The sequence below is a fragment of the Dama dama genome, chromosome 5 (assembly GCF_033118175.1).
Source record: "Dama dama isolate Ldn47 chromosome 5, ASM3311817v1, whole genome shotgun sequence".
Lineage (NCBI taxonomy): Eukaryota > Metazoa > Chordata > Mammalia > Artiodactyla > Cervidae > Dama > Dama dama.
This window is the reverse complement of record NC_083685.1, coordinates 102,661,429-103,804,279: the sequence shown is the minus strand read 5'-3', so window position 1 is coordinate 103,804,279 and position 1,142,851 is coordinate 102,661,429. Positions and strand designations below refer to the sequence as shown.

Here is a 1,142,851-nt window from a genome sequence, read left to right as displayed (position 1 = left end):
TCTGCTGGGGGAAGGGGAAGGGGGAGGAGCTTCAGGCTGGCAAGTGGGCCCCAGAGCAGCTTCCACAGCCTCTGCAGATCCGGGCTACTCACCGGGTGACTCAGGGCTGTTGGCCTCAGTCAGTGGGGCGAGGAGCCAGGCAGAGGGAGTCAGAGGCAGAGGTGGCTCCCTGCCCCGCCCACCCACACTGTGCGCTCCTAGGTTACCACAGCCTCCCCTGCTGAGCCCCCTTCTCAGCCGTGAACAGGGACACTGACGAAGAAGGCGAAGGCAGACATGTCGGAGGGCACAAACAAAACCTTATGCGTGCCAGGACCCAGGGAAAGGAGCAGTGACCCCCACAAGAGACTGAGCCAGACCTTCCTGTGAGTGTCTGAAGGTCTCCTGCAGAGGCATGGGTCAGCAGTGGCCTGCTGTGGGGACAGGAGCAGCAGCAGTCCTGGGAGGTGTGGCATGTGGTGTCAGCCCTTTTGGAGGTCGCCCTAAGGCCTGACACAGAGACTATAGCCCTTCCATAGAGAACAGACTCCAGGACTGGTCCCTTCTCCTTTTGCCCTCAATCTTTTCCAGTATCAGGGTCTTTTCCAATAAGCTGGCCCTTTGCATCAGGTGGCCAAAGCATTGGAGTTCAGCTTCAGCCTCAGCCCTTCCAATGAATAATCAGGGTTGATTTCCTTAAGGTTTCACTGGTTTAATCTCCTTGCTGTCCAAGGGACTCTGAAGAGTCTTTTCCAGCACCACAGTTCCAAAGCATCAGTTCTTCAGCGCTCAGCCTTCTTTATGGTCCAACTCTCACATCCATACATGACTACTGGAAAAACCATAGCTTTGACTATACATACCTTTGTTGGCAAAGTGATGACTCTCCTTTTTAATATGCTGTCTAGGTTTGTCACAGCTTTTTTTCCAAGGAGCAAGCATCTTTTAATTTTATGGCTGCAGTCACCGTCCACAGTGATTTTGGAGCCCAAGAAAATAAAATTTGTGACTGTTTCCAATTTTCCCCCATCTATTTGCCATGTAGTGATGGGACTGGATGCCATGATCTTAGTTTTTTGAATGTTGAGTTTTAAGCCAGCTTTTTCACTCTCCTGTTTCACCCTCATCAAGAGACTCTTTAGTTCCTCTTTGCTCCTCTGCCATTAGAGTGTTATCATCTGCATATCTGAGGCTGTTGATATTTCTCCTGGCAATCTTGATTCCAGCTTGTGATTCACTCAGCCCGGCATTTTACATGATGTACTCTGCATGTAAGTTAAATAAGCAGAGTGACACTATACAGCCTTGATGTACTCCTTTCCTAATTTTGAACTCCAGTATTCTTGCATGGGAAATCCCATGGACAGAGGAGCCTTGCAAGCTACAGTCCATGGAGTTGCAAAGAGTCTGACATGACTTAGCAACTAAACAACAACAACTAGGGACAGAAATTTGACATTACCTATTAAAATCACGAGTGCAATACTCTTTAACTTGGCACACATCCACTTCTGGGTATTTTAAATTTGCAGTGCACAAAATGATGTGTTCAAGATAATTTAGTGCAACATCATTTGCAACAGCAAAAATCTTAAAGTAGTAGTGTACACCTATAGGGTCTTGGTTAAATAGGTTATATTTGAAAAGAGGTACTATGCAGCTGTAAAAAAGAGTGAGGTGAGACTTCCTGCTGGTCCAGTGGTTAGAACTCTGAGCTTTCACTGCTGAGGGCATGGGTTCAATCCCTGGTCAGGGAACTAAGATCCTGCAGACTGCATGGTGGCACCACAAAAAATAATAAAAGTAAAAAATTTAAATAAATTTTAAACAAATATGTAAATAAAAATATAAAGGTTTTTTTTTTATAAAGTCTATATAAAGTTTTAAATAAAAATAAAAGTGGGTTCAGTGCCAATGAGGGCTTCTGTTGTGGCTCAGTGGTAAAGGATCTGCCTGCCAGTGGGAAGATTCCACATATTACTGAGCAACTAAGCCCCTATACCACAACTATTGAGGCTGTGCTCTGGAGCCTAGGAACTGCAACTACTGAGCCCACACGCCCTAGAGCCTATGCTCTGCAACAAGAGAAGCCAGCACACCACAACCAGAGAGTGGCCTCAGCTTGCTGCAACTAGAGAAAAAGCTCTCGAGGCAACAAAGATCCAACACAGCCAAAAGCAAACAAACAAAACAGAAAGGAACTGAATAGACACTGAACAGATGTTTCCCCAAAGAAGAATGGCTGATAAGCCCATGAAAAGATGTTCAACATCATTAGTCATGAAAGAAAGTGAAGTTGCTCAGTCGTGTCTGACTCTTTGCAACCCTGAGGACTGTAGCCCACCAGGCTCCTCCGTCCATGGGATTCTCCAGGCAAGAATACTGAACTGGGTTGCCATTTCCTTCTCCAGGGGATCTTCTCGACCCAGGGATCAAACCCAGGTCTCCTACATTGCAGGCAGATGCTTCAACCTCTGAGCCACCAGGGAAGCCCTCATTAGTCATAAGAGTAATGCAAATCAAAACCACAAAGACATACTACTTCATACCCACCAGGATGACTACAATTTAAAAAAGAAAAATAAGAAAATAATAAGTGTTGGCGAGGATGTGGAGAAATTGGAACTGTCAAATACACTGGGGAGATAGTGAATTGGTGCGACCACTAAAGGAAACAGTTCGGCAGTTCTTCAAAATGTTTAAAAAGTTTACCAATCACACCCTTAGATCTGTACCCAAGATTCTGGAAAGCCTAGGTCCACACAAACCTTGTCCGTGAATGTCCAGAGCACAATTATTCACACCAGCCAAAAAGTGGAAGGAACCTAAATGTCCATCAGTTGATGGTGGGATAAACAAATGTGGTCTATGTATACAGTGTAACATATTCAGCTTTAAAAATAAAAATGAAGTTCTGATACAAGGATGAACCTGGAAAACATTAGACTGAGTGAAAAAAGTCAGATACAAAAGGTCTCAAGGTCGTGGAGTGTATGATTGCATTGATCTGAAACATCCAGAATAGACAGTTGGGACACAGAAGTAGATTAGTGGTTGCCATGGGCTCACAGGAAGTAGATTAGTGGTTGCCAGGGGCTGGTGAGGGGAAATCAGGAGTGACTAATGGCTTTCTTCTGAGATGATGAAAATGTTCTAAAATTGGGTGGTGTGATGGTTGCACAACTCTGTGAACCTACTAAATTCATGTACTGAATTGTACACTATAAATGTTCTACAGTATGTGAAATGTATCTCAAAAAAAAAAGGCTGTTATAAGAATGAGATCCCTCTGGTTTTTGATACTTAATGATTTCAGGAAACGTGTAAATGATTTGCTATATTTTGTCAAGGGGACAAAGAATGTATAGTTGTATTTGCGTGTTTCCAATTTTTATTGTTTCTTTTTTACTTCCAATGAAAGTGAAAGTGGCTCATTCCTGTCCCTAGGCCAGAATACTGGAATGGGTAGCCTTTCCCTTCTCCAGGGGATCTTCCCAACCCAGGGATCAAACCCAGGTCTCCCACATTGCAGGAGGATTCTTTACCAGCTGAGCCACAAGGGAAGCCCAATCAGTTCAGTTCAGTCGCTCAGTCGTGTCTGACTCTTTGTGACCCCATGAATCGCAGCACGCCAGGCCTCCCTGTCCATCACCAACTCCCGGAGTTTACTCAAACTCATGTCCATCGAGTCGGTGATGCCATCCAGCCATCTCATCCTCTGTCGTCCCCTTCTCCTCCTGCCCCCAATCCGTCCCAGCATCAGGGTCTTTTCCAATGAGTCAACTCCTCGCATGAGGTGGCCAAAGTATTGGAGTTTCAGCTTCAGTCCTTCCAATGAACACCCAGGGCTGATTTCCTTTAGGATGGACTAGTTGGATCTCCTTGCAGTCCAAGGGACTCTCAAGAGTCTTCTCCAGCACATTTCAAAAGCATCAATTTTTCGGCTCTCAGCTTTCTTCACAGTCCAATTTTCACATCCATACATGACCACTGGAAAAACCATAGCCTTGACTAGATGGACCTTTGTTGACAAAGTAATGTCTCTGCTTTTTTTTTTTTTTGTCTCTGCTTTTTAATATGCTATCTAGGTTGGTCATAATTTTCCTTCCAAGGAGTAAGCGTCTTTTAATTTCATGGCTGCAATCACCATCTGCAGTGATTTTTGAGCCCCCCCCAAAAAAAGTCTGACACTGTTTATAGGAAACTATAAAATCAGCCACCTGGCATGAGACCAGGATTTTCACTTGAACCTTTTTATTATGATTTGAATTTTGAGCCACATGAAAAAACTTTTTCTTAAAGTAGTCAGTTGTATCATATAAAGTAAGCTCATAAGACAAGGCTGAAGAATGTTAGATAACTGACAACTTTCTCAGGACAGAGTCAGGGTCTTGTAGCGAGACAAGTAAAGCAGCTCATGGTGGATTCAAAAGTAAATGAAGGGACTTCTCTGGTGGTTCAGTGGTTAAGAATCTGCCCTGTAATACAGGGAACGGTGGGTTCAATGCCTGGTTGGGGAACTAGGTAGGATCCCACATGCCCCAGACCAACTAAGCTCTGCGTGCTTCAGCTACTGACTTTGCATGCTCTGGAGCCCATGTGCCACAACTAAGACCACTCAGTGCAGCCAAACAAATAAGTAAAATATTTTTTAAAAAGTAAATAAGAAACAGGGAGGTTTTGCCAGAGAAAGTTTAATCGTCTATAACTTGTATACCAATCCTAGCTGAAATATTTCTAAAGAAGTATTTAAAGCATTCAAAATGTATGGGTCTTTTCTGCTATCTTATGCTTTACTACTTTAGCAGACCAGATTATCACAGAACTGGCCATCGGGTTCCCTGAGAAGACATGTTTCTGGGTCCTGCAGTTTTATGCCCTCTCTTTTCACTGATGGACACTGGAGAACTTAATGCACACATACGTCAGAGTTAAGGAAGATTGTCTACCGTGTCACTTAAGGAAACACCATCATGGAAATGTTTTCAGAACTCAATGCAGAAAATGTCCACTTCCCATGAATATGGTTTACTAATGGTCAAGGCAAATCATGTAACAGATAATTTGGCTTTTTGCTATGCTTTCAGGAAAACCAGAACCAAAGGTATAGTTAACTCAGGAGGGCCAAGTGATCTTTCCATGTCTAAATACGAGGTATTTATTTGTCCTAGAGCTGACCTTATGCTCCCAGACATTTTCCCTGATGTTGTATTTTTAAAATGCAGTCTCCACTTTTCCATCTTAATGTATGGGCCCCAGTGAACCTCCGAGAATTCACGCCAACCCCCGACCCCCAAAGTATGGAAAAGAGTTAACAGAAAGAAGTTGTAACCACTAGAAAAGAGAAAGGGCTTCTGAAGGGCTGGTAATGTTCTGGATTTTTGTTTTGTTTTCCTCCACCTGACTTCGATACACGGATATGTTCAGTTTGTGAACTTATTCATACACTTACGCTATGTGGAACTTCCTGTAAGTATGTCTTAGTAAAAAATAAACCACCACAACAGTGGGGAATGTAAACAAAATTCCTTTCCGGTCTAAGGGATGGATCCTCCCTAGGGCCTTCAGGACTAACTCCTGGGCTCCCCGCCCCCTGGCTCTTTCTCATCTGTCACTGGAGAAGACACGACCTCCCCCAAGCCTCTTCGGGACGCAGAGGGTCAGCGCTGGGCGCGCACTCGCTGCGAGGTCGAACGCGGGCCCTGAAGATCCGCAGGGCACTGGCTCCGGCGGAGCTCTGCCTCCTCCAGGCGCAGCTGACCCTGTGGCCCTGCCCGCTGCCCTGCAATCACAGCGCGGGAGTCGCTGGACGGAGCCGCCCCGCGAAAGGTTCACGGCCGAGGCTGGCGAAGCGCTGGCCGAAGCCCGGGGCGCCGGAAGCTGAGCTGACAGGACCAAATACCGGAAGTCAGGGCGGCTTCAGGCCGACGCTCTAGAACCCGGAGGACCGGGATCTCTGTGGTTGAATGTGACGGATCACCGTCTACCTGGGACCACGCATTCCCAAGCGCCAGGCTCCCAGGGCCCATCGGGAAAATGGGGGACGCAATCCCCGGGCTGATAGGGGCTGATAAGGGAAGAAGGGCCTAAAGGAGCGGGACTGAGTGATGGTAGCAACCGGTAATCTCAGCCCTCCAAGATCCCGAGGCCACCAGCAACTGACCTGAGAGGACCTGGAAGATCGGAGCGGATGCGCGCGCACGCACGCAGGAGGCGGTGCCTCGCAGTCTCGCGGCGGCGGGGGCTGCTGGCGCGCCTGCGTCCGAGGACTGAGCCAGGCGGCCGCGCCCCGGCTAAACGCCGAGCGCGGGTTGGGTGGTTCCCTCCTGGAGACTGGACCACGGCGCGGGCGCGGGTGAAGGCGTGGCGTCCTCGGAAGGTAGACGCAGATTGGAGGAGCAAGTGGAAGGGGTGGGCACCTCAGCAAAAGCCGCTCAGGGATTGGTCAGAGACTGAGGGGCGTGGTCTTGAGGGGCGGGGCGGGAGACCCGGAGTTGAGCGTTCCGCTGAGGTGGTGGCGGCGGCCAGACCCACTGAGGGAGCGGGTATTCGGGTCCCACCCCCCCAACCCCGACCGGGGGACTGGACGCCCGGGCGGCGTCGAGGGCCCGGGCGGCGTCGGGGTGAGGCACCATCCGCCTAGTGAGGACCAAGAAGAGCGGGAGCCCCGCCCCTCGCTTTCTTCCTGGACCGCGCCTCGTGGCGCCTCCCCCACCGCCGACCCCGCGTCCCTCGCGGGGTTGAGCTGGGGGCTCCAGAGCGTGCGGGACGCGGGCTGCGTGTACCGCTCGGCCTGCGGGTCTGGAGCCTCTGAGGGGCCCCTGAGTCCGGGGCCGGGCCCCTCCTCGCCCGCGTGTCCACGCAGACGCCATGGCCGAGCCCCTGAAGGAGGACGACGGTGAGGACGGCTCCGGGGAGCCCCCCGGGCCGGTGAAGGCGGAACCCGTTGGCACCGCCGCCTCAGTGGCGGCCAAGAACCTGGCCCTGCTGAAGGCGCGGTCCTTCGACGTGACTTTCGACGTGGGGGACGAGTACGAGATCATCGAGACTATTGGCAACGGGGCCTACGGGGTGGTGTCCTCCGCGCGCCGCCGCCTCACCGGTGAGCGACCCTCCCGGCCGCTCGCATGTGTGGGAATCAGGTCCCGGGGGGTGGGACCCGCCGTGTCCCCAGCAGCCAGCAGGGAAGCTGGGATGTGAAATCTCAGTCAAGTCAGCAAGCAGGGGTTGGGTGCTGTCTGGGGGCCGACCTCTGTGTTGGGCTCTGGTCTCTAGAAACTCTGGTGGCTCTGCCAGCACAGCAGTCTGCTTCCTCCTTAGAAAGGTGACAGTCCGGGTGAGATCAGAATGGAGGTTCCCCGGAGTGTGTTCTGGAGCAAACAGCGGGCATCGGGTTGGTGGTGGGGTGAAGAGGCCTGAGACGCAGAGTGTAGGGAGGTACCACTAACTATCTGTGCAGTGTGCCCAACAAATTACTGTGCCCAGGTCTCTAAGTCTGTGACTTTGAGCTGTGAGTACCTGCCTCGGGACGGAGGTGAAAAGGGAGATGTGGTCATGTACCTACTGTGCTCAGCACAGGATCCGGCACATAGTAGGTCCTCTGTGGTAGCTGTTGTCACATGCATAGGATATCGAAAGAGGCCATGTGCTACTCTGCAGCTCACCAGCTATCCCAGGTGGCATCTGCTTTTCCCCTGTTCCTCAGGCCAGCAGGTGGCCATTAAGAAGATCCCTAACGCTTTTGACGTGGTGACCAATGCCAAACGGACCCTCAGAGAGCTGAAGATCCTCAAGCACTTCAAGCACGACAACATCATTGCCATAAAGGACATCCTGAGGCCCACTGTACCCTATGGCGAGTTCAAATCTGTGTAAGGAGCGGGGATAGGGAGGGAGGCAGAGTTGGCACCTTTTCTGAAGGCTGGAGCCATTCTGCTGAAGTTCTGGAAGGGCAGCTGAACCTAATGGAGGGTAGGCTGGGGAAATTCCCACGACTCCAGGACCAGTGCTCCCTAAGGGTTTGCCAGGGACACCTATGATTTCCTCAACGAAACTGTAGAAGTGACAGTTTTATAGAATCTCAGTATGTGTGCATGCTAAGTCGCTTCAGTCATGTCTTGACTCTTTGCGACCCTGTGGACTGTAGCTTGCCAGGTTCCTCTGTCCATGGGGATTCTCCAGGCAAGGATGCTCAATTGGGTTCCCATGCCCTCCTCCAGGAGATCTTTCCAGACTCAGAGATCGAACCCACGTCTCCTGCATTGGCAGGTGGGTTCTTTATTGCTAGTGCCACCTGGGAAGCCCAGAATCTCAGTATATAGCATGGCGAATGTAGGATATTCATCCTGTGTCTGTTCTTTCCTATTCCAGTAGCAGACGTCACTAGTCAGTCACAGAACACTGTCCTGCAGATTGCAGAAGGCTTTAAGTATTCATCATAGCCTTTCAAGCAGCCACTACCACACAGCGGAGCAGGCCCCCAAACTAAACCCCGGGGGCCAGACTGGTCTAGTCCAGCCTCATCTTTTCTCTGATGAGAAAAGCTAGGCCTGGAAAGAAAAGTGATTTCACTTGAGTCCATGGAAAAGTTGTAGAGAATCTTGATACCATGCGGGCAGACCCTACAGAGTCCAAGAGTAAGACCTTGACCTGTCTGGAGCTGGGAGGGCATGGTGACAGTGGGGTTGGAGTTTGGGCAAGACAGCCTGTGTCTCTCCCCTGCCCCTTAGCTATGTGGTCCTGGACCTGATGGAGAGCGACCTGCACCAGATCATCCACTCCTCACAGCCGCTGACACTGGAACATGTGCGCTACTTCCTGTACCAGCTGCTGCGGGGCCTCAAGTACATGCACTCGGCTCAGGTCATCCACCGCGACCTCAAGCCCTCCAACCTGCTGGTGAACGAGAACTGCGAGCTCAAGATCGGGGACTTTGGCATGGCCCGTGGCTTGTGCACCTCACCCGCTGAGCACCAGTACTTCATGACCGAGTATGTGGCCACGCGCTGGTACCGCGCCCCCGAGCTCATGCTCTCGCTGCACGAGTACACGCAGGCCATCGACCTGTGGTCTGTGGGCTGCATCTTTGGGGAGATGCTGGCCCGGCGCCAGCTCTTCCCAGGCAAAAACTACGTGCACCAGCTGCAGCTGATCATGACGGTGCTGGGTACCCCATCGCCAGCCGTGATTCAGGCTGTGGGAGCTGAGAGGGTGCGGGCCTATATCCAGAGCCTGCCACCGCGCCAGCCTGTGCCCTGGGAGACGGTGTACCCGGGTGCCGACCGCCAGGCGCTCTCCCTACTGGGGCGCATGCTACGTTTCGAGCCCAGCGCCCGTGTCTCTGCAGCTGCCGCCCTCCGCCACCCCTTTCTGGCCAAGTACCATGACCCTGACGATGAGCCTGACTGTGCCCCACCCTTTGACTTTGCCTTTGACCGCGAAGCCCTCACGCGGGAGCGCATTAAGGAGGCCATCGTGGCAGAGATCGAGGACTTCCACGCACGGCGCGAGGGCATCCGCCAGCAGATCCGCTTCCAGCCTTCCCTGCAGCCTGTGGCCAGTGAGCCCGGCTGCCCTGACGTGGAAATGCCCAGCCCCTGGGCTCCGAGTGCAGACTGCGCCATGGAGTCCCCTCCTCCAGCCCCACTGCCATGTCCCGGCCCTGCGCCTGACACCATCGATCTGACCCTGCAGCCGCCCCCACCAGCCAGTGAACCAGCCCCTCCAAAGAAGGAGGGGGCCATCTCAGACAACACCAAGGCTGCCCTCAAGGCTGCCTTGCTCAAGTCCTTGCGGAGCCGGCTCCGAGGTGCCTATCTGGGGAGTGGGGAGCAGAGGGGGACCCCCTGACTGGACAGGCTCTTACCTTCACCTGCCCATCCTCCCCACAGATGGCCCCAGTGCCCCCCTGGAAGCTCCTGAGCCTCGGAAACCGGTGACCGCCCAGGAGCGCCAGCGGGAGCGGGAGGAGAAACGCCGACGGCGTCAGGAGCGGGCCAAGGAGCGGGAAAAGAGGCGGCAGGAGCGCGAGCGCAAGGAGCGGGGCGCGGGGGTCTCGGGGGGCCCCTCTGCCGACCCCCTGGCTGGGCTGGTGCTCAGTGACAACGACCGAAGCCTGCTGGAGCGTTGGACTCGCATGGCCCAGCCCCCCGCCCCTGTGCCCACACCCCCCATAGCCCGGCCCCCCAGCCCTCCTGTTGGCCCTGCCACCCAGCCCACTGGGCCCCTGCCACAGCCGGCCTGCCCACCCCCTGCACCTGCAGCTGGCCCTGCTGCCCCCCAGACCACCACCGCCTCCGACCTTCTGGCCCCCCAGCCGCTGGTGCCGCCCCCTGGGCTGCCCGGCCCCAGTGCCCTGAGTGTTCTGCCTTACTTCCCCTCTGGCCCACCCCCTCCAGACCCTGGGGGGGCCCCACAGCCCTCCACATCAGAGTCACCTGACGTCACCCTGGTGACCCAGCAGCTGTCCAAGTCGCAGGTGAGGGAGAGGCCTGGTGGTAGGGATGCCTGGGTCTAATGCGGGGGAGGTGGGCTCTGAGGTTGTTGAGGCCAGGAGAGGTCGTGTGTGTCCTGGTGCCAGGAGAGCTGAGCTCCCCTCACCTGCCCCTCACTCGCAGAAAGAGCCTAATGCTGACGAGCAGATTGTTGGAGACCCCAGCCCATGCTCAGGGTTTGTCGAGGCTGGCGCTGTCACCGCTGCTGTCCAGGCCCGGTCATGGGTGGGGCGGTGTCATGGTGGGGCGCCCTGCCAACCTCAGTCAGCTCTTGGTGGTGCCTGCGTTGTGAGCTGCTGTCATTTCCTGCAGGTGGAGGACCCTTTGCCCCCCGTATTCTCGGGCACCCCCAAGGGCAGTGGAGCTGGCTATGGTGTTGGCTTTGACCTGGAGGAATTCCTAAACCAATCTTTTGACATGGGTGTGGCTGACGGGCCACAGGACGGGTAAGAGCTGGGTCTGACCTTTCGAGTTGGGCTGTGGGTCCAGTGGGGCTCTGGGTCCGGTGCGTCTCTGGGTCTGGTAGGGCTGTCGGTTGGGGATCCCCCTGCAGGAGGAGCCTCTCACCCCCTTTCCCCGCCATACCCACAGCCAGGCAGACTCAGCCTCACTCTCAGCCTCCCTGCTCGCTGACTGGCTCGAGGGCCACGGCATGAACCCTGCCGACATTGAGTCCCTGCAGCGTGAGATCCAGATGGACTCCCCCATGCTGCTGGCCGACCTGCCTGACCTCCAGGAGCCCTGAGGCCCGCAGTCTGTGCCTTGCTGCTAGGGGCAGACCCAGCTCCAAGATCTGCAGGACCATCCCCAAGGGCCGGAGGCCTGCACCCAGTCGGGGAATCAGCTCAGATCATTCTGCAGCTTCATCTCAGACCCACCTTGTGGCCTTAGGCAGCCACCTGAGCCAGCACAAGCCACGCCAAGAGGGGGAGCCCCTCCCCCAAGTGATTCTTTTCAGTATTGTAATTTTATTATTATTATTACATTATTATGATGACACAGTTTTTTTGCCCTCAGAAGGTTGCCTGTGAAATACAAGGTCTCCTCTAGTGCCTGTCTCCGGGGTGTGTTTTCGGAGTCGAGGACAGTGTGCCGTCATGGGGGCAGGCAAGGGTATCCGCGTGCACAGCAGTAAGGCCTGTTCGTTCAGGTCCTGAGGTTTATTGAGACCTCCACTCCCACCTGCTCCCAGCCCCACAGAGGCGGTCCTCTGACCCTCGCACGGTCACACTCACCCCCGGGGCGGGTGGGGGGACCTCACATGTGTGCCCGCTTTTGGCTGTGGCATTTTAGGGTGGCCTGTGGGAGCTGTGGTGAAATACAGTTTGGGTGTTGCGTTTCAGGTGCCTGGGTCAGGCAGGCAGGGGGCCGCTGAGCATGAGTGCAATGGGGCCGGGCCGTGGTGCTCACCCCTGGGGAACACGGGGGTGGGAGGAAGGTGATGGGCCGGCCAGTGGGACTGCTGGGGTGTGGCAGCAGTGGCCACACGTGGGTGGCCTGGCAGATGCCAGGAGAGGTCTACAGGCTCGGCCGCCAGAAGCCGCGGTCAGGAAGCCGGCTAAAGTGGGACACACCCTGTCCTTCGGGACAGGGTCCGAGTCCGGGCTGGACCGCGGAAACTTTTGGAGGTTTGGGATGCTGCGGCAGCATAGCCTCGGATGGCAGGGAGCAGGGGCCTGGCCAAGAGGTGGATGCCAGGGATGTGATGGGGATGTCCGGCTGGAGCCATGGGGGCCTAGCCGAGGCGGTGCTGAGAGCAGCAGAGCTGCCGGTGGGGCCGGGTGGGATGGGGGCAGGGGCGGCGGGCCGCGAGGGGGCCAGCCCCTCAGGCCCGGCGGATCTTCATCTCGGTGCGCTTGAGCGAGTAGTAGAAGCCCTTCCACTGGGCCCAGTTGATGCCATTGGCGTAGGAGAGGTGGGAGCCACCCAGGTAGAAGCCGTTGAGGTTGGCGAAGTGGCAGCTGCGGAACCAGAAGGCACCCGAGGAGAGCGCTGCACAGTTCTGCACGAAGAGGTCCTGGTCTCGGTCGAAGGTGGAGAACTTCTGGCCGCTGTGGTAGGACAGTGAGTCGCCTGGCAGAGGGGAGGGGCACGGAGCAGCTGAGGCAGGAGGGCGGCCTGGGAGGGCCCCCCGAGCCAGATGTGCGGTGAGCCCAGTGCCCTTCCCCATCCTCAGCCCCACACAGCTGGCGGAGTGTACCTGCCCCGCCATCCTCAAAGCCCGACACATAAAGGGTGTAGCCGTCCTCTTCCGCACTGACGGCGTTGGGTGAGATGGAGAAGTCGGCGTACTTGGCGAAGGCCGTGTTGTTCTCAAAGTCCTCCAGGTCTACCCGCAGCTCGTACTTCTGCTTCAGTGTCAGCAGATGCATGTTCTGCAGCCCTGGGAAGAGGGGGTGCAGTTGGCTGGTCAGCGGGGACCTGGCTCCAGGGGCCCCCAGCCCACTGGGCCCTGCCTTACCCAGCCAGTACTCCCCGTCAGCCCGGCCAAAGCCCAGCTTGTAGTCGTTCCAGCCCCGGAAGAAGCTCACTGAGCCGTTGAATCTCTTCTGGAAAACCTGGAGCAGAGGGGGTGGGCCTAGATGCCTGAGGGGCCAGGGGCAGTGCCCTCACCCGGGCATGGACCCTGTGAGGCTAAGGTGGTTTGTGAAAGGACCGAGTGGGGGCCAAGAGGAGGTGCATGCTGGCCCCAGGGGCAAGAGCAGGTAGAGGGATCTGGTGGGCTGGAGTTGAGGCACCTGGGGTGGAGTCTAGCACTGGCTGTGTGACTTGGGCAAGTTACTGCATCTCTCTGGGCTCCAGGCCATCATTTGTAAGGGGCACCTTGCTCCCAAGGTTATGATGTAATGCAATGCAATGCAGCCCCTAACCTACCTTAGGTGCCTAGGGTTTGGGGGTGGCGGCGCTCCACACACTGCTGTGAGCATCGTCCTAGGCTCACAGCCACGTGATGTGCCCCCCATCCCCCCTCCACTCACCGTCCACTTCCCGCCCTCCGTGGTCATGTCGCAGAAGACAGGCACAGGCACGCTGGGGCCTGAGGGGTAGATGAGGTACACGCCGTCCGCCTGGTAGCCCTGGGAGTAGATGTCGTCACAGTCCAGGGGCAGCTGGAGGCACGACTTCTCCAGAGCTGGGGCAGGTGAGGAGAAGGGGCCTGAGGTGACGGACACCTCCGCGCCCCATGCTTGCCTCCCTCCCTAGGTCGGGGTGCCGACTGGCCGGCCCACCCGCCCCATCTTAACAGGTTAAGCCAGCCCCACCCCCAGCTGTGAGTGCCCGGGACAGCCCCTCGCCCAGCCTGTCACCCAGCCTGTGGGCCAGGAGCGAGGGAGCTTACCATCTCCCCGGATCCCTAGGAGCTGAGGTGCGCAGGGGCCGGCGGAGAGCAGTAGCAGCAGCGGCAGGACCAGGAGGGCCTGGCGACCGGAGAGCAGGGTCAGCGCCCAGCCCCGGAGCCCCCATCTCCCTGCACTTGCCCCTCACAGGAGCCAGCCCCGCCAGGAACCCCTGGTCTGCCCTGCCACCCCCACCTCCTCTGGGACAGGCTCGTGACAGCCCCCGTCTGTCCGTGAGGGCCCTCTGCGCACGGTGGGCTCAGCCCACACGGCCCCCTTCCCAGCCCCCTACCTCCATGCTGTGAGCTGGGCTCCGAGCTGGGCTCCGAGCGGCTGGGTGTCTGCTGTCCCAGACTGTGTCCGCCCAGAGTTATGTGCTGGGCCCCCGGCCAGCCTCCCGGCCCCGCCCCGCGGCTGCAGTGCCCCTTCCCCTCCCCCGCTCTACTTACGCTGTTGGGGGCCGGGGCGGGCCTGGGCCAAGGGACCACCTGGATCTCATTAGGCCTGTCTGGGCAAAGCACAGACGACGTCCACGTCCCGCAGACACCCCCGGACCCCTCCGCCGGCACCCCCAGCCCCTGCCCTGCTTCCTGATGGCCCCCCTGCTCACGTCTGTTTATTTTATCCCTCTCCTTCCCTGGCCTGGGTTTCATTAGCCGTTGTCTTTGTTCAGGGGAAGGTTGGGGTGAGGGTGTGGGGGTATGTCTCGGTTCTGGGGAGGGGAGGCCCATTCTGGGGAGCAGAGGTGGGGTGGGGGGTAGCTCCAGAGCTCCCGATGTGGGGGCCGCGCCAGGGCCGGGGCTGGGGCCGGGCGTCTCCTGGCAGGGCTGGGACATTGCTGAGCTGTGAGCACAGGCCACAGGCGTCCAAGTGCTGTCTGCCAGCCCAAGCCAGGGCCCCTCTCCAGCCCCCTGCAGCAGTCCCCCTCCCTCCCCCTCTCACACAGGCCTCCTCTGTTTTTCTTTCTCTTGCCCCAACCCCATCTTCCAAATGCCTTCACTGGGCCCGTCCCACCTTAGGCTCTCCCGGCCCCTCTCAGTCGGTTTCCTCAGCCCTGAAGCCCACCTCCTGTCCTGCCTCCTGAGCCTCCATCTCTGCCTCTGGGGCGCCCTCCCTCAGGGCTCCGGCCTCTGCTCAGTCTTCCCTGGGGGCCACCCTGCCACCTCCCCCCGCAACCCACTCCAGGCTCCCCCATGGCCTCAGGGCTGAGGCTGGGCTTCTCATCTTGCACTTGAGAAGAGAGTTAAGTGTGACTGACCCACCTGGAGGACCTCAATGGCTGCTTGTGCCCCCAAAGTGCAGCGCAGCCACACCAGGGTTGTCCCGAGGAGGCCACAGCTGAGCCTGCTCTGCTCCCCGAGGGGCCACCTGCCAGCTCCTTACTTGGCCTTGAGCGTTGGTGGGCTGGTGTTGCGGCCCACTCATGGTCAGACATCTTCTGAGCACCTGCCGTGTGTTGGCTACCCACGGAGTGGCAAATGCAGGCACCAGACAGCGCTTCATCGCGCACGTCACGTGTGTTGAGGAAGAGTATTGGTTGAGCAGATGAGATGTGCAAAGGCTCAAAGTAAGAGCAGCGCTGGCCCCGGCCCCTTCTCCCTCCTGAGTCCTGGCCCCTCGAGTTTGTGATAGCTGATGACAGTTTCCTCTTCATAGCTGTGTGTATCCTGGGGGACCTGGAGCCAGTCTGCCTGCACTCCAGTCCAGTTGTGCCACCTGTTAGCTGGGCGACTTTGGACAGGTTCCCTAGCCTCTCTGTGCCTTGGTTAGCTCCTGTGTAGAACGAGGGTGGTAATAGTCTGTCCTTCAGAGGCCTATGGTTGGGTAACAGACACCAGGTGCCTGGCGCAGGGCCCACAGTTGTAACTGAGTAGTGAATACTCACCCTTATCATCATAAACGTAATAATTGTGTAATAATTGTTCTGCTGTGAACAGATTGCCTGAAATGGGGCTTTTATCCTCATCTGTGGAAGAGACGGTGGCCTTCCGCTCAAGAGCCATTCTTCCCTTAGTCTTGAGTAGTGAGGTCCTGGTTCTTAGCTGGCCCAGTGGTCCAGCCTCCCTTGCTGAGGCCACATGTCTGAAATCTGGCCCAGAAGATGCACATGGATGTGGTGCAAAGGCAGCCGCTCTTCGCTCTTCTCTGAGCCCTCTGACCTGTCCTCATGCATAGCGGCTGGACAGGGAGGAGGAGGCCCCTCCCATGGGTGGTAGGGGGTAATCAGGGGGGAGCTGGGTCCCTTGGACTTCGTGGTGTGATCTAGAGCCAGTCCTGACTGCCCTTCCCCAGGCCTCTTTCATGCCATAGAGAAAGGAACTTATATCTAGTTTAAGCCTCTTTGGGCGCTTTCCTGTTACACACAGCTGAATCTAATCCTCAGACATCTATCCTTTCAGCTAATTTTAGCACAGGCAAGGAAAATAAGGGACAATCAGTCATCAAAACTAATAAAATGTAAAATTTTAAAAAAATACTGATAAACATGTCCTAATTCTAGCATCAAAGACTTCTGCTGAGTACAGCTAATAAGCCTAGACCCCACCCCCTGCCCCTGAAGAAACCCAGAACACACACACCAAAAACAGAAGAGGAAAGACAGAGGTAATTAGGGAGTGAGGTGGTCCCTATTGTGTTTTGCCCGTTAGTTTTTTCTTAAAACCTTCACGTGGGTCAGCAAAGCAGGCACTCTGCTTGTTGGGTGTGCTGGGGTTTAGATGCACTCTTCAGGGGCAGAAATCTGGCCCCATGCGCTCCTTCTGAAGGTGGTGTCTGATGGAAACCCCTGGATGTCCTGAAGAGACACATTAGAGGGTGTGTTTATTGACCACCCAGCATGGACATGTCTTCCTGGGTTTGGGGGGCCCCCTGCCTGGAGTGGTTGGTTGGTTTTGCAGATCTAATCTGCTGCCCTGGGACCCACTGTGGGAGGTGTTGATTTAAACCAAGGCTGGGGAATCCATTCTTGGAGTGCCGGTCATCCCCAGCATGTCTGCTCCTGGGTCACTGGCTGAGCAGCAGTAACTTTGCAGGTGAGGTGCTGAGTCACATCGGCTCTGCCTGGGCTGCCAGCCCTGAGCTTGGGTCTCAGCCCACCGCTGACTGATTTATTCTGGTTATGAGTCTGAGGCAGTCCCCTTGCTGTAAGTGAGGGGCTTCTCTGACTAGCATTGCCAGGAGGTGGGAGAACTCGGGGTGACGGGATGGGGGCAATGGGCCCACTGGACAAGCCTGTCTGCTGCGGGCCCTGCCCCACAGGCCTTGCACAGGTCACCTGCCCACTGTACTCCACCTGTCTGTCCTGCTCTGGCCCCTTGGGCCCAGCTGCTGGCTGAATTTGGCCCTTAGGAGGCACCAGCAGGGCGTAGGGGAGAGGTACTCCCAGGCCCACCCTGCCAGGACCTCAGTTTGGCAATGGCTGTGTCCCCTCTCCACCCCGAGACGGCTCCCATGTAACCCCCCCCCCCCCAAACTGGCCCTGATGACCTGCCTCCTCCCTTTATCCCTGCAGCCCAGGGTGGTCCCAGGTGCCTTCCTTAAGGCCCACAGCCGGGTGACAGTCCCTTCATGAAATTCTCTACAAATCAGAGCAGCTAAGTCTGCCTTTGTTCCCTGCCAGATCCTGGATGATACAGGTCTGATGCTGATTTTGTCCTGAAAGCCTGGTGGCCTGCAGAGCATCCGGGACCACAGCTGAAGATGAGGCTCCTCGTCTCCCGCAGGGGGCCACCGCTCCTTCTGCTTGAGCTGGAGAAGGCTGGGTGGGTGTCGCCCAGCCCCGACTGAGTGAGGGGCTGCCTGCTGTAAGGAAGGAGGGTCTGGCTGAGCCGCTGATCCCAGGCCCCTCCCCAGAGGCTGCACCTGCACTGGGAGGGAGGCTGATGGGGAAGGGGTGGGACCCTGGGGCCCCACGGGCATTGTGGAGTGTCACATCAGGCCCACCGTGGGGTCAGGGCTTCAGCAGGCGACGTTTGAGGACATAGGCCAGCCCATCACCCCTGTGCCGGTGGCAGTGGACAGACACAACGTCAGCGTTCCTGGAGCCAGAGGGGATAGCGTGATGACCGGTGGGATGGTGGGGGATGGGTGAACCGTGGGGGAGAGTTTTTAAACACAGGGTGTGGGAGGGGTCACAGGGTGTGTGATGAGCTTGTGCACCGCTCTCTGATTGACTGGCAGTGAGGGGATAGCCAGGTGTTTGCAGAATGTCAGTCATCCACCTCTGGGTCCCACCAGTCTGGGATCTGCGTGCTGGTGGGCTGTGTGCAGTGCACTGCTCCCACCTGGTGGGGGTCCAGTCTCTGCAGCACTCAGAGGCCGTGGTTCAGACTGCGTGATCCAGTCCAATTCCCTGAGGAGGAACCGAAGATCCTGGGCTTTGTTCTATGGCTAAACTATTATTATTTTGTCTTGTCTTCTTCCCATTGTTTCTGCATTTACTCACTTCTCTGATGAAACTTATTCTTTGAAATTCAGGGAAGACCTAGGAGGCTAAAATTTTCCTATAAACAAGAGGCAGGCAGAGGCCATGGTGGGGGGCAGTCTTTTCTAGGAAGACCCCATCGGACCCTGCTCAATTGCAGGAGTATAATTTATACATCATAAAATCCATCAACTGTAGGTGCGCAGTTCAATAATTGCTCCTTTAAAAAAATAGACTTTATTTTTTAGAGCACTTTTAGGTTCACCGAGAGGAAGGTACAGAGATTTCCCATACACAGCCACCCTGACACATGCACAGCCCCCCAACAGCAGCCCCAACAGACCCACAGCCTCAGGTCAGCATCACTCGGAGCCCACGGCTGACGTGAGGGGTCATGCCTGGCGCTGTGCGGCCTGTATCACATCCTGACACACAGGCACCATCAAAGCACTGTATAGAAGAGTCTTCCTGCCCTGAAGGTCCTCTCTGCTCCCGTCAGTCTTCCCGTGGCACCCTGTCCGCCCTGCCCACCCCCACAGCCAGGGAACCTTGAGGTGCTGATGCTGGGGGTGAGCAGCTCTCTGCCCAGGTGCTGGCCCCTGCTGCAGAGAAGAAGCCTGGGTTTGGGGGCCCAGCGCCATGAGGAGGTTACAGGTACCAGGGTGGGTGCACGCAGCACAGGGAGCCCGGCAGGCTGGAACAAGGGTGGTGTGGCTTTGTGGGCTGCAAAGCACCCCGCACTTCATGTCCTTCCTGGAGATGACTTAGTAAGAGCCCCAGAGTGAGGAGTGTGACCAAAGATCATTCTACCTGACCAGGAAGACCAAGGGATGCAGAATTCTGCTTCCAGCAAGTGTTCTTCTCACCACCGTCAGCTCTGAACAAGCACAAACATGCACATGTGTCCACAGCACACACATCCCTTCATCCTTGCATCCCTCAGTGTTTATGCGGTGCCTGCGCCACGCCAGTCACCACAGAGCACTCACAATGTGAGCAGTTTAGGGGATGCAGATGGACACCCACGTTCTCAGCATCCATCTCTGGAACCTGGCACACTGCCATGCCGAGGTGACCAAGATACACCCAGGAGCAGACCCAGTGTGGATGGCCTGCCCACGTCAGTGATTGAAGGCAGGAGTCTCATCGAGTTTGAGTTTGGGGCAGGAAGGCTCAGTGAACAGTGAGAAGGTTCTGAGGGACTGAGGCTGGGTGAGCAGCTTTTTCTATAAATGGCCAGACTTGAAATAGCTCAGGCTTCAGGAGCCCTATGGTTTCAGACTTGAATCTTCAGCTCTGCCTCCTTGGCTGTCCCTGGACATGCACAAGATGGCTGGGCTCCAGTGAGCCTTATTGACAGATGATGGGGAAGGGGCTGATTGGTATCCCAACCCCTGGAATAAAGACTGCAGGGGCAGGGAAGGAGCAGTGCAGACATTCCAGTAGAGGTCTGAGTAGTGGAGTGACATGTGCAAAGGCCCTGGGGTAGGAGGCGCCTTTGCATTTGAGGGCTGGGGCGCCAGCTGACTGGCCAGGCAGAAAGGACAAGCGAGGACACAGGAGAGGCTCAGAGGAGGCGGGGCAGGGTCCTTTGGGGCCTCACAGACACAGGACGGACTTTGGCTTGTGCAATTGTAAACAGTGGGAAGGGAGGGCCGTGGAGAATGCCAAGGCCCGTGCCTAATTGTCTCCCCGTGGTTACTCCAAGTCTCCTTCCTGCCCGAGGCAGAACTAAGAGCCCGTTCTTTTTCCTGCAAAGAGAGCTGGTCCTGAGTCAAAAGACAGACTCACTGGGGGGAGAAAAGTCCCTGGCCAAACATGTCCAGACCTGGTGGAAGCAAGCAAGACTGGGGGTGGGGAAGAGCTGTGTCCCCCGGTCCCGCTGGTCCCCGAGGGACTGGGTCTCCCTGATACAGCAGTGGCCTTACCAGTGCGTGTCCTGTGAACTCTGGGGTCTGCCCTGGCTGCAGCAGGGTGATCTCGGCTCTTATGGAGAGCAGGCGAGCCCTTGGAGGCTGGGGCCCCCACAGGTGGCCTCCAATCATTGTGAACTGATGGGGGGCATGTCCTGGCAGTTCTAATGAAACTGAAGCCAAGTCCAAGGTGGAAGAGTGTGATGTTAATGGTTTTCCTTTTGTCGAGGTCAGCGATGGTGTGGGCAGGGGTGCAGCTCGTACTGGGTGAACCATTGTGTTACTACTTTCAGGTCAAGAGACAGAAGGTTTACAGCCCAGAAGGTCACATCTGTGTCTCCCACTCCCCGGCTCGAGGGAGATACCATTGTCACTGCTCTCGACTTGCAGTGGTTTTGCCTGTTCCTGCACCTCCTATAAATGGAATAATTCAATACATATTCTTAAGCATCTGGTGTTCTGCTCAATACAAAAGTTTTTTTTCTTTTAAATAGTTCCATGTAGTGCTTCTCAGAGTGTCATCTGGGGTCCCCTGTGGGTGTCTGGGGCCCTTCCAGGGATCTGAGTGATGGAAAGCGTTTTCACAGCAGTGTGTGATCTGCACTCTGTGCGCCCTGCTTTTCCAGGGAATGGGATGGAGTTTGCAGAGTCTGTGACTGCGGCTTCTCAAGACTGAACACAGAGGCTGGACAGTGGCGCAAGTGCAGTGGGGCCCAGGGGCCTCTCTGGGCCATGCTTGCTTCAGGTGAGATGCAGTCAAGGAGGCCCTGAGCTGGAGGAGGGGAGGGCTGGGGAGCTGGGGGGGACTTGAGATGGGCAGGCCTCGTGGGGAGGGAGTGTCAGGCTGTCCTACAGGCAACAGCAAGTCGGTGTCCCATTTTAAGCAGGAAGGGACAACCTTCTTCTAGATTGTTATTTTATTTGTAACTAGACTTTTTGTCTTGAGGTCATGGTAGGTTTCCATGCAGTTGTATAAACTGATACAGAGAGTGCCCAGGAATCTTTTCTCCCACTCCCCCCGCCCCTTTTTTTGGCTGTGTCTGGTCTTAGTTGCAGCATGCAGAGTCTTGCCTCATCCTTGCAGTGTCGGGATCTTTTCTCATGGTGACCTGTGAACTCTTGGTTGCGGAATGCGGGACCTTGTTTTTAGTTGAGGCACATGGAATCTTTAGTTGCGGCATGTGGGATCTGGTTCCCTGACAAGGGATGGAACCCGGCCCCTGCACTGGGAGCGCAGAGTCTCAGCCACTGGACCACAGAGGAGATTCCAAGCCCTGGTACCTCATCCCGTTTCCCCAGTGGGCACACGTCGTTCCGTTTCCCCAGTGGGCACACATTGTAGGTTTGTCCCTCAGCATCACAACCCAGATGATACCATGGATGTGGTAAGTGTGCAGGACGTTTCCAGGACTGCAGGGTCCGCCCTCTGGCCCACTGATGGCCACTTGCTGCTGAATCCTGAACGGTGGGACACCTCATCACACGATGCCCTGAGACACTGGATCCTGTCGGCCCGTCTCGTGCTTTCTCTGACGCCCCTCTGGCAAGGGATGGGGTGCAGCTTCAGGATGCTGATGCAGGTGGGCGTCCAGGCTCCTTACTCTGCCACCCCCACCAGTGCCCCAGGAGGGGTTGTGACCACCAGACAGGCTCAGGGTTCTGACTCCCCAGGTGGCCTCCACAGGGCTTTGGGGTCAGGAGAGTGCGTGTCCCCTGCTGGGAGAAAAGTCCAGGCTCCCTCCGTGGCCTCCTCTGACACGGCCAGGTGAGGGGGCATCTAGTCCCCCCTGGCGTCTGCTGGGGTGGCTAGGCTGGGGCTGTATCTCTTCGTGGTATTTGGCTGGAGTGTTTACTGTCTAAAAGTTTCCCATCTTGCAAGGCTGTCCCTCTCCTGATTCCTCAGCTAGAGCAGGGGTACGGGGAGTTTATTGGGACTTTTTTTTGTCTTCCTGTTGGCCTTTCTGGGCTGCCCTTTGTCCAGCATCAGGTCCAGGACAGTGAGGCAGAAGGAGAATCCGGGGCACCCGCCTCCGTGTGGCTCTTCAGGTCCCGAGGCCCCAGCCCCTCGGCCCTCCCCTTCTCTCTCCTTTAGAGTCTTGTCTTGTTCTCTGCCCGGTGTCCGAGCGTTTCATCGTACTTCACACAGGAATGGGACAAGGCACCCCCGCTCCATCTCCCTGTGAGTGGGAGTTGCTCAACACGACTGTGATGCGGTGTGACTTACGTGGAGCGCCGTGGGCCCGTCTCCAGGGATGTGAGCCCCTGGCCACCTGATGAAGCACCCTAGAGGTCCAGTGGGATCCCTTGTTCCTGAAGGACTTGTTTTGATTTACATTCGGGCTGGCAGGGCGTAGGGCTTCCCAGGTGGGGCTGGTGGTAAAGAACCCGCCTGCCAATGAAAAAGACATAAGAGATGCGGGTTTGATCCCTGAGTCGGGAAGATCCCTGGAGAGGGAAGTGGCAACCCTCTCTGGTGTTCTTGCCTGGAGAATCCCATGGACAGAGGAGCCTGGTGGACTACAGTCCATGGGGTTGCAAAAGTCAGACACACACTAAAGTGACTTAGCATATATGCATGATACTGGTGGAGCAGGTGGGGCAGGGGCTGTCAGCCCACCATCTGTTCCTGGTGGCCTCTGTGGATGGGCAGGGCTGGCCTGGGCCCTGGGGATGGCTCCCCAGCCTTCTCAGGCCTCTCAGCTGACCGCCTCCCTGCCTCTGGCCCCGGGATGTCCTCCGGGACCAGCTGCTCTGATCGGGGTGGGGCTCCTGCTCTTCCTGCTGCCAGATTCATCGTCAGAAAGCAGAAGCAGATTCCAGCATTTGGACACCATCCTCCCTGACCTCTGGGGTCAGCTGGTCACTTCCTGTTACCTAACCTCACTCCACACTTGATTTCATCAACAAACAGGCTATGTGGTGGATTGCTGAGCACCTGGCCGTTATGGCTGCTCTACTCTCCCCAGGTCTAGGCTAGAGGGTGGGGAGGGGCTGAGAGAGGAAGGAGAAGTGTGTGTGTGTGTGTGTGTGTGGTGTGTCTGTGTGTGTGTACATGTGTGTGTCTATGTATGTATGTATGTATGTATGTGTATGTGTGTGTGTGAGGGAGTGAGGTTAGCAGGAGGCAGGCATGGCTGTGAGCATCTGCAGAGCCTCAGTTTCCTCATCTATAAAGTGGAGCCATGATTCCACCTTTGGAGGAAATCGGGGAGAACTGAGTTTCTATCGTTGAAAGGACTCAGCCTACCTTCAGTTCAGTTCAGTCACTCAGTTGTGTCCGACTCTTTGCGACCCCATGAACTGCAGCACACCAGGCTTTCCTGTCTATCACCAGTTCCTGGAGCTTGCTCAAACTCATGTCCATTGAATCGGTGATGCCATCCATGGGATGGTAGCCTACCATAGGAGCAAGTAAATGCCCATGACCATCTCATTAGAGTAACAAACTAGCTGAAACAGGACTCTGTCTGCGGGGCATGGTCTTCATGCCCTCAGGTCCTGCCTCTGTAGGAACCTCTAGGATTCTTATTTGACCAGAGGAGGGGTCAGGCCCCCTGGACGGGGAGGGGGCTGAGAGACCAGGCGGGGGTAAACAGTGGGGAGAACAGGGGGTAAACACGGTGAGGTGAGGTGAGCCCAGCTGGCATTTATTGAGCACCAGCTGCACGCCAGGCTCTGGCAATAACCTGGCAGGGGGGAAGATCGTTATCTTTAGCTTTACTGTCAGGAAGCTGAGCTGCAGGGAGGGGAGTGACCAGGCTGGCAAGCTGGGCAGGGTTGGCATTTGAACCAAGGTCTGGGTGCTGCCAGGGCCTTCCAGCTGGTCCGGTCCATCTGGGGGCAGCCTTGGCCACCAGATGGCCAGTGGAGGTCTGGATGCAGAGGCTGAGCCTGCAGGGGGCCCGGCCCCAATCAGCCTGGCTGGCTGGCTGTCCAGCTGCGAGCTGCTGCCTTTCACCTCGGAGGGGTCTGGGGGGCTGGGCCCTGCTGGGCGGAGACTGTGGCGGGGAGTCTGTTCCTCGGGGCCAGCTGGCCGCATCCTCAGCATCCTGGCCGACTGCCTGGATGCTCCAGACCTGGTGGGCGGCTAGGAGTCCAAATAGGGGATTTCAGGGGAGGGGCCTGGAGCTGGGCATGGGCTCGGATTCAGGGAAGCTGGTACGTGATGGCGCAGGTTCCTCGGTTGCTGCTGGCCCCCTGCTAGCCAGTGTGAACCTCAGGGGGCCTTTGAGTGTCACCACTGTCTTCTCCTATCCCCACAGCAGTCAGTCAGTGCCCTGGCCTGGGCGTCTTGCCCCTGTAGCCCCCCTTCCTGTCCGCCATGCTGGGACTGTGGCTTCTCTACCCCTTCCTGACCCCCAGGCGGGCGGCCCCAAGCCTCTGTGAGGAGGTCATGTGACTCTGAATCTCCACTTCCTTGACCGCAGAGCAGGGCTGTGAGAGTTAAGAGGTGGCTCCAGTGTCCATGGTCCCCTGCCCTCTCACCCCACTAGATTGGCCGCTGAGCCCCCCTTCTGACTGACCACCACACTGCCCAGCAGTTTCCAGGTGTCCCACAAAATCTCCACTCTTGTCCTCATGCCCTTTGTTTCAGGGGACAGAGCCTAGTGTGCTCAGCCTGACCACCAGGGCCTTTCCGGTGGGCTGCCTGGCTGCTGGCACACAGCAGGGACCACCTGTGTCCATTGTCGGAAAGAAGCAAGAACAGATGAGATTCTAGTTGGAAATGGGCTCAGGCCAAAACAGACCCCTGGGTGCCTAGCATCAACAACAGCTCTGCCCACGCCACCCTGCAGCTGAAGCATCTAGTTTTAAATCATCAACTATTTATTTATCTGTGACTGGACACTTAGGATGCTTTAATCTCCCCCTTTAATTAGAAAAAAAAAAAGTTTGTTTTTGGTGACATGGCAGACTGTTAACCTCAAAACTCCAGAGCAAGTCAGACGTGCCTGGCACCACCCTTCACTGTTTGTAGCTAAAGTCAGCAAAGATCAGCGTGTGAGTTGAGCTCTGTGCAGGAGAAGATCCCTACCAGGTGGGTGGTGGTGTCAGGGCAGGAGCTCCCGGCACAGCACTGCCTGCTGTAGCAAAATTTGGTGGCACTCTGGACGCAGTCCCTAGGGCACAGGTCTCAGGCCTGGTTAAGCTGCCAGGTCTCCAGTAGTCTCTCTGCGTGGGTTCAGGGATGCAGATCTTGTCACATGCCTCCTGCTTCAACTCCTTTATGTTCCCATCGTCATGTCAGGAAAGTCTAAAAGCTGCCTCGTGTCCTCCCTAGGTCTGTGCTCTGCGGACCGCACTCCCCTGCACTGCCCCAGCCCGGCCTTGACACAGGCTGCTCCCCGTGCCTGCAACACCCAGCACCTTTCACAGAGAGGGGTTAATGTCCACCCATCCCACAAGACTGAGCATCAGCAGCTGCAAGTCTGGCTGTGGGGCTTCCCCAGTCCCATAGTCTCCTGGGTTTCAATGTCCGTGCTCAGGGTGGAGGGCTGTTCTGGGTTTGAACACAGCCTTTGAGCTCCCCCGGGTGAGGACCCCATCTGTCTCTTGTAGCCCTGGCATCCAACTCCATGATTGGTACAGAAGAGGCACTTTCTAAAGATCTGAGAACAAAGAGGGGAAAGGAGAGATGGGGAAGCTCTCTGAGGGTGTCTGGGCCTGGGCTGGGGGGTGGTTGCTGGGGGCTCTCTGTGTAAAGCCCCCAGCATGGGTTGGGGGGAGGTGGCGATGGCCGGCACAGGCCTGGGGTTGGGGGGCCGAGGCCGCCCTCTGGGACTGCACTGCATGATCATCCTGCTCGCTCAGCCTTGGGTTCCCTGTTTAGACACCAGGCCCTCTGTGCTGTGGGGGCTGGGGGAGGCAGCTCTTGGTGACGTGGCGTGACCCTAAATTGCTAAGCAGGTGTGGGATGATTGTTCTGCTATGACATTATTTCAGGAAGCTAGGAGTGAATTTCCTGCCTGAAGGCCTTTGACTGGAGGCTGGGGAGTTAGGACTTTCCTCCCTGGCAGCTGCCAGGAGGGGTAGAGCCAGGGTCAGGTTCAGGGTCATGGGCAGCCAGTGCTTTCTAGCATAGAGCTCGGCGCTGGCCTCGCCACCTCTGCCACTGACTGCCCCCCACCAGCCTCGCCACCTCTGCCACTGACTGCCCCCCACCAGCTCTGAACACAGAAGTGGAAACAATATGTAACCAATGGCCAGAGGTGGGGGGGATGTGGAGGGGGCCTTTCAGTCCCAGAGGTCATCTTAGGGCATGGCGGGGGCCACCTTGATGGGAAGGGACTGGTGGCCCTGGAAGCGGGGTACTCAGCACATCCTGCTGTCCCTCAGGGCTGGGGAGGGTCCCAGCCTCAAATGCAGCTGAGTCTGGCCTTACCCACTGGACAGTACCCAGAGGCTGCTGGCTAGATAATGGCCTCCTGGGCCAGAGAGGGCCCGGGGACAGGGACTGAGGGATGAGGCTGCAGAGGGTCCTGTGCACCCTGCTCCCAGCCTCTCCTCCACCTCTCACTCTCCCTGTGAGAAACTTTGTCCTCCCACCTCCAGCCTCCCCAGGAATGCAGATCCAAGTGCCCTGCCTTTGCTGGGTGCCCCAGAGGTCTGGATTCAATCCCTGGGTTGAGAAGATCCCTTAGAGGAGGGCACAACAACCCACTCCAGTATTCTTGCCTGGAGAATCCCATGGACAGAGGAGCCTGGTGGGCTATGGTCCATGGGGTCGCAAAGAGTCGGACACAACTGAAGTGACTTAGCACACATCCACACAAGTATCTCTGGAGGGATGGGCCCACTACAGGCCCAGGGAACACTGGGTGGAGGTCAGAGGTGGAAGAGGGAGGGCTGCTCAGGGAGGTTCAGGCCCTCGGGTGCAGGCCAGGAACTTTGGATTCCAATCTAATGATCGTACGGAGCCAGAGCTGTGGCAGGTGTTTGAGCAGCCCAGGGGTCAGCTGTGCTCAGGGGTCTGGGCTGGCTGTACACTGCAGGGTGAGTGGGAGGGGCCCAGTCAATAGGCAGCTAGAGGGTCCAGGGATAACTCAGTGGGAGAGGAAGACACCGCGGGACAAACAGCCAATGTCAGAGCAGCCCAGGGGGCTGAGGAAGGCATAGCTGGGATGACCCTGGGGGAGGGACCGCTGCGGGGGAGGGTCTTGTAGGCCACATGTGGTGGGTAGCATCATGGGCCCCAGCAGATGTCCAGCACCACAACCGTCCATAGGAGGAAAGAGACTATCTGGAACTCTGGGTCAGCGCCCACCACGTGCTTTCCTGGTTCCCACACTTCTGTCTCCTGTACCCCCTGCCTGCGGCCCTGGAAGAGCCCCGCTGGGCCAGCAGGGGCAGTGCCAGCCTAGTTCCGTGTCTGCCGCGCACCCATATGGTTTCGCTCTCCCTCCACCCTCCCCCGCCCTGTCCTTATCTTTCCCTCGTCTCCATGGCGACTCACCACCTCGCTCGCCTGCATCCCAGCCTCTGCCAGGGATTCTGGGCTCGGCTCGGCTTGCCTCGTCCCTCCCTCCTCCGGAGCCCTGGTTCCCGCAGTCCTGTCTCCTCCCCCTGGGGTGAGTCCAGAGGCAGCCTCCTCTTTCCCGACTGTCACATCCATTTCCCAGCCCTGCCCAGTCGTCTCCTCCGGGGAGACCACCCTCCCCCCCACCAGCCTCCACCTGCCACAGCCCCACCAGTGCTTCCAGAAGAGTCATCCTCAGCGCTGGCAAGGTCTCTAGGGCCTGTTCTCTGCTCCAGGACCCTTGCCCCCGCCAGCCTCCCATGCCGAGGTCCGCCTTGTCAGTCATTTCCTTTTGTCACCGGCTTGGCAAACAGGCAAGGTCTTGGTCCTGAGATCTGGGGAGGAAGTCGGGGGGCGGGGTGCTGGGAAGAGGTCCCCTTGGGGGGGAATGGGTCTCCAGAGGGGGGATGGGGGCACCTAAAACCCAAGATGAAGATAGAACTCTGGATTCTCTTCTAAATCACATTTTTGGGGTTTTCTCTCCCCAATTTTCTCCAAGGAGAGAAAACGGAGCTTCATGGGGAACAGCAGCAACAGTTGGTAAGTGGAGGGCCTGGCGGCGGGTGGGGGCCATGTGGGTGGGCTGGCTGGGAGCACGGAGGCCTGTCCCAGGGGAGGCAACACCAGGCTGGCTCCACTGGGCTGTGGAGGGAAGGATGGGAAATCAGGTGGGTGCCTCAGGAAGCCGGTGCCAGCTCAGCGCTGGAATCTGCCGAGAGCCATCTGCTCCGCCGCGGGAGCCCCCTTATGTCCGCAAGCCCAGAGTGTTTAAGCCATTGCAGGGAGGGGGTAGGGGTAGGTGACCCCTGGAGGGACCCCTCCCCTCGAAGCAGGAGGTCGTGGGGGTGGATTTCCGTGGCATCTATACCAGACACCGGCACCATCTTGTCTGCCCGCCCCTGCCTCCCTTCCTGGAGGGTTAGAAGCAGGCCAGACCTGGGCGGGAACTTACCCGCGACAGCTCCATCCAGGGTTCCTTGTTTCGGGGGCCCCTCTCACCACTGTCTGGGGTCCCCGCATCCCCCCGCCGCCCCCAGGTCCCATACGCCGTTCCCCAAGCTGGAGCTGGGGCTGGGGTCCCGGCCCACGGCGCCCCGCGAGCCACCCGCCTGCTCTATCTGCCTGGAGAGGCCACGTGAGCCCATCTCGCTGGACTGTGGCCACGACTTCTGCCCGCGGTGCTTCAGCACCCACCGCGTGCCTGGCTGCGGGCCGCCCTGCTGCCCCGAGTGCCGCAAGACCTGCAAGCGGAGGAAGGGCCTGCGGGGCCTGGGGGAGAGGATGAGGCTCCTGCCGCAGAGGCCGCTGCCCGCCGCCGCGCTGCAGGTGCCGGTCTGGACCTGGACGGAGGGGGCGGGGCGGAGGAGGGGGCGGGGCGATGGAGGTGAGCAAGCCGGCCTGAGCCGGGAGGACGGAGGGGGCGGGGCGACTGAGGGGCGTGGTTTGGGGCGGGGCGACTGAGGGAGTGGAGTTTGGGGCGGACAGGCTCCAGCCTGGTGCTCAAGGAGCCCCATCTCTGGGCCCAGGAGACCTGCGCCGTGCGGGCCGAGCCTCTGCTGCTGGTGCGGATCAACGCCTCGGGGGGCCTCATCCTGCGGATGGGCGCCATCAACCGCTGCCTGAAGCACCCGCTGGCCAGGGACACCCCCGTCTGCCTCCTCGCCGTCCTGGGAGGGCCACACTCAGGGAAGACCTTCCTCCTCAACCACCTGCTCCAGGGCCTGCCCGGCTTGGTGAGCGCGGGGCCGGGCGGGGGCTGGGGGACAGGACCAGAGTCCCAGCCGGGCTTGGCAAAGGGAGAAGGGCCGGATGGTCCAAAGCTGCTCTGCTTCTCTGCCCCTCAGGCGTCCGGCGAGGGCGGCTGGCCGAGGGGCGGGGGCTCCGGGCAGGGGTTCCGGTGGGGAGCCAACGGCCTCTCCAGGGGCATCTGGATGTGGAGCCACCCCTTCCTGCTGGGGAAGGAGGGGAGGAAGGTGAGGGGGGAAGGGACAGAGGGGTCCAGGCTGACTCGGGCAGTGTGGGGGGGGCGGGGAGCAGAGAGGGTGGTGGGCAGGAAAACTTTGGGGGCCAGGATGAGAAGGCAGGGTGGGAAGGGGCACGGTCGGGGAGGCACCTGGCAGGCTGACCCATGGCTGGCTCTCTACGCAGGTGGCCGTGTTCCTGGTGGACACGGGGGACGTCATGAGCCCAGAGCTGAGCAAGGAAACGAGGACCCGGCTGTGCGCCCTCACCTCCATGCTGAGCTCTTACCAGGTGAGGCCCTGCCAGCTCCTCAAGGCTCTCTCCACCTTCCCAGGGCCATCTCAGCCCAGCCCGGTCCCACCAAGGAAGGTCATCTTGGCCCCAGAGCAGGTTCTGGAGGCGCCCCTAGGAGGGGGTGACCTCAGGGAAGGCGGGAATGTGGTTTGTCCTAAAGTTTGGTTGAAGGCCCCTAGGGAGGCTGAAGGTCTTGGACCATTCCCCGACCTGCCCTCCACCCCATCCAGGTCAGGCCAGTCCTGCCCCACTGCAGGGTGCAAGGGGTTCCCCCCCGGCTGATCCCTCCTACATCCTGAGCCCCACAGTCCACCTGAGGGTCCTTCCTTGCCGGGGTCTTCCCAGCATCTCCTTGTCGTCACAGCCCCTCCCGCACCTTGTTCTCCTTGGTTGCAGATCCTCACAGCTTCCCAGGAGCTGAAGGACACAGACCTGGAGCACCTGGAGGTGAGGGGATGGCTGGCCTGGGGCTGCACTCTGTCCCTGTGTTGACCATGAGGCAGGGGACTGGGCAGCCAGAATTTAGTCCTGCCCGACTCTGCCCCAGGGTTTCGTGACCTGGAGCAGGGCTGTGGGCTGGGGGCTGAGGAGAGGCTGGAGGGTCCAGGGCTGGGAGTTGGGACGGTGTCCTCTGGGGGCTGGGAGGCACATCCTTGGAGTGGTCCAGTCGTGACCCCTGTGCCCTGTCCCCAGACGTTTGTCCACGTGGCCGAGGTGATGGGCAGACACTATGGCATGGTGCCAATCCAGGTGAGAGCCCGTCTCTGGACTTGGAGCCCAGGCCCTGATGCCCCCAGCTGCTGCTGTCAGCACCGCTTCTCTTCCAGCACCTGGACCTCTTAGTTCGTGACTCCTCCCACACCAGCAAGGCTTGGCAGGGTCACGTGGGCGACGTCATCCAGGTGAGGGAGGGGACGGAGGGCCGGGCAGATGGGGCAGGTATGGGGAGCTAGCTCAGAGTGCTCCCCCTCCTTTAGAAATCGTCCGGCAAGTACCCCAAGGTCCAGGGGCTGCTCCAAGGGAGGAGAGCCCGCTGCTACCTCCTGCCAGCTCCTGGGCGGCGGTGGGCGAGCCGAGGCCATGGAAGCTCAGGCGGTGAGTGTCCCTGGAGCAGGGACTCCCCAGCCTGCCCTCCTCCGGGTGCCTGGCCTGATACCCTCTCTCCTCCTAAAGCCGGTCCTGCTCCGGGCTCCTCTGCATGAGGGATCTCTTCCTCAGACACAGATGATGATGCTGGCCGCCTGCGCGCCTACGTGGCTGACGTGCTGAGTGCGGCCCCCCAGCACGCCAAGAGCCGCTGCCCGGGCTACTGGAGCGAGGGGCGCCCCGCGGCCCGGGGGGACCGACGCCTGCTCACAGGGCAGCAGCTGGCTCAGGAGGTCAAGGTGTGAAAGCCCCCTGGAGCCCCAGACACCCACTGCCCCTGCATCCCGTGACCCCCCACCGCTGTCTCTACAGAACCTCTCGGGCTGGATGGGCAGGACGGGCCCCAGCTGCACCTCCCCGGATGAGGTACGGGGCTGAGGGGAGGACATGGGGGTGGGGGAGGTGGGCCAGACCCCTCTGGATAGAGCCGGGCAACCAGCAGGGGACAGGGGTGAAGGAGGGAGGCAGCCGGGTTTTCCCCTGGACAGATGGCCGCCCAGCTGCATGACCTGCGGACGGTGGAAGCTGCCAAGAAGGAGTTTGAGGAGTATGTGCGGCAGCAGGTGAGCCTGGCCTGCTGGGAGCCTGGGCGTCCTGCAGGAGAGGAGCTGGGCATCGGGCAGGAGGAGCCCAGGCGGGGGTCTGGTGGGAGTTACTTGGCTTCAGGTCAGGCCCCTTCTTCCTCCATCACAGGACGCAGCCACCAAGCGCATTTTCTCTGCACTTCGGGTACTGCCGGACACCATGCGGAACCTCCTGTCGGCCCAGAAGGACACGCTGCTGGCCCGACACGGGGCAACCTTGCTGTGCGCCGGGAGGGAGCAGACCTTAGAGGCCCTGGAGGCTGAGCTGCAGGCCGAGGCCAAGGCCTTCATGGACTCCTACACCGTGCGCTTCTGTGGCCACCTGGCCGCTGTTGGCGGCGCAGTGGGCGCGGGGCTCATGGGTCTGGCGGGGGGCGTGGTGGGCGCGGGCATGGCTGCAGCGGCGCTGGCCGCAGAGGCTGGCATGGTGGCTGCGGGAGCTGCGGTGGGGGCCACGGGGGCAGCTGTGGTCGGGGGAGGTGTTGGTGCCGGGCTGGCGGCCACAGTGGGCTGCATGGAGAAGGAGGAAGACGAGAGGGTGCAGGAGGGGGACCGGGAGCCCCTGCTGCAGGAAGAGTGACCCCTGCCTGGATGCTCCAGGGCTAGATGCTGGGGGGAGGGGCGGACGTGGGAGAGGACTGGGGGTGCTGATCCAAGGGCCCCCATGTACCACACTGTCCTGGGTGAACCGCCCATCCGGGTGGTGACAGAATCACAGTCACCAAGAAACCGAGAGGGCTCAGGGCCGGGAGGGGCCTGAAGAAAGCCTTGGGCTGTTTCTGTCTCAGACAGTCCCAAACCTGCCTCTCGTCCTAGATGAACAGGCCCAGGGTCTCCCACCAAGAGCGTGGCCCACCCTCTGCACCCTAGCTTCTTTCCTGGGACTGCAGCAGGGCTGGGCAGGCGCCATTCTGAAGCCTCCCCTTCAGAGATGGAAGCAGCCCCAGGATGGGGGATCCTGTTGATCAGGATCAGGAGCCCCGCAGAGGGGCTGAGAATGGGACGAGTGCCCCGCCCCCAGGCAGCACACAGTGGCCTAACCCCAGAGCGGAGACTCCTCCCAAAGTTACCCCAGCAGGACGGGGGCCTCCCCTCCTCCAGCAGCCCTGGGGAGCCTGCACGTGCCCTGAGAGCGGGGCCCCTTATGTGTCCCTCGTGGTCGTGCCCTTTGTCCAGCCCGGTCAGTGTCCATGTTCTCTGTGGAATGCCGTCCCAACAACGGGTCAGAGCCAAAGAAAAACACCAGTAGTTGCTGAATTATACCGACAGCCCTCATCGCAGATTCTAGGAAAGTCCCGGGGGGACAGGTCCATGGACCACACCGCCCTCTGAAGCTGGGGGACACCCCTTGGGCCCGTTGGCAGGAGACCTGAATGCAGCCCCATGGCAAGCCCAAGGAGGATGGGAGAGCTCCACGAAGAGCCTTCTAGGCTATTAAACCGCGAAGGATTAACGGGTGCATCCTACGAAAAATAAAACATGTGTGCTTGAGTGTCAGCGTCCCAGTAAATCATTGAAGCAGCTCCAGAGCTCAGCCTCCATGGGACTTTGGGGACTGGGCAGTGAGCCCAGGCACTCCGTGACGGGGATCTGCAGATGGGAAGAGGGGCCAAAATCCAGAGACCTGGGCGCCAAGGGCTTGTCCGCCCACTAGGAGTGGGTCCTGCTCCCGTGGTCTCTCCCACCTCGCTGGCCCTGGAGAAGGTTGTCATTTGGTTTCCATCCGAGGGTGGAGGTGGACAGGGAGTGACTGCTGGAGCCAGAGGCAGGAGGAGCCAGGACCTCTCTGCAGGCCAGCACCTGGCGAGCATCTGCTGCCCTGGTCCTGCCCAGCCCCCACTCAGCAGGACAGCAACTGAGTCTGCGTTGGAACCCTGTCCTTTGCAGATGCAAACCCAGAGAGGGGACATCTTAATTGATGCTGCCCTGGTGGCTGATGGCAGGAGAGCCTCCAAACTCCTGACCCCCAGCTGGTGTACCCCTGCCGAACTGGGAGACTCCTTTAGGGTCAGCTGTGCTTAAATTGAGGTGTCAGGACCAGCTCTGGGAAGCAATGTCGGGAGACAGGCAGAAGGGCGTGGTCTGGGACCCAGCTCCACAGCACAAGTCAGAGAAATCCCGATGGCTGGCCGGGGATGGGTGGGGGAGATGGAGGGCTGGGGTGACTCTGGAACTTCTGGGGTTGGGGCCAGAGGTGAAGGCAGGGCCCAGACTGTGTGTGTTTGTTGAGGACGGTTTCTGGAAGCATCTCCCTGGGTTGTTCTCTTGTTGTCCATTGGACACACAGGCTACAGAGCCTTGCAGGCTTTGGGGCTGGCAGGCTCAGGATGTGGGGGAGTCTCCGAGGAGTCAGGAAGGGAGGGGGCGGTCTAGCTGGAAGCCCCCACCCCTGGGGCTGCAAGGAACTGCAGTGCGCCGTCCCGCTGCTCTCTGGACAGAAGGAGCCTGCCCAGTGGGCGGGCCGGGCGAGCACTCTGTGAGGCCAGATGGATCACATTGAGCCACATTTGCCTTGTGTCTTACAGCTCTTAAAGCATCTCCCCAGAGCCTGGGACCCACACGGGGCATTGAGGACATCAAGGACCCGCTTTTATCAGAAGTTTAGAGAAACGACATGTCTCCATTGAGAAAACTAGTCAGAGATGAGCCGGACCTCGAACACACGATCTCTGATGCCAGATTCCTTGCTCAGGTAAGCCCGCATCACCCCCTCCCCCCACCCAGATCCTGAGATCAGGCCTCTGGGCTCCAAGCCTGGTGCTTCCAACACTGGTTCTGTAGTTCACAAGAACCCAGGGACTGTGTCGAGACCTCGCAGCCTGGCTGGTTCTAACCTTTCTCTCTGGTGAAGGTAACTGATTCCACGTTCCTTGGGTGACAAGCGTCAGGTTAGAGATCTGGCTGGGGACTTAGCCTGAGATGCCTGCTTCTGGAGCCTCCTGGTGCTGAAGCTGGCCACAGAGCGAGGGAAGCTGCGTCCTTGAGCCCCCTCCTCCCACCCTCCAGGTCCTACTCTGAAACCCACGTGCCAGTGTGTGGTATCAGCGGGTGAGGCCTCTGGGAGGGATTAGGTCTTGAGGGTGCAGCCCTCGTGTATGGGGTTAGTGTCCTTGTCAGAGATGAACAGACCCGGCAGGGTCCCCAGCCCCTTCAACGTGTGAGGGCCCAGCCGGCTACGCTTCAGGAAGTGGGCCCTCCCCAGCTGCAACAGCGTGTCCGCTGTCCCCAGGATCTTGGACTTTCAACCCCCTCAAGTGTGAGGAATAAATGCTGCCCCTTCTGTGGATTTTATTACAGCAGTCCCTTTATGTTGACATTGAAAAGAGGTGGTCTTTCTGGGAAGAAAAGTCTCTGAGTTTTAATTCTGGTCAAAAGTTTATTTTGGGCTTCCCAGGTGGCTGAGTGGTAAAGAATCCACCTGCCAACGCAGGAGACACAAGAGGTGCGGGTTCGATCCCTGGGTGGGGAAGAGCCCTTGGAGGAGGAAATGGCTATTCTTGCCTGGAGAATCCCATGGACAGAGGAGCCCGGTGGGCTACAGTCCGTGGGGTCACAAAGAGTCGGACACAACTGAAGCAACTGAGCATGCAAGCAAAAGGCTTATTTAGCCTTTAAAAACATTTGCATACCTATCAAAAGGACAGAGGAAGAATTTGCAAATATGAATTTTCCCTAGGAAAAGTCTTAAGAAAGGGGGCAAAAAGAGCTCTTCCCTTTGATAACCAGGGAAAAATTCAGTCTTACATTTATTCACCCTCCAGATTTTCCCCTTTTGTTGCTATTTTATAGTAATGGGACAGGCTGGGGCCCTGGACTATTTACCAGAGCACTTGTACCTGGAAAAACACAAGGGCACGCACCTGGGGGCAATCATGAACAATGAGCTGCAGAAGGCCACAAACCAACCACCATGGCTGAGGTGCGGGAGCTAAAGCTGGGCGCTGCGCAAGATATCTCTGCGAACCGCCCCACCCAGGGGGCAGGCAGACCGCCCAAGCCACCCCCGGCCCCACCTGCCCTAGTTAAGGGCCCAGCCTGCACCCTAGGAGCCGCAAGGCCACCTGTTGCTTGCTCCCGCTGCGCATGCGGCAGGAGCTCCAATAAGCCTCACCTGAATTTCTTGCCTAGCCTCGTTGATGTCTGTTGATCAAAGAGTCCAAGGACTCGGGTCAGTGCTATAGTTGGTGACCACCCTGGTGGGCCGTCCGTGGGGCCTTTGCCCCTTCCCTGGGAGAGGATGCAGGCACCTCCAGGACCACCGAACAAGCTTCCCTGAGTGGCCGGGACCCCTTGCTTCAGCATCTCCCCGTTTGGTAAGTCTGCTTCCTCACCCTGGGACCTCGGCACCCATGCTCAGGCACAGCTTCTCTCCGCTTTGTCCCGGCCCTCTCCTGACCTCTCTTGTCTCCTCCTCCTGTCCTCTCCTTCCAAGGGGGTGGACGTCGGGCAGCTACAGCTTCTCTCCTCTCAGCTGTGACACCTGCTCCCTCTGGCCAGCGGCGGTCACCTGACGAGGGGCAGACAGGCAGGAGAAACATGTAACTGGCTGGTGTCCAGGCTCCATCACCCCGGGGGGCAGTAGACAGGGTGCTTGGCCCTTTCTGGAAGCGAAGGGACTGGCGCTTGAATCGACGCCCACGGCCCAGGTTGAAACGGCAGCCTCTCTCTCTCAGTCTTTTCTTTCCCTTCTCCCTCCTCCCCTCTCTCCGTCCTCACACCCACACTGCCGTCCCTCTCTGGACACTCCCTGTGGGGTCACATTTTCAAGACCCCCCAGCTCCCGCTGGCAGGAGGGGCATCTAAGAGAGGAGCAGGGCTGGACAGAGTCCTCCAGGGACAACGTGCGGTGATCTCATCTCTCTGTTTCTTGTCTGTAATAGACAGTGTCTGTTGCTGCTACATGTTAAGGCTTGATCAGTGAATTTAAAAGGATCTGTGTTTCATGCGGTTTTGTCTGTCCAGCCTCTCCTGTGCGTTTCTGCTGGGCTCAAATCCAGCATGTGAGGCTTGAAATGCAAGCACAGCCCATGAGGCCTGGGACTCCCGCCTTGGGTGACTTAGTAGGACTTCAGAGAATTAACCTATTGATTAAAATAGAGTCCAAGGGGCTTCCCTGGTCATCCAGTGATTAAGAATTCACCTGCCAATACAGGGGATGCCGGTTCAGTCCCTGGTCCGGGAAGACCCACATGCCATGGGGCAACTAAGCCTGTGCACCAATGACTGAGCCCGTGTGCGGCGACTGCAGAGGCCGAGCGCCTAGAGCCTGTGCCGCACGAGAGAAGAGAAGTGCACCACCACAGTGAAGGGCAGCCCCTGCTCACAAAACTGGAGACAGTTCACCAGCAACAAAGGCCCAGCACAGCCAAAAATAAATAAGTAAATATATATATTTTTAAAAGGAGCAGAATCTATTTTAAAAAAGAAATTAAAAATAAAGAGTTCAAACACTTGGGTCAGTAACAGTAACACTACAATTTCTAATGATCTCTGTTGCTATTTCTACCTTTCTCATATTTTGCAGCCATTGAAATTTTCAGCCATTCTGTAAATACAAAGCCAAGTAATTATCAGAATCCCAATGGGATGAATTAGAGAAGTCAGTACAATACATGATTTGAGGAGAAATCTTTAATGCATACCAGTGTTAAACACTCAAATTCTTGATTATGTGAGGGAGGAAAAAGCATCTTTTCTTTTGCTGTATATTTGTTAAAAACAAGATGACAATCTCAAAATGGAGTCACTGATGCTGAGCTCCACATCGCCAAACTTCACTTAATTACCGTTTCAGACTCTTCCTGAAATAGGATCTTAAACCAGGGAATCAGGAGTTGCCTGGTCGATACCAGTGAGGTCACACTGGCCTGGTAGGGGAAGTGACCTCTCAACTACCACCCCACTTTTCAGCCCAGCGTGACTTCCTGTTCCTGCCCCTTCTGCCTGTGAAAATCATGCCCTCTGTACAGCTCCTCGGAGCTCCTGCCAGAGGCGATGCCATCTAATTCATAAGTCATTGAACAAAGCCAGTAAGATCTTTAAAATGTATGCAGTTGAATTTTGTTACTTAACATACTTGTCTGCATTCTCAGCTGGGGGCCATGCAACAAAAGCCAGATGAACAAGAGAAAAGCACACAGATTTATTTAATGTAAGTTGTCTGGGATGCGGGAGCCTTGTAAGGAAACAGAAACCTGAAGAGGTGGCTACACCTGCGTGTTTTTAGGGAAACATGCTAAAACCAGAAAGAGTATAACAAGCTCCGTGGATTCGCGGCGGGGGGAGGGGGAGGGGGCTCCACAATGCCTGTCTGTACTCTTTCCTCCCCTCCTCACTCATCGAGGAAACAAGAGGCTCCTTTCCTCCGGCTGTGCGAGGGGTCCCCTCCCACACGACAGTGTTATGAGGGTCAGAAACTGCTTCCTGAACCTGCCATTTCTCAAAATCCCTTCATTTTAAAATATTCAGCGTGCCAAGGCGCTGAATTCTGGGGCAGCGTGTCCTGAATCCTGCTGATAAGCAACGTGCATAATCCCCCTTCTGCTGCACGTTAGTTTTACAAACTGTTAGGTAGGTAGAATAGGGAAAAAGAGTCCAAAATGGCGGTGGCTAAAAGGCCTGGAAGGGAAAGCCCGCGAAAATAGAACAAAGGAAGGTCTGAGGACCGGAGTGAGAATCTCAGGTAAAACAAACAACACTCCTGGCCGGCCCAATTTACATAAGACAGGCCCAAGGACAGAGAAACATATAAAAGAGGAGCCAAAGCCCTCTTCTCCCCCCCCCCCCCCCCCCCCCCCCACCACCGCACGATGGGGCGATCTTCTCTTTGCGTCTTTGGATCCACGTGCCCTCATGCTTTGAAGATGGATTTTCCTGCTATTATCTAAATAAATAGAGCTGTAACACTGATTTATTTAAGAGCTATAACACGGTCTGTTCGAGACCTGAGAGCTATAACACGGTCTGTCCTCCGAGAGCTGTGACCCGCCAAGGGGCTTTAATGTCCGTCACTCCAAATTTTTGTTGTGACGAGACAAAGAACTGAGGAGCATACACTCACGTGACACAAACAATATCAGTGATTCTAGGAAACTCGTGTCCAGTCCTCTGGGAACGTCCTTCACCTCGGAAGCATGGATCTAGCTGGGTTCTTCTCTCACGTGGAAGTCACATCAGTGCACATGAGGGGTCCTCCCAGGTGACAGTGCCCCTGTGGCTGGTCCCTCCAGCTCCTGCGACTCGAGGCCTCAGGGTGTCCAGGGAAAGCAGGCCTTTTGGGTATGAGTGGAGCTGGCCTGGGAGTCCTGTGCCCACGGGACGTGGCCTCAGATACAAGGTCACAGGCCCACCTGACACCAGTGTATTATGTTCAGAGGGTGCGGCGGTGCTGCTGGGACGGTGGGACAAAGCTTCTAGAGTCGGGCTCATCCACTCCACAGTCTGTTGGGCCAAGAGGTTGGGGCAAACGCAGCACGATTCACCAATGATAGTGGACGTAAGGCCAGCTGGACATCCCGCTGACCATGACAGGAGACCTCACCGCTTCCAAGGCCTCAGTCTATGGGCGCAACTGGTCCTGGAAGCGTCCTGGGCTTTCCTGGGAGCAGCCAGACAGACAACTCGTCTCCTGTATGTGGTGGACATGGTGTCCTCTGGGGAGAGCGTGGGGCCTGCGGACTCCCTCTTGGGTGGTGGACTCGCGTGGTTCTACAGTGAGACAGCAAAGCAAGCGGGTGTGCTGAGGCACAGCAGTTTTGTTGGCTGGTGGCCAGAGTTTGGTCGAGTTCATTTCATCCTTTCTCAACCCATTTATCTGTTTCCTTTTGTGAATCATTATTTTTTCAAACGAACAGCAGTCATCTGTCAAATTGCAAGGGAGAGTGTCCACTGTTCAGCAGGGGCTTGGGCAGCAAAACCGCCCCCACCTCCGTGGAACCTGTCCTCAGCCCCATGGACCCTGCCTGCCGGAGGGTGCTCGAGCTGTGAAGCCCCAAACAACAGAGAGCCTGATTTCCTGTGAGACATTGTAGTTCCCACCACAGGCATGAATGCCCTGTTTTCCCAAATTTGCCCTGTTGCATAACAAGCCCTAAACAGATGTTCACAGATACTTGCCGCCATTTTCTGTGAGTCCTGAGCTGGGAGCAATGGTCCAGGGGCTGCTGAGGGTTATCTCAGCTCTGGCCGCTTTCCTTCCAGGCAGAGCCTGGGCTCCTGAGGCTCCCTGGCACCCAGCACTACTGTGAAGCTGATCTTGGCCAGTTTTCATCCCACACCTGGTCCAGCAGAGGATGGGAGCAAACCTGAACTCGGGACAGTGACATCTGGTGAGTCAGACCGGGCCTGCTGGCTTCCTCAGTGGCCGTCATGTCGCCTGCCTGGCCCAGGGTCCGGTGAGAGAGCTCAGGGCTGGCTGGTGATGGTCCTCCACAGCTCGCAGACGGGTGCCGCAGCGCTGGGTGTCGTGCACATGAAAGGGGACTGTCAGGGCACATGCGATGTGCAAAATCCAGTGACCCAAAGCGGGCTCCGGCCCTTTTGGCCCACATGTCTGCTGCCACCACAGCATGAGGCTAGATCCGGTAGCGCCAGGAAGTGGGCTGTGGGGCCTGGAGTCTGTTAAACTCCACTTCCTGTTCTGTGAAGTTCTGTGGATTAGCTGCAGACTGGTCAGGAGTGTCGAGTCGTTCTTCTAGACGCAGCATTGGGATGTTTTTCTCTGCAGCTGGGGAATCGTCCCTGAGAATCCACTTTGACATTAAAGCTACTCCAGGTGTGTGTTATTCAGTGGTTGCTCAGAATAGCTTTTTTTATTCTTTTATTTTAAACTATCTGTGTCTTTATATTGAGAGTAGGTTTCTTATGGGCAACATGTTTTGAGTTTTGCCTTTTTTTTTTTTAAACCCATTTTGATAGTATCGTTTTTTTGTTTGTAGCATTTAGGTCATTTACATTTAAAGTAGTTGTTGATGGGATGTACCTTCGTGTGGTCTTCTTCATGGTTCCTGTGCTTAGGGTTCCTTGAGCTTCTTGGATCTGTTGGTTGCTATCAAATTTGAAATTTAGGACATTGCTCTTCATATAGTTTGTCCTGCTCCCTCTCATTCTAGGATTCCAATGACACATATGCTGCATTAGTTGATGTTGCCCTGATGTTCTTTTTTTCCTCTCTCTTCGTGCTTTCCCTGTCTTTTCTTCTCTGATCTTTTTTCTGTAATGCCTACTCTGCTAGTAGTCCCAGCTAGTCTTTCTTTCTTTCTTTTTTTTTTTTTTAAATTCTCCCATTTGTCTCCTGGCCCTCTGCATTCTCTAGCACACAGGGCATCTTTATGATGCTGTTTGTACGTCTTTGTCTAAGAAGTCCATCACCTCTGTCACACATCTGCAATTTTCTCCTGGCTATGGGTAATATTGCTGATAATCCCTGGTGGCTCAGTGGTAAAGAATCCACCTGCCCTTGCAGGAGACATGGGTTTGATCCCTGGGTCATGAAGATCCCCTGGAGAAGGAAATGGCAACCCACTCCAATATTCTTGCCTGGAGAATTCCATGGACAGAGGAGCTTGGCAGGCCACAGTCCACGGGGTCGCAAAGAGTTGAATGAGACTAAACAGCAACAACGATGGGTAATATCTTCCTGCTTTTTTTCATGCCTTTTGATTTAAAAATATTTTTTGAAATATTTTAAAATATTTAATTTTAATTTAAAATATTTAATATTTAAATTTTTATTATTCTTAATACTAATATTTAATAAATTAACTAATTTTATTATTTAGTTAATATTAAATAATTTAAATCATTAAATTAAATTTAATATTTAAATATTAAAAATATTTAATATTTAATTAAATAAAAATGTTTAAAAATATTTTAAAAACATATAGGAGCTTCCCTGGGGTCCAGTGGCTAAGACTTTGCCTTCCACTGAAGGGGGTGAGAGTTTGATCCCTGGTCGAGGAAGTTTCACATGCCATGCTGCTGCTGCTGCTAAGTCACATCCGTTGTGTCCGACTCTGTGCAACCCCATAGATGCCATGAGGTGTGGCCAAAACAAAAAGAAGAAAAAAAGAAAAATCGAACTTGCAAGTTTTAAAAATATATATATGTATAACATAAGTTTACCATTTTTATCATCTTTAAGTGCACCATTTGGTGGCCTTAAGTTATATTCAGCAGCCATCACCACCATCCATCTCCAGGCTATTTTCATCTTGCACAGCTGAAACTCTACACCCATCAAACACTGACTCCCCCTCCCCGCTCTTACAAGCCCCTGGAAACCACCTTTCTACTTTGTCTCTAGAAATTCGATAATTCTAGGAACCTCCCGTGGGTGAAATTGCACAGTTTTTGTCCTTCCGTGACTGGCTTACGTCATGGGGTGTACGTAATGTCTTCAAGTTTCATCCATGTTGTAGCACGTTTCAGAATTCCCTTCCTTTTTCAGTTATGCCTATTGACTTTTAGTCAGATGCTTGACACTGTGACTTTTATGTCTTTGGGTCCCAGATGTCGTTTAATTCCTTTAAAGAGTCTGAGGTTTCCTGGGAACAAATAACTTGAAAGGATCAAACTGATCCCTGGTAGCTTCACTGTGTTCTGGAACAAAACTCAATGGTCTTTCAAGGAAGACAGTACTTGACCTCATGTGTTACAAGGTTTTTCCATCCTGGAACTCTCCCCATCCTGAGCTAGTGCCAGTTGTTCAGTCTGCAAGTTCCATATCAGATTTCTGGGTGAAAAACCTCAGAGGCGCTGAGCAAACGATGAGTTTGAAATACCGTATTGGTATCAGTGAAATCTAAAAACAAAACAATTCCTATTGTAATAAATGCAAATTATACTCCCAGAGGCTTCACCGGGATGTTATGTGGATATTCTAACTTATCCTGTGTATTCTGAGTAATTGTTAGAGGTTTCCAGATATTTAACCACCCCGCCAGTCACTCATACGTCCTAAAAAGAACATCCAGCAGCTTCTAAGACAAAATTAACACCAGCTATTTAAAAAGAAACTTCTAGAGGAATCCGATTCCCTTTCCACGCATACTCCAGAGAATACAATTCCCACAAAGGGAATAAAACAACTAGAAAGAGTGGTGCAGGCGTGTCTCTAACCTTTACAGAAGTCATAAGTGATGTCACATGTTCTGAATGCCCAACAAACTGATCTAAAGGCTTACACTAAAACAGGCACAGACGATGGGACAGCCTTTGACTTGCCGTTAGCCTGCTGTACAAAAATCAGTACTTCTTGTGAGGCCTACGTAAGTACAGCAGGGCAGACAGAACAGTGAGTGACGAGGCTGGAAGGGAACAGGTCTGTCTGTCTAAAGTAGACCCCATGAAATTCTGGGCCCTGTGGGCTTCAGAACCTACAGGAAGCATTAAGAGTTATTTTCTTTGTGTTAATTGTCTATTTTGTTGGTTTATATGTCTTTCCAGAGGTTTTGTTTGCTTATTTTATTTTCAAGAGATGAATATTTTTTATTGCAGTATAATTGTTTTACAATATTGTGTTCGTTTCTGCTATACAGCAAGGGGAATCAGCCATATGTATACATATAATCCCCTGAAATATAGTTGATTTACAGTATTGTGTTAGTTTTAGGTTTACAGCAAAGTGATTCCATTATATATATATAGATATATTCAGATTAGTTTCAATTATAGGTTATTACATGTGATTGAATAGAGTTCCCTGTGCTATATAGTAAATCCTTGTTGCTTATCGATTGTATGTATAGTAGTTGGTATCTGTTAATCTGATACTCCTAATGTATCCACCCCACCCCCCCACCCCCGCCTTTGGTAATCAGAAGTTTGTTCTGCTTTGTCTGAGTCAGTTTCTGTTTTGTATATAGATTCATTTGTATTATTCTTTACATTCCACATATAAGTGATATCATATGATATTTGTCTGACTTCACTAAGTATAATATTCTCTAGGTCCATCCATGTTGCTGCAAATGGAAATATTTCATTCTTTTTTATGACTCATACCATTGGCTAACGGGCACTCAGGTTATTTCCATGTCTTAGCTATTGTAAACAATGCTGCTAGGAACATTGGGGTGCATGTATCTTTTCAAAATAGTTTTCATCTCCTCCACAGGTATATTCAGGGATGGGATTGCTGGGTCATATGGTAGCTCTAATTTTAAATTTTAAGGCACCTGCATACTGTTCTCCCTAGTGGCTGCACCAGTTTACATTCCTACCAGCAGTGTAGGAGGGCTCCTTCCTCTCCACACCCTCTCCAGCATTTATTATTTGTAGACTTTTTAATGATGGCTATTCTGTTGTGAAATGGTACCTCATTGTAGTTTTGATCTGCATTTCTCTAATATTTAGTGATGCTGAGTGCCTTTCATGTGCCTATTGATCATCTGTGTGTCTTCTCTGGAGAAATGTCTGTTTAGGTCTTCTGCCTGTTGGGTTGTTTTCTCTGATATTGAGGTGTATGAGTTGTCTGTATATTTTGGAGATTAAGCCCCTGTCGGTAGCATCATTCACACATATTTTCTCCCATTCAGCAGGTTGTCTTTTTGTTTTGTCGATGGTTTCCTTTGCTGTGCATACATGTCTTGTTCAAGGTTTAAATGCTACCGCATAGCCACTGTCACATCAGATGGTTCAACCATGCAGCCTACAGCAGAGATAAAAAAGAGATTAACCCTGAGTCCCCTAGAGAGTGTGTGTAACACACATGCTTCTGATCTTAATCAACAGAGTGTTGACAAGGGTAAAAATCTGGGCATCATGAATTAATGTCCTGCAGCCTGATGTCATCTGTCTTTGGCCAAAAGCGGAACTGAGAAAGAAGAAAGCAGCTCCTGACATCTGGAGCTGATCTGACACTTGCAGCTATATCTTAGCATGGTCACGAGCTGTCTGAGGCTCACAGCCAGGCTGTTTTGTTCTGTCGGACATAAAATCCTTGCAGACAATCAGCCTCAGGGGTTACTGAGGTTACTCAGAGACCAGGATAAAATGAAACAGGATATGCCCACCTAAAACCTTTGTCTAAGAACAGACACAAAGGTCACCCACAAAGTTCCCAGTCTTAGCATGGTCCCTGCTCCTGGGATCACTCCATTCCAAAGCAGACCCGGCTTCCTCAGATGCTGCTCCAAACCGCCTGCCAGCACCCAAGTCCTGCCCCAAGCTCTGCTCCTCAGAGCCTCAATGATGTCACCTACAGAGGAGTTCCTGACCAGAAAGGGTTAAACACCATGTGTCACAGATTCCTCCCTGTGCTGAACAGCATGGCACACACCCAACAGACACAGGATTCTCAGACATACCTCTGTACAGAGTCATTCATGTTCGTGCCACTGGTAAACACAAGCTTCAACTTCTTTTTTTGTTTAAATTAATTAATTTATCTATTTTTCGTCATGCTGGGTCTTCGTTGCTGTACTCATTCTCTAATTGCGGTCAGCAGGGGCTCCTGTTTGTTGCAGTGCATGGACTTCTCATTGCAGTGGCTTCTCTCGTTGTGACTGCCCGGCTCTAGAGTACAGGCTCAGTAGTTGTGGCCCACGAGCTTAGTTGCCCCGTGGCATGTGGGATCTTCCCAGACCAAGAATCTAACCTATGTCCCCTGCATTAGCAGGTGGATTCCTAACCACTGGGCCACCAGGGAAGTCCCTAGTTATATTTCTAGATGATAACAATGAGCAATCCAAAAAGGAAATTAAGAGAACAATTGCACTTAAAATAGCATCCAAATGAAAGAGATGGGGTCAATCTAGAAAGTGTAATACTCATATTGTAAAAAGTATAAACATTGTTGAAAAAATTTAAGTTCAGTTCAGTTGTTCAGTAGTGTCCGATTCTTTGCAACCCCACGGACTGCAGCATGCCAGGCTTCCTTGTCCATCACCAACTACCGGAGCTTGCTCAGACTCATGTCCATCGAATTGGTGATGCCATCTATCCATCTCATCCTCTGTCGTCCCCCTCTCCTCCTGCCTTCAATCTTTCCCAGCATCAGGGTCTTTTCAAATGAATCAGTTCTTTGCATCAGTTGGCCAAAGGATTGGAGTTTCAGCTTCATCATCAGTCCTTCCAATGAATATTCAGGACTGATTTCCTTTAGGATTGACTGGTTTGGTCTCCTTGCAGTCCAAGAGACTCTCAAGAGTATTCTCCAACACCACAGTTCAAAAGCATCAATTCTTTGGCACTCAGCTTTCTTTATAATCCAACTCTCATATCCGTACATGACCACTGGGAAAACCATAGCCTTGACTAGATGTACCTTTGTCAGCAAAGTAATGTCTTTGCTTTTTAATATGCTGTCTAGGTTGGTCATAACTTCTCTTCCAAGGAGCAAACATCTTTTAATTTCATGGCTGCACTCACCATCTGCAGTGATTTTGGAGCCCCCAAAAATAAAGTCTTTCACTGTTTCCATTGTTTCCCCATCTATTTGCCATGAAGTGATGGGACCAGATGCCATGATCTTAGTTTTCTGAATGCTGAGCTTTAAGCCTACTTTTTCACTCTCCTCTTTCACTTTCATCAAGAGGATCTTTAGTTTCTCTTCGCTTTCTGCCATAAGGGTGGTGTCATCTGCGTATCTAAGGTTATCGATATTTCTCCTGACAAGCTTGATTCTAGCTCGTGCTTCATCCAGCCCGGCATTTCACATGATGTACTATGCATATAAGTTAAATAAGCAGGGTGACAATATACAGCCTTGATGTACTCCTTTCCCAATTTGGAACCAGTCTGTCGTTCCATATCCAGTTCTAACTGTTGCTTTTTGACCTGCATACAGATTTCTCGGGAGGCCAGTAAGGTGGTCTGGTATTCTCGTCTCTAAGAATTTTCCATTTTGTTGTTATCCACACAGTCAGAGTCGTTGGTGTAGTCAATAACGCAGAACTAGATTTTTTTTTGGAACTCTTGCTTTTTCGATGATCCAACAGATGTTGGCAATTTGATCTCTGGTTCTTCCACCTTTTCTAAATCCAGCTTGAACATCTGGAAGTTCATGGTTCACGTACTGTTGAAGCCTGGCTTGGAGAATTTTAAGCATTACTTTGCTAGCATGTGAGATGAGTGCAATTGTGAGGTAGTTTGAACATTCTTTGGCATTGCCTTTCTTTGGGATTGGAATGAAAACTGACCTTTCCCAGTCCTGTGGCCACTGCTGAGTTTTCCAAATTTGCTGGCATATTGAGTACAGCACTTTCACAGCATCATCTTTTAGAATTTGCAAAAGCTCAACTGGAATTCCATCACCTCCACTAGCTTTGTTCAGGGTGATGCTTCCTAAGGCCCACTTGACTTGGCATTCCAGGATGTCTGGCTTTAGGTGAGTGATCATACCATCGTGGTTATCTGGGTCTTTAAGATCATTTTTGTATAGTTCTTCTGTGTATTCTTTCCACCTCTTCTTAATATCTGCTGCTTCTGTTAGGTCCATACCATTTCTGTCCTTTATTATGCCCATCTTTGTTGAAATGTTCCCTTGGTATCTCTAATTTTCTTGAAGAGATCTCTAGTCTTTCCCATTCTGTTGTTTTCCTCTATTTTTTTGCATTGATCACTGAGGAAGACTTTCTCATCTCTCCTTGCTATTCTTCGGAGCTCTGCATTCAAATGGGTATATCTTTCCTTTTCTACTTTTCCTTTTGCTTCTCTTCTTTTCTCAGCTATTTGTAAGGCCTCCTCTGACAGCCATTTTGCCTTTTTGCATTTCTTTTTCTTGGGGATGGTCTTGATCACTGCCTCCTGTACAATGTCACGAATCGCCATCCATAGTTCTTCAGGCACTCTATCAGATCTAATCCCTTGAATCTATTTGTCACTTCCACTGTATAATTGTAAGGAATTTGATTTAGATCATACTGAATGGTCTAGTGGTTTTCCCTGCTTTCTTCAATTTAAGTCTGAATTTTGCAATAAGGAGTTCATGATCTGAGCCATAGTCATTTCCTGGTCTTGATTTTGTTGACTGTTTAGAGCTTCTCTATCTTTGGCTGCAAAGAATATAATCAATCTGATTTCAGTATTGACCGTCTGGTAATATCCATGTGTAGAGTCTTCTCTTGTGTTGTTGGAAGATGATGTTTGGTATGATCAGTGTGTTCTCTTGGCAAAACTCTATTAGCCTTTGCCCTGCTCCATTTTGTACTCAGGCCAAATTTTCCTGTTACTCCAGGTATCTCTTGACTTCCTACTTTTGCATTCTAGGCCCCTAAATGAAAAGAACATCTTTTGGATGTGTTAGTTCTAGAAGGTCTCTACAAGACCTTCATACATACCTTCTACAAGGTCTTCATACAACCGTTCAACTTCAGCTTCTTCAGCATTACTGGTTGGGGCATAGACTTGGATTAATGTGATACTGAATGGTTTGCCTTGGAAATGAAAAGAGATCATTCTATTGTTTTTGAGACTGTATCCAAGTACTGCATTTCGGACTCTTGTTGACTACAAGGGCTACTCCACTTCTTCTTAGGGATTCTTGCCCACAGTGGTGGATATAATGGTCATCTGGGTTAAATTTGCACGATTGTTAAAGCCTCTAGATGGGATTGCAAAGAGTTGGAAAACAGCGACACAACTCAGCACGCATTGGCGATGTTCAAGCCCGAGGGTGCTCTTGGGGATGGAGGATGTGGTGAAAGGGAGTTGGAAGGAGATTGGTGGGATCACTGGACACACAAGCTAACTGCAGCCTGGTTGGTTTGCCCCAAAACCAGGAAGGGAGAGAGCTGGGAGGAGACCACTTGGGGTGAGAACACATCTCAAACCCTAACCCCTACAGATATTCCTTCAAAGGAATGGGAACTTGATGGGTTTGGGTTGTCCGGCAAGTTATACCCCCAGGGGACTGCTGCAGACAATGGAGGAAACAGCATGTAATTAGTGAGGTTTAACAGCTGGATGTACTCAGGGAAAGAGACAGAGAGAGCCCTGCCAAAACCAGCGTCATTCCAAGGTGAGCACCGAACGTCCAAGGCTGTGTCCTCGAGGACCTTCCATGCTCAAAACTGCAAGGATACAAACAGACTCCACTGAAATAATCCAATCAGTCACTAAAAAAAAAAGAAGTGATAACAGACCCCAGGGAGGGGACCAGTACCCAGAGTTGCTGTCATTATCCAGAACGTTCAGGGTCCAACAGAAGAATTATAAGACATGCAAAGAAGCTGGAAAGTATGACCCATTCACCAGGACAGAAGGGGGGAGGTGCGGGGGGAAGCAGGCACAGAAACTGACAGTGAGTGAGACTGGATGTTGGTTTTCACAGACAAAGCCTTCAGAGTAGCCATTATAAATACATTCAGTAAGTCGAGGAAGACATGAAGATGGTGCCGCATTCAATAGAGGATAAAGACAGAGACTGCAATTGTTTTAAAAAACGAATCAAATGGATATTCTGGAATTGAAAGGACGATAGCTGAAATTAAAGAAAAAATTAACTAGGGAGCTTGGCAATGTATTTGAACTGGCAGAAGAAAGAATTTGTGAACTTGAGGATAGGGCCATTGAGATTTTGCAGTCCGGTCCCTTCTGGTTTATAATGTTTCTGCTGAGAAATCTGCTAATCATCTAATGGGAGCTCCCTTGAATAGGACAGGCTGCTTTTCTTTTGTTGCTTGCAGGATTCTCTCTTTTACTTTTGACAGTTTGATTAAAATGTGTCTCAGTGTAGGCCCTTATCCTAGTTGGAGTTCTTTGAGCTTCTTAAATTTGGATGTTCCTTCTGTTCCTCAGAGTTTGACCATTATATCTTCCACTAAGTTTTCTGTTTCTTTCTCTCTGTGTCTCCTCATTCTGAAACTCTCATAACGTCTATACTGTCAACTTGAAAGTGTTCTATAAGTTCCTATGGCTTTCTTCACTTTTCCTCATTCTTTCTTCTTTTTGTACCTCAAACTCAGTGGTTTCAAATGACTTGTCTTTGAGTGTCCTGATTCTTTCTTTTGCTTGATCCAGTTGGCTAGTGAACCTCTCTAGTGAATTTTTAAGTTCAGTTATTGTATTGGCAGTTCAGAATTTGTTCAGTTCTTTTTTTAATAGGTTTTTTTTTATATTCTCATTTTGTTCATAATTTTCCTGATTTTGTTTAGTTGTCTGTGTTCTCCTGTAGATCATTAAGCTTCTTTAACACAATTATTTTGACTTATTTGATAAGTAATTCAGAGATCTCCCTTTTTTCTTTTTTTGATTTGGTTTCTGGATATTAATTTTGTTCCTTTGATTGGGGCATCTTTCCTTGTTTGTTCATGTGCCTTCTTATTGTTTGCTGAATTTTTTTAAAAAGTATCAAATTTATTTTAATATCTAGTTTCATTTTTAAATTGAAGCTATTGGACAGTTTTTTGCCATTTAAAACTCATTAATAGAGGTGAGGAACACATTAATAAGCTATTAATTATTGACAACAAATAAAATTATCAACCATGCATTTAAAAGAGCCGTGTTAAAGGGTAAAAAGTTCCAATTATACTATTTAACTGAAGGAAATATCCTTTACCTCTTTATTTCTAATTATAACATTCTCATTTTGACATAATTTACACCTTTTCCACCCAATTAATACAATGCAAACAAAATTTTTCCAAATGTTAAGACTTTCATTACCATTTACAACATATAACATAACTGTAACTCTTTAAAAGTTCCTTAAAAGAAAGTTGAAATTTTAATTTTCACCATGAACCTGTCTGATCAAAAAGTAAAGGACATCACTATCACATGAATTAAAACAAAGAATGGAATAAAAACAAAAGTTTTTAAAAGTATCTATATAATCAGCAAGTTATCTTATAAGACATTTTAACTACTTCACATTTCTACTTAGCACAAGTGAGAATAAACTGGTTCTAAGGTACTACAAGGTTTGGCATTTCTACTTTTAAGCTTTAAATCATAGTGTTACTCTACTCAAGTCATTTCTAAGAAAATGGCAGTGTTCATAAGTACAAAAATTATTATATCCAGTAGGTGGTATTCTACATAGTCAAGACAACAGGAAAATGCTTTATAAAATTAGATTTTTAAAAATGCAGAATATCTGGTAATTACCAGTATCTCAAAAGCTAAAACAGAGTACTCTTGCCTGTACTCCAGTACTCTTGCCTGGAAAACCCCATGGACGGAGGAGCCTGGTAGGCTGCAGTCCGTGGGGTCACTAAGAGTCGGACATGACTGAGCGACTTCACTTTCACTTTTCACTTTCATGCGTTGGAGAAGGAAATGGCAACCCATTCCAGTGTTCTTGCCTGGAGAATCCCAGGGACGGCAGGGCCTGATGGGCTGCCATCTATGGGGTCGCACAGAGTCGGACACGACTAAAGCGACTTAGCAGCAGCAGCAGCAAAAGCTAAAATGAGAAAAATACAGAAAATAGAGAAGTACTCACTGAGTAATATTATTTTGCTTTGAGGAAACCAGAAATGATTCTATTCCAAGAAATAAGTAATAATGATAAGAGATGTAATTAATACACCATATATCTTTTAAGCCAAAGCATGCTATTCTGCTCAGAACAACTTTTTCTTAATTTTTACATTCTTAATCTCCCTTGTCCAGAATAGGACCCCATTTTAAGCCATTATTTGAATAGAGTTCATAAACTAAAGCCACTTTTCTTCACAGGATGTTTTCATTTTAGTATTCATACATAAGCTGCAAAAAGGCAAATGAGTTGTAAGAATTTGTAGCATAATAAATGCCAATTTACAGCAACTGTCAACAGACTTCTATTCCGAACCCGAAAAGTTGCTACAGTACAGGTGAGAACTACATGATTCTTCCATAGACTCAGACTTCGTTTAGTAATACTGTCATAAGATCCAAAAGGAAACCTTAATGGGTCCTTTCAAGGGTGCATAATTTTCCGAACAGTTTTTCTCTGGATGCACAGCCTGTTCATTCTTTCAATCCTTTTTTAGTCGTTTAGCTTTTGCAATATTTTCTTGATGTTTTTGTTTCTTCTTTTCCTCCTTTTCCCTTGCCTCAATCATCTTGGCCAATTTCCAAGACAGCACAGCACTTGCTCAGAAAAGATGGAGTCAGAGCCAAAATAACTAAGGAAGCCATATGGGTCCTTTACAAAGCATTCCACAGCATACTCAGCCCAAGCCTTTAACTCAAACATCTTCTTGGAAGCCTTATGCTTGAGTAGTGATCTCTGATTTTGTCCAGGTATTATCAGCCAGTCACAATTTCAGATGACCTTTGGTTGGCTGTCTTCTTTAACTCTACCAATACACTTCTGAGAGAAGGCTTCAATTCTATATACTCCTATGCACCTCAATTTTGGGCCCCAAGTGCAAGCAACCTCCACACTTTAAGGAATAAATATTATTCTTCTTCCTTCAGAAAAGGATCCACCAGGCTTGCTCTTCCAACCAGACCCACATGGCACCTGAAGCTAAGGACAACTCAGCAGCCACCCACACTTTCCCTTCCTTGTGTTTTCCCCTAGCTCACCCTTCCTCACCCGCAGGGCCAGCGGGGTGCGAACAGCCTGCGGTCCCCAGGAATCAGGGGTCGCCCCAGCCACACCCTGGGCCACCGGTGCCGTGGCCACCTCCACTGAGCACCAGCCACCTGCCTCCCCTACATCTCACAGGGGACAGTGGGTTCAGACTCCCGCTCCCGACCTATTTGCTGAATTTTATGCTTTGAGAAAAGTCACCTCTCCCAGGCTTTCTACAAGGGAAGGCACTCACCAATTAGCCCAGCTAGAACTCTGGGGTCTCTGAAACCTTTTGTGGGCCTGGCTGCAACTTCTCGCGAATGACTTCCCAGTTAGGTTGGCCGGGTTCTTCTCCAGGAGCACGTAGGCCTTTGCTCCCTCCAGTGTGCGTCTGTGGGACTGCATGTTCCCTGGCTCTCTGTTCTCAGCAACCCCTAGGCATCTGAAGTATGCCAGCTGTCCATGAGCTCCCCAGAGCCTGGGAGATAGATACCAGTCCTCAGAATGCCGGCTGGATTCATGCTCTGCTCTTCTCTCTCCCTCCTGGGGGTGCTACCAAGTCAGGCATCTTCTCCTGATTGGACCAAGCTGCCCTGGCCTCCGTCTGCAGCACCACGGGCCCCCTGGTGCTGGTGCTGCTGAAAACTGCCCTCATTCCTTCTAGCTTACAGGCAACCTCCAGACCTTCAAACTGTGTTGGTTCCGTTAGCCCTGGAGTCAAGAGAGACAGACACCAGTCCCTCTAGTAGCCCTCTGAAAGCCTGGAGTGCTGGTGCACATCTTGTGTTCTCTTCCCCACCCCCCTAGGGGATGAGCTGTGCCAGCCAGGGGGTGGGCAGTCACAGAGGAAATGAAAGGCTCTTCTTACACTTCTCCGTGTTGACTCTGCATTTGCCTGGGGAACTACACCTTCTTGGAAATGGCACCCCCACTCCAGTGTTCTAGCCTGGAGAGTCCTGTGGATGAAGGAGCTTAGTGGGCTCCAGTCCAAAGAGTCATAAAGAGTCAGACACAGCAACTAAGCACAGCATTGCAACTTCTTAGCTGGTTTCTGAAGTTCTCCTAAAGGTATTTTGGTGTTTATAGGGTTAATTTGGTGTCTCTGTTGGGGATGAGGGCTGAACCTTCCTATTTTGCCATCTTGCTGACATCACCCTGAGTCTTCTGTTCATCACCAAGAGATCACATGAGGTGTCAAGACGTATAGAACATGTAAGTCACTCAGTTGTGGCTGGCTTTTTGTGACCCCATGAACAGTAGTCCACCAAGCTCCTCTGTCTGTGGAATTCTCCAGGCAAGAATACTGGAGTGGGTAACCATTCCCTTCTCCAGGGGATCTTTCTGACCCAAGGATTGAACCCGCATCTCCTGCATTGCAGGCGGACTTTTTACCATCTGAGCCACCAGGGAAGCCCAGGATGTATAGAGCCCAGTTGTCTAAAAGGTGCTTAACACAAAGACTTTGAATGAAAGGCTGAGTGAGTGACACAGACCAGACAAAACCCCATCTCCTTTAACTAGTGAGGAAACTAAAGACCAGGAATGCCCAAAGTCCACGGCCACCTGCAAGCAAGAGATGGGTCTGCAGTGGGTTGAATAGTGTCACCCAAAAAGGCATGTCCACCATAAACCTCAGTTGTGACCTTATTTGGATATAATAGGGTCTTGGCAGACATAATCCAGTTAAGGGTCTCGAGATTGTCCTGGATTTAGAGTAGGTCACAGTTCCATTGACCAAAGTCCTCCTAAGAGGAAGGAGGGGGAAACTGGAGACAGGGACACAGAATTGAGGATGTCTCATGAAGACAGAAATGGCACTCCACTCCAGTATTCTTGCCTGGAAAATCCCACGGACTGAGGAGCCTGGTAGGCTACAGTCAATGGGGTCGCAGAGTTGGACACGACTGAGCGACTTCACTTTCACTTTCATGAAGACGGAGGTGGCTACAAGCCAAGGACTGCCAGCAACCCCAGCAGCCAGGAAAGAGGCATGAAACATATGCTTCCCCAGAGCCTCCTAGAGAACTAACCCTGCTGCCACCTTGGCTTCAGACCACTGGCCTTCAGGACTGGGAGAGAATAAACTTCTGGCGTTTTAAGCCCCCGGTTTGCAGTTCTTCATTACAGCAGCCCTAGGGATCTAATGTAGGATCTAACTTCCCACTCAGAGTTGTAACTTCTATTCCCAATCCCACCACAGATCTTGAGAAGGGAGTCAGGTCTGTTAAAACAAAACAAAACAAAACAAAAACTACAGTTCCCAAAATGGAGTCACCTGCAAACGAATACTTACTATCTAACCTAACTGCACTCGCGTCCCAGGAATGTGACCTTTAACCAGTCAGCTGGAATTAGTGAGGTATCTGCATGATGGAACCCCCCCCCCTCTCCCCACAAAGGAAGGTGACCCTGCCGAAAGCAATCTACTCTAATAGAAACTGCCTTTTTTTCTAGTACCCTTTTGCCTGTAAAAGCCTTCATTCTGTACAGCTCCTCGAATCTCCTTCTGATGTGCTGGATGAAATAAATGCTGTCGGATTCAAGAATCTATGAATGGAGACTTTTCTGGTGGTTCCCTGACTAAGACAGTGCTTCCACTGCAGGGGTCACGGGTTCAATTCCTGGTCAGGGAACTAAGATCCCACCTGCCCCGCAATGTGGCCAACAAAAAAAAAAAAATAAGAAAAAAAGAGTTGGAGTAAATCACGAAAAAACTGACAGAGCACAGGTATGTTCAGAGTATTTTATTGGTTCCTATGCTAACCTCACAGTAGCCCTGAGTGAGGCTCCCGCTGTCGGTCCTCTTTATACCTAGATGGTGAGAGTGAGGGAGTTAAAGACACACCCTAGACCCACGCGAGGGCCAGTGACAGGTGGGACTCCACCCAGGCAGCCCAGTTCCAAAGCCATTCGATTACACTCTCAGGATGTGAGCAGTACGCCCGTCCTCCAGACTAGCATTTGTCCCAGCTCACTACTCGGACAGACCCCTTCATGGACTTCCCGTTGGGAACGCAGAGAAGGTTAGGGTCCTCAGGGACAACGTTTGCAATTCTCATCCAGTCTTAATTACTTGGCGGGTACGGTGTTCACTCTCCTCTGGGAGCCAACACGAGACACCTTCAGGAGCAGACACACAGAATCCACACTTGCAGCCGATTAGACCTGACTTGGACGCACAGCGCCTCATTTTTTTGCGCCCTCAGATTCCCCTCCCAGCTTTCCTCCTAAGCCAGCTCATCTGCGGCGTCAGGCAATTGGCCTCGATACGGTCTACGACGAAGTGAACAATAAACTGGAGACTTCGCCGTAGAGGACACGCGCAGACTCCTGGGGATGGAGCCGGGACGGGGCAGGGAAGGTTGGCGGACTTCCGGGATGGTCACATGGGTGCATGACGTCACCGCGCCCCATTCAGGCGCTCGCGGAGCCGCCGCGGGATTGGCTGCGGGCAGGTGCGGTGGGCGCTAGAGGCCAAGCTCATTGCCTGCCGGCGTCCTCCTAGCGGTCGGGGGTCTTGCGCCAGCGGGCTGAGGCCCGGCCTCGCCCACCTCCCACCGCCAGCCAGGCTTGGGCTTGGCACGCGAGTGCTGCGGCACCCACCTGCGCCTCGGCACCTTCTGCCGCCTCCTTCCCGGGGAGCGGGACGGGGGCGCGGTTGGGAGGAGAGTTGCCCTCGGCTCGGGTGGGCCTGGCGGCGTAGGCACAAAAAGGACACTGATGGCCCGCGGGAAGGCGCTACAGCCCGGGGACACATTGAGCCTGGAGCGCACTGAACCTCCGGAAACACCTATAAAGAAACTGAGTTAAGAGTGTAGGAACTGAGTGGTTCAGTGGTTAAAAATCCGCTTTCCAGTGCAGCGGGTGCGTGTTCCATCCCTAACCCTAACCCCTACCCCTACCCCGGGTAATTAGATACCCCGTACTGGGGGGCAGCTAACCCTGTGGGCTGCAGCTCCTGGGCATGTGCCCCACAGTGGGGAGAAACCGGAGTGCAACTACTGAGACCAGATGCCGCCAAAAATAATTTTTTTTTTTTCTTTTCCTCTTTTCTTTTTCATTTATATTTATTAGTTGGAGGCTAATTACTTTACAATATTGTAGTGGTTTTTGCCATACATTGACATGGATCAGCCATGGATTTACATGTCTTCCCCATCCTGAACCCCCCTCCCACCTCCCTCCCCATCCCGTCCCTCTGGGTCATCAGTGAAAAATAAATATTTTAAAAATATAGAGTTTAGAACTCTCAGCTCCCAAAGGTGTGGAGAGTGCAGTTCTTTCCCGAGGAACCCTGGGATTGGGTTACTGGTGTTTTTTCTGGAGTAGGTTGAGGCCCTCAGTCCTGGGCTGAAATTTTTCGAAGCGTTTTGGGAGCCTACAGTTATTCCTGTTTTATTCTTAGGAACATTTCCCTTCAGATAGAGAAGCTATAGATAGACTGAACAACAGATTAAACATTCAAAAATATCTCTGCAAAAATGGCAGAGTCCTTATACTGTGACAGTATGAATGGACGCCCAAAGCAGAAAAATCTTTCTGGGAAAGTTAAAAAATAGCACAAGGCTCTTCCAGGGGAGTTATTTCACATGAGAAAGAATGGAGGAAAATGCAGAAAGACTTGCTGACCTGTATCCTTCAGTCCTGTGGTGCTTGTAACTGCCCAGCAATGAGATGGAAGAAAGAGCCTGTAGACAGTGACAGAGGCATCAGTGTTTTTTGGACGGTCACCTTAACAGGTCAGAAGCAAAGGTCCTGGAGCAACTCCCCACCGAGTACAGGGGAGGTCAAGTAGGACATGGCAGCAGTCTTCACTGGAGGGGGGCTGCTCTCAGTTGTAGGGAGCATGACGTTACAAGCACCCCTTGGTCAACAGGGGGACTCCCACACAGCTCTCAGCAGCAGTCATGAAGGCTGATGTCTCCTGATGATGACCAAACATACTGGAGCCAATCTGGTCCTTGGGCTGGAACAAATTTTAGCTGGGGGTCAGGCTGATCACTGGAAAAGGCAATGGCAACCCACTCCAGTATTCTTGCCTGGAGAATCCCATGGACAGCAGAGCCTGGCAAGCTACAGTCCATGGGGTTGCAAAGAGTCGAACACGACTGAACAACTAACACACACACACAGGCTGATCATTCCGGCGATTCCTGATTAAACTTGAAGATTAAGATGGGGATGCAGGGACTTCCCTGGTGGTCCAGTTGTTAAGAATGCAGGGGACTCAGGTGCGATCTGTGGTCAGGGACCTAAGAGCCCACATGCCATGAAGCAACTAAGCCCATGAGCCACAGCTAGGGTCCCTGTGTGAAATGATGAGCCCTTGTGCTGCAACTAAGACCTGAAGCAGCTAAATAAATAAATATTTTTTAAAAAATAGACGAGAAGCAATCTTTTGCATAGCATAAAGGTGAGGCAGGGCCAGTGGGGCATGGGATGTACAGAGAGCGAGAAAGCAGCCGTTTATGGGGACTGACAGACCATTCAACCATAGAAAAAGGCAGAGTTCCATGAAGAATTCAGGAGTGTATTGGTTGTGAAGACTAAATTAGGTAACATATAAAATACCTACTGGGACATCCCTGGTAGTCCAGGGGTTAAGACTTCACCCTTGAAACGCAGGGGATGAGGGTTGAATCTCTGGTCCCAGAACTAAGATCCCACATACCACAGGGCAGCTAAGCCCATGCTCCACAACGAGAGAAACCTACCAGCCTCAATAAAGACCCAATGCAGCCAAAGGGTAAAATGTGTACTGTGGTGCCAGGGATGTGGTAGGTCCTCATAAAAGTGATAAAATTGCAAAGATCTGAGTTTCCAGATGACTCGGAGTAGGTTTATGAATCATTTTTGTGTTGATGATTCCCTGATTTACATATCCGTCAGATAGTACAAGGTCACACTGGCTGTCCTGGGGACCCAAATAGGGTGATTTGGTTGGACTCCATTAATGCCTAATCAGAGAAGAACAATACATTTTTGAGAGGGAGAGAAATAACACAAGAATGTAAGGTGGAGTAGGGGCTGTGCAGTAGCCATCTTCCAGCTTACATGACTCTGAGTAAGCACTGACAGCAGGCTTGCTTACTGCTTGTGCCTGGAGAGAGCCCAGCATTAGGTTAAACCACATCTCACCCCACAGCCCTGGGCAGTCCTGACAGCCCCACAGTCATGAACTCTGACATGTCTGTGGAAGCATAGTAGACACTCTAAGAATCAGGAAACAGGGAAGTCCCGGTGGTCCTGTACGCTGACTCCAAGCTCCCAATACAGAGGGGGTGGGATGGACAGATTCGATCTCAGGTCAGGAAACTAGATATCCCCCTGCTGCAACTAAAAAAAATCTTTTTAGAAACATATTGTGCTCTTTGGAGCTCGGTTTCAAAGCATTACTTGGCTTACAATCCTTTTATTATTATTATTTTATTTATTATATCACAGTTTAGATAGAGGCATGTTGCAACCCATGGAATGTAGCCTGCCAGGCTCCTCTGTCCATGGGATTTCCCGGGGAAGAATACTGGGAGTGGGTTGCCATTTCCTCCTCCAGGGAACCTTCCAGACCCAGGGATGGAACCTGCATCTCCTGTGTTTCCTGCACTGTTAGGCAGGTTCTTCACCACTAAGCCATCTTGGGAAGCCCTTAGAATTGAGAACTCCATGGCAAAGAAAAGTTGGGTGACTTGTCTGGTGTCACACAGATAGTAGGTGGCAAAGACAGGACTGGTACGCTTGCCACCTCCTTGGTAGAGGGAACCTTCCACAGTAATGTTCCTTGTCTAAGTTTAAACCCATATTTAAATCTTGATGAATAGGGACAGGCTCTTCCTTTTATCATTCTTCCATGTTGGAAGACAGGTGTTTTTAGTTCCCAGAGGATGGCACTGTCTCCATTTGGCTGTTGATGGAATTTCAGGGCCCTGTCTGTCATCAAGGCCTCTCTGTGTGTGCAGCACCCAGTTCCCATCAGCTGCATCTGGTGAGTGACAGCCAGGAGGGTCTTTGATTTAGTAAAATGCCAAGGCTCTCTCTAGGCTGGGGACTTCCCTGGTAATCCAGTGGCTAAGACTCTGCCCTCCCATTGCAGGGGGCCCTGTGTTTGATCCCTGGTTGGGGAACTAGAGCCCACATTCCACAACCAAGACCAATGCAGCCAAATAAACAAATAAATATATTTTTTAAAAAGGAAAAGAAGGGCTTCCCTGTGGCTCAGTGGCAAAGAATCCACCTGCCAATGCAGGAGACACAGGTTCAATCCCTGGTCTGGTATCCATAACTACTGAGACCACCTACCCTAGAGCCTGTACTCCACGACAAGAGAAACCCTCACAATGAGAAGCCCATGCACCACAACTAGAGAGCAGCCCCCACTTGCTTCAACTAGAGAAAAGTCCAGGCATCAATGAAGACCCAGCACAGACAAAAATAAATAATTAATTAAAAAAATTCTTTTAGTAGTAGAAGATTGACGATCCCAAGTGCCACAACTAAGACCAAATAAATTAAAAAAAAAAAAAAAAATCTCCAGGCTGAAGAACATCTCCAGAAACAAGTATAGTCAACACTGTCACATGGGGCAAAGTTGAGAAAGTCACACTTATTGTCACATGGAATAACTGGACAGGACCCTCGTCCTCGCTAGCTGCACCCACAGCTGATGACCCATAGACAGAACTTTCTGCTTTCACCTCTCCATCTCCAAGGTAAAGGACAACCACACTGCCCCAGTCTCCCCTGACCACAAACAAGCATGGCAACCTTCTCATTAGGTCAGTGAAGACATTTGAGCCCTGACAGACCAGCCAGACTTACTTGGGTTTATACCGAACCACATCCTCAGCAAAACCAAAACCTAAGAGGGTCACAGAAGCTTTAAAAGGGAAGGACAGGCAGGGAGGTACAGACTGGTTTCAACTGTAATCCTCTTGAATTTTCCTGTTTTGAGGGAGGGCTTTTTTTCCTAATCAAGGTTTTCGAGGCAAAGAGCAACGAAGGAAAAACTGGCATAATACAAAATCGTCATGAAAATAGAAATGCCTGAAATTCAAGACTCCCTGTCAACACAAATAATAACCAGAGTATAACAGGAATGACAAGAGTTTTATTTGAGTCAAACAGAACTGTAGCCTGGGAGACAGCCTTGGAGGAGCTGCTTCGGAGAAGCATGGTTTTCAGCGCAGTTTTATATCTTGTCAGAACAAAGGACATCAAACAAGTCCAGGGTACATTCCTTCAAGGTTTCAAAAAAACAGATGAGCAAATACACAGCGAGTAGAATGGCCTTGGTGCCTGGGAAGGGAGTCTTACCATGGAAGGAGAAACCAACACTGGCGTCCCAGGAAGGGAGTCTTTTAATATATATATATATATTTTTAACATGGACATTCTTTGCTTCTGGTCTGTGACCCCGTTAATGATCAAAGCAGATGTACAATGTACATTTGATAGGCCATAAACAGGCTGTTCTGGTTAGCATCAAATTCAAGTTAACTCCTGTATAAACCTGAATGACTTTCCCATACCTCAGTATGTGAAAACTTCTTCCATTATCCCCAAATCTGCATTTTTAAAACTTTCATGACATCCTTCTCCCATCATGGGATGTAGTGGCTTTTCTTCTCAATTAATCGGGAGGCCACAGCTTGGAGGAGTCCTGTCCTTGGCCTGGGCCTCCAGATTACCCAACATTGGTTTCTAATATTTCTAATGAAAACAATTTTTAAGTTTTGTTTTTTTTTTTTGGACCATTGTAAAAGCCTTTATTGAATTTGTTACAACATTGCTTCTGTTGTTTTATGTTTCGGTTTTTTTGGCTGCAAGGCATGTGGGATCAGGGATTGAACCTGCACCACTGTTAGGGGAATTAAGATTGAAGTCTTGTTCAGGCTTCAGAGACAAAGAAAGCAGAGCAGGCCTCTGAATTATCCCTAATCTGCTTGGACGCCACCCTGGCTACGTGCCTGCCTGCACTTGCACCGACTTTTACCAGTCAGCTGGGCAGCATCATGGATAAGATAGGGAGTGAGTCTTGGAATTCTCCTGAGCCATGGAGATCCAACCAGTCCCCCGGGCCTGGAGAATATCAATGCTCACAAGATAAAACAGACAGCATTAACATGAAACCAGAGCTGAAGTTTGCTCACAGATTGATGGCTATATCAGTTTGTGGCCTGGAATTTTAAGCAGGAACCTCAGAACTGAAGTTTTGAAGTCTCACCCACGAAACGGGCTCACTGCCTGGGACCTTTTCCCAGTTCAGACTCCGGACTTGCTGTGACACGGGATTTCCCAATGCTGTTTAAGTCTGGATGTTGGTTAAAACCCAGTCTGATGATGTATCCTCTGCTGTTTCTATTTCTCTTTTAATGTTAATATATTGAAAGTAAGGTAGATAATTCTCTAATAAATATTGACATTTTTCATTTGTTTGCAACAAGTGATTACTTTTGTTAACAAATCCTTTGAACCTGAGATGAAAGTTAAAACTTTTGGCAGAACAACATGCTGCATTAGAAGCAAAGTTTAACCACTGGGTTGCCAGGGAAGTCGTTGCAGTGAACAATTAAATGTCCCATCACTGCATTCTTCCTCCATAACAGTTACCCCTGGAGTCTCAATACAACGTCTCTTTATTTAGGGAGCTTATAAACATAAGCACTTGCCAAGTCCAGCCCCTGTGCTCACTCCCTTGGAAATTAGACTGAGCTGTGGATCTTGGGTTTCACTGTCACCAACACAGCTCTGATGAGAATGATCTGCACGTACATCTTCCCATCCATCCTTAACTGGTTCTTTACTACCTGTTCTCTAGAAGGGCAGATGTTTGGACAAAAGCATTTTTAAAACATGTGCCACGTTACAATCCAAAGAGCTAGTTCCAGTTTATGTTCTTTTCCAGTCCTGAGTGAGAATATCTATTTCCCCATACACCTTTGTCACTGATGGCAGTTATCCCTTTTTTGTATTTAATCGGACATTGATTGTTTTGTCATTTTGAAAATTTCTATATTTTGCAGGAGTTTTTTTGTTGTTGTTGTTGTTTTGGCATAATAGAGTTTATTTTTTTTTAAATTTATTTTTATTAGTTGGAGGCTAATTACTTCACAACATTTCAGTGGGTTTTGTCATACATTGACATGAATCAGCCATGGAGTTAATGTATTCCCCATCCCGCATAATAGAGTTTAGTTCTAAAATAAGGAAGCAGTTCTTTTTTATTTCTGGGCATCAGCAGAATTTTGGTGAACAGCAGGGCTGGAACTAAGGTGAAGCAAGTGAGGCATTCTCCGAGGGGTGGGGGCTTATCTCCACAGTTAAAGTTTTTAAGTTTAAAAAAATTTTTTAATAAGATAAAATTTTTAAATGCAGTCTTTTGAAAAATAAAAATTGTTGGACTTCCCTGGGGACCCAGGGACTAAGCCTCCCGGCCTCCATGGCATGGGCTGCGAGTTCAGTCCCTAGTGAAGGAATTATGATCCCATGCCTCAGGTGTGGTCAAAATATACAAATAGATGCAAAAAATCCATGATGAACAAACAAGCCAAGTTTTAAGAGGAGTTGACCCTGGAGGATTTCCCTAGCTGGTCAGTGGTTAAGACTCCATGCTCCCACTGCATCGGGCATGGGTCCAATAAACCCGAGGCAGGACCAAGGGAAAAAAGAGGACCTGACTGATGCTGCACAACTGCATGCCTGCCTCACTCCTTCGCTCCGGTCTGTCCTGGCGGGGACGGCACTCACTTTTAAAAGGGCCCCCGGATGCCACCCGTACAAACCTCTGCCTTCCCTCCATCCGAGTGCATCACCGCACTGGCCTGTAAGGGGCGCATGCACAGCGCAATCACACTTCAGGTTTGTGTCCATATCCCAGGATGAGGGGCCCGGGCCTGAGTATCCAGAACTCTGAGTCAGGTTTCAAGGGTGTCTCTGACCTTTCCTTGGGTTGAGGCATTCTTTCCAGGAGATTCTGAGCCCTCGACATCCGACATCTGTGGGAAAGGCACTGGCTCCTCCTCACAGTGACCTTGCTGTGTGGCCAGGGCTGGAGGCTTGCGGGGAGGAGGGACGCGAGGGAGTGACCAGCCCAAAGGTGCATCCAGAGCTCCTTCACTCCCTCTCCTCTCTCGGCCCCCCATTCCTCCTCCACCTCCAGCAGGGTACACCTCACCCCTGGGCCAACAAAAGCGATAAGGAGGTGACTCAGGGCTCTGGCTACCTGGCATCTGGACACGGAACCAGCAATGGTGCTGTGGGCTGGCAGGCCCTTTTCCTGGAAGATTAGGGATGGAGCCTCCAGTCTCTGATGCCCTGATGACCTTGGGTCCACCCCAAATGCTTCCAGTGTCATACGCGGCCACAAACACAGAGACTGCCGCAATCCCTTTCCATTGACAAGTAGAAGCTCTGGTGGTCTCAGCTGCTCCCTCCAACCCACACTGCCCACCCCATCCCCCGACCCTGAGCACCAGACACAGTTTTCCTTCCTCCCATAAAGGCTTCCCTTTCTCCTTCTCTAAAGAACGCCAGGACCTTCAGATGTCCTGGCAGTTATTTAATTAACTGATGCCTCTTGTTCTTAAATCAGGCCAGGAGAGCGCTCTTTCTTACTTCTACCTTTTTAATTTAGGAGCATATTTACTCACTTATTAAATAGTTTTGCCTTTCTTATCCAATAAAAAGGAAAAGTACTGTTCAAAAGCAGGGACTCAGGATTCCCATGAAGTGATCAATGAGCCCTTTAAAATTATGATACATCGTGTGCTAAGATGCTTCAGTCATGTTCTACTTTGTGCAACCCTATGGACTGTAGCCCGCCAGGCTCCTCTGTCGATCGGATTCTCCAGGCAAGAATACTGGAGTGGGTAGCCATTTCCTCCTGCAGCGGATATTCCTGACCAAGGGATTGAACCCGCATTTCTGGCATTGCCTGCATTGGCAGAGGATTCTTTACTACTAGTGCCACCTGGGAAGCCCTGCCCTAAAATTATGCTAGGAAATGTATTAACTAACATATGGGGACATATAGTGACAAGTGAGAATATTTTAAAAAAAGCTATGTACAGTATAATCTCATCTCAAAAATGCACTGGAAGAGGGATGCTAACGTCTTTCTCGGTCTGGGAGCCAGATACACGAGTATTATCACTTTGTGAAAATTCACGGTTGATTTCCCGGGTGTGTGTTAGTTGCTCAGTCCTGTCGAACTCTTCAACCCTTTGGACTGTAGCCTATCAGGCTCCTCTGTCCAAGGGACTTTTCAGGCGAGAATACTGGAGTGTGTTGCCATTTCCGTCTCCAGGGGATCTTCCCTGACCCAGGGATTGAACCTGTGTCTCTTGCATTGCAGGCAGATTCTTTACCCACTCAGCCAGCAGGGAAGCCCTTTTGGGTGTATACTACCCATTACTTGAAAGTTCAATAACCGATTTGGGAAGTAGAGGTAGCTGATAAAAATCTGCAAAAAAGAAAAAAACAAAACAAAAAACAATACCTCTGGGTGGTGGATGGTCAGAGATTCCAATTTTCTTCCAGGCACTGTTCTGATTTTCTTCAAAGAAATGTTTAATTCTATGGTTCAGAAACAATAATTATAAATCAACTATGTTGTTGTTTAACTGTTAAGTCGTGTCCAACTCTTTTGTGACCCCCATGGACTTGTATCCCGCCAGGCTCTTCTGGCCATGAGATTTCCCAGGCAAGAACACTGGAGCAGGTTGCCCGGTCCTCCTCCAGGGGATTTTCCCCACCCAGGGATCGAACCTCGGTCTCCTGCATTTGGAAGCCGGTTCTTTGCCGATAAGCCACCAGGAAAACTCTAAAACCACTTGTACTTCAAATAAAAACAAAAATTGACAAATGCAATGAACTAATTTGCAAAGTAAAAAAAATAATAAAGTTGTTGCGTTTTTCAATCTCGTTTATCAAGTTCTGACTCCCCTCTGAAAGGAGCCCCACCCTCCAGAAATCCGCTGCGCCCCGCAGTCGCTCGCGGCACGCCTCCCCAGGCTGCGCATGAGCATGGGCCCGGCTCCGCCCCCGAGTGGGTGGGGGCGGGGTGAAGGAAACGCCAGTGGTCTGCCGCGCGATGGCGCAGCCTCAGCAAGGCCTTTAGCTCCCGGGTAGGTTGTGTTTTCCGTGACCTCGTGGCGCAATGGTAGCGCGTCTGACTCCAGATCAGAAGGTTGCGTGTTCAAGTCACGTCGGGGTCAGACTGACTTTTTTTCCTCACAAAGTACGGGGGCAGAAGGAGTGGAGTCCAGTCCCATCGCAAGAGATTTTCACCTCGCGCAAGTGTATTATCCTGCCGGCCTGACGGCTCGTCGGTTCTTTTTCCTCTCGTCGCGAAGACAGAGCTGATGCTCACGGTCCTTCCTGGGACCCGCAGGGAGCTGCTCGCCGGGCCTCTGAGCCACCCCTTCCAGAAGTCAGCCCCTCCCGCCCGACTCACGTCTCCCCTCCGCAGCCCCGCTACCCCGAGGGGCTCCCGGCGGGAGGTGTCCCCGCGGACTCCGCAGATGGCCCTCCTCTGACCTCTCGGCGGGCTCGGCTGGAAGGTCCAGTCCGCAGGTCTGGTGGCCTTGGAACCCCCACTCGGGGCTGAACAGCGGCGGGGGCTCTCGTGCTCCCCCCCAACCCCCCCCAGTCTCCCCGCCCCGGACCTGGGGACGGACGGCCGAGCTCTGCGCTGCTCCGATGCCCGGAGATGCCCGGGCAGGTGGAGCCCGGCTTCCCTGCAGGTGCTGGGACCCGCTAGCGGGTGGCGAGCGCGATCCTGAGGGAGACCAGGACTGGCCCTGCCCCGGTGTGGGCGGAAGAGCCAGCCCTAAAGAGCCAGCGTTTCAAATCTCAAATGACGAAAAAATCCCCAGGATTAGATCTGCCGGCAGACGGGTGCAGAGCTGCAGAGTCTGAGGAGCTGCAGGCTCAGGCAGCTCAGGGTGGCTGTTCTCTTGCTCTCTGTCCATCCTCTGCTGGACCAGGGCCCGCTTCCCCTACACCTTGCGCTCAGGACTGACCTGCCTGCCTAGTGGCCCCAGGACCCAGCTTATTACAGGGGCAGTGAGGGGCTGCCCTCTGCTGGTCTCCCTGGTAACTAATGAGCCCACCTGAGGTAGTTTCCCATATAACCGCAGTCTCCCCTTCCCAGGGAGAAGGCAGGCCGTCCTGTCCACCTCTCCGTCCACTGCACACGGTGCGCTGTAGCTCCAGGACTTTCTTCAGAGGCGTTAAGTTCCTCCATATTCAATCATCCATGTCTTTGTTGCTGACTCTGGCTCTCTCTTCCACCTTGAAACTGGGCAAGCACAAGGCTGGTAGTCTCGCAGGCCACCAGGAGCACATCTGTACAAGCCCAGACCTCACACGTGGAAAGGAAAAACATGTCAAGGGGTTCTTCGAAAGAGACGATGAGGGACCAAGGGAGTACTGGGGAGATTTCCCTGTGCCTTTGGGTTCTGGGCAGCTTGTGAACCTGGTTGGAAGAATTGGGAGATTAGATCCAAAGGGAGTAGCCCTTAGTTTCGTGAATGACAATGTAAAAAGACTCCTCTGGGTTCCTGAAAAAAAAATAAAATCCACAGGATCCACCCTTCACCTACAGCTGTTCAGTTTCCCTTACCCTCGTGACCAGAAGAGAAAGGAACGTCGAAAGGCAGACACAGAATGACCTGGTCGCAGGAGCTAATAATCTATGGACATTACCAGAAAACATGGTGAAGGTGATTCTCAAAAATGGCTTTTCATACCACTTTGAATAACTCTTCTTGCATACTGTCAGTGAAATTTATGTATGTTTTTACTGTATAGTTTGAGTAACGGAGATGTACATGAAACAAAAAGAAATAATAGATTTTAATTAATTTAAATAGAATTAACATGACCTTCTAAATTTTAATAGAATATCAAATGTATGCAGCAATATTGTATTTATTTTGTTTAAAAATTTTCATAAATGAAAAACAACATCAGAAAATGAATTACTAAGTAAAATAAAAAATTTTTTCTCTCTGGAAAAATAAAACAAGTTGCGCAAAAACTTTAAACACACAAGATATGTAAACAAATACTTGGCATTTTAATGTGTAGGACTGTGGTTGGGAGACACACCAGCTCTGGGAGAGTGGTAAACACTGACTTGTCCTGAGTTGGCAACAGGGACGAAAGTTGGAAAAGCTGCCAGTTACTGATCAAAAGTGGGGTGTTTGAGACCCACTGTTACAGGGGTTGTTGTTTAGCTTCCAGGTTTTTATAGGAGATGACAGGCTGCCTTCCTGGGCTGGTCACCGTCGATAAGGGGTTGGTTTCCTGGGCGTGCTGCTGCCCACTGTGAGTTGGGCTCTATTTTTATACTAGTTTGGCTATCATCCATGTGTATATTCAGTCTCTCAGAGGGTGTTTATTCCCCAGCTGTCTCCCTGCAAGGTCACTGGAAACCTCGGCCTAGACAAATGTCCATGGTTCCTGTGGAGTGACCCTGCCACAGGCCCTCTCTGTCCCCAAGTGCTGGGACCCACGCCTCCCCTCAGGTCTGCAGGCCCAGGGCTGACAAGGCACCCCACTCCTCCCAGCCTCAGGCCACTGTGCTGTCCAGGATTCCAGGGCTGGGGCTCCCGGGGAAGATGAGTCTCTGGAGACCGCTGCTGCTGGACTCAGGAGACTGGCACTTTCCAGAGGACTCTGGACGCGTCCTGGCATCCCTGGCTGCAGGAGATGCATGGTTTTGGGCGTCAGAACCTACCCCCCAGTAAGTAGGCTGAGCATAACTTGTGCGAGTCTGTGTGTCTGAGGCCAAACAAACTAAAATGTAGGCATTTGGAGCAGAGAAAGGTTTATTGCAGGATTGAGCAAGGGGAATGGGTGGCTTGTGTCGTCTTCAAATGCCGAACTCCCTGAAGGATTTCATCAAACATCTTAAAAAAATATTCATTTGGTGATACCATATCTTAGTGGCGGCATGCAGGACCTGCAGAATCTTCACTGCAGTATGCATGATCTTCAGTTGCAGTTGCAGCATGGAGGATCTAGTTCCCTGACCAGGAGACAAACCAAGGTCCCCTGCATTGGGAGCATGGAGTCTTAGCCACTGGACCACCAGGGAAGTCCCAGCAAAGCATTTTGAAAGGCCAGGGGAGGGAGGGTGTCCCCAGGGTCTGTAGTCAGCTCGTTTGCAATTCTCTGATTGGTTGATGGTGAGGTCACAAGGTGGGGTCACAGGGGTTCACAGTATCAGTCCTTAGGCCCCTAGGTCTTGGGCTCTTAATCAAGTGTGAGTTTCTCCCATTTGGTGGTGGTTTTTAACATATACTTAACATATTTTAACATAATACTTTTTAACATAATACTTCCTGCAAACCCAGGAAGTATTCCTGAGATGCTGTGATCTGTGAACTTCACAGAGGAGCTACAGCAGGGGGGTGGTGGGGGGAGGCGGTCTGTCCTGGGAAGGCCCCGCAAGGTCTCAGCAGCACAAACCAAGATCTTCAACCTGCTTCCTCTTTCCCCCCCATGCCCACTTGAACTTGAAACTCATTACCCCAATCTTCAGGTGTCAGTGCCACTCCCCACCTTGTGGGGGGGCAGCCTGGCTCGAGGGGTGACCTCAGCCTTGGGGGACATGACCAGGGCAGAGGGGTCCCTGCGACCCGGCTCACTAGAGCTGCCCTTTGCGGAGACGATGCTAGAAAGCTGAAAGAAAGAGCGTGAGGTCTGCCGACTTTGTGCTCCAGGGAACACACGTTCTCCAGGGGACACACTGAACTGACAGTAGTGGAGAAGAGAGATGAAAGCAGCCGAGGGAAACCTGGACGTACCTCCAAGTGTCCTGAGCAGACGGCAGAAGGCGATCTCATTTGTACAAAACACACCCTGCTCCACAGGCTGGAGAAGAACACACCAGATCATCAGCACTGCTTCTCTGGGTTGGTGAGATATTTGCCTGTGTTTTCTCACTTTTCATCAACAGTAAAGAATCTGGAATCCAGTATGCCCATCTGGAGCCCAGCCCTACCTCTGTATGACCTGGACAATTACTGTCACCTCTCAGTGTCTGGTTCAGGCAGTAAAGAATCTGCCTGCAATGCAGAAGACATAAGAGACTCAGGTTCAGTCCCTGAGTTGGGAAGATCCCTTGGAGGAGGAAATGGCTACCCACTCCAGTTTTCTTGTCTGGAGAATTCCATGGACAGAAGAGCCTGGCAGGCCACAGGCCATGGGGTCACAAAGAGTCGGACACGACTAAGCGACTAACACACACATTCAGTGCCTGATGTCCTTGTCTGTAAAGTGGGAGCCACCAGGGTTCCTGGCTCGGAGGACAAATGAGAGAACTGAGGGGGTGAATTTACACAGGGGGCTTCAGACACTACAGACCCTCCTGCTGTGCTCAGAATTTTTCTAAGGTTATTGCTGTTTCCAAGGCCAAACCCCCTTCTCAGTAAAAGAGGATTGCATCAGCGGAACCACAGCGTGCCCTGCCTCCCCTCTAACCCAGACACTCTGTGAGCTGTGTGCTGTGACAGGGCCCTGCAAAACCCTGCTAAGGTCCCCCACCTGGGCCTCCAAACTGGCCCCCAGGTGGGGATTCCGACCACAGGTGGGAACCCAGCATGGAGGAAGCAGGACTGCAGCGGCCAGCAGAGGGCGCCAGAGGAGAACCCAGCCGAAGCGGGCCGTTAACCGCGAGCATCTTTTTCCCTCCAGCGAAGCGAAGGCCGAGCCTTCCTGTTTGAGCGCCTGTGCGAGAATTTCCGGAAAGCGATGTGACCCTCACCTGTTTTCAAGTGGTCATCTAACACTTTCACCGTTATGTAATCGTTGCAGGGGTTGGCATATTGTAAATAGTAACGTGTTAAAATAAAAGGGCTACATCATTAGTTTAACTATAACCTAGGAAATATTAATACCGCCAGGAATTGATACTAGGATGAATTTAAAAATATAAGAACAAGCTCTTTATTAGACAGTCTGCATGTTTCCTCTTTTTCTTTGTATTTTCAGTCCCATCCTGCCATAAATGTATAATAACATGATATGCTTTTAAAAGTATACTTCTCTCTACAAAGATGCAAATGTACATTATAAAACATAATTTCATAAAATTAAAATGTGTTGGACTTCCCTGGTGGTCCATTGGTTAAGACTCCGCACTTCCAATTCAGGGACTGTGGGTTCAATCCGTGGTTAAAGAATTAAGATCCCATAGGCCACACAGCAAGGCTGAAAAACTTAAAAAAATAAAATATCTTATTTCCTGAGACCCTAGAGATCTGAAGATTCATTTTTCTTTGGAATTGAATTAACACTATAATAATGTTAACATAGTACTGATACAAACTGTACAAGTATGAGTTTTGATAGTAAAATTTGAAATGATCAAATTGCCTCTTTAAACAAATCTTAAATTTTATACCAGAATATAGCTGATTAACAAAGTTGTGTCAACGAATAGTCTCTGTTTGGCACTTCAGAAGTGTTTACACGCTGGGATGGCACCTCTAGGGAGGAGCTGGCTGGGTGAGAAGTGGCTTTTTCTTGACAAAAGAGTATGTCAGGGAGAAAAATGTTTTCCTCTGCCCTTCTAGGTTCTTCTGGCTGGTCTAAGAGAGACAGAGTAACAGGAGAAAATAAGTACAGTTTAGTGTTTAAACCATTTACCTCAGACAGGGACTTGAACTCGGCCAAAACCCATGGTCTTCCAACTAAAATCACAGACCTGGTTTTAGCACCTAATGGAGCTCAGGTTCTTAATGTCTCATCGCAGAAAGCATTCAGTGAGAGACAAAATGATAGATAAGAAGTGGATTTATTCAGAGAGAAACACATTCCACAGACAGAGTGTGGGCTGTGTCAGAGGGTGAGTATGGCCTTGAGATGTCGTGTGGTGAGTTTTCAAGGGCTGGGTGGTTTCACAGGCTAAACCACAGGCTAATGAGGGGAAGATTATTCCAATTGTTCTGGGGAAGGGGCAGATCTTTCCAGGGATTGGGCTACTGCTCACTTTTTTTTTCCCCCAAGTTCTTCACTATTCTGTTTTTTTAAATATATATATATATATATATATATATATATATATATAAATATAAAACTAAATTTATTTATTTATTTTAATTGGAGGATACTTGGCAATATTGTGATTGTTTTTGCCATGCATCAACATGAACCGGCCATGGGTATATATGTGCCCCCCCCAATCCTGAACCCCGCTCCCACCTTCCTTTCTACTCTATCCCTCTAGGTTGTCCCAGAGCACTGGCTCTGGGTCCCCTGCTTCATACATAGACTTTTTGATCTTTGATGGTTGACTTTAGAACTCTCATGGTGCCTCTGGGTGTGTCATTTAGCTTGCTGATGTGTTACAGTGATGTGTTACTGAGGATCAAGGTCTAGGCCTCTGAGTCATCTAGGTTGTGCCCTGCTCCTTCCCTCCTGTTTCAATATCAGAGACTTCCTGGGGGTCCAGTAGCTAGCACTTTGGGTTCCCAATGCAGGGAGACTGGGTTCCATTCCTTGTCAGGGAACTAGATCCCACATGCCACAACTAAGACCTGGGACAACCAAATAAATAAATAGGACACAATGGATACTCTTTAAGGCCCATCCAGCATTAATACTCTAGTCTTCTCTTCAGCCTTTTTACTCTGAGTGTGGTCCTCAAACCTGCAGCAGAGACTGCCTGGGAGGAGAAATGCAGACCCAGACCCCACCCCAGCGCCACTGACCCCTTGTTCATCATTCAGTTTTGTTTGACTCTCTGTGACCCCAGGGACTGCAACACGTCAGGCTTCCCTGTCCTTCACTATCTCTTGGAGTCTGTTGCTCAGACTCATGTCCATTGATTCGATGATGCCATCCAATCATCTCATAGTGTCACCCGCTTCTCCCCTGCCCTCAATCTTTCCCAGCATCAGGGTCTTTTCCAATGCGTCAGCTCTTCGCATCAGGTGGCCAGAGTAGTAGAGCTTCAGCTTCGGCATCAGTCCTTCCAATGGATATTCAGGACTGATTTCCTTTAGGATGGACTGGTTTGATCTCCTTGCTGTCCAAGGGACTCTCAGGAGCCTTCTTCAGCACCACAGTTCGAAAGCATTGATTCTTCAGCGCTCAGCCTTCTTTATGGTCCAACTCTCATATCTGTACACATGAGATGCTTTTTAAAAACATCTTCGGGTAATCTGCAGATGCTCTCCTACATAAATTTGAGGCTCCTCAGAGGGAAGAATGAAACAACCCACATGAATATAAATACATACGTTTTATAGACTCTAGGGGCTAGGATGCCCCCTGGCAGTGGAGAAACGATGTCTTCATTTCTGAGCCATTTCTTACATCTGACTCCATGGAATTTCTGCAAGTTCAGTGTTTCGTTCCTAGAAACAACAGATACTCACAACCCATTTTCTGGTTGACAGGTGAGCAGATGAGCAGAGTTGGATAGTCCTATGTCCTCATCACCTGATGTAAAATTATGAGCTTTTATTCCACTTTCTCTGGAACCAGGCAGAAGTAATTTGCAGACTCCTCTCTGCCACTCATTAGCCACTTAGCCCTGGGCAATTTACTCAGCCAACAGACTCAGTAAACTACATGGAAGAAACAGATTAGGAATCTGTCCAGGGTTGTTTCAAGGATTATGAACTCCCCGAGGAAAGCCCTTGGCAGAGTCCTGGAATAAGGTGGAGGTTGGTGATGTGATGGAAAGAGAATGTTGTTACATTAAATCAAAGGCAGTGATGTGACATTTTTATGGCTGTTGTATTAGCTTGGGCTGCCATTACAAAATACGTCAAAGACGGAATGTCTTAAACAACAGAAATTAACTTTGTCACGGTTCTGGAGGCTGGAATTCTCAGGGAAGGTGCCAGTTGACCCAGTTCGCGGCGAGGACTCTCTTCCTGGTGTGTGGACAGCCGTCATTTTGCTGTGTGCTTGCAGGGCCTTTCTCGGTCACACGTGGGCCCGAAGATCTCTCTTCCCCGTTAGAGCCACCACTCTCGTCAGGTTCCACCCTTGGGACCTCATGACATGCTGCTACTGCTGCTGCTGCTAAGTCACTTCAGTCGTGTTCAACTCTGTGTGACCCCATAGACGGCAGCCCACCAGGCTCCCCTGTCCCTGGGATTCTCCAGGCAAGAATACTGGCGTGGGTTGCCATTTCCTTCTCCAATGCATGAAAGTGAAAAGTGAAAGTGAAGTCACTCAGTTGTGTCTGACTCTTAGCGACCCCATGGACTGCAGCCTACCAGGCTCCTCCATCCATGGGATTTTCCAGGCAAGAGTACTGGAGTGGGTTGCCATTGCCTTCTCCGCAAGACACGTTAATTACCTCCAAATTACCTCCTCTCCTGGAGCTTCTCTTGTGGTAAAGAATCTGCCTGCAATGTGGGAGACTCGGGTTCAATTCCTGCATTGGGAAGATCCCCTGGAGAAGGAAATGGCAACCCACTCCAATATTCTTGCCTTGAGAATCCCATGGACAGAGGAGCATGGCAGGCTACAGGCCACGGGGTCACAAAGAGTAAGATACGACTGAACTGACTTGGCGTGGCATATTTCATGTTAAGATTCTTGTTATGAATTTTTTTAAAATGTGTATTTATTTATTTTTAGCTGCACTGGATCTATGTTGCTGCATGCGGGCTTTCTCTAGTTTCAGTGAATGGTGGCTACTCTCTAGTTGCAGTGCATGGGCTTCTCATCACAGTGGCTTCTCTTGTTGTGGAGCACGGGTTTCAGTGGGTGTGGCTCGAGGGCTCTGTGGCACAGGGGTTTCGTTGCTTCTCGGGCACATGGAACCTTCCCGGACCAGGGACTGAACCCGTGTCCCATGCATTGGCTGGCAGATTCTTAATCTCTGGACCAGCAGGGAAGCCTTCAGGCATTGTTTCTGAAGCTCTGCCACAGCACAACTGAAGCAACTTAGCATGCATGCACACACAGAATGGAAATGCCTGTGCTCTGGCCAGAGAGCCTTTCACTTTGATTCTTTTAATCCCAGTGGATGAAAAATGGAAGACACCAAGACAAAGACAGGTAAACAGTTTTGTAGGCATGTTATTCCCTATGAAATGTAACCCACAGAAGACAGGTGAAAGCTACAAGGGTGGCTTTGCAAGTGGACAACTTCAAAGTGTTCCCCAAAACCCCGACAACTACACAGTGGTTTTACCTGCTGTCGGAGGTGAATCTTTGGAGGGTGTTTTCTAGCTATTGGCTCTAGCAGTGGGGAGTTGCTATGGGTCTGTGTAAACAATAACTTCCGGGAGCTGAATTGCTATGGATATATTATTACTAACCGAAGTCCATACTTTACTCAGATTCTTTAGTTCTTGCTTAAGGTCCCTTTTCTGTCCCAGGGTCCCACTCAAGCACCATGGCATGTTCTGTCCTCATTTATCTTAGGCTCCTCTTGGCTGTGACAATTTCTCAGAATGTTCTTGTTTGGGTTGAAGTTGACAGATTTGAAGAGTGCTTATCAGGTATTTTCATAGAATATTTCTCCATTGGGATTTGCCTGATGTTTTGCAGATGATTAGACTGCAGGGTTATGGGTTTTGGGGAGGAAGACCACAGAGCTAAAGTGCCATTTTCATTACATCCTATCAAGATGCCCTCATTCCCCAAAACCCCTGTCCCCCTGGAACCTCAGGATGTGACCTGATTTGGAAATATGGTCTTTGCAGATGTGATGAGGTTAAGATGAGGTCACACGGGTTAGAGTGGGCTCTGATCCAGTGATCGGTGTCCTTTAAGGAGAGAAAACAGAGACACAGAGGCAGAGATTGGAATTATGCTGCCAGAGGCCAAGAGATGCCAACAACTCCCAGAAGCCAGGAGAGCTCCCTGGAGCAGATGCTCCCTAAGCCCCAGAGAAGCAACCAGCCCTGTCAGCTCCTGCATTTTAGACTTCTGGCCTTCAGCACTATGAGAGGATACACTGCTGTTGGTTTACGCCACCAGTTACAGCACCCCTAGGTACATACTTAAGTACATACTATGGGCCTGATTTACCACTGTTGATGTTAACCTTGGTCACTGGGCTGAGGTAGTTTTTGCCAGGTTTCTCTGCTATAAAGTCACTGTCTCCTCCTCCACACACACACCCTTCCATGGTGTGCTCTTTGGAAGGAAGTCCCTGTTCACAGTCCCATTGTACTTTAAAAACTAATTAATTAATTAATTTTTGGCTGCCCTGGGTCTTTGTTGCTGTGTGCGGACTACTCTCTAGTTACGGCTCCCGGACTCTAGAGTGCGGGCTCCGTAGTTGTGGTGAGTGGGCTCGGTTGCTCTGCTGCGTGTGGAAACGTCCCAGACCAGGGACTGAACCTGTGTCTCCTGCGTTGGCAGGAGGATTCTTAACCACTGGACCACCAGGGAAGTCCCCACAGTCCTTTAAAGAGTTGTGAATGCTCCATGTCACAGGAGGGTTTATTTGAAGGCTCTTGAGAGTCCCTTGGACAGCAAGGAGATCAAACCAGTCAATCCTAAAGGAAACCAACTCTGAATATTCATTGGAAGGACTGATGCTGAAGCTGAAGCTCCAATACTTTGGCTACCTGATGTGAAGAACTGACTCATTGGAAAAGACTCCGATGCTGGGAAAGATTGAAGGCGGGAGGAGAAGGGGATGACAGAGGATGAAATGGTTGGATGGCATCACTGACTCAATGGACACAAGTTTGAGCAAACTCCAGGAGATGGTGAAGGACAGGGAAGCCTGGCATGCTGTAGTCCATGGGGTCGCAAAGAGTCAGACACATCTAAGCAAATAAACAACAGTCGTGGAAGAGGCTTTTCTCCTTCCAGTATTCTCGTATATGTTATTACCAACATAAAAGACTGATCATATCTGTTGAAGGACTTAAGTGTAACAACTTTTTAAATTCCTTTAATTAATCCTATTAGCTTTATCCCCATATAATTTCTTTGGACCATTTGGAATTATGACCATGAACAATGCTTTGGTCTCTTCTCAAAATTTGTACATCACATTTCTGTTTCATGACTTCTAACATTGGCCAGGATACCAGAAGACTATTAAAGAGCTGGGCTTGGAGATCTAGCATACATCCTAGCATTTTTGTCTGGCGGGACCCTCCGTGTAACTCTGGTGGGACTCTTGCCAGTGACAGACAGCACCCAACTTTTCTGGTACAGAGTTGAGCCAAAGCTTTTGGGTCCAGCCAAACAAGACCCTATTTCCCTGGCCAGGGTGATTGTTCCAAAGGCAAGCAGGAAACCTAAACAGGGCCAACCAATTTTCTCCGTTTTTGGTTTGTTTGGTCCCAAAGAGAAGTGGGGAGGGTCTTATTATCTGGATCACAAGGTAGGAAAGATGGGAATGAGGATTGGGGGAGGCCACCCTCCTAAACAGGCAAAGAGAGGCTGCCTACAGAGAAAGATGAGGCTAAGGAGTGAACAGCAAATAGTGGGGAGGGGACTACTGTAGTGGTCCAGGTTAAGACTCTGCCTTCCAGTGCAAGGGACTCGGGTTTGATCCCTGGTGGGGGAACTAAGATACAGCATGCCACTGCCGGGCAATTAAGCTGAGTGCTGCAACTAGAGAGAAGCTTGCATGCCATGATGAAAGACTCGTGGAACTAAGATCCCACGTGCCTCAATGAAGGCAAGACTCCATGAACCCAATAAAATAAAATAAAAATTAATTACTTTTTAAAGTGGTGGAGAGAAGAGGGCGGGGAAGACAGATGGGGAGGCAGAACACTCATGACCTTGTTGTAAATTCCTGAAGTCAGACTTCCAGCTGTGTGACCCTCCCAAGATTTATGTTTTCCTTTTTCTAAAGTTGGGCCTCTTACAACAGAGGGAACTTTGACTGTTACTGAAATCACTCTTGTCTTGGTGGCTAACTTTTCTTAGGCAATTACCGTGTACCAACCAGGCTGAGAGCACATAGTCCATCTATACCATCTCATTTTTTAAAAAAGATACATTCTTTCTTTTGGCCACCTGACTTGTGGGATCTTAGTTCCCCAACCAAGGACTGAACCCTGGTTGCTGGCAGTGAAAAGTGCAGAGTTCCAACCACTGGACCATACCATCTCATTCAATCCTCACCACAGAGGGCAGTTGTAGATACCGTTTCAAGTTCACAGATGGGAAAACTGAGGTTCTGAGGGACCAGCAAGTTGCTGGTGCTCTCCCTGTAGACCCTGGTGATGTCTCCTGAGCCCAGGTTTGCTGACACATAGCCTCTTAGTCCCCTTGCCAACAAACACTTGGCACTGGCTGTTTGCCTCTATCAGGATGCAGTCACTGGCCACTGCAGCCCCAACCTTCATCACACCCTGAAAGGATTTCAGAGCGGAGATCAGGAATGAGGCTCTCTGCTCTGGGAAAATCCTGGCAGAACAAGCCTTCAGAAGATATTCTCAGGAGAAGATTTTATGAGCCTCGTGTCTAGAAAAGCACTAAAATCATGAAGGGGGACATCTGCTCCTGACCAGCAGCAAACCTTCACCAAAGAGTGTGCTTGACTGCACACTGCCCCCTTCACTAAAATCGTGCGTAATACTGACCACCGCCCCCCCCCACCCCCCCCCCCCACCCCCCATTTTCGGAGCAGTTCCTCAGAGCTCTCTGAAATGTCACCTTGCAGGCTATAGTCCTCATTTTGCCCACAATAAAACTTAACTCACAACTCTCTCACGGAGCATTTTAAAAATCAATACCCTTATCCAGCTGATGGATAAACATCCAAGACCAGGGAACCTGAGTCCTGGCGCTTGAAAATGCGGCCTTGTGCGCTATCCTGGCAGAGTCTAAGTTAAAGAACGGGCGCACGTGGGCGGGGTGGGGCGGGAAGAAGAGCCTCCTTACAGTCCAGTCCAGTCTCCCAGCTTGTGTGCAGGCGCTCGCGGAGCCGGAGGTGTCTGGCTGCGGGCGCGGGCCCTCAGTGGCCAGCTCGCCAGCGCTTTCACGCGGCTCTCAGAACCCAAGCCCTGCGAGGCGCGGAGCCGGCGAGCCTGGCTCCCGAGGGTCGGAGGACCCAGTCCCCGCCGCGCTTTCCACTTTCTGTTTCTTTCCGGAGCTTCCTTCAACTTTGTATTCGGAGTCCCGGAGTTGGCAGGCCTTTGCCAGCGAAGCGGGCGACCTGGGCCGGGCGGCGGGGGCGCGCCCAAGGTGGGCGGTGGGCGGCAGGCGGCCCGGGGCGGGGACTGGAGGGCGGCTGGCCGGGTCGGTCCTCCCCTCGGCCTCCTGCGCGCGCCCCGCGGCTGGTGCCCGGCACATGGAGGCGGCCGAGGAGCTTACACCCGGGCCGGGAGGCCGGGCGCTCAGCCCGGAGCGCCGCGCCCCGCGTTGTCTGCCGCTGGCCGACCTCCGGCGGGAGCTGCGGGCGCTCCTGTTCCTGGCGGGCCCCGCGGTGAGTAGGGGGCCTCACCGGGGTCTGGTACCGGGGGCGGGGGCCCCGGGGCGCAGAGCTAGCGGGAGGCGGCGGGCGGCCGCGCGCGGTGCCACGGTCCTGGGAGCCTGGAGGCGGGCAGGTCCCGGCGCCTCCGCGTGCGCCCGGGCCGCACTGGCCGCCCTGCGCGGCTGGCCCGCTAGGGCGCGGGACCGGCCGCGTCCAGTCTCCCGCTCTGGAGCCTTCTCTGGATGAGGCCTCCCGAGGAGCAGGCAGAAGCCACCAGAACCGCAAAACACTGCGGAGAACGCCGAAAACTAGCCGTCGATTCTGGCCGTGAACGCGCGTCTCTGGAGTAACTCCAGGCGGGGAGCGGTGTCTCTTAAACCCACATCTTCAGGACGATTTCTTCGGAATTGCTTAAACCACCTCTGCCCAAGGAAACTAGCGGCATCCTGCCCCACACACCCTCCCCCAATTCTTGTGTTCAAAACGTTTTTGATGTGGTTCTCTTTGGGGCTGAGGGTTTTTTTTTTTCCTCTCTCCTTATCATTGTCAGTTTAGGACTCTGTGTTGTCTATTTAAAGGTAATTAGAATTTTGAAACCACAACACCCACAAAACAGAATCTCATCGTTGTTCTGCTGTCAGTTTGGGCGATTTTCAAATCAACAGGGTAGGGGAGCCCTTTCTTCAGACAAGAAGAACCTGGGATGGTTCTAAGGGGAGAATAAGCTTTTGGACTGGAGAAGGGACTGGCTCCCCACTCCAGTATTCTTGCCTGGAGAATCCCCATGGACAGAGGAGTCTGGTGGGCTCCATCGGGTCACAAAGAGTCAGACACAACTGAGCGACTAACACAGAAGCTTTTGGGTGCGGGGGTGATGAGACATTCTGCACCTACAGAGGCTGAGGCAGACAGGAGTGACCCGATGGTGACCCCACTGTTTGTGGGATCCTGGGATGCCTGTTGTGTTGTACCTGGTGGCATGGATGAGGTTGGGAGAAAGCCATGGCTTGAAAATCCATGTAGTGGGGAGCTGTTCGCAGCCAGAGGGAAAAGAACACCTGGTTAGGAATCTTACTTGTGGGTCCAGTTCTCTGCTTTGATCTCAGAAGGGGGGTTAGGAAACGGCTACATGAACCTGAGTCGGCTGGTAACCTCTTCCGGCTTCTGCTTATCCATCCATAAAATGCGGATAATAATACCATGCTTGGCCCAACATTATCTCACAGATCACTGTGAGAAAGATCTCTGTAAGGCTTCCCAGGTGGCTCAGCAGTAAAGAATCTGCCTGCCAATGGAGGAGACGCGGGTTCGATCCCTGGGTTAGGAAGATTCCCTGGAGGGGGAAATAGCAACCCACTCGTTTTCTTGCCTGGGAAATCCCATGGACAGAGGAGCCTGGGTCCATGAGGTCACAGAGTCAGACAAGACTTGAGCAACTAAACACGCAAAGCTGCTATTGCTCTGCTAAGTCGCTTCAGTTGTGTCCGACTTGCGACCCCATGGACCCCGCCAGGCTCCTCTGTCCACGGGATTTCCCAGGCAAGAACACTGGAGTGGGTTGCCATTTCCTTCCCCAGGGGATCTTCCTGACCAGGGATAAAAACCTTATCCCTTATGTCTCCTACATTGGCAGGTGAGTTCTTTACCTGAGTTCTAACACCACCTGGGAAGCCCCCTGAAAATGAATAACTAAACAAGGTAGCCTCTGAGATGCAGCACTCCCAGGGCAGGCCCCTGTCTCTGCTGGCCCCCAGAGTCACCCGGTCCCCTTGATGGACCTGTTGGCCTGCAGGGATGGTGAGCACAGGGCTGACATGCCAGCCCCCCACCCTTTCTCTCCGTACACCTGTGTGTGTGCCTGTGACGATGTTAATTATACATGTAATCTATGTTCCTTGTAGAAAAAACAGAAAACTGAGACGAATGAAAGGAAAAATCTCTGAAATGATCTGAGATCATCAGAGAGTTGGGAAATGTTCCTTGCAGCCATTTATGGGGCTGTTTCTGTCTGACTGCTTTATGCAGTCGGGTCGTAGAGTTCTGGCACCTGTTTAATTGTAATGGGTTGTATATGGGCCCCTCTTGGTCCCTCTCTGTCTATTCCCCTCTGCTCTGGGTTTTCTGTTTCCTGGGGGCACGAGGGAGGGGAGAGGTGCCCCTCATTGCCTGCTCAGGGTCCCCCTCTTTGCCTTCTGAGGCTCCACCATCCATTAGGTAGGACCCTGGTCTGGGGCTCCTCTCTCTGATTTTCTGTCTCCTGTTCACCTTGTCCCTCCCAGGCCTCTCATATCAACACTGACCCACGAGGATCCAATGTAGGAATCAGGTTGAGGGACTAGGACTTACCACGCCCGCAGTGAGCTTTAAATGAGGGCTATAAAGAGAGAATAATGCAGAATAGAAAGGCAAGTGTGTGAGATGAGCCATGCACATCTGAAGAGAGGCTGGGCCACATTTTCCTTAAAAGATTTAGGTAAACTGTGCATTTGTTGGGGCGGGAAGGCAATTGTTGAAGTTACCTGGCCTCAGGTGTTTCAGCTGAGCTTTCTCCTCGTGGTTAAGTTTCTCTTCACCAGACTGAACTGTCAGTCCTGAAGAATAATCTCAAAGAGGGATTTCGTGCTCCTCAGGGACACAGGCTGTGCAGTGCATTGGTGAGGATAGAAAAGAGTTGGGGTAGCCAGGCCCAGACAGAGGGCAGTGGTTTCCATCTCCATGGAAACAAGCTCACCCAGGAGAGAGTTGAGAGGGTCTAGGGCTGCAGGGCGAAGACTAATGACAATGCCCTCCAAGCAGAAGGGCATCTGAGAGACTGGCTTCCTGCCCACAAACCTGCAGGCTAATCTCTGACTGTTACCCTGTAGGTAGGGAACAAGAAGCCGGGAGTGTTCAGTGACCTTATGTAAGATGTTGCAGGAGCAGATTTGCTGGAGGCAGAAGATAACCTTGGCTGAAGGTGGGAGCTCCTTGGCAGTCCAGTGGTTAGGACTCTGAGCTTTCACTGCCAAGGGCCCAGTTTCAGTCCCTGGCCAGGGAACTAAGATCCCACAAATCCAACTGCCCCCTGCCCTCACCTTTTCCCAGCCCCAGCCATCCCTCACACCCCACCCCCTCCTGCCTGGAACATTCTCCCAGATAGACAGGCCCGCTTCACTTGCCTACTCACCAACCAGGTTTCGGCAGAAACTTCTGTGACTCCTGGGCTCCTGTGTTATCTGCAGTGCCTGTCTTGTGTGATCCGCTGTGTTGCTCCGTGTTGAACATCTTTCCCTGTAATGCCCTGGATTCCCTGGGGTGGGGCTGGAGCCATGGTGTTCACCTTACTCAGATCCATGCTCCCGTGCTTGGCCTGTACTCTGTGCTCCAAAGGAGTGGACGAGAATCGACCTTCTGAGAGTCAGGTGATTGGGTCCTGACTGCACTTCTGACCTGGCTGCATGACTGGGGGCTGGGTATCCAGCCCGCCCCCCTGCCTGCACTTACCTCGGGTATGTGCACCCAGTGACCTGGCATCCTGCCAGGCTGACCTTTGCTGCTGATGCTGACCTTCCTGGCATCCCTGGACGAGGTGAGGATGGACCCTCGGGGACTGGGCAGGCTCACACCTGCTGTCCTGCTGGCATCCGGCCCCAGGGGGCACTCTCCCAAAGCCTCCTGGCCAGAAAACCAGGGTCTCCATGACAGGAGGCAGAGACATGCACAGACAGCCCAGCCATCTCTCTTGTCCACTTAGCCCTGTCTGGACCCCAGGCAGGAGTCCTTGAGGTGCTGGGGGAACAACCTGTGGGCCCAGCAGCAAGCCCCTGTAGGTTCTCTAGACCTGGTCCTTGACGGCCCCCTCTTGATTGAATGAGTGTAGCGGGCGGCGGGGGGGCGGGGGATGTATGCTGAAAGACAGATCCCTCAGCCCCATGGACATCGGGACTCTATTGCTTTAAGTGGGACTAGGCATGGGTCTTCTGACCAATACCCTCAGGTGATCTCAGGTGTGTGGTTAGCAAACATGAACTCTGGAGCCAGGACCCCCGCCGTCCCGGAGGCTGGGGCATGGGAAGTCTCGCCATTCAAGGACTGCACCACTGGGCTGACCCACCTTCAACCCAACAGTTGAGTGGATTAGCCCTGCAGTAAACGTGGGTTTGATTCCTGGGTCAGGAAGATCCCCTAGAGGAGGAAATGGCAATGCATACCAGTATTCTTGCCTGGGAAATCCCATGGACAGAGGAGCCTGGCAGGCTACAGCCTATAGGGTCGCAAAGAGTCAGACACGACTGAGCACACACACACACACATGCACTCATGGATTAGCTCAGCTAGATTTCCCAGCCTCTGCTCTGAGAGGGTCAACTGATCCCACCCGTGCACTGGGCATTCACCCTAAGAAAATGTCTGGCCCCACCCAAGTAAGAAAGACATTCTGTGCAGTGCGATTTGTATCAGCAAAACCTGGGAAGCAGCCCAGAGACCTGACCATGGAGGAGACGAGTGCATTTTCCTGTGAAGCCACAGAAACAGCTTACATGTGGCCTGTAGAGGTACTGGACACTGTGTTCTGGAAATATTGAAGTCCCATGGAAAAGGGGAAAACAGATCTATGACTATAGTTTGCAACAGTTTATGACAGTTCAGTTCAGTTCAGTTGCTCAGTCGTGTCCAACTCTTTGCAACCCCATGGACTGCATGGACTGCACCAGGCTTCCCTGTCCATCACCAACTCCCAGAACTTACTCAAACTCATGTCCATTGTTGAGTCGGTGATGCCATCCAACCATCTCATCCTCTATCGCCTTCTTCTCCTCCTGCCTTCAGTCTTGCCCAGCATCAGGGTCTTTTCAAATGAGTCAGTTCTTTCCATCAGGTGGCCAAAAGATTGGAGTGTCAGCTTCAGCATTAGTCCTTCCAATGAATATTCAGGACTGATTTCCTTTAGGATGGACTGGTTTGATCTCCTTGCTGTCCAAGGGACTCTGAAGAGTCTTCTCCAACACCACAGTTCAAAAGCATCAGTTCTTCGGCACTCAGCTTTCTTTATGGTCCAACTCTCACATCCATACATGACTACTGGAAAAACCATAGCTTTGACTAGATAGACCTTTGTTGGCAAAGTAATGTCTCAGCTTTTTAATATGCTGTCTAGGTTGGTCATAGCTTTTCTTCCAAGGAGCAAGTGTCTTTTAATTTCATGGCTGCAGTCACCATCTGTAGGGATTTTGGAGCCCCCCAAAATAAAGTTTCTCACTGTTTCCATTGTTTCCCCATCTATTTGCCATGAAGTGGTGGGACCAGATGCCATGATCTTAGTTTTCTGAATGTTGAGTTTTAACCCTACTTTTTCACTCTCCTCCTTCACTTTCATCAAGAGGCTCTTCAATTCCTCTTTGCTTTCTGCCATAAGGGTGGTGTCATCTGCGTATCTGAGGTCATTGATATTTCTCCGGGCAATATTGATTCCAGCTTGTGCTTCATCCAGTCCAGCATTTCTCATGATGTACTCTGCATATAAGTTAAATAAGCAAGGTGACTGTATGCAGCCTTGACGTACTCCTTTTCTGATTTGGAACCAGTCCATGGTTCCATGTCCGGTTCTAACTGTTGGTTCTTGACCTACATACAGATTTCTCAGGAGGCAGGTAAGGTGGTCTAGTATTCCCATCTCTTGAAGAATTTTCCACAGTTTGTGGTGATCCACACAGTCAAAGGCTTTGGCGTAGTCAATAAAGCAGATGTAGTTTATGCACAAAAAGACTTAAAAAAACACTGAAAAGATTGATAGTGATGCTGAATTTACCCAAATAAGGGCCCTGTGACCTTTAAAGTTAATATAAATCCACAATCAAAGAGACACCAACTCTATGAATGAAACCACAGAATATCTGTAGGGTGGGGACAGCACTTAGTCGTGGCCAGTTCCTGGGAACAGGCCTATGGGGGCCCCTCGTTCTGACTTTAGGGTCTATAGAATTGCGCTTTTCATACCAACATTTTTCAAAATTTCTATTTATTTATTTTTGGCTGTGCCGGGTCTTCATTGCTATGTGGGCTTTTCTCTAGTTGCAGTGCTGAGTGGGGGCTTCTTTCTAGTTGCGGTGCACAACTTTGGTCTCTGCGGTGGGGGAAGCAGGAACTGGGTCGAGGTTTGGAGTTCGATGTGGAGGTGTATGCACCGTCGCCCCTGCACATGCCTGCACACACACGCACACTCGTGCACACATGGCTAAGAGCAGGCCTCTCATGGTCTGTCGATCTGGGTCCACCTGCGGAGATGCACCTGTCTGTCCCCCGGTGCAGGGAGGGAAAGCAGGTGGTCACCTATACCGTCACCAGCAGGGCCAGGTCCGATGCCCACGTGGCGATCTTGGGTGGTTGTGGCGCTGGCCGATGGCAGTGTGGGTTGACAGAGGTGAGGACTAGGGTCACTGGGAGCCTCACCTGAGCTCACCGGAGGAGACTTCACCCTCGAAGGACTGAACGGCAGCAGTGCTGGCTGGTCCTGCACAAGCTCCCTGAGCCCCAGTCGTGCACTTTGAGAGGGGCGTGTGGGGCTGACACGCGTCTTCAGGCACTGATTCCATCTCCCCTCTCGGACCACAGGGGATCCCGTGAGAGACGGGCTTTCCGGGAAGTCCTGCACCTCCTGGGTCTGGCAGGTCACAGAAGGTGGTTTTTAATTAACCTGAGGAGTTAAGTCAGTGTCCAGAGGTGAGGCAGGAAGTTCTGGAATGGTGAGGGAGAACGAGTCCGTGTTCCCCAAGCTGCATTTGCCCTCATATTGGAGGCTTTGTGGAATCTGAGATGCTTGGCAGACTAGTAATGATTCGCCCCAACATTCCAGACCCCACTGGCCTTCCACTGAGGTAGTCTCAGGTCAGCCTCAGGAGTTCCTCTCTGTGGACTGTTCTGCTGGCTGTTGAAAGCTCTTCTCTTCAGCCCTCAGGAGGAATCTGAAATAACAACGGGATCATCCCAGGAGGCAGCCTCTAAAAATTTCAGGGAAAATAGGCATGCAGTCTACGGTATGAGAATCTACAATGAAAAATAAATTTTAAAAGTTGGAAGTTCTCAGAAACAGGATACTAGTGGTAGGAGATGAACTTGCGTATTTTTCAAGAAGTCCACCCGAGGCTGCTCGTAGCCTGTGAGAGCTGGCGGAGGCTCCGTGCAAGCCAGACCTCCTTACCTCTGGTCCGAGCCCACCCTGGGAGGGTGGGGTCACCTGGGAGGCCCACCCCTTCCTTCCACTGCCATGTCGGGCCTGGCCTGCAGCTTCGTGTTTTCTGTCTCTTCCCAGTTCCTGGCCCAGTTGATGGTGTTCCTCATTGGTTTTGTGAGCTCTGTGTTCTGCGGGCACCTGGGGAAGCTGGAGCTGGACGCCGTCACACTGGCAATTGCTGTACGTACGGGGCTCGCCAGCTCAGAGCTGGGAAGCCATCTGTGTGTTCATTTCCTCCTCCGGCTCTTACAGATGATCAGAGTGTAGGGTTTTCAGGGAAGACACATACGTGTCTGAATCTCTCACTGTTGGAGTCCACTGATCTGAAAGGGGTTTCACTGGACTAATCCCCAGGTGTGGGCAGGGCTGTGACCATGTTTCCATCCTTAGTCTACCTCTCCTTCCCCAGGGAACCGCCCTGGTTATGTGTTTCCTCAGGCGCCAGGCTCCGGGTGGGATGTCTTTGGAGGGCCCAAATTCTGTCTGCCACGTCAGCTAGCTTCCCATCCCTGGAGCCCTGGCTCCCACCCTGACCCCACATCTGGGAGAAGGGAATTGTTCACCAGTAGAAACCCTCACGCCTCCCCCAGCCCTTGATTTGTCTCTTCTTCCGAGATGCCAGAATATGAAAACCTGGGTGCCTGGGTCCAAACCTGAAATCGGGAGGAGGGGCTTCCCTGGTAGTCCAGTGGTTAAGAATCTGCCTTTCAGTGCAGGGGACATGGGCTGGATCCCTGGTGGAGATCCCTTGTTGCTCCACAACAAAGACCCAGCTCAGCCTACCCCCCAAATAATAATAAAACTTTAAAAAAATTTAAATAATAAAAATTTTAAAAATCAGGAGGAACCAGTCCTCTCTGTACCCCAGATGTGAGCCCCACAACCACAGAGAGGTGTTGCCCTCAGCCATGGTTGCTGGCCTGGGGGCCTTGCTGGCCTGTTCATTTGGGCCAGCAGATGTTTCGCTGAAGTTCTTGCCGCAGGTGTGTCCTCTGAAAGGCACACATCAGCCTCCTGCACCTGGTCCCTCGGGCATTTGAACTTGCCACCTCTGAGCCTGCAAGGTGCTCTGAACCATCCCCAGGGCCTCGTGGATTGCTTTGTTTTCAGGGAGGAGCATGGACAACCCCAGTTTAATTATCCTTTTTGGTCTCTGATGTTTGGATATTTGGGGAACTCCGCAAGCTTCCCGCAGATCCTTCTTGGCCACGGAAGTACAGGAAAACTGGTGCTTCCAGGCTGGGCCTGGTGGGGACTACTGTCCTCGGTGTCTCCTGCAGATTCGGGGGGTAGCAGGTGGAGGCAGGCAGGGCCTCAGATTTCCCTGGTTTGGGTGTGCTGTGGACGCTGGAAGGCCTCTGGCATGAGTCTTGGCTCTGAGACTTGCTTGTGCTCTCGCAGAGTCCTTCAGGGGGTTGTGTGGGTCATCACTAGCAAGTGGGCTCACCCAGGACTGCTCTGTGCCATGCTGCAGGCCCCTTAAGAAGGGCTCATGGTCCTCAGAACCTGGGAAAAAGGTGCCCAAGACCTGGGGAGCAAATGCCTAAGAAAGAATAATGCAGTGTGGTCACCACAGCCTTGAATGTCCTTTCCTCCCAGCACTGTGTCTGTCCTTTAATTCAGGGCATGGGGAGGTCTGTACACAGGCTCCGGGTGGGGTGCTGAGGGCTCCAGGGCTCTCACAGGCAGACGGGGAACCTGCCCCCAGCTCCTCCCTGGTTTGTTCCCAGGTAGTCAACGTTACTGGTGTCTCGGTGGGGTTCGGCTTGTCTTCTGCTTGTGACACGCTTATCTCCCAGGTGAGTAGCAGCCCCGGGTCAGGTCACTCCCCCCCACCAGTTGGAGGGTGGAGGCCCCCAGGGCAAACCCTTGCCACATTTTTCAGCTCTCCTGCTGCCTCTAAAGTGTGGCCGCAGGTCTCTCTGGTCTGGGAAGTGGTGTTTTTCTCCATGGCTGCTGCTACATCTTGACAGATAGGGGATGTTTTGAAAAAGTCCCTTTTATCACTTCCAACATTGTGGAGCTTGGTATGTCCAAGGGTCCTCAAACATGCATGTGTGTCAGAGTCACTTGGGGGCCCCCCACCAGCCATAAGCCTGAAGAACCAGGTCTCGGGGGTCGGGTGGGGAGTGTCCTGACTGGTTGTGTATGCTGGTTCCAATTTCAAGCTGCCCAAGATGTCATTGAGCTGGCTGGGGAGGGATGTGCATGGTGGGTTTTGTAAGCAATGGGAGCTGGCTCCAGTGCCTCCCCCATCCCCAAGTTTCTGCATCAGTAGGTCTGGGGAGGGGGAGGCCCAGGACATCATATTTCTAATAGGTTTCCAGGTGAGGCCACCCTGACTGCACATTAGGATTACATGGACATGGGGAGATTTTACAAATTATTGGTGTCTGGGACCTACTCTGGACCAGTTAAGTCCAGACTTATCTTTATCAAGCCCCTGTCATCAATGATTTAATAATGTTCCCCAAATTCAACATCCATTTATGATAAAAACTCTTCAGAAAATAGGCACAGAAGGAACGTACCTCAACATAATAAAGACCATACAGAAAAAGACCCTGGTTCTGGGAAAGACTGAAGTCAAGAGAAGGGGGCAGCAGAGGATGAGATGGTTAGATAACAGCACTGACTCAATGCTATGAGCTTGCACAAACTCCGGGAGATGGTGAAGGACAGGAAGGCCTGGTGTGCTGCAGTCCATGGGGTTGCAAAGAGTCAGACATGACCGAGTGACCAAACAACAATGATAAGGTCACAGCTAACAAACTCAATGGTGAAAAGCTGAAAGCTTTTCCTCTAAGATCAGGAATCAGACAAGGATGCCCTCTTGCTCCACTTTTATTCAACATAGTATTGGAAGTCCCAGCCATAGCAATCAGAAAAGAAAAAGAAATACAAGAAGTCCCAATTGGAAAGGAAGAAGTAAAACTGTCACTGTTTACAGATGACATGATGCTATACATAGAAAATCCTAAAGACACCACCAGAAAATACCTGGAGCTCACCAATGAATTTGGTAAAGTCCTAGGACACAAAATTAATATGCAGAAACCTGTTGTGTTTCTATACCCTAACAATGAAATATCAGAGAAATATTCCTTAGGTGATTCTGATGAGCAGCCGAGTTTGAGAACCACTGATACCTAAAATGTAGCAGTCTCTGGGGCCATCTGTCTCTTTATGAGGTGTGATTGGAGGCCTCTGGGGGACAGTGAGGGTGCCATTTCTGTGTTAATGCATTGGTTTTGACTGTGCACGCAGACGTTTGGGAGCCAGAACAAGAAGCACGTGGGCGTCATCCTGCAGCGGAGCGTGCTGGTGCTGCTGCTCTGCTGTCTGCCCTGCTGGGCACTCTTCCTCAACACCCAGCTCATCCTGCTGCTCTGCAGGCAGGACCCGGCCGTGTCCAGGTGAGATGGGCCACCCCCTGGCAGGATGGTGCCAGGCAGGTTCAGCCTCTGGGGGTTCCCAAGGCCAGGGACCAGGCCATGCGCCAGGAGCGGGTTAAGCTGTCCTCAGCTGATTCCCCATACTTGGCCCATGGGATAACATACCAAGTCCTCATTTGGGTAACTTTCAGATAAATAGTTTTGGGTGAAATATGATCTGCAAACACCCTCTACGTGAAATGGTGGTTCATGGTATTAGTTCTCGGTTTTGTGATTCTTGGCCCTGGTTGATATTAAAATCACCTGAATGCTTTTAAAGCCCACCGCTGGGGAATTCCCTGGTGGTGCAGCAGTTAGGACTCTGTGCTTTCACTGCCAAGGGCCCAGGTTCGATTCCTGGTTGGGGAACTAAGATCCTGAAAGCTGCATGGTGTGGCAGAAAAAAAGAACCACCTCCCCCCACCTGGTCCCCTCCTCCAGCATTTTGTTCTTTTCATTTGTTTGTTAAAATATTTATTTATTTGGCTGCATACGAGATCTTTGATCTTGGTTGCCACCTGTGGGATCTTTAGTTGCAGGATCTTGTTCCCTGACCAGGGATTGAACCCAGGCCCCCTGCATTGGGAACACAGGGTCTTAGCCACTGGATCACCAGGGAAGTCCCTAGCATTCTGGTTTAATTGGCCTGGGGTGCAGCCTGAGTGTCCACGTCTTTCAAAGCTCCCTTAGATGATTCTAAAATGTGACGCCAGGTTTGAGAGCCGCTGGTTTAGTTGATAAAGACCTTTTATGACTTTCTGCTCAACCAGTGGCTCTGAACCCAGGGGATGTTTGGAATGTTAGAAGACGTTTCTGGACATCAGAACTGGTATGGGGATGTCACTGCTGGTAGAAACCAGAGATGCTCCAGAACATCTTGGGATGCACAGGACTGCCTCCACGGCAAGAATTACCCAGCCAGGGTGCCCAGTTTGAACCCCCTGTCCTGGACCTGGAGAGACTTGGGAGAACCAAAAACGGTCACTCGGGTCATAGGATGACACACTCTGTGTAGATTCTGACAGTGCTCCAGCAGCTTCAGCCTGTATGTTTAGGAAGAGCCAGGCATGTGAAAGGCAGTGTTGCTGTGTCCTGCCTACCTTCCCCTGGAAACAGAGCACTCTGTCACTTTTTTCCTCTTCCTTGCACAGGCTTACCCAGACCTACGTCATGATCTTCATTCCAGCTCTTCCTGTAAGTGTCCACGGGGTAAGGGGGTCCCTCCTTGAGGTTCATGGGTAAAAAGGCAGTGGAGATGCCTTGAGCTAAGGGATCTGGTTCAGCCCTGCGATGATGCCCACATGAGGAGTTGGCTCCTTCAAGGAAGCGTGGTTTTCATCACACTCGGGAAAGACACAAACCTTTGTCTCTCGAGAAACACCAGGGTCAAGAGGGCTGCAGAGGCCGGGATCCCCGCTCCTACAGCAGAAGGGGCCTCTGCTCACCCACGGGGAGGAGCTCAGACTTCTTCTGTAGACGGTGAATCCTTGCCACCACGGACCCCCAGGGACCTCGCCCGGAACTTTGAGGCTCTTGCTTGCTGAGCCTGAGGCACAGAAACCACGTGTGTGTCAGTGTTCAGGGGGCCCTTCCTGGTTGATGAACAAGCACAGCTATTTCATTCAGTTAAACACGCGGCCAGACTAGTCTGCTGAGCTGCTGTAACAAAATATCACAGGCTTAGACAACAGAAACCCATTTCTCACAGTCTCGGGGGCTGGCAGGTCCAAGGTCAAGGTGTCGGGGCTGGTTTCCTCTGAGGCCTCTCTCCTTGGCATGGAGACTCACCCCCAGTGTCGCTTGTCTGCCCAGAAGGACACAAGTCCTGCTGGATCAGGCCCCCTGCTGCAGTGGCCTCATTTAAACTTAATTGACTTTGGGCTTCCCTGGTGGCTCAGATAGTAAACAATCTGCCTCCAATGCAGATTGGAGTATCAAACCCAGGTTCGATCCCTGGGTTGGGATGATCCCCTGGAGAAGGAGATGGCAACCCACTCCAGTATTCTTGCCTGGAGAATTCCATGGACAGAGGAGCCTGGCAGGCTGCAGTCCATGGGGTCTCAAAGAGTCAGAAACGACAAACATTTTCACTTTTAAAGACTTTATCGAATATGGTCACATTGGGCATGCGGGTTTCAGCATATGAACTCGGAGGGGATGTAATTCAGACCTCAGAAGCAGTCATTTGCTCTCATAATTGGCATTGTGGTCTTTATTTTTCCTTTTAAACTGAATATTCTTTTCTAAGATTTTTTTTTTTTTTTTTTGATGTGGACCATTTATTTAACATCTTTATTGAATTTGTTACAGTATTGCTTGTGTTTTATGTTTTGGGTGTTTTTTTTTTTTTTTTGGCCCTGAGACATGTGGGATTGTAGCACTCCAACTAGGGACCAAGCTGGCACGTGTGTGCTGGAAGGTGAAGTCTTAACCACTGGACTACCAGGGAAGCCCCTGAACTGAATATTCTTGAATTTTTTCCACCAAATAGGACTGCAGCCTAATCTATAGAGGGGGGCGCCCACCCAGAGTTTGCAGGGGCCTCCTGCACAGCCCAGTGCCCCCAGGAGAGTCCCAACCAAGCACCCAAGGAAAACGCTCCTCCAGCCCCACCCGGGGGTGCTTGGATCATGTTCGCCCATAAGAGAGATGTCCGGACTTAGGGTTCCCGCCTTGCCCCCAAGCCTCCTGAGAGGGCCCCTGCCTGGACCTCCTCTGGGAGTGGAGGGCAGGCAGGCCGAGGTCCCAGCTCTCCAGTGTGAGGCCGGCCAGGGTGCTGACCTCTGTCCCCTGTTGTCTTGCAGGCGACCTTCCTTTACACGTTACAAGTGAAGTACCTGCTCAACCAGGTAACTTGACTCTCCTGTCCTGTGGGGGTGAGGGCATCTCTCCTTTCAGGGGTCAGGGAGACCGGGTGGAGAGGCTCGCCTATCCGGAGCCCCTGTGGGGCGTTTCCCCGAGGGGTGCACGCAGGGCTGAGGAGTCAAGGAGAGGACAGGTTGTTATTGGCACTGGAAGAGTCGGATCTGGTTCCCATTTGGAAATATTGTTATTGGCAGGGAGGATTCTTGGCCCTGTACTGTCGCCTGGGGGGGCAACCTTTCAGCTCCGGCCATCTGGGGGTGTGAAAGCACCCCCTTCCCCACCATGGAAAGTGCCTCATGTCATCAGGACTCTTGGTGGGTGACTAACAGCAATGGCCAGAGCCCGGCTCTATAGGTGTGGATTCATGTGTGGGACCGTCGACTTCCTTCCAGAAGGACCAGATAAATAGGGTGCCAGGTGGTGGTAGGGTACCAGCCCATGGGGGCAGGCTCTCCCGGGCTTGTGTGAAGGGGACAGGATGGTGGAGAAGGAAGCTTTCTAACTACTTAACATCCTTAAAGTTAAGCTGTTATCCTGGTAATGGAACAACAACGTTTCACATTTTTATAGTATCAGAATTGTATACTTGAAATGCCTGTAAAGAGGCAGAAACCAGCATGTGCCCTGGACTCTGGGCTGTCCCCTCATAGTTTGTTATCCCATTTCAGGGCCTTTGCCCTGACTCTCAGCCCCCCAACAAACATGGGGCTCCCGAGTGATTGAGTGAGGAGTGGGTATGAGGACCCCTCCCTGAAGGCCCTGAGGCAGGAGAGACGACCTGGAAGGAGTCCTGAGCCGAGGGGTCAGGAAGGTGACTCGAGTGGTGGAGGACCCGTGGGTTTCGCGAGGTGGGAAGGAGTCGGGGGGCGCAACCCAGACTGGGGGGAGGCGTGCAGTGGGAGCCTGGACATGGAAGGGGGTTGCCTAGGCTGACTAGATGCAGGAGAGAAGGAAAAGATGGCGCTGCCACCTATGGGACACATGAAGGACAGGTTACTGGGGTCACTAAAGGACGGAGGATGCAGAAAGGTGAGGGGCAGGCTCGTGGGGACACAGTGGGGGCTGTGCAACGGGCCAGGGCCTGGAGGCCTTAGCCTCAGGCCCTCCTCGGTGCCTCTGCTGTTTCTCCTCTCTTTTCCCTCAGTGGGATCCCACCCAGGCCCCCTCTGCCAGGTGGTCCCACAACCTCTACCTGAAATGCATATCAGGTCACCTGCCTCTCCTGCTGAAACAGACCAGGGCTCCCGGTGAACAGAGTGCTTGGCAAGGTCCTGGTCTGGCCTCTGAGCCCACGGCCATGAGCCCGCAGGACGCAGAGCAGCCAGGGGAGCGCAGGTCTCAGTGCACAGAGCTGGGGGAAAAGATCTGAAGGATGGTGTGGAGGGAGGGCGGAGCAGAGGAGCCGCAAGCAAGTGGCCAGCACCCGCCTGCCCTGCAGAGTGACCGAGCCCTCCCTCCCCAATTGCTGTGTCCAGAGATATTGTGCCTTCCATGGGAAATCCAGGCTGCTTTTTAAAATTAATTAATGAATGATGGCTGCACTGGGTCTTCATTGCTGCTCGAGGGCTTCCTCTAGTTTTGGGAAGGGGGCCCTAGCGCCCAGGCTCAGCAGCTGGGGTGCCTGGGCTCAGTTAGCCTGTGGCATGTGGGATCTTCCGAGACCAGGGATTGAACCTGTGTACCCTGCACTGGCAGGTGGATACTTAACCACTGGACCACCAGGGGAGTCCCGAGATGTTTGATTTATACTGTGTTTTCGAAGAACAGAATTTCTAACAGCCTGTGATTTTGGGCATGATGCTTTACAAGGAGGTAGCGCTTTTTAAAAATTGGGATATAGCTGATATACAATATTCTATAAGTTACAGACATACAATATAGTGATTCACAATTTTTAATTCCCAAGTATCGTTATTATAAAATATTGGCTACATTCCCTGTGTTGTGCAGTATGTCCTTGTAGATTATTTAACTCACACATATTAATAGTGGTTTCTACCTCCTAATTCCCTCCTCCTATATTGCCCCTCCCCCTTCTCTCTTCCCGCTGGTAACCACTGGTTTGGTTGTGAGTCTGTTTCTGTTTTGTTACATTCACTAGTCTGTTTTATTTTTTAAATTTCATACATAAGTGATAGTATACAGTATTTGTCTTTCTCTGCCTTAATTCACTGAGCATAATGCCTTCCACGTCCACCCATGTTGCTGCAAATGGCAAAATGTCATTCTTTTCCATGGCCGAGTCATCATCCATTGTATATACACACCACATCTTCTCTCTCTGCTCATCTGAAAGGTGACGTTGTACGGTGAGGTGACCCCTTGCGGTGGGCGGCCCCTTCCACTTGGGGGAAGCAGTGCTTCCTGACTTCGTCACAGCCGACTTTCTCTATGTCCGTTTTCTGTCCTAATGCTGCGAGGAGAGATGTCAACCCTGGTCCCACGTCACTTCACTCTCACGCCTTCAGTGGGTCAGAGATGTTGGGAGGCCTGGACCCGCTCGGGTCCGTCCCCCACCCCAGGGTCATAGCATCCCCTTAGGTCAGTCCCTGACCTTCAGCGTTGGTCCAGGTGTCTGCTGAAGGTGACGTGTTCACACTGCTCCTGTGCACAAGCCGTCTCTCGTCCTCCCTCTCTGCCGCTTCCTTCTCTCCTGCCGTGTGTCCGTGGCCAGAAAGATGCCCTTCCTGCCGATCCAGAGGAGGGGGTGCCCGGTGGACAGGAGCAGCAGTGCAGGGACACCTGTGACAGCCGCCCTGCTGGCCACGAGGGCGCCTGTTTGGGTGGCAGTCGGCGGTCCCCATGGGTCTCCAACACGGCCTCTCATTTCAGGGAATCATCCTGCCCCAGATGGTGACCGGCGTGGCTGCCAACCTGGTCAACGCCCTCGCCAACTACCTGTTTCTCTATCAGATGCATCTTGGGGTTATGTGAGTCCCGGGGAGTCCTGGGTCAGGGAGCGGGGCGGCCTCCTGTGGCTTTCCAGGGCAGGGTGGGGTGTCCACGCTGACCCTCCTCCTTGGGCCGCTCTGGACCCTGCGGGGGGATGCTGCTCTGGGAGGAGTGACCCGGGGCTGCTGTGTCACCAGCAGGACGGGGAGGGGGGCACCCCTCAGCGTGTTCTCTTCTGCCCAGGGGCTCGGCGCTGGCAAACACGGTCTCCCAGTTCACCCTGGCTCTCCTTCTCTTCCTGTACATCCTCGCCAAGAGGCTGCACCAGGACACCTGGGGAGGTAAAGGCCGCCTTTCTCCTGCCTGGACACGACTCCCGTCTCGGCTCGAGCCCCTGCCCGGTGGCTGTTTGTGTCACAACCGACCGCATCTATGTCCCGCCCACAGGCTGGTCCTGGGAGTGCCTGCAGGACTGGGGCCCCTTCTTCCGCCTGGCCGTCCCCAGCATGCTGATGCTGTGCATCGAGTGGTGGGCCTACGAGATCGGGAGCTTCCTGAGCGGTCAGCGTGGGGCCGGCCGGTGGCGGCTGGGGGACGGCCAGGGCCCGTGGGAAGCACGCAGTCACCCATCCCTCTCCACAGGTGTCCTCGGCATGGTGGAGCTGGGAGCCCAGTCCATCGCGTATGAGCTGGCCGTCATCGTGTACATGGTGAGTGTACAAGCCCGTCCTGGGGTGGGGCTATGTGCTTCCCTCCAAAGAGTGCTGAGCACAGGCGCTCAGCACGTACAGGTTGTGAAATAATTCCTGAAGGGCACATTTCACCCTGGAGCCTGGGAGGGTCCTTTTGTATGGCAGGGGGTGTTCCCTGTGAGCTGGAGGGCCTTGGGGAGACGGTCCGGAGGACTGGGTCGCTGCCGGTCCTCCGACTCCTAACGCAGTCCCAATCTGAAGGACTCAGTTTAATGGCGCGCTTGTCAAACATGCCGACTCTTTTCCTGTTTCATGACACAGATGCAGTGGGGACAGGTGGGGGATAAAGGTGATGGTGCTGCAGGCAGGAAGGGCTGAGCTCCACTCCCACCTTCCTCTGTTGCCTCTGGAAACTCGGTGACACTTGTAGGTTAGACCCCCAAGGAATGAAAACAGATGTTTGTACTGAAGTTCCTAGCAGCGCTGTTCATGATTGCCAAGAGATGGCAGTGTCCCACGTGCCCAGGCATGTGCCTGGGGATGGCTGAGTGGACCCCATGTGTGGACAGGATGTTGTTCAGCCAGAAGAAGGAAGAGGGTGCTGATGCTCTGGAGGAGAACCCTGGTCATCAAAGGCTTTGACTCTCTTTTACTGAAAGCATCAGCTGGATGTTCTGAAGGGCTTTGTCCTCCCCAAGTGTCACCTTAGAAATGCACCTGGGAGGTGGGAACAGAAGGGCCCGTGGTGCGGGAAGGACCAAGGTACACACAGGTGTGCGTGTACATGTAGGACTAACTGGAGGACTGATTCTCAGCATCGCTGTCGGCTCCCCTCCTCGTTTCAGGTCCCCACAGGCTTCAGCGTGGCTGCCAGTGTCCGGGTGGGGAATGCACTGGGGGCCGGGGACATCGAGCAGGCCAAGACATCCTCCGCCGTCGCCCTGCTGATCACAGGTGCCTAGACTCAGGGACGTGCCCACAGCCCCCATGCCCTTCCCTGCAGACCCCCTTTCTCACCGTGTGCTTCTCCTGCCATCTGACCTCCAGGGCTCTTTGCTGTCATCTTTTGTGTCCTGCTGTTAGGCTGCAAGGATGTTGTGGGTTACGTTTTCACCAAGGACCGGTGAGTGTGGAGGTTTTCCTGAATCTGCAGCAGAGATGGTTGGTGGGAGCTGGGCCTCCTGGGTGGTTGCATCTTGGTGGGGAGCCTGAGTCACCTCCAAGATCAGACACGCAGTTGTTACCTGGAAAGAATGGATAGGACGTAGGAACTAATTTATAATCTAGAAGCCAACTCAGTGGGCATGGGTGGCGGTGTACGTTTCTGCTAGTGGAGTACTCACATCTATTAAAGATGGTAACTCCCTTTGGGTACCATCGCCTCCATCTTCACTGAAGTACTTCCTTCCCAACAACACAAGTCATCTTGGTGGCCCAGAAGCTGCCCGAGTGCCTGGATGGCAGTAGTCGTGTAATGTGTTTGTCCATCTGAACTGAAGTGGAACTCTCACCCCTGAGCTGTTTCCACACACCATATTATCAATCAATCACTGAAGAATTCTTGCACCAGCAAAGTCCCCCGTGCTCTGCAGATCCCATTAGGTTGGTTTGATAGCTTTCGTCCACAAGGCCACAGTGCATGCTGACTTGGTAGCTATATTGTGCTGTTACCCCGTCCTTCTTTTTATTTATTTATTTATTTTTGCTGAACCATGTGACATGTGGGATCTTAGTTCCCCAACCTGGGATCGAACCCACACCCCCTGCATTGGGAGTGCAGAGTCTTAACCACTGGACCACCAGGGAAGTCCATAACCTGGGATTCTTTTGTCAGCAGTTATAAAATGTAGAGTTGACTTGTCCCTCCTAGATTCACAAAGCAGGTGGTGTGGACGAAACTGACCCTCAGACTCTATGCCTCAGAAATCTGTCTTTTGACTTCTGGTGGTGGGTTGTCACCTTTCAGCCTCTGCCGTTTTGCTGTGAAATGTCTGAATATCCCTCACATCAGAGTGAGTCAGATGTAACCAGAGATCATGCTCAGCTTCTTCGCTTGATCAGAAGTCTGTCCTGCAGGATGGCTTCAGCAGGATCTGGTAGGAAGTTTGATTCTGAATCTGTGCACTTTTGGAAAATCAAACAGAGCAGGGAATAGAGTGAAAAACAAGAGGTCCACCAATGGGATTTTTGATGGAATTAGGAGACATAGAAAACTCACAAAATCAAACTAGTTGTGATATGGCCAAGCTCAGCTGAAACTGGCAGAAACTAATGACACTTTCTGATGATGACACAGATGCCTGACCCAAACAAAGGTCAAAAAGGCAGTGTGCCCCGCTATGCAGTCAGAAATGGGGAAATTACTGAAAAAACAAAGTTTTTTTAAAGCAGAAGAGACTAGTTTGCACAACTTTTGCAAGTACATTTAAAATCTGGGGAAACAATTTCTCAAAACTTGTGCTACCAACAAGGACCTACTGTATAGCACAGAATTATACTCAATGTTTTGTAATAACCTATAAGGGAAAATAATCTGAAAAAGTATATACATATGTATCTGTATAACTGAATCCCTGTGCTAACACCTGAAACTAACACAACATTGTAAATCAACTGTGCTTCAATACAAATTACAAAAAAAAATTTAATTAAAAAATCATTCTAAAAAAAAAATCATTCTAGAAAACATAGGAGGTCTAAATAGATCAACTTGTTTAGATGAAATAAGAAATAGTTATTTTTAAAATACCAGGGAACTTCCCTGGTGGTCCAGTGGCTAAGACTCCAAGCTCCCAATGCAGGGGGCCTGGGTTCTATCCCTGGTGAGGGAACTAGATCCCACATGCTGTGACTAAGAGACCCTGGATGCCACAGCTAAGACCCAGTACAGCCAAATAAATAAATAAATTAAATATATATATATATATATATTAAAAAAGCACCAACTCCAGGGACTTCCCTGGTGGTCCAGTGGTTAAGACTGCGCTTCCAGTGAAGGGGTCCTGGGTTCAGTCCCTGGTTGGGGAACTAGATCCCACATGCCTCGCAGTATGGCCAAAAATTTTAAAAATGAAAATAAAAGCATCAGCTCCAGAGGGTTTCAAAGGAGAGTTCTATGAAACCTTTAAGACGTAGATAATCCCAATGCTGCCTTAACTGTTCCAGAAGAAGGAAAACTTCCTCATTCTGTGTAGGAAGTGAGTATGTTGGTACTGAAAGCTGACGAAGTTTTCACATTAAAAAAGAAAGCAATCCACGGGCCAATCTTCGTAATTAATATCAATTTTAAAATCCAAAATAAAATATGAGTAGATAGGATTCAGCAGCACATTAAAAATAATATATCCTGATGGAATATGAATATAGAGGCTTCCCTGTTGGCTCAGTGGTGGAAAGTCCGTCTGCCACTTCAGGAGACACAAGTTTGATCCCTGGTCCAGGAAGAACCCACTTGCACAGCAAGTAAGCCTGTGCGCCACAACTACTGAGCCTGTGCCCTGGAGCCTGGGAGCCTCGACTACTGAGCCCATGAGACCTAGAGCCCGTGCTCTGCAATAGGAGAAGCCACTGCAATGAAAAGCACCCCACCACCATAAGGAAGGGTAGCCCCTGCTCACCACAACTAGAGAAAAGCCCACACAGCAACAAAGACCCAGCACAACCAAAAATAAATATATAAGATTTTTAAAAAGTGAATGTAATATATGAGGCAGGAAAATCAAGGTGCAGAACACCATGGAGAGAATGTCAGAACATGAAATGATACATCAAGTCCAGAAGGGGAAAGAAGAATATGTATTTGTGCTTGCTTTTATTTTCATGAGCACTGGACAAATACAGTGCCCAGAACTGTTCCTTGGTTTGGGGGCAGGTCACGGGAGGACTGGGCAAGGAATGGAAATAAAATTTTCCTCCAAATGCTTTTCACATTGTTTAATTTATTTTAACCATTGGCATATGTTACCTATTCAAAAAGCAAAATAACATTTGAATAAAAGAACTGTACTTCTGTTCTTGTTTGGCAGGGAGGGGTGACCATCCTGTTTTGTGTTAGATTTCTTAATTATTTATTCATTCAACCAACATTTACTGCCAGACAACATTGTATGTTTCTTTGTTAACCACTTGAGGGAGTTGGGAATACTTGGCCGTTCTGGCTCCTGGCAGTGTTTTTCTGTCTCTAGCTGTAGAGGTGAGGGTCAAGGCCGGCTCTGTAAACTCTATCTGTGGCCTTTAGAACTTTCCAGCCTGGTTCCCTGGAGGGAGCCTGACCCTTGTCCTGTTGTGCTTCACTCAGACACTTGGAGGGGACATGGGTGGAATTGTGTGAAAAGAAGGATGGCTCTATAACCCCCATTTTATTTTGTGGGGTGCAGCAGAGGAGTACAGAATCACTTGATTGATTGACTTTCATTTTAATTTTATTGGTGTCTAGTTGATTTATAGTATTGTGTTAAGTTTCAGGTGTACAGCTAAATGAATCAGCTATACATATACATATATGCATTCTTTTTCAGTGAAATCATTTGGCTGAACTGTTTATGTTGACCACAGGGACTGTATGTTTTCTAAAAGTCTTGAGATACTGCATACAGTGGTTTCCACTGCAGACCAAGACAAGGTAGGACTGTCCCTGAAAAGGATGTTGGCTAACCTGAGTCTGTTAGCTACACACAGAAACGGAGCCCTGCCAGGCAGTCACAATTATGGTCACCAGGAACCACACTGCCCTCCTCTCTGCCCACGTCTGCCTCCCAGTCATGCTCTGCTTTGTTCTCCTAACAGAGAGATCATCTCGCTGGTGGCCCGGGTGATTCCGATTTATGCAGTTTCGCATCTCTTCGAAGGGCTGGCTGTGAGTACTGTGCAGTACCTCCTCAGCCACCTTTACGATCCTCGAGTTTCTGCTAATGATGGTAGATTTTAATGGAGAAGAGCGGCCAGGGAGGTGGGATATTCCTCTCACATCCACTTCACGAGGTCCTGGACTTGAGGCAGAGTCCCCCGAGGTGGGGGGTGCCGGGGTGGGCATCATGGGGAAGCCTGAGCCGTGTTCACACAATGACCGGCGTCTGCCTGCAGTGCACCTGTGGAGGCATCCTGCGAGGCACTGGGAACCAGAAGGCGGGCGCCGTCATCAACGCCATTGGGTACTACATGCTTGGTCTTCCCATCGGGATCTGTCTCATGTTTGCTGCTGGACTTGGACTGCTGGGTAAGCCTCCCCCCAGGGCAAGAAGAGCCGGGATCACGGGCCCGGGAGGTGGCTGTCAGAGCTCGGAGACAGTTTTTGAGATGGGGCTTTAAAAGAACAGAGAAACGGGTGACTGCCCAGTTTTGATTTGTAAAATAATACTTGGGCGTATATCAGCATTAATACATGATTACACTAAAACCTGAGCACACTAGCGCTGGGTGCAGTCGAGACAATGCTCGCCTGTATCCCTCAGCTCCTGGCCAGCTCAGAGGCGGAGACGTCATCTGATACGGAGACTCAGCTTTCAGATCAATGTGTCTCGTATGTTGCACATTTTTCCAGTTCAATAATATTTTAATGAAAAATATGGGAGATGTCCAAAGAATGGAGTTGCCAAGGCAAACTTCATTGGTGTAGAAAATTATTTATTCTGAGTTTCTGGCCTTATTCATATTTTTGAAAATTATTTTAAATCTTATTTTCTGGCAGCTTGTGAGATCTTAGTTTCCCGACCAGGGGTTGAACCTGGACTCTTGGCAGTGAAAGTGCCAAGTGCTAATCACTGGACCTCCAGAGAATTCCTGGCATTATTCATATTTTGGGGTTTGCCAGTGACATAGCTAAGGAAAATATTAATATTATAGGAATTCACTTTAAAGTATAGACCTATGTCCCAAGAGCTGTACTAGGCCCACTCTGCTGTTTAACAAAAGCTCACCTACAGAGTGTACAGCATAGAGAGAGGTAAGAATCACCTTAAAAAAATGTTAGGGTACAAACTTGCAGTTGGAAAATAAGTCCTGGGGGTGTGATGTACAGCATGGTGACAGTCGCTCTGTCGCTCTATCTTGTCCAATTCTCTGCAACCCCATAGACTGCAGCCCACCAGGCTCCTCTGTCCATAGGATTTTCCAGGCAAGAATACTGGAGTGGGTTGCTATTTCCCCTCCAGGGGATCTTCCCAACCCAGGGATTGAACTTGCATCTCCTGCTTTGCTGGTGGATTCTTTACCACTGTGCCACCTGGGAAGCCTGCAGTTAATAATACCTTGCTGTATATTTGAAAATTGCTGAGAGTAGATCTTAAAAGTTCTCTTCATAAGCAAAAAAAATTGTGTAGCTGTGTGAAGTGATGGGTGTTAACTGAATTTATGGAGGTGGTCATTTCACAATACATACAAATATTGAATCATGATGTTATACACTGGAAATAATATAATGTTATATATTGATTCATATATAAAAAATGTTGGGGGGAACTTCCCTGGGGGTCCAGTGGATAAGACTCCTTGCTCCCAATGCAGGGGGTCTGGGTTTGATCTCTGGTTGGGGAACTAGATCCTACATGCTACAATTAAGACCCAGTGTAGCCAAATAAATAAAAATTAGTATTTTTTTTAAAAAGCTGGGGACTCTGAGGAAGTGAGGGCTTTGTGAGAAGACAGTGGACACTCCCTATACCAACTGGTGTTGAAACTTGTGTCCCCTCTGGCAGGACATACTGTCCACCTACACTAGGAGCCCTGAGAAGCGTCAGGAGCTACAGGTTTTCACGGGCAAGGACAGAAAATCACAATGGTCATCCTAAGTCCCTGAGGCTTTTCCAACACCAATTTCCCGGGTCCTGCCCAGGGAATCCTGATAGCCATCCCATTTCAGCATTCCTCCTTGAGTCAAACAGGAATCTTTTCAATAGTATAGTGAAATCCTTGGAAATTTAAGTCCTAGCTTTCAAAATACAGCTGGAGGTAGCTGGTATGGGCTTCCCAGGTAGTGTTAGTTGTAAAGAACCCGCCTGTCAGTGCAGGAGATGCAAGAGACACGTGTTCAATCCCTGGGTCAGGAAGATCCCCTCAAGGAGGGCATGGCAACCCACTCCAGTATTCTTGCCTGGAGAATCCCATGGACAGAGGAGCCTGGTGGGCTAGAGTCCACGGGGTCGCACAGAGTCAGAAGCGACTTAGCACGAACACTCGCATGTAGCTGGTTATCTAATGTTTAAGACGGTGGGAGGAGCTTGTGGTTTCTGTGGAATGGGAACTTTCAGAAGAGGAAGGCTTTGCTTCCACTGGGACCACTGTAGGAGTGACAGGTTGACTGTTCTAAATATCAGGCTGATCACACCTGTAAAATGCAGTATGGGGTGATGGATACCAAGGAGCAGAGTTGAAAAACATGCACCAGATCTGGCCACCCAAGCCTTAAAGCATGAGCCCTATCTAGCTCTCTTCACCTTACCCAGATCTAGCCGGCTACATAAATGTAGACCACCCACCAGGGACCAGCAAAGATTCTTCATGCCCGGTGGTAGCACAATTTGATGGAGACTCCATGGCAGGTGGCAGGGGAGGGGGAGGGAGCCACAGTGGGACAAAGGGGAGGCCCAGAAGTGGAGCGTCCTGTGTGCCTGGTCAGTGGGCACATTTGCTTTTCTCTGGGTGGTCCTAAGTGGGAAAACGGGGCAGAAACTAGGGAGGCTGTCAGTTACAGGCCAAGGCTTGGACATTCTGCATCAGTTATTGCAGAAAGTATTTAGCACATCCCTAAAGAATGATCTGGCCTCTCAGGAGTCTGACGAGAAGCAGGCTGGCTTCTCCGCTGTCAGTTACAGGTAAGGGCTTGGCTTCCTAGACAGGTTGCTTTAGATTGTGAGTCAGAGGTCTACTTTTGTATAAGATCTGATGACGGTGACCACTGTCAGCTTGGATATTCAGTCTCTCACAGCTTGGAGATTCTGACTCTTGGCCAGAAGAACCCTTGTCACTCGGGTCCCCCTCTGGGTCCTGTGTAAGTGTCTGGGGCAGAGTTTTTGGGTGAAAGCAGTGTCTTAGCACCTGAACTGCCAGGGAATTCCTGACGTCTACGTTTGTAGAGTGGCAGAGTTTGTAGAGTCCGCTTGGTTGAGGAAGATGGGACAAGGTACTGGGAGTCTGGAGGTACTGTTAGAATGTGTTTGTCCTGGAATATTCACTTTTCCTAATAGCCAAGCATTATGGTCACACAGGCCAAAAACAGCCTCCAGATATTTGTTCTGAGATCCACAAACCCAGGAGTGGCCTCAGGGTTCTGGGCTTCCTAGAAACTCCTGGAAACCAAGAGTGAGCAGGGTGGAGGTTTCTGGCTCACTGTGGGCCCCTCCTCTGCCGTAAGAACAGATTCTCAGAAGTGATTTTGGAGAAACACGCTCCCCAGGGCAGCTGGCTTTCCACTGAGTTAACTTCTGTTAATTATCCCCACCTCCAGGTCTGTGGTCAGGAATCACCATCTGTACCATCTCTCAGGCTGTGTGTTTCCTTGGCTTCATTGCCCGGCTAAACTGGAAAAAAGCCTGCCAGCAGGTAACTATGGGCGCTGCTGTCCTGCCCTGGAAAACACACAGAACCAGCTTTGCCTTTCTTTCCCTTATTTTAGAAGGTTTTTTTTTTTTTTTAAATTATAAATGCTACCTTTTCAATCATTGTTTTATTGAAGTGTAGTTGATTTACAATGTCATGTGAGTCTGAGGTGTACAGCACAGTGACTCATTTATACACACACACACAGATACATATACATATACATATATATATATACTCTTTCAATTTTAAAAATGTTTTTTATTTTTTGGCCACACCACGTGGCATGTGGGATCTTAGTTCCCTGATCAGGGATTGAACCCATACCCTGTGCAGTGGAAGTGCAACATCCTAACCATGACTGCCAAGGAAGCCCCTTTTCTTTTTCAGATTCTTTTCCCTAATACAAAATATTGAGTATATATCATTGCTGTTTTAACTGGGCTTATTAACTCAGGTGTGAAGGACATCTGTTCCCCTTTGTTTATTCATTCAGTAGAAGAACAGAGGGTCGTTTCTTCCCTGGGTCCTATGCTAGACTTCTGCCTTGCTCCTGAACAGCCCATTTCAGGACAAGACTTAGAAGTGGAGAGAAAGGTGGGGTGCCAGCAACTATATCCTATTTGCCTGGCTGCAGTTCACAGGGTTGCAAAGTCAGACACGACTCACCCACTGAACAACAAGATAAGATCCCCGTGGGCATCTTTCTCTATGAACTTTCTAGGGTCAGGGCAGCATGTTAAGTAGGTGATAGAGAAAATGAATGAAGGAAGAGGAAGGGAGAATCCTACAGTTGGTCCCCGACTTTCCTCGTCTTTTTTCCAGCCAACCTTCCCCATGCACTGGCCCCGCGTCAATCATTAGAAAAGAGGATTCCACGCTTGTTAACTGGAGAGGCTCCTGTGTTACCTGTCAGTGAGAGAAAATGGCTGGGTTTTTCCTCAACGAGGGTCAGGCCAGGTGTGTGACCGCACTGTGATGGAGCCTGTGGACTGACGTGTCTCCTCTCCTAGGCTCAGGTACACGCCAATCTGAAACGAAGTATGGCCAGGAACAGGACGGCTACTTTCCCTCAGGACCCACTTTGCCCAGGTATGATACACCTGCTCCTGCTCTTGGAAAGGCCCCTCTAGGTGTCCACAACTAGATTTGCTGTGCTGAGCTCCCATTTAAATAGGGAAATAATGTCTCAGCAACAAACGATAGGGAACATCCAGTTTCAGGTCAACAGCTGAAGTTTGTTTGCTTTAATTGCCGACTCAGACATGCTGCCATAGATGATTAAGAGTTGCAGGTGATCAGTTCAGTACTGGTGCAAGCGTTTAGGGTATTTTCCTTACTGTTCCTCTTCTGAAGTATCATGAGACTAAATCTAGGTCTGGGTCACTATCCTGTCTGGTTCTTAGAGGGTCCTTTACTGGGAAGGCTTGCATCTCCCGCCCCCCGACCCCAGCCCCACAATGTGCTGCGAACATTCTTGAATCACCTGTTAGGTCATCCTTTCCTCCACTGACCTTATTTTCTTTATGCGATGCTAATTTGATGGTTGCTGGCCCCTTGAACATTTCCCCTAAGCCTATTAAACTAGGTTTTCCCTGGTGGCTCAGTTGTAAAGAGTCCACCTACCAGTGGAGAGGTGCAGGTTTGATCCCTGGGTCGGGAAGATCCCCTGGAGGAGGAAATGGCAACCCACTCCAGTATTCTTGCCTGGAAAATCCCATGGACAAAGGAGCCTGGCAGGCTATAGTCCATGGGGTCGCAAAGAGTCAGACATGACTTAGCAGCTAAACAACAACAAAAACTCTTAACCTAAAGAGCTACCTTACTTGGCTTTTTACGCGATGGGGCAGAGCCCCTGCTGACCCCAGCTGGATCTAGTCACTGTCTGTGGGTTTGAGGACAACACTTGAGCCAGGATTTTCTTTATTCTCCATGGTAGCAACTGCTTCCTGAATTATCATTCTCCCAGCTGGTACTGCATACGTGCTTTTCCTTTTATACAGATGAAAAATATCCTTTTAAGGTGCTGAGTTCCTTTTCCCCTCCAGTGGGCCCTGAAAACCATGGAGGAACGTTGATAAGAGATGTTGGACAGAAAGAGGAGACTCAGTCGGATCAGCAGATGCACCAAGAAGAGTGTCTTGAAATCCATCCCAGGGCTGCGTGGAGGTTGTCTGGGAGGCAGCTGGTGCTGCGGCGGGGGCTCCTGCTCCTAGCAGTCCTTGTCATCTTACTGGTGGGGATTTTAGTGAGAGTCTATGTCAGAGTTCCATGATGTGGCAAGAGAGAGAGAAAGCCAGGCCAAGGGATGCTTCTGAGCTTAAACGAACAGAAATTCATTGACCCAAATGTTACTAAGCTGTGCTCATGGATGTCAAGAACTGAGAGTTCCAAGAGTTCCAAGATATATTTCTGATGAAGAAAACGAACAAAGGTAAAAAGTATGTGCGAGTCCAAGACAACGTTTGGGAGATTACATCCACCATCATTTCCACCAAGGATCACTGTTTACCGGCTGCATCATGTAGGGCTTTGATGTTTCTTCTGCTTACTATTTTTTTAGCCACAAACTCATATACTGAGCACTTAAAGATTCTTACTATTTGAATTATTTAAAATATATTTTACAATATATCTTCCTCATGCCTTAGATTATTATTCAGTGGGAAACAATATTGTTAATATTCCTTTGGACTCCAGATCTCAGGTACCGAGGGCGGTGGATGTGCTTAAGAAACTAAAAGGGGAGAAGACAGATTACCAAGAAGAAAGGAGTCAGGTGGCATCAGTTAGTTTGCCCGTATTCAGGGCCTGTTTGATCATTGGTATGGACCGATATGTTGCGGTGGGGGTGGGGGGAGGCGGCGGGGAGGGAAATGAAGGACCTGCACTTTGTTTTTTTTTTTATTTATTTATTAGCTGTGCTGGGTCTTCGTTGCTGCTCGGGCTTAGCTGTGGTGGGTGGGAGCTACTCTAGTTGCGGGGCTACTCTCATCGCGGCAGTTTCTCTTATTGTGGAGCATGGGCTCTAGGGCACACGGACTTCAGTAGTTGAGGTCCTTGGGGTTAGTTGCCCAAGGCATGTGGGATCCTCTCAGACCAGGGATAGAACCCGTGTCCCCTGCATTGGCAGGTAGGTTCTTTACCATTGGACCACCAGGGTAGTCCCAGAACTTGGTTTTCCTAAAGTGGTGGGCAACCGACAGAAATACAGTGTTCAAATTGCTAATTCAGGCAAACTGGAGGGAGAAATCAGCCCCTTTCCTATGTTGACAGAAAGAAGGGCCAAAAAAACTGAAAAGTAGCAAAAATGAAGAGTGTTCTAGGAGAGGGGAAGGTTACATCCCTGGAGGGCTTCCTTTATGGCTCAGATAGTAAAGACTCTGCCCGAAATGCAGGAGACCTGGGTTCGATCTCTGGGTGGGATCCCTTGGAGAAGGAAATGGCAATCCACTCCAGTATTCTTGCCTAAAGAATTCCATGGACAGAGGAGTGTGGCAGGCTACAACCCATGGGGTCTCAAAGAGTTGGACAGGACTAAATGACTACACTACATCCTGGGCAGGCCCTATTCATGTTGTTTGGGTGGTTCTCATTTTAGAAAAGGCACAGGCTTTTATTGGCTGGCTTCCCTTGTGGCTCAGTCAGTAAAGAATCTGCCTGTAGTGCAGGAAACCTGGGTTTGATCCCTGGGTTGGGAAGATCTTCTGGAGAAGGAAATGGCAACCCACTCCAGTACTCTTGCCGGGAAAATCTCATGGACAGAAGAGCCTGGTGGGCTGCAGTCCATGGAGTGGCAAAGAGTCGGGCATGACTGGGCGACTAACACTTACTTACTTGTGTATATCCAGAAGGTTCCTGGTGGATCCATCTCAAAAAAGATGAGATTCTAATGAACGTGCCCTTCTCCTTGATTTTGGGGATCATTGGGAAAGTCTTGGAGTCATGAAAACCCCATCACTGCTAACTCTTAGCAGGCAGGAGGACAGTCCACAGAGGCCTTGGATTAAGGGGTGAAGCTTGGATGCGGGCGTGGGGTGGGGTGGGGGGTGGGGAGGTGTGCTGTTAGCCAAGCGAGGGTCAGGACCTACTAAGTTCGCTGCCTGCAGGGTGGGGACCAACAGCCAGGCCTGGCCTTTGCTGGGAAAGACCAGGTAACCGGGAAAGGAGAAAAGTGAGTGCTTCTTGAGTGAAGACACCCCGGGGCAGGTTTTCGATGTGTGTTGGGGGTGGGGGGCAGTTCTCTTAAGGCCCTCATTCCTCTTGGGTCAGTAAGTGGAAGGCCATCTTCCAGACGAAGGCTGCACCCAAAGGGGCCCTCGCGATGGGGCCCCTGCGATGTTCCCGTCCCGGTTTGTCGTGCCCTCCCCACCCCTCGCCCTAGCCACCGGAGGTTTCTCACGGGCCCGCCAAGTCCAACGAGCTGCAAACTGCTGGCACCTGGGGAGGGCAAGCCCAGGAGAAAATGCTTTGACTCGGCGTGGGGCAAGGAAATGCCGACTCCAGGCCTCCTCTCTTCCAGTACTTTTCCCACGCGCCCCCTCGAAGGCCGCCCCTCCACCGAGCCCCGGGGCTCATGGAACTGCGGGGGTTACCCCCCCACCCCCCGCCCCGGTCGGCCGCGGCGGGGGCTGGGGGGGGCAGAGGTGGAGCCCCCTCCTCACCCGACCCCCTGCCCCGCCCCGCCTCCCACGCGCTCCCTGGGCCAACGAAGGCGCCTGAGCTCAGGCCCCTCTGGCGCCAGCATGCTCACCCCTGCCCCCTCTGCCACCCAGACCCCTGCGGCCCCCCGCTGGCGCGAACGCCTGCAGGCCCAGCGAGGACCTTCTCCGCCTGACGTGGGGCGGCGCTGGCGGCGCTGGCTGGCCCCGTGGTGAGTGCGCGGCCCGCCCCCACCCCCGCGGTTCCCCTCTCCGCGGTCACCCCGTGTCCCCCGCTGTCCCTCATTCCGCGGTCACACGTGGTCCTTCATCCCATGGTCCCTCCCCCGCGCCCCCCCACCCCATGTCCTCCCGGACCGCGTTGTCCGGCCCGGACAGGGTCCGGCTCCGTCTGGGCGCGGGGGCCGTTGTAACGCGCTGCCTCCGCCCCTCGCCCACCAGTTCCCCACGCGGCTGCTCCTGTTTCTCATCAGCACAGTGAGCGCAGTGTTCTGCGGACACCTGGGCAAGGCCGAGCTGTCTCGGTAGGTTTTCGCATTCCTTTCGTTAGGACTGAGGAGAAAGAAAAACCTGTCATTTAAATTGTCTTGTCTGGCACTTGCACCTTTATGGGGTCAGAGCTTTCCCTGAGGGTTATCATCAGATTTGGAAAGAGATCCTATGGACTACTTAGGCGTTTTCCTTACTCTCAAACCAGCCCCAGGAGACCCACCTCTAATTATGCAAGAAATTTGTAGCCTTGAGACAACTCTGCAGATAAAACAGGAAGAACCGCATTTCCCCCTTTATTATGAAGTTAAACTAGGTAACTTATCTACATCTAGGCTGGCTGCCATTAGTTAGAATTAGTTCATTCAGCTCAGTTCAGTCGCTCAGTTGTGTGACTCCTGGCAACCCCATGAACAGCAGCATGCCAGGCCCCCCTGTCCATCACCAACTCCCAGAGTTTACCCAAACTCATGTCCATTGAGTTGGTGATGCCATCCAACCATCTCATCCTCTTGTCGTCCCGTGTATGTCTTTGGAGAAATGTTTGTTTAGGTCTTCTGCCCATTTTTTGATTGGGTTGTTTTTCTGGTATTGAGCTGCATGAGCTCCTTGTATATTTTGGAGATTAATCCTTTGTCAGTTGTTTCATTAGCAATTATTTTCTCCCACTCTGAGGGTTGTTTTTAATTTTTTATTGAAGGATAATTGCTTTACCGAATTTTGCTGTTTTCTGTCAAACCTCAACATGAATCAGCCATAGGTTATACACATCTCCCCTCCCTTTTGAACCTCCCTCCTCTGAGGGTTGTTTTTTTTTAAATTTTGTTTATAATAGTCTCCTTTGCTGTGCAGAAGCTTTTAATTAGGTCCCACTTGTTTTTATTTCCATTTCTCTAGGAGGTGGGTCAAAGAGGATCTTGCTGCAATTTATGTCAGAGTGTTCTGCCTATGTTTTCCTCTAAGAGTTTTACAGTTCCTGGCTTTACTTTAGGTCTTTAATCCATTCTAAGTTTATCTGCGTGTATGGTGTTAGGAAGTGTTCTAATTCCATTCTTTTACAGCCTTTCTTGATGCTGATCTTAGGAAGTTTCTCTTGTAGACTCACACCGTGCACAGCCTGTGATGGAAGCCCATGCCCCAGACAAGCACAACAGGCTCCAAGAGATACAGCAGCAGTCCTGTGCGTCTTCTCTCACACAGGCTGCTGGGAGGGAAACTCGGATGTCAGGACTGGGTTGACTTGAAGCAAAGCCATCTGTCTCTGACCAGTAACTTGACTTGGATCTAGTAACCAGGCTTGAAGCTGTAGAGGAAGAGTAACACAAAGGTGCAATCTGTTTGCCCCCAAAAGGCTCACATGTGACTTTTTATTCAATCTAAGACTCTTTGAGAGATTGACATGCTTCATCTTTCTCTCTTCCTGGAAGGCAGAGGTGTCTCAGAGATTTTGCCCCAACACTGTGAACCTGGGCTCCCCACCCCCCCACCCTACCCCCCTGCATTGGGAGTGTGGAGTCTTAGCCACTGGACCACCAGGGAAGTCTTGAAGTGTGAACTTTAAAATGGTTATGATGTTAAAACAATACACCATATAGTCATGACTGGAGTAAGAAGTGGAGAAATGGCTAACATGGTGAATTTCACATGACATGTACTTTGCCCCTAATAAATACAAATGAGAAGTAGTAGAGCTGGAATATGTGAAAGATGGAAACCTGTTTTACATATACTAGGAATTCCACAGGGAGAGGCTCTACTGGTGGGGATGCAGAATTCAGACATTGATGAGAGAGACCAGAAGAGGACTGAAATGATAATAATGATATTATATTCAGCAATAACATTGTATTGGAGATTCTAACCTGTGCAATTAGGCAAGAAAAGGAAAATGCATTGATTTATAAACTGAATGGCTGGCATGGCTTTCCTGTCCTGTTGTTTGTGGATTTTTCTCCAGCAGACCTCTCCACTACATAGGAAGGTTCAGCGGGCAGCTCAGTACAGATGTGGGCTTGGTCCCATGACGTCTTTATTTTAGGGTTTATGTGTGGAGGGCAGAGAGCAGCAGCCCTGCCCTCCCCCACCAGCTCACCCCACCTCCCATCCCCCAGGATGAGAAGGACTTAGCTCTGCTCACACCACCAGGGAGCTCTGGCACTTTGCTTTTCTGCTCGCCCAGTCTCTGTGCAGTGACCTCAAGGGAGGGGTGGTCAGTAGTGGGGTCTGGCTGAGCTGCCTGTGACCCAGAAGTGAGTCTCCAGCACTGCTTACCACTGCCTCCTGGGGCTCCCCTGGGAAGAACTGGTGGGACCTGGCCTTCTTTTCTGTGGTCCTTCCCTCTTGCTGAAGCTCAGCTGCTCATTTATGTTCAGTGTTGTTAATGGATTTTGTTTCTGTTAAGCACCTTTACTGACATTTCTGCAGCATTTTGGGAAGGAAGGGGGATAAGCATGTGAGCTGGCCATTCATCATGAGCTGAAGCCAACACATATACTTTGGACCCACAAGTCTTGTAAATTTTTATATAGTCAGGTCCATTGTTTCTCAGATTCTTAACGATTTTTAATACGTAGGTTTTTATCAACTTCACTTAAGTTGGCTCTCCAACAGCAACAAATTAGACAGTTCTTTGGAGGATGCTGCTTCTAGTAGGAACAATAAGTTAAAGCTGACGTGTAAATATTACAAGCAGACATGAGATTCAGTTTGGTTCAGTCTCTCAGTCGTGTCCGACTCTTTGCAACCCCATGGACTGCAACACGCCAGGCCTCCCTGTCCATCACCAACTCCCTGAGTTTATTCAGACTCATGTCCATTGAGTCGGTGATGCCATCCAACCATCTCATCCTCTGTCGTCCCCTTCTCCTCCACCTTCAATCTTTCCCAGCACCAGGGTCTTTTCCAATGAGTCAGTTCTTTGCATCAGATGGCCAAAGTATTGGAGCTTCAGCACCAGTCCTTCCAATGAATAATCAGGACTGATTTCCTTTAGGATTGACTGGTTGGATCTCCTTGCTGTCCAAGGGACTCTCAAGAGTATTCTCCAACATCACAGTTCAAAATCAACAATTCTTTGGCGCTCAACTTTCTTTTATAGTCCAACTCTCAAATCCATACATGGCTATTGGAAAAATCATAGCTTTGACTAAATGGACCTTTGTTGAAAAAGTAGTGTCTCTGTTTTTTAGTAAGTTGTCTAGGTTGGTCATAGCTTTTCTTCCAAGGAATGTCTTTTAATTTCATGGCTGCAGTCACCATCTGTAGGGATTTTGGAGCCTCCTAAAATAAAGTCTGCCACTGTTTCCCCATCTACTTGCCATGAAGTGATGGGACCAGATGCCATGATCTTCGTTTTTTGAATGTTGAGTTTTAAGCCTACTTTTCACTCTCCTCTTTCACTTTCATCAAGAGGCTCTCTAGTTCTTTTTCACTTTCTGCCATAATGGTGGTGTCATCTGCATATCTGAGGTTATTGATATTTCTCCGGGCAATCTTGATTCCAGCTTGTGCTTCATCCAGTCCAGTGTTTCTCATGATGTACTCTGCATATAAGTTAAATAAGCAGGGTGACAATATACACCCTGACGTACTCCTTTCCTGATCTGGAACCAGTCTGTTCTTCTATGTCCAGTTCTAACTGTTACTTCTTGACCTGCATACAGGTTTCTCAGGAGGCAGGTCAAGTGGTCTGGTATTCCCATCTCTTGAAGAATTTACCAGTTTGTTGTGATCCAAAGGCTTTGGCATAGTCAATAAAGCAGATGTTTTTTGGAACTCTCTTGCTTTTTCCAACAATCCAACAGATGTTGGCAATTTGATCTCTGGCTCCTCTGCCTTTTCTAAATCCACCTTGAACATCTGGAAGTTCATGGTTCATGTACTGTTGAAGCCTGTCTTGGAGAATTTTGAGCATTATTTGATAGCATGTGAGATGAGTGCAATTGTGAGGTAGTTTGAACATTCTTTGGCATTGCCCTTTTTTGGGATTGGAATGAAAACTGACCTTTTCCAGTCCTGTGGCCACTGCTGAGTTTTCCAATATTGCTGGCATATTGAGTGTAGCACATTCACAGCATCATCTTTTAGGATTTGAAATAGCTCAACTGGAATTCCATCACCTCCACTAGCTTTGTTCATAGTGATGCTTCCTAAGGCCCACTTGACTTTGCATTCCATGATGTCTGGCTCTAAGTGAGTGATCACACCCTGGTGATTATCTGGGTCATGAAGACCTTAGTTCTTCTGTGTATTCTTGCCATCTCAACATTTTCTGCTTCTGTTAGGTCCATACCATTTTTGTCCTTTATTGTGCCCATCTTTGCATGAAAAGTTCCCTTGGTATCTCTAATTTTCTTGAAGAGATCTCTAGTCTTTCCCATTCTGTTGTTTCCCTTTTATTTCTTTGCATTGATCACTGAGGAAGGCTTTATTCTTTCTCCTTGTTATTCTTTGGAACTCTGCATTCAAATGGGTATATCTTTCCTTTTCTCTTTTGCCTTTTGCTTCTCTTCTTTTCATAGTTGTTTGTAAGCCCTCCTCAGATGACCATCTTGCCTTTTTGCATTTGTTTTTCTTGGGGAATGTCTTGATCACTGCCTCCTGTACAGTGTCACAAACCTCCATCCATAGTTCTTCTGGCACTCTATTAGATCTAATCCCTTGAATGTATTTGTGACTTCCACTGTATAGTCATAAGGGATTTGATTTAGGTCATACCTGAATGGTCCATTGGTTTCCCCTACTTTCTTCAAATTCAGCCTGAATTTGGCAATAAGGAGTTCATGATCTGAGCCACAGTCAGCTCCTGGTCTTGTTTGTGCTGACTATATAGAGCTTCTCCATCTTTGGCTGCAAAGAATATAATCAATCTGATTTCAGTATTGACCATCTGGTGACATCCATGGGTAGAGTCTTCTCTTGTGTTGTTGGAAGAGGGTGTTTGTTATGACCAGAGCATTCTCTTGGAAATACTCTGACGTGAGATTAAAGCCAGTTTATGCTATCATCCATGTTTCACTAACAGCCCCCGAGTGCAGCAACCATATCACAGAATGACAACAGATAATCCTGCAGGTTGAGTAATGGTCTGTTAAAAAAGCAGGCAAGCTTAGAGCTTCAGATTTCCATAACCAGTTATTAAAGTTTTTGCATCTGAAGGGCCATATTCAGTTTAGTGGGTAATTAGACACAAGGAATGCTGGACATATAATGTGTTATGAGGTCAGATTTCATCAGCTTTTGCGACATTCCTAGAGTGCCAGGTTTGTTCTGAGTGCTTGTTTCACATGGGTCATATAATTTTTTTAAAGGCTTTACTTCTTTTTTTGAAGCTCCAATACTGAGGCCACCTGATATGAAGGACTGACTCACTGGCAAAGACCCTGATGCTGGGAAAGACTGAAGGCAGGAGAAGGGGACAACAAAGGATGAGACGGTTGGACGGCATCACTGACTTGATGGACTTGAGTTTGAGTAAGCTCTGGGAGTTGCTGATGGAATGGGAAGCCTGGCATGCTACAGTCCATGGGGTTGCAAAGAGTTGGACATGACTGAGCAACTGAACTGAACCTCTTTTTTAAAAAAAATATTTTTGGCTGTGCCGGGTCTTTGTTGCTGCACACAGACTTTCTCTACTTGCAGTGAGCAGGGCCTGTTCTCTAGCTGTGGTCCTTGGGCTTCTCCCTGTGGCGGCTTTTCTTCCTGTGGAGCACAGGCTCTAGAGCATGTGGGCTTAGCATTTGTGGCACTTAGTTGCCCCACAGCATGTGGAATCTTGCCAGACCAGGGATTGAAACTGTGTTCCCTGCACTGGCAGGCAGATTTTTAACCACTGGACCCCAGGGAACTCCTGGTTCATTTAATTTTTACATATTACTTCTATATTTACAGTTCACTAAATCTTGTAGAATGTAGCAAGGTTGAATGGACTTTTCAGAGTGTGTGTTTAGCTAATAAGGGAGGTGCTTTGCCCTCATACCCAGCATCTCTAAGAATCTTGCAAGTTTGCTGAATTCATTAATTAGTACTAGTATTTTTATGTGTATGAATTCTTCAGGATTTTCTATACATAGGGTCATGCCATATACAGACCTGTAAAAATAGTTTGACTCCTTTACCAATTTCAATGCCCTTTATTGTTTCTAGACTTACTGTTCTAAAACAGGATTTTAACATTTTTAATTTTCAGTTTCACTTATTTTTTAAAAGTTTTTATTGGAGTACAGTTGATTTACAACGTTGTGTTGACTTCGGCTGTACAGCAAAGTGAATCAGTTACACATTTACATATAAATATTCTTTTTTTACAATAGGTCATTACAGGGCAGTAATTTTATTTTTAATTAAAAAATAACATAGGACTCCTCTGGTGGTCCAGTGTAAGACCCTGCTTTTCCAATGCAGGGGGTGCCAGTTTGATCCCTGGTCAGGGAACTAAGATTCCCACATGCCATGTGGTGCAGTCAAAAGAAAAAAAGAGTACAGTTATAATTTACAGGATGCGAGATAATTTTTCCTGAAGGGCCTTTGCAGAAATACACTGTTTATGTACATTATGTTGTTTATGAAATTTATGAAGACATTACATACCATCTCCCGTTTGCTCCATCAGACACCTGGAAAAGTTGGCACCTGAATAGGTGAAGCAGTTTCTCACAGACAGCAGGTGAGGAGAAACGACCTGAGCCCAGACAGTTGCCCCTAGAGCCACTCTACTTACCATGGTGCACGTGGTCTCCCCCTGAGGTCTGAGTCCCTCATTCAGCCCGCAGACTCACTGACACCTGTGCATGGCGGCCTGGGCAGTGCTGGAACCCAGGGAACACAAAGGTAAGCAGGCAGGATCCCCGTCTGCTCTGAGCTCACCCCAGGCTCTTGGTGTTTACTCCTCTGTTCTTTGGCACTTTCCCCACCTTTTGCTCAGGGATGCAAGCATTCCCTGAGCACTGAGAGATGATCCTCTTCTTGTCCTGTCCCTACTCTCCTCCTTGGAAGGTCTGAGCTTCAGGCTGGTGCTCAGGGCTCTCAGCTCTGGACCCGACTTCGTACCTAAGTTCCTGGCTGCCCAGATGTTCGCAGGCTGTCTCACTGACATCTTGGTTCAGGCCCCCAGGCAAGAACTCTGCCCAAGTCAGGCTGCCAAGTCTTAACCAGCTCTGACTGTGAGATCTCAGGCTTATCACACTTTCAGAGGCGAGGTGAGAGTTTGTAAGGGCCGTGGCATTTATCTTAGCGTTTGTCATCTGCAGTAACCACTGCACCCACTCAGGTGCTATTCATTATGCTCATTAAGGGGGTCTCGCTCAGTACCCAGTTTCCTGTTGGGGGGACTGCAGAGGGGAGGTGCTTGAGGCAGATTCTGTTTTCCAGACACTTCATTTCTTCCTTAGGGAAATTCTCCTCTCCTGGGTTTCATCTCAGGATAGCACCAGAAGATCTCTAAGTCCAGCTGCCCAGTGATCCTCGGCCTGGAGGATACCTATGTTCTTACAAAGTGGGCAGCCCTCTGACACCCTCAGCTCTTACAAATATTTGACGAACATTTTGGAAATGTTAGGCTCTGCTCAGTGTACTTTTCATAATTTTCCTTTTTCTTGTTAAGTTTATGCTCAGACACGTCATTGTTTTGTTGCCATTGCAGACAGAGGCCTTCCCTTCCATTATATAATCTAAGTGGTGGTTGTTTGTATGTATGAGGCCTGTTAACTACTGTATGTGAATGTAGCTTGTTAAAATTCTGAACTTCTCAAGTAGTTTTCAGCTGACTCCTGGGTATTACAGGCATTGTTGTTTAGTTGCTAAATTGTGTTTGACTCTGTGACTCCATGGATTACAGCCTACCAGGCTCCTCTGTCCATGGGATTTCCCACTGGAGTGGGTTGCCATTTCCTTTTCCAGGGGTCAAAGACCCAGGGATTGAACCTGCGTCTCCTGCATTGACAGGCGGATTCTTACCACTGAGCTACCAGGGAAGCCCCACTGAGGCAAACAGTCATATAATACTTTTATATTCCCCTTATCGAAGGTTATACCACGCATTTCTTTTCTTGCCTAATGCCTGTAGTAGAATAAATTGTTGTCCTGTTAGTGGAAATGCTTGTCTTGTTCTGGACTTTAGTAGAGAAATATTAGAGGCCCTAGTTCTAAGTAGCATGCTGGATTTTGGCCTGACACATATATACACGGGAAGATCCCCTGGAGGAGAAATGGCAACTCATTCCAGTATTCTTGCCTGGGAAGTCCCATGGACAGAGGAGCCGGGCGGGCTACAGTTCATGGGTTGCGAAGAGTCGGACACGACTTAGCAACTAAACAACACACATACAGTGTAAACACATATTAATAAATCCATGTATGCATGCCTTCTTAATGATGCTCAAGAAATATCCATGGAGTCTGCTTTATTCAAAGTTTCCAACAAAAATGGTTGAGCATTTTGTCAAATATATTACATGTCATGTAAATAGAAATAGTTTTACTCCTTCCTAATTTTTATGCCTTATTTCTCTAGCAAAAATGTCTATAATAGGATTTTAACTTTTTTTTCTATATTCTCTAGTAGTACTTATTTCTCAAAACTTTTTACTTAAGTTAGATGATGCATAATATTATGTTACAGGTGTATAATATAGTAGTTCACAACTTTTAAAGATTATAATAGCTATAAATGGAACACTAAGTATTTACTATATTCTCTGTGTTGTACAATGTATCCTTGTAGCTTTTTTTTTTCCTTTTTTTTTTTTTTTTATTAGTTGGAGGCTAATTACTTCACAACATTTCAGTGACTTGTAGCTTATTTCATATATAATAGTTTGTACCTCTTAATCCCCTACTCCTATCTTGCCCCTCCCTGCTTCTCTCCCCCTACAGGTTAACTACTAGTTTGTTCTATCTGTAAGTCAGTTTCTTTTTTGTTATATTCACTGCTTATATTTTTTAGATTCAAGATATAAGTAATATCACATAGTATGTCTTTCTCTGAATGCTTTACTTCACTTAGCATAATGCCCTCTAAGTCCATCCATTTTGCTGCAAATGGCAGAATTTCATTTCTTCATTTTTTGTCACTGAGGAATATTCTATTATGTATATATACACACACACCTTTATTCATCTTTTGATAAATACTTAGGTGCTTCCTTATCTTGGCAGTTGTAAATGCTGCTATGAACACTGGCGTGCATGGATCCTACTGAATTAATGTTTTTGTTTTGTTCAAATACATATCCAGCAGTGAAATTGCTGGATCACTTGGCAATCTTATTTTTAGTTTTTCTGAGGAACCTCTGTACTGCTTTCCAGAGTAGCTGCACTCACTCACATTCCCAACAGTGCATGAGAGCTCCCTTTCTCCATATCCTTGCCAACACTTAAGTTCTTTTTGATGATGGCCATTCTGATAGGTATGGGTGATATCTCATTGTGGCTTTGATTTGCATTTCCCTGATGGTTAATGATGCTGAGCCTATTTTCTGTGCCTGTTGGCCATGTGCAGGTCATCTCTGGAAAAATTTCTATTCAGTTCTGCCCATTTTTTGAAGTTGAATTATATGAGCTATTTATATATGTTGGATGTTAACCCTGTATCAGTCACATCATTTGTAAATATTGTCTCCCATTCAGTAGATTTTCTTTACATTTTGTTGATAATTTCTTTGGCTGTGTGAAAGCTCTTTAAGTTTCATTTGGCCCCATTTGTTTCTTTTTGCTTTTATTTTCTTTGTTTTAGGAGATGGACCAAAAAAATTGCTACGCTTTATGTTAAACAGTGTTCAGTTCTTTGTTTCTAGCACTTCATACACTAATTGACACAAAGCCAGGAAATGCTGGCTAAATCCCCACGTAAAGCAGCCAACAGTTTTGGGGGTGTTTCTTGATGGACTGAATGCCATAGACAGGTCAGTGGGAAGCCTGAGTCTGATCCTGGTCCGTAATTATCTAAAACTTTAGGGAAGTTATAAGGGCTTCCCTGGTAGCTCAGTTGGTAAAGAATTCCACCAGCAATGCAGGAGACCCCCGTTTGATTCCTGGGTCGGGAAAATCTGCTGGAGAAGGGATAGGCTACCCACTCCAGTCTTCTGGCTTGGAGAATTCCATGGACTGTATAGTCCATGGGGTCACAGAGTCGGACACAACTGAGTGACTTTCACTTTTGAGAAGTTATATTAACTGCAGTTTCCACCGTGGATACAGAATGATGTCAATGGTGGTAGGAGCAGAAGTGCAGAACACCTAAATGGGCTGCTCATTTCCCACCTGCAGGTCTCTGGTCCGGGCTGATGGTCTTCTTCCAAACCCTCTCTTACCTGGTGTACATCTAGAGGATCGACTGGAACTGCGCAGCAGAGCAGGTACCAGTGCGGGGGCCCCTGGAGGAGGGGAGTGTGTGTGTGTGCATGCTGTGATTCCAGGGCAGGCGAGGACTCTTCCAGGGTGAGGATGGTAAGAAGCCCATGGGCAGCAGGACGCACTGTGACTCGTGAAGAGGCGTCAGACGTGAGTGAGGGCCAAAGGAAACCTGTGTCCTCTTAATACGGAGCTAACTTCTCCTCTGCCAAGCAGGCGCAGCCAGAGAGAGAGTTAGCTTAGAAACTAATGTGTGAGGTTGTCTTGGGAGAACAGTAGTGCTTCCCGTTTTTCCTGATCTGTTGTCTTGTTCTAGCGTCTTAAGGATCTTTGGTCCATGGTTTCCTGAGAAGCAGGTGCTAAGTGTCTGTGGTCAGGGAGGTCGGTGGGGGCAAAGCCTGTCCTGCGGGTGGAGGACCGGGATCCTGACACTCCGGGCGTCTCTGGGTTGAAGGGTGAGCCCTGCCGACTGGGTCAGGTTCAGGGTGAGACCTCCCACTAGGGAGGTCGGCCGAGGGGAGGTGTCATGGATACAGGGACGTGAGGAGGAGCCGAGGGGTGCAGACTGTCCACGTCCTGACCACCTCAAGGCTCCAGGGCCCTCATGACTGCTCATGGGGACAGGTCATGTCCTCCCTCCCTTTAGTGGTCCACGGAGGTAGTGAGTGTACAGGGCATTGTTATTTTCATGAGCTGATGTTGGGGAGGACGACAGTGGTCTCTGGTGTTGTGTCCACTGTCACTGTCAGAGCTAAGCAAGACTGTGCTTGGAGCCGAAACTTCTAGCAGAGCTCCCGCAGAAGCGGGACCGGCCAGCATGGCTGTACTTCGTTTACCTCTGACACTTGTGCTCAGGCACAGGTTTGAGCTGGGATGTGAGGGGACAAAGAGGCCATATCCAGCGCCGTGGGTGAGGGGGTGTCCTCTAGTATTCTCACTTCTGTCTTTCCCGCCTGGAGCTCAGTCGCTGGTGCGAGCCCCTGCTGCCTACCCATGTGGCTAGTCCTACCCTCTGACCAGGAGATGGGCTCCAGGCCCCCGTTGGGGTGCGGCTACTGTGGCCCGTGTGTTAATAGCCAGTGACTGATGACCACGTGGGCTCATGTCACACCCAGGAACGCCTTCACTCAAGACTCCCACATAAGTAAACATTATTTCCCTTTTCTCCACAGACAGACCTGTCCATCCTGGAGAAAGAAGCACCGGCTGGGGCCATCCTGCCAGACCTCATCTGACCCGAGAGCCAGACCGCGCAGCTGATCAGGGCGGCCCCTGCCATGACGTCCTGACAGGGACCCAGCTGATTGTGTAGTGCGGGGCGGCCGCAGTTTTGGCTGCTGCTGTCCTCGCAGCGCAAATTTTAATAAGACTCTTCACTGCCTGGGGCTGAAATGGAATCATCGCAGCCCCAAACTACCAGTGAGAATGATAGGCCACACGTGCAGCATGGGAGATGAGCTCTTCACCTGGACAGTGGCTTCAGTCCCAGCCAAGCAGGGGAAGGATGCCAGGGTCATGTTCTCATTCTGAGGATTCACACTATCGTCCCAGACATCAAGAAAAGCGTTATAATTCTAAGTGAACTTTTCTCCCAAACGTTAACCCTTATCGTGGTTTTTAAGTCTGCATGTTTGGTGTCCCTGGCTGGCTGTGTTCTCTATCCCACCTTACATTTAATACCTCTTGTCTTCCGGGAGAGCTGGTCCTCCAGCAGTGACTGCTGGCCATGGCACACTTGTGGCACTTGTGTGTCAGTGGGCATGGAGTCCTGTCTCGGGCAGTGCCATGCAAACTTTTATAAAATAAACATTTTAGAATACGTGCTCAGGCTATTTCTAAGTGATAACTTATAGCTTACTGCCTTTTAAGAAATTTGTTAAACTTCTGTATTAATTAAAAGATGACTCCTGTGTTCTGTCCTGCTCCTTAGCTCCCAGGTGCTGGTGGGTAAGGCTCCAGCACCTGCTGGACGTTTTTAGAGCCTTTTATTAGGGAATCTGACCAACCAAACAGAAAAATCCTAAAAATGACCGACACTGGCGATTCCCCAGCATGAAGCCCACCAATGACCTGGAGAGCAGTCCTCCCCGGAGCCGCGCACCTGCCCCCCTCACCCCACCGGAGGAGAGCAGGCAGGAGAACCCCGATACTGTCACCAGGCTGCAGACTACAATGCAGCAGGATAGACAAAGTTCTGAGGTAAAATTCACATAATCGAAAAGTAACCTTCAAGTGTGTAACTCAGTGACATTAGTGAGTACATCAGTGATCTTTATTATTATACCATCCTGTATAGTGTGTAGTGTTCCACTGTCACTTTATTACAGTTTTAGTGCACATTACTAACGACATCCCTCATCTTCTCGTAGGTTCACTGCCCGGCTCTGTAATGGTTTGGAGACATGTGCCCGTTCATCTATGGGCTTGTCTTTCTGCTGTGGGACATACCCTCTGAGTGCTGGGTCCCTATCAGATGTATGCCTTGCAGTATTCTCCCCACCTCCCAATTCTGCCAGCTGTCTATGCACTTTCTTGATAGTGTCTACTCTATGCACAAAAGTTTTTAATTTTGATGAAGCCCATTTTTTTCTTGCTTCCACTTTTGCTGTCAAATCTAAAAATCCATTGCCATGTTGTCAGTAAAAGATTTAAGTGCTGTTGGAATACAGATTATTATAGAAGAAATTTAAAAAGAGACTCTGTGTTTCTAGTCTGACATTTAAGGAGCTTGGCAGTCATCACCCTGTCCTCAAACAAGAGCAGCAGGATTCATGTCTCTTCTGGTGCCAAACGTGAGGGGCTCACACACACTGCAACTGATGCTCCAGACCTTCCTGCACCAGTGGGGCGTCCAATCACTCCACTTGACTCCAACACTATGTGGGGTTTGTGTCAGGGCCCACAGGTTAAGGGCTCAGACCCACAAGACTGCCCTCACTTAGAAGCCACTGCAGGTCCAGGCCACCTGTACTTTTGACAGACCATCTATAAACAGGGAGTTTCTATGACCACCCCACCCCCCCCGGCCCCCACCTTCAGTTGGCTGGAACAGTTTATAGGGCTTAGGAGTAATATGCCCCATGGAAGCAGTACATAGGGAAGGTACAGAGGTGATGGTGCTCTGGTGGTCTTTCTGATAACCAACCGCCCTCCTAAAGCTACCGAGGGGCCCTTAAGGGTCACTTTATTAGCATAAACCCTAAACCCAAACTGCTCTGCAAAGTACAGTCTACTTCTCCACTTGTTTTCAGCCATTAGACAAATGGAGAAGAAAACCCCGAGGATGGCGGCTATAATAAACACAGATACAAGCGCTGCTGCAGACGGGGAGAAACTGGACTCTCTGACATTAGCAGGAGGAACCTAAACAGGGCAGCCACCTCTGAAGGTGAGACAGTTACCACATGACTCAGCAACTGCTCGCCTGGGTGTGTGCCCAGACAACTGAACACACATGTCCACACAGAAGCTTCTACGTGAATGTTCAGAATAGCCAAAAACTGTAGGAGGAAACTCTAATTTTCAAAATGCCCCAGTTTTCAATACAAAATTTCTATCCATGTAAAAACTTGAGAATGTATGCCCATATACCAGCAAGAAAAGGTAACAGAAATCACCCCCGAATGTGCCCGGACAAGGGCCAGAGAAGGTAAGGGACTGAGGGGCATGATGCCTCAACAAAGAGAGAAAATGTCAGCAAACAAACGAAGTACAGGAAGCAAGCAGAAAGCCTGGTGCTGAACAGTGCGATGCCTGAAATGCAGGTGTCACTGCGGCAGACTGGAGCAGCAGGAGGAAGCCGAGGAACCTGAAGCAAGGACTGATCTGACACCACCTGGGCATTCACAGCTCAGTTCAGCTGTTTGATCCTGACAGGAGTCAACATCTTACCCCACAGGTGAGAACCACGTCTCCAAGAAGACCCTTCAGATGCCCAACATGAGCAGCCATTTAGGAAATGCACATGAACACTGCAATGAGATACCACCTCACACCTGTCACCATGGCTATAATCAGAAATAAATGTTTTCAAAGTAAGTGTTGGTGAGGACACAGAGATATCTGGAACTCCTGCGCACTGCTGCTAAGAAGGTAAAGTGGTGCAGCTACAGTGGAAAAGTTTGGCAGTTCCTCAAAAACTGAAATGTAGAAATACCACGTTATCTAGCAATCCCACTAGATTATACCCTGAAGAATTAAAAGCAGAAACTTAGAAAACAAATGCTTGTACATCCGTGTTCATCACAGCATTACTCACCACTAGTGACTGAAATAACCCATGTCCATCAGAGAAAAAGTGATTTATATTCATACAAAGGATTATTTAGCTATAAAAGGAATGAAATTCTGACACCCGCTACAATATGGATGGATCGTCATAACATTATGCTAAGTGAAACAACCCAGATACAAGAGGACAAAATTTGTAGGATTATACTTTCAAAAGGTTCCTGGAATAGGAAAATTCATAGACAGGATGAGAATAAAAGCTACCAGGGCAGCGGGAGGGGGGTAATGCGAGTCATTATTTAATGGGTGAGGGTTTCTGTTTGGGATGAAAAAGATGTAGAGATGGGTAGTGGTGATAACTGGACAACATTTTGAACATACTTAATGCCAATGAAATCAACTAAAAATTATTAAAATGACATTTTACGCTATATATATTGTAGTACATAGAAAATATGAAAGGCAGAAAAATTAATGCTAATATGTATGTACTGTTGTTGTTCGGAAAAGAAACAAATGGAAGAAAAAAGTATTTAAGCGAGTAATAATAGCATGAATGGAGAAGGAGCCGAAGTTGCCAGCCTCCCCAGTGCAGTCAGACAAGCAAGAAATGTGAGGTGTGCATGTTGAAGGAAAGAGACAAGAGCCCCATGGTTTACAGGTGGGAAGATAACCTACCCAGAAAATACAGAAAAGCTGAGAAATTACTAGAGCAGATCAGAGGTTTCAGAAAACTCCTAAGAGACAAGGTCAGCTTTCAAAAACCATCAGCTTTCCTGTATGTCATCAAATACCAAGTAGAAACTGGTTAATGATCACATTCAAAACAGCAAAGACAAATACACCCACAGAAAATCTAAACTCCCATGAGTAAGGCCTGGCGAGAAGCAGGTACAGTCCCCGAGAAGACACATTTGTGGATGCTGTGCCCTCCTCTCCCAGGAGGAGGCAGCTGCTCACCTTTCCTCGGTTCCTCCTCCGGGGCCCTGACTCCACAGCTCTCTGTCCCAGGGTCAAACGTGTTCCCGTTCCTCCCCAGCCCACCTTCTGTCTCCCTCTCTGACAGCTGCCCCGCACACTTGGGGCTCCCCGGCAGGTGCAGTCACACCTCGTGGGCTGTGTGGCCAAGCTGTGCCAGCCAGCCCCCCAGGGTAAATGATCTGCTGCTGCTTTTGCTCTGCCTGAACCCCGACTGATGCAGGGTGTCCCTGAGGTCAGGCGTCACAGAAGATAACGAAGCCCATCCCCGGGGCTGAAGCAAGCTCTTAGGAAAACAGCTGATGCTGATAGAGCCAGAAATAGATTTTTTAAAAAGTACTGAAAATTTTTGTCCTGATTAGTCTTAGCGGCTGTTCCAGAATTAGAAGTATTGCTATTCTAATTTCATAGCCTGCGCAGAATTACCTGAAGTGTTAGCTTCCTCCCACCCACCTTTCTATTTTATCTCAGATAGTACAGTCTCTTAGTAAACAGTAAGATTTATCCAGAACTAGGAACTTGCACTCACAGTAAGATTCAGAATACTGACTCCATCTAACTCTGCACAAGATCATCACTGCGCTGTTTGCCCAACTGTGACATATGGACAACATATTCCCTGCCTCTATTATATGAGGCAGTCATAGAAAGCTCTTTAGCAAAAGGCTTACCACAAAGCAGAAATCCATGTTAACAATGATTATTTTGGTCATTCTTTATTAAAAAAATTTTTTTTAATGGACAGATGTTTGAAGTCTGGTGTCCCTGGGGCAGAAAGAGCAAAATGCACGCCCACACCCCCAGAGCTTGGGCACCTGTCTGTGATCACTAGTTCTGCAGGAGAGCAATAAGCCAGACACCCGGGAGTAGGAAACCAAGTGGGCCTTGGGAAGCATTACTACAAACAAAGCTAGTGGAGGTGATGGAATTCCCGCTGAGCTATTTAAAATCCTAAACGATGATGCTGTTAAAGTGCTGCCTTCAATATGTCAGCAAATTTGGTTAACTCAAGACATGTGCTATAAGATTTCAAAGACTGAATACACAAAATGTATTCCTTGGTGGCTCAGCAGTAAAGAACCCACCTGCCAATGCAGGAGACGCGGGTTCAATCCCTGGGTCGGGAAGCTCCCATGGAGAAGGAAATGGCAACCCACTCCAGGATTCTTGCTTGGGAAGACAGAGGAGCCTGGCGGGCTGCAGTCCCATGGGGTCGCAAAGCCTGAACAACAACAAAACAGGGAGAATTCCCAAGGGTGGGAAACATAGCAAGACGTTTCCTTCTGCTCCTTGTTTGTTATTGTTTTTAAGATTTACTTACTTAGTTATGGTTGTGCACGGGTCTTCTCCAATAGTGGCAAGTGGGGACTACTCTCTAGTTGCCGTGTGCGGGCTTCTCATTGGGGTGGCTTCTCTCTTTGAGGATCACAGGCTCTAGGACATGTGGGCTTCAGGTGTTGCAGCCCATGGGCTCTAGAGCACAGGCTTAGTAGTTGTGGCGCACGGACTTAGTTGTCCCACACTATGTGGGATCTTCCATACCAGTGATCAAACCCAGTGGATTCTTTACCACTGAGCCATCTAGGAAGCCCTTGCTGAATGTTTTTATCATTAAAAGATATTGAATTTTGTCAAATTCCTTTTCTGCATCAGCGGGGATGCTCGTGTGGGTTTTTTCCCCTTCATTCTATTACTGTGGGGGGTGTATGTGTATATTTGTTATATAATTTATACAGATATATATATATATATACACACACACACACACACATGTATTTTCAGAGACCCTCTCCCTTTACTTAGTGGTTCTTAATCTCAAAACGACAACCTTGGAAAGGTCATTTCAAGGATGGGTTTCCAGGCATTTCCTAAGCTTTCCAAGTTCTTTTTAATTGATTTTTTAAATTTTATTTTTAATCGATGGATAATTGCTTTAGAGTATTGTGTTGGTTTCTACCAAATACCAACATGAATTGGCGATAGGTTTACCTATGTCCCCTCCCACTTGAACATCCCTTCCACCTCCCTCCCCATCCCACCCTCTAGGTTGTAACCAAGCCCCCGATTTGAGTTCCCTGAATCATAGAGCAAATTCCCACTGGCTATCTATTTTACATATGGTAGTATGTTTCCATGTTACTCTCTCCATATCTCCCACTACGAATATGTTGCTCTGCTTGATGCTCTCTTTCAGGTCTTCTAGTCTCTGCTTATTTATCCTCAATCCTCTTTTCCTTTCTGCTCCTCATGCTGGATAATCTCAACTGACCTGCTCTGATAGAATAAAGAGAGTAAACCTGGACTTTGGCCCCCAGTTTCTGGCACAGAACTTTAAAAGCCCTTGGACTTTCCTGAGTGATAGGCGTGTTTGTACCATGAGGTGACACGGAGGGGCCCATAGACAGCTACAGCACAAGAGCCCGTCACTATAAAAACCAACCACATACGGACAGGGCTGGAAATTTCAGCCTCACCTCTCTGATCACCCTGAGAGAGGTTAGAGACCACGGTCGATTGTGTGGCTCATGGTGTAATCAATCATAATATCTATGTAATAAAACTCCATGTAAAACTCTGGACTATCAAACCCAAGGGAGCTTCCTGGTTGGTAAGCACTTGATATGCTGGGAGGGTGAAGGGCCCAGATTCCGAGAGGAGATGGCCGGGACGCTCTGCATCCTCTGGCCCCCAAACCCTGTCTTAAGTATGTTCTCTATCTGGCAGTTCCTGGGTTGTGTCTTTTATAAATTCACAGTCATAAATGTACCATTTTCAGTGCATTCTGTGATGCATTCCAGCGGAGTACAGAAGGGAGGAGGCTGCAGGAAATGAATTTATAGACTCCTGGGCAGGGAAGTGTGGGTGTCCTGGGGACCCCCATGTGGGCTAGCATCTGAAGGAAGTATAGTCTGTGGAGAACACTACCCTCTAGCTGGTGGCATCTGATGCTGACTCCAGTTAGCTGGTATTAGAACTGCAGAACTGAGTTGTGGACACCCAGCTGGTGTCAGATGCCCTAGGAGTTCTACTTGGTTCTTATACTTCCCATTTCTTTGCTAGAATTCTCTACTTTTGAGACATCAGGCTCTTGGTTTCCTTTAGCCCTCTGTGCATATTTGAGTCTATTAATGTAAAGCACTTCTCAGAGGGGACTTCCTTGGTGGTCCAGTGGCTAAGACTCTGCACTCCCAACACTGGGGCCCCTGGGTTCAAGGCTTGATCAGGGAACTAGAACCCACATATTCACTGAAGTTGGAAGATCCTGCCACACTAAGACCTGGTGCAATCAAATAAATACATACACAGACATTCTAAAATGTAATAGTGTTTCTCAGGGAAGCTCACTGTCTTTTCTTCCTGTGAGGGGTCCATACATTTTTGATTCTTGCATGTCTAGTAACTTTGTATTGAAAATTGGGAATTTTGACTAATACAATCCAGCAACTCTGAAGTCAGATATGTTCTACTCCCACTTCTTGATAAAGATAACTGGGTTTTTGCTGTTGTTTACTTTTTAAAACTTTTATTGTTGTTAAACAGTATTCTTTATTGTGTATGGATACCGAGTGGTCACCTAGTGATCTGACAGAAATAAGCAGTTTTCGGCTACTCTGAATACTGCTTCTAGGAGTATTCATGTAGACGTTTCTGTGTGGACATGTGTTTTCAATTCTCTCGGGTACATTCTCAAAGTACAACTGCTGGGTCATGTGGTAACTGGGTCTCACTCTGAGAAACTGTGACACTGTTTTCCATGGTGGCTGCACATCTCTCCAAACCTGTGCCAACACTTGTCATCTGCTTTTTGTTACTGCCACCAAGTGCATGTGGTATCGCCTGTGTTTTCATTTGTATCAGTCTACCGGGTAATATATGAGCATCTTTAGGTGCTTATTGTCCATTTTTATGTTATTTTTAGAGGCATGCCACTGTATAATAGGCCCTTTGTCCATTTAAAACAATTGACTTAATTTTTAGAGCAGTTTTGGGTTTAGAGAAAAATTTCACAGAAAGTAGAGAGTTCTCATAAAGGCTGCTCCTTACACACCCACAATTTCTCCTGTTATTAACATTGTGCACTAATAAATTTATTGCAACTGATGAATGAACACTGCTACATTATTATTAACCAAAGTGCATAGTTCACACTGGCGTTGACTCTTGCTATCACCCAGTCAGTCCACGGGTTCCTCTGACAAATGTATTTCATTAACCTATCATGGCAGTATCACACAGAGTTGGCTTCACTGCCGAAAAACGCCTTCTGCTTCAGGAACTAACCTCTCCCCATACCCAAGATCCTGGCAGCCACTGATCTGTATAAACCTTCCACAGTTTTGCCAACTCCAGCATGTTATAAAGGTGTAATCATATGCTATGCAGTCTTTTCAGACGGGCTGCTCTCTCTTAGCCATATGCACTAAGGCTCCTCCAGGTCTTTTTACCACCTAGTAAAATTCCACCGTATGGATATAGAAGGGATTGTTTATCTAGTCACTGACTGAAGGACATCTTTCTTGGCTACGTCCAAGTTTGGGCAGCTGAAGCTGCTGGGCTTCCCTGCTGGTCCAGTGGTTAAGAATATGTCTTCCAATGCAGGGGTCACCTGTTCGATCCCTGGTCTGGGAAGATCCCACATGCTGTGCAAAGCCCGTGTGCCACGAGCACTAAACCCACACTGTATAGCCTGTACTCCGCAACTACAGAAAAGCCTGCACAGCAACGAAGACCCAACGCAGCCAAAATTAATAACTAAAATAAAAATAAAGCTGCCACTAACATGTGTGTTCCAGTTTTTTGTGTAGGTGTTAAGTTTTCAACTCATTTGGGCAAATAACTGCACCATGAACACTGGACAATATGGTAAGCCTGTGCTTGGCTGTCTGTGCTTGGTCACTCAGTCCTGTCCAACTCTTTGCGACCCCATGGACTGTGGCCCGCCAGGCTCCTCTGTCCATGGAATTCTCCAGGCAAGAATACTGGAGTGGGTTGCCATGCCCTCCTCCAGGGGATCTTCCCGACCCAGGGATCGAACCCAGGTCTCCTTCACTGCAGGCGGAATCTTTACCGTCTGAGCCACCAGGGAAGCAAGCCTATGCTTAGCTTTGTAAGAAACTGTCAAACTCCCCCAAGTGGCTCTGCTACTTTGGGTTCCTAACAACAATGTATGAACATTCCTCTTGTTTCACATCTTTGCTAACACTGGGTGTTAGCATTCCAGATTTTGGCCATTCTAATAGGTGTAATGGGAGCTCATTGTGGTTTTAATCTGCAATTTCCTGATGACTCATAGTGTTCAGCATCTCTTCACATGCTTCTTTACCATCTGTATATACTTCGATAAGGTCTACTCAGATCTTTTGCCCAGTTTTTAAACTGAGTTATTTTCCTACTATTGAATTTAAACTGTTCTTTCTATTGTACACTTTGGAGACCAGTCCTCTTTCAGATACGTTTTTACAAAGATTTTTTTCCTAGTCCCTATTTTTTTTTTTTTTGGCCACACTGTGAAGCATGTGGGATCTTAGTTCCCTGACTAGGGATCAAATCCACACTTCCTGCATTGCAAGTTCCGAGTCTTAACCACTGGACGGCCAGGGCAGTCCCCCTAGTCCCTATTTTATCTTGTCATTCTATTAACAGTGTTTTTATTGCAGAGCAGAAGTTTTTAATTTTTAATGAAGTTCAACTATTAATTTGGCAATGTCCTTGGGATTCCCTTGTGGCTCAGTTGATAAAGAATCCGCCTGCAATGCGGGAGACCTGGGTTCAATCCCTGAATTGGGAAGATCCCCTGGAGAAGGGAAAGGCTACCCACTTCAGTATTCTGGCCTGGAGAATTCTGTGGACTGTATAGTTCATGGGGTTGCAAAGAGTCAGACGCGACTGAGCGACTTTCACTCTATATAAATCAGTCATAATTCCAACGAGAAAATCACTATTCTTGCTCCATTTATATAAACAATCAGGTCAGGATAAGACTAAACTTATGTTATAAACAAATTAGTCTTACTATAATGACATTTGAGAAAAACAGGGTAAATACGGAGAGAAAATTAGGTTTCAGTGGAAAACGACCACACACCCCCTTGGTTATTTTAAGAAAACAAAACTTCAAAGAAAATGAACAAGGCTACCTACCTGTAAACTGGACTGGATCCTGATTATTTTAGTCTCCTCCAATATCTAGCTACAACTGCTCAAACTAACAACAGCAATTTCTTTCCCACCATTCTAACCTGGAATCACTGAGAATGAGAACTATCCTCTCCCTGAAGCTAAAGCTGCATGGCATGGTGTCAACTTCAGAGGAATTGCCACAACAGATCATGTGTGGATAACCCTCTCACCTGCTCTTCTCCAGGCCTCTAAGGAAATTCACGGGATACTCAACTTCACAAACAGAGCCATTCAAACTGCAAATCAGGAAATTAGCCAAATGACAACTGCCATCCTCACTCTACCATCTGAAGATGCTTCAAGCTCAAATCCAGAAATCTTGACTGGATCCCCTCTGGACTCAGAAAATAGGTTTCCAACTCTGAATCTTTTTGTTTCCACAGACATTCCTTTCATAAATGCCTGACTGCTCACACCACACACAGACCTAACTTAGGACAGGGACTCCCACCTGCACCACTGCCTCCTCAAACAGACAGGAGAGTTTAACTGCACTGATTTAGTTCTCAAGACTAGGAGACTAGTTCAGTGAGCTGTGAAACAATCCACCAACTCAGTTCAGGACTGTGAAACCTGCTGGGGGAGTTTCCAAGTGGGTTGAAGGGGAATGAAGGTAGGTGGAACATGCCACCCCCAGATATGCGACTTTGGCATAAGAATCATTCGGAATTAAAGGTACTTGAAAAAACAGCAGATGTTTTTGTCAGAAAGGCACTGAAGAACAACTTAATCTCTGGTCCTCTTTTTGAAAAGAGGACAAAAAAATTCACATGTGAACGATGCCATCCCTGTTCCAGGAAAGGAGTCAAAGCTAAGTGAATCTGCACAGACCTGGTTAAAATAACTCTCATCTTCCTTCAGCCTCTCCACAGAGCTTAGTTACTTTTCTACAACTGCCTCTTTGTTCAAACTAGTAGAAAAGCATGTAGATTTTGCCACATTTTTGCATCTTCATTTCCTTATGAGGGCTCTGATGTCACACAGACCTTACATTAAGTTTCTATGTCTTCTCCTGTGAACCTATATTAATATCAGTTTTATTCTCAGGTCTAGCTGAAAAACCCTAAGAGGGGAAAGGTAAAATTCTGCCTCCCCCTACAGGTATGATAACTCCTGGGCTACTTACAGTTTTCGGATTGAAAACTCAAGTCTTCTATTTAGTTTTTTATTATTAGTCCTTTCATAGCATTTTTATATTCGAACACCACTTATTTTTTTTCACAGTTTGGGAATGGGTTCTCAGATAACATTAAAAGCACAACAGTAACAAAAATAGATAAGGTGGATTTCATCAAAATCAAAAACTTTTTGTGCAGCAACTCAATATAGCGCATACTTAAAAAGGAACAAATCTTTACAAACTTCTCCCCAAAACTGAGGAAGATGGACTTCCTAATTCATTCTATGGAACCAGCATGAACCTGACACCAAAGCTAGACAAAGACACTGGAAGAAAACAAAACTACAGACTGATATCCCCTGTAAACACTGATGATAAAACCTCTACCAAAATGCTAGCAAATCAAACTCACCAACACAGGACATCCCTGGTGGTCCAGTGCTCAGACACCCATGCAGGCACCACAGGTTCGATCCCCCATCTGGGGAGATTCCACATGCCGCGGGACAACTGAGCTCATCCACCACCACTACTGAGCCCGGGTGCGGCAACGACTGAAGACAACGCACCCCAGAGCCTGCGCCCTGCAATCAGGAGCAGGCCCTGCTCGCTGCAAGTGGAAAAAGTCCACGCACAGCAACAAAGACCTGGTGCAGCCAAAAATAAAATAAATCAATCCTAAAAAAAGTACTCAGCAGCATACAAAAGTTTATACACTATGACCAAGTGGGATTTATTGAAGTGCAAGGATGGTTCAACATAGGAAAACGGGCCAATGTAGTTGACACTGACAACATTACAAATGAAGGGGGGAAAAACCTCATGGTCATCTCAACTGATGCAAAAAAAGCATCTGACAAAACGCAACACCCTTTCATGACAAGAACACTTAACAAAATAAAAACAGAAGGAAAGAAAGTACATCATGTGATAAGAGCCCATATATGAGAAACCTACAGCTAACATAATACTCAATGGTGAAGGACTGAAAGCTTTTCTTCTAAGTTCAGGAGCAAGACAAGGATGCTCAGTTTAACCACTTCTATTTAACACAGTACTGAGAGTTCTAGCCAGAGCAGTTAGGGAAGAAAAAGAAAAATAAAAGGTATAAAATTGAACATGAAGAATTATCTCTGTTCAAAGACAATATATCTTATGTAGAGTAGACCCTAACAACTCCACATAGAAACTGTTAGAGCTAATAAAGGAATCCAGTACTGTGGCAGGATAGAATGTCTACACACCAAAAAGATGTATTTCTATTCTATACAGTAACAACAAACAATCTGAAAAGGAAATTATGAAACAATCCCATTTACAATAGCATCAAAAGGAATAAATATTTAGAAATTAACTTCTTTAGCCAAGGAGGTAAAAATGGAAACTTCAAAATACTGCAGAGAAAAAGACATAAATAAATGGAATTACATCTCACGTTCAAGGACTGGATGCCTTTTTACTGTTAAGACAGCAACACTACCTAAAACAACCCATAGACTCAATGCCAATCCTTATAAAAATCTCAATGACATTATTTGCAGAAATAGAAAAATCCATCTTACAATCCACATGGAATCTCAACAGGCCTGGTACAGCCAAAACAACCATGGAAAAGAAAAACAAAGCTAGAGAATCATAGTTTATGATTTTAAAACTTACTGCAAAGCTAATCATAACAGTTTGGTACTGGTGTAAAGACAGATATATAGACAAATGGAATATAACAGAAGGCCCCTGAATAAATAAACCCTTGCATATGTGGTCAAATGATTTTTTATAAGGATCCAAGATTATTCAGTGGGGAAAGGACCATCTTTTTAACAAATGTTTCGGGAAAAAACTGGATATTTGCATGCCAAAGAATGAAGCTGAATCCTTACCTAACACCACATACAAAAATTAACTCAAAGTGGATCAAGCCTAAATGTAAGACATAAAACTATAAACCTCTTAGAAGAAAACATGAGGCAAAATCTCCATGGCACTGGATTTGGGAATGACTTTTTGGATGTGACACCAAAGGCACAAGCAATAAAAGAAAAAAACAGATAAATTAGATTTCAAGAAAATTAAAAACTTTTATAATAAAAGACAATATCCAAGAGTAAAAAGGCAACCCACAGAATGGGAGAAAATATTTCTAAATCATTTTTCTAATAAGGGACTAATGCCCAGACTATATAAAGAACTCCAAAAACTTAACCACCACCACCACCTGATTAAAAAATGTACAAGGGAAACTTCCCTGGTGGTCCAGTGGCTAAGATTAAAGCTGCCAGTGCACGGGGCCAGGGTTCAATCCCTGGTCAGGGAACTAGAGCCCACATGCTGCAACCAAGACCCAGTGCAGACAAATAAATAAATACTAAAAACCAAAGACGATGAAAGATGAAAAAAGGACTTGAACAGATACATTTCCAAGGAATACACACAAATGGTCAATAAGTACATGAAAAGATACTAAACACAACTCACCATTAAGAAAATGCAAATCAAAACTATACTGAGAAATTACCTCACACCCATTAATTAGGTAGGCTATAATTAAACAAAACCCAGATGATAACAAGTGCTGACAAGGATGTGGAAAAATTGGTCTCCTGTGCAATGCTGGTTAGAATGTAAAATGGTACACCCACTATGGAAAACAGTACAGTGGTTCCTCAAAATATTAAAAACAGATTACCAGATGACCTACCAGTTCCAATTCTGGGCATGTACTGAAAAGAATTAAAAGCATGGATTCTACCTGTAGAACTCATGTTCACAGCATCATTATTCAAAACAGCTAAAATGTGAAAGCCACCCAAGTTTCCACCAACAGATGAACAGATGAGCAAGATGCGGCACATATTTATAGTGGAATATTATTCAGCCTTAAAAAAAAAAAGGACATCCTGACACATGTTACCTGGATGAACCTTGAGGATATTACAGTAAGTAAAATAATCTGGTCACAAAAACACAAATACTGCATGATTGTACTTGTATGAGGTACTCAGAGAAGTAAAAACCATAAGCAGGGAAAGCAGACTTCCAGGGGCTGTGAGGAGGGGGAATAAGAGCTACTGTTTGATGGGGACAAAGCTTCAGATGTACATGTTGACAGTGTGGTGGGGGTAGATGGTGCGGTGTGGCATATTATGAACATATTTAATCCATTGAACTGTACGTGAAAAACAGTGATTAGGGTTATTTTCATGTTGTGTTTTACCACCATAGAAATTGAGAAACAGAAAAGCTGGTATGGCATTATCAGTTATAGAGCTTGAAAAGGCCCTTCAAATACACTCAATGGCAAGATTAAATCCACTGACAGGGAAATAGTCAATATAAACAAAACTAGATCAGCAATTAATATTTCATAGGAAAATGACCTACTGCTATGGAAAAAGAAATATTCAATATAAGAAGGTAAGAGCACCCATGAAAGGGATGATCAGATTTATACATTTAAAACCCATGATGGAGTATCATCCTGGAGAAGTTTTTACTTAAAACTGTAGCTCCTCTCTTGATCACCAATAGGATACTATAGACCTTCCAAATAACTTAGAAAACATTACTAATATTTATCCACCTGCAGTTGACAGAAAACCATGACAAGGTTAGTTAATATGCTTCATAAAATGGTATAAGATTATCATTTCCAGTTTGTAGCCTGGTCATGAGTCTTCTATTTTAGTTACAGTCTTTGAAAACTCTTATTAAAATTTATGTTAAACGTACATCAACAGCTTAAACCGATTCCACAGTGGAAAATTACTTGTCGTATTTGCAAACTTAACATATTTTTTGCACTGTGCCCTTTACTGCTCCTAAGTCCAGATAAAAGGATTAAAGTCTGAAGATAAATGGTACAGTCACCTAAGGGGTGGTTATGGTCCGACTTAACATCCTGTCTCTATGGACCACAATGAAGGGAGGGAGCATGTGACCTCTCCCCATGAGCAGTCGTGAGGGCCCTGGAGCCTTGAGGCAGTCAGGACGTGGACAGTGGTGGTCTGCGCCCCTCGGCTCCTCCTCACGTCCCTGTATCCATGACACCTCCCCTCGGCCGACCTCCCACCATCTCACCCTGAACCTGACACAGTCGGCAGGGCTCACCCTTCAACCCAGAGATCCCGGTCCTCCACCCGCAGGACAGACTCTGCCCCCAAGAACCTCCCTGGCCACAGACACTTAGCACCTGCTTCTCAGGAAACCATGGACCAAAGATCCTTAAGACGCTAGAACAAGACAACAGATCAGGAAAAACGGGAAGCACTACTGTTCTCCCAAGACAACCTCACACATTAGTTTCTAAGCTAACTCTCTCTCTGGCTGCGCCTGCTTAGCAGAGGAGAAATTAGCTCCGTATTAAGAGGACACAGGTTTTCTTTGGCCCTCACTCTCACGTCCGATGCCTCTTCACGAGTCACAGTGCGTCCTGCTGCCCGTGGGCTTCTTACCAACCTCACCCTGGAAGAGTCCTCGCCTGCCCAGGGATCACAGTGCCACCCCACCCCACCCCCACCTCCAGGGGCCCCCGCGCTGGTACCTGTTCTGCCGCACAGTTCCAGTCAATCCTCCAGATGTACACCAGATAGAAGAGGGTTTGGAAGAAGACCATCAGCCCGGATCAGAGACCTGCGAGTGGGAAATGAGCCCATTTAGTTGTTCTGCACTTTTTCGACATCTTTCTGTAACCACTGTATCCACGATGGAAACTGAAGTTAATATAACTTCCCTAAAGTTTTAGATAATTATGGACCAGGATCTGACTCAAGCTTACCACTATCACTGGCAACCAATCCATCAATAAACACCCCCAAAACTGTTGGCTGCCTTACGTGTGGATTTAACAAGTATTTCCCGGCTTTGTTTATGTCAAGTGGCGTTTGAAGGCCGGCACCCACGTGGAGGGCAGACAAGCAGTAAACAAGGAAACAGGACAATATTATGAGTGAGAAGAGCCTGCAAGGACCTGGGCAGAGCACAGAGCAGTGACCTGCAGCCCAGAGTCAAGAAGATGGTTGCGGGGCTCTGAGGGGAGACCAGGGGGGTGGGGCCGGCTGTACTAGCTCCAGGCAGAGGGGAGAGCAGGTCCAGGCCCAGAGGGACCCAGCCTGCACATCCCAGGGGCAGAGAGGCCAGGGTGGCAAGGGCGGGGAGGAGACAAGAATGTCAGGGAAGCCAAGCATTCTAGGCCCCAAAGGTCCAGGTTTGATTCCAAGTTCAGCGGAACCCAATGGAAGGTTTTAGACAGGTGTGTGCATGTACATGTAAGAGACCTGATGCTTCTAAAGCCCACGGTGAAAACTGTCTAACTTCTGTGTGTGCAAGAAGTTGCTGAGAAGCAATACAAACAATGCCTATCTCCTTGTGAGGAGAAACTAAGCCACTTAAATATTGCTATATATCAAAGAGGATATATTAATAAAATTTGTATCAGTAACCGTGCTACAAAGCCAGCTGCCGAGATTTGAGTTGGAACGTGGTATAAACTGGGAATTAGCCTGCTAGCTCATTCACTACATGTCCAGGCCCCACACTGGCCAGGGGTCCCCCAAGGCTGGGCATTCCTGAACCCCTGGCCGTTTCACTGGAATAACCTCTCGAGTTCAGAAGCAGATGGACAAACAGTTTATATCCTTTGATGGACTAAGTCTATTCCTAGGAGTACATCCTAAGGAGAGATTCAGGAATGTCATTAGTAATTCATATACCTTGGATGCTCATCACAACGCTATTTAAGAGAGGGACAACTTACAACATCACTAATTATTAGAGAAAAGCAAATCGAAATGACAGTGAGGTACCACCTCACACTGATCAGGATGACCATCAATAAAAAGTCTACAAATAACAAATGCTGGAGAGGGTGTAGAGAGAAGGGAACCCTCCTACACTGTTGGTGGGCATGTAAATCAGTGCAGTCATTGCAGAAGAATCTAAGGAGATTCTTCAAAAAACTAGAGTTGCCATATGATCCGGCAATCCCATTCCTGGGCAAAATTCTAATTCAAAAAGACACATGCGCCCCTATGTCCACAGCAGCACTATTCACAACAGTCAAGCTACTGAAACAACCTAAATGTCCATCAACAGAGGAATGGACAAAGAAGGTGTGGTATATATACACAATGGAATATTACTCAGCCTTTAAAAAGAACGAAAGAATGCCATTTGCAGCAACATGGATGCAGCTAAAGATTAACACACTAAGTGAAGCCAGAAAGAGAAAGGCAAATAGCAAATGTTATCACTTATATGTGGAATCTGAAGTATGACATGAACTTATCTGTGAATAAGAAACACAGATGGAGAGAACACATCAGTGGTTGATAAGGTGGGTGAGGGAGGGACAGACTGGGAGTTTGGGATTAGCAGAGGTAAACTATTATATATAGTATGAACAAACAACAAGGTCCTACTGTATAGCATGGGGATCTGTATTCAATATCCTGGGAGAAACCATCATGGAAAAGAACACTGCTGCTGCTGCTAAGTCACTTCAGTCGTGTCCGACCCTCTGCGACCCCAAAGACGGCAGCCCACCAGGCTCCCCTATCCCTGGGATTCTCCAGGCAAGAACACTGGAGTGGGCTGCCATTTCCTCCTCCAATGTGTGAAAGTGAAAAGTGAAAGTGAAGTCGCTCATTCGTGTCCAATTCGTAGCGGACTTTGTCATTCTCTGTTTGGGATGCAGAACTGCCAGATACTTATTTTGGTCTCATCTCCACCAAGCACCGTCCTTGACACCCCAGGAAATACCGTCTCACCAACCCCCAGAGCCTCTGTCTGTACTCAGCTTTACTTTAAAAAAGCAAAAAGCATAAAACTTCTCCTCTGTTAGACTCTGAGCCCAAGTCTGGCCTGGTGGAAAGCGAACAACTTACACCCCACTGCAAGGAGTGTACTGACCACAGACGTGTTTTTAAAACTGTTAACATCTTTTAACTCCTTTCACCCCACAGTGGATTTGACCTAAGGACCTGGATAACAGAATTAACTGAAATGTGGCAAGTCTCTCCATCACATTCAGGTCTCTTAGTTGTCAGTGGCAAAAAAATTCAACTCTAATGCTGGGTCCCTGACATTTAAAAATTGATTAGCTTATAGAACTGTGACGATGGGAGTTGAAGATGGGAGGGATGGACTGGGAGGAAGGAATTAACAGCTACAAAGTATTACTCAAAGAATGGATAGACAATGTCCTACTGTATAGCACAAGGAATTATACTCAATATCCGTAACAAACCATAATGGAAAAGAATATTAAAAAAAAGAATATATATAGGGAATTCCCTGATGGTCCAGTGGTTAAGAGTCTGTGCTTTCACTGCCAAGGGCCTGGGTTTAATCCCTGGTCAGAGAACTAAAATCCCACAAGACACACAGCAAAAAAATATATATATATATATAATATATATATAATGTATATATACACAAAACTGAATCACTTTGCTGTACAACAGAAATTAACAACATATTGTAAATCAACTATACTTCAATTTTAGAAAACCACACAAAGAAGAATTTGAACAGTTTTAAAATATGCCCAACAAAATGCCATCAACTGATTTCTCTGATTTAAAAAAAATGTTCAAGAGTGGGTGAGGAGTCAAACCTCAGTGATGTTGCCTAATATTAGAATCACAACAGATTCTTCTTAAGATCCTAAGGTCCAATCCTCTGCAGGAGAAGCAGCCCTTGGCTACTCAGGGCATAACCTACCTTAGCTGACACTGGTTCCTGTTCTATTTTCACAGTGGTATTCTGTTCATTGTTTATGTTTAAAAAAACTGTGGTGAGACTCATAGACCAGTTTACCCAGTCCCTTATGAAACATTTATATTGCTCAAAGTTTAATATCAGATCAAAAAGGGTGATTTGCGGTGAACTCTGAGCCAATGTAAATATTATAACAGTTCCAGAATTAGGTTTTGCCCACACTTTGAAAGTTTGTCTGACATCGCTGTGCTGTCACTAAAGGCCTATGTTAGCACTTGTCTTTGCTGGCAACACCAAAAAACGATCAAACTACTGCACAATTCCACTCATCTCAAATGCTAACAAAGTAATGCTCAAAATTTTCCAAGTGAGGCTTCAACAGAACGTGAACCAAGCACTTGCAGATGTTCAAGTTGGATTTAGAAAAGGCAGAAAGACCAGAGATCAAATTCCAACATTCGTTGGATAATAGAAAAGGCAAAAGAGTTCCAGGAAAACATCTACTTCTGCCTTATTGACTACGCCAAAGCCTTTGACTGCGTGGATCACAACAAACTGTGGGAAATTCTTCAAGAGGTGGGAATACTAGACCACCTTACCTGCCTCCTAAGAAATCTGTATGCAGGTCAAGAAGCAACAGTTAGAACTGGACATGGAAAAACAGACTGGTTCCCAACTGCAAAAAAAGTATGTCAAGGCTGTATATTGTCAAGTTAATTTAACTTGTATGCAGAGTACATCATGTGAAATGCCAGGCTGGATGAAGCACAGGCCGGAATCAAGACTACCAGGAGAAATATCAATAACCTTAGAGATGCAGATGACACCACCACCCTTATAGCAAAAAGTGAAGAGGAACTAAAGAGTCTCTTGATGAAACTGAAAGAGAAGAGTGAAAAACCTGGCTTAAAACTCAACATTCAAAAAATAACAAAGATCATGGCACCTGGTCCCATCACTTCATGGCAAATAGATGGGACAAAAATGGAAACAGGGACAGACTTTATTTTCTTGGGCTCCAAAATCACTGCAGATGGTGACTGCAGCCATGAAATTAAAAAAATGCTTGCTGCTTGGAAGAAAAGCTTTGACCAACCTAGCCAGCATATTAAAAAGCAGAGACATTACTTTGCCAACCAAGGTCTGTCTAGTCAAAGCTATGGTTTTTTTTTTACAGTAGTCATATATGGATGTAAGAGCTGGACTATAAAGAAAGCTGAGCACCAAAGGATTGATGCTTGTGAACTGTGGTGTTGCAGAGGACTCTTAAGAGTCCCTTAGACTGCAAGGAGATCCAACCAGTCAACCCTAAAGGAAATCAGTCCTGAATATTCATTGGAAGGACTGATGCTGAAGCTGAAGCTCCTTTGGCCACCTGATGCAAAGAACTGACTCACTGGAAAAGACCCTGATGCTGGGAAAGATTGAAGGCAGGAGGAGAAGAGGAAGACAGAGGATGAGATGGTTGGATGGCATTACTGACTCGAAGGACATGAATCTGAGTAAGCTCCACGAAATGCTGAAGGACAGGGAAGCCTGGCGTGCTGCAGTCAATGGGGTCGCAAAGAGTTGGACACGACTGAGCAACTGAACTGAACTGTCTGCTGACGGAAAAAAATCCAAAGAGGATTTTCACTGTGTATACACATGGCTGACTCACTTTGTTGTACAGCAGAAACTAACACAACATTCTAAAGCAATTATACTCCAAAAATAAAATTAAGAAAACAGATTCAGCATTTTAAATGCTTCTTGGCTTTCCTCTATCTCCTTTGGGACAGTCTCCCGGGAATGCCCTGCCCTGGGACAGCAGGAGGATCCTTCACTGACCTGAGACTGTAAGCCTGCTGGGTACAGGCAACCCTCAGGGATGGAGTTGGCTTAGACACTGGTATGTGCTGGAGACTACAACTTTTCTTTCCTAAGAAAAGTTTTCTTTAAGGTTACATTTGACCAGAGATGGAGTTAGGTGAGCTGAGCACTCCAGGCCGAGGAAAGAGCTGGGAGCAAAGCCCCTGAGTGGGGATGCTTCCTGTTCTGTGAGCAATGAGGCAAGCACTCCACTCAGTGGGAGAATCATTCGGAACCAGACTGGAGAGGAGGCTGCACCAGGACACACGGGGCTGTTGAATACGGTGTCAGTTTTGGATTTTACTCTAAATGTCAAGGAAGCCGATGGAAAGCTTTGAGCAGGGAACTAACAGGGTCAAGGGTCTTGATGACTGACAGCTGGGTGGAGAAAGGCTGCAACAAAGTCAGAATCCAGATGTGAAAAGAGAAACCACTCAACCTACTGCAGGCAGAGGGAATCTAAACAGGAAGAGACTACAGGACAGATGGGAGGCTGCTAAGAATACCCCTGGCTGGAAGGAACCCGGGGGGCTGCACCAGCACCTGTGCCACCCGGAGAGTCTGTCACTGTCACTCTGTGTCTACTAGACACAGCCCCCTTGGCCAAGGGAGTAACCATCCTTGCTCCACTTCCAGAATAGGACGGCCAGCAACCACCACACTGCAGAACCCAGAAGCAAAAAGTTGCCTTCCTCCTCACGCTGCTCACTCTTGCTCGTGCCTCCAGAGGCAGAACCCACTGGAAGCCAGCAGGTGTGGGGATCTGGGAAAGTACAGTTCACACATGCTGGGAGTCTGTGGTGCAGGTTACAAAAGGGCAAGTGGAGGACAAGAAATGACAATTTCCCAGAGCCAGCAGCAGAAGCAGGGAACCCAGTGGGAGGTTCCATAGGTGCAGGTAAGATTTATCATGGCTTAAACTAGGGCAGATGTGCTCAGATCAACAAGCTTGGCCAAAGAATCAGGATAACCTAAGGAGTTTGGCCTAAATAAAAACGATAAACGATGGTACCCTTTACTGAGACTGGGGACACTGGAGGAGTTCTGCAGTGTATTTCATGAATTAAAATAAACCAGCAATTGTATCCATGGTCACCTTTAACCCGCCTATTATTAATGCCAGTATGAAAGGGATGGAGTTGAACATGCCTGCTGCTGCTAAGTCGCTTCAGTCATGTCCAACTCTGTGCAACCCCACAGACGGCAGCCCACCAAGCTCCCTCGTCCCTGGGATTCTCCAGGCAAGAACAGTGGAGTGGGTTGCCATTTCCTTCTCCAATGCATGAAAGTGAAAAGTGGAAGTGAAGTCACTCAGTTGTGTCTGACTCTTCTCGACCCCATGGACTGCAGCGTACAAGGCTCCTCCGTCCATGGGATTTTCCAGGCAAGAGTACTGGAGTGGGGTGCCATTGCCCTCTCCGAGAACATGCCTATTGGAGTTTAAAGAAAAGGGTGGGACCAGATGGAATTGAAAACCTTCTCCAACACCGTCCACGAGATTAGATGAGGTTGTGACTGAGGAAAGAGAAGAGGCCCAAGGACTGAGTCCTCAGGTACCAGAACTTCAGGAGGCCTGGAAAAAGAGATCTGGCAAAGAAAGACCCAAAGGACTCTGAGGGAAACAAAGGAAAACCAGAAGAACACAAACAAGCAAAGTCAAACAAAACACAGAACACCACGAACAGGCAAACAAGTAAAGCCGACCTCCAGGAGATGGCAACTATCAGCTGCAGCTGAGTGTGGAGGCAAGCGATCAGTAAACAACCTCTCTCACAAGTCTGTGTTGTTGTCGCTCAGTCACTAAGTCATGTCTGACTCTTTGTGACCCCATGGACTGCAGCACACCAGGCTTCCCTGTCCTTCACTATCTCAAGGAGTTTGCTCAGACTCATGTCCATTGAGTTGGCGATGCCATCCAACCATCTCATTGTCTGTTGTCCCCTTCTCCTCCTGCCTTCAATCTTTCCCAGCATCGGGGTCTTTTCCAACGAGTTTGCTCATAAAACTAGAAGAGAGTTGTTTTTTTCCCTGGTCAAACCGAGGGCTGTAACCCAGATGGGAAATCCCCACCTGGAAGAAAGCGCTGTGCAGAAGCACAGTTTTGTATATTGTCAGGAAAAGAGCACACATCAAACAGGCGACGCGACAAGGCCCTTGAAGGTTTCACCGGAGACCCCGCGACTGGGAGGGAAGTTCACCTCTGGAGAAGCATCAGCAACGCATCCGCATCCCCGGAGGGGGGCAGACTTCCCCATCTTGAGGCAGAGTCCTTCACCTCCCGATAAAGGGTTCTCTCCCAGAGGAGTCAAAACACAGGAAAAACGATAAGCAACCACGTGACAGGCCGATAAAGTCCCAGTGAAGTCAGGAGCGAGCCAGAAAGTTCCTCCAACCTGCACAGGTGAGGAGAGTGAGGTGAGCACCCATCGGCAGCAGGCTCTGTCACCGTGGGCGCAGGGGGAGCCGGAGCCCGGGCACTCTGGGAGGAGGGATCAGGGACTTGGGGAGGGGAAGGGGGACAGAGACTCAGGATGGGGGTGCGGAAGGGGACAAGGACTCGGGGTGGGGGAGGGAAGGGGGAGGGAGACAGGAACTCGGGGAGGGGGAGGGAAGGGGGACGGGGACTCGGAGTGGGGGAGGGGAAGGGGGACGGGGACTCGAGGTGGGGGAGGGGAAGGGGGGGGGGGGACAGGGACCTGGGGTAGCGGAAGAGAGGAGAGCGACCGGAGGGTGGAAGCGGCGGAGAGCGGCAGGTAAAGGAAGAAGACATGCCGCAGGGCACTGATGCGTGACGAGTCCGAGAGACTCGGTGCCCGGAAAGAGCGGTGCGGGCGGCCAAGAGCCGCCTCCTGGGCCCCTTGGCGAGGGGCCAGGTCTGCGAGGTCTGAACCGCCCGCCGCAAGCGCGGGCGCAGGCGCAGGCGCAGTCGCAGCCCCGCCGGCCAGAGGGCCCCTCCAACACCAGCTCCCACTCTTTCCTCCCCCGCGCTCCCGCCGACGGCTGGGGGCGGGGCCCGCACAGTGTCCGGCCCGCGGGGGTCACGTGGGCCGTGCCGGCCAATCGGCGCGACTCGGGGCTGAGGCCTGCTGGCTGGGCGTCGGCCGGGCAGTTGGCGTCGGCTGAGTCGCGCGTAGCCGACTGAGGTGCGGCGTGGGCCGTGAGCTGTGGGCCTGGGACCGGGTGGAGGGCGGGGAAGGGGCGGCCCCGCGTCGTGCCCGCCCGCCGCCTACGGCGCCCGATTTCCCCTGTCCCCGCAGGACCGGCCATGGAGCGCGAGGTCCAGCGGGTTCGCGCGGCTTTCGGCTCCGGCCGCTCTCGCCCCCTGACGTTCCGGCGGCGGCAGCTAGAGGCCCTGCGCGCGATGATCCAGGAGCGCGAGAAGGACATCCTGGCTGCCATCGGTGCGGACCTGAGCAAGGTGCGCCCGGACCTGACCCCACCCCTACCCCCTCTCCCGGGATTGGGTCATTCGAGCAACTTCTGGGCCGGATAACTGTCTTTCAATTTTGTGGCTGCTGGTCGCGCTCGGATTTTCCACCACGACTTTAGGTTTCAGATCTGTGCACCCACCAGTTACCCGGGACCTGTTAAAGGCGGACGATGCTTCCGTGGGTCGGGTGGGGTTTGGGGGCACTCTGAGAGCCCGAGTTTGTAACAAGTCCCCGGATGATACCACACTGCCTTGTTCTGGAACCCTGCTTTCAGTAGCAAGGTTTTGGGCGAGTGTTTAGGGTTTAAATACAATCACCTGTGTTCTATAATACTATTGTTACTATTCTGTTTTTCATTTTTTTCCTCTTAATCTGGGGGTAGCAAGGCCTTGCTCTGGCTTTGCGAGGCTCCATCCCTCACTTCCCCCTAAAGATTATTTTGAGGAGTAGAAACATAAGAAGTGTGGGCTTCCCTGGTGGCTCAGTAGTAAGGAGTCCACCTGCAGTGCAGAAGATGAAGATCCGATCCCTGAGTTGGGAAGGTCCCCTGGAGAAGGAAATGGCAACCCACTTCAGGATTCTTACCTGGGAAATCCCATGGACCGTGGGGTCACAAGAATCAGAAACAACTTAGTGACTGAACACCACCACCAGTAGTAACAACAGAGCTATAAAATTTACTTATGGTGGAGAAGCACTGTGTCACAGAAGGTGGATTTAAGTAGTCTGAAGCAAGAAGTCTGAATCGTTCCCTCTACCAGCATTTCTGAGTGTGTGTCTTAAGGATTGTGAAAGACGTACGGGGCTTTCTTTGTGGTTCAGCTGGTAGAGAATCCGCCTGCAGTGTGGGAGACTCCAGTATTCTGGCCTAGAGAATTCCATGGACTATACAGTCCATGGGGTCACAAAGAGTCGGACATGACTTTAAAAAAAAAAAGTACAGTAAGTTCCTTGCCCTTAAGAGTGTTAAATTTGGTCCAGAAACAAAACATGCCCAAAGTGAAACTACAGTTGTAAGCCACTGTATTAAGGGTGAAATATTAAGATATGGGTGAAAGCATGATTACTGTGGCTTGTAAAGTGAGATTAGGGCACACCATTATTAATTAGGGACCATTTAAGCCTGAGTTTAAATGTCTTGGATCAGTAAAGAAGGATTTAGAGAGATTGAATATATTAGGGAGTTAATGAGTGCATATTATGGGCTTTAGGTGGTGCTAGTGATAAAGGGCTTCCCTTGTGACTCAGCTGGTAAAGAATCTGCCTGCAATGTGAGAGACCTGGGTTCGATCCCTGGGTTGGGAAGATCCTCTGGAAAAGGGAAAGGCTACCCACTCCAGTATTCTGGCCTGGAGAATTCCATGGACTGTATAGTCCATGGGGTCGCAAAGAGTTGGACACGACTGAGCGACTTTCACTCAGTGGTAAAGAACCTGCCTGCCAGTGCAGGAGACCTAAGAGAGGCAAGTTCTATCCCTGGGTCAGGAAGATTCCCCTGGAGCAGGGCATGGCAACCCACTCCAGTATTCTTGCCTGGAGAATCCCATGGACAGAGGAACCTGGACGACTGCAGAGTCGGAGACAACTGAAGTGACTTAGCAGACATGCACTGTGGACTTGAAGGGCACAGAGAAATCTACACAGCAAAGGAGCCCGTCTGACAGGTGTGCCTGGCCCAACACTTTTGTTTCTTTATACACCTCTGTATGGCTTGTGGGATCTTAGTTCCTGGGCCAGGGATTGAACCCATGCCCCCTGCAGTGGAAGAGCAGAGTCCTAACCACTGGACCACCAGGGGATTCCCTTGCTTGAGTATGTCATACCCATGAAGGTTAACTATATCCTCTTGTGACAGAGCGAATTCAACGCATACAGTCAAGAAGTCATTTCTGTGCTTGGAGAAATTGATCTCATGCTGGAGAAGCTTCCAGAATGGGCTGCTGCTAAACCAGCTCAGAGGAACCTGCTCACCATGCTGGACGAGGCCTACATCCAGCCAGAGCCCCTGGGGGTCGTACTGATTATCGGAGCTTGGAACTACCCCTTTGTCCTCACCATCCAGCCCCTGATAGGAGCCATTGCTGCAGGTCTGGGGTCAGCTTGTGTCCCCATGCCATTGTTGCACCTTAAGGAGCGTGTCTAGTTAAATGCATTTGCTGTGCTGGCTTGCCTTAGTGTAAGCCAGCAGTGTATTAAGAAGTCATAAGCGTTATTCTTACGTGTTTAGTGGGCTCCAGAGGTTTGTGTGGCCACTGCTTTCTGGAGCCCTGGAGAGGGAACCCCTGAGGGTGGAGAGGCACGCGTGAGTCCGCAGACCAGGTCAAGAGTCAGACATCCATGTTCCCAGGTGGTTTCAGTCATCACCTCTGGCTTTGGATGAATCAGTTGGATTCTGTCTGACCAGTTTCTGCATTCAATTAAGGGCTGTGGGAGTCATGCTCTGTGGCCCACAGCAAGTGCCACGGGATTAATTTCTCAGTTCTTCAGGATCCATATCAACAGCTTCATGTTGAAAAGGCTCATATTTGTGCAGTAATCCCAGGGCAAACAGGAAAACCCAAGAGTGGGAGTGAGAGTAATGTGGGAACGTTGGAGGCCATGTAAGGAGGCTGCTAGGACCTGGAGGGTGAGAATGGAGGCGTCAGCCTCTGGGAAGGAGGCAGTGGGGTGACGCTCAGGCCCGCAGTAAGCAAGGCCGAGCACTTGATAATGCTGTCCTGCTTTCTGCTCTGTTTAGGAAATGCTGTGATTATCAAGCCTTCTGAAGTAAGTGAGAATACAGCCAAGCTCTTGGCTAAGCTCCTCCCTCAGTACTTGGACCAGGTGAGAGTACCCCTCCCTGGCATGCATGTCTGTCTGTTGGTCGTGGGGAACAGGCACCCGCTCTTCCCGTCGCCGTTGTTTGGTGGTTGGGCCTCCATGCCTCATTTCCCTAAGCCTCCTGCAATTGGCCTGACGAGAAGTGAAGTCCAAGACAAACTGGAATCTTTCAGCTGCTGTGGTTACAGTCTGTTCAGGCCCTTGGGCATATCAGCACCTCTGCTGCTCAGAGAGCGTCCCCTGCTGTGTGGTGTTCTGAGTTAACCGTTGTTGGATCTGCCGTGATCTTAGGTGTATCCATGTAGTGAGTTGTTTGATGAGGGACTAGGGCTGAGCCAGGTGCTCCTAGCGAGGTTCAGTTGCATGAGAGCATGTCCAGGTTTAAATGGACAAGTTTGTGGCCTGAAAACCACAGAAAGAATTGGCATGCTGACCCGGAGCTGGCCCCTCACTCTGGGTTAAAGTCCTTGCAGTGAAGAGTGTCAGAAGCTGTGTAGAGAAAACCATCAGGGGTCTGGTGCAAGGCGGACAAGGTTGTGATGCCGCTTAGCTCTGAGGGGAGGGGGTCCTTGGGGACTGTCAGGGAGGCAGCTGTGAGGCCCCCAGCCAGCGGGCATAGGAGCAGGTGGCCCGAGCTTGGGAGCCCTCACCGGGTTTCACACGTGTTCAGGCTCAGACGTCCCTTGGTCTTCCAGTGGTCTAAGCCCCTGCACTGAGCTGAGTTCAGGAAGGATGTCCAGGTGGACGTGCCCAGGGCCTGTCCTATGCTCACCCAGAGCAGCTGCGTCCCTGTCATCCTCCCCTTGCCCTGCCCGCAGCTCTGCATGTCCCAGGTGGGATCCCTGTTCTCCTTTGTGTCCTTGCGAGGCTGAGATGGAAATGCTGGTCTCTCTGGCCAATTCCGCCGCAGGTCGAGATTTCTCGGGTGCCATCAGACTCTTCCGCCCATCCTCACCAGGGCCAGTCTCTACCTTTTCCTGGTTTTATGGAATGTTAGGTGTTTACATCGGACGACAGGATGAAGTCGGTGACGCTTGGATCTGTCTCCTTCCTTCAGGACCTGTATGCCGTCGTCAATGGTGGTGTCGAGGAGACCACGGAGCTTCTGAAGCAGCGATTTGACCACATTTTCTACACGGGAAACACCACTGTTGGAAAAATCGTTATGCAGGCTGCTGCCAAGCATCTGACCCCCGTGACCCTTGAACTGGGAGGGAAGAGCCCATGCTATGTGGACCAAGACTGTGACTTGGACGTCGCCTGCCGGTGAGACTTACTCTCTGGTTTCCTGGATTTTCCGAGCTCAGCCAAGAACCTGCTGGCATGTCCCCTGTGCCTCCTGGCTCTGAGAGACCTTGCTGAGCCTTGGAGGTTGATGTCCTCCTAGGTTGGGGCCGGGGGATGGCATAGAACTTTCACACACTCCCTCTTAGTGCCACGGCCGGAAGTGGTGAACACTAGGCCTTGACATCACACGGCCGTCCTTAGGAATGAAAAACAAGTTCTTTCTGTTCTCAAGATAATAGACCAGGCAGGAAATCTTTCTGTCCCACTGGTAGCTGATCCAGAAAGTACAGTAGATAATGCAAAGTCTTTAGACTCCCTCTGCTGATCTCCTAAGTTCCTTTATTGATAACCGATACTGCTCATTTTTAACTGAGAAGAGCATCTTGTGTCTGAGAACTAGAAAGTGAAAGGTTTGGAGGTGTCTGTGCTGAATCAGTTTGGCTCACAGCAAGTGCTCAGACCCACAGTTGACAGTGCTAGAGCGGCATGGCTCCTTTCCCCTCAGAGAGGCAGTGGAGAGGGGGTGGGGGCGTTGGACGGGATCTGGTGGGCTCTGTAGGTAGGTGTCTGTCTGCCCGACAGGAGACCCCAGTGCGTGGATTTCTGTCAGAGCTCAGGCACAGCTTCTCAGAGCCAGGGGACCCCATCCTCCCAGACATCCCCCTAGCTGGAGTTGGGGGAGGGAGGGGGTGTCAGTAAACAGCACTCTGTCCTTTCCTGCTGCGGGCAGGGGCATCCCTGCATTTAAAGCACTGTTGATGAGCAGACACAAAGCTTTCCCTGCTCCCTAGAATATTCTGCATCAGCTGAAAGTGCTACAGAGACGAGTCATTAAAACATTGTTCAGTCAAGACTCACAAGTACGTGTGGGAGCATTGTTGGTAAACAGCACAGCGTGGGTGGCAGGTGCAGGGATTGAATGCGGCTGCTGGTGCTTTTCCCAGACGCATCGCCTGGGGCAAGTTCATGAACTGTGGTCAGACCTGCATCGCCCCTGACTACGTGCTCTGTGAGCCATCCCTCCAGGACCTGATCGTGCGGAAGGTGCAGGAGGCCGTGAAGGTGCGTGTTTACCGCCTCTGGTTGCACTGGCTGCCTCAGGGTGCAGGGTGAGGTTGGCTGTTTGCGGGTAGCAGCTCCCCATCCCCTCCCCCCTTGAACATTCCAGTAGCAGCTGTGACTGAACTTCCTGGCTGATGAGAAAACGTTTTTGGAGAACGTTTGCTGAGAGCGAGGTGAGGCTGGTGGTATGCACGCCAAAAATCATCCAGCTCATTTGTTGATGATAACTCCTTAGGTGCAGCACAGGCTTTAGAAAAAACAGTTCAGCAGCGATTCTATGGTCTGGGGAGAAGGCTGTCAGGCTTCTGCAGCGCAGTCAAGGACCCCTAATGTGTGGCCACTGCCCATCAAGCTCATCTGACCTTTGGTGTGTAGGCAGTTTAGCAAAGCCAGCTGTTTCAAGGAGCAAGTGAATTAACTACTCTTAACGTAGCCCTCAATCTTTGAGGGTGTTTCAAGCGGCAGTCTAGGGCGGGGATCAAGGAAGGCCCCAGGTGAGCCAGGAGAAACGAGGGGCTTGGACTGGAGGAAGGATGGGATGGAGTTTTGATAGCTCAGTGATGGCGCCGGGTCATAGGCCTCCTGGGTGAAGAAGTTCCTGGAACAACCATGGTTCACTGCCCAGGCGCTGACCGAGCCCTGAGAGGTGGCTCACGGACAACCAGGAGAGACAACATGAGCAGCGAGGGGCCGAGGGTCTTGACACGAATGTAGTGGTGGGACTGTGGTGGGCCGGACAAGGACAGCATGAGAGGGGTCTTGGCTAGACTCCAGGGAGACACTGTGGCTGGAGAAGTTGTGCTGGGGGTGCATGGTGACAAGCCAGGTTTCCTGGGAGTGACAGTCCCTGTCTTCCTGGAGGCATTTCTCCTCTCACCACCCTGCTTGTCGCCTGAGAGTCCCTAGGCGCGATTTAGGAGAAGTTTCCTGTCCTCCCCTCCACAGGAGGTCTGGGGTCTCCAGGTGACACTCAGGTGCAGCTGGCACTAACAGCCACTCCTGTGTCCCCGGTGTAGGGACCCAAGACCCTGTGTTTCCACAGGCTGCCTGGGATGTTCTTACCAGCCAGCTCAAGGCTGATGGGGGGAATGAACAGTGGTCAGGGGAGATGGAGCACGCCCTCGGGGCTGACTGTGAGCCATCGAGATTGGTTTACCCAGACTGTGCTTTGGTCTTCTGAGTGGTTTCCCAACTGTCTGTGGCTGGTGGAGGTTCCAGGCCAGGAGGAAGCAGCATGAAGCTCGGCAGACTCTTTCTGCAAAGGGCTGCACAGGCCGTGCTCCAGGCTCTGCAGGCCACCACTCAGCTCATCGCAGGAGCAGAGCAGCCAGAGTTGACAGGGATGCACATGGGGCCCTAATATGGGCCACGACCTGCAGTACCCACTCTGCGTCCACCCTAGGGAGGACCCACACTAACCCCAGAAACTGTGGGAAATGGGAGACTTGTGTGTCTGTGAACTCCTGCCATTTGCCTGACAGAGAACTTAACCTCACTACTGTTAAAGTCCTCGGGGGCTGGGGGGTGGGGGGGGGGGGTGGCGTGGGATTCTGTGAGGGTGTAAAGCCAGATCTGGGGACACAAGTGAATTTTAGAACTACTAAATTAAAACGTGGGTCTTCGGTGATGACTAGATACTGTTGTTTGACACAGGAATTTTATGGAGAAAATATAAAAGAATCTCCTGACTATGAGAGGATCGTCAATCTTCGTCATTTTAAGAGGATACAGTGTCTGCTGGAAGGACAGAAGATAGCTTTCGGTGGGGAGATAGATGAGTCCACACGCTACATAGGTAAGGGGACCCACCTGGTCTGTGTCCTCGGAGTCCACGTTGTCTCTTCCTGTGTCCTCCCATGTGTCCAGGGAGGGCAGAGCCTGAGCCAAGGCCCAGGGGATGCTACCACCTTATGACATTCTCTAACCTCACTCAGTTGTAGTCAAGGCCAGAGAGATCAGGGCAGGAACGCACTTGATTTAAGAAGTGGTGCTGGTCTGGCTGTGCTCCCAGGAAGGCCTGTCCAGGGAAGGACACAGGTGTGCGGTGCTGAACACAGTTAGGTAAACACAGGATTTACTCCAGCCTGTCTGCCCCCTTGCTGGCACAAGGATCCCTGATGCACACACCTGGAGACATTGAATATTTGCACGGTTCACGCATGCAATCGGGACTCATTTCATGAGGTGACACTTGGCAGGGTGGGGGAGCTCTGAGTGCATCATGCGGTGAGAGTTGGGGTTTCTGGCTCAGCTGCAGCCTTTTCATCTTTGATTTTCTTTTCCAGCCCCAACAATACTCACTGACGTGGATCCTGACACCAAGGTGATGCAGGAAGAAATTTTTGGACCAATTCTTCCAATAGTGCCTGTGAAGAATGCAGATGAAGCCATACAGTTCATAAATGAACGTGAAAAGCCCCTGGCTTTCTACGTGTTTTCTCACAGCAGTAAGGTAATCTTCACAGCACATGGCGTGCTGTCATGAGCCGCGCTCCTGAACCTTCTCTGCTCTAAAGCAGACGAAGATTATTATGCCTGAGTCCCCAGTGAGGCTGTTCTCACAGCTAGCTGTCTCCTTCTCGGCTAATGAGGCCCTGGGTTATCACTGTGACCTTCCCCTCACTCCCTGAGGTCAGAGCTCCATCTTCAGAGTGACTGTAACAAGTCTGTTGACTCACAAACACCTCCCGTCTAATTAGACTTCCAGGCGCCGGAGTTAGCACCTCTCGGGCTGTTAATCCCTGGATGCCCGAGGGCCCCGGCCCCGAGGCTATGCAGGCGGGGAAGTGGCCGTGGAGCAGACTGGGGCAGGTCTCTGGCACTGCTGAGGGAGCCGTTGGGAAACCATGGACTTGGGTTTCTCCAGTGACACAGCCTTGTGGTTGGAGCAGTTTCACAGTCCTAGTCCTTGTCACCCCAGGCCTGGCAGCCCCGCCACCACTCTCGAGCCTGTCCATCCACACCTCAAAGGTGACTGGCTGCTGAGGGACAGTAGCCTCTGAGGAAAAGGGAAAACTCGGAGGAGAATGTGCAGCCAGGCCAGACCAAGGAGTCCCCAGAGCAGGTGTCCCCTGTGGAGCCTCTGCCCAGCCGTGCAGGTGGTCATGGGGCCACTTCCAGAGCTGGCCGAGCTGTCGAGGGGCCGATCTCTGTCCATGATCCAGGGAGACTGAGCATGCAGGGCTCAGCGAGGGTCGGGTTAGCAGCACATAACAGTCTACAGCTGAAATGATCACAGGCAGTGGAGGACAGAGCGGAAGCTGAGGTCTGTGGCCTGGGCAGAGGGTGGCAGGTCAGGCTTTGTCCCATGGTCAGTGATGACCTTCATTACGGAGGACTCGGCTGGTTGGCACCAGGGAGGTAACATTTACCAGTCAAGTGTCACTGCCCATATGGGTCCTGGGTGAGCCAACCAGCAATCTCCTTCAAAAGTAGGACATTTGAATGTCTTTTGCATCTCATAGAAATGAAATATCTGTAAATCACAGGTTGTAAAGTAGACCAGAGAGGAGGAGAAACATTAACAATTCTTAAGACCCAGAATAGAGCCTGAATGGTCCCTGATGAGAGGCCCTGGCTGTGGGCTCAGGGGTCCAGCACTAGTTTGACGGGTGTTCAACCCCCTCTGTATTGCTTCTCCGGAGAACTCGATGTGCAGCTGAGAGCTGACCTGTACCGTGCTTGCTCGTGAGGTCTGACCTCGAGGAGGACATGTGTCCTGGGCCGGCCACCGCTGACCCAGGGCCTCTGCTCTTTCCCTCAGCTCATCAAGCGGATGATCGAGGGGACATCCAGCGGCGGTGTCACGGGCAATGATGTCATCATGCACTTCATGCTCAGCTCTCTGCCCTTCGGAGGCGTCGGTGAGGCCCCTCCCAGTCGCTGCCCAGAGTCCCCTTCTGGCCCGTCCCCACCCTCCACCCTTGGGGGCACTTCCCAGTCTGCAATGGTTTACAGTTTGCTGCTTCTCTAGTTTGCAGTTCTTCACCAGATGCAGGGCATGTCTTGGGCTGAGAATCAGGTCTCAGATGAACTGAGGCTTGCCCTCTGTCCTTTATGAATGAGGTGGTGAGGGACAGGCCCTGGGCAGGCGAGGGATGGGGCCATGGGCAGGGCAGACAGCAGCCAAGGACCTGGATGTCCATTTGCATTTTTAGGGAAAAGGCACAACAGAATACTATGGAAAGTTGTGAGGGGAAATGCAGTGACCTCCCAGACATACACACTTAATATTTTGTAATTTAGACTTTTTCTTTAAAAGGCGCACGTTTTGATACATTTCATAGAATCCCCTTACAGCTTCAGCTTCACACAAATCATGCCCTGTGTTCTGGTACCCTAGCTACACGCGTGTCTGCCTGGCTTATGTGACCAAGCAGACGAATGAGCACAGGCCCGGAGCACAGCTCTGAGAGGGCAGAGGTGTCCACCAGCTTGTTAGCACCACCACATGACCTCCCGATAGCCTGGAGGAAGTGCAGTTCAGCCCCGGACTCCCAGAGTCAGACCCTCAGGGCCACACTAAGGCCCTACCTGCCCCATTCCCTCTCAGAAGTGGGGCCATGGTAGAGTGAGCCTGTCCCAGGAGCACCCGGAGCATGTCCTGGGCCAGGTCCACCGTGCGGGGGCCAGTGGGAGGGCCTGGAACAAGGCACTCCCCCCATGCCGATGGGCAGGGAGCCCAGGACCTCTTGGAACAAGGCCCCCTGCCCACCAGCCTGGTGGGCAGGGGGCCTGCCTGTGCACAGGAGGAGCAGCGTTACCTACAGTGGCCTGTCTCATCTGCCCTTGACTTTCAGGGTCCAGCGGGATGGGAGCGTATCACGGAAAACACAGTTTCGATACTTTTTCCCATCAACGTCCCTGTTTATTAAAAACTCTCAAGCGGGAAGGCGCGAACCAACTCCGGTACCCTCCCAACAGCCAGTCGAAGGTGGCCTGGGCGAAATTTTTCTTGCTGAAGCGGTTCAACAAAGGGAGACTCGGCCTCCTGCTGCTCACTTTCCTGGGTGTCCTGGCCGCCGTGCTCATCAAGGTGGGTCCCCAGTGGCTGCCTGGGGTGGCTCTGTCTTGGGAGCACCTCCGACCTTATTAAATCAGTGCTGTCTCATCCTGTTAACATTCAGTCTAAAACGAAGGGTCAGGGAGCTATGGCCTGTGGGCAGCCCCTGATTCTCTAGCATCTGAGCATCTCTAGCTGCTTCTGGGCTCCAGCAGCAGAGACTGTCCAGTCCACAGGCCTCTCCTCACAGGAGCCATGTGCTGCCTCTGTTCTGAGGTTAAAGCCCCGGAGAGCTCACTTGCAGAAGTTGAGCTGCCTAACCCTTGATCCTCTCGCTGTTGGTGCCTTGGGGCCAGCTGGTTCCTGGACGTGCATGGACCCAGCGCATGGAGGTGGAGGACAGTCCTCTGGTGCCGGGCTGCTGGAGGCAGCTTGACCGTGAGGCTGACCGCAGTGTGTGTCTCTGGTGATTGGTCATCACAGACGTGGATGTGCTAGGAGAGCCAGTGCCAGGCAGCTTCTCGGGGCAAAACCAGATTTAACAGGAACAGCTGCATTTGTGTCTGTGTTTGGTTTAAGTGTTCAGAGGGTGTTGGTGGAGCTGGAGACACCAGCCGCATCTGAATTCATTTCCTCAGAGGTACCAGGCTGTGCTGAGGACAAAGGCCCTGTTGCTTTTTCTGGCAGTTCACAGACGTGCCATCCTGTGAGCCGGTCTCAGAACCCACTCTGTGGTGAGAGGAGGTAGGGCTGTTTCTTCCTTTCTGTAACTTGGGCCAGCGTGGGGTGTGCGCTCTTGCGGTCATGTGTGTTTCTACACAAAGGCTCATGTGTTACCAGAAAAAGAATGTGTAATTTATTTGTCTCAGGGAGCTTTGGACTTTAGCCTGGAGCAGCAGAGTGTTAAACCTGATTGAGCCATGGTTTAGTCCAGGGCTGGACTCTAGATTAGAGGGTCAAGATGAAGCAACCATTGCTCCCAGAAAACCACAGCCACATGCACTCAGCTGCCCCAAGGATGTGCCCGTGGAGCCGCTTGGACCTAACTTCAGAGTTTGAGCAGCATCTCATAAAAAGCTCAAAGTCACTTTTTGTTTCGTTTTTGAATTGTTTTTCTTTCCTTAAAGTTTAACTTCAGCACTCACAGCAGACCTGGTGAATCAGAGCTTGCTGTGGGCTGCAGTGCTGTCCTGCATCTTGCTGAGGCCAGCGGCGCTGTTTGGTCTCTGGTCCCTGTCTGCCTGTCCTCTCCCAAGTCGTGGGTCCCCAGCCTGACCAGTACCTCCTTGGTTGCAGTGGAGTCGCTCAGCCTGGTGGAGAATCCGGAGGTGCAGGCAGACTGATCCCCAAAGGCCTGCCCCCTCCTAGATGGGCTGGCAGCCCCGCAAAGTTTCCAAAAGGGTTTGGCAGGCAAGCCTTTGTCTGGTAGGCTCTAGAGATGCATCAGTGTTGTAAAAATGTATATTTAGCTGGGCCTTGAGCTTGATGTAATTACAGCTTCGGGCGAGGCCTCTTCTGAGCCCGCAGGGCGCAGGCAGCCCCATCTCTAGCTGTCCTCGCTGGGAACTGAGGTGTTCCAATTGTTTTGGATCCAGTGTGAGACTGGGTAAAGATCTGGGGGCTCTTCTCTCTTGGCTGCTTCTCTACGCTTATACCCTCTTTATAAAATCACCTTTTACTTTCAACAAAGGATTCTGTGCCTAAATTGGCCATTTTCTTGAGGAATCTTTGTTGGTGGTCACTGCAAACATTTTTCTGAAATTGCTTTTTTGTACTTCGTAGCTCTGATTTTAATAATTCAGTTTACTAGCATTAGAATGCATTTGGAGCATTTTAAAATGGGAAACTGAAAGCCACAGTTATCGGTCTAAGGGGAGTATGTTAGTATCTCAGGGTGGGGGCATTTTCCACATCCTTTTTACACAGGGTTCCAGTAAAGGTTAGCCTAAGCTACAGACAGCATTGCAGGGGTTTTTAAAAGCTGAGGAAAATGAAAGGTTAAAATCGATCGATGTCATCAGGACCTTGAGGATTAAATCCATCTTTGAACTTTGTGGCTGTGCTTCTTTAAGCCTCAGTGGGGGTTGATGGGATTAATTACTCTCTGGAATTCAAGAAGCAGATTGCTCACCAGTTTTCAGAGTTCACGTGGACAGTGCGCTTCCTTCTTAAAACTTAGGTCTTTGCTTGTTGTCGTGTCTCCTCCATGTTGGACAGAGTACCACCTCCAACACCACCATCCTGTCGTTGTTTTGGGGAGGAGAGCATGACCTCTCATCCTTAGACACCTGTGGGCCCTGCTGTCACTGCAGGAGAGGCTTCCAGGATGGGAGGTGCTGGTTGGGGTTCCGACCCTGGTTCCGTGTTGCAGGACTAAGGGGTTGTAAACTGGCAGTAACCTGGATCCTTTCTCCCCACCGCAGGCTGGATACTACTGATGGACCCCGGCTACCTCCTCATCGTCTCTGCTGAATTATTCTTCTGCTCAGTGGCTAACCAACCAATCATTTTTAAATCATACTGGAACTTTTAAGAAGATAGGCAAACACACCATCCTCACCACTCACCATTAATAAAACTCACCGCTTCAGCCAAAGTCCCCCACTTACCTCTCCCCCGGCCCCCCAGGACTGAGCACGCTCACTAGGAGAACCTGCGTCCCTAGAGCTCTGGGCGGGGAAGGGAGCGCACTGGGTGAGCCCACATTCCCAGACCTGCTCAGTGACTGCTGTTTTATCAGGCACATGGGGCTTGCCACCCCCACCTTCAGGCAGCACCCCCTGAAGCCTCCCGGAGACTGCCCTGTGCGTGTTTCCAGGTCTCAGTCCAGAGAGGTGAGGCATGATCTCCCAGACTCCTCGGCGTTCGGGGCACTAGAACTGGGGTTGTGGGGGGGGGGGGGTCCCTGTCCCTGATCTTGGGATTTGAAGACTGAGCTCCAGGAAGCAGCCCTCCTTTCTCACCGCTCTCTGTCCTGTCTTGTGTTCGGCTTGTGACGGTCCGTTGTGACGTCCACACATGGTAAATCCCTGGGCTACTGGAAGGCAGCTGCCAGTTTGGTGCAAGAATCATCTGTCATTCGTAGACTGTGTGCGTCTTACAAAGCCACTGGCCTGTTTCACTGCTATCGTCATGGTACTCAGACAATACCCACCCTTGAGCAGAGGCTGCACATGGCAGTCAGTGGCTCTTTAGGGACGAATCTTCAAGTTTCCTGTTTCTGTACCACGAGGCGCGTAAGCATCCCCTTGGCGTCCCTGTGGCTCAGCTGGTAAAGAATCTGCCTGCAATGTGGGAAACCTGGGTTGGGAAGATCCCCTGGAGAAGGGAATGGCTACACACTCCAGTATTCTGGCCTGGAGAATTCCATGGACTATATAGTCCATGGGGTCGCAAAGAGTCGGACACAACTGGGTGACTTTCACTTTCGGAAACCTGAGAAGGGCATTGCTGAACAGATTCTGTCCAGAACTTAACGTGAGGACCAGTTTCTGTCCTGGACAAGAGGCCTTCAGTGTTCACGACTTACAGCCTGTGAGCCCCAGGGGCTGGTGAGGGGCATCTGGAAGAGGGCTCTCCATGACCAGGACAGCAGCTGGCCCACTGAGGGGGCCCTTCCATGCACAGTCGGGACCAGACCCAGCACTTCAGCCAAACAGGTCTCAAGAAGAGCCCTGGAGGGTCCTCCCCGCCCCCACACTCAACGAGAGAAGGTACCTCACTTCACAGCACATGTGATCCACCATTGAATGAACCTGCTCCTTGTGGCTGAGTGCAGTGTTACCGGCTTCATCACAGAACACGGGGGTCAACAACCAATCACTAGGCTGGCTTAGGGGACACCTGCTTAACGCTGGGGCTTTATCAGAATAATCAGCCGTAAAATATCTCAGAGAAATTTTCAATATGGAATTTTCATTTGGTATATTGTGCATTTTATTTTCTAATTAAAATTATTTGCTTGTCTACTGGTATATTCTGCCTCAAAATAGATATTTGATGAAATTGGCATGAATTTTAATAATGTCATTAGTTTTCAGATACGCCCTGATGACAATCCTTTAAACATAAGTTTTCTCCAACTAGAAATCCATTTTTTGCCTTTATCAAAGGTAGTGTTGATCCACTTTAACTCTTTCTCATTTTAATTTCTCAGCCTAGATTTTCTCAAGTTTTACTTTGCCGCTTGTGGGTTGTTTTTAAAAACCATCTATATATAGTAAATAGGTTTCTTTCTAACTATATCTTTACCCCATTGCTGACCTAAAACAAGTATATTTCTGTAAGCACATTCACCAGACACCAATCCCATAAGCCTTTACACAGAAACTGGCTCTGCCGTCAGTTCTGTCTAGCAGGGGTTTGTGCAGATGCACTGTTTCCCAGACTTGCGCTTGCAGTCCTTTTTCCTCAGTGCCTTGCAATCTGATGGCTCAGGTGGTAAAGAAATCTGCGTGCAATGCAGGAGACCCCAGTTTGGTCCCTGGGTCAGGAAGATCCCCTGGAGGAGGGTATGGCAACCCACTCCAGTATTCTTGCCTGGAAAATCCCATGGACAGAGGAGCCTGGCAGGCTTTGGTCCATGGGGTCACAAAGAGTCAGACACTTAGCAACTTAACACCTTACTCTCACTTATGCAACCCTAGGACACAACATGGCCTTTCTGTTCCATACCTGTTCGTTCTGTCTGGGTGCGGAAGCTCACGGAGTCTTCAGGTCACAGATGCCACTGGCTCCTACCTTTCTATGGAGTCAAGCGTTTGCATCCTTTTTCCCTAGTGACCTTGATTAGTGAATCCATTGTCTGGATGTAACTACCCACGTTAAAGGGACTGATATTGAAGGCCAGGCTGAGCCCCCAGGGCCCCAAGTGCAGCCTGGAACCCGAACATGTCCCCAGTCCCAGGCCTCAAAGCACCCTAGGACTGGGTTAGCCCCAGATTCTGTCCTGAGCCTCCCTGGCCCAGTGATCTGGGTTTCACTGCCTGTCGAAGTGTTAGTCATATCTGACTCTTTGCTACCCCAGGGACTGTAACCCACCAGTCTCCTCTGTCCATGGAATGCTCTAGACGAATACTGGAGTGGGTTGCCATTTCCTTCTCCAGGGTATCTTTCCAACTCAGGGATCGAACTCAGGCCTCCTGCATTGTAGGCAGACTCTACCGACTGCTCTTAGTTATATCCTGTCGCTACTGTGAGAGGCATTTCTCAAGTGAAAATGTTCATGCCCTGAGAGGACTGGGGGAAAGGTGACCAGCCCGGCTGGGGCCTCACAGCTCCTGGACCTGCAGGAGGTGCCAGAGCAGGAGCAGACGGGGGTCTCAGCGAGGTGGACTGCGTGGGCAGGGCCCGCTGACCCCCCCCTTCCAGAACTTCACAAAGGCTTTGTGAACAGACCTAGGCGGCAGACTCTGCCTACTTTTTCATGTGACAGTGGCGTTTTCTATTTCGTTTTGATTTGAAATCTCTAACCTGAAGCCGTTTATTGAATAAGGGAACCAACCCCAGGAGTCTCATCTTCCGGTCAGCTGAGCTGTTATCAAGAGCAGTCCAAGTGAGAGGAGGCAATTTAACTGCCGCTCAGACCCGCCGTGTGACACACAGCACCAGCTCAAAATCTGTTTATTTTCTGGCCACACTGCATAGCACGTGGGATCCCAGCTCCCCAACTGGTGGGGGTTGGTGGGGGGTGGGGTTGGGGGGAGGAGAGGGAAACCCGCTCGGTGGATGGGCAGATTCTCAACCACTGGATTACCAGGGAAGTCCCTTGAATGTTCTTGAGGAGTGGTTCGGGGCATCCCCCTGCACTGAATTTGGGGTCAGCAGCCGCTCTCAGCTTCCTTTTTGTCTCAAGCTGTCTCGCTAGGGCCTGGCAGTGAGGACCCTCAGGACGAGCCCCACTATCAACGAGCCCACTGCCACCCCCAGAGCAGCCCCCCGGCGGAGAGCCAGCTGCTTGGCTGACAGCCGGTTGGCGGGGGTGGGTAGGGTGTGGACTGCTTCTGGAGTCCTGAGGAGGTCCAGGTGGCCCCCGAGTCTCGAGTAGGTCGTCAGGATCACGCCAGGGGAGCTGCCTGTGGCCACTGCAAGACAAGCAGAAGCCAGCTCAGCCCTAGGTGGGGGGCTGTGGAGCCAAAGGATTGACACCCCTGCCTCACAGCAGGAAATACGTGGGACAGCATCCTGTGGACCTGATGTGCGGACAAGGCTGAGATCAGACGGGGTCAGACGGCCTGGAGGTGTGTAACCTCCACCAGCGACCTCAGCATGTGACATGCTCAGTCATGCTGCCTCCCCCGCTCCCTGGCAACACTGAAGCCCCCAAAGCCTGTGCCGGCTCCCCATGCCCACCGCAATCAAGGCACAGCCCAGGATGAGTGAGGTGAGGCTGCGGAGATAACCAGGCTGTGGGTTGTGGACACACAGCCCTGGGCTCAGGCCAGCTCCGGGGCAGCAGAGCTCCAGTCTGATGGGGTGTGGAGGGGTGGGCAGGAAGGGCCGCCCACACTGGTTATCAAGCCAGGCTGACCTGCCTAACCCTCGGCTGCAGTCCTCCTGCCCACACTGGAGCTGGGTGGTGACAATGCGCCCTGAGGTCAGATGGTTGGTGCTCAGACCTCGTCCTCTAGTTTAGCAGCTAGCTGCAGGACAACAGGGAGGAGATCTAAGCGCCCAACTCACACCCTCTGATGACAGGACCAAGGGTCACAGCCTCCCAGGCCAGGACAGACAGGGCCTGCTTCCCAGGACGTCAGTGCCCCTCCTGGTGTCAGAACAGATATCACTGTCACATTGAGGAAGAGAGGCAGCCTGCGCGCTTGCGGTTCCTGGCCACCCAAGCACACAGGGCAGTGTTACCTGAAGACACAACCGCTTTCTCGGGCCCGGGCCTGGGTCCGAGGGCCATGCTCCCAGTACTCCCCAGTGGCGGCAGTCCCGCGCGTTTCTGCGCCTGAAGGACAGAGAGTCGCCAGGTCAGCCTGCCAGCTGCCCATCCACCCGGCCTCAGCTGAGCCCTGCAGGCTGAGCAGGATACACATGGTCACACACAGGCACACCTTGGGGGCTCCAGACCACTGCAATAAGGCGAGTAACGCAGGCAGAGGACTTTTCTGGGTTCCTGGTGTACATAAAAGTAATGTTTGCACAACACGAGTCTGCTAAGTGTGCAAGACACCTTGTCCATACCGCAGTTAAACAGTACTTCCTGGCTGGAAAATACCATCACCTGAGCCTTAAGCAGGTCATATTTTTGCGATGGTGATGTCAGAGTTCAGTGATCACCCCTCACCATAAATGAGATGATAATAATGAGAAGATTTGAAATATGATGAGAATTATGAGCAAAGTGTGACCTAGAGACACAAAGCGAACAAATGCTGTTGGGAAGATGGTGCCTGCCGATCGCCTTGCTCAATGTGGGGTGGCACCAGACCCTCAGCCTGCAAAAACCACAACACCTGTGAAGTGCGGTAAGGCCAGGCCTGCCATGTCCACGGTCTAGGGAACTTTTAAGAGGCGCTCTTTTAGATCCGGGTTGATCCATTGTCTCTGATGCCAGGAGGACTGGATCCCCACAGAGGGTGTGAAGCTCTGTGGGTTCACAGAGGGTGAACCCACACCCTCTGGGTTTCAGAGTCTGAGCCATAGTAGCAAACGCCAGGCCGCCTGTTTCAGAAGTGCTCCCAAGAGGATGGCGGACAGGGTACTGTCAGTACCTTTTCCAAGGTCACAGCTCACCCTCGGGGTCATCGGGAGCCCTCTGCTTGAGTTTGAGCGGGGGTGGGTGGGGGGAACGCTGAGGATGGTGTCTGGCGTGGTTTCTTTGGTAACAGGAAGGGCACTCACCTCCTCTGCAGCCCGCTTCCAGTCCATCCGGGCCGTGTACGTGACGAAGGCAGCGGTGGCCAGCATGACACAGACCAGCATGCCCAGCCAGAGGCCTACAGGACACGGGGGTGAGTGATGGCATTGACGAGCACTAGGCCTGCCCCCCGCCCCCCACACCACGTACCCATGACCCCCATCCCGACCAGGAAGGTCAGCACGACACCCAGCGGGAGGCCGATGGCGTAGTACATAACAGCGTTCACCACAGCCCCGAAGGCCTGCCTGCCGGTCCCACGCAGGACCCCAGCGTAGAGACACTGCAGGAGGCAGAAGGGCTGGGGGTTGGTGATGCTGAGGCGATGGTGAGTCTTAGCAGCAGGGCTTCCTCAGGAATCTACAGGCCATAGCCTCATTTAAGTCCACAACACGGGCTAGGAGGGGCCCTCGTCCCCCTCCCTTCCTTCAGGGACCTGCCCTGGGTCATGCAAGGCTGCTGTGTTTCAGATACAGGGGGAGAGGTGGACTGGGAGTTTGGGGTGAGCAGATGCAAACTATTACATGTAGGATGGACAAACAAGGTCCAAGTATAGAGCACACAGAACTGCACTCAATATGCTATGATAAACCATTATGGAAAAGAATATTTTTAAAAATGTACACCAACTCAATGGACATGAACTTGGGCAAACTCCAGGAGATAGTGAGGGGCAGCGAGGCCTGGCTGCCGTCCATGTGGTAGAAAAGAGTCAGACATGAATTAGCAACTGAACAACAACAATACATACATGTATAACTGAATCACTTTGCTATACAGTAGAAATTAACACATTATAAATCAACTATTCTACAATGACAAAAAGAACTTTTACAACTCAGGAATAAAAAGGTAATCACAATGGGTTGACTTGTGCCCCCCCTCGAAGATGCTGAAGTCCTGACCCCAGGACCTCTGAATATGACCTTAATTGGAAATGGCATCTCTGCAGAAGACCAAGCTGAGATGACGTCTTCAGGGTGGACCTTACCCCGAGAAGACGGGTGTCCTTGTAAAAAGGAGAAACTAGAACACAGACATGCAGAGAGGGAAGACAACGTGAACAGACGTGGGGAAACGATGCCTTCTACATGCTCAGGGGCTCCTGAGGGTTCCAGAAGCTCAGCAGAGCCTGGAGTAGATCCTCCCCTGGCGCCTTGGATCTAGGACCTCTGGTCTCCAGAACCGCGAGACGATCCATTTCTGGTATGTTAGGTCACTCGGCTTTGCATGCTTTGTCAGGGCAGCCCTGGCAGGCTCAGACAACAAGAACCTGATGTCTGCAGTGAAGAAAGACACAAGCAGACACTTCACCCGAGGAGACATGCAGATGGAAGGGGCTCGGTGTTAGTCATTCAGGAAACACACATCAGGGACTCCCAGGAGGTCCAGTGGTTAGGGCTCTATGCCCGCACTGCAGGGGGCCTCGGTTTGATTCCTGGTTGGGGAACTAAGATCCCACATGCCATGTGGCATGGCCAAGAAAAAAAAAAAAAGAAGAAATGTACATTAAAACTACACCGAGATACCTGTACAGACCCATGAGGATGACTCTAATAAAAATGAGAAATAATATAAAAAAGTTAGTTTCTGCTGTAATCAGTTATACATACACATATATTCTTTTTCATATTCTTTTCTATTATGGTTTATTACAGGATACTGAATATAGTTCCCTGTGCTATACAGTAGGACCTTGTTGTTCACCTGTTTCATATATAGTAGTGTGTATCCTGTATGATTCTAGAATGTTGTGTACATGTCCTTAAACGTTTGTCAAAACCAACAGAATGCATACCAACCATGAACTGTGGACTTAATGTATCAATATTCTTCATCAAGTAAACAAATGTCCTGTACTAATACATGATGTAAATAAAAGGGGGAACCAGCCGGGGCGGGGCGGGGGGGCGGTTATGGGAACTCTGTATTTGCTCAATTTTTCTGTAAACCTAAAACTGCTCTTAAAAGTAAAATCTACTTTTTCCAATTTCAAGACAAACAATACCAAGAATTAGCAACACAGGGGAGGAACTGGAATCCTGGTACATTGATGGTGGGAATGTAAAATGATACAGTTGTTTTGGAAAACAGCTTAATGGTTTCTTACAAAGTTAAACATAAACTTACGCTTTAACCTAACAGTTCAACTCCTTAAGACTCTACTAAGAGGCAGGAAAACATACGTCCACACAATGACTCATACTTGAATGTTCCCAGCAGCCTTAGTCACAGCAGGCCACACTCAAAACAACCCAAATGTCCATCACCTGATGAATGCGTAGACAAACATGTTACAGCCACAGAGTGGACTATCATTCAGCCACAAAAAGGAATGAAGTCCTGAAAAATGCTATGCCATGGACGAACCTCAGAAACATTTCAAGAAGTGAACAAAACCAGGCACAAAAGACCACATACTCTAATTCCACGTCTATAAAATAATCAGAAAAGGCAAGTACGCACAGACAGAAAGTGGGTCAGTGCATTGGCTGGGGCTGCCCGTGGGAGCAGGCAGTGACTTCAAAGCAGGCCCCAGGAATTCTGTGGGGGTGATGAAAACAGTCTAACACTGGATTGCAGCACTGGTTCCACAAGTAGACACTTACTCAAAGGTTTGACTTACGCATGTAAAATGCATGAATTTATGGTATGTAAACTATAATTCAAGAAAGGCATAAAAAATATAAAATAAAAACTAGGTCCATGGAAAACTTAAATTAAGAATAATGTAGGGCTTCCCTGGTGGCTCAGTGGTAAAGAATCCACCTGTCAATGGAATCAGGTTTGATCTGCTGTCTGGGATGGTCCCACATGCTTCAGAGCAACTAAGCCCATGCGCCACACTATTGAGCCCTCGCACCCTAGAGTCTGGGAGCCACAACGACTGAGCCCCTGCACCCAAGAGTCCGTGCTCCACAACAAGAGAAGCCTGAGCACGGCCACTAGAGAGTAGCCCCCATTCCCACAACTAGAGAAAAACCTGAGCAAGTAACGAAGACCCAGCACAGCCAAAAATAAATAAATAAAATTATTTACAAAAAAAAAAAAGAATAACACAGATCTAGGGAGTTCTCTGGCAATCCAGTGGTTTGGCGATGCAGTTCTCTGGCAATGCAATAGAGCATCTACTGCAGGTAGCACCAATTCAATCTCTGGTCAGAGAACAAAGATCCCACATACCGCATGGTGCACCCAACAAATAAAATTTTTAATGAAAAAAAACAGATATATAACCAGGAGTAAACATAGCAGATGCAGCGATGCGCGCTGCAAGACCCCTGGCAGTTGTGAGCTGTGAATCTGCTGCAGGTTCCCTGGTGGGCAGTGAACAGAGAGGTGCTGCCTTAGGAGCATTTAGGAATGCAGAGCCCTCTGAGGCCTGACTCTGCAGGAGGAGTTTCTCAACTGTGGCCTCACCTTGGAGCTAGAGAAAAAGTAATTATAGTGTCCTTGCAGAAGCCATAACAGAGCCCAGAAGAGGATTTCTTTTAATGTTTTGCAATAAAAGCTGTGAATCTGATGACAAAACCCGGCCCAAAGCAAGCAGTCCTGATGAGGTCAGTAATGTGCTCCAAGCCTGTGCCCAACTAGATTCGAAGACCAGCCCTGGAAATGTGTGGGGAACCGGCCACAGTGCCAGGGCTTTGAGGAAAACTCTCCACGAATATACTTTCTCCCAACGGTTCTTTCTTTCCTTCCTATAGGGACCACTCTTCCTATAAGAGCTGATGACGCCTATAAGGCTGTTTGCCTCCTGCCCCTTGCTGCTCTCAAAGCACATGCTCCAGGCAGAGACTTGGAGCTTCCTGCAAGATCGCCCAAGGTGTGAAGACAACGACCCAGGGCTTCAAATCCTGCTCAACAAATGAGACTTTGGTGCTCGCTGTCTCTATGCCAGGCTGTTAAACATTGACAGAATTCAGACTTGCACTCAATGGGATTTGCTCTTTAGTGATCCAAGCGGAAAGTTGGGCCCCTCCGTACTCTGGGCACCTCTATTCTGGAAACCAGTGTGGCCGCTCCTGGCCAGGTGGGGCCTGGGTCAGAGCTGTGCCCCGCTGCCCCCCAACCCAATCCTGGGGAACAAGGAAGAAGAGGGTTTATGATTCTGCACTGGAAGAGTGGTCTGTATTTTGCTAATGTGCACGCTTCTCAGTGAGTTGGAACTGCAGGAAAGAAAGGGGGGAGGCGTTATTTTGAATAATAATAGATCCAAGAGCTGCCGTTAATCTGCAGTCAGCCCTAATCAGGCAGCTCAAGCTCATAGCCCTGAGCTGCTTGGGGGGCAGGGGTTGGGAACACGGGGGTCTGATCGGGACTCACACAGAGGGCATCAAACAGCTGGAAGAAGATGTACAGCGGCAGGACCTTGTTGACCAGGCCAACGACTTCCCTGCAGGGACAGGGGGCCATGAGACACAGCCTTGGCCTTGGAGTCCCACTCCTGTCCCGTCTATTCCGCCCTGCCCCCACCCTCTCCAAGCCTAGGTGGTCGCCCCACGCCAGGCCGCTCCTGTCCCTGAGTCTCCCTGTGTGTGCGGACATGTCCGAACCCCCCGAGGAGCCCTGTTAGCTCTGCCCTGCCCTTCGGTCGGCACCTGGTCTGTGCATGGGCAGCAGCCGAGGCCCCTGACACGAGGCGGGAAAGCTGACTACCTACTCATCATTGGTGAAGATGTGGCCCAGCTTGTTTCTCAGGAGGCTCAATAGGACGCCCACAACCAGCGAGGTTCCCACTGCAAGAGATGAAGGCAGTGAGGCCGACCCAGCCCAGGGAGGAGCCTGGCCCCCCTCAGCCCAAGCCAGCCCAGCCGCATATCCGCCTGGACGAAGACCCTCATCTGCGGTCTCGTGATGACAACATGCAAAATGCCCTTCCTCCCATGGTTCTCAAAATGGGGTCCCTGGACCGGCAGCTGCCTAGTGAAGCAGATTCTCAGACCCCCATCTCCGACTGACTGAGTCAGAAACTGCCGGGGGCAGGGGGAGGTTCGGGTTTTGACACCCAGCTCCCCCACCCCACCCCCAACCTAGGTCTAAAGCCTGAGAACCACTGCTCTCCATGAGGAGCTGATCTGAGCCTGGCAGCTGCAGAAAGCAGAGACAGGATGGATGCAGAGGGGTCCTTTCTGAGGGTCGCCACGAGCAGGCCCCATGCTTCTGGGGACTCCAGGAGGCCGAGCTCACAGGAAGACCTAGAGGCCTGGGAGCCTGGGGAGGAAGGGCCTTCCCAGCGTCACACTACGTGATGCAAACTGCCGGCTCAGACCCCCAGCATTGGGGAAGCGGCCAGAAGGGGCACAGCAGGCTTGCTGCTCTGGGCCACATAACAGGTACCACAGGCTTGGAAGGTAGCCGTGGCTCCCAGGGCCTCCCCTGGCCTAAGCCTGACCCCACCCACCTGTGCAGAGGGTGCCTGAGATGGCTGATCGCTTGGCTTGCACGGTGTCTGCGGCTCCCAGGGCTGTCCCCACTCGGACACAGACCGCGATGCTGAGCCCCATGGGGATCTGGACTCAGAGACAAGAAGGTATGGTCAGCCCCCTTCCTACCCCGGGCCAAGTGGGAGAGAAGCAGAGTGTTCCTGGCTGCTGGTAACCAGCCGTGAGATCAGCGGCTGGCAGGTGGGGTCGGGGTACCCCAAGCAAGCCAGCCAAAGCCCCACCCTGGCTGAGCCATCAGACACCACAGGCAGCCAAAATCAACACACAGCCGAAACCTCATGAGTAAACATCACATAAAGGGGCAAGTAGTAGTCCTAAGTCTGTCATAAAAGGTCCCTGCGAGAAAAAGATTGACACCACTTTCAACATAAGAATCACCTTATAAATCAGTTTTGTACATGTAGGTTTTTGCAACTCCCTCAATTAAAGCTGGGGTCACAGAGCGTGCACCCCAGGAGGCTGGCAGAGGCTGCACAAGTGACACGGGACACCCCATGTGTCCTCGAAGAGGAAGGAACTGTGGGGAGTTCTTTCCCCGGTGGAGGCAAGGAAGTGCCCCCAAAAGGGCTCTGTCCCCCAGGGCTCACCACTAGAGGTGTACAAGAACGTGGGCCCACTGCTAAAGGGAACGTCCCATTTTTCAATAAAAATGCAGAAATCCAGATTGTGACGTGAAATCTCCCAATTTTAAATGATGCCAATCAACTCAAAACAATTCCAACATGGAGAGTTCTGTATCACCCACAGCAGAGCGGCTGTGGGCCACGTGTGGCTCTAGGGCCTGGGCCTGGTGGACACAGGGGGTCTGGAGGGTCCCTCAGGAGACAGAAATGGCCTCTGGGGGGCAGCCCCCCTCCCCCTCTGACACTCCCAGGCTGTCAGGGGATTGGGCTGGGGGCAGGACAAAAAGGTGCCCCCCACAAGCCTCACCATGTAGATGACGGTGGCCACCTCGTAGATGACCGCTTGGGCAGATAGGTCGCGCACGCTGAGCAGGCCTGCGGAGGTGGGGCAGGAGCACCGTGAGTGTCCAGCCAGCTGGCCAACAGCCCTGGGCTGACAGAGTGCCCCCTGCTCTTGGGACCAAGGGGCCAGTGGCTTCCAAGGGCAGACACAGCAAAAACCACCTTTCCACTTGGCCTTCAGCCTTCCAGGAGACCCCTGCCTGGGTGTGCCAGGGTCAGGGTCTCTCTCCTGTGTACACCGTGTGATGAGGGAGGGAAGAAAACTGGACCAAGGTCAAGAAGCCTGAGTTCAGCTCTCGGCCCGGTTGGGGTGACTCTGGACAGCCTCTTTTACTCTTGGGACTCAATTTTCTCATCTATAAATGGGGTCTGGGGTGGACTGGAAGGTCTCTTGGGGCCATTCCAGCCCTGGCTGTTTGGACTCTGTTCTGAGTCCCTTGATGAGCTCAAGATGTTCCGGCTACACCAGTTCCATCTCACTCTATCTCTGGCTGAAAATCATGCCCAGGTGTCCACTCTGTGCCAGGCCTAGACTGGGCTGCGCTGGGCCCAGGCCCGCCTGCTGGAAGCTCACAGTCTGGCAGAGAGCCCGGCCGGGTGGGTGAACCACCTGTCTGGGGGAGGGGTCTCCCCACACCACGCCATCCCACATACCCACAAGGAAGCTCCCGATCTCGTAGGCCCACCACTCGATGCACAGCATCAGCATGCTGGGGACGGCCAAGCGGAAGAAGGGGCCCCAGTCCTGCAGGCACTCCCAGGACCAGCCTAGGAGCAGAAGCCAGCTGACTGAGCCCCCATCTGCCTTGCGGCCCAGCCAGCCGGCCCACCGCCAGGGCCCACAGCTTTTGACTCCACATAGCAAGCCCAGGCACTTGGCACCAGGCAGGGTGGGGACGGGAGGAGGGGACAGGCTAATACCTCGGGCAGCACCCCTGGGTGGGAGCCCGGGCACCACAGGCTGGCAGACAGCCTGGTCCTTCCTGGGCTCTGTCTCCTTGGATGAAATTTTAGTCCTTATCTCTGCCCCATCTCCCCAAAGGGCTGCTGGGAGGGTGGCCCGACACCAAGGCTCCAGGAGATTTCACAAGGCAGACAGGGTGGTACAGCCATGGGGGAGGAGGCCCCAGGCCAGAGAGGGACCCACGGTCCACACAGCCAGCTTTCAGGGGCTAAAAGCTCAGCACCTAGGCCTGGGAGCAGGTTCGAGCCCACTTCTGTGATTTGGGGTGAATGACAAACTCTCTCAGCACTGGCTTCCTCCATGTAGATAAAAATGGAGTTAACGAGGAGTTCTGAAGCTTATCCAAGCAATGTGGGTGCAGCCTGCTGCTGGCACCCAGCATTCTATCCGCGGAAGCTCCTGGCCCATCCCCAGCAGGGCTGTGCCCCGGGACACACTGGACTGGGAAACCAAGCCTCTAGGGATGGGGTGCAGAGGCGGAGAGAGGGTGCAGATACAGGGGGTGGGGAAGAAGAGGTGGGCCCTGAGGGATGCGGGGGCAGGCTCGGGGCAGGGCTCCTCCAAAGGCTCCAGCTGGGACCCTGCCCACGAAGTGAAGGCCCTGGGCTGGTGCTGGCGGCCTACCCGCCCTTCAGCAACCCCCTCCCTGGGCAGGAGCCCCCTCCACACCTGCCCATGTCTCCAGATGCAGCTTCTTCAGCACAATGTAGAACAGGAGGAAGATAGCCTGCGTGAACTGGGAGACGGTGTTGGCGAATGCGGAGCCCCTGACAGAAAGTGGAAGGCCGGGCTGGAGCAAAGGCCGACTCCAGCCCTGGAGGCAAGCGGGGGACAGGCCTGGCTCATCCCCAGTTCCCCATGACCCACCTGTGGCTAACAGTGTGGACAGCCTCCACAGTCCTTGTTGTGACCGGACTGGCTGCCCCCTCAGGGGTAGGCAGGGCTCCGGACCAGGCTGCCACAGCCCATGCAACACCTTATTCAACTGATTCCCTCAAGCAGGCCCTGTAGCCCCGCGCTCACCTGACCCCCTGGCCCAGCACAGAAACCAGGACATAGTTGGCCAGGCCGTTGACGCAGTTGCCCACGACGCCACTGAAGACTTGGGGCCAAACGATGCCCTGAAATAGATGAAAACTGGCCTCACTGAGTGGGGGGGCCCCAGGGGGGACACAGGCTGGGGACATGCAGCTCCCCACAGACCCCTGTGTGGAGGTCAGAACAGGGACCCCAGGCATTCCTCCCCCGCTGACAGTGCAGTGCAGGATATGGGGCAGCTCCAGCTAGGGCCCTGTACCTGATTCTGCAAGTACTTGGCCTGCAGGCTGTAGAGAAAATTTGCCTGTGTAAATAAACACACACAGAGAGACACAAGTAAACACCACCTCCACACGGACAAGAACAGACACTGCTGAGATGAATCTGGGGCAGCTGCTTTAGCAGAGTGCATCCCAACCCACAGACACGCACCGCGCTGGCCTGGGCACCTGCCCTGCCTGAGGGCTGGTGCTGGGATGGGACCAGCAAGCATGGAGGGGGGACCCAAGAGGGGCTCCAGTGCTCTGGCAAGAACGAAAGGGACTGGGCCCCTGGCCGCCAACCGGCCTGTTCACAGAAGGGCCACCAGAGCCCACAGGTCCGGGCCACCCTAGGGCCTGTCTCTGGCTGCCAGAGACAAGACTCTGGATGGAGGGGCCTTGGGCAGAGGGAGTCGGGGTAGGAAGGGTGGAGGCCACCAGCAGCCTCTGCAGAGCAGGGTGGAGACATCAGAGGAGTCCATGGAGGACAGAGGGGGCCTGTGTGTGTATGTGTGTGTGTATCTTGGGGACACTTCCCTGCAATTCCTGCCCTGTCAAACCCTGGCCCAGGCCTGTGCCCCCTGACCACCCTCCCTCTCTCTTCAGGACTGCACAGTCAGCAAAAGTGTGCCGCTGGATTCAGGTACTGGTTCTGTGCCTCCTGTGAGTGGTGTGGCCTTGGGCCACTTACTTAACCTGTGTGTGCCTCAGTTTCCTCACCTATAAACAGGATAATACTGTGCGTGTGAATCCTTGCTATTCATACATACATTTATACGCAACGCTGATATTGCAAAAGTGCTCACAAAACAGCATTTGGCACATTTAAGAGTGCCAAGAGTTGGGTTAGCATCATGACTAAGAGACGTGATGCTTCTCATCCCACGGGGAGTTACATTTGGCAGCATCTTTGAATGGGAGGGAGCGGCTTTGTTGATTTGATAAAGTGGCTGCCACAGTGATAACCTGGAAGTTTCCCCTGACCCGGCCCCAGGGGCCCTGTTGGACAAGACACCTTCACTTGGTCTGAAGAGCCAAAGGTTTGGAGGAGAAAGACCAGACTTTTCAGGTGGTTTCCGTGATACAGAAGAAATCTGGAGCTGGCCAGGCCTCAAAGAAGTCATGGCTCTAGCCTTCCAGATGGGAGGGTGTGGCTGGGGCTCCTTGACAGGGCTGGTGTCCCCTAAGGGCACCGTGAACTCACCCCAACCCTCTCCCTTCCCAGGTCCATCCTCAAGAGCTCTGTCACTGGTGCTTGGAAGACAGGGGGGCAGAGAGGCAAGACAGAGGGGGCAGTGTGAGGGGGGACAGAGGGGGGCAGAGACAGAAAGGTGGACTCCCCTGAGACAGCCTGCCCCGTGGTGACACGTCCACTGAACCACAGCAAATCACACTGTGCAGCCATGAGTCCCGAGTGGACAAATGGACCACTAGGCGGGGCTCAAATCTCAGAAACTTATCTGTGTGGGTGGACTGCTTACTTAATATTCAGTAAATTAAAGGAGAAAGAACATTCAATAACTACTCTTAGAAAACATTTGTTAGAAAGATTACAGCTCTAAACACAAAAGTAGAAACCATTAAAAAGTTCAAATAAAATAAAGGCAAATGCTTCTACAATCCTGCGATGGGGTGACTGTTCTTAAGCTCATCAAAGACAGACATCATAAAGGATGGGATTTATGGATCTGTTATGTACACATTAAAAATTCTTTAAGAAAAAAGTATCAAAAAATTAGAAGGCAACTGAAAAACGTTTGTGACACATATGTGAAAGGAGTGATGTATTATTTAACAAGAGTTAAAATAATTAGGAAGAGATCAATCCACTAAAATAAGCAAAGGACGTGGGCAATTCATAGAAGGAAAACAAATGATCAAAGATATGAAAAAACACTCAAATTCATTTGCAATAAAGTGCATGTTAAAATAACCTATTTCTAATTGGAGAAAACATTTTAATAATACTCTGTGCTGATGAGACTATTGTTCTTGAGGGTAGACTTGATACAAACCAGTATCAAAACCCATTGACAGAGCAACTCCAATTCCAATTAGGCATCATTACAGACATTCACAAAGATTTTTCTATAAAAATGTTAATCACAACCTAATTTATAAGAGTGACCACTGCAAACAACCTAAATACCCAACACATGGGGACTGGTTAATAAGTTATGGCAAAGGGGGGATACTGTGAGGCCTTTGAAATGGGTATTGTGGACAGTGATTTGAGCATATCTAGAGACTGACCAATGATATATTTGAAAGGGAAAAAGTGGATTACAAAACAACATACACACACTGGCCCCATTTCACACTACAGGTGTGTCTCTATGTTTGATAACACACACACCCATGAAGAGAAATAGCCCTGGAGAGAGAGATTAACCTGTCTTTTCTCTGGGTAGTAGGATAATGGAAGATTTGAAATTTTTCTTCCTCAGGCTTTCCAGAATCTCTCCTGTAAATGGTTTTCTAACCAGAAAAAGGTGTTGCACTACTTTTTAAAAGTTCAATATGCACCAACCACCAACCGCAATGAGAAGTTTTCTCCAGCCCCTCTGGCTACCAGCACGAGGGCTGAGGGGCTCCAGACTAGTGGGGGGTCAGGATCCAAGCTCCATAGACAACTCACCGGCAGGCCTGGGATGTAGACCTGCACATACTCCTGAGCCAGCCTGCAGGAGAAAGAACCAGGCTCTGAGCCAAGCATTCTATACCCTGGGGGTGGGGAAAGGTTTGGCAGACTTTACCTTGAAAACAAGACCCCCAGAGACACCTGGAACCTCGGTGGGGGTAGGGTGCCAGGAGGCAGGGCCCAAGAACCAAAGGACCCAAACACGGGGTCTCAGGGCTGGGGAACTTCAATTCGGAATGATGTGTGGTTTGTAAGAGGGGAAAACAAGGTTCCATCACGTTAAGAATTAACTACATGAAGTGCACATAACAGGAAACGAGCGAGGTATTCCTATGAGGAAATATATCCTACATTAACAACACAGTGTGTAATTCTTCAGAAATGGGGTTTGGTCCTGTTCCCACTGTTTGCGATGTGGGGTGTGCATGTCACTGCTTCCGAAGCCTCTGCCGGGCTCGGGCCCACGCTGGGACCAGATGCAAACAAACCCCATACAAACGCCTTTTCTCAATTAAAATGGGCTGTGGTCTGCCCCCTGCTGGCCACAGCTGGAGCAGCACGCTGTGGGGGAGAGTCCCCAGACCAGGTCGCTGCGGGATGGCTGGAGACCCAGAGAGAGCGGCACGGGTGGGGTGGGCCTCCCGGGATGCCCCGCCCCTGCCCGCCCCAGCGCACCTGGACACGGCCGGGTCCTGCCTGCATAACAGCAGGATGAGCTGGGTGTTGAGGAAGAGCGCCCAGCAGGGCAGACAGCAAAGCAGCAGCACCAGCATGCCCCGCTGCAGGATGACGCCCACGTGCTTCTTGTTGGGGCTGCCGAAGCTCTGGAACACAGGAGTTACGCCCGCCCCGCGCCTGACCTCTGCTCGCCGGCTGGAGGCGGGGGGTGGGTGCGCTGGGCAGCCCTCCACCACTCCCCCAATCCCCGCCCGGGGCTTCCTCTGAGGGGCTCAGCGGCTCAGAGCGACCACAGCAACCGTTTGCAGAGCTCCAGCCGCTGTCCACCCATGGTGCCCAGTATTCCGATGACTCCTGATGGGCGAGGAACTGCCCACCCCCCACCATCCCTGAAGCACCAGTGCATGCGAGTCTCCCTGGGGAGTGAGCAGCAGCCAGGCCCACCGTGAGCCCCAGGCCCCCGGAGCTGAGCCCCTCCTGGTGGTGGGCCTCCCAAGGGCAGCAGGCCCGCTCTGTGTGCCCTCAGCACACAGGGCCAGAGGATTCAAGGTCAAAGTCAGAGGACTCAAGGTCAGAGGACTGTCTTTCATTCCAGAGCTCTCTCGCCGGGCCACCCTGGCAAGGGGAGGGTCTGGTCCCTAGAGCACGTGGTCCCTGAGGGTGGGTGTACGGGGACAGCTGCCCCCCAAAGGCCTGACAGGTTCCCAGATGCAGGGGCCACTGCGGGGCCTCGAGTGGGTGCCCAGCCCTGCCCTTTCTGCAGCAGCTGTGGGACTGGCTCCAGCCCTGCTGGTTCCCGGGGGCCCACCTACCTGGGACATCAAGGTATCACAGGCCGAAGACAAGCCAAACCCAATGGAAACTCCACAGACATTGACAAACTGGAGCCACACACAGGAGAGAACACAGGCTTTCAGGAGACCTAGGGGGACCCTGCACCTGGGGGGCTGCCTGGCAGTGGGAGACCCCTCCTGGCCGGGCCTGTGCGTGGGGTGTGCTCGGGCGAGGCTGGAGGTCCAGCTGTGCCCTCAGGCTGTGTCTTCTCCCAGGAGCCCAGGGAAGAAGGTCCTGGCTGTACTCACGGCCACTGAGAGGGTCACTGCCGCCAGCTCCACCGTGCCCAGGTGTCCGCAGAACACCGTGCTCACGACATAGACCATGAAGTTCAGCATCTGGAAGAGGAACTGAAGGCCGGGGCTGGGGTCAAGGGCCCTGCTCACAGCCCAGCTCCCGGCAAGAGGCTCTCCAGACCCTGACCCCCGAGAAGCCCCTCTGGGCCACAGGGCGAGCCGCCCACAGCGGAGGAGCAAGAGTATGGCCGAGTCTGGGTGGCAGAAGGCCTGGGTCCTGCCCCCTCCCCACGGGGCAACAGCATCAACCCCTGAGCTCTCGTTCCCCTGCGGGGGCGCTGGAGTGGGTACAGCTGGTGATGTCACTGTAACCACCTCATCCAGCCGCGTGCAAACACAGAGGAGTAGAGTTAAAGACACCAAAACCCTAGGAAGCCTCTGTCCATGTGGTGGGATTGGAACGTAGTGTCTTCTTTTACTGTTGTCCTTACTCTTACAAGGAGCACATATTTAGTAGTCTTTATAGTCAGAAAAAAAATGTACCTGAAGCCATTTTCCTTTTGAAAATAAATGGGCAAAGGCCCCTCTTCCAATGCAAATGCCCTTGCAGGCACCCCTGGGCTCCCCTTGGCCTCTAGGGCCTTTCGGCCAGCCTCCCCGTGGGCTCCTGAAGGAGGACACACCTGGTCCCTCTCATGGCGAGGGGGAGGGGGCTGCCCGCCGCTGAGAGAGGTCAGACCCCGCCAGGCTTTGGGTGGTGGCCCCTGGTGCCACCTGGACACCGTCACTGTGGGTGATTTCTGGGGAAGGCCTCGAGCAGCCCCTGCCCCCCACCTCGTCAGCCCCTCACCCCCACCTCCTTACCAGGGGTCCAGAAAGGATGAAGATCGTCCGTGCCTCAGCTCCAAAGCCAACAGGGACCAGCCTGCGGAGGGCAGGGCAGCGGCTCCTTCGGCCTGGGGGGACCGTGTCCTGGGGGCTGTCCATTCCAAGCCCAGGCCACCCAGCCACCCTGCACGCCTGAGCACCTTCTCAGCCAGGCTCACCCAGCCGGCCAGGGTAACCGTACAGCCTGGCTAATGAGTAAGGGGCGGAGGAGGGGCCACTGCCACCCATGGGACCGGCCCTGCACCCTGTGCACACCAGCCCTGTGGCCCGACCCACTAGCCCTGGACAGGACAGAGGTCTGGGCACCCGGAGTCACCAGGCTGACCCCCTTCCAGGAGGTCGGCAGCAAAGGCCCAGGAAGTGCAGTTGTGGGGCAGGGCTGAGGGGGCCAAGGACTCTCTGTCCAGGTGAAAAAGAGACTCATACTCAGGTGGTAAAGCCAGGGTCCATAGGGGGTTTGGGGGGCAGGGGTCTGGGGTCAGTTCTGACAAGGGGCTCTCTGCCCCACAGGTGGAGGGCATTCAGTGGTCTAGCCCACAGGGTTCCGGGTTTCCCTGGTGTTCCCCAGGGTGCTAAGCAGGTCAGGGTCAGCCCACTGTCCAGAGGGCAGGTCCTTGGCTGAGGATCTGCAAATATCCCCCAGAATTTGTATGATGAAAACTCACAACTTCCTCCACGTCCCCCTCCATGCTCTCTGCCCCCTGCTGCTCACAGGTGCAAGGAAGAGAGGTGAGGTGGGCGGGGTGGGGTGTGGGAATCCCTGCCCTTCCACCCATGTGAGGGCTGCTCCCCCCAGGGTGGGGGCCGCCCAGATGCTGACTTTCAAACCTCCACTTCTGGCCTTTTTCTACAAAGACCCCACTGCTGTTGGAGTGACTGCAAATGCAGCCAGCACCACGTTCAGTGCCTGCAGGCTCGGGCCTGGGTTTGGTTTTCCAGGATTTCAGCCCATGTGAACTGGCACAGAGTCTCGGAGCAGAGTGGCCACCCAGTCCCACGCAGGGTCCCCGGGCCAGGTGAGGACGCCCCTCTCTGCGGCCCCCGCTATCAGGGGCGGCCGTGCAGCCTCTGCCCCGCGTCCTTGGTCTCAGACCCCCCACAGCAGAGAGGAGTAGCGATTCAATTCTCAGGGACAGGGCCACAGACCCCAGGACTTTGGGACTCTCCCTTCTCAGGTGAGAACCTGCCCTGCATCCCCTGGCTCTGGGAGCACGCCCCGCCACTTCCTTCCTCCTGGCAACGTTTGTCAATCATGGTTCCTTGGTAGAAACAGGAGAAACTAATTAACAGGAGGGGGAGAGAGAGTGTGGAGGGGATCAGTGTTTGGCAGGTGATCTGTAAAGAAGCTGAGTGACTAGAATGAGAAAATCTGGGTTTTTAAGGGCAAGTCCATGAGATGATCAAGCTCTGAACACCTTCACCGTCAGAGGCAGATTTCTGGAAGACTGGGGCAGAGTCAACCTGGGATGGCAACAGGAGGGGGAGGGTGGGATGGGGGTGCTGGGGACCACCTGGAGGGGCAGGTTGGTTCCTCCAAAGGATGAGATGCTGAACAGATAACAATGGTGTCATGTGTGTATCCCAAACTCAAGGGTCTTTAATCAGCCGCCATTTATATCACATGGGCTGCTGGGAGCATCGGGCTGGTGTTTTTATTGCACCTGTGTTTCTGTGTCCCCTGGAGAAGGAAGGGGCAACCCACTCCAATATTCTTGCCTGGAGAACCCCAAGGACAGAGGAGCTGGGGGGTGCTACAGTTCATGGGGCCTCAAAGAGTCAGACACAACCGAGCGACTGAATAACTATCTGTATTCGCCCCGAGGCTCACCTGGGTGGGATTGTCTGCCTTGGGTGCCTGCGGTCAGCAGGTGCTTCCCTGGGGCTCCGTCTTCTGTCACGGGGCCTCTCTGGGCAGCCTGGCATCTCATGTCTCGGAGCTGGCCTGGCAAGGGAACATTCCAGGATGGCAGCGGGAAGTTCCAAGGTCACCTGGCTCAACCTCGAGAGAGGAAGCAGCATCCACCTCCTAGTGAGAGGAGCTGGAGACCCTGCACCCTGGGGACCTGCCTCCTCCATGGTCCCATCTCCATCCTCTCCCCTCCGGCACAACACCCACGCCCCACCCTGAGCAAGGGCAGAGCAGGGAGGGGCTCAGACCTGCCCAGGACCCTCACAGAGAAGAAGGACCCAAAGTTCTCAGGTCCCAGGACTGGTGGGGGTGGTGAAGGGAAAGGGTGGAGAGTCACTGCAAGCCCCCAACACACCCTGGGGTTGGGAAGGCATCCAACCAAGGAGAGGATGCCTCCCCTGGAGCCAGTTCTGGTGCCCTGCAGCCTTATTGTGCCACGAGGCGCCGGAGTGTGCCCAGAAGGGCTCAGTGAGGAAGTACATATGGAAGCAGGCCAGAAACCAGTGACTTGGACGAATTGGCCTAGCCATCTCGGTGCTGGGGAGGGGCTGGCTCAAGAGTCCCTCTAACCACAGACCAGCTGTAGCCAGCATCAGCACAAAGCCATCACAAGGGGACCCCGACTCTGGCTGCAACTCCTGCAGCGGCAGGAAGACAGTCCCCCTGGGGGTGGGCCTGGCCTATGAGCCCCGCCCTCCAGGAACTGATGACCCAGTGACCTGCCAGGCACAGCTAGGGCCAGCTCCTGCAAGCCTCTCTTCGCTTGGTTACACCTCACCAGGCCTGAAGCCATTTTATTTGCCCTGGGGCTGCCCTGTGCCCTGCACCCCCAAGTCAGGGGCCAGAGTCCCTCTCTCTGATCCCCTCCTCCCTGCCATGTGACCACCCAACCCCCCAGCTCTCCTCTCGGGAGTGAGAGACTCTGGCCTGGTCCCTCAGCTTCACACACATCTTCAGGGCAAAGGACGGACGGCTGAGCAAGACTGACATCTCCTGAATGCCTGAGGCCATTCTGACTGCCCCCAAACTCTACCTCCTAGATTCAGGTGGCCTCTTCCCTCTCTGCCCCTCCTGACACCTCTTCCCTCCACACCCCTACCCTTCCCTGCTCCAGCCAGACTTCACTGGAATGTCTGGGTTCGGGTCCTGATGGACATCAAGGTTGGCAAGGGTGGGGGGGACACAGCCGGCTGGCCAAATCTTAACAGTGACTGGAGGCCCTCCTAGGGGAGCTTCCGAGTTAAATTTCTGCCTGGGGAGAAGCTTACCAGAATGTACTGAATGGAGACACCAAATTCAGGGTTAAACCAGCAGTTCTAACCCGTGACTGCATTTTAGAATCACCCAGGGAGCTTTTTCCAAAAAAACCACTACCCAGGTCCCACCACAGATGTTCGGACCTAATTAAGGCCCAGGCAGCAACTTCTTTTCCCTTTTTCTTTAACTTCTTACTGAGGTATAACATTTATACAGAAGAGCACACATAAGCCTAAGGCTCTATGAATCTTCTTAAATTAAATGTACCTGAGTAACCAGCAGTCTGCTGAGGAAACAGTTTCACTCGCCTCCTCTGAGCCCGGGGATGGTGTTCAGTCACTGCACCACTGAGGAGAACCACGCTCTTGGATTTAGCACCAGGGGATTCCTTGGCCAGGCGTTCTTTGAGACCCACCCAGGTGATTTCTCCAGAGCAGCTGGGGTCCAGAACACTGGCCTGGACACCTCCACCACCTCGCCCAGCACACTGTGGCCCTAGCCTACCCCCAACTATTTCCCTTGACAAAGATGAAGAGTTTCAGAGGCACCAAGCTCAACGGTTCCTTCTTAAATTAACAGATACAAATCCCCACGGCGCCCCCTCTCCCAGGCCTGTCCCCTGTGGCAGGGGCCCCCTGAGCCGGGCCTACTGCTGGTTCTCACCACTAACCCCGGCTGTCTTTGAGATGGTCCTTGAAGAAACTGCCACGGCTGTCAGGGCTAAGGGACCTGCTACTGCCTCCCCTGGATGCCATTTCCCCTCCTGAACTGGATGCACCTGCTGGGCTGGGACAGCCCAGCTCAGGGGGCCTTATCCTGGGGCCACCATGCATGGTCAGGAGGTAACTGCTTACCCGTAGCGGGCCGCGGTAACTCCTCCGCCCCGACAGTCGGGGTCTGTACCATCCAGGGGGCTGGGCTGAGGGACTGGGGCCGCAGGCAGCCCTCCGAGTGTGAACCTCGAGCTTGGGCCACTGTAGTCGGCAGGTTTGGAGCGGCTGGCCCCAAACACGAGGCTTTAGCGAGGTCAAGGCAGCCAAGACCGTCACCGTCTCCAGGGTCCGCCAGGGACCCACGTGGGAGGGCAAGCAGGAAGCTGAGCCCAGGCTGCAGGTGGCCCAGTGGGTAATAACAGCCTCAACTGAGGAGACTCAAGTCAGACCAGTGTGGTGCGCAGCGGGCGGGGATTACTAAGGCCTGGGTGCCCCCGGCCCCTCGGGAAGCGAGCACGGGCAGCACACCGTACACCATGCATCCGGCCCTGGGACCCCGCCCACCGTGCCTGACCTTGTGACACGTGACTGCCTCTCCGCCGAGGTTTATTGGCCGCCTTGGCCGGGCAGGGCCAATCAGATTCTCTCCCGGGACTTCGGGGGTGTGGGCGTGGAGCCGGTCCGAGAGAAGGCGGGGCTGGAGGCTCAGCTCTGTGCAGACTCGGCCAGGCCCGGGCAAGACTGGACAGAGTCCAGCTAAACCCAGGGCTGGGGGCCTGGCAGTGGAGACAGCCATGTGGGAGGGGAGGAGACGGGCAGCAGTGGGCAGAGGGGCAGAGGTAGGAGACCCTGTGCGCCCCGAGGGAGAGGGCCAGAGTATCATTCATTTCTTTTCATTCGTTTGGCTTTTTCAGTGTCTTTTCCACATCTGGTCATTTTATGGCCTGGCCGTTCCTTCCCGCTACCAGACGATGCCCCCGCCTTCCATCCTCACTTTCTACTTGAGATGATGAATGGAGGTCAGTCCCTTGCAACTCCATGACCCCTGAACCTGCAGCTCTCTCCCCAACCCCAGCATCATGTCTTTGTAGTGACCACACTGAGCAAACCCTGGCCTTCATGCCCTTCACATGGGTCTTGCTAGGGAGGCAGATGTGCTAGTGTGAAGGGCCAAGGATGCTCCCAGACCCATCAGATCATAGCCAGCCAGGGAGCAAAGAGGACACCCCCTCCTGACACTTTCTGTCATACCTGCACATAAGGCGGTTTGCTGAACCCAACTGTTTGCTCAAGGGGAGCGTCAAATTAATTAAACAAGGAGGTCTACAAGCAAACCAACACCTAAGCCTGTAAATGCTTCTAGGTGAGGAGGTCAAAACCTAAGCACAGGGAATGCCCTGGTGGTCCAGTGGCATAATAATCTGTCTGCCAGTGCAAGGGGCAGTGGTTCTATCCCTGGTCTGAGAAGATCCCCCATGCTGTGGAGCAACTAAACTTGTGAGCCACAACTATTGAATCCTGTGCGCCCTAGAGCCTGTGCTCTGCAACAAGAGATGCCACTGCAATGAGAAGCCTGAGCCCCCAACTAGAGAAAGCCCCCGCATAGGAATGAAAAGCCAGTGTGGTCAAAAGCTAAATAAGAAATAACTTACAAAAACAAAAACCTAAGGACAACCAGTCAAAAACAAGTAACCAAAAGGTAGAGGCAACCCAAGTGTCCATTGAGGAAATAGAAAAACAGACTGTTATCTATTCAGTTGATGGGCTATTATCATTCATCCTTAAAAAGTAAGGAAGTCCTGACAGATGCCACACATCAACAATACCAACAATGAGGGCATCATTTTAGATGAAATAAGCCAGTCACCAAAAGACAAACACTGACGTGGTACCCTAGGAGGTGCTTATACGAGGTCCCTGGAGTCATCAAATTCATAGACAGCAGAATGTTGGTTGCCAAGGGCTCAGGGAAAGGAGAGGGGAAGCTGTTTGGTGAGTGTAGAGCTTTAGTCTTGCAAGAAGAAAAGACTTCTGGGGACTGGTTGCAGGACAATGTGACTGTGCTTAACAGCACTGAGCTGATACACTTCACAATTTTTTTCATAGGGGGGGTTTCTTGGCCATGCTGTACATCTTGCAGGACCTTAGTTCTGTAATCAGGGATTGAACCTGTGCCCCCTGCAGTGGAAGCATGGAGTCCTAACCAGTGGACCACCTGGGAATTCCTATATATGCACTTTAAAATGTTTAAGATGTTTAATTTTAGGTTATGTGTATTTTACCACAATTAAAAGTGAAAAAAAATTTTTTTAAACCTCACAGAAAGTATTGATGCAAGTAAATGAGCTAACATATATGGAAGTGCCTGGAACAACATAGGCATTTGATAGGTGTTAGAGTCTGTTTTCTTTTTCTTCCTTCACTCTGGTCCTTGATTCCTGATGGTCTAAAGGAATGGACCAGATGAGACTAACTTATAAGAGGCTAATGAAGACTGCAAAAGTCCTTGGGTTTCTTTCCTTAAGTAGGTTAGATAGTCTGCATAATAGTTTCGTTGCATAACACAAGGACTTGTGAGCTCATGTCTGGCCCTGGTTCAAAGGAAAGATGTTCTGTGAGTCTGGTGCATCTGTTTGAAGATGGAGGAGAAAAGGATTCAAGAGAAAATTGAGCTTGCCTCACGGCATTTTCCTTTGTGCAGATTTCCTGCGGGATGTGTGTTGAGCATAGGCGCATGTGTAGAGGTGTTGACTGGACCGTCAGCTTTAGCCACGACGTCATATTTCATCTGGTCCCAACCTATTCAGGTGTATGCTTCTCTCCCTTTACAAATTAGAGAACCGAAGCTCAGGGAAATAGAGAGACTGCCCAAATGAAGCAGTGGGGCCAGAATGTGGGGCTGGTCTGTATCCATCTGGGCGGCAATGCGCTCTTCTCCAGCCCTCCAGCTCTACGTGGATGTCATCTTGCAGAGTGCCCAGCAGACCGGTGCCAACATCAACCCTGGATGTCTGCCGTGGCGTGGGTAGAGGAGACACCGCATCTGTGCTCTGCAGCTGCCTCTCCCGCCTATGTCACGGTGCGCACAGTTATGGGGGGAAAAGAGGAAGAAAGTGTTTATCTGTTTGCCTAGCAACTGCTAGCCTGTTCTCTGAAAAAGACCTCGGGGTGGAGACGCTCCTCCTGCCAGGGTGTCTAGCTGGGCTTGGGCCCCTCTACTCCTGCCCTCTGTCTTCCCGGGAGAGAGGATGGGTCACTCAAATTTCTACCAGCCCCTGACCTTGTAAATTCCTACCAGGCACACGGGCTTCGGGGAACAGAGCGCTGTCATCTTTCTTCAGCAAAACAGCTGCCAGTCTGAACACTGATTTCCCAGAAGGTCACACAAGGACTCGTGAGCTCATGTCTGGCCCTGGTTCAAAGGAAAGATGTTCTGTGAGTCTGGTGCTCTGGAACTAGGCCTAGGCAGCGTTCCCGGGGTGTCACTGCAGTCATTAGGGAAGCACGACGCCCCCAGGGCCTCAAGGGAACAAAGGGTGTGTGGTTTCTCCCCATCTGTCTGTCTGTCTGTGTCTCCCTCCCCCACTCTCGACTCAAAAACTTGGGTCAAACCAGAGAGCTGAGAACATCTTCCCACCAACTCCCATCCTCTTTGCTAAAAGCCTGCAGCGGAGTTGAAAACAGCCTGGAGTGAAGATCTGGCCGGTGGAGGCTGTCTTGGTAGAGAACTTGAGTGCCAGGCAGGGACCCTGAGGCCGCGGGCTTGGCCCTGCTGTGAGAGTGGTCAGACCTGCACCTGAGAGCATGTGGCTTCCCCTGGTGCCCCCTCCTGGATCTTCCTGGAAGGAGCAGCTCTGCCAGCGCCCTGTCCGACGGGCCTGGCTCTGAGCCCGGGCGCTGGCTTTGCATGTGGCTGCCTCACCTGCAGGAACCATCTCTGTTGCCTTTAGGAATTAAGCAGCTTAGCCCACACCCAGTTGGTATTTTCAGAATTTCTGATAAACAAAATAAATATGCAGCTTATATAACACTCCTGGCTGGAAAGTCAAAAATGGCTGGCATAGCTGAGCAGCCGACCAGAGCCCCAAGGGCAGCGTGTCTGGGGTGGCTGGTGATGAAGGAGCCCATTGTTGGGCCACCCTATCAAAAACCTTTGTTCTAAACTTTCTAAAGCAAACTCTCCACAGAGGAGTGAACTCCAAGCCCATTTCAGAGTGAGATTTGCTATGGGCAGAGGTCTCAGTGGTGGTAACAAGCACCAACCAGGCCCTGGTGCAGCTTCAAGCCAAGAGCTTCCCCCGAGTTCTCCCATTTCATCCTCACACTAACGCCAGATGTTAACACTGAAATTAGTACCCACTGGAGATCAAGAAGGGCTTCCTAGGTGGTGCTACTGGTAAAGAATCTGCCTGCCAATTCAGGAGATATAAGAGACGCAGTTTCAATCCCTCAGTCGGGAAGATCCCCTGGAGGAGGGCATGGCAACCCATTCCAGTATTCTTGTCTGGAGAATCCCATGGACAGAGGAGCCTAGCAGGGTACAGTCCATGGGGTTGCAGAGTCGGACACCATGGAAGTGACTTAGCATGTATTCATGGAGATCAAGAAGCAGGTCTGGGGATTTGCAATAGCTCAACTGGCCCTCAGCATCAACTACCCTTTCTGCTGGCAGCTTTTAGTGTTGCTAAAACCCACCTTTCCCAGACTTCCTTGCAGCCTGGGCTCTGGGTGAGCACTGAGTTCTGTCCTTACACACATATTGGTTCCTGGGTTTGATGAGCAAGGCCATGGCGCGCACAGCAGTGAATTCAGAGGTGGCTCTGATTCCCCAGGCAGAGGGTAACTCTCCCGGTGAGCCCTTCCCATGTGTCCTGGGAGCCGTTCCTGGAGGCCTTGCCCAGTGTCTGCTCCTCCAGACTTTCCTGTGTTTTTGTAGTGACCTAATTCCCTTTAGATAAGTATGTATTTATATATTTTTATTTACTTTTTGGCTGTGTCTCAAGGCTTGTGAGATCAAACCAGTCAAAATTAAAGGAAATCCTCCCTGAATATTCATTGGAAAGACTGAAGCTGAAGGTCTAATACTTTGGCCACCTGATTCAAAGAGCTGATTCATTGGAAAATACTCTTATGCTGGTTAAGATTTAAGACAAAAGGAGAAGGGGATGACAGAGGATGAGATGGTTCGATGGCATCATTGACTAAATGAATATGAGTTTGAGCAAACTCTGGGAGATAGTGAAGGACAGAGGAGCCTGGCGTGCTGCAGTCCATGGGGTTGCAAAGAGTCAGGCATGACTTACCATCTGAACAACAACTATTGAAAATACCTACAGAGGATTCCATTTTCTGTTCTGACATGCCTGATATGGCCCTGGAGTAGACACCAAGCAGTCCTCCTCCAGATGCCCCCTTGGCCTCTCCTGTTGGTTTGGAGCTCAGGGCATGTGGGCAGCAGTGGCCAGAAGGAGGAGCTGGTGTGCATGGGACTTTAGAACCTGGAGGCCAGCAGGCAGCTGCTTCAGGATTAGAGAGGGAGCCAGGGAGGAAGGACTTGCCAGAGAGAACAAGCAGTCCTGCTGGGCAGATGCTGGGATACCGAGAGACTAAGGCGAAGAGGAGGAGAGAAGGACACCAGTCTGAGGATGGGGTGGGGATGGGATGGAGGGGTGCTGGGAGCCGGCACACGACATCCCACCCATGACAAGGTCATGAGGAGAAAACCTGACAGGCAAGGCGGATCAGGTTTTCAGCGATTTCGTGATTCGGAAAAGCTGCCCCCGGCGCTCACCTTAAAGATGATATCTGTCTTTCTGATGCTTGCTTCAATAGACTACTCCCTAATTTCTATGACACAGGCAGAAGGCCTTCCCCGATCTCTTCCCAAATAAGAATCAATTTAGAACTTTAATCAATAAGTTTCCCAGGTGGTGGTATTTTATGAGATTATCCAGGGTGAAAGGAGTGTTTTAATTTAAACTCCTTTGCTGGTAGTTTGTTAGCCAAATGCATTTATGCCCTTGGTACTAATATGCATGATTGCTTATAATATCTTAATCATAAAATAGCATAAAGAACCTGATTATATAAAAGCCCTAATAGACATAGAGCATTTTTGAGGGGTGAAGGAGTCCTATTAGAAAATATAAGAAAAATTATTCTAAAGATGGTTATTGGGTTGACGTTTGCTTGCCGTGTTTTGCTTGCTGTGTTTTTGCTTTTAATGTGCTAACGTTGTGTTATAGAAACCATTGTTAATATAGTTAAAGATCTAGAGAAATAAGAACTTAGCCCTAGTGTGGTAACAATGAAATGGTTGTTAATTGTCAGCCAGGAGTGCTAGGCAGAAGCTGCCTCACCAAAGTCGCAGAGTCAGTGTGGGGTAAACTTCTTAGATAAACGCAACTGACAACTTCTGCAGAAGGATTAATTTTTGTATTAACAAGGATATACTTCTACTCTGTACTGTTGCCCTATGAGACTGCTACCTTTCAGTTAAGGTCACCATAGAAACAGAAAATAGGTTTACATTCACCTGACTTGCATAAAATGTTAATAGGCCCCAAGGCCAGAAGATAATGTACAAGACCCTCATAAACAAAGAAGTATGCAGAAAACACCCTGGTTTCGTGAAGAACAAGCTGATGTAATATTAAACTATCTTCCCCTTAGAAATGTACTAATTTAGGGTATAAAAGCCACGGTAAAAAATAAAGCATTGCCAGACTCTGCCAGACCCTGCAAACACCCCCGTCTAGTCATTCTCTCTCTCTCTTTCTCCCTCTCTCCCTCACAGACTTGGCCCTATCAAGGCTGGTCTCACGTGTCTTCTCTCTCTCTCTCATTGACGCTGTTCATCCTGAGGGTATCCCCTGGATCCTGCCGAGGGTGGACTCCGACAGGGGGGCAGGGCGAGTCTGTCCATCTGATAAGATGCTTTCAAATATAAATAGCTGAAAACACACTTCAAAAAAAAATTTTTAAGACATTTTATCATTATGGATAACAAAGACTCCAAAGATAGAACAGGGCCAGCAGCTCAGTAACATCTTCTACAAGCCAAGTTGCTTCCATCTTCCAACTGCCCCATTCTTAGCAAGTCTACTCAGCTCAGGGGGCTGTCCTCATGGTCACAAGATGGCTGCACTGTCCCAGGTGCCCCATCTAGAGACATCACCTTCTCAGACCCTCATCCCTTCTAGTGCTTCTGTTTTCATCAGGGAGGAACCTGTCCTAGAATCTAACTCCAGTCGGCTTCCCTTCACATCCCACTGCCCACACTGGGTGGCAATGCCCATCCTCACCCAGTCACTGGCTGGAAAAATACACTTTAGTACTGGCTTCTGCCAGAGGTGCTCAACCCTGGAAGAATATTGGAATCTTCTAGAGAGCTTTAAAATATATATATACTTTAAAATTTTGTGTGTATATATATAAATATAACTTTGTAAGTTATTTCTATATACATCTATATATTAATACATACATACATGTAATGTATTCACGCTCAGTTTCCACTCCAGAACATAGAATCAAAGGCTCTGGATCCTTGATAACGATGTGTGCAGGGAGAGGGGTGGCTAGGGGGTGGGCAAGGAGGCAGTGGGGGCAGGGGAGCTCTCGGGGCCCTGACGAGGGATGGTGAACAACCTTCCCTCAGCTCCCTGCCTGCGGGAAGATTCTCCATCATCTGTGAGGCACCACCCACCTTCCAGGTGCCTTTCCAGATGTCTGTTTATTCCTGTGCTTATTGTCTGGTCCGTACAAGTGGCAGATACTTGCTGCCCAATATCGATGCTCCTGGGCTTCCTTCGTGGCTCAGTGGTAAAGAATCCACCTGCCAATGCAGGAGACTTTGGTTCAATCCCTGGGTGGAGAAGATCCCCTGGAGATGGTAATGGCAACTGATTTCAGTATTCTGGCCTGGGAAACCCCATGGACAGAGGAGCCTGGCGAGTTACAGTCCTTGGGGTCACAAAGGGTCAGACATGACTGAACAACAACAGTGATGCTCCTCCTTCTGCTGGAAGAGGGGTGCTATGAGATGGGATGTGAGTGGAGATGACCCGTGTGTGAGCCTCTGCATCTGCCCCCCGCCGCCTCCATGAACCCCCAAGGCCTGCTCTGTACAGGAGACCGCCGATAGTGGGGGCGGGGGGAAGTTCCGGGAGCAGAGCCCCGCCAGCCTCCCGTGGCATTCACCAAGGCCACTCTGAGGTCAGCCTGTTCCTGCAGCATCACCTAAGTCACCCCTATCAACCCCTTCCTAAGACACCCCAATCAAACAAGCCTCCTGAGAAGCACAGACCCTGTGTTTTTTTCACAATGTCCCCAGCACCCAGGACTGTCCACTCAAAAAAAAAATTGCTGTTTTGTTTTTTTTCTCTCTTGTGGTTAAGCTCTGCACTTCCAATGCAGGGGGCATGGGTTTGATCCCCGGTCCAAGAATTAAGATCCTACAGGCAGTGAGGCATGGCCAAAAAAGTAAAAAATAATTTTAAAAAATTTTGCTGAAGCAACAAATGAGTGGAGGAAATCTTCCCCTCTGTTTTATAACAACAGCAAAAGAAGAGACTGTGACCACAGCAGACTGCTTGCTTGTTTTCTGTCTGAGAGTCTAAATACTAGAAGCACCAAACAGTGGAACCAAAGGGTGCTTTGCCAAGGTTTCAGCTGCCCAGCCGAGAACCGGGATGTCAAGGTGCCCTCCATGCCCTCTGTCCAGTGTGATGGGGGTTGTGAGGAGCCACCCAGAATGTCACCCCCTCTCACTGGTGACCTGTGAGTTGGGATGGTTCTTGGTCATTTACATTTTGGACAATGGCAATTGTTTGGAAAGGCTGAATCAATCATGCAAATTTTTTTTCAGAGCATTCCTTAATCCAGGAAAAAAACAGTAGATGGGATCACAATACGGGTGAGATCAAGGTTTTTTTCATTGTTTTCTTTTGAGTTTAAATCTAGTTAGGAAATAGGGTTAGTCCAGAACAGGTCAGGTTTAGGACTTCACAATACAACAGCTTAGACTGTTAGTCTTGTAACATAGGTGGTAAGTGGGAAGAGGAGGAGGACGGAAAAGGGGGGTGACGGTGACTTTTCTCAGAGCACAGAGAAAGATGCAGATCAGGTGTTTGGAGACCCTGAACCATCTCCTCTCCAAGTTGCGTGTTTCCAGCTCTCTCGACACCATCTCAGGCAAGGTTTTGAGGACACATCCCTGCGCATGACACTTCCATGGTGTCAAGGAGGAGACGCCGAGACACAGCCCCTGTGAATGGTGCCGCGAGACCAGGCTACGCCGCTTCCGAGCCTGGGCTTCCTCCACAGAGGAAGTGCACAGAGCTGCTGGTGGTGGGGGTTGGGGGAGAAGGGGTGGGTCCAGCCGAGCCTTCCTCCTTCCTCCTCCTCTGGCTTTAGGATGGTTCTGCTCAGGGAGGTCAAGAGACACGTCGCTTTTGAGCAGGATGCTGTCTGTCTGTTAATTTGGCTTAAATCTTACTAGATGCAGGAGTCTGGAGCTCAGGGCCGGGGGGCCGGAGACTTTAATTTGGGAGGAGGAACTGGGGAGGTGGGGGCACTGAAGTGTGGGGTCCTGGGAACCCAGAGTGAGGGGGAGAGTACTGGAAGGAGGGGTGTCCGGGCAGGGGGCTGCCATGGGGACGAAGTGTTTTGGGCAGAGAGCAGGTGATGGCTCAGCCGGGTGGGGGGTGGAGGGGAAGATGGTGGGGACGGGGCAGTGACTCAGGGCAGCCGTCTGGGGAAGACTTTGCTTTCGTTTTCAATTATTTGGATATTTGCAAAATAAGTAACAGGCCCACAAAGAACATCCAGTGACCCGGTCCCCTCCCCTGCCCTCCTGGAGCGGAGGAGGTAACAGCCAGTGGCCAGCGTCGGCTGGTCTCCCCCGCCGTCCCCTCACCCGCAGGCCTGACCGATGCCCTGCTTCCCACAGTCTTCACTGGACCCTGACCCGGGTCCTCAGGCCCCTCAGGCCAGACCCTGGCCCAGAAGCTGCTGTGCACTGGAGTTCCGGTGTTGCCCCAGCTCCCTGTCCTCCCACTCCAGAGGCAGCATGCTGGAGTCACCCAGGGGGTCGTGTGGACCATTCACCTTGTGTCTCACCCAGGGACCCCTGCCCCCACCTCCTTGGTCCCCCGGCTGCTAGACTCCATTAAATGGAGCTGACATTGCCAAGTTCCAGGGCCCTGGGGCTAAAGGGAAGCTCCTCAGCTGACAGTGGGGTGGGACTGGAGAAGGTGGGGCTTGGGGAGGTGGGGGATGGGGGGTGGAGGTGGGCTGGGCCTGGAGAGGGTGGGGGCGGGGTGCAGAGACACACAGTCCGGCGCTGGTCCAAAGCTTTATTGCTCTAAGTTTAGTGTAGTGCGGGGGCAGGGCCGGGCGGGAACTATGCGCTGGAGCAGGGGGGCGCCAGGGGAGCACTCCGAGCACTGGGAGCCGGGCTGGGGGCGAGCAGTGGGCGGGCGCCAGGGGAGCCCTCCGAGGGCGCAGCACAGTGAGGCCAGGGCAGTGCTTCAGTGACGGGGCATCTGTGGGGGACACGGAGGGCAGTGAGGCCCTTGTCCAGCCCGGCGGCTCCCCCACCCCCGCCTCCCACCTCTCACCTTGGCCGGGCTCGGCGGGTATCTGGCTCTGAGGGTCTCCTCGTTCAGCAGAGGCCTCACCAGGCAGGAGCGGCGGTGCGAGAAGGTCTCGAAGCTCTTCCTGCCATGGTAGGACCCCATGCCGCTGTCCCCTGTGGGGGCACCTGCTCAGTGTGGCCCGAGACCCCGACGCCCCTCCTGTGCCCCTTCTGCCATCCGCCTACCCGGGCCGATCCCCGATCCCATCCAGCCAATCCCCAGCCCGGGGTGTCCGCTGCAGCACCCGCAGCCCTGGGCCTGAAGAGTCTCACCCCAACCGGCCACTAATTGGCTCTGTGGCCTCTCTCAGGGCTCAGGTGAGAGTCTCGAGATTCAAGATCCAAAAGCCACTTCGAGAGTGGCTTTTGGGTGTGCAGGCAGAGGGAGGGGTTGGGGGAGTCTGAGGCTCAACCCAGGGATGGGGGACACCCCGGGGTGGGGCAGCAGGTGGCAAGCTCAGCCCCCAGACTCACCCACACCCCCGTAGGGCAGCGAGTGCACCGTGATGTGGACGATGACGTCGTTGGCCGTCACCCCGCCGCTGGAGGTCTCCGAGATCATCTTCTTAATCACCTGCAACAGCCCCCCCACCCCCGGCCTCAGTGTCCACCCAGGACCCCCCCAGCCCTTCCCCCCGTGCAAGTCCAGGAGCCGCAAGGATGCGAGCTGGTGGAGGCCGAGCCCCAGCCTGGGGCCGCTCCCCCCACCCCCAGAGTCCCAGCCTGGGTCCCCCACTCTCCCCAAGGGGATTTGTGCCTAGATGGGAAGGGCAGAAGTTCCCACACCGAGCATAGCGCCAAGCAGGTCAACATCTCAGTCAGTGCTCTGTCCAGACTTCAGAGATGAGGGGAAAGTGGCTCAGGAAGGTTAGGGGACTTGCCCGATGCCACACAGCAGGGAGTATGGGGCTGGGATCTGTTTCCCGGGTCTGCATTTGCAGGGGTGCTGAGCTGGGGTCCCAGGACCCTGGGGAGGGCGCCTGGCCCACCTTGTCGTTTGGCGAGAAGACGTAGAGCGCCAGGGGCTTCTCGCGCTGGGTGATGAATTGGATGGCCTCCTCCAGGCTGCGCACGCACACTATGGGCAGGACGGGCCCAAAGACCTCCTCCTGCATCACCAGGGACTGGGGGTCCACGTCCATAAGGATGGTGGGGGCTGGGCAGGGAGAGGCCAGCGTCAGCCAGTGCCCGGACACACCCAGGCACGTGGCCTTCTCTCCCAGCCCATTACAGACGAGGTCCCTGGGCTCTGCGAGGGGCAGGAGGAGGCCCTCCAGCTGGGCTCCACCCTGGAGGGTCATGGGGAGGACAGTGGCATAACCAGTATGGGGGTCCATGGGGGCCCCACTTCAGGCCACATGAGCCCAGCTGGAGCTCCTCAGCCTCCCGGCAAACTGGGGACCCAGTGGGCCCCTATCTGCTGACCCCCGAGCCCAGGCAGGAGGCTCCTCCCGCTTGGCACACCCGGGGCTCCCATGGCCTCTGCTGCCAGCACCCTCTGCTTTAGGCACTGGGGGTGGGGGGCTATGGTTTGCAGAGGGGCCTCCCAGGTGGTGCCCAGCTCCTGCCCATGGAGAGGCCTGGAGTCAACCAGGGCCGTGTGCGAAAGCAGCTTATATGCACCGCAGGGGTTCACCTGCCCCTCAAGGGTCTGTGCCCATTTCTGCCAGCCCTTCCGGAGCGCTGGCACACACACCGATGTAGCGGTTGGCTGCATCCCCAGTGCCTCCATAGGCGACCTTCTGACCCTCCAGCAGGCCCATCACCCTCTGGAAGTGCTGGGAGTTGATGATTCTCCCGTAGTCCCTGGACTTCTTGGCGTCCTCCCCGTAGAACTCCTGTGAGGAGACGGCAGGCTCCAGGTGAGGACTGGACCCTCGTCATGGCCACAGGCTGCAAGGCCACGGTGACCCCAATGGGCACCGCCTGGTGGAGCAGTGCCAGTAAAACCTACGGGGCTGCCACACCCCTGCTGCCCACCACCTTCCCCAGGCCATGAAGTGCTGCTGTTTGAAAGAAATACATGCACGGCATCTGGACATCACATTGGGCCCAAACATGCGTCCACAGCACGGAGGACGGAGGGGACATGCCACGTGAGCAGCGACTGCCTCTAGGGGGTGGGATTCCAGGTAGAGCTCTTTTCCTTCTCTGTGCTTTTTAATCTTTTCCAAATTACAGTGAGTGTGGATTATTTTCATGATCAGAAAAAAAATTCAGTCTTTTCTTTAGTCCACGCCCATCTCACTGCCTGGCAGCCCATCACCCACCCCCTGCGCCAGCACTCACTTTCAGGGACTTTTTGAGCTTCTCCACGATTTGGCTCTGGATAGAGGGGTCACACAGGATGTAGTCGGGGGCCACGCAGGTCTGGCCACTGTTCATGAACTTTCCCCAGGCGATGCGTCTGTGAGAACCCCAGGTTACAGGGCATTCTGCCAGCCCTGGGGAGGTGGGAGGGGGCTCCCTGGGAACAAGCCTCTGGCCTGGTTAGCCCAGGGTCAGGCTGTAAGGGGCTGAGCTATGAGCTGTCCATGGGGATGGGGGAGGGGATACGCCTCGGTGCCCCACTGGCTTCCAGATTCCTGCCAAAGCACACTCAGGACCCTGGACGTGATCCCTGGGCCTGCAGTGACCTCACTACCGACTGGGAGGAGGATGTCTGGGGCAGGGGGGCTGGGGTAGGTAGCCTTTGTACCCCTCTTTCAATAGCCTTGAGCCCTGCATGGCCAGGTGTCACCTGCTCAGGGTCCCCACGCCCCAGAAGGCCAAACATGCAGGGTGTGAAGGTGGGTAGGGCTCTAGCCCTATGCACCCACCCCTGCAGGAAATCTTTCCCAAACTCCCTCTGTGAACATGGTACCCCACCCCAGCTCCTGTCAGGACTGCAGGTGCCCAAGCACAGGGCCATGTCGGTGTCGCTTGGGGTACCCTGCTGTCTGCCTAGGTTGAGGGCAGCCTCTCACCTGCAGGCAATGTCCAGATCGCAGTCCTTGTCCACATAGCAGGGATTCTTGCCCCCTAGCTCCAGCGTGACGGGGGTCAGGTGCTTGGCCGCAGCCATCATGACGACCCTGCCCACCCCGGTGCTCCCGGTGTACAGGATGTGATCGAATCTCTCTTTGAGCACCTCCGTGGTCTCAGCAACACCCCCATTGATCACAGGATACAGATCCTTCCGAGCAAGGATGGAGGCAAGGCTCAGACACAGCCACAGCCCCCTTCCCACCCTCCCGGGCAGCCACCACCAAGCGAACTCCCTCTCCTGGCTTGGGGGTCCATTCTCCTCAACAAGCTGTCCTCGCCCCACCCGTGGCTCGGCCCGTGGCTGCAAAAATTCTCTATTTCCCCACCCCAAAGACCCGGCCCGGCCTCAGCTCTCAGTGTGTCGGGGGAGCCCGTTACCTGGTCCAGGTACTGGGGGAGGATGGCGGCCAGCAGGCTCGCCGTGTTCTCACTCAGCTCCGACGGCTTCAGGACCACCGCATTCCCTGCAGAGCACAGAGAGCCGGGACTGCACCAGGGTCACCCCGCACTCTGTCCTCCAAGGGACCCAGGACACATGGCGGGAGGCAGGGCTGAATGGACATCCGAACCTGGCTGGGCCTTGGGCACTCAGAGGCCTGGCTGAATACTCTGGTCCTTGCAGCCTCCTGTGAGAACTAGCTCCATCAAACCTCTCCCTGACTGCGGGCCCCATCTTCGCCCAGGCCTCAGCACCCCAGACCCCTTCCTCTGCAGTGGAGGATGGGGACTCCTCCTAGCTCCCCAACCTGGAGCGGGGCCCACGGTACCTGCAGCAATGGCTCCCACCATGGGCTGGATGGTCAGGTTGAAGGGGTAGTTCCAGGTGCCGATGATGAGGACCACGCCCAGGGGCTCTGAGTGGATGTAGGCCTCATCCTGCTGGGTATGGGGGGTCTTCTCCACAGGCTCGTCAGCAGCCCACTCAGGGAGTTTCCTGATAATGTAGTCGATCTCCTCCAGGACATACACAATCTCCTCATAGTAGGCGGTCCATTCATTCTAGAGAGAGGGCTCAGTGAGGCTCACCCCAGGGTGAGGGCCATGAAGTGGGGGCTCTGAGGAGAGGTCCCAGGGCCCGTGGTGGTCCTGCTTCCCAGCTCTGTGACCCTGAGTGAGCTTCCTACCCTCAGTCTCCAGATCTGCAAAATGGGAGCAAGACAGGACCTTATGCTCCAGGTGGGCCCATTTAGAACTTGACATGTTCAGCTGCAAGGAGATATTCACTGCAAAATCCCCAGCCCAGAGCACCTGCCAAGAAGGCACAGGGGGTGGGACTGAGGATTAACCTTTGGGTGGTGAGCTGTGAGGACCCCTTTCTGCAAGTGCTGGGAGCTCAGGCAGGTTGGACATGTTGAGTTCGAGGTGCCCAAGGGGACTTCAGACCTGATTTGAGGGTCCCTAGTGAGTCAGGGAGTGCTTCCCTAGTGGCTCAATGGTCAAGATTCCGCCTGCCAATGCAGGAGACACGGGCTCGATCCCTGGGTTGGGAAGATGCCCTGGAGAAGGAAATGGCAACCCACTCCACTATGCTTGCCTGGGAAATCCCATGGAAGGGGAGCCTGGTGGACTACAGTCCATGGGGGTCCCAAAGAGTCTAACAACAAGCGAGTCCAGGGGAACAGAGCTGAACGGTGTCCAGGAAGGCTTATAGATGAAAACAAGGCTTGAACCCAGAACAGAGCCCTAAGAAGACCACCTTGAGAAAGTGGCTACAAGAAAGAGGCGACCAAAGAGAGTCAGGAGAAAATCCAGGAGATCCTCAAGCCAGGGGAGGAGGGACTGGGGTGGGAAGGAAGCCAGTGTGCAGGGTGGGGAGAGAGGGAGTGCAGGTGTAATAAACAGCTCTGTCTCAAACTGTGACTGTGCAGACCAAGATGGAAGTTGTGAGGTCAACCACTTGGATTTTCTTGCCTTTGGTTTTTGTCTTAAGGTTAGAAATCTTGAGAGATTTAAAAAAAAAAAAAAAAAAAAAAAATTCAGTAGCAAAGGGCCGGGAAGCAGAAGGCTTGTAGACTCCAGCCTCTCTGCTCCCCTCCGAGGCAAGACCGGGGGGTGGAAGCAGGTCCAGGTGACTTGGGGGCAGTAAGGGGAAGGGGCTGAGAATTTGGAGGGGTCTGATTTTGCTCAGAGAGAGGAAAGGATGGGGAGGGAGGGCAGACCCCAGCAGAGCGGCCAGACTGAGCTCTGTTCCTGGTGTGGAGAACCCGGGCCCCACGTGGGGCTGAGAGATGGAGGAAAGAGAGGCCGGAAGGGGTGTCCTGTCAGCAGGAGATGGTTAAAGTGGTGGCCTCGTGCCCTGGGCTGGGTGGAGAAGGGAGTGAAGTGAAGCCAGGAGCGGGGATGACAGATGGTGGAAAAGAGCCTCTGGCCCTGTGCAGGGCGCGTGGACCTGGGGCTCGCCTCGTGAGCAGGGAGAGGAGGGCGCACCCCATCCCAGAGGCGCGCAGAGAACTAAGTGGCTTCTCTGTTAAGGGGTGGAGCACGCCACCCCCACCCCGGCGCGCAGCGGACGTCCTCAGCGCACGCAGTCCGCGCCTCCGGTGGTCGGGCCCGTGCACCTTGTGGAGGTCCGCAGCCAGCGCGCCCACGAGGTCCTTCTCTCGCTCGCGAATCAGGCGCCGCAGCCCCTCCAGCTGCTGGACGCGGAACTGGAGCGGGCGCGTCCGACCCGAGTTGAAGGCGGCTCTGGCCCGCTGCACCACCTCGCTGATTGCGCTCATGGTCCCTGGGAACAGAGAGCTTCTTGCAGCGGGGAGGAGAGCGCCTTCCCGCCGGGCACGGGCATGGAGACCTGGGGTCCCCAGGGCAACACCCACCCTTGCTGCTGATTTTATAGGATGAAGATCTCCCTGGGATCACCGGGAAGTGGCATCCTTTTTGCCTTCTCAGCTCCCTAACCCCGCGGTCTGGACTGTCCTGGTTGGCAGGCTACCCCTGCCCACCAGTAGATGACGGACCCTCACACTGGGGACCCGGCAGCGGTGACCTGGAGTCCTAAGGTTGTCTACACTTGCTCACCGTGGGGTCTTGGCAGTGTGCTGGGGGCAGGCCCTTCTTGGCATCTCTCAAGTCCCATGCCCACCTCTACTTGTGTGCGGAGCTGTTGACACTCCCAGGGCAAATCCTCCAAGTGCTCTCCAGGCACACCTGACCAGGCCAGTCTCCAGATCAGATTAAAGGACCCAGGTGGTGACTCCACACCCACACTGAGTAAAGGAAACCCAGCACCAGGACACACGGCCCACCTTTCTGACTGAGCCTTATTCTCAAAAGCACTGGTGACTTCTTCCCAGACAGACCCAGGCTGGCTGGGTCTTTAAAATGTCAGACACGTCCCAGGCACGAGGAGTAAGAAACGAAACAGGCTACAGACAACAGATACACCAGACATGTGTGCACTTGCAAGAGCCCGTAGGGGCAGGCCCTGGCATGGTGATCTTTTGGTGGTGGGGTAGGGGGTAGGGGGATGGTGGATAAGAGGTGATCTTTGCTTTCATTATTCTGAAGGGCTTCACTTTTCTGCAGCGAATTTGCATTTTTAAAAAACGTTTGTTAATTTGGGGGGAATTCCCTGGCTATCCAATGGTTACGGCGCAGAGCTTCCACTGCAGGACTGCAGGGGGTGCAGTTTTGATCTAGTTGGGGACCTAAGATCCTGCACGTTTGTTCACTTTATGAATAGGAAATACATGCTCATGGTAGAAAATGTAAAAGATACAGAAAGGACACAGAGAAAATTTAAGTGTCCCTTCTTCCTCTCCCCCAGCAATTCTTGTTGTCCTCCCAGAGGTGTCCACCCACTTTCAGACACAGTGGGATCTCTGACAGCAGAAAAAAACACAGTAAAGCTATTTCCACTTTTTTTTAAAAAAAAATGACATTTTATAGGGCTTCCCAGGTGGCCCTCGTGGTAAAGAACCCACCTACCAATGTAGGAGACATAAGAGATGCAGGTTCAATCCCTAAGTAGGAAAGATTCCCCTGGAGAAGGGCATGGCAACCCACTCCAGTATTCTTGCCTGGAGAATCCCATGGACAGAGGAGCCTGGTGGGCTACAGTCCATAGAGTCACAAAGAGTCAGACACGACTAAAGCGACTTAGCACTGCACGACATATACACAATACGTATGGTATATGTGCATGTATTATTATACATGGTATATATATACCATGCCTTCACCTGAGCCACCGTGTCTGCAGGGGTCAGCATCCCCTTTGAGCCTCATAGACATTCTTACTCTGAAGGCATGCCTGTGAAGAAGGAGCCGCTATAGTCCACATTACCAATGAGGAAAGTGAAGCTGAGAGACATTAAATGCTCTCTCTCTGGTCTCACAGTTCACAAGCTGCCAAGTCAAGACTTGAACCTGCTTCTATCTCTATCTGCGTAGTCCCTTTAACTATGGGACTCTTCTGCCTCTGGGTGACTTAATCAAGCCTCCTCACCCAGTGTCCCCAGGTCCCCCTGCTCCGAGGGCCCCCAGGGGCCCCACCTCCCTGGAGCTGCTGGACGTGAGCTTCAGACCTTTGGCACACAGCTTACATGCTCAGAAGATGCTCCTGGGTGTGGGAGGACCAGCTGCAGGGGTGAACCACTCCCCACCAGGCTGCAGCTAGAGGTCTCTATGAGGAGAAGAGAAGGGAAAGAGGGTTACCTTCGACACAGGCTCTCCCAGGGATGGAGCTCCAGGAATGGGTGTCAGCTTAGAGGTGATGAATTTAAGGACCCTTCTGCCAGTCCTGGGAGTCCCTCCCCAGGAAGTTTGCGTAACAAGAGCAAAACAGCTTTCAAACTTGGGGCATTGTAATCTGCTCCCAGTTTGGGGGATTAGGACTGGGCTGTCTGCTTTTGTCTGGTTCAGAAATGCAAGAATGTGTCCGCAAGGCTTGGGTGGGGCCTGGTCCAACCTTCCAAAGGAGCCCCTGTGTTTGCCCAGGGGCTGCGGATTGATTTAGACTGACCTGACAGCTTCCAGATTTCCCAAGTGCAGATGCCAGCTGCCGTTCTCCCGACTGCCCTGGTTACATAAGAGCGAGGGGCGGGGGGCAGGGTACAGTTGTGGTGAGTGTGCACGCGGCTCCCTGAAGATGCCCCATGGAGGCAAGGTTGCCAAGCCTGGGGAGCCACAGGCCGGGACTGTCTATAGGAGGCCCCATTGTATGTGGGTCTGCCCTCCTGTTGAACAGCAGAGGAAGAGGACCATGAACCGGTACCAAGGGCCAGGAATCTCCCGGGTGTGGTCACCTGGGGGCCAGAGGGCTTAGGCAGGGAGGGCTTGGGAAGCCCCTTTCCCTAAATTACAGGTGTTTGCTGGGTGTCTGCTCAGGGGCGGGGTGGGGAGGTGGAGGCAGGTGTGGAAAACGCATCTGAACACTGCCCACACCCCCCCTGCTCACACTTCGGGCTCTGGGCCTTCCACTGGCACTGCCTGCCACCCTCACCTGCCAGCCATGCCACATCCAGGGGTCCCTGCCTCCCTCCTGGATTGATTGTCTGGCCCCCTCCCTCCACCTGGAAGGCCCCTCCCTGTATCGCTGCCCACCAACCCTCGACACCGTTGCTTCCTCCTCTTCCTCCATGCTGTTCTTCTCCAGAAGGTATATCAGCCTCTGACAGGCCATCTGTCAGCCACCACCTAGAATTTGCTTTGTTCACTGCTGAGTCCGAAGCACCTCGAACACTGTCTGCCACACAATAGATGCTCAATAAGTGAGTGATGTGATGAAGTGAAGAAAGAGAGTGTTTCAAAGTAATATGAAACCCGTAGTGGCTGCAAGATGCACAAGAAGCTGCAGGGCCTCTGATGAAGGTCCCATGGTGGGTGAGTGGGGAAATGGTATCTGAGCTGAATGGGGGGTATTTAGGGAAGGAACAGCAGGGAGGCTTGGATCAGCAAAAGCAGACGCACAGAGGCAGGAATAAAGTCACGTGTCATTGCAGTTATTAATAAGGTTCTATTAACAAAGGAATTGAAACTGTCAAGGGTGCAGATTTTCAGGCCCCGTGCTCAACGAGATCAGAAGCTCTGGCTGAGGCCCAGCCATTGGTGATCCTACAAGGCACCCCAAATTTCCAACATCCATTGGATCATAGAAAAAGCAAGAGAATTCCAGAAAAACATCTACTTCTGCTCTATTGAAGGGAACAACAGAGGGTGAGATGGTTGGATGGCATCACTGACTCTATGGACATGAGTTTGAGCAAGCTCCAGGAACTGGTGATAGACAAGGAAGCCTGGTGTGCTGCAGTTCATGGGGTCACAAAGAGTTGGACACGACTGAGCAACTGAACTGACTGACTCTGCTTTATTGACTATACCAAAGCCTTTGACTGTGTGGATCACAAGAAACTGCAGAAAATTCTTCAAGAGATAGGAATACCAGACCACCTTACCTGCCTCCTGAGAAATCTGTATGTAGGTCAAGAAGCAACAGTTAGAACCGGACATGGAACAACAGACTGGTTCCAAATCGGGAAAGGAGTACGTCAAGGCTGTATATTTTCACCCTGCTTATTTTACTTATATGCAGAGTACATCATGAGAAATGCTGGACTGGATGAAGCACAAGCTGGAATCAAGATTGCTCGGAGAAATATCAATAACCTCAGATATGCAGATGACACCACCGTTATGGCAGAAAGCAAAGAGGAACTGAAGAGCCTCTTGATGAAAGTGAAAGAGGAGAGTGAAAAAGCTGGCTTAAAACTCAACATTCAAAAAACGAAGATCATGGCATCTGGTCCCATCACTTCATGGAAATAAATGGGGAAACAATGGAAACAGTGACAGACTTTATTCTCCTGGGCTCCAAAATCACTGCAGATGATGACTGCAGCCATGAAATTAAAAGACCCTTGCTGCTTGGAAGAAAAATTATGACCAACCTAGACAGCATATTAAAAAGCAGAGACATTATTTTGCCAACAAAGGTCCATACATATAGTCAAAGCTATGGTTTTTTCAGTAGTTATGTATGGATGTGAGAGCTGGACTATAAAGAAAGCTGAGTGCTGAAGAACTGATGCTTTTCAACTGCGGTGTTGGAGAAGACGTTGGAGAGTCCCTTGGACTGAAAGGAGATCAAATCAATTAATCCTAAAGGGAATCAGTCCTGAATATTTATTGGAATGACTGATGCTGAGGCTGAAATTCCAATCCTTTGGCCACCTGATGTGAAGAACTCACTCATTGGAAAAGACCCTGATGCTGGGAAAGATTGAAGGCAGGAGGAGAAGGGGACGACAGAGGATGAGATGGTTGGATGGCATCACTGACTCGATGGACTTGAGTTTGAGCAAGCTCCGGGACTTGGTGATGGACAGGAGAGCCTGATGTGTTGCAGTCCATGGGGTCGCAAAGAGTTGGACATGACTGAACGACTGAACTAAAAAAGGCCTCCAGGTGATTCTGAGGCCTCCAGAGGATTCTGAGGCCTCCAGGCGATTCTGAGGCCTCCAGGTGAAGGTGGAGAACCACTGACTAATCAGTGACTGGGCAGAGTTCCCTTTAATCTCTGTGTTTATTCCTTTAAGAAGTTGCTATAAGGAAATCTTATTATTTATTGTTTAATACCTGCTACATGTTACATACATACATACATACATATATGCATTTACAAAACTATATTTTGTAAACTATGTATGTATGTATGTAACTATATTTTGGAACTCCTGGGAAGATTGATGGTAATGATGTGAATATGAGAGATTTTACATTGGTCTGTGGCACAGAATTCAGTTTACATGTTTCAAGTGGTCAAGAAGCTAGGCTGAGGGCATAAAACCTGAGAAACTGTCCTAAGGGATGAGTACAAGGTCTTTAGAGGGGAACATGAAGTTGTTACATGACAGCAGGTGTGACTTGAGGCATTATTCCAGGGATGCATTGCAAAGTTGAGCTGCCTGTGGTCATCACGGCCACCACTCAGGCAGTGGTCATTTTGTGCTGTGACTGGACACATGGGGCCTCTGATGACAATTCTACAGGAAGGTGTCACCCTCCCCCCCCATTTTATAAAGGAGGAACGGAGGCTCAAAGAACATTGGTCCAAGTTCTCATCACTCACAGGTGGTGGAACCAGTCTTTGGACCCACCAAAGCCCAGGCTGACTCACCCAGTCCAAGCCGTCTCCTTAGAAGCGAGGTGCAGCCAAAGCAACCCCAATGGGAAGTGTCATATCCATTCCCATTCCTCGTGGCGGGGCCCTCCTGCCCTCCTTCTGAACGTTCTGATTCTCAGTACATAGCTGGTTCCAACCAACCTGGGGATCTGGTTCTAAGTGACTAGATAGAAAGAGGAAGGATGCCAGGGAGGAACAGCTGGGAAGAATAGTGAGAAAGATGCCAACCAGCAGGATCAATTCCCTGTACAAGAGCATTGAAGAGGAGAAGTAAATTTAAATTCAACAAAAGAAGTGTAAGACTTATACACTGAAAACTGCAACACTTTGTTAAAAAAAAAATTAAAGATCTAAATAAATGAAATCACAGGTCATGGATCAGAAGATGTAACATTAAGGTGACAATACTCTCCAAATTGATTTACAGAGTCAATACAATTCCTGTCAAAATCCCTAATTTTTTTTTTTTTTGCAGGAATAAAAAAACTGACCTTAAAGTTTGTATGTAAATGCAAAGGACCCAGAATAGACAGAACAGTCTTGAAAAAGAAGAATAAAGGTAGAGACTCAATTTCAAAACTATGACAAAGCTGCAGTGATCAAGATGGTGATGCTGCTGGGACTTCCCTGGGGGGTCCAGTGGTTAAGACTCTGAGCTTCCATTGCAGGGGGCACAGGTTTGATCCAACATGCTGCATGGTGCAGCCAAAAAAAGAAGATTGTGGTGCTGACATAAAACAAACATTCAGATCAGTGGAGGGGCTTCACAGGTGGCACTAGTAGTTAAGAATCTACCTGCTAATGCAGGAGACATAAGAGACATGGGTTCCATCCCTGGGTCAGGAAGATCCCCTGGAGAAGGAAATGGCAACACACTCCAGTATTCTTGTCTGGAGAATCCCATGGACAGAGGAGCCTGGTGGGCTACAGTTCACGGGACCACAAAGATTCAAAAACAACTGAAGCAACTTAGCACGCACGCATAGATCAATGGAACAGAGCTGAGTCCAGAAATAAACTGTTACACATATAGCCAACTGACTTTTGACAAGGCTGCCAAGACAATTCAGCAAGGAGAGAATGGTCTTCCCAACAAATAGCACTGCACAACAGAATATCTACATGCAAAAGGATGAACTTGGACCCTTGCCCCACACCATATACAAAAACTAACTCAAAATGTATCATCCACCTAAATGTAAGAGCTAAAGCTACAAGAAAGTGTTAGTTGTTCAGTCATATCCAACTCTTTGGGACCCCATGGGCTGTAGCATACCAGACTCCTCTGTCCATGGAATTCTCCAGGCAAGAATACTGGAGTGGATTGCCATTCCCTTCTCCAGGGGATCTTCCCGACCCAGGGATCCAACCTAGGTCTCCCATATAGCAGGCAGATTCTTCACCGTCTAAGCCATATTTGCCTTTCATACTACAGGAAAACATAGGAGTAAATCTTATGTCCTTATGTCAGGCAACGGTTTCTGAGATACACGACCAAAAGCACAAGAGACAAAAGAAAAAAAAAAAAAAAAGGTAAGTGGACCATATCAAAAGCTGAAGCGTGGGACTTCCCTGGTGGTCCAGTGGTTAAGACCCTGGGTTTCCAGTGCAGCAGAGTCCACTGAGATCCAGCAGTGCACCTGTCATAAACTTCCAGATGCAGTGCAGTGTGGGGCTCACTGACCTAGAGGGCTGACTGCCAGGGCCTGAAGGGAGTGAGGGTGCCAGGGTGCATGGGGCAGGCTGGACTCAGCTTTGCCCAACAGCACTCCATTTCTGACCTGAGGGTTCCTTGTCCTGGGTTCCTCCAGTCAGCAGCTGGCCGCTGAGCCACTAGAGGACACTGGGATTTCGACTGTTTACAGAGCCTCTCCCGGGAGCAGCAAGGTGAGCGAGGCTGGCTGCATGTCCAGGAAAATGCAGGAAGGACCTTCTATCCACCCCGAGGGCTGAGACTTGGGTCAGAGAAGGTACAGGTTGGCAACCCTGGGAGGCAGTGGGAGCAGGAGGGCAGCTCCCTAAAGGGTGCTGCAAAAGTCCCCCACTGTCACCTGGCCCTGACTTCACACCCTGCAGACTCCAAGGAAGCACCCAGGAAGCCCGGGCTGAGCCTGAACCAAGGGCAGCCCAGGGCTGGGGCCAGCCTGCAGCAGCAAAGTGCAAGTCACAGTGAATTGGGCACCTGGCCTGAACCCCACCCGGAGCCCCCACACATCCGCTGGAGGGCAGGCTGTGGCCTGCCTGGCACTCCTGCTCCTCTGAGTGTGGGAAGCCGCACCCTGACTACTGATGAACACATAGAGTGCACCCCATTGCACACCAAGTCTAATAATTACTCTAAAAGGGGCAAGTATCTGTTTATTTCTGCATGATGATCACACAGATAAAATCTTGTGAACCTGCACAAATGTGATGACTGGTTTTTAGAGACACCGGTTCCTTTCTCACTGAACCCGGCTCGCCTCTCCCTCCATCAGCGCCCTGCAAATTCCAGCATGTCATGCCTGTATTTGTCCCAATCCTTAGATAACATCTGATAAAGTTAAACGTGCAAGACACACTGGTGGCTCTCCCGTTTTTAAGACAGGGTCTCACGGAACCCGGGTTCTGATCCCCCATGTTGTGTTGCCTCTGGGTGGTGGGCACAATTCCCCACCACCCAGGCAGCGGACAACGGGGTCCACTCTGTCCCCTAAACAAAGTCTGATGTGACGGGACCAGAATGTTCCCTGCTGGGGGAAGCCACCAGCTTTGACCAATGCTCCAGAAGCCTCCTTGAACTTACTGGTGTTTTTGTTTCTTTGTAACAGACTCCCAGGAATGTTGGCATTTTTGACCTCCTGCCTGTTAACTAATGGCGGTCCCTGGAGGCCAGCAGGTTGTCTGGGCCATGGTCCAATGGGGCTGCTGGTGCCCTGTGTTCTCACCATTTCTCGGTTGTTCCCCGACCCCGTGCTGGGGGTCCTCACACATGTGCCTCAAGCTGCCTCCCAGGCCACTTCTGTCCTGTTTTCCTTGTTCATGTTTAGGAGCTCCTTCTGTGACAGTCAGTGAGTCACTAGTATTTTCCTCGATCAGACAGATCAGACAAAAGACATTTGTCTGGTGACTGGATTTACAGCATCTCTGGTTATGATGAGTGTCTGCACAGCCAAGAAATCTGATTTAGTTTGAATAAGGAGGGCTTTCTCCAACCCTGCATGGTTCATCTAGATTTGCAGTATTTTATCATTTACTCTGAGCCCTTTGAGAGGCTATCTTAGTGTACACCTTCCCTTTATGAATTCATTTAATCCTCATAACTGCACAAGGGGTAGGAACAATTATTATATCCATTTTATAGATGAGGAAACAGAAGCACCGAGAGGCTAAGTAATTGGCCTAAGGTCACACAGCGTGTGAGTGATGGAGCCAGGCCTCACCCGGCATTGATTCCTTGACCTCCTTTGGAGGTTCACACCCTTCAGCCTCATCCATTTCTTCAAAATGCTTTCCTCTCCTGACTCTGTCAACATGTCTCCTTTCTGAATCTTAGCCTTGTGTGTTTCTGTAACTCATTTTTCATTCACAAGGAAAGGAAGTCAGGGTGAGCCACAGTTCTGCTCATCAGTGTTCACAAAGGCCAGGCCCCACCTATCTTCTAAGAGAAGTGTGCAGGTAGGTTTCTGATTCATTTCTGTTCTTCATCAACTCCATCTTCCCACTTTCCTTTTGTGGGCTTCCCAGGTGACTCAGACGGTAAAGAACTCGCCTGCCAATGAAGGAGACCCAGGTATAATCCCTGGGTCAGGAAGATCCCCCGGGAGAAGGGAATGGTAACACACTCCACAGAGGAGCCTGGCTACAGTCCAAGGGGTTGCAAAGAGTCAGATGCGACTAAGCACGCAGTTTTCTTTTGCACTTAAACTGAAAAAGCAGGTCCTTGGTCTTTTGTTTTTCTATTTTGATACAGATGGCTTTTAAGTCATTTTATTTTCCATTGAATGTGGTTTTGCTATGTCCTGGAGAATGTAACATTCCTATTTTCACTGCTCTCTAATAGTTTTTAATTTCCTCCTTGATGGCCTGTTTCCTATTAATCAGGGACCCACTCCAGCTTTCTTGCCTGGAGAATCCCATGCACAGAGGAGTCTGGCAGGCTACAGGTTGCAAAGAGTTGGACACGACTGAGCGACTAACACACTTTCCTATTATCAAAGCAGTTAACATTATATTTGTCACACCTTTATTATTTATTATTTACAACTTTCTCAGATTATGATAAACTTTATCAGATTATGATAAAAATATGGCCTTCTTCTCTGCTTTCCTGTATTGGTTCAGGCTTTGTTTGTGGTCATATAATCTTTGTAGCCATTCCAGGGACATATGAATGAGAGGTATGTTTTCTGTTCATAGCCGTTAAGAATCTTTACCTATCAAATGTACTAATTATTTCTTAACACCATTCCTTTTTATTTACTTGATCTAACTCTAGGCAATGTGTATAAACCTCTCATGGTTAACTGTATTTTTATCCAACTGTCCTTACAATCCCAATACTTCTGCTGTGTGTATTTAACCACATTTTGCTTTGCTCATACAACTTTATGACTGACCCTCTTTATGATTTTTGCCTTTCCTCTTCACATTTCAGTCATAAAGGCCACCTTATCTGATGTGAATACAGCTGTTCCTGCCTTATTTTTGCTTGCACAAGTCTGCATACCTCATTATCTCCAGTGATTTATCCTGCTGTTTTATGCATTTCTTGTAAATGATGAATGGTAGGTTAGTCTTAGATGCCTGCCTGACAGTCTTCCTGGAACTTTCCATCATATTCTTCCCATTTCCTTAGCACCCACTCTTCATGTTGTTCTCTCTTCACTGATGGTCCCTGCTCCCTACTTTCCCTGTTGGTCTGTTAGCGCTTCTCCCCTGCATGGTCTCGATGGTCCCCTTCCTCCCAGCTCTGTAATCAGATACACACTTCCCTATAAGTGAGAAGAGCAAAATCCCAAGTATCTGTCCCTAAGCTACACTGCCCCTCTGCTGCCCCAAGAGGCACTCGAGGAATCCCCCCCTTCCATCCTGACATTCAGGTGAATCACTTTCCCCCTTCCCCCAGCATGTTTCCTTTGCTCTTTCCTCACCCCTTAGAGAGTCTCGTGCTTTTAGTTCTACAGAAAGATTTGGACCAAGTGAAGTATGAATATAAAATGGCTTTTCAGTTTGTTTTCAGTTCAGCTTCAGCTGGGCCTCCTCAGATCTTTATTTTTCACCCCTTCAAACATTCCAAGAGGCTCCCATCACTTTCTGGTCAATTTCCGGTGCCTGAAGCTCCGTCCAGGCTAACTAAGCCCTTTGATCTCAGTGCACGGCCTGTGCCAGCTCAGCTCTGGCCCATGTCCCCAGGAACGGGACAGATCTAGCTCACTCCCCTCTGCTCCCCTCTGACATTCCCTGAGGCCCTGTCCCCCATGGGGGCGGGGCGGGCGGAGCGTTGCTGGCAGGAGAATGAACCAGGGCAGAGTCTTTGCTATTTATCTTTACCTAGTGCTCCTGGCAGCCTGTGTGGGTGTCCAGGGGCCCTGCAGCTCCTGCCTCCACCCAGTTCCCAGGAAAGGGGTTTCCAGCCCCCTCTGCCCCTGCCCCCACCCTCCACAGCATCATCTGTGGGTCGCCTCACCTGGCTGAGGCTCCCCAGGTATCAGCAAGATGGTCTGAGGCCGTGCTTCCTCAGAGCGCAGTCAGCTGAAGGAAACTCACATCCTCATGACCCAGCCATCTCTCCAGTTCTATCAGCTCAGGTGAGGGTAGCTCAACAAGTACCCTGCGTGAGGAGATGTCCCTTTTGCAGGCAGCCGCATCTCTCTTGGGGCTCCCCCTCAGTGGGCTTGGAGGGGTGGGGACGCCATCCTTCGGGGGTGTTCGGGAGGAGGGAAAGGCCACAGTGCCCCCCTTAGGCTCATGACTTCCTCAACTCTTACAAGGGCTATACTTTTTTTCTGTTTCTATGGCAGTAAGATGCTGGAGGAAACGAGGGAGTCAGTTCTCTCCCTCACTCTGGGTGAGGTCTCCACGGGCAAAAAGCCAGAGCGCACAAAGGACAGATGGAGCCCAAAGGGAGGGGGCATTTCAGACTCTGGGACCCCCTGCGGGGGCTGGAGAGTTGGTAATTCCCAGACTGGCATGCATGCAGACTTCCCTGAGTCCATGCTGGGGGTGCTGGGGAGGGGCTGACAGCTGCCCTCGGGACCACAGAGCCGCTACAGAAAGCATGGCCTGGTGAAAACCACTGCACCACTCACTACACTAACTCAGCCTTAAACAGGGAGGCAATCCTGACACCTGCTCCAATGTGGATGACCCTGGAAAGCACTGTGCTGAATGACGCCAGTCACAGGACAACAGACTACGTGATTCCAGAGATGGAAAGGAGGACGGGGCGGGTGTGCAGTGAGGGTGTAATGGGGACAGAGATTCAGTTTGGGAAGAAGAGAAAGTTCTGGAGATGGTGGTGGCAGCGGCTGTACAACAGTGTGCATGTGCTTACTGCCTCTGAACTGTGCACTTGAAAACGGTGAAGATGATAAACTTCATGTCATGCGTGTTTTAACACAATAAAATTTTTTTTTTAAAAAAGCCCATCTGCATGGACCCAGGAATGCAGCAAACACATGAACACCATCTACTGATCCCCCTTCCCAGTTGCCGGTGCTGGGGTGGACAAAGGGCAGAGCCAGCCCCTGCCATGCCCACGGGCAGGGTGGAGGCTCCAGGTGCAGCGGGTCACAGGAAGCGGGTCCAGGTGTGAACCAGCTCTGACTTTAAGTGAGCGAGGCTGGACTTGCTGAGACACGGGTGAATGATGACAAGCCGAATCTGGACAGCAGTGACCTTTGGGGGCACAGGGAGGAATAGACCGGGAGAGGGGTGGTAATGCACCAAGGGCTTTCTGTGTACCTAATTTCTAAAGCTGGGTGGAGGGAATAGTGTTAAGTGTTTTTATATATTTCTGAATGCCCCAAATACTTGTTTACAATTAAGGCTACTTTTAGAGCAGTTTTGGGCACAGCAAATGTGGGGGGAAGGTAAGGGGCTTCCTGTGCATCCTCTGCCCCCACACAGGCACCAGCAACATCCCCACCAGTGGGTACATTTGTTACAATTGATGAAGCTACCTGGACACGTCATCACCATCCAGAGCCCAGAGCTGAACTCCTGTGGGTTTGGACACATGGATCATGACCTGTGTCTATTGCTATCACATCACACAGAAGATTTCCTCTTACCTAAAGAAGAAACATGGGGCGTCCACGCTAAGTGTCTGCTGGTCATGGGAGTGTTTCCTGTGGGGTGCAGCTGACGAGGGGCAGCCTGAGAGCCACAGAAGGGATAACAGGGTGGAATACCCCGGAAACCATGGGCTAGAACAGTGGGAGCGAGAGGCAATGGGTTCGGGTGCGGCTTCAGCAGAGAAATTTATCGAGGAAACTTGAAGGAGTAAACCGCCAGGGGCCAGCAGCCTCACTACAGCGTTGCTGAGGAACAGCACAGATCAGAACAGCCCTCAGGCTCTTCAGGTCGGGACCAGTGAGATAAATGAAGGTGCAGCCACTCAGAAAAGGCTTCAGATCCTTAAAAGGGGCAGCTGTTCATACTACCTTCATATACAAGTTTTTAAACAGTATAATTTCTATTAACTGCATTTTGATAAAAGATGTCATTTACACAGGGAGGTCATCTGAGTGGGTGAACCAAAATGTTAATATAACCTCTGAGATGATGGAAAGTTTGTTCTTTGTAAGGATTTCTGCAACAGACACAAAGTATTTATAAAAAGAATCATCATCATCCACGGGAAAACAGGACCAGTCAGTTCTCAGACACTGAGAGAGGAGGGTCCCTCTCGGTGAGGAGCCGAGCTCCCGTGCAGGACTTGGCTAGGAAGTGTGTCCGGGGGCATGAGACAGAAAAGGGGAGCCCACAGGAGGTGGGGTAATGACCTGGTGACCACTCCACCCTGGAAGCTTGCTGCTGTAGGCCCCTTGAGAGCCAGCCTGGAGGTCAGCGGCGGGGCTGCTGCACGCCGGGCACTTGGGCCGCTGGTTGTGGCTTCTGGCGCCAAGGCCAGCACCAGAGTCTGGAAATGAGGCTGGTCCACCTCTGGATGAGTCATCTGCGACCTGGTTTGCCTGGCGCTCCCCCTGGTGGCCACTGACATGAAACGCAACACTGTGTGCCTGCTCCCTAGGTCATGGGCATGGGCCACCCCCAGACCTCCTCACATTGGATTTCCAGGTCTCCCTTCTTCTAGGCCCTGGCCCCTCAGGACACCACTCACATTCCTGTGTAGATCCTTACCCTAGACCTCTCCAATCCATGCAAAGGCGATGACTGGGCCCGAGCTCTGCCTGCCTTGCAAACAGGGTCCTTCAGTGACCCAGGAGGCGCAAAGTGGCCCCGGGTCTTCTCTGCACACCAGGTGGAGTTGCCACAGGATCAAGCCCCCAGAGCAGCAGTGGACGAGGGTCACAGCAGTGCAATGACATCCATCCTGCATGTCCTAAGCCCTGATCCTGTTCCCAGGCCTCCCCAAGATTCTTCTTAGAAATATTCGTGTTTTACCAAATCCATCCTGCTTAAACCAGCTGGATTCCTCTCCATGCACGGCGGCTGCAAGGACTCTGCCCCCCATCCCCGGGGTGCACAGGGCTGTGCTCCCCCTGAGGTGGACTCTACTTCCCACACTGACCCATCCTAGTCTGCAGGACTGAGGAGTGAGTGTCCAGGGCTCGTCCTCTGACACCGGGCACTCCTGGATGGGGTTAGGCCAGCAGTCGACAGCAGAACGTCAAGCAAACCCATGAGCACAGGTGAGGGCTCCCAGGCCACTGAGCACCAGCCATGCTGAGCCAACCAGAGCCATTCAGCTGGACCACAGAATGGTGAGAATCAGGTGTGTTCACTGTGTGAAGCTACTGTTCTTGGAGTGGTTTTGTTACCCAGCAAAAACAAACTCATACACAATTCCTAGCAACAGAGAACCCTCCTGGATATACCCCCATCCTGTTCATCTCCAAGTCACATGGGTTTTAGATCCTCCCTGTCTCTAGAAACCAGGCACTTTCTCCTCTGAAGACATTTCAGGGGGTGTCCCTGCGTCCACATATGCTGCTTCCCATCTTTTCTCCAAGCTGCCAGTGCAATCAGGCCACCCACCTGTGTCAAACCTTTCCATGGCTCTGAGGGAGCCTCCCTAGCCTTCCAAGCTGCACACTTTGACCCAAAGCGCTGACCTCTGGTCAGGCAGGGCCGGTGACAAGGATGGACGTGCCCACGTGTGCACAGACATTCGTAAAAGAGTCCCTGTGCACAAGCAGAGTCGTTGCTGTATCTGCATCTTGTGGGGGCGTGTCAGGGCGTGGGCTCCAGGGAGCCTGCCTGAGGCAGATCCTGACGTGGGCACTGACCACCATGAGAGTCAGCAAGCGCCTTCAGTCCCCTCCCAGACCCTGTGAGATCTACACATGCTCATGTAGAAGTTCCTGGACATGTGACAACACAGGATCACACACAGTGTCTATCTGCCTGGAACATGGATGTCGCCACTGTCACTACCGTAACCACCGCCAACAGCAACATCCCCACCACCATCCCCATCAGCATCATCCTCACCACCACCGCCATCAACACCACCACCAAAATCATAAATGCCACCATCATTTTCCACAAATATGTTTTGAGCACCTGCTCTTTGCCAAGAAATGTCCTAGGAACTAGGTGCATTATTAACAAGACAGATTCCTGGCTTGAGAGAGATGACACTTCAGCGAGGTGAGCAGAACAGCAAGTAAAAGCATAAAGAGGGTAATTTCAGAAACTGGTTACTGTGCTACAAAAAGCACGTGGTGCCAGGACAGAGGACTGCTGTCCATTGAGCTGTCCACTGCCTCCATTGAGGCAGGTTTCCCTGCCACAGGGCCTTTGCACAGGCCAGTCCTGCTCTCAGAACACCACCCCTCCCCCGCTTCCTTAACCTGGGCAACGGCCACTCATCTTTTCCTGACTTTGGCCCCATCACCCCCACCATGAGCCCACCCACAGCAATGACACTGTCCATCTCTCTTTCATGGCATTCATTGCACTCGCCAAGTGGTTATCAGTCTTGTCCGAAAGGTACACCCCGTGAGAGCAGTCAAGCCTCTCATTGCTGCAGTCCCAGCATGGCAGGTGCGTTAGGTAGGAAGAGACCAACTTTGAAGTCGAACATTGCAGTTTCTTGAAATTTATCCATCAGCCTCTGGCCTAGGACACACCTCACAGAAGAGGTGATGCCTCCCCTAGACCCTGCCTCACAAAGACCCCTCCTCCCTCAACTCCAGGGCGTCACCCCTAACTCCAAGCGTACAGCAACTCAGGGTTGTTCCTTCTGCACCCTGTTGGCTGGAGGACTGGCCATTCTCACCCATGGAAGCCCCTTCAGGGCCATCCTCAACACAGGAACATGAAGGCCCCTGGAGGCAGAAGTCAGGGGGAGACCTGGAGCAGCCTTTCCCCTGGACACTCTTTTGTCTCTCCTTTGGGACCCCATGCCCCACTACTCTTAAGAGAAAGGCTGGTCTCACCAGCCCCTGGAGGGGCCCAGGGGTCTTCGGGGTGGTTTCTCTGGAGGAAGGGGGCCCAGGACTTGCCTCCCTACTCCTCTCAGAAGGGAGCAGGGCTGAAGAGGTTCCTGCATAGCCCTGTAAGCCCCTGCTCCTAGGTTTGCCTCAGGCCCTCTGCCCTTCCTTGTTCGCAGGTGTTTTCCCCACCAGGACCGTATGAGTAGGTGCCCCTGTGATCTTCACTGGATGGAAAAGCAGAGCTGCAAGAAGGCAAGGGATCTGCCCAAGGCCACAGAGCACAAGTGAAAGGGGCCTCACTTGTCAAAGGACCAGAAAGACAAGTGTCTCCAGATGCTCCAAAACTAATAATCATGTAAACTTTGCATCCTGTGTATTCACTGACCGTCCAATGAAATGTTTAAGGTCAGAATCGTTACCAGGGCTGTGCTGCTGACCCAGAGGTGGACCGTCCACATCCGTGTTAACTGACACATGGATGGTGGGGAGCACACGTCCCCAGGGGCCTGTCTCTGCCACCATGTGCACCTCAACGCCTGGCTCTTCTGCGGTTCACCTGGGCACCGGGAACACACACAACAGCCTGCAGATTAAGACTGGTTCTTACTTTTTTTTTTTTTTCTTATTAGTTGGAGGCTAATTACTTCACAACATTTCAGTGGGTTTTGTCATACATTGATATGAATCAGCCATAGATTTACACATTGGTTCTTACATTTAAAGTGGATATTTTTTAAAAAAGAGAGATTTTGTGACATGTGGAAGTTATGCAATACTCAAATTTCAGGTGTGTCGTCTGGTTGCTTTCCGCAGCTCAGCAGCAGGGCTGAGTAGTTGCCGAGGTGGCCATTCAGTCCTGAACGGAGCAAGTGGGCAAAATGGGGTGTCCTGTCCAGCCTCTTGGACAGGACGTTGCAGAGCAGATGATGTGTTCGTGACCATGTGGAAGGAAGCTGGGACCCATGTGGAAGTAAACAAGCCCCTTACGTAACAAGCATCTGTTCCCAAGAATCCCCCAGTTTTCATATCCTCTCTGGATTGACATGCTCTGGTCACAAGCTGGTTCCTCTGTGAGCGACCTCTTAAATGTTGACATGTGCTCAAGGTTAGCTGGTCTGAGAAATGAGATTTTATTCCATATCTTCAGTGTCCGGAGTCCACGGATGACTCACGTCTCTGAACACCAGAGGTGATGAGGAGACAGCCTGTGACTGGAGAAGCATCCCCAGCCTCAGCCTCCCTCAGAGCCCCCCTCCCCAGCTCAGATCCACCCCCCTATCTGAGCCCAGAGACTAGGACCCTCAGCCAGTCTGTACCAGGGACTTTTTACCCCGCCACTCACAGAAGCCTCCAGACTGGAGACTGTTGGAAGGGAGAGGCAAGGAAGAAATGTGTTAAGAGGCCACCGCTGCACAAGGGAGTCCGAGACCAAGAGAGTTGCACCCAAGGAACGCAGAGAACAGCCAAGACAACAGCCTGGGAGTGGAAGGATGAAAGGAAGCCCAGGGCTCGGGGACCTCCACCCAGATCCACTCCAGAGGCTCTTCAAAAAGGACACCCTGAACGGCCACAACAAAGATTTACATGGCACATCACTAACCGGCCGAGCAAGGCCCTGGGGAAGGGTACCTCCCGCCTTGGCCCCTTCCTCCAGAACGGTCTGGGTACTGGCCTACCATGACCCTTCACCTGTTTGGCCCGGCCTTGTCCACAAAGGCTGAGACTTTAGGGGCTATCGGTCATTTCCCGTGGTGGGCGCTCTTCCAGGTGGGCCACTGTGATGTGTCTCCTCTGTTTGGGTGAGGACCCAGCCATCCTGACCCCTTGCCCACAGATGGTGTTCCAGCCAGGGCTGGGACAAACAAGGAGACTCAGGCAGCACTCAGGAGCCTCCATGGCTGCAGACTTGGGGCTCAGGGCACAGCCAGAGTCATCTCCTGGTGTGCAGAGCAGACACGATACTTCCAGGTGGTGCCTGTCAGGGACAGAAGATGCCAAGCTCCCCAGCAGCAGGCACCCTTCTGGAACAACACAAGTTCGCTCAGCCCCAGTGAGAACCGGTGACTGCTTGCGGAGGCTATGGCGGGAGCAGCAAGACTTCCTCCAAGGCCCATGCACAAGTCCTTCCATCACCTCACGGGCTTTCTAAAGCCAAGTAACAACTTCATGTCCATGGTGTCCAGCTTGACTCCCCTCCTGTTACCTGTGGGGACTGAGCCCACCCAGCCCAAAGAGTGACCTTGTCTCCAGCCTCCTCTCCTCGATCCCAGGAGGGCAGAACGACAGAAGGGCACTCTGGCTCTTCCTCTTCAGGAGAAGGGGGTGTGGGCATCATCCCTCAGGCCCAGCGCAGGCCCAGTTAAGGCAAATCCTTACAACAGGAACAGCCAGCTAGCACATTTGCAGATTACTCCTCTACCTGCATTTGTATGGTCCATAACTTTCCAGATGTCAATCCATGAATGTATGGACTGGTCCATTTCCATTTCATGAAACAGATGATAGAAAAATCAAAAGATACACATGGAAACATAAAGCATTTGTTTATTATTGCTATAATCAAGGCAAAATCTCTTAAAACAATTGGCCTTGATAATGGAAATATAATCAGAATCATTATTCCTGCATTTACAGTTTGTTTTCTGCTGTTCAGACCGAAGGGTTTCACACATACACCACATACCACCTGACCTTTCTTGCACAAGAAGAAGAATGCACTTGGAGACCACTCCCTAGGTACTGATGGCAGACCAAGCCATTTCCTCACTGTGAACTCATTCCATCCTGTGTTTAAAACAAACGGGAAAGGGGAGGAGGGGCCAGAATGCACCCACCCCCTTTGGAGGATCAACTGAGATGACCCAGGTGGTAACTGAGAGAACATATAAGAAACTCCCTTTACACTCAAAACAGTGGTACAAACTAGACCATCACCGGTAATGGTGCTTGTCACCCTGCTGGGGGAGAGGGGAACCCCAGCACAGCCCTGCTCCATAGCCTGCAGGACTGTCACCACAACCTGAAGTCCTGGGGCAATGTGCGTTAACCACCCAGCCTCCAAACTCACTGAGGAAGGAGTTGGTCTGACAAGCCATGTCACAGGGACCCAGCCTTGTCCTAGAAACACCTGGTCAGTTTTATTTATCTTAGTATACATCTGTATAGGCAATAATAAAAAGGCTACTACACAATTCAGTGAGTTTTATCTAGTTTCATGGGTAATGCATGCAGTTACAAATGAGAGGTAGAAACACTGTATTAAAGACCTAAAAATACAAACATCATATAAATAAATGTTCAAATTAACTGCTGGGATTTTATACAGATAAATAAGGTAAAAATTACATTACTTCGTCAAAGTAAAGGAAAACCTTTTTGTTTTTATCAGTACACTAAATTAGATTAATGCCAAAGAGCTTCTGTGCAATTTGTCCAAGTTCAGATGACATCATCTAAAGGATTAAAACTGGAGAATGGTTGAATGGTTTGTTCAAGTATCCAAGCACGTAAGTCAAAGAAACCAAATCATCGAACACGTGGGCACCGTTTCTGGAAGGACGTTAAGGGCCCACATTCTCCATGACTAGCTCCCTGGTGGACTGCCAGGATTAGCAGGAAAATGCACACGGGCTGGAGAGAGCCGCCCCTTATCCTAAGAGAAAACAAACCTCATTTTTCACCGACTTCATGTAAAACTCCACATCACTAAAAAGCCTAGAGGTCACCAACTCTGTTTTGGCCCTACTGCAATTCTTGAGTGTATCTCTGGCCTGCCACTTGTTCTAATGCTGCCCGAATAAACCTAGCGGTCACAGGCATGAATGCACATTATGCATGCACAGTAAAAAATGCAAAGTAAAGCAGACAACCAGCAACTTAAAAACATCAGTGAGAGAAAACCTGTAGGCGTAGATGAATAGGTTAAGAAAATGCAGAGGCTCGTAAAACACAAGTCTTTACCACTGAAAAGTCCACAAGAGATTACATGTGAATTCTGGAAAGGGTACGCATATATAATCAAGTAAAATACTTTAAACAAGTCCATTGTGCCTCAGTTAGTTTTAAATTGCAAAATCCAATACAGTTGTTTTAATAAATTAGTGCAATATGAAAGATTTTGGAAGATTATTAATATATGTCCACGTTAGCTCAAATTGAAGATTTCACAATATCTTCCAAGAGTCATCTTTCACTCCTCCTTATTTCTTCCTGAGCTGTTTATGGGTGCGTGCTCAGACTCAAACTCACCCCGAGAACTGAACTGCCCGGAAGAGATGGGGCTTTTTATTTCCACTCCTCAGCGAATACAAGGAGTCACACACTGTGCTCTGGTGGCTAGTACAAAGAGCCACTCATCACTTAATGCTAACTCTCCTTAACAGTAACCATATTGGTGACTCTAGTTCTAAGGTACGTTTATTTACCAAAATCAAACCGAAAGCCCAGTGGAACACTTTTGCATCTGCTTCTATAAAGAGAAAGGGAAGGGGTGACTTCTCTGGTAAGGCAGACCTCCTACAATATGTAGTTCTGGGATTGGTTTTCCTTTGTGAAACCACTGCGTGCTCTTTGGTAGTCACCATGTTAAGAGTGGACCGACAGGACCCAAGCTGTGCTCCCAATGGCATCACCTGACACCCACCGCTGGTCCCGGGGGCAGGCCTGCTGCTGCTCACAAGGCTGAGGTGCTATAGCAGAGTGCTGACAATCTTCTTTCAATACTAGATTTATCTAGAAATAAAATAAATCCATGAAAATACCATTAATATTTCAAAACCCAGCAAAGAATCACCACCGAGAAAAATCTCTCTCTCCACCTCCACCCTCACTTCTGTCCTATCTTTGCCCCAAAGTTAACAGTTCTAGTGCTTTTTCTTCTTTCTGCCTGTTAATTGTCTAGCTTAGTGCTGTGCAGTGTAAAAGCTAGATTAGCAAGTCAAACGAAGAACATGTAGATTTTAACAGCTAGTTTGCTCACAACTGCAAATAAGTATAGAACTGCCAGCCCCTGGCTGCTCTTCAGAATGTGGATGACCACACCTCCTCCAAGAGGCCCACCACCTCATCTGCTCTTCACAAGCCTCGTATCTACTTCTCACAACAGCTCTGCAAGGCAGGCCTTGTCCCTCATCTCACAGAAGAAGAAACTGAGGCCACGGAAGGGGGATGTGACTAGCCCAAGGTTGGGAAACCAAGATGCAACACCCTTGGGCAGGTCACTGCACACCCCAGGGTCTTCCTGCTGCTCCAGGAGAAGACAAGGAGATGCAATCAGCAAACACACTGCTTTCCAAGTCAACTCACATCTGTGGATGTTTTCAATGTCTGCCGGGTCCTGAAGAATCTTAGTTAAGCCCTCCAGAAGAAGGGCTGCCTTATGATAGCGATAAACAATATCTTCAGTCTGCTGAAACATTTCATCCAAGGCTGCGGCTTGAACCTGGAACCAGTGAACAAAGACAAGAAGGTTCTCAGCTTTTCCAAGAAAATATGAATCCATGTGCACAATGCAGCTTTAAATGGAGTCTCTCTAAAATTAATACATTTTGACAAAATGATGTAACTTACTGGGTGAATGATATAAAGGAAAAGCTTCTTGACAAAAGAGTTACTAACTCTGCATTCAAACATAACCTTCTTGAACTCAGAGACTCAAAACTCCTAAGGTTTAACACTTCTAAACTGACTCATCTCTGACTTCAATAAAAAGTTTACTTTAAATATATACTTCCATACTAGTAACCTGGCATTTCATTAAAGCAGATTTTGTTACAATGAAATAATTAAATGATGTTAAAAGCCATTTATCAGCTGCTTCTTTCAGTTAAAGGACTTCCTGGTGTGTGGGATTTATTCACTCAGAGACATTTATTGGGCACCTCTTGAATTTATGGAGCAGTGGGCATACGATGAAGGCGAGCTCACAGTCCAGCTAAGGTGTGGGCTGTGCTCCAAGGGCCACACGGTACCACAGGAGGAAGCCCTGGATGGTACCCAGTGGACTACGCTCAAGGGGCACCTAACCAGACTATCAGGGAGGGGAAGGTGAGGAGAGCCTCCAGGAAGTGACACTGAGGCCGAGTCAAGAGAAGCAGGCGTGAGCTGGGCAGTGGGAGAGGGGGGCAGGGCCTCCCCAGTGTCATTCACAGGGTTATGAGCATTTTGTTTTCCTAACAGCATCCTAATTTTCTTTTTAATCATTCATCTCTGAGTCTGTGAGGGATCCAGTGTGCTAATTTACCTGTCAGTATGCCGTCTCTTTCAAAAAGTAAAGCCACTTACAATAAGATAAATAAAATGGATATGGAAAATCAAAAGTCCTGAAACGGAGGGAGAAAGGAAGAACTACGTGTAAGGTGAGTGCCCCCACGCTGCTCAGCAGCCAGGGCCCAGGAGAGATTTGTTGTAGGCATGTGGCCCTGTCATCAGCAGAAACAGCAGCACTGTCACTCCTCACAACAGGACATCAGTCCTGGCACAAATTTTAAGAGAAAATCTGTCCTACAAAGTCTTAATCTGGTACAAAACAATACAGTGCATAATATTATTCATGTCCAATTTGTAGTAATATAATGTATATTATTATCATCAATAGCTTATATTCCAAAATTATTTTCATATGACTTTTTATTATGATGGCTTTCAAAAAAATGCCAAGGGGGTAATATAACAGTACAATTTCAGAGTTCAAGCAAATCTGGGGCCAAGAAAGAAGGTCAATTGTGTTAGTATGGTAAAAATCATAAGGTTGGTCAATAATTAAATTCTTCCCCACTGAATTACTTCTTTAACAGCCCCTAATCTCCTGCTTACCTCAGGCAATTTTCCTCTTAAGATACAGAAAACAAAGTATTTCTACGAATATAACCAGATATTTGGCAAAGTAGGTTAAACTTCTTGTCTATACTGAGGTCAGTCATGGAATCTGAGCACATGAATTTTTGCAGATAGGGTAAAAGAGCAGAATTCTTTTCTAACATTTTAAGCCAAATTTCTTAAACAATGGGAAATGAAGAAACAGATCCAGCAAAAGCTTTTAGATACAAACTAGCAAAAGATTAGATCATGCCTAATGTTAGCAATTTTTAAGTGTTATGGTAAACTTTTATTAACACCAAATGTGGTAACCAACACAGCTTGTGTTTGCTGCATGTTGCTGCTACTGCTAAGTCACATCAGTCGTATTCAATTCTGTGTGACCCCATAGACGGCAGTCCACCAGGCTCCCGTCCCTGGGATTCTCTAGGCAAGAGTACTGGAGTGGGCTGCCATTTCCTTCTCCAGTGCATGAAAGTGAAAAGTGAAAGTGAAGTCGCTCAGTCGTGTCTGACTCTTCGCGACCCCATGGACTGTAGCCTACCAGGCTCCTCCATCCATGGGATTTTCCAGGCAAGAGTACTGGAGTGGGGTGCCATTGCCTTCTCCTTGCTGCATGTTAATTCAGTCCAAATACTCCTTCAGGAAAAGGTACCATGACACCTGGGACATGGGAGTGGTGGGGCTTTAACTCTGTTTAAAAGGATAATGTCAAGCAGGTATGCAATTCAAAAGACGCTCTTAGAATGGATAAGGAAGCTGTGGTACATATACACTATGGAATATTACTCAGCCACTAAAAAGAATTCATTTGAATCGGTTCTAATGAGATGGATGAAACTGGAGCCCATTATACAGAGTGAAGTAAGCCAGAAAGATAAAGACCAATACAGTATACTAACGCATATATATGGAATTTAAAAAGATGGTAATGATAACCCTATATGCAAAACAGAAAAAGAGAGACAGATGTACAGAACAGACTTTTAGACTCTGTCAGAGAAGGCAAGGGTGGGATGTTCAGAGAGAACAGCATTGAAACAAGTATACTATCAAGGGTGAAACAGATCACCAGCCCAGGTTGGATGCATGAGACAAGTGCTCGGGGCTGGTGCACTGGGAAGACCCAGAGGGATGGGATGGAGAGGGAGGTGGGAGGGGAGATCGGGATGGGGAACACATGTAAATCCATGGCTGATTCATGTCAATATATGGCAAAAACCACTACAATATTGTAAAGTAATTAACCTCCAACTAATAAAAATAAATGGAAAAAAAAAGATGCTCTTATTAAACACCACAACTATTACTGTACAATATTACACTTTAAAAAGGGTTACCATTTCTACAGCACAGTTATAGATGAGTTTCTCTGCAGTTACACTGTTGATTTCATCAATAAATCTCTGTTTGTCAGAAAAGAAGCGATTCAGCTTTTCTGTCAATTTCTTGCACATGCTAATGCAGAATTTATATCGTTCATTCAGATTTTTGACAACTGGAAAAAAGTTGAAATAAGAATTCAGTTTTCTTTCATAAACAGAGTCATGGTAACATGCAGCTTTCCTGCTAACTTAAGGAAAGCGACAAAAAATGATCACTGAGAAAAGTGCCTGGAAATCATTCTTTCCTATGTCCTCTCAGTCAAGAGAGGATTGACAACAAAGCACCTGATTGCTCTATATTAAAAACAGAGAAGCCAGCATCTTTTCCCATTGAAGAATACTTAATAACACAATGACCCCTCATCAAAAACCCCTTTCTCAGTGCAAGGGGAGAGGACTGCTGGGCCCCCAGGAGCTCATCATGCCCCAGCCTACCTTGCTTCACGCCCGAGGATGGGCTCAGCTTCCCGGATTTGATCTGCTCTTTGGCAAGATGCAGAGAGGCTGCTAGGAGTTGTGCAGCTTTCATGTGCAACACGAGCTGCTCTACTCGCCTGGCCCAGAGACAGCAAGCACAGTGTTAGCCTATGAACCAACAGGCCAGGGCCCCATCTCAACCCGCCTTGACACTCTTAGTGCACAAAGGGCTCCTGAAAGGAGAAGGGTCGGCGCGGAAAAAAGTGTACTTTTAACATTAGGGGCACACTCAGATAAGAGTACCATCTCTTTATAATCAAGTATCTTTAAAATCAAGGCTGCAGAACCTCCAGTCTTGGCTCACAGAGCGAAATTGAGCACTGAAATAACTCAGAGACTCCTTGACATTTTTGCTAACCGGACGTGACCTGCAGTGGGTGGCGAGGCCTCCAGCGTGGACACCAGTATATGGAGAGCAGGAAGGGAGGAGATGGACAGCAGGGGGCACCTACCCCCAGTCCTTGCTCAGCTGGCTGATCTGGTCCACCACCGCACTCTCCTGGATCTGGTACACGGAGACGGCCGATGCGCAGAGCTCCGGGCTCCCCCCGCGCACAGCTGTCAGGTCCAGCACACACTCCGTGAACAGCAGCATTGAGTTCAGGTGGCGTAAGGTGTCTGCATGTTCTTGCTAAGGCAAAGCCAACTTGTCTTAGAAACTTGAAGGTTAAGGAGGTGCATACTCATTTCTGTATACCAACCATGGCCACTGCTAATATTTTTTTATATGTATCAATATCAGAATGATCAAAGGAGGCTGAAATTTCTAAATTCCAGAAAACTAGTGAGAAGATAAACACAAATGAAATCAAAGGTGTGTCATGTGTTTTTGTGGCATGTATGAGAGCAACCACAACATTCAGCCTCAAAGATATGAGGCCACTGTGCTTTCACAGGAAAAAATGAAACACAGAACTAAATCAATGTACATGAGACAGAAACATGACCAAATAGATTCTGAGATATAAGAACTTCAGCATATTCTGGACTTGAAACTACACTTCTCAATAGTTTCATGAATTCTACTGGCTTAAAATTTCAGAGATACTTTATTTAAATTTCTGGTGGTTCCTCAGTTAACAGTGGTTCCTAATAATAAAGCTTTTAAATTTCATGATCTTTTCAGTTAGTTAGAGTGAAGTACAGACAGACGTAATAGCAATGCATTAAATATTGGTATTCTAAAATTAATGCTGTTTTGAGATTTGTTTTTAGCTAGCAATGTATTTTGAAATCTCAAATAAGACTAAGTTTCTCACTCTACTTCCATGGTTAAAAGGGATGAAAACCAGCGTCCTTGAGACAGCAGAATAAACGAACCAACTTTTGAGAGTCTCCCTGCTCTGCAACAGCAGATTGGACTGTATGTTCCAACACTTACTAGAACATAATTTACATTATACATATTTTCAAAATTACAGCTTATTACACAGAATCACTACTAAAATTTTGCATGCAATATTTTATAACTTTTATGTGAGATACTTAATTCTCCTCCACACACAACAGAAATCCTAGGGGTCCAGCACAGACACTTAGTGCCTTCGATGGTCTGGAGAATGGGTCATTTTAATTTGAAGTGCAGAGTGATCTGCACTGACTGAGGTCAGATGCAGTCCATGGGAAGATGGCCTAGAGTCGACGCTGAGGAGTTAGCTGGCACACGCTTTGGAATCGTAACATTAACCTCTATTCTGGATGTGTGCTCAGTACGCTGCACATTATGATGTGTTTTTCCCTGGAGAACCCACTCCATGGAGGGACGTGACTATCCAATCTGCTGGGAAGCTGTATTTCTCAGCGTTACTGACTCAGTTGGCATTATAATTTACTTTTTCAAAACTTGAGTTTAAGCGTATCATTTTTATCTTGTAAGGTAAGGTAAACTTTGAGAATAAAAAGTTATGGCTTTAGGGAAAAGATTATGTTTTAAAGTCCTACAGGTAAAAGGGATTCCCTCGTAGCTCACTCAGTAAAGAATCTGCCTGCGAGGCAGGAGACCCAGGTTCGATCCCTGGGTTGGGAAGATCTCCTGGAGAAGGGAATGGCAACCCACTCCAGTATTCTGGCCTGGAGAATCCCATGGACAGAGGCGCCCAGCGGGCTACAGTCCATGGGTTTGCAAGAGTCAGACACAACTTAGCAACTAAATCATCACCACCATAAGTAGTAAATTAACTTCAGATAAAAGAATTAAGAATACAAAATTTGTATCTGTCACTTCCTGTGAACCAAAGCTCGCTGTGAATGAGTGCCACTGTCAACATAATTCTAAAAACACACCATCAAGGTTTCAGATAGAAAAGGTCACGGGGAGAACCACTGGGACTTGCTCTCGGATTCTGCCCTCTCATCATCAATTCTCTCCTCATGTAGCCTTAAAGGACACATCGGAGGGTCTCTTCCCACCTCCATCAGCGTTTCCTCCGGCAGTTCAGGGGCTTCAAAGGTGACGAGACCCTCCAGGCTGGGGGGTGAAGCACCACAAGGCACATGTCTCAGGCTGGGGGCTGCTTCTGCTCCCAGAGGGGGAGACCCCGAGCACAGCCCAGGCGGGGAACCCCCACACACACGGCTGCCGATGGAGCACAGAGAGCCCCCGGAGCCGCTAGAGCCCCCTGTGGAGAGAGGACATGGACAGCACTCGGTGATTAGCACCCAGTGATCACCAGGCAGGATGGCAAACAGTAAAAGAAACCCTCCTCCCACCCCAGCCCAAGAACAGGCTCTATCTTCCCACGCTCACCTTCATTCCTCAGCTGTAGGCATCCTTCACAGACTCACCACAGCTGCTTTTAAATTGTTTTAGACAAACTCTAGCGTACGCCTTTCTCCCCTGCTATGCCACAGTCCTCAGGTGAGAAAACTCAGCCATAGGTGGTACATCACTAAAACTCTACCCAAGTGCTGGTCTGGAGGCACTTACACCAGTTCTGATTTCTAATACCACGAACAACACTGTGATGAGATCTTGCCTTCTTGTGAGTTATTTATGTGTGATAAACACTTTATAAGGCCGTTTTGCTGTGAGTGGTCTTATAAACAGAATGCAGTTACCACAGGTCAAATATTACTATACACACTTCTACAGCTCTAAGAATCATCATGCTGTTTTCTAAAGCAGCCAAAAGTGAGCACACAGTTCCCATTAAGCCTCCATAGCACTGGGTTATACTATTTAAATGTTGGCTTAGTTAATAGGTATAAACTGTTATTTTCTTTCTCTCTTTTCTTCAGCCGCCCTGCGTGGTATGAGGGACCTTAGGTCCCTGACCAGGGATGGAACCGGTGCTCTCTGGAGTGGAAGGTGGAATTTGAACCACTGGGCCACCAGGGAAGTCCCCTCATTTACTTTTTATAACCCTTTCAGGTAAAGAAGATTGTTATCTCCACGTCACTGGAAATTATATCACACCATGAAGGCATTTTCAGAACTTGCACCCCAAACAAGAGCCCAAGGCAGAACTAAGTCAATCCTCACCTGAGGTGGTTCTTATCCGAAGGCCTGTGTGGGCACACGTGGTGGCTGCGGCCCTGTGTGGGGGAGACCCCACTGTGAACATCACAGCCCTGGGACTTGCTGCTGCTCCTATAGGAGGGGCCAGGGCAACACCACAGGCTCCTGCAGGGGCTGAAAGAAGTTCACCATGCGTGCTATATTCCAGAGGGCAGGGTTACAGAGAGACTTCACTGTTACATTAGATTTTTGGTTTTTTACAATAAGCACTTATTACTCTTAAAAACAGAGAATTCAATTTAGAGCTCCATGAAAAATATTTTACAGTAATCTCTTCACAGCTGTAAAATCTTCCTTTCACCAAAGCCTAGAAGTCAGGTTTCTGTGCACTTCTAAAATATGTAAACTGCAGTCACAGCTGAGAATAATTTGAAAATGTGGAAACTAAGAACTGGAAATAAAAATTTAAGAAAAAAATATGATTAAATAATGGGCAGAGGATCTGAGAAGTTACTTTACAAAAAAATATGATCAATAGGTACATGAAAAGATGTTCAACATCACTAATCATCAGCGAAATGCAAGTAAAAACCACAGTGAGACACCACCTCATACCTGTCAGGACGGTCATCCTCAAAAAACCACAAATAACAAATGTTGAGGATGTGGAGAAACTTAAGAGCTAAAGCTGTCTTATAGCTTATAGTTTCTTAGAAGAAAACGCAGAGTTAGGCATGAGATAGGAGTATCTAGGGAGACTTCAAGAAAAGGAAGACAAAAGCAAAGACACAAGAGAAAAGTTTACCCTGCTACCTACAGCTACAGCAAACCCTACACACAGCCTCACTCGTGGCAAAAAAAATTAAAAAAAGACCTCACACTATTTGACTTGATTCTTTATATCTAGTATATTATGTCTGGCTTTCAACAAAAAATTAAAAGGCAAGCTCATCAACAGATAGGATGTGGCAGAGAAGAGAAATGAGTAATGTGTCTGATGAGCTCATCAACGGACAGGACATGGTGGAGAAGAGAATCAGCTAGCCTGAAGGTACGTCAGTAGGAACTTCCAAAACTGGAAAGCAAAGAGAAAGAAGAACCAAAACAAAACCCCCAGAATGTCCAAGAACTGTGGGACAACCACAAAGGTATAATATACATGCAATGGGAATATCAGAAGGAGAAAGAAAGAAACGAAAGAAATACCTGACGTATCAATAGTAAAGACCCAAGTAATTTCCCAAACAAATGCAGAATCAAACCACAGGTCCAGGAAACCTCAAGAACACCAAGTGGTCAGAAGTAAAAAAAAAAAAATCTATACCTAGGCACTTCATATTCAAACAGCAGAGAATCAAAGAAAAATTCCTGAAAGAAGCAAACTGTGTGTGTGTTGGGCGGGGGCTGGTGGCGGCAGGGAGAGAACATCTCATCTATTACATCAGAGGAACAAGGTTGAGACTTACATCAGACTTCTCTTTAGAAACCATGCCAGATGAAAGTGGAGTGAAAAGTGAAGTCCTGTTGTACAGAAACCACAAACCATACTCAAGATATTTACTAGTCTAGACATTCCCTGCTTTGGAGTTTCATGGGAGAGCCAATAAAAGAATTATAGAGAAAACAAGAACAAAGGTTACAAAAGTGATTCTCAAATTTAAGTGTGCATAATAATCACACGGGGAGTTTGCTAGAGACACAGATTCCTAAAATCCATTTCCAGAAAGCTCAATTGAACAAGTCTGGTTTAGGGCATGCAACCAGCCCTTTGATTTCATTTTTTTGACAAGCAGTCCAAAGTAATCTTGGTGTGGGTCCATGGACATAAAGGTCTCTGGGACAACTGAAAGAGCCAGGGATCTCAGTGACCCATGGCTCTCTATAGGACAGGCCTGCTACATAAGAAATGCTGAAGAACACATATGTGTTTAAGGTAACTTTGGCCAGTGTTATCCTACTGATAAAAAACAATCTTGGTCAGAACTCCTTCTAACTCATCGGCTGCTTATCATCCAGACACTGCACAAGTCGCTGTCTTGGCAGGCTCCTAAGAAATCAGATGAGATGACAGAGGCTGGATGAAGAGATGTGGGTCAGCAGGTTCATCAACAGCCAAGAGGAGTAGACAGGCAGAATGTTACCTCCACATCCAAGCCAGAGACGCTCACGTCCTGACCCTCAGAACCTGTAAATACCTACATTACATGGCAAAGAGGAATTAAAGTTGCAGATGGAACTAGGGTTGCTAATCAGCTGGCCTTAAAGAGATTATCCAGTGGGTCCAATGCAATCACAAGGGGCCTTCAAATGGATAACAAGCAGGCAGAAGGTCTGAGTCTAGACTGGCCATGGCTGGCTTTCCAGATGGAAGGGGCCATGAGCCAAGGGGAGCAGGTGATCCCTAGAAGCTGGAAAGGCAAGGAATGCAGTCTCCCCAGAGATTCCAGAGTGAACACAGCCCTGCCCACACCCTAACTTCAGCCCAGTGAGACCTTGAGAACGGTAAACTAATATACTTGTGGTAATCTGTCACAGCAGCAAGAGGAAACTAACAAATTACATGCCTAAAGGAAACCAGATTTTTCTTACCTGTATCCATTGGTCGTTCTGTATTTAAACTGTCCGTGCTGCCCTGATGTCCACAAGGTGTTTTTACTTGTTGATCTGATAATTTCCCAGTACTGATGGACCTAAAAAGAAAAATAATAGTGTAAATGTATACTTTTAAAAAATCCGGACATATCAATAACAAGGGTGACTTAAACCAAGCCATAAAAGGATTAATGGGAAGTCAAAGAGCAAGGAGACAAAAATAGATACCAAACAATTCAAGGCAGAGATTAACGTCATAACCAGAAAAACAGAAAGTAGAAACAGACCCCCAGGAAACTTAGGATGAGTTCTGATTCACACAGGTGCAGGAAGCATCTTGGTTTTCTGAGATGCTACGTTTACAGAGTCACTAACTGTACACAATATCACTAACCACTGGCATAGAGCAGCTGCTGGTTTGGTCTGGTTGTTTTATGGTAGAAACAGAGGCTCTGCTACAGTCTTGAAGTTTGAGGCTGGAAGGAAATGGCCTTGTTTACCTGCCAAACGCTGCCTTGACCTGATGCTCGGACTTCTGCCTCTCCCCTCCTTGAACCAGGACACAGTGAGTGCATTTCCTTGGGTTGTTCCCATCTTTCGGCTGCCCCTCGGAAGGCCCATGGCGAGTGGCCAAGGCGAGAAGGTTGGAAGATGCTTGCGTTTTGGGAATTTTGAAAGGAGCCGTGGTCTAAAGAAAAACACATGAGCGAATTACTCCAACATATGGAGTAATTCCATTCAGAGTCACCAGGCTCGCGGTGCAGAGGCTGGAGCAGAGACTCCAGACTGTGGCGAGCCTGGATTCAAATCTGGCTCCTCTACATCCAGTCTCTGTGACCCTGACAGTTCATTTATGCTAAGCCTGCTTCCTTTCTCCATGGTAAACAGGATAACGAATGTAAAGCACGCAGCAAGTACAGGACTCACACTCGGCCTGGCACACAGCAGGTGCTGATTAACTGGAGTTGTTCTCCCCCGAATGCTTTCCACAAGTATCTGTTAGACTAGCTCATGACCTGGCTTTCTACTCCTAAGAACTCAGTTAAGCTACTGCTAAGCCGACTGAAGGGACCTTATATTGACACTAGCTCCCTGTACAAGCGCACGCCCTAGACAGCAGCCCAGAGAGTCAAGAGTGAGTAAGTTCCAGATCAGACTTCCCTGACAGGCCTGGTGACCTTCCTGTCTCCTGGGGCCCTCCCACTATGCACCCCTCAAGACAAGATTCTCATAGAACTTACCAGAACCCTGCTCTTTGGCTTGGAATGACCCATCCAGCCTTAGGCCAGAACCCCACAGCACTCTACCCGCAGACCTAATAGAGGCATGTGCCCAGGTCCTGTCTTTGTCTGCGCTCTGACTCAACTTCCCTATGTGGCTCCTGGGTGCTTCTCCCAGGATCTGGGAGTAATCAACTTCTCTATTTCAATTTCTCTTGTGGTCTGCTACTGGATCCAACTGACCATCCAGAACACAGTGCCCAGTTAAGAAATGTTCATTTAGCCAAGTCATAACACCCACATGAGGGCTGAGTACACACACCTTAGTAGGAGAGCCAATGATGGTTGGTAACGGAGTTCTGAAAAGCCAGTCCGAGCTCCGCGGGGAGGACCCGCTGTGCTTGGTGGGGGAGGTCCCGAGGCTGCCAGGCCGGCTGGGCTGGGGGGAGCAGCTGTAGCCTGCCCCGGCCTGGGATGGGCACACGGGGTCAGAGTGCTGTTTTCTGAGCTTCTGCTTGTTCTGGTAGATGTCGGTGAGGGTGGGAGCGCTCTGCAGTCGAGCGCCCAACAGGACAGGCTGTGGTGACTGGGCCTGCGGCACGGGAGAACCTGCCAAGGAGACAGAAGCAACGTTAACCTGAAGAGAACAAGCACAGAGCAGAAATGGGGAGTCAAGAAGACACCTCTCAAATGAGAATTCTAATGAATGTCTTGTTTTCCATGAGATATTCTAAAAATTGTTTACCTGGCAAGACACAATTTTTTGGCTCCTTTACAAAACAGTGACAAGGGCATTGCTGTTGGTGTCCCAGGAGACAGAAGTTAATGACTGCGGGTCTATCAGCTGTTTTTATCAACAGCAAGCACATAACTCAATTAATGCAATGTCTAATTACCAACGAAGAAAATTAAAGAGTAAATGGCTAAAGCTAATGAAGACAACACAAATCTACACTGAACAAGATGGTTTCTACTCTTCATGTGAAGACACACATGTGTATTATCAATGAAATTATTCTCTCTTCTCATGTAACAACTAAAAGAAACTCAAGCTAACCTAGAAAAAAACTCCTTATTCAAGAAAAGAATGTTGGCAAGAAAATTAGAAAGATAATATACTTTTCCTGGATTGTTTTTTTGTCTAAAAATAACAAGCATATGGATATTTGTCAGTTTCATGAAATTCATTTGAAACCTAAAATATCCATCTTCTCTACAAAGAGAATACCAATCATTGACAGACTTCCTGACTCTCAGGGGGACACTGGGAGACAAGGTCTCGAAGAATGGTTGGCTATGATCTGGGAACTCTCCTCCAAACCCTGCTGCTACTGACCTAACTTCCATAAGCCTAGAGCTCCAGTTACAAATTCCTTGGAGCTTCTTGCAAGCCAAACCACCACCAACAACATTAAAGACATAAACCTTCTTGGTGGCTGATAACCATTATCTTCCCCAAAACAGACACCAGTAAATATAAGATCCTGCTGCTGACCACTCTTAGCTTAATCTCATCCTAAATCTAGTATTTTAGTTTTTAGACCCACATTCTGCCATACATGTGTGTATACATATACACATGTACCAATAAATAGTGACAAAATGTTATGATCTGGAGAAAGTTATTTGAGCTTTATTATTAAGGGAACACAAAATCTGCAACACTAAACCAAGAAAAGAGTTCTAAGTAATGGAGCATTCCTTTAACTGCCTAGTTCCTCAAATGCACATGTAAGATTTGACTTATCAGAGTGTGATTTACACATATCTTTTCAGACATATATATTTTACATAATAAAGCAAATAAAGATCCACATTTCTTTTTTATATGATGCTGGTAGCTCTTATTAAAACCAATATTAATCAAAGTAATGAGATTTCATTTTCTAGATTGATTTTCATTGTCTGTATGACAACCAGAATTTAGCCAAGTCATTAATTCCTAAGACTTGGTTTCATGAAAGAATCATATACCCAGGAGACAATCAATCAGCAATGATGCACTAGAAGACATTAGACCAAGACAGGAGAGCAAAGAAAATATCTCATATAAATTCTATTGGTTTGCTAAGACTGGAAAAATCTAACTTGAATTCACTCACAACGAGACTTAAACTATGAACACTGTGCAGACATCGCCTACCTGATGAGTTCCTACTCCTGGATTCGTGGCCCTGAAGATGCCCACAGCAGCACTGACGGAACTGCTCAGGAATGGTGCCCACTGAGAGAATGGGAAAGGATGGAGAAATGGCTCAGAACTAGTAAAGGATGGAACTGGCAACAGGTGCACAGCCTGTATATTACGGCTGACAGAATTTAATTAGCAAAGATGTAGTTCAGCTTGTGCATGCTAAGTGGCCCGCATGCTGGGTGCTGGGCTCACTGAGAGTAGAGCCCTACTGGCCCTGCCTGGAGAACAGAGTCCCGGGACAGAGCCGGGCACACCCTCGATGCCACAGGGCATGCCTTCATGACAAAGAATGTGAAGAGCTGGTCCCGAGGGTCCAGCCCATGGAGCTGCCGGGTCCCAGCAGCTGGCCCTCTACCCACCATGTTCCTGCCAAGGTCGCTCCCATGCTGCGCCAGCTGTGACTGCACGGGTCAGAGATCTGGATGGCATGGTGCCTGGGGATGCTCCTTCAGCCTGGGTGACATCTTCTCAGGACTCACTACCATCAGAACTCATGCCCACTCCTCCTCCCTCCCCCACCCTTGGGGGTCAGGCTGATAGGTGGTCTGAAGGGCACCCACCGCTCCTGCTTCCTCCCTGATCTCCAGCAGGGTCTTCCCATGCACTCTCTGGAATGTTCTCTGCATCTACCTCTGGGAAGCCAAACTAACGAGAGGGACAGCCGGGGAAGACTTCAGGGAGCTTCGGCAGATGAGAGACACGTGTCCACCAAAAAGAAGAGGCACTGACTGAGTGTGGCTGGGCCTTGCCCCTGGAACTGGGAGAGCCTAAGGGTTACAGAGGGGATGAGGAAGGGCCATGGTTTTATTTGAAGAATATTTTTCAGCTAAAAATACTTTCAAAACCATTGCAACAGGGCAAGTGGTGATGTAACATTTTGACAAAATGTCACTAGGGTTCTGTTCTGTGACTGGGGCCCCTGGGCACTGCCACAGTCTCTTGCTCTCCCTCCTGCTGAGGCGTCTCCTCATGCCCTCTCGGTTTCCTCCAGCAGCTGTGACAGGGGATGCCAGCCCTCGTCTTGGAAGTATCTGTGTCTGTATATGCTGGCCCTCCCTGTCCTGCTCCCCCCACATTTCTGCTGGGTGGCTGTCTCTCTCAGACTCTGCAATCTCAGTTGCTCTGGCCTCTCCGATGTGTGTTCTCAAGTTGGAGCCTTTTCTCTGTCTCTGTTTTCCTGAAAATGTGGTTTGGGGTCTTTCTGTTGGGTTGGGATTTGCTGTTCTATGGCCTCCCAGGGTGCCCTGGGAGTGGTTTCTGAGCTCGCCCTGGTGCTGTACGTGGTGACCAGGAGAGGCAGGAGGAGCTACTGCCCCTGCCCCCTGCAGCAGGAGGGCCTCTGGTGGACACAGCCTGGCACAGTTACGTACACCACTGCCTTGTAACTCTCTTAAATCCTAGTGCCAAAGCAGGGCAGGCATTATATATGCTTTAACCTAGGGTATCTGATTTTGTGTTTAGAGATGCTTTTTATCCATAAGACCCATGGATACTATCATATTTCCAACAGTGCTCCAAATGGATTTACAGACCCTCAAGAAGGAGTTGGAGCAGTGGAGGGTTGGAGGGAGGGACATGGCTCCCTATCAGCTGGGACTCAAGGCCACCAAGAGCTGGGCTCCTAAGGGATTGTCGTGTCACAGGTGTCATCATGAAAAAGGAGGGAAACGTCTGCCACGTATTCTTCTTACCCAGAGGGGAAGGTGAGTAAGGCCTGGAAGAGCCAGTGGAGAGTCTTCGTCCTATGGCCGGAACCGCATCTGCCGGTGCTGGGGAGCAAGATCCCGGACGGAGGAAGCCCAGAGGGCTGGTGTTAGACCTTCGTACCGCTGCAGATCTGGGGAGAAATACAATTACTCCCTTGCTGGCAGCTTCCAGGATTTTATTTCCGTCTTTTTTCCTAAAGCTTCCAAACAGTATGCCGTGCAGTAGATTTTTTAAAGTATGGAGCAAGTTGCATGGAACAGACATCAAGTGTGTGAAATTACAGAGTGAGGTCTCCCTCCCACCTTGGGTCCCTCCACTTAATTTCCAACACTTCCTCAGTCCTACTCAAAAGGTTACTGCTACGTTCATTTCTAATGTATCCTTCCAGAGTTCCTTAATTCAAATATGAATGTATCATGCATGTGGGCATGCATGCTAAGTCATTTCAGTCACTTTTGCAACCCCATGGACTGTAGCCCGTCAGACTCCTCTGTCCATGTGATTTTCCAGGCAAGAATACTGGAGTGGGTTGCCATGCCCTTCTCCAGGGGATCTTTCCGACCCAGGGATCAAACCCGCATCTCTTGAGTCTCCTGCATTGGCTGCTGCTGCTGCTAAGTCACTTCAGTCGTGTCCGACTCTGTGCAACCCCATAGACATCAGCCCATCAGGCTCTTCCGTCCCTGGGATTCTCCAGGCAAGAATACTGGAGTGGGTTGCCATTTCCTTCTCCCCCTGCATTGGCAGGTGGGTTCTTTACCACCAGCACCGTATCACACTATATGAATTACCCAGCCAAGCTTAAACATCATTTAAATGGATCCACTACAAAAACATTCATCATTATTCAATTTCGTACACCTGCAGCACACACCCATGTGAGAGAGTAGTCAGCTATGGAAAGTGACGAACCTTCAATAACAAAGGACTTTAAAAGACAGGTGGAGGAACTGGGAAAGGGGCGAGTGCCCACCTACCGTGGAGAGCCATGTAGATTTGTGCTGGAGCCAGCAGTGGAGGTGAGGTTCTGTTCTATGCGCTGGTAGTTCCTCACCTGCGTGGGGACGGGAATGGGGGCAGCTGCGCTGTGTGGGGACACGGAGGGCTGGCATTGCCTGCAGACACGAGTCATGAAAAAGGAAAGAAATCCAGTGAAACCACTCTCCTTCCACTCGACCCACTGGTGACATTGAGAAAACTCTAGAAGAAGCCAAGTGATCACATCTGAATGCGAATAAGAAATGATCTTAAATATATATATATATATAGCCGAAAACATCACACCTGTCATTTCAAGAAGTCTCCTGGCTTGCACACACACACTGAGGAGGAAGATGTGCAGCCAGAAGGGGACACACACCCCTTTACAGCAACAGGAAGGGCCCACAGCTGGCACAGCGCCACTTCAGCTGCTTACCTTCTGCGGCTCATTCTCATGTGATCAAGAGGAAAAATGCTTCTAGGAAACTATGCTGGGTAAAAGAACAGGAAATTCAAGAGCAGAGATGCCTGGAATGTTTACAAAAGTTATGAGTGCAGTAAGCATTCTCAGGAATTGGGACTTTGATGAAGACTAAAAACACACTGTGTGACTCCCAGCACACAATTCATGTGAGATCCACACTGTGCAGCACAGCTGGTTTCTTTCCTTGATTTTCACAAATTCAGAAACGGCATGTCCTTAGATGACCTTCAATGCAATCTACAACATCAGGGGTGGCCCTAGGCCTTAAGAAAGAATGAGTGATTTCATTCTTTTGCCTTTCCTTAATTCTGAAAAAGCCACAAAATCTCCCACTTTTGCCTAGTTACAATATTAGAGAGATAAAGAGATGATATATTTAGTTATTTAAATAAAAAAATCAATGAAACTGATAAACCCTTGGTGATATTAACTAAGGATAAAAGAGAAAAGACTCAAAATCGTAAATTAAAGAAAGGTCATAACTAATGCCACCTAGAATATACAGATAAATCCTACAAATACACAACCTACCAAGACAGGATCACGAAGAAAGAAAACCTGAATAGGTCTATTACTAGTAACGAGACTGAACCATTAACTGAAAACCTCCCAAAAGAGAAAAATCTAGGACCATATGGCTTCATTGGTGGATTCTAGCAGTTAAAGACTTAACCAAACAACACTCAAACTCCTCCAAAAATTGAAGAGGGGGGAACACTTCCAAACTCATCCCATGAGTTCAGCATTACCCTAGTACAAAAGCCAGACACAGATACTATAGGAAAAGAAAACTACAGAATATCCCTGATGAAATTTGAAGTGAAAATCCTCAACAAAATACTAGCAAACTAAATTCAAGATTATGTCAAAAGGATCAAACACTATGATCAAACAGGATTTACAGTATACCATAATTAACAGAACAAAGGACAAAAACCACACAATCATCATAAATGATGCAGCATTTGTCAACATCCAACACCCTTTCATGATAAAAACCACTAAATAAAACAGGAATAAAAGGAAATTATCTCAACAATAATAAAGGTATATATGAAAAGCCCACAACTGACAACATATTTAATGGTGAAAGACAGAAAGCCTTTCCTCTATGATCAGGGATGAGTTAAGAATGGCCTCTCTCAACAATTCTATTCACTATAGAATTCCTAGCCAGAGCAATTGGGCAAGAAAAAGAAATAAAAGACATTCAAACTGGAAAGGAAGAAATAAAATTATCTCTTCACAGACAGCATGATCGTAAATGTAGAAAACTAAAGATTTCACATACAAGGAAAAAAAAAAGACATCAGAACTAGTAAACTCAGCAAAGTTGCAGGATATAAAATCAACAAACAGAAAAATCAGTTGTATTTTCCATATATTAACAACGAATAATCCAAAAAGGAAATTAAGACAACAATCTCACTGATACTAGTATCAAAAAGAATAGAATTTGAGAAATAAGTCTAACCAAGGAGATGAAAGACTTGCATGATAAAAACTACAAAACATTGTTAAATGTAATTAAAGAAGACACCTCATATTCATAGATTGGAAAACTTAATATTGAGATGTCAACAGTAATACCCAAAGTGTTTTATACAGATTAGTGCTGTCCCTATCAAAATCCCAATGGCTATTTTTATATAAATAGAAAAAAAAATCTATCCTAAAATTCATATGGACTCTGCATGGACCCTGAATAGTCAGAATAATCATGGAAAATAATAAAATTGGAGGTCTCAGTCTTTTTATTTATATTTTAGGCTGTGCCACATGGGCTTGACGGAGAAGGCAATGGCAACCCACTCTGGTACTCCTGCGTGGAAAATCCCATGGACAGAGGAGCCTGGTAGGCTGCAGTCCACGGGGTCACTAAGAGTCAGACATGACTGAGCGACTTCACTTTCACTTTTCACTTTCATGCACTGGAGAAGGAAATGGCAGCCCACTCCAGTGTTCTTGCCTGGAGAATCCCAGGGACAGGGGAGCCTGGTGAGCTGCTATCTATGGGGTTGCACAGAGTTGGACATGACTGAAGCAACTTAGCAGCAGCAGCATGGGCTTGAGGGATCTTAGTTCCCAAATCAGGGATTGAACCCAAGTCCATGGCACTGAAAGTGCCAAGTCCTAAGCACTAAACCACCAGGGAATTCCGAGAGATCACATACGTCTTGATTTCAAAACATACTACAAAGCTACAGTAGTCAAAACAGTGTGGCACTGGCATAAAGACAGACCTATAGACCAACAGAGAACTCAGAAACAAACTCTTGCATTTATGAATAAGTGATCTTTGACAAGGGTGCCAACATCACTCAATGGAGAAAGGAGAGCCTCTTCAGCAAATAGTGCTGGGAAAACTAGATATCCACCAGCCAAAATTGAAACTGGACCCATCTCTTATGTCACATACAAAAACCACCTAAAAACAGATTAAAGATCTAAATACAACAACATAATGTACAACCATACATCCATGTGGAGACCATATATGGAGACCTATTGTACAACACTGTGAATATACTTAATGCTGTTTATGAACTCAAACTGAAAAATAGTTAAGACAGCAATTTTTCATTTTTTTTTTTACAATTTTAAAAAATGTTTAAAGAAAGAAACCGTTGTGAAACAAAATAAATTTTAGAATCAAGAATAGAGTTCTGTAACTTCACTCAAACACACAAAAAATATGAAAAAATGTTTCGTGAAATACATGCAGACATACCCTCCACACACCAAGAACTCATTAGAAGCACGTCTGCCAGCAGTTCCGATTGGCATATCATCTGAAGAAAAAAAGAGAAAAATACAACCAGTTTTGCTAAACCACCTGCTTAAAAGTGTTTATTGTTCCAACTTGACTATTAGGAAACAATTTGATCACAATACCAATTTACCATTTGCTTATGTTGTGATTTTGCAACAATAAGCTAGTAGGGAACACTGCACCCAGTTGAACTCACAGGCTGCCAACATCAGGTTTTTTCAAGGTAAACTGTCATGCTTATTGCAACGAGTATGTATTTCTCCACCATTTAATATGTGCAAAATCTGTGCTACTGTTTTTACCATGTTCCGTTTCACATGTCACTGACAAAGGTTTTGGGTGTTGTTCTCCTAACCTCAATTTGCCATAAACACTGTGGGCTTTACTGAACTACTCTGCAGAGTGTGGTGACTTAAGAACATGTGTGTCACCTTCTAGTACAGCTGCCTGCACCCCGAGTCTAGTTCACTCTAACGCTGGAGCATCCCCACTCCTGCATGACACTCTCCTGGGTCTTGCATGGGTGGCTGAACAAGATGTCATGAAGCTGGGCCTCTCGGACACAGATGCCACAGGGAGTCTTCATGCTCAGACATCACCCATCTACGGGAACAGAGTGCAGCTCAGAACACAGGGTCTCTCATCCCTTACCACTTCTACACCCATCAGATCACACTGCCCTGTGTGACCTTTACATGGCTGCAAAGGTATAATTCATATGTGCTGATATGAAATAGTACTGTTGACTAATAATATAAATTTTTAAAAATAAACTATGGTAACTTCAAATACTCAAAAAGGAAAAAAATACTCACAAACCTCCCTTTGAATGGCCCTACATGCAACTGAGGAATATCAATACATTTATTTTTGTCCCTGCTGTCATGAAGCTTACACTCTAGTAGTGAAAAAAGGTTAACAGTAGCAGGAAGTGATAAGATGTATAAAAGGAAAATAAGTCAGGGTAAGGGGATAGAGAGGGCCACAAAGAAGTCAGTTTTAAAGACAACAGTTGCCCAAGGGTAATGGGAGAAAACAGGGCAGAGGGGACAGGGTTGGAAGCTGGAGTTTACCTCTCCATTTTGCAGCTTTGAGTTTGGAATCATATATCACTGTGAAACAAAACTAAGAAGAAAAGAACAACCCCTAGAAATCAAAAATAAAATGAAGTGATGGAACCTAATCATGTATCAGCTTGGTAACATAACTACCAGAGGGGAATGCTTTCAAGTGACTTTAAACTCGGAAATTTAATTGAACATTCCTAATGGCTAACCAAAGAGCTTCTTGATGAAAGTGAAAGAGGAGAGTGAAAAAGTCGGCTTAAAGCTCAACATTCAGAAAACTAAGATCATGGCATCCAGTCCCATCACTTCATGGCAGATAGATGGGGAAACAGTGGAAACAGTGGCTGAGTTTATTTTTCTGGGCTCCAAAATCACTGCAGATGGTGATTGCAGCAACGAAATTAAAAGACGCTTACTCCTTGGAAGCAAAGTTATGACCAACCTAGACAGCATATTAAAAAGCAGACATTACTCTGCCAACAAAGGTCCATCTAGTCAAGGCTATGGTTTTTCCAGTGGTCATGTATGGATGTGAGAGTTGGACTATAAAGAAAGCTGAGTGCTGAAGAACTGATGCTTTTGAACTGTGGTGTTGGGGAAGACTCTTGAAAGTCCCTTGGACTGCAAGGAGATCCAACCAGCCCATCCTAAAGGAGATCAGTACTGGGTGTTCATTGGAAGGACTGATGTTGAAGCCAATACTTTGGCCACCTGATGCAAAGAGCTGACTCATTAGAAAAGCCCCTGATGCTGGGAAAGACTGAGGGCAGGAGGAGAAGGGGACAACAGAGGATGAGATGGTTGGATGACTTCATCGACTTGATGGACATCGGTTTGGGTGGACTTCGGGAGTTGGTGATGGACAGGGAGGCCTGGCGTGCTGCGGTTCATGGGGTCGCAAAGAGTCGGCCACGATTGAGCGACTGAACTAACTAATGGCTGAGTCTTTGTTGGGGGATTTGAGCAGCCCCTCAAAAAGGAAGCTGTCTGAGACAATGACTCAGACTGATGACCCAGTGTAGACTCACTGTCCATAAGATCCGCCACACACGAAGCTTTCAAATAACATCTTAACTGCTAATTCTAAATTATGAGCACATGACCATCACCAAACATTCAAAGAAAGAATCTAAATGAAAAACTAGACTCTAAAACAAACTGGAGGAAAAAAAGAACTAAACATTTTACAGGGAAAAGTTTTAAAATGTATATAATTAAGTGTGTTCAGAGAGAAAACAGTGCATCTTGAAACAAAAATAACAATACTGAGAGGGAGATAAAAAGAACTTCTAAAAATTGAAAAGATGAGAGCATAATAAGTGAAAAACCCAATAGAAGATTAATGAAATAAAATTAACATTTTATGGCAAGGCAAGAGAAATTTAAACAAAAGTTCTCTCTGCTCATTTGGGTCTCCTCCCTTCCTTTTAGTGGATATTTTGCACCTGCATTAACCAGACCTCCTTAGGAAATAACCTTCCCTCTTAATCTTGTAAGGGGTCATCACAACAACCCACCACTGGCTTTTTACATGCAGACCTGGATTGGGTAGCTAACAACATGTCATTTGATGTACAGCCCCTATATAATTGTGCTTTGACCGGTAACAACTAGAACAGTCCTTATTAACTTTTCATCAAGAGAACATTTAGGAAACTTTCCTAAAAGTAGAGCAATACAACAAAAAGATGAAAAATCCGACAAAGAAGGTTAAGAAAATCAGGGGTATGCTCAGGTATGTGTTACATTAGTAGTGTTAAGTTGTACAGATGTTTTAAATGTTTCCTTCAGAGACCTCCAGTTCCTGATTTCACATGTAAGGAGCTTGGAAGTCACCCTTCCATATTGATAAGTGAAAACTCTTTTTGGCTCCAGAGGAGACAGGAGGACCCTGGGCGAAGAGATGTCCCCAAGACTGCAGAAACAGGCACACACACAGAGGACTGGCTTCCCTGGGAAGGGACTCATCAACCGAAACAACTATGGAAACCAGAGCCAGGGCAGGAACACCTGAGTGAGAACTGACAACTTGCTGGAGCCTTGGGGCAGACAGCTCTGAAAGCTGAAAACTCCAGCGAGACACAGTCATAGGAGCAGCACAGGGCTGTCAGACTGACCTCTGGGAGCCCAGGCAGACTGCCACAGTAAATGCGGAGAAAGATACTTTCCTGCCTGGAGCGGGGGAGGGGGCTTCTGTGGAACAAGGCCAGTCCTCAAGGGACATGTACTAACCCGAGTTCACCGGCTGGGGCTGAACTCAGAGCCTCAGTGACCTGGAGATGGGGAACCCCCAACTCCAGGCCCCTCCAGCCACCCTGTCCCACTTCAGACAAGAGAAGAAATGTGAAATAGCTCTGAAGTTCACAAACCAAAGGCTCAGTCTCCATGAAAGTGTGTGAAAGTCGCTCAGCCATGTCCGACTCTATGCTCCATGAAAGGCAGAGCCTTAACCACAGGGCTGCCTCCTCCTCACCACATCATTAACGACCACAGCTCTAACGGCCTGTGGGCAGCACTTACCTACCCCACCCCAGCCCTCGATATGTCAGATGCAGCTATCTAGACACAAGTACAAGCCACATCAAAGGCAAAAAAACACCCTGAAGAGGCAGAGCATCAGAACCAGGCACAGTGGGGATGCTGGGATCCCCAGATCCAGAATTTAAAATGATGATGATTATCATGTGTGTGTGCTCTCAGTCGTGTCCGACTCTTTGTGACCATAGGAACTGTGGCCCACCAGATTCCTCTGTCCATGGCATTTCCCTCGCAAGAAGACTGGAGTGGGCTGCCATTTCCTTCTCCGAATGGATTAATATACTAAGGGCTCTAATGGAAAAAGCAGACAGCACACAAGAACACATGGGGAATAAAAGCAGAGATGGAAATCCTAAGAAAGAACCAAGAAGAAATGCTAGAGATAAAAAACACTGTAACAGGAATGAAGAACGTCTCTGGGAGGCTTATTAGTAGACTAGGCATGTTTGAGGAAAGGATCTCTGAGCCAGAGGATTATTTCAACAAAATCCTTGAAAACCAAAAAATAAAGACAAAAAAAAAAAAAAAAAAGAACAGAATATCCAAGGTCTGTGGGACAACTGCAAAAGGTGTAACATGTGCAAAATGGTGATTCCAGTAGGAGAAGAGAGAGAGGAACAGAAGGAACTATCTGAAACAATGAGAATTTCCCCAGATTAATGTCACTCATCAAGCCCCAGATCTAGGAAGCTCAGAGAACACTCAGCAGGGTAAATGCCCCAAACAACTACACACTGGCATGTTATTTTAAAATTCTAGAAAATCAAAAATAAAAAATTCTGAAAGAAGCCAGAGGAGAGAAACACCTACAGAGGAATAAAAACAGAATTACAGACTTCTCTGAAACCTCAAAAACCAAAAGAGAATGGAACCAAATACTTAAGGTGTTGAGAGAAATAAACCACCAACTTAGGATTTCATACCCTGCAAAATTATTCTCCAAAATGAAGGAGAAATATAGACTCTCAGACAAGCAAAAATTGAGGGGACTTGTTGCCAGTAGATCTGCCTTGCAAGAAGTTCTTTAGAAGAAAAATAATATAGATCAGAAAACTGAACCTACACAAAGTAAGGAAGAGCACTGAAGAAGGAATAGGTGAAAGTAAAACGAAAACTTTTATTTTGATTATTCTTAACTGATCTAATAGGTAACAGTTTGTTCAACAGCAACGATGTACTCAGTTATGTGTGCTTCCCTCCATGCCCTATGTGTATACATATATATATATATGCTTGTGTATGCTTATATATAAGTGAAATTAATGACAACAAAGATACAGGGAGGAAGGAATTAGGGTTATTTTGTTATTATAAGATACCCACAATATTCATAAATGGTATGGTGTATTTCAAAATGGACATGGATTAGTTACACATGCATACTGCAAATCTAAGACAAATCAACCACTCAAAAAAATAAAAAAGAAGTATAACTGATATGCTAAGAAAGGAAAGAAAATAGAACCTTAATAAATGGTCAATTAAAACCACAAAAGGTAGAAAAAGAGTAGAAGACAAACAGGAAGGCAGATCAAGGACAACAATAGAAAACATGAATGTGGTAGGCACTAATCCATGTGTATCATCAATAATCACTTTTAACATCAATGGTTGCACAGGTAAAAGAGATTTCAAAGAAGACATGCGGGTGGCCAACAGGTACATGAAAAGGTGCTCAACGTGGCTAATTATCAGAGAAATGCAAATCAAAACCACAGTGAGGTAATCACCTCACGCCAGTCTGAAGGCTCCTATCACCAAGACTACACATCATAAATGCTGGAGAGGGTGTGGGAGAAAGGAACCCTACTACACTCTACACTGTAAAGATTCTGTCACTGAACAAGTCTTAGAGAATCAACACAATTCCAATCAAAATCCCCAAATGGCTTTTCTGTAGCATTTTCAAGTCAAAATTAAACTACATGGGGGGAAAGGGGCCAAGAATAGCCTGGATGATTCCACAGAATTCTTGGGTGCCCCCTCACCTTCACCTCTGACCCCATATTACACACACACAATGAAACAAATCCTTTATATAAGCCTGATGGGGCATGTCTGGGATTGCATATAAATGAGGAAAAGACAGAACATTCAATAAATAATCCTGGGGTAACTGATAGAACTCTTATCTATACAAATGAGTTTCAGGTAAAGTTAAATATGGAAAAAATAATGAAAATCTCTAGAAGGCACCATGGTACTACTGGGGCGGCATGACAGGACACTGCTGCTAGTGGCTACAGGCTACAACTTGCTTGTACCAACATTTTGCAGAGCTGAAGCTGTACATATCTACAGCCACCTGGAGGAAATCTGGCACAAGGACATCTGTTACCACACATTCTGAACAGTAAAAAGATGGAAATGATCCAAGTCACAATCAGTAGGGAGATGGATAAACTATGGTTCAGTTGTACTATTTTTAATATAAAATTCATAAGTTAAAATGAACTAGATACACACCTAGCTATATATCTAGATACACAGCAAAAATAGGAATAAAAAAGCAAACTACAGAAACAAATATTCTATGTAACATTTACTTAAAACTGTAACATCACAAAAATACTGTTTTTTTTTAGATACAGGCATATTAGAATTGTAATATAAATCAAGAAGAAGAATATATCTCTGGCAAGATTAGAATGAGGCCAGGTGCTCTGTCTGTACCTACAGCATTGTATACCTTTAAAAAGACATCTAAAACATCCATGGCAAAATGGTGACATAAATAAAATTAGCAGGTGGACCATTTGAGTATCTGCTGTATTATTTAGCTTGAAATATTTCACAATTTAAAACTTTTAATTACTTTTTCAGTAAGGTAAAACCACCACACAGGATGATTTCTAAAGGCAACTCCCAGCTCTCGGTGCTCTGGTCAGAACCTGCCACCTGCTATTACATGCTATGCATGATTCCCCTGCCCCAGCCAAGCAGCCCTAAAGTGTGTCTGGTCTGAGGTCGCAGCCTTCATGACAGCTAGCAAGGGGCTAATGTAAGCAGCTATTAAATATGAATTTGACAAACATCCTGAGACCTCTTGACACAGACTTCTCCAGCTTCCTACATCTGCAGTCAACCTGATACCATTAAATCATTAAAGTCTTTAAGTTTCCAGCTCTTCTGATCCTACTCCTCTGCAGCCAAACCGTAGTTCCTTCTTTTTTATAGTTCTAACTTCTCTTCTCGTAGGTCTCCCAGTGCCCTGCACTACTCCACAGAATCCTGCCTTGGATTCAGGCAGCCTGGATTCTGCTTCCTTTATTAAACATCCTTCCTGTGTGTTTATGAAGCTCATTCCTGAACTCTGGCCAGCATCTCCTGAAGCACAGCCAGACTGTTTGTAAGACCTTTGACTCCCAGATTTTTTCCAAAAGAGGTCTTCCTTTAGATCCTTTCCTTAAATTTAATCTCTCTCATTCTGCTGGCTTCTCCACTCCTTTCTGTTTGGATAACAAACAGAATTTGAGGTCATTTCCTGCAAGTTTCCATCTATCTTCAGAATCCAAGGTTACTGTCACAGGAATGTAGGCATATAGTTCTGGGAATTTCATCAACTAAATAAAATGTCCATTTGGAAAGGTGTCCTACACACAAGAGCGTGACATAAAGGTTAAAAAATACTAGTCTAGTAAATTCAGAAATACAATGTGTACAAGCAGAAAAGATTCTCACATGAGTGGTCTGACGAGATGTTGTGTGGAACCAAAACAAAGTCATCCGTGTCACAAGAAGAGTTCTTGCTACTAGTACTGGCAGAATCTTTGGACACCTGGAGATAGTTGGGAGGACCCAATGGTGGGGAGGATAAGTTTTCTTCCTGAATATGCTGCATATCTGGAAGGGACTAAAATTAATAACATAAAATTAAAAGTGGCCTCAATAAAATGCAAGTCAGAACAGCCATTAGACTAAGGAATATTTTTTTCATGAAAGTGGCACAGAGTTCAATTTCATTGAAGATTTTAAAAATCTCTTTGGAAAACCTTTCCCTTAGAGATGCACAGTTTAAGGTGTGTTTGCATAACACCGTCTAAAATGTTTCCCAAAAGTGATACTTAAAACACATCACACCTCTTATCACGTGCACAGGTCTGCCTCCCCTGAAAGGTCCGCTGTGAATCTGTATCATGTCCCATCCCCGCTTCAGCTCATAGCCTAGCAAAGCAGATACTCAATATCTGCTTACCTAATGACTAAAACAAAATGTCCAGGGACTTGAATGACATTCTGCACACAGTTTTCAACCTCGAATGAAGAAAAATTCTAAAAGGGAAAAGCAAAAAAAAAAAAAAAAAAAAGGAAAAAGCCAGAGACTATGTTACACAGAAAAGTAGCTAAATCAGTAAGGATAACTGTGTATAAGCACAGGGAATTACTAACACTTCCAGAAAAAAAGATTTAGAAAGCCTTACAGGTGTGGGTGTGTTCCTTTTGTTTTCTTTTTTGTCAGGGGAAGGAGTTGATTTGTGGAAGATAGACCTGTAAGGGATTTGTGGAAGATGGGACCATAAGGGAAGAAAAGCATATGAATATATTGAATAGATCCTTGGGCACAAGTAGCTATATTCCTCTTGGCACTTGCCTAGTTCAAGGACACAGTAGTCACAACTTTAACTGAATATCTTCATCATACAACAGTCTCCTAAAACAATGAACTTCGTAACTTACTGTGTTAGGTCCCCATTACCCTGTTTAACCTTTGTTTCTATTTAAGAAAAATACTACAAAATGCTCTGTAAAGCCCAGTTTTAACCCACTACTATTTCTTCGAATGTCACTGCACAGTGAAACCAGTCTCAAATCTCCTTATCACTTCTCTGTGTGTGTGTGTGTGTGACATATACATGATATAAATTCTCCTTATCACTTTTTGAAGAGCACTTATGCTTCAAGGTTATAAACAGAGTGGAAGTTGGAGGAAGTAACATTACAGAGCACTCACCACGGGCTTTGCACTGAGCTTGCCACTGGGCCCTGTTAAGAGCTTTCCATGTATTATCTAACTCCAGCCCTATTCTGATATCCATTTCATACATAAACAAACAAAACTCAGAAGAGAAAACAGGTGAGCGGGCCAGGTTCCAAGCACCTAACTCCACCAATTCTTCCCTGTGCCCTTGCTCCCCAGGCAGGGACTCTCTCAATGTCTCCCTTTGCTATTTATAAAATTACCTTCATCCACAGCCACCTGTGTGGAAGAGATGCTTCTCAGGTTCAAAGGTCATCTTCCACTAATTATCTTCCCTCTTCAAGGACCCTGATCAACTCCCCTCTGCTTTCCCCTCTGCACACAAACATGTTTAATTTCTTCACATCTCAAATCAATATAACTCTCTCAATTACCATCTTATCTCCCTTTTTCACTTAACAATGTTTCTTGAAATTTCAGTTTTCACTGACTCAAATCCCTCACCTCCAAAGTATCACTTGCTGCTGCTGCTGCTAAGTCACTTCAGTTGTGTCCAACTCTGTACGACCCCACAGACGGCAGCCCACCAGGCTCCTCCGTCCCCGGGACTCTCCAGGCAAGATCACTGGAGTGGGTTGCCATTTCCTTCTCCAATGCATGAAAGTGAAAAGTGAAGTCACTCAGTCATGTCCGACTCCTCGCAACCCCATGGACTGTAGCCTACAAGGCTCCTCTGTCCATGGGATTTTCCAGGCAAGAATACTGGAGTGGGTTGCCACTTCCTTCTCCAAAAGTATCACTTTACTCACCACAAGCCTCTTTCTGCCTTCAACCCTCCAATGAAACTGCCTTTACTAAGCTTCCCAATGATTCCACTGCCAGGTCTGTGGACCCTCCGCTACTCCTTCAGGTACTGGACTCTGCTTCCCAGACACTGGGCCCCCAGCCCTCCATTCAGGGACCCTGCTCTCTGTTTCCCTTTCTACTTCTCAGTCTCTTTTGCCCCTCTAAGGAGACCGGTGGAGTATGAGTTTCCCCAGTGCCACCCTGGCCTCCAACCCTCACAGTTTATACCCACCTGGGGCCCACTGTCGCCTTCCTACATCAACTACCCCTGCAGAGTGCTGACTCCCGAGCTCAGATCTGCCCCTGGGCCTGCACATCACAGTGCATCATTCTTGTGTTCCCCTTCTAAGTGGCTCCATCAACTCACACCACTCAGGCCCAGTCAAGACCTTCCTCTTCCTTAGGTCCCAAATTCAAGCAATCTCTAAGCACTGCAGACTCCTCATCCTGCTCTTCCTGGCCCCTTGTCCTTCCCTTTCCTACTGCTGACTTAGTTCAGGCCCTCATTCTCAAAAACAAACAAAGCAAACCCAAAAACAGTGCAATGGTCACAGGCTGTTCTCTTTGCTCTGGGAGAGAGGCCTCTCTTCTGATCTTCCATCCAATCCCCCACCTGCTTACAGAGGAATTTATTTGCTAAAACACACAGTGGATCAGGTCAAACCTCCACTTAAAGCCACTCAAATGTCTCAGCACACACAGTCTGCTCTGCTTATAGCCCAGATTCTGCCAGGACGCAGACTGGCCCCACCCCGGCTCCACTCACCCCCAGCACATCACCTTGTTCTCTGCACCCTCAGGCTGGGCCATGAGAGGAGCCTGTCCCACAGTGCTTCCTGCAACGCCAGAGGGTTCAGCTCTGTACAGCGTGGCGGCCATCAGTTATAGCTGGCTATGAACATGTGACATGTAGCCAGGAAGACTACCTAGTTGAATCTGCAAATCACTTAATTCTAACAAACATACGTGGCCATGGTGGGCTACAGACTGCTGCAACAGGTCATGGTTCCATGGGGATTCCTCTGCTTATATTACCACTCTTACAAATTCAAAACTTAGCTCAATGTCTCTGCTGAGGGTCTCTGCAAGCTCTCAATCTGATGTCATGGCCTCATCTCTAGTCCCACAAGCAAGAAGAGGCATGAGGCATCTGCCTCCCACAGGCTGCTCCACCGGCCTCTCCTCCACACAACCAAACCCAGAGCTGCTCAACAAAGGGACCTACCCTGTCACTGGTATCAACCAAAACTTCACACAAAGTGGGCATTAAAGACATTTAATTAAAAGAGTAGATATTTAAGAAGTATTATCTACATAGCATTTAGCTTATAGCCAGTATCAGATCTAACAGAATTATTTGAAATTTTTTGTTCCAGTTTTTGTTTTTCACCTTTCAAAGACTTCTCTGGAGTAAAGTAGCAGCTGGGTATTTTGGGAGAATGTAAAGAACAGACTGTCACACAGGCGTGCCTGCCTGCATCCCCCTCAGAACAGGAATCCAGCCCAGCCCCAGGAGGGAAGGAGTGTATGCAGGATGTCACCTCACTGTTGCGGATTTATGTTGACACAAGGCCTATCAGATCACTCCACTTTCTAATCTCTAATTGGAAATTATACAGAAACATTCCTGCTCTCCTTTTTATTTCCAGATTTGTTATTTTCACTTCAAGCATGAGCTCTTCATAAAGGCCTTCTAAAAAAAGGTTTTTCCACCAAAGTTCTGGGGCTTCCCAGGTGGTGCTAGTGGTAAAGAACCCACCTGCTAATGCAGGAGATATAAGAAACTCAATCCGTGGGTTCAGTGTAGGAGACATAAGAGACTCAACCCCTGGGGCGGGAAGATCCCTGGAGGAAGGCATGGTAACCCACTCCAGCATCCTTGCCTGGAGAATCCCATGGACAGAAGAGCCTGGCAGGCTACAGTCCATAGGGCTGCAAAGAGTCAGACATGACTGAAGCAACTTGGCATGCACACGCAAAGTTCTGAGCATTTATAATAACTACGCCTCCCTTCCCCGCCACGTCTTCTCCCTGGTCCGCTCTTCCAGCAGCCCAAGCACTCCTCATTTGCTCTCCCTTTCAACACGTCTCATCCAACAAAAACCCAATAAGCTGTGTCCTGTCAAAGCACTCTCCCACTGTGTTCCCCTGGTGACCCCTCTCTGTCTCCTCCCACGGTTGTCCAACCACCCTGCAGGCCTCCCTACACCCAGGTCCTCCCCTGCCCCGCCCCCTCCAGCACACGCTGTGCTCTCTACACCCCGTGTCACCTTGCATCATGTACATACTCCATCACAGCAGCTACAGTCATCATGTACCCACCACGTACCACCACCCACCCTGCAACCAGAGGGTAACCAGGCCTATGTTACGAATGAGGAGCTGACCTGCCCAGCAGGTTACAGGAGCAAGCAGCAGGGCCAGACACAGTCTGCAGTCTCTCCCTGACAGTGTACTTCCTCAGACTCTTCCCACTCACTCTAGATTCAGTGTTTTTCTTTATTCCAGACTGAAACAGGAAATATACGACACTTTTTTTCCCTCTTAAGTCTTTAAATCCATGGGAATATAACGTAAGTCTTCTTAGCCCTCTGCCTTTCTATTTGGTCTGAGTCAGCAGGCTGTGCAGAAGGGCTTTGCCAGTGTTAGGACTCAGTCAAGTGCCACAGGCTGCTCCAGCCTCTGCCTTTACCAGGGGCCATCGGGTCTCCCTGGAAAGCAGGAATAACAGCACCTGCCACTGCCTGAGTATTACTGTGTGCCAAGCAGTGCGGTCAGTGCTTTTCCTCTTTATCTTTAAAAATGCCATGAAGCATGTAACTTATGCTCACTTTACTTAGGCTCAGAGAGACTGAGTCACCTGTCACAGGCAACATGGCGAGTCACGAACGTGGACATGTCCAAACCCAGACTCTTGAGTAGCAGGCTGCTAGCCCCCAGCCAGCTTCCTGTGCAGCTCCCCAGCCCCACTGCCAGCAGAAGTCAAGAAATGCGTGTCTGCAGGCCAATCTGAAAAATGCCCGAAGAGGCTGACACAATGGTCTCTGGACTTTGACTTGTGAAAAGTTTCAAGGTCACAACTCTCAGGCAGCAAGAGAGATGTGGGGGGAAGTCCAGGAAAGCACAGAAGAGGGAAAGGCAAGACCCAGAGGAGCAAAGCAGGAGGAAGGAGTTCTCAGGACCAGGAAGAAGCACTGAGACTGGAGGGAGGGGGCTGCAGGGGAGCAGCTCACAGGGCCTGTCGCCATGATGACAGGGTCTCAGGCCCAAAGGGCACTCCTCCACCACTGGAGTTCTCTGTGTACTAACTCTCCAGATTGATGTTTATGATGTTCATAAAATAAATACAAAGCTACCTATCTATCTGTCACGGTGAAACCCTTCCCAACCTTACTGAGCATGAGAAAGTGAGAGCACTGTGTTCCTGGTTCAGAGGAAGGCAGCCCTGAGAGGTACCGTGTTCACATCTAGGTAGGGGCAGATTCCAAACCGAGATCCTCAGCAACAGGGCTCCCTGCTCAGGCCTCAGCCGCACTAGAAAACTCCACACATAAAGAGAACACCCATAATATATCTGCAGCTCTGTCTGTGAGCAGACGCACTAGCACACTCTACCGTCACTTCTAAGAACCCCAGGACTTACCGGTGGAGAGGCGAAACGACAGGACGGAGAGCTGCCATAGGAGCCTCCAGCAGCAGAGCTGGCGTACACGGGCACCGGGACTGGGCAAGCTGTGGAGAAACACCAGGGAAGAGAGGCCGCTGAGTGCAGCTACCTGAGTCGTCCACTAGAAAACCCACCACAACCGCCACAGCTTCGTGCTGACCAAAATTCACATCCACATACTCCCAGGGATGAAACTAACAACACAGCAATTACTGAACTATTTCAAATTGGATGTAGAAGGAAAAATGGAACTGGAACTAAATAAACACAACTATAAGTATTTAAGAAAAGCCCAATGAATCTTGAGAAGCACATAAAAGATTAATTTTGTGAAACCAAATCCTAATTTTACCTTACGGTTGCATTTACTTGTTTAGTAAAAATGTAAAAAGTGGGTACTCACATTTTTTTACTGGAACTTGCTCAAGGAAAGGATGGCTGAAAAATGCTTCTGTAATGAAAATGAGAATGCAACCTTTAAACTGACGTTGATTTTGGCAGACGGGTTGATCTTGTCGATGTAGTCAACATAGTACCCTTGAAATCATATATAATTATTAATGTTGTTGTTTAGTTGCTAAGTCATGTCCAACTCTCTTTTGCAACCCCATAGACCCCGCCAGGCTCCTGTGTCCATGAGATTTCTCAGGCAAGAACACTAGGGTGGGTTGCCATTTCCTTCTCCAGGGGATCTTCCCAACCCAGGGATCGAACCCAGGTCTCCTGTATTAGCAGGCAGATTCTTTACCACTGAGCCACCAAGGAAGCTCATAATTATTATTACCTTCTTTATACAGACACAATTTCCTTTCAATGTAACAGCATGCTATTTTTATAAATCATCTATAAAAATCATCAAATTGTAAGTAATTCTGAATCAATGAAAATTTTAAAATAATGGCTGTGAATTCTCCAAATGCCCATTACTAACACAGTACCACGAAGACGACTAAAGTGGATCTGTCCTCTTGTGTGGCTGTCTTCAAGCAGACAACAACACAGAGACCGCGGCCAGGCCCTCGCTAAGCACACATGTGAACTACAGCTGTCAACTGTCCTGACAGGAAGTCTTAGGCAGCTGATTTGTTCAGTAAATTCCATCCTTCTATCCCAGAAGAAGTATTTCTACAGCTGGTTTCACATTTTTAAATTCACATTTTAAAAAAAGTTATTAATTTGATTTAGTTCCTTCAGCTATTCACCAAGGATAAAACCTACACAGTGAGCCTGCTAATTAGATAAATAGGTAGGTGAGTACATGAAAGTATATTATTTTACTCTTTTTTCCTGTATGTATAATTTATTTCATTATTTCTTTAAAAGCCCACAAAGACCATCTCAATTATCATTAGGTCTCCAAATTATGTGCTACTAAATAGCACAGAGTGGACAAGGAGAATAGCATAGCATGGAAGTTTGCCAGATAATACAAGATCAGGAATGAGATTAACTCAGATTTAGTCTAAATGACCTCACTCTCTGAAGCACTCAGTTCATGGCCTCAGTAAATGTTCTCAGTAGAAAGTAGTTCTAACAATTTCTGTATAGGGGGTGGGATGAAATAATCTGGATATATCTTTTCTGAAACTTCTGTAGAAACTGATATTGAACTTTAGTTCATGCAATTGGTAAATATTTCTATCTTTCAGAGAAAGAAATGGACATTGCCCAGTAACCATGAGAAAAATGGGCCAATAATGAAATAACATACAGGATAATAGTTTCTAAATTATTGATTAAATATTTATATTCTTTCCATACATTTACAAAATATGTAAAAAGGGAAAGCACAGAGATAGAAAAGTAAAAATGAATTTCATTTTCCTCTGAAACCTCTATAGTATCTTAAAAAAAATTGTTTTTCATGTGGTTGCCAAGAGGGGAAAGGAGGGTAGGGAGGGACTGGGAGTTGAGTATTAGCAGATGTAAACTATTATACATAGAATGGATAAACTATAAGGTCCTACTGTATAACAGTGAACTATATTCAACAACCTGTGATAAACCATAATGAAAAAGAATATATATGTGTGTGTGTATAACTCAATCACTTGAGTTATACACAGTTAGTGTATAACTAACTGTGTTAGTTAGTATCACCAGATACTAACACAACACTGTATATCAACAATACTTCAATAAAACATAAATTAAGAAAAAAAAAAACTCTTCAAAATTCACAAAATTATAAACCAGATACAAAATTTGAAAATATTACTTACCAAAGTCCATTCTATCTTTTTGGTTTCTCTGAAGCAAACCCAAAAGAAGATTAGCCAAATAAGGTGATGTTTCTCTGGGAATGCTGCGGGGGCAGGGGAAAAAAAAAACACTAAAGTGGTGAGTTTATATATATTAACTACACAACTTTTGCTTTCATTATGGTAAATGAAAATGTATATGTAGTTTCACAAATACCACATTTTATACCAAGACAACCATGATAAAGCCTCATTCCTTAAAAGAAAAACAACCCACTAAGCAGTTGCTTCTGAGAAGCAGCATCTTGCAAGAGAAGACTCTTGCCTTGAGATTCTCACTGCCTTTGTTAGAACATCTGTAGGACAAAGCCACTCACAAGCACAGCCTACCTTGAGTTTTAACACAACTTCAACCTAGCACTGAGAGTTGCTACAGAGTTCTCTGTTAAACAAAGAGCAACCTCCAATTCTGCCTGGAAAAGGGCAGAGCTTAAATAAATACAAATGTCTCCAAACAAATGCTATACATAAGTTAAAAAAAGGCACAGAACAATTTGCAAAGTAATTTGTATTGAACTATATGTGTGCAGAAACGCCAGTAAGAACCAGACATGGAACAACAGACTGGTTCAAAATTGGGAAAGGAATACGACAAGGTTGTATATTGTCACCTTGCTTATTTAACTAATATGCAGAGAACATCACACGAAATGCTGGGCTGGATGAATCACAAGTTGGAATTAAGATTGCCAGAAAAGCTATCAATATGCTGATGACATCACTCTAATGGCAGAAAGCGAACAGGAACTAAACAGCCTCTTGATGAAGGTAAAAGAGGAGAGTGAAAAAGCTGACTTGAAACTCAATATTCAAAAAATTAAGTTCATGGCATCACTTCATGGCAAATAGAAGGGGAAAAAGTGGAAACAGTAACAGACTTTATTTTCTTGGGCTCCAAAATCACTGTGGACAGTGCATTAAATTAAATTTCACTGCAGCCATGAAATTAAAAGACACTTGCTCCTTGGGAAAAAAGCTATGACAAACCTGGACAACCTATTAAAAGGTAAAGGCATCATTTTGCCAACAAAATTCTGTATGATCAAAGCTATGGTTTTTCCAGTAGTCATGGTACAAATGTGAGAGTTGTACCATAAAGTAAGTCTGAGCACTGAAGAATTGATGCTTTCGAATTGTGGTGCTGGAGAAGACTCTTGAGACTCCCTTGGACAACAGCAAGATCAAACCAGTCAATCTTAAAGGAAATCAACTCTGAATATTCATTGGAAGGACTGATGTTAAGCTAAAGCTCCAATACTTTGGCCACCTGCTGTGAAGACCCAACTCATTGGAAAAGACCCTGATGCTGGGAAAGACTGAAGGCAAAAGCAGAAGAAGGTGGCAGAGGATGAGATGGTTAGATAGCATCACCAAGTCAACGGACATGAATTTGAGCAAACTCCGAGTGATAGGGGAGGACAGGGAAGCCTGGTGTACTGCAGTCCATGGAGTCACAGTCAGACACAACTTAGCAACTGAACAACAGAATAAATATATATACATGAATAAACAGTCAAACATGCAAAGAGAACTCACACTAAAAATATTTCTAAAGAAAAAGAATTTCAAAAGGTACACAGCAAACTCTTGTTCTCCCTAAGGGCAGGGAAAGCCCAGCCACTTTCTGCTTTACACCCATCTGTTCTGTTTGCATTTCCCTCCCTTCCCTCAAAGAACACACATAACTTCTGTAGGTTTTTCTGGTGAATAAACTTAACATTATTAAAAAGAAAGAAAATGGCACAGCACATGGGCACATATGATGCTCTAGTAGCTTTCTAATTTCCTGTTAAAATGAATGCTCTCCTTACAGCTAACTGAAAAAAAGATGCAATAATGGAAAAACATCCATAAAACATAGAGAATTCAGATAAGTAACACAGTATTGACATAGTAAAACCCAGTGTAATCAAGACACATACCTAGGCATTAAGTTCCTGTTTTTTTCATAAAACATCCTTAGGTCTTGAGGACTATTAGCCTGTTTAAAAAAAAAAAAGAAGAAGAAGAAGAAGAAAATGGTTTAATTTCCTAAAACACCAAAGGCAAAAACTCCAAATCACATGATGGATGCTCATATTCTTGCTATAGAATAGAGACTGAACTTGAAAGCCATGGACTGCTGAGGGAGCCATCGATGGGCACAAGACTTCTAACACCTCTGACACTGTATGCAGATTCTGCATATCTGGGCATAATGTATCTTTCTGAGGTCAGATTCTCAGAGAGGCCTGAGGCTCAGAAGACTCACTACTCTGGAGGTTACACGGCCCACCCAACAGGTGTGCTGTGTGAAGTCAGGTGCAATGTACCTTCAAGGGAGTAAAGCCAGAGAACTAAGAAAGTGCTCCTTTCCAGCCTCTCGAGAACACAACACAGCAGCCTTGCAGTAAGAGCTGCTGAATTACTGAAGCTGCCTCTACCTTCAAACCAGGCTAGGAAATCAAGTGTTCAACCTGCTGTGTCACTGACTTTTAATACCATCTTGGGCAAATTATTTCTCTCTGTTTTAGTTTTCAGATTTAAAAAATGTAACTGGCCAACATGAACTCAAGAGGAATCACTGTGATCATATGCTAGAAGAGCTCCTTCTGACAGAATGTTAAGGGAGAGGCAGACCTACCTAAAACAAATTGTGTAAAACCTAAACAATGACCTCTCCTCCAGGAGAGGCAGGAGGAGAGTTGTTACCCATCTTCCCAGACCTGCCCCCACCCTCACATGGATTCCCAGACCCCAAATCCAGGCTAAGCAGGAAGCGCTAATGTCACCATTCACACCTATTTCCCATGGGGTTGTTAGCCTGAGCTGGAGAACCTAGTATTACCTAGGATTAACCCCTACACTGTTCAAGGGTCAACCGCATTCCCCATTTCATAAGTCAAAAGGCAACTTCAAAATGAAAAGAGCCCCAAACTAAGTATACCTGAAAAGAGTCATGGTACCTGAAAAGGTGGCTTTCCAACGAGGCACTGATATATCACTGTCCCGATGCTCCACAAGTCAGCCTTGGCATCATAATGTTGAGACATGATAACCTCAGGAGCCTGGGGAGAAAGCAATTCAAGAGATGCGCATAATGTCAGTTACATAATTGATCTCCATGTGTTAACTGGAGAAGGTCACACTCCTAACAAAACTACAACAATAAAAACAACACACTGTGATACTGCCCTAATCAAATGATACTGCAATCAATACAGACCCACATTCTTACACTGAGGTTTACTGCTGCTGCTAAGTCACTTCAGTCATCCGACTCTGTGTGACCCCATAAACGGCAGCCCACCAGGCTCCCCTGTCCCTGGGATTCTCCAGGCAAGAACACTGGAGTGGGTTGCCATTTCCTTCTCCAATGCATGAAAGTGAAAAGTGAAAGTGAAGTCGCTCGTGTCCGACTCAGCGACCCCATGGATTGCAGCCTACCAGGCTCCTCCGTCCATGGAGGTTTACTGGCAAGTCTCAAAAACAACAGTGGAGGAAAAGCAGCAGGTTGCATAAAGAAAACATGTCTATATAATAGTATGGACACATAAAATACAGAAAGAGCATTAAAATAATAACAAAGAGTACACCCCAATCCCAAGACCAGGGTTACTTCTGGGGCAGGAGAGTAGAAGAGTGAGAAGGGAGGGTTACAGAAGGCACACAAACCGCTTCCGAAATATTTCATTTCTTCTAAAAGAAGACCAAGGTGAACACGGTAAAATGTTAACTGTCAAATGCGGATTGTAGGCACACAAGTGTTTGCTACATTAGTCCTATTTCTGCCATTTAAAAACTCTAAAATAGCAGAAAATCTATTATGCAAAACATAATAAAAACAGTCTTAAAAGCAAACAAAAAGTCTCTGATACTTTGTTACAGCTGTTTTCTCCCCTCTCATTAGATGTTGCTTTCAAAAACTACCATCAATCAAGGTAAGCATTGACTGGAAATGCTAAATACATTGAATGACAGTGACATTTTATTTTCTAGGTGTAACATTTTTATTTATTGTTCCTAGTAAATTTCTTACTGGGTCAACTTCCTTTAATAATCAGCCCAAGTACTCTCTCTATCCTCAAGGCTGTAAGTTCAAAACTGAACTGATTTCACACTCAAGAATTACAAAGTAGTATTTAATTAGATTATAAGATTTATTATATAAGCAGTAAGGTTATGATCAAGAAAAAGTAAATCTAACACAAAATTTTTTTGAACTTTGAGCACTAGTTCCCTTGATCTCAAAGCTGATTTTATATTAGAAGTAACCCTAACTGAACATAAACCCATTTTAAATTCAAACTGAAGTAGGTTCATTTACTTCACAGGATTCTGAAGCTCCAGAATCAAAGGGTTTCCAGGCTCACCACCTCACATTAGTTCAGAAGTGTCACAACCTCACCCTATTAGACCTGACAGTAACCACAGGAGAGGATAAAGAAGAAAAGTTAAGATTTTACAGCTGTTATGTGTGATACAAATGGGAAACATTTCTATAGTATAGGGATCCTGTCAAAAGACAACATGCAAAGGATGACTACATCCTATAGCTGAAGATATGCCCCAAAAGATTTTTTTTCATTTATTTTTATTAGTTGGATGCTAATTACTTTACAATATTGTAGTACCAAAAGATTTTTTTAAGTATTCCTAAAATTATACATCATGTATAGCATGACCATACTTCATCAATTTTTTTTTCAATTTTTATTTCTAATTTAATCTAATAGAAGATATCTACCATAATAACTAATCATCTTAAAAAAATAAATGCCAATGGGCAAAGATGACTTTTATAGTCCACTAGACTAAAGTGCGGGGAAGGCAATGGCACCCTACTCCAGTACTCTTGCCTGGAGAATCCCATGGACGGAGGAGCCTCGTAAGCTGCAGACCATGGGGTCGCTAAGAGTTGGACATGACTAAGCGACTTCACTTTCACTTTTTACTTTCATGAATTGGAGAAGGAAATGGCAGCCCACTCCAGTGTTCTTGCCTGGAGAATCCCAGGGACGGGGGAGCCTGGTGGGCTGCCATCTATGGGGTCACACAGAGTCGGATGACTGAAGCGACTTAGCAGCAGCAGCAGCAGGCTAAAGCGAAAGACATCTGTATTACAGCATTTCAGTAATATAATTAACATTTATAAATAACTCAGACTATGATAAAAATCACATTTTAGTTGGAAACAAGCTTTATACTTAAATTCCAATGCTTCCCGCTGTAAACACAAAGGATGCAAACACTCACCATGTACATTGGGGACCCGCACAGCGTGGCAGCCATCATGTTACTATGCAAGTAACGGGCAAAACCAAAATCAGCTGTTTCACAAAATAAAAGGGAAAAAGTCAAATGATACCTTTGCTCACATTTAACACAGATCATATGATTCTTTAAGATACAAGTGGGCACAAAAGAACTATGAGAAACTAAAGCTTATTGACTTAGACTGTCCACCAAACAAAGAAGTGGCCACCTCACTTTCAACAAGTTAAATAATGGTAGTAGCCACCAATGGCACAAGTCACTGCTCTGCCAGTTTTGTAACCAAGAAGGGAGTTCCATGCTTTGCAAGAGAAAGTGCCAATAATAGTAAATGATTCATTAATAAAGCTCTCATTAAATAACACCACCAGGTATAGAGTTTGAGCTGTTTTCATCCTCCTCCAGATACCAGATGTAACCTATATAATAACAAGAGATTTCTTAAAATACTGGGAAAAAATTGTTTTTCCAAAAACCATGAGAACAGCTTTAAAAAAAAAATCTAGCATTATGAAGTGCTTCAAATAATACTGAGAGTGCTGAAGTGTTAGTCGCTCAGTCGTGTCCGACTCTTGGCAACCCCATAGACTGTATAGCCCGCCAGGCTCCTCTATCCATGGGATTCTCCAGGCAAGAATACAGGAGTGGGTAGCCATTTCCTTCACCAGGGGATCTTCCTCACCCAGGGATCGAACCCAGGTCTCCCACATTGCAGGTAGATTCTTTACCATCTGAGCCATGTCTTCCTTGAGTGGGCTAAAAAAAAACCCAAAAAACCTTCCAAACAAGAAGCCTGAACTAAATGGTCTCTCAGATCCCTTAGGTTAAAATCCCATGAGCTATGAAGAATCAGGGTATTAATTTGCTGCCAGCAATGCAGTGTGTTAGCTTCCCTCTGACGAAGAGAAGCATCTCCTGCTGAGATTCCTACTCGGAGCCCTGGTGCAGGCCTGTCAGCCTTGTCTGAAATTTAGCACCTGCTGTCAACAACGTAAAGGATCCCCACATCCAAATGGACTTCAGTGAACAGAACAAAAATCTCAAGTGTCTCAACAAAATTCATCATTCTCACTGAACTAAAATTACCTAAGAATACGGAGTCTCAAAAGTGTTCTTTGAGTGAAACAACATAGCCATATACCTATTTTGATGCGAATACCACTGACACTGGACTTCCTGCGATTGGCGTACGACAGCAGGATGTTCTGGGGCTTGAGGTCCCTGTGGATGATGCCCTTGCTGTGCAGAATGCGCATGGCAGCTGCGATCTGATGCAGAAACACTCTGATGGTGTCCTCGCTGAGTGTGCCCTTAGCTGGGAGAAAAGGTGTTCCATAAACACTTAAGCCTACAAAATCAAGTCTCATCTGTGGGAGTAAGTAATGGGAATTCACTTTTTTTCATTGTTTTTACCCTAACAATTTAAGTCTATGAAGAGATATCAAATATCTCAAAAATTTTAATCAACCTGTTGTAAAGAGAACTGATTTATGTTCACATCTTCCATTCTCATCAGTGTCCCTTTACGGTTTTCTTTTCCCACTTCTACTAGGAAGAATGAGCATGACAACAGATGCTTAGCAAATTCGAGTCTCCTTCACAAGCCAAAAATAAATCCCCTTCACATCAAGTTCTTGGGATAAATGTCCATATTTAACCCCAAACACTACCTGAGTACAAATTAAAAACAGGTGATATGCTTGGCTGGTGAGACTAAGACATTGCCCCCAACTGGACCTGTCAGGGGACTGTGGCCCACACCTGTCTCCTTTTCATCTCCCAGAGGCATCTCTCCTAACTAAAGACACCTGTAAGAAGCCACATCTTCACTGCTACCAAGAGGTGGTGGGAACATGACTGGAGAGTAGTCACTATCCAGCAAACAGCCATGTTTCCACGTGCACACCAGAGCATGCAACAGTTCACAGAGCCTGGTGTGGGGTCAGGCTGCCTTTGTCCAAATCCCAGTTCCTGCACTTATTAATCCTCACTGCACAGCCCTGGAAGTTGACCCCTCTGTGCCAACTCCTCCTCTACTGAAAACTGAAAACAGACTAACCACATGGGGCTCTTGCAACACTCAAACAAGACAGCACATTTAATCATAAAGACTTAAGGAAAACGCCTGGCACGTAATAAGTACTCAAAGGTAAAGTGAAAGTGAAAAGTGTTAGTCACTCAGTCGGTCCAACTCTTTTGTGACCCCCTGGATCGCAGCCCACCAGGCTCCTCTGTCCATGGAATTCTCTAGGCAAGAATACTGGAGTGGGTTCCCATTTTCTTCTCCAGAGGATCTTCCCGACCCAGGGATCAAACCTGGGTCTCCTGCACTGCAGGCAGATTATTTACCATCTGAGCCACCAGGGAAACAAGGTAGTCAGTACACAAATATGTATTTTATTACAATGGATCTAAAAGTGAAAAGTCCAATTCCTTGAATCTACATTAGGTATTTAATATCCGTGACCCCATTTTGACTTCTCTAGCTCAGATGGTAAAGAATCTGCCTGCAATGCAGGAGACCCGGGTTCAATCCCTAGGTTGACCCCATTTTAGAGTCTCTGTGAACATACTTCTGACCATAGAACTCTAGAACATGTTCTTTACAACCTTCTCTTATGCGCTTAAGACTAATAAGACAGAAATAACACTAATACACTGAACAAATGAAATATTACTTTTAAAATCATTTTAATGAGTGACATTTTACGTCCTTAATATCTTCAACAGTGGAAACAGTGACAGACTTTATTTTTGGGGGCTCCAAAATCACTGCAGATGGTGACTGCAACCATGGAATTAAAAGATGCTTGCTCCTTGGAAGAAAAGTTATAACCAACCTAGACAGCATATTAAAAAGCAGAGACATTACTTTGCCAACAAAGATCCACCTAGCCAAAGCTATGGTTTTTCCAGTAGTCATGTATGGATGTGAGAGTTGGACTATAAAGAAAGCTGAGCGCCAAAGAATTGATGCTTTTGAACTATGGTGTTGGAGAAGACTCTTGAGAGTCCCTTGGACTGCAAGGAGATCCAACTAGTTCATTCTAAAGGAAATCAGTCCTGAATATTCATTGGAAGGACTGATGCTGAAGCTGAAACTCCAATACTTTGGCCACCTGATGCGAAGAACTGACTCATTTGAAAAGACCCTGATGCTGGGAAAGACTGAAGGCGGGAGAAGGGGACGACAGAGGATGAGATGGTTGGATGGCATCACCAACTCAATGGACATGAGTTTGAGTAAACTCCAGGAGTTGGTGATGGACAGGGAGGCCTGGTGTGCTGTAGTCCATGGGGTCGCAAAGAGTTGGACATGACTGAGCGACTGAACTGGAGTATCTTCAAATAAACTAAATCCCCATGGTTTAAAAATTATCAAATACTTTTTTCTGAGAGCTATTTTTATCTGCTTTTAAAAATTCTTTGGAGTTCTTTTCCTCGTGCTATTAAAAAGAAAAATCCAAATGCACTATAACACAAAAAGTCAAAGGTTCCCTGCTCCCCTCCCTGGAGATGAATGAACACTGTTAAACTCTGGAGTACGTTCTCCCGGTTCTCCCAGCTCTACTGATACTTTCCTGCAGATGGATGCGATGATGACTGCACATTAGTGGGAGGGTCAAATCAACAATTGGAGCTTTACTGCTGTAACATTTTAAATGACACTGAAGCAATGAAAATGGATGGTACCATTTTTTCCATCTCATTCATTTACATTTTAATTTTAGGGCTTAGAAAATTTTTGCCACTGTAAATGACTGCAGCTGCTTAGAACTTATATCTTTGCCCCATGACACACAAGTTTATCTGATTCAGAGACCAAATTCTAACACTGTTTCTGTGCAGAAAAATTAATGATCTCATTTAGGCTGTTTCTGGGCACAAACTACAGTAGAAATTCACGTATTTCTATGAACACGGAATGCCTACTCTCAACACAATCCCATAAACTGAAATTCTCTTGGTAAAAGCTTAACATTTTAAAGGCACAGCCAACATGAAAACTCTCAGATGGATGAACTCCTGAGCAGTTGGCCCTGACAGTGGAGACTCAGCCATGGCTGCCAAACTGAACGTATCTGCTAGAAATAATGTTAAAGTACAACTTACCAATTACTTCACAATTTCCCTTATTTTAACTTGCAGTCAATAGAATTCGTTTTTTATCTTTTGAAGATGTGAAAGGCACTTTATTTATCAAAGCAAATACAAGGACTAAATGGGTGTCTTGTGATTTAATGGCATTATGCCCTCCAGACCTCTGACTGACAGATCTTCTTGATCAGTGCATCGCAACAGAAATATAATGTGAGCCTTATACATACCTTAACATCTCCTAGTAGCCACATTTTCAAACGTGAAAAGAAACTGGTGAAATGATATTTAACCTAGTACTTCCAAAATATCATTTCAACCTATAATCAACATTAAAAATCTTGATATAATCACTCTTTCTTTCAAAACGTAATGTGTGTTGCACATCACACACACCTTTCAATAACCCAACAGCCCTCTGTGGTCAGTGGCTACTGGAGTGGACAGTACATCTCTAGACAATGCCTTGAGGACCTAAGTTATTCGACACATCTCTTCAAGTGGTAGAGAGGGGAGAGATTAAGTATGACCAGAATCACACAGCAATTAAGTGACATAACAAAGGAACTACCGCAAACCAGCCTGCCTGTCCGAATCCAACATTCAGGTAAGCTCTTCATTGATCTGAAACGACTGCTCTGGAATATCCAAAGCAGAGTTCAACATCATGTACAGCCTGCTGAGGAAGCTAACAAATCTGCTACGGCAGCATCAGCACGTATGTCAGCCCAGAGGCTTTCTGTCAGAAAAGGACACTGATATTCCGACAAGGAAGTGAAATAGCTAAGTGCCCCTCAGCCTGACCCTGGAGAAAGGGACTTTTACCTGGATGGATAGGAAGTCAAGGATCTCAAGATTTAGAGGTTAACAGAAGGTAAAAGCAAGGTGTCTTCTAGCTTCAACTCCTCTCCTCCAATAGAGGAAAAAATGCCCATCTCTGAATTTTATCAACTAGCAAATGACTTTTTGAAAAATCTTTACCAAACTGACATAATTTGAGAGAATCTCAGGAAAAATACAAAAATCACACATGGACTAACCTCCCAAGTTCAGAATAATGGCGGTCTCTCAGTGGGAGGGGCTGGAGTAGGACTACAGAAGGGCCCACAGGAGCTTCAATTGAATTTAGAATTTCTTTAACTATGGGGAGCAGGAGAAATACTTGTGTTCTATATATTATTTCTACATGGCTTTCGAAATCTCAGCAATGTTTTATATTTTAAAGATTTTTAAATCTCATTTTTAATTGTTCCTTGTTTATCTTAACATTTAAAATACATTGCTTCTCTTCTGTAAACTGCCCACACTGTTTGTGAGTGTATCTACTGATGTCTTAGTGCTTTTACCATCAATTGCCATGACCTAGTTCTAGGCTGAGAGATGAACCTTTTACTACTTTTTTGTTTGTTTTGCCTATTTCCCTATATCTTCAAGGGTGAACAAGTAGGTGCTGACTTCATCTAATGTCCTTTAAAAAGTACTTTGGAGGGACACAATTTTATCTGAACACGAACACACTTTATATATGGAATTTCAAGCAACATCTAGTACTAAAACCTTACCTCTATGCCACAAAATAATGTCAAGGTTACCCTGAATCCCTTATGACATCTTTTAAAATTTACAAGTAACATTCATGTTAATAAACACATCCTAGGATACATTCTCCCACTATTTTTTTTTTTTTTTTTAAGGAAATGAAAGAGACTAAAGGTTCACTGCCAGCCCCCAACTAGAATCCTTTGAAGAGAAATTTTGTTGGTTTTTCTCTGATGGTTTTTCTCTGAGAGGCCTGACCTCTCAAACTGTCAGAGAAAGGCACACATAAACAAGTACTTACATACAAGTAAAGGAGTAAAACCACAACACACAACAATCAGTCAGCAAAGCAACCATAATTAAACATACACAAATATTTATTGAATGTTTCTATACATGTACAGAAAACAAGGGTAGCATATTTCAGAAGTAAAGAAGATTAAACACACTATAGTACTATACTGACCACTGACAAAGTCAAAAAATTACCTTGCAAATAATCTGCCAGGTCTCCACCATTGCAATACTGATATATAAAACAAAAAGTAATTAAAATAAGACACTGATTCAAGATTAATTCAATTCATTATCAGCTAACTTTTTTTTTAACTTGGCTACACGGCATATAGTATCTTAGTCCCCTGACCAGGGATCGAACCCACATCCCCTGCATTGGAAGCCTGGAGTCTTAACCACTGGATCACCATGCAAGTCCTATCAGTTAATTTTAATTAAAAATACATTTGTAATAATATAAATCCAGTCCCCCAAAAATTATAATCATAGAATCAACATTTTAAAATTTTATATTCCTTATAAAATAGAACCTAAATCACTGAAACTTTATTAATTCAAATTTCAAATAACCTACTGTCAATTTTAAGGTATGTATTAATCAGTAGAAAAAAATTAAAAAGAAACCTGGATACTACCTACCTCCATCACCAGAAACACAGAGTTGGGTAATTCCTGAAAAGTAAACATATTATACATTGTCTAGATTAGAGAAAAAATTAAGCAAAAATTTTAAAATAATGATTGTTAATAAAATAGTATATGTATTCATTTTAAAGAAGTAAAATGAAATCACAAAATCCATTAGTAAGTGAAATTTAAAATCCCCTAAACACTGACATAAGCATCTCAGCTTCAATGACAATAATGGCTAATGTAGTCATCAAGAAGTTCAAGTCTATTCATAGAAAGAACTAAAGGAAGACCAACACTAAACGTGCAGTCTCAATTCTGGAACACATGGTCTGGGATGCTTCATCCTACCAGCCCACACACACCTAAAGGAAGCAAGTACTTGCTGGGATTCTTAACTGTAATATAATACATTTCCACCTTTTTGCTTAATTATCTTCACCTCTCCAGCTGGCCAATGTTTACATCTGGTATGTAACCCCACACCCTTCTCCTATTCATACAATGAGAAGCTAAACACATATACACAAACACACTTTACTTTGAAAAAATGGGATATCATATATAAATGTCTGAATCTTGCTTTTCTCACTCAATAATATACCAAAGAAATCCATCTAAAAAAAAAAAAAAAAAAAAGAACTCCATCTAAGTCAAATGCATATGCACAAGTCTTCGTATGACTGTATCACCATTTAAGCTGTTTCCTACCAAGGAACATCATTTGTTTCCAGTCTGGGCCATTATAAGCAAAGCTGTATTGTTTCTTGGACATACATCCTAGTTCTCAGGCTTTTATGGCCCTCAGATAGATGTCCAGGATTCTGGGTTGTTTAGTCAAGGATGTACAGCTCCAACAGTGGCAGATACTTCTCACTGACAGAATTTTTAACTCCCTACTATAAACAAGACACTGGTCCAGGCCCCGAGGGTACAACAGTAAGACAGCAGAGTTCTGAATATCCTGTTCTCCCCAATCTTTAATTCTAAGAAGGGAGGGTCAGGAGCAAGTCAACAAACAAAAGAAATAAGTACACAGAGCATGGAGAAGATAACAGGTGCTTTGGGGAAGGAGGAGAAACAGGGTTGGGGAGGGGACTGCAATTCCATTTAGGGTGGCTCAAGAAAGCTCCCTGAAAACAGAACTTTTGAGTGAAGACATAAGGAAGGTTGAGGTATACCTGTGCAGAACACAGACACAGTGATCCTTCTGCACATATAATCTCCCTGCAGGAAGGAGGTCCTCAGCACAAGGAAAAGGGGGAAGTGGCCAGGAACCACAGGAGGCCCAAGTAGACGTAACAGAAACAGCAACACGCAGAGAAGGGGAAACTGGGGATATTGGGGTTTGTCTTTCACTCACAAAAACAGGAGCCCCTGCAGGACCCATGCAGAGAAAGAACACACCCTGACCTGCATTACCGGGAGTACTTGGGCTGCAATGCCCAGACTCTTCCTCAGGGTATGGAGGCAAAGTATCATCACACAGCACTCCAAAAATCATATCCAAAGACTGACATTTGTACCAGTGACACATCTCCCCAATCACACCAGTAAGAATTACTGCACTTTCTACTTTTGCAAATAGGAAGGGTGAGAAGTGACATCTGTCACCTTAATTTACCTTTCTCTACTTGTTTATGAAAATTTCATCCATTTATGGCTGTCAGTATCATCTGACGTAAGTTTTTAAAAATTTTTATGTCCCTACTTTTGTGGCTTCTGAGTTTATCTTGATTTAAAACACCTCTCTAGGGACTTTCCTGGTAGCCCAGTGGTTGGCAGTCCTCCTGCCAATGAGATGGACACAGGTTTGATCTCTGGTCTGGGAGGAGCCCATGTGCTGCGGAGCGACTGAACCCTTGCACCACAACTACTGAGCCTGTGCTCAGCAACAAGAGAAGCCACCACAGGGAGGCCTGTGCGCTGCAACGAAGGCTCAGCACAGCCAAAAGCAAAAATAAATAAAATACCTTTCTAGCTCTTAGATTACATATAGTCATATAAATATTATTCTAAGATCATTACTGCTTATTTTATATATTTAAGCCTTTAAGTCATTGAAAATTATTTTGGAAAAATGAGGACAGATGTCTCAGTTTGCCAGCACCATGTACTGAATGAATCTCTTTTTCACCATACTAAAAATTAACAAGAGGTAGACATTTCCAGACCATTGACATTCATACAGGGAAGTATTCCCAGATGACAATACTTACCTCATGCCCAAAATACTCAAAGATATGTATCTTTCAAAAGCAGGCGTGATGGAGAAGGAAACGGCAACCCACTCCAGTACCCTTGCCTAGAAAATCCCATGGACGGAGGAGCCTGGTGTCCATGGGGTATCTCAAAGAGTCAGAACTGAGCGACTTCACTTTCATCAATAAATTACAATTTTCAAACTCAAAAAAAAAAATAAAAGCAGGCCTGATATCACCCTCCAAACGGCTTTGCACCATCCTTGGACTAGAGATCCATCCCATGTGGGCCCTCCACCCTCCCCTGCATCACCCAGCACTCCCTCCACCCCCAGCACTCCTGCCACATCCCTTCTTCCAGGTCCTCACTCTTGTCTTTCCTGTTGGCTCCTCATAGAGGCTGCATCTGCGTTGGAAGCTGACAGGCGATTGCCCAGCCCAGCCTCCTCCCACTATATTACATGACTATAGATTCATATATGCATTTAGAAAACTCTAAAACAAATATAACAAACAGTGGTTATCTCTGGGAAGTGCCATATCTTTTCTAATTTATTTATTTTGATAATGTTGGAATATTTAAACTGTGAGTGAGTGAGTGAAAGTCGCTCAGTAGTGTCCGACTCTTGGCGACCCCATAGACTACACAGTCCATGGAATTCTCCAGGCCAGAATACTGGATCTCCCCAACCCAGGGACAGAACTCAGGTATTTAGATTCTTTACCAGCTGAGCCACCAGGGAAGCCCCATTCAAACTGTGGGCATATATTACTTTTGTAATTAGGGAAAATGTGTTTAAGTGTCATCTAAAGTGAAACCTGAGCACTACAATGTCAAAAGTTTTCGGTTCATGAAAGTGCACATAAGTCTGAGGTAGACCTCCACAAGTGGCGGCCAGTGTGAACAGTGCTCGTCTCCAGTGGATAAAATGACTGCACCGGCCTCTACACCCCACACCCTGTACCCCCTGATCAGAATCCAGCGAGCAAATCTAAACTCTGTCTACTCAACAGCCAAGCACTCAAGACTATATTCATCTGACTGAGAGTTCTGAAGTCTATTTTTATAAATTAATTCCAGGAGTACACAATGCACAAAACAATAAACATTTCTCAGCAGTCACCTTGATATTTCCAATTGTTCCACAGTTCTGGTTTCTGGAACATGTTCTCCCTAATGATATCTCATCCTGCAGCCAAAGTCAGTACTTTAAAATATTCTTCATTCCGACAGACAATCTTAACTACACCCTCCACCCTGAAAGCAAAATCGACTCTGAAATTGACAGCGTTTTCTGTACCTCTCAAGAGATAGGGAATGAAGAGTTAATATTACTTAATTTTTACGCAAGGCACTGACTTGTACCTCGTGGTGCCCTCTATCTACAGAGACTCAGACAACTACACAAACAGCTCTGAGGAGAACCAGCATTTCAATAGGGATTGTGACATCAGATTAGTCTTGACTTTAACTGTTTTTCCCCTTTCTTTCTAGGCTGCTTTGAATTTCTCAAATGAAGGAATCAATTATATCTATTTAAATAGGTAATAAAATATACCCACAGAGTATACATGTTCTGTATATGGAATTTGTTGTATTTTTGGAGATCACACACTGACATCAAAAACTTTAAACCTGTTCATGCTACTTGTTCCAGTAATTCCAATTCTAGAAACTGAACTCACAAGACATAATCAGATATCTTCAGAAGGTATGTATTATCCTTGGAGCATTTTTTTGTAATGGGAAAAACCTAAACATCTTGTAACTTGGGTCGAGTTAAATAAATACTTTGTTGTATGATATGACTACATGAAAAATGACTCTATTTTTTAAAGGACATATAGAACAGCCCACTAAAATGAAGCACACTGACAGCAAGGACTGTTTTACTCACAGCTTTGTTCCTAGCACTCAGAAATGCCTGGCAAACAGCACCTCACCTCATCGAACCTCACAAAATGACTGAATTTGAGTAATGCAAGTGTACAGAGAAATGGTTTTAGCTAGAAATATATATAGCAGAATCACATTAACATGCTCATTTACTTCCTGGAATTCCACTGTCCAGACTAAGAAAACAAAAGAACAGGGTAATGTCCATCAAGTACCCCGGGTCGGCTGTGGAAGGAGTGGAGGGAAAAGCTGAATGCACTGCCCCTCAGGATCAGACCCCTGGAGTTCCTGCCAGGTGAATACCACTAGCAAGTGTGATTCTAGGATCCAAGGATTTTAAAACACAATATGGCCCCTAAATACAAGCCAACGACTTGCTCTGGTGCTCCACCCAATAAACAGGAATTTTCTCTAAACTCGGGCTTTTGAAAAGGATTTCCAAGGGTGATTTTGACTATCCAGAAATGTTGCTTAGAACGTAACTTCAGAATCCAGCCTTCCCACCTCCAAATATAATGCGACTCTACTGTATGCCATGGCAATCAACTATAAACAAATCCAGGTGATTAATCTGCAGAGTTTCCTTGTTATCATGCCATGAATCATCTACTATTATTATCATCACCACTATTAGCAAACATTGCTTTTGCAATAAGAAAAAAAGCTCTAGCTGATTTTTCAATAGCCCAAAACAGTCCTTTCTACATTCATCACAGAAATGCCAGATCTGGCATCAGTATTTCTCTACTTGACCTAAAACAACACTATTGTAGCATATTATCATTTGTCAGTAAGTTTACTTATGCAGCACATTATTTTATCCTTTTGCCCTATGCTGTTTTACACAAATTCTTAATTAATAAACACACAACTCAAGCTATACATCTTTTCAACAATAAGGCAAATTTTCTATTTCTATGATAACATTTAAATTTGTATGAAATAGAAAAAATTTCTATTAAGTTATTAACAAACATACATATATTTCTTTGAAAATTCAAAATAAGGTACCTGAACATCATAGAGTGCTACAATGTTTTCATGCTGAAGTTCCTGTTAAGAAAATTGAGAATTCAAAATATTTGTATTTATTCTAAGAATTGTAATATTTCAATATGCAAATAAAATTAAGTATATACACACATTTATATCCATTTATACTACTTCTAGTATACCACACTTTTGTTACTAGTTATAACAATTCAATCTAACGAAGAGTAACAAGAAAAGTGCCTGATCAAACTTTACTTGGGGCCTATATATTTTTTCACTGTCCTAATTCATTCTCATTTACAAAATAAAGGTCAGAGTCAGTATGACCACATACTTTACTGCTAGTCTTTTAGATTTAATACAAAATTTCTAACAAGAAAGGCCTAAAATTCCAAACTGCTTTTAGAAAGCTTGATTTGCCTAAAAGAAAACAAAGTATAATTCAAGAAGCTGTAATTCTTACCCAAGAGCGGTCCACAGAATAGCAGTTCTGATGAATGTTAGATGAAGGTTCCATGTTTATATTACTTTGGGATTAAACACACCTAAACCTATTTCTTCACTGCATAATTTTTTCAAATTTCTTTATAATGAATCAAGTGCTTTGTGACTCTCCAAGAAGTATTTAGTAAACATGACTTGCCACATATGTTTGACCATGGACTCCTTTCTCCCCCTCAAAGCATCCCACTTGGATAATTCTGCTTATGAGTGACCTAAAAAGACAACTTCCAAGGAAAATAACTTTGCTCAATTTATAAGGAAAATAGATTACAAATGCCCCTAGTTCTCCAAAAAATATTTAACTGTAACAAGAAAGGAATCAACAGAAGAGAGAAATAATGAGTAAGAGAGGCTTGTGTGTGGTGGTAGTCACTCAGTCGTATCCAACTCCATGCAACCCCATGGACTGTAGCCAGCCAGGCTTCTCTGTCCATGGGATTCTCCAGGCAAGAATACAGGAGTGGATTGCCATGATCTCCTCCAGGGGATCTTCCCCACCCAGGAACTGAACCTGGGTCTCCTGCACAGGAGGCAGATTCTTTACCATCTGAGCCACAAAAGAAGCCTCCAAGAGATGCCTGCCTCTTGTCAAAGGACAACTCAATAACTAAGTGAAAAGAATGATGAGAAGCTAAACCCAGTTTTCATCTAATCCCTCCAAGCACTGGCCAAGAGCCACAAACATCTATTCTTAAAAACAGTTTGCAAGTACTCAATGTTTCAAAAAACTGAGCATGAAAAAAAGAGCAACAGGTGAACATTCTCAAACTTGGGGTCAACTACCCAAACTGGAAAGGATGTCATCTTGTGTTAAGTTTTAATCTAGTATATCTAATATGAAATACCCCATAAAGAAACATACCTTTAAGATTTTAATTTCCTTCCCAAGCAGTATTTGTGATTTTGACAGGTTCTTTTTATTAATACTTTTAATAGCTACCTCCCAATCAGTTTTCTGGAAAGGAAAAACAATTACTTCTGAAAATTACTCCACAGAAACAACTGAAGAGAAACAAAGAAAAAAGAATATATAAGCATAAAGATGTTTTTAGCAAATTCATATAACAGCACTAGGAAAAATAGAACCCAAATTTCTAACAGGAAAATGATTTTACAAAGGTGTAGTAAGCTAATGTCCCACAAGACAGCCAGTAAAAATAAATATGAAGCCTCCGTAGTAACTAAGTGGGGGGAAAAAAAAAAGAAACTTTATTTACAACTACTTAAAAATTATGGAGGATAAACTGGGAGATGGTTGAGTTAACCGAAAATAGGATTTGACAGCTAGGCAGGATTACACGTTTTCGCTTTTTTTTTTTTTTTCCCTTGAGTTTTAAGTTATTCTCACAATAAAGGAAAACTCGGTAGTATTGTATTTACTACTTTACAGGCTGAGCAACCAGGCCAGCCCCCTTCAGACCTGCCCCTTGGCCCAAACTCTCTTAGGATTATTTCCACTCCAGAGGTGCCTTTCCGAATTCTTTAGATTCTAAAACCTGCTGGGAGCCTGTTTTCGAAACAGCATAAACTTTAAAAGAAAAAAAAAAGCTGAGCCCGCTCTCGGGTCGATGTGGGTCTCCCCGCCTCACTCCCGGCCGTCCGCCCAGCACAGGAACGGAGGTGGGTGGGCGGTCGGGGCTCCGCGCGGGGAAACGCGACACCGAGTTGGGGGAGCCCGGGGCTCGCGGGCCACCTGCCCATTTTCCGCTAGGTCTGCTATTCTCCGCCACCGGGGAGGGTCCGAGCTCGACCGGCCGGGCCTCCGTGCCGCCCCAGCCACAGCCTCACAGCCGCCGCGGCCCCGCCTCAGGCGGGGCTCACCTGGCGGTGCCGCCCCCGGAAGACCACGGCGAAGGCCCCGTGTCCCACGAGGTCCCGCTTGCTGTACTCGAAGTCGCCCACCACCTCCATGGCCGCGCCCCGGGGTCGGCGCGGGCGGGCGGTGATCAGCACCGCGGGCCCGCCGGCCCCGAGCGCGCCCGCCGGCCGCCGAGCTGGGGCAGCCGCGGCCCCGGGCCTGGGCGGGCGTTCATGCCGAGAGGCCGGGCAGAAACGGGGAAGCGCCGCACGGGGCCGGGGTCAGCGAGGCCTGGCCCGGCCCCGGCCGCTCCTCATGCCGGCCGCCGCCGGCCGCTGACTCCCTGACGAAGCGGGCTCCCTGAGGAAGCGGACTCGGCGCTGCCAAGCAGGGGCGGCGCCGTCGTCGTCACTGGGCGCTCCCGGGGCCGCGCGAACGCCGGGGAGAGGTGCGGGCCCCGGCGCCCCCCATCCCCGCCCGTCTGCGCCTCGTCCTCTCCGATGGTGCGGCTCCGCCCGGCCGCCGCCCTTCGCGGGCCTGGCCTTGTGCCCTCGCCACCCTTCCCTCCTAGGAACCCGCACGCTCGCGCCGGCCGCTCCGCGCCGACTGCCGGCCCTCCGCGACGTCTGCGCTTCTTGTAGGCCGCAGCGCGCGGCGCGGCGGGCGCGCTACCTCCGCCGGGAAAATGAGTGCCCAGCTGCCGTTGGAGGCGGGAAGGAGCGCGCGAGCCGGCGGAGCCCAGGGCTGGACCCGCAGGGAGGCGAGCTTCCAGGAAGGGGCAGCAGGAGAGATAGGGGCATCCCTGTGCAGTGTGGACCCCGCGGATGCGATGAGGGCAAAGGAGCATCTCTTGTATCTAGGCATTTCCGCGCCGTTGGAAACCAGAGGCCTCGCCGCCAAGCCCCCACCCTTTTGCATTTACTGCTCATGGCCCCTCATGAGTGTAGGTCAGGGATCCTGCATCTTCTGCGGCCGCTTGGCTTCTGTGAGGAACTGATGACAGCTCAGGGCCTTCTTCCTCGAAAAATAAATGCTGATGCTCGCAGACTCGGTTTTGCTTGTTTTCAAGGCTCTAGTGAGAAACTTGGCTTCCCAGCCTCAGGTGTCCTGCAGCTTGGCCTCCGGCTTCCTTTGAATAGCCTAAAAGAGTTTTCTTTCCTACCAGCTCATTAACAGTTCAAGTGACAAGGAACTTACTGTCACCTTTCCCTCAGAGAGGTGTCTACTGAAATCATGTTTTAAACCACGTGCTTGAAAACGTCAGAAATCCCAGGTCCCATAATCGGCTGCATGTTCACTTGTTTAGCATATCTGCTCTCAAGTCATCTCTCACTTCCAGAGTTACATTTCCCACCCAAGGCCCTTTGCTGAACACTGATCTCTGAAGGCTGATCAAGGACCCTCAGGACATCCAACCTTGTGGCAGTCAGCCTGGGAAATCTCCAGAGAGGAACTGGTCCGTTCCTCTAACCCTTAAAATGTGAGGTCTTGGGTTTATGCTCCCAACTGTGCACACCTGCCTAATTCCCTCCCTTCGTCAGAGTCTGGCCCAGGTGAGTGTTGGAGCCTGTATAAGTCTGCAACCTTCAAAAATTAAGAGCAGGGACTTCCCTAGTGGTCCAGTGGTTGGGAATCCACCTACCCGTGTGTGGGGGGCGTCAGATTTGATCCCTGGTCCGGGAAGATTCCACATGCCACACGGAAAGCTGGGCCCATGTGCTGCAACCACTGAAACCCGTGCACCTAAAGCCCGCGCTCCGCAACAAGAAAAGCCCCTACACCGCAACTAGAGAAATCCCTCACAGAGCAGCCAAGACCCAGTGAACCCACACATAAGCAAATAAATAAAAAATTTTTTAAATGAGGATCAAATGAAGCAAATTTGCACATAAACACAAAAATTCATTTGGAGATGATTCCTTACCTCTTTGAAAGAGTTCCTGTCTTCTTTTCTCTTTAAACATGAGTATTTAAATGAGTCAATGACCCGAAACCCATTGAGAAGTAGTTCTCCAGGATGTGTATATTATGGGTTGTAGGCCCCTGAACCAGCTACTTCACCTCGCCTGCCTAGGTTTCCTCGTTTGTAAAAGGAAGCTATAACATCAAACATGTATAGCTTCACTGGGTGGTTAAGAGGATTAAAGGACTGATGCTGAAAGAGCCTGGAACAGTACGTGGCTCTGCAAAGCACCACTTAATGTGGGTGGACAGGGAATGTGAAGGACAGGGAAGCCTGGTGTGCTACAGTCCATAGGATCACAAAAAGTAGGACACAACTGAGCAACTGAACAACAACAAGTATGTGTGGGGTAAGTAAAGTGAGATCAAACCTGGTCATAGGTGACACTTCCTCCCCCCAAGCCCTGTGCTGGAGTCACCCCCTTCCCTCCTCTGGTCATGCCCCAGGTGGTGCTCAGGTGAACAGAATCCAAGCTTGGCAGTTCTAGCTTTTATCCTTTTATCAATGGACCATTACACCTGTGTAAGAGCTGGTTCTCTAACAGCCCCCTGGAGAATTCACTTCCTATAAACTTTCTGTGCAGAAGCAATGGGTGTAAAATTTTTGGACATCAGGGAAGTCACGGGGAGAACTAACACCCCAGGACTAAGGCTGGCAGCCTTTCCCATGAAGTACCTGGCCATGGCCAACATCCCAGGGAGCAAAGCAGGAGCTGTCCAGGCTGTCCTGAGGCACCGAAGCTGCTAGTTTCCAGGTCTGTCCGCCGAGATGTCTTTTTTTTTTTTTTTTTCGCTGAGGTGTCTTGTGGGGCCTCAGTACCCTCCAGGAGCAGTGTTTCAACCTTCCTGCTAGTCACCTCACCATCCAGATGAGGACACGTGTATCCTCTGCCAGCTGAGTCAGTGTAAGAGACATAATTCATAACACGGCCCTGTTCACAAGGTTGCATCCCCTAGGAATTGAAGGTAATTGAAGCTAATAACTAATACACAACTTCAAGCTGTTTATTTTTTAATGTCATTAAAATTACATCCCCGCAGTAGGACATTATAGAGCTGTCCTAAGTCACCAGGGGCCCTAAATTTAGACCTGCATCCCCTCCTGTACCCATAGGCTAAGCACAGGCCCTGGGAACACATCGTTGCTTTAAAAAATATGCGGCTTTCACAGAAGGATTTCTGACCTGAGGCTCACTCCTGAGGGGAAGTGGCGATGGGGAGCACTGGGGTGGGCGACCTTTGCTAAGGGGATGTCTAGTTAGGACTATGTCAGTAAGCACATACGGCAAATGAGATAAAGCAAACACACACACACACAAAAGAGGAATGTAGATAAAGACACAGATGTGGCTCTCGGGTTCCCAGTAGAGCAGGGACTGGAAGAGGTGTCTGCTTCTTTGTTCTTTCCCCATCAAGGCAGGAGGACAGAGAACTGGAAGCCACCGGTCTCAAACCCAAGTTCTTAAGGAAGGGATTCTGATGGCCCCACTCAGGAGAGGTGCACTGAGCAATCATCTCAAGACAGGGACTAGGGTTGAAGAAGGCAGGTCGAGTTGTACAAGCCTGCCGGAGCCAGCAGAAGAGTGGAGATCCCAAGACTTACCCCAAAAGCAGGGGTGAGTGGACAACCCAGGAAGGGTGATCAGGGGTCAGATTTAGGCTTTATTCAGGAATGCCCGCAGGGAAGATTTTTACTTTACTTCTGAAATCACTCAAAGTTGCCAATCTGATTCACTGTCATTGTTTTTTGTCCTATTAACCGTGTGTGTGTGTGTGTGTGTGTGTGTGTGTGTGTGTGTGTGTAAACATGCCTGTTGACACTATTGAAATGTTTCACTCTGTATACTGTGTAATAATAACTGCAGCAAGAGGTAAGATCACTTGCTAATATAAATTCTCACATAAACTGAGCTTCTCAGCCAAACACTGTATGATGTTGTGATGGTGAAAGTGTTCCTGGGACAAGTAAGTGTGACAAGCGTTCACGACCCCATCTCTTGGCAGGGAGGCATCCTGAGATTAGGAGAATCACCCGTTTATTATTATCTTCAAATCACATCATGGCTGTTTGCTTTTATTTTGGTTCCATTGTCTCTACTTCGATCCTATAGCTGATGCTTAGAAATTCTTGGGACTGGTAATGTGCTGAGCTATGATATTTATACATGTACAGTTTTATAGAAAAATATGGAGATAAGCACATAAAGTGAAGAGACCATAAACTTTGGATGTATTTCTTAAAGCTTTCAGGAAATATCATAACTACAAATCTTCTGAAATGACGTCAAAAATAGACTCCAGTCAGGAATTTTCTGATACTGTGATAGCAGGGCAACAGCAAGGAGCATCTTTCTATGTTATGCATGAATCAGTATTTCTACGACTTCCCTGGTGGTACAGTGGATAAGAGTCTGCCTGCTACCTAGATGCCCATCAGCAGACGAATGGATAAGGAAGCTGTGGTACATATACACCATGGAATATTACTCAGCTATTAAAAAGAACTCACTTGAATCAGTTCTAATGAGATGGATGAAACTGGAGCCCATTATACAGAGTGAAGTAAGCCAGAAAGACAAAGAACATTACAGCATACTAACACATATATATGGAATTTAGAAAGATGGTAATGATAACCCTATATGCAAAACAGAAAAAGAGACACAGATGTACAGAACAGACTTTTGGACTCTGTGGGAGAAGGTGAGGGTGGGATGTTTCGAGAGAACAGCATGTATATTATCTATAGTGAAACAGATCACCAGCCCAAGTGGGATGCATGAGACAAGTGCTCAGGCCTGGTACACTGGGAAGACCCAAAGGAATCGGGTGGAGAGGGAGGTAGGAGGGGGGATCAGGATGGGGAATACATGTAACTCCATGGCCGATTCATGTCAATGTATGACAAAACCCACTGCAATGTTGTGAAGTAATTAGCCTCCAACTAATAAAAATAAATGGAAAAAAAAAAAAAGAATCTGCCTGCCAATGCAGGGGACACATGTTCAATCCCTGGTCCGGGAAGATTCCACATGCCAAGGGGCAACTAAGCCAATGTGCCACAATTACTGAAGCCTACACGTGCCCATGCACTGCAACAAGAGAAGCCACTGCAATGAGAAGCCAGCATACTGCTATGAAGAGTAGTCCCTATTGCCACAACTAGAGAAAGACCACGCTCAGGAGACTGAGCACAACAATAAAGCAAAGTAAATAATTTTAAAATTTCATTTCTAAAATGAAAAACAATTTGATTATTTCAGCCCAAAATAGAGTAGCTTATTTTCACTATTGCCATAACTGTTAGACCCAAAGAGCGCTTAAAATTTGAATCATTAAAAGTTAAAATGCTAAGCATATATGTCACAGGAATGGCCATAATGTCCTGTTAATGGTAATGGCTGAAATAAAAATGAAGAATATTTTCAGGGAATGCCTTGGCAGTCCAATGGTTAGGACTCAGTGCTTTCACTGCTGAGGGTGCAGGTTCAATCCTTGGTTAGGGAATTAAGATTCTACAAGTCGTGTGGCATGGCCATAAGAAAATAAAAAGGTTTTTTTAAATTAAAAAAATTTAAGAATATATTTATATGTCACAAGGATAAATTTCAGGGAATATCACGAGTCCATTGCCAAATAAAGCATCTGAAGTATTAAAACTCCTAAGGGAAATATCTGATTGATGTGATGATATAGAAAATGAAAATATTTTAATTTTAAAACAATTTTATTCAAAAACTTAAACAGAATCTATTGGGTGGTTTTAAAAGAATAGTACATCTTCGACCATGATGGATTTACTAAAACTTTAGACAAGAAGAAGATCAATATCAGTGTGTCATTACAGCCTATTTTTTTCTCCCTGTTGTAAATTACATGCCTACTGAAATGAGAAAACAGCTGACCCAGCTGGGTTCTCCAGAAACAGACTCTGATCTGGGGTTGGGATGGAGACGCTCATTAGGGATGGACATCAGTGACAGGAGGGGCAGGAACAGACATGACACCAATAACCAGCAACCAGCATCCCAGTGATGCTGGCTTGACCATGCCTGGACCACCCCAGCTGAACGCTCTGGAGTTGAGCCCAAATGCCCAGCTCACTCATCACCTTCTGGAGCTGCCCTGGAGGGCATGGCCCTGGGTGGCTGGGCTGTTCCAGCTGAGGCCTTGGACCAGCAGGGGAGAGATGGGGGCCGACTGTCCTTCCCCAGCAGGGCAGGTCCTTCCTCCCAGAGGAGTCTGGGCATCATGTCTCAGGTAACCACAGGTTACAACTTCGGAACACTTGTGAGTCAGGCTGTAAGACCTCCACCATTAACGACAACAAAGTCTATTGTTGCACAGACAAGCATTTTTGTTTTGCTTGTTCTGTTTTTAAAGAAAAGCACAGTTTTTCTTGGAAATGTTCAGAGCCCACTGCTGTGCTCCCATTCTTTCATCAGTCTGTCCACATGCGCCTAGCTGCTGGGGTGGGCCTAGGGCAGGCTTCTCTACTGAGCTTCCAGAGGTTGATTGCAGAGCTATTCCCAGGTCCAGCCACAGATTAAGCAATAAGATACTATTTACTAAGTCCTTCAGCCTCATCCCTGAACTTGGGCGGGATGAAGAGTTCAGAGAGGGTTGGAGGAGACAGAAAACAAACCCAGATCCCCCGAGCCCACCACGTGGCCGTGATCTCCTGAGGGCTGGAGGCCAAACCGCGAGAGGGGTGTGTTCCTGGAAGGTTCCCTGTTCTGGGCAGGGTGAGAGCTGTGCTGTGTGTGTATCTATGGGAGCAGGGCTGGGATCTGGGGGGGCCCACTGCTACTTTGGTTCATTCACATCTTCAAGGAGTCTTTCTTCCCTCTGCAGGCACATCTCACTGGAGTTTGGTTCCCCAGCGCTGAGTACTGGTCCTCTGCTGGACCACTCCCCTCAGGAACGCACCTGCCCGCTGTCAATCATGGTTAGCTCCTCCTTCGACAATGCTCACGCCATCCGTCCCCTACCGCACAGACGGCACACGAGGGGCCTCTTGGCTCAGTAACTTAAGGCCCTACCTCAAGGCCAGGCCCTTCCTCCCCTGGATGGAGCCGGACAGGGATGGGGAAAGGATGGGGGCGGGGTGACCAGGCCAGAGGCCTGCAATCCTCAAAAAAACTCCTTCAAAGGAGTCTCAAAACAACCAGCCAACGAAGGCCCAAAACATTTCCAGCCACCTCATTTGTCTCTCTGGACAATGGGCCGGCCATCCTCCACCATCTCCTCTTCCTTAACAGTCCAGGAGTGTGTTTCCGAGTTTGGATTCAGGCTGGGTACAGCCCACATCTGAAGCGGTGACTCTGTCTCCAGCTTCAACCTCATCAAGCCAAAAAAAAATAATAATAAAAAAAGAAAAAAAGGATGAAAATTGTTCCAAAAGCCAGTGTAGTGATTCCAAACAAGAACCTTTTTTGTTTTTCTTTTAATTGTTGCAGGTTTTGTGGGTCAGGGATTGGTGCGGGCCCATCAGAAAAGCTCACCCTGCCTCTTGTGGTATCGGTATAACCCGGGTTGGAGGACCTGGAACATCCTGACTGGAAACGAGGTCTGGTAAGTCTCTTGGGTCCCGGCTGGACCGGCAGGGGAGGGCTGGATTCACTCAGAGCCCGCCTCGTGCCCCATCCCATCACTGCCCCCAAAAGAGTGACCCTTTCTCAGTGGGTATTGAGTTCTGTCTGGTTTACATATCTGGTTTACATCCAGCTTCTCTCCTTGGCGTTATGTCTGTATGTGGGCACCGTTCTGTTTGTCATCTGCAGTCATCGCTCCTTCTGGTCTCTTCTCAGGGTCTGCCATGTGAAGAAACCTCGAGTTACTGACCCATTCCGCTCTCGACAGACACCCAGGGGTGTCCGGTGTCCGTGAACTTTGGTGACCGTGTGTGTTTGTTTCTGTTTGGTTCACACCCAGCAGTGGGGTCACTGGGCCAAAGGACACATCTCAACACCGACCAATACTGACAAACGAACTCCAGGCTGGTCACATCTTCCCCCGGCAGAGTATAAGTTTGCTGCTCAGCATTCTCACTCATACTCAGTGGTGTCAGCCTTTCTATCCATTTGGCAAGTGTGACAGGCTGGTCTTACCCACCTCCTCCCAGCAGTTCATTCTCTGGCCCAGGGACACCCCTGGGGCTAGTGTCACTGGCGGTGGACCTGCTGCCTCACCTCTGCAGCTTTAAGGAACAGGCCTCGGCGACCACAGCTTCCTGGCAGTGGGTTGGATAGCTGGTGATGTGAAAATCGGTGAAAGTCAGCTGGGGGATGTGAGTGGTGGCTGTGTCTTCTTTGTTCCCTCATTGGCTGTGGTAGCTCCAGCCCGTGAGTCAGAGGACCTGGCTCACCATTGTCACCCACCACGAACCAGACGTGCTGAGGACCAGTCATTTACCCAACCCACTGCCCCTTCACACTGCTGTCATAACTCTTCTTCGGCATGACTGTTCTCCACCAAAAGGCCCAGCTCAAATGCCCCCTCCAGCAAGGCACCCTGGATTCTCCAGGCCCTTCTAGGTCTCCTCCACGTCTCCCATCCAGGCCTTTACATCTGTTGTTCACTCCCCCTGGAGCCCTCTTCCTTCATCATGGTCCCGCACCACCTTCTCGCCATTCGACCCATTTGTCTCCTCCATCTGTAATGTAAAGATGTAGTGTTCAAGCCCCCAGACCTGGAAGATGGCCTAACACACAGCAAAGACTGTTTGACTGACTACATCCCGTCTCCTGCTGTACCCATCCTGGGCTGGCTGGGCTCCACATAGCCAGGCGACCTGTCCAGAGCAGAACCAGGGAGGAGAGCAGCTCCTCATGTCTGGATGGAGTCGGGTGAGGCCGCAGTGGGGTCTCAAGTGAATTAAAAAGGTGAGTCAGTACACGTGAGGAAGGAGGGGTTCCCAGGTCCAGCAACCGTGACTAACCTGGAGAGGCCGGTACAGGGAGTGGGCAGAGGACGAAGGAGATGGAGCCAGGAGGTGAAAGAGACACCAAGAAGGGCTTCATTCAACAAACCTTCGTTTAACACCTGAGTGGGGGGATGGGGATGGGGGCTGTCAGGGGACAGGGCAGGAGGTGAAGCAGGGGAAGGGGCTGAGACGGACAGAGGAGGGTGGACTTGGGGCAGCAAAACAGACCAGGAGACGAAGCCAGCGGGTGTTAGGAAACCCCCCTGATTTTCTTGTTTCTAATATTATCTTTACTTACAATAAACACGAGAGCGAATTATTGCAGAAGAGACGTTCAGTCTTGGCAGAAATACTTGTAGTCTCTTGCTTGATCTGTTTACGAGTTTTAGAAAGTGAGAGGGATATTGGTAATGTGTATTTTAAGCCATTTTAAAGTTTGTGTGTTTACTTATGTAGTTTTTCTTTTTTTTATTTAAAAAAAAAATGTATAAATGGTATTGTACTATACATGCCCAGGGCCAGCTTTCATATTCTTTTTAAAATTTAAAAAACATTTATTTAGTTGGCAGTGCTGGGTCTTAATTACAGCATGCAGTACCTAGTTCCCCAACCAACGACTGGATCCAGACCCCCTGCATAGGGAGCATGGAATCTCACCCACCGGACCACCAGGGAAGTCCCTGTTTGCTTTCTTTTATTTGTGACCACCACCCCCTCCTCACCCATGAGACTCATATCAACAATCTATTACAGATTTTCCCCACACAAAGACAGTCATATACAAATATATGTAAACTGCTGCTTATAAACAAGTATGTGGAAAACATCCTTCCCGTATGTCAGTTTGACAAACAGGGCATCATATGATACCCTTTTTTGAATTTTGCTCTTCTCAGGTATTACCTGATGGGATTCCTTTAAGTTACTTGGTGCAAAACTAATTAACCCTTTTTCAAGGCCGCATAACATTGCATGGTGTGGATGCATCAGAATGTATTCAGGCATTCTCTGTGATTGGACATTCACTGTATCCTGATGTGTGTGTGTGTTGGTCACTATGAACACTGCTGTATTACATTAATTCTTTATGTATTAGTGCTTTTATTTCTTGGACTAGATTCTCAGGAGTGGGATTGCTTGGTCTAAGTGTATGGATTTTTAAATGTAGTGCCTCCCCTTGAAGAGCTTATTTTCAGTGAGGGAAGCAGACCATGCATAGGAAAAATAACATAGCTGGGAGTTTCACTAGCAACAGGTACCAAAGTGAAGTGAAAGTTGCTTAGTCATGTCCAACTTTTTGTGACTCCATGGATTATACAGTCCCTGGAATTCTCCAGGACAGAATACTGGAGTGTGTAGCCTTTCCCTTCTCCAGGGGATCTTCCCAACTCAGGGATCAAACCCAGGTCTCCCAAATTGCAGGCAGATTCTTTATCAGCTGAGCCACAAGGGAAGCCCCAAAATACTGGAGTGGGTAGCCGTTCCCTTCTCCAGGGGATCTTTCCAACCCAGGAATCAAACCAGGGTCTCCTGAATTGCAGGCGGACTCTTTACCAACTGAGCTATCAGAGAAGCCCAACAGGTACCAATAAGAAAACTAAACCTGGGAGGGAGATAGGAAGCATGGGGGAAGGGGCCCAGTTGAAGAAAAAGTGACCCAGAATGACTTCACTGAGGTGACATCGGAGTCAAGACTTGAAGGAAGTGAGGCTGTGATCCATGCAGAGGGGAGGAATTCCAGGTGCAGAAGCCCTGAGGCAGAAGAGTGCCTGTAGCCCTGCCTGACTGGGACTGAGTGGATCAGGGGGTGGTGATTGGAGATGACGTCACAGAGAAAACAGGCCAGAGGTTGTAGAGTCTCAGAGGTCACTGGAAGGATTTTGACTTTCCCCTGGGTCAGATAAGAAGCCTTTGTAAGGTTCTTAAAGAAAGAACAACATCATGGCAGTAAAACTGAACAGGAAGTAGTTCTCACCACTGGAGGAAATGATGATGGGGACTTCCCTGGTGGTCCAGTGGCTAAGACTCTGTGCTCTCAATGCAGGGGTCCTGAGTTCCATCCCTGGTCAGGGAACTAGATCTAGTATGCCACAACTAAGAGTCCACATGCCACAACTAAATATATCAAGTGCTGTAACTAAGACCCAGTGAAGCCACATAAATAAATAAAAATAAATACATTTTTTAAAAGGAAGAAATGATAATGATTATGTGGTGCAACGGAGATGTTAGTCAATGCTATGGTGGCCATCATGTTGCAATATAAATGGATCACATCAACATGGCTGGCCCCTTGAGCTCACACAAGGACAGTGTCAACTCTATCTCAATGAAAGAAGTGGGCAGAAAGCAGAGTGCTTTCCCACACGCCCCCGCCCCGACACAATCTCAGCATCCTCTCCCCCAGCAACATCCCCACCAGATGGTACGCGTGTTACAACTGATGAACCTGCATGGAGACATCCTCACCATGCAGAGTCACTGTTTACATGAGAGTCACTCCTGCTGTTGTGCATTCTGTGGATCTGGAAAAACATCATCAAAGTGGAGAGAAGTTTCCCTCTCTTCTTATCTTCTGAGAGTTTTTTCTTTTTTTTAATTGAAGTATAGTTGATGTACAATATTATATAAGTTATAACTGTACCATGTGATGATTCACAATTTTTAAAGGGTATCCTCCATTTATAGTTACTATAAAATATTGGCTCTACTCGCTGTGCTGTACAGTGGGCCCTTGTAGCTTATTTTGCTAACAGTTTATCATGAAGTAGAGTTGGGTTGTGTCAAATGCTCTTTCTGCTTTGCTTTTTGACAGTAGAACTTTTCCTCAGAAATCAATAAGTAGGTCTCTCTGGTGTGGATTTGTGTGTCACGGCTATGGGAACTTGATTAACATGAACTGTCCCTGAATCTGATGCCTTGACCCTGGAGGGGGGCGGATCATGAGACCAAGTTCGGTGTCCTCCCTGGGGGAGGATAGCAAGGTCAACAGCTCCCCCAGCCCCTGCCTGCTAACACCCCCCCACCCACTGTGCTGGGCTGACTTCGCCTGTGTCTTGGGCTTTCCGTCAGGTTTTGCTGACCTCTGCTCTTCTGCTCTGAGAGCCCATGTAGTCTTGGTTCTTGCAGCCCTTGGTTCTGCTTCTTGCTTCCTTTGAGGAAGGCCCCCAGCCTCCCCGGGCTTCCTTCTCTGAGAGGCTGATCCACCAGCCGTGCTGCTGACCTCAGACAGACCGCAGGCTGGGCCCCCAGAGGCAGAAGAGGTGGCTTGGGGCCCTGTGGTCAGGACAGGACGTTCACTTCCTCTCGTGCTGGTTGAAGACCTTGGCTCAGCAGTTCTCCCCACGGTGGGGAGAGGAGGAGGAAGGCTTGTTTCCCAGGGCTGGCTCCACTGTAAACAAACCCTTGTGATTAGAGTCGCCTCGAAGGAGGAATCGGGCCTGCTCACAAAGTGCTGGGTCTGCACTGTGAGGGCGGCCTTGGGAAGGAGAGGATTAGAGCAGGTCTGTTCTCATAATAAAGCAAAGAAATCCAACGCTCCACCCTTCTCTTCATCACCCAAACCTTCCGCTTGCACTGCCAGACATTTCCCAAGCCAGTGAATGCTCTCTGCCACCACCTGTTGCTGAAGAACCATTATCTCCATTTCTACAGAAGATACAGAGGTCCAGGGAGGTGAGGCAAAGGCTGACGACCCACAGCAAGGGTGCAACACCAAGTGGAATGGAACTTCTGTGTGTCAGTCGCTCAGTTATGTCTGACTCTTTGCAACCCCATGGACTGTAGCCCGCCAGGCTTCTCTGACCATGGGATTCGCCAGGCAAGAATACCAGAGTGGGCTGCCATTCCCTTCTCCAGGGGATCTTCTTGACCCAGTTCTCCCTTTCATGCAAACAGCACAGTGCAAGTAAGCTCTGACCTCCTGTGCGTGGCTTCCCACACTGGCCTGCGGGTGGACCAATGGGGCAGTTCTCAGACTTTCTCATCTCACAACCCTTGACAGCCTATCAGTGGGTCTCACTTTGAACCAGTCTTTCACCTACTCGTGGTTTGGTGAATCACATGTCGGTCATTTGGACAATATTGGTTCATTGGATTATGCAGATCTTCCAAATATGACAAAGTTCATCATGCAATATTTTTTGAATCACATTTATAAATTAGAGCTCATCAGAAATGTCTTTCAGGATGGCAAGCTATCAAGGCCACCATGGTGAATATTAGTTTTCCAAAATTCCAGTTTTTGCTTTAAGTCAAATTTCATCCTGGGCAATAAATACTGACAGTGTTTTCTTCTCAAAGGGACAGACAGGCTCACTTCCTTCATTTTCATGAAAGAAAATATCTTTGTAAGACCCAAGCCTGAGTAGCCAGTTTGTCAGGTGTGCCTTCGTGGGCGTCCACATGATGGCCAGGGCCAGAGCCTCTCCTGAGCCAAGTTGCCCCTCGATGTACAGAGGGCTTCCTGGGTCCTCACATGATGCCCCACATGACATTGAAAACATGCACTTAAGGGTCAAGATTTAATAAAATTAATAATTGTTACTTCTTCAGAACTTTCCTGGGGGTCCAATGGTTAAGACTTTGAGCTTCCAATGCAGGGGGCACAGGTTTGATCCCTAGCCTGGGAACTAAGACCCTGTATGCTGAGTGTTGTGGCCAAAAAATTAAAAAATAATCATTACCGCTTCACTCTTACAGGAAACTGGCTCTTTTTTTTTTCTTTTTTTAGATGGCAAGTGCATGGCGGGAAAGAATACAAGGATCTTTGGCACAGTGTGTCCAGATTCCTGCTAAGGGGCCACCATCACTTTTGCATCATCAATACAAATATTCACACAGTGAAAAAGACAGTTCACATCTCAGTGTTATTATGAAAATGGTTCTGACCGTGCAGACCTTCTGAAAGGGTCTCAGGACACTGGGCCCCTTGGGAGCTGCTGGACCTGTGTGAGTGAAAGCTCACTTGTGGGAGCAGGTAGGGAGCTTTCTGCCTCAAAGGCATGGGAAGCCTTGGTTCTGATCCTGGGCAGACGGGGCCCAGGAAGGCCATGAGCTGGACCTGGTTCATTTAAAGCAAACTTTTTCTTTTTTCTTCTCCAGTATCTCCTGGGCCACGATCCCCAACCTCAGAACCAGGCCTTCCCTAGGAAGAGCTCACTGACATTGGGTCGGGCAGAAAGGCCCTGATCCACCCAAGTTGGATGCTGTATGAGGATGTGCTCGGTGGCGATAAGGGAGAGGACTCAGGTGGACTGGATATCAGGGTCGGTCTTGGAGGTGGCTGGAGGAGTGAGACTTCAAAGTGGAAGGACTTCCTCAGGGACAGTGGTGAGGAGGTCATCTGCAGAGCCTATAGAGGAAGAACATGAAGTTGAAGGCTGAGGGTTGCAAGGTCTCAGAGGCTAGGTCACCCAGGGCGTTCAATGCTAAATACGAAATCTGGACTTTCTTCAGCAGACCACAGGGAGTTCATGAATCATATCAGTGATCCTACATTGAAGGCAAATCTCAATTTTTATAAAGGAAAAAAAAATTTTTTTAATTAAGGTATCAGAGATTAAATCTTTCGGAATGTTGACAAAACAGTCAGATGTCTAGTTATAACATCTAATTTATTTAGTTACATGTGCATATTTAAAATAACAGTATATACAAGAATACATTAGTACAAAATATTGCTTTTTCCCATCTCCCATTTCAAGTAACAACTTTATTCCCACTCTCCATGTGCACCTTGGACACTAAAGTCTTCATCATGACAGAGCTGCGGTTTCTGGAGGCACTCCTCCTAGGTTGTCTGAGATGCAGCCTAAGACATGTGTCTGACATTGGTCTTGGGAAGCCTGACCCAATCCAGCATCAGGACAGTCCTCCCCAGCCCTCTCTTGTCATGTTGTGCAGGCTTATCAACCTTAGAACAAAACCACTTGCTTATTGCTTCTGAACTTGCTCTTAGAAGCTGGTTTACAAAACCCACCACTATTGACAGCGAGGGAAACCCGCCACAATCATTCACAGCCTTCCCACACCCTTCCTTTAACCCATTCCCATGGGAGGGCCTGATTTGAGGTTGTTTGGGACTGAAATGTGAGGGAAAACCAGAGGTAGAGCAGTCGTATGAGACGACAGTCTGATTGTGGGGGTGACTGGAAAGTAGTTCTTGGGGACAGAAAGGGTCAAAGAGTCCCAGGTGGGATCAGCATCCCAGGTGCCCTCGGCTTGGACAGCCGTCTAATGCTGATAAGGGATTTATGTGCTTGAGTGAGTAACGGGTCTCAAGTTACACTTCTGAGTAATGTGGGCACTTCCGATCAGAGGGCATGAAAACATTCATTTCCCAATTTACAGGAAAGCCTCTGAGATTCTCAGCAGCAGCAATTGGGAATTCGCTAAAATGCAAAATCTCAGCACCCCCCCCCCCCACCCCACATTCATTAACCCAGCAATTCTGAGGTGGGTCGGGGGAGGGGGAAGCAATCTGATTGAATGTGTTCTCCAGGGGGCCCTGATGCATGTGAAGTATAAGATCACAGCTTTCAGGTAATGGGCGGCATGTCTTGAATGGCTGCCTGGACTTGAGTTGCAGCTCTGAAGGGGCCGCTTTGCTCCAAAGCCTCAGTCTCCCTGTTTATAACAAGAAAAAGGCGCGTGCTTAGAGGAGTATTGCACGGATTCCATGCACAGCACCCGGCACGGGGAGCTCCCAGTGCTGGTTAGTATGAAACCATCTCTAGAGGGGACCTCACAGGGGGCTGCCCACCTCGGCGTCAGCCCAACAGCGAGTGAGGCTTGCCAAGATTGGGGTTTTCATATTACATGCTTGTAGTAACTTTACACTAGGGTCCTCATTTCTAGTTTATAAGGTTCACGTCTCCCAGAGTTCTGCAGAGAGCCCCATGAGGCTGAGGCTGCTCCTAGGTCCACCCTAACAGGGCCTAGCCTGGGGGGCCCCAGGGGCCAAGGTGCCTGACCCCTTGCTGTTAGCCAGGTGCTCAACACTTGAGAAACAGTGGTGATGAGGGAACAGAGTTGCACACAGCCAGCCCTCTGGGGGCTGGGAATGGGGTTCAAAGAGTGGGGGGGTGAGGTCATGAACCCTGATGACCTCTGCCAGGGCTCTGGCTCTAAAACCCGTCCTGGCTCTAAAACCCCAGCACCCGCTTCAGATGCACCTCTCACTTGTCTCCTTGTTGGAGTGGAAGCTCCAGTGGCCCAGAGGGTTTCACCCTACTGTGTCCCTACACTGTCAACACTTTGTAGGCATTAAAGTACTTCTGCATGGGTGACCGGCAGCTCTGTTGTTAAAAAAACAAAGGGCTCTTTGCTAAGATGAAGGGTCCATGGGCCCAGGGCGGAGCTACACCTGATCTAGAGGCCCAGCTCCCGCTGGCCCACAAGGTGCCGGCATGTGGGTTCTCATTGGGATGGAGGGAGAGGTCAGCTCAGGTCATTTTGGAGTGACCCACTTTGGAGTGAGCTGGAAAGCCACTTATCATGGACCCAGGTGTCAGGAAATGCTACCACCACAACCTTCACTAGCTCCTTGGCAAATGCCAGTTCCCTCTGGCTGAACACAAGCCACTCTTTCCTGGCACCTGCCTGCCCACCGCTGAGGCCCAGTTGCTCTGCCTGGGCTCACGAGCAACCCCCAGGGGGCAGCTGAGGAGAGCCCCGATGCTGCTCTGTCGTGCCCAGGGTGGTTCGCCAGCCAGAGCAGGCTGGGTGGAGGGAGCGGATGAGGAGACACCTGGTGGTGTGAACCTGAAGGCAGAAGAGGTCCAACCCTGAATGACAGGCATCAGGCGGGCTTCCCTCCAAGCACAGGGACATCCTCTAGGCCTTTGCTCTCAAGGGTCCCTCAACGCCCTGCCAGCCATTTCCTTGCCACCCCCACCCCCCCAATTCTGTGCAGGACACAGCTCCCTACTCTGAGCCTAAGCAGAGGCCTCCTCAGCAGATGGCCCCATAGGGCAGCTATTCAGTCAGGCTCCTAAGCTGTGACCCTGAACATGCTGCTGGAATTTACCCCCATGTCCAGCTCCAGCCAAAGGCCAGACTCTGTGCCCAGTACCAAGTGGTCAGCACTCACAAATTCTGTGATAATCACTGCCCTCCCTCATTTGAAGCTTTTATTAGCTACTCACTAAATGGGCATTATTTTATGCCCTCTATTTCTGGGTTTTATTGTCCGTTGGTGCTAAAGAGGAAACGGAGTTTATCTTTCAGAAGGATGTTTGGGAAGTGTTCAAAGACCCTGGTCTAGGTGACCGTCCCACAACAGGCAAAGCAAGCCATGCCCTTTTCCAGGCCAGAGTAGCTTCTCCCTGGAAAAATGAGGGAGTGTCTTTCAGTTCTGTGAGTTTAGGATTACACTTTAAGAGAATACACAAAATGACCAAGAAAGGTTTGCTTAAGAAAAATTCCCCAGAATTTAGTGGTATTTTGCAAACATGCTGAGCACACACAATTGTTAGTAATTAGAGCTATCTGGTAGTATTTTAGTCAAGGTCCTTTTGGTTGTGCATAAGAAAAACTCACTTCCGATTGATTTTTTTAAAAGTCAAAATGCATTCTAAGGATACCTGAGGGATTGATGCAGTCCATGGCAAGGATGCAGGAAACCTTCACTGGCCTGCTGGCTTCAAGGCAGCTGCTCTCTCTCCCATGTACTCTCATGTCTCTATTTTCTGCTTGTCCACATGGCGCCAGCTCAGGGTTCCTGACTTGTAAGTGCCCTGTGTTCACTATCACCCCAGACAGAGACTGGGACTTCTTCCCATTGTAAAATTTTTAGGATAAAGCATTTTCCTGGACCTCTTTGGATCAGAAGATCAACCCTGGTCCAATCAACTGGTGTGTGAGGGAGGGGAGGGGAGCAGTCATTGTATATAAACATGGCCCCACAACAGGGTCCTGAAAGAGGTGCCCAGTGTATCAGCAGGTTGCTTTAGCTGTCGGTACTTAAATACAACAACAAAAACAAAGATGTCTATACTTTTCTGTTTCAAGTGACTCCCCCCGCCCCCACCAGCCAAATTCTTACTGAACTAGCCACAGCTTCAGAAATGTAATTACTTAGACTCTGTAGAGGTTAAAACAGCTGCTCCCTGTTTTACTGCTCTCACTGGGCTTGGCTGATGCTTTTTATTTTCATCACATCTTACAGGAGTGATGAAGACGCATCCGATCACAAAAGGTACCCTCTTTCATAACGTCTTTTTTCTTTTTAACAATGTGCATGGGTGTCAGCATGACATTAAAGCTGGATGTTCAGGGAAGCCTGTTTCGTGGGCACACTGCACACAGCCTGGCTCTCAAGGCCAGACGATCCCTCCCATTCTGAGGAGTGCAGGAGCCGTGAGAGACAGGAGTTTCAGGCTGCACTTTCTGTGTCCTACAGCAGGCAGGGCAGGAAGAGCCAGTCAAGTCTCCAGCCTGCTATCCTTCTCTTTATAAGGACCTCACAGCTACTGACATCCCTACCAAGAAAGCACACAGCACACACAGGTATAGCACTGGACAGCATCTTAATGCAAAGCACGCATGTCAACAGCCTAGACGCCTGACAGACACTGTTATTCCAAAACATGCAGAGGCGGCAAGTCACCCAAAACCACAGTTTATTCTATGAACTTCATATTGCTTTTCTGTTATTTAAAGACTGAAGCAAAGTGACATGGATGGAAGTATTCTGTTAAAAGAACAACGTGAGTCAATCACAGCACAGGCAACTAATAACACTTGGGTCTATGCCACACGCTCCAAACACAGGGCTGAGTCCAGGAGTGGCTCTGTTCTGGGTTCTTGTAAAGCAAATGGAAATACTGGGAAGAATCAACACATTTCAATAGAGGAGCCATAAATGCCCTGAAAGCAGAAAGTTGACACAGTTTTAAATATAATTCATATATATATATTTTAAAATCAAACACAATTAAATAGAATATGGTTTAAGTACATGAACACTTGGCTTTAGAAGAATAACAGAGGTGGTACACAGTACCAAAACCCACACACAGCCTTTCTGCTTCGTCTGTTGATGAAATGGCGTGCCTCTTGCACAGTCAGGTATTGCAGTAGAAGGAACTCTATTCATTCAAGACTTTCTCAAGGACAGAGATGATTAATAATTATATATTTATATGTGTGTGTATATATATATATATATATATATTTTTTTTTTTGCAAAGTCTGAGCAAAAGCAGTAACACCTAAGAGAACGTTCTTTCCCCAACAGTCCAGGCAGCGAGACAGCTGGCAGCACCCACCATGGAGTGTGCTTACCGCCAGGGTGGCTCCGCCGAGGGCAGTGTGGCCCAGACCCTGAGGCCGACGGAGTGGAAGTGCAGCGAGGGGCCTCTCATGACCATGGACGAAGGAGAAACGCCACGAGCTGCACACTGCCGGCACAGCAAAGATGGGCAGCGCGGGTCAGAGACGAGGGCCTTTCTCCCCCACCCTTGCCCGCCCACACCCCTGCCCACCACCTGCTTTAAAGAAGTGTACAACTGGGAACAAACATTTGTTCAAGGAACCACAGGGGAAAACTGGAGTGACGGTTGTTGCAAATTCCTTTCCTTGTGTGCTATGAGGGGAAGGACATCTCTGGAGCACAGAAGTTGGAGGAGCAGGGCCTGATGCTCACAGTGCAGAGGGTGGCCCCTCTGGCAGGGGACCTGGTTTACGGGTACTGCATCCCGGGAGCAATTAAAATGTGAAAATGGCAAGTTGCCACCAAAGGGAAGGACAATGTCACCATGACTTGACCCGTGACCTCTCAGCTTCCTTCCAGATGAACGCCTCTGTGCAGGCCCTATTCCCAGGAAGCAAAGCCATCTGCCGGCACTGCGCTGCCTGGCTGGGGCCAGGCCGACTCACCTGTTTGTGTAGGAGATGGAGCAAAGCACCCCGGGCACCCACCTCATGATGCGGCAGGAGTGGGAGACCGCCACGGCAGCACATCAAACACCAGCTCCACGCCCACCCGCCTCCCATGGCGCCTGGCCCTGCAGATCCCTGTGGGCTAAATTCTTCTGTGGATGGGTTATTGCCATTGGAAAACGATTAATCTCTAGTAGTGTAAACAGTGCCCCTTGGTCTCTCTGACTGTCACTCTGCGATCATCTGGGTGGCAGGGCATCTACGAGCCGCTCTCCATGGTGCAAGTCTGGGATTGTCCGCCCTTCTTTCCTGGGAACGACAGTGAGAAGAAATACAGTGCTGTTTTCATTGGCTGTGGTGAGGAATTCAACCAAAGGAAAAAAGTTTTCTTATTTTCCAAAAGCAGATTTCCTTGATCTCAGGTCTGAGTCATATCTGAAAAAAGGAAGGAAAAGACAAAGGTAAGGTACATTTCTACAACCAGGGACACACTACCATCACAAGGGGACGCAGTGCTGAGTGAGTGCCTCCTGCATACCAGGTACTGTGTACCACCTCAGGACCCTACTACAATCACCTCCATTTACAGCAGAACCAATGAAAGGCTGAAGATGCCAAGTGGCCCACCCAAAGGTAACATGACGAGGACTGACAACTAAACTTGCTTTTTTATCTTTCCATCTAGGTGATAGATATTAGAATGAAATATCTACTTTTTGACAAATAATTCTGTTTCTAGGAACTAACTCCACAGCACACTCATAAGAAGGGACAAAGACTTTCATACACTATTCATTAAAGCATTGTTTTGTGACAGGGAACAACCCCAGACAACCAAATAACCATCTGTTGGGGATTAACGAGATGGAGACAGAACCATAACATGGAATTCTCCAGAGCTTCTAGCAAGAAAACAGAGACTTGTGATCTTCCGGCTGGCTACCTGAGACCAAGCTTCTGAAGCTGAGTCCACCTTCTCACTGCACTGACAAGGAACCAAACATCACAGAAGACAGGGTCCTTACTATCTGTGAGATGGGACATACACACACAAAATAAGTCATTAATGCCCTGAGTTTAAATGCCCAAGTGCTTTCTACAGACAAATGCTCAGCAGTCAATTCAAAGCAGAGAGATATCCATGTGGGTTAAGAAGAAGCTGTGACCTCATCTGTGGGGGCAGGACTTTCACATTCACACAGTCATGGACTGAGAATTACAGGGGATCTTAGGAGATTTTCTTGTCCAACTTCTCTGATCTGCTGATAAGGAAATGAAGGGACCAGAAAGAAGCAACTCGCATAAGGTCACACATACTGACTGGGAATGGACAGTGCTAGGTCTGCTGGCTCAGGGCTTTGACCACACCAAGGGCTCTGACCACACCTGCAGGACCATCATCTCAGCTAACCAAAGAGAAGGCCAAGTAAGGTTAGAAGCAAAGTATTCCTGCATATCTTAGACATGAAAAGCACACATGAGTGCTCGCTTCGGCAGCACATATACTAAAACTGGAACGATACAGAGAAGATTAGCATGGCCCCTGCGCAAGGATGACACACAAATTTGTGAAGCGTTCCATATTTTTACAACCCTATATGCAAAACAGAAAAAGAGACACAGAAGTACAGAACAGACTTTTGAACTCTGTGGGAGAAGGTGAGGGTGGGATGTTTCGAAAGAACAGCATGTATATTATCTATGGTGAAACAGATCACCAGCCCAGGTGGGATGCATGAGACAAGTGCTCGGGCCTGGTGCACTGGGAAGACCCAGAGGAATCGGGTGGAGAGGGAGGTGGGAGGGGGGATCGGGATGGGGAATACGTGTAAATCTATGGCTGATTCATATCAATGTATGACAAAACCCACTGAAAAAATAAATAAATAAATAAAGGAAAAGAAAAAAAAAAAAAAAAAAAGAAAAGCACACATGATAATAAAATCTGAACACACAACAATGAAAAGCCTTAAGCTGAAAATCTGCTTTCCAAAATGGTTTCTAAAGAACAATTTCATACTGTGGAACATTTGATCATCAACATGGTAACGGGGATCACAGAAACAACCATCCTGCACTTCTTTCTACACCTTTATCTTGCTCTTTGTTATTTTGGGTTTGGCTAAGCCGGTAAGGATAAATATAGGTACAAATTATCACCCTTACACAGAAAAGAGGACAGAGTCTGCAAAAGTGAGCAGAGCTTTGGTCTGAATTAGCTCAGTGAAAAGTTCAAAATTACACCAAGCTCTGATAACGACAGTTCTTAGAGTAAAAAGCTGGCAAGGAACGGGTGATGCTGGACCCACATCTCAATTCCTGCCTCCAAACTATGGAGGGTCACAGGGGACGTCACGTGAACACAGGTAGCTTGGGTTCCTAACTCCTGCTAACGTGAACAACATAGAGCAGTTTAACGCCATCATCAGGAGTCTGAGCAGAAGTTCTCCTGTCACAGGAAGTCCTCCTGAATCAACCCAGGTTACAGAACACAAAGCTAGAAGAACACTGGGAGTCTTTTCTTGAAGAAAACACCAGGGGGCTAAGCGGCTCTCTCCAACTTGCTGGGTTATCATCTAATATCAACATTTAATGCTACAAATCTGCCTGTAAGAACGCCTTCAGCAGTACCCCACAGGCATGGCCATCCCCCAAGAATGGTGAGGCACTATTTCCAGGTCCCCTGCGGATACCAACAAGTTGAGAATGCTCGAGCCCCTGACACAGTGTGGGGCGTGGTATTTTCATATAACTCACACACCTCATCCTGAGTACCTGAAATCACCTCTCGCTTACTTATAATTACCTAATACAATGTAAATGCCATGTAAATAGTTGCCGGGCATGGCAAATCAAGTTCTGCTTTTCAGAAATTTTTTTTAAAGAAATGTATTTTTGATTCATGGTTGGCTGGAGCAGAAGTTCCCTTACGTCCTGCACATTTGTATCGAGATCTAATTCTCTTTTGTTTCATGCAGGCTGGGTCCTTACCTTTGTGGACTTCTCTAATGGCTGATCACACTGGGCCTGCTGCATCACATCACTGACTATCATTTTAGCAATCTTCCAAGCTAGCTCCTCCTGGGCCTAAAAAAGTAATTAAGTTGTTGATAACAGTTATTTGCTAGAAAAACCAACAAACATTATTAGTGCTCTCAACACAACTGTGTATACATATCATTTCTACGTATTTGGAAAGAAGCACATTCCTATGCATCAAAGGACCCAGGCCGCCCTCTGGTTTTGGTATGTTTACATATGATTCACTGGTCCCCAGAGTCAGCTACAGGCCAGCCAACAGCATGACTAGTTTCATGTTAGATGGTCAAAATCAAACATTTTTCTTCTTCCACTCTCGTCTTTCAATGTACCTAACTATTCAAAAAAACAAACCTCTATTTCTGAAAGTATACCTGACAGTGAGGAAGGAAATGTTTGAGTTTTGTTGTGGCACTGATCACTGATGCCTGCTGACTGATGGGAACCTGATTGCTTGACTGTTTTCTGTGGTCAGAGACTCTGGACTGAGGACCACTGCCTCCAGGCAATTGTGAGATCTTGGAAGGGCCACGCCTTCCTGTCACCTCTGAGACAAGGAAGCAATAAGGTGCCATGCTGCTTAAGCATCAGGAACTAAGGAGAGAGAAAGCCTGAAACCTTACTTAGAATAAGTGCCGCTGATAAGACAGAAATCTTTTTACACTACAAGTAGAATTTACCTCATCAGTATTTCCTTGCACCCATTTCTTCATAGCTTGAGAGAACATGGATCCTAGTAAACAAAGCCAAAGTTGAATGTAGACCTCATGCATAATTTTACATTAAAAAAGATTATTAAAAGCCATTTCCCAGTTTTTAAAATACAAACTTTAAAAATTAAAAAAAAAAAAAAAATCATGTATCTATTTTTGGCTGTGCTGGGCCTTCATTGCTGCATGGGCTTTCCTCTAGTTGGAGTGAGTGGGGGGGCTACTCGCTAGTTGCAGTGCTTGGGCTTCTCACTGTGGCAGTTTCTCTTGTTGCAGAGCATGGGCTCTAGGGTATGCATGCTTCAGTAGTTATGGCACATGGGCTCAACAGTTGTGGCTCCTGGGCTCCAGAGCACAGGCTCAGCAGTTGTGGCTCCCAGGGTCTAGAGCAGCACAGGCTTAGCAGTTGTGGCACATGAGCTCAGTTGCTCTGCGGCATATGGGGTCTTCCTGAACTAGGGATCAAACCCACGTCTCCTACATTGGCAGGCAGATTCTTCACCACTGAGCTACCAGAGAAGTCCCAGAAGATACTTAAAAAAAAAAAAAAAAAAAATATATATATATATATATATTTTTTTTTTGTACAACCTCACTCCCAAATTAAGGCCATTAACACAAACTGATTATATTGTTTCCATAAGAGAATATTTAATTTGCAAATATGGCTTGAAAAAACTTTGAAAAGCTGTTTTAGAGCTTGAGGTTTTTCTTCTGTTCTCCTCACTTGATGAAAGAAACTATCAACCAGTGTTAAAATTTGCAGTAAACATTCAAAGATCAAATAAAACCAGGACCAGGATCTGGCCTTGAGGGCAGAATCTAGCAATACATCAAGAAGTACAATCCACTGACAGGTGGATGGACATAAATCTTTCAGACCAGCTCCTCTACAAAAGGGTTCCCAGTGCAGATATTGTTGCTACACGTTGGATCTCTGGTCTGCGAATTTGCTGGGTAAGATCACTGTTTTAAACAGCCATGCTCTGTCCAGGCTATAACAACTTCCCAGGAGACACACAGCCTCTCCACACATCTGTACTTAAAACACTGAGGCACTACCGAGGAAGGAGGCTAGCCTCTATTTCCGTGAGTTAAACACACAGCTTATCCTTTCATGAATACAAACAGGCTCACATCTAACTCAGCCTTAAACCAAGTGTCTGGTAGCCTGTTTCTCAGGCAAGATCCTGATTAGTTCAATGACTGGGGTAGTCTACAGTAAACTGTAGTATTCATGAAAAATATAAAACCTGGATCCTTTCCCCTTAATAATTTGTATTACTAGCCAGAAGTCGAAATACTAATCTTGTTAAACTTTATGGTCAGGCAGAGTCAACATTACATGGCCACAACATTACATGTTCTGCCTGAAGTCTCAAACGGCTGTTGAACCCACTGAATTTCTTGGTGCTCAGCTCTTTCTCCAGGCTATTGACAGCCTCTACTTGCGAAGGCTTCCCTCTCTTCTTCCAGCAGCGCCTCCCCCGCTCCAGAGAAGCTTCTTCAGGATCCCGTTGTTCCCTCAGCACTTTCTCTGGGGCATCTCATCCCCTCCTTGGCTTCAACTTCCTTCAAAATGCAAATAACTCAAAAATTTGTTCTTAGGTGTCATACCAATACTTAATTTAAAAGTTGTCCTAAGACATTTCAAACTTAATCTGCTCCAAGTAGAGCTCTTCTCTCATATACCTTTTTGTAGCATTCATCTCAGACAATAATTTAATCCTCTATTGAAAATCAACATCATAACATTTTATTTAGAGAACCCATGTTAAAACCTCATCTGCCTTCCTCATTTATTTTCCCCGTGAATCTGTAACCAAATTTCACGTTGGATGTAGTCTCCTCAATTTCCTAAGTGTTATAAATCTGACCTAATTCCTGCTACTACTACCTACCCCAAAATCCTCCTTTTCTTCTACCTACATTACTAGTGAATCCTACTCCCCGAGTAGCCTCTCTGACACCAGACTCTCCCCAACTGCACTTCATTCCCAGACTACGGCAGAAAGAAGCATCTCACTGCACTCTGCTTAGAAATCCCTGCTGCCCAGAAGACATGACCACAGGTTTCCTGGAAACACACGAGGGTGTTCACAGGGCACACACAGCTCAATCTCCTGCCAGTGCACCACCACTGCAGGGACCACCCGCTCAAAACATCCCTTACAATTCCTTCTTGTTACACTTTCTCCTAGATGGTGTGAAGGTGACTATTAAAATTAACCTTGCTTGACCTGAAAGTAAAGTTTCCATATTCTCAGAAGTTTCTGAGCTATAGCCGCCTTAAAATGTGGCCCTTCCTTATTTGCTCTATCATTAGATAGAGCAAAATAAAACTACAGGTTGGCAAATGACAAACACTCTCTGCAGCTGCCTCGGCAAGGAGAGGAAGGGAGAGGAAGTAGAGCTGAACAGCAAACTGCTGTCAGCATGGTGTTCTGAAGCCACTGTTTCATGCAGACGTGCCTTCTGTAATGGGAAACCAAGTTCAGTAACTTCTGATTCAGAGAGAGAAACTGTGTGGAGCCCTGATTACACCAAGCCCTTGGACTCACTCCTGACTATAAACACAAGGATAAAGATATGACAGCTATTTTGTAAAATAAACAGTTTAAATCTTCAACAACCCTTCACTTACAGGCAATGACTAATGTGAGTAAAGGCGTGATTAAAGAAGTGACGTGAAGTCACTCAGTCGTGTCCGACTCTTTGTGACCACGTGGACTGTAGCCTACCAGGCTCCTCTCATGGGATTTTCCAAGCAAGAATACTGGACTGGGTTGCCATTTCCTTCTCCAGAGGATCTTTCCCACCCAGGGATCGAACCTGGGTCTCCCGCATTGTAGGCAGATGCTTTGCTGTCTGAGCCACCAAAGGCGTGATACAATGTATAAAAACACCACAAACCTTTTGATTTCTTTACATCAGGTTCAGGCTCAGATTCTCGGATGAACTGACCCAAGTCACTAACTCTTCCAAAGGTCATCTTCCTAAATAAGTATGAAAAGAACACAATGTCTAACAATCCACTTGAAATTAAGAAGAAAAATTAAATTTAAGCATCTTATCTAGATCTGGAAAACGAGAAATACAATTTATACCTATCCATTTTACTCAGAGTAGGGCTTATTTCTAAAAGAATTGTCCCTCACAGAAAGTAAACTTTCTCTAACCTATTAATACCAAAACCCAGTTAATACCAATAACCATCAATGCCAAATAGTAACAAAAGACATTGTGAAATATTTAGCAACAGTTATGAGCTATAATTAACATTATTTATGGAATAGTAACAACACAGTTGAGGTAAATATGTGTAGACTAACATAGAAAAATCTCCAAACTCACTATGAATGAAAGCACAAGACAGAATGGAGTGTAATTTCAATCATATAAACATAAGCCAACAAAAATATACACCATAACATAACAGTGATTATCCTGAGAAGGAAGGGGAGAAAACAGGCATTGATTTGTAATCAAAGGGCACAGTAGCCTTATTTGTAAATTTCATTTTTGGAAGATGAGATCAATATATTTGTATTAGTTAAACTTAGTTAAAAAAAGAAAATCTTCTGATGCCTACATATTATTTCATCTCAGGTAAAGCAGATCTTATTCTAGAAAGAGCCTTCCTAATAAGTCAGTTAATATGTGGGTGCCAATACACCAACTGCTACAGATTTGTTGGCCTTTAGAAAAATTTCAGGAAGATGCTAGAACCGTTAAACTAAAACAAACACTAAAATCTATCTCTAAAGATAGAGGGGAAAAAAATCATTATTTCACTCACACTATACATATATTTATTTTACAAATTTAAATTTTATAAATTAACATGTATTTACTTTACATACAAGAAAACTATAGAAATAAAACATCTTGCAATTGACAGTCTTTCTTAAGGTCTGAAATAAATGAACCAATCATTACTTAAGAATAAATAGCATCTTTGGGAATTAACTCATTTAGCCTTATTGTCTACCATTTCCTGAAGGAAGAAATAAAGATTACTACAACACTGACACAGCTGAAGACTGAGTCGCCAAAATAACTTTCTATTTACTTCAAAGTATTTTCTGGACTCCTTGGTCTCCCAACTATCACTTTACTTTCTGATAAAAGCAAATAAGCATGTTGAAATCTCCTTTCATGCTACTGCCAGGACTGGGGTGGGGTAATCATGCATGCCTTTACACAGGTTTCTGTGTTTTCAAGCCATCTTCAGGGAAGAGGAAGTGATAATATGATTTGATCTGTGGTAAAGATCGAGAAGTGCTATATCACTGCCTTTCTGTTTCAGAATAAAATAAACAACCAAGTTAACTCCAAAATACAAAGGAATCTTTCTGTTTCCCCAAATACAGCTGGTTCCCCATATCTGAAGGCTCCAGATCTACAGACTCAATCAACGACCGATTTATAAAGTATTCAGAGGGAAAAAAAAATCTAGAAAGTTTCAAATAGCAAAACTTGAATTTGCTGTACACTGGCAACTATTTACATAGCATTTACATTGTATTTACAATTACTTACAAAGCACTGACATTCTGTTAGGTGTTATAAGTAATCAAGAGATGATTTATATGGGTTTAAAATACCAGGTCACTTCATACAAGGCACTCGAGCATCCTCAGATTCTGGTATCTGAAGGGGTCCTGCAATCCCCTGCAGTTACTGACAGCCAACGGTTCTAGTTATAGAGTCCATGATAAATGCTATCAGCTTCTTTGTAGTTTAAAACAGAGACTTCAAAATAGCTAACATATGAATCAAATGAAACGTGGACAAGACAGCTTAGCACACATTATGTAAACATGACATGCATCAGTGTCATACACAGCGGTGGAAATGAGGATGGCAATGGAATCCACTGAGTGCTCACTGCTATCAGGCAACGTTTTCAATGCTTTTCATGTACTATCTCATTTAATCCCCTTCACCAACCCAACGAAGCAGGACTCATTCTCGTTTCACGGATGAAAAACTGGAGAGCATTAGGCAGCTTGCCATCAGCAGCTGAGCCAAGATTAAACCCAGGAAGTCACTCCTTAGCCTTCACCCTTAACCACACTACATGTAAAAGGGAAGGGCATAGATGAGACAGTGGAGACAATTTTTACATTTTAAATTAAAATATTTTCTTTTAAAAAGATGCTTACCCCGCATATGTCCGTTGATACAAAGATTCTGGATCCAGACTTGCAGCGTCCACAATTATCGCTTCATCAAAATTTTTCAGAATCTTAACACTGGCTTTTTTCATACTGGACTACAACAGAAATTGTTAAATTAGTGTATGTTATTCAGGAGTCAAGTCAGTCCTGGGTTTGGAACGATAGATCTATACAAAATCTTCAGTGTTTAAAACACACACGTTCCCCTCAACCCCGTCATGAATGAGATGCTTAAAAGCAATGATCCTGAGACTCAAACATAAGTGCAGGAGGGATGCACAATACCGACACATATGACACGTGCATCCGTATGCCACACGTGCTTTCCCTAAGAAATCGAGTTCCAACAACTGAGCTTATGTTCCCAACTGTGTAAAACTCCCTTCTTCCATGCACATGTATCTTGGCTGATAAATGTTAAGCCCGACTTTCACAGTATCAACATGAACGCTTTTGATTCTTAGTGTGGCCATGTGACAAAACAGAAGATGGAGGAAACTTGCTAAAACGAATAGTATTTTACCTCCCACTCCTCATGCCCACAAAGAAAGCAAGTCAGAACTGGTACCTCTATGAAATAGAGGCATGGGTTGACCCAGTGACTCCACTTCTAAAATTCAATCATAAATAGATTTATACAAAATGACTTATACACAAGATTATTTGTTGCAGCATTGTTTAAAGTAACAACAGATAGGAATACCTTTAACATCAATGACTAAAGCACAGGTTAAATTAAAAAAATATATATAAAAAAGTAATGGACCAGACACTTAAGAGAACACTCTACAGCAAAGATGCACACTGTCACCACTTCTGTTCAACACTGTACTGCAATTTCTAGCCAGAGCAGTTTGGCAAGAAAAGGAATAAAAGACATCCAAAGTTGATAAGAAAGAAAACTATTTCTATTTGCAGATGACATGATCTTAGATATAGAAAACCCTAAAGAATCCACAGACAACTATTTAGAGCTAACAAATGAATTCAGTAAAGTTGAAGGTACAAGATAAACACACAAAAACCGTAACATTTCTACACATTTGGTGAAGAATCAGAAAAATAAATTAAGGAAACAATTTCTGTTTATAATAGCATCAAAGATAATAAACTACTTAGGAATAACCTGACTCAAGGAGGTGTAAAAAGTGTACACTTAAAACTACGAAACACTGCTGAAAGAAATAAAAGATGGCATAAATAAATGGAATGGTATTCCGTGTTCATGGACTGTAAGACTCAATACTGTGAAGATGGCAACACTTTCTAAAGGAACCTTCAGATTCAATGTAATTCTGACCCAAAATGTTAAAGCTGATCCTGAAATTCACATGAAACTACAAGGAACCAGAACATCCAAATCAATCTTGCAAATGAAAAAAATGCAAAGTCAGAGGACACACACACACAGTTCCTGATTTCAAAGCTTTCAAAACCTATAAACTAGAACTAAGTTGGAGGACTCTCATTTCCCGATTTCAAAACTTATTACAAAGGAACAGTAATCAAGACTGAGTTAGTCATCATTTGACCCAGCCATCCTACTCCTAGGTATGTACACCAGAGAAATGAAAATATACATCCACACAAAAACTGTACAGCAGTGTGACTCCTAACAGCCAAAAACAATAATCCCGACGTTCACGAGCTGAGGAGTAAAAAAAATGTGGTGTGTCTATATGATGGAGTGTCATTTGGCCATAGAAGAACAAAGTTCCAATACATGCTAAAAACACAGATGAACCTTGAAAAAAGAAGCCAGTCACAAGGACAACATATCACAAGGTTCCACTTATATGAGATGTCTGGAACAGGGAAATCTATAGAGACAGAAAGTCAACTAGCAGCCACCTAGGGCTGGAGGAACGAGGACTTGGAGGGTAAGAGTTAAAGGGTAAAGGCCTCCTTTCTTGGGTGAAAAAAATGTTCTATAACTGACTGTGGCGAGTTAAGCAACTCTGTAAATAAACTACAAAACCACTGAATTATACAGTGTAAATGGATAAACTGTACGGTATGTGAAGTATATCTCAATAAGGTTGTACAAAAAAAAAAGAAAAAAAGGAAAGAAAAGAGGAGGACAGTGACAGGAAGGGGACAACAGTGTCTGACAACCTGGTAAGGTGTTCTCTTTCTTGATCTAGATGCTGGTCACTTGGGTTAGGTTTGCTTATCTAAATTCTTCGAGCTGTACATGATTATGAAATGTAGACTTTCCTGTAACATATTATTATACTTCAACCAAAAATGTAAAAATACTTTTTATGGTTAGCACCTAGGCCTTTGTGTCTAAACAAAAACGGCATTCTACTGGGTTGGCCAAAAAGTTAATTCGCGTTTGTCAATCATCAGAAAGAATTTGGTTAGAATATCTAGTAAGTAGGCTAATTTTATCTCTGCTTGTTTCTTCTACAACCTAAAGCGTATAAACGGGGTCTGATGCTAAGATCTGAGGGAAAGGACCCTAACGGCTGGGCACACGGGTCACTACCTGAGAGGTGGAGCTGTCGGCTGCCCCAGGGTGGGATTCATCAGGGGGACCCATAGAGCCTGGAGCTGTCAGTGAGACACTCCCTCCCAGGAACTCGTCTCCGCGAACTGAGTGGATGAGATCGTTCAAGTATTTATAATACAGATTGCTGGACAAAAAGCCAGGCAAAAAGACCTGAAAAAGAAGACACCTTGTTAAAGCTACCAGTCACCATGCCTGATCTTACATCTTGTACTCCAAGCGTTATCCCTCTGTATACAGTTTACACTGTAACTAAAACTACAACATGTACAATTTATAGGCAACCCCCGGAAAACTAGCCATGAAACTATTGAATCTGGATGTCTTAGTGACCAGGGAGCGAATGTAGTTTGAAACTAGGTTTTTCTGGTTTGTTATAAATACTTAAGTCTTCGTGTATATGTTGATTTTGACTTCTGGACTGATTTATTTAAGATAAATTACCAGGAGTGTGACTACTGAGTTCAAAGCATGAAAACTTCAGCTTTGATAAATCCTAAGGATAATCACTAGAGTATTATCAAGGCATCTATTCTGACAGAGGCTTTCCAAAACTGGCTTCTGTTTTTTCAAATCACCGTTAAATAAACATCTAATGTACACAGATGCTTTCATTTGCATTTAAAATTATTAATGATCCTAAGCTCCCATCATTATTACTGGCATTTCCTATTTTCAACTTTTCCCTTACAGTATTCAGCACAACTGTAAATACTGATGTCTGTGTCTAACACATGCCTTCCTCCTAGACAGAGCTGCAGGAGGGCAGAACCATGCTTTTTCTTCTGTTTACCCCTGTAACAACAACACCCAGCACAGAAATACTCCAAGTATTAGTGAAGGAGGCACACATTCTTCTCACCATTTACCTACTTGATAGTACTGTACTCTGATATTCTGTTTTTCTCTTTTATTACCCAGAAAGTTTACACTCTCTATATGATACAGATTTTGAACTTTCCCCTCTAAGATTAGACAATGTTTATTTTAATCATGAAAAAATTACCAGCCCTGGACAAGAGCTAACAGTCTATCCAGTTTCCCAGCAGCTCCCTGATGATCTGATTTTTGCATGTAACCCGTCACACTCCTGACACTCAGGTTTGAGGGGTAGTCATGCAGCAGTGTAATTAATCCCCTTCCATCTGATGCACAAGCCATACATGAGAGAAACCTCACGGGCTTATCCTGGGCTCTGTGCCATTCCTAGGAAAAACTGCTCTAGTTCATCAGAGAATAACTGAGGCACAATTTCAACTCTTTATCAATAATAAGCAGCAATTAGCACTTACCCTGTAAGTGATAACGATACAAAAAACTAGCGTTCCAACCCCGTTGGAGGGTTTGGTGAAAAATTTGGATCATCCCTAAGCTAACTTTGCTTAGTACTATCAGTTATCTAAAAGCTGTAATAATAGCAGTTAACATTCTTTAATGCTTATGATGTGTCAGGGGTTATGTTACTAGTAAGCACTCTACACATCTTACCTCACTTTCATCCTCAAAACAATTCTGAGGTTAAGTACCTGTATGAGCCCCACCTCAGAGACAAGGAAAATGGCATTAAAGGACTTCGGGAGCTGCCTGGGTCCCTCGGCCTACAGGGTTGAGATTAATACACACCAAGCCAGACACAAAGCCTTTGCTCTTAATCACCATTGTTTCAGTTGTCCACTGTTGTGTTTGCTTTTCTCCACACTTCATTTTCTGACTTCCACCAGGAAAAACTTCCTATAGTTTAACACTTCTGGGGTTTTGGTTACCTTCTCCATGGTCGTCCAGGCCTGACGTAACGGAGTGGTGAAACAGTTAGGGAGTGGCCCACCTTCCCGGCAGATGTTGGATTCAATTTCCAGTCGCACAACATCGTCGAATCCAAGAGGGTGTGTGGCCTGGAGGGAGAAGTACCTACAGCAGAAAGACGGCCAAAGTCAACCTGTATCCCAGCAATTACACCGCCTTCTGGCACTGACACCAGAGACCCTCCTGAGGCTCATGCAGACCTAGGCTTACAGAGCTGGGTGGAGGGCAGCTCTGCAGCAGCGACCTTTCCTCCCACCACATCTGAGCATTCTGTAGCTTCCAGCTCCTGTTATTGATACAAATACAGAAAGGCTAATGAGACACGATATTAGGGGAAAAAAGATAGAAAAGCGGAAGAGTAAGAATGGGTAAAGTCAAATTTGGCAAAATGAGCTTCATAAAACAATAGTGCTGGTGGGTGTCTTCATTTAAAGACGGCTCCCAGTTTGAAAATGGGATCCAGTGAGAAGACGGCATCTCTGCTATGGGTGGCACTGAGCTTCTGCCAGGTCTTCACTGCTGCTACACTTCTGTTCCAGCACAGAAAACCCCTTTTTCTTTGTTTTTTTTTTTTTTTTTTTTTGGTGACCCCATGGACTGTAGCCACCAGGCTCCTCCATCCATGGGATTTCCCAGGCAAGAATACTGGAGCGGGTTGCCATTTCCTTCTCTGCCCTTTTTCTTGTTATCAGTATTTTCTTAACAAAAAGTGAGCTCCTCACACCTTGCAACAAATAAGTTGGCAAATATTCCTCCATGCTTTGAATTGTGGGGCAACACAGACCAAAAAAGAAATTTTTCTGGCCACACTATGTGGCTTGTGGGATCTTAGTTCTTAGACCTGGGCTTGAACCCAGGCCCCAGATTCAGTCCCTAAAATTGCAGAATTCTAACCACTGGATCACCAGGGAACTCCCCCGAATTTCTAAATGTACACGCCTGCCATGTTAATGTCCATATAACACTGTTTCTTGTACAGTATTTTCCCACAAATATATTATACTAAAATAAACACTGGACAAACATTAGAACCACATCCAAGTCCTGCCGCTAACCTGCCCCGTGACTTTGAGAAATTCACCACCCGTGTGGGCCCTGGTGTTCTCATTAACACATTGGGAAAATCAGACCAGACCCTCACCTGGCTATTCATCAGGATCACCAGATGTCTTTACAGAGAAAGATTCCTGGGCCATACCTCAAACCCGCCGAGGCAGAATCTCTTTCACAAGAGGGCAGGAAAGCTATTTTTGACAAGTTTCTAGGTGACACTTGCACTGACAGGAGCACGAGCACACCCGGCAAGCTCGGAAACCCCTGACCCGGATGCTCTCAGCTCTCTGCCAACTCTAAGGTCCCATGGATTTTTTTTTTTAACCCTCAAGCTTTCTTCTTAGCAAGTGCTTATAATACAACACCACACTGCTTTTCTTCACAGAAGGGAGAAAAGTTGGATGAAACGGAGCGGACACAGTTTCCAGTTCCATTCCCTGTCAGACTGCGCTGCCGTCTCATGTTCAGGGAAAGCTAATGAAAAACTGCCCTCCACTGAGCAGTCAGTCTGGCTCAGTAGCCACTGAGCCCTCTGCAATGTATTCCCATTGGTTTCACCTTCTTTCATGTCCCAACCCAAGTTTTCAATCACCCAAAGCTCCAGTGAGTCTGCTCATGCTGGTGCCTCCTCCAAGAACATTCTTTCCCACCTTCTCTGGCAACAGAATCCAATTCACTCTTCGGGATGCACTCAAATCTTCCTTCTGTGAAGCCCTCAGTGACCTCCACCATCATTGACCTGCATTTCCCCTACACACCCCCCTTTCCCACCAGCAACTTGTGTTCTAAGAACCCCTACTTTGCACACACCAGTAAGCAGCAGCTCCTCCGAAGCTCCCTGCAAGCTCCCTGATGGCAAAGACCCAGGTGACCCACCTTTACTTCCCAAGAGGACATCAAACGCTCATTATCTGCTAAGTGCCAAAGTCCTCCACCAACTAGACTCACTTGTCATATAAGATCATGGCGTCATTCTGTGCCTCCTGTCCGTCGTACTGCCCTTTTTTGGCAGCGAGCTGAGACTGGAAGTTGTCTGCTGCCAACCAGAACTGTAGGATATTCACTGCGTCCTCTTTCTCCATGTACTGGGAAATAAACATACAAAAGAGGAAAATCAGACTGAAAATCTGTAAACAGATTTCTCTCACCATCTCATATAAGCACCAACTATTAAAATACAGGACATTAAGAGAAGAAACCCCCACAAAACCACCCACTGCCCAAAGAGATACACTTACTCAGTTAATGCCAGTCAGCAACTTACAGTCATATGAGATGGAAAAAATATTAAAATACTGTTTGAGGGGGAAAAAAACCAAACCAAACCAACAAACAAAAAACCCCCCAAACAAAAAAAAAAAAAACAACTCTAAGCAACAACCAGAAACCCTACCACCACACAGCTGAAAGCAAACTTCAGTGAACTGGAGTTAAAATTAAAGGTGGATTAGTGGTTCCTTGCTGCCAAGCATACAAAGAATAAACCAACTGGACCCAACCTCGAACACCTGATTGTTTCCACCATTCCATGCGGCCACAGCAACCTGAACAAATGCTCAACTAAACTCAAGGCAAAGAGAGGGGCTGAGAACTCGAATCAGCTAAGTAATTGTACTCTGGTGAGGAGGTAGGATGCAGGTGTGGGTCTAAGTGACCACTCTGTGAGACTAGGAACCCTCTACCCCAACTTCAAAGTCACTTGCTTTGCAACAATTTCATTAGCTGAAGCCTAACACACCCCACCACACTAAACTGTATGCCTCAAGGAGATGAGTTTACTCACTGCTCCTTGCAAATACTTCACTGGGTAATCCTATCACATGGCTAAAGTAGAATGATGACAGCAGGAAAAAATTCACTACTTTCTCTTCTCCTTAAGTCTGGTCTGCAAACATTTATGCATTGAAATCAAGTATCAAATTCCGTGGTTTTAAAACAGCTCTAAATAGTTAAAAATCTGCATTCTCTTATAAGCAGTTTAATTAGGTTTTTCAAAATTATAGAGTTATTTTACACTGAATTTTCAAGTTCTCTTTAATGCCATTCAAGTACTCTTGCCATTAGATACAACACAGTAATCGAGATATTTAAAACCCAATTGATGTGTTTAGAAACGACTTGTCTCCTCTCTGTTCTTTTCCACAGGCAGGGCCCCAGCATTTACAGCTTAGAGGCTGGACTCTAACAGGGTGTGAAAGGAAATGCAGAATTTACCTCTGAGAAATAAAAGAGGGCTGACTCACAGAAGAGAATGTCAGCCAGGTAAACAGTTCCACTGGTCAGCACTTCAATCTGGTATTTACAGAAATGGTGACTTCGTAGAAACTCACTAAAGTGCCTGCATGTGGACAAAAAGGTAAAATTTGAGGGACCGACCGAGGAAAGAGCTCCGCTGGGAAGCACACACTCTTTCCACGCTGTGCCCGCCGTGCCTCACAGCCTGGGTCAGCATGCCCTCCCTTCCCACGGGGTCTCCCTGACTCTTCTCCCTGCAGCACCCTCTCCCCTCTCTTACTGGCTTGCAGCTCCCCTCTGGCATCTAACACATGCTACCTCCTACTGCAGTAACCAAGCAACATGCCCTATTACTCTCAGGCTGTAATCTCCTTCAGCAGGTACTATAGCTAACCATGCACAGCACCCTTTCCATAAATGTTAAATGAAAGAATGAAAACAGAGATTTTTTTTTTGAGGGCATGTGGATTTAGTGCTATGGCATCCATTAAGCTTAGAGCATGTACTAACAATCAGGATATCCACCTGAAGACATGTGTTGTTTAAGCAGATAAACTATATCACACTACAGTCACAATCACCCCCAGTGACTTCAGAATTAAAAACAAATTCTTTTAACTTAAGAAATATCAACATTAAAAATACAAAACTGTTTTACTTTTACTAGGATTCACGTAATTTGTATTTAAAAGAAACCATTGCCCAAGATAGTCTGAGCGGATGCCTATAAGATCCTGTAAACATTCAAAGTATTTAAGTATTTAAACCCTCAAAGATAACTTGGTTTTTTCCTGAGACTGAACCGAAATTCCCAAGAACACAGAATGTGTGAGTGTGAAACCGACGTACTCGTGCTCCATTGCACTGAAGACTATGGACTGTGCAGAAACGAAACAGTTGGGATCCACCTGCCCGTCTTCTCCACAAATCTTTGCTGTAAAAGAAATGGTAAATAACTTTTTCTCTAAATCCAAACTATACACATCTGCAAATCAAAGCAGGGAATAACTGTAAAGGCATAAAGATTAGCAGGTTTTAATGCAATTAAAAGAAAATACAGGTAAACAGCTGATCATTAGGTAGGGAAGGTCTTTCTAAGCATATATGCAAAAGCAGAAATCAAAAGATTCAATAATGAAATTAATTTCTATAAATTAAAACACTCTCAAAACAAAAGGGCAGACTGAGGAAAAAGATTTGCAGCATATATGACTGTTTAAGAATGATAGATTATTTTCATTCATGTATCAAGAGCTCTCACAAACTAACAAGAAAGTCTCAAAAGAAAAATGAACAAAGGACAGGAAAAGAAAATTCACTGAAGGACAAATATAAAATGGCCAATTTAAAAAATACGCATGCTCATTAGTAACCAAGGAAATATAATAATGAATTACAATAATGAAGCACATCACCTTTTGTCTAGTAAATTGGCACAAAATTGTTTTAACAATCCATATGCTTAATTGTTTAATGATACACACACTTGAGCATGGGCATGGGAAAACTGACCCTTGTGTTAGTGGGCATATAAACTGGTGTATTTGTTTCTGGAGGGCAATCTGACAGTTTCTAGCACAAGCTTTAAAAATAAACACAGCCCCATCCCTCAAAATATGAACATACCCTTTCTTTCAATCAGCAATTCTGTTTCTAGGATGGTAACCTAAGGAACTATAGATTTATGAAAAAGAGTTTATCTCTTTATCAAAAGCTTTCTCCTTTTCTGAAATACCCCAGACAGGTTAGTTATCAATTGGTACAAACACCTAAAGGAACTGCTAGTGAACGATTTCCCACAGAGGCACATTCTAATCTGTTCAGACGCCTAACAGTTGTTATCATTAGGCACAGGTGGTCTTGGGAAGTCTAGAAGATGGTAGCAACAAATTTTCACGTAGAAAGAGAGGAACGACATAGAAAACCCAAAATTGCACGACGACACTTGGAATGAAACTGGTTGAAAATTCCAAAATACAAGCAGATGGGGACAAGCCACCAACAGCCACAAGGCCCATGCGTTACAGGTGTCTGTGGGAGAGGAAAAGGGAAACACATGGGCAGCAGCTGTCGGCCTGACACAGACAGAAGGTGTGCACCGGGAGTGTGGAAACCCACTGAAGCTTAGCTGAGCCTGGGGAGGGGATCTGCTGTCCCCAAATAATGAGTAAAGACCCAAAGAGCCACATGCTGGGAAGAACCTGCTAGGAGAGGAATAACAGGCTATACTTCATAAATCAAAACAATTTTTGTAACCAAAAACTCAAAACTGAGTACTGGGACTTGATAGGAATATAATAAATATCTGTTCAATGTATAATGAACCACTTTCATCTGTGACTACAGGCATACTTGAGGTCTTTCTGATACAACATAGTAAAACCTTTCCAACATTTAAAAAATTACGACCAACAGAAAAATTTATATACCTACACATGATGGAAAAAAGAAACAATTTTCAGAAGTGCTGTTTGTTTGTCCTTACTACTGTGAAGCACTTTGATTTTTCTAGTCTTTTTTTGGAAGGTGGTGAGGACCTAAGAGGAGACTGGTCCTAATCTGTAGCCTGAAAAGCACTGCCAAATAGCCTACCAGGTAGGGTCTGGTTTCAAAGCCTAACTCTGCCATGTCTGAGCGTTATCGAGGGCAAATGTTATAGACAACAGGTGTGCACTGGGAGCTGTTACCTTCTCTGTGCTTCTTCACTTATAAAATAATAACTGTATTTATGCTAAAAGGTTCTTTAGAAGATTAAATGAGCATGTCCAAGGGAAGTGCTTAGAATATTGTCTGGGACACAGTAAGTACTCAGTAAACATGTGCTACTATTTTTCAAATCAAAAACTAATAATAATGAATAAGAGGGAAACTTTTTAAGTGAGCGACAGTCAGATATAATAAAGTACACTGAAAACAGACACGGGAGATGCTGAATTTCATATTCATGAAGAATTCTCTTAATAACCAAAAAGAGCCCTTTTTTTTGGCCATAGCTTCAAGCACTGCTTACCTATGATGTCATTTCTCATTGCTTCTGTAATTGGTATCGGTTTAGCAGCATCTGGAGATATGTATTTGGTAAAAGTATTCACTGCATCTTGCTCTATACCTGCAAGGGAAGACAGAGACAATTTCAAAACCAAAAAAGCAACTTGCACCAGTAACAGAGCATATTCATCAACAGCAGGGCTTTGCTGTGCACCCAAGCACACACAAATATACACAAATAGTTTATTACAATAAATATATCTGTAAATAAACATAGGACAAAACAAGTCTCTATCACAAAGTTGCTTTTACACCCTTTGGTTGGTGGAGCAGAGGAGTTACGAGGAAGCCCCCTGCCCTCCCCGCAGCTAACAAGCTCACAAGACACGGCAAGTACTTATTCTCACACACCCTCTTTCCATATCTCCTCTCCAAAGTCGGAACCTGAAGAATTTACACAGCGGGGGCTCAAGTTATTTACAAATCCATGTTGAAAGTATTTTACCAAATTTCACATTCAGGAATACATTCATCTGACCTTCAAGAACCCCGGAAGGTTAAAATAGAGAATCTCAAACTTTCTGTCTTGGGACTCTGCAATCTTAAAAATTACTGACCTTCCATTTATCTGAGTTTTACCTATAGATAGTAAGGTATTGAAAATTAAGGTGAGAAAAAATTATCCAGTTTAAATGAATAATATTAAATCTGCTAAAAGTTAACATAAACACCATTTTTTTAATAGAAAATAACTATTTCCCAAACTGAAAAAATTAATAAAAGGGTGCCATTTTACATTTTTGCAACTCTATTTTTCTTGATAGCAAACTTAAGACTCTCAAATCTGCTTTGGCATTCACTCTGTTGTGCTTTTTTGAGTCAAATCTATATAGTGCTATCAGGATATGAGAAGAAATGTATGTATATTATATGTGTGTGTGTATATAATATATATATACATATATAGCATGCGTGTGTATGTTGTGTTAGTTACACAGTCACGTCCGACTCTCTATGACCCTATGGACTGTAGCCTGCCAGGCTCCTCTGCCCACGGGATTCTCCAGGCAAGAATAGTGGAGTAGGTTGCTACTTCTTTCTTCAGGGGATCATCCCAAACCAGGGTCTCCTGCATTGTAGGCGGATGCTTTATCATCCGAGCCACAAGGGAAGCCTATGTGTATATGTGTGTGTATGTACAGTTTCTGTCCCGGTTCCTGGCACAGAACCTAAATCCCTGGTTCCTAAATCCCTTGCAGATTCCTGAGTTACAGGAGGGGCCAGAGGAGCATCATTTGTTAATCATAATAAAGCTCTTTCAACCACAGGAAAAGTTTATGGAAACAAAGTGACTTGTGCAGAGAGGGGGCTGGTTGCCAGAGAAGGAACCAGAACTGCAGCCCCACTCCCCAACCTCCAGGGAGGGTGGAGTGGGTTGTGGACCATCAAGCCAATCACCAACAGCTAATGATTTAATCAATCATGCCTACGTGATGAGACCATAAAAACCCTAAATGAAGCAACTCAGAGAGCTTCTGGGTTCATGAATGTTTCCATGTGCCAGAGGGGAGATTGCCCCAACCCCACAGAGACAGAAGCTCCTGCACTTGAGATCCTACTGGACCTCGCCCCATGGACCTCTTCATCTGGAAGCTTATTTCTCTCCTTTATACTACCCTTTTACATCACTAAACATATATAACGTGTTTCCCTAAGTTCTTTGAGCCTTGACAGCAAATTACCAAAAGAGGAAGAGGTAGCAGGAATCTGACGTACAGGTGACAACCTGGGGCCCGTGACTGGCATCTGAAGTGGGGGACACTGCTGTGGAACTGAGCCTTTAACCTGCAGGGTCGGCACTAACTCCAGGTAGTGTGAGAGTGAACACTAGGTTACAATCCAATGAGAATGGAGAACTGCTTGATTTTGGACAGACATTGCTTTGCTGTGAACAGAGAAATGGTTTTCTTTATATCAAGACTATCTGGCCTCAGAGCTGTGAACAGGAGTATTTTAATAGCTGTCTGAAGTAACTGTGGTTATATTCTTCTTTGATCCTCCTCCTTGTGCGTACTCAGTCATGACCCCATGGACTGTGGCCCACCAGGCTCTTCTGTCCATGGGATTTTCCAGGCAAGAATACTGGGTGGGTTGCCAGTTCCTCCTTCAGGGGATCTTCTGGATCAGGGATTGAATGCGCGTCTCCTGTATTGGCAGGCAGATTCTTTACCACTGCGCCACCTGGGAAGCATTCTTCTTCGGTACTATACCCAAAACTTGAAAAGTGGTAGTTTCTTAAAAGTTAATCAGAATGTAGAATCAGAAATCGTATTAATAAACTGATTATATTCTGTTACATTAAAATCTACTGGTCTATGTACCATGTTTAAAGAAATCACATCATTAATATCACAATGATCTTTTCAGAACACTCTTTAAAGCTGTCAAAGCATGTGGCAGTGAATGGAAGTTTTCCAAATTCTAAGTTTCACTTGAAAACTTACATTTTATCACTGGGCAACAACACTGCCAGCTGTTTTCCATGAAATGACAACTCATTTTACAAGGCCAGAATTACTGATACCAAAACTGGACAAAAGCAGTATAAGAAGACTACAGACCACTTTCTGTCATACACACAGGTGCAAAAATGCTCGACAAAATATTAGAAAATCAAGTCCAGTAGCATAAACAGACTGATACACACAAGCAAACGAGGCTTACTCTGGGAATGCAAGCTCATTCAGTATTTTTTTTTTTTTTGTAATCAATATAATCCCTCAGACAAAAGAAGGAAAACCACATGGTCATATTAAATAACACAGAAAAAACATTTGAGAAAATTCAACACCATTCTTGATTTAGACAATTATCAGTAAACTTTTAAACAACTCTTAGTAAACTTTTAAGAGAAAGGAGCTTCATCAACCTGATACAGGGCATTTACAAAAACCCATAGCTAACCTCACACTTTATGGTGAAAGCCTGAATGCTTTCTAAAACCAGGGAGAAGACAAGAATCTCAGGCAATCTACACAAAAGCTCCTAGAAATAACGAGTAAATTGAGGCCACAGAAGGTCAACATATAAAAGTCAATCATATTTCTATATACTAGCAATAAAAAAACTATAGAAACAAAAACTTTTTAAACATACTATTTGCAATAGTACCAGAAAAGGGGGAATAATAAAACATTAAGGATCTGTATGCTGAAAACCATACAATGTGAAAGAAAGCAATCAAAGAGGTAGGTAAATGGAGCAGATTAAATCTGCGAGTTTTAAGACTCAACACAGTTAAGAACATAAATTCTCTCCAAACTGACCCATAGGTTGAATGCAATTCCAATAAAAATCTCAGCAGGTGTAAAGTTAAGTAGTTTATTTGATGTTTTTCTTGAGGTAGGCTTGTATTGCTATAAACCTCCCTCTTAGCACTGCTTTTATTGAATCCCATGGGTTTTGGATTGTCGTGTTTTCATTTTCATTTGTTTCTATGCATATTTTGATTTCCTTTTTTTATTTCTTCTGTGATCTGCTGGTTATTCAGAAGCGTGCTGTTTAGCCTGCATATGTTTGTGTTTTTTATAGTTTTTTCCCTGTAGTTGACATCTAATCTTACCACACTGTGAGTGAAAGAGAAACACCAATACAGTATATTAATGCATATATATGGAATTTAGAAAGATGGTAATGATGATCCTATATGCAAGGCAGCAAAAGAGACACAGATGTAAGGAACAGACTTTTGGACTATGTGGGAGAAGGCAAGGGTGGGATGCTATGAAAGAATAGCACTGAAACATGTATATCACCATATGTAAAACAGATGACCAGTGCAAGTTCAACGCATGAAGCAGGGCATTCAAAGCCAGTGTTCTGGGACAACCCAGAGGGATGGGGTGGGGAGCGGGGTGGGAGTGGGGTTCAGGACAGGGGAACATATGTGCACCCTTGGCTGATTCATGTCGATGTATGGCCAAAACCACAGTATTGTAATTATCCTCCAGTTAATTACTTAAAAAAAATCTCAGCAGGGTTTCTTGTAGATATAGACAAGCTTATTCTAAAATTCATATTAAAAAAATAAGAACCTAGAACAGAAAAAACAACTTTGAAAAAGAACAAACTTGGAGGACTCAAACTATTCAATTTTAAGACTCACTACAAAGCTACACCACTTTAATTCCCCAGCAGCATATAAGACAACCATGTTCATGACGCTATTCATATCAGCTATGAGCTATAATAAGCTTATACCCTTTCAGGTCAACTTCTGTTCATTCAAAAAATAACCTGTGATAAGCAAAGCTTTCTGGATTTCTCGACTGCAGATAAGTAACTGTGGACTGTAGGAGCCAGTCCCAATCAAGATGGGCAAAAGCACAAGAGAGAGAGGTCATTTACCTGAGAAAGACCCCCACCCCCATAAGACAGGAGGCTTACACTTTCAAGGGCAGCTGCCCGGGAGAAGGCCCTAAGAGGGCAGGGCCTGAAATACACACACACACACACACACAGAGCCCTAAGAGGGTGGGACACACACACACACGCACGCACGCGCACACACACACACACACACGCACGCGCGCACACACACACACACAGAGCCCTAAGAGGGTGGGACACACACACACACGCACGCACGCGCGCACACACACACACACACGCACGCGCGCGCGCGCACACACACACACACACACACACACACACACAGAGCCCTAAGAGGGTGGGACACACACGCACACTCCCAAGACAGAAACTTAGTTTTCAGTGGTACCAGGGTAGCAATGAAGCGGGTCCTGGATGCCTGGCAAAAGCAAATGCAAAGATACTCACAAAGAACCCAATTTAATCAGAGTCCCTGAAGAATTACCAAAGATAAAATTCAAGGACATATGTATTCACAGCCAAAACCCACTAAAACCACAGCCTACCAGAAGTGTGAACCTGCAGAAACAAACCCTGAATCAGATACACAAAAGCTATAGGCACTGGGGTTATGAGATACTGAATACGTGTTTAATAAATTTAAATAAATAAAAAATGGGAGTCAAAAGTAAGACAGAGGGATAAAGGAACAAGAAACTAAAAAATGACCAGGCAAACCTGAAGAAAAATATTTCTAGAAATGAAAGAATTTACTAACTTTTAGATTAAAATAACATGTTAAAAGACTGATTTAATAGCAGTTTAGATCCATTTTAAGAATCAACGAACTAAAATATCTCAAGATGTCACCACCAAACTGAAAAAGCTATAGACTACACAATTCTAAGTATGTGACATTCCAGAAAATGCAAAACTATGGAGACAGGAAAAAGATTAGTGGTGGCCAGAGTGAAATGAGTGGGTATACAGAGATAAACTGGTAGAGCACAGAGGTTTTTAGGGCAGTGAAAATGCTCTGCTTGGTATCACAATGATGGTTACAAGTGGTTATACACTTCCCCAAACTCACAAAACATGTAACACCAGGCGTGAACCTGAAAGTAAACTTTGGGTAATTGTGACGCCCTCAGGTAAGTTCACTGGTTGTAACAAGTGTTTCCCTCTGGTGGGGATGTTGATAATGGGGAAGGCAATGCATGTGCAGGGGCGAAGGGTGTATAGAAAACACCTGTACCTTCCCCTCAATTTTGCTATGAACCTTAAAAAAAAAACTGCCTTCATAACATCTTAGTAGGAAAAAAAAATAAAAAAGCACACAAGGAAAAATCAAAAAAGGAATGTTGACTTGGACCTTTGAAAAACAAAGAGAAGATAGGAGAGATGATGAGCATGGGTTGGAAGCTGTCTAATCAGAATTCCAGGTGATAACTGAAAAATGAAGAGTGTGTAGCTTTCAAGCTAACAGAGAAGAAAAAAGAAAAGAGGAGCTGCAGTCCAGACGCCAGGACTTCAAGCGCAGGTCCTGCCTGGTGTATGACCTGACAGGCTCCCCGACCTTCCCAAGCCACGACTTCCTCAGATGTAAAATGGGGTGACTGCCTACCTCACAGGGCTGCTGTGACTACTCCATGAAATTCAAGTACAGCCCCGGACACAGAACCTGATTAATGCTGCCTGCTGTCAATTAACAAATAACTTTACCTGCAAAGTTCAGTAAAAGAGCAAGAAAACTAAGACTGAGGCTGCCATTAGCTTTTCTGGATAAGGATTTGATTTCAAAATCTGTGATGACCCTGGGCCCTTCTTCATTTGTTAATTATTTCTATTTCTTAGCGGGTTGGCTCTTCTGTTCTTTTTTCATACACAATCCTATTCTAAAACTCCCAAATTTGGGAGAAAATTACTCTAACCCTTTTAATCCCCATTCAACTTCCACTTTGTAAGTAGATTTTTAAAAATATTTATGTATTTATTTTTATTTATTTGGCTCCAACAGATCTTATTGTGGAATGTGGGATCTTTAGCTCTTCAACCAGGGATCAGACCCAGGCCTCCTGCATTTGGAGCCTGCAATCTTAGCCACTGGATCACCAAGGAAGCCCATAAATAGATAGTAAAAACAAACAAAAACAGGATAAAGAGACAACACCACACACTTACTTTTCATTAATTTTCCTGATAATTCCTTCAGTGGAGAAGATGGACTACTTCTACTGGCTACCATGAGCCTGGAGGACTCCTGGGTTTCCAGGGAGCCCCGATGAGTTCCTGTCCTGGCTGTCTCTAGGTGGAGAGAATGGGCACTGTCACTCTCCTGGGAAAGCAAGTGGTTCTGGGTGTTGCTAGTTCTATTATTCAAGTCAATTCCTTCCAGATGGGCTGAGCCAGAATCCTCCAACCTCCTGTTAAGAGACTCGGTTACAAAAGCTGCTGTGGTTTCGGGCTTTTTAGATGGAGAGACAGGTTCAGCCAATGAGCTCTGCTTCACTGTGTTCAGACTGTGTGCTCTTATTCGGGACCAAGTTGTGGAGTGAAAACTTTCAGCTTCCAACCAAAACTTAACCAAATGCTCCATTCTCCGAAGTTCCATGAATTGAATGAAGTAAGGGAGGACCATGGTGTCATGCAAGACTTGCTCAAGGGTTTTTGAAAGACTTGATTTGGCCTCCTGAGTCTGGTAGTCCAGACAAGATCTGCCTAAAAGAAGAAAAGAGTTAGCAGTTCAATAACAAATAACAACCACTGCTGCTGCTGCTGCTAAGTCGCTTCAGTTGTGTCTGACTCTGTGCGACCCCATAGATGGCAGCCCACCAGGCTCCGCCATTCCTGGTACTGGAGAGGGGTGCCACTGCCTTCTCCGAACAACCACTAAAGCTTATTTAAATTATTAGGAGGGTCTTTGTTAACTTAATTAATCCTCGCATCTCTTTTCATGGCAATTCAAATCATGTAAATTCTTAAGGGAAAAAAATCTTACGATACCAGTTCCAAAGGAAAAAAAGACCAATAAAAATATTTTAAAAGTTCAACCTCATTAAAAGTCTCAAAAAAGCAAATTAATACATACCATTTTTGCCCATCAAACTGAAAGATGGGTTTAAAAAAAATAACAAGAACTAACAAGGGCACAGCAAAACAGATGATGAAAAATGTAAAATAACAAAACCTTTTTGGAGAAACAGACAGTAAAGCCTTAGCCATCAGGGTAATTTTTTTTTTTTTTTTCCATCAGGGCAATTTTCAATCCAGTAACTCTATTTCTAGGACCTTATCCTGAGGAAAAATTGTGGATATAACTAGAAAGATGTTATGAACTCTTAGTCTCATTTTTTTTCTTAGTCTCATTTATAACAGAATAGTTAGATTTGGGATTTTATCTTGAAAAGTAAAACCAAACAATAAAACCAAAAGTTTATTTCACATTTAACTAAATTTAGGTTATGACTATGAACACAAGCTAATTATTAGAAGACAGAAAAAACTAAGAAAATACTTTCACAGCACGACACAGAGAGACTCATTTTTATGAAATTAACCGAGGGCCTCATCGGCTTTTCAAAAGGGCTTTTCTTCACCCTTGGTTGTTTCTTCTGAAGCACTTCATGTACCACCCCTGCTGACTGTCCTGACTTTAGTGTTAACTAGTCCATTGCGTCAACACCTCTTTAATGAACTTCAGGAAAGCTCGAGCCTCTGTAAGACTTAACTTTAAGTACCCTTTACCCAGTCTTGGAGAAGGAAATGGCATTCCTGGAGAATTCCATGGACAGAGAAGCCTGGAGGGCTGCAGTCCGTGGGGTCGCAAAGAGTTGGACATGACTGAGCGACTAACATGCACATACCCAGTCTCCCCTACGGTATCAAGATCCCACTAAGACACTGACACAATCCATCCATCTTATCCAGACTTCTCCAGTTTCACCAGTACTCACTGTATGTGCATTTAGTTCTCTGTGTTTCTATCATGTGAGTAGACTTGTATAAACATTAAGACAGAGAACAGCTCCAGTGACACAAGGATCTCTCGTGAGGCCTTTTATAACCAGCCGCCATCCCTAACCATTGGCCAACACTCATCGATCTATTCTTCATATCTATCATTTTGTCATTTCAAGAATGGAATAACACTTGTCTCTCAAAATAATTCCTTTGAGATTCATCCAAGCTGCTATGTGTAAACAGGAGTGGCTATTTCTCTGCATCTACATTAACATTCCAATTATCAAGCTTTAAATACTTGCTAATGTGTTGGGAGAACATAAACTCATTATTTTAATTCGCATTGCACTGAGTATTAGTGCAGTGAGGCCTCCTTTTCACACACTCAGTGGCCAAATGTACTTCTTCTTCTGGAAATGGCCCATTATTCTACTGGGCATACTTTTTCTATTTACAGAAGAACAACATGGAGCCATCCATTACACTAGCTGTTAGTCCAGTTTAAACATTTTTTTTTCAAAGGCCCAGCCAATAATACGGGTCAGTATCCTCTGGCAGGAACTTCACACTTTATACTCAAATCCTTCCTCCTAGAAGTTAACAAAAACTGAGAGTCACTCACCCAGGTCTCCAAAGTGAGCAGCCTCCATGTGGCTGGGCTGTTTCTTAAGTGTTGCAGTCCTGCTACTTGAAAAGGAGTCCATGTTGGCAGAAATGGCATTGATTGCAACATGACTTGGTCCCGCAGCCTCCAGCAAGGCATGATTTTTAGTGCTTTTTTGTGGGGAATGTACGGATATTGAAGCTATAATTTTTCAAAAAATTGTTAAAAATTAAATACAATTTGATAAGTCTAAAACTGTCTCCTAAAAGGGCTTTAAGGAACTTTAAAAATCAGATTTTGTAACACCTCTCTTGAGTAAGCACGCACACTCAACAAAAAATTCTTATGGAAAAGGTAAATTAACCAAGCAGCAGAAAATTGGAAAGAGACTCCCTATTACTTATATATAACTCTCAAAATACTGTGCCAAAAGTAGAACTTAGAAGAGAGATCTTTGAGAAAGTTCTCTCTGAGAACCTCTAGTAAAGAAAGTACCAAAGGCAGCAAACATCCCGAAATATGGACCTTCTGCAATTTCCTAATCCTAGCTAGCTGGCAAGTGAGAAATTAAATTCCAAAGTAAAATTTTAGGTTATCAAAAGAATTAGAACAATACTCTTCAGTATTGCTAATTTTATTTTTTAACTAACACAATTCTGTTTATTTTACTTTTTAACTGAGTAACAAAATTTCACCATCTAATAAAAACTGATCAAAGTTCAAGTTGCTTAAAGATAAAGCACACTTAAAAATTCACAAAATTTATTTTCTTTCATAGCCTAAAGAAATAATAATATCCTGTTGACTTCAGGATAAAGAGGAACTCATCAAATTCACATGGTCAAAGTAACCCTATGAATTCATTGCTACAGCTGAATTAAAATTCCACTCATCCCACTTGTTCCACACAAATATCAAAAGACTCTCATGAAAGGTCTTTAAGAGGTTTTGGTTTAGTGCACTGAACCAACGTGGAATCCACCTGACTTTAAATGATCAGAAACAAGCAGAGAATAAGGCTGTGAGGTACCCTACTTATTCCCTAATCTTACAAACCTCTTGTTATAATCAGTGTCCCTCTCACAAATTGAGCAAGTGGAGTTAATACTCAATGCTAGCCACACAACATGCAAACATTTAAAAGAAAAATCTAAAGAAGTAGCAATCTACAGTATTTGTGTAAATAAATTGTATCTATGAAAATTATATGCCATGGACATGGAAGTAATTTTCATTACAATTTTCCCATTCCAAAATTTTTGTACATTGACATAATGAAATCAGTCACAACTACAGCAGAAATTACAGTCTAAAAAAAACAGGCTCTTACCTACAAATAAGGACAATATATTGATTCTAATAAAGAACTCTGAATAAATTTTAAGTTAGGGCCATTCGTTCAAAGTAATAAAGAAATGAAAACAGTGAGCATCCAGATCTCAGATAAACCTCAGAAAACAAGGCTTTATAAGTCAGTGGTCAGACTGCTCAGTAAAGAGTTATTTTCTGCTTTTAGTTTTTTAAAATAAAGTCAATCAATTGCTTTTAGGGAATCACTGAAATGTGTGATTAGCAAGGAGGACACTGGTTCCCTGGAATCACCAGGACAGCCAATGAATGCTCAGTAAAAGCCTAGCATATGTTGGGTGTTAAAAGATACATCAATAAGTCACAACCATGAGTAATTATAAAAGGCAGAGATGATAAACAAGGGAGAACGCAACAGGATTAAAGAGTTCATAACTGCGAAGCGCTGACTCACCTTTGACTGACTTGACATCTGGGGTCTTCTCCTGCTCTTTGCTTTTCACTGCAAGAGAGGAGGGCAGCATGATCAACTTCTTCAGCCAAATGCCCCCTCCACACACTGTAAAACTCAGGCCAGCTCTATTCCAATAGATGAGCGTGTTCAAAGTTTTACACAAAAGGGCAAGCCGCCATGGAGCAGGGCAAGGCACCTGTCAGGGGAAGTTTCTCAGAGAAGCACTTGGTCAAGAAGGCCGAGTGCTTAAGGTGAGATGAGGTCAGGACACCTAGGTTCAAATTTGGGCTCTCCCATGTGATCCTGAACCAGTTACTTTAATTCTCAGGGTCTCAATTTCCTTGATTTACAAAACCTGGTCATTCTTATGAGCTAGTAAAGAGTCATTTCAACAGGCAGGATTTCAACCTTGGTCTGTGGAACCAGAGAAATCACTCTTCTACCCTTGGTTAAAAGCCAAGATAACGTGTGATTAAGATAACGTGTGTAAATGAATGTCTCAGAGGCACCTCCCACCCCATACACCAGAACTCAACATGTACTTTTCCAGCAACGTGTCTCAGTACCCAGCCCCGTGCTGGGATGACTGGTGTTTGCAGCTGCCTCAGCTCCATCTGCCAACTGACTTCATCTCCCTCTTGAAACATGAATTTGGCATGGCTTCCGTGAAACCCCACTCCTCGTTTTCCAGGGGCTCCTTCTCAGCTTATCCCTGGCCGACTTCTCCTCTGCCAGCTGGAAGTTTCTCAGGGACAAGATTGGTCACCCATCTCTCCAATCCATGTACATATGTACTTCCTTGCTGATCTCAGCTATTCTTCAGGCTTTCAATACCACAGACATGCCATAACTCCCAAAGTACTCGCTCTAGTCTGAGTACTTTTTGATCTCAAATTCATAGTTTACCAACTTTCTGCCATCTTTCATAATCCCACTGCCTAAATGGGATGTACCATCTTTCCCCAAACCTGCTCCTAAGTCAATCTTTTTCTCCTCTCATAAATGTTTCACTGCCCACTAGCTTCTCAGGCCAAAGCTCTGGGAGTCATCTTCCACACTGTCTCTCAATCACCTCCAAACCACTTCTAAGAACAACGGGTTCCACCACCAAGTACCTTAGAGGTATATTTTATTGTATGCAAACTTTAAATCTTAATGTAGTCAAACTACATTGATTAAATTTTCCTACGTCTTATTTCTTACCCCTATATTTTCTTCTATATGATTTCAAACTTTGCTTTTTCAAATTCTGGGCTCCAACTCATTTGGCATTTATTTCTGTATTATCAGGGATAGCAAACTACAGCCCAAGGGCCAAGTCCAGCCCACCACCAGTTCTTCATAGTGTTTCTGTATAGTCTATAGCTACAAGGATAGAGGAGAGTGAGGTGGACCAAATAGCCTTCAAAGCCTAAAATATTTACTATCTGTTTTTTTATAGAAAAAGTTTGCTGACCCCCTGATGTACATAATGAGGAAGAATTAATTTTTCCTTTCTCTTTTTTGGGCCAGCGGGATAATGAACACAACTTACTGATTAGTCCAATCTTTCCCAAATGAATAGGAACTCTTTATATACTACGTTCCCATACATACGTGGGTCTGTTTCTGGGCCTACTACTGTAATTACTAACTATGTAATAGGCTCTGGCAGAGCCAAGCCCTCTATCATATTCTTTTTTCAAAACTATCTTTCATATTAACCGTAGGACCAACTTGTCCTGATCCTAAAACCCTCATGGTAATTTCTTTTTAAACATTAAGCATTGACTTGATCAATTTGAGAGAGAGTTCACATTTTTCTGGTATTGAGTCTTTCTGTTCATGAACATAGTATACCTCTATTTATTTGGGTCTCCTTTTAGGTCCACTTATATTTTGTAAACTCCATAGAGATTTCAGTTTTTTATTTTTAATGGCTACAGGGATACAACTGAGTTTCAAACACTTATTCTAATGGTATATGTGTAAATTTTCTTAAACGTTCTCTGTACACAATCATAGTATCTGTGAATAATGACTCTTGTTCCCTTTCCCTCACAAAAATTTTCTATTCTTTTTCATGTGTGCTATAGTGAAGACTATGTTAGTTTTCTTTTGGTTTGTATAACCCTGATCTATATTCTCATCCTTTTAACTTTCCTACGCTCTTTTTAACGTTTAAACAGCATAGATTAGGAAACCAATCTGAAGATAACCATGTCTTTATTGTCTGGGTCACCCATTTCTGTTTATCGTGATTACTGTTCTTTATTTCCAAAGCAGAATGTTCTTAAAACTCAATTACAACTTACACACTTGTTGACTTCTCCTAGTAATTCTGTTGATTTTACTTTATATATTTTGAGACTAGATTTTAGGTGCAAACCAGTTCAGAATTTTATCTTCCTAGTACTCTACTCATTTTACCATACTTTACAGACTTTTTTTTTCAACCCTACTAGTATTTTACGCTTTAAAGTATTTCAGCTACTTCACAAGCTTTCTTCTCTTTGCATCCATTTATTTTTAATTTCTCTCTGTCTTTATGTTTTTGTTGTGTTTCTGGTAAATAGCTGGATTTTCGATTATTATCCAACCCAAGTCATTACTTTTTGTCCACCTTTCGATGGACTTTTACTAGATTTTTATTTACATTTACTGTCGTTTATTTCTACCACCTTATTTCGCACTACTGACTCTTCCTGTATTTTTAAAAATTATTATGAAACATTTAAAACAGAAGCAAGACACTTAGGTTTAGCAAAACTTAACATTACACCATATTTGCTTTGGAAAAATTTTTAAAGGAAATAAAACATTGCAGGTACAACTAAAAGTCCCTCTGTGACCTCATTCCCCTTCTCCATAGAGAAACAATTTCAGAAAGTGAATGTTTAAGGTTTCCATCCACACTTTTACTATTTAACATACTTATGTATTCATAAGCAATATATAGCATTGTTTGAAGGTTTTAAACAAGTGGTTGTACCAACTGCCATTTCCAGCAGCAGTATATCCTAATTAAATCTTGATACAGTCAGGCTTTAATCTCAACTCCTAAGTCTTTTCAAGAACTTCACTCCTGCAAGTAACATTTCTTTTCTGTATCATTTTCTCTCTCTCTACTGAGTTCTTTCTATCAGCAGACAAACAAGTTTAGCATCTTTTATTTTAAAAATAACAACAAAAAACACCCCTTACCCTAAAGGCTCCTTGCAGTTATTGGCCTTGTTTTTCCCTCTTAACTGTAAATTTTCCTGGTTATTCTTTTTACTTTCCCCACTTCACATTCTCCCTTCAACCTGTTCCACTGACACTACATTTATAAGTCATCAATTACTTCCCTGTTATCAAAGTGAATAGCTATGTCTATTTACCTCAACCTTGTAAGTGACATTAAATACAATACTTCCTACTTTTTGAAGTACTATCTTCTCTTAGCTTTCAAGACACTCCACTCCTGTATCACTTGGCATTTTCTTTTGCCAATGGCTCATGTTCCTCAACTTAACTTCTAAAAGCTCAATTAACTCAGCACTCTCTCCTTGTCTACAGTATGGCAGGTTATGCTACCTCACCACTGAACTCATTCTCCCCTTCTTAGCAAGAGGGTCGTAGCCTGGCATACAGCTGGCTAGCTTCTCTCCATTTCCCAAAGCCCTTAAGTTAGCTGGGACCACATGACTAGGTTCTCAGCAATTAAATGTGAACAGGAGCAGGATGTGCCATTTCTGGCCAAAGCTTCTCTCTTCCCTTACCGTGGGTCAGAAAGCTGACAGAAGGGGCTATGACTTGGCTTTATAACATGCAATATACCTTAAGAGAAAGAGGAATAAGACAATAGTAGGAAAATGATCCCTGAATGATCATGAAGGAAAGCCCCCTGATGACCAGGGACCTGAACTGTTACACAAGAGAGAAATAAAGGCCTATCTTGTTTGAGCCGTTGTACTCTGTGTCTCTCTGTCATGGAAGCTTAGCCTTTCAACGTAACTAATTCATATACTGTATGTCTTCCCTAGATGATGCCACCCAGTCCTATGTCTTTAATCATTATTTATGCAAAATACTTTTAAATTCAGATAGAGAACTCAAGTTCTGAGCTCTTTCCTGAACTACAGACTAGTACATCCAACTGCCTCCTTGGCAGATCCACATGGACTCACATCCACTGAAGGAGAACTGTGGATTCTTCCTACCCCAAACTCAGTTTTCCACAGCTTTCCCAGTTTTCCTTCACTCCAGTCACTTACTCAAGCATGCTTTCTCTAACTCCAAGACAACCCCATTGCCCTCTACTCCCAGTAAACTGCAGCCTTCTCTGCGTCCTTGAACAAAGCCAGCTCATTCCTACCTCAGGACATTTGTACTACCAATTCCCTCCAGCAAGAATACAGTTCCTTTCACCTTTTCAAGGCTGGCTCTTTCCTCATTGAGACCTCAGTTTAAATACCATCTTCCTAGACAAGCCTTCCCTCTCTATCCAAATACAAACTGCCATCTGCTAAGCTGCTCCTATATCATTGTTTAAATTCCCTGCACAGCACTTATTACCTTCTGGAATTTTTCTTATTTTCATTCACTTACTCAACAGATATTTACTAAATTTCTAACTATATCCCAAGCACTGATCAGGACTTGAAGATACGGCCATGAACAAACATAAGCTTCCTTCCTAACAAAACACATGAGTCAGCAGATGGTGATAAACACTGCAGAAAAAAAATAAAAAAGGAGGGCCACAGTAAGGAGTGCTGGGGCTGGGGGCTGCAATCTTCAGCAGGCTGGTCAGAGAACCCTTCACTAAGATGTCAATTAATCAAAACCCTGGAGGAGAAGGGGGAAGAAAATAGGCTTGCATCTGTAAGAAGAGGTTTCCAGTCAGAGGGAACAAGTGCAAAGGCCCTGAGGTGGGAATCTATTTGATAACAAGGTGGCCAACATACAAGGAAGAGTGCTGGAGAAAGGGAACAGATGAAAACAGAGGAGAAACAGGACGTAGATTATGTAGGGCCATATACAGGAAACCACTGAGGGCATCTGAACAGAGGTGTGGTATAATGCAGTTTGAAAACACACCAGGGGAATCAAAAATGGAGGAAGGGAAACCAAATTGAAGACTAACGCAAAATAACACTGTTTCCTTGATCTTCATAAAACCGGCTTCATCTTGACACTTAAGCTGAGATCTGAATGACATCCCCTCAGAGGACTTCATTAACCACCCAAACTAAATAGAGATGCCAGCGTGTTCACGGTCAGGGATGGTGAGAAGTGACTGGATTTGAGCTATATTCTGCGGTGAACCTAACAGATTTGCTGATGGATCAGACATAGAGTAGGAGAGAAAGAGGTTGAAGAAAGTACTAAAGTTTTAGCCTGAGCAATTAAAAGACCAGAAATGCAATTTATCAAGATACTGAAAAACAGATGAAGGAAGGCTAAATCTAAAGTGAAATTTTAGATACAGTAAGTTGTTTATTAGTTGACCTCTTAGACATCTATTGTTGTTGTTGTTGTTTGGTTGCTTGGTCATGTCTGACTCTTTGCAACCCCAAGGACTGTAGCCCACCAGGCTCCCCTGTCCATGAGATTCCCCAGGCAAGAATACTGGCGTAGGTTGCCATTTCCTCCTCCAGGGGATCTTCCTGACCCTGCACTGCAGGTGGATTCTTTACTGCTGAGCCACCTGGGAAGCCCAGACATCTATGCGTAGAGGTAAAAAGTGGACCAACAGTTGGATATGGAGTCTAGATTCAGGGAAGAGAATGCAAGCTGGAGACGTAAATCTGGGAGTCATCGGCAGATAGGTGGTATTTAAAAATGGTATTTAGAAACTGGATGGGAGCTCTAAATAGGACCATCTCCAGTTTCTATTCTTGCTACATTCAGTCTCCAAAAAACATCTAGAATGATCTTTTCAAAGCAAAATGAGATCAAATCACTCCTCTTTAAAATTTTAAAATATTGTCTCTGCACTTGGAATAACACCTTGCCGTGACCTACAAAGCTCTGAATCATCTGATCCTTGTGTACCTCTCAGAACCGCAGTCACAGTGGGCTTCTTTTCTCTCTTGAAGGACACCAAACTCTTACCACCCAGCCTTTGAACACCATTCCCTGTGCCTGGAATGCTCTTCCCTGGCCTCTATACATTACCTCTTGCTGTTCTTCAGCCCTAAGTTTCAAGGTCGTCAGCTGAGGCCTTTGACTAACATCAAATCGAAATATGTCTCTTCTCTCAAGCTCTCTCTTTCATAACTCTTTACTCAATTTGTAAACAGAGAGAGAGAGGTTTATTGTCTACCCCAGCAGACAACAAGCTCCTTGGAAATACGGATTTTGTCTTGTGCAGTGCTCAATACTGAGGGCCTAGCACAGTGCCTGGCAAAGAGCAGACATTCAAAAGTATTTGCTGAATAGACAACAGGCTATGAGCAAAGCAATTTGCCTCATTATACCATTATACACAGAACACTCCTTACCCTAAAAAAAAAAAAAAAAAAAATCACCAACCATTTCAACACTGTCAAACAAATTGGAGAGCTATCAACCATACCAAAGTACCTTACTAACACAGCTTCCTTGTACCATTTTACCATTTTCATTCATTCAGAGAGGTTTTCATTCATTCATCATGGTTTCATTCACTGATCACATGGCATCAGTTACTAAAACTCCCTGTGTACTTAAAAGGAATTCTTTATAGAGTTGAATGGGGTCTTTAGGAATCATCAAATTCTCAGCTGAGAGGAAAGTGGGTCAACATTTTTCTGTCCCAGATGACAGAGTTAGTAGCAGAGCTGTCACATAAACCCAAGTCTGATTTAGTTCAGTGCTTTCCCCAAACCTGCATTTGTCTGGGAAATTTTCCCTGAAGCAACAAGAATCGATACAAGAATCACTATCATCCCAAAAGATCCACACTCGTCCACCCTGGACACGTACCCGTAACGAAATGCCAAAAACCTTACCCAGACTCAAAAGAAAGTTGCCTCTACTCAAAAAACTGGGCAGCTACTCCTACTGAAAACTAGAAATATCAATATAAGCAGTTTGTCTATAAAGTTAGGATTCCCGTAGCAAGTAAACTAGCAAAGTCATCAAAAGAAGGACTCTTCTTCATTAGGGAACTTCTAACCGTAAGTTAAGTAATGTCATTTTAGGAACAGCAGAATCCCCCTCCCCCCATAAAGGGGAAACTGGAAAAGAGCACTCGTTGAAGAAAACAATTTTTTCACGTGTTGCTTTTAGACACAAACCCCTCGATATTCTGCAAAGTCGGAGACTTCCGTAATACTGAGGAAATTTCCATTTTCTGCTATAAACGCACCACCCCCACCCCACTCCCCGCGAAAGAGCTGTGTCTCTGCAGAAGGCATGCCCCAAGTGGGTCCCGGCACACACTTCAGGAGCGGCCGGCGGTGGCCCGCGAGGAGGCCCAGCTCCCTCCCACAAGCCCGCTGGCCGGGCACGCAGGCCGTCCGACCGCGCGGAAGCCGAGGCCTCGCTGTCCGAGGGCCCGCCGCCCGCCGCCCCAAGCCCAGCCCCGCGCCCCTCGCTACCTTTCCGCCGGAAGAAGGACATGGCGGGGCCCGGGTCGGGGCGGAGGGCGCGGGGGGACTGCCGCGGGGAGGGCCCGGCTCCCCTCATTCAGCAACCGGCCCGGACTTCCGGGTCCGCAGCAGCCGCCGCGCTAGCCCGAAAGGAGACTCGTCTTCCGGGTGTGGGCCCCGCCGCCTCCTCGAGACGCGCGGGTAGCTCCTGCCGCCATGTTACCAAGCCGCCCGCCTGGAGTTCCGGTCCTTCGCCGCGCGGGGCTTCACGGGAGGCCGCGCGCCGGCCCCGCCCCCCGCCACGCCTCCTCGCCTCCTAGCCTCCTCCCGCGGCGGGGCAGGCGCCCGCGCCGCCCAAGGGACTCGCGCGCTACCTGCACCCGGCCCTGGACCCCGCGGCTCTCCTGTTCCTGGGCGGTGTGAGGGTGGCCCCTGGAGAGCCGGCCGAGTGTGACCCGCACCCCGCGCTCTCAGGGATCGGACCCTGGCGTGGCGGACTGGGTCCCGGGATGCGGACTCGAGGCACCACTGTCCCCGCGACTTCGGCCGTGGAGGAGGTGCGTTGGGCTTATTACAAGACGCGATCGCCGAGAACGCTCAGCTCTGAAAGGACTGCAACATAAAAACCTCGCCAGTATTTCCCGGGCGGACTCCAAGGGTCATCCTTCCAGCCTTCTTCAAATGCCATTTTCCTAGGAACCTCTGACCTCCCTCGACCCTAGAAGCAGAGCGAACCTCCCACCCGTGGGTCCTCTCCCACAGGACTGGGAATCCCTGTAGCCTCGCTCGTGTGCGGTGGAGGAGCTTGAAAGAAAGTAGCAAATCAATAAATGGGTTTTTCAGTCAGTGAAGTCCATCAAGTGATGGACAGAGCAACGGAGGTCCAGAGAGAAGAGGCAACTGGTCCAAGGTTATTCAGGGTGTGGGTGTTGAGACTATAACCAGAACCCAGGGTCTAGTCACAATATAATCAGAGCAGGTTAATAGATTTGTCTGGGTTTGGTCCTTGACAGGGACCACCAGGGTGGGGGAAATCCCCTGGAGGAGGAAATGGCAACCCACTGCAGTATTCTTGCCTGGAGAATCCCATGGACAGAGGAGCCAGGCGGGCTACAGTCCGAAAGGTCGCAAAGTTGGACACGACTGAGCGACCAAACCACAGGGGCATGTGCGGTAGCGATAGCGGATATGTATGGAAAGATCACTGTGCGCAGGTGCCAAAACCCTGCGGACGCGTGACGACCGTTGGGGAGTCTCGGTGGGAGAACCAGGCGCAGATAGATAACCTGCCCAAGGTCACGGCCTAACCAGAGGCGAAGTGTGTGGGATCTCAGACCTAGAGAGTTGGCTCCAGAGCCAAGGTCAAACCTCTTCCTGGGTAAGGACAGTGTTCGGGCGGGAGCAAGAGGCTGCCGCGGCTCCGGGCGTCCGAGTGTGTCCTCCCTGACCTGAGCAGGTGCTAGGAATGGACCTCTGTCTGACTGCGGAGTCTTCAAGGGGTCCGAGCGGCTCCCCCACTGATCAGAAGGGCGCTGACCCCAGCCTGGCGCAGGGGAACCACTCTCTAAGGTCTGTGGTGGGTGAAACCCGGGGTCCTGCCCCCTTTGCCGGGAAGGGGAGTTGGGCTGACGTCCAGGGCCATTGGGGCGGGGGTGGGTCTCTAGGTTCCCTGCTTGGTCGGTGGAAGCTGCGAGGGACTTCCATCAGGAGTCTGAGTGCGAGGCGGCTGTGCTCCAAGCAGGAAAGTGCGGCGCCCTCTCTCGGGAGTCCAAATCGAGGATTGCAAGGCATGCCCCCAATATCTCTGCGAGGGGAGCACGAGGGATGTGGGGGTAGCGCTCCGGTCCCTCTAAATCTCCTTCCTCTTTTCTCCAACTACGCATAGAATCAACGAAAAGAGCTGAGTCCTACCGCGCCTTCCAGTGTGATATCTGCTCTGGAGGCCCCATCCCACCCCGCCCCAACAGAAATTCTGCCACTTTTATTCCCGGAACCAGAAAGCATTCCTGCTGCTGGTAAGTCACTTCAGTCGTGTCTGACTCTGTGCGGCCCCACGGACTGCAGCCTACCAGGCTCCTCCGTCCATGGGATTTTCCAGGCAAGAGTACTGGAGTGGGGTGCCATTGCCTTCTACGGAAAGCATCCCAGTCAGTTAATAATACCCGTTGTTATTTATAAAGTGCTTATCATGTGCTTTCAAGGATCTAAGTGATGTATAATCACAGTCTCACCAATCCTCCTTCTCCCCTACCAAAGACCCTGTGAGGTGGCTACCATCATTACCCCCAATTTACAGAGGATAAGTCAGAGGCTCAATGAAACCCACCCAGGATCACAAGGCTAGTAAGGGGTAGGGGTAGGATTTCAGTCACTGTCCCTCTGACTCCAAAACTATTTGCTTGTAGCACTTCCTCCTGTCTCCCCCACACCCCTAATCTGCTGCTAATTCCCATTTATCCCATGTTCTAGTTAAGATGTCTATTTATTGGGCAAGCATAAGGGGATGAATGCTATTTAGCAGAGCAGATGCCTTCTGAATCATCACCCCTTAAAGTGTTTATACGCTTAAGGAAGCTTTAAGGGTATTATCATTTAATCTTCTGGAATGTGATGATCCACAAAGGAACAGAGTTAAAACAAGAATATAGAAATAAACAAGAAAATTCCACTGGCCCAAATGCCCAGTTGTGACAAATTGATACTTTGCATTTCTAAGTTAATTTGTTAGAGCCACTTTAATTTACACGTAAAACAAATTTAATTTTTGTGAAACAAAATTGAGTTTTACCAGAAGCAATTTCTTTCATTATGTTCCTAATTTTAAGAGAACCCTCACAGGCTTTTTATGCCAGTTGTATTAATTATACAACAAGCCAGTGAGGTAAAATCAGCAAGTTAATTATCACAAAGCCAGTGCATAAAACCAATCTTCTATGACAAATACTATTTACAGAGGACTTCCCTGGTGGTCCAGTGGTTAAGAATTCGCCTTCCAATGCAGGGGATGTGGGTCCAATCCCTGGTCGGGGAACTAAGATCCTACTTGCTGCAGTGCAACTAAACCTGCTCAGAGCAGGGAAGACCCAGCGAAATCAAGAAACAAATACTCTTTACAAATTGAGTGAACTGTGTTCTACAACAAATATTCAAACGCATGTAACTGTCTATATCAAGCACCCTTTGGTTTGATAACTTGCTAGAAGGACTTGCAAAACTCACTGAGAGCTGTTACATACTCATGGCTGTAGCTTATTACTGCTAAAAGATGCATACTAGGATCAACAAGGGAAGAAATGCCAAGGGCAGAATCCAGGGAGGTACCAAACACAGAGCTCCGGTTTATCCTCTCCCCAGGGAGTCAGACAGCATGACTTCCCAGCTTTGAATTATAATGATATTCGTGGAGGACTGCCAATGAGGGGAGCTTACCCAAGCCTTGGTGTTGAAAGCTTTTCTGGGGGGGTTCCATCACATAAGCATGGTTATCGCCCTTGTGGTTGATCTCAGTCTCCAGATCCTCAAGAGATCACACTGATATCACATGACCCAAAGTCCCTACCTCAAATCATTTGTTATCATATGGCTGGCCAAAGGCCAAACAAAACAGAACACTCCTATCAGACGCGATATGCCAAGGGCAAGAGATGACTTCCCAGCAGCCCAGGGTTAAGGTCAGACTTTCCTTTGGGCAAGTTAAATTATTTTCAATACAAATGTCTAACAGGTTTAAAATTTTCACCAGTGTGGCAGGCTCCTGAATCTTTGTAGGGCTTAGATCTCACCTTCTGGCGTGTATGTGTCTTACCATGGCATCTAGAATACCTGCGATTTCTTGCTCACTGGGTGTAGATAGCATGATGTCATCAACAGTGCCCCAGTGGGATGTTCTGCAGAACATCCAGACAATGAAGGGTTCTTTGGACCTGTACTGTCTAACATGGTAGCCACTAGCTATGTGCAGCTTTACAGCACTTGAAATGTGAGTAGTTGAATTAAGATGTGATGTGCTGTAAGTATAAATTATACATCAGATCCCCAAACTTGGAATGAAAAAATAATGTAAAATAGCTCATTAACATTTTATATTGATTCCATGTTGAAAAGATAATATTTTAGATATATTGGGCTAAGTAAATGCAGGTATTATTAATTTTACTTGTTACTTTTTGATTTTTATTATTATTTTTAGTGTGATAACTGAAAATTAATAATAAAAGGAAACCTCAACTAAAATTGGAGTTAGGAAGGCCTGCAGAGCGAGCTCTCCCACCCTGCCCCTCACAATTAACCCCAACAGGAAGACATCAGTTCTTAACTGGGAGATGGAGAGAAGTACTCCCAAACAGGAAATGTAACTACCCAACTACCCCAGCAGGAAGGCAACGAGCTCAGCCAATGAGAAACTGTCTTCCTCTGAACTTTTTGTTTGCTCCAGTGAACTTTGATTTTTTTCCTTGCAGATTTGGTGTCTGCTGAGGGCCAGATTCCTGGTTCATAAATGGCTGTTTTCTCCTCTGTGTCCTCACAAGGCAGAAGGCACAAGAGAGCTCTCTAGGGTTTCCTTTACTTATTTTTTAAAAATATTTTATTATTTAAGTAATTTATTTGTTTGGCTGCATCAAGTCTTGTGGCACTTGGGATATTTGTTGCTATGTACAGTGTCTTTAGTTGCAGCATAAGAACTCTTAGTTCTTTAGTTGCGGCATGCAAATTCTTGGTTGCGGCATGTGGGATCTAGTTCCCTGACCAGTGATTGAACCCAGGCCCCCTGCTTTGTGGAGTCTTAGCCACTGGACCACCAGGGAAGTCCCTGGGATGTCCTTTGGGCACTGATCCCAGTCATGGGGGCTCTCAGATGACCTAATCACATTTTAAAAGTATCTTTTCCATGATGGCTTATCTCAGCATGTCGAATATAGTCCCCTGTGCTATACAGTAGGACCTCATTGTTTATAATAGTGTTTTTATTGCTGTTATTTTAGTGAATAATCTAACTCCCACATTTCAACCACAGAAAGTGAAGCTTGTGGCAGAGGACTCCTGGCAGGGCTGCGTAAAGGGCCCCTTCCTAGGGGAGGAGTGAGGGATGCGTGAGTCAGGTGGGAGAGGAGGCAGAGCCAGTGGGGGACAGTCTTCCTGAGTGGGCTGCCTATGATCAAGAGGGCCTGCTGGGTCTGTGGGGCTGCACCCTGAGAAGTGCATGAACTGCACCCGCTGCTCCCAGTCCTCATAGGTCAGGGGTTCACTCCACAGGGCATTGAGTCTCCTGCATTTCAGGGCTGTGGGGACAGACCCCAGGGCATGGTCAATACGGGAGCCCAGAGCAGGGGTGAGAGCACAGTTGGGCCAGGAGGTGAGGTGCTGTCAGTTACCCCTGCATAAAGCTGTCCAGAACCCATGTGGAACTGACATGGGAGCCAGTGGAGATGAGAAAGGTCCAGAATGGCCCAAGTCAGGGATCAGAGGAAACTGGGCAAACACCACATGCACCTCTCCACTTCCCATGCCAGACTAGCCAGTTCAGAGTGACCAGGAATGTAGCCAAGGGAATGGGTCTGTAGGGTCTCACAGATGCACAGATTCTGGGGATCTGTAGGGCCTGGAGATTTGACTGCCTGTTTCTTTAAGAAGCTAATTTAAGGTGATCATTTCAGTTCTCATCTTTGAGCACCTACCAGACATACTTTTAAAAAATTTTATTCCCACAGGAGCTCTTATTTTGCAGATGAAAAAAATCTCAGGGACTTCCCTGGTGGTTCAGTGGTTAAGAATCCATCTTGCAATGCTGGGGACAGGGGTTGATCCCTGATCTGCAAGGACTGCACATGCTGCTGGGCAGCTAAGCCCGAGTGCCGCAACTACTGAGGCCTGTGAGCCCTAGAGCCTTTGCTCTGCAGCAAGGGAAGCCGCCGCAGTGAGAAGCCTGCGGACCTCAAGTAGAGAAAGCCCGAGCACAGAATGAAGACCCAGTGAAGCCAAAAAAAAATTAAAAATAAAACAAACTTTTAAAAAAGAAAAAGTCTTAGGTAGGCTCTAATTCAACCAGTCTGAATGATTCTAAGGACTAGAATGTAGACTGGACATTTTAATTCCAAATTTTTTGTCTCCCTCCCACCAAAGGGCTTCCCTTGTAGCTCAGCTGGTAAAGAATCTGCCCGCAATGCAGGAGAACTCAGTTCAATTCCTGGGTCAGGAAGATTCCCCTGGCGAAGGGATAGGCTACCCACTCCATCATTCTTGGGCTTCCCTGGAGGCTCAGCTGGAAAGAAGCTGCTTGCAATGTGGGTAGACCTAGGTTTGATCCCTGGATTGGGAAGATCCCTTGCAGAAGGGAACGACTGCTCACTCCAGTATTCTGGCCTAGAGAATTCCATGGATATCCATGGGGTCCCAAAGAGTTGGACATGACTAAGCAACTTTCGCTTTCACTTTCTCCCACCAAAAGGAGACTAGTGAGCCCAAACCTTTAATTGTCCCCACCTTGTCCCCCTCCTTTAATTTCCTGTGTACCATCAAACTTATTAATTTAAAATGAATTTGAAAAAAAAAAAAGACAAAAAAAAATGAATTTGAGTGGCGTCTCTCTCATATTATGCTGCTATGAGGATCCATCCTCAAGAGAATCAGGATCTAGATGGAAGGATGGAGATGAGACTGCAACATGTGCTGAGTGTGTACTGAATGCCAGATATTGTCCAAGGGACTTTTTATTCCAATAGAGTAATGTTGCATTTAATTCTCACAGCAGCTTGAGATTATTATTGAGGTGTTATTATTTGCCTCATTTTGCAAATGAGTGAATGAGTCTTCAGAGAGGGTAAATGAATTGCCTAAAATCTTTCAGCTCTAAATGCAGAACGAAGGAGTGGAACACAGTTTCGCTGCCTCTAATGCCCCCTTTCTTCTTACCATGCTGTGTAAAGTTTTGGTTTGTCAAATCTGATGATTCACGTGACTCGAAAACAATAACCAAATTTTGCATGGGTGTCTTTTTGAGAATGGAAAGTGACTGAATGGTTTTTCAGTTCCCCATTCTCTTTGCCCTGACTTGAGAGAGTCAGAAAGTAAGCATAAACCCTGCGTCTGTAGCAGATATGCAAGCCACCCTCGGACAGCTTTCATTTCCAAGTCAGGCAGAGCCACGAGTGGAGGATGAAACCAGCCTGATCTGGGATTCCGCAGACCAAGGTGCTCAAGGATGGGCTTTGCATCCGAAGACTCCTCAAGCCTGCACCTGCTTTTGGGCACAGATGTTTGTAAGAATTTTTTCTTTCTTTTTGGCCACACTGCATGGCATGTGGGATCTTAGTTCCCTAACGAGGGATAGAACCTGAGCCCCTTGCAGTAGAAATGTGAAGTCCTAACTACTGGGCAGCCAGGGAAGTCCCTATAAGAATATTTTTTATAACGGATGAATGTGCAGAGAAGCTGAGACTTGCCCTCGCTGTGTCAGACAAGTCAACTGCACAGCCCAGAAGAGAAAACAGCTAGCAGCCCAGTCTTGTACAAACCTGCTGTGTGCAGGCTTTTGGAACCCAGCTGGCTAACTGTGCCACGTGGGAGCTGGGACGTTCGAGGACCAGAACTGTCCTGCTCCTGATGCAAGGGGAGAAGAGCGGTGGTGAGGCCAGGTTCTTGAAAAGGGAAGGCCCTGTTTGGGAAATGATGCTGGGAAAGATTGAAGGCAGGAGGAGAAGGGGATGACAGAGGACAAGATGGTTGGATGGTATCACCGACTCAACGAACACGAGTTTGGGCAAGCTCCGGGAGATGCGGAAGGACAGGGAAGCCTGGCGTGCTTCAGTCCATGGGGTCACAAAGAGCCGGACACGACAGAGCAACTAAGCAACAACAAGGGGCCACTGGCAGCTGCCAAGCAAGGTGAGTCCACCTCTTAACTATTGGTTTTATAGTGACAACCATCAGATTATGAAGGAAGACTGACTCCACCAGTTCCTAAATGTTTCCTGAGGGTCTCTTTTGTCTGTTACGTCATACCAGAAAGAATAAGTCTGGGAAATGATCTGGACATCTACCCCAGCCCTATATTTGTCCTTGGGTCAGTTATTTACCCTTGATGAGTGGCATCTGTAAAATGGAAATATCACCAACCTCATGGGTGGTTGTGCATTTAAAAGAATATATTAGAAGTATCCAGGCTTCCCAGGTGGCACAGAGTAAAGAATCCCCCTGCCAATCCAGGTGATGCAAGAGATGGAGGTTCGATCCCTGGGTTGGGAAGATCCCCTGGAGGAGGAAATGGCGACTCACACCAGTATTCTTGTCTGGGAAATCCCATGGACAGAGGAACCTGCTACAGTCCATGGGGTTGCACAGACTGAGTGACTGAGCAGACATTAGAAGTACCTAGAGCAGAGTTGGGCCCATAGTAGTCACTCAACTGATAGTAGTAGCTGCTGCTGCTGCTGTTACTATTGCAATGATTCGATTGTTTTGTTCTCTGTTTATGTTGACTGTCTAGGCCCGGGGGCATGACAGGGAGCTCATCCTGACATTTATGGAGATTCAAGGCAACTGGGGGCAGAGACTGTGGCCCCCAAGAAGGAACCAGCAATACAGGGGTCCCTGTTTTGGAGGAAGGTCAGGGAGGTCTGGGGGGCTTAATTCTTCTAAACATTGGCTGCCTGCTTGACCACCATCCCTGTCCCCCTATTGCTCCGGCTCCAGGAATGTCACCCTGTTCTCTGCAGGTGCCAGCAGCTCGTCCATCACACAAATCCAGAGGGAGTCAGCCACCTGCTCCATGTGCTGCCCAGGGCTGTGATCATCCAGAGAAGAGTCTGCAGGGGCGGGGAGAGAGGGGCATGGCTGCTCTTGGGAGCACAGAGGCTCTGAGAGGAGCCTGTGGCTATGGGGTGTGAGGCAGGAAGCTGGCACCCACAGAGCTGCAGGACTTGAGGAAGCTGAGGAGGAAATCCTGGGCAGGCTTCATAAGACTGTCCTGAGAAGGGAGCACAAATCCACACGCTCCCAGCACCGTGTGATATAAATACACAAAGTCTGCTGGGGACTGAGGCTTCCCCGGTGGCTCAGACGGTAATCTGCCTGCAGTGTGGGACACACAGGTTCAATCTCTGGGTCAGGAAGCTCCCCTGGAGAAGGGAATGGCTACCCACTCCAGTATCCTTGCCTGAAGAATCCCATGTAATCCACCTGGCAGATTACAGTCCAGGGGGTCACAAAGAGGCAGACACGACTTAGTGACCAAACAACAACAACATACAAACATACAATGTGACATGCAGGAATGTGCCTCCATGTGAAAAAATTCTGAGGTTGTAGTCAATTCCCACATAACACAGAGACTCTTAACTGGACACTGAACCTGGCAATGGTCTTGGTAGGGGGCAGGGGGCATCCCAGGATCCCTGGAATTATATAGGATTGGTTTGTGCATTTATCCAAGATTGTTTATTATTTCATCACATCTTAACATGAGCCCGTGACCCAAAGTGTTATGAATTCCTGCATAAAACATCTATAAGTGCATATTAAAGATTCCAAATAATTCTGCTTTGTTCCTTTAAAAGCAGCCACAACTTTGGGGCCCTGAGTTTCAGAGCACTTTTGTGTGTGTGTTTTAGAGGCTCAGTCCCACTTTGTGATCTCCTACTTCACTACCAGATCAATCCTCTAGGTGGCAGCAAAACCCTCAAATGGACTTAGTGCTCCTTAGCTCTGCCATGTCTGACCAGTTGTATCTCCATGGGCTGTAGTCTGCCAGGCCCCTGTCCATGGAATTTCCCAGGCAAGAATACTGGAGCAAGTTCCCATTTCCTTCTCCTGGTTTTTGAATTATATCATTTTTTTTCCACACCAAGGATTGAACCCAAATCCTGAGCTTGTTTCAGCTCTTTCCGTGGTTCATCTCACCAAAAGCTAAATATACTGAGGTGCCTACTATTGTGATTGTTGGACCCAAGTTCTGACTGCTGGATTAAAAAATTTTTTTTATCTGACTGTACCGGCTCTTAGTTGCAGCATGGGGAATCTAGTTCCCTGACCAGTAAAGTAAATCTAGTTCCCTGAGCCCCCTGCATTGGGAGTATGGAGTCTTAGCCACTGGACCACCAGAGAAGTCCCCTGACTACTGGATTGATTAGGTGACTTGATAGTACAGATGTGGAAATCCGAAGTACAGATTTTCCCCCAGTTAACAAGAAGCATCCTTACTACGCCTTTCATATTTGTATTCTCAGTCCTTGGAGCAGAGCTAGTTAAACAAATGAGTGAGGGTATGTTAGGCATTGCCTGTCTAGGAGACTCCCTTGTGCCAGCCAAGGTCCTTGCTGGTAAGCAACAGAGGTCACCTCTGGCTGTCTTAAGTAGAAAAAGAATTTACTGGGACAATATGAGACTAGATCACAGAGTCACCAGAGAGCAGTCAAAATCCAGACTGTTGCCTCACTGCATCACGTGTTCCAGACTTCTGGCAGATGGTCCTTTGATAGACCTGCTGCCAAAGGGGGAAGACAGGAAGGATGCTCTGACACAGCTTCTCAGGGAAGCAGGGCCTGTGTCCCCTCTTAACATGCCCGGCACCCCAGTCTCACCCAGCAGAGTGTCTCAGGGCCTTTGCCAGCTTCTGCCCCATCTCAAGTGTTTTTACTACCATTCATTTCTTCTTAACTTGGAGTAGCGTTGAAGACTGCAGACACTCTCAACTTGACTTTTCCTGGGAATACTCTGAATGTTTCACCATGGAGTGAACATTTAATGAGGGGCTCAGGTAGCTACATTCTCTATCTGGCTTAAGAATTTCTCTTGTGTTCCCAGTTTACTAGGAGGTTTTTTTTTTGTTTGTTTTTGTTTTTTTTTATTAGTTGGAGGCTAATTACTTCACAACGTTTCAGTGGGTTTTGTCATACATTGATATGAATCAGCCATAGATTTACACATATTCCCCATCCCGATCCCCCCTCCCTACTAGGAGTTTTTGAAAACTGAAACGGTCCTGTATTTTGTCAAAGAACTTCTGGGCACAAAATCCTTCTCTCAAGTGTCTCTACAGCGAAGGACACTCATAGACCTTTCAGTGTTGAATCAGCCTTCTCGCCTTGGGGAGATTAACTCATGCAACCATCCATCCATTCTGCAAGTCCTGCATACCTGACGTGAAAAGCGGTGTCCTCAGCCCTGGGTGTGGACAAAAACGACAACAAAGTGCCTGCCTGCAGGGAGCATGCACTGCACTGGAGGGATGCAAACAAGTTTTTGAAAAACACAAAATGTAAAGTATGTCTGAGAGTGATGAGTGTCCCATGACCTACAAATCCCTCTTTATCCTCATGTGCTCTGGGTGGCTCCACATCTCCACCTCTGCCTGGATGGAAACACTGCCCGGCCTGAGAACCTCTGAGGACACCTGACTATTCTTCTCCAGAGAGCCATCCTGTGCCTCCCCTGCACTCTTATCCAAGCTTTCAACTGTTTGTCTTCACCACTCACCCTTCTCCTCTTCCTGATGGCTCTCTACTTTGTTATTCACTGGAGATGTCATACACAGCAGTGCACAGTGCCGTGCAAGGTGTGCAGGTGGTTTGAACATCCAAGTGAACAACCTTGGTCTCTGGTTCACTCCACTCCTCCCCCTGGCTGTGCAATTGATATAAGGGTACTCATTGGTCCTGCCTCCACCCCATCCATCCTCACATCTTGACTTGGCATCTGCGACCATCATATTTCCTTACCAAAAATTCCTCTCTACCTTGGTTTTTCAATTACTCCAATAAGATAAATAAATCACTGACCCCTCCCCCCCCCCAAAACATCCAGTTTGTCTGACTCACTGCTTAATCTCAATCGTCTAGCTTTATTCCTCCTGCTTCTTTGAGTATGATTTGCTTTACTTCTCTTTGACTATGTTTAAAAAAACCTGAAAAAGCTACTGTGTTAACTGATTTCAAGTAAAAAAGTATCCAGAAGAAAAGACAGTACTTGAGCTCTTATATTTATCAAATAAAAGTGCTGAAAATAAGTTGAAAGTAAATGTGCCTAGTCACTGTATAAGTCACATTTAAATTTGATTTTTTGAAGAAAATTACACTAAATTTATGAATATTAACAAAGTTTTAAATCTGAACAATTTTATAAACATGGGCAGTAGTTGATATTTGCTATGTAAAGTGTTGACTTTTAACTATTTGAAAATAAAACAGCAGGGCAGAAGGCATAATGAAATGGCAAAAGAAAAGGACATCTTTTAAACATATTTTCCTTAATAATACTGTTGTTGTTATTCAGTCACTAAGTTGTGTGCTAGTCTTTGTGACCCCATGAACTGAAGCACGCGAGGCTTCCCTGTCCTTCCCTATCTCCCGGAGCTTGCTCAAACTCATGTCCACTGAGTCAGTGATGCCATCCAACCATCTCATCCTCTGTCACCCGTGTCTCCTCCTGCCCTCAATCTTTCCCAGTGTCAGGGTATTTTCCAATAAGTCAGCTCTTCGCATCAGGTGGCCAAAGGATTGGAGTTTCAGCTTCAGCATCAGTCCTTCCAGTGAATATTCATAATTGATTTCCTTTAGGATTGATTGGTTTGATCTCCTTGCAGCTCAAGGAACTCTCAAGCATCCTCTCCAGCACCACAGTTGGAAAGCACTGTACATGTGCAATATGAAGCACATTTTGGGAAAAAAAGAAAGGAGAGAAAGAACTCCCTCCTACTTATCATCTTGCTCAGTTTATATTTGGCATCACACACACACACACACACACACACACACACCCCCCCCTGTCTGTTCTCACAAACAACTTCCTCTCTTCCTTTCTCAGGGCTTGTCAGCTTCCACACTTTTGGCACTTGGGTCAGATCATTCTTGGTCATGGGCCTGTCCTGTGCCAACATTATATGTTACAGCATTCGGGGCCTCTACCCACTAGTTGGCGGTGGCATCCCCCAGTGTGAAAACCATGATGTGTCCAGACATCTCCCAAGTTTTCCTGGGTGGGGAGGTGGGAGTGGAGGACATACGGCCCCTGAGAACCTCTATTCCGGGCTCATTTTCCTACTGATGCTGAGACTCCACCTGCCCCATCGCGTACATACAACTTTTTAGGCATCATATGTGTGAGAACTCTTCTTTCTTGTGTAGCCCACAGCTCCATCTTAACTGGATTCTTTTCATAAATACTTAAACATCTTCAAACAGCCCTCCCTCAACAACACTTCCAGGGAACACTTAAGGCAGCACCAGTCTTTCCATTCCCTCCACATGTTAAGCGGTTGGTATTTTCCCGGCTTCATTTCTTCCTCCTCTTTCCATCCTCCCTCCCTCAAGTATGATTCAGGGACTTGCCATTCGGCTCCTGAAGCTTCCACTAAGGTCTTAGATGACTCCCCAGTGGACAAATGCAGTGTACATGAGGTTCACTAGAGCAGAACCAGATGGAGGCAGTGTGAGTGTGGTGTTGACCCTGTTGAGTTTTGGCTTTTCAGAGGCGTCCTCGAGGAGACGTCGGGTGAACACTGATAATTGAGGGCTGGAGTGAGAGGGGAGGCCTGGGCCACCAGTGTACCTGGGGATGGACCGGTGTGTGTGTACCTATATATGTAGCTGATGCCACAGGTGAGATGAGGTCTCTTGGAGAAGAGTGGATGCGTGGGACTTGAAGCAGATGTTCTCAAACTTAAGGGAACTTCAGAATCAACTAAAGGGCTTGCAAAAGGCAGATTGCTGGGCCCCACCCCCAGAGTTTTTAATGCAGCAAACCCTATGTAGCCACGGCGAGGGGGCGTTTGAGTTTCCAATCAGGTCCTCCCGAGATGCTGAAACTGCTGGTCGGCTACCACGCTTGGCGGTCCAGGTACCAGCTGGGCGGTTCCGGTACCGCGCTGAACGGTCCTAGTACCGAGCTCTGCGGTTCGGCTATCGAGCTTTGAGATCCAGGTACCGCGCTGGGCGGCCGGGTACCGAGCTCTGTGGTTCAGGCACCGCGCTTTGCGGGCCGAGTGCCGAGCTTTGCGGATAAGGTACCACGCTTAGCGGTCTAGGCACCAGGCTTTGCAGTCTGGCCACCGCGTGGGCGGGAGACGGCGCAGGGCTGCGGGACTACATCTCCCAGGTTGCCTCGCGCCGCTCGCGCGCGCCCCCTGCAGACAGCTCGGGGCGACGCTCGGCGGCGGGGGCCCCTCTGGAAGTCCGTGAGGGAGCGCGGGAGCCGCGGCGGCTGCTGGCTGTGGAGCTGAGCTGGCGGGTGAGTGGGGGCGGCTCCGACCACTCTCGCCTCGCGTCTGAGCCGCGTGGTCATCTCGGGCTGCGGGTCCCGGTCTAGGTCCGGAATGGGGGTCCGGGGTGCGGGGTCCGGCGCGGGTCGCGGGGCTGCCCCTCGCTGAGGCGGCGTCCGGCCCGTCCAGCCCGGGCGGCTGGACCCATGTCGCAGGTGGCGCGGCAGGAGACTGGCCTCCCCTCCGGGCCGTGGGTGTCCGGGAGCGCTGGACGGAGTCTGGCGCCGCGGACACGGGGCCCCAGAGGCGCCCCCGGCGCGGCCCCGCGGGAGCTGTCCCGGGTGCTGCGAGGCGGGGCGGGTGGCCCGTGGAGTGCGGGCCCCTGGGAACCGTGGGCCCCGCTGCGCTGGCCCGGCCCGCGCGGCGCACCTGGACCCGGGCGCCGTTGGGATGCCCGGTGGCCCGGGATGCGCAGCCTGTCAGGAGCCCAGGGGGACGCCTCCTCCCCGCGCATCCGGGGAACGCCGTTAGTTTTAGAATTTTTTTTTTTTTAAAAAGGGAATTTGGACCCTGAATATCTCATTTTTAAGGTGTGGGCGCTGCGTTTGCCAGCAGGTAAGTTTATATAATGAGCGCTGCTCCCTTGGAGAGACGCGTTCCCGGAGGCTGCTCGCCCTTGCCCTCTATCGGGAGCATTTCGCCCGCCGTGACGCGCTTATCCATCAGCAACTGCGGGCGCTGCAGGCAGCAGATAAAGCGCCGCTGAGTCGTCACAAGTCAAATTTTGGTTTCAGAAGATCTATGTCATCTAGTTTCAAACAAGATGCTGTTTCATTTAAGATGGGAGACGAGGTTGGGGGTAGGGGCAAGCCTGTCATCCCCGATGCCTTACTCTACAGAAAACAGCTTTGCAGGACGAAGTCTGGAAGCAAACTAAGTTTGATTTGGTGCCCCAAACTAGACCTGGAGCCTCCTCTCTGAGGTCTCTTCGTTTTAATCTTTGTTTTTCCAGTTGATTTGTCTGCTTGCTGTACATGGACAATCTTTTCTGTTAAACAACAGAGGTCTCTTTCTAATGTTTGTACTCATTTCTTGTTTTCTACGGACCACCTCTCCAGAGCCTTGACGATTAAATAGGACATTTTTGTCTTGGGCTTGGTTTTAGGGGAATGTTGCCAGTGTTTCCTCACTAAGGATCTTGTTTATCAGATTAAGTCAGTTTCTATTTTGTGGATTTCCACCCGCTCCCCAAATGCTTCTGTATAGCATGTATTGATATGACCATGTAGTTTTCTTCTTAACATTGCTAACATCACAGGAGATTATTTTGCTAGTTTTTCTGGCGCCGAAATCCTGGGATAATTTAAAACGCCCGTATGGGTTGTTTGATAGTGTCAGTTAGCTGACATTTTTTTATTTAGGATTTTGGGATCTGTATTGATAAGAGATTGGTGTTATGTTTTTTCACCCTCCTCCCATGTCTGAGTTCATAATCAAGGTTATGCTGTCCTCAGTGGTGGAGAGGGGAAAGTTTTCTTCCTGCTCTGAAGCAGAAGGATGATCTGGTTCCAAAGTCTGGCAGAATCTGACTGCAGACCGTCTGGACTGCTGGTGGTGTTTGTTTTTGTTTTCTTTTTTTTAAAGAAATTGGTATTAGTATTTAACTACCTTTCCATTTTTTTCCATCATTGGCTTTTCTAAGGTTTTCTGCCTCTTCAATCTAATACTTTATATGTCCTAGAAAATCATTAGCACTGTTGAAATTTAACATATGTTAACGTAATGTTACGTATAGTAGTCTGTTGTAAGAGAAAAAGTTTTCCATGTCTGTGGTGCACTGTTTCCTGTTTACACTTGTGTGCGTGTGTATGCATGCATGTGTGTCCACCTTTTCTCTTTTTTAATTGGCCAGACTTGCTTAATGCTTGCTTACTTTTCAAATAACCAGCTTTTGGATTTATTGATTAATCCTGTTGATTTTTTCTATGTCATTAATTTCTGTTCTTTTTCTTTCTCCTTAACTTGGGTTTATTTTACTCAAATTTTAGCCTTTTGAGTCAAAAGATTCGATCATATAATCAATCAGTCCTCCTGATGGAGGCAAGGACTTATAATTCCTGTCACCTCTTGTTTGACATTGGCTCTATTCTTACTTTAACTCTTCAAATTAGACATTATTGCTGTCATTATTTTCTAGGTTAGCATTTATTAAATTTATCTACCTGTTTACCATTGTCCTCACTCTTCATTCCTTCCTGACCACAGATGCTTTTTTTTGGATCACCCTCCTTCTCCCTGAAGTACCTTCTTTATAAGTTCTATCAGTGGTGATACATTTTTCTGTTTTTGTAATATCTGAAAATGCCTTTAATTTGCCCACATTCTTGAATTTTGGTTTCAACCGTTTTCTCTAATCCAATGAGTCCAGAGTTTCATATATATATGTGTGTGTGTGTGTTTAGCATTTTTAAAAGATAGTTTGTAGGTGGAAGGTTTGGGGACTTCATTTCTGCCATAGTGCTGAAAGATGAAAAATAAAAATTAATCTGTAGTCTAACAAGCTGTCAGTTTTAGTGACTTTTCCCTGTACAAAATTATATGTTCATCTCACATTTACTAAGTATAATTTATATTCTCCCGACCCTTATTTTTTGCTTGACGTATTGATTCTGAGAATTGTGTTAAGGACTTCCACTGTGATCGCTAGTGGTTTTCTTTTGTTCTATTCATTTTTGTAATATTATTAAATATATACATTTATGAGCCAGCCATAACAATGTTGTTGCTTAGTCACTAAGTCGTGTCTGACTCTTGTGACCCCATGGACTGTAGCCCACCAGACTTCTCTGTCCATAGGATTTCCCAGGCAAGAAGATTGGAGTGGGTTGCCTTTTCCTTTTCCAAGGGATTCTGCATTGACAGGTGGATTCTTTACCACTGAGCCATCTGGGAAGCCCTATAAGCAATGTGTATGCATGCCTCCGTGCCAAGTTACTTCAGTTGTGTCTGACTCTGCAACCCCATGGACTGTAGCCGTCCAGGCTCTTCTGTCCATGGGATTCTCCAGGCTAGAATGGGCTGCCATGCCCTCCCAGAAGGGATCTTCCCGACCTAGGGATCAAACCCACATCTTCTGCAGCTCCTGCTTTGCAGGCAGATTCTTTACTGCTAAGCCACCAGGGAAGCCCTTTATCTGGCATATCTTCTAGTAATATTAATTTATTTTTGATTTTCTGTATTTTGTTTTAGGTGTTACTCTTGTGATTAGCTAACAGCAAGATTTTGTTTTATTCCTTAATGTTTGTCTTTTTTGAAAAGTTAGGGTAAATACACATATCATAAAATTTATCATCTTAGTCATTTTTAAGTGTACAGTTCACTAGTAGTAAATATATTCATGTTGCTGTGCAGCCAACCTGCAGAACTTTATCATCTGCAATATCTAAACTGTTCCCATTAAACAATACATACCCAACCCTGCCCCCAGCTCCTGGTAACAACCACTGTACTTTCTGTCTCTGTGAAATTGCCTGTTCTAGGTACCTCATGCAGAATTTGTCTCTCTGTGACTGGTTTATTTCTCTTACCGTCGTGTTCTCAAGGTCATTCTGTGTTGTAGCAGGTGTCCTTTCTTTCTTTATGAGACTGAATACTGTTCCATTGTGCATACAGACCACATTTTGCGTATTATTTCATCTGGGTTGCTGCCACATTGCAGCTATTGTTGGTAATGTTGGTCTTAACATGGGTGTACAAATACCTCTTCAAGACCCTGCTCTCTGTGCTTTTGGATATTTACCTAGACATCAAATTTCAAGATTATATGATCATTTTGTTTTTAATTTTTGGAGGTATCACTGTATTATTTCCCCAGCAGCTGTACCTTTTTACATTCCTGAAACAGTGCGCAAGAGTTCCAGTTTTTCCTTATCTTTTGCAATGCTTGTTATTTTCTGTTTTTGTTTTTTGAAAGTAGCCATCTTAATAGGCATGAAATCTTTATCTTTCATTCAATGACTTTAACCTATTTATATTTGATTAATGTTATTTTGGGTCCTATTCCTGCCATCTTGTTTTATGTTTTCAATTTCTTGTGCTTACTTCCTGACAGCCTCCACCCTTTTCCTATTTTTTGTTGGGTTGACTTTTTTTTTTTTTTTTCATTTTGTTCTATTTTATCTCTCTCAAGACATGGAAGTTACAAATACTGTTCTTACTCTGCTTGTGGTTTGGCACCCTTGAATTTGGAGACACCTTTTTACTGAGGTATAACATGAACATGTAAAGGTATACACATCTTACAGCTTGATGAATTTTGACCAATTAAATACATGTATAACCAGCAGGCAAAACAAGAAACAAACAAACAAACAAAAATAAGAACAACCTTTCCTACATTCCAGATTCTGTCCTCCTGCTGCTCACTGCCAAGGATAACCCCTGCCATTTCTGACAATAGATTGGTTTTCCCATTTCTGTACTTGATAGCAACAGAACTGTACAGTACATGCTCCTTTGTATTTAGCTGCTTTCTGTCAACATTGCATTTGTGTAATTTGTAGGATTCTGGAGTGTGGTTGTGGTTTGTTCATTCCATTGCTGTATACATTCCACTGTTTGTATGTATCACGATGCGGCTATCCATTCTACCTCAACTGGATTTAGGTGGTTTATAGTTTGGGGTTATCATGAATAGTGCTGCTGTGAACATCCTAGTACATGTCTTTGCTGGATGGATGGATGCATTTCTGTTGAGTATATATCTAGAAGTGAAATTGCTTGGTCATAGAGTGTGCATATGCTCAGTTTTTACAGATGATGCCAAACAGTTTGCAATAGTGGTTGCATCAGCTTATGTACCTGAGAAGCATATGTGATTGCCTCACATCCTTGCAACTCTTGGTAATTTCTTTTTTATTTTAGTCATTCTGGTGGGTATGACATTGCAGTTTTAACTTGAATTTCCCTGATGATAGATGAATTTGAGTTCTTTTGGTATCCTTAAGTTTTCACACATACCTAAGCATTTTTTCTCTTGATGTTTAAAGATAATCTGTATATATGAGATTTGGGAGTTTTGTACATTATGTGTCAACAGTTATAAGTTTAACTGATCATTTGTTATCATTGACTGTTTTATCTTGTTTTTCTCATTTTGGATCCATTAGTTTTGATTGCGTGCGTCCTTCAGTAAATATTTTTTCGCTAGAGATACTATGGGTGGTGAACTTCCTGAGCCTTATAAGTTTTAAAAATATTACAAAATTTTGCTTTTGCCTGTGAATACTCTTGACTGGGTATAGGATTCTAGGTTAAGAATGTCTGAGTTTCGAAGATAATTCTTTATTATCTGCTGGCCTCTAGTGTGGTCTTTGTAATCTGATTCTCACTTTGTTTGTTTTTTTGTTAACCTGCTTATTTCTCTGAAGCTCTACAATTTTTTATTTTTTCCTAGTATTCTAAAATCTCACCACTATTTGCCTTAGGGTGGATTTCTCATGTTCTTCCTGCTTAGTTCTCGATGGTCCCTTTCATTCTGTAGATAAATATAATATTTCTTTGGCCCTGGGGAAGTTTGAATGTTTCCCTGCCTCCTCCATTCTCTTCATTTTCTGCTTCTGGAATTACTGTTAAATGGGTATTAGAATTTCTTGGGACTTCTCTGGCAGTCCAGTGGTTAAGACTCTGTGTTTCCATTGCAGGGGGCGCGGGTTTGATCCCTGGTTGGAGAACTAAGATCCCACATGCTGTGTGGCCAAAAAAGAAAATAAGATAGTATGAAAATGGATATTAAGATTTCTTAATTCATCCTTCATGTTTCTTGACTTTTCTGTCAAATGTTCTATCATTTTCGGGCTGCATTCTGGAAGATTCTACAAATCTAGTTTAGCTTTGTCCCCTCAACTCTTTAGCCCATCTGTTGAGTGTTTTTTTTAAATTATGTATTCAATTTTCAAGGTTTCTACTTTTTTAAAATTTAATTTTTGGAATAAATAAGATATTCAATGTTCAAAAATTATACTGTAATAAAAACTACAAGTAAAAGGTGCCCCTACGTCTCCCCACGAAGTTCTCTGTCACCTCAAAAGCAGGTAACCATTGTTATTAGTTTCTTATATATCCTTTCAGAGACTCTTTATGAAAATACAAGTAAATATGAATTACATTCTTAAGTCCTCCTTATTTTGCACAAATAGTACTGCCCTTGACCCTGCTCTTTTTTTTTTTTTTCTTTTTGGCTACACCGCCAGGGCTTGAGGGATCTTAGTTCCCTGGCCAGGGATCAAACCTGGACCTAAGCAGTGAAAGCGTCCAGCCCTAAGCACTGGACCACCAGGGAATTCCCTTGACTGGGCTTTATTTTTCTTTTTTTAATCTTTTTTTTGATGTGGACTATTTGTAAAGTCTTTATTGAATTTGTTACAATATTGCTTCTGTTGTTTATGTTCTGGACCGCCAGGGATGTCCCCTGAGTGTACTTTTTAATTTCACCATGTAGAGATCTTTACCCATCAGTTGGCTCCTGCTTTTCATAGTCATGCCTCCCTTCCATCTTTCCAAAGACTTTTAATAAATTCTTCTACATGCTTCATTGGACTTCCTAGGTGGCTCTGCAGTAAAGAACCTACCTGCAAGGCAGCAGGTACACGGGTTCTGTCCCTGGGTCAGAAAGATCCAGGAGAAGGAAGTGGCAACCCACTCCAGTATTCTTACCTGGAGAATTCCATGGACAGAGGAGTGGGCAGACTACAATCCACGGGGTCACAAAAGAGTCGGACATGGCAGCGACTGAACGACGACAACCATGTGCTTCATTAACTCCTCTCTCAGGCATACGTCTTCCTGTTGACTTGGTGTCCCCATCTCATGATGTTTAGTAAAAACCGGGGGCATCTGCCTTCAGGTGCTCATACTCGTGCATGAGGGTTCCTGTTTGCCTGCCTGTCTCTTTGCTGCCTCTGGTCATTGCTGGAGACTGTGACGTGCTGCTGCGTGGAGTGTGTGGTCCAGGGCAGGGGCTCGTGTCACAGCTGCTCAGTGTGCAGGGAAGAGTCCCAGGGCCCTGGCCATCCCGCCTGCCGTGCCCCAGCTCATCTCCTTGTCAGATCCCACCCCTGCCCCTCATTCTTTCTGCTGATCTGGAGCCTGAAACCCTGCATGACAGGCTCCTCCCAGGCTGGTGCTGGGCTGTGGTTCACTTGGGCAGTCTGACCCTGAGTATGCTGTGCCTCTCAGAAGTGTCTTAGGTGCTTTCGTTGGCCACTGGTCGTGTTTCTTGTTCCCCAGGTCTCTTATTGATTTAGTGGTTTAAAAATATTAGTGTCGTTCCAAAGAATTTTAGGGTAGGAAAGCAGAAGTATGTATTTAGTCCAGTTTCCCCCACTGTGTCCACAAGTCCATCTCCAATATTATCTTTTATCTTGAATTAATTTCTGTTGTTGAGGGGGTCCCAAAGACTACCCCCAGGTTCAGAGATTTCCTAGAAGGTCTCACAGGACTTCTCACATTCTCACATTGTCATTCCCATGGCTGTGACTTATCACTGTGAAGGATACAAAGCAAGACCAGCAAAGGGAAGAGCCCAGAGGGGCCAAGCCCTGGGGACCAGGTGCAGGATTCTGAGAGTCCTCTCCTGGGGAGCCACCTGGCGACGAGTTGTGCAAACACAGCTGAAGCATTGTCCTCCAGGAAGCTCTCCTGAGACTGGACCCCAGGGTCTTTTCTGGGTGCTGGTCACACCGGGCACCCTCTGCCTAGCATCCACCCAAACTCCAGACTCCCGGAAGGGAAGCAGGTGTTGAGCATAAACCACAGTGTTTGCACAAACAGTTTAGGGGCAATAAGAGCCTCTCTTATCAGTCCTGCAAACATCAGGAAGCAAAATCCAAGTTCCCAGACGCCAGCTAAGGGCCCACTGGCTCAGGCCTATCTTAGGCCTGCTCTGTTAACCCTTTGTTGTAAAATGGCCCTCCTGTTTTCCACAGGGAAAAATGGATACCATACCTGGAGATGACTTCTCCCAGCCAAATTTACCAAGTGCCTTTTGCCCTCTCTCGGGAGAGAGCAGCATTTCTGGAGTATTACGGGTAAAGCACTGTTTCCTGTCTTTGGAATAAGCTGAAGTTTGTTGCATGGCAAGCAGCCTTGAGGGGCAGAGCATGGGGTGACCACTGGGCTGTTAAATGATTGGTTCTTTTGCTGGTCTTTGGTCACCAGTTTCAGGGCAAGTGGTGCAGGGCACATGACCATCCCCAGTGTCATGCATATCTTTTCCTACATCATTCAGGTCACCTCATCCACCACAGGCTCTGCTCCCCAAACTCTGGCCATGGCTCCACCCATGGGGCATTTCATCCCTTACTTTTCTTCTGTGACTGGTTCAGTGGCTTTTCTTGCCTCACTTTGTGTCTAAGTTTAATCTCCCACAAGACTGAGAATTCCCTGAGGACCAAACAGCAAACCACATGTAGCTATAGACCCAGAGCCTCCCTGGCAGGGTGAAGCACTTACGCTGGTATCTGTTAGTGCTTCTGGAAGGAGCAGCTGCAAGGACATGGAAAGGCATCTCTTCTCCTTCCTTGATCCACACATCGCTGACTTGTGTTCTGTGATTAGGATGGTGTTGTAAACCTGTGTGTATGTGTGTGTGTGTGTGTGTGTGTGTGTGCGCATGCTCAGTCATGTCCGACTCTTCGTGACCCCATGGACTGTAGCCCACCAGGCTCCTCTGTCCTTGGGATTTCCCAGACATGAATACTGGAGTGGGTTGCCAGTTCCTTCTCCAAAGGAACAGCTTCTCCATCCAAGCCCCTCTCTTGTCTTGTGTGCTTTTTCGTGCTTTCATTGGTTTATAGTTTATAAATTTATAATTTATTCCTTTTTCTTCTATGTAGCCTGCTCTTTCATTCTCTCCCCCCATCCTACGCCGTGGCTGACTATTCTAATATGTTTAATACACATGCTCTTGTTGTATGTATTCTTTTTTTAAGCATCATTGTAGTTTTATTTGTATGTATTTGCCCAAATGTAACTGTTATGTATGCAGTCTCTCGATGTCATCATGACATAATGTGCTCACATCTTTCCAAAATACTTGCATTTGAGTGAAGATCTGTACCCTACCAAATATCTCCAAATCTTGTGTGTATGTATTCTTAAGAATATGTATTGTTTTGTGTGCATGTTTTTTCTTATTTTTTCTCTTTTAAAAAATTTAGTTTGTTATCTCCTTTGTTTCTTCTTTCTTTGTCTGTGTGGACTCTTAGTTGCAATACACAGGATCTTTTGCTGTGGCACTTGCGCTTAGTTGCCTCGAGGCATGTGGGATCTTCATTCCTCACCAGGGATCAAACCTGTGTCCCCTGCATTAGAAGGCCGGTTCTTAACCACTGGACTGCCAGGGACGTCCCCATGGGAGGGTATTTTTAATTTACATAAATGGTGTCATGTTAGACTCTTCCAGTGTTATTACTCACCGCCATGTTTCTATGACTCATTCCTGTTGCTATGGTGACTATCCAGTTTGTGTATCCACATCCTGCCTCTCTCCCTCCTGGTGATGGACACCCATGTCGATTCCTACACCCAGACACTACAAACAGTGCTGAGGGAACCTCTCGTACATGTCCCGTATGGACTTCTGGGAGAATCTCTCTGGACTTGGGCCAGCAGCAGGACTGCCTGCTCACAGTGTGTGCCTGTACTTAGTATTTAGGACCAAGTACCACTGATTGCTTCTGAGTGAGGCCACACTATTCTGCATGTCCTCAGAGTGCATTGGATTCCAAAGACCTTTCTCTTTGCAAACACTTGGCATTGTCCAGCTTTCTGATTTTTAGCAGTCTTACTCTATTTACATTTCTCTGGTTACACTACTGAGTATATACACTTGAGAATATGTATGCTTGCTACCGTGTTGTGTTTTCTTTAATGTAAATTGCCTGTTCATGCTGTTTCCCCATTTTTCTTTTTTTTTTTTGGCCTCACCAAATGACTTGCGGGATCTTATTTCCCTGACCAGGGATCAAACCCTGACCCATTGCAGTGAAAGCCCCAGTCTTAACCACTGCACCATCAGGGAATATCCCCTCCATTTTCCAGTTGAGATTTCTGACTAGAATATTTTTTAGACATTAACCATTTACTGATTTTTAGACGATGCAAGTGGTTTCTCCTGATACATGATACCCACTTTGTTGTTAGGTCTTCGTTGAATGGAAATCCTTAATTCTGTAATCAAAATAACCAATTTGGGGGGAGGTAGGGGAGGAAAGGATTATGAGTTCGGGATTAGCAGATGTAAACTATTACATATAGGATGAATAAACAACAAGGTCCTACTGTAGAGCATGAGGAACTGTATTCAGTATCCTGTGATAAACCGTAATGGAAAAGAAATATGAAAAGAATATACACATACATATATATATTGTATTTCTGCTGTACAGCAGAGTGACTCAGTTATATATAACTGAGTTTTTTTATTTGCCTCCAGATACCAAGATAAATGCCTGTGTTTGTTAATTGACAACATGTTAATAATCAAAACATTTCACATAAAAATCCAGATTTCCAGCCTCTGTTGAATCAGCTGTGTTTCAGTGTCAGCTATAGTAACCGAGTGGTGGACTGTTTCCCACCTGGTGGGCCTCACTTGTTCCTGTGACCTCCTGGTCATATGGTCTTCTGAGTTTATGATCAGCCCCTGCTGTGTGTGGAACAAAACCTTGAAAATAAACAAGCATGATGATAGTTAGTGTCCATGAAGGTGCTATCTGAATGCGATTCTGGGGTGAAATGGGCTTGGAGCTGAGAGCATGGTGCGGTGGCTGTTCTCATGATGGCAGTGTCAGCACAGGAAAGAAAACCAGCTGCACTAGTAAATATTCTAGGCTTCTTAGGAGTCATAGTGTCTCACAGCCACTCCCCTCCTGCTCTTATAGCTCGAGGGGCATGCATGCATGATCAGTTGCTTAATCGTGTTCAACTCTTTTGCCATGTACTGTAGCCCTCCAGGCTCCTCTGTCCATCGGATTCTGCGGGCATGCCTACTGGAATGGGTAACCATGACCTCTTCCGGGGAGGGTTCGATCTTCCTAACCCAGGGATCAAACTTGCAGGTCCTGCAATTGGCAGATTCTTCACCATCTGAACCACCTGGGAAGCTTGAAGGCAGCCATTGACAGTATGTCAGTGAATGTGGTCCATTCGTTTGGTCCAGACTTGCCCTGCAGACTGTCATTTTCTGACAACATTTTCTCCTGTTGTTTCTAAGGTGCAGGCTCACAGCTTTTGCCTGATCATGGGGAAGCAAGTACCTGCTTGTGCCATTGCTGAGGTGGTGCTGGTAATGAAGCACACTTTCAGTCTTTAGGCTCCAGCTCTGGGTGGGGAGACAGACAAGTGAGGAGAACAGGCCAGGATGGTCTATAGTGGAGCGTATCAGGGAAGACTTTCTGTAAGAAGGAGGCATCGAAAATGAGTGGGGAGAGGAATTAAGAAAGACAGAGGCAGGGCCTTTTTGTGCTTCGTTTGTAAAACCCAAGAGGTGACAGTTTCGCTCACTATGGCTGGAAAGCAGAGACCTGGTTTTGTGGTGGTAAGGAGTGGGGGCTTGGGGTGGAGGTAATGGGGGTGGTAACCAACCCCAAAGTGGGTAGCAGGAATGACAGGACAGAGACTAGGTAAAAATTCCACACAAAATCCCGAGTCCTTAAATTATCAGAGATTGATGATGACAACCCCCATGCTATCAAAATGTGTCAGAAAATAAGAAATCACAGAACTTTAAATTCACAAAATCAAAATAATCCTGATGGAGAAGAGTACAAGCCCACAAAAGTCAACTATAGACAAAGATGACATATGGATATATGCAAATATCCTAAATGAAACAGCAAAATGAATTCAGCAGAATGTCAAGTAGGTTTTCTTCTGGGAATTGAAGATTGCTTTGATATTAGGACATAGGTTAGTTTAATCCATTGTGTAAGTAATGAAAGGTGAAAGCTATGTAATCACTTTAAGAGAAACTGAAAAAGCACTTGATGGAATCTGACTCTGAACCTTTTATGTTTCCTTGAAAAGTATTCACAGTCCTGCCTTCACGTGTGCAGGCTCCCTGCCTGCCCAGCTTCCTCACCTTTTTGCTTCCTTGGCAAACCTCGGCTCATTATTTCTTTTTTCTTTCTTAACTTTTATCCACACTGTGTGAGGCATGTAGAGTATTAGTTCCCCAACCTGGGATCGAACCCATGCCTCCTGCCTTGGAAGGCAAAGTCTTAACCACTGGACCGCTGGGGAAGTCCCTGTTTCTTTTTTTCCTTTTAAAATATTTATATTTATTTGGCGGTGCCGGGTCTTAGTTGCAGCATGTGGGATCAAGCTCCCTGACCAGGGATTGAACGCAGGCCTGCTGCATGGGGAGCATGGAGTCTTAGCCACTGGACTGCCAGGAAAGCCCCTCTGCTCATTATTTCTTCACCTTTTCCTTCCCCATGTCCTTTGTGACCCTTTCCTGTGTCCTCGGTGTGGAGTAAGTTACCTCTTCTCTCTGGTCTAGGGAGTACTATTCAGACCTCCTGTCTTGCATTTTGGTAGTAATTCTGTTTCTCTCTATACTTAGTTGATTTCCTTCTATCAGAACCTTGTCCCGGGGTGGGCGCTGGAGATACAGAGATGAGTAAGATGGTACTGGTAACTTGGCTCTTCACCCCCAAACCCATCCCCTTGCTCCCCTGGCCACTGACTCCAGCTAAAGGTACAGGTGGAGGCTCCAGGGGAGACCAGGATGTGAGAGGAGGGGGAGCAAGGGGATTTCTCTCCCCTATTTTCTGCCTTGGAAGGTGTTTCAGGGGTGGTCCCAGCTCCAGCTGAGGGATACTTGCCTCTGGCCTTTGTCCCACTGAGACAGGCTGGGACGGGAGCCTTTGCTGCAGTGCTTGCACCTGGACACGCCTCTTCTCCACAACAAAGTACAAAGAAACTATATGGAGCTAAAAATAACTGTGTCTGGGCAGTTGGGGTAAATTCTGGACAAAAGATACAAAGAGACCAAAAAACTCAGCAGCCACTTTTGAAGAACCTTGAACAAAAGCAGGGTGTTGGGAACAAAAGCAGGGTGTTGGGAACAAAAGCAGGGTATTGAGCATGCCCCCTGCACTCAACACCACCCTCACCAAACATGAAAAACAAACTCACCCCCACTCAGGGAGCGAGCAAGGGAACCTGTTACTTGCTCTCTGTATCCCCTGCTGCAGCAGTTCATTTCAGTTCAGTCGCTCAGTCATGTGACCCTTTGTGCTTAGTCCTGTGACTCTTTGTGACCCCATGGATTGCAGCACACCAGGCCTCCCTGTCCGTCACCAACTCTTGGAGCTTGCTCAAACTCACATGCATTGAGTTGGTGATGCCATCCAACCATCTCATCCTCTGTCGTCCCCTTCTCCTCCCACCTTCAATCTTTCCCAGCATCAGGGTCTTTTAAATGAGTCAGTTCTTTGCATCCGGTGGCCAAAGTATTGGAGTTTCAGCTTCAGCATCAGTCCTTTCAATAAATATTCAGGACTGATTTCCTTTAGGATGGACTGGTTGGATCTCCTTGCAGTCCAAGGGACTCTCAAGAGTCTTCTCCAACACCACAGTTCAAAAGCATCAATTCTTTGGCACTTAGCTTTCTTTATAGTCCAACTCTGAGTCCATACATGACTACTGGAAAAACCATAGCCTTGACTAGATGGACCTTTGTTGGCAGTAATGTCTCTGCTTTTTAATATGCTGTCTAGTTTGGTCATAACTTTTCTTCCAAGCAGCAAGCATCTTTTAATTTCATGGCTGCAGTCACCATCTGCAGTGATTTTGGACCCCCCAAAAATAAAGTCTGTCATTGTTTCCACTATTTCCTCATCTATTTGCCATGAAATGATGGGACCAGATGCCATGATCTTAGTTTTCCGAATGTTGAGTTTTAAGCCAACTTTTTCACTCTCCTCTTTCACTTTCATCAAGAGGCTCTTTAGTTCTTCTTTGCTTTCTGCCATAAGGGTGGTGTCATCTGCATATCTGAGGTTACTGATATTTCTCCCGGCAACCTTGATTCCCGTTTGTGCTTCATCCAGCCCAGCTGCAGCAGAGACTCTAACAAAGCCTTGCCTGAATTTCTTGTCTGTCCTCTGGTCACTTTCTATGGACTGGAGAAGGTCAAGAACCCTGATTGGTATCACCACCTCCTTTCTTTGCTCCTCCAGTCTTACTAAACATGCTGGAGGGCTCCTACTGTTGTGAGTCTCTGGTTTGCTCTCCATCCCACTTAGTGTTTTAGTCATTTCCCAAACCTTTTGGGGCTTCCTTGGTGGCTCAGTGGTAAAGTATCTCCAATGCAGGAGATACAGGTTTGATCCCTGGGTTGGGAAGATACCCTGGAGTAGGAAATGGCAACCCACTCCTGTATTCTTGCCTGGAGAATCCCATGGACAGAGGAGCCTGGTGGGCTACAGTCCATGGGGTTGTAAAGAGTAGGACACAATTGAGCATGCATCACTTGCTTCACTTGCAAACCTTGTGACCAGTTCCCATATTAAATTCCCTCTGCTGAGCTTTGTTGTTGTTGTTGTTCACTTGCTAGGTCATGTCTCTTTGCGACACCATGGACTGCAGCATGCCAGGTTTCCCTGTCCCCCACTGTCTCCTGGGGTTTGCTTAGACTCATGTCCATTGACTTAGTGATGCCATCCAACCATCTCATCCTTTGCCGCCCCTTTCTGCTTTTGCCCTCAGTGTTTCTCAGCATCAGGGTCTTTTCCAATGAGTCAGCTCTTTGCACACAGGTGGCCAAAGTATTGGAACTTCAACTTCTGCTGAGCTGCTGCTCTTGAATTCTGTTTTCCAGATTGGACCCTGCCCAGTATAGACAAGAACCCCACTTCTAGATGCCCACCATCTTACAGGACAGACATGGAAACCATTGTGATTTTGTCTGTTTCATGCTGCTTCCTGCCTTCTTCCAGAAGTAGACCTCACCTCGGGCACAAGGATTGACCATCACCCAGACTGACACCATCACAGGACTTCACACTCCTTGTTCACAGAGGTTTTTTCAGGAGTCATATCATGTCCCAGATCAGGCTAATCACTTTCCTCTGAGTTTGAAATGGGTCTGGTGCAGCCAGAGCCCCCTACCCTCTTGGGAGTCATAGGAGGTGTGAGTTCTGTGAAAACTTGGTCTTTGGTGTTTTTTTTTTTTTATTTTATTTATTTTTTTAATTTATGAGCTTGATCTTTGTTTGGTTCAGTGTATGTCTCCAGTGCGTAGTGAGTACCCTGTCAACACAATTTCATAAAATTTAAGGTGCCATCCATTTTCAAACAATTATTTTGTGTTCCACTAAGAAAGAAAAAAAATACTGTTAATTAAACCATAACATAGTTTTTTATGTGCACTTTTTATTTTAGATGTATGAAAAGATCTTTTAGACATATTTAAGACAGTTTATATCATACAGTGTTTTTATTTGTATATAAATAGGAAAGTGTAAGTGCTGTTAGCTGCTTAAGGCATTTCTAAAACCTCTTCTTTTTTATTTATTTTTTTCCCATTTATTTTTATTAGTTGGAGGTTAATTACTTTACAATATTGTAGTGGTTTTTGCCATACATTGACATCAATCAGCCATGGATTTACTTGTATTCCCTATCCCCATCCCCCCTCCCACCTCCCTCTCCATCCCCCCTCCCACCTCCCTCTCCATCCCATCCCTCTGGGTCTTCCCAGTGCACCAGCCCCGAGCACTTGTCTCATGCATCCAACCTGGGCTGGTGATCTGTTTCACCCTAGATAATATACATGTTTCGATGCTGTTCTCGCGAAACATCCCACCCTCGCCTTCTCCCACAGAGTCCAAAAGTCTGTTCTGTACATCTGTGTCTCTTTTTCTGTTTTGCATATAGGGTTATCGTTACCATCTTTCTAAATTCCATATATATGCGTTAGTATACTGTATTGGTCTTTATCTTTTTGGCTTACTTCACTCTGTATAATGGGCTCCAGTTTCATCCATCTTATTAGAACTGATTCAAATGAATTCTTTTTAATGGCTGAGTAATATCCCATTGTGTATATGTACTACAGCTTCCTTATCCATTCGTCTGCTGATGGACATCTAGGTTGTTTCCATGTCCTGGCTATTATAAACAGTGCTGCAATGAACATTGGGGTGCACTTGTCTCTTTCAGATCTTAAAACCTCTTCTTTTTTAAAATAATTTTTCATACTAAAAATTTATTAACTTTTAATACCAACAAATATCCAGTTATCAAATTCCTATTAAAATCTCCTGTTTTTAAAAAATTTATTCATTCTTTTCTTTTTGGCTGCACTGGGTCTTCGTTGCTGTGTGCATGCTTTCTCTAGTTGTGGGAGCCGGGGCTACTCTTTGTTGCAGTGTTCAGGCTTCTCATTGTTCTGGCTTCTCTTGTGGAGCACGGGCTCTAGAACACACAGGCTCAATAGTTGTGGTGACTACCGCTTGCCCTGCAGCATGTGGGATCTTCCTAGACCAAGGATAGAACCCATGACCCCTGCTTTGGCAGGCAGATTCTTAACCTCTGGAACACCAAGGAAGCCCTAAAACCTTCTCTTCTGAGTCACTTTTGACTCCAGGTCGTTGGTGATTTTTCACAGATGAAGTCCCCTCTGCCACCAAGAACCCTGGTAACATGCTGTGTGTGATTGTGAAAGTGTTCCACGTTGTCTCCAGGGTTTTCTTTTGAGCTGTGACACCCATTCTGTGAATCTGATACTGGCCCTTCCTTATCTCACCTAAAGGGATCTGCAGACTGTGTTGAGAAAGCAGCTAGGACTCACACTGCTCCTTCGATGGCCCTTCTTGGTGTGTAGCCTGAAGTAGTGTAGGACTGTGGTCAGCTCTAAGGCCACCTGGAGTGAAAACCAGGTTTCTGTGCTTTTCAGGGAGCTTATCCTGTCATGGACTGAGCAGCACTGACCAGCCAGCAGTGACCGTAGGAGGCGTGCTGACCTCAGGGATGTTACCATGGGTGTCTTAGCATTGAGGGATTGTGATATTTGCACAATTAATCAATCAATGAATCTGGTGTGGCCTGAACCCACCCTCCCTGAGAATCACGCAGAAAGACGTAGGGAGAGGCTCTCCCCTGGTCCAGTGGTTCCTTGGGCCACATCTACCCCTGCACTTTCCAGGGTTTATTTACGAAATCTGGTCCTCCTTCCCTCTTCCTTTGTGAAACTAGTTCAGATTCGTTTCATGTCACTTGCAACCTAGTGAATCCTGACTAATCCAGAAGCTTGTAAAATGATTATAAACAGTGTGATGTGTGCAGGAATTAAAAGTATATTCAGGCTCTGAAGTAGCATCAAGGAGAGAGAGAGACCTGCTCCATCCGAGGAGGTCAGGCCACGACTCTAGACTCTCCCAGGTGAGGTGGGGCCCACCTCCTGGGTGCCTCCCAAGGACCCCGTGTACACTGCAGCTTCCAACTACTTGCTTTCACTCTTTCTCACCACATAATTTTAAAAAATCAGTTCAGAGGAGGATGAAACCTGTGTTTTTTATTCCCATTTATAATCACATAATTACCTTTACCTGTGCTCCTTGAATTTTTGTGTGTGTGAATTTGAATTTCCATTTGGGCTCACTTGCTCTCACCTTGAATAACTCCCTCCAGCATTTCTTGTGAGGCTAACAACAAGTTCTCTGCAGGATGGCAGACATTTTATTGGCTTCTGCGTGCCAGCATGGCTATAATAAGATCTGAGGCTGGTCTTACAGGCTGGTCTTAAAGCAGTAGGACATGACTCACCTGGAATGAATCATTCCATTGCTGCAGGTGACTTTTGAAACTTTACAGCTCACCCTAAAGGTGACAGTACACTGGTGTGTCTAGCCACCAAGCTATTGGTGAACTAGGGCTTTTCTTTTGCTGCCAGGCACTCTTTCTGTATTGCTTTGTGACTCCCCCCACCCCCCATCCCCACTTGCCCTGTTTCAAATGTTTATCTTTACCATCTTTATTTATGTATTTCTGGCTGCACTGGGTCTTCGTTGCTGGCTGCGAGCAGACTTTCTCTGGTTTTAGTGCTTGGTCTTCTCATTACAGTGGCTTCTCTTGTGAGCAGGGGCTCTCAGATGCAAGGGGCTTCAGGAGTTGTGGTGCATGGGCTTAGTTTCTTTGTGGCTCATGGGATCTTCCTGGACCAGGGATCAAACACATGTCCTCTGCATTGGCAAGTGGATTCTTAACAACTGGACCATAAGGGAAGTCCCTACTTTGTGATTTTTAAGTCATTTGTTCAATTTCTTTTTTCTTTAAATTTATAGTGCAGAAAATTTCAAACATTCACAAAAATACACAGCCTTATATGGTACATTTTCATGTACCCATGACCTGGCTTCAGTGATGATTTAACTCACAGCCAGATTTGTTTTATAAACTTCCACCTAATCATCCTCAATCTTATTTTGTAAGTCACTCAGTTTCTTTTCCTCATTTTCTTCCGGGAAAGAGTGTGACAGTATCCTGAACAAACTGAATTAAGGTGTAAAGAGAAAACCCTATAAAACCCTTTGATGTGTAGTAAGTAGATGAAAGCTGTATTAAAAGTGTGGGACTAAAAAAAAAAAAAGTGTGGGACTTAGTCACTATAAGCAACAACAAAGGATGCCTAACACCATGTGCTGGGTTTGTTTTTCTTTAAAGGAGCTGTAGTCTGGCATTTTAACAAGAGTTACAAATGACAGGGTGGTGTAGACTGAGTCTAGCTCTGAGACTGTAATGATACAGGACTGTAAGCTTACAGCTTTTTCTGTTGACTGTAAGTGTCAGACATTTTAAAATTTAGGGCTTCCCCTGTGGGTGAGTGGTTAAGAGTCTGCCTGCCAGTGCAGAGGATGTGGGTTCGATCCCTGGTCTGGGAAGAGCTCATATTCCTCAGAACAACTTCACAAGCCCCTGCGCTGCACCTACTGAGCCCAAACGCTGCACCTGACTGAGACTGTGGGCCATGACTACTGAAGGCTGCACAACCTAGAGCCTTCGGTCCTCAATAAGAGAAGCTGCCACGGTGAGAAGCCCTCAAACCACAACTAGAGAAAGTCCACACGCACCAATAAAGACCCAGCACAGCCAAAAATAAATATATTAAAATATTTTTAAAATGTAGTCTTATAATTAAAAAAACACTAATTCAATAAAATTATTTTGGAGAGAAATCATGTTGAAAGATTTTAGTAGTATCCTCAGAGTAAGATGTTTTGAATGGTTCTTCTGGACATAACCTGCTATTCATTGTGAGGACACACGTTTTACTTACTAGCTTCAAATTGATTTTGCTGAGAGAAATAAGGCCTTTTGTTGGTCATTCTACAGTCTCTCACCTGTCTCCCCAGTGATATAGGAAATGCATTTGCAGGGATGACAGAGGAAATTAGGATTTTTTGTTGTTGTTGTTCTGGAGTATATTAACACTTAGGCTTATACTTGATAGCTTCACTTCAATGAGCATCCTCCTTTAGTTAAACTGGCCTTGGGTATTCTCCAGGGAAAAATATATTGTTAGATTTTTTAACACAAGTGTGTGCATGAACTGGTGAAGAAGAACTTCCTTTAGTCACAATTTCAGAGTTACAGAAGCACATGTTTGTTATTATGATCTTGCAAGTTTGCTAACTGCTTTACTGAAAATAGTACATGGAAAAATACAGCACAGTATGTCCCAAATAAGCCCGTGGGTATTTCTTTTTAAAAGTTATAATTTAAATTCTGTCTTGAACTTGTCAAATGCTTTCTTTTAAAATACATGTTTATATAAGCACTTGCTTTAGTGCTTTTGTGATTGAACCAAAAGGGCTTCCCTGGTGGTAAAGAATCTGTCTGCCTATGCAGGAGACTCGGGTTTGATTCCTGGGTTGGGAAGAGTCTCCTGGTGGAGAAAATGGCAACCCATTCCAGTATTCTTGCCTGGAGAATCCTGTGGATAGAAGAGCCTGACAAGCTGCAGTCCATGGGGTTGCCAAAGAGTTGGACATGACTTAGAGACTAAACAACAATTGAGCCAAACAGCAAGGAGAATGGGCAGCTTCTACTCAAAAGACTGAAACTCCCCCAGGTCTCCCGGGGAGGGGTTTTTAAAGACAGTGTTAGTGGTGGGGATTGTAGGGGGTGTGATCAGCTTGTACAACAATTCTCTGACGGTTAGTGGCAAGGTGACCAGGAGTCAACATCCACAACCTTCTGGTTCCAGGGGGTCTGAGGTCTACGTGCTGGTGGGCTGCGTGCACTTAACTCCAGCTGGTGGGGGTGTCAGTCTCTGCACCACTCAGAGGATGTGGCTTAGACTACTATCTAGAGCTCTCGAGGAGGAACTGAAGGTCCGGTACCTGTGTTGTGGCTTAACTGTTATTATTTTGTCTTACTTAACTGTTTTCCTTTGTTTCTGCATTTTCTCACTTCTCTGATTAACTTTGGAACTCAGGGAAGGCCTGGGAAGCTAAAGCTTTTCTACAAACAAGAGGCAGGGGACACGGTGGGGTGGGGTGGGATTTCTGTCCCTGGGAAGCCTCTGCAGGGTCCTGCTCAGTTTAACTTTTCTTTTGAATTTGCTTTATTCGTCTGTTAATTCAACAAATATTACTGATTCCCTGATCCGTGCTAGATAATGTTCTAGCTACTGATGATGGGTGGGAAGTGAGGCAGACAAGGACCCTGCTCTCAGTGAGTTTATAATCCAGTGAAAACTTCAGGCTGTGGCCAGCCTGTGTGGAGGACATTGAGTCGCCGGTAGTGTGAGAGTGAGTGAGCTTGGGGGCAGTACCTGATCACGGTATTTATACTTTAATTTAGTTACTGTTTATCAGAGCAATAATATGGGAGAATGGAAAAACCATGGACTTATTGTGTGTAAACCTTAGGTTTTCTAACACACGTTGTGCTAACTTCAGAAAATTATATAATCTGTCTGATTCCCAGTATCTTCAACTACTCCAAGGGTAAAAGAATACTACCTAGTTCAGAGGGGCTTTTTGAGGAATAAATGTGACAATTTAAGCAAAAACCTTAGCAAGGTGTTTGGTCTCTAACAGTTGTTTATAAATAGTAGCTGACATATTTCTAGAGGCTTCCCTGGTAGCTCAGCTGTTAAAGAAGCTGCCTACAATGCAGGAGATCCTGGTTTGATTCCTGGTCAGGAAGATCCACTGGAGAAGGGATAGGCTACCTACTCCAGTATTCTTGGGTTCCCTGGTGGCTTGCTGGCAAAAAGAATCTGCCTGCAATGTGGGAGATCTGGGTTCGATCCCTGGGTTTGATAGATCCCCTGGAGCTTAATTGCTTTCTTCATTAAAATTAAAAAGTAAGTTCTCCCATGATTTCATAAATTTTTCTATCTGGTACCTAATGAGATGTTTTAAAGAGAGCACCTTAAATAGCCTTTCATGCCCATGGTCACCATGGTAACTGCTAGCATGGGAACTTGCTGCTATGGGCTTATTCATTTCCATGAATCGTCACAGTTTAATGTACATCTTCTCTTGGTCAGATTTTGTTGAGGTCATAATTCACAGGAAGGAAACTACATTTGTATTTAATGCAGCAAAGTTTTGTAGAACTGAAAAGTAATAAATACATCAAGAATCTGGACACCAAAGCAGGGTTCTAGTGCAGAAACAGCAGCACCACCGAAGTTTCTTCTGTGGGAATACAACACATTGTGGTTCAGAGGAGTTTTACTACCCCATCCAACTAGGGGCGCAAGCCACAGACTGGGAGCAGGCAGAGACCCCAAGATACCAAGTCTTTCAGGGCGGCTGATGGGAACTTTCCATAGAGGAGATTCCAAGGCCAAGGTGGTCATCTTCTTAGATAGGCAGCCAATCAAACACCTTAGAAGAGCATGGGGCACAGGGAAGCAGGCACATCAGAACAATGAAGCCTACAGCCGGCCCAGAAGACCTGGCAGGGTCTGTGAACAACAGCGAGAGAAGGTAGAACAGCTTGGGGAACTACTAAGTTGACTTGAGGGTTTCTCAACCTGCTGGCGCATCTGTGTTCCTAACAACTCACTTTGTCTTGGATCTACTTGTCCTGGAGACAGGATCAGGCTAAATAGCACCCTTTCTTCCTTTCCTTCTTTCTCAGGTAAGGAGGTCTCTCCTCTGTCCCAAATCAGAGGCCAGTGGGTCCTACCAAGAGCTTTGTCAACTACCCCCTCCTCATTGACACTCTGACTTCTCTCTCTACTGATTTTTTTTAAATATCTTTATTTATTCGGCTGTGTCGGGTCTTATTTGTGGCACTTGGGATCTGTAGTTGCAGTATAGCGGATCCAGTTCTCTGACCCAGGATCGAACCCACGCCCCCTGCGTTGGGAGTGTGGAGTCTTGGCCACTGGACCACCAGGAAGTCCTTCTACTGATTTCTCTCTCCACCTGTAAACATGCTCAAAAGTTTCCTATCTTAAAAAGGAGTCCACCCAAACTCTCTACTTTGACCTTTAACTGTTGACTTCCTTTCATGGCTGTTTTCAGGAATCGCTGGACTTTGTCTCTCAATTCCTCCTTAACTCTGTGACTTTGCTTCTTTTTGAAAAAAATTAATTAATTTTGGCCACAGTGAGTCTTCACTGCTGCATGTAGGCTTTTCTGTAGTTGTGGAGAGTGGGGACTAGCTGTATCGAGTGGGGGCTAGTGGCGGTGAGTGGGGGCTAGTCGTGGTGCACGGTTTCTCCTCCCGGGGGCTTCTCTTGATGCAGAGCCTGGCCCTGAGCGCAGGCTCAGTAGCTGTGGTGCACAAGCTTAGTTGTCCCACGGCATGTGGACTCTTCCTGGATCAGGGATCAAACCAGTGTCCCCTGTATTGGCAGGCTGGTTCTTAACCACTGGGCCCCCAGGAAAGTCCTGTGACCTTGCTTCTAGCTCCGTCTTCTGTAGACTTTGTTCTTGCTACGTTCAGCAGTGGGTATGTCCATCTGTCCTCTGTACTCTTCCAGTTGAGTGTCTCTGCATTTCAAATTCAGCAAGAAATGAACTCATCATCTGCTTCAGTGCTATGATGGTTTGAAAATATACCTGCAAACTCTTTGATACTTTTCCTTTCAAGAGGTGGGGCTTAATGCCCTGTCCATGAACACGGGCTGGGATTAATCACTCCCTCCTAATGAGTGGCATAGGGCAGAAAGGATGTGTGAGACTTGAGGGTCGTTAAAAACATTGTGGCCTCCTCCTTGCTCTCTCTCGGGTCACCTGGTGTAGGGGAAGATGTGTGCCATAACTGAAGGATATTCAAGCCACCTATAGAAAGAAGGCAAGAAACAGAGGTTTCACTGGGCAAGAAACAGAGATCTGTCAACAGCCAGCGGTTATTTGCCAGCCATGTGACTTGAACTCCTTGGAGCTCCTGTCCCAGTCAAGTCTTCAGATGGTGCAGCCCCAGCTTAAGTATAATACAGCAAAGCTTCTCCTTGATTCCTCACCCACAGAAACTGTGAGATGATAAATGATAAATATAATAAAATTTAGCAAGCTGCTAAATGTTATAGGTATTTGTTACATGGCAGTAGATGAACAATGCACATGGCAAACCTTGTCTTTCACAATCTCAACAAATTGTTTGCAAACCAGAAACACCTCCTTCCTCCTCAAAATTCAACTGACACTCAAGTTCCATTATTTATATTTAGGTATCTATAAGATCATGGCATCTGGTCCTATCACATCATGGCAAATAGAAGAGAAAAAAGTGAAAACAGATTTTAGTTTCTTGGTCTTCAAAATTACTGTGGACGGTGACTACAGCCATGAAATTAGACAGTGTATTAAGAAGCAGAGATGTCACTTTGCCAACAAAGGTCCGACTAGTCAAAGCTATGGTTTTCCCAGTAGTCATGTATGGATGTGCGAGTTGGACCATAAAGAAGGCTGAGGGCCAAAGGATTTATGCTTTCGAATTGTGGTGCTGGAGAAGACAATTGAGAGTCCCTTGGATTGCCAGGAGATCAAACCGGTCAATCCTAAAGGAAATCAACCCTGAATATTCATTGGAAAGACTGATACTGAAGCTGAAGCTTCACTACTTTGGCCAGCTGATGTGAAGAGCTAACTCATTGGAAGAGACCCTGGTGCTAGGAAAGATTGAGGGCAGAAGGAGAAGGGGATGGCAGAGGATGAGATAGTTAAATGGTATCAATGACTCAATGGCTATGAATCTGAGTATACTCCGGGTGAGAGGGGAGGACAGAGGAGCCTGGAATGCTGCAGTCCATGAGGTCCCAAAGAGTCGCACATGACTTCACGACTGAACAACAGCAACAATTTGTTGATTCAGTGTCTTATGAATTTCTCTTTCACTCTCCATGTATGGTATCTCATCTAGACTGTTTAAATTGCCTGGAAACCGGTTTCTTGCTTCCAGCTTTACTCCCTTATAATCTGTCCTCCATGCTGCCATAAGAGCAGTTGTTCTAAAGTATGAGTTTTATCTCCTTGCTTCTTTGCTTAAATCATCCTCATTGACTATACAGTCCATGTAATTCTCCAGGCCAGGATACTGGAGTGGGTAGCCTATCCCTTCTCCAGGGGATCTTCCCAACCCAGGGATCGAACCCAGGTCTCCACACGGCAGGCAGGTTTTTTACCAGCTGAGCCACAAGAGAAGCCCCTCATTGACTAGGGCTTATCAAGTCCAGACACCTTAGCAGTACAGGTAAAGCCATTTGAGGTTTGAGTGCTTCTTTCTCTTCACTGTGGCACACCATATGTATTCCTTGAAATTCAGAGCATGATTTGATAGAGGAATTCTGCTAACCGCTTGTTCTGTTTTCCCTCTGGCCAAAACATGTATCATTAACTTTGGGGCAGTTCTAAAAACACGTTCCATTAGTGTGTGTGCTGTACCAGTTTTATCTCTGAGGGGTGAAACAGTAAATGAAGCCTCTGTTGTTTTCCTTTGAAACTCATAGGATTTTTCAGAGAGAAATGTTATTCTACCTTTGAGGAAGAACTTGGTTGGTTTACCAAAGAGGCCATGTTGCTTTGTCTGAAAGTCATGTGGGAAGCATGTGGGATTTGTTGCCACTATTTCAGGAGCTTCATAAAAAACTATGAAGTGTTCTAATCCTTGGTAGCAAATGCATCAGGGGGCCAATTAATCCCAGTTGTTCAGTATTCACTACTGTGTTTCCTGCCTGCATATCCCTGTTCACCTGGCTGGCTGGCCACATAAAGGACACACCATAAAGGACGTGCACCTCTTCAGCTTACAGTTCAGTCCTGTTCAATACGACCCTTCCAATCAACTATACAACAACCAAAAAGCTGATTAAAAATAGGAAAAAAATAGTGACCCTTCTAACTGTCGAGTCATATTTATACTGTCAACATGACCTTTATATTTCCTTGAACCACTCTCTCTGGGCTTCCCTGGTAGCTCAAATGATAAAGAATCTTCCTGCAGTGAGGGAGACCTGGGTTCAATACCTGAGTCGGGAAGATCTCCTGGAGGAGGGCATGACAACCCACTATTCTTGCCTGGAGAATCCCATGGACAGAGGAGCCTTGGTGGGCTACAGTCCATGGGGTTGCAGAGTCGGATTTGATTGAATGATTAACACTTCGCTCTGCTCTATCAGTTTTTTAAACTGATGTAATGCTACGAAATAGGAAAAGATGAAAACTGTGAATTTTAACAAATATGAATACCAGCATAGAAATATTATTAAAATATTTGGTGAAAATATAGTAACAGACTAACCAAGATGAACCACATCCCTTTAAAAAAATATATTTATTTACTTATTGGGGCTTCCCAGGTGACACTAGTGGTAAAGAATCTACCTGCCGATGCAGGAGACCCTGGAGATACCGGTTAATAAAAAAAAATTATTATTTTGGACTGTGCTAGGTCTTTGTTGCTGTGTGGGCTTTCTCTAGTTTCAGTGCAATGGCTTCTGTTGTGGATCATGGGCTCTAGGGTGTGTGGGCTTCAGTAGTTTCAGCTCCTAGACTCTACAGCACAGGTTTAATAGTCGTGGTGCGCAGGCTTAGTTGCTCCAAGGCATGTGAGATCTTCCTGGACCAGGGATTGAACCTGTGTCTCCTGCATAGGGGGCCAGATTCTCTACCACTGAGCCACCAGGAAGCCTGAACCACATCCCTGTAACTGAAGGTTGGATGCAGAAAAATAACCAAAGTGTAAATTTCAAACTTAATGGTTATATGAAGAGTGTAACAGGATTTCAGTGAAAAGAATAATCTTGCATTTCAAGATAATATTAATAGAATACTTGGGCTTCCCTCATAGCCCAGTTGGTAAAGAATCTGCCTGCAATGCAGGAGACCCGACTCTGATTCCTGGGTTGGGAAGATCCCCTGGAGAAGGAAATGGCAACCCAGTTCAGTATTCTTGCCTGGAGAATCCCATGACAGAAGAGTCTAGCAGTCCATGGGATCGCAAGAGTTGGACATGACTTAGCGACTAACCCACCACCATCATTAATAAAATACATTTGAGTAAAATTGTTGCACTTTTTTCTTTTGAAGTTGAAATTTCCAAAGTAGCTTTGGATATATGCCTCCCATTTTTCTTTCATGTATTCAGCAAACACTTACTCAGTGCCCTGTGCTGGGCTCTCAGCAAGGGGCAGAAGGACGAGGACAGGGCTCCTGCCCTCACGGAGCTGGTGTTTGATTTTCTTCTGCATCATATCCAGTCTGTACTCTGATGCTTATTTTTCTATTTCTCCTTTTTCTTACCTCTTATGTTTCAGATCCATAAACTATTTTAAGTCTACATTCTCATTTCAAAGTACTTTGTTCTCCAATCTAAACAGATAGTAATGGTTGTGGTATTAGTCCTTGTGTATACAGGCTTAGAAATTCCATTTTTAAAGCACATTCTTATAAAAACTCATAGAAGTGCAGAGAGTAAAATGTGAAAGGTCTCCCTTTATTCTTTTAATTAAAAATAGATATACTTATTTGACTGTGCCACATCTTAGTTGTGGCATGCGGGATCTTTGGTTGCATCATGCAGACTCTTAGCTGTGGCAGGTGGGCTCTAATTCCCCGGCCAGGGATGGAACGAACCTGGGTCCCCTGCATTGGGAGCGTGCAGTCTTAGCCACTGGACCACCAGGGAAGTCCCGAAAGTCCCCTTTTACAATCTCCTCTCCAGCTTCTTCCCAAGATCCATGCATACAAGTGTGTGAAAGTCCTATTTCCCACATTTTTGCTGACACTGTTATCCCTTTAAAAAATATTAGCCCATATGATGGCTTTAAAAGTATCTTACTGCTCAGTCCATGCCTGCTGGGCACTGAGTAGATGAAGCATCTTGTGTGTTTGTTTCTTCTTGAGTTAATTTTGGTAATCTATGTTTTCCTAGAAAATTATCTGTTTCGCCCAGTTTACAAATCCATATATATAATTATATCCTCTTTCTTGTTTCTAATTTAGATGCCTTCTTTTTTTCTTCTTTGATTAAATTTGTGTGAAGTTCTATCTTGTTAGTCCTTTTAAAACACCAGCTTTTACTTTTATTAGTCTTTGGGACTAATAAATGTTAAAAATGTTTTTGGTTTCATTAATTGCTGCTTTTTCTTTATTCATTTCTTCTTTGTACCTTCTTTTTTTATAATTTATTTATTTTTGCTTGCAGTGGGTCTTCATTGCTGCATGGGGCCTCTCTCTGATTGCAGCAAGTGGTCTTCTCATTGCAGTGGCTTCTCTTGTTGAAAAGCACAGACTCTAGGCACATAGGCTTCAGTAGTTGTGGCACGTGGGCTTGTTAGTTGCCCTGTGGCATATGGGATCTTCCCGGACCAGGGATTGAACCCGTGTGCCCTGTGTTGGCAGGTGGATTCTTAACAGCTGGACCACCAGGGAAGTCCTCTTCCTTGTATCTTATGTACCTTTCCAGGAGCAAAGGTTCAAAAGTTGTTGCTGAGGGTTGGGAGAGGGGCATCAGCCCTGATCCCTGCCCCTATCTCCCATCACCAATACAGAAAGTTCAGAATCAGGAAGAAACAAGTCAGTCATCAGGTGGAGATCATGTAGGCTTTGATAGTAGTAAGGCTGGCTTGAATAATGCTCGACCTGCGATTAGTCAGGCTAACGACCTTTCTTTCCCCTTTGAGTTAACAAGAAATTCTTAGAATAAATGCTTTTTGGGAGGTTCAACATGAAAATAGTTAGAGCTGAATAAATTAATTACTCAGTAGCAATGAGGGTTTTCCTGGTAAGGTGGTTCAGGTGATAAAGAATCTGATGGTGAGGTGAGGTAGTTCAGATGGTAAAGAAATGCAGGAGACCTGGGTTTGATTCCTGGATCGGGAAGATCCCCTGGAGACAGAAGTGGCAACCCACTCCTGTATTCTTGCCTGGAGAATTCCATGGACAGAAGAGCCTAGTGGGCTACAGTCCAGGGGGTTGCAGAGTCAGACATGACTGAATGACTAACACTTTCACTTCTTTCAGGGGCAATGAGGGCCATGTTCCCTCGGGGGAGCTCAGTCTTCATAGTTCCATCCAGAGACCCAGATTGGAGACAGAAAGATGGTGATGTGCAGATCCCAGTTGGTGGCTGACTGAGCAGGGAGCTGATGGGGAGCCTGGTGGAACGAGGTGGTCTTGGGATTCAGACTGGGTGGGGAGGCCTTTGGGAACCCGAGGCTGGGAAGGGTGCAGGGGTTTCAGCTTAACCAGCAAACCAGGCTGGGAGGGAGGAGGTGAAGGGCCGCTGGACGTCAGAAAGGGCCTTTTGGTGTCAGAATCCCTATGGTAGGAAAGTCAGGTGAATGGACGCATCCCCAAGGATCCTGGGACCTGTGGGGGACTGGGGCTGAGTCATCCTGCAGGCTCTGGGGCTCTTGTTCTACCCACTTAGCTCAACATCTGCTTTGAAGCTGAAAGAATCGCTGCTTTCCTATTCCTGGCTAATTAAACAGTTCAAACATATGCATTGCCTCCCTCAGCATCCTCACACAGCCAGGAGGGAGGTGCTGTGTGGGTGGCAGGTGTGTGGCCCCAGCAGCAAGGGGTGGTTGGGGTGGGGTGGGAGGAGAGTGGGGAGGGGCCAGCCCTGGAGCCACACTCGCCTCATGGCGACCTGACCTGTCAAGGCTCCTTTGGGCCTGTGAGTTCATCTGGCCCCCCCAGGGGTGTTTTTATGACAGTATATCAAGGCATAAACTGTAAGCCAACAGCCTATGTTCCTAGCCACGTGTTTGCAGGAGTTTGGTCTTCCTGTTTCCTCAGGGAGGGTGCAGTAACCCCTGTCCAGAGCTCATACAAAGGGCAACCTCACTAACCATCTCTCTCCTTGTGCGGTGTGTCTCCCTCTGTAATTACTTCTCTCTATGTAATTTCCTACAGTGAAATTTGATGCTTTAGAACTAAATTAAAAAGTCATCTAAAGAGATGGCTAGGTTAACATAAAAGTCAAGTTTAAGGAGGAATGATTTTTTATAGTCCGGTCACACAGATATTTACAAAGAAGAGCAGTGTATTGGGCTGGACAAAATGTTCATTCGGGTTTTTCCAAAAGATCTTAGGAAAATCCCAAATGAATATTTTGGCCAACCTAGTACTATCTTACATGCCGATGTCAGGTTTCAGAGTCTCTGTGTGCAGGTAGGGCTTCCCGGGTGGCTCAGGGGTAAAGATTCTGCCTGCCAAAGCAGGAGACACGGGTTCGATCCTTGGGTCGGGAAGATCCCCCGGAGGAGGAACTGGCAATCTACTCTAGTATTCTTGCCTGGGAAATGCCATGGACAGAGGAGCCTGTCAGGCTGCAGTCCACGAGGTCACAGAAGAATCGGACAGGACTGAGCGACTAAACCACCACCATCAGCACATCACGTAAACAGTTTCTGTTTATAGTCATTTTCCAGTAATAAGCACAGGGTCTGTCTGGCTGCATGAAAGGTAGACACTGTGAAGAGTTTTCAGCTGTTTTTGCCCCTGGGAGGGTGTCCTTTCATGTATTTCATCACACGTCCTTGAGGGCATGTCTCCACTATAATGCAAGGGTCCTAAGGACTCTTACTCTGACAGTCTTTGCAAAGATTCATCAAATATCTCTTTGAAACCCACTCAGAGTCATTTTCATCTTTTGGCTTTGTCCTAGGTATTTTTAGGGTTGATAGATTTATTTTTTCCAAGAGCAAACAGAACATTTTAAGGCTTTGATTTTTGGCTAAGGCTTAGTAAATTCTGTTCCGTGGAGAGTGGGCAGGTTTCCCGCTGAGGCGCTTATAAACTTGGCTGGCACAGAGATTTCCTCTCAGCGCTAGCTTGGGGTCATGGACCCAGCCCAGGAAGTAGACCACCCTTGTCCTGTGCAGCTTCTGTGCCAGTGGACACCTGGACACACTGTCATGGTCCATCACCTCCCTTTCTTCTGAGATTCCCTGTCCCCACAGAGGACATCTTGTCCAGGGTTTACTTGTTTCTACACTTAAGAAAGCCTGCCTGGGATCACGTTGCACTTAGTCTCTGCAGAATAAGCCATCAAGTCCTAGAGTCTGCTGCTCTTAGAATGCCTAATGGTTATTGTGCTTAAATTGTATTATTAAAATGATAAAACAGTCCATGTTCATCTCAGCTAGTGTCAAAAAAAATCTTAAGAACATAAAGACAATTAGAACCTTCCATCATTTCAGCACCTAGACGTAACATCCTCTTTTTTGTCATTTCTTTTCTAAACTTTTATTTTACCATGGTAAGAACACTTAACTTGAGATCTACTCTGTCTTGTTTTTAAAAAAAAAAATTTATTTGGCTGTCCCAGGTCTTGGTTGCAGCATATGGGATCTAGTTCCCTGACCAGGGATTGAACCCAGGCCCCCTGCTTCGGGAGCATGGAGTCTTAGCCACTGGACCACCAGGGGAGTCCCAAGACCTACTCTCTTAAATGTTTAAGTGTACAATAAATGATTGGTGATTAGAGGTACAACACTGTATAGCAAATCTCTAGAGCTTACTCATCTTGCTTGACTGAAACTTTATGCCAGTTGATTAATTAATTAAACTTTATGCCCCATTTCCCCCTCCCCCAGCCCCTAGCAACCACCGTTCCACTCTTTGATTCTGTGAATTTGACTATTTTAGAGTTCCTCAGATATGTGGAGTCAGGAAGTGTTTGTTCTTACGTGACTGGTTTATTTCACTCAGCATAATGTCCTCAGGTTCATTCATGTTGTCACAGTCTGTGGACTCTTCTCACTTTTTTTAAGGCTGAATCACATTCCATTGTATATACGTACCATCTTTATCCATTTGTCTGCTGATGGATACTTCGGGTGATTCCACATCCTGGATATTGTCAATAGCACTGCCATGAACAAGGGAGTGTTATTGTCTCTTAGAAATCTTGATTTCAGTTCCTTTGGGTAAATACCCAGAAGTGGGATCATATGATATTTCTACAGTTGACCCTTGAACAGCTGGGCTTGTACTGCATGGGTCCACTTACACACAGATTTTTAAAAATAAATATATAGTTGACCCTTTGTAGCCCTAGTTTTGCATCTTCAGTTCAGTGCTGATGCAAACTTAATACATGACCATATATTCCACTGTATTGCCATCTTTGTTCCACATCATCAAATATTTTACAGTATCATTTGTGAAATTTGTATAAATCACATCATAAAATTCACTATTTTGAAGTGTACAATATAGTAATTTTCATGTGTATTGACAAAGTTGTGCAACAGTCACCACTGTCAAATTCCGGAACATTTTCATCACCCCAAAAGGGAGTCCTGGAGTGATTATCAGTAACTCCCCTTTCTAACTCCTCCCTTCATCCCATGGCAACCACTAATCTACTTTCTGTATTTATGGATTTGCTATTCTGGAAATTTCATATGAATGTATTCATACAATTGTGATCTTTTTGATGTGGCTTCTTTCACTCAACATAATGTTTTCAAGGTTCATCTATGTTGTATCATGTCCCACTACTTTGCCCTTTTTTTTAAACTTCATTCCTTTTTACTGATGAATAATATTCCATTGTATGGATCTCACATTATATTTATCCATGCATCATTGATGAGGATTTTTTTCCTACTTTTTGGCTATTGTGAATAGTACTGCTGTGAGCCTTCGTGTACAGATTTTTATTTAAGCTCCTGTTTTCAGTTCTTTGGGGGTACATACCTAGGAGTGGAATTACTGGATCACAGTAGTGACTGTCTTTATCTTTGGGGAAATGCCAAATTTTTTTCACAGATGCCATGGCATTTTATTGGAGAAGGAAATGGCAACACACTCCAGTATTCTTGCCTGGAGAATTCCATGGACAGAAGAGCCTGGCAGGCTACAGTCTATGGCGTCGCAAAGAGTCGACATAAACTAAACAACTAAACAAACAACAGTGCCATTTTACACCCTCACAGACAATGTCTAGAGGTTCAGTTTCTCCACATCTTTGCTGAAACTTACTATTTCTTTTCCAGCTGTAGTCATTCTAGTAGATGTGAGGTGCTATCTCATTGTAGCTTTGATTCTCGTACCGCTAGCTTTTGAACTGTGGTGTAGGAGAAGACTCTTGAGAGTCCCTTGGACTGCAAGGAGATCAAACCAGTCCCTCCTGAAGGAGATCAGTCCTGGGTGTTCATTGGAAGGACTGATGTTGAAGCTGAAACTCCAATACTTTGGCCACCTGATTCGAAGAATTGACTCATTGGAAAAGACCCTGATACTAGGAAAGATTGAGGGCAGGAGGAGAAGGGGACGACAGAGAATGAGATGGTTGGATGGCATCACCGACTTGATGGACATGGGTTTGGGTGGACTCCAAGAGTTGGTGATAGACAGGCTGGCATGCTGCGGTTCATGGGGTCGCAAAGAGTCAGACACGACTGAGCAACTGAACTGAGCTGAATGCGTAATAATTGCAAATATCTTTCCATGTTCTTATTGGCCGTTTGTATGTCTCATTATTTTCCTTGAAGAATTCTGTTTGGCTCCTTTGCCCATTTTTCAATTGGGTTACTTGTCCTTTATATTCTGGATAATAGACCCTTATTAGATATGTGATTTGTAAATATTTTCTCCCATCATGTGGATTATCTCTTCACTTTCTTTTTTTTAAAATTTTATTTATTTATTTTTAGCTATGCTAAGTCTTTGTTGCCACGCAGGCTTTTTCTCTAGCTGTGGTGTGTGGGGGCTACTCTCCAGTGGCAGCGTGTGGACTTCTCATTTTGATGGTTCCTCTTGTGGAGTACAGGCTCTAGAGCACATGGGCTTCAGTAGTTGGGACCCTAGGGCACAGTAGTTATAGTTCCCAGGCACTAGAGCACAGGCTCAGTAGTTGTGACACATGGACTTAATTGCTTTGTGGCATGTGGGATCTTCCTGGATCAAGGATCAAACCCGAGTCTTCTGCATTGACAGGTGGATTTTTTTTTTAAAAACCACTGAGCCACCAGGGAAGCCCCCACTTCTTGATAGTGTCCTTTGAAGCACAAACATTTCTGATTTTTACAAAGTCCAATGTATCTAGTTTTTCTTTGGTTGCTTGTGTCTCGGGTGTGATATCTAAGAAAACGTGGCCTAGTCCGAGGTCACAAAGTTTTATACTTATATTTTCTTCTAAGAGTTTTCTATTTTTTAGCTCTTACATTTTGAGGTATTTTTTGCATGTGGTGGGAGGAAGGAGTCTAACTTCATACTTCTGCATGTGGATGTCCAGTTGTCCCAACACCACTTGTTGAAAGACTATCTTTCCCTGTCAAATGGTTTTGGTGTCCTTGTCCAAAATCAACTGGCCATAAACGTAGGAGTTCAGTTTTGAACTCTGAGCTCTGTTCTATTTATCTGCATATGTCTAGCCCTATGCCAAATATCACATGGTCTAGATTGCTGTAGCTTTGTAGTTAAGTTTTGAAATTGGGAAGTGTGAGTCCTACCTTGTTCCTCTTTTTCAAAATTGTTTTGACTATTCTGGGTCCCTTGCATTTCCATATGAGTTGTAGAATTAAGAGTCACTGCCAAGAGCCACAGACTTTGGCAGGGGAGGGGCCCTGAGGCCTTGCTGACAGAGGTCCGTATAGTCAAAGTTACGGTTTTCCCAATAGTCACGTACATATGTGAGAGTTGGTCTGTAAAGAAGACCGGACGCTGAAGAATTGATGTTTTCGAACTATGGTGCTGGAGAAGATGCTTGAGGGTCCCTTGGACTGCAAGGAGATCAAACCAGTCAATCCTAAAATCAGCCCTGAATATTCATTGGAAGAACTGATGCTGAAGCTGCAATCCTTTGGCCACCTGATGTGAAGAGCTGACTTATTGGAAAAGACCCTGATGCTGGGAAAGATTGAGGACAGGAGGAGAAGGGGGCAGCAGAGAATGAGATGGTTGGATGGCATCACTAATTCAATGAGCATAAGTTTGAGCAAACTCTGGGAGATGGTAAAGGACAGGGAAGCCTGGTGTGCTGCAGTCCATGGGGTCGCAAAGAGTCGGACTCAATTTAGCTGCTGAACAACAACACCTCTGCAGAGCAGACTGGCTTTTTTCCCCCTTTTTCTTCTGTTTGATATCTCAGGGAGCAATCAGCGAGAAAGCAGTCAGCCTATGTCTTTAAATCCTATGTTTCAGAGACATTCAAAGGAAGCGTTCAGGCACCAGTAGGGTAGAAGTGATTTTGCAGTTTATGGGAGGGGGTAGAGGGGGGAGGGAAAGGCGGGGGAGAGGCCCTGGAGAGCAGAGCCCGCCTGCTTCCTGAGCAAAGTGTTGCTCCAATGTTCGGCGCCCGGCCCCTCGAGTGTGGTTTTCCTCCCACCAGCACCAAACCCTAAAATAGTACCACTGGCTTGCTGATCGAGGTCAGCCGCTCCCAAGAAGCAGGAGGTTTTGGAGTAAGTACCTAGCTGGTTATTATTTAAAGTGGGGGCAGAAACTCTCAGAACAACAGCGCTATCTGGGGAAAGAGGTTCTTCTGCTGTGGGCGTAACATCTCAAGTCTCCAGTGACTCCTGACGGTATTAACATATCCTCATGGGCTGGGCAAGTGTGTGCTACGTGCTTGTTTGGGGGGCTGATGATGGATTTCAAACATCTTCTGACAGCCTGAAAACATTGTCTTTTCTCACTGCCTGTAACTTTTCTTGTCTTGCCAAGTAAGGATAATTAATACTGCTGCTGCTGTTGTTTAGTTGCTCAGTCGTGTCCTACTCTTTGCGACCCCGTGGACTGTAGCCCACCAGGCTCCTCTGTCCACGGGATTTCCCAGGCATGAATACTGGAGTGGGTTGCCATTTCCTTCTCCAGGGGATCTAACTTTAGGTTCAAGTCTAAAGATCTTTGGAAACGCAGTTCTCCCCCTGGCTACTAGTTACTGGCAGTGTAAAGATGTGTTCACAGCCGTGGTGCAGAGCCTGCTTGTGTGGGTGTTGTTGCCAGGCATGGGAAATCTGAAGTCCTATGGGGGGGGACCGCCCACTGGACCAGTTCTAAGGCTTCTCCCCTGGAATCCAGCTCTGGGGAGCGCCCCCTCCCTTCCTTGCATAGGGCCGGATAACGTCCCTATGCACAGTATCTGGGCCAAACGCTGTGCTTGCGAGGCCTAGATGGCAGTCTCAAAGATATGACAGAGATAGAGGCTTTTCTAGGAAGTTACTTGTTACGTGGTTTCTGTTTAGACATCTTTTGCCCCCACCCTCTGGGCAAGGGGCTCAACTTACTCTGCAGCATCTCCACCACTCTGGTGGCTGGAAATTCAGTTCTGGGGGATTCCCCCTTTTCTTCCACTGAGTCTAATCTCTTATTAGAATCAGACCGTTAGCTCAGTTTCGCAGGACGTTCATCCTTTAAGTTGACTCAGAAATGGGCTTGCCCTTCTCGTTAGGACACAGAGATAGGCACACATGTGCTCCTCTGACCCGGTTCTGTCCCTCCAGCTCAGCCCCACAGACTACGTCTTCTGTGGCTGTGCTCAGAGCGGCCGTTTCACTTCCCTACATCTCTCCTCTCTCCTCTGCCACATGAGTTTCCGTGTGTCCACGTCGTCTCAACAGGAGACACCCACGAAAAGTCTTGCCAAACAGGCAGGACTGCACCTTCACTGGGGAAAACCGGTGCATGGGAAGTGTCTTTTCCCCTGGATTCAGTTTTCTTTTTCAAACACGTAGATGTTTTTTAAAATGATGAACATGAGACTTTGGCATGCCAACTGTGTGCCAAATGAAGCAGTCCAATTCTCCTAGAGGATTGTTTCCTTTGATTCCCATGAGGCGCCCGCATGTATGACTCTCTTTTTCAAGGTAGAGAAACCGAGGCACTGAAAGGTGACCAGGAGTTGCCAGCGGAGGCTCTGGGGAGAACGTTGTGGCCAGAGAGGTGGTGAGCGCTCAGGCCTGGAGCTGTGGTGGTGCTTGTGGGGAGCCGTGCACAGTCCAGCCAGGAGCAGGTCTGAGTGGAGTGTGAGAGAGAACCCAGAGAGGCATGTGGCACTTTGTCTTCACCCTGGAATGGGTGGAGGTGGGTGGTCTGTAATCAGAGGGATCTAAATGGGGGTTCGAGGTGGGGCATGATTGGTTCTGTGTCTGAAAAGCCTGTTGGCAGAGGCGGCTGTGGCCCTGAACTCTGGGCAGGAAGACCAGCAGCAGTTCTGCCCCTGGCAATGTTGCCAGACTTTGGGAGTAATGAGTGGGAGGAGGATCCAGGAGAGATTTCCAAATCAGAAGACAGAACATGGTGACAGGCTAACCACGCAGGTTGGAGGACAGTGGCAGGATTTCCATTAGGGTCCTGGGTTCCGAGTCTCGGCCTCGTGTTGAACGCATGTAACTCGATGACTTTTGATAACTGCACACACCCACAGAACCACCACTGCCATTGAGATACTAAGCATCTCCTTCACCCCAAAATTTTCCTCAGTGTCCCTCTAATCCCATTCCCAGCCCACCAGCCCCAACCCCACCACCATCCCCAGACAAACACTGATCAGCTTCCTGTCACTCTGTTTTGCTTCTTCTAGAACTTCATATCAATGGAACCATACACTCATAGTATTTTGTGTCTGATTCATTGATATTATTCTGTGTGTCAGTACTTTATTTCTTTGTATTGCCAGGCATGGATGTATCACAGTTTGATGATCCAGTCACATTTCTGTCATATGTATGTGTGGGTTCTGTACAGATTCTCAGAGCTGCCCTTTTTTAAAAAATCATTACCTGTCAATGAGTCTTCAGCTTTCTGGCTGTTTAGGCAGCTAGGTCTCAAGCTTGGTTGCTCAGAGACACCCTGGGAGTTTTATAAAAATATTGGAAGCAAGGGACTTCCCTGGCAGTCCAATGGTTAGGACTCCGAGCTTTTCACTGCCAAGGACCTGGGTTCAATCTCTGTCTGGGAACTAAGATCCCACAAGTTGCACAGTGTGGCTCCCTGCAAAAAAAATAAAAATTAAAAAAAAAATATATATATATATGAAGCAAGACTTACCCTTGATGGGACTGAGTCGGGGTCACAGGGAGTGAACCCCAGGCCTGCATGTTTTTAATCAGTCTGGCAGGTGGTTTTGATCAGCTAGGTTGGGGAACTACAAGTGGCTACTTCCTAGTAGGTGTGAAGTTTTAACCCCCATAGTCCTGTTTGCTTATCACCAAGAAACCATCTCTCTGAACTCCTAGGTGATGTTCTATTTCCCCACTGCTGACCACACCCACTTCACTGGCCATGGGTCACTGTGCCTGCTCGTTTCATCATTAATTCATCAAACAGAAGAATTCTGAGCTCTTACCACATGTAACGCATCCCTTGAGATGCTGTGTCTATATGTAAAACCAGATTTTCTGCTTTCAATCCCTTTGGGAGACTTGGTCTTCCCATACCCAGTCATACAAGAGAAGGCCGTACCTGTGGTGCGAAAGGGGTGAGGGTGGGAAAGGCAGCTGAGGAGGAAGAAACAAGAAAAAAAGTGGGAGCTGGACATCCTGGCTGCTGGGGCCGGGGCAGCCCAGTCTGAGGCGGGCAAGGAAGTGAGGTTGGGGGTGGGCCTGGGTCAGAGCAAGGAGCCCACGTGAATTCGCCCAGCGTGTGCTCAGTGTGATCCCACCACGACCGCCCCCAAGTCTCTGGTTCATCTTTATGCTCAGCCTCTCTGACGTGTCTTCCAACCACCACTGAGCTGTGAACTCAGTCCTGGTGCTGTCTACCTGCACAGAGTGTAAGGCATAGTCCCATAGGACTGGCTTTTTGCTGTTATGAACTGGTTTTTTTTTTCATTTATTTTTATTAGTTGGAGGCTAATTACTTTACAATATTGTAGTGGTTTTTGCCATACATTGACATGAATCAGCCATGGATTTTGTTATGAACTGTTGATGAAAAAATTAATCAGTAGTCAATCTAAGAAGGAAATGGAATGTTTATTCAAGCTTCCTGAGGATTACAACATGCGAGATGGCCTCTCAGGTAGCTCTGAGGACTGTTCCCAAGAGGTAAGCAGGGGAGGCCAGTACATATGTGGTTTTGGTGAAGGGGGTGCATGCAATGAGCACCCATCTTGGTAGGAGGTTGCTGCTGGTCACGAGGAGCAGACACCTCAGTTAATGCTTTTTTTTTTTTAAGTGCTTTTCTAAGTATGGGAAGATGCAAGAATCCAGGTTCATAAAAATTTCTCCTGAAAATATCAAACTGTCTGAAGGCTGGTTCTGCCAGTTTTCCCAGAGCACAGAGTGCTTCATCCTGGTCTTCGCTCAGAACATTCTTCAGGGTGTCCTGTGGGTCATCATCAGCAGTGGCTGATGACTTGGTTCTTATGGAACTGGATGGTGGGCAACGTTCTTTATTTGACAAGCCTCTCCCTTTTGGTCTCAGTTTTGACCAAGGTTTGGGAGGCATTTAGTGACCAATTTGTCTTATGGCGGTAGGAATGCTTGTTCCCAAGTCAGGCAAGGATTTCATTGATGGGCCACTCAGTGTGCTGTTAGTGGACTAGGCCCTGCTAACAGTAGCCCAAAGCCCCTGGATCCCCGTCTTATAGTCTGTTATGTCCAGGAAACAATTTCCTCTTGTTGCTCCCTCCCACATCTAGAGTTACACTTGATCTTATAGGACTGTATATTTGGTCAATTGTTTCAGACCACCTAACCATCATTTATTTTATCTGAGTCTCAGTCACACATCATTTGGTGATGTAAGAAACAGTACTTTTGTAAAATAGGTAGAATATAAGTTAATATAGCTAGTGATACTAATATAAGGTCATAAGTATTTAAGCTAAGAACTTCCTCCAGGTGGGGCCTGTTATCTCCCTAGGTCATCTGACCAATCTTTCCTGCACCAGTCACTGTCTGGTGCAGGAAAGTACTGTAGTGGCCTTGTCCATGAAGTCCACCAAAGATGTCTGCACAAATAAGGTGAGTGGTGGTCATTGTGGCCCCAACAGGACTGAGAACAGAACGTTACCTTCGAGAGTTACATAACTGGTACCAGAAGGAGAAGGGCTTCCCAGGTGGCTCAGTAGTAAAGAACCTGCCTGCCAATACAGGAGACATGGGTTCGATCCCTGGGTTGGGAAGATCTCCTGGAGAAGGAAATGGCAACTCTCTTCAGTATTCCTGCCTGGGAAATGCCATGGACAGAGGAGCCTGGCGTGCTACAGTCCATGAGGTCACAGATTCGGACATGGCTGAGCAACTAAACCCAAAACAATCACCAGAAGTAGATAAATTTTGTTTTGTTTTTTAATTTTTTTTAGTTGAAGCCCTAATGGCTCAGCAGGTAAAGAATCCACCTGCAATGCAGGAGACACAGGAGACACAAGTTCAATCCCTGGGTTGGGAAGATCCCCTGGAGAAGGAAATGGCCGCCCACTCCTGTATTCTTGCCTGAACAATCCCATGGATGGAGGGGCCTGACAGGCTCTGGGTTGACAGTCCATGGGTTGCAGAGTCAGACATGACTGAGCAACTAAGCACATAGTTGATTTGTAATATTATATTAGTTTCAGGTATACAGCAAAGTGATTCAATTATACATATACATTCTTTTTCAGATTCTTCTCCCTATATGTTATGACCAAATGTTGGGTATAGTTCCCTGTGCTACACAGTAGGTCCTTGTTGTAGGAGGAGAAAAGTTGATTTTATGGTTGAGCAGGTATTTCCACCTTGGGGGTGGGGAGTGCAGGGGTCTGGTTAGTGCAGATGCACATGCACACTAGTGGGGAGGGAGGAGGCCAAAAGCAGAGTAAATTATGTTTAAATTTTTCTTATCTTGTTTTAAAACATGAATTTTATTTCATCAGGACCAAGCCTATGAATTACTTCCCACTCAGACACCCTTTCATTTCTCTTGGGCAAATACTGAGGAGTGGGATTACTGGACTATATGATCAGTGCAGGCGTAATTTTATACTGTTAAAGACAAGGAGCCCCAACTGGAGTCACTGATGCTTGGCCCTCATCACCAAACCACGACTTCACTACAGTTTCATCTTCTCCCCAGAACAAGTTCTTAAAACCAGTGAATCAGGAATTCCCTGATCAGCACTGGCTGAGGTCACTGACCTGGTGGACCCCCACCTCCCCTAAAGGAAAGTGACTTCGCAATATCCACCCTGCTTTTCTGCTGAGCATGGCCTCCTGTTCCTGCCCATTCTCCCTGTGAAGGTCTTAGCCTCTGTTTACCTCCTTGGAGCTCCTTTCTCACTGCTGGATGGGCTTCTACCCCATTCATGAATCTTTGAGTAAAGCCAATGAGATCTTTAAAGTTTACACAATTACCTTTTGTGTTTATTTTTTTTTAACGATAAGAAATGACTAAATTGATTTGCAAAGCCGCTGCACATTTTGTATTTGCACCAGCAATGAATGGGAGTTCCAGTTGCTCCATATCTTTGTCAGCACTCGTTTTTATTTTTCTAAATTTCAAGCCATTCTAATTAGACGTATAGTAATGTCTCCCTGTGGTTTCAATTTGCATGTACTTAATGACTCAGGATGAGATGGTTAAATGGCATCACGAACTCAATGGCAATGGATTTGAGCCAACTCTGGGAGACAGTGAAGGACAGGGAAGCCTGGCATGCTGCAGTCCATGGGGTCGCAAAGAGTCAGACTTGACTTAGTGACCAAGCAACAACAATGACTCTTAAATTGAGCATCTTTCCAGGTGTTTATTTGCCATCCAATTATCTTCTTTGGTGAAGTGTTTGAATCTTTGATCATTTTTTATTGAGTTGTGTGTTCTGTCGTTGTTGAGTCTTATGAGTTTCTTCATAAGTTCAGGAATCAGGTCCTTGATCAGTTTTGTGTTTTGTGGATGCCTCCCTTCCAGCCAGTTGCTTGACTCTGCACTTTCTTGACAATGTCTTCTGAAGAGCGGAAGTCTTAAATTTTGATGAATTCCAATTTATCTATCATTTTAAAAAATTTTTATGTACCAATCATACTTTTGGTGTTGATGGTAAGAAATCGTTGCCTAACTAAAGGTCACAAAGATTTTCTCCTGCATTCTTCTAGCAGTTTGCTGGTTTTACTGAAGTTTCTGTCTGTCTTTAGCCAACACTGATGACAGACAGGATAGTGGGCCCAGAGCTGTGGAGCCAGAGGAACAAGGCAGTCCTTTGCTTTAGGATGCTCTGGGTTGAAGAGCTGGGATGGGGCATGAGTCAGCAGGGAGTCAGCCTGGTTAGGGAGCTGTGGATGCTTCTTGTGGTGGGAAGACAGGATAGGACTGTAGGGGTCAGGTTGAGAGTAGGAATAGGGGTGGGAAGCCATTGTCCTGGGTGTAGAGTGGCCGTGGGGAGGCCTGGAGGCTGGTGACAGAGCAACTGCCTGTCTGTCCTTCAAGTCTGAGTGCAGGGCACCTGGCAGGCATGGGCGGGGCTCTGGGCGGGCCTCAACCCAGAACAAAAACCAGGTGGGGGCAGCTTGGTGAGGGCGGGTGACTGTCGCTTTGCACTGAACCGCACCAGTCAGACACATCTGTGTCACAAAGAACCCGTCCTCAGGGGGAGCCACAGTGCTGTAGCATCATTGTGCCTGGGTCCCACCCTGGGGACCGGTCACAAGCCCGCTACTGTCCTGCTGTTCCTTGTAGACCTGCTCCTGAGGTCCCTGCAAGGCCCCGCAACGACAGGGCCATCCCAGGAGTAGCCTGGACATGATCCCTCACGTGTGTGGCTATTGTGTGTGTGTTTAAAACGTGATCCGAGAGCGTTGTGTGCTGGAGAGAGATAGGGCCTGTTCCAGGCACTGAATAAATTAACCCCGCCAAGTACAGCAGTTGCTTGCATGAGCCAGCTGGTGCTCCAGGAAAAGAGCTGAAGCCTGTGGGTTAGCAAAGAACATTTCAGGAATGTGAAAACAAAAAAGAAATCAGCACATTCAGTGATTTCACTTAATCCGGTAACAATAAGAAAATCCAGAGCGATGGCCGACTCGGCAGCTGGGTGGAAGGCTGGACTCTGCCTGCTGTCCATAAGGGGTGTCCGCCAGGCCCTGAGGCGGCCAGGGTGCTGGTGCAGCCCTGAGGCTGGCCCCGCACACTCTGTGCCTGTGGAAGTTCCAGGAAAGTTCTGTCTCCCCCTCATTTCCTCAAGTGGTCTAGGAGCCAACACAAATGCTGACAGGCTTGATGGCCGTGCGGTCCTCCCCTCTGTCCCTCCCCAACCCTGGGGTGGCTGCTGCTGTCACATCCATGCACTGGAGGCTTCATTGCCCACTGTCCTCAGACCCAGCTCCTGGGCCCACAGATGGGGGCCTGGCCTGCTGCTGGCCCTCCTCCATTACCACCAGGTCCCCCAAGGCTTCTATCTGCCCCAAGACAGCATGCAGTGAAAGGGCCCTTTCAGTGTTTCTTCTTGGCTCAGTCCCTGCCTCCCCCCAGCCCAAAGAATCAGAGTTCTCCCAGGAAGATCTTCAGTGCCTTAGACAGACTGACAGACAAACTGCCAGGGGCCACCCTGCCAGCCTCCAGACACCTGGGCCACAGTGCCCAGCATGGCTGGGATCCAGCTGAGACCCTTCTTCTCTGACCCTTCAACCAGACCCAGGGCTGCCTTTTCAGAATACTGTCATCATTACAGAAAACCCACAGCCACTGCTGGGGTCCTTGGTGATTCTATCAGGGACCACAGGCTTCTGAAGGTGCCCATCGGGGGAGAAGTCTGCCTGCTGAGCAAAAAGCAAGAAGGAACCAGAGTCCATCATGGTGTCTTCCCTCCACAAGGCCTTTATTTTGTTGAGCTCAAGATTTACTTTGGTTTTTAAATTGAGTGTTCCCAAACTCCTATGTTCATCGACTCAATGGACATGAATTTGAGTGAACTCCGAGAGATAGTAAAGGACCGGGAATCCTGGCGTGCTGCAGTCCATGGGGTCACAGAGTGGACATGACTTAGCAATTGAACAACAGCAACAACAAAGCTCCTAATTTAGGGGCTGGGGGCTAACATATACACACTACTATATATAAAATAGATAGGGCTTCCCTGATGGCTCAGCGGTAAAGAATCCACCTGCAATGCAGGAGATGCAGGAGACTCGTGGTTGATCCCTGGGTCAGGGAGATCCCCTGGAGGAGGAAATGGCAACCCTCTCCAGTATTCTTGCCTGAAAAATCCCATGGACAGAGGAGCCTGGCGGGCTACAGCCCATGAGGTCACAAAAAGTCAGACATGACTAAGGATGCATGCATATGTAAAACAGAGAAACAACAAAGTCCTACTATAACACTATATTCAGTATCTTGTAATAACCTATAAGGGAAAAGAATCTGATAAAGAATATATATGTGTACATAACTAAACCACTTTCCTGTACACCTGAAACTAACAACCATTGTAAATCAACTAGACTTCCGTTTATAAAATCCTGAAACAGATTAGTTGTTCCCACTGCCACACACAAGCACAGACACACAGACATGCACACAGAGGGATACACACAGACACACTCACAGTCAGAAACTGGCCAGATAGCTTGGGGTTTGCCCGGTGAGTGCCCTGTCTCCTGGCGTTATAAAGGCACCTGCCTCTGACATCCGCAGATAGGAGGACCCGGTGGGGAGGAGCACGTCCCTTTAGGGGAAGAGAAACTTAACTTGTTGTGATTAATATATCGGAGGGGACGGGGACACGGCCGAGGAGGCCTGGCTTGTGACATGGCGCAGCAGAGCCTGTGATGGGGCAATAGGGACCACGCCTGCGCTCCTGCCCGGAGTCAGAGTAGGGGGCGTGCTGGCATCTCCCACCACAGCTCGTGAATCATTGAGCCACCTTCTCAGCCAGAGGCCACGGGAAGTGAACCTTGTGGATTCTCGGGAGCCTGTGCAGTATGGAGCATGGGAGCCGCCTCTCCTGTGTCTACAGACAGCTGCCTCCTCCTGACTTGTTTCCTGTTGGCCTGAGGCCTTGTGGCTGAAGTTTAGTGAGCCTGGGGGTGGGGTGGGGGGTGGGCAGTGGGTGTGGGAGGGGCCCCACCTCTGCACTTGTGGACGGATGGTCCCTGTTTGCATCTGCGCCCAGCAGTGCTGGGGGAGGGGACTTGTGCACCCCCCATCTCTGTAGGGCAAGTGCATTGAAGTGAGTGGGTGGAGGGCATGGGGTTTTGCTGGGGGGCTGGGGGTGGAGTGGCATGCCCTGTAGTGCTTGCATTGTTTCTGGAGGAAACAACAGAATGAGTCAGAAGTGGCTGCTGGTTTTCTTGGAAGCTGTGCCACTGACATCACAGGGTTTGTCCCTTGTCCCACCTGGCAGAGAGGGGGCCCCCAGAGGAGCAAAGAAACAGAAAAGTTTGCACAAAAGGTACTTAGACTTGATACTTTAAATTTTTGGGCCCCTAACCCTGTGGTTGCCATTGGCTACCACTTAACAAAGCATCGAACGTAAGTTCCTGTATTGTGATGTTTCAGTTAAGATGCCTGAAATCTTAAAGCATAAAATTGTAAAATATTGTTGACCATTACTGTGAAACTGGGATTATAGCACACATTTTTTTTTAAAGCCATCCTTTGGGAATAAAGTCAGGAATGGAGATGAGTCAGTAGATGGTTTTAGAGATTTGGTGTTGAATGACTTCAAGAACTATTTCCCCGTACGTTACAAGTCAGATTAGTCTCATAAGGCTGATGCTGATACATCCGCATGAACTCGATTTCCAATATACCGGTGCTGGAAGGCCCTGCATCAATATCCATGGGGTTCTCATCCTGAGAGCCGTTTGGTTTCCTTGGTAATTGTTTAGAGGTGTCTATAGGTCTTACAGGAGGAGAACTATCATTGCTTTGTGGCTCCATTTTGTTGTTATTATTGGTTAGTCACTCAGTTGTGTCTGACTCTTTATGACTTTATGGACTATAGCCCGCCAGGCTCCTCTGTCCATGGGATTTCCCAGCTAAGAGTAGTGGAGTGGGGAGTATTTCCTTCTCCAGGGGATCGTCCCAACCCAGGGATCAAACCCAAGTCTCCTGCATTAGCAGGCAGATCCTTTACCACTGAACCACCTGGGAAGCCTGGCTCCATTTTATATTCTCCGGTTAATTCAGCACTGATTTTGTGAATCTAGGCACCTGGTTAATAGAGGAAGAGCAAGGAGACACTTGCACACGTTTCTTCAGTGAAAGAAGGGCTCTAGTGTTCATTCACCAGTGTTTGCCAAGCACCTGCTCTGTGCCCCGGGAATACCGAGATGAACCGGGAGGTGAGCTACATGGGGTGGGTGATGCAGATGATCAGCGAAGGATGGCCAGTGGCAGCCAGAGTCTCTGTCTGGTGATAAATCTCTGAAGAAATGAGTGGGAAGCTCATGCAGAGATTGGAGGGAAAAGGCCTTTTGAAGGAAGACCCCCCCCCCCATGTGAAGAGCTGGTGAACCTTCCAGGTGTGATGCTCCTCCAGGGGATCCAGCTGGGCACGTCCAAGGGGGGGCCTCTGACAGCACAGATGGGGTCTCTGGACAGAGGTCTCAGACCTGGGGGTTGTGACAAAGGTCTTGGATTTTTACTGTAAGTGTAGTGAGAAGAAGCCACAGGAAGGTTCTCCACAGGGAGGGACATGGCCTGACTTGTATGTTTTTAAAAATAATTTTTAAAATTTAAATTGTACACATACCATAAAGGTTACCATCTTAGCCATTTACTTGCTTTGTGTGGTTTTTTTTTTTTTTTGCTTGCTTTGTGTTTTTAAAAAGCCCTCTGGCAGCTGAGTGGCCTTAACTGTCCTGAGCAGGATGGGCAGGAGCAGAGCTGAGACCGTCTGTCCTCTGCGGGGATGCGGTAGCATGAGGAGGGGGTGGGCCGGGGCAGGGGAGTGTGGGGAGAGACACTTGGTGTGGGGCGGTGAGTATCGGAAGGCCTTGTTGGCAGAGCCTCACGGGAGGGACTGGAGCATTCACAGAGGGAGGTCTCTGAAGAAGGTCTTAGAGACTGCAGGTGGATTGGTAGGGCCTGACTGCCCCTCGGGGTGTGGCCGGCCTGGCTGGTGGAGCCCAGCTGGGCTGTCCCTTGATTGGGAACAAGGTTGAGTCTGGGTCCATCTGGGGAAGCACTCAGGCTTGGGCACATTAGCAGTCTGATGAGCGTCAGACCAAAGATGAGTGTGAACTATGGGTTTGTGCGGGAGCAGCGGCCCCGGCCAAACGCTGAGGCTGAGTCGGGGACAGGAGTGTGGGGAAGGGAAAGCCAGGGCTGCACAGTTCACCGAGAAGGAGAGGGGAGCGTGGGGATCCACACAGGAGCTGGACCCTGGGCAGATGAGGATCTGAGGGGCAGCCCCGGGCCCTGGGGGAGGGAGAGTGGGAGGAGGCCCAGCTGACAGTAGAGACGGGAAGTCAGGAGAAGCTGCTGACTCAGGCTGGTCTGTGCTGGGGCTGGCGGCTCCCCGGAAGGCCAGCAGCCGGGCAAGTTGGTGGACAGACGAGGGTGGGGCCCTGAGGAGGCCCTCCTGGGCTGGGGAGGCTTCTATAGGGAGTCCCCTGAGCTTACTCTGATTGTCTCTCCACATCATCAGTCTCTTGAAGATGCTGCATCTGTATTCACCCCCCATCCTCCCCCACACACCCTTCTCGGTGAGCCCTGAGCAGCAGTGGAGGTCAGGAGTCGGGAGAAAGCAGGGAGAAAACAGTTCTATCCCCAGCCCCTCCCCATCCCAATCCTCCTGAGTGGTTGGGTTGGCTGCACTTCTCTGCTGGGGGCTCAGCTTCTGCTCTTGGTCCAGCTCCCTCAGGGGCTCGGCTGCTCCATCCCGGACCCGGCAGGCTGGGGGTGATCCTGGCCTGGCCTGGCTTCTGTACCTCCCCTATGCTGCTTTCCAGACAAGTCAGCCCCTGGTAAAGGGTCCTTTCTGAGCTCTCCTGTTCCCCAGCTGATGTCCCAGACAGAGGCAGGGACATGTGACTGAACAAAGATTATGACTCAAGATGTGTGTGGGTGTGTGTACATGCACATGCGCTTGCGTGCTCAGTCGTGTCTGACTCTTTGGGACCCCATGGACTGTAGCCTGCCAGGCTCCTCTGTCCATGGGATTTCCCAGGCAAAAAGACCGGAGTGGGTTGTCATTCCCTCCTCTAGGGGATCTTCCCAACCCGGGGATCAAACCCTTGTCTCCTGCGTCTCCTGCTTTGCAGGCAAATTCTTTACCACTGAGCCATGATTCAAGATGCTTCTGCCTAAATTGAGATGAATCCAGTTCCCTTCTCCACTATAATTTTTGCTTTGTTTTGTCTTTCTTATCACATTTTAAAAACTTGTGGTGAAATACATGTAATATAAAGTTTACTGTCTTCACCATTATGAAGTGTTCAGCTCAGTAACATTAAGTACATCCATGCTGTTTTGCAACTATCACCACCATCCATCCACAGAACTGTTTCTTCTTCAGAACAGAAACTCTGTCCCCATCAAACAGTAACTCCTGTTCACCACCCCCACCCCCCACAGCCCCCTGCAACCACCGTTTTACTTTCTGTTCCTATGAATCTGACTACTCTAAGAACCTCACGTAAGTGTAATCATACAAGTGTTTCTGTCTTTTTCTGCCCGGTTTATTTCACTTAGCACAATTTCCTCAAGATTCATCTATGCTTTTTCTTCTTTTTGAAGACTGAATAATATTCCACTGCATGTATAAACCACTTTTTGTGTATCTGCTCATCCATCAGTGCACATTTGGTTTGCTTCCACCTTTTGGCTAGCTGTGAACATGGATGTGCAGTAATCTCTTTGAGACCCTGCTTTCAGTTTTGGGGGCAGTGTACCCAGAAGTGGAATTGCTGGATCATACGGTAAAATCTGTTTTTTATTTTTTTCAGGAACCACCATACTGTTTTTCATAGCAGCTGCACCATTTTATATTCCCAGCAACAGTTCACAAGAGTTCCAGAGTTGTCCACATTCTTGCCAACACTTGTTATTTTCTGGTTTGGCTTGGCTTGGTTTGGTTTGGGTTGGTAGTAGCTATCCTAATGAGTATGATATGGTATCTCAGTGTGGTTCTGATTTGCGTCTCCATGATGTTGAGCATCTTTTAATTTACTTTTGACCATGGGTATATCTTAGTTGGGCTTCCCAGGTGGCACAGTGGTAAAGAATCTGTCTCCCAATGCAGAAGACACAGGAGACTGGGGTTCAGTCCCTCAGTTGGGAAGATCCCCTGGAGAAGGAAACAGCAACCCACTCCAGTATTCTTGCCTGGGAAATCCCATGGACAGAGGAGACTGGCGGGTTGGAGTCCATGGGGTCGTAAAAAGTCGGACATGACTGAGCACACACGCATATCACCTTTGGAGAAGTATCTATTCATGTCCTTTGTCCATTTTAAAATCAGGTTAGTTCTTGTTGTTGAGTTGCAGGAGTTCTTTGTATATTCCAGATGATAACCCTGCCTTAGTCTGCCTGGGCGCTCATAACAGAATACCATAGACTGAATGCCTTAAACAACAGAAATTGGTGTCTCGCAGTTCTCGAGGTTAGGAAGTCCAAGGACAAGGTGTGGCTGTTGGCTTCTTGGTGAGGGGTCTCCTCCTGCCTTGCAGGCTGCCGTCTTCTCACCCTGTCCTCGCGTGGCTTTTCATCAGTGTGTGTGCAGCAGAAAGGTCTCTCTCCCCCGCCTCTCCTAATAAAGGCACCAATTCTATGGGATTAGGACCCACCCTTATCACTTCATTTAACCTTAATCCACCCCCTGAAAGTCCTATCTCCAAATGAAATCACTTTGAGAATTAGGGCTTCAACATATAAATGTGGTGGCAGAGGGGCACAATTCAGTCCACAGCAAACCCTTGCCAATGTTTTCTTCCATTCTGTGAGTTGCCATTTCACTCTGTTGATTGTGGGTTCTCTGATGCATGGAAGTGTTTAATTTAAAAAAAAATTTCTTTTCTATTTACTTGACTTTTTGTCTGCACTGGGTCTTCACTGCTGCGCATAGGCTTTCTCTAGTTGCAGTGAGGGGGTGCTGCTCTCTCTTGCAGTATATGGGCTTCTCACTGTAGTGGTTTCCATGCTGTGGAGCACAGGCTGTGAGCGTGGGCTCAGCAGTTGTGTCGCATATGAGCTTATTTGCTCCATGGCATGTGGGATCTTTCCAGACCAGGGACTGAACCTGTGACCCCTGCACTGGCAGGCGAATTCTTAACCAGTGGATCACCAGGGAGTCCCAAGTGTTTAATTTTGTTGTCATCCAGTACATCTTGTTGCCTGTGCTTTTGGTGTCATCTTTAAGAATCCATTGCCAAATCCAGCGTCATGAAGCTTTTCCCCTGTGTTTTCTTCTGAGAGTTTTACAATTTTGGCCCTTACATTTAGGTCTTTCATCCACTCTGAGTTAACTTTTGCCTATGGTGTAAGGTAAGGGTTCCACTTAATCCTTCTGATGTGGATGCCCAGTTTTCTCAGCACATTTGTTGAAAAGACTGTCCTTTCCTCTGAATGCTCTTGGCACTAGACAATAGTTTATATTCTTACTCTTTCAATAGACCTTTTGAAACTGTTCCTATAGAAAGAGCTCTTGAAGTACTTTATTTCCATCTCCTTTTGTATGGCCTTGACTCTTTCCTATAGTTCTTTGATGTGAAGCCACATTTTAGGTAAGGAAACAACTCCTGGTTAGTGGCTACCAGCTCTGTGGGACGCTGGCTTCTTGGTTCGGCTTTGGAGACAGAAGTATGGCCCAGGGCAGTATTTCTGAGGGTTTGATCTCAATATAGCTCCCAGATTACAGCCTCTCTCTAGGATCTGCATTTCATATTTAAAGACCAGCTCCTCCTGTTTTTTTTTTTTTTTTTTTTGGTTTTTTTAAATTCCAGATTAAACCCTATTCATTATGGTCTCTACCTTGTGGCAGCCTGTCATAGTTTCTGCAAGTCCGTATTCCATTTCCAGAGTGTGTTTTCAGCTTGAGATGGTGGGGCTAGTGCTGTGCGGTTGTCCTTTTCGGTTTAGTTTTGTTTCATCCCTTCTTGGTTCTCACTTTCTTCCGATGACTTCTGCTGATGGGATCAATGAAATTTTGTTAAAATTTTATGTATTTATTTATTTTTGGCTGAGCTGGGTCTTTATTGCTGTAGGCTTTGTCTAGTTACGGTAAGCGGGGGCTGCTGTTGATTGCAGTGCTTGGGCTTCTCTTTGCGGTGGCTTCCCCTGTTGGGGAGCACAGACGCTAAGCTCACAGACTTCAGCAATTGTGGCTCAAGGGCTCTAGAACTTGGGCTCAGAAGTTGTGGCTCCCTGTGGCCTGTGGAATCTTTCCAGATCAGGGATCAAACCTGTGTCCCCTGCATGGGCAGGTGGATTCCTATCCTGCCTCTGTACCACCAGGGAAGTCCTCCATATGAATTTGCCTTTTCCCTTCTGATGCTGTGTAGAAACTTGTTCTTTATATACTGGGAAGGATTGAATCTAAACAAAATGGGATGACTTTTCATCTCGAGACCAACAGGAAATAATAAGCTTTGAAGAGCTTCCTTTGGCCTCTAACCAGAGTCCGGGATTCCCTTGGCTGTTCCCGGGCCAGGTTTTCAGCGTAAACATTCCCAGGTTGGGTGGGAATCGAACCAGGTGCTGGTTGAGGAGCCTGGCTCTTCCTCTGGAACTGAGTTTCCCAACCTGGGGTACCAACAGCTTAGGCAGGATCACTCTTCATTGTGGGCCTGCCCTTTGGGTACTGGGGTGTCCAGCAGCATCTCTGGCTCCACCCCCAGCACCAGCCCGCCAAGCTGTGACAGCCCAGAGCAGCTGCACGCACTGTCAGATGTCCCCTGGGGGCAGAATCCTCCGCCCACCCCACTGCAGAGGTCAAGAGCAAGCCCAGAGCGGGTTCTAGAAAGCTCTTGCTGGATATTTTCAGCGTGCCATTCACTTGCCTTCTGTTTCCTGCCGAGTCCCCTGGTAGTTGAGCTATGTGAACATGCTTATTTTGTTCGTTCTCAGACTTGAATGCCTCCGCTCTCGGCTTCCTGGGGCTTATTGTACTTGGAGTGCAAAGCTGAATGCCCTCACCCACCCCTGGACACTCCTTATTATTTGTGATGGTCCAGAATGGTTTCCCGGCTGCCTTTCGATTTTCTTGCCTTAAAAGGGTAACCAGTCTGAGGCCCAAGACACCCGCCCCCTAGCACAGCTCTGAAGGTGGCGCTGAAGCATCTGAGCTGCATGCTGGCTGACCCTCCCTCTGCATGGACCGTATCATGTTCCTAACTGTTCTCTCCCTCTCCTTCTCTTCCATCTTTTTTACTTAACTCCACTCAATTTATGAGTTATGATTTAAATAGAAGTCTTAGGTGAACACATTCTAGAGAGGAAAGAAGCTTGATAAGAATATAAAATGAACAATTTAAGGAAAACAGCCCTGGGAAGACCCTCTCCCTGCCCTTGTGGAGTGAGTTCCTAAGTTTAAGTGTACCTCGGATCCTCGGATAACATGGGTTTGAACTGCATGGATCTACCTACAAGTAGGTTTTTTCCACAGCGGATCCTTCAGTACATCTTCATCCATGGTTGGTTGAATCTGTGGATACCAAGGAACCACAGACTTGGAGAGACCACAGACATGGAAGGGACCACAGACATGAGGGATCACAGGCATGGAGGTGCCCAGACATGAGGGACCACAGACGTGTGGGGACCACAGACGTGGAGGGGACCACAGATATGAGGGATGAGGGACCACAGACATGAGGGATCACAGGCATGGAGGGGCCCAGACATGAGGGACCACAGACATGTGGGGACTGCAGACGTGGAGGGGACCACAGACATGAGGGATGAGGGACCATAGACATGAGGGATCACAGGTGTGGAGGGGCCCAGACATGAGGGACCACAGACGTGTAAGGGCCACAGACGAGGAGGGACCCAGACATGGAGGGCCAACTATAAATGATGGATAAATTAAGCCCCACTTTGTTCAAAGGTCAACTGTAATTTCTTGATCAGTTTGATCCTCTTAAGTTGGTTAGAAGAATTTTTAGGAATCAGGAAATTAATATAGAAATCTTTTTTTTTCTTTTCATCATCTGTGCTTGGCTAGAACCCATCTGTCTATTTTCTGTTTTGAACTCATAACCCTAAGAGAAGTATCGTTCATCAGCATGCACACGATGTTGCCTTTCAGCCACTGGGGCCAGTCCTAGTGACTGTGGGGTGTCCGCTCGTTGTTCAGCTTTCTCTGCACTTTCCCTCTGTCAGATCTCCAGGTGAACACAGGCTGCTCTGTGAGCAAGGAGAGACCTTGCTTATGTCTGGAGTGTCTGTCTGGCTCCGGCCACTGGACATTGATTCCATGGATCCATCACTGGGTGTTGCTGAGTCCATAAAGCCAAGTAGCTCTTGGCTGAACACCATGAGCATTTGTGAGTAGGCAACTGATGCTCGTTGAGTGTCTTTTGTTGTGTGATGCGGGCACCAAAAACTCTGTTGATCAGGTGAAGATGTTGGGAATCGTAGTGTTTTGAGAAGCATGCCTGAGCCTGTGCAGTGAGCAGCGGAGGTGGAATCGGACCAGGAGCTCTGGATCTGGAAGCCTGTGTGCTTTCCTCAGAACACTACCCAGGGAGGCCGTGCCCACCCCTGGTGTGTAAGAGCCAATTAAAACTGGATTTGAATCCTGGCTGTATCGTAAACTCTGTGGTTTGGGCAAGTTCCTTAACCTGCTGAACAGAACCAAGTGTCTGCATCTTAGACTGAGGGTGATGATACCTGGTAGGGTTGTGATGAGGGCTTGATGACCTGTGAAGAGGCCTGAGCAGCGCCAGGCCACGGGTGAGGGCACGAGGAGGGTCGGAGAGGAGGCAGTGGGAAGCGGATCGGGTTAAAGTCTGCAGAAGCTGGGAGTGGGCCTGGCGCCCTGCCCAATTCTAGCAGGAGGATCCCAGGGAGTGGACAGGGAACAGGGCCAGAGCAGGCTGAGCACTGTGGGTGGATGACTGCAAGGATGCTCCTTTTGGGGTCCATTCCTGGAAAGCCCACGGCTGGGTGTGGTCAGAGCAAAGGAAAGAGGAGGCCTTGGAAGATTTGGGGAACACAAGGAAGACCCGGTCCTGCTGGAAGGGGCAGGCGATACTTAACAAAGTCCTAGATGTGGAGAGTGGGGAGCAGGGCACCTAGCTGGCCTTCAGCCTGGCTGGAGGCTGAAGCACCCCCACCCAGCACCCTTGTCCTATCCTCGTCCCAGGAAAGTGGCACTGCGCTGGTGGAGCCCACTACCCCTCAGGGCGTATTCCCTCCAACATAGCACCCACCCCAGCACCCCTCCCCCAGCACTCTCCCTACCAATAGGACTCCCTTCCTGGTTCAAGGGGAGATGTTACTTATTTCATTTCTGTATATTTTGAATTCTGGAAGAAGATGGAATCTGAAGAGTCTGCCTGGTGCATGAGTACAAGATAAATGCCTCCATCTGGGAAAATGAAGGAAAGATGTGTGAAGGGAACCAAGGATGAAGAGTCAGGCAGTGTGGAGGGGCGCAGGGGAGGAAGGTCCTCTGTGTACATGCATCTGGGAATAATCAGATTGGGTTCAAGGTTCTAGGAGAATAAAGATGTGATGATGCAAATGAAGTAACCCTGAGAATTTTGCCTCAGAGCAAGTAACCACAGCCTTCGAGAAGTGGCTGCAGGTCTTTCAGGTGACTGTCTGGAAGGTTATCAGGTTTGTTGCCAGAGATTAAGAGTTTAGATCTGGAATTTTGACTGAGGTGCATTTTTCCCCTTTCCTTTCTCTTCTTTTCTTTCTCCCTCATCTCTCCCTTTTTTTCTTCCTTCCTTTTTTTTTTTTTTTTTTTTAAGATTTATTTATTTATTTTTGGCTGCTCTGGGTCTTCATTGTGGTGCGCCGGCTTCTCATTGCTATGGCTTCTTTTGTTGTGGAACACGAGCTCGGTAGTTGTGGCTCATAAGCTTAGTTGCCCTGTGGCATGTGGGATCTTCCTGAGCCAGGGATTGAACCTGTTTCCCCAGCACTGGCAGGCTAGACCACCAGGGAAGCCGCCTTCCTTTCTTTTTCTTTCTTTTTTTATGCCAAGGGCTTAGGGAAACACTGGGAAGATTTTCTATCACCTTCCTTCTGCTTTTCCTCTTCAAGGTCTTATCTTTCTTCTGGGGAATGAGTATGATGCATTTCATTTCCATTTTGATGGGTAGATTTTGGAAAGCACAGATGCGGTATAGAATCACCTACGTTTTCACTGAGTAAGTCCTACAACAGTCATCTCTAAGTAGTTGCAATCATCACCTGAAAGGGTGCCTTGATTAAAGAGATACTTTATTTGTTGTCACTGTGAGTCAGACTGACATGCCACTGGTTGGTTCTGCAGTCATGGGTAAAATTCATCAGTAATTCTCTCCAAGAATCACTCAGGCTATGTTCATTCATTTTATACTGAGAGTCCTAATAAAATGAGTTGCTATATAGGTCTTAACCTAGGAATTCTTCCATTGTTGCTGTGGAAACAAGCATTAAAAATTGTGGGCAGAGAAAGAAAAATAGCTGGTGCTAAACATCCATGCAATGCACAAGAAGTGGTTGTTTAAATACAGAATCTTAAAAATCGTGATACCTGGAATCAAGCTGAGACTAATAAACTATTGAACTAGTCATATGACTGAAATCGTGAGTAATTTTTCTCAGAAATGATTTAGAAAACAAATCGCTGTCTTAAAATATTATTTTCACCTGTAGTCACATTGGCACAGCTGCCAGGATAGCAGTGCTCAGAACGAGTGCCAGGTACGTCTTGGACACTGGCCACCAGCTAATCTCTTTAAGTAGGAGCAGGGGCTGGGTGGTCCCCGCTGGGAGGCCGTTGGTTGAAATGGTGTCTCCAGGAAAGGAGACAAGAACAGGAGGACGTCCCTGCTGGGGAAGGCAGCCTGTTCCTTTTCTCGGGGGCAGAACGGGGTGTCCTGGGATGCAGTGAGGGGAGAGGTAGCCCAGGGCTGCTGAGCACCAGCTACGATCCGGGAGGCAAGCAGTTAATTAGACCCAGGTCCTGTGAGTGCTGGGGCTTCCCGGGTGGCGCAGTGGTAAGGAATCCACCTGCCAACACAGGAGTCGCAGGAGACGAGGGTTTGATCCTTGAGTTGGGAAGATCCCCTGGAAGAGAACATGGCAACCCACTCCAGTATTCTTGCCTGGGAAATCCCATGGACAGAGGAGTCTGGTGGACTACAGTCCATGTAACAGTCCACAGGGTCACGAAAGAGTTGGACACGATTAAATACCTGGGAGTGCAGCCACTGGCATCACTGTCACCTGGTGCTTGGCGGTGGTTCAGTCGCTCAGTCGTGTCCGACTCTTTGTGACCCCACAGGCTGTTGCCCACCAGGTCCCTCTGTCCGTGGGATTCTCCAGGCAACAATACTGGAGTGGGTTGCCATTTCTTCCTGCAGGAGATCTTCCTGACTCAGCGATCAAACCCAGGTCTCCTGCACTGCAGGTGGATACTTTACTGACTGCGCCACCAGGGAAGTCCAGTCACCTGGTGGTGTTTTTTAAAGTGCATTTTCCAGTTTGTTTCTTATCTGCAGTTTTGGTCCTTGACCTCACATCCCTGGTCGTGAGTGTCCACAAGGACAGGCAGAGTCGGAGTCCCATTGTGCTGCTGAGAGGGAAAAGGGCTCAGAGGTTCATGGCCAGCCAGCCTACATCCTCAGGAGTGGTGGCAGGACGCAGGCCACCTTCCTCGCCTTTGGATGTGGGTTTCCCTCAGGCTTTTAACCACATCCTGCTCCTTTGCACAAATTGTCTTTCCTAGAATATTTTAATTGAGTAACTCTACCCTATAATGGCAGGTCTGTCTGACCAAAATCTTCCCAATTAATTTTTAATTGATACCATTTTTGTCTAAAAAAAGAAAAAAAAGCTGTGCTTCTGTGAAATTGAATTTTCAAGTAATTCATTTATGTCTATTTGGAAATTATGTAAGTTGCTCAACTGTCAACCCTAAAATGGCAAGGCTTACAGACATAGTATGTCTCGACTCCAGCTGACCTGTTTTATGTGGGGAGATACATGTATCTCCACATTGCTGAAGAGTAATGTCATAACATTTCCCTTATAGCTCAGTCAGTAATGAATCTACCTGCAATGCAGGAGACCTGGGTTTGCTCCGTGGGTTGTGAAGATCCCCTGGAGAAGGAAACGGCAAGCCAATCCAGTATTCTTTCCTGGAGAGTCCCATGGACAGAAGAGCCTAGTGGTCAGCCCATGGGGTCGCAAGAGTCAGACACGACCTAGTGACTAAACCACCACAACCCATGTCAGAACATCAGTAATGGTACACGTGTGTTTTCAGTAGTTCAGTGAGAGCTGTTGAGAAGCTGTAGAAAGGAACCTGGTGGGAAGGTACCATCTGAGGAGGAACGTGCTCTCTGTGCATCCTCATCTGGAGGCTTGTTCTCCATGACAGCAGTGATGCCCATGGTGTGTGGGGGTGAAGCTCTGTCAAGTGTGGACACATGGGTTTTCTTTTCTACCCTTTGTACAGAAGGACTCCCTGGGACAAACATGAAGAGCGCAGCCAAGCCTTGGAGTCCAGTGACCAGGACAGGGAGCCAGGGGGTGGACCGCCCCCGGCCCCTCCCCGGCCCCTCTCCCGGCATGAAGAGCTCTAAGTCTTCCACCTCGCTGGCTTTCGAGTCCCGACTCAGCAAGGTATGGATGGGACACCGGGCAGGGCTGCTGGGTGCCCCGAGGCAGTGAGCAGGGCCCCAGGAGGGCCCCAACATAGCTGACCTGAAGGCACAGAGCAAAGGGGGTGCAGTCAGGGTGCCCTGGACTCGAGAGGAAATCTGTGGTTGGACAGAGACGGGACCGCCTGCATGGACCATGTGGTCTCTCCAGCCAGAGTCTGACCCCAGCGTCCACTGGACGGGCTCAGGGTCACCAGGGTCCTCATAATTCAGGTGTCACTGCCCCACTGGCTTGCATCTGGACTTCTCCTCTCAGGGTTCCCCTCACCCAACCAGGGCAGCCCTTGGGGGTCTCCCCTGCTGGCTCCTCCTCACCCCCTGGGGTTCCTAACATAAGTGGACTAGAGCACCTCCTTCCACCCTGAGATGAAACTCAGAGACCTTGTCACTGGCCTACACACACACACACTCTGGAGAAATCAGTGTAGCATCCTAACTATAGAAGGAACAAAAGGAACATCATTTATAATTAAAGCATCACATTTCCACCCACAACTGCCTGTGCGTGGCTCCACTGAGGGACCTGTGGTGCTTCTTGGTGCCCCATGGATGTGGCCGCTCTGGGCAGACAGATTCAGGGTTATCGTGTTGATGACTCAGGCACCGGGAAGGCTGGGGTGATGGTTTGAATGCTGAGCACTCTTGGTGAAGTTGTGAACCCAAGTGCAGTCTTCCCTTGTTCTTAGAAAGTTGAGTGTATCTTAAAGTCTTATAAGAAACACATTGTCTTTATACGTAAAACAAAGGGGTGTTCTCCACTGGGATAACAATCAAAGATGCTCCAGCTCTGCGAGTGTCTGAGGGATCTGTGAAGAGTGTGGATGCAGACAGTTCCTTGTGCCAGGCTGTCAGGTTCTCAGAAGGACGTCTGGGGTCTCCATCCTCCCACACTGTAGACGCCAGTACCGCCTACAATCACGGTGGCAGTTAAAGACGCCCCCACAAAATTCTGACATACTCCCTGAGGAATGGCACTGTTCCTGGTGAGGACAGTTCTTGTAGGTGACAGCATCCACTCATAAATTCTGACACCACGTGGGGGTGACACATGGATGTGTGTCTCCAGCCAGCGCTCCTCCGGCTGCCTTTGTGACCCACCTCCTGGGTGTCTGGAAGGGCCCTTGAAAGTGACATACTCAACATTGACTGCTCTCCTTCCCCTCCGTCTCTCCCGCCTGCAAACCTGCTCCTCTAGACTCTCCCTGTTCCAGTAAATAGCAGCTCCCTCCTGTCATCACCCAGGCAAGAGCCCTGACATCATCTCCAGACCCTCCTTTCCTCCCATCCCACGGTTCACCTGCAAAACATCCCAGGGACCACTTGCCTGCCCTTGACTTTGTAGCCTACGCTCCGTTCTCAACAGAAGCCGGGTGGTCCTTTCAACACAAGTCAACACAAGTCACTCCTCTGCTTAAAATCCTCCAGGCTCTCCCCACCCATTCAGAGGGGAGTAAAGTGTCCTCCCACCCTGCTGAGCCTGGCTCCCTGGACTGCATGCACACAGCTTCTGGGCTCCCCCTGTGCTGTCCTGTTGCTCCCTGGCAGCGCTCAATGTGGGCTGAATGCCCGGCAGGGGCGGTGGGTTAGGAACAGCTTGCTGAAGAGGGGGTCAGACAGGCCGCATCAGGACCTCAGCTCTGCCCGCTTCTGGCTGTGGAACCTCAGGCTGCACAGCTGCTCTGAGATGGGGTGAGGACTGTATCTGCCCTGAGATGTAAGTGTGGATAGTGTCCTGCACATAATTTTGTTTATCATTATTCTGTTATTCTGGCCCTGACCATTATTTCCATCGTTTTAATGTTTATTGTCTTTGACCTATTGGGAGACATCTTCAATATGGATTTTAAATGAATACATACATTTCCCCCATAACCGACCCTGAGAACTTCTGGAATATATTAAAATATTTTCAAGCAGTATTTAATCACTGCTCAGGTGTGTTTCCTACTGCTGATGAACAAGTAAAATGGTAGCCATTTCTGCTTTGATGGATGTGTGTTTTGGAAACTGGTTCCAGTGGGAGGACATTGGGGGAGACGCAGACACTCCTCTGGAGGCTCTCGGCTCTTGTCCTGGTCCTCCGGGTCACCAGGCCTGAACCTGTGAAAGAGGGTGACAGGGTTGGGGGAAGGAATAGCCAAGAGCTGCACCCCTGTACTCTCTGACCCTCTTCTCCTCTCTGCCTCTGTGGGCAGAGGAAGAAGACAAAACCCAGAGCCCAGAAGAGACGGAGGCCACAGACACTGACAGAAAAGCAAGTGACTTCCCCCAAGTGTTTTACTGCTGAAATCTGAGCACTCAGAGAAGCTGAATTACACACTGAACGTGACGTCCCACCACCTGGATGCCATGGTCAGCATCTCACTGCGGCTGCTTTACAGGACTTCCTGGGTGGCTCAGTGGTAAAGAATCCACCTGCCAGTGCAGGAGATGGGGCTCAACCCCTGGGTCAGGAAGAGCCCCTGGAGGAGGAAATGGCAACCCACTCCAGCATTCTTGCCTGGGAAATCACATGGACAGAGGATCCTGGTGGGCTACAGTCCATGGGGTCACAAAGAGTCAGACTTGACTAAGCATGCACACGTTACCTACGACTGCTTTGCAGGAGTTGGACACATATAAATGTAGAGAGATATGTTTTCACTGGCCCAAAATAGGAGAACTAAAACACATGCACCAGAAGTAGAATGAAAGACCCTGCTTCAGATGCTGGCCTGAGCTGTGGAGCCGTGGAGGAGCAGGTTTGTGTGGGGAGCAACAGGAACCTGGATGGGATGGCGGGGGTAGGGGGGCTACTGTGAGTCCTCATGTCACTGAGTCCAGCACAGAGAGACAAGCCCCCCGGGCTCCCTGATGCAGACAGGCCACGTCACATCAGCTACTAGAAGGCCCATGTCTATTAGTCAGGACTCCCTTGGTCACAAATGACAGAACATTGACTTGAACAGAAGAGAAATCTATGGAAGACATTTGAGGTTCCGGGTCACTGTGTGCAGGACAAAGGTGCAAGACTGGAGAACAGAGAGACCGGGACCATGGACTGGGACTCCCCAGGACTTCTCTGCTTCTTTGTCATCTTCTTTGTCACGTGGTATGAAGTCTGGCTGTCAGTCCTGCCTGTGCCTCCCCCATTCCTTGGAGGGTCCAGCTGCTACTTGCTTCTGGTTGGTTAAAAGTAAGCAACAAGCAAAGTATTGGGAAAGGTTCCTGCTTGGTGAGCACAAGTCATGTGTTAACCCCATCCAGTTTCCTGTGGCTGGGGCTTAGGGTCCCTGAAAAGCAGTCTCATGGTTTATGTTCTCCTTGAGTCTTGGGGACCAGGTCAGTCCTGTTGCTGTCCTTCGGGAGAGAATGCTCCACAGTTGCACTACCTGAAGCAGGAACCACCAGCCCGTGTGGCAGTGATGAGCCCTAATGTGTGTTGTGAGTGCAAGACACACATCAGGTTTTGAAGAGTGAGTGCAAAAAAAGGAAAAGACCTCATCGGTGTGTTCTACATTAATTGATAATATTTTGAATGTATTGCATCCAGAAAATATGTCACTAAATTTAAGGTTGCCTGTTTCATTTATGTTTTTTAATGTTCATCCCAGACCATATAAACTTAGGTCCATGGCTTGTATAATATTTCCACTGATAGTGCTACTCTAAAACCTTTTGGTTCTCAAAGTGTGGAACCCACAGCAGCAATACCAGCATCCCCTGGGAACTCGTCCGAAATGCAGATCCTCAGGTCCCACCCAGACCTAGGGGATCAGAAACTTGGCAGGTGTGCTGGGGCTGGGGTGCAGGCATCCGTCTGCGGTTTAACAGACCCTTAGGATTCTGACAGACCCTGAAGTTTGAGAACCACTGCTCCAACCATTAACATGTTTTCCTCTTTGAAAGACCAGATTGTGTTTTGTGTGATTATTTGAGAACTTTGACTTCCCCCGTCCCCATCTTTGTGGAATTGAAGGAATCTCTTAGCTACATGAATCTGTGAGCTGTTCAGACATTTTCCTTTTGTAAGCTTTCATATACAGGTGTTCAGCAGCTTAAATATCAGTGGAAGCGTTGGTGAAAATACTTATTACACACATCAAAGCAAGAACGAAGCTTTCGTAGGGATCTTGTATAAGAAACCAGAGATCTCAGGTGGTGCCGAAGCTGCATTTGATGACCAGGAAACAAAGCCAAGAATGCAGCCATGAACAGAGAAAGAAGAATTAGTAACCTCACTCCAGTGGTGTGGCCGGCATCTCCTGGCTCCTCTTAGGCTTTGACCCAGTGGAAATGTTGTGTGTCTGATATTGCCTCAGAGGACAGGATCAATCTGGGCTCTGTATGTCCTGCCTCTGGGGAAAGTACTAAGCAGTGAGTCTTTCTCCAAAGGAATTCCTCGTGGAAGGTGCAGGAGAAATGAAGGGCTCCCTGTAAAAGCTTTGCTGCCACCCAAATGGGCCATGCTGCACTAGGGAGACAGCACGCCACTGGCCTGGAGCACATCTGTCTTATCCTTTTGCCAGTGAAGGATGGGATCAGATCTTTTTATAATACAGGTTGGGACCCTAAAGTCCAAGAAGAGGCCGAGGAAGTTGGGTACAGCTGGTAAAATGGAACTCAGAAGTGGGCTTCGGAGTTCACTCACATCTGTATCATGGCTTGATCTGTTTATCATGTAGAGAAACAAAAGCACAGGAAAAACCCACAAAAGCACAGAGAGGTAAAGTGATTTGCCCTGGGTCACACAGCCAGTAAGAGGCAGAGCCAAGACTCCAGCCCAGGATCCCAAGTCTGGACTTAGAGCTGGTGCCCTGAGCTGCCACCCTGTGCCGCCCATGCGACATGGCTTTCCTCCAGCCCTGCCCACAAGCCCTCACCCCGGTGGTGTGCCCGGCATCTCCTGGCCCTTCTTTGGCTCCAGCCCAGTGAAAATCTTACAGGCCTTGGAAACACAGTCCTGGGCCTGCCTCCCAGTCCTACCTCACCCACGAAGCCTCGAGTGAGTTAGTTAATGTGCTTTGTCAAGTCCAGGGTAGTCAAGTTGTGGTTTGAATCAGAAGTAACATGTGAGTCAAGGACCTAGAAGGACCCAGGCTGCCGCATGTTATCAGCTCCTGTCTGTTCCCTTAATTCTGCCTCTGACCCTCCAAACAGGCTTATCACCCAGTCTTAACAGCAAGAACTTGACTTTGCCTTCCTTCCCCCTACCCCTGCCTGCCCTTCCAGCTGCCTCCTCTCTCCCCTCCCCCACCCCGCCCGATCCCTCCTTCTCTTCTGCTCACAGAGGGGTCTCTCTAGCGGACTCAACTGGATGGCTCTCCCGGCTGGAACACATACGTTTCCCTGTTGTCTGCTCATTACATCTGAATCCTTGTCACCGCTTCTCCTCATCCTATTTCTCCGGGAGCCAGGAGGGTCCTGCCCTGGTCCCATGCGCTCCCCCTTCCTTCCCTGCCCTGCTCCCTGCCCCCAGCTTTTAGCGTACACCTGTGGCCTCAGGGACACCCCTTCCACTTGGTCCTCCAGGCCTGGTCCAGGGCACCTGCTCCGTGAGGATGCCCACACCTCCCGTTTTTGTTTTCCTCACTCCTCATGACGAGTTCTGAGTCACCACACAGGAACTAGCCCCTTTGCTGGTTGTTGACCCTGAGAGCAGGCCGCCCACTCTGCTGTGACCCGTGTGCACCCTGGCCCGTGGATTCGGCACATTGCATGCATTGAGGGTGGACGCCCAGCTGGCAGTAGGCCTTCGGAGCACAGTGTCCAGGATGGTGGGAGCAGCTCTGGGGGCTGTGGTGAGAGGGGAGGGGCCCCAGGCTCTCTGTTCCACACCCTCCCTGTTCTCCCTCTCTGGGCTTCTTAACCTTCAGGAATGCCCTAGAGCAGGATGGAGCCCCTGACCAGTGTGGTGGCCTGGGCTTCCTGCTTCAGGTCTCCGTTGATTCAAGGGAATTTTCATGCTGTTTCTCCAAGTGTCATGTGTGTTTGTGGAGGCTCTGGACACCTGCCTGCCTCGTCTTCTAGAAGGATCCTCTCCACAGCCATCTTTAACCAAGACTGTCTGTGGTTGGGAGAACTTATTTGTGGTTTTTCTCCTTCAGCTCAGGTATGGTTTACCTGGGCCAGAGTGTGAGCTCATTTAGGCCTGCCCCCCCCGCCCCCAACATACACTCTTCAATACCTTTCAGCAAATGTTTGTTCTCTGCCTTCTGTGCCAGGGAAGAAGGCAGACAAGGAGCAGATCCTGCTGTCTTTCTGCCATCACTAACCATTCTTCTGGCTCCACAGCAGTCCCTCTCCTCCATCTGAACAGTGTGTGTGGGGTCGCCTGCCAGTGCTTGGGGTGGGCACCTGTGGATATTCACCTGTTTGTATCTCTTCCCTCTGAGAAGGGAAGAATCTCCAGAGGTTTTTGTGCTACTTTTTATTGTCTTTGAATTTCTTGTGTATCACTCTATCCTGACTTCTGTGTGCCATATAGTTCTTTTTCCCTTGGTTCCCAGTCTTTTAAGAAAAAAACAATAATACATCGGGACCATCCTAGTGGTCCAGTGGTTGACTCCCTGCTTCCAATGCACGGGGCGTGGGTTCCATCCCTGGTTGGCCTGCACGCTGGGGCAGGGGGTGGGGTGGGGTCTCAGACAAATAAATACATAAAAATACACACCATGTTTTAAAAACATCATTTGAATGTGATTGATGGGTGGTGACCGCCCACGACCTTACACGGATCTCTGAAGCAGTGCTGGAGGCCCGCGCCAGGACCAGAGGGCATCCGGGTTTGTCCACTCTGCGCTGTTCCCTCCGGCCAGGGTGGGCAGGTGGGGCCTGCTCCGTGCTGTGCCGGTTTATGGCGCCCCTTCCAGAAAACGCATCTCTTCACCCTATCTCCCCCACCTCTCTCAGCTCAAGCGGGCCAGCAGCGAGGACACGCTCAACAAGCCCGGGGTGGCCGCTGCTTCCGGGGCAGCAGCTCGGCTGAAAAAGACGTCCACGTCCGGGGCCATCTCCGAACTCACCGAGAGCCGCCTGAGGGGCCCCTCAGGTAGGTGGGAGTGGGGACAAGGAGAGACTCAGGTGTGGGGGGCGGGCAGGTGGGAGGGTCTCAGGGAGGTGGGGGCAGGTGGGAGGGTCTCAGGGAGGTGGGGGCAGGTGGGCGGGGTCCGGGGAGGGGCGGGGCACGTGGGGGGAGCCCAGGAGGCCCTTTCTTGTCCATTTGAAAATATCTCAGGGCTTCACTCCCCCTTCCCCCGTCAGGTCTGTCAGGACCACTTTGAGTCAGGAGCTTTTAGGCGACAATATTCCACAACGGGGGGTTTATATGTCTCGGGGAGACAGACACAAGGGGACACGGAGGCGGTGGGGAGCCCTGTGTGTCCCTCCACCCCTCTGCTTGTCCGTCACCCTGCACGTGTGGACTTCGTGGGGATCCAGGCAGGGTGGTACAGGCCGTGGGGCTGTCTTGGGGTCTTGGTACTGCAGTGTAGACGAGTGTGTGGGCCCACAGGTCCCTGGCCAAGCTGCCCAGCCTGCGTCCTGGGTCCTGTGGAGACCAAGAAGAACTCAAGGCAGCTTGCAGTCGCTCAGACGCCAGTGGCCGCTGAAAGCCGTAGGCATTCTCTGTGTTAGCAGTTTTTTGAGAAACAGAAAAGGTTTTTTTTTTTTTTTTCTTTTAATCCATTGTTCAGAGCATTGGAAACTTAAAACATCAAAGAAAATATTTCATTTTCTTTTGCAGCATGTAGATAAGAAAGCTGAGCTTTCCGTGGTCCAACTCACAATGCAGGCCCATAAATGATCGTAATGTATTGCTCAGTTATCCAAGATGGGAACAGCTGAAATGTTCATTTATGATAGGGGTTTAATGGTAGCCTGCTTATGACTTCCTCACTTTTACATAAAATATCACAGATTAGCTTTCCAAAGGTATATTTTAATTTACTCATTTCAAAAAGTTGAATCTGTAAAGAATATATGTGACTTTTTTTAATGATGTGGGGGGAATGGCCTCATGTTTCTCTACAATCGTTTTACTTTTCAAAAGACTGGTTTCATGCTAAATATACACACATTTGGCTTTTTCTAAATAATTTTATTTATTAATTTTTGGCTGCACTGAGTCTTCATTGCTGCGCAGGCTTTACTCCACTTGCGGTGAGCAAGGGCGACTCTAGTTGCTGTGCTCAGGCTTCTCCCTGCAGTGGCTTCTCTTGTTGCAGGGCACAGTCTCTAGCATGGGCTTCAGTAGTTGTGGCTCCCAGGCTCTAGAGCACAGGGTCAATAGTTGTGGCTCACAGGCTTAGTTTCTCTGCGGCATGTGGGATGCTCCCTTATCAGGGCTGGAACCTGTGTCTGCTGCATTGGGAGGTGGATTCTTTACCACTGAACCACCAGGGAAGCCCTCACACATTTTGCTTTTAAAATACAGCATATGAAAGTACAGTATATTTTTATCAAGCCAGCCTAAGACTGTTTTTACAAGTTAACAAAGTACCACGAAAAAACTAACCGACTGACCTCACTCTCAAATATTGATGTAAAAACGTTGAGGTAAAAATTTTAGCAAGTAGAATTCAACAAATTAACAGCAGTAGGGCATATCAAAACCAAGTGGATTTATGCCATCCAAGATTGGCTTACTAGGAGATTCAGGAATATAATCCTTCACACAATATTAATAGGCTAAAGAGGAAAAACCATGAGGTCATTCCGATAGAGATGGCCTATGCCTTGGACAAAAAGAGCACTCTTTGATTTCACTTTCACTTCTTTCTGATTAAAAAAAAAGAAAAACTCTTGGTAGATTACAAGTGTATGGGTACTTCTTAGTGATATGAAATGTATGTATCTCTAGCCAAAACCAACATTATGCTGTATTGTGAAATCTTAGAAGTATTTCCATTAAAATCAAGGATGACTTAAGTTTGCCCATCACCAATTTTTTCTGCAAGTATTAAGCTAGGCAGTGAGACAGGAGAGCTACAGGAGGGTGTTCATGATAGAACATAATGGTGATTTTATGCAGACAATAACATTGTATGCTTAGAATTTCCTGAAAGTTGTATCATTAGAAAAACCTTATCATGTTCTGAAAATCTGATAGATACGATAAGAGTTCAATGGTGGCTGATTATAGAATGTGAAATACCAATAGCTTTCTCATCAGTAACTAGTTAGGAAAGATAATAACATAAGAAATAATCCCATTTGTAAAGGAATGAAAAAGGTAAAATACCTAGTAGTAAGCTTAATATTGGGACTTCCCAGGTAGCACAATGGGTAAAGAATCCACCTCCAGTGCAGGAGATGCGGGTTTGAACCCTGGGTAGGGAAGATCCCCTGAAGAAGGGAATGGCAGCCCACTCCAGTATTATTGCCTTGAGAATTCTGTGGACAGAAGAGCCACAGTCCATGGGGTCACAAAGACCCAACTGAGCATGCATGCACACAAACAATATGACCAGGGCCTACATTTTACAAAATCTTAAAACTCTTTTAAAAGGACATAAATGAAGGTATGCATAAGTAGAAGGGTATATACCTGGTTCTTGGATAAGACTAAATATAACAAAGATTAAATTTAGTAGATATGTTAAATAAAACAGATGTCTTGGTTTCCATTGTGTGGCTCAGCCGGTAAAACAGATGTCTGACGTATCCTATGAATTTGTCTTCATCTCAGTTAAGAGTATCAGTGGGAATTTGAGAGCAGAAACCCTGATAAAATGAGACTGATTTACATGAAACAGCAATTCTCAACCTCAGGCGATTTTGCCCTTCACCCCAACCCAGGGAACCACCGGCAAAGTCTGCAGACAGATTTGGTTGGCATCATTGGGGGTGATACTGCCATCCAGTGGGCAGAGGTCAGCGGTGCTGCTGAGCTTCTTGCAAGGCACAGGATAACCCCTCACAGAAAGGAAGGGTCCTGCCAGAAATGTCAGTAGTACGCTGTTGATAAACCCTAATCTAGAAGAATAAATACTCTCCGATAACCAGGAAGTTTCTGAAACATCAGTGATCGGGGAGGACTATTCAGTGGAGCAGACAGTCCACAGGATTGGAAGATTTCATGTAGGATTACAGTAGCATTTTCTATCAAGATGGATAATTCACTCACAAGTAATGACTGATTGGGTCTTTAGGAAAAAATAAAGCTGGATCCCTATCTCATGCCACTCATTAGAATTAATTCCAAGAGGATTAAAATTTAAACCTTAAAAAGTGAAACCATGAACGTGCAGAGGGAAAACATCAGAGAATCAACTTGTGGTCTTGGCCTTGGAAAGAACAAGCACAGAAATAGCCAAGCACAAAAGTCAACTGGTGAAAAAAAAAATCACATAAATATTAAACACTGCTTTGTAAATAAGGGGAAATTATTTGCAAGACATTGTAACAAATGGGGCTTATTTACAACGAGTTTGTGTAAATCGATAAGAAAAATGGTACAAAAGAAAAATGGGTAGTTCATATAAAAAGGAAATACAGATAGCCACTAGAAAGATGCTGGGACTTCCCTGGTGGTCTAGTGGTTAAGAATCTGCCTGCCAATGTAGGGGCACAGATTCGATCCCTGGTCCTGGAGGATCCCACATGCTGCGGGGCAACTAAGCCTGTGTACCATGACTACTGAGGCCACGAGCCCTAGCGCCTGCGCTCCACAATGAGAGAAAGCCCAACAACAGCAACAAAGACCCAGCACAGCCAACAGAAAAAAGATACTAAGTCTCACTTAGAGGTAAAAAGATATAAGTCAGAGCAATAATTAGATATGTGATTTCTCCTAACAGATTAGTAAAAATTAAAATGATTGAGGAGCTTCCTTGGTGGTCCAATGGTTAGGACCTTGTGCTTCCACAGCAGGGGACACAGGTTCAACCCCTGGTCAGGGAAATAAGATCCCATATGCTATGCAGCACAGCCAAAATATAAATTTTAAAAAAGAACTACAAAATGATTGATAATTTTTTATGTCATTAAGGGTGAGGGGAGCCACACCACATATTGCTGATGACAAGGACAATCTGGTAAAATCTATCTACATTTGAAACATGTATGATCTTTCACCAAGGATTTCTACCACTTAGCATTTAGCATTACTGATATGCTTGAAAAAGAATGCCTATATACATAAACAAGATGTTTGGTTGTGGCATTATTATAACAGTAAAGCACTGGAAATATCCAGGTGTGTATCAGTCCAGGGCTGGTTGCATAATGAGATTTTGGTATAGCTGAATAGTATGCAGCCATGAAAATGGACATGGTAGATTTGTATGTACCGACAGGGAAAGATTATTACTAAGTGGGGAAAATAAGATGGTGTGTATAGTCTGACCTCATGTGTTTTGATTTTAAATACATGATTTAATTTTTGAAATAATAACTGTTTTCCTGGAAGGATGTAGGGATGTTACTTTGAGGAGTATTGAAAGTGGTGGGGGAAGGAGACCTTCCATATTAGATCTATTTATACTGTTTCAAAATGTTAAAAACACATGCAGACATTGCTTTAAAAATTAAAAACAGAATCAGTTCAGTTCAGTTGCTAAGTCACGTCTGACTCTTCAAGACCCTATGACTGCAGCATACCAGGCCTCCCTGTCCATCACAAACTCTCGGAGTTTACCCAAACTCATCTCCATTGAGTCGGTGATGCCATCCAACAATCTCATCCTCTGTCATCCCCTTCTCCCGCCTTCAGTCTTTCCCAGCATCAGGGTCTTCTCCAGTGAGTCAGTTCTTCGCATCAGGTGGCCAAAGTATTGGAGTTTCAACTTCAATATCAGTCCTTCCAATGAACACCCAGGACTGATCTCCTTTAGGATGGACTGCTTGGATCTCCTTGGAGTCCAAGGGACTCTCAAAAGTCTTCTCCAACACCACAGTTCAAAAGCATCAATTCTTTGGTGCTAAGCTTTCTTTATAGTCCAACTCTCACATCCATACATGACTACTGGAAAAGCCATAGCCTAGATAAGACGGACTATAACCTAGATTTTATTTTGCTTTAGCCCAATCCTTCCTCTTCTACTTACCTTTTAGTGTGTGTCTTAACCATTTCTTTGTCAGTAATTTAACTGTTTAATCACAGCACATGTTTCCTTTATTCGGGATTCTAGAGAAAGACTTCAGTTTTATTGGTTTCCACACTCCATGGACTTTAGTTTTCTTATTCTCACATTGAGGAAATAGGTACAGATCTTCAGCTCAGTGATGTCATAGCAAAAGTCTGTGAATGCTTCATAAACTGTGATGGGCTATTTGGAATGTATTCCGACAGTTATCATTCAAATTCCTGAATGTAATGAGATTACCTTGATTGTGATGAAATTACATCCTTTGACTTAATCGAGTTGGATTAAAAAATTGCGCTTGTCTCTGGAGCTTTTGGGTTTTAAGTGCGGGCAGTCCTCAATAGGGCTTCCCTTACAGCTCGTTGGTGAAGAGTCTGCCTGCAGTGCTCGGTATTTTTATATCAGCTTTTGTACAGCTGGCACTTCTGTGCATGGTCACATATCCCCAAACCACCTCATTCCTGTGAACTCAGACCCGTGCATCAGCTGACAAACCGGCCATTAGGAGCACTGGCCGACAGGTCACCCATCAGCAGGTCTGTCTCTGCGGCAGGTGCCAGCACCCCTGCCACTGTGCAGTCGTGTTAGGTGGTTCTGTGAATATCAGCTCACACTTTGTCTTTATTTTACGTGCATGAAAACCAGGGGAATGAAAGCACTGGCACTAGTAATAAGTGTGGGTTTTAATATCTCGGTACCATTGAGACAAACAAGGAGGTGACTCACTGTTAGAAAGGGCACCCCCATCAGGAGCTAACTGGAGTCACCACCACTCTCTATAGATTCAGCTGTAAAGACAAAAATGAAACTAAAGAAAAGAAGGAAAATACTAGCAGTATGTGATTGATTTCCTCTTAAAGGGAAGATGTAATTATAAACTGTATGTAAACACTTAGGGGACAGAATTCTTTTTATGGCCCTCAACATTTGGCTTTGGGACATGTTTTCAGTAACGGTGTGGGATGGTATAATCTGTTTTCTTTCAAGTATATTAATTTTGGAAGGGATCCTGTCATGAAACAATTATACAGTGTTGTGATTTTAAACTCAGCAGTTAAACCTGTGATCAGCCTGTATTGTACCCTTTGCTGGGAATTGATCTGTCCTTGGGGAGGAGCCCTCAAACCTAGCACAGAAGAAGATGCTCACTGTTTGGGTAGTACTGATCATATATGGCAACTGCTGCTAATGCACTGTCTAACCTGAGTGCTGGGGGAGCTTGGTGAAGGGGCTGGATTGTCTCCGGGTTCTGATGTCCAGGCCCAAGCATCCCCAGGGCCCTGTCACCATCTGTAGTGCCCAGAGCAACCACTGGAAGGCAGGGAAGGGTCTGGACAGGGCAGGTAGTCCAGCCCTACCTGGTACCCTCCCCCACCCCATCCCACGCCCACCCCACACCAGGGGTTGGCCTCGCTCAACCTCACCACAGCCTCCAGGAGAAGGCAGTGTTTCGTCCAGATCACGACACTTCAGGGAGGTCACATGAGCATTACTTTGTCTTCTCCATGCCCACCCATTTCCACACTGAACACTTGCTCCTCCTAACTGATTTCGAATCAGTATTATAACATCTCTGTGGCAGAGCCCAGCCCAGACACCTGCTTCTTTTTTCCCTCCAGTGTCTGTGATGCAGATCTGGTCTTAACTGATGGGCATGGGCTTAGAGAATGGGGTGGCCCCTGGTGGTAGATGGCTGTCCTCCCTGACAGCCCCTAACTGCACATCCCAGGGCCCCAAGAGATGGTGAGCCTTTTGGGTACCCCCCTGCCAAAGCTGCAAGGGGGTCCTGCCACTAGATGGCAGCCTCGTCCACACACTGACTCATGTTCTGGAAGCCCCCACTCTGACTAGAGGTCCTTTTGACATTCATGGAATTGGGTCAGCAAACATTTTTGAGTGCCTACTGTGTGTCTGACACTGTTTTAGGCAACAGGGCAACCTCAGGGGGCAGGACAGAGATCCCCCATCCGTGGAGCTCCATGAACAGACATGGCCGAGAACAGTGTGGGCCCATGGCTCAGCCGAGGTGGGAGGGGCACAGGACAGAGGGCTGGGGTTGGGGGCTGAGGGAAGGAGGAGTGACTTACCCGGCCTCTTTTTATTTACTTTTTTTTTATTCTTAATTTTTTATTTTTATATTGCAGTATAGCCAGTTAACGGTAGCTATACTGGTGGCTCAGACGGTAAAGAATCTGCCTGCAATGCGGGAGATCTGGGTTTGATCCCTGGGCCGGGAAGGTCCGCTGGAGGAGGGAATGGCTAGCCACTCCAGTATTCTTGCCTGGAGAATTCCATCGACAGAGCAGCCTGGCAGGCTACAGTCCATGGAATTGCAAAAGAGTCGGATACCACTACTATTAGTCAATTAACAATGTTGTATTAGTTTCAGATGGGCAGCAAAGGGACTCAGTCATACATATACATGTATCCACTCTCCTCCAAACTCCCCTCCCATCCAGGCTGCCACAGAACATTGAGCAGAGTTCCCTGTGCTCTACATTTTAAATATAGCAGTGTGTACATATTGATCCCAGACTCCCTAACTATCCCTTCCCCCTACCCTGGCAACCATAAGTGTGTTCTCTAAGTTTGTGAGTCTGTTTCTGTTTTGTATCATGTGTTAAGATTCTACATATAAGGGATGTCATGTGATATTTCTCCTCTGTCTGATTTACTTCACTCAGTATGACACTAAATCCATCTATGTCTCTGCAAATGGCATTATTTCATTCTTTTAAATGTCTGAGTAGTATTCTATTGTATATGTGTACCACATCTTCTTTATCCATTCTCCTGGACTTGACCTTATTTTACAAGGAGCATTTTGGCTGCCTGTGCAGTCTAGACTAATGGATGGGGGGAGACCCAATCAGAGGTTATGGCCAGGCCCTAGGAGAGAGCCTTTTCAAGGCTGAATAATATTCCCTTGTATGTAAACCACATTTTCTTTATCCCTCCATCACTGACTGACCGGGAAATAGCTTTAACTTGTGCAGTGTCCAGGGTGACACCACTCTGAGGAGGTTTTGAACTGCTATTATCAAGTCTTGGATTCTTTGAGGGTACCTGGTCATCAGGGTTTGGTGGCTTTCAGAGTTCCTCTCTGGGAACCTGTGGTTCAGAGGAGGGCAAACTCTCCCTACTTGTCCCTCCAGAAATACTGACTTTTTTGCAAAGTCTTCCCGTCCAGAAATGTGGCCACCTCTCTGAGCCTTCCTTTTTGTCTTTCTCTATAGTCCACATATTTCTTCTCCTTTTTCTTCTGTTTGTTGAGTTTACGCCCAGGTTTATACTTTTATTACTTTTGTGGATGGGATTGCTTTTTCTTCTTTTTTAACGTGGAAAACTTCATGAACGTGTATGTCATCCTCCACACTAATCTTCTCTGTGTCCTTCCAATTTTAGGATGTGTGCTGCTGAGTTGAACATTCACTGTATTTTTTTAATTAGATATTTTTAAACTATCTAATTTGTAACTGACTCACTGGTACTTATGGTTTTCAGTTTATTCTCCCATGATCTCCAAGTGGACGATTCTATCAGCTGCAGATAACAAAGCCCTTTGTCTCCTTCATCCCTATGGCTGTGTCTTTTCTTTCTCATTCCTGCTGTGTCGTGTGAGTGACACTTGGGTTGTGTTAAATGCTAGTGATGTCCTTGTTCTCATTTTACTGTGATTGCTTTTGATCTTTCCCCATTAAATTGGATGCAGAAAGTTGGCTTGAGATATTGATTTGCAGGTTCAGTTCTTCCTTTCCTCTTTTGCTTAAGAGTTTCTAGATTGGGTGGTAGATTTATTAAATGCCCTCAAGGCATTCTGTTATAACTTTAATTATTGAGTTTCTCTTTACCCTGGAGCCTCCTTCAGGGAATTCAAATATGTGTATATTCTGTCTCCTGAGAATGTCTTCTCCATCATGTATTAATATTTTCTTTAATCCTTTTGATTACTTTCATGCATCCTCTGATTTTTTTTTTAAAGTTTATCATCTAATGTGCTTCACTTTGTTTCTTTACTTCAGCTATTGTATGTTTCATTTTTTGTCTGATTTATCTGATCTCAAATTGTTTCTTCTTCATAACCTCTTGCTGTAGCTTCACAGCTGTAAAAGCTTCTTGAATTTCAATGAGGATACACATTAGAGATTTTCTAAAATTTCCTATTTCTTCCAGTAACTGTTTCATAGATGCTTATTTATCTGGACTTCTCAGTTGGTTCCCTTCTTATGAATGGCCAAGACTTTCCAGATAGATCTAGTGATTTTCTAGAATCATCCATTTTCACAGAGGGAAGTCTGTTGTATCACGTTCTGGGGGCTGTGTCCACATAGGTGGCTTTCTGTCACGCTGAGACTCAGGGTAAACTTCTGAACAGTGACCCAATTTTCTCCCATCAGTGTCTTTACTCAGTGGGGTATCAGACCCTCCTCCTTTGAGAAGCTTCTCCAGTTTCCTCACCTGTAAGATGAGGTCGACCACACCCATCTCAGGAAGTGGTGAGAAGGAAGCGCAGTGGCCTCTGTGAGGAAGCAAGAGTAGAGCCTAACATGGAACTGTCTTTATGAAATGTGCGTTTCCTCGAAAACCGCCCTGCGCGACAGGACCTTAGAGTCAGGAATTATGGCGATTAGATAAACCCACCTGCCGTGGGCTCTGTCTGGCACATCTTGCCCAGGAGCTCCCAGCTCTGCATTACGATGTGCTTTTTTTTCCTTCCAAAGCTACCATCCCTTGCACTTGGTCAACAATTCCTTTTTCAGTCAAGATTAAAGTTATCCTTTTTGGTTCGAAGCAGTAAAATTCGGGTCAGGTTTTGACTGAATATATGAAAGAATGGGCTTCCCAGGTGTCACTAGTGGTAAAGAACCTGCCTGCCAATGCAGGTAGATGTAAGAGACACAGATTCGATCCCTGGGTCAGGAAGATTCCCCTGGAGGAAGACACAGCAACCCACTCCAGTATTCTTGCCTGGAGAGTCCCATGGACAGAGGAGCCTGGTGGGCTGCAGGCCATGGGGTCACAGAGAGGACATGACTGAAGTGACTTAGCACACACACACACACACACACACACACACGCATGGAAGAATGTTCCAGCAGCCATAGCACATCGGAAGCGCTCAGCCCTAGGAAGTGAAGAACTCCTGGTTACTGGAGTGAAGGTTTCATTCCACGCTAACTCCTTGCTGGGGATGTTGGAGGGTGATTGAATCAGATCCTTACTGACGTCCTTCTTGACTTCAGGAGGTTGCTGTTAAGCTCAAAGACCTCCTCCTGCGTATCTTCTCTTGTCCCCTCCCACGTGGGGGACACTCTTCCAGGCCCTCAGGCCAAACCTGCGTTTCCACCCCAAAGTGAACCTGCCTTCTGGAAACACTCCCCCAATAGCCGACACTCTCTATCCGTTCGTTCCTTCACCGAGTGTTTGTGTCTACTGAGTCCCAGGCATCTTCCCAGGTGCCAGGGAGGCAGCCATGAGCAACACACAGAAAGCCCCAGCTCTCCTGGGTCTTGCGCTGTGTTCTCGTTCCTGTGGGATTTTTCTGAATTATGCTCACCTCTCACTGCACGGGCTTCCAGCTTCCTCTAGCGTCTGACTCCTCCGACTGCAGTCACCCAAATCAACTGTCCTGTTTTCTGTCAGCCTCCTTTCTTGAGTGTGTGACTGCCTTTGTCACCACATTTGCCCACTTTTCATTTCCTCTGGGATCCCTGACCCAACTTGGCCTGGCAACTCTCACCTGAAAAGCACAGAGGCTTCTTGATTTGGGTTGGGCTGCAAAGGGTTCCCTCATCATTTATAGCAACTTTGAACATTTTTTAAAATTGAGGTTTCTTGGGCTCCAGTATCGCTGTGGATGGTGACTACTGCCATGAAATTAAAGACACTTGCTCCTTTGAAAAGAAAGCTATGACAAACCTAGGCAGTGTATTAAAAAGCAGAAACATCATTTTGCCAACAAAGGTCAGTATAGTCAAAGCTATGGTTAGTCACGTACAGATGTGAGAGTTGGACCATAAAGAAGGCTGAGTGCCGAAGAATTGATGCTTTCAAATTGTGGTGCTGGAGAGTCCCTTGGACTGCAGGGAGATCAAACCAGTCAATCCTAAAGGAAATCAACTCTGAATATTCATTGGAAGGACAAATGCTGAAGCTGAAGCTCCAATACTTTGGCTACCTGATGCGAAGAGCTGACTTATTGGAAAAGACACTGATCCTGGGAAAGACTGAGGGCAGGAGGAGAAGAGGGCAACAGAGGATGAAATGGTTGGATGACATCATCAACTCAATGGATATGAATTTGAGCAAACTCTGGGAGGTGGCGAAAGACAGGGAAGCCTGACATGCTGCAGTCCATGGAGTCGCAAAGAGTTGGATGCGATTGAGTGACTGAACAATACCTCCTGTCTTAAAAGGTCGCTTTCATCCAGTCTTTTCAGGCCATTCAGAGTGCGTTTTGAGGAAGCAATGTCTCTCTCTCTTTCTGCACTCCTGTTTCATTGGTTTACAGAATAATTAAGTTATGTAAATAAGATCATTGGTACAACTAGCATGAACAGGGTTGAAGCAATCCACCTACTCCCAGTATGCGGATGTCCCAGGTGGAGGGGCTGAAGTGCATGCTTGTTCTGGGAGGAGCCTCCCAGCCGCCAGTGCCCAGGACACTGGTCAGTGTGCCCTGTTCAGATGGGCGCCTCAGTGATCTCGGCGGGTTGGCTGTGGGTCAGTGCTGGAGGAGGGTGGATGAAAGGGCAGGTTTTGCAGCAGCAGGGCCCTTGTCCTGAGCTGCAGCTTTGGCCGGCCCAGCCCCGTGCTCAGACACCTCAGACAAGATCTCTGCCTTGGCTGCATAAGGGACTGGGGCAGAGCAGTCCCTTATGTAGCCCTGTCCCAGTCCTGTTCTTGCCTTGACTCCAGTCCTGGGCTACAGCGGGGCTGGTTCTCCAAACACAGTCAGGACTTTACCACAATCAGGCCTCTGTCCTGATGAGCCAGACCTGGCCCTACCGCTGGGCCTGTTCCTCCAGGATGCTTGTCCATGCCTGGAGCCCTGCCCTCTCTGCTGCCCCACTCCTGCCACACTGGATGTTGACAGCAGTTCTGATCACCAGGAAGGGACCAGCTCATAAGCATCACCTTCTCCAGGAAGCCTTTCTGGATCCCTGGGCAGGCTGTGCTTTTTTCCCTTTTAAGGACACGCTGCTTGTGTCCTTCTGTCCAGCCCTCTTGAGTCCTGCCTGGTGCTGCTGCTCTGTCCTTCCTCCTCATTCTCTGCTGCTCCCGGGACCATGTGTTGGACCTGCTGGCAACACACTCAGGAAGAAGGCCCATCCTGCTAGCGGGTGAGGCCTCTCTCTTCCCTTTTATCTCATCTTCTTCAAAGCATGTATCTTTCTAGCCTTGATTCTTGGTAGTGAGGCACCCCTGGACTTCAGTCACGCTCATTGACTCACAGTGAGGGATGGGGCTCTTTTTAGTTCAGAAATAATTCATAGAGTCCTGAAGGCTCATCTGTTTATCTCCCTTGACTTAAAAACCCAGCTTTATGGAAGTGTAATTTACATATTCTCAAATCCATCCATTTAAGATGTGCAGGCTGATGATTTTTGCAACTGGGCTTTAGAACGTTCCCGTCACACCAGAAAGATCCCTCGCGTCGTTTCCAGTCAATTCCTATTTCACTTCAGCTGCAGGCAACTGCTTTCTGTCCCTATAGATGCACCCTCAACTTTGTGTGCTGCCTTCTAGAGCATTCTTCAGACCAGCATATGCGCTGTTTGCCTGAGGAATTTCTTCTGATTCAATTACTACACTTTATTTGTCACCCTCTCTTTGACTCTCCCCGTGTTTTTAAGTTTCTCTTGGTTTCTCTTTGTATGAACCTTGTTGGCCTTTGACTTAGAAACCTGAGTTTCCCCCTTTCCTTTGGAAAATGGAAAACTTGGAGTGTTATGTACAAAACAGATACTGGATAGTACTGACTGAGTAAAACAGCCTTAGCCCCTCACTCCTGGGACTTCCAGAAACCATTGAGTGGAAGTTTGAAGTGGAGTGAAGTCAAGTTATAATAATAAGTGAACTGTGATATCCTGTGATCTACCTAGTCTTCCTCACCTTTCTTCCTTCAGACATTGGCAACCACTGATCTTTTTACTGTCTTCATAGTTTTGCCTTCTCTAGAATGTCATATAGGGTTTCCCAGGTAACTCAGTGGCAAAGAATACATCTGCCAATGCAGGAGACACAGGAGACTTGGGTTTGATCCTGGAGATGGGCATGGCAACCCAGGTCAGTATCCTTGCCTGGAGAATCCCATGGACTGAGGAACCTGGTGGGCTACAATCTCTAGGGTCTAAAAGAGTCTGACAGGACACAGAGACTCAGCATGCACACAGAATGTCATATGATTGGAATCATATAGGATGTAACCTTTTGAGACTGTCTTCTTACACTTTGCAATCTACATTTAAGATTCCTCCATGTCCTTCTGTGGTTTGACAGCTTGTTTCTTTTTAACTCTGAATAATAATATGAATGCACCACAGTTTGTATATCCATTTATCTGTTCACCACCTTACATTTGGATAAATACCAAGGAGCGAGATGGATGTTATGTGGTGAGGATTTGTTTACCTTTGTAACAAACTGCCAGGTTGTCTTCCTAAGGGGCTGCATCATTTTGCACCCTCACAAGCAATGAATGAGAGTTCCTGTTGTTCTTTATCATTGCCAGCATTTGGTGGTGTCGGTGTTTGGGATTTTCACCATTCTAATATATGTGTTGTGGTATGGATCAAGATTTTTTTAAAATTTGGTACAAGCAGAAATTTGAAGTTTGATTAGGTATTTGCTAAGAGATTATTGTCAGTTTTTTTCAGTTGGGATAATGGAACTGTAGTTTTGTTTTGTTTTTCTAGAGTCTTTATCTTTGGAACACAAATTGAAACATTTGCCAATGAAATAGGATGTCTGGGATTGCTTCATATTACTTGGGAATGGGGGGGAAATGGATGATGGTATTTGAAACAGGGTTGACTATGAATTGATGTGTTTAAACTGGGTTGATAGAGGATCATTATAACATTGCTTTCTATTTTTTGTATATGTTAGAAATTTTTAGTAATAAATATTTAAAATTAAAGTAGCTCATGTTATTTAAAAACAGTGGGCTCTTTGGTGTTTAGTAAGAATTTCAGCCTGTCTTCTAGCACCACCTTAATAAGCTCAGTCCTTAATAGAATCATGGAGAAGGAAGGGATATATGTTCAACAATTGTACATGTACTGGGTTAATATTTAAAGGATCCTCCTAGAAACTAAAGAATCTTCTGGTAATATACACAATTTTACCTGACATTATCTAGAAAATATATGTGATTTTTTTCAAAGTGAATTTTTTAAATTAAAAAAGCAAAAGCAGTACAATGTGCACTAGAGCCAAATAAAAAACATATGGAGAAGCAAAAATAATAATAAAAAAAGAACATAAAGGACATAGAATCTCACCCACTGCATTCAAAGAGAGCCACTCATTCTTCATCAGAACCTTGAGGTACAACTTTCCATTTATGTGTTTGTGTCCAGATGTTTTTTGTTTGTTTGTTTATAAACAAAAAATAAGATTTATGTCCTTGATATATGTACTATTCTGCTTTCTAGGGTAGCACGTCTGACACATTGTTCAGGGGCTGCATAGGCACCACTGTATGGTTGTGTCATCATTTATTTAACCATCATTTATTAGCCCCAGTGTTAAGGACTTCCTTGGTGTCTCAGATGGTAAAGAATCTGCCTGCAATGCAGGAGACCCAGGTTCTGATCTCTGGGTCGGGAAGACCAGACTGAGCAACTTTTCTCTTTCCATGTTAAACACTGAAGGTTTTTCCCAACTTTTTGCTGTTAGAAACAGAAGGGGTCCTTATATTCAATGAAGATTCCTAAAAGCCTTTTTTTTCCCCCCGAGTCTTCCTTAAATAACCATTTCAAATAGAGATAAAATAGAAAATACATAATTCCAGGTTTTGTTTTGGAGACAATTCAGGAAATTTTAATATGGACTGTGTTGTTGTTCAGCCGGGATCAAACCAGAGTTGGTAGGTGGATTCTTTACCGCTGAGCCACCAGGGAAGCCCATGGACTGTGTACTATACACTATTTTGAAAGTACTGTTTTTCGTAGGTTTGATCGTGGTATGGTAGGAGAGTTCAGGAGGTTGTGCTGGAACTAGTTGGAGGTGAAATGTAACGAAGTCATGTTGTCTGCAACATACTTCAAATGAGTCAATGAAGAAGAAAATGGAGAGGGACCAAGATAGAGGCAAATGTGGTAAAATGTTTCTAGTTTGTAAAGGAGGTGATGGATATTGAAGGTGTTCACTCTAGTAATCCCTTTAGTGTTCACTGTAGTGTTCTGGCCAAACTTTTCTATGATCTGAAAATGTTCACAGTGAAAGTTCAGACAATAAAGAAGGCTTTCCCCCCTTTAATTTTATAAAATATACATCCATGTTTACTTTTATATTTTCATATTTTACACTTAAATTTATATTGAATTGGAATTTCTTTGGGGCATAAAGAGGGAGATATGGCTGTCACTTAATTTGAAGTGCTATTTTATGTTTAATTCTTTCGGGAATTTCCATTCTGTTGTAACCACACTGTTTTTCTGATGTAATTTTATGGCATGTTTTTCTTTCTTTTTTTTTTTAAATTATTTCTTTATTTTTGGCTGCACTGGGTCTCTGTTGCTGCAAAGACTTTCTCTAATTGCCATGAGCAGGGGTCACTGTTGCAATGCTTGGGCTTCTCATTGCGGTGGCCTCTCTTGTTGCAGAGCACAAACTCTAGGCGAGTGGGCTTTAGTAGTGGTGGCGCATGGGCTTCATTGCTCCATGGCATGTGGAATATTCCCTGACCAGGGATTGAACCTGTGTCTCCTGCATTGACAGGTGGACTGTCAATCACTGGACCATCAGAGAAGCCCGCATGTTTTTATCTCTAATAAGGCAAATCTCTCCTCTTTATTCCTCCTCTTGCAAACTTTCTTAGGCTTTCTGATGCTTTATTCCTCTAGGTGAGTCTTGGAATAAACACATCAAGTTCATGATTCATTTGAATTTTGATAAAATTATATATTTTAACTATTTGGGCAGACTTGATGTCTTTATAATGTTTACGTTTTTCATTTCAATGCCGTAGTATTTCCGTGGAGAGCAAAGAATCCTTCAGAAGCTAAGTGACCATCACAGAACTATTTTGTTTGTTTGAGAAGCTAGTGGCATATTATAGAGTAAGTAAATATGTTATTTACTTCAGTATTTATTAGATGTGGATGCAAAAAGGAGTAAGACAGCATCCTTGCCACTCGTGGAGTTCACCGTGTATAAAGAATAGTTTAAGTAATGTGGTTCTGTGGTAAAACACAAGCATTTCCAAGGACAGCAGCACCGAAAGGGAATATTTGATGCTGACTGGGGTGAGCAGGCCCCCAGGGGAACTGATACCTGACCACGAATTTAGAGCAGAGAACCCGCATTTTCCAGGTAGCCAGGTTACAGCAGAGTTAAACCAGAGGGACGAGAACAGATAGGAAAGCATAGGGGCTGAGACAGGAGGGTGTATGCAGGGCACCACAGCTGGCTTCATGTTGCTGGGAGATACAGGGAGGCTGTACTATTATTTCATTTTTAATATTTATTTATTTGGCTACCCCGGGTCTTGGTTGCAGCATGAGGGATCTTTAGTTGCGGCATGTGGGATCTAGTTCCCTGGGGACTGAGCCCAGGCCCCCTGCATTGGGAGCGAGGAATCTCAGCTACTGGAGCACCAGGTAAGTCTCAAGGGATGGTATACTTTAGAAAGTAGTTTTGAGGTCAGAGTAACAGGGTGGGAGGGTGCAAGATGATACCATGCAGGAGAACTGGGGACTTTATGCTACTGGTAGAGGAGAGCCCCAGATGGCTCAAGTGGTAAAGAAACCTCCTGCCAATGCAGGAGATGTAAGAGCGGTGGGTTTGATCCCTGGGTTGGGAAGATCCCCTGGAGAAGGAAATGGCACCCCACTCCAGTATTCTTATGTAGGAAACCTCATGAGCAGAGGAGCCTAGCAGGCTATAGCCCATGGGGTTGAAAAAGAGTCGGACACGACTGAAGTGACTTAGCAGAGCCTATAAACTCACTCATCCATTCATTCGCTGCTCTCGTGATGTTTGCACTCTACTGGAGAGACAGTAAACAAGTCCACTGAACAGTGGAAAGTGTCACAAGGTCCACAAGGCCAGGAAGTGTGTGTGTTGAGGGTCTGATTTACTCTTTCATGTGATAAGACAAGAGAAACCCCTCTTAAGCGAACAAATGGTATTTGACCAGAGATCTAGGAAGTGAGAGGTCTGTGTTATGTTGGAATGCGGGGGAAAGCATTTGGGTCAGAGGGAACAGTGAGTGCAAAAGCCTTGGGGTGGGAGCACCTTGGCTGATCTGGGGAACAGCGAGAAGGTGCTGCAGCAAGACCAATGTGGGGGGTAGGGGCAAGTCCCCCACAGTGGAGGGAGGGGGAGGAAATTCAGGGCCTTAGAGGCTATGGTAAGGGCTTGGCTTTTCCTCTGAGAGACAGAAAGAGCATGTAAGTCGGGGGACTTGACCTGGGTCTTAGAAGCGTCGCTCTGTCATGTGAAGGTCAGACTGTAAAGAGGCAGGGTCAGAAGAAGGGAGGCTGGATTGGAGGTGGTGGCAGAGATACTGGTGGGAGGGGACTATGGGCTGGACCGGGTGGCAGCGGTGGAAGCAGTGAGCAGTGCTGAGAGATGGTGGCATTGACCACATACATCCTGACACATCCTGTTTACGGAGATAAGGGAGACTGTGTGAGACACTGATGGTAAAAAACCTAGAATTGTGTTTTGTTCCCATTAAACTGAGGAACCCTAGTTGGAGGCATCAAGACGGTAGTTGGGTAGATGAATCTGGAGTTCAGAAGGCAGGACCAAGCTTAAGACACCCTGCTGCTGCTGCTGCTGCACAGGGCAGGACTTAAAAGCCACAGCTTGGCTGCAAAGGCCAAGTTAGAGGCCCTGAGCAAATTCGACGGAGGTGACCAGCCATTAGAGTGCTCAGTGTCCAGAGGTCACGTAGATGAGAAAGAAAGGAAGGGGATAGAGAGGAGGACGCCAGAGGAGGCAGAAAACTAAGTGTACTGTCCAGGAAGTGGAGTGAATAAACTGTTGTGAGGATCCAAGTGACCAGGGCGATCTGAAATGCTGAATGAGAGCTGAGGTGAACCAGTGTTCAGGGGACGCAGGAGCTGGAAACCGCCGTCCTGCTTATGATTTTTTTCCTATCATGTATTTGCACTGCAAGAATTAGCGAGTTCTAAGCGTTTTCACTGCAAGGCTGACTCTGAAAGTCGTTCAGGGTGGAAAGTCGTTTAGGGTGATTTCCGTAACTCAGTCATTTCTGAGAGCAGATCCTGCTCATGACTGGCATGCATTTTTATTTTTAGTGGCAGCATTCATCGTGGAGAATGTTGTTAGAGCGTCTTCCTCACCACCTCCGCCTCAAAACTTGCTTGTTGGTCTATTCATTTATCCCAAAACTTAGCTCAAAACTTACCCAGAAATACCTAGGAAGCGCCTGTCGTATGCAACCCCAAGTTTTTCCCGATGGTCTGATATCTCACGCGCAGAACTGTGCCTTCCTCGTGACACCTGGCCTCGGCCTCCCCGCAGTGGGGTTTTTCCAGCCCGCAGTGTCCAGCTGCAGTTCCCCGCGGCCGCCCCTAGAGGCCGGAAGTCGGGCGGCGGGCGCGTCCCTCCCCCACCGGGGAGGAAGACTCTGGGAGCCCCAGAGAGATATTCAGACAAGGGGGCGGGGCAGCCCCAGTCGAGGCGGACGGCCTGCCGGGGGAGGGGCGGTATGCAGATAAGGTGGGCGGGGCTTGCGGGTGCGCGGGCCGCGGGAGTCGAGGTGGGCGGGCCGCATGCAGATGAGCGAGCGCGGAGCGGCCAGCGGCCGCGGGGACTGAGGCGACGGCCTTTCTTTGACTGGAGCGGACCCGCCAGACGCAGCCGCTTCGTCAGCCCGAGCCGGCGCGAGCGGCCGCGCGGTGGACGCGCCGTCCGAGGCGGCCGGCCGGCCGCTGCCCTAGGCGGCCGAGCCATGGGCAACCACTCGGGGCGGCCCGAGGATCCTGAAGCAGGTCTGTGCGGCGTTCCGGGGGTCGCCGGCCCCCTCGCGCCCGGGCGCCCTTCCCCCACCGCCCCGGGCCGGGCCGCGCTGCCCGCGGGCGCCGGGGGGCGCGGAGGCGAAGTTCCCGGGCGTGAGTCCCACCTCTGGAATGCGCGGCGGGGGTGGCGGGCTCACCTGTGCCCGCGCCGCGACCGGGGAGCGCCGCCGGCTTACCTGGCGGCCGGACGGGCGGAGGGGGGCCGGGGGCGCCCCCCCGCCCCGGGTCGGGGGAGGTCCGTGCGGACGTGTGGGCCCCGGCCGCGCCCGTGTCACACACTTTCCAGAGTCCAGTGGACGGTGTGGGAGGTCAGCAGGTCTGTTACTCACCCTCAGATGGGGGGCCGGACGGTGACTGTTGCTCACTCAGAATAGCGGGGGCCGATTCCAGGACCCGTGCTTCCGGTCCTCACACGGACACTGCTCAGAGACCGCTGGCCTCGTCCTCAGCGCTGAGGGTCAGCCTGGCCTCCCGCAGACCTAGACGCTGCTGGCCACAGGGTCGGGTTTGCCGACGAATAGGATGTTTCTGCCCTGTCACACACGCAAACGGTTTACTTCAGCGTCCCCAAGTGCGTGCTGGCCGCAAAGGAGATGGTCCCTCTCGGGCTGGAGTCCGGGGGTGGGCAGGTGACCGGTCTGTGAATCTGGGACAGAGTCAGAACTCGAAACTCTTTTCCAGGGGGTGATTTTTAAATTTGAATTTGAATGAGGAAATCGCCCCAGCTTGTCCAGGTGACTTGTCCCCAAATCTGAGGCAGGGCTGTCATTAAGACCTGAGTCTCTTAGCCTCGGTTCACTGGTCTCCACTCACCTGGGCAGGGAGGCCAGGCAGGGGCAGGCAGTGTCCTTGAGGCTGGGAGGCGGCGGCTCTGGTACATTGGACTGGTACAATCAGGATAGGAAACTTGGCCACAAGTGGAGACCATGGAGGAAAAACTATAGAGATGGGATTGATTTTGAAGGGGTGACTTTCTAAACTGCACAGCCCTCATCCAGCCTTCTTTGGGCAAAATAGCCAATATTTGCAAATTAATGCACGTTTGCCTGTGTCATAAACAGCCCTACGATTAGCTATTAGGTAAGGGCTTCCCTGGTGGCTCAGCAGTGAAGAGTCCACCTTCCAGTGCAGGAAACTCAGGTTTAATTACTGGGTCTGGAAGATTCCCTGGAGAAAGAAATGGCAACCCACTCCAGTATTCTTGTCTGGGAAATCCCATGGACAGAGGAGCCTGGTGGGCTATAGTCCATGGGGTCGCAAAGAGTCGGACATGACTAAATAAGAAAAGAATATGTAACATTTTAAACACATCTCATTAATATCCACTTACCCTGTGTATTATTTCCTTGGTGTCAAAACTATGAAGAGACTGTGCCCCTTGTTAGTTTTTAAGTGTTATTTGGGTGCTTGTGTTCCAGTTTCTAACTGACCTTGCTTTTGAAAGCAATCTAATGAATAGAGGATGAAAAAGACATTTTTATGGCAGTGACTTATTTTATCGCACTTTTCCGAGTGCATACAATTTCAGTATGGGAACTCAAGTCTGATTTGCTGCGAGTAAAGATACCCAGTTAGAAAGTCTTAGGAAAGACTGTCTTGCTAGACTGTTGTCAGCTGAAAATGTGCATATAGCTTTAAGTGATCTCTGTGCAGTGATGAAATGCTATAGAATGCACCAATGAGATCCCGGAAATGAGAATTTTGTTAAAGATTAACACATCCTCAATCTGTTTTACCACCTTGTGTGAGGCTGGGAGGGCAGGGCCTCCCACTGGCAGGTATGGTGCATTGGACTAGACTCAGAGCAAGTGCTTCGAGGGTCCTCAGAGCATGGGGCCCAAAGGTGAGTGGTGGAGATGAGGAGGAGACAGGCACAGCAACACCCACGCCTGGTTTCTACACCAGTCCTATGTCAGCTTTGTCCTCTGAGGCGCAGACCCTTAAACAGAATCGGGAATGAAGGAGGGTTATTAGAGGGTAAAACGCCTGAGAAAGAAGGGGTGGGCACCTGAATCAGGCCAGGAGAGCCATTGGACCAGCACCCAGAAAAGGAAAAGGCAGCAACATTTTTGGGCAGAGAACCTGCAGGTCTGACAAGCTTCCCGGGAGCCCCTGAGAAGACTGCCCGGTAGAGGAGACCTGCTTGGGCAGTGAGAGCCAGGCCATAGTCCTCTCGCTGGGTCAGGCCTTGCTGAGGCTTCCTGGAGAAATGTGCCTTCAACTCAAAAGCCAGGCTGAGTTCCAGTGGCACTGGCCACTGGAGTGTCAGTTCACACCTGTCCTTGCAGCTGAAGCCACAGTTTTTCTTGGAGGGAGATCCAAGCGGCACACCTCCTGGCTGACCCCCTTGAGACCTCAGTTGCTCCAACAGGGAGGGGCCATTAGAGGGTAAATGAGACAGAATCCCCATCTCCACCCCCTGTTCCACCCCCTGACCCTCTGCAGGCAGGCCTGAGGCAGAAGGCAGGGTTTCAGCTGCTGCTGCCTTTCCAGCCTTGAAATTATCCACCATGGCAGCGAGAATTCTCTTGTGTGGGGATGCAGTCCTTGGAGTTGAGTCACTGTGACTGACTGTGGCATTATGGGGCGGACGAGAGAAATGAATCAAGCAAAAGACATGAGAGTCTGTGTGAATAAGGGCAGCTAGAATCTGAACCTGTCAAGGACCACATCCCTTACTTCCTCAAAGGTCTCAGTTTAACAGTCCTTCAGTTTTCAACCAGGTGTTCAGTGCCTGCAGATCAGAGAGGACTGCTGGTTATAGTCACACAGGTTGTGCACTGCTCAAAGGCAGCTGGGAATAAAGAGTGAGTGGGCCAGGGTGGGATTGTATTGCTTCAGAGGAATGGTGCCATTTTATATTCACACATAGGTGCCCAATATGCTAAAGAAACCATATTTTCTACTTAGAGTTAAAACCTTAGAAGGCTTTTCCCAGTGTCACCATGAGCTGACAGCTTCTTACTCTTTGCTTTAAATCTGTGTGTGTTTTTAAACAGTGGATACCAGTGATAGGAAACAAAAGTCAAAGCTTCAACCCCGACTCCCTCGGATTCCACTCCCTATTGGTTATAGTTAATGCTGCTAAGTCACTTCAGTCGTGTCCGACTCTGTGCGACCCCATAGACGGCCGCCCACCAGGCTTCCCCGTCCCTGGGATTCTCCAGGCAAGAATACTGGAGTGGGTTGCCATTTCCTTCTCCAATGCATGAAAGTGAAAATTGAAGGTGAAGCCGCTCAGTCGTGTCCGACTCTTAGCGACCCCATGGACTGCAGCCTACCAGGCTCCTCCATCCATGGGATTTTCCAGGCAAAAGTACTGGAGTGGGGTGCCATTGCCTTCTCCGATAGTTAATGCTAACTGTGGTTAAAGACGAATCCCAGAATAGCCCCTTAAGACATTAAAAGTTGATTTCCCCTCACGCCCCGGTCCAGGGTGAGGTGGGGCCCTCTGGGAGTCATACGGTGGTTAGAGGCTCAGGCTGGTGAACGTGTCTTCAGGTTCCAGCTCCTGGGTTCTGCTGACTCTGATGGCAGTCAGGAGAGGGGAGAGGACATGAGGGTCCTGTGGGGGCTGGAGGGGCTGGGCCTGGATGGGGTGCCTGTCATCCCTATGGCATTCCCCCTCCCCACCCCCACCAGGCTCTGGTACCCAGCTCCACCCGGTGTGGAGCGGCTGGAAGGAGGCTCAGCCACTGTCATGCAGAGGCCAGCACGGATGTGAGGTCCACTCTCAACCACATCTGTGTCAATATTTTCTTAGGAAATTTTAGTCAGAAAAATTGAAAGGTATGTATAGCTAGCACCCATAGACCCACCACAGAATCTACAGTTAACATTCTGTCCCCGTTGCTTTATCCTTCTGTTCATCCCACTGTCCATTCGTCACTCCCTCTTATTTTTGATGCATTTCAAGGAAATGGTGGTTATCTCTATAATTCTACATAATTTTGTATGTCTGTACTATTTCTTGATTTATTAGTTTTGAAGGTTGTGTAGAGTGAGGAATTCAGTGTGTTTTTAGTACTGTATTTCTCTCTTCCTCTGTTCTTCCAAGCCATACTAAAATTTTCTGAATTTATTGTTAGTTAAGTGTTAATGGTGGGGTACAGTTGTGGGTGTCTAGTTGTTCACTGTAAAACTTGGCTATATGAAATTTTCATTCAAAAAACAAAAATACTAAGGAAATCTTTTATTATTTAACACTTGTATTTCTTGACTCACCAGCTTTAAATGGTGTCCTTGGCTCAGTAAAGAAGGATATGCTATCTCTACATTTCTTCTGCCATTTCCCCTACAGGCTCCATACCCTCTCGAGTCTACTGTCAACCTTTTACATGGCAAGAACATTCTGTCTCCTAATTAGTATAATTAAATCTCTGCGTGTTTGTAGGTTGATTCTAAAAGTTGAAAACCAATCAGCATTTAAAATACTAGGCTCAAATATGTATCATGTACTGGAAAATCAGGTAGTGCATCTAGAAGCAGAAGAGAAGGAAATTCAGGCTTACATGATTTAATTTATAATCTGTGACAGGCAATATTACTTTAAAAGAAAAAAAATAGGGACTTCCCAGGTGGTCCAGTGGTTAATTAAGACTCTGCTCTTCCAATGCAGGGGACTCGGATTTGATCCCTAGTCAGGGAATTAAGATCCCACATGCCATGTGGTGTGACCCAAAAAAAAAAAAAAATTAAAGGAAATATAGAAGGAGTAAGGTGACGCAGTGGTAAAGAGTCCACCTGCCAATGCAGGAGACGCAAGAGATATGGGTTTGATCCCTGGGTCGGGAAAATCCCATGGAGAAGGAAATAGCAACTCACTTCAGTATTCTTGCCTGGAAAATTCCATGGACAGAGGAGACTGGCAGGCTATAGTCCATGGGGTCAAATAGAGTCAGACACAACTGACTGAGCACATAGTCACTATAGTTTTTTACTCCTAGAATGATCTTAACCTGCTTTTACCATCTAATCTGGCTTCTCAAGTCTACAGATGGTTGTAGAGAATTCATTTTCTTCTTAAAGACAGAAGGCATGGTGGTTAAGAGTTTGGGCTCTGGAGCCACACTGTTCACATCCCAATTTTGTCCCTTAGTAGCTCTGAGGCTTTGAGCACATGAGTTAAGCTCCAGGAAAGAGGACAGTATTACAGCCTGCCTCATTAGGTTGTCGTGGTTGTTAATAGCTTGAAGCACATGATGGATTAGAATAGGCTCACACATCACAGAAAGTGCCTGGTAAGCTTTAGTCATGATTATTCCTGTCCTTCTGACTTAACGTTTCCCATTCAGACTTGGTTGCCTTCTGGTCTGGCTTTACTCTCAGGTGAGCTGCCTGCTTCTTGAAGCCTTTTTCTCGTTTTGTATGTTCCCTTTTCTCTGACTGGAGTACTTCCTGTGATTCTGTCTGATGCTGAAGTTTTATATATTCTATCATCTCCATGCTCACCTTTTTCTTCCAGTTTTTCTTATTGACTTTGAAATTGACTTTCTTATTGACTTTCTTATTGACTTCATCAATTATATTTTCTATTTCCAAAATATCTTCTTGTGCTTTGTTTTATCTTACTCATAGCAATTCAGAGTTTTGAGTTAAGGGGAAGGGGAGTGGAGTTGGTTGGTGGGCTTAAGCAAATTAGTTAATGGGCTCTCTTGTCCTTAGTTTTAGATTTCAGGGATTCATCAGAGTTTTGACAGCATTCACGAAGAGGAGAATATAGCATGTATTTTTATCAGATGTATTTTGTTCCGTAGAAGAATTTTAGAGTGAAACTAGTGTCCTGAGAGACATACTTGGAAAATGCAGCCTTTTAGGATTAAAAAAAAAAAAAAAAGATGTATATGTTAAAGATCAGTGATAACACATAATAAAAAAAAGAGAGAATATTAGATATATCTGTTCCTATAATAAATGGGTTAAATTCACTTAGAAAAGAGCCTCCTCCTCTGGATTAACACAGAAAACAAAATATATAAGCTACATAAAAGCGTATTCAGATGATAGTTTGATTTTTAAAATTAACTTGGTTAAAGTTGTGAATAATAAAAATCTAGTTCTAAAGAAGGCTTTTAAGTTCAACATCAAGTCCAGTTCTTATAAGTTTTTGTGCTTGTTGTACTCATGTGTAATTATTCTTAAAAATATAGTGATTCTTAAGTCCTTATATACATCCCCAAACATTCACACATTCTCTCTCGTGTGTGTGTGTGTAAACACACACTGTCAATTACACACTTTAAATTAGAATCATGAGGCTGCTATATAACTCTTGGAAGATTCAGTTCTCTTAAACATTAAACTTTAAAGTAACTCCAAAATATAGGTATTTCTTAATTTATAATACTATTGCTACTTGTTTATTTAAACTACTTCTCTACTTGATTCAAAACCTTTCTCAAATTAAAAGATGTTTAGTTACATGCTTTATTCCAAATAATAACTGGTGTTGGAATTTTATCCCGTATAATTTTGGGGTTGCCTTCTCAGTTTGATGAGGTTTTTTAACCAACAGAGATTTCCGGCAGGAACAGGATTCCTACATCACACCATGCCAGCTGAGCACCTTTTGCTGTGATTGGGGCACAGTCTGGAGCAGCTGGGTTTGCACCCATACAAAGACCATCCATGTGTGATGCTGTGTCTCACGCTTGATCTGACGATCTCTCTCTCTTGCCTTCAGCCTTACTGATAGTTTCCCTGGGCAGAGAATTCTAAGTTAAAAATCTTGGTAATCTCTTTGTGACACCAATTCCAGAACTTGAAGAAGAAAGTGGTCATGATGCCCATGTCCCTTAAATTCAAACTACATTTGATCTTGGAGCTCCTGATAGGTGTCTGAGACCTCTGTTCTAACAGCCATATCACTTGATGAGGGTTTGCACTTCTTTGGCACTTAAAATATGTAACCATCTTCCCATCTGACTCAGAAGACCTTTGACTTGATAGAACACTGCCTGCTTTTCTTAAACTTTCTGTATCATAAAGCACTATCTGTCTTGATAGTGAAGAAAATGTGATTTAATTGTGGCTATCTCTCATGCCTTTGTCTGACTACTGAAACAATTGTATCAGTTAAAGATACACACCACAAAGCACCTTAAATCAGACAGGACCTTCAATATTGATAAGAATACAATTCAAGAAGAAAAAGTAGCAGTTACAAAATGAGTACACTAACTAGACAAACCATGGAAGTGATTAAATGTGAAAGCTATTAAAACTGCCTGAAAAAACTCACATGTGAAATGAGAGACTTCAGTGTGTGTCTTACTGTTTTTCTAGGTTGTTTGTGAAATGGTTAAAACATTGATCTTTTCTAGACCAGAAAGAAAACCTTATTACAGTCTCTTAAGGGAAATTTTACCGATCACTGTGTGTCACAATGCAGTAAAACTGTAGGAGTAGAAATTGAAATTTTAAACAGTTAATCCATCTTGATACAACATGGTGTGGCTGTAGCTAACTGTACTGTATTGTGTGTGTGAAAGTGGCTGGGGGTGAATCATTTTATAACTGCACTGTGACCGATGGTAACCATGCTTATTGTGGTGATCACTTTACAGTGTATACAAATATCCATACATCATTATGTTGTAAACCTGATACGAGTATAGTGTTATCCACCAATTATATATAAAGAAAGCTGTTTGGAAATTTTAACCCAAATAGGATCTGAAAACTATGATTATGGATCATTTAGAAAAATAATAGTGAAATACTATATATAGTTACAAATAGCAAGCCAGTTTAGTTCTCTAAAAGCTTTTATCATAAATGCAGTAAGTACTAGACATAGAAAATTAGAAAATAAAGGACAAAAGAAATCTGGGAAAATAGGAGGGAATTTTATATATATGTGTAATTTTTTTAGTTTTGGCTGCGCTGGGTCTCTGTTGCTACGCGCAGACTTTCTCTCGCTGTGGAGAGTGGGGCTGCTCTTTGTTGCGGTGCTCGGGCTTCTCATCGCGGTGGCTTCTCGTGGTGGAGGCTCTAGGCATGAGGGCTTCTGTAGTTGCAGTGCATGGGCTCGGCAGTCGTGGTGCACGGGCTTAGCTGCTCCTTGGCCTGTGAGATCTTCCCAGACCAGGGATCGAACCCCTGTGTCCTGCATTGGCAGGCGGATTCTGGTCCACTGTACCACCAGGGAAGTCTGGGAGGGAGTTTTTTAAAAAGGGGCGGAAATTAATAAGGTAAATTTTGACAGCATCTGTTTCCTGACTTCTACTCTCATCGCCTGGCCCGTGACCTGGCACATGGTTCACAGTCAGTATTTGTTAAATGAATATATGAAAGAACAAAAAAAGAAAAAAACTCACTGGAATTGAAACATAAGAATAGATCCTTTGTTAAAACAAGAAACTAGATAAAGCTGTAGTTAAACTAAGAAAAAAAAAAAAAACCCCACAAATATTCCAAATAAGCAATACAAGAATGTATGTAATCAGAGATGTGGCGATTTTAAGAAATAGAATAAAAATAAAAATTTTTAATGAAATTTCCTAGGAGAAAGAAACTGCTAAATTCACGAAGTAGTGAAACACTTGGGCAGAATATTGGAAGACATCACAAAGTGACTTAAGAAAAAAACTTCAGAATGGTGAACTCAGATGGTGTTATATGCAGAGTTTTTCAAAGATCAGAAAAATAGATTTCTGTGCTATTTAAAGTCGTCAAATGCATCATTTCCCAAAGATTATTATTGCATTACACAAGGTGCACATAATGGTTTAAGGTATAGACTGATGGCTAGTTCTTATTTTAGTAAATAAATTAAGCTGTGTTAGAAAAATCGTTAAGTAGTTCATTGAATTTATGTTGCTTAGGACAAGATTAAGGTTTTTAAAAAATGAGTCAACATTTAGTTTATGCATAAAAATATTAAAGGTGTAATAGGATGTGCATGCTCAGTTGCTCAGTCATGTCTGATTCTGCGACCCCATGGACCATAGCCTGCCACGCTCCTCTTTCTGTGGGATTTCCCAGGCAAGAATACTGGAGTGGGTTGCTAGTTCCCTCTCCAGAGGATCTTCCTGATTCAGGGATCAAACCCAGGTCTCCTGCATTGGCAGGCGGGTTCTTTACTGCTGAGCTACTAGGGAAGCCCCAGATAATAGGACAGGTAAATGCAAATATAGCCAAAATTGTGAAGTGTTAGTCACCGTCATGTCCGACTCTTTGCGATCCCATGGACTGTAGCCCGCCAAGTTCCTCTTGTCCATGCAAGAATACTGGAGTGTGTTGCCATTTCCTTCTCCAAAAATTGTAAAGGTGATACTCAAATAATAAAAATTTGAAAAACACTCCAGAAAACAAAAGATGGAGGACTTTGCAGCTTATTTTAACAGAGGCAGTGCTAATACTATTAACTACTCCTGATACCAAAGCCTTTCAGAGACAGAGGGGAACGAAAGCCAGAAGACAGTGTGGCAGTGCACGTCCTGACTGAAAGATAAGCCACATTTACTCCAGTGAGGCCTTTTCAAAATATTACACTCACTGGTTACAAAAAAAATGGTTCATTCCAAGAAAGCAATAATATTATTATATAAGTTTACAACATCAGTACATTTAAAGAGCAGAAATTCATCTTACTGTATATGTCAGTAGTGCATTTAATAACACTTAACATCTACCTCATAAACATTTAATAGGAATGAATGGATTCTTTCAAAGATAATAAATAAAATGGTCTGAAAGCCGCATACACCATGTTTAACAGGAAACTAAAAACATTCCTGCAGACGTCAGGAAAAAAAACAGGTGCCCACAGAGGACACTGTTTTCAGATAGGCTAGCCAAGGGAGTAAGATTTTTTTTAATGTTTATTTTTAAAATGAGTCAAAATTAGCATTATATATAGACTGTGGGCTTCCTAGGTGGCAATAGTGGTAGAACTCACTTGCCAATGCAGGAGACATAAGAGACCTGGGTTCAATCCCTGGGTTGGGAAGATCCCCTGGAGGAGGGAATGACAAACCACTCCAGTCTTTTTGCCTGGAGAATCCCAAGGACATGGGAGCCTGGCTGGCTATAGTCCATGGGGTCGCAAAGAGTTGGATCTGACTGAGGCGATTTGGCATGCATGCGTAGGGACTGTAACTCTCCTGTTAGAATAGTTAAGAAGATCAACTGAAAAACTGTTAGAACTAGTGAGAATGCAGTAACCAACTTGGCAATACATATGTGTATTCCTGTATGTCTGAGCATGTATATATATGCATGCGTGTGTGTTTGTAGATGTGTGTAGAGCAGTAGCTGTAGGTGATCACCAGAAACAAGGGTTAGTTTATTAAAAGCTCACATTCTCAGCGTGACCACAGTGGATGAAGCCTGGGGAAAATGGGGTGTGTGAGGCCATCTTTGATTAGCTGTGAGCTTCCCATGCAGAGCTGGACACCCGATATCACGAGATGGATGTACCCTGTTACATGGAGGAATTATCCTTCGTGTGTTTTGGGTTTTTTAAGTCAGAAATAGTTGCTGAATTTTGTAAAATGCCTCTTGGGCCTCCCTCTTGAGATTATGATTTCTCTTTTTAGGCATAGTGATGTGATGGATTTGAAATGTTTCACTGTATAATGGAATTTTCAATCAGGTTTTTCTAAATCCTCCTTTTGGAAAATAATTTTTTAACATGAAAGGTGAATTTCTGGTTACAGTTTTTCTTGGTCTCTTGTTGCTTTGTATGTAAAAACAAAAAAAAGTAGGTGTGTGTGCAAGGTTTCTACTACCTGTTAGCATTCTGTGACTTTGGTAGACTTTTAAATACCTTTCTCATTCAAACAAGAGTTTTGGGGGAGAGGAGACTGGGCTTTCACATGGGGACTGTGTTACCTGAATGTGCTTTAGGTGTGAGAGTTCTAGTTTGTTGAATCTTGTTTTACTTTCTCTAAGTGTTGATATGGCTCCAGTCAGCTGAGACCAGCCTGAATAGTGGTATCATAGAAGCAGCATTAAAACACGGAGAATTTTGAAGGTTTCAGTGTTTCCTTACGAAGACCTTGATGGCAGCTGCCGCTTGTATTACCAGGGAATTTTTGAATTCTTGAGAGACAGTAGGTTTGGTATTTCAAAATTAATGTGGTTGGCCAAATATTTAAAAGTGAGATTAAAACAATCATTTAATGTTATGCAATTCAAAAAAGCTTATTTCACAGAAAGAGTTTTCCGCATTCCAGGCCACTAGAGAGATAACCCCGATATCCTGGGCTGGGGACTCCCTGCAGGAGCTGGGGCCATCACCCCTCACCCACTGTCTCCTTCCCTGCCTGTGACCAGAACCCCCCCAGGTCATAACTCTGATCTGTTCATAAAAGCTTTCTTCCCAGTGCCCTTCTGCTTCTGCTCATTTAAAAACCCTCGCTCTGTTTCTCTAGAAAAACTGGTCTTTTCTTCTTCACTCTTTATCCTCCCTCATCTCCAGCTGCTTGTTCCAAATTAAACCTAATTACAGATGAGTGTTAAGATTAGGGGTTACAATCAACCTGGAAAGTAAAGTTGTAAGTTTTGACCTGAAACCCTATTCTGCAAGAAACCAGTGCCAGCCACCTCCAGAGCCCTTGAAAATCCCCTTTGTTTTATCTGCCAGAGAATTCATCTCCTTCCTCTAATTGGTCCTGCTTTTCTCTCTGGCCTCGGCAGCCACGTTAAAAACAAAACAAAAAAACTTGGAAGGTTAAATTATCAACAGTCTAACCTTCTCTTCTGATTTATAAACAGATAAACAGAGAGCCTATTCACGGGCTCATGTGGGCATTGAACTGTTAGGAAAATTATCTGTTTATAGTTATATTTTGGTCTCTTCTGCTCTCATTTCAATCTGAGGACATTACAGTGTGCCGCAGTTGTGTGGAATGACATATTTGCAGGCTGGACCAAAGATGTGATAGAATGGTGTCTTTGTGCAGGTTAACAACGTGGGGGGAGTGTGTGCCTTTGTGTGTGTTGTGTTTGTGTGTGTCCCTCACAACTTCCCTGACATCTAATCTGTGGCTTTCTGCTTTTGTGCTTTATGCCTTGGTGGGGACTTTCAATCAGTCATTGTAGGTGATTGGAAAAAAAAGAAAAAATGCAAATGAATGGATAACAGTGATTCCATTTTAATGTAATCTGTACATTAAAATGGAGAAGGAAATGGCAACCCACTCCAGTATTCTTGCCTGGAGAATCCCGTGGACAGAGAAGCCTGGTGGGCTGCTGTCCATGGGGTTGCACAGAGTCAGACATGATTGAAGCAACTTAGCAGCAGCAACAGTACATTAAAATGACCTCTTCCTTGTAATAAATTCTGGAATACAGAGCCTTACACTAACCATTTCAGATGCAAAATCATCCTGAAAGTCTGACCAACATGCTGTTTTTGTTTACTCAGGTCATCACTGTCCTTGTCAAATCTGTCACCAACCTTGACTCTGGGGGGGTGCCCTGGGGCTGCTCAAAGGTTGTGGTCAGTCTACGTGGGGTCATATGCTGCTCACATTACAGACCCCACCCCACCCCACTTATCTGTTGCCGCCTATCTGTGCCCATGCACCTGGAAACCAGTAACCAAAGCTGCCAGGTATGTCTAAACCAGAGGTGCTTCTTCTAACAGAGAAAGAGTGTGACGTTTGGAGCACAGCTATGTGTATTAGCATCTCTGGACATCTCTTCCTGTTAATGACAACATCGCATGAGGCTGAAGGGCCAGCAGGTGAGCTTAGCCAGCTATCAGGGTGCCCCTGTGTGTCACATGCCGTTCCCGAGTCAGGTGTGTCTTCTGTGTCCCATGACCCTCCTCCCTCTTGTCCTTGCCCTGTTCCTGGAGTGCTCCTCTAAAGGATTCACAGCCGCCTCACTGCAGTTGTGCTGTATATCTTTCTGCCATCACCCCCTTCACTCCTGTCACCAGGTGGTTTATTCCTGTTACCTGACTCTCAAAAGTGCCACCATGTAGAAGATAAATGATACCTTCAACCCACTCCTCATCCTCCCAGGCCTCAGCTTCTTCCCAGGGATGGGATGTCACCTGTCCAGGGGGACCTTTCCCCTCCAGCCCAGGCAGGTTCCCTTCTCCCTGGGGGTGAGATTCTTTGTCCGGCTGCCGAACGCCTCCCACGGCCAGGCTTTTGGAGAAGTAGAGAAATTTGGGCTTCTTTCCATGACAGGACTGAGAGGACGGAGCAGGGCCAACCTTGGAGGAGGTGAGAGAGGAGAGGTTTGGGTGGCTGGACGCGGTGGGGAGGGGTGAGATGGAGGAGGAGAAAGGGCAGACAAAGCATGGGGACATGGTCTGTGGGGGCCACTGATGTCGTGTGAGTTGTCCCTCTACAAGAGGATTCTAATCCCCTCTCCCCCTTGAGGCTGTTGTGTCGGATTTGAGGGTTTAGAAATGAGACAGGAGGGGGCACGATGCAGGGAGAGACTTCCCAGAGGTTGATTACACACAAATCGAGTGAAATAAACAAACTGCATCTTTTCTCGGTCATCAGTCAGGATGAGAGACAAAGCCCTGGATTCAGAGACAGACATTGCTCCTCGCTTGACCTCGGTGGGTTTTCACGTTGGTGAAATGAGGGCGGCCTAGGCTGTCTCCGTGATGTCCCTTCCACCTTTTAAGAGTGAAGAATTCCATGGGAAGCTTGCATTTTGCGTTTCTTGGGTACTTTTTTTGTCCCCAGTTGCAGGCCAGAAAGGAAAACTTCCAAATAAGGGTGTATGAGCTACTCTGGGAAACAAAGGGAAACAAGTAAAATACAAGTCTAGCCTTTGCCCTGGCATGAAAAGAATGCAGACTGCCGACTGACCTAAAGGTTTCTGTTTTATTTCATATTTAGGTGAAGTGGTCAGCTTTGACCATTACTCCCAAAGAAGTTTCTATTTAGACTCTAGGGATGTTTGTGTAGCATGGAGTGGGTTATGTTATCCTCGAGAGCCATGTGGTCACTTTTATCTGTGAAGCTGCCCTGCTGCATTGTGTATGTACCAGGAGCAGTGCCTGGAAACCAAATTTAGAAAAATTAGTCTAGGCCCACAAATGTTGACAGTAGACATTCATTCGATATCCCTATCTGATTCTGTCACAGGCATCACTGGGTCACGTCCTCACAGTGCCGCTGTCTAAACAGAAGGAGTGGTTCAGTAATCATGGTGATTGGACTCACTGGATAGTGCCTGACATGCCTCAGACAGAAGGGTCAGGATCACATCCAAGGTGGAGAAGCCTGCCCTGTAGAGGGGATGAAAAAAGCTGAGTGCAGGGCTGTGTGTGTGCTGATCTGGTCTGTGTGGAAGTACTGACTGGAGGACCAGCCTCCTTCTCTCATGGCATGTCTGGAAGTCACAGGCTGGGGCCTAAACCCTACACGTGCCGTTTCCCTCGCTCTCTCTGGCTCCTTTCTGATGTCTATTTATCCGTGTGGATCCCTTGGCAGTTGAGTTTTTGATCTCTGATTTAAAAAAAAAAATAGACTTATTGAAATGAAATAAGATAAATAAGAAAGATTATTTTAAGATACAATAATCTTAAATGGAGTGAGTTGCCATTTCCTCCTTCAGGGGATCTTCCCAATCCTGGGATTGAACCCACATCTCTTGTGTCTCCTGCATTGGCAGGCAGATTCTTTGCCATTAAGCCACCTGGGACGCCCTAAGAAAGATTATTTTAAGATAAAATAATTAAACGAATATACTGCACATGTATCATGAGGTTATGGATTGTTCTGGTTGCTTCCTGGGGAAACTGGCCTCGATCTGGTCAGAGATTTGTGGGCAGCAGGTTTCTGGTGAAAACAGCACCTGTGAGGGAGCGCATGGGGTGTGATGCAGTCACAGCTGCCATCCATCTGTCCATCAGTCCCGAGGGAGCTGGAGCTGGGACATCCTCACACAAGTCCTGCATTGAGGCGGGGGCAGACCTTTGTGTGTCAGCGAGGGATGACCTCAGGGAGACTGTTTGCTGGGTTTTCCAGCAGTCTTTCATTTCCTTTCTAAATTCTGCCCTGAAGGGAGTACTCTTATGTCCTGAAAGCAGACCCAAGAGTCATCCAGTGTTTCCTTCCATAAAGAGTTCCCTTCCAGGGAGTTGGCTCCACACTGACCACAGATTCTGCCCTCACAGGGCCTGGCTGACTCAGGTGGTCAGTGCAGGGCCTGACTCACTCCATTCCCCTGGGACATGTGTGCCTGCAGCCAGCTGGGGAGGCCAGGTCATTACTTGTCCTGCAGAGTGACAGGCCTGGTGACATTTCAGTAGAGTAGAAAATGGACAGCTGGCCCCTGTTTCCAGCGCAGAGGTCCTGAAATGCTTGGAATTTCTGAGTGATAGGTTGAGGGGGTCTTTTCTTATTTGTGATGAACTGTTTCTACTGCACTGGAGTTTACGGTGATATGGTGACTTTGGGGCTGGACTGGTGGCAGAGGAAACAACTAGGAGTCAGAGGGACCCTCAGTCCCACCGGGATCCCTGGGGTGGGAGGGGCTTGAGGGGGTTTCACCACCAGTAGCCAGTGATTCTTGGAACTTCCATACTCCTGAGCTGCTGGGTCTCCAGGGGCATCAAGGTGCTAGAGGGTGTGGCCTGGATGGGGTGTCTCTCCCATGCAACTGTTGTGAGTTGTGTCATCCACAATAAACTGGTGATCTCGGCAGGAAACTGCTGAGTGTGTGAGCCACCTTAGAAGTTAGTTATCAGAGCTGGGGTAGGGGCTGTGGGATGCCCCAGGGCTTATACCCAGTTGGTCAGAAGTACAGGTGACAACCTGGGACTTGTGACAGAGTCTCGGGAGTGGGGGCAATCTTGGGGACAGAGTCCTTAACCCGTGGATCCTGGGTTAAGTCCAGGTAGGTAACTAGGGCAGAATTGAGCTGTCTGCACCCAGATGGCTGAGAGAACCAGCCAGAGTGGAGGACCCACCCACGGGGGTGGCAGTGAGGAAGCAGGGCTGGTTTGTTCTGGCCCAGGGCCTCCCCCCTCCCCATCTCGTGGCCCTCACCCCGTCCTTTAGCTCAGCCTGGCACCTTTGCTGTGGGCGCTGCACCCTTGCCTGGAGCCCCTGAGAAGATGAGGGAGCTCCTGGATGGGCCTGGTCATTCCTGGGCACCTACCTCCACCTCTGCTCTTGCCGTGGGTCCACAGCATTTGGTGGTACACCTGTGGTCCTTGTAGCTGGTGATCCCTGAGGCCAGCTCACCGTGTTCATATTTCAGGGTAAACTTCCCCTTGGCTGTCTCCTGCCATCTGGCTTTATCACCACACCTACATTGGGTCTTTCTGATCTTCCTCTGTATCTCTTAATTTTAAAACAAACTTTTGTTCATCTCATCCCCCCTTTCTCAGAATTCTGAGTGAATTTCCTTAGTTGGTCTTCTAAGTCGTGGACTGATTGCCGGGCAATCAGGTCTAGAACGTGTCCGGGGAGGAGAAGGGAGTCAGTGCAGCTGTCGTGGTGGTTTCTTTACTACAAGTATTTTGTCTGATAGCATAAGTAATATGTGCTCATCTTATAGAAATGAAGAAACTAAAGAAACACACCCAGAAAATAAAAATGACTCATAATCCTGCCACTTGGCGATCATAGTGCTTGACATTTCTGTGAGGCGTGGTTACTGAGCCTTTTTTACGTGGACTTTCACATAGTTAAGCCATTTTGTGTATTCAGATTCATATCATGACTTCTTTAACGTATCATAGGGCTTCTTTAGATCATTGAATATTCCTGAATTTTCTTAACATCTCTGTAGTATTCTATTGTATGTATTACTATAATATCTTTAGTTTTCCTATTGTTGAATCCAGTATTTTTCTGTATTTTAAACAATTCAAATACATAAATCTGTGTTTAAGTTTCTGAATATGTCCTTAGGCCAAATTCTAGATAGATATTTTAGTACAGTTGCTCAGTCATGTCTGACTCTTTGCAACCCCATGGACTGTAGCACACCAGTCTTCCCTGTCCATCACCAACTCCCGGACCTTGCTCAAACTCATGTCCATCGAGTCGGTGATGCCATCCAACCATCTCATCCTCTGTTGTTCGCTTCTCCTCTTGCCTTCAATCTCAGGGTCTTTTCCATTGAATCAGTTCTTTGGTCTACGGCCATACCACCCTGAACGTGCCCGATCTCGTCTGAATCAGTTCTTTGCATCAGGTGGCCAAAGCATTGGAGCTTCAGCTTCAGCATCAGTCCTTCCAATGAATATTCAGGATTTACTTGGCCAAAATATAAGATCATTTGTAAACCTCTTTGTTTGTAAGCCTCTTCTGTGTTCTTTTTGGAAGAGTTTTAAAATACAGCTGTGTCAGAGAGTATTGTTCTCATGGTAGCCTTGCCAGTGTCAATATGATCCTAAATGATTTCCCCTAATTAGGCAAAAAAAGTATTTCATTGTTTCAATTTGTATATCTATTGAATTTCATATATTTATTGGTCATTTTTTTCCTGTGATTTGTCTGTTCCTCACTTTTCTCAATTTTCTATTGGAGTTTTAATAATTGTTTTTGTTTCTTTTCTGGTATGTTAACACTACCAATCCATTTCCGTTACAGATAGTTTGTCCTTTTTTTAGTAGAGTATTCAGTTATTCAGTTTTTTTTTTTTTTTGAAATATAGACGTCTAAGACTGTTATGAAGCAGATTTATTTTTTCCGTTGTGATTTCTTACATTGTTTCTAGGCTTAGAAATATTTTTCCTTCCCAAAGGTCAGATGTTTTGGGATTTCATGTTCCCATTTTTTAATATTTATGTCTTTAACCCATTTGGAATGTACTTTTAACATATGACGTAAGAAAATGTATTCAGAACACTTGCCAGTTATTCCAACAGCATTTACTGAGCAAGATTTCTTTTCCTCGCTGGTCTGGATTTGCCTTTTTTTTTTTTTTTTGTCTGATGTAAGGTGCAGTATATCTTGGATGTATTTGCTGCTCTTAGTATTCTGCTCATTGAGTGTATGACTTAAATTGTTGTAGCTCTGCAGTACTTAATATCTGGCAAATCAAGTTTTTTTTATTATAATTTTATTTTTCTTGTTTATTCTTTCACGTGAGTATTTGAGTCACTTTATTTGGTTTCCAAAAAGTCTAATTTGAATTTTGGTGAAGTTGCAGTCCTCTGGGAGGGAATTAGCACATTTTCCAGGGTAGAGATTTTCCTTCTAGAAATGTGATAAATGTCTTCATTAATTATTTTTTGGACTGTCTAGTAAAAAATCTAACTTCCTTCCTGTAAAGGGAGCAATAAATTCAAGGCACTGTATGAAGAGAGTGATTAGGAAAATGGTGCTGTCGAGAAAGAGAGAGAGATGCCAAAACCAGGGGAGTTAGGAGGAGGGTGTGAGAGACAACAAGAAGAATTCACTTTTAGGGATTTTGAGGTTTTGCCCGTAGGCACATCTGAATGGGTCTGCTGTCTTCTGTTGAGTTTCCATTGATTTGTGGTGGAGAAGTGGTTGCTGGTCAAAAGAGAAGGTCTAAATACTTCCCACCCAACCCCCTGGGACACTTCCTTTCCAACGGGTGGTGGTGGACACAGTAACAGCATCTTCCACAGTTCATTGTACAAGGAGTGTGTTTGCTGTCATCTCTGCGTCACTGCCCCCAGGCATCGTAGAGTCCTTTCTCCTCTTCACGGCTCTCTCAGGATGACACTTTTCAAGGTGACTGGTGAGTCGAGCTCTCCCTTGCTTCTGAAATGCTGGTGTCTTCTTTGTTGATTTCGTACATGCTGCTGATTTCACTGGGCTTGTAGTCCGTAAGTCCAGCTCTCTGTCGGGATGACCTGCCTCTGAGCTCTCACTGGTCTGCCCTCAGCACCCAGCTTAGTTGTGATTCCTTCCCTGACCACCTACCTGACCCCCTGGGCTGGACACAGTGTCCGTCTGTGCTCCCAGGGCTCTGTTTGCTGCATTGTATCAAAACCACCGTCTTGGCTATCTGTCACATAAGTTCCTACATCAGTACCTTGTACCACAGTGCTTGGCATGTACATGTTCTTCAGGAAAGCTTTGTTAAATGCAAGTACAGATCCGAGCTGCATTCATGCCAGGATATAGATGTGGAGAAATTACATAGGTGGTGGAGATCTTAGAGCTGGGGATTAATATTTGGGAATCATTCCCGTGGCATGTCTGCTGGAAGCTTCAGAGGCACTTACGGAAAAGGTGCTGAAAGGGAGGAGCAGAGTCAGAACTGCCACCGCCCACCTTCCCCCACTCCCGCCCCGCCCATCTCCAGGTGACCTTACTTACCTCTGGAGTCTGAGGGGTGGAGACGCTGTGGCCCAGGCCTGGTCCTCTCCCACTGCTCAGGACAGAAGCAGTTTTCAGCACAGGGAAGTGTGTCAGGTGGAACAGCTTCCCCCACCACTTCAGTCATGAAGGGTCCCAGTCTCACAGATCCCAGGAGCCTGGAACAGGAGGAGCTGGCAGTTGGGAAGGACTGTGTCTCCTCTGTTTATTTTCAGTGACCTGTGCTCAGATAGGAATGTTCCCCGAGGCTGGGTAGAGGGCATCTTGGTGTGCCAGGTCATTCACAGCTCTGCGTGATGATATCCACTGCCCAAGAAATGTGGCTGTGTTTGGATACGGGGGAGCCAAACCCATATTTTATAGAAAACAATTCTGATCCACTCTCAGAGAGATTTAATAAGTTAAGCAGGAGAACTCTAGCTGAATGTTTAGAATAAACAGAAGAAAACGTTCACCAAAAAAAGTGACAGCTCTCAAAGAGTTAGTATTCCTAATGAACCTTTTACAAGATGAAATACAAAGGATTGCAGCCCCTATTGAGAGCTGAGTTAGTTTTCTGGAAGGAGTGTCAACACAAAGATGTTGACATCATGATCTTAAGAAGGGAAGATGTTTGAGGTCCATCCGGGAAATCTAATCACTGGACACTAGGATTTCTAGCAGGAAAAAGGAGTAAGTGGAGGAGACGTCACTAAATAAAAGGAGGAGGACTTTGGAGCTGAAGATGATCTTAGATGTCAGAGGAAGGGGGCTCACAGAAATCTGGAAGAAGACATAGCTCAGTGGCTAGGCTGCAGCAATAAAGATAAAAATCCTTCAGGCTTCTCAACAGGAAGACCAGTCTATCTTTGAAGAGTGAGGGGGTGACACTGGGAAGCTAGCCAGAGTCATGTCTGTAGGGACTGTTGACTCTGAAGAGCTCTGAGTCTCTGTACCAGCCCTGTCCGCCTGGGCTCAGCCTTGTAAGCCCCAGAAGGTGCTTTTGGTAGCTTGAGGAAGAAGATGAGTTCTTAAAGCCTATTGAGTTGTTATGGAATAGTCCCAAGGGCTGATGAGCAAGGCTTGGGGATGCTGCAGCTAGGAACAGTGCCTGGAATCGCAGGCAGGGGTGGCTCACACTGGACACACCTCTGTGTGTGTGCAGGAGCGTGGTCAGTGCACCTGCCCACCAGACACCCTGGCACTGGGGTCACTGCGTGCACCCGAGCCACCGCCTGCCAGGACCTGGGCCTTGCTGCAGCCACCACAGCTGTGTAGTCCTCGCGGTGCAGCAGGAGTTCCCAAGTCAGGGTCCAGAACAGGCGCACACAATGGCAGTTCAGGGGGCCTCCCCGGCTACAAAAGGAAGGGTGGCAGCTGAGAAAGCAAGCATGTGATGTTCTCAGCTTACTTAAGGGTAGGTGGGCTCTGCCTTCACTTGAGCAAGAGTCATCAAGCGTGGATATCCCCAAGCGTACGAGAGAAACGTTGATGAGCCGGTGGTCGGAAAGGATGCCAGGTCAGTTCCTCCTGCCAAGATGACTCACCCCAATGACTCTGGGCCAAAGAAGGGTGTTTGCAGATGTGAAGGATTTATGTCCCCTATTTGAGCAAATGCTCACATGTCCAATGAAACATTGGCCATTGGATCAGTAGGAAAAGCAAGGAGGAAGGTGAAGAATTTAGGAAACAGTAGTGAGCTTGAATCTGGCAGCAGGAAACACAGTGTACACAAGTAGAGTATACTAGCTTGGCTGAAAATGCATGAAGTGTAAAGTAGGATTCTTGAAAAGAAGGATTATTCTCTCAGGGAGAATTCTAGGGAACAGCTCAGAACTAAAAAGTCTAGCCTACCTCAGCAAAACCCAGGATTGCGGCTGGGGGCATTCAAGACATTCAGATGTAAAACTACTCTGAAATGAATTTCGTCTTTGTTGGCATGTGATTGGAGGCATAGTTACTTAATTTTGATGAAGGTGTGGTTAGGACTGTTCACGATGGCTGGTAATCACGAACACAATAGAAAAGCTAGTATTCCCCCAATAACAGAGATTGAGTATGATAATGAGAGGTGAGCAGGCCATAGAGGACTAGAGAGAAGCAGTACCGGAAACAATAAAACCACAGAAACAGCCTCAGTAAGTATTCTTAAGCCAAATCCACCTATTAAAAAAAAAAAAGAGATAGCAATATTAGTGTCAGACAGAGGAATGCAAAAACAAAAGGGTTGAACAGGACAAAGAGTGATACTATATGATAAAAACCCCAAATATGTAACCATCTTTAATCTTTAAGCAACAAAATAGGTAGAACAAATACTGGGGATAAAAGAAGAATTTAGTTAAAAAACAAAACAAATATGTTATGCCAGGAGATGTTAATTATGTGTCTTTTCTAATGTGAAGGGCCAGGGGAATGAGGTTGTTGATTTGGATGCCCACGGGAACAGCTGGGCAGTGTGAATATGTGAGTTCCTGTGTGAGACAGCAGAGATTACAGTATTGCAGAGGAACTGGAGAATGCATGTCTTGCCTAAAGGCATTGAGAGTCATACATTTTAAAGCACTTTGCCAGCCAAGCAAAACGTATCTGTACCTTGCAGGCTGCCAGTTTTCAAGCTCTGAAACAAACAAAAAAAGCAAGCATATAGGTTATAAATAACACATTCAGCAAGTGTATACATTCTTCTAGACCTGGGATTGTTTACAGAAGTTGATCATGTGCTTTCTCACAGAAAACAAACAGTAGAATATAAACATTGTGATTGTATTTGCAATTAGTGGTTAAAAAAAAAGATGATTATTTTAAAAACTGCCTTGGAATTCAGAGACACTTAAAATATTCTCTGCACCAAAAGGAAGTCAAGCCAGAAATGACAAATCATCTAGAGATAGATGGAGGGAGGAGAGTATTATAGCAAAAAGCAGGGATTAGACCTAATGCCATACTCAGAGGAAAATGTATAATCATAGATGCTTTTATTAGTATATAAAGAAGACTGAAACTGTGTGAGTGAAATATTCAACTTATAAATGGGAAAAAATAAAAGAGAAACAAGTTAATAATGATAAAAGTTAATAATGAATGAAATAAAAAGCATAAAATGGTAAAGAAGATAAGGCCAAACACTAGTTCTTTGAAAAGGCAAATAATGGAAATATCTCTGATTAGACAAAAAAAGAGAAAAAATATTAAAAATGAGTAAAGGTCTACTGCTATAGGTATGAAAATGAAAAATTCAGTCTACATTTGAAAAGCTGAAGGAAAAGGATGAATTTCCCTCAAAATATAAATTCACAAAACTGTTCCAAAAGAAAAATTAGAAAACTTGAAGTGTTATCAATAGTGTTTAACATTGTTTTGGTATTAATGCAATTAAGCAAAAACATCTTTTGGTTTAAATATTAAAAAGAAACAAATTAGACCTAATAATAACGGAATTTGTAAGTGATTGTATGTAAGATAAATATAAAAAGAATAATAGGTTTTTTCTATACTAGCAGTAACTGATTAGCCCTGAAAATTGAAAAAAATAAATGACAGGTACCATAAAATATCTAGGAATAATTTTATCTAGAATATTTTAGGCCATAAGGTAAAAAGTATTCAATCTCATTGTAGTTCATAAAACAAGACTTGATATAGAAACTATACTATATTCCAGGGTAGACAGATTCAATATTATAAAATTATTCATCTTCTCAAGCCTGGATATGAGACTAATTTCTCCCCAGAATTATTTCTTAGGAAAAAAGGAAGCTCCTTACACTCAAACCTTACAAAACATCATTTTTAACTGGGCATATCCTTAATTACTTTGTTCTGAATAATTAGGTACTATTTGGGGAAGACAGACTAAAATAACCTCAATCTGATTTAATTCTAAATATATAATTATACAGGTGGCTTAGAAAAAAGGGAGTATTTATGCCATGAAATATGATCTCAGAGTTACAAGTGTTATAGATTGTTGAGGCCTTGAAAGATTGTATGACAGTATAGTAGGTGGTTAGGTCGTAGAGATAAACATATACTCACAGGAAGAATTGTTTTTTAAGAATTGACCTGAGGGTCTTCTCTGGTGGTCTTCTGGCTAAGACTCTGAGCTCCCTTTACAGGAGGTCTGGGTTGAATCCCTGGTCAGGGAACTAGATCCCACATGCCACAACTAAAGATCCTGCATGCCACAACTAAGACCTGGCACAGCCAGGTAAGTATTATTTTAAAAGAATCGACCTGATATCATGCAAATGTGTATTAGTATAAAATTTTTAGTGACAGCATGATACTGTCACTGGATTCAAAAAGTACTGAGTCTCAAACAGCTTTGATGGTTCTCTTGCAAATTGGAATAGATGGTTGAAAAGTAGCTCTAGTCGTGATGGAGACAGTGATACAGAACATGCTTGTGACGTATCTGGGACAGTCTTTTTCTTGAAATGTGAATATGGGGTCAGTATTTCTGGATGAATATATTTTGTTTGGGGTTTTCGTTTCTTTGGCTGTGTAGCACAGCATGTGGGATCTTAGTTCCCCGACCAAGAATCGAATTGCTTGTCCTGCATTGGAAGCACAAAGTCTTAACCACTGGACTGCAAGGAAAGTCCCTGAATGAATATATTTTATATAATATGGTTTTAAATATGAACATAAAATAAAAGTTTAATGTATTCATATGTATTATATAATTCAATTAGGCATTGTATATAATTATAATACATTATAATACTGTATTAGAGGGTTGGGCTTCCCTGATGGCTCAGTGCTAAAGTAAATGCCTGCCAATGCAGGAGACATGGGTTCAATCCCTGGGTCGAGAAGATCCCCTGGAGAAGGAAATGGCAACCCACTCCAGTATTGTTGCCTGGGAAATCCCATGGACAGAGGAGCCTGGCAAGCTACATTCATAGGGTCTCAAGGAGTTGGACACGACTGAGTGACGAAACAACAACATAATACAGTAACACATATAATAAACATGTAAAGGACATTTTATATAGACATATGGAATAAATACTACATATTAAATTTTTATAATATATGAATTAAAGATAGGGATTAGCTTCCTTTGTCTGCAGCAATAAAAGCTTACTCAAGTTGGTCAAGAAGCTTGTATTCTGCCTTTTTTTTTTCCTCTTTGGGACGTGGGTTTCTATCACCTTATATTCAGAGTCACTCTAATTAGAATTAAATTCAGCTGCAAGGACAAAAGACCAGCCCCCCAAATAATAGAGGTTGATATAGTCTTGAGTTTATTTCTCATGTAACAGTCTTGGTCAGGGGTTCCAGGCTGCCATGGAACTTAGGGTGCTGGGCCTTGGCCCACTGTGTGAAACCCTAACCTCATGGTCCCAGATGTGACACTGCATTTCAGGCATAAGGATGGAGGAAAGGGGTGTTAAGGAGAGCTTCCAGAAAATGCTTCATCCATTGTCCAGAACCCAGTCACCCAGCCACACCCAGCTGCAAAGAGGTTGGAAAGCCCTACTTCTGAAGCCACGTGCCCAGTAGAAAGTTGAGTTACCAAGGAAGAGAAAGGGAAGGAATTCTGGGGCACAGCCAGCCTCTGCTTACAGATATGTTATAATCTGGGGGGATAATGCAGGATGCCCTGTGTACCTGAGGTCAGCCTAGAAACGAACAAAGAAGAGCCAGATGCCAAAGGAGGTAGTGGTCCAGATCAACCGGAAACAGCATGATCAGCAATTAAAGGACAAAAAGGAAAGAAAGAAAAAACAAAGATACTGAGCATCAATTGCACCAGAGAATGGAAGTCAAACGCAACCATTTTTCACCCGTCCAGAAGAGTAATAGCTTCCTGTGCTGCTCAGGGACTAGAGAAAGAGTTAACTCCTGTGCATTGGCAGTGGCAGTGTGAATAATGGCAGGTTTTTTGGAAAGCAGTCTGGCAGTAGCTGTTGAGATTGAAAAATACACATTTCTTCTGACAAAGCAGCTCCATTTGGAGGGTTTTGTCCTCTAGAAGTAAAAGCAGCACTACTCAAGTATGGAGTGAATGTATTAAAAGTTTGTCAATTGCAGTACTCTTTTTTTGTAGTGGCCCAAATGTAGAAACAGTGAATAAATTGCAGGACATCATTCTTAGGATGTGTTGTATTATTAAATAGAGCAGCAAGATGTCTTCCCACTGTCCTAGAAGGCTGTAAATGCTTGTATTCTAATGAGATGAAATAGAATTCACAAGAGTGTTTGCAGCTTTATGTCATGTATGTGTATATCATAATCCCAAACAAGAGACTAAGCTCTTTTGTCTCCACATGAAAGAATGCATTCTTTCCATGTCTCGTATTTCATGTCAGTGGCTTAGGAAAGTAGGGGGTTTTGGTTATTTCAGTTTTAGAAAGAGCTTTGTTGTCTCTGTATGCCCTTGCATGTGTTAATAGTAAGGAAATGGGACCATCTTGTCCAGGATAGTGCAAGCCACCCAGAGTTGTGTGCCTAGCAGAATGGACTTTACCAGCGTCTTCGTTGTGCCTTAGGGACCAGCGGACCATCAGGAAGCTGGTTGTTGGCTTCATGTCTAGGTGGCACAATGAGCAGTTTGGGGAACAGGCGGACAGTTGGTGTGTTCCTCTTTATAAGATGCAGCTCTGTTTTGTCTACCTGCTGGGGTGCTCCGACCACTAGATACAACAGAGGTGACACCGTGTGACCTCTGTGGCTGGGCCACAAGAGGCCGTGAAGGTCCCGTTTTCAGAAACAAGGATGCTGGGACCCTGAGCCCACCAGGCTGAGAGGCCATACCCTGTTGGCACTCCCACCAGGCCCAGCCGAGCTCCCCACGGCTGGGCCATGGGATTGAGTCAGCCCAGCCTCAGCCACCACCCCTCCTGAGTTCCTGCCCCACAGAACCACAAAGAAAATATAATGGTTGTCTAAAGCATTGAGGTTATGGGAGACTTGTCCTGAAACAGTGGCACAAGCTAGAATCAAGATGCTGGGAGAAATACCAACAAGCTCAGATATGCAGATGATACCACTCTAATGGCAGAAAGTAAAGAGGACCTAAAGAGCCTCTTGATGAGGAGAGTGAGAGAGGAGAGTGAAAAAGCTGACTTAAAACTCAACGTTAAAAAAACTAAGATCATGGCATTTGGTCCCATCACTTCATGGCAAATAGATGGGGAAAAAGTGGAAACAGTGACATTGTATTTTCTTGGACTTCAAAATCACTATGAACAGTGACTACAGCCATGAAATTAAAAGATACTTGCTCCTTGGAAGGAAAGCTATGACAAACCTAGACAGTGTATTAAAAAGCAGAGACATCCCTTTGCTGACAAATGTCTGTATAGTCAAAGCTATGATTTTTCCAGTAGTCATGTACGGCTGTGAGAGTTGGACCATAAAGAAGGCTGAGCACTGAAGAATTGATGCTTTTGAATTGTGGTGCTGGAGAAGACTCTTGAGAGTCCCTTGGACTGCAAGGAGATCAAACCAGTCCATCCTAAAGGAAATCAACCCTGAATATTCATTGGAAGGACTGATGCTTAAGCTGAATCTCCAGTACTTTGGCCACCTGATGCAAAGAGTTGACTCATTGGAAAAGACTCTGATGCTGGGAAAGACTGAGGGCAGGAGGAGAAGGAGGGGACAGAGAATGAGATGCTTGAACGGCATCACTGACTCAGTGGACGTGAGTTAGAGCAATCTCCAGGAGTAGGTGATGGACAGGGAAGCCTGGCCTTCTGCAGTCCATGGGGTTGCAAAGAGTCAGACATAGCTTAGTGACTGAACAACAACAAAGTATTAAATTTATGGGAAGACTGGTCCTGAAACAGCAGTAACTGCAGCATGAAGGTTTGGTAAATAGTAGCATAACTGTGACAGTGGTCATATTCTTAGGGCACATGAACCTTCATGGATCTGATCCCAGCTATGTGTTGGATGCAGGTAAGTGAAATTGCTCAGTTGTGTCTGACTCTTTGCGACCCCATGGGTATAGCCCGCCAGGCTCCTCAGTCCATGGAATTCTCTAGGCAGGACTACTAGAGTAGATTGCCATTTCCTTCTCCAGGGAATCTTCCCGACTCTGGGATCGAACCTGGGTCTCCTGAATTGCAGGCAGATTCTTCACCATCTGAGCCACAGGGGAAGCCTGCATGTAGGTAAACCATCAGTAAACAAGAAAGGTTTGCCTAGTTATAATCAGTACTCTTAAAATTCACTATCCCACTTGGTCTTTTTTCATTTAACGTTTTATTTTTAAGTGTTACATATGTATGCATATGTGTTGAGTTGCTTCAGTTGTGTCCATCTCTTTGTGACTCCATAGACTGTAGCCTGCCAGGCCCTTCTGTCCATGGGATTTCCCAGGCAAGAATACTGGAGTGGGTTGCCATCTCCTTCTCCAGGGGATCTTCCCTACCCAGGGATTGAACCTGGGTCTTCTGCATTGGCAGGTGTATTCTTTAGCACTGCACCACCTGGGAAGCCCAATGTTATGTATATGTATTATATATTACACATTATATGCACTAAATGTATGGCAAACAGTATACATTTTAAAAAGTTTTACTGAAGTATAGTTGACTTACACTGTTTTGTTAATTTCTGCTATACTGCAAAGTGACTTAATTTTACATATATATATTCTTTTTCATATTATTTTCCACTATGACTTATCCCAGGATATTAACTATATTAGTAATAGTTTGCTGTGCTATACAGTAGGACTTTGTTGCTTATCCATCCTACATGTAATAGTTTGCCTCTGCCAATCCTGAACTTCCCCTCTCCGCACTCCTCCCTCCCCCTTGAGAACTGCAAGTCTGTCCTCTATGTCTGTGGGTCTGTTTCTGTTTTGTAGGTATGTTGACTTGTGTTGTATTTTGGATTCCACATGTACGTGATACCATATAATATTTTTCTTCCTCTGTCTGACTTACTTCACTCAGTATGACAATCTCTAGGTCCATCCATGTTGCTGCATATGGCATTATTTCCTTCTTTTTATGGCTGAGTAATATTTAATATTCCATTGTGTGTGTATATATCTCTCTCTCAATCTTCTTTATCCATTCATCTGTTGATTCGAAATTTCCATTCTTAATTGATGCCTGCTATCCCCTGCTGGGGTTTGAAGTCTTTTTTGTTTCTTTGCTTTGAGCTGGAATAAACTGTGCCATTCTCTCTATGTTGTACTCCAGCACCGGTATACTCTACCAGGAAACTTAACCAGCTCTGCTCAGACCATGATACGAACACTTTCTGAAACTTTGGTGTCTGCGCCCAGCATCTCCTTCCCTCTTCTTTGAGGCATTCTCCTTGCCTGATTCACCATTTCTCCACTTCGAGCAGGTCAGCTGATCCCTTGACCTCAGTGAGTCAAGGATAGTTCAGACCCTCAGATCGAGATGTGAGGAGACATTGTCGGGGCTTCTAGGAGAGAGAGTGCTCGTCACTGCATTTGGGATATGCAGACATGAGGCCTGGAGCTGTCTGAGGCATCCTGCGGCCACGAGGCTGATGAACCTGTCCAGGAAGCAGATGTGAAGGCTGGAGAGATAAGGGCCCCAAGGACATCTTCCCGCTGAGCTGGACCTGAAGTCGGGCCACGCCTGGACTTCCAGTTCTGCAAGCATTTCTTCTCTTCTTATGACTGCAAGCTTGAGTTGGATTTTCTGCTATGGAAACTCTTAAGTAACCACATCTACAGCATTTTGAGATTTTTGAAACAGCAGAGGGACTTTGCTCTATCAGAGGCAGAATTCAGTCTCCAGGCAGTTCATCCAGTGACTGGCCCCAGGACCTGGGAGGCTGGGCCGGAAGGGTTAGGGATGTCCTGCTTCAAGAATAGAAGGCCAGCGGGGATGAAAGTGGCCCTCAGATGTTCAGACATCATGGGGGACAGGAAAGCCGTTTGTTCTTCATGGGTCCAGATTGTTTCAGAACTGGAACCCACGTGTGCCATGTGAACCAAGACTGTGTTCAGCCAGTTGGAAAGAAAGAAGGATTGTCTCGCTCTTTGAGCTGCTCAGCAGTGGAAGCAGCTGATGCCCTGTTCAACGTAAGAGTTTAAAATAGCAACGGAAGCTGGATGCTGTCATAACTACTTTGCATGAAATGCCAGGCCACATGATTTCTGTGTTTCTTCCAGTTCTGAAATAACACTGTTTGGTGCCTCCTTAGGGCTTCCCACATGGCTTGGCTCGTAAAGAATCTGCCTCACAATGCAGGAGACATAGGTTCGTTCCCTGGATCAGGAAGATCCCATGGAGGAGGACATGACAACCCACTCCAGTATTCTTGCCTGGGAATCCCATGAACAGAGGAACCTGACGGGGTACAATCCATGGGGTCACAAAGAGTCGGACATGACTGAGCAACAAGAATAGCTATCAGAAGACATACTTATTATGTGACCCTTGTGCAAAGTGTGAGGCCTGTCAGACTCTCATTTTCCTTGTCTGAAAAGTGAAGATAGCAATACATTGCCAGCTGACTTTGGTGAACCTCATAGTATATAAGAAATGCTTTGAGAACCAAAGTGCCCCACAGTGTAAAGAACTGTTGTAACCGCCTACGTGGTGAACTCCAGTTTAAAGAATGTGGACAGTGCCTTAAAGTTCTTTGTATGTTTTGACCTATGGGTGGTTTAAAAAAAAGAACAGAAAAGAAAAAAGTGATGCTAATTAAAGTAAATAGGATTCAGCTTGCCCAGTTGACCTAATTCTCTTGTTGCTCCACTCGCAAATTGAGGTAAATTTCATCCCTTATAATGGTGGAACTTGGAAGTTTCTCAGTGACCACTGTGAAATAGAGCCACATGTCTCATTTCAGTGAAGTATTAGTGTTTAGTCACTCAATCATATCAGACTTTTTGTGATCACACCAAGGACTGCAGCCCACCAGGCTCCTCTGTCCATAGAATTTCCCAGGCAAGAATATAGGAATGGGTTGCCATTCTCTCCTCCAGGGGATCTTCCCCACCTAGGGATTGAACCTAGGTCTCCTGCTTTGGCAGACAGATTCTTTACTGTCTGAGCCACCAGGTAAACCCCATTTTAGAGAATTAGAGTTAAATAGTGATCCAGGATGGGTCATTCTGCTCTGCGTCAAGCCTCATAGAGTCTATGTTTTCCCATCTCTGCTGCCCAGGGAGGGGCAAGTCTTTGCTTTCACCAAACCTCCACCACCCCCGTCCTCCTCACTCAGTGTTTGCTGCCTGGAAACACCTAGGGTACTGGGGGATTCCTGTGTGGAGGTGCCAGCCCTCGGGTCAGGCGGGGAGGCTGGCATTTGACCTGCATAGTGGAGCCGGAGGCCCACGTGGCCTACAGAGCAAATCCCAGGCCACTTGGGTCTCAGCGGAAACCAGCTGTCTCTGCCGCTTTCAGCCAGCCTGCTGGAGCAGCCCATCCAGTGGTGGTTTGTGTTCTGGCCCCTCCTGGAGACGGTGAACCAAGCGCCATGTGGGCCGCCTGCAGGAAGCTCTTCTCCAAACGCTGCGGCTTTGTCTCCTGCCCCGTCTTGCTTTGAACCCAACACAGAGCAGCCACTGGGTCCTCCCTCAGGCCAGAGCCCCCTCTTAATGTTAGGGGTCTTTTGTTCGGAAGCCCCCTGGTTCTGGAGCTCTGTGCATAGTGGCTGAGGTCCCGAGTAGGTCTTTGGGAAGGAGAAGAACGCAGATTTACGGGTGTTTTTAAGACTCTCACCGGAGTTGCTAACCAAGTGGAACATGAGCAAAATTAATTCTGTGTTCTGGAAAAAGAAAAATGAAGATGAGACAAAACATGTGTCTGGTTGCAGAAATCATCTCTGAATGTGGGCTGTACTGGTTGCCTTTAGTGAAGGAAGCAAAATGAGCAAGTAATTTGGCTTACTTGTGTGTATTTTTTTCCTCTGTTTGGTTTGCAAAGGGAGTTTCCGTGAACTTTAATATGAGGAACCTGTGAATCTCTAGGAAAAACTCTATTGAGACTCTGCAAAAGGCAGCCCATGGAAACACTTCCTACCACATGCGAGGTGGAGCTGGAGATGTGATAAGAGACCCAGTTCCTTATGGCAGCGCTTGAGTTGCCTCAGGCTTCCCTGTTTTATCTCATTTGTTCTAAGTCCAAAGGACCAGCACTGCCTATAAAACCAGCTGCAGATTACTGGCTTCCACAGGGTCCACAAACACTCACATTTCTTTTCCTTAATTCTTACTAACAAAGTAGGAGATGCACTGGTTAAATAGTGAAATAGGGCAAGACCTTTACTATGAAAGGGCTTCCCTAGTGGCTCAGTGGTAAAGAATCTGCCTGCAGTGCAGGAGACACAGAAGATGTGGGTTTGATCCCTGGGTCAGGAAGATCCCCTGGAGAAAGAAATGGCAACCCATTCCAGTATTCTTGCCCAAGAAATCCCATAGACAGAGGATCCTCGCAGGCTACAACCCATTGGGATCACAAAGAATTGGACACGACTCAGTGACTGAACAACACCAACAACAGGGAACTTTAGATCCTGCATGCTGCAACTAGATACAACTAGAGCCAAATAAATAAAAATCCTTCCTGCCCTGCCTAGTCCCACCCCCTTCCTTTAAAATCCTGGCAGTCACTGATCTTTTCAGTGTCTCCATAGTTTTGTTTTTTCCAGGGTGTCATATGTTAGTGGTTGGAATCACACAGAATGTCCTTTTTAAATTGGCCTCGTTCACTTAATCATACGCATTTAAGGTTCTTCTGTGTCTTTTCGTGGCTTGACAGCTCATTTCTTTTTAGCGCTGATTAATGTTCCACTGGCTGATGTACCACAGTTTAGCCATTCACCCACTGAAGGACATCTTGGTTGCTTCCAGTTTTGGCATCTATGACTAAAGCTGCTGTCAGTATCCACTTACAGGTTTTTGTGTGGATATAAGTTTTCAGCTCATTTGGGGAAATACCAAGCAGTACAATTGCTGAATCCCCTTCATGGATCACAGCCTTATTGTGTTGAAGGGGCTTGTGTAACTCAGTGAAACTGTGAGCCATGCCGTGCAGGGCCACCCAAGATGGGCAGGTCATAGTGAAGAATTCTGACAAAACGTGGTCCTCTGAAGAAGGAAATGGCAACCCACTCTAGTATTCTTGCCTGGAGAACCCCATGGACGCTAAGAAAAGGCAATAAGATATGACGTCAGAAGATGAGCCCCCTAGGTCAACAGCAAGAACAACAACATCAAAGAAACCACTCATCTGCCTTCGCAAGTGGCTGTATGATTTTGTTCCCACCAGTAGAAGTATGACTTCCTATTGCTCCACATCCACACCAGCATTTGGTGTTGTCAGGGTTTCGGGCTTTAGCAACTCTAATAGGTGTGCAGTGGTATGTCCTTGTTTTAATTTGCAATTCCCTGACGATGTATGAGCATATCTTCACCTGCTTATTTGCCATCTGTTTATCTTCCTTGGTGAGGTTTCTGTTTAGATATTTTGCCCATTAATTAGGTTGTTCATTTTCTTATTGTTGAGTTCTTTGTGTGTTCTGGCTAACAGTCCTTTATCAGATACGTCTTTTGCAGATTTTTTTCCTCCGAGTCTGCAGCTTGTCTAATCATTCTATTGACATTGCTGTGTTTTAGTTTTTCACATGTAGACATTTTGTTGACCCTCGCTCTGATAGGTGAGAATTTAACTCATAACCTTTTGCCTCCTCCCAGTGTCATATCACTGTTTTTAATTCCTTTCTTGGTTACCTCTTTTATTTTAATAATGTAGTCCATCTTTTTTTCTTGCTTTGCCAACTCTATTTAGTCTCTTTGACTCTCCATTTATGAGATGAGGTTGGAAATTGTTGTTACAACCCTTTCTGCCAGCTTTCTTCACCTGGTCTTCTACCTCTCAATTTCTTCTGTCGGTACTTTAATTTTTTTTTTTTTTTTGCTAACAAGGATGATAGTATTCAAATGTTCTGTAAAACAATCTTTCCTACTTTGGTATAGGTAAATTTAAGTAGTACTAATGTTATTATGACTACAAAGATAGGCTTCTGAGAAAGATTGAGGATAAAAGGAAAAGAGGCGGCAAGAGGATGAGATGATTGGATAGCATCACTGATTCAATGGACATGAACTTGGGCAAACTCCAGGAGATAGTGAGGGACAGGAAGGCCTGGCATGCTACAGTCTATGGGGTCACAAAGAGCTGGACACTACTTAGGGCCTGAACAACAGCAAGATAGGCTTCCCTGCAGAGTGCAGTCATGTGCTATGATTTTGTTACCTTTATGCAGTTTCTTGTTTTTGTGAGGTTTCTGTTTTTTCACTATTTTTATTATATCCTCATTTTTTTTTTTTTCACTCTTCTTCCAATGAGGTCTTCTATTAAAGAAACCTCCCTTCTTAGACACTTTATCCTCAACCCAGCATGGACTTGTTCTCCAGACTTGCTCCATGGACACCGAGACTTCCCTTGACTGCTTTCCTCTGATAAGGCCAGGCTTCCTGGATGACTCATCCTCTTCTGTTTGGTTTGCTTCATTGTTTTCCTGGAGCACATCCTTGAATAACTTCCTCAGAAAAGGTGTTGGCAGTTTTAATTTTCTGAGTCTGTGCATGTTTTAACATGTGTTTTCTACCTCTCCAATTGATTTGTAGTTAGGTTGGGTGTAGAAATCTAGGTTAAAAATCATTTGCCCACAGAACTCTATAGGCATTTGCTTTGTTGCCTTCTAGAATTCAGTGTTGCTAATACTGGGTTGGCCAAAAAGTTCATTCAGGTTTTTCTGTAACATCTTATGGAAAACCTAAACAAACTCTTTGGCCAACCCAATACATGATGGCCAGGCTCATTCTCAGTTCATACCCCTTCCCCAAACTTTTACACATTCTTGGTGTTCTGAAACTTTAAAAATATTTATCTATCTCCTTGTGGATCTTTTTGTTTGTTTTGCCTGACATAAATTCTATAGATACCTTCTGCAAATTTGGGGAATTGTGTTACATCAGCTCTTTGATTATTTCCTCTGCTCTGTTTCCACTCATCTGTAGTTCTGGAATTTCTATTAATTGATTATTTGATTGCCTGGTTTGGCCCTCTATGTTTATCTTTTCGATTTTCATCTTGTTTCCATTTCATTGTACACATTGAGAGAATTCCTTGATTTTGCATTGTATTCCTTCCATTGAATCTTTCAATTTGACAAACATATTTAAACTTTCTGAGAGCTAGAGCTTTCTCTATTACTTTTTCATAGCACCCTGGCCTTGTTTTAGCAGATGTGTGTAACCTTGAAATTTCAATGGTGAGACCTGCCCTGAGCACCCTGTGGCCATTAGCCTTCTTTCTCATCAGCTCCTCCATGTACTCCAGAGCCTTTACACATTGTTCACACTTTTCTAGCTTTTTTTTCTCCCTTTTATCTAGTTTGAGATATTTTTGTGATAATTCAATTATGCTTATCAAGTGAGCAGTTTGATGTTCAGATGTTGTCGGAGGAGAGATCCATATAAGAGAGTTGATGTGAGAGTCATCAGAATACAGGTGGTATTTAAGCTCATGGGATTGAGTAGAAGCACCAGGAAAATACTTGTAATAAGAGAAGGGGAATGGCCCAGGACCTGGATCTGAAGAATTCCAGCGTGCAGAGTGGGGGGTGGGGGGTGGGGCCATCTGAGGTGGCTGCTGAGGTCAGAGAGAACTAGGTCAGTATGACATCAGAGACCCATGTCAAAAAGGACATTATTGTTCCAGCCCTGCTGAGAGGATTGGAAACACCCACTGCATTGGATGTTGCAGTGGAAGCCACTGATAAGCTCAGCAGACAGTGTTTGATTGAGGAATGGGAGTGGGCAGAGGAGGGGATGAGGGGGAAGAAATGCAGACAACCTGGAAGTGCATTGCGGGGCTGAATTCTGCTGGGACAGGTAGGGACAGATCAGAGACTAGCTGAAGGAAGCTGTGGACTCAGATACTCTTTTTTTTAAAATTCTTTAAAAAATTTTTTTCTTTTATTAGAGTCTAGTTGATTTACAATGTTAGTTTCAGGTGTAAGCAAAGTGATTCAATTATATGTATAAATATATCTTTTCTTTTTCAGATTCTTTTCCATTATAGATTATTATTAATACAAGATAGTGACTACAGTTCCTTGTGCTACACAGTAGGTCCTTGCTATTTATGTATTTTATATATAGTGATATGTTTCTGTTAAGCTCCTAATTTATCCTTCTGCCCCCCTCCCCTGCTTCCCCCGGTAACCATAAGTTTGTTTTCTATGTCTGTGAGTCTATTTCTGTTTTGTAAATAAATTCATTTGTAACTTATTTAGATTCCACATGTAAGTGATATTACATGATATTTGTCTTTTTCTGTTTGACTGACTTCACTCAGTATGACAATTTCCAGGTCCATCCATGTTGCTTGTTGTTGCTCAGTTGCTAGGTCATGTTTGACTCTTTATGACCCCATGGACTGCAGCACATCACGCTTCCCTGTCCTTCACTGTCTCCTAGAGTTTGCTCAGATTCATGTCTATTGAGTCAATGATGCTAGCCAACCATCTTATCTTCTGCTGCCCCCTGCTCCTTTTGCCTTCAGTCTTTCCCATGTTGCTACAAATGACATTATTTTGTTCTTTTTTGTGGCTGAGTAATATTCCATTGTGTATATACACATGGGACTTCCCTGGTATCTCAGTTGCACCTGCAATGCGGGAGACCTGGGTTTGATCCCTGGGTTAGGAAGATCCCCTGGAGAAGGGAACGGCTACCCACTCCAGTGTTCTGGCCTGGAGAATTCCATGGACTGTATAGTCCATGGGGTCGCAAAGAGTCGGACATGCTGAGTGACTTGCACTCTCACTTTCGTATACGCTTTTCTTTATCCTGTCATCTGTTGATGGACATTTAGGTTGTTTCCATGTCTGGGCTGTTGTGAATAGTGCTGCAGTGAACACTGGGTGCGTGTATCTTTTAATTGAAGAGAATTGAGTGTGTTTAAATGCTGGTTAGAAGGATCCAGTGGGAAGGGAATGACATTTCCACAAGTCACAGGTGTACTGGGGACCCTGGGGATACTGGCAAGAGCTCAGTGAGGGTTGTGGGGAGCAGAAAGGCCCAAATGATGAGTATGGTCAGCTGTGGTTAGCAATTATGCGTGGCCTTGAAACCACAGGAAGAGGTTTGACAGGAAATATGTACAGAGTCTGGAATAGAAAATGAGAGTTACTTAAGGGATATGGATCCAGAACATCTCACAGGTGGGGGAGGCTGGAACCAGGAAGACCTGTGAGAATGTTTCAGAAATTTCAATGGAACGTTCCAAGGACCTGGACTAGAGTCAGACTGAAAGGAAAGGAAAAACATGGAGACCCTCTCAAAGCTAGTTAATACATCTGTGTGACTGCCTGGCTCGTTACAAAAAGAAAGGGGGAAGGAGGCTTTAAATATGTTCTTCTCTGATGGGGGAAACTGAAAGATGTCTGGTGCCATTGTCAGAATATTTTGTGACTGCAGAGAGCAAAGATTTTCAAAAGTTAGCCACCAGCCAAGAGCGGAGACGGATGAGGAGTCTGGGGAGATTAGATTTGACAGTAAAGAAGTTATTGGAATTTTCCAAGAAAAAGGTTACGAAAGGACTTCCCTGGTGGCTAAGACTCTGTGCTCCCAGTGCAGGGTGCCTGGGGTCCATCCCTGGTCAGGGAACTAAGATCCTACATGCCGCAACTAAGACCTGGCACAGCCAAGTAAATAAAAATAAATATTTTTTTAAAGTGTATTATCTTATTTTTAAAAAAAGGTTATAAAGAGTTATCATACAGAATAACCTGGTAGTTTTAGATTTTTAGAGATAGAATGAGCGAGTCTGCTTGTGTTAGGAGACCAGGCAGGCGGCATGCGATCTTGTGAATTGTGTGTCTCTACAGAGCAGGACTTGAATCCTTGGTGAATAAATGAAAGGTTAGTAGTTTACTTCAGAATGCCACCCTTTCCCCCCACCCCACCCACGTTACACCGAGCAGCCCCAGGAGCAGATTCTTTGGGTAAGATGAGGAAATCAGAAAGAGACTGAAAATGTTTTATCTTCAGCTCATGAGAACCACTGCTTAAAACCTTATCAATAATTTAAATGACTGCACTGTTTTTTATTTTAAACATGCTTTTTGTTCTATGGAAAGATTTTTTCCCACCCCATTTTCTCTCTCTGTATTGTTACAATAGGATTTTTCCCTCTTTTTTTTTTTTTTTTAAGTTTTATTGGAGTATAGTTGCTTTGCAGTGTTGTGTCAGTTTCTGGTGTACAACAAACTGAATCAGCCATTCGTATACATATATCCTATCTTTTTTAGATTTCCTTTGCACTTAGGTCACCACAGAGTAGTTCCCTGTGTTCCCTCTTTCTTACTTTATGGCATAAATATAATGTAAAAAAGGATCAGGAGAACTACTCACTGTCGGTCGACCAGCTCAGCACTCCCTGTCTTCCGCGTCCTCTTCCCTCCCTGTGCGTCTGTGTGTGTGTGTCTGTGACACACACTTCGATGCACCTGTGATCAGCCGCAAGATAATACAGTTTCTCCTCTGGTGTTGTGAAATGTGACATGTCAAACATGGTTTAAAAATATTATTGTATTAGGCAGAGCTTGCTTTTATTTTAACTTCTTGTAGCCGGACAGCCATCCTTGGCACCAATAAGCAGTGATCAGAAGAGGAAGGACGTAAGGGTGCCCGCCATGCCGGGCCCCACCCATCAGCCTAGGCTCCAGCACCCCAGCTGTCTCCCTGCTCAGCTCTCCTGTGCTAGGGAACCTGCCAAGGCTGAATGGCTCTGAGCTGATGCCTCTGAACTCAGTTCTTGAAGGAGACTGGGAGGAAGAACCCTTCTGGTTTATGATGTGGTAAGCTAGGGGACTGCCCCCCACCCTGCCAGTGGCCATGATGGGGTGTCTTGATGCAGATGGGGGAGTAATAGTGCTTTAGTTTGGTCCAGTGATGAATTTTAGCAGCACTCTCAACTTATGCTCAGCTAATGATAGCTTCTGAAAAGATGTGTCCAGAGACTGGAAGAGCCTTTTAAAGAAGATAAGGAGGCAATTACACTGATCATCAAGTGATGATGAAGCAGCGAGAACCAAAAAAAGAACAGATGTTGTGAAAGTACAGCTGGGTTATACGCTTTGTAATCCACAACTGGATGTAATTCATAAATGGACTTGGGTTTGATGTAAACAAATTCCTAGTAGTTTAGATAAGGCATAAGTAACACCCAAGCTTCGGACAGACTGAGATTGTCAGCAAGAGGAAGGAGTGAAGCTGTCGCTGCTACAATGGCAGAAGTGGTCTGCTGCTGTCCACATCATTCTTCCCAATCAACAAACAGCTGAAAGTAGCCTTACTTTAGTGGCGTTGTCAAGAATGCAGATGCCCATGACAGTCCGTCCTGGATATTCAGTGTTGCATGTCCTCACTGTCATTAGGTTGAAACTTTAGTTATCCCCCAGTTTTCATTCCGGTCCTTGACAAGGTTACTTCACTCCAGAAGACTGGTGTGACGAAAAGGTTTATTGCTTAGTGATTTCAGTCTTCACTTTACAAGGATATTTAAACACATCTTTTCTTCACTGAGCATTTATTGTGGTGTACTGGTGGCACCAGGACACAGCCATGCATCACACATGTGTTACAATGCTCTTAGCTTTCCAGTAACTTAATTTGGAAAGATTAACTTAAAAACCTGAGTCTTATTCTATGTGACTATGACAGCCTAGCCTTCATCATGTCAATGTTTTAGAAGCATCCGGCTGTAAGACACTCAGCAGTGTCCCCCACCTGCCTCCACATCACCCCCTTGGATTCCGGGGCACTGGGAGACACAGTTACTCATGACTTAGTGGCTGTCTTGGCAGTGGGTTCAGAGCTGTTTCACCACAGTGGTTCCTGCTTCTGCCTTGGCTGTCTGGGGCCTCTGCCAGGCTGTGGATGTGTCCCTGCCCCCCACCCTCCCTACACAGCAGAGGCCTCCGGTCCACGGTCCATTATTGTGTAAGTTGCTGCAGTCAGCCTTGATTCATCAAACCTCTTTGAGTTTGTAAGAAATCCAGATTTTTCATTTTATACTTTAATCTCTGAGGTGGGTTTCGTTTCTGGAGCGTTTAGGAGATTGATGTCTGAGTTTTCACCCCTAGATTTTTTTTTTTTTTTACATTTTCCATAGTAAGCAGCATAAGTGAAAATTTAAGATGTAGTGTAGGTGAAGGTTAAAAAATAACTGTGGTAGTATAGATGAAAATAAATTCCTTACATTTTCTATTGTAAGTTCTAAATTCTCTATCATTTCCACATTACGTAAATCTGTTTGGCATTGAAAACCGTACAACAGATGAATGTGCTGGGCCCTCATCGTGTTGGTTCTTGTTTCTTTGTGAATACAAATGAGCACAGTATTCCCACTTATGTTAAAAACAATAGGTCATTGAATCAGATCAGCCTGTGCCTAGTACAATATTATTTGGGTCTTCTGATTTCTTCATGGAATTTGTTCAGTCAGAATGCAAATGATACATTTTTTGAGTGTTTACTTAAGAATTCACAGCAATCCTGTATTTTGCTTACTTGTCAGAACTGTCAATTCAGTTGTGTTTCAAGTTACAGAAAACCTAGTTTAAGGTGACTTATGAAAGGTGACTGTTGGCTTGTGTGGTTGGAGGGCCAGCCTCAGGGTGACTGACCCAAAGCTCCACAGCGCCACTAAGAGCTTGGTTCCTTCTTTCTTCTCTGCATCCTCACCTTCCTCCTGCGATGATGGTTGCCAGCCATCCCCAGGCCAGTCTGTTTAGGCGCTCACGCAGGAACCTCTCCTGGTGTCTCGTTGACCTTGACCGTGGGGCTGGTGTGTGCTTTGAGCAAGCAGCCATTGCTGGGGATGGGGTGATGCTGAGTAGCTCAGCATGGTGCCGGCTCTGCTGAAGCACAGGGCTGGGGGCAGGGGTGCAGAAGCTCCAGTTGGAGCTGGGTAGGCACCGCAGGGAGGATGTGGTGGAGGAAGAGTGGCAGCCATGCTGCCCATGTGCCCTGAGAGCTGAAGTTACTGGGTTTGTTTCACTGGTTTCTTCTCTCTTCAGGGGCCGTGACAGCCACCAAGAGGACAGGCATTCCCGCCCCTCGAGAACTCGCTGTCACTGTCTCGAGAGACAGAACTGTGCCACGCGGTCCCTCCAACTCAAGGAAAGCGACGACCAGCCCCACCTCTTCTGGTGCGCCCACCCCCACCAAGCACGTTCGGGCTGCTCCCCCAAGACCCCGGCCGGAGCATGAAGGTGCAGAGAAGGCCATGCTCGAGTCCCAGGTCCGGGAGCTCTTGGCAGAAGCCAAAGAGAAAGACAGTGAGATCAACAGGCTCCGAAGTGAACTCAAAAAGTGGATGGAGAAACGGACTCAGGACAGTGAAGACGGGGACACTTTGGACCCCAGTGTGGACAGAGCATCGGTCTTGCCGTGTGACTCGGAACCTTTGATCCGAGCCCTTGAGGAGAAGAACAAGAGCTTCCAGAAAGAGCTTGCAGAGCTTGAAGTAGAAAACCGGGCCTTGAAGGAGAAACTGACTTATTTTGAGCACTCCCCGGATTCAGAGGGGGGAGCAAGTCACACTGGGGACAGCAGCTGCCCGACGTCCATAACTCAGGAGTCCAGCTTCGGGAGCCCGACGGGGAATGAGGCGTTGGGTGAAATTGACACGTACAGAAAAAACCCGCACGAGGGTGCCCTGCGGACATCAGGCTCTTCCAGCAGTGATGTCACCAAGGCCTCCTTGTCCCCGGATGCCTCTGACTTCGAACACATCCCGGCAGACACCCTGGGGCCCCTGTCCCCCGCTGGGAGCCTTGTCAAGAGTTCCAAGTGCTCGGCAGCCAGCAGCTCCCCAAACACAGCGAGTGAGCTGTCCTTGGCGTCCCTGGCAGAGAAGATCCACAGGATGGAGGAGAACCAGCACAGCACGGCCGAGGAGCTGCAGGCCACACTGCAGGAGCTGTCTGACCAGCAGCAGATGGTGCAGGAGCTGACGGCTGAAAATGAGAAGCTGGCGGACGAGAAGACACTCCTGGAAACGTCCTTTCATCAGCACCGGGAGAGGGCGGAGCAGCTGAGCCAGGAGAATGAGAAGCTGATGACCCTCCTGCAGGAGCGTGTAAAGGGTGAGGAGCCTGGCGCCCAGGAAGGCAAGATCCTGGAGCTGGAGCAAAAGTGCACAGAGATCCTGGAGCAGGGCCGCTTCGAGCGCGAGAAGCTGCTGAGCATCCAGCAGCAGCTGACGTGCCGCCTGCGCGCAGTTGAGGAGGAGCACCGTGGCGCCCTGGAGCTGGTCCGGCACCTGCAGGAGGAGAACGGGGAGCTGACCACCCGCCTGGAGCTGGAGCGGCACAGCGGCGGCCCCACAGCTGAGACCCCAGCAGCGCGTCAGCTTCCCATGGAAGGGCTCCAGGTAGAGAACGGGTCTCTGCAGGCCTCCCTGGGGAACGAGGAGCAGAAAACTGGAGGGGCCAGCCCCCTGGGGCCCACGGCTGAGGGCTGCGACGTCCAGGAAATGCTGACCATGGCTCGAGCCGAGAAGGACCAGCTGGAGCAGTCCTGCTCGGAGCTCAGGCAGGAGCTGCTGAAGGCACATGGGGAGGTGAAGCGCGTTTCAAGCCTGCTGGCCAAGGTAAGGAGGTTTCTCTCTGCTGGGGTTTGCTCATCCTCATCTACTTGGCCCTCCTCAGCCTGAAAGACACAGGGCACAGAGGACCAGGTACTCAGTTACATTCACAATCCAGCAGTCTAGCCTGAAGATCTGTCAGAGTCCACACAGACCAGGTATGCAGCAACGAGACACCCCAGTTTCTAGCTACAGTAGTAGAATGTGTCATGGGGATACAGTGTGTCTGATGATGCAGGAATAAAGAACATCACAGAGGCCAGTCTGGAGTCCAGTCCCCAGGGGAGCACCTAGAATAATGTGGGTAAGGGAGGGTAGTGCAGGAGGACTTCCTGGAAGAGGTGGCAGTAAGCCAAGTGTTGAAGAGTGAGCGATAGACATCAAGTTTCCTGGTTACCATGCTTTGGGCACTTAGGAACAGAAAACTAAAATCACCCCAAGTTTCCCCACCAAGTAATATAATTATATAACCACTATTTTGGCATTTTCTTACCAGATGTACCAAAGTATGTGTGTGTGTTTTTATCTCACAAGTTAAAAAATTGTTCTATACATAACTAACTTTTTAAAAATCTGATATTTTGTAAGCACATTCTCATTGTTCACTATTCTTTGAAACATGATTTTGAAGGCCAGATAGTATGCTGTTCTAGAAATATTTCCTAAGTACTTTACTGCTCACCTATTGTTGAACATTCATGTTTTTTTTTCCAGTCTTTTGATAATGTAAGTCATTTTTTATCTCTCTCTGATTATTTCCTTAGGAAAAATTCCTAGACATTGACTCACTATGTCAAGACCGTTTTAAAGACTTTGCATGCCTTTGGCCAGATTGGCTGCCAGCAGTAAGACACAGGTGTAATCCCACCAATGGGGTGGGGTGTTCTGGACCCCTTGCTGACATTTGGTACCTAGCTGTTGGGTCATTCAGATCTGGTCTCCATTTCCTCTTTTCCCCTCCCCGTTTCCACTCAGAAAGATCTTCCCCAACCCAAGATCAAATAAATGATCACTGTTTTCGCTTTTTAAAAATAATGCTTTAATCAAAAAAAAAAAAAATGCTTTAATCAGCCTGGACTTTGTTCTCTGGTAAAGATCGCTGGTAATTGTATAATATTCTGCCCACCCTCAGAGCAGTGCTGGAAAGGTATAGACAGGTGGCTTCCAGTTTCCCAATTCCTCTGAGCTCTGGGTCTGATTTTGGAGTCCCTTGCTGAAAGGGACTGAAAACATCCTCCCACCTCATATCAGGGGCTGTCACTCTCTTGATACAAATTATGCCCTGAACTCCCAGAGGGTTTGTCTCTGCTGCTTCATCTGCTTTAAGAATGGTCCATTGCAACCTGATTCTCTGGTCGTTAATGGTGTGGATGTCTTACAGGCTTTCTTGTTCCTGTCATTTCTTCATCTTCAGCTGGGTTAGAGTATCTTCAGGTTTCCAGCTTCTCTGACCTCCACCTTGTAACTTTGCTGGCAGCTGACTGTGTGATTGTAGAACCTGCCTATGCCCAGCTTCGTGGGGCCAGGGTGAGGGGGGTGGGGTCTTGTTTCCACAGAATCGTCAAGCCTTAGCCTCCCGCCACCGCACACATGCCTTCCTTAGCTGGCCAGCAGTGTGGAGTTGGATCACATCTTTGTTTTTCCAGATTATAATGCAGTCTAGGTCTACTTGTCAAGATTCCAGTCATTTGGGACCCTGATTTCAAGCTGGAGAATTTTTGTAAGTCTTGGAACCTAGAAGTTTTAAAAAAAAACACTGATTTTTCTCTTCCCCTGAGGTTGACAACGTGTAGAAATTCAGTTCCTCCTGCAAAACTCGGGTGTTTCCTCCAGTGTAGTAAGGGGGTTGTAAAGAAGCACTTGCCTGAGTGGCCAAGGAAAATGAGAGGTGACACGATCATTATGTGACCAGCGTTGTCACCAAGACAAAATGATTAGGGCAGCAACTGGCCACAAATGGTCAGTTTGTGAGAGAAGATGTGGCAGGTCAGTGGCCCCGTCGCTGTGACTGAGGACAGAACCCTACAGGGATGGAGAGACCTGGACCCTGGCTGAAATGGCAGGTGGTCCATGAGCATGACCAGCTGGTGCTTTGGACAGTGAGAACAAACCCCAGAGTCGGGGCCCCAGTCAGCAGATGTGTGCGCTCTGCTCCATAACCTGGAGTCTGGTGTTTGAGGCTGGTGGTGGGGTCCAGGTGGTGTAATGTCACCGCTCCAGGCTGGCAGCCCTGAGACCCTCTCTACCTTCCCGTTGGGGGTGCAGACGACGAGCACGGTGTTTTCAGCATCTGGTCTCTATAGTCCTCACAGTCCTGTGGGAGAACCTTCCCTGGCTCCCCCCCGCCTCCCCGTTACACCTGGGCAGGACTGGGTCATACCCAGTGATCTGGTGACCCTGCCTCAGGTCACCTTCTCTGAGTGCAGGATCATAGCCTGATTCCTGAACAAGTTAGGGGGTCTTAGTAAGAAGAGAAGGGGGCGTGACCTCTGGGCAGGTGAAAGCGCCATTGGCCATAGCCAGCAGGACTACGCCTGGTTAGTCACGTCCCCACCCCATCTGCTTTCCCTTCCAGCCCCTTCCCTGCCCTCTGCCCCACTTTTCCCCCCACAGGTCCTGTCTGAAGCTTTAGGTCTCAACTTTGGTGTTCCTTTTTCAGAGGCGCTGACCCTCAGCTCCAGGAGGGCTGTGGGCTTATGGACCCAGGAGGCCACATCCTGGATGGGCTGGGACTTCTTGGCTAGCCCAGTGCCTTGGTGGTACTGGTTTGGGCCTGAGCTCCAGTCTCTTTCTTAAACTTGACCGCAGGACTGGTCTCTGGAGCCTCTGGCTGCCCCAGCATTTGTCTCCTGGTTGAGACCTTGGAAAGCACCTCAGGGAGCATCACAGCTCTGCCCTGAAGGTGTCCCAGAGGGCCTCAGTGAGATACAGATGTTTGCCCTCCTCCTTGAGTTTTCTGTCCCCATCTTTCTTTTTCCATAACAGAATTGTAAAATGAACTAGCATATTCCCTTCCCTTTGGCATAGTAGCATTGTAAAAAAGATAGTGCAGATGGAAGCTGGCATGAATGAATCATGGCTCCATCAGAACAGGGGCAAGGATTCAGCAGAAGGAATAACCAAGTTAGATGTAAAACAGACATAACGAGACTTCCCTGGTGGTCCACTGGATGAGAATCTGTCTTCCACTGTAGGGGACACAGGTTTGATTCCTGGTCCAGGAAGAACCCACATGCCTCGGAGCAGCTGAGCCCTAACTCTAGGACCTGAAAGTCACGACTGCTGAAGCCCATGTTCCCTAGAGCCCATGCTCTACAACGAAAGAAGCCACTGCAATGGGAAGCCCACACACCACAACTAGAGAGTAGCTCCCGCTTGCTGCAACTAATGCCTGAGCAAAGCAATGAAGACCTAGCACAGCCAAAAATAAAATTTTTTTAAAATATCCAGTGCAGGGGATACGGGTTCAATACCTGATTGGGGAACTAAGGTCCCACATCCTGCAGGGCAACTAAGTCCACATGCTGCAACTAGAGAGAGCCCCTGTGCAAGCGAAGACCCAGCACAGCCAAAATTTTTAAAATAAAAAAAAAATATAAAATACACACAGCAAGATAATGCACACTCATTCATGGTACAGTTACTTAAGCCCTCACACTATGTACAGTCTTAACATGTGACAAATACCTATGAAAAGAAGAGAAGCGAAAAGCAAAGGAGAAAAGGAAAGATATACCATCTGAATGCAGAGTTCCAAAGAATAGCACGGAGAGATAAAACCTTCCTCAGTGATCAGTGCAGAGAAATAGAAGAAAACAATAGAATGGGAATGACTAGAGATCTTTTGAAGAAAATTAGATACACCAAGGGAACATTTCATGCAAAGATGGGCTCAATAAAGGACAAAAGTGGTATGGACCTAACAAGCAGAAGATATTAAGAAGTGGCAAGAAAACACAGAAGAACTGTACAAAAAAGATCTTCATGACCCAGATAATCACAATGGTGTGATCACTCTCCTAGAGCCAGACATCCTGGAATGTGAAGTCAAATGGGCCTTAGAAAGCATCACTACGAACAAAGCTAGTGGAGGTGATGGAATTTCATTTGAGCTATTTCAAATCCTAAAAGATGATGCTGTAAAAGTGCTGCGCTCATGGAGGAATCAACCTGCCTGACTTCAGACTCTACTACAAAGCCATAGTCATCAAGACAGTATGGTACTGGCACAAAGACGGAAATATAGATCAATGGAACAGAATAGAAAGCCCAGAGATAAATCCACGAACCTATGGACACCTTATCTTTGACAAAGGAGGCAAGGATATACAATGGAAAAAAGACAACCTCTTTAACAAGTGGTGCTGGGAAAACTGGTCAACCACTTGTAAAAGAATGAAACTAGAACACTTTCTAACACCATACACAAAAATAAACTCAAAATGGATTAAAGATCTAAATGTAAGACCAGAAACTATAAAACTCCTAGAGGAGAACATAGGCAAAACACTCTCCGACATAAATCAAAGCAAGATCCTCTATGACCCACCTCCCAGAATATTGGAAATAAAAGCAAAACTAAACAAATGGGACCTAATGAAACTTAAAAGCTTTTGCACTACAAAGGAAACTATAAGTAAGGTGAAAAGACAGCCCTCAGATTGGGAGAAAATAATAGCAAATGAAGAAACAGACAAAGGATTAATCTCAAAAATATACAAGCAACTCCTGCAGCTCAATTCCAGAAAAATAAATGACCCAATCAAAAAATGGGCCAAAGAACTAAACAGACATTTCTCCAAAGAAGACATACAGATGGCTAACAAACACATGAAAAGATGCTCAACATCACTCATTATTAGAGAAATGCAAATCAAAACCACAATGAGGTACCATTACACACCAGTCAGGATGGCTGCTATCCAAAAGTCTACAAGCAATAAATGCTGGAGAGGGTGTGGAGAAAAGGGAACCCTCTTACACTGTTGGTGGGAATGCAAACTAGTACAGCCGCTATGGAAAACAGTGTGGAGATTTCTTAAAAAACTGGAAATAGAACTGCCATATGACCCAGCAATCCCACTTCTGGGCATACACACTGAGGAAACCAGATCTGAAAGAGACACGTGCACCCCAATGTTCATCGCAGCACTGTTTATAATAGCCAGGACATGGAAGCAACCTAGATGCCCATCAGCAGATGAATGGATAAGGAAGCTGTGGTACATATACACCATGGAATATTACTCAGCCATTAAAAAGAATTCATTTGAACCAGTCCTAATGAGATGGATGAAGCTGGAGCCCCTTATACAGAGTGAAGTAAGCCAGAAAGATAAAGAACATTACAGCATACTGACACATGTATATGGAATTTAGAAAGGTGATAACGATAACCCTATATGCAGAACAGAAAAAGAGACACAGAAATACAGAACAGACTTTTGAACTTTGTGGGAGAATGTGAGGGTGGGATATTTCAAAAGAACAGCATGTATACTATCTATGGTGAAACAGATCACCAGCCCAGGTGGGATGCACGAGACAAGTGCTCCGGCCTGGTGCACTGGGAAGACCCAGAGGAATCGGGTGGAGAGGGAGGTGGGAGGGGGGATCGGGATTGGGAATACATGTAAATCCATGGCTGATTCATATCAATGTATGACAAAACCCACTGGGAAAAAAAAAAAAAAAGTGCTGCGCTCAATATGCCAGCAAATTTGAAGTGGCCAGCAGTGGCCACAGGACTGGAAAAGGTCAATTTTCATTCCAATCCCTGAGGCAGTGCCAAAGAATGCTCAAACTACTTCACAGCTGCACTCATCTCACATGCTAGTAAAGTAATGCTCAAAATTCTCTAAGCCAGGCTTCAATAATACGTGAACCATGAACTTCCAGATGTTCAAACTGGTTTTAGAAAAGGCAGAGGAACCAGAGATCAAATTGCCAATATCCGCTGGATCATCAAAAAAGCAAGAGAGTTACAGAAAAACATCTGTTTCTGCTTTATTGACTATGCCAAAGCCTTTGACTGTGGATCACAATAAATTGTGGGAAATTCTGAAAGAGATGGGAATACCAGACCACCTGACCTGCCTCTTGAGAAACCTGTATGCAGATCAGGAAGCAGCAGTTAGAACCGGACATGGAACAACAGACTGGTTCCAAGTAGGAAAAGGAGTACGTCGAGGCTGTATATTGTCACCCTGCTTATTTAACTTATATGCAGAGTACATCATGAGAAACCCTGGGCTGGAAGAAGCACAAGCTGAAATCAAGATTGCCGGGAGAAATATCAATAATCTCAGATATGCAGATGACACCACCCTTATGGCAGAAAGAGAAGAAGAACTAAAGAGCCTCTTGATGAAAGTGAAAGAGGAGAGTGAAAAAGTTGTCTTAAAGCTCAACATTCAGAAAACTAAGATCATTGCATCCCGCCCCATCACTTCGTGGCAAATAGGTGGGGAAACAGTGGCAGAGTTTATTTTTGGGGCTCCAAAATCACTGCAGATGGTGACTGCAGCCATGAAACTAAAAGATTCTCACTCCTTGGCAGGAAAGTTATGACCAACCTAGACAGCATATTAAAAAGCAGAGACATTACTTTGTCAACAGAGGTCTGTCTAGTCAAAGCTATCATTTCTCCAGTATTCATGTATGGATGTGAGAGTTGGACTATAAAGAAAGCTGAGCGCTGAAGAATTGATGCTTTTGAACTGTGGTGTTGGAGAAGACTCTTGAGAGTCTTGGGTAAACTTCAGGAGTTGGTGATGATCAGGGAGGCCTGGCATGTTGCGATTCTTGGGGTCGCAAAGAGTCGGGCACAGCTGAGCAACTGAGCTGAACACGTGACTTTTTCCATGTGTTAAGCATCTGGTAAATGCTTGTTGAGTAAACTGAACGAAGGAATGTATGTCAGAGAAACTTGCAATGAATTAGGAGAGAAAGGCTGCTAAAATTATATCAATCAATATGTTAAAGAAAAGTTTATCATGTTTTTATAACAGCTACTGTTCTGATGCTTTATATGTGCCAGATACTCTTGGTGCCTTTAGGTCATTTAATCTCACTTAATTGTCATAATTTTAGGGTACAGATACTGTTTTTATCTAGTTTTTTTTTTTTTTTCTGTTGACCTATCTCAGGGTTTGTTGAGGAAACTGAGGCAGGGAATGGTTAAGTTACTAGGCTTAATTAGTTCATTAACTAATGAAGGCCAGGGGCTGACCCCAGAACTCTTCTTGGTTGGTTGTTTGTTTTTGAAGAGGCAAATTTTGTTGGACTTACTTTTCATCACCCTGTTTGCAGGGTTTTTTATTTTTTATTTTTTGCTGTACTATGCAGTGTGCAGAAATCTTAGTTCCCTGACTGGCGATCTAACCTGTGCCCTCTGTGGTGGAAGCACAGAGTCTTAACCACTGGACCACTAGGGAACTCCCAGAACGGTTATTCTTCATCCCTGATTTATGCTGCTTCCTGGTTACACAAAAATAAAGGAGAGAGAGAGAACCATCTGAAGTAGACACATAGGCTCGAATACACAGCAGTCTTACAGCCAGGGCCTTTAGGTTTGATAGAAAGCAACTTGCCAAGTCTCGATAAACTAGGAAAGATGTTCTTGCTTGTCTAGAGAGTAAAGAAATTCACAGCGAAAACCCATGTCATCAAGACATGTCCTCTTGTTTGATTTAGAACCTGAATCTTGAGGGGCGTCTGGGTTCACCAGATGTGTTGGTGGGGCAGGACAGCAGGAATGTCATATGGAAAGACAATTGCAAGTTCTCACCATCAAAGAAGTGACCAGTGGTTTGCAGTTTCTGGAGTGCACGGCAGCTGTCTACAGTCGGGCTGGAGGAGACCCCGTCAAGAGCTTTGAATTGTACCCTCAAGCCGGTGGGAGCCTCTGGAGAATTTTTTCAATACCAGTTTTGTTGACATACAATTCATTTAAAGTGTACCGGTAAGTGGTTTTTAGTATATCCACAGAGTTGTGCAGCCATCACCACAATCAGTTTTAGAACATCTTGTACCCAGAAGAAAGGGCTTTCCAGGTGTCTCGGTGGTAAAGAAAACACCTGCCAATGCAGGAGACTCAGGTTTGATCCCTGATTCAGCAAGATGCCCTGGAGAAGGAAATGGCAACCCACCCCAGTATTCTTGCCTGGAAGATTCCATGGACAGAGGAGTCTGGCAGGCTACAGTCCATGCAGGGTCTGTTTTCCTGGGGACAAGCGAATGATGATACCATTCCTCAGATTCAGTGTCTGACCAGCCAGAGGAAAGGCAGTGACCTTGTTGAGATCCCAGCCCCTGTCAGCTCAGGCCAGCCCTGCGGGACAGTCCCTCCCAAGTGGTCTCTGCTGCCACCTGCCTTTAGTGCTTGTCTGAGCATTGGGACCGGCTTAACGCACCCCCTCTCTGGGGAGGACTGGGACTCCCAGTAATCATTTGACCAATTTGTGATGCAGTTCTGCATGCCCCATTTCTAGAGAAAGTTGACTTTTGAAGAGGAGGTGTGCTTTATATGCGTGAGAGTGAGTTCTGTCTTTAAAGGGAAACCTTGGAAACCACGTCGTGCGTGTCAGTTCTGTTCTTGAACCAGAGAAGCTGGACCCGGTGACCTGGCCCAGGGAACGAGGAGCCAGGGGTGCAGGGTTCAGCCGGCACCCAGTAGTCGTCAGGGGCAGGTGCTTGGCTGAGCTGCTGGCCAAGCTGCTCTTTTCTAATAATCTAATTTCTCTCTCCGTTAGTTACTTTGTGAGATGAGTCTAAAAATACCTCCCCAGCCCCTACCGGAAGCGTGATAAAGCTACGTGTTTTTTTTCTTTTTTTAATAAAAGAGCTTTCCAGAGTACATTGCTAAACTTGAGAGAATATTCCAAAATCAAGAAGGAAGAACGTTGTCTGTAAGTGGACCCACGTGCACTGGTCTGTACGTTTACCCACTCAGCTGTGCACGGCACCCAGCACAGGCCCTTCCGTACCTACGCCTGTGCTCATGACCCCGACATGAAGGACATAACGGAGGCCAGAGCTCCTGAGAGGCCGGCAGCCTGAGCTACACGCGGAGACCCTAGGGTCCTCAGCCATTCCTCACCTGCTCACATCCTCCTATTTTAGTCCCAGTCAAGCAAAGGACATGTTTCTAGACCCCAGGGGAGTGGCCCTTAACGTGGGAGTCTGTGAGGTGGAGCCTGGTTGCTCTGCAGAAAGCCAGAATCTTCGGGAGGCAAGGCCCACAGGTGCCTCCTGTGGCTGCTTGTTAAAGGCTGTCGGACACCAGCCTTCCAGGAGCTAAAATGCAGTGGTTTTTTCTCCTTAAGGGTTGTCTATCTTCTGTTTATTAAAGTAGCTATCCTAGGACATAAGACTTTTGGTCTTTTCCATATGTTGTAATTTTCTTGAACTTACATACTCAGAGACAGAAGGCAGTTAGGAAAGAATAGCTACTGTTGCGTGCTTAGCTGCACCAGGCATGGTGATAAACTATTTAAGTGCACTGTTCCATTTAATTGTTCAGATGGATGCCGGGTCTGGTAGAGCTGACATTTACACGCTGCAGTCTGGTCCAGGCCCGTGGCCCCACCCCTGAGTGCGGCTCCTGCCCCCTCCCCCCACCCCCACAGGAACCTGCACCCTTTCCCCTCCCCCACACAAGCACTCTCTTGTTTCCTCCTCACACGGGGGAGCGCTCTTTTCCTCCCTCAGTCCCTTCCTTCCTTATCCTTGATCAATTCAGTTCAGTTCAGTTGCTCAGTCGTGTCCGACTCTTTGCAACCCCATGGACCGCAGCACGCCGGGCCTCCCTGTCCATCACCAACTCCCAGAGTCCACCCAAACCCATGTCCATCGAGTCGGTAATGCTATCCAACCATCTCAGTCTCTGTCGTCCCCTTCTCCTCATGCCCTCAATCTTTCCCAGCATCAGGGTCTTTTCAAATGAGTCAACTCTCCGCATGAGGTGGCCAAAGTATTGGAGTTTGAACTTCAACATCAGTCCTTCCAATGAACACCCAGGACTGATCTCCTTTAGGGTGGACTGGTTGGATCTCCTCACAGTCCGAGGGACTCTCAGCCTTCTCCAACACCACAGTTCAAAAGCATTAATTCTTTGGCACTCAGCTTTCTTTATCCTTGATCAAAACCTCCCAATTGACAAACTGCACAGATTCCCTGGTGGCTCAGTGGGAAAGAATCAGCCTGGCAGTGAAGGAGATGAAGGATCAGTCCTTGGCCCAGGAAGATCCCATATGCCTCGGGGCAACTAAGCCCATTCACCACAATTACTGATCCTGTGTTGCAGAACCTGGAAACCGCAACTACTGAGCCCACATTGCCACAGCTACTGAAGCCCCCTCACCCTAGAGCTCGTGCTCTGTGACAAGAGAAAAGCCACTGCAACGAGAAGCCCTCGCACCGCAACCAGAGAGTAGCCCCTGCTTGCTGCACCTAGAGAAAAGCTTGCACAGCAGCAAAGACCCAGCACAGCCAAAAATGAAATAGTTAATAAAACTGTAAAAAATAAAATAAGAATGTTATACCCAGAATAGATATTTTAATAAAACGCAGTACTGTACTCAAATACCCACAGATTCTGCACATGAAATGCAGTTGGGAAAAAAATTGTATTTGGAGACTTCCCCTTCCAAATCTGGGAAGAAACCTACTAGGTGTCAAGCTTACATCATCTGCTAAATATACAGCTATTAATAACAAAGGACTGTAGAACCAGGATACAGCTTAAAATAGTAAAGTGATTAGTGTATTCAGGCAGTAGGATATTATGCAGTATTTAAAGTAATGACCTAGGGAATTCCCTGGCAGTCCAGTGCTTAGCACTCAACGCTTTCACTGCCAGGGGCCTAAGTTCAATTCCTAGTTGAGGAACTAAGAGCCCACAAACATCATGGTTCATTAAAAAAAATAATAAGCTTTTCTTTTTTAAAAAAAGTACTTACTAGAACAGTGTGTATCATGAATATATCTCAAAAACATAGTTGAAAGCAAGTTACAGAAGTGTAATCAGCACAGTATATACAGGACACAGAATAATAATACAGGATGAGAGCATCTTACATAGGATACAATGTAGTAGATTGTACAGTGCCCTGCAGAAGCCTAAGAGAGTGTGATATCATTTGTGTAAACGTTTTAGAGCATCCAGAACAACACTGTGTATTGTCATAGGCACATCCACACACAGTAAACGTGGGAAACTCTTCAAGGAACAACCACATGCCGATTTCTGGACACTCCCTAGTGTGGGAAGGAAGATTGAGGCTTTAACAAATCTTGTTAGGGTAAAAGAAGATTTAGCAAACATGGCAAAAATTAACAGTTGGTTTGCCCGTTTTGGCACATGGTTATCCCATCCCAGTTGGTGCTTTTCTGTGTGTTGAGAACGTTACTGATTAAACTTGAACAGGTGAAGTGAGTGTGCTGCGCACGTATCTGTGTCTGGTGTGTGCACATTTCTGCTGTTGCCGTCCCATTAGTGTTCCTCCAAAGAAACACTAGCCCCAGGTAGAAGTTTGGGGCGTGTCGCGGGGGTTAGCCTTCTGGCTTCCCAGCAGAGGGCGCTGCTCCATTGTGGCTGTGAGGCGAGTGGCCACTGTCCCGGGACAGCTCCAAGGAAGGGACAGGAAAGGGGTACTTAAGCAGATGCAGCTTTCTTTAGGGGCTTCTCAGGTGGCGCTAGTGGTAAAGAACCTTCCTGCCAGTGCAGGAGACATAAGAGACTCAGGTTCGATCCCTGGATCGGGAAGATCTCCTGGAGAAGGAAATGGCAACCCACTCCAGAACTCTTGCCTGGGAAATCCCATGGACAGAATGAGCCTGGCGGGCTACAGTCCATGGGGTCACAAAAGAGTCGTACTCGTCTTAGCGACTGAACAACAACAACGACGTTTCTTTGACGCTGTAGGAACGGGCCCAGAATCCATCCATTCGGCCACTGACATCCATCACGCTTCTCTGCCTTGGCTGTTTTTGAGGCCCAGAACACAGAGATGGTGCCGGGCACACCCGTGCCCAGGGCTTCCTTTGCTGTTGCGTCAGTGGGCCCAGTGTGGACCTGGGGGAGCTCTTTCCTGTTCAGGTGACCATGGCACCTTGCTTCCTTCTAGGTGGAAAAGGATTACTCTTACCTAAAGGAGATCTGCGATCACCAGGCAGAGCAACTGAGCAGAACCAGCCTGAAGCTACAAGAGAAAGCGTCAGAGAGTGACGCAGAGATCAAAGACATGAAGGAGACCATATTCGAGCTGGAGGACCAGGTGGAACAGCATCGCGCTGTCAAGTTGCACAACAACCAGCTCATCAGTGAGCTGGAAAGTAAGTAGACCCAAGTCCCGTGTGGGCATGGATCAGGACGGAGGTGGGGACACTGGTTGCCAGGTCTTCCTTTTGAGCGTGCTATTGTCTCCCAGGAAGAACGGCCAGTAGAAGAGAGAGAATCATCAGCCTCCTGAACTGAGCCACAGAACAGCTGATGAAGAAGAAAAGCTGTTGGTCGTGGGTGGAGCGTGTGGGGCGTTAGGAACACACGGCAGGTGCCAACAGGTGTTACCGTTGGGATCTGCCAGGTAGAAGGGTGGGGGCCGGGGGTTGGCCTCAGGAGAAAACAGCCCCAGCATGGGTCCCCTGGACAGTAGGATCAGCTGACTTTGAGACATCACCCACGTGTTCCTGAAGAGGCGCTTGTATGTGGCTTATTTAGTAAGGAGGGATGTTTTTCAGAGATTAGGTAAACACTGCCTGCTTTGTGCAAATAAGCCTTATCAAATGATCCCATCTAATGTGTTTTCCTTTAGTAACAAAAGACTTAGTGTGCAAGCTTTTAGCAGCACCTGCTTTGCTGAACATAGCACAGTTGGTGGCCTGAAAGGTTCCCCAGTGGGTGCAGTCCCTCTATCCTATTTCTGGAACTCGTACTGGTGGTGAATCTACCTGCTTGCCAAAACTTTCTTGTAAACCCCACCCCCCCTGCCCAAATCAACACGATGCTGCCATAGCTGCTGGCACCCTGCAGACAGGGAAAAAGTCTGAGTCTCCCAGGGGCCTCCCCAGCTGGGGTGGGACAAGGTGACCCCGCCTTCCTGTTTCAGCTTGGACCATCCACAGGTGTCTTTCACAGTTGATTCAGTGCCATGTGTTTTGCATTTTTGTGCTTGGATGTTGGTGATGCCTCTGTTTAAAATGGGCCCCAAGGGACTTCCCTGGTGGTCCAGTGGTTAAGAATCCACCTGCTAAGGCAGGGGACATGGGTTTGAGTTCCGGTTGGGGAAGATCCCACATGCCGTGGAGCAACTAAGTCTGTGCGTCACAACCACTGAGTCTGTGCTGTAGAACCCGTGCACCCCCACAACAAGAGACGCCACTACAGTGAGAAGCCTTCGGTTCACAACAAATTAAAATGGCCCCAAGTGTAGTTCTGAAATCCCATCCGCTGTCCCTGGTACAGGAGAGCCAGGACACATCACGTGCAGGAAATCCAAGCCATGGGGGAGCTTCATGCCAACCAGAAATGCAGTGCCTTCATGTGGACCAAACCTCCAGAGACCAGGAGGGGACCTTCGCAGTCTGCCCCCGAGCCGCTTGGGAAAGTGCTGAGTGGAGCAGATGGGAAAGTAGTGACACTGGTAGATTCATGAGATTTAAAAAAGAACCAAGACATTGAACAGTGTGGTTGTGAACCCAAATCAAAGAAACGTGTGGTCAGATTCCCAGGAAGGTGTGAAGCCCTCTCATCCAGCGCTGGTACCCACAGGAGGGAAGTTCCAGCCCGGCAGATGAGGCAGTTCTGAGTGCCCTGGGCTGCAGAAGTGTCTTCGAGATGCCTGCCAAGTGTTGTTACATGGGAGAAGGATGCTGTGGGTGAGCACGTTCCAGAACCCATGGGATGGGCTTTTTTCCACAAAGATATCAACCAGTGAGCCATTTTAATGCGAACAGCATTCAACTTTGATGAAAACATCGGGATCAGAGTCTCAAGGGAGCATAATCCATCTTTGCTCCGGGAGTTGATCCTGTGTGCCTGGCAGCTGTCTGCACCTGCCTGGACCATAGACACCCCCAGACCCTGTCTCCCTGGGAGACTGGATTCCATTGGTCAGGGTCTGGAGCTTGAACATCTGTGCTTCTGAAAAGTTCCCCCGAGTGATTCAGAGTTTTAGCTGCAAGTCAGTTCCAGACTTTGGAAACTGGTCTAAATATCACAGTAGTAATAACCATCCATTCCTACTGTTACTCAGAACCCCTCCCTCTGGGAGGCTGAAGAGGGAGGGAATACATGTACACTTGTGTCTGATTCACATTGTTGTATGGCAGAAACCAACACAGCATTGTAAAGCAGCTATCCTCCAGTTAAAAATAAATTTAAAGAAAAGCCGTTCTTTCACCTCATAGCAGCGAAGGATGTTCAGGTCACCGTGCTGCTTCCAGGCAGTCAGTGTGTGAGTGTGAGCGACTGTTGGCTCTCTTCCCATAGCACTGTGAGTTTGTGCAGCCTGTCTCTGAGGCTGAACCCTAACCTCACATCACTTACATTCCCACTCATCCTGTTTCTCTTGGAGGAACCCTCTGCCGCTGGCTCCCATGCTCTGGGCGCAGAGCTGGGAAGCCCGGCCACAGGGGCAGGTCTTGGAGCCCGTGGCAGGACCTGAGGTTGCCCAGCTCCTGAGCTCAGCTCCCCAGAGGCTCAAGACATTTCTGACTCCAGTCTGCCTGTTCCTTTCCAGGCAGCGTGATGAAGCTGGAGGAACAGAAATCAGACCTGGAGAGGCAGCTGAAGACTCTGACGAAGCAGATAAAGGTAAGACACAGTCAGAGCCAGAGCATCATTCTACCTGAAATATCCCCGTTAACTGAGGTATGGACACCTTTGAGACACACCCTGACGACTCTCTGGCCCTGCTTTGTGTAGTAAACTTGCGGGGCCTGGAACCACAGTGTGGCCAGGAGGGAGGTTCAGGTGGCCTCAATTTCAGGGCTGGGACTCCCGCACCTGCAGGTGCAGCCCCCCTGTGCCTTTTCCTGGCACCAAGATCCCAAAGCCCATCTTTCCTACAGACACCCCTGGGCCCTGCAACTGTGGCTGGGGGGTCAGTCTGATGTGGGCACCAACTTGGCTCTTCCAGGACGAGACGGAAGAGTGGCGGCGCTTCCAGGCTGACCTACAGACGGCGGTAGTGGTGGCCAACGACATCAAGGTCGAGGCCCAGCAGGAGCTGCGCGCTGTCAAGCGGAGGCTGCTGGAGGAAGAAGAGAAGAACGCCCGGCTGCAGAAGGCTCTGGGAGACGCACAGGCCCGAGGCAGGTGGGTCCCGGCCGCTCTCCCCACCCAGGATACGGGGATGTCTCTGCCCTCACTGAGCCCTCACCTTCCTTCCAGGTCCCTCTGCTGCTCTGTGCCCGCCCATGGCCAGGTTATAACTAGCTCTGTGGCCAGGTTATAACGAATCCCCTGGTGAGGTCATAACTAACCCATGGCCAGTGAATAACTAACCCCATGGCCAAGTTATAACAAGCTCCAGGGTAGGAACAATCCACCTAGCACCATGACTGCCATTCCTGGTGATGAGGAAGCTGGTTACCATGAGGACAGAGCTCCAGCCAAGTCCTCTCTGGGGTCTGGAGGAGAGGCTGCTCTTCCATCTCAGTGTTGGTTCAGCACCCCATGTGGGTCATCCTCACTCAGTGGGAGAGGCTGACCCACTACTCAGGCTGGCTGGTGGATACAGACCCCACCTACTGTCCTGGTGCAGGGTGTGTCCTTTCTTAGCAGCTCCTGTATGCTCCCTGCAGAAGAGCATAAAGTAACTCACTTTATTTCAAAGGGTCAGCATGGAGAACACACATCGGACCGATACAAGATCCCTTCTTTTGGGGGGATGGTCAGGGGGAGGACATCAGAGGCCACGTTTTCCCAACAAGCCCGTCCTAACAGCGACCTTTCAGAGGAATCTGTTCCCAAAGTGAGCTCAGAATTGCTTATTGTTTAAAGTTTAAATGGTTTCTGGGCAAGATTGTCACAGTACTTTAGGCTTCAGCTCATGCATTGCTGTCTTTCCCCTGTCAGGAATAGATGTCCTTAACATTGACGTTCTTGGTTATTAGAAATTATTTTGAATTTTCAGATGTCTCTCAATATAAAACACAGTAGAATTAAAAAACCCTTAGTAGGTTCTGGATACAGATTTGTTCAGCTTGCACTTTATAACTGTTTTCCAGGGTTGCTGGAGGCTGGATTCCCAGCCTCTGGGTCTTATGTAGTGTCATGAATTTCATGGCAGTGGGGGGGTAGATTTCTGCCCAGAATTCTGTTTTGATTCTCTTAAGCTTGCTTCGGTCAATCTCATGGCCCTTTGTTTATGAAAATTAAGACCCTGATTATGTAGTGAAACCTATACTTTCTGGCCACCAAAGCGCATGAATTTTCAGTTCAGGGAGCAGCCAAGTAGGAAAGCAGATTTCGTGGTGTTCCCTGTTGAAATGACTGTGGGTTGTTCTGGTTTGCTGTGGTGTCTGCTTTTGTTTGCTTGTCCACGTGTCTTGCTTTTCTATTGTGTGTCTTTGGAGGAAGAACCACATCATACGTCATCTCACAGATAAACAGTGAAAGACAAGCCCTGAGTGTGAGATGTGGCCCTCAATAAGTTATTGTATAGATTCTAAGAAACAGGTCAGATTATATATACAAGCATGATGTCACAGGATGCCTACATGTAGCTTGACCACGTAGGCCCCCCCCATTTGCACACCTAACATTTTCAAACTTAGGGGCACTTTTTTTTTAAACGCAGTACATTTCTCTTTTGATTTTCCAGTGATTTGCAAACCTACCTCCCAAATAGAGCAGTTCAATCCCTTATCACACAATATTTCAAAATTTGAGAACTGACACATTACTGAACCTGTCCCATCAGTGGGTTTCTTGGCCGTCATTGCCTCAGGCCACCCTCCAGACACTTGCCAGAGTGGTTTCTTACCTGGCACTGGCTGCCCTGACCAGCCGCCTCTTCTAAGTGTTTGTCTTGGAGAAGTTACTTGCCAGCGGCCCCGCCTCTCCCTGAGCATATCACCTGAGCCAGACCTGGAACCAGCTCCCACCCTCTGAGGTCCTGGATCAGCATGATGCTTCCATCTTGGCTGCCTGGGTTCTTAACTTTGACAGTCACCTAATGAGAACTCAGAAGTCATTCTTGGCTCAGCCACAGCCAAAGAACATGCAGAAAATTCTGACAAGGTCCTCCAAGTATTAGTACAACAAGAGAAGGTAAGAGCGTCATAGGAGAAGCACCTCCATCGTGACTCCAGATAGACCGATTCGCCTTCTCATCAGCTGGCTGTCAAGAGAACACAGGCCAGCAGGCGGGTGGGCGGCGGGCCTGGGTGTGCAGACAAGTTATCGTTTGTTGCCAAGAACTCAGTACCTAAAACAGTGGAACGTTACTTAGCATACTGTTTTTAGATGACTCTAAAACCTAGCTCATTAGCTATCTTCAGCCCTGTGATATTTTCAGAGGTATTTTTATTTTGGAGTCAGAATAATCAATGTTAAGATACATGGCACAGTTAGGCTCTGATCTCACCTTTGCAGGTTTTCTTCCCAGACCAATCGCCTTCATCTCTTACATGAGGAGGTAAGAGTAGGTTGGGTTTTAAGGCCGCCCACCCCCAGGCTCCGCTGTTTCCTGAGTCGAGTTGATGGGCTGACCTTTCTTTGAAGGGGAGTCGTGGACTTGCATGCCCACTGAACCATCTTCCTGACAGAAGCCTGGGGTCTCCCTTACATATGGCACCTCCACGCGAGGTTGTGGACCTCATCTTTCTCTTCCAGAAATCTGAACAAACCTGTGTAGTTTTTGTGGACCTGAAAGTGGGCAGTTTTGCCAGACACATACATTATTGGATGAAAGGATCATGAATAACTTTTCAACTCTGGCTGTTTCTTGTTTTGAACCATTAAGGAAAATATAATGAAATTAAAACTTTCATCGAAATTGAAACAACAGATATTTTTCCTGAAAAATTGAGTCCTTGGGCCTGGCAGTTTCAGAGAACAGACATGCAACTCAACTTACTGCCTCGATGGGCCACATGCAGCCTCTCTAACAAAAGACCCTGTCAGTGAGACATGCATGACGTGGGTGTCTCAGACCATAGCAGGGACAGACTACTGTGTGTCTGCTCTTACCGTGAAACTGTTAAAACCATTGTTTGTAGGAGACTTACTCGATTTCTGCTGTAGTTATTGTGTGACACCAATGGGCAGCCACAGGAAACATCTTAAAGAGCTAAACACGCTGAATGTCTGTGCATAATTAGCTGTGCCAGCTTCCAAACTAGGACATTTCAGGTGCACGATGGGTCAGCCTGTGTTGCTGGTTCTTCCATTGCCACCCCTGCAGCCAGCAGCATGTGGCCTGTCACTGCCAGCCTCCCTGGGGTCGGCTGTTAACTCTGTGTGTGCGCCTGCATTCTGACGTTGGTTGTGTGCCTCTGTGCACCCTGTGTTGTTCTCACAGCTGTAACATGTCACAACGCTCACTGGGTGTCTGCGGCTGTCACTGGAAGGGAGGTGGGGTGTTGAAGGTGTAGCTTCACGGGTCCCTGGGATTGTCGACATGTCCAACCCCCTCCCCATCCCCACCTTGGGGAAAGGCCAGTTCTCAAGGGGATTCCCGCGCACTTTCTGAGCAGACCTCACATGCGTACCTGCAGCTTTTGGGCTGCTGGCATTTTATTTGGCCCTCGGGGCAGAAACTAGTCCTCCAGTATCCTGGCAAGCATCACCCTTTCACTCACACAAACGTGCATTTTCATAGCTTAGCTTCGCACGTGTGGCATCAGAGAAGCTGTCTGTAGTTCTGCAGAGCTGTGTCTGCTGGCCTGCTGCCTGGCCCCATCTACAGATTCACTTTGAAAAGTGGGCCGAGGATGTGTGCCTCCCCGAAGCCTTTAGCACTTGTGTGCCGTGCCAAGTCACTCTGTTGTGTCCGACTCTTTGTGACCCATGAACTATAGCTCACCAGGCTCTTCTCTCTGTCCATGGGGTTCTCCAGGCAACAATACTGGAGTGGGTTGCCATCTCCTTCTCCAGCACGTGTGTACACAGCACGTGTGTATCATAACAGAAGTCCTTTTTCTTTTTTACTCTTAACTGTAGAATAGTAGAGGGACCCACAGGCCATTCTGTCAGTCACAGGGGCCTGATGTGATTGGTCTCCATCATCTCTGCCGACACCCTGTCTGTCAGCGAAGGTCTAGTGGGAAGAGCCTGTTCGTGGCATTCTTTCTGTCTGAAGATCTCTTGACTTCCGCAAGGGATGGGAAAAGTCGAAACCCAGGTGTGCTGATCCTGTTCTGGATCTGAGCTGTCCCCCCGGACACTGCCAGCTGTCAGTTCTGATGTGTAGACTGTGGTCGTGTTACGTGGAGTAACCCCTTTACCAGCCTGTGCCTCCTGTTTCTATCTTCCAGCTCCATGGTCTCTGTCAGCTAGCAGAGCAGGTGGAGGAGGAGAGGCCGCCCAGCCCTGCCGCGATGGGGAGCCACAGCCATTTCTGTGTGAGAGGGGGCGTGTGTAGAGGAGGAATGCCCTTTTCATAAAGAAACCAAACGGTCTCCTTAGAACAGCCACTGTCTCGAACAGTCGTTGCCAGCAAGTCTCTCTGCCTTTTTTTTTTTTCTTTTGCATTTTGGAATCAACTCTGCACAAAGATGATCCTTCCCTCTTATTTTCCCCCTCTTTCTTAGAAGATTCAGCAGTCTTTGAAAGCACAAAATGAAGTTGTTCTGAAAACAAAAGACAAAAAACCCAAAATACGAGTCTGTCATGAAAACATTTTTTAAGAAGCAGCCAGAGTGCTGAGTGAGGTCCATGGCTTTGCATGTGCAGAGAGAACACAAACCAGGCCACACTTTACTTTTTGGAGTTTATTTTTATGCTTCCGTTTGAATACGGTATCCAATAAGCTTGGAATTAACACTAGTTTAGGTGAAATAGGAAGCTGTCCACGTGACGTCTCTGAAGAAGTTAGAAAGCCCTACTTCCCCCATGTCAAGCTTTGATTTCACCTCTTCAGGCTGAGGTCTGACTTCCTCACCTAGTCCAAAACAAGCCACTGCCACGTGTTGGGCTGACTTCCAAAATCTCTTTGAGGGGTTCTGTTAGATGTTTGCTTGATCATAAAGGCTGTGGCTGAATCAGACACTTCCGTGTGGTGACAGTGCTGACCAGAACTGCATTGAGAACTCACGAGCATTGGCAAAAGCCTCGTGAATAAGCTCACTTTGGAAAGTAAAAGACTTTTCCAGTCCAGAATTGTGTAACTCAGAGGGATCCAAGGTTCAAAGTGAGACTGTAAACTGTTGGAAGTGCATCCATTTGTGAAGATCTAAGTCCAGGTCAGCAGCCTCCTCCAGGCAGAGACCACTGCAGCCCTCGTGTGAGGAGCATCTGGACCACCAGCTACCCTATAGGAGACGAGACGAGATAGGACTTCCTGTCTGCTCTGCAGAGACTTAGGCAAGCTGGTCAACTCAGGAGGATGTTGTGGGAGGTCAGGCCTGAGAGCCCAGAGTCACTAGAAGACTCAACTTGAGAGGTCACTGTCCTCTCTGTAAGAATAGTTTCGATACCCGCTGGAATTGTCATTGTGGGATAGGAATTTATATATCTGTAAGTTTACCTCGGACTGAAAGTCCTTACGATGATATAAAATTCACTTGCCTGGTGTTTTCAAATATAAACAAGAAAAACACAACCTCAGCTTCAAATGCACAGCTGTCTCTGCCCCACATATTTCGATCTGTCTTTCTTGGGAGACTGTTGACTATTTTTATATGTAAGTGTTTATGAAGTGCTAAATAAATATGTAATTATTTAGAAGAGTCTGTTGCCTGATTTTTCACCCCTGGCAGGACCTCCAGGTCACTTTGTTCCCAGTTTTCTGGCATGTGTAGTTTCAGAACTTAAAAGCCACATCAGATGACTAGAACCAAGGCAGGAGCAAAGTTTCATTTTCAGTACACTTTGTAGACAGGAGGTTGACTTTTAAGTGCAAATGCTATTTTTTAATGATTTCATTATTAGAAATAAGAGGGCATGGAGCGAAGATACTAATTTTGCATGAATAAGTTTTTAATTAAAAATTCTGAAGTATCGGAAAATGCAGTACATGGGATTTGAGGTCCAGAGTTGTCTTGCTGAAAGCTAAAAACAAATGGTTTGGTGATTGACTGTATTGGATTTCTTCTTAATTGTGAAGTATTATTTAGGTGAACTGATAATAAAATGGAAGTGTTAAACCCCTCTGGTAGCATCCTGGAAGGCAGTCAGTGTCAGCAGTGTTCTCCGCCCATGGAACTGAAATCCCACATTGACATCGTTCATTTCATCCATTTTCAGAAAGACTTTGCCAATATGCCCTTGTTCCTTTTTCTCTTAAGTTGGTTCCCCTTGAAAATATTTTCCTAAAAAAAAAAATATTTTCCTGACCTTACGAGATTGCTAATAACACTCAGCCTTTCATTTTACATCTTTTGTTTGTTCTCTTGGTTTTATTGCATTCTCAAGGCAGAGGCTTTTCAGTGTCTGAGTCTGTTTCTTGTCCTTTGTTTACACATCTGTTCTCCCTCACATGTAGTGAGTCTCTTCATCTTACGCCATGAGATCTGTCTGTGCATCTTGGCCTGTTTTTGCCCATCTCTTATTCCTGCTTCAGTGGATCCAAGTGTGTCAGGACCTGTTCTCTGCCCAGGATCAGTGTCTGGATTCTACCGTCGTCTGTGCTCACTCTTCCCAACCATTCTTGAAATCTTCTTGTATCTTAAGCTAAAGGAGAGGCTCTTTAAGGTAAATCTCTGCTGAATGTCAGAGATACAGGTGCTGAAAGAAATGCAGCAGAAAAGGTGCCAGCGAGGAAATTCACCAGTGTCCAGTTTTTTTCTCTGTTTGGCGCAGATGGTACGTGGGAGCCGGCTTTGGGGGTCTGTTTTGCTTGGTCATTATCCATTTTAGGCGTGTCCTGTGGCTTTTTGCTACCGTCCTTTGTGCCGCAGATCAACCACCCTGGCCTCCTCAGATGGTCAGTGTTCCTGACCTTTTGTGGGAGGAGTGCTCCGCATGTCCTCCAGGCGCCGCTCCCAAGCTGGCCGTCCCTCCAGGACCAGGGCTGGGAAGGACTCGGTGGGCTGTCCTGCACCTTCACTCTCCTTGCAGAGGAATTAGGGTGAACTGGTAGTATTTTCTCTTCTTGCCCCACCCCTTCTCTGTGTAGCAGAAATTCTTCACAGTCTGAGGCCTGTGCATGCCGCTTTCAGTAGCTTCAGGGGCTGATGCAGGATTTTTACGAAACGTTCCTGTGGTTCTTAAATCGCCGTGTTACCCTGGTCGTTTTTATTTGTCCTAGAAATGCTTATGTTGCAATTCAGAAGTGAAATTCAGAGGACACTTGACACCTGAGACAGAGTGCTTCCCGATTCCTGTCTCATGTGGATCTGCAGACTTCTTTCAGAGTGTCTTGTGTATAACTGAAGACACAGTTTGGGAAGAGTACCTTACAGGTGGAGATATGGAAGAGCAAAGACCTGGAGGAAGGACAAAGAGGAACAGAGCTCCAGATATCCAGGCTTTGGTCCGGAAACCAGGCCGGGTGCGGGGAGTCTGTGCAGCACCAGGAGGGCCTGGGCTGGGCTCTGTTCAGTAGCTGAGAAAAGAGCCATCAGGAGCAGATCATCAATGTGCCCAGTTGGTCTTCTTTACAAACCTTGATCAGGTGATTGTGAAGACAGCAGTGGTATAATGAGATGTTTCCCAAAAGTCATTAACATTTGAATATTTTAGAACTAATTGCACACAAGAACTCACATGTCCTTGGAGCAAAATTGACAGCAACGCCAAGCAGTGTCCCTGTGTGATGACACAAGAGCTGTAGAAAACCAACAGTGCTTTAAGATCCTGTTCCATAACCTAACAAGGAGAGTAGTGCATTAGGGAAGTTGCTCAGTCCTCAGTTGTGTCCAACTCTTTGTGACCCTGTGGACTGTAGCCCACCAGGCTCCTCTGTCCATGGGATTTCCCAGGCAAGAATACTTCCCAGGTGGCTCAGCAGTGAAGAATCTGCCTGCTTCTGTAGATTACAGAGTTCTTACTCTTCCTCTGAACAGAGGAGAGATCATACTTTGTTTATTGCTGGACTTGTTGCTGATTGATCCAAAACCATCTGATGACAGGCTGGTGTCCCTGCTTAGGATTAAAGTGCTGATGAGATCAACAGCATTCTTAATGACTTGTGTTCTTTAGTTCTTCATTTCAGGCTTTGTTTTGTGGCTCCCAAGACACACTCACACATGCACACACCCACACGCATGCACACACGTGCAAACGCACACACATAGCGGTTACATAATGGGGTGGGTCTTTAGTCTCATAGCATCTCTAATCTACTTAAACTCCTTGCAGGGTTTCCTCACCCTACTTCTTGCTGGCCCAGCCCAGCAAATGGAAGGTGTGGAGCGTTGCCCATCATACCTGCAGGCAGGCGAGGTGGTAGTGGTTCCAGCATCCTTGCTACTCTCTTAGGCTTCGGAACGAGTCCTGTATCATCTGATGTTGTGAATCACATAGAAGCTTAAGTAGTTGAAGGGAACACCTCAGCAGAATGTTGGATTCCCCATTTTATTCTTATTAAATTATCAAGGAGTGAAATGAACATGGGCTTTTTAAAATGACCTTCCTTTGTCATGTGCCCTAAATCTCCCCAGTCCCTGAGGAGGCAGATCATATACCTGGATGGCTAAGGAGGTGCCCACTTTCTCACGTTCCTAAGAATGCCCAGGACAGAAATGAGAGATTTTCCTCTGCCTGTACCTAACCTGGTTCCAGTCTTTCTGCATATTCACCATCTGATTTTGTCCTATGTGACATAACAGGGAAAGTAACCCAAACCAACCCTATTCGATGTAAAAAAAAAAAAAAACCTACCAGTTTCTGAAACACCTGATGTTGTTCAGTTGCTCAGTCATATCCAACTCTTTGTGACCCCATGGACTGCAGCACTCCAGGCTTCCCTGTCCTTCACTGTCTCCCAGAGCTTGCTCAAACTCATGTCCATTGAGTTGGTGATGCCATCCAATTGTCTTGTTCTCTGCCACCCCCTTCTCCTCCTGCCCTCAATCTTTCCCAGCATCAGGGTCTTTTCCAGTGTGTCGGCTCTTCGCATCAGGTGGTCAGAGTATTGGAGCTTCAGCACCAGTCCTTCCAATGAATATTCAGGACTGATTTCCTTTAGGACTGACTGGTTTGATCTCCTTGCAGTCCAAGGGACTCTCAAGAGTCTTCTCCAACACCAGAATACGAAAGCATCAATTCTTTGGCACTCAGCCTTCTTTAATCTCACATCCGTACATGACTCCCTGATACTAACTTCCCAGAAAAGTCATTTGTTACTGATTTTTTTTTTTTTTACCTCAAAAGAAGGTAAATACAAGTGTAGGGCAGTGTGATTTAAAGTGTGTTTTAAGTTCTGTTTTTCCAAAATTTATCCTCCTCATGTTGATAACAGAGCAACAGGAGAAAGCTTTGAGAATCAAAGACAAGTCAGTTCAACCACAGAAGCTTCTGAGTAGTCAGATTTCTTCCAAAAAAGATCAGTAAATAAATATTTTAAACTTCCATTGACCTTATTAAAATATGCTGCCAGAAGTATTCTGTTTGAGCTATTCTCATAAATTAGTCATCTTCTTGCAAAACAGCTGTAGCAATTTGATATAATAAAAAGAGCAGTGATTTAGAAATCAGAAGTTGGGCGATGTCTTGGCTCACTCACAGGGAGATTAAGTGACAAGCTAACGTCCCCTGGATGAGGAAGGTTGACCCAAATGGTCTGTCTTTAAGAGGCTCTTCCATGAGTCTGGGGGCTTCCCTGGTAGCTCAGCGGTAAAGAGTTCGACTGCAATGCAGGAAACCTGGGTTCGATCCCTGGGTCAGGAAGATCCCCTGGAGGAGGAAATGGCAACCCACTCCAGGATTCTTGGGTGGGAAATCCCATGGACAGGGGAGCCTGGCAGGCTACAGTCCATGGGGTCACAAAGAGTTGGACGCAACTGAGCAACTAAACAACAGTCCGTGAGTCTGTGCTCCAGCTTGGAGACCACAGGGAAGACTGACGGCAATTGTGCAGGAGAGCTCAGGAGAACCACTGCCTCACAGGGAGTTGCGGTATTGTTCTAGAGCACGGTTACCATTCCTGTTCCTAGGGGTGGGAGGGTTCACATGTGAGTCAGGACTCTGATGTTCCTGAGAGATGGCAGCCTTGTGGGTTTAAGCAGAAGGGGCTTGCAGGATTGCTGGGGGCCCCTCTGGAGAAACAGACCCAGGCCTAGCCTCCAGTAACAACTCTGGAAGTTCCCACACACAGCTGGGTTTCTAGGCGAGTGGCTGCCTCTGCCCTGAATGGGAACCTGACACCAGAAAGCTGCCGGCCCGATCTGAAGCTGCCACCAGTTTCCAGCAGCAGGAGCACCTTATCTCTGCTTCTGTCCATCTCAGCGTAGTGAATGCCCTGTGCCCTGCCTCTCCTCCCCAACTCAGGAGTCTACATCCGGCCCAGTCTTCCTGGCCGGTGGGGTCTAAGCCTTTATCTGAGATCCTCCCTGCAGGGGTTGGGCTCCTGAGGTGTCATCTTTCCAGCCTCTGTGTACCAGGTGGGGGTTGGAATTCACACTAATTCACCAACCTGTTGTATCCACTGTGGACAGTAAGATAACTATTTCATGATAAATAACATTTGTTTTTTTATATATTTATAGTTTACAGAGTAGACGTACATCCTTTTCATTTAGAGCTCATGTCAAGTCACTCCATATATGAAAATGCTGTCTCTGGCCATTCCCGAGAAAATGTCTCTGATAAAAGTTGAGTGGTTATTTCCTGGAGATGCAAAGCTAATACAGAGAGCAGGATTTTCAGTTTGGGTTTCTCCTCCCAGACTCATTCTTCTTCTCCGCATTGGCTGTTTCCATCTTTGTCCTTCCCTGAATGGGTACGTCCTCCAGCTTTTCAACCTGATTTGCTCTTTGCTGTGCAGACCAGTGAAGGAAGAGCCCGAGCCCTCGGAGGCGGATGCTCCTGGCCGGTGGCCCAGCGTCTACATGAACAGGACTCCTCCAACACCTTCAGAGTCTGCAACCACCGTGAAGTCCCTCATCAAGTCATTTGACTTGGGACGACCAGGTATTCTGTCATTTTGTTTGATAGGCAAAACTCAAATTCAGACCATAGCGTCATGGATCCAGCCTGTCCTCTGCTGCCCTGGCCCCACGTTGGTGTAACCAGGGGGCCCTTCTCAGACTATCCACGTGCAGACACCGTGTGCAGTGCTCGCTGGGGCTGCATGAGACGACAGAGGGAAGTTGTCTTGCCTCTCCTCCCAAACTTCCCTTCAGCTCCTGCCACACCCCTTTCCTTTTCTTCCTCTCTGTCCATTAAATCCAGATCACCACTGTTTGCCTTCTTACCATCTCATGAGGATTAGCAGGATTAGCCAGAGGCTTGTCTCCCAGGAAAGGAGGCGCTGGTTCCATGCACTGGGCTGTCTGGCTGGCACCTAATACAATCTGTCATTCCTGATTGTGAGACATTCCCAGCTTTTTCTGGAAATGTCTCCCTGACCCACAGCTCACTTTTGTTTGCCATTATCTGCATATGAGAAAAATGGATCTCTATCTTGTCTACCCTGAACTTTCATGAGCACTGTTCTTAGAAGGAATCTGTATCCAAAACACGATGTATGTCTTCCCTTGATAGCAACAAATATGTTCATTGTACCAGGGCCAGAGTAACAGCCAGTCCTAGGACATTGTCTCTGCTGAAACAGTTTGCAGCTGAATTGGATTAAGATGAGCCTGCAGACAGGAGGATATGAAGGCCCAGTGACAAGATTTGGTTGTGAAGGTGGAAAAGGAAAGAACAGTGTGGTTTGTGTAAGAATGTGTTCTTGCCGTGGCTGCCTCGATACCTGTACGTTCTCCTGCTCCTCGTGTGTCCTTGTCTAAGACCAGCCCCCATCTAGTTAACCCCCGACTCACTCCCCAGTTCAGCATGAGTCCAGACCAGAAGAGGGTGAAAGAGCAAGGCAGGAAGTATTATTTGCTGTTTCAAACTGGAACAGCATAGAAACATCCTGCCCTTTTTCTTGGCAGGTGGAGCTGGGCAGAATATTTCTGTCCACAAGACCCCCCGGAGTCCCCTGAGTGGGATCCCTGTGAGGACGCCCCCTGCTGCTGCTGTTTCTCCAATGCAGGTATTGGTGCCCACCGGGTGTGGGTGGGAGCCTGTGTCACGTGGTTACCCAGGCAACAAAAGGGATATGGAAACCAGTTCATTTATTTTTTGAGGTGCATTGATCGTCTGTTTTATTTATTTATTAATTTTTTCCATGCCACGTGGCATGTGGAATCTTAGTTCCCTGACCAGGGATCAAACCCAGGCCCCCTGCAGTGGAAGTGAGGAGTCTTAGTCACTGGACTGCCAGGGAAGTTTCTGAATATTGTTTTTAATAGGCCTAAAATAATAATAATGAAGCTTTCATCAAAAATTCCGCTCCAGTGCCTGGTGAGGGTCTGAGAGAGATGCTGTAAGCATCATACAGTTTTGTTGATGCCTCTTTCTTGGTTTTCCATAAGATGACACTGTCAAAGTTTTCAGTTAAGTGAAGATTGTATTTTTTACACTAGAGTGGACATTGATCTTTTTCTCAAAGAATTTTTTTTTAAATGCCCAGAGAGAGTGCTTGCAATTTATAAATTCTTATGGGTTCACCGCACGTAACCCTATGTTGTGTTTGCCATCTCCTAAAGGTCTTAGACCAAAACCCCCTGGCAGTTCTAAGACCAGGGCTCTTGATGTCACCAGGAGCACTCAACGTTCTGCCCGTATGAAGCTGAGGTTGATGTACTTGTCAACAAGCTCTGTTGTCTGACATCTTTGGTAGTTACACGACTATTGTTTGGGATCTCTTATGCTTTAAAAGAAAAATTTTATTTTATTTTTTTTACTTTTTCATCCTTGAAGGTAATTTCTACCACCTTCTATGTAAAATCAAATACAAGTTATTTATTTTTTATGATAATCATTGTTTATTTAATACAAGTGAACGAGGTCATACTTCACTTTCACCTATTTGTATTGAGCTATAACACAAGTTTGCTGGTAGAAGTTTAACAACTGGCTGTTTAGGAGAAAGAGACCTTATTTGTGGTGTTTGCCAGTTTCTCTGATGTCAGTGTTGCCATCATTGCCGATTTCTTTATCCATTCATCTGTTAATAGACATTGAGGTTGTTGCCATGTCTTGGCTAATGTGAATAATGCTACAGTGAACATGGGTGTGCAAATATCCCTTCAAGACCCTGTTTTGTGTTCCTTGGGTAACCACCCAGAAGTGATACTGCTGGATTACATGGTAGTTCTGTTTTTATGTTTTTGAGGAACCTTCCTGCTGTTTTCCATATCACCTGCATGGTTTTACATTCCCACCAGCAGTACACAAGTGTTCTAATTTCTTACATCCTCACCAATGCTTGTTTTTTCTATGGTTGTTTTCTGCAATGACCATCCTCACAGGGGTGAGGTGATACCTCATTGTGGTTTTGATTTGCATTTTCCTAATGACTAGTGATACGGAACATCTTTGCATGTGCCTGTTGGCCATTAAAAAACAGTATGTTTACACACGTCCTTGAATATACATAGAATATTCCAGGAAGATGTTCACAGATGTGATGAGTAATAGTTGCCCTGGGGAGAACGGGGTGATGGGAGTGAAAGGGAGACTGTGCTTTCACTCTGTGTCCTTTCTGTTCCTTTTGAGAATCCTGCCAATTGCATCTCAGCCCACTCCCATATTCTTGCCTGGAGAATCCCAAGGACAGAGGAGCCTGGCAGGCTACCATCCATGGGGTTGCAAAGATTCGGACATGACTGAGCAACTGAGCAAGCTTGCATGCATGCACACCAATTGCATTTATTACCTGTCCAGTTAAAGCGGTTGTTTTAAAAGGCTCCCCTCCTCCCCCCAGTGATTCTAATGAGCTTGAGAACTGTTGTATGTACACACACAAGCACATACACACACCACTTGTTCCTGGTGTGACCTGTGTGATGCCCTTTGGTTTCAGAGGCATTCCGCCTTCAGCAGTGCTCGGCCAGCCAGCAAAGGAGTGACTCAGCGCTTGGATCTCCCAGACCTTCCCCTCTCAGGTAAATCACTGTAACACATTATTGGCCAGAGACATATTAATACACCTTTTGTTACCCAAATGTTATTGACCTGAGTGTTTCAATATTCACTTACATAACAAATTGCCCACCACAGGCATTAGTTTCTGCGAAAATCCCCCAGTCACTAAAGAGTTAAATAGAAAGTGCTTTTGACTTATGTGTTGTAAGGTTAACTTTTCTTTTCTCCTTTGCATGAAACTGAGCTTAGAAAAAGAATCAGGGGCGTTTGTTGCAAATGATTCAAACTCGGAATATGTGTATTATGGCCGTGAGATCCCAGCTGTGTCCTGCTGGCTACAGGGTGCCTGAATCTGGGAGAAATGACAGGCTCTGCAGGTCTTTTGCTTGTTTTACTAAATCTCAAGAGCATATCTCATCTTTAAAAGTAACTATTTTAATGGAGAAGGAAATGGCAAACCACTCCAGTATTCTTGCCTGGGAAATCTCATGGACAGAGAAGCCTGGCAGGCTGCAGTCCACGGGGTCGCAAAAGGTTCAGACACGAATCTGTGACTAAACAACAACAATTCACCAGGAAAGGGGCACAATTCTTGAGGCACTATCCCTCTGTGTTCCCCCTTTGCCTGGCAAAGAAATAAATCCACTCTTTCCTTGTCCTTCGTAAAAAAAAAAATAAAAAAAAAAAAAATAAAAGTAACTATTTTGAGAAAAAACTCTTATCTGATTCTGAAGGTCTATTGCTCCCATAATTCCTAATATATGCCTGAGATCTTTGTTTTTGAATGTAGACCTTTTCCTGTTGCTGTGCCTTGTTTTGAAAAATTTAGATCCCCATGATGAAGCACTGCTGTGTCGGCAGGCCTCACGTGCCCCATTTTTGTTCCTTCTGCACCTGCCATGCTGATGGCTGATGTGAGGGAGCCGTGGAGGGGGACTGGGGCAGACGGCATGGACTTGAACCTTGGCCCCGCCACTTACAATATGGCTCTGGCCTGGTAATCCCAGCCCCGGGTGCTGTGGTTCCCTCGTCTCTGAGACAGAAATCCTATGGTCCACCTCTGGGATGGCTTGGAGGATTGAGTGAACTCAGCCAGACTGGTGCCAGAGCCTCGCAGGGACTGACTTTTGCCACCTGCCAGAGCCCCAAGGCCTTGGCCAGGGTTGCCATCATCTAGAATGTGCACTGGGAGATAGATACTTGTGTGTGAGGTCACTGCTGTGAGGAAACATGGAAAGAACACTGACTACCTGGTTCTTCGTGCCTGGAAGAAGGAGTTGTTGTTCAGTCGCTAAGTTGTATCTGGGTTTTTTGACCCCATGGACTGCAGCACTCCAGGCTTCCCTGTCCTTCACCATCTCCCAGAGTTTACTCAAACTCATGTCCATTGAGTCGATGATGTCATCTCATCCTCTGCTCCCTTCTCCTCCTGCCCTCAATATTTCCCAGCATCAGGATCTTTTTCAATGAGTCAGGTCTTCACATCAGCTGGTCAAAGTATGCCTCAGCTTCAGCACCAGTCCTTCCAATGAATATTCAGGGTTGATTTCCTTTAGGATTGACTGGTTTGATCTCCTTGCAATCCAGGGAAGAAGGAGAGAAAGCCAGAAACCTAGACCACATAGAGAGAAATCCTTTATTTCTAATGTAAAACAGTTTCTGTGACACTGAATAAAAAAGGAAACCCCACTCTTCTCATTTTTGATCATGGTCGAGCACAGATTTATCCATAAAACATTTGTTTCTGTGACTGTAAACTCTTTCACCTCGCCAACTTATTTTTTTCCCTTCTGAATTTTGTTTTCTTTTTTCTTGGACTTAATAAGATTTTATTTTAGCCTTAGATAAACACTGACATTGAGAATTTAAAGATGACCTTGGCCCGTTCCTTGCATTTTACAGGTGAGAGGCTCAGGCCCTAAAGAGCTTAATCAATTTACAAGAGCCACACTGCTTGTGAGGAGCTCAGGGACAGGAAGGACTTTCCCTGACTCTTTTTGCCATGTTGCCTTCTGGTGACGAGGCTGGTGATCACTCCAGTTAGCAACTTCATAAACAAGTGTGCACGGTTCATATAGGACTTTGGGTTGTCATAATGACTCCTAGGAAGAGGGAAGTGGTGACCAGAGACCATGGGTAGCCCAGGGTCAGAGGTGTAAGGAATCCAGGGGGGGGGTCATCCATGTTGAGTTCTTCACACTTGCTATATAATGTGAAGTAGGAATAACTCGGTTATAAGTGCAATGCTGCCCGTGTTGTTTTTTAAAATTGTGATAAAATATCTGTGGCTTCTCAGATGGCTCAATGCTAAAGAATCTGCCTGCCAGTGCAGGAGACGTGGGTTCAATCCCTGGGTCAGCAAGATCCCTGGAGGAGGGCATGGTAACCCACTCTAGTATTCTTGCTGGGAAGTCCCATGGATAGAGGAGCCTGCTGGGCTACCATCCATAAGGTTGCAAAGAATGGGACACAACTGAGGGACTATACACACACACACACACAAAATACCTGTAACAGGTTTACCATCTGAACTGTTTCTAAGTGTGTTAGGTGATCTTTTATTGTTAGTATTGACATCTCTGTTCCTCCAGCTTTAGAATTTCCCTTTTGTAGAGAAACTGTTCTTTTCATTGACAAGGTAAATACTGACACTGAGATTGCCTGGAAGTAGTAACTCATCCTCAGCTCCCCTCTTTCTCTCCTCCCTCCCCCCGCCCCACAGGCACCTGTCCACCTGTGAGATTGTTTACCTGGCTCAGAAAGGCCCGCACCCTGGAAATTGCCAGCTTTCCAGCCAGCCATGCAGCATCATGTCCCTAGAAGCTGCAGGACCTGGGGTTAATGCACTGTTTTTTGTTGTTCCCTTTAGTGATGTAAATGCTGTGATTCTCTGCTCTTCCCAGCTCATTAGCCACACTCCCAACCTGACCACCATAATTGATGCTAATGGCTGTACAAGTGTTTTCCCCACTGTTTATGGCGTCGAAGGAGGGGACCGTGGGCTTGGCCTGGTCGTTGGCTGCTTGTGGCATTGAGCAAGTGACCAAGTTCCCACTCCCGAGTCATCTGTATGTCCAGCTAGACAGTTGCAGGAGTCTTCTCCCGATCTGCACCTCAGTGGTCCTCTAGGAAATAGCCTTGAGGGGGTTCAGCCTGTTTCCTTAGCTGTTGAGCCTCAGAAGAAATGGTCTCACTGATTCCTAGAGAGCCGGGCCCTGTGGCTGGCATGGTGTCCTGTCCTATGAAGTGGGCCTCATTCCTGGTGCCCAGCATTTCCACCTGATGACCTATCAGGCATCTTCCTGCCACACCCTCCCCCAAGTGCCCATCGATAGAACATAGGCTTTTCCTGGGGCCGGGCTGTTCTGATGGCCCTCATGCCCTGTGTACCTGCGGAGGCTCTTGGGAGCAGGGCGTCTAGTCAGTGCGCTGCTGGTGCCATCCTGAAGCTCAGAGTAACTGTTGAACAAGGGCAGTTTGGCATTGGTCCCTGTGAACCATGGAGCTGATCCTGCCTGGAGAGTCCTTTCTAGAAAACACCATGTCCCTGTTCTTGTTTTTATCACCCAGTCCAGAACATGTTATCTGTGTATCTATCTGAATCTGGGGTGTGGTTTATTTTATAGTAGAGTATAGAGTATTCTATACTCTACTATAGTAGAGTGTAGTAGAGTAGAGTTGATCTTCCCAGGTGGCACTAGTGGTAAAGAACCAGCCCGCCAACAATGCAGGAGACAAGAGACATGGGTTCAGTCCCTGGGTCGGGAAGATCCCCTGTAGGAGGGCATGGCAACCCACTCCCATATTATTGCCTGGAGAATCCCATGGACAGAGTAGCCTGGAGGAGTACAGTCCATGGGGTCGTGAAGAGTCGGACATGGCTGAAGTGACCCAGCACACACAGATGATTTGCAGTGCTGTCTTGGTTTCAGGGGTGCTGCACAGTGATTGAGTGTCTGTTGTGTGTTCTTTTACACAGTTTTAGTGGCGTGTAGCTGGTTTACAGTGTGTGCTGGTTTCAGGGGTGCTGCACAGTGATTGAGTGTCTGTTGTGTGTTCTTTTACACAGTTTTAGTGGCGTGTAGCTGGTGTACAGTGTGTGCTGGTTTCAGGGGTGCTGCACAGTGAGTGTCTGTTGTGTGTTCTTTTACACAGTTTTAGTGGCGTGTAGCTGGTGTACAGTGTGTGCTGGTTTCAGGGGTGCTGCACAGTGACTCGGTATCTGTTGTGTGCTTGTACATGACACTGACGTGAGGACTGAGTATACTGGACAGTGTGACCTTCCGGGTCTCTCCTCCTCCAGGACAATAATCGTGTTGTTGTCCCCACAGATCTCCTGAAGGGAAGAGCTGAGGACCTGAAGCCAAACCCTTATCTCCGCAAGAGCCCCTCTCTTGAGTCCCTGAGCAGACCCCCTTCTCTGGGCTTCGCAGGCTCCAGGCTGCTGGGCGCCTCCCCTGGGGGCTGGAAGCCACAGAGCAAACTCAGGTACCCATCAGAGTCTGTACCTCCCACCTTTGCAGCATCACACCAGCTATTCTGATGACTTACAAGGCTTGGGCCGGAACTATCTTCCTTCTATCCTTTCATGCTTCTCCTCGGTCCACCCTCCCCTGAGGTTGCAGCCCACCCCCGGTAGCACGGACACCCCCTTTTCTGCCTGTGCTGTCTGACCTCCATTTGTTTTTTTTTTTTTTTTTTTACCTCCATTTGTATTTAATTCCCTGCTGCGCACTGTGTGTGCTTTTGTCCTTACTTGGGCTGTAATTTAGTGAACAGCAAATACTTCATCCTGACGCTTGGATCGCTCCTCAGCCCCTCATGTTGTGCTGCACAGAGCCGCTCACTCAGTAAATATTTACGAATAGGCAGGTGGATAAATGCACAAAATTGGCTACTTGAGGAGTAATGGCTTTTTAACAAACATTAGAACTACCATTATGAGTATTAGAAAAGGGTTTTATAAAAGTCTGAATACCTCAGTTCAGCCATTGTCAAATCTTTGGGTGTGGTCTGTTTCTGGACCCAAATATATGAAGTCATATCTTTCAGAGGTTTAATTTAAAGCCCCAGTTGTTACATTTCTGTCTTGTTTATGTGCAGGGGATTTAAATAATCAAAACAGGTTTTCAGGACCAGAATTAGTGCTATCCCAAAATTATTCTTTTCTTTGTACCAGAAATACATACAAACAGACTATGTATATATTTCCATACTATTTATATTATACCTTCATTGTAAAAGGTTAGATTAGTGAGGTTAGTTTATTATTTCATTTTTTTATTCATGTCATTGAGACAAGCCAATAATAGAATAGAAATTTACTTTGGTAATTTTCATATTATTATTATTACAGTCATGTCTATTTTTTTTCTTTTTTTTTTAAGAAAACTGGTAAATGTTTCGTTTATTGAGAAACTCTTTTCCAAGCCTTCGTTTTAGTCTTCCCTAATTTGTCATGCCTAGAAATTTGGCTCTCAATGATGAATTAAGACTAGGCATAGTGAACACTTGCAAAGTCACAGTAACTTCATTGTTAATGGTGACTCTGACCATATACTCTCCATTCCCATCACCTCCCATAAGCAACTAGTCTGGTGTTTTTAAAATGCTCTTCCAGTATACCTTGTGTATGTTACATAGAAATAGGTGTAGCTTTGGAACATGTACTGTTTTCTATAGGAGTCTTTAATTTAAATGATGCTGTACTTAATAAATAAAAGGTTAGAAGGATAGAGCAGCAGATGGATTAAAAAAAAAACCCTCACCAGAGTCCTGAAAGCCAGGAAGCACAGTTCCCTTTCTGCTTCATACCATGAAATGTAATAACAATGTGATGTTAATGGGACTGGTGGGCGATTTCTTTAGAGTCTCATTGGACAGACCTCAATTTTTGTTTTTCTCATCTAGTTAGTTATTTCCTGTGTATTTGTGGGCTCTAAATGTCAGCATCTCCGCTTTCTAACTAGTGTGGAAAGAAGAGACCCCCTGGCGGCCCTGGCCCGGGAATACGGCGGCTCCAAGCGCAACGCTCTCCTCAGGTGGTGCCAGAGGAAGACAGAGGGCTATGCGGTAAGGCCGGGGGCTGTCAGCATCCAGCGGGCTTGGGCGGGTGGCAGCCTGTGTCCTGTGTGTGCACTGGCCTGGGCGGGCCCATGTGCCTGTTGGTGTCGGCTCTCTTCTCCCAGGCGGGGCTGCTGGCGGGGCGGGGGCAGGGGCAGGGTAGGACCCCGAGGACCCATCACAACTTTCAGCAGACATGACCTCACTGTGGGCCTGTGTCCCCTAGGGTAGGGGACCCTTTATTTTCTCAGAGGCCGAATAAACCCCCAGCAGTGCTCCCGACTGGCTGTTTTGCCCAAGGAGGTAGCTTTCACTAAATCATCTTCAAAAGATGGTGCCTTTTCCTGATTCACACAAAGGCCCCACACGGTGGGCCTTCAGTCTCTTCTGAAGTTAGGAATTGCTCATATTTAGTTGGAGAGTTTCCGTTTTTGTTTTCTGTAGAGGTTGAACAGGGAAGGAATACTTGATATAAGTTTGGTTTTTTATAATGAAATGTCATACACAAAGATAAAACTGTGTAAATCATAGTTTATTGAATGACTGTGGACGTGAAAACCCACAGAGTCACGTCCAGGAGCAGAGCACAGCTGAGCCCACACCACTCATGTGACTTTCCCGTCGTAGCCCCCATGACCTCCACAGGTGACTCTGTCCCTAGTTCTATTCCTGCTGCCTTTCTATAAAATTTAGGGTCCCTAAATGCCATATCCATTTTGCCTGCATTTGAACTTCATATAAATGGAATTAAAACCTGTAGTATTTCCATCTGTGTTTTTAAATTGTTGAGATTTACCTGTGTTGTTGCCTGTGAGTATGGTTTATTCATTTCCTTCTCCAATAGTAACCTATGGTATGATCACATAATTGTTTACTTACCCATTCTGTTGTCGATAGGCAGGTGAATGACTTCCAGTCTGGGGCTCTTAAAATCTGGTATGTTCTGTTGGTATGTTCTTGTAACGCCTCTCAGAACCCACATGTGTCAATTCCTTCTGGGTGTATACCTAGAAATGGACCAAGTGGGCCACAGGATGTATGTGTGTTACAGCATGGTAGACCGTGCCGGGCAGATTTCCAAAGCAATTGTACAGTGTTATCACCCACCAATGACTTGTGTGATTTATGTTTTCTCTACTTTCTCCGCAGCACTTGCTGCTGTTGGTTTTGTTGCTCTCAGTCACTGGCGCATGTGTGACGAGAGGTCTTATCGGGCTATGGCTTGCTTTCCCTGCTGGCAGGTGAGGCCGGGCTCTTCTCTTGTGCTCCTTGGACGTCCTGCTGTCTTTCCTTGGATGACTGCTCAGGCCTTTGCCCATTTTTAGAATAAGATTGTCTTTCTTTGCTTGTTGCTTTCAGGGATTCTTTATACATTCTGCACACAGGTCCTTAGTCAAATAGACAATATCATCTCCCAGGGTGGTTGACTTTTCACTCTTCCTTTAAACACAATTCTTCATTTTAATTAAGTCCAATTTATTAGTCTCTTCTCTGATGATTAGTGCATTTTGTTTCTGTTTAAGAAATCTTTGTTCCATGGTCATGACACATCATTCTATGTTTTCTTCTGAAAGTTGAACTGTTTCACCTTCCTGTTAAGTAAGTGTCCTCTTTAAAACTGCCCCCCCTTTCACTCTCCTTGTTCAGGCCCAGCTCCCTCCCCCACATCTTTACCCTATTTTTCTACAAATCCTGAAACTGTTGGCACCACGACACTCCTTTCCCAATGTCCAGCTTTGAGGGGCAAGAAGACTGGGCTTCGGCTGAGAGTCAGCCCAGAGGGCCAGGCCAAGCCAGGTTCTCTGTGCATCAGCAGTCAAGTGTCTCCAACTCAGACTGCACCCAAGAAAAAAGTGGCCCATATCTGAGTCTCTTCATTTTCTGTTAAAAATGTAAAGAAAAAATCAGGGTCATGACCAACAACAGAGGCCCCCCTGGTGCAAATGTGCTTCTGGCCTGTCATCCTCTTGGCTCCTCTGTCACTGTCTGCCTCCGCCCTTTCTCAAGGGTCAGACACCCTGCACAGGACAGGAGTCGGGGATGAAAGCTGGTTAACGGGGGGTTTCAGGGTGAGGAAGGTGGGCCTTGTGGCCAGAGAGGAAGCCGGGTAGGACTCGTCAGCCAGGCACAAGGTCTGACGGCGGTGAGCCCCACGAAGTCACGGGGGTCAGTGGCAGTATCACTTCTCGTTTTACAGAAATGGGTGAGGGACGTGCTGGGATGGTTATGAAAAGAATATTAAAAATTTCAGAAGGAATTGGCCCTTGAATGCAGAAGATCATTGTAATTAGGTCACAAGAGGTTTAGACAAGGTATTTCCAGTCATGAGAGTGACAATGACGTTTCTTGCTGACTTGCTTTCTTCCCTTTGTTTTCTTTTGTGAACATCTTGAACTTGTTTTCAAAGCATCTCACATTGGATGAAGCCCAAACTTATTTTGCCTGAAGAGTATCTTTCATTCATTGTTAAATCTCTGTAAACGTAGAGAGAAATACAAATCATATGTGTCTGATTTATCTACTCTTCAAAAAATATCCTCTGTCTAGACCTGTTTGTCTAAGACAGCCCTCTAGAGCTTATTCTCTCTGACTTGGAAAGCCAGAAACAAACTGTAGAAAACTCAAAATGGTTCAAAAACCATCTTTTAAAAAACCGGTAACCATGTAATTTTGACTGAAAATGATTTCTTTTTACCAGTATAGTGTGATAGGTTAGATCAGAATCTTCCTTATATTAATTCAGTGGGTCTTTATCGAGATGCCAGGTTGGTGCCACATAATATTTAACTGCTGGTAAGTCATCTGGGAATGAAACAGGCGACACCTCTGCTCCTGTGGAAACTATGTTCTCATGGGAATGACAATTAATTAAAATTTTAATGTGAAATATGTACCAGATTGGAAGATGGAACGTGCTAGGGAGAAACATAAAACCAGGAAAGAGGATTGGGAGTGATGTCAGGTGTGGGGGTGCAGTCTTAACAGGAAGGTGGAAGAGGTGATGGTTCAGCTCACCTGGAGAAGGTGAGGACTCATGTATTTATCTCATCAGGCTCAAAGGGCATGGCCTTAGGGATGTCTCAGTTGGAGTTTAAGTAACGCCAGGTGGCTGCTCTATACAGCAGCACCGAGGGTTAGATGAGCAGGCATGGGTCACCCCACATGAAGTCGGGCAGTAAACAGGCCTGCACTGTGGGGAGGGGTCTGCACGGAGCCATCTTATCAAAAGGAGACCCTTCCAGACAGTCCACTCAACTCAGATTCCTTTGGGCCTTTTTGGAAAAAGCCAGACTCCAGGAAGGCCCCTCAGGCTCCTCCCCATGGGTCTGGTGCTGGCCGTTCCTTCAGCTGCATCCCCACCCCACCCCTACCCATGGAACCCCCAGACTCTCTCTCTTCATCTGCTTTCCCTTCCCTCTCTAGGGTGTGACATAGAGGTTTCCATCTCTTAAGGTCATTACCAGGAAACCTTCTAAAGGAGCAGAAACTGAGATGGTGGATAGAAGAGCAGACTTCTAAGATGACGCCCAGTGCCCTTCACCCTGTGCACCTGCCCCCAAGTGTGGCAAAGGGGCGATCACCCAGGTAGACCTAACAAATAAACCCTTAAAAGTTGAGAGTCTCCTCTGAAGCGTAACAACCCACGCCCTCAGTGGATTTGAAGGTGAAAGCGACCTGTGAGGAGGCGCTGACGGCCAGAGAGGAAACCAGGACTTCCCAGCATGAAAGCCTTGGAGCGCCGAGGTCCTGTGACACCCAGGAAGTGCCGTGGGGGCCCCAACAGTTGTGAAGTGAACAGACTTGTCCTTTTCTGCCTGTCCTGATGCCCTCAGACCTCAGCCAGGCTGACGGTGTGCAGCTTGCTGGACCTTCTGCTGTGCCTCAGCCGAGGGACCTTGACCTGAAACAATGATGAGTGCGTGGTCCTGGGGCAACCCTCCAATCCGCTGGGAAGCGTGATGAGGCAGAGCCACCCTGCCCTCCGCAGACGGCACCTTGGCTGTGCTCCCAGGCCCTACGGTGCCCTGGACTGTGTGGTCCACACTGGCGAGTCAATCTGGGTCATACACCAACACCACAAGTCCACCTGTGAGTGGATTCCCTCCCAGGGCCTTCAGGGCAGAGCCTGGCCAGACTGACACCTGGACGTCTGACATGAACAACTGGGTGGGGCTCCCCGGACTTCTGACCCACCAGACACTGGCCAACAATTAGTGGGTGTCCTGCACACTGCCGGATTTACAGCAACAGAATTCTAGTCAGGTGAAGCTACTGGGGTCTGGAGGTAACAGAGAGAGCCCCCACTTCTCCCTTAGGTCAGATTGTTTGCTTTTCCTGTGATCAACCAGGGACAGGCTTTTCTTCTTTGGGTAATTAGTATACCACTCATTGTTTCTGTTCCTGCATTTCTGTCTACAGCACACTGCTTCCCTGAGGCTCAGGTGTAACTTTCCCATTCGAGGTTTCTCAGTGCTGCCAGGGCCCCTGCCTGTTGGGGTCCCGACTCCTTAGGTCTGGTCAGGGTCAGGCACAGCACTTTATAAATGCTTCTGATGATGAATGTGTAGTTGGCACTGAGCACCCAGGTGGGGTGGGAGAATTCTAAGACACCCTGTGATCTCTGCTCCCTGGCGTTTCTCCCACAATCATGCTGTGTTCATGGCAAAAGGCATTCGACAGCATAGTTAAAGTTGCTGATGAATTGACCCTAGAATAGGAAGGGAGATTACCTGTGTGGGCCTAACCCCATCACATAATGGCTGTTGCTGGGTTGGAGATGTGAGGGGAACCTGGGGAAAGGAGCTGAGAATAGCCTCCAGTTGCTGACGGCCAACAAGGAAATGGAGAACTTGGTCTTACAGACCTATGTAGAAACCTGTCTCCAACCTGGACAGACCTGCAGGCAGATTCATCCCAGAGCTGCCAGGTGACGCTCAGCTGACAGTGGATTTCAGCCTTTGGGGAACCCTGAGCTGAGAACCAGCTACACTGGCCGACCGCTGACCTTCAGGAACCATGAGGTCACAGGTCACTGGGCCCCAGAATTTGTTACACAGCAAAAGAAAACTAATACAATGACTTAGAAGGCAGTAAAAATGCCTGACCATTCCTAGCCAGGCTATTTTCAAATTATGTTTCCCGTAAGGGTGAACTTGGGTATCATTTTACATATTTCCTTCTACATCAATACTGCTCTAATGTTTTGACACTTGAAGTCTGAGGCCTTTAAAACTTTAAAACTCAGCCTGTTAAAACTTGCTGCATCCTGCCTATGTCCTTGACCAGGTAAATCACCGGTGTCGGCCTCCCAGTCAAGGTGCCACCCATGGAATATACCCTTCAACACAGAAACTGTGTTTCTTAGTATTTATTTTAAGGAAATAGTCATGGATGCCTATGAAGATACCATTTCAAGCAAATTTATCATGTTTTATTCATTTAAAATTATTTTTAAAGAACTGGATGTGATACAAATATCTAATAATAGGGTAATCAAATAAATTTCAGTATGTGTGTACAGTGTAATATAATATAACCCTTAAAAGTCATACTTTGAACAAATATTTTTAAAAGCAGTGGGGAAAAATGTACCCAATGCATTAAGTCAAAAATCAAATTTAAAAAAAAAATCAAATTTTAAAACACTGTCTAGTGTGATTCCAATTCTGTAAAAAGAAGTTTATACAAATGTTAACAGTGGTTATTTCTGGGAGCATACTTAAAATTTATTCATCCTTTCTTATAATATTTTCATTTTCTGCTATGAACATGTAAATTTTTAAAAGAAAAAGTTATTTTTAAAATTACATCTTTTTAAAGAAAGAAAGGCTTCCCAGGTGGCTCAGTGGTAAAGAACCTGCCTGCCAATGTAGGAGACCCAGGAGAAGTGTGTTTGATCCCTGGGTCAGGTAGATCCCCTGGAGAAGGAAATGGCAACCCGCTCCAGTGTTCTTGCCTGGAAAAATCCCATGGACAGAGGAGCCTAGCAGGCCACAGGCCATGGAGTCGCAAAGAGTTGGACACAACGGAGCACGCACGCATCAAAGGAAAGAAGCCAGATGCAAAAATCTACTTATTATATGTATGAAATGTCCAGAGTAGGGAAATTCATTGAGTCAGAAAGTAGAGTAGTGGTTCCCAGGGAGTTGGGGGAGGTGTTACTGAATCGAACTTGGTTCTGCCTGCCTGTGGAGGCAGACAGTCAGCTGACACTGGGTTGTAGTGAAGGAAAGTCCAGTGTTTATTTGCAGGGCACCAAGCAGGGAGAAGGGCTTCCCTCATATCTCAGTTGGTAAACAACGCGCCTGCAACACAGGAGACCCAGGTTCAATTCCTGGGTCGGGAAGATCCACTGGAGAAGGGATAAGCTACCCACTGCAGCATTCTTAGGCTTCCCTTGTGGCTTAGCTGGTAAAGAATCCTCCTGCAATTAGGGAGACCTGGGTTCCATGCTTGAGTTGAAAAGATCCCCTGGAGAAGGGAAAGGCTACCCACTCCAGTGCTGTGGCCTGGAGAATTCCATGGACTCTGTAGTCCATGGGGCTGCAAAGAGTCGGACATGGCTGAGAAACTTTCACTTTCAAGCAGGGAGAACAGGCATTTCATGCTCAAAAGGCCCAAACTCTTCCCCATGACTTTCAGGGAAAAATTTTTAAAGACAAGGAGAGGGGAAGGGTTAGGGGTGTGTATCAGCTCCTGCACATCCTTCCTGTGGGTAGGAGATGAGGTAACAGGTGATGTTTCAGGAATCTTAATCATCCGCCTTCTGGTTCCAACCAGTCTAGGGTCTAGTGCTCGGGTTTAGCATGTCGTCACCGTCCTCCACCTGGGCCAGGGTCTTATTTCTGCAGAACAACTCAAAGATATACGTCAGAGTGTTCTGTATGCCCCTTGGGAGGAACTTGCACTCCGTTTTATTGTTGAACTATTGTTTCTTGACCCCTTGTCTTTTCTTTCTGCATTCTCTCACTTCCCTAATAAATAACTGCTCGAATCTGCTCTTTGGAACTCAGGAAAAACCTGGGAGACTAAAGCCATTTTTTTTACAAATAAGCAGGGGACAAACGAAGGACTTCTGTGCCCAGGAAGTCTCCATGGGGTCCTGCTCGGTTTCAGTCCCCCCTCTTCTTCAGTAAATTTCTCCATCCTGAGGGAAACCGGGCAGGACAGGGAAGGGAATAGAGTTTTAGAGAGAGGGGTTAATGATAAACTCCGCAGGGGAGCTTGATCTTAGGGGGAATCCAGTTTCAGAGGGAGTGATTGGGCACAGAGTTTCTTTCGCAGGTGATGAAAATGTTCTGGAATTAGGCAGTGGTTATACAACTATGTAAGTGAATGAATAAGCTTCCGAATCACATTTTATAAGGGCAAACTTTATGGTGTGTAAGTTATATCCCAATAAAGCTCTCATTTGTTTTTAGAAAAGGCAGTTAGGAGAGCTTCCATAGAGAGATCCAGGAGATGGCGGATGAAGGGTTGGTGAGGGTGGTAGAAAATAGTACCTAAATGATAAATCTTATCAAACTTAAACTTTAAACTTTAATAAACTAACTTTAATAAATAACTTTAATAAACTTTTATAACTTTAGTAACTTTAATACACCACATATTACTGTGTATGCTAAAAAATGGAGAGATGCAAGGTATTGGTCTTCTAGTTTTATTTAGGAGGTGGGATTCAAGGTGTTCACTTCATTATGATGATTCATAACTCAAATGTGTCTTTTGTATTGCTCGTTGTGTTGTAACATATAATTTGGGGGTGAAGTCTGAGGAAGAATGCCATAAAAATGTTTTATAGTCAATGATTAAACCAGATCCTTTCTGAGAAAAACACAAAGTGGAAGAACAGAGCACCTAAGAAATGACAGTACAGAGAATGAATGGGCTGGAAGGGCCTTTAGGGTTGGGTTCTGTTCTTATCTCTTAGTGCCGTTTCAGACCTCTGTGACGGTTAACAATTTGATTTTTAAAAAAAAAAAACAAAAAACCTGCATCTTTTAAAAACCAACATAAACTTGAAAGATTGATAAAAACATTTCTCAGAAAAATGGCTGCTTCTCCCTAACCCTGAATTGCACATACTATAACTCAGATTTTGCTCATTTTGGCCTGTCCTGTCTTGTTTTTTCACATTTTATCTAATCAAAGCCCTTGCCATTTGGAATGGTGATAGTGTAGTAGGTCTGATCCTGTTACACTGAATAACATGTAAGTCTTGATCATGTAAGTCTAGATCAGTGTTCAGCCAACCCAGGGGCCAACTCAGGCCCACCATGGGGTTTTGTGGCTAAAGATTTACAGGCACAGGGTCACACCTGTTCATTTATATGTGCTGCTTCTGTGCTGTAACTGCCGAAAAAAGCCCTTCCACAAGAAAGGTCGGCTGACCCCTCCCTTAGATAAAGGTGTACATTTAGATACTTAGATAAAGAGTATCCCCCATTATTCAAATCATACTTGGCTCTTGCATTTCAGATAGCAAGAAGCCCGTGTCCAGATGGCAAGAGGCTTACTTGAAGATGTGTCTGAATCTGTGAATTTTCTGGTTTTGTACTGCAGGAATTGAGACAGCAAGGAGACAGCTGTGCTGTCACAAAGGCACAGACATCTTTGAACCTGGAGTTTTATTGTTTTTTTAATTGGAAAGTGGAAGTGAAAGTGTTAAGTTGCTCAGTTATGTCTGACTCTGCAACCCCATGGACTGTAGCCTGCCAGGCTTCTCTGTCCATGGGATTTTCCAGGCAAGAATACTGGAGTTGCCATTTCCTTCTCCAAGGGATCTTCCTGAACTGGGGATTGAACCCATGTCTCCCACATTGCAGGCAGATTCTTCACTGTCCAAGCCATCAGGAAAACCCATTTTTAATTGGAGGATAATTGCTTTATAATATTGTGCTGGTTTTCTGCCATTTATCAACATGAATCAACCATAGGTATACATATATCCCCTCTGTTTTGAACCTCTCTCCTTCCTCCCCTGCAATCCCACCCCTCTAGGTTGTCACAGAGCACTGGGTTGAGCTCCCTGCATCATATAGCAAATTCCCACCAGCTATCTGTTTTACATATGATAATGTATATGTTTCAGTGCTATTCTCTCAATTTGTCCCACCATCCCCTTCCCCTGTGGTGTCCACAAGTCCGTTCTCTACATCTGCATCTCTATTCCTTCCCTGTAAATAGGTTCAAATTTTCCAGATTCTATATATATGCGTTAATATACAATATTTGTTTTTCTCTTTCTGACTTACTCTATTCTGTGTAACAGGCTCTAGGTTCAGTCCACCTCACTAGAACAGATTCAGATTACTTAACCTCTTAGCCAGCAACTACGTATTCTTCTATGTTAAAGAAAAAAGCAGTCTTCCTGTTGTCCTAAACAAACCTTAATTTGTCTTTGGAAAGAACACCCACGTTGCTGGCAAAGTGTTTTTCTGTCTCTGGTTCCCAGACAAGCACCAGCGCATGCCTGACCAATAGCGAGCAGTCTGCGATCCATCAGGCCATTTGGAGCTCTGCTGGTTGTTTTCTTTTTTGAGACAGGTCTCTTGAGAACTACAGGCACGATTCAGAGAATGTATGATGCTTTGGCTTATTTATGTCATTAAAGTGGCTCCTTTCCTGACTTCATTATAAAGATCGATTCCAGTAGAAAACCAGTGCTGTTATTGGTCTGTGCTCTGTGGAGGCCCCCTTTCACCTGCTATCTCACTTCTGCTGCTGTTTATGAAACACTGTGGTTTGTGAAGACACTTTTTTACGTTTTCAAAAATCTAACTACATTTGGTTTACAATAGTGTGTTAGTTTTAGGTGTAGAGCTTCAGATTCCTTGCCGTGACAGGTCGTACAAGATATTAAATATAGTTGCATTGCTATACAGTAAATCTTCATTGTTTATATATAGTGGTGTGTATCTATTAATCCCAAACTCCTAATTTATCACCCCCACTTTCCCCTTCAGTAATCCTAAATTTGTTTTGTCTATGAGTCTCTTTCTGTTTTGTAAATAAGATCATTTGTATAATTTTTTTTAGGTCCCACATATATATGATGCATATTTGTTTTTCTCTCTCTGACTCACTTCACTTAGTATGATCATCTCTAGGCTCATCCATGTTGCTACAAGTGGCATTATCTCATTATTTTTTATGGCTGAGTAGTATTCCATTGTGGGATTTCCCTGGTGGCTCAGCAGTAAAAATAAATCTGCCTGCAATGCAGGAGACGTGGGTTCGATCTCTGAGTCAGGAAGATCCCCTGGAGGAGGGTATGGAAACCCACTCCAGTGTTCTTGCCTGGAGAATCCCAGGACAGAGGAGCCTGGCAGGCTGCAGTCCATGGGGACACAAAGACTTGGATACGACTAAAGTGACTGAGCATACACTCACAGTATTCCATTGTGTGTTTGTGGATACACACACACAATGAAGTACCATATATAGATAGATAGATGTAATATATATATATATATATTTATATATAAATAAGTAAAATATATAAATTTATATATATTTATATGTGTATGTAATATAGAGATATTTTGGTTGCTTCCTTGTCTTGGCAGTTGTAAATAATACTGCTATGAATGTTGGGGTGCATGTGTCTTTTTGAATTAGAGGTTTCATCTTTTCCGGGTGTGTGCCCAGGAGTAGGATTGCTGGATCACATGGTAAATCTATTTTTAGTTTTTTAAGGAGCCTCTGTACTGTTTTCCATAGTGACTGCTCCACTTTTCATTCCCACCAGCTATGTAGAAGAGTTCCCTTTTCTCCACACCCTCTCTAGCATTTGTTGTTTGTAGACTTCTGATAATGGCTATTCTGACCAGTGTGAGATGGAACCCCATTGTGGATTTTACTTGCATCACTCTAATAATTTAGCATATTTTCATGTTGACCATCTGCATGTCTCTGTGTCTCTTTCAGTTTCTATATGGTCATCACTAATTCAATCCCAACCCTCATGGAGATCCCCTTAGGTCTTACATGCGAGGGGGTTCCCACCCATTTCCCGCTGAGGGGTCTCCCCTGAGTCCTCGGCCGCCTCCGTTCTGGCTTGTCCTCGCTCCTGTGTCAGACTGCTTCACTGTTACATTTCTATCTTTCCTTTTCTTTTTTTGACCTTCAGGTTCCCATATTCTTTTTTTTTTTTTTATCTTGTTTTGGTTCCTCCAATGTCTTCTGAGTAGGAGTTCGTGGAAGGTAAAATTTCATCACCTTGCCTCTGCACATTACTCTGACACTTGGTGATTTCATTGGGTATAAAATTTTAGGTCTGGGCATAAGTGGGAATTCAGCATCTGGAATTCCCAGCCTCTTCTGCTGGTCTGGTTCTCTCTGCCACTAACAGCTGCCGTGCAGAAAGATGGAAAGGTGATGGGGAGGCACTTACTGTATGTGGGGCCGTGGGAATGTCCACTGTCTTGTTATTGGTCACAATGTTGGCATCTCAACATTTTTCATTGTTTGGTGGTATTAGTTGATTTTCTAGAGTTTTGAGGCAGACCATTGCAAGAAAATGATGTGTTTCCTTTCTTTTTAATATTCATACCTCTTGTACTTTTTTGGTTTTATTTACTTGTAGGAGTTCAGGAAATGTTGACTAGTAGTGTTTTCCCTGCAAAATGAGTAGTATCTCGCCTTTAAATATGACTTTTGTGTTATTTCCTGATAAACACCATCCATTAAAGGAAGCCTAGTCTCAAGGTTATTACTGAGAGATATTTTCTTCCTTTAATCCAGAAAGAGATAAGAATTGTTTCAAATTCCTTTTTGGCATTTGTTGAGCAATAAATACATCAGATGTTTTTCTCTTTTGACCCATTTATGTAATTCACATAAATATATTATGTAACAGGTGTCCTTGTGGGGAAACATTCCTATATTCCTGGGGGTAAAATTCCAGTGTGGCCAGGGTGTCTGGTATTTATTCATATGGTATATTCCTGGGGGAAGTTTCTGCCTGATGATGGCTGTTCTCTAATATGAAGCATATTGTTTTCTGTCCTCTATTCATAATAAAAGACATTTGTCTTATTGCTTAGTTTAGGTGTAGATGAAGTTTTGTGTTAATAAGACCTGGTTTAAAATGTTAACAGGCACTTACATGTGCATGTCACAAATGCAGTAGACCGGCTCAGCATCCCCAGAGGCCACAGGCTGAGGGACCCACATTCTGCCCGTTCCAACCTTCTGCATTCCTACAAGATGCAGGAGAAAGAGAGGGGACAAAAGGAGGTGGTCTTTGGGAGATAGCGTTCAAGGACGCTTAGAACCTCTCCCTGTGAGTTAGCAGAGTCTTATGGCTTTACAGGATCATTGGAACGTAAGGCCTGTGTTCATACATCACCAGGGCGTACTCTTCTCCATGTGTGTAGAAATGTCAGGTGTCCTACCAGCTTCAGGAAGCAAGAGCAGGATTTTCAAAATGGTGCAACAATGTTTCTTCCTTTCTTCTCCCATCCTCCTCCTGGGTGGGGAAAGGAGGTGCTTCTCAGGATATTCCAGCAGCCTGTGTGGCCACAGAGCACCACCAGACACCAAAAGTCGTGAGCCTGCCTTCCGTGAGAGCTGAGGCCCGGAGGCCTGGGTGTTGCTGCTCTTCCCCCTCTGTCCCCCAGGGCTGCTCCTAGGTCTGTTTAGACAGTAACAGTCCCCAGCGACTCTGTGCTGAGTATTTTTTCCGTTCTTTTATTCATGAAATGTTCATCTGGGAAAGAAACACTCTAGCCACAGGAAGCTTATGATTTCAGAGACTGAAGTCAGTCTTCTTGGGGGTGGGAGGTTAAGATGCAGTTCAAGATTGTTTGTCGAGCATAAATTAAACTTGGTCTTAGAATGAAATTCCTTAGAACAAGTTGTTTAGTTATTATGTTTTGTTTTGTTTTGTTTTTTGGTAAGCATATCCAAAAATACACAAGTTCCATTTCCCTTTTAAAAACAATGGTTTTCTTTTTCCCCTTACTAAAAATATTCTGTTTAGAGTACTAGAGCATCATAGGATGGACAGAATCACATTGTTCCCTTAAACCTTGTGGATTCTTTTACGGATGTGTAGAGAAGTCACTCATGTTATGGGGTGGGGCTGGGAGGGAATGAGATAGAGAAGGTCTTAGAGGGCAGATTGGTAGAATCCATCGTGGTTTATTCCATGTGTGTGCAGAGTGATAGCAGAAGACTGGAAACAGCATCTGTTGTGTTCATCCACATTGTAGGAAAGAACAGAACTGAGAGTGAGCTGGTGTATAGTGAGTATCACACGTGTGGTGCACATTGTTCTGCGTGCTTGTGTGTCTCGACTGCAGTCCCATGAGATATCTCTTCCAAATCCTTTTTAAGGATTTGGAAACCAAGGTTCAGGGAAGTGCCTAATTGCTTACAATCATGCCACTAGTAAGTGACAGGCTTCTGGCTTCAGAATGCACTGTCTTAGTTTCTATGCTGTAACTGTTTTCTCCCTATGTGGTGTAAGGACCTATCTCTGGATCCTGGTGAGTGGGGAAAAAATCAGGATTCAGAACTGTCCACAGCATGCTATATTGCATAAAAAGAGGGGGAATAAACCTGCACATTTGTGTGGTGCAGGGCAGTGCTGTCCAGGAAAACTCTGAGTTGGTGGGAATGTTCTAGATCTATGCAGCGAGCACCTTACCCACTCACCAGTCATGGTTCCTGAGCAGTTAAAAGGTGGCTAATGTGGCTGAGAACCTGAATCTTAAACTTTATTTAATTTTAAATAATTTAAGTAGCTACCTACAGCTACTGCCTATCGTGTTGGATGATGTAGGACAGAACAGACATGGGAGCTGGTGAGAGATCATTTCATCTTGTGGTTTTCAATCTCTAGAAAGAGCTTCTGCATAAACTTTTGTTGGAAGAGCAGGTTCCATAGCCAGTCATTTCAAAACCATGACTATAGGAACTTCCCTTGTGGTTCAGTGGTGAAGAATCCGCAGGCCATGCAGGCGACTTGGGTTCAATCCCTGATCCAGGAAGATCCCACATGCCACAGAGCAGCTAGGACCAGGCATCCCAACCAATTGAGCTTGTGCCCTAGGGCCTGTCCTCCATAACAAGAGAAGCCCCTACCATGAGAAGCCCATGCACCAAAACTAGAGAGCAGCCCCTGCTCACCGTAACTAGAGAAAGCCTGTGCACAGCAATGAAGACGCAGCACAGCCAGAAGTAAATTACTAAATAAACAAAACAAATCTAATCTAATCTAATCTAATCTAAGCTAGTTATTTGGAAGGTGGGGAAACTGAAAGACAGAGAAGTTGAGTCATTTGCTTCCAGTCCATCCCAGTCACACAGCTGGTATAGTGACAGAGAAAGATCTGGGCCTCAGAGCTGCTCCCAACTTGGGCTCGTTTTTCCTCCTTGGAGTCATTTATGTTTTGCTTTGCCAAGGTCCCTGTTCAGTCTGATTTTCAGTCACAAAAGAAAACAAGAGCCAGACTTTTGTCTCCAGTGTTCCCGGAACCACAGGGGGATCCTATCCATGACTTGCTGGTTCTCTGCAGCCCAGCCACCAGGGGCCACCCTCATGTGACCCCAGATCACGGCATGTCTGCCTTGCTTGCTGTACTGAACGTGGTGAACCTTTTGAGCTGGGGACCACGCTTCGTGGTTGTGTGTCCCATGGCACCCAACACACAGAGGGGCTCAGTGAGCATTTGCTGTCATTAGACTTCAAACTGTGGGCTGAGCTCCCCTTCCAGTCTGGAAACTTGACCCATGAGTGCAGATGGTTCATGATGGGAACACATGCATAGTGAAGCATACAACTTGTTGAAATGACAAAGTTTGCCTCCAAACCCAGAATCAGGCTCCAGAGCCTGGTCTCTGAAACACTGTACTATTCTGCTTCTCTTTGTTGAGGGTTGGAAGGACACATAAGATTTTGAGCAGTATCCTAGGCACCAAGAAACCATTTCTGTAACTTTTCCTTGGTGGATACAGATAAGCTGTCTGTCAGCCAGAGGCCCATGCCTCTGGTTTAGGGGTACAGACAGATGACAGAGCCTGGAAATGGGGCATTTGGACCATTCTAGGATGAATGGAGCCAGCAGAGCTACAAGTAACCGTCTCCTTTAGAAAGAGTAGGTCAAGATGAGTGAAATTAATGAAAATGAGGTGATCAACTCAGCAGAGAGTCACTAGAGGACTGGAAAGGAGGAAGATTCCTGAAAAGTGCTTTTACAGAGACCCTGAGCATGGTCTTGGTGTGGGGATGGGACATGGCAGGGAGTTGTTTCAGAGCCAAGCTGAGGGGTAGAGGGAAGACCTGGCAGGAACTAGCAGCAGAAGAACTAGTGCCCTGTGATGAGCTTGGGGTGTGGCGAGAGGGGCCACTGGCTTGGGGAGTGGAATGGGGCCACCCATCGTGATGCCACCATCAGAGAACCTCAGGGAAGTCATGGGTGGGGACACTCCAGCACTTGTTCAGTGAGAAAAGAGGAAGCAAGAAAGATAGGCTCAAACCATGCTTCTGATGTGTCAGTATCCTTTCAGCACTGTCTCCAGGGAGAAGTGGTGCATATCTGCCTACACATCCCTGGAGACACAGCAGCCCTCTTGTCATCAGAAAGCCCTCATCCTCAGATGGTCCTGTTCTCTTTCCCCTGTAACTTACCCTTGGTTCTTGCCATGTAAGTCAAAGAGCATTCTTCCTAGACCTGCTGCTCTGAGCTACTCTGTCCCAGGTCTTAAGCCTTTTAGTTCCTTATGAATCTATCTGCTTGTTATTCTATGTGTCTCCTGGATTTCAACTAAGTCAGTGATGACATAGAGAAGTCCAGGGCCAACTTTCTAGGTTGATGTTTATCTAGTAATTGGTGAAAAGTACAATTATCTAGAACTTACTGAGTAGCAGACATACTGAAAACCAGAATGGCTGTGTTTTCCCACAAGCTTCCTAGGAATGTATTCAGGTCAGAAAACTGAGTTACAGATTTTTTTAATGGAGGTTTTCAAAAGGAAAGTTTACTTAGCTTAATTGGTAGGCAACTGGGGTATCGCCAGTTCCCCATTCTGAACAGTAATATTGCAGTAAACATTCTTGTAGCTGTGTCTTTGAGCAGATAGATGCGTTTCTATTTCCTCTAGAAAAGTTGCCTAGAAGTGAAATGACTCGATTAAATCATATTTGCATTTAGCAAAGTGCTTCCAGTTGCCTTCCTGAAAGTCTGTACCAGTTTGTATTCCTATCAGCCCGTGTGGGCTTCCGTGGTGGCTCAGACAGTGAAGAATCCACCTGCAATGCTGGAGATCCTGGTTTGATTCCTGGGTTAGGAAGATCCTCGGAGAAGGGATGGGCTACTCACTCCAGTATTCATGGGCTTCTCTGGTGGCTCAGACAGTAAAGAATCCGCCTGCAATGTGGGAGACCTGGGTTTGATCCCTGGGTCGGGAAGATCCCCTAGAGGAGGGTATGGCAACCCACTCCAGTATTCTGGCCTGGAGAATCCCATGAACAGAGGAGCCTGGCGGGCTACAGTCCATGGGGTCTCAAAGAGTCAGACTCGACTGAGTGACTAAGCACACACATCAGTCCATCAGCCCATATAAGATTATACCCACTTCCCCACATCTTTGTTGACTCTGAATTAACCATCTATTTCACTTTTGCCAATTTGATGAGTAAAGTTTCTATTTTCTGGTGAGACTGAAGCCCTCTTCATGTGTTTCTGACTGGTTGTATCTCCAGGTATTAGTCACTTACTGTGTGTACACAAGTATCTTTTTTTTTAAATGTGTGTCACACAGAAACACAGTTCTTTTATGCTAGTTGCGTTTTGTGCCTTGGATGGGTCTGTTTCCCCAGGATGATAAAACTGTTCATCTGTATCCTCATGTTTGATGTTGGCTTATAAATTTAGCCATCTGATCAGATACACTTATCTCCAGGCAGCTAATCCTCGAGAGAAGGGACATTCATGAGGTGATCCCATGATCACAGCTTTCTGCTGGGGAACAGTTTCTGTCATGATGTAGAGCTGGTGTTGGGTGGGGAGGGGTCACAGCCGCCCTTCCAAGATGAGGACACATTGATCGGAGTGGGCACCCGAGACAGCGACCTTCAGTGAGATGGGGCCTCAGAAAGGAAGGGTGTACAGAGAGCGTTCCCTGTGGTCCACGGGCGCGTCTGCGTGGGTCCATGGCCAAGGACTGCACATGTGCAGGGCCAGGCCACTTGAGGGTCACCGGCTAGCCTGGGATTGGACCGGCTCCTGGAATGGGAGGCGTGGGTAGGTGCAGACGTGCGTCCAGGCAGGGAGCGAGGCTGGTCACATTCAGAGAGGGAGTGCAGGCTGCCTTTGTGGCGATTTCCCCTCCCCTACCCCTGCATGTGCACATGCTCTTCTGTACTTTTCTCACCAGATCTTCAAAGGAATCTCGTCTCCCCAGGGCTCTTCCTACCCAAGCTGCGCCTTGCTGAGGAATGAGCTACTTTTATCCTCAATGATCTATAAATTGTTACACACACCCCCAAAAAAGAATCTCAGTCTGATTCTCCAGCTGTGACAATAAGACGTCTTTGAAAAAGGCCCAGGAAGCCCCAAGGCGAGGGTGCTAAAGCCACCCTGCGCCCAGGACAGCTGGTAGGCAGGGGACTGACAGCGATTTCTAAACTGTCTGCCATCTTCTTCCCAGAAACTTCCTTTTTTTTTTTTTTAACTTTTTAAAAACCTTGTGCATTTAGTGCACACAGAGTCGACCCATTCGTTGAAATCTATTGGAACAGCCTACAGAGACCCTGAGGGATGATGGAGTTTCAGTGGGAACAGGTCACACAGCCGTGTCCTTGGTGGGTGCCTGCTCTGCAGAGCGGTTCATGTTTTCACCAGATGTCAGCCTTTCCAGGCAACAGAGGGCAAATGAAATGAACCTTCTAGAAGCAAAGGCTGTGGTTGTTGGGTTTTGCTCTGCTCTGTCAGCTGTGTTATTTGCGAGCTGCATTCCCACTCGCCCTCCTGGAACTTGTCTAGAATCTCAGCCGCTCTGATCATGTTCTCAGATGTTCACCAACGCTGTTTTAGCTTCCTCTGTGCCTGTCAGTTTTTGTGTGTCTCAAATGACTTCTGCGGCCCTAGGGACAGAAATCTGTTATCTTACAAAATTTTCTCCTAAGCACTCCTTTTTGGAGATGCTCAGAATGTTACCTTTTTTATATCTAAGCCTTCCTCTCCCTGGAACTTTCTCTCACTTGGGAGTGTCTCTGAACTATTTATAGCCCAGAGAAAGTTGAGGATAATTTGCAATGAGTAATTACCATTCCCCTTGGGGAAATAGTCAGCAAGTTTCTTTTGGTTGTAGCTCTGCTTTTTCCCCCAGTAAATCTTACGTAAATTCCAAAATGCTGGCATTCTTTCAGATAGCCATGGTTCAGCCCCTTAAGAAGATCAGGAGTCCCTGTTTGTCTTTCCTTTCTCCTTCTTAATCAGTCCTCTTTCCCAACTGCCCCCTCCCTCACCCACCCCTCTTCCTGCTCATCTCCCTCCCCAGCCTCCCTTCATTTCTTTCCTCTTTATTGACATAGTTCTTATTGCATGTACACGTGTACAGCTCAGTGAATTTTCATGAAGCACATACACCCATGTCACCAGCATCCAGCTCTGGACACACAGCCTCCTGACATGCTCCCTTCCGCCTCCTGACTTGCAGTCAAGGCTAACAGTGATCTCAGGCAGTTTTATTCAGGAATAAGTAACAAGGAAAGAGTTGAAGATCCATCTTGTAGAGTGCCTGGTTGGCTGATTCCCACTGCTCTGTACGTTATTCTCTTGATGTGGCCCTAAGATTCAGTGGGATGGTCTCTGTGGAAAGGAAGGCACCGTATTTACACCCCTGGGGTGACATGTTCTTGTCCTTAGTCAGTGCAGCTGTGAGCACCGAGTATCAATGCCCACAGGCTACACAGGCCTCATTTACAGCAAGGCCGAGCTGATGCTGACCATCCCCAGCTGAGGAGAAGGCTTTTCATCTGTCCTGGGGTGGGGCGTGGAGTTAGGACTCCCATTGTTCCTTGGCTCAGCCACCCCGCCCAGGACACTGTCTTCTCTCTGCCCTCATCCAGCAGCCATTCCTGCCCAGGAGTACCTGTTGCCTCCCCCATCTACGAGCCGTCTGCACGGTCCACTCTGCAGGGCCCCTGGGAAGGCTCTTCCACCACTCCCTACTTGGCAAGGCCATCCCCATGCGCCCTCCATGTCCCCTGCGCCCCCTGTGTCCGCTGAACAGAGACCCGAAGAGTACTCGGCTATGGCGATCTGCAGACGGGTCCACAGTTGAACAGGATTCAAATGAGAGACCCCAGAGAGCATCGGTCAGCTCCCCCCTTTGCTGTGATTTTTGTGGAAAACATAGGCCTTACCAAGCTGTGCCACCCTCAGCTCACCTTTCCCTCACCCAGATATACCTTGGGGAGCAGTAAGGAAGCCCTTGGTGGTGACAGCCACAGGGCGACCATTGGAACCCAGTGCCTCTGCCCGCTAACTCCCACCTCTGACCTGAGGGACCAAGATGCGCACACATGCTTAGTTGTCCTGTCAGTGGTGCTGAGGGGGATTGTTGAGACTCTCATTGTTCACATAGGACCAAGGACAGTTTCAGGTGGCATTCAGGGAACTAGAGCTATGTTGTTTCCCCCAGAGAAATGAAGGGTAAGATTTTATTTGAGCACGTCATGTTCTTGGAATGAATGTAATCTTAACACGTCATAACCAGATGCCCTCCATCTCTGCCAGAGACAGAACAATTCAGAGTCTGAGACCTGGAAACTTCTCTGGTTGTCCAGTGGTTACGAACCCACCTGCCAGTGCAGGGGACACAGGTTCAATTCCTGGTTCGGGAAGATCCCACATGCTGCAGAGCAACTAAGCTCTCGAGGGCCTGAGCTAGAGCCCTTTTCTGAGCTCTGCAACAAGAAAACTACCACAAGAAGAAGCTTGTGCACTGCAGCTAGAGAAAGCCCTTGCGCAGCAACGAAGACCCAGCGCAGCCAAAAAAAATAATAATAATAAATTTTCTTAAAAAAAATTAAAAGACAAAAATAAAGTCTGTAACCTGGGAAATAAATGACACGGAAGACAAACCCTTCCTGACCCACATGTTGGTTCTGGTGAGCCAGCTGGATTTACGATTTACATAATTCCTTGTTTTAAAAGCTGCCTCCTTGGTCTGGGGCAGTGTTTAAGTCCTGCTGCTGAAGCATGATACCTCATGAAGTGTGTCTCATGATGCCTGATGGCCTGAGAGTGGCCGTCCATCCAGAAGTAACCTGGCAGCTGATCTGTCCTGAGGGCCTGACTCATTCTGATTGATTGTTCACTCCTGGCTTTGGTGGCACCAGATTTTTATATCCCCACCCTGGCTCAATAAATGAGGACGTTTGCACTTTAGATCAAAAGCTGTTCCTAAGCAGTGTTCAGTGAGCTGAAACAGAGGGCGGCATCTCAGTTTGTTAGGTGGGTGGCATTGTCACCCTTCTGGGTCCGCTTTGGCCTCTCAAATGCCTCTGAAGATAGTGCAGGTGGAGAAAAATGATGTTTTGTGTCATAAATGGTACAAAAGTGAAGTGTAAAAAAATGTTTTCGTGTTTCAGTAAAAGAAAGATCTACCAAGTGTTAAACGCTTTTGGTGTAAAATGAATTTATACAGGAAGGAAGTCAGGGAGGGAGGGAGAAAAGAGAAGGAGGAAGGAAACCCAACAAGAGGACCGGGGCAGTGGCCAGTGGGTGGAGCTGGACCAGCATGGTTTGGTTTCACTTCAGCTTTCTCACCTGTCAAATGGGCATGACGCTGCTTACTTACAGGTGTGGGTGTCCTGGGAATTAAATGAGAAAATTCACAGTGACGGGTACCATGTAGACACTCTGCCAACCATCCTCCCTTCTCACCCATTAAGTCCGGAAACCCTCCCCTCTTGCGATGCGTGGTTTCTCTGCAGCTGCCCACCCTCCCCAGGATCTCCCAGCCCAGCATCTGGTTTGAAAGCTGAAACTGAGTGAACTGGATGGGTCGTGCCCCCCCACCCCAGCTCTTCCTTCTGCTTTTTTTCATGCACAAGCCTCTTCGGAAGGCATAAAATCAAAGTGCCTTCATTTCCAGCACAGCCCCCAAGTCCCATCAGGTAGTTACAGGGTCTTTAGAGAGACTTTTGAGACAAGAGATCCAGATGATCTCCTTCTTGGGGGGCCAGCCTAAGCACAGACAGACCTTCCAGCTGGGCCTCTCAGACTTGTCTGTCCCTCCCAGGGGCTGTCCTTGTGAGTCAGATTGAGATCTTAAGGACACACAGTTTAAGGTGGCTCTCTGAGGGGAAGTCCTTGGGTCTTCCCTAGGAGATGGTGGTGATGGTGATGATGGTGATGGAGACAGTGATGTGATCGTGGTGGTGATGATGATGGTGGTGGTAGTGATGATGATGGTGATGGTGGTGGTGGTGATTCTTCTTTGGTCAAATAAGGCTGGGAGGTATTAGGGTGTACAAAGCTAACAGGTGGTTAATCTGAGAGTACAGTGTCTGAGAACCTTTGACCTACCAGCGGGCCGCCAGAAATTCCCTACTGTTTTTCACTCCAGAGTCTTTTTTTGTGCGTTCCTGTGAATGGATTTGGGCAACACCAGGTCACCTTTCCTGACAGCAAAATTATTAACGAATGTACTCCCAGCAGACGTGGGTAGTGTCTGGTCTCATCTTCCTGCAAACCCAGAGATGGCTGCACAGCCCTGTTTAGTCATGACTCAGCAGTCTGGTGATTAATGCTGCTCTCCCCACAGAACATCGATATCACCAATTTCAGCAGCAGCTGGAGTGACGGCTTGGCCTTTTGCGCTCTCCTCCACACCTACCTGCCTGCCCACATCCCATACCAGGAGCTGAACAGCCAGGAGAAAGTAAGTCCCCCATCCCCACCCTGGTCACCCTCCAGAACACAGGGGAATTTCTCACACTGTTGATACATCCCAGAGAGCATGGGGTTTGTGGCCTTGAAGAGGAAACTGGGGTATGATTCCAGCACAGATCACAAGGCAGGGCAGGTCCCACAATCAGTAATGTTCCCAACTTCCCTTGTTACCTAGGAAAATGCAGCAGAGACCAGTTGACTGTGTCTGCTGAGAACTTCCTATCACTTACTTTTCAGAGGAAGCCCTGAAACTCACCTTCATGGTTTCAAGACCTTAGGCCAGCATTTTCAAAATCTTTTCCAAAGAACCAGAATTCCCTGGCTCAGATAAGCTGGGGAAGGTGTTTATCATAGCACACTTCTGGAGATTCCTGATGCCGTAAATACTCTAGGAAGTCCTTCATTAGAGAAACCTGTGTGACTCATTTTAGGCCAACCTACGTCAGAGCCACAGAACTTTTTAACATTTAATATAATCATCCATAACAGGAGTTGGCAGACTTCCCCTTTCAGGGGTCAGTGATAGGCTTTGTTGGTCTGTGGTCTTTGTCAAAGCTACTCAGCTCTCCCATCAAAGCACCCAAGCGGCCATAGATGTTTGTCAATTAATAGGCTTGCTATGTTCTAATAAAACTTTGTTAACAAAAACAGGCTGAGGGCTAAGTTTGGTCTGTGGGCTGTGGTTTGCCAAACCCTGCCCTAGAACATCCTAAAAATCATACTCCACAGAGTTACTCCGGGAAATGCTGTCTCGGGCCCTGGACTCATTTACTCAACAGATGTTTCTTGGTAACTGTCATGCCCAGTTATAAAGGCAGCAGTGGTGGTATAGACAGGTCCTTTGTCCTTGGGAGGTGGACGGTCAGCAAACAAGTAGTAAACTTGTAACAAGTAGCACTGTAAGTAAATAACTATAAATTGTGGAAGAGCATGAGAGAAGCACAGGGCGTGGGGTGAACACGGGGACCTGACTTTCACCAGGAAGGTTGTGGACATCTCTGAGGCGGAATTCCAGTGAAGAGCCCACATGAGGGGACCCGTGATTCAGAGAGCAGGGGAGCCTTCCAGAGCCAGGGAGCATGCCACAGGCACACCCAGGGGAGCAGAGGCCAGGGACATGGGGAGGTCGGCGGGCCAGATGAGGAAGTCCACAGGACGCGGTCTGGGGGAGGGGTCCCGAGCACGGGAGCTTCTGTCCCCTTGGAGTCTGCAGTGTGCCACCCTCCCAGCACATGGATGCTTCACTGAACCCCATCCTTTGGGGTTTTACTGGCAGCTTCATTATACAGACACGACTAATTAAATCATTGGTCATTGGTGATTGGTTCAGCCTCCAGCCTCTCCCCCGCTCCCTGCAGGTCAGGGAGTGGGGCTGAATGTTATAACCTCTAATCCCACCCTGTCTTTCCAGGGGTTTTCAAAAATTGAGTCATTAACATAAATCCAGGTGTTGTTGGAAGGGGTTTGTTATGAATAACAAAAGACACCTGTTTTGGAACTTCCCTGACAGTCCAATGGCTAGAACTCTGTGCTCCCAATGCAGGGGACCCAGGCTCAATCCCTGATCAGGGAACCAGATTCCACACGCTGCAATTCAGAGTTGGCATGCCTCCAGTGAAGACCCCACATGCTGCAACTGAGACCCAGCACAGCCAGATAAACAAGCAAATAAAAAGACACCTGTTTTATCTTTATTTCTCTGAAGCCATTTTTAGAACCAAGGACAGAAAACAAATATTATTACAAAAGATGCATCCGTGACTCCTACATAGAAAATTATAAAGGATTTAGGAGCTCTGTGCAGGAGCCAAGACAAAGACCAAAGGTGTGTTTCTTATCATAAATCAAACTTCACAGAGGCACCGAGAGAAGACAAGGAACAAGCCTTGAGGACTCCATCCTTGTGGCCAGGGCAGGGCAGAGTGGCCCAGTGAAGGTGCCGGGAGGAGCAGCCATGAAGCAGACCAGCAGGGGCTTGTGGGGTCCCAGGATCCACGAAGCCTGGGCACTGTCGACAAAAAAAATTCATTAGTCGATCAAGGAAGAAAAAGAAAATTTTTATTCGAGCCAAACTGAGGATTATAACCTATGAGCAGCCTCTGAGCACGCTCCCAGAACTGTTCTGCCTGTTAGATAGAGGTCGAAGCACAGTTGTACAAGGTTTTAAGACAAGAGGGCTGTGCATCAAGGGATGCAGCTGGTTTACACAATCCAGGGCTGCTGGTACAGAGTGAGCAGCAGGTCATGGGTCATCAGGGCCTGAAGAAGGTCAAGAAGGAAGATTGTCTTCTAGGAGAGTCTGCTAGTGCTGGCAGAGTGCTGCTCCTCATGGTTGAGCAGGTATTGAATGTTTCTACCAATGGGGAGGTTGGTCGAAGCCTGCTGCAGATAGGTCCTCGGGGTGTGAAGTGTTTGACTGCAGCCAAGGCACTTTGTTCTCCCGTCAGTGGATGTGTTGGAAAATGATGGAAAGTGTTTGCTTTCATCCTTCGGATCATCTCATTGCTTCCAGATGACGGAAACCGCATCACGTCCCCTGGAGGCCGCTGATCCCCGAGATTCACGGCCAGCTGCCCAGATCTGGAAATGCACAGAGCAGCCGAGCATCACAGCTTGGTCGCTCTGTTGTCCTTGAGGTCCGGGGGCCCGTGGTTCCAGCATGCGGGTTGCCTTTCTTCTCCCTGCTCCAGGATGCTGTCCTGGGGAGGAGGCAGGTCAGGCTGTGAGATGCTGCAGGTTCGTGAGGGGTGAAGAACTTAGCTCCAGGTGCATCCCTTGATGCACAGCTCTCTGTCCTAATATCCTGTACAACTGTGCTTTGACAAAAAAACTCTTACAGGCAGAACAGTTCTGGGAGCTTCCTCAGAGGCTGTTCCCGGGTTATAATCCTCAACTTGGCTTGAATCCTCAACTTGGCGTGGAGTTTTCATTCCAGATCATGCAGCGTCACAGCCTCCCCCGATGACCACTGGCCTCTTGCTTCCTAACTGCCCCATGTGGACGTGCTCTGGGTTTGGCCCCTGCACTGGGAGATCTTGTGTTGAGGTTTGGGGAGAGAAACTCGTATCTCAGAGTTACCAAGGAGGGTTCTCAGAACAATGTGTCAACACAGGCAAATCAAGCCGGCAGTTTAAAGCTGAGCACGTGTGTGAGACTCAGCCTGGGAGGGGTGGGGCTTTTGCTGGAGGAGAAAGAGGGTTGCAAGCAGGGAAGGGTTCCTGGAAGAGACGAGATTGAAGTTGAGTTTCAAAGGGAAGGAGCTAATTTGAATGAAATAATGCCTTTGACCTTCAGGATGAGTGAAGTTCAGCACTCCTCAGTTGGAGCCTGGGTCTGGAGAGCTCTCAGTGCAATGTATTTCTTGGGTTTTTTGGTGAACAGCAGACAGTGAAAAGGGCACCAAGAGAGGCCTGTATTGTTTATATGCATGTTAAGTCACTTCAGTTATGTCCAACTCTCTGCAACCCTCTAGACTGTAGCCCACCAGGCTCCTCTGTTTATGGGATTCTCCAGGCAAGGATACTGGAGTGTATTGCCATGCCCTCTTCCAGGGGATCTTCCCAACCCAGAGATCAAACCCACGAATCTTGAACTGTTGGGAAGGTTCTTTATCATAGTGCCACCTGTAAAAACCTATCAAAATCAGAATCTGAAAAGTCACTTTAGTACAAAGAGAATATCATGGATTATAAGCCATAGGAAGATAAGCAGGCAGAAGAAGAGAAGGAGATACAGTTCTCCCAGCAAGAAAAGTCCCAAACAAGCAGAACTGAAAGCAGACTTGAAGAAAGGCAAGGTCCAGGTCTGGAGCATACTGAAACGTGGTGTGGTTCTGAGCTGTTGGTTGTTATAAAGAGGAAAACCCTTTGGAAAGAATGTTTTGAGTGGCACAGCATCACAACCATGGAACCTGGGGCGAGGAATGTGATCTCAGCTGCTGTACCAATACCCCTTGTTGTTTTCAGCCTTCAGAGTCATCCTGTTAAGACAGTGCCGGACACTTCAGTGTGGTTGAGGAGAAGGAAGCCAAGTGTATCAGCTTGAACAGTTCAGAACATGACCAGGTGGAGGAAAGGCAAGGGAAAGTCCTACTCATCACACCAATTGAAGTTGGGAACTGTCATTTGTAACTGATGGGACAAGAAATGATGGTTTGAGGATACTGGTTAAAGTCACAAACATAACTAATAAGGGAGCGGATGTGAGCTGTGTGACTAGAATGGAGGGAAGAGAGAGATGCATGATTCCTGAGTCATTTAACTTAGGAGGAAGTTAGAAGGTCATGCCTCTATTTTAGAAATCAAGAAAGTGGTGGGACATCCCTGGTGGTCCAGTGGCTGATTCCAAGCTCCCAAAGCAGGGGACCCCGGGTTCAATCCCTGGTCAGGGAACTAGATCCCATATGCTGTGACTAAAGATCCCAAGTGCTGCAACTAAGCCAAATAAATAAATATTTAGAAGGAAGGAAGGAAGAAACAGTGATGTAAGGAAAGAAGTCCCTGGAATTAAAGAGAGAAACGAAAAATCATTCTCCCAAGGTCCAGGATTGAGGCAAGGAAGTCTTTCATGTGATTATATTTAACTCTGTGCACATATTACTTTGATAATTTTTGATACAGCACCATGATTAAACAACTTGATACACAGCAGAATGTATATGTCCTAAATATTGACAAAGTAAAAAATAACTAACAAAAATGTATCTTTGATGGTCAGGAATCAATCAATAATGTTATTTTTTAGTGACAGTGGTAATCTGTTAATCTTCTTTTTTCCCCCTTAAACTGAGACCACTGTCTGCATACTTGACTTCAACACTTGTGTTTTATAAATAGTAGGTAATCTATATGGGAGTGTCAGTTGGTGTTTATTCCTAAAAAAAGCTATATTTTCTTGGCTGATAATTTCATTCTGTTTGTATTTTAACCTAGAAAAGAAATCTCTTATTGGCATTTGAAGCAGCTGAAAGTGTAGGCATCAAACCCAGCCTGGTGAGTGTACCCCTTTGTACCCGTGTGATACTCTAATCCCGTGAGAAAGAACTTTATGCTGTCTACTAAATAATCTTCACAGCAATGAAGTCCATTACACATGATTCCTGATATAAAAGTGTCCAGTTGGTCTGACTACATGTGATTTAGAGTGCTTTCAGTGAAGATTTCACTGTGGATAAATTTCAGTTCTAGACTGAATTATCATTAAAGCCCTGGAAATGTGAATATGATGTAATTTTTTAAATATCAATACATAGCCAAGCTCTGAAGAAGGAACGGAAAATAACTATATGCCAGAAATTAAAAGAGGAGTGAAGACCAGAGTCCTGAGGCATGTACTGGACTCTGGCCACCCCAGGGTGGGACTGGGGTGGTGGGAAAGGGCCTCCAATGTGTGCAGGCTGTGGTTTGTGCTCGTGCAGGGGCGGGAGACCTGGCACTGAGCTCCTGTAACCAGAGCAATGGTCCTGAGACCCCTGTACAGAACCAAGGCTCCCCAAATGCTTATCTTTATTAGTGAAGGGGAGATAAAAATTGCCACCTGCCAATCCAGGGAGGTGATAAGGAAGCTCAGTCTCCACCTGGGATTTCTTTGTGGCCCCCCCCCCCCCAAAAAATCTCGTGTAGGGAAGGAAGGAAAAGCTGGGCCAGATGAGGTTTGGAGTCCAAATTTATAATATCTGCTGTAAGCAGTGACCAGTTTATAGTGTCTCTGCTGCCAGAAGCTCTGTGGCCTGGAGCACAGATGCTACTGAAAATACTCTCACAACTCAAAATTACAAAACAGTCGGGAAAATGATCTACTTGACAATAGGACCTGCTATACAGCACAGGGAACTCTACCTAGTATTCTGTGATAACCTTTATGTGAAAAGACTCTGAAAAAGAATGACTATTTGTGTATGTATAACTGAATCACTTTGCTGTACACCTGAAACTAACACAACATTGTAAATCAACTAGACTCCAATAAAATTTAAACAAAGGAAAGAATATTATCTAGTCAGCAGGCACCACAAACAAGAGGACCGTCTACCAGAATTTGAGATAATAAAACAGTAAGAAAGAGACCTCAAAAGACTATGTTTAAACATATTAGAGATCAGAGAAGGAATAAAAATCATAAGGAAGGAACATGGTTTTATTTTTTTTTTAAAGATTTCGAAAAGAGCCAAGTAGAAATTTAAAATTTGAAAGTAAAAACCACAGCTGGATTGAAAACTGATTGGATACAGCAGAAAAGAGAACTGCTGAACCAGAAAATAGATCACAGGAAATTACCCAGGACATATAACAGAGATTTTAAGATGCAAATGTGATAGAGGGGTTTTATTAGTTAATAGGCTTTCAACTTTAAGAAATGGAAAACCCAACTAACAGTTGCTTCAACCATAAAGATTTTTTTTTTTGTAGTTTCAGGAATGGTTCACTGCTTAATATTGTAATCAAGGCCCACAGAGTGTCTTTACTCTCTTGGTTCTTTGTCCTCTTATTTGTCTCTCTATGGCTGAACATGGCTGTCAAGCTCCAGACATCACTCCCATCTGTAGGGTCGGAAGTGAGGAGGAAGGTACAGCGAGTGCCTGACATCCCCCACTTTGATAAGGAAACCAAAAGGCTTTCCAGAGGCCCTCCAGCTCTGTGGCAGTTCTCTGTTGCATGGCCACCCCAGCCGCAAAGGGATTTGAGAAGGTAAACATACAACGTTTCTCATCCTCTTTAGTGGGAAGCCTGCAAGGGAAACAGAGGTTGGGACCAACTGATGGTGTCTGTCACAGAGCTTAAGAGGCGTGGAAGATAAAATCAGACCATGTCCAACTCCCATGGCCAGTGGGAGTTCCAGAAGGAGAGGAAAGAAAACATGAAGAGAGATAATATTTGAAGAAGTGGCGCCTGAAATTTTTCCAGAATGACGAAAGACCACAGATTCTTAATGGAATCTCAAACAGGATAAATAATACAAAACATCCATCCAGACACATTGTAACGTAACTGCAGAAAAAGCAAAGAGATAATCTACAAATAATTTGTACTAACTAATAATAAAAGAAACCTAGTAGAAAACTATCAAAGTCCAGAATAGGCAACTCACAAATGGCCAATAAACATTTAAAAACGTGTTCAGTGATTAGGAAAATCTCAGCTGCAATAACTGAGAGATATACTTGTGTAGCCCTCAGAGGGTGAAATGAAAAGGGAAAAGACCAGGGGCTTCCCTGGTGGCTCATCGGTAAAGAATCCACCTGCCAATGCAGGAGACATGGGCTTGGTTCCTAGGCCAGGAAGATTCAAGTACTGTGGGGCAACTAAGCCCATGCGCCACAGTAACCTCAGCTACTGAAGGCCTGCACACCTTAGAGCCCGTACTTGAGCAAGAGAGGCCACTGCAATGAGAAGCCTGCGTATGGCAACGAAAAGGAGCACTTGCTCACCACTAGAGAAGAGCCCTCATGACAACGAAGACCCAGCACAGCCCAAAATAAAAAATAAATAAAATTTTGGGGGAAAAGGAAAAGACAACTATCTTAGGAATTTTAATACTATAGTTATAACAGTGTTACCCTAACATGTTTGACAGAATGGACAGTTTTTAAAATAGATACATATATATATATATTTCTTCAAATAGTAAATGTAACTATTTCTCCAAAACTCACAGAGAAAGAACTAGAACTTTAGCCATTAAAGAAGTGAAATTCATTGTTTTAAATATCGTCACACGCACACATAAACAAAAAAATACCAGTCTGCCCAAATTCCACTGAACCTTTGAGAAACAGATGTCCCTATTGTGTAAACTCAGGTCTAGAGAATTTAAAAAGAAGTGGGGGGACTTAATGTTTGGCGAGGATGGAGTAGCAGGAAGCCGATTTATCTTCTGAAATACTAATCAGGTAAGGAATTGTCGTTCAGTCGCTAAGTCATGTCGGACTCTTTTCAACCCCATGGACTGCAGCACGCCAGGCCCCTTTATCCTTCACAGTCTCCCAGAGTTTGCTCAGATTCATGTCCACTGAGTCAGTGATCCCTTGCAACCATCTCATCCTCTGTCATCCCCTTCTCCTTTTGCCCTCAATCTTTCCCAGCATCAGGGTCTTTTCCAGTGACTCAGCTCTTTGCATCAGGTGGCCAAAGTATTGGAGCTTCAACTTCAGCATTAGTCCTTCCAGTGAATATTCAGGGTTGATTTCCTTTTGGACTGACTGGTTTAATCTTTTTGCTGTCCAAGGGACTCTCAAGAGTCTTCTCCAGCAGCATAAATCGAAAGCATCTAGCAAGTAACCACAGGTCATTTGCTTAAGGAAAGATATTGAATATAATGAGAACTTGTTGGAAGATAATATTCTACACAGAATATGGTTTTCTTTGTATGCTTGCATGCTAAGTCACTTCAGTCATGTCTGACTCTTTGTGACCCTGTAGACTGTACCCCGCCAAGCTCATGTGTCAATGGGATTTCCCAGGCAAGAATACTGAACTGGGTTGCCATGCCCTTTTCCAGAGATCTTCCCAACCCAGGGATTGAACCCCTGTCTCCTGTGTCACCTACATGGGCAGGCAGGTTCTTTACCACTAGAGCACCTGGGAAGTGTTACTGTTAATATTTGCTTTTTTTAAATTAATGTTTTTTCCTATTTTTTCATCTCATGTACTATTGAAGTTAGTGAATGCTGGGAAGCAAATGAGATCATCTTGTTGAGCTAGGCCAGCGGTTTTATTTGTACAGAAGTCTCTGAGGAGCTACTGATGAACATCATTGTGGATCTCACAAACATTTAGGAATGTTTGTGAGCAGTTTAACCAGTTCATGCCAACAAGAAAAGAGAAGCTTCCTACATTATTAAGTTTACTTTTGTATCATGAGATGAAGTGAAAAATAATATATTTAATTACATATGACATTTTAAAACTGCACCTAATCAGAATTGGCAGCAGTAACAATCCCAAGTCTTTGGTCAAGTTCTATTATTAGATTAGTCAGGAAAAAATTTCCCTTATATGTTTATATTCTAGCAAATATAGGCTTGTGCATTTAGAGGATTAACAAGGATGAGAGTTTTTCCAAGTGAAAACGCCACAGTGTTCCCCCGAGTTGAGAAAGCATTTCTTCCCAGCCACAGTGTGAGACGCAAGTTTCACCCGCTGCATCAGTCACAGGAAGGGTGGAGAGAGAAGAGGCGTGGCCTTGTTGCCACTGCTATCAGAGCAGCCAGCAGGTGCCCCCCAAGGGTGAATGTGTTTGCACTGGTGAGGCAGACATGCCCATACCAGGTCGTGTGGTCTGTGAAGGTGTCACTTACTCGCTGAGCCTGTGTGTCCCCCAGAACGGTCACTTCTCACACAGACTAAGGTCTTCAGGTCATCTAGGAAGGGCAGTCTTCACAACTCAGGGTTTTATAGGGAGGTTAGAATGATTCCTTAGGTGAGGCTGAGCCTGCGCTGTTGCATAAACTTTATAGGGGCTACTCTGTGCCAGGCACCTTCTGTGGGTTGACTCATGGTCCCTCTCAGAAGCCCTGTGACATAGATGCTCCTTACATGAGGGACACTGCAATTTTGTGGAAGAGCACATAGCTTGTGAGTAGCTAAGACAAGGGTTGAGGAGGCTATCTGACTCCAGAGCCCACATCTCACCCCTCCACGACCCTGCATCTGGGCAGCCATGCCAACCTGGGCTCTTAAAGCACAATTTACTCATAGTCTATCGAGTGCATATGTGTTATATTATAATTTATCTGATTATACGGCTTATCTCTGGGCTTATCTGGTGGCTCAGACAGTGAAGAATCTACCTGCAACGTGGGAGACCTGAGTTTGATCCCTGGGTTGGGCAGATCCCCTGGAGGAAGACATGGCAACCTACTCCAGTATTCTTGCCTGGACTCCTGAAGGCAAGAAGCCCTATCTTTTTTTTTTTTTAATTACTTTTATTATAGTGAAATACACATAACATGGTTTATTTACCTAGTGGTAAAGAATCTGCATGCCAATGCAGGAGACATAAGAGATGAGGATTCAATCCTGGTGGGGGAAGATCTCCTGGAGGAGGGTATGGTGACCCACTCCAGTGTTCTTGCCTGAGAAATCCCATGGACAGAGGAGCCCGACAGGCTACAGTCTACAGGGTCAAAAAGAGTTGGACACAACTTAGCGACTAAACAACAACTATGAATAAATTTTACTGATTGATGACTGTTGAGCCAGCCTTGCATTCCTGAGATGAACCCACTTGATCATGATTCAACTTGCTAATATTTATTAAGGATCATTTTACATTTTAGTGAGAAATTGGTATTCTTGTAATGTCTTTGTCCTGCTTTTGGTATCAGGGTAGCTCCAGCTTCACAGAATGAATGAGGAAGTGTTCCCTCTTCTTCTGTTTCCTGGAAGAGATTGCATAGAACTGGTATTATTTCTTTCTGGACTGTTTGTTAGAATTAACCAGTGAAACCATCTAGATCTGGTGTTTTCTTTTTTTGGAAGGTTTTTAGCTACTGAATCAAGTGTCTTACACTATTGGATTTTTATTGATCCCCAACATACCCTGTCTTCTCCTGAAAGGTGTTAACTGATTTCTTCAAACATGTTCAGATGTGATGTTGACAATGCACTGGAATAGTTTAAAAATTAATTATTGTCAGGTTCAAGCATGTGGGACAGTCTGAGTAAAACTGTGAATGTTGATCAGACTTCAGAGTCCTCTCTGAGCAGGAGGACATGTCCTTGCCCCCAGAGGGGGTTTGCATTCCTCCAGCCTCTCAGGCCATCCCTGTGTTCTCAGGGCTCATCTGCCTCCTGAGAGCACAATTCCTCATTGCTTCTCTCTGTGTCGTCATGTTAGCAACCCTTGTGTTATAAGAGTTTCAGCTCTTTGTGCATCTGTCTGTGCACACAGACAGAAGGAGGCGTTTCCTTCTTGTCTTCTGTGAATGCATTGTTTCTCTTTTCACATTGCTGTAGGTTCCTGTGTGGGGTGTTCCACACGCTCCTTTTCCACCCTTCCCTCAGACCGATGATACGCTGATTTCTCAGTCTCACCAGGGAGAAAAATCAGTAAAATATATTTAGATGCTGAAACAGAAGCTAAAGGCTGGTTCCAGGCCTCAGCCAGTTCTGTCCCCGCCCAGGAACAGATGTTCTGAGCTCAGCTTGCTTTTCCACTGTGTCTCTGCTTCCAACTTCACACCAGGACCTTCCCTACTATTCTCTCATGAACACAGAAGAATCCGCAGTCAGCCCCAAGGTGAATTGTTGAGTAGTGTGGTGATACGAATTTCAGGAAAGCCTGGCTGAGCAGTGGGCGGAGCACCATCCTGCTGCCGTCGGTCCCTGGCCTCTGCCCGTGCTTGCTTGTGGCCGATGAAATGAGGGAAAACAATAAAACGTGGGCTGGTGACCCTTTTACCACTGGTGACCCACTGGTCAAATAGCTTTCAGCTGGTGCAGGGCTTTTGTGGCACAAATAGGAGAAACAGTACCACACAGATGCTCACTGCAAAGAAGAAGTGACCACAGTCACACACTGTGCTATTAGGACGGGACAGCTGTTCTCCTGGACAGTGTATATCCCCTAAATGATGCAGCACATCACAGCTGTGTGGGAAATCGTGTATGAAGCATGTTCGGTAACAAAGCACAGGGTACGCAGTGACAACGTGGGAGGACATGGGTGTGCGTTCAAGTGTAGCTGGGAGAAGTGGGAATCCTTTCACAACAATGGAATCATAGTGACTCTTTTCAAAACTTTTGTTTTATTGATTGAAGTAGAGCTGATTTACAATGTCCTTTTAGTTTCTCCTGTACAACAAAGTGATTCAGTTATACACATAGACATTCTTTTCCATGTTCTTTCCCGTTTTTGTTTATCCCAGGATACTGAATATAGTTCCCTGTGCTGCACAGTAGGACCTTGTTGTTTATCCATCCTGTATGTAATAGTTTACATCTGCTAATCCCAAACTCCCAGTCCTCTCCTCCCCCACCCCTTGGCAACCACAAGTCTTGTCTATGTCTGTGAGTCTGCTTTATAGATAAGTTCGGTTGTTTCATTTTTTAGATTCCACGTATAAGTGATATTGTATGCTATTTGCCTTTCTCTGTCTGATTTAGTATAATAATCTCTAGTTGCATCCATGTTGCTGAAAATGGCATTATTTCATTCTTTTTAGTGGCTGAGTAATCCTCCATTGTGTGTCTGTAACACCTCTTCTTCATCCATTCCTCTGTCGATGGACGTTGAGGTTGTTTCCTCATCTTGGCTACTGTGATTAGTGCTGCCTAGACCATTGGGGTGATGTGTATTTTTGAATTAGAGTTTTATCCAGATATGTACCCAGAAGTGGGGTTGCTGGATGATGTGTAACTCTTAGTTTTTGTTCAGAACTTTTCTTTTTTCAGAACTTTTTTTTAATGCTCATTGTTAAAATATGAGAGGGGCACTAGATCATGTCTGATGTTCCTAAAAGCACAGCATCTCCTGAATAAGCGGGAAGGAAAAGATTTTCTTTTTCCCACTGAGCACCTTTAGCACTGGCTGGGTGTTGCCTGCACTTGCCGGCCGGGTGGGAAGGTCCGGTGGCACCCGCTGACCTCTGCCTTCTCTCATAGGAGCTCGGTGAGTTGCTGTACACGGACCGGCCTGACTGGCAGAGCGTGATGCAGTATGTGGCCCAGATCTACAAGTACTTCGAGACTTAGGTCCTGTGTGTCCCACACCCACTGCGTGTCCTGGATGCACCTGGTCTGTGCTGTTGGCTGCCCACTGTCTGGATTTCCAAGGCAGGTTCCACCTGAGTCCGACACACAAACAAGAAACAGCTGGGTCCACTGCACCCACCCTGAACCCTGACACATACGGACTGTAAGTCAGGGGTCGTGCTCCCAGGGGCCCCCTTCTCCTGCGGGAGCCTCGCGATGTGTTCACTGGAGCTGCCCTGAATCTCACGACAAACATCTAAACCCATCATCTTTCTCCTAAGAATCCTGGCTTCTGCCTTCTAAAAACTCTGCACTTGCCAGTCCAGCCCCTCCAGAAACACCCAGCAGGACACAAAAGGACAAAGTCTGCTCTCGAGCAGCTCTGAGTCACATGAGCCCTGCCTTCTGGGGACAGACTTGGTTCCCGGAGAGGATTTCAGCACCGTTAGGTCTCCTGTCCCTTCCTTCATTCTCTGGGTGGGAGACCAAACGTCTGAGATGAGAGGAGCCCCCCGGCTGTGTGCTCGGTGCCCCTGGGAGCGACAGGAGGGGGTGTGTCTGGGGCACAGTCACACCAGGACTGGTGCTTGGCAGTGGACAGAAAGCCTCTGTGACCTCACCTGATCCTTGTGTCCTGCACATATTCACGCCTGTCCACACCTACATGCTTGTACACGCAGAACTTGACAGAGTCCCTCAGACAGAAGGGACGGGCCTGTGTTGGCCAGGGTCCTCCTGCTTTTGCACAAGCAGGCTGAAGACGTGTCTTTTTGGGGTGCTGGGCAGACAACATCTCAGCTCTGGCTTTGGCTTAGTCCTTCCCCGGGCCTCTTAAATTTGCATGGACAGAAGACCTGAGCGAGGCAGGAAGGGTTCGGGTACGACCGGATGAAGGGCATTGGCTTCCCCAGCATGTGCAGTTGCCCCACGTGGCTGCAGAGCACCCCCCAGAACAGCCCTTCCCCCAGAATACACACCCCTCTCCCAGAGCAGCCCCTCCCTAGGTCATGCAGGCATGAGTGCAGGTCATCACCTGGGCAAATACATGCACATTTCATGGCAAATGAGGTGCCCCCTGGCCCAGGGGGCTCCCACAGCTGCTGACATCAGGGCCCTCTGACCCAGGTCCATTGACACTCGCTGAGCCCAGAGCTGCCCACCCTGCCCAGTACACCCTGCGAGCCTGAGGGGCAGGCGGCCCTTGTGCACAGCGGGGCCCTCTTGGTCCCTGTCCTGGGAGGTGTGAGCTCAGCCCCCCGCCCAGTTGCCTTGGAGGAGACACTGGGCGCCCCCAGGGTCCATCCGTCCTCCTCAGGCTGCAGAGTTGGCCCACTGGGGCTCTCGTCTGGGGGCTCCCTGACAGCACACACCTCGCCTGCCCCGGCCTGGGGTCAGAATGTCAGGAAGGCCACCAGCATCATGTTGCGTGTATTTTCAAAGTCCCCAAGAAGTACTGGAAGGGGAGTCCAGTGATGGTGACCACGTGGGGTGTCTTCATGTGGAAGGTGGAGGCACCTTCCTGGACAGTCTGCTGGAAGTTACCCGGTGTCTCCTCCTGGGTGTCTCCCTCCTCCTCGCCCCCCTGCTGCTGCCTTGCTCAGCCCACAAGGGGACGTCACACCCGAGAGGGGTTGAGCCATTGGTGGCTGTGTTTACTTTGGGTTCACTGCAGGCTCTGCAGGAGGGGTTGCTGATGCCTGGTGCTGCTCCTGGTGCCCTGTGGTTCCTGAGAGGGTCTGGGGTCGGCTCCTGCGGCAGTCTCTCAGTGGGGGGCTCACTTCAGGTTAAAAAGAAGAGAGGGGGCCACGTGCAGTTTATTTTTATAACTTGGAGAGGTTGCCCAGTTCCCCTTGCTGCCCAGCGGGCAGGCTAGAGCACAGCATGCCTGTGTCCTGCCCGAGGGACCAGGCGGTGTAGGGCAGGTCTGGTCCTGGGCATCCTGGTGTGGGGTCAGGTCTTCCAGTACTGAAGGGGCGGGGGGTCACCTCAGTCCGATTTTAACTGAGGAGCTCAGAGCACAGGGTGAGTGTGGAATGTTTTTAAAGTTGAGAACACGTGGTGGTTACCGTGAGCGCACCCCACCCTCCCTAGTTCCCTGTCCTGATGTTTTCACAGGCCACTGTATCTGTGTTTCTTCCCATCTTCCTCCACCCAGCACCTCGTCATTTAAAATTATTTGATGGTTCTGCAGATCCTTTTTCCAAAATAAATGCATTATTTTTATATGCAAGAGAGACACAAAATGCAAGATCCCCAAGAGGGGCGGAGTCGTTTTAAGACACACAGAGAAGCCCTTGGCTCTTTGTGTGCTGAATTGTTTCCTGGCTGATGGTGGCGCCATGGCCCCTGTCCATGGGGCTGGCCATCTGGGGAGTTGGTGGGGGGGGAGGGACCTATACCTCTCCTGGCCATCCTTCCCTGCTTCAGAAAGGACAGTGGTCTTTGGTTTTCACTCTTCACTCAGCTATTGTTCTATAGCTTTTGTTGAGACCACCCAAGGACCCCAAGGGACCCACACCTGGTGTCACGGTGTCTATGGGTCTCAGCCCCAGAATGGTGGGCTGCTTTCCCAGCCTCCTGCCGTCCCCACCAAGGGGACAGGCCCCTCTCTGTGCCCTGCCTGGGATGGAGGACTCGATCATCAGATACAAGCTCCTTTGCACATCCAGCCCCAGTCGTCCCCAGCCCAGAGCCCGAGAGCCATTTGAGAGGAAGTGATAGTGACATGCAGCAATGGACATAACTCAGAAGCCCTTTTATAAAGGATATTTAATATCGTGGCCCCAGCTTCGTGGCAGGTTCCACTTTTCTGGCCAAGTTAAAGTTTGGCTGGGCCCACGCCGTCCTGAGCAGCTCTCTGACTATAACCGCACGAGCTGAGTGCAGTGGATGAATGCAGCCTCGTTTCTGCAAGGAGTGCAAAGTGCCAAGCATGGTCCAGACTGGACAGATACATGTGAAAATGTGGACATGACCGAGTGTGATGTATGACTCTGTAATATTTCTAATAAATATATTTTGTTTCTGTCTGATTGTGAATTTGTCCCAGCGACATTTATTGTTACTGTTTTCTCAAAATGCCAGACTTCCATTCAGTCCATTGCAAACCGGCACCTCCAGGCCCCTGTTCCTCACTGGGCATGGTCTCCACTGCAGCTGCCGTGAGTCACCGGAGAGGTCTGGGCCCTGATGCCCCTCAGCCTCCTTCCCTGCGTGGCCCCCTTGTGGAGCCCGCCCTCCAGGGCCACACAGGATGCTGTAGGCTGCACAGACGGGCCCGCCAGGGATGGGGAGCAAGCAGGAGGGGGTCATACCAAGATCGTGGGAGCAGGGTGAACATGAACGGACAGGGGCTGCTGCAGTGTTCTGACACCAAGATGCCATGCGAGCGATTCATCAGGTGATGTGTGGTCTTCAGGCGCCGCTTGGAGGCCACTGTTCACGGATGTCTGGGGACCAGCCCAGCCCACAGGAGAGGAGAGAGGACACAGGAGGAGCCTCATCGCTTCTTCCTCCTTCCAGGGAAGCCCCCTCCTGACTTGCCACCCCGGCAGGTTCTGGCCTTTCCCTCCCTCTTCCCAGAATAGCACAGCCTCTGATGTAAGTGGAGCAGACCCTGAGCCAGGATGGCAGCCACCACCCGCTTCCTCTGGGCAGTCAGGTGCCAGGCAACTGTACCCAGAAGACACCAGGGTCCCCGTGTGATGACCCTCCATTGTCCTAGCTGTTCAGCCTGTGTACATGTGTGTGTGTGCACACACGGGCACATGGACATTTGGTGGATGGCCAGTGTCACAGCCGTGGCTAATTGACCCCTTCCATGGTTTGGGGTCCAGCGGGGAGGTTCCTGATTTATGGGCCTGGACCCCTCTGTGGATGAAGCTTGGCCCGGGCATACTGAGTTGGGTCTGAGGCATGAGCTGCCTGGCGGGGCCTGACCCACAGCCCGTGCCCCATTGGTACTTGTGCCTGTGCCTGTGGTCAGTGGCTCTGTGCTGCATTGAAGGCCGCAGGGCCTCGGCCAGCTGTGGGCACCTTCCCCAGTGCCTCTGTTCCTCCTGCCACTAAGCGCGTGGCTTCCCAGGGCAGAGCCAACAAGATCAGATGTGTATGGGGCCAGGGACGTTTTCAGCCTGAGCTTGCAGTCCTGGAAGCCAGGGTTTTAGACCTTACCCCCTATAGACCAGCACACCCAAATGGCCCCTCAGGGTCTCAGGATAGGCTTGAAGCTGTGCACTGTGACTTTTTAGAATTCTTTTATTTTGAGGGCCTAAATTTTGTATTTGAAGTTTTTAAAATGTTGAGAATTCTACATTCCCTTTCTAACAGGTCGTATAAAAATGTTGACTTTTCCCCTAAAAAATGTCTGAGTAGTATCAGAACGTTGGGAAGATTCATCACCTCCTCATAGAGCTACATCCCCTGGCGTGGAGAACCCATAGGCATGCCTGACCCTCGGGGCATGAGTCTAGCTGGAGAAGTACAAAACTGGCCAGAAAGGTGAGTCACAAATTGTATAACTTCCAAGTATCTGGGAAGAGAAAACCAGGGAGCACAGTGGTAACCAACCTGCTTGGAGCCCCTTTTGATTCATTTCTGGACAGGTTCGGCTCTGAAGCTGTTTGCACAGGGTGGGGTGGGGAGCCAGGCTGGATTCCAAGAACATTTGCTGGCCTTTGCATCCTCCAGGTTGAGTCAGCCAGAACCCACAGCATCTCATTGTCCGTGTCCCCAGGCCATGGAGGATTCCTCCCCTGCCTCAGACAATGGAAACCTGTCTCCCAGCTGAGAGCAGACGCGTGGAGCCTGGGGATTTGGCAGATCCGGACCAGACCTGGCCCCAGGCATCTTCTCTGATTTGTTTACAGTTTAAAGCAACGGGCCTCTTCCTTAAGCCTGCCTTGGGAGAGCAGAGATGCTGTGGGGTCTCTGCTGCTGGGAGGGGCCACTGTGAGTGATGTGGGAGATGGCACCTCAGCAGCAGCCTTCCCTCCTTTCAAAATGAAATTCTCTGACCATGAAACCAGAAGCCGGAAGATGCGTTTCCTGTGATTAGTTGTAAATGTCATTGTTCTAAAGTGACAATTGTTACTAAAATACATGTTCTGTCCAAAGAATACCAAAAAGTACAAAGACAAAGTTCTTGGCATCACACCAAAAATGGGTTACCAGAATTAACCTCCATTCAGTATTTTATCAGATCACTTAGGATTGGGCTAAACTTCAAGGAATAGAGACTCCAGCAATACTGTCTTAGATAAGAAACTTATTTCTCACCAAAAAGAGAAGTCCAGAGGTAGAAAACCCAACAATGGTATGTTAGAGCCCTCAAATCCTCAGGGATTCAGACCCCTTTCCACTCTGACATTTCCCAAGGGACTGCAGTTTGTCCTCATGAACTAAGATGGCTGCCAGAGTTCCAGTCATTGCAACCGCATACCAGGTGGCAGCATAGAGGAAGAGTGCCCTGTCCTTTTTAAATCTTCCTAGAAGATCCATTTAACACGTTCACTTTTATTTCATTGAGCACAATTTAGTCACACGGCTGTACCTAGCTTCAATGAAAGTGAAAGTTAGTTGCTCAATCATGTCCAACTCTTTGTGACCCCATGGACTGTGTAGCTCACCAGGCTCCTCTGTCCATGGGCTTCTCCAGGCAAGCATACTGGGGTGGGTTGCCATTTCCTTCTCCAGGGGATCTTCCCCAACCAGGGATCAAACTTGGGTCTCCTGCATTGCTGGCAGATTCTTCACTGTCTTAGCCACCAGGGAAGCCCACCTAGCTTCAGCGGAGACCAGGAAATGTAGTCTTTTTAGGTGAACACCAGTGGAGCTCACTGAAAACCAGGAAAGAGAAGAATCAACATTGTGAAGGAACCTAGACAGTTCTGTGACAATGTATATACTTTTACATCTTAAAGTTTAATTTCTTGAATAAATTCAAAACCTTACTTTTACTTGGCTTAAAAATTTAACAATTATGAAGAGAGATACAGTGAAAAGTCCCTTGTCCACTTAGTCATCCCTCTCCTCCCCTCCCCTCACACAAGCTCACTGGCAACCGTGTCACCAGTTATCTTGTATATGTTTCTGTCTCCAGAGCGTCTTATACAAGCAACTGTGAGCATCATGGGGTCTCACTTCTTTAACCTGGAAGGTGGCAGGCTGTGCACATCTGCATCTTGTCCTTCCATTTTGCTTTGTCTGTTGTCTTTCCCCTTACTGATGCATCATGGAGACATTTTCCTGTCAATACAAAGACAGGATTCTCACTTCTTGTTCCTGCAGCCTGGTGTTCCACTGAGTGGGTGCAGCATAAATTATGTATCTACTCCCCTGGGAAGGGTGTGTGTGGCCGGATGATCTGTCATACAAACCAGGACCCTTTCAAGAGTGAGAGTGTGGTGTCTGTTAGTAATTATACTGGAGCAAAGCTATGAACTGTCCTAGGTGAACTGGGGCACAGGGTTGCCCCATGAGGATGAACGTGGGGGTGTCAGTCAGTGTTTTGCAGTTATAACAGTGCTGTAAATTTAAATGTGCACATGCATAACTGGGTTCATCCACATAAGTCTCCAGGTCAAAGGGTGCCTGCTTTGTGATCTGGGTGGAAACTGCCAATTTGCCCCCCGTGGGAGCAGTGCTGGCTTTTCTCATCATCACAGCTCGGCCCACAGAACGTGTTGTCAGACCTTTGGATTTTTGCTGATCCTAATAGGTGAGAAGCAGCATCTGAACTAGTGTTAATGTGCATTTGTTGTGAATGAGGCTAAATATGCCTAAGAATCCTATTTATGTTCCTTTCCCTGTGACTAGTCTTTTCGAATCCTTTGCCCATTTTTTTCTTACTCAGTGTTTAGAAATCACATTTTAGAGCTTTTTGTGAGTTAGAGAGATGATTCGAGATGCAAATATTTTCCCCAGCTGGCTGTTTGTCTTTGTTTATGATGGTTTGTTTTTCAAATTTCCTGGCATACGGAGTGCAGCACTTTCACAGCATCATCTTTTAGTATTTGAAATAGCTCAACTAGAATTCCATCACCTCCATTAGCTTTGTTCGTAGTGATGCTTCCTAAGGCCCACTTGACTTTGCATTCCAGGATGTCTGGCTCTAGGTGAGTGATCACACCACTGTGGTTATCTGGGTCGTGAAGATCTTTTTCGTACAGTTCTTCTGTGTATTCTTGCCACCTCTTCTTAATATCTTCTGCTTCTGTTAGGTCCATACCATTTCTGTTCTTTATGGTGCCCATCCTTGCATGAAATGTTCCCTTGGTATCTCTTACTTTTCTTGAAGAGATTTCTAGTCTTTCCCATGCTATTGTTTTCCTCTATTTGCATTGATCACTGAGGAAGGCTTTCTTATCTCTCCTTGCTATTCTTTGGAATTCTGCATTCAGATGCATATATCTTTCCTTTTCTTCTTTGCCTTTTGCTTCTCTTCTTTTCTCAGCTAATTGTAAGCCTTCCTCAGACAACCATTTTGTCTTTTTGCATTCCTTTTTCTTGGAGATGGTCTTGATCACTGCCTCCTGTACCAAGTCACAAACCTCTGTCGATAGTTCTTAAGGCATTCTGTCTATAAGATCTAATCCCTTGAATCTCTTTGTCCCTTTCACTGTATAATCGTAAGGGATTTGATTTAGGTCATACCTGAATGGTCTAGTGGTTTTCCCTGCTTTCTTCAATTTAAGTCTGAATTTTGCAATAAGGAGTTCATGATCTGAGCCAGTCAGCTCCCGGTCTTGTTTTTGCTGACTGTATAGAGCTTCTCCATCTTCAGCTGCAAAGAATATAATCAGTCTGATTTCGGTATTGACCATCTGGTGATTGTCAAAACTCAGCAGTAGCCACAGAACTGGAAAAGGTCAGTTTTCATTCCAATCCCAAAGAGAAGCAATGCCAAAGAATGTTCAAACTACTGCACAATTGCACTCATCACACACGCTAGCAAAGTAATGCTCAAAATTCTCCAAGCCAGGCTTCAATATTATGTGAACCGTGAACTTCCAGATGTATAAGCTGGATTTAGAAAAGGCAGAGGAACCAGACATCAAATTGCCAACATCTGTTGCGTCATAGAGAAAGCAAGAGAGTTCCAGAAAAACATCTACTTCTGCTTTATTGACTATGACAAAGCCTTTGACTGTGTGGACCACAACAAACTGTGGAAAACTCTTAAAGAGATGAGAATACCAGGCCACCTGACCTGCCTCCTGAGAAATCTGTATTCAGGTCAAAAAGCAACAGTTAGAACTGGACATGGAACAACAGACTGGTTCCAAATTGGGAAAAGAGTACATCAAGGCTGTATATTGTCACCCTGCTTATTTAACTTATATGCAGAGTACATCACGAGAAACGCTGGGCTGGATGAAGCACAAGCTGGAATCAAGATTGCTGGGAGAAATATCAATAACCTCAGATTTGCAGATGACACCACCCTTATGGCAGAAAGTGAAGAACTAAAGAGACTTTTGTTGAAAGTAAAAGAGGAGAGTGAAAAAGTAGGCTTAAAAGTCAACATTTAGAAAACTAAAATCCTAGCATCTGGTCTCATCACTTCATGGCAAATAGATGGGGAAACAATGGAAACAGTGAGAGACTGTTTTTTTGGGCTCCAGAATCATTGCAGTTGGTGACTGCAGCCATGAAATTAAAAGGTACTTGCTCCTTGGAAGAAAAGCTATGACCAAACTAGACAGCATATTAAAAAGCAGAGACATTACTTTGCCAACAAAGGTCTGTCTAGTCAAAGCTATGGTTTTTCCAGTAGTCACATATGGATGTGAGAGTTGGATCATAAAGAAGGCTGAGCATTGAAGAATTGATGCTTTTGAACTGTGATGTTGGAGAATACTCTTGAGAGTTCCTTGGACTGTAAGAAGATCAAACCAGTCCATCCTAAAGGAAATCAGTCCTGAATATTCATTGAAAGGACTGATGCTGAAGCTGAAACTCCAATACTTTGGCCACCTGATGAGAAGAGCTGACTTATTAGAAAAGACCCTGATGCTGGGAAAGATTGAAGGCGGGAGAAGAAGGGGATGACAGATGATGAGATGGCTGGATGGCATCACTGATTTGATAGACATGAGTTTGAGCAAGCTCCGGGAGTTGGTGGTTGACAGGGAAGCCTGGCATGCTACAATCCATGGGGTCACAAAAAGTTGGACATGACTGAATGACTGAACTGAACTGAACTGATGATGATTTGTTGGTTTTTGCCATGTAGGAGATTTTTTATTTTTATCTTTTCTTTTATGCCTTTGGATTTTAAATCAAAACCCTTCCCCATTCCAGAGTTATGAAGGAGCTGTGTTATGGAAGAGTGCTCCAGGGTTTTCTTCTAGAACATTCTTCTGTCTTAAATCCTTGGTTCATTTGGGTTTCGATTTGGTGTTCATGTGGTGTATGGAGATATATGCTTTTCAAAAGGGTATTTACTTTTTTCCATGGTAATACAAGCTCATGGTTTAGTTACCTCCCAGCTTATAAATAGTAACTCAAACTGCTCTGTGTTCACTCTATTGATTTAAGTTTGTTTTTCTATGTTACATTAGAATTTAAGTCCTGTGCCTCCACTCCACCTCCTTTGTTCATAAATGCCCATCAGATCTGTCCACTGGGTGGTGGACCCTGGGATATGACCATGTTCTATTTCTCTCCTTTTAAAAATGAACTAACTTTTCATTTTTCAGTAAGTGATCTTATTTAGTCATTATGACCCCCTTTTCAAAAATATATAAACTAGACAGATTTGGGGTTAAACTGCGTGGGATGGAGGAACTCCTCATTTTCTTCTGCAGTGCATTTTCTTCTAAAAAATTTTCTTCTCACACAATCTTGGGAAGCTTCCCCAGTGGCTCAGTAGTAAAGAATCTGCCTGCCAATGCAGAAGATGCAGGAGACACGGGTTCTATCCCTGGGTTGGGAAGATACCCTAAGGAGGAAATGGCAATCCACTCCAGTATTCCTGCCTGGAGAATCCCATGGACAGAGGAGCCTGGCGGGCTACAGTCCATGGGGTCACAAAGAGTTGGACATAACTAAGCACACACGAGTACACAGTCTTATCGTTTGAGATAGCTGGTTGCATTTGTGTCTGAGTAAGTTACAGCCTGGTGTTTGTTTTCTTGACTTGAGTGCTTTCAGCCTAGCATCAAAGCAACCCTAAGAGTCATCTGCAAATATTCCACATGGTTTTCCCATGTCAAGTGCTGGGGGATACAACTGTGAATGACACAGACTCAGCCCTGGAGCTCACATTCTGATGCACTAGGAAGAAAAGTAGAGTGGGGAGAGAGTCAGGTGGGCTGGTGAGAGGAGGTACTGCTCTAGGAAGGGCAGTTGGAGAAAGGCTCTGTGAGGAGGTGACAGAGTTTGAACCAATACCTGGAAGATATGAAAGGGAGCCTGATGAAAACGGGGAGAGGGGGTGGACAGACTGGGAGCAGCCTGTGCAAAGGCCCTGTGGCAAGAACATGCTGGTTGTGTGTGGGTGGGGGCAGATGTGTGTGTATCTGTGTCTGTGCGTTTGTGTTGGGGGCATACCAGGGGGCCAATGTGAGCAGCAGAACATGGAAGCAACTGTCTAGAAGAGGGAGGGAGGTGAGAACCTCCCAGCCTGATCAGAGGTAACTGGAGGGTTGGGAAGATGGTCTGACTTACTCTCGTAAACATTCCCTTTGGAAGTCCAGCAGAGATGTGACTGTGGTGGGACAAGAGTGTAGTAGAGATAAAATGATAAAGCCTGGCGAAGAGGTCAGGTGAGTATGTAGGAGCTCAGACTGGATGACAGCAGGGAAGATGGATGGGAGGAGGAGGTTTCCAGCAGAGCTGACAGGTGCTCCAGCCTGCTGTGGGAGAGGGATCTTGGATGACAGCAGGCAGGCATGTGAGCCGGGCATCTGCTAACCCTGATGCCACTGGCTGAGCTGGAGGAGGCTGGCGGGGGTGGTAGGGGGGGAACCCAGGGAGGTGGGGTCAGAGTCAGGCTCAGGTGCCTCTTCAACATCCAAGAAGAGAAGTTGAGTGGACAAGAAAACAAAGTCGTCCCAAGCCCAAGAGAAAAGAAGACACCTGCCAGAGGATGGTTCCTGGTCTTCTAACACGTAGCCACTGGGGAGGCCGAGGGCATCTTGGAAGCCAGCATTTGGGGAAGGAGAAAGTGATGGACAAACACTGCCGAGAGGTTGAGTAAGATGAGTGAGCACTGAGAACAAACCCTGGCTGTGGTGAGACGAGCATAGGTGGTGTGGGTTGACAGGGCCTGCGGGACCATGGGCTGGAGGTGGGAGTCAGGACATAGGAGGAAGTGGAGGCCGAGACCTCTGCTGTGAAGGGGACACAGGACAGGCTGCAGGACGTGATGTGAAATAGGGAAGGATGTCACTGTCATCCTGTTTTCTCCCTGAAGAGTGGAAGGATGTGGCCCATTTTCCTGCTTGTGGGATCAGTCTGGAGTAGGGGGCAGCGAGGGGAGCAGGCTCTCAGGCAGCAGGGCTTGGGTGTCCATAAGGCCGTGCACAGAGCTGGGGTCGGGGGTGGGCTGTGAAATCCTGCACAAGCTCCAGACGCTTGTGTGCGGAGGCAGAGCAGTGGCTATTTGCCAACCTGGGTGGACACATGTTTGTTTTCACAGCTGGTGCAGCTGGATGAGGGCCCAGGGGCTGAGTGTCAGGTGTGGGCGGGGGTCTTGCACAGGAAATGGACTGGGAGGCGGCTGTGCACGGCTGAAGGTGACGTCCTGAAGCCAATTCAGGTGCTGGTGTGTGACTGCGAGGCAGGCCCACAGGGCCAGGGTGGTTCAGGAAGCTGGAGGGGCGAGTGTGGGCCAGGATGTGGGCCAGGGAGACAGGCAGAGGGGTTCACAGAAAGGCAGTGTTGGAGCTGCCAGGAATGGTGACACTGGGGGAAAAAGGCAGGGATGGGGTGGTGGGGACACGGACTAACAAGCTTCCTGGAAATGGGCTGAGCACCGGGGAGGGGGTGGTGAGCAGGTGACCACAGAGAGAAATGGCTCCCTGCTGTGGAGGAGGGGAGCTTGGACCTGAGCCCCACATATGCCCCCTCTGCAGGGAGTCTGGGGGAAGCAGCCTCAGGAAGCTCGGGGGACACGGCTGGGGCCCTGCCAGCTGGAGGGCAATGGACGTTCAGAGAAGAGGCGAGGATTTGCAGTGTTTTCTGGTGACACCACAAGTTCAAGACCTGGTAGAGATGTGGGGTCAGGAGGAGGTGGACTCTGGGGTCAGATGAGGGGATATTCAGCTGATGGGGGACAACCGTGGGAACACGAGGTGGACTCCAGCCAGACCCTGAGAGTCGGGAGCACCTCCTGGAGGAGTCAGAGGGGTGGACCCTAGGAGGGCCCAGGGGCCTGGGGCAGATCCCAAGACGACCCCGGCCTGCCCTGCACCCCAAGGAAGATACACGCGGACATGTGGATCTCTGCCCTTTTCCTGTGCAGGAGGCCGAGAATCATTTCCGCACCTCCTTCCATCCTGTTTCAGCAGCCGCTGTGTTGTGCCCCCGCCCCTGGTCCAGCAGCACCAGTACCGCAGGCAGGAGGTCTTTCCACACAGTGAGGAGCATCCAGCCTTAAAAAGGGAGGAAACCTTGATACGTGAACAATATGGATGAGCCAGGTAGACACCGTGCTGCATGAACTGACCTGTCACAAAAGGACAAGTACTGTATGATTCTGCTTCCACAAGGTCCCTGGAGTCGTCAGGTCCATGCAGAGTGGGGCCGTGGTTCTCAGGGCTGGTGGAGGGGGAGGGGCCGTTATTTAACAGGTTGCGAGTTTCAGGTTTGCAGGATGAAGCCACTCTGGAGGCGGATGGTGGTGACAGCTGCACCACGATGCGGATGCACTTAATGCCACAGAAGTGCGTGCGCTTAGCTGTGGTTAGAATGGCTCAAGAAGGAAGTCGACGTGGGGGAAACGAGGCTGCCCTGTGATCTCTGGGCTGTACGTTGGACCACAATCTGGCTCCGGATCGCGGCGCCCAGAGGGAGGAGGAATGGGATGGGCAGTGACTCAGGTGCTGAGCACCCGGGGGCTCCCTGGAGACACCTGGGTCACCAGGGTGGTAGCTGCAGTGGGCAGGGCCACCTCTAAGCAGCAAGCAGATGTCACAACAGCAGGCCCAGCTTGTGGGCTCTCCCTGACTCCAGCCTCCATGCTGGACCTCAGAGCTGTTGTTAAAATGGCCTGACTCTTCCCTTCAGAGAAAATAGGGTCTGCTGAGCTCCATATGCTCACCTGAGCGTCTGTGCCACTCGGCCGGGGCCCTGCAGTGCTTGATGGGAACCCCAGTCTGACCCACTGAGCCAAGGAGGCCAAGAAAATTCTGAACAACAAAGGAAGATCTATACCAAGACACCGTCAAGTCAGCGCTTTTCGGAAGTATGGCATCAGCTGGGGAGAGAGCGGTGATTCCTGCATCAGAGTGGAGTCCAGAGGTGCTGCGGCTCAGGGTGGCTGCCCACGCCCTGAGCTCAGGGAAGAGGACGCCGCGTGGTAGGCACCCGGCCACTGTGTCGGGACGGGGGGCAGGTTGGATCCTTCCTCCCCGAGGGAGAAACAACACCCAGTTCAGAGACTGGCCTACTTCACCACATAATATGAAAAGCTTCTGTTCAACAGAAGACACTGTAAACAAAATTAAGAGATTAAAGACAGACCAGGGGGTGAGAACAGGCTGAGAAAAATATCCTCAGTACATCACCAGCAATACCCAACATTCGGTAATAACTGTAACACAAAGAGCTCCTAAAATTAGAGAAAACAAACAATCCCAACAAAGGAAGGATTCATAGCCAACACTTGGGAAAAAATGCAAAATATTAGTGAGAATGAAGGGAAGCTTGCTTTCAGCAGAAAGTCATGTGAAATAAAGCAATGGTGATACCAACATTTACTTACCCAATAGGGAAAAGCAAAAAATGTTGATAACATTCAGGTTTGGCACAATTATGCAAAAGTGGATGTTCTCATGTACTGTTGCTGAAGGATGGATAAACAGTATCTTTCTGGAAAGTGATTTGGTGATGTTAGTGTGTTAAATGTTAACATTAAATGTTAAATATGTAATTTAATACAGTGTTCCCACTTCTGGAAATTTAGCCCAGAAAGTACTCATGAATATTCAGGAAGAGCTAGCAGCAAGAGTAACAGCAAAAATAATGGGAATAAAGTAGGAATTTCCATTAATAGAAGAGTGATAAAAACTAAACTGTGTGTCCACTAGTATGGAATACTGGGCAGCTTTGAGAAAGACGGATGAATGTGCTCTTCGAAAGAGGTCCATGAGATAGTTGTTAGAAAAAGGTTTCTTGACCATCTGGGTGGGTGGGGTAAGTCTGTTGTTTAGTTACTAAGTCATGTCCCCAACTCTTTTGTGACACCATAGACTGTAGCCTGCCAGGCTCCTCTGTCCATGGAATTTCCCAGGCAAGAATACTGGAGTGGGTTGCCATTTCCTACTTCAGGGGATCTTCCTGACCCAGGGATTGAACCCACATCTCCTGAATTGGCAGGCAGATTCTTTACCACTGAACCACCAGGGAAGCCTGGGGTAAGTCTACTTTTACTTAAAACAAAAATATGTGTATATGCACACACACACACATATGCCCCAATTCACTAATTCCAGGTTGCGTGCCTTTTTCACAGGATATGTCATCACTGACATCTTTGATTCTATAATATATGGCTCCATGTTTGTACAAGCACAGAAACATGTCTGGAACAGTATTCAAAACTGTGCACCCCCAAAAAAACAACAACTGTGCACCCCAATGGGGGGGTGTAGGATTAGGGAGTTTGGCAGGAGCACTTTTCCCATCTTAAACATGTCTATGAGTTTAAATTTGTAATATGAGCCCCTGTCATTTTTGCCATGGGTGAAAACAACACATCAACAACAGGTAACAGACCTGGCTGTGGTCACCAGATTCCATCCTGAGCTGCTGGAGGGCCAGTTTTACTTTTCCACCCTGGACAACCTTTATTCGAAAGGGGGTGGCGATTCTCCTTTCATAGCTTTTTCATATTTCCCTATAATCCAAGCTGTCACCTCTGACACCAGGAGGAACGGAGCCGGAGCTGAGCTGAGTCTGGAGCAGGGGCTAGCTGCCCACTGCCTCTGTGGCCAGTGCAGAGTTAGGACTTCTGGACTCTGATTGACAGGAGGTTAGAGAGGGAAATGAAGTTAGAGGTCACTGAATTCAGCTTTCTCATTTCATGATTTCATCATTGAGGAAACAGGTTCAGAGATGTGAAGCAGTGTTCACAGTTCTGCAGGGAAAGCTGGCCCTGCCCTGGAGACTAGGCTATGGGGTCCAGCTGTCGTCCTGTCCCATCGGGTTCTGTCTCAACGGATGAGCCAAGAACTAAGATCCCCCTGAACCAATAACTGTGTAGCTCTGAATTCTGTGGCATGCTTTACCAAGAGTTCCAGAACACATGCCCAATGCCCAGTGGAAACATTTGTGCGGTTATTGGACAAGAAATCCAGAGGGAGCTGTTGCTGGGGTTGGTTGTGCTGTTCAAAGATGTGACTAAGAACACAAGCTCCTCCTCCATCTTTCCTCCATCACCTTCTGTATGCTGATTTTCACATCCGGGACTAGGATGTGATGTCCATATTCTTTGTCATGTGTGGCAACTGAAGTCTCTACTTCCTTTGGTGGTCAACTCACGATTGGACAGAGATTTCTTCAAGTGCCTTGACCCGATAGGTCCCCTCGCTTCTGCAGAAGGACTCCTGTGTGTGTCGGGCTGGCTTTCAATGCTCTGGTAGACAGTTTACAACTCTGCCTTGGCCTTCGTTTCCTGCTTCCTCAAAGTCAGCCAGAAGTGAGAGATTGTTTTTTCAGGTCTCCTCTGGGCATATGCACACCTATGTAGCTTTCTATATTTTAAGGAATGAGTCAGAGCTTTTCAAAGTTCCTTATGGACATCTCATTTTCTGATGTTTGTAAGTTTTCGGGCCCCCTCTTTTTAGCCTCAGGGGTACTGTACTTGGGCAGCTGCACTGTTTCTCCTACCTCCTTTCTGTATACATACATTTCTCCACCTCCAATGGCCAATTCCTCTATAAAGCTTTATCACAATTTTTCATTAAGCCAATATTCAGTTTTGAGTCAGAATTTCTCAATGAGGGTGACATTGATATCAGCATTTTGCTGGGACAGTTCTCCATTGCCAAGGGCATTTAACCTTCCTGGCCTCTGCTCCAAAGTGCCAGCTGTGGTTACACAAAAGAGGGAACCAAAAACATGCACAGATTTCTAAACACTCTGGAATTCAGGTGTCAGTGTCACTTGGGTTAAGACCCTCCACTTCTCAGAATTGTGACTATCATTATGAGATACCTATGTACTATTATTACATTTATATAAAGAGAGTTAACATCTCTGATGACATCTCGGAGTGCTGTACCTACTCTAGGGCCATCTTAATGCCACCTGGATTCTGCTCTTACGGCTGAGGCGGGACACAGGGGGAGAGAAGTGGGAGGCTGGGGGCCAGGCTTCTGGAAGAGGTCCCCAAGGTCAACTGGTTCTAGAATACACCTTCCACCATCACCAGTTAAGACCCACTCTGGTTTGTATGGTTCTGGCCCTAATTTATCCACATGTTCCCATCACAGCAAGAGTTTCCAAGGAGCCTGGATCCTACTACAGGTGACACATGGCAGATGGATCCTCCTGCCCCCTTTCAACCCAACGGCTATGAGGTAGGTGTTGCTATTTCATCTTATGCACAAGAAACCATGTCTTAGAGATACCAGTTAACTTGTCCAGGGTCAGTCTCAGAACTGGGCATCAAACCTGGGGCCCCTGCTGCTGAGACCTGGGCTCTGTGCACAGAACCCCCAATTGCTTCCAAGACTAAACCTCAAGACCTCCCTCAGACTCCTCCCTTTCTCCTTTGTTTTCTCAACAATAACTGCCCATTGCTGTTACTGCCACCCTCATGGGTCCAGTTCAAATCCCAACGTGAGTTCTGGGATAGACAGCATCAGGATCACTGAATTCATTTCCGGTAAACTTGATGGAGACGGGTAGGCAGCGGGGTGAGTGGAAGGGCATGTGTGAGCTGGGGACTGCGGTGGAAGAGGACAGAGGAAGAGGCTTTGCTGGGGGTCCAGCGTGGACCCCTGTCACGTGAAATTCGGCAGGCTGCTTCGAAGCCAGGCTGTGGGGTTAGTGTTCCTGCTTAAGTGATTCAAGGAAGGTTTCTTAAAGGAAGTCTGCCTTGCAAAGCGGACCCAGGGATTCCAGGCATAGCAAACCACACGCTCTGCGGAGCACAGTGACCAGCTGGCTTCCGGCTCCCTCCTGTGCCGACGCTGCAGCCACCTCGGCCACTTAACGCTCTGGTGGTCAGCGCCCACCTCAGAGGCTTCCCGGGGCTGGCGTCCAGCACCTCCAGTGGAGCCCCAGCACGCTCCCCAGCGAGGCGGGCCTCCTGTCTGTGCCCTCCCCGGCCAGGCACGGCCCCCCGCACCCGGCTACCTCCCCACTGCTCAGTGCTGCCCAGAAAGCCGTGCCCCCAACTCCCCGCCTCCTCCCCGCCCAGGAAGCGCTGACCTCCCTGCGGTTCCGGTTCTGCTTCAGCCGTTGTTCCGTGTGATTAACAGCGTTTGAGTTAAATGCGGCGGACGTGGGCGGGGGAAGGAGCACGTCTGAACTTGGGCCGACGTGGAGCTTGTGGGGCCTCCAGTGTTTTAGCACAAAGCCAAGCTATCTTGACAGAAGTAACAAAACCACATGGAAACTAGAGAGAAAACCCCAGTCACAAGCTCGCCCAGCCGGGACCTCTTCTGTGAGTGCGTCCCAGACCGATTCCTCTGGTCAAACTCGGCAGGTGGTGCCGGTCATGCTGATGGGGGCTGCGGGGCTGTGGTCACCGGCTGCGCTGAGAGAGGGTTTCCGTGCTATCAGTCATCACTTTAAAGACGGCACGGCCATAGTTGTTCCCTCTGTTCAAAGAGTTCTGCAACCATCCCCGCACGCAGAATATTTTCATCACCCCAAAGGAAATCCTCTGTCCTTTTATCAGGCAGCTTCATGTTTTATTTTCTGCTTGACGTTATTTCACAAGTATCTTTTCCTGTCGCCCGACACTCTTCTTAACTACCTTGTCAGGTGACTGCCAGCAAGGGATGTAGGGTGGGAGCCTCGTAAAGCCGGGTGTGTTCTGGAATGGGGGTGTAGACTCCGGACCAGGAGCTTCCCGGAGAGGAGCGGGGACCCAGGGCAGTGATGGGGGCTGGGGGATAGTGAGAGCAGGCAGTGAGGAACGACCCAGCGGGACTGGGGTGCAGAGAAGCCCTGGAAGCGGGATGGGCAGCACCGCAGACGGATGTGGGCTCGGAGACGGTGTCCTCCCGGGGAGGGTGTCCCACACCTCCCGGGGCGGGGGGTGGGGTGGGGTGAGGTCAGTCACTGAGTCCCGGGGGGAGGCGGGCGGGGGGCAGGGCCTGGGCAGGGCTGAGGATAGACTTGGTCTTGGACCTGCTGGGCTTGGACCGGGTTCTCCTGGGGAGTCCGATAGGCGGCAGGGGGCGCAGGGCAAGAATCTGGGGTTCAACTTGGGGACTGAGTGCAACCGGGGTGACCAGGGGGCCTCGGAAGCGTTGGGAGCGCGAGGCCGTGAAGACGCGGGGTGCGGGTGGGGGCGGCAGGTCAGCGTTCGGAGGCCGAGGGCAGCCGCCTGGACAGCGGTGCGGGATGAGGAGCTCGCCCGAGGGACAGGCGGGGAGGAGAGAGCGGCCAGTCGGATCCCGAATCCCCCGCGCCCGGTGGCCGGACGGTGCGAGCGCTCCGACCGCCCCGCGGGCTAGGGCGCAGGGAGCGCGGGAAGCGCGGCTCTACCGGACCCAGCGGCGCGCGGAGGGGGCGGAGGGGGCGGAGGGGGCGGAGGGACGGACCCGGGCGGGCTCGGCAGCTGAGCTGCGCCGCCCCCGCCCCGCGCCGCCCTCGCCCCGCCCGCCGGCCGGCAGAGCTCGAGCCCCGGGCTCAGACGCGGAGGGGCAAGCGCGGGCCGGGCGCTCCGGGAAGCCCGGTGGGGCGAGCCCGAGGCGGGCCGGGCGGCGATGCCGCTGGAGGCGCAGGACGCGGTGTACGTGGCGCTGGAGCTGGCGCTGGCCGCTCTGTCGGTGGCCGGCAACGTGCTGGTGTGCGCGGCAGTAGGCACCTCGAGCGCACTGCAGACGCCCACCAACTACTTTTTGGTGTCGCTGGCCGCGGCCGACGTGGCCGTGGGGCTGTTCGCCATCCCCTTCGCCATCACCATCAGCCTGGGCTTCTGCACCGACTTCCACAGCTGCCTCTTCCTCGCCTGCTTCGTGCTTGTGCTCACGCAGAGCTCCATCTTCAGCCTCCTGGCCGTGGCCGTCGACAGATACCTGGCCGTGCGCGTCCCGCTCAGGTGAGGCCCCTGCCCCGGGGAACCCAGACCTTTCCAGCGGCGGGAGCGAGGCACCGAGTTCCGGCCCGCAGCCTCCCGACCCACGTGCGCCGCGCCCGACCCTCTGGACGCCTCGGGCGCGCGTCTCCTTTCCGGAGTCCGAGTAGGGACCGCCCTGGGCCCCGGGGGCGCAGCCTGGCGGGGCAGCTCCGGGAAGGCTCCCGGCGCACAGGTGGGCGCCCGCATTCCCTGGGCTTGGTGGGGCCTGGAGGCTCCAGGACAACCGTGGACGCTGGGACGCGCGGGGCAGAACGACGGGGCTCACGGCCAGGCTTCGGGCTGCACCGACCCGGGGGAGGTGCCAGTTAACTTTGGGGAGCCCTGCGTGCTGCGCGCGGGCTCTAATCGCCCCCTTATACTTTATAAAGAATTAGAGGACTTCCCGGCTCGCTAAGACCGACAGCTTGAGAGCCTCGTGCTTTGTGTAACCTTGTTTATCCTCGGCTGCCCTGTCCCAGCCACTGAGAAGGTGCCACCAGCGTTTCCAAACACCGGAGGACTTGAGGGTTGCTCTTGGTCCCACACTCCGATGATGCAGGATTCGGGGATGGAGCGCAGCGGCAAGGGGAGTGCAGCCCCAGGTGCAGCTGTGAGCTTGAGAGCCCAGGTGTCACTCAGGGTTTAATTGAAAGCACTTTCTTTCTCTGCCTCTGGTGCCTGGAGGCCGTTTGGTGTTTCTGAGTTGGGTGAGCTTGGGATCTCTTTGGACTAAGAACTGAGACAGGGAAACTGAGTCACGGGGTAGGTGGGACAGGAAGGAGTTAATCGCTGTCTGCCAAGCCTATGAGGTACTTTAAACTCTATCCTTTAATCCCAGCAGTAATTCCAGAGGTGGGTACCTGCCTCCTGTCCGGGAGGGAGGGGGCTCAGGATGGCAGCTCTGGAGCAAGTGAGGGAGCAGGACCGGCTCAGCGCTGGGCCCCGCATTTCCAGGCGTGCCTGCCTTGCCTGTCTGCTGCGTCCTGTTCTCAACCGGGACCGAAAGCGGATTCTGCCTGCAGTGAGTCGGTGGTTATGAGGGAAACCTGTTTCAGGGGAATTGACAGGGAATAACACTCTCCCAGCAGGCTTGCGTGTCAAGCCTGGTCCCTGTGCCCTGCACATGGGTTGCAGAGGAAGCAGGAACCTCTTGCTTGGTGGGCTGTGAGCCTCCTGTCTGTCCAGGCCTTTCCACGTGCTGCCCCTTGGCCTGCGACCAGGACGCCCCTTCCTCAGGTGTGACAGAACCCAGGAATTTCTGAGGTCCGGGGCGCACACCACACTCTCGTCGTCGTAGAGGTCCTTTCCCACCTCCTGATCCTCATGTTGGTTACTTGGTGGCCTTCTGGACTTTGTGCACCCAGCAGGCAGCCACAGGCACCAGCCTCATCTGCCGGAAGCCTCTTGGGCTTGGCCCTGACGGAGGTCCAGAGAGACCTCTGCTCAAGCTTCAGAAAGCGTCCCTCACCCCTGTGCAGCAGGAAGTTCCATGAGAGTTTGAATCTGTCAGTTCTTGTCCTGGTCTCTCCTGGGCGGCTTGAAAGAATGGGTGTGGGTGTGTTAAGGGGAAAGAACTGTGAATCACAGCCCCTGACTTCTCCTTTGCATCTGCTGAGGGTGGGAGGCAGGTGTGGGGAGGGCAGAGCAGCCCGTCCCACCTTGTCCCACCCCTGCCCTCCTGGCTGGCCTGTACGAGGTATGTGTGACCCGTCCCAGCAAGGGGTGCATCTGTTCCCCCCACCCTTCCCTCCCGCCCCCTCTTCCCCCATGCGGTGCTAAGCCGGAGGGGTTCTCCTGGCTCCTGTTTCAGCACTTCCTGGCTTCTTGAGCTAAAATGCAAATTACAGGGCCCCACTGGGCCCTCCTGACTCAGAATCCATGGGGTGGGGTGTATCACCCCATGATTCCAGTATCAGAATTCACTGGGGACTTCTGGACCCACCAAAGTTTGAGAAATTCGGGGAATCATGGAGACTGGGAGCGTTCCCTTGTTCACTAGCCCGGCTCCCTTGCAGCTCTGAGGCCCTCCCTAGGGTCACGGGTCATGGGAGTGAGGTTGGAGGTGAGCCGGCATGGGAGGTGTCTCCTGTAGAGGCGGCAGGAGCCAGGTGAGGGCCAGGAGCTCAGGCCCGTGTCTTACCTGGGCAAGAATAGTGTTTGGACTCACCCTCAGTGCCAGGTCACTGATGCCCCAAGGCTCTGAGTGAGGCCCGCGTGGCCATGGTGGGTACAGCTCAAGAGTACAGAGCCCACAATCCCATAGCCACCCGGTTGGGTTGTCAAGGCAGATACTGACCAGGGAGGGTTGCAGGAAAGGGGAGCCAAGGAGATGCTGGACCCAAAGATGAGGCGGCCTCAGAGTGAGGGGTGCCCACACACAGGAGACTGTCCTAACTCAAGTCTGCGTGGTTCCTGATGCCTGCCCTGGCTCAGGGTCCAGGCTCAGTGGTGCCCAGGGGGCAGCAGGGAGGGGGTGTGGGGTGGGTGTGTCTGCCCGCAGCTGTTGGCTCTCACTTCATCCTGAGGCCATTTCTGGCTGGAGCACTTCCTCCTCCCTAATCTGGTTCCCACAAGCCACACCCCAAGCCGCTGGGGGACTGAGTGGTCCCCTCTGCCTGCCTGGGGGCCTGCCTCCCTGCTTCTGGACGCTGTTTCCCCAAGCTGCGCTGCTAAGCTGCTGAAGGAGGGTGTTGCCAGGAGCACTGGGTTGGCTGGGTCGGTCAGCAGGATGGAAGGGTCTGTCTCTGTCCCTGGACCCTCCTGCCCCCTTTGCCACACGGCAGCATCTGTTTTCTGGGAGCCTCACATGTCCAGTCTGGGAGGGAGGTGTTGGGGAGTCTTAGCAAGACTACGTCTCTGGTGGAAAGGTGACATCCTCAGAGCTCCTTTTAAGTGACTGAACTGTAAGTTTTCGGCAGGGCATTCTGAGTGGCTTTTTGTTTTGTTTACATTTTTTTCCTTTTTTTAAAATTGAGTTTTGTTGTTCTTGTTTAGTCACTCAGTCGTGTCCGACTCTGTGACCCCCATGAACTGCAGCACACCACGCTTCTCTGTCCTTCACTCTCTCCCAGAGTTTGTTCAAACTCCTGTCCATTGAGTCGATGATGCCATTCATGAATTTTATCCTCTGTCGCCCCTTCTCTTCCTGCCTTCAATCTTTCCCAGCATCAGGGTCTTTACAAAAGAGTCAGTTCTTTGCATCAGGTGGTCAAAGTATTAGAGCTTCAGCCTCAGTCCTTCCAATAAATATTCAGGACTGATTTCCTTTACGATTGACTGGTTTGATCTCCTTGCTGCCCAAGGGACTCTCAAGAGTCTTCTCCAGCACAGTTAAAAAGCATCAGTTCTTCCGCATTCAGCCTTCTTTATTGAGCTATAGTTCCCATATAACAAAATTGTAATGTTGTGATTTTTTTATCTTTAGCATTTATTTTTGTCTATATTATTTATTTGTGCCAGATCTTAGTTGCAGCACACGGGATCCTTAGTTGTGGCATGCGAACTCTTAGCTGGGGCATGTGGGATCTAGTTCCCTGACCACAGATTGAATCTGGGCCCCCTTCGTTGGGAGCATGGAGTCTTAGCCCCTGGACCACCAGGGAAGTCCCTGTGATGTTTTGAAATACAGCTGGGAAGGAAGGTTTCAGTTCTGGGTGCCCAGGGACCCCAGGCTTGGGTCCGTCCTTCTTCCACAGCAGGGCCATCTTTCTCTCCCAGATCATTCCCACTGCGATGGGTTGAATGCGGGCTTCCAGAAGGATGTCCACATCCTAATCCCCAGAGCCTTAGATGGGAAAGCGTGAACACCAGCTCATGTGGGTCTTCAGGGAGGAGCTTATCCAGGATGACCTGGCTCCTGAGTGCAGTCCCATCCCCATGAAACAGACAAGCAGGGAGAAGCGGGGCCATGTGGGGATGGAGGCAGAGACTGGAGTGGTGCTGGGCCTCCAGAACCCGGCCTCCCCAAAGCCTCTGAGCTCTGAGTGCAGCCCTGCCCACACCATGATTCCAGGCTCTGGCCTCCAGAACCATAGGGAGTAAATGTTCTCGGCCACCACGTCAGTTTGTGGCACTTTGTTACGTGGCCCCAGGAAACCCGCGTCACTATGCAAAAGTGTGAGACCCTGAGTCCCTCACTGCTCACCCCACCCATGTGCTGGCCGCTCCATGTCTCCTCCCCAGGAAGCTTCTCCACCACGACCCGCCACCAGGCTCTCAGCCTCCGCGTCCCATGTCACCATGGTGCCACCAAGTCATTCCTGTCACATCACCCTCCTGGGCCCGCCCCTTCCCGGTCGAATCTGAGCCCCCCTGTGCCTCGTTGCCCATATCCCTCAGCAGCTCTCGACTGGCTCCTGGGGGACCCCACCCCACCTCCTCCTGCTCCCCTCCAGCCATCTCCAATCTGGAGGGCGCTTGGGGTCCTGTCCCCTCGCTGCAGGTAGAGTGCAAGCAGTTGGACAGTCGTGTAGGAGCCCCTGGGGCTGCAAGGTGAGAGGAGCCCTGAGAATGAGGGGTGGGGAGGAGAAGGGGGCTGCCCCCCGCCTTCGGCTGCCCTGAACCATGGTGACCGGCAGCCCCTCAGCAGAGGAAGGACAGTGCGCTCAGCTGCAGGGTTTCGGCAGTGTTTGCACTGGACTCTGGAAAGCGCAGGTCACCTTTGACAATGTGGAGAACGAGCGTGTGTAAAGGGGTGAAGTTAACTGCATTCTCGTGAGCTGTGACCACAGCTGCCTGCGGGGCCCTGTGTCGCCCTCGCCCTGGCTCACCTGCCGGCCGTGGTCACAGCAGAGGGACAGGGACAGACACGGGGAACAGGTGTGGTCCAGACATCGAACAGGAACATGGTTGTGAGCGGCAGCTGCTCTTTTAACCTTTTCCGAGTGCTGAGCCCCCCGTGTGCCTCCTCTGGGGGAGTCCTCACAGCAGCCGTCTGGGGGCCATCCTGTCAGCCCCTCCTCCACAGATGGGGCGACCAGGGCTCCATCAGTCCAGGGAACATGGCCAGGATGGGGTGAAACTGCGTCCCCGGAGGGAGAGGGTACGGGCGGGCTGTCAGAGGACTCCCCTCGCAGAGCGGTCCCTTCTAGGAGTGGACGAGGTCACCAAGACAGAGAGGACCCTGTGGCCGAGGGAGGGGGAGCTGGCTGTGCCTTGGCCAGCCTTCAACCCGTCACAGAAGGTGACTCAGCTGCCGGGACCCACAGGGGCATCTCCATCACCTTCCCCTTCCTCGAAGACAGGAAGCGAGGCCCAGCCTTTCCTGATGCTTCAGATTCATTACCCTCAGGAACTGGACTTCCCCGTGTTTCTCCCTGTCCCCCTGCCCCTCCCCCCCACCCTGGAAACCCATTAAGAGGTTGTGCTCTTGACCTCAGAGGCTGGCAGGCTGGAGACACTGCCCTGGGCAGCAGGAACTGAACAGCAAGAAGCAAATGTCCCTTCTTTGAAATAGTTAAAGTTGGGAACAGACTGAGTGTGGCCTTCCAACTCACCAGGCTGACAAGGGGAGCAGTGCTGTTTCTGGAGGGCAGAGGCTGGAGTTTCCTGTGGGGGACAGACAGGAGGATGGACAGACAGGAGGATGGAGTGTTTTGAGTTGTGGTGGGGCCTATGCCAGAGCAGCGGGGCTGCTGGGCTTCAGGGTGGGGGTCCCAGCTCAGCAGGTCCAGGGGAGCCCCGAGCTTGCCTAGAAGCCTGGATTTTGTCCTCAAGGCACCATAAGTCCATGAAGGACTTGGTTCTGTTTGTTCTGCGTTAGAAATCAACCAGTGTGAAGAAGTCAGGGTTCAGAAGCACAGTGGGTTCAAAAGACAAGCCCACACCAGCCACTCTGCCTGGGTGGCCCTCCCACACGGATACCCCCTCTGCGGTGACCGCTGGGTTTGTACTGCCACCTTTAACAGAACCTGTTGACTCTCTCCCGTGCAACCCAAGCCCTCTTCCCTGCCCGGTTCCCTTCAATTTCTGTTACATTTTGATTTTTTTGATTTTTTCCTGTGGATCATATTTCAGCCTTCTGTTTCTAATGCCTTCACTTGTAGGCAGTATGTGTTAGCTGTCAAGAAAAAGAAGGAAAAGTGTTCCTCCCCCCCTCTCTGCCCTTGCTGCCACCCCATCTCTACCTCACTTTGAGCAGGTATGTGGTTTCGCCTACTTGATAAGAGGTTTCATTTTCAAAGGTGATCTCTGCTGTAGTAAAGAGATCAAAACTGTGTAAAAGGGTAAATTGTGGGAAAAAAGTCACCCAGTCTGACCTCTGGTTTCCCACTTTGCCTGTCAAACACCTCCACTGCTTCTTAGTTTTTTCCTACAGAAATTACGTATTGAATACGTTTATACTGTACTATTGTTTTTACACTGTCAATGTTCATATCTTCTGCGTTTTATTCCGTACCTATGGTAAAGTTCCCTGCACTTTGTGGAGAAGTTCCGAAAGGTGGAAACAGATATCCGGCATGTATAATATAATGTTCTGCTCATGTGTTTGTCACTCACCCTGAGCAGAGCATTCGACTGGAGCAGAAATGCACCCGTCACTAACCCATCTTCTCCAGGTGCGTGCTCAGTTGCTAAGTCGCGTCTGACTCTGCAACCCCATGGACTGTAGCCCGCCAGGCCCTTCTGTCCATGGGATTTCCTAGGCAAGAATACTGGAGTGGGTTGCTGTTTGAGACGGTTCTAAAGGCGGTCACTCAGGTTCTGTTTGTGGGTGCCTCCCACTGCTCAGAATGATGTCAGATTTTAGTCTGCCCGTGTTTGGACCATGATCTTCCCATTTGGAAGTTAAAAGACAGCCTGGCTCCTGCACGTCCTTATGGTGGAGGGTGCTGGTAGCACGTGGGTGTCGTGGTGGTTCTCCCTGTCATGCTCTTCAGGTGGTTCTGACATTTCTTGCCGCGGCCATGTTTGCTTTCCTCTGGGATCCCACATGTGTGTGTCTGTATTTTAGGACCTGGGTTCTTCCATGCCAAAAACATGGTTTCTTTCTCACATGTGGTTGGCGGTTGAGCTGGGTGTGCTCAGAGGCTGGAAGGCATTGCTTTGACACCCAGGGTTGCTCAAGAAATCTGACGTGGGTGTGGGTGTGGTTCTTCTTTGTAATTCTTGTTTCCTTGGAAGCCTTTGGGATCCTTTGCTTTGCTGGGTGTCCTGAAATTGCATGAAGTGAAAGTGTTAGTTCCTTTGTCCATGGAATTCTCCAGGCTGGCTACTGGAGTGGATTGCCATTTCCTTCTCCAGGGGATCTTCCCGACCCAGGGATCCAATGTGGGTCTCCCACATTGCAGTAGATTCTTTATGGTCTGAACCACCAGGGAAGCCCATGAGGTTGGCTCTAAATACTCACTTTCAGCTCTTCTCCTTCATCTGAGGATGACATCTTTCCAGTCTGAAGACTGAGGTTTTCTGTCAGCTCTGAAATCTTAAAAGAGAAGTTTTCTAGATTATTTCCTTATGTCCATTCCCTGTTTTTCCTTCTGGGGTTCTTGATAGATGGAGACTTTCCTTCCTTGACTGATTTTGTCTCTTAGATGTCCTCTTACATATAAGGTTCCAAAGCTTACCTCTTCATTCTCCCCAGGATGAGCTCCTTGACTTCCCCCACCCCAGTTCTTCTTCTTCTTCTTTTTTTACTTTTAGCATTCATATTTTTCCTTTTGATTTAAGGTTAAGTTTTTGGACTTGACTTTGAAAGGCCAGTTTTGGATTCACATGATTGAGATTCTTGCTGTGGCACAGACTATATATGTAATCAAAACTCTCCCCACCTCCCAACCCTATCCTCTCTCGCTAGGTCTGGAGCTTCAGCTTGGGGGGAGGGTGGGGTGTCGAGGGATACATGCGCAGCACAGTGGGGGTGGGGTGAGGCTGCCCCAAGCTGGCCAGCAGTCAGCCTTTGCCTTGACCTCCGCTCTGTCTCTAAATCCTGTCTGGAGCCTGCTGTCCGCGAGGTTGGAGCCTCTTGTCCTGGCCACCCTGTTTCTGATTCAGGGCTCCGTGCCCCTCCCGACAATCCCATCTGCCCTCTGGCTTCTGGAAACTCACCAGATTCTCTGGCTTGCTGGGCGTCTCCTTCCACTTAGGTTTTTAGAAGGGTTTTGAATTTACTTCCTTTTGTGCGTCTCTGCTGCCCTTAAACATGGTTTTCTGAGAGGTGACAATTAGGTGGGACCTAGTAGGCCAGGAGGGGCTTTTAATCAGGAGTTTGCTGAGGTCGGATTGCATTATAGAACAGCCACTCTGGCGGACGGCAGGGGCTTGGACTGGAGGGCAGCCTGCTGTCTGGGTGAGAAGGAAGGAGTGTGACTGGCACAGAGGTCATGGAGATGGAGGCAGAGTCTAGGGATCCTCGAGGCGGGCAGCGTCTGGACTTCTCCACCTGGAGGAAGGCTGATGCCAGAGGCAGCTGAGAGGTCAGCAGAGTCCAGAGCAGAGGGGCTGCCAGGCCAACTGGACTTCTGGACAGGAGAGGACCCCGAGGCCAGAGGTGGGCCCTGGGGTGACAGTCAGTGAGCAGGGCCAGAGACACGGCTGGTCAGGGACCGATGGCCATGGACTCACTCTCTCTGTTTTTTTTTTAATATGGAGACTGTAAATATTGAATTTTGGTGCCGGAGAAGACTCTTGAGAGTCCCTTGGACAGCAAGGAGATCAAAGCAGTCAATCCTAAAGGAAATCAACCCTGAATATTCATTGGAAGGAGTGATACTGAAGCTCCAGTACTTTGGTCAACTGATGCAAAAAGCTGACTCATTGGAAAAGACCCTGATGCTGGGCAAGATTGAGGGCAGGAGGAGAAGGGTGTGACAGAGGATGAGATGGTTGGATGGCATCACTGACTCAATGGACATGAGTTTGAGCAAACACTAGGAGATAGTGAAGAACAGGAAAGCCTGGCATGCTGCAGTCCATGGGGTTGCAAAGAGTTGGACACAACTGAGTGACTGAACAACAACAAATCTCTATTGAAAGGCATCACAGACCAGGTGCTGTAGGCTGCACCTCCCCCCACCCCCAGCCAGGTCTCTTTGGTGGCTCCTCTGCTTCCGCCCTGTTCCCAACACCAGCTCTGCACCCATGCTGCCCCTCCTTCCTTGACCTGATGCTCCCTGTGGCATCTGGGGCTGAGGCCAGCCTCCCACCAGTTCTGGTCTCTCCCCAGCCTCCCCCTCCCCTCCCCCTTGATGTGTCTGCTCTGCTTCTCAGGAACCCCCTCAGTTCCCTGGCTGAGGCCAGGCCTTTGCACCTGCCGTTCCCCTGCCTGGCACATTCTGTACTTGCAGGCTCTTCCTGATTCTAACAGCACTCTCTGCGAGGCGCCCTCGTAGCTTCTGTGCATGTGGGGCATTTTCTAGATGATTTGTCTGTTAACGCAGAGCTCATGCTGCCCCCTCAGCCTCCCAGGAGGCGGCCCAGTGACTAGCCTGTGTGCACACACATGTGCTGGGGGACCTGCCCTGATAGGCGTGGACCAGCTTGTGGCCAAGACACGATGAACCCATGGAAGGTGTCTTCAAGATAAAGCAGGGTAGAGCGGGAGCCCTGGGGTGACCCACAAGGAGAGGAAGGAGAAAAACAAGGCTGTGTTTCCAAGGGGAGACTTAGCTCTTAAGTTTGGCATTTTTTAAAATCATTAGAAATGTAGTTTTTTTTAATAGCAGGGACTTTTTAAAAATTACACAATGAATGTATATATGTGTGTGTACATACATACACAAGCACACATATACTGTACCCATTCTGAAATTTTTAAGAAGTCCCTGCTATTAATGGATGTGTATATATGTCTCTCTACCTTATCTGTGTGTGTGTGTGTATACACATATTTGTATCCGTTTGACTCATCTGGTCTGTGGTTTCAGAAAGAATGAGTCATTCTGAACTAGTGTGTTTTTGTCACAATTTCTGAATTGCAAAACTAATGCAAATCCCTAATTGCTTACATTTTACTACTTTTGCTTCCTCTGTCTTACACCCACCCACACCCACATGCACAATTACACTCTGGAGCTTTAAGATTGACATAATATAGTCTATAGTCAGATTTCCCAATTGCCCTGATCATGTTCTTTACAGTTAAAAAAAATCCAGGTTTCCAGTAAAAGGTCACGTGTGCATCTAATATGTTCTTTTGGCTTTGTTTATTTGTTTGTAAACATTTATTTATTTGCCTATACTGGGTCTTAGTTGTGGCATGTGGGATCTAGTTCCCCTGCCAGGGATCAAACACAGGCCCCCTGCAGTGGGAGCTCAGACTCTTAGCCTCTGGACCACCAGGGAAGTCCTGATTTTCTTTCATCAGAAGAGTTCCTCAGCCTTTTTTCCTTCTCTTTCAAAGCATTGTTTTGGGTTTGGTTGTTGCCTTATTGGTTAGATTCAGCTTTTGGTGGGAACACTGCCTGCTTGTTGTTGTGTCCATTTCCACCTGTCACACAGGAAGGCACTTGGGGTCCATCTGTCCACTGCGGCCATGTTAAAGCTCCCTTAGTTACAACTGTGGCCACCAGGGTTCATCACGGTGAAGGTGTGCTTTTCCCACCGATGATTCTTCCTGGATCAGTTATCACCCTGTCAGGTGGTAATTTTTTTTTTTTAATAATATTTGTTTTTATTTATTTGACTGTGTTGGGTCTTAGTTGCAGCATGTGGGATCTACTTCCCTGACCAGAGATCGAACCCCGGGCCCCCTGCATTGGGAGCATGGAGCCCTAGCCACTGGACCATCAGGGAAGTCCCCTGTCAGATGGTAATTTTATTTTTTCTCAGTTGTTTTACGGTATCAGTTGGCTTTCTTCTATAGGGAAGAGGTTGCCTTTTCTTTGCTCTTCCTTAAATTACATTTTTACACACAGTGGACTTAGGGAATGTTATTTTCATGTATTGTGTTACCATCCATTCCTGCCCAGGTTTGGAGGACGGAAGCCCGTTCAAGCTGACTTCCGCCTGAGCGTCCCCATTTTTTGAGCACGTCTGATGTTCTGGCAGAGAAAGGTTTTTCAGGCTCCGTTGTGTGTTCCAGCTTCAGAATCGGCCGTTTCTCCAAGGAGCCCTGTCTTTTTTCAGTGGAGAATGGTATCTAGGAGCCAAGATCTGGCTGCTGGAGCGTCGTTTCTCCTGGCCCTTGTGATGAGCATAGTGAGGAGAACTTTGTTTTGTTTTGTTAGATAACCACTTGGAAGAACTCTCGCTGTCTCACTAATGAGCAGGATGGTGGAGTTAATAAGCAGGTCATCATTTGGCAGCAGTCAGCGTAGTAACTGGTTCAGGCAAGAATAGTCAATAGGTGATAAAACTCACTGATAGAACTTAAAGGAGGGCCAAGATACTCACCTCGTGGACTCAGCTCTCCAGGTTCCTCTGTCCATAAGATTCCCCAGGCAAGAATACTGGAATAGGTTGCCATTCTCTTCTCCAGGGTATCTTCCCAACCAGGGATCAAACCCAGGTCTCCTGAATTGCAGGTGGATTGTCTACCATCTGAGCCACCAGGGAAGTTCAGATATATTTACAAAATCTCAAAGTACATGCACCAGAAGATACAAGTCATCATAAACGGAGGAGCAGTTATAGTGGAGAAGCCTGGTGGACACTCCAATGACCGCTTAGCAGGTTACTGTCACCAGGATCTACATGCCTCTTAGTGTCTAACTGGTTATGTGCGTGGTGACCAACGTGTTTGACAATTTTGTGAATGGGAGCACGTGTGCTGGGTGAACAGAAAGATATTGGGGTGATGCAGGTGTTGTCTTGGTGGTGGTAGCATCACTGGCTTCAGCAGGAGAGGAAAGACCCTTCAGTGTGACTGCTGTGCGGCCCAGAGGGGCCAAGGAGAGGAAAGCAGGACCCGCGTCTGGGCCTCCCTACCTGCTGACCACCCCACACCCCCACCCCGCTGGCAGCCAGCGCAGTCATGGTCCCACTCACTCGCATCTCCTCGTCCAGCTGCGTCGTCTTGGCACCCATCAGCCTTGCTCTCATCGAAGTTTTGCCAGGATTTCCATTAGACTTCCTGGTACATTGTTAATATTCACCGCGGCAGCTCTACCCCTGAGACCTACCCGCTGGGTGGTGCGAGTTACTTTGTTAGTGCTCTAGTTACAGCGCTCGCTTGGTAGGTTTTGAGAGGTCTGTCCTTGCCCCTTGTCACGCAAGTCCTATTGTTATTCGTGTGAGGTTTTAGAGAATGAGAATTTTCTAAGGATTATACATTGCTTTAGAGCAGAAGTATTTCTGTTACAGAGAAATGAAACTTGTGAGCGAGACTGAACGTAAAGAAAAAAGATGCTGAGCAAACAATCAGCAATTTTAAGAAGCAGGACAGAACTCTGTGTGTGTTTACTTAGTGACCTGCATGCAGAAAGTGCTTCGTGCACATGATGTCTGGGATCAAAGGCCAGGCAGCAGCGGGGTGGGTTCCGCTGCCACCAAGGGCCCCATTTTTCTGAGAGCAGAGCTCAGACTCTCCCTGTCTGGACTCAGTGTCACTGCCAGGGACAGCTGCCCTTGGGGATCCGCTGATCTCAGAGCTCCCTGAGCGCTGGGAATTCTGAGACAGTGGCTGGTCTGAGGTGGCTGCAGGGGAGGAGGGGCCCTGCCCCAGAAATAGGCCAGTGCTGGTTCAGCCATGCCCGGCGAGCCCTCTTTCATGACTAACCTGGTGTCCACACTGCTCGCTCCCTTCTGTTGACTCCGGCCATGTGACTGTGTCTTGATCTGACTCCTCCATGGTGCTAGGGCCAGGGGGGCTGGGGAGGGTGTCCAGCACAACAAGGGCTTAGCCACTTCCCAGAGCCGGATGCCCCCCAGTGGAGCCGGTCCTGCTTGTTCAGAATAGGGAAGGCACCTACATCTCCTCTGTCCATCACATTCCACTTACTTGCCCTGCACTCGAGGCAGATGTAGGAAAGGACATGTTGCCTTCCTTTCAGGACTGGTTTGGGGACACATGAGGATGTTCTGAGACCAGAGGTGCACAGGGAGGAGTGAGGGGTGGGCAGGGTGGAAGCCGGGCACTCTGGAGAGGACAGAGGTCCAGCCGGAAGTGGGAGATGGGAGGGGACGTGGGCGGAGATTAGCGGAGCCCCCATGAGATGCCAGGGCCCCCAGGGGTCGTCTCTGCAGCCTTCGCCCAGTGCATCAACCCCTGCCTGCCCTGCAGAATCCCTGGCCGTCCCCTGCCTGCGCCCGGGTCCAGGCAGTGCCGCCGGCACACTCACTGTCCTGCCATCGTGGGGCTGCAGCTCTGGCCCCAGTCGTGCCTCTGTCTTGAATTCCCCCACCCACCCACCTGGGGGTCTAGTCGTGTCACTAGCAGAAGAAAGTCTTTCTGCCACCATTTAAGGACTGCCTACCGAGAGGGCAGCAGAGGCCTCTGCCAGTTCCCACGTGGCTGCCCGCGGAGTCGGGGGCGGGGAATCCCTGGCACGAGCAGCGGCTTTGGCAAGAGCAGAGGGTGGCTGAGCCGGGCTGGCTGCACCCACACTGGGCCCGTGGCTGGGTGAGCAGGCAGGTGGGGTGCGGGCAGGAGCTGGGATCGTGGGAAGAACCACAGGGTCCTGAGCAGGACAATACCTGCCTTGGACACAAGTGAAATCAGATTGGGTGAGTGGCTTTGTATCCTCACTGTGGCTTCAGAGCTGCAGGCCAATCCTTTGCTCCATCTGAGCCTCGGTGTCCACCTCTGTGAGCTGGAAGTGGTGGTGATGACCTTGGGCCTGGGCTGAGCGGGACACACGGGCCTGCAGGTGGTGCCCTGCTCAGGGCGGGGAGGCTGTGTTTCTGATGTGCTCTGTGTAACTGGTGGGGGGCGGTCTGCAGGGACCGGTCTCCAGGACAGGGTGTCTGGCTGTGATTCAGAGGCTGCTCCAGCGGGGGTGTCTGTGTGTACAGTCCTTGCTGTCACCGTGCTCGACACCAGCATCTTCTCTCAAGTCAACCACTGAAAATTTCCTAACTGCCTGTCTTCTTGCTCCTCTAAACTCCATCTCTGCAGGGATCTCTATACCAGCGCAGCATGCTTTGGGGCCCAGCCCTCCACCCCCTGGCTCCTCACTGCTCTGGGGCAGCTGAGTGTCACACTTTGCCCCTCCCCATGGCCTGGGGACGCCCCGCCTTGCTTGAGGTTCATTCACATGCCCTCCTGCTTCTCTGGAAGAATGAAATCCCATCCTGTCTGGAAGCCTTGCACATTCTGTTCTTTCTGCTTCTTGTTGTTGAGTAGCTCAGTCGTGTCCAACTCTGTGACCTCATGGACTGCAGCAACACAGGCTCCCCTGTCCTTCACTATCTCCCTAAGCTTGCTCAAACTCATGTCCATCGAGTCGGTGATGCTATCCAACCATCTCATCCTCTGTTATCCCCTTCTCCTCCTACTTTCAGTCTTTCCCAGCATCAGGGTCTTTTCCAGTGAGTCAGCTCTTCGCATCAGGTGGACAAAGTATTGGAGCTTCAGCTTCAGCATCAGTCCTTCCAATGAATATTCAGGATTGATTTCCTTTAGGATTGACAGGTTTGATCTCCTTGCTGTCCAAGGGATTCTCAAGAGTCTTCTCCAACACCACAGTTCAAGAGCATCAATTCTTAGGTGCTCAGCCTACTTTATGGTCCAACTCTCACATCCATACATGACTACTGGAAAAACCATAGCTTTGACTGTACAGGCATTTGTGGGCAGAGTGATCTCTGCTTTTTAACACACTGTCTAGTTTGTCATAGCTTTTCTTCCAAGGAGCAAGCATCTTTTAATTCCATGTCTGTAGTCACTGTTCCCTCTGCTTAGAAAGCCACTCTCCCCAGTTTCTAGACCATTCTCTCCTTCTCTGCCACTGTCTAAGAGGCCCTGTGTCTGAGCTCTTCCTGGCTTTCTCTTATCTGTACCCTGTTCATTTTGATTTGGCCAGACTCCTTCCGACTTGTCCGTTTGTGTGTTTACCTGTTTATTTTCTGTCTGTTCCATTAGCTCTGTCACCCACGAGAGCTGTGATTCTGTTCGCTGTGCCAGCAGAGTGCATGGCTCAAAGGGGGAACTCTGAATAAAATAATGAACCACTAGAGGAGAAAGGCCGTGATGGGGTCCCCAGATGAAATTAGCTGCTTTTTCTCATTTAAGACAACTGAGCATGAAAGTTATTTTTCACAGGCAGGATCCAGCATTTGTGAGAAGTTCAGATGTCCTTGCATTCCAATTGTTTTGAACTCTGGCAGGAAACCACCCCCACCCCCACCCCCGGGACCCTTTTGTGTACAGAGGACTCTAATGTTGCTCAGACGCAAGTGAAGTTAAAAAAGCAGCATAATGTGGTGCAAGGAACAGGGATCTCAAGTCTGAACTTAGCCTTGGTCTTTGGTTCTTATATTCTTATTCTTATATTGCCTTTATTAACTAAAAACTTTGTATCTCTATTTCCTCACTTGTAAAATAGAGAAGTTGGACTAGACAAGATAAAAATCCCTTCCAGTTTATATCAGTTCAGTTCAGTTGCTCAGTCGTGTCTGACTCTTTGCGACCCCATGAACCGCAGCACGCCAGGCTTCCCTGTCTATCACCATCTCCCGGGGTTTACCCAAACCCGTGTCCATCGAGTTGGTGATGCCATCCAACCATCTCATCCTCTGTCGTCCCCTTCTCCTCCTGCCCTCAATCTTTCCAGCATCAGGGTCTTTTCAAATGAGTCAGCTCTTCGCATCAGGTGGCCAAAGTATTGGAGCTTCAGCTTCAACATCAGTCCTTCCAATGAACACCCAGGACTCATCTCCTTTAGGATGGACTGGTTGGATCTATAAGCATGCTTTTAGCTGCAGGTAACAGTGACTTTTAAGCAGTCAAGACCATCAATTCTCTCTTGAGCTAGAATATGGAACCATGGCGGTTCTAGTGTTGGTGTAGGGCTTGAAAGACACCATTGAGAACCTGGACTCCTTACTTCTGCTTTGCCATTAGCCTTGTTTTTCAGGCTTCTGCCTCATGGTCACAGAATGGCTGCCGCAGCTCTGGGCTTCATGGCCTCCCGGAAGAGCAGAAAGGGATGAGCATGGGGGAGGAGCTCTCCTCATGGGTCTCTCTCCTTTTACCATGTAAAATCCCTCTTGGAAGTATTCTAGCAGACTTCCTTTGTCTCATTGGCTAAAACCACCTCCTGTAGCCACCCTAGTCCATGACTGATGAGAGAATTTGCTTGCCCTGATCTAATTCATCCCTGGGGCTGGTCTGCACTCAGCTGTATGCACTTCAGAAAAGCAGAGGCGTGAGGGCAGGGCCGCTGCAGAGGCTGCCTCATGGGCCTAAGGTTCTGTGGCTAAGAGTTGTGTCTGCACGAGGCGGCCCTGTCACCCTGCAAGGGCCTGACTGCGTTCTTCACGTCCCTGGTGCAGTCATGGCCGGGAAAGATATTTCTATAAGGAATGGCTTTACATTCCTAAACGACAAGGGAAGCAGAGGGGAGTTGGAAATAGATGCAGCTGAATGGCAGCTGCGCCCACGGGTCCTTTGCCATCAAGGCCCCTCAGCTGAGCTGCCTGTTGCTCAGAGCAGAGATGGGGGATCGTGGCCAATGGGAGGCGAGACCTCACCAGTGGACCAGTTCTGCTGCCTGTCCAGGCCCCAACATTAGGCACTCCTAAGGAGCAGGCTCTCTAAAGTTGTCTGGTAACAAGTCGGAATGTATGTGTGTGAGCTCATTGCTAAGAACCCCCTATGTGCCAGGCTCTTTGCTAGCTCCTGCGGATGCTGATGCAAAGGGACGAGGTCTGAGTCCTTAAGAGGCTGGATGTTCTAGCTGAAGGGCAGACACCTGTAATGTAAACAAAGCCCTGTGACAGGTGTGTGTCAGGGGCCGGAGAGTGGGCGCGGCCCCCTCTGCCTGTGAGCTGAGCCGGAAAGGAGGTGACCTTTGAGACAGAGAGCAGCTGAGCCAGGAGGCCGCTGCTGTGGGGAGCCACAGGCCGGGAGCACACAGGGCGGTGGCCTGAGGCTCTGTGGGCCACACGGACAGGTGTGGGCTTGGTCCTGCAGCAGAGGAGATTGGACACTTTCCATAGACAAGTCCCAGGATAACGTGTACCCAGTTACTGCCCAGCTCTCTTCCCAGAGATTAAGTAATGATTTTATTTCTTTTTTTCAATATATTATGTCGAATACATACTAGGGACCACTTATGAATAGCAACTCTCTTGCAAGAGTGTTCCGGAAAAACATCTATTTCTGCTTTATTGACTATGCCAAAGCCTTTGACTGTGTGGATCACAATAAACTGTGGAAAATTCTGAAAGAGATGGGAATACCAGACCACCTGACCTGCCTCTTGAGAAACCTGTATGCCGGTCAGGAAGCAACAGTTAGAACTGGACATGGAACAACAGAGTGGTTCCAAATAGGAGAAGGAGTACGTCAAGGCTGTATATTGTCACCCTGCTTATTTAACTTGTATGCAGAGTACATCATGAGAAACCCTGGGCTGGAGGAAGCACAAGCTGGAATCAAGATTGCTGGGAGAAATATCAGTAACCTCAGATATGCAGATGACACCACCCTTATGGCAGAGAGTGAAGAAGAACTAAAAAGCCTCTTGATGAAAGTGAAAGAGGAGAGTGAAAAAGTTGTCTTAAAGCTCAACATTCAGAAAACTAAGATCCTGGCATCTGGTCCCATCACTTCATGGCAGATAGATAGGGAAACAGTGGCTGACTATTTTTCTGGGCTCCACCATCACTGCAGATGGTGATTGCAGCAATGAAATTAAAAGATGTTTACTCCTTGCAAGGAAAGTTATGACCAACCTAGACAGCATATTAAAAAGCAGAGACATTACTTTGCCAACAAAGGTCCATCTAGTCAAGGCTATGGTTTTTCCAGTAGTCATGTATGGATGTGACAGTTGGACTATAAGGAAAGCTGAGCGCCGAAGAATTGATGCTTTTGAACTGTGGTGTTGGAGAAGACTCTTGAGTCCCTTGGACTGCAAGGAGATCCAACCAGTCCATCTTAAAGATCAGTCCTGGGTGTTCATTGGAAGGACTGATGTTGAAGCTGAAGCTCCAATACTTGTGGCCACCTGATGCGAAGAGCTGACTCATTTGAAAAGACCCTGATGCTGGGAAAGATTGAGGGTAGGAGGAGAAGGGGACAACAGAGGATGAGATGGTTGGATGGCATCACCGACTCGGACATGGGTTTGGGTGGACTCCGGGAGATGGTGATGGACAGGGAGGCCTGGCGTGCTGCGGTTCATGGGGTTGCAAAGAGTCGGACATGACTGAGCGACTAAACTGAACTGATGAATAGTAAAGTTTGTCTTTGCTATAAACTGTTGTTTTAGGCTAGCTGATAGCAAAACGTCCAAAATATGTATTATGATTTCTAGAGATTTTAAGTAAGAGTTAATGGTCTAAAAGTCACTTTAAAAAATTTAATATTTGCTACATTCTCTCCCAACTTTTATCAACTTTGCTGGGAGCTGAGGCAGCCAGGGATGCTCCCAGAATTGTTCTCAGCATTTCCCCAGGGAGTTCCGGAGTGGGAGGCGGGTGGGGTGGGGGACACAGTTCTTCCTGGGTGTTTGTGGGAGACCAGTCTTCTCGCCCAGAGCCACCAGGTGGTGCTGCCTGACTCAAGGGGCCTCCAGACCTCACTTCTCAGGTTCTTGTTCAAGGGCATCTTATCACACCTCGCCTTCCATACTCTGCTTTTTCCTTTTTTATATTATGCGTCTCCTTCTAACACACCATGTAATTTACTGACTAATGTTTGTTGCTCATTATGATCTGTCCCCCTACTAGAACTAAGTCCCTGAAGAGCAGGGGTCTTTGAAGGTTCTGTTCCATTGGGTATCTTGACCCCCTATGTTTGTATCTTGTAGGAGATTTAGACCCAAGGTGGATATCTGGGTAAGCAGAAAGCAGCCTTTAAGAATTTGCCACTTGGGACTTCCCTGGCGGTCCAGTGGCTAAAACTCCATGGTCCCAAACCACGGGTCCAGGTTCGATTCCTGGTCAGGGAACTAGATCTTGTATACTACACCTAAAAGATCCTGACTGCTGTAACTAAGAGCTGGCGCAGCCAAATAAATAAATATTAAAAAAAAAAAAATTGCTACTTGCTCTCCTTGACCATGATTTGTCATCAGACAGAGGTGAGTTAGTAAGAATGAAAATCTTGTTGGAGCAAAGCTGTTTATACATTTGACTGTCATCAGTGTTGCAGACAAAAGCCCCTAGTGCCCTCTGAGTGTGGACCTGAGGCTGTTGGGGTCAAGGCCTGGCACAGAAAGCAGAGATGGTGGGGTGCTCTGAGTTTGCTGTAACAGACCATGTCCTTTTGAACAGGTATAAGAGTCTGGTCACTGGGGCCCGAGCGAGAGGAGTTATTGCTGCCCTCTGGGTCCTGGCGTTTGGCATCGGCCTGACGCCGTTCCTGGGGTGGAACAGCAGAGAAAGAGCCATCAACTGCACGGAGCCGGGGGACAGAGCCGAGAACGTGAGCTGCTGCCTCATCAGGTGTCTCTTCGAAAACGTGGTGCCTATGAGCTACATGGTGTACTTCAACTTCTTCGGCTGTGTCCTGCCCCCGCTGCTCATCATGCTGGCCATCTACGTCAAGATCTTCCTGGTGGCCTGCAGGCAGCTGCAGCGCACAGAGCTCATGGACCACTCGAGGACCGTCCTCCAGCGGGAGATCCACGCGGCCAAGTCCCTGGCCATGATTGTTGGCATTTTTGCCCTATGCTGGCTGCCAGTCCATGCCATCAACTGCGCCTCGCTCTTCCAGCCAACCTGGGCCATGGAGAAGCCCAAGTGGGCGATGAACTTAGCCATCCTCCTGTCGCATGCCAACTCGGCTGTGAACCCCATCGTCTACGCCTACCGGAACCGAGACTTCCGTTACACTTTTCACAAAATCATTTCCAGGTACGTCCTCTGCCGGACGGACATCCTCAAGAGCAGGGAGGGGCAGGCAGGGTCTCAGCCCACTCTCCAGCTGGGCCTATGACCCAGGCTCTGGCCTCTTCCAGGAGAGGGCTCAATAACAAAGGGACGGGGCACGCTCGGCCAGTTCTCACTGGAAAGACAGCAACCCTCACAGGCCAGCCGGTTGCCTCTTCTGGGCGCTTCCCTGGAGGTCCCATGTACCTCGTTAACATGTGACTACTACTTCCTGAGGTTGACAAGTGTATTTATGGTTCTCTGGCTGCTTTGTGTGGATGATGCTGACGGTGTGAATGGATTGTAAAAGTATGTTTTGCTTTTTTTTGTTTAAGAGTCTGCCTCTTTTATGGTAGAAAATGATCAAAACTATTTTACTGTGACATACTGTGAACTATTATAATACAAATATTTTTTTAACTCGGAGGCAATGGGAAAGGTTGGACATGTTAAAAATAATACTTGTTCTGAGGAAGGTGACCAGGAAAAGTAAAAGTATGAATCTTCAACCAAGAGACTGCTGTTTTAGGGAAATGACAGGCTTGTAAGTTCTTAAGTAGAACATCATCACAGGCTCAACAACATTCTTATCCATGTACAGCACCCCACCCCAGAAGAAGCTGTAGAAGCAGGGTCCTCCACTACCAGGCTCCGATCCCCTTCCAGAGCTAGGTGGTGATTTTTACGTCTCTCCCAAATTCAAGTTTGGCCACGATGCTGGACCCCAAAGTGAAAATTTTACTAAGGCGGGTTATGTAATTGTGTTTCTGTATGAGGTAAAATAAAAATAAAACTTAACAAAAGTTCTGGGTGTTGTGCCAGCTTGCTGCAGAGCTCACCTACCTTCTGTTCCGTATCCTGAAATAAGTTCACACCCAGGCCCTTTTCCTGAGTTGAGCCTTGACAGGTTTTATTTGCCGCACCATCGCCTAGGAGACAGCTGTGCCAACCACAGAAGCTTGCGCCGTTGTGACCTTTCACACATTCATTCCTTAGCACCTCCTGTTTCAGGGGTACAGGGTTGGGAGTACCCAGGCTCCAAGACCATCCACTTTGCCTGTCTGGTGGCTGGCTCAGCTCCTCCTGCAGTAACCCTGCAAGGACGTGAAGCCCCAGAAAGACGGGAAAGCTTGTCCAAGGACCCTGTTCAGCTGTGAACGGTTGTCCCCGAGGGAGGTGCCTGTCCTATCTCAGCTCCGTCTCGTTTTCATTTCCATCACAGCATAGGATGCTCTCTCTCAGGCCAAACGAGTCCCATTCCTCTCCCGCCTCACAGCCTCTGGAGATCTGCCTTTTCTCACTCGGCCTGGAACACCCGGCAGCATGTCTGGCTGCCTCCCTCACCCGCTTGTTACGAAGCTCAGAAATGCTCCGAGCAGACCTGCACTTCCTTGTTCTAGGTGCTGCCTTTCCAACAGCACAGCCTATTGAAGCAACTGTTTTGGCCTCAACACTGCAAATGTCTGGAGCCTGCTGAAACCAGCAAATCCAACGTCTCTTTATATCTGCTGCTGTTACAGCCACATCCGTGCTCTGACCTTTTACTGCAGAAAGACTTTCTGGGCCCAAGAAGACGAATGCACGCTTGTGCATCTAAACCATCGTACTGTCTCCTCTCCCATTCTAACCTCTTAAGGACTAGGACTTTGGTTGTTTGAAAATCTAACTCACTGTGGATGCGACTTAGTGTTAGGCTTTGGAGTCTAAGATGCTTGATTACATCTGGAAATTTTTTACCCATGGAGCCTGGAGGCTGGATTTTTCACGAGGGTTCACACCATATACATGTCCTGGGTCTGGAGTCCAGGGCGGAAGGGGACAGTAATGTGAAGTCTAGTCCACATCTCCTCTATGTGAAGCGCGCGTGACAGGGCACGTGCATCTCTGGACAGGACTTCTACTTTGAAAGATGGTCAGTGATGCTCCATCTGCACTTTTATGCTTCCTGTGTCTTCTCCGCTGACAGTATGTCAGTCAGTTGCTTGTCAGAGACACTCAGCTGCTGACAGGTCCTCGTGACCTGACTCAGGTAAACTGCCAAGAGGTGCTTGCACTAGAATAGACAACACGCAAGCCAGTTAGAAACAGGGAGGGCCAGGCTTCACAGAGCAGGAAAGGAGCGGGGCACACACATCAGGGGCCTGGAACCCACTGCCTAGAACCGCAGACCAAGGTTAGACAGGTGTCTACTTCCTAGCAGTCTGGTGGACAAGGAGGTTTTATCAATACTTGGCCTGCTGTTTGGGGCAACAGTGTAGATCCAGCAGGGACAGGTGAAATCAAGTGAAAACCAAGACAGGCTCTTTATGTCAGTCCTGAATTATACTTCTTTCTTCCTTGCCCTCAGAAAGCTGTTAACAGCAGTGGCTAACGTTCCTCAAGGTACAGCGTTGCTAAGATCATCTCAAAGATTATCTCATTTAAATCTGACAGCCCCCTGGGGGACAGGGTTTATCTTCATTTTACACATCTGCACCGAGTCTACAAAGGGGGACTAGTCCTTAACCACTGGACACCAAGAGCAGGGATGGCGGGACCCTCACTGTCTCGCCTGTCCCTCTCTGAGTCATGATCTGTGCTGGACCTCACACCGTGGGGCACACCACTCAGGCTGCTGAGGGCCCGGCTCCAACCCTGTCATTTTTCAGGTGAGATCACTGAGTGAGGCTCCCTGCCAACGGGAAAACCCACTTGCCACCTGCTTCCTGACAGGTGTGACAACTGTGTAAAGAAAGGGGAGCGTGGGGCAGATGCTGTAACTGTCTTCCTTGGCAAGACTGGAAAGATCGCTCCCCACCCGCAGGTGGTAGTGGTTCTCCTGTGGACTCAGGACGGATGTGAGGAGGTCTCGTTCCTGCCTGATGCTCTGGGCTCCTGTGAGATCGGCCGAGGCACCAACATGCTTTGCTGCCCCTGGTGAAAGTCAAGCGAGGCTGAGCACCCGGCTGTCCACGGGCAGTGGGAGAAGCGCCTCGTGGCTGGAGGTAGGGGCATGCACTGTTGCCAGCGTCCAGTTTGGCTCATGTTTTTACTGGGCCCGATAACTGCCCAGGTGCCAACTCTGGGGATTACTTGCTGCCCTCCTGAAGCTTCATCTCTGACCTTTTAAATTAAAACGGGAAACTGGCATAGTTCTAAAAATGCCCCTGTGTTTTGGGAGGGTAAAGCCAGAAGAGATGACTGACTGAAGTCAAGGACAACGAACTACCATCTGTTTCCACACAGAGTAGACCCCACGTAGGGCGCAGAGCGAGGCTCCCAGCACCCCCTGCCCCACCACCGGCTCGGCCATGGCCGAGGCCCATCCATCCTCACCACAAGGCTGTCCCCCTTCCGCAGCACGGAGAAGGCGAACGCTGGGCACGAGCAGTAGTGGCAAGAAGCCAGACATGTGTACGTTCTCCCGGAGCTTCCAAGCACCTGGAAAGGGGAGGACAGGTGGAGTCAGACCTGGAAAGGTGAGCGGGAAAACCGCTACTGCCCTTGAGTGTACCTTTGTGAGGGTTCAGGGCTGTTCTCCGAGGGCCTACCTGCCCACGGGACTCTCCTGCTGCCTCAGTGCCCTGCCCTTGACAGCTCCACATGCAAAACAGAAGTGTCTCAGGTGGGTTGAACCCTCCACATGAACCACTGTTTTTCTGCCTGGGGATTCAGAGGGTTGACTAGAGAGAGAGAGGAGAAGGCTCCCAGCACTGTACTTTGTTGTTGTGTTTCTCAGCCTTTGTAGTTATTTCACAGCATGTGTGTGAATGTCTAAAGCCTCCACCACACTCCTAGCAGGAGTCTGAGGACAGGAAAGGCCCAGTAGGGAGTGGGAGGAACACGTGGAACAGAGACTCCTGTAACGGGGTGACTCAGCTGCCATGGGAACGGCAAGCCCAGGTCTGCTCGCTCACCTAGCAGGACGGGATGAGGGCACGGACCCGGGAGGGCTGGCAGGAGGCCACATTCAGAGCCAACGGCCTTGCTGTCAGTCAGGAGACACGGGGGACCCTGTGTTTGGAGGGTGGCTGGACAGACCTGGAGGAATGGCTCGTCTCCGTCCTCACCCCCCAGGTGCCGGAGACAGGAAGTGGAGGGCTTTGTTCCTAATGTCCCAGTGGAGTAAAGTTACTATCCCAGGGACCTAGAGACCCCCTGCAGTGGGTCAGGGACAGGGAACTGCCCCTGCGGGATGTGCCCCAGGGCCTTCACGTTTGTTTCAGGCTCTGAGATGACAACCTACATGGGAAAAAGGAATGTCAGTACCCCTAGAATTGTTTCCTATTTTCCTCACACAGGTAAGACTTCCACTGAAAAACAGCAATGTTGAGTGAGGTGTTGTCTCTCCAGCATTTCGCCTGGTGCAGGCATGTCGCTATGGGTTTTTTTTGCCAAGTCAGGAGGACTCCTTGGGGGCTGCAGGATGACCAGAAATGGCCAGTGACTGGGTAACAGGATGCCTACTGAACCTATTACACATTTCAGCCCCATTACAAACTGGATATTAAGAAAGTCACACCACACGTTTCCAGTCCTAAGGCGCTGACGTGTTGAAACTGGTGAGGGCTGGGGGTGCGAGGAGGAGCTGCCCTTTGCTGAAGGGAGAGCATGAGAGCAGACTGGTTCCCACTCAGTCCCACAAGAAAACCCACCAACGTCTGGCAGGGACACCAACAATTCTTGGGTCTCTAAACCATTACCAATGGTTTCTTCTTCTCTCTAGATTTATGGTTAATTAGGCATAAGCCTATTGGAGAAGGAAATGGCAACCCACTCCAGTATTCTTGCCTGGAGAATCCCAGGGACGGGGGAGCCTGGTGGGCTGCTGTCTATGGGGTTGCACAGAGTCAGACACGACTGAAGTGACTTAGCAGCAGCAGCAGGCATAAGCCTCTGGGATTCCACACAGACTGCTTCCTCCTTATGGTGGGTCCCCAGCCAATTACCCTCTGCACGAGGCTGAGTAAGTGCCTGGTCACTCAGGGGTGGGGAGAAGTTCTGCAGAAGTTCCCTGGCTGGGACTCAAAACATGCAGCCGCCCAAGGCGGTGAATACGGTAAAGAGAGTCACTTCTCAGTTGGCTTCTCTATCTAGCAGTGGACGACTAATGAACCTGATAATCAGGCAGAGATCTGAGTCAGATGAGTTTGGAGCTGAAAACTGACCTCAGGGACTGTCTAATTCACCCTTCGTGGAAAAAACCACCTCCTCTTACAGGAAGTGCTCCAAGCTCATCCACTCGGAGCCAGGAGTGTCAGTCCCAGAGGGGAGCCTTTACAAAAGGAATGCAGGCAGGAGGATACTCAGACCCAGGCTGGACTTGCCCGCACCACCCTGGGAGGATCTGCTGCAGCTACAGTGAGGCTCTAAGGAGACGGGCCCACTGGACAGTCATCCACCCACAAGCACAGTTTACTTTATGGCTGCTCCAAGCCCTCAGCATCCGTCACAGTGGTGAATTGTATACGATTCACCGTCCCCTGAGTTTGGTGCCTCTCTTGGAAAGAGGATGTTATGTCCCTGCCCTGATACATACAGGCTGACTATGTGAGCTGCTTTAGCCAGTAAAGTGTGACTGGCCAGGCAGAAACGTTCAACATGGATACCTACGATATCCTGACTTCCCTCTGCTATGAGATACACAGGCTGCTCCATCGCCTGGGATCCTGGGCCACAATGTTCTGGATCAAAGCTGCAATTGGCTCGCAATGGAGATGGACAGGGAGTGACACATCTCTGTAGCTTTCAAATTTAGGGGTCATTGTTACAAATTTAACTTGGCCCCTCCTGACTGACACAGTCCCCTTCCTAGGAGGACTGAAGTTTATCAAAAAGTGACTCAGGTGACAACATGAGTGTGACTTCAGGGTAATTACCACCACACCTGGAGGAGGTGAGAATGTTAGAAGGTCGACCTATGGAATGATAACTAGCTGGGTAACAAGGCAACATCTGACTCAACCTTTATCATCTCACAGAACCTCTGAATTAAGCCAAATTCTTTCCAAATTACTACATACAGTGAAACCACTGAGGTTAATTGGAGGGTGTCTGTAAGGTTTCTACAACCTCATTTAATTCAAAGTCCAACACATTTCTAAGAATTTTGCATTTTTACGATGAATGAAGCAACATGACATAATACAGAATGTGAATGATGAAAACTAGAACAAGTCACGGTGATCGTGGGAGGAATAATAAGTCAAGAATAACTGAAATATTTCCAACACAGTCTTTGAGATTTTAACTAACAGCAAGATCATGCTTGTGCGGGTCAAGTGTTCTGCTGATGCTGGAACTGAGACAAGAGAATCTGAAACTAAAAGACATGGGAAAACTCAGGAGCCCTTTTTGACAAGGATATGTTAGCTACATAAAACCCAAAAATAAATACACTAGCAAAGAAAATGGAAATCCTTCCTCAGGTACAAACAACATTGCTTAAGAATTCTGATTCTTAATCTATGATGTTCACCAACAGAAAATTCTAATCAGCCTCTTCTGAGTAAATACAGAAGTTTTAACTGCAGCATTCGGCACTAATCACCCCAGCTTACTTCAGGCAGAAACGCATGAGGACCTCAGGTACAAACAACATTGCTTAAGAATTCTGATTCTTAATCTATGACGTTCACCAACAGAAAATTCTAATAAGCAGCCTCTTCTGAGTAAATACAGAAGTTTTAACTGCAGCATTTGGCACTAATCACCCCAGCTTACTTTAGGCAGAAACGCATGAGGACGTGCCAGCTGGCTGCACCACCCTACTGCATGGAAAAGCGAGTTCACAGGCCAAGTCTTCCATGTGCCCGAGAGGCTTTGCTCAGTCCCTTGCTAAAAATGAATCAATACGGTCTCAATTCTGAGACAGTCATCATAAATAAACCAGAACCCAAACGCTCAAAAGTTCTGCCTTTCCTGGTCTTCAACAAGGCCGGGATCTCATACAAGAGCTGATGGCTGCTGCTTCTGCCCGTTCCATACACAAAATTTTGGAGACCACTGCCAACATTTTTATTTCATTCACAAGATCCCCTTCTCTGAATCCCAGCTGGCATACCACGTCTAACGTGGCTAAACTTGGGTTTGGGAGGCAGAGAGTCTGGCCCGCTGTTGACACCGAGACAGGCAGGACCAGCTGCCAGCTATACAACCCTGCTGCCGTAGGGGACAGTTCATTTTCTGCATCTCAGTTTTCAGCAAAATAAATATCTTTCCGGGCTTTTGGTGAGAATTAGCAATACATGAAAGTAATTCAGTGTCTGATACAAGTCCGATTTGTACTTTACAAACCTGCCTACCTTAAGGTCCGCTTGAACTAAGGTCCAAGTAAACTGCCCACATTCAGCACAGTGTGGCCTTCGTGAATGCTTCCAACAACAGTTCTGACAGATCGTTTCTATTAGATGAACCTTGACATGTGAAAGGACCTTAAAGTGCATTTTGGCTTTTGCTTGTAAGCAAGAGACAAGGAACAGGGTGATCCCTGTAGTGTCAAATGACAGAAAGGGAAAGTTGGCTGTGACCATCAGACCTGGGCAAAGAGCCTCCCTGGATCATTGCTGGTTCCACACACTGCTCCCAGGTGGGGTTAACAGGCCACATCTATCTGACTCTAACTACTCACACTCTCATTTCACTAAGTTGGGTCAAGTCCTTTCAACCATCCACCAGCTTTCATACAGATTCATGAAAACATCTGTCCTAAGGGGATCTGGTTGAGATTACTCCACCTCTGGGTTTCTACCTGATAAACACGCCTCCCGCTGGGCGAGGAGATTAAGGTAACAGACTGGCGGTCAACTAGGTCCAAGGCCTGGACAGCTGACGAGCCGAAGACAAATTTCAGCCTGGGAAGGAGAGGAGCCTCAGGTTAGATGATGGATTGAAAGCCACCTCTCTGACTCAACCCGAAAGATTACCATCAGCAGCTTCTGAAAATTTATTTTAATTCAGAAAAAAACGTAATACAGCAAAATCCCACATAATCAACCGGCCAGAATAAATGTTAACATGTTGTTTATAAAGAAGCCTCTTTATAATAGTCAGAGGCCTTCCTGTTCTTCCTCAATTTCTCCATCCCCAAGGCAACCACACGCATTTCATGTTAATATTTTTATATTTTACTATACATAGTACATATGTGTATGTGCATACATACACACACATATACATATGGTGATGTTTTTTAAATTTAAAACATGAACAGTACATTCCGGGCTTTTTGGGCAACTTTTTTTCACATTCAGTGTGCTTCTGAGAATGACGCATATATACGTGTCTGCACGTGCACATCTATATATATATACACAAACATTTTAAAATTTAACTTTTGTATAATATTCTAGTGTACGTACATAGTACATTTTATTTCTTAACTACTCTTAGCCTCTTACTCAGGAAACAGGCCTCCCCCAAGCACTGTATGTGTAAGAGTTGTTCAAGGGTCAAATGTCCTTCTCTTTTCATGTGTTAGTAGTGTAAGAGCTACAACTTTTAGAACGATGTTAAAATACAGTGGCACTTAGGACAATAAGGAGTGCCTTGTACTGTCAAGTACAGTGCTGGTTATTCACTTGAGACAGATTTTTAACAATTACATCAATAAAATATTGTTCCTAGCTTAGTAAGAATATTTTCTAAAAATAAGAGTTGGTGTTGAAAGAATTGGCCTTTAAAAACACACATTAGTGGTTTATAAAGAAACCCAAATACAAAAGAATATATACTTACGATAACAGATGCTCATCAGGAACTGTAAAACAGGAATGGAAAGTAAGTGAATTGTGTTAAACCAGTGACCATAGACAAAAACATTTTAAAAAGGCTATTATAGCCAAAAAGACTTCTGTGTAAGATGATGAACCGAACCTACGCATCAAATTTTACTCCTTCCCAATATTCCACTAAACAATAATAAAAGAATTTTCTAAAATGCATAAACTTTCAAGGATGAGGACAAGGAGAAACACAGCTAAGATATGTTGGAAAATTATTTACAAGATTTGAGAAAACTGAAACTTAAGCTAGCAATAGGAGAGCCAAGCAACAACCTGATTTACACTGCAGACTCTAGTACCCTCACTCCCTAAAAAAAAAAAAAAAACCCTCAAGAAATTGGTGGCACCAGATGGCTCTAAAGTAGGAATGAAGCATGAGGGCTAAAATAAGACTCTTTGAAAGTAAGTTTACGAAGTTGGAAGGTAGTAGAGTAATACTTTAAGATGTCTGAGGAAATATTTCCAACATATAATTCAATAATACCTTGTCAAACTATCAATTAAGTCTCGGGATAGGAGAATATGTGCTCTATAAAATAAGACAGTAAACTGAGAAAAAGAAAATTGTAGGGTATACTACACATTAAGGCCCAAAGTAGGTGAAGGGAATTCCCGACAGTACTGGTGGGGGCAGATCTCAGGAGAGAAGCCTGCACGCTCTAGGAGAGGAGAATGAGATGGACAGAACACCTCAGCATCTTGAGTAGAGGATTTAGAACCCTGGTAAGAGTCTGAAGTTGAATTATGGATGTGTGTGTGTTTGTTAGTCACTTAGTCGCGTTCGACTCTTTGCACCCCTATGGACTGTAGCCCGCCAGGCTCCTGTCCATGGAATTCTCCAGGCAGGAATACTGGAGTGGGTTGCCATTTCCTTCTCCAGGGGATCTTCCTGACCCAGGGATCAAACCTGGGTCTCCTGAATTGCTGGCAGATTCTTTACCATCTGAGCTATAAGGAAGTTATTGAATTAGGGATAAACATAGAGAAAAGTAAACAACCAAACAAATGCAATCATGACAGTTTTGAGAGAAGCAAAAAGTTACAGCAAAGAAGTAGTCATCACTTCCTATATGGCTCAGCTGTGACTAGATTTTACATCATCATACAAGTGTAAACTCAGAATACTGATCTAAAGAAAATTATCATCGAAGGAGGGGGCTCAGGAGAGCGTATGACTTTCTAAGTACAAAGATTTCTAAATAGCAGAAAACCGCTCTGAAAAACGTGAACCGGTGACAGTGGTCTTGATGAGCCCCAAGCCTCAGGGGCGCCCCCTTCAAGACTCTCAAACTATGCTTTTCACACACAGCCCTTTCTGGCAACCACTGTTTGAGCTGTCAACAGACTGGCTTTTCCCCCAAGCTTTTTGATGTTCGAATACCTGGCTCGCCTCATCTTTTAAGCACATGCACTGCTTTAGATTTAACTGAAATGAGAAAAGTTGGCTTCCTCCTCTCAATTATTTAAAAACAGTACGTCAAGGTAAATCCTTTTCAAAGTGCAGTCCTTTGCAAACAAACGCCGCCCAAGTGAACCAGCAGGGGCAGTCCTGGGGCCTAACCGATGTATTCGATGGTCATTCAGATGCCGGTGGCGCAGCTCTAAGGAGGATGCGCTCTGAAGCCCCGTGCGCTTGCGGCCAGAGGATGCGGGAGCGTGGTAACAGAGCATCCTCTGCTGGTCACAGGAATAAAGGCACAGCCACAGCGTCCAGACCCCTCAAGTCCTGCGTCTGCAGCCCTGAAACAGTCACTCGTGCACAGAGGTCAGGAGGGGAACCGTTTGGAACGAACACAGACTGCGAGAAGGAAGGGCTACAGGCGAGTAGAGAGGGCGGAGACCTCCCCAGTGGGCCCGGACCCGCGAACCCCGTCCCGCCGGCGCTGCCTCCAGCGCCCCCGCCCGTACTCGGCGCGCCGTCCCGCACCGCCGCCGCCATCTCGCTCAGCAGCTCCTCCACCACGGCTGGCAGCGTGAGAGGCCCAGTCAGAGCCGCCATGACAGGTCCCACGTTCTCCGGGGCGGCGGAAGGGGGAGAGGTGACGTAGTTTGCGTCCCGGCGCATGCTGGCGGCCCGGCCAATCGGCGGGCTTTCGGCGCCAGGGGAGGAACTTCCGGAGGCCGTGGCCGCAGTGCGCAGAGGACGCGCGGGCCGCCATGTACCGGCTTCTGGCTGTGGGCCTGGCCCGAGGCCTGTTGCGGGCGGCGGGACTGCGGGGCCGCTGCCGCCCGGTGCGTCTGCTGCCCGGGCCGCCGGGAGCCCGGGCGCCGCCGTGCCGAGAGGCGCCGCACGGCCGAGGCTCGGGCCTGCTGCCGCTGCTGGCAGGTGAGGGGCGCGGGCCGGCCGGCCGGGCGGGCCGGGCGGGCCGGGCTGAGCGCGGTGACCTCAGCGCCCCTTCCCGCAGCGCTCGCCTGGTCCTCGAGGCCCGCGGCGGCGGAGCAGGAGCGGCAGGGCGCGGGCGGGGCTGCGGCCGGGGACGCCGAGGCCGAGGCCGAGATCATCCAGCTGCTGAAGCGAGCCAAGGTGAGGGGCCGCGGCGTGCCCCCCGGCTACGGGGACCTCTGTGGACGGAGTCCTGGGGTCCGCCCGCCGCGCGTCGGGAGAAGGTGGAGGCGGCGCTGCGGACCGCGAGGTTGGCGAGCGCGGGGAGAAGTGCACACAGGCTGAGGGGAGCGGGGCGGGCCTCTTCTTCCTGAACGTTTTCCCCTCTTCCCGGGGTGCCGGGCCTCCTCCTTCGGGCTGACCGTCGCCTCGTGCCCGACGCGTCCGCACCGGTGCCCGCAGACGGCGGGTGCGGCCCGCGTGCCAGCTCCATTTGGAGGCTTCAGCTGACCCAAACGAACCTGTGGTCTTAGGCACCTCCCCGACCCCTTCTCCCAGTACCTCTTCTTTTTTGTAGCCTGCCCCGTTTTCCTGCCTGGACGCTCCATAGTCATTCTGAGAACTTGTACCTAACTACCACCTCCCAGATACCGAGAACCCAGCAACGAATTTTTGGATTTTGCCACCAAATCCAAAATACTTCTCAAACCTGTCGCGTCTTCTGTGTCTCCTGCTGTCACCCTGGCCACGTTGCCACAGCCTGCAGTCTTGTCTGCCCGGTTGCCCCCCTGCCATCCAGACTAAACAGCAACTGGAGCGATCGTTTAAATGTAAATCAGCTGGTGTCATTCCGTGCCCACAAGCCTTGGATGACCCGTCACAGCGTTTGTGGTAGAACCCAGACTCCTTGTCCTGGCCGGTGAGACCTGTGGTCCCAACCCCATTGCCTCTCTACTTGGCAGTAGCAGTCACCATCCTCGGTTCACATCTGTTCACTTTCATTGTTTGAGTGGTTCTTGAAGATCCGTTTTCTTCAGCCTGGAGCACCTCCGCTCATTCCCTGTTTTCTGTTTGGGTCAATTTACCCCCACAATTCCTTACTTGGTTGGCTGTTTCTCTTCCTTTTTACCTCAGTTTAACTGTCGCTTCCTTGGGCGGCTTCTCTTGACTCCCATTTGAAGGAAACCCCTTGTTCCTTTCTCTTGCTTTTCTTCACAGCCTGTATCATTGGTTGTGATTGAGCTCACCTGTCCTGCAGGAAGAGCGGAGGAGGATGTAGTGCTCCCTCATAAGAGCTGGTGAAAGGTGCTCACGATCCCACTGCCTACTCTTTCAGCCAGTGTGCTATATTATGGCCATGCGGAGCTGCAGGGGAGCCCCTCTCCAGTTGCGATTGCAGACACCTTGCCTTTGCACAACAGGGATTCAATAAATGTTTGAGGAATGAATGACTAGCTTCGCTGTGTACTGGGACACGGAGCGGTACTTGCTTCTGTCTGGCAGTGCATGTCTCTGTTCTTTTCGTGTTTCATTTTCTTTTATTTTGTTTTCTCTTTTCAGTTGTGCATCATGAAAGATGAGCCAGAAGAGGCAGAGCTGATTTTGCATGATGCTCTTCGTCTTGCCCACAAGAGTCACAACACAAAAGCCATCGCTTACACTTATGACCTGGTAACTCCTCTGACCAGTCTGAGCCGCCGACGATGGTGCAGAAGGGCTGTTAGTGCTCCTGATTAGTATTCCTCACCTGCAGGCTCTCTCTCTGGGTTTTGTTTTCACTAAGTTTTCTTTAGCTTTCAATTTTTATTACCCTTGAACTGTCATGTTTAAGAAACCTCAACCCCAGGCTGAAAAGAAACAATTATCATTAATATTTGTGTTCTCAGTGAAGAGTGGATCTAGATTTGTCATCATCAGAGTCTATGCATGTACTCTCACCCCATTGCTGGACTTTGCTTCTAGCAGATTAGTGACAATTTCTGGCTTGTTTTTTTTTTCAGATAGAAGGTGAAAGCAAAGGGGAGTTTTTAGTGTAAAGATTTTGAAGTAAGTGAAAACACAGTGCTCTAAACTGAAAAACAACTTGTAATCTGCTTTCAGATGGCGAACTTAGCATTTATAAGGGGTCAGCTTGAAAATGTAAGTAAGTCATGTTGTAATGTTGTGAATTTGTGAATAGCTAGCCTCAAGGGACCTCTCACATAAGGGTACAGACTAAGCTGCTGTAACAAAGAGACCCCAAGATAAAGTGACTGAAATAAGAGGGAAGCGTATCCATTTAATGCATTAGTCCAGAGGCGGCTGAACCCTGAAGAGGGATGGGCACTTCTACCCAATGAAGTGACCCAGGAGCCCAGGTTCCTTCTAAGATGTATTCTCGCCTGAGTACAAGCGCTGGCTCATCTCCAGCTGCGGGCAGGGAGAGGATGGAGGGCCAGCAGCGTCCTTGTGAAGTACGCTGTTGAGGCTGTTCGTGTAAACTGCGTGCATCTCTTGGCCGCAGTCTCGTCACATGATCACACCTGAAATGCAAAGGAAGGACCCTTGACCTGGTGGAAACTGAGGAGAATGTACTTGAAAAGATGGAGAGGAGAGTGACTGTTAGGGCTAGTTTTCAGTCTCTGCCACAGTGGGTTTGGGTGGGAAGTTGATCTCTGAAGCTGGTTCTACACATCACAGAGTAGTTTTCAAGGTACCCAGAGGATGTGGAGTCCCAGTAGTTTAGTCTGTTTTTCCCACACGAGGTTACCTTTCTCTGTGTATGTGTGTTTTTCAAGGAATGCTGCCTCAGACTAGTACTTAGAAGGCAGGGTCATCTAGATATGGGGCCCAAATAAAAGAAAAAAATCTCTTCCTTATGATTTTAGGCAGAAAAACTTTTTAAAGCAACAATGAGTTACCTGCTTGGAGGGGGCATGCAACAGGTAAGGACATTACATAGTATTACACCCTAGCTGAAGCAGTTTTCAAAATAGCCTTGTGTCCTAGAAACTCCACCCAGCCCTCACATGTGTTTTGACCAAGAAGTTGGGATTTTCCCCCTAAGACCAATATAAAAACTGCCAGTCTTTGACTCATGCAAAAGCATGACACCTGATTCCTCCAAAAGCATCAAAACTATGGCTTTCAGGATGTAGTCAGTCTAGAAATTAATCTGAAATAGGAGGAAATTTTGTGAGGAAATTTTATTTGTTATGAACTAACTTCCTTTTTCTTTTACCAACAGGAAGACAATGCAATCATAGAGATCTCCCTAAAGCTGGCCACTATTTACGCTGCTCAGAGTAGGTAAGTGTAGTCAGAGTCTGGGTGTGGGAGCAGCGTGGGGCAAGGGCTGTGGGTCAGAAACTGACCCTGGAGTGTCACAGTTTTCATCCTACTAATCACCTGGGTATCCACAATCTCGGTTGTCACACTCCTGGTGTCCCGTCCCTCATCTTTGAGATCTTGAGCCTTTTCCAGTCTTGCCCCTCCTGTGTCCATTAGCATGCCCAGTAGGGCCTGTGGCCCTCGTCCCTGTGGTGCACTATGACAGGCCTGGTCATGTGTTCTATTCCTGCTTGAACTGGGAAGTTGTTAGAACCTTAGTTTTGCTCTTCCTAGGAGAGCTGGGAGCAATGCAAGAGTGGCCGGGAGTGGCATATTTTGCTGGTGGAAGTATCAACAAAGCAGGAAGTTAGGTACAGGTTACATAATGAGAGCGTTGCTGTGAGAGGGTGTCAGTGGCTCGTCCGGTGGGTGGTTTGTAAAGGCTGTAGAGGTGATGGGGTGGCTAGGTTGTAGCAAGGAGGCAGCGAGGCATGGGATAGAGACCTTTGGATGAGTGGGACAGGAAAGCAGTACTACTTAAGAGTATTGGATGAGTCTAGATTCTTACACAGAAGAAAAAGTCTGCCAGGTACCTAGGAAAGGCTTTGGGAAACCTTTTAGATGTGTGCCAAAGGTCAGGGACACAGATAGAGGGGCCTGGAGTATTCACTGTCTAGGTGAAAACTCGGAGGATGTAAGCAGAGGACTCCTGGAGGGTTAATTTGGGGTAAATTTAAGGGAAGGCCTGGCTTCTCCTTAGCCCTTGAGTTGCTGCAGAAATTGGGTACTACAAGTTTTGAATGGTACCTAGCCCAGTGCTGTAGGAGGAGTGCTCACTGCAGCCAGAGACCCTGGCATTGGCACCTGCAGCCCGAGTGGTCCGCTCCTTTGTTCTTGGGGGGAACCGGTCCATCTCCTGGCATTTGGCTGGACACTGGATGGACCAGAGCCTCAGGGCCTCTGACTCCAAGTCTATAGAGAAACTTTGAGGTTGGTTCATGCCAGGGAGCATCGCAGCCGGGTTAGTCTTTCTGGACGGGTTACAGACAGGACCAGATGTTGGTGGGTGTGGATCCCTGGGTTAAGGAGAAGCCCAGAGATGGTAACACTGGACAGTGAGAGATGCCCACGATCTCTCAAGAGGTGAAAGCTGTGCGGTACCTACAATAATTAGCCCATAAGTTCCCCTGCTCAGAGGTGTTCTTTCTTGATGACTGAGAACGTCTTGTGGGCAGCCTCCCCTGCTCCACGCCCTGCTTGGATGAGGTGCCTGCTGCTGTCGAGGTTTGGCTCGGGGAAAGCTGCTCCTCTTCTAAGAACGGAGTAGGGTGGGGTTGTCTGGCCAAGCCCAGCGGAGAGGTAAGCTTGTTTAGTGCCGCTTGCAGTGAGGAGCTGAGAGCCAGAATGGAGGAGCAAAGACCAGGACAGATGTGTGCTTTGTGGTGCTCACCGTGTCTCTTGAGATGCCAGCGGGCAACCCTCTTTCTGTCCAGAGTCGGCCTGCTGGCTGCTTGGGCATCCTCATTGGTGACTCAGGGTCTCCGGACTGGGGCTAAATGCCTTTTAGCACCCTGGTTGGTGCTTCCATTTCTGTAAAAGAAACTTGCGTTGGAGACCTGCAGCTTGAGGGGAGTGGTGAGCCGATTCACCCCCCGGAAATGGACGAGGTCGGCAGTTAGAATTCTGCGGTGAGCCCAGGCCTCCGTTGGCGCTGCTCTTGGGTTGAGCAGGCATCAGATGCTCTCGCAGGAGGAGCTGGCCCCTCAGCTCTGCTAGTGGGGAGGAGGGAGCGCTGGTTGTGTCAGTTACTGAAACCCCAGCAGCACTCCGAGATGACCCAAAAAACCAAACTTCTTACAGAGGAGAGATTGACACCCCTTAGGGACTTGAAACAGAGTTCCCATCCATCTTAACACTAGATGATGCAAACCTGAGCTGGAAGACAGGACAGCTGATTGATCTTCTTTGCTTTACAGACAGGAACTGGCTCTTGCTGGCTATGAATTCTGCATTTCAACTCTTGAGGAGAAAATTGAACGAGAAAGGGAATTATCAGAAGACGTTGTGTCAGGTAGGAAACCTCGCTAATTTTTTTGGCCTTCCTTTGCCGCAGAGGGCTTTGTTGTCAGGCTGCAGTACAGGACACAGAAAGTGTGTCAATCAGGGAAGGGGAAATGACTTGTTTTGTTAACTGGCTGTTTCTAAGGTCTCAGAGGGTTTCGAGTAAGATTTTCTTTAAATGACTTGATCACCGGTTTGCTTTGTTTTGTTTTTAACCCCATGGTGACGTGTTCATAGTATGTCGTTGATTTATATAGAATCTCTGGAAAACTCTGGGAGAAGGGATGTGTTTTCTCTGGTCTGTTGGTTCAGCTGCGGTCACAGTACAGATTAAGTCGCTTAGCTCCCAGTGTCCACGAGGGTGTGAGAGAGGAGTGCAGTGTGTGTCCGTCCCTCATCGTGGAGGGAGGGTGTGACATGTGGGGTGGGCAGGGGGCTCTGGCTCTCAGCCATTCCAGTGTCTTTTTTTTTTTTTTTTTAATTGAAGTAGTTGGTTTACAATGTGGTGCCACTCTTTGCTGTATTCAGTTTTACATATACATACCTTCTGTTTTAAATATTCTTTTCCGTGATGGTTCATCATAGGATATTGAGTATAGTTCCCTGTGCTGTACAGTAGGACCTTCTTGTTTCTCCATTCTAAATGTAATAGTTGGCATCTAAAACCCCAAATTCCCAGTCTTCTCCCCTCCCCTTTGGTAACCACAAGTCTGTTCTCTGTCTTTGAGCCTCCTTCTGTTCTGTAGATAAGTTCATTTGTGCCGTACTTTTATTTTTTTATAATTTTATTTTATGTATTTTTGGCTGCACTGGGTCTTCGTTGCTGCGGGCGGCCTTTGCTAGTTGGGGCGAGTGGGGATTACTTTCTAGTTGGAATTCATGGGCTTCTCTCTGCAGTGGCTTCTTGTGGAGTGTGGGCTCAGTAGTTGTGCATGGGCTTAGTTGCTCTGAGGCATGTAGAATCTTCATGGACCAGGAATTGAGCCTGTGTCTCCTGCACTGGTTGGTGGATTCTTAACCACTGGACCACCAGGGAAGCCCTGTGCCATTATTTTAGTCTTTCTCCATCTGACTGACTTTACTTATGTGATAATCTCTAGTTGCATCTGTGTTGCTGCAAATGCGTTATTTTGTTCTTTTTCATGGTTGAGCATCCATTGTGTATAGGTACTGCGTGTTTTTTATCCAGTCATCTGTTGATGGACGTGTAGATCGTTTCCATGTCTTGGCTGTTTCTGAATAGTGCTGCTGTGAACACAGGGGTGCATGTGTCTTTTTGAATTACGGTGTTGTCTGGGTTTATGCCTAGGAGTGGGGTTGGTAACTCTTTTTTGTTTTCTGAGGAGCCTCCATACTGTAGTCGATAGTAGTTGCACCAGTTTACATTCTCACCAGTAGTGTAGGAGGGTTCCCTTTTCTCCACAGCTTTTCTAGAATTTATATACTTTTTGATGGCTTTTTGATTCTGACTGCTGTCAGGTGTTATTTCATTATAGTTTTAATTTGCATTTCTCTTAATAATTAGGGATGTTGAGCATTTTTTCATGTGCATTTGGGTTTTTCTTCCTTTTATTTTAATTATCTTATTTTTCTCTCGTTGTGGCAAGTGGGTGCTCCTCTTTGTCTCGGGCTTCTTGTTGAGGGGGCTTCTCTTGTTGCGGAGCATGGGCTCTAGAGCACAGGCTCAGCAGTTATGGTGCATGAGTTTAGTTGCTCTGAGGCATATGGGATCTAGTTCCCTGACCAGGGATAAAACCTGTGTCCCCTGCATTGGCAGGTGGATTTTTAACCACTGGACTACCAGGGAAGTCCTTGCATTCAGGTTTCTTATTATGGGTTGAAATATTGGGAATTTTCAGATTGACATTCGTTCAGTGACTGATTTCACACTTCCTTTTTGCTGGGAGCTTGCATGATGATGGAGGTGGAGCACAGCTCTGGTATCTGTGAAGGTAGTTCATGTGGCTTCAGGGACGTGTCTGTCCTCCGTGGTCTTACAATTTACCCTGGAACAAAGCTCAGTTTTCCTCCATCAGCTCTGCTGAAGCTCCCCGCATCGAGGTCACCAGCTCTCCTCCCTGGCAGCTCAGCCCAGTGATCACCATCTCCTGCTGGAAATATTTTACTGGACTTCAAGGCCACCTCCCTGGTCGCTTGCGCTTGCTGGGTCACCTCTCTTGTGGGCCTCGGCGCTGCCTGGGCTACTTCCCCCTCTGCCCCTGCACCCTGGGAGGTAACCACGAGGCCTGTGCTTTCAGTACCAGTTCTACACCTTCTGGGCAGCGTGTGAGAGAGCTTGTCTACCTGACATCTTGACCGGAATGCCTGATGATCATCTCACACTTCACCTGTTCCAAATGAGTCTTTTTTTTTTTTTTCCTGCGTTGATCTAGTTTTTCTTACTGAAATGTAGTTGATGTGTGTTATATGTTACAAGTGGACAGTACAGTGATTCTGTTTTTAAAGGTTGTCTTGTTACTGTAAAATATTTGCTATATTCCCTATGTTGTGCCCTATATCATTGTAGCTTATTTGACACCAAAGAGTTTGTCCCTCTTACTCCCTCCGTGTATATTGTACACCCCCACCCTACCCGCTGTAAATGGATCTCTTGATTTCCACCCCTCACAATTGCTTCTCACCAGGCAGCCTGTTTTGTAACTGGCACTACCATTTATCCAGTGCTTTGGCACCATCTGGGATTCTTCCTTACTTCCTGCTTGTAGCTCACCGGCAAGCTGTACTGAACCTGCCGTGGCAATACGTCCACGTCACAGCCATCTGGCCGTCCTGCCCCGTTGTGGTCCAGGCCAGCGTGCTTCTTGCTTGGGAGCCTGTGGTCTTTTCCTCCCAGGGGTCCCTGTTCCCTCATTCCCTCGGGAAGGTGTTCCCGCCCACCTGCCATCTCAGGCCCGCCTCCACCTGCAGCCCCAGCTCCTCATAAAACAATCTGTTATCAAAAGGAGCACTTATAGGAGACAAAATTTCCAGTCTTGCATTAGCTCACTTAACAGTCCATTTACTTAGTTAACTTCAGTCTAAATTTAGTTAATCATGACTATGCATAAAACTTTCCTCAGGGTTCCTCCTCATAATCACTTTTTGTATCCAACCTGTCTTTCATTTTTCATCTAAATAAAATTAACCAGCTCTTTTTTTACCAACATGTAATTTCATTTCTCATATCTTCTTTATTGAAAACATATATTGTATCTCCTACTGTATTTTGAAAAGTTACTGTATTGTTTCTCACAGTTGTAATTACATGTTTAAATTAGAATCCTCAACTCTTAAAACATTAATTTTAGTGAAACTAAGAAGTAAACAATTAGGTTCTCTCTTTAAGTTGGCATTTTATAAATTGGTGAGCTTAAACATCAGTGGTATTTTTTTAAAAACATTTGTTTTCTTAATGTGTGTGTTGGTTCCTCAGTCGTGTCTGACTCTTTGCAACTCCATGGACTATAGCCCACCAGGCTCCTCTGTCCGTGGAATTCTCCAGGCAAGAATACTGGAGTGGGTTGCCATTTCCTTCTCTAAGTGGTCGTCCTGACCCAGGGATGGAACCCAGGTCTCTCGCATTGTAGGCACATTCTTTACCATCTGAAACCCTGTTTTCTTATACAGAACATCTTAGGTGATATCAAACATTTTCATTAATATTTTCAAATACTTTTGACTTTTTTTTCTAGTAATTAATGACTTAGTACCTTAGTATCTTTTAGGTAAATTTTCATTTCGTAGCTTAAATTGGCACAGCTTTAAGAATCTTAAGTTACCAAACATCTGGAAAGATCACATTAAGTAGACATTTCTAAAATAATACTTTAAAGCTTTTGTCCCAAAGTTTTTATCTCATTTACCTTGAAGTTTCATCATGTCTAGTTATTTTCTTGCAAGAGATTAGTAAGGTCTTATTTATTAAACCTAAATACAATAAAATATTATACTTCATTTAGATGACTCTTTTGTTCTCCAGTCTCTCAATTGTGTCCAACTCAGTGACCCCATGGACTGCAGCACTCCAGGCTTCCCTGTCCTTCACTGTCACCCGGAGTTTGCTCAAACTCCTGTCCATTGAGTCAGTGATGCCATCCAACCATCTCATCCACTGTTGACCCCTTTTTCTCCAGTGAGTCAGCTCTTTGCATCAGGTGGCCAAAGTATTGGAGCTTCAGCATCAGTCCTTCCAATGAATATTCAGGGTTGATTTCCTCTAGGAGTGATGGTTTCATCTCCTTGCTGTCCATGGGACTCTCAAAAGTCTTGTCCAGCACCACAGTTGAAAAGCATCCATTCTTCGACACTCGGCCTTCTTTATGGTCCAACTCTCACATCCATACATGACTACTGGCGAAACCATAACTTTGACTATGGACCTTTTTCAGCATAGTTGACATCTTTGCTTTTTAATACACTGTCTAGGTTCATCATAGCTTTTCTTCCAAGGAGCAAGTGTCTTTTAATTTCATGGCTGCAGTCACCACCTCTGGGATTTTGGAGCCCAAGAAGATAGTCTGTCAGTGTTTCTAGTTTTTTTCCCCATCTTATCTGCCATGAAGTGATGGGACCAGATGCCATGATCTTTGCTTTTTGAATGTTGAGTTTTAAACCAACTTTTTCACTGTCCTCTTTCACCTTCATCAAAAGGTTCTTTAGTTCTCTTCCCTTTCTGCCATTAGGGTGTCATCTACATATCTGAGGTTATTGATATTTCTCCGTGCAGTGTTGATTCCAGCTTATGCTTCATCAGCTGGCATTTCACATGATGTACTCTGCATAGAAGTTAAATAAGCAGGTGACAATATACAGCCTTGACGTACTTCTTTCCCAATTCGGAACCAGCCCATTGTTCCATGCCTGGTTCTAACTGCTGCTTCTCGACCTGCATACATATTTGTCAGAGGCAGGTAAGGTGGTCTGGTATTCCCTCCCATCTCTGTAAGAATTTTCCAGTTTGTTTTGATCCACACAGTCAAAGGCTTTAGTGTAGTCAGTGAAACAGAAGTAGATGTTTTTCTGGAATTCCATTGCTTTTTTAATGATCCATCATATGCTGGCAGTTTTATTTTTGGTTCCTCTGCTTTTTCTAAATCCAGTTTGTACAACTGGAAGTTTTCGGTTCATGTACTGTTGAAGCCTAGCTTGGAGAATTTTTAGTGTTACTGAAAATGTTAGCATGTTAAATGACTGCAGTTGTGTGGTGGTTTGAACACTCTTTGGCATTGCCCTCTTCTGGGATTGGAACGAAAGCTGACCTTTTCCAGTCCTGTGGCCACTGGTGAGTTTTGCAAGTTTGCTGGCATATTGAGTGTAGCACTTTAACAGCATCATCATCTTTTAGGATTTGAAATAGCTCAGCTGAAATTCCATCACCTCCAGTAGCTTGGTTCGTAGTGATGCTTCCTAAGGCCCACTTGACTTCGCATTCCAGGATGTCTGACTCTAGGTGAGTGATCACACCGTTGTGGTTATCCTGGTCATTAAGACCTTTTCTGTGCAGTTTCTTCTATGTGTTCTTGTCACCTCTTCTTAATGATGATTCTTAATGATGTCTTTATTAATTTGGATCCACAATCTTAAATATTGTCAGACATTCAATTTAATATTGAATATTTCCCAGTTCATGTGAACCTGAAAATTGTCAGTTTTCTTTAAATGTAGGCACTTTTTATTAAAATTAAGTAGCGCTATTTATAAATTCTATTCTAATAATATCTTTTAGAAGCAGAGACATGTTATATGTTATGATGTGTATACAGACATTAACTATAGAGATCTCATGGCATTACCAGGTATTACAGTATAAGCTTACTGGTTAACAAACAGTTGGAATACCTTAAAGTTGCTTGTTTACATGATTAAGGCATACTATTTGTAAGATTTTGCTGAGGGAACGTTCTCAGCAGTTGAGATTTAAAACTGCCACTTTTTTTTCTTGATTTCCCTGGTCGTGCCTGCTTAATTGGGCTTAGTCTCAGCTCCTTGAGGCCTGTTTTCATATTCTGGTTTAGATATTTGCAAGACAAAAGGCAGTAGGTTAGTTTTTTAAAAGATGGTTTTGTCGCCTAAAGTTACTAAAATCAGTGGCATGATTTTTATCAAACTCAAATGTAATTTATGAAGTTCTATGTTATAAGGCATTTAGTAAAGACCTTTCTGAGTTTATAAATTAAACCAAAGGAAAATCACTTTAAAAAAATTAACCCTTGCATGTTAGTTCCCAGTTTACTTATTTTGTATTACTCAGGTAACTATTAGTTTCCTCAGTATGTTTAGTTAATATTTCCTTAGTGGCAATCTATATGCCTTGTTATCCCACAGTATAATTAAATAAGAGCTTTAACCACCTTATATAAAACCCATTTAAATATACCAACTTACATTTTTATCGACTCGATGGACTTCAGTTTGAGCAAGCTCCAGGAGTTGGTGATGGACAGGGAAGCCTGGCGTGCTGCAGTTCTTGGGGTCACAAAGAGTTGGACAGGACTGAGCGACTGAACTGAACTGATATTTATCTAAATTGTGCCAGCTTCCATACCTTTACCTTAAGTTTTCATCAGTATCCAGTCAACAAGTTTTTGTCTTAGGGGAGAGTTTAGAAGGATTTTTCTTTTTGTTACCTGTCTATTTTACCTACTTTAATGCCAAAGGCTTTGGGTAAAAGGCATATATGTTTTATTTATCCCATTTTAAATAACCATCTAAAGAATTTTTTATTCATTTGACGTAACTCCTTTTAAAAAGAAAATTTTTTTACCTCGTCGAAATAATAACTAGACCTCCCGGCCCCCCGTTTTTTTGTTGATATTCTTAATTGCTTTTATTAGCATTTGTAGGGCTTCCCTGGTAGCTCAGCTGGTAAAAGAATCCATCTGCAATGCAGGAATGAGAATGAAAGTGGCTCAGTTGTGTCCAACTCTTTAGGACCGCATGTCTCCCACATTGCAGCCTGATTATTTACCAACCAAGCTATCAGGGAAGCATGCAATGCAGGAGACCCTGGTTCAATTCCTAGGTCAGGAAGATCTCCTGGAGAAGGAATAGGCTACCCACTCCAGTATTCTTGCCTAGAGAATCCCCATGGACAGAGGAGCCTGGCAGGCCATAGTCCATGGAGTCACAAAGATTCCAACATGACTGAGCGACTGACACGCTCTCTGGTCTGTCTATAAGGGAAGCATGGTTGGCCTGCAGAGTTGGTCACCAGATTGTGATTTGTGTGTGTGTGAAGCCAGCTTTTAATTTTTAACTGCGTACGTATTAAAGAGTCCCCTCAGTGGCTCAGCTGGTGAAGAAACCGCCTGTGATGTGAAAGACCTGGGTTTGATCCCTGGGTTGGGAAGATCCCCTGGAGAAGGGAAAGGCTATCCACTCCAGTATTCTGGCCTGGAGAATTCCATGGACTGTATAGTCTATGGGGTCACAAAGAGTCGGACACAACTGAGTGACTTTCACTTTTCAATATTTAGGATGGAATTTAATTTGTCCAGTTAACTAGGTACTTGCAAGTCTGAGCTCCATTCCTTATGTCTTTCTACAGTTGAGCCACCTTGGTGTCTTTCACCCAAGCCCTGGGTATTTCTTGGTAAAAACTGAGCCTGCCCCCACCTGTGCCTTTCTCCTGGGTGGGAATTCTCTCAGGATCTTCCAACCAAGCTCCACCCAGTATCTAGACCCTGGGTGGGTATTTCCAGGTGTCTTCTCATCCCCACAGAATTGAGCATGCAAAATTTAGCACGGAAAGATGCAAACCTCTGGGCTCACTGAATTCATTCCTTTCATATGCACCTCAGCTGCCTGGGGCCAATCCTGTTTCCTTGCATCACCCCTCCCCCCAACAGTCATCTAGGGGAGGTGGCAGCAAATGTGGTTTTGGGAGCCCTCATTCATATTCAGAGGCTAGAAATCGCTCATGGCTATGACATTTCTTGTTTATTGATACGAAAGGAGGTATTTTCATTTTGTTGCAGGAAGGGGGACCCCTTCCAGGGCCCGAAACTGGGCTCTTGTCTAACACTCGGAAATGAATTGTCTGAGTAGACACATGTGCTGACAAAGCAAAAGATTTTATTGGGGAAGGGCACCGGGGTGGAGAGCAGGAGGGTAAGGGAGCCCAGGAGAACTGCCCTATCACGTGGCTCGCAGTCTGGGGTTTTATGGTGATGGGATTAGTTTCCGGGTTATTTTTGGCCAATCGTTTTAATTCAGAGTCTTTCCTGGTGGCGCACGCATCGCTCTGCCAAGATGGATGCTAGCGAGAGGGATTCTGGGAAGTGGACGGACACAAGGTGTCTCCTTTTGACCTTTCCCGGACTCTTCCGGTTGGTGGTGGCTTATTCGTTTCGTATGCTTTACCAGGATCTCCTGTCATAAAACAACTCATGCGAAAGGTTACTAAAGGGCCTGGCCAGGGTGGGCGGTTTCAGTCAGTGTTCTTCCCCCAACAATTTCACAGAATAAAATTTCAAACAGCATTAAGAAGAAAATAAAGATCCCTTATAATTATAGCAAGAATTCTTATTTATTTTTTGGCGTATGTCTTTCTAGGTTTGTTTTGCCCACTGCTGTTTACATATTAGCAAGCAAGTTAGGGATCACACTGTACATATACTATTACACTTTGTAACCTGATTTTTTTAAAAAAATGTAGTATATGGGGAAAGCACCTTTTTTCTAGTTGAAAGGAGTCTTGTCAGAGCAAATTAATTTCGCTTGTAAATGTGATTTATCTTTTTCTCAGGAAATACAGTCCCTCAGTTTTAAAGCAAATTCATTGTCAAATTCGTGTGCTTTCAATTGACATAGCTATCAAAACTTGTTTTCTAATTACTGAGGAAATGCCCTAACAAATTAAGTGAAAACAATATAGTTAGGAGCAGTCTAATTTTTTACAATACAGAGATTAAATGTAAGTATAGAACACAGGCTGAAATGATACCAAAATCTATTTATCTCTGGCTGGTAGGCTTTATGGGGGATTTATATTTCATTTGTGCTTTTCTGAATATTTTTCTTTTAAAAATTACTTTCTGATATTACCTGAATAATATAAAAAGTCAAAGAATATTACAACTTAATTTAAAAACAGCAATTTCAAAATAAATAAACATTTTCTTTGCCCCACTTGTTCCTAGTCATTTTCAACTCTTAACCAATTTCTTCTGATATTTTATTTCTAAATAACATCAAGTTACTATTTCTTAATTTAGTTTTAGAATCTAGTGGCTTGGAAGTGAAGGTTTATCACAGATGTGTGCACACTATGAATACAATATAATTGCGTTAACTGCTGAGCCAAGTAACAGGGCTATAAATTATAGTTTCTTCTGTGTACAACCTTTGTTTTCCTCTGAAGCCAGTAGGTAACTGGATTTGCTATGTGGTTTTGTTCTTGATTTTTTATTGGAAAATAATTACAATATTGTGCTGGTTTCTGCCGTCCATCAACATGAATCAGCCACAGGTGTACACATGTGTTGTCGCCCGCCCCCCCCCAACCTCCCTCCCACCTCTGTCACCTATTTTTTATGAATATGGCAAATTCTTCTAAATGGGCTGCTTGCTTTACTCCAGATCCCTTTCCTCTCAGTCTCTTCTGGGGCTCTTGTGTGTGAGTGGAGGGAGTGGAGTAACCATGTGGATCCAGTCCAGGTGGGGTGGCCCAGCCTTCCACTACTGAACTTAAGGCAGTGTTCAGAGTTGGCTCCTCGGGGTGGATTTTGCACTGACATTGCAGGTCAGTCAGCACATCTCAAGGTTGTTGGTGAATATTGCACGATTGCTTTATAAAGGACTGTATTAATTTACATTTTCTGATTCTGTTAATGTATTTGCTTTGTGACTTTGGTCAAATCTCTATTTTTAATCCTCAGAAAGGGATTAAGAGTAATACTCTCTCTTGGGACTGTTAAAAGAACTGAACAAGTTAATGCACGTAAAGCACTTAGGGCAGTGTGTACTAATGCGTACTAGGTACTCAGAAAGTGTTCAGCGTTATCCTTTTAAAAATAATTTCATATATTTTCAACTGTGCTGGTTCTTTGTTGCTGCGCAGGCTTTTCTCTAGTTTCTGCAAGTGGGTGCTAGCTACTCTTCGTTGCAGTACACAGGCTTCTCATTGCAGTGGCTTCTCTTGTTGGGGAGCTTGGCTCTAGGCACGTGGGCCCAATAGTTGCAGCTCCTGGGCTCTGGAGCACAGGCTTAATAGTTGTGGCGAATGAGCTTAGTTGCTCTGCGGCATGTGGGAGACTCCCGGACCAGGGATTGAACCCACGTTACCCAGATTGGCAGATGGACTCTCTACCACTTGATGGACTCTCAACCACTGAACCACCAGGGAAGTCCTCCCATTTGGTTTTTCCCTTAATTTTCATGTGAATTTTACATCATTTTGTCAGGTTCCCAAAGTGCTTTGAGACTGAGTTTTAAGATACTGGTTTGGGGAGATTGCTACCTGAATAAGTTAGCATTTGACTGCAAACAGCAAAAGAAATTCAATTAACTACATTGAGTTAAATAGTGAGGACACTATAATGTGTCTGGCAGTTCAGCCAAGGGGGCTCTTCCCACCACCCCTTGCTGACATTCTCAGTGTGCTGGTTTTCTCCTCGCGCTTCCCTTGTGGATGAAAAGTGACTGTCAGGTCCCAGGAATGTCGCCCAGAAACGGCAGCATCCGGAGGAAAAGGGAGACTCCTCGGATGTTTCTCTTAGAGGCCAGGTTGTCTCTGCTGGAATCTTCCCACACCCCTGGGGATTTACCCTTACTCCTTTTGACTGAGGTGGGTCATGTGGCATTTCTAACCCAGTACTTGGCAAACCAAAGGGGAGTACCATGATTGGCTAAACCTGGTCGGGATCCATTCCTGACAGGGTTCAGAATCCCTCTTGAATCACGTGAGAGAGTGGCCCCTGACACGAACGAATGGCCTCCCTGCTGGCAGCATTCTCTCTGGACGCATCCTCACACTCAGGGCCGCGGGCTGCTCTCTTCACAGGTGTGGTGCTGTTCTGTCACATCTGATTCTCGGTGGACACCTTACTAAACTGTTTGGTTTCAGTGGATATTCACACTATTTCCAGATACAGAATTAACTATTTGGGAAGTCATAGTTGTGGTTCTGTGTCCTTACTCCCCGCCCTGTTAAATTTAGTTCATTGGCCATAGTCTCAGTGTTAAGTAACAGCGGTGCTGGACAACTTTGTCGTAAATCTAATTTGGTGTCAAACTGCATGAGTAGATTGACTGTATCAGGCTTGCTAGTAAATTGTTCAGTGTACTCCTAGATAATATTTAATGCTGATATTTTATTTAGACATTTGCATTTATTTTCTCATGTGAGATCCGTAGTTGATTTCTCGAGCTTGTCATCACAGGATTGTATTAATGTGATAAAATGAGTTGACATGTTCTCTGTGTTTCCTGGAATAGGTGTGAGGCATTACACAGAGTGACCTAGTCCTTGAAAGTTGTAGGATCTGTGAAACCATCTGGGTCAGATCTCCTTTAGTTATTCTCTGGCACCCTTTTTCTTCCTTCTTTGGTTCCTTACACATTTAAGGTGGTTCTATTTTCTTGAGTTGCTTTCAGTATCTGAGACAGTATCAATAACATAGCTTAAATAAATATCTGTTGAGTAAGTGAATGCATGGATGAAAGAATTTTATAGTTTTTTTTTCTGTATTTTCCTGGAAGAAATTTTCTTAGGGATTATATTTATAAAGCATAGCTTAACAATATTCTGTTATGTATTCAAGATCATATTCCTTCCCCAGATTTTCATATTTTAAGTAAAACATTTCTGGAAAGTTGGAGTATTTCTGGTGGCATATTTGGTTTCATGAATGCTTCAAATTGAGCCAGGTTGGAATTCTGGCTTCTCCACTTAGAACAGCAGTGGGACCTCGTCCATAGAAATGGCAGGAAAGCCTTCCTCGTGGAGTTGTTGAGGGGGGTGAGATGCTCAAGCATTGTGGCTGGGGCTCATGGGGACTATCAGAGAGTTTGTTAACCTGTCAATTAAGTGGTTTAGCTCTTCTGTGTTATGTTTACCCCTCTGAGTTACAAAGGACCTTCCTGACTATTTTATACGTGTTTCTTTTTAGTTTTTGTCAGTTTTGTTGACCTTGTCAAAGGGCCAACTTTTGGTTTCATTTTCTCTATAGTTTTGTTTGTTTTCTACCTCATTTGTTTACACTCTAATCTTTTATAGCTCTTCTGCTTGCCATGGGTTTATTTTGCTCTTTTTCTAGTTTCTTAGGTAGAGGATTAGGTTGTTGATTTTAAGATTTTTTTTTTTTTAATTGCAGGATGATTGCTTTATAAGATGGTTTCTGCTGTACATCAACGCTGATCAATCATATATGTATATACACACACCCCCTTGAGTCTGCTTCCCAAGACCTTTCTTTTTTATTTTTTATTTTTTTTAAGAACTTTCTTTTTTAATGTAGCCATTTACAACTAAGAATGTTCCTCTATTATGTTAGCTGCATCCCATGAATTTTGGTGTGTTGTGTTTTTATTTTCATGTATCTCAAAATATTTTCTAACTTTTCTTGTGATTTCTTCTTAGATCTTTTGGATATTTTGGAGAGTGTTGACTAATCTCCATGTATTTGTGAATTTCCGAAATTTACTTCTGTTGATTTTTAGGTTTGTTCCATTATGATCTGACAACATGCTTTGTATGATTTCAGTCCTTTTACATTTTATCGAGATTTGTTTCATGGCCTGGTATGTGGTTTATCCAGGCTTCCCTGGTGGCTCAGTAGTAAAGAATTCTGCTAATGCAGGAGACATGGAAGACAAGAGTTTGTTGATTCCTGAGTTGGGAAGATCCCTTGGAGAAGGGAATGGCAATCCACTCCAGTATTCTTACCTGGAGAATCCCATGGACAGAAGAGTTCATGGGGTTGCAAAGAGTCCGACACGACTGAGCAGCTAAACAACATGATTTATCTGGGAGTGTTGCATGTGCATTTGAGAGGAGGCGTACTCGGTAGATGTGTGTCAGGTTTAGTTAGTTTATGGTGGTGTTCAGGCTTCTGTACCCTTGCTGACATTTTGTAGTTGTAGACTATGTTTTTGTGATTTTTTTTCTTTATATATCTATGCTGTTTAGAGTCCCAGATTATATATATATATATACACACACACACACGTAGCTTCATTATGAATTATCCTTTTCATCAGAAAAGCCATTCTTTTTTTGTCCTACTTAAGGTATTTGTCACAAATTTTAGTTTTACATTGTTGACTATATCTTACTCTTAAAATTTGAGGGACTTCCCTGGTGGTTCAGTGGCTAAGGGTTTGCACCCCCGATGCAGAGGGCCCGGGTTCAATCACTGGTCAGGGAACTAGATCCCACATGCCACAACAAAGATCCAGTGCAGCAAAATAAACAAAAAATAAATATTAAAAAATAAAATTTGAGTCGTTTTGTTTTCAGTGTGTTTGGCGGTTTTTTTTTGGCTGTACTGGGTCTTCCTTGCTTCGGGGGCATTTCTCTAGTTGCAAGGCGTGGCCTTCTCATTGTGGTGGCTTTTCTTGTGGAGCACTGGCTCTAGGTGCGAGGGGTCAGTGGTTGCAACTCATGGGCTTTAGAGCGAGGGCTCAGTGGTTGTGACCCATGGACTTGGTTGCCTGTGGCGTGTGGGATCTTTTTGGACTATGGATCGAACCCGTGTTCCCTGAATTGGCAGCCCAGTTCTTAACCACCAGATCACCAGGGTTTCCCTCAGTGTGTCTTTTGTAGAAAGCTGTGTTTGGATCTTTTTTTTTAAACCTAATCTGAATATTGTTGCCTTGTGATAATAAAACCTACTTAAATCTAGAATTGAAAGTGATATTTGGTCTAAATTTTTGCATTAAAAGCTTTCCATTTTTGTTATTTCTTGTGTTTTCAAGTCCCTCTTAAAGGGTTGTTTTCGTCACTAAACCTCCTTTTATATTTTGGAAGGAAGGCACATAATATGGTTCTTAGTTCTGTTAAGAGCAACCTAAAAATTTCTTCAAAATGTATTTGACTCAGAAAAAAATTTTTTATATTCAGTTTCCTGTGTAAGATGAGATGACTACAGTGTAATAAAATTCTGCTACTTTTCCCTAGTTGTTCTCTGCTATCTGGAATTTTGCATCTCCTGGGATTTTTCTTCAGAGCATGCCGAAGCCAATTTATTCACCTCCTTTTGTAAATAACCTGTTTTCTCCTGCCTGGTTACTTTGTAGGCATTGGAAGCTCTTTAGCATAAGGTTAGGGGTTGGTCTCTCTGAATTCTGCCTGGTCTTTGGTGAACCTTTTCGGGTTTTTTAGGCCGTGCTGGGTCTCACTGCTGCCTGTAGGCTCTGTCTAGCAGCTCTGGGCAGGGGCTACTCACTAGCTGCGGTGCTCAGGCTTCTCTTGCACATGGGCTGTAAGTTGCCCCAAGGCATGTGGGATCTTAGTTCCCAGACTAGGGATGGAACTTGGGTCCCCTGCATCGGCAGGTGGATTCCTATCTGCTGGACCACCAGGGTAGTCCCGGCCTCCCTCTTTTCTCTGTTCTATAGTATAAATATATTGTCTCCTCTGTTTTCTTGTCTGTGTTTTGGAAATTTTTTCATTGTGTATTCTGTATTACTGACTTACCCAGAAAAGTCAGTATTGTACTTTTCTTCTTCTTCTTAAAGATTTTAAGCAAAAATAGTGGAAACTTTTAATAGATACCTGTATGCTTTCCTCTTAGCTTTGGCAAGTATTAAGTATTGGGTTGGCCAAAAAGTTCATTTGGGTTTTTCATACCATCTTACAGAAAAACCTGAACAAACTTTTAAGCCAACCCAATATTTTACCATATGTGCTTCAGATGATGGTTTGGGGGACTGGGCAGAGTTTAAACCCCTTGGTACTCCTGCTTGATGTAACTGTAATCCTAAATTTGGTTTTGGTGTTTATGATTCTTCTGCCTGTTTATTATACTTGTATACATCAGTAAACTATGGGACTAAAAATGTTTTTAAACTTTATATGAACAGTGTCTTACTGAACATTGTTTCTGCAGTTTATTTCTTCACTCATCATATTGCTGAGCTTTATCCACGTTGATCCTTAAAATATATTATTTTATGCACAAAGGCCCTATTTGCTTGTCACCCTGCATGTCTGTTCAGAAGAGGTGACTTCCTGTGATTAGTCCCGGGGCGGGGGAGTGGGGGTGGGTTTCGGCTTTTTTCCATCCTCCAGAGGAGAGATGCAGGCTAGTGGAGGCCCTGTTACTCTGCTGTGGGCATGTACTCACTTCGCCCGTTGGTTGACATGGAGGTCCTGCCTCTCTCTCTGTGGGAGTAATGCTGGGACCTGTGTGTCTGCACACGCCAGGCTGTTCCCCAGGGACGTGTGGAGGAGTGGGACTGCTGGCCTGCACACACAATGCTGCTGCTGCTAAGTCGCTTCAGTCGTGTCCGACTCTGTGCGACCCCACAGACGGCAGCCCACCAGGCTCCTCCGCCCGTGGGATTTTCTGGGCAAGAGTCCTGGAGTGGGGCGCCATTGCGTTCTCCACTGCACACACTAGACATTACCAAATGCTTTTACCACTTTATATTTTCATCGGCAATGTGTTGGCATTCTAATTGCGCTATACTTCATTTAAAATTTTTTCCCTTATTTTTTGAAGAGTGTTTTTCTTTTCTTTCTCAATGATTTGTAAATAGTTCTTAATGTATTTAAGCATCCTTTTTTTTTTTTTTTTTTTGGAGCATCCACATTGTGGGTTACACTCTCTCTTTGTGGTCTTGTCTTTTCCCTTTAGGGTATTTGACAGACTGCAGAATCTTTTGGTATTTTCCTTTATGGTTTGTGCTTTCTGCGTCTTGTTTAATAAAAATCCTTCACTTTCTAAGGTCAGGAAAATAGTCTCTTCTAAAGACTTGGCTTCCACCTGGCACCATCTGGAGATGGTTTGGTTGTTACAGCTGGGGTCAGAGGGGAGGTGGACATCTAATAGGCATCTAACTAAATCTAAGTTAAACACCCTAATTCACAGAAATTATCTGTCAAAATATCAACAGCCAAAAGTGACGCTGTTTGGAAACCATGATCTCCACACATCGCTTGTGACAGTGGTTAGGTGTCCAGATACCTGCAAAATGATTGAGAAATTAGAGAATACCAGTGTTAGGATGTTAAAACCTGTGTGTCATGATGGGGTCGTGTGTGCAGACCTCAGAGGTAAATTTTGCCATTTTTATTTTTTCCTAATGGAGCTTCATAATAATTCTTTGATACTCCATGCAACCAGGAATCAACAACAATCCAGAGAAAACCAATTACATGCTAATAATCCACAAGTAAATAAGTACTTGGTTCTTTTCCACTGAGTCTTCAGTTACCTGGAATTTGTTGTGTTTTTTTTTTGCCGGCCCCAATCTGGAATTTGTTTTTACTGTGGTATGAGGTTATGTTTTCCTCCCCCAGACTGGGTTTTAATTCAGGACCGTTTTAGTAGTGAGTCCCTTTCTCACTGGTGTGTAATGACACCTCTGTGTTGAGCTTCCAGAGATTCACGTCCTGTTGCTATGACTTCTGTAGGTAAAATTAATGTTTGGTGTCATCATACCTCCGATGTTTGATACCTTCTTGTTTCTCTTCCGTTCATTCAACCAGTCAGGAAACACTGGGATGCACGTTATTAGATACAGCTGTAAGTAACACCTGGTCGGTGCTGCCTCCGTTTCTAGTGGAGGAAAAACATAGCAAACATCCACTGAAGTGGTTGCATATCTGAGGATGGCTAAAGAGTGGGGGTGTAAGCTGAGGGATGAGGACTGGAGGGGCCAGCGCAGGGCTCATAGGTGGAGCCCCTGACCTCTGAGGACGAGTTCCAGCCGGGGTCACTCAGTTATCTTCAGGGGAGGCTTTCTCTGATTCTCACCTGAGCTGTGTCTGCATGCTTACATACTCGGGGTTACAGACTCTTCAGCAGCTTTGAGAAATGAGTCTCCAGGCTAGCTTTGTTTTTCCAGGCTCTCAGGTCCGAGCCTCAAAGGGATGGCTCAGATTTAGACATCAAATCGAGCATGGTGGGTTAGGGTGGGGGTGTCAGTGATGGGTTTCCATGTGGTCCCTGTCCCCCTGTAGCCTCTGGGGTCATCCTGGCTTTATAGGGAGTTCAGATCTACCTCTGTGTCCTGTGTGAGATGAAGAACCCAGTTATGGATTCAGAGACACTCAAGCCACCACACAACCAGCCAGAACTGGGTCCTGCTTCATGCTCTCCGCTTTGGGTTTTAGCTCTTTCGTAATTGCTGGCCCTCAGGATTTCCTTCTCTCAGGAGCTCAGCTGTGCTGGTAAAAAGATATGTATTATGATTTATCTAATATTTGAAGCAGAAGGGTTTTCAGGTTATCTGTCATGTTACTGGAACCAAAACTTTCCACTGGTACCATTAGTGGTCTTGGGAAGTGCCAAGGTAGTCAGTCAGTCAGTCAGGTGATGAGATGCAGCCTGGCAGAAGGTTGAGGAACGTTCCTGGAGCATGAGCAGCAAATGCCTTTAGCTTCAAAGACCCTGTAGCTTCTCCCAGATTATTATTGCTGAGGGTTGGGGAGCTAGCTGGGTGCCCGTGCTCAAGTTCTCCCAAATCAGAGATGCTCTTCTTCTCACTGATGGAGAATCTGCATTTATGCAAGCCTGATTTGGTACACAGATACATTAAGTATACTGAGTCATTCTAAGCATTCCTGGAATAAAAGCTGCTTGGTGCATTTATCCTTAGTGCATTTGAAAATTCAGTTTGCTTGTATTTTGACTATAAAGATTTCTGTGGTAAATTCTTTTTCATAGACTGATTTTAGCTTACCTCATATTTTTCTCCTAGGAATGATTTGTGATCAGGTATTATTTATAATTAAAGTCTGAAGAGATAAATACACTTTCCTCCCCTCAGATTTAAATAGCCCTTTGGGAGCAGTGGTTTCTCAGCTGTTAGTAGGTTTCTTTGGTGTGTGACTTCTACTGGTGTTTGTTTATATTGGTATTTCAAAGAAGCATGTTTTAATTATTATTAGAAAAAGGAACTCTGGTACCTTACTGAGTGCTGGTGGTCTCACTATGCAGTCTTTATTTCTCCTTTGGTCCTATATTTAGAGATGTATGTTTAAAAACTTCTATGTTACTATGATTAGAATGTACTGTGAATTTAAAATGTATTTTCTTAATAATGAAATATTAACAGCTAAAATTTACCTCATCACTTAATTCCTTCTAAAAAGCTTTACTATCTTTTCTGCTATTCTAGTTTAATTACCATTACTGGTATCAGGGGTAGTAATTTTCCACTAGAATTACTTGTCACTTTATTCTTGTACTTTTGAGTTATAGTATTGAACATATATTCTAATTTTAAAGTATACAAGAGTATACTTTTTTTAATGTAGAAGTATTTAGAGAATTAGCACACGTTCCAGTAATGAGTCTGCAGTCATTTTTTAAACAGGTTTCAGAATTGGAATAATGTACGCATTATTTTGTGATAGTTTTGGTATATGGTAAGCATCTTTGCCTTGTTCTCCAGGAATGCAGATTTAAGTGTCTGTAGGTGTTGTGAATCTTCCAGTCTCCTTGGGCCTGTGTCAGTACCTGGGGAGGGCACAGAGCTGCTCTGCCTGGGCCTTTCTCCACGCTGTTACCTCCCAATAGTGTGGATCTTAAATTGCTGATTTTACAAGCTTTTTGCTCAGCATTTAAAGAGTGCTTCTAGTAAGATCTATTTTTATTGTTTCAGCATTTCCTTTTAATACAGAAAAATGGTATCTTAAATGATATTTATTTGGTGCCATTTTTTTAAAATTTGGTGCTATTTTATAAAGTTTTACTTTTTTATATTGGTTATATTTATCCATAAATTTTTTTTAATTTATTCATTTATTTGGCTGCACCAGGTCTTAGTTGCAGCATGTGGGATCTAGTTCCCTGACCAGGGATCGACCCTGGGCTCCCTGCATTGGGAGCTCAGAGTCTTAACCACTGGGCCAGCAGGGAAGTCCCTATCCATAAATTTATATGTGCTTTTTGTTTAAAGATAATTTAAAATTTGTAAGGTGATCTATTTAAAACTATTCCTAATTTTGTTTAAAAATGATTATCATTTACCTTTTATATATAACTAGGTTAGATTAAGAATTTTGGATTTTTACTAGAAGAAAAGTTTTATTTTCACTTTTACTGTCTGAGATTATTTTTATAGATACTTTATTTGCATTGTTTTATTTAAACTATCCCCTCAGTAACTGATCATATAGTTATTTGGCAACATTGTCATCTTTAAAGTCTATGCACCATTTAAATTTGGAAGATATGGAAGGAGTTGTATTCAGTGTGGCAATCCCTTTGTTGGTAAACAGACCCGTCTGAACCCCTTCACATGGGCGTCCAGTAATCGTGCTCCGTGAGGTTATCCGAGGGAACCTCTGAGTCCTTCGTGTGAACATTCCCCTCCGCTGAGCTGTCTGCAGTGTGTCCTTTCCGCCGGTTCACCACCACTTATGTGCTGTTTGTGTCGTGGCTCCAAGGCCTTTTACTTGGCCGACTGCTGTTAGCTGCTGGTCCCCAGCCCTGCTGTCTGGCTCTTCTTTTTCAGACATGGTACGTTGGAAGCTGCCATACACTGCAGCCTTTATTACTGTTCTTCAAAAAATAGATTAGCTGTTTTTCAAATTGGGTTGTGACTCTCCATCCCAGGATTCTGAGTGTTCTCTGGTTTTTTTCTGTAGTGCTGTTTTCATACCAGAAAATTTTATTGGCCCTAGGCTTTTTGTTGTCATTCTATTTTATCTTCACCTGGTTCATGCTAGGTAATATTAGTTTCAAACTAAAAATAATACTGTTTTAATCTATTTGTGGACTTTGTCTTAAAAGGTATGGAAAGGTTCATTACTTATGTTACAGTAATTGTGACTTATAAGAAATATATATTTGGTTGATGAAATATCTATTTCATCATCTATTTCAGATGATGAAAATGTCTCATACATTGGTCTTTGTTCATCATAGTTCCTGCCTCAGAACTCCCCAGATGCTTCAAATTTCCTAAGTATGGAGTGATTTAGCTTATTGTTAAAGCACAGGGGCTGGTTGCCTGTGGAGCCAACCATGTGCTTGGAGGGATGGAGCCTTCAGTCTCACCCCTAACTGGGGTGGAAGGTGACTCAGTTCCAAGTGCTTTAATAAAGACGCCACCATCAACACCCCAGAGGGTGGGGCTTGGGACTCTTCTGGAGGGCACAGGGACAGTGGCACCTGGACAGGGCGGAATGCTCCTCCCCCACACCTCACCTGTTCCTGAGTTGAACCCTTATAGAGACAGGTGATCTGTGAGCCACCCTAGCAAACTGACTGAACCTGAGGGGAGGGGTCCCGGGAACCTCTGATCTCCAGGTGACACCCTGGACTGGTGTCTGGAGTGGGGTGGGGGGTTACCTGGGGACTCTCTGGGTAGGTGGTGTCAGGGGAGTTGAATTCTTGGATACACCTATTTGTTGGTTTGGTGAATCCCCCTTTCCCAACACTCACCGGTCCAAGAACCAGTGTAGATGTTAATCACCTTGTGTTAAAGTATAGGTCAAGAGGACTTGTTTAGTGACAGTGTTCAGGGCGCTTGGCCCCGTCTCTGCCCCTACTTCTGGTTGTGCTCATTGCACCCAGAACTGCTTGCGTTTCCTTCTCAGCGGATGACAAGGCCAACACACGGCTCCTTCTGGGCATGTGTCTGGACACCTACGCACGCTACCTGCTCTTCTCCCAGCAGCCATCTCAGGCACAGAGGATGTATGAAAAAGCTCTGCGGATTTCTGAGGAAATACTCGGAGAAAGACACCCACAGGTAAGGGGTGGGGGCGTCTAAAAACAGCAGGTGTTTTAAGACGAAGGTTTCAGAATCCAGAATAGGAAATGCAGACAGACCCTCAGCACAGGGCCCTGCTGCATCCACTCCCCCCACCCTCTGTTCTAGGAAGGGTCTGAGGCTGCCAAGGAGGTACTGGGTCTGCCCAGAGGTCACCGTGAGTACTGGTTTGCCATAGGATGCGTCACATCCTCTCACTACTTTTTGCTATGTTTATTTGCTGCTGCTGTTTTGACAATTAATAAGTAATATTCATCCAGCTACCTAGTTTCCAGGTTTGTATCATTTTCCAGAGGGTCAGACTGCTGCTGTGCAGTGCAAATGATAAATGCACCTGACTTAGAGGCTCACACCTGACCCCAAGGGGCACCGCTAGCAAAGAGCCTTTCAGGGCATCCACAGAGCACCAGACACTAGGGCTGTGGCAAGTGAAGAGTTGCTCAGCCGTGTCTGACTCTTTGCAACCCCATGGACAAGTCCATGGCAGATCTCCAGGCCAGAATACTGGAGTGGGTAGCCGTTCCCTTCTCTGGGGGATCTTCCCACCCAGGGATTGAATCCAGGTCTCCTGCACTACGGGCAGATTCTTTACCAGCTGAGCCACCAGGGAAGCCCAAGAATACTGGAGTGGGTAGCTGTTCCCTTCTCCAGCAAATCTTGCAAGCAGCAGCTGTTTTCTCCCATGTAGACCATCGTGCTGCTGAATGACCTGGCCACTACCCTGGACACACAGGGCTGCACTGACGAGGCCTGTGTTCACGCACAGAGGGCGTCAGACCTGGCGAGGCAGGTGGCACACCCTGAACTGCACGTGCTGCTCAGCAACCTGGCTGCAGTCCTGACGCATAGAGGTGTGGGCGCGGGGCACCCCTCGGTGGGTCGGGGACCTGGGTGGTGGGCTGAGGGCAGGCAGTGAGGCCGTGGTCCCTTGTTTCTGGAGTGCTCCGCAGGCTCCTCCTTGTTGGCATGTGGAGAGCTCGATGTGTCCTCAGGAAGCTCTGTCCTCTGCTCAGAAACCTGCAGGGACAGGTCCCTTACCCGAACTTCCATCAGGGAAGGGCTCCCTGAGGTCCGGGCGTCCCAGGGTCATAACTTGTCTCACACCGTGAACTAGTGCTGTCCCGTCACACGTGCTTTCTCTTCAGAATGTTTTAGAATCACGATGAAACATGCATTTTCTCCCTTCTCTCGGGCTGTTCCAGAACTGTACGCACAAGCAGAAGAGACCTATAGGGAAGCACTGAGGCAAGCGGAACTGAAGAGAGACGAGGCTTCTGTGCAGCACATCAGGGAAGAGCTGGCCGAGCTGGCAAGAAAAAGCAGACCTTTGTCATGACTGATACCTCTGTTCCAGTCCTGGCGGCCCCCAATCAGTGGCTTAAATCCTCTGTCCGTGACATGCACGTCCCCTCAACTAAGCCTTGGTGGAGGACAAGCTGTGCTCGCTGTTTTGCACACCCCTCCTCCCCTGACTGACTGTTTCTCAGGACTGCTGTCTAGCAGTGTTCTGTTCTAACGGATGGTTGGGGAGGTGCTGAACCGTGCCAGATTGAGGGGCCAGCATTCATCTGGGGTGGGGGCATCTCTACTATAAGGTTTTGGTTCATTGATTTGCTATGTCTTATTTTATCAAGACCTGGCAGACCAGAGCTACCAGTCTCATGATGGTGAGTTGCTTTCTCTCATTCTCTGTCTCATGAAGACCACTGTGGGATTTAATGCATAGAAGAGTAGTATCTTGGTTGCCACAAAGCATCAGATGTGAAGCTTCAAAGTGGGAATCGGGCACTTGGAAGTAGTAGCGTGCCCGTTAGATTATATATAAAAGTGGACTAAGTGAACTGCCTGTTTTTGTACCTATCTGGTAGTAGACCATTATGAAAAAAGGAGGAAAAGGAATGACAATTCCTACGGTCTCTCCCCTCTGAGCATGCACCCCTCTGGACCCAGTCACAGGTCAGAGTTGTCTGAGGGCTGCTCAGAGGGGAACCCTGGGGGTGTCGTACTGACAGTAATGGAGCCACAGAGGAAGCACAGCCCTAGCTCTCAGAGTTTTGGTTCTTAGTCTCCCCGTGGGGGTCTTTGGACTCTTTCAGCCCCAGGAGAAGGTCAGTGGCCTAACCTGAATGGCGTGTTGTGAGCGTTGTCCCTGCCTCGGGGCAGTTCTGCAGTCCTTCCGGTGTGGGGGCGGGGAGGATAAACTGGTGCCTTTGGCTCCTGTGTACACACGAAGGCTCCCTTCCTAATAAACCGGGAGACGCCACAACAGTATTGTATGTATTCAATACTGAAGTCTTTTGAGTTTCTCATAAAAAGGTCATTGACTCTTTAGAATTAAAAACAGAGGAATTAGGCTCAGATCAGAATCTTCTATTAGAATAATCTATTTTGCTGATGTAAGTATCTTCTTGTTGTCTCACCAGGTTAATCAGGTCTAACTCAGAGAAACTCAAGTTTCAGTGCAACCCGGTCGTAACTACTCACCTTCAGCATCTAGCGCGTTTACCTTTTCACAGATGCATGAGTTGCTGAAAGGGAGGTATTCTCTGCCGTGCAAGTTTCACTGAGGAATTTCTCCCCCTCAGTGACACGGTCCGAGTTTGCAGAGCCTGTTGTACAGTTCCCTGCACTGAGGCCCCAGAGCAAGGAGGACTAGCCTCCATGGACTGGGCCCAGGCAGTGCTGCCCTGCCCACCCCACCTGAAGCTTATTTTGAGCTCACTTACATGTGGGTGCAGCCACAGGCCTCAAGAGGCGTTGGCTAGCGTTCCTGTCCTTGTTGCTTTTTTAACAACTTGGGCAAAGTACTGAACCTGTATCCACACCTATTACAGGGACTTGATGCCAAGGGATGGAGGGTCTCGGTCACTCCAAAGGAGGCGTCTCCTCCTCCAGCTGTCAGACAGCTGCTGTATTTAGAGGCTTGAGGACTTCTGTTGAAAAACTCACTGTCTAGTTTGGAGTCTGTTAAGTCCTAGTGTTTATCATCCTGAGACCTCTTTCCATTCTAAACACCTCCCCAAACCATTAGCATCCATGTGCTACAGAAGGATGTGTCAGTGCTATGCTTGAGTGTATGAAAAGAATTTAATTCAACAAGCAGTTACTAATGAAGATTAAGACTGGTCCTCCAGTACCAGTCTTTTAAATATTTGCTCCTTGAGATTCGGTGAAATGAAAACATTTGATGACAAACACTTGCCCACAAGGAATCGAAGTGAAAGTGTAAGCACAGGGTGGCATGCAGTGGAAGGGCCGTCTGCTTCTCCTAAGCCCAGGAGGACACACAGCCGAGAGGCTCCGTACCAGGTGTCACCTTCCAACTCAGCCAGTGACACGTCAGCTAACCTGAGACACCAAAGCCTTCAGTCACAATCATCTACTGTAGCTATGGACAGGTGGACAGGGCAGTCAGATTTATTTCCAAACCAAAAGCTTTGCTGCATCAAATGCAGGCAAATACCCAGGGTGGGGTTAATTACCAGTGTGCGTAACAGCGAGGTACGTACACCTCAAATAAGCCTTTAAAATGTTAGAAACTGAACTAGAACAATACCCATGCAATACTATGTTTTCAGTGCTTCTAATTTAAAAAAAAAAAAAAAAAGACTGCCCTGGAAATTTACAATATGGCAGAATTTTGTTCCTCCCTTAGACCCTAATACGTTAATGTACAGATTTTATGGCAGCATGTGTTAAAAATCTAAACATCTCTACAAGATTTTAAACATCACCGGGAATCTGAGCTTAGAGGAGACAAAATTGGATAAAAGTACAATGCCCGTAACAGCCAACACCATGGAACTGGGCTGTATGACGTTATTTGGAAGGCAAGGGTTAAAAAGGTAGACGAGAGATTTTTTTAAAAATCACCCCCAAGTTGATGTGCTGATTGAACATAAGTACACCAGATATACTACAGCGAGGGGAACACTGCAAAAAGGTCCTCTATTTACAGAGTGATTAGAGACATCATGGTTTCTTTACAAACAGATGTAAGAACAGGAATTATCCACTTTTTAAAAACTCTACATGTTGACCCTCCACTATTACTATCATCCACGGAACTGCCTGTATCAAGACAGCCTTTTCCCCTCATTTGACCCCAAAATGAATTTCCATCGTCTCTTCACCGTCCATGGTCCAGGCTCTCCAGAAAAGTCTCTGGGCACAAATCCTAGGCGGGCAGGCTTAGGGCCTGCAGTTAGAGAGGAAGCTACCAGAAACTGGAGCGCCCCCCCATCCCCACCCCCACCCTGGGACCCCTGCCCACAGGTCAGTCGTCGCTGTCAGACAGCGTCTCGTACTGCGCGGATAGCAGCGGGGCCGGCTCCCGCTCCCAGATCCTACTCGGCTGGTGCGGGGCAGCCGGGTTGGCCGAGGTGGGAGTGCAGGCGACGGGCGCGGGCGGCGTGCTGCTGAGCATCCGCATGGTCAGGGGGTTGTAGGGGAACTGTGTCGAGCCTGCGGAGAGAGGTTAGCACATCTGAGTGGGTGGGGGCAGAACAGACCTCCCCTGCTGCGCCGTTCCCAAGCAACCAACCGTCCAGAAGGACACAAAGCCAGTGAGCGCTGGAGGCTGGGCTGCTGCTGAATCCAAGCGGAACTCCTGAATTTTTGGCTCAAACTAAGACTGGTAAACACAGGCGGAAGCAGGAGGTTCAGCTGGTCAGGGGCAGACAGACCCAGGGACAGGCTTCAGAGGGGGACACACAAGCCTCACAACAGCAATGCACCTTCTGCCAATTCCTAGATCGTGTCATTGTCTCCAGGAAGCCACCTACAATCTAAGAAATGCTAAAACCAGAGCACACAGCACAGTATCAAAGAGACAAAAGAAGAAACAGTCATTGGTCTAGGAAGTTTTCAAACCAGTAAGCCCCCACTCTGCATGTGGTGGGAGAAACTATAAAGTGATTAAGTGAACCTTAAATTATGATGTTTTATAATACCAATATGAAATTTATAACTTAATGAGGGCACAATTCAGATTTTTTCATTGATCTATTTGTGGAGTTAACTCCTCTGAAAAGAACAGATGAAACTCTAAAATCCACAGCAACTATCCCAGTTTTACTTAAAAAAATTGTTCATTTTCAAGATGACCGTTATAGTGAAAGTGTTCATTACTCAGTCATGTCCAGCTCTTTGTGACCCCATGGACTACAGCCCACCAGTCTCTGTCCATGGAATTCTCCAGGCAAGAATACTGGCGTGGGTAGCCATTCCCTTCTCCAAGGGATCTTCCCGACCCAGAGATCAAACCCGAGTTTCCTGCATTGTAGGTGGATTCTTTACAGTCTGAGCCACGAGGGAAGCCCACCATTATTATCATGGTTATTTTTAATTTTTAAAAGCTTACAAAATGCGGACTTTCCTGGTGGACCAGTGTTTAAAAACCTTCCAATGCAGGGAACTCAGATTCGATCCCTGGTTAGGGAACTCGGATGCCACAGGTCAACCCAACTACTGAGCTAGCAGGCAACAACTAGACAGGTTGCTACACCGCAATAGGAAACCCTTGCACAGCACAAGAGGGAAGTCCAAGCACCACAACCAAGACCCAGTGCAGCCAAAGAGAAAAAAAGCTTATAAATAGTCATAAAAGGGCCTACATTAAAAATATCCTACAGTTTTGTTTTTCTGTCTGTAAAGACAGCCTACAGAGGGGTGACAGCTTTCTTCCGTTTCTGGCTACGGTTCCCATTAGCTCCTAAGAACTTCCTCCGAGGCGATCTGTGCAGAAAGTGTGGGAGAGCTGAAGCCACAGGCCCCAGCTGTGCACCTGTGTCAGGTGCCGCCACCAGCTCTCCACAGACGCAAGGGGCCTGAGGGCAGCTGGGCTGGTTATCAAACCTATATTCTTAAAATTTTTCAGATTATATACATTGTTTCTGTTAAGAACAGTGGAACCCTTTAACCATACCACAATGGAAAGCATTTTCCTAACAGAGCATCTGATTTTAGGAGCAGCACTAACCAAGGCCCTGATGCCAGCGGCATGCAGACCTGCGCCCTGGCAGCAGCCCCTCACCTGTCGAAGAGGGTCTGTCCTCCCAGGCCCAGCCCGGCGTCTGCCTGTGGTAGTCCCCTTCTGAGTGCACAGAGGAGACCGATGAGGGCCGCTCCGCTCCCAGGTAGCCCTGCCCTGGGACAGGCGATTTCGATTTCCTGCTGTTAGCCTTGCTGAGCAGCTTTGGTTTGCAAACTCCTCCTGAAAGTGGAAGAAACTGTCATTACTAACACACAGTAGTCACATTCACAAACTGAAAGGGCACCCTAGTGCTGCTGACCATCTGCTACAAGAGAAAGCAGGATGGGAGCATGAAGAATCCAGACCCTGGTAACATACAAAAGAGGCAGAACTCACTTGCAGCAACTAAAGTCAAAGGGGGTAGGTCCTCATTGCCATAAACTCAGAAACAGGTAACAAGAAATTAACATTTCTGGAACATCGTTTCTTTCTTGGCCTTGGAGCAGAAACTGCTAAGAAGCTGAAAACTGACAAAAATCTTAAATCCTCACTATCTCTGCCCTTACCAATCTACAGAAGAGTGAAGAGAGGAAGAAAATCTGCACAAGAGAAGCCCCTTCAAGCTGTTGGACATCAGCTGGGCCAGGCAAGTCAAGGAAGCCCTTTCTGCTTCTCCAGGCTGTTTAGTTGGTTTGCAGGACTGGGAAGCCCCAGCTGGGCTCTCACATAGAACATTAAAAGGATCTCAGAAGAGATCAAAGCCCAGGTCAGCAGGCCCAGCAGAATGGTTTCATCCTGCCCCCAATCCTTGGGGTACAGAAAAAAAGGGAGAGAAAGCATTTTCTACCCCTCTATCTGGAGAGAGAAGAAATGCAAGTCCTTGGTGATAAGGAGGACAATATAACCCAACAGAAAATGGAGGTGGGGGTGTACTTCAAACACTGGGGAAAAACTTCACAATACATGAAGGCCATTTACAAAAGAAGCTCAAAGAAGTGATCACCAAAATGAATGAGGCTTATGAAAAGACTTATTAGGAAGTCAAGCCATGAAGGAAAAGAAAATACTGGTGCAAAGGAAAAATTTGAGAGTAAAAGCAACAGAAAAAGTATCACAATGATTAAAACAATGAGAAGGTAACAGAGGACAAAGCCTATCCAGCGAAAAGGCAGCTTTCTCAAATGGAGAAAATAACTAAGGAACATCTGATAGAATTTCTTCCCCTGAACACAGAAACTGGGAAGGTGCACACACCCTTCCGTGATCAGGGAATCTACCCAGGCCGAAGAACACACTGTGATACTTGTTGAAGTTGAGGAAAAAAGGATTCTCTGGGCAGATAAAATGTCATCACTAAAAAAAGGGAGGTGGGGGAGAATCTGGTCTTACTTCTTACACAGCAATGAACACCAGAATGAATACAACCATGTTTACAGGAGGTTTTGAGAAAAGTACATGTCTTAATAGTAGGTTGGTGCAAATGTAATTGCAGTTTCGGACCGTGAATTTTAAATCATTATAACTAAGCTCAAACAGATCTTTATTAATCAAAATAGGAACCCTTACAATCAACAAATTTTTCCCATTGAGAAGTGAGTTTGTTTATTTCTGTAGCGTAAAAATCCATACTTTCAATTCAACGAACTCTTGGAAAGCATTTTCCCTGCAAAAAGTTGTCAGGATGCTTGAAGAAATGGTAGTCAGTGGGCGAGAGGTCGGGCGAGTATGGCAGATGAGACAAAACTTAATAGGCCACTTTGCATGTCATAGAACCAGTGCTTCAGAAGTCGAACAGTCAGACTTGGTGGAGAACTGAGCTTTTTTGCCAGTGGCAGGTGTTGCAGTTTTCGGTGCATCTCATCGATTTTCTGAGCATACTTCTCAGATGTAATGGTTTCACCAGGACTCAAAGCTGTAGTGGATCAGATGGGCAGCAGACCACCAGTGACCATGACCTTTTTCTTTGGTGCGAGTTTCACTCTGGGAAGTGCTTTTGGAGCTGCTGCTTCCAACCACTGAGCTGGTTGTTGCTGGCTGTCATATAAAACCCACTTTTCATTTCACGTCACAATCTAAGAAATGGTTCATTGTTGTGTCGAATAAGAGAAGACAACACTTTAAAACAATTTTTTTGTCAGCTCATATGGTACCCACTTATCCAGCTTTTTCACTTTTCTAATTTGCTTCAAATAGCTGTAGAATGGTCAACACTGAGTTCTTTAGCAATTCCTTGTGTGCTTGTGAGAGGATCACCTTCGATGATGGCTCTCACTTGGTTGTTGTCAACTTGGGGTGGCCGGACACTATACTCCTTATCTTCAAGGCTCTCATCTCCTTTGCAAAACTTGTTGAACCACCACTTATATACTGTATATTTGTTAGCAGTTCCTGGGCCAAATTCATTGTTGTTGTGAGTTGTCTCCACTGCTTTATGACCCATTTTGAACTCGAATAAGAAAATCGCTTGAATTTGCCTTTTGTCTAACATCATTTCCATAGTCTAAAATAAACATAAACAGCAAGTAACAAGTCATTAGCAAAAAAACATAAAGAAGTGTACATTAAAATGATGTATAACATAACATTTAAGAACGTATTCCAATATCAAACAGCAAATTTCAACCATGCAAAAACTGTTAATTACTTTTGCACCAACCTAGTATTGTAACACCTGCCAAACCATTATCTCAAACAAAGGCAGCAAGAGACCTTCTTGAGCAGGAAGGACCTCAGGACACAGCAGCCTTTTTGTAAAAATGGTATGAAACCTCACCACCGAGAAATGCCGTGACAGACTACACAACAAGGAGAACTCTGTAAGTCACCAATACTGTAACTTAAAACACACACACACACACACACACACACACACATTTAAAATCAATAAAACTTGAAGGTTAGAGCAGAAGACAGTGTCTCATCTTTGAGAGCAGGAAGTGAATTTATATTGTCCTAATGTTAATATATATAGGGAAAAGTAAATAAAACCACTCATCTCTTTAATCATTTTCTTATCCTTAGTGAGATCTTTTGCGTGACCATAACAGGAGAACAAACTCGAACTGTTGCTGACCTTCAGTTTATTTTTAAGTAAGGCATAAGAGAGATTCTCAACAGATTAAGAAAAAAGGTTATATATAAACATATAAAGCACAGAGTCATGGTTTTTTGTGTGCTTATAACAGGATGTATAATGACCTCATTCCAGTAAGCTACCCTTTTTAACACTAGCTTTTTATACAATGTGATCCGAAGGACTTTCCCCTTATTTTTTCCTGTGGCTTAAAATTTCTTTTATATGGGGCCTGTCACTTTTATTACAATAGCAAGTCACTTTGATTCAAAAGCAGAATATGAAATTGCATCAGTATTACAATGTATGCACACAGATAATGACTAGATGAAAACAAAAACACTGATACACTGGAGGGTGACATTCTGGGTAGAAACTTTCACCCCTTTTTAAATTTTATGTCACTTGTAACATGTCTGAAGAGGTTGAAAAACATTGAGGTGACTGAGCACATAAGTGAAATCTCTTCTTGACCCATCTGAACCTGGGGTATGGACTGGCTTTTCCTTGGGAGACATGGTGAAAAGCACAAAAATGAGCCCCTTACCTGAGTGAGGCGATGGGTCCCCTTCCTCCCTCCGGATCTCGCCGCTGGTCACCACCGAGGTGCTGGCGCCCCCAGGCCCCACTGCCACTGGCTGGGGCATGACCACCCCGTGATCTTCCACTTTGTCGTCAAAGCTCCCCATGAGCGCCTTCCGGATGATGTCCTCCAGCCCGAGGTTACTGGCAGGGTCAGCAAAGGAGTGGCCTCTGGAGCTCACGGAGCCTGCAGGAGACGGCACAGCACCTGCCTGACTCTGAGGGAGGACAGGAGCAGGAACCGCCCGGGACACACGCCCCGGCACAGTGTCGGCAGCACAGCCCCACAAAGGCGGCTAATCCCCCGAGTGTGTGCTTTCCTGTGTTAAATCAGGCACCCACTGGTGTGTAAGTTGCTCAACGGTTTTCTTCTCTTTTTAGCTCAGTAGTTTTGATTCTCTGTTCATTTATGTTTTCAATAAGTACTTACTGATCTCAGTTCACTTTTTACTGTGACTGCCTCCGTGTCCCTCCCCGACTAAATGATGTTCCTGGTATGCAGCCAGTACGCAATGCCTATTTGCTGGACTGACTGCTACTGTATGAGTTTTCTGAATCTTACCTGAGGTGGTGACTGCTGGCAGATTAAAGATCTCAGTTCCTGGCTGAGCAGCTGCTGTATTTAAAACAAACATTCAAGTTAATTAACTGAGATGTGATGATCACATACACGGAAAGAGATAAAGTCTCCAAAAAAATTCTACGGTAAATTAACCTTATTTTCCATGATCAACTTTATTTTTTACCCATTAAGTGAAGGTAAAGAGAAATAATTACTTTCTTAAGGAAATCAGAACAGGAGTAATACAGCTCAGGAAGGAAAGGACCTTTTGCAGAGCCAGAGAAACACACATAGGGAAAAGCTGGCCTCAGGACAGGAACCCAAGCTTCCAGGGAAGAGACCCTGCAAACAGCAGGTGTGAGATTAGATCCTGGGGAGAACACCCCCGTGAAAGGAACGAACATGACCACGTGTCCCTGCTGCAGTTACCAGGGTGAGGCAGAAATCCTGCCTGTCAGTTCTGTTCATTCCTGCTAACTGTGCAGTCTGTCATTTGCTCAATTTGAATGACAGCAGCTCGGACAACCTAGGAACTTGTAAAGCACTGTGCCCAAAAATGGAAGAAGTTTGGGAACAGAAACAGTGTTTTTATCATGCCTTCCAACTCAAGGTTGAGAACTTGAAAGAAAAAGAATCCAGGAAGTAAGTTAGTGGCCAGACAAGCACTGTCTCAGAGAAGGATGGGCCTGTACCAGGGAGAAGACCCCTCCACGCAGATTGGAGTGAGGGAGCCTGGATGCCGACTCCTGGGACAGGAATACTGGGGGGCGGGGAGAAGGCTCCTCACTCACGGATAAGGGAACAGTAAACCGACTGAACCTGAAATAGTATGAGGGGGTAAGGAGGGCCTTGTAGTTCTCATAGAAACCTGGAGAATAGGACTGATTCATTTCACAAATACATACCAAGCCATTATTTGGCTGAATAAGAAAATCATGTTCTTATTGATCAAAAATGGTCAGATGAAGACAATTTCATATTGTTCAACCAACAATAACATACTGAACTTAAATACACTCTTTCCTATACCTGTGGGGTTCAGGTCAGAAGGTACTTCCTGAGGCCCTCAGAACAGAATCACCTGGGAGCTGAGTGAAATGCCCATTCCCAAATCCCTGCATTACTCGGGACTGATGGGAGTAAGACAGGCTTATGAGAGGACATGACTGTTTCTCAGAGGTGGGGAAAGGCAGTTCAGGGGCTGCCCAGGACATGAGGACGCAGGAGGGGAGGACCACAGCTCTCTGTGGGGAGACATGGTGTGCAGAGTGTTTTTAGACACTTAAGGCACCAGCGAGACCTTCAAGAAGAAATATGGTTGCAAAGATTTAAGTAGAGTTCAGTGCTAATAGAAAAAAGCTAAACTCCAGATGCAAGTTTGGGAGTTTTCAGACTCAGTTTAAACAGCCAAGAGTGGATGAAATGGCTCAGAGAATACAGTGCCAGAGGCAAACCACCATCTCAGAGCCCTGCTGAGCAAGACCTGGCTTCTGAGGAGACACAATAATCAGCCAAAGAAGCAGAGGAAGAAACTGGAAACAGCAATACTGAAAACCAAGGGGATAGAGCATTTCTGGAAGGGATAAGTTGTTCACTAGTGTTAGCAGCAGGGAGAACAGATTTGCTAAGTATAGAGCATGAAGGCTGCCGCAGAATAAAAGCACTGATGTCCTCAGTGGGAGCCCTGAGCTGAAGCGAAGCCATCTTGGTTGCCGAGGACTTGGACTTCTCGAATCTAGTAATTAAGAGCTGGGATAACTACACAAACAACAGGTGACACTGGGCTCATCCTTTCTCTTCTGGAACTTTCAACTTTTGTTAATCAGAGTGTCACAGATTCAAACATAACTCCACCTGGCAGTTCCTAGTTGGCAGGGTTTACTGATGGTAGAAACCCTGGGTTCTGCAGGGCTTCCCCAGAGCCTTGGATCACTGGATACATGTGAGGAGAAAGGGACGAGGGAACCTGGCTGATGGCGTGAGTGTGAAAACAGCAGGCGAGGAAGGTTCCAGCCCAGCTGTTAAAGAGTTCTGTCCTTATGGGCATTTATGGACAGCCCTGGTGAGGGTGTCGAGTGTAGAACTACTGGAGACATGGACTCCAGAGCTGGCATCCATGAGTCTGAACCACAGCCCTGTCTCGTCAACAGTGACTAAACCCAAGCCTCAGTGTCCTCATCTACTAAGTGGAGATGATGCCAACATGTGGCATGGAGAGTGTTTTGAAGGTGACAGGAGATAATCCACATTCATGCTGACAACAGGGCCTGGAGCAGGCAGTGATACCCAGGCCGTGCACCATCTGTTTCAACTGCCTTGAGGCTGGCACCATCCTCAGTGGTGGGGAGGTGTGCTTTGAAGGTAATCCACAAAGACTGGCAGAGCAGAGAAAGGAGCAAACAAGCACACACAGCCTGGTCCCATGCTTGGTGTGACAGACACAGAGGACAGAGGGAGAGGCACAGTCCATAGGCAGCTCATCGCAGGAGGCTGGTGTTGGTACCAACATCCAGTCACCTATGAACACATAGGTCATCGAAACACCCAGTGTGGTCTCAGACCCCCTTAAGATGATGAATTAGGGATGGGTCCTACCACAGTACTCAGAACCGACTGAAAGGCTAACTGAATGAAAGGTTTTTAGTGACCAGCACCTGAGATGGTAGGAATGCTTAGAGCTGGCCGCCTGTGCACATCCACAGAGGAAAGACAACTGGAGAAGCACGACCTTATCTGCAGACAGCTGGATGGTCTACCCAAATGAGGGGCAGACCAGGGGGGTAAACACTGGAGAGCCAATCCAGCCCCACTTAAGACACACACTTCCAAGACCCACACTTGTTCAAAGAGAAAACAGGCAGCGGCACATGTGCTGGGTGGGGCTCCCTCACAGAAAGCCCCCAAGCAGAGCCAACAGAGGCCTACAGAGGAGTTCAGGATCATATGTGCTTGGACCGGCCTGCCAGAGTCCTTATACTCAAGGGTAACGTGAGAGGCGACATGGAGCTATCATTATTTATGTGCATTTTATGGGGGTTCATGAAAGAAATCCCACTTACCCATATCAGAGTCACCTCCACCAGAGGAGTTCAACTTACGAAAAATCTCTTGCTTCTTTGACTTCACCATGGGGGATGTGCTCTCGAGCTTGGTGAAGAATGAAGGCAGGTAGCTTATGCTGCCTGGTGAGCGGGAGTCATTCCTGCTGGGAACAGTCACGTGTTACCACCACGCACTCCTACTCCCTTCCCTGCCCACCCACCCCCACCCCCACCCTGAGTGCCAGGCCCGAGGCCCTCTCCATCTGAACACTGACGTATTTGGGGCCAAGGGGATATAAGAAAAGGAGCCCTGGAGTGGAGACAGTCTAGAACCAAGAGAGTGAACAGGTGGTAACAGGAGCCCTCAAAAGAGCTTGCCATGCTCCTGTCTTCTCTGCAGCACAGACCCTGGTGTATTGAGGGTGACCACATAACCTGGGGACTGTTTAACCAGCAAAATTACTTTGAAGTACAGTAAGATTGTAACTACTAGCATACCTGCCTATAAAATAGCAAGCACTCACACCTAAGCAGTAGACAAATTAGACCTAACAGCATAGCGACAATACAGAAATAAAACTGTGTATTTGTTAGAATCTTTCCAGCCCTGCATGAGCTGAGCATCATGTAAAGGCTTTCATATTTCGTCTGCAGCTTCCTATGCTAACACATTTAGAAACACAAGTCTCCTCAACTAGCTCAGGACTACCCAGGAGTCAATGAGTGCCAGAGACAGTGACAGAGAACACACGAAAGGTGCTGATAACCTAATTGGGTCCATCACTCAAACGTGACAAGGAAGGTGACAGAAAAATGACTAAGATGTCTGTGTCCTCAAAAACTCACAAGCTTAGGGGAAAACATGTAAACGTATAATTGAAGTTAACATCATTCCCTTTCCAAAACAGGATTTCTTCCTCATTTCACTGAAAGGAGCCAAACCAAAAGCATCTAAACCCAGTGGAATAAACATCTACTAATTCACAGGGTGGGGTAAGGGTTAGAAACTGGTGAGAAAACAGCAAGCAGTGCTCACTGCAACCTTCCATGCACTGCACATGACAGCAGGTGCCTGGCGGGCACTTTAGGGGCTCAATGTCCACACAGACAAAAAGGTTTTAAAAAAGATCCAGAAGGAATTTCAAGAAGAATAATGACCAATTATTTTCTATCATCTCTTTAAATATTAGAATTTCTTCAGTAAAATCCACTAGCATTTGATCACTAGGAAAACAGACAAAGTGATTCTCCTGACACGTGATCCAAAGAGAAAAAACTGCACTGACTTCAGGAAAACGGCAGGCACCAAGTGCAGAGCATGCGCACGCGCACACAGCCACGCGGCCTTGCCCCGCGTACCTCTGCTCCGCGGGCTCGGCTCCACGCTGGGCCAGCAGCAGCACACTGTCCTGCTTCTCATGCACAACAGGAACCTGAGGCGGGGAGATGGGCTCATAGGGCTCCGAAGAGATGTGACTCCTCTCTGGGGATTTTCCGGGCCTGATGCTGCAACATATGAAATGTGAGACTGTCTTCCCAGGGCTCATCTCGGCTCACCCTACACACAAACAGACACTGGTTAGCTGGTTACTTCAGTCATTTCAGAGAACAAAAGCTGACACTGAATATTAGAAAAAAGTCACCTCAAATACTGTGAACTATTAATAGATCCCACTTATCACAACTAAAGATCCTGAGTGCCACAATTAAGACCCAGCACAGTCTAATTTTTTTTAAAAAACGAATAAAAGTCATCAGTGACCTTTAATATATGCTTTCATTACTACTGCATCCCTGGTAGCTCAGACGGTAAAGCGTCTGCCTACAATGCGGGAGACCGGGGTTCGATCCCTGGGTCGGGAAGATGCCCTGGAGAAGGAAATGGCAACCCACTCCAGTATTCTTGCCTGGAAAATCCCATGGACTGAGGAGCTTGGTAGGCTACAATCTACGGGGTCGCAGAGTCGGACACAACTGAGCGACTTCACTTTCACACTTTCATTACATTCACACTTTCAATAGGTTAGTATTGTTGGTCATTTCTTTCCCCAATCTACCCCATCCAATTAGAGGTGGCTATTTTTTACCATTTCTGAGCTTTTTGATTATTTAGATAATTTAGAGGTAACTACCAATCTTAGGCTTCCCTTGGGGTTCAGCTGGTAAAGAATTCGCCTGCAATGCAGGATCGAGACCTGGGTTCAATCCCTGGATTGGGAAGATCCTCTGGAGAAGGCAAAGGCTACCCACACTTCAGTATTCTGGCCTAGAGAATTCCATGGACTGTACAGTCCATCAGGTTGCAAAGAGTTGGACATGACTGAGTGACTTTCACACTTTACCAATAGTATACCTTTCTTTGTGTATCAAAACTTGAAACAGTAGCTATCAATCTCCTACCACGAAAGATGAAGGATTTTACTACCTTCTCTATATTGACTTTAATCTTTGTCTATTTTATATAGCCTGCTCAGCCATTTTTATGTGATTTACAGCATTTACATTGTTCCAGAACTCTAGAACAACTGCTCTGTGTTTTGCTCATAGGTTGAAAAATCAATAATGCTGTTTTATAAGAGTATGGATTATGTAAATATTTTAAACTGTAAAACCAGGTAATCTGACTAAAATCAATGAAAGAAATGTAACCTTCCTCATTCAAAAGCAAGGTGCAGTGATGTGGAAATGATAAGTGAAAAAATCAAAACAATTTGTTTTTCATAAATGGCCATCAACTGTTCAAAATCTACATAGCGCTTTGTATCAAGAATGTATCATGAATGACTGTTATAACTTTCTGTTCTTTGATAACTGAAGCTTTTTTTCGTTAAAAGAGAATGCTTTCATCATGTCCTTAAGATCATCCAGCTGCTTGAGATGACTTATGTCATTTGCAATTTGCTTCAGAACACTCCAGCTTGAGGTGGGGATAATGAAACACATGGGGCCTGTGCTGGGTGCTGGCATGTTACACTTTCTCTACTTCTGTATGTTCAAAAAAATCCCACAATAAAGTTTTTTCCCAAGGAGTACTGTTCAGCTAATACACTGTTCTTACTCCTTTATGTTCTCTGCTAACTTAGGGGTTGGCAGGCAGGCTGGAGAACCAGGCCTGCTACAAAATCAACTGCTGTTTCCACTGCCCTGGTCCATCCACCTGCCATGTGTCTCCAGATATTTGCAGAATCCTTGACCTGCTGAACCCCAGACTTGTTCTCAGCATCTTTATGAACTTTACAAATCTGTGTGCTGCTTGCTCTCCATCAACTAACATGCACACCAACACTCACCCCACTACCTTCAACTTCCAAGTACAGAGCACTGGGGAGAACACTGGAGAGAGCCCTGTACTAAGCGGCCTCATATTATTTAATGCCAGCTTCCTAAACATCTGAACACACTGTGATTCTGAAGACCCAGGCAGTGTCCCAACATTACCACCCAACCATCCATGCCACAGCACTGTCTGCAAACCCACAGACAGAGGACAGCAATCAACTTGTGGACACATAATAAAAACATATAGGACCAACTGCCTAGACAGTGGACATTCCAAGAATAATACACAAAGGAAAAACTCTCAATTACACTTTCCAGGGAATGAAGGTAAAGAAACTCTGCTGCGTAAGACATGAATCCCCAACGTGAAGGTAGAGTCCGACTGTCTCACTGCTGGGGAACCTGTGTGTGGGCGAGGGAGACCATACCTGGCCCTGGATTTGTCCACTAGAGTTTCTGGAGAGACCCTCGAGCCTGGTCTCTGATGGTGAGCAGATTGAGACTGGGATTCTGGGCTGTAGCGGTTTGATGTTTTCGTCCTCACAGGTGTAGACACCAAGGCAGACGGTGAACTCTGGAATGTAGAAGTGGAAGGCTGCTGGGGGGGCTGCGAGGAAACTTGATTTCTAGCAAAATCTTGTGTGATAATTTGCTGTGAAAGAGAAAAGGAGGAACTGGTTAAATCCATTGAGCACTTCCAGAAAAAAAAGAAGTGTAACATAAATCTAGATATCTTTATTGTGATTCTATGTGAAATGTGGCCTTCTGTGTGATCCTGTACAAACAAAGACCCCGCTAGCTAATAAAAGTAGTGAGAAACTCACGCAGATGTGGTCAGCAAGTGTGATGAGCCGGTGTGTCCGGGGCACTTGCCCCGCCCCCTCGGCTTGTGAGGGTGGGGGCGGTGGCTGCTGCGGGGACGGGGACTCCTGCTGTGGCCGGTAGTGATGCAGTGGTCCTTCGTACTGTCTGGGGGCTTCGTCTAACAGGGGACAGACAGATGTCTTACTGCAGGGAGGCCCACCTTTCACTCATGAGCAAAGATTAAACATAGCTCAGAGAAACACAGGAGGGGGAATTCATATCTTAATTTTGAAGAAAAAATATTTATTCACTGACAGACATCAGAAGATTAGCATAGAATAAAATGCGAAAGCACAAGTGGGCAAACAAAATATCAACTATTTTCAATATCATTAAAACATATTAAAAAAGTCATCAATGACTTAAAAATAGTTTTCCATTAGAGCAGTCTTAAAACATTTCTAGACTCACAGAAGATTACTCTAAAACAAAACCAACAAAAAGCTACTTCTGCACATGCCCTGGACAGACTACAGGAAGCACATGTGAAGACATAGGAGACCCACTTTCTGCCTGGCTCGCCTTCACGACCTCCGGCTGGTAGGCCGGCAGCCTCTCCTGGGGTGGTGCGGGAGAGCTGGCAGGGCTTATCACCTCAATAGCATCGCCAGGTGTTTCATACCGGTGAGAAGATACTTGAAGAAAAGAAAAGAATCTATTTTAAAACTAATCTTATGTCAAGCTCAGAAGTTCCAAGCTCTTCAAACCTATTTGCATATTTTCAGTTTTTACTTGTCAGAAATGGTCAGTGGCACCTCAGGTTAATGGAAAAAAAAAAACAAAACAAATAAACAAGGAGTTCAATGCATGGTGGCAAAGGTCAGTTAATCGCTTCCTCTTGGCAAGGTACAGTTTCCTGAAAATCTGCAGGCTCTAAAACCTTGAGGTGAAGATCAGAAACAGAGCTCGACCTTCTCCTGGGGGCTGAAAAAGAAAATCACCAGGAAATTCATCACAAGAGATTAAACCAACAAGAGGAGACCTCAACAGTACACACTTCCAAGTCACTTCCATCCCGGATAGTCTGCTCTTCTTCACCAGGACAACTTCAAAGTTGTGGAATTAATTAACATCATGTAATAATTTTCTCAAATCATTGAGTGCTGCTGACAAAAATGACTCCCATCTTTAGCCCCATGTTACAGCGTGAACGTGAACAGAGGTGGCGGTGAATGTCCACAGGGAGGAAGGGAGCATGCACCCGTCATAGCAGGGCCCTCCAAGAGATGGTGCCCTTGGGAACTGAGGGTCTAGGCAGTGGGGGTCCAGGCGCTTTCTCAGTCCTGCCAGGGTCTCAGAGTCGAGAACAGGGGAGCTGCTAGGGAGGGGTGTGACCTCCTGCTCAGGACCCTTCTGACTCAAGAGTGCTGTGTGTACTTTTGGGTGCACTGAAGCATCTGAGGAAATGATTAGAGGCCCAAAGGGTATGTGACCCTGGCCAGATCAGCAAGCGTGGTCAGGTCCTGGACACAGGGCAGAAGGTGGGAAAGAACTCTACTACTAGTGCACTACCCACTCCTCAACCTCGACTCAACAGCCCTCTTCTGCCCCCACCAGGTCATGGAAGCTGCAAGGACCTGCCTCTAGTATACTCAGGACAGAGATCTGGTAACAGGGGTGGAAACTCGCTTTGGAAACTAAAATACGACACTATATATAAACTAAGTGGTACTACTTTGGGACAGGCAGCAATCACTGTTCACTGTTTGGGTGCTGTTCCCAAAGTCTGCTCCCCAGGGCAGCACAGGTGGCAGGAGGCCTGGTGCTCCTGGGAGCTCAGTGGTCTTGATGTCTGGGGCAGGGGCCAGGAGGAGGGGGTTTGAGGAAGAACTGAAAGCCATGCTGGGTAACCGGGAGAAGCCTGGGCGCTTCACACAAGGAATCGAGTCAGTGATGAAAATAAAACTATGCTCAGAAACATAAACCCTCAGAAAAGCAGCCAGACTGCTTGCAGACATTCTGTGATGCAAAAAGGAAGTGATGTCAGGTAATTAGCAAGCATTCCTCAGTCCCCGGGATGGTCACCACATGTGTGCTGGTGACTTCCCGCCAGACAGCCCAGTCACACAACTAGAGACTGTCCCAATTTTCTGTAGGTACAGCATCGATTTTGCAGATTTCCACAGTCCAGGCTAATAGATATCTTTCATGGACACAAAGGGCTACCAAGCTTCTCTCCAGACCTCAGCCACGGGGCTATTTATTTACCCAAACAAGTCAGGATCAGGTGCAGACTAGCCAGAACCTTGCATTGCACGCTGGGCAGTGCACAGGACCCACTGGTCATGGTCTCCAACTCTACTTGATTCACGAATGGAAATGAGAGGTTACTATGTGTGGTTACATTACTTCAATACTAAGGGATATGTGTTTAAATACTTGCCTTCAGAAATTCAATAGAGAATTTAGGATGTAGTTAAAGATACATTTAAAACAACGTTTCTAGCATTTTACTGTAGGTTGCTGAATTCTTACACTTGCTCAAAATCCAACTTATAAGAAATACCAATTACCAATAGTCATAATTATCAACAAGGTGGTCTTTTAAAAAAATCTGTATCTTAGAAAAAGGTTACTAGTGGCTTTGGGGAACCACCCTAGACCCTGATGCGTGCCTTAGAAGGGTCTCCTGAGGAATGAGGTCTTGAAGCCATTTGCAGAACCTGAAATGTGAGCGGCTCTGCCTCCGACTGCCTCCCTGTGACTTCATCCCCAGAAAGGCCAAGTTCCTCAAGCAAACACGTGACAGTGTACTTAAGATGCTCAGATATTTAAAGGCGTAACAGCAGGAAAGACTTTCGTGCACCACTAACCCACACAACCTCTCCATTACATTCACACCGTGTGCTTCGCTTCCCCTGGAGTCAGGTGACTCCATGTGTGGTCCCGTGGGGCGGGCTCGGGCCGAGATACATACAGCTACTGGAAGAGTCTGAGCTCTGGGAGCCACGGTCCCTGCTGTCCTTGTCCGAGGCAATCTGCCGGGTGATGATCACGTCTATGAAGTTAGCTGCGGTAATGGTGGTCTTTCCTCGAGTCCTTAGCTCTTCCTCATATCTGGACTTGGGAGGAGGCCCTTTCTCTTTCCCAGCCTCAGAGTAAATTACTGCAGAGTGAGGCTGGGGCTTGCCACTCGGCAGGGCTGAAGAGGTGTACAGACACTGACCGGCTCTCTTCTCCGCCTCCAGGCTTTTCTGCTCTAGCTGCTGCTCACTGACTGCTGCCCTGCTCCTCACATTCTCTTCTAACCTGGTGGCGTCGTGCTTACTCTCTTTCGTTTTGGACACATCCATCTGGGGAGCAGATGCAGCAGCATCCACAAGAGCAGCCAGGGCATCCGCAGCGGTGTTGTAACGGGAGGCCGGCAGGCCCTGGCTGATGGAAGGGCCCCCGGCAGGCAGTGGCCTGAAAAGAAAACCAAAGCACAAGTCTGTGATGGGGAAGACTCTCCCAGGGTGTTGGGGTGTCAGGAGGACAGACTGCAGTGAGCACAGTGTGCAGTGCTATTGCAGTCACACGCTGACGAGCGTGTGCAGCAGATGGCATGTCTGGTCCAAGTGCACACGGAGGCTTACATGATCCGCAGCTGTGCACTAGGGTCCAGTGGGGTGATCACGCTGGTCCCGTTGGTTCCCTGGAAGACGCTGGGTCTCTGCTGCAGCAGGGCTTCCTGAGTTCTGACCGACGGGGATGGGGAGCGCACGTAGCCGTGGCTGCTGGGCCGGCCAGGCTGCTCTGAGCCTGCGGGGCAGAGGGATGCAGGGACCAGCCATCAGAAAGAGGCTGGATGGTAGCACAGGGGGTCGCTGACTTCCTCACATTCCCAAATAGAAGACAGGAAAGCAAGTGGAGAAACTCGCTACCCTGCTTTCTGGCCTTTTGAGAAATCAATGCTTTAAGAGTTTTCCAATAAAGATGCAATAAAACCACACTAGTAACTTGAAACAAAATCGTCAGCTACCACTTTACTCTCATTCCCATTCCTGTGACAAGTCTCTATCTTGATTCCAAAGAGAAACAAAAAAACACCAATACTGAAGCACTAATACAAAGCAGGTAAGTTTGTCTCTGACTTTTCCTCGAATTCTGGTGTGTTTCTCATTTCCAAAATCAAGTCTGGAACAACTGTCTCTGAATCACAATGCAAATGATGAGCTTCTGCTGCAGCAGGGCCTGAGGCTGTCCGGCCCGCAGCTCCGTGGCTCCTCCACTTGACTGTGGCTCCCACAGCAAAGCTCCTTCACTCGCAGGACCTCAAGTTCCTTTTCCTCACTTTCTCCTCCACCTCCTCGGGCTCTCAGACTCACTCTTTCTCACTTGAGCGGGCAGTTCTAGCAAACAGCCATATTTTTTTTCCAGAGCAGGTACCACTTAGCACAGCGATTCCAGCGATTCTTTCCCGTCTGACCACACAGCAGTTTATGTGAGCGTTCCCACAGGGGTGCATTCCTAGGACTGAATTATTGCTCACATTTTTATGTCTCTGAAAAAGTTATCCCTGTTTATACTACCACTGACAGTGTGTAAGAGGCAGTGTTTCCTCAAACAGCACAACACAATCTATCAACCTTTCAAATGTCTGATGGAGAAAAATGATGTTTGATGGACTTAAAGCTGCATGTTATTCATCAGTGGGATGACAAGCATTTTTAAAACATAGTTCTTACAGAAATTATGTAGGATTTGTACCTGGCTCTCTCCAGTTAAGTCAATTTCTGCAGTTTCTGTACAATCAACATACAATCAATATTATGGTGCTAGTTCATGATCCACTTCTCAGGTGGCTCAGTGGTTAAGAATCCACCAGCCAATGCAGGAGATGCAAGACCCGTGGGTTCAATTCCTAGGTAGGAAAATCTCCTGAAGAAGGAAATGGCAACCCACTCCAGTATTCTTGCCTGGAAAACCCCAAGGACGGCAGCTACAGTCCACGGGGACGCAGAGAGCAGGACACGATTGAGTGATTAAACAACAATAAGAACAGCTCATGATTCATTAAAGCACCTCCTATGGTCAGACACTGAGGGACTTCGTTTACATTAGTCGGACAACCTTCTAAGCACACTCTGCATCCTCCTTCCACATGCCAGCCCAATGCCACATCTATCTTCAGGAATCTTCTGGAAGCCTCTGCTGGACGGCTTCAGCTTTAATGAGCTCTGAACCCAGTGTTTTCAGACCCAACTACTATTGCTAAATCCAAATGCCACCGTCCCCATGACAACGCCACTGCCTCTGCCCTGTCTGGCTCCTCAGCAGCCTACACATGCAAGGGCCCCGCTGCTCTGTGTCTGAAGGCATCCCACCCTGAGCACAAGGCCGGCGCCTCCACCCACCCGGCCGCAGGTAGAGGTCCGAAGAGGCTGCGGCAAGGCGCTCCCGCTCCTTCTCCCGCTCCCGCTCCCGCTCTCTCTCAGCACTGGCTGCGGCTGCGAGGTGTGTTGAGTGTCCTGGAAAACACACAAACCTGCAGCCTGAGGACAATAACGCCAACCTGGCAAGTGCATCAAACAAGCTTTACCTTCTCAAGTGACTGAACATTTTTCAGAAAGCTCCAAATCTGAGCAGTAGGAAGTGTGCTTTGTTAAGAGTTTCAGTGATAATGGAGCATAACACAAGCTCCCAGGAGCTCTCAGAGGATCTAGGGACAGACACTGTGGAGGACCTATGACTGGACAGTAAATGAAAAACAGCAGACTAACTGTGGAAGAGTGCCCAAAACACCCATAGAGGCTGTGCTGGCAACACAGAAGCACAATGCTCCCAGCAGAGAGGGGCGCGCGCAGACCCACCTGGACTTACGGACGCGGAGCTGTAAGGTCTGGGTGGGAAGGTGATTTGTGTACCAGGAATATATGTGATTCTGTCCATGGGAGGGGTGCTCGTTCCCCCGGGGTGAGGCACTAAAATTGCTGGAGGCATGTTGGTCAGGTCAATAATTCCTGTTCAAAAGAAACACAACAAAATTATGTTTCAAGTATTATTCTAAAGACACAGAGCTGCACATGGCTCTTGGGTTTCTCTAACCCCAAAATAATTTGCAGACAGGACAAATACAGTGCTTAAGTTCAGCATGACTCTGTAAGACCTGCTTCATCGACAGGGAGAGATGAACACCGCCCCACTCCCCCAACCCCACCCCACATATGTGGAGAGAGGAGAGAGTGAAGCTGGTGAGACCACGGCTTCAGAGTGAAGCTGGCGAGACCACGGCTTCCAACCTCAAGGACATCAATCTGGCCTCATTATTCCAGTGTTGCCAGAATAGCCTGTTTCAATGTATCATCCTGTCTGCCTTCAAGGCTAACGGCTACAGAGCCTGCTTTTCCTTCCTCCCATCATCCGCCCACCAACCACCTGTCCTGGACACAGACACATACCCCTGGTCGCCGGGTACGGGAGCCCCAGCTGCTGTTCCCGGGGAGACAGCCCCCTGGCCACGTCAGGCCGAAGGCCCACTTGCATCTGCTGGGAGGTGATGTAATCGTTGAGAATGGTCTGGCGCGTGTTCTCCATCGCGTAGAGCTGGTACTGACTGGGGTAGCCGGGGGTCGGTGACAGCTGCCTCTGGAACAGGTAAGCAGCGGCTGCTGATGGAGAGAGGAAAGATAGGCATGTAGTTGAGTCCGTGCAGAATCCACTTGCTAAACATCACCCACAGAAAGAGTAAGGAAAAGAACCATCTGCTGAGCTACTGAGCACAATCAGCTTCTACCTACTCTTCAGGGTTGGGGCAGGGGGAGGAGGGGACACAGGATTACGGCAGATTCCTTTTGGACCTTGACAGAAGAGCAGTGTGAATATAAACATCCTAATGTCAGACATAACGAAAACAGGGACAACAGATCAGACAAAACAAGAGAATTAACCTTTACCACTAGAACAGCAGCTAAAAACTACTCTCAAGTAGTTTCACTTGCAGTCTTTGACATATAACTTTATTAGATTTTTCACCTGAAGTTTCCAAAAGCTGTGTTTGAAAAAAGTATTATTTTTTGTAGTATAGATCATCTAATACAAAGAAATGGAAAAATATATGAGATAATTTGTAAGAAATGATAACTTTTATTTTTCGGGGGCGGGGGTGGCGGGGGGAGGGCGCTAAAAATCAACTGTCCATGGGCTTTCCTTGTGGCTCAGCTGGTAAAGAATCCGTCTGCAATGCAGGAGACCTGGGTTCAATCCCTAGGTTGGGAAGATCCCCTGGAGAAGGGAAAGGCTACCCACTCCAATATTCTGGCCTGGAGAATTCCATGGACTGTATAGTCCATGGTGTCGCAAAGAGTTAGACATGACTGAGCGAATTTCACTATCAGCGTGTGCCTATAAGGCAGAGATTAGTCAAAGGGCCAGAATATGTGAGGATCTGTGGACACTATGGCTCTGTCACACTGACTCAACTCTGTCATTACAGTATAAAAGCCGCCACAGACAAAACAAGCAGGAATGACTTGTGTTCTAATAAAACTTTATTTGCACCAACAGGCAGCAGCAGGACCGGGCCCCCATGACGCAGGTGCTGGGATGCTGGTCATGAGCTGAGCACACACAGTGAACTTAATACAGTGCCGGAGGTCCACTACATCCCGACAAAAGGGCAACAGGAGATAATGCCTCTATCCTCAAAATACTGATAATCCAGCTCAAGCTCAATAATGACAAGCAAAGAAAACTGCTATAAAATAAAGGATTATGATACACACTAAATGAAAGTATAAACATTCACTTCTGTCTGAGAGTTTGAGTGAAGAGTTTATGCACACATTTTCTCCTGAGAAGAACAAATGACAGACTCTCAGTGTCTGCTCCCCCTTCCTCTAGCCCTCCCAGCGGGGTCAGCCAACAGTGGGGGGTAGGGGTGAGGCTCCCACCCCAGCTCTGGGGACAGTCCCTGAACAATCAGACATGTGTGGGTGCCTCAGGGACCTGACATTTTCAGGTGACAGACAATGTGATGGTACTGACCTCACCACAGTCCAGCAGAGACGCTCCACCACCCATGGACAGGGTGCCCTTTCCTGGGCAGAGTCCACTGGCCCGGGCCGCGAAGGCAGCACTGCTGTGCCAGGGCAGGCTGCCCCCGAGAAAACTTACATGCTTCTATACCTACTAAGACTATGTTCACTCATGGTCAGTGATATCTGTTCAAAAGTTCCTTCCAGCTATAATTGCTACCACAATAATGAAAAAACTATGCTGCTGCTTTGGAAAGACTCAATACAGAATCTGAATTAGGTATGTATGGACTAGATAATTTTAACGAAGAAGGCAATGGCAACCCACTCCAGTACTCTCGCCTAGAAAATCCCATGGGCGGAGGAGCCTAGTAGCCTGCAGTCCATGGGGTCCTGAAGAGTTGGACACGACTGAGCGACTTCACTTTCACTTTTCACTTTCATGCACTGGAGAAGGAAATGGCAACCTACTCCAGTGCTCTTGCCTGGAGAATCCCAGGGACAGCAGAACCTGGTGGGCTGCCGTCTATGGGGTCACACAGAGTTGGACATGACTGAAGTGACTTAGCAGCAGATAACTATAAAAGATGAGGGAAAAAATCTAGAAGTATACTGTATTTATTGATAGATTCCTTTAGTGTGTCTTTAAACTCCAACTTCACTTAAAAAAACAAACCTGGAGATGTATCATTTACCTAAGAAGCAGTTGTGAGGTGTAACCAGTGCCCTGACTAGAGGTCAGAACACTGGTGAAGAAAGTCTCTGTTGTAAACTAAAATGTATGAAGTATGCCTGTGTTATTTAAAAATAGTTCTTCACAGAACCCACTTTTCAATCAAATGCCATCACACAAGAGGCCTTTCCATGTACCCAGTATTTTAATTCTTTAAGGGGTGCTGGTAATATTCTGTGTCTTGATCTGGGGGTTTGAGCTGTAGAGTTTGTGAAAATCCACTTAACTGTATCCTAATAACACACATGACTGTCTGCATTCTGTACTTTAATAAACAGAATGTCTAAAGAGGCACACAGCCATGTCACTGCTCTGCCTTCAGTTTTCACTGCATACTATGCTTACCAGGATCCAGAGCCCGGTGAAAGGGCATGGCTGGGTCCAAGTGTGCCGGCAGGTGGCTCCGGTACACCTCCCCGGGGGTGCCGCCCCTGTGGTGCGGCTCGAAGGGGCTGTGGCTCACTGCAGGGTCCACGCCAGGCACCGGAGACTTGGCTGCGATGCTCTCCCTCTGGGTAGGGGTCAGGGTGGACTTCCTCTCATGATTAGCAGACTTGCCAGAAGAAATTGTAACTAGAAAAAAACGGCCAACACCACAAATCCTTAAGCAAGCTTGTTAAATAGGATAATGGTAATCTATTTCTCAACCATTCCAATACAGACCATATACAAATATCTCTTTGATCTTCTCTTTCTACTAAACATGAAACAATCAATCTTGTAGAACATGCGGGCACCTTTGGGTTGGGAGACTGCCCCCTTTCAGGTCACAGCCCGGTTTATCACCTAAAATTACGAATGAAAGTTGACGCTCAGTGCTTTGTCATCTCTGACCTGACACACTAACTCCTCCGGACCCTGCCCATACCAAGCCTCCACCCTCTCTCTGCCTGGCTGCCCAGCTCCTTCCTGGGTCACACAGTGTTCCCTGCTCTGTGCTGCCACACAGACTTCCTCGCCAGCACTGGCCTCCTCCCTGCTCCAGCTTCTTCTTCTCTACAGGACGTTATTCAGAAGTTTGATTATCTCATCAGTGCTACTGAGTCCAAACCAAAACCCTACCGGCCATCACCTTCCACTGTTTGAGTAACTGTGGTGAAACACACAGGGGATAAAATTTACAAGTTTGGCCATTTCATAGGGTATACTTCAACAACAGTGACACACTGTGCAACAACCCTGTGCAACCATGTGCACCATCTAATTACTATTTTGATAATATTGACTTTGCTGTGATCACACAAACCTGTGTGTGGAAGCCAAGAAATCATGCTGGTTAATCACCTCCCCTCCCTGCTGCAGATCACTCTAACAGGCAGAGCCTCTCCCTCTGCAGGGCAATTCTCCTCCTTCAAGACCAGAACCAAGAGGGTGTAGGTTTACGCCATGGCCCCAGACAGACATTTCCCTCTTCTCTTCCCTCTGTGTGGCCCCTCCAACCGCCCACGGGAGCCTGCACATAAGCCCTCAGTAAACGAGTACTTCACTACAATCTAAAATGCTCAGTGGAAAACACTTCTAAGGGCCTCAGATTGTTCACAGACCACCTGGTAAAAATCCACGCCTCTCATCCCCCAGATGTCTCTGCAGCAGCATGAACCCCTAGGAGGGGCAGGTTCTGGTCATAAAACAGAACCGACAGGAATAACAGTTCACAATTACCAAGTCCTTCCCACACTCTGTGCACTATTCTGCCAAAATCCTTTCAAAATATCACCTCATTTTATCTGCATAGCAATCCTATGAGGCCAGCCTTGGTATTACACCACCAATTCACAGATGAGGACACTAGAGCACAAAAAAGCTAAGGAACGTGTTCAACTCTGTGCAGTAAGAACCTCAAATCACCCTAAGCAGACAGCTCCATGGCCTGAGCACTCAGACAGCAGACACACAGCAGACAGTGAGGAGAGCTGACCATCCAGACCAACTTCCAGAAATTCTCATGGGTTAGCTGAAAATCCATGCCAAGCACCATTTCTGGACTCCAGTGCACTGTGCACTTAATGAAAACATTAGGCATTTTACTTGCAATTATGCCTATTTTCATGGGCAGCCAATCTCCCAGAGCACAGCAGACAGGCTACAAGCCCCTGGAACAAGTACACCGGGCCAAGTGCTGCGGTGGACAGCATGAATGGTCAGACAGCATACGAGAGCAACACACCTTCGGAAGCTCTGCTCAGCATGGGCGAGCCCCGGGACACAGTGCTGGCGTAGCTCCCCGGCGTGCGCCGTGCGCTGGCGTCCTCATAAATTCCCGGGCTCAGCTGTGCTTTGGGAGCTTCGTGGAGAGTGGACCTGAGGACTGAGGGGCCGGAGCTCACCACCGACGTGTGCCGGGACCGCACGGGCTCTCCTGCCTTCACATCCTCATACTTGCCCCTTTCTACCACTTTAACGTTCTCGGGCACAATTTCCAATGGAGGCATCCCACGGGGCAGTTTGCTAGGCCCCGTGATCAGGGACTTGACATTGTGTTTGATGGCAGATTGACCCGAGCTGCTGTCGAACTTGATGGGTGTACCCTGTGGGTCAAGAGACAAGTGTCACGGGCAGCCCTGTGGCCGGGCTCCATCTCAGGTGCCAGGCTGGCATGTGCCAGTGAAGGGCTGCTGAGTGCCCGTGCCGCACATGCTCCCAAGACCAGAACTGAGGTCACAGAGACCTCCACGTTTACTTCCAGGAGATCCGATGTTTACAATGATCTAGAACCACTGATAACTACTGCTGCACTGTGGTCCAAAGTGGACGGTACCTGGGAGATGGAGCCCTCAATGACGGGCCGAGCACTCGGCACCACCTCGGGGGTTTTCCGACTCTCCTGAGCCAACATGTCCTGCCGGGGGATCTCGTGAACGGAGCGCCCCATCTCTTTGATGGTGGTGATGCCATCATACGGCTTTCCTTTGGTGATGGCACCTTCAAACGCTCGGATGGGTGGACTCTCCCTTTTAATCTGTTTGGGGTACTTAAGGCCATCCTCAAAACTTTCAGTTGTCGCTCTTGGTGTGCCTTCAAAGAAGGATTCAAGAAACACACTTGGTAAATCAATGCCACTGAACTATATACTTCAAAAAACTGTTGTAACAGTAAATTTTGTTGCATATAAATTACCACAATATAAAGAAATTAATGCCTTGCTGTTTGCAGTTTCTAATCAGTTTTCTGTTTACAGTAAGATCCTTATGTAAATACTCATGGCCATTATTTTGGGGGGGGTTGTTCAAGACTTAATATATCATTCATCACAATCAAGAGTGGTTCTTACATAATGAAGATGTCTGTATTCAAAGATTAAGCAACGATCATCTTCAAATAAACTATGAAACTCAGAGAAGAAGAGTTATAGTTAGGGTTTAAACACCTAACATATCAAAAGGGAAGATACCTTGAAAAACAGGCTTCATACCCTGCAAACTACTTTGCCCCTGAGACAGCTGTGAACAGAAGCAAGCGAGCAGAGAGTTTACCGTGCATGATGGACCCAGACAGCACGGTCCTGTCCTTGAGGTCAGAGTGAGGGCTCCCCCTGGGCAGCGCGCGGCAGATGAGCCCTTTCAAAACAAGCAGGTGGTTCCGGTGTTAGACACAGCACAGATGTCAACTCAGGAACACAACTAACTGTTCTAAGAGGACACACTTCTGACAAAAGCTCCATGGAAAAAGGAGAACCGTTTTAGATTTGCAAACTAATCAGAAGAACATCATGGGAAAAATAAAAGCTGGAAGTATCCACTTTTAAAACTGCTTCTTTTCAAACATTTTCACAAATAGAAAATGGCCAAGGAGGACATCTAAGTCAAAGCATAAAGAACAACACTTTCAAAGCTAAGTCTAAACCCTCAGTGCTTTTTTATCAAGGCGAGAGAAAATACAGAGGGGCTGGAAATCACTGTTAAGCTCTGAAGAGAAAAACATGAAAGATGGATACCTCAAAAACAGATAAAATACACTAAAGATGCAAACCAAAATGAAACACATGTAAATAACCTTTTCAGACGTTTCATGTTACATTGCCAACAAATTTGAATGGAGGAAAGTGAGATTTTTTTTTTTAAATTACAGAGAAAATTCAGCTCCTAGAAAATTTAAACAGGCCTTCAAGACTGAGGAATCCTTACCCTGTTTCCCGTTTCTCATCTAGATTAAAATAAAACAGTTGAGTCAGGTTAAGACCTAAGGAAAGTGAACCATTCACAAAACAAACCATGGTGATCATGTGATGAAGGCATGCCACATGATCAGCACAGAGCCACACAGCTCTCTCTCCCTCACATGACTGCAGGTACAAGGCCTCAACTGACAGAGCAAGAGATGGGCACAGACAGACGCACCCGGAAAGAGCGAGATTCAAACATGTCTCCGCTCTGTACGTTATATACCTCTCTGCCTGCCCCACAATAAAAACAAGTGCTCATGATGAACTTCACATTTTTAAACTCACTTAAACAGGATCAATCTACAAATTACATGAGCATTCTAACAGTTACCTATGATAAGATCAGTTTTGTCTTTACTTCCCCCTTCACTGTCATGTACTGCTTGACTTAGATGTAGAGATGAACATGAATTTAAATGTTTACTAATAACTTTCATATTAGTATATTAATTACTATTATACATTTTATACCACATGTATGTATAATATATTAACATATTTATGTTTCATTTATATATTGATATAAATTTCAGGTAGAAATGACAGATATTAAATGCAACCAAACCCAACAATGCAAATTGGCTATACGTATCTAAACAGAGCTCTGGAAACAAGACCTTACCCTCCAGCGGTGCTGATACGGGAGATTCCCTCATAGACAACCCTTGTTTTATTGTTCCTTCCACTGATTCATAGCTTCTTTTGAGACTGATTTCATGAGCTGTTCTTGGACTCCTCGTCCCGTCTCGGGCATTCTTAACATCTGCAGAACACAGACACAATCACTGCTCGGATAGAGCCCAAGGCCTAAATAAGTTACTTTAATCTCATGATCTCATGAAGATAATATAAAAACTGGTCTTAATCTACTACATACCTACCTCTGTAGATGATATTTATAAAAATGTTTTCATTGATTCAAATATATTTACTGAGGGTCAGGCATAAACCAGGATTTCAGATATAGGGTGTAAATTAGGTCCCTTCCCTCAAGGAACTTAACAATAGCGGTGGGTCCAGGTTAACTAATGGCAGTTACCACTGAGTAACCGGTACTATAGACAGCGGGCGATGAAACTGCTGGAAAGGGATCTGGGCACATGAAATTTCAGGTAAGGGTCGCTGGACACAGCACTGCGACTGACAATAGTCATCACCAGCTAAGCCGGTTGGACATGGTGGAAAAAGGGGAGATGTATGTCTGGGCAGGACAGTGAGATTTCAGCACACTGCTCAGAACAGTGCACAAGCTGAAACTTAAACTCATGAACACATCTAAAGACAAACGTTTAGAGACAGACACTGAAACAGTTACATTTAAGGTGAATTTAAATTCAATACTCTTTCTAGGATTATCAGACTACTATCTACTCCTTAATTCTTAACACGTAAAACTGGCATTCCTTTAAAATAGAAGGGGGTCAAATAGCATTCACAGGGACTTGTTTTTGCTGAGCAGACATTTAGCTGTGGTTCTATTAAATAGAGATTCTTTTCCTAGGCTAAATCTAATGATCACAGCTGGCAGTGCAAGCCACCACTCAGGGGACACTTACTATGGGCTCCGTGCTGTTAAGCACTTTTCACTGACTGCCTCAGTTTATTTTTCACCAAGGTTTCAAAAGAAGTACTCACGTTAACCCTTTTTACATTACAGAGAGGAAACCTGGGCTTGGGGAAAGAAAACTCACTTTCCCAAAGCCAGCAGGTAAGAAGCCAGCCCCATACCCCTGTCACATGTGACAGCACCAGCCTTGGAGTGGAGAGGTGATACTTACTGTCATAGGATAAGATGTGTCCACTTTTGCCTTCGTAAATAACATGGCCTTTGGAGGCGGCTTCCTCCCGGCCTTTCTCAGGACTGCTCTCTTCAATGGACAATCTAGAAACAGGTCCCTTCACCAATGCCTCAGTGGGTATGCCAGCCTGGGACAGAGCTGGGGTTCCCTGCCATTCAATCAAACACAGGCAGCATGAGCATCACTTCAGTTGACAAGACACAAACGCTCAGAAAATGTAACCTGCCACACCAAGCATCAGATCAAGCCATGACCTCAAATGGGAAAGGCCAGCACATAACAGGAAATTGGACATGTTTTATAAACATAAAGAAAGACTGTACCTTGGTCCTTGAACCCTGCCTTGCAAAACTTCCTAAAATGCCAATAGGTATATGAGTTGAGTCAGCCTTCTTCCCCACCTCAAAGTTAAACCACTATGAAAGTACTTAACTCTCAGAAACAAAATTTGTCTTAAGGCCTAAACTCATGCAAATGTAATCAAGCTTTTTCAAAATTTCTAAGAAAAATACAATGACAAGTTGTAAAAGCAAGCAAATAATTTATGATTTTCCTCTCAATTTCTGTTTAAGCTGAACACATGTTAAAAGCTTTGCCAGGCAGAGTTGCACCAATTGTAACTTGTTTTTTCTGCCAGTTTGCAAATAATCCACCTTTTTCAATGAAACACAGTATAGGTGATTTGACTTATGGTTTATCATCTGAGGTTTATCACAGAGACCTGTCCCAAATCCCAGAACAATGAACAACTTTGTCACAACTTGTGTTAGAACAGCCAACCCACTCGAGACTTCACTTCTGCTTTTCTCACCAGCTGTGGTTTGGGTCTTGGGAAGGAGAACAACTGACCTGGGTGATGGAACCTCGGAGGGACGGGATGCTCTCCACAGAGAGTTTGCTAGAGGGCGTTCCCCGAGTTATGCTTCCTTCTTGAATGGCTCCTGAGGTACCTGGATAACAACAGAATCACCAGCCAATCACACCCCCACACCTATAAGAAAAACAGGCCAACAAAACCAGCCCCTGCTTGGGAGAGAGGAGAAAAAGAGAGAAACCGCAGCCAAAAAAACAGTGTTTTACTGAAACGTACTTTAAAAATAATTTCACAATTTTTAAAAAGAACTGCAGAAACAAAATTTCAAAGTTTTAAAATGATTTTTATATGGAAAGAAAACTTAAACTTAGAATTTAAAGGCTCTAATTTAAGAGCCCATCTTTAAAACATATTACTGACTTCCCTTAACCCATTTACTGGGGACCAGAGTATAATATTTCTGCCCTACAGCGTGTCTTACCTCTGACCACCCCTTCATGTTGGGCTCTGACCAGTAAACCCTCAGGCTGTGAGTTCTGGCTTCGGGGAGAGAACTCCTCCTGCTTGATGTAGGGCACGGTGGCTGTGGGCCAGAGCAAGACAGAGTGAACTCAAGTGCCAAGTCCCCAACTAGTGGTAGCGTGTGTGTAGTGTGTGTAGCGCCACAAAAGCGGCTACAGTCCGCCCCCTCCTCACTGACCTGGCTTGGCGGCGTCCTGCTGCCGCGGCAGTCCCAGAGAGATGGAGCCTGCCGAGGGCTTCGCTGCCTCAGGGGCGTAGGAGGCCTGATTAGGAGAAGGCAAGTAAGTGCCAGGTGTTCCCTAAAAATAATGTTAAAGGACTAGAATAACACTGTCGCTTCACAAGGTCAACTCTAGAGTTAAGGTACACGTTTCTGTTTAGAAAACTTACCACCCATCCACCCTCCATCGAAATTAATAGGTATACATAAAGCAAGAAAATCCTCGTTGCAGATTGGTTAAATTTTAAAAGCTTTTAAAAGGGGCAAGACATCTTCCAAAATCACCCTAAATTTCAGGTAGATTACTGTGTATTATTAACAAATTACATAACTGAAAACACTTAACCATACCCTCAGATTATTATCATTAATTGCATTTATCCCTCGAAAAAATGGTGGAGGAAGAACTTCCAAAGACCCTCCTCCATAAAGGCAACCAGAAAACTAGCAGGAAGGTTAAGAATCAGCCCTTTAAGAACTCTTTTCCAAATCTATAACCAAACACCTGTAGAAATCTGGGAGCATTTATTCAGGAAAATGGCGAACTCTGGTGAGAACTGTGAGCTCTGTGACCTGTAAACTTGCTCTGCTGACCCCCATTGCTGGTCTGCTTCAGCCCTTAGAACCCACAGCTCTGGTCACATAAAAGTACGGAGGGGGTCAGTCTCAGGTGACTGTCATTATCAGACTGGCTGAGCGGTTCTCTGAGAGACCCCACTTACAAAGCTGTCTTAAACTGGCCCGACGGGGTGGGAAAGCAGGTGTAGGCTTGTCAGAAACAATTAGAGTCAATGGACTCCTCCCCTGGCCGAGGCGGTCAGAGCAAACAATCAGGCTAATCATAAACTGTAAGAAGGACATCCCTAGTGGTCCAGTGGTTAAGACTCCATGTTTCCACGGCAAAGGGTAAGGGTTCCATCCCTGGTCAGGGAACTAAGATCCTGCATCCTTTGAGGTATGCCCCACCCCTCCCCACAAAAAGGAAAAGCTAAAGAATGTCCACAGGGGTCTGCAGAGGTCCAACATCTCCCTGGGGACCTAGACGGCCATACACATGTGCAGGCTGCACACTGGCCAGGGGAGACTCCAGAGGCCATGCGTCCTCACTGTGTGTGGTCCCACCTCAAGGCTCTGTGATAGCAGGAATTGAGGAGGAAGGCAGTGTTGTTGGCTGCCTGGTTGATGAGTCCCTTGGTAAAGACTGGGAAATTTAAGTCCTTCCGGACACAAAGCTCCCTGATCATTAGCTGACCACCGATTAGGCAGACAGAGATCTGAGTGGCCACACATGACACTGTCACTCAGTTTGGGGACCTAACTTGAACAAACCTGCATGCGCCGTGGAAGACAAAGCGACTGCTGCATTTTTAAGTCAATGTCTCGTCATAAATAGATTTTCATTTAGACTCTGACAAATTAATATGGGAGGGAGAGAAAATCTTTACAAAGCAGTAACCAACAGAGAATCTCCTGGGAAGAGAAGCCAGCCCTCTTACCTGTGAGATGGAGCCTCCCAGTAAAAACGATGGTTTCTCAGAAGCCACTGTGGTTTTGGATGACGGGATGAGAGGAGGCGGCGGCCGAGTGGGCCGAGTTGTTGGAAGCCGAACCCCTTCAGGAAGGTTAGTTATCACCTGATGTGGAGCAGGCTGGAGGACTTTTAAAAGGAAGAAAAAAATTATTCAAAATAGTCAATTTCCTAGTTTGTGATGTCCCACCTATCTCAATTATTTTTTCAATCACAATTCAATTGTAAGTGCAAGATGAATTCAAGGATTAAATTTCCTTCACTTAGATTAAATCTGTATCCATACTCGGGTCACAAATGGTATCTGTAACATTGAAATACTCAACTCCCTGTCAAACCAGAGCTTTCAGGCTGAAGTCCATTTCAGACTATTTCTGTTCAGCTTATGCAAATGGCAATCTTTAGTGATTTTTTCTCTCTCTGCACCACTCCTTGGACCTCACACAGGAGGTGAAAAGAAGGGTGTTTCTTGGGGACAGCTGATATTACACCTCTAGAAAATATACAGATATAACTGACAGCCAGTTATATGTCCTCTTTGCATCTTGCATAATTTGAGAAACACTGATTTTGACTCTCATAGACACTTGAATATTTTTTAGCAGGGGGTGGATCTCAAGATTTTTACAAAGTACATGTACTCATAGGAGAACAGGCAGTCAACGTCACGGTTTTCAGGTATGAACACAAACCTCCCGGTGGCCCAGTGAATCTCAACTGAATACAACTGAAGATGGGATGCAGAGAAACGAGAAGGGAATTCTGAAACAGCGGGGACGCGTCCTGGGAGCAAACCACCCCTGCCAGCAGTATAGGTGGATGGCCAGCAGCCACGGCAGGAGGATTGGTATTTACCTGGCGGGCCACTAGAGCGGGCTGCACTCACACCGGGCTGCGGAGAGAGCCTACACGGTGACGCTGACCTGGCCGTGGTACTGTGCATCTGTGCCTCCTGCTCTAGAGCACGTGTGGCCTCAGCATAGGGCATATAGGTGACTGATTTTCCTATGGAAGTTAAAGTTACCAACATAAGGGAAGAACCCCAGATTGAAATAGCAAGTGTGACAGGACCAGCCCACACTGTCCGGAGGCAGATCCAACTCTATACTACTATAGAGGTCTGGGTTACAAAACCCTACACGTCCAAATCTTCTGTGTAAGCACCAATACTCTGACCTAATGAAATCCACAAAAATCCAATGACAATTTCTTCTTTCAAAGCTCAAAGAACTTCTCTGTCCTCTCATTAGGAGAATCAAGTCTTTTCACATGCAGTAAAGATCACAACAGGCAAACAGTGGATTATCCAGCCATTCTATGAATTCAAGTATACCCTGAATTAGAGGCCAGAATGCTGAGGATTTTGACTTTTATAATTAGCCTGTTGAAGCCCACCACTTAGTATTAGAGAAATAAATGCAATCAAGAAACGGAAGAAGGATTTCAAAATATGCAGATCAAAATAATTTTAATGGCTATGCAAACTTATGAATTTTACTACAATAATGCTAATGAAAATTATTCTACTAATTTGCCTCCACATGTAGTATAAAAATAAACTTTAAGCATTTCAAGGGCATATCAGATATGCAGAGTCATATTAAGAATTAAAAACCACAAATATATATAATTATATAATTTTCTATATTATATATGTATCTTTTCTTTTTTTAAAGAAAGTAAAGTTGAAATACTATAATTTTAGAAAAGAAAGTAAAAATCATCTGTACCCAAACCACTTTAAACTGTGGCATTTTAATGTTTGCCAGAACAAATTCCCATTCATCTTTTATTCTTTTGCTTACCTAGTTTTAGCCACTTGTTCTTTCAGATAAATCTAAATTTAAATCATTTTGAGTACTTCCTCCCAATGTATCACTGGAATTTTCACTGGGCGTGTATTTACAGGAGACTTGACATTTTATAGTGAGTTTTCCAATTGAGGAACCTTGATTTTTTCATATAGGTCATTTTTCATAATTTCATAAAATTATTAATATGTATATATTTTTATATTGTGAGTAAAACCATCTGTTTAGTATACATGGGAAAAAATATATATATATTTTACACACTGATTTCTGCAGATATAAGAAAGATAGATACAGATCTCTGTATATCAATTTTTTTCTGAGAAACTTAATGAACTTTCCTCTTAGCTCTAATAACTTCTCAGTTAATTCTTCAGGCTTCCTGGTGGATAATCTTACCCTGTGAAAAATAATTTGCCTTCTCCCTTCAACAGTAGCCCTCTTGCTCAATTCCTTTCTCCCTTAACTGCAGTGACATGGGCATCCTCACAGGTCCTTTCTAAAGAGAAGGTCTCCAGCCTCTCACTGTGAAGTGGAAGGTCTGTGACTGGTTTCAAGCAGAGAATTGACTAGCACAATTAAAATGTTCTTTAGCTTATTAAGGTATTTTTAAAAACCAGAAACAGTGAAAGTAATGTCAGCTAATAGGAATCTGTACTATGCGCAGAGCACTGAGACTGCAGAAGTATCTCGTTAAGCTCTCAGGACTAATGAGATCATTAACAACGTTTGACAGAGGAGGCAATTGAGGCTCAAAAGAATCACACCCTAACTGCTCAACAGAGATTGGAGACTTTCCTACAGCAGTGCAGTTCCTGAGTTCCTGGCCTGAGCTCTGAGCCCCAGTGCAGTGATGGCTTCCTGAGCACTGGGTGCAGAAATTTCACATGCCTCTGGGGTCACCATCAGGATGACGCTACCCATTCATTCCTTCTCTAACTGATCAATAAATGTCCTAATACTGTGCAGATTTATGAAATAAACCAACTACAAAAGAAAATCATGTCTCCCTTTCTAGACAATTTAACACAGGAGCACATAATATATATATATTCACAATATACATATATGTATATTCACAATATATATATATATATATTCAGTGAAGGATGGCTTTATAAGTTTATAAACATACAGAAAAATAAATATACTTGTCATAATAGTGTTAAATAAAAAGATGAAATTTTAGATGGTTCTAAATACAACCATTTAAGTCATCACGTACTTAGTTGGAAAAAAAAAAAAAAAGAAACCAGATTCAGTTGCACAGAAGCATTAACTCTTATTCTGATTGGATTTTGTTAAAACCTGCATTAGAACTTCACTTCTAACTACCTTTACACGTGTCAAGTCTGAGTTCTTTCACTGCAGAAAAAAGGCTTCCAACTAAAGCAGGAGTCAGCTTGTGTAAATGTTACTGGAAAATGAAAACAATTTTTCTCTGAGGCTTTTTCAAGCTTTTCTACAAATGGAAAGGCTTAAACCGCCTGTCTCATAAACAGAAGGTGAACACAATCCAACAGGTGGACAAAAGGTGCTGCCTGTTACCTTCTAAATGAGCCTGTGAAGAGAAAAGCCAGAACTGTGTTCTTACCTCACATGGACAACACCAGTTGGTAATTCATTCTCACTGTATTTACCATTCTATAAACTATTCTATGATGCTGCACCAAAAATATTCCTATTAAATACTCTACATACAAGCGAGTTAATTGCAAACATATAAATGTTATTTGGGAGATTATCCTTTAAGCAAACTACAAAATAGCTATAAATTCAGGAGAGCCTTCAGCACTTGTTAAACGAATTACTGGATGAACATACTAGCTAGATTAGCTAAAACAAAACCTAACCTTGGAATAAAATGTAATCAACCACCCCAGTTTGTAGAGAGGTAGACCCCAGTTTGTAGACATCACCTTGAAGCAAAGTGATGTCATATTAACAAACACTTAAGTGTCATACTGATCACATAAATAAAGACAGCTTGGGTTTAACACCACTGCATCACTGTTTAAAAAAGAATACCATTCAGATCTAAACCACATGGATTAATGGGACTGATCATGGAGAAATGCAATTCACAGTCTGAAGTCTCAGAACTTGGAGCTAGCCTACTTCAGCCTCTCCAGCTGCCAATACAACCCACTTCGTAATGGAGATCAAGAAAAGAGCCTCAGTTCTTAAAACAATTATACAGACATATTAGAATGATTCAGGTGTTGTCAGCTGAATAATGCTAAGCTTTAGCATAAGTTCAGAAAACACTATTTGTTATTTTTTCCACATTTTAATTGTTTCAAAAAATTTATTCTAAATCATTTATGTAAGGAATAGATCAAAAGACTTAAATTATTCTATAATTTATCATTTTCATACTGACAGATTTTTCTCATCACTGGAATGCTCAAAAGAGAAGTACTTCTGCTAAATCCATCTTTATCTTACTTCGTTTAAATCATTCCTTTAAAATGTAATTGCTGAGTACACATTATGTCAATTACTGAGTTAGGGATTAAGGATTCTCTAGAGGCAATATACTAAAAGCTCACAAGTTACCAATATTTTTTCTACCTTCATTCAAGAAATATTCATTTAGCACCTATTATACATACAGCCGTGGTGGGTATTAATCTGGTTCACATTTTTAATAGCCTAAGATTTATATTTAAAACACTAGCAATCTTATATGTAAAACTCTGACACAGGAGGTTCAGTAACTAACTGTTTACTCCTGGTGGGATGGGGACAAGGAGTCAGCAGGGTCAGTTAAGCACCCCAGTTCCACTTTTACGTTAAATAGTCCTTGAAATGCACGGTGTTCTACAGCTAACAGCCCTTATCTTATATAAGGTACTACCAACAGTCGACTGAATCATTACAAAAAATGAAACCATAGTCAAAGAAGACTTTAATGGTCTCATATTCTAAGTGTATCGTACTAGGCAGTCCATCGGTTACTATCAACCAGACTACTACAGACTACTGACTACTAGGTGCCATTTTCTAACCATAACAGAAGAATTTACTAAAATTTAATAATGGCTCCCTTTCTTCTTGTTTTAAAACAAACTAAGTATATCATGCACCAACTAAAAACAACATGCACAACTCAAATCTGTCACTTGAAGTAACAACAGTGACACACAAGATAACAGCACTCTTCAAGGTGTCTATTACACTATGCATATGCTAATATACTACTGCTACTTATTATACTGTATGTAAAATAATGCAGAACTATGTGTTATAAAACAATACTGAATGTGCATTCTTTCTCAGAAAGGCAGAGATATAGCTAGATTAGACAGACATGTATTTCCACTTTACTAAAGCTGAGAAGGTCAAGTGGCTTGCCCACGACCAGAGTGAGGGGCAAGTCAAGGTCTGATTGAATGTGCCACACAAAGCTGATCTCACCATAGCAGAGATTTAGAATATTTCCCTGACTTGCTTGGAGGACAGGTAAATCTCACTGACTCTGAAAACTCAGATGAATGTAGCAGAAAGAACGGCCATTACACAGTCATCAGCAGTAAGGTGAACATCACAAAATTCACATTAACAAGAAGTCTACTGAAAACATCACTGCTACAAAACAAACTAACAAACAAACAAAAAAACAAAAGAAAACATCATTGCTATCCTTCAGTGATCAAAAACACCGACATCCCTTGACAGTCTTAACCGAGGATAAGGTAAGGAACTGTATCTGTTCAGGACAGCGCCACGAGCCAGGTTTCAAACGCAGCTCTGTTTCCCACCACCTGCACTCGTGTCCTGGGCGGTGTGCGCGCTACCCACCTTCCCAGTCTCTGCCGGGGCTCCGGGCGGCACCGCATGGGCTGGTCGAGCTCCGACACTCTAGGTCCAGCTGCTCCTGCCGTTGCCGCTGCTCCTCCAGGAGCGCCGACTCGTGCATGGCTTTGATGTGCCGCTGGTAGAGGGCGTAGCCGCTCACGGGGGTCCCAATTGGGATGTTACATGGGGTGCAGGAAACCTACAGGGAGAAAAAAATCTAAATACTCCAGACACCAAAAAGTAGCCGTTACCATCTGTTGCAAGTAACCCTTATTTCTATATAATCAGACTGCCTGAAGTGGTTCTACCATTTTTTTAATCAAAGTAATCTTCAAGCTTTATGCTTAAAATGCTAAACAATTACTTTCAGACTTGAACATGATATAAATCCCAAAGTTGTGGTAAGAGAAATCAAAGTCAGAAATCAGAGTATTTCCATCTGTTTAACTCAAGACGTTGAGCCCCTGGTAGCTCAGGTCTGGCCCACCCTCTTCCTGACCCTCATAGGTGCTCACACCCACTTCTATGGATTTAAATGTCACCTCTATGTTAATGGCTCATAAGCAAATAGTTCTGAGACATTTTTCTCCAAGTTCCACACTCACTGTCCTTAACAACTCCACTCAGAGATATCTCAAAGCACCTCAAAACTCACATTCAAAATGGAGCTTCTCATTTGCTATACCGAACACTTCTCTGGCTTCTTGTACAAAGCAGAACCCCAGCAGCTTCAGCCAGAAGTCTGGCGGCCGCCCTGGCCTCACCCAGCTCCTCCCCTCCACCACCAACTCCTTAAGAGGCCAGTTTTCTTCAGACAGGCCAGCCCCACCATCCAACACCACACTGCCATCCCTCCTGCCTTCCTTCTTGCTGCAGCCTGCTCCTCTCTCACAGTGCACATCACTCGACACCATGGGCAGCTTAGATGCTTGTTTTCTCTGTTTTCTCTCTCTCCCACCTCATAAAGAAAAGAATCCAAGCTGCTTTGTCCCAACACTAAACAAACAGCCCCTAACACAGCCCCTCACTTCATGAATATGAGCGTCCTGGGACTAGCAGAGAGCAGACCCTTTTTAGAACCTGTTATCTAAAGACCCACAGTTTTTTCCACTGCTGTAGGTAGGATTTTTCACTGCACTCATAATACACACATAATTTTCTTGCCTTTGGGTTTTAGCTTATATGTAAATATGCCTTTTTCCTTCTTTTACTATAAAGCAAAATGAACTGCATTGGTCCAATCAAAACATTATTTCCTACAAAGAGTCTTCTTTAAGTGTCTCTTTAACCAGGAAGTGCTCGTTCCTCTGAATCATTCATAGTATATTTTTCAACCTAACAGAGCATCACATTTTAATTCTTTTAAATTTTTATTGTGCAGAGAGGACATACTATACCTATGGCTAATTCACATTGATGTATGGCAGAAACCAACACAACATTGCAATTATCCTCCAATTATAATAAGTGAATTTTTAAAAGTTGAGGCAGAAAAAGAAACAAGATTTTTTTTCTATGTCTTATTATCAAGACCAATCTAAATTTTCTGAAGTCAAGGATTATGACATTTCACAAAACATAAAAAAATGTTACCTTGAACTTGGCAGACCCTCAATTTATGTCTATTTGGGTAAATCAATGAATGAACAAATGTTTTTTTTGGTGAGCCTATTATTTATCAGAGGCACACACTTAACTTTTACATACTGTCATGTGACCTAGGGAACAAATTTTTATCCTCTGAAATAAAGAGCTAGAACATAACTAAGTAAAGGATCAATACTCAAGACCAGAATTCAGGATCAAAAGGGAGTCAAATTCACAGAGATTAATAAGGTAAAATGCAAATAAAACTAGGTTTGGAACTGTATACTAAAGCTAACCATAACCTCTATAATTTATTCTAAACATTCAACATCTAGATATACTATTTACTCATTTATATTTACTATTATCTTATAACAAAACAAAACAAACACAAAACTTAGTAACATTTATGGCTAGAGCACTACATTTCTCTTTTTTCCTTAACTGGAAATGGATTGCTTCAATCAATTCTCACATGAATTCATTTCAAAAAGCAACACATTCATCAGATGAATGAATAAATCAAGTGTGGTCTATACACCAGTCTTAAAATAGAAGGAGAATTGATATGTGCCACAATATGAATAATCTTGAGGACATTAGGCAAAGTGAAATAAGACAGGCACAAAAAAACACAAATACTAAAAAAAAAAAAAAAAAAAAAAAAAAAAAACAACCCCAAATACTGTATGAGTTCACTTATGTAAGTAGCCAAATTTATAAAACAGAAGGTAGAAAGGTGTAGGGTGCTGGATGCAGGGGAGAATGATGGTTTAATGGATATACTTAACCCTACTGAACTGCACACTTAAGAGTTAAGATGTACATTTCATGTTATGTGATGTTTACTACAATTTAAAAAAAAATCAAGCACTGATTCGAAAAGAAATGTCTTTAAAGGTCTTTGTTTTCAACTCTACTTTTCTTACTCACGTTGAAAACTTACCATTGGTGGGATGACAGCAGCTCGATGTTGAAGCTGAGGCAGGTCCAGTGGGTTTGGTTTTATGGGTGATGAAACCAGTATAGACCCAGCGGGATTTAACAACGAAGGCTTCGAATCCATAGGAAACATTCTGAAAATGCAATTAAAAATGACTAATCAATATATTCTTATTGAAGACTTTAAACATACAATCACCATAATTCCTTGTAAGTTAACATGTACACACACACAAACATATATCACATTAACCTTACATATTTGAATACTAAGGAAAAAAATCTACAAGGCTAAACTTTCAGGTAAAGAAACCTAATGTTAATTTATAGGTTGATATTCATCTGCATCTAACCAACAGAACAGTCTGAACAAGGGCCATTAGGGAATGTCAGGTCCTAATTTACCATTAACATAGGTTACAAACTAGTGTTTTGCTAAGATGAGAGAGCATTTTTAAAACATCTGAATAAACCACCATCATTTTAAAATCAAGAATTTCACCCAGGGACTTCCCTGGTGGTCCAGTGGTTAAGAATCCGCCTGTCAATGCAGGAGACGTGGGTTCCATTCGTGGTCCAGGAAGACCCAACATGCCACAGGGCAACTAAGCCCACGAGCACCACCACTACCAAAGCCTGAGCCTAGAGCCCAAGCTCCACAACAAGAGATGCCACCTCAATGAGAGGCCCACGCACTGCAACAGAGAGCAGGCCCCACTCACCACAACTAGCGAAAACAAGCCTGCACACAGCAACAAAGACCCAGCAACGCCAAAAATAAATAAAGAAAGAAAAACAAACAAAAAAAGAATTTCACCCATAATTCCAGACTCCTGGTTTCTCATGAAAACTGGGGAGAATCGGCACCGCAGAGCAGCACTCCCACAAGGCAACCGCAGGTTGAGCTCACAAGGCTGCCCGTGCTCCCCACCCAGTCCGTGCTCCCCGTTCACCCTCTGCCATCTCACACTGCACCACATCACTCAGTTTCAGGACCCACACTTGAGTAAAGGATGTCCAGAATAGGAACTGGAACATTATACCTTACAGGCACCATCATATTTCCCAGTGTTGTCAGTTACTGGGGAAGGTGAACATTTGAAAAGGTATAAATGGGTAGGAAAACTAGAATGTGTAAAAGAAAACAACTTTTTACACAAAGAATCAAGATAATATTAAAGATACAGACAACAGAAAGTGTCATTTTGACAGCTTGGAAGCGAAGTGAACTAGAGGATCATCCAGAGAGTGCCATGTGTTGATAAGGAACGTCAGAATTTCATGACCACTATCACAGTCAGCCCTTAGGTGCTCCTCCCCTTTATGATTACTGCCATCCTAATTTTCCCTTCACTCATAAATTTATAAATAAGTCACTAAAACCAACAGCACAGAACACATAACTCTTATTTTAGATGATATATTTCAGTAAAGCATGCTTAAAAAAGGACCATACAGCTTGAATCCATTTATGTTTAAAGTTTGGAACAGTTAAAATCCACAGTATTGAGACATGAGAAAGAGTGCTAGAACCTTCAATTTTCTGAAAAACCATGGTTAAGTAGGAGCCCTATGTTATTTCTATTTTTGCTGATTAAAATTCTAGTATCTACTACATAAAAATCTCCTTGGAGAAAAAAAAAAAAAAAAAATCTCCTTGGAGAAATCATCACTGTTATGTTCAGTATCATTCTAGTATCAAGTCCCATTCTTAAGTATATAAGATGTACAATATACTGGAAATGGACCAAAAGCACAGTGACACCAGGACACACTACAGAAGCGGAGCTCTGAGCAGAATCTGGCTGTCTCCTGAGAGCCTCTTTCTTATTAAAAAGGGGGAAAACAGAAAAAAAGAGCTGAGTTGGGTTTCTGGTCAAATGACATTTTAGTCTAATTCATTTTACAATTTGCACCAATCAATTCAACATGGTACAAGTGATACTGTGATTCTAGGTGACTGCATTTCTTTCAAGGAAAAGTAAACACCCAAGAAACTGAGTATACTAAAGAAGGTAGTATCTACTCCTGTAAAATTTACTTTTTTTACAGCAATTGTTATAACCATAAAGATCGTATTTCCGTAATATTAATTTGACTAAAAGTACTTAACTTAATTTGTATCATACCTGTACTTTAAATTACAAATATGAATAATCTACAGTTTTAAGTGATACAAAAAGGTGATCATTACAATTACCACTAACTTGAATCAGATTATGCTTTCTAACACACTTTTCCTCCAGTCCCCATCTTCGCCCTCAGCATCTCTCACATCTCACACGCAGGCACTGCGGCCTTGCTCCGAGGCTGTTCCGTCCGAGGGCAGAGCTGGGGCCCCTGCCTCCCGCCTGCCCCTTCACCACATCACATGGCTCGGCCACCATAGCGGCAGGCAACTGCGGTTCTGGTCACAGCTCTGGGAGCTGACCGCCCTTCTCTGCTATCATATGGGATGTACCTAACGATTGATATGGAAAGAAGTTAAAGTCTTTAAAAAATAACGACTACACAGTTCTTTTTGGTTAATCAGATGACCAGCATCAGAACCCAACAGTAAAAGCAGACAGACTCTCTCACTGGCCAGTATTTACACAGGAGCAACCTTGGCAGCCAGCACCACCCTGGGTTCAGTCTGCGACCAGCAGAGTAAAGACAGGGGAGGTCAAGGAGGGAGCCTCACCGCTGCCTCTCGGGCTCCCCGTCCACGTCCTCGTCTGCACTGCAAGTGGCGCTGGAATCGTGGTCAGACAGGGGCTCAGGCCTCGGGGCGCTCAGCTGCTGGGCCACCCCCAGATCATCCTCTCCAGGCTCTGGCTTCTCGCCGCTCCTCTCCAGGTCTCTGTCTTTGAGGTCCCCTTCGACTCTGGATGGACTGCTTTCTGGCACTCGCATTTCAACATCCACAGCATCGGCCTTGGCGGCCGAGGGGAGGTCAAGAGCAGAAGTGCCTTCAGCCCCACGCTCCTCATGCTCCACCTCCATCGGCTCAGCTGTGTCCACTGTGATGCTATCATTCACCGGGGCTTCCACACTGTCATCCTCGGCTGCTTTTGTGCTCGCAGCTGCCGGCGAGGGAGAAGGCCTGGGCACGGCGTCAGGGGTAGCCTCCAGCTCGGCCGCAGCCTCAGCAGTCCCTCGAGGAGGCGCATTTTCAGTGCTGTCTTCGCCAGGCTTGACAGCTTCAACTGGTGAAGGAGAAGGAGCACTTTCTGTATCAGAACTATTTTCAGCACCTTAAAGATAATGATACAGCATAAAAATCTGATAATGAACACGTGTCAGGTGGTGACAGAAGCCATGCTTGAAAGTACTTGTTTAGGATGGGTTATCCTCCTGTGATGACCTCCCTGAAGTACCACAGCACTGGGAAAACAAGTTTTCTACAAAGTACGAAAGGGAAAGCTCAAATTGCCTCAGTCTTTGGAAACAGAAAGCATAAGAGCTTTTAATGTCCAAAAATAATTCATATGAAATTTGAAAAAGATAGATTAAAAAATAAAACTAAACCAAAAACATTTCCATAAAAGATGACATTTTGATTTATTTCTACCAGTCCTGTCTCTGCTTCTTTTAACCCAGGAGAGCTGACATTAGAACAGCAGCATCCAAAGAAGAACCTAATGCACTTTACATTTGTAATTCTAATTTTTCTTGTGGCCATGTTAAAAAAGTAAGAAGAGAGACAGGTAAAATTCAACAATAATTTTATTTAACCCAACCCAATATGTGCAAAATATTATCATTTTAAACATAACCAACATAGAAACCTAGTAATAAGGTGTTTTACCTTTTTTGGTACTAAGTCTTCAAAATTTGCAATTTCACATTTCAACACATCTCAATTTGGTCGACAGCTGTCCCTTGGTGTCTGGCGGGGACTGATTCCAGGAAAACCCCCACACCCAACCACGGATACCAAAATCCAGGGATGCTTATATATAAGTCCCTTATATAAAAGGGTGTAGTGTTTGCATACAACCTATGCACATCCTCCAGTACTCTTCACATCATCTCTAGATGACTTATGACAACTAACAAAACTTCTGTCTGAAGAGCTGTACAAACAAGGCAAATGCTGTGTAAATAGTTGCCATGGTGTGGAATTCTGCTTTGGGGCACCTTCTGAAGTTTTTTTTTTTTAATATTTGGACCCGCAGCTGGTTGAATCCGCATATGCGGGATCCTCCAGTGGAGGGAAGAATGCAATCACATTTTAAGAACTCAACAACCACATGTGTCCAGTGGCAACCACACGTGTGTCCAGTGGCAACCACACGTGTGTCCAGTGGCTACCTCACTGGACAGCAAAGCTCTAGGACAATATTACATAGGTTCTGTCATTTAATTTGCTGTAACACTGGTCTTTCCCACCGTTTGTTCCATCTCATACATGTACTTTTAATGCTTTTACCTAGATTTCACAAAGGAATTACAAATTCTCTATGTCTTACTCTGGACTGATATTCAACTCTCCCAAGTCTCAAATCAAGCTCTTTTTTAGAGTTTCATATCCAGCAAACAAACTAGGAACCCAGGAGTCATCTTTCACATGCTCCTCTCATTTATCTCCAGATTCTGCACCTTGATGAGTCATAGATTTCTCTCTAAAAATATCCCCCATGGAGAAGGGAATGGCAACCCACTCCAGTATTCTTGCCTGGGAAAGTCCATGGATAGAGGAGCCTGGCGGGCTGCAGTCCATGGGGTTACATGACTGAGCACGAGGGTGGAGGGAGATGGGTTGGTAGCAATAAACTGGTAGAACTAAAAAAGAAAAAAAATATCCCTCAAATCCAGCCATTTCTGTTCAATTTCACAACTGCCACTTGACTCCAGAAACGACTCTTCTCACCACCACCCCAGACTCCTCTCTACCACAAAACCAGAGTCAATTTAAAAGCCAAATCTTACCAAAACTCATTCCCACTCTCACTCATTCCCATTCCCAGCCTTGCTGCTCCCAGGATCCAGTCCCAAGCTGCTGGGTGTGGCCATGCTTGCGAGCTGCCAGCTCCCTCTCCAGCCCCGCCTTCTCTGTGGCCTTCTTTCAGTTCTGTGAAGGTCCATGCAACCCCCACCATTGACTACACACATTCTGAACAGCTTTCATCTACTCTTCCCTTTGGATATTAGATCAACTACCACATGCTTTAAAAAAAGCCTTCTATTGTGAAAGTGAGTATACTACCTAAAGCAATCTATAGATTCAATGCAATCGCTATGAAGCTACCAATGGTATTCTTCACAGAACTAGAACAAATAATTTCACAATTTGTATGGAAATAGAAAAAACCTCGAATAGCCAAAGCAATCTTGAGAAAGAAGAATGGAACTGGAGGAATCAACCTGCCTGACTTCAGGCTCTACTACAAAGTCACAGGCATCAAGACAGTATGGTACTGGCACAAAGACAGAAATATAGATCAATGGAACAGAATAGAAAGCCCAGAGATAAATCCACGTACCTATGGACACCTTATCTTCGACAAAGGAGGCAAGAATATACAATGGAAAAAAGACAACCTCTTTAACAAGTGGTGCTGGGAAAACTGGTCAACCACTTGTAAAAGAATGAAACTAGAACACTTTCTAACACCATACACAAAAATAAACTCAAAATAGATTAAAGATCTAAATGTAAGACCAGAAACTATAAAACTCCTAGAGGAGAACATAGGCAAAACACTCTCCGACATAAATCACATTAAGATCCTCTATGACCCACCTCCCAGAATATTGGAAATAAAAGCAAAAATAAACAAATGGGATCTAATTAAACTTAAAAGCTTTTGCACAAGAAAGGAAACTATAAGCACGGTGAAAAGATAGCCTTCAGAATGGGAGAAAATAATAGCAAATGAAGAAACAGACAAAGGATTAGTCTCAAAAATATACAAGCAACTCCTGCAGCTCAATTCCAGAAAAATAAATGACCCAATCAAAAAATGGGCCAAAGAGCTAAACAGACATTTCTCCAAAGAAGACCTACAGATGGCTAACAAACACATGAAAAGATGCTCAACCAAAAAAAAAAAAATAAGATGCTCAACATCACTCATTATCAGAGAAATGCAAATCAAAACCACAATGAGGTACCATTACACGTCAGTCAGAATGGCCACTATCCAAAAGTCTACAAGCAATAAATGCTGGAGAGGGTGTGGAGAAAAGGGAACCCTCTTACACTGTTGGTGGGAATGCAAACTAGTACAGCGACTATGGAGAACAGTGTGGAGATTCCTTAAAAAACTGGAAATAGAACTGCCATATGACCCAGCAATCCCACTCCTGGGCATACACATTGAGGAAACCAGAACTGAAACAGACACATGTACCCCAATGTTCATTGCAGCACTGTTTATAATAGCAAGGACATGGAAGCAACCTAGAAGCCCATCAGCAGACGAATGGATAAGAAAGCTATGGTACATATACACAATGGAATATTACTAAGCCATTAAAAAGAATACATTTTAATCAGTTCTAATGAGATGGATAAAACTGGAGCCCATTATATACAGTGAAGTAAGCCAGAAAGATAAATACCAATACAGTATACTAACGCATATATATGTAATTTAGAAAGATAGTAACGATAACCCTATATGCAAGACAGAAAAAGAGACACAGATGTATAGAACAGACTTTTGGACTCTGTGGGAGAAGGCAAGGGTGGGATGATCTGAGAGAACAGCATCGAAACATGTATATTATTAAGTGTGAAACAGATCGCCAGTCCAGGTTAGATGCATGAGACAAGTGCTCAGGGCTGGTGCACTGGGATGACCCAGAGGATGGGATGGGGAGGGAGGTGGGAGGGGGGTTCAGGATGGGGAACACATGTAAATCCATGGCTGATTCATGTCAATGTATGGCAAAAACCACTACAATAATGTAAAGTAATTGGCCTCCAACTAATAAAAATAAATGAAAAATAAATAAAATTTTAAAAGCCTTCTATCATTTCCTCAACAAAGCTGAACTTTGCTACTGATGCACATGTACTGTATATGTACCCACAGCACATGTACTGACTGCAGCTACAATTTTACTTTTGTTCACAATTACGTGACTCCTGGCTGTTGCTCCCATGAGCCTGTGAACACCATAAGGGCAAGGATTACACATTTCGCTTTTCATTTAGTCCTAGTGACCAGCACAAGGCTGAGGTCCTGGCACAGAGCAGGCTCACATACCTGATGCAGTGTGAAATGAATGAGCGGCTCTGAACATGTCTTTAAGTTTATGTCACCTTTCCTCTATTACTGGACCCTTGGGCTACTTTCAACGTGACACTGCTATGACCAGGATACAGAGACACTCACTTCAACATTATGTTTTCGATTATTTTCTTAAAACAGATTACAAGACAACACAAAAATTTACATCTCCCTAAAATGAATACATATAACTCCAATGAGAATCCCAACAGTGTGTAAGATCAATTTAAAATTTATGTGAAAAAATAAGTCCCTGAGAAAATTCAAGAAAATTAGAAAATGTTATCAGCATGGGAGAGACTTACTCCTCAGACACTTAAACTCACTATGAAGCCAATGTATTACAACACATTTGGGGCTGCCCCAGAGACAGACAAGACAAACCAGTGGTACAGAAGAGAAGGTCAGGAACAGGTCCTGATGGATGTGAGGAACTGATACATGCCAGAGCCAGTGCTTTAAATCTCTGAGGCAGGACAACAGCTAATGAGTGCAATTTCTCAGAACTGGTCCTTTGTGTGGAAGAAAAACACGAACGCTGCCTTACATAATGCAGAAAAAGAATTCCAAATGGGATAAATCCTTTTAAAACTCTTAAGAAGATAATCTAGCATGAAATACAAATAACCTCAAGAGATATGGAGAAATATTTTAAGCAAAATAGGAAACTCTGATGCCATAAATATATCGTTTTTACATAAAAAACAGTAAAAATAAAAACTTAAATGATCATATAAGAACAAATACTTTTCATGCATAACATAACATTTAATAACTTGACAAATTCATGCTTTCATTCATTCAAATATGTGCCTAACACCTGCCACATAAGAAGCTGTTTGAGGTCCTGGTAACCCAGCCATGGGAGAAGAAATCTAGGGTGAAACAGGCAATGAGCAAAAAACACTGGACACATCAGGTAGTAATAAACGCAGTGAATACGGAACTCAACTGAGACCCAGTGGGTACGGAAACATGAGAGCGCTCACATGACATCGCCAGAGGCCCAAAGGAAGTGGGGAAAGCACATGCCAGGAAGAGATGAGGATGCGGAAAAGCCCCTCACGTGGGGTTGTCAGCTTGGGAGCAGCAAAGAAGACAGTGGGCAAAACAGGGGAGCAGCCGCCTCACACCTGTCAGTGTGCTGTCATCAGGAAGACAAGCAGTAACAACGGTTGGGGAGGATGTGGAGAAAAGGGGGCCCTTAATGCACTGCTGGTAGGAAGCGAAACTGGTGCAGCCACTATGTAAAAGAGTATGGAGCTTCCTCAAAAAATTAAAAACAGGACTACCATATGATCCAGCAATTCTATGCCTAGGTATTATCTGAAGGGGGAAAAAAACACTAACTTGAAAAAACATATGCACCCCAACATTCACTGGAGCACTACTTACAATAACCAAGATACGGAAGCAACCTAAGTGTCCATCAATGGATGAAAGGATTCAGAAAATGTGGTATGTGTTTATGTGTGTATACACACACACACACATATATGTAAACATATATAAATACATGTCTTGTCACTTCTGACAACACAGATGGAACTTGAGGGCGCTGTGCTAAGTGAAATAAGTCAGACAGAGAAGGACACTGGATGATCTTACTCACATGTGGAATCTTTAAAAAGAAAACAGCACCAATGGAGAGAACAGACTGGTGGTTGTCAGAGGCAGGAGGTGAGGAGTAGGCAAAATGGAAGAATGTGTCAAAAGACTCAAACACCTAGTTATAAACTAACTAAATCCTGCAGATGTGACATACGGCATAATGACTACAATTAATTACACTGTGTTGTAAATCTGAAAGTTGCCAAGAGCAGACATTAAAAATCCTCATCACAAGAAAAGTAACTATGCAATGATGAAAGTTAACCAGACTTACTATATGATGAACTAGATTATTTCATAAAGTACAAGTACTGAATGATTATGTTGTTCACCTGAAACTAGTGTAATGTTATATGTCAATTTTCTCTCATTTAACCACAGTAAAAAAGAACAGAGTGAGCAGTAGAAGGGGCCGCCAGAGGCCAGAGACATAAGAAGGGCCAGTGCCTATAGGGAGGCTGCACGCCTCCAGCTCTGATTCTGAATGAGATGGGAGAAGCATCACAGGATGTGGAGCAGAGAGACCTGACCTGACTTGTATTTTACAAGGTTCACTCGGGCTGCTCTCTGGAGGAAAAAAAATATAATGGAACAAACAGCAGCAAGCAGACCAATCTAGAGGCCACCGCAAGGAAGGGACAGTGGCTCTAAGTGGGGTGGTAGCGATGGAGGAGAGGAGGAGATCTAAGGAGATTCACTCACACACCCAAGGGGGAGACTGGAGGGAAAGGGAGGTATGGAGGTGAGAGAGACAGGTCGGTTTCGGATGCTGTTAACCCTTAGGTGCCCAAATACAAAGGTTACACAGGCAGTTAGATGTGTGACTGGGACTTAGATAAGAGCTCAAGTCTCAACAACAAAAATAGAATCGAAAGACAAAAGCTCAGAAGAGCACCTCATGTGTTGTAAGGTCTAATGGACAGCAGCAATTATGGTTGGTGAAAGATGCTACCAGTGTTGAAAGGCAGACAAAAAGCCAGACTTCATCCTCATTTCCAGAGAGGGCAATGGCACCCCACTCCAGTACTCTTGCCTGGAGAATCCCATGGACAGAGGAGCCTGGTGGGCTACAGTCCATGGGGTCGCAAAGAGTTGGACACAACTGACTGACTTCACTTTAAATTTCATTTTCATGCGACTGGAGAGGGAAATGGCAACCCACTCCGATATTCTTGACTGGAGAATCCCAGGGACGGTGGAGCCGGGTGGGCTGCCGTCTATGGGGTCGCACAGAGTCGGACACGACTGAAGTGACTTAGCAGTGGCAGCAGCAGCATCCTCATTTCTATTCACACAGTGATGGAAGCCAAGTTCAAGGACAAACTAACAAGTCATTTCTCCTCCAAAGCCAGGAGGACATGTCAGTGATTACGCGGATGACATCATCTGACATGAACACTCCTTCGGTTATCTTCTTCTTTCAAGTCTCAGCGTTTTACCAAGCACCAGCCAAGTGTGAGTGTCTTTTTCTTCCCCCCTCAGAACATCTCAAAGAATGATTCAGACCAAGAGAAAATCTAAATTATGACAAAGGTTTGGTCCTTTTGATGTAACTCATCTAATTACGAAAGATACTCATATGGTCAGATGCCCATCTAGGAAGCCAACATGGAGACTTGGCCTCTAGCAGCTATCTCCACTCAGCCAAGCGCAAGAGCCTGAGGGCACAAACCCATGTGGCTTCAGGGTCTCCCTGAGCTGAGCAGTTAAGACCGATCAGCGCTCATGGAAAATGCACTGTGCTTGCTGCTCTTCTCTGACACTTCCCAAGTGAAATTAAGTCAAAGGAACTGGAGATCCCACCATTTTGGCAGCAAGTTCATTTCCTACTAATAGGAAACCATTCCAGATGTCACCATTCCAAGGATCTCCCTTATAGTTCAGTTGGTAAAGAATCTGCCTGCAATGCAGGAGACCTGGGTTCAATTCCTGGGTTGGGAAGAACACCTGGAGAAGGAAATGGCAACCCACTCCAGTATTCTTGCCTGGAGAATCCCATGGACAGATGAGCCTGGCGGGCTACAGTCCACTAGATCACAAGAGTCAGACATGACTTAGAGACTAAACCACCATCACCAGACATCACAATACACACACATGTACAAATGGCATGATGTGACCAGGCCAGTCCACATTAGAGCCCATGGAAACATCGCTGTCATACCAGGTTGTAATTAACCTGACAACCTCATTTGACAGTTTGGAAAAAGCTTCACACTAAGACAAAGAAACAGGAAGAAAAGAGAAGGAAAAGTTATTTCATGGTGTTCAGTTTTTAAGAATATGTCAGCCCACGCAACAGGTTTCCAGGTTCTGAAATAAACATACATATGACAAATAGACTTGGCCCTTGTTATGCACTGAACTGTGTCCCATCCCACCCCCAAATTCATGTTAAAGCCCTAACCCTCAATGTGACTATATTTGGAAATAATGCCCTTAAAAGGAGATAATAAAGGTTAGATGAGGTCATAAAAATTGGGCCCTAATTTAAAGAGCTTCCTTGGTGGCTCAAATGGTAAAGAATCCGCCTATAATGCAGAAGAGACCAGGTTCGATCCCTGGGAGGGGAAGATCCCCTGGACAAAGAAATGGCAACTCACTCCAGTATTCTTCCCTGAAGAATCCCACGAACAGAGGAGCCTTCTGGGCTAAAGTTCCTGGGGTCACAAAGAGTCAGACACAACTGAGTGACTAAGCACTAAAACAACAGATAAGTTTCTATTGTTTAAGCCGCCTAGTCTTGTGAAATACAGGCTTCATGTACATTTATAACCTAGGCAATATTGGCTACCAGTTACAACCCTACTGAAGTCAGCAAACTCTGAGGACCTCTTTCCAAATGCCAGCTACCCCTTTGGACTGCTTGCAGCCCCTCAGCTCGCCCCAGGCAAGTCTGCTCCACTGGTCTCTCCATTTTGGCAATACCACCTTGGTTTTCACAAAACCTCACAGAATAAAGTTCACTTATTGCTCAAAGTCAAAACCCATTTCAAGATAAATTTTTAAGTTTAAAACCCAATGATAACAATTTGTAGAGAAACCAAAATCTAGTATTTTTAAAATTCCTGGAAGGTATAGAACCTCTTAAGCTTAAAACATAAAAGCCTACAAAGGAAAATGCAAACAGCTCTAATTACCTGCGAAGCTTAAATTCTGGTAATTTAAAGATAAAATAAAAAGCAAATGAGATAGAGGAAATATTTGCATACATAAAACATGAACACGTTTAAGATATAACATATTAAAAGCTACTGGAATCATTGTGAAAGTCCCCACTTGAGAAGAGGACAGTTAAAAGAAATTCACAAAAACTTTAATAGTAATGTAAACTAAAGTAAATTAGGTACCTTTTTTAATTCGAAAAAAATCAAGAAAACATTTACTTTTTGAGGAAATTGCCATCAATTTTTCAAATAGCATAAAGGATTTTATTTAAGTTTCTTGACATTTTTTTGGCCAATGCCTCTGGGCCATTAATACATTTTTTTCATGAAAACATCAATATGACATGTTCAGCTTTATAAATGCTGACATAAATCAAGCTCGATAAAATAAAGAAAGAGGAAAATGAAACTGAAGCTAATGACTGAACCAATATGTGTGGCAATGATAGAGACACACTGAGAGCTTATGGACGCTGGCACTTAGTGTCTCAGGCAGGACTGCCATCCTTCAAGACCTTTCAATTGCAGCACCTGGACCATCTCAGGAGCTACATAAATACATGTGTGATTGAATGATAAATACACTGTGTTCTCATTTCCTGAATGAAGCAATTCCTAGACAGCCAAACAACTAAGGTACCCGTCAGGCGTGTGGGCCAACAGACGCCACAACCAGACGGAAGAGTGGTGGTACCTTCACTGTCCTCGGGGTTCTCCTCTTCGTTAGAGGCTTCAATGTCCTCGTCCTCCTGTGCTGAGACGGTGGAGGCCACGCTTTCACACTGAGATACGTCTCGCTCTTCACGGGGCTTCCGTGAGGCCTAGAAGAGTAAAAAGACTGTTACTTGGAATTTACATAACTGAAAGGAAAGAAGCAAGCCTTCTCACAGCTGAGCTGAGGCAGAAGGCGTACACTAGACCAGCAGCTGCATGTCCGACAAGCACCCTGGCTGGGGGGCAGTCCCCTCGGGGACCACTGACAGGCCTTGTGTGCAGATGGATCGCTTTTATCAAAATGATCAAAAGTCACATCCAAACTATTTTTGGAACTACTCATCACTCTACTGGAGAAGGCAATGGCACCCCACTCCAGTACTCTTGCCTGGAAAATCCCATGGACGGAGGAGCCTGGTGGGCTGCAGTCCATGGGGTCGCTCAGAGTCGGACACGACTGAGTGACTTCCCTTTCACTTTTCACTTTCATGCAATGGAGCAGGAAATGGCAACCCACTCCAGTGTTCTTGCCTGGAGAATCCCAGGGATGGGGGAGCCTGGTGGGCTGCCGTCTATGGGGTCACACAGAGTCGGACACAACTGAAGCAACTTAGCAGTAGCATCACTCTACATGGACAAACAGCCAAAGCTCAAAAGACTCCTGTTCTTCTCCCCCTCCAAAAAATGTTATTTTTCTAGTAAAAATAACATACACATTTATTTTCTAATAAAAATAATGTCATGGAATGTAGAAGACACAGAAAATTATGGTAAGAAAAATAAAAATTCCTCATAATGCTAGCAGCTAGATAGTCTCATCAGAAAAGTCTTTGAGTAGTGTGAAGATGTTAAGCTCATGGTGAGAGAGATGCATTTACCAAAATTTTAATTTTTGCCTAAAAGTTGGAAATTTTAAAATGGTAACCAGTATTAACGGATGTTTTCTTTCAAGACAGGCTCACTCATTTTCAAGAAAATGTCTGCAAACTTTTCAGGTCTGTAAAGTGTAGTTTTTCTGTCATTCTTTTAATTTAAAATGACATTCCATGAAAAAGGCGAGGTTTGTTTAGCTTGGAGCTCAAACAACCCAAGTGTGCCTTTCCTTAAGTGCTACCCTGGCCCAAGACAGTGCAGAGGGCTCTCTGCCCTGCCCACCATCATACAGACACGTGTGCAAGACTCAAGGTTTACCGAAGTCAAGTTTTATTTGCTTCACTGAGGGCACTAAGTGAAACTGCCATTTTACAAAAACAAAGCTGCAACTGCCTGGAGATGAAGAGTGCACTGAGCTTGGCAGTGCCACCATGGTCCACACTAAGGTACCAGCACTCTCACTCACAGCTTCTCTGACCCCAAGGATGCAAATGTCCACATAGTGGGAAAGGGAACATCTTAATATTCTTATGAAAACAAAATATTCATGGAGCCCTCAAAGGGCTCTGTAGACTCTGAGAACACTGGAACTTCCTTGTTAAGGCATTTTCAATAATCTCTAATAATCTTTAAATAATTTTTTCCATAGACTTCAAAACTTGCTGGTTTTTAGTCTTTACTCCATGGAGTCTCTGAGAAAACATCTTTTTTAATAAGCCAGATCAACTCATTCAATATGGTCAGCAGAACTCTAAAGTTTTCAATTCAAATTCCAAAATGCTCATATTTTTCAAATCCAGTTTACAGTAATTCAAAAGTACTGCACTGCCATTACTACTAACAGAAATTTTACTCTTTGGGCAATAAACAGAGTCAACTTGTGCCAAGAAACATAGGTAAGGCTACAAAAAAGTTTTCTTCAAAACCAATCTTTGAAGCACACACACACACAAAAAAAAACAATAAGTAAAAGATTCACCACCTCTGATATACTCACTTTCTGTTTATGCTGCTGCAAAAGGTTGTCAAGATTGTGCCTCCGTTTATAGTTAAAATAGAAGTTTTTACATTGGGCTTCACTTTTAGTTCCCACCATCTTTGCAATTGCGGCCCAGTTACGACCATGTTCCACTAGACCTGTATTTTAAAAACAAACCAAACATTAATTGAATAGTCACCTGATACAGCAAGCAAGAAAAATAATACAATACCCCTAAATCCTTGCACTCACCATCATTAACACTGTGTTTTCAGTTATTTATTGATACATTTCAATGCTTATTGAAATGTGATTGACATAAACTCATTAACAGCTCTATTTTTCTACCCAAAGTTCAAACATGCTCAATATTGGAAGGACGTGACCCTGTCCTTGCTGTGTTATCTCCCAGAGGACCAGAACAATGCAGACACACAGGGAGAGCCCAGACACTGTCAACTGTGTGGTTAGGTACTTCTAGATCCTGGGGAACACTGTATCAGCACAAGGTTAACAAGGCAATCAAATGTCAGTGATTAACACCACGTAAAGACACATACTTGAGGCTCCAGGTATAATCAACATGTCCCCAGTCCATTTCCAATCAAGGATCCCCTCGAAAATATCAACCAGGTTGTCTTAAACCTTCTGTAATACAATGCATCACAGGAACCTATTCAATCTGACTTCCTTCCAACAAATGACACACATATGCACACAGAAACATATGTGCACGAAATATGGGCATATAAACGCATAAACACAGAGATGTACATTAGACATAGGTGTATCCAAGCAGGAATTTCTAGTGCAAATGCAACAATTGGTGGGGAAAACATCAACTTTTCAAGGTTAACGCCAGTAGATTCCTTCACAATGAAAACTGAAGATCACCTCCAGATTCTGCCAGCATATGACAAAAGCTGAAAGGAAGGGGCCTGAGCAGTCAGGTGTGGGGATGTGCCTCTGCCCAGACCACGCTGTGGCCACATGGGCATCCGCTTACTGTGCTGTGATGGTCAGATGACAGCAAGGCATGTGAGTACAACCGTCATGGCAAACACACCTCAAATAAAACTATTCTGAGGACAGAACACTCTAAACTGCTGTATTTCAGGCAAAGTTTACATGATTCTTAAATGTGTTACTCATTACCAGCTAAAGAGAAAATAAATCTGAAATGTGTCACCAAAAGGTCAAGCTATTTGCAATAATTTCTCTTTGGAACTTCAAGGTAAATCCTTAACCCTCAAAAGAATTGGCTAAACTTTCTCAAAATTATTTTACTTAAAAAGTAATTTATTTATAAACCAATTATTTATCCTTTTAGAAATTTTAGCTAATTTCAAACTGTATGACCTGTACTTTATACAGGTCATTTATAAGCAAGAAGAGAAGAACAAAAAACCCATAGTGTTCCAGAGTAAAATGAAGGCCACATGCTACACAAGTGTCAGAGGCAGAACTCAAACATTCATCTGTCTGGCTGCAAAGTCCATGCTCTCATCTCTGAATCACAACACAATTTCTTAGCAGTTTGTAATAAAACTTAGCCTTACTAAATGCAAACTGAGGAAATAGTTATCATTCTATTAAATGCAACTTTTAAATAAGAGACTTTTTATATCAAATACCTTCCAAAACATTAAGAGCACTTAATCACAACTCTTCTGTAAAACTGAAAGTAGCTTACCTGCTCTCTAACAAGACATTCAAAATAAAATGAGAGAGTATGTTAAATCCCTCAAAAATGGGTCCCTCAAACAAGACACACTGGGGTACCTTACAGAGCAGGATACCATCAAAAAGACCTTCTAAGTGTACTTCTAAATTCTGCTTCCATTGTGGAAGAACTTTTTTTTTTAATTAAAAAGAAATTAGTTCCGTATCACTCATTACTAATAACCCTAAAAACAAACAAACTAAAACAAACCCGAAGAATCTGAACTACTATCATTTACCTTTTTTAGCAACTTCCATTTCTTCTTCTGTCCATCGAGAAGTTTCTACAGGTTCCGTAGAAACTGAAACAAAGGTAGAACTCAGTAAGTCAGAGAAAAATCATCTATAGATTATACAGAACCAAGCATATAATCTGTTAACTCCAAACATACCTCCACACTCTCACCAGTTATCTTTGTAAAGCACCAATTTAATTGCAACACTTGTCTATTTAAAAATCTTTGCTTTCTAAGCAAAACAGGATATAGTCAAAACAAAGCCCACCATGATCTGCCCCCATCCACCTGTCTAAATTATTTCCTTCATTTTATCCTTGTCATTCCCAGAACCTGCACTTTCTTCACATCAATATTTCATATAATGATAAACTTGGTACCACTGAGCCACCAGTGACAGGACTCATCATTAATATGATCCTTTTTTAAACTAATGAGATAGTCCCTAATAAGAGAGAAAAATGCCTGTGCTTAGACCCAGTATTTCCTTGTCTAAGAATTTATTCCTATGAAGGTTAATTTAACAGAAAGAAAATGCCATGTGAATCAAGTTTTTTTCATTACAGTGCCATCTATGTTAGCTTTAAAGGGGGATGAGATGGCCAACATCTCAAAGCTATCAAAAGTGAAAATAAAGACCACCCAGAAACTAGAAAACATTCATGACACGTGCCCAGTTAAAACCTCAGAAAACAAGGTGGCACGCACACTAGGATTACAACTAAGTACAAAGGAAACCCACGGTGTTAGGGTAGTGAGGTCAGGGCTGGTGCTGTTTTTCAGAAGACTTTGATATTACAGTCTAACGAATGTAAAGGCCAGAGTTTCAGATCAGGATTTCTAGGCTGCCAGTATCAGATGTCCCTCCTGCCACACCCCAGCACTGAAATGGAATCCCAAACAAAATTGTGGCCCATTCGCTCCAGCCCTGTCCACTCACTGGGCTCTGGCGGCGGTGGCAGAGGTGGTGGGGGCTCCTCAGTGGCTGCGGCTGCAGCAGCACTGGCCGCCGCAGCCTCACTGGTCATGGACCTGGTGATCCGGCCCTTCCGGCGGCCCTGGCTATTGGCGGTCTTCCGGCCCCGGGGTGTGGCCTGCTCTCTCTCCTCAGTTTCTTCAGCTGTCCCCTCTGTCTTATCCTTTTCCTTGGTATTTTCTCTAGAAACAGTGGCCAGAGAACATTTTGTGTGATTTAAAAGTATACATACACCAAAAAGATTAAAGCTTTGAAAATTCTTCAAACAGAAACTGAACAAACCCTCCCCCAAAAAAAACTCTCAGTTACCTGGAATAACCACTTGGGCTTCTCATCAACATAAACTCAATCCGCCGAATACATGCCCGCCCTCCCACCCTGCTTCCTGCTCCCTTGGGCCCCAACTGCCTGCTGTCGACAGAACCAGCACCCTCACCATCACCCAGTTTACAGACCTGACCGCGCCTGCAGTTCTCTCCTGCACTCGTCACTCCCCATCAGTGAACCTTCCATCTCACTAACGTTTCTCCCACCACCTGTGTTTCTATCACCGTTGTGCATGTCCAGAGCCCCAGTAGCCCAGCCCCAGTCTTTCACGCCTGCCCCCCACCTCTCCATTCATCCTAAACTGCTCACAGAGCCACATTCTAGTAGAAGAGCTGTGGCAGGAAACCATTTCAACAATGCTAATCCTACCTGTTCCCAAACAGAGCCACATTGCTCCCTGAGTGAAGTCCACATTGAGCTTTCTTTAAGGCTGTACATATCGAACCCCAACCTCCTCCTACTTTTCTCCTGAGGCGTCTGATGTTCCAGTCTAATGAAACCACTATCTGCCATTTCCCAAGGAGGCCTGTCCATCCACGCTACACCCTCTATTGTACCCACACTGACCACTAGCTCCTGCATGAAGTCCTCTAGGCTATGCAGGTAGAAGAAAATCTCAAGCTCTTTTCAGTCTCCCAGTACACTTTACTGTTTCCGCACATGCCTTCCAGGCCATTTTCCTCTCCTCCCACTTGGATCTTGCCTAATTCCCCTCCTGGCTTATAAACTGCCCGAGAAGAGTACACGTCATACAGGTCTCTGCACCCTCCAGAAGACTGAGCTCTCAGAAGCAGTATATGAGCACTCATTAGACAAACCAGGGATTTTAAGAACAAAGTCAAAACGAGATGTGGCAGTAACTTATAAGCACTTATGAGTAACTTATAACCACTGATCACGTGGTGAGAACAAATGTTTTATCTGAATAAGTAAAAAAAAAAAAAAAAATAGAAAAACAAAAAACTATACGTTTCTTCTTCCTAAAGTACAAAATTAGAATAGCATGAGTATTCAACACTTTAAAAACCATGACAAATGATTTAGGCTGTTTTAACTGCCTCTAAATCAGACAAACCTTCAGTATTTCCAAGAAGATTAGAGAAATAACAAAATAAATATTAAAAAGAAACGAACAACTACACAAGCAACTACTACTATGTATTATTTAGTCCATCCCTTCTGAAACATACTAGGTCATATCTGGCAAATAAGTCCATCAATCCAAAAGTTATACTTACTAGACTATTCCACCCCTTAATTATGTCAAATAACCACTAGGCAACAAAGCACACATCCCATTGATTTTTCTAAAATCTAAAATTTTACACCTTCAATAGATTCAATCTCATTATTTTCAAATAACAATAATATTTAACTAACTCACTTAGAGTCTTCCTTTTCATCCTTTTCTTCTTCATCTTTCTTTTCCTCCTCTTTTTTTTCTGTTTTTTCTGCTTTATCCTCTTCCTTTTCTTCTACTTTTTCTTCTTGTGAGGGTCGGGCAATTTGCTGCTAGAATGAACCATCATTTGTAAAGTTGGAAAGTAAAAGAAACAGCTCTTCAAATTGTAATGATAATAAGTATCTATGCAACAAATTAAACTTATTAATTAATCCTCCACAATGTAACCAGGGGTCATGCATTAAAAATCAGTTGAAAGCTCTTTAATGCAGTCTGTATGTATTGCTTACAAGGGTACACACACACAAATGCTCCTTGTGTTTGGATCCAGAGAGGTGACAATGTTAGGATTCCACTTAGAAATCTGAGGTTGGTACTCTAATTCCAACATCTAATCTGTCACTTAAACATTTCAATTCTGCTGTGAAATTTGATAAACTATAATTTATCAAACCACTGCCCCTAGTATTAGATATTTAACATGTTGCCAATTTTTTCATCATTATGGATAATACTACAAGAAACCTCTTTATGTTGTTTGTCTTTGGGGAAACATTCATTTACCAGAATAGTAGACAGTCATGGTCATAATCAAGAATGAAGCAATTTAGAAAAATACTATGGATACAACAAAGTGAAAAGTAAACACTCAAATATATCTAAGCTGTAATTACAACTAAATGACTGTAAATAAACATATAACAAAGACTGGGAGAGATAAGATATGGACCCTTAAATCTTTGCTGTCTCGACTACTAGAATTGTGACTCTGAGAGAAAAGTAAAATTAAGTTTGTGTTGAGTTCTATTACGTTTGTTCATTGAAGAAATCCAACGGCCTAACCAAACAGGACCATCCCAGGCACAGTACCTCTTTCCAGCCTCTGCCCCTTCCCACAGGGTCTGTGCTCAGGCTACCCTCAGCACACCCAACATTTTCACACCTTTGCCCAAAACAAAGCAAAATTTTCCTTAATTTTTGATGGAACCTCAAAGTCTTTTACCGGCTCCCCAAAACTACCATTAGCTTTTTCCTTAAGATAATTTCTCTTCAGTTTTCTCCAGAAAATGTCCTACACTATGCCTTCTTCTAACCCAGGTGGAAGGAAGAAGAATCAGAACCCGTCTTGTTCCTGACCGCCCCTTCCAGAACACTGTTCAACCATGGTGTTTAAAATCTTCTTTTTACAAATTTCAGAAAGTCTGCCTATAACACCTTTCTTCATCATTTGGTGTTAAGGACTGACTCTCAAAGTCTCCCAGGAACACAGAGATGACTTTATCACATGGCTCATTAGGCCTTGTCATTATTCTTCAGATTCAAGATGCTCGTCACTGCCTTTTCTATCAAAATGATATCCTGCGTGTGAAATACTTTCAGGTCATGCCCATGAGGTTTTGATGAACCTCCCCCAGGGCATCACCACCACCATCTTCAGCGGGCATGCATCAGCTCCAGGACCCTGCAATCTACTCAAGTGCCCCCCATCCCACCTTTCCACTGTTGCCAATCCTGCTTTCTGTCCTCATGATCTTGATTCTATGAAATTTCCACAATTCACCAAGAATGGAATCCACTCTTCCACTCTGGCACTTTGGCTAGATTGTTTCAATACCACAACTCCCTCGCTGGCCTTATCTGACCTTCACAGCTTCATACCCTTCTAATTGCAAGTTTCATTTTCTTTTGGGTATGCATTATCACCTTAGAGGAAACTAAGAAATCGGCAAGATTTTCAAATGCATACTCTCCAATTGTGACTAGTTTTGCTTTACAACTGGGAATGTTTCATTCACCCCAACTCTCGAGTATACCACAGTGGTCACAAGACCTGTTTCAAATACTAGTAACCTCACCCTGCACCCCACAAAGGTAGCATTCATCTGTCATCTGAAACAACAAGATGGTACACCAATGACAAACTCAGCCATCTGTCTAGCAAGTGGGTTGCATAACCCAGAAACAGTTTACAGCCCCAAGAAGCCATGGGAAGGTGTCAACTCAGCTGAAGACAAGGAAAGAGGTCCACTGTCCTTGGGTTTTAACAACACATGTAACTGTATTCCCCCAATACTCTTCTGCCCTAATACCAACCAGGGTCTTCAGGTAAGCAAACACTCCCACATGCCCTGCTGCCTGAAACTAGCCTGCAGCAGAACCTTACAAGCAAGGGGACATTTGTGCTCTGCACACACCACCCACCAATGCCCCTCACAGTATTACTAGGGTCTCAGTCCTGGCCCCTCACCCCCATCGCGACTCCCCCAACCTCCAACAGCCTTTACACAGCTGACTCATCAAACACTCTATACTTTTCTTGACCAAAAAACACTCTTTCTGAAGTCTTGCGGTGTAAGACCACATCCCAAGAGGTGGCATTGCTCTGGAGGAAACAATGACCCAGAACACACAAGACACTTCTGACCACACATCATGAGGGAACCTATATCTGGAGATCAGAGTGACCAGGGAAGGCAGGTGGGGGCTGTGGAGAACAAAGCATGTCAGAACACTCATGAGGGCAGTAGCTGTTGCGTCCACAGGTGCCACCGTCCCACCAGTGGTCTCAGGGCATGAGGCACACAGAAGAGCAGGAGGGAGCTGTGGTGGCAGCTGACCAGCTATTCGAAGGAAAGGAGCTTCTAAAGTTCTGAACTGCCACTGTGAAAACACACACTGCACTGCATTAGACACAAGCTTCTGACATCGAGTGCTTCAACCCCAGAACTGAAGCTAACCTGAAACAATCAGGTTCCAAGTATTTTAGCAAGCAACCCTTGACTCTAGTCACCTTACTCTACCTGTCCCCTTCACAGACCAAAGGACTGGAAAGGGTGGTGTATTCATTAAGATATATTACAACTGTTAACTCTGACATGCACAATTTCAATAGCATGAAAATATAAAACTTCTCATTAATTTTGGTATGCCAGAAACTTAAAATGCGTTCAAAATAGAAAATGCAACACATTAAATATATATTAACTTCAAAATAATCAAAGCATGTTCACAACATTCTAATTAATTTGATAGAAAGGTCAATGTCAATTCCTGAAGCACAATTACAGAGAAAGCCCCTATTATAAAATTTTTCATCTTTATATTCCACCAACCTTGAAATAGTTTCCATACAATAATGAAACATACCTGGTTTCTCCCTCTGCGTTTTCCATAGTTCCTTCTTACTAGGGCTTTATAATTCTCATTTTTCTTGGTTAAGTAGTAATATAAAACACAATCGGGAACACTCTATAAAAAAATTGAGGATCCAATGAAATTGAATTAAAAAAAAAATCAAATAACATCTTCAAGGAAAATCTCTAGTGTTCTCAAAATATAAACTGGAGAAAAACACCAATGGCTAGCTCTTTAAGGCATATCTAGGCTATATATATATATATATAGTATCTACTGCTTTGATGGACAATTACAGCTGTCTTAATACAAATTATGTAAAAGATACCAGAAACTATCAGAAACATTTAAGCACTTTCTTATTAACCAGTAACTAAATTCTCTTTCTTCCTCTATATAAGTAAATACTCAAAATGTCTCTTTAAACATTTTGTTCATAAACCCAACATCCAATAATACATTGTGGAAGAAATTCAGGGAAAATCAGGACTCTGAAATTTTAATTAGAAGTTTAATGAGGTTCAGAAAAACACTGTAACCTGTGTGTTTTTAGGGAAACAGAGTATCAGGTCATTTTCATTAACCATGAAAATTAGTCTGTGTTGTGCTTAGAATCATCATCATATGATTGTAAATACCACAATATTATTCACATAAGAATCTTTTCTGTGTCAAGCCCTTTGCAAAAACTCTATTTAACTACTTCTGTGCTTTAGCACACAAAACCTTCAAAGCAGCAACCAACCCAAATCTATCAACAATCTCAGTGTAAACCATTTCCTACCTTCCTTTCCAAGTAAGATGCAATCAGTCCAAAGTTTTTTGGATGCTGGATAAACCTGAGTAAAAGAAAAACAACACACACACACACACACACACACACTTTAACAACTTAAAAAGAGGTGGGGGAAGCCCTTGGGAATACAAATATAATGTAGACTAATTCCTAGTGACTCCTAAAGGCCAATGTCCTCTTAAACGGCACAGATTCCTAGGCACAGTCCACCAGGAACTGACTGGATTGGGATACAGTATTGCACAGAAATCAGTAACTTTAAAATGCACCCCCAGTGATTCTGACACCACTCAGGTTTGGGTAGTGGTGTCATTTCCAGCTATAACTTTACAGGTAGGTTGCATCCTATCTGTCTTCTCTGCCTCCCACATTATTCAAATGCCAAAATGGGGCCATGTTTTGGGGGAAACAATTCAATTTACAAGTAAATGCCAATACTTTTCACTAACTCATATAAGCTTCTATTAGAGAATAATTTAAAATTTAAATTACTTGTCTTTAAAGATCTCCTTCTCATGGTCAGTCCAAACATTCATGAACTGCCTATCTTTATAAACCTTCATAGGGTCCTCCATGAGGCCATTCATGTTAATGAACTTGACCCGTCTCTGTTCAGCATCAAACATCATAGGCGGGATCACAGAGAGCTGTCGCATTTGTTTCTCATTATTCTGAAGGAAACAAAGAAGAAATGCAATTTACACAGAATTAAACTTAAAGAGGACCACAGACTATAACTATCTTAACAGACACTGAAACACCACATATGCACTTTAACGACAACAGCAGTGGTACCATAACATCTAACATATGGTCATTATATACGGATCTAATAAACACTCATTGTGTGAATCACAGAGGCAGAGAGGCAGAAAGTACATGTACTATTTTTTTAAAATCCACCACTACAATGTGAGAAGAGTTCTTTCCTTAAACGCAGCAGATACTTCAGCTAATGGATCTTAGACCTAAAGGACACACAATGATGTCAGATCACTGAAGTAATGACCATATGAAGCACTTATTAACATTAATATTGCCTCATTTAAAAAAGTCTCAACATCATTTTATAGAAAATAAAATAGAAAAATACACAGACAGGAACCAAAATCTTAAGGTCATTAATTTTAAATTAACTAGACATAAACACTTCTTGCTAATCTTACATAATCTTTCCACTGCAAATTTAAGACTATCATCCTTCAAAATTCAACTAAAACTTGGTTTCAGTTATACAATTTATCTTCCCAAAACTTAATTCAAGTTTATAAACAAACTTCCATGAGAAAACCTGTACCGAAAATTATAACTACTGACCCCAACACAAGGCTAGGTCTTCTGAAACTCTTCTCCTAGCAGTGGACATTGCCTTAGTCAACTCCTGACAGAGTTTCTCATTTTACAGGGACTCTCAAGTGGTAAAGAACCCGCCTGTCAATGCAGGAGACATAAGAGATGCAGGTTTGATACCTGGGTCAGGAAGATCCCCTGGAGGAGAAAATGGCAACCCACTCTAGTATTCTTGCTGGAGAATTCCATGGACAGAGGACCCTGGAGGGCTACAGTCCATGGGATCGCAAAGAGTCGGACATGACTGGAGTGACTTAGCACCTTCAACTTCAGTCTGTCTAAACACCAAAATGTAGTTTGGGACAGACACACTAGCTTGACATTCACCTTGACATTCACACTAGCTTGACATTCACTTGGAGAAGGAAATGGCAACCCACTCCAGTACTCCTGCCTGGAAAATCCCATGGACAGAGGAGCCTGGTAGGCTACAGTCCATAGGGTCGCAAAGAGTCGGACACAACTGAGTGACTTCACTTTCACTGACATTCACTAGCTTCACATTCAGCTAGTATTCACCTAATACTAGCTTGGGTTGCTTACAGATGCCCCCCTTATACAATCAGTTTCAAACAGTAAGCAAAGAAATTAAACGCAGAGTTAGTCATCACTGCAGAGATCACGGCCACAAAGCCTGAAATGTACAGCAATATAATAATTGTCTTTGATTGTTACTTAAGAGGACCACCCCTTCAGAATTGAGAGAGGAGGTTTTCAATAAGTCATTTTAAAACCAAAACTAGCAAAAGTTAATACATGGCTTTTGGACCAACCTTCAGAGAGTGTAAAAACAGCTATGAAGACTCAGTGCTAGAAACCGAAATTTATTCTTATTCAGAACTGATTTATTAACATCGTATTGATCTCTCCCAGGCTCAGCTGGCTAGAGATCACACCCTACTCCACCCCCAATGAACTTCAGGTCCACAACCCAACACACCAACACCGGCTCCTTTGCTCTTTCAGGAAAACGGCAGCAGGAGCCCATCCTCTAACCTGCTCGTCTTTTCCCCCCACTCCTGTCCTATCCATTCTGCCTTCTACTAATCTGTCCTATCAGGCCCCTCTTAACACATTTCTACCACTGTCGCCCTGATTCAAGCCCTTATTTTTAATCATAGCAGCGTCCTCACCTCTTTTCAGGCCTCCCTGCTGCCAAAGCCATCTTCACAAAACACCAGGTAAGATCTCAGGGCAGCCTTGTTTAAAACCTTCGATGGTTGGCCATGTACTTTGGAAAAACTCAAACGCTGTAAGCATTCTCTCATATATATACAAATAAACCCTTAGTTCATGGGGTATGAAGCTAAAATGCCTAATCAATTAACATGAATTAAATAAATTAAGTGTCTTACCTCCTGTTCAGAGAGCCCATCAATAATTTCAGAAATCTCATGTTCACTCCTAGCAATGGTGGCTGAAAGACCAGCTCCCCTCTGCCCAACTCTAAATATGAGGGAGAAATTACATATATATTTAAAGGCCTTTCATAAAGAAGAAGTATCAATTAGATTACTTTTATATCAATTTGCTTTCTGAGTGCGACTAGAAGTCAGGGGAAAAAACCCCCTAAAATGCTATTGAGTAACTACTTTTAAGCAATATGTTTAATTCATTTATCTATAAAATCAGTAACAATTTAAATGCTAAATTTCTTTTTAAAGGTTACATGTCTAAATTCAAATTGCAGAACTGTTTGCGGGAAACATCTGGAAAACTAGTTATTGGTGTCATTTTCATTTCCTGTCCTCCCACAGCAGAGGACAGCAGACTTAGAAAAATACATAAAACATTTATAAAGGGAGGGGAACAAAAATCCAATCATCACCCCTCACAACAACTTAACTGTGGTTACCAGGGCTTCCATGACTCACATGAGACAGCAGAAAAGACAACTAAAGATTCTACCTTTGCAAAAGCACTTGTCCTCTAAAGTAAAAACAAATCAGAAACTACATACCAATTACAAAGAATTTCTTAACTAGCAAACAATTTAGTAAGACTTTTGATTATGCTGAAAGATAGCGAAGGACCAGGAAACATTGTCTTATTCTTACTGTCCTTTCAAAAGGAATGAGCATTTTCAAGAACTGAAGAATTTCAACATATTCACTTAAATTTAGATTCAACAGCATGATTAAATATAAAAAGTTATTAGATTCACCAAGACATAAATATTGCTAGTTGATAACGAAGTTTTATATTCAAAATAAAAGTTCTTAGACTCATAGACGTAGAGAAGAGATTACAAGAGATTTTAATTGCCAAGGGGTGGGGAGGGATAGATTGGGAGTTTGGGATTAGCAGATGCAAGCTATTATATATAGGATGGATAAGCAACAAGGTCCCACTGTATAGCATAGGGAACTACATTCAGTATCCTGGGATAAATCATAATGGAAAAGAAAGTACGTATGTGTGAAACTGAGTTACTGCTGTACAGCAGACACTGGTACACACTGTAAATCAACTATATTGGATTTATTTTAAAAAAAGGAAAAACATAACAAAAGTTCTCTACGAACTTTCTTAATGGTTAGATTCAGGTGACAATAAATATTGTGAAAGATCAAAAATAAGATTCAAAGAAAAATATCAAACCACTTACCGCTGAAACCGTTCTTGCTGTTCTCTCTGTTTTCGAATCTCTGGAAATTGCTTTTCATAGTACTCTCTTGTTTTGCTTTCTTTAGCTTTCCTCCGAGGGTTATTTTCTATTCTGTCCACTTTTTTCTCCCATGCCTCCATGAGCTGATCATAACGTTGGCAGATTTTTTGTTCCTATTAAATACCCGTAGCAAATTAATAATTAAACTAAACTCTGTGATTCTGATAAACCTAATACTTAAAAGCACAGGTTATTTCTTAAGGCTAAGTCAGAAGGACATTTGGCCTATGACTCAACTGTGAATGAAAAGGTGTCCTTGATCTGAAAGAAGAGAAAGACAGGGAGCTGTTTTCTATGAAAGATCCACACACACAGCCTATTGTGGCTGGATTTCTTAGTCAACATTAAGACTACACAAATCAACAAACTACATGCTGAGCCACTCTGGTAACAATTAAGTCTTCATTGTCAAAAAAATGGAAAATGATAAATAGAAACATGTAAATAGTTTGTAATCCCAAAGGCAAGCAGATTAACATTTTGTTGTCACCTTTCCATCGTCAAAGAAAACACTCACACTTAGACCACCCTCCTACTGTTGGAAGTTCTGGTTACTTGCAATTTTTTCTTACTATAAATAATGCCATATAATGAACATTTTTACAGTCTGGAAAAGGCAGAAACTGGTTGTGCTCTATGATAAAAAGAAATCCAGTAAACTACATGAAATCGAGAATGAATGTTTTTAGAGAAATGAATAATGTGTGATCTCATTCTTTAAACAGAGAAGAAAGAACCCTGTACTGCGTGTGGGCACAGAACCGTGGGTGCAAAACAACAGAAGGTGTGAAAGGGCTCATGACTGCCCAGGAAAGGATGAGAGGGAAAGCGCTGTCCCCCATACTCCCTCTGTCTCAACACCCGTCCACCTCCTGGGCCTGAATCTACCTTCATTTGGCTCTACTTTCAAGTCACCCCCTTGCCTCCTTCCTACATGGCTCCCATGCACCCTGAGGTGTAACTAGATGCACACTCCTTTCCTCAGCTCAAACACATCACAGATGACCTCAGCATCCGACCTCGAGCCCCCACCTGGCCTGGCTCCCCTGCCCTGCCACGCTCCCTCCGCTTTCCAGCCCTTCCTGACCTTGTACAAGTTGGCAGACGGCTGGTTTTCCTGTGAAACACCCCTCAGGACCACCTCTGTGCCAGCTGTCCCCTACACGCTCTCACAGTCATCTGGATGTCCTGAACCACCGGATGACCACAATATAGTAATCGCCCGTGGCCTCATCTGCACTGTTCCTCCTTAGACTCCCCGAGGGCTAAAGCCACATGGCTATCTCCTCCCTTTGTAGAATAATACATGGGTTCATTTTCAATTATTACATTCAATTATAAGGCAAACATTACTTTTAAGTTATAACTACACAGTTACTGATTCTCCTTATGAATCCTGGTGAGATAAAACACCTTGGTTCACTCTTGGAAAAGGGGAAACTGCCAATAAGTAGTTACTAAGCAAGTCAGTGAACATACAAAGTTCATAACTAAATACTCGGTGAAGTATAAGAACAAAGTCTGGACCTCTATGTTTGTCTCTTTGGATAGCAAATTTAGCAATTACCACAATTAAAACAAAATTACTGGATAGAAAAAAAATACTTTAGCTAATTTATTTGAATGTGTATGCTCTTGGCCAAAAAAAAAAAAAATTCAAGACTGATAATTTAAGAAAGTATCTGAAGGCCCAGATTGGCAAATTAGAACATTAGGAATTATACCAGATAAAAGCTGGTGACCCTTATAATTCATTAAACTAACAGGTCCTTAAATACAAGGTACAAGTTCATTTCTGATGTGAATCAAAATATATCATTTATTCAGTAAGAAACCATTCAAATGAATTAACAGTCTAAAATTATTACGAACACACTATAAAAGAACAGTGGCATCATATTTTCTGTAACTTAATTTCCATGAAGATTATAACCACAAAATTTTTAGACTGCAAGTCATAATAAATACAAAGAACACCATGAATTTGAAAAAGCTGAACTTTAGCTGACCCAGTTTCTAATAAGAAAGAACAGTGATGCCTCATCAGCATGACCATAACTTACCCAATTTGTCTGAGGTTAAGAGACTAAATGAGATCATCTTACTTCTCTTTCATGTTTTTTTAAACTACTCACCATTTTCTTTACTTTGGCTAGATGAAAATGCTATACACAGATGACCAAGGAAATTTGATAATGATATTAAATGTGATTTGTGATATCAAAATGTTACTAGACTCAGATTGATGTCTAAGTCACATTTATAGTTACAAATCAGCACCTGCTCTCAAGTGTGGTCAAGAACTGTTCTCACTAACAATGGGAAAGCGAATGCCTGAAGAAGCACGGACGGGAAAGCTGAACAAATTTCAGTGAACAAGGATAGGACCTCACCCTTTGTTTTCTTGCATGATTTCTTCTTTTAAAAAATAAAATGAGTTTTTTCCTCATCACCTGGTTTCTAGAAGAGAAAAATATGGTTGTATGACATTAAGAAAAAGTACAATTTAATAGTGCATTCACTTTGTTTTCAGAGACACTGAAAAACAAGCAAAGATCACTTAAGAATATACAATATAATCAAAGTTAATCCTAATTTTTTCACCCTGCAAAATAAGACTCCTCCAATAATTAGGACTAAATTTCCTCCCATTCTACAGTAAGGCTTTAACACAAAGAGTTCATTTTCAACTATTACATTCATAAGGCAAATATTATTTTCAAGTTGTAACAGTTACTAATTCTTCTTAAGAATCCTAGTGAGGTAAACACTCTGGTTCACTCTTGGGAGGAGGGAGGTAGAGAGGAGGCCAAGCTTTCGCAGTTTCCTCCTAACACAGGTCCACGCTGCCCTGCCTCCTCAGAGTGTACCAACACAGAGAGCTGACTCTGCCTTAAACAGAGGCTTTCTTCAGGCACAGAAACAACACAGTCCACTCTCAGAAGTCACGGGGGGCAACGTGACAGGACAGCAAGTCCTCCCTTATAACTTAACAGTTTCACTTTTCAAATATGAAGCACTGTAACCTTCAAAAACAATGGCATGCAGGTTCAAATATAAATATTTATACCCCACCTACTTCCAGAAAGGATTTCAAGTTGATTATTCAAATATAAATACATAGCCAAGGCAAGGAGAAGTAATTTTTTGGGTTATCTGCCACTCCGTACTAACACTGACACTGGCTCCACTCAAATAAGCATGAACAGTCAGGAGCTGGCTATATGGAAAAGGAGCCAAGAGATGAAAGAGAATTACTGAAAGGAACATTTGCTATTTCATACAAAGCAAATGATGGTGATGACAGAACAGCTACTGAACGATCCAAACGGACACATGTAGCTGAGTAGATGGTACTTCACAAGGTGGTGTGCAGTGGAAGCATTGCCATGTATGCAGTTTGCTCTCGCTGTAATTATGTGCTACTCAACAGCAAAGGACAATCAATAAATATAATTAACAATGGTTCCTAAGAATTTACATGAAGAACTCTTTCTCAGGACAGTGTGCTAAGCACTACAGCAGGAAGATAGCTAATATGAAATAAATCAGACAGGGCTGCTTTGCAGCAACTATCAGGGAAAAGACAGAACACAAACATAATGGAAGCTTTGTGGAAAAAAAAATTATTAAAAGTAGCCAACTAGATTTTATCCGCTATTCTCCTTTTTAAAAATGTTAGAACAGCTAAACAGTTCCAAAACAAGGTATATTTTATATGTTTTGCCTAACCTAGTTCTAAGGGTTGTCAAGACCACAGCAGCATCTCACAGAAAAATTCTAGGTATATGACTATGATAAACGACTTACTTAACAAAAGTTAAAATCATTCAAATTTCAGTTTCTGTCATGCATACTACCATGCAAATTATATTTGCCACCAATTCTGCAAAGTAGCCAACTATTGCATATACTCTCAGTAAGAAAAAAGTTTTTAAAAATTATATTATATATATATAAATATCAATGTGCTCATTAGTAACTGTACTAGTAAATAAGTATAATGTTCTGGTTATAGTTAATAAAACATATAATAAAGAAGAAATATCACATTTTTGTTACAAACTAATAATAATTCATCTAAAATTCTCTTAAAATATGATAATTTTAAAAAAAGATACCTATCTAGCTTCCTCTCTTACTTCAATCAGATCAAGAAATTAGGTTTTCTTTTCACTTATTTTCTTATTCCAAAATGTGCATCCAGAAAGGCCTGGTGTCTGGGAGGAGCAAGGCTAAGCCAGCTACATTGTGGAGCAGTCTCCGCACCCACGTGAGGGCTGAGCGCTTCCGAGGCACCAGGGCATGAAACGGCAGAAGGGTCTACAAATACCGTCATTAGCAAGAGTCATGGAAGGGATTTCCCTAGAATAGGATTTGAATAATGATAAAATGATCCGTGGCACTTCTACTTTGCAATGGCAGATGTGGCTTGGTGGGGGACGGTGTCATCACTAGTCTTAAATGAAAAAGCTTCATTATCTTACTTCATCATGCGCCTTGCAGGTACTCCACTGAAAAAAAGACAAAACAGGAGGCAAAAAATTCAAGCCTCAAGGTAAGCCATTTCAATGTTAAGTATCCACCTTTTTTACTAGCAGATCATAAAACCAGCTAGTTTTATGCAATCATTTATTTTATTTTTTGGCCTCGGAAACTCAAAGCTGTTACCCCAACCCCCAAAAAGCCAGAGGAAGATAACATATAGTAAAACGACAGCAAATTACACAAATCTAAAACACACCTACACTACATTATAGTACTATGTCAGCAGATAACGTAAAAAAGGTCTCTTTATAGAATATATGGTCTTTAACTGAAGAACTCCAAAGATGATCAATACTTACGTCTTGATGTTCTCATGGTACACCTTGGTGTCTGATGGCTGGTTATAGAGTGGCTATAAAATAAACCAAACATTTATACATAAAATGTTGTACACTTGTCTACTAAGAGACAAAGACACACTCCCTACACATCAATGGAAGCTCAGGTAAAGTACTGCTAATGGGTCTACACACAAATACCCAGCCACAACCTCCAGACTTAGCTGGCCTCTCTGAGTAACTCTGTCCACCCCCTCTGCTAACAATGAAATCCACTGTACCCCATAGTCACTTCACTCAGATTTTTTAACTCTGAAAGACAAAGGAGGATTAAATGCCATTATTACCCTAACAAGATGATTCAAAGAGTTTTCCATTTCTGCTATTACTTCTTCCTCCTTCTACCTCAGTGATTTAACAGCTGCTCAGGCAAAAACATGATCAGGAAAACGCCTCTGCAAAGGTCCCAAGTTTGTGCACATTATTTCAAGCTTATCACCCTTACTGACCCGGCCACATTATTCTCATCCTGAATCAAGCAACCATACTCCACCTTATCCCAAGAAAAACTGCTACCAAAAGAGCACTAGATACGAAAAAAATTTTTTACTCACCAGTTCAACTTTCGGGCCAAGACCTTCAAATATTTTATGAGCTTCTTCCGCTTTTTTCTACAGATAAAAATATTATTTTATTATATAACTAAAAATTAGTTTACCTAAATGCAAAATTACTTCTAATTCAATAATATTTACCTAAAGACCAATCTATAGTCAAACTTATCCTTATATTCTTCTTTCATATGACAGGCTAAAATACTAATTTTGTTTTCATAACTCCTTCACCAAATCAGTCAAATCTGAACATGTGTTTTGAAAGCAAAACCCAAAGAATTGCTAAGTTCTTAAAAGCAAATAGATATTACTAATAAGATTCCAGAGAGAGGAAGCAGAGATTCACTATTAGAAATGAATCCCTCAAACATATTTAAAACTTCAACTCTTAATATCTTTAAAGATGACTTAAAAACACAAAATACCATAAAGTTGCCAATCTTTACCATGGTAGGCCAAACTGATCTCTTTGAAGAAAAGCTTATAATGAGCATATTCTCTAATTTTGAGAAAACCTTGGTAATAACAGAGAAAACAACTAGTTTGAATTACTCAAAGTACTCATTAGCGAATAAATGTTGAGTTATATATACTTTTACATGCCTTTTTGGGCTTCCCTCATAGCTCAGTCGGTAAAGAATCTCCCTGTCTTGCAGGAGATCCCAGTTCGATTCCTGGGTCAGGAAGATCCCCTGGAGAAGGAAATGGCAACCCATTCCAGTGTTCTTACCTGAAGAATCCCATGGACAAAGGAGCCTTGCAGGTCCATGAGGTCTCAAGAGTCAGACACAACTTAGTGACTAAACCACCACCACCACAAGTCTTTTTCAAAAGTTAAATCATCTACACCAAAGTGCTATCTACCTTTAATAGACAAATTAAATACAACAAAATTCGACACTCAAGCTGTTTAAGCTGGAATTCTACATCCGGCAACAGTGTCAAGGTTCTCAGCTCTCCCTGCCCAGCACGTGCTCATTGGTCACGAGGGTTCCCTGTCCACTACAGACTCCCACTGTCCACACACTGGGGCTGGGAACTCGCCAGGACTTCTGATGGGAATGAAATCAAGCAGGATCCCCAAGTGTAAAGAAAGATGCTCCCTTAAAATAAACATTCTCCTATTCATTTATCAGTCAATTGGTCAAAGATTTACTTAGCATATATTACATGAAAAGAAGTATGTTTAACCAGTGTAGAAAGCTCAAAGTAGTGTAATGTACTTTTTGAACTCCAAGAAACTCAAAAATGTTATTGAGATAAGAAATAAACCTATCAAAAATGTCAAATACAAAATTGTAACAACCCATAAAATGTGCAGAGTGAACTCTATTTCTATTGACAATTTTAAGGCAGACTTGTCGCCCTTGGTACTATTAACATTTTGGGCCAGATGTCTCTTTCTTATGGGGGCTGCCCTGGGGATTATAGGCTACTCAGCAGTACCCCAGCCTCAATCCATTAGATGCCACCAGCACTCCACCCCCCTACAAGTTATAACAATCAAAAAAGTCTGCAGTTGAGAACAACTGGTCTCAAAAAGCCAAATGTACATACCAGAAAATTCAAATTTACTAACTTTAAGGTGTGTATTAAATAACACACAAATAACATAATCACAGGTGATAAATTTGGAAATATCTAGCACCTTCAATGAATTCTCTCTAGATAATCTACACTTGCCAGTTTTTCAATCTGCCTTCTCGAGGCCCTCTACCACTACACAGAGTCTACACCAAGAACAGGCAGGCCAAGTGGAACCGTAAAAATAATACTGGTACACAAGAGGGAAATTATGTTATGGCAAATATTTACTGGTATCCTATTAATTAAAGGCACTTACCTCTTCAGGACTAATTTTAAAGCTGATATTTAGAAGGTGTTTGCATATCCCAAGATTTAAGTTTTGCAAAATTTTATTAAATATTTGACTTAACGTTGGCTTAACTGCTAGGAACAGATTAAACTATCAATTGTTTGGCAGAAATATTTAATTTACAACCTTCACATTTACATAATATAACTTTGTTCTAAATCTACAGATAGAAGTAATTAATGCCTCAAACATACACTGAATATGTTCCATGTGCCAAGCACCTGCTAGACCCTAAGGAAACAATGAATAAGACTGACTTCCTGGTGTAGGAGGATAAGGAGTCTTGGAAGGCTTCATAGAGAAAATGATCCTTGCGGTGGGTCCTGAAGTGATTACACTCAAGAGACAAGACAGGCAACACAGGGACGCCTGTCACTGAGGCAACATCACAGTGCAAAAAGCACTGTCATCGAGGGGACACTCACACCTGTTCTGGTAGTGCTAACAAAGGAGTCCAGGCCTGCAGGCTGGCCAGGCAGGCACGTGAGCCCTGATGAAAAGGCTGGGCTACTTGGGAGAAAGGGGGGAATCAGCAAAAAGTGCTATTTGGAAATCACACTGGGGATCTCAAATATGAAGGATAGATTAGAAAGAAAAAAAAGACTGAAGGAAAGAAACTCAGTACCTATGCAAGGTGATGGCTTAAAATAAGCTAGTGCCAAAGGAGGAAGAGAGAAGCAACTGACCAGACCAACACTCAGGAGGCAGGACTGAGGCTCCTCATTGATTAACCGAATCTGCAGAGTAGCAAAAAGAGAGAAATCGATAGTTTCCAGGACAATGGCCTCGGTGACCAGGGGTTTTTGGCACTGAGTACATTTGCTACTGTCAATCTCTCTCTCTTCTAGTGAAACCAGTGCCACAGTAACTTGCAAATCATTCAACCAAAACATAAATGTTTCTGAAAACTACACTTCACATCCCTCTTTCAATATATATTAGAACACTGAAATTAGAGCACTGACAAATATTTTTGGGATCTACAACTGGGAAGGGTGACAGCAAATTAAACTATTAAAAATAGTCCAGAAGAGTCTGTTTAGAGACTAAATGAATCTTGGCCTCAAGTTTAACTATGATGCAGAGCACTTTTTCTCTCAGTAAGACAGTTTTAAAGCTAACCATCAGCGTGAGCAGTTTTCTGCTTCCCACTAACGTCCTAAATAAAAGAAGTTGCCTCTCAGATCATGGTCCCAGTCTCTCAAGACATGTTAGGCTTAACTGCAACCAGCATGTGCTGCTGACAAACAAGAGGGGGACAACCATTGTCGCCCACCACTGCTCTCTGCCTTCTGTGTCAAAATGGGTAAGGTCATTCATGAAAAGAAGCACAGATGGGGTGAAGGTCTGACAAAAGGCAGCTGGCGAGGAGCAAGGTTTGGGTAAGGGTCAGGAGTGAGGAAGTCTGCATGCTCCACTTCCGCCTCCGAGGACCTCCACCCTGACCCCTGGGGACCCCCGCTACCATCTAGGGCCTACTGCACAAGCACTACCACAGCAGACAACTAGCTACAGCGGATACAAAAGGAATTTGTTTTAAAAGATGATTTCTATGGTTACTGAGTTAAAAACAATCTTCACTGTAAGTCTAATATTAACACAGATTTCAAGCTAGGTTCTTCTCTTGTACACAGAATGTGTAACAAGCTGAGTGTATAAATGATGAAATGGCAAGAAGAGGTCCAAAAGGAACTTTTGGCTCTGCTGATGGGCATCGAGGAAAACGTACCACACTAACGAAAAAGAGCACACATATATAAATTAAACACAAACCGAATTCTCTGTCACATCCTAGTCAGGCAACCACATAACCCACTAACACTGGAACTGTTTATTAAGCCTGTAAGAGAAGGCTAATTAAGCAATTCAATTAATAAATATCACTGGATTCAACATACTTGAAAAAGTAACTCATACTAAGAATCCAGTGTTTTATAAAATCCTTTTCCATCATCACCAGCTCTGATCCTTATTTACTTTACCCTTGAGTCACAAATTGATCTGAAGCCAATCAGCCCACAGAAGTGCTTTATTGTTCTCCAGTTTGTTTTATAAAAGCAGGAGACTTTCTATAAAATCCATTTTCCCGGGTTCTCCTAAACAAGGGAGCACTGGTTGGCCATGGGCACATCCCTACCCTCCAGGCCTGAGGGGTCCTCATCACTTACTCCACCCACTGCCTTTCACCCTCACTGGACTCACCTTCACAGAGGCTGTTCTGTCCAATAAGTTGGACTGATTTTGAACCCAGTCAAGAAACTGGTACTAACCCATATTTCTGCCTCCTGGTGACAATTACCATCATCTTGAGTACTGGGTGTCTGATGACTCAGTTATCCATCTATACACACACATCCATGCACACCTGACTCCAAGACCACTCGTGTAAACCCTTACGTAATGACTAGCTCACAGCTGCTTTTCTCAAAGCCATTTCCTTTAGGATCTGGGATAATATAGCTGTAGGCTGCCTGTGTAAGATGCACTGATTCTGGTGACTTCACTCATAACAGGGCAAACAACTGAAACAACAACCCTAACTTCTGCAGATTGTCGCCTTTAACTGACAAGCCAATTCTCTAGCACAGTACATAAAGCATGGAATTCCTCCTTGAAGCGGGGGTTCTGGAGGACCCATGATAAGCAGCTCTGTCTCAAGGTTCTCTTCACGTTAGGGGGAAGTTGGTTTCCCTTTAACTGCTAGTTCCTGGGCTGGATTCTGGTCAAAAACCAACTTCAACATCACAAAATTATTCATAGAACTGAGGTCCAGATTTCCTAAATTCACAGACACTTTTAATTATAAGCATGAAAAGAAGAAATTGTTTTAACAGACCTATAAAGGCAAAGGTCTACCTAAAGGTCAGTGGCTTCATACTTTATAACTAAAATTCAAACTACACCCCAACCCTCAGTTCTGAAGCAGATAATGCAAGTCATTCCCACATCCAATGACCCATTCTCTACTACAACAGTGGCGTCGAATGTCCCTTATAAAGTGAAAAACCACAGAATGGCTGTATTATGTGCTACACACTTCTTAACACCATACAAAAGGAGATTTGGCTGATAAAATTATACTGTCAAAAATAAGTATTTATACCATATAACATGAATATGAAATACTAAATAATTTAAGACACAACTATCAACTTTGCTTCAGTACGTAAAGAAAAACACCAAGCTTCAAAATTCAAGAACATTCAAAATTAAAGCAGAAAGCAGGTTTTAATACAGTTAACATTACCACAGAACAGAGACAACTGGAGAAGGTACAGCCCAGTGGTCTTCAAGCCCTGAGCCACCAAGGAGTGGCTTGAACTTACCCGGTTTTCATCATAAATAATCTGGACAACACTGCGGTGCTTCTGCTCCACGGGAGGGGGGGACACAGGCTTCTCAGGCTCTGGAGGCTTCGCGGCCTCCTCTTCAAGCTGTTGCTAAGAGACCCAGAAAGGGAGAGTCAGGCATCTGCTACACGTCAGCCCCACCAGTAATTATTCACCAGAGACAACACATGCTTCTGAGCAACGCTTCACTGACTCTACAGGGTAATCACTTAACTGACAAGGGTCTAAGGACCCAAAGGCCCTAATGAACCCAATCAGATTTATTTTGACTAACAACTAAACAGCATAAGTCATCTTTTGATAGATAAACCCTTTTGTATTCTAATTCTGATAAATTTAAAGCAAAATAATAAGGGAATCTAATAGCAAAGAGAGTTAAGGCCTTCTTCAATCAACAGTGCAAAGAAATAGAGAAAAACAATAGAATGGGAAAGACTAGAGATCTCTTCAGGAAAACTGAAAATATCAAGGGAACATTTCATGCCAGGATGGGCATGATAAAGGACAGAAACAGTAAGGACTAACAGAGGCAGAAGAGAGTCAAAAGAAGCAGGAAGAGTACACAGAACTATGCAAAAAAGGTCTTAGTGATCAGGATAACCACGACGGTGTGGTTACTCACCTAGAGCCAGTCAACCTGGAGTGAGCCTTAGGAAGTCAAGTGAGCCTTAGGAAGCACTACAACAAACAAAGCTAGTGGAGGTGATGGAATTCCAGCTGAGCTATTTAAAATCCTGAAGCATGATGCTGTTAAAGTGCTGCACTCAATATGCCAGCAAATTCGGAAAACTCAGCAGTGGCCACAGGACTGGAAAAGGTCAGTTTTCATTCCAATCCCAAAGAAGCGCAATGCCAAAGAATGTTCAAACTACTGGACAACTGTGCTCATTTCACATGCTAGTAAGGTTATGCTCAAAATCCTTCAAGCTAGGGTTTAGCAGGATGTGAAACGAGAACTTCCAGATGTACAAGCTTGGTTTAGGAAAGGCAGAGGAACCAGAGATCAAATTGCCAACATTCCCTGGATCACAGAGAAAGCTAAGGAATTCCAGAAAAACATCTACTTTTGTTTCATTCACTACGCTAAAGCCTTTGACAGTGTGGATCACAACAAACTGTGGTAAATTCTTTAAGAGATGGGAATACCAGACCACCTTACCTGCCTCCTGGGAAACCTATATGTGGGTCAAGAAGCAACAGTTAGAACCTTACATGGAACAACTGACTGTTTCAATAATAGGAAAGGAGTATGACAAGGTTATATACTGTCACCTTGTTTATTTAGCTTATATACAAAGTATATCATGTGAAATGTTGGGCTGGATGACTCACAAGCTGGTATCAAGACTGCTGGGAGAAATATCAATAACCTCACATATGCAGATAATAACATTCTAACGGCAGAAAGTGAAGAGGAACTAAAGAGCCTCTTGAGGAAAGTAAAAGAGGAGAGTAAAAAAGTTGGCTTAAAACTCAACATTCAAAAAACTAACATCATGGCATCTGGTCCCATCACTTCTTGGCAAATAGATGGGGAAACAGTAGAAGCAGTGATAGATTTTATTTTCCTGGGCTCCAAAATTACTGTGGACAGTGACTGCCACCATGAAATTAAAAGACACTTGCTCCCTAGAAGGAGAGCTATGACAGAACCTAGATAGCGTATTTAAAAAGCAGGGACATCACTTTGCTGACAAAGGTCTGTATAGTCAAAGCTATGTAGTCATTACGGATGTGAAAGCTGGACCATAATGAAGTCTGAGTGTCAAACTGATGCTTTTGAACTGTGATGCTGGAGAAGACTCATGAGTCCCTTGGACGGCAAGGAGATCAAACCAGGCAAATCCAAAGGAAATCAACCCTGAATATTCATTGGAAGGCCTGTTGCTAAAGGTGAAGCTCCAATACTTTGGCCACCTGATGTGAAGAGCTGACTCACTGGAAAAGACTCTATGCTGGGAAAAACAAGGCAGGAGGAGAGGAGAGTGGGCAGGGGATGAGAGGGTTAGATAGCATCACTGACTCAATGGACATGAATTTGGGCAAACTCTTGGAGCTAGTGAAGGACAAAGCAGCCTGGAGTGCTGCAGTCGATGGAGTTGCAAAGAGTCAGGCAAAACTTGGCACCTGAACCACAACTTAAGTAAGAGAATCTAAACATATGAAGGTATTGCATCTGCCTCTATCACAAGGACCCTCTGTGTCCCTGGAATAATGCTGCTCTGTGTTACAGACACACAGTATCTGCTAATGTCTGGCAGAGAGAGCACGGTAGAACACTGAAGGGTTAATTAACCCTTAACTCAGCACAGCACCACCCTCTACCCCACTCCCCCATGAGACTTTATATCCTACAGTGAGGAGGCGGCAAAGTTGAAAGCCCATTAACTGCTAGTGTGTGCAGCCACAACGCAGGAGGCTATCTGAACTACTCTGCCCAGGTTCAGCCCTAGGGTCCCCCTTTACAAGTGGTTTGATCCAAAGACCCTTTCTAGTTCTTACCTCAATCTGGAACAAGTGTACAAACCCCTCACATGTGAAGTGGGGATATTCATCTTACCTATCACATAGCTTTCTGCGAGGATTAAAGGACTCAGTATATGTCAAGCACAACTATAAATGGTCAGTGAGTATCACCTACTTAAGTAAGTAGGGACGGAGCTTGGTTCCCTGTTTTTTGTCTTCCATCACCCCAACTGATACCTAGTAAATGCTCAACAAACAGCAACATGCATATAATATAAAAGGCATTAAGGTAAAGGTGCTAAGTCTACTAAAGGCCCAGTGGAAAAAGATTACCTACATTTTCAAGTTAAGACTGAGAGTCAGGTTCCTCATCATGTAAGTCAGATCACAACCAAAGAAAGGATAAAAATCCTTCAAGAGGGAAGCTTTGAGGTCCACTTCCACTTTGGAACAGAAAGGACTCATGCAACCTCCTATCTGTGTAAGCAAATGATAGTATTCGGGGTTCTGAGATCATTCTCGTATTAATGAGGTCTCCAACCATGCCCTTTTATTCCTTTGCTCAGAAGGCCTTCTTTTAGAATGTCCATTAAGTAGGTGTAGAGAAAGAAAGAAACAGGTTTCAGGAAATCACATTTTGTTTTCCACAGTTAAGTAGCCCTGGGACAAAACCACAGACAGACACTAGACAAGCTCATAGATTCAAATGGACTAGTGGTTGCAGGCGCAGGTGGAGACAGACCAAGTGGGTGAAAGGAGTCAAAAGGTATAAACTTCCAATTATAAAATAAGTAAGGGATGCAGATGTAAACTATAGCTGACCATAGTTTGGTGACTATACTTAACCGTTTATTGTATAGTTGAAAATTGCTAAGAGAGTAGATGCTAAAAATTCTCATTAAAAGGAAAAAAAAAAAAATCTGTAACCATATGCAGTGAGAGATGGTTAACTAGCTTTACTGTGGAGATCATTTTGCAATATACATAAATATAAAATCATGATGCTATATAATGTTGTGTGTCAATTTTACCCCAATTTTCTTTTAAACTGAGAATTACTAGGAAAAAGAGACAAATCAAAAATCCAGATATCTACTGTATTTCTACATCAATACCACAGAGAACACAAAGGCCAGCAATCAGTCCAAAGCTGATTTATAACAGGGCTGAAAGTGCAGCTGGAAAAGGATGAACTTCTTAATTATTTATTAATATGGGGGAAAAAATATTGACTTCTGTTTTGAGGCAGACACAAAAATTCAACTTCTGGTGGATTAAGAATAATGTGATGAGAAACTATAAAACTTCTTAAAAGATGATAAACTCTTTTAATGATCCCAGGGTAGTCACATACAAAAACTACAGAAATTCTGTTCACCAAAAATGCTGACCTAAATATAAGAACAAAAACTATAAAACCCAGAGAAGAAAACATAGGTATAAATCCTCGTGACCTTTGATTAGGCAACGAGGATTATATGGTTCTTAGATATGACACCAAAAGCACAAGTAATGAAAGAAAAAATAAACTGGACTTCATCACAGTTAAAATTGAAAGCTTTCTGCCCTGGTGTGACTCCATCCTGCTCACCGCCCTCTGCAAGTGCAGTCACTCACCTCTGCGCACCCTCTCTCCCACCTACATGTGTGCCCCTGGGGCCCTGGAACCACCTTTCAGTTGTCAATAAAGGTGACTTTAAAGTGGATGATGATGAAGCTGAGCAGTTATCCTGAGATAGGTCAGTTATACTCAGCGTGGACTCTGTCTCTTTCTCCTCTCTCCAGAGGTCAGTTTCAGGGCTAGTGCAAAGGATGAAGTGCACACTGCTGAGCAAAGGTGGTCCCAACCAAGCAGCCCTGGCCACGTTAACTCGTCCCTGCGGGACTGAATGCCACCTGTGGTCCAAAAGTGGGTCAGGGCCTGTGCTTATTAGTGGACAGCTCTTAGAAGATGCAGAATAAGAAGATGAAGAGGAGGATGTGAAACTCTGGAGTATATCTGCAAGTGGTAGCAAGGTTCCACAGAAAACAAGCAAACTTGCTAATGAAAAGGAAGCTGAAGAAAAAGCTCCAGTAAAGAAATCTATACAAGACACTCCAGCCAAAAAGGCGCCAAATCAAAAACCAGAATGGAATAGATTCAAAACCATCAAACATCAGGAGCAAAAGTCAAGAATCCTTCAAAACATACAGTAGCCTGCCAGACTCCTCTGTCCATGGAATTTTCCAGGCAACAATACTGGAGTGGGTTGCCATTTCCTTCTCCAGAGGACCTTCCTGACCCAGGGATCAAACCCCTGTCTCCTGCATTGCAGGTGGATTCTTTACCGCTTGAGCCATCTGGGAAGCCCTCAAAACACAAACACTCACTCACAAACCTCCTAAAACACCAAAAGGACCTAGTTCTGGAGAAGACGTTAAAGTAAAACTGCAGGCAAGTCTAGGAAAAAGCACAATGAACAGTCCTCATAAATTAAGACAGAGAGGAAAAGGAGATAGAGTCCAAGCTGCGTATCACTAGCAATTCAGACCAAGTTTTCTACTTTAATCTCAACTCCTCCTGATTTATCCCACCACCACCCCCCAGGCTGGAAGCAATCTCACTCCTGCTTCATAAAACACTTGTGTTTGATGGCTATGATTCAGTGAATCTTAATACTTTGCTTTCATTTGATTTACCTCTTTGACCATGTTTTAATCACTTTTATATCTCCTTAGATGCTCAGTAAGAATTTGAATGAATCACAGGAAAAAACAGCTCTGTACATCAACAAACACTATCAGGATAGTGAAAAAACAATCCACAGAATGAGAGAAAATATTTGCACATCATATATATGAATATCCAGAATATATAAAGAACTTTTACTCAACAATAACAAGACAACCAGCTTAAAAAAAAAAAAAAATGGGCAAAGGATCTGAATAAACAGTTCTCTAAAGAAAATATACAAATGACCAACACACCCATAAAGAGATGTTCATCACTGGTCACTAAGGAAATTAAAATTAAAACCACAATGAGATACCACTTCACATGCACTAGAATAGCTATTTAAAACAGTGAAGAAGAGAGAGGGAAATCTTCCCTCAGACACTGTAGTGGAATTTAAAATGGCACATCAACTAAAGTTAAAAATATGAAAAGTTCAACACTCTTCTTTAGGGAGACAAACATTCCGAGAATGTACTAAGCAGTAAAATCAAACACTTACTTGTTTTTTTTTCAGTTTAAGGATCTGCTGCTCTACTTTCGCAATTTCTCGATCTACACGATCCATACTCTGTATTAACTCTTCCTTTGAAAGTTTTGAAGGTGAAGCATTTTGATCATCCCCACATGGTTGCCCAGAGATTGGAGAGGAAGGAGCTTCATGTTTGACTCCAAATGCCGGGTCCTTTAAAGAAGAAAATCAAGAACAAATGGTTTCTCACTAAAGATCAATGTCAGCATCAAGAATCTTTTAACGGGGACTTCCCTGGTGGTCCAGTGGCTACGACTCTGGCTCTCAATGCAGGGGGCCCGGGTTCAATATCTGGTCAGGGAACTAGACCCCACATGCCGCAACTAAAAGATCTCATGTGCTGCAACTAAGACCTAGTGCAGGCAAACAAATACATAAAACAAATAAAAATATTTTTTAAAAAAGGCACGATGGGTTCATTAAAAAAAAAAGATTCTTAACTGAAAAAAAGTGAATTTTAAAAACTTAGCAGAGCCATGTGTGCTCCCTTTCTACACAGTAGGCCTATAGTAGCAATTTTCTCCCTTCTTCCTGCCCACCCTCCCTCTCACTCACACACACACACTCACACACCACTGACGTTCACAGTTCAGACATATCACTGAAGATGGTTAAGTGGCCAACCAGCCTTTACTACAATACTGAGACATACAAAGAAATGCTGCAGAAATAATGATGCAATCACAACAAAGGAAGATGCCAACTGCTCAGCCATTTTGTTGTAATGTCTGAACACATTCACTCTGTGTGCCCACCCAACTAAACAGCTACAAATGGCCATTCCTATCAAAAGTTTTCAGGCTTTCCAAGGGTTAATACTGATGTATAGAAGTCTGGGGAATGACCTAGAACTTTTGTTGCTTTGATCACTCTCAATAAAGAGCAACTAAGCCTGTCTGCCCCACAGCGCACGTAACAACTCTTCAGTCAAAGGTACCTCCTCATTCCAGCTCCATACTGAGCAGGGACTACAGTAGACTGAAGGCCTCCACCCAAAACCTGCCACCCTGCCAATACACACATGCACACTCGCACAGCCTACTCATCTCCAGTACAAGGTGAAGATATGAGCAATACTGCAAAGCATATGAATTTCAGATTAAGGCACTGATTCTCTTTAGGCTGTAAGAAATCTAGAATGATCACAGTTCATAAGACCAGAGGGCCCTCAATGTATTAAACAATGACTAAGTAACTGTGAGAAATCAGTAGTTCTAACCAAGAATGCACTTAAATATACCCGGATAGTTGTTCCAAAACACCATGGAACAGAGATTAACTAAAACATAACATGTATATTCCTGAAAAATCTGATATTCTGTAACCTAATATAGCTAAATTAAGGCTTCTGGGGAAAACAGGATTATAGCTATTACTTAAAACCTGTAAACTTTGTAAGCAGAGTATTAACAAAACAACAACAATTCTAATAAAATAATACTGTCAAAGCTCCAATACCATTTGCATTCAGACTACAGGCAATCCTTTGATATCTGTAAACCCTGCAGTTTATACGTCCTCTGTTAATCCTTCAGGTCATTTGCTTCCAGTCCAAAATAGCACACTTCATCATAATGTTAATAAAAATCTGATTTGTGGTATAATGACTTTGCTGTTGTTTAGTCACTAAGTCATATCTGACACTTTGCGACCCCATGGACTGTAGCCCACCAGGCTCCTCTGTCCATGGGATTCTCCAGGCAAGAATACAGGAGTAGGTTGCCATTTCCTTCTCCAGGAGATATTCCTGGCCCAGGGATCGAACTCATGTCTCCTGCATTGGCAGGCAGATTAACCTTTAAAAACATAAAAGGACAGGAAAAAAGGTCTCACAGTTTCTTTTCAACATTCCAATCTTCATTAGTTAGTTTAACACTGAAAAGCAGAGCAGTTATTGAATTAACTAAGCTAGCTACTACCTGCACTAAATGAAAACTACTGATAAATGCAGACTTTTCAAATCTTTTTAAGGTCTTCATCTATCTAGCAGGCTAATTCTTAATTATGAAAGCTTGATCTTGAGAGCTCTAAAACATTCATGCAAGGAATGATCATTCACCATGGATTTCCACGGTACATTAACATCATTCTCTTACATATGCATATGAGATCATTTGTGTTACAGAACACATAGAATACCACAACAGATTACATTTCGACTCAGCAGATTTTGAAAATGCTCCTCAGGTGATCTGTCTGACCTGTGCCCTAACAACTACTATTACAGATCAATATTTCCCACTGACTTCATCTCTAGTTAAATATTTAACAAAAAACAAATTCCTGTTTACAGTGCCTATCATCAGACAGTCACTAGGCAGAAAGGTAAACAAAAAAGGCTTGCCATCAAGGAGCTTATAATTTTGTGGGGGGACATTCTGTTAGCTATTTGGGGGGGGAGTTAAATTTCTATTCCACATATCACAACAAAAGCCAAATAATAATATTTATATGAGATTTATTAGCAAACCACAAGTAGCCTCAAACAAAAGGTATTCGTATTATACTGAGTACAGGAAAGTCAACAGCAAAAGACATTAAAAAAAGATTGATGAATCAAAATAAAGAACAATTTTCTCTTTATCAAAATAGGAATAAATTTACAAAGCAAACAGGAAAAATCATTTACAAAACGTGAACTCTAACATAAAATAAAAAACACATCAACAGAAAACTAGGCAACAGATATGAAAAGCAATTCATAAAACAGGAAAAAAGGAAAAACAAATGAAAAAATGTTAAATTTTAATAACAAGCAAACAAATGCAAGTTAAAAATTTATCAAACTAACAATGATCTTTTTTTTTTTACATTTTTTTTTTTTTTATTAGTTGGAGGCTAATTACTTCACTAACAATGATCTTTTTAAAGACAGTAAATATGTGGTTTCAGTATGGACACACAGCAACTGGGCGCCCTTACATCATGCTATCAGCAGTAAAAACTAGTTTTCCACCTTTTCAGGGCAAACTGGACATACCCAGGAAAACCTTGAAATACACTAACAGGAATTTACCTTAAGGAAGTAAATAAGAATGTAAACCAAAAAAATGAACCTAGGGAATTCCCTGGTGGTCCAGTGGTTAGGCCTCCACACTTTCTCTGCTGAGGGTACAGATTTGATTTCCTGGTTGGGAAACTAAGATCCCACAAGCCACACACAAAAAAGAAACAAACAAACAAAAAGTCAAGCTAAGAAAATTATGTCATTATTCTAATGAACAAGCAGGTAACCTACACGTGTGACAAGTAAGTTATTTTATATCCATACATGGAATATGACCGAAAATACAACTGTAAACTTAATGACACAAAATGAACCTCAGAACGTATTTAAGCAAAAATAAAGTCATACACAATGCACAAAGTAAGCACAATAAAATATGCACAATTATTAACGACAAATTGGTGAGACAAACTTTTCCTTCAAGCTTATCAAATTTCATTCTTCTCTAAGTGAAGAAAAAAACTAACAAATGCTAACCCTTTCAAAATCCCGACTTCTGAAAAAAAAAGGAAAGTCATGACTTACAGCTTAGTGGGGAAAGAAGCAGGACTAGGAATCAGAGGTCATGCATGGGTTTTCATTTCAACTCAGGAAACACTGTCTAGGTCACTTAGTTTTTCTTAACATCCGTATTCTCTACTATAAAATGGAAATCAGCTGTACTCTAATATAAATGGATGAAGTTTTAAGCTCTCTGCCAAAAAAAATCTATAGCTATAAATTACATTTGTGTTCATTTATTCAACCTTGCAAGAAGACCTTTATTCACCTCTTTCTTTCCTTCTTTTTTAAAGGCTGCAAACATTCCTTATAAACCCACAGACTATAATACAGATATTTCACATGGTGAAGTGGGTCTCAATATTCCTAGGAGCTTAGTTCATTTCTAGCTCATCACAAAGAGCTTTACCCACCCAACTCACTATTTTTAAAATTTCAAATTTACATCAGAGTTGAGAGACTAGCGTAACGGATTCAATTACCCTTCATCTAGCTTCACCAATTGTAACATTTTGCTATATTTGCTTTATCTCTCTGTATACATATACATACACCTACCTTTTTTTTTTTCCAGTTGATCTATTTGAGAATAAAGTGCAAACGTATTTACTGTCTTTTATTTAAATCACTGTTCACTCCATAAAAACTCAAAGAAAATGTGTGGGTATTTAGTTATCTGATATCAGGGTGGAAAGGGCCACTAGCCCTAAAGATAAACTTTTTTGGAAAAAGATTTAAGAACAAAAAAGCAAAGACAAAGAGATATTAATATATGATAGTAAAAGGGTTAATACTCTCTGTTAAAAAAGTATTTTACAGAATTAGTTTATTCTTTCTAAAACAAATATTTATTCTATACCTACTAAGTGCCAGGTAATTCCTGATCTGAAGATCTAATGACAAGCAAAATAGTTAAATATGATAAATTGAGGAACAAAATAAAAGTATAATACAGAAACATGCACGTCACCAAAGCAAGGCAAGTAACAATAAACAAAAAAGGAAAAGAGGCATGATCTTAATAGAACCTTCTCATAAACCCAAAACACATATTGTTTGAAATATCACGAGATCATTGGAAGGACTGATGTTGAAGCTAAAACTCCAATACTTTGGCCACCTGATGCGAGGAGCTGACTCACTTGAAAAGACCCTGATGCTGGGAAAGATTGAGGGCAGGAGGACAAGGGGACAACAGAGGATGAGATGGTGGAATGGCATCACCAACTTAATGGACATGGGTTTGGGTGGACTCCGGGAGTTGGTGATGAACAGGGAGGCCTGGCATGCTGCGGTCCATGGGGTCGCAAAGAGTCGGACACGACTGAGCGACTGAACTGAACTGAACTGATTGCTGTTGTTTAGCCACTCAGTTGTGTCCAACTCTTTTGCAACCTCATGAACTATAGCCCATGAGGCTCCTCTGCCCATAACATTTCCCAGGCAAGAATCCTGGAGTGGGTTGCCATTTCCTTTAGCAGGGGATCTTTTCCCAACCAAGAGATTGAACTGGCGTCTCCTGTATTAGAAGGATTCTTTACCACTGAGCTATTGTTTGGAAGCCCATCATGAGATTATAGCTCATATTAAAAGTAGTTATTACTAAGAGAATAAAAATTTTTCTTCACAAAAGTTATAAGCATAGTTAAACCTTACCTAAAATATGTCTTCTCCCATGTAATAAGTTAATAAACTGCAACTGAATTTAAGGGAATTATTTAAAATTCAATTTAAATTTAACAGAACTGTGGTAATCTTGAGTAGCTCTGACTACATTTTACAGCCCAGCAAGCCAGTACAAAATGCTTGAGAGTCATTCAATAGCAACTTTTCTTTACAGCAGTCCTCAGATTGTTCCTCATTTACCAAAAAGTCAAAAGTACTGACTTTAAAGTCCGCAGTATTAAGTCTGTGGCTTTTTAGTTTTGTTTAAACAAAATTTTTACTTTCCCACAGCACTAACCTTTGGTGAATGGAATAACTGGTCTTTCTTTTAGGCACTGTGCCTGAATGTGGCTAAATACACATTTCAGACCGACAATTCCACAGGGTAAGAAAACAAATATTTACCTTCTTAGCATCTGCAGAAGACCTCAACCCTTCTGGCAGCGTGTGCACTAAAGGTAAGACCGCAGCGCTGACCCGCTGGAAATGGGAATCAGAAAGCTGCTCCAGACGTGGTCTCTTGGAATCCAGTGAATCATGATCCCCTGGGGAAGGGCCTGGGTGAAACTGCTCATATCCAGTTCTTCTTTCTTGAGGCCTGACACACACAGAGAAAAGAATCACTTGGTTTAAGTAATGTACAATATCCTGCTAATATCCCTGGTTGGACTTAGAATGAATGAGCAGCTACACTTACTTTCAAAGTGAAACCACCCCCACCCCAGGAGAACACATACCTCACTATTAAGTCCTATTAAAGTTTTGATTCTAAAAGAAAAGTTTCCTGCTTTTCTACCAGAAGGGGAGGTGGGAGTAGAGGTGGTAACGTAGCGAAAGATGCAACAGAAGATTCAATTTGCAGAAAATTTAAAAGATGCTAAAGAATATCCATAAAATAAATATTTTTAAACCCAAGCCATAACAACTGAATTAATATAATCTAGACTAGAAGAGCCACCCTTTTCAACCAATAGTAAAAGCAAGCAGGAAAAAAAAAAACTTTCAGCAACTGCCACATGGAAAGATAAATGCCTTGAGTTGTGAGGTATTATCAAGACTTAAAAACAAGTCTCTTGAGTGGGAATGCAATATTGCTTTGAACACATAATTCTGACCCCAAAAACATGCATTCTGTCTAATTTCCCCAAGTACCTAAGTATCTTGAAGGTCTGGAATCTGGTTTCAATTTCCTTACATGATATACTGTACAGAGTATTTACAAAGTATTTCCAGACGTGACATTTTACTTGTGGTCAAGGTTTAAATGAACATCTCACAAAACAACCTTTCATTCTGAAGTTAATCATGGGGTTTTGTTTTTAGTATAGGTGATAAAACATACTCTGAGGTTGATAATTTTATAATACTTCAAAAATTTGAAATCTCATTCAAGACATAAGATCCCATTGTCTCCTTAAAATTCACAATGATATTACAAAAAATACTGCAATACAAAGTTTCAGGAATAAGACAAGGATGACAGTTTTAGTCATTTGTATTCAATATCATATTGGGAGTTCTTATCAGAATATTAGGCAAGAAAAAGAAGCATCCAAATTGAAAAGGAAAAAGTAAAGTATTTCTATTCACAAATGACATGATCTCATATGTGGAAAACTCTCAAGAAATCACAAAAAATGTTACAGCTAATAAATGAATGGGGTGAAATTATGAGATTAAAAAAAACAACATGTAAAAATCAGCTGTATTTCTATACATTGACAATGAATAATCTGGAAATGAAATTAAGAAAACAATTCCAAAAAAAAAAATTTCATTTATAATAGCATCCAAAAGAATAAAGCAGGAATGAATTAGACCACGGAGGCCCAAGACTTACACACTGAAAAATCACAAAACATTGCTAAAAGAAATTAAGGAAAATTTAAATAGTAAGACATCCCATTTTCATGCACTGAAAGACAATATTGTTAAGATAACAATACTACACAAAGCTAAGTACACATTCAACATAATTTCCAGCAAAATCCTAACAGAGTTTTTTTGAAACATTAAAAAAAAAAAAAAAAAAACCATCATAAAATTCATGGAGATGGGAATTCCCTAGTGGTCCAGTCATTGACTCTGTTTTCACTGTCATGGGCCTGGGTTGGATTCCTGGTCAGGGAACTACGATCCCACAAGACAGGTGGTACAGGAAAAAAAAATTCATGTGGAATCTCAAGGGACTGCAAACAGTCAAAACAATTGTAGAAAAAATATATAAAGTTGGAGAACTCACACTTTGCAATTTCAAAACTCACTACAAATATACAATAATCAAGGGCATGGTACAGCCAGAAGGGCAGACCTACAGACCAACAGAATACAACTAAGAGCCTAGAAATAAACTCTCACATCTCAGTCAGCCTCACCAAGGCTGTTGAGACCCTCCCACAGGGCAAGGACAATCTCTGCAACAAACGGTCCTGAAGAACGGAATTCCCACACACACAACAATGAAGTTGGACACATATGGATTAAAATTCCAGAACTTAAAAACTCTTAGAAACAAAATATAGGGAAAAATCTCCTGACCTTGGACTTGGTAGTGAATTCCTGGATATCACACCAAAGGCAAGGCAACAAAAGAAAAATGTAGATGATTGGACTTCATCAAAATAAAAAACTTTAGTACATCAAAGAACACTACCATGAAAATGAAAAGACAAACCACAGAATGGGAGGAGATATATGAAAATCATGCATTTGATAAGGCTGCAGTATCCTGCCTGATGCCCACATTCTTTCTCCCCAGCTCGCTCTCTGACACATTCTCTCTGCTTCAGTCTACCCACCCCAAATCCACCCTCCACAGAGCAGCCAGGGGCAATCAGATAAAGGCCATGCCCCTGGACACAGCACTGAGAACCAGGGCTGCTGCTGGCCTGCTTGAAGACTTTGTGTGGAACTTCTATAAGCAAATGCAACCCTCTGGGGCCCCTAGCTATGTCCCCGCAACTGGGCACCCCTGTTAGGGACACAATCCACAAAAGCTAACTAACTTCCAAGGATCACATTTTACCTCCAGCCACTCTGCCTGAGAGATTGACCAAAGCCAGAGGGTGAGGTGTACCCACAGCTGGAGGAGAACTCCAGGAAGCCAGGGCACAGGACAATTAAGAAAAACAGAGTATTGAAAACTCTCACTCCATCAAGAAATCAAACTATTCCCCATTTCAGCTTGCCAATTCTTTTTACAACAAAACTACTCATGCATAAATAAATACATAATTTACCATTTAAAATTTCAGAAAAAAATTTAAATGAACTATGAAAATCTTGGTGAAAACAAATACAATTTTATATTGGGAGCTAAGCATGTAATGTGCATCTTTAACAAAGTATTTGCCTTTTAAAAACTAATACTGTATGATGGCGTGGCCACTTTGTACACAGTCTGGTAGTTTCCCAAATAGCAAACAAAAGGGACCAGCACTTAATCCAGCAGCCCCACTCCCAGTATGTGACCAAGAAAAGGGGCATGTGGGGCTTCCCAGGTGGCGCTAGTGATAAAGAACCTGCCTGCCACTGCAGGAGATGATGGAGACAGGGGTTTGATCCCTGGGTGGGGAAGATCCCCTATCCACCCCAGGATTCTTGCCTGGAGAATCCCATGGACAGAGGAGGCTGGCGGGCTACAGTCCATGGGGTCCCAAAGAGTCAGACACGACTAAAGCATGCAGGCGGAGTATAAAGGGGTATATACACAGCCACAGAAAAATCTGTGCTTGGATGTTCACAGTAATATTATTCACAAAAGTCACAAAGTGCAAACAACTCTAATAGCTATCAATTGATGAATAGAAAAATAAAATGTAGTACTTCCAAAACAACCAAAAAAATAAAAATCCCACCAGATTTCACACTAAAATACCTGTGCAGACTCTTAAATTTAAAATTTCCTACATTTTACTGACTTTCATCATCTCTTAGTACCATCTTTAAATAGTTTTAAAGCAAATTTATCAAATGGATTTTTTATTGTAATAAACCTTTATTTAGGGGTAATATAAAGTTGTTATTTAAAATACTGGCCCATGAAGATCAATCAGAATTTATTGTGTTTATTCCCAGCTGAGGGAGACTCTTGTCCAAAACAAAAATAATTTCACCTAAATTTAAAAATGTATAAATATGAGTTGACCTCTTTTGTTGCTCAAGGGAAAACCAATTATCTGAATTTCAGAGAATCTTTTATAGTATCTGAAACTACCTCAGTTGTTCTGTACCTACTTAATTAAACATTCAAATACTCTAGATGTTGTGTGTTAGTCGCTCAGTCGTGTCCGACTCTTTGCGACCCCACAGACTGTAGCCCACCAGCTTCTCTGTCCACGGGATTCTCTAGGTAAGAATACTGGAGTGGACTGCCATTCCCTTCTGGGCTAATTTTTCCAATGACATCTAGAAAACATGATGAATGATAGTCACACAGAAATAACTCTTTTTGTGAGTGCTGTGTTTATAAAATAATAAACACTGGCTAACAAAAAAATTCCAGGAATATATTAACAGAACTAAGTAGCAAATCATCCCAAATCCCACCACATAGCAACAGCTGTAATCAGGGGTGAGTTTCATTACCAGACATCATTTATTTCTACATACGGATGTATGGACATACAGGCAAAAATAAAACAGAAGAATCACATAGAGTATTTTTTAAATACAGAATATTAAAAAAAAAAAAGAATATTTGGTTTATTTTTATACAGATACATATATGAGAAAAAAATGAAATAAGGCTTAAAAATGGAAGGAATTACTACATTCCAGTTAAACACTCCTTTACTCCAAGAAATCAGTTCCTTAAAAATTCTTTCAGAAGGGTGAAAGTGAAAAGGGTAAGGAAAATAATTATGAAAAGCACTGAGAAGAAGAATTTTTTTTTAACCTATATTCCTTTTCAGAAGTCATCAAATCACTCCAGGCACACTTTTCAAATGCATAGCTTTAAACATTCTCCCAATACTTATTGTATCTCTGATTTGGGACACTTACATTATTTTACTTCATCAAGATTTAGTACTAACATCCGCTGAGGAACCATGATTCCAAGATTCCTTGAGATGTCTCATACGCACCCTCCACTTGAATAGGTTTATGGCTAGTGTAATCCTTTGACCATGGCTTCCATTCCTTATTCAACTGGATTGCATCTCTGAGAAATTCTTCAAGAAGCTTTAAATACTCAGTGTTTTCATGTCTAAAAATGCCTGCCTATTGCTTTTAAACATGTCTGATATAATATTTTTGGATCTCAATTTCTTCTCCTCGGAACTTTGTAGCTATTGCTATCAGATTCTTTTCTCTTATTGCGGACTTGTTCTGCTTGCTAGATTCCTGATTCTTTTACTTACCCTTAAACTTTAATAATAACTCAACCAGGATCTGTCTCAGTATTGATCATCCTGTGTAAATTTCTCCTGGAGCAAGATATGTCCTATCAACCTACAGCTTTCTTCCCTCATGTTAAAGGGGAAAAAAGGTGTTTTGTTTTGTTTTTAATTATGAGTATCATTTCCTTTCCCTTACTAGGTTCTCCACCTAGGAAACACATGTTCTTATGACATGCTGGATGATTTCCATTTGCCCTCCGTATTTATCCACCTCTTTCTAATTGCTTTGATCTCTCTGTCCCTTTCTTCTGCCTTCACTCTGATCATCTCCAGACCTTTCTTCCAGAACAAAGGTCTGACTTTCAGCCACATCTATCTTATCCCTTGTTCCTTCTCACTTTATATACAGAATTTAAAATGTGGCCTTGGGGGCAAAGGAATGTCCAATCTTTCGCTTTATCTGATACAGCTGTTTTATTTTGTTTTTAAACACTTCATTATAAATTTTAAGTTAAGTGCACAGCATTCATGGGGCATGTTGTTTTTCGTCTTCTTTACACACAGGGGTCTTTGTTTTTGGAACAGTGCATTGCTTGAGTCTTCCTTTCCAGGAGTATGCTTTCCTGGTTCATGGCATCCTTTACCCTCCTGCTCAGGCAGACTATGAGCAGCCTTACAATAGATTCGCTCTGTGGTGCAGAACGGCGGGGTAGGGGTGGCGGGCAGGTTTCCTTGCCCATCCCTACCTTGCCTAGTATGTGTTTATCTACAGATGAAGGACTGGATATGGCTTTCTATGTAATTCTCTACAGCCTGAGGAAACAAGAGAAATGGGACGAGTCAGGGGAAAACTCAACTGGAGCTGTAGTCCTTAGCCTTGGCTCCACCAGTCACCCATGTAAACCAGTTCTGAGGGTTCTGGCTCAGCACTTTGCAAAGTGGCACCTATAACTGTCCTTACCACGGGACGGCATAATGAGGATTCCTAAGTCAACCGTTCACCACTTCCACTTGCATTTTCCCAAATCAGGGGCAATCATGAGAAATCTTAGGACTGTACTAACCTTTCTTTCTTCAACACTGCTTCTTTGACAGTAGAAGCAGGAATTAGGAGGCCAAGTTGAGAAAGATTCTTCTCATTCCTTCCTTGAATGCCACTCTTCCAAGTTTATGGCAGTGGCTGTATCCTTTCCTTCTTTATGTGCAGGGTGCATTTTTAGCCCTTTCTTAAACTAACTTCATATATTTGCTAGACAGCAGAGGAGAGTGATGTGATTTCTCTCCATAATCTTCACCAAGAAATGTATTTTACAATGATTTTAAACATGGTTGAATAGTTTCAAACTTTTTATCATCTTAAAATCTAAACAATAAACATACTTTTTAAAATAGGAAATCAGGTTCTTTATAAAACTGCTAAAACAAGGACTCAAGAAAGGTGATTTACTAAAGGCAGTTATTATATTTCAAAATACTTTAGATTAAGAGTGAGAATGGGAAAAAAAAGACGGGGCAAGGAGGCGCGGAATTGAGTAAAAGACCGCAGAAACAGTAAGGACACTGGAGAGAATGAGTATCTGATATGGACGAGACCAACATTAGCTGACAAAATACCCACTATCCTTTGCAGACAATGCCTTGTTATCCTAATTTTTACAGGTAGAAAATGAAGGTCTGAGGAGTCTAAATCACTGACTGGCAACCCTGGCTGTGAATAAGAAAGATGTGGGCCTAATCCCAGAGACTAATTTAATTATTCTGAGATGAGATGGGGTATCAAGCTCTTAAATCTCCCCAGGTGCTCCTAATATGTAGGGTGAATTGAGAACACCAACTTACACAATGTGACCAAGGCCCCAAGAGCTGACCAGGATTCAAATCTAGGTCTATCGGACTGCCCTCTGCACAGCATTGACTCTGAACTCCAGAAACAAGGTTTTAAGAGTTTATAAACTATTATGGACAACTACTCCAAAAGGTCAACAAATATAAAAGCGCTCAAAATACAACTGTAAATGACTGATCACAGCTTGGTTAGTAAGACTATTAAGACTAAATATAACACTGAATTGAAAGTAATAAGATAAATGACACACGTGTGGTTTCCACATACTCCCCAAGTTCAGTCCTGGGTGGAAACACAAAAGAGAACCTGTTACCTGTCAGAACCCGGGTGAAACTCTGAAAGTAGGGAAGGCCTCCTGCGAAGCTGCTGCTGCTGCTGCTGCTGCTGCAAGAGCTGTGATGCCTGACTGACTTCAAGATGAGAAGAACGGTAATCAGGGACCGCAAATTCCTGGTAGTAAAATAGTCACATATTAATTATTAGCCAACAAGCAAAAAGCATCATGCAACCAAACCAAGGGCAAATGTACAAAGGCAACTATGGTCCAATAAGCATGCGAAGAAGCAGCAATGGTGATTTCAATGCTTCACTGACCTAATTCTCTCCCATAACCTAAAACAATCAACATTAATTGTGTATCATTCAAAAGAATTAAAAATGAAATTTCGTGTTCAACCTGTGTTTGATTTATTCTTCTAATAACGAATCACAGTAACTCCTAATCTGTACTACTTATTTAATAGGATCTCAAACCCATGTGTGCAATATGAAATCCTAGAAAGCATTCCTATCTTAAATTTAAAATGGATAAGCTGGAAGGGTCACAGACGCCATCTAGTTAAATCCATGTACAGTCACAAGTGAAGAAACAGAGGTCCAGAGGATCAGCATGCTAGCTAAGAGTAACAGTTTCCATCATTCTAGGTGGGTGTTTTTATGTTTATCTTCCTATTTTTTGAACAGACACATGTAAAGGGCAAATACAAGCAAAGAGAGCACTGAGGAATTTTCTCAGAACACAGTAGAGCACAAATACATAGAAATTACAGGAGAAAAGTTAGAAATCTCAGCTACAGTAAAAGGCTCTAACATTCAATATCCATCCACAGGTGAGAGGCAATATTCTAAGAAATAAAAAAGCAGCATTCCTCAGAAGTTAGAAAGGACTCAGTCCTCTCCTCAGGTTTCAAAGGGCCTAAGAGAAAAGTTGAACATATTTTAAACATTATACCATACAGGACATATCAGAATTTTAGAAAACTATCAGTCATAAGACAGAAAAACTTGGTTTCCTACGAAGTAAAGGATCATAATAAAAAAAGACTTCTCATCAGCAACACTGAATAGAACGAAACAGACAAATACATATTCCAAGTTCAGAGGAAAACAAATCTGGAACCAAATCACCAAGGGAGTTAGAGAATGATTTCCTGAAATATGAATTTGGGTTCCCTTAAGTGCTTGGCTGAATTCCAATCTGTAATGCATAAGGAGAGCACAGTCCTATCTTTAAAAGGCTGGACCAAGAACAACTTCCGAAGAAAGAACTATTGGAATGATAAAACAAGCAATTCCCAGAGCTCCCATAGGGCCAGTGAAAGTGAAAGTCACTCAGTCCTGTCCAACTCTTTGCAACCCCATGGACTGTAGCCTGCCAGGCTCCTCTGTCCGTGGAATTCTCCAGGCCAGAATACTGGAGTGGGTAGCCGTTCCCTTCTCCAGGAGATCTTCCCAACCCAGGGATCAAACCAAGGTCTCCTACATTGCAGGTGGATTCTTTACCAACAAGCCACCAGGGAAGCCCTACACAGGGCCAGAGCTCATTTGAATTTCCTCCAGCTAGAGACAAGAAACCTCACTGAATATACAAGACATTTAGCAGACACGCCAGAAGAGAAAAGTTCACAACTGGAGGATAGGGTTTCCCTGGTGGCTCAGTGGCAAGGAAACCATCTGCCAATATGTAGGAGACACGGGTTTGATCCCTGGTCTGGGAAGATCCCACATGCCCCAGAGTAACTGAAGCCCATGTACCACAACTATTGAGCCTGTGCTCTAGAGTCTGGGAACCACAACTACTGAGACCTCGCGCCCTAGAGCCCATGCTCCACAACCAAAGAACCTACTGCAATGAGAAGCCTGTTCACCACAACTAGAAAATAGCTCCCACTTGCCACAACTAGAGGAAAGGCCATGAAGCATCAAAGGCCCAGCACAGCCAAAAATAAACAGATAAAATTATATTTAGCTTTTTTAAAAAAAGAAAATACAGGGGGAGGGAACATTTCCCAAGCTAACACTCCTAACAGGCTGAATGCTCTCCTCTTAAGATCAGAAACCAGGCAAGAACATCCACTCTCACCTTCTACTCAACTTGGGACTGGGGCGGGGCGGGGGGGGGGGTTTCAAGCCAGTGCAATAAGTAAGAAGGAGAACAGACAACTAGTATGGAACCCGAAAAGCAAAGCTGTCTTTATTCTCAGGTTACAGTATCATCTACAGAGTTAATCCTGGGGCATTCATAAAAAAGCAGGAAGTAACAAGTAATTTTGCAGGATACAAGATTAATATACATAGCAGCAGTGAACTGAAAACTGAAATTCAAAAGCAGTACCAGTTACAATCCGTCAAAAATACTAAATATTTAGGAATAAATGTGACAAAAAAAGGTTCATGACCGGTACACTGAAAACTAAGTGACTGGATACATACACAAATTGTGGTATATCCATATCCAGCAATAAAAAGACATTACCAAGATGTGCCAAAACACAGATATATTTCAAAAATATGAGACAGAAAAGAAACCACTGACAAATGTGTTCACATGAAATTCAAGACAAAGGGAATCTGTTGTGATGGGAAGCAGATGGGTATCCTGGGAGCTGAAGTCTGTAGGAGGTTGGGGAGGGAGCCTGAGTTGGCGACAGGGAATAAGGGAACTTCCGGGGGTGGCAGAAATGCTCTCTTCATTTTTGGGGTAGTCTTATAAGTGTATGAAGCTGTCAAAATGTACATATACAATGAAATGTTATTATATATAAACTAAACCCAAAGTTGATTTAAAAACAGCAGCAGCAACAATAAGCTAGGAAATCAGTAATCAGATGAACAACACTGAGGCAGAAAGGACACACAACCAAAAGTCAACACCTAATCACGGTTAAGAACCTCAGTGGAAAAAAACAAAGAACTTTAGTGAAGAGTAGACAGTGACTTCTTCAACCAAAAAGGGCATCTACAAAAAACATGAAACTAATGACCATTTCATCTCTTCCCATCTTTTTTCAAAGCTTACACCCATGGCCCTGGCCTGCTCCAAGCTGGTAATTTCATCTCTTTTTCACAAGGTAAAACAATCACACAAACTCATCTTCCTACCATCAAATCTCCCAAAGAGGTAGAAGTTCTTTACTAGGTCACAAATAATACCAGTAGCTACATAAACACACATACAAAAAATCTAAGCTCGAGACCTGGCTCTCACTCAAGACACCAAGTCTTCCATCCAGCTTAATGCTCAACCAGAACCTGGCACATAAACATAGGTCTTAACTTAGAAACTCTAGGTCATTGACACTCTATCAACAACTCCCACCCATCAGAAGCAGAGACATGGCCAACTCCTGGAATCTGGCATATAGCCACAGTAAGAAGATAAATATAATTAATTCTTAACCTTTGAGAATGGTTCCTGCCACTAAATACACACACACACACACACACACACACACACATAATTGTGTTTGGTTTCTGATCAACAAATATATTACATAGGAAAAGTAGAGAGAAACACAGACTACATATGCAATTTGCATAATATCTATTCCTTACCTGCTGGTGACGGGTGCTGGGAAAGGTATACTGAACAGAGTGGGGAGGATACCGACTTTGTTCTGTGCTGAATGCTCCTTGGTTGGGAGGATAACCTGAACTTGACATTATCAGTAAGGATGTCCTCACCAGGTTGTGAGATCAAGTACAACAAACAATCATGCTTCTAGGAAATCACCTGTACAGGATGGGAAAAAAACAGAAGTGATAAGAACTAATGCACCAAGGGTGCTTCTAATAACTTACAACCATAGCTGCATAAACAAAACCACTATTATCAGTAAAAGCTTTCTCCCATTTATTAATACTTACTCAGCATAACAGAAGTTACAGAACTTTAAAACCAGCAATGGGTCTTTTCCTCTTTACTGAAAAGAAGGTTCTTTAACATATCACAAATAAAACCAGTAGCTACATAAAGTGAACACATAAAATCTTAGCTCAGGAGCCAGCACACAGCAGCAGCTCAGTAAATACCTTTCTTTCAATAATTATCTGAGACACAAATATTAAACATTACAAAAACAAAAATCTATGGCTGTAAAACTGTAAAAAGTCAATTATTAAAAGGATTCAGGAATAGTTATAAGGTTAAGTGTTTGTGCAGAGGAAATATTTTCTTTATTCAATAATTTGGCCCCAAAATGACAGCCTAAGAAGACACTAGGGATAGAAAAGCTTTCAAGGAAGAAAAAAGAGAGCCTATCACTTCAAGAAAACTACTGCCAATTTTTTTTAAATTAGGATTTCCAAAAAACCTGTATCTGCCACCATTAGCCTGACAGCTTCCCCACATTTAAAGACTTTTCCACCAAGATTGGTGGTGATATTAACAAGTGTTAGGGTTTTGATATTACACAATGAAATTCAAAGATCTGAGTAACTCAATGAATCAATATTTTCCAAATGCCCAATACAGAATTACAAGATTATGCATAAATAAAACATTTAAAGTCAAAACACTTTACCACAGTAAGTTGCAAGACAAACCAATAAATGTTTAATGTGACATAATATGAAAGGTTTACTGATATGGTTTCAAGTTCTACACAGTAACTAACCTTCAAAACCTTACCACTTGTCTGGTTTGGGTATGATATCAAAAAATACCCACAGGTATCTTAAAAGGCTATTAAAATACCCTTCGCTTTTCCAAATACATATCTATATGAGGCTGGCTGTTTTTCATAAGCTTCCATCAAAACAACATATCACAGGACTAAAACACAGAAGAAATGAGAATCAAGTGATCTTCTTTTCAGATACTGAAGAAGTCTGCAAAAATGTAAAACAATGTCACTCTTCTCAAACTTTGTTTTATTTTGGAAAATACATTAACATTTGGGCTTATATTATTTTTAAATAAATATCTTTTGAATTTCCCCATTTTAATAGCTAATATGGTAAATGTCAACATATATAATCCACATAAGCAAAAGCTCTTTGGAGTCGCAAGTAATCTTTACGGCTGTAAAAGGAGTCTTGAGACCAACAAGTGTGATGATCACTGGCCTAGTGAATTAGGTCATCTTCAGATTGACTAACAGAGCTACAGAGGTGGGTCATTCCAGGTCCCTGCACTCCTTCTAGAGACCCTGGCCCTGTCAAAGTGTGGCTTCAACCCAATGTTTAGGTCAAGTGAACTACTCTATGGGGCCAGGGTTGTACCAATCAGGTTCCCCTCCAGGTATCTGAACTGAGAAGGTCAGTTATTGCAAAGTGGTCAGAGTGGGAGTGAAGATGAGCCAAAGGACGCGTCAGTTAAGAGAGGAGCAGCCTAGACATGGGCCAGAACAGGATGCAGAGAGCAGGGGTGCCCCTGAGACACACCAGGAACTGCCTCTGACACTGTGCTCCAGAATCAGCTCCCAGGAGGAGGTACTGTGCTTCTTTCCTTCTCCCCGGATTCCTGTTCAACTGCCTACATAGTCTCACAGTGAGTCCTCTTTGTTTAATACAGGTGGAATAGGTTTTTACATCTTAGTATCACAAGATCTCAACTTAAGTCCCAAAATAACTACATAAACCTTGGAATACTCTAAATGTCACGTCCATCAACTGATGAGGAACTGATAGATAAAATCGGGTATATTCACAAAAGGGATTATTATTCTGCCACGAAAAAACAAAGCATGATACACGCTATAGCTTGAACAAACTGAAACACAATGCTAAGTATAAGACACCAATCATAAATGACTGTGATCCCCTTCATATGAAAGTCCATAACAGCCAAATCTATAGTGACAGAAAGTAGATTAGTGGCTGCTTAGATATACTGAGATATATATACAATAGGAAAAAATGATCACAACAGAAATATAAAACATGAAAACATGATAGAATTATGGGATTAACAAAAGAAATAAAATTAATGAAGTCATCCTGAATAATGACAAGAAAAGTAAAACAAATTGGCAAAATATTAAAAAAAAATAATAACGCCTAGTGTTGGTTTGGAGGAAAATGTACTGTTTTACAACATGTGTTGGTAAACTGGGTACAGATTGCTTTCTAAAGAATAGCAATTTGTGCAGTATCACCCCTGAAAACATGCACATTCTCTACCACAGCAACTCTGCAACTCGGCTTGTAGGAATTCATTTGGTTATTCAATAGACATATCCAAGATGAATGCTTGAGGCGGCTTTCTTAAGAAGCCGTCCTAAATATACAAGAGCTTAGAAAACTGTAAGAAGTTTAACTAATGAGGGACTTTTCCTGGTGGTTCAGTGGTTAAGAATCCTCCTTGTAATGCAGGAGAAGCAGGTTTGATCCCTAAACAGGAAACTAAGATCCTACATGCTGCAGGGCAACTAAGACCATATGCCTCAAAGAGAGAGCCCACCTGCTGCAGAGAGTGCGCCACAACCAAGACCTGACACAGTCAAAAATGAGTATTTTTTTTTAAAAGTTTAGCTAATGAAAAATTTTACTTACAACATGACACAAAAAAGTTCTTATAAATGAGAACATTTTGCTTTATAAAAGTATAATTTGTATACACCACTACCACTTGATTTCTCATGTATGTCTATCATATCTTCACAAGAATGTAAGGCTAAAGGTAGAAACGCCATGTATATATTCAGCAAACATCCACTGAGCTGTACACTCTGTATGTCAACACGGCTCTAGACGCAGGCACAGAATGGGACCAACACAGGCATCTTATTTTGAGGAGACACAGACACTAGGTAACCACAAGCACTATGATAAAGTGTTATAAATAAGACAGGATTGGAGAAGGGGAAGGGAGACATGTCTGGCAGGTAAAAAGTCAGGATGACCACATGCCCCAATTCTCTGAGACACCCAATTTACAACTACTGTCCCCATGCAGTTATTAACCATGTTCCATTTCCCTCTCAAGACTGTTCCAGTTTGGGTAACACATTATATTCTAAGATGACTTTTGAGCCCAAGCCTTGAAAAGACAAGAGCATTCAGTGGAGAGAAACTATAGAGAAACCCTAAGGCAAAGCGAGGAGGCAGAGGAAGAGTGAGGGAGAAGGTGACCAAGGCCATGGGGTTCTGCTGGTCATGTGTGTGACCGTCATGGTACAAACATTTTCTTTTGGCCTTCCCACCTTGTTTCATCTTTCTGAAGACCTTTTCTACCTCAAATTTTAAAAATATTCTTCTACATTCCCCTCTTACACTTTCTTAATTTTTAAAAATACATTCATGCTCCTTAATCATCAGAATGGGTCAGAAGACAGCAAGAGCCAGCTGATTGCTTCCTACCTGCTTCTGCGAAGGTCCAAGGCACGAAAGTTAGAAAATCTAAGAATTGGGAGGTTTTCAGGTTTACCCAACTAACACTGATTTTTTACAGATAAGGAATCTGAAAGCACAGAGAAATTAAAAATTTCTCTATATCACAATCATCAATTGCAAAAAAGGGAGAAGCTAGTGTTTCCTGTGATGCTTTCTCACAGGGAGTGAGCTCCTCTGAGGAGCTGAGATGTATGATAAGACCACCCTCAAGACAACCTGGCAGCGCTCTCCTCCTATACACCTGCACTTACCAGCAGAAGGGGAAAAACCAGCCAGGGACAGGGGAGGTTGTTCTGGTTTTGTTTTGGGGAATATATATTATATGCATGATCTCAGAGTTTCTCAAAGTACCATAGAATAGAGAGGGGAAAATCTCCTTCTCACCCCTGTCCCCAGCCTCTACTCAGTTCTCTTCCCAGAAGGCAACCAAAGTTAGTAGTTTCCGGAGTCTGCTTTACGAATGCCTACGCACACTTTGCCCCCTACATAAGTGGAACCATGGTGGATATGTAACTGTCCAATATTTTGCTCTCATTACATAAGATCTTAACACATCTTGACAATCATTTTCATGAGTTCATAAAGACCTTCATTCTTTCTATTGCTGTAATGCATTTCACTGTATGAATGTTCACAAATATTTTGTTTTACAAGTAATTCTGATCTGCACCCCTGGCTTATGAGATGTCTCTGAGCTCTCCTTCCAACTCAGACATCCGAAGTAAATAAAGCTACAAAGGGAATGGAGATGCAAAAGGAAAGATCTTAGCTCAAGGTCACCCAAACCTTTTGCCAACAATGGCTTACATGACGAGAAATCTATGCTGTATGGTGTTGTTTTGAAGTTGTTTTGTTTTAATTTCCAGCAATGGTGAGTCCTGAGTACAACAGACACTCAGATGTATGTAAAATAATTGGTCCATGTTTCCCTTTTATCATAACCAATCCTTTGTGACATCCTAGTTTTCCGATGTGGTTTCAGTGAAGTTTAACTTGTAATACTTTAAAAATAAAGTCAGTTACTATCGACCCAACACAGGTGGGTAACAGAACACCAATAAAGCTAGAGATTAGCCCTTACCGGATACAAATTTACGGGTCAAACGGGCCCCACCTCTGGTCACAAGAACTGCAGCTTGCAGCCTACTATGAGCTGGCCTCCTTCCTCAAAACTGATCCATGAGATGTACAGCAATAGTTCAGACCTTTTTGTTTTTTAACCAGCACTGTCTCCTCAAAACCTTACATGGATGCCAAATGTATAGAATACCCAAAGAAGAAATACTTGGATTCAAGGAGAACTGGGAAACTAGGTCTCTTTTCAGCCTCCTCACCCCCGTCCCGCCTCTGACCCTCACTCCAGTCCTGGCTCACCAAGACACCTTCCACAGAACACTTGACAGTGTGCAAACAACTGAAATAAAAGAATCTGGTTGAAAGTGAAGGCTAAAGGGGAAGGGAAAACCTTAAATGGCAGTTTCCAATTTTAAGCTCAGTTCCTAGCTTCAAAACTCTTTAACTCAGTTACACGCTTGATTCATGGACTGTAAAAATTCTGTGAAATGTTTAAGAAACCTGGTCAAGGTTTTATATGCAATTCCCTCACATCAATACACTTAATTGTATTTTAGGGTGAAAATAAAACTAGATATCATTGTGTAAGTGACAGAAGTGCATTTTATCTGAATTTTAGAGAGAAACTTAGAACTAGCCTCCAATATTTCGAAAACAGGTAATAAAATATAGTAAAATGAAGTCAGTTTATTTAAATTTCCTTTGAATCTTCCCATACTAATGTAATAAAGACACACACTCACAAACACAAAAATTGACTCAACAGGAAACTTATCTTGCAAAACAAGATTTCAAATGCAATCCAAAAAAAAAAATCCCTTCTCCCCAGGAACTCCTGGCTTTTGGCCTACAATCTTTGCATAACCAAAACGTACTTGGATAGGTTTTCAAGGTGGCCTCGGCTATCTTGGAAAAAGTGCTAAAAATATACCTCGCTGTGGCAGGACTGCAGACGCCTCTTCAGATGAGCAAGAACAACTTCACCAAGGGTCATAACAGAGGTGAAATTCATATTTCACCAAAGCAGATAAAGGGCCCCGTAACGTACACAATTCAAAATTTTTTTTTAAAGGATCAAATAACACTTTCTGATACAAAAGTGTGGCAGAGGAGAATGACCTCTATGACACCACAGATGCTGATACTAAACTGAGGTAAATTAGGTATCACTGATTCTCACAAAGCAGCTCAGCTCAGTCCAACTCCAAATGCGCATTAGGCAAGGAGAAGCTAAGATGGCCCCCTGCGGTACCCAACTACCTCTGAGAAAGCCCATCTGAGCCTATCTCTCCAGCCTCCAGGAGAGAAGACAGCTAGAAACCATCCCAGTGAGCTCTGTCATTGGTCTAAGATCAGACTGGTGCCCAACCGAACAAGATTTCTCCTGTAAAATAATCTAGAACATTCTTCCCTCTAGGGAAAGGGGGAAATGCCATTAACACGGTGTTTTATTTTTGGCCTCTCTGACATAATGACATCTCACCTGGAAGACAGATGAAGGGGAGCTAAAGAAAAAGACCTTTTAGTTTAGACTACCCTGTGCCCAATAAAGTAGGGCACTGAGAGGAACACGTTAATATGGGCATAATCATTTCATTAATCTTAGATTCCAGATGTTCAATAAATATTTCTCAAATGAAAACAACACCACTACTGTATCCCTACCAAGGCGAGAAGGGAGAAGGTTCCCCAGACAGTGAGCGGCAGGAGACAGCATAGGGGAGCTAAGGACTCTGCTATGTGGCTGCACTGTACTGACCTAATTCTCTAAATTGACAACATTCACTCCTGCCATGAAAATGAATATATTTCAAAGTCAAAATGGACAACTATTTGCAACCCTCTCCTCCATTAACACAAAGAACAGAGGTTTGAGGTAAGATGCTTTCATTTAACTTTAGCTGCTTGACCAGGATTAATCAAGGTGACAACTCTGAAGGAGAGTAATAAAGTGGCCACTTATCAAGTCTCTGTTGCATCGCAGGCAGAGCACTAGGAGCAGCGAGCATGCACTCACCTAAATCACAAGCTCCATGATTCTCCTGAGTGAGGCTCTGGCGAGGCTGAGGAGCTTCCCCGAGACAGTTTCCTATCTCAGGATGATCTTAAAGATCATGTTTTTTGCTGCCTCCCCTTAAGAGAGGCTGTAAAAGTTAGGAAGCAACACAAAACAGGGCTAACGAACAGACAACTTCTAAGGTAGATACTAAAAGAAAGTAGGGTAAATGAGAAACTGACTTAAATGTGCTGCTGCTGCTGCGAAGTTGCTTCAGTTGTATCCGACTCTGTGCGACCCAATAGACAGCAGCCCACCAGGCTCCCCCATCCCTGGGATTCTCCAGGCAAGAACACTGGAGTGGGCTGCCATTTCCAATGCATGAAAGTGAAAAGTGAAAGTGAAGTCACTCAGTTGTATCCGACTCTTAGCGACCCCATGGACTGCAGCCTACCAGGCTTCTCAGTCCATAGGATTTTCCAGGCAAGAGTATTGGAGTGGGTTGCCATTGCCTTCTCCGTAAATGTACTGAATTCTATACAAAAAAAAAACACCACAAACAAAAAATAAACAAAACCAGAGACCTGTGAAGGTAGCAGCCATCTCGTCTTCTCCCACATGGCTCCCCACCTAACAGTTCTTTCTTAGCTCTCAACACACCCACTCCAACAGCATGCCCACTCCAACAGCAAGTCCTACCCCCTACTCCAACAGCAAGTCATGCCCCCACCCACAGCCTCCCGAGCTTCTCCAGCCCCACTACTCCCAGTCTCATCTCCTGCTGCAGAAACTCCTAACTGGACTTCCCACTTCAACACTTTCTCCACTCAAAAAGCCAAATGTCAAAAAAAAATAAAAAGCTATATGTCTTTTAAACCATCAATCAGAACATGTCACTCTCCTGCTCAAGACTCCTTGGGGGCTGCCATGCACTACAGACAGAACCAGAACTCCTCACAGTGGCCCAGGAGCCCCCGCTGACTGGCCTCTTCCTCCCTGACTGCTCAGGAGGCTGAAACTCAAGCTTCCCTCCAGCCTCTCACTGGTGCCAGGCCCAGTCTTGCCTCAGCCCTTTGTCCTTCTGTACTCTCGGCCTGGAATGCTCTTCCTGGCTCGCAGTGGGGCCTAAGACTCCTCAAACTTAGGTCTCAGTTTCAAATGCCATCTTCTCAAAAAGGCCTATCCCAGCCATCCTCCAGTTACCCTTTTGTTCCTTTATAGGCTAATCAGAATCTGAAATGCATTCATTTGTTTTACTTCCCCCACTAGAATATAAACTCTTTGCTTGATTCCTTACTACATTTGTCGGACAAAAGAAAAGAAATATGCAAACTTACTTGAAGGAAAATTTGAAAATCTACTGAAGAACATAAGTCATCTGAATAACAGGATAACTCCTATAATAGGAAGTACACAAGGTGTCAACTTTCCTAAAATTAGCCCATGAACTCAATACTGCCAATCACTATTCATAAAAACCTCAGCAAGATTTCTTTTTGAACTTCACAGAATGATTCTAAAGTTCATCCAGAAGAATACACAGACCAGAACTGTCAAAGTCTGGGGGGAAAAAAAAGAGCAATGAACAGATGACTAACCCTATCAGTATTAAAATTATAAAACAGTAATTTAAAGAATATCATAACATATAACAAGAGACCAAGAAAAAGTTCTAAGTATATTTGGCAAATGATAAAAGGCACAAATCTAGTAAATGGGGCAAAGGCTGGGCTATTCACCAAATGGTGCCGACACAACTGGTTATTTCAGGGGAAAAAATATACACCCCTCCTATCCCCCCCAAAATATATGTCTACCTCATTTCCTATACTACAAATAAATTCCAGATGGAGCCCTAAAATTCAAAGTTTAAAAAAAAAAAAAAGGAAAAGTGAAGAGAAAAAGAAACCTTAAAAAATTAAAATCTGAGGACTTGTTTTAAAAATGCAAAAAGGTATCCAGTCAAGTCTTCCTCTCACTCACATGCCTCTGTCACTTAGCTCTCCTTCCTACAACAACCAACAATACCAGTGTCCTGGGTTTTCTTTCATAAACATTCTATGATATAAAAGCAAATATGTATCCATTAGTTTTCCTCTTTAAAACAAGCAATGGCATACTAGACTTAATACTCCTCACTTTGCTTCTTCAGTTTAATAGACCGATGAATATTTTAAATCTTAGAGTGAGGAAGGTCTAAGTAGAGCATGAAACCCAGAAGTTGTATATAGACCAATGATGAAGATACTCGTCTTGTCCCAGTCTCTACACTAAATGTCATTTACATTATCTCCATTTCATTCCACAAACAAGGAAATTAAGGCGTTCAGAAGTTAAGTGATGTGCCCAAGATCACAGAAGCAGCACAATCCCAGCTGGTTATTCCTGACTACAGCAAACTACAGATAACACTACAGAATACTACAGATAATAATACTTACTACACAATACTCCATCGGGCTATACCTGACTACAGAATACTACAGAAGGACGGCTCGGGGGTAGGGCGTATGCACAAATACGAAAAATGTAAACACCCTAATACGTAAAGAACCCTTCAATCTGAAAAACACCAATAGTCCAACCAAAAAATAATCAAGAATAAAGGGAGATAATTTCTAAAAGAAATACAACTCCCTCCACTTAAAAAGTGTTCAACAACAATAGTGATTGATAAAAGGCCAATCAGAATCATTTTTTTCCCCACTCCTTAAATTGACAAAATGTTTTAGAGTAATTTTCAGTGCTGGTCAGGGTCTAGGGCATGCCATATATTGGGACAACATCCATCCAGAGCTACATTGTTCATCTAACTGCAACTCCACTTTACAAATTTCTGCTACAAAGCTTATTTGCACAAATACACACTCACACAAATAATTCACTACAGCTTTGTTTTTCTAACAAAACAAAAGTGGCCATAAACTGATTAAACAAAGTGAAAGTGTTAGTCACTCAGTTGTGTCTGACTCCTTGTTACCCCATAGAGTGTAGCCCGCCAGGCTCCTCTGTTGGTGGAATTCCCTAGGCAAGAATACTGGAGTGGATTGCCATTCCCTTCTCCAGGGGATCTTCCCGACCCAGACACTGAACCTGGGTCTCCCACATTGCAGGCAGACTCTGTACCATCTCAACCACAAGGGAAACCCACCTGTCTTCTTTCATAAGTGGAATACTATGTAGCTATTAATGACAAAAGTAGCTCTAAAAACATCAACTAGGAACAGCAGAAGAGCAATATTAAGGTCTCATAATATAGAACATTACATACACGTGGGGAAAAAACCTGAAAGAATACACAACACTTAGCAAATTACATCTAGAAAGTGATGCTTTCATTTTCTTTATATCTTAAAATTTCCATGTTGAACTTCTGTAAAAATGATGTATTTCTTATAATAAACAGAAAAGACTTCAAAATAACATATCCTCCTTCACTCATTAAAATGGTTCTGTGTAAATAGAGTAACTTCTCCTTCCACCCCTCCCCTCTCCTGCTCAGTTTATGCCCCACCCCCATTCACACACACAGACACACTCCATTAATGGACTACACACTCCCTACTTCTGGCATATTTACACTGTGTGTATTTAGGCTGTAACTCCTAGAAAGCACAAGCTTTGGTTTCATTTCAAATACATAAAAGTCATTGTTATTCAAAGCTGAATTAAAAGAACTTAATCAAAAGTAATACAAAATTAAATTACTTTGAAGTCATGATGATTACTACTTAAAACAAAAATTTCAAAATTATATGAATCCATATGCTATTGCCAAGGGAAATGAACTGCCAAAAACAGACTACTGACTCTAAACCATGCCTGACAACAAAAATGTGAAAACAGCTTATCAGTTAAAGTATGGGAGGGAGGTGCAATCTATAATCATAAAGGTGACCATTCTAACAAGTCAAATTTTCCTAGAAAAATGTAACCTCAATTTATTCTGATTTAATTTTGGTTTATTTATGTATAATTGAGTAATCTTAACTCTTCTCTTCCTTCTATCTTGACTAATCTACTCAAAAATTTAATTTTTGACATAAAATTAATCAAGTAGTATTCTTTCAAAGAGATCCCTTCAAAAGGGATTTTATAATAATCCTGTAAACCCACCATTCCTACTTCACATTTTTTTCCCTAGCACCAAAACAACTCAAAAATTTCCTGCATATTTAAGTTAACACATTTTTGTTCTAATATTATCTGGACATACAAATCATCTGAGATGAACTGATTCCCCACTTATTCTCTTTCTCCCAAGAATCCAAGTACATGGAGAGAAATTTTTTTTTTTTAAGAAATGTTTTAATAATAATTCACTGATAACACATGTTTTACCTGACACCGGTGAGTTTCTACCTGATTATTAATTTCCAAAAACTATTCATCATCAGGTTCCCACATGTGTATATCCACCAGCTTCTACAACTGCACCAAGTAACTCTAGGCTCCTCCTTATGCATTCAGCAGATTCCTACTACACCTTTCCCAAGAACAGAGAGTTATTCTGGGAGTATGGGCAGAAGAAGGATCAAAAAATAAGTGAGACACAGACATGTCCACAAGGGGCTTATGGTCTACTCTACTGAGGATTAAATGGACATGTATATAAGTAACTATGATGTTATGACAGAGGTATAAGTAAAGTACTAAGAATTTTCAGACCAAAAAAAGTCATCTTCAGATAAGAGGGAGGAGCAAGGAGACTTCCTGGATGAAGTGGTATGTGATAAAAACCTCTCAAAAAATCAGCAGTAAATAGATGTGGTAGTTTGGAAGTGTAAGGTAGGGAAAAAGCATTCTGGAAAAAGCACAGAATGGGAAAAAAACAACTCTTCTTAATGCAACCCAAAATAGGCATATTATTTAACAGCCCAAATGGAATTTAAAACACACACACACACACACATCATGCTTCCGTATTCATGTGAGGACATTAGTTTGAAAAGAAAACTATGCCTTTTTTTTTTTCAAATAAATTTTATGGCATGAGTACCTATAGAAAACTAACATTAAAAAAAAAAAGAAAACTAACATTATATATGAAGTTTTTCAACAGAACATTTAAAAAGACAGTTCATGTTCACACTATTTACCTACACTTTCATATTAACTGAAGCGTCCCATACTTAAAAAAAAGTAGCAGTTTGAAAGTAAAGCAAGCAATAACTGATACATAATCTAACCTATCAAACTGTGTCTCTAAACCACTGGCATAATGAAATTTACATCACTTTAACACTTAAATTCCATGAAATGTCAGTAAGTCCAGATAACCTTAAAGGCATTTTTGTTTAAGAAGATATTCATAACAGATTAAAAATGAAACTAGTAATTCCCAGTGATCATATTATTGACATAGATCAATATCAACTTTTTTCAAACTATATTTTCAATTCAATATCTCAGCTGAGTGACTGACCACTCATTCCCCAGCCCACCCCCTAATTTTTGTTTTCAGTTGTATCAACCATCACACTGAATCATCCCCTGATGATACAGTGTGACAGCAGGAGCTACTCTGGACAGCCAAGGACTGGATTCTGCTGCTGGCCAATAGCAACAGTTCAGGCCAGATCTGTTTGATTCACTGACCTTCAGTATACTCACCAGTAAAACACAGCTGGTTAACCTACATGACTCTATGTTCTATAATTCTATAAATAATGAGCATTTTGTTTTAACCAACTTAGATTTGTCTTTGAGATTACTATCAAGTGACCATAACAGTAGCACACATAAAGAATAAACCTGAAAAAAAAAAAAAAGAGTAAACCTGAAGAACACACCCGCCAACACTCTCATGGCTTTGTATGCTCTCATTTTCACATTCAAAGAGGAAATCCCCTTTCCCCCAAAAAAGTATGTTGTATCTGAAAACAATCCAAGTAATATCCAAGTAATATTTTGACCACACAAACTTCTGGGATAGAAAAAAATGGTAGAAGAGTAAAAATATTCAAGGAAAACCACCACCACAAGAATACCAAAATAAAAAACAGATGTTCTACATACAGTTATTGCTACATGACAGAAGCTCTGGTAGCTTTTCAATACTCCTAAGAAGTTCTGAGAGAAAAACAATGTTTTCTTAACCTTCTCTCTGAATGTACTTTTGCATCCTGAAACCTGAAAAGGACAAAGTATCAGACATTCTATAGACTGAGTTCTTTGTGCACGTAACTGATCAGGTCAACTTTATACTTCTATAGCACTTAGCAACATGCCCTGAACATGAGGCACGTCACACCAGCTGAACAAGTGAATGAACGACACACCACAAGGTAAGTCCATACATAATAAATTCTGACCAACCTTTACTACTTCTTTGTACCGCATTCCAGTAAAACCCAATCTCTGAAGTAAATGAACACATGGAAATAACTAAGTATTCGAGATCGCTATCATCCTCAAACATCAGTTAAGAATGTGAAATTTCAATTAAGACATTACAAAATACAATTAAAACTGAGTAACAAACACAAAAAAAAACTGAGTAAGAAATAGCCTGACATTAACCTACATCAATCCCTGGCTTATTTAAAAGCCTCTACTTTCTCCAGAAGATAGAAATGGCAAAACAAACTCTCCAATCCACAAAATTTAGAAGGAAAAAAAGCTTAGAAAAACTTGATTAATCTGTACTTACTTAGCCTTGGAACAAATTTTACTCAATTAAATTCAAAGAAAGATAGCTAATTTTTAGCATTCTACGCTTTTTCAAAAAAATAGGCGGGCAGGCCAAACTCTTACATTTTACTATATGATGATGAAGTCCCGCAAGACGAGTTAAAAATATTTATTCCTCAGAAGTCATGAAGAGAATCACAGCTACAGAGACCTGTGACAGCAGATCAGCAGGTGTACTCCATAAGTAGTAAGTTGTAACTGTGAACACAATTTTCTAATTAGAATACAATGTTCATCCACTCAATAAACATTTGCAATGTCAATACCCTCCAACAGTGCCTTAAAGTCAGAGAAGGGCTTCTCTTGTCCTCAAGAGGAGATAAGACAAGTAGGTACCTAAATGCAAGGCAGAAAGAATAAATGCCATGAGAGATGCACAGATAAAGCATTTCAGAAATGAAGAGGGAGCTGTTACTCTCACAGAGAAATATAACCTTTTTGATCTTTGTAAAGCAATTTCACAACTATTAACTCTCCTAGGCTCACAACAGCAACCTAGGAGAGCGGATATTTTCCTACTAGCATAGATGAGGAAACTGAAGCAGAGAAAGGTTGATCCTGTTCCAAAATGACACATAGTTAAAGACAAATCAGGACTCTTTGTATTATATTTTCTCTGGGGGAGGAGTTCAACATATGGCAAGCCTTTTGTAAAAGGAAAGAGTATTTTCGTATTGCAAGTAATCATATCCTTATGTATGTATGTGCATATTATTATATACATGTGTGTGTTAACCTTGATTTCCATTAACAGGTGTGCTTAAAGCACAGCAAAGCAACTGTGTACTATAAATATTAAAATAAACAAACTTCCACTGGATTTTAACAGAATAAGCAAATAAAAACAGTACTTCTGCAACAACTTGTGAAATAATAAGATTTCTTCCGTAATTTTTACCCATGTCTAAATAATATTCTAAAATTGGTCTGCTCCTGAGACCAGGCACGTTGGTTCTGCCAATAATTATCTTTAAGGATACATCACATTTTCGAAAACTATTAAAAATTAAATAATGCCATCAACTCTTCAGCTATCCAAGGGAGAGTCACGTGTGACGCATCAGCAGCAGCTATTGATCAAGACATGCTGAACGAATGAATGAATTATTTGCAGGTATTTTAAAATCCCTGGCCTGTTGCTCTCTACGCAACGTTCTGCCTCTCATCACTGCCTCACCAGGGTGCACGCAAGGCATGTAAATTTCAATACAATTAGGATCTAATTAGGGAAGCAAATCTGATGCAGGTGAAAATGCTAATCCCAAAGATTAGAATTACCCACACCCCCAAACCATGGTTAACTCTGTAGAAGCGGGACTGGAGCCTGCAACGTCGGTGAAAAGAAAACTGACACTTTGTAAGCAAATACTTTAACTAAATATCACTTATGCCCACTCACACCTTTAATATACGACTATACCCCTAATCCGGTTAATTCAAAGAATTCTGTCTCCTCGCCACTAAGACTGACCTCTCAATGATAGTTTCTTGAATCCCTCTCCCCTCCAAAAGAGAATCCACGTTAAACAGCCAGGGTAAAAGCCAGAAGGTACCGGGTTCCCATCTCCGCCGTCTCCCCCGCCCTCCCTTCGCCATTACACCCCAAGCGGTTTGGTCGCAAAGGTGAACTAGTTTGCTCTTCACGCACTTGTCCACCGCTGTCACCCACCCTGACCCCTTGCACACTCGCGGGCGGCCACCAACTCCGCCCCGGAGGAAGCGCGGGCCGCCACCTGCGCCGGCCCCACCCGCCGCCCCGGCCCGCGCCGCCTCGGGCCCCGCAGCCCCCTCCCCGCAGGACACCCCGAGCGCCCCGGCCCGGCCGCAGCCCATTCTTCCTCCAAACTCCAGCAGCCTCCCCCACTCGCCCGGCCCCGCTCCCCGCCGCGCCCCGCTCGCCCGGCCGCTGAGGGCAAGAAGCCCTTGGTTGGGCGGGTCCCAAGACGCCGGCCCCGCGACGCCCCTCGCCGGCCGGGAAGGCGCCCCGGCGGCGGGCGCCCCCGAAGTCCTCGGCGGCCCCGAGTGAGCGGCGGCCCGGAGGCCGGGCTGCGGGCGCCAGGCCTACACTCACCGGGAGCGGGCGGAGCGCGGCGGCCGGCGCGGCCCCGGGCCTGAGGGGCAGGACACAGCCCCGCGCGCGGCCCTGCCCGGGCCCTGGTCGGCGCGGCGAGCCGGGCGCTCACTCCAGCCGCCGCCGCCGTCGCCGCCGCTGCTGCTTCGCCACCTCGACCGCCATCTTGACTCAACCCCTCTCCTCCCCCCACCCCCCCGGCCCGGCGACCGCGGCTGAGGCGGCTCCGGCGCCGGCTCCTCCTCCTTCCGGAGGCTGGCAGGCCGACTCCCTCCTCTGGCCGAGCTTCCCGAGTTGCCCGCGTCCGGCCCCCTGGCATCCCGCCTCGGTCCGCCGGCGGCGGCCCCAGCGCGAAGCCATCGCGCCCGGGTCTCCCCGCGGGCGTGGGAAAGGAAAGGACGCGGGCCTTCGAGCTCGGGCTGCCGGGGGCGCGCGGCCACCCACCCGCTGCTTCCCGGGCTCGGGCTGCGTTCGCAGCGGGCCTCCCTGAAACACCGCGCGGCCGACCCGCCCGTGATGCCAGCCCTCCTCCGAGGATCCCGGGCCCCCGCGCCCGCCAAGTGCGCTCTCGGCCTCACGCTCCCAAGGAACTGACCGGACGGACCTCGCCACCGCATACTGTTCCTTTAGAGAAGCCGCCACTCCACATCCCACAAAGTGGGATTAGGGGTATAGTCGTATATTAGGGAGGAGAAACCCAGTCGGTGTCCACCCGGATAGTTACGAGAAAGCCTGGGTTTTAAGAAACGAGTGATTAAAAGGTGACGTGAAGAGAATTCGCACTCAAGAGGTTGGGGGTTCTTTTCAGACGCTTCCCCTTAAGTACTGTGTGGACGGCAAGGGGGTCGCTCAGCTCTAAAGCAAAGCAGGCACGAGAGCTCGTAAAGGCCGCGTAAAGTAGCGAGAGCCCGTGAAGAGGGCCTGGGAGGCGTCCGTGTCCGAGCACACAGCCCTACGCTTAAAGCCTCCGGCCGTTGGAGAGGCCAGCGGGACGGACTTACACTCGGAACGGGGTTTCCGCGAGCTCGGTTTTCCCGCCGGAGTCGGCCCGGCGGCAGCCTCCCGGTCTGCGCAGGCGCAGTTTCTCCTCTGGAGGCATGGAAGTGGCGGCGCCGCTTCTGTGTCTGGCGGCGACTGTCCTGGTATGGGGCGTCCTCTGGGTTTGGGGCTCCTGGGAGCGAGTGACGAGGCCGGAGCAGGCTGGCCTGCCCGGAGGCGGAAGCCGGACACTTCTGGTGACGGCGCACCCCGACGATGAAGCCATGTTCTTTGCTCCCACTATTCTAGGCTTGGCCCGCCTGCGGCATCAGGTGTTCCTGCTCTGCTTCTCCGCAGGTAGGAGGCTGTAGGCGGGGCGCGGGGACTCGGGGCGGCGGAGATAATTCAGGCGCCGGCCTGTTTCAGTTGGCTTCTTACCGAAGAGGTTTCTGTCGTAGGCGCCAGGCGAATGAACACACTGAAGGACCCTTCCCTGGGCCGTGAATCCGTGATCCCAGCCCGGTACGGCTTCCCGGGGTGGGGGCACGTGGGCCGCGTGTGAGCCGGCTCCCCGCTGCCGCGATTGGAGAGCACTAGAGAACTGCTCCCATTTGCTTCCGATAAATACCCACATCTGCGCTGGGAACTGTGGCTGTAATCAGTATTCTGTGGAACCTTTTCATTCACAGGAGGGCCAAGAATAACGACCAAACAGAATCTAGGCCGTGTCATGACTGCTCAACTCTTCATTCTGTGCTAGAAACATGTACATGTCAGACCGAGGGGAGAGCCCATTAGACTAGAAAGTAATCTTACAGGTCGTTTTAGCGTTCAACTCGACCCAGCTTTCACTGAAGGGACCGTTCAAAGAATAAATTCTCCTTTACCGTACAGAAAAGATGGGATGAGAAAACAGAAGTTGACCATTATGCTGGATTATGGTGATAATTGCAAAGCTGTATAAATGAAATAACTAAACTGTACATATACAGTGGGTGAATTTGATGGTGTGTAAAAACCATACCTCAATAAAGCTGGTTGTAACATGCCCAATGAGCTCTTTTCCCATTTGGTTGTGTTTCATACCAGTTCTTTTTCTATACAGATTTTTCTCAATAAGCATGTTTCTATGATTTATCACAGAATATTACTTTGTCATTAATTTCTTAAATATTTATTAAAAACTTATGTGTAATAATCACTATTAAAATGGGCAGGGAACTTCCCTGGCAGTCCAGTGGTTAAGACTACAGGCTGCCAATGTAGGGGGTGCCGGTTCCATCTCTGGTCAAGGAGCTCAGGTCCCACATGCCAAACAGCACGGCCAAGAGATTAAATAATGATAATAATATATGGCCAAAATCCAGAACACTAACATCACTAAATGCTGGTGAGGATGTGGAGCAAAGGAATTCTCACTCACTGTTGATGGGAACACAAAATGGTGCAGTCACTTTGTGAGGAAGTTAGTTTGGTAATCTCTTACAAACCTAAACATACATGTATCAGCAATAACCCTCCTTGGTATTTATCCAAAGAAAGTGAAAACATGTTCACCCAAAAACCTACACCCGGATGTTTATGGCAGCTTTATTCGTAATTGCCAAAACATGAAAGTAACCAAGATGTCCTTTAGTAGGTGTGTGGATAGACTGTGGTCCATTCAGACAGTGGAATATTAGAGCTAAAAAGACATGAGCTGTCAAGCCATGAAAAGAAACAATCTCACATGCATATTACTAAATGAAAGAAGCCAATCTGAAAAGGCTTTGTACTGTATGACTCCACCTATGTGACAATCAAGAAAAGGCAAAACTGTGGAGAGAGTAAAAAGTGGGGATCAGAGGCTGGGATGGGAGACAGGATGTATAGACAGAGCACAGAGGATTCTTAGGGCAGTGAAAATACTCTGATACTATAATGATGGATACATGCCATTATATGCATGCTTATTCACTAAGTTGTGTCTGACTTTTTGCGACACCAGAGACTGTGGCCCGACAGGCTTCTCGGTCCATGGAATATTCCAGGCAAGAATACTGGAGTGGGTTGTCATACTTTTTCTCCAAACCCACAGACTGTACAAGACCAGGAGTGAACCTAATGGAAAGTGTGGACTTCGGGTGATGATGGTGTGTCAGTGGAGGTTCACCAGTTGTAACACGTGTACCATACAGTGGGGGATGCTGCTCATGGGGAGACTGTGGATGTGTGGGGCAGGGAGTCTATGGGAACTCTCTGTATCTTACCTTCAAGTTTGCTGTGAGCCTAAAACTTCTCTTAAAAAAGTCTTGACTAATTTTTTTCATTAAAAAAAAATCTGGTGGCCTGCTGTCCTGGCGGCGCCAACTGAAGCGCCGCGCCCGTGCCGACATGCTGCGCCGCGCTCTGCTCTGCCTGGCTCTGACCAAGCTATTCCGCGAGGATGCCGGCGCCCCCGATGAGGAGGACCACGTTCTGGTGCTCCATAAGGGCAACTTCGACGAGGCACTGGCGGCCCACAAGTACCTGCTGGTGGAGTTCTACGCCCCATGGTGTGGCCACTGCAAGGCTCTGGCCCCAGAGTATGCCAAAGCAGCTGGGAAGCTGAAGGCAGAAGGTTCCAAGATCAGACTGGCCAAGGTGGATGCCACTGAAGAGTCTGACCTGGCCCAACAGTATGGTGTCCGAGGCTACCCTACCATCAAGTTCTTCAAGAATGGAGACACAGCTTCCCCCAAAGAGTACACAGCCGGCCGAGAAGCCGATGATATCGTGAACTGGCTGAAGAAGCGCACTGGCCCCGCCGCCAGCACGCTGTCCGACGGGGCTGCTGCAGAGGCCTTGGTGGAGTCCAGTGAGGTGGCTGTCATCGGCTTCTTCAAGGACGTGGAGTCGGACTCTGCAAAGCAGTTCTTGCTGGCAGCAGAGGCCATTGATGACATCCCCTTCGGGATCACATCTAACAGTGACGTGTTCTCCAAATACCAGCTGGACAAGGATGGGGTTGTCCTCTTTAAGAAGTTTGATGAAGGCCGGAACAACTTTGAGGGGGAAGTCACCAAGGAGAAGCTTCTGGACTTCATCAAGCACAACCAATTGCCCCTGGTCATCGAGTTCACCGAGCAGACAGCCCCGAAGATCTTCGGAGGGGAAATCAAGACTCACATCCTGCTGTTCCTGCCGAAAAGCGTGTCTGACTATGAGGGCAAGCTGAGCAACTTCAAAAAAGCGGCTGAGAGCTTCAAGGGCAAGATCCTGTTTATCTTCATCGACAGCGACCACACTGACAACCAGCGCATCCTGGAATTCTTCGGCCTGAAGAAAGAGGAGTGCCCGGCCGTGCGCCTCATCATGCTGGAGGAGGAGATGACCAAATACAAGCCAGAGTCAGATGAGCTGACAGCAGAGAAGATCACTGAGTTCTGCCACCGCTTCCTGGAGGGCAAGATTAAGCCCCACCTGATGAGCCAGGAGCTGCCTGACGACTGGGACAAGCAGCCTGTCAAAGTGCTGGTCGGAAAGAACTTTGAAGAGGTCGCTTTTGATGAGAAGAAGAATGTCTTTGTAGAGTTCTATGCCCCGTGGTGCGGTCACTGCAAGCAGCTGGCCCCCATCTGGGATAAGCTGGGAGAGACCTGCAAGGACCACGAGAACATAGTCATTGCCAAGATGGACTCCACGGCCAACGAGGTGGAGGCAGTGAAAGTGCACAGCTTCCCCACGCTCAAGTTCTTCCCCGCCAGCGCTGACAGGACGGTCATTGACTACAATGGGGAGCAGACACTGGACGGTTTTAAGAAGTTCCTGGAGAGCAGTGGCCAGGATGGGGCCGGAGATGACGACAATCTAGAAGATCTTGAAGAAGCAGAAGATCCTGATCTGGAGGAAGATGATGATCAAAAAGCTGTGAAAGATGAACTGTAACGCAGAGAGCCAGACCTGGGCACCAAACCCGGCACCTCCCAGTGGGCTGCACACCCAGCAGCACAGCTTCCGGATGCCCGCAGACCCTCCCGGCGAGGGAGCGTCAATCAGAAATGCAGGGAACTTTTCTGAAGCCACACTTCACTCTAACACACGTGCAAATCTAAACCCGTCTTCCTTTGCTTTTCAACTTTTGGAAAGGGGTTTATTTCCAGGCCAGCCCAGCCCAGCCCATCTTGGTGGGCCTTTTTTTTTTTAAATCATGATATACTTTTTTTGTACATGGTTTTGTCCAGAGTGCTCGCTAAAATGTTTTGGAATCTCAAAAAAAAAAATCTATCTGCTAGGATGTATACTCTGCCCTGGGAATAAAACTGAAAACAAGTTAGGTAAGGAACACATCCTTCTGAAACTTATAAGTTAAACATTTATCCATATTGATTAGAACTAGGTATATAGCCTTTTAAATGGTTTCATAGGGATAAACCTTAATTTAATTTGTTGTTTAGTCACTAAGTCGTTACCAACTCTTTTGCAACCCCATGGACTGTAGCCCACCAGGCTCCTCAGTCCATGGGGTTTCCCAGGCAAGAATACTGGAGTGGGTTGCCATTTCCTTCTCCAGGGGATCTCCCAACCCAGGGATAAAGCCCTCGTCTCCAGCATTGAGCCACCAGGGAAGCCTTTTAGTCAGTCATCCCTTCAATTCAGTTTAGTCACTCAGTCATGTCCAACTCTTTTCGACCCCATGGACTGCAGCAGGCCAGACTTCCCTGTCCATCACCAACTCCTGGAGCTTACTTAAACTCATGTCCATCGAGTCGCTGATGCCATCCAACAATCTCATCCTCTGTTGTCCCTTTCTCCTGCCTTCATCAAGGTCTTTTCCAATGAGTCGGTTCTTCACATCAGGTGGTGAAAGTATTGGAGTTTCAGCTTCAGCATCAGTCCTTCCAATGAATATTCAGGACTGATTTCCTTTAGGATTGACTGGTTGGATCCCCTTACAGTCCAAGGGACTCTCAAGAGTTTTCTCCAACACTAATACCGCAGTTGAAAAGCATCAATTCTTCGGCGCTCAGCTTTCTTTATGGTCCAACTCACACATCCATACATGACTACTTGAAAAACCATAGCTTTGACTAGGCAGACCTTTGTTGGCAAAGTAATGTCTCTGCTTTTTAATATACTATCTAGGTTGGTCATAGCTTTTCTTCCAAGGAGCAAGCATCTTCTAATTTCATGGCTGCGGTCGCCATCTGCAGTGATTTTGGAGCCCAGGAAAATAAAGTCTGTCAACTGTTTCTGTTGTTTCCCATCTATTTGCCATGAAGTGATGGGATGCCAGGATCTTATTTTTCTGAATGTTGAGTTTTAAGCCCACTTTTTCACTCTCCTCTTTCACTGTCATCAAGAGGCTCTTTAGTTTTTCTGCCATAAGGGTGGTGTCATGGGCATATCTGAGGTTATTGACATTTCTCCTGGCAGTCTTGACTCCAGCTTGTGCTTCATCCAGCCCAGCATTTTGCATGATGTACTCTGCATATAAGTTAAATAAGCGGGGTGACAATGTACAGCCTTGATGTATTCCTTTCCCGATTTGGAACCAGTCTGTTGTTCCATGTCCAGTTTTGTTGCTTCTTGACCTTCATATAGATTTCTCAGGAGGCAGGTCAGGTGGTCTGGTATTCACATCTCTTTAAGAATTTTCCAGTTTGTTGTGATTCACACAGTCAAAGGCTTTGGCATAGTCAATAAAGCAGAAGTAGATGTTTTTCTAGAACCCCCTTGCTTTTTTGATGATCCAACAGATGTTGGCAATTTGATCTCTGGTTCCTTATTATTGTATGTATATTTAGAAGTTTTTTTCCCCCCAGTTTATCTCTATTACAAATAACCTCTTTATTTATACTTCTTGCTTTGATTAACATTTTTTCCCTCAAAAAAAGTTTTTATTAAAAAAAAAAAAAAGTTTTTATTGGCAGTAAGATTAAACCATTTTTCATATATAATGAGAATTTCAATCTAAGCACTTTTCTCAGTTTGTTCTATTAAAGATATTAATTGCAAATAGATGCAAGTAATGGTCTCTCTTTTTTTTGCTTTTAATTTTATGTTTTTATCAACTATGGATATCAAATTAAGCAAAATTTTGAGATGGTTGAATTTTATTTACAAAGTATTATAGGTACAGGGGATTCTTTACTAAATTTCTTTTTGTTTTCTAGTAGGTTGAGGCTGAAAATTAAAATTTTTTCAAATGAAAAAATATAAGACCTACCAGACTCTTGACACATGCTGATATATCAGTATCTATATTGTTGTCTTTCATTGTTTCCTCTGAATCTAAATTTCTTTGTAATTTTTAAAATTACTTTTTAAAATCCCCAACTCATTGAAAAAATGTATGGATTAAACATTAGCCACCTTCCTGATTTATTCTAACCTGAAAAGCAGGAAGTTAATAACTTGTTATATAACATAATGAAAGCTGTAACTGCATGACAGAGAAAATACTGTGGACCCAAAATGGGGAAAAGCGTGAATTTTCTTTTCACAGAGTTGGATTAAGGAAACTTTGAAAAGCTTTTCTTTTGAGCTGGTCTTTTAAAATAGGACTTAGGTTCACAGAAAGTAGGGCAAGTCATTCAGGGCAGTCATTCAGAGAAATAGTAAAAACATAAGTAAGTCTGGGACTCATTTGAATGATTCATTCTAACTACATCTCCAGTTCTAAGGGGTAGGGAGAAGCAGGGAAAAAAATGTATCTTATTAGTGGCTCATATAATCCTCTCAGCAATCCTATGATAGGCGTTAAATACACAAAATATTACACATGTATATAATTTGTTCCCCCTCCCCCCCTTTTTTAACTATGGAAACTAAATCACAAAAAAGTAACTTAACCAAAGTGAAGAGCTAGGATATGGAGGAACCCAGAACCCTGTGGGTCTTTCCAGTTCTGAGCCATTACACCCAATCTGCCTCACACATCTTGTTGCTGTGACAGTTAAGGAATAACTCATTTGATGCCCAGTGTATCTTCCAAGAAATACCAGTTCATCAAGCTGCTATTTTAAAAAGTTAATAACTTGACCCAACAAGTTTAGGGAACTTAATCAGATATGCTATCCCCAACCCCCCCACTTTAAAGCTGTATAGTCCTTGTTAGACTCTCAACATCTCGGTGAAGTCTTGCTATAAAAAGTCCTATTTAATTTTGTTTAGTTCAGCATTTCTCCAATTTATGTAACCACTGAGCTGTTTGTGTGCTCAAGTCCGCCTGACTCCTTGAGGCCCCACGCACTGTAGCCCCCCAGTCTCCTCTCTCCATGCAATTCTCCATGCAAGAATACTGAAGTGGGTTGCCATGTCCTCCTCCAGGGGATCTTCCCAGCCAGTCTCTTGTGTCTCCCTCATTGGCAGGTGGATCCTTTACCACTAGCGCCACCTGGGAAGCCCAACCACTGAGATATCTATTCATATACAAATGGAAGAAAGCCACAGTAGATAGTAGGGTGTGGTAAGATACATTTGGTGGAGAATTAGCACAGACAGTTCTGTATTTTAGAAAGCTCGTTCCAGCGGAATATGGAGGACAGTTTGGAGGGAAAGACTGGTTCTCCCCATCAGGAAGTGGAGCCCGCTTCTCTCCTTGAACCTGGATATGACTTGTGACACCCTACTGTCTGCTCACGGGGTACACTGTTCTGGAGGGTCCCAGCCACTTACTCCACCGAAGTGCCTGCATGTTTACCAGACCTAGTGAAAACGCCTAAAATGCTTTCTGACTTCAACTCCCTAACCCCTTCTATGTTCCTCAGTTCAAACATAAAGCAATAAAACCAGCTCTCCAAGCAGTTTCTCACAACCAATAATCAGAGTCAAATGTGTTCAGCCTCAGACATTAGGAATCACATCACTAGTGTGAGTTAGGCTCTTAGTACCAAAGATAAGTAACCTTGAGACAAAATGGGAGAGGGGAACCTAAAATATGATGACTGTCACAAAATTGACAATTTCTGTCTGACTCAGAAATTTGTAATGAGGACAGTAAAATGAAGTTGTCTGGAGTCTCTTGGGGGTTAATCCTTTTGTCGATACAACATAGCGACTGTCTCCTATCTGGGTTCAAAGAGTTCAAAACTCGCCCTAGAGGAACCCCTGCAGCAGTGGAAAGGTTTCACTTGGGAGTTTCTGAGTTTTCTGGAACAGTAAGCAGAACCACTCTCCACTCACTAGGGGCCTCATGAGTGCCTGCAGGGTGCTGACACCAGGACTGAGACTGAGGCTTTTAAGGTCAAAGACATTTAGGACTTAATCATCAGATCCCAGAGGAGAGCTCATCCTTCCAAGCAGAACACTGGAAATGATTACTTGCCAGGGAAAAATAGCAGAAGGCATACCTGTGACTGCTTCATGTTGATGTATGGTAGAAACCAGTGCAATATTGTAAAGCAATTATCCTCCAATTAAAAAAAGAAAATAGCAGAAGGCTTCCCAGAGGGATTGGCAATTGATCTGGATGATGACGGTGGATTGTAATTCAGAGGGAAAGGAGAGGAAAAGGGGGGATGTAAAGATAAAGAAGTCAAGGAAAAGGGAGATTAACTCTGAGAACCAAACCAGGTGGATGTGTATTATCACATAATCTTCAGGAAAGCCTCAGGAGAAGGCCATCATTCCCACTTCACAGCTGGAGAAACCATGGCTCAGGAAAGTTAACTAGCATAAAGCAATTATCTGCTGGAGAGTTGGCTTGAGGGGTGCAGCAGCCAGAAAACTGCTTATAAGTACAGTTTGTGTGCTTAGCTGCTCAGTCGAGTCTGAGTCTGTGACCCCATGGACTGTATCCCACCAGGCTCCTTGGTTCATGGGATTCCACAGGCAAGAATACTGGAGTGGTTGTTCCCTTCTCCAGGGCGTCTTCCAGACTTAGGAATCGAACCTGCATTTCCTGCACTGGCAGGTGTGTTCTTTACCACTGAGCCACCAGGGAAGCCCGAAATGCAATTTAGTGGTACCGAAATGTCACTGTAAGTTATTTGTAAGGATACAGAGCAGTTACTTACCAGAACTATTATTGGGAAGTATAGTGTATGTGTCGGGAAAATAAAGAATTCATGAGCTATTTAGGGTGCTGATGTGGTCCAGATCCCCAGAGGCATGCTGGAATAGCTGGTTATCAAACTCCAAAGGAGGATATTTTCCTAAAACACTCAGGAGTGGCAGCCTTTTTAAGTGTTTAACAGATATTTGAAGACTATCAATTTAAAGGGGCCCAAATGACGTATACCCAGACAACACTAATTCAAAAAGATACATGCTAGGAAAGATTGAAGGCAGGAGGAGAAGGGGCTGACAGAGGATGAGATGGTTGGATGGCATCACTGACTTATGGACATGAGTTTGAGTAAGCTTCGGGGGTTGGTGATGGACAGGGAAGCCTGGCATGCTGCAGTCGATGGGGGTCGCAAAATCGGACACAACTGAGCGACTGAACTGAACTGAACATGCACACCTATGGTCATAGCAGCACTATTCACAATAGCCAGGACGTGGAAACAACCTAAATGACCCACAGAGGACTGGATAAAGACAATGTGGGAAATATATAGAATGGAAGTTACCCATAGAAAAGAATGAAAAATGCCATTTACAGCAACATGACTGGACCTAGATACATAGAGATTATCATACTAAAGACCTAGAGATTATCATACTAAATGAAGTAAATCAGAGAAAGACAAATACCACATGAAATCACTTATATGAGGAACCTGAAATATGGCACAAATGAATCTATCTACAAAACAGAAACATACAGACATAATAGACTTGTGGTTCCCAAGGAGGAGGGAGTTGGGGGATGGAAGGACTAGGAGTTTTGGGATTCACTAGAGGTAAACGATTACATACAGGATGGATAAACAACAAGGTCCTACTGTATAGCAGAGGGAACTGTATTCAGTATCCTGTGATAAACCATGTTGGAAAAGAATATAAAAAAGAGAATGTCTATATGTGTATAACTGAGTCACTTTGCTCTACAGCACAACATTGTAAATCAATTATACTTCGATTTAAAAAATAAGATTAAATAATAGGCCCAAAGGAATAGTATGTCCGGATACCCTACTTGTTCTGAGTGGTTACGGAAGAGTCAGTCCTAAATCTGCTAACTGCAGAGCCAGTACGCAAAGCCTGTAGCATGCAGTTGAAACACAGACTGGCAGACAGACAGACGTATGGATAGACAGAAATGGAGAGGAATTCAATGGTGATTATAAAGACTGTGTTTCACAGGTGTGTCTGACAGTAACCCTAGTGTTGTGTTTCTCCAACTTTTATCACCACCACAAAATTTTCAGATAGTTTAAATCCTTTTGGGAACAAGATGAGAATGAGTGGACAATAGATCTCCACTGATAAAGAAATCGACCACCATGTATTTGTTATCCTCAGGAAATTACTACAATCAAGGGGAGATCCGTAAGAAGGAACTCTTGCAGAGCTGTGATGTTCTGGGGATTCCCCCCTCCAACGTAATGATTATTGAAAACAGGTAAATGTATCTTTTAACAATGTGGAAATTCAGTGGCAATAAATACACAGTGGTACACTCAAAAGACACAAAAAAACTCATGTGGGTGGGTAAGAACATTCTTATTTGAGAAGTTACCCAGATATAGTTTCACATTTGTTTTCAAGTGACAGTATAATGCAAATGAATTTTTTCAACTTCTATTCAGATTTTGTCTTAAGATAGCTACTTCTTTAATCTTTCAAATAAAATTATAAAATATGTCAGAAGTGTAAAGAACAGTATTATGAACCCTCACATGCCTGTTGTCTAAGGCCAGTAATTATCAAGCCTTTGCTATGTGTGCATCTATCCCCATATAATATCTTTTTTTTTTTTTCCCATATAATATCTTTTGTGTGTGAAGTTTTAGGGGCTATTTTGCAGTTATAACTTAGCTGTGTTTTTTCTTTTTATTGGAGTATAGTTGATTTACAATGTTGTGTTAGTTTCTGCTGCACGGCAAAGTGAATCTGTTATACATATACACATATCCACTCTTTTTTCAGATTCTTTTCCTATATAGGCTATTACAGAGTACTGAGCAGAGTGCCCTGTGCTGTATAGTAGATCCTTATATATTTTTATATAATGGTGTGTATATGTCAATCCCAGTCTCCCAATTTTTTCCTCCCATGTATGAAGTATTTTAAAGAAAACCCAACCATCAGGTTATTCTACCTTATGTACTTAGGGATAGATCTCTTAAGAAGGTAGACTTTTTTTTTCATGCAGCCACAACGTCATTAGCAACCCATCAAACAAAATTGATAGTAATGGCAATTCCTTGGTTTCAAAATGGACACCCAGTCCATTTTGAGCTGCTTTGAGTAGCTCAAAAGTGTCTTTTCACAGTTGGTTTGTTCAAATTAGGATATAAACAAAGTGCACACACTATAGCTGGTTGATATGCTTCGTGTCCCTTCCCCCTCCCAATGTCATTGATTGTTGAAAAAATTGAGTCAGTCGTCATGTAGAAAGACTTGTCTGTCTACTTCTTGTGCTATTGCCTCAGTGGTTGTTTTAGCCTCTGTATTTCTTGCAAACTGGAAACGAGCACTAACTTTCAGGGACCAGAAGCCGTACCATATCCACCCCATTCCATCATTTCAGGAGACGTGTACTGTCTCACTTTCAGTGATCCTACAATCAATTGGTGAGTTTACGTGGTAACAGCCATTCCTTTTCATTGTAAAGACCCACATCAACCTTTCATGTAGTGCTTTCATGATTAGTAATCATTAATTAAGTAGAGATTGCAAAATGGTGAGTCTCTAAATATCTCCCGAGTTCCAAATATACCAGCTATAATTCTTCTATAAAGCAGAACTTTATCAACTGGGGCTATTTAGTTACCCTGATATATATAGTTTGACTCCAAAAGACAAGCTAAAATGCTTCTTTCCCTTTAGTCGCCATTTTCAGGATAGAAGTTGATCCCCTACGTAACTGCACCAGTAATCAGTTATTTGTTGGTTTGTTGGATGGGGCACTCAGGAACTTACATGTTCAGTTTTTCAGTTTAAATCATTATGCTCTTTGATACTGCAGTCATTTCCTCTTTGGCCATTGAGCCTTTTCATGTTGGTGCATATGTCCTTTTGATAAGAAATTAAGAATCTGACTTAATTTATTATACTTTTTATATATCCAAAAGATCATGCAGCTTCAGCAACATCCCCTACTTGTAAGATGCTACTTGTAAGAGGAGCCGTAAACTTGTTAAAAATAAATAATTCCACAGCCAGTTTGAAGATTCAAGGAAGCCAGGTGTCTTAGTCTGCTCAGGCCACCGTGGCAAAATACCAGAGTCTGGGCAGCTTAAACAGCAGAAATATATTTTTCTCTCACAATTCAGGAGGCTAAAAGTATAAAATCAAAGTATAGCAGGGTTGATTTCTGGAGAGGGTTTGCTTCTTGGCACGCAGATGGCCATCTTCTCCCTATCTGCTCACAAGCAGAGGGGAGAGGGAAGTTTCTCTCTTCCTCTTCTTACAAGGCCACCAGTCCTATAGGGTTAGGGCCCACCATTATGACCTCACTTAACCTTGTGCGCGTGCGTGCTAAGGTCACTTCAGTCGTGTCTGACTCTTTGCAACCCTATGGACCATAGCCCGTCAGGCTCCTCTGTCTGTGGGGATTCTCCAAGCAAGAATACTGGAGTGGATTGCCATGCCCTCCTCCAAGGGATCTTCCCGAGCCAGGGATCGAACACAAGTCTCTTATGTCTCCTGCGTTGGCATGTGGGTTCTTTACCACTATCACCACCTGGGAAGCCCCTCACTTAACCTTAATGAGCTCCTAAAGACCCCATCTCAAACTACAGTCATATTGGGGATTAAGGCTTCAACCCTCGGATTTGCGGAGAATACAGTTCAGTCCCTGGCAGCATGCAGTTTTCAGTCTTTCAGCCTCTAGTTTCCTAACCCAGCAATGCAGAGCTCTGGAATCTTGCTCTGGGTTATTTAGACGAGCCAGAGGGAAGGATGAAGGGGACGAAGAAAAAGGAAAGTTTCACGGCGGGCCCACATTCAGAATTATCATGGTAACTATACATTCAACTCACTGTCAGCGCCAAGGACCTCGCTAAACACATGATCTTACTTAATCTTGAAAATAATCCAGTTACGTCCCCAGGTTATAGATGAGAAACAGAGGACTAGTGAGAGGTTGAGTCATCTGCCTGGGGTCATCCAGCTGACACTGGCAGAGCAGGCCTTGCAGCCGAGGCCATCTGGTCACTGTGCTCTGACTTCTCCAAGCCTGACTCACAATCGCACAAAGGTCACCGTGTTCAATTCTTCAAATGACTGTACAAACACAGGTTTTTTAATGATCCTTTTTTAGTTTCACACAAAGAAACTGAAGCTTAAGAGACTCCTCTGAGGTCAGACGTTTAATAAATGGCAGTCAGTGCTAGGATTCTGAAGCAGAAAGGAAGACAGAATTGATTCCTGACTTTCTGCGGGAAAGTAGGTCACCACTTTGTTAGGGTAAGCGAACGACCGACATGTGCTTAAGAGAACATCTGACGTTGTGTACTGTCAGTGCTTTCTTCCATTGCTCTGAACTTCATGGCTGGATTCCAATGAGGCATTTAGCCAGAGGAGCTCACCTAAGTAAGCCCCTTAGCCAACCCCTTAAAAAGAGAAAACAGTTCCATTTTCAAGAGGAGGCATCTAAGTCATTAGACAACTAAGTGGATACTCTTGGTCACCTTACCCAGTTCCTTAATACTTGTAGGTTCTGCTAATTTAATCAACCATGTGATGTTTAAATGAATGTTATTAACAGATACAGATTAAAGCTCCTGGCCATGCTAGAGGCTGAGGAAAAAGAACAGTTCAAGGTCCAGGAACTGGATAATGGGTGTTGGCCTGATAGGCACCACTGCTGTGTTTGCAGAAACAGTAGTTGTGCATGTGCTGAGGTTCAGGCTAGAAAAGGGCTTAGAGACCCTCTTCCGGACACTTGGGAACTGAATGTGACTGGGAAATGCAGCCTACAGGCTGAGTATTCATTTGTAGCTTTTGTGCTGGAGTCCATAGAATTGTTTCATTTACATTTCAAAACAAAAAGTAAACACACATTTCTGTATGTATATTCTAAGAGAACACACACCAGACTTGTCAGTAGCAGCTGCTCTTTAGTTGGGCCAGGGAAGGAAGGACTCTAGCACTTCTTAATTTCACAGAATTCTGTACAGTTTTATTTTGCTTTTTTTTCCTTTTAAAGGAAGCCTGTATTACTTTTTATTTATTTATTTTTTCTGTATTACTTTTTAAAGTACAAGCAGACTTCAAAGATACTGTAAGTTCAGGCCCAGACCACTGCAATAAAGCAAGTCAATAGGAATTTGTTGGTTTCCCAGTGCATATAAAAGTAACGTCAACACTATACTGTAGTCTATTAAGTATGCAATAGCATTATATCTAAAAAAAATAACATACATACCTTAATTGAAAAGTAGATATCATCTGAGCCTTCAGCCAGTTGTAACAATAACATCAAAGATCATGGATCACATATCACCATAACTAATATAATAATAATGAAAAAGTTTGAAATATTGCAAGAATTACTGAAATGTCACACAGATACACAAAATAAGCAAATGTTGTTGGAAAAATGGTGCCAGTAGTAGACTTGCTGTCATAGGTCCACAACCCTTCAGTTCATTAAAAATGCAGTATCTTCAAAGCATAATAGTGAAGTGCAATAAAATGATTATATATTTTTAAAGACTACTACTACATGACTAATAAAAATTCTTCCCTCTGTACTCAGCTTCTATCCATACAAGTGAAGGCTAAATTAGAAACAATTCTGTATACACTTTGGTAAGTTCAAAGCATAGAGTTCCTTGAAAAGATAGTAATGCTTTTTAAGCCTTTTTATAAACACTGTGGTCTTCTCAGGGCCTTATTCTGAAGGACCAGTGGGCAGAGGATCAGATATGCTGCTCCAACGGGCTCAGGCTGGAAATGGGGAGGGGTTTAAGGGGGGCTTCCCCGGTGGCTCAGATGGTAAAGAATCTGCCTGCAAAAAAAAAAAAGAATCTGCCTGCAACGCAGGAGACCCAGGTTCGTATCTCTGCATCGGGAATATCCCCTGGAGGAGGGCATGGCAACCCACTCCAGTATTCTTGCCTGGAGAATCCTCATGGACCGAGGAGCCTGGTGGGCTACAGCCCACCAGTTGGACACAACTGAGTGACTCACACACACACACACACACACACACACACACTGATTGTAATGAAATAAAACAAAGTAGACCTTCCAGTCGTAACCAGGCCCATAAAAACTCATCAGGGCCCAACAACCAACCATTGGGAGAAACTTTTGGGGTCTCGGAGCTGATCGTGATCTGATCCCTGCTCCTAGCATCCCATACCTGCTGTACCCACATCACATCTATTCCCACCACAAAAGCTGAGGATTCCCAGCACCCCAGTCAGTTCTCGTATGCAAGTCAGGCTGCAAACACACCAAGCTTTCTTCTGCATCCACACTCATGCATGTGCCTGCACTCCTCTGACTGCTTCCTCCCTTCCCAACTCCCCACATTTTGGCTGTCTAGCAAACTCCCATTCATCCTTGAAACCCCAGCTGAAGATTACCTTTGACTTTGCAACATCCATGATTTGCCCAGATTTTCTTGGGCACTTTGGCTACATTGTCACTGTCCCATCATATCCTAACATATACCTTATTTTTTTTACTCCATAAGCCCCTCTGTATCTCTTATTCCTATATCCCCAACCACTGTCCTAACACTTGATACATAGTTGCTTGATGCATGTTTGTTGAATAAACAGGCTACTTGGCTCACACCAGAAGCTTCCTTCCTGTGGCAGCTCATGTGTGTGGTCTCCAACACCCTTTCCTCGTTTTTTTTTTTTTTTCATTGATCCAGAAATGGTGAATAGTAAACCAATTCCTGAGACTTCAGTAAAACTGTTTTCACCTTTTTTTTTTTTTTTTTTTTTTAAAGAAAACCGTCTTGATCCCTGACTTGCATGGTTATTTTTAGCCTTCTGGAAGTCCTAAGTGAGCACTTAGGTTTGGGAGTATTTTTCTACATGTTGATTTTCCCACTCTGTCAGTTTGGCTCCACCATCCTAAGGTTTCAGCATCTTTTCTCCCAGTGCTTGTCTCAACATCATCCTGGCATTAACAAGCCTAAGACCTTAACAGACTGATTTGAGTTGGACAAGGAAATAGAATCCAGTACCCACTGCTGCTGCTAAGTCACTTCAGTCGTGTCCAACTCTGTGTGATCCCATAGACGGCAGCCCACCAGGCTTCTCCGTCCCTGGGATTCTCCAGGCAAGAACACTGGAGTGGGTTGCCATTTCCTTCTCCAATGTGTGAAAGTGAAAAGTGAAAGTGAAGTCGCTCAGTCGTGTCCGACTCTTAGTGACCCCATGGACCGCAGCCTACCAGGCTCCTCCATCCATGGAATTTTCCAGGCAAGAGTACTGGAGTGGGGTGCCATTGCCTTCTCCGCCAGTACCCACTAGGCAACATAAATGAGCCTGGCCTGCTACCAGTTCCTGGAAGTCTCTGTGTTTTCCAATAAATGCACACAAATCAGTGAAAGGGAAGCCACAAAGCAGAGAGTCTGGGGCTGCTGGGGTCCCACTGGTAACTAACCCCGTCTCCTCCTGAGACCCTGTAAAAGCCGGTCCTTTCCAGAAACCAAAACAGACCATACACCAAGTGCCAAAGTGAACGTGACCAAGCATCCTCTTACTATAAAAAGATAAAACAAAGCTCCTTGCAGGGCATTTTCTCCAAAGACACAAAGAAGTGACCGGGTACAGTGAGAGGGCAGCGTTCCAGTCCCAGTTGGCAAGAGCAGGGCAGGGCGCCCATCCTCCCAGAGGGCACAAAGGACAGCGGTGTTTCCTAGAAAAGGAGCTGTGGGAGGACACTGCAGTGGACCGAGCTGATACAGAGCGACTGTGCCAACATGGAGGGCTGCTCCTGTGCTACTTCAAAGGCAAGTTATCCTGGGAGCTGGGGGGAGGCTGGGGCGTCAAGTCACGTGTCAGTTTAGAAGAAGAGTGGGACCGGGGAGGCTGGCTTCAACAAGGCATGTATTTGTGGCTGATTCTGCTCCTTGAAAGAGGCTGTAAATATACCACAAAAATAGGAACCAAGGTGACTGTGTATTGTGATATTCATTACAGCAAAAAAAATTGATAGCAATCTAATGTAGCAGTAGGTGATTAATTATATAGCCATGGTCCAGAACATTAAGCCACAATTAAAAATTTTCTTTTTAATATTTATTTACTTGGCTGCCTTGGGATATTCCTTATGTCATTTGGGATCTTTTGTTGCAGTGTGAGGGCTCAGTAGTTGCAGCACTTGGGCTTAGTTGCCCCACAGCATGTGGGGTCTTAATTCCCTAACCAGGGATCAAACCCGAGTGCCTTGCATCAGAAGTATGGGGTCTTAACCACTGGACCATCAGGGCAGTCCCACACAATTCAGTTTTCCATGCATAGTTCATAGTCTAGGAAGATATTCCTGATAGAATATTGAGTTTAAAAAGCAGTATATACTTCCTTTACACTCTTCTGTATTTTCCTTAGTTTTGATAATGAGCGTATATCAGTTGTAAACCGACAGTTTCACTGAATTTATTTTATAGTATATTGTTTCTGAGAAGGTGAGGCTTGATTCTGAGGCATTTCCAAATCCTGTTGGAAGTGCCAAGGTAAAGCACTGCTGGCCAGCTGTGCACCCCCTCTCTGGGGCAGATCTTACCAGGCAGGTATGTTCTATGTCCTGTGATTTTCTGATATGGTGGTTTACTTGCTTCATCAAAGTTGATGCTCTGTAATTATTTCTTTTGCTGTCGTTTCCTATGGAGTTTGAGGGAAGAGAGTTAAATGGAGATGTTGCTAGGACTATAAGTGTAAGTCCATGTTTCAACTTAAACAGATTCCTGCTGGCAGATGAAGGAAGGGTGAATATGAGGAAAATCAAAACCAGAGAAAAGAAAAAGAGGAAAGTACAGTGTGATGGAAGAGCTCTCGTCCAGGAGTCATGAAATGTGGCTTCAGCTTGTAAGGCCTACTGTGTGACCTTTGGCAAATAATGCCCTTTCTCTGGGCTTCTCTCGTCTTTTATGTGCAACGACTGGATGAGATGGTGACTTTTCCTAAAGCTTCTAGATCTTCTCAGGGGCAAAGCAGAATGTGTTTAGATGTGGTTGTTCTATAAATGGAGTGTCATGTGCTCAACTCAGCAATGTAGCTGATTTGTTTTTAAGTGCTTTCCATTTTACTGAGCACTTCTACATTTCATGACACCCATGGCAGACTATGTCCCTTGTTACACACTTTGGTCCTTTCCTCGGGAAGCAGAGTAGGGATTTTTTTAATTAATAAATTAACATTTTTATTCTTATTTATTTGGCTGCACCAAGTCTTAGTTGCAGCATGCACATGGGATCTTTTTTTATGTATATAATTATTTACTTATTTATTTTTGACTGGGCTGGGTCTTCACTGCTACACAGGCTTTTCCCTAGTTGCAGCAAGTGGGGGCTACTTTCAGGTTGCAGTGCCTGTGCATGCTGCTCACTGCAGCAGCCTCTCTTGTTGAGGAGCATGGGCTCCAGGGCATGAGGGCTCAGTAGTCCTCAGGCTCTAGAGCACGGGCTCAGTAGTTGTGACGCACAGGCTTTGCTGCTCTGCAGCAGATGGGATCTTCCCAGATCAGGAAACCGTGTCTCCTGCATTGACAGGCAGATTCTTTACCACTGAGCCACCAAGGAATCCCTGAATAGGGATATTAAAACACTAAGAAGTAGACCCTTTAAGAACCAAACTGAGTTTAGCCAGCTCACCCTTACCCCCACTGTCATAGTCCATTTGGGCAGCTAGAACAAAAACACCTCAGACTGGATGGCTCGTAACAGAATTGTGTCTCATAGTTCCGGAGGCTGAGAAGTACAAAATCACAGTGTCAGCAGATTTGGTGTCTGGTGGGGCCCTGTCTCCTGATTCACGGACTACTACCTTCCTGCTGTGTCCTCACTTGGTGGAAGGACCAAGGGAGCGCTCTAGGGTTTCTATTCTAAGGACACTAGTCCCATTCATGAGGATTCTGCCCTTGTGACCTTATTACCTCCCAGAGGCCCCACCTCCAAATACCATCACACTGGGAAAATGGGTTTCAACATATGGATTTTTAGGGGACACAAATGTTCAGTCTATAGCATCTGCAGTAATTGCACTAGGAACCAAAGACTCTGGATGAGAGGCAACTAATTCTCTCCCACTCAAACCTTACAGACAAAGTGTCTGCGTCCAGAAGAAAGGTCACTGGGTCAGCCTTTAAGATTATGTCCCCACCACACCAAGTTCTAAGAAAAAAGTCTTAGTCATCTGGGGGATGAGAGCCCTTAGGACAAGAAACACTGCAGCTGCCTGTGTGTGTTGCAACGTAAGTTGATGTGGTGGTCTTCTGGCAAAACTGTCATGGTGAGACAGGCCTGGTTCTGCAGGGCTGCATGCCTGCATGCTCAGTTGCTCAGTCGTCTCCAACTCTTTGGCACTCCCTGAGATGTAGCCCGCCAGGCTTCTCTGTCCATGGAATTCTCCAAGCAGGAATACTGGAGTGGGTTGCCATTTCCTCTTTCAGGGGATCTTCCCGACCCAGGGATTGAACCTGGGTCTCCTGCATTTGCAGGCAGATTCTTTACCGCTGAGCCACTTCGGAAGCCCCACAGCTTAACTAGCCAGTTTCAGTATTAGAAGGTTTATTATATAGGGTTTATTCTTTTTTAGGTTTTCTCTTTCTTCTTTTTATCTTTTTTAGTAATACTGTCACCCTCACATATATAGTCAGTTCATTTTCAACAGTGCTGCCAAGACAATTCACCGAGGCAACACAGTCTCTTCTGCAAATGGATATCCATATACCAGAGAACAAGCTTCCCTTCCTCTCCACTAAACACAAAAATTAGCTCAAATAAACCCAAATAGCAGAGCTAAAATTATCAAACACTTGCAAGAAAATATAGGAGTAAATCTTCATGAGTTTGGGTTAGGCAGAACCTTCTTAGATATGACACCAAAAGCATCAACCATTAGCAAAAGAAAAAACAGGCCAAATTAAAACCTTTTTTGCTTGATGCATACCATCAAGAAAATGAAAAGACAACTCACAGAATGAGAGAAAACGTCTGCAAATCATATATCTGAAAAAGGATTAATATCCAGAGATAGATACAGACAAATGTAATATATCCTTATATATTATATAGTATGTATGGGCTTCCGTGGTAGCTCTGCTCTGCAGTAAAAAAAATCCACCTGCCAGTACAGGTGAAACAAGGGGCATGGGTTCCATCCCTGGGTCAGGAAGAACCCCTGGAAAAGGCAATAGCAACCCACTCCAGTATTCTTGCCTGGGAGATCCCATGCTACAGTACATAGGAGCACAAAAGAGTTGGACATGACTGAAGGACTAAACAACAACAACAACAATATAGTATATATAACATATAAAATAATATATAAAAAACTTCTATAAGCAACAACAAAAAGACAAACAACCTAATTTTTTAAATGGTCAAAGGACTTATATAGACATTTCTCCAAAGAAGATACACAAATGGCCAATAAGCACAGGAAAAGATTTTCAACATCATTAGTTATTACAGGAATGAAAATCAAAACCACTGTGAGACACTACTTCACACTCCCTAGGTTGACCAATTTTAAAAAAATAAAAAGGGAACTACTAAATGCAGGCCAGGATACAAAGAAATTGGACCCCTCAGGCACTGGTGGGTTTGTGTAAAACAGCTAGGCAGTTAGTTCCTCAAAAATGTAAATACAGAATTACCTTTACCCAGCAATCTTACTCCAACATAAATACCTAAAAGAACTGAAAACATTCAGATGAAAACGTGTACATGAATTCGCACAGCAGCACCATGCATGGTAGCAAAAGGGTAGAAATGACTCAAATGTCCATTCACAGATGAGTAAATGAGCAAAGCATGGTCTGGCCATACAGACCATTGGACTGTTGGACTGTTGGACTATTATTCAACCACAAAAAGGAATGAAGTCCCACCACATGCTACAGACTACATGAACCTAAAAAGAAGCCTGTTAACAGGCAGCCACACAGGGTATGATCCCATTTATCTGAAATACCCAGGGCAGGCAAATCCACAGACACAAAGTAGATCAGTGGCTGCCAAGAGTGGGGAGGGAAAGGGAGTGGGAAATGACTCATAATGGGGTTTATTTTCTGAGATGACGAAAATGTCCTAAAATTGCAATGACAGTTGCACAACTCTGTGAACATACCAAAAAAAAAAAATGCACCACACTGAATTGTGCACTTTAAATGAGTGGACTGCAAAATTATGTGAATTATGTCTCAATCAAGCTGTTCTGAAAATAACAGTAATATTTAATAACAATATTTATGATGTACACTGTAAAAACAAACAGTACAAAAATATATCCAGTGAGGGAAAAAAAAAAAAAAGAAGAAAAAAATATATATATATATCCAGTGAGGAAAAACGAATATCTCCCTCCACATATGCTTCTCTCCTCAGAGAAAACTACTGTTAACTACTCAATGTGTAAACTTCCATACCTTCAATACTTTACAAATGCAGATTTACATACATAAACACAAATACAGTTCATTTTTCAGTGAGGCATACTATATTTCCATGGGATACCTGTATCATAACTTACTTGACTAATAAAACCGTCCATCCCATGGCCTTGCTCGAATCATCATTAACCATCCCACGGCTGTTCACACTGGCGTGATACATAGAGTAAGAAGCTATTTAGTTACACATCAGGGTTTGCAGTGTGGGCTTCCTGTTCACCTCCAGGATAAGACCTTGACCCTAGTGAGGTGAGAAACCTAGATTCTGCATTTTTTACAGACTCCCTAGATGATCGTAAAGCACAGTAATGTTTGGGAACCTCTGAGCTGCTGTTTCTGAGTTGCAACTCCCATTTCCCGAGACAGAGAAGTGGAGTGGATAAGCCTGAATCAGGGTACCCGGGACAGGGGAAGCTTGGATCAGGTCACCTGGGAAGGGGCATTATTTGGTCTTTTTTCTTGGAGCATAAGTGTAGGAGCAAGTTTTCTCATAGGAATGTAAGAGCAGGAAGGACTGACAGTGAGGAAGAAAATACTGGAGTCTCCAGTCACTGGCATTCCTGGGGGGACCTCTGTGTGTCGCCCAGAGCACGCCGTCCCCCGAGCCCGAGTACCAATGACACAACCTCAGCTCTGAGCTCAGCCACATCTCACAAGACCCTGGAAGCACTGGCTGCTTCAGAAGCCATCCATGAGGAGCAGAATCTCTCACTCACAACTCACCACTCGCAGCAGAGATGTTAATCTCTATTAAGCAACTGAACAGTGAGACTTTGTAAACACTTTACTTCACTGATTATATAAAAGTTCTCACTGAACTATTACAAAGTCAGCAATTAATATTAATCCTGTTGAGTTAGAGTAAGAATACACTGATTAGAGCCTTGTCCCATAGTTCCACCTCCCGGCCTGTCTGTCGGGGATGCCTGGGACCCCCTGCAGACCAGTTACAGCTTTGGGGTCACTCTTGACACTTGCTTAGCTGCGCCTGGCCAGCTGCTGATCTCACCAGGCCCTTCTCGTAGCTGCTGAAACTCATAGGGAGGATGTTTGCATACCTCCCGTAAACGTAGATGGCCACCAGGACACTCCCGTTTCGTAAATCATTGGGCCCTGTGCCCTTTGTGCTCATGACCAGCACCCAGCCTCACCCTTGGTGCTGGGGTGTCCATCCAGAGCCATCAGGCAGGCCACTCCCAGCCTCCCCATCCTGCCAGCCAGGTCACTGTGGAGCCTCCTCTCTGTCCTCTTCCAGGCGGCCTGAGCACTCACCTCCGCTGACCGCACCACCGCCCCCGAGGTTGCTGTGGAGGGTACCTGGGTCCTCTCAGCTCCCTCCCCTGCTCCTGTGCAGCCCTCCAGCCATGTATCCATTTTGTCTCCATCTTTCTACCCCCACCCTCTGCGTCCAGGCTTCTGCAGAGAGGTCCTGTGACTGAAACACAGGTGGAATCCCCAGAAGGCCCCTTTCAAGGCCTTCCTGCTGACCAATCCTTCCAATTCTTTCAAGGCCCCTGCCAACCGCACTTCTCTGTGGCCCAGCACCCATCACCCCTTTCCTTCCTTGGCATCAAATACCATCCAATCCAGAGTCAGCTCAAGAGCTGATCTTTACAAGACCCTGACCGCATGCCAGGCTCTAAGTGTCCATCAGGTTTTATCTCATTTCATCCTCACCGCGCTGATGACGAGGGAGCTGTTACCCTGCCTTGAGCCCGCAGCTCTGCTCCCTGCTTAACACGTTCATCCTCTGTAGCCAGATCGCCTGGGCCTTACCTGTCTCCTCCTGCCCCCCGCGGGTAGCTTACTCTCTACCACCATGGCTGACTGGTTTGCCGCATCCTCAGACATCCTCACAGGTGCACAAACCCTTCCTGGACTCCCAAGTCCCTCAGGCCTCCCACCTCTTTCTTCCTCCCAAACTTCTTAAAGCTCCTGGTGCTGCTCTCTCACCACCCACTGACCCGTCCTTCTGCACCACCTGCCCCTTTTCATGGGCCCTGCTTCCAGGGCCACCCATATTCCCCCCAAGGGGTGAAATCCAGCGGCCTTTCCTTCCTCAAGCCCTGCCGGCACGGTCCCGTGGACTGGTCTACTCCGTCTCTGCCCCACCAGACCCCTCCCTTCTCCCCCAACCTGACTCGAGAGCTCACCAAGCTACGGTTCTGGTTCCTGCTCCCTTGAGGCTATTCCCGGAGAGCTTCTCCATGGCTACAGCTCCTTCACGAGAATTTTTTTTTTTTTTAACACAGTGTTTTAATTTCAACAGTCTTAAGGCAAACCAAAAAAAGGAAGCCCCAGTTGACAGAGCTCTCTATAGCTGGGTATCACCAGTTTCAGTGCCCTTCCTAGCATTCTGCATTATTACACCAACTGATATATATTTAGTCACCAAGTGACTAAATAAAGTGACGCCTGTGACATGGGCTTCCCTGGTGGCTCAGACAGTAAAAGAACCTGCCCACAATGTGGGATACCTGGGTTTGATCCCTGGAGAAGGGAACGGCAACCCACTCCAGTATTCTTGCCTGGAGAATTCCATGGACAGAGAAACCCAGTGGGCTACAGTCCATGGGGTCCCAAAGAGTCAGACACAGCTGAGCAACTAACACTCTGTGACTGTACGGAAGGCACCAGGCAAACATGAAGTCCTCACGTGTGACGCTGGAGTCACCTCCAGTGGCGTTTTCTTCTTTGCTTGTACTGTCCAGTCAGGCACTAAATCTGACAAAGCCTCTTTCCATAAGTGTTCTGGGCGCCTTTCTCTCTCCCATCCCCAGGGCCTCCTCTTTGGTCTGGACCCTTGCCGAGGACTAACAGTGCTCCACCCCCAAGTTCACCCTTCACTTTCCCAGGCTGACGTCCTAAAGCAAACCCGATCCAGCCACTGCCCTGAGGAAACCTCCCCATGCTCCTCGCTGTGCGAAGATCTCTACACAAGACAGGTGCCCTCAGTCACGGCCCCACACTCACCCCGCACGCCATGGCTCCACTCTTCTCTTTCTAGAACTCTAGCCCCTGTCCGGAGGCCTGTTCACCCTGACCCAGCACAGACACCACCGCCTACATGAAACTTCCATCCATACTGTACAACCTTAACATTTCCTCTCTGAACCACCACAGCGACATGTTTGACTGTTTCTTGCAGTGCCTTTTTGCCCTGGACTTCATTATTTGAGCACTGGTCTGATCATCCTGCAGTGCCTTGCAGTTCAGTGGAATCTACAGTTAAGGTTCCCTTTCACCCTGAGATGTCCCAGGGGCTCCCTGGTTTGGCAACCCTCTTCCCACCCTGGGACTCCAGGGTGTCCTAGTGGGCTGACCACACCGCCCACGGGGACTCCACATCCCACCCTCTGGCTTTGCTTCTGCTCTTCTCACTTGGCACGTGACGGCATTCCAGGTGCTTGCTGAAGGCAGGGATGAACCCCTTCTCTGACAGGACCCTAAATCTGGCTTTTTTAAAAAAAGGGAAAGAGGCAGACATTTCAGGCACCAGAAGATTGAGAAGTGTCCGAAGTCTAGGCCCCAGCCGTTCTATCTCTGTCCTGAGCAACACTGCACAGGCTCTGCCCGGGGCGGGGGGCCCTTGGGAGGCCCGTGGGGAGAGGGGAGGGGTGGGGACGGAGACCTGGGCCTCCCAGCTGAGCCCTGTGACCGCTGAAGTGAGCTCAGTGAGCAGTTCTGTTTCTCAGTTGCCACGTAAGACAGCGAATTGGCAATTTTGGGGAAAAGATCTCACAAGAACTTCGCAGGATTTACACACCTTGTTGGGGTACTAATTAATGTAAAACTTGTGTCTTCCTGAGAAAGGTGAGCTACAGCCCTGCCTGACAGCCCTGACCTGCAGGTTCCTTTTATGTGCCTGAGAAAGGAGGGCAGGGAGCCTCTGTGGACAAGGGTCTCCTGGGTCATTGTCCACGCTCTTAAATTGCTTGTGGGGGTGGGGTGGCTGGCAGCCCAGATGCTTCACAGACACCAACTGTGGTCTGTTTCAGCCTCTTCCTGGTTCTTGGTCCCTTCTTTCCTCCTCAACTTTCCCTTTCTTTTCCTCTCTCCTCCGCTCGGGCTGGTCCCTGCGAGTCCGGGAAGCGACCCCCCGCCGCGCAGCAGCCCAGGTGACCCGCCTGCGCCCCGCCCTCCTCCGGTGGCCCTGAACTCGGGTGACCTTTGCCCGCCCGGATGACAGAGGAAGTCCTCGGTTTAGAAATATGCCGGAGTCGGGGATGGGGGAGGGGGGGTGAAGGACGAGCCACAGGCCCAAATAAGGGCGCACGCAGCGCCAGCGGGGCGCGGTGACTGTGCCCAACCCCGGGTCCCCAGTCCGGCAGGAGGGAGGAGGGGAGAGCCCACCGCGCCCACCACCCCGAGGTCACGCCCCACACGACCGAGGGCAGTCACTAAAAAGTGCAGAGCAGGTCACAGATATTCTTCTGAACCTCCCGGGCCGAGCGCGGAAGTCCAGGGCAGGGCTAGGTTTGGGGCCTTTTCCAGCGGAATTAACGCCGTGTTCGCTCACTGCACCCCGAGGGCGCCGCGTCCTCGATGTCGGGTCGCGTCCGGAGCGCCCGTCCCATACCCTCGGGGGTCGCAGGGCCGCGTCCCCACGAGGTGCCCCTGGCGCTTCTGCGGCCCCTGCGGCTGGAGGTGCCCCCCACCCCCGCTCCGGACCCTGCATCTGCGACGGTGCCCACGCTTGGTGCCCAGTCCACGCTGGGCCCGCGGGTAAAGGTGCAGAGATCTCATGCTCTGGGAGCCCTGCCCTGCCCCGCTCTGCCCTCGCGCGGAGTCCGGCAAGAGTTATCGGCCCTCAAGTGCTGGAGAGCTAGCCCCCCAAGATCGGTACGTCCGTCTTCCTCCTCCCGGACAGACGCGCGGCTCCGAGATGGCTTTCTCGAGGTCCGGCGGCCAGCCCGCGGGACCCCGGGGCCAGCCCGCAAGTCTGCACCGCCTCCCCTCCCTCCGGCTCTGGGTCACAGCGCCCAACAGGCCTTCCTCAGGTGCTGCTTTCCGGGGAGCCCAGGCCAGGGTACCTGGACTCTTGAACCCAGAGCCCTTTATTTGGAAGTTCTCTCACAGAAGGGCTTTGTTTCCAAAATTCAATTCTTCTAAACAGGTTTCCCCTTTCACATGAGTCTCATTCTTAAGTCAGGAGCAAAACTAAAGTTTAGTTACTGGAGTTCTTTTTTTTCCGATTTTGTTTTAACATTCCTTTCCTTGGGTGTATTTAACTTTCTTTGCTTTGACTTTGAACATGCCCTAAAACTCTTGTGTTATCTTTAGCATTTTTCACAAGCCACAGTTCAGGAAGTTAAAGACATTGTTCCCTGGTGTCAGAACTACAGAACTGCAGCCTCTTTCCCTCTGTAAATGCAGTGAAAGTGGTGTCTCTGCCTGAGTGGACTTCCACTGTTAGGCTGATTACTTCCTTAGAGTCATTTCTAGAAAGGTCAAAGAGCACAAATCGGGTAACCATCCGGCACAGGTGCGGCCAGTAAACTGACCCCTTCCTGTGAGCCCTCCTCCACACCATGCGGAGCTTTAATTCTGCATTTGTTTGACTCCTTCTGAGAATTAGAGGAATATATGTTGGCAGCTTGCATTTCCTGCTTTGTAAAATGCCTCTTCAAACAATCTTTCACAGGTCTTTATAATGTTTTAGTCTCCAGGCTTGCTTTGTGAATGACCTTGGAAATTCTGCCCTCATTCCTGGTTCTCCAGGGCTGGCTTCTTATCAGGAACCGTCACCTCACTGAGGAGATGTAGAGCGACCACAGGTCTCTTAATCAAGAGTCTAGGTTCAAGGTGTGACCTGCCAGACACTTCATTTCTGAGCTGAAGGGCTCTGCGGGTTGCAGTCCTCCTGCAGGGGGTGGCTGATGCAACCCTTGCTTGTCCTTGTCCTCAAGTCTTCAGAGGTGTCATCTCTGCTCTACTTGGCAAAACCTGGCCAGAAACCTGTTTTCAGCCACCCTATCCTCTGTCTCATCCAGAAAGAGTTATTCAGCTTTCCGTGTTAGCAGAGCTACCCAGGCACACCAGCACCAGAGGTATCTCCATATACTTTTATTAAAATTGCAATAAAAGCTGAGAAGTAGCTTGCTAATAATTGAAGGAAGTTTCTGGGACCTCTTGGTAACTTTATTACTGTTTGCCATGGGCCTGCTCACATCTAGGTTTGGGGAGAGCTGCTAGCAACTTCAGAATCCTTGTCCACAGCTGAAGCAAACCCACCGTGTGGTTCACACATACCTCAGGTTGGGTATGGCAAGTCCAGATGTCCCTTAAATATGAAACCTGACTACTCTTAGGGCTTGGCCTCTGTTCTCCCATTGAAACAGCAGGGAGGTGGGCTGGCACAACACTTCAAAAAACCACACAGCCTGAGGACACGACAGAAATTAATTAGAACCAAATAGGTCCAAAATGGCCAACCCCTCGATTTCCACTAGACCTTGAGCCTCAGTATTCATTCATTATTGTAACTTATCAGCAAACTAAGTGACACACCCGGCACCATGACAGTTCCCAGGCCAACCATAGAGGTCAAAAAGTGGACAGTGGCCCTATTCCTGTAGATCCCCACCCCATCCCCGAAACAGCTGGAACGTTCCTCACACTCGGTAGCTCATGAAATTACCACCCCTATTGACAACCCCCTACCCTGTGCCAGTCTGGGCTTCTGGGATGGCCCACATTCTGTCTGGGGTGTTTCTCTCTAAATGAATCCACTTCTTACCTATCACTTTGTCTCTCACTGAATTCTTTCTGTGATGAGATATCAAGAACCTGATCTTCAGTAAGTCCTGAGACCAGGTGTAGTGGTCTCAGTTAAAAGACTGTGAGTTCAAGTCCCAGTTGGAACTGCTCGGTTTCACTCTTGTTGCTGAATGACCACGTGATTTCCCAGGAGAAGGGCTGGTTACCAAGATGAAGTAGGGCTCCTGACAACACACGTGTTCCCCTGCAGCCCCACTCAGCCAGCCTCTAGTGCCTCTCACTCCACGTGTAACTCATTCCCTTCCAACCAACTCTCTCCAGCTGTAGAAAAATGTAAATAGCCTTTTCCAGCTTCCCTGGTGGCTCAGACAGTAAAGAATCCACCTGCAATGCAGGAGACTTGGGTTTGATCCCTGGGTTGGGAAGATTCCCTTGAGAAGGAACCGGCAGCTGACTCCAGTATTCTTGCCTGGAGAATTCCATGGACAGAGGAGTCTGGCGGGCTACAGCCTGTGGGGTCGCAAAAAGTCAGACGTGACTGAGGGACTTCCACTTTCATGAATCATTAGGATAAGGAAGTAGGTATAAAACACCTGAGATTTTTAGGAGGCGTGGAGCTCTGATAAGAGTTGTCCCTGTTCGTCTTTCCCTCCAGCCTATGAAGTACACTGCTCTTTCTCTCTCCGTGATGCTGTTCCTGGTGAGTTAACCCACTTTCCACTTCCTTCTCTTAACACTGCTCCTCACAGGGAGATCTGCAAGGTTCTCCTTGCTTCATCTCTGACTCCCAAGTGACATCTCTAGGATTTTATCCCAAGGAAATATTGAGAGAGTCATATGAAGTGTTACATTATAACAATGCTAGTTACAACTTTTTTCAATAATAAAAATTGGAAACAACCTACATAATCAGTAAAATAGAGGCTTTACAAAATGATGGCATATCAAAATCAAGATCTGGTTATACATCAGATGACAGAAAACCCACAGTGACTACAACAACTGTGATAGGAGATGCGTTGGCTGGGGCTTGGGTGGAGGGCCAGGGCACCTTCCTTTTGGCGACTTTGCTCTGCCTCACTTTCAGACCTAAGTTACTTCATGCATCTCGATGGCAGCTTCAGTTCCAGTCCTCCTCCCTGACCCCAGCCAGCAAAACGCAGGACAGCACCAAGAAAAATAGGGCAAAGGCCGTTTACCAACACTCCCTTAAGGAGGGGCCAGCCGGCTGACTCACTTGTGTTCACACCTCTGCTGGCATGTTTATCTAAGGCGGGATTGTTAATCCATCAGAGAAGAAAGGAACTATTGCAAAAGTTACTACTTGGACCCAAGCCTTGAGTTGATTAGGGCTGAACTTTAGGCAAAAGTCTTCCCTGGTGGCTCAGATGGTAAAGAATCTGCCTGCAATGCAGGAGACCCAGGTTCTATCCCTGGGTCAGAAAGATTCCCTAGAGATAGGAATGGCTATCCACTCCAGTATTCTTGCCTGGAGAATCCCATGGACAAAGGAGCCTGGCGGGCTACAGTTGATGGGGTCGAAAAGAGTTGGCACGACTGAGTGACTAACACTTTCACTAGTAGGCAAAAGACAACTCATGATGTTGATCTCACAGGTGTTACTTTTTCTACACTTAACTAAATTTTAATAAAATATAAAATTTTATATTTTCCTGCTTTGAAGGGAAGTGGTCCCCTGGGGATGCCTTGCTCCCCCTGCAATTCAATTTTTTTTTTTTTTTACTTATTTATTTGGCTGCACCATGTCTTAGTTGCAACATGTGGGATCTTTAGTTATGGCATGTGGGATCTAGGTTCCCAATCAGGTATCCAACCCAGACCCACTGTCTTGGGAGCAAGAAATCTTAGCCACTGGACCACCAGGGAAGTCCCCCTTTTTCCTTTTCTTTTTGCCTCTAATCTGTTTTTATAAATTTGCTATCTTTTAAAGCTCTTACTTGTATGTTTCAACCTCTAAAGGCAGGTACCTTTGGCTCAGTCAACCAATCAATCACTTTAATGCAGCACCTGGCATGAGAAGACCCTCCTCCAGGGGATCTTCCAGACCCAGGAATCGAACTTGAGTCTGTTGTGTTCTGTACTGGCAGGTGGGTTCTTTACCACTAGTGCTACCTGGGAAGCTCATCCAAGGCCCCTACTCTTTCCTAAAAACTACCATCCACTGTCAGCATTTCAGCCTCACTCAAAAATTGCATAGGACACAAAGTCCTAGACATCAGGGCTCTCAGGTCACCAGTGTGGCCCAGGTCCTCCCAGCTCTAGGGATGATGCGGCACAGGCCCCGGGCACCTGGTGAGCAGGGAACTGGAACTTGTGTGTTCTGTCATCCGACCTGGCGTCATGATGCCCCCTGGTGACACTGGGCCACTCTGATCATAGGCAGAGCTCAAGCAGAGCTGCTGGGGTGGAGCTGCCCACCAGCCGCTGCCCTGTCTCTTTCCCCTGAGCCTGAACTCTTGCTTGCCCAGCAGTGACCTCCACGTTGCCCTCTGTACCTGGGCAGCTAGTGGCAATTGCATTCCCAGAAGGGCAGACTGCTGCTACCCTTGAAGGCTTAGGCTCAAGTCTGGGGCATAGTTGAGAGCAAATATCCATTGGGCACTTGCTTCGAGCACTGCCAGACACCTGGACCAACAGCAACCATGCTTCATGCCTCCCTTGCCAATCAACTGACTTCTCAGTAGGTTTGACCAATAGTTGGCCGTGATGGGAGACTGGAAGGTCTCCCCGCTCCTCACAGCACCTCTGTCAGCAGCTGAATGTTTTCCGGGCCTCTAGCTGCTGCCCTCATAGTTCCTGCCATCAACCACTCCCGTTCCTAGGCTCTGATGTCTTTCCCTAGAAGCGACAGTGGCTTCTGGCCTTGCCAACCTCTGATTGTCTCCTTGTTCCCTGGTTTCCAAAATGACGCCTTGGTGCATTTATGCGGGCCTCCCAGCCAAGGGGACGTGTGTAGTTGTTCTCACTCCAGGGTATTTCCCTGGAAAATTCCTGAATTTCTTCCTGCTCGAGCTCAGCAGGTCTTGTTCTTCATCCCATGTTCAGCTCGCTCCCCAGGAATGAGGCTTAACAAACTTCGTCCTGGTCCCTGCCTCTCCCTTCCTCCCTGTCCAGTCCCTGCCACTAGCCGAGCTGTCTGTCCTGTAGAGGCAGGAGCATTAGGGGACCCCTGAGGGAACGATGGGCAGGATGGTGCTTTCAAAGTCACCCTGGCAGGAGGCTCCTCGGGGTGTGGAAGAGGCAGCCAAGGAAGCGCAGAAAGTCACTGTGTTGTTCTGCCCTGAGATGCATGTCATTTTCCTCCTAAAAAACTTTCAACACCTCTCCTTTGACCATAGTCCTAAATGAGTCTGATAATGGCCTGTGTCCATGGAGAGGTGACATCTACCTCCTGGTGGGAATCGGGGGGCCCTGTCTCCCCAGCATAGGTGGGTGGCGCCCAGGACCTGAGGCAGCAGAGATGGCTGTCTAGTTATAAGACTATGAATAATGTCTTCACACTGGAGTCAGACCATGGCCTTGGCCTCAGATCGGCAGGTGGTGGTGATAGTGGACAGAAACAAGGCCTGGAGTGGCCTGTAGAGACCCCTACCCCTGGGGTCACCTCCCCGGGGCTGAAACCTCCCCTGTAAGTCAGAAAACCTGCATCAAACCCAACCCTAATGGCCCTGCAACACACAGGCTACTCACCTGCATCGTCCAGGCTCCTTCACAGCTGTCTGAGGTTAAATGAGGTAACTGAGTACTTTTACCAACGAGCCATTCCCATGACTTTTTACCGAGACACATCAGAGTTCTGCCCCATGTTTCAGCCCTTGGGGACCACACCTGTCCCCCAGCTTGTGGACAGATCTGCTTCCCTCCCAACCGCCCAGCCATGACATGAGCCAAGATGCCCTGAGTGTGCTGTGTTTGGTCTGTACGTCCTCAGCACCCCACATGTGCACACACCTACCAGAGCTGAGGGGAGAGCCTGCACCCCATTAGAAATGGTTTCCAACGTGCGCTTCTTCCTTCCAGGGATTTCCCAGATGACCCAGATGTGCGCTGGGACCCAGAGCGGGCAGCTAATGTCCTCCTCCGGCACGTAGAGGCCAACGGCATCAACCTGGTAAGGGTACACGCCCCCCTCTCCAACAGAGACCCGGCCCGTCTCTCTGCACCTTTCCTGTGTAACCACGGAGCTCAGGGGGAGGCAGCGATTCTCCCAGACTGTGCCCTCTTCACCCGCCCCCCCACCTCCGTGCTGCCCCCCTGAAAACCCAGGTCCCCACAAGCCTATGCCACAACACGCTGGCACAGAACAAGCGTTTTCATGTTAGGGTGTCACTGTAACTCTGGGGGTAAGTGTTGTCCTAATGCTCACCTCCATCGAGGAAACTGAGGTTCCCAGAGGCTCAGAAGCTGCCCGAGGTTGGCAAGCGTGAAGCTAGGGACTTGAACCTCCACTTTTCCCTCTAGAAAATATGAGGCTAAATCAAATCCACAGCCCCTGTGGAGAGAACATTCCTGGTTAGAGCTCCGGTGGGCCTTCGATTCACCTGCAGAGGCAGACAGCTCAGGAACACCCACCTCAACGCTCAGGCCTTGCCAGCCTGCATCCTGCCAGCAGTCCATCTTAAGGTGCTGGGAACATCTAAAATAATAATAACCCTTCACGAGTTAATACCTAAATCCTACCATTTAAAGCCCTAGCCATTGGCTTTTAAGTTTTGATTAATCCTTGTTAGAAGGTGAACCCCACTGTCAGGCTTTTATCAGTGATGCATCCTCTGAGTGAACTGAATTATTAGGCCATTGTTAAGAGCAGATTTTTGTGGATTAGTCAGACTGCCTTTGTGCTCTAATGACATAAATACAACGGGAGCTTTGTCCACATGGGCCAGAAGGGGCACCGAGCCAGCTGGCTGTGAACCACGTGGAGCTGGAGGTGCAGGGGGGCTGCTGGACCCACCAGGGATCTGCACCGGCTTTGCACTTTGTTCTGGCCAGACGAATGGCTACCAACAGCTGCAGGCCCACCCCTCCTGGATGTACCTTTCTTTAGGGTCTGAGGTGATAGCTGGCCTGGCTCTTCTTGCCCTGCTTTTCCCAGACCACACTCAGACCCTCTCAGGGCTCGACAGCCTGGCGGTGGACAGGGCTGGTCCTCAGGGCCAGGTGGGGCACAGGGCAGGGTCTGTGAGGTCTACCACAGTGACCTTGGCACCCTGTCTTCCCGGGCAGTGGCCTGCCCACGGCTAGTCCCCAGACTCTCTCCTCTCTGGCTTTGGTTCATAGGAACAACTGGTCTTCAGTCACTCCTGCTTGTGGGATACACTCCCATCTTTGTGAACTTGGCCATCTCTGACCAGCCCTTCCATAGGTGCCACCCACTGGTGAACAGGGCTGGACCTCACTTAGGGGCCGAGTTAGTGTTTAGACCACATCACAGCTGCAGCTCTGAACATCCAGGGAGGAGGTCAGGGCACAGACACAGAAGAATCTCCCAAGTTTGTTTCCCTGAAAACTGACTTGTGGTCCAGGCCCAGCTAAGACCACCTTCTTGCAGAAGCCCTCCGTGACTTCTTCAGCCCTCTGTGGGACAGTATTTGCTGTGTGTCTTGCCCCAGTGACAGGTGTTGCTGTTTATCCTTCACGGACCATGTTCCGTGAGCCACTGTCTTAGAGAAGTGAAAGCAGCCTATTGTTTACTGGGGTCCGGGGAAGCCTTCATTTGAACATAGGTTTCTGCAGTTTAGGGGGGAAGGTGGACAGACACCATTGCTGCCAGGTCCTAATCTGCACGAGACCAGGGGGTGAAGACAGTTCAGCTCAGCCCCCCTCAAGGCAGGAAGACTGGGGGCTTGTTGGAAGGTGTGGGATAAACAGGAAACAAGACCTTGGAGAATTTTAAGTGATGGGGATGAACTGCAGTGGCCCCAAGCCCCCAGACCAGGGAGTGTGCCCCAGCTGGCCTGAAACAACCACGTCCCAGAGTTACCTCCACCAAGGGCAGCAGACACTCGGCCTGGGCTGCTGTCCAGGTCCTAAATGTTCCCACAGGGCTTCATCTGACCTTCACCTTGACCCAGAGAGAAAGGAGGGAGGCCTCACTCTTCCAACCTCACAGATGAGAAAACCAAGACACTGAAGATGAAATCTCTCCCAGTAGCGATGTACTATGATATGCCGGAGGATCAGGGTAACTAGGTCAGAGGTGAGAGTGGACTTAGGCACTCCACGCTTAGCTGCATAGAAGGATGGGATCAGAATGGGGTACCTGAGTTCTAGGGTGAAGTGTTGTTTTTTTTTTTTTTAATAACACATTATAGTTTCCAGAGCAATTTTAGGTTCACAGTAGAACTGGGAAGAAAGTACACACATACCCCTGGCCCCACGACCTGTTACAGTGAATCTACACTAACATGTCATCATCACCCCAGGTTCATGTTAGGGTTCACTCCTGGTGCTGTATGTCCTGTGGGTTTTATCAAATGTATGACACATACCCACCATAATGGGATCTGCTTATAAGCCTTTAAAAAAAAAATTCCCACTGTGGAGAATTTCAAGCATGCAAAAGTAGAGCAGAGTATAATGAAACTCGTGTTCCCATAATTCAGCCTCACTAATTATTAACTCAAGGTCAACAGTGTTTTTCTTTAAATGCTGGCTCACCTGCCCCTGCTCCTCCATCATCCGGCTTTCTTGGCTGTCTGGTCCCCTCTTTCCATCCCCCCTCAACCAGCCATACCTGTGCCTTTCTCTGAGTCCTGTCTTCTTTCCTACATATTTTTTTTTCACTTATCCCAGCTATTCTTTTACATTTATTATTATTATTATTCAAATTATTCTTTGGATTTTTTAAACTCATCTGTGCAGAAATGAATCTGGAGCCTAGGCTAGGCTTATAGTTGGAGAAGCAGACGCTGGTCTGAGAATGTGGACGCAGAGGCAGCCTACCAGGAGCCATGGGCTCCAGTGAGCCCCAGGGCACGGTGGACACTGTCCCCTAGCGCTTCCATGCCCTCGACGCAGCACCAGGAGAGGGACCGAATAATCAGATGGCATCAACATGAACAAAGGTCACGCAGCAGCCAGTAGGGAGACCAAACGTGCTGATAAGAGGCCACGCAGATAAGAAACACAGACATGCCGAACCCAGGTTTCTCTCGTGGCCCAGTTCCACTCTGCTCTGCTCTGCTCTCCAGGAGCAAGAGCATAGTCAAACCCACAGCCACAGGGCTGAACAGTGGTCACACACCACCAACCCGTTCCCAAGTCAGTTCTGATTCACTCGGAACACGAACAGGCTCAGGGTTCTGGGCCCTCCTGTCTGTCCTAGGCAGTGTGGACGGTTCAGACAGTCTGGAGTGAAGCTCTGTGTCTCTGCAGGTGGTGACCTTTGATGAGGGGGGCGTGAGTGGACACAGCAACCACGTGGCTCTGAATGCAGCTGTGAGGTACAATTGTGCGCCAGTTCCCTGGGTGGCTGGGATGGGCGGTCTCCTCATCACTCTCCACCCCATGGGTCATCTTACCTCATCCTCCCAGGAGCAGGTGCCCTCGAGTCCTAGAGTTATGACCTTGTCTCCTAATAGCTGAGTCTCTCTGTCCCCGGATGCAGCCAAATGCAGGAACTGACTGGATTCCTCCCTCTGCTTTGGCCTCAGGAAATGTTACAGCCAAATCTCACCTCCTTGTAGCTCACGGGGAGGTCTGAGGGCTGGGATCCATGAATGGGCATCCTCCTGATTTCAGATCTTTCTTTAGAGAAGGAGGATGTGCACGTCATTTGAAATCTCACCTGTTCTTTGCAGCCACTCCATTTTACTGACATGCATCTGCATTTAGGGCTTCCCTGGCAGCTCAGTGGTAAAGAATCTGCCTGCCAATGCAGGAGAGGTGGATTCAATCCCTGTGTCAGGAAGATCCCTTGGAGGAGGAGATGGCAATATGCTCCAGTATTCTTGCCTGGGAAGTCTCATGGACAGAGGAACCTGGCAGGCTATAGCCCACTGGAGTTGCAATGAGTCAGACATGACTGAGCAACTAACAACCATGAATACCACCTGCATTTAACTGGTTAAAAAAAAAAAACAACCCTCACAGATCTTGAGGGACTTCTCTGGGGTCATACAAACCTGGACCTTATGTCCTGATCTCTTGAGCCTGCTCCTCTTGGGCCCACAAGGAGCTTGCTGGACCCAGCCTATGGAAGGGAGAGGGCAGCTTGAGGTCAAGGACTGACTCTACACCCTTCTTCTGAACGTGCCCATTCTCTTCAGGGCTTGAACGTGTGTCTCCAGGGCATCTCTCTCCTGCCCTTAGATCTGCCTCTGAGCTCTTTCCTTGGAGTTCATCCCCAGGGCTCCACCCAGAGTGCAGGATGAGCTGCCTCTGAACTTGGCATTTTCTATTTCTCAGGCTCTGTAAGTCAGGCCAACTTCTTGTCTTTAATCCTTGCTCCTGAGAATCCCTTCCCCATGAGTCCATGTGTCTGTGTGTTGGAGTGTGGGGGAAGGGGACTCTTTGTCCCATTGCCCACCTGTCAAATTTTGAAACAACAAGGAGTTCATTTTCATATTGCTGTTGGACCCAGCTCACCCCTCCTCTTAGGATAAATACTTTTTCTCACCACACTGCACAGCATGTGGGATCTTAGTTCCCAGGGATTAGACTAGGGATTGAACCTGTGCCCTCTTCCCCCAGGGAAGTCCCCTCACGCCTCCTCTTAGGGCAGTGAGCACATAATGGCCTCTACTGCCAAAAGGTGTGTGGAAGGGGAGGGGACTGTCAGGGAAGAAACACCAATTAACACTTTACATAATTTCCTACCACACTCACATCACGATCTCATAAAAGAGAAAAACTCTGAAGAGTCCGTTGTCGTTACTTTCATCTCTGATGGGCACAGCTTGGACCAGGGCACCTCATAAGCCACTGGTCATCTCCAGATTGGCTGACCTTGGATGAGGGACCCACCTTAGCCCCTTCAGCTGTAGCCAGAGGTATGGGGTTTGAGGAATCTCCGTGGTGACTTATGCTCAAGAACCTGCCTGGAAACCTACATGGAGGGACCCCAGGGTGGGCCAGGCCTGGCTCTGACAGCCCCTCCGGTTAACTGCAGAGGGTTCTCACTCACACTGTCTCTGTTTCCTCTGCCAGGACCCTGCATGCAGAAGGGAAATTGCCTAAAGGTAAGGCCGGGCCCTGTTGGAACAGGTTGCTGCTACTGTCCCTCTAGGGTGAGAGTGCTAAATATACAGAGAGCTGCCCTTGGCCCAGTGGCGGGAGTGGGGCAGACAGGGAGGTGGGGCCACACTGTCCTGACTCAGCTCACTGTGCCTGTCACAGAGGGGTCCCCAGGCCTCACGGTCAAGTTGTGTCCACTGAGAAGTATCCTCTGGGTGTGAGGGAGGAGGGGGTGTCATTGGGGTTCTCTAGAGAAACAGACCAACAGGAGGTGCAGACAGATGTGCCGCTGTATATTATACACATACATACAGATGTCTAGACAGCATCACTGACTCAATGGACATGAGTCTGAGCAAACGCCGGGAGAAGGGAAGGACAGGCAAGCCTGACTTGCTGCGGTCCATGAGGTCACAAAGTGTTGGACACAACTTAGCGACAGAACAACAACAATAACATAAAGAAGGAATTGGCTCACACGATTATGGAGGCTGAGAAATCCAGGATCCGCGACCTGCAAGCTGACGGCCCAGGAGAGCCAGGGCATCCCTCAATCAGTCCGAGTCCAAAGGCCTGAGACCAGGGAGCTGATGGGGTTAGTCTTGGTCTCGGGCAGATGACCAGGGTCCAGCTCTGCAGTTGGACAGAAGGGGACACATTCTCCCTCCCTCTAACCTCTGCTCTGCTCGGGCCTTCCCTTGATGGACTGGACAAGACCTACCCAGGTCTTCTGGTTTCCCCAGTCGTCCAGTTCAAATGTGAAACCCACAGACACACTCAGAAACAGTGTTGACCAAGAACCTGGGACCCAGATGGGCTGACACAGGAAGTTAACCACCTCTGTGGGCCTTGCCCCTCGCCTGCCTGGCTTTCTCCCTGGCCAGCTCTATCCCACCTCTAGTGTCCTTTCAGAATGTCCATCCAAGCTCACATCTATCCCCCAGGTAACTGAACAGGCTGTAGGTGACTGCTGGGTGCTGGACAGGTCTGAAACACTTCCTAACTCACAGGAAGGCGTCTGACTGCCCTCCCTTCCCTGAGCCAGTTTCTGTCTGGACATGCACCCCTCACAGGAGAGCCCTGGGGGTGGAACAATGGACCCCCAGGCAGCATGCCCTCTCTGGGTGGGCTTCTGGCTGGTGAAGCTGCAGGGGCTCAGGAACATATAGCTCTGGTGTGTTTGCTCAACCCTGGAAGACAGCTCCGGTGGTGCTGCTGGGAAAGAACCCACCTGCCAATGCAGGAGACAGAAGAGACCTGGGTTGGGATAAGATCGCTTGGAGAAGGGAATGGCAACCCACTTCAGTATTCTTGCCTGGAGAACCCCATGGACAGAGGAGCCTGGCGTGTACTCACGAAGAGTTGGACACGACTGAGCAACTAAGCACATGGCACGTGGGAGACAGGCAGGTCCTACACTCACAAATGACCAACAGCCCATCATACAGACGAGAAACTTGAGGCTCACTAAGGTGAAGGGACTTCCCGAAGCCCGTGAGTTCTCCGGTGACGAGCAGGAGCCAGGTCTCCAGCCTCCTAAGACAGAAAGTCTGCCTGTACCACTCCCCGCTTGGGTTTGACCCTGGCCTCCAGCAGCCAGCCTCTTCCTGCTGGGGGCACAGGGCAGACAGAGGGTGTCCTGCAGGTGTTCTGGGCCCTTTCACCCTCTGATCTGTGAGAACGGTGGGCAAAGAGCAGCTTGATGCTGCCCTGCCCTGAGCTGCAAAGGCAGGGCACGCGTGTGGGGAGTTCAGGAAAACCAGCCTGGAGCTGCAGGTCTTCCTGCCCTCCCCCGCCCCCGCAGGATGCTCGGTGCTCATGCTCCAGTCTGTGAACCTGCTGCGCAAATACCTCTGTCTGCTGGACCTACCCTGCTCCCTGCTGCTCGCCCGAGACGCCCTCTTCGTGCTCACCCAACGTGAGGCAGCCCAAGCCCAGGTGAGGACCGCCCCTCGCCCCCACACCGCTCCCCCCGCCCCATCCCAGGTCCCCCAAAGCCCCTCACCCAAGGTCTTCCAAGTGGTTCTGTCCCCAGAGCCGGCCCACAGCCAGACACTGGGAGCCGTAGACCTTCAGGGACTAGCACCTTGTCTTCTGAGTCTAGAACTAGCACAAGCTGGAAAAAAATAGCAAGTAACAATATAGGCTCAGTGTGGAAAGTCTGGGAGTAGTTACATAAAAGCAAGTCGAAAATAAAAATCATTCATCAAAACTACCTGCAACCCCATCCCGTACAGGTAATCATTCAAACACAAGAGTATTGACATATGTATGTAAAATGGGGTGACACAGAGCCTGCTGTTTGAAACCTACTTTAACATCATGACCGTCTTCTCTGACATCCTTACGTGTTCAAATCTTAATGGCTGCCTGTGTTCCTTCGCACGGACATACCTTATAACAGTTCACAAACCCCTGAAGGTTGGACATTTTGATTTATGGGTCTTTTACTGTTGTATGTGGACCAGGCTTCCAGCTTGAGTCTAAGGACTCAGACCTGTCAGGAGCCTTAGTAAAGACCAGTGGGCAGCCCACTGTCTGCCTGTTGAGGAGTCAGGCCAGGTGAGGCCCTCTTGGGAAAGTGGTGATGGGTGGGGCAGGGGGTCTGAGCAGCACAGGGCTAGGGACGAGGCTGCCCAGGAGTTCTAGCCCTTAACCCTTTGCTTTCTTGCCATGGAAGTGGAAAGGGTCAAAGGCTAGAACTCATGTGGGATTCTGAGAGTAATTTTTTTTTTTAATGTTTTAATGGGAGGATAATTGCTTTACAATGTTGTATTGTTTTCTTCTGATCAACACCATAAATCAGCTATAGGTCTATACATGTCCCCTTCCTCTTGAACCTCCCTCCCACCTCCCACCCCATCTCACCCCTCTAGGCCATCACAGGGCACCAGACTGAGCTCCCATTATCTATTTTACAGATGGTAATGTATATGTTCCAATGGTACTCTGAGAAAAATTTTTATTTAAAAATTGCGGCTGTATTTCCTGTTGAAACCACAGTATTTCATATTTTTGCCTGAATATAGTTATGGTTCTCATTATCAGCTTCAAGCTTGCAGTCATCACGGGGTATTTACATCTCTAAAGCCACGAATGTTCAAACAGTGAATATAAAATGAGTTTTTTACGTAAATGTTTGCAATGATACTCGCTTAGATTATAAGCATTAGTTATGGTCCTTACAGAAAAACAGGAACTGTATTTATAGGGTATATCTAGTTAAATCAGTTGTTATGATCTATTCTATTTAGAAACCGAGCTACATTAGTTCTGAATAATAGGATAACGTTCCCCCACTGGATGGCAAAGAGACCCTGTACCTATGGGTACCATTTCCTTTCTTCTTCTTCTCAGAGTGGCTGTATTTACCCAGCTTAGCTGATTCAGAGGAGTCTGGGCAGAGGGGTAACAGGGCCAAAGGATGGAGAATATAGGTGGGGCAAAGGAGTGAAGAATGTAGGCTGAGTCAACCTGAGGGCTCTGGGTTCCAATTTCAGCTTTACTACCTACTTGCTATTTGAGATGGATGAGTTTCCTCATCTGTTTAAAAAACAAACAAACAAACAGTAACAGCCCTTCGCTCACAGGGTTGTTAACGGAGAGTGTGCTCGGCTGCATCAGGACCGGCTGCTGTTGTCAAGGGGATGTCAGGAGGTGGGGGAGCGGGGCAGGAAGCAGCCACTAGAGGCCAGTGCAGGGGATTTCGAAGGTCACAGGGGAAGCCAGGTCCCGCTGCAGTTCGGAGTGCGCAGGTGGGAGGCGGCAGATGGAAACAGCACACGGCCAGGCACCAGCTCCAGAACCACTCCTCTCGTCCCCCCAGACAGCCATGTCCTGCCACCGCAGCCAGCTGCTCTGGTTCCGCCGCCTCTATGTGCTGTTCTCCCGCTACATGAGGATCAACTCTCTGAACTTCCTCTGAGCCGGAATGGGCTCTCGGATCCAAGGAACCGAGGGAAAGACAGCCAGGGAGCCCAGGGCCTGTCTGGAGCAGGCTTGTCTCCCTGAGTCAAGGACATCCCAGTGTCAGCCTGAGTTCCAGGGCCCTGTCCTCCAAACTGCCTGGCCTCTAATAAAATGGGGGCTGTGCAGACCCAACAGGCTGCCAGACCTGAGCATCTTCCTCTGGGCGACAAAACCACAGCCACCAAACACAAACCAAGCCAAGGACAATGACAGCTACCCTGCTAGCTTCTCGAGTTCTTGTGTGGAACAGTTCACACAATGGCACAGTGTCTGTCAACTCCCTAACACAGACCTGCAACTATTAAAAATAAATGTAAAGGTCTCTAGAATCCCATCCTATGTCATGCATTTTCATGTTTTTTCCAAGGCAGGTTCGCCCCCCATACATACACAGAACAACAGTCTATACTGAATCTGTTCAACCATAATTCCATGGATTTATCTTTGTGGCCTACACATTAGATTGAAATCTAGGGAAAACGCCTCCCCAAGGGGAACTCCCAGGTGGTCCAGTGGCTAAGACTCTGCGCTCCCAATGCAGGGGACATGAGAAGAGCAAGATGCTACCAAACAAAAAAAAATCCAAGTTGCAAAACAAAACATACAGAATCTAGTGGTAAAGAATTCGCCTGCCAATGCCAGAGACGTAAGAGATGTATTTGATCCCTGGGTGGGGAAGATCCCCTGGAGAAGGGAATGGCAACCCACTCCAGTATTCTTACCTGGAAAATCCCATGGACAGAGGAGCCTGGTGGGCTACAGTCCACAGGGTCTCAAAGACACAACTGAAGCGACTTAGCATTTGTTTTTAAGAGACTCAAAACTGTGTTTTATATGCCACTGCAAGAGGGATGCAGGTCAGAGGGGATGTTCACTGCACCAGAATATACTCCTGTTTCAGCTGTAGAATGTTTTACCAGCTCCTTCCAACTGGCCTTCAGCTGACGTGGTAACCACACAGAACCCCAGTCCATCTGGACGTCCCTTCCTGCTTTTTTCTGGTCTACTCTCCCTCCCAGATAATTTCTTAAGTCACTTTCCTAAAGCAAAGAGCAATACTTACTGTTTGCCATTATGCATGTACGTATACACCCAGTAGTTGGTAATGGAAGGAATGCTTTAAGAAAGCATCTTATTATAATAAATAAAGCACTAATTATGATACAAAGCTACATGAAACACAGAGGGTGAGGACAGGGTATGGGTCAGAAGACTGTTTAGAGCCCTCAGGGCTTCCCAGCACATATAGGACAGAACCAGGATGCCACAGGCGGCTTCTGTTTCCTTCTGACTCTCTACTTCTTCCCACCTCAAGCCTGGCTTTACCTTGTGCCCGCACCTCTGTCCACAGCTGCTTCTCCGTTCTCTTCCCAGATCCTGCTTCCTTTAAACACATAGGCTCAAAGTTACTGTTGATGGGTAGAGGGGGTGCAGTTTTAGCAAAATGAAGAGCTGTGGAAATTGGTGGCACAAAACCATAAACATACCCAGCACCACTGAGCTGTGCACTAGAAATGAATTTCGTGTATTTTACCACAATCGGGGGGAAAAAATAATCAGAAGCTGATTGACTTAAAAAAAACAGGCTCCCATCACACTCCCCCCGAGGTCTTCCACAACTAGCTTCTTCTCCTCCAGACTCCTGGGTTCATGTTCTTCTCACAGCTCGGGTGGCTTGTGACCACTCACCAGCTCTTGTTTGTCCTTTGACACCATCCCCCCCACCCCACCCCCTGGCCAGGCCATGGCTGCAAGAACCATTAACAGTGCTCAGTAATTACCTGCCGCTGAAGCACTGGCCTCGGAAGCAAACCCAAAGGACAGAGAAGACGATAAGCCAGAGAAACTGCTTTAATGTTAAAAATATTTATTTCTCTAGAAGATCGCACAAAAGTCAGGAAGGGGGACAGAAGGGTATCAACTAGCCTATGTCAAAATCTGAGCTAGGGGAGGACAAGAGCTGCCTGAAGACACTGGTGGCAGGAGCAGACTGCAGAGGCCGTAGGCCCTTCCTGGGCAGGAGGTGCAGGAGCTCACTCCTTGGACATGTTCTTGATGGTCTTATGCTCCTTCATGGCCTTCTCCCAGTCGCTGCCATTGAACTCCTCCACCACCACGCTGCGCACGGTGCCCTCGTCCAGGCAGTGGGGGGCAATCCCTGCAGGGAGGCAGGCGTGAGAGCCGGGCAGGCTCTCGGACAAACCCACCCTGCAGCTCACACGGCAGCTCCTGGCTCACTCTCTTTCTCTCAAACGGGGCTCAGGGGTGGCCAGGGCTGACCGTCATTAACACTGAGCTGAGAGGACAAAAGAGAAAGGCTTGAGCCCAGAGCCACCTCTGCTGGGCAGCCTGAGGCATTCACAGGCCTTGTCCAGGGTGCTGAGGGGTAACTTTCTCAGCTTTAAACGTGTCCCCATCCGTACAGGAAGGCAGGCAGGAAAGACGCTCCTTATGGCAGAAAAGGAGCAGACAGGAGCTCTATGGGAAGAAGGGTAGGAGGGCAGGGTGACGTCAGGCGCCCCCCAAGGCTCGAGGCAGCTGGCCCACAGCAGTCCTGGAGGCTGCGTCTCTGCAGGGCCAAGTTTCCAGGAGCAGCCTCCATGGCTGCTTCCTACCTGATTTGCACGGCGGCTGGTGTCATTCTTAACAACTGTCTAAGGGTGGTTTTGCCCCCAGATCCAAGAAGAGGAACCTGGGGTTTCCCTATTTGTGTTTGAACAAGCCCAGTTTTACTGGCATCATCACTGCTGTTCATCCTTACCTCCTTCCCGCGCCCCCACCTCTACCCCAGGCCCATGTCCTCCCCCTGCAGTGGGTCCCCCAGCAGTATCCCGCTCCCACAGCAGCAGGAAATTCAAGTCAGGACCGGAGGGCCTCTGGAGGTCCAGGGCCAGGCTATGTCGTGTCTGCAAAGAGTTCAGCTGACGAGCCCCACTCCTCTCACACACGCAAGGGAGAGGCCTGGCCAGGCAGGAGGTTGGCCAAAGACTCCAGCACCCGCTCCCAGAGCACGTCTCACTCCAGGCAGCCACAGGGCATCGGTGCCCCAAGCCTGACCCCACTCCACTCACCGAAGCCTCCAGGGTTGGAGCGGGGAGAATAAAAGCTCTGGACACCGCAGCGCTTACAGAAGGTGTGCTGCGCCTTGTGGGTATTGAAGGTGTACGTGGTGATGCTGTCGGCTCCCTGAGAGACACAGACAAGGAGCTTCAGTTGTCTTTTACAGAAATAAACCCTGTAAAAATCTCAGTGGGGAACGCCCTCTGGTCTGGCTCCCAGGGTCACGAGGACACGTCTAATCTGAGGTCGGGGCCCATCCTCACCACCTGGAGACCCGTCAGCCTGGAGCGTGACAACTCAGGGCTCTTCCTGGGTCAGCTGCACACAAAACCTTTGACCTTGAGCTCCCCTCTGTGGCCCAGGCCTAAATGAGGAGGCATCAAGTGAGAGACTGGGTCCCCATGTCCCCAGACAGCACTGCTCAAGGCCTTGAGAACACGCTCACTGGACTCAAATTCATCTACAAAGGACCAGGAAAGGACACATGCCGAACATCACGGGCTAACATCCCTAATGGAGACACAGACAGGAGACCCAGCAGAGGATGTGCACAGATAGTTCAGAAAAACCGGAGAACAAGTCTCTCTTTAACCTTCAACATGATATCTACGCTCACAAACTGCAGTGAGGTATGCTTTTCATTGTTCCAGGCAAAAATCACCAACTGAGCTTACTTGGAACTGCATGTGTAGAGAAATGTGCACTCCTGCATGTATCGCAGGAATACAAATCCACAACACTGGATAACACCTGCCAACATTGCAAAATGCACATTTTCTCTAACCTAGCAATGCCACTTCTAAGAATGTATCCTGCCATTAAAACTCTGTATTTCATCCAAGTACATGGATATAGGTGTTAACGCACCATCTGTAAAGGCGAAACCTTATAAAAAATGGAAACTGTGAAATTATAGGTCTTTTATTTGAGGAATTACATAATGTACACTTGAATTGATAGAAGCGTCTGTTATTGATAATTTGTGTGGCAGTTTTTATTGTTGATTTTTTAAATAAAGTTGATATTTTAAAGTAAAAAAAAAAAAAAATGGAAACTGTCCCACAGAAGATTAGTTAAAGGAATCAAATACAGACATAAGAATGGAATCTCTTCGAGTTTTGAAAAGAATGAGGCAATTCCACTTAGAAATACCAACAGGCAGACAATCTCCAAGGTTACAGAGGGAACTGAAAAGGCGAGGTTTGAAACAATTTGTGCAGTACACTATACCATTCCTATTTTTAAAAAGCACACACCCTGGCACGCACTTTCAAAGAAAGAACTGAGAAAGCAGTAGTTTATCTCTGGAGACACTGGGTGACTGAAGGGTCAGAGGTTTCCACATGTCTTCCCCGACCATCACCATGGAGAGGATGCCTCAGAGCCACATAACGAAGTGGCTCCCTGAGGGGTCTCTTCTCAAACCACACCCCCCTCGCCCCCCGCCGACCTCTCCTCCACACACAGGCAGCAGAGAACAGTCACATGGTCCCCAACCACGCAGGATTATCTGATCAAACACTCCCCCTCAAGAAACTCACAGCCTCATGGCGTCCTGGGTCTCATCAGCATGAGGGCCTGGTGCTGACACGCAGACTCCACCCCACCCTGTTCATGCATCCACCCACCAGCCTGACCCACTCCCGAAATTTCTGCTAAACACATGGCCCATCTTAGTTGTAATGCCCTGTACGTTCAACCTCCCTGCTCACTTCTGTCTCCCTGTTCACTTCTGTCTCCATGCCCTGTCAGAAATTACCACCATGACGACCGACCCATGGTCAATTCTCCCGACCTCAGGGGTCACACCCTCTGAGCCTGACCAGTCCTTCCATTCTGAGGATGCTCATTTCCAGGCTGCCCACTGATCTGCCTCCACCCTCTGGGCACGAAGGCCAACCTGCAGCTCCTTGGACATGCAGAGTGTGCACCCCCAACACGCCTCATCTCTAGGGGCCTGCCCGAGCCCACCAAGACTCGCTACCAGCCAGCCTCTGCCACGCTGCCCTGCTCAACTCTCCACACGGCATTTCCAGGCCTCTTATTTCTCTGTCTCCCCTTCGTAAAACATAAGCTCTGAGGGGACAAGGGCCTTGTCTGCCACATAAACTGCTGGGTTTCAGTGTGACAGAGCCTGGCACACAGGAGGTGCCCATAAACACTGCTGAATCAAAGAATGAGTTCTGTACTTAATTTTAAAGAACAAACAGAAAATTGCTCCTTCAACAGGCTGGGTCAGAGAAGAGAACAGCGCAGTAAACACCAGGGCAACAACTGATGAGCGGGCCCATGGCGGGTACAAAGTGGGTAACTGTCAACTCTGAAACCGAGGGCTCCTGGCCGCCCATGTGTCTTCGGGGACCACCTGTCTCAGGGGGTCGGGCCACAGTCTCTAGCTGGCACCCAGGGGAGGGGGTCTCGTGGGAAAGACAAGGGCAGGCCTGCTGCCCACTGGCACCCTCCTCCCCACACAAGACACCCACGGGAAAGATCCAGGGCAGACAAAGAAAAGCAGACAAACTGACCCAAGGTGCCTGGGATTAAATCTCAGCTTCTCCTTCCAGACGCTCACTGAGTGGCCACTCAGTTCCAAGGCCCCGGGGCCAGGAGCACAGACATGAATAGAGGTGCTTCCAGGAGCCCCTCCTGACCCAGAGAAGGAGACCCTCGCACAGCTTACAACCCCAAAGCAAAGACACTGATCAGACCACAGCAGGCAATGGGACCCGAGGACCAATCACAGCCCCATCCCACCCCATGAGCAGAGAGTGCCAAAGCTTCTGTACTCTTTGACCAGAGATTTTACTTCCAAGAGAACTGATCCAAAGAAACAATTTCTAAATTATTAAAGACTTACACACAGGGAGGTTCAAGACAGCACTGCACTCAACCTAGACGTTTAAGTGTAGAAAATCACTTGTGGTACATTCATATAACAAAAACCACTACAAATACAGCCATAATTGTATAAGTAGGAAGTGGCTGTGGCTGGGAGGGGGTGGACGAGAGGCCAGGGGCCGAGGGACAATGGTAGGAAGGCCTTTCACTCTGTACCTTGCAAAGCTGGATCAAGCACAAAAAATTCCCCCAAAGAATAAAGTAAAAAATCTTTTCAATTATTTATTTTTCATTAGGAAATGGTAAGAGTCAGTTATGAAACAGAAAAAGAGGTAAGATTCTGTGCTGAGAAAAATGCATACATTTAGACGTATTCATCCATGTCCAAAATAACACACAAGGACACACACCAAAACACAATAATGGTTACCTTTGATTGACAGGATCTGGGTGATCTTAAATTTAAATTTATTTTCTGATCCTCCATGTTTGTACATAATGGATCAAATATGTATCCAAAATATAAAGGAGAAAAACAACAACCTTTTAAAGAGAAGCATGAAACCTGGGTGACAGGGAAAGTAAAAGCCCCCGAGAGGCCCAGGAGGCCCTCGGCCCCCTGTAAGCCAGGGCAGGGCCCCCCAGCCCTGCTCAAAACACTCACCTTCAGAAGCTTGAAGCGAGAGGCCGGGACAATGAAATGTTTGTTCTGCTTCTTCTTGCAGATGCTGCAGCTACAGAAAGACACGAGCAGACCCCAGATGGTTATGTGCCTCCTGGGTTTCCCCGTCCCAGGAGCCGGCTGACCATGGAGGTGAAGGCCCTCTCACTGCCCTCCAAGGAAGGGTGGCTCAGGCAGGCGGGCTGGGTGCCTGGGGGCCTCTGCTCCGCAGGTCCATAGCCAACAGTGCAGGCCTAAGAAAACCAGGACGTGCAGAACCACGTTCCTGCTGCCCACCCTGCCTCCGCTCCGGTTTACGAGTGAAGGGAAGGGTGGGTTCCGGAGACTCGCAGAAAACAAGCATCAGGCAGATCTCCGCTCTCCGCCTCGGGATCCACATCCCCAGCAGAAACAGACAAGGAGGCCTAGGTGCCCTGACCTCCTCCGCGCATCAGAGGAAGCCCAGCTCCACAGCCCACAGGTCCTCAGAAGTAAACCTAAATCCTTCGTTTTAGTCTGCCTTTTACGAAACTCTAATTCCACACGGGGTCCTCTAACAGCTTATTCCATGGGGTGGCTTCTTCCATCTGTTAGTACTGGGTCAGTCCCCGCAGGAGGAATTCCACGGAATTTATTTATTCTTCACATATAACCCAGGCACCACAGCACCAAAGGGCAGAAAGAACTGGCTATTGTTGAACAGTCAGTTACATACCAACCACAGGTCAGAAGTTGAGCCTGGAGGGCCTGACCTGTCACAAGGCGGGCAGGTGCTGACAGGAGGCCCTCTGCTGACCCTGGTAGAGTCACCTGCCTCACCTAGACAAATGGGCCAGGTGGCCTGGGGCATGCCAAGCTTCCAGGTGTGCACGCACTTGCCTCACCCCACCCAATTCTGTGGAGTTCTGCAAACTCTGCCCAAGGCCTTTCATCCAGCATCCAGCCCAACCATCTTCAGGGTACCACTCTCTCCCACACACGGGTGGCACTCTTCTCTGAGAAACTGCCTGGCACAAGTCGAGGGGCTCCTCCATGTCCCCTGCGGCTGTGCTGCAGGACTGAGCTGTCACACACACAGCAGGCTGTTATTCTTAGCCGCCCGCCATCTTTAAAATTTTTAATGAAAACATCTAACACACATAAAAGGCAAAAACAGAACATGAGCCTTTACCCATCACCTGACCCCAATTCCCTGCTCACGGCCACGGTCGTTTCACCTGGACCCCAACTCCCCAGACCATGCTGAAGCACCCTCACGCGCTGTGTCCTCTGAAACAATATAGGAAAAGAAGACACTCACTTGCAGTCAAAGATGTGCAGGTCAGCCGAAGCCCAAACTTCAAAGCGCACGGCCCCACAGTGGCAGCCTCCTGTGTGTTTCACCAGGCCCTGGTATTCGCTGGAGGGAACAGAAATCAGAGATTAGAATTCCTAAGCACTCAGGCTGCAGTGGAAAGAGAGCAACAAGATGGAACTGGAGTCTTCACGGGACAACAGGGACACGTTTCTGCTTTTGAGGAGGTGTCCTCAGTTTTATAAAAGGATTCAGTGCCTTCTTTGTCTACGAGCTCTTTTTTTCCACTTCTATTTTGTTAAGTTGCAGAATAAATTATTCCCAATGTATGGGAAAGAAAGAACTGGGGTGAAGATCCTAAACCAGCCACCTGAACATTTTTATTTATATGGCCAGACCTAATTAAGATTTTTTATAAGCAGGGCAATAAAAAACAAGGGACAGTAGACAGGGTCCCCGCCTTTAGGGACCTTGAGCAGCCATTACCCAAATTACTGAATATTTACATGACTGTGAAAAAGGGTGTACAGGCTGCTAAGAAAAAGAAAGACAAGGGGACCAGACCGAGTTCAGTGGTTCAGAAGAGTCTTCAAGAAAGTTAACAAAAGGCTCCTATAATTCTGCTGTATTTCCCTCCTGTATTTTGCATACATGTGACTTTTTACAGAGCTATCTGTACACATTATGTTCAACTTTAATCCCTTTAAAACTTGTAAGTCAGGTCCTTCACTGGACATTATTAAGATTTGATATATATCATCCAAGTACTTTCCAGAAGGGCTTAACACTCTTTTTTTTTTTTTTTTTTTTATTGGGCTGAACACTCTTATCAGTAATGAATGAGAAAACATTTCACTGAATCTTCTCAAGCAATAATTACAGGGAAAGTAGCTTGCTGCAGTTTTATTTTGCATTTATTTGGTTACCAAGACTGTATGCTTTTTCATGTTTCTATACAAGCTGACTCCATTAATTTGATATATTTTTTCCCTGCATACACAAACAATGCTTATGGTAAAAAACCTTACAACATTTGACAGTGCTAAGGGTGAAAGTCTCCTAACACCCAGAGGGACCCACAGTTGACTGTTTGCTCTATGTTCCTCCAGATTCATACAATAATGTTTTAACAGTAACAGTGAAGAGTTATATATTCTTTTTAGTTTTTCTTTCTCGAATGAATGTAACTTGCACCAATCTGATAGGTTAAAAAAAAAAAGCATTCTTTCACCTCAACACTTTGAAATCTTTCTTTTTTTTGGCCATTTATCAGTTTGTTTTAAAGTCTAAATTTACTCCAAATCTGCGTTTTAGGACACTGGGCAGTAGCTGGCACACTTTAAGGGCTCAAAATTGTTGGATGATGTAGATTTCAAAATGTTCAGCCTACAGTCCAAGATGATAAACCAAAAAGTGAAGCACCGGGAAAACCGAATATTCCATCTCTGAGAAGCCTCGCCTAACGAAGAGAATTTCTTACGGACAAAAGACAAAAAAACACTTTTAAGAAAAAGAGATCCTCAAGTTGTTATGCAATTGTTGGGTTGTTTTGTTTTTTGGGGGAAGGGGTTCTACTAAAACACGACTGACAATGAAATATTAAGGGCGCTACAGGGCAGGGGCCTCATCTAGACGACGAGGCGCCCCCCGGAGCTAACAGCTCACTGCGAACCCCACGGACCGTCCAAAGTCCTCTGCGGCCGCTGGGAAGCCGGGGGTCTTCGGCCCGCGGTGGCAAAGCTGGGGGAAGCAGAGCCCCGGGCCCTGGAGCGCCCGCGGAGGTACCGAAGCCAGAGGCCCGCTGTGTCTTCCCGCCGCATGGCTCCGCGCAGTGCGCGCGCTGTAACCGGGCCGCCGGCCTCCCCGGAGGCTCCGAACTGTCCCAGCGCCTCTCGTCCCGGCCCTGCCCTCACAGCCGTTCTCCAAATATAACATGCACAAACACGAAAGAGGCCCCGGGACCGGGGAGCCGCGCCGACCCTCATCCCAAGAAGGCTGCCGCCTGGGCGCGCAGCGCTGGCCGGGCGGAGGCCTTTGTCCGGCCAGTGCGCGGCTCGAGCACCACGGGGACGTTAGGGGCGCCGGCCCGGCCGCGCCGCACTCACTAAGTGTCCAGCAGCAGCTTGGCGGCGCCCTCGAAGCTGAGCCTCTGCCGCTTTTGGAAGGTCTCCCAGCGCTCCCGCTGCTCGCCCAGGTCCAGCTCGGACGCCGCGAGCGCCGCGGGCGGAGGCGGGGGCAACGGCGGCACCGGCGGTGGCTCCCCGGGGCCCGCCTCCTGCGCCGGCGGCGACCGTCGCTTGGCCGCCGGCTGCCTCGCCGCCGCCCGGCTCCCGCCCCCGGCCTGGACCGCGGGCCGCCGTGCGCGGTCGGCACTAGGAGCCGAGGCGGGGGCCCTGGAGGTCCCCGACCGCTTCTGCCCGCGTGGCTTGGTCGCCCCGCCGCTTCTCGCCCGCCGCATGGCTCCCGCAGCCTGGCGCGCAGGCCTCTCCGCCGCGCGTCCCCGCTCACCCGCGCGCCCGCTGCGCCCCGCGCGCTACCGCCGTCCGCGCGCGCCCGCCGCCCCTCTGGCCTACCGGGCGCAGCGCCCGCCCCGCCCTGGCCGGTGTCCGGCCTCGGCCCCCGCCCCGCCCGCACCTGGTCGCCACGAGCGCACCCACCCCTGCCCACCGCGGGGCCCGCACCTGTGCCGCTCCAGCTGGTAAGCCCTGCGGGACCGCGCCTCGGGCCTCGGGCCTCGGTTCCCGACACTCGGGGCCCATTTGCACCTGCCGCGGCGCCTCCGGGCCCCCTGAAACCCCTGAGGGCTTCCTCTTGCCTTCCAGTGGCCTGGGTCACCCTGAATTCCCAGTCATATGCGAGCAGGCACCCCGAGGCAACTTCATCTCCGATGAGGACAGCACCTGCCTGGCAGGAGCCACCGCGCGACCGAATGAGCTAGGTAATGTGGATAAATGACCTGCCTCTCCGGGACAAGCAGCAGCTGAAATCAGAGTTCTTACACTTGGGCTTTCCTGACAGGTTATAAAACAGAGTCTTCAGGAGCTCGATGGTCAACAGATTTTTTAAATTTAATAAATGAATGAACTCCACACCAAATTCCATTATTATGGTTCTATTGGTCACAGCACCAATTTAAAGACAAACTCACAAGAACCACTGCTGGAACTCAAATATTTTCCAAACCTATTTTGTTACCCTATTTTATTCAGATTTTCAAAGAAATAACATTTTCATTTACTAATTTTTCTACTTTTGTGTGCCCTACTTCCTTCATTTTCACCTTCCTTTGTTTTTATCTTATCGTTAGTTTATTGAATAGAGGTTCTTTATTTTTAGTATTTTTTGTTGTTGTTCAGTCCCTAGGTTGTGTTTGACTCTGCAATCCCATGGACTGTAGCACACCAGACTCTTCTCTCCTTCACTATCTCCCAGAGTTTGCTCAAATTCATGTCCATTGAGTCAGTGATGCCATCCAACCATCTCATCCTTTGCCACCCTCTTCCCTTTTTGCCTTTACTCTTTCCCAGCATCAACATCTTTTCCATTGAGTGGGCTCTTTGAAGCAGGTGGCCAAAGTATTGGAGCTTCAGCATCAGTTGTTCCAATGAATATTCAGGCTTGATTTCCTTTAGAAGTGACTGGTTTGATCTCTCTGCAGTTCAAGGGATTCTCAAGACTCCTCCAGCACCACAATTCGAAAGCATCAATCCTTCGGTGCTCAGTCTTCTCTGTACCTGACTACTGGAAAAACCATGGCTTTGATTATATGGACCTTTGCAGGCAAGGTTAATGTCTCTGCTTTTCAATACACTGTCAAGGTTTGTCATAGCTTTCCTTCCAAGGAGCAAATGTGTCTTTTAATTTCAAGGCTGCAGTCACTGTCCACAAGGAATATTAATGAGTATAAATTTCCCTCTGAGTACAGCTTTAGCTGTATGTATTAGGGGTTCATTCAAGGTGTATGTATAGTTTATACACAGCAAAATGCACATATCTTTTGTCTTCTACTTTTTTATTGAATATTTTTAAAAATTAAGATGAAAGTCACATAACAGACATTTTAACGTGTACAGTTCACTGACACTGCATTCATGGTTCTGTACAGCCACCACCTCGATCTAGTTCCAAACTCTTCTACTGTTTTTCTATTACATTTATACCTTGCTGGTAAATAGAAAATTCACCGAGCTAAACACTGTGTCGATTTCCCTCAGCAGATGGCATTTTACTAAATGATTTTTTTTCTTTTTTAGCAAGGGTAGCTAAGACACTCCATCTGTATAACTCTTTCCTAGGCTGCCACCTTTGGGCCAGTTTATGACTCCTTCACTCAGGTAAATTTCAAATAAATCTGATTTAACTTTTTAACAAGTTTGCTTTAAAATTTTTATACAGTAGATATTGGAAAAAAGGAAGATGAAATAATTGACACTTTGCTAAAGTGGGAGGGGTTCAATTTTTTTTAAGGTATAGTTGATTTACAATGTTAGTTTCTGGTGTACAGCAAAGTGATTCATTTATACATATATATATTCTTTTTATATATATATATATACTTTTTTGTATTCTTTTCTGTTAGATTTATTATAAAAGATATTGATATTCCATTTGATAGGATCTTGTTGTTTATCCATTCTATATATAATAATTTACATCTGCTAACACCAAACTCCCAATCCAACACTCCCCACTCACCTCCCCTTTGGCAACCACAAATCTGTTCTCTATGTCTGTAAGTCTGTTTCTGTTTAGTAAACAAGTTCATTTGTGCCATTTTTAGATTCCACATATAAGTAGTATCATATGGTATTTCTCTTTCTGACTCAATTCACTTAGTATGATAATCTCTAGGTCCATCCATGTGGCTGCAAATGGCATTATTTTATTCCTTTTTATGGCTGAGTAATAGTCCATTGTATATATGCACCCCATCTTTTTTATCCATTCATCTATCATGGACAATTAGGTTGCTTCCATATCTTGGCTATTGTAAATAGTGCTGCTCTGAATAAAGAGATGACTGTATCTTTCTGAATTATAGCTTTGTCCAGATAAATGCCCAGAGTGCGATTGCTGGATCATATGGCAATTCTACTTTTCATTTTTTTTAAGTACTGTTCTCCACAGTGGCTGTACCAATTTACATTACCATTTAAATGTGTGGGAGGGTTCCATTTTCTCCACCCTCCCCAGCATTTTTTGTAGACTTTTTAACGATAGCCATTCTGACTGATGTTTCTCTAATAATTAGCAATACTGAGCAACTTTTCATGTGCCTGTTTGCCATCTATATGTCTTCTTTTTTTTTTTATGTCTTCTATTTAGATTTCCTGCCTATATTTTGATTGGGTATTTTGGTTCTTTGTTATTGAACTGTATGAGCTGTTTGTTTATTTTGGAAATTAAACCCTTCCTGGTTGCACTGTTTGCAAGTATCTTCTCCTTTACCGCAGGTTGTCTTTTCACTTTGTTTATGGTTTCATTTGCTGGCAAAATGCACGTATCTTAAATATACAGCTTATGTAACCACCACCAACTCTAATATAGAACACTTCCAGCAGTTTAGAGTTTCTCTCAGGTAAAAGAACAGAGGGGACCAGTATTTTGACTTCTATCACCAGAGGTTAGTTTTACCTACTCTTGAACCTTTAAAAACAGCATATCTGGCATCTTTCACTCACTATAATGTTTTTAAAAATCATCCATGTTGTTTTGTGTATCATGATTTTATTTGCTGTTGTGTAATATTTGACATGAATACATTACAGTTTATTCTACTGTTGGTGGATATTTGGGTTGTTTCCAGTTTGGGGGCTATTATGAATAAAGCTGTTATTTACATTTGTGTATAAGTCTGTTTGTGAACACATTTCGGTATATACTTAGGACTGAAATTGCTGGGTCATAGATTAGCAGTATGCTCTTACAAGAACTACCAAAGAGCCTTCCATGGCCATACCATTTTATACTCCACCCATGTATGAGAGTCACAGGTATGCTATACCCTCACAACATTTCGTATTGTCAGTCTTTTCAAATTTAGCCTTTCTGGTGGTTTTTTTTTTTTTGCATGTCTTTGACAAGCAGTGGTGTTGAAAAACCTTTTCATGTGCTTATTGACCACCTGGACATCTTCTCTCTAAAGTGCCTGTTGAAAAAAAAATAATAAATAAAGTGCCTGTTGACAGGCACTAAATTGGCTTGTTTGATACATAAGACTTCTTTACGTCTGGATATGAGTTCTAGGCCAGACATATATATTTAAAATATATGCAACTAGAGATTATCATACTATGTGAGGTAAGTCAGAAAGAGAAAGACAAATACCATATGACATCACTTATATGTAAAATCTAAAATATATCTACAGAACGGAAACAGACTCACAGACATAGAGAACAGACTCGTGGTTGCCAAGGAGAAGGGGAGGGGGGAGGTAAGGACTGGGAGTTTGGGACTAGCAGAGGTAAACCATTACATATAGGATGGATAAACAACAAGGTCCTATTGTATAGCACAGGGAACTGTGTACAGTATCTTGTGATAAACCATAATGGAAAAGAATATAAGAAAGGATATTTACATAACTGAATCATTACATTGTACAGCAGAAACACAACATTGTAAATCAACTATAAACTTCAATTAAAAAATTTCTTTAAAGGAATGTAGGAACTTTCCTGGTGGTCCAGTGGTTAAGACTCTGTACTCCCAATGCAAGGGGCACAGGTTAGATCCCTGGTCGAGAAACTAAGATCCCAAATGCCATGTGGTACAGCCAAAATAAAAAGGAACACAGCCTGACTGACACCTTGATTTTATCCAGTAAGATCTGCGTTGGACCTCTGACCTCCAGAACTGGAAGATAATGGCTACTTTTAGCCATTATATATACTCATGACTTCCCTGGTGGCCAAGTGGTTAAGACGCCAAGCCCCTAATGCAGTGGAACAGAATTTGTTCGATCTCTGGTCAGGGAACTAGATTCCACATGTCACAACTAAGATGGAACATCCCAAGTGCCACATGCAGTTAAGGCCTGGTGCAGCCAAATAAATAATAAATAAATAAAATTTAAGTGGGCATCTTTTGGTTCTAGTCCAGCCCCTAAAACCAACATAACAAGGTCTCTGGTGACTCAGGATGTGGAGAGATAGACCCAGAGTATAATGTGCTGGCAGAAAGATGACAGGGAACACTCAACTTTAAAAGAAAAACAAAAATAAAAGAAAAACATAAAAACACTTGACAAATCTGCACAGGATTTTAGGAAAAGGGAATCTGAAAATAGTACAATGTATTCGACTTGCTTTTTTCTAAAGTATAAGTTCCCATGATTTTGGCCAGAATTGCTAGAAATATAGATGCATAAGAGAGTAAATAACATTGCCCTCCAAAGGCAAGCATGCTCTTCTGATACAGTTTGTGCTTGAGACTGAAGGTTGGTTTTGTTGTTTAGTTGATAAGTCATGGCCAACTCTTGTCACCTCATGGACTGTATTGCTTGCGTGCTTGCTACGTCGCTTTAGTCATGTCTGGCTCTGGGCGACACTATGGACTGTAGCCCACCAGGCCCCTCTGTCCATGGGATTCTCTAGGCAAGAATACTGGAGTGGGTTGCCATGCCCTTCTCCAGAGGATCTCCCCAACCCAGGGATTGAACCGGCCGGGTGTCTCTCATGTCTCTTGCATTGGCAGGCGGGTTTATTACCACTAGCGCCACCTGGGAAGCCCCATGGACTGCACAGCCTAGGCTGATTCAGCTCTATGGAGCATGCAGAATCCACACCCGCCACCAGAGGGCAGGAGTCCCTGAGACACACAAACCAGGCAGGCGCAGCTTCAGGGGGTCAGTGCCCACTCTTAGGGGCATCATTTTTTCCCCTTAGGCAGGCTTGAGGCTACCTGCAAGCTCTCTGACTACCTGCAGGTGGAGAAAGCACCTGGTAGAGGTTAGGGTGGGCCAGACTTACTGTCCCTCTCAACCACAGGAGCACCCAAATCTCTCTGGTCCTGTGACAGGCTTGTTGCTGTCCCTGCTGCTATTTATATCAATTTCTCTTCCCTCCTACCGACATGCCAACAGTAACTTCTGTTTTCTGAGGATTTGCGGGGCCACCACTAACTTCTGTGCCGATCAGAACATGAAGTCTCCGTTTCGGGCAGACACAAGCTGGCATCATAGGACCTGGCAAGCTGACTGACTGCTCCTGAGTTTAAAAAAACAAAACAAAAACCTCTTTCTGGGCAATTCTACGTGGTCGGTGGTCCTGAGACCTTCGTAAGCACCAGGCACAGTGCCAACAGGTGCTTCACATACTGTGTCTGACGGTCTCAGGACAGGCAGGCACAGAGAGTGTCCACATTCTCCTGGTGTGGAAATGGAGGGTGTAGATAACTCCTGCTCACACAGCTAGCAGGTGGGAGGGCTCATGCCAGAGAGAAGGGCAATGACTTTGGTTGCCTGAAACTTCCTCCCACACCCACTGCGCTCACTGGAGCCCCAGCTAATGCAGAGCCTCCCAAATGAGCTCCCCGCGTTCAAGTCTCCTGCCTCCCCTCCTACTCCCTCACAGCGGAGTGAGTTTTTTTAGCTCCTTAAGCATTTTTGTTTTGTATGTTCTTTTTTCCAAGGAAGAAGCTGCTCCTTTCTTAACTGACTGGGTTTCACACGGTACCAAAGGCCCCCGCCCAGACACCCCTCAGGGCCCCCACAGTCCCGAGTCAGGGCGTCCCGCATCTAGTAGGGCGCGGGCCGCCCTCCACTGCCCAGGGGTGTGGTGGGCATACCTTGCTGCCCATAAATACCCTCCACAAATACAGCCCAGCTGTTTTCATGTAAACAGGCTGAGCTGCAGCAGTCCCAGGGCTTGGCACCAGAGGACCCTGCTCTGAGGACAGGGGCCCCACGCTGGCACCTGCATCCACACCTGCTGGCAGTCCCGCCGCAGAGCGCCAGGGGTCAGAGCTTCCTCCTGGTCCCCGTGCCTGCGAGCCACAGCCCCTCATTGTTACAGTAACTGATGTACAGAATATATATGTACAGGTCAAATTACACTAATTAAAAGAATATCCAACTAGATTAACGAATGGAGCTTTTGTCCATTTTTCTAACGCTCCCAACATCCCCCTCCCTGCTTCCTAGGAAGTAACCACTACCCTGACTTTGTGGCTTATCTGATCACATGTGTGGTGGTGGTGGTTCAGTTGTGTCCGACTCTTGCGACCCCATGGACTGTAGCCTGCCAGGCTCCTCTGTCCATGGGATTCACCAGGCAAGAATACTGGAGTGGGTTGTCATTTCCTTCTCCAGGGGACCTTCCTGACCCAGGAATCAAACCTGGGTTTCCTGTATTGCAGGCAGACTCTTTACTGAGTGAGCTACGAGGGAAGCCCTATCACCTGTGTAAGTATATCTAAATGGGCTTCCCAGGTGGCTCAGCGGTAAATAATTCGCCTATAGTGCAAGAGACGCAGGTTCAATCCCTGGGTTGGGAAGACTCCCCTAGAGGAGGAAATGGCAATCCACTCCAGTATCCTTGCCTGGGTAAAGCCCATGGACAGAGGAGCCTGGCGGGCTACAGTCCATGGGGTCGCAAAAGAGTCAGACATGACTTAGTGACTAAACAACAACAAACAATGTGCATCTATTTAGATGTTATTTAGTCTTGTTTGTTTTTGAATTTTATGTAAGTAAAATAGTACTGTATGCATTCTTCTGAGACTATTCTTTTGTGAGTCATCCCTGTGGACCTGTGTAGTTGGAGCTGATACATGTTCACTGGTGCATAGTATTCACAGAATGAACATCCCACAATGTCCGTGTCACAGGTTTAGATTTTGCTAGTATGATCAATCTTGTTCACATCCCCCAGGGCAGGTGTGCAAGCGATTCTCTAGGATATAGTGTCTAAAAATCTTTTCAGATAACTTAATTATGAGTACATGCCAAGGTTTTATTACAGTCTTGCTATAAGAACAAAGGGCTCTGATAGACAAGGTAGGGGGGTGCGGTCCTTTACCAAGAAATCCTCCAACACCAGCTCGGTGTCCTAGAATTTAACTCAGTCTGATGCCGCCTGCCTGGAGTTATCATCAGATCCCAAAGGTTAAAGGCTCAGTCCCACCAGACTGTCCCCTCACCTCCCCCTCCCCAGACGCCAATTCCAAGTCCAGGTTGTCACCTGTGCTTCTGACCCAGACCCATGGCCTCCTTCCTCCTGGAGTTTGACTGATTTGTTCAATTGGCTCACAGACACCAGGAAAACTGTTTACCCACCAGATCCCCTGTTTATCACAGAGGACATATCTCGGGAGCAGACGCACAGGGCCAGGAATGTATACAGGAAGAGATACAGACCCTCCATCCCTCTCTGGGACCACTCTCACCGCCACTTGTCCCATCTCCACTGTTCACCGTCACAAGCTCTCCAAACCCTGTACTTTAGAGATTTGTTTGTAATTTTAATTGGAGGAGAACTACTTTACAGTATTGGGATGGTTTTTTGCCATACGTCATTATGGAGGCTTTATTACGTAGGTGTGATTGATGAAATCAGTGGCCACTGACGACTGATTGAGCCTCAGCCCTCTCTCTCCTCCCTCAAGGTGGGGGAGGAGGGCTTAAGCTTCCAACCTTCTGACAAACAGCCCCCAAATTTAAGGCCTTTCCAAAAGTCGCGTCATTAACACAAACTCTGGGAAGGTTGAAAAGTGCTCATTATGAATAATAAGACATCTTTATCACTCTGACCACTTAGAAAATTTCTAGGGTGTAGAAGCTCTATCATAGCAATGAGGATGAAGACCAACTTCTTACAAATCACATTAGCACAGTAATCTCTGTTAGACTGTGTACTATAGAAACATCTAATTAAAGCTCTTTAGACCCAATAAATAAATAAAAAGATCTTTAGACTCCTGGGGACTTCTGTGGTGGTGCAGTGGTTAAGACTTCCAGCTTCCAATGCAGGGGGCACAGGTTCAACCCCTGATCAGGGAACTGAGATCCCATGTGCCATGAAGTGCAGCCAAAAAAGAAAAAAGTTAAGACTCAAATTAAAGTATGGTTATCTAGTATCTCAGAAGAGATCTTATTTTGGTATTTTGGTTAAAATCTATCATAAAATTGCTCAAATATGTTATTAGGAATGCTACCTGTTTGTGAATTATGTAAACCCATAGGCCAGACTGAGGGTAATTTTTCTTCTATAATAACTGAAGTGATATTGCTGGATCCAGGAACTATTCTTGCTCAACTTTGTTTTCCAAAGGGGTTGTAACAAGTTAAACTCTCACCACAGTGGATATTGTCTGACTTTTTAATCCCTGCACATCTGCAGGTTATGAAGTGGTATCTCATCATGGTTTTAATTTGTTTATTCCTGATCTCCTTGAACAACTTTTTATGTTTGCGTACATGCTCAGTCACTTCAGTCCTGTCCAACTCTTCACAACCCCATGGACAGTAGCCCGCCAGGCTCCTCTGTCCACAAGTTCTCCAGGCAAGAATACTGGAGTGGGTTGCCATACCCTCTTCCAGGGGATCTTTCTGACCCAGGGATCGAACCTGTGTCTCTTACTGGCAGGCAGGTTCTTCACCGCTAGCGCCACCTGGGAAACCCCAGCTTTTTATGTTTATTCCATCCTATTTCCTCTTCTATCTTCTTCATATACTCTAGATCTGTGCTATCAATATAGCAGCCACTAGTCATATGTGACAACAATTAAAATTAAACACAATTTAAAACTGAGTTTCTGGGCTGCAGCGGGAGACTTTGGCGCAATGTCTCACATCATCTTACCGGTACAGCCTACGAAGAGGCCAGAAGGTAGAACTTACGCTGTGAATCTGTGAATGAGTGTATGGAAGGTGTTTGTAAAATGTATGAAGAACATCTGAAGAGAATGAATCCCAACAGCCCCTCTATCACATATGATATCAGTCAGTTGTTTGATTTTATTGATGACCTAGCAGACCTCAGCTGCGTTGTTTACCCAGCTGATACCCAGACATACCAGCCTTATAACAAACATTGTATTAAAGAGAAGATCTACGTGCTCCTTCATCAACAGGCCCAACAGGCTGGGAAACAGTTGAGTTTGGAAGCATTAGGGGGATGGGAGTGGGCTTGGAACACAGCTGTGTGCAGCGTGCTGTAGTGGAAGTTTTGTATTATATTTATCCTGTTTCCATTTTGGTATATCCTAGCTAGAACTGAATGTATTAGATAAAATGTGATGATCTTGTTCAATCTGAAACCGCCTTTGCCTCCCTCCCCACCCTTTTTTTACTTAAACATTTTTATGATGATTTAGATGAAAGTTGGTTTTTGTCAGTTAACGTTGGTTCCAGTCCCTCAAACTGTTCATACTTGCTTTATAGCAGCCACTGTACTAATCCTCCTTCAAACTGGGGTGGGGAGTGGTGGCGCAGTTTAGTTATGTCCTCAAGACAAAGTCTTGGTGAAAAACAAATAAATGTTCTTTAGTTAAAAATAAATAAATAAAACTGAGTTTCTCAGTCTCATTAGCCGTAATTCAAGTGCCCAGTTTTAATGTAGTTGAATTTATGAAAGATCTACTAAAGCTCTTTTCCTTGGTCATGAAGATATTTGCCTAGATGTCCTTGTAAAAAATATAAAGTCTTGCCTTTTACAGTTAAGGCCTAAATCCACCCATAATTTAGTTTTGGGTGTGGCACTGAACAGGGATATATTTTCATTTTTTTCCAATAGTTCCTTCTTTACCGAATGTATATTAGGCTTTTTAATATGCATGGCTCTTTCTCTGAGCTTCTAGTCTGTTTCACTGATCCTGAGCTGGTCACATTGTCTTATTATAACTTTAAAATGTAATAAAGGCTTGATATCTTGGTTCTTCAGGAGTGTCTTGACTGTTCTCAGACCTTTGCACATCCATATAAAAAAATTTTTTTTTGGCCATGCCAAAGGCATGCTGTATTCCCCAGCCAGGAATCAAACCCACACCCCTTCAGTGGAAGAGGGGAGTCTTAACCACAGACTGCTGGGGAAGTCACCATAAAAATTTTAGATTTGCTGTTCAAGTCCCCCATAAAATCCTGTTATAATTTTGACTGGAGATGCTTAAATCTACAGGTGGATTTGGGAAAAACAAACAACTCTACTATCTATGTGCTAGGTCCTGCCCATGGCCCTGGGGATGTAGCAGTGAGCAAGACAGACGAGGGGATGTCCCATCAAAATTAGGGTAAAATCCAAACTCTTCACTATCGCCTACGAACCAGTCCACACAAGACCTTCCCCGACCCCCTGCTGGCCTCTCACCACTCGCTCTCACTCTGAGCTCCAGTCACAGCTTCCTTTGCATCCCTGGACGTCAGCAAGCATTCTCCAGCTGTGTTTTTGCCGGAATCCACTCTCCACTCTCTGTGCCTCACTTGCGTGACAGGCTCCTTCACCTTAAGCAGGTGTTTGCTCAAATGCCCACCTTTTCAGAGAGGCCATTGTGCTACCTAATAAAGCAGCATCTCTCTCTAACCTTAGCTTTATTCCATAGCCCTCATCACTACCTAACATGTTAAAGATCATTTTGTTTTGTTTTCTGCCTCCCTATGAGAAACTGAGCTCCCTGAACCAGGAACTCCATCTGTCTTGTTTATTATCATGTTCTCAGGGCTTTGACCTATGCCTGGAACATAGTTGTTGTTCCGTTGCTAAGTCGTGTCTGACTCTTTGTGGCCCTGTGGACTGCAGCACGCCAGGACTGTAAGTAAGCACTCAGTGAATTTGCTGAATGAATGAAAGAAGCAGGATCAGACAAATGATCCGGCAGTTTTGGAAAATACCCAGGCAAGCTCTCTGAGTTGGGATAGCTACCCAAAGTTTTATAAATATTTGGCTAGTGCTTATCAATTTTTAAAAAATGGCCACATTCCCCGAAGACTTCCAGGGAGAATAGTATTTAACCATCTAATCATTTTAGAGTCTGATTTGCAAGTATGTTATCATCATATTCCTATACGAGGGTTTGGGGAGATAGATTTTATTTTAAAAAATATTTATTTGGCTGCACTGGGTCTTAGTTGTGGCTTGTGGGATCTAGCTCCCTAACCAAGGATTGAACCTGGGCCCGCTACACTGGGAGTGCAGAGTCCTAGCCACTGGACCACCAGGGAAGTCCCTGGGCAGATAGAATGTAATTAATTCCAATTTATCAATGTTTTATTTTACAGATTACATTTGTGGTATCATAATTAAGAGGTCTTTACCTAATTGAGGAACACACAAAAATATTTTTTCATTTAGACGTGACCAAACAGGTCACTGGTCCCTGCTGATGTCCACTGGGGTCTGAGGGACGATGTTGTGCACTGGAGCCCATGGTCTCCTGTACCACAGGGCCTTCCAGTGAGCCTGGACATTGACCCACTTGGTCTGGGAGGGAGTATTACAGCCTGCAGATGCCCACTGAGCACCTACTGTGTCCCAGGCATCAGTCTGGACACCAAGATAACACAGTCTCTGACCTCCTGGGCTTCCAACGTACAGGAGGTGAAAAATGAGTGAGCAGAGCAAGTTCAGGCATTGATAAGTGTGCTGAAGGCAAGAAGAAAGTATTCCAGTGGGTAGGACAGTGTGGTCAGAGAAGGCCTCTCTGAGGAGCAGACTCCTGAGTTGAAACCTGAATGACAGGATAAAAAGGAAGAGCAGTCCAAGCAGAAGGACGAACACAAGCCCCAAGAGCAGCAAGGGCGAGAAGGGTCTGGGAGAGGGAAGGAAGGCTGTCGGGGGAGGATTAGAGTGACTGAGGGGGTGCAGTGGGGGCAGCACTGAGCAGGAGGCTCCCTCTGACCTCACTGGGCCTGAAGGCCACAGCGAGGACTCTGGGTCTGACTTGGGAACAACAGGAAGCAGAGGAGTGACTGGCAGTGAGTGAGCTGCTGGATTCTCCAGCGATGGACACGCCCATTCGAGACTATGCTGTGCTCAGCCTGAGGCCTGGAGGCCAGAATGCAGACCAGACATCAGAAAAACCATCTTACCCAATACCTGGCCAGGGAATCAGAGCCAGAGAATTTTATATGGAATGGAATCACACAGTCTGTACCCTGTACCCTTTTTTGTCTGGCTGCTTTTACTCAACATAATTTTTTTGAGATTCATCCATGTTGTTTATATATGTATAATTAATTTATTTTTAATTCTGAGTAGTACTCCATTGCATGGCTGTACTACAATTTATCACAAGGACTTATGTATGTAATTGATTGTGTCTCTCTCTTTCCACACTGGTTGGGGAAAAAAACTACCAAAACAATCTGTGGCCCACTTCTAGCAAACAGATTGACTTCAAAGCTAGCATTTTCTATACTCATCTCACTCTTCATTTTCCTTTTTTTCTCCTCTGTTATAAGCTCCCCATCCACTTATCTTTTATTTTGTTACACTATAAACATTTACGTCAGTCATCTAGGTACTGCTCTGAAACAAGGATCAAGTAACAATACTTGTCACCCTGCTTGTTTAACTTATACGCAAAGTACATCTTATGAAGTGCTGGGCTGGATGAAGCACAAGCTGGAATCAAGATTGCTGGGAGAAATATCAATAACCTCAGACATGCAGATGACACTACCCTTGTGGCAGAAAGCAAAGGGGAACTAAAGAGCCTCTTGATGAAAGTGAAAGAGGAGAGTGAAAAAGCATGCTTCAAACTCAACATTCAGAAAAGGAAGATCATGGCATCTGGTCATTACTTCATGGCAAATAGATGGGAAACAATGGAAACAGTGAGAGACTTTATTTTCTTGGACTCCAAAATCACTGCAGATGGTGACTGCAGCCATGAAATTAAAAGATAGTTGCTCCTTGGAAGAAAAGCTATGACAAACCTAGACAGCATATTAAAAAGCAGAGACAATACTTTGCCAACAAAGGTCTGTATAGTCAAAGCTATGGTTTTTCCAGTAGTCATGTATGGATGTGAGAGTTGAACCATCAAGAAGGCTGAACACCAAAGAACTGATGCTTTGGAACTGTGGTGTTGCAGAATACTCTTGAGAGTCCCTTGAACTGCAAGGAGATCAAACCAGTCAATCTTAAAGGAAATCAGTCCTGAATTTTCATTGGAAGGACTGATGTTGAAGCTGAAGCTCAGATACTTTGACCACCTGATGTGAAGAGCTGACTCATTAGAAAAGACCTTGAGGCTGAGAAAGACTGAAGGCAGGAAGAGAAGGGAATGACAGAGGATGAGATGGTTGGATGGCATCACCTACTCAATGGACTTGAATTTGAGCAAGCTCCAGGAGATGGTGAAGGCAGGGGAGCCTGGCACACTGCAGTCCACAGGGTCGCAAAGAGTCAGACACGACTGAACAACAATAAGTAACAGTGCTCTGCTTTGATTTGATTTGACTAGTTCTTTCCTGATGTTTGCTTAGGGATGCTGAGCTTTGTTGATTTGGTCTATTCATAGATGTTCATTATCTCCTACTTGGCCAATGGCTACCATGTCTGGAGTGCTGGTCTCTGATCTCATCCCCTTTCTATGCACCTGCTATGATGTCACCTAGTTATCATTCTACAGTAGGAATCTGAACATGTCCTTCCCATGCAGAGCATCTGCAAGAAGAATCTAAAGTCCTCAGCATAGCAAGCCAGGTCCTTCATTAGTCATTCACGCTTTCAACAAATATTTAGTGCGGACAAATATGAGTGCGGACCATATACTAGGCTGCATGCTAGCCAGCTAAGAGTGGAGGTATGGTGATAAACCAGAGGGACCTGGTCTGTACCTCATAGAATTTATATTCTAGTGGAGGAAACAAAGAGATAAACCACCATGTAAGCAATATAATTATGGACTATGTAAACATGAAGTCATTCTGAAAGAAATAACCAAGGTGCTGCAGTTGAGTACTGGGAGCAGGAATGGGTGTTAGAGAAGGCCTTTATGAAGATATGATGTTTACACTGCATAAAGTAGGAGACAGCAGGAGCCACAGAAGAGTTCTCGGCAAAGGAAACATCAAGTGCCAAGGTCCACAAGTGGGAAATGCCTGGGACGGCAGGACTGCTGGAGGTAGTGAAGCTGCTGGAGTGTTGAGCTCTGCCTCCTTCTCCAGGCTTATTTTCCACCTGCAGTCCCCCTAAATCCCAGACATAGGTACCCACCTGTTCTTCATCATACTATGCCTTCTCACTTTTCACCTGCTCCCCTCTCTCTGAACAATCCTGACTCCTCCCTGAGATTGGGCTTCTAAGTAATTCCTTTGTGGTAACTTTTGGGTTGCTCTGCTACCCTCCTCCAGGCAGCTAGACAGCTCCTTCCTCTTCTATGCCCCCACAAAAGTCTATGTACTTCTCCTTATCTGTGCAGCTAACATTTACTGACTGCTTCCTGTGTACCAAAAACTTTTCTAAGCATTCTACCTGGAGAAACTAATCTTGCAAGGCAGGTTCATTCAACCCTCAAAAACCCTGTAAGGGGGACCTCCCTGATGCCCCAGTGGTTAGGGATCTGCCTTGCAATACAGGGGACCTGAGTTTGATTCCTGGTCAGAGAACTAAGATCCCACATGCTGCAGAGCAACTAAGCTCTGCTGCCACACAGAAAGTTCCTGCATGATTCAATGACGCCAAATAAATAGTAAAAAATAAATTTTATAAAAAACCCCGTAAGCTAGGTATTATTAGTATCTCTGCTCTATATACATGAAGACACTGAGGCCCAGAGAAGTTGAATAACTCACTGACAGTCACAATGAGTAAATGGTGGAGTCAAGATTTCAACCCAATTCAGTCTGTGCTTTAACCACTAAGCCATTTCTGCCTTTCAAGATTGACACAAATATCTAGCAGTGATCAAGCACCCCCTATAAACCAGGCTTTCTTCTCAACCCTTTACATGTATTAACTCATTGAATCCTCCAACAACTCATTAGGATAAATACTCTCAGGATCACAATGACCCCCTTTATTGGCACTAAAACCACAACCCCCTTGGGTGGGGACCATGTCCTACCCAAGTCAGCAACCCCAAAGCCTTCCATTCCCAGAAGCTGCTGGACATGTCTGCTGAACGAGCAAAGAAACCAACAAACCTAGTCTTTCTCTTGGCTCAACATTAAATTTCAAGGGACTGCCCTGGTGATCCTGTGGTTAAGAATCTGCCTTCTAACGCAGGGGACATGGTTTCCATCCCTGGTCGCGGAACTAAAATCCCACACACTGCAGGACAATTAAGTCTGTGAGCCACTATGAAGATCTGGAGTGCTGTAACTAGGACTTGATGAAGCCAAAAACAAAGAAAGAAACATTTTTTATAAAAACAAATAAACATAAAATAAAAATTTTAAATTATTTTAGCATCTTTGTAACAGTGAAAACTAGGAATATCTTGATGTTAAACTGTGATATCTTCACATAGGAAAATACTACACAGCAGCTAAAGCAATTTAACTAGCTTTATTAACACAGCTAAGCCACAAAAATCAGTATTAAAAAGGGGAAGTTGTAGAATGATGGCTAGAGTATGACATCATTTACATAAAGTCTAAAAACAGGTGTTTTAGTCTGTTCAGGCTGCTATAATAGAACATCACAGACTGAGCAGCTTATAAACAATAGAAAACATATTTTTCACAGTTCTGGAAGCTGGGAAGTTAACATTAAGGTGCTGGCAGATACAGTGTCTGGTGAGGGGCCACTTCCTATGTCCTCACATGGTGCAAGGGGGCTCTCTCTGGGGCCTTTCATAAGGACACTTGGCCCATTTTTAGGAAATCTGCTCTTGTGACCTAATCACCCCCAAAGGCCTCACCTCCAAATACCATCACACTAGGACTAGGTTTCAACACATGAATTCTGGGGGGTCACATTCAATCTATAGTAACATGTAGTATTTATGGAAACATTAATGTATGTTATTAGTTTTAAAAGGCTCCTGGGGTTGATAAACATAAAATTCAGCACTGTGTTACCTCCAAGAAGAGAAAAAAAGTATTGGCACTGGAGAGGGAATACTTTAAAAAAAAAAATTAACACAGATTCATACAGGTCCAGCCAACTGAGTTTTAACAAAGGTGCAAAAGTAATTCAATGGAGGAAAGATAGTGTTTCCATGGTGAAACTGGAGGAATTTGACATCCAAAAGTGAAAGAATGAACTTCGACTTAAGCCTCAAAATGAATCATAGATTGACATGTAGGGAAAACACAAAGTCTTTGGGATCTAGGGCTAAGTGTAGAACTCTTAGACACGACACCAAAAGCACAATCCATTAAAGAAAAGAAGCAATAAACTGGACTTGGTCAAAAATTTCAAATTTTGCTTTATGAAAGATGCTGTGAAGAGGAGAAAACAGGAAACTGGGGAATTGCAGGTCTTAGAAGGTTTACAGAGCAGATGTAACAAAGCAGAAAGGTAGATGGGCAAGAGGTTGGATTCTGAGAGTTGAGTACTCGGGTTTAAGAAAGCAGAGTGTGATCCTTTTAGGTGATGTCCAGGTTCGTTGCTTAGGTGAAATGGAGATGACTGTGGAAGAGATCAGGTAAGCATAAGATAGGGTGTTAAGACATCTCAAAATAACAAACCTTTGTACTTCAAAAGACACCACCAAGAAAGTGAAAAGACAACTTATAGAATGGAAGAAAATACCTGTATTTTCTAAGAATTTGTATGTAGAATATATAGCGAACATTCAAAACTCAACAGTAAAAAAATGTAAACAGTCCAATTACAAAATGGGCAAAAGAGATGAACAGATATTTCAGCAAAAACAAAATCCACATGGCAAAGCAGCACATGAAAATACATGCAACATCATTAATCATTACGGAAATGAAAATTCAACATCTAAACACTGCACAAGAATTACATAGCTAAAACTTAAAAAAAAAAAGTGACAATTCCAAATGCTGTGAGGATGCAAAGAAACTGCATCTCCCAGACACTGGGGGTGGAGAGTAAATAATACAACCCCTCTGGAAATGGCAGTTTCTTAAGAGACCTAACCATTCACATACCTGATAACCCAGCAATTACACTACTAGGCATTCATCCCAGGGAAAGAAAAACATCTGCTTACACGAAAATATACATGAATGATCAGAGAAGCCTGTGTTAAAAAGGAGATAAAATGCCCCAAATGGAGTCACTTGTGTCAGGCCCCAGGGCAACAATCTAAGACTTCATTCCTAACCCAATTGCAGTTACAAGCTTCCCCAGGAAACTGACCTTTAACCAGACAACCTGGAATGTCCTGGTCAGCACTAGGATCCACCCCTGTGATTCATGGATACCTCTGCCCTTCCCCTTAGGAGAGGAAGGCAGCCTGGCCTAAAACAAGGTATTCTTGGCTAATTCTTTCCTTTTTTCTGCTTCCTCTCTGCCTTTAAAAATCTTTTCTTTTCTGTAGCTCAACAGAGCTCTTTCTATTGCTAGATGGGACGTTTCCTGATTTACACATTGTTGAATAGAGTCATGTGATCTTTATATTTATTCAGTTGAGTTTTTGTTACTTAACATTTGTAATAGCCAAAAACTGGAAACATCCCAGTTTCCATATGTAGCTGAAAGTCCAGCTGTAGGTGGATGAATAAACCAACTTTGGGACACATATACCACAGAAAGATATTCAGCAGCAAAAACGGATGAACTCTTCACATATTCAACAATTTAGATGAATTTTACATGAAAAATGTCAAAAGGTTACATACTGTACTATTCCATTTATGCAACATTCTTAAAATGACACAATTATAAAGATGCAAAATGGATTAATGACTCCCTGGGCTTGCAGGGAAGGGGTAAGAGAAGCTGTGACTGACCATAAGGAGGTAATCAAGAGGTTATCCTTTTAGTGATGAAAACAGCTCTGTACCTTGATCGTGGTGGGGGTGACATGAATCTACTACCCACGTGATAAAACTGCATACAACTGCAAATATACTGAAGTGCATGTAAAACTGCTGAAGTCTGAATAAGGTCTGTGTGTCACACCAATGTTAATTTCCTGGTTTTGACATTGTACTACAATTGTGTAAGCTGTTGTCGTTGGAGGAAAATGGGTGAAGGGGACATTGAGACTTACCTACTATTTTTGTGAGTTCCTGTGAACCTGTAATTATTTTTAAATAAAAAAATAAATCATTAAGGAAATGCAAGTCAAAGCCACAATGAGGTGTCATCTTACACCCATGGGGACAATCATTTTTTTTTTAAATAACAAATGTTGGTGTGAGGATGTGGAACAATCAAAACTGTACACTAGGGAGGCATGTAAAATGGATTTGCTGTGAAAAACACTTAAAAAAAATTAAAAACAGAATTACCTTAAGATCCAGCAATCTCACTTGTAAGTGCATATTCAAAAGAACTGAAAGCAAGATCTTAAGGAAATATTTGCACAACCATGTTCACTGTAGCAGTTCATTATTCACAAAAGCCAAGAGGTGAAAGAAATCCACATATCCACATAGACAGATACATGGATAGACAAAATGTGCTGCATACATACAATGGAATATTATTCAGCCTAAAAAAGGAAATTTATCACACACGAATACTGTATAATTTCACTTACATAATGTACCTAAGATGGTCAAAATCATACAAAGTAGAATGATGGTTAGGGGAAGGAGAAATGGGGAGTTGTTATTTAATGGGTATAGAGTTTCAGCTTGGCAAGATGAAAAATTCTAGATATGTTATACAATAATGTGAACACAGTTAACACTACTAAACTGTACATTTATAAGTGTATAGTTAGTCTGTGGGCTGAAACCACTGAAGCCCAAGTACCTAGAGTCCTTGCTCCACAAAAAGAGAAGCCACCAAAATGAGAAGCCTACACACCGCAACTAGAGAGTAGGCCCTGCTCGCCACAACTAGAGAAAGTCCACGCATCAACAAAGACCTAGCACAGCCAAAGATAAATGTTTTTTAAAAAGTGCATAGTTCGTAAATTCTATACCCCATTTTTTCCACAAAAATATTTTTAAAAGCTTAAGCAAAATAGCTTTTGATATTCTGTTAAGATTTAACAAAGTTGGGTGGTGGTTATATGGTGTTTGTTATATCATCTCCAACTTTCATATATGTATATAATCTTTCACAGTGAAAATCTTTTTGAATAGCTATTCTTTTAGAATTTTTCATTAATTTATTTGGCTGCTCTGGGTCTCAGTTGCATTACTCCAGATCTTCAGTCTTTATTGAGGTACGTGGAATCTACTTCATGACCAGGGATAGAACCCCCGCCCCCTGCATGGGGAGCATGGTGTCTTAGCCACTTGACCACCAGAGAAATACCTTGAATAGCTATTTTTAAATGGACAGATTTTTAAAATTTTGAGGCCCAATATAAAGACAATTTAGAATTTTGCTCTGTGTTCATTTGGGCACTCAATATCAAAGTTTCTAACTTGCTGGTAAGAAATCAGAATTAGTCTCATAATTCTGTTGCAATAAACTGCCAAACAAGGAAATGACAAACCACAGAATAACTCTGTATTTTAAATGTCAGCTGATAATGTCAAGAAAACAATTGTGAATTTACAATTGGAAACAGTTTTCTCACAGATTTTTATTAAAAGACCTCTAGCTAAGTAAAAAATCACTTTGAATCTTAGAATCAAATTCTTCCTTTCAAAGGGACTGCCTAGGCAAAACCATTTGCACATGGTTATTAAATAAGAACTGTTTTTTTTGCTTTGTGTTTTAAGTGTCTAAGGCTGTCAACATTTTCCCCCAGTTGAACCAAAGGGAAACTACAGTTCACTGAATAAACATTTATTAAGCACAATGCCAAGTACTGTGCTAGATTTCCAAATTTGTGATTTCAGGGATTTCTGTCGGTCTATTCTTTTTTTTTTTTTTAACCGACTACCTTTTACAATCACCAGAAATGACGCTATTATTAAAAGTTTTATTAAAAAACACACCATAAAAAACTCATCTTGTCTATTAAACATGGCACGCATACGCCTCTTTTCTGAAAACATTTTTCTGTGCTGAGGTTACCAAATGCCCTTTGTTCAAACATTAAACCAGGAAGCTGTATGACTAACTTTTGGCAACTGCTAGAATTCCCAGACATGTCACCGTATCAAACCATGAGATTTCCATTCTAGATCATTCCACCAATTCACAGGGATGACTCAAGAGGAGTTGTCACTTAGTGAAACAAGCTCAAACTACTGACCGTCAGGCTAACAAAAACGAAAATCCATACTTTGTACCATGAACGTTTCATCAACTACCTCATCGACCAAATTATCTTCAAGAAACTATTTCTATCTTCTATCATTCATGTAAATAGATTTTAGCAAGTCAGAATAAATTTATCGCTGTCTAGGCGTTAACTCAAATGCTTGTCACACTGTACCTCCTCTTACTGTTAAGCGTTGAAGGATTGTCATTTAGACTCACGACCTTTCCTAAGTGAAAACTAGCCACTCTGTAGTAAGGTGCACATCTCCAGACCACCTCCTAACTTCGCGAGGTTGCTGCTACGCGACAGCCACTCGCATGTTTATTTACACCCCCACCAGCATGACTCAGCCGCCGGGCTGCGTGGCTGCGGACCCAAACACGTCTGCCTTACTCACGTTCCCCCGGTTATCTCGTTGCTGACCAGCGGCCACACCCGCAGCGGGGTCCTAGATGGTTAAACCACCCGTAATGTCGCTGGCACAACCAACACATTGATGGGACACTAAAAATGCTAGGGTCGCGAATTCTCTCGTACGTGAATTCTGTCTCTCCATGTGGGTTTTCGGCTCCCCGATCCACATCATCTTTCATTCGGGATCTGGACAAACAGCAGTGAGGGAAAGGGATGTGAGAAGGGAGGCATTTCTAAGCGCGGCCACCGGGTCACCTGGAGCGGGGATTTGGGGGGCGGGGCTGTGCAGTGGAGCAGTGTGAGGACTCCGAATTGAGGCCTCCACCGTGGGGGTGGGGGGTTCGCGGCGAGGAACAGGGTGTGGGGGGAGGCCTCTGCGTGGGAGACGTTGCAGGGAGGAGTGTCCCGCGTGGAGGGAGGACGAGAAGAACCTTCTCGTCATGTGAACGCCTCCGCGGCGGGGGAGGGGGCCTCCTCGGTCGATGCGGCGGCGGGGGGGGGGGGGGGGGGGGGGCGGATGGAGGAATGACCGGGCCCAGTACAGAATACCAAGAGTCTAGATTTGGTCTCCTCAAAGCATGACCAAAGCACCCTAACTGTACAACGTGACTAAAGTTCCGCAACTGTGCTCCAGACAACAAAAATAAAACGGGCCGATGTGAGAAGGGCTTGTGCCTCAGGGCTGACACCAGAAAAACTGCGGGCTCCGCCGCCTAGCTCCTGGGCATCTCCAGACCACCACTTTCGCGGGAAAATCACCGCGGAACCCGCTATATCCTAACCTAAAACCCGACAACACATCTGAGGAGTCCGGGCCTAAGAGGCGGGAGAGAACGACCCCCACCTCCACCCCCAGCCGGAAGTACGCTTCTCCACTGACGGCGCGCCTTTGCCGCGCACGCGCTCTCAGTTACTAAGCAACGTCGTTGCCGAATCACCCCAGCGGAAGCCCAGCAACAGCAGAGCCGCTGCCTTCCCCACCAATCAGAGCCGGCCTCGCCTCACACCCCTCACCAATCAGCGCCGGCGCTGCAAGGAAGTTTCCAGAGCTTTCGAGGAAGAGCCCCTTAACTCGAATTCATCCGCCCGATAATTTTCCTACCTTTTCCTAAAGGAGGAGAAGGCTCATCTGGAGGAGAGGGGAGCTGATTTGTTATGATCCTTTTTTCCGGTTCTGAGGAATTTAGAGCTCAGTCGAAGGACATAACTGCGTCGCGAGAGGTGGGGCCGAGCGAACTACTTTTAGCGGCGCAGGAACACTACGCCTACGTAAGAGTGATAAGTGACGCAACAGACGTTGTATAAATTTCGGCCCCGCCGAGCCGGAGCACTTAGAAGCGACTGGCATTGTTGGCTTCCTGTGTCGTCTTGGAGGCGACGCGGCGTGATTGAATTTGAGGCATCTTCGCGTTCACTCACAGGTACTGGCCCGCAGCCGGGAGCGTCGGGAGGAGCGGAGAAGGGGGCTTCCGTGAGGGCGAGCCGTAGGGGGCTCGGAGTCCACGAGGCGGGGTCGGGTCGGGTCGGATGGGGTGGGGTGAGGTGGGGGAGGGGAAGCGAGGTGACGCGGCCCCGGCCTTTCCGGAAGAACGGGCCTTGTTTACGTGTCGGGAGCGGGGGCGGTTGGCGCGCGCGCCCGCCGGCAGAGGTCAACGGACACTTAACCGATGGAGATTCCATCGCGTCTGTTTCAGGGGGGAAAGGTGGAAGAGAGGTAGTGGCGGGGGCTTCTGGAAACCTTTTTAATTCGAATCCTGCCGTGGAGGAGGTGTCGGTTCCCAGTTGAGTTTAAGCAAGTTTTTTATCTAAATGCTGACATGATTACTAGGTTTGGGGGGAATTGGGCGGGATCTTAACGAAGTACTTGAACAGTTCTGGATGATGATATCAGAAAGTACTTTCGCGTCTCCAGCTTGTTAGGTAGACGTCTTGACTAACGAATTTTGCCTTCAGTGACTGATACGTTTGTCAAGTAAAAAAAAAAAATTTGTGAGAGATCTTGACGTAGTTAAGGCGTTTTAGAATATAGCCTGTTAGTTTTGAACAATTATGAAAGCGGTAAAAGATTCTGAAAATGACAGTAACGTTTTCTCTATTAACTTTTATAGGTCAAAATGCAAATCTTCGTGAAGACCCTGACCGGCAAGACCATCACTCTGGAGGTGGAGCCCAGTGACACCATCGAGAACGTGAAGGCCAAGATCCAGGATAAGGAAGGCATTCCCCCTGACCAGCAGAGGCTCATCTTTGCCGGCAAGCAGCTGGAAGATGGCCGCACTCTTTCTGATTACAACATCCAGAAAGAGTCGACCCTGCACCTGGTCCTTCGTCTGAGGGGTGGTATGCAGATCTTCGTGAAGACCCTGACTGGCAAGACCATCACCCTGGAGGTGGAGCCCAGTGACACCATCGAGAACGTGAAGGCCAAGATCCAGGATAAGGAAGGCATTCCTCCTGACCAGCAGAGGCTCATCTTTGCTGGCAAGCAGCTGGAAGATGGCCGCACTCTTTCTGATTACAACATCCAGAAAGAGTCGACCCTGCATCTGGTCCTCCGTCTGAGGGGTGGTATGCAGATCTTCGTGAAGACCCTGACCGGCAAGACCATCACTCTGGAGGTGGAGCCCAGTGACACCATCGAGAACGTGAAGGCCAAGATCCAGGATAAGGAAGGCATTCCTCCTGACCAGCAGAGGCTCATCTTTGCTGGCAAGCAGCTGGAAGATGGCCGCACTCTTTCTGATTACAACATCCAGAAAGAGTCGACCCTGCATCTGGTCCTCCGTCTGAGGGGTGGTATGCAGATCTTCGTGAAGACCCTGACCGGCAAGACCATCACTCTGGAGGTGGAGCCCAGCGACACCATCGAGAACGTGAAGGCCAAGATCCAGGATAAGGAAGGCATTCCCCCTGACCAGCAGAGGCTCATCTTTGCCGGCAAGCAGCTGGAAGATGGCCGCACTCTTTCTGATTACAACATCCAGAAAGAGTCGACCCTGCACCTGGTCCTTCGTCTGAGGGGTGGCTGTTAATTCTTCAATCTTCTATTCATAATGCCCAATGGTGGCATCGTTCTGCACTCTAGCCATTTACCCCAATTTAAGTTTAGAGATTACCGGTTTCAGTAATAGCTGAACCTGTTCAAAATGTTAATAAAAGTTTTCTTGCATGGTAGCACTTTTGGTGTCTGTTCTGAATACATGGTAATGGTGGGTACTCTTAGCAGGTTAAAATGGTATTCAAAGAAGGCATTTGTCTGCAGTTGTCTGTGTGACCAAAATTTAAGTCCTTGGCAGACATTCCGTGTGCCAAGGTATAGACCTCTGTTCAAGATCATTAATAGGATTCTAGTGTAACTAAAACCATTTCAAATTGTAAGAGTACGGAGGCATGTTGGGGGAAAGCACTTTCCTGCCTCCTGAAATAGTGGGTAACAATCAAGACTTATTACAGAGAAATGAAATTCTGAGGCTGTTCAGTTGTGTTCTGAAGTCCTGTAATTATTGGTTGGCTATTGTCCTTTTTTCCTCTGGTGCTTTACACTTAGGTGTTTAGTCTTAGAACCATAATTTTCTCTTAAGTGAACTGAGCCAAGAACCAAATGGAGGCCCTGGTCAACAAGGGTAAGGAGAAAGATTAAGGTGATTACTAACATCATTGGTTCCTAATAACAGCTTTGCCTCTTTGTTAGGGGTAAGATTGCTCCAGTGAAGGAGATTCTGTAACTTGGGTGGTGGCAAGAATCTTGTGGAAGCCCTACACGGCAGATTTTGTGCTCCCATCCCACGAGGCGCAGTGGTAAAAAAAAAAAAAAAAACAGCCTGCCAGTGCAGGAGAACCAAGAGATGCAGGTTTGACCCATGGGTTGGGAAGGTCCCCTGAAAAAGGAAATGGCAACCCACTCTGGTATTCTTGCCTGGAAAATTTCATGGACAGAGGAGCCCAGCAGGCTCCATGGGGTTGCAGAGTTGGATGTGAGTGAGGGCATAACACGGTTAAGCCCTAGGAAGTATACTCAGTGCTAATTGAAGATGGGAGTAAGAATATTTTGGGACACAAGCCCTCCTTCATCTACTATTTCCCTGCTTCACAATTCTCTTCAGTAGTGGTTCTCAGCTGGAAGTAGGAAGGGGAGGGGCTGGGTGTGGAAGTAAAGGGGAAGAGTTGGAAGCCCTCCCGGTTCTCAGTTTTACACTAAGCTAAGAAATCACTTCTGGTACTAAAACTAGTGTAACCACAAGGGTAGCATAATGGGTAAGAATCACCCAGAGGTGTGATATACAAATGTAGAAAGCTAAGCCTCATGAGAGTCCAGGTGTACCTGAGAAAAGAGCTTGGTGCATAACTTTAGGAACTCTTAGCAGCAAAAGCTGTTTCAACTTTTGTCCTAGAAACCCACTTAATTTTGAATATACACTAAATTTTTTGAAAGTTTTCCGTAGACTTAAGGGAACACACTAGATTCGTTGTCAGGTTGGAAAATTATATCCTTCCCAGTCCAGTGTTTGACTTGTCCAAGCCCCTAGTTCTTGTTACAGGCAAGGCAGGGACTGGAATCCAAGTGTCAGCTCTGACAAGCTCAGAAAATTCATGAAGTTTTATTCAGTTCCTTCCCCTAACCCTTCAGGATGTCCCCAAACTAGTGCTTGCTGAACCACTCTTGCTTGAATATTGTATAATTTAAATAGGCCTTTTGCAACTAAACCTGAGTTTTGAAGTTCTACACTTAACATTACACTTAATCTGAGAGAAGCATTTCACCGGAATAGCTCTAGTGAAGACGGGTGCTGATTTGGGCAATGGGACAAGAAAGGACTTTTTCCCAAAATCATTACCTGACTTGACAGGCTTTGAGGTCTGCACTCGTGTGAATCCCCTGAGGAAAAAAGTTTTTAGCTGTTGCTCTAATTCTCTCATGGGATTTCCTCCTGTCCTTGGGGATCCCTCAAAGTATTCATGGATCTCAGCAAACACTGCACACAACCAGAGGTCTGAGCAAGGAAACCTCTGTGTGGTCTTCACCAACCTGTGGTATCAACTGGGAAGCGGGGCCAGCACTCTCTCTCTCTTCCCTGAAGTTGGGCCACACTCACTCAGTACTCAGACACTGCACAAGTGTCTGTTTCATTCTTTATGGAAACTACATCTCACGAGACTTCCCCAACCTCAACAGGCTGCATTTTAGATACACTCTGTTCATCCCTCAATCCAAAGGGGCAAAGGCATGGCACCCTTTCAATCAGGCCCAGCCAACTCCGAATGGAAGCTTTAGGGACTTCTCTAGTGGTTCTGAGGTCCCAATATGGGGGACCAGGTTTTGATCCCTGGTCAGGGAACTAAAGTACACATGCTACAGCTAAGACCCAATGCAGCTGAATAAATATAAAATTTTTTTTTCAAAAGAAGCTTTAGACAAATGTTGATTTCTGGCAAAGGATCTTGCACTTAGTGTAACGATATTAACTGCTAAAATAAGATTTTCCTTTCTTTGTACCTTCTTGATCCTATCACCATCCTCTTTTTGTGGTCATCAGAAGTTGAGTGGTGAAGTTCACTCTCCAGTTGATAGGTCTATGCCAAACCCTGTAGCTTATTCTAGCACCTATTCTCTGGACCATGTACCACCAGCCAGGACTCCTTTTAAGGAACATCTTTACCAGAAACTTAGGTCAGTGTTTTGCAAGCTTTGTCCTCTAAATGTTACAACCTCTGAAAAGGATGCTGTGGTCACAGGAGCCCAGGAAGCTGTGTGCTATCTTCCCCTTGGAGGCCATCTTGAAGGCTCCAAGAAGTTCTGCCTTAGAGCAACCAGCTGTGGTTCAGCCCAGTGTGTTCCAATGTCCAATTTCACTTTTTCTTTTTTCCAATATCCTTTTCAATCAGTTACCATTGCTCACACTTTGAGAAACCTTGTTTGAGCCATGACTCCTCACATCCACATCTCCTTGCCCAGCACTACTGATTGTGCTTTGTTCCCGGCCTCTGCAGGACAGAAACCTGCTGCCGTGGCCTCAGAGACTGCCACAAACTGGGCCTGGAAATTCTGCTGCTAAAATAAAGCAACACAGGGACATCCCTGGTGGTCCAGTGGCTAACAGTGCACATTCCCAATGCAAGAGACCCAGGTTTAATCCTTGGTCAGGGAACTAGATCCCACATGCCACAGCTAAAGATCTCACATGCCGCAATTAAGACAGTGCAGTCAAAAAAAATAAAAAAAAAAAAAAAATAGAGCAACACAAATACAGAAGAGGAAAATATAAATGAAAATATTTTCCAAACACAAGGAGATGGATAAAACTTTCCAGGTTAGATGGTTCTTCCATAAGTTGTTCTTAGTCAGGTGGTACCTACTATACTATAGCTTGTCTTCAAGCAGCTGTTAACAGACAAAATAGTAGTAAATTTTGAATGTGGTTTTTAAAATTTTTTTCTGATTTTTTAAAATAAGGTGATACAAACTCTTGATAAAAATACATTTAATGATATACAGTAATATTCAGTCAAAAGTGAAAAATCTCTTACCTCTTTCACTTCCCCCCCAGAGGAAACCACTGAAAGACTATTTCTCAACTCATCTATTAATTCAACAAATATTTACTTCAACAAATATCTACTCTGTTTTCCTGGTGGCTCAGATGGTAAAGAATCTACCTGTAATGCAGGAAGCCCATGTTCTGTCCCTGAATTGGGATGATCTACTGGAGAAGGGAATGACTACCCACTTGGGTATTCTTGCCTAGAGAATTCCATGGACAGAGGAGCCTCGTGTGTCCATGGGGTAGCAAAGAGTAGCTCAGACACGACTGCGCAACTAACACTTTCACTGTTTACAGCATTGGAAATGCAGCAATGAGCAAAACTGACCAAGTCTGTCCTTACAAAACTTGAAGAGGAGAGGAGACCGAAAAATAGATAAGTACATCATTTCTTAGGTAATGGAAAGTGCTATAGTGATGGAAAGCAGAATAAAGGGCACTGGGTGATCAGGGAAAGCCCCGCAAATAATATGACATTTGAGCAAGGTCTGGAGGAAATGAGGGACTTGCCTCACGATATCTGGGGGAAGGGCAATCCAGGCAAAGGGAACATCGTGTGCAAAGGTCCTGGAAGAGAAGAAAGCTTAAGTTCAAAAGCAGTATGAAGGCCAGTATAGCAGAAACTTAGCAAGGGAAAGAGTGCTGGTGGTTAGGACTCCATGCTTCCTCTGCAAGGGGCACAGATTCCGTCCCTGGTCAGGGAGCTGAGATCCCATATGCCTCACTGTTGTTGGTGTTTATTCACTAAGTCATGTCCAATTCTTTTGTGACCACATGGACTGAAACCTGCCAGACTCCTCTGTCCATGGGATTTCCCAGGCAAGAATACTGGAGTGGGTTGCCATTTCCTTCTCCAGGGGATCTTCCCAACCCAGGGATTGAACCCACCTCTCCTGCTTTGGCAGGGGGTTCTTTACCACTGAGCCACCGGAGAAGGCCATGTTGCACAGTTCAGCCAAAAAATAAGTAAGTAAAACAATGCTGCAATGAACATCTTTGTAAATGTCTCATCTCAGATGTGCAAATATTTCTTCAGGATATAACTAGAAGTGGAATGATATCAAAGAATATGGCATTGAAATTTGTGATTACTATAAAGTCACTCTTCAAAAGTACTGTACCATATGCAATGAAATATTATTCAACCTTGAAAAAGAAGGAAATTCTGACATAAGTGGTGTGGATGAATCTTGGAGTCATTATGCCAAATGAAATAAACCAGACAAAAAGGACAAATACTGTATGATTCCATTATATGAGGTCCTCAGAGTAATCAAATTCATAGAGACAGAAAGTAGGACAGTGGGTGCCATGGCCTGAGGGAGGAGGATGGGGAGTTAGTGTTTAATGGAGACAGAGTTTCATATGGATGATGAAAAAGCTCTGGAGATGATAACGGTGATGGTTGCATAACAGTGTGAACGTACTTAATGCTGCTGAATCTTACACTTAAAAAGAGTTAAAATGGTAAATTTTACATTATGTATTTTTTACCACAATAAAAAAGAAAACTATACAAATCTGAATTCCCACCAGTTTTGCATAAGAGTACCTAGACCTCCATACCCTCATTAATATATGTTATTAATCACTTCAATTTTGGATAATTTGAAGGGCAAAAAATGACACTTTGTTTCACTTTGCACACCCCTAACGTGTCAATTTAACTTGTTAAGGTTAAACACTTTTTGCATTTTTTGACATTAATTTGTACTGTGAATTACATGTTCACTGGAGAAGGAAATGGCAACCCACTCCAGTATTCTTGCCTGGAAAATCTCACGGACGGTGGAACCTGGTAGGCTACAGTCCATGGGGTCGCAAAGAGTCAGACACAACTGAGTGACTTCACTTTACATGTTCACATCATTGCCTATTCGTATTGCTAATTGGTAATATTGCCTTATATATTCTAAAAAGTAATCATTTTTCTTTATAATTGCAATAAATAGTGCCTTTCAGAGTGTTGCTTCACCTTTTGTTTATGGTGTCTTTATAAAAACTGAAGTTTGGAATTTGAAAAAGAATCTGGCAATCTGTTTTCTTTAGGATTTCCAGGCCAAAGAAGAGAGGGAGCAAAGCTGAAAATTGGCAGCCTTCCCTCCGCCCCTCAAGGCCAGTGTTTGGGAGGCACAGATCACGTGCTGAAGGAATGGAGGTGTTGGTCATGCACCTTGCCCCTCAAGCAGCAGCAAGTTCATGGTGCCCACACACAGCAGGCTCTGGAGCAGGAACAGGGATGGAGGCTCTGCTGAGCCTGCCCGTGTTCCAACCTCCAGTCTTCAGACCTGCTCTGCTCACCCTGAGGCAGAGTGGAAACTACTGACCATTGCGTCCAGAAGGCGATGCTTCAGTGTTTGCAGGGGAAGAGGGTTTTGAGGGCTCTTCCACAGAAGGCCTCACTTCTCAGGGAGAATGCCCCCCCCGCCCGCCAGCCAGAACCCTCAGCTTTTGCACACACCAGGCTCCCCACAACCTCTCGGCAGGTTAGCTGGCAGCTCCAACCCTCCTGCTTGACCCTGGCTTCTGAGAGGCGGCACCCTGCCCCCTCCACTCCTGTGAAAGCTGTCTTTCTGAGCATCAGGCCTGAGCATAATCTCCTTTAGAAGCTGAAGCAGCCTGCTCTCTTTTTGCAGCCAATACTTTAACTCAGACGCTCTGATGGCCTGTTAGATAATTCTACTCCTCTCCCAAGCTTTTCCTGGAAGCAGCTGGTGAAGTTGATGGGAATGTATGGCTCCTGCCCCCATGCCAGCCAGGACCTCTGGAGGGAAGAAGTTTCTGAGTCACCCAAGGGCCTGAGCAGGGAGCTCGGAAAGAGAAAACTCCAGAGGCCAGAAGATAGGTGGTGATGGGGGAGGGGCAGCGGGGGGCTGAGGAGGGGCAGCAAGGACTGGGGAGGCAGCAGGGGCTGAGGGGTGGCAGCGGGGGCTGAGGGGCGGGCAGCGGGGGCTGGAGGAGTCCGCACTCTTCCTCCGCTTCTCTGGGCCCACCTCCAGCTGCTGATACCTCTGCCGCCAACCCCCATCTCTTCTGTAAAACCGCAAGAAGGCAGGTAGAGAGTGCCGGATTCCAGTAAAGTGCTGACGATTTCCTCTAAGGGGCTGCCCCCCTTAGACTCACGTCACCCACCCAAAATAAGTCACTTGTCTCACTTCCAGCTCTGCCTTCCCCACTCCTATTTCAGGCCAGCGCTGTGCAGCATGCCTCCAAGCTCTGACCACTGGGCTCAGTGAGTGGGTGTCTTAAAACGGGTCTTCTCATGTGAAAATTTATGGGCTTCCCAGGTAGCGCTAGTTGTAAAAAAACCTACCTGCCAATGCAGGAGACTATCAGAGACCTAGGTTCAAATCCCTGGGCTAGAAAGATCTCCTGGAGGAGGGCATGGCAACCCACTCCAGTATTCTTGCCTGGAGAATCCGTTAGAGGAACCTAGAGGGCTACAGTCCATAGTGTCACAGAGTCGGACACAACTGAAGCAACTTAGCATGCACACATGTGAAAATTTATAGTGAAATAAGGGGCCCATACCTAAAGATATACACCCAAAGTACATATAACCTGTGTGCAGCCTCTTCAGGGTGACCCCGGAACACAGAAGGTAACAGGCAGAACCTTCTCTGGGACATGCTTTGGGTTTGCCCAGAAATCAGCAAATATAACCCCTTTCATCTGGGAAGGTGGGCCAAACAGCTGTGTATGAATCTGAGCCCAACATCTCCTGAGGATGAGAATGTTATTCTGAGCCTTATTCTAAAGCCTCATGGTCTGCAGAAATAAAACTGGTCCTTCTTGCAGGGAGGGAGAGGGATGGACTGGGAGTTTGGGATTAGCAGATGCGAACTATTATATATAGCATAGATAAACAACAGGGTCTTACTGTATAGCCCAGGAAACTATATCCAATCTCCTGGGATAAACCATAATGGAAAAGAACATGAAAAAGTATATGTATATACATATATATATACACACACACACACATATATATATAAAACTGAGGCACTCTGCTGTGTAGCAGAGATTGGCATAACACTGTAAATCAACTATACTTCAATTTAAAAAAAAAAAAGGAAGGAAAAAAAGGGGAGGATTGGTCCTTCTTACTCTAAGCGAAGTGCTGAGGCTGCCCAGACAAACATGCTCTGTCATGGAGCAGAATAGATGGGTAAACAGACATGGTGATAAATACCAAGCCAGGTCACAGTCAGGCACTCTGCGGGCTCCTCCCCAAGAGAGGGGAGGGTGTGAGAGTCTCCAGGGTGCTGAGAACAAGGAAATGGAGGACTGGGTTCTGTACTCCCCTACCATTGCCTTAGGACCCACAGTACCTGCCCCACACCTGCAGGGACTCTGATCTCTGCTCCAGGCCTTTGGAGTCAAATCAGGGCAGGCCAGATCTCCTGTGTTTGGGAGATACTGAAAAAAACAGGTCGGGACCCACTGATTTTGCCAGCTGCCTAATCATCTCCTGCTCCAAACACCCAGATCTGGGGGATGCCATTGCAAGGCAGAGTCCCTCTAATGCTGCTTCCCTCTGAGAGCAAAGTGTGAAGTCAAGCCTGGAGGGCTTGTTCTGTGGGGTGAGGAGTGGCTGGCTGCTTTTCTGGTGCCTCCCTCTGAGGCTTATCTGCTCCCCACGCACTGAAATTGTCAGGGCCTATGGACAGAACAGAATACACCCCAGAGGATGTAGTACGGCAGCCTTCTCTGCTCTCAGTACTTCACTTCTGACTTCAGTGACACCAGCTTGGAGACATTGACTTGGAGACAGTGTTAGATCTCATGGGTTAAGGGCATCACCACTTTCAGGAGAGAAGCTACACACTGAATTATCTTCAGAATAAGGATTTTTAAATTAGACTAATAAAAAAAATTAGACTAATGAACATGTTAAAAGATACAAGGAAGAAATTGGAACTACAAAACAAGAACACAAAAACATCAAAAAGAACCAATAAGAGATACTAGGTTAAATATATAATAGTTGGGCTGAAGAACAATATTCAGATATTGCGGGACATGTCCCACACACAGTTTGCATCTCCACCTACTGCCCCTTACCTTTTGTGTTCCAGGGTCACCCTAAAGAGCCTGCACACGTGTTATATGTACTTTCAGGGTATGTCTTGAATGGATGAATTAGTGAATGGATGAATGAGTGAGCTAATGAACTAGAATGACAGAAATTCCCCAAAAGTAAAAAAGAAAGAAGGAACAGATAATATAAAAGAGAAGCTAAAAGATACAGGGGATTAAAAGTAGAATAGTAACATACAGACAATAGGAGTCCCTGGTAGAAGGTGATAAAAATGGAGGAGAGGAAAAGCAAAGGAAATAAAAGCAAAGATAAACAAATGGGGCTTAACCAAATTTACAATCTTTTGCACAGCAAAGGAAACCATCAACAAAAAGAAAAGACAACCTATGGAGGAGGAGAAAATATTTTCAAATGATATGATCAACAAGGGTTTAATTTCCAAATATAAACAGGTCGTATAGCTCAATAACAAGAAACAAACAACCCAATCAAAAAATAGGCAGAAGACCTAAATAGACATTTCTCCAAAGAAAACATACAGATGGCCAAGAAGAACATTAAAAATGTGCTGATTAATAATGTTACTAATTATTAGTGAACTACAAATGAAAACTACCATGAGCTATCACCTCATAATGGTCAGAATGGGCATCATCAAAGAGTCTACAAATAACAAATGATGGAAAGGATGTGGAGAAAGGGGAACACTTGTACACTGTTGGTAGGAATATAATTGGTATAGCTGCTATGCAGAACAGTATGAAGGGTAAAAAACTAAAATAGAGTTACCATTTAATTCAGCAATCCCACTCCTGGGCATATATCCAAAAAAGATGAAAACTCTAAATAGAACTGAAATCCCACAAGCCACGTGGTGAAAATTATATATATAGCTAAGAGCAAAGAAAAAGAAGAAATACTTCCATAAAACCAACCCTCAAAGTCAGAATTAGGACTTCCCTGGTAGTCCAGTGGTTAAGAATTCATCTGCCAAAAGAAAAAGAGAAGAATCCACATGCCAACGCAGGGGACACAGGTTCAGTCCCTGGTCCAGGGAGATTCCACATGCCTTGGGGTAACTAAGCTCATGCACCGCAGCTACTGAAGCCCTCACACCTACAGCCCCCGCTCTGCAACAAGAGAAGCCAGTGCAATGAGAATCCTGTGCACCACAACCAGAGAGCAACCCCTGCTCACTGCAACTAGAGAAAGCCCTATGCACAGCAACAAAGACACAGTGCAGCCAAAAACAAATAAATAAATGAATAAAATTTAAAAGATAATAAAGTCAGGAGGGAGGTGGGAGGGGAGTTCAGGACGGGGGACACATGTACACCAATGGCTGATTCATGTCAACGTATGGCAAAAACCACTACAATATTGTAAAGTAATTAGCCTCCAATTAAAATAAATAAATTACTTAAAAAATAATAAAGTCAGAATTAAACTAACTGTGGCACGTGTGAGTTCAAAGCTGGGTAGATACCAAGGAGAGACCTTTGCACATCTGCAAGTTTGAGGTACAGACATGAACTCAGAGCCCCATTCCAGCCCCTGGCAGGACAGCCCTTTATTTGACAGGGTCAGCTTGAGGTTCCTTCACGCTTCCCAGGTGGAGCAGGTGGTAAAGAACCTGCCTGTCAATGCAGGAGACATAAGAGATGTGGGTTTGATCTCTGGGTCAGGAAGATCCCCCTGGAAGAGAGCATGGCTACCCACTCCAATTTCCTGCCTGGGGAATCCCATGGACAGAGGAGCCTGGTGGGTTACAGTCCATGGGGTTGCAGAGTTGGACACGACTTTAGCACAAGAGCAATGCCCCCTATTTCAGCCTTTGGAGAGCGTCTTTCATCTTTTTCCTTCTCTGACATTTTCCCTGTTTCTCAGGCTCAGGCAGTTTTGTGCACCAGCTGTCATGTGGTTTTTGGCTTATTTTTAAGGGAGGCCGGGAACCCCTTGAGCCTTGGGGTATCCAGGATCCTAGGAGCTGCTGTGCATCCCCGATGTCTGGACGGTGGGGAGGTAGGAGAGGGTCTGATTCCTCCATATAACCCCACCCTTGGAAACACACCTCTTCCTCATCCCTAGTCACCTAGTAAAACCCCAAGTCTGGAAGAGTCCTGCACCTGTCTTCCCCCTGTTTGCACCCACATTCCAGGGGGAGTGTACCACACACTCAAGTTGACTGGTTTCATTTTAAATTAATGTTAACAAAACTCAAGCCCTCCTCCATTTCTCTAAGAGGTGATAGGCTCTATTTCTTCAAACTTCCCACTCCCTCATTCCCAGATGATGGCCTTGACTTAACGTTTCTTAGAGAAAATACAGGCCATTGGACGTTCCCACCCTTGACCTGAAACCTGTCCGCACTTGGACCCACTTTGCCTTCTTTTCTCGCTACGTGAACAGGTGAGTCCCTTCACTGGGGCCACCCTCTGACCTTCTCGAAGTCTCTATTGGTGCAGGTACCCTCCCCTTGCATTGACCATTGTTGGATCATTCATTAGCATATAAACAGAATCTGTCACTACATGGATCAGTTCAGTTCAGTCACTCAGTCGTGTCCAACTCTTTGCGACCCCATGAATTGCAGCACGCCAGGCCTCCCTGTCCATCACCAACTCCCGGAGTTTACTCAAACTCATGCCCATCGAGTCGGTGATGCCATCCAGCCATCTCATCCTCTGTGGTCCCCTTCTCCTCCTGCCCCCAATCCCTCCCAGCATCAGGGTCTTTTCAAATGAGTCAACTCTTCGCATGAGGTGGCCAAAGTATTGGAGTTTCAGCTTCAGCATCAGGACTGATCTCCTTCAGGTTGGACTGGTTGGATCTCCTTGCAGTCCAAGGGACTCTTAAGAGTCTTCTCCAACACCATAGCTCAAAAGCATCAATTTTTTGGTGCTCAGCTTTCTTCACAGTCCAACTCTCACATCCATACGTGACCACTGGAAAAACCATAGCCTTGACCAGATGGACCTTTGTTGGCAAAGTAATGTCTCTACTTTTTAATATGCTATCTAGGTTTGTCATAATTTTCCTTCCATGGAGTGTCTTTTAATTTCATGGCTGCAGCCACCATCTGCAGTGATTTTGGAGCCCCAAAAAGTAAATATTCACTACATGGATAGCTGATCTTTAAACAGTTAATCCCCCCTACCTTGACTCCACCTCTCCTTCCAGGTACTGGCCACTCCCTGCTTCCTTATATCATGAACACCTCCAAAAGGTGGTCTGCACATTTCCTCAACTTCAACGTTTTCGTTTTGGGGGGGTGGGGACACGGGGATGACTCCAGATTGTCTTGAAAATAGACATAATACATCACAGTCATGGTTGGTCTTCCAGTATTAAAATGGTTTCTTTCCAAATCCTTCTAAAGTGATCACAGAAGATTAAAAAAAAAAAAATGTGCAGGATTCCCCGGATGGTCCAGTGGTTAAGAATCTGCCTGCCAACACAGAAGGTTCTGTAGACTTTGGGGGCACCTAAGCTTACGTGCCACAACTACTGAGTCTGTAAGCCCTAGACCCAGGGCTCAGCAACCAGAGAAGTTGCCGCAATGAGAAGCCCACCCACTGCAACTAGAGAAAGCGCACACACATCAAGGAAGCTCCAGTGCAGCCAAAAATATGTCAACATGGACAAAGAGAGTGGGAGGGGAAACCAGGCAGGGCACGGCTGGCAGTGTTTGGCCCTGGATGGTGGATGACCACGTGTAACTCAGTAGAGAAGCTGAGACCTCCTAGTGCTGCAAGGACATAAGTATAAAGAAGACCCTGCTGAGCTGGAGAGGGGGGCAATGAAGTGGACACCTGTCTGCTAAACTTGGGGGTGCTCAGTGAATCCACATCCACACAGCTGGCTTTTTGGTGCAAGACATTCAAGGAAAGCCTCTCTCATGAAAGGCAGAGTTCTTAAAAAAAAGAAAGGCAGAGTTCTCCAAAAAGCAAAGAGAAAAAGTAGACATGTGACCAAAGGAGACAATGCAGGGAAACAAAGAAAACTCTGATGGGTAAACTTTCCTGTTCTCTCTCCAACTCTCTGGACCTAAGGGCCACTTGCAAGCCGTGCTGGCCTGGACACCCAACCTTTCTGGCCAACAACCTTTCTCCTCTGAGATGGTTTCTTAGAAAAGAGGCAGCCCCCAGGGCACTATGAGGGTCTGAGGGAGGGTCTCACATTCAAATCTAAGTCACTCTCCATGACTTACCCAATAAAGTCTAAATGTGAGTGGGATTTCTGAAATGTTCTAAGTCTTGTTCTGAACTCCTGTCCCTGGCTCCTGAGTCAACTTGTCATTCCCTCCGCTATGGTCTGAATATTTGTGTGCCCCCTGCCCAGGTCAAAATTCTAATGTCCAATATGACGGTATTAGGAGGTGGGGCTTTGGTAAGTGCTTAGTTCAGGAGGATGGAGCCCTAATGAATGATATCAGTGCCCCCTATAAAGGGTTAGGATGAGGACACCAGGAAGAGGTGCTGGCTCCATCCACGAAGAGGGCCTCCCAAGTGTGACCATGCCGGGAACGTGACTTGAATTCCCAGTTTCCAGAACTAAGAGGAATAAACTTCTATTGTTTATAAGCTACCTTGTCTGCGGTAGCAGCCTGAATGGACTAAGACACCTTCACAACATCCTTCCTTTTCCAGGCTTGCAGCAGCCCCAGGCAGTGAGGACAAATTCTCCTCAAAGTCTAGGGGCCTGGGAGGGGGGTCAGACACTGCCAAGGGGAACTGCAGCAAGAGCAAGACATGTGATGTGGGACCTTAGAAGAAGCCAGGATGACACTGTACGCAATTCCATTCACGTGACATTCTGGAAACCAAAGCTTCGAGAACGGAAAGCATCCTTGGTTATTAGAGTATGGCGGTGACGGAGGGGCTGACAAAGGAGCACCAGAGCACATTTTGGGGTGATAACATTCTGTATCTTGACCACTGTGATGGTCATATGCTTATACACTTTTGTCAAAATTCTAGAACTGTTAACTTTAAAACTGTGTACATCCTTAAAAATTACAAAGCACATTAAAAATTTTAAGGGTGTAAGTTATACAGTAAACCTTTGTGACTTTGTGAAAAAAAAGAGATGGAAAGTCAAAAGTTGGAGAGACTGCCTGTGTTCAATCCCACTACCTTCACTTGCGAACTAATGCTATGATCCAGAGCAAGCCAGTTCATGTTTGGATCCCTTCTCTGAGTGGAGACCACAGATCTACCTCCCAAGGAGGTCAGGAGTGAAAAAAAAAAATGCTGTGAAGGCCCGGCTCGAGCGCACGTTTGCAATCTTACCCGCGTCCAGAGAGTGCGAGGCAGGTGCCTCCCCAGCCCTGGGTGCACCACACCGCGGGCGCACACCCGCTCCCCTGGAGAGAGGCAGGAGCCCCAGCCTGGACGCCCCGACTCCCTCGCGGTGCTGTGACTGACTGGGGCGTCGGCTGGGAGGCACTGCCCCGCTCCTACCTGGGAGCCCCAGGGAACCGCGGACACTTGCGTCCTGCTGCGCGTGGGGAAAAGGGCAGGGCCTCACCTGGGCGGGCGCCGGAGGTGACGCTAACGGTGGGGTGGGGGGGGGTCCCTCGGGAAACTGGGTATGTGTGAAAGGGGCGTTGAGGCGCGGAGCCGAGCCTTCACCCGATGTGGGCGTGGTTGAGGCGCGGAGGGGAGGAGGCGTGGGCGTGGCTGAGGCGCGGGGGGGAGGAGTCGTAGATGGGGCGTCGCTGAAGCGCGGAGGGGAGGAGTCGTGGGGTGGGGGCGTGGCTGAGGCGCATTGCGGAGGCGTCCTGCGTGTGGGCGTGGCTGAGGCGTAAAGGCAGGCCCTTTGCGTCTCCCAGCTTGGTATCCTGATTCGCCTTCACCCCTCCGTGCTCTACCGCTTGTTCTTCGGCTCGACCTTGGACGCACCCTGGGTCATCCTTTGCCTCCGTCAGGCTATCTGATGCTTCCTTGGCCCAGGCTGACTCTGCCTGTGTCTGGTCTTTCTCCTATCGCTGTCGCTGGTTCTGGTCAGACTGTCTGGATCTCTGGTCTCAGGTTGTGTCTCTCTTACCGGCATTGACTTTGTAGGCCCTTTGATCAGCGTTTCCTCTCTCTGCCCCATCTTTATCTCGACTCCGCCTCTCCACTCCCCTTTCTCTCCTGTCTCCCAGACGGCAGAATATCCTTCCCTTCTGGTCTTTGCAGTAGTAAAATCGGACATCCATAAGCCAGTAGCTGGGGGTTGTTGAGAACGGGCCCAGCCCCAGCCCAAGGTCCGGAAAATTCCCCAGAGGCTGTGAACTTGAGCTCCCAGATTTGGCCCGGGGCCTGGCTGTGGCTATTCTGGGTCCTGGGAGAGAGGCCCCACATCTGGGTCGGGCTGAACTGTGGTCCCGAGGGCGGGGGGTGGGGGTGGGGGCGGGTGGCGCAGAGACCGCGTGAGAAGGGGCAGCTTCCTTCCGCTGAGAGCAAGGATCTCCCAGGTCAGGCAGGCTGCACCCACACACGCAGGACTTCGCAGGACTTCCCTCCTGCGGGAGGCACTCTTGGCCTTACTGACTAACTCAGCTAGTATGTTTCTCTTCCAGTACCAGCCTGCTCAACTCCAGTCTCCTCCTTTGTTCCAGGAAGCCTGTTCAGCCTCCTAAAATGGTTTATTTCTACTTCTCTGTCAGTCTCAGACACAGAGCTGCTCAGAGAGGCTCCACCTAGCCAGGACACCGGCCCAGCCCAGGCTCTGGACCGTCTTGGGAGAAGCAAAGGAGCAGGCTCTGGTTTGTGCACTCACTTCCCCCAAGTTCCACCCTTCTTTCTCTCTAAGGCCAGAGCAGCTCTCGCCTTCCCATTCTGCCCTTCTCTCTCCCACCTCTCTTTAGAATTTACATTAATTACGCACAGGCTTTAGACACTTCTTGCACAGTTGAGCTGGGTTTGTGTCTTTTTTTTTCATTTTTAGCTCTGGAAGAGATGCCTTTTTTGTTGCTTTTTAAGTCAGTGGTGAGAAACTCAAATAGTTCAAATGATACACATCGAAAAGGCAGTTGCCTTCCCACCCTCTCCATAGAATATCTCTGCTGAACTTGCTTTGAATCACTTGTCTTCCTTAAAATTGATTCTGAAAACAAATTCAAGTGAAAAACCATGCCTTTATAAAAAGTTACTAAGTGTAACACATGGAATTGAAACATATGGAAAGGCTAAACATAAAGACTGATTGGGGGAGATTTTCCTCCCATGGAAACTGGACTGGATGAAGCGTCTTCAAATATGAGTTCATTGGCATTGGGTGAGAAAGCTGTGTTTCTCTGCTTGATTCATTTCTGACTAAAAACACAGGCACTCTGCTCAGAGGACCTCTTTTTTTTTAAAGATAAAATTCACATATAGTTTGCCAACATAAAGTGTACAATTCAATGGTCTTTGGCATATCTACAATCATTATCACAATCAAATTTAGAACCCTTTCATCACCCTCTCCCCCCAAAGAAGCCCTGTACTGGGAATTTCCCTAGTGGTCTCATATTTAGGATTCAGTGCTTTCACTGCTGTGGCTCAGATTCAATTCCTGGTTGGGGAACTAAGATCCTCAAAAGTTACACATAGGCACAGCCCCCCCCCCCCCAAAAAAAAAGCCCTGTACCCTTCAGTTCCCCATTACTCCCCAAATTTGTAGGCGTCTACTTTCTATCTCCATAGGCAACCACCAATCTACTTTCTATCTCCACAGAGTCCCCTATTCTAGACATTTCCCATTTCTTTTGAGTATATACCTATGAGTGGAATTGCTGGGTCATAAGGTAATTCTATATTTAATTTTTTTGAGGAACAAGCAGACTGTTTTCCAAAGCGGCAGCACCATTGTATAATTTGCCAGCAGTGTATGAGGATTCCAACTTTTCCATATCCTCACCAATACATATCATTATCTGTCTTTTAAAAAATTTTATTGTATTCTAGTTGATTTAAAGGTAGTGTATAATCTGTCTTTTTAATTGTAACTATCCTAGTGGTGTCAAGTGGTATCTCATTGTGGTTTTTGATTTGCATTTTCCTGATGATTGATAATCTGAGGAACTTCTGATAAACTTGATTTGCAATTAGGGTTGTCTACCCAACTGTCACTGAAGGACTGGAGGGTCTCCACTTACTCTTTAGTTTTCCCCCAACAGCACAGTAATGTCTTCTGCATTATAATCATAATTCAAAGGTTTCTTGAGCACCACCTGGGGTTGGGCACTGTGCTAGGTGCTGAGGATACAGCAAAATAACAAGGTCTCACCCCTTGGAGAGCCTGGTGTGTAAAGGCGTGGCTCCAGATTCTAATACTTGCTTTGTCACCTCCCAGCTTTGTGGCCTTGGGCAGTGTGTCCAGTCTTGCCCAGCCTCAGTTCCTAATCTGTGAAATAAGGTTGCTCTGAGAATTACATACAAAGCACTGAGCAGTATCCAGCATATAGTAACTGCGCAGGAGGCTCTTGTTATTATTAAAGATGAGGCCAGACAATTAAATGTTAACCACAATGGACAATGAGTTACTATTAAAGAAATGCAAAGTATTGTGGAACACCAGGGAAGGTGGCTCAGACAGTAAAGAATCTGCCTGCAGTGTCGGAGACCTGAGTTCGACCCCTGGGTGGGGAAGATCCCCTGTGGAGAAGGAAATAGCACCTCACTCCAGTATTCTCGCCTGGAGAATCCCATGGACAGAGGAGCCTGGTGGGCTGCAGACCATGGTGTTGCAGAGTTGGACACAACCGAGCGACTAACACTTAATGGAACACAGAGAGGGGACCCCCAAACCAATCCAGGGTCTAGGAAAGTCAGCCCAAGGAAGTGATGTTTAAACAGAGAGGTAGGAATTAGCTAAAGCAAGGCAGTGTGTGTGTGTGTGTGTGTGTGTGTGTGTGTGTGTGTTCCTGACAGTTGCAACAGCTTATGTGAAGACTTGGAAGCAACAGCAGAGAGCATGGTATACTGGTATACTGGAGAGACTGAAATGTGTTCAGAATGTCTAGAGCAGGACTGTAAAATAAAATTCTCTGCTATGATGGAAAAGTTATGTATCTGTGCTGTCCTCTATAGTAGCCACTAACCACACGTGACTACGAGCATTTGAAATGTCTAATTGTAGAACTGAATGCTTAATTTAATTTTACTATAGTTGACATATTTAAATAGCCACTGTGGCTGGTGACCTTACATTGGACAGCACAGGTGTATACACTGGAATGTCACGTGAACGGCAGGGTTCACATGCAATAAGAGATGGGGTGTGGAGAAGGGTATCTAGTTGCACGGGCTTGGTATGGGGGGGTGTTTAAGTCAGGGAGTGAGGTGATTTGGTTTTCATTTTTGAAATACCACTCTCATTGCTGTAGGAGAATGGATTATGGAGGGGTGTGGGGCAGGAGTGAAGCAGGTAGACCAGCCTGATTCAGCCTGTGGTCTCCCTGGCAGGAAGGACAGTGGTTTGGACCAGGCAGAGATAGAGACAAATTGGGAGGTTTCGGGGTGTGGGGTTCCTGATGGGGTGGATTTTAGGAGTGAAGGAGAGAGAGATGACCGAGGGCTGGCTACTTACTAGGTTGGTGGCTGTGTCGCCAGTCTGGACCAGGGCGGGTTTGGAAGGGAGTTGTCTAATTTCAGAAGCACAGCCGCCCCTGCTGGCCGGTACTGGAGGCGCCTTTAGCTCAGGGAAGGAAGGCTGGTGCCCTCAGGCTGGGGGTCTGGGGGACTGGGGAAAGGTCCCGGGAGGTAGGGAGGTTCGGGCGGTGGGGTGCATTCCAGGGGCAGGTGCTGGGCTGAGTCCCTCCTTTCCGGGGGCGTCCACATAGCTCTCCCTGCCCGGTCTGAGCCACATGGCCGCTGGGGGACCAGTGGTGGGGAAGACGAGGGGTGGGGGTCAGTGTAGGGGCCGAGTCCCTCCCTGACCCAAGGACCCGCCAGCTCCCCTCTCCCCCGAGCAGGACCCCGCACCCAAGGGTGGCCTCTGACTGCCCCACCCCGCGGCATCTTGGGGGCCTCAATGGCAGGCAGTGGGGGTGGGGCGGGGCGGGAGGCGGGGCGTGTCTCCCCAGAGAGGGTGTGGCCCGCGGTCCTTTTGGTCAGTGTCCCGGCCAGCGGGTCCTGCCGCGAGAGCGTTGACCCGGCTGCAGCCAGGAGGGCTGAACGTGCGGCACGCGGGGGCACACAGCCGGCTCTCGGGGCTCCCGGCCGGCCCGCGCCCCTCCCGGCTGCACTTCCTCCGCAGCGCCAAGCCGGACGCGCCGCGCGCTGCCTCCACCGAGCCGGTGAGTACGGGATGATGCGGGCGTCCCCCGAGGGCCCGGACCCCCAGGCCTGGGGGTGGCGGCTAGGAAGCCCAAGTGGGCTTCTTGCTAACCCAGCCCTGAGCCAGGGTCTCCGCGGGGCTCCGGCTCTCTCCTTCACCTGACCACCCAGGTCCTTCCTCTCTGGGAAGATGGTGGGGCGGGGTGGGGGTGGGGGGGCGGCGATGGGCAGGGCAGGGGCTGCGTAGACAGCTGTTGCTGCGGAGGCTCGGGAGCCGTGGGCCGGGAGGCAGAACGGTGCGAGGGTGGGGAGCTTAGCCAGGTTAAATGGCGAGTGGCATGGGAAAGATGCCCCCGGGGTGCGCAGAACGATGCTGGTTCAACACTGCGTCGCGAGGACTGGACAGGCCCCCGCCTCCCCTGCTTCTGTGGGAAGATGCGCCCGCGTCGCCCGCCCGCCTACTCCGGGGGCTGAAGTTGCAAGGAAGATGGTCCAGGCCCGGCCACTGTCCACCCTGCCACTCCTGCCCTCCGCTTCCCGTCCCTAAGTCCCCACGCTCTGCTCCCTGAGCCCTCTCTCCAGTTTTCTCTCCACTCTCCCCACCTTGGGCTCTTTTCCCTTCTCTCTGCTCAGCCAATGGGGGGCCCAGGGGCTTCCCCCACCCCACACTGGGGCCCCACCCGGCCGTGTGATGGCGGCTGTGGTTTCAGCGCTCCCCTTGAGGGTGAGGTGGTGCTTGGAGCTGAACTCTCCGCCCAGCCTGGGGCCTGGTGGGGCTGCCGGCTCAGGGCCGCTTGGGCGCCAGCGAGGTGTCTCCCTCTGTCTCTGAACCCCCTAAGAGACACTAAGGCTGAAAATACACTCAGGCCCTGAAAATCCTTCAGGCCCTGAAGGATTCTGAGAACCGAAGAGGAACAGCATGGTGGGGCGAGGCGCTGCCCACAGCTTGGGACCTTGGGAAAGTCACTTCCCCCTTCTGAGCCCTGGTAGTCCTGGCAGCAAAATAAAGACTTTGATAGGCCCGAGGTTTTCCGAGGACTTCCCCAGAGCGCCCCTACTCTGCGTGGGAGGTGGCATGACCTGCCCCCATCGGAAACTGCATTTTCATCTGATGTGAATGTTGGCTGCTGGGCAGGAGGTTGTGTCGAGAAAGGGTTGTGCTTTTAACACAGATGTTTTGGGACCAGGGGCTGTGGCCTCGCAAAGATCAGTAAGTCCCAGAGGGAGAGTCAGGGACAGCGATGGTCCGTTCCTCGGAAGGGGCCTCCCTCCTGGGCCTCCCTCCTCTGGCTCCTCTCCCTGCTCCTGTTGGACTGAGTCCCTGCCCTGGGGGCTGGTCTACTTGTGTGTGCTCACCCCATGGACTGTAGCCCTCCAGGCTCCTTTGTCCATGGGATTTCCCAGGCAAGAATACTGGAGTGGGTTGCCATTTCCTCCTCCTGGGGATCTTCCCGGCCCTGGGATTGAACCCACTTCTCCACACTGCAGGGGGATTCTTCATGCTGAGCCACCAGGGAAAATCTGCTTGTACCCAGCTTCTGTTAATGAACCTCTCTGGTCCCAGGCTCCAGCCAGCTCTTCTAGTCCTGCTCTTACTGGGAGGATGTCCCTCTGACATCTCTGTCCGCCTGCATCCCCACAGAGGTTCCAGTCAGAAGGGGCAGCAGTCTTCCCTGAGGATGACCACGCCTTCCAGCCCTCCTGCTTTCAGGCTCGAGACCTCAGATGGAGGCCATGAAGATGGTGCCCAGGGAGACAGAGGAAATGGGGGCGGGGGCTCCGAACCACCCCCCATGGAGTCCCAGTTCCAGGGTGAGGACCGGAACTCCTCCCCACAGATCAGAGTGAACCTCAACTTCCGAAAGGCGGCAGGTGCCAGGTGAGGCAGAAAGTGTGGATGGAGCCTGAGGCCTCACTTCTAGCAGAAGCAGACTGGGTGGCCTGGCCCAACCCCAGCGTCCCTTCCCCACAGCCTGCGGGGTCCTCGGTCTGGCTCTGATGGCTCCTGGGCCGACAGGCCTAACTCTGCTCTGCTCGCTGAGCATGCTGCTTCCAGAACCTTCCCCATTCTTGCCCTTCTGTCTTCTGGGGTTGCATTCCTCTTGGTAGGGACATACTCTTTCAGCTCCAGTTACTCAACTGAGCCTGGCATGTCCCTTGTTTGTTACAGTCCCTGCGGGGGGTGGGGGGTGGTGGGGAGGTAGCAGGATCCACACTCCATCGTTCCAATGTTGGTATATGTGCTGCTGCAGCAAGCACAGGATCCACACTCCAGTCCAGGAGAGTCAAGGCCATCCAGGAATGTCCCATGTGCTCCCAGGCTCCTCTGAGGCTGGGCCTGTTGCCCTGGGGATGTGGACTCTGGGGATTAAGGACAGTGGGCTTATTCTTGGAATCACCTTCACTTTGACTTTCCTGTGATGTCCACTAATTCAGACCCTGGGAATCACTCTGGTGGGGAGCCCTGTGGGTGTGGGGGAGGGGTGCATCTGGCATGCCCCCAGGGTGAAGTCTGACATGTCTGCATGGGCCAGACAGCACTCTGCTAGGGAAGCCCCTCCGTCCCTCCCTCCTGCCTTACTCACCCCTGGGACTCGGCCACCCGCCTTGGCCTCCCAGCCCAGAGCCCCCATCCTGTCTGTGCTGCAGAACCGAGGTCACATTCACACCAGGGCAGGAGAGAATGCTTGCGAGGCTTCTGGGATTGGGCCACTAGCCCGAGGCAGAACCAGCCCCTCGCGGCCCTTTGTGTCCCGTGGGCTTCCCTGTCCCAGGACTCTGATGCTGTCCTGTGACAGGAAGTGCCTATCCAAATAGCCACTTCCCCTAGCCAGACTGCCCCGGGCTCCTCAGTCTGCCGCAGAGCCCTCTTGATCATGCTGCATCCACGTGGTCTGCTGGGTGAATGATGGTGAGTCAGTCACGCGATCCCAGCTTAAAACACGACTGATCCCAGCAACCCCCCCACTCATCAGAGCCCCCAGCCCTTTCTTGGTTGATCCACTCCATGGCAGACCTGAGGGTCCCCAAGACATCAGTTAGTCCCCTCTTTGTTTGTCACTTCATATTGGCTGGTCATGGTGCCAGGAGCCCAGGGGCGAGCTGGCCTCTGTGAGTAGGGACGGGTCCAGGCAGGTGTACCCCACACAGCACTGCTAGACTCAGAAGGGTTACCGGCCACTCCTGGGGACTTCTTCCAGAAGTGTGGCTTCTCAGTAAAATTCTGTGAGCGTCTGGTTTCCACTCTGGGACCCATCTCTCTGAGAAACCTCTGTCTGTCCAGACTGGAGTTTCTCTGGAGCTGGGGTCTGGAGTTAGTTGAGCCCCCGCTGCCCCCTACCCCTGCACCATGAATTCTGCACCATGTGACTTTGGGAAGGTTACTTTATCTCCTTGTTTATCTGATGGAGAAGATAGAGATTACTCACCCAGGACAGAAGTGATGGTCAGGGGGGCAGCTGCTCCGTTGTTAGTCCATAGATGGTCTGAGAAGATGAGGGGCTTTTCTTGATTTCTTGGTGGGGGCCAGCGGTGCAGACAGCCCCCAAGTCTGTGGGCACCTCCGGTAGCCTCGTGCTGACCCAGACCCCAGCTCAAGGGCCATGACGAGTTCCTGTGCTGAAATGGACAGTGAGCCTGTTGTGAGACCCGCAGGGCACCTAGAGAGTGAAAACAGATCTTCCAGATGCCTGGGGTCGGGGGATGCATGGACCAGGGCCCCGGAGAGCCCTCTCCTCCAGGGGTCTGAGCACCTGGGGTCTCATTGGTCAGCCTGGGAGAATGCATGCTGCATGCTAAGTCACTCAATCACATCTGACTCTTTGCGACCCCATGGACTGTAGCCCTCCAGGCTCCTCTGTCCATGGGATTTTCCAGGCAAGAATACTGGACTGGGTTGCCATACCCTCCTGCAGGAGATCTTCCTGACCCAGGGATTGAACCCGTGTCTCCTGCATTGCAAGTGGATTCTTTACCACTGAGCCACAGGGAGGGTAGAGGCCCTGAAGAGGCTCCCATGGGGCTCCCTGGGAAGGGGGAAGAGCTTCCCCCCTTCTAGGGGCCCAGAGCTCTCCTGCAGTATCAGTCACAAACCACATTCCCACAGACAGCCAGACCCAAACCGCTTTGACCGCGACCGGCTCTTCAGCGCTGTGGCCCGGGGGGCCCCCAGGGATCTGGCCGGGCTACCAGAGTATCTGAGCCGGACCAGCAAGTACCTCACAGACTCGGAGTACACAGGTAGGCTACTGCTTGGGCCAGAGACCCACGAGCTGGGCCGAGACTGGACTCCCTGGGTGGGTCTCGACCATGGTCAGGAGCTGAGCGGCAAGGAGGGGCAATGTTCCTAGTGGCTCTCCTGCTGACAGAGCCCGCTCCCCTGTCCACCTACCCCACCGGCTCCCGGCCTGGGCCTGCCTCAGCCACCCTTGGCCGTGTCAGTGGTGAACGGATATTCCCAGGCTTCCTCAGCGCGGCCTTTCCCTGCCTCTTTTTCAGTTACAGCATCACTGAGATCTGACACATATACCACACACTTCATCCATCTCAGAGCGTTCTTTGCCCCAAACATAAGTACCTGTAATGTTTGGGCTGATGAAGAAAAGAACATTTGTGCACTCTAGAAGGTTCAAATAGTAATGAAATGCATAAAGCTGAAGGTAAAAACAGTCCATTATCCTGGCCCCTAATAATGATATGGAATACATCTTTTCAGACTGTTTAAATCCAGGAGGTTTATATTTATAGAAGTGGGCCATGCCATGTGTGCTGATCTGTAATGTGCTTTCCCCCTCTTACTACATCTTCTAGCACGCTCCATCTCAGTGCACAGGCCTCTAACTCAGTCATCGTAACAACAGGTGGAGTTTCCCGTCCTGCACATTGGCCACAGTTTAGTTAACTAACCCCCTACTGGTGGCCATTTAGATTGTTTGTAATTTTGGGCCTCAACACCTCTGTGTACTAAGAATTTTGTGTATAATTCCATGCGATCCTTACAAGAACCCTGGGATGGTCCCATTTTACAGTGAGGAAAATTGAGGTTAAGAGAGGCCAAATGACTTGCCCAGAAGAGACCGAGTTTTTAAGTGGTAAAGCCACTTAACAAACACTGCTCCAAACGTTCTTGTGTAGACAACGCTGCCCACACGTCTCAGAAACTTAATTTTTAGGGCAGAAATTGTAGCATACCAGAATATTACTCAGCCATAAAAAGGAACAAATTTGAGTCAGTTGTAGTGAGGTGAATGAACCTAGAGTCTGTTGTACAGAGTGAAGTAAGTCAGAAAGAGAAAAACAAATATCATATATTAATGCATATATATGGAATCTAAAAAGTGGTACTAATGAACCTAATGGCAGAGAGGGAATGGAGATGGAGACATAGAGAATGGATTTGTGGACACAGCAGGGGGAGAGGGTGGGACAAATTGAGAAAGTATCATTGACAGGTATCCACTACCATGAGTAAAACAGTGGGAAGCTGAACTTGGTGCTCTGTGATGACCTAGAGAAGTCTAGGGGGAGGGATGGGGGAGTGGGAGGGAGGCTACAGAGGGAGGGGTTTTATGTATATAATTATGACTGATTGGAGTTGTTGTATGCAGAAACCAAACCAACATTTTAAGGCAGCTTTCCTCCCAACTAGAAAATAAAGAAAATTGCAGCCATGCCTGTTGGTGTTCTAACACCTCTGGCTTGAGCCTTGTCACCCTGCAGCATGGCTGGGGTGCTCCCTGTATGGGCGGGTGGGCGGCCTGAACACCGCAGTGCCCCCTCCCCTCCTCCTGCAGAGGGCTCCACGGGGAAGACCTGTCTGATGAAGGCCGTGCTGAACCTTCGGGACGGGGCCAACGCCTGCATCGAGCCGCTGCTGCAGATTGACCGGGACTCGGGCAATCCCCGGCCTCTGGTCAACGCCCAGTGCACGGATGAGTACTTCCGAGGCCACAGCGCCCTCCACATTGCCATTGAGAAGAGGAGCCTGCTCTGCGTGAAGCTCCTGGTGGAGAATGGGGCCGATGTGCACGCCCGGGCCTGCGGCCAGTTCTTCCAGAAGAGGAGCCAAGAGACCTGCTTCTACTTTGGTGAGCTGCCTTCTTGGATAAACTGGGCTGCAGAGGGGATAAGGCCTCGCCCACGGTCACAGGGTAATGTGACCCTGAAACCCAGACCTGTCTGACCCCTTATGCTTCTAATAGCTCGGCCACCTGCAAAGGCAGCTTGTCTAAGAGATGTTTTACCCTTATCTGGCCAAGGAAGCTCACTCACTACACACGAGCTCAGACCAGGGCCAGGGGAGTGGGCAGCTAGCACTGGTGTGTGACGAGACTCGACCAGACAGGGCCTGGAGGAAGGGGCATCTGTGCCCAGCGGCAGTGGGCCTGGGCCCCGGCAAAGAAAAGAGACAGAGGCAAGGGGTGGGAAGCCTGGTGGGCAAGCCCACACTCTGATCCCTTAGATGGTGAAGAGCTCCAGGCTCTCTTCCTTGGGTTAGAGCTGGACAGAGCCGCCTTGACCAGCCCCTGAGAAAAGGCGCAGCTGCCCTAGGCGGGGCCGGGGACCTTCTCTGCTCACTGCCTGGCCTAACTGGGCCGGGGACCTTCTCCACTCACTGCCCGGCCTGGGTGGGCTGGGACCTTCTCCACTTACTGCCCGGCCTAACTAGTCTAGGTACCTTCTCTGCTCACTGCCCGGCCTGGGTGGGTCCAGGACCTTCCGCACTCACTGCCTGGCCTGGCTGGGCTGGGGACCCTGATATAATACTGCATCTCCTCCTCTGGCTGCCTGACCCACCTCAAGGCGGTCCAGGGAGCGTGACGAGCCAGCGGGTGGAAGCTGAGAGGCCCGAGGCCCAAGCTGCCCCCTTGGCCCCCAGGCGAGCTGCCCCTCTCCCTGGCTGCGTGCACCCAGCAGTGGGACGTGGTGACCTACCTCCTGGAGAACCCGCACCAGCCCGCCAGCCTGCAGGCCGCCGACTCATTGGGCAACACGGTGCTGCACGCCTTGGTGATGATCGCAGACAACTCTCCGGAGAACAGCGTGCTGGTGACCCACATGTACGACAAGCTCCTCCAGGCGGGGGCCCGTCTTTGCCCCACTGTGCGGCTGGAGGACATACCCAATCTGCAGGGCCTCACGCCCCTGAAGCTGGCCGCCAAGGAGGGCAAAATAGAGGTGAGCAACTGGGCTGCCCTTTTCAGGAAGCAGGAGGACTCAGCCAGGATTTTTGCAGAAAGAGCCTGGGGTCGTGTCTAGCTCAGAGCAGTTTCAGCATGCACCTCTCTGACATCTGTGTTTATTGATAAATTATCCAGGAGCTGCAGAATGAATATATTACATTATAAATCAGGGATTGTATATTTTGGGCTGCACTGTGCAGCTTCCCAGATCTTAGTTCCCCAACAAGGGATTGAACCTGGGCCATGGCAGTGCAAGCCTGAGTCCTCATCACTGGACCACTAGGGAACTCCCAGGGATTCTTTTTAAAGTTATTTGGGTTTCTTGATTAGGAGATAGCTGTCTCATGTTCTTTGTTGTTAGGTTTTCTTCCTATTGATTGTTGTGTTCTTTTTAAAAAAATTATTTATTTATGTATTTATTTTTTTTAAATTTTCGCTGTGCTGGGTCTTTGTTGCTGCACACTGGCTTTCTCTAGTTGTGGCAAGTGGGGGCTACTCTCTAGTTGAAATGCAAGAGCTTCTCATTGTGGTGGCTTCTCTTGTCGAGCAGTGCTCGCTTGAGGGTATGCAGGCTTCTGTTGTGGCATGTGGGCTCAGTAGTTGGGGCTCGCAGCCTCCAAGGCTCATTAGTTGTGGCACATGGGGCTTAGTGACATATGGGATTTCCCGGACCAGGGATCGAACCCATGTCCCTTGCATTGCAAGACAGATTCTTAGCCCCTCGACCACCAGGGAAGCCCCGTAAGTGTTCTTGATCATTGACCATAACAGCATTTTGTTTACAATTTGTCATAGTTGCAAATTTTTCTCCCAGTTCAATGTTAAAAAAATGTTATGGCATTTTTTGCTACACAGAATTTTTACATTTTCATGTAGCTGAGTGTTATTATCTTTTTCTTGATTTTTGCTATTGCTTAACTCCTACATGGTTTTAAAACTTGGTGTGTGTGCATGCATATGTGTGTGTGTGTGTGTGTGTGTATGCATGTGTGTGTATTCCATAGTCATATCTTCTTCCAGACTTTTCTTTTGCAGTTTCAACTTTAATGTGCTAAAGCTGATTTATCTGGAAGTTATAAGTTACTCTTACAAAGAGTAACCATGAGGAAATTCCCCAGCAGTCCAGTAGTTAGGACTCTGCACTTTGATTGCCAAGGGCTTAGGTTCGATCCTTCGTCTGGGAACTAAGATCCCACAAGCTGTGTGGTTAAAAAAAGAATAAACATAATCTAGCTTTACTTTTTTCTCAAAAACCTTTCTTGTTATCTGATCCTTATTATCGGGGAGAGCTTCATGGGTGTACAACCCACACAGTTGACACAGGGCCCCATGCTTAGAACATAGCTGTCTTTAAAGTTTAAGACCAAACTGAACATAAATGGAAGTTTTACATTTTCTTCCTGCCCTCCAAGGCCCTTGGGGTGTGGGAACCTCCCTTTGTGTCTAGAGGCATGGCTATGTGACCTGTGGAAGCCACTCCCCAACAGAGGAAGCCCCCCCGCCCCACTCCTCATTTGTAAAACCACACTGCTCTGAACCTGTTCAGGTCAGGGACACTTTCTAGCCTGCTGAGAGCTCTAGACTCTGGCCACAGTCATCCACACACGTGTGTAGCTGGCAGCCTCTGATGTCATGGGGCATTAAGGACCCCTGAAATGGGGGTCCCTTGGCCATAAGAGTGTCCAGGAAAGACGCCTTGGGGCAGGAATGGGGAAGGAAGAGCCAAACTTGCCGGCAGGCCCTGGCATAGGTGGGTAGGTGGTAGTGCCTACATGGGACTCAGTATGTGGATGTGTGTAAGAGTTCATATGCACAAGTACATGTGGGTGCAGGGCACATGCGTGTGTCTGCTCTGTAGGACACTGAGTCCGAGGCTTCCCATCAGTGGGGGCGGTGGCCATGTGGGTCAAGCTCAAGCTTATGTGCCTGGCCCTGTAGATTTTCAGACACATCCTGCAGCGGGAGCTCCCGGGGCCATGCCAGTCCCTTTCCCGAAAGTTTACGGAGTGGTCCTACGGGCCCGTGCGGGTGTCACTGTATGACCTGGCCTCTGTGGACAGCTGGGAGGAGAACTCAGTGCTGGAGATCATTGCCTTTCACTGCCGAAGCCCGGTGAGCCCGTGGTGGGGGCGGTGTGTGTAGGGGGCCTGGCAGAGCTTCCTGCAAGGTCTACCACTCGGGTCGGCCTGCTGGACAACACGTGCCCTGAAACCGGGATGTGGGGGTGTGGCTTCACATCCTCACCCAGCCCCTGGGCACACGCTCACTCCACACACCGGTGCCACTCGACCTGGGGATCACGCCAGGGTGTCCTCTCTGTTGCCCAGCACCTGCTCAGGACTGGTCACTCTGTAGCTGTGAGGGTGGGGAGGGGTCATTCTGGGCTCCCCGTCCTCTCCCTCTCCCATGGTGCCCCCAACTGTACTTGCTGAATCGAACACGCCTCTGACTCTCACCTGCCCGTCCTAGCTCCGGCACCGAATGGTAGTCTTGGAGCCGCTGAACAAACTGCTGCAGGCGAAGTGGAAACTGCTCACCCCCAGATTCTTCTTCAACTTTTTGTGTTACTTGACCTACGTGTTCATCTTCACTGCCGTCACCTACCACCAGCCTGCCCTGGATAAGGCAAGGCGGGGAGGGGTGCATCCTGGGGAGGCTTGCCAGAAACAATCCTGGCAGAAGATGGGGCAAGGATTATCACCTGCCCTGCAGATGCTGACCGCTGGGTGCTGCAGCCACGCGTTATCCTAGCTGGTCACAGTACGGAAGTAACAGTATAGTGGTAACAACAGCAGTAATAGTTAGGACTTAGTGAGTGTGCACCATATGTGAGAAAGTGTTCCATGTGACTGACATGTGTTAACATATTTAATTAATTTCACAACAAGTCTCTGAGATGATAACTCTCATCATCGCTGGTTTACAGTTGAGGGAAGGGAGGCACAGAGAGACTAAGGAGCTTCTCCAGGGTCACACAGGCTGTGAGTGGTGGAGATGGGACCTGAACCCAGACAGACAGTCTGGCTTCAGAGCCCCTGCTTGCTCTGCCACTCTGGGGACCTCCCTGCCGCTCACACTCAGAGTGGGCCCCCAGCCAAGCTGTTAGTGGGGGGCTGCTGGGAGGGGACCCCAGGCTAAGCCAAGCGTCTCTTCATGCAGGACTTCCTCCCACTGGAAGTGACAGCTGGGAACACCATGCTGCTGCTGGGCCACGTGCTGCTTCTGCTTGGGGGGGTCTACCTCCTCATGGGCCAGGTGAGGGCTCCTCCGACCACCCAGCTCCAAACCCAGAATCCTGCTCTGAGGAGCCTGGGCATGGGTTAACCAAGTCCCTGCATTTTCAGGAGACTGAGCCCCATACCTGGTCCCGTGCTGACCAGCCTCAGGGCGGCCTTGCCTTCTGGGCTGAATGCCCTAACCCTACTGTGCTTGCTGGGGTGCCCTCAGGGTGGCAAATGACTCCTGTGATCCCCTGGCAGTGCCAGCTCTGCTCCCCTGCGAATGGAGCTGGATGCCCCCCAGCCCACGGTCGCTCAGCTGGGTCATTCCTCACTTGAGGAGCACAGAAGGGTAGGCTAGGGGGATTCAGCCCAGCATCCTGAGCAGGACATCCTCAGGGGAAGATGCTGCCAGCTTGCAGGAGACAGACTGGGCCGTGGTGTGGAGACTCTCTGGGAGGCCAGGGTGTCTGGAGCACCGAGTGGACCCTGGGCAGCCAGGGAGGGGGAGGGAAAGGAGCCCCCTCCCATCGTATGGAGCGTGAGCCCTCCAGCTGGATCCACAGGGAGCTGGGGGGTCCCTGGCATTGTCTGGGTGTCTGACAGTTTGGAAACAGGGTCTGGAGCTTTCTCAGCTACCAGCTGGATTCATAAGCACCTCAAAAGTCCTGAGCCCCCGAGGTGGTTTTGGTCAGATTGTGCCAGGCTGGCAGGTGGGGAGCATGGGAGTGGTGATCCAGCCCTGAGGGCAGCGGGGCTGTGTTATGGTCCTGCACATGTCACAGTCTGTCCTCCCGGCCCCCCACCCCCCTGCAGCTGTGGTACTTCTGGAGGCGCCGTCTGTTCATCTGGATCTCCTTCATGGACAGCTACTTCGAAATCCTCTTGTACGTGAGGCCTCACCCCTCCTCCCCCATCTTGGCCTGGGAGGGGGCACCATGCAGCTTTGGGGACCAGGGAGCTCCAGGGACTGGGACCAGCATGCAGGCCGGACCCAGGAGCTGGGCTGCTGTTGGGTCCAGCTCATCACTGAGACAGTCACGTCAACCGAGTCCTCGCTCTGCCTCAGGGGAGCCTAAAGTCTTTACCTGCTCTGTCTCACTGAATCCCCGCCGACACCCACCGAGTCAGGTGTTGTTACTGTCACCCTCATTTTACAGGGGAGGGAGCTGAGGCCCGCAGGGACCTCAGCCGAGATGGAGGTCAGGATGCTCAGGTCCAGTCCGGACACAGGGAGGACATCTCATCTCTGAGACCTCGGCAGGCAATGGGGGGCAGTGGGGGTCTGCAGCAGCCAGGGGAGGCCCGAGAGCTGACTGACCCCGCCCCCGCAGCCTGGTCCAGGCGCTGCTCACCGTGCTGTCCCAGGTGCTGTGCTTCTTGGCCGTCAAGGCATACCTGCCGCTGCTCGTGTGCTCGCTGGTGCTGGGCTGGCTGAACCTGCTCTACTACACGCGTGGTTTGCAGCACACGGGCATCTACAGCGTCATGATCCAGAAGGTGAGAGGCAGGGGCAGCCCTGTGCAGCCAGACTGGGCAGAGATGGACACTGCACCCCAGGGGGACTCCTTTTGGGCTCAGCAGGCAGGCGCAGGACCCCCCCACCCCCCGCCCCAGCTAGGCTAGGCAGAGGGGAACGTGAGCAAGTCTGCCCGTGCCCCGTGCCCCCAGACGCTCGCCGAGTGTCAGCATCAGGGCGCACATACCTGTGCCTGCTCTCAGGGTCTGCCCTCCACATGGGTAAAAGCACATGTGCACACATGTGTGCTGGCAAGTGTCCACACAGGAGCATGTGCCTCCTTTGCGCTGAAGTGGCAGGGACCCCGGTGTGCCTGTGACCTGGGTCGTCTGGGCACGTGGAGGTGCCTGCATTCACTCAGTCATTCAACAAACATTTAGGAAGAGGATGCTAGGTATGGGTCAGGCCCTGTTCTAAGTGTCAGGAACACAGTGTTTTGTTCACAGACAGAATAGATCTCGATCTCCTGAAGCTGACATTCTAGCAGAGGAAACAGCGTAAGAAAACGAATGAGAATGGCACATTACACTAAATTCTCTGAAGGAAACATGTAAGGGGGTATGAGGGACAGTGACTGGGTGCTGTAGACCGGATGCTCTGCGGGTCTCTTTGAAGAGGTGGCGTGTAAGTTAAGATCTCAGATAATGATCCAGCCACCACAGACTCAAGGAAGTAGCAATCTAGGCAAAGGGACCAAGGCCGGAAGCTAGAGTGAGTTTGGATGGCTAGGGACAGACAGAGGCTGGGAGGGTATGGGAGGAAGTGGGGGGAAGGGAGTGGTTTTACTGGCCACGGGGAGGCCCCTGGAGGATTTCAGTCATGTCCAGTTCTTTGCAACCCTATGGACTATGGCCCTCCAGGCTCCTCTGTCCATGGGATTCTCCAGGCAAGAATACTGGAGTGGGTTGCTGTGTTCTCCTCCAGGGGATCTTCCCCACCAAGGGATGGAACCCGCGTCTCTCACGTCTCCCGCATTGGCAGGCAGGTTCTTTCCCACTGAGCCACCCAGGAAGCTCAGTGACATTAAGTACATTCACAGTGTTGTACAACCATCTCCATCATCTCCAGGACTTGTCCACCTTCCCCAGTTGAAATTCTGTCCCACGGAAGTCTAATTCCCCATTACTCGCCTCCTCCTTGCCCCTGGTAACCACACTTCCACTTTCTATCTCTATGAATTTCACTATTCTCATCACGTAAGTGCCAGTCATACAGTATTTGTTCTTTCGTGTCTGGCTTATTTCCCTGGGCATAATGTCCTCAAGGTTTATCCGTCCTATCGCACGTTAGAATCTCCTTTCTGTTTAAGACTGTACTGCACTGTATGTAGATGCCACATTTAGTTTAATTGTTCATCCATCTGTGAACACTTGGGTTGTTGCCACCTCTGGTTGTTTGAACAATGCTGCTTCGAACATGGGTGCCCGGGTTATCTGTTCAAGTCCTTGTTTTCCATTCTTTCTCTTGGGTGCATATCCAGACGTGGAGCTGCTGGAGCCTGTGGTTTAACTTTTTGGCCCTGGAGGGTTTTGAGCAGGAAAATGATGTGATCTGATATAGATTTTTTTTAAAGACCCCACTTCTCACTGTGGCTCCACAGGGCCTGTGTATGCCCACACTGTGCGTGTGTGCATGTGCAGGGTAGAGGTAGGGTCTGGAGTCACACCTAGTGACCTGGGCCCCCCTCCCCCAACTCTGGGGTGTGTGTTCTAGGTCATCCTTCGGGACCTGCTCCGCTTCCTGTTGGTCTACTTAGTCTTCCTTCTCGGCTTCGCTGTCGGTAAAGGCCCTCGATCCCCCACCCAGCCCTTGCCCACCCTCGAGGCTGCCCGCTGGTCTCCCCTGGGCTGAGCACCCCCTGCCTCTCTCCCCTCCCTGCAGCACTAGTGAGCCTGAGTCGGGAGGCCCAGGACACCGGGGCCCCTTCGGGTTCCAACACCACAGAGGTGGCAGGGAAGGAGGACAAGGAGGCCCCATACCAGGCTATCCTGGATGCCTGCTTGGAGCTGTTCAAGTTCACCATTGGCATGGGCGAGCTGGCCTTTCAAGACCAGCTGCGCTTCCGGGGCGTGGTGCTGCTGCTGCTTCTGGCCTATGTGCTGCTCACCTACGTCTTGCTGCTCAACATGCTCATCGCGCTCATGAGCGAGACCGTCAACAGCGTCGCCACTGACAGCTGGAGCATCTGGAAGCTGCAGGTGCCTGGGGAGGGTCCCCATAGCCTCCTGAATCCTGAGCCCCTGAGTGGGATCTCCCTTGCCCATTCCTTCCTTTCTGCACAGGGCTGACCTGAGGACGGATCAGGTCTTGCGAGGTGCCTCGCACATACTAGGTGCTGTGTGCTAGCTGCCATCATCATCAGTACTAAGTCTTTCCTGAGTGCCCAGTGCAGGGGTAGACACGGTTCTAGGCTCCAAGCATATGGCAGAGAACAAGATGAAGACTCCGCCCTCATGCAGCCCGATTCTGTGCTCATCCAATGTTCAGTGGGGTTAGCTTGGTGGGCGACGCATGTGGGATGCAGGGTCCTAGGTTGGCCTGGCCTGGAGGAGCTGAGGCGGAGGGCAGGGGTTGGGGTAGCTGGGAGCTGAAGAGAGCTGGGAGGGCCAGGGTGGGTGTGGACAGGTGGTGCGGGGAGAGCCTTGTGGGTGAGGGGGTGCTGAACTGTGTGACCCATCACTGCTGACCTTGGGAAAGCCACTTATCTTCTCTGAGTCTCACCTGCAAAGTTCCATGCCACTCCCAACTGGCTTGAGTGCCAGGGGCAGGCACTGTGAAGTTCTGCACCTCCTGGAATTCTAGAAGCTGTAGTTATGCGACTGCAAGTCACTGCAGGGCACGCATCACCTGCAGGCTCCCCAGCAACCACCCAGGACACGTCATCCTCAGTCTCTAAGTGGGAACACATTCAGGGGATGCAGGGCTTGAGACACAGGCAATGGAACTATGGGGCTGGATTCAGATCCACGCACTTCGCAGATGCTGAGTTATGCTGTGAAGTGCTGGCTGCACTGTCTGATGAATCCTTTGTCCCTAGAAAGCCATCTGTGTCCTAGAGATGGAGAAGGGCTACTGGTGGTGCAGGAGGAAGAAGCAGCGGGCAGGGGTGAGACTGACAGTTGGCTCCAAGCCAGACGGTAGCCCGGATGAGCGCTGGTGCTTCAGGTGAGCAGGGGTGTGGGTGGGGATGGGCAGGCAGGGTCTGCATGCCCGAGGACTCTGGCCAGGGCAGGTAAGGTCAGCGCTGCTGGACCTCATTAGATCCAGAGCTCCAAGGCCTGCCACTCTGCCTATCAGTTCATCTTCCTGTCCACTGACTAAAACTGAAGGTTCCTCCCCGGTGGCCCCTGACTAACTCCTTCAGGCCTGAAATGGGGTACAGTCAGGAGGCCAAGAAGCCAGAGGCATCCTGGGGTCAGAGCGTGCTAAGCCCGCAGTGACTGGTCGGCTTTGCCCTTCCACCCTCCACCCCCATCCTGACCCTGAGGCTGCAATCCTTCCCCGGAGAGCAGACTCTCCCCCTGGAGAGGGAGCCTGGTGACAAGTGCACAGCCAGAAACACACTTTTCTGAGGGCACAGCCAAGCAAGGGGTGGGTTTTAGGATGTGGAGTAGCTGTGAAAAGACTCCAGGGCCTGGGTCCACAAAGACCCAGCTCCTCTAAACTCCTCTCTGGATGCTGGGGACAATCCAGGTCACTGTGAATAGCCAGAGGGGACAGACGCCTGTTCCTCCCTGTGGGCCCCTGGCAGGGGCAAACGATCTGAGAGCTGGGAGCACAGGCTCAGGTGGGCTGGTGGATGGTCCAGAGTCCTGCAGAGAAGACTCGTCCTCTTTGCCCTCCTCCGGGGCAGCCGCTGTCCTGCACCCCTGGCCTCCTGGAGCCTCACAGCTGCCCTGTCTCCTGCAGGGTGGAGGAAGTGAACTGGGCTGCATGGGAGCAGACGCTGCCCACGGTGTGCGAGGAGCCCTCGGCGCGGGGCAGCCCTGGTGAGTGTGTCAGTGTCTGCCTGGCCGACAGCTCAGAGTCCGGGCTCCAGGCTCCATCCGTGGAGGGGCTTTGTCCCATCAAGTGGGGTGTCTCCCAGTCTCTCCCCCGTCTCCTCGCCATCACGTGGGCAACTGGCTCCTGGTGCACCCTCCCCTCCTGCCTCTTCCTGTCCAGGTTTCTGTCTGTCCATCTGCTCATTCAGTGGGTTCTGGGGGGACCCAGCAGGGGAACAAGTTAGGGAGCCCCCAGTGCCCACTGGCTCCACTCCCAACAGGCCAGCCTCGCCAGCCCCACACCTGAGAAGCCACTTCCTCTGCCCTTGCCTCACGGCCCAAACCTGTTCAAGGCCAGGCCATAGAAAGGCTCCTCCATTTCTAGGGTGGTGCTGGCCCCCTCCAAGAATGACCCCTTTCCCCACCAGAGGCCTAGCTCTCTGCAGGGCAGGGCTCTTCTAGAATCCTCTGTACCTCCCACCTCAAGACTTCTGGCTGCCCTTCTCTCCTTTCTCGTGCTCTTTCCAGACTCCATCTGCTGTGCCCCGGCCCCCTCCCCACAACAGCCTCCCCATCACTGGAGAACCCTGTGTGTGGAGTCTCCTCTAGCCTCCAGGGCTCCTGGGTCCCTGACCACACGGCCCTCACTGATAACCTCCTGCCCACCTGTCTGTGTGTTTCCCTTCCTCCGAGTGCTGCTGTCCCCTCCCTTCAGGACTCTGAAAGTCCCCTTGTCATTCCACACCTCACTACCTGCTGTGACCCCTGACTGGACATCACCAATGGGAACAGCCTTGGGGCTGCCCTGCCAGGACCACATTTATCAGTCTGCCCCTCCTCGCCCAGGCAGGAGGACCTGTGGGTCTCTACCACCCCCTGCCCCCTGGTGCTGAGTGTCCTTGGGACCCTCTGCCCTGCCCCTCCCACGTCTGCACCCAGACCCTAGACAAGGCTTTCGGCTCCAGGCTCATCCCACTCCAGCCCCTCTGATGCAGACAAAAACCACACACAGCCCCCAGCACACACCTCCCACCGCCTGGAAGGCCACCCTCCTCCTCCTTGGGTCAAGGCCCCTCCCTGCACCTCTCTGCATGTGACGGCAGTCCCTCGACAGTGCTCCTTGTTCCTTTCTCTCCTTGGCTCTGTCCCAAGTGCCCTTCCATTCTCTGGGCGTCCACCTTTCCCATCTTCTCCCTGGGTGGGGTGGGGTCTCCTCTCTTCTCCGAGCACCTGACTCTCGCCACTGGCTTTTCAGCATATCATCTCAGGTGTTCCAGTTTCTAACACAAAAGCCTGTCACCTGTAGGCACTCTCAGCTCCTGGGAGGAGGCCCCTGATGGGCACGTGGTGGGGGGAGGCCGGGGACTCCTCACCTACTGTCCACAGGCAGGGGTGGTGCCATAGCTGTGGCCTCCTCCTGTTTCCTGGCGCCTGTCTCCTGGGGTACACACCCTGAGGACCAGGCCACCGTGGTCTTCACCCCTTCATAGGCGCCATGATGAGCCCGGCTTTGGCCTCCCAGTCCAGCCAGGACAGCGCTGTGGAGGAAGACCATGTGCCTCTGCAGCCCCTGGAGTCCCACTGATGGACAAAGGAGGGAATCTTTCCAGTCCCACCTGCTGGCTCTGGGGCTCCAGCGGTCTTTGGTGGCAAAAATGAATAAATATTTTCTTGTGACTAACTCTTCTGGAAACGTTAGCTGAGTAAAGGTACTGGGCCCTTGGGCTGGGTGGCATCTGCCATTTCTCTGAGAGTTTACCTGTGTCTGGGGCCGGGCTGCTACGGCCATCTCCTGGGCACAGGGACCCTCACCTGCAGCCCCCCCAGCTGCCCTGTTTGGGATGCAGGCAGCTGGCCGAAGCGCTGTGCCTGCTGTCACCACAGAAGCGAGGTGGTGGACACAGGCCAGTAGGGCCACCTCTACCCCAGCCTCCAGACACCCGCTAAAGTCACCTGCAGGACGTCTCTCAGCCCGCTCCAGGGCTGAACTTCATTCAGGCTGTGGATTACCAATTGCTCTCGAGCAGTTCCCACCCCTGCAAGCCGGAGGGACCTCCCTGGGACACCAGAGCAAGGTTACCCTGGCCTCTGAAGGCTTGCGAGGCTCCGGGCGCCCTCTGGGTCCCTAGCCGGCATCCCCAAGCATTTCCGGAGGCCTCCTGGTCTCCTTGGCACTTACACTAAATCCTTCGCGCATGACAGTGGACCTCGTGGGTGTCTGATCCCTAGGCGTGGGTCCGTCTAGAAGCGCCCCCTCCCTACATTAAAACCCCACGCCTATTTCTAAGACCCGCTCAGTAACTGATGGGTCACCACCGCGTTTCCGGCATTCTCCCTTGGGGTCCTGTGTGTTCGTTCACAGGACGTGCGTGGACGGGCTGAATGTTTTTTAAGTGGCCAGACCCGAGCCTGTTCCCACGCTGTGGCAGGGAGGAAGGCTTCACCGCTGGTGAAACGCGGGCGCGGCTGGAGGAGTACCGAAGGAACGGGGGGCGGGGGGCGGATGAAGGGGAGTGAGGGGGGCGGTCGGGGCGCAGCGGCTGGAAGGGCTGGTGCGGGGAGGGCAGACGGTCCCAGCCTCCAGGAGAGGAGCGGTCACAGTGTGTGCACGCCTGCCGCGCGCCAGCCTCTGTAGGGTTTCGAGGGCATGATCGCACGTAACGCGCAGAACCACGGTCTGCAGCCTCCGCCACTCCACCTTCCAGAGAGGCAACCGGAAGCTCGCGATGGCCGAATCTCTACTCCCGACCACCCGGGGGCGGCGCGGCGGGACAGTCTCCAACCTACCAGCGAGCTCTAGCTCCTCACACGCGCCCTGGGGCTAGCCTCCGGCCTGTGACCCAGAATTCTTGGGCCTCGGAAGAGACCATGAGCTCCGCAGGAGGGGGAGTCAGGCCGGCGCTGCCGAGGCTATGCCGTTAAACGGACCGGAAGTTCCCGTGAGTCTTTGCCAGGATTCCCCTCCCATCGCTGAGGAGTGGAGCGTTCCGACTCCTTAAGGGCCTGGGACGCGGGCTCTCTGGTCTTTCCGCTGCCGGTGTTGCGAGCCTGTTTGGGTATTCAGTTAGGGCCTGTCAGCGGGCGGCGAGGGCGCCAGAGCTTGTTTAGTTTCTCGACCGATGTTCCCCGGAAGCGTAACTGGAGCGCGGCGGGCGGCTGCGCCCAGGCGGGCCTGGGGGCGGGCGCCTTGGCCTTGTGCTCATATCTGGGGACCGAGGATAGAGGAGCGCGTGTATCTTTGTCCGGCAGGGCCGCTGCGGTCTGGGAACCCCTCCCCCCGGGCTCGCGGCCGGGAGTGAGTGACCCCGAGAGGACTGGGTAAGCGGAGCTGCCTGCACCCGAGGGCGGGGGGCGAGGCTCGTAGGGGGGTCTCGAGAGAGGCTTGCTCGGCTGTCCTGATGATCCCGTAGGAAGTGCCGTCAGAAGCGATAACTGACGACTTTTACGCTTACCTGATGCAGTCGCTGATACCTGACGCTTTAGGTGCCCGTAACTGCCAGAGTCTGCCCTAAATGCACGTCCTGATCCTTGTTTCAGATAGCGGCCCACTCGGTTTTGCAGATGGGAGCAGCAGGTCTCCTCGAGGTAAGAACCAGTCTCTGTGGACTTAATAACATTAACTTATATGTGTCTAAAGTTCTTCCACCCTTAAATGCACGGATATTGCCTGATGACTTGCCGTTGTCACTTTCATGCATTTGATATAATTATGCACGGCCTCTTGGCGTGTTTGGGACGGTTTGGTTGCGGCCTCTAGCCTGAAACCGCGTCTGTGTTCAGAAACAGATGCCTTCAGGCAGGTTTAGCCAAAGCCTAGGTCCTCGGGGCGGTACTAGGAGTGGTGAGGTGCTTGGCTGCTCTGATGAGATCACTAATAGGAAGTGCCGTCAGAAGCGATAACTGACGATAAAGTTTCCCAACTGACTGCAGTCAAGGCATTCTCACCATTTGGCGGTGCCCAGGAGTTGGGTGGTCTGGACTGTGACCCGTAATTTCTGTATTCATCCAGGTTGCCAGTTGGTGAGGCATTGCCAGCACGTGATCACCAGCCACCGAGTATGGGAGCCTGGACCGAGGTGAGTAAACTTTGGATTGTAGTTGAGGAGGCCGAGGTGTTCAGTTGAATCGTGAAGTTGCTATTGGACCATATGTTGGCAGTTTCGTCTGGCTGACCTAGACCTTGACCTTTGTCATATCTGAGAATGATTTTGGTTTGTGTGTGGACCAGATGGCAGAGTGAACCCAGGAGTTCCTTTTTATGTCGTGGCTGTAGAGTCCTGAGCAAACTTTCTGCTCTGAGATGCCCTGAAAATTGAAAGCCTTAGGTGTGTAATGTTTAAAACAATGTGACTGAATGGAAGTTGAAACATCTATAAAGATGGCAGTTATGACTCAGTCCCTAAGGACTGTTGAGGGGATGGATGTGCATTTGTATAGTTGTGGCTGTCAGCACAGTGGGAACTGCTTCCAGTTGCCCTTGGCTGTCTGTCCACAGGTGCCTTATTCATCCCTCCAGGGTCTGAGCTCTGAAGAGTGGTGACCAGCAGAGTTTTAGAGCTTGCAGCAATGGCAGGAGCACCCCAGCCCAAGACAAGGTAAGACCTGATCTGGACCATGACCATTCTGCATGGTGGAATGGATGAGCAGCTAGTTTTTTGTTTTTTTTTTGAGCAGCTAGTTTTGTTAAAATGGTTTTGCAGAAAAGGATATCAATGATGAAATCACCCAAAAGAAGCTGGAATTACCGGCAGATTGCGTAGTGGTGAACCTATGGTTTTCTGAGGATATCTTTATGCTGTGAATGACTATTCTGGGGAGTATAAAGTAAGATTCACTGATACTTAGTTTCCTTGCAGGCTGTGCTGCAGCAGGGGCAGAATTTGGAAGCCGCAAGGACCAGTGGCAGCCATCAACTTGGACTCGAAAATACAGGCTTCAATGTTTTGTTTTGTGTTGAGTATCAAAGGGGACATTCTTATTGTGAAAGAGCCAAGAAATGGATTTGGCAGCCTTTTTCTAGGACAGTGGAGTCATTAAATTCATAGTTTCATTGTATTGTCCCTTAAGCAAAAGTAGCTTTTTTGTACTTGTAAATATTGTATGCATTTGTTATACTGGGTGAGAGAAACTTCCTGAAGTTTGTATCTCCATGCAGTTACCGTAGATGTAATAAAAGGATGCTCTTTGGTATTAAGTTCTTAGAAATGTGTATTTTTGAAGAAAAAGTCTGATCACTGCTGACAATTATTGTTCCGTCTCTAAGTCGTGTCAATATTAGTGGTCCAATTAACTCCTTGTAACCTTCCCTTATGGTCAGTTTAAGGTGTTCTCCCCTCTTGAGACTTAGGGCAAAAAATCCCAAAGCATTTAAGGCATCTGTACACAGTCCCTGTTCCTCTGGGCTCTGTCCACTGGCATGAGCTTCCTCTCTCTTGAAGCCCCAGTCTGTAAAGGTCTTTGCTCCCTGGCATCAGATTAGAAGCTTCACTAACCCTCTTTACCTGAGGGGCCTTGGTTCACCAACATCATGGGTACCCGGGATAATTTTCTCCAATTCAGCAATCAGCTGGGCTTTTTGATTGGGCCTGAATGGGTAGGCCTTGGGTATAGGGACAGTGGGGTGGAGACTTGCTTTTTTTCCCCCCTCCTCCCAGCTGTGGCTGCTCGGGGGCACTTCATCTTTGTGGTCCTGGGGTTTTGGGAATGTGCTCATATTTTGGGGACCCCATGGGAAGGAATTTTATGGGAAATGGTCCTTTTGAAAGGAAGCAAGGCTCACTGTGACCTGTACCCTAGCAACAATCACCTATGGGAAGGTCTGGTAATCTGCAGTGTTTTGAGTGGGTCTTATATTTTGTGCATGCGCTGGTCTGCCCCAGGCTTGCTAGGCAGGCTGCCCTAAATACTGGTGGATTTAGGGAATAGCTGGTACCCTGGGTAGGCCCTGGGATCACATCACAGGCTGAAAGATGGACCTTGTAGATGGTGGGAAGTTTGTTCCAAGGAGCCCAAGGCTCCACAAAGAGACACCCTTTAGTCCAGATGGGGAGGGGACTCGTGGGGTCTCTAGGAGCCAGTCCCCTCCCTTAGCCCTTGACCTGGGGTACAGTCAGCATCTGGCTGGGGTTTGCTGGCCTGAATATTTGTAATTCAGGATTGGAAAGTCCTGGGTTAGATGGAGGGCCCCTACTACACTCCTTTCCTGGGGGAGAGCTCTCCTGATTCACAGCAGCTCAGGCTTCCAGCACCTCCAACCAGCTGCACCCACAGGTCTAGGGAGAGTAAGGGTGGATTCCTTTTAAGCCAGGGATGACTTCTCAGGAACCAGAGGCAGACGTGGGTAGACAGGGGAGATGGAGAGGAGGTACAGTGCTCCTTTCCCAGGTGGTTCCATCCGGCTTCCCGTGGGGGTGGGGGGAGGCACTGCCCAGGCCCACTGTGGAGCTCCCCCCCAGGAGCCCCAGCCTGCCTCAGCCATCCCATCCCAGGAGGAGTGACTTTGGCCTGCACTGCTCTGTCACGTCTGGGTTGCACCTACAGTTTCCCTGCCTTCCTGGTCTCTCGTGGGTGTTTCAGGGCCCCCTCCGGGATCCTCTGGGCCCAGGGCCTCGTCCTGGGTCTCATGCCCACTGCCCGGGCCCTCGCCCAGCTCCAGGATGGTGGGCAGGTGGCCCTGCTTGGGGGAGCGCTTGCGTAGGCTGAGCAGGAAGGGCTGGGGCAGCGAGAAGATGTCCACGTTGTTGCCCAGGTCGATCCACGTGACGCTGGGGAACTTCCTGGGGTCTCTGAGGGCGTCAGTGAGGTCGCGCAGCAGGGCCCGCGTCAGCCGGTTGCCGTTGAGGGCCAGTGTGGTCAGCCGGGGCAGCGTGCTGAGCGCCGGCAGCAGCTGCAGAACCATGTCATCCGTGAGGCCCGTGAAGCCCAGCTCCACGCTATCCACCTGCTCCCCGCAACGCTGCAGGTAGCTGGTCACCCGTTCCAGGTCACGGGAGGTCAGCGGGATGCCTGACAGGTCCACCGTGTTGTCCGGAGGGCTCCCGGCCAGGACCGCCTTGAGGCTGAAGGGGAGACGGGACAGCAGGGTTTGGAGCGAGAGCGGCAGGCTTTTCTCCGGAGGCCGAGGTGGGTCACCTCCAAGAGCCAGCCTCCACTCAGCCCTGTGACTTCAAGAGGTCAGGGACCCCAGGCCCCTTGCATTGCCCCACCTCTCAACCTGGCTGCCCAGTGGGCAGAGGCTGGGGGACCCCAGGGGAGGCCCCAGTGACTAAGGGTACATTCAGCAGGCAAACGTCTGGGTCTGCCCTGGATTCCTTTCCTCCTACTCATGTGACCTTTACATCCTTAACCTCTGTGCCTCAGTTTTTAAGCTGAAAAATGGAGACAACTGGGTACCACAGGTTGTCATGTGAAATAAGAATGCATTCAGGACAGTGCCTTGTAGAGGAGGTGGTGAATGGGCGAGTTCCCTGCTCCACCCAAGAGCAAAATAAGATCTTGGGGGCCCCTCCTTCAAGACCACCTTCCGGCCAGAAGGAGGATCCTTAGGGAGAGCTCTCAGGACAGCAGGCAGGGGTTGGGGGTGGGTGCAGGGGCCTGGAGCCTGGTGGGGGCTGCTGTCTACCCCCTTCCACTCCCCACCTCCTCCACCCCTTGCTCTTCTGCCCCGCCTCTTGTCTTCTTGCTCTGGACCCAGATCTCCTGGTCTCCAGGTACCCAGGTAAACCCCAAGGCTCCAACCCTGGGAAGGACAGGGAGGTGGAGGGGCCCTAGATCGCAGCTTGGACTTCCTGTTGGTCTTGTAGGAGATAACCAGGCTGAGGTAAGAACTCAGTAGGAGTTACAGCAGAGGGACCACAGGTGCAAAGGCCCCGAGGCCGGTGGAACTCAGCATGTCTGTGAGCCAGCAGGAAGGCCAGCCTGGGGGAAACAGACCTGCACTTGTGGTTGACGGGGAGGCCCTGGCTGGAGTGAGGCTTCTGAACGGAGAGTGGACTGAGCATTCCCGTGCCCTGGGGAGACAGAAGCCCCTGGGTCCCAGCAGAGTTCATAGCCGAGCTTCTCCTTCCTCTGCAACCAGCTCACAAATCTCCTGGCCTTCTGGGTTCCAAGGGTCCTGTCCTGCACTCTCCCAACACTTGGCCTCACCTTGGCCCAACTGGAGGCCCCTGTGCCTACTTCCTCCCCCTGGGAGGGGCCCTGAGGAGTCTTCCCCTGGTTTGGAAGTGGGGGCGGTATCCGGAAGGGAAGGGGGACCAGAGCTCTTCTCTGTGCTTCCCCTCCCATCCCATCCACAGGAGCTGGAGAGGAGCCTGCGCACCAGGACCCCAGTCATTCTGCCCCATGATTCATCCAGAGTATGTTCCCCTCCGCTTTCTCCTATGATGCTGTCCTAGCTCTGGTTCTGTGTCCCAGGGTCCCCTCTGCCTCCAGGGTGCAGGCGGCCACACAACCCCTGAGGGTCCTCACAGCTGCATGAGCCAGGGACGTGGTGGGGTCCGGGACCCTGGGAGACATCAGGAGGGCTGGTGATGGGTGGGAGGAGTACCCACAGTCAGCCCCCACTGCACAGATCAGGGCCTGGATGCCAGAGCCTCTCAGGGCTCATGCCCACCTGGAATGCCCCCCAACCCCCATCGATCCTTTTTCTCCTGCAAGCAGCTCGTGTCCTCTCCCCACTGCCCTGGGAAGGGTTGCTGGACCCCCCCCCCACCCCAGGCCCATCCCGACACAGCTGACTGGGAGCTGCCCTTGGAGGAGGAGGCTGGGGGGGGCTGGACTCACCAAGCCTGGGGCTTCCTCTTCACCAGCCCGCGGTGGCGCCTCCACTGGGAGTGGGGGCTGAGGTGGTACGTCAGCTGCCGGCACAGCTTCTCCATGGCGCCCAGTGCATCGCCCTCCTGCAGACCAACCACACGTCCCTGAGTCGCTGGAGCAGGTGGGGAGCCAGGCCCCTCCCTCCACCTCCCGGCTCTGCGGGACCAGCACGGCCACCCCGGGCTAGCTCGGTGTGGAGACCTGCTGCACTGGCTCCCGGTGGCTGCCCGGAGCAGGGGGCAGGGGTTGCAGACTCATCTGCACACTGGTGTTAAGTTTCTGTGAATTAGTTGCTGTCGTGAATAAACCTGAGATTTCTGTAAGAGCCGGATTCCAGGTGATGTGACAGGTGACCCGTTAGCCAGAGTCACCACGGTCCCTGCCACTTCCCGATTCCCAGGGCTGTCCTCACTGGCTTTCCTGACAAATGCCCGCTGGGCCCCTCCCAGGTGCTGGACATTTGCTCTGGACACTGGGAGCAAATGTCCTTGCCCTCGTATTTCACACGGCAAAGAGGACAATGACATCCTTTACCACGCCTCTTCTGCCCACATCAGCAGTGGGAAAAGAAAGGAATGAAGGGCCAAGTCTTCCCCAACCCCGTTCATCCCCCTTCGTTTCCTGTCTGGTCCACCAGCATTTGAGCTCAAGACCCTGGGTGTTATGGCCTGAACTGTGTCCCCCCAAATTCTTAAACTGAAGTCCTAATCCCCAGCACCTCAGAATGTGGCTGTATTCAGAGACAGGGCCTTGAAAGAGTAATTAAGATAAAATGAGTTCATCGAGACGGGCCCTAATCCTATATGACTCGTGTCCTCAGGAGCAGAGACCAGAACACAGCCGTGTACAGAGGAGAGACCATGTGAGCACACAGGCAGAAGACGGCCGTCCGCATGCCAAGGAGGGCAGCTTCAGAAGAGAACAACCCTGTTAATGTCTTGATCTTGGACTTCCAGCCTCCAGGTCTGTGAGGAAACACATTTAGTCTGTTTAAGTGCTATTTTTGTCACGGCAGCCCCAGCAAACAAATATGCTAGGTTAGAGGATGCAGAGGGCAGATTTCAGAGACTCCTGCTCTGTCCAAGGGAAGTCAGTTCAACAGAGAGTCTCTGGCCTGAGAGACTGAGTGGTCCACAGCCTGTGTGCTCACCAGATGGTCCAGGGCCAAGGACCAAGGCCACGGAGTGCCAGGTGTGGGTGCCACCCACTTGCAGAAGGCAGTACGATGTGGTGGGTCAAACATTACAGTGGCCAGGGCCCACCGGGGCCCCTGACACAGGGCAGGTACTTGGTGAAGACCAGCTTGATTATGACCATTGTCACCATTACTCTGCTGGCAAGAGGCAGCACACAGCTCTCCCCCCTCATCTGCTGTTGGGCTTTCCGAGGTTTTCATTACTCGTGGTCAACCTTGGCCTGAAAATATTAAGCGGAAAATCCTCGAAATAACTCATAAGTTTAAAACTGCACTGTCCTGAGTAGCGTGATGAACTGTCATGTTGCCCCGTTCCATCCTGTTGGGGATGGATAAATCATTCCTTGTGAGGTGTAACCCACACTGTATATATTACCTACACTGTTAGGACAGAGAACACAGTTTTATACAGTTTGGTACCATCTGTTTCAGGCATCCCCTGAAGGTCTTGGAGTGCTTCCAGGTGGCACTAGTGGAAAAGAATCTGCCTGCAATGCAGGAGACTGTAAGAGACTCAGGTTGGAGGCATGGGTTGGGAAGATCCCCTGGAGGAGGGCATGGTTACCCTCTCCAGTATTCTCGCCTAGAGAATCCCAGGACAGAGGAGCCTGGTGGGCTACAGTCCATAGAGTTGCAGAGTTGGACACAACTGAAGCAACTTAGCACACATACATGAAGGTCCTGGAACATATTCCCTGAGGATAGTGTGGGATCTACTGTATTGAGTAGTTAAGAATACAGACTTGATCCAAACTGTGTGGATCCAAATCCTTGCATTGTCACCTCCTGTGTGACCTTGGGCAAATCACTTGACCTCTCTGTGCCTCGGATCCTCGTCTGTAAAGGGTTAAGCAGGATGGGGCAGTAGCCAGCTCACATGGGGCCATATGGAGTTGCAGGGGCCTATGGGGCCTCCAGCTGGGGGATGTGACTGGATTTATGGGCTGGGGGTGAGGACAGGTCTAGCCTGGACACAATCGCCAGCATCTGATTAAACCCCTGGCCAAGGAATGAGCAGAGCAGGCAGACAGGGGGATCAGTCAAATATCAAAGGGGCAGAGGGAGAGCCCAGGGGACGTGAAATGACAGCAAAGGCTTGGCCACAGAAGCAGGAGAAAGCAGAGCCCTGGGCACCAAGAAGGGGGCTGGTGGGTTCAGACACCCCACTGGAGACTCCAGTGCGGAGGTGCTGGCCAGCACAGGCTCAGGGATGGTGGTCATGGTGCTGGCCGGGGTGAAGGCCAACTTCTAGGCCAAAGGGAGAAGGGAGGGTGGCACATCTAAGCCAAGTTTCTGCACCTGGGATCCTTTCACAATTATTTGTTTATTTATTTGGCTGCTCTGTGTCTCAGTTACAGCATATGGGATTTTCGACTTTTGATGTAGCATGTGGGATCTTTAGTTTTGGCATGTGGGATCTAGTTCCTTGATCAGGATCAAACCCAGGCCCCCTGCATTGGGAGCACGGAGTCTTAGCCACTGGATCACCGGGGAAGTTCCCTTTCCCTAGGACCCTCGCATACCAGGGTCACCCAGAGCTTTAGAGAACACAGCTGCCTGGGCCATCCCCAGTGATGGGTGGACACTGGGACTTTTAACACCTCCCCCCTACCTCAGCCGAGATTCCCCTGTGCTGCCAGGTGGACCAGTGGGGTGGGATGTGGTAGTCTGCCCAGTATCACCCCCAGGACCACCCGGGCTATTCCAAAACTGAGAAGCGAGCTCCTAGCCCTAATCTTAACCTCTGACCACTTCTCAGGGGTTCCAAATTGGGAGCCACAGACTGTCACTCAAACTTCTCAGCCAGAAGGAAGAAACAGAAAGTTCAGTTCTGTCGCTCAGTGTTGTCTGACTCTTTGCAACGCCATGGACTGCAGCACGCCAGGCTGTCCTGACCATCACCAACTCCCGGAGCTTGCTCACACTCATGTCCATTGAAGTGGTGATGCCATCCAACCATCTCATCTTCTGTTGTCCCCTTCTCCTCCTGCCTTTAATCCTTCCTAACATCAGGGTCTTTTCCAATGAATCAATTCTTTGCATCAGGTGGCCAAAGTATTGGAGTTTCAGCTTCAGCATCAGTCCCTCCAATGAATATTCAGTACTGATTTCCTTTAGGATTGACTGGTTTGATTTCCTTCCAGTCGAAGGGACTCAAGAGTCTTCTCCAACACCACAGTTCAAAAGCACCAATTCTTCGGCGCTCAGCTTTCTTTATAGCCCAGCTCTCACATCCATACATGACTACTAGAAAAACCGTAGCTTTGACTAGACCGACCTTTGTCCGTAAAGAAACAGAAAAAGAGGGGGTAAAGCAGCCGCCGCAGTGCGCCGGTATCGCCACCAGGGGGCAGCCGCGCACACAGCGCGGTCCCCAAGCTGGGCCTGTGCTCTTGTTTACTAAGCAGGGACCGAAGATGTGGTCAATTTGCAGGGGGCCTGAGGCCAAACGTGAGCCTGCGTCGTCAGGGGTGAGAGCGCCTCCGCTTGTCTGAACTAAGATTCAGTGACTTATATTATCTACTAGACACTGTGTACTGCCTCTGGCTTCACCTACGTCCCAATCCTGTAATCACAGTCATCGCATGAGATGGGTGCCCCTGTAATTCCTCCTGACAAACACGGAAATAAATAAGAAGTCGAGGGGATGGCAGGCCAGGCGACGTGAAGGCTGGCATCGGGATGCAAACCCCGCAGTCACTCTGAGGCTGGGCTCTGCTCTGCCCTCAGGTGATGAATCTTTCTCCAAAGTGAGTTCAAGGTGCTTCTATCCTTTGCAACTAGGAAAGCCCCAAGCAAGCTCACTTAAGTTTTCCCACTCCAGGCCTCTGTCTGCAGGAACAGCTAAGCAGGACTGGCCCAGCGGTGGAGGAGGAGGAGGGAAGGGGGGAGGCGAGGAAGAAGGAGGATGCTGGCCCTTCTCCTCTTACTCTGAAAGCCGTGAGGCCCAGCAGCCCCTCTGTGGGACCAGACCGCACTCCCAAGCTACTGCTGACTGGTCCAGAAGGGGGCACTGGAATCCTAACTTTAGACAAGACTCCTGGAGGCTGAACCCTGACAACCCTGAGACATGGGGAGGGGGGTGGGGAGGGGGGTGGGGAGGGGGCAGGAGCAGAGGTGGGGGGCAGGTGTCTGTGCTGGTTGGGGTCCCAGAGCCTCTTTCCAGCTTGGCTGCCACTGGGCCCCACGAGCCCCCTTAGTATGGGAAGGATAAGCCCTCTTCCTGGCTTGAGGCAGCCGGCATGGGCTTCTGTTACTTGCAACGGAGTTTTAACCCACAGCAGAGGTGCCAAGGCAGGTTGTGGAATCTGCTCTCTAGGCTTTCCTCCCACCCGTGGAAAAGGAAGGAGGGGGAGAGGTGTGGCACAAGTTGGGGAGACTGGGCACCTGCCCAGTGCTGCTGACCAGAGGCCCCAGAGAAGACCCTGCTTGAGGGGTTCACTGACCTGTCAGGGGAGAGGCCCACCGCAGACCTGCAGGCCCCTCTGGGCGGGGTCAGGCCCCTTCCGATGCCATCTACTGTCTTCACCCCTGACCCCAGGATAACAAGCAGGGCCTTTCACCACTCTGCACCCAAGGCTTCTTCATTCATTCATCAAACACGGCTGCCCTGCCTACTGTGTGCTGGACGCTGCTCCAGACACTGAGACTGTACTGGGCTTTCTGTCTACGCCTCCCCCATCCATTCTCTGTTCTCTGTGCTGGACAGGCTGAGCTTTTACGGACAGACTGCATCACTGGCCCTCTTGCTCCTGACTGCCAGTGTGATCAGCTAATGGGAGGGAGGTCAGAGGGCAGGAGAGAAAGGCCAGGGATTAAGTCTTCTTGTTCCTGCCCTGCTTCAGTTAGCCTCCAAGATAGCCCCACAGATGCCGGACTCCTGGGTGTGTACAGCCTCCTTCCACCAGAGACAGGGCTGATCAGGAGATCCACTATGGCAGTGATGGCATGTGACATCTGAAGCTGGCTCAGAAGACACTGTGCTTCTCCCTTGCTCTCGGGCATCACCCGCTCTGGGATAAGTCAGCTACCCTGACATGAGGGAGCTCAAGCAGTGGATGGGCCGCAGGCAGAAAGCTGAGGCCTCCCACCATTAGCCATGGGCGGTGTGCCATCCTGTCAGTCCCCTTCCAGCCTCCAGATACTTGCAGCCTCAGCCAGTGTCCCGAGCCCCCAGCTAGACCCCGAGCTGCCAAGCCGCCGCTGTTCCTGAATCCCCCACCTACAGAGATGGTAAAACGATGCTAGTCCATTGTTCTAAGCCACCACGTTTTAGGGTGATTTGTTATGCAGCAACAGAAAACACAATAAAGTATTAAAAAAGAAACAAAGAAAGAGAAAAAAAGGAAGATACAGGGCGGTTTTGGGAGAGGCATTCTCCTCCCGACTTGGGCGATACAGCTCTGCCCACAGCCCTTCCTCGGTGACGACTTCCTGCTGCTGGTCTCGGGTGTCCCAGTGGCCCAGTTCCATTCCCTGCTTCCCGCCCACAACCGTGGATATAGTCCCTTATTGTGGCTATTAAGTCGCTAAGTCAAGTCCACCTCTTTTCGACCCCATGGACTGCAGCACGCCAGGCTTCCCTGTCCTTCACCATCTCCCGGAGCTTGCTCAAACTCATGTCCATTGAGTCGATGATGCCATCCAACCATCTCATCCTCTAATGCACAGTGGAATGTGTCACCTGCTTGTGCCAGGAGCAGGATGACTGTGAACAGGCGGACATCCTCTCTTGCCCCGCCGGAGTTTATATTCTAGTGGGCAGAGCAGACACTAGGCCAACAAACACGTCAGCAAGATAATTTCAGAGGACAGTGAGTTGAATGAGAAAATAAACGGGGCTGATCAGAGACCTACTGAAGGGAGGCTGGGCAAAGAAGGCCTCTGAGAGGCAGTGCTTAGGCTGAGTCTTAAAGGAGGAGAGGAGAGCTGGCGCAGGAGGCAGCAGAGTCCCGAAGGTTGGAGAGAATCTGGATGCCACAGGAAGAGAGGAGCGTGGGGGCTGGAGCGGAGTGGGAGCGATGGGAGGGGAGATTCAGGCGGATCCAGAGGAGGGGTTGCGAGTTCCTTAAACCACAGCACCACACAGAACGCTTTTCAGGAGGTACCTGGGTGATGCGGTTTACCCCTGCACACGAAGGGCAGAGAGGGCACAGAGTCCAGTTGGAGGCTCTTCCAGCAGCCTGAGGAGGAGGGCCTTGGACATGGCCCCGACACATTAGAGAACTAGGACTGGTGGGACATGCTGACCGGTGGACAATACGGGTGCTCGGTCCAAATCGCCCAGGGTCCACTGTTCCCGACTTTGTGCCCGGCCCTTCTCTGCTGTGGCCCTGCCTGGACAACCAGCACTTGCTGGCTTTGCGGTGGCCGTCCTCTACCAACCCACCCCACACCTGCCCCAACGGACCCCCAGTCCTCCTTGTCTGGCCCTCCACCTAGGAATTTTGGCACCAGACACTCTGGAAGCCAGAGAGAAGGCCCTAGACAGAGCTCCAGATGGGGGCGCCACCCTGGAGCAAGGTTCGGCCCCTGGGCACCCAGGCCAGGTGTGGGGTGGACCTGGGAACCACCTCTTGCTCTGATCCTGGTTCTACCCTGACGTGGAGGCCGCCGCAGGACTCCTCTGCCCTGTGCTGGCTTCCTGCTCCTTTCTCCTGCTACAAGGAAGCATGTCTTTTAGAAACTGCTGGAAATTGAGGGATGGGAGAGAAGAAACCAAAACAGAGAGGAAAGCCCACGGGGGCAGCTGACCTGCAGTGGCCGTCCCCTCCCTCCCGGGTCCCGGCCTGGACTGTGGAGCTGGCGGGAAGGGGAACGGATCTCCCACCCTGAGGGGCTGGGCCGCGCCCACAGAGCCTGGAGAACCGCGGAGCCAGGCAGGAAGTGGACCCGAGTGAAGCGGGTGGGTGTAAAATGACACTCGGTCCAGAGAGGAAAACCAGTGGATGTAGTGGGGAGTGTGGTGAACTGAACGGCGGGTATCCTTACATGGCACCTTCGTGCAGACTAGACAGAGCTCACCTCTTGATGGACACAGTCCTGCCCCTGCGCCCATGGCTGGTGGGCAGAGAGAGGGTTTGGACTGAGCTGTCTCCTCCTGCCCCACCCCCTCTGTGCACGTGTCTTTGTGCAGGATGCAACCTATGCAACTGTACATGGCGGCCCTGACACCAGACAACAGGGGTGGCTACTCAGCTCCAGGCCTTAGAAATGACGAGTATCCCCGTTTTCCAAGGGCAGACAATATGGGGATTGTGTGAAATAGTTTTAAATGTTGGCAACAAATCCAGATTTGATGCACCTGGTGGGCTGAACAAAGCCAGCACTAAGGGTGCAGGCATGTAGCCTCTACCATGGATGCTGGGCCTCAGGTGCCTGCACGAGGGGCCTGGGCAGCATTGACCAGCCCCCCACCCCGGGCACCGGGCTGTTCTGCCCAGGAAGGTGCCTGCCTCACACCCTAGACCTGGCTGGCTCAGACCATGGCTGGCCTACCGGCTTGGGGCAGTGGATGTAGCGGGCCAGGCTGATGATGAGGTCGTGTGTGATGGGGTCCACCAGGTTCCTGAAGCTGGCGTAGCGGTACAGGACGTCGTCCAGCGAGGTTGACTCCATGCCCAGGTCCTGCAAGAGAGGAGGATGGCCAGAGGTCAGCGAGGACCCCCCTCCGCCCTCCCCTGGAGCCCCACCCAGCACATCCAGGGCAGCTCATGGAGGTGGGTTTCAGTCCCTGGGGTTGCAAAGAGACACAACTGAGCGACTTTTCACTCTGTGTGGCAGGCGAGGCTGGAAAGGTAGGAATTGGAATTCAGCCTATCCATATGTGGATGAGAGACCTCTTCCCTCTTGGGGTCTGTTTCCCCATCTGTGAAATGGGCAGATGGACCACGTTTAGCAGTTACCAAACCGTGTTCCAAGGTCTTGGGGCTGGTAAGACAAGAGGGAGGCCAAGGGTCAGCAAGTCTTTGGGCCCAGCTCTTAGCAGAGCCACTCTGCTCGCTGCCCTTCAGTTTTGTTTTTTTTTTTAAGGCAGTTCTATTGCCAAAGTCTGAAAAACCTGGACTGGATGGCTGCTTGGGTTTCTTGGGTTCCTACCAGCCCTGCCCTATCTTCCCACCCACGTCCTCTCCAGGCCACTAGAAGTCATCCCATCCTGGAAGGACCAAGAAAACCCGACCTGCTAACCCAGGATGCCGGGGCAGGTGTGGGAGGATGTAAGCTGTCCTTTCCCAGAGGCCCCCCGCCCCCAGGGCCATGTCCCAGTCCTCGCTGTCAGTCTGGACCCCTCCCAGCCTGCTGACAGTGGCTCTGTCTCTCCGGGCAGCTCTTATCTGGAGTCATGAAACTGTCGCTGGGGAGGGGGCCGAGGGTGGAAGGAAGGAAGGGGGTGGGGAGGGGGTCTCCCCAGGAAGGCAGACGTGGCCCCGGTCACGCGCTCTGGGTGAGTGAGTCACGGCCACCCCGCCCTGTGAATTCCAGCTGGGGTGGGGCTCCCGAGGTCCCAGGGCGCTCGGTTATGAGAAGCTGCAAGAGGGAAAAACCAGACGGGGCCGGAGAGAGGCTGCTGCACTTTTATTGCTTTATTTCTTTACTTAGACCCCACCTCCTGGAGGAGGAAATAGCCGCCGACTCCAGTATTCTTGTCTGCAGAACTCCATGGACAAAGGAGCCTGGTGAGCTACACAGTCCATGGGTCGCAAAGAGTCCAACACGACTCTGCGACTAACACTACACTTTCGACTCCACCTAGGTCCATGGGGTGCTTGTGCTACTTCAGAGCACCTCACACATCCCGAGGACCTTGGGCCACTTCCAGCATCCCTGGTGTCCTCTCCATGTCCCCCACCAAGCTAGTGTACTGGAGACAAATGTGTCATGAGCACACTGACAGTCCTACTGACCCTGCCCACCAGGGACCTTGACGCTCTGCTCTGGCTGCATGTGGGGATAGGGGGATGGGGGGGTGGAAGAATCACATCCACATGTGGCTCCTCCAGGCTGCCCTGGGCATAGCTTTGGCCTGGGAGGGGCTGGTCTGCCTTGCAAATACCAGGCAGTGAGGAGAATCCTGGCTTCCTCATTATGGGTCTAAATGGTGCCGTCTCTAGGACCTGTGCATGTGAGGTTCCTCATCAGGAAACCTGGGCACATCAGCAGGTACCCAGGTTCCCTGGAGTCACCGCTGTGGGCAGCTTGGCACGCAGAGTGTCCCTGGCCTGGGACCAAGCGGGCCAATGGCCAGGATGTGCCATCTCGAAGAAGTGGGGCCCCCACCTGAGCTTGAAGAACCAGGTTTGGGGACTCACTCCAGCGGGAAAGGTGAGGGGTATGGCTTTCCAAAAAGCGAGCAGAGATGCACACAGTGTTTCTCAAAGCGTGAGGGGCGACCCTCAAGACCCTTTCAGGGATTCTCTGGGGTCCTCTTTTCCAAATCGGCATGATGTACATTTTCTCTGTCGACTTCAACCAAAACAACCTACTGGAAGAGACCAAACACAGAGCAGCAGGTATGAGGATTCAGCTGTCTTCCAAGTCAGCCACACACGAAAGAGATTCACAAAACTATGAAATAACGTGGCTCTCTTCACTGTATTTTTTTCTTTTGGAAAATATATTTTCACAAAAATTTACTTCTTTTGCATGCAAGCTTATTAACTTTATTTTTATTTATTTTTTAAAAAAGAATTTCTTCTGGGCTTAGAAACATCAAAGTCTTTTTTTTTTTTTTAATGTGGACCATTTTTAAAGTCTTTATTGAACTTATTACAATATTTCTTCTGTTTTGGGTTTTGGTTTCCTGGCCATGAGGCACATGGGATCCCAGAGGAGATCGGGTCGGCACGCCCCGACCAGAGGAGATGGAACCCACAGCCCCTGCATTGGAAGGAGAAGTCCTAACCAGTGGACGACCAGGGAAGTCCCGAGCTTATTAATTTTAAATGAGTGAATAAATATATACTTAAAATGTTTGTTTTGATTTCTTCTAGGTAGACAGCCTTTATTAGATATAACCCATACACACACACAAAAAACCTCTTTGAGGCCCTCCATAATTTTAAGAGTGTAAAAATTCCTCAAGAAATTAAAAGTAGAGAATTCCCCGGGAGTCCACTGGTTAGGACTCAGTGCTTCCACTGCCGTGGGCTCAGGTTTAATCGCTGGTCAGGGAACTAAGATCCTGTAAGCCACATGGTGTGGCCAAAAATAGATAAATAAACAACATTAAAAACAGAACTACCATACAACCCAGCAATCACACTTCTGGGTGTATATCTAAAGGAGAAGAAAACATACTACCAAGGAGATGTCTGCATGCCCATGTTCACCAAGGAGCTGCTCACAACAGTCAAGTCAGAAACAACCTAAATGCCCACCAATAGGTGACTGGATACAGCAGATGTGGTCTATATATACAATGGAATACTATTCATCCACAAGAAGGAAATCCTGCCATTTGCAACAATGTGGATGGACCTTGAGAACATCATGCTCAGTGAGATAAGGCAAAGACAAAGACAAATACTGTATGATTGCACTTAAATGTGGAATCTAAAAAGAACTGAACTCTGAAAAACACAGTGCATTGGGGCTGGGGGTAGGGGAATGGGAGATAGTGTTTAAGGTTCGTACTTGCAACAAGAAGATAAATAAGTTCACAGTACACTGTTAAAGAAATGCACACAGGTCAGCTACAAAAGACAACAGAAGTATTGTAAACATCAAGCTTGCTAAGAGATAAGACCTTAACTGTTACCAACCCTAGAAGACAAAAACAGGGGTGTTGGCTAATGCTACAATAGTATGCAATGTACAATTCATACAATGCAGTATGAATGTATCAGATCAATATAGTATGTGGCTTAAAATTGTTATATGTCAGTTATATTTCAATTTTAAAAAGAGACATAAAGTATAAAGAGGGCTCTTAATACCAAAAACACTTGGAGAATTGAAGGGATAGAAGCAGGGGGTACCCTAGGAGACAGTACGATTCACCATGGTCAAAGGGTGGAAACCCAAGTGTCCATCAACTTCCACAGGTACATGCATAAAAATGTGGGATATGTCTGCGATGGAATGTTATTCATACATACAAAGGAACAAAATATGACATATGTTACACCTTGGCTGATCCTTGACTTTATGCTAAAAGAAATCAGTCACAAAAGGATCCTTCCACACATACAAAGCAGTCACATTCACAGACGCAGAGTAGAATGGTAGGGGCCAGGGGTTTCGGGGGAGTTGCTGTTTCAGGGGACTGAGTTTCAGTTTGCAAGATCTGAGTTCTGGAAACGATAGTGCAATGGTTTCACAACGATGTGAATGAGCTTAATGATACTGAAGCATAAAGATGGTTAAGATGGTAAATTTTATGTGATGTGCATTTTGCAACAATTCTTTTTTTTTTTTAAAAAAGGGCTTCCCTGGTGGCTCAGAGGTAAAGAATCTGCCTGCCAGTGCAGGAGACTCCTGTTTGATCCCTGGGTCAGGAAGATCCTCTGAAGAAGGAAATGGTAACCCACTCCAGTATTCTTGCCTGGGAAATCCCATGGACAGAGGAACCTGGCGGGCTAAGTTCATGGGGTCACAAAGAGTCGGGCATGACTGGGTGACTAAACAGCAACGACAACTTTTTAAAAAAGGTCCTAAGATGCAGGGGGGCAAATCCACAGACACCTTCCTGGGAAAGGAGGGAGCAGAACGGGGCATGTTCATGTGGCAATTATTTTTCCTGCCTGTCCCACCTGCTTATTACAATTTTTCCCACCGTGTAAGATCTAGCTGTGGGTATTTTCTTTAAATTTTCCTTCCATGTCGGGGTCTTTCCATCGACAAACATGGACTTTTCAGAGCCTGTCTCCTCATCAGGAAAGCCGCACTCTGAGTATCTCTTGACTTTCTCTCTTCCTGTGTTCTTACCCACAGCGCACTCCCTCACTGACCTCGTGAACTGCAGCGTCAACCCCATTCCCACTGCCCCTAGTCAGGACTATGTGCCGGCTAGCATTCTGAATCCTTGCAATTCTTATTTTCCTCGTTAATCTCCCTTTTCATCTTGCCCTGTTGTTTTATTTCCATCTCAGCTTGGCCTCTTTTAGTGACATCCTGGGCTTTTCTCACAAAGTTCATTTCCTCCGGAACCTGCCGTAGATCATTTCAGAGTCAGGGTCTGGCCTCCACATATTTCCCTGACGCACAGGGTTTTTCCCCTACTTGTTCACCCTTGAAGGAGGGGCAATCTAGTGAGATCCCCTCACCTGTCAAGTCTAGTGTGATGCTGTGATTTACAATGAGAAATACATATGTGAACTTTCTGGCACAGAGCTCCTAAACCCTCAGAATTTCCTAAATGATGAGAGAGACAAAGGTGCTTTTTGTTATGAGATGACATTTTTAAATGTTTTTTTGTTAATGAGGTGACTTTTGGAAAGTCCCTTGGTCATCTGGAAATGGGGCTGGTAGCCAGGGGAAGCAACCTTGTCATTAGTGAAAGTGAAGTCGCTTAGTCGTGTCCGACTCTTTGTGATGCCATGGACTGTAGCCTACGAGGCTCCTCCATCCATGGAATGTTCCAGGCAAGAGTACTGGAGTGGGTTGCCATTTCCTTCTCCAGGGGATCTTCCCCACCCAGGGATTGAACCCGGGTCTCCCGAATTGCAAGCAGATGCTTTTACCATCTGAGCCACGAGGGAAGCTCTTATCATTAGAGGCTGGAAATTTCAGTCCAGCCCCTGACCTCCAGGGAGGGTACGGGGGATGAAGAGTCAGTCACCAGTGGCCAGAGAGGTCATCAGTCACGCTGATGTGAAGCCTCTGGAAAATCTCAGGGTTTCAGGTTTCAGGGTCCAGAGAGCTTCTGGGTCTGTGAGCACGGGAGGTGTGGAGAGTGGACACCAGGGGGGCGTGGAAGGTCCTGTCCCTCCCCACATCTGGGTCTGTGCCTCTCTCCTGTCGAGTGGCTCCTGAGTTACATCCCAGTATGTTAAACTAGTGAGTAGAATGTTTTCCTGAGCTCTGTGAACCACTGAAGTGAATTCATCTGACCCGAGGAGAGGGTCGTGGGAACCTACAGCCCAGAGCTGGGCGGTCAGAAGCACAGTTGACCACATGGACCTGTGACTAGAGTCTGCAGCGGGGGCTGTCCTGTGGGATGGAGCCCTTATCTGTGGGGTCAGAGACTCTCGCTGGGCGAGTGTCAGAACTGAGCTGAACTGCAGGACACCCCAACCTGCATGGGGTAACTGTTCGTTGCGGTGAGAATCACACCTGCATGCTGAACTTCTGACCTTATCCCACGGCTGCCTTCCTGGGGGAAGAGCCGAGTCCACCTCTCAGGTTTTGGTTTGTAAGGAAGCCTGCTTAGTGCGAGGCCACATTCCGGACACTGAGCTGATGCGACTGTGACCTTGGGGAGGGGTGTCTTTGCCCATCACCATGGGCTGGGTCTCCCATACTTCAAAAATGAGGTCTGCAGAAAGCCACTATGTGGTCAGTATCCCAGGACCTCCCTGTCCCTGGCCGAGCCCAGAGGCCACAGTGGACTTCTGGGGGCCACGGCTCTCGGGTTTCCCTCTCCTGCCTGCCTGGTGGAGGCGGCGTCTGAGGGCCGCTTTCTCTGAATACACACAGAGAAGCATGTGGAGGGTCCAGGCAGGGGAGGACTCCAGTAGTGCCGTGTCGACCCCCAAACCGTCACTCTCAAGGGGAAGGGTGGCCGCCTGACTTCCTCAGACTGGGAAGAAGGGGTCCCCTTCCCCCAGGAGGCCTCAGCTTCCTGGGGGAGCTGGGTGGCTCCGTCTGTCTCAACAGAGCAAGAGGGAGATCCTCCCAGGCTGCCCACCTGTCTCTGTTTTCAGGAATTTTCATCTTTTTTTTGGCGTGTCTCCTCAGGTATTTTAGGGGAAAGCTGGGGGAAGCCACACAGGAGGCTGCCACGCACACGCTATTTTAAACCACAACCACCCCCTTCCCTTTTAAGTTCCAGGTTTCAAGCCCGCTCCCAGGAGGGAGGCCCTGCAGGAAGCGAGCTTGTGTCTGTCTCTCTCTTCCCGGCATGAAGCTGCGGCTTCTGCAATAACACAGTTTGGGGAAGGAGTGGGCAGCTGGGTCCGCATATTAACCAGCAGAGGTGGACAGCTGGCGCTGGAGCCGCCGGAGCCTGCGCGCTCATGCTCTCGTGCTCGGGGTGGGTAATAAGGCTGTGAGCACACAGGGTCCCCCGGAGGAGAGTAATTAGTTCAGAGGGCAAGCAGGGAGCCGGCAGGCTGCTGGTCTCCTCCTGGTTCCAGTGCATCAGAGATCGCTCCTCTGGGGAAGGACACAGACTGGGTACTGGCCTCGCCTGGGTGGCCGGCTCCGTGTCCCCTCCCCCTTGACATTCTAGCCGCCTCAAGGATTCCCAGGGGAAGGACTGGAACTGTTGGGTGCCCGCCAGGGGAAGAAGCTAGAGGGTCTCCACGGGCAGGGATCCCGTGCAGACACCAGGCGGCTGCTTGCTGAATGAAGACAACGGCCTCCAAGGAAGGCAGCTGCTGTTCAGTTGCTGAGTCGTGTCTGACTCTTTGCGACCCCGTGGACTGCAGCATGCCAGGCTCCCCTGTCCTTCACTGTCTCCCGGAGTTTGCGCAAATTCAGGTCCATAGGGTTGGTGATGCCATCCAACCGTCCTCTGTCGCCCCCTTCTCCTCTTGTCCTCAATCTTTCCCAGCATCAGGGTTTTTTCCAATGAGTCGGCTCTTCACATCAGTGGCCAAAGTATTGGAGGAGGAAGGCAAACCACTCCAGTATTCTTGCCGTGAGAACAATACAAAAGGAAGGTGTGCAGAGTCTTAAAATGCCAATGGGGATGGAGGAGACGCCTGGGGCCAAGCACATTGGGAGTGTGAGAAACCAAAATGGATGCACCAGTTAAATGGTAGCCCCTGAAAGACAAGTCCACAGTTTTAGTCCCTGGAACGTGTGAATAATGTCTAATTTGGAAAAAGGGTCTTTGCAGATTGATTACCTTAAAGTTCTCAAGATGAGATCATCCTGGCTTATCCAGGTGGGCCCTGAACAACAGGTATCTGATAAGAGACAGATACAGAGGAGAAGGGGACAGCAAGATGGAGGCAGAGACTGAAGTGATGGAGCCACAACCCTCAGCCCTTTAAGGGAGACTGGGCTTGACTTGAGACTTCTGGTCTCCAGAACTGTGAGAGAATAAGTTTCTGTTGTTCTAAGTCACCAAAGGGTTTCCCTTGATGGCTCAGTGGTAAAGAACACACCTGCCAATTCAGGAAGACATGGGTTTGATCCCTGGGTCAGGAAGATACCCTGGAGTAGGAAATGGCAACCTACTCCAGTATTCTTCCGGGGATAATCCCATGGACAGAGGAGCCTGGCAGGCTACAGTCCATGGAGTTGCAAAGAGTCAGATGCAACTAGACAATAACAAGTCATCAAATTAGCAGTCCTGGGCAACAACGGATGGAAATGGAAGTGACGTGTTTCTCGACGATGCACCTGGATGACAAGAAAAGGTCAGGCCAAGTGGGCTGGAGCCCTTTTCTCCTCTGACCGCTGCTGACCTCAGCCAGGAGCACAGCTGTGGGCACCTGGGAGCATCACCAGCAGAAATGTCCTTGTTGTTTTCACAAGTCCTGGGTCCTCTCTGGATGAGTGCACCCCAACACACTCTCCCTTGCTGTCTGCTCCCAGAGGTGGGACTGGGCTGGTCAGAGATGGCTCCAAGCCCAATATAAGAAAGAATATTTAAAAACAAGTGGTAAAAGAAATCAATGGGCATCCCCGGTGCCTCCATGGTAAAAAATCTGCCCCCCCAGTGTGGGAGACTTGGGTTCAATCCCTGGTCTGGGAAGATCCTGCATGCCATGGAGCAACTAAGCCAGTGCCCCACAACTATTCAGTCTGTGCTCCTGAGCCTGGGAGCCGTAACTACAGAGCCCGTGCCCTGCAACAAGAGAAGCAGCTGCAGTGAGAAGCTGACGCACTGCAACTAGAGAGTAGTCCCTGCTCTTCGAAACTACAGACAAGCCCACTCGCAGCAACAAAGACCCAGCATAGCCAAAAATAATTAAATAAATAAAATTATTAGGGAAAAAAACATCCTGACACATGCTCCAACAGAATGAACCTTGAGGACATTATGCTAAATGAAGCAAGCCAATCACAGAAGGGCTCAGACTGTATTATTCCACTCCTCGTATGCGGTCCCTAGAGGAGCTGAATCCATAGAAACAGGAAGTAGGATGGAGGCTGCCAGGGGCTAGGGGAGGCGGTGTGGAGTTGGTGTTTACTGTGGACAGAGTTGTAGTTTGGGAAAACGAAGAGTTCTGGAGGTGGATGGTTGCACAGATAATGTGGATGTGCTTAATGTCACTGAACTGTACACCTCAACGTTGGTTAAAGGAAGTTTTATGTCATCTATGCTTTACTACAGTTAAAAAAAATCAAATGGTGAGTTCACAGGCCCTGGAGGTATGTAAGAAGCAGAGAGATCTCTTAGCTCAGTGGTGGCAGGATTTCTGTACCAGGAGGGAAGGAGGCCTCTAAGGACTCTCTCTCCCTTCTGGCTCCCTGGGAGTCGTCGTTAGTGTGGCCTTGGATGCAAGATCCTGGAGCCAAGGGTGTGCGGCGTGCGCCATCCAGGAGGACATCCAGGAGGAAGCTGAAGAGGTGGGGCCTTGAGGGAGGAAAGCACTGGGAAGGACCATGAGAGGAGCGGCAACAGACAGAACCCAACCCAGAGAGGAAGCCACCCGGATGGGGGAGTTGGAGGAGGAAGAGTTTGGGGGTGGGAGGTGGAGGTGGAGGTGGAGGACTGCAGAAACAGGAAACTGGAGGCCCCTGGAGACCACCACCTGGAGGTGGCACTTGGCCTGTGGCTCCCCTGCTCCTTGACAGGGTCCTTAACTCAGATGGGGTTGAATCAACCAGGACAGGCGAGTGAAGCAGCTCAGATACAGAAATGTGTAAATCTGGCATCTCACACATTTTGTAACCTTTTAGAGGATCAAGTGGGCTTCCCGAAGAAACTGCCTGCCAAAACAGGAGATTTAAGAGACTTGGGTTCAATCCCTGGGTTGGGAGGATCCCCCCCAGGGAGGGCACGGCAACCCACTCCGGTATTCTTGCCTGGAGAACCCCCTGGACAGAGGAGCCTGGCGGGCTTCAGTCCATGGGATCGCAAAGACACAAGTGAAGGAACTTAGCGCCCACACACAGAATCAGGTAAGTCAGAGAACCTAACATGAGAACTGCAGTTCCAATTTGAAAGGGGTGAGTGAGTAACTGAGGTTGGGCTTATGATTTTAAGCAGCTTGCCGAGGGAGGATTTGGCTGAGTCTGTGACAGTTTTCAAATGTTTAACAGAACTTCATATCTACCCTATTCATAATTTTAATATGTTACATTTTAAGAACTGCGTAGGAGCTTGGGAAAGTCCTGCTTTTTAGGATGGCTATTTACAAACTTAGGAAAACTGGACATACTAAATTTGTAAGATCACTAAGATATCTAAATAAATTTAGTTAACAAAGTTATGAGCCTCCTATCCTTAAATGTGACCATCGAAATCTACTAGATTCATAAACAGAATAATGGCATTTGTAGGTTAAACTTAAAATGTTTGGGAAATGGTAGGCTTTAAGTTTTTCAGTTCAATATACTGAATTGTAACTGAGAAAATCAAGCACCCATGAGCACTGTGTGTATATGTGTGTATATATGTGTGTGTATACATATATGTGTATAGTGCATGTGTATATGTACATGTGTGTATATGTGTATGGATGGGTGTGTATATGTAAATAGGGTGTTTGTGTATGTGTGTGCAGATGTATATATTGATGTGTGTGTGCGTGGAGCGTGTGGTGTCTGCACAAAAACTCCCCAAGGACACAGTAAACTTCCCAGGGACACAACAACGAGGCTGAAGCCTGCTGGCAGGCAGCTATCCTTACGTCCTCAGGGAAAGAGGCATTGAGCGCCCACACCCATGCCCACACACTGACTTTGGAAACATCAAACAGCAAAGCAAAAGTCATAAAAGCAACCTCTGCCCTGGCCTCTCCTTGAAGGAAACTCGCCAGTGTTGGCCTGCTTGCTGGCGAGGCCACTCCTGCTGGGTGCAGGGGAGGAGCTGGAGCCCAGGAGATACCCTGCAGGCCCCAGTCACCACTGCCCCCTGCCTGCTGGCCCACCTGGCTGAGGGGCATGGAGGGGCTCTGGTCCCATCGTAGAGCCTGTTCTCATCCCCCAGGGGTGGCTGGTAACCCCGGCGCTCCCATGACGACTGGCCCTGCCGGGTCTGAAGGTGGGCAGGCGCCCCTTCTCAACCGTGACAAGTGCCCGCGGGTCTGCTCTCCCCGCCAGGATGCAGCAGGCCGGCGTCATGGCTGTGTGCTGTTTGTGTTTTAACTTTGAAGTCTTTAAAATAGACACCCTCTGCACAAAGCAGGCCTCTGGAAACACATGTCTGACCGCTGCCAAGTGTAATTCAATTAAAATCCAAGAAGCAGCAGTAGCAACAAACAAAAGGACGCTTTCTCTTCAGAAAATCATAAAATCAGCTGGAGGTCCAGTAGGCCTGAGGGGGTCTGCTCTGCTCTCTGTGGTCATGGGTCCACCCAGGCTCTGCTGGGGCGTGACAGGGGCCCCCAGGCCCAGGCTTGAGTTAGCCCCTAGGTCAGTGTGGCCCTGGGCACCCTCCCGTCCCGCTGCACGGTAGCAACCCCACCTACAAGTGAACTTGTCACCAGCTCTTTCTTCCCAGAAGGTGGGAGAGACCAGCAGAAGAGGCCTGGATCACCAGGGTTTGGAACCCAAAGAAGAAATTCAGCAAATAGCACTGCATTTCCCCCATAGGACCTTTCAGCTACTGTGCTTTATGACTCTGAAAGGTTGGTGGCATTCCCACTATTATACTCCCCAGTCTTCCTTTCCAGTCCCAACCAGCCCTGCATCTTGTGGGTCTGGGATTCTACAGAAACACTGGGGCCAGCGGGTCCCTGAGGTCTACCGGCTCCTACACGTCATGGATTCTCAGCACTCTGTCATCCATCCTGCATCCTCCAGATCTCTACTTAGGAAATAATCTGTCGCTGAAGCCTTCTGAAGCACACTTTAGCCCATTTGTCTCTCTTGTGGTTAATGTTGTCCATTTTGAATGAAAGGTTTGGTCCATTGTGGAGGGAAATGTAGGTGACAAAGAGGTGTGTGTGTGGGGGGGCGACTTCCAGGCTCCTTCTATCTGGCTCCCCGACACCCTGCTTTCCAAGCAGGACAGACCTCATGGGAACAGCCTGTTTCTCAGGGTGAGAAGTCAAGCACCTGAGGGTTGTGAGCGAGTGGCAGAGACGGGGGTGGGGTGGGCCCTGGAATTTCTTACGCCACCTCCCACAGCTGCCAGCCCTTGGAGAACATATATAAGTCGAGGTTGTCCAGAGAAACAGAATTGATAGGGTGTGAGTAGGTGAGAGGGAGAGGAGGGAGGGAGGTGTAAGGAATAGTGACCGTGGGATCCGGCAAATCTGAAACCTGGATGGCAGGCTGGGACCCCAGGAAGAGCTGCCGCCACCACCTCCCCCCAGTCTAAAAGCAGCACCCCTGCCCCCAATCTTTCCTCTCAAGGTCTTCAACTGATTGGACAAGGCCCACACACACTGTGGAAGGTCACCTGCTTTACTCAAGGTTGACTGATTTAATGCTGCTGCTGTGTGTGTTAGTTGCTCAGCTGTGCCCTACTCTTTGTGACCCCATGGATTGTAGCCCACCAGGCTCCTCTGTCCACAGGATTCTCCAGGCAAGAATACTGGAGTGGGGAGCCATTCCCTTCTCCAGGGGATCTTCCCAACCTAGGGATCCAACCTGGGTCTCCTAAACTGCAGGCAGGTTCTTTACCATCTGAGCCACCAGGAAAGCCTGACTTAATACTAATCTCATCTAAAGAATAGCTTTGCAGCAACATCTAGACTCACATTTCACCAGAAACTGGGTACCATGACCTCACCAAGATGGCACATAAAATCAAACACTCCCTCACACTGAGAGTCTTTACCACTTTACTTTTAATTTTCTTTGTATTTTGGCATGTGAGACGGTTCCCCAACCAGGGGTTGAACCCAGGTCTCCACAGTGAAGGCCCCAAATCCTAACCACTAGGCCACTAGGGAACCCATAGGGTCTTTACCACTTTCAATCTCTAGGTCAGAGGCAAGGCCCCGGGCACAGCTTCCAAGAACCCAGGTAAGCAGAGACGAGTCACACGGGACGGGAGGTCCAGCTCGAATCCAGCTCACACCCAGGTGCGGGGTGGGGGCGGGGGGGAATTGCAGGGAGAGGAGGAAAAGGCCCTCCAGGCTCCTGGCTGAGGGTGAGCCCTGCCCATTTCCCCAAGGCCTTTTCCCAGGGCAGTCGGGAAGGCAGGAGTGGACCAAGGAAGGAGCTCTGGCCGGTGGACTCTTCCCCACCCCGCTCCTCCTTGGGGCCTCACTGCCCCACAAGTGGAAGAACCTGGGGCCACAACCAGCAGTATCAGTGTGTCCCAAGAGACTGCAGGGCGAGGGGAGTGTCCCTGGGGAGGGAGCGGCTCTGCCCGTCTCCGGGAGTCACGGAGTCTGTCCTCATTTTCCAAGGACTCTGGGAGGGTGCAGGTGGAGGTGGGTGGAGTGAAAGGGCCCAAGCCACAGGCCCATGAAGGCCCAGAGCTTCCTCCCAGCGTCTCAGGCTCCCTCCCCTACCAGCGTCCCTGGGTTCTGCCCACAGGTTCTCCTCAGTGGCCGAACTCCCTCCAGAGCAGGGCCCATGCGCCACACACCTGCTCTCACGTCCCCAGCCAGCTGCCCCTGCTCCTCTGGGTTTCCCGGCCAGCTGCCACCAGTCTTCCAAAAGCTGTTTCTCTAATTCCACCCCATTGCCCCCTCTCCTATTCCACGCCATCCCCCACCTCCCAGAGCCCCGTACCCCTCCGAAGGCCCCCACGTCTGAGCCCTGGCCCATGGACCATCCTCCCACTGAGACACGTCACAGCACAAATACCTTTATCAAGCTCCCCGTGCCTGACCGGCCGATTCTCAGCCAGCAGGCGATTTCTGGAGACGTGAGAATTCTCACAACGGGTAACTTGGAACCTTCCATGTCTGTTTCCATCTCTGAGAACCTTCCCCTCCCGATGGTCCCTAGGCTGGCAGCTGCTTGGAAACCCCGTGGGAGTTTTTACCCCGAAACTCCACAACTCCAGGAGAAAATGGGGATGAGGTCTGCAACTGAGAATGACAGGAAATCCAGAAGACAGGCTTATCCCAGGAAAACTCAGCTGAAGGGAGTTATTTTATCTGGAGAGGTGGATGGAGGTTATTTACAGAAAACGGGGAGAATCCAGAATGCATGCATGCTAAGTCACTTTAGTTGTGTCTGACTCTTTGTGACCCCATGGACTGCAGCCCGCCAGGCTCCTCTGTCCAGGGGATTCTCCAGGCAAGGATACTGGAGTAGGTTGCCATTTCCTTTTCCACAGAGACAGGGATGTAAACAGTCTGGGAAGCTGGAGGGGAATTCCTGGGTCCCCAGGACATGGGTGGGGAGTGGAGATGATGGGAGCTTAGCAAGGAAGGAGTTTTGAAGGTCCCTGTGCTCCTAAGTCCTATGAGCCTGACTCCAGACTCACTGAAGGTGTCTTTGACTCTGTTTGACACCCATGGGAGAGGCATGAGTGTTGGGCTGGAAGAAGGTGAATTGCTTCAGCTTCCCAATTAAGGAGGAAGGGGACAATCGCCCAGCTCAGAAGCAGAAATTATCCCATTGTGGCTGGCATTGCACTGCTGCCTGCTTCAGGTGACACGGGAAGGCGGTGCCTGAGAGGCCACATGGGAGAAGGGCTGAGCCTCCTGACGGACTTCAGCCGATAGACTGAACTTCTGCACGCCTTCACCAAGCGGCTAAGTACAGCTGTGCAGGGTGTGCACTGCACAAGGGTGTCTGGGTGGGGTTGAATTTGCTGAGCTTTGACTGTGTCTCTGCCAACCAGACAGGTGTCTCCTACTTCTCACAAAGGCACTGTGTGGGCCTGGGGTGGCCTTACATCTCCCTGGAGGCAACTGAGGGGATGAGGCATCCTTGGGCCCTCTGCACTCCTCACTGAATGGCCTTCATACCTCCAGTCCTTGGCTGCCAGGAGCAGGAGTGTGGCCACACTCCATGGAGGGGCAGTGAGCTCATGAAACACGCCCCTTACAAGGACCACTCTCTCTTCAGGCTGGGTTCTGCTCTCCTCTTCCTCCAATATTCATCTTGGCCACCACGATCTCAACATCTTATTTTAACAAACAAGCCACTGAAAAATGTACCAGTTAGGTCTTCCCTGGTGGCTCAGCGGTAAAGAATCCACCTGCCAATGCAGGAGGTGTGGGTTTGATCCCTGATTTGGGAAGAGCCCACATGTCAGACAGCAACTAAGCCCGTGCGCCATAACTACTGGGCCTGTGCTCTAGAGCCCGGGAGCTGCAACTACTGAAGGCCACGTGCCCTAGAGCCCGTGCTCTGCAACAAGAGAAGCCATTGCAATGAGAAGCCCAAGCACCGCAACTAGAGAGTAGCCCCCATTCTCTGCAACTAGAGAAAAGTCCATGTAGCAACAAAGACCCAGTGTAGTCAAATATAAATAAATAAAAGAAAAAGTGCCACTTGGAGAATGTTCTGGGGGACAGATGGGGGCCAAGGGCATGAGAAGGGGGTGTGGGCAGGAGAGGCTTAGGCCTGAGTACCAGGGCCACTGGGAGGGGCTGTTAGGGCAGGTGAGACAAAGCCCCACCTAGGAGCTGGTCCGTCTGGGAGTCCTGCGGGAGGAGAGGTTTGTGCCCGTACGTGGGGAGCAGTCCTAGCTCTTGCACAAACTGGGGACAAGGGAGTGACATCAGAGCATGACGGGGACTCTGGCTCACGTGTGAATGAACGTCCATCTTGATGCCACAGGAGCCTGGTAGAAGCTGTGAGGTGGTCGGGAACCTCAGTGGTCACCTCAGCCACACGGCCTCTCACTGTGCTGGTGGGCAAACTGAAGCCAGAGAAGGGGAAGGGGCTGGCGAGTGAGGGTCTATGCTGGGACCAGGGCCAAGGGACCCTTGTCCCCAGAGAAGGCCACTACAACTTGCAGCCCTTTCTCGAGGCCCCACTGAGCACATGCTGGCTTGTGCCAGCATTATAGATCCTCATAATCTGTCCATGAGGTGGGGGAACAATTTTACTTCTGTTTCTCCTGCCTCCCGGGGCCTAGAGCAGTGCCTGGAGGGGCAGGCACTGGACTGTAAAATAGACGAATCTCTTCGAGGTCTTATTTTGGCTCATCTGTATTTTCTCATTTTTGAACAATTGTCTTGTTCAGTTGCTCAGTCGTGTCCGACTTTGTGACCCCATGGACTGCAGCACTCCAGGCTTCCCTGTCCTTCACCAACTCCCAGAGTTTGCTCTAACTCATGTCCATTGAGTCAATGATGCCATCCCATCTCATGCTGTCGTCCCCTTTTCCTCCTGTCTTCAATCTTCCCCCGCATCAGGGTCTTTTCCAATGGGTTGGCTCTTCACATCAGGTGGCCAAATTATTGAAGTTTCAGCTTCAGCATCAGTCCTTCCAATGAATATTCAGGGTTGATGTCCTATAGGATTGACTGATTTGATCTCCCTGCAGTCCAAGGGACGCTCAAGAGTCTTCTCCAGCACCACAGTTCAAAAGCAGCATTGTTCAAAACAATGATGATGCACTGTTGTTTTTAAAAAAGAAAAGCTACCATTTCTTACTTTAAGTGAGATCCTGTCGACCTCATAGGACTATTTAAAGAGCTAAATAAACAGGAGAAAATGCTTTATGGACTGGGAAGCAGGACACGGGCAGGAGGGATGTCCCTAGAGCTTCCCCCACTCAAGGCGCTGGCCGCTACCAGACCAGACAACGAAATGACCCCTACTCCTTCCTGTTCTCACGGTCCCTGGCTGCCTTCCTGCCATGAAGGCTATGGGGTGGGGGCAGCCCTGGGAAGCTGACCAAGATGAGCTGAACAACAGAGATGCAAAGTCTGCTTCTCACCCAGGGAAAGGGAGAGACACAGAGAGGAGACGGTGGGAGGGGGAGCGGGAGAGGCTGAGAAAAACTGGGAGGCAGAGGACAGCGTGGCTGGGGGCACGGCCCTCAGGCCCGACGCGAGGCCACCCTGCAGGTGAACACTGCCCTTCTCCACTCCTGCCTGACTCCTTGTCTATACTGGTGAAGATGAAGTTAGAAACATCGAAATGCCACATCGCCTGAACAGCAGCCGTCGGCAGAACTCCATATGGCTGCAGCAGCCAGGAGTCTGAGCTAATAAAAGTTGAAAAAAAAAAAAAAAAAAAGAAGAAGGCTGGGAAATGCTCCCAGAGAGCCACGTGGGCGCTGCTTGGGCCAGCGAGTGGGGTGGGGAGGACAGCCAGGCACCGTGAAGGCCAGCCCCCACCCCTGCCTGGCCAGCCAAGGTTACTGTGCTCATTAGGACAACCACCTCTTCCAGGGGCAGTGATGCAGCCTGCCATTTTTGACCACTGCCCCCATCCCCAATCCCTGTTTCTCCTAATGAGAGTGGATAGGACACAGCTAATGGGCCAGGGTAGGGAGGTGGATGGCAGGCTGAGACCCCCACTTTGGGGAGGGGATCTCCTCGGATGTGGACCCCACCCCTCAGGCATCCTGATGGGGAAGCCAGACCAAGACCTGGGTCACCTGGATAACTCTCTTGCAGGTGGCTTCTGCCTGCAGGAGGTGAGGGGGGGTGTTTTGGGGGGTGCAGGGGGAGCCCAAAGGAGGTCTCTCCCCACCAGATCTGCAGTCAGGACAGCTGGCCCAGCCTCAGGCCCTGGCATCACGCCTGGCCACACAGAGGTGGCCTCATCCCTGGCCTTGGAAACCAGCAGAGCAGGCCTTGGCCTGGGGCTCCCCCTGCCTCGGCATCACTGGAAATGCCCAGCCTGGCCAGAGAGCAGCAGGGCTTAGAGAGGGAGGAAGCTTTCTCTCTGCAGATGGAATCAACATGATTCAGCACAAGGAGCCTGGAGGCCGGGCCCTCCCGCCAGGCTCCGCTCCCTGCTGCCACCTCAGCGGAGGCCCCAGACGGCACCTGCCACGGGGTCCCCATGGTGCCCATGGAGGCCGGGCACCATGCCACTCCTCTCTCCAAGAACACCACTGCCTGGCGGGCTGCCAGGAACAGCCAAGCCCTGTGGACAGGGCTCCCGGGAATCCAACCAAACGAAAGCAAACTCGCCAGATCTCTCGACCGCACCCGCGGGCCTGGCAAGTAAGCCCTGGGGTGCGCAGCCCAGACCCAAGGGCTTGCTGGGGACACACCAAGACTGCGTGTCCCTGGCGCACGACCAACTGCAGCTCGCCACAACCTGCGGGTGTCAACCGCCTGCCAGGGACAGAGGTGGCGGTGGGGGTCCCCACTCTCAGGAAGTGTGGTACTTAGTCTAACAAAATGGACAGTGGGAAAAACGACGTACATACGGACGATTAAATCCACACAGCCTAACCGGCAACTGAATCTCAGAGTCCATGGGCTGACATGGCCCAGGAGGGTGGCCTTGGAAATGTAAGGAGCATTCCATGGAAATGAGGACGTGGATCCCAGGTGGAGAAGAACAAGATCAAGGCTAAGGGTGGGGAACTCCCTGCTTGTTCTGGGGGTTGTCAGATGAAAAAGGCAACCTCTTGCTCATCTTTCTGCTGACCCTCTGGGTCCCCAGGGAGACTTATCCAGACCCCTGGGGCAGCCAGCACCCTAGGTTCCTGGGGGCTCTATTCTGCATTGCTGGGGTGGCTCATGTTCCCAGGTGTAGCGTAAAGCCAGCCCAGTCACCCTGGTCACGTGGCCTGAGCCATACCGTCAGGATAACCCTAGAACCGCCCTACCCAACAAGGCTGCACCGTATAAACCAACCCAATCAGATCCTTTTACGGAAAAGCTGGGAGATAGGCCACTTTGGCCTGGTGTGTGCTGGGGGAGCTGAGCCCCTACTCTGGTGCTCCACGAGGTTGGGAGATGACTGAGTCCGGGACCTGGGGACTCAGAGCAACCCCTGTACCCAAGAGATGACCCCCGCCTCCTCCATGGGCTGGCACTAGCCCTCTCTCCATGACTAATGGGTCCTTCTTCCCAGGGCACCTTGACGACTGCAAGTCTGAGCCGAAGACTTAGGAAGCGACACCTGGAGAAGGGGGAGGTCTGGGGGAGGGGAGCGGAGCAGCCTCTTTCATCCACAATTAGCTTCTTTCACCCCCCAACTCCCTGAGCACTGCCCCACACTGCTTCTGAACTTTCAGTGAGTTCTGGCCCAGACTGAGCCCTAGTCAGGCAGACAGAATCTAAAACTTCCTGGGCCCAGTCTGAGAAAGGGGACCGAGACCCTGCCGGCAGCCCGGCCAGACCCCAAACAGATTCTCTTGTTCCCTGTCGTTGTTGCCGTGAGAACGAGTTTAGGTTTGCAGAGCCGAGGCAGTCTCACACAGTTTGTAGCATCTGCTCTGCTCAGTACCTCGGACACCCTCAGGAAAACGAGGAACACAACTCAGAGGTTATCAGCTGGGTCCCAAGTGGGAGCAGACTGAGGACTGGATCGCAAGCTGCCCGAGCTGACCCTTGGCCCCAGGCTCTTCTCTAGATGGCACGGCTCCTCAAGGGAAGGGGACTCCCCTTGGCTCCTTCCCTCAGCAGGCAGCTTCCTGGGAGCCTGCTTCCCTCCCCGCTGCACAGCTCAGCATCCTAAACACCAAGGAGGCCTCCCCATACTGCTCGGGCAAGGGACACACAGGGACAGGCTCCCCCAAATCTAAGACCAGAGAGACTCCTAGATTCAGAAGCAGAGGCACCGGCAGCCACAATCCTTCAGCCCACCACGACTGTCACACATGGTCCCCAGGCCCCTGTTTCCACATCCTGAGCCTGTAGCAAGTCACACGGTGGGAAAGGGGAGGTCCCAAACGGGGATGTATTCTGAACCTGGGTCTGTGAACCCTCCAACATCCTTGCAGGACTGTGAATGGTGGCGCATTGTTCTGGGAAGTGTGTGGAGAGATCGTTCAGGGCCACAAAGAGCTCACGGCCCATAGGCCCTCCCACGGGGCTCTGGGCACCACACACACGGACAAACACAGGAGAAGGTGAGGATGACCGTGACCGCGAATGTCTGGGCTCCCGTCCCCTCTGCCTGTTTCCCTGTTCACCGATGCCCACCCTTGTGCTCTGTGGGGCAGGAACAGTGTCCCAGCATGACCAAGCCTTGAGTTCTGCACACCCACCTCTGCCTCCTGTTACTGATGCACCCCTGCTGGTCCGACCCTAGGGAGCCCTGGGTGTTTCCTGTCTCTCAGTGACTGCTCATTCGCTTTCTGAACATCACCACCCCCGGACTAGAGGAGGAAACTGGAAAGGAAAACAAGATTTGGGGAAAGAGCCACTTCTGTGCACAGCACAGATGCAGCTCCTCATCCCTCCAAACAGCCTCAGGGTCCTAGAAAACCACCTCTTGTTTCCCACGGACATTTGGACACTGGGGCTCCCATCCCATGCTGCCCAGAGCCCCCAGCCACTCCCTGGAGGGGCCCTGATCTGCACCTTAAGCAGGCCCATCGCCGGCTCTGCAGAGCCCACAGGCCTCAACCAGAGGCCACGAGAGCCCAGGACGTGCCTGGAGCAGGAGAGCAAGTTATTCTGCTGTTTTTGCAGCAAAGGGGAAGCCTGGCTGACCTCCTCTGACCCCCATCAGCCATGCCACTGTGTCAGGACAGAAGAGTGTCAGGACACCAACGAGACACCATCTGTCAGGAAATGCTCCCTGTCTCAGGGACGCTGTGGGTGACACAGACAGTATTAGTCGCTCAGTCGTGTCCCGTCTCTGTGACTCTATGGACTGAGGCCTCCGTCCATGGAATTCTCCAGGCAAGAATATTGGAGTGGGTAGCCATTCCCTTCTCCAGGAGATCTTCCCGACCCAGGGATGGAACCCAGGTCTCCCGCATTGCAGGTGGATTCTTTACTGTCTGAGCCACCAGGGAAGCCTGTGGGGGACACAAGGATGTGTCTACTCTCCAAAAACCGGGGGAAGCTCAGGTTCTCCAGGATGTGGAAACACTCTCGTCCTGCAGGCCCCACCTGACGACTGGCCCTGACTGGCCCTCGAGAACACAGGCTGCACTCTGCTTTTTAAGCCCCAGGAGGGCTTGCCTCAACCCCCACCGTCAGCCCCGCCACGGTACTGTACCCTCTGCAGCACCCACCCCAGTGCCGGGAGACAGCATATGATCAGAGCAGCATCTCACCGTCTGGTTGTAAATGGATATGATGGTCTGGAAAACCCATTATTCTGATAGAAAACAAAACAGTTTCCACAGAGGCCATACCCTGGCTTTCAGTTCTTGAAAGACAAAGAAAACACACACCACTAAAAAGTTAGTAGGTGTGGAACGTCATCCTTCTCTGAAGATTCAGTTCAGAGGTGGCACCTGGGGAAACAGAGGCATCTCAGGTTGTCTTCTGGATGCAGTTTGGGAAAGCGGAGGGGAGAGCAGAAACCCCAGGCTTCCCAAGCCCCCAGGCCTCTGACTCCATCTCCCTGTGTGCACACACCTTGGGAACACACACTCCAGGGTGACCACATACCAGATACATAGGGGGCTAGGGGGGTGCTACAGACCCAGGAGGGATGAGGGTCTGTCTGATTGATTTCCGAAGCTCCCCCCAGGAAGGCTCTCTGACAGCCTCTTTCAACAGTGATGGGAGAACTTCAGACAGACCACCTCAGAGCCCCTTGCCCATCCCCTCTGGACTCCACCACTGAGCCAGAATATGGGGCTCCCCGCAAAGCTCGGCCAAGACAACCCCTAGGGATGCAGGAGGGGCGCCTTCCTGCCTCTCTCCCACTGGACAGAATCCACGGAAGGGATGAAAAGTGAAGAAGGAAAACAAGCCCAAGAGAAGTCGACAGCAACGGCCCCAGGGAGACCCAAAGCAGAGGGGACCCGCCAGAGGTGCCAAGGCAGTCCCTAACCAGGGGGATCAGGCTGGGGGCAGGGCGCAGACAGACTCGGAAGGCCCTGCGGCCAGCCGGTCCCACGGGAACCGGGTCAGCTCCCCCACCCCACCGCTCAGCTCCAGGCTGAGCGCCGGTCAAAGTTAGTCAGGGGAGAGAAGACCTGTCTCCCACCTAAACCCCTTCTCACCCAGGGTGCCTCCCGGCGAGCGAAGCACCTGGGGGCTGGTCTCACCAGTCCCAGAGCTGTGCCCTTGGACTCCCCCTGGGGAAGCTGACAACTGCGCATTCCTTGAGGACCCTTGATGGGAGAGACTGCCAGTGGGTAGAGGGGAAGAGAAGCACCTTGGCACAGGCAGGCGTCCCCTCCCGCCCACCGCCCCAGGCCAGCCTCCTCCCCTGCCTGCAGAGAAGAGAAGCGGGGACATTATTCCAACAGGTCCCCCTCGGCCGGGCCTCCCCGGGCAGCCTTCCTCCGCCCTGCCCTGAGGCCTCAAATTCAGGGGCAGCGCCGAGGCACCTGCGGCTAGACCGGGCCGGGTCCCCGCGAGAGGGGGCCCGGGCGGTGCCCCTGGCGCCCCGGGGCCTCCTCGGCAGGGGCGGGGCGCCCCCGCGGCCCCTCCCGGCGCTCACCTGGCGCAGGTGCTGCAGCAGCGTCCCCGCCTCCTCCCGCCGGCCCTGGCGCACCATCCGCAGCAGCTCCTGGACCATGCCGACGCGCCGGTGGTAGGGGGGCAGCCCCGCGCCCGCGCCCGCGCGCCCCGCCTTGTCCCCGGCGCGCAGCAGCAGCGACGCCCAGAAGTCGGGCCGCTCGCGCCGGGGGCCGGGCGCCGCGCCGGGGCCGGCTCGCTCCGCCAGGCTGCCCTTGGTCTGCCGGGTGCCCATGCCGCCGCCGCCGCCGCCGCCGCCGCCGCCGCGCTCTCCGCGTCCCCGCCGCCGCCCGCCCGCCCCTCGGCCGCCCGGCGCGCGCCTCCCGGGCGCAACTTTGGGGGAACTGTTGCGCGCGGGCGGGAGGGCGGGCGGGGGCGCCGGCCGCGCTCCTCCTCCGCGCTCCCCGGGCGCGCTCCCCCGGCGCTCGCCGCCCGCCGGCCCCGCCCCGGCCCGGCAGCCCCGCCCCCGGCCCCGCCAACGCGCGCCTCCGGGCCTGGCGCGCCCCCTCCTCGCCTCCCCGCCCCTTGGCTCCGCTCGCCCGCCCTGCGCCCCCTCCCGGTCCTCACCACGTTCCCCAGATGCTACACGATCGCGCGTGGATAAGACCCACGGAGCGGACGGGGGGCATGCACCCGGCGACATGCTGAAAGTTTGCAGAATCGAGGCGGAGCGGAGCTGGGGTCTCAGCCCCAGAGTCGGGTTTCTCAAAGTGGGCGCCGCGGAGCATCCGCGCCCAAGTCGTCTGAGGGCTTGTTGAGAAGGGCCGACTCCCAGTCTTGCCCCAGACCCGCTCAGTGAGAATCTCTGCCGTGGGGCTTGGCGATCTGCATTTTTAGCCTCTTGGCTGATTCTGATGGACACTCCTTTGAGACTCGGCGAGTGAGGGCCGGTGGTGGTGCAGAAACCACGTGCAAGGCTGTGTTAGGTAGAGTCCGTAGCCTGCATCAGTCCAGTCTCAAAGGGGCTGGACCGTCCAGGGGCAAAGAAGAGTCCTTTTCTCTTGTTTTTGCTAGCACACCTCCGGAGAAGGGTCCTGAGGGTACACCCCATGCAAAGCAGCAGGAGCATGCCTGCAACTAGGCCCGACTGCGTGTCCCTACCTGGGACACCCCCCAACCTGGCCAGACCAACCCTCCCGTCCTTAGTGCACCAGATCACCCCCTGGCTCAGACGATGCTTGGAACGCCCAGGGCAGCTCTGCCAGAGAGAAGGCCCAGGCACCTGGGGACCTTCCCCAGTCGGACCATGGACCACCGGAGGGCTGGGGTGACTGCCCTGGTCTCAGGTTGGGCTGCAGGAGGAGCAGCAGTCATGTCTCTTGCCTCTGACCGAGGGCCTGGGTGCTGCTTTGGGACAGCGCGGGCTGTGGGGCAGGAGAGCTGGAGTCTGCCGTGTCCTGAGCCTGGAGCATCCGGGAGGTCTCTTCTGTGTGGGATGAGAACACTGTGCCGCGAATTGGGAGAGTTAAGATGCGGGGGGTGTGTCAGAAACTCCGAGAGGATACACATGTCCCACAGAGGACGTTCCTTCTCCCACTCTGTGAGTGACTGCTGGGTCAACCCCCAGTCCCTGGGGGATGGCCCTGTGTGCCCCTCATTGGCTTGCTCTCCCTTTGGATGTCTGGCTCCTGAATGCCCAGCTCTGCTGGCAGAGAGCACTCAGTCTTCCTGAAGGCTGGCTTCACAGGGCTGGGTGACACCTTCCAAATTCATCCCCACCAGGACCCCAGCTGGGAGACACTTCAGTGCCTCTTATCTCTAACCTGCAGGATCACAGGCAAGGTGGCCACCAGGAAACCTGCTGACCTGGCCCCTTCCCAGGGATGGTGGGCTCCCCCCACCTGGAGGCACACTGCAGCTGGAGTTGGCACGTTGACTGGCAGGAGGGCGTGGGGCTGGGACACCACCATCTTGGTGGAGGGAAGCCCAGGCGACTCTGAGAGTGGGGTCTACTCTCTAGTTGCGGTACTCGGGCTCCCGCATGGGCTTGGTTGCTCCGTGGCATGTGGGATCGTCCCAGCTCAGGGATGGAACCGTGTCTCCTGCACTGGCAGGTGGATTCTTTACCACTGAGCCACCAAGGAAGCCCTCTTCCATCTGTTTAGAAAGAAAACTTGTATTTGCTCCCATCTCTCCATCACCAAGGCCCCATCTCTCTTCTTTCCTTTTGAGCCAAGTTTCTTGGAACTGCCTAGTATTTACGTCCATTCATTTCTCACACACTGTCTCTTGCCAGTGACCCAGTTGCTAAATTCAGTGGCCACTTTCAGTATTCCTTGACTCTTAAGCAGCATCTGATCCCGTTCCCTACACTGTTTCGAAGAAACTGCACTCCCTTGGCCTATGGGGATACTGCTTTCCTCCAGGGATGCCCTCTGGGGGCTTCCTGTGTTAGCTGAGTCCTTTCCTCCTCGCTGCCACCTGGGTGCAGGCAAAGACCCTTGCCTTATTTATCCTCATGGCTTCACGCGACATGCACACACTGATGACTCTAAGTCTTGCTTTCCAATTCACAGGCTGATAAGTTAACCTGTCACTGATCCTCGCATGCCAATGGAAGAGGTGACACTCCTGGATCAGAGATGTACGGCTTTCTACTCAGGCCCACGTAGTGTGAACATCAGCCTATTTGCATCGGCTGCCTGGCCTCCAAGTCTCACGGGGATGCTGCACCTGTCGCGGGTTTACACCACCAAGGGTGGAGGACACCCGGCTGGAGAAGCCTGGAGGGAACAAACGCAGCGCTGAGAAGTGATCCGGGTGTAAGGCGGCCGGGGGTTCTGCCTTCTTGGCACACAGGGCGAGATGGGAAGGAGTAAGGCAGGCCCTCACTCCTGAAGAAGGAGTGTCTCTTCCGCCAGCGGGCGCTTCATACTCCACAAACGAGCACATCTCTCTTCCAGGCCTCCTCCCCAACCTGCCCTCCGCGGGCTCTGCTTCCTGTGAGCAGCCGGAAACCCTGGAGCCGCTGTGCGCTCCGGTCTCGGAACACCTGCGTCTGGTGAGTCCTGGTGAAGATGCCCAGGGGGTGGCGCTCCTTTGTGCGTGTTGACTGCGGGCTCCATCTCGGGCTGTGTCTGGTACGGTGCGCTTTCATCCTTTTAAACAGCTGTGAGGTCAGTCTTACTTCTGCCCTGAGTTCACAGCTGAGCATATGGACTCTGGGACATGTTAGTGACGGGCCAAGCAGGGATTCACACTCAGGTCTGTCTGACCTGAAAGCCCAGCTACGAATGTGACTTGAAACATGGATCCTTGCTGGACACACATTGTCGTCGTTTTCACCCCAGTCATTACATCACAACAGCCTTCTTTTTAACTTCTTTCTAACTAAAGAGGAAACAGTTACACACCACACACACACACACACACACACACACACACACACACACACACAGAGGATTCAGTGACTTATATACCTTTCCATCCAAACTACTCAGCATGGGACTTCCCAGGTGGCACAGTGGATAAGAATTCACCTGCCAATGCAAAGGACATGGGTTCGATCCTGGTCTGGGAAGATGCCACATGCCACAAAGCAACTAAGCAGGTGTGCCACAACTACTGAGTCCATGCTGTAACAAGGGAATCCCCCACGGTGAGAAGCCCGTGCACCGAGATGAAGAGTAGCCCTCACTTGTTGCAATCAGAAAGCCCTCATGCAGCAACAGAGACCCAGTTCAAATTTAAAAAATTTTAAAAAACAAAACAAAAATTAAAAAACAAAACAAAACAAAAAACTACTCAACATGCATTGCTGCCCCCACATGCGATGCTGTCATCATCCTGTGTTACTTACTCCAGTCCCGAGATGCTGTCTCCTGTGGCTTTGCACACACTGCAGTATCTTCCTTCACCTCCTTAACAGGTAATGAGTATCCCTTAAGACTTGGTTTAGGTGTCCCCTCCCTCAGGAAGCCTTCCCTCAATGCCTCCCGCGTCATCCTCCATGTGACTGCAATACCCTGTGACTATGACCGTGTATCTCGTTTGTACTGTTCGTTGGCAGGCGCTCTTCTGCCTGGAGCATCCCCCCTCTTCCCTTCATTGCTCAGCTCCTCTTCTTCCCTTGCCTCCCACCAGCCGGATAGGTGTCCATCTCATGTTTCTCCAAGTCTGACTACTTGAGCTCAATGCTGCTGTCCTGGCCTGGGATCTCCTCAAGGGCTGGTTGTCTACTGGTGGCCAGAAGGAGGAGCTCAGCATAAATTTGCTGAGTGAAAAGTGTGTGGACCCCCGTGCATGGCGGGCACTCAGGAACCAGAGCACTAAGATGCCAGTGGGGCATGTTAACATGGAAGCTACAGGTGACCTTCAGGAAACCTGTCTGCAGAGAATCAAGGTAAGAAAGTTGAAAAGTGCTGATGAAGCTCCTTCTTTCAAGAGACTTGGTTGTGACTTGGCTCGTGGCTGGTTGACTTGGGGCAGTTCCTTCTTGGTGGTGGTTTGTTATGAGTGAAATGGAGCATTTATTTAGAGGGAACCCAGGAATCTATCCTTTTGGTTGTTCTCTTTTATTTAAGCATCTAATTTTGGTAACTTGAGATGCATTGGACTTTTCTCACCATCAAACCAGGAATTACAAAATTCTCATCATGATTTTTCTTTGAACATTCACTTCAGTTTTTTCTATGGTAAGATTTGAAGTTAAAATTAAAGATCTTTCAGATTATATAAATGTTTAAGTAAACACATCTAATTCATGGATCAAATACTAAATATTTTTATCTGCAATGTCAAGCTCTTATTGCTGCAGTGCATTTTACACTAATAATATTGAAGCCTTTTCTTAATAATCATGCAAAAATGTTTTGATAGTCCTTTTTAGAGCAGAAGAAATTGATGTTTAAAAAAAAAACAAAAAAAACAGAGTTTGGCTAGTGCTTCCTTGAGAGTCAGAATTCAAACCCAGGTCTGCACTGCTTTAGAGAACATGCTGTTGTTCAGTTGCCAAGTCATGTCTGACTCTTTGCGACCCCCTGGACTGCAGCACACCAGGCCTCCCTGTCCCTCACCATCTCCTGGAATTCCCCCAAGTTCATTTCCATTGACTTGGTGGTACCTTCCAACCATCTCATCCTCTGTCGCCTTCTCCTTAGAGAATATAGATGGTCAATATAATTAAAAATTTTTATTTGAAAATGTTATGCTGGTGCTGTTTGTCCTTGAATGTAGGGAGAGGAGTTGGCCAGGAAGAGCACAGGAGAGGAAGCACACCTAAGCCACGTCCTACCCAGTGGTGGGAGGTGGCCTAGGATGTCTCTGGAGGGATGAGTCTCAGACCAGCCTCAGGGAGACTCTGGCACAGATTTGGGAAAGGAGGAAGAAAGACATAATTAGTTTGCAAAGAGAAGAAAAGCTGGGGACGTAACTACCTGCCAAAATGCCTGGAAGGCGGGGCAGGGGCTTGTGGAGAGAGAGGCAGTAAGACCACCCCTGGGGGGAAGGAAAGGGCAGCTGGAGGCGAGCCCAGGCAGGACGGGCATGACCAGAGCCCTCTGCAGGTGGGAGACAGAAGCTTGGTGCAGCATCATGCTTCCATGAAGTTTTGCTCCAGCAGCTCAAAAATCAGGGCCTGGAAGTGAGGGATTAGACCTGCTGGTGCTGGGTTTCCTTGGGGGCAAACTGGGCGACTGTAGTTTTTTTGCTTCCAGTCTTTCCTGGAAGCAAAGACCCGTGGAGTACTATCAGGGATGGAGGTGATGCCAGGACCCAGGGATGGGACACAATGTACGTCCTCCAGCAGTTCTCAAACTGGAGCAGGCATCAGAGTCCCCAGGAGGGCTCGTCAAGGGACAGACCGCCGAGCACCACCCTCAGAGTTTCTGACTCAGTAAAGAAACTGGGACCAGCCGCCTTTGTAATGAGTTTACAGGGATCCCATGTTGCCAGGCAGCTCTGCCCGGGGACCGCACTTTGAGAAGAGCCAGAAGAGCTGGGTGTGGGGAGGAAGCAATCAGGAGTTTTTCTCTCCTAAGGTCTTGACAAGTCTGCCAAGGCCAGACTACTCCTGTGCTCAGAGGAGTTGAGGGCGTCCCTGAAGAGCTGGCCCCGAGAGAACACGGAAGGCATGTGCACTCAGGATGCAGGGGCCCTATCTCTTAGCCCACTTTCCTCTCAAAGGAAGACTCTTCCCCCTTGCAGGATGCTGCCAGTGCATTCCTCTGTCAGCAGCGCATTCCTCTGTGAATTCCCACACATGCTGAGGTCTTCAGGGCCCCTGAATGCTGCTGTGTGCTGGGGGTGAACGTGAACCCCTACGTTTCAATCCCCAATTGCAAGCAGACCACCGGTGACATACCCAGCATGGGACCAGCTCTCATTAGGAAGCTCGAAATCCCAGGATAATTGACCCAGGCCTTTGCTGGCAAGAACACTCTCAGATTGTCAGCAAGGCAAGTGAGAGAAGTGACCTGGGAGGGAGAAGGGCTGGCTGCATCAGGAGAATGAGCACCCAGGGCTCCACCAAGTTCCAACGCTTGCCTTGCAGATGGAGCTCCAGGAGGACACATCCTGAAATCCATCCACTCAGGGCCTCTGAGAACCATGTACAAGGCTGACTGCACACTTTCCTTCTACTTCCCTAATTGTTTCTCCATTTCTCCATGCATGGCTTGCTTTAATTTGGTTATTTAGTTATGTAACAAGCACCCACGAGCTCACCATCGAAAACAAAACCAAACCAAACCAGGCCCATGGCAATAAGTGACATTTCATCCCTGTATGCCATCACCTGACCCCCTTTCTCTTTATATTATTTTAACGTTCCTCTGCATAATGGAGAAATCAAACACATTCAAAGCTAGAGAGACTAGTGAGTTCACATGTCCTCCTTGTTCTCCTTTAACTTCTCAAAACACGCCCACTCTTATTTTACCCATTTTCTCTGTTTCCACGTAATTTAGGTAGCTGTATTGCATTTATTGCCTGGAAAATACCATGGACCGAGGAGCCTGGTAGGCTGCAGTTCATGGGGTCGCTAAGAGTCAGACACGACTGAGCGACTTCACTTTCATTTTTCACTTTCATGCATTGGAGAAGGAAATGGCAACCCACTCCACTGTTCTTGCCTGGAGAATCCCAGGGTCGGCGGAGCCTGGTGGGCTGCCGTCTATGGGGTCGCACAGTGGGGTCGCACAGAGTCAGACACGACTGAAGTGACTTAGCATTGCATTTATATAAGCGATAAAGTGTTAGTCACCCAGTCACGGTTGATTCTTTGTGACCCCATGGACTGTAGCCTGCCAGGTTCCTCTGTCCACGGAATTTTCCAGGCAAGAATACTGGAGTGGGTAACCATTCCCTTCTCCAGGAGATCCTCCTGACCTAGGGATCAAACCAGGGTCTCCTGCTTTATAGGCGGATTCTTTACCATCTGAGCCACCAGGGAAGTATGTGCTCCTAAAGGGTATCTTTTTTTTTTTTTAATTTTGATTGTTTTTAATTGTATCAAAGAATATCTTGGGGCTTCCCTGGTAGTCCAATGGCTAAGACTCTGTGCTCCCAATGCAAGGGGCCCAAGTTTGATCCCTGGTCAGGGAACTAGATCACACATGTTGCAACTAAGTATTCCCATGCCAAAAGTAAAGATCCCAATGATGCAATGAAGATGGAAGATCCCACGTGCTGCAAATGAGACCCAGCGCAGCCAAATAAATAAATAATTTTTTTAAATGGCCAAGATGGTAAATGTTATGTGAATTTTATTACAATTTAAACAAAAACAGACAGTTACAGTCAAATTCAGGGCCATGCCCTCCTTAAGATTGTTCTGGAATCCAGGGATTTATACATCCAGAATATGGAGTAAGGACCACAGCATCTCAGCTGCCACTCTGGCTAATGTGGCCTGTGTGGTCCCCGTGAAGGCAAGAGCCACCTCTTATTATACTCCTTCAAGCTTGAGCCCTAGGATAGTGTCACCTGATCCTTCCCATTTTGGGCAACCACTAGCCGCCTCCATTTAGAGCACTTCATGTAACTGGGACACCAATGGGTTTCTACCTCTTGCAAAACTCCTTTCCAAAAAAGAGTGGTCCTTCAGAAGCCTTGAATAGAGCTTTCTTCAAAGAAGACATACAAATGACCAACAGGTGTATGTAAAGATGTTCAACACCACTAATCATTAGAGAAATACAAACCAAAGCCATGGGATACCACCTCAACCTGTTAGAATGGTCATCATAAAAAAAAGACAACAAAACCCATCCCAGGAGATGAGTTTTCGAAAAATTAAAAATAGAATTACCATGGGCTTCCCTGGTGGCTCAGTGGTAGAGAGTCCACTGCTAATACAGTAGACATGGGCTCAATCGCTGATCCAGGAAGATCCCACATACCGCAGAGCAACTAAGCCCATGTGCCCAAACTATTGAGCACACGGGCCCTAGAGCCTGTGCTCTGCAACAAGAGAGGCGACCGCAATGAGAAGTCTATGCACCACAGCTATAGCGTAGCTCCCGCTCACAGCAATTAGAGAGAAGCCCACACAGCAATGAAGACCCAGCACAGCCAAAAATAAACAAACAAACAAATAAATAAATAAAACTTATTAAAAAAAAAAGAACCTACCATATGATCCAGCAATTTCATTTAAGGGTATTTATCCAAAAGACTTGAAGATAGGATTTCAAAGAAATATTTGTACTCTCTTGTTAATAGCATCATTATTCGCGAGAGCAAGGTGCAAAGAACCTGAATGTCCATGAATGGTTGAATGGATAAGGTAAATGTAATCTATACATACAGTAGAATATTATTCAGCCTTCAAAATGAAAGAAATCCTGTCATGTCTTCAACATTAAATGAATCTTGAGGATATTCTGAGAGTGAAATAAACCTGCCACAGAAAGACAAGTACTATACGGTTCTAGATACATGAGGTACCTGGAGTGGTCAGGGTCATAGAAACAGGAGGTAGAACGATGGCTGCCGGGGTCTGGGGGAGGGGAAGGTGAGGAGTTGTTGTTTGACAGCATTAGTTTCACTCCTGCAAGATAAAATGTGCTAGAGATTCGCCATACGGCAATGTATGTATATGTACCCCAAGGTTTGTTCCAGCACTTTTTACAATAGCTAGGATATGGAAGCAACCTAGGTGTCCACCAACAGATGAATGGATACAGAAGTTGTGGTACATATATACAATGGAATATTACTGGGCCATAAAAAGGAATGCATCTGAGTCAGTCCTAATAAGGTAGATGAACCTAGAGTCCATTATACAGAGTGAAGTGAGAAAGAGAAGGAGAAAGAGAAATATTGTATATTAATACATATATATGGAATCCAGAAATGTGGTACTGATGAACCCATTTGCAGGGTAGCAATGGAGATACAGGCATAGAAAACAGACCTGTGGGCACAGTGCAGGAAAGAGAGGGTGGGACAAACAGAGAGGAGCATGGGAACATATATGTCACCATGTGTAAAACAGCAAACGGGCATTTGTTGTGTGACACGGGGAGCTCAACTCAGTGCTCTGTGACAACACAGAGGGAGGGGATGCGGTAGGAGTGCGAGGGAGGCTCAGGAGGGAGGGGACGCATGTGTACCTGTGGTTGATTCATGTTGATGTGTGGCAGAAACCAGCACAACATTGTAAAGCAGTTGTCCTCCAATTAAGAAAAGCAATGTATGTATAGTAACATGCACACTGAAGTATTTGTTGAGAGGATGTTGTTTTTAACCACTAATAAGAATAATCAAAGAGCTGTCCTTCCCCAGTCTTAGGGAAGGTCTCTCCCACTGCACTCTTCTCATCTGGAACCAGCTTCCTTCCCCTCCCCCGTCTGTGGAAACTGCACTTAATTCATTGACGTGCTTCTCCCTGGGCACCAAGTCCTGGGTGGGCGCTTCATCAGGTGCCCCCCAGTATTCAGAGAAACTGCTAACTGCCCTCCCTGCTCCCTTCCCCAGGGAGTGCCTAGGCTGGCCCTTTCTCACAGGAGTTGGGAACGGAGAAATGGCCTTTTCTCTCTCTTCAGAGTTGCCTCCAGCTTGTGGTTTGTTTATGTGATAAATGCTGTACTGAGCACTGGGATGGGCTCTGGAGACAAGATTGCAAACCGGAAGGACGGGACCCTGCCCCAGGGAGTTTACTTCCCAGCAAACAAAGAAGGTAACTTCCAAGGTGTCAAACGCTATGATGAAAATAAACAGAGGGACCTGGAGATCTGGGAGGTGCCCCAAGGAGGTCCCTCTGAAGAGAGGATGCTTGTCTGGAGATGTGAGGAGAATGGAGGCAGGAGGAATGGCATTCCAGGAAGACCTAACAGTTTGTGCAAAGGTCCTGGGTAGAAAAGAGTGGCATGTCTAAAGAACAGAGGAGGCTGGTGGGGATGAGGGGAGAGTGGACTGGAGGAAAGGGGAGCTGTAGCTGGAAGGCGTGTGTGCAGGGCCTCTTGGAGCAAGCTGGAGCAGGAAACTGTTAGCTACTAACAGGCAAGGAAGGAAGGACAGCATGGAGGACATCCTTGGCTTCTCGCCCAAGTCTGTTACCTGCTACTTGCACAACTCTAAGTCAAGGGTTTTCAAACTTGGGCATGCATTTGAGTCAAGGGCCGGGCAAGGGGAGGGTTGTGACAACACCCAGCTGGGCCTCATGCCAGAATGTCTGACTCGGTGGATCCGAGGGGGGGCCTAAATGTGTGTGCTGATCAAGTTTCCAGGTGATGCTGCTACTGCAGGTCCTTGGACCACTTTGAAAATCATGTTCTTAAAAAAAAAGAAAATCATGTTCTAAGCAAGTTACTGATTCTGAGTCTTTTTCTTTACCTGTAAAATTGCACTTCTCTGAACTCAGCAGTTGCCAGAGAGGACTGAGGGTGGAGGGAGGGATAGTTGGAGAGTTCAGGATGGACATCTTCACACCCTGCTATATTTAAAATGGATAACCAATAAGGACCTACTGCATAGCGCAAGGAACTCTGCTCAGTGTATGTGGCAGCCTGGATGGGAGAGGAGTTTTGGGGGAGAGTGGGTACATGTGTATCTATGGCTGAGTCCCTTTGGTGTGCATCTGAAACTATCACAACATTGTTAATTGGCTATATTCCAGCACAAAATAAAAAGTTTTTTTAAAAATCGCCCTTTTCTCCTGGTTGATATCATTATCAAATGAGATAAAGCCCTTTGTAAAAATAAAAAAGATACAAAGAGGGAAAAATCAACTTAACTTTAATAATCACCAGTGTGTGTTTCCTTCACAACTTACAAAGGATGCTCACATGTAACACCAGCAGCAGGTGCCTTGGGAGCTGGGGCAGTTTTATTTTCTCTACTGGAAGGTTGGCTGACTCTCGGACCATGTACATTGAATCTCACTGCTGCTGGAAGGACAGACACCTGCTTTGCCCTGCCTGGGAGAGACCTTGGATGCGCCCCCCATTGTTCACTCCACAGACGGAGGCTTGATGATCTCCTGTGTCTGTGGTTATTTTTGTTAACCATCATCTCCTCCCACTCCTCCCCAAGAAAGGCGTCCTGTGAGTCATCCGGAGGCCCGGGAGGAAGCCACAGTTGCTCGGCTGGTTTCTGGCCATCGAGGGACAGACAGGAGTGGTTGAGGTCTCCTTGAGCTTTGAAGGAAAAACTCCATTGATTCATAGACTCCCAGAAAGTCAGCCTCTAGGATATGTGCCTATTATACACTCTTGGAGTATTTTTATTTGTACTCACTCACAGAGTCAACAAATATGTTGACTATCTGCTACAAAGCAGGCTGAGGATACAGCCGTGACAAAACAACAAAGTGGCCCTTTTTGGAGTTTATGTGTGTGAGATCCATCCATGGAATGCTTACTGAAATCCTACCATGCCATATCCATCCATGGAACGCATCCTGAAAGTCTACCATGTGATAGCCATCTATGGAATGCATACTGAAAGCCTACCATGTGTCATGAAATTTATAGTCCAACAGGGAAGACAGACTTGTAATCAGATAAATGCGGCGAGGTGTAATAGGGCTTGTGATGGTGATAAACACAGGGTGGGGACAGTGAGTCATAAGGGGGGAGAGGGCCCCGAGGAGGCGTCCCCATAAACTGGTTATTAAAGGCGACTGACTAAGGGGAGGCATTCTGCAGAGAGGAAGCGGCTGTAGCTTGGCACATGGGGCACCTGCCAACGGTTCCACAGAGTTGGGGTACAGGGTGCCCGGGATAGAGCAGAGGCTGGGAAGGGTGGCAGGGGTCTGGCCACAAATGGCCTTAGGTGACCTGGACATGGGGCTTAATCCTGCATTAAGGGTATTGAAGTGTTAAAAAGCTCAGGGTGGAGAGGGAACAGTGACAGGGCTAAGCTGCGTGGGGTGATTATTCTGGAGAACGTGTGGGGGAGCCACTGGGTGCAGAACTGGGGATGAGGAGAGGAGGCTGGGCTCACAGATGGAAACAAGGATGCAGGATGCAACAGGGCCAGGAGAGGCAAGTCAGAGAGGGACGCTGAGGACGAAGAATGGACAGGGTTGGTCACAAGTCGGAAGCGGGGAAGGAAGATGCCGAGGGGAAGAGAAGCAGCTAGAGGAGCAAGAATGTGGGGAGGAAATGACTTCTGTCCTGCACACGCTGAGTCCGAGATGCATGTTGGCATGGCACAAGACCTAACTAGAGTGTGAGGTCGAGAACCCCACATTGAGCAGTAACTGAACCCAAGTGAGTCTGGGGATGAGGGCAAGGACAAGCAGGCCAGTGGGTGCAGCGTCATTTAACACACTGGAGGAGGCGGGGAAACTTTGAAGAGAACTCAGAGGAGATGTCAGAGCAAGACAGCAAAGGAGGACAAAACAGGGTCTTGGATAACTGCTGTGAAAGTCAAGGATGGAGAAAGTTTCGGAAAGAGCAGTCAGTGGTGACAAATGCTGAAGAACAGGTCACTGGAAGGACTTGAAAGTTTGATTTCAAGGGAGTGAATTGAGCCCCTGCCAAGAAATAAAAATGTATGGAATGAGTGGAAAAAACTTGGGAGATGAGACTCTGAACACCATCTCCAAAGGGCAATCACTGTTATATGGATTCACAACTTTCTAATTTTGACTCTTCTGTTTGTATCAGAAATCTCCATCTTCTATGTGACCAGTGAAAGAAATAAAACAGAACTACAAAAACATGGGAAATTACACTTGAAAACACACTTTCAGGTCTCAGAGACTTCAAGGAACTTCTCTACAAGGGGTGATGCAAATAGGAGCAGATTCCAAGAAGTACCTGCAGACAGTTCGGTCATCACACACAGAGGACAAGTGGAAGGGCCCTCAGCAAAACCCCACATGCCCGAGCTTTGGCAGAAGCAATGCTCTCTTGCACACATCATGTCTGGCACCTGGCTGGGTGAGGACACTGCAGGAACCAAAACAGACAAGATCCCGGCCCCCAGAGGCTTGCATTCTAGTAGGACGGATGGACAAGAAACAAGTAAAGTAACAAATAAAGTAAAATAAACAAGATAAACCAAGTAACCAGAGTGGGATGAATGCTATGAATGAAATAAACTAGGATGAGCCAGTAGAAACAGGAGAGGATTGCTTGAAACAGATGGTAGTCAGTTTATCTTGCTGAAAAATTTCCAACTTTAGTCACATAGCAGACTTCACGTGCCATCATATTTTATGATTGATCACATCTTGCACTGTTCTAATCATCTCCTGTTGCATTTCAGACAACCCTCACTGGCAATGGTAGGGGTGGGGTGTGAAGTTGTGAGGAAAATAATTCTGTGATACTTTCCCTATGCCTACACCCTGATCCCTGGCTGAGCATCATGGGTGGGGACAAAGATGGGTCACTGGGAAGGTGAGTGGATCTCCACTGAACAGAATGCTCATATGGGATTGTTTATGTGGGGGCAGCCCCATTTCTCACTGCTTCCCAAACACATCCCAGCTCCAGCCATAGCATGAATGCTCAACCCAAGACCCTCCTGGAGTTTTTCAAAATGTGTGTATGAATTCGAGGATGAATAAGCCTTTTCCATCCTGTGTGAAGAGGCTTGACTGCAGAAATCCAAAACTAAGCCAACTCCCTAGAAGAGCGGAGGCAGGAGGTGGAGGAGGTGAGTCCCGACGCTCCGGGTGGCCCGGAGGCAGGTCCACTTGCTGCTTTTCTTGAGGTTTGGTTTCCTGAGCCGCCTCTTCCTTTTGTTGCCTAAGCTGGTCCCAGTTGAAGTTCTGCCACTGTCAACTCAAGTACCCCAACTGTTGTGATGCAGCTGAATCGCACAGAGCTGGGATCAAAGCCCCACATATTCTGGAGTTGAGGCTGTGCTGAGCAAGGCAGGAGCCCCAGCAGTGGGCTTTGACAGGTGCAGGCCCCTCCCTGTTGGGGGGGTTGCCCACGCTAACCCCAGGACAAAGATTACTACCACATTCAGAGGTCTCCGTGCCCTAAGGCTCCTAGGGCCAAAATGAACTTTTGGGGGAATGTCTGCTTTTAGCTAGGATGAGCTCAGTTGCTGTGACAAACAGACCTAGAGATGCTTATTGGCTCAAACACAACAGAAACGTCTCATTCACACAACAGACTCCAGTGTGTGCTTTTAGTGACAGTGGCTCTCTCCCATATAGTGATTCAGGGATCCAGGATCCAAACTGAGGCTCCAGCATAGCTTGGCTGTCATTTACATCTTGCCAGCAGAAGGGGGAGGGATAGCACGTCAGGTCATGATCTATTGGTGAGAACCAATCACATGACCACACTGAACTGCAAAGGAGGCTGGGAAATGTAGTCCAGTCTTGCACCTTGCTATAACTCCCATTGCTACCAAACAGGAGAATGATTTTGATGGGCAGAAAACTTTGACTTTCTGAGAGGACTAAATGGGAGGCACTCAAGTGTTTTTAATCTTGAAAATACTGACATTTCAACTGGACACTTCTTTGAGGGTGTAGATGCAATGTAGAACATTTAGTAGCATCCCTCCACCCACTCCTAGTCATGACATCAAAAATGTCTCAAGACATTGCCATCAGTCCCTGGGGCATAAAGTCATCCCTAGTTGAGAATCACTGCTCCAGACACCGAGAGCAATGTCGGTGTTTGTCAACCAGGGATGAAAGGCAGTAAAATTACCTGCTCTCACTTGTCACTTGGAGATTCTCTGGTGGCTCAGACAGTAAAGGATCTGCCTGTAATGCAGGAGACATGAGTTTGATCCTTGGGTTGGGAAGATCCCCTGATGGAGGGGGCAACCTACTCCAGTACTCTTGCCTGGAGAATCCCATGGACAGAGGAGCCTGGCAGGCTATAGTCCATGGAGTCCCAAAGAGTTGGATATGACTGATGACTAACACTTTCACTTTCTTCACGTCACTTGGGAAGCTCGTGGTGTGGATGCTAATTTTTGCTCACGAGATTGACAGGTTAGCTGAGGTGCTGACTTGAAGGTTCAGAGAGAACAAAGTGATATGGACCCCAACTCTCAGACTCTCAAGTGCATGATGGGAACAATGTTAGAACATGCAGGTGCCTTGTGCATAGCCAGGGTAGCCTGCACAACAGATGCTCTATGGCTTTCATTCAATTCAAAACCCAAAGGGCACTGACTTGTTTGCAATGAACAGATTTTCTGAATTATTTGGTGCCGATTCCCTAAAATCTCTGGGAGAAATAAGATTTGTTTGATACCTTTCCTAACATGAGGCAAATTTGTTAAGCATCTAGGGAGTTGTTCTGAATGGACTTGGTGAACTAGGACTGGGCAGACCTCTAGAACGTATTTGTTTGCAGGAAGTGGGCTGCAGGGAGGATTTCTAGCAGCTTGTTGATACCAGAAGTACTACCATCCAGCAAAGCATTAGGCTGCCAACAGTCTGCTTTATCTCTTAGAAACCCAACAGTGCTGCTCTGACTTCACAGGAAACATTTCCTGGCTGTAGCTAATGGGGATTCCTTCATATCCCACGGAGAAGCTAATGGGGATTCCTTCATATCCCACGGAGAACTTCGGGTTGTAGTCCCCAACAATGAGGTCGAGATTTGTGTGTAGCTCCCTGCGTAAAAATATTAGTTTCTTGATTCACTGGGAACATGCACCCTCTTGAACATTAAGTAAAACTAGTTATGTAAGTCTTTTATTTGAAAGCTACTTGAAATGAATACAAGTCATAATCAATAAAGCTCAGTTTGAAACACTGCAGAGAAAAAGGAAGAGAGAAACATTTTCTCTGCCCCTGGAGCTGCACAAAGTAACAAGTTTATGTTAGACTGAGGTTTGTGTGCAAATAGCTCAGTACTCCTTCTGAGGATGAGCAATTTGGGTCTAATAAGTGTTTGATGTCTCACAAACCCATGCGGATCCTTCTCTCTGAGAAGGCTTGAAAACACTAGACTTTTCGGCTTTTTACCAGTTGCTATTTAGTCTAGAGGGCTTCTCTGGTGGCTCAGATGGTATAGAATCTGACTGCAATACAGGAGAAATAACAATGAAAAACCAAGTAACAAATCTAGCACTGCTGAGGGGTGGTTCTCCAGAGCCCAGAGCCCTCTGTGGTCTGGTCTTTGTTTGCCTCCTTCTTGAGCCTTGTCTGCTGGCGTGGTCTTGCCTCCTCGGACACCTCGAGCCCAGGAGAACCAAGCACATGGCCACCCATGCACCAGGCCCTGCAGTGCCCAGATTTCTCTCCACCTCGCAGCCCAAACCCCAGAGCTTGATGACCATGTTGTCAAGTTTCAGGATTCAGGTCACACGCGACGCTATCCAGAAAGGCTTTTTGACTTTCACTGGTCTCTCAAGACGAGCTGGCTAGTTGTTCCCGGTGCCCCTCAAGCCGCTGACTGGCCTTTATCCCCCAGGACACACTATGTAGATGCCTCACCCCTGCTGGACCACAAGCTCTGAGGGCAGGGCCTGAGTCTCACTCCTCTTGGGAGCAGCACAGGATCTGGAGAAGGTTTGTTCAGTAAAAGCGATCAAAGAAATAAAGTCATTTTATAGCAAATGTTATGCTGTCATGTGATTCTCCTTGCGTTTAAAATTGTGGTAAGATACACAGAACATAACATTTACCATCTTCACCACTTTTAATTATATAGTTCTGTGGTGTTCAGTATGTTCACAGTCTTGTGCAACCATCAGTATCATGTGTGCCCAGAGTTTCTCCATCTTCTCAAACTGAAAGTCTACACATTAAACACTAACTTCCCTTCCCCTCTTCCCTCAGCCCTGGCACCCGCCCTTCAACTCCCTGTCTCTATGAATTTGACAGAGAGGTCAAACATTCTAGGTAGCTCAGCCAGTAAAGAATCTGACTGCAACGCAGGAGACTCCGGTTCAATTCCTGGGTCAGGAAGATCTGCTAGAGAAGGGATAGGCTACCCACTCCAGTATTCTTGGGCTTCCCTGGTGCCTCACAGGATAAAGAATTCACCTGCGATGCAATGCAGGAGACCTAGGTTCAATCCCTGGGTTAGGAAGACTCCCTGGAGGAAATCGTGGCAACCCACTCCAGTATTCTTGCCTGGAGAATCCCCATGGACAGAGGATCCTGGTGGGCTACAGTCCATGGGGTCCCAAAGAGTCACACACAACTGAGTGACTAAGCATACAGCATGTATAAGTGAAATCATACACTATTTGTGCTTTTGTGTCTGGCTTATTTCACTGAGCACAATATCCTCCAGGCTCAGCCATGCTGCAGCCTGTGTCAGAATTTCCTTCCTGTTTAAGACTGAATAATATTGCACTTTATGGATAGACTGCATTTTGTTTATTTATTCATCTATCGATAAGACACCTGGGTTGGTTCTACCTCTTGGCTACAGTGAATAATGCTGCTGTGAATGTGGAAATACAAGTACCTATTCGAGTGCCTGCTTTCAATACTTTTGAATATGTACCCAGGTTGCTGGATCATATGGTGATTCTGGGTTTTGTGATGTTTGGAGGAACATACATGCTCTTCCAGACTAGTGCTTTACACATACTAGTTCACTTAGTGCTCATAAGAGTTCCAGGAGGGAAGACTACTATTAGGCCTTTCTCGTGGGACTTCCCTGCTGGCTCAGAAGGTAAAGAGTCTGCCTACAGTGCAGGAGACTCGGGCTTGATGCCTGGGTTGGGAAGATCCCCTGGAGAAGGGAATGGCTGCCCACTCCAGTATTCTTGGGCTTCCCTGGTGGCTCACAGGATAAAGAATTCACCTGCAATGCAATGCAGGAGACCTAGGTTCAATCCCTGGGTTAGGAAGACTCCCTGGAGGAAATCGTGGCAACCCACTCCAGTATTCTTGCCTGGAGAATCCCCATGGACAGAGGAGCCTGGTGGGCTGCAGCCTATGGGGTCACAGACTCAGACACGACTGAGCAACTGACACTTGCATTTCTTTCTCGACGGATGAGGAAATGAAGGCAGAGAAAGTTAACTTGTCAATTTCACAGTCAATCAGCGGTGAACTGGGACTGAGGCTCACATTTAGATTCCCAAACCCACACTTTTGAGCCCTGTGTTGCATCTGTTTTCTTCCAGAAGCGGGGGTGGGGTGGTGGTGGTGGGACGCTCCCTCACTCTGGTGGGTGAAGGGCTTGCCTTGAGTTGGGGAAAGGACCTTTTTTTGTTTTAAAAAGATCTTAATGTGGGCTATTTTTCAAAGTCTTTATTAAATTTGTTACAATATTGCTTCTTTTTCTTTTTTTTAATGTTTTTTGAGGTTTTTGACCATGAGACATGTGGGAGCTTAGCACCCCAGCCAGGGTTGAACTAGTGAACTAATGTGTGTAAAGCACTAGCCTGGAAGAGCGTGTATGTTCCTCCAAACATTAATGCACCCCCAGCATTGGAACGTGAAGTCTTAACCACTGGGCCACCAGGGAAGTCCCAAAAAGGGCCTTCTTAAATAAGAGGTATCTTGCTTGTAGCTTGTAAGTGGTCCGGCTTTAGAGGTTAGATGTGTTCAGCTTTTCCCTAGCCCTTCACAGGCCTGGATATTCTGTAGTGAGGCCGTAACGTGCTCTGAGGTATACATCCTAGGATGAGACCGGCTAATAAGCTCATACTCAAGTTCGGTAGTAATTACAAATTCACTGAGTCAACTCTCAAAAACAACCTGGGTGCTCTGTATATCCTCTGAAATGATGACTTAATACAGATGGGAGGTCATTAAAATCTGGAACAGATCTCTCAGGTTTTGTAATCCAACCTCTCTCGTAGTGGTTTGGACATGAAGGAGAGAACTGGTTCGTAATCTGCTAAGTCATTCAGAACTAATCAACCTGTGCTAAACTTTCCCCATCTGTCTCATCAAAGACCTGGCAGCTGATTATGCGGTAAATGATAGTCAGCACATGCCCAGATACACCACTGGATCAACAGACATAAAACTTCCCTTGCTTAGTAGCCTCTGGACATAAAGACTTGGTTGGGCAGAGAAGAATGAATGGCCAGGGATGAGAAAGAATTCATGCTTGATGTACCTTCTCTGCTCCAAACATACATCAGTGACAGAAAAAATAATGAAACAGAAAACCCAATATTCCTAGATAAACCCAAGGATAAGATGAATAGCTGAAGACTGAAAAGATCAAGCAGAAAAGAGATAAATACACTCTTTGCAGAAATGCAAAGCAGAGCAGACTGCAGCCTGGGAAGTGCTGTGCTCTGGTCCGGAAGTCAGGAGAACTGACTGGGAGTTTGAATCCTATGGGATAAAGAGAACTAAAGATGTTCCACACAAGGCTCACTGCTGGAAGTGAGAGGCAGAACAGGTCCTGAAAGGAAGCTGGAAAAAATAAACAACTACTGCTGACTGCCACCTGGGGAGGTGGCATTTCCGAAACCGTGAGACTGGAGAGGCAGGAACACACAGATGAGCCTCACAGCCAAGCCTCCAGTTGGCCCATTTCCTGATTCTGCGTGACTGTAAGACTAGCATGGGGCAGGGGAGGCCTGAAGTGAAGTTTATAGGACTTTAGCTGGGCCCAGGGTCAGGTGCAAACAAGTGTAGAACACTAGGCAGAGAAGTGTGAGCCCAGAGTAACAGGGAAAGAATAAAACAAAAGCTTTCCAAGAAAATAAAAAATCAGAATGTGAATTCATTCCAAATTTACACTTTGGAATAAACTGATAAAGACTTCAAAATAAGTGTATGTGGCATGCTCAGAGTGACAGAGAAAGGGATGATTTCCATTTTAAAAAAGGACGAGAAACTAAAAAAAAAAAAGCAATCGGAAATAAAGCAGAACAGGTGATGTTAAAAAGCAACAAATTGAAGAACTTCTCTGGTGGTCCAGTGGCTAAGACTCTGTTCCCAATGCAGGGGGCCTGGGTCTGATCCCTGGTTAGGGAACTAGATCCCACATGCCAAAACTAAGAGTTTGTATGCTGCAAGGAAGGTTGAAGATCCTGCAGTTAAGATCCAGTACAGCCAAATAAATAAATATTTTAAAAATTGATAACCACCTTGATGTTGGAGAATGAAGAGAACTAGATAAGAACATAGATTGATTACTATATTTTGGGGCCAAACAAAACTTTAAAATTTAACATGAGATTAAAGACTATTATTTATTCATTGGAATAAACAGATTTAGTAATTAGATTGGGAAGATAATATAACATTAGAAACACATCTATAGGTTAATGGATATATATTTTTTGAACTAAAAGGTTATTTTTAAGTTTATTTGTTAAACTAAATGTTGTAGTTTTAGTTTTAGCAAATGTATTTCTGTTTTTAGGGAAATTCTGGATTTTTGTGACTATACATTACAAAACAGCCCCCTTTTCCTCTGATGTGTTCAACTTCATGATGATCTGGGGACAGACTATAGGGGAGGGAAATCTTAGAAGGATTTCTCACATTCAACACCACTTAAAAATTTCCTTCCATCATCTAAATATGATGATATCCAGGCAATGAAGGAAACACAGTGAGGTAATGACCCTTGGCTGAAGGCTTTGCTCGTACTTCATTAGATTTTTCCCAGTGAAAATCTTCTGAGGTCAAAGTGGGCTGAATGATCATGTCAGTGTTTGTACATTAATTAAGAATCATAAGATTCAACCCCTGGTCAGAGAACTAAGATCCCATAAGCCGAGCAGCCAAAAAGAAAAAAAAAAAAAAAAAAAAGAGGTATTTATTTACTATGAATTTCCTACTATTCAGGAAGGTGTGTATTTTGGTGAAGAGATTTCCTCACAGTTTCTACAGTGGTAAGATCTTTTTCTAGTGAGATTTTTCAGATCTGATCTTTAATAAGATATCTACTCTGTTTGAGAACTGTGTCACATTGGGGATATTTAGAGGGTGCCCCCCTTCTGGTAATAGAAGTCCTCAGTTGACAAGGGATGAGCTATGATTCAAGACTTTTCATGGTTATTACATTCATAGATTCTCTCTCTAGTGTGAGGACATGGAGAATAAAATCCACCTTTTAAGTGAAAACTTTCTCACACATTCATAAGTAAGTAAGTGTTAGTTGCACAGTCATTTGCAACCCCACAGACTGTAGCCCACCAGGCTCCTCTGTCCATGGTATTCTCCAGGCAAGAATGCTGGAATGGGGTGCCATTTTCTTCTCCAGGGGATCTTTCTGACCCAGGGATCAAACCCAGGTATCCCGCATTGCAGGCAGATTCTTTACCATCTGAGCCACTGGGGAAACTCATAAGGCTTTTTCCACTATAAATCTAGTGTTCGAAAAGGATTTTGTAATCATGGGAGAAGTTACCCTACTCTATTCGTGATATTCAGCAATTTCCCCAAGTTTGAATACTGTGATGGGAAGTAAGAGGTGACCTTTTTCTAAACACTAGACATTCAGTACACAGGTAGCCTCTCTCTGTATGATTTCAGAGTCAGTGGAAGCGATAAGCTGGGATTGAGGCATTCGTGTAATTCTTAACACATGTTTGGGAATCATGTATTCATTCCAGTATGAATTTTCTGATGATGCGTGAGAGATGAGCTCTGGATGAAAGCATTCTCTCATCCCTTACATTCAAAGGGTTCCCTGCCCATCTGAGTTCTGTGGTGCACAGTAAGATGTGTATTCTACTTGAAATACTTCTGCATATTTTGCACTGAAAAGATTTCTCTGCAGAGTGGATTTTCTGATGTTGAATAAAATATGAGTACAAGTATTTCCCATATTCATTACAACGATAGGATTTGATGGTTTGCTGGAACGGCTCACAGGGAAACATTCACTTATGTTCACCAGTTTATTAGAAAGGATACAACCCAGGAAGAGTGGAATGGAGAAGTCGCATGGGGCAAAGCACCCCCATCCCCACAGGTTCGGAGCTTCCACACCCACTCTGGGCACATCACCTTCCAGCATCTCAGGGCTCAAGTTCCCCTTGGGCTGATATTCCAACCATCTACACATGGCTGGTTTCCCTGGCAACCAGCCCCCATCCTTAGGGGCTTTCCAAAATTCACCCTATTCATATAAATGCAGGTGTTGTTAGGAATAACAAAGGATGCTCTTTTCATGTTTATCACTCACAGAACCCAAATATTATAGCGAACGATGCTATTTCTTTTATCACTTAGGAAATTACAGCGGTGTTGGGAGCTCTGGCTAGGAACTTAGGATGAAGCCCCAAATGTGTATTTCTTATTACATTCCAACATCACAGTTAAAACTGTAGTTAAATTTGTATGGTTGCATCTGGCCAACAGCCCAGCCAGAGCAACACCATTGCTGCTGACACGGGGCCACTGTGGAAGGGCCCATTCCTACAGCACTGGAAGCTGCTCTGTTTGCAGCTGGACTCTCCCACTGGAAGGGTGATACTGAGACTGAGCAGGATCCTTTGGGGCCCTAAAGGGCACAAAAACCCCTCTGTGCCCCCTGTTTCTTGTTCGTAGAAAAAGACTTTAGTCTCCCAGCCTCCCCTGAGCTCCAAAGAACAGGCACAAGGTAGTTACTAATTAGGGAAGTGAGGGAATGCAGACACAAAGGAAAAGCAGTTAAGCAAGAAAAGTAACTGATGAAGAAGAATGAATGCTTCTGAACTGTGTTGCTGGAGAAGACTCTTCAGAGTTCCTTGGACAGCAAGATCAAACCAGTCAATCCTAAAGGAAATCAGTCCTGAATATTCACTGGAAGGACTGATGCTGAACCTGAAGCTCCAATACTTTGGGCACCTGATGGGAAGAACTGACTCTTTGGAAAAGACCCTGATGCTGGGAAAGATTGAAGGCAGGAGGAGAAGGGGATGACAGAGGATGAGATGGTTGGATGGCATCACCGACTTGATGGACTTGAGTTTGAGCAACCTCGGGGAGTTGGTGATGGACAGGGAAGCCTGGCATGCTGCAGTCCATGGGGTCACAAAGAGTTGGACATGACTGAGTGACTGAAATGAACTGAACTGAAGAAAAGTAATGACAGTAGGTCAATAGTAAAACAGAGGCCTAGTTCTTCCCAAGGGATGTACACAGCAATCAGATACATACCCTAGAGATTTCTGTAGGAACTAAGACCATCCACCGCCCCCAGTTGGATGCTGACCACAGCTGGTAGACCCCAGGCTGGTTGGAACCAGAAGGTTGATAATTAAGATTACTGAAATACCTGGTTACCTCACGTCCAGCCAATCAGAAGAAAGTCATGCACCCTGCAGCCCTCACCCCACATGTCGTCTTTAAAAACCCTTCCCAGAGAGGTGCCTGGGAGTTTGGGTCTTTTGAGCATAAGCTGTCTGTACTCCTTGCTTGATGCCCGCAAATAAGCCCTGGCCTTCCCTTCACCACAGTCCAGGGCCAGTAAGTTGGCTTTGCCATGTGGCAAGTGAGCAGACACAAGTTCTGTTCAGTGACAATACTCACAAACCCTGGAAATGAGGTGAAGTTAATTTCTAAATCAATAATAAAATTATCTGTATACCCCACTGTCCTTAACAATTTAGCAGCAGCAACATCGGAGCTGTGGGATCTTTACCCACTCAGTGTAAAAGACTTTAGCAAAGCCACTCCTTTGATTACAACTGATTTTTATTTGCTTTTTTACTTTTTCAAAGTTGTCAGAGACAATGCTCCAGAATGCCTTGGTAAAAAGACTCCTACAGACATAAAGGTACACTTCTCTTACATGAGGAGCAGCTGGTGAAACAGTGATTTCACTTCATTTTTTAGAAAACCATTTTGATTTTTTAAAATATTTATTTAATTTTGATCTTAATTGCAGCGAGTAGGCTTAGTTGCCACATGGTACGTAGGATTTTATTTCTCTGATCAAGAGTAGAACCTGTGTCCCTTGCCCTGGAAGGCAGATTCTTAACCACTGGACCGCCAGTGAAGTCTCTCCACTGCATTTTAATTCTCCAGGATATAACCGTTTTCACAATACAAAAAATTTATATTTTAAACATTGTCTCCATTTTCTTACAAGCTTAAGGTCTCTGATATGTGAGAAATGGCGAACGTCTACATTCAACACACGTCAGAAATACACTGTGAAAAAAAAAAAAAAAAAAGAAATACACTGTGACTCCTCAGACTCTCCATTTCTCTGGTCCTCAGGAGAAAAATACAGAGGATAGGATGGCATGGTTAGGAGGCTTAACCAGATTTCAATTACTTGCTTTATTTTCCTTTAAACCTCATGGCACCCAGGGGACAGCTTCATGCTTGCTGTGTTTTCCTTTCCTGCAAATCTGCTGGCCGCCTTCCTCCCACCTCATTTACTGGAGACTTTTGCTCATGAACTCCCTCTTCACCCCAAGTCTCAGCTTCCTGCTCTGCAAGGTCAGGGTCCATAGGATGACCGACCCTCACCCAGACACACTGCTGTTTGTGAGTGTCTCCTGGCCGCCCACCTGAGCCTTCATGCTGAGGCTGCACCCACTGGCTCCGCCACCACCAGAAACCTGCTCCTTCTGGAACATCCATGTCAGAAGCCCATTCTCTTCTTACATCAGCTCAAAAGAACTTGAGATGCTCAGGCCCTTCTACCTCTGGGAGACCTCCAGACACTGATACCATGCCCCCCCCAACAAGTTGGTCAGCTGGTTCCTCAGGACACTTACTTCCCTGAAATCCCCAACTGCCTCACAAAATCCACTTTTTTTTTTCAGTTTTATTGCTATATTAATATAATTGACATACAGTTCTATATACATTTAGGTGTACAGTATAATTCCCTGGTGGCTCAGACAGTAAAGAATTTTCCTGTAACACAGGAGACCTGAGTTTGCTCCCTGGGTTTGGAAGATCTCCTGGGGGAGGAAATGGCAACCCACTCCAGTATTCTTGCTTGGGAAATCCCATGGACAGAGAAGCCTGGTAGGCTACAGTCCATAGGGTTGTAAAGAGTTGGACATGACTGAATGACTAATACGCTACTTTGCCTAATAATTTGACTACATACATCATGAAATGATTATCACAGGAAATTTAGTGAATACTCATCATCTCACATAAAACCCACATTTTAGATGAGCTCAGGGGGCCTCCTTTTACAGGCCTACATTCAAACAACTGCTTATTTCAAATTCCCGACGGAAAGACTCAAGCCAGCACACCCGTAAACAAGGCCACTTCCCTGTGGTGGGCAGCCTGCCCCACGCTCTAGTCCTCTGCTACCAGGACTCACCTTTTCACATAACAGTGGTTCTTGCAGAGCTTCTGGTCTGAAGTATAAGGATGCAACTGACCAGCGTCACCGCGACAGCATGGAGAAAAGCGGAAGAAACTTTAAAAATGACACTTCTAAGCTTTTGAACTGTGGTGCTGGAGAAGACTCTTGAGAGTCCCTTGGACTGCAAGGAGATCCAACCAGTCCATCCTAAAGGAAATTAGTCCTGAATATTCATTGGAAAGACTGATGCTGAAGCTGAAGCTTCAATACTTTGGGCACCTGATGGGAAGAACTGACTCTTTGGAAAAGACCCTGATGCTGGGAAAGATTGAAGGCAGGAGGAGAAGGGGATGACAGAGGATGAGATGGTTGGATGGCATCACCGACTTGATGGACATGAGTTTGAGTAAACTCCGGGAGTTGGTGATGGACGGGGAAGCCTGGCATGCTGTGATTTATGGGGTCGCAGAGTTGGACACGACTGAGCGACTGAACTGAAAAGACTGAAAGACACACAAGTGAGAGGTGGATGCAAAGAAGTCCAGAGGAGTGGGATTCCAGACAGCCAGGAGTACTTTGCAGCGACCAGCCTCCCTCCCTGGAATCAAGCTGGCTGGGGTGGTGGGAGGGTCTCTGCTCACTTGAAGAGGTGTCAGTGTAGGGTTTTTTTTGTTTTGTTTTGTTTTTTTAGTATTTGTAAAGTATCTGGTTGGCATGTTGGACTGAAATCTGTAGGAACTGCAAATGCACAGTTAATTCTACCCTTGCTGAGTGTGGGCGGTGGGGCTGGTGGGGCTGGTGGTGGGGGCGAGGGACTGTCATGGTACAGGCAGATAAGAAGGATGAGAGGGAACCAAGATTAGCCAGGTGACACTGCAGAGAATGCCTGTCACCTGTGGACACCCACCTTCTTCAGTCCTGCTCCCACCAGTGTGGGGGTGGGAAGCTGCTCCCTAGCTATAAGGACTGGCTTCACATTTCTGACCCGACTCTCCATTGATTCACAGGCTACCTCGCCTGCAGCCGCTAGAAGGAGGTTCTCTGGATGATTCTTTTCAACACTGTGAGTCAGTGGCAAGCAGCCACCTTCTAAGGCCCCAGGCCATTCCTTTCATCTTAATTGCAACTAATATCCTGCTTAGAAGTTCATCACCATCCTTAAGGGAACAGCTATTCCTGATCCCACTCTTCTTTGATGAGAAGGAGAGGAAAGCTTTTACATACTGAAGTTCAGAGAAGTCAGTCTGGTTATATATGAGTCAACTTGAACTTTATGTTAGCTAAAACAGCCTGCATTATACACCTGCTTTAACCATTAAAGAGTGCAAGGACTTCCCTGGTGGTCCAGTGGCTAACACTCCATTCTCCCAACGCAGGGGGCACGGCTTCAATCCCTGGTCAGGGAACTAGAGCCCACATGCCGCAACTAAGAGTTCACATGCCACAGCCAAAGATTCCGCATGCCGAAACTAAAGGGAAGATCCCACACTCCAAAATTAGAAGATCCCACATGCTGCAACCAAGACCCGGTGTGCATGCTCAGTCACTTCAGTCGTGTCTGACTCTTTGGGACCCCCATGGACGCCAGGCCCCTCTGTCCATAGCATTCTCCAGGCAAGAATATAGGATCTTCACCCAGGGATCGAACCACATCTCCTGCATTTCAGGCAGATTCTTTACTGCTGAGTCACTTGGGGAAGCCCAAGACCCAGCACAGCCAAATAAATAAATAAATATTAAAAAATCATAATAATAAATAAAGAAAAAGTGTACTAACCAGAAGCAAAGAATGTCTATGTTAAAAATAAGGATGAAATGCCTCCCCTTATTCGGACGGCAATGCTGGGACTCCTTCCATGACAAGACTCCCTTCCTGGTTCCAAAGGCCATACTGATCTGCTGAGTAGGTGCTGGTCTGTTTTAGTTGTTTAGTTTTTTTTTTTTTTTTTCTCTCTTGGCTTCTGGCATTTTAGCTTCCTGACCAGGGACTGAACCCAGGCCTCTACGGTGAAAGTGCTGAGTCATAATCACTGGACTGCGGAGAAGTCCCAGATACTTAACTGTGTTTTTGGAAACTCTGATGGAATGGACCCCTGTCAGGTTTGACCGCTGTTCTGACAAGACACAAAACTGTGCTGAAAACACTGCTTCTACAGAGCAGGTCCTGAGAGCCACTCAGAGGCCTTCTCCTGGGCCACAGCCCTCAGTTCAGTTTAGTTCAGTCGTGTCCAACTCTTTGCGACCCCATGAATTGCAGCACGCCAGGCCTCCCTGTTCATCACCACCTCCTGGAGTTTACCCAAACTCATGTCCATCGAGTTGGTGATGCCATCCAGCCATCTCATCCTCTGTCGTCCCCTTCTCCTCCTGCCCCCAATCCCTTCCAGCATCAGGGTCTTTTCCAATGAGTCAACTCTTCACATGAGGTGGCCAAAGTATTGGAGCTTCAGTTTCAGCATCAGTCCTTCCAATGAACACCCAGGACTGATCTCCTTTAGGATGGACTGGTTGGATCTCCTTGCAGTCCAAGGGACTCTAAAGAGTCTTCTCCAACCCCACAGTTCAAAATCATCAATTCTTTGGCGCTCAGCTTTCTTCACAGTCCAACTCTCACATCCATACATGACCACTGGAAAAACCATAGCCTTGACTTGACAGACCTTTGTTGGCAAAGTAATTTCTCTGCTTTTTATTTTTTAATTAATTAATTAATTTGTCTTCTTTTTTTTTTTTTTTTGTCTCTGCTTTTTCATGTGCTATCTAGGTTGGCCATAACCTTCCTTCCAAGGAGTAAGCGTCTTTTAATTTCATGGCTGCAATCACCATCTGCAGTGATTTTGGAGCCCTCAGCTCCTCTCAAATAAAACCCTTTTGTATTCCTATTATAGACTGTTTATCACCTATTTGCACTGACAAGGCTTATGCTTCAACCACCTTCAAGGCTTTGTGTCACCAGCAAAGCCCATAAACAGTTTTGGAGAAATAAAAATAGAATATGGGTAATAAAATAAAAGTCTTACCTTGCTTTTCCTCTGTACTGAGTCTGGTCTCTCCAGCTCATTGGGGGCTGCATGCAGAGGCCTCACACCCGTGTCTTCGGCCCAGAGCTCCCTGCGGAGCATGGCTGCCCTGGCACCTCAGCTCCAGGCGGTAAAAAGCCCGGCTGGACACTCAATCCAACATGGCGGCAGTGAGCCGTGTGCAGTCTGCGCACAGCACGCGATCCAAGATGGCGGCAGTGAGCTGTGTGCAGAGTCTCTGTGAGAACCTCACCCCCTCCCCACCCTGGAGACCCTATGAAGCAGCCCTACCATCACCGGACTGGCATGTCAGAAAATCTTGTTCTCTCCACCCTCTGACTCGAGGAAAAAAGTCCTCCTTTGGTTCTGAACAGAGATGGGTCTTTTATTAGCTCAAAAGACTCCTTTTGGGCCAGACTGGGGAGGGTTGGTGACAACTGGTCAATCTCATTGCCTGAAGTTTTCTTATCTTGGGCTTCACTGGTACTGTTGGGGGAAGCACACTGATTGAAACCACCCACCCTGGCTAGGCACCATAGTAACCATTTGCATGAGTTGTTTTATGGCAGGAGATCCTGATAAGGAATATGGAACTAACAGGCCACCACCAGCCAGAAGAGTTTGGGAAAGATGGAGAGGAGACACTACCTGTCCGTCCACTTCCCAGAATCCCTCTTGCTAGCATCCATCTTGGCTGAGCGATGCGTGCGCCACCAGGAAAGACTCTGAATTAGCATGATTGGCCAAAGACCACCCTGAAACTAATCCCATCACCATAAAACCCAAGACTGCGAGCCACATGGCAGAGCAGTTCTCCTGGGTTCCCTTACCTACTGCTCTCCACCTGGGTGCCCTTTCCAATAAAATCTCTTGCTTTGTCAGCACGTGTCTCCTCAGACAATTCTTTTCCAAGTGTTAGACAAGAGCCCAACTTCCGGCCCTGGAAGGGGGTCCCCCTTCCTAAAACAGTACCCCCGCAATTTACAATTTTAACAGAAGTCAGGTTGCCAGCCTGGAGATCAGTGGGCAGGGAGAGCCTACTTCCTTTTTTTTTTTTTTTAAAGAAATTTTGATGTGGACGATTTTTAAAGTCTTTATTGAATTTGTTACAACATTGTTTCTATTTCGTGTTTTGGTTTTTTGACTTCAAGGCATGTGGGATCTTAGCTTCCCAACTAGAGATCAAACCCATACCCCCTGCATTGAAAGGTGAAGTCTCAACTACAGGATCACCAGGGAAATCCTTAGAGAGCCTACTTCTAATGTTTTTTTGTTTTTTTTTTTTAATTTATTTTTTGCTGTACTGCATGGCATGTGGGATCTTCATTCCCCAACCAGGGACTGAATTCATGCCCCCTACAGTGGAAGTGTAGAGTCTTAACCACTGGACTGCCAGGGAATTCTCTAATGTTTTATTTCTTAACAACAAAACAAGAAATCAGGCAAGTTTGGAGGGTTAAGAGTGAACAAGACAGAGTAAATACTGGCATTGGTTACATTCTTCACTATAGTTTTCAATAGAGGTTTTTAATTAAAATAATACAAAGTGTTTCTACTTCAGTTGTGTTCAAGTTTTTGCAACCCAGTGGACTGTAGCCCACCAGGCTCCTCTGTCCATGAAATTCTCCAGGCAAGAATGCTGGAGTGGGTTGCCTTTCCCTTCTCCAGGGAATCTTCCTGAGACAGGGATCAAACCCAGGTCTCCTGCAGTTCAGGCAGATTGTTTACTGTCCCAGCCACCAGGGAAGCCCTAATGCAAAAGGGACTATAAAAGATGTATGTGTGGCAGGGAAGGCTAGGTTAGAAAGTAAAGTCTGAAAAAGCTGAACAGAGTGAAAAGTTGCGAGGTGGGGGGGAAATCCTTAACTCCTTATTTCACCCAAAGGAAACTTTAAACATTAATAATTTGTACCTCTGATACTAGAGTAATTCATATTAATTATGTTCACCTTTTGTTTTCATAAAAGAAATATATTTCCATGGCACTAAAAAATTCAAACAGCTTAGAAGGATTTAAATGAAAACAAATCATGCAATTGTTGGAGCAGGAAAATCATATTCTTTAAATTTCTAATATAATTACTGATCTTTATCTGCTTATTTTACCAGTGACTGACAGACATATGTTACATCATCACATTATGATTGAGCTTTTATTTCTTTTCTCAGCTTTGACAGTTGTTGCTTTATGTATTTTGAGTTATATTATTAAGTGAATTTCAAAGTCAGAATTTTTATCTTTCTGGTTGATTAACCCTTCAGTCATTATGAATTTTGCTCTTCAATTCTAGTGATGCTTCCTGGCTTAAAATCTCTTAAAAAATTTTTTTTTAAAATTTTTTAAAAAATCTCTTTTGTCTGATATTAATATCAAGACACCAACTTTTGATTAATGTTTACACTGTATATCTTTTCCCCATACTCTTACTTTCTATTTTTTTTGTGTGTCCTTAAACTTCATTTCTTTTAAACAGAATAATTTTTCAAAAATCCAGTTTGACAATCTTTGTCTTTGACTTGAAGTATTTATTCCATTTATACCACATGTAAATATAGATGTATTTGGGTATCAATCCACCTTCTTCCTATTTTTCTACTTGTCCAACCCTGATCTATGCTTTTTCTTACCTCTTTTTACAAAAAACCTGAGTGTCCATCATTAAATGACTGGTTGAATATACTACAGTACATCCAAACACCAAAGTTATGTGCAACTGTGAAAGGAAGGATGAAACCATCTTTGTGATTTCTAGAGTATATGTTTATGTGGAAGAGGTGGAGAGATGTGTGTATACTAGGTTACAGTGTATCTAAGAAAGGGTGCTGACCCTTGAACAACATGGCTTTGAGCTGTCTGTCCACTTACATGTGGATGTGTTTTTTCAGTAAGTATGAACTATATAGTACTGTATGACCTGTGGTTGGTTGAATAAGCAGATGCTGAACAGAGGGGAGGAAGGGACCTTACATGTCACACTGCTCGGCAATCGTTGCTCCTAACCCCCACATCATTCAAGGGTCAATATATTTTCTCAATTTTTTTTTTAAAAATAGAAGAATAAACTACAACCTTTTAAAATGGTTAGCTTTGGAGGAGGGAGAAAACTGGGTAGACAGGACAGGGATAAAAGTTGGATTTCTCGAAGTACTTTGTTCTACAGATTTTACACAATATGAAAAAACTTCACCTAATTATAACACAGAAATAAAGAAAATGCAATTTTCAAATCTTGTAAAATAAAATGAAACTGTGTATATTAGTGTCTTAACACCACAGTCTGGATCGTGAGAAATGCTACCAGAAAAAAGACCTAGTTTGTCCAAGAAATACATTGACAGAAATAAAAGAGAAACCTCAGAGAAATTTACAGATTGAAAAAGACTTACGAAGCATCAATTAACTTCAAAGTGTGCAACTCTCCTGGATCTTGAATCAAATAAACAGACTGTAAGAACGAAAAAAAAAAAAAAAAATTACACCAAACAGGGAAATCTAAGCATTCAATTGCTTTTTGATAATATTAAGAAAAAAATTTAAATGCAACAAATCTATGTCACTGTGTTTAAAAAGTCATCTTTAAAAATGTACACTGAAATGTTTGCAGGTAAATAATATGATGCTGAGACTTGCTCCAAAATAACAGGTGAGTGTCAGTGGTGGTCTGTAGACCGGAAGCAAGGCCGGCTGGCTGTCCAGGCAGGTGGACAGGTACGTGAGGCTCACCGGGAGAGAGAAGAGGCTGCGGCACTCTAGGAAGGATGCGATGGCAACGGCTATAAAGGGCTGTTTGGATAGCCTCGTCACCGAGCCGAAGCTTGCAGATGTCCGAGCGCGCGCCCCGGTGGCGCGGGGACGCCCCCTCCCTTCAGCTCTCCAGCCTGGCCGGGAGCGCGCCGGCAGGTGGTCGCGAGCCGAGGGGCAGAGTCACCGTGATCGGCGGTGCGCCTGCGTAGCGAGGCTCTGCCCGCGTATCTCAGGAACGCCCGTGCGCCTGGCCCCGCCTAGCATCCCAGAATCCCCTTCAAGCCGGAAGCTGGGCTTCCGCCCGGGACTGATGGGGCTCCTGCTCTCGTGGGCCAGGGAAGGCGGCTCCTGTCCGAGCCCCTCTCTGCAGGAGGTGAGCTTGGCCTCTGGTAGTTCGCTCCCCTCAGTCTGATGGCGGCGAACCGGGACGGGCGAGGGTCACCCGCCACTGAATGAACTGCAGCGCTCGGGGAGGGCGGAAGGTGGGCTTCAGGCAGAGGGGGCTTACTTAGCGTTCTCAGAGCGGGAGAGGGGCACTCAGTGCCGAGGAGCCAACTCCCTGTGGCCTGTGGGAGATAATTGAGAGGTGCAGGATCAGGGCTGGGGTGAACACTTACCTGGCTACGAAATAATCTAAACAAGAGTTGTTGAAAGGCTGTGAGGATGTAGAAGAATGAACTGTGTAATATGAAGAGGTAAAACCCAAACCTGATGGTCCAGGCAGTCACTGACCACATGGCTCTGAAACGTGGGAAAGATCTGGATGAGAGAACAGAATTGGAGGAGAGGGGAGTGCATCATTTGCTAGGCAATTCTCATATAAAGATTTGAATTTAAAAGACTCTAGGGGAGGGGAGACAAAAAACTTACAGTGCTGTAATCTCATCAAGTGCTGACCAGTACTTTGCCAACAGAGGTCCGTCTAGTCAAAGCTACGGTTTTTCCAGTAGTCATGTATGGATGTGAGAGTTGGACTATAAAGAAAACTGAACACTGAAGAATTGATGCTTTTGAATTATGGTATTGGAGAAGACTCTTGACAGTAACTTGGACAGCAAGGCGATCCAACCAGTCCATCCTAAAGGAAATCAGTCCTGAATAGTCATTGGAAGGACTGATGCTGAAGTTGAAACTCCAATACTTTGGCCACCTGATGTGAAGAACTGACTCATTTGAAAAGACCCTGATGCTGGGAAAGATTGAAGGCAAGAGGAGAAGGGGACAACAAAGGATGATATGGTTGGATGGCATCACCAACTCAATGGGAGTTGGTGATGGACTGGGAAGTCTGGCATGCTGCAGTCCATGGGGTTGCAAAGAGTCGGACATGACTGAGCAACTGAACTGAATCTCATCAAAATAACGTAATTTTATAAAATTGTAGGTACATGCTTTTTGTATTCTGAGTTTTCATTTAACATTCTTTTAACATTGAATTCTTAAAGAATTCTGAGTTTTCATTTTAACATTCATTTAACATTGAGTTCTTAAATAAAGAACTCAACCTAGTGCTGGAGCCAAGGGTTCCAATCCTTGTTCCCTCACTGAGTGTCTGTGATCCGGGTGGGCTTCACCTTCCCTGTCCACACAAAAGACTCAGTCCTGCTGACAAGCTTAGACACACATTATACATATCACTGTAGTACACATGCTTGCCAGTTTTAATGGCTACTGTGTTCTAAAGGGGTAGTAATTATAGTGAAATATAGAGCTATGAGGAGAATAATAAAGGGGTGAAAGTACATTAAAGGCGCATGCAAGTGAATTCATACCAGAAGATAAGAATCAAAGAAACTTAATGGCATTAAGTTTTAAAGACCAAATAAAAGTTTAGCAAGAAAAACTAGTACTTTGCATGAAACAGATCCTCAGAACTCTGATTCATATCAGAAACCCGCCTAACGTGATGGGAAGAGGGTGTGATGAGCTCAACACAGTAAATCATCAAGACACGTCATAGACCACCACATAGTTATTCACTCAGTTGCTCTCAACTGCCCTCTACTTAACATGCTTGCCAGGTTAACCGAAAAGCTCCGTCCCTCTGAAAACTTACTGCTCATGGCCTTGGCACAAGACTTGCGTCTAAGTGTGTGGTTTTCCAGGTACACATAACCCTTGTGTTCCCTCCAGTTTGGTGTGCTCGACAGGACTTATTTGCTCCCCAAATCGTTTGTCTGGATATGTAATTATGTCTCCCCATTACAGAATTAGATATTATGTAACTGGTGAAAGAAGGGCAGAGTTGCCTTTACTGCAGACTCTTCCTGCAGTTGGAAGGACTCAGCCCACTTGCTAAGAATGCCCAGTAGCAAAGAGCATGCCCACTGCCCAAATCTGGTTTCTAAATTGCTGCCTGTAAAAAAGAGCCAGGGATTCCTGGAGAAAGGGCTCATCCTATACCTGCGGTATTGAGAGTGTGAGGTGAACTGGAGATAGCTTTGTCAAAAGGCCATTAAGTGCCCAAAGGTTGGAGAGGAATGACAGAGGACAAAAGGGCTACCTGAAGGTTTCTAACTGGCCAAGTCTTGGATTATCAGAGAATCTGAAACAGTGATCCTAACTGTGCAGCACCAAACCATATGTCATCACTGCTGGTGACTCCTGACTCTTGAAAAATCGGTAATTTAAGGAAAGACTTGAGACTGATCCTGCCTCTAGTGCAGTCCCAGCTGACGAAGGAAAGCTCTTCCTTACAGAGTACCAGTCAGTAAATGTAGGAAGGACAGAATTAGAAAATTTCAGCAAATTTTGCTGAAATAATTGATTCTGGCAAGGATGATCATCATTGGATCCCCAAAACTACCAGGTAAAAGGTTGCTGGTAAATGGGCTGCCTACGCACTGCCACATCAGTGCACAGGTTATCTGTTACCCTCAACAGCAAGGACATCCTTTTAAGTTGGGAAGATGTGATCAAATTTTGCGTCACAGTGAGTCTTTTTTTTTTTTGGCTGTGCCAGGCAGCATGCAGGATTCCCCAACCATGGATCAAACCCATGTCCCCTGCATTGGGAGTGCAGTCTTAATCACTGGACTGCCAGGGAAGTCCCTAGTCAACCTGATATTGAGACTTTTCATGGGATGCAATATGAAATACATCTGTGAGGTGTTAATGTAAAAAATGTGTAACATGAATACACCAAGCCTTTGGCCCTATCTGCTAATTTATAGAAACTACAGGAACAAGATAAACAAACCACATGTACAATCTGTTAAATCCTGAAAGACATTCTACAACTGACCTGCTCTATTTGAAGGAGAAAGAAAAAAAAAGTCCTGGAAAAAAAACCTCAAGGCAGGAAGCTATTTTGGGTGGATGGAACAGACAAGCATCTGTACGGCTTGAAGATGGAAACACAGACTGAGTGCTTGATAGTTGGGAATTAATGTTCATTTTTTGAGATATGTTATTGTGATTGTTTTTATGAGATGCATGATTAGTGTTTAGGGGTGAAATGTCTGTAAGTTACTCTCCAGTTGCTCGGTAGAAAATATGGCAAAATGTTAATTTTTCCATCTAGGTGGATATATATAGTTCATTTTATTATTTAACTTTTCTGTATATTTGAACATTTCATAATAAAAAGTTGTGGAAAATAAGACTACCTGTTTAAAAAAAAAAACTTCAAAGCATGGATCAGACAACTGTAAAAGTGGGGAAAACATGAAGATCTAGGATTCTCCACAATTATTATTATAAGGGCATCAACTGCCTCGGTGTTTTCAGTGGAAGACCTTATAAGTGTATTATTTACATAAAACACACAAAGGTAGGAAACACGGATTAATGCAAAGAAAGGCGCTATGGACTGTAACACTCCACACTTTCTTTCCAGAAGAATAAAGTGTAAGGTATGAAGTACTGTTACAAAAAACTGCACCTTAAATACAATGGTTGTTTTTTTTTTTTTTTTTTTAACATAACTATGGCATGAGCATAATCTGAGAATTATGCAACCTCAAGAAAACCTGCACTTTGTGAAGGGTGATTCCATGACATCGAGGTTAACTACGAGGAGGACAAGGGGAAAGCAGCTTCTTGAAGAAAACGCTCAGGAAGAGAACCTGGAAGATGTGGCACGCCAGGTCCTTTGCTACCTCCCCCTCAGGTCTTTCCAATATCCAAATGAAGCTGCATGGTCCATACATGCTTACAGTGTTATTTATGGCACCAGAAATTATATCAGGTTTTCCTCACCTAGCTCAGGAAAGCTTCTTGTATAAAGATGTCCCTTGACTTTTTAGGAATATCCCCGCTAGTAAGATTTGGGGATTCTGGTTCTTCATTTTGAAGTCACTCCTATTAGTAACAAATGGCCAATATTTGTTACATATTTCTTTGCATGTATGCACCAAAAAACTATAAAGATTTGCCAATTTCACACCACATCAGTTACTCTACCTTACTACTCCAGCCTAACTTGACTACATATTCATTAATTCAACCAGCATATCTCAACCACCTACCAAAGGCAAGGCACTGAAGGAACACAAGCAGAAGGGAAGGTCAGCTGTCAGCACATGGTCTGAAATTCTGAGAGTGCAATGCTGTGGACAGTACATACAGTAGTGGTTTCACCTATTTCTAATTGTGTTTCTACCAGTTTTCCTTATGTGCTGCTTGGGGCCCCACAGTTATTACTGTTTAATAATTACTGCAACGGTGATAGTTTCTGCATCAATGCTTTTTCCAATGAAACGTCTCGTTATCTTAAGAGTAATCCCTATTTTACTTACATGTACGAGGAGTACCAATTTCAGTGATTCTTTTGAAACCAGTCATTTCAATTTTAGTTTCTTCTTACATAAATAGGCTGGTTTGCTTTTTCATTCACGTGGCCACTCTTATTTTCTTAGGTAATCAAGTCTAGTAACATTTCAGCTGTAAGTAGTCTCTGTATCCTCTTTCCTCACCCTTAAGTCTTTAGATTTTTTCCCTGACCCACTTTCTGCACTAAACTCAAACCCATTTCCCACTACGTATTTTTTCCTCATACTGTTTAAATAGCTGCTTTCATTCATTACTTTCTTAAGATAACGGGGTTGCATTTAGCAACCCATTTCAGCAGGTTTCCTAGGTTCATTCCATGAAGCACCGGTTAAGATCACGTCCTTGATTTTGTTACCTTTCATTATTTTAGAAAGCTTTCTGTTGCTTCAGTCAGCTGTGACTTCCAGCAGGTAAGCCCTGGAAGGATCCAACTAGGTGGTCTGGGCCCTGAGCACAGGAGGCACTCAAGAAACATGTTTCAAAGGAAGAAACGGACTTTCTACAGTAAGACTGTCATGGGGGAGCCTTAGGGTATGATTTTAGGAGTCAGGGGAAAAAAAGGGAACTGTGAATTTAGGAATCAGATGGGGGAAAGGAAAAAAAAAAAAGACCTGTATTCTTTTTTTTCTTCTGGATGACAGCTGTCGAAAGCTAGTACGTGCTCAGTTGTGTCCAACACTTTGCAACCCCATTGCCTGGAGCAAAAATACTGGAGTGGGTTGCTATTTCCTCCAGGGGATCTTCCCAACCCAGGGATCGAACCCACGTCTCCTGTGTCTCCTAATTGGCAGGCAGATTCTTTACCACTGAGTCACTTGGGAAGCCTGTCAAAAGCTAGTGAGACTCAGGCTGTTATGTTTTAGATACTAAACATATTTAAATTTTAAATTTAAATTGTTTTAAATTGTTTAAATTTTAATTTTTGCCTGTATAAGAAAATTTGTGCACGTGTCTAAGGGTTACAGACACATTAGCTTCTCCTAACAGATCATCTTTCACTAGGCTGCTCTTCCTTTAACATCTCAGTATTTAGAGGAAAGCATAATTAAACAGTGGTCACACAGAAGTCCTTCCTTAAGATACTTTCAACCGTTTTCTTTTTTGGCAAACCTACTGGCTTCACGTGCAGTTATGGCATAACAAGAAAAGGGAAGGGGGCCCTTTACATATTTAAGGCTTCAAATCTGGGAAGAACTAAAGGCTGGAGGGCAGCTCTTCTGTTCTGTCACCCTGGGATTACCCTCTGGTGTGGAAGCTCTACTGGATGGAAGCCTTCCTGTTACAGTACATTCTTAAGGCCTCATGAAGAAGTACTTGAAACTCCGTCTGAGTTAGTGGCTAACAGGTTTCTGGCACTCTTCCTTTCCTACGGTTTCTTTCTGGAATGAACTAAACCAGTATCAAATAAAGGTTATTATGAAGCAAATGTTTTCATCTGAAATTTCACAGTACATTTAAATAGGTTATACTCCCATCACTAATTCCGATACTTCTGCTGAGTGAAAATCTAACCCATATTGCACTTCTTTTGAATAATGTTTTCAACAAGCAGAGTACAAAATAAAATGTAGAACGATTAGGTTTGAAAACCTATGTGCAGTCTCCCAGATGCATTAGTTTCGATTTTTGGCACCTGTGTGGACGCGCTGATGCTGGATGAGGTTCGTACTCTGGGTGAAGCTTTTGCCACATATGCGGCACGCATAGGGCTTCTCTCCCGTGTGAATCCTCTGGTGCTGAATAAGGCATGTTCTCTGGCTAAAATCTTTGTTGCATGCATTACATTTATAGGGTCTCTCTCCAGTATGAGTTCTCTGATGCTGATTAAGTGATGAGGAATAAATGAATGCCTTCCCGCACTCGTTGCATTTGTAGGGTTTCTCTCCAGTGTGAATCCTTTGATGCTGAGTAAGGTTTGCACCCTGTCTATATGCTTTCCCACATATGTTGCATTTAAACGGTTTCTCTCCATTGTGAATCCTCTGGTGCTGAGTAAGGTGAACGCTCTGGCTGAATGCTTTCCCACACACGCTGCACTTGTAGGGTTTCTCCCCAGTATGTGTTCTGTGATGCTGGGTGAGGTTTGCACTCTGGCTGAAGGCTTTCCCACATATGCTGCATATATAGGACTTCTCTCCAGTGTGAGTGGTCTGGTGCTGAATAAGTGTGGAGGAATGAGCGAAGGCTTTTCCACATTCGTTGCATTTGTAACACTTCTCTCCAGAGTGAATTCTCTGATGTCGAATAAGGTAAGTGCTCTGACTGAATACTTTCCAGCACTCATTGCATTTATATGGTTTCTTTCCTGTGTGTATCTTTTGATGTTGGAGGAGGTGTGTGCTCTGGCTAAAGGTCTTCCCACATTCATTGCATATGTAAGGTTTTTCTCCAGTATGAACTCTCTGGTGATTAATGAGAGATGAGCTGTGGCTGAAGGTTTTACCGCATTCCAAGCACTTGTAGGGTTTCTCTCCCGTGTGTGTCCTCTGGTGGATGGTGAGGTGAGCACGCTGGCTGAAGTCTTTCCCACAGTCATCACACTTGTAGGGTTTCTCTCCCGTGTGGATCCGCTGGTGTATGGTAAGGTGGGCACGTTGGCTGAAGGCCTTCCCGCACTGGTGGCATTCGTAGGGTTTCTCTCCCGTGTGCATCCTCTGATGTGCGATGAGGGATGAGACGTGTCTGAACTCCTTGCCGCACTCTTCACATTCGTAAGACTTCTCTTTGGCATGGCTGTTTTGGTGTGCGATGAGGGATGGGTACTTCCTGAACTTCTTCCCACACACCTTACACTTATAAGGCTTCTCTCCAGGGTATATTTTCCTGTGCACGATGCCAGGGATGAAGGTCTTGTCTTCATCGTACATGAAAGTTTTATTGTCTGACTGGGTACCAAACTGCATAATTAGGTTTGAATGCTTTTCAAAATCACTTCTATATATATATTTATAGTCTTCTACAGGACTACCTTCTTGTGAAAGGACTGACTTCACACTGAAATGTCTCCTTTTGGTGGGAATTCTCCTGTAGGTCTCTGCCACTTGCCCCTCCATTCTGTCATCATAGTCAGAGGGTTCTTCCAGTTTGATGGGCTTGATTCCATCCTTTTTGAGTTTAGAAACATTTTCCACCAGAGTACACTCTTGGGCTTTGGTTTCCCATTCTGAAATTAACAAAAAATATATAAAAAAGTCTTCCTCTGTTTGGAGAAAGGAAACTACTAAAGTAGAAACAAAATAATGAACATGAATAAAATGCCTAAAAAGACTGGCTTTGACAGCCTCATAACATGGTCCTCAATGTGCAGGGAAGGAGGATAAAACGGCAGAAAACAGGCCTAAATAGTTGAAGGAGGACCGGCTCCTCCCTATTTAACACCAGCGTGGAGTTACTAGATAGAATAGGTGAGGTCAGGCAACAGAGTTAAGAAGTGAAAACAGATGATGAACAACGTGGCATGACTTTCATTACATAATCATTTATAATCATATAAGTTAACTTACATAGCAGGTCATAAAGCAGGCTGGCTGTCACCACCCCTCCTTCCAATCTACCCTGCACACCCTCATGATATCCTGGGCAGTTTCATGGCGTGTGTCCCTGCTTTAATACTTAGAGTAACTCCTACAGCCTTGGAGCAATGGTCCAGACCTGAAACACATCAAGTGACTGGGACCCTCCCAGACATCCTGAGGCAGAAACCCTGGGAGTAGGGCTGAGCCCTCCAGGAGGTTTAAATCACATTGAAGTTTCAGGATCAGTGGCTTAAAGGATGAAAGTTAAAGGAAAAAAAGTTAAAATACCTCCATTCAGTACTCAGGCCCCAAATAATCTACTCTTTTCTATTGTACTCTCCCCTCTTCCACACCTCACATTCACCTTAAAGTTTGAAGTTATCCACATAACTTACAACTGTGTCCTCATCATCTTCTGAAGGTGCCACTAATTCCAGATTTCTCTTATGACACCTTCATCTATTAGGAAAGATGCTTATGGCCCAGCTCATGTTTCTTTCTCCTTCTCAGAATCCTAAAGTACAGATTAGGTTGAATCATAAAAAACTGCCTTGTATATAGGTCAATATGGCAGAATATCAGCAGTTTCATATAGTTCAACTTAATATAATGTTAGGCCTATGGCATTAGTTGGCCTTACATTATTTCATAGTTTTGTGTGTTTATTTCCAACTCAGATGCAAACTCTGGAAATGGCTTATCCTTCTTTTACATTTCCTTCAGAAAAAGGCATAAGACTCTGGATATGGAGGCCACTCAAGTGAACCTGGTAAAATAAATGACAATATCTTGTTGTAAAATGAAATCAGATGAAAGCATGCGCATGTGCGTGCACACACATACACGGACCCCAAAAGCTGACTGCAAAGCCATCATATGTTCATTTGTTGATGCCTATGTTTCATTATGATGACTTAAAACAGATTTAAGCTACAACACCTTTGAAATCAGGTAAGAAACTTGTAACTTGAAAATATTAAGAATTATATAATGAAACATCAAATAGAGTTCATAATACAGTACAAACAATACTGGATAGTTCAGAAACTTTCTAAGATACAGATCAAAGGAGGATATTTACAAATATATCCATTCAGTAGACTCATCCATCAATAAAGGACTAGTTAGAATAGGATATAATGGAATAGTAGGTATATTGACCTGAAAAAGTGTGCAGGACATATTAACAGGAAAAAAAGAGAGGAAATGGTATGTAGGGAAAGATCCCATCAGTGTAAAGATGTGTATCTCCGACTCCTCACCCCAAACCAGCGCCTTCTCCCCTCAGATCAGCACTCTCTGCATGCCTGCACATACATGTGGTTAAGGAAAGGGAGACATATAGTTCATTACTCTGCCTCGTGCTGCTTTGATTTACACACTACTTTTATTGCTTTGATTCAAATACAAAAATTAGACATTACAAAATGCTTAGGAGTAATGTTAAATGAAAAAAGCAGTATCGTGACTAGCATGAAAACTCATTAGAACTAGGTAAATATTACCAAGATGCCAACAATGGGATTTCTAAGCTTCAAAAAATATTTTCTGATTTTCAAGAAATTGCCTGTATTTCTTTGTTATTTAGTACTACAAACGTTGATCTATTACTTCATCTAGTGGAAAAAAATTTAAAAACAACTTCCTTAAACCAGGATTTATTACTCCCTCCTTAAAAAAAACCAAAATGAGAATGTTAATGGAATGCATGGGAAAGTGTGTGTGTGTATGTGTGTGTATATGTGTGTATATATATACACGTGTATACACACACACACACATATACACACACATATGTATATACATGTATGCATACACACACACACATATGTATGGCTTCTGAGGTGGCTCAGCAGTAAAGAATCCACCTACCAATGCAGGAGATGCAAGACATGGGTTCCATCCCTGAGTTGGGAAAATCCCCTGGAGCAGGAAATGGCAATCTGCTCCAGGATTCTTGTTGGGAAAATACCATGGACAGAAGAGCCTGGAGGGCTACATTCCATGGGGTTGCAGAGCTGGACACAACTGAGCGACTGAGCACAAACACACAAGTAGTGTGTGTGTATAAAGATGAGATAGTCCCAGAAACTGGGTTTAGCTTCTATGTGATCAGAATCAGTCTATGACAGAATGCTCCATACACCTGAGAAGGAAGTACTAAAGTTATAATTAGGGACTTCCCTGGTGGTCCAGTGGCTAAGACTCCAAGGTCCCAAAGCAGGGGGCCTGGGTTCAATCCTTGGTAAGGGAATTAAATCCCACATGCTGCAACCTGGTGCAGCCAAATAAATAAAATAAATAAAGTTATAATTAACAAGCTTAAAGTAACAAGCCTGAATGATGACGACAAAGAAATCGCTATTATAAGCATACATTCTTAAACCAACGAGACCATTAAGCAGGGCTTAAATATGTGTATATAACTAACCAGAAAGGATGAATTAAAAGCATAAGGTATCACACAGTGGTGTAATATTTCTAGCAGGAGAGAGCAGTGTTGATCAGGCTATCAAGGGAGGGATATCAAGGATGGGGGGAGGTCTGGTCTGAACCTGAAGAAATAGGTGGTCCTGTATGATGTAAAGTACCATGAAATTCTGAGACAGGACTGACCATCAGCGACCAACACAGATGCTCGATCTGTGAGTCATCCAAGTTCCCACTCCTCAAGCATGACTGATGAGATGTTGTAACCAAAGGTTCAACTTACACTTCTCTGAGCCACTAAGAAAGTAAAACCCTTAGAGGCCCCTAATCAAGTAAAAGCACAAGACTGGGATGTTGGAAGTTGACGCTGACTGCCCAAGACACTCCTCCACCCTGTTGATGGCCTCCAGCTGCCCATTAAGGGTGCAAGGGGTTTGGGGGCCAGAAGACAGAGCCCGTAGCCAACCAGGATGGGCAGCGGGCGGGAGCCTGTATGCTCTGTGCCACACCCTTATAGAGGATGGGCTAGAAAAACAAACAAAACGCAAAACCTCACCTCAACTGAAGGAGAAAAGGAACTTGCCTTTCTCAGTTTTGTGCTCCTTGGTGAGAACAAAATCCCCCCCAATAGGCCCCCTTTTGGGGTTTACAGCCTTAATTCAACCTGATCGTTTGAAAAACTGAAGTGGCCCCAGAGGGGCAGTGCCTCCCAGAAGACTGTCCTGACTGCAGTGCAGGGCTAGTTCCATCCTGCCACATGTTTTCATACTGAGAAAAGACTGTGCTGAAATCACTCCCTAAATAATTTGGTGTATATTTTGCGTCACTCTGCCAACTAAAGCCAATAGGCTGTAAATTATAAGAAGAATTAGTTTTTCAAATAGCACCCTTAAAATACCTGGAGATCAGACAAAGTTAACTTTTTAAAAAAGTGAAGCAATCTGCTTAAAGGGAGCATATTATTCTCTGTCATTACTATTTAATTTACTGTTACTACTGTATTCCAGCATTGATACTGGTAGACAACCAGAAGTCAGTGCCTTAAAAAAGGAGGGGTGATGGATAGGAATGGAAATGCAAATGAGTACAATGTACTTCTTTTCTACACAAAAGGAGAGCTAAGACTATATTTATGACTTATCTCTGCAAAAAGAAACACAGAAGGATAAACCAGAGACAAGGGAACAGAGTAAACTGCACAGAGTGGGTTGGAATATGGCAGGAGGGAAAAGAGCACACGTCTTTCTCTACAGTCTTGACTTCTGAACCATGATAATGCTTTATAGACTCAAAAATGTAAGATTAAACAAAAAAGAATCAAGAAATAAGAAAATACTAAAACTGAACCCAAATGGAATCAAACCAACTTCACTGTACATCAAACTGTTAAGAAAACCAGAAGGGAAGAATTCAAGTAACTGAACCCAGCATCCTTGGTGGATATCCTTGTGCATCCTTGGTGGACTACCTCCTGAGGACAGGAAGGCATTCTGAATATTACCTGAACAGTCTGTTATTTCAGTGATATAATTCTGAAACCATTCTTGTGTGTATTATTATGACAGAGCAAATGAGCAGACAGATATACTGATGCTGGGAACCAGGTGACTCGCTGTGTGGGAAAGGAAGTAGAAAATGGATACGGGAAGGTATAAGATGGGCCTTGTCATGCTGGACTGGAATGTGAGTTACCAGTATGAATCCAGGTTTCAAGAAACCTACACACGTATTTCATAGTTCTACCTACTGAACTGATCGAGAAGCAGTGGTACCCAGGATAGTGAACACCCTCACTGCCCAGATTTTGGCTTCTCATCACTAATCTCCACTACAATGAACCACTGTTCCTCAAAGAAATTCCAGGTCTAAGGTGGGCATGAGGTGTGCCTGCAGACCATCCTCCACCAGGAAGCCAGGAAACACTGAAACATGGATGGAAATGCCTCAAAAGGACATCGTCTTGGGCTGAAAGGTGGCCACCACCCACATTTGGGACAATTGATAATTAAAAGCAACTCCCCCACCTCACAAATGGAATGGACCAATAATACACTGAATTTTAAAAAATTCCGTTACTCCATAGTGACACGTACACATAAGAAAGGGATGGGAGGAGGGACAGCTGTTTTTTACAGAAAAATAATTTCAAAGAGATGAAGAATTAGAAAATCACTATTTTTAAACCTGCAGTGTAATAAAGCAAAGATCTTCAGTGGACGCTACGAACCTTAAATGAAAGATCATCAGGGACTAGAATAGTCATTCTAGGTGTCAATACACAGATGACTACACAGATGTAGGAACTGTGTGAATGTGGCAAACAGGTAGAGACTTCTGTCCGTATAGCTCTGGCTTTACATAGTTTTACAATTTCTAGTCTTGTAAACATGTTATCTTTTAAAATAATTAGAAAATAAAAAAGGAAGAACTGAGGTAGGAGACTGGAGGCAGGTGGATACAGGATTTTGTCAACAGACAGAGTAAAAGAAATTCAAAAAGACGTCCAAAGGGTTTGAAATTTAAGATCTTAGGGGACATTCATGCGTGCTTAAGAATACAGGGAGGGAACACAAGGAGAACCCCAGACAGAGCTCTAAGAGAGGGAAACTAAGGGTCATGGAGAAGTACAAAATGATACATAGTAGATCTTTTCTTGAAGAGGGGATCTGGAAAGAAGCATCACTGAGGTCACCAAGCAGCTCAGTCGTCTTGACCAGCTGGGGTGTCTCTGCGTACAGTGAGCGACTCGTCATATTTAAAAACACATCTCACACACTTAGCGTAACACAGGCTCTTAAGCACAAAGAATCTCGTCCACTGGTGGTTCTCTCACCTGGACTTGGGCCTTCTAGAATTTCTTTTAGCACCATCCAAGGTTCTTCCAACATGGGGATCACAGTTGGTCTATATACTGTAAGTCCTGTCCAGGAGGAACAAAATCACTTTTACCCTGGAGATAAACAGTCATACTACTTTTATTAACTGACTCCTTCTTACCCATGAGGACAGACCTCTTACAGGAAAAGAACGGTTCACAGACACGATCTCATGAATGAGGTCACTGCCCTTTTGAAGCAGGGACAAAAATCTCCCACCACCCTGGAGGATGCGTGTGCAGAGACTGTGGGGGAGGCAGGCGCTGGGCAAGGCGTGGGGTGGTGGTCCTGGGGGGCCGTGCATCGTGGTTCCTGATGACCTTTCACTTTGAAACCTTTCATCTGGGAAAAGGGAGCAGAAATTGGCTGTTTCTGTGCCTGAACAGATGAGCTTGTTCACCTCTAGGCCCAACCCACTTTTGAGAGCTGAGGAAAGACAGACTCTGGCACGTGTGTGGTTGGGGGGTACAGACAGATGCTCACCGAGAGAAACCATGTTCCAGTAGTTCTGCAGTGTCACGGTCTTGTACAATTCCTTCTGCACAGGACGCATGAGCTCCCAGTCCTCCTGGGTGATGTCCACCGCCACATCTTTGAATGTGATAGATTCCTGAAACATCAGAAGGGCACAGTGATGGCACAGGTGTGTGCATGGTGGGGCATCCACAGAGTCTTGAGCATTGGCAGGACCCTAAAGGTTACTACCCAATATTCACCCAGTATATGGATGAGCAAACTCAAATGGCCTAAAAGTATGAAAATAAAATCAAATTTACCATTTTTAGTGCAGGCATTGGCAGTTCCATCTTAAAGAAGAAAGGGATGTGAACATAGATGACAGAGTTGAAAGGTTCGGCTTTTCAAGTGCTGTCTTATGAATTAATAAAATGCGTTATAATTTGACATTTTAAGATATTTTGTCTGCTCTATTATGGAAAGTAGAGCCCTTCCTCTTCCTTTCTAAAATAAAACTGGTACTAATAACCACACTGAACTACTGAACTTACAGAACATCTTACAGTCTGGTCAAGTTAGCATCCCTCTGTTCTTCCTTTGTTAAAAAAAAAAAATTCTTGGTTACTCTCATATGTTTTTCAAATAAATCTTCTTTCTTTAAAAAACTGTATTGGGATTTTCAAATCACAGTTAAGTGTAAAATTTAGGGAGAGCTAAAATTTTACAATATTTAAGGCTTCTTCTTTCATGTCCCATAGAATAACACAGGATTGCAAAATTTATACTATCTTGAGTTCTGGCTACTTTAAATTTGAGGGGGTAATACTATGAATGGAATCTTTTATTTCATTCTAAGATCTGACTTTTTCAGGTATATAATAAAATGATTATAATTTTTGTAAGCCATTTTCTGTAGCTGTCCCTTTACTCAAATTTTCCATTATTATTTCTAGCAGTTTTCCCCTTGATTTCCTTAGGTTTTTTGGGTAAACATTCATATTATCTACAAGTAATAATTTTACTCTGGTTATCAATTTCTTTTTTTTTTTTTTGGTTATCAATTTCAGACCACATATACTTTTACAGTAAACCTTTCTCTTAAGACGGCCTGAGCTGCTCTTCCTTAAGATAACAGAGACTCATAATCAACAGGAACACCGCACAAGTCATGGCCTTTAATTACCTGTTAAAGAAAAATAATAACTGTTGTTTAATCTCACTGCGGTCTTCTTGATGACTAACTGTAGTCCAGACTAATGGCTCTCATAGTATTTAATGCTCACAATCCAAGAGGAATATTCTTTCACTGGAGTTGAATAACTCGGGCTACAAGTAGTTAAGCATCTTTGCCCCAAGTCACAGGTTCCATGGCAGAACCCGGAACCAAATCTAGACTCACATGGCTCTGGAGGTCAATGCTGTAGCCTCCATGTGATACTGCTTCTTGAAAATAAAACAGCACCCCTTCCTGCGGTGAGGAAAGGGGTGATCAGAAGAAGCAATGGGTCCTGTTTCCTGTAAAAGGCACTCACCTACCTTAACAGGCCAGGGAGACTTAAGTTGAAAACTGAGGCTTAGGTCTTTTGAGAGGACTTCTGGGGTCACAGAAGGTAGAGGGCCAGGCTAGAATATGTCCTCACACACGAGGGAGGCATTTTACAATCACAGAAGGAACTGACACTCCTCTGGTGGTCCAGTGGTTAAGACTTTGTACTCCCAATGCAGGGGACCCCAGGTTTGATTCCTGGTCAGGGAACTAGATCCCACATGCTGCAACTAAAGATCCCAAGTGTTGCAACTAAGACGCCCAGCAGGCAAATAAATAAATAAATGTTTTAGAAAGAAAGAAAGGAAAAAACTGACACTCACTTTGGTAACCAAGTCATTGAACCACCCTGCCTGGAAAGCTTGTCTTCCTTTGGGGTCGTCCTCTGGGGTCTCTTGGGAAAGGGTGAAGTTCTGAGGAGCAGCTGGGAAAGAGAGAGAAAGACCATGATGGAGATCAGAGGTGTCTGAAGAGCCTCGGAAACTCTTCACCAGTAGATGTCTATGTTTTCTTAAAGTGAAGAGGAGTCAGAAGGAAACTAGAAACAGCACCCCTGCTGCGAAGAAGTAGAGGGAAGAGGCAGTGACTCACCTGAAGACCCGGGCGCAGGCCTCAAAAACAATCTGCTCTGGGACTCTGGAATAGGTGCCAAACTCACAATTTCCCACTAAACCCTCACGTGATAGAAATTTTGCGAGTTGTCTTTTTACTCAGTAAAGAAATATTCCCTGGACATTTCCTAGCTATTTGGAAGCATAGGTTAAAAAACTAAATAAAATCCAGTTCGCAAAGCAAATTATTTACCGGCAAAAGGTTCAAACCTCTGCAGGGAACCTCCTGAGGGCTCACACAGAGGTCATCTATTGTGCCTGGCCACTGTTTTACAAGACACATCGTCTGCGTTCAGAGAACATGTGCTGGGTTCTGAGCAGGTAGAAGGCGAATGCCGTGCAATAGGGGGTTCAGGTGAAGCGGGTCCTCACTCACTCCCTGAGCTCTGTTCTCCTGATCACCTCCAAGGGCTGTTCTCTGACATGATGGCTGTTTTCTTGGACCACCCTGGGCTCCTCCCCCGCCCTGCCCTACAAGTCTTACCTTCTTCTTTCAGAATCTGAGTCAAGTCCTCCACCAGCGTCACCACCTCCTCACTGTTCCTTGGGTACTGGGACTTCACCCACGTCCGAACCTCCCCAGGCAGGATGCTCAGGAACTGCTCCAGAACCAGCAGCTCCAGGATTTGCTCCTTTGAGTGAATCTCGGGTCTCAGCCACTTAAGGCAGAGCTCTCGGAGCTGGTTCAAGGCTTTCCGAGGACCAGCCAGGTCTGGGTACGGGAAGTTCCTGAAATTCTGCCGACAGGTCTCAGTGTCACGCAGGAGTCTCAAGGCGAGGATTTCCTTCTCAGCATTTCGGGGTCCGCTCTGAGCCTTGTCCATCTTCCATGTTAGCAGGACTTGGGCGCGAGAAGAACTGGTCGTCCTCCTGCTTGGGGAGAACATTGCTACAAACAGGAGAGTCAATCTGGCAACAGCCTTTATTTCTCCAGGTCAGAGCCAAGTGCTTGAAGTCACATGCTAGAGCCACCAAGACATTTAAGGATGGCTGCTGCAGCCAGGGGCTGAACAGAGGCAAGGAGGAGTCAGCTGTCTTCCTTACAAATTCTGAGCCCAGAATTCGTAGGGATGGGGAAGAGACCCTGAAACACAGGAATAGACCACAAAGTCAGGAATTCCTGGTGCTCTCTGCCAGATACATAAACAGAAATAGCTGACCTAGAGACCTTACCAATTGGGCACCAGTTGGGACTGCCATAAAAGAGTGGAGCTAGATGCAATGACTTGAATCCTGAGCAAAAACACAGGTCAAACTTCTAACTTGTACAGAAAAAAAAAAAAGCCTCAGTATATTAGTCATTGATATTACACAAGCTGTAATGACTGAAGTGACTCTCAAAAACAACAGCAAATCTGTTACTTCGAACAAACTCGGAGAACTTTTTAAAGCGCTCAAGGTTGGGGAAAAGGGGCGAGCCATCCACCTGCTCTGCATATCAATGACGGCCAGTCCAAGCCCATCACTACCTGAGGTCTGGGACGGGAAAGAAGCAGAGGGGACCCGTGTGACTTGAAGCCCGTGCCCAGCTTCTACAGGACAATTCTTTAGGAATACATTTGGAACCAGTTTTCCCACGGAAAACCTCATTGCAGGCCTGACACCACCTGTCCACGGTCTCCACCTCCAAGCCCCCCTCAACTGCACCGTGTCCCCTAAAGCCGGCTGCTCACTAGGCCTGCTGGGCAGAGGCGCCCCTGGCCTGCTCACCCGGCGGGGTCCCCCTAACTCCGCAGTCTGAAGGTCGGGGGCAGCTGCGCGGGGTCTGCCCCGCAGCCCCCACCCCTCAGGCCGCCCGCATCCTAACCTGTGGCCGGACCAGCGGACACGCAGCGGAGCGGCCCTAGAGGCCCGGGGCAACAATGGCGGCAGGCGCTGCGCCTGCGTGGCGGGCTCGGTTCCGCGCTGCAGAGGGGCCTCCGCCCGCCACGTCTCGTCCCGGAGGGCACGGAGCCTGGGCCGGAGCCGCCCGTCCAGCCCGGTCCTAGGAAGCCCGGCCCGGAACCACCGAGCCCCGGCTCCGCCGCGACCTCGCCTCGGCGCCACTGCGCATGTGCGCAGGGAGGACGCTGCGCGCCCGCGGAGCCAATTGGAACCCGCGCCGGCCCCCCGGCCGGAGCTGCGGATAGTGGACCCGTTTCCGTGGCAACCTCCTCCACCCACCCCCCCCACGCTGTGAATTGCTCCGTAGCCGGCGAGGTTCTGAGCGGTCTTTAAAGTTCCCCTGGGCAGAGGCCGGTCTGGCAGACGACTGAGAGAGAGGTCGGGGAGCAACGGCATCTTGAAAAAGGGGTGGGAATGAGGGGCGGTTGTAACCCTGCGCGAATCAACCTGAGAAAGTTGGTGCCTGAGTTCTAGAGGAAGGATGGGCAGGGAAGATGTGGGTCTTAAGGCAGAAAGACCCAAAGTGCTGGTTCTTTACTATTCAATATTAAAGACTCTGAGTCCCTCCTCAGGAATCTGATTCTGAGACTCTCAGATTGGAAACAAGAACAACGTCCTGCATCACGTTTATACTCACAACATACCAAAAAATGCCTGAAAATAAAAGTATGAAAAACATCCAAGTGTTCACATTATCTATGGCTGTGTTGGCAAATCACCCCCAAACTTAATGGTGTTAAAGAAGAAGCATTTTATTATGTTTATGAATTCTGTGGGTCAAGAATTTGGAAGGTGAACAGTTCCTGTGGCTTTTCTCTGATCCGTTCTTTCTGGAGCCTCAGTTGAGAAGATGATTTGATGGCAGGGAGGGTCCTCTTTCAAGCTGTATGTACTCACATGTCTCCTGGTTGGGCCGAGATGGCTTAAGGATAAGCTCAGTTTGGACATGTGGCCTTTTTGACAAGAAGGACTCAGCTGGCAGCTGAGATGGCGGCTTTGGGCTTCAAGAGCAGGTGTACTAGTAAGCAAGAGAGAAGCCCGTGGCTGATTAGAATATAGCTGCAGAAGTCACAAAGCATGACTTCCATCATACTCCTGGCCAAAGGCATCACAAGTTGTGTGGACTCAAGTGGAGGCAGATGTTGACTCCATCTCATGATGGGTAGAGTGTCAGAGTCTTACTATTACCTCACCAAGCAAATCTGAACAACAAAAAAGTTGGGTAGTGTGATGATCTTTGATGTGTCAACTTGGCAAGGCTACAGTCTCCCACTATTGAATCAAACTCTAACCTAGATGGTGTTGTAAAGCTACTTGTAAGTGTGGTTAAAGTCCATAAACTGAGATGAATTAAGTAAAGGAAATTATCTTATTAAATAGGTTGGGTCTGAATCAATCAAGGCCTTAAAAGCAAAATTGAGGCTTCCTTGATGAAGAAAAAACTCTGGACAAAGCTTCCAGCCTGCTCTTCCCAACAGATTGCCCTCCAGGTTTTGAACTTGCCTAGTCAGCCTCCACAATCTAGTAAGCCAGTTTCTTGCCAAAAGAAGAGAATCTTTTAGTATGTATGCCCTACTGGTTCTGCTTTTCTGGCGGAAACCTAACTGATGCAAGTAATAAGCCTAATTTCTAACAAAATAGCATCTTAAGAAATCATTAGGGGAGGGACTTCCCTGATTGTCCAGAGGTTAAGAATCTGCCTTGAAATACAGGGGACTCATGTTCAAACCCTGGTTGGGGAACTGAGATCCCACATGCCTCGGAGCAACTAAGCCAGAACACCATAACTACTGAGCCCCCATGCCACAACTCGAGTCTGCGCAGAAGGAAAGGTCCCACATGACTCAACGAGGATCCCACATGCTGCAACCCAGACCTGACACAACCAAATAAGCAAATAAAATATTTTAAAAATCATTAGGGGAAAAGATAAGCATGGTATCAACTTCATAACAGTTATAAAACTTGACAGAGAAGACATATCATCTTAAATACATGTCTCTAACAATAATACCTCAAAAGATACCAAGCAACAACTCATATAACTACAGAGAGCAAAACAAAAATAAAAACTGAAGCTAGAAACTTTAGTACACCCTGTGGAGCACACTGTGATGGGCTGTAGCACCCCCCTCCCCAGCCGTCTGTGTGTTTGGCTGCTGATGGTCCACAATAAAGTATTTCCCTGGGAATTGTCCTGGCTGAAGCAAGCATCCTGTCTCAGGTCACATGTCCTCCCTGGGGCAGCCACATCTAGTGGTGCTCACTGTGGGGGTTCAAAGACCTTCTCCCCTTGCCTCAACTTGCAATCTCTCTAAAGGGCCATCCCACTAAAGACTAGCAGGGAGGCACTCTTTCTGCCCCCTTCCGTTGTCTATGTCAGAAGCTTTCTCTATCTCTTTTATATTTTAATAAAACTTTATTACACAAAAGCTCTGAGCGATCAAGCCTTGTCTCTGGCCCCGGATTGAATTCTTCTCCTCCAGAGGCCAAGAATCCCAGCGTCTTTCATGGTTCAGCAACAACCTTTCATGAGGATGGGGGAGGGAGCAATTTCAGGACTGGAATTGAGTGGTTATTACCAGGAGCCATTGACAAGAAAAGGCTGAGGGTGATTAACCACCCATTTAAGGTGAAGTGTGAAAAGCAGAGGGCTTCTTGAAGCCTGAGGCAAAAATGTAAGAGTAGCATAACTTCGGCTGAGTTGGATTCTTGATCCCAGGAAGTTTTCTATGCCAAGGTCAGGACCTTGTTCGCAAAGGAGGAAACCCAGAGACTTGGGATGGGGACATTGGGTTGATGTGGACAAATATCTGTAAACACCAATCCCTCTGGATTTTGGAGGCCTGCAAACGTGACCCACTCCTCTCAGTCTTGTTTGAAGATGATGCAGAGGAAGCTTCTATTTTGTGATAAAACCTGTGTCCCCTCACAATCTACTTTCCTCCCCTCCTGATCCCTAGACCCATAACTAGGGTCAAGTCATCATGACAGCCCGCAAGAGAAACGCTGGACGTGGTAAGAGATGAAGATGACTATTCAGCTGCTGTGGGCCCTGGTCAACCTGCGTCTGCAGGAACCAGGAGGGTATGGTCTGGATCCCGAGGATGCTGGACCACAGAGCGTAGAACATACAGCTGGGTGTGGAGAGTTCATTGGAAAGGAGCACACGCCTGTGGTAAGGGTTTACACACTCTGCCAAGGGTGTCAGGAGGTGGTGCTAACACAGTGGTGGTGAGAAAAGCTTGGAGAAATGATGTCTCCACACTGAGCAGAGAGGCCAGAATCATTTGGCAAATGGTGGAAAAGACGGTTAAAAGGCTCAAAGTGGACAGTCCAGAACAGGCAGAAAATGTAGGCGTGGAAAACGTCTGCTCCGTTTCTTTGGAAGATGGGGGAAGCCCCTCCGTGGAGATACAGAAAGGGCTGTTGGGAGGGGGCACCAGCGTCACTGAAAAGCTCTGTTGGGGCTGATGTAGGGGGTTCCTTACAGAACCAGGCTCACCGAATATCAGAGATCAGGCTTACAGAAAGAGCAGAAAGGCCAACGTGGAAGGCGGGTGAGCAGGTGAGGGGAGCGCTTTATCTTCAGAAAGCGATGGGGATAATTACTTGAACACAGTGTCTTCACAGTCACGACACGGGTGGTGTTCAGTCTACACGACCAATGGGATAAAGGCTGGATCATCAGGAGGTCGAGGTTAGCCTTTACCTTTACTGGCCAAAAAAAAGAGGAAATACAGAAATTAATCAAGCTATGTTGGAAAGTGGAGACACTACTATGGTCTCTTCGCAAAGGAAAAATAATATACAAGTGCTGTGAACTGCCCAAGTTTACGTAATTTAGATGAAACGGAAAATTCAATTCCCTGGATTCGGCAGGCAGCCGGCCTCCCTGCGCTGCCCACCTGTGGTCACAAGAGGGCGCACGAGCCCGCCCTTCATGACCGTCCTGGCGCGCAGGCCTGTTCCGCCCGCGCATGGGGCGCCTAGTCCAAGGGGGAGGAAAAGGCTTAGAGTGAGCTTCCCGACTTATCTTGCAGAAGCTTCCGTTTAATAGAATGTCCCTATGTTTCATTCTTTACCTTCTCACAGTACCAGGATTTATTTTACAACGATAGCCGCTCATTGAGGCGTTTGAACGTCGTACTCATAACTTGAGGGAGCCTTTTGTAAAATAAGACAAAATCTTATCCGGTTGCCAGGATGTTTCTTGGCAAGAGTAGTGATCACAAGAAGACAATACATCAAAGAATATGTGATCAGAGATTTCAAGGGCCATTACAATTATCTGCATTTGGGAGTGAAGAATTCTGCAGAGTAGACTAAATGTTACCTGGAGTCTGAATGAGCCGCTCGTCTATCTTCACCTGTGAATTCCTATTGCTTTCATCAGATAAATCACAACATTGAATACGATTCTATATATTCTGCTCATGTTCATATGATCCCTAAAAACGAAACCAAGAGGATAAGACTCTTATAAACCAAGGAAAATGAAACAAAATGTTGACGGAATTACTGCTGTATGTTAATTGTATTTAAATATTGTGATTATTCAAAGCTATTATATTGCTGGATAATGTTAGCCAAGAATTTAACTAAAATTGCTCTTTAAAAATTTGCTAAATGACTTGTCTATTGCACCTTGGTGAGGCTAGGGGGAAAAACAAAAATTTTTTAGCTTTGTTAAAGGTACTATAAATGTGTTCTGTATTAAAGTGTCACAAAATCATACATTTCAAATTACCATCTGGCAACGGATGAAGATCAAGGTGTTTTTGCACAAAGGACTTGCCGCTCTGATTACCCACATGTGTCCTGACCATCATCCCCATAAATGAAGTGAAGACTTGAATTACCTCTCAGCCTTTGTAAGTAAGGCTGGCATCAGTTGCCCCCAGTTAGGACTCCTGAAGTGCCTCTTCCCATCCGAGCTGGTCTGCAGGATAGAGTAGGGTGCAGTGTGCAAAGGTCCGGTTACACGCATTTGCTGTCAGCAGATACTCCATCTTACCAACTGTCTTGAGATGTTTCAGCAGTCTTGGGGCCTGCGGAGCACTGCTGTTTACACCAGGCCGAGCCTCTGACTGGGGCTTCACCAGCAATGGTTGGATTTCGGCAAGGTCCCCTTGTGAAACTCGGAGGCAGCTAACACAGGACCCTTGCCCAGGCTCCAGAGGGCCCATTATAGGCTCCCTGGGATACCCTGTCAAACCCTGTTCCCTTGACCACGACCTGGTCCCACACCGATCCTTTAAACTGCTTAAGGAGACGGTAGTCCTGGGCTGGGAGTCCTGTGGCCACCAGCTGTGGAGCTGGTGAATGCGGTAGAGTCTGGGTCCTGGCTGCCAGCTTCTAGCTGCTTATTCTGCTTCCCATTAGCCCTTCTTTTCCAAGCTGGCTGCTGCTCCTTCTTCGTGGTCCCCAACATCACAGCCATCCAGATTTTGCAAAGCTTCCAGGATGACCTTCATTAGGGACACATCTCCCTGAGTTTGGGGACAAGGGGTGTTAAAATACACACAGCTGGGAATCACCCAGACTAGACAGCGAGGTGTCTTTACACCTGGAATGTGCCTGTGAGGGGTTTAGGATTTCTTGGAATTCTAGGATTTGTTGGAAAGGGTTGTGTCCCTAGAAAGAGGGAGGAGCTCCCTCAGGGCCAGCCCCCAAATCCCAACTTGCACATTAGGTCTGAGTTCGAGTCTTCCCCCTGTTCGGGGAAGTGGACTGAGAGTTTATGCCAAGCCATTGGCTCTCTGTGGGACTCCTTTGGGAAGATCGGACCTCCTGAGGAGAAGCTGAGGGTTCAAAGACCTGGTGTGGTCTGTGGTCGGAAGCGCTGAGGCATCAGTGCATCGCTGTGGATCATTGAACCTGCATGTCCTGGGGGTTGGGTGGGGGTGGGAGGGAGGATGCTGAAGGCTGTGGCTCCACTTCCTTCAAGAGCAGAGAGAACCAAGGTGTTTCAGCACCGAGGTCTGGACAGCGCCCTTTGACCGGGCTGGAGGTGCCCTAAGGGGTGGTGTACACACCTCTCAACCAGTGTGGGTATGGCAAGGGAGGTCAGGGAGGGAGCTGGGCCTGGCGCGCTGACGGTTCAGGGCCAGAGGGCAGGCAGATCCTGGTAGAGCCGCCCCAGAGCAGCGTGCCAGGCATGACCCTGGGGCCACTCCACTCCTGTGCAGGTAAGAGTGCTCCCCATGTCTACCCCTTCCATTGCCTAAGTGCAACACCGTGTTAAAATGGGTATTTCTGCTAAGAATCTAAGACAGCAGAGATCAGATACCTAAAGTGAGATGTGAGGCAGGCCGCCATGCAAAATTGACCCCCCGGAAAAAAAAGTGGCTGAGAAACTGTTGGGAGACTCTTATACCCCTCACCTATAGTGAGAGCATCAAAGCAGTTCTGGAAAGCACTGAAAAGGATTTCTAAGCTTTTGGAAAGATGATGGGGGGGTGGCTTGTCCCACAGATCAAACCTAGTGACAGTGATTTTAACAGGCCGCCTGGATAGTTTGATATGGGTCACCTGGTGTTTGGGGGGGTACTCAGTGGTCTGATATATATTTTTGCTCCCCTGGTGGTCCAGCAATTTAGACTCTGCACTTCCACTCCAGGGAGTGTGGGTTTGATCGCTGGTCAGGGAACCAAGATGCCACTTGTTGCGTGGTGTGGCCAGAAAGTAAAAAGGTATCTGCACGCTTTTTAAAGCACAAATTTGGGGGCAAAAGATGCAAGAATTCTTCCCATGATCGAGACATGCTCTGTGTGCCTGGGGTAGGGGATAGGGGGCTGGGAGTTTGGGGGAAGCTCCTCTTAGGTGCCATCTGAGGGGTGGCCTGGAGGGCTGATCACATCTCCTAAAAGAGCATCCTAAAGGCTTCCCCAGTAGAGAGCAACTAGCTGAAATACTATTTTCTCCAGGGCTAAGTGAAATCCAGGAGATAGAGCCTCAGCCCTGAGGGAGTCTCTTAAAATTCCACCAAAGTCGGAGAGAGTAGGGTGCTGCTGAAGATACTGACCGTGGAGAGTTCCCTGCACCCGTTTATCCTCCCTTCCATGCTTTGACTCAGAAGTGCTCCGAGAAACTTCAGCAAGACCAGGAGGGAAGCGGCTTCAACTTGAATTCATGTTCAGAGACTTGACTGTTACATAGGATGGTTGTAATCACAGCCTGGGGGAGTGTTTCTTACGTGAATTTGTCTCTCACTCTCTTCACCCACCTTTGCTCCGTCATCCATGAGAAGGAGAACTAGAAACTGAACACCTTTTTGAGGAATGATAGGAAACAGTCACTTTATGATCTCAGCTCACCTTATACATGTTTAGAACACCCTCTGAAACAAATGGCCAGTCCCATTTGCTTCCAGTCCTGATTCCTTGGAGACAACGCATACAGCACCAGTAGCTCAGCATCTATCAGGAGAGCATCTCCCTGGCCAGGTGATGTGTCCCAGGTCTGAAGATAAGGAAACATCCTCAGTGGGAGAGGCAACGGGCCAAAGAAAAATTTTATCATATACTGTATTTGTGGCAAGGCTGTGCCATCTTCATTTTTTAAAATTCATTTTAAAAATATTTATTTGGTTGCATTGGTTCCTAGTTACAGCATGTGGGTGGGACCTAGTTCCCTGACCAGGAATCAAACCCAGGTTCCCTGCACTGGGAGCATGAGTCTTAGCCACTGAACCACCAGGGAAGCCTGTATGCCATTTTAAAATGCTACCTTCCTTTCAAAATGAAGCAGTACAGCTAGTTTGGTGTGAAGCAAGAATGTGTAAGTAGATTAATTGAACAGAATAATATCTAGAAATTTTAAAAATGTTAAAATATTTGATGCCTTGGTGCTAGCGGAATAAACCTTTGAAGTTAATTTTAAGACAATTTTTCTTTTTCTTTCTCTTCATCCCTACTTTTTCTTTCTAAAAAGTGATACTTTAACCACAAAAAAATACCCTTGCCCCAGTTTTTCTAATAATGTATGCTGCTTTATTTTCTCAACTGGAGGAACAAGTGCTTATTCATGTGTAATAAATGAACTGAGTTAAAACTGATAACTTAAAATCCACTTTTATAACAAAAATGAGATTGTATTGGTAAAATATTATCTGACAATTACAACCTTTTACAGTTTGACTTATGAATATACAAAAAGAGAATTTTATCAATTCACATGAGAAACTTGAAGGACACCATTAAAACTTTGATAAAGTTTGCTTAGAACTAATTCTTAGGCTAGAATATCTACAAAATAGATTTGAACATACAATTCTTTTAAAAAATATTTATTTACTTGGCTGCACCAAGTCTTAGTTGCATGCAGGATCTTTAGTTTCAGCATGAACCCCTAGTTGGAGTGGAAGTTATGGCATGTGGGATTTGGTTCCCTGACCAGAGATTGAATCCAGTTCTCTGCACTGGGAGTGCAGTCTTAGCTACTGGGCCACCAGGGAAGTCCCTGAATGTAAGATTCTTGAAAGAAGAACAGTCTTAAGAGATTTCTGAGTGTTTGTTTGGTATTAAGTTAAAATGTTACTTTTAGGAGATTTAAGTGAATAGAAAGGGGTTGTTTTCTGCCTTAGCCAAGGAGGCAAGACCCACTTAAGACATTTAAGTGTAAACTCATGCTGAAATGTGAGATCTCTTGGATTAAGTATTGCTTCTACTGGTTCACAGTAGCAGGGGAACCTCAAAGAGAAGAGGAGAAAAGGTCACTGCAAGAAAACCCTAGGGGATAGCCTCCTGAGCACTGGGAGATGGGGATGAGCGCTGTGCCCCAGCCTGTCCTCTGGTCAGTGGATTTGAGAAGGGATCTGGCCCCCCCCCTCCACCCCCAGGGAACAGAGAGCAAGATCACGCATAGCACAGCCCCATCTGATGCCTCTGAACAGATTTTAGAGAAGGCCAAGAGTAATTTCAGAGTATGAGTAAGAGAGAAAGGCATGTTGTTTGTTTATTTTTAAATTCTGAGGAACTAGGAAAAGAGACTAGTTCATGACAGAAGAAAGATACAACAATGAAAATGATGGAAAGGTTCAGATTTTTTGTTTCCCCAGAAAAATAGTAGGAGACTTCCTTCGAGGTGTGGCCTCTTTAAAATGAGGTTTGACTTTGAGTTTAAAACAGAGGAGAGTAAGACAGGGGATGCCTTTTGGAAACTGAAATGACAATAGCAGGATCAAGTGCTCTCGGAAATTGCAGAGCATGGAATCCCAGATGGCGGAAATGCCTGAGAAGATGCCCAAAGGGCAGAGAGAATATGAAAACAGGAGACAATCTGAGAGGAGATTACGGAAGCAGAGGATGGAGCAGCATGATTATCCATCCAGGTGGTGGGAATTATCCACCCTATGGAAAGGTGAACACACTCCTGGGAAAAGTCTAGAGCAAAAGGAACTGAAGCAATACTGGAAAATATGCTAGGAAACTTTTCTAAACTGGCTGAAAAGTAGTCTTTTATAATTATTTTAATTTCCTCTGGTCTTGGGCTATGTTCCTTTATCTCCATAGCTTTGAGTATGTGAGCAATGCAATTTAATAAAAGCTTTTTGATCATAGGTTAGTTAGTCTCACAGGTTAAAAATAACTTGTTGAATTTTAATTTGCATTTCTCTAATCATATAAAGAAGTTATTTTCATGTGTTTAAAAATAATTTACATTTAGTTTCCCAGTAAGTCTCTTGTTCTGTCTTCTATTGTGCTATTTGCGTGTTAACCACTCAGTCCAGTCCCACTCTTTTGGACCCTTTGGACTGTAGCCCACCAGGCTCCTCTGTCCATGGGATGGGTTCTCCCAGCAAGAATACTGGAGGGGGTTGCCCTTTCATTCTCCAGGCGATCTTCCTGACCCAGGGATTGAGCCCAGGTCTTCTGCATTGTAGGGAGACTCTTTACCAACTGAGCCACCAGGGAAGCCTGTACTGTTTATCTCTTTTTAAAATAGCTCTTTGGGTGACAAGGGGCTGCAGTGTTCAGTTCACACCCCCAGGAGTCTTCCAAGTCACCCCTGTCAGATAAGAAAACGACACTATTGCAGAGGAATAGGAGCGCAGAAGCACGAACCAATCCTAAGCGGTCCAAAGTCCTAGGTTCGCTCGGTGGGAAAATGAGAAGCTATGACCCCGACGTGATTTGAACACGCAACCTTCTGATCTGGAGTCAGACGCGCTACCATTGCGCCACGGGGTCACAAACGGTACCTGAATTTTGATCCTTTAAGGCTCCTCAGTCCCGCCCATCCAGGTCCCTTCTCGGACTAAACCCTTTGCTTTCCCGGTGAACTTCTGGTCAAACAGAAAAAGACCGAGAATTGGGCGGGGGACATGGCTGTGCGAGCTCCCAGGACTCCCTCCCGGCCCACCCAAGCCCAGGCGGGGAAGCAGCTGCAAAACCCCAAGTCCGGCCGGTGCAGGGGTGGGGTGAGGTGAGTGTGGTACCGGGTTCCCGCCGCTGAAAAACGTTCAAGAGGGGAACAAAACCGGAAATTGGCGGGCACAGCTAGGAGGTGACTTTGGAACTTGGCAAAAAATTAGATGCTCCTGTGTCCACCCCTCGCCCCATCCCCCGTCATTTTTGAACATTACATAAGAGTGCAGTAACAATTAAAATCAATAATCCCATCACCCGCTGTAAAGCATTTTGATGTATTTCTTTCCAGATTTCCAACCTACTCCAGTCTTCTTGCCTGGAGAATTCCATGGGCAGAGGAACCTGGCAGGATACATGGGGTTGCAAGAGTCGGACACGACTTAGCAACTAAACCACCACCACATACATGAGTGTCCACCTGTGTGTGTTAAACCTCCTTTGCTATAAAGTACAGCAGTTACAGAAATTGGCAGAAAACAAAGAGAAGGATCGCAAACCCTTGCTCCCCCCAGCCCTGCCAGCCACCCCAAGAGCTTATCTGCCTTCCTCCCCCACAAGCAATCGACCTGGATGTCTATGGAAAGGTCTTCCTTGCTTCATAGTTTTATCACTCAGATGTGCATCAGTAAAAACTGATGGTGGTGTTCTGTCTGGGGCGTGTGTCACTTTTCATCCACCCCGTTCTCAGATTTCACATTTCTGTTGTCAGTGTGTCTTGTTACTAGAGAATGCTGACTTACATCAGTTAGTTATGCTTTCCATGGTGGTCCTCTGCTGTATGCTACTATTTCCCCCTTGGTAATTAATAAATATTTCGGGGATAAATGCTTTCAGGCTATGCAAGCTGTTTCTCTTCAAAGTTGCACCAATTTTAGCACCCAGACTTGACTGCAACAACTATGACTGTGGTGTTTGTCTCATGGTCATTTTCTGTTTCCCTTTTTCCATCTATGTTCATCAACATAATTCTTCTATGGGAAAGAAGTGGTACTTCTTGGGGTTTTCCTGGTGGCTGGTTAGTTAAGACTCTGCACTTCCATTGTAGGGGCCACTGGTTCGATTCCTTGTTGGGGAACTAAGATTCCCTCAGGACCAAAAAGTTGAAAACAAAAACAGAAGAACTGGTACTTCTCTTCCATTTACTTAGGTATTACATATTCATTTATTTATTTGCATCAATACAGATTCATAGATATTTTAAAAATTTATAGTTTTAATCCATGTGTATTAGTTGCCCAGTCCTGTTTGACTCTTGGTGACCCATGGACTGGGGCCCGCCAAGGCTCCTCTGTCCATGGGATTTCCCAGGCAAATATACTGGAGTGGGTTGCCATTTATTCCCCCAGTGGATCTTCCCAACCTAGGGATTGAACCCAGGTCTCTTACATTGCAAGCAGATTCTTTACCATCTGAGCTACCAGGGAAACTCTTTTAATCCATAGAATATCATTTTTAATAATGTTTCTGAAAGTCTCCCAGCTTTGGCTACAAGTCCTTCTGGTTGGTTTGTGTGGCCTTTTGACATCTGCATCCTGTTTCTGCACTTTTTTAGTTTCTGACACAAGATGTCCCAGGATTATTTTTTAGTTTCCCTGCATCAGGAATTAACCAGAAAACCATTTCTCCAAGGAGCTTTGGTTCATGTTTTTGGAGTATGGTTTTATGAAATCAAGATCTGGTTGTTAGGTGTGCTCATTACAATGGGCTGTCACCCTCCTTTTATTTGTAGCTTCTCTGACACTGAGAAACACAGCTCTCATTAGTCATAACATATGCACTTATTATACATATGCAAACATACATATATGTTTTCAGAATTACTAACCTATGCACCTGTAAGAAAAGATTTACTAAGAGGATTACCTTATATGTGTATGGCTTTTTGTTTTTGCCTTTAGCTTTACAGGCAAAATACTGTTTTGCAAAGTTATTTACATTAGTTCTTTTCTTCCCCAAGTCCTTCATGCCTGGTTATATTATTTATCTGTAGAACAGTTAGGTTGTTACTTTTATATTCCATTTCTGGTTCATGCAGGCACATATTCCCTGATTACTTTTAATTATTTTCTTTAAACTTCGGCATTTGTAAAATATTACCATGGTTCTAAGTGCCAGAGCTGTGTGAAAGGGTATACTAAAAACTGTGTCACTCTCTTGTGATCTCTATTACCCAGACTCATTGCCCTCTTCTTTCCAGCTCTTCACCAACTACAGCTGTAGGTAACTAATGTTTTCAGTTTCTGGTTGATCCTTCCTGCATTCTTTTGCACAAATGGGCAGGTATATGTTTATTCTATTACACCCTTTTCTTTCTTAGATAAAGGATAGCACACTATAATTATTATTTTGCTTTTTTTAGCTTAGCGAAAAGGAAATCACTCTACATCAGTTTGTTGAGATCTTTCTTTTCTTTCTTATAGCTACACAGTACTTTCTGGTGTGGATGCAAGCATAGCTTATTCAACCACTTTCCCATAGTTTTTCATAATATTTCCAAGATTCATCCATGTTGCCGTATGTATCATCACTTCATTCTTTTTTAGTGCCTAATAATATTCCATTGCATAGATATATCAAATTTTATCTACCAGACTGGTACAGTTAAAATCTACCAAAATACCAAATGGAGATTTTTTCAAATACAGGAGTAATCAGATTCTCCCCTTTACCAGTTTTTAAAAAACTATTGAAGGTTGTAGTAATCCATTTGTTTTTGTTTGTTTTTAGTCACCAAGGCGTGTCCAACTCTTTTGTGACCCCATGGACTGTAGCCCACCAGGCTCCTCTGTCCATGGAAGAGTACTGGAGACAGGAGTACTGGAATGGATTGCCATTTCCTTCTCCAGGGACTGAACACGTCTCTTCTCCATTACAGGTGGATTCTTTGCTGCTGAGCCACCAGGGAAGCCCCATATAATAATTTACATCTGCTAATCCTAGACTCCCAATCCAACACGCCCACTCCTCTCGCCCTTGGCAACCACAAGTCTGTTCTCAATGTCTGTCTGTTTCTGTTTAGTAATATGAATTTCAAATATTTTATCCTGCAGTTCTAAAATTTCCACTTGATTTCTGGCAGATTTTAATTGTTTTGAAATATTCTATCCCAGATGTTTTAAAAATCAGTTGTAACCCTCTTTCCTTCTAGCTTTCTAAACATATGAATCACAGCAGTTTTGACTGTTCACTCCAGGTCTGGATCATTTCTGGATTTGTTTCTATTGACTGTTCTGTTTATTATTGCTCACCAATTTTCCCCTATGGTGAATGTTGATTTTTTTTTTCTGGACAATGTGGATATAAATTTTAGAAGCTCTGGCCCGATTACACTAACTTCCTTCCCGTCTGCCTTGGAAAGCCATGAGCACTGGCCCCACAGAGAAATCACTGTGAGGGAGACAACAGCTTTCTCCTCAGGAGACTCGAGTCTAGAATCTGCTGTTGCACGGATCCTCTTATCACATTTCTGGATGTACCTGGCTTTCCTGATGTATCTACTGCCTGGGGATGTGGAACGTCAGGATTTTCTATGGTGAAAATATCACCTAAAGTGACAGGGTGGTGCTCTGCTCACATGGTGGTTTCAGGGAAATCCCTGGTACAGAGGGGCTGGCAGGAGTTGAGAGTTTTCTCTTGAAGATTGGGATCCTGCTCTCCTCAGTTATTTTGCTGTTCTCAAAAGCTCATTTCCTTCTTCTAGAGATTTCATGGGCTTCCCTAGTAGCTCAGCTGGTAAAGAATCTGCCTGCAATGCCAGAGACCCTGGGTTCAATTCCTGGGTTGGAAAGATCCCCTGGAGAAGGGAATGGCTACCCACTCCAGTATTCTTGCCTGGAGAATTCCATGGACTGTATAGAGATTTTACATGGAAAGAATTTTACACGGAGATTCCTTTTCCAATTTGTATGGGATGCAAAAATTCTCCAACTTGGTGAAGGCAGTGTCAAAATAGCAATTATTAAAAAGGATGCAATTGCCAAGTATTGGCAAAGATATGGGGGCAGGAGGCACCCTCATATGTAACTGGTGAGAGTCAGGGCTTTTGGAAGGCATTTGGCATGTGTATCAAAAGGCCTTATTAATATGTGCACTTTGTCCTAGAAATTCCATTTTTATGACCCCATGGAAAACAGTTAAGGATATTTTCCTGTAGGGTTATTAAAATTGTTTGTAACAGTGAAGAATCAGCAGCAATTTTAGCTGCTCTTTTCCAGAAGCAGAGTCTAGATTTTTGAAATATGAGAGGAAGGAGGAAGAATACCCCAGGTTGGGTTCCCCAGCTGATTCTGAGTGGATCTTTGCATGGAGGGTTTTGGGATCACAAGAGAAGGAAGCAGGACTGGGTAGAGAGAGGAGACGGCTGTTATGCAGACTCAGTGACCCCATGAAGAGCTCCAAGTTCACAACTGCCTCAGCGTTAAGTGGAAAGGCCATATCTCTACTCCTGGGTCAACTAGTCGTTGGATGTGGGCTGTCCCAGGAACGGGTCTGCTGGGTGAGGTGACTCTCAACCTCAGGACTGCCTGCCAACAGCATGTCTAGGGTGTGGAGAATAAACACTTCAGTTCTGAAAGTGGGGACTGGGCAGCCCACTGTTTCATCACTTGGATTCACTTCATGTGACTTTTGGGAGAGGCAACACCAGGATTCTGGAGGGTCTGTTTTCCTGAAGAAGGGGGATGAACTACAGTCTCCTCTCCTCCTGCTGCTGGTCTTAAGGTTGTAATTTATATTCACTGTTGCCTCCTCAACCTCAGCCAGCACCTGCACTCATCCTGGTGGCTTACCCAGTGGCAAGACTCCTTCATTCATCCTTGGGGCCCTGGTTGCCGTGTGCTCCTCAGGCTATGACTGCTGTGTGCGTTATTCACCACCAAGATGGGTAAGTTGGTACTAGAAGCTACTCTAAGACAATGGGGAATTACCTGGGTGCCAAACATATGCCTCCCTTCCCCCACTGCAGTAACAGTCCCACCCTTTCCTAGAGATCAGGATCAGATATCCCTGCAGCAGTCTTGTTGCTGCCTGGTCCCCTGGCAGCAGTTGCAGTTTACATCTCAAAGGTACTATCAATGACTATCAATGTGTTTCCTGAATTAACTGTTCTACAAAGTGTGGCCTACATTGGCACTTATGGCATGCCTTTTAACAGGCCATTCCAGCTCCAGTGTCCATCACCCTGGAAGCTTCTGGGGACGTGGCTGGTGATACGATTAGTGGATCCTGTGAGATTATGCACACTCTGTTAACTTCCTCTGCTGTACAGTTTGACAAAAGATAAAGGATAAAGAAGGATAAAGCTCCTTGTTTATTATGTGGATGTTATCATGTGGATAAATCAAACATTCTATGAGTCCCAAGATAGTGAGTAGTTTTGTCTGAGACCTTGCAAGCAGGAAAGGAAAGCAAATAGCTAGAGAGTTGATTCAGTTATATGAATTGCTGTTGTTTTCATAACAGAAGGGATCCAGTGGCACTAACTTGCCACCAAGTGTCTGACTGGTCTCCTAGTGGGGTGGTAACCATATTAGGGACCTAGCACTGGGGAGCCTGTGGCTGGAAGATTGGACAGTCAGCAGTTACAGAAAGTAAACAAGCCTTGGGAAGGAGCAGCCTGGGACGATGGGCGTATACACAGAGTTTCCGTCTCTGCCACCAGGGCTTCAAAATTTAAGCTTGTGTTGTCAGCACTGAGCAACTAAACAGAAGCTGATGGACATCAACTTAGATCTTGGATAGAAACGAAATGTAGGAGCTGGGCTTACATTTACCTGGCTTTTCCTCTGTTTATGGAGACCAGGGAGAAAATTTTGCTCTTACTGTCAGAGTTTAGGGGTGTCGCTGGAAGACGAAGGGGTAATATCCTAGAGGAGAAAGGTTTACAGTTATTTCCCCTCAAACCTTTAGCTGACTTCCAAGCTGTGAAACAAGAGAAACCCTGTAAAAAGCAGCACCTTTTAAAGGTGAGACTGTGTGTGTGTGTTAGTCGCTCAGTTGTGTCTGACTTTTTGCGACCCCATGGACTGTAGCCCGCCAGGCTCCTCTGTCCATGGGATTTTCCAGGCAAGAATACTGGAGTCGGTTGCCATTTCCTTCTCCAGGGGATCTTCCCAGCCAAGGAATCGAATTCAGTTCTCCTGCATTGCAGGCAGATTCTTTACTCTCTGAGCCACCGGGGAAGCCACCCGGGAAAGTGAGGTTAGGAGAGGTTAAATGGATGAGCTGATTTCAGCGGCTGGCACAGTACAGGGAAGATAGAGATTACAGTTCAAGATCAAGCTCTACCAAGTGAGACAGGCTTGGTAAATGCCTTGGAGCTTGCGCTGAGACTCTAGGAGAACCATGCTCTAGAGCAAGGACAAAACCGAGACAGACCAACTTTAACGTGATCCACTAGTACTCTGTTAAAATAAAACCTTATCCTCTCTAGAGGAAGATAAACCAGGGATCTCTGCAATTTTTATACTTACAATAGCTGGCATCAAATGAAATATTGTACTAATATTTAGTAGGTGTATTAAAAAATTATATAAAGCAAATATCCTCCATTAAAAAAAAAAAGATAACAGCTGACTAGATGGCAAGAAAAACAACAGACATAGGAGTAGGTTCCAAAGTGTAGCTACTGTAGTTAACTGTTCAGGACTTGAAATAAATATTATTAATATATTCATGAAAAAAGAATGGAGAATTTGAGCAGATACCTAGAATCCATAAAAAGACAGGATGAAAATTCCAGAAATAAAGAAAATCTAACTAAAGTTAAAAATTCAAAATGTGGGTTTATTAGCAGATTAAGACAGTGGAGGTGTACAGTTTGATGCACACGGAGAAGAAAGGTGGGAGACAGAGGAAGCTTTAAGAGAGACCTGGACCACAGTGAGAGACAGTGGAATGCCATTTTATTTTAGGTTATGAAAAAGATCCCCCAAACTAGCTATAATGAAAAGCAAATGCAAGACTAGAATCCTTATCCCAATGAAAACACCCTACCTAAATGAATGCAAAGTAAATATACAAAAAAAAAAAAAGAAAAAGATACGGTAAAGACAAAAGCTGAGATAAGCCACTGGATGCTCTGATAACCAGGCAAAGGGAACATGATCCAGTTAGAATGAGGAAAGTCAGGGAAAAACTAAGAACACAGGAATAGGCAAATACATGAATAAATATGAGTAAACACTGTTTAAAACAGTGATAGTGGTATCTTTTGGAGTTTAAAACAGATAGAAATAAAATATAAGACTACAATGGAACAAAAGGCAGAGTATCAAGGGAATTAAACCATTATTTTTTTTCATTGCTTTGAAATATTGAAATACTAATTTCAAGAGTGCTCCAATGAGTCAAAGACATTTTAGGGGTAATGATTTTTCAGATGTTTCAATATTAGGACAACCTTAAAATTTTAAAAATTAAGGAAACCAAAGACCTTTTATTTTTATGGATTATATCAATATTTACTGTATTTGAAACTAAAATTGGAAAAATGTTTACTGTTTTATTGATTAAAAATACTAAACTTACGATACTGAAAAATATTTTTGAAAAAAAAAATCTTCAAAACAAAAAATTAGTGCTAAGAGTGGTGGTGTTTGAAATTTTTTGAAAATCTCTTTTAATGCCTGACTGGAATAGTTTGTGAGGTCTGCTATAACAGAAGCACCACAGACAAAATGGCTTAAATGACAGGAGTTTATCTACTCACGGTTCTGGGGACAGAAGTCCAGGAGCCAGGTGTCTGCAAGGCTGGTTTCTCCTGAGGCCCCTCTCCTTGGCTTGCTGGTAGCTACCCTCCTGTGGCCTCTTCACATGGTTGTCCCTTTGAGTGTGCACTGCTGGTGGACTCTCTCTCCATCCATGTTTCCTCTTCTCATAAGTACACCAGTCAGACTGTATTTAGGAGCCATCCTAACAGCCTCATTTTAACTTGTATGTTAGTCGCTCAGTCATGTTTGACTCAATGCAACCCCATGGACTGTAGCCCACCAGGCTTCTCTGTCCATGAGCTTCTCCAGGCAAGAATACTGGAGTGGACTGCCATGCCCTCCTCCAGGGGATCTTCTGGACCCGGGATCGAACCCGGGTCTCCTGCATTGCAGGTGGACTCTACCATCTGAGCCACAAGGAAAGCCTCCTTGTGGAAAGGCGGCTTTTAACTTATCACCTCTTTAAAGGGCCTATGTCCTAAAGCAGACATTCCTGGGCACTTGGGAGTCAGGGTCTCAGCACATGAATTTGAGGGGTGAGGGACACAGTTCACTCAGTAACAATGGCTCAACAGAAGATGGCTGAATTCTGAGATCTTCTTTTGCGTTAAATATTTTGCAATATCTCATGCCATGCAACTTCTGAAAAACAGTAATCTATACTCATGAGAAAATGAGTATGAAAAATGAGAATGAGAAAGGTAAATAACGCCTTAGATTATGAAAACAGTCCTGTTGCTCTAGGGTAGCAACCGAAATAATAACTAAATGTATAATTAAGTTGCATAGAGTAGAATATGAGATAATGAAGCATATTTAATTAATACAAAGAAAAGCAAGAAAGGAGAAATGGAAGAAACAAGGTAACACAAGCAGAATTACACCCAATGAGTAATTACATGAAATTAAAATGGATTACACTCAACAATTACAGAGACTGTCAGACTAGATAAAGATAAGACCCTAAATGGATGCTGCTTACAGGAGACATACTGTAAATATAAAGACACAGATTAGGTTAAAAGTAAAAAGTAGGAGAAAGACATATATCGTGTATATTTGCTTTCTACTGCTGCATAACGCATTAATGGAAACAGTGGCTTAAAACAACAACTGTTTATTAGCCCACAGCTCTGTGGGTCAGGAGTCCAAGCACAGTGAAGTTGGGTTCTCTGCTCAGGTCTCAAAGGCTGAAATCAAGGAGTCAGCTGGGTTGATTCTTGTCTGAAGGCTGAGGAAGAATCCATTTCTGAGCTAAATCAACTTGTTAGCAAAATTCAGCTCCTTGCAGTTACAGGACTGATGTTCCTGTTTCCTTGCTGGGCTCAGTCACAAGCTGCTCTCAGGTCCTACAGGGTGCACATTCCTGGTCATGTGGCCCCTCTGTCTTCAAGGTCAGCAATGAAGAACATGGCTTACACTGACTCCTCCTCATATTCCCAATCTCACTCACCAGGAGGAGCCCCACACTTCTTAAGATCTCAACTGATTTGGTCTGGCCCACTGAGGGTAATTTCATTATTCTGAGTCAACTGATTTGGGACTTCAGTTATATTTGCAAAATCCCTTCACAAAAGTGCCTAGATTAGTCTTTGACCGAGTAACTGGGAACCTCTTGCATACCAGGGGCCAGAAGTTTAGGAAGCAATTTAGAATTCTGCCTAACACACCATGCAGACACAAACTGAAAGAAAACTATATCTATAATATAGAAAGACATTCTAATAACCTGAAAATAACCAGAAAGAGTTATCAATTCAAAAATGGGAGAAAGTCTTGAATGGCACTTCTCAAGAGAGGATATTCAAGAAGCCAGTAAACACCTAGAAATGGACTCAACATCAGTAGAGCGTAAAGTGATGCAGATTAAACCTCTAACATGATAACACTACACCCTGGAACCAGGCTCTGGCACCTTCCAGTTCATGGAACTGCTCTAGTAAAGGTGCCCTGAATTATCTGTGCCCCCAAGTCCAAAGGACATCTTTCAGTTCTAATGTCACTTTAACCTGCTGACCTTACTGCTTTGCTCTTTTCTTGGGGAGGTAAGGCAGACGGGGTATAGATGTGATGAGGGTTTGAAGGCAGAAAGGAACAGCCAACAGAGTTGGTATCATGTCATGCAGACTGTTTGACAATATTGTTTCTTAAGGGTAGTATTTCAAGGTTAGACCCTCAAAACTTTCCAATCAGAAAGTGGTACATTTTGTCCAAAGAAGACACATCTAGTAATAGTTAATAAATTTCACTATTAAAATTCAATCAAAATAGTCATTTTAACCACAATGTCAAATTCATTTTAGGGAGACAGTTCCCATCACTCACCCGAGATCCCCTTTACAACATTGTGGGAGGAAATCTGACTTTCCTTCAGTCTCCATTAAAGTGTTGCCCTACATGCCTTGTCCTTTTCAGGGGTCAGGTCCACGGTCTGTTAGGGCCTTCTGGGACCAGGATTACAGCCTCTGGGTTCCCATTTTAACTGCAGGACTCTCTTAGTATTTCCAGTACTAAGTATTGGAAAGTATTTCTAATACTTTATTTTTTTAACCACTGTTGATTTTTAGTAGACAGTTTTCAGTTTTTCCTGTACATGGATCACTAGTAAAGTATCTTTGTAGTTTTACAAAAATGGACTGATGCCATATATATGGTTCTGAAAACTATTTTTGTTTTTAATTTTACAATGCACCATCAACATTTTTCCATGCAATGGATGAAAATCTGCTACTGAAACAGAGGGCTGCAGCTGAATAACGAGAGCGACACCTAAAGTATAGGATTAGCATAAGTTTAAATAAAGCACAAGGCCTGGGAAATGCCTGCCAGAGGCACTACACAAAAGGAATGTCTTCAAAGCCCCTTTGTGGGGCCCTACAGCCACCCCTGAGTGCCCGTGGGCCCCATGGGTGGAAGGGGTCCTGTAAACTTTTTTGCATCCACATAAACCCCCCCAATTTCTGTCTGGTTTTCTTCACCTCATCCTCTACCCTGGCCATCTCATCAAATTCTCTTATCATCTCTTCATTGCTCAAATGCATATCATGTATGGCCTCCTTGTATTCCTTGAGACACTGAGCCAGCCCCTTGTTGGTTTTTCTTTTGGCCTTCCTGGGTACATCCTCCCCAGCTGGGCCCTTTCCGCCAGCCCTTAGTTCCCTTGGTTCCCTGGCTGGCTTGTCTTTTGGTTTTCCCTCACTCACTGGCTTTCCTTCACTCTCTGGCTTCCCCTCACTCTCTGCTTTTCTTTCTTTTGCTTTTTCCTCACTCACTGGCTTTCCTTGGCTCTCTGGGTTTCCTTTTTTTGGCTTTGTCTCATTCTCTGGCCTTTCCTTAACCTTTAATACTTCCTCATCTGTCTTTCCCTTGTGATCTGTCCTTCCCTTGTTTTCTAACATTTCTTTGTCTTCCTTAGTAGCTGCTGCTCCTGGTTTTCCTGCATCCAGTGGCTGTTCGTTTTCCATCTTGCCTTGGTTCTCAGGCTTTGCTTCATTTTCACTGCAGAGTTTTTCCATGTTGAGTGTCCCCTCCTTTTCCTGTCCTGCGGGGATTCTGGACAGGTTCCTCCTCTTTCTATAGCCCAGTAGAGAGCTGGGAACAATAGACACGTAGATCTGAAAGAACCAGGAGCAACAACTAGGGGCTTGCAGACGGCTCCAGGTCCGACAGCACCAAGGGAGGGCCAGTACCCGGACCGGTGCCCACTTCTGGGCCCTCTAATACTTTAAAATGAACTTGGGAGTCCTTGGCTGTTTCCCTCTCTATACTCCAGTAATGCAGTGTTGTGTGGAGCTGTACACAGACCTTTTCACCACTGTGATCTCCTTTGGTGCCATGTTGAAAGTGGAACTTGTCCTGAGGCTTGCAAGCCTTCTGGTCTATAACCTGGACACAAGTTTCAGATATTCTTGGATATATTTTGCATCTACCTGAAATTTCTATTACCTCCTCCAAATGAAACTGAGAGAGTGAGGGGTGGTGGTGAAACACTGGATAATTTCTTTGGAATTTAGGCAGCATCCAAACCAGTTCCCAAGCTCTTAAGATCCATGACCACTCCTGCCCTGCCAAGGAATATTCAGCATCCAGGGTAATTCCTGGGACATGACAGGTGTCCACAGGAAAAAAAAAAATTAGCTTCACAAAGAAATAGGTTTTCAATGTTTACATAAATATTACATGCTCACTGGAAAGAAAAACTGAAAAATATGGAAAAACACAGAAAGGTAAAACAAACAAAAAAACACTGGATTCTCAAAAAAATCTGAAATGAATGTCATTAACTTTTTGGAGACCATCCCTTCATTCATGGTTATCAAATGTTTACACAAATACATAGTTTTATACCACATACACTGCATTTACATTTTTCTGTTATCCCAGTCTTTCCCCGCACTTCTCATGCTTCTCCTTTTCTCCCTCCCTTTGAGGTAACCAATATTAACAGCTTGGTGTATATTCTTGTTACCTGTTTCCATGCTCATCTAATCACATGCACACATATACACACAAATGCATGTGATCATTACTTTAACAAAAATGAAATTTTGTACATATACATCTCTGTAATAAAGCAATTACTTACCAAAAAATTGTGGAAACACCTTTTAGTCAACTAGTGTAAATATAACTCATTTTAAAAATTACTCTCAAAAAAAAAATTACTCTCATGTTGTTCCATGGTATGGCTATATAAGTTAATTCACTCATTCACCAATTCATTGGCATTCACTTTGTCTCCAGTTGGGTTTCATCTCTGTCTCTACAAATAATACTTTAACAAACATCCTTACTTATGCATATACTTTTGCACTGATGCTACTATTTCTGTGCAGCAAATTCTCAAAGTGAGACTGCTGGGTCAAAATGCTTTTAAACTTTTACTTAAAAATCTAAAAAGTATATAGCTGGATTGCAAGTGGAAATATAAGTTGATATAACCATCTTGTATGAGTATATGGTTTATCAAACTCCACTAGCAAAACATCTCTTAATTTTTGCCAACTCCACGAAGTGGAAGTAACATCTCATGGGTTGTTTTAACATGCACTTCCCTGAGTACTATTTATTTAGGTTCATAATATTGTCATAGGTTAATGCATTTGGAGTTGTTTTTCTATGAACAGCCATCTAGTCCAGATGGATGAAAACCTCAATGTAAAGAATAAAATTATAAAAATCTTAGAAACAAATTTAAGAGGTTCTATATAACCTGGGGATTACATGGGTCCTTTTAACTGAGTAAATCAGGAATATAAAAAGGAAAAGATGTTTTACTATAAAAAATTAAAGACTTACAATCTTTTACTATATAAAAAATACAAAGACAAATACTAGGTTAAGAAAAACATGTGGAACACACGTGAGAAAAGATTAATATCTCAAATACATTAAGAGCACCTCCAGATTCATAATATAGACAAGCCAATAGGAATATATATAAAAATACATAATAATATATAATATATATAAGCAAATCATTGAAGACAACTTGTTAAATGAATAAAATATGAAATTTGGATGATGGCTTTCACATGCCCCTTTTATTATGAATTTTCTTATAATTTCTAAGATTTAAGATGACCAACTGCTCTTCTACATTCTTGTAAAGCATCTCTTCAGTGTGTATTTTCTGGTGAATTGCTCCTGGATGTTTTCCCACATTCATAAAATGTACAGTTTATAAGATTCTTATTACTGTCTGAATGATGATTTGCTGTTCTCTATATTAACTGAATTTCTCTCTGATGTGTTCTTTGATGTACAGTAAGGCTGGAGCTACTCCTAAAGGCTTTTCCACATTCACTACATTTATAGGGTTTTTCTCCAGTGTGCATCCTCAGATGCACAATAAAGTCTGAGTTAGTTCTGAAGGCTTTTCCACATTCTTCACATCTATAGGGCCTCTCCCCGGTATGAATTCTCTGGTGCAGAGTTAGCTGTGATAGAGTAATACAACCTTTCCCGCATTCCTTACACGAGTAGGGTTTTTCTCCAGTATGTGTCCTCCAATGAACTGTAAGGTATGAACCCCTCCTGAAGGCTTTTCCACAGACATCACATTTATATGGTTTCTCTCCACTATGGATTTTCTGATGTTCTGTAACGTGTACCATCTGGCTAAATGCTTTGCCACAGTCATTACATTTAAATGGCTTCTCCCCGGTATGTGTCCTTTGATGGGTATTAAAGCCTGAGTTACTTGTGAAAACTTTCCCACATTCATTACATTTATAGGGTTTCTCTCCAGTATGCCTTCTCTGATGCACAGTAAGCTGTGATGTATTAGTGAAAGCTTTCTCACATTCATTACATTTATATGGTTTTTCTCCAGTGTGGGTCCTCTGATGTACAATAAGGTATGACTTAGTTCTGAAGCATTTTCCACAGTTGTAGCATGTGTAGGGTTTCACGCCAGTGTGAATTTTCTGGTGCTCCTTGAGATTTACCATTTTGGTAAATGCCCTCTCACAGTCAGTACATTTATATGGTTTCTCGCCAGTATGAATCCTCTGATGTACAGTTAAGTGTGATTTTATTCTGAAAGATTCCCCACATTCATTACAGAGATAAGGTTTCTCCTCAGTATGAATTCGCTGATGTATAATTAGAGATGAAGAACGCATGAAGGCCTTTCCACATTCATTACACTTATAAGGTTTCTCTCCTGTATGCATCCTGTGGTGTACACTAAGGCATGAATAATTAATGAATGCTTTCCCACATTCATTACATTTATAGGGTTTTTCTCCAGTATGAATCCTCTGATGTTCTGTGAAATTTGCTATACGATTGAATGCTTTCCCACATTCATTACATTCATAGGGTTTTTCCCCAGTGTGAGTTCTGATATGTACAATAAGACTGGAATTACTTCTGTAGGCTTTTCCACATTCATTACACCTAAAGGGCTTCTCTCCAGTATGAATTCTCTGATGAACATTAAAGATTGTGGTATTCTTGAAAGATTTCCCACACTCATTGCATTTATATGGTTTCTCTTCAGTATGGGTCTTCTGATGTACACTAAGATATGACTTATTCCTAAAGGCTTTCCCACAATCATTACATTTGTAGGGTTTCTCTCCATTGTGAGTTTCCTGATGTCTTGCAAGTTTTGATTTATCACTAAAAGCTTTCCCGCATTCACTACATTTATAGGGCTTCTCTCCAGTTTGAATTCTCTGGTGTTGATTAAGGCGTGCACACTGGCTAAAAGATTTTCCACAGACATTGCATTGATAAGGTTTCTCCTTAGTATGAATTCTCTGATGCACCATAAGTGATGAAGAAGCAATGAAAGCCTTTCCACATTCACTACATTTATAGGGTTTTTCTCCACTGTGAATTTTTTTATGTTGACTAAGATAAGAAGGCTGGCTGAACATTTTCCCACATTCATTACATTCATAAGGTTTTTCTTTAGTGTGAGTTCTCTGATGTTGAATGAGTAATGACCTATAACGGAAGGCCTTTTCACATGTACTACATTTATAGGGTTTTTCTTTATTATTGGGTTTTTTCCCTAAAGTGAGTTCTGAGGCAGGGCTTATGACTTTGCTGCCTTCTGTATCCTTGCAAATTTCCTTTCTCAGATGGGTATCTGTGATCAAATCTAAACCCTCTGTAAAACTTCCATCATGTGTTTGGTATTTGCCATGGGGTTCTTCTGTGATAACTTCTGGTTCTGGAAGAAGAGCAGATCCAAACTCAAAGCCTTTCTGAATAGTGGGGATTTCCTTGTGTTTAACTGTTCTTTGGCCAACAGGACTCTGCTGACTATACTGCAGTCTCAGTATCCTGTCACCCCATTTCCATAATCCTCCCATTCCAGGGTCCCATAGACCATTCTCTGTGAGTTTCTCTACAATGGCCTCCTGTGATAAATGTTTTTTAGAAAAATCCTCTGTTGGTATAGTATTCTTGGTTGTAGGTTTGGTCTCCAACTCTGGGAGGAAAAAAAGAAAAATAAAATGACTCCTATTTCAGGTTGAGGAGACTGTACTAACAGCATAACAAAAGGGAAGCTTGAGTTGATAATGAACATATGTTTTTAACCGCTTGCAAATTGGCCTTGTTTTCTATGAAGAAGGAGGTAGGGTTAAGTGTGGCTGACTGAGCAAAGAACCATAGTAGTAATTCAAGGAGTTTTCTTCCTACTAAAAAAAAATTCATTCCTGGTAACCCTTCTACAGTCCAAGTTTCTCAAATATTTCTTCTTTTTCTCATTCCTTTTAGAGTCAAATTCTTTAGAGAGCTTCTTCAAAAGTTGTAACTACTTCCTTGATTCCCATTTACTCCACAAACAAGACATTCACCCCCAACAATACTTTCCACTTGTTCTCATTATTTGTTCACTAGCTTTTCTGTGAGGGCTTTCTCTGACATTTCCTTGTCAGAATAGCTTCGTCAAGTCTTCAGATGTATCTTTTTTTTTTTTTTGCTCTCAATTTAGTAGATTTAAAAAATTGTATTTATCTATTTAAGTTTAGTTGATTTATTATACAATGTATGATATACACAAAGTATACTGCTGTGCAGCAAACTGATTCAGTTATACATACATATGTTATTTTTTAAAAAATATTCTTTTCTGTATCTTTTTAACGGAACATTTATGGAAGACACTGATTTTTCAGAAAGTAGGCTTAACTAGTCAAAATTAATATAGTTCTGAATATTACAAATAATGACAATTACTTTTATCAAGAGTAGTTCTGAAACCTTTTTATGGGTCTTAAGAAAATTTCTCACAGTTTCAAAATTTTCTTAAACAATTATACTGGGTGGTGGTGGTCTTATAATTTATTTGTTATATGCAAACTTAATATTTTACTTTTTAAAACACTTTCAAACTTCTTGAAAATTTTTAATTTATTTCCAAGTAATCACATCTAAATTTAAGAAAAAATGGAATCAAAATCTGTGGTTAGTAAAATGGTTTTATGAAAAAAGAAATGGTTTGATGATTTTAAAACTCAAGTTAAGTAGAACTTTCAATGAATTCACAGGGTAGGACAAAGGTCTGAATTCAGGGTCACAAAAAAAAGACCACTCTAGAACCCAAGGACTAAAACCCAGATGATTTAAGTATCTAAATGAATTTTTTTTTTTTTTAGGGAAAAACAAAAATGGAGAGAATATGACACCAGCATATCTGAATAAAAGAGAGTATTGAAAGGTGTTCTTTAAGTAGAAGAAAAACAATCTTAGTTAAAAGGGTAAATATTGGTTAAATAGGTAAATACTGTACTTTGATTCTCAACTGATTTATTGTTCATATTCTCAATAAGTTAAGATCCTGAAAGAGTGGAGGGGGGTTCAGCAAGCTTGTAAGTGAAGAAAGTTAAATAATCAGTCAACAGGTTTAGCTTAAAAGAAATCAGTGATGATCCTTAAGAAAGTACTTTCAGGAAAATGAAAGAAGAGATATCAGATACATAATAGTTAAACAAATGAGAAAAATATAAAGTTAACTGGAGAGGAGAGAATTGAAAGAGTGAAGAAGAAATGAAAGAACAATTATGAAAATCATGTTCCCAAGAAAATAAAATAGGATGGGACGGGGACTACAAGTACAGGGCAGAGATGAGGGAGAAAGAAAAGGAGAGAAAAAGGGAGAGAGGGAGAAAAGGAAGGAGGGAGGTGTAAGGAGAGAGGACGAGATGGGGAGAATCTTTTCCTCTGAGACAGCTTTGAACAAAGATACCACCCAGAATTTCAAATATTCTGCTCCATCCATGACCCACTGACTTTAAATAAATCTCATCCTTCAGTTTCTTATTAACTCACCTGAAAAGGGGGTTCTTGAAATTTCTCTCACTACCACCCATGGTCCTTTTCCATCCTCCAAATGAGATATCATGTCTGGTTTGGAAATTGCAAGCCCTGCTCAGAGAAAAACGAATAGGATTTGATTGTGCCTATGAGCAAGAACCCGGAGAAGGCAATGGCACCCCACTCCAGTACTCTTGCCTGGAAAATCCCATCGACAGAGGAGCCTGGTAGGCTGCAGTCCATGAGGTCGCTAACAGTAGGACATGACTGAGCGACTTCACTTTCACTTTTCACTTTCATGCTCTGGAGAAGGAAATGGCAACCCACTCCAGTGTTCTCGCCTGGAAAATCCCAGGGATGGGGGAGCCTGGTGGGCTGCCGTCTATGGGGTCGCACAGAGTCGGACACGACTGAAGTGACTTAGCAGCAGCAGCAGCATGAGCAAGAACCAGGGTCAACCGCTCTTTTATTTCCTGTGTGGAGTGGCTATGAGAAGTTCTAGAGGTGCGCTGTCCAAGGCAGCTGCCAAGAGCCACCTATGGCTATTTAACTGTGAATTTAAATTAGTTAAAATTATATACAATTTAAAATTCAGTTTTTCATTTTACTAGCCAGATTTCAAGTTCTCAGTATCCACAGTATCTACTGCCTGTCATACTGGACAGCACAGATCCAGCAAATTCCCATCACAGGAGAACATCCTACTGTATAGCAGTGTGGTAGAGAATTACAAAGGACCTCAAAGAAGCTCTAGACTATAATCCTAGGTTTGGAAATAATCTGTTTAGAAAGAAAATAAACAAATTTGTTCATTCTTTCTAGAGGCACTGATAACTCTTACTCTGGAAATGACTGGAAAAAACTTTAGTCCTCAATCGGAGGGACTGTCAACACTCTCCAAGATTACAATGAAGTACGTATTTCTTACTGTACAATTGGCAGACCATTAAGTTAAGGGCAAGAGACAGTATAACTCTTAACAATATGCCCCTAAGACTGAGATTTTAATGCTTAAATTCTAACCCAAAATCCAGTTGAGTATTTTAGAGAATCTATTATCTTCAGTAAAACTGGTCCAGTGGCAGGTACATAAGCACAGAGCTTATCCTTACCCAAGGAGACAAGATTCCTGTAATTCTCTAGCATCACGTCCTTGTGCAGGTCCCTCTGTGTAGGGTCCATCAACCTCCACTCTTCCAATGTGAAGTCTACAGCCACATCTTTAAATGTCACTGATTCCTGAAATAAATACAGAGATCCCTCAGGGGACTGTACAGTTAGACCTATTAGGTAGATTAATACATACAAAACTGGGGAAGAAAACTAGCAGTTTCCACCCAAATGTTTCCTTCCTCAAAATCCTGCCTTATGTATATTATCAACTTTTTTTCAGTTCTATTCTATAAAATATGGTTAATAAAATACATAGTTTATCATTCAGATTGTAGTTATAGAATATTATAAGCTGTCTGAGAAAGAAAAATAAGAAATCATGGGACCTTGAGGAGCTTTTTTGGTCTGGTTATAAAATATATGTATATGCGTCTTGTAAAAAAAAAAATCAAAGAATGAGCTATAACATTGTTTTAATGGTTACCTATTAGAGGAAGGAGGAAATAGAGTGAAGAGAACTAGAACAGATGCTAGATTTCCTTGAATATTTCCTGCCTTGTAGATTTGACTTTTGATCCATACAAATACTTTATATTATTATAAAAAAAAAACTAAATTTAAAAAAGCAATTCCTAAAAATTAAAAGTAAAATGAAATCAACTGGTAGCATACACATTCATTAGAGAGGAACTATTTTGAGCATCTTTAAAACACAGTAATTTTTCTGTATATATCTTGAGAGATATATTCTGAGGAGAAAAATAACTGTAAAAAACAGCACATTTTCAGTAAATAATCCTATTGCTGGTGGCAGTGATGAAAATGCTATTTTGTAACTGTTGTGTGTGTGTTAGTTGCTCAGTCATGTCTGATTCTTTTGCCACCCCATGTACTGTAGCCCGCCAGGCTCCTCTGTCCATGGAATTCCCCAGCACGAATACTGGAGTGGACTGCCATTTCCTACTCCAGGGTAATCTTCCCTACCCAGGGATCAAACCCAGGTCTTCTGCATTGCAGGCAGATTCTTTACCATCCGAGCCACAGCATTTACCCACATTGTGTGTGCAGTGTTGGATAAAGCAAATTAGAATACTGGTATCATTCAGAGCTAATAAATCTGCCATGGGAGAAAGAACATATAGATTCAATATCAATGAGATTATGTATAAACTCCAGAGATTCAAAACTGAATTGGAAATATTGGTATACACTCACAAAATAGTTTAAGGAAAATATCCCATCATACTTCCTAGCTTTGTCCACTGAAAAGGTCTAGAAATGATAACCAAAAAGGTACTTCTGTGCAGTTTAGACTGTGACCTCTACAGATCCCACTAAATGAAACAAGGACCTGGAACCTTCTGTCATAATTAAAAGCAAGGAAACTCTAAAAGACTACCAGGATAATATATAAGACATTGGAGAAAACTTAAAGAGGTTCCCACTAGCCAAAGATGGGAAGACTTGAGCATCAATAAGAACAATAACTGTGATTTCAAAAATATCCAATATATTTAAAATTATTATTTCATTATAAAACTAAAAGGATACTCATTGATCAACTTTGGAGGATTCCTGGAGACTGGTAAATAAAGAGAAAGAATCAACCCTTGCCCTTCTTTTCCTATGCAAACATCCAGTTTGCACAGTAGTAAGATGGAATCAGATGATTGAAACTCTGTAGGCAAGAAGTGAAGTATGCGACACAGGCTACTTTTTCATTAGGAATTATAACATGACCACCTGTCAAATTAGGGCTGCCATCACTAACAGAAACGAAATCTGTCAAACTGATGCTACTAGCCCTGGGGTTACCACACCGATCAAGCAAGATGGTATACATGGTGAACCTGCCATGGCATTGGAACATTAAGAATTAGGGCAGCAAAAGAGGAGCTGTCACTTCATTCCCCTTAAGATACAATGCCAAGTGTTACCTTTACCAATTCTGGCTCTTCTGCCTGAAGGTGAAGATCTTCCTCTGGCTGGAAAACTTGAGGACTCTGACAGGACACAGGATAAGATCACTCCATGACTCACTACCTGTTACATACAGGACAGCCTCAACAAGCACCACCAGTCCACCACAGATGTGGTGTATATACACCTCTTTTACTGTTTTATTTAGGGATGAAATTAAGGTCCATAGCAACATCCAATCACAACTTTCTTTCATTTTGTTTGAGACAATGACACACATAAGACTGAGAAAGATATAACTGTTAGATTTTAAAGGCTTTAACAAATAACCTATCAAAACAAAAATAAACATATAAGGGGTCTTAGATGCCACATAATTCTTTTTCCTATGAGGATGAAGTTTGCTTCTCAGAAATTATCTATCTTACTCAAGAATAATATTCAAATGCTACTAACACCATCTGTTTTCTACAGTTGGAAAATCATTACCATGCCTGGAGGTTGGAGGGCATGTCTCCATACTCATTCAGGAAATATTTCAGGGACCTCTCACAACACTGTTTTCTTCCAAACCTTAAGACACTGTATGCCTATAAGGACCTGACTTTATAAATTAAATGAAATTTTACTATACCTTCTAGTAGTACTTACTGATTTTGGATCTTGTGCCATTTTTAAAAATTAAGGGTAACAGAACTATTTTTAAATTTCATTGAGAAAAATGTCATCTTAGTTCTTTCAAGTTCTCACGTTAATAATACAAATATTCAGCTTCCAGAAAATCAGTGATGATATGAGCTCAACTTCTGATAATTAGAGATGGGTTTGATCAGGCCTATACTAGACAAATACTTTAGATCTACTAATAAAGTGAAACACTTTGATTTTCATTTTATCTTTTCAAGGATTTGTCTTAAGGACTATTTACATGTTATATATTCTTGCTATCAAGAATAAAAGATCACCACTACAGGTTATTATGAATCATTACTATAACAAATTGTAGTTGTTTGGACTACTTTCCTTCTGTCTCTATTTAAAAAAGTCACTTCTAAAACACAGCTTTAATCACATTACTACCCACCTCAAACATACCCTAACACACACACATGCATATATACACTTAAATGTCTTCAGAGAAACATGAAAAGATTCAGCTTAAACATCTAAATTTCAGTCCTTTCTCAAATATCTATCTTGAATCAAACTGTTCTCTGCCTCAGAACCTTGCCTTCTCATCTGAAGTACCCTCACAATTAATTTATGACCATTTAAATCCACTTGTAATTGGGTCACAGCTTAAATCTAACCATCTTCCTGAGCTTTCCATGACTGATTTAGCCCATACTAATATACCATTTCTTTTCTTACATAGCACTCATCAACTTTATCATACTGCTCAACAACTATCATTCACCTAAATAAATTATGTAACTGTTTCTTTTGTAAACCTTACCTCAGTGAGACTGTAAGCTCCCTACAGCCAAGCACTGTGTCTTAAACATCTTCTTTCTCTCCATGTCATCTATTAAGCTTGATCACTTCTTAATGGGTAGAAAAGAGGAGAACACTAAGAGTGGGCACAAGGGGAACAGTCCCTATGAATTAAGGTATGTGTATGTATGCATATGTGTACATATATTCTTTTTTCAAAGTTTCCTAAACAAAATTTTCCAATTGGAGAATACTCCATTCTACTATCGCATAAATAACTGAAATTTCCTGGGAACAATACAAAGTTAACATCATAAGTAAATTTCCCAGACTTCCTATCATATCTCAAGATCGTGCACATATTGTTTCCAAGATCTGGTGTCTTGATATTTGTTTCAATATGCATAGTGAATCTCCCTATAGATTACAAACTTTACTATGATGAACCCAATTTTCATGGATCAGACAATTTGATTCAGTTACCAAAAGGGGTATGGGTGAGGTAGAGAAGTCACACAACTTTGGGAAAAGTAGGCGTGCTCTCAAACCAGGACAACAGGTCAGATCAGAGGAGGTTTCCCCAACTTACCAGAGGTCCAACTGAAAAAACTACAGCAGCCATAATCTCTTCCTCTGGGTTCCCCTCTCTGGAAAAAGGGAGTCCTGCAAAGACAAATCTAAGAAAGAGAAATAAGCCATGAAAACCAATCTTGCCTTGGAAATCTCAGATGTACTAAGGTGAAATCTTGACATTACAAGTAAGTATGACCTCTCTAAAAATTACAAGTTAACCCCCAGTATCAGTGAGGGAATACTATTCTTACTAGTGTAGCTCTTAATACTACTAAATGCAGTCACAGCTAGCAGATCAAACATGGTACAAGCAGCTTTTAAACTACTTTCTCAATGACCTTCACATCATCCAATGGAAACTACATTCCCATTTCACGTATGAGAAAATTGAGGCTTAGAACCATTTTACACAATGCCGTGTAGGATTCCAAATCAATCTAATTATAATGCCCACACTTTTTCCATTACATCAACTTGCTGTGTGCTGTGAAAGAAAACAATTCAATCTTTCCTTGCCACAATCACCTCCTCACCTAACAATGAAATAATCTAATAACCTCTTTTTTCCTGTCTTTCCTGTGAAGAGTCAATTTGCTAACAGTTTCACAGACCTCAGCTTCATGTAAAGAGAACACCACAACTCCAAACTTAAAAGATATTAGAAACCTTGACACGCCTCTCTCAATCTCACATTCAAATAGATCTTTTATCTATCCTTTCTATATCAGGCAAAACCAAACAATAAGAAGCAGGATAGTAGTAACGATGTAAGACAAAGTGGAATCCAGTACACAAAGCACTGAGCAGTAGTCCTCTTATACTGAAAATGTTATATGCCTAATAAAGGCTTTACACTATGGAGAAGCAAAGTGGCAGAGATCTTGTTCAGATACCCAAGGCACTGATTCTGCTTTTTGTCTTTGGTTAAAGATATGGCCTTGTTGATGTTGAGTTTGGTTTGAAAACAAGAGCTTGAGGTTTGAAAACATTCTCTTAACAAGTGCATAGTTGTGGAATGATGCTGCAAAGCATATAAAAGGGCAGTAGCACAGAGAGAATTGATCTTTCCATATCTTGTGAAATTCTACTTTTGAATAAGAGCTTCCCGGGCAGTTTGACATTCTTACCACTCAGCAGAGCTTTGGAGGCCCAAAGGGATCTATGTTGAATTATGGTGAATCTGTCCCTCCTTTATATGTATAATATACTTCCACTAAGAATCCACATCCGAGACTTCCCTGGTGGCTCAGTGGTAAAGAATCCACCTGCCAATGCACGAGACATGGGTTTGATTCCTGATCCAGGAAGATGCCACATGTCACGGACAAACTAAGCCTGTGTGCCACAACTACTAAGCCTGTCTTCTAGAGCCTGGGAGCCACAACTACTGAAGCCCGAGAGCCCTGGAGCCTGTGCTCTGCAATGAGAAGCCACCACAGTCAGATGCCTGTGCCCCACAACCAGAGAGTAGCCCCTGCTCACCACACTAGAGAAAAACACACAGCAATGAAGATCCAGCAGAGCCAAAAATAAATAATAAACCAACTTTAAAAAAAGTCTGTTGTGTGTCTATACACTAATAATGAACTACCACAGAGAAATTTAAGAATCAATCTCATTTACAACTGCTTAAAAAAGAAATACTTAGGAATAAATTTAACCAAGAAAGTGATAGACCTGCTTACATTGAAAACTTGAAGACACTAAGTGGAAAGACGTTCCATGCTCAAAGCCTGGAAGGATTATTGTTGTTAAAAATGTCCATACTACTTAATCTATAGATTCGATTCAAAATCCATCAAAATTCCCAAGGCGTTTTTCACAGAATTGAGACAAATAATACTAAAATTTGTATAGAACCACAAAAGATCCCAAACTGCCAAAGCAAGTTTGAGAAATAACAACATGGCTGGAGGTATCATGCTTCCTGATTTCAAACTATGTTACTAAGCTATAGTAATGAAAACAGTATGATATTGGGAAAGATGCAGATTAATGGAAAAGAATAGAGTACAGAATTAAACCCACACATAAATGGGCAATTAATTACAACAAAGGAGCCAAGAATATACAACAGGGAAAGAACAGTCTCTTCAAAAAATAGTGTTGGGAAAACTGGACAGTGACTTGCAAAAGCATGAAACTGGACTACTAACTTACACCACACAAAAATATTAAGTCTAAGTGAATTAGGTACCATAGGATCTCACTTAAATGTGGAATCTAAAAACAAAACAAAACACCCTAGACTGCCAGATACAGAGAATAGATTGATGGTTTGGGGGAGTGGGGGGGGGGGGGCGTTGGCAGCTGCGAAGTTGGTGAAGGTGGTCAAAAGGTACAAACTTCCAGGTACAAAATAAGTAAGTCCAAGGGACTTCCCTGGCGATCCAGTGATTAAGACATAGCACTTCCAATGCAGGGGTACGGGTTCCAACCCTGGTTGGGGAACTAAGAGCCTACAAGCTGCATGGAACGGCCAAAAAAATTAAATACATAAATAAAATAAAATAAGCAACCAGGGCTGCAACGCACAGCACCAAGACTAGAGTTAATAATACTGCATTCTGGGAATTCTCTGGGATCCAGTGGTTAGAACTCCGGGCTTTCACTACCCTGGCCCAGGTCAAGCTCTGGTCGGGGAACTAAGGTCCTCCAAGTTTAAGTAAGCTCCGGGAGTTGGTGATGGACAGGGAGGCCTGGCGTGCTGCAGTCCATGGGGTCGCAAAGAGTCGGACACGACTGAGCGACTAAACTGAACTGAAGTTACCCCAGCAACAAAAACAAACACACAAAAAATCTGTGCTGCGTATCTGGAAGTTGCGCCGGCAAGAAAAGCTGCCTCCGCTTCCCAAAGGCAGGAGGGGGACACCTGTCAGGTTCCCGCTATCGAACCCCAGTTCCTCTACACTGCCAAACCCAGGACGGAGAGATTCTCCTTCCTCCAACCCGTCCGCTCCCCTCAACGCCCTTCTCGGCCCCGTCTTCCTCAGTCCAGGCGTGGCCCCGGGAAGAGGGCAGGGTCCAGCCACGCCCCCGCCCAGCCCGGCTCCCTCTCCCAGAGCCTCCAGGCCGCTGCCTTCTGAGGTAGCCCGACCCCGGCCGCCTCTGAGGTGGGCGGGTCAGCTCCAGGCCCGAGGCCCCACCGGAAGCGGCTCCGCCCCCGATGCCGCCTGGAGCCGAGCGCCGAGGGAGGGGTGAGGGGGACCCGGCCGGGCGCCAGGGCAACTAGTACCTGGCGGCCGCCTGAGGACAAGGCGCTCTCAGAGCAGGGCGTGAGCGCTTCCAGCAATGGCGCCGGCGGCGGGAGCGCCCGCGGACGGCAGTGCGCCTGCGCAGCCGGCGGGGACCACGATGCCCAGAATCCTCCGCGCCGCCGCCCTGCTCTTGCATCTCCTCTCTGCTTTGGTGCGGGAGTTTGTGGACCTAAGAAGGTCCACATCGTAGGCACTTTGTGGACCTAAGAAGTTTGGTCAGATTGAAACATCACGACTGTGTGTCGAGCACTAAAACTAGTGATACAAAGAATGACACAGCCCTTGCCTCTGAGCACTTCCATTTGACTAAAGAAATAAAGCCATTGAGAAAACAGAGTGTGTGAGTCGCTGTCATGTCAGACTCTTGCGACCCCATGGACTGTAGCCTAACAGGCTCCTCTGTCCATGGGATTCTCTAGGCAAGAATACTGGAGTGGGTTGCCGTGTCCTCCACCAGGGGATTCCCAACTCAGGGATGGAAACTAGGTTTCCTGCATGGCAGGCAGACTACCATCTGAGCCACAAGGGAAGCTTCATGCAACTAATTAAAGCCCCAGACGCGCGCGGGGGTTGAGGGCTAGGGGTGGGGGAATTGGGTATTGCGTGTCCACCTGTATCTGCCTCATTCAGTTTCTTGGTCGAAAAATCATGCCTTCATTTTAATTTCTGGATCTTTGAATTTTTCCTTGGCCCATCCTAATAATAAATGTTGACATTATTTAAAGCACGTTTTCTTTCCTTTGCCTCAGTTCCACGGTTTTGATGCCCAAAGGCCATATTTCCACATTGGGTCACATAGAATCCTCAAGGTTTCTCGGGCAGCTTCCCTCAATGGTGAGACTGTTAACTCTAATACCATCCCCCCCCAGCCCCCCGCCCACTTGCCCCCCAACAGTTTCTGGCATCTTAGCTCCCCGACCAGGGCTTGAACCCTGGGCCCACGGTACTTAATCTTGGAGTCCTTCTGGTGACTGTTTTCCATGAAATGGAAATAAGATTGCAAACTCTTATTATACTTTGTATTATTTACCTTAATTACAGAATGTATTCAAGTGCATTATTTGAAGTATAACATACAGCAGAAAGGACAGAAATCATAACTCTACTGCTTAGTGACTTATTACGAAGTGACCACACCTTTGTAACTACCAACACAGTGTAAGAAAATAGAATAAAACTAGCAACTCAGAGGCTCCTCTCCTCGACCTCCATAAACACTACCCATTCTGTCCTGTCAAAGCTAAGGATCATCTAGTTTTCAACCCCACAGATTAGCATCCAGTGTGCTATAAATGTGTGCATTTTAGTATGTGTGGATTATTCTGTGTCTGGCCCAACAAGGTATTTAGCTTAGTTTTAATTGTACTTTTTATATGAAGTCCTTCCCTCCTTGGTCTCCCCATCACTCCTAAGTGAGGGATGTACTTGGCCTGAGCAGCACTTGGTAGGAATAATCTTCCTTGGCTCTTTCACCTTCTCTAGGATAGAGGTTATTAAGCCCAGTTTAACAATTAGAAATGCAATCAGTTTCCTGAATTACGTGGAGATATTTTATAGTTGGTCTTTCTTTAGTTCTCAAAACATGCTTAAATGAGAATTTAAAAGTATTTTACAAAAGTTTCTGACAACAAATATACAAACGATATCTTTATTGACAGTAGGCCAATAAGAACAATCAAATTTACAGATAATCAAAAACATTTGAAAAGCAGGACACTAAAACTTCCATGATTCCCATGGGAGTACAAACACGCAGTCAGATTAAACTCTTAAGCATAAAAGGAACAAATGCTGATATGAAAAGGGCCAGAGCTCTTAGTAAAACTAGCTTAGACTAAGTCCCTTGACCTAAACTGCAGTTAGAAGACATATGGGACAGCTCCTGGTTATGTGATTCTTAGAAGGAAAAAAGGCAGATTCCATGAGGTCTCCAGGAGGCTGTGTGGGATGGAACAAGAGCAGAGAGCTGTGAAGCCCTTCTCTACTCATGTGCAGGGTGGTCAACTCCAGATCAATAAACAAAGGGTGTGGAAAACACACTTAAGTACTTCTGATTGATGCTCAGCCACTTGTTAATAGATGGAATGTTTGTGTCCCCACCTCCACCCCCCAATTCACCTTGAAACCTAATCCCCAAAGTGCTGGTATTTGGAAGCGGGACCTTTGGGAGGTGATGAGGTCATGAGGGGAGTCCTCACAAACATGCCCTCATGAAAGAGGCCCCAGAGACCTCCCCAGCCCTTCCACCATGGGAGGACACAGCAAACAGATGGCCATCTATGGACCAGGAAGGGGCCTCATCAGACATTCTACCAGGGTCTTGATACTGGACTTTCCAGTCTCCAGAACTGTGAGACAGTTGTTTATAAACAAACCACTTAGTGACATTTCATTACAGCAGACTAAACTGACTCACCACTTCATTAAAATGTTAAGTCAATCCTTCCTTGAATAGCACAGGTTTGAACTTCACAGGTCCACTTACATGCGTGTTTTTAATAAATACAACCTGCCCTTTGTTTTGCATCAGCAGATTCAACCAACCGTGGATGCAAATTTCCATCCATGGTTGGTTGAATATGAGAATGCAAAAGCCTCAGAAACAGAGGGCCAACTGTACTACATCATTTTCTGTAAGCACCCATGGATTTTAGTTTATGTGGGGGCTCCTGGAAACTAATGAGAGAAGAGAGTAATTGTGTGCTAGATTCTCTACCTGCAGTCTTACCCTCACAACAGTCTTGAGAGATGACCTGTTCCCATTTTACAGATAAGACTGGGGCTCAGAAAGTAGCTTTTCAAAGTCACATAATTGCCAAGTGGAGGTGATAGGATTCAAACCCACTAATCTTGTGTTAGCCAAGTATTGGCTGCCAAATGATGAATGAACTTCTTCTCACTCAAACACCTGGAATGTTGAGAAACAGCAAGTGTTTCAGGCTTTTTGGGACATGAAATCTCTGCCTTAACTACTTAATTCCACTATTTTAGTACAAAAACAGCTACACATAACATGTAAATAATGAGTGAGGCCCAGTTCCAATTAAACACTATTTACAGAAATAGGTGGTGGGTCCAGGCCAGTTTGTCAATTCCTGCTTCAGGTTGTTAATCTGAGTATCAAGTGATGAGAGGGCTGAGCTCCTTTTTATTTTGTCCTATGTCAGCCATTCTCCTAGTTTCATCTCTCAAGAGTTCCACCTCTTTAAAGATTTTTTTTTTTTTTAATTGTTTTCAAAGCCTGTCCTTAGTCCTTTACACTCTATTTCCTATTGTTTTGGTTACCATTATTGCTGGCTTTAGACCTGCCCTTGATTTCTATTACCCCCACTTTAAACTCTCCCTCTCCTTTCCCTCAATGATAGAACTAAGGTATATGGAGGGAACGATGAGAACTGTAAGGAGTAATGGGGATAATGTGGAGGGGAAAAGCATGGGCTGGCTGTTGAGTGTTCATCAAGGACAAGATTTAGAAGAGGAAATCTGCAACTGTTTCCTCTCTCTATTCTATAATCTTCTTTTCACAGTCTGTTAGTCTCTGTAACAATAAAATAAAAAGTCTATAACAAGACATTTGTGTGGTGCCCTGCTAAATATTTATTTGAACTCTTGCTTTTGTGTTTCCATCCCACTACAAGGTCTTTGGTCACCCACGTAACTTATGTCAAGATCAGTGTGGTTCTGTGCCTTTTCTACCTTCTCCAGGGCTCTAGAATACAACAAAGACCAATACACAGGAGAACGATGACAAAAAATGTGCATAATGTGAGGTCTGAGGATATATTTCTTGTGCCTCGGAGCTGCTCCAGGTCTTCTTCTTGCCTGGGACTCTAAATGGAACAGCACAGTGAATCAGTCAACTTTCTAGACTCTCCATATCCCAGGGGCTTTTTCTCAAAGTGACAAAACTTACTTTACACAGAGCAGAATGAGGTAAAGGAGTGAAATCTCCCTAATTCTGTAGTTACAGAAAACTAAGGATTTATTCAATGTCAAAGATAAGGAAAGAGGGACCTGAAAAAAACTATAGTTAAGGTTCCAACTCTTTCCCTATCTCAAGGTCACTTCCAAGGAAGTGTGAAGTGAGGATGTACCCAGCAGAGGGGTAATAATCATCTAAGTGTCAGCCTAATCCATGCAGGCCTAACTCAGACCCCATTTGTTCATCAATTGAGACAGCAGCCTTTGGGGCTGGGAGGGAAGCCAGAGTGTATTTCAACTCTAATCTTTAAATTTTTATAGTTAATGTAAAGAAAATGACATTCTCCAGACAGCTGGGTATCCACTTTGGATTTGAAAATAAACAGCTCTGTGTCTTCCTGGTAAGTGAGGATATGAACCCTCAGCCTCACCTACAAGATAAGGATGTCCTTACACAGTGAGATGCAGTAACAGGCTTTGGCATGACAAAGAGGGGGAACTGGACTTCACAATGACTGTATTGCTACCCACTCCCAAGGACTTTCTGAATTTCTACAAAAGAGCATTATGGGTAGCGGGATGGTGGTTTAGGGATCAACCTTTGAGATTTCTGGCTGGAAGCATTCAGAATGATCAAATCAATGGATAGAAAAAACATTGTTTATGGCTCAAAACTACTGTATTATGTGAGTAGAATTAGATGCACACAGAACTGTTTCTCGGGCAGCATTTTTTGGGTCTTCTTCCTAAACCATTCAGGTATTTAACACAGCAATAACACCAACTTACATTCCTTTGCACTCAAGTCATTTTTCAGGGCTGCTCTTCCATGTGAATCCTCTGATGTCTGATGAGGGATGAACTGCACTTAAAGCTCTTCCCACATTCGTTACACCTGTAGGGTTTCTCCCCAGTATGAGTTCTCTGGTGTTGAATAAGGGCTGACGAATGAATGAAGGCTTTGCTGCACTCGTTACATTTGTATGGTTTCTTGCCAATATGAATTCTTTGATGTTTAGCGAAATTGGAGCTCCGGCTGAAGGTTTTCCCACACTCGTGACACTCGTAGGGTTTCTCTCCCGTGTGAATCCTCTGATGCTGGACAAGATGTGTGCTCTGACTGAAGGTCTTCCCACATTCGCTGCACTCATAGGGTTTTTCTCCAGTGTGAACCCTCTGATGTTTGGTAAGTGATGAGCAGTGGCTAAAGGCTTTCCCACACTCCTGGCATTTGTAAGGTTTCTCTCCAGTGTGAGTTCTTTGATGTTTAATGAGCGCTGAGGAATGAATGAAGGCTTTATCACACTCGTTACATTCATAGGGCTTCACCCCCGTGTGGATCAGCTGGTGCTGCACAAGGTGGGTGCTTCGATTAAAGCCTTTCCCACACTCGCCGCACTCATATGGTCTCTCTCCGATGTGAATCCTCTGATGAATGGCAAGGGATGCGCTTTCGGTGAAGGCTTTTTTGCACTCACTGCACTCGAAGAGAATTCTTGTGTGAGTTCTTTGATGTTTGGTTAAATTAGCCCTGTGGCTGAAAGATTTCCCACAGTCTGCACAGCTGTAGGGCTTCTCCCCTGTATGGACCCTCTGGTGTCGAATGAGCACTGAGTGGTAAGTGAAGAGTTCACCACAGTCATTGCATTTATGAGGTTTCTTTTCTTTATAGGTCCTCTGCTTTTTCATTAAGGTAGATTTCTGTTTCAGTCTTTTTTCTAGGGTGTGGAAGGCATAGGGTCCTTTGGGAACTCTGTCTTGAGTGAGAAGGACTGACTTCTGGCCTAGGTTTCTCCAGTAAACATCATGCTCAGGGGCTCTCTCTTCTGGGAGTGAATTCATGTGGGTGAACATTCCTCTCCAGTGTCTCTCCTGACTTCCCTGCTGATTCTCCAACCACCCTTCACAGTCGAGAGTTGTTTCTGTGCTGGAGTCACAGACACTGTCCCTTGTCAGCCTGTCTATGACTGCAACCTGGCATGATTCTTCTTTGGAAAAATCTTGCACTGAAGTTGAATCCTTGCTTCTGGGACTAGTCTCCGAGTCTGAAAGAAATTGGAAATGCAAATTTCCTTCGTCCTCTGAGTTTGACAAAATGGCAGTTCTGTAACAGGTCAGAGTTAATGAAGGTGAAAAGCATGGCTTCAATGAGGAAGTAGATTTGACTCCTGGAAGATGATTTGCAAAGAGAAGCAAATGGAGGGGAACGAATGTACAGAGTATGCAGATAAATCAGTACACCATCTGACCCAGGAGGCAGAATAGGGCAAAAGATGACCAGAAAGACAAGAGGAAGGATGGAGAAGAAGTGCTACATTGCTGGATGAGCAGGAAATGAGTATCCCAGATCAGGATAGGGGAGGAACAACCTCTCACAGAACATCAAGTGCTGTCTATCAGAAACAGCCAGGCAGTCACCACCTTGGTGCAGGCACAGTGATGACTTCTAAGTTTCCAGACACCCAGCCCTACTCAATCCTACTATGCACTCCATTTTCAGTTTAAAATATCCCCTAAGAACGCATTTATAATGTCCCCATGCAAAAATCTATGACCTCCCTAAGATATAATGGCAAATATATTAAATTATACCTGCACAAGGCTAAACATTACAACACTAATTGAGGTAGCAAAACTGGTAACATCTCAAATATTCTATAGAGAACTGATTAAATTATGGTGTATACACACAATGGAGTATGTGCAACTTAAAAAAATAGGAGAATGATCACTACATAATTGCTAGGAGGTGATCTTCAGGATACATTAAATAGACTTAAAAAACCCCAGCAAACTGGAAAGGAGTGTGTTGTGTTTGGTTTGCTACTTTGAGAGATATACATATTATCGACATATTTGGTTACATTTTCCAAAATCAAGGACAGATACATGAAATACTAATAAATAAGATTACCTACAGAAAGAGCATCAGAATACAAGACAGCAGGGACAGTAGCCAACCTCTCTGAATATATCTACTATATATTTATTAGAATTTTTGTGTTCAATATGAAATTATAAAGCTAAGATAATTTATAAAGAGTATAGTTCCAAAGAATAAATAAATAGTTCAGTGAAATCCATTTGACTAGATAAATTCTTGGTTGCCTAAAAAAAGGTATGGTAGGAAAAAAGTCTGGTAGCTTGATAGGTGGACTTCCCAGGTGGCTCAGTGGTGAAGAATCTGTCTGAAATGAAGGAGACATGGGTTCAATCCCTGGGTTGGGAAGATCTCCTGGAGGAGTAAATGGCAACCCACTCCAGTATTCTTGCCTGAGAAAGCCCATGGACAGAGAAGCCTGGTGGGTTAATGGGGTCGCAAAAGAGATATGATTTAGCAACTAAACAACAACAAACAACAGAAAATGAAACAGAAGAGCAATTTCAGAAACAGTCAAGTATAAAAAGGAATTAAGGACAATACGAAGGTGGAATTTCAATCAGTGAACTAAAGATAATTGGTTTTTAAAGCAAATGGTCCTGTGACTTATTAAACACTCAGAAGACAAGTTAGACCTGTCCCTCATTCCACACAGCCAGATGAACTCTGTTCATTTATCTACTCGTCTATCCGTTCATTCAGTGATTATCTATTGGATATGCTAAGCTCTGGGGAAAAACAAACAGTCCCTATGTACACAAGGGGAGAAAAAAATTTAGTCTGACATCCATGAATACATATAAAAAATGCACCGTAGTAAGAAATAAAAGGCAAATGATGCTGTGAAAGATTATAAGGGGAATCCAGGGGGGTGGGGGAGGTGGGGTCCTCCCTGAGAAGGTAAATCACTGAGCTGAAATCCAAGTGGGGATGGGGTCCGGGTGAGTGTTCCAGGTAACAGGTACAGATGCAGAAGTGAGCCTTCCAGGTAGAGGAAATGATATGTACAGAAGCCCCAAGGTGAGAGGCAGTACTTAGGAAGAGCAGAGCAGTTGAGAGCATGGACTCTGAAATCAGAACGCGTGAATTTAAAACCAGCTCTGCCACTTCCAGCCATGTGACCTGGCCCAAGTTATTTAACTTTTCTACTTTAGCTTCCTTATCTGTAAGATGGAGCAAAAACAGTACCTGCTTCATGAAGAATAAAAACAACACCTACCTCAAAGAACATTAAATGAGGATATTTATAAAACACTGAGGACCCTGATACAGCATAGGTGCTATGTAAGTTGTTTGTAAAATATAAATTGATGTAAGGCTAGTTCGGGCAGTGATTTCAAAGTGTGGTCTGTGGACCTCTGGGAGTCTCTAGGTTCAAAACTGTTTTCAAAATAATACTTGGATCTTATTGGCCTTTTTCATTGTCTTGACGTTTGCATTTATGTTGCAAAAGTAATGGTGGTGAAACTGCCCACAACTTATGCACAAATCAGGACAAAACACCAGGTGTACTAGTAGCTATTACATTTTCCCCTGCTGTGTACTCTCAGTTAAGCAAAAAAAAAAAAAAAAAAAAGCCAGTTTCACCTAAAAATGTCTGTGGAAACAACAGGAAACATTATTAATTTATCAAATTAATTTTAATATATTAAACTTTGACTACACACCCTTTTAACATTCTAGATGATGAAATAGGAAATATTCATAATGCAAGTCCACTCATATCAAAATATGGTGCTTGTCTTGAGGCAAACCATCCATTGTGGAAGCAGTCAGTTTTTCTTTTTTAAACAGACTAGCACTTATACTTGAAAGAATGACTGACAACTATGTTATCTATGTTGGGTATCTGGCAGATATTCCCTAAAAACTGAAAAAAAGATAAGCCTACCATTTCAAAGAAAACGACTGACAGTACTTGAAAAAATGTGAGCTTTTAGGCAGAAATTAGAATTTTGGAAAACTTTTACCTCCCACCGAGAGCTTGATAGTTTCCTAATACTTAAAGGCTTTTCTGATAAGGTCAGGGGTGATACTGAAAATTGTGCTTTTAAAATACTGCACAATGTGTCAATATTTGGAAGATCTGCCTAACTTAGTAAACCAAAATTTTCCAAAAGATCAATAGATTTTAAGAGTATGAAAAGTTCAAGGATATGGCTTCAGATGCACCTGCACCTAACCTTTAGGAAACTACTACTTGCCCAATTTTGGTGTATAATCAGGAGAAAAGCCAAAATTATCTGAAAAGGCTATAAAATATTCCCACTTCTTCCAACTAAATATTGGTGTGAGGCAATATTCTTCATACAGGCCAACCAAAACAATGCATCATATCAAGCTGCATTCAGAAGCAGATGTAATTATAAAGCTGTCCTCTATTAGCCATATACAAAAAGACCTGCAAAAATGTAAAACAATGCCATTCTTTTCAATTAATTTGTTGTAGAGAAATAATTTTTATTTAAATTGTGTTATTTGTGTTAACATGTAATGGGTTTATAATTGTTATTTCTAAATTAATCATACAATAGTTTAAAATCTTTCTCACTTTTAGTTTCTAATATGGTAACTACTGGTAGATATAACCCACATAAACAAAAGCTTGCTAGGATTCTCAACAATTTGGGGAGTTAAATAGGTTCAATGATGCTAAAACCATTAAGAGTTGCTAAGATAAGGTACAAAATCGGAGGGAAAGTAGGTATGAAGCAGGGCTGGATATTATGAGTAAGGGACAGATTTTACAAGCATCTATAGGCCTCGAGGATTTTGGCTGTCAGCTTAAGAGCAATGGGAAGCCATGGACCAGCCCTAAGCAAAAGGGTGATGCCATCAGACTTACATTTTGAAAACATCACTCACTGCCACATGAAGAATGGTTTACAGGGGTAAGGGTGGAGTCAGGGAGATGACCTCAGATGAAAGGGAGACAGAGGGATGTTAATGGTGAGGAAATACTTAGAAGTGATCAGATAAACACAAGGACGAACTGGATAAAGGTGAAGGGGTTATGTAAAGATTGTTCAGATTTCTGACATGTACAATTTGGTAAGCAGTGAGTATCATTAATACAATTATTGGAAGAGGATCCTGTTAGGGGGATGGAGAATTTGGGCAAATACCAGGCATTCAGTTTTCAACATGTTGTACTGTAACATCTCTTGACATAAGCAAGTAGAGACAGCATGCAGGATCTTAGTACCTTGACTAGTGATTGAACCCATGGCTCCTGCATTGTAAGCAAGGAGTCTTAACTACTGGACCACCAGGAAGTCCTGACTTCTTTAGCATCCCATGGGACTGTTCTTTCTGAAGACCCCCATCTATCTGACTCACCTGAGCAGCTGCTTCTGGGGGCTTTTCTCTCAAGCAGCAGTGGTTCTTTTCCATTCTCCAAACTGTGGTTCTCAGGTTTGGAAACTGGAAGCCCTGCTCATTAGAAAAATTAAAAAAAAAAAAAAAAAAAAGGAACTTAGTTCTTGGTGATGGGTATAAAGCTCTGTCCCAGAGCACAGGCCCAACCCCTGGATCCACAAAGACAAGACACCATAGGAAGTTCTGGAATAATGGAGGTGGAAGCCTATCAATGAAGCTTAAAACATGTGCAGCAAGAGTCTGGGAACAGTAAGGAGTCACACGCCTTTGAAAAGACAAACATTTAGCCTGTAAAAAATGGGAAAACAAAAAGAATTTCTCACTTGTTTATTACAGGAGTCCCAGGGAGATACTGCTCATCAGTCCTCAGCTCAGGGAAAGAGCCGGGTGAAGTGGGACCCCTGCAGCAGCACCATGAGCCTGGGGGTCTGATTAGTTGTTTTTGATGTTTTCCTCTCTTTCTTCTTCAGTTATAGAACCCACTTTCTTATGGAATTTATTATGTAATTTGGGAGGAGCTAAGATAGTTCCTTCGACTCCTCATACAAACACATACATGTGCATGCATGTGTGTGCATGCACACACTTGCACACAAGCACACCACACAGAGGTGGACACAGGTTCCAAACTGGCCAGAGCGTTCTCTATTTCCCTGGCTTGAGTAACTGTCTCATGATGGACACATAAGCCTATCTGCTGAAACTCCCAGGACAGAAGCCCTCTTTCTTTCCTCAGCTCTGTAACTGGGAAGAACGACGTAATCCTAGAGAGGCCAAAGGCCATCTCTGCCCACAAGGAGATTCAGGCAAACCTATGGCATGTCATTAAAAAATAAGCAGATAAAAGAAATTCCTGACACCGTACCTGATTCCCTTTCAAGCTAGTGTGAATTCAGTTTCTGTCACCTGAATCCAAAGACTCCTAAATAAAAGAAAACAAGCCCAGACATTTCACCAAGACCTTACAGCATAAACAGGTCCCAAAGGGACCAACACTTTACATAATTTCTGGCTTTGTTAAGCTACTTTACTGTCAATAAAACAGTGAGGTCCCCATAAGCAGGTCAGGAGTCACAGTGAGAGTCTGTCCTTACAGAGTGAGACCAGGTTCCTGTAGTTCTCCAGCATCACGTCCCTCTGGGCAGGATCCAGCCTCCCCCACTCCTCTGGGGTAAAGTCCATGGCCACATCCTTGAAGGTCACTGATGCCTAAGACACAAAACATACTTCTGTTCACCATTCGTCTCTCTGCAGTCTCCCTCTCGGTTTCTGCTGGCCCTGGAGTAAGCACGTAGATGTACTCAACAGGGGGAATGACTACAGTGAGAGACAAGCATTCTCATGTGTTCTGGACTTTCCATGTAGAGTCGCTGGGTAACAATTATGTGCCAGGCACACTGTCCAAGATCCAACATGAGAATCCAAAGAAGACCATGGTTTCTGCACTGAGAGACTATCATTTTTTCTGGGGAATCAAGAGTTAAAACAGGATCCAATGAATCAACAAAACAGTTTGGCAAAGTTAATGAAATATAGGCAGAGACAAAAAGCACATCTGTTTAATTCTCCTTCTGAGTCCTCAATAAAAATCTTGAAAGATAATTTACACAGAACTTGTGACTAGACAAGCTGTGGAACAGACGGGCATCAAATTCAGTGAAGCACGGAAGCAATTCAAAGCAAAAAGCATTAAACTGGAAAATGACAGCAATAGATTAAGAAACGGTAGAGATATAAAATGTAAATGTTCACATGTAGGACTGAGTTTATCTAACACTCAAAATACAAAAACTCATTGGAAAAAGACACATACCAGTACTCAATGTTTCTCTTTAAGCGATAGAGAATGGGAATGATATTCCAGGTTGTTGAAATAAATATACCAAATGCTATAACTTGATAGAAAACAACTTCTGTTTAAATATTCATAAAGCATTTGCAAAAGTAACAAAGTAAATGTTAATAAATTCCAAAACAGAAATGAAAAAGCAATAACTGGTGGTAATTGAAAAAATTAATTAAAATTAAAAAATATTAAAATTTCAAAACAATAATGAAATAAAAGGCAAAAATCAATGTCATAAGGCTAAAATTGTACTCAGAAGAAACACTTCCATTTCATTAAAAAATTACTATAATTAAGTGAACAAAGCATCAAGTCAAATTAGAGACAGAACGAGGGAAAACAGAAGGAATTACAGGATAAAAGCAGAAATTAAGGGGAAGAAAATAAAGAAAAATAAGGGACTGGGAAACATGAATAAGAGCAGTACGTTATAGTACTATAACAACATCAACTTCCTGATTCTGGAAAAAGAAAATAATAAAAGAAGTGAAATGTTAAATCCTGGAGAATCTAAATGGACTACGTATATGAGAAATCTTTCTACCACTTGCTATATAAGTCTCAAATTATTTCAAATAAAGTTTCCCAAAATGGAACTAATCTTAAAGAGACTTAAAAAATATAGGAATCATCCTTAGAAAATGTAAAAATCATTAATCAGCTACTAAGGAGATAAGATACTATGAAAAAAAATGACTTTGATCCTCCAATCTGCCTATCTATAGCTAAACTGACAGTGGAAATTAACTTCCAAACCATTAAAAAAAAAATCAGAAAAACAAACCAAAAAAAATCAGAAAAACAAAATGCAAACTACTGCACAAAGGGCAGAAAAAAATATAGATGGAGAAAGCATAGCAAACAGAATTACAAAAATAACACAGCAACAAAAATGTGAAACACAGAAGTAATTATATTAATATGAATAAATTCATTTCCCTTATAAAAAGGTTTCTTAAAACAGACACATCCTCTTTACAGAAAAAGAGATCCAGACAAAACCCCCAAAGTTGGGGACTGGGTGGGTGGGTGGGGAAATGGAAGGAAACATAGTATACTACATGTCTGAATACAGTAGTTCAAGTTCAACGAAAACATATGGAAAAATATACACCAAACTGTTATCCTTAGTAGGGAGAGGTAGCAAACTGAACTTGGTGAGGTTAGCACGCATAATATACTTTTATATCTATACATGTCTGTGCCTTTCACCTGTACTGTAAGCAAAATTTTAAAACATTAAAAAAAAAAAATCTGATAAGTAAAAGATTCACAGCCCAGGCAAATTCTAATAAGAAAGACAGTTGCAATATTAGCATCAAACAAAATCTAATGCAATACAAAAAGGACACAGAGAGAATTTTCAAAATTTCCATAAAAGGTTTAATTCATCCTGAAGCTGTAACAACTCTTGAAATTAGTCTCTTGTTGAAATGTATTAAGCATTCACCCTTCTTCTGGTGCTTGTACCCTGACTGTCCTCTGGCTGCCATGCCTGGCCACGTTTAGTCCACGAAGTTCAAGCAGTACCAGCTCCACCTCTAACCCACGGGTGGGATACAGGTTTACATGTGTGTGCTCAGGTCTATTCTCTACTCTGATTATCACAGTCAGATTTGGCAAATAATGGTCCAAGGAAGGGTATAATACCCATTAGAGTTAACTTTCAGTACTTCTGGAATCTGGAACGACCAGAAGGGAAGATGTTCTTTTCCTCTGATTTTCAACATGGGAAGATGTAAGCCTAAATTTGTTAGGGGCCAGCCTCCACTAGAAGAAAAGACTGAATGCAAAACATACAGAGAGAAAAGAAAAGGTGACTGAAATGGAGAAAACAGGTTCTAATGTCACTGTGTGAGCTTAATTTTTGCAAGACCTGGATTTTCCCTTATAATTGTCAATAAACTTGCTTGGGCCAGTTTGAATTGAGTTTTCATTAGCTGCAACTTAAAAAGCTTCTTGAGTGATAGACTCTTCAAGATTCATGTAAGACATTCAAGAAACCAACGGACACCACCAAGTACTCAAGGATCCTGAGAAATCACTCTGATAACCGGTAGCAAAGTGTCAGGCCCACTTTTCACACTCTGGGTTAAAGTAGCCAAGAGAGAGGCTAGTGGAGGAATCTCTGGGTTGTGGTATGACACACATCAGGGAGAACTCTTTTCTCCTACCCAAGTTTAATAAAAATTAAAAGTTTTTGGACATGCAAAGAAAGTTGAAAGACTATTATACCAATCACCTATATATTACAACTACCACTGAAATCCAACAACTCTTTTAATATATATATATTCGGCCACACCACAGGGATGAGGGATCTTAGTTCACTGGCCAGGGACTGAACTCGAGTCTCCTGTAGAGGAAGCACAGTCTCAACCACTGGACTGCCAGTGAAGTCCCATTATTAACAATTCTTAATATCAGCCCCTGGGGAAGGGAGAGATTGGAAAGCAAGCTGCAACTTGATAACACTTCACCTCTAAAATACCTGAGCATTCATCATCTTGGAGAGCTGATTAGAATCCTTCTATAGTCTTCCTTTCCCGGTACTTCTTTGAACTATCTGAATAATTATGTTCATAATTCACTCCAGCACTTAAGGTGCTTTCTTAAATTCCTACTTAACAGTCATGTGTATGCTGTTTCCCCCTAACTGAAACATACATTTTAAGAAGAGTGCACCACACTGTCTTTTAAAATCATTTCCAAATACCAGGCACAGAAATTAGCTGCCACGTTAAAGAAGGGTAAAGCTCCTTCCATGCCTGTTGAGTGATAAAACTAGATGCACAAGATCCTGTGAAGAAGTAGAAAACATTTCCCACCGAATCCACTAGTCACTCGAGCCATCTCTTAGAATCAGAACTCAGCTCTGCATATGGGCTCTAGTGGGACACAGAAACGCCACTTCAAACAGAAGAGAGTATGTCCACAATCTGAGAAAAAAGGTGAATTTCAATAATCAGCAGAGACTTTCACTCACCTGCGACCTGGCCGTGAGGCGCAAAGCTGCCACTTCTCCCTCTTCTGTGCAGTCTTCTTGGGAAAAGGGAGAATCCTGGGGAGGCAGAGCTAAAGGCAAGAAAGCAGTCATGATAGGACCCAAATGTATCTTGTGATGCAGATTTGCAACTCCTGCCACTGTACTACTGGTGCTCCTTACAGACACTGCTACTGAAGGGATCCCAATCTGGAAATAACTCAGGAACGCTGCTCTTCGGGGTTTCAATTCATTCAGTTGCTGTTACCCTAACAGATCCTGGAAGATGGCACCCTTTGAGCCTGGAAATTAAAGTCCCCGCCGCACCCCCCCACCAGGCTTAATCTACATTAAATTAATATGGGAAAAACAGGCTCAACAGCTCTGAAAGAAATCACCCTGCAACCTTAGTCCAAAGGTGGACTGCTGGATCCCACCTCCAAATAATTATCATTACTTGAGACTGGGGTAGAACCTAAAAATCCAACAAGCAGGGGTGGGGGAGGGGCGTGGATTTGATGTAGGTCACAGAGCAAACTTCAAGAAAGCCTTGATCTAGGAGAACTGGAAGCCAGTCACTGACTCCTATGCCTCGTGTCTCCTCTGTAAGACAAAGGATCTGCTCTACTGAAATCAAAGAGTTTTTGTGCAAAGTGGAAAAACAGGTGTGGAAAATGCATGCGTGCTCAGTCGGGTCCAACTTTCTGCGACCCCATGGACTGTAGCCCGCCAGGCTCCTCTGTCTATGGGATTTCCCAGACAAGAATGCTGCAGTGGGTTGCCATTTCCTTCCCCAGGGGATCTTCCAGACTCAGGGATTGATCCTTTCTCTCCTGTGTCTCCTGCATTTTAGTAGGTGGGTTCTTTACCATTGAGCCAACTGGGAAGATGTGTAAGATATTTTTGCCAACCAAAAACCTACACCGTCGGACCCACTGATGAGGCTAGGATGGTATAACCACCCAGGAGAAGAAGAAGGTGTGAGACAAAGTGAGAGGATATGCCCAAGCCTCAGCAGCTATTAATAACACTTCGCTCACATTTTGATGGAGGCTTTGCTGTGCACCCAGCTGGAGTGGGAAGAGGGGGGATCCCACAGCAAGCTCTCCATTCTCACTCGAAGAGCCCGTCCGTCCCCAGACAAAGGAGCCGGACAATACTGACTCCCGTTCATCAGGAAGGATTCGGGCCCGGCCCCCAGCACAAGTTCAACACCGGCCCGTCTCACCTCTCTTCCCGGGGGTTTCGGCCACATCAGTCTCCATGGTCACCGCCTCCTCCCGGCCGCGAAGGTTCTGTTCTCCCCCCAGCGCAGCCCTCTCGGGGCGGAGGGGCGGGAAGCCCCGAGGCCTCGTGGTCCTCCTTCCCGCCGCCCCTCGGGGGGCTCCTCCAAAAGGCTTCGCTCAGTCCCGAGCCGGCTCGGCCCTCGAAGCTGGCACCTGGAAAGCCGGGACAAGCATCCCTGAGGCTGGGCGCTCGCGCCTGGTGCTGCCGCTCGGGGACCGCGCGGCCGGAGCACCAGCGCCCCGGTCGCCGCCGAGGGGCCGCCGCACAGACCAAGCCCCCCACCCGCCCGCCCGTCCCGAGCCCCCGGGCCTCGTTCCTGCCCTCGACGCCCCTTCCTCCAGCGCGCACTCCAGCCCGGATCGGTGCAGACAGCTGCCCTGGGGGCACTGCCGAGGCCGAGTGAGAGAACCGGCACCTGAACCACAACTCACCCCCAACCACGGCCTCACAAAGGCTATGAACTTCTCGGGCCAGCGGGGCCGCGCATGCGCAAGAGCAGGGGGTTAGGCTGGCGGGCCTCTTTCGGCCCCGGAACTACGATTCCCAGAAGGCCCCGGGCGCGGCCAGACTCCCGCTCCTTAGCAGGTGGGAGAACGCGTGGCGCGGTTGGGGGAATCCTAAGAGCCGCGGGCTGCCTCCCTCTCGCGAGAGTAGCGGGCACTTAGCTCGTGCGGGATCCCGAGGACACGCAAGAGAGCGAACTGCAGAACCGCGATACTGCAAGTCCCGCGCTCTGTCTCCACGTGGCGCTGCTGAGGCGTCCCACTTAACACACTCCAGTGTAAGATGTTCACAGTACTTGGCTCTCCCCACATTCGTCTCCTTTCTCCTAAACTCATCCTTTGCTGTCGAACAGTGTGAAAGGTGTATTTGCAGACCGAGGTGCATGCTTTCGTAGACTACTTGTAATACTGAAAATTCACCCATGTGAGATGGGTGAGTTGAAAAGATTCAGCCACTTTCAACTGGCTCAACAGATTTGAGCAACAGGTTTTCTGAAAGCATAAAAATTAAATTTATCGAAGGAGGTGTTCTCTCAAGGGAGCACGATTAGTCTCTAATTCTGTTAATGGGCTACCCTGATAGCTCAGTTGGTAAAGAATCTGCCTGCCGTGCGGGAGACCTGGGTTCGATCCCCGGATTGGGACGATCCCCTGGAGAAGGGAAAGGCTACCCACTCCAGTCTTCTGGCCTAGAGAATTCCAAGGACTATAGTCCATGGGATCGCAAAGAGTCGGACTCAAGTGAGTCGGACTCACTTTCAGTTATTGGACAAACCTACCCACCTCGAACTTTAATTTTTGTCTACACTGTCCCTCTTCTTCTCAGTGAATAATATCACTGCTCACAAATCATTTGCAAAAGCCAGAACCGGAATATCTTCAACTCTCACTGCTTATTCATCACCAAGTCCTATTCACTGTACTCTTTAAATCATTCTCCAGTTTGTTCATGTTTCTCTTTTCCCTTCAGTATTACCTTAGTGTAATAGTGGTGTGGGTATCCATTTCCTTCTCCAGGGGATCTTCCTGACCCAGGGATCGAACCTGGGTCTCCTGCATTGCAGGCGGTTTCTTTAAAGTCTAAGCCACCAGGGAAGCCTCATTACCTTAGTTCTAGACACCGACATTTCTCTAGTGTTATGGTACCAGCCTCCTAGCTGATTTCTGTAAGTCAAGTTTGCTTACCCACCAGTTTGTTAGCCACACGTTCTGGCTGGTGATCATTCTAAAGTAAGAATAAGATGTTACATTCCTGCTTAAAACCCTTCAGTGGTTTTAAAAAAACTTTGGGGGAAAAGATTTTTAGTTCATACCATAAGGCACCCCCTGGGATTTCCCTGGCAGTCCAGGGGTTAAGACTCCTCACCTCCATTGCAGTGAGCGCAGATTCAGTCCCTGGTAGGGGGAGTAAGATCCTGCAATCCACGAGACATGGCAAAAAGAAGAAGGTACTCCTTATCCAGTTCCCATTTTCCAAAGTGGTTCCCATGATCTGAGCCTGATGGTATTCACACATTTGTGTTACCTGCTCCCTGACCTTGAGTGAACTTGTGACTTACTTTTAACCTATAAAATGCAACAAAGGTGACATGATTCTAATGCTTGTGTTTTGCTAAGAGAATCCTCCTTGCTGGCCTTGGTGAAACAAGTGTGATATTAGGGAAATCCCCAAGACAAGAAACTGTCAGCCCAGAAAGACAGATGAGGACTAACCCTTGCCAACAACCCCCAGATGCTTGGAAGTGGATCAACCCTAGTAGAGTCTTCACATGAGAAACCAGTCTTGGCTGACACCTTGACAGCCCGCTGCAAGGACCCAGCTAAGCTGTGCCTGGACCTTCATACACAGATACTGGGAGATAACGAATGTGTGCTATTTTCAGCCACCAAGTATGTAGTAATATTGTTAGACAGAAAACGGTAACTAACACAGCATCCTAATGTAAATGGCTAGGTCCTTGTCCCAAACCCAACCTGGGTGCCTCTGGAAGGAGGGAGGTTGTTGAATTAAGAAACTAATGAAAAATGGATTGGAGACCCTCTGAGAGACAGATGGCTACAGTCTGCCCTAGGGTGTGTGTGCGCGTGTGTCTAGATGGGGATGGAATGGGAGCAGCGATGAGAAGCTCCAGATGCCATGAGGGGACTCAGGGATGTGCTCTGGGAGTGGGGGTGCTTTCTGATGTCTTCTGTGCTCCTTTCTGCTCTCTCTGACATCACTCTGGGGAAATCTTTGTCCACTCATCATAGCACAGGGTAACCTTACAGCTGGGCTGGGAGAGGAGTGGATACTAACAGATACGAGCAGCTCCACCTCCAAGGGTTTTATTCACCTTTGTCTCACCCTGATCCACATGAACACCCGAATATGTATGCGCATGCAGGAACATACATGCAGTCAGCCAGATGATTACTGCAAAACAGAGGTAAAAATAGATTTATTATTACATAAGATCACCTGGTAGGAAGAGGGTGATAAACGGGGAGGGGTCTTGACCATATTTTAACACCATAGATTCTCTGCTTTGAAAATAACTCAAATTCCTCTGACTTCCCTGATGGCTCAGCTACCAGCTACCCACCTACCAGCGCAGGAGATGCAAGACACACAAATTCAATTCCTGAGTGGAGAAGATCCCCTGGAGAAGGAACTGGCAACCCATTCCAGTATTCTTGCCTGCGAAATCCCATGGACAGAGGAGCATGACAGGCTACAGTCCACAGGGTGGCAAAGAGTTCGATACAACTAGCAACTAAACATGGAGATGGCAATGGCAACCCACTCCAGTACTCTTGCCTGGAAAATCCCATGGACAGAGGAGCCTGGTAGGCTGCAGTTGCTATGAGTCGGACACGACTGAGTGTCTTCACTTTCACTTTTCACTTTCATTCATTGGAGAAGGAAATGGCAACCCACTCCAGTGTTCTTGCCTGGAGAATCCCAGGGACGGGGGAGCCTAGTGGGCTGCCGTCTATGGGGTCGCACAGAGTCGGACACGACTGAAGTGACTTAGCAGCAGCAGCAGCAGCAGTAGCAACTATACAACAGCTCTTGGGTTAACCAATGGTCACATCCTCTTCTTGACTTCCTCCAACAATAAATAACAAAGAAGAACTTCTGACAATTTCCAGAAACTAAACATGGATCACTTACAAGACAAAAAAAAAAGAATGATTTGTTTTGTTCAGTGAGTGCTAAAAGCAGTGCCTGGGATTTCCCGGATGGTCCAGTGGTTAAGACTCCATCTGCCAATGCTGGGGACAGTGGTTTGATCCCTGGTCTGGGAAGATTCCACATGCCTGCAGGACAGGTGCTACAACTACTGAAGCCTGTGCTCTGGAGCCCGTGCTCCACAGTAGAAGCCACCCCAATGAAATGCCCACATGCCGCAACTACAGAGTAGCTTCCGCTCATCACAACTAGAGAAAAGCCTGTGGGCTTTTTAATTAAATTAAATTAATTTTTAATTAAATTAAAAAAAAAAAAAAAAAGGAAAAAACCCAGTTCCTGGCATTTTGTGGCCCCTCAATGAATAATAATTGACTGAGTAAATCTGACTTGTCAGTAGCACTGACTACAAAAAGAAAATGATCTTTTCAAATTGTAAAAGATAAAACTTTCAATCTAGGGTTTTACATGTTACTTAAGAATCATGTAAGTGAAGGTGCTATTTAAATCTTCTGTTTTAGGGCATCGTCACCCTGTTTATAGTAGGTCTCGGTGTAGTTTTGTGGGCCCTGGTTTCAATGGCAATTTAATCTTCAGAGCCTTTGTGGTACTATTTTGGTCAGCTTGGTTGATCTGGTGCTGCTGGAGCTCTACCTGGTCTCTGCCGATGCTGCCTGAGTGGGTGGAAAGGGAATGCAACTGGGTGGGTAGGGGGTCGTCTGCCCATGAGGAAGAGGCACCTCCTGGGGAGAGTGCTTTGTGTGGTGGCACCTCCCTGCCAGTACCAGTAGCACCCAGCCATCTGGTGTCTCTAGGGGTGTGTGTGTGTGTGTGTGTTCGGGGGGCAGTGGGGACTCCCCGGACTGGCTGGGACTAAGCGTACTTCCTGGACCTCTGCTAGCGCCACCTAGAGCCTGGTTTCTCTCTGTGAGTGAGTGGAGTCTCAGGTTTGCGGGGGACAAAGAGGGTTCTCAAGGAGGATCCCCCTTGTCAGTGCCACTTCACCCTGACTTCAGCTCTAGGTGGGGGGGAGGAGACTCAAGTCCAAGGGGTACAGCAGCTTCCTGTCTGGGTGATGTGGCAGTCGCTGGCTGAAGTGCCGTGATGAGGCTGCAGTGTGGTCCGCTGTGAGTTCCCTCTGCAGGATCTGAGCCGAGTGTGGGGCGTGTGTGTGTGTGTGCTGGGAGTCACCATGCTTGTTATTTCTGCCTAAGGCAGCTGGGAGTCTCTGGATAAGAATGGATTTTCTTGTTCCTGAATTTAAAGCTCAGAATCTCGCAAAGCTGTGAAAAGCACTCTGTTGTATGAGTGACCCTGGCCAAGAGCTCACTCCTTCCAGCTGATGTTAGGAATGAAAATCTTTGCCTAATGTGAGCTGTTTGTGAGTGAATGAACAAATACAGTTTAGTTATTTACTTGGCAGTCACGAGACTCTTACGTTCTCAGCCAGGGGTGATTTTGCCCCCAGAGGGGACAATTGCCAGTGTCTGGAGACATTTTCTCTGTCACCACTTGGGGAGAGAGTGTCACTCGTCTCCAGAAGGTGCTGGTTTCTATGGGGTGCTGCTGAACCTCCCATAGTGTGCACAAAACAGCCCCCCCATCTCCCGACAATGGCAATAGTGCAAGGCTGAGAAACCCTCAGGTTGGTGACATGCCATGGCAGCACATGGCCACCAGATGGCAGTCATGCCTGCTGCTAAGATGTTAGATCACAAGCGCTTGCAAGCCCCAGGTGCATTCTCCTGGGGCTCAGTTGTGTCCGACTCTTTGTGACCCCGCGGACTGTATAACCCACCAGGCTCCTCTGTCCGTGGAGTTCTCCAGGCAAGAATACTGGAGTGTGTTGCCATGCCTTCTCCAGGGGATCTTAAAGTACAATATAAGGGTTCCTCTGATCCTCTGCAAGTCTTACCCTTAAATAAATGAGTTTGGGACTTCCCTGGTGGTTCAGTGGTTAAGAATCCAGCTGCCAGTGCTCGCTTCGGCAGCACATATACTAAAATTGGAACGATACAGAGAAGATTAGCATGGCCCCTGCGCAAGGATGACACGCAAATTCGTGAAGCGTTCCATATTTTTAACAGTGTGGAGATTTCTTAAAAAACTGGAAATAGAACTGCCATATGACCCAGCAATACCACTTCTGGGCATACACACCGAGGAAACCAGATCTGAAAGAGACACGTGCACCCCAATGTTCATCGCAGCACTGTTTATAATAGCCAGGACATGGAAGCAACCAAGGAAGCTGTGGTACATATACACCATGGAATATTACTCAGCCATTAAAAAGAATTCATTTGAATCAGTTCTAATGAGATGGATGAAATTGGAGCCCATTATACAGAGTGAAGTAAGCCAGAAAGATAAAGACCAATACAGTATACTAACACATCTATATGGAATTTAGAAAGATGGTAATGATAACCCTATATGCAAAACAGAAAAAGAGACACAGATGTACAGAACAGACTTTTGGACTCTGTGGGAGAACGTGAGGGTGGGATGTTTCGAGAGAACAGCATCGAAGCATGTATATTATCTATGATGAAACAGATCACCAGCCCAGGCTGGATGCATGAGACAAGTGCTCGGGCCTGATGCACTGGGAAGACCCAGAGGGATCGGGTAGAGAGGGAGGTGGGAGGGGGGATTGGGATGGGGAATTCATGTAAATCCATGGCTGATTCATGTCAATGTATGACAAAAACCACTACAATATTGTAAAGTAATTAGCCTCCAACTAATAAAAATAAATGAAAAAAAAAAAAAAAAAAGAATCCAGCTGCCAGCGTGGGGGACACAGGTTCCATCCCTAGTCTGGGAAGATCTCAGCCGCAGGGCAACTAAACCCATGCTCTGCAACAAGAGCAGTCACTGCACTGAGAAACCCGCACACCACAATTAGAGACTAGCCCTTGCTCACCACAATTAGAGAAAGCCTGTGCACAGCAACAAAGATAAAATAAAAATAAAATAGCACAGCCAAAAAAAAAAAAAAATTGAGTTTGAATCTGAATCTTTCCTCATGCATGTGTGTATGTGTATGTATATATGTGTGTGTACACACACATATGTCACCAGTATGGTACTGTTTCTTTTGTTTTACAACTCACTTTTTTTCCTCAACATTATACTCTGGATAACTTTACAAGTCCTCTTGAGCTACCATATGCTTTAAATGGATGCATAGTGTCTGGTATATGGACATACTATACTTTATTTATTTATATTGATGGGCACTTGAGTTCTTACCAGTATTTTTTTTTTTTGCTTTCTTCCAAATGCAAGCAATTCTGTGATCATTCTGCTATTGCTACAGGATAGGTTCCAGAAATATGATGAGTCAGAGTGCATGAAAGGTGGAATCTTGATGACTCAGAAGCACTGATTTGTGCTCCAAAGTGCAGGAGAGGATCTATTTCCCCATATTCTCGCCTATATTGGTATCCATTAGTATCTAATATCTATATTGAATACTGTCTTTTTTCTTTTTACTTTTTGGCTGTGCTGTGTGACATATGGCCTCTTAGTTCCCTGACCTGGAATGGAACCCAAGCCTTCTGCATTGGAAGTGCAGAATCTTAACCACTGGACTGCCAAGGGAGTCCTCAATATTTGACTATCTTTAATTCATATTTTATTGTATTATTCTTAATGAAGTTGGATATTTTTTCATATTTTTAAATATTTTATAATGTTTATCAGCACATTTCCCAATTTTATATTCAATTAAAAAATCAATTTGAAGTAGCTCTTTATCTGTTTTGCTTATTATTGCTTTGTCTGAATTTTGACTTTGAGTAAGGGGTGTTCAGTTCAGTTCAGTTCAGTCGCTCAGTCATGTCCGACTCTTTGAGACCCCATGAACTGCAGCATGCCAGGCCTCCCTGTCCATCACCAACTCCCAGAGTTTACTCAAACTCATGTCCATTGAGTCGGTGATGCCATACAGCCATCTCATCCTCTGTTCTCCCCTTCTCCTCCTTTCCTCAATCTTTCCCAGCATCAGGGTCTTTTCCAATGAGTCAGCTCTTCACATCAGGTGGCCACAGTATTGGAGTTTTAGCTTCAACATCAGTCCTTCCAATGATCATCCAGGACTGATTTCCTTTAGGATGGACTGGTTGGATCTCCTTGCAGTCCAAGGGATTCTCAAGAATCTTCAACACCACAGTTCAAAAGCATCAATTCTTCGGTGCTCAGCTTTCTTCACAGTCCAACTCACATCCATACGTGACTACTGGAAAACCATAGCCTTGACTAGACGGACCTTTGTTGACAAAGTAATGTCTCTGTTTTTTAGTATGCTGTCTAGGTTGGTCATAACTTTCCTTCCAAGGAGTAAGTGTCTTTTAATTTATGTCTATAATCACCATCTGCAGTGATTTTGGAGCCCAGAAAAATAAAGTCAGCCACTGTTTCCACTGTTTCCCCATCTATTTGCCAGGAAGTGATGGGACCGGATGCCATGATCTTAGTATTCTGAATGTTGAGCTTTAAGTCAACTTTTTCACTCTCCTCTTTCACTTTCATCAAGAGTCTCTTTAGTTCTTCACTTTCTGCCATAAGGGTGGTGTCATCTGCATATCTGAGGTTATTGATAATTCTCCCAGCAATGTTTATTCCAGCTTGTGCTTCTTCCAGCTCAGCATTTCTCATGATGTACTCTGCATATAAGTTAAATAAGCAGGGTGACAATATACAGCCTTGATGTACTCCTTTTCGTATTTGGAACCAGTCTGTTGTTCCACAGTCACAGACAACTAGCCAGACTGATCACATGGACCACAGCCTTGTCTAACTTAATGAAACGAAGCCATGCCATGTGGGGCCACCCAAGATGGATGGGTCATGGTGGAGAGGTCTGACAGAATGTGGTCCACTGGAGAAGGAATGACAAACCACTTCAGTATTCTTGCCTTGAGAACCCCATGAACAGTATGAAAAGGCAAAAAGATAGGACACTGAAAAATGAACTCCCCAGATTGGTAGGTGCCCAATATGCTACTGGAGATCAGTGGAGAAATAACTCGAGAAAGAGTGAAGGGATGGAGCCAAAGCAAACACAACACCCAGTTGTGGATGTGACTGGGGATAGAAGCAAGGTCCGATGCTGTAAAGAGCAATATCTCATAGGAACCTGGAATGTTAGGTCCACGAATCAAGGCAAGTTGGAAGTGGTCAAACAGGAGATGCCAAGAGTGAACGTCAACCTTCTAGGAATCAGCAAACTAAGATGGACTGGAATGGGTGAATTTAACTCAGATGACCGTTATATCTACTACTGTGGGCAGGAATCCCTTAGAAGAAATGGAGTAGCCATCATAGTCAACAAAAGAGTCTGAAATGCAGTACTTGAATGCAGTCTCAAAAATGACAGAATGATCTCTGTTCGTTTCCAAGGCAAACCATTCAATATCATGGTAATCCAAGTCTATGCCCCGACCAGTAATGCTAAAGAAGCTGAAGTTGAATGGTTCTATGAAGACCTACAAGACTTTTTAGAGTAAGGGGTGAGTTAGGGATAAAACTTAATATTTTGTCAAACAGCTAGCCAATTGAACTAACAACTTTTATTACTTAATTCCTTCCTTTCAATTGTAATGAAATGCATGCATCCCAGGGTCTAATTTTGGACTCTGTTATATCTAACCTTGTGCTGGTTTTAGAGTGATTTTTTTTTCCCCCACAGTGCATGGCATGCAGGGTCTTAGTTCCCTGACCAGGGATTGAACCTGTGGCCACTGCAGTGGAAGCGTGGAGTTGTAACCACTGGACTGCCAGGGACATCCCAAGTTTTTATATTTAGAATATAGTTGGAGATACAGATCCAAAAGTCTGAGCTGGAGATGTCAACTTGTTGACTTGGTAACTGAAGGTTAAGGAAGGGATGTACTCATTGAGGGCAGAGCATCAGCTGCGAGAGAAAGTGATCTTGGATTGAACTTCAAAGAATTTCTCCTCTTCACAGCCAGGGAGAGGGAGAGGAGCAAGAAGAGCAGAAGGGAAGGTAGTGGTCATGAGATGGGGCAGGCAGGAGAAAGGGGGCGGTGTCCTTTGCAGGTTGTCTAGTCGTTATCCAGTTTTCCACTACACTGTCTTGTTTCTTATTAAATTTTATTTTATTGAAATGTAGTTGATTTAAAATGTTGTGTTACCTGCTACGCTTTCTTGATTTAAAATTTAGAATCTTACAATAACCCTGAGAGTTAGACAAAGCAAGTCCTACTCTTATTTTTCAGGAGAAGAAACTAAAGGATTGGATGACAAATGACATGCAAAAGCAGTTAATGAACCAGTGGCTGAGCTGAGTGCAGACTTGTCTTCTGATTCCCAAGTCTCAGACATCTCTCCTTGGAAGATGACCCCTGAGCTGCCACGGGGGACATGTTGACAAACAGGTTTATTTTTTAAAGTAAATAATAGTATTTTATGATAATGTATGGTATGAGTTGTTATTTTAAAAGTTGGATGATTTGGGAAAGCACATTCCAGGTAGAAAGCACAATTTCCTGGAATAACTTCATGCATCTCTGGATGAAGTACCTGGAATAACTTCATTCCTACTGTCTACATGTAGATATGGTGTGCTTGCTCAGTCGTTCAGTCATGTCTGACTCTTTGCGACTCCATGGACTGTAGCCCACCAAGCTCCTCTGTCCATGGGATTTTCCAGGCCAGAATACTGGAGTGGGTTGCCATTTCCTCCTCCAGGGGATCTTCCTGACCCAGGGGTGGAACCCGTGTCTCCTGCAGTGGCACTCATATCCTAAAGCTGTTCTTTTTGACATAGTCTCCTAGTGTACAATCCATTTTATATAACCTTTATGAAACTTAATATATTGTGATCCTTCCTCATGCCTGTAAATAATGAGTAACTGGTTTTGAATGAGTTAGAAAAGCAAATAGAACAGCTTGGCAGAAGCAAACAAGCCTCGTTGGGTGGATGACCTTCAGTCCTACCCAGCTCCTATGATTTTTTTTATATACTTTCTATAGAACATATACATTCACTTTTTGGAATGAACAGCGGTTCTGGAACTAAAGTCTCCATGGCTCACATCAGTAATCCCCACCACTCTCATGCAATCCTGGAGGGCATGTGTTCTGTGCCTGGGCCTGACCTGATGTTCCTGGCCCTGTGGGTCCACATGGGTTTCTAGTTTTGGGAACAGAATAAACACACTCTTTCCCTGGTCCCTAAGAGGAAGCCACACTGTATTTCAAGGACGAAACTTCAGAAATCCCTACGCTTAGTTGAAGGGAACAAAACAAATAGGTTCATATGGGTCATATGTGTCAGGATGGGTCCCAGGGAGGATCCAGTTTCAAACCTGACACCGATCCAGAAGGCACGCACAGGAAGCCAGAGCGGGAGGGGAGCACATATCCTCAGGGTCAGTAGAAGCCCTGTTTGTCTGTTCGCGGTAGGGGCTGCAGATCTAAGGCACGTTTTGCTTTGATCAGACACCACTTAGCGACTAAACAATGAACAACAACCTAGATCCTGAGACTGTCTCCTGCCTGACTTAGGAAGTGTCCCTGGTGCACGTTTTCTTAGGATGTGGTCTGTCCAGCTTTGAGATGCAGGGGCTGAGATGTCATGCTGGGGAGAAAGCCCAGAAGTCTGAACAGACCCAGGGTGTGTGTTCAGAAGTCAGGGCAGTTCCTCCTCGACCTCTGTCTGAATTTCTTCAGCCTGAACTTTCCCACCTTTGCCTTTGCTCCCATTTTACATTCACCTATGCTTTTTATCACCTTTGGTCTCCTTCAACTCTCATATTTACTGTCCCCATCTTAGCGTTGTCAGGGAGGAAGACATTTGGAAGCATCACTATGAACAAAGCTAGTGGAGGTGATGGAATTCAGTTGAGCTATTTCAAATCCTGAAAGATGATGCTGTGAAAGTGCTACACTTAATATGCCAGCAAATTTGGAAAACTCAGCAGTGGCCACAGGACTGGAAAAGGGTTGTTTTCATTCCAATCCCAAAGAAAGGCAATGTCAAAGAATGCTCAAACTACCACACAATTGCACTCATCTCATACGATAGCAAAATAATGCTCAAAATTCTCCAAGCCAGGCTTCAACAGTATGTGAACTGTGAACTTCCAATTGTTCAAGCTGGTTTTAGAAAATGCAGAGGAACCAGAGATCCAATTGCCAACATCCACTGGATCATCGAAAAAGCAAGAGAGTTCCAGAAAAACATCTACTTCTGCTTTATTGACTATGCCAAAGCCTTTGATTGTGTGGATCAGAACAAACTGTGGAAAATTCTTCAAGAAATGGGAATACCAGACCACCTGACCTGCCTCCTGAGAAATCTGTATGTAGGTCAAAAAGCAACAGTTAGAACTGGACATAGAACAACAGACTGGTTCCAAATTGGGAAAGGAGTACATCAAGGTTGTATATTGTCACCCTGCTTATTTAACTTATATCCCCATTACATCATGAGAAATTCTGGGCTGAATGAAGCCCAAGCTGGAATCAAGATTGTCAGGAGAAATATCAATAACCTTATATATGCAGACAATACCACCCTTTTGGCAGAAAGCAAAGAACTAAAGAGCCTCTTGATGAAAGTGAAAGAGGAGAGTGAAAAAGTTGGCTTAAAACTCAACGTTCAGAAAAATAAGATCATGGCATCCGGTTCCATCACTTCATGGCAAATAGATGGGAAAACAATGGAAACAGTGAGATATTTTATTTTTTTGGGCTCCAAAATCACTGCAGATGGTGACTGCAGCCATGAAATTAAAAGATGCTTGCTCCTTGGAAGAAAAACTATGACCAACATAGACAGCATATTAAAAAGCAGAGCCATTGCTTTGCCAGCAAAGGTCTATCTAGTCAAATCAATGGTTTTTCCAGTAGTCATGTATGGATGTGAGAGTTGGACTATAAAGAAGTCTGAGTGCCAAAGAATTGATGCTTTTGAACTGTGGTGTTGGAGAAGACTCTTAAAAGTCCCTTGGACTGCAAGGAGATCCAACCAGTCCATCATAAAGGAAATCAGCCCAGAGTATTCATTGGAAGGACTGATGCTGAAGCTGAAACTTCAATACCTTGGCCACCTGATGCAAAGAACTGACTCATTTGAAAAGACCCTGATGCTTGGAAAGATTGAAGGCAGGAGGAGAAGGGGACGACAGAGGATGAGATTGGATGGCACCACCGACTCAATGGACATGAGTTTGAGTAAACTCCAAGAGTTGGTGGTGGACAGTGAAGCCTGGCATGCTGCAATCCATGGGATCGAAAAGAGTCAGACATGACTGAGTGACTGAACTGAACTGATCTGAGTTCTTTTGGCTGGTCTGAGAGTTAAATGAGACAGATTAACAGGAGGAGATCAAGTAAAAGTTTAATAACAACACGTGTACTTGGGAGACACCCAGGAAAACTGAGCAACTTTCCAAAATGGTCGAAACCCTCACTCTAAATACCATCTTCAACTCTGGTGGTTTAGACGGTAAAGATTCTGCCTGCAATGCAGGAGACCTGGGTTCAATCCCTGGATCAGGAAGACTCTCTGGAGAAGGGCATGGCAACCCACTCCAGTATTCTTGCCTGGAAAATCCCAGGTCAGAGGAGCCTGGTGGGCTATAGCCCATGCAGTTGCACAGAGTCAGACACATGAGCAACCAACACTTTTAAGTTAAAGACAAAAAGAGGATGTTGTGGGTAGTGGTTTGGGATTTCAGAGGGGAGGAAGTCAGTTTACAAAAAGATGGAAAAGCGAATGTTTGGTAAATAAGTGTTTGCTGGGCCAGTGGAGTCAATGGGATGCTGAGTGGAATTCTAACAAACAGACTCGGCTGGATTCCTCCCTGTCTCCACACCTAGTTCTCACTGTAGTTATCTCTGGTGACAGCTCCCTTCCTGGAACAGGCCCTCGCTCTGCATTCTTTCAGACTGTTCAGGTGAGGTAAACAGATAGACTTCTTTTTTTAAAAAATTTTCTAAATTTTATTTTTGGCTGCTCTGGGTCTTTGCTGCTCTGCAAGAGCTTTCTCTAGTTGCGGTGTACAGGGGCCACTCTTTCTTGCGGTGTGAGCGCTTCTCTTGTTGCAGAGCATGCGCCCTAGGGTGTGTGGGTTTTAGTAGTAGCAGCTCACAGTTCAGTAGTTGTGGCTTGCGGGCCCTCGGGCGCGAGGGCTTCAGTAGTTGTGGCGTAGGGGCTTAGTTGCTCTGCGGCGTATCTGTGTCCCCTGCATTGGCAGGTGGACTCCCATCCACTCTACCACAAGGGAAGTCCCAGTAAGACTTCTTGGCCTGAAATACCTTTATGAAAGTGAACAGGGCTCCTTGGAATGTGTGGTTTCCCAGCCTGTTCTGACTGGGGGCTGTGCAGCTGTCCCAGGTCCAGGAAACTGGCCAAAGCTGCAGCTGTCCTGGGACCTCTGGGGTGAGCCACACTTGGAACCCATCTTCCATCCCTAGGGTGGGAGAGAGCATTTATTTATATTTTAGAAGATTTGCTCATTTGGTCAGAATAGGTTGTTTGGCCATTTTATGCCTAAGCTGTAAAGGGGACTAGCGTTTAGTTTGTTTAGTTACTTTGGGTTTTCTCACATGGTTCTTAGAGTTGTTATATAGGTTGGACAGGGCACAGTTTAAGGAATGTGGTAGCCACCTGCCACATAAAACATCATGCTCTTGGGTCTGGAATGTATGAGGAATGATTGGAGCATGTGGCCTGGATCTTGGGCTCCCTGTTTTCAGGACATTGAAAGCTCCCATGGGAGTTATTGGCAGGTCCAGCAGCTAATTATGGCGGTGTCTTGAGGACTGCCGATCAAGCGGTGCACCGTGACCACACCTCGTGGGCAAACAAGAGTGACCTGGAAACAGCCCAGGGCCAGACCTTCTGTGGATGAGGCAGGAAGTGACCCATGTGCTTCCTTAAGTTGGAGGAGGTCTGTCACTCAAGGCACAGTGGAAGCTGATTTCAGCCAGTTTTCTCTGTCCATCAGTGTGGGTTTTGTAGGCTCTGTGGTAGGTGCTCATGGACAAAGCAGAGCACCCTGTCGGGTTCGCAGTCTTGTTTCCTGAACCAACATGTGTGTCCCCGGTCTTTGTGAAGAGCAAGCGTGGGCAGCACCCCGGGACTGCCCCTCCTTCCCAAGTGGACCAGTCACTACCCCTCAAAGGGACCAGGGGCTTGAGGGTGAGGCTGGGGAGGGGCTGGGGTAGTCACAGCCCATCCAGCTCTGAGACTTAGAGCAAAGACCCTTTGAGTCTATTCTCTTCTGCAGTTGGTTCTCTTAGTTTGCAAATTACCAGAATGATCTAAGAGGCTGTCTTTTCATCTTGAGAGAAAGGCAGGGCTGGGGACCAGTTTGCTGATGGTGACCATAGGCTGAAAAGTCCACTGGAACCACATCCCCAGGTGGCAGGAGAAGTCTGGGCTGGTGTCTGGAGGAGTGATGGTGCAGCTTCCACCTCTGTGGTTCTCAGACCCTGGGATTTCACCAGAAAAGCTGCAAAGTGAATTTGGAGGACTGGTGTAACTCTTCCAGATACCTCTACCCCACTGTTATCACCATGATTTCATTAAAGATAAGACTGCCAGTTCCAGAAAAGGGGAAAGGACACAGCCTCAATTAAGTATTATCTCTAGAGATGGGTCAAATTCAGATGTATGATTATTATATTATTCTTATTTATCTCAGTCTGGTGCCTGCTTTTTCTTAATTTCTTTTTAAAAATATTCATTTATTTAGCTGTGCCAGGTCTTAGTTGTGGCACATAGGATTTTCCATCTTTGCTGCAGTGGAATGTTTAGTTGGAACAGGTGAACTCTTAGTTGTGGCATGTGGGATCTAGTTCCTTGACCAGGGATTGAATCTGGACCCCTTGCATTGGGAGTGTGGAGTCTTTAGTCACTGGACCACCAGGGAAGTCCCCTTTCTAATACAGACAAGTATTAGCTAGGTTTATAAATCACAGCTCAGCAGACACAGATGAAAAATATTCAGTGAGTTTTTTTTTTAAAGATGTATTTATTTACTTATTTTATTTTTGGCTGCACTGGGTCTTTGTTGCTGAGTGCAGGCTTTCCCTAGTTGTAGTGATGGGGGCTACTCTCTAGTTTTGGTGTACGGGCATCTCACCGTGGTGGTTTCTCTTGTTGCAGAGCACAGGCTCTTGGGCACATGGGCTTCAGTAGTTGTGGTGCATGGGCTTAGTCTCCCTGAAGCATTTGGGATCTCCCCAGACCAGGGATCGAACCCCCGTCCTCTGTATTGGCAGGCAGGTTCTTAACCCCTGGACCACCTGGGAAGTCCTCAGTGAGAGTTTTGAAGCTATTTCCTTAGGAAAAAGGCTGAGAGGCTTCCTTATCCTGAAACTGCCAGACAAGAGTCTTCGGGTGGAGAAAGTTGCTCTTGAGCTCTTCCCTCAGGGGGGTGACCTTAAACCCATAACTGGGAAGGGGTGTGTTGGTGCCGCTGTTCATGTGGCCCTGAGGGAGAGTGTCAGGTTTTGGGGTTATTCATCACAGAGTCACCCATGAAAGATTAACCATTACCTACCTGCCGACTCATTTCCTACCACTGGAGCTCAATTTCTGGGCAGGAAACCTCCCTTAGTTCTGGAGAGGAAAACCAAGCTACAGCTTGGCCCTGAGGCCCCCAGTGGCAGATGTGATTCAGGGAAGAAGGAAATTATGTTTGTTCTGTGAAGAAGAAGATTAGTATCATGCGAGGCTGAACAATCAGAGGCTTGCCTGGAGGACAGGACAGGGTGGAGTTGTGGGGTTCCAGTTCAGTTCAGTCGCTCAGTCCTGTCCAACTCTTTGAAACCCCATGAACCGCAAAACGCCAGGCCTCACTGTCCATCACCAACTCCTGGAGTTCACCCAAACCCATGTCCATTGAGTCGGTGATGCCATCCAACCGTCTCAAACTCTGTCGTCCCCTTCTCCTCCTGCCCTCAATCTTTCCCAGCATCAAGGTCTTTTCAAATGAGTCAGCTCTTCACATCAGGTGGCCAAAGTATTGGAGTTTCAGCTTCAGCATCAGTCCTTTCAATGAACACCCAGGACTGATCTCCTTTAGGATGGACTGGTTGGATCTCCTTGCAGTCCAAGGGACTCTCAAGAGTCTTCTCCAATACCACAGTTCAAAAACATCAATTCTTCGGCGCTCAGCTTTCTTTATAGTCCCAACTCTCACATCCATACATGACCACTGGAAAAACCATAGCCTTGACTAGACGGACCTTTGTTGACAAAGTGATGTTTCTGCTTTTTAATATGCTGTCTAGGTTGGTCATAACTTTCCTTCCAAGGAGTAAGCATCTTTTAATTTCATGGCTGCAATCACCATCTGCAGTGATTTTGGAGCCCAGAAAAATATGTGGGGTTCCATCTGACATCAAAGGAGCAGGTGTGATGAGAGGGCTGGAGGGTGGACATTGTGATGGGGGACTTCCACCTCAGCCTGAGATATGGCAGAGGTCTGGGGAAGGGGAGGGGGGCAGCAGGAGAAATAGCACTTTTGGAAAAAGCCAAGCTTGGTAAAGAAACCGCCTGCCAATGCGGGAGACATGAGAGATGCAGGTTCGATCCCTGGGTCGGAAAGATCCCCTAGAGGAGGGCATGGCAATCCACTCCAGTATTGTTGCTTGGAGAATCCCATGGGCAGAGGGGTCTGGAGGGCTACAGTCCACAGGGTCACAGAAAGTTGGACATGACTGAAGAGGCTTAGCACGCATGAGCTTCAGTTAAGGCAGGGAAGTGGGGAACTGTGACTGAGAATATTGGGGCACCCGGAGCACAGGGGAGAGTGGGGGTGACTGTGGCACACTGGGTCAGTAGGGAATTTAGGCTTAGGAGACACATGGGGCATAAGCCCCAATCTTGAGGTGCTGGAGCATTGCACCAGGGGGCCTGGGCCATGATGAGATGCCCTACAGCCCTGGGAGGTCAGGTTGGAGCTCAGGTAGCAGTGTTGTCTGGAAGAAGCTGCATCAGGCATGGCAGTGGAGGGGACTTAAAAGTTGAGGTGGATTCTGTGTTCCTTAGAGAGTCAGGGGCCTCCAGACGGTCAGTGCTCTCCAGGCCTGAGCCCAGGCCAGACGTCCCGACTAGACCACAGTGCCCTTTCCCACAAGCTCGGGCAGATCTCAGGTACAGCATCACAGTTGCCCCAGGAGCCAAACCGGAAATGTGTTTACCGGCCTTGGCTTTGCCAACCTGCCCACTTCATGGATGAGAAGACTGAGGCCGAGAGAGGACAAATGATTTTCCCAGGCCAGGCTGGCACAGGAATGTCAGGTTTCCTATTCTCCATGCTGCTGTGGAGTGTCTGCTGGCTCAGGACTCCAATGGGCACCAAGCCCGCGGCTGCCCTCTGGGGTCAGCAGGAGAGAAGGGGCAGGCAGGGTGACCATTCGTGAAGGAGAGGCTGGCTCAGTGCCCTCTGATTGACGCCTGAGGTTGTGGAACAGGTCAGGCCAGGCAGTTACCTCCCCTCCTCCTCCCCAGAAAGATCAGAGGCTCCTGGCATGTGAGTAGACCAGTTCAGTTTCCAGAACCAGGTCATCTAGAGAAAGAGAAAGGAAAGCAACCCTGTTTGTTAAAATCCCAGGAATGGTCTGGACCAGGAGAAGTCATCTCCTTTCCCTCCCATCTGGAGATTTAAAGCCATGAAGTGGGGCTTCTCTGCTGGTCCAGTGGTGAGGAATCCACCTGCCAATGCAGGGGACTTGGATTCGATCCCTGATCCAGGAAGATCCCACATGCCACGTGGAGACTAAGTCCGTGTGTCACAACTACTGAACCTATGCTCTAGAGCCCAGGAACCGCAACTACTGAAGCCCAAGTACCCTAGAACCTCTGCAACAAGAGAAGCCACTGCAATGAGAAGTCCGAGCATCGCAACTAGAGAGTAACCCCCACTCGCTGCAAGCAGAGAAATACCTGTGCAGCAGCGAAGACCCAGCACAGCCAAAAATAAATAAATAAGTAGAATGATGAGGGGAAAAAACATGGAATGAAATGCAGGGAAACCTTTTCTGGGGTGTCTTCAGCAGTGGAGAGGAGAGTCAGGTCGGGGAAACTTAAGAACCTTCATGTTGCTGAAAAGGACCGTGTCTAGGCCATCTTGAGATGCACGCTCTGTGCACGTTGGCAAAAAACAGGGCTGTGCCTGACACAGATTTTTATTGCCTCCCTGCCCTCCTACACTAGGCAGGACTTCTTGGTTTATTTACTTTTATCTGGATCCTATAGAACTCACATGGGTGGAGAGCCATGGTGGGGTGGTGCGGTGCCATGACTTGGACCCACCCCAATGCTAATCTCAGGGGCAAGCCAGATCATCCCCACCCCATTCTGTCTCTGTTCTATTAGTTTTCCAAATCCCTGGAGTGTATCTGGAGAAATCCTCGGGCGGGGGGAGGAGGGGGCTGTAGAACGGATACAGATGGGGGCCAGGTGCCTTGGAATATCCTGGTTCCATGATGCCCACCTGGCAGATGCTCCGTGTGCTGTCTATCCCCATCTTTCTCCTAAGGAGCTAAATGCTTATGTCTTATCCTCTGGTATCTATTACATGGTGAATTGTATCCCCTCCATTCATATGTTGTAGTCCTAACCTTCAGAATGTGACTGAATTTGGAGACTGGGCTTTTTCAAGAGGGAATTAAGGTCGGAGAGAGGTCATGAGGTTGCCCCTCATCCAAATCTGACTGCTGTCCTTCTAAACGGAGGCGATCTGGACACAGGTATGTACAGAGGGGAGGTCATGTGAGCACACGGGAAAAGAGGGCCATCTGCATGCCAAGGAGAGAGCCTCAGGAGAGACCGACTCTGCTCAGACCTTGATCTTGAACTTCTGGTCTCTAGGATTGGGAGAAGATAAGTTTCTGTTGCTTAAATCAGTCAATCTGTGTAGCTGGAGGAAACCCATCACCGCATCTTATTGTTTAGTCGCTCAGTCCTATCCAACTCTGTGACCCCATGGACTGTAACCCACCAGGCTCCTCTGTCCATGGGATTCTCCAGGCAAAAATACTGAAGTGGGTAGCCATTTCCTTCTCCAGGGGATCTTCTCAAGGATCGAACCCATGTCTCCTGCATTAGCAGGTAGAGTCTTTACCACTTAGACACATGGGAAGCCCTCACCATATCTAGGAAAACCTTAATAAGTGGGTAAAGAGACCAGCCATCTCTAGGAGCCCCTGGGCAGGTTGTACAGCCCGAGAGGGCTGTCTGCTTAGTTTTATGTGGAAAGAGACAAGTTCTTCCTGACCCTCCTGATCGCCACTAGACCCCCCTCTGAAGCCCTTCTCCTGGAATGGAGAAGGTCATATGCAAAAGGTCAGAGACATAGATCTTGTTCCCAACTGTGTCTCTCCTATTCTAAGAGGTGGGAAGGGATGAAGGGCTGCCCTATTGCTTAAGTCCTTACATTTTGGGTCCCTTTAAAAATTGAAAAGAGGGGACTACCCTGATGGCTTCCCAGGTGGCTCAGATGGTAAAGTGTCTGCCTGCAATGCGGGAGACCTGAGTTCGATCCCTGGGTTGGGAAAATCCCCTGGAGAAGGAAATGGCAACCCACTCCAGTATTCTTGTCTGGGAAATCCCGTGGACAGAGGAGCCTGGTGGGATATAGTCCATGGGGTTGCAAAGAGTCAGACACGACTTAGTGACTGAACACAAGCTGTGGCATGGCCCCAGGAAGGAAAAAATTGAAGACAAAAACGTTGAACCTGTCGAGTTATATAAAGCAACATTGGCTGTGACTGCAGATCTCAGGAATTTCTGGTCCTTTCCAGACTGACCTGCCTTGGCTGAGATTATGGGGTGGGGGTGGGGGTGCGAATGATTCACAGAAGAATAGCTGTTTCGGTTCTGGGCTGGAGGAGAGGCCGGAGTCTGGGTCATTGAGCCCGAGGGCCTGGACTTCCTGGTGGCCATCACAGTTGGCTGTCCTCCCAGATCAGTGGAGTAATGAGCAACCGAGCTGCCTCTGGGGGAGGAAACAGTTAAAGTCCTACCGCAGCTGCAGTCCTCTGGGCGTGGTTCTGCAGTCTGACTCGGGCTCCGGATCCTGGGCCCAGAGGCAGAGGAAGCCCAGCTCTGCAGCAGCAGACCGTCTACATGGCTGAATTGGATCTGATGGCTCCAGGCCCGCTGCGCGGGGTCCCCGCTCACCCTCCAGCCACTTTCAGCCCAGACTCTGGCTCGGCCAGTCCCGCAGAGGAAGAGGACCCGGGCTCCCCGGGGAGCCCCCCAGGGGAAACTGGGGGACAGGGCTCTGAGTGGCAGGGGGCTCCCGAGGCAGAGGGCCTGGAGGAGGAGGAGGAGGTCCTGTGTGACTTCTGTCTCGGGGCCAGCAGGGTGAGGGCCGTCAAGTCCTGCCTGACCTGCATGGTGAACTACTGCCCGGAGCACCTGCGGCCGCACCAGGAGAACAGCAGGCTGCACGGCCACCAGCTGACCGAGCCCGCCAGGGACCGGGACCTGCGGCTGTGCCCCGCGCACCGCAGCCCACTGATCGCCTTCTGCGACCCCGATGGGCGGTGCATCTGCGAGGAGTGCAGCCAGGCCGAGCACAGGGGCCACGCCTTGGTCTCCCTGGACGCCGCCCGCAGGGACAAGGAGGCGAGTGCTGGGGTCTGGGGGAGAGGGAGGTGGAGAGGCCATGTGCCAGGGGAGGCCGCCAGGCCTCTGCCGAGGCTCCTGGGGCTGCGTTCTCTCAGCCTTGCTACCTGGCGGTACACCCAGCCTGAGTGTCTCTTGCACTTGGCTTTGGGACTCTGTTGTAGCTCACTCTGTCCCCACTGTCCCTGAAACGCTCTCTGTCTGTCTGTCGCTCCTCTTGCTGGTTTCCTGCTGTTTCTCACTCAGCTTTCAATGCTGATCTGTGTCTGGGGGTCGGATATACAAGGTGTACGACTGAGGACAGTGGTGTTCCCCTCTGGTCAGGTCTGAGTGGCAATGAATGAAATGTAAACCTTGGCAGAAATTCTGGAGAAAAGAGCCAAAATTTCCCCCTAATTTCTCTTCTTCCCTTTACCCCAAACAAGATATCAGGAGACAGAGCCCCTCAGGAGGTGCCAGCTATGAAATTCAAGACCTTGAGATGGGCTGAGATAACTTAGAACTGGGAACGTCTTTCCTGGACAACGTCAAGGACCACTATCCTTAGGGAAAATAAACCTCCTCATCAGATAGAGGCATCAGGAGAGACAGAAACACTGTGCTCATAGCCTGTAATTTTATTCCCATCAGATAGGGAAACTGTTTCTGGAACAACTGGCTTTTCTCTGCCCTAAAGCTGAGAGCCGGGAGAACTCTTGGGAATGGACTTAAATGCTTTGTTTTCCTTACTTGGACTTCCAAGAGCACTTCTGTTATGAAGGTGGGGGGGCGGGGGGCAGGCGGGGAATGTGCAGTTGAACTTTGTCCCACATTTCTTTCTTTCTTTCTTTTTTTAAAATGTTTATTTATTTAGCTGTGTCGGACCTTTGTTGAAGCATGCCGGCTTAGTTGCATCTTAGTTCCTTGACCAGGGATCGAACCCTTGTCCCTTGTATTGAAAGGTGGATTCTTAGCCAGTGGACCACCAGGGAAGTTCTGTGCCACATTTCTTGTGTCCAGATGCTGGGCAGCTCCCTTGTTGGCACTGAGCACAGTGCCTTGGCCCAGGGCTCCAAGACAGCTGAGAAGGAGCTTCCTGGGAGGGGCAGGTTCCTAGCAGGGTCCCTCTTCCACGTCCTCCCTTAAGTGTTTATCTGGTGTTAGTGGGAATAGTTCTGGAAAGTTCTGTATCCCAGATGTCAGTGAGTCACCAGCTCTAGAATCCACTTGTCAACTGTTCCCAGCATCTCTAGTGCCAGGAAATGTCCGGTCAGGAGAGCTGGTCATTTCCACCCACTCCTCACGTTCACGGCCACGAGGAGGCTCTTTATCAACAGACAGGTCAGAGGACAGAGCTCCAGGTAATTGAGGAAACTGGTCTTGGAGGGTTGCCATGTGCAACATGCTTCCCTGGGATTTCTCCATTCGGTCCTAGGATAACTCTACGAGGTGGCAGCTCTTCATCCCTACCACATTTGTCCAAGCTCATACAGACGGCTAAGTCATGGAGTGAGGGATGGGACCTTCTGGAAGGCCACCCACTGGAGGACACAAGGAAGGACCCCAAGGTCACAATATTATAACCTTACTTTTTAAAAAAAATGCACCAAAAACCTGCCATACATGTAGTAAAGAGTTGAAGGCAGAGTGCATTTCCTTTGTTAAGGGTATAATATCTGAATTCTGTCATGTTTAACTGGAAAAGGAATGCATGTACATACACACAGAGGAACAATCACCAAATACTGCAATAGATTTTACCAGAAAAGGTCTCCCTCCCATCCTGGATCCACCCATCTCCTTCAGAAGTATATATGCTCAGTCACTAAGTCGTGTCCATCTCTTTGCAACCCCATGGACTATAGCCCTGCCAGACTCCTCTGTCTATGGGATTTTTTTCAGGCAAGAGTACTGGAGTGGGTTGCCATTTTCTTCTCGACAGGAGCTTCCCGACCCGGGGGAGTAACTCTCCATAGGAATAACATTGATCCCCAGGGATCGAACTTGCATCTTTTGCATTGCAGGCAAATTCTTTACCTTTGAGCCACCTGGAAAACCTCTCTTCAGAGGTAAACACCATCATATGCTCTTCCTTCTCGTTCTTTTCAGAAATTCTGTGCCTGTAGCAGCATAGATACAATATGAATTTTAAATGTAGTGTAAGCTGGTGCATTACAGAGACATTGAGTAGTTGTTATTCTGAGCAGGGAGAGTTGTTTAGTGCAGGGATCCCCAACCTCTGGGATCTAACCTGACAATCTGAGGTGGAGCTGACGTAATAATAGAAGTGTTAGTCTCTCAGTTGTGTGCAACTCTGCGACCCCGTGGACTACAGCCCTCCAGGCCGCTCTGTCCATGGGATTCTCCAGGTCAGAATACTGGAGTAGGTGGCCATTCCCTTCTCCAGGGGATCTTCCTAACCCAGGGATTGAATCTGGGTCTCCCTCATTGCAGGCAGATTCTTTACCATTAATAGAAATAAAGTACACAATAAATAATAGAAATAAGTAATGTGTTTGAATCATCCAGAAAACCACCCCCCATCCATGGAGGACTTTTCTTCCACGAAACCAGTTCCTGGTGCTAATAAAGTTGGGGACCGCTTATGTAGTACATGTGCAGAACCCCAAATTTGGACACCCCAGGAGGGAGCTGTGTCAGTAACACAAAGACACCCAGGACAGTTTTTGGTGCTGAAAGCAGTGGCAGTTATAGGAGCAGTGCGGTAGCCCCGGGCTCTGGCCTGTTCACCGCCTCTTACGGGTCTGCTTGTCTGAGTTTTCTGCTTTTCTGCTCTGCGTCCTTGCTTTCAATTCAGAGCAAGCGTGCCCAGTAAGTGCTCTCTCTCTCGGTAGTCCTTGCGGCTCAGGAACTGAAAGATTTCTTGCCAGGAGACCGGCTCAGAAGACACAGTTCCTCGAGGAGGCTGCAACCTCCACCAGGATTATTTGGACAGTCTTAGCAGACCTCAGTAAGGCTCCAGAAGTTTCATCTTTCCTTCAGCCAGCCTGAAGTGGCTGGAGCTGAAGGTCACTGTGCTGAAGGTCACTTCACTTTGCTAAAGCTCACCTTGGATGGTGTTTAGGGCTGCTTGCTCAGGCAAGCCTGTCATGCAGAGGAAACTGAAAACGGCAGGGTCAGCCCCAGGGACAAAGGGCAGCCAGGACCCTGCACAGGGTCTGCAGAGCAACTGGTTTCTCAGTTCTCCGTCTGAGCCTCTTCTGCGGCTCCTACGCTCTCCAGCTATGCCTTTGGGCAGAAACTCTGAATTTGGGAAATCCAGGTGTTCTCTGATTATTTCTTCTGTGCTGCTGGGCTCCTGGGGCCCAGCCCTTTCCTGTGGGGACTCACCTCTTCCCCTTCCTGGGGCCAACTTCCCAGGGCCCCATAACTTAAATTTTCTTGTTTTTAGTTGAAGTATAGCTTGACTTACAATGCTGTGCCAATCTCCACTGTGCAGCAGAGTGACTCAGTTTTAACATATATACTTTCTTTTTAAAATATTCTTTTCCGTTAGGGTTTATCTCAGGATATTGAATATGGTTTCCTGTGCTATACAGTAGGATTTTGTTGTTTATCCATCCTATATATAATTGACATAAATTCGAGCAAACCCTGGTAGATAGTGAGGGACAGGGAAGCCTGGTGAGCTGCAGTGCGTGGGGTGGCAAAGAGTTGGACACGACTGAGCGACTGAGCTGAACTGAATCCCAATCTCCCAGTCTGTCCCTCTCCCTTAGTTTTCAAGAGCAGCTGGTCTTAACTCCGCTCACCTTCTCAGAACTCAGGCTCCCTGCCAGGAAGTGAGGCTGCATGCTTGCATGCCTGTGTGCGTATGTGCATGTTGTGAAATCTGTACCACTTCTGTGACTGCTTTTCTGTTCTTTTCTGTTCCTCGCTATGTTTATCAAACATTATCGAGAACTTTTTGTGGGCTCAGTGTGTGCTGCACCCTCCCAGGGAGTGTGGGCTGTAATCAGGAAGCCAAGGCAGGCCTGTGGCTCCCTGGACGTCCAAGGGCTGGGGCAGCACAAAAGCTCAGCCATGTGTTCCGAGGAGGCAGCCCCTGGCAGTGAGGGGCGGTGGTCTTGGGAGGAGGGAAGGCCTGGGCTGGACCCCATCTTAGACCTTTAGGTCCATTCGTGGCAGGTCACTGCATCCTACCTCAGCACAGGTTCCAGAAAGCTAAGGACAGGGTAGGGACGTGGACACAGTCTCAAGGTGAAGCAAGAGCCAGGTTCTGAGAGCCACAAGTGTCCCCAGTTCTCTGGGGAGCAGTTAATCAGCGTTGTTCATGGCCGTCTGCTGCCAGAAGGCGGATGGCTTGAGGCCACTCAGAAGAATTTCTTCTAGAACTTCTGAAGAGAGTGTTGGACTCAGTATTATCTAAATTGTTTTTTCTTAAACATTGTACTGCCTTTGAGAGCAGGGAGGCTGCCTTATGTAACTGGACTGACATGAAGTGGGCTCTGACCAGCTGCCCGAGGAGTGAAGTCAGGGCCCGTGTGGGACGCTCGGGTTCCTAGAGGGACACACAGCGTGCCTGACACCATGTAGAATGTCTTTCTTTCTCTCTCCTCACTCCCTCTGCTGTTCCAGCTTGCATCTCTAACCTGACCCTGGCCACCCAGCCGGTGCGGCCTGTGCCCTGGAGGAAGAAGCAAGAAACAGTCTGTTAACATCTTCTTGAGGAGCCAGAGGAGATGCTAGAGGGTCTGACGGGGGCCGTGGAGCCCGCCAGTGGCAGGTGTTGGATCACAGACACGGTGCCCTTTGCACAGCATCTGTCCTCTCCCCGCCAAGGCAGGCGGGGCTCTCCGTGCCCCTGGATGTGGGGCATTTACGTTCACTGGCACCCCTGTCCTGCTTTGGTGCAGAGCCTGCCCTGGCTTGCGATGTGTGTGCGGCTGACGTCTTGGGAAATCCTGGAGCCGGGGTCTGAGGTGCCCCGTCATTTTCTAGGAACAGGAATAACTGGAGGTGCTGGTTGCCTGAGTGGTCCCACCTGTCATGGGTAAGCGGGAGTGCCCGCTGGTGGGGTGACTCAGAGGGCCCCATGAGGCACTATGCAGTCCTTTTCTCCTTTAATGGCAGTCTGCAGACAGCGGGGAGAAACCCCTCCCGATATACTCTGGGGGTCTCCTGGGTCCCTGGGTCATGCTGGGGCTGACCCCTTTAACATGTTCTCACGTCTGTGCTGTTGCCATTGTGTGTTCCGTTGTGTCTCCCACCACCTTTTAAACAAGCGCCTCATGTCCTTCCCGCTACCCAACCTGGAGCAGGTCGCTGGGTAAGCCTTTCTGATAGACCAGGATCCCACAATCTCCCCCAAATAGGTCAGGTCCCTTCCTTCTCCGCCACTTCCCCCACTCCCGGACATCAGGTCTCAGGTGTGGGAAGTCAGTGGACTCCCACCGCCAGCTCTGAGTCAGGACCCTGGAACCTGATCAGATGTTCCCAGGTTTTGGCAGAGCGAGGCGGGTCCCCTACCTGCCTGGGCTTCTGTCCCTGGGGCCTGGGATTACCTTGGGCTTTGGTGGGAGGAGGGGGAGACGCGTCAGGTGCTCCCCGCCAGCCCAAGACCTGTTAGGGCAAGTGACTCAGAGCTCAGTGCTGATACACGCTGCTGTGAAAAGCAGCGAAAGCTGTCCTTTCTGCTGCTGCTGTCTCACACCCTTGTGGAGGCAGAAAGCGACGGGGGCCTTTGACGTTCACAAAGCCTCTGGTTTCCTGTCTTGTCAGGTTCTGGGCAGAGAGTGCTTAGGGAGGCGGAGTGGGGCTGGGCGGGGGGTGGGGGTCAAAGCAGGCAAACCCAGAGTTCTCATGTGGGCACTCACCTCGGTGGGGAGGGGTTGCCCTGCCTGTGTCCGGGAGAGAAGATTCCATGATGGAAAGCAGCCAAAGAGGCACGGGTAAAATGACGAAGGCAATGACGCTGCTGCCACCGATGGAGCACCCGCAAGGTGCCGGCTGCTGTGCAGACTTCCCGCTGCCTCCGTCCTTACGGGAGCCCTGTGAACTGGACACTAGCTCTCCCCACCTCACAGTGAAGAAATGCAAGTGTGGAAGCGTTAAGTCAACTTTGTCCCAAAGTCTTGGCTGCTAAGTAGAAACCCTGGGGTACCGTCCACCGCCAGCTCCAAGCCCCCGGTGATCCCTGTCAGCCTGTTCCAGAGCCAGATGGTCCTGTCAATTCCACTGCCAGCTGCGTGACCCTCGTGGCTCTGTTTTCTCACCTGTGTGATGGAGACAGCGTGTTTACCTGCTGTGGGCATGGTCACAATGACAGGAGGAGATTCAGCTGGTAATGCTGGTGCACGGTGGACCCTCTCTGCCTCCACAGAAGGTGCCCAGCCTGCTCCTGGGAGCAGCTTCCGAGGCAAACTCTCCTTTCTATGGAAGAAGGGCAGGTGGCGCTGTTGCTCCCGGGGACCTTCTGGGTGCCCTGGGCACCTTCCTCCCTAACACTGCTGACCTTTCCTCTTCTTAGGCTGAGCTTCGGAGCACCCAGTTAGACCTGGAGCAGAAACTCAAGTTGAATGAAAATGCCATCTCCAGGCTCCAGGCTAACCATAAATCTGTCCTGGTAAGTCTGGCTGGGGTCACCTGCCGGGCTTTGGCACACCTGGCTGGCTGCTGCTGCTGGTTCAGTCAGGCCCACCCGGAACTGTGGGACTTGGCTGCAGGCCCGGCCTCCACGTCCACAGGCCTCTTAGGTCTTATCATCTGGTAGAAACTGTGGGTACAGATCAGGTTGGCTACACCGTAGGGTGGTGTCACCTTGTCGCTGGGATTTGCCGTGAAATTAGTTCAAGGTTGAAACCTGGCAAGTGATTCACTTTTAACAGTGGAGAGTAGGCGCTCACTAGTCCTGTGATGTGTGTGCTAAGTCACTTCAGTCGTGTCCGACTCTGCGGCCTTGTGAACTGTAGCCCGCCAGGCTCCTCTGTCCATGGGGTTCTCCAGGCAAGAATACTGGAGTGGGTTGCCATGCCCTCCTCCAGTCCTGTGATAGCTCTGGCTCATTTGTATATTTACATATGCTTTTTTGACCAGGAGCAAATTGTATATGTGGGAATCGAGGGGGGTGGTTAGCTAGAGCTCCAGAAGAAATTATGCATAATCTTGGCTTCTTCCACCATGAGAGGGTGTTCTGCAGGCGATTCTCACTTGTCCTAAATCCTGGCAGACAGAAAAGAGAGGTGAGAGCGGCTGGATTAGTGGATGGTACTGCGGGTTTGAATCCTTGGTCAGGAAGATCCCCTGGAGAAGGAAATGGCAACCCACTCCAGGATTCATGCCTGGGAAAGTCCATGGACATAGGAGCCTGGCGTGCCACAGTCCATGGGGTCGCAAAGAGTCGGACATGACTTAGTGACTAAACAACAACAACAGCCACTTGATAAGGCCAATGGTCTGTGTGCTCAGTCTGACTTTTTGCGACCCCGTGGACTTTAGCCCATCAGGTTCCTCTGTCAGTGGCACTTCCCAGGCAAGAATCCTGGAGTGGCTCTCCATGCCCTCCTTCAGGGGATCTTCTGGACCCAGGGATTATACTCAAGTCTCTTGCGTCTCCTGCATTGGTAGGCGGGTTCTTTACCACTGGGCCATCTGGGAAGTCCCATAATGGTATGCCAGGCTACTTAGTTTTAGTCTCTCTGGTTTCTGACCACTTTCCATAATAAACTCTAAGTGGACCCAGACAGTTTCACAAAAGCTTCTCATTAGTGGCAAGCCAATAACCAGAACTCAGAGGAGAATGCAAAATGTGCACCCTTTGGCAGTTAGGAGCAGCAGCATCTTTGCCTATGAAGAATGATTCTACCTCTCCATCCATTCATCTGCCCATCTATCCACCCCTCCCCCAACCATCCATCCATCCATCCATCCACCCACTCACTTGTCAGCACCAGTACCTAAGAACTACCAAAGATAAAAGGAAACTGTTGAAAACAACATGGATTGAAGTTGTTAAATATGACCTTGACTAAGGCATTTACTAAAGATATGGAAGGACAGACTCCCACATACACAGGTGCCATCAGGCAAATCCCTACTATTCATCACATGGAGTTAGTTGCATATATTTTTGAACATGGCATTCCATTCCACACAGGTAGGCTTGTCCTGCAATGCTCAGGTGCTGTGGTCACCTTCACATGCCCTAAACGTTTTGTGCCTGGCCCAGACACCAGAGGATGTGCTTTCAGCTCAGATGGATCCAGTGGGCAGTTTGTTGCTGTTTGGTCACTAAGTTGTGTTCGACTCTTTGCAACCCCACGGATTGCAGCACACCAGGCTTCCCTGTCCTTCACGATCTCCTGAAGTTTGCTCCAACTCATGTCCATTGAGTCGGTGATGCCATCCAGCTATCTCACCCTTTGTTGTCCCCTTCTATTCCTGCCCTCAATCTTTCCCAGCCTCAGGGTCTTTTCCAATGATTTGGCTCTTCATATCAGGTAGCCAAAGTATTGGAGTTTCAACTTCAGTATCAGTCCTTACAATGAATATTCAGTGTTGATTTCCTTTAGGATTGACTGGTTTGATCTCCTTGCTGGACAGTTTGATTTCCTTGGTGGGTAGTTTAGCTAGACATAATGAAGTGCTGAGAAAGCAAATTCATGCTAGTGACTTGTACAAAGAAGCCAAATTATTAATTTACTGCAAGAAATATGACTATCAAGTACACTGAACAGGTCCATTGTCCAGACAGGAAGACTGATGTCACAGACTTGAAGAGGAACCTGACTGTCAGAGCTGGGCTCAGCAGACAATGCACAGTCTCGTCTGATGGATGAAAGACAAAGTTAATGAAGAGTAAATAAGGACTCACACCCCAGGAAGTCCTTGTTTTATGGAACCTGGGATTCAAATGAGAATAAAGGCTTTCTTTTATAATAGGAAATTGTTCCCTAATTTGAGGGTTTCTTGGGTGTATATTGGAGTTCTCGGGTGGTGCTAGTGGTTAAAAATTAACCTGCTAATGCAGGAGACTCAGAAGACACAAGTTTGGTCCCTGGGTGGGGAAGATCCCCTAGAGGAGGAAATGGCAACTCACTCCAGTATTCTTGCCTGGGAAACTCCATGGACAGAGGAGCCTGGCAGACGGCCGTCTGTGGGATCACAGAGTCAAACATGACTGAGCATGCACGCATGGGTTTACATTTCTGTGTGTTGAGCTTTGATAAGGTTGCTGCTTCACTAATCACTAATGGGTTCTTCACTGGTTCTCCCCCACCCCCTTGCCACTAGGTATCAGTGTCGGAGGTGAAGGCCGGGGTGGAGGAGCAGTTCGGGGAGCTCCGTGCTGCCATGACAAAGGCCCAGGCCGACGTGATGCTCTTCCTGGAGGAGAAGGAGCAAGCTGCCCTGGGCCAGGCCAATGGCATCAAGACCCACCTGGAGTACAGGAGTGCAGAGATGGAGAAGGCCAGGCAGGAGCTGGACAGAATCGCTGCCATTGGCAGTCCCGTGCTGTTCCTGGAGGTATGGGTCACTGTGATGCCAGAGCCAGAGAGACCCTCACTCGGCTAGGTCCACAGTGGACGTGGCAAGGCAACCACCCTGTTGATAAATGAGGCAGAGAGCAGCAGAGAACAGGAGTAGGAGAGAGGGCTGCCCAGAGCGGAGAGGCTGGACCAGGTTAAGGATGATGCCTTCTATGTGGTCAGGTGCTGAGCTGGACCCATTACATTTTGTGAAGTACATGTCCCTATCAGCCCATGTCACAGATGCAGAAGGTGCTGTATTGAGTAGGGCAGCCCTGTTTAGGAAGCACAAAAGCCATGGCAAGTTCTGCTGTGTTTCTTTTCCTGCAGGAGTACTGCAAGTTCAAGAACACGGAGGACAGCGCCTTCCCCAGCGTCTACATAGGGCTCAAGGACAAGCTCTCGGGCATCCACAAGGTCATCACGGACTCCACTGCCCACCTGATCCAGCTGCTGCAGAGCTACAAGGAGAAGCTCCAGGAGTTCTCCAAGGACGGTGAGACGCCAGGGCTTGTGACATCTCTGGAGGGGTTGGCGGGGGAGGTGGGAGTCAGGGAGGGAGAACAGAACAGGGGTGGAGAGAATGTCCCATTTTCAGAGCCATCCTCTGGTTGGACTGTGCGGCTGGTGGACACATACGTTGATGATGTTAACTTACAACTGAGATCAAAGAACATGGTCTCCGTATGCCCTTGGCCCACATCTCCACTCAAGTGCAGACTAACTTCCGAGGTCACTGATGCCTGTGCTTTCAAGTGAAACCCAGGTCAGGTTGGGATCTTTCCTCAGCAGGTTTTACTTCGATGTGGTCCATTGAGCAGGATTCTTTGAAGCGTGATTAGTGTCTGGTCCCTACTTTCCCCAGGAGGCCAGAAGAGCAATTAAAGTGGGGGATTCCTGTTCCTTAGTTTCTCTTGCCCACTGGGACAGGTGAGCATTCACAACTCTTGATTTTCTAGAGGAGTACGACATCAGAACTCAGGTGTGTGCTGTCATTGAGCACAGACATCGGACCTCAAAACCCGAGCCCTGCACCAGGCCGCAGTTCCTCCAGTGTAAGTCGTGAGCTGCCCTACTTTCCCTGGGTGTGGATGTGCATGTGATGCTTCGGAAGCAAGGACACCATCTATCAGCAGGTTTCAGGTTCTTGCAACCTCAGGTCTATCCCCAAATGGTACATTTAAATTTTAAATAAGTTGAATTTAAAAAAAAAATTAGAACTTTTAATTTTGAAACCGTTTCAGAATTAAAAAAAAAAAAACATTGCACAAAAGAGGACCAAGAATTCTGATACATTTTTCACCTAGCTTTTCCAAACGTGAGCACTTTACGTAACTATGGTCCGTTGATCCAAATCAGGAAGTAAGCATTGCTGGCTGGAATTTATTCAGATTTCACCAGGGTTGCTCCCAGTGTCCTTCTTCTGGTCGGAAGTCCAGTCCAGAGTCACAGATGTTTTCTGACTCCTTAGCTTCCTCCAGTCTGTGTCCAGTCCTTTAGTCCTTCTGTGTCCTTCACAACCTTGGCCCCTTTGAGGATCCTGGCTGGTTACCAGGTGGCTCCCTTTTAAGTCTGACTTGACTGGAATTACTTAGCCCGTTGTCCTGTCCTGATGTGGAAGTGTCCTGGTCTGTTGGCATTTTTAGAAACACTTATTTTTAATCAATACTTGCTCATGGTTAACAAGACAGGGAGGTCTCGTCTCCCAGGAGAGGAAGGACGTGTCTGGGTAATCAAGGCTCATTTTTCTGACTTTAATCTCTTTGGAAGTCACTGTTCAACCCTGCTTCTGCTTGCTTTCTGGGGGTGAGCTCTGGCTGGCCGACTCCTGAACCCTGTTTGCCCTGGTCTTGACGTGGAGCCTCAGGTTTGATGACCCTGTTCTTGCCACAGCTCCTCGTCTCCCCCAAGACCTCTTGGTTTCCAGTTTCCTTTATTTATTCTTTCGCGCTTCCTGACAGCAGCATATGTATGTTTTACAAACAGACAATACAGTTAATATAGGGGCTTCCCAGCTGGCGCGATGGAAAAGAATCCTGCCATTGCAGGAGACATCAGTTCAGTTCAGTTGCTCAGTCATGTCTGACTCTTTGCGACCCCATGAATCGCAGCACGCCAGGCCTCACTGTCCATCACCAACTCCCGGAGTTTACTCAAACTCATGTCCATCAAGTTGGTGATGCCATCCAGCCATCTCATCCTCTGTTGTCCCCTTCTCCTCCTGCCCCCAATCCCTCCCAGCATCAGGGTCTTTTCCAATGAGTCAACTCTTCCCATGAGGTGGCCAAAGTATTGGAGTTTCAGCTTCAGCATCAGTCCTTCCAATGAACACCCAGGATTGATCTCCTTTAGGATGGACTGGTTGGATCTCCTTGCAGTCCAAGGGACTTTCAAGAGTCTTCTCCAACACCACAGTTCAAAAGCATCAAATTTTCGGTGCTCAGCTTTCTTCACAGTCTAACTCTCACATCCATACATGACCACTGGAAAAACTATAGCCTTGACCAGATGGACCTTTGTTGGCAATGTAATGTCTCTGCTTTTTAATATACTATCTAGGTTGGTCATAACTTTCCTTCTAAGGAGTAAGCGTCTTTTAATTTCATGGCTGCAATCACCATCTGCAGTGATTTTGGAGCCCCCCCCAAAAAATAAAGTCTAACACTGTTTCGACTGTTTCCCCATCTATTTGCAATGAAGTGATGGGACCCGATGCCATGATTTTAGTTTTCTGAATGTTGAGCTTTAAGCCGACTTTTTCACGCTCCTCTTTCACTTTCATCAAGTGGCTCTTTGGTTCTTCTTCACTTTCTGTGTATCATCTGCATATCTGAGGTTGCTGATATTTCTCCTGGCCATCTTGATTCCAGCTTGTGCTTCATTCACCCCAGCGTTTCTCATGATGTACTCTGCATATAAGTTAAACAAGCAGGGTGACAATATACAGCCTTGACGTACTCCTTTTCCTGTTTGGAACCAGTCTGTTATTCCATGTCCAGTTCTAACTGTTGCTTCCTGACCTGCATACAGGTTTCTCAAGAGGCAGGTCAGGTGGTCTGGTATTCCCATCTCTTTCAGAATTTCCCAAAGTTTATTGTGATCCACACAGTCAAAGGCTTTGGCATAGTCAATAAAACAGAAATAAATGTTTTTCTGTAATTCTCTTGCTTTTTTGATGAGCCAGCAGATGTTGGCAATTTGATCTCTGGTTCCTCTGCCTTTTCTAAAACCAGCTTGAATATCTGGAAGTTCACGGTTCACATATTGCTGAAGCCTGGCTTGGAGAATTTTGAGCATTACTTTGCTAGCGTGTGAGATGAGGGCAATTGTGCGGTAGTTTGAGCATTCTTTGGCATTGCCTTTCTTTGGGATTGGAATGAAAACTGACCTTTTCCAGTCCTGTGGCCACTGCTGAGTTTTCCAAATTTGTTGGCATATTGAGTGCAGCACTTTCACAGCATCATCTTTCAGGATTTGAAATAGCTCAACTGGAATTCCATCACCTCCACTAGCTTTATTCGTAGTGATGCTTTCTAAGGCCCTCTTGACTTCACATTCCAGGATGTCTGGCTCTAGGTGAGTGGTCACACCATTGTGATTATCTGGGTCATGAAGATCTTTTTTGTACAGTTCTCCTGTATATTCTTGCCACCTCTTCTTAATATCTTCTGCTTCTGTTAGGTCCATACCATTTCTGTCCTTTATTGAACCCATCTTTGCATGAAATGTTCCCTTGGTATCTCTAATTTTCTTGAAGAGATCTCTAGTCTTTCCCATTCTGTTGTTTTCCTCTATTTCTTTGCATTGATCGCTGAGGAAGAAGGCTTTCTTATCTCTCCTTGCTATTCTTTGGAACTCTGCATTCAAATGGGAATATCTTTCCTTTTCTCAGGAGACTTAAGAGATGCAAATTTGATCTCTGAGTCAGGAAGATCCCCTGGAGAAGGGGATGGCAACCCACTCCAGTATTCTCGCCTGGAGAATGCCTTGGACAGAGGAGTCTGGTGGGCTACAGTCCATGGGGGTTACAAAGAGTAGGACATGACTGAAGTGACTTAGCATGCACACACATAGTTGATAAAAGAAGCCAACTGATGTGGAGCTGCTGCACGTGTTGGGGGAGATTCATGGGTGACTTATATGGGGGTGAATGGGGCCTCTAGGTGGGACTTGGGGCTTCCAGTGTGAGTTGAGGGGCAAAATGAGGGAGGATGGGGCCAAGAGAAATGTCAAAATAACCTGGAGTGTGACTTGAGCATTTGGGTGTGTGGAGGTGTCCTCTGGGGTCAGGAAGAGAATATCTGTGTACATGCGGGGGGACTGCTTGAGAATTCCCCTGCTAAATAGTGGCCAAATATTTTAACAAATGAGTGAATCAGATGTGAGTGTATGACCCTTACCAACACTGCATAGAAAAGCACCTGAATTTCAGGACGTGTTTGTCGAATGAATGAAAACATGGGCCCATCAGTAAATTTTATTTCTTGATTCAGTTCAACAAATAATACAGTAAATGGCAAGCAGTTTGAGCTTCAAGAAGGAAGGAAGGAAGTGAGGGTGACTTATTAAAAGGTGTCTGGGACCACTTACCACCTGTGTGGGAGAGAGGCCCCCTCCCTCCGCCCCCCGCCTAGCAATTCCCCCAGATATGGCTGGGCGTCCCAGTATTTAACTCTGTCCTGATACTCTCTGCCTGGAGATGCTATCAGAGCCCACCAGACGGCCTTCACTTCAGATGCCAGTCACAATTATGGGACCCTCAGAGGACCCACAACTTCTGTCCGACTTGGCTACAATCTAAGGCTCACAGGACCCTCCTTGGATTCGAGCATTTGCTAGAACAGCTCACAGAATTCAGGAAGACGCTTACGTTCACCAGTTCATGAAAGGATGTGACGAAGGACACAGATGAGCAGCCAGAGGAAGGGAGAGATGCTCAGAGCGAGGGCTCTGAGGGTCCCCATGGAGGTGGGATCAATTGCCCGATGTGGATGTTTATCAGCCTGGAAGTGCTCAGAACCCCATACTACTGGGATTTTATGGGGCTTTTATCCCACAGGCGTGATGAACCACTTCCAGCCCATCTCTCTTCCCAAGAGAAGAGGCGTTAGGGCTGCGAGATCCAAGCAGAACTTGGTCATGACTTGGTCTTTTTGGTGACCAGCCAGCCCCACCCCACCATCCCCACACACAGAGTCACCTTGTTAGAACAAAAGACACTCGGACTTCCCTGATGATCCAGTGGCTAAGACTCCGAGCTCCTAGGGAGCCGGGCCCGGGTTCAATCCCTGGTCAGGGAACTAGATCCCACATGCCAAAACTGAGATCTGGTGTAGCCAAATAAATAAATAAATGAACACAAAATGAGACCCCCCAAACTCTACCTCTTAAGAAAAAAAAAAGACGCTTGTTTAACCCAGGAAATTACAAGGGTTTCAGGAGCTCTGTGTCAGGAACTGGTCTCAGCATGGGGTTTTCCAGGCAAGAATACTGAAGGGGGTTGCCATTTCCTCTTCCAAGGGGATCTTCCTGACCCAGAGATTGAGCCTGTGTCTCCTGCATTGCAGGCGGATTCTTTCTAGGCAAGAATATTGGAGTAGGTTGCCATTTCCTGCTCCAGGGGATCTTCCTGACCCAGGGATCAAAACTGAGTCTCTTGCATCTCCTGCATTGGCAGGCAGGTTCTTTACCTCTGAACTGATTGGGAAGCCTGTCAAAGACCAAACATTAAAACAAAAGATGGTGCTAGTGCTGTTACCACTCAGGAAATTACAGGGAACTCTGTGCCGGGAGCCAGGGGCAAAGACCAAGTCTACAATTACTACAAGTCACAGAGTCCCGCTTGTGTTCTGTTTCCTGATTTTCACCCACCTCTTCTCTGGGAGGGGACGGGACCTGGGTAGACAGGGAACAGAGGGATGGATGTCTTCTCATCCCTTGGAGGCTGGCTAGGTATGAGTCAGCGGTCAGCCCCTGACCTTCTATGTCCCCCTCAGATGCCTGTGATGTTGTCTTCGACCCCGACACGGCACACAGGTACCTCCGGCTGCAAGATGACAACCGCAAGGTCACCAACACGGCGCCCTGGGAGCACCCGTACCCCGACCTGCCCAGCAGGTTCTCACACTGGCGGCAGGTGCTGGCCCAGCAGAGCCTGTACCTGCACAGGTACTACTTCGAGGTGGAGCTCTCGGGAGAGGGCGTCTATGTGGGCCTGACGTGCCAGGGCATCGACCGCAAGGGCGAGGAGCGCAACAGCTGCATCTCCGGGAACGACTTCTCCTGGAGCCTCCACTGGGATGGGAAGGGGTTCAGGGCATGGCACAGTGATGTGGAGACCCTGCTCAGCGCCAACGCTTGCCGGAGGCTGGGGGTCTATGTGGACTTCCCCGGCGGGGGCCTCTCCTTCTACGGCGTCGAGGCTGAGACCCTGACACTGCTGCATAGGTTCCAGTGTAAGTTTTCGGAGCCCATCTACCCAGCCTTCTGGCTTTCCAAGAAGGACAGTGCCATCCGGATTGCGGATCTGGGAGAGGAACCTGAGAAGCCAGGGACAGCCCTGGTGGAGTCTGCTGCCTAGATGCTGATCCAGGTCTCAGACCTGTGCTGACACACAGACAGGTGGCAGTTTTCATTGGAAGACTGACTGGGGGTCCCTGCCAGCACCTGCTGGCTTTAGAAATTGTGTGAGGATGAGGGGAAGGGTCTCTGGTCACTGCCTGGGCGCCTCACTGCACTGGTCCCTGTGTTTGCAGTAATCCTCAAACCCTAGGTCCCCCTCACCATCTTCTTATGATCTTGTCCTGTCTGCTTGGGTGGACCGCACACTGTGCCCAGAGTTGGTCACCAGGAAACCTTAGAGCGATCAGAAAGACTGCAGAGGAATCATAACCAATCGCTAACCTTGTCTTACTCCTGCGTCCCCTGTTCTGAGCGCCTCCTGGGCCTCAGCCCTCGTGACCCTCTCGGCAGCCCCATGGGGAGGTGCTCAACCACCCCCACTTGGCAGATGGACAGGCTGCGGTCCAGGGGGTTAGTGAACTCACTCAGGGTCACTGTGGTCATGTGGAGAGTGAGTGGCCGAGCTGGGATTCAAACCTGACATCGAACTTCTAACCACCACCCCGCACTGCCCTCCTCCTTAGATCACAGGTGTGTGTAAGGGAATAAACTACAAGGTGAACTGCATTTGTGAGCATGGAGAGTCTGACAGCCTCAGTGGCTTTTTGTGCCCACGTCTGATGGGCCTTGCAGCTGTGCTGTGATGGAGAGCTCACTACCTCACAGGCAGCTCTCCTGGCTTGGGCACAGCAAGAACTCAGGACTGTCTTCATAGGGTCCACATCCTAGTCCCTGTGACCTCGGCAGATGGCCCTAGCACCTCTCTTCTGGAGCCACCTGGATGGTGGGGACGTGTCTAATTCCTTATCCAGCGGTCAGTTGTCTACACACTTAGGGGTAGCTCTCATGGGTCCCCCAGGAATATGCGTGTTTTCACATCCTATTTGCCAGTTTCCTTGTGGTTTCCAGATCTTTTACCCCTCTGATCACTTTTTCTTCCTTTCGACAGATTGTTCCCTATAATTAAAGGTTCCTTAGTCCTTGTTCTTGCTCAATAGTGTCTGACTCTGCGACCCCATGGACTGTAGCCTGCCAGGCTCCTCTGTCCATGGGATTTCCCAGGCAAGAATACCAGAGTGGGTTGCCATTTTCTTCTCCAGGGGATCTCCCTGACTTGGGGATTGAATCCGCATCTCATGTGTCTCCTGCATTGGCAGACGATTCTTTACTGACATCAAACCTTTAGGCAAATGACAAACTGTATCTCAATAGGTTTCTGAGGACATAACCTGAAGTCCCTTCTGGGACTCACTGGAAATATAACTTCTGGGTCTTTTCCATGACCTGTGTCAAGGCAAGCCTCTTCCTCTTTGTCCTATCTGGTCATCCTGTCTCAAGAGCACATTATTTCAGCATCACTTGACTTGTTTCCGGAGACCCTGTCAGACATTTGAATCATAGGATTTACACAGTGTAGGATTTTAATTTTCAAACTGAATTTAAAGTTTTTGAATTTTATTGACTTTTAAAAAATTTGAATTGTAAAACTCATCACATCACTGCTGCTTGTGGAGATAGATTTGTTTCATGATCCTACCAGGTTATAACAGCTCTCCTTCCTATCCTGCAGAAATTGGTGACCTTTTCGTAAATCTTACTCTTGTTGATACACAAATTTGTTAGAGTCTTGCAGTCGTCAGTCAATACCTTTTGGTTTTAGTTATTCAATAAGTCATGCATCAGTGTGGGACTTCCTTGGCAGTCCAGTGGTTAAGACTTCGCCTTCCAATGCAGCGGGTGCGACTTCAGTCACTGGTTGGAGAGCTAAGATCCCACATGCCTCGTGGCCAAAAAACCAAGACATAAAACAGAAGCAATATTGTAACATTCAATAAAAACTTTAAAAATGGTCCACGTCAAAAAAAATCTTTTAAAAAAGTTATGCATGCGTAGAACTCTTCGATAATGTAGTCCACCTCTGCACCTTTATGCACTGGACACCATGAAGGACTTTTTCAACGCCAAAGGCCAAGATACGCTATGTCAGCACTTCCTTCTAACAGTGCTCTGAAAGGAGAAAATGAGATCAGCTTGGCCACTGTGTTTTTTTTAAACCCCCGTAGGTTGTTGATGCTTCTTCCCTAAATGCTCACAAACTATTTGATAAAGCATTTTAGAATTCAGGGACAAATTCACATCGAGTCTGCTGTCTCTAGAATCCACCTTATTTTTCTTTTAAAAAATCTAGACAATTTTGCCTGTCTCCATCCTCCAGCATTCTCCCTAGTTCTCAAAATTTACTGCCTGGGTTTCAGTCACATTGGTAAATTGTGTCAGTGTCATGAGATGTCATTTGTTTAGGCCACACTCAGACTCATAAAAGGAACCCTCTGGGTGTCTCCTCACCTGTCTTCAATACCAGCTTCTCTTTTCGTTCACTTGTTAAGGGCTTCCCTAGTGGTTCAGGGGTGAAGAATCTGCCTGCAATACAGGAGACACAGGTTCGATCCTGGGGTCATGAAGATCCCCTGGAGGAGGAAATAACAACCCACTCCAGTGTTCCTTGCCTGAAAAATCTCATGGGCAGAGAAGCCTGGTGGGCTATAGTCCATGGGGTTGCAAAGAGTTGGACACAACTGAGCAACTATCACTTTCTTTTTCTTTCTTTTGGCTTGAAGACCTTTTTTCTTGATGTAGAAAAGTAGAAGTTGCTCAGTTGTGTGCAATTCTTTGCAACCCCATGGAATATACAATGGAATTCTCTAGGCCAGAATACTGGAGTGGGTAGCCTTTCCCTTCTCCAGGGGATCTTCCCAACCCAGGGATCAAATCAGGTCTCCCACATTGCAGACGGATTCTTTACCAGCTGAGCCACAAGGGAATCCCAAGAATATTAGAGTGGGTAGTCTATCCCTTCTCCAGGGAATCTTCCTGACCCAAGAATTGAACTGGGGTCTCCTGCATTGCAGGCAGATTCTTTACCAACTGAGCTATCAGGGAAGCCCTTTCTTAAATGTTAGTAACAGTTTTGCTGTGATCAAAATTGATTGATCATCACAGCAAAAACGGGTGTTAGGAACATTTAGTTTCTTTCTATCGTTGCCTCAAATGACAGTCATATCTTCTTTTCCTTGGTCCAAAACTGAAAATTACCTAAAACAAACAGATAAAGAATAGAAAGATAACAAAGGCCAGTGTTATGTTCTCTGTCATTTTCTCCAAGCTCGTCAGCATGTGCCATTCTTCTGTATGTCATATAGGAGCCTCCACTGTCTCTGGCAGCTCCTTAAGCACAGACGGAATGTAGGCCTCACACTAGGACACCCCACCAGGCAGCAGTAGGCATGCGTCTTCTACGATGAGATTGGGGCCTGGAGGGGCTGTAGGGCTTGCCCACGGCCACAGCTCCAGTAAAAAAAACTGGGGGATTCCAGCCCATCTCTAACTCCCAAGGTTGAGCCCTCAAGCATGAAGTCAAGGCCAAATTGGATTGTAAAACTGCTTCTTCGGTGTATGTCAGCCCCACAGATTAAAACCCTAATTTATTTAGGTCTTTAGGAACAAGCTGCTTCTAGTCTGTAGCATTTCTGGGGGATAACATGCCCCCTAAACAGGTGCTTTGGGCCTCTCTGCCCTGTATGGGTTTCCTTGTGGACCAGAAGCTAATCCACTTTTACCTCTTCTCCAGGCTTGAGCTGTTAGCACTGATCTCCTTCTGGGCCTGAGTCCTGTCTTCACGATAATCTTTTACAAGACCAGCCTGGCCATGACTTCCACCGCCTTTCTCTGGCGGTAGCTAGTCTCCAAATGTGGGTGCGAGAACTGCTCATGCCATTTCCTGCCTTTTGATGGTGTTATAGTTGCTAAGTCATGTCTGACTCTTCATGACGCCATGGACTGGAGCCCACCAGGCTCCTCTGTCCATGGGGTTCTCCAGGCAAGGATACTGGAGTGGGTTGCCATTCCCTTCTCCAGAGGATCTTCCTTCATTGGCAGGGGGATCCATTCCCCCCTCAGCCAGGGGGGAAGCCCTGCTTTGCATGTAATACCTCATTTAATCCTTACACTGACATTGAAATGACACTGACACAGAATGATCTCTGTTGGTTTCCAAGGCAAACCATTCAATATTACGGTAATCCAAGTCTATGCCCCGACCAGTAACGCTGAAGAAGCTGAAGTTGAATGGTTCTATGAAGACCTACAAGACCTTCTAGAACTAACACCCCAAAAGATATCCTTTTCATTATAGAGAACTGGAATGCAAAAGTAGGAAGGCAAGAGATACTTAGAGTAACAGGCAAATTTTATCCTTGGAATACAGAATGAAGCAGGGCAGAGGTGAATAGAGTTCTGCCAAGAGAACGCATTGGTCATAGCAAACATCCCCAGATGGTCAACACCAAAATCAGATTGATTATATTCTTTGCAGCCAAATATGGAGAAGCTCTATACAGTCAGCAAAAACAAGATCGGGAGCTGACTGTGGCTCAGATCATGAACCCCTTATTGCCAAATTCAGATTTAAATTGAAGAAAGTGGGGAAAACCTCTAGACCATTCAGGTATGACCTAAATCAAATCCCTTATGACTATACACTAGAAGTGAGAAATAGTTTTAAGGGACTAGATCTGATAGACAGAGTGCCTGAGGAACTATGGACGGAGGTTCGTGACACTGTACAGGAGACAGGAATCAAGATCATCCCCAAGAAAAAGAAATGCAAAAAAGCAAAATGGCTGTCTGAGGAGGCCTTACAAATAGCTGTGAAAAGAAGAGACGTGAAAAGAAAAGGAGAAAAGGAAAGATATTCCCATTTGAATGCAGAGTTCCAAAGAATAGCAAGGAGAGATAAGAAAGCCTTCCTCAGCGATCAATGCAAAGAAATAGAGGAAAACAACAGAATGGGAAAGACTAGAGATCTCTTCAAGAAAATTAGAGATACCAAGGGAACATTTCATGCAAAGATGGGTTCAATAAAGGACAGAAATGATATGGACCTAACAGAAGCAGAAGATATTAAGAAGAGGTGGCAAGAATATACAGAAGAACTGTACAAAAAAGATCTTCATGACCCAGATAATCACAATGGTGTGACCACTCACCTAGAGCCAGACATCTTGGAATGTGAAGTCAAGAGGGCCTTAGAAAGCATCACTACGAATAAAGCTAGTGGAGGTGATGGAATTCCAGTTGAGCTATTTCAAATCCTGAAAGATGATGCTGTGAAAGTGCTGCACTCAATATGCCAACAAATTTGGAAAACTCAGCAGTGGCCACAGGACTGGAAAAGGTCAGTTTTCATTCCAATCCCAAAGAAAGGCAATGCCAAAGAATGCTCAAACTACCACACAATTGCACTCATCTCACACGCTAGTAAAATAATGCCCAAAATTCTCCAAGCCAGGCTTCAGCAATATGTGAACCATGAACTTCCAGATATTCAAGCTGGTTTTAGAAAAGGCAGAGGAACCAGAGATCAAATTGCCAACATCTGCTGGATCATTGAAAAAGCAAGAGAGTTCCAGAAAAACATCTATTTCTGCTTTATTGACTATGCCAAAGCCTTTGACTGTGTGGATCACAATAAACTGTGAAAAGTTCTGAAGGAGATGGGAATACCAGACCACCTGACCTGCCTCTTGAGAAACCTGTATGCAGGTCAGGAAGGAATAGTTAGAACTGGACATGGAACAACAGACTGGTTCCAAATAGGAAAAGGAGTACGTCAAGGCTGTATATTGTTACCCTGCTTATTTAACTTATATGCAGAGTACATCATGAGAAACACTGGGGTGAATGAAGCACAAGCTGGAATCAAGATGGCCAGGAGAAATATCAATAACCTCAGATATGCAGATGATACCACCCTTATGGCAGAAAGTGAAGAAGAACCAAAGAGCCTCTCGATGAAAGTGAAAGAGGAGACTGAAAAAGTTGGCTTAAAGCTCAACATTCTGAAAACTAAGATCATGGCATCCAGTCCCATCACTTCACTGCAAATAGATAGGGAAACAGTGGAAACAGTGGCTGACTTTATTTTTGGGGGCTCCAAAATCACTGCAGATGGTGATTGCAGCCATGAAATTAAAAGACGTTTACTCCTTGGAAGGAAAGTTATGACCAACCTAGACAGCATATTAAAAAGCAGAGACATTACTTTGTCAGGAAAAGTCTGTCTAGTCAAGGCTATGGTTTTTCCAGTGGTCATGTATGGATGTAAGAGTTGGACTATAAAGAAAGCTGAGCACCGAAGAATTGATGCTTTTGAACTGTGGTGTTGGAGAAGACTCTTGAAAGTCCCTTGGACTACAAGGAGATCCAACCAGTCCATCCTAAAGGAAATCAGTCCTGGGTGTTCATTGGAAGGACTGATGTTGAAGCTAAAACTCCAATACTTTGGCCACCTGATGTGAAGAACTGACTCATTGGAAAAGACCCTGATGCTGGGAAAGATTGAGGGCAGGAGAAGAGGATAACAGAAGATGAGATGGTTGGATGGCCTCACGAACTCAGTGGACATGGGTTTGGGTAGATCCCGGGAGTTGGTTATGGACAGGGAGGCCTGGCATGCTGTGGTTCATGGGGTTGCAGGGAGTCGGACACAACTGAGTGACTGAACTGAACAGTTGTCTCCCTTTTACAGATGAGGAGACTGAAGCATAAAGGGTTAAGTAATGCACCTGTGTTCACAGACCTTGTGACTAGCTGGGCTGGGGTCCAAACCCAGGAGTCTGACCCCAGACTCCCCAGTCTTCTCTGCTCAGCTGTGGTATCTCTAGACTCCAGGGGTTGGCATGTGATTGAGGCTTGAAGAGATCCCAAATATATGCTCAGGCCCAATGACATTTTTTTCACTAAGGAGTTTTACTTGCAGAGATTTCCAGTTAGAATTCTTTATTTTTTTAAAAAAATTATTATTTATTTACTGTATTATTTGTATTTCCTTGGCTGTGGTTGGGTCTTTGTTGTTATTTATTTACTTTATTATTTGTATTTACTTGGCTGTGGTTGGGTCTTGGTTGCAGGCCTTAGGATCTTCCTTGTGTTATCAGGGATCTGTCGTTCCAGTTCACGGACTCTGTAGTTGTGGCACATGGGCTTAGTTGTTCCTCGACATGTGGGATTGTAGTTCCCGGACCAGGGATTGAACCCACACCCTCTGTATTGGACGGGCAGCATCTTAACCACTAGACAGCCAGGGAAGTCCCCTGGTTAGCATTCTGAAACACTTAAGTTACTTGAAAAGTGAAGTGAAACTGAAGCGAAAGTGTTAGTCACTTGGTCATGTTCGACTGTAGCCTACCAGGCAAACATATATTAAGCATTTGTGTTTTCACTTTGATGTTAAGAAGATAGCTATAAACATATACAAGATCATTCTAACTAAACAACCATCCACAGAAGCCTCCATCTAATTTCATATTCATAAATATTTAAAATTCATTCACAACAACAACGGAAGCCTCAACACCAGGCTCCACCATATATTTTTCTCTTTAAAAGAGGTCCATCCACTAGCTAGATTTGACCACCTCTCTTCCTGTTGTTCTAGAAATGAGATGACCAGCTCTTTCAGAATATACAGCAACTGCCTCCCTCTGAGCAGCGCCAGGCTTAGGAGATTTACGGTAAAGGCATGTTTCCTAGGAGGTCAGTACAGAAAGCCAGACTCAACCGGCAGTTTCTGGGAGAGAGAAGCTCTCCACCCTGTTGCAGCCGTGTACCTTTTCTTTGGGAGATGTTCGTATTGGAAAAGGCTCACCTGGGATACTCATCAGCATCTCCGGTCCGTCTGGGGTTTGGCAGCGGACAAGGATAAAATGAGCTGGTCCTCTCGGGGCCATGGAAAACCTGGAGTCCAGGCTCAAGAATGCCCCGTACTTTCGCTGTGAGAAGGGGAATGATTCTGTCCCTGTGTGCCAGAAGTGTGAGACGTGCGTCCTGGCCTGGAAGATCTTCTCCATGCGAGAGTGGTTCTGGAGGGTGGGTGCTGGGTTCCAGAGGAGGTTCCTGGTGAGTGTCCTGCAGCAACTGGACAGCTTGCACTTGTTACACTACTTCCTAACCCTCCTGCAGACCACGCAGGGCAAGGACCTGGTCTATCACAGGGCCCGGGTCGACCTGAGCAGGAAGGAGCGCAAGAGGATCCGGTCCTCCTGGAATCAGACGCTGGACGAGACGGTGGAGCAGAAGATGCGGGAGGCTCTGCACTGGCTCCAGAACAGCAGCCAGCGGACGAAGGCCAACTACACGCTCCTGCTGCTGCAGATGTGTGACCCTGGCTTGCTGCTCACCGCCACTGACGTCGTCAGAGTCCTGTTTCTGAGAGAGTGGGGTGACGCCTCAGGTAAGCGAGGCCACAGTTAGAGAGATCCGGGGTCCCTGGAGACCAGGAGCCTGTGAAGGGATGGGGGGTGTGGATGAGCTCAGGTTGACGGGGCATTTCCAGATGGCAGGGGGTGGTGGGCTAAGTTGCTCAGTCATGTCTGACTCTTGGCGACCTCATGGACTGTAGCCTGCCAGGATCCTCTGTCCATGGGACTCTCCAGGCAAGGATTCTGAAGTGGGTTGCCATTTCCTTCTCCACGGGAACTTCCCAGGATCGAACTCAGCTCTCACCTGCATTGCAGGCAGATTCTTTACCGACTGAGCCACCATCCTGGTGCCTGGTCCTGTTAACCGAAGGAGAAGCTCCTGAAATGTGACTTCCTTCTAGAAAATGATGAAATGACACATGCAGAAGGAACTTTCAGCTGTCAAGCATGGCACAGGGACTTCTTCATCCCTGAAGGCCAGAAATGGCTGGTCCTGCTGTCTCTGCTCATTAGTGCCGGGCCGATTCCCGCCTTAACGCATTCAGGATTGAAGTGGGTTTGGGAGGGGTTAAGGTTACTGCTGACTTGTTTTGCCCTTCATTTTGCACTGCACGGAAACCAGGCCAAGAGGTCCAAACCTAGGACTTTTCTCCATTCAGTCAAAGTCAAAGTGTTAGTCACTCAGTCGTGTCCTACTCTTTGCGACCCCATGGACTGTAGCCCACCAGGCTCCTCTGTCCATGGGATGCTCCAGGCAAGAATACTGAAGTGGGTTGTCATTCCCTTATCCAGGGGATCTTCTTGACCGAGGGGTTGAACCTGGGTCTCCTGCATTGCAGGCAGATTCTTTACCGCCTGAGTCACCAGGGAAGCCCTATCTCCATTCATTCCACCGTATTCCTTGCTTGGACGTGAAATCTAACCTGGATGTGGAGTTTATCCAAAGCTGGGTCAGATATTGTTGTTTAGTCTCTAAGTTGTATTTGACTCTTTGCGACCCCGTGGACTGCAGCATGCCAGGCTCCTCTGTCCTCCATTGTCTCCCAGAGTTGGCTCAAATTCATGTCCCTTGAGCCGATGGTGCTATCTAACCATCTCATCCTCTGCCACTCCCTCCCGCCCTTGCCTTCAGTTTTTCTCAGGATCAGGGTCTTTTCTAGTGGGTCTGATCTTCACATCAGGTGGCCAAAATATTGGAGCTTCAGCTTCAAGGAGCATCAGTCCTTCCAATGAATATTCAGGGTTGACTTCCTCTAGGATTGATGGTTTGATCTCCTTGCTGTCCAAGGAACTTCTCAAGAGTCTTCTGGAGGCATGAAAGGACTGAATAAGGCTGGGATAGGAGTTCTCCATTATTGTTGTATCAGAATCACTCGGAAGGCTTATTAACACCCAGGTGGCTTTGGTCCTCCCCCAGAGCTCCTGATGCAGCAGGTGTAATGTGGGTTATGAGTCTGCATTGCTAACATGTTGCTAGGAGATGCTGATATTGGTCTGTATGTCTCATTTTGGGAGCCAGTGGTCCATTCTGTTGGTGAGAAGGTCTTGGCCAGTTGGACTAGGGCAGCAAAAGCAGCCAGAAAGGAGGCAAGGGACTGGGGTTGCAGGGGGCTGTCTAGAAAGGGAAGCAGAGGTTTAGCGGCATGGGAGAAGCTTGGAAGGGGGCATCAGATGGAGAGATTCAGAGGTCGAGCTCTTTTGAGAGTGGGGGATTCCTGCTGTCCACAAGACTTGGAGTGTGGTCCTGTTTGTAGACTCATAGGATTTCAAGAAACTTTACAGCTCCCTAGGGCACTATTAGGGGCTTCCCAGGTGGCTCAGTGGGTAAAAATTCCTGGGTTGGGAATTTAACAACCTATTCCAGTATTCTTGCCTGGAGAATCCCATGAACAGATGCGGGCTATAGTCCCTGGGGTCACAAAGAGTCAGATGCAGCTGAAGAGGCTGAGCACGCACGCAGAGGGCTATTAGAAACCTGATAAAGGCACTTGCTTTCTTTGGTGTGTCCAGGAAGTAAAAGAATAATCAGATGGAATGAAGAAGTGGTGGAGAAAGTCAAAGAATCCCGTCAGTTAGGTTAGAGATTGACCAGTCCAGCGCCTTTATTTTGTAGGTAATGATGCTGAAGTTCAGTGAATCTGAGTGACTTGGTTGTGGTCATCCAGTCGGGGGGTGAAAACCAGGCCTCCCATCCTATGCATCTCCCATGGGCAAGGCTGCTGGGGTCCAGCCTCGGCAGGATCCAGGGGGTACCCTCAGGATGAACGGCGTCGGCGAGAGAGAGAGAAGACACGTGAGACTAGCCTTGATAGGGCCAAGTCTGTGTTTTACTTTTTGACAACCGGTTTTATACCCTTTCACAGAACGTTTTCAAGGTACAAGATGCTTACTCATGATTACACAGGATTAGCATTACATCATTTTGTTTTTTAGGAAAAGCAGGATTTTTTTTGCTGTCTAATTCTATAGTAATTCTTAGCACACGATCTTCTGGCCTTGGGGCTATTAACATTTTATGCAGGTCAGGTGAATGTAAACCTATTTTCCGTTTTTATGGTGATCTTAACTGAAAGGTAACTGTCTCATAGGGAAATAGTACAGAGTAGAATTATATTCTTGTTAATACAAAAATTAATCTTTCTGCAAAAGTTGTCAGTTGCGTTTATCTAAGAAGTTTACCCCATACTGACTCTGTGACTTTGGTGAGGCAGCTTCTGCCTAGCACTCCTGACTGACAATTAACAACCATCTCATTGTTACCACACTAGGGCTAAGTTCTTATTTCTCTAGATCTTTAACTATATTAACAATGGTTTCTATAACACAACCTTAGCACATTAAAAGCAAAAACACAGCAAGCAAATCACAGCAAGCAAATCTCAACCCAATAGCCACCTATAGAATAATTTTTCTTATGTTTTCTAATAGGACTCCTTTACCCCTTAAAAAGGCCCTATATCCATTAGGGCTTTTATATAATCAGGTTCTTTATGCTATTTTATGATTAGGATATTATAAGCAATCATGCATATTAGTACCAAGGGCATAAATGCATTTGGCTAACAAACTACCAGCAAAGGAGTTTAAATTAAAACACTCCTTTCACCCTGAATAATCTCATAAAATACCACCACCTGGGAAACTTATTGATTAAAGTTCTAAATTGATTCTTATTTTGGAAGAGATCAAGGAAGGCCTTCCTGCCTGTGTCACAGAAATTAGGGAGTAGTCCATTGAGGCAGGCATCAGAAAGACAGATATCATCTTTAAGGTGAGCGCCGGGGGCAGCTTTTCGAAATCCCTGAAAACCTGATCTGCCTTGCCTGTCAGGCTTTCTCCTCGTGACCTTGTCATGGGTGGGATCTCGTGAGCTGGCCTTTTCAAAACCCCTGAAAACCTGATCCGCCTTGCCCGTCAGGTTTTCTCCCTTATGGCCTTGTTAGGGGTAGGGTCTCGTGAGGTGACTTTTTCGAAACCCCTGAAAACCTGATCCGCCTTGCCCGTCAGGTTTTCTCCCTTATGGCCTTGTCATGGGTAGGGTCTCGTGTGTTGGCTCCAGGCGCAAGGCTGCCCTCCAGACAGGGTAGCAGGCTCTGTCCACACATGTGCCCTGTTCTGCGGCCCTCCCCCACCGTAGGAATCAGCTCCTTATATTTACAGGCCTCCCTTTGCTAGGGGAGCTTCTCTCTTAAAAATGAAATTTTCTAATTTGACTCAAGGGCATTCATTCATATCACTGAAGAAAATTAAGTAAGTGCTTCAAAAAAGCAATCCCTCTTTCAACTCCTGCCTCTTTCTCTCTCTCTTTCCCTCCTCCCCTCTCTCTCAGTCTCTACCCTCGCGTATATAGAGAACTGATGAGGTTTGCAGTGCAGGCAGGGTGGCAAAGGCTAACAGAGGCTTTCTGTGACTTTTGTGTAGAAACTCAGTTCAGTTCAGTCGCTCAGTCATGTCCGACTCTTTGTGACCCCATGAATCGCAGCACACCAGGCCTCCCTGTCTATCACCAACTCCCGGAGTTTACTCAAACTCAAGTTCATTGAGTCAGTGATGCTATCCAGCCATCTCATCCTCTGTCATCCCTTTCTCCTCCTGCCCCCAATTCCTCCCAGCCTCAGGATCTTTTCCAATGAGTCAACTCTTCGCATGAGGTGGTCAAAGTATTGGAGTTTCAGCTTCAGCATCAGTCCTTCCAATGAACACCCAGGATTGATCTCCTTTAGGATGGACTGGTTGGATCTCCTTGCAGTCCAAGGGACTCTCAAGAGTCTTCTCTAAAACCACAGTTCAAAAGCATCAATTTTTCGGTGCTCAGCTTTCTTCACAGTCCAACTCTCACATCCATACATGACCACTGGAAAAACCATAGCCTTGACCAGACGGACCTTTGTTGGCAAAGTAATGTCTCTGCTTTTTAATATGCTATCTAGGTTGGTCATAACTTTCCTTCCAAGGAGTAAGCATCTTTTAATTTCATGGCTGCAATCACCATCTGCAGTGATTTTGGAGCCCCCAAAAATAAAGTCAGCCACTGTTTCCACTGTTTCCCCATCTATTTCCCATGAAGTGATGGGACTGGATGCCATGATCTTAGTTTTCTGAATGTTGCACTTTAGGCCAACTTTTTCACTCTCCTCTTTCACTTTCTTTTTTTTTTTTTTTTTTTTTTTGAGACATAGAACCTTGTGCCATCAACATTCATAGCTTTATTAGATGCATTTTAGTAAATCCTTTGCTCAATCTACTGCTAACAGAGCATCCTGAAGAGGCAAAGGCGCTCTGAAAACGCTAAGCACACAGTCATAATCAGGAACAAGGGCCAATTTTAAGATTGAGTGAAGGAAAATCAGTAAGAGCATAAAAAGGTAACAAAATATACTGACATAAAAATATTTTCATCTCAGTTAATAACATTAACAGCTCAGTTTACTGCATAATATATTATAAAAAGAAAAGAAATATTAATTCCTTCTTGTACTATGGTAGAGCATACAACAGATGTGTGAAGAACCCAAAATGCGGTAGTTATTTCTCAGTTAGCATTAGTTGATCTTGAATATTAAAACTAGATGTATTGAAATTTATGGGCTTCCCTGGTAGCTTAGACAGTAAAGAATCTGCTTGCAATGCAGGAGACCTGGGTTTGATCCCTGGGTTGGGAAGATCCCCTGGAGAAGGGAATGGCTAGACACTCCAGTATTCTTGCCTGGATAATTCCATGGACAGAGGAGCCTGGTGGGCTACAGGCCATGGTGGGTGGACTCGACTGAGTGACTAACACTTTCACTTTCATCAAGAGGCTTTTTAGTTCCTCTTCACTTTCTGCCATAAGGGTGGTGTCATCTGCATATCCAAGGTTATTGATATTTCTCCCACTCGGAGGCCCCTAAATAAAAACAAACATGACTGGCCTGGTCTGTTTTGTGTAGATTTAAAAGAAACCAGTAGACCTAAAGCCACTTTTCTTCAGCACTTCCTCTCCATGCACTTGCTTCAAGGGTCACTTGTCTTGGTCTTTTGTTTTTCAGGGATCGACCCAGACTTTACCAACATGTTTTTCATCCCTAAAGAAGGCCACACACACTCGTGTGACACCTCACAAGCCTGCTGGGCAGCTGGAACCAGGCACACAACCTTCCCGTTGTCCAAAGCTACAGGAAAAGCAAGCTTGCGTGCCTTTGTGCGGGGGGGAACAGCCACTGCTGGTAAGCCCGCTGGTGGCAGCAAAGCCCAAGGGGAGGGGTCCCCATGGACCTGGAGGGGCTGGCGGGTGGTGGCATCTGAGGAGGACAAATGTGGGCAACTCACACTCATTTGTTGTCTACGAAGTGGGCTGGGCACTCTGGTGTTTATTCCCTCATTTAATCCCATGTCTGGTAAGTGGGCTTCTCCAATGGCTCAGCTGGTAAAGAGTCCAGCTGCACTGCAGGAGACACAGGTGATGCAGGTTTGATCCCTGAGTCAGGAAGACCCCCTGGAGGAGGAAAATGGCAACCCACTCCAATCTTCTTGCCAGGAGAATCCCATGGACAGAGGAGCCTGGTGGGCTAATCCATGGGACAGAGAATTGGACACAAGTGAGCGACCGAATGTGCATACGCTCACTGGTAAGGTGAGAAACAAGGATGAAAATCAGTCAGTGTGACCCTAAGTTTCCCTCTGCCCTAGGTTGTATCCCTTGGTCTAGCCCCCCGACCTCTGGTACAGGGAAGGGGGGGGGCATCTCCAGAATCCAACCCACCAGGAGCTATTTTTGCAGCACTGGATTCAGTCTTTTTATTTATTTGTTTGGCTCTGCGAGGTCTTAGTTGTGGCATGTGGGATCTTTAGTTGTGGCATGAGGGACCTAGTTCCCTGACCAGAGATTGAACTCAGGTTCCTGGACTGGGAGTGCAATCTTTACCACTGGGACACCAGGGCTGTCCCTGGATTCAGTCTTGAGGTGGAAACAAGAGCAGTGGGGAATTGGGCTCTGACCTTAAGGCTGTTCTCAGTTGGTTTTTGAATCAAGACACATACATGGAATAAATACAGGAAACACAAAGCATAGGTTCTAAAACGCTTTTTATACAGAAAATTTGAAGTTTCAAAAAATAGGTTTGTTTTTGTTGTTGTTCAGTTACTAAGTCATGTCTGACTCTGTGTCCTCATGGACTGCAGCATGCCAGGCTCCTCTCTCCTCCCCTGTCACTTGGAGCTTGCTCAAACTCATGTCCATCGAGTCGATGATGCCATCCAACCATATCATCCTCTGTTGCCCCCTTCTCCTCCTGCCTTCCATCTTTCCTGGCATCAGGGTCTGTTCCAAGGAGGTAGAACAGTGTTATCGTCACCCGTGTAACTGTCTTCCAAGCTCAATAATCATCACCATCTTGTCCATCTCATTTCATCCACCCCTCTCTTTTCAAATTGTCTGAGACCTTTTCTTGTTGGGATCCTTTAAAGGGAACTCTGGACACCATGCCTTTTCACCAGCAGGGCAGTTTTCATGCTGCAGATGTCACCTTGAGCTGGGAATGCTGAAAACTACTTGTGTGCTTGGTTAGGGGAAATTGTATTTTCACTTTGGCGGAAGAAATGACCAGAGCTCAGTGGCCTCAGGGTAGACTCTGACAAGCTCTGTTTCGGTGGCGGAGCTTTTGGCAAGGACTTGCTCTAGGCCTGGTGGTGGTGGTAGTTTAGTTGCCAAGTCGTGTCTGACTTTTTTGCAACCCCACATAGAGTTGGACACTATTGAGTGACTAAGCACACACACACATGAATTGTAGCCCACCAGACTCCTCTGTCTGGATTTGGATTTCCCAGGCAAGAATACTGGAGTGGGTTGACATTTTCTTCTCCAGGGGATCTTCCTGGCCAAGGGACTGAACATGGATCTCCTGCATTGCAGGCAGATTCTTTACTGGCTGAGCCACCAGGGAAGCCCAAAAGTGCTCGGAGAAAGCACTTGTCCGTGGGTGGGCTTGGACTCATCCCAAAGATGCCTTAGCTGTGCCCCCTTTCCCGGTTTCCCTCTAGAAGTACAGTGGAAGAGTTCACTCCAGTGTATTTCCGAGATGAACAGGCTATTTTCTGAAAAAACCAGTGTGTCCAAATCAGGCTGGGCCCCGGCCACTGATGTGCTGCTGGATCTGGACACCGTCAGAGAACTGTCCTCTGGGGTCAGCAGGTACCGCGACTTCATCCGCCAGCTGCCCATCCACCTCTCCAAGTATATTCTAAGTATGCGGGGCTTGTTGGGGGGTTTCTCAAGCACCCCCTCTCCCTCACTGTGGCCCAGGTTGGAGGTTCCCAGGCCCACCTCTTGTTTTTCCAGGTTTCCTGGATAGGAGCACCTTGAACAGGTGTAGCTTTGTGAGCCAGCACTGGGCGGCGCTGGCACAGCAGGTCAAGACCGACCTGTCCATGCACTCCTTCATCCAGCACCAGATCACCTTCCTGCAGGTACAGCCTGTCTGGGAGGGACAGGTCAGGCCAGCCTCCTTTCTGCCAAGCCTTCCCGTCTGTGGTGGCTCCCGAGCTGGCCTCCAGCTCCACGTGGGCTGCTTCCTCATTGCCTTCATGTCCAGACTCTCGGTCACCACTGACTCTCTAGTGGGAAGCACCCTGTCTAGAAGCCCCGCAGGCAGAGAGAGGCAGAGCCTTCCCCACGCCCCATGGAGCTGGGAGCTTTCCCCAGGAAGCCTTACCAGAGCTTGTGCCATAAGAGAGCCTCACGTACACAGATGTTTATAAGGCCACAAAGTGTATTTTTAGGTTATGCTGCACTATTCCCTGGATAGTAACCACCTCTGGCATTTACAGTTCTGTCTCTTGCCTGAAGCCTGACCCTAAATCAGGGGTTCCTGATAGTTTGGTTTTTTCCCCAGCAGAGGGAGGGGACAGGAGACAGATGAGGAGGCCTTGAGGCAGGCCACATGCTGGAGGCTGGAGACCACCCACTGTTCTTTTTTTTAAAAATTAATTAATTTATTTTATTGGGAGGCTAATTACTTTACAATATTGTAGCGGTTTTCCCCATACATTGACATGAATCAGCCATGCCACCCACCATTCTTACTGCTCCTCCCTGGACGTTTGATGTCATTACCCTCCTCGAACCAGTCTGCCCACACTAGTCGCCCAACTCCCCAGGCCCATGCCTTCCCAGGCCAGAGCTTATCCGTCTTTCAGATCCTGCCAAGTACTAGTTTTTATTTTTTTCTTGGAGTGTAAGAACACTTCTGTTATTTCCCCCAGGGGTCCTACACCAGGGGGATAGACCCTAATTATGCCAACAAGGTTATTATCCCAGTTCCGAAAATGACGGATGACGGGAAGCGCCTACGTGTGAAAAATCAGAAGTGGAAACTGAGAACAAAGGTGGGTTCTGATGGCATCTGGGGTAAGTGACTGTAGGGCGTCCTTTCTTATTGGCCACTGAAGGCCGAAGTCCAGGCTTGGACCTCACGTAAGGATGTCAGACATCAGAGGGTACAGGATAGAGCATATTATGGATGTAGGGCATGGAGGATATGGGATAGAGCATATGGATGTGGGGTATGGGAGGTGACGTACCCTAAGAGAGAGGCCAGAGTCCTGTGCTGTGTGTGTGTAGGCAAGTGATTTCCTCTCCTTAAGCCTTGTATTCCTCATCTGTTAAGTGAGGGCTCATTTGGGTGTCTTCTTGAAGTTCTTCCTGACTGCGGCTCCCACGCCAGGTCCTATGTCCATGAAGCAAGCATCTAGTGGGCAGCTCAGAGCCAGGAGCAATGTGAGGATCACTGGGTGTCCTCACCGGCCTGTCCCTGCGTTTCATGGCTGCAGAGGTCTGTGGCTGGGGATGGGGAAGGAAGTGGGGGCAGGGCCTCTCTGAGGCTACCCTCTCTGAGGCTCAGCTGTCTCATCTGTGAAATGATGAGAATACTTGGGGGGGCAGGTGACATGCTGTGTGACGCAGCTGTGAGGAGGTGAGGGTTGCTGATGTGTGAAGACCTCGACACACCAGGCACAGAGCGTGCAGCAGTGATTTCACTTGTGCCTCGAGTTCCCACAAGTATGCTCTGTACTTTCACATGTACACAACATGAACATGAATCCCCGGGTTTCATGAAATGGTCAGTCAAGGGGCACCAGTGACTTTATTTTGCATGCATCGTGGTCCTGAGCTCAGTTTAAAAAAGTTGTGTTATCAGCAGCACCGGATGTTCACAGAATCAGAGGTGGAAGAGGAATCAGGACCCTCAACTCAGTATTTTTGCACTCAGGGGTTCCTTTTCTCACTGGTCGGCCCCTTCCCCATCACCACGTAGTGGTTGCCATGGCCTGAAGAGGAGGAGGCCATGGACCCCTGCACCCTTTCCAGGGGGGAATCCCAGGGTGCATGTCTGGGGCCCTGGGTCAGGTTGCCCCTGTCCTTTGACTGCGGGTGTTCCCTTGTTAGAATGACTACAACCTGTGGACTGCGTACCAGAACCAGGAGACTCAGCAGGTGCAGATGGAGGAGAGGAATGTCTTCTGTGGCTCTTACAACATCCGCATCCTCTCTGACATGTAGGTACTAGGCTCAGAATCTAGGGCCCAGGGCCCCTGGACTACCCACGCAAGCATCTGAGGATTCCCATGACCCTCGCTCACTGGAAAAGCAATCCTTCTTTACCTGAAACTCCAGCCCCAAACCCATCTGGAGACTTGGTGCTTGATTTTTGCACCATTCTCAGTAGAGGGTGGGCTTTCCTGGTGGCTAAATGGTAAAAGAATCTGCCTGTCAATGCAGGGGACTGGTTTCAGTTCCTGGGTGGAAAAGACCCCCTGGGGGAGAAACTGGCAACCCACTCCAGCATCCATGCCTGGGAAATCCCATGGACAGAGGAGCCTGGCAGGCTACAGTCCATGGGGTTGCAAAAGAGTTGGACATGACTTAGTAACTAAACAACAACAAACAGTAGCGGGTGGAGGACACTCTGCCCTTACAAATTTTGGGTACACTGACCAGCAACCTTTTGCACAATTCACATGCATGAAATATTTTAAAACTATCTTTACTGTTTAATTCTTATTCTAGAAGTAATATATCCTCACTGGAAAAAATTTCCACTAAATGCCAGAAAATGTATAGAGAAAAAGCAATCCCTTCTATAATCTCATCATGTAGAGATAACTACCATTAATTTTGATGTCTATCATAGAATTTTTTCTGGGCATGTATAAATACGTATTTTAAATAGAAATGGGGCTATTCTATACATATTTTGATAACCCACTCTAGCAAAGTACTGTGTCTTTTCATGTTAAATATTAAAATGGTATTTAAGGTAACTATGTAGTGTGACATCATTTGAATATGCCAGAAGAAGATCCTTTCATAATGTCAACTTCCTGACATATTTTAGATCTAGAACTTCACTTTTTATTAAAAATGTTTTGTGAAGGACATCTTTTATTCTGTTTTTGGTTGTGAACCTTACTAACAAACTGCATCTTGACTAGTCAAATAGGGGGAGGACAGAACAGATGGGAAAAGGCAAAGATGAGTGTTTATGAATAGTATGGTGATATGTGCTCTTTAGCAGAGAAAATGACAGGTTGAACTCTAGATATCACAAATGGAATGAGGGCAAAATTGTCAGGAATTGCTCCTCGTATTTAGAGTGACTATCCATCCCTGTTTATCCAAACAACCCTGCTTTATTGTGTGGTCCTTGAGTAATTAATAATAGTGTCCCCTTTCATGATAAAAAAATATCAGTTTGGACAATAAATTTTTTGGTCATCCTGCTCATATTTTATCTATTTGCTAATAATCTTGTGATTGGAAAATTAATTCAACTCACCCTATTTTGTTGGATTTCATACTGATTGAGGGCAGGGTCCATCCATATCTTACTCATCTTTGTGTTTCCCATGAGCACCTATTAGCACAAGACTTTGCCCCTAATGTAGTATGCTCATGGGATATTGGTTAAGGGAAACAATAATGACAGTAGTGGGATATGCAGTCAGTATAGGGCTTCCCAACTGAGTTCCTCTGAGGTTTTCTGTGAAAAAAGGTTTCCATGGTCAAATAAAGCAGAAAATGCTGCATACTCTGTTCTCTGTCCTGGGGATTTATTATACATTAGCAGAAATTGTTAAAATAATTGTGCCTTTTGTGTTTAGGTTTTAAATCTGCTTGAAATGCATTTTTATTACAGTGTGAGGTAGGGATCCATCAGGGCTTATTAACATTAGGCCTTGCCTTCTGCTACATCCCTTGCTGGATGGATTTTCCATGATGGCATTGCTATAGGCAAAAGGCACTGTACTAAGTAGTTCCATGGTTCTCTTCTCTCATGGTGCATCTTTTTCCTGGCAACTCAGGTGGGACCGAAATAGAATCATCCACTATTCTGGAGGTGATTTGTTAGCCGTGTCATCCAATAGAAAGATCCAGCTTCTGGACATCATACGTATAAAGGAGATACCCATCAGGTTTCGAGGCCATGCTGGGAGTGTCCGGGCCCTCTTCTTGTGTGAAGAAGAGAACTTTCTCCTGAGTGGGAGTTATGACCTGAGTATCAGGTAAGTGGTCCCAGAAAGTTGCGGTCCTCAACTTGCCCAGGCCTAAACACAGCTTGTGGAAAAAGCACGTGTGCTTTTACGTTTTTTTGTACTTATGCAAAAGTTATCCTAAATGATGCTGACTTCTAGAATAACCCACACTTTTTTTGGCAAGATAAAAACCAAAAATTTGTATATTGTTTAAACTTTGAGTGAGATAGATTTATAGCAATTATTAGATCTATTTTCTAGCTGAAGTTTGCGAATCAGAAAGTATTTTCTTTAGTATTCTTAGATAAAATCATAATTTATATTTCTTTTTACGGATTCCTTCAGGGGAAAGTAGTTTTTTTGTGGGCGTGAAACCTGGTATGGAAGCCAAATAGTGATAAAAGTATATATATACACAAATATTTTTAAACAATATAATAAATACTCATGTGCTCGTTACTCAGGTCAAGAAGGAGGGCATTACCATTCCCCAAATCTCATTATGTGCCTTTCTCTTATTTTTTCTTTCTTCCTCCTGATCAGTATAAATTTTATACTTAAATTTTTTTTATAGTTTTGCTACCTATTTAGGTATCTCCAGATATATTCACTACCTTTGTCCTTTCTTGAACTTAACATAAATGTAGTTGTGTTTTAAAAATTCATGTGTACTTGATTCTTGCACTAATTTTGAGATTCATCTTTATGATATAGATAGCAGTAATGAACTTATTTTCACTGAGATATAGTATTTTATTGGGTGAATACATCATCATAACTCATTTATTTACTCTTCAGTTGGTGGATATTTGCATTGTTGTTAGCTCTTTATTCTTTCAAAGATTACTGCTGTAGACATTCCTGTATGTGTTTTCTGGTACCCATGTGTATGAGTTTAAAAAATGTTTTATTGAGGTATATTGACATACATATTGACATACATATATTTTATTGAGGTATATTGAGGTATATATTGACATACAATATATTAGGTGTACAATATAATGACTTGATATATGCATATATTGCAAAATGATGACCCCAGTGAATTTAGTTATATCCATCACTGCATATAGTGACATTTTTTTTTCTTGTGATGAGAACTTTCAAGATCTACTCTCAGCAACTTTCAAAAATACAACACAGTGTTGTTGGCTTGCTTTTCTATTCTTGCATCAAAACTACCTTTTTAAAAAAGACAATTTTTATACAGCAGTTTCAGATTCACAGCAAAATTGACAGGAAGACACAAAGTTTTCCAATATACCCTCTGCACCCGCACATGAATATATTCTCTTGTCCTCAAGATTCCCCATCAGAGTGGTACATGTGTCACAACTGATGACCCTGCTTTGACACATCATAATCTGTGCTTTCCTGATGGCTCAGTGGGTAAAGAATCCTCCTGCAGTGCAGGAGATACAGGAGATGCAAGTTTGGTCCCTGGCTTGGAAAGATCCCCTGGAGGAGGAAATGACAACCCACTCCAGTATTCTTGCCTGGAGAAACCCTTGGTCAGAGGAGCCTGGTGGGCTACAGTCCATGGGGTCGCAAAGAGTTAGGACACAGCTGAGCGACTGAGTATGCATGCAATTACCTAAAGTCTACAGTTTACGTTAGGGTTCACACTTAGTGGTATACTTTGTATGCATTTGGACAAATATATAATGACACATATCCATCATTATAGTATCATACAAAGTATTTTCACTGCCCTAAAATCCTCTGTCCTCTGCTTATTCATGCTTCTCCCAATCTCGAACAGCCATTAATCTTTTTACTGGCTCTGTAGTTTTGCCTTTTCCAGAATGTTATATAGTTGAAATCATACAGTGTGTAGCTTTTTCAGATCTTCTTTCACTTAGTCATATTCATTTAAGGCTCCTCCATGTCTTTTCATTTCTGGATAGCTCATTTTTTTCTTACACTGAATAATATTCCACTCTCCGGATGGACCACAATTTATTCCTTCATCTACTGAAGGACATCTTGGTTGCTTCTACATTTTGTCTGTTAGGAGTAAGTGGCTATAAGCATCCATTTACAAGTTTTAAAAAATATTTGTTTATTTATTTGGCTATAATGGGTCTTAGTTGCAGCACGCAGAATCTTCATTGCTGCATATAGGATATTTAGTTGCAGCATGTGGGATCTAGTTCCCTGACTAGGGATTGAACCCAATCCCCCTGTATTGGGAGCATGGAGTCTTAGCCACTGGACCACTAGGGAAGTCCTCATTCCTATTTTTCTAAAAACATTTATCAAATACCTTTTCTGCATAAATTATGAAAACAACCTGGGCATATGGTCAACCATGCTGCTAGGAGGTAGAAATTCAAAACATGCTTTTTTTTTCAGACCACTGGGACCTTGTTAAACTCAACTATGTATGCATAGCAGGCTCTGATGAACAGATAAAGGCCATGGGACCTTTAGGAATATTAGAAGGAAAAATCTGACAATGCCTCCCTGCCCAAATCAAAAGAAACATTTACTTATTGTTTATTATGTGCCAAGTCTCCTAATATATGGGATGAGTACCATTATTATCCCCAATTTACAAATGAGGAAACTGAGATAGCAGGTGATTCAGTAACTTATTTGAGATCACACAGCCAGTGAGTGATGGATATGGGCATGGACCTCAGGCAGCCTGGCTCCAGAGCCCAGTCTCTTGACATTATACTTTGTCCTGTCACAAAGTCAGTATGAATGATGGTTGAGAGACCTCAGGCAGGTTTGTATATTAAAAAAACAGTGTGACTCATACATGTTTCCCATATATCTCTTAGATATGCTTTGTGTGTGTGTGTGTGTTTAGTTGCTAGGTCATGTCTGACTCTTTGTGACCCCATGGACTGTAGCCGACCAGGTTCCTCTGTCCTTGGAATTCTCCAAGCAAGAATACTGGAGTGGGTTGCCATCCTCCTCCAGGGGGTCTTCTCAACCCAGGGATGGAACCCAGGTCTCCTGCATGGCAAGTGGATTCTTTACCACAGAGTCACCTGGGAAGCCCTAGATATGCTTTAGAAATGCACATAAAATAGTCTGAATCCAAGTGGCACATGTCAGTTGTTCTGTTGTTCTTGTTTGAAGATCAGCTCCACCACTGAATCAGTGTCATGGATTCTGAGCCTGGTGATTGTTTTAGGGACCCTTCCACCTGATGAAAAGTGTTAGCCACTCAGTTGTGTCTGACTCTTTGCAATCCCATGGACTGTAGCCTGCCAGGCTCCTCTGTCCATGAAATTAAACCAGTCCATTCTCCAGGGGATCTTCCTGACCCAGGGATCAAACCTGGGTCTCCCACATTGCAGGCAGATTCTTTAACATTTGAGCCACCAGGGAAGCCCAACTTGTGACAACCAAACATGTCTTCAGACATTGTCACATGTCCCCTGGGAGTGGATGTCACCGCTAGTTGACAATTTCTGCATTACTGTATTTAATATTTCATAAACCTATGAGATAATTGTTATCATTTCCATTGTATCAAGGAGGAAATGAAGTTTTCACCAAAGTTCAGTAGCTTTCTTAAAGTTACACATAATAGGTGCTGCAACTGGGATTCAAATCCAGGCCTTGGACTCTGAGCTTAATCATGAAACTCTGATGCCTTCCAACTACCTATCAGCCTAAAGGAACTCTATACTGTTGAACCCTTGGGCCCTCAGAAAGTCTTCAAAGCATCTCTTTTTTGTGGTCTGATTCCTGCAGATACTGGGATCTGAAGAGTGGGGCTTGTATACGCATCTTCAATGGCCACCAGGGGACCATCACCTGCATGGATGTGTATAAGAACAAGCTCGCCTCTGGAGCAAAAGATTGCCAGGTAAAAGGTGAGAAAGAAATGCCTCAGACTCTCTAAGATGTTTCCTTAAGCCCATGGGTTGACAGAAGACTTGTTTTGCTCATTTCTAAAGGCAGTTGCTTATCCCTTCATCCATCTGTTTATGGATCCATCGATTCATTCAGTCAGTGACTGTTGGTTGAATGCTAGGAGCTATGCTAAGTGTAAGGAAAGCAGCATATGCCATGGCCCTTTCCACATGGCTTTCTATTTCCTCAAGAGCCTCGTGGTCTCCTAATGGAGACAGATATATAAATATATCACGGAGGGAAGAGTAAATATGTGAATGACAACAGTCGCTGTTGAGTACTGACTTTGGGACTGCGATGGGTGCTTTACATTATCTTATTTCAGTCTCATAAGTGTTCTATGGGGTGGATAAGGGATCCACGACTCAGAGAGAAAAACAATTAGCCCGGAGTCAAAACTGCTAAGTGGTTGGGTGGGGATTTGAACCTAGGGCTGTCTGGTTCTAAAACGTGTACTCCAGCGAGTTTGTGGAAGTCTAAGTCACCATAGAAATAAGAGTAAAAGGGAAAGCACTGCAGGCAGGGTACTGTTTGAGTGTGGTCCTGAGGATGAGTAGTTCTACATGCAGAGGGAGCATGTAGGGCATTTCAAGCAGAAGGAACAGCTCAGGCAAATCACAGAACATGAAAGAAAATGAAGAATTGAGGGACTTTCCCTCTGCTCAGTTGGCTGAGCTGTTGTGTGTGGTGTTGGCGATCAGGCAGGTATGTTTGTTTGGGGCCAGGTTATAAAGGGCCTTCTGTGTTGAAAATTGAGCTTTATTCTGTAAGATGTATGAGGCTGTAAATGCATTCTAAGCTGAGAAGCGATATGATGAAATGTGTATTTGAGAAAGACTGCTCTAGTGATATTGTGGAAGAAAGATTTGGAGAGATGGCAACTCTGTGGGGACAGGGGACAAGTTAAAATACTACTCAGTCTAGAGAACCTCTGGATGTCTTCAGAATATCTGAGAATAGGCAAGTGTGAAGTTATCGGATGGATCTGAGTTTACAGGAGATGGTACATACAGAGGGTGGGGCGGGTGGGATTTCCAAATGAGAACAGGCAGGACTTCAGCACCAACAGGAGATGAAAAGCAAGAAAGAAGGGTGAAGGGTGAGGTCAGACTTTATAACTCAGGCCATTGGGTACACAGAAGGACCACTGATGGAAATGGGACCTTGGACGAAGAGCAGGGTAGGGGAGGGATGGAGGAGAAGATGATGGCTTGTATTTTGGACACGTTGAGTGTGGCAGGCAGAAGAACAGCCAGACAAAGATGGTCCCATCCTAATCCCGGAAACCAGTGACTGTGTCACCTTGCATGGCAAGAAGGACTTTGAAGATGTACTGAAGTCAGGGACCTTAAAATGGGGGTTGGGTTATTGGTGTGGGCCCATGGGTCATCACTTGGATCCATAAAAACAGACATTTTCTTATGTGTGACCAAAAGGAGATGTGACTGTGGATGAATGGTCAGAGAGATGGAACGTTGCTGGCCTTGAAGATGGAGAAAGGGGGTCGTGAGCCAAGGTGTGTGTGTGGGACCCTAGAAGGTGGAAAAAGCAAGGACATGGATTCCTTCCCCCCGCCGCCTGGAACTCCCTAAAGGAGCACAGCCCTGCTGACACCTTGATTTTAGCCTTGTGAGGTTGTGCAGTGAGATAATCCGTTTGTCATTTTCAGGCTCTAAACTGATAGTAATCTGTTACAGCAGCAATGGGAAGCTAATGCATTGAGTGCGGAGTTCCCGCAGACGCCCAGGTGAGGGCAAAAAATCAATGTAGAAAAGCTTACTCACATAGTTTGGGTTAATGGTTAGAAACATGGTCTCTGGACCTAGACTCCCTGGGTTCAAATCCCAGTTCAATCTGCTCACCACCCCTGTGATCTTGAGCAGGTTACTGAACCTCTCTGGGTTTCAGTTTCCCCATCTGTACAGGAAGGAGTAATAATAGCTTTGTCTTGTAAAGATGAGTTAATGCATGGCAAGCATTTTGATTGGTGCCTGGCTCACGGCTAGCGTGGGGTGGGTGTGCACTGTGGTTAGTATTTGGTCCTGTGATACTCATTCCATTGCCTAAGGAAGAAAGTTCTTTGGGGGGGCTTTAATGTTCTCATCACTGAATTTGTGATGCCCACTGAATTTGTGATTCTCAGTCTCTTCCTTCAAGCTCAGTTCTCCCACCACCCGTGGACTCTCATATCCACCCAACATTTACGATAAGAGAGGTGGGGGCTCTAGCACCATCTGTGTAGAAGCAGCAGTAGATCCACCCTTAGCTGTGACAATCTCTTAGAAGTAAAATCCAAAGGTCAGATTCAGAAATACTTTAAAATGTAAATGGAGATAGACAGCTTTCTCATCTTTGGGGGTGGGTAGGAGTTGAGGGTCAGGAGACAGCATCTGGGAGGAATCATGCCCTGAATACCTGCCATGATTTTCCTGAAATCTACCCTAGCGTCTTTCAGGCTTGAGGAGGAGGCTTACTGGAGAGGAGTTGTCCACCTCTTAGACGAGGAGGCTAAGTTCCAGGGTCAGAGCCAAGGTCTATGCATTGCTGGATCTCCCAAGGGCTATGAGAGGGGAGCCCTGGGTTGCAGGTACATGGACTATGGGTGAGAGCATGGGGGTGCTGGACCAGGTGAAGCCTTCTGGAGTCTGACATGATGGGCTCGGCTGGTCTCAGCTTCTGCGATGGGGTATGGAGCCCCTTTGGCACCTTCTCCATGCACCCTCTTTTCTCTCTCCCCTTCCCTTTCAGAGTGGGATATAGAGACAGGGAAGTGCCTAAAGACCTTCAAACACAAAGACCCCATCCTGGCCACCAGGATAAATGACACATACATCGTGAGCAGCTGTGAGAAAGGCATGGTCAAAGTGTGGCACATGGCCATGGCCCAGCTGGTAAAGGTGAGGAGTGGGGATGTGGGGGAGGGGACTAGGGGGAAGGGCTAGGGGTGGGGACTGGGGAGCAGAGTGCTGCGGGTAAGAGACCGGAGGACACTGACAGTCCACCTCCAGGTAGCTCCCCAGACCACCTAGGGTGGTTGAGAGGCAGTCACCAAAAGAGGGTGGTCCTGAGAAGGGGAAGGGGAAGATCCCCTAAGAAGGGGCCATTCTGAGTTGGTTGAAGGTCAAGGCCCACGTGAGCCACATTGTCATGGGTGGAGGTGGTGGAGGCTGCGTTCTGACTCCGCCAAGACACATGGACTCAGCGGGGCCTTTTCACAATAGCACAGGTAAAGTACCTTTTCTTCTTCTGGAACATTTGACCCTGATTCTGGCACGGGGTCTGGGAATGAGCAAACCACAGTGATCTCCTCTTGCCTCTCTTCTGAGAAGAGAATGTTGGCTGTCTAGAAGGTGATCGAATGTTTACACGCAACAAGTGTTCTTGCCGGATGGGCGGCCCCCATCCCTGGTGGGTGGTGCTGAGATATCTTTTGTGCAGAGAACACAGGATCACAGTGAGAAGCGGCTGCCTGGCTGGTGGGCTTTTTCACCAGTGATGTTACCGTGGTCTAAGCAGCAGTTACTGGATATCAAGCTGCCTCTGGTCCTGGCGGGAGCTGACACATGAGCCTTGCCCTTCTGGCAGCGGAGGAAGGAAGGAAGACTGTGTCCCTCTCAGGCACTCCAGGAAGGCGGGGCCTGCCTGGTCACAGACCCACTGGGTACCAGGCCCCCCCCTATCTCCTTCCTCCTTAACTGGGGAGGGAGCTCTGGAGAGCAGGTTGCCTGAACCTCACCAACCTTCTTAGAGCAGACATGCAGTGGGCTCAGGCAGACTCCCAGTGTGGTAGTCACAGATTGGTAGAGTGTGGCTTTGGGATCCATCTCAAGAAGCCTCCAGCTCTGCTCCTTGAGGAGTCACTATTTGGGCTGAAGATGGGCTGAGAACAGAGGCATCTTTTCTTGCAGACGCTCAACGGCCACGAGGGGGCCGTGAAGTGTCTATACTTCGACCAGTGGCATCTCCTGTCGGGAAGCACTGATGGCCTGGTCATGGCCTGGAGCATGGTGGGAAAGTACGAACGGTGCCTCATGGCCTTCAAGCATCCAAAGTAGGTGCTCAGGACACCCTGGCTAGGTCCCTGTCCCCAACCCCAATTTTCCCATCAGAACCTAGACTTCACTCTTTAGATCAGTCCCCACTGCTCTCTGTTGACCCTCTCGCCTCTGCTCCTCACCCATTTCCACTTTCCTTTTCTTCCACCTGTTGCCCAATATAGTCACCCCCTCTCCTGCCCTCCCTTATTTCTCTTAAGAAACAACAATACTGTGTGCAGATTTTGAGAAGTTACTGAAAATTTACACTTACGGCACATGTGATAAATTTTATCTGTTACCTACCAAACTTAGGAATATTGGCGGAACTGTCCCTCAGTGATGCCAGGTCCAGTAAACTTAAATTCTTGGAATTTTGTGGTTGCGAAAGCTTAAAATGACCCAGGTGCCCAAGGTTTAAAAATAACTAATGGCTTAAAGAAGGAGCTCCCTTAAAGCCTGTGGGCTCAATTCTATTCCGGGACAGCAAATGGATTTCATTTTGCATTTCCAATCCCAGTTTAGTGATGGTGCCTGCTTGGATCCAATTAAGAAGTACTCCGAGGTTATCTAAGCTTATTTGGAAAGGGCATTGTGGTCAATGGTTAATGGCTAATGGTTCTGCCATAATCGTGGGTTTTACAGACTGCTCTATGCCACTCTTGTACTGCATGCATATTGCTTCTTCCCCTGAGTGCATTATAAGAGACGCCAGGAAGCTAAGTGCTATCCTAATTCATTGAGAGAGTGAATGGGTCTTCCAGAAGGATCTGTCAGTTATTTAATGAAATAAGGTCCTAGATTTCCTTGTACCCTCACAGAAACCTCTTTTTTAAAATTAATTTTTAAATTTTTAAAAAAGGTTTTATATTGGAGTATAGTTTATTAACAATGTGATAGTTTCAGGTGCATAGCAAAGGGACTCAGCCATACATATATATGTACCCATTCTCCCCAAACTCCCTTCCCTTCCAGGCTACCACATAACATTGAGCAGAGTTCCTTGTGCTATACAATAGGCCCTATTTGGTTATCCACAGGAACTTCTTGAGCAGGCAGATTGGCTCTGTGGGCAGTAGAGGGGGATATGGGCCTATATGTGTATGTTCTATATCTGGGGTGTATAACTGCATTGTTGACAGGTGGGTAGTATCAGGAAGGGCCAGTGTTCAGTGATTTAGTCAACCCTTGGGTGATTATCGATAAACCTCTCAGCGTTTATCATCTGGCTTGTCCAAACTTGACCTCAAGGAGGGACTCAAACTTTGTGATGTCACATTAAAATAGTAACGCTAGGTTTTTAAAACCTTCCAAGCATGATTCAGTAGGATTTAATTTAGTTATTGGAAGATAATTGTTTCCAGCAAACTCAGCAGTGTGTTCACCATTTCATCAGGCCCATTCTATTAATACCTCAGTTATGAGACCTTCTTAAACCATTCCCACTTCCACTGAATGACAGCCCAACATACTATCCACATTGGCTCTTGATGCCTTGCACACTTACAGCAAATCCATAGACAGTTATAGTACATTTGGAGGATATGGGCAGTGTTCTTATTTGTAGGGCCCTTTCTCCCACTCATCTGTAGCAGTACTGTGTATATATAAGTGCTTGATTGTTGTTGTTCAGTTGTTAATATCTCACTCTTTGTGATCCCATGGACTGCAGCAAGTCCTGTCTTCACCTGTCCTTCACCATCTCCCAGAGTTTGTTCAAACTCATGTCCACTGAGTCGTTGATGCCATCCAATCATCTCATCTTCTGTTGTCCCCTTCACCTCCTGCCCTCAACCTTTCCCAGCCTCAGGGTCTTTTCCAGTGACTCAATTCTTTGCATCAGGTGGCCAAAGGATTGGAGCTTCAGTTTCAGCATCAGTCCTTCCAATGGATATTCAGGGTTGATTTCTTTTAGGATTGACTGGTTTGATCTTGCTGGGCAGTTTGATCTCCTTGGTGGGTAGTTTAACTGGACATAATGAAGTGCTGAGAAAGCAAATTCATGCTATTGATTTGTACAAAGAAGCCAAATTATTAATTTACTGCAAGAAATATGATTATCAAGTACACTGAACACCTGCATTCCATTAAATGTATACATTGTAAATTTATATATATTATATATTTAATACATTAAATATATATATTATATAATATATTTAATACATTAAATATATATATTTATATATTATATATAACATTTTAATATATATTAAGTAAATTGAATATATTTATGACTTAAAAATTAAGATAATTCACATGACATAAAATTCACCATTTCATGGTGTACAATTGAATGTTTTTTAGTATATCCATAATATTATGTGGCCATTCCCACTAATTACACAATATTTCCATCAGTCAGTAGTAATGTTCTCTGTTTCATTTCTGATTTTAGTAATTTGAATTTTATCTCTTATTTTTTGGGAGCAGTCTAAGCAAAGATTTTATAATTGTTATATCTCCTTGGTAAATTCACACTTTTATCATTATTATGTAATGTTCTTTTTTGTCTCTATTAACAATTTTGTCTAAAAGTCTATTTTGTGTGATATTTGTATAGACACTGTGGTGCAAGGAGTATCTTTTTTTCCCCACTGTTTCACTTTCAACATATTTGTGTCTTTGAATCTACAGTGAGCCTCCTGTAGGCAGCATTTAGTTGGATCATGTTTTTAACCATTTCTCCCAATGTCTGCCTTTTAATGGAAGAATTTAATCTATTTACATTAAGTGTAAAACAAACCATTTGGCTCTTTGTTTTTCTATAGTCTTATATATATATATATATATATATATGTTATATATATATATTTTGTTGTTGTTGTTGTTGTTGGTTTGTTTCATTTCTCAACTCTTCTACTGTGGTCTTTTTGGGTGTTGAATGGATATTTAGATATTAACAGTGTACCATTTTAATTCTGTCATCACATTTTTACTATATATTTTTGAATTACTTTATTAGTGGTTTCCCTTGGATTGCTGCAAGCCTTTGGTTATTTTCCAGAGTTCCAAATAGTTGATTCTGACAGTTTTTGCTGATTTTTTCATTGCTTTTATGGAAGGATGGAATTTTGGAGTTCCTTTGAACTCCACCATTTTCACTGACATCACCTTCTGCAGTAGTTTTTTTTTTTTTTTTTTTTGATCAAGGAGGGACAAAGAAAGAGACAAGTGACATTTCTAGGGCAGAGAGAAAATATGAAAGGAGACTGGATTATGCCAGAACCATGAAAACCACTGTTGTGTGAGGTATGGGCTTAGTTTTTAAAATACCTTGATTGATTTAATCCCGACAGGAATCCTCTGAAGCAGTTCCCCTTCTCATGAAAGAGAAAACTGAAGACTGAGAGGTTATTTTCTCAAGTTTATACAGTCAGTAAGAGGTCCGATCAGGTTTTGATCCCAGATTTTCTGATCCCAAAGTCTGTGCTTTAAATCACCAGGCTATAATGGTATATAGGCTGACCCACCAAATGTCACAGGAACCCACGAGAAGTGTTGGCTCAGCTCAGCAAGATCCAAAGAGACACACAAGGAGGCAAACCCTTCAATCACAAGGCATCTCTCCCAGTGCTGGATTCGCCATAGGTGGACTGAGGTGCACTTAGGGCACCAATAAAGTTATTGCATTTTCATCTTGGGAAAAATGAGAACTTTGTTGAACTTTCTTACATGTATTTTATACCTTAGATTTATTATCTGTCTATCCATCTGTTCATGTGTTCATCACGTGATACATCAAGCCACACTGGGTTCTTTGCTGTTCTTTGAATGTCTTCTGTGTTTCAAAGTCTGTTATTTTTGTTTTGCTAGTTTTTGGAGCCTTGAAAAGTCTCAGTATGACTCTGGTACCTTGGTCACCTTGGAATCTGACCAAGTCCAGATGATATGTGGTGAATGTCATTCTTTTATTTATTTTTTAACTTTTTATTTTATATTGAAGCGTAAGGGTCAGACATGACTTAGCAACTAAACAACAACAAAAACATAGCTGATTAGCAATGTTGAGATGGTTTCAGGTGCACAACAGAGCAACTCAGTCGTATATAGAGAACGTGTATACATGTGTTCTCCCCCCAAACTCCCCTCCCACCCAGGCTGCCACATAACATTGAGCAAAGCTCCCTGTGCTATACAGTAGGTCTTTGTTGGTTATCCATTTTAAATAGAGCAGTGTGTACTTGCCCATCCCAACTCCCTATGTTGGATATCATAGTTTTAACATACCTTAGCAATGATCATACACTGAAACATGAGCCAACATTCACTTTTGTAATATTTATTGAGGACCCGCTATGGGACTGGGCCATATGCTGGGTGCTGGGCGTGCAAAGGTGAATAAGACAAGTGTTGTACCCAAGAGGATCTGACAATATACTGGAAGTCTATGTATATGAGTGGGGTGAGAGGAACAGTGGAGATGAGAGATGGCTTTATGGAGAAAGCAACATATGAATGTGGCCATGGATGGACTTGGATGGGTGGAGGTGGCAGAGATTGATGGACCTGCTTTGCACACAAGGTCTAACAAATTGGTGACATCAAGTTCCATTTTTCAGTAGCATTAATAGCAGTGGGATAATGGCACTTCTCAGATCTGAATACTCCACTTATCTGGAGCCCAGCTAGGACCCAACTGTTGTCAGGGGGATTTCGTTAGAGGCATTTATCTAAATCTTCTCCCGATCCCCACCTCCTTCTCCTGCTGGTAATCACAAAAGAGAGCTCAAAAATCTCAGCTGCTGGGTACAGTTTTCCTATGGGATGTTTCAGTGAAAGAATGAAAGCCACTAATTTAAGGACCAAGAGAACCTGCTCAAATACCAGGTTTTTGCTTATTATAAAGATAACCATTTTCCCATCTGTTTTTTCTTTGTTTATATAATAATGCTACTTTTTAAAAGATTCAAAACGTCAAATAATTCTGAGCATGACATTTGTAGACATCTGATAGCTAGAAATCAAATTCTAAGAGAGAAGCACAGTCATCTATATATCTGACCAAAAAAAAAAAAAAAAAAAAGTCTTGACATAAGCCCTTTTGTTTTTCTGCTTTGTGGTGCTGTGACCAAGTTGTAGGAACAGTAACTGCAGAGTGAGGGGAGAGAGTACAGTTGTGTCTTGAGGGTTAATGGTTTACATCCAGAATCACAAACTGATGGCAAACATCGCTTCAAGGACAGTCATGAGCACCCCCCTTCCAACCACACACCGAACTCCCTGACTGCAGACACATCCGAGTGGTTCACTGGAAGGTGGGTACTGCCCGTCACTCTGTTCCCTTCCAGGGAGGTTCTCCACGTGGCCCTTCTCTTCCTCCGGGTCATCAGTGCTTGTGCCGATGGCAAGATCCGCATTTACAATTTCCTAAACGGGAACTGTCTGAAGGTGATGAAAGCCAATGGCAGAGGTGATCCTGTGCTGTCCTTCTTTATTCAGGGCAACAGGTGGGTGGTCGGTGTGGAGGTCAGGGTCCTGAGTGAGTCTGTTTAGATGGTTTCTTTTTCCCTCCTCTGGGACACTGGCCCTGGATTTGCTGGCAGCAGGAGAGCACAGGTTGTGCTCACTTGCAGTTTGGGTCGCGGTGGATGATGGGCTCAGGGGCTCATTTGTTCCCAGGGTCAGATCTGATCATGTGATGGGCATGATACAGCTCTGCCGCAGGGACCTGGTTCTGCCAACAGGCAGCCTCCACCTGCCCCCTGATCCCGTGTCCAGCCTGAGTGCTCCTCAGCTCCCTGTGTCTCGTTTCTGATGCAAAGAGACTTGCAGGAGGGTTGGGGTGGCATTGGCAGGTGGCCCCATGTCCAGTGGGGCAGAACTGAGCAGAGGTGTGTGTAGGTGTGCTCGAGAGGTGTGTGCTCAGTCGCTTAGTCATGTCTTATTCTTTGTGACCCCATGAACTGTAGCCTGCCAGGCTCCTCTGTCCATGGGATTTTCCAGGCAAGAATACTAGAGTAGGTGGCTCTTCCCTTCTCCAGGGAGCAGAGGTGTTTACAGAAACAGAACCATGGTAGCACTAATTGAATATAGCACTGTGTTGTTATACTGTAGGTTCACATGATATTATGTAAAAATACCCAACTAGACTTTTAAATTCTAGCACAGGCTCACTTGAGACATCACCTAGTTGCTCTGAACTACTTTGCCTTCCTTCTGTGTAATAAGGCTCAATAAATGAATACTCTTTCAGTCATGAAGTCAGAAAGCCATAAAGAGAGGTCACTTCTGACCTTTTTCTCTTTTGTGACATCCAAAGAGAGACGTCAGCTTGAGTAAAAGTAAGTCTGAAAGATTTCTAACTGGGATGGTTCCCTGATTCCATTCCAGTGTATCCTACCATAACCAGTCACTTGTATGGAGAGTTTATGCTGACTGTGACAGTCTTAAAATTACAGCCTTTCGGAGCAGAAAGGAGCCTGCACACAGCATTTCCATCTCTTGTTTACAGTTATAGGCGACCTAGGAGCCAGGGTTGGGGAGTAGCACCCTGTGAATGCTGTGAACCCCAGGAACAGTGGGTGGGAGGTAATGTTGGGGGTCCTGGGTTCAGGGGGGATTAGGGAATATGGAAACCCTCCTGCTTTCCAAATACAAATGTCCTGTCTGGACATAGAGTGTGCAGAGAGATCCTGGAGTGATGGAGTGAAGGTCGGGGTGGAAGGTCAGCGAGAGCTTGAAGACTTCCCCCATTAGAAAGCTTTCTCATCCCATCATGACAATAGACATGTGGCATTTGGATGCTATGCTTAAGAAAGGAGTGAAATTCCGGACATCTGTGTGCAGAGTAGCTAAGCTTTCTGCCTCAGGTACCTAGGTCCTTAGCACTTACTCCAGGAACAGAAATTCACTTAAAAATGTTTTAACTCGAGAAGGGAGTAATCAGGACACGTGTGCTTTGCTCACAACTCATTTTTAAAGAAAACAGCTACAGAGCTAATGAGTTCTGCTGCATGGCCTGCTGCCTTTCTCCGCTTTAGACCCTGCAACAACCTACACCACCTTGTTTGTGTGGTCATTTCCCCAGCACTGATCTCTTGGTGCAGGATCCAATGGGACAGTAGTCCTAATGCATATTTGGAAGCTGGGGCAATGGCAGCCTCCATGTTCCTTTTAAGGGTGTGTGGGATCTTAGCTCCCTGACCAGTGATTGGACCTGCTCCCCCTCACTGGGGGGTGGAGTCTTAACCACTGGACTACCAGGGAAGTCCCCTTTTGTGGGCAGTCATGTTGCTTTGGTTCCAGGATGGTGATCAACACGGAGAGCAACATCCTCCTGTTCCAGTTTGAGAATATCAAGTGGCAGTACTCAGTGGAGCGAACCAAACAAAAGAAGAAGGACAGAGAGGAGGACAGGGAAGAAAACAGCTTTGCAGAAGTCCTCTCCAAGTCTAGCACCCAGGTCTACAGTCCAAGGGATTCTGTGTCCAGCAAGCAGACAGCCCAGGAGTCCCTATTAAGCAAACCTCCCAGGTCCCGCATCTTCCTGAGGGCATCCAGATTACCTACAGGTGAGACAGCTGAATCCAGGCAGCCTCTGTGGTATCCTTTGGAGCAGGCAAGGGGCTGCCAGGACCAGCTTCTTTGTGGGATATTTTGGCCAGTGGTTTCTTAATGATGTACATCCTAGTTCTTTAGGGCAGGTGGGAACCGTTCTCTTTGACACGACAATCTAATAGGCAGCTCAAGGGAAGCTGCTTGTTTTCAAGGCCTAATTTTCAAATGTATTAGACTCTCTATATAGGAGGTGACACTAGCCCTTCATACTTGCCATTAAAATAAGAAACAAGCTACCAACACCCTCCTCCGTGCCCTGATCCAAACACACGTTGCTGTTGTGTTAGTTGTTCTGTCGTGTCCGACCCCATGGACTGTAGACTGCCAGGCTCCTCTGTCCTTGGGATTCCCTAGGCAAGAATACTGGAGTGGGTTGGCACTCCCTTCTCCAGGGGATCTTCCCAATCCAGGGATCAACCCTTCATCTCTAGTGTGTCCTGCTTGGCAGGTGGATTCTTTACCACTAAGCCATCTGGGAAGCCACTTTCCAAACATATAGTTCACAATTCACTTTCCAAATATATAGTACATGATTATTTCCTTAGGACAGAGACGAGATATATTGCGCTCTTCTCTCTAGACCTCTGGTTGATAACATGCGTACCTGGAAAATACAAGATCAATAGATCACCTCCAAGCATATTATACCACAAATGATCAGCTAGGACAGAGCACTAGAAATTTCGGATAACACTTAAAGCTTGATAATCAGTAGGAAATCAGGTTGGCGGGGGCAGTCAGCAGGTGACCTAGAGGGACCTTCGGTTCCAGGTGACTGCCTAGCTTCAAGAAACAAGAAACATCAAACAATAAAGTGATAATTTGGGTGAAGATCAGTTGAATTATCAGCTATGCCCCCAGTAGTCATCCTTGATTGAATCACAGAATTACTACAGTTTCCTCCTCAATCTTAATTTAGGCGTGTTAATGGAGACACCTCCAAGTCCAGGAAAGCCAAAGTCACCCTGGAAAGATGGCAGGAAGAGACCCGGTTCTCAGGAAGCAAACAGCATGGGTGCCGAGCAGGAGAATTTGGAAGCAAAACCCGTTGTCGCCGGAGATCAGAAGACGGGTGATCCTTTATTCTGAATCAGTGTGACAGGATTCAATCCCTCTTTCTCTGTTCAGTCCAGTTTTTCACCAGGCCAATAACTTTGCTTATCTTTGATTCAGACAGATAAAATGCCCAGCTTCTCCTAAGAGTGACTGTGGTATTGGTTTAGTGACTGATTTCCCCTAATCATCCCCTACTAACTTGAGGCCACACAGAAAAGTGTGAAAGTGTTAGTCACTTAGTCGTGTCAGATTCTTTGCCACCCCATGGCCGTAGCCCGCCAGGCTCCTCTGTCCATGTGATTTCCTGGCAAGAATACTGGAGTGTGTTGCCATTTCATTCTTCAGGGGATCTTCCCCACCCAGGGATCGAACCTGCTTCTCCTGCATTGGCAGGCAGATTCTTTACCACTGAGCCACCAGTGTGCTAGAATGAATCTCTTGTCCTTATCAGTGGCTTTTGGACCTGTTATCATTCAAAACATTTTGGGATCTCCTGTTCAGGAGTTGCTTTTTGGCCACGTGATAGTTTCCATTTTGCAGTGGAGACATATTTTTTGAAGGCAGTTTTGATTCTAAGAAACATCCAAAGATCTTTTGGAATCAAATTTGATTATAATAAAGTGGAGATCAAGCTTTGCTATACAACTTTTATTTAAAAATCTATGTATGTTACTAAAAATTTATGGGCTTCCCAGGTGGTGCTAGTGGTAAAGAACCTGCCTGCCAGTGCAGGAGATGTAAGAGACGAGTGTTCGTTCCCTGGGTCGGGAAGATCCCCTGGAGGAGGGCATGGCAACCCATTCCAGTATTCTTGCCTGGAAAATCGCATGGACAGAGGGGCCTGGTGGGCTACTGTTCATAGGGTTGCAAAGAGTTGGGCATGACTGAGCAACTAACACTTCACTAAAAAATTTATAAGGCCCATAAATGGGGTGTGAAGTTCATTCCCACAGGGGAATTTCAAGAATGTGTGGAACACAGAGATGTTCCTTCTAAAATATGTATATCTAGATGTTAATGCACACTTGGACACAAATACTAGCATATCTGTTAAAAGCTCATGTTAAATATGTTGTGATTGCTCCTCTCATAAGAGGATTTTTGCTCACATGATGGTGGCGTGTCGCTGGCTGGGCAACAGTGAAATTAGTCTGCATAATAGAATGGATTTAATTTTCATGCATGAGTACTTAATGGTTCTCATGGAACACTGATTTGCTTTTCTTTTCTGTTTTTGGAAAAAGCAGATGATGTGGAGAAATTACCAAAACAAAGGTATCTGGGAATTTCGGGAGACTTGATCAGTCGCTCAAAGAAGTCCTGGAGCATTCCCATGTCGCCTGACCAGTTCCTCCTGACCGTGACCGCCCTGCAGAAAGCCCATAATTCTGGGGAGTTTGCCTATCCCCGGAGGCCCCAGGCCCAGATCATCGATGTCTGGGGACCTTCCATTCCATACCCAAGGAAGGTCCTGAGTTTGAAGGGCCAAGAGGTCCAACAAGCAGTTGACCAACTGAGATTCAGCACTCCTCCCATAGAAGTGAAGCAGACCAGTATTCCCCTCAAAATCCAGAAGCTTCGGCCCAACCTGAAGAAGTCTGTACACGGCCCCCGAGTGCAGTCCACCATCCCCCAGCCGGTGCTTATCCGCCCCAGGTTCCGTGGTGGCTTGAAGGGCGAAGACCTGGCGACCAGTTCAACTGACGGAGTGCGCAGCTTCAGCCCCTTAACCAGCACGCAGGTCATCAAGCCAAACCGCATGCTGGCTCCGCCCACGGCCCCGGCAGCCCAGGCTGCCAAGAAAGAACGGCCCCGCCTCTACTCTGCCCTCGACCCCTTACGAGTGAACACAGAGTTCATGCTGCTGACTGTGAAGGAGCAGAAAGAATATGGGGAGGCCAGGATGAAAGAGTTTCAGGCCATAAAGCCAGTTGGAGTGGTCGATCCAGAAAAGGCCAGCAGAGCTTCATGGATCAGGAAGATCAAAGGCCTGCCCATCGACAACTTCACGAAGCAGGGGAAAACCGCGGCCCCTGAACTTGGTCAAAATGTGTTTATTTGAACCAGTCTTGGGAAATTACAGGGTCTTATAATAAACAGGAAACCAAGTAGATGTTGATATTTGGCCTCTTTTGTTTTGTTTGTTTTCAACTGTTCCCTGGCAATTATCATGGGGACTCTTTATTATCTTCCTATAAGTCAAAGAACTGATACTTATCAAAGTAAGAAGACAGAGACTAAGAGAGATTGGTTTCTGTATTCCCACTGAAAACCATTCATTGAGATGCATGGAAACCCTGTTTCATTGATGGGGGATGAAGAAGTGGTTTCTGGAAATTTAATACCACTCATTGCTACCAATTTCCTGTGTCATTTCTTCTAGCAAATGGACCAAAGGGATTATATCAGAATCGTGCACTGGAGTCCCCTGGTGTTTTCATACAGAAGCCTGATGAAGCACAGTAAGTTCAATTAAGGATCAAAAAGGAGCCCTCAGATTGTGTTTCCTCAGGGCTAACTCCTAGGGAGAAGAATTAATATGCCAGCAAATTTGGAAAACTCAGCAGTGGCCACAGGACTGGAAAAGGTCAGTTTTCATTCCAATCTCAAAGAAAGGAAATGCCAAAGAATGCTCAAACTACTGCACAACTGCACTCATCTCACACGCTAGCAAAGTAACGCTCAAAATTCTCCAAGCCAGGCTTCAACAGTATGTAAACCATGAACCTCCAGATGTTCAAGCTGGTTTTAGAAAAGGCAGAGGAACCAGAGATCCAATTGCCAACATCTGTTGGATTATCGAAAAAGCAAGAGAGTTCCAGAAAAACATCTACTGCTTTATTGACTACACCAAAGCCTTTGACTGTGTGGATCTCAACAAACTGTGGAAAATTCTTAAAGAGATAACAGACCACCTGACCTGCCTCCTGAGAAATCTGTATGCAGGTCAAGAAGCAACAGTTTGAACTAGACATGGAACAACAGACTGGTTCCAAATCTGGAAAGGAGAATGTCAAGGCTGTATATTGTGACCTTGCTTATTTAACTTATATGCAGATTTCAGTTCAGTCGCTCAGTCGTGTCTGCTCTTTGCGACACCATGAACCACAGCACGCCAGGCCTCCCTGTCCATCACCAACTCCTGGAGTCCACCCGAACCCATGTCCATTGAGTTGGTGATGCCATCCAACCATCTCATCCTCTGTCATCCCCTTCACCTCCTGCCCTCAATCTTTCCCAGCATCAGGGTCTTTTCCAATGAGTCAGCTCTTTGCATCAGGTGGCCAAAGTATTGGAGTTTCAGCTTCAACATCAGTCCTTCCAACGAACATTCAGGACTGATCTCCTTTAGGATGGACTGGTTGGATCTCCTTGCAGTCCAAGGGACTCTCAAGAGTCTTCTCCAACACCACAGTTCAAAAGCATCAATTCTTCAGTGCTCAGCTTTCTTTATAGCCCAACTCTCACATCCATACATGACCACTGGAAAAACCATAGCCTTGACTAGATGGACTTTGTTGACAAAGTAATATCATCACTGACTCAATGGACATGAGTTTGAGTAAACTCGGGGAGTTGGTGATGGACAGGAAGGCCTGGCGAGCTGCAGTCCATGGGGTCGCCAAGAGTCCAGAACAATTGAGTGACTTAACTGAACCAAACTGACCCTTTCTACACTGATAGCGTGTGTCGATGTTGCTATTTAAGCCTGCTGAGGGGCCAGGTAGGTAATTTAGAAGCATGCAGCCCAGCAAAGGGCCTGTGGCCCATTAGAGAGCTCAAGCCCCATCCAAAAGGGTTACCCTCCACTAGCCCAGCATGGCCGTGGGATGGAAACCATTCAAACAGTAGCAGAACAAAACAACAAAACACCAACCCCACAACCCACACACTGGGTGGGCCACCAAAATCCTGGCATGCACGGGACACCTGCTCCCAGCCTCCGCTTTCACCTCCAAGTGCATGAATACTAATGTTTGGCAGCCTTTCTCTCCTTGGAGAATTTTTTTTCTCCATTATTAAGATACCAGGTGTAAAGTAGCATTGGCCAATAGCGATACAAAATTGTGATTTGTATGGAAAGAATGCCCTCAATTAAGGAAACGTACTTCTACACATTATTCCACGAGTCTTCCAAGAGCAGTTTCACACAGGCCTAGCAGATAGAACATTGTTACAATCCCAGTTTCAGAGAAGACACAAAGTCCCTGAACTCAGCTCCTTCAAGGGGCAAGACCACATCCTTAGCGGCTAAACTTAAAACAGTAATAATATCTCCTATTGAGTAGGTACCCACCTTGTAGGGACACCCTTTCATCACCTTCCCGAGGAAGGGAAGGAACACAGGGGTCAGATAATTGGTAAGTGCACATTTGTTTTTTCAATTGTTTCCACCATTTAAAGTACAAAAGCAATGCTGTATACATCATCGTAGAACACTCAAACGAAAACTATGGAATAATCACACCCCACCCCCATACCTGCCCTGAGGCCATCCACACTGACGGGAAGGACACCCTGTAAGTACAAGCAACATCTCCATGTGATAAACCATGAAGCTTTCCCGGTTAGGCTACGCGGTTAATTTCAGCTCCTGCTTGGACCAGTCGGCGAGTCCCCGCCCACTCGCTAGCCCCGCCCCACCCCGAGTCGCTCCGTCCCCACGCTCGCCCCACCCCACTCACTCCTCCCCCGAGAGCCCGGATGCGGAAGTGGGGCCGGGTTTCCGCTGTTAACTTCGGCTCTTCCTGGCTGGTGGAGTGCTTTCTGCGTCGGGTCGGTCCCTCCCCGCGGCTGCGGCGCTGACGTGGCTCCCGGAAGTGGGGTTGGCGGGGAGCCGTCATGTTGCAGCAGGTAAGGGGCTGTGGGCGCTGGGAGAGGGCGGCGGCGGCTGAGCCTGCCGGGTGAGGGCTTGGGGGGGGGGCCCGGCCTGCCGAGTTTGAAGGGGGCGGTAGCGACGACGCCGAGTGTGGACGGGCGAGGGGAGGGGGCCGCCGCCCTGGACGTGGAATTAGAGGAGTTGCCCCCCTCCGCCCCCCTTCCCGCGGCCTAGCAGTGAAGTTTATGTCGTCGAAGCAGCGTTGGAGGTGATGGACGCTTGGTCCACTCCCGTGACCACATCTGCCCTCAGGCCTAATTACAGCCCTTACGTTTATATCTTCCTGTTTTCGGAAAGATTACACTTTTACTCAGGTTACCGTAGGTGGTGTTTTCGTACTGAGGGGTTACTGTGGTCCAGGCACTGTCCTAGGCCCTGGGAAAGAGCTGCGAACAACGCGGAATGCTTCCTGCCTTGAATGGGAGGGTGAAAAGGACTGTGCGGGGTGGGGGCTGGACCAGGGCCGGGGCGCGGAGACAGGATAAGTTACAAGACTAAAGGTGTTTTCACATAGTGATAACAAAGCCAGGGTGATGTGATAGCAGAGACCTGGGCTGTGAGTTCCAGGTGGCTGTGACCGTGTCTTTCCATTGTCTTCTGTGTTGACTACCTTGCCGCCTTGCATGGAGTGGGCATGAAGGACGGAATTTCGTTTTGCTTCATGAGTGTTTACTTTTCCTATCAGGACAGCAATGACGACACTGAAGATGTTTCACTGTTTGACGCGGAAGAGGAGACAACTAACAAATCGAAAAAATCCAAAATCAGGTATGAGGATAAGTTGAAGGGATGGGTTAGCCTCTGGTGCTGTTTTTCTGTTGACTGGTGCCAGCACTGGGTTTCTGGGCAGAGTGGTTGTGAGAGTGCTGGTGAAGAATGTGTACTGCCAGTTTGCTTTTCAGTCTGAGATGAGATGACATCTCACGTTTTCTCTGGGAATAATTGACATGGAATTTTACTCAGTACTGTTTCCAAATCTGCAAAGCCAATTATTTGAACACTGGTGTTTTTAATTCTGACTTTTGTACCAAGAACACACAGGTTTTTTTAGATAGTTTCTAAAGATACATTACATTTTGGGTTTATTGTGAAAATTTCAGTACTGTATCTTTTGTATCGATTAATATGAAAACATCAAGCCAAACAAATGTCAACTCCAAACTTAGTGCTCTCTAAAGAAATTCACTTAATGAAATCAACCTCTACCTGAACCAAAAACATTACGCCAAGTGAGAGATGCCAGTGCAGAAGACCACATTTTATATGATTTCATTTATGTGGAATGTCCAGAACAGGTGAACCCACAGGGACAGAAAGTACCTTAGTGGTTACCGAGGGCTGGAGAAGGGGTGAGATTGGGGTAAATGGGGGCGTGACTGCCCACAGGTATAGGATTTCTTTTTGAGGGGGTGCATCATGAAAAAGTTCTAAAATTGTGTGATAGTTGCACAATTCTGTGAATATACCAGAAATCACTGAATTATACCCTTTAAACAGGTGAATTGTATGGCATGTGGTTATATCTCATTGATGCTGTTAATAAAACCCAACTCTGCCTGATGGGTATTTTGTCTTAATGCCTGATTTCTGAGGGCCTGGGAATTCTGAGGGCGTGCTTTTTAGACAAATGAAAATAGGAGTCAGTCCTAAGAGTATAGTGTCCCTTATTTCTCCAACCTTGGTAAGGTTTCTTGTTATGTATCTTGTGAAAGTTTATAGTCAGTGAGGTGTAAAGTCATGTTTATATAGTGTATTTTCTGTGACAGCAGGGCCTAGTCAAATAATGGGACTTAGGAAACAAGAGAGGTACTCGGTTTGCTTCTTCCTCAAGTCACCTTTTATTTTGACAAGACTCTGCATGGTTCTGTGGCTGAAACATTTTCATCTACATCTGCAGTATCTGTCGTAAAATGTAATTGCATTTCTTTTGTTATGTTTTGGTTTTCAGACACCCAGTGGCATCATTTTTCCATTTATTCTTTCGAGTCAGTGCAATTATAGTCTATCTTCTCTGTGAATTGTTCAGCAGCAGCTTTATTGCCTGTATGGTGACAATTATCTTGTTGTTGTCATGTGACTTTTGGGCAGTCAAGGTAGGTTTGATTGTTTTTATTTTAAAATCGTTTAATATGATGAGATTGAATGACGTATAAACAGTAAAAAAGAAAAAAAAAAGACACTTAGCATTTTCGATTGGGGTTAATTTATCTTTTTGTTACCTTAGGCCTCATCTCTGTAAAAGTACCCATTATGTCACAGTAGGTTACTACTCTACTGACTTGTCTGTGTGTTATGTTAACCTGCATCAGCTCTAAAGTGAAACAAACAAAAATGCGACCAGCAGCTACAGACCACACGTACTGCTTCTGGTCCACACCATTGGTTTTGCTTCAGGGGTCACCTCTGGCTGTGCCCTGTGTGATTTCTAGATACGACCCCAGGATAGCTTGACCCCAGATACCTGAAGGAGTCCCCACCATTGCGAAGTCTCCCATGGGCGCTCCAGGACAGTGTTTCTTAGCCAGGGCCAATTCCCCCCACCCCAGCGTTTGTTGTGTGTCACCGTCCGAGGACATTTTTGGTTGTCACAGCTCGGGGTGGGGAAGTGTGCTGTTGGCATCATGGTGGAGGCCAGGGATGCTGCTGGACATCTTAAAGTGCATAGCCGGGACAGCCCCCCATGTCAGAGAATTATCTGGTCCTGAGTGTAGATAGTGCCGGGGCTGAGGAGCCATGGCAGTATCGTAGGGGATACTGAGAAGGTAAGAAGTGGCTCAGACCCAGAGGCTGTGGTGGGTGGAGCGGTAGTTGTATAGATAGAGGGGCATGTGAGGGAGTCACTGTGGTCAAATATGAAATGTAGACTCCAGGATTAGGCATATGAGTATTCACTGTAAAACTTTTTTGTGTATTTGGAAATTTTCAAATTTCGAATACAGGGGGAAGAAAAAATGCAAAAACTAGTTTTGCAATTTCAGAGATGTGTTTACTGATTCAAAAACCAATAAGATGTTACAAGTCTACTCATGCCCACCAACCCAGCCATTTTAGATCTTTTGATTCTTACAGATAATCAGAAGTGGTTGGCTTGGTGGTGGCCAGTTTCTGTAGGCCACAAAATGTAGAGAATAAAGATTACAAAGATCTGTTTCATGTAGGTACTTCTTTTGTGCAGTCTTCTTTGGCTTGAATTTCTTTGAATTTCTCTTGTTGCTTTATGTCCTAAAGTGTTTACTGTATCCAGGTCATAGTTTTGTTTTGACGAATGTTTCTTTTTGTTGTTCATGTTATTTCTGCCTAGCCAGATAGAACAATACCTTTTGACTTGTAGTCAGTTCTTCCTGGTAGTTTCCAAAAATTAAATAATTAGAACCCTGTGGGTTTAGAGTTTTAAGAAATATGGCCAGATAATACATTTTCTGATGAACTCTTTAAAAAAAAAAAAACAAAAACCTAAGGCTAAAAGAAAGTCACTCTTTTTGTGTGGCAGGATTACTTACAGATACACAAATAATTGAGATATGAAATTAAGTCAGGAATGGGGAAACTGTTAAATGGACTGCTTACACAATACTGGGTGGCTCGCAAAAACAGGGATTTATTTTCCACTTTCTAGAGGCTGGAAATCCAGGTACAGGGTGCCAGCATGGTCAGCTTCTAGGGCCCTCCTCCGGGTTCTAGACTGCTCACCTCTCGCACAGCTGAGAGCAGAGAGAGGGTAGAAACTCTCCTGCCTCTAAGGGGGACACTAATCCCATCTGCACAGGCTCCCCGCTCCCGACTTCATCTCACCCTTGTCACCTCTCTGAGGCTTTCTCCTGACACCATTACTGGGCGATGTTGTGGGCTAGACTTTCAGTACATGAATTTGGGGGAACGCAGTATTCAGTCCAAAAGTAGGTCCCAGTGGCTGAAGAGTTGGGTTTAGAGACAGGGAACCAGAGAAAGGACGAGAGCTCACGAGGGGAAAGAAGGGTGATGTTTGTGGATGTGCCGACCCTGTTACTTCTGTCCTGCTGCTGGGCCTGCCGTGGCCAATGTAGTTACTCTTTTGTCCAGGCCTCGTATGTACTGGTATTAACTGGGTGTTACGGATGGAAAGCTGATGATTTGTTGTTTGTGAAATGTTACACTAAGATAAGATGTTAAGGTAGATCTGTCAGTGCTATTTTTAAAATGTGTGTATATGTATTAATCTTCACCAGAATGTCACAGGTAGACTAATGGTTGGCCTGCGCTGGTGGAATCATATTGATGAAGATGGAAAAAGCCATTGGGTGTTTGAGTCCCGGAAGGTAAACAAACAGCCTTTGGTGTTTTGGTTTTCTTGCATGTCATTTAATACATTTTATGTAGATAATATTTGAATATTTAAGGGTAAATTACATATGCAGATGTAATCAACTCATAAAGAACTACCCCAGATCACTTGGCGGGGCAGTACTAAACTAGATGACCTTCTGAACTCCCTGTTTTCTCTGGCTGGCTCAGGCTGAAAATGGTGTGTCCAGGAAAGAATCATGAGAGAGGGCTTGGGCTCGGAGTGTATGCCATGTGCCCGGCTGGCCCCTTGGGGCTGCTGCTGCTGCAGGATCTCTTCTGAGCCCCTTGGCTCTGCGGGCTGTGCCAGGGGTAACTGCCTCCAATGGCTCCCTCTTGCCCCCATGGTTCTCCTCCATTCGTGGGCAGGGAAGAAAGGATTGCAACTGCATAGAAAATCTGAGTTGATGGAAGCAGTTTGCTCTTCATGCTTTGCCTTCAGAAGCCCTGGGGGACGCTGCTCTGTTTGGGGTTTTAACCTGCTTCTCTGTAGTGGAATCAGCTTGGGTGGCAGAGGACAACATTCTTGGAGACAGCACTGGTTAAATCTCTCATCTTCTGCTTGGAAGGGCCCTGACTGGTGCTTCTCCGAAAGCAGTGTTGTGCTCGGTGAGCCCTAGACCTTTATGTTATAAAACCCGCCTGGGGAACAGCGCACCACCTTTTACATTCCTGGGTATTGCTAAGATGTCGTGGCATTGTTAGGGTCCTGACTCCTGGACCCTGACTTGACCTTTGAGTCTCCAGGATGACCATAGCCCTGATTTCTTGAATCCTTACCATGAAGGTGTCGTTCAAGGGTTGCTTATGAATAACCAGTGTAAGTACAAGAGGCCTGACTAGAAGCCCAACACCCTGTATTGGGTGATGACAAACTGTCCACTTTGCCTTGAAAATGAAACATTCTCGATTTAAGACAAACCATGTTAAGATCAGTTATAAAAATCACATCTACTGTTTGAACAGGGCAGGGAGTAGGGGTTCAAAGTTGGGACTTGGGTTGTCTGTATTAATTAATTTAAATTTGAGGGTAAGGAGTTTTTCATTAAAAATGTTTTAACTTTTTGCCAATAAATATACAGAACCTCGGTTATTAAATCTGTGTTGTTTTGTAGGCCTCCCCTCAAGAGGGTAAGACCGTCTCCGAGGCTGAATCAAGGATCTTCTGGTTGGGCCTCGTTGCCTGTCCTGTGCTGTGGGTGGTCTTTGCCTTCAGTGCCCTCTTCTCTTTCAGAGTAAAGTGGTTGGTGAGTGTCGGTGACCCACCGAGGTGGCTGGTGGGTAATGGGAGTAGGCGACCACCCGTCTTTATCAATAACATCAGGGGCCTGTCTCGAACAGGCAGCTTCATCCTGTATTTCCCGAGTGTGGGTTCTCAACTCTGCTTTCCTTTGAGCACTAGAAAACAGAGTCCTGTGAAAGACCCCGTCTCACCAGTTCTCCAGGTGCCCTGCAGTGTGTTGACTTAGCCCACCTAAGTGATCACCGCATTGGTAATCACAGTGCAGTGATTACCACATTGATCCCATGACCTTGTCAGGTGTGGGTGGTCTGCATACTTCAGACGTGCTTAGCTTAGTTGGGGACTAACGGTGGTCCTTCCTGAAAATGCTGGTGATGACCTGTCCTGGTCATCTGCTGCAACAGTCACTGTACGATCTCTCTCAGTTTCTCTGGTTCGGGAGGTTGGAAGGGGCTTGTCTGGGAAGTTCTGGCTTGGGATCTTTTGTTTTTTTGATCAGACAGTGGCTGGGGGCTGGTATGGCTCCTCTCTGTGAGGTCGCATGGCCTCCCACATGGATTTTGCACACGGCTAGTTGGGGCTTCCTCTCAACCTGGTGGCCTCGTGGCAATAAGTCTGCCTACTTGAGGGTCGCAGCTCCAGGTGAGAGGGCTGGAGCTCACATGCTGAGGTACCTGGTGCAGCTGTACCTCTTTGCTCTGGCTGTTCTGACAAAGTACCACAGACTGGGGGCTGACACAGCAGAACTGTGTTTCCTCCCTATTCTGAAGGTCTCTGTCTCTCTGGCTTTTGACCGTCTTCTCCCTGTGTCTTTACATGGTCTTCCCTCTGTACATGTCAGTGTCCTAATCGCCTCTGCTTATAAGGACATCAGTCATGTGGGATTAGGGCCATGTTGGTCTTTCTCTTGACCATTCTTTTGGAATTCTTAAGGAAATAATTGACACTTGCACTCCTGGGTCTCAGTTACTTTATATCTCTACTCACAGAACCATGGAAAATAGTAGAGAGGGACTGGTCCGCCACTGCACCCCCGGGTCTGACACAGAGCACGCTTGTTGATGGCTGCTTGTTGGACAGTGCAGAGCTCGTGGTGGATGAGTCTGTTCTGGAAGGGAGACAGGAGTCGTCTCTGCCACCCTTCACAAAGCTTCTTCCTCCTCCTCTTTCCCGAGCTGGGCTCCGTGTCTCATTGATGGCAGAGAGAATGGTCAGTCACCGTCAGGCCGGTAACCGTTGATTGTTGCCCTCCCCCAGGCGGTGGTTATCATGGGCGTGGTGCTGCAAGGGGCCAACTTGTATGGCTACATCAGGTGCAAAGTGGGAAGCAGGAAGAACCTAACCAGCATGGCCACCTCGTACCTTGGGAGGCAGTTTTTAAGACAAGTAAGTGTTCTCTGGAGGTGAGGATCATTTTGATGTGGTCAGTGACTAATGCAGTGATGATTTCTAACTCTTGTAGAGTTTAATTTCTATGAAATACTTGAAGTTTTTAAAGGGATATATTTAGGTATGAAATGATGATAGTCAAGTTATTTTATTTTGTCTTTGGAAGCTTTTAGGACATTCCAAAAATGTCAGTGTCCTGAAGTTATTTTAAAACCAGAGGGCTAAAATGTTCATTGACAATAATTTTTTTTTTTTTTTTTTTAAGAAAAATTAGCTGAAGTTCAGTTGCTTTCCATTACTTCTGGTGGCAGTCTTGAAGAATGTATCTTATACGGTTTTAGGGTTTATAGTAAGAGCAAGTTAGACACATTGGACCGTATCATTAAAGATTAGTTTTAAAGTACTCAGATTTTTTTAAGAACGTGTAAGACAGAGGATCGGATGGCTGGATGGCATCACCAACTCGATGGACATAAGTTTGAGTTAACTCTGGGAGTTGGATGGACAGGGAGGCCTGGTGTACTGTGATTCATGGGGCTGCAAAGAGTCGGACACGATTGAGCGACTGAACTGAATTGAACTGAAGTTTTATTACTGTAGTTTCTGGATGTGAAGGTTTCGGTTAGAGTTTTTAGTGGGATCAGTAGTATTCTTAGGTAAAAATGGTTGCTGGTAAAATCTTTAGGAAATTGATTAGGTCTTTGTGTGAGTGACGCCTCACGTTTGTGTTTGTGCAGTAGGTTGGGCAGGTAGTGATGCACGGGACAGTTAGAGGTTTTCAACCTTGGCCCTGCATCAGGCTTGCCTGGAGGGCTAGAACACAGATCTTGGGGTTCCACCCCCAAAGTTTCTTACTTACTTGATAACCTGGGGCCAGGTCTCACCAGTTGCATGTTTACAGTTTCCCAGGTGGTGCCGATGTTGCTGGTCCAGAGATTACATTTGTGACTAAGGCCCTGAGAGGTCAAGTGGCATGTCAGAAATATATAGCAGCTAAGTGGTTCAAAGTGAGGGCTTAACTCAGCTCTCCTCTCTTGAAATTCGTTGCTCTTTCCTGTATGGTTTCTCTTGTAGGAAATTTAAGAAGTGGGGAAAGCAAGGATTCTTGCAGGGCCATGATTCCTCTTGAGGGCTTTGGCAGAGTCCCAGTATACTTTGGCTGGGTGAAGTCCACCTTATGGTAATTTTCAAGTGTGTGCTCAATAGGTTTTTCCCCTCAGATTTTGATCTTTGAGCCTGATGTACATGGACAGGGTCAGCAGACTTACATGGCAGCCAGTGATGCTCTGCTCCAGTGAGACTGCTTGCTGGACATCCGGGTGGACTCACTGCTTTGCTTCTTCAGCGTGACAGTCATTTTTAACATAATTGGGCCATGTAGTAACTGCATCTCCTGACGAATACAAAATGTTTTCCTAGTGCTTTGAATCTGGTGTTTTATGTAAAATAGCTTTTCTTTGTTTTGTAAATCGATTTTGGCATTAAGGAATTGTTTCTCTTTTGCAGACAACTGGCGACACTCAGACCACCTCAGGAGAGTGAAAGCCTGCGTGCTTTTTTCACGGGGAACCGACCAGGGGGGGTCTCGACTGAACCTTCAGAACTCAGAAGCTATTGCAAAGAGGAGTGTGGGGTTTGTTTTTCCATTTAAAAATTTACTTTAAGAAAAAGGAAAAGTAGTTTTCATATTGTCTTCTTTTTAGCACCTGGGCCTTGAAGTTGTGGTATGGCTAGAAACACTGTCAGCATTTGGTTTATGGTATACATAGGTGTCTGTCCATAGTCTTGTGAGATTGCTGTATCTTAAGTTAAAGTGTTTGTGTTCACGTCTATGTAAATGGAGACCTTTGCGTCTTGGTTCATAGAACACAGAAGGATGTTCTTAGTCGATCTCAAAACTCTCTGTGTTTACCTACTGTTTCTGTAGATTATTTTAGAAGTTTTTGCTTCCATGGTAAGAGTGAGCACTTTGGCTAATGTGTACGTTAGAAATAATGGTTAATTTTACATTTAATATATACTTCATGGTGAAACTTCTTATCCTAGGCATTCACAGGCAGGTAAAAACCACACTTGGGCTGTTGGTGTTAACTAGTTTCTAAAATTTGGCTTATTGATGAGTCTTGTACTGCAAGACCCAGTTAACATAACAGGAACATTAATAGTGTATTTTCATGGGATTCCTAGGGATTGCTGCTGTTCTATTTATTTTTGGGGGAGAATAGCCAGATTTTACTTTGAAACTCCCAGAAGCTCTTCAGTGGTCCTTGGCCTAATGAAGTCTTTCTCCACTTAAAGAGTATTATTCTTATGTCATAGTGAGAATAATTATTTCGATACTTGGCATTGTAAATGCCTAAAAGACGTTTTATTTTATGAATCTATTTTTTTGTCTTGCTGTGATAGGGATATTGTAAATCATGCATTTGTATTAACGGTATTTCTTAAAACAACATATGTAACAATCTGCAAAATACTGTAGGCATCTGTGAATTCTGTCCTAGGTACTGTAAACTTTGTTTTAATCAATGGATTATTTTGTGACTGTATTTATACATTGTTAAAAATTTTTTGAAGATGTTTAATTGAATGAGTGTCTTTATTGGAGTGAGAGCTTTGAAGGTGCATAACTTTATATTTGTATAAAACTCTACTGTTTACAAAGCACTGTGACGTTTGTGATCTCCTTTGATCCTCATGGCAAACCTGTTCTGTGTGACACCAGTGTATTGGTGACAGAGCGGGACCTCAGGTCACTGAGTGACTTGTCCAAGGAGCCACTGATTATAGGAAGACCCATCAGGACACATGTCTGATTTTTGAGGAAATCCTTGTCTCTAAATGTCCTTTCCTTTCTTATGAATCATTAACTTACTAAGTCGTTAATTTGGTAAGTGCTTGTTTCCCATTTTATTTATACTCATCTGGTGAGGAAAGTGAATGCTGTGTAAAGACATGTTTTTATTGAACCTGAAAGATCTGACGTCAGTCTGTTGAGTTGGGAGTCTAGCAGGAGACCCAGTGGTGTCGTTCTCAAGGCAGCTGTTGTTATTTGAGGCTGCGATCCTAAACCAAAGTGAATTTCGGATCGTGCACGTGGCAGCACCTGCTGTTTACTGCTGTTTATCCCCCACTGTTAGTTTTTCCCTTCTACTCATTTCCCACTTATTAGCCAGAACATGGCAACAAAGACAGTGTTTTCCAGATTTTTTTGTCCTTTCGTGGCTTCACTTCCAGGAAGTGTCCTTAGAAGGAAGGCATGCCTATCTCTTCTCCTTTCCACCCCTGTTAGCTGAAATGTACATGGAACAGATGGTGCTTGAATAGTTCCTGTGGTTAGTGAGGTGGAAGCCTCCTCTTGTGAACAGCAGAGAAGTAGAGGTTGAGTTCCCTCTGGTGGGGACAGTAGCCCTGAAGTGCCTGTCTGAATTTTTAAGTGAGAAACAGACTTCGGTCTTTTTTGAGTGTTACTACTGTTTTCCTGTTGCTCCAGCCTAACTGAATTCTTATCAGTCTGTATTTTTAGCTTCCCCCACAGTTGTTTCTGTTAGTGTGGAATTTGAGATGTAGGAGTTCAGCAGACACACGTTTGCTCTTTCCACTGTGAGGTGTTTAAGCTAACAAGTCCAGCCCTTCCAGATGCTGTTGTTGCGTAAAAATTGACTCCAAAACCAAGCCTTGCAGAGCAGTCATTTCATGACACTTACACAAGCCGGGGATCAGGAGTCTGGGTGAAGCCCATCAGAGACAGCTTTTCTCTGCTACACAGTCTAGCCTCAGCTGAGAGGTTTGAAGGCTGAGGTTTGCATGCTGTCCAGGAGGCAGGAGGCATCTAGGGGTGTCTTCTTGGGTCTGGAAGCTGATGCTGGCTGTCAGCTGGACTGCAGCCAGGTTGCTGGTTAGAACACCTACATTTGCAACCTCTGGGTTGTCTCTCTGTGGAGGCTCATCTGGGGTTGTCTCCACAGCCTGGCAGCTGGGGTCTCGGACAGGCTTCCCTAGGGAGCCAGAGAAGTGTGTGACATTCTATGGTTAGCCTCGGGATTCACGTAGTGTCGCTTCTGCCACACTCTGGTTGAAGAAGCCACAAAGTCCCCCTGCGTTCACAGAGAGGGGACGTAGCAACCATCTTTGGAAGGTAAAAATCTGCCCCCCATACACTTTAATCGTTTCAAGACTGAAAGCTAGTTGGAAGAGACTATGGGGTGCAAATATTGCTTTCCCTTTTGTCTTGCTTGGTCAGCCTTGAGCACAAGTGAATTGGCTGACTGGGGCAGTTAATGTGGAAAGCAGTGTTGCATTCCCCAGTCCCCATGTACCTGTTCCCTGACCCACCTTTGAAAGCTGTATGTTGTGCAGAGCTTATGGCACAGTAAGTCCACCGAGGTGTCGATACTGTCATCCGTCAAATTAGTAAAACTCTAGAGCTCATTCAGAGTTCTTTGATGTCTATTAACCTCATTTGATTCTCCCTCTGTAACTGCCAGTGCCAGAGGGAGGTGAGACCGTGAAAACCTCGTGTTACTGACAGTTGCATGTAGTAGAGACACGTGATGTTCCCTGTTATTCCTTTTGTTCTCCTCTGCTTCCCAGCAGCCCCCTACCTAGCAGAAGCCGTGAGGTCAGTTGTGGCCCATGTGATGCAAGTGAAGTGTGATCTGTGTCACTTCTGGGTGAGGAAGGTACAGCGGATGTGGGATTCTCCGATCTTCTTCCCTTCCGAGGCAGCCAGAGGTGCTTGAAATCGTACCTCAGCCAGCCAGGTCCCTGGGGGGCTTGTCCAGCAGAATTTCCCACCTGCTGCTATCAGACGAACAGTGTGAGTGAGGAGTAAATTCCTGGTGGAGCCACTTGATCTGGTGAATTGTTTCCATAACAACACAACACAATAGCCTGTTCTGATGAATACAGGTGCACAACTGACAAGTAATACTCAGAAAACTTTTAAGTCCCAGTTTGCTGTTGGATTCTGGTCCCTTGGTGCAGGGTTGCCAGTTCTGGTCATACCAGACAGGTGAAGTCAACCAGGTGAAAACTCAAGTAGGAGGGTCCACCTGCATCTGAATGAACCGGAAGCTCCTCATTTCCAGCCATTGTTTGCTCTCTTAGGCATGTGGTCCCTGTGTGGCTAGGGTTTTCAGTTTTTCAAGAGAAACGGAAAATTTGGATGCTTGTATGAAATCTAGTCTTTTAATGCTTGTAAATTAAATGTTAAAAGGAAAAAAGAGAACACATGAAGCCAAACAGTTTGTTTGCAGGTCAAGTTGGGCTGTGCTAACTTTTGCTGTTGTGTGATCATGTTCACACTAGTGGAACTCTCTCTTCTGAGTCTTGAGTCAAAGCTGAGTGTCTGTAATGAGCACAGCTGTTTGGCCATCACCCACTTGGCCCTAACCACCAATTTCCGAGGAGCCCCCAAACCACTGTTTGCAAGCCACTGCTAGGAACGTGAAGCCAGAGTCTGCGTGGTTTTGAGGAACACATTCTCAAATCATGTGTCAGATACATTTTCAATTAAAAATAAAGTCAAAATAGTAAGTTCTTGTGAGAAGCAGAAAGCATTCTTTCTGTCCTTATTGTTATTCTAGAAGGAAAAGAGCAAGCCTATTGTTTCCTGAAGAAGTTAAATGTGCCAAAGAAAAGGGTAATCTAACCTTTACCCACTTTTAATTCATGAAGAAATAATAATTAAAGTACAATGGTCAGAAAATCAAATAGTACCAAAGGGCTACGAAGAAATGCAAGTCTTGCCCACTCTCAGTTCTGCTGTCAAGTAGTAGACATCTTTAACTGCTGCAGTTTTTGTATTTGGGGGTATTTACCTCCATACTGAATAAAATACTTATTGTTTTTACAGTGTTTCTTGACTTACCAACTGTCTCTATCAGCTTTTGGCTTCCTACTATGAAAAATGAAGATGCCCATCAGCAGACAAATGGATAAGAAAGCTGTGGTACATATACACAATGGAATATTACTCAGCCATTAAAAAGAATGCATTTGAATCAGTTCTAATGAGGGATGAAACTGGAGCCCATTATACAGAGTGAAGTAAGCCAGAAAGAAAAACACCAATACAGTATACTAGCGCATATATATGGAATTTAGAAAGATGGTAATTATAACTCTATATGCAGGACAGAAAAAGAGACACAGATTTATAGAACAGACTTGGGCTCTGTGGGAGAAGGCGAGGGTGGGATGATCTGAGATAATAGCATTGAAACATGTATATTATCAATTGTGAAACAGATCGCCAGTCCAGGTTGGATGCATGAGACAAGTGCTCAGGGCTGGTGCACTGGGATGACCCAGAGGGATGGGATGGGGAGGGAGGAGGGAGGGGGGTTCAGGATGGGGAACACATGTAAATCCATGGCTGATTCATGTCAATGTATGGCAAAAACCACTACAATATTGTAAAATAATTATCCTCCAACTAATATAAATAAATGGGAAAAAAAAGGAAAATGAAGATTTAACTCAAACCCCTCAGGTGGTGCTAGTGGTAAAGAACCTGCCTGCCATGGTCCCTGGAGGAGGTCATGGCAACCCACTCCAGCATTCTTGCCTGGAGAGTCCCATGGACAGAGGAGCCGGCAGTGGGGCCCACAGTCCATAGGGTCACACAGAGTCAGACACTACTGAAGTGACTTAGCACACAGTGCGCACCTCCCTCTCATATAGTTTGAGCACTTTTTTCCCCCCAGTCGTTTGTAAAATTACAGGCTTAATGTAAACCTCCATTTGTTAACTCCTTCAGTTGTCCAAAGGTAAAGTTAGTTTTCTCTCTTTGTTAGTAATTTGTTCAACTGCAAATAACAGAAATACTAGTGGCTTATTATATTATAAATATTTATAATTAGATATTATAAATAATAGTGGCTTAACAGAAAAAAAGTGTTTGGTTTTCTACAAAGGAGGTCTAAAAGTGGGCACTTGGTGGTGTTGATGCACTTACTAAACAATTCTCAGAAAGCTGGTTTTTGTCCCCATGCTCATTGTCTCAGGGTCACAAGATGACTGTCACAGCTGAAGATGACTCATTTGTTTATATGCAAGGAAGGAGAAGGGAGGTTCTGGTCCTGTCTGTCCTCTTCTATCAGAAAATCAAAAGCTTTCTCAGCAGTCACAGTAGGGTTTTGCTTCTGCTTACATCTCTTATTGGCCAGAGTGGTGTCATTCAGGTGTGTAAAGTCTGGAAAAGCAGGTAGGTAGGTGGACATTGCTGCCTTGAGTAAAAGTGAGGGCTTCCCCGTTGGCTCAGACAGTAAAGAATCTGCAGGAGATTCAGGTTCAATCCCTGGGTCGGGAAGATTCCCCCGGAGAAGGAAATGGAAACCCACTCCAGTAGTCTTGCCTGAAGAAGTCCATGGACAGAGGAACCTGGTGGGCTACAGTCCAGGCGGTCGCAAAGAATTGGACACGATTGAGCAACTAACACTTTCAAAGGAGAAAGGGACATTGGGTAGGGACTTGGCAGTGCCCACCACACACTTCTCAAGGGGGCTTTATGTAGGGGACACACTGCTGCTGTCAGCATTGCTTCTACAATATATAGGTAGGTGGGCACGTTGCTGCATTGGATCTGGACAGCTTTTTAAATGCCAACTTTTGCTGCAAAGGTATTGAAGCACAACTTGGTGAGGTCTGTGAGGGCGTAGGCTGCTGTGCTGTTACGTATTCTCACTTCAGTGTGATTTGGGGGTTGGATTTAGAATATTCAGAGCCTACCTCCCTCAAGAGTTCTCTCGAGGTGGTGCCACCCCTGGGCGGGAGGGTGTTTTTGTAAATACATTAACCATTGGTCTGCACAATGATGGGTTATTTCATGGGTGGAGAACAGTTATGTACAACCCCAAGTTGTCTGGCATCTCTATAGCTTCCATATGTCCCAGGAAAATTATGTACATGCAAATCCTCCTTTAAAGAAAAGGGAAAAGCAGCCCCTGACAGCTGTCAGCTGGAGGCTGACCTGGCCCTGACTGCTAGGCTGTGGGGTTCTCCTTGAACATAGGTAGTCCTCTATGACGCTGACATCTGACAGGGTCATTCTGTGGCCCTGAGGGAGCAAGACAAAAATGAGGACCTTGTGTAATCGTGTTGGAGCATAGGAACCACCTTTTGAATTGCAAGTTAAAGTCACTGCAGCAGCACTAGTCTGCTTTGTTGTGGACACATTCACAGGAATTATATGTGTATTTGCAGGCACCTGACTGTGCCACATGCATGTACAGGATTTGCATGTCCAGGAAAGACCTGAAAAGGCGCTAATCTCTTGCCTCTAGACTTGTCTTGAGGTTCTACACAAACAGGAAATAAAAGCTTAGGTAGAGTTGTAAATTACCAGTGTTATGTGCCCCAGTACACATGAGCCCTTCAGCAAAAGGCTTATTTCAGATGCTTAAGGAAATCTGATTATTAGCTGAAGATGAATCTAGCTGAGTAGGGATTTCAGTGACTACACATGACAAAGAATACTACAGATGTTCAGAGTTCTGAAAAGTCACTGAAAGAACCTGCAACCTCCACCACAACAAGCATTAAAGGAAAGGGGCAACAAATCTGATTTCCAGAGTTGTCTCCTTATATTACTGAAATTGTCCAGTTTTCAACAACAAAAAATGGTAAGACACGCAAAGAAACAAAAGACAGTATGGCTCATACACAGGAAAGAAATTCAACAGAAACCTTGCCCAGACTTTAAATCAGTTGTCATGAATGTTCAAAGAACTAAAAGAGACTGTGGGCAGAGAACTGAAAGAAAGCAGGAAAATGATCTATGAACAAAATGCGAGTATCAGTAAAGATAAAAATTATAAAAAGGAACCAAATAGAAACTTTGGAACTGAAAGTATAGTAACTGACATGAGAAATTCAGTGGAGAAGCTTAAACAGATGAAAGAACAATTGAAAATAGGACAATCGAAATATTGCAGTTAGAGGAGCAGAAAGAAGAGTGAGTAACAGTGAACACAGCCTGTGGACCTCAAACATACACCCTAGGGGAATTCTAGGAGAAAGGCAGAATATTTGAGGAATTAATGGCTGGAAACTTCTCAAATTTCATAAAAGATTTTGGAAAAAAAAAACCCACATTAATCTGCACTTCCAAGAAGTGCAATGAATTCTAAGTAGAATAAATTTAAAGAGGCCCACATCTAAATACATCATAGTTGAATTGTCAAAAGACAATGCCAGAAAACATTAAAAGCAGCAAGGGAAATCAATCCACCACATGCAGAGGATGCTCAGTGAACTTAAAAGCTTGCTTCTTATCAAAACCATGAGGTCAGATGACACTTTCAAAACAGACTTTAAGACAAAATGAATTGTTACAAGAGACAAGGACATTAGATATTGATAAAAGGGTCAATCCCATCAGGAAGATGTGACAATTATGAACATACATGCAGTTGGTATCAGAGCTCCAAAAGAGAGGATTGAAGGGAGAAATAGAAAACTCAATAATCATTATTACCGATGATTCACTATTAATAATTTAATGATCAAGTGAGAAGATCCATGTAAAATATTCAGCATAGTCCCAAACACTCAGTAAGCACTCCATAATGGAAACTCAGAAAGGAAAACAGTTGCTTAGCTAGTTGAAAGTAGAGCAGTCAGGAGGCCTAACCCCTAGTTGAGTGACTTCTATATGGTTTGGATTCCCATTCAGGATGTGGCATGGAGAATTGAAATGGAGAAAAGCCATCAGTTGCAGGAAAGATTCTTTTTTTTTTTCTGTATTCTGTAATTTTTTATACTATTGATACATGATTCCATATTATAGGGAAGATATTGTAATAGAACTGTACTGTATACATCCAAAAATTTTTTAAAAAAATTTTAATTGGAGGCTAATTATAGCATTGTGGTGATTTTTGCCATACATTTACATGAATCAGCCATGGGTGTACATGTGTTCCCCATCCTGACCCTCCCTCCCACCTCCCTCCCCATCCCATCCCTCTGGGTCATCCCAGTACACCAGCCCTGAGCACCCTGCCTCATGCATTGAACCTGGGCTGGCGATCTATTTTACATATGATAATATACATGATAATATACATGTTTCAATGCTATTCCCTCAAATCATCCCACCCTCGCCTTCTCCCAGAGTCCAACGGTTTGTTCTTTACATCTGTGCTGTCTCACATATAGGGTCATCGTTACCATCTTTCTAAATTTCATATATGTGCATTAATATACTGTATTGGTGTTTTTCTTTCTGACTTACTTCACTCTGTATAATAGGCTCCAGTTTCATCCACCTCATTAGAACGGACTCAAATGCATTCTTTTTAATGGCCGAGTAATATTCCATTGTGTATATGTACCACAGCTTTCTTATCCATTCATCTGCCAATGGACATCTAGGTTGCTTCCATGTCCTAGATATTGTAAACAGTGCTGCGATGAACATTGGGGTACATGTGTCTCTTTCAATTCTGGTTTCCTCGGTGTGTATGCCCAGGAGTGGGATTGCTGGATCGTATGGCAGTTCTGTTTCCAGTTTTTTTTAAGGAATCTCCACACTGTTCTCCATAGTGGCTGTACTAGTTTGCATTCTCACCAACAGTGTAAGAGGGTTCCTTTTTCTCTGCACCCTCTCCAGCATTTGTTGTTTGTAGAATTTTTGATGGCAGCCATTCTGACCGGCATGAGGTGGTACCTCGTTGTGGTTTTGATTTGCATTTCTCTGATAATGAGTGATGTTGAGCATCTTTTCATGTGTTTGTTAGCCATTTGTATGTCTTTTTTGGAGAAATGTCTGTTTAGTTCTTTGGCCCATTTTTTTGATGGGGTCGCTTATTTTTCTGGAATTGAGCTGCAGGAGTTGCTTGTATATTTTTGAGATTAATTTTGTCAGTTGCTTCGTTTGCTATTATTTTCTCCCATTCTGAAGGCGGTCTTTTTACCTTGCTTATAGTTTCCTTCATTGCGCAAAAGCTTTTAAGTTTAATTAGGTCCCATTTGTTTATTTTTGCTTTTATTTCCATTACTCTGGGAGGTGGGTCATAGAGAATCCTGCCATGATTTTTGTCAGAGAGTGTTTTGCCTATGTTTTCCTCTAGGAGTTTTATAGTTTCTGATCTTATATTTAGATCTTTAATCCATTTTGACTATATTTTTGTGTATGGTGTTAGAGTGTTTTGGATGTGGTTTAGATCTGGTTTTGACGTCTGTCACCCCATTGATCGCCAGGGTTGATTCAGCTGATCTGGCTAGCTAGGCAGGTGTCCCCTTCCTCCCTCACCACTCCATGTGCGTCCCTCCTGAAGCTGCGCGCTCGGTTGAAGAGGATGACCATCCGTGATAGAGGAGGACCGGTCTATGGTCAAGGGTATATGAGTAGCTGCGCTCCCCTACTAGAACCTCCAAACAAGCTCTCAAGGAAAGATTCTTTTGCAGGCTGATTCATCTATTTTTCATTTTGCTTAGACCAAGTTAGAGATTATAAGATAAGCTGGTAACTTACTATAGTGTTTATTTACAGCTTATATTTAGAACACATCTTATTATTTCTGTTTTTCAGATAGTCACTGAAATCCAGCAATGCTATGGGCCAGTGTTCATGGTGAACATATCTTTTAGGGTATTGCCTTTCTCTGCACGCCCTTTTCGGAGAAGGCAATGACACCCCCCTCCAGTATTCTTGCCTGGGAAATCCCATGGACGGAGGAGCCTGGTAGGCTGCAGTCCATGGGGTCGCTAAGAGTCAGACAGGACTGAACGACTTCACTTTCACTTTTCACTTTCATGCATTGGAGAAGGAAATGGCAACCCACTCCAGTGTTCTTGCCTGGAGAATCCCAGGGACGGGGGAGCCTGGTGGGCTGCCGTCTATGGGGTCACACAGAGTTGGACACGACTGAAGCGACTTAGCAGCAGCATGCCCTTTTCCTCTTTTGCTTGTAACTTTTGCAGGGTCCACTAGATGGCAATACAGCAACATAAAATGCAAAGAAAAGAGCCAGACTGGAACATCTTGTTTACTTGCTTTGGTGGGAAATAACAGTTTTCCTGGAAAACTAGCCTGCAAGTAGTGAGTTAGGACTAAATCCGTGTTTCCTTATGTTAAATTAATTAAAACCAATGCCTATGAATGAGTAGATGCGGAATGAATAAGTACAATTATTTAGTACTTACAGTGTACCAGACACAGAGTTAGGTACTACATACATGATATATGTCTACTTTCCTCACATCACCAACCCCCTCTCCCCCAGTTGAACAATGGAACTCTGAGGATTAAAAGGTCAGTAGCTTTCCGTGGGTCATACAACTAGAGACAGGTGAAGCCAGGACTGGTCAGTGTCAGGGGAAGGTGATGAGTTTGAATCTAAGATATGTTGGTTTGAAGCCAGTGTTTACATACAGGTACCAGAATGCAATGGAACGATGGATTTACATTAAGACTGGGCAAAAGCTATGAATTTATGAGGCCTCTCTGCAGAGCAGAGTTGAAGCCAAAACAATGTATGGGCTGCCTTTGGCAAACAGGCGTGTTGAAGGACAAACAGCTCTGAGACTTCCTGGCCATTGGCTGGCTAAGAATCTGCCTTCCAATGCAGGGGATGCAGGCTTGATCCCTGGTCAGGGAACTGAGATTCCACATGTGGGGAAAATAAGCCCAGAGCTTCAGGTACTGAGCCCACGCACTCTGGAGCCTTGGAGACACAACTAGAGAGAAGCCTGCAAATTGCAGTGAAGATTCTGCGTGTCGCAACTAAGACCTGACACAGCCAGATAAATAAATACGAAAAAAAAAAAGAACAGCTGAAGTGTAATTCTCAAGGAGAAGGTGATTCAGCAGAGAGCTAAGGGAACACGCACTGGAGGCAGACAGCCCTGAGTGTAAAACCTGGCTTTGTCCTTCTTGGTGGTGTGTTCTCAAGCAAGATAAGAACCTCTTTGACCCCTTGCAATAACCTCGAGAGGGAGATACTCTCACCATTTTACAGATAGGGAAACTGAGGCCTGCAGAACGTAGGAATTCACCCAAGTTCGTGGTGCATCTGGTACATGATGGCGCCAAGACTCAGATCTGGCGAGTCTGACTGAGGCTTAACTTACACTGCCAGGTAGCATGATGCTTCCCCAATCATAGTGCATAGGACACTGCCTGGTAATTCCTTGTGTATGTGCGCGTCTCCTTATATCAGTCAGAGAAACAGACCAGCAGGAGATAGAAATATGAGCTTCCCAGGTGGCACTAGTGGTAAAGAACCTGTCTGCCAATGCAGAAGAGATAAGAGACGCAGTTTCCATCCCTGGGTCGGGAAGATCCCCTGGAGGAGAAAATGGCAACCCATTCCTGTATTCTTGCCCGGAGAATCCCATGGACAGAGGAACCTGGTGGTCTACTGTCTTTAGGGTCACAAAGAGTCAGAAATGACTGAGTGACTAAGCTCATACACACATTCTATGCTGAAGACCTAACCACTGTGACTGTTTGGAGGCAGAGCTTTTAGGAGGTAACTAAGGTTAAATGAGGCAGGATGGGTCCTTATAGGTGGCCTTATAGTAACAGGAAGAGAGATCACTCCCTGTGCCCACACCGAGGAAAGGCCATGTGAGGACACAGAGAAAGTGGCCGTCTGCAGGTCCAGAAGAGAGCTGCCATTAGAAGCTGAATCCGTTGGCACTCTGATCTTGGACTTCTATCTTCCCGGAACTGTGAGAGGTGAACTTCTGTTAGCTTAAGCCACCTTGTCTATGCTAGGTTTTGTTATGGCAGCCCAAGCTGACTGCTATAGTCCTAACTGGAATGAACTGTAGTATTTTAAAACTTGTCTCATAGAGGATGTGAAATGAGCCAGAGAAGCATAAAGGAAGGAAACACTAATTTTCATGAAGGCTTTTCCAGCTCCAGGAACAAAATAGAAGCTCTTTCTGCATCTAATTGGGTCCCGCCCCCTCAGTGTCCAAATTCCTGTCTTGTGGGTGTGGGGCTTCATCACTTTTTTTTTTTTTTTGCTTCATCACTTTTTGTTGTTGTTGAAACTCACTTTATTTTTAAAAAGTCATGAACAATAAATTATAATTATTTCCCCTTTTTATATCTCCATCACTTTTAACCTTGCTAATCCCTTCAAGGGCTTCCCAGGTGGCTTAGTGGTAAAGAATCCACCTGCCAATACAGGAGACGTGGGCTTGATTCCTGGGTCAGGAAGATCCCCTGGAGAAGGAAATGGCAACACACTCCAGTATTTTTGCCTGAGAAATCCCATTGTCAGAGGAGCCTGGCAGGCTATACAGTCTCTGGGTTTGCAGAGTCAGACACAACTTTGTGAATAAACAACAACAATCCCTTCAAGCCTGGTTTCCTTGTCTGAAAAACGCAGATAATAAAACCCACCTCACAGAATTGTGGGAATTAAATGATAACTTATGTGCCAGCACCGGCTCATACATAGGATTGATTTAGACATGCTCTGGGACCAGGCATTCTCACACATCACTGGTGGGACTCTCAGCTGGATGAATCTCTAGAAATGCTCAGAAATAACTATTGTTGTAGTTGCTAAGTTGTGTCTGACTGCCCGTGACCCCATGGACTACAGCACATCAGGCTTCCCTGTCCTTCACTATCTCCCAGAGCTTGCTCAAACTCATGTCCATTGTGTTGGTGATGCCATCCAACCATCTCATCCTCTGTCACCCCCTTCTCCTGCCCTCAATCTTTCCCAGCATCAGGGTCTTTTCCAATTAGTCGGTTCTTTGCATCAGGTGGCCAAAGTACTGGAGCTTCAGCTTCAGCATCAGTCCTTCCAATTAACATTCAGGGTTGGTTGGTTTCCTTTAGGATTGATTGTGCTGATCTAAACACAGACTAAACTACAAATACATGTTGTGGGAGACTTCCATGATGTGGTAGCAAGGACTGGACTGAACCTCCCATTGTAAACAATGGGAAAGCTGAACAAGATACATAAAATAACTTCCTCCACTACCTTGGCATTGTACCACCAGTGGTGCACAATGGTGGTGCCTGAGAAAAGGGATAAAAATTAAGTGATCCTTGTAGTCGCCTTGGATTTCCACCTGCAGGCAGTTTCTGATGCTGAGATGGGGAGGAGGAACCCAGAGAGAGGCAGGCAATCTCTCCCAGACTTCTCTGGTAGTCCAGTGGTGAAGAATCCACCTTGTAATGCAGGGGACGGTTTCCATCCCTGGTAGGGGAACTAAGATCCCACATGCCTCAGGGCAGCTAAGCCTGCATGCTCTGGAACCTGATCTCTCTACCCCACAGGCTGAAGCTAAGACCCGATGCAACCAAAAGAGAAAACAAAAAGCGCATATTGAGAAAACTAGGAAAAAGTCCCTGAAAAACCCACCCTGTAGAAAATTCAAGTACAAAGGGTTTTAAAACAGAGCATTTTCCCCTACACGTCATTGGCATTTATATTTTTATTTGATTTCTCCGTGCATTCCTTGTTGAAGGCAGAGACCACTGTCACGTGTTTCCCCCCACCCCCCCATGACAAACCCCGTGGGTACCACGTGCTTCCTCAACACCTGACTGTCCTCCTCATGCGTAGACCCTTGGCCTGAAGAAGGGCTGGCAAATGTGCACCTATGTGCTGCCCACCTTCCTGGGCCCTGACAGACATCACTAGTCAAGCCTGGAGCACTTCCCCACTGAGCTTGGTTGTAGCCAAGGTTCTATTAATAGATGGTTGCTTCTAATTCACTAGCATTAGTGCTGACCATGTTTAACTGTTTGGCGTCCTGGGCCTGAAGGAACGCTTAGGATTCAGAAAGGCGCAGTAACATCCTGTCCCGGACATGGTCTAAGTTTTCCGCCAGCTGTCGTCTGCTTTCCAGTACGTGGGCACGGCTGGCATGCTGGCGGTCTGGCTGAGAGCTGGCGGGGAGGACATTCTGGGGGCACTGAAGGCTTGGGATGCCTTGGGGCTGATGGAATGAAGAGGCTTTTGAGCTTGGCTGGGATGCTGACAGAGCGTCCAGGGTTGCAACCATGGCGGGTGGAAGTTGGGACTTGATCACAGCTCTGAACCCCTTGTTTTGGGGGTGGGGCCTGATGTGATATTTGTCCCTGCTTTGGACTCTTAGTGCCTGAGGGGTCCTCTGTGAGCACCTGCAGTTGTTCTTCTCTGCTGAGGATTATCTCGGCCTAAATTGCAGACGGAATAGAAAGAGACTGGGTGTGAGACCTGGCTCTGAGCTCACGTTCTGTCTCTGCCGCTTACCAGCCATGCAGTCTGGCTTCCACCTCTTTTTTAAAAATTTATTTATTTTTTAATTGAAGGATAATTGCTTTGCAGAATTTTGTTGTTTTCTGTCAAACCATAACATGAATCTTTAAGGAGGGGTTGGCGACATCAACTCAGGAAGTTGTTTGGAGATTTAATGAGACAAAGTAGGTAATATATCAAGCACACAGTGGATATTAAAGATAATCAGCACTGGGACTTGCCTGGTGGCCCAGTGGTTAAGAATCTGCCTTGCAATACAGGGGTTGCAGGTTCCATCCCTAGTTAGGGAACTAAGATCCCACATGCCTTGGGGAAACTTACCTTTGGATCTCTAGTGCCGTGTGGAAGACCCGCTGCAGCAGAATGAATGAATAAATGAGCTGCACTGACATACTCTTTACTGCGTGCTGCACTGGGAGGTAGCTTCCTCATAACTCAGTCGGTAAAGCATCTGCCTGCGGTGCAGGAGACCTGGGTTTGATTCCTGGGTCGGGAAGATCCCCTGAAGAAGGAAATGGCAACCCACTCCAGTATTCTTGCCTGGAGAATCCCATGGACAGAGGAGCCTGGCAGGCTACCGTCCATGGGGTTGCGAGAGTCAGACACAACTTAGCGACTAAACTACTACTACTCCTAGACTAATTCAGTTAACATTCATGACATTGCTCATGCCGTGAGGATCTGCAAGTATCATCTTAACTTGATAAGGTGAGGGGGGCTCAGAGCGGTTGGTTCTGCCCAGGGTCACGCAGCTGGTCCCTGCTAGAGACCCGAGCATTCTGACATCCAGCCTGCGCTCTCAGCTGCTGTTTTCCCCGTGGAGGCCAGTCCCCTTTGCCACAGCATGGCCAACAACTTGTATTCATTGGCCACCAGCTTTCTGCCAGCACCCGTGTTAGGTGCTGGGGAAATACAAATATTGATAAGTTATATTTGGGAATGAATGAATGGGGACATGAAGTTGAGTGGGATATGGTTTTGGAGTCATGGAAAGCTTATAATTGGTGTGGGGTGATGGGATGGGGAAGAGAAACCCAAACAATAGGAAAGAAGGGTCCTACGGAAATGACCGGCAAACTCAGTGTCCTTTCAGAAATCTCCGTGGGTAGATTATTAGATGTACTCAGTTGCTCATTCGTATCTGACTCTTTGTGACTCCATGGACTGTAGCCTGCCAGGCTCCTCTGTCCATGGGATTCTCCAGGCAAGGATACTGGAGTGGGTTGCCATTCCCTTCTCCATCTCTCTTCTTGCTGTTGCCTCTGCACTGATGACCTGCTGTGGGTGTCCTTAGTCTCCCTGTGCCTAGAGACCCCAGAGCAAGGGAGAGGCTGATGAAAGATGGATTTTAGGATAGTTGCAGTCTCAGGCCCTTGGAGTGGTGTTCAGAGGCTCATGTCTTTATGACCTGGCCTTTCTGGATTCTGCTTCTCCACAAACAAAAACGAGTATGAACAAAAAAATCCCATTCTTTCTTTCCTCTGAATCCAAGTGACCCTGGTAACATTTCGTCATGAAAGTCACATCCAGGGAGGGAAATTCAAGGGGGAGGGGACACGTGTACATATGTTAATGTATGGCAGAGACCAACACAATATTATAGGGGAAATGTGAAGTGAAGTCACTTAGTTGTGTCCGACTCTTTGCAACCCCATGGACTGTAGCCTGCTAGGCTCCTCCAACCATGGGATTTTCCAGGCAAGAATACTGGAGTGGATCGTCATTTCCTTCTTCAGGGGATCTTCCTGACCCAGGGATCGAACCCTGGTCCCCTGCACCGCAGGTAGACTCTACCATCTGAGCCACCAGGGAAGCCCTGTAGAGCAATTATCTTCCAATTAAAAATAAATAAGTCACATTCCACATAGCTGGCGTCTCACTGCTCAGGCCCGGAGGAGGCCTCCTGGGTGGAGAGACGCTGCAGGGCTGGGTGGCAAGTCCTCCATGGAGCCTGGCTCCAGGCCCCCTTCACCCAGCTGGTTGTCCTGGGTCAGGTCGCCCAGGAGGGACACTGAGATGACAGTTCTGTAAGCCATGTATTTCTGGTTCCTGGAGAGGCATGAGAGGAGCTGGGTGGGAGAGGGTGTGACTTCAGAGTAAGTCCTGAGGAAGTGACTTTAGCCCGTTTCTGCAGGGGGCCCTGAGTGTAAACAAGGGGTGTATAAGTGCCCAGGAGCAAAGGGTGGGGGACTGGGTTCTCTCGGCTTCTTCCCGTCAGTCACTGGCCATGTCCCCCCACCAGTGAGGAAGGGAGACACCCCACTGTTTCTGACTGCTTCCAGTAGCCCAAGGGCAGCTGTTCAAAAAAACTTGGCATTTGCGAGCTGTTGGAAGGAAAAAGCCCCCTGAAGTTGGGTAAAGGGTGCCCCCATACAATGATGGGGTCCCTGGGTGGGGCAAAGCTCCTACAGCTGGGAGCTCCCCAAGGCCAGGACCTGTGAGTCATCAAACCGTTAGTCAGAAGGGAGAGAAGCCTTTCACCCTTTTTAACTTTGAAAATGTAAATTGAGAGATTGAAGATTATACGTCAAGGTCCTCTGGGTAGAATCTTGGCTGTTTGGATGGACTCTTAGGACTGGACGACCTTTTGGGCCTTGATATTTGGTCCCCCATCGGAGGCTCGAACACCCTTTCTATTTCTTATTATTTCCAGTAGTGAAAAATCTAAATAAAGAAAATGCATAACTGTTTTAAAGAAGAAATGCCTGATTGTTTTCACATAGAACGTTTCTTAAAGCCCAATTTAAAATTCAGTCCACTCTTGGGATATTTTTAGCATCTTGAGAATGTTCCAGATCGCTGACTCAGTAAGCCCAGGCTCTTAAAAATGCCTGTTTTTAAACCCCACAATGTAACATTGTCTGAGCTCCTTACCATTTCAGTCTGCCCGTACAGCCTGAAGTCGGCCTTGGTTTCCTAGGGGATGTATCTGAGCATCCAACACCCCCAACTCAAATCTGATGACAGAGCAAGTTCCGGGCATAGCACAGAGTAAAGGGGGCCTATGGTGGCATGAGAAGGAACAGAAGTTTACTGTGTTCACGGCAGCCAGAGCCGCCAGGGCTCCTGGGCTACTGCAGGTCAGCACCCTCACTTTGCAGAGGAAGAAACGAGAGCCCAGGGATGGCCAGGCGCTTGTCCAGACCGCCTGCTGCCTGCTTACTTCCTTCCCCTCGGCCACCTGAGAGGGGAGTGGGTGTGCCGGCTCCCCCTTGATTCAGTGGCGCTCCTTCCTTTGGCGCAGTTAGGTTTGGTCATGGTGGTAACGGTGGTTTGCTTGACACACATGGATGCTTTAGGAAGTGGTAAGACAGAGTGTGACACTATTTCCAAATCTGAACTATGTTGCATTAATAAAAATATCTCAGACTTCCCTGATGGCTCAGTGGTAAAGAATCTGCCTGCCAGTGCAGGGGACACAGGTTCAATCCCTGATCAGGAAGGATCCCATATGCCATGGAGAACTAAGCCAGTGAGCCACAACCACTGAGCCTGAGCTCTAGAGTCCAGGTACTGCAACTACTGAGCCCATGTGCCACAACTACTGAAGCCCGTGTGCTCTAGAGCCCGAGCTCCGCCAACAAGAGAAGCCACTGCAACAAAGAGTGCGGTACGATCTACCTATCTATCCATCTATTCACCTATCTATCTATCTATCTATCTACCTATTCACCTATCTATCCATCTATTCACCTATCTATCCATCTATCTATCCACCTATCTATCAATCTATCCATCTATTCACCTATCTATCCATCTGTCCATCTGTTCATCTATCTATCTGCTCATCTATCCATCTATTCATCTATCTGTCTGTTCATCCATCTATCGATCTATCTATCTGTCTATATAGGGCTTGTCTTGTGCTTGTGCTCAGCTGTGTCTGACTCTTTGTGACCCCATGGACTTTAGCCTCTGGTGGCTCAGACAGTAAAGAGTCCCGTCTGCAATGTGGACTGCACTAGAACCTGGATTTGATCCCTAGGTTGGGAAGATCCCCTGGAGAAGGAAATGGCAGTATTCTTGCCTGGAGAATCCCATGGATAGAGGAACCTGGCGTGCATGGGATTGCAAAGTCAGACACGACTGAGTGATAAGCACAGCACAGCGCAGGACTATAGCCTGCTAGGATCCTCTCTCCAAGGAATTTTCCAGGCAAGAATACTGGAGTGGGTTGCCATTTGCTACTCCAGGGGATCTTCTTGACCCAGGTATCGAACCTGTGACTTGCGTCTCCTGCATTGGCAGGCAGATTCTTTACTACTAGTGCCACCTGGGAAGCCCCATGTCTATCTATCATCTATAATGTTTATCTAATAAGCAATATGCAGCAGAGAGGGAATGCTCCCAGCAGTTTCAGATTGTAGCGACATAGATCACTTCCCTCTCAGGGGCTGGGTACTGACAGTTGGGACAATATATTCTAGTTTTTTTTTTTTATGAGCCCCTGAGCATTGCAGGGATTGTGTAGTCTGTCATGGTTACCAATGCTGGAGAATTCCCCCTGGAGCCTTGGCTTCTCTGAGCCACATCAGGGAAAGTCCCTTCCAGGTAGACAGACAGAACATGGTCTGTAAAGAAAAACCTTAGACCTCATGCTGTCTAGCCCACTGATGGAGAAAGCCAGGGCACACCTACAACTTCACTTAGAGACACCGGGGCAAAGGTAGGTCTGGGATCCTACCCCAGTTCTCTGAGGATGGGCCCGAGGAGGTCTGTGTTCAACAAGTGGTTCAGGGGTCCCGGTGCTCACTGTGGTTTGAGAATCACTGCTCTAAAGGACCACGGATGAGGTCACACTCTCCAACTCTTCGAGTCTTCCTTGCCCTTCTGTGAGTTAAGTCTGATACAAAGTTTATTTAACTATATCAGACTTCCGAACTTTTACATATTAGCTATTATAAGTTATTTCTCCAAAGTCACACATATTGTTGAAAAAGGGAAATGAACAAGATTACGGTGGGTCCTGAGCTATCAGGTGAAGAAGGGAAGCCCACTTGTAAACTCAGGGCTATTCTGATCTGGAGAAAGATGGGGGACTAAAGTGATTTTTTGATTAGAACAAAGAGAAAAGGGAAAATGGGACTAATTAAAAGCTCCTCTGTCTTTGTAGGGCCAGGATCTTTATTGTTTCTGTATATTTCTTAATGGTTCTAATTCATCAGGACCTCAGATCAGTTCCTCTGAGTTCCTGGAGTCTGTAGAAACATTTAGGATGATTTTTACTAAGGACTTAAGATTGGAATACTCTGTAGACGGAAGGCTTCACTGGGGCAGATATATGTCTTGAGATCAGGGACTGTCTCTCTCGTGGTGATGCAGGGAGTGAAACAGGACCCTTGTTCTCAAGGGCAGTAAGCACTTCCCAGTCTGTAATGTCATTGTTTGCCCAGAATAACCCCTTACATTTGTCTAGCTCTGTGGTTTTCAAAGCTCTTCGACATCCAGTCTTGTATTTTGTCTTTCCTAATGGAGATGAAGTACCTGTGATTAACTCTTGCCGTCCCATTTCTTTAGGGGATTCCCTGGTGGCTCAGCTGGTAAAGAATCCACCTGCAATATGGGAGACCTGGGTTCAATCCCTGGGTTGGGAAGATCCCCTGGAGAAGGGAATGGCTACCCACTCCAGTATTCTGGCCTGGAAAATTCCATGGACTGTATGGTCTATAGGGTTGCAAAGAGTTGGACACGACTGAGCAACTTTCACGTCACTTTCATCCCATTTCCTTAGCTGTGAAGCACAGGAGGTGGCTTGTTCAAGGTCAGGTGATCTGTGGGCTGCCCCGCCCATTTTTTGTTGTCGTTTAGTCGCTCAGTCATGTCTGCCTCGGACTCTTTGCAACCTCATGGATTGTAGCCCGCCAGGTTCCTCTGTCCAAGGAATTCTCCAGGCAAGAATACTGGAGTGGGTTGTCATTTCCTTCTTCAGAGGATCTTCCCTTCTTAAAATTAAAAGGGCCAGTGACCCTTGCTTCCATTTTTAAGGAAACCATGTTAATATCTGTAAAAGCACTAGTGTAGTTAAGACTTGGTAAAGGCTGTTTGTGCCAAGTCACTTCAGCTGTGTCCGACTCTGTGCGACCCCATGGACTGGAGCCCGCCAGGCTCCTCTGTCCCTGCGATTCTCCAGGCAAGAATATGGGAGTGGGTTGCCATGCCCTTCTCAAGAGGATCTTCCCGACCCAGGGATCCAACCTGCATTGGCAGGCAGGCTCTTTACCATTACTGGGAAGCCCTGGTAAAGGTTAGTGGTTACTAACTTGTCATCGTTCAACACGGGGCATGACAGAGGAATGAAGTGACTTTCCAGGAACATCCATGCCATCACAGAGCTGCAGCTCTGGCTGGGGTGACTGGGCCTTCAGCCCTGAGCTCTCTCCCTGAGCTACGGGGAGCAGACGCGTCTCATGCTGGGGAGGGCTCCTCAGATTTCCCCTAATCCGGCTTCCTCCGTTTCTGTCTTTAACCCACGCTCTGCTCCACCACGCCCTTCTCTGCAATTTGATGCCAGAACCTCTGACGGAGCACAAAGTTACTTACTGAACACCTACTGCATGCAAAACACTGTCCTAGACGGGGTAAGACAGGTACAAACTGCTCTCATTAACTCTATAGTGTGCAGTACTCGGTGGCTCAGTCGAGTCCCACTCTTTCGCAACCCCATGGACTGTAGCCCCCCAGGCTCCTATGTCCATGGACTTTTCCAGGCAAGAATACTGGGTGGGTTGCCCTTTCCTCCTTCAGGAGATCTTCCTGACCCGGGGGTTGAACCTCTGAGCCACCAGGGAACCCAAATAGAACTAAGGGGGCTGCAAAATGAGGCAAAGATAGCTGTCCGGGCACCCCCACCCCCGCCCCCCGCCGGGCCCCACATTTTCAGTGCTCTTCACTGTTCATTTCTAAGGACTGAGGCATTTTATTAATAATTTCTGTGATCTTCTGCCTCGAGGACCTATTCTCAGATAAGCAGGCTTCTTCACCCAGGACGCGTGAACTGAGCCGGTTCCTGGAACCCCCGGCCCCACCCTAAGGTCCCCCTCGTCTCCGCGAGCTTCAGGCTGCGGCCGTTAGGTGGCGACGGCGGCCCGGCGTGGGGCCGGGGGAGGCCAGAAGACCCGGCTGCGGAGGCTGCGCCCGGGACTCTTCCAGCAATCTGGACCGCATTGCCGACGCCCCAGCTCTGCCTCTCATCTCCTCAGGAGAGAGAAAGAGAGAGAGTGACACGGCCGGAGACGCTGGGGAGGGGAAGACGGCCGAGAAGATGCGGACCAGCCGGGCGTAGTGGAGGGAAGGGCGTGTCCCTGCCCTCGCTGGGCCGTCCAGCGGCGCCCCCCACCCGTCCCCCGCACGTCCGCTCGGGATGGACAGGGGGCACGCACGGGTGCACGGCCGGAGGAAGGAAGCGGTGAGCCAGAGGGTTCCAAACAAAGGATGACAAGACAGGGTCCCAGAGCGCTGGGCCTGCCAGCCCCCCTCTTCCCGGCACAGCTGACCCTCCCAGGCCGGGACCCAGAGGGAAGGGTGGAGGCCAGCCACCTTCCTCCCCTGCCGGACGTACCCTCGTGTCTAAGGGTGACTAATGGGTACGGCTGAGGGGTCCAGTTCTAGAAATGATCCCTGTCCCTCAGTCACCCCTCCTCCCAGTTGCTTTCCCCCTTTATTGTTTTCTGAGCCCTGATGGTGCTAAGTGGTTACTGCTCAGCAGCTAACAGGCTGTGTGATCCACTGGCCAGTGGTGATGGGTTGGGGGTGGGGGTCCCAGGAGGATGGACATGGTGGCAGTGAGGTCTGGTTCTCTCTCCCACTCTCGGGGATCAGAGACGCCTTCCTGGCTAAGGTGGACAGGAGCTCCATCTAAAATCCTGCCTGCTGAGGGGTTGCACTTGCTCTCAGGAGGCTGCGACCCCCTGAATCAGGTCATTGCATCCTTTCTCACCTAAACCACCTGGTTTCCAGCTTAAGCCCCCTGCAGCTGACTGCTCACTTAAGTGGACGGCCTCAAGGTTCCCTCCCTGCACCTGAAGGCTATGTTTTGGCGAAGGCATGTGAAAGGGTGTTCAGAACTCTGAGCAGAGCCCCAGGCTGGGCCAACCTGGCTTCTTGTGAGACTCTTCTCTGACCCCCATCCCCAGAAGCTCCCCGAGGAAGTGGTGCAAGGCTTCGGATCAGGGGCCTATTGCACACAAATGTGATGTCCCCAGGTGACACGCTGAATGAAATAGGAACTACTGTTAATAGGTCACCAAAGTCAGCCCAAGACTGGGGAGGAAGGCTTTATGTCTGTGGAATTAAATAATCTCCAAGTGGTCAGAATGAACTCCAAGCAGAATAGAGGACAGAAGAAAAGGATCCAGTGGTCACAGTGAGTGCCAAGTTAAAATGAGTCATTGGGGATGGATCAGTGATGACCAGGGAGGGACACTGAGAAAACCCCCACAGAAATGCTCGAGCAGCCTCCGGCACCATCCTTCTGTTACTAGAAGATGCTCAAGTCCTGGTCATTGGAAAAGACCTTGATGCTGGGAAAGACAGGGAAGGAGGAGAAGGGGATGACAGAGGGTGAGATGGTTGGATGGCATCACAGACTCAATGGATGTGAGTTTGGGCAAACTCCGGGAGACAGTGAAGGACGGGAAAGCCTGGTGTGCTGCAGTCCATGGGGTCGCAGACTGGGACACGAGTTAGTGACAGAACAGCAAAAACTCCTTTCAAAACCTCAGGAAAGTGCTTCCTCCCCGAGTGCCTTCATTCTGCAGGATGCACAAGGAGGACCTTGTACTTGGGCTCATTTTCTCACAAGACGTGCTGGAAAGGTGAGCTCTCAGTGGCCACAAGGTGACCACACTCATGATTTTATGTCCATTACTGAGTCACGGTGGGAGGACGCTGGCCGGCTCACCCAGCAGAGGCTGCCCCTGCAGCGGAGCCTTGTGGCTCAGGACAGAATCGTCTTAGCAAAAACACCACTCTGTCTGGAGGATAGATTTGCAAGAAAAGACAGAACCAAGAGTCTTTGAGCTCTTCCTGTACCCCCCCTTTCCCCTCCCCCCACCCCCTCCCTCTTCCCACCCATCATCTCCTGTCTCCTCCGCTCTCTCCATCTGCCCACATAGCTGACCCTCCTCTCTGCATATTAGGGGTTTAGACTACAGCTTCTCAATTATCTGCACTACTGACATTGGGGCAGATAGTTCTTTGTCGTGGGGACCATCTTTGCATCCTAGGATTTTAGCAGCATCCCTGGTTTCTACATGTAGATGACAGTAGCACTCCTTCTCCCCTCTCCAGCGATAACAACTCAAAATATTTCCAGATATTGCCAAATGTTCCCCTGGGGAGGGGGAGGTGTGCAAAACTGACCCCCAGTTGAGAACCACCAGTTTAGACAAATCCCAGATGGAAGTATCTGCTGTCACACTCAGCAGTAGTTGCTCTTACACATAATCACTGACATTTTTGTGTCCAGTAGGATCATCCGATAAAGGAATTTATTGATAAAAGCATGCTTTTATTCCAGGCCCAACATCTGTCATTATCTTCTAGTCGTCCTTGTCCCCTTCCCTCAGCATCTTTGAAGTAGTGCCAAGACTGTTTTTTGCTACTCTAGTATCACTCAGAATGATGTCTGTGTGTTTTGGGTCTCTACCATGAGTGAAATAAGTTTGTGTTTTTTTTGGGAAACATGATTTCACATTTTTTTCTACAAAAAATTAATTGATTTACTTGGAAGTGATTTAATAGAGTGTTTTTCACTGCCAGTCTGCTGGAGATTGGCTGAATCATTGTCCCAATGCATTCAATTATGAGATTAATTTCTATTCATGCATTTTTCTTTTTTTTTTTTGCAATCTGTTGGGAATTAGTGAATTTGCAGATTTACTGGTCACAGTGCTTATAGACTCTCCATCTGTATTCTCACTGAGGTCCTGCTTATGATGCATGAGTATGATGTTATACTGAGATGTGGTCCATGTTCCTATTACATTATTCTGAGTATACTCTGTGCTCTGCTTTCAGTCCTGCCTTTATCCCACCATGAATTGCTTTTGGACCCTTGATCCATTTTGTACTTTGGGACTATTGCACAAGACAATTGTAAACCGCAATAGAAAGGAAACCTAAGCATTATGAGAAATAACCTGCAAATAATGAGAAAATGTTGGTTGAGGTACACCACACCTTGCCAGGTGAGAGATAGCCAGGACAGGTGACCTGGTGCTGTGGTGTGACTTGTCCTCAGACTTCCCTGCAGTGATTTTGGTTGTAACATTGACTAGGAGCACACCTTTATGTTAGAGTCACCTGTCAGACGTGTGACATGCAGTGAAGGAGGTTTGCATCAGAGTTTTCCCAGAAGAGCAGCATCGGCATTCCCACCTTCAGGTTCCTGCCAGGTGCTTCCGGGCACAGGTGGATTTCAGCCCTATTTAGGGAAGACTGAGCGTGAATCAGCAGCATTCCTTCAGAGGCTGGTAGAGGGAGAAAGACTCCAGATGCCCAGCGGTCCTTCTCTGGGCAGGACAGCAGGACCTGTGGGCATGAGCACCGCCCCCCGACTCCACCCCACCCCAGATAACACAAAACTCTTGGCAGAAAAGGGTGAGGCTGTTGTTTCTGCTCTGGATGTGTGGTGACAGGAGATCGGTTTCAGCAGAGGGTGAAGCCCAGGGCTGAAATGCAGTTGGACAGCTCCACAATGCCAGGCCCCGGGGGTTTTCCCAGCACAAATCCCTGCTTTTGACAAAGACCAGCACTCTGGGCTACAGGACAGCTCAGCAGCAGTGGCTGGCCCCAGCAGTGGCTCCACCGCCACCCAGGATGGGCTCTGGACCCCATGCCCTGCTCCTGGGGCCCTGGAGGCACCAGGCTGTCTTCTCCACAAGCAGCCTCCCTGCTTTTCTGCCATGACCAGACTTGGGTGGGGGATGTGAAAAAATGAAGTTAGGTTCATTTAAGAACAATTATTTATTTGTTTGGCTGTTCTGGGTCTTAGCACATGGGATCTAGGTCCCTGACCAGGAATAGAACCTGGTTCCCCTGCATTGGGAGTGAGGAGTCTTAGACACTGCTGCTGCTGCTGCTGCTGAGTTGCTTCAGTCGTGTCCAACTCTGTGTGATCCCATAGACGGGAGCCCACCAGGCTCCCCTGTCCCTGGGATTCTCCAGGCAAGAACACTAGAGTGGGTTGCCATTTCCTTCTCCAGTGCGTGAAAGTGAAAAGTGAAAGTGAAGTTGCTCAGTCCTGTCCGATTCTTAGCGACCCCATGGACTGCAGCCCATCAGGCTCTTCCATCCATGGGATTTTCCAGGCAAGAGTACTGAAGTGGGGTGCCATTGCCTTCTCCGCTGACCACCAGTAAAGTCCCAAGAACAATTTCATACTCAGTTCAGTTCAGTTGCCCAGTCGTGTCTGACTCTTCGCGACCCTATGGACTGCAGCACGCCAGGCTTCCCTGTCCATCACCAACTCCCAGAGCTTTCTCAAACTCATGTCCATTGAGTCAGTGATGCCATCGAACCATCTCATCCTCTGTCGTCCCTTCTCCTGCCTTCCATCTTTCCCAGCATCAGGGTCTTTTCCAATGAGTCAGTTCTTCGCATCACGTGGCCAAAGTGTTGGAGTTTCAGCTTCAGTTTCATATTACCTCCATTAAAAAAAAAACTTCCTGAAGGATCAGAAGGGCAGGTAGGAGGATGCTTCTGGAGGGAGAACTTGTCAGGAGAGCTGGGTGACGTTATTACTATTGCTATTGTGGCTGTTATCCTGCCAGAGTTCATTGCCTGCTGATACTAGCCAGATGTGGCATGTCGTGTCTTATTTACCCCCACAATCCTGCTGTCACCCTCACTGGACAACTGTGGAAACGGCCACCTGGCAGGTTGAATGTTGGCCCAGAGTCCTGAGCTGCTGAGCTGAGGTTCTGGGTACTATTCCTGGCTTTGGGAACTTTCCTAAGACTGATGTCATGGTCTCCTACTTGGAAAATTCAGGGTGGGTTAGTTGACCTTCAGTGACTTTTTTTGCTCTCACACACATTCCCTTATGTCCTAATTTCTGAAAGTCCGTTTCCTTGGGCCATATCCTAAGAAATGCATGAAGCAGACTCTTCTTTCTGAGCTTCCTTCCTTCCCCAGTGTTCCCCAGGGCTTCCTCCATCCACGGAGGGGCAAGGAACCAGTGCCTTTGTGGAATTTAGTTACTCCTGCTTCCATCAGAGATCATGAAGGAGGGACTCCCCTGGTGGTCCAGTGGTAAAGCGTCTGTCTGCCTTGCAATGCAGGGGACTTGGATTCAATCCCTGGTTGGAGAGCTAAGATCCCACATGCCTTGGGGCAACTAGGCCTGCACGCCACAGCTACTGAGCCTGTGAGCACTACAACTAAGACCCCAGCCAAGTAAATAAAATAAAAAGAACCCATGAAGGAAAATAGCTTCAAGTATTTCTTTTCCATTCAGTGATGGAACAGCAGCTACCAGCCAGCAGGTAGCGAATCATTTGCTGGAGGCGTAAGAGTCTTAGTATCACCCCACTGCTAAAAGTCCCCAGATTGTCCCATCCTGCCCCTCACTCCCAATTAGGTAAATGAGGAAATAAGGTTTTGCAGATTCAGTTCTCTGCTTCCTCATCGGGAAATCCCATACAGAGATGAATACCCTGAAACCGCTCCCCACTTTTGGAATGTTCAGATTCCTGACAAGGAGCACTCCAGGGGACCTGGAACGTTCCAGAGGAAACAAACGCAAGATGAGCAGAGGGAAAAAGACCTCAGAGCACCAGGTTCACAGTGCCAGGGTGAGGGTGGCTGGAAACTTCTCAGGGGTGGTGGCTGCCCAGGTCAAGGGATACCAACAGGAAATGCTGCCTTCCAGGGCCCCCAGGCTGGGAGGAAGCCCAGGCTACACAAGCTTGGCCGTGCCCCTGCTTCCAGAGACACTCTGCCCAAGGTGACTCAGGCTTCCTGAGAAGCCGCTTATCGCTGCCAGCAAGGACATCTGTGCCTTCCTCACCCACGACATCACCAAGTGGCGTCACCTCCTCCCCCAGCCAGGTCAACATCAGGGAAAGGAGGCAAAGCCGGGCTATGCTAGGAGCGCCCCCATGACGAGGCTTGGTGACTGTCTCCCCAGGATTTCTGTTTCTGCTTCCCTGTCCTCCTCCCTCTGCTCGGAGGCTGCTGGAAGTCCGGGAAGAGCTGACTCACTTGCCCATGAGCTCCTGGCTGCAGGAGGGACAGAGTCATTGCTATAGCGACCATTAGCTTCCAGACTCAAATCAGGACAGGAAGCCTGGATGGAGAAATGGTGCTAAAGGGATGAGAGGACCACACATGTTGAGAATTAGTCTCCTGGATGTGGTTTGCCAGAGGAAGGCAGTATAGGGTGCAAGTCATAGCCCAGCTCTCAGAGCCGACCACTTGTGTCCTACCAGGTAGAGGATGACTGCACCCCTCCTCAAAGTCCATCCTGGAAGGGGCTAGAGAGAGGGGGAAGAAAATCCCATCTGAGTTTTCTTATTGATGGTAGTGGAGACCATGGAGCATGAGACAGTTCTGTACCGTCATCAGGGTTCCCACAGCATCCTCCTGAGAGACCATGAGATGCTTCTGGATGGCAGGAGCCCTGCTTGCCTCACCTGGGGTGGTGCCTCTAAGGCTTGTTCCTTGGAACTCATCCTTGGAGGCCAGCTACCACCTCCCCTCCCCCCACCGAAGGGGCACGTGGTGGCAAGTTCCACCACACACGGAAGTGAATGGAAGCCTCTTAACAAAACAAATGAAAGGAGACACGACCTGTTTAACTGTTTATAAGCAAAGGAGCCTCCCTTTATTGTTTCAGAAAACATTTACTTTTTTAAAAAAGAATTCTTGGTTGTTTTAGTTTATTCAAACTTTGTATAACTGTGGTCTTTGTTCAGTCACTAGGTTGTGTTTGACTCTTTGCGACCCCATGGATTGCAGCACTCCAGGCTTCCCTGTCCTTCACTATCCCCTGGAGTTTGCTCAAACACATGTCCATTGAGTCGATGATGCCATCTAACCATCTCATCCTCTGTCACTCCTCCTGCCTTCAATCTTTCCCAGCATCAGGGTCTTTTCCAATGAGTCGGTTCTTCACATCAGGTGGCCAAAGTTTTGGAGCTTCAGCAACAGGTTAATTTCCTTTAGGATTGACTGGTTTGATCTCCTTGCAGTCCAAGGGACTCTCAAGAGTCTTCTCCAGCACCACTGTTCAAAGGCATCAATTCTTCCATGTTCAGACTTCTTAGTTTCTTTTTTTTTTTTTTCTTAATTATTTAGCTGGATTGAATCTTATTTGCAGCACTTGGGATCTTCGTTATGTCATGCGGGATCTTGCATTGAGGCTCACAGACTCTCTGGTTTTGGTGCACAGGCTTAGTTGCTCCGAGGCATGTGGGATCTTAGTTCCCTGACTAGGATTAAATCCACATCCCCTGTATTGCAAGGTGGATTCTTAACCACTGGACCACCAGGGAAGTCCCAGAAAACATCTACTTTTATCTCGGGGAACCAGAGCCATGAAGGCACATCGCAGCCTCAAGTGGGGGAGGGGAGGGGGGGCTGGCCTTTTAGAAAAACCAGGATCTCCTGAGGAGCTGGAGGTTTCATCCTATGAACCGTGGAAGGCAGTGGCAGGATTCTTTCCCCCTTCATATAACATTTCTCCTGATTGCATACGTAATGCATATTCATTGTAAAAAACTTCGAGAGCCTCTTCAAGTTCTGCCTGCTTCCATCTTGACCCCCTGCAGTCTTTCCCTTTTTGCATCCATCACTGCATCAAAACACAGATCTGAGCATGAGTCCCTCTTTGACGCCCTCCTGTCGCTCTTAGGAGGGAGACAAAGCTTCTTCATGTGGCTTCTCTCCAACGTCCGCTCTTCCCTGCTTTTCCAGTTCATTTACCCCCACACCCTCATGTGTATCTCAGGCAGACTGAGGGCCCCTCGTTTTCACTACTAACTTTGGACATTTTGTTCCTTTTCCTGGAATGACTGCTTCTTCTTTCTCGTCATCATGGATCTTCCACTCCATCCTTTGCTTTTCAGCTGAGTTATCACTTCTTCAGAGCCATCTTCTCCGATGCCTTTGATTGGGTCACATCTCCACATTTATGCCCCATGCAACTTGAGATTGTATGTTTCCTTGTGATGGGTTGGTGTGAGTCTATAGGCTGTACAAACTGTAAGTCAGGGTAGGTTGTAAGCTCTGTGGGAGTTGACTGGGTCTGTTTTTGCTCATCATGCTGGAACACAGTGCTCAGAAAAAGCTGTTGGTGAGCAAATACATAAATGAGTAAAGTGCCACAGACGGTTTGAAAGGTGGTGGATTCCACTAAAGCTGTCGCCAGTGGTACCATTTGCCCTTGGCTTAAAGCAAACAAAGAGACTGTGTCCTTCTCTCTGGGAGCAGGACCTGCTTCAGTGGTTCAGCGTTTCAGCAGGAGCTGCGTCTGGTGGGGCCGTTATTTTAGAGTTCTGCTTTTTCTGAAAGCTCACTGACCCAGCTGCCAGTTCTCACTCCCTCCGTGATCTCATTAGGGAGGGAGTGTTTGGATTTAAACACGTTTGGCTGTTGAAGAACCCCGATTGCAAAACAGGGTGACTTCATGCTCTTCTTTTTTCCCCTTAGAAGCACAGTTCTCTTCACACTGGGGAGGCCTGGCAAGGGTTCCCCGAAAGAACAGAAAAATAGTGTTTCAGAGGCATCCTGTTTTCACTCCGTAAAAGGACCATTGTAACACGGCTTTTCATTGTGTGTGTGTTCATGTTCATCATGTTTCCATGTGTCTGTCACAGAATGTCACAGCACCAGGTATTGGGTTCTCCAGTTTGGGTGAAGTTAAGCATTTTCATCCCTGACCTGCCTATTTGTGGACAGAAGTCCCCTCCCACTTAGCACGTGGGAACCCTATAATCCCGTCTCCGTGGGCCTTCAGACATAGCCAGCATTCACTTGGCAGAGTCACTTGTCCTCATTTCCCTTTAGTTATTCATTCAGCAAACACTCAGAGCCCACAGGATGGATGACTGGCTCCGAATTTGCCACAGTGACTTCCTTGGCCTTTGATGACTTAGTCTCCCTCTTACGAGAGTGTAAGCTCCAGGAGGGCCAGGATCTTTGTCCACTTTGCTCACTGACATACCTTAAGGACCTAGAATAATGCCTTGCACTCAAGAAAGACTTGTTGACTGAATGGACGCATGTTACTCTGTGCTCCAGGGACCTCTCTGGTGTCCAGTGGTTAAGAATCCACCTTGTGATACAGGGGCCCTGGGTTCGATCCCATGTTGTGGAACTAAGATCCCACATGCTGCAGGGCAACTAAGCCCACACGCCAGAGCTAGAGAGAAGCCAGCACACTGCAATGAAGAACCCAAGTGCTGCAACTAAGACCTGATGTAGCCAAAAATAAATTAAAAAAAAATATGCTCTAGACACCTTCCTATTTTTTACCTGTCTAGTACTCAGCATCTATGCCCACCACCCACTGTCACTTGGGATGAGAACCCTAGTTTTCCATGAGGAAAAATCCTCTCACTTTCAGACTCTAGGGTGTGGAAAGAGACTAATCTTTTTGTTGTTGTTGTTGGCTGAACCACATGTCATGTGGGATCTTAGTTCCCTAACCAGGGATTGAACCTATGCCTCTTGTGGGTTCTTAAGCTCAGGTACTTAATAACTGGGCCACTAGAAAAGTCCCAAGGGAGAAGGCTAATCTTACCCCTAAGACTCAAGCTGCTAAGACTGGATCCCGGGTCTACTGTTCAATTTCCTGGGAGGAGAAGCTCTCCTCCCAGAGGACATGAAATGGGAAGGCTTTCAAAGGCTTTCACTGTTGGGGCCACCATATAGTGACCGCTTGCCTGGGAGTGGAGCCCAGACTGAGGATGGCAGAGCTTAGAGAAACTGAGAATCACTGAGTTCTGATGACATTGCTCTTTCTGCTTCCGCTAGTGTCCATCTGTATTAGTTTTCTAGAGTTGTCACAACAAAGTGCCTCAAACTGGTTGGCTTAGAAATCCAGGCATTTTGGATTTGGGCCCACCCTAATGACCTAATTCTAGCTTGATTACCTCTGTAAAGACTGTGTTTGCAAATGATGTCACATACACTGGTACTAGGGCTTAAAACTTCAACATTTTCTGGGGGGAGGTGGGGAGGGACAAGATTCAGCCCTTAGCTCATCTCTTGCAGCTGAGAGCTTTACACACTTAATGTTTCATGAAGCAAATCAAGTTCCATGAGGCAAATCAGTAATATCAAGTTTGTCTTCCTATGAAAAACTACCACCTTCTGGTGTTGGTCCATCTCACGGAAGTTTGCAATAAAGTAGCCAATGATCAGCATTTATTTCCTGAATATCTTCTGCATGGACTTAGATGTGGGCACAAGGTCCATTGGAGGTCAGAAGAGCCACAGGCCACTTCCAGGTTCCTGGACTTATAAAAAGCAGAAATGAGAAAGCAAGTTTCTAGATTCTTTGTGAGAGTTTTCATGTTTATGTGGAAAAAGTAAAGATTTTATGCTCTGCATGGTATGTCATTGGGGGAATTGTGAATTAAAACACACACTTATTAGAATGGCCGAAATCCAGAACACAGACAACAGCAGGGGCTGGAGAAGATGTGGAGCCAAGGGAACTTTCATTGGTTGCTGGTGGGGATGCAAAGTGGTGCAGCCTCTTTGGAAGACATTTGGTAGTTTCTTACAGAATGGAACACTTTTGCTGTGTCGTTGCTGTTCAGTTGCTAAATTGTGTCTGATTCTTTGCGACCCCATGGACTACAGCACACCAGGCTTCCCTGTCTATCACCAACTCCCAGTTTGCTCAGACTCATGTCCATTGAGTCAGTGACACCATCCAACCATCTTATCCTCCAGCAATTGTGCTCCTTGGTATTTATCCCAATGAACTTAGATCTTCATTCACATAAAAAGCTGCACACAGTCATTTACAGCACCTTTATTCATAATTGCCAAAACCTGAAAGCAACCAAGATGTCCTTCAGTAGATGGACGGGAACACTGTGGTCCATCCAGACAATGGAATACTATTCAGTGCTAACAAGAAATGATCTATCAAGTTGTGAAAGGATACAGAGGAATGTTAAGTGCCTATAACTAAGTGAAAGAAGCCATCATGAAAAGGCTTTATACTGTATGATTGCAACTGTAGGACACTCTGGAAAAGGCAAAATTATGGATACAATGAAAAGATCAGAGGTTTCCAAGGGCTTGGGGAGTGAGGTGAATATATAGAGGATTTTTAGGGCAGTGAAAATATTCTGTATGATACTATAATGATGGACACAGGTCCTCTATACATTTGTCCAAACCCAAGGAATGTGCAGTTTCAAGAATGAACCTTAAGGTCAACTATGGACTTTGGGGATTCTGATGTCTCAGTGTAGATTCATCCTGGGTGAAGGATGTCTCACTCTGGAGGGTGATGCTGATTATAGGGAAGCTATGCATATGTGGGGGCTGGGGGTGTATGGGAAATTTGTACCGCCAGTGTCTTTAAACAGGAAATCATCCTAGAAAATAAAGTCCTTATACAGAGTGCCTTCCAGGTGGCGCTAGTGATAAGGAACCTGCCGGTGCAGGAGACTTAAGAGATGCGGGTTTGATCCCTGGGTGAAGATCCCCTGGGGGAGGGCATGGCAACTCACTCCAGTATTCTTGCCTGGAGAATTCCATGGACAGAAGAGCCTTCTGGGCTACAGTCCACAGGGTTGCAAAGAGGTGAATATGATTGAAGTGACAAACACAAACACGCACATACATACAGGGTGAAGTCGGTCAGAAAGAGAAAAACAAATATTGTACATTAATGCATATATGTGGAACCTAGAAAAATGGTATAGATGATCGTATTTGCAAAACAGAAATAAAGACACATAGGAACCAACATATGAATACCAAGGGGGAAAGAGGGGGTGGGATAAATTGGGAGATTGGGATTGATGCATATACACTACTGTGTATAAAATAGTGAGAACCTACTATATAGCACAGGAACTCTACCCAGTGCTCTCTGGTGACCTAAACTGAATGAAATCCAATAAAAAGGGGATATATGTATATGTATATGTATAACTGATTCACTTTGCTTTATAGCTTTAAGCAATAAAAAGCAATGTTTTTTAGTTTTAAGCAACTCCAATGAAATAAAAATGAAAAAATGTATTTAAAAAAGACCCACCTCCCAGAGTAATGGAAATAAAAGCAAAAATAAACAAATAGGACCTAGTTAAACTTAAAACCTTTTGCACAATGAAGAAAACTATAAGCAAGGTGAAGAGACAGGCTTCAGAATGGGAGAAAATAATAGCAAATAAAGCAACTGACAAAGAATTAATCTCAAAAATATACAAGCAGCTCATGCAGCTCATGGAGCAGGAAATGGCAACCCACTCTAGTGTTCTTGCCTAGAGAATCCCAGGGACAGAAGAGCCTGGTGGGCTGCCATCTATGGGGTCGCACAGAGTCAGACATGACTGAAGTGACTTAGCAGTAGCATGCAGCTCAATACCAGAAAAATAAACAACCCAAGCAAAAAATGGGCCAAAGAACTGAACAGACATTTCTTCAAAGAAGACATACAGATAGCTAACAAACACAAGAAAAGATGCTCAACATCACTCATTATCAGAGAGATGCAAATCAAAACCACAATGAGGTACCATCTCATGCCGGTCAGAATGGCTGTCTTCAAAAAATCTGCAAACAATAAATGCTGGAGAGAGTGTGAATAAAAGGGAACCCTCTTATGCTGTTGGTGGGAATGCAAACTAGTACAGCCACTATGGAGAACAGTGTGGAGACGCCTTAAAAAACTGGAAATAGAACTGCCATACGACCCAGCAATCCCACTGCTGGGCATATATACTGAGGAAACCAGATTTGAAAGAGACACGTGTACCCCAATGTTCATCGCAGCACTGTTTACAATATCTAGGACATGGAAACAACCTAGATGTCCATTGGAAGACAAATGGATAAGAAAGCTGTGGTACATATACACAGTGGAATATTACTCAGCTGTTAAAAAGAATGCATTTGAGTCAGTTCTAATGAGGTGGATGAAACTGGAGCCTATTATACAGAGTAAAGTAAGTCAGAAAGAAAAACACCAGTACAGTATATTAATGCATATATATGGAATTTAGAAAGATGGTAACAACGACCCTATATGCAAGACAGCAAAAGAGACAAGGTTGTAAAGAACAGACTTTTGGACTCTGTGGGAGAAGGCGAGGGTGGGATGATTTAAGAGAACAGCATTGAAACATGTATATTACCATATGTGAAATAGATGACCAGTCCAAATTTGATGCATGAAACAGGGCACTCAAAGCCAGTGCACTGGGACAACATAGAGGAATGGGATGCGGTGGGGTGAGAGGGGGTTCAGGATGGGGGAACACATGTACAGCCCTGGCTGATTCATGTCAATGTATGGCAAAAGCCACCACAATATTGTAAAGTCATTCAGTTCAGTTCAGTTCAGTTCTGTCGCTCAGTCGTGTCTGACTCTTTGCGACACCATGATGACTCTTTGCGACACCATGAACTGCAGCACGCCAGGCCTCCCTGTCCATCACCAACTCCCAGAGTCCACCCAAACCCATGTCCATTGAGTCGGTAATGCCATCCAACCATCTCATCCTCTGTCGTCCCCTTCTCCTCCTGCCCTCAATCTTTCCCAGCATCAGGGTCTTTTCCAATGAGTCTTCTCTTCGCATCAGGTGGCCAAAGTATTGGAGTTTTAGCTTCAATGTCAGTCCTTCCAATGAACACCCAGGACTGATCTCCTTTAGGATGGACTGGTTGGATCTCTTTGCAGTCCAAGGGACTCTCAAGAGTCTTCTCCAACACCACAGTTCAAAAGCATCAATTCTTTGGTGCTCAGCTTTCTTTATAGTCCAGCTCTCACATCCATACATGACCACTGGAAAAGTAATTAGCCTCCAATTAAAATAAATACATTAATTTTAAAAAAAGATAATGCTTTTCAATATACTTAAAGCCCAGTGCAATACAATTGCAGTATGTTAAATTCATTATAGGATTTCCAAAAAAATGAGCTCAGTCACTTAGTCATGTCTGACTCTTTGTGACCCTGTGAATGTAGCCTGCCAGGCTTCTCTGTCCATGGGATTTCCAGGAAAGAATACTGGAGTGGGTTGTCATTTCCTTCTTCAGGGTTCTAAGAAATAGTAGTTCAATAATGGACAGCAGGAGGTGTGCCAGGTACATTGCCAGTACTTTATGGCGCAGATGCCGCCCCTAACTAAAACACCGCTGCTGCCCTCAAGAAGCCATTGACCATTTCTACCTTATAGCAAAGTGAGTCAGCCATATGTACACATATGCCCCTTCTTTTTTGGATTTCTTTCTCATTTAGGTCACCACAGAGCATTGAGAAGAGTTTCCTGTGCAACATTATGAAGCAACTATACTCCAATAAAAGTTAATTAAAAAGATAAAGGCAAAATTAACATCTCTGATAAATATTATTGTGTAGTACACACTTTGATGATATTTACAATATTGCTTTCATTCCTTTATATTTTTTTGTTTATGTGTAATTTATTTTTATTTACACACTTCTGTAACTATTAGGAGGGAATTGCTCAGATCTAATATACCAATGAATATGTGTGTGTGTTAGTCGCTCAATTGTGTCTGACTCTTTGCGACCCCATGGATTGTAGCTCTCCAGGCTCCTCTGTCCATGGAATTCTCCAGGCAAGAATACCGGAATGGGTTGCTATTTCCTTCTCTAAGACCAATGAATACATAATGGCAAAAAAAAAAAAAAAAAAAAAAAAAGGAAGAAGCCATTGACCCACTGGGGGTAAACATGCATGTGAAGAAGTGATGCTGTTACCGTGAGACATGTATGCACGGCACATTGGGAACCTCCAAGGGGGAGTTAGGGGCTCTGCCTGGTGGGATGAGAGGCCTCATAGAGGTGAAGTGAGCCTCAAAGAATGAGCGGTTTTGCACGTAGAGAAGAGGACTTTTTGGGTGGAGGGCCCAGCATGAACACACCTGATGGAGCTGGGAATGGGGAGCATTCTGGAGCCTCACTGGCTCAGCTCAAAGGGATGCAACCCCCCCAAATTTCCACTTGGTTTCTACAGGGCAAGATTTTGCTTTCATGCCCCCAACCCATCATGAGGCTTTTGAGTCTCTCCTCCTGCTCGACTGTGGGGGGCTGTTGGATGGTGGGTGTCTGTAGTTGATAGGTCACTCAGGGTCAACGGCTGAGATCAGGTTGGCCACAGTCCCTTGTTCTCAGGGCTGTAGGACTCTCACTGTGGACTCGGCTCCCTCCACATCTCTCCTCCTGTCCCCTCCACCTGCACCCTCTATAGTGCCAGAGTTTCAACTGGGAGCAGCGGGAGCTTCTATTAATAGTCACCAAAAGACTCTGCCCACAAAGAGGGAGACCAGGGTTTGATCCCTGGGTTAGGTAGATCTCCTGGTGAAGGGAATGGCTACCCCCTCCAATATTCTTGCCTGGAGAATTTCGTTTACTGAAACTACAGTCCATGGGGTCGCAAAGAGTCGGATACGGCTGAGTGACTACATACAATAAGAGGTGGAATTAGGTATGTGGATCTCTTGTGAAATAAATCATGTAGTGTTTCAAAGAGAAAAGAAATTCCTGTGGGCTTGCCTGGGTCTGGAGCACTGCACGCAGCACTTTGTCTTGAGTTGAGAGTGAGGGCTGACTGGGTAAAATCCGTCTTGTGCTCTGACCTGATAACACGATTCCGAGCTGGGGGCTCTGAGGCACAGAGTGGCAGTCTACCCGGACCATGTGGGGTGCCGGGACTGGTCTGAAAGCGCTGTGTGTATGTGGCTTGGTGTCTAATGCACTCTCTGCTGTTTGCTATCTTCTTAACAACTTAGCGACTCTCATGATTTATTGATGGGCCTTCCATTTTTTTACATTGACGATCTCGAAAGGTAGGACATGAGGAAGAACGTAACCAGGAAACATGTCTATCATCTACCTATCTAGGTGTCTGTCTAGGTGGCTTGCTAGCTAATCTATCATTGCCTGTTTTTTTATTAACTAACTTTCATCTATTCTCCTTCTTATCTAATCTTTGGCATATACTTGGAAAGATAACTCAGAAGGTGGTTTTCTTCTTTTTTTAAAATAGCTTTATTGAGATTCAATTCATATGCTATAGAATTCATCAATCTAAATTGTACAATTCAATGGTTTTTTTCTCAGTATAATTAGCAGAGTTGTGAAACCATCTCCACAGTCAATTTTTTGGGGGCATTTTCATCACCCTAACAAGAAACCCCATAGTTTTTAGCTGTCATGTCCCTAACTTCTCCATCCTGCCCAGCCCCTGCCCAGGACAACCCCACTTTACTTTCTGTCTTAATGGATTTATCTACTCTGGATGTTTCATATAAATGGAATCACCATATGCTGTCTTTTATGACTATCATGTAGCCTTTATCTATGTATGTTCTGGAGTTGATTCTTCTCATAGACTGTGTGTCCATGGACAACTCACTTATCATCTCTGTGCCTCACTGTGTTCACTTGTAAAATGGGGATTGAAGTAGTGAAACCTGCCTGTTAGCACGTAGAGAAGATTTTGAATGGTGGATCGGGGAGGTCCTGGTGAGTTGAGGACAGTCCCTGGCATGGGGGTCATATACCCGGAGCCAGCGCTTAAACCCTGGTCGTCCTAACTCATTGTGCACCCAGTGAAGGGAGGGTGGGGCTGAGCACGTGCTGCAGGGCGGTCATGGGGGAGCCAGGGATGAGGCTGCCTGCCCCCATGGGGGACGCTGGAAGCCTTGGGGCACCGGGAGGCCCATGGCTTGCCCTGCACGTTCCCTTAGGGGTCCCTCTTGAGGTGACGGCAGTGGGTGGGTGAGTGCAGAGGCACAGCGTGCTGACTCTCGGGGAATTTTCTACCCACAGAGGAGGGAAAAATGCACCTCTCTGGAGGGGGCAAGCAGAGGCCAGGCAGGCCCAGTGGGAGGAAGAGAACTGGGCTGTAGGTTTTCTCCGTGGGGCTTGCAGCCTCGCTATGAACAACACAGACATGGTGTGACTAACATCATGGCCCACTGTGTGCTGGCAGGTGGCGGGGCTGAGGTCACTCCCAAAAGGCTTCTTAGCTGATTGGTCCAAGGACCTGGTCCCTGTCATCTGCAGCGCTAGGCCTGTGAGGGGCTCCAAGAGCCACCTTAAGCTGCAGAAGGCCACAGGCTGGTTTTTTGGAGGTTCTTGTGAATCTGTGCTCACCTGCCTACCTTCCACACTGTAAACCAGCCGCCACCCCAGGCCTATGCACACAAGTGTCCACAGTTTCCCTAGACTCCCCAGGAGAAGGCAGAATGTTCTCAGAGCCCCCAAATGTCACACAAGTGTTCACAGTCCCGTCTCTCTACACCCACCAGGAGAGAGGGAGGATTCTCAGAGCCCCCAAATGTCCGGAAATATGGACAGGTGAATTCCAGATCTAATAAATCAAAAACTCTGGGGTGGGGTCTGGCAATCTGGGTCTCAATAGACCTTCCAGGTGACCACTGAATAGGGGTTTGTATTTGCCTCTCTGGGGCAGAGAATCCCCCTGCTACCTGGGCTAAGGCCGAGTACCCAGTGGGCATTTACGGCTGGGCCAGGGGTCGGGGGATCCCACACTGGGGTTTGAGGACAGCACCCTGCAGCAGGCTGAGCTCCAGGGGTACGAAGGGAAGAGGGCAGGAGCCTCTTCTGCCCAGGGTGGGGACCATACCACCTGCTGACATCACAATGCCCATTTACTTTGGCTGCAGGCTCCTGGACCACCTGGGGCAGTGGAGAGAGGATGGCTGGCGGCCACGAATAGAGGACCAACGGGGAAGTAAGGTCAAGGACACGGGGACGTTTGGGGGTGAAAATAAGCCCCGGGAGGGAGAATCACCAGGCTCCTGAAAGTAGCATGGAGAACCACAGAAACCTCTCAGGTAACTCGGGGTTAGGGTCCTGTCTTGCCTTGGAGCACCAGGTATTCCAGAGAGAACAGTCAGGAATGAATGTGGAGCAAGGCCAGCCTGTCACAGCAGCAGGAGCCCTTTTGTTGGATGTCGGAAGCCTCGGTCTTCCTCCTTCCCTGCCGTCTGCCCCTGGACTCTAACTGTACTGAGGTCTGGATTAACTTTGCAGGGACTTAGGCCTGTCTTTTAAAATGGTCAGGTGACTCCACAAGGCAGCCAGGGCAACAAGTCTTTGGCAAAGAAACCAAAACAAACATGAAATACACCCGTTTCCTCCCTAGGAGTGGGGGACGGGGCTCCTATCGCGTTCCCTCCCCACCCCCCAGGAGCTCAGCACCCAGGACATGCTACCCCGGGACTGGGGGCGGCCTTGACGGTTAAGGAACTATAGGAACCCGGAGGGGAGAAGGTTGTGACAGCCACACAGACAGCAGGTTTTAGAAAAAGTGATGAATATTCCAGTTGCTTATTTAAGAATAATAAAGAACAGGAGGAGAAAGGGTGAGTACGTAAACATAGCAGTCCGTAAGTGTTCTGATCAGCGTGGACACAGTGTGGAAGGGCAAGGGGAAGAGGGAGGGGGGGCTGGCCTCAAACCCAGAACCCCAGAGGCCACCATCTGTGCCAGCAGCTGTGGTTTTGTATGTGCTCGACGTGTGAGGAGCTGCTGTGGGAGAAGCAGGAAGGGAGGGGCAAGGATGGGGGGCCAGAGTCCTGGGTTCAGTTCAGACTGCCCCGTGTCTGGGAGAGGGTCACTGGCCAGCCTGGGGTCAGGGAGCTGGTCCTGTCCGCTTCACCCGCTGCGTCCCAAGGTCGCAGTCTTCCTTCAGGCCTCCGACCAGCACTTCCCTCCTTCCTTTTTGGTTGAGTTAGTTCAGGGGTGTCTTCTGAGTGCTCCCAGCTGGGACCTGTGCAGGGTACAGGGATGCTTCCTCCCCAGTAATGGATGGTCAGGCCCACACGGCCCAGGTTGGAAAGCAGGGCAGCCATTCCGGTGTCTTCCCTTTGCCCTCCTGGTGCTGCCATGAGGGATCTGGAGCCTTGGGATCCCTTCTCCTCCCCTAGTCAGAGTGGGGGCCCTTGGTTGCTGTATTGGAATGGGTTAGTGTGTGTGTCTTTGTGTCTGTGTGGGCATGTGTGTATATGTGCTTGTGTGTGTTGGGGGCTTCCCAGGTGGCTCAGTGGTAAAGAATCCACCTACCAATATGGGAGACTCAGGAGACGTGAGTTTGATCTCTGGGTTGGGAAAATTGATCTGTGGAAGAGGAAATGGCAACCTGCTCCAGTATTCTTGCCTGGAGAATTCCATGGACAGAGGAGCCTGGTGGACTATATAGCCCATGGGGTCACAAGATTCGGTCATGACTGAGTAGGCACATGTGCATGTGTATATGTATTTGTGTCTGTGTGTGCATTTCCCTTGCCTCTATGTACTTGTGTGTGTCTGTGTATGTCTGTGTGCGCATGTCTGTATTTCTGTGTGTGTGCCTGTGTGTACATGTTCATGTGCATTTGTGTATATCTGTGTTCCTATGTGTGTTTGTGTCTGTGCTTGTGTTTCTGTGTGCATCTGTGTATATGTGTGTGTGTGCACACACGGGCCCAACCCCTGCACTCTCGAGCCCCTCCGTGGCCATGCCCCCGGTCCTTCCCTGTCAGGCTGTCAGTGGGGCCGTGGGGCTTGGTGGATGGGCGCCAGGCAGCTGGGCCTGCGGGAGTGAGGAAGGAGTAGCAGCTGGTACAGGCCACTCCCTGGGGAGTTTTGGCAGAAAAAGGAGGAAAATAGAAGTCAGGGAAGCCTGGGGTCAAGGGAGGAATTTTCTAGAGGAGGGGAGACTTGGGAATGTTTGAAGCAGAGAGGGAGGGACATTTGGAAAATGCTGGTGATGGGGGCGAGGAGTGAGGCCAGTGGGCGGGGCGGGAGGAGGGGGCCGAGCGTGGACAGTGGACGTCAGCACTGCTGCGGTCTGTCCTGGGCCAGTCGCCATGCGCCCAGATTGCTCACACCCCCAGCATCCATGCTGTCAATGTCCCCAGAGAGTGCTGACTAGCAAAGGACGCAGAGAGAAGATGCCAAACACCATGCCCAGGCCGGGAGCTGGTCTCTGCCTTTAACAGGCTCAGCATCTCCCGGGACAAAGACGTATTAGCCTCCCGCGCCTGAGGGCTTGCCTGGCCCTGGGTCTTCACTCTTCTACCACCCTTACCCTCACCCCCGCCCCACCCGCACCCCCATCCTCTCTTCACTAGAGAAAAATGAGGCCAAACGAGGTTGGTAATTTGCCCAGAGTCACACAGCTGGCAAACAACAGAACTTGGACAGGAACCCAGCGCCCTCTGACCCCAGTGTTCGCGCTCTGGGCGAGTGTAGAGCATTGGGTTCCCAGCCCCTCTGGGAGCTCTGACTCCATTGCCTGCTTGACCTCCTGTTGCTTTGCCCGCTCCTGACGTGGCCCTTCACTATCCAGACCTCAGCCGGTCCATGTGCCAGTTCTGACTTTCCCACCAGCTACTGGCTCCTGCTTCTTCTCCAGGACCTCAGGACCTTCTTCTCCCAGTCCCCGTTTTCCTCAGGCCACCAGGTCTCTGGTGACGGGACAGACAGATGTGCGGGAAGTCAGGCTCTGAGGAGGGGGCTGATGACAGGGCATTTCCAGTCGGATGGGTCAGTGTCAGGTCTGATGGCACCTGGTAAACCTCATGGTGGGCAGTCCACTGCAGAGAGAAGATGGGAAGTTGCTTCCACAGCTCACGGAGGCTGTTGCTACAGGGAAAATGTCCAGAAATCAACAAAAAGGAAGGAAAGGTTTGCCAGGTTGCTGTGAGGGATGCTCTCGAGAAGACTTCTGAGAGTCCCTTGGACTGCAAGGAGATCAAACGAATCCATCCTAAAGGAAATCAACCCTGAATAATCTTTGGAAGGACTGATGCTGAGGCTGAAGCTCCAATACTTTGGCCACCTGATGTGAAAATCCAACTCATTGGAAAAGACCCTGATGCTGGGAAAGATTGACGGCAAGAGGAGTAGGGAGCAACAGAGGATGAGATGGTTGGATGGCATCACTGACTCAATGATGAATTTGAGCAAGCTCTGGGAGATTCTGAAGGACAGGGAGGCCTGAAGTGCTGCAGTCATGGGGTCGCAGAGTCAGACTCGACTGAGCGACTGGACAACAGCTACAAGCGAGTGTCTGGTCTAGGTTAGGCGTCAGGAATGTGCAGCAGGTCAGGCCAGCAGCCTGGGAAATACTTGGCCCACTTCGGTTTTCACTTTTCATTGTTTATTTCTAACAAATGTTTATTTCACCTTTGTAATTCTTAAAGTTTTTAGGAACATGCCAGAGAATGACTTTGTTCTGGTTTTTAGACTCTTGACTTTCGGTCGCAGAGAGACAGAAGCCAATTAGTTAATCACAGCCATGGGCTGTCAGCCAGGGCTTCTCAGAGGGGCCACCTGCAGGATGTCTTCAGCCTGTATTGTCCTTCAGCCACCCTGGAACCATCATTTCACTCTTGCTCATTGAGACCCTGACCCTCTCTGACTCTCTAGCCCACTGGTTTTTCCACCACATCTGATCCTTTTTTTCTTCTTTCCAATTTCTTCAAACCAAGTCTCCTCTCTGATGCTAAAGAGAATCCCCTCTCCATATCTAGATGCACCTCCAACCGGTGGCCCTACAGCTGTGCTGACAGTGGGGGATGTAATGGTCCCCCCAACTCGTCTCCACAGTCTCCCATCTCTCTTTTCACTTTCAAGTTTTGGTCTATTTCTGCCCACACTCTCTGCTCCCTTTTCTGGCACCTGCCATCCTTACATCCTTAAAACATTTTACATTAATATGTGCTCTGCTGAGTTGCTTCAGTCGTGGACTCCTTGAGACTCCATGGACTGTAACCTGCCAGGCTCCTCTGTCCATGGGATTCTCCAGACAAAAATACTGGAGTTGATTGCCATGCCCTCCTCCACGGGATCTTTCCAACAGAGAGATTGAACCTGTGTCTCTTGAGGCTCCTGCATTTACAGGTGGGTTCTTTACTACTAGTGCCACCTGGGAAGCCCCTTTACATTAATACATTTTACAATCAGCTTGTGAGTTTCTTTCATCTTAGTTGAGGTGACATCGAATCTACAGCTCAATGTAGGAGAACTGATATTTTTACAGTGAACATGGCATTTCTCTCCATTTATTCAGACTTCTAAACTAACACCCCCAAAAGATGTCCTTTTTATTATAGGGGACTGGAATGCAAAAGTAGGAAGTCAAGAAACACCTGGAGTAACAAGCAAATTTGGCCTTGGGAGTACAGAATGAAGCAGGGCAAAAGTTAACAGTTTTGCCAAGAGAATGCACTGGTCATAGCAAACACCCTCTTCCAACAACACAAGAGAAGACTCTACACATGGACATCACCAGATGACCAACACCAAAATCAGATTGATTATATTCTTTGCAGCCAGAGATGGAGAAGCTCTATATAGTCAGCAAAAACAAGACCGGGAGCTGTCTGTGGCTCAGATCGTGAACTCCTTATTGCCAAATTCAGACTTAAATTGAAGAAAGTATGGAAAACCACTAGACCATTCAGGTACAACCTAAATCAAATCCCTTATGATTATACAGTGGAAGTGAGAAAGAGATTTAGGGATTAGATCTGATAGAGTGCCTGATGAAATATGGACGGAGGTTCGTGACATTGTACAGGAGACAGGAATCAAGACCATCCCCAAGAAAAAGAAATGCAAAAAAGCTAAATGACTGTCTGAGGAGGCCTTACAAATAGCTGTGAAAAGAAGAGATGTGAAAAGAAAAGGAGAAAAGGAAAGATATATCCATTTGAATGCAGATTTCCAAAGAATAGCAAGAAGAGATAAGAAAGCTTTCCTCAGTGATCAATGCAAAGAAATAGAGAAAAACAATAGAATGGGAAAGACTCTTCAAGTCTTGAGATCTCTTCAAGAAAATTAGAGATACCAAGGGAACATTTCATGCAAAGATGGGCTCAATAAAGGACAGAAATGGTATGGAGCTAACAGAAGCAGATGATATTAAGAAGAGGTGGCAAGAATACACAGAACTGTGCAAAAAACATCTTCATGACTCAGATAATCATGATGGTGTGATCAGTCAACTCACTTAGAGCCACACATCCTGGAATGTGAAGTCAAGTGGGCCTTAGGAAGCATCGCTACGAATAAAGCTAGTGGAGGTGATGGAGTTCCAGTTGAGCTATTTCAAATCTTAAAAGATGATGCTGTGAAAGTGCTGCACTCAATATGCCAGCAAATTTGGAAAACTCAGCAGTGGCCACAGGACTGGAAAAGGTCAGTTTTGAGTCTTATCCCAAAGAAAGGCAATGCCACAGGATACTCATACTACTGCACAATTGCACTCATCTCACACACTAGCAAAGTAATGCTCAAAATTCTCCAAGCCAAGCTTTAATAGTAGGTGAACTGTGAACTTCCAGATATTCAAGCTGGATTTAGAAAAGGCAGAGGAACCAGATATCAAATTGCCAACATCTGCTGGATCATTGAAAAAGCAAGAGAGTTCCAGAAAAACATCTATTTCTGCTTTATTGACTATGCCAAAGCCTTTGACTGTGTGGATCACAATAGACTGTGGAAAATTCTTGAAGAGATGGGAATACCAGACCACCTGACCTGCCTCTTGAGAAACCTGTATGCAGGTCAGGAAGCAACAGTTAGAACTGGACATGGAACAACAGACTGGTTCCAAATAGGAAAAAGAGTACGTCAAGGCTGTATATTGTCACCCTGCTTATTTAACTTATATGCAGAGTACATCATGAGAAACGCTGGGCTGGATGAAGCAAAAGCTGGAATCAAGTTTGCCAGGAGAAATATCAATAACCTCGTATATGGAAATGACACCACTCTTAATGGCAGAAAGTGAAGAAGAACTAAAGAGCCTCTTGATGAAAGTGAAAAGGAGAGTGAAAAAATTGGCTTAAAGCTCAACATTCAGAAAACTAAGATCATGGCATCCAGTCTCATCACTTCCTGGCAAATAGATGGGGAAACAGTGGAAACAGTGGCTGACTTTATTTTTTTGGGCTCCAAAATCACTGCAGATGGTGACTGCAGCCATGAAATTACTTGGAAGGAAAGTTATGACCAACCTAGACAGCATATTAAAAAGCAGAGACATTACTTTGTCAAGAAAGGTCTGTTTAGTCAAGGCTATGGTTTTTCCAGTAGTTGTGTAAAAGAAAGCTGAGTGCCGAAGAATTGATGCTTTTGAACTGTGGTGTTGGAGAAGACTCTTAAAAGTCCCTTAGACTGCAAGGAGATCCAACCAGTCCATCCTAAAGGAAATCAGGCCTGAATATTCATTGGAAGGACTGATGTTGAAACTGAAACTCCAATACTTTGGCCACCTGATGTGAAGAAATGACTCATTTGAAAAGACCCTGATGGTGGGAAAGATTGAAGGCAGGAGGAGAAGGGGACAGCAGAGGATGAGGTGGTTGGATGGCATCACCAACTCTGTGGACATGAGTTTGGGTAAACTCTGGGTGTTGGTGATGGACAGGGAGGCCTGGCGTGCTGTGGTCCATGGTGTTGCAAAGAGCTGGACATGACTGAGCGACTGAACGGAACTGAACCGAAACATGTTTTTTTAATAATGTATAATTTTCTGCAGAGAGGACTTGCATATCTTTTGTTGGATTTATTTACTGACTTTGGCATTTTTGAAGTAATTGTAAACAGTAACATTTCAGACATTTTTTTCTGGCTGGTATTTAGAAGTAGTATGTTGTCTTTGCCTCCAACAAGCTTGCTCAACTCGATAATTCTAATAGTTTATTTGTAGATTCATTTGGGTATCAACAGGTATAGTCAGAGTCTTCCCTCTGTGTCCTTGGGGGATTGTTCCAGGACCCTTCGAGGGTATCAAAGTCCATGGATGGTCAAATCCCTTACAGTTGGCCCCATATATGCGGGTTCAGCACCCATAACTCAAGGGGGCAACTGTCCGCTAGTTACAAGCACTGGTTTTAGAATCAGATTGACTTGCTTTTGAATTCTAACCTCAGCATTTGCCAACTGCAGGGCTTTGAGACAGTTGCTTGGTGTTTCTGAGGCTCATGACTCCCTTTACAGAATGGGGACACCATGTCATAGGTGGACAGTGGTGAGGAATGAATGGCGTGAAGTGAGTCCCGCTGGTGGCAGTGCTGGCCCTCCTGGGTCTCCATTTACATTATTCCCATCCCTGTCCCCACATCTGCCTTCCCCATGAACTCTGTAGCTCTCCCAGTTCTGGCTTTTACCCCATCATTTTATGGACTCACCCCCATACATGCTCCTAATGTCAATGTCAATGGATTCATTTGGTCCTTGAGTTTCTTGATGCCTCTGTGGCCTTCACACGTCCATCTCAGTGACATCTTTTTTCTAACACCAAATGTGTAAATTCTGACACCAGTTGATTCTCCCCTCCTCCACCACCAGCTGGGTGCCTACACATGAATTCAATTCAGATTTTGTCTACCCGGAGAGTGTCAGATAGAGAGCTCAGTTTCACAGGACTGCCCCCATTTCAATTCAAGTCCCAAGGGTCTCCTCTACTTCTCACTGGCTATAAATTTGGGGGTTCCCATCACCCCTTCCTCAGATTTTCACAATTGCTAGAATAACTCACAGAACTCAGGAAATGCTTTATTGTTACTTTACAGGAAATGTTCACCAGGTTATTGTAGAGGATGCAGTTCAGGAACAGCCAAATGGAACAGATGGAGTTTGGTGACATGCAGTTAGTTGTTCAGTTGCTCAGTTGTGTTTGACTCTTTGCGACCCCATGAACACAGCATGCCAGGCTTCCCTGTCCTTTACTATCTCCCAGAGCTTGCTCAAACTCATGTCCATTGAGTTGATGATGCCATCCAACCATCTCATCCTCTGTCACCCCTTTCCTCCTCCTGCCTCAATCTTTCCCAGCATCATGGTCTTTTCCAGTGAGTCAGTTCTTTGTATCAGGTGGTCAAAGTATTGGAGCTTCAGCTTCAGCATCAGTCCTTGCAATGAATATTCAGCGTCATTTGCCAAAGGGATAAATGAGATTTTACTTCCTCGGTCAGTACTTTTTTTTTTTTTTACAAATCAGCTCAGTCAGAGAGTCTGGTTGTATCCTCTCCTCGTCGCCCTTTGAGCACTAGGTGAGGAGGGAGTCCTGGCAACAGCAGGGCCTCCAAGCAGAGCTGTGATGCGCCCAGGGCTGGCGGCTGCTGCAGGAGCCAAGAAATCTCACCGTTTTCTTGCCTGCCTCTTGGCTTCAAAGTAAAGTTTTAGAAACCACCCATCAGGGGTGACCACACTGAGGTGGAAAAAGTGTTTCTGAAACTGGAGTAAAAAATTTCCACTGACACCAGAGTTTGGCATAGCAGTTCTTAGTCCAGGTGACATTCACACACCATTTCTGTGACTTCCTGGAAGCCAACACGAACTTCTCAGCCTTCCTCTGCTATCCAGTGGGGAGATGGCAGAGGACAGCTCTCCTGTGCAAGAGCATCACCTGGCAGGCTTGTTGAACTCAGGTCCCGGCCCCATGCCAGAGTTTCCGATGCAGCAGGCCAGGGCGGACCAGAGAAAAAGCATTGCCAACATCTGCCAGGTGACGCTGAGGCTGGTCCCTGGACCACCTTGGTGACCTCTGGCCAGGGTCATATGCTCCCTGAGAGCAGGGAAGTGCCAGTGGGAGTCATCAATGTGTGCGTGCTCAGTCATGTCCAACCCTTGGCGACGCTATGGACTGTATGCCATGCTCCTCTGTCTGTGGGATTTCCCAGGAAAGAATGTAGGCCATGCCCTCCTCCAAAGGATCTTCCCCACCCAGGGATCGAACCTGAGTTACTTACATCTCCTGAATTGGCAGACTGTCTATTTACCACTAGTGCCACCTGGGAAGCCCAGTGGGAGGCATCAATAAATCCACTTAAATACGCCCTCTGTGCATCCTTTGGGGCTGAGGATGGGAAGAGAGCGTGGTGAGGGTCAGGGCCCACAGGGTGGCTGTGCAGCTCTGTTGCTGCCCCTAAACTGCCTGGCAACCCTGCTGGAGGTCCTGGGGCAAAGCAACCATCCTCGGGCTCTGTCTGCATTGTCTCCTTGAAGCCTTCCTGATTTGCAGGGTTGCTCCTGAACTGTGACTGTCAGAAACTGTCAACAGTTCCGGTCAGGCCTATCTATTGGCAGGGGCACTTTAGGCAGAGGGATGCCGTGGCCCAAAGACACCTTCCTGGGACCCCCACATAGCCCCAGGAAAAGCCAGCCCCTTATCTCCCCGCCCCAGGGCCAGAGGACACGGGGTGGGGCTGGGCCCATGGCTCCATCAAAGTCAGGTGGATGCTGGCGGTCACAGCATGCCGGGCACTCGCGGCTCCTAGTTGCAGGCGCTGCGTCCCTGCTGCATACACAGAGCCTCCTTTCTTCCTCCAGGAGAAGCCACTCTTTCATGGGCAGTGCAGTTGAAGGAAGTGGAAAGTCCCAGACAGAGCCTAGGAGCCCCTCTGGGTCCCTTTGCCTCTTCTGGCCCCTCCCAAGGACAGGGAGGAACAGCCTCTGCAGGTGGGCAGGGTCCTGCCCAGAAGCAGGGTTTCTGGAGCCGAGGCCGGGATCGAGGGAGGGAAGGGGGAAGACTGAGGCCCGGGCTCTGGGCTGGACCGCAGCCCCGGCCGGCTCTCCGGCCACAGCCCAGGAGAGCCACGCAGAGAAGCTGCCGATCTCCACCCCGCTGGCTCCACATTCCTGGATGCTGAGGGAGGGATCCCAGTGTTTACTCCGAACAATGTTTTCCTCTGTCTGAACCGACTGGGCGTTAAATTCTTCCAGATTTCTGGCTCCACGTCGTAACTCCAACGGGAGAGAAATAGGTTTACGGCAGTTGGCAAGGGTGGGAACGCAGGGTCTGTCCCTGTACCTCGTGAGTCTAGAATTTCCATGGGTGGATGGAAAGACTGCCGGCTGTTTGGTGGTGGTAGTGGAGGGATCGCCCTGGTTCTGCACCCTGCCTTTCACATTTCCCACCCTAGAGGGCAAAGTGAGCTTTCTCTTCTGGAACTGGGCAGAGAGGGGGCCGAGTGCTGAAGGTCAGGGCTTGCTGTGCTTTCTTGGTTGTGATAAACTCAGAAGTTGGGCTCACATGGAACTCATTTGGTGGGGTGCTGGGAAGCTGGCGTGCATCCTGGGTCTTGGGCTGCTGCGCGGGGAGGAGGTCAGAGCTGGAGAGAGAGAGAGGAAAAAGAAAATAACATCCCTATTTTCACAGAGAAATCTAGTGACATGAGGGCTAGACTGTTGGGCCAGAAAGACCCCAACATAGCTGCTTGGGTCTCAGAACCATGCCGGTTGGTGCCTGTGATGATCTGTGACTGTTACTGTCCTTTAACAGGATGTCCTTTAACAGGATGACCACACAACGGGGCCATGGAGACCCTCTTCTCTTTATTAACGGTATAGAGACCTTTGGGAAACCAGTAGGATCGATTCAAAGATAAAAGCTCCTTCCCTTTGAACACATTAACCTGGTTCCTGGTTTTTTCTCGGTGATGATGTGCTCTCTGTGGGGTCCTGGGTGAACCCTCAACCATGGGGGCAGCTGCCCTTCAGCCTTTTGAATAGGAACAGCCTAGATCCACGTCAGGCAGGGGGCAGATGGTGGCCTTGAAACCCCCGGTTTCCTTATCCTGTGCTCTCAGACCCTGAAAACCTACTCCTGAACCCCTTTCATGGTGTGTGTGTGTTTGCGTGTGTGCACGAGTGCACACATGCACTCATGCACACGCAGCAGGGGAGAAAGGTGGGTGGCCAGCCATCCAGATCCTGAGCCCAAACAGCATTTATGTAGTGGAGGGGGTGGGTGGGTAAAATAATTGTGTGATAGAACTTGACTTTATAATCTGGCTGCTTTCACAAAGCCATTTTGATGCCAAAGTCATTTTTACTTGGTCTTAAACCACTAAAGCTACAGCTTTCTGAACCTCTCAGGGAAAATGTGAAGAAAGCACCCTGGCATCATCTCTGAGCCCCACCTCCACCCCTTCCCACCCTTCCCTGTCCCCTCTCTGCCTTGACCCCTCCAGCCACAGCAGTGTGTCCACAGTGTTGAGATGGCCTTGTTGAAACTGGCTTTGTTAGACAATGGCCTCATTTCTGTGGTGTTTGATAGCCATGAATTCTTTATGTGCACATATTCCCTTGTAGCAGGAGTTGCATTGTTCCCCAGAGATGGGAGCAGAGCGGAGGAGGAACCATGTAGGGGAATTACCCCCATGGCTGGCAGAGTCCATGTCTCTGTTCAGGAGTAGGATCCTTCCTTGGGAAGTCTGATATGGGCCTTGTATCAGTTACCTCTTGCTGTGTAACAAATACCCCCAAATTTAGTTCCTTAAAACACACATGTACCTCCCAGTCTCCATGGGTTGAGAATCTGAGTGGGACTTAACTGTGCCTCTGTCTCCAGGCCTCTCTGTGGGGGACAGTTGTGGTTTTGGCTGGGGCTGTGGTCCCACCTGAGAGGCTAACTGGGGAGGGTCCCTGCCCAAGCTCACTCTCGTGGTTATTGGCAAAATCAAGCTCCTCACAGGTTGTGAAACTAAGGGCCTCAGTCCCTTGCTGGCTAGAAATATCCCTGGCCATCCCCTAGGGTGGCTTATAATAGGGTTTCCCTCTGATGTACAGAGACAAAGAGAGACAGACAGACAGAGACAGAGAGTGAGTTCAAGAAGGAAGCCAAGGTTTCTTTGTAACCTAATCGCAATGTAATGTCCCATCACTTTGTCACATTCTATCTGTTAGAAAGGAGATATTAGATGTGGGGGGGTGGGTTTCAGAGGATGTGAGTTCTGGTGGGCAGAGGGTCTTTGAGAGCCATCTAAGAGGCTGCCTGCCAAGGCTTCTGGGCCCAGTTCTGTTCAGTCTGTTCAGCCTGTGGGCCCTGGCACCCCAGTGGTTCTGATAAGCCCGTGGCTGTGAGGGGCAGAGATAAATGAGTTCTATGGTCACCAGAGAGTAAGACACAATGTTCTGAAGACCCGGGGGCTGGTGATTCTGAACTGGTTACACTTGCCCTCCACTCTCTCCTCTCATCTCACCTCCACCCTCTGCTTTCTCTGGAATTCATCTAGTTCTTGTCTTGGGTGACCATGTTACATCATCATCTTGCTACCCACAAGCGCCCCAGTCACACATCAGAGAGGTATCTTCATGCCATTAGTTCAGGCTTCCTGATCTTCTCTACAAAAGCAGACAGTTAGAACTTACTGATCATGACGTCCTTCTCCCTGAATCAACTGTATTGGAGTAACATCCGTGGGACAGGGTGTTTCTCATGGAGAAACTGAAATTTGGAAGGACCAAGTAACCTGCTCAAGACTGGACTTAAGATGCAGAGCTGGAGCTCAGAACTCTCCTCCAGCCCACGTCCCCTTTAAGCTGCTCACATACCCAAGTCTCCAGATTGTTTCCAGCAGGAATCTGGCGAGACTTTTTGGCCCAGTTTGCTCATGAAGTCATCGCAGGCTGGAGCTGCGGGGTGGCCTGAGGAGAAGAGAAACGGGGTCAGCTGGGACCAGGGGTGTTGAAGCTGAGGGTTGCCCAGAGGCTTGCCTGGGGACATCGGGGAGTTGCACAGGGCATGTGTATGCATGTGTGCATGTGCACGTTTGTGTGTAGGTCTTAGACCCATAGACCGCCCCCCCCCCTTTCATCTTGGGGATCAGGGCCATGTGCATATCTGTACATTTGGACTCGAGTGGCTGCAGGTCGACTGGAATGCCTCAGACTTGCTGGGCTCGGGTCATCTCCAGAGGGTGTCCTTTCTGCAAGCAGATGATATAAGCAGGGCTGCTGGGACCTGAAGAGTGGCGTTGATGTGGGGGATGGGTGAGACTTGGGAACATAAGTATGCCCCCTTCTCGTAGCCCATCCTGTCATCTCCTCTGCTCCAGCCTCTTCCTGGATGTCACAGTCCTGCATGACAGTCACCCAAGGAGGGTGAGGGCAGTCCAACCTGGGCTCCCACCTGCTTCACATAATGCACCTCACAACAGAGCCATCAAGGCCAGAGAAATCCTGTTACTGCCCCTAGTTTACAGACGAGGTCGTCGAGCCTCAGGAAGTTTAAGTATCCCACTGCAGGTCACACAGCTGGGCAGCAGCCGGCCTGTCCTGTGCTCACGCTCTTAATTATGTGCTGTGCTGTGCTTAGTCGCTCAGTCGTGTCTGACTCTTTGTGACCCCGTGGACTGTAGTCTGACAGGCTCCTGTCTGTGGGGATTCTCCAGGAAAGAGTACTGGAGTGTGTTGCCATGCCCTCCTCCCAGGGGATCTTGCCAACTCAGGGATCGAAACCAGGTCTCCCACATTGCAGGCAGATTCTTTACCGTCTGACCCACCAAGGAAGCCCACGGATACTGGAGTGGGTAGCCTATCCCTTCTCCAGGGAATCTTCCCGACCCAGGGGTCAAACCAGAGTCTCCTGCATTGCAGGCAGATTCTTTACCAACTGAGCTACTAGGAAATCCCCTTAATTGTATACTTTACTCCAAACATCTGCTTCATATGCATCTTTGTCCCGTTAGGCACATTCTTGTATATTGCCTCCTGGAGCTGTTGAAATACAAACACAGATCACAGAAACACCATGGGAGCACCGAGGAGAGAGCTGGTTCTCATGCAGGGCTGCACAAGGGCGGGTCTGCAAGGCCGGGCCTCTGTCAGGAGAGGATGTCCCCCCAACACATACCGTGGAGGGCCTGTTCCCGGAGAGTAAAAGTGCTCCGTGCACCCCTCCACTGTGCCAAGGAGAGACACATTAAAACCCTTGTTGAATTGGATTTCTGACTCAACAAAAACTCCTTTTGTCAGAATCTCAGAACTTCCTGGCACATGACCCACACATATTTCCTATGTGGTAATGGGTCGCTGTGGGCTGTTTGTATATCTGTGCCTAGAAAAATTCGTTTAAAATGAGTAACTCAGTATTTCTCTCCAATTTCAAAGACCCCTTTCTTGATCTTTGGGTACTCAATCTTTGCTATTCTCTCTTTTAACTGCAGGCAACAGTTTTCCTGCATATTCAGCTGTCCATTTCCCCTAAAGCATCCATGGTACTTACATGATAGTGTATTTTACCAGTTTACCTTCCTCATTCTGTGTTTTTCAGAAACCTCTTGAGATGAGCCACACCACAGACTTTCAGAAGCTTCCGTGCTGGAGAAACAGGAACCAAAGACGGTCAGAGCGAGGTGAGCAAACCTGGGGAGAGAGACCCCAATACCAAGTCATGCACAATGGGATGAAGGGCCCTGGTAGACCAGGCACAGATAAGACACTTGAAAGAAGAGGGCAGGGCAGGTATAAGCCCCCTGGGGGTGCTGATCAGCCTCCCGAAAGATGAGTCATTGAAACAGTCCTGAAAGGAGAGATGAAGGGGCATCTGAATTTATCATCGTTCTGAGGGAAGAAAAGGCCACTCCATCCTCTAAGAGCAGATGGGCGACACCCCTGGGTCGCATCTAGTAGCAGTGATATTGCTGTGTATGGTGGGCATGCAGGGGACGGAGTGCATGTTGGACCAGACGGGAAAGGAAATGGAGCTTCCGAGGAAAAGAAGGGTTGTCATTCAGTCTGTTCGGGCCCTATGATTTTCTGTGTGAGACAGGGTTTCAGTGAAGCCTGAATCCTGGACTTGATGGCTTCAAGCCAGTGTCTTGGGGGGCTCATTTCTGGGCAGGGCTTCCCAGGTGGCATTAGTGGTATATCCTCCTTCCCTCACTCTGGTGCTTTGCAGGAGACATAAGAGATGCAAGTTCGATTCCTGGGTCAGGAAGATCACCTGGAGAAGGGCATGGCAACCCACTCCAGCATTCTTGCCTGGAGAATCCCATGGACAGAGGAGCCTGGTGGACTATGGTCTATGGGGTTGCACAGAGTCGAACATGACTGAAGCGATTTGGCATGCGTGCATGTATATGTATATGTATATGTATATGCTGTGTAGTTGTTCAGTCGTATACAACTCTTTGAGACCCTAGGGACTGTAACCCATCAGGCTCCTCTGTCCATGGGATTTCCCAGGCAAGAATACTGGAGTGGGCTTCCAGTTCCTTCTCCAAGGGATCTTCCTGATCCAGGGATCAATCCTCTCTCTCCTGCACTGGCAGGCAGATTCTTTACCACTTTGCAACCAGGGAAGCCCATAGGTTATGTGTATGTTGGGATAACTGACCCCTGAAGAAGGTGGCCACATTCGCTCTTTGCTTCCAGGTGGAGTCTCAAATGCAATCACCTTTTTTCTTTTTTTAAAAAAAAGCAAGATAGGGGTTTTAATATGATTAAAGCAAAGTTAAAAAAAAATCAGGTGAAACATGGCCTTATAAAAATCTTCCAATTAAGAAAAATATACAGGTAAACAGGCAAAAAAACCAAATTAATATTGTATAAGGATACATAAATAAAATTTTGCTCATCATTATTATCTAGAATATTAACTTTTGAAAAAGAAAGCATTATTTCTAGGATTTGCTTGATATTTATTATTTTTTTTTAAAGATGTTTTAAATGTAAGTAATATATGCCAAGTTGAAAATTCACAGTGTTCATTAAGGATGAAATGAAATTTGATTTCCCTCTTTCACTCTCTGGTCCCCTGGTCGCTGACTTGAACGGTAATCAATGTTAGCTGTTAGCAAGTCACCATCTTTAAAGCAAACCCTGGCCTGGGTTCCTGGTGCTTTGAGGCCTGTAGAATCAGGTGGTGGGGCCCACTGATTGCGGCCGCCCTGGAGATGCCTGTCTGTCCTCCCATTGTTCCAGAGGAGCAGGGCTTCCTCTCTCTGATTGATTATACTCTGTGAAGCCACATGTTTTCATGGTCCCTTTACTCCTGAGCCAGCTGTCAGGCAGAGAGAAGGACTCTGGGCACACACTGCTTCACGCCTTTCATGTCTGATTTCCTGACTACGAAAAGGCAGGGCTGGTTCCTGCTGCCTGTCTTTTCATCTTTCCTAGCCATCTTGCCTGTCGGTGTGCCCGGCCACCGAAAATGTCCACGGAAGGAAAAGGTTGAACAGCGCTCCTTTGATTGTGCCTGTTTGGCTCATTTTGGAAATTTTATTTAAAAATTTGAACCTTGATCTCTAGACAGTATGGCCACGGGTGCTGTTTGCTGAATGAGTCTTCATGTTACATTTATTTATTTATTTTACTCTTTTAATTTTTATTTTTTTTCCCATTTATTTTTATTAGTTGGAGGCTAATTAGTTTACAATATTGTAGTGGTTTTTGCCATACATTGACATGAATCAGCCATGGATTTACATGTGTTCCCCTTCCCAATCCCCCCTCCCCATCCCATCCCCTTGGGTCTTCCCAGTGCACCAGCCCGGAGCACTTGTCTCATGCATCCAACCTGGGCTGGTGATCTGTTTCATCCTTGATAGTATAATTGTTTCAATGCTATTCTCTCAGAACATCCCACCCTTGCCTTCTCCCACAGAGACTAAAGGTCTGTTCTATACATCTGTGTCTCTTTTTCTGTTTTGCATATAGGGTTATCATTACCATCTTTTTAAATTCCACATATATGCATTGGTATACTGTATTGGTCTTTATCTTTCTGGCTTACTTCACTCTGTATAATGGGCTCCAGTTTCATCCATCTCATTAGAACTGACTCAAATGAATTCTTTTTAATGGCTGAGTAATATTCCATAGTGTATATGTACCACAGCTTTCTTATCCATTTGTCTGCTGATGGGCATCTAGGTTGCTTCCATGTCCTGGCTATTATAAACAGTGCTGCAATGAACACTGGGGTACACGTGTCTCTTTCAGATCTGGTTTCCTCGGTGTGTATGCCCAGGAGTGGGATTGCTGGGTCATATAGTAGTTCTATTTCCAGTTTTTAAGGAATCTCCACACTGTTCTCCATAGTGGCTGTACTAGTTTGCATTCCCACCAACAGTGTAAGAGGGTTCCCTTTTCTCCACACCCTCTCCAGCATTTATTGCTTGTAGACTTTTGGATAGCAGCCATTCTGACTGGCGTGTAATGGTACCTCACTGAGGTTTTGATTTGCATTTCTCTGATAATGAGAGATGTTGAGCATCTTTTCTTGTGTTTGTTAGCCATCTGTATGTCTTCTTTGGAGAAATGTCTGTTTAGATCTTTGGCCCATTTTTTGATTGGGTCATTTATTTTTCTGGAATTGAGCTGCAGGAGTTGCTTGTATATTTTTGAGATTAATCCTTTGTCTGTTTCTTCATTTGCTATTATTTTCTCCCATTCTGAAGGTTGTCTTTTCACCTTTCTTATAGTTTCCTTTGTTGTGCAAAAGCTTTTAAGTGTCATTAGGTCCCATTTGTTTATTTTTGCTTTTATTTCCAATATTCTGGGAGGTGGGTCATAGAGGATCTTGCTGTGATTTATGTCAGAGAGTGTTTTGCCTATGTTCTCCTCTAGGAGTTTTATAGTTTCTGGTCTTACATTTAGATCTTTAATCCATTTTGAGTTTATTTTTGTGTATGGTGTTAGAAAGTGTTCTAGTTTCATTCTTTTACAAGTGGTTGACCAGTTTTCCCAGCACCACTTGTTAAAGAGGTTGTCTTTTTTCCATTGTATATTCTTGCCTCCTTTGCCGAAGATAAGTTGTCTGTAGGTACGTGGATTTATCTCTGGGCTTCCCATTCTGTTCCATTGATCTATATTTCTGTCTTTGTGCCAGTACCATACTGTCTTGATGCCTGTGGCTTTGTAGTAGAGCCTGAAGTCAGGCAGGTTGATTCCTCCAGTTCCATTCTTCTTTCTCAAGATTGCTTTGGCTATTCTAGGTTTTTTGTATTTCCATACAAATTGTGAAATTATTTGTTCTAGTTCTGTGAAGAATACTGTTGGTAGCTTGATAGGGATTGCATTGAATCTATAGATTCCTTTTGGGTAGTATACTCATTTTCACAATATTGATTCTTTCAATCCATGAACATGGTATATTTCTCCATCTATTTGTGTCCTCTTTGATTTCTTTCATCAGTGTTTTATAGTTTTCTATGTATAGGTCTTTTGTTTCTTTAGGTAGATATACTCCTAAGTATTTTATTCTTTTTGTTGCAATGCTGAACGGTATTGTTTCCTTAATTTCTCTTTCTGTTTTCTCATTGTTAGTGTATAGGAATGCAAGGGATTTCTGTGTGTTAATTTCACATTACATTTAAATTGGGAATTTTACTATTTATCATTGAACAGTCCTCAGATAAATATGAAATTTAGATTTGTAGTTTTACCCAAGGCTCAGTTCTGCTTCCTGCAGCGCATCTGTCAAGCATTTATTGTGCCAACTCAGCATCATGGTTCATAGGCAGGAACCCTGCAGCCTGTGTGAGCTGCACCCAGAGAGGAAGGGGGGCCTGAGGAGACACACTTCACTTGGGACCTGAACTCCTCAGGACCCACTGCCCATCACCTGCCAGTCCATCAGGACTCAGCACAACCATCTTCTCTTCTCGAACCTGTTTCATGCTTTCCCACCCTGACCTGGGTTGAGTTAGGAAGCTTGTGGTTTGGCTCCTCAATGGGCCAGGTGCTCCTTGAACTGAAGCTCCAGGCCTGGTGCGTGGTGACAGTGGACCCCCCATCTGCAGAGTGACTGAGGGGACTGCTTCTGATCTCTGCAGAAACTTCCCTTCTTTTATTTCTGATGACTCGGATGACATGGGCTGGTTATGTTTGATCTGTTATGGGCATGGGAGACAAACGTGCTTTGTGAACCCTTGGCACTGTGAAGGGTAGACCCCTTCTCTCTCACCCCCCAAAAGCAAGAGATGAACATGGGGTTCTCCATTGTGGGCTTTTGGGGAGGGTGGGACCCACAACTCTTAGAAGTGCTGGGTTTGGGGCTCAGTATGGATTTGGTGAACACCTGCACCCATGCAGGAACTGATGTACATGGCAGTGGGCACTTCAACTCTGCTTCTACTTCTGTGTCCCTCAGAGTCTGTGTGTAATCATTAGAGAACATAGTTGTACAGAAGCATCTTCAAGAAGCAGCATGTCCCCCTTCTCCCTCCTGCCACTGTGATGAGTCAGTGATGCCAGGCCTGTGTCAGAAGATGGGCACTTCAATGAGGCTCCTGCCTCCCGCCCCAGAGTGGTGCCCACCCCCCTCATCCGCTGCCCTGGAAAGGGGCATGGTCTCTATCAGGACCAGCTGACAGCTACCAAAGCTGCCCATCGCGTGCAAGTAGGCTTTTTAGCAGAGCTCAGTAATGGGCTTGTTTCTCCTCTCTTGGAGTGGACGTATGTTTGAGGTTGAGAAGGTGGCCATCAAGTTGTCGCATAGGGAGGGGGGAGGGGAGGCCAGCTTGCCCCTCCCCACCCCTGTCCCCTCTGTCTTAGCTCTGAAATTCTCAGGGCTTCTCAGTATCATATCAGGATCTCCTGGGTGCCCCCCGGAGCCTATCAGCTCCATAGTGTTGAGTGTAGCGATGGGGCAGTGTGAAGAGGTGGAGGAATTCTTGGTAAGTGGGTGGTGGGCTCATGGTAAGTCTGTCAGGGGGCACAGTGCTTCCCTAGGTCTGAAGTGTGGGACGTCAGAGAGTGTTCTCAGCCTATAAGACGAGGGTCCGCTCAGGATGAAGGTCAGCATGGGAACACCACATGGCACCAGGCTGGTTTAGGTCTTAGAGATAAGACTCCCAGGACACTTCTGCCCTAAGTGGATGCTTCCTCTTCAGCCCAAAATAAATGCAGAGTAACCAGAAGGCAGACAAGGAAACGGACAGGCCAGGGAGGAGACCGGAGGTTGAGAAGGGTAAGTGCAGAGGTGAAAAGAAACTCTGCACCAGCTTCCTGCTGGGGAAAATATGGTTCTCCATCCGTGGGGGGTGGGGTGGGGGTGGGGGTGCCGAGGGGAGTCAGAGGAACTCCTTGGATGGCTCAGGGAGAAGAGGGAGGTGAGATGCAAGCAAGACAAGATGCCTGCAGGCTGAAGCAGAGCAGGGGGCAGGCCAAGCAGAAGGAAAGAAGCGGGCTTACTTTCCAGGGAGCACTGGTCCCTCCATTTGGCTTGGCCCTTCCCAGGTGGCGCTAGTGGTAAAGAAACCACCTGCCAACGAAGGAGACATAGAGATGTGGGTTCAATCCCTGGGTCAGGAAGATCCTCTGTAGGAGGGCATGGCAACCACTCCAGTATTCTTGCCTGGAGAAACCCTATTCTTGCCTGGGAAATCCCATGGACACAGGAGCCTAGCAGGCTACAGTCCTTGGGGTTGCAAAGAGTCGGACATGACTGAGCGACTAACACTTTCACTTTTTTCACTTTTTCTTTTGCATTCTGTGGGGCACAGCTTGGGAAACACTGGATTAAGACACTGTCCTGCCCATAAGGGGTGTGCATACAGCACTATTTTCACAGTGTCTGTGGGGCAAACAATCTGAGTTTTCGGGGTGGATTTGTACCCACTGATTCATCAGTCTTGCCTGGAACCCACAAAATCCTTTTGCAGGAGGGTTTCCTGAGATAAGAATGCGGATGGTGGCCATGGACAGAGTGTGAATTAGTTCTGCATGAAAGCACCATTCTTAGTCCCCACTTTAAGACACTGGTTCTTTAATCCTCCTGATTCCAGTATTAGGTGGTCGTGGGAATGTTCCATAGCCCTTTATTAAAAAAATTTTTTTTAAAGATTTTTATTTTGATGTGGAATTTTTAAAAAGTCTTTATTGAATTTGCTACAATATTGCTTCTGTTTTATTTTTTGATTTTTTTTTTTTTTTTTTTGGCTGTGAGGCATGTTATAATAAAGCTCTGACCTTGGAAATGATTTACTTTATAACTACAGTGGGATTGATGGTGGCCCTGTTGAGAGCTCCCTTCCCTGCCTTCCCCAGTGGCTCCTCAGTGGGGAGGGAAAAGGGCAGAGAGTCTTGGAATTGCTCACCTGAGGGGCGTTTCCTACCTGCACAAGCCAAGCCTTGTGTATGTTGCAGCTGAAAGAAAGATTTAGAATAGTCATTCAGCCTCTAACAGGGCTACTAAGAGTAGGTCCTCACACTGGCAGCGGCACCTGGGCGTGATTTAGACATGCACATTCTCAGGTCCCCAGAGCAGCCGGCAGACCCTTCATCCCTGGTGCAGGGCCCTGCTGCTATGTTTTCCCAGCCCTACCCCACAAGGTTCCCACGGAGTGGCACCGCCCTGGACCCATGGTTCTCATAGCAGGGTCTCCTGGACACAGCTCCAGACTCACCCTCAAGCTTGTTCAGAGCCACTCAAATTCTTAGTCCCTGGGTGTTGACAGGAGGCAGTGGGCATGCTCCCTGGGCCTTTCCAATGCTCAAGGAATGAATCTATAATGTCATCCGTTCTCCGATGTGCATTTCTGGAGCTTGGAAGTAGAAAGGAGCTGAAAAGGTCGCTAAGTGGTTAATAATAAAACCTCACCAATCTTTATTGCTGAAGATTTGAACTGTGGCTCTGGACCTGGGCCCAGGGATGTTTTAACAACTCTCCAGGCGGATGAACCCTCAGGTTCGAGAGTCCCTAGACTGCAGTTACCATCGGATTCCCACATGCACATGGTCATGTCGGGCAGGAAGGTGGCCTTATTGCAGCCTCTGCCTGCGGGCCTGAGGTTGACTCCAGGCTGCTGCCCATCTCCGCTGCCCCTTCCCTTGATAGTAGGTTGAGGAGTGTGCTGCCCGGGAGAGGTATTCCACCCAACGGCAGTAACGTGCTCACTTGGGCTCTGGTGGAGAAGAAGACATGGTTTTGAAGTGGGGATGTTTCTTTCTTCACCTTTTCCCTACTCCAGCTTCGACACAGTCCCCAAGCCAGCCCCGCACTGGGTCCTTAAAAGCCGGCAGTCAGAAGGTGGAGGCCTGGAGCTGGCCTGCCTTCCCAGCATGCCCTGGGCTCAGCCCATCTCTCCGGCTCCTGGAGGCTCCTCCTTGTCTCTGAGCTGACAGAGGCCCTTGAGCTCAGGCTCCCAGGGAGGCTGCTCATCGCTTTCTTCCAGGACTCTCTGTGAGAGTCCAGGCTTACAGATGTTTTTCTCCAAAGGTATCCAGGCCTTCACTGTGAAGAATTCGGTAAACATAGAGAGGCTCGATGCAAGAAAGATGAAGATGGAAGAAGGTAAGGCTCAGGTCTTCGCAGCGGGTGGGGCTGGCCAAGGTTGGGGGGTGGTGGGGGCGGGGGAGACACCGAGGTGGCGGCTCTTGTCACACTGGTGCGCGGATCTGGTGGCTTGGAGAGACAGAAGGGGCAGTTCTCTGGGTAGTTTCACCTCTGTCCTGTACAGTGGATGCCCTAACCCACAGGACCCTGGAGTTTTACGTCTGCTTTGGGGAGGCCAGGACGGATGGTCACGTCTGTGCCTGGAAGCTTGGATACTCTTCTTCTAGAGCGAGGTGACGTCACGCATCCTGTCTCCCCCAGGCACAGTGACACCCTTGCTGGGACCTGGAACCTTCCATGATGCTCTTCCTCATGGCCCTGTCTCTGAGGAGCTCTCATTTCCCCACAAGGGAGCCTGGGAATCACTTTAGAATCTGCCTCTTCTCTTGAGTTATAGTGCTTTTCACTGAATTCAGGCTGGAGAAGGCAAGATGAAACTTTTAAGTCCCCTGCCTCTCCAACTCATATCAAAATGACCAAAGGACTATAAAATTAGGGCAAGTAGGCACCACCTGAGGAAACAGGGCAGGAGAAGCTGTGGGAGGGAAATTTGGAGGCCTTTCTTCTGGACCAAGTGAAGCTGCAAAGGAAAGAAAGAAGGTCTGCTTGGAAGGACTTGGTATTCACAGAGGGATGGGCTGCTTGACAAACTAATGGGTGGATTTTCCAGTAAAGCTCCCCCCACCCCAGACACCCAAAACTTCCAGCCAGCAGCTAAAGTGAAAAGCTTATGTATGTGTGAGCCTGTGAGACTTGAGTTCAAACCCACCGTGTGTGAGTTGTGCAGGATGGACGGCCTTGGGCTTGTCCTCTCTCAAAGGGAGATGACACCCATTATCAGGCATAACAAGGATTAAATGGAAAAGACAGTGAGACTCAGCTAAGATGTTCACAGTTGCTGTACTGATTACTCTATGCCAGGTACTGTGCTAAATAAAATCTTTACATACATTGCTTCTTTTAATCCACAAGAAAATTCTTTGGGGTTGTTCTTTTTCTAGTCACTGCTTTACAGGCAAAGCAGCTGAAGTTAAGGAGGGTCAGAGACTTGCTCGAGATTCACAGATAAGAAGAGGGGGTGGAGAATGAATTTGAACTCAGATAGTCCAAGTGCAAAGCCCATGCTTTCAACCCTTGAGCTACACTGTTACAGGTCCTTGACTTATATTACTTTATTTCATTCTTCCTATAGCCTTATGGTAACCGTTTTTACTGGTGAAATGTCACAGGTTTATAGGTTAAACAATTTGATGTATGCAAAGATTTGAAACCAAGCCTGCTGGACTTCAAGGTCCCGCTCTTGACCATTGTTTTCCTTAATTAATATACTCCGTGGAGTGTCATTCTGTCTCCCAACTTAATAGATTTTCTAGTAAAGTTCCCCCCACCTCAGACAGCCAAAACTTCTGGCCAGCAGCTAGAGTGAGAAGCTTATGGATGTGTGAGCCCGTTAGACTTGAGTTCAAGCCCACCATTTTATTCCCACTGAATACAGGGTGTGGAAGGGCTATCATGCCTGATGGGGAGAAATCCAAACTCTGACTCCTCTGACCCCTAAAGAATGGAACCATTGCTGCGAGTGCCTCTAAATCGCCTGTGTTTCTCTTTGCCAGTAGAACTCACTGAGAACATCGGGCTGCCGGTGAATCTGCTTGAGAAACACGACCCGTGGCCGGCCTATGTCACTTACACCTCCCCGGTGGTGAAGAGGCTCATTGAGAAGAGCAAGGCCAGAGAGCTGGAGTGCTTGCAGACAGTGGAGGAGAGTCGGCGGGTGGGCAAGCAGAGCAAGCCAGCCAGCCTCATCCAGCTGAAGAGGAGAAAGTCCTCCAAGTCCTCGGGCACCGCCACCTTCAAGGACCTGAGGTCCGAGACCATGCTGTCTGTGTGGGGCCCCCTCTCCATGTCGGCCACGGGGCCCCCGAGGGTCCCAGAGACCCTCCACCTGCACTCGGACTCCAGGGCGAGTCCCACCGCCAGCTACAACAAGATCATCTTTGCCCGGGCACCCACCGTGAGGACGCTCCCTTACACGGCCGGGCGGCCATCGGAAATGTTTTGCCTCTAGCCAGAGTCCCCGCAGCTGACCCGCGAGCTTGTATGGCAATTAAGCGCCGTTTGCCACACATTGTGTGGCGGCCCTTGCATTGAAACTCTCCCCTGCTGGTGCAGAGGTTGGCTGAGATCAGCCCCAAGGGATGGGGGCCATGGGTGGGCGGGTGCACCCCCTCTGGCAGTGCAGTTAAGTGGGCCTGGGAATGCCAGGCTCCAGTTCCTGGTGTAGACGCTTAGGACCTAGCTGGGGGTGAATCAGTTCTGGTCCAGGCAGCAGACAGAAACCACACCAGAGATTCTTTCTATTAATAGAAAGCCCTAAGCAGTGGCCCTAAGCAGGCCACTGAAAAGATAGGAAAAGGGTTCAGAGGGTGTGGATGGAGAGGCATCTGCAGGAAGCAGCCTGGGGCATGCACCCAGGGAAGATGCAAATATATTAAGTTAGACGCTTGGTGACGGGCAGGTGGGCTGATCTCTGATTCCTGAGGTGGGCTAACGAATGCTTCTCAGCAGACGCTGGTGTCCTGAGCTCAGAGGACAGCCCTGTGGGGTGGCACCCCTGCCTCTTGGCTCATGGACCCCCCAAGCTTGGTTCCAAGAGTGTTGGGGAAACCCAAGAGGGACTCAGATGTTTCTGGAAGGAGTTGACACCACCCAAGTGAATGAGTATTGCTGAGGACAGGAAGCCAGCAGGAACCAAACCTGGAGCAAGTCCCTTCTTCCTCCTCCAGCCTTGACGCTCCCTCTGGCTCTCCCAATAGGCAGAGCTTAACCAAGAGGGAAGTAGAAATGTGATTTGCAGCAACTCAAACCCTGCCTCTTGAAGTAGAGTGTGAAAGGATGGACTTGCAGCCAGGGAATTAAGCTTGAGTCCCTGCCCAGTGGGTTCCAAGAGATCCCACCTTGCTGTCCTACTTGGTTCCTGAACCTGTATTGGGAGGTTTCTTCCTTGGGGGGTGCTTACAAAGCGGCCATGGGGGTCCAAGTGCCTGCTGCTGAGAGATGGGGAATTTCTGTCCCCTGAACTTCTCTGAGGCTTGTGGAGCAGAGCTGGCGGGGAGACAGCTCCGGCTGGACCCCAGCTGTGCTTTGTCAGACAGCTGGAATTGGTCCACCCATGCTCGGGCTATTCCCAGCTGGCCTCAGAGCAAACGATGCTGTCCTCAGTCTGCAGGCAGACACACTATGTGTTTAGTCACAGAGGGGACCCAGTGTGACAGACAGACCACCCAGTCTCAGGTTTGGGGCTCCTCCACTGAGTGTGGCTTCGCTGATTGCGTCTCTCTTCTTTGCCTCACCCAAGTGTCTGTGCTTGTGTAAGTGAAACGGTTAATACCCACCCAGCTTGTCACAGAGACACAGAAGATGCAATGAGTTAGTTGTTGGAAAAGATGGAAGCTGCGCTGTGAATGTGCCCTCTCCACCCAGGAGCCCTGCAGAAACACTTGGCTGCACTCTGGCTGCCGTGAGCTGTGTAGAGAGTTGCACAAGTTAGGAGCTCCAGATCCATTCCTGGGTCCGAAGCTCTTGGCCAGAATGAATTCTTACAAAAATAATGTGATTTACAGTGAATCCGAATGACTGTCTTTTGGGTCCACGGAACATTTACAGACATGGAGGCAGATGATAAATTCCCAACAAAAAATTTTCTTTTCTCTATCCCTTTATGGGAGTTTACAGCTAGAGTATACTTGGGAAGTGATGGATTATAGATTTTCATTGTGTCAGTGTTTGCAGGGGTTTGGGCTGATTTCTTTCCATTCCTTTGAAGGCAGAGTTGTTACATAGTGTTCTGTTTTGTTTTTGGTGGCTGTTGCTTTTTAAATTTCTAGGTGTTTCACAGTTTTTACAAACATATACTCTCTAAATTAATGGTTGTTTTATAGATAACATTGCTTAGGTTAATTTAATTCTCAGTCTGTTATACAAGCAGGCGCTAAGCACTCCAGCACCTTACGCTGTGATGAGAATGGCTTGTGTCTGTGGCTGCATCCAGACGCATTGCCTTCTGGGGCTGTTTTAAGAAAGAAAAACTCCTAAGTGCTTTGAAAGGGAGGAGTCTGTTCAAGGCCAAACTGGGTTCATAGGTCCAGCCACTTCAAGGACTTGACCATGTTGGTTTGAGGACAGAGGGGGCTGCCTGGAAGGGGTTCTCCTGGGGAGGCAGCTGATGGACAAGTAGCTGGACCAGTGATGAAGCCTCTGTCACTGGGGGAAGGAGGGTGACCCTGAGGTATCGAAGCGGCTGTTGCTTAAATTTGTCTCCAGGCCCAGATGCCTGACTGCATGGAGGTGGGGGCCCTGGAGATGAACTCGTGCTTAACTCGTGGAGGACTCTTGCTAAAATCCTGGGAGGCCCTGAAGTAACGACAAAAAGTGGGGGAGAGACTTCTTGATGTCACAAGGCACCCATGTGCAGGCTCCCCGCCTTGGGCGTGGACATGAAGCTGTGGGCCTGTAGAGCCCAGTGGATGCTTGGCGGGACTGGACTGGCTTTGTTAATGAAGCTGGGAGACTTCCCGGTGCTCCGAGGGCCCGCAAGCAGCCTTCCAGCGGCCTGGAGTCGGCCCAGCAGGCGGGGCTTGGAGTGGAATGTGGATTCTTCCGAGTGCAACCTCAGCCGCCTTCTGATTGGAGGGCCTGGGGGAGCTCAGGTTCCTCTGGATGTGCTGGACTCAGCCCTGGGAGTCCACAGCCTGTAGCTGCCGCCTCTTTATCTCCACAGCATCTGGAAAGTTCTGTCTGGCAGGGGAGCTGTTTCATCTCCCCACTCTGGTTGGTGTGTGAAACACCAGAGTGTATCTTTTGTTAGCCCTTCTGTGCTGCTCTGTAACTAAGGACCCCTCTGCCTCTGACACGTTGAGTAGCTGTTTTTGAGCAAATTCTCTGGCTCCCGTGCACGATATGGTTTTTTTTCTGTTTGCAGATTCCACAGTTGATGTTTAAACAGTTGACGTTTACCTTCTGCTGAGCCTGTGGTCCTTGCCATTCAGGGGTCGGGAGGGGTGGGGGTAGGGAAGGTGGGCTGTAAGGACAGACGATCTGGCAGTTCCTGGAGCTGGTGTGTGCCAGCCAGATGTTTGGGGGTGGCCCAGGGATCCTCCAATTGGAAACGGAGGCCAGGGCGGGGCCTAAGGTCAGGGGCTCGGTGGAGCCGAGGACTTGACTGACAGCGCGTGTGATTACAAATCCTTCTGGTCCATTGGGCCTGAGGGCCTTGTGTGGGAGGCACAAATGCCTCACAGTCCCCTTAGTCTCCCTTTTCAGGACAGAGATAAAATAATGGGCCCCTTGAGGTAGGGGTTTGGACCCCTGGGCTTTGGTGGGGGCCATGGGAGGGAGAGGGGACACAGCCCAGGAATCCCAACCAAGGGCCAGCCCCACGTCCCTGGAGATGGAAAGCCAGCAGCAGGAACCCCAGCCCTGCAGCCTCACTCTGTGTGTCCACAGAGGTGGTAGAAAAGATTGTAAATTACTCTGTGGGACGTGGGTGCGCCCGTTTGCCTGTCCTGCCCCTGTGGCTCTCTTCAGCTCTGTCTGAGTCAGTTACTCCTAGAAGCTTCTTGGAATCCCCACCCTTCTGGAGTGACAGGCATGTGTGCAAAACCCGCACCTTATCAGTGATGAAACCGAATGAGAGCTGGAGGGGCAGTAAACAAGGGCCTGGGATTTACCGGGATCCAGTGTCACTGAGCCTCGACTGAAGCTCAGATAATCAGGAAATCTTCCCTCTTCCTTGCTCACTACCCCCTTCCCCAGCCCCAACTGTCACCAGGGACCCAAAGCCTCAGCCACCTGCTTTCATTCTAAGTTGCTTCAGTTGTGTCC

At 46.9% G+C, this 1,142,851-nt stretch overlaps 28 protein-coding genes, 6 long non-coding RNA genes, 7 other non-coding genes and 2 pseudogenes across 114 annotated transcripts; 26 read left to right on the top strand and 17 right to left on the bottom strand.

Annotated features, from left to right (window-relative positions):
* Positions 1–6,554: 6,554 nt before the first annotated feature.
* MAPK7 (mitogen-activated protein kinase 7) lies at positions 6,555–11,521 on the top strand. 2 transcript variants are annotated; one of them, XM_061143620.1, is made up of 6 exons: positions 6,555–7,081; positions 7,685–7,850; positions 8,709–9,787; positions 9,870–10,456; positions 10,785–10,918; positions 11,064–11,521. In XM_061143620.1, exons 1-6 carry the CDS (start codon positions 6,850–6,852, stop codon positions 11,215–11,217), a joined length of 2,352 nt encoding a protein of 783 aa, XP_060999603.1. In that variant the 5' UTR covers positions 6,555–6,849; the 3' UTR covers positions 11,218–11,521. The 2 variants fall into 2 exon arrangements, with proteins under 2 accessions (XP_060999603.1, XP_060999604.1); XM_061143621.1 differs by lacking the exon at positions 6,555–7,081 and having other exon boundaries at positions 7,696–7,834.
* MFAP4 (microfibril associated protein 4) lies at positions 11,421–14,211 on the bottom strand. Its single transcript, XM_061143627.1, has 6 exons — positions 14,103–14,211; positions 13,813–13,891; positions 13,451–13,605; positions 12,934–13,030; positions 12,673–12,855; positions 11,421–12,545 (listed from the first exon to the last, which is right to left on the bottom strand). Exons 1-6 carry the CDS (start codon positions 14,106–14,108, stop codon positions 12,298–12,300), a joined length of 768 nt encoding a protein of 255 aa, XP_060999610.1. The 5' UTR covers positions 14,109–14,211; the 3' UTR covers positions 11,421–12,297.
* Positions 14,212–27,796: 13,585 nt separating this feature from the next.
* Positions 27,797–37,007, top strand: RNF112 (ring finger protein 112). 4 transcript variants are annotated; one of them, XR_009692996.1, is made up of 17 exons: positions 27,797–27,976; positions 28,162–28,202; positions 28,700–28,988; positions 29,189–29,395; positions 29,507–29,635; positions 29,811–29,915; positions 30,315–30,365; positions 30,612–30,668; positions 30,746–30,820; positions 30,896–31,013; positions 31,137–31,303; positions 31,377–31,430; positions 31,553–31,627; positions 31,758–31,952; positions 34,174–34,340; positions 35,777–35,961; positions 36,801–37,007. XR_009692996.1 is itself a non-coding variant. In XM_061143618.1 (14 exons), the coding sequence occupies exons 1-14, from the start codon at positions 27,923–27,925 to the stop codon at positions 32,226–32,228; spliced, it is 1,887 nt and encodes a 628-aa protein (XP_060999601.1). In that variant the 5' UTR covers positions 27,797–27,922; the 3' UTR covers positions 32,229–33,139. The 4 variants fall into 4 exon arrangements, 3 of the variants coding, with proteins under 3 accessions (XP_060999601.1, XP_060999600.1, XP_060999602.1); XM_061143618.1 differs by lacking the exons at positions 34,174–34,340; positions 35,777–35,961; positions 36,801–37,007 and having other exon boundaries at positions 31,143–31,303; positions 31,758–33,139; XM_061143617.1 differs by lacking the exons at positions 34,174–34,340; positions 35,777–35,961; positions 36,801–37,007 and having other exon boundaries at positions 31,758–33,139.
* A 14,551-nt stretch (positions 37,008–51,558) lies between these two features.
* Positions 51,559–51,779, bottom strand: LOC133056008 (small integral membrane protein 15-like; annotated as a pseudogene).
* A 13,463-nt stretch (positions 51,780–65,242) lies between these two features.
* TRNAW-CCA (transfer RNA tryptophan (anticodon CCA)) lies at positions 65,243–65,314 on the top strand. Its single transcript has one exon. It is a non-coding gene; the product is annotated as a tRNA-Trp (tRNA).
* Positions 65,315–78,348: 13,034 nt separating this feature from the next.
* On the top strand, positions 78,349–106,674 carry SLC47A1 (solute carrier family 47 member 1). The gene is made up of 17 exons (XM_061141092.1): positions 78,349–78,483; positions 85,760–85,861; positions 87,412–87,480; positions 88,949–89,097; positions 90,267–90,309; positions 91,920–91,964; positions 94,813–94,910; positions 95,116–95,213; positions 95,320–95,433; positions 95,515–95,582; positions 96,410–96,518; positions 96,612–96,687; positions 100,350–100,419; positions 100,647–100,779; positions 104,005–104,099; positions 105,110–105,188; positions 106,145–106,674. The coding sequence occupies exons 1-17, from the start codon at positions 78,349–78,351 to the stop codon at positions 106,369–106,371; spliced, it is 1,710 nt and encodes a 569-aa protein (XP_060997075.1). The 3' UTR covers positions 106,372–106,674.
* Positions 106,675–109,620: 2,946 nt separating this feature from the next.
* LOC133057276 (uncharacterized) lies at positions 109,621–144,574 on the bottom strand. Of its 2 annotated transcripts, XR_009692994.1 has the most exons (5): positions 144,365–144,574; positions 143,867–144,061; positions 136,642–136,730; positions 115,965–116,052; positions 109,621–110,549 (listed from the first exon to the last, which is right to left on the bottom strand). It is a non-coding gene; the product is annotated as an uncharacterized LOC133057276 (long non-coding RNA). The 2 variants fall into 2 exon arrangements; XR_009692995.1 differs by lacking the exon at positions 115,965–116,052.
* Positions 143,931–159,244, top strand: ALDH3A2 (aldehyde dehydrogenase 3 family member A2). Of its 5 annotated transcripts, none has more exons than XM_061143612.1 (12): positions 143,931–144,069; positions 144,926–145,086; positions 146,955–147,186; positions 147,837–147,922; positions 148,977–149,185; positions 150,151–150,268; positions 151,922–152,063; positions 152,554–152,720; positions 154,032–154,131; positions 155,068–155,303; positions 155,909–156,014; positions 157,694–159,244. In XM_061143612.1, exons 2-11 carry the CDS (start codon positions 144,934–144,936, stop codon positions 155,978–155,980), a joined length of 1,515 nt encoding a protein of 504 aa, XP_060999595.1. In that variant the 5' UTR covers positions 143,931–144,069; positions 144,926–144,933; the 3' UTR covers positions 155,981–156,014; positions 157,694–159,244. The 5 variants fall into 5 exon arrangements, with proteins under 5 accessions (XP_060999595.1, XP_060999594.1, XP_060999598.1 ...); XM_061143611.1 differs by having other exon boundaries at positions 143,963–144,083; XM_061143614.1 differs by lacking the exon at positions 143,931–144,069 and adding an exon at positions 144,697–144,811.
* Positions 159,245–161,006: 1,762 nt separating this feature from the next.
* On the bottom strand, positions 161,007–177,187 carry SLC47A2 (solute carrier family 47 member 2). The gene is made up of 17 exons (XM_061141090.1): positions 177,062–177,187; positions 176,210–176,311; positions 175,940–176,008; positions 175,125–175,273; positions 174,447–174,489; positions 171,808–171,852; positions 171,534–171,631; positions 171,180–171,277; positions 170,201–170,314; positions 169,512–169,579; positions 168,539–168,647; positions 167,798–167,873; positions 167,461–167,530; positions 163,285–163,417; positions 163,119–163,213; positions 162,129–162,222; positions 161,007–161,353 (listed from the first exon to the last, which is right to left on the bottom strand). Exons 1-17 carry the CDS (start codon positions 177,182–177,184, stop codon positions 161,133–161,135), a joined length of 1,707 nt encoding a protein of 568 aa, XP_060997073.1. The 5' UTR covers positions 177,185–177,187; the 3' UTR covers positions 161,007–161,132.
* On the top strand, positions 161,239–164,104 carry LOC133056005 (uncharacterized). Its single transcript, XR_009692722.1, has 3 exons — positions 161,239–161,652; positions 163,130–163,228; positions 164,087–164,104. It is a non-coding gene; the product is annotated as an uncharacterized LOC133056005 (long non-coding RNA).
* A 14,127-nt stretch (positions 177,188–191,314) lies between the features above and the next one.
* On the bottom strand, positions 191,315–199,322 carry ALDH3A1 (aldehyde dehydrogenase 3 family member A1). Its single transcript, XM_061141089.1, has 11 exons — positions 199,287–199,322; positions 197,189–197,355; positions 195,398–195,629; positions 195,009–195,094; positions 194,570–194,778; positions 193,893–194,010; positions 193,300–193,441; positions 192,593–192,759; positions 192,078–192,177; positions 191,587–191,717; positions 191,315–191,511 (listed from the first exon to the last, which is right to left on the bottom strand). The coding sequence occupies exons 2-11, from the start codon at positions 197,348–197,350 to the stop codon at positions 191,497–191,499; spliced, it is 1,362 nt and encodes a 453-aa protein (XP_060997072.1). The 5' UTR covers positions 197,351–197,355; positions 199,287–199,322; the 3' UTR covers positions 191,315–191,496.
* Positions 199,323–215,885: 16,563 nt separating this feature from the next.
* Positions 215,886–272,896, bottom strand: ULK2 (unc-51 like autophagy activating kinase 2). Of its 10 annotated transcripts, XM_061143602.1 has the most exons (29): positions 271,976–272,125; positions 271,017–271,109; positions 270,114–270,140; positions 269,669–269,710; positions 264,569–264,601; positions 264,122–264,158; positions 259,137–259,310; positions 257,978–258,051; positions 255,688–255,789; positions 254,665–254,723; positions 252,704–252,786; positions 250,885–250,932; positions 250,458–250,546; positions 244,732–244,903; positions 237,404–237,464; positions 234,185–234,322; positions 233,192–233,337; positions 231,450–231,530; positions 229,629–229,915; positions 228,587–228,774; positions 228,084–228,184; positions 225,519–225,668; positions 224,447–224,655; positions 222,490–222,668; positions 221,996–222,114; positions 221,516–221,673; positions 218,664–218,799; positions 218,002–218,090; positions 215,886–217,011 (listed from the first exon to the last, which is right to left on the bottom strand). In XM_061143602.1, the coding sequence occupies exons 1-28, from the start codon at positions 272,063–272,065 to the stop codon at positions 218,032–218,034; spliced, it is 3,135 nt and encodes a 1,044-aa protein (XP_060999585.1). In that variant the 5' UTR covers positions 272,066–272,125; the 3' UTR covers positions 215,886–217,011; positions 218,002–218,031. The 10 variants fall into 10 exon arrangements, with proteins under 10 accessions (XP_060999585.1, XP_060999587.1, XP_060999584.1 ...); XM_061143604.1 differs by lacking the exon at positions 271,976–272,125 and adding an exon at positions 272,861–272,896 and having other exon boundaries at positions 215,886–218,090; XM_061143601.1 differs by having other exon boundaries at positions 215,886–218,090.
* Positions 272,897–290,732: 17,836 nt separating this feature from the next.
* Positions 290,733–329,723, bottom strand: AKAP10 (A-kinase anchoring protein 10). Of its 2 annotated transcripts, XM_061143599.1 has the most exons (15): positions 329,491–329,723; positions 321,944–321,991; positions 320,200–320,382; positions 317,799–318,335; positions 311,269–311,367; positions 309,108–309,192; positions 308,238–308,361; positions 306,972–307,108; positions 304,931–305,075; positions 303,147–303,320; positions 300,641–300,750; positions 298,386–298,468; positions 295,443–295,495; positions 294,715–294,810; positions 290,733–292,158 (listed from the first exon to the last, which is right to left on the bottom strand). In XM_061143599.1, exons 1-15 carry the CDS (start codon positions 329,576–329,578, stop codon positions 292,153–292,155), a joined length of 1,968 nt encoding a protein of 655 aa, XP_060999582.1. In that variant the 5' UTR covers positions 329,579–329,723; the 3' UTR covers positions 290,733–292,152. The 2 variants fall into 2 exon arrangements, with proteins under 2 accessions (XP_060999582.1, XP_060999583.1); XM_061143600.1 differs by lacking the exon at positions 320,200–320,382 and having other exon boundaries at positions 317,799–317,921.
* Positions 293,205–293,311, top strand: LOC133058026 (U6 spliceosomal RNA). Its single transcript, XR_009693152.1, has one exon. It is a non-coding gene; the product is annotated as a U6 spliceosomal RNA (small nuclear RNA).
* A 97-nt stretch (positions 329,724–329,820) lies between the features above and the next one.
* On the top strand, positions 329,821–341,479 carry LOC133057271 (uncharacterized). 4 transcript variants are annotated; one of them, XR_009692991.1, is made up of 4 exons: positions 329,821–331,050; positions 331,367–331,496; positions 335,190–337,362; positions 338,193–341,479. It is a non-coding gene; the product is annotated as an uncharacterized LOC133057271 (long non-coding RNA). The 4 variants fall into 4 exon arrangements; XR_009692990.1 differs by having other exon boundaries at positions 331,367–337,362; XR_009692992.1 differs by having other exon boundaries at positions 331,367–337,362; positions 338,170–341,479.
* Positions 341,480–343,626: 2,147 nt separating this feature from the next.
* Positions 343,627–541,914, top strand: SPECC1 (sperm antigen with calponin homology and coiled-coil domains 1). Of its 9 annotated transcripts, XM_061143587.1 has the most exons (16): positions 343,646–343,698; positions 358,557–358,866; positions 400,640–400,806; positions 407,736–407,874; positions 467,388–468,964; positions 481,087–481,294; positions 483,700–483,773; positions 484,099–484,277; positions 495,055–495,200; positions 496,169–496,269; positions 498,145–498,226; positions 502,538–502,694; positions 504,176–504,278; positions 526,056–526,172; positions 531,115–531,174; positions 538,786–541,914. In XM_061143587.1, the coding sequence occupies exons 2-16, from the start codon at positions 358,818–358,820 to the stop codon at positions 538,873–538,875; spliced, it is 3,249 nt and encodes a 1,082-aa protein (XP_060999570.1). In that variant the 5' UTR covers positions 343,646–343,698; positions 358,557–358,817; the 3' UTR covers positions 538,876–541,914. The 9 variants fall into 9 exon arrangements, with proteins under 9 accessions (XP_060999574.1, XP_060999570.1, XP_060999573.1 ...); XM_061143591.1 differs by lacking the exon at positions 358,557–358,866 and having other exon boundaries at positions 343,627–343,698; XM_061143590.1 differs by lacking the exons at positions 343,646–343,698; positions 358,557–358,866 and adding an exon at positions 378,445–378,566.
* A 16,024-nt stretch (positions 541,915–557,938) lies between these two features.
* On the top strand, positions 557,939–579,063 carry ADORA2B (adenosine A2b receptor). Its single transcript, XM_061143574.1, has 2 exons — positions 557,939–558,322; positions 577,661–579,063. The coding sequence occupies exons 1-2, from the start codon at positions 557,988–557,990 to the stop codon at positions 578,322–578,324; spliced, it is 999 nt and encodes a 332-aa protein (XP_060999557.1). The 5' UTR covers positions 557,939–557,987; the 3' UTR covers positions 578,325–579,063.
* On the bottom strand, positions 579,050–589,193 carry ZSWIM7 (zinc finger SWIM-type containing 7). 2 transcript variants are annotated; one of them, XM_061143585.1, is made up of 5 exons: positions 588,947–589,193; positions 586,973–586,994; positions 585,987–586,089; positions 581,573–581,677; positions 579,050–580,310 (listed from the first exon to the last, which is right to left on the bottom strand). In XM_061143585.1, the coding sequence occupies exons 1-5, from the start codon at positions 589,176–589,178 to the stop codon at positions 580,194–580,196; spliced, it is 579 nt and encodes a 192-aa protein (XP_060999568.1). In that variant the 5' UTR covers positions 589,179–589,193; the 3' UTR covers positions 579,050–580,193. The 2 variants fall into 2 exon arrangements, with proteins under 2 accessions (XP_060999568.1, XP_060999569.1); XM_061143586.1 differs by having other exon boundaries at positions 588,928–589,099.
* On the top strand, positions 588,727–617,889 carry TTC19 (tetratricopeptide repeat domain 19). 2 transcript variants are annotated; one of them, XM_061143572.1, is made up of 10 exons: positions 589,162–589,345; positions 589,425–589,543; positions 590,903–591,013; positions 591,443–591,481; positions 592,210–592,266; positions 592,569–592,630; positions 594,628–594,722; positions 615,429–615,583; positions 616,293–616,455; positions 616,807–617,889. In XM_061143572.1, the coding sequence occupies exons 1-10, from the start codon at positions 589,177–589,179 to the stop codon at positions 616,938–616,940; spliced, it is 1,104 nt and encodes a 367-aa protein (XP_060999555.1). In that variant the 5' UTR covers positions 589,162–589,176; the 3' UTR covers positions 616,941–617,889. The 2 variants fall into 2 exon arrangements, with proteins under 2 accessions (XP_060999556.1, XP_060999555.1); XM_061143573.1 differs by lacking the exons at positions 589,162–589,345; positions 589,425–589,543 and adding an exon at positions 588,727–588,839.
* A 1,116-nt stretch (positions 617,890–619,005) lies between these two features.
* Positions 619,006–734,296, bottom strand: NCOR1 (nuclear receptor corepressor 1). Of its 19 annotated transcripts, none has more exons than XM_061143558.1 (48): positions 734,219–734,296; positions 718,605–718,782; positions 715,084–715,220; positions 707,988–708,180; positions 702,380–702,562; positions 696,675–696,788; positions 691,473–691,529; positions 690,880–690,932; positions 690,520–690,546; positions 688,426–688,492; positions 685,973–686,145; positions 684,720–684,810; positions 682,507–682,685; positions 682,003–682,057; positions 681,231–681,332; positions 678,066–678,193; positions 676,319–676,536; positions 675,382–675,444; positions 673,439–673,578; positions 671,549–671,675; positions 661,537–662,089; positions 658,858–658,987; positions 656,328–656,523; positions 651,568–651,717; positions 650,681–650,841; positions 649,143–649,263; positions 648,924–649,025; positions 648,478–648,578; positions 647,608–647,776; positions 646,452–646,592; positions 645,141–645,224; positions 644,426–644,682; positions 643,835–644,195; positions 642,013–642,240; positions 639,360–639,569; positions 638,772–638,921; positions 638,316–638,429; positions 636,555–636,720; positions 635,897–636,384; positions 633,486–633,614; positions 632,940–633,097; positions 632,544–632,689; positions 630,196–630,342; positions 628,855–628,997; positions 625,796–625,849; positions 625,199–625,420; positions 621,639–621,818; positions 619,006–620,068 (listed from the first exon to the last, which is right to left on the bottom strand). In XM_061143558.1, the coding sequence occupies exons 2-48, from the start codon at positions 718,710–718,712 to the stop codon at positions 619,881–619,883; spliced, it is 7,464 nt and encodes a 2,487-aa protein (XP_060999541.1). In that variant the 5' UTR covers positions 718,713–718,782; positions 734,219–734,296; the 3' UTR covers positions 619,006–619,880. The 19 variants fall into 19 exon arrangements, with proteins under 19 accessions (XP_060999541.1, XP_060999551.1, XP_060999533.1 ...); XM_061143568.1 differs by having other exon boundaries at positions 632,544–632,767; positions 636,248–636,384; XM_061143550.1 differs by having other exon boundaries at positions 632,544–632,767; positions 734,219–734,295.
* A 267-nt stretch (positions 734,297–734,563) lies between these two features.
* On the top strand, positions 734,564–786,261 carry PIGL (phosphatidylinositol glycan anchor biosynthesis class L). 8 transcript variants are annotated; one of them, XM_061143576.1, is made up of 7 exons: positions 734,564–735,553; positions 745,568–745,667; positions 767,615–767,705; positions 770,972–771,039; positions 772,745–772,776; positions 774,576–774,709; positions 779,553–779,843. In XM_061143576.1, the coding sequence occupies exons 1-7, from the start codon at positions 735,316–735,318 to the stop codon at positions 779,841–779,843; spliced, it is 954 nt and encodes a 317-aa protein (XP_060999559.1). In that variant the 5' UTR covers positions 734,564–735,315. The 8 variants fall into 8 exon arrangements, with proteins under 8 accessions (XP_060999559.1, XP_060999558.1, XP_060999560.1 ...); XM_061143575.1 differs by having other exon boundaries at positions 779,532–779,843; XM_061143577.1 differs by having other exon boundaries at positions 734,568–735,553; positions 779,587–779,824.
* LOC133057261 (protein disulfide-isomerase-like) lies at positions 737,514–739,385 on the top strand. Its single transcript, XM_061143571.1, has one exon. It carries the CDS (start codon positions 737,570–737,572, stop codon positions 739,100–739,102), a length of 1,533 nt encoding a protein of 510 aa, XP_060999554.1. The 5' UTR covers positions 737,514–737,569; the 3' UTR covers positions 739,103–739,385.
* Positions 778,588–787,080, bottom strand: CENPV (centromere protein V). Its single transcript, XM_061143584.1, has 5 exons — positions 786,699–787,080; positions 784,600–784,698; positions 783,303–783,372; positions 779,812–779,926; positions 778,588–778,898 (listed from the first exon to the last, which is right to left on the bottom strand). The coding sequence occupies exons 1-5, from the start codon at positions 787,049–787,051 to the stop codon at positions 778,774–778,776; spliced, it is 762 nt and encodes a 253-aa protein (XP_060999567.1). The 5' UTR covers positions 787,052–787,080; the 3' UTR covers positions 778,588–778,773.
* Positions 787,081–796,378: 9,298 nt separating this feature from the next.
* On the top strand, positions 796,379–796,755 carry LOC133055612 (enhancer of rudimentary homolog; annotated as a pseudogene).
* Positions 796,756–809,472: 12,717 nt separating this feature from the next.
* Positions 809,473–811,380, top strand: UBB (ubiquitin B). The gene is made up of 2 exons (XM_061143583.1): positions 809,473–809,627; positions 810,315–811,380. The coding sequence occupies exon 2, from the start codon at positions 810,321–810,323 to the stop codon at positions 811,236–811,238; it is 918 nt and encodes a 305-aa protein (XP_060999566.1). The 5' UTR covers positions 809,473–809,627; positions 810,315–810,320; the 3' UTR covers positions 811,239–811,380.
* A 15,138-nt stretch (positions 811,381–826,518) lies between these two features.
* On the top strand, positions 826,519–851,128 carry TRPV2 (transient receptor potential cation channel subfamily V member 2). 7 transcript variants are annotated; one of them, XM_061143545.1, is made up of 19 exons: positions 826,519–826,537; positions 831,676–831,912; positions 834,139–834,272; positions 835,826–836,119; positions 836,911–837,209; positions 839,153–839,326; positions 839,684–839,839; positions 840,374–840,469; positions 841,249–841,319; positions 841,767–841,932; positions 843,665–843,731; positions 843,833–844,149; positions 844,989–845,116; positions 845,861–845,940; positions 847,425–849,252; positions 849,472–849,519; positions 849,944–850,010; positions 850,451–850,529; positions 850,791–851,128. In XM_061143545.1, the coding sequence occupies exons 2-15, from the start codon at positions 831,713–831,715 to the stop codon at positions 847,517–847,519; spliced, it is 2,277 nt and encodes a 758-aa protein (XP_060999528.1). In that variant the 5' UTR covers positions 826,519–826,537; positions 831,676–831,712; the 3' UTR covers positions 847,520–849,252; positions 849,472–849,519; positions 849,944–850,010; positions 850,451–850,529; positions 850,791–851,128. The 7 variants fall into 7 exon arrangements, with proteins under 7 accessions (XP_060999528.1, XP_060999527.1, XP_060999525.1 ...); XM_061143544.1 differs by lacking the exon at positions 826,519–826,537 and adding an exon at positions 826,649–827,049; XM_061143542.1 differs by lacking the exon at positions 826,519–826,537 and adding an exon at positions 829,906–830,053.
* Positions 849,326–849,392, top strand: LOC133058157 (small nucleolar RNA SNORD49). Its single transcript, XR_009693265.1, has one exon. It is a non-coding gene; the product is annotated as a small nucleolar RNA SNORD49 (small nucleolar RNA).
* Positions 849,790–849,860, top strand: LOC133058156 (small nucleolar RNA SNORD49). The gene has a single exon (XR_009693264.1). It is a non-coding gene; the product is annotated as a small nucleolar RNA SNORD49 (small nucleolar RNA).
* On the top strand, positions 850,645–850,718 carry LOC133058191 (small nucleolar RNA SNORD65). Its single transcript, XR_009693296.1, has one exon. It is a non-coding gene; the product is annotated as a small nucleolar RNA SNORD65 (small nucleolar RNA).
* Positions 851,125–884,884, bottom strand: LRRC75A (leucine rich repeat containing 75A). The gene is made up of 4 exons (XM_061143549.1): positions 884,633–884,884; positions 862,442–862,570; positions 854,716–854,831; positions 851,125–852,992 (listed from the first exon to the last, which is right to left on the bottom strand). The coding sequence occupies exons 1-4, from the start codon at positions 884,882–884,884 to the stop codon at positions 852,452–852,454; spliced, it is 1,038 nt and encodes a 345-aa protein (XP_060999532.1). The 3' UTR covers positions 851,125–852,451.
* A 387-nt stretch (positions 884,885–885,271) lies between these two features.
* Positions 885,272–889,477, top strand: LOC133056002 (uncharacterized). Its single transcript, XR_009692721.1, has 3 exons — positions 885,272–887,411; positions 887,553–887,650; positions 888,733–889,477. It is a non-coding gene; the product is annotated as an uncharacterized LOC133056002 (long non-coding RNA).
* Positions 889,478–913,199: 23,722 nt separating this feature from the next.
* Positions 913,200–917,032, bottom strand: LOC133057258 (uncharacterized). Its single transcript, XR_009692988.1, has 3 exons — positions 916,914–917,032; positions 916,577–916,635; positions 913,200–913,412 (listed from the first exon to the last, which is right to left on the bottom strand). It is a non-coding gene; the product is annotated as an uncharacterized LOC133057258 (long non-coding RNA).
* A 174-nt stretch (positions 917,033–917,206) lies between these two features.
* Positions 917,207–918,326, top strand: LOC133057257 (uncharacterized). Its single transcript, XR_009692987.1, has 2 exons — positions 917,207–917,307; positions 917,849–918,326. It is a non-coding gene; the product is annotated as an uncharacterized LOC133057257 (long non-coding RNA).
* Positions 918,327–918,442: 116 nt separating this feature from the next.
* Positions 918,443–935,165, bottom strand: ZNF287 (zinc finger protein 287). Of its 3 annotated transcripts, none has more exons than XM_061143546.1 (7): positions 934,949–935,165; positions 933,626–934,225; positions 932,854–932,954; positions 931,305–931,334; positions 931,012–931,138; positions 930,486–930,572; positions 918,443–924,870 (listed from the first exon to the last, which is right to left on the bottom strand). In XM_061143546.1, the coding sequence occupies exons 2-7, from the start codon at positions 934,026–934,028 to the stop codon at positions 923,321–923,323; spliced, it is 2,298 nt and encodes a 765-aa protein (XP_060999529.1). In that variant the 5' UTR covers positions 934,029–934,225; positions 934,949–935,165; the 3' UTR covers positions 918,443–923,320. The 3 variants fall into 3 exon arrangements, with proteins under 3 accessions (XP_060999529.1, XP_060999530.1, XP_060999531.1); XM_061143547.1 differs by lacking the exon at positions 934,949–935,165 and adding an exon at positions 934,315–934,899; XM_061143548.1 differs by lacking the exon at positions 931,305–931,334.
* Positions 935,166–945,146: 9,981 nt separating this feature from the next.
* TRNAW-CCA (transfer RNA tryptophan (anticodon CCA)) lies at positions 945,147–945,218 on the bottom strand. The gene has a single exon. It is a non-coding gene; the product is annotated as a tRNA-Trp (tRNA).
* Positions 945,219–955,644: 10,426 nt separating this feature from the next.
* LOC133057251 (transcription elongation factor A protein-like 4) lies at positions 955,645–962,981 on the bottom strand. The gene is made up of 2 exons (XM_061143537.1): positions 962,900–962,981; positions 955,645–956,721 (listed from the first exon to the last, which is right to left on the bottom strand). Exon 2 carries the CDS (start codon positions 956,620–956,622, stop codon positions 955,942–955,944), a length of 681 nt encoding a protein of 226 aa, XP_060999520.1. The 5' UTR covers positions 956,623–956,721; positions 962,900–962,981; the 3' UTR covers positions 955,645–955,941.
* Positions 957,367–971,349, bottom strand: ZNF624 (zinc finger protein 624). 5 transcript variants are annotated; one of them, XM_061143535.1, is made up of 7 exons: positions 971,160–971,211; positions 967,941–968,028; positions 967,374–967,461; positions 965,935–966,000; positions 963,997–964,123; positions 962,900–962,995; positions 957,367–961,055 (listed from the first exon to the last, which is right to left on the bottom strand). In XM_061143535.1, exons 5-7 carry the CDS (start codon positions 964,064–964,066, stop codon positions 958,831–958,833), a joined length of 2,391 nt encoding a protein of 796 aa, XP_060999518.1. In that variant the 5' UTR covers positions 964,067–964,123; positions 965,935–966,000; positions 967,374–967,461; positions 967,941–968,028; positions 971,160–971,211; the 3' UTR covers positions 957,367–958,830. The 5 variants fall into 5 exon arrangements, with proteins under 5 accessions (XP_060999518.1, XP_060999515.1, XP_060999519.1 ...); XM_061143532.1 differs by lacking the exon at positions 967,374–967,461 and having other exon boundaries at positions 971,160–971,349; XM_061143536.1 differs by lacking the exon at positions 971,160–971,211 and having other exon boundaries at positions 965,935–966,040; positions 967,941–969,550.
* Positions 971,350–972,815: 1,466 nt separating this feature from the next.
* On the bottom strand, positions 972,816–987,954 carry ZNF286A (zinc finger protein 286A). Of its 2 annotated transcripts, XM_061143531.1 has the most exons (7): positions 987,909–987,954; positions 987,419–987,629; positions 986,194–986,282; positions 982,456–982,570; positions 981,323–981,415; positions 975,892–977,147; positions 972,816–975,011 (listed from the first exon to the last, which is right to left on the bottom strand). In XM_061143531.1, the coding sequence occupies exons 2-6, from the start codon at positions 987,453–987,455 to the stop codon at positions 975,916–975,918; spliced, it is 1,566 nt and encodes a 521-aa protein (XP_060999514.1). In that variant the 5' UTR covers positions 987,456–987,629; positions 987,909–987,954; the 3' UTR covers positions 972,816–975,011; positions 975,892–975,915. The 2 variants fall into 2 exon arrangements, with proteins under 2 accessions (XP_060999514.1, XP_060999513.1); XM_061143530.1 differs by having other exon boundaries at positions 972,816–977,147.
* Positions 987,955–993,124: 5,170 nt separating this feature from the next.
* Positions 993,125–993,231, top strand: LOC133058015 (U6 spliceosomal RNA). The gene has a single exon (XR_009693141.1). It is a non-coding gene; the product is annotated as a U6 spliceosomal RNA (small nuclear RNA).
* Positions 993,232–1,008,216: 14,985 nt separating this feature from the next.
* On the top strand, positions 1,008,217–1,027,377 carry TRIM16 (tripartite motif containing 16). 2 transcript variants are annotated; one of them, XM_061143527.1, is made up of 6 exons: positions 1,008,217–1,008,775; positions 1,015,245–1,015,340; positions 1,018,007–1,018,240; positions 1,018,573–1,018,738; positions 1,019,202–1,019,297; positions 1,024,239–1,027,376. In XM_061143527.1, the coding sequence occupies exons 1-6, from the start codon at positions 1,008,272–1,008,274 to the stop codon at positions 1,024,820–1,024,822; spliced, it is 1,680 nt and encodes a 559-aa protein (XP_060999510.1). In that variant the 5' UTR covers positions 1,008,217–1,008,271; the 3' UTR covers positions 1,024,823–1,027,376. The 2 variants fall into 2 exon arrangements, with proteins under 2 accessions (XP_060999510.1, XP_060999511.1); XM_061143528.1 differs by lacking the exon at positions 1,008,217–1,008,775 and adding an exon at positions 1,012,200–1,013,768 and having other exon boundaries at positions 1,024,239–1,027,377.
* A 4,989-nt stretch (positions 1,027,378–1,032,366) lies between these two features.
* FBXW10B (F-box and WD repeat domain containing 10B) lies at positions 1,032,367–1,063,778 on the top strand. Its single transcript, XM_061143524.1, has 14 exons — positions 1,032,367–1,033,153; positions 1,038,650–1,038,826; positions 1,040,640–1,040,843; positions 1,040,938–1,041,065; positions 1,041,861–1,041,983; positions 1,043,044–1,043,153; positions 1,044,960–1,045,160; positions 1,048,848–1,048,969; positions 1,051,758–1,051,906; positions 1,052,918–1,053,060; positions 1,058,335–1,058,493; positions 1,060,292–1,060,557; positions 1,061,523–1,061,675; positions 1,062,904–1,063,778. The coding sequence occupies exons 1-14, from the start codon at positions 1,032,649–1,032,651 to the stop codon at positions 1,063,719–1,063,721; spliced, it is 3,258 nt and encodes a 1,085-aa protein (XP_060999507.1). The 5' UTR covers positions 1,032,367–1,032,648; the 3' UTR covers positions 1,063,722–1,063,778.
* Positions 1,063,779–1,066,358: 2,580 nt separating this feature from the next.
* On the top strand, positions 1,066,359–1,076,075 carry TVP23C (trans-golgi network vesicle protein 23 homolog C). 2 transcript variants are annotated; one of them, XM_061143525.1, is made up of 7 exons: positions 1,066,359–1,066,513; positions 1,067,224–1,067,306; positions 1,068,487–1,068,631; positions 1,070,744–1,070,833; positions 1,071,974–1,072,105; positions 1,073,359–1,073,487; positions 1,074,997–1,076,075. In XM_061143525.1, exons 1-7 carry the CDS (start codon positions 1,066,502–1,066,504, stop codon positions 1,075,030–1,075,032), a joined length of 627 nt encoding a protein of 208 aa, XP_060999508.1. In that variant the 5' UTR covers positions 1,066,359–1,066,501; the 3' UTR covers positions 1,075,033–1,076,075. The 2 variants fall into 2 exon arrangements, with proteins under 2 accessions (XP_060999508.1, XP_060999509.1); XM_061143526.1 differs by lacking the exon at positions 1,073,359–1,073,487.
* Positions 1,076,076–1,097,088: 21,013 nt separating this feature from the next.
* On the top strand, positions 1,097,089–1,141,950 carry CDRT4 (CMT1A duplicated region transcript 4). Of its 2 annotated transcripts, none has more exons than XM_061141087.1 (4): positions 1,097,089–1,097,121; positions 1,128,959–1,129,040; positions 1,136,852–1,136,926; positions 1,138,582–1,141,950. In XM_061141087.1, exons 2-4 carry the CDS (start codon positions 1,128,971–1,128,973, stop codon positions 1,139,034–1,139,036), a joined length of 600 nt encoding a protein of 199 aa, XP_060997070.1. In that variant the 5' UTR covers positions 1,097,089–1,097,121; positions 1,128,959–1,128,970; the 3' UTR covers positions 1,139,037–1,141,950. The 2 variants fall into 2 exon arrangements, with proteins under 2 accessions (XP_060997070.1, XP_060997071.1); XM_061141088.1 differs by lacking the exon at positions 1,097,089–1,097,121 and adding an exon at positions 1,098,441–1,098,529.
* The last annotated feature ends 901 nt before the right edge of the window (positions 1,141,951–1,142,851 follow it).

Bases quoted from the DNA above. Each gene is read 5' to 3' on its own strand.
- RNF112 (XM_061143617.1), top strand. From the start codon at position 27,923: ATGCCGAGGTCCGCCTTGTCAGTCATTTCCTTTTGTCACCGGCTTGGC. The intron at 28,989-29,188 runs GTGCCGGTCTGG...CTCTGGGCCCAG, and splicing joins TGCCCGCCGCCGCGCTGCAG to GAGACCTGCGCCGTGCGGGC. The intron at 31,304-31,376 runs GTGTGAAAGCCC...CTGTCTCTACAG, and splicing joins AGCTGGCTCAGGAGGTCAAG to AACCTCTCGGGCTGGATGGG.
- SPECC1 (XM_061143587.1), top strand. From the start codon at position 358,818: ATGGGTCTGGTGCAGCCAGAGCCCCCTACCCTCTTGGGAGTCATAGGA. The intron at 483,774-484,098 runs GTAAGACACAGT...TGGCTCTTCCAG, and splicing joins CTCTGACGAAGCAGATAAAG to GACGAGACGGAAGAGTGGCG. The intron at 496,270-498,144 runs GTATTGGTGCCC...CTTTGGTTTCAG, and splicing joins CTGCTGTTTCTCCAATGCAG to AGGCATTCCGCCTTCAGCAG.
- CENPV (XM_061143584.1), bottom strand. From the start codon at position 787,051: ATGCGGCGGGCGAGAAGCGGCGGGGCGACCAAGCCACGCGGGCAGAAG. The intron at 779,927-783,302 runs GTGAGTGTTTTG...TGTGTCTCTCAG, and splicing joins CTCGCTTCAAGCTTCTGAAG to GGAGCCGACAGCATCACCAC. The intron at 778,899-779,811 runs GTGAGTGGAGTG...GCCTCCCTGCAG, and splicing joins CTCCAACCCTGGAGGCTTCG to GGATTGCCCCCCACTGCCTG.
- SLC47A2 (XM_061141090.1), bottom strand. From the start codon at position 177,184: ATGGACAGCCCCCAGGACACGGTCCCCCCAGGCCGAAGGAGCCGCTGC. The intron at 171,853-174,446 runs GTGAGTTGTCTA...TTATTTACACAG, and splicing joins TCTACATCCCAGGCCTGCCG to GCAAATTTTCTCTACAGCCT. The intron at 167,874-168,538 runs GTGGGTGGGGTC...CATCTCTTGCAG, and splicing joins CTCAGGCACCCTCTGCACAG to TGGGAACCTCGCTGGTTGTG.
- LOC133057251 (XM_061143537.1), bottom strand. From the start codon at position 956,622: ATGGAAAAACTCTGCAGTGAAAATGAAGCAAAGCCTGAGAACCAAGGC.
- PIGL (XM_061143575.1), top strand. From the start codon at position 735,316: ATGGAAGTGGCGGCGCCGCTTCTGTGTCTGGCGGCGACTGTCCTGGTA. The intron at 735,554-745,567 runs GTAGGAGGCTGT...TGTTATCCTCAG, and splicing joins CCTGCTCTGCTTCTCCGCAG to GAAATTACTACAATCAAGGG. The intron at 767,706-770,971 runs GTAAGGGTACAC...GTGTCTCTGCAG, and splicing joins AGGCCAACGGCATCAACCTG to GTGGTGACCTTTGATGAGGG.
- TVP23C (XM_061143525.1), top strand. The intron at 1,068,632-1,070,743 runs GTAGGTTTGATT...AATCTTCACCAG, and splicing joins GTGACTTTTGGGCAGTCAAG to AATGTCACAGGTAGACTAAT. The intron at 1,073,488-1,074,996 runs GTAAGTGTTCTC...TCTCTTTTGCAG, and splicing joins GGAGGCAGTTTTTAAGACAA to ACAACTGGCGACACTCAGAC.
- AKAP10 (XM_061143599.1), bottom strand. From the start codon at position 329,578: ATGAGGGGAGCCGGGCCCTCCCCGCGGCAGTCCCCCCGCGCCCTCCGC. The intron at 318,336-320,199 runs GTGAGTGACTCT...TTCTTCTTTTAG, and splicing joins TGCTCACTTTGGAGACCTGG to GCAGATCTTGTCTGGACTAC. The intron at 308,362-309,107 runs GTACGTCGGTTT...GTCCACATGCAG, and splicing joins TTCAGTGCAATGGAGCACGA to GCACTTTAGTGAGTTTCTAC.
- TRPV2 (XM_061143545.1), top strand. From the start codon at position 831,713: ATGACCACGCCTTCCAGCCCTCCTGCTTTCAGGCTCGAGACCTCAGAT. The intron at 836,120-836,910 runs GTGAGCTGCCTT...CTTGGCCCCCAG, and splicing joins AGAGACCTGCTTCTACTTTG to GCGAGCTGCCCCTCTCCCTG. The intron at 841,320-841,766 runs GTACGTGAGGCC...CCGCCCCCGCAG, and splicing joins AGCTACTTCGAAATCCTCTT to CCTGGTCCAGGCGCTGCTCA.
- ZNF286A (XM_061143530.1), bottom strand. From the start codon at position 987,455: ATGGAGACTGATGTGGCCGAAACCCCCGGGAAGAGAG. The intron at 982,571-986,193 runs GTGAGTGAAAGT...TTTGTGTCTTAG, and splicing joins GCCTCACGGCCAGGTCGCAG to GCATCAGTGACCTTCAAGGA. The intron at 977,148-981,322 runs GTGAGTCAGATA...AATTTCTTTCAG, and splicing joins CCCCAGAAGCAGCTGCTCAG to ACTCGGAGACTAGTCCCAGA.
- MAPK7 (XM_061143620.1), top strand. From the start codon at position 6,850: ATGGCCGAGCCCCTGAAGGAGGACGACGGTGAGGACGGCTCCGGGGAG. The intron at 10,457-10,784 runs GTGAGGGAGAGG...CATTTCCTGCAG, and splicing joins AGCAGCTGTCCAAGTCGCAG to GTGGAGGACCCTTTGCCCCC. The intron at 10,919-11,063 runs GTAAGAGCTGGG...CCATACCCACAG, and splicing joins GCTGACGGGCCACAGGACGG to CCAGGCAGACTCAGCCTCAC.
- UBB (XM_061143583.1), top strand. From the start codon at position 810,321: ATGCAAATCTTCGTGAAGACCCTGACCGGCAAGACCATCACTCTGGAG.
- MFAP4 (XM_061143627.1), bottom strand. The intron at 13,031-13,450 runs GTGAGTGGAGGG...CCTCTGCTCCAG, and splicing joins CGGAGGGCGGGAAGTGGACG to GTTTTCCAGAAGAGATTCAA. The intron at 12,856-12,933 runs GTAAGGCAGGGC...CCCTCTTCCCAG, and splicing joins TGACGGGGAGTACTGGCTGG to GGCTGCAGAACATGCATCTG.
- ZNF287 (XM_061143546.1), bottom strand. From the start codon at position 934,028: ATGTTCTCCCCAAGCAGGAGGACGACCAGTTCTTCTCGCGCCCAAGTC. The intron at 931,335-932,853 runs GTGAGTGTCAGT...TTCTTCTTTAAG, and splicing joins TCAATGACTTGGTTACCAAA to ATGGAACTGCCAATGCCTGC. The intron at 924,871-930,485 runs GTGAGAGAACCA...TGTTAATTTCAG, and splicing joins TCTAGAAGGCCCAAGTCCAG to AATGGGAAACCAAAGCCCAA.
- ALDH3A2 (XM_061143612.1), top strand. From the start codon at position 144,934: ATGGAGCGCGAGGTCCAGCGGGTTCGCGCGGCTTTCGGCTCCGGCCGC. The intron at 149,186-150,150 runs GTGAGACTTACT...TGCTTTTCCCAG, and splicing joins GACTTGGACGTCGCCTGCCG to ACGCATCGCCTGGGGCAAGT. The intron at 154,132-155,067 runs GTGAGGCCCCTC...CTTGACTTTCAG, and splicing joins TCTGCCCTTCGGAGGCGTCG to GGTCCAGCGGGATGGGAGCG.
- ZSWIM7 (XM_061143585.1), bottom strand. From the start codon at position 589,178: ATGGCGGCCCGCGCGTCCTCTGCGCACTGCGGCCACGGCCTCCGGAAG. The intron at 586,995-588,946 runs GTGCGGGACGGC...CCTGTTTTACAG, and splicing joins TGAGCGAGATGGCGGCGGCG to TTCCTGATGAGCATCTGTTA. The intron at 580,311-581,572 runs GTGAGGATGGAT...TGTCTATTCTAG, and splicing joins GGAAGGGGGACAGCCTTGTG to TGCAAGCACCTCTTGGCAGT.
- CDRT4 (XM_061141087.1), top strand. From the start codon at position 1,128,971: ATGAGCCACACCACAGACTTTCAGAAGCTTCCGTGCTGGAGAAACAGG. The intron at 1,129,041-1,136,851 runs GTGAGCAAACCT...TTTTCTCCAAAG, and splicing joins CCAAAGACGGTCAGAGCGAG to GTATCCAGGCCTTCACTGTG. The intron at 1,136,927-1,138,581 runs GTAAGGCTCAGG...TCTCTTTGCCAG, and splicing joins AAAGATGAAGATGGAAGAAG to TAGAACTCACTGAGAACATC.
- TTC19 (XM_061143572.1), top strand. From the start codon at position 589,177: ATGTACCGGCTTCTGGCTGTGGGCCTGGCCCGAGGCCTGTTGCGGGCG. The intron at 591,014-591,442 runs GTAACTCCTCTG...ATCTGCTTTCAG, and splicing joins TCGCTTACACTTATGACCTG to ATGGCGAACTTAGCATTTAT. The intron at 615,584-616,292 runs GTAAGGGGTGGG...TCTCCCATGTAG, and splicing joins TCGGAGAAAGACACCCACAG to ACCATCGTGCTGCTGAATGA.
- TRIM16 (XM_061143527.1), top strand. From the start codon at position 1,008,272: ATGGCTGAATTGGATCTGATGGCTCCAGGCCCGCTGCGCGGGGTCCCC. The intron at 1,008,776-1,015,244 runs GCGAGTGCTGGG...TCCTCTTCTTAG, and splicing joins CCGCCCGCAGGGACAAGGAG to GCTGAGCTTCGGAGCACCCA. The intron at 1,018,739-1,019,201 runs GTGAGACGCCAG...TTGATTTTCTAG, and splicing joins CCAGGAGTTCTCCAAGGACG to AGGAGTACGACATCAGAACT.
- ULK2 (XM_061143601.1), bottom strand. From the start codon at position 272,065: ATGGAGGTGGTGGGCGACTTCGAGTACAGCAAGCGGGACCTCGTGGGA. The intron at 244,904-250,457 runs GTAAGTCCTGGG...TATTAATTTTAG, and splicing joins GTCGTTTCGCCTCTCCACCG to TCCCTTCCAGATATGCAGCA. The intron at 228,775-229,628 runs GTGTGTGTACTC...GTTTTTCTTTAG, and splicing joins TCATTGGCTCTCCTACTAAG to ACCACGGCTCCTTTCAAAAT.
- ZNF624 (XM_061143532.1), bottom strand. From the start codon at position 971,317: ATGCAAGAGCAGGGCGGCGGCGCGGAGGATTCTGGGCATCGTGGTCCC. The intron at 966,001-967,940 runs GTAAGTTGGGGA...GTGTCCTGTCAG, and splicing joins TTTTTTCAGTTGGACCTCTG to AGTCCTCAAGTTTTCCAGCC. The intron at 964,124-965,934 runs GTAACACTTGGC...TATTTATTTCAG, and splicing joins AAGAGCCAGAATTGGTAAAG to GAATCAGTGACATTTAAAGA.
- ALDH3A1 (XM_061141089.1), bottom strand. From the start codon at position 197,350: ATGAGCGCAATCAGCGAGGTGGTGCAGCGGGCCAGAGCCGCCTTCAAC. The intron at 194,779-195,008 runs GTAACGGGCTCC...CTTGCTCGGAAG, and splicing joins TCCCCCAGTACCTGGACCAG to GATCTGTATCCTGTGATCAA. The intron at 193,442-193,892 runs GTGAGTGCTGGC...GTCTCCTCACAG, and splicing joins AGCTCAAAAAGTCCCTGAAA to GAGTTCTACGGGGAGGACGC.
- NCOR1 (XM_061143550.1), bottom strand. From the start codon at position 718,712: ATGTCAAGTTCAGGTTATCCTCCCAACCAAGGAGCATTCAGCACAGAA. The intron at 708,181-715,083 runs GTAACAGGTTCT...TGTGTGTGTCAG, and splicing joins TTTCACCCGGGTTCTGACAG to GCCTCAAGAAAGAAGAACTG. The intron at 648,579-648,923 runs GTAAGACACGCT...GTTGTTATCCAG, and splicing joins ACATGAAGGGGTGGTCAGAG to GTACCTCAGGAGCCATTCAA.
- LOC133057261 (XM_061143571.1), top strand. From the start codon at position 737,570: ATGCTGCGCCGCGCTCTGCTCTGCCTGGCTCTGACCAAGCTATTCCGC.
- FBXW10B (XM_061143524.1), top strand. From the start codon at position 1,032,649: ATGGAAAACCTGGAGTCCAGGCTCAAGAATGCCCCGTACTTTCGCTGT. The intron at 1,041,066-1,041,860 runs GTACAGCCTGTC...TATTTCCCCCAG, and splicing joins ACCAGATCACCTTCCTGCAG to GGGTCCTACACCAGGGGGAT. The intron at 1,058,494-1,060,291 runs GTGGGTGGTCGG...CTTTGGTTCCAG, and splicing joins TTCTTTATTCAGGGCAACAG to GATGGTGATCAACACGGAGA.
- LRRC75A (XM_061143549.1), bottom strand. From the start codon at position 884,884: ATGGGCACCCGGCAGACCAAGGGCAGCCTGGCGGAGCGAGCCGGCCCC. The intron at 854,832-862,441 runs GTAGGCCAGCCA...GTTGGTCTGCAG, and splicing joins ACATCCACTGCCCCAAGCCG to GAGGGCGATGCACTGGGCGC. The intron at 852,993-854,715 runs GTGAGTCCAGCC...TCTCCCCTTCAG, and splicing joins AAGAGGAAGCCCCAGGCTTG to CCTCAAGGCGGTCCTGGCCG.
- SLC47A1 (XM_061141092.1), top strand. From the start codon at position 78,349: ATGGAGGCGGCCGAGGAGCTTACACCCGGGCCGGGAGGCCGGGCGCTC. The intron at 87,481-88,948 runs GTGAGTAGCAGC...CTGTGCACGCAG, and splicing joins GTGACACGCTTATCTCCCAG to ACGTTTGGGAGCCAGAACAA. The intron at 104,100-105,109 runs GTAACTATGGGC...CTCCTCTCCTAG, and splicing joins GGAAAAAAGCCTGCCAGCAG to GCTCAGGTACACGCCAATCT.
- ADORA2B (XM_061143574.1), top strand. From the start codon at position 557,988: ATGCCGCTGGAGGCGCAGGACGCGGTGTACGTGGCGCTGGAGCTGGCG. The intron at 558,323-577,660 runs GTGAGGCCCCTG...CCTTTTGAACAG, and splicing joins GCCGTGCGCGTCCCGCTCAG to GTATAAGAGTCTGGTCACTG.